A 1,088,987-nucleotide genomic window follows, 5' to 3' on the forward strand; every position below is an offset into this window, starting at 1 on the left:
TGTGAACTTTTTGAGGTTTCTGCTACTATATTATTCGTCAGACGCACTGCCACTTCCTTATGTGAGGCTTCTTTGCTCTGGGCTTGATTTTGGTTATTTTCGTAGTCGGTGTGTGCCTACTTGCGCCTGCAGCACATGATATTTTTTGTGAGGTGGTTTTTTCTGACTGGGATCGCCTGCCATATTCTCTGTTCGGCGTTTTTTGATGCAAGTGCATTATTTCTTCCTGCCCATTTTTCATCTCGCACATTGAGTGTTTTACAGCCCCTGGCATTTCTTGCTCTCACTCTATCTGAGGAGGTGTATTTTGTTCCTATTGAGGTGGTTTGCCCTATGGCTGAGAATATGGCCCCTTCACCGAATGCTAAAGACGTTAAGGACTCTAAAGCATCTCTTAAGAGGTCCAAACAGGTTTCCCCAACACCTGAGCCTGCTCCTAAAGACACTAATTCGACTCTTGAGTCCATCCTGACGCGCCTGAATGAGGTCTATGAAATTGCGCAGTCTACTAAGACTAATACAGATTTACTGCAGGTGGAGGTGTTAGCCATCAGGAATGATTTCAAGGCCCTTTCCCTTCGTGTTTCAGGTACAGAAGCACGGATTAGTGGCGCAGAGGATACCATGCAAAAGCACTCTAGATCTCTCACGCAGATAGAGCGTTCCATGGCAGCATTGAGGAAAGACCTCACTGAACAAGAGGATCGTAATCGTAGATCCAATCTGCGTATTTTTGGTCTTCCAGAGGATGTTGAGAAAGATGCATCTTCCATGATTGAGTTTCTTTATCAATGGATTCCATCTACACTACAAATTTCTTTCCATAAAGATTTTGAACTGGAACGGGCACACCGTGTCCCCTCCTTTCGCCCCAAGTCTGCTACGCAACCAAGAGCGATAATTTTTAAACCGCTGCGTCATCAACATACAGAGCAGATCTTGGCTCATATGCGGAAGGTTAGAGCTGTCTCTTGGAATGGCCATCGTATCTCAATTTCTCAGGACTTTGCCAGGGACACGGTGATAAGGAGGAAGGGCTTTCTTAATCTTCGGAAGCGTTTGTCTGAGATGAATATCCCCTTCTCCTTTGCTGGTCCCTCAAAATTCCGCATTACTTTCAAAGGTCGTGTCAGAATTTTTGACGAACCTGCGGATTTGGCCTCGTTTTTGGATAATCAAATGGAGTTGCAGATGGATCTTCAAACGGGGGCTTCACATGTTCCTGGTTCTTCTGGCACCTGATGCGGCTATACATAATCCATTGTTTTTTGTCTTTGTCAGATCTATTAAGTCTAGCTGCTTTTAGATCTGCGCGGTGGTCTTTTTGTCCATTGGTTTTGACGTATTTCTGTCGTTTCTTGGTGCTCCCCTATTATCGTTATGGTGTTTTGGTCTTTAGTGTTGTTAGTTTTATTGTATAAACCTTTTAATTTTTTGTGGTAGCATCTCATGTTGGCTTGACTTCACTCCTGTTCGCGTGTCGTCCTGTTACTCCTTGCCTCCCCAGTTTGTCTCTCGACGTATTAGGTCATGGTCCTTTTCCTTTCCCGTTGTTTGTCTTCGGTATGTGCGTCGACTTTTGTGGTGAAATTTGGTTTATCTTATCCTTTTGTGGTCAGTCTTTTTGCTCCATGGTTGTTTTTTGTTATTTGGTATTTTATGGAGTTGGTCATTGTTTTTTTCTTTGCTTTATCAACGTGTTGTTGTATGGTTTGTCTAGGTGTTTTAATCATATCTGTTTACTAGGTATTTATTTATGACTATATTTAGAGTCAATATGGGTCATTCATATAGTTGCTAGTTATACCTTCTTTATTGATCTTTTCATTGAGTGATTTGATTACATTGTGTTATTAATTGTCTTTTTCGAGTAGGTTAGTTTTTTATAGATGCTTTGTACTTGATAGATTTAGGCCTCTCTTACCTACATGCCCACTTACTTAGGCAAGTATACTTATTCTGCCAGTTTGGGTGTATATGGCTTTATTTACTCATGGCCAGTTATCTATAAGTTTGTATATAGATTTTACATATTTATATGTAGTATTAGGTCTCTTATTTAGCTGCCATAGGGATTCACTGACTGTTATATTGATAGGATGCTATACACCGTTTTTTCTTATGTTTCACTTATTGTTCCATATTGTATCATATAGTATGCTTTAGATTGTATGTCTTCTTTTCTCTTCATTATGGTTCCTTTTTCTCTTGATGGAGTCCGTTTTGGTCTGGTTCTACCTAATCGTAATGTTATCTTTTAGTTCACTTTCCACCAGCTCTTATTGCCTGAACGTGCTTTCTTTTTCTCTCTTTCCTGCTCTTACCGTTCTCTATGATTCATTTTAGTTGTTATATATATATTAATTTGGTCAAACGTGTTGCCTTTATAGTCTCTCATTTCGCTTTATTTTCTAAAAAGTTATAATTAATTCCAGTTCTTAGCTTTTAGATAGTTTTTCTTTTAAAATGTATAATCAGCTATGCACTGTTCTGGGGCTTTTTATGCTGTTGTTGTTGTTTCTCCTGTTGGCCCCTCGCTCTTTTTCCCATGTCCCCCCTTGTATGAATTTGGTCTTTTTCAGACCTGCCGGATGGGCCCTTCTCTCTCTCTTTTTCTGTATTCTCTTGCTTTCTTTTTCCTCTTCTTTCCTTTTTTCTCTTCGGATTTCCTCTTTGGTCTCACCCTGTTTTGTGTTGGCTGTTGATGTCTGCTGGTTAGCTCTCCTGGTTGTTGCGCTTCATTTGTCACATATGGAATATCTTTTTTTCCTGATAATGGTTCTATGTCTGGACTAAATATACTTTCCCTTAATGTTAAAGGGTTAAATCATCCAGTCAAAAGGTCAAAGATTTTGGACTACTGTAAATCTCTTTCTTCGGATCTCGTCCTTTTTCAGGAGACAAAGCTCTCTGCCAAGGAGGCGTTGTTTCTGAAGAAAGAGTGGGTCTTTGATGTCGCTTGTTCAGATGCTTGTGGTAAAAGGAATGGGGTAATTACCTTAGTTTCTAAACACTCTGGGTTATCTATTGTTTCCTCTGAACAGGATACAGAGGGTCGTTGGTTACTATCTAAGGTGTCCAATGGTAATGCTGACTTATTTGTCATGAATATTTATGCCCCCAACAAGGATGACCCGTCCTTTTGGAATGCGATCACCAAAAAGCTCGAGGATACCCCTCACTCTGGCAATCTTATTGTAGGTGGTGACTTTAACTTGCCAATGGACCTTATCTTGGATAGGAATTCTGCCTTTAACTTTCGTCCCCCTAAAGCACACAAACAAATGACTAATATGTGCTCTCTTACCCATCTTCAGGATGTTTGGCGTCTTCATAATCCCACTGGTAGTGACTTCTCCTTTTTTTCTTCCCCTCATTCGTCCTTTTCACGCATTGATTATCTTTTGGTTCACTCTTCTCTGGTTCAATTTTCTTCCTCTCCGCTTATTCACCCTATTTTAGTTTCTGATCACGCCGCAGTGACATTTACTCTTACGTCCTTTGTCCCTAGGGCACGAGCTCGTTCGTGGAGACTCAACACAGAAATTTTACATGATGAGTCCTTGGTGCGAGAGTTTTCCAATGACATTGAGACTTTTTTTACTGAGAATGTTGGGTCAGTCAGTTCCCCTGTTGTTCTCTGGGACTCTTTTAAATGTACTTTCCGTGGTCAGGTCATTAAATGTATGTCAAGGAGAAACGCAGCCATTAAAAAGGAACTCACGGACTTAGCAGATGAGATCAAACGTCAGGAATCCCTTTTTCGACATTCTCAGGACAAGACCTGCCTCCAGTCTATTAAGAACTTAAAGTATTCATACAATACTATAGTCACTAAGAGAGCTCATATTGGCCTGCAGGCTCAGAAATCTAAGAGACTGCTGTTAAAAAATCGTGCGGGCAAGATTCTTGCAGCCACTTTAAAGTTCCAGGAATCTTCTTGTAATACTTTCCAAATTCCTTCTATTACTGACCAGTTTGGTATGAAAAAATTTCAAACTGCAGAAATCCTTGAGGTTTTCCGTGATTTTTATAATAATTTATATACCCCGTCGGCTCAAGCTTCTTTTGAACAATGTCAGGAGTTCTTGAAGTCGGTTCCTTTGAAAGTCGTTTCGGAGGAAGATAATCAATCATTAAATTGCCCGATTACCTCTGATGAAATCATTTCCGCGATTAAAGCTACTCGGTCTGGTAAAGCTCCTGGTCCTGATGGATATCCTATTGCGTTTTATAAAACCTTTATTCCCGTGCTTGTCCCGAAACTCCAATCCGTTTTTGATGCTTTTATTAAGGATGGTTCTGTGTCTGGTTCCGCGGCTGATGCTACTATTGTAGTTATCCCCAAAGAAGGGAAGGATCACGCAGATCCCAAAAATTTTCGTCCCATTTCCCTTCTTAACATGGAAGCCAAGATCTTTGCTAAAATTTTAGCTAAACGCTTAGAGTCCTTTATTCCACAATTGGTTCATCCCTCCCAAACAGGTTTCGTAAAGGGGCGTCTTGCACGGGATAATATTCGTACTTTTTGTCATATTCTTGGTGCCGCTAAACGTTCTAATCTTCCGGCGGCAGCCTTGGCCCTTGACGCTGAAAAGGCCTTTGATAAGGTATCTTGGCCTTTTTTAAGAGCTGTTCTATGTGCACATAATCTTTTTTTTTTTTTTTTTTTGTTTTTTTTAGTTGTATTCATTTTTATTGATCAAGCCAACTCTTTTCCATTGTCCAAGTTCACCATGGATTAGATCTTTCAATTTCCTTATGTCATTAATGTTGGCCTTCCTGTAGCACTGTTCATCGTTTAAGTGACGATATGCTTCAAGTAGATATTGATCTTTGGCCCACAGAACGACATTTCCTCCCTTATCTTTTTTTTTTTTTTTTTTTTTTTTTTTTAAAGACCTTTATTGTTGTGATTGCCAATACACAGCTTTGGCCTACAACCCCTCGGGCCGGCCGCGTAGTTGCATACATGTACGTTGTCTCATCTTAACACAGCCCATTGCCGTCAACCCGGGGGTACGGCGGCGCTAGCAGGTGCATTAGTATCACCAGTTAGGGAAGGAGAATGCAGGCCTCATTTTTCTGTGTGCAGCCATAAACAAGCGGAGAACCCCCAATGGCGCCAGCGCCTAACTATCAACTAATTCCCCCCCCTCCCCCCCAAACTCCCTAAAACCAGTCACCACTCGAACCGCATAAACACTCCGTACCCATGGGCGCCCGCGGCACCCGCTTTCAGCACCAGGAGCAACAACATCGTGTGAGTCCTATATAGCCCCCGCGTCATCCTGCTCGACGGCAGGCGGCTCGCAAATGCCACCCCTAAAGTCATTCCATTTGGACCATACTTCCCCCCATTTCCTGGGGCACCCTCTTGCCATATATACAGTCTTTTCTCGCAGCATGCACCAGTCCATGTCGCCTTGCCAGTCCGAGAGTTTTGGTGGAGTAGGGCTTCCCCAGAGTCTGGCAATGTTCCTTTTTGCCACCATTTGACCAAGCGTCACCCAAAGCCTTCCCTTCGGTGGCAGGTCCGTTGGCTCCCATATGTTAAGGAGACACCTCTTGGCCTCCGGGCGAATTTCCACCTCCCATACCTCTTCCATACACTTTACCACCCTTCTCCAATAACGTTGAATCTGAGGGCAGTCCCACAACACATGGAAAAAGGTACCCGTACCCCCACATCCCCTCCTACAAAGAACTGTGTCCGCCCTACCCATTTTGTGTAGCCTAGTACAGGAGAAATAAATTCTGTGTAAAAGCTTGAGTTGGATCAGGCGCAGCCGGGCAGAGATCGCGACCTCCCTAGGGGAGGCTAACGCATAGAGCCATTCCTCGTCGTCTATCTCAAGCCCGTAAGCGACCCACTTTTCTCTGAGGGGCAGCAGCAGATCGGGGGGGTTGTTAATTAGTTTTTTGTATGTGAGGGAGATGGCGTGTTCTGGGAGATGATCAAACAAAATGGACAAGTTTCATGCCTCAAAGCAGACTTTTTCGCTGAGATTGTTGAAAACAACGTGAAAGGAAGGAGAGCACAACTGCTGTATAAGAAACCCCTCACCCACCTACCTAGTAGGTGGCATGCTTCATCATCGGGGCCCAACTGGATTGTCTAGCACAATCCAGTTGTGCTACAACGCCTGAGATACAGCGGAGCAGGGTTATGAGCAGTGAGTGAAGTGCTATATGTGAAGTGATTAAGAGTTAAAAAAGTCTCTGGGAAATGCCCTATGAAAAAACTTTAATTAAAAGGGTCCCAGGACTAATGTAAAAAAAGGTAGGGGGGATATAAAAAAAAGGAATGTTATTTTCCTTGTATCCCTAGAAACTAAGGTCAACTAGTTTCAGCCTTCAACATAGTTCTAGAGGCTTTCGTCAGGACCAGCCAAAATTGAAGAAAAAATAATTTTGGTGAATGGCCGTAAAAATAATATATAGGCCAAGTGTAAGTATCAGCACACACCCTAAAGTGTGCTGTGAGTGTTGTGATGAGGTACTCACAGTAACTCCGTTTTTGGTTACTTTGAAAGGGAGACCAGGTCCGAAATACCTAGGGCGGCGATCGGTTCCGCTTGTTCGCTGAACAAGCGGAACCGATCGCCGCCCTAGGTATTTCGGACCTGGTCTCCCTTTCAAACTGCAAGCGGAGAACCACACGGCGTTCTAAATCCAGAGGATTAACTACCTCTCCACTCAAGTAACCAAAAACGGAGTTACTGTGAGTACCTCATCACAACACTCACAGCACACTTTAGGGTGTGTGCTGATACTTACACTTGGCCTATATATTATTTTTACGGCCATTCACCAAAATTATTTTTTCTTCAATTTTGGCTGGTCCTGACGAAAGCCTCTAGAACTATGTTGAAGGCTGAAACTAGTTGACCTTAGTTTCTAGGGATACAAGGAAAATAACATTCCTTTTTTTTATATCCCCCCTACCTTTTTTTACATTAGTCCTGGGACCCTTTTAATTAAAGTTTTTTCATAGGGCATTTCCCAGAGACTTTTTTAACTCTTAATCACTTCACATATAGCACTTCACTCACTGCTCATAACCCTGCTCCGCTGTATCTCAGGCGTTGTAGCACAACTGGATTGTGCTAGACAATCCAGTTGGGCCCCGATGATGAAGCATGCCACCTACTAGGTAGGTGGGTGAGGGGTTTCTTATACAGCAGTTGTGCTCTCCTTCCTTTCACGTTGTTTTCAACAATCTCAGCGAAAAAGTCTGCTTTGAGGCATGAAACTTGTCCATTTTGTTTGATCATATTGTTCTGGGGAAGAGGACAAGTTTTTCTTTTCTTTTCCTCGCTCTCTTGTTGTTCTTATGTGTTCTGGGAGATACCCATCCAGTAACCTATCTTCCAACGGGGAAGCTTGCGGTGGCTTAGTGTCGGGTGTAATGTTGGCCTGTAAGGAGTGCCGCACCTGCAGGTATCGAAAGTATTCAGTGTGTGCCAGCTCATATGTGTCCTGCAGTTGGGCGAACGTGCGGATCCCCGTGGGGCCCCAGATGTCTCTGATTTGGGAGATGCCTATCAAGTCCCAGTTGCGGAAGCCCTTCGTGCGTCCAAGATTGCCAAGTTGTTCAGATGCCCAGAGTGGTGTGGCTAGCGTTAGGACTCCCGCCCATCCGAGCTTCCTCTGGGCCATGCGCCAGACTTGTACCGAATGAAGGGTAGGACCCGTGAGGCCATGTGTACCTCGTTTGGAGTAGAGTGCTCTCTCGTAGTTCCCGCCGGGAAGCAGCCATCTATCCATACCGAACGCTGGGTCGTTTCCGTCGCCGTATGTCCCGTGGTTGATTGCTGTGAGATGGGCCGCCCAGTAATACTTACGAATGTCGGGGAGGGCTATACCACCGTCGTACCACCCCAATGTGAGTTTAGTCAACGAGATTCGGGGCGACCCCGCCCATATGAGGTCCCGCAGCGCTGCATCAATCGCCGCAAAGTAGGTATTAGGAACTAAGTCGGGATAGTTTTGTAGCGCATAAAGGAACCGTGGCAACCCCAGCATCTTGAATAAGGCTGCCCGGCCCAACAAAGACAGTGGCAGGCGCTGCCAGGCCTTGGCCTCCCTCTGCAACCGAACCAACGGTGGCTTGAGGTTGCGCTCGTACATCAGGGTCTTGTCTGTCGTGATGAATATTCCCAGGTACCGAAAACCGTCTTCCGCCACCCTGATAGGGCACGCATCAGGGAGCCTCGGGGGGTCGCCCCGCAAGACGTAAAGATGTGATTTGGCCCAATTGATCCGGAAGCCAGAGTTACGCCCGAAACTCGCAAATATGTCGAGTGCCACAATGAGTGACCTGCGCGGCCTGCAAAGGTATAAGAGAATGTCGTTGGCATAAAGGGATATTCTGTCCTCCCACCCCTCCGTCCACGCTATACCCCGGAGATCTACGTCCTGCCTTATCTAGGCCGCGAGCGGCTCAAGGTAGAGGGCAAAGAGAAGAGGAGAGAGGGGGCAGCCCTGCCTAGTCCCTCTTGCAAGCGGGAACACCTCGGACAATTTGTTGTTGACCAGTGCCTGCGCTAGGGGCTCGGTGTACAAGAGACGCACCCAGGCTATGAAGTGAGGGCCAAATCCGAATTTATGCAGGACCGCGAACATGTAAGGCCACTCTAAGGTGTCGAAGGCCATTGTGGCGTCTAGGGAGACCACCACCGCATCTTCCTGCAGTCTGTGGCGCTGCCCCAGAACGCCGTGCAACCGTCTGATGTTAAGGGCCGTGTTACGATGGGGCATGAAGCCTGATTGGTCCGGATGGACCAACGAGGGAAGCACTGCCTTGAGCCTGTTGGCAAGCGTCTTGGCCAGTATTTTGGGCTCCGCGTTGAGGAGCGAGATTGGCCTGTAGGAGGCACAGGAGTCTTTGGGTCTCCCTTCTTTAGGGAGTGCCACTATAGTCGCGATGCGCTGGTCGCGGGGCAGGACCCCCTTCTCCTTGCTTCGATCGAACATGAGTTTCAAGTATTTGCTAGTGACGTCCGGGCGGAGTTTGTAGAGCTCTATCGGGAGGCCATTGGGTCCGAGAGCCTTTCCAGGGCGAAGTTCCCCTATTGCACGCTGCAGTTCGGCCTCGGTGATCGGGCTATCAAGCGCTTCACGATCTTCTTCAGAGAGGGAAGGCAAGCGAATATCCGTTAAGAGGACCCTGGAGTCCTCCTCCGGCCGGTCCGACTCACTCCGGTAGACCCGCTGGAAGTGTCTCGCGAATTGGCCAACTATTTCCCGGGGTTCTGTCACTACAGTCCCAGACTCGGTGCGTATTTCAGGCACCACCTTACTGGCTTGTTGTTTTCTTTCCAGCCAGGCGATCAATTTCCCGGCTTTATCGCCTTGGTCATAGATCGTGCCGAGCTTGTGTTGAGCCACTGTCTGAGCCTCCTGGGTAACCAGAGCCCTATATTCCGCCCCCTTCATCTGCAATTTGTGCCTAGCCTCACGGTCCCCACCCTCAGTCGCCTCCCCCCCCAGAACCTCCAATTCCGCCTCAATCGTAGTAACCTGCAGGCGCCGCTCCCGACGCCTGGCCGCTATGACCGAGAGCGCCTCCCCTCTAATCACGGGTTTAAATGCCTCCCATAAGGTGACCGGGGAGTCTACGGAGCCCAAATTGTCATCAAAGTACTGGGAGATCGCGTCGGACACATGTTTCCTGGTGTCCTCATGTTTCAATTGCCAAGCGTTCACGGGTACTATACCTCCCTCCCGGTGAGCACCAAATACGATGTGTGTACGGACAGGTGAGTGGTCGGAGATACCCCTAGGCAGGAGCTCTGTCTCCCGGACTGTCATATCCGGGTGCAGGAGGGTGAGGATATAATCTAGCCTTGAGAATGAGTGGTGCGACCCCGAGAAGAAGGTAAAGTGGGTGTCTGTAGGGTGGAGCAGTCGCCAAACGTCTGTGAGACCGAAGTTGTCAAGAAATTCCGCCAACCACCCCTGCCCTCGGGGGAGGTCGCGGGGGGGCTCCCTATCTCGGGTTCCCGACACCACGGCGTTAAAGTCCCCACCCAGCAGCAACTGACCCCCGGGAAGGGAAAGGAGCAGCCCACCCAGGTCCGCGAAGGCCCGGGCCTGGAGGCCAGGCGGGATGTATATAGAAAGCAGGGTAAGTGTACGTCCCTCCCACCGTCCAGAGACTGCCGTGAAGCGGCCCTGCGGATCAGTTTTGATAAGGTCTATATGGAAGGGCAGTGAGCGCCGCAGGAGGATCCCCACTCCCCGGGACCCAGACGTAAAGCCAGAGTGCGCCGCCAGCGTGAAGCCATACCTGTTGAGGGCCTGACAGACATTACCCATCAAGTGAGTCTCTTGCAGCAGCACCACGTCCGGCTGGTGCCGTTTGAGGAATTGCAGGACTATTGTGCGCTTAAGCCTGTCCCCCAACCCGTTGACATTCCAACTTAGGACTTTTAGACTCTTCTCCCAGCGGCTATCCATTGCCCGTGCTCCGCAGGGTGCCTCGTCCCACCACCCCAATGTTCCGGCTGGTGCAGTGATGACCTAGTTCGTGCGACCATAAATAAACCCCAACTCCCCGCCCCTCCCCGATCTCCACCCCGCAAGGGCCCTCAACACCCGCAATCCGGGACCTAGCCACCCTCACCCTCCCCCCTCCCCCCCCCCCAACCTCAACAACCCCCAACATCCCCGCCACCCCTTGCCCAACAGACCCCCCCCCCCCCTGCCCCCTGCTCCGTGGGTTCAAAACTACCCACCGCCCCAATTAGCAGAGCGCCTGTCGCCCAACCCTACCCCGATGAGATTCCACCGAGGAACCCTACGTGGGAAGTGCGTGGGCCAGCCCCATCCTGACCGCCCGCCCGTGGTGCCCAGTTAACGCAGCCCCCAGGCCCACGATACATCTGCTACATAAGGAGCCCGGCTCAGCAACCGCGGGCATAAAGTCTAAGCACCTCATGGACCAAGCCAGTCTCACAGTGAACAACTTTAATACATTACTGTCCGATGGCTTCTCTGTCAAGCGTCCGTGGCTCATCTAACGTCGTCGTCTCTTGGTGTGTCCCAACGGGGACTATTGGATCTTGACCGCCAAGACCGCTGGCTCTGCTCGCCCCTGTCCACTCGCCCTGTCGCTGACCCCGGGGAGGAGTTCCCCGCGCTTCTCCACTGCGCACCATCTCGCCGCGGGTCCCCCGACGTATCCTCTGAGTCCAGCCACTCCTGCACTGCCGCAGGCGATGTGAAGAAATGGGATTTGCCACCGGCTATGACCTTCAATTTGGCGGGAAAGAACATCATGTACCGAATCCCACGGTTCCGGAGCGCCGCCTTCACCCCCTGAAAGGAGCGCCGCTCCTGCTGAACCTGGAGCGTGAAGTCCGGGAAGAAGCGAACCGTGGCGCCCTCGTACTTCAAATCACCGTGTTGTCTAGCAGCCTGGAGAATTGCATCGCGGTCTCGATAGTTTAGTATTTTAGCAATGATTGTTCGCGGGAAGGCCCCCGGTTTAGGTTTCGGGATCGGGGCCCTGTGCGCCCGCTCGACCGTGAACAGCTTAGACAGTCTCTTGGGTTTGAGGTGTTGAAGGATCAAATCCTCAATGAAGAGCTCCACACAGTCCCCCTCAAGTCCTTCCGCCACACCTACCACACGGATGTTACTTCTCCGGGCCCGGCCTTCCTGCTCATCGAGCCGCGAGGCCATCAGCCTCTGTTGGTGCATGAGTTCGTTGACCCTCCCGGCGAGCCGCTTCTCGGATTCCTGCAGGGTCGCGATGTCAGCTGCATTGGTTTTAGAGCGGTCGGTGGTGGTCCCCAAGTCCGCCCGGAGCAAGTTAACTTCTATTGTGATCTTATCCATTTTCGTCTCCAGGTTGGTGCCCAGGGTTTGAATTGCGGCCATTATGGACGTCAGGGAGGGTTCCGCCTGGCCTGCCGCCTCCTTCGCCGTCACTCCAGGCTGCGCCGCCGATTTGGCCACCGTGTAGTTGTCAAGTTTGTTCGACTGGGTCGCGGCTCCTCCTTTAGGCCGCATGGCGCCGCCGGTACCTCTGGGGACAGCGTCCCCTCTTCCTCCCTCGCTCGGAAGCGCCCGCAGGGGGCCGCGACAGCTCCGGTAGCCCACGTGTAGTCGGGCGCAACCCTGTCACCGCCGGCACTCCCTTGGTCGAAGTTCAGGGCGGGGGAGCCCCCCAATCGAACCTTGCGCGTCCGCTGTATGGTACGGAGCCTCAGTCGCCTCCCGCCGCCGGTTATGATGCGCCCAGGCCGCACCAACGGCCGTGAAGCAAGGGCCCAAGTCGGCGGGCCACACCGGTCACACCACAGCAGCAGCTCCGGCTGGTCTCCTGTCCTAGCCCCTGCTGAAGCAGTCCGGAAGGCAGCCGGCCCACCTCTGGGATCACTGGGCCTCCTGTCGCAGCGCCGGAAAAGCAGGGCCTCGCCGCCGCACTCCGCCCCTCTCTGTCCGGCCCCCAGTGGCTGTGGGGGCCTTCAGCCAACGATGGCAGGCAGCTGGAGGCCAACGGCCCCTCGGCTCCGCAGGTGAACAGCGCCGTCCTCGGCGGCGCCCCTCCGCGCGCCGCGCGCGTCAGGACGAAGCCGGGGCCTCAGGTAGCACAGAGGCGGCCCCGCAGCTCCGGAGCGAGACACTCGGCCGCCGCCTTCAGTCGCGGCAGCCGCGTCGAGCCGTCCGGGGGTCCTCGTGGGCCGCAAAAACGCTCCGCTGGATCACTGGGCCTTGGGGGAGCCGGGGGGCATTCACTGGCCAGCCCCACAGCTCGAATTGATGGCGGATGTTAAAGGACACCGACGGTCCCGGCGGAGCTCTGGAATCAGGCGGCCATTACGTTCGACGCCTGGCCACGCCCCCCTGTGCACATAATCTTGGTGATTCCTTTATTCGTATGGTTATGTCTCTTTACTCCCGACCTAGGGCTAATATACGGGTGAATGGTGCTACGTCTTCCTTTTTTAACCTTTGTCAGGGCACTAGACAAGGGTGTCCTTTGTCCCCTCTCTTATTTTTGTTGTCCATTGATCCTCTCCTCAGAATGATTGACTCGCATCCAGATATTAAGGGGTTCTCTTTTGGGTCTCATCAGATAAAAACAGCTGCATATGCAGATGATGTTCTCATTTTTTCTGATGATATTGAACTGGCCATCCCTGCTATTTCGGATACGATTGCTCTTTTTTCAAAAGTTTCAGGTTACACTCTGAACAAAGATAAGACAGAGATGTTTCCTTTAAATGCTTACTGCTTCTCCTCTCATATGGGTTCGGCTGGCTTTAAATGGCAATCTAAACAGCTAAAATATCTGGGTATCTATTTTTGTTCCACCCTATATGCTACGGCTACTTATAATGAATCCCAAACTATTCTTAAGTTGAGACGTCTTTTAGAAAATTGGTCTCCGAAGCATATTTCTTGGTGGGGCCGTATGCAGACTCTTAAAATGATGATTACTCCTATTATTAATTTTGTTTCCTCTATGCTTCCAGTAAGGCTTTCTGATTCCTTCTTTCATGAACTTGATTTGCTTACTTCTAAATTTTTATGGAATGATAGAAGGGCTAGGATTGCTTATAAATTTTTACGGAAATCTTATGATATGGGAGGCTGTAATTTTCCTGATTGGGGGAAGTATCAAACTGCTTTTCTGGCGTCCCAGGGTGCCCTTTGGTTTTCTTCTCCATCTATTCATGTTCCAGCATGGTTGACAATAGAACAGGAATTGGCCTCCCCACTGCCGACTGCATCTTTTTTAACCACAAACACCCTTTCTATTCCATTCTCTCGCACTATTATTTTAGACACTATTGCTGCGGTTCGTAAGGTTGATAAGAGAGTAGCAATTCCATTACATAAAACTAGATGGTCGTCTATTTGGCGCAATTCTAAAATCAAAATTAATATTGACCCTGAGTTGATGTCTTACTGGGCTGGGAAAGGTGTCTCACTTGTTAAACATCTCTATGATTCCAACAATGATCCTTCCCCTTTCTCATCCCTTGCTCAACAATTCTCTCTATCTAATTTGGATTTTTATACTTTTCTTAAGATTAAGGTTGCACTTGCTAAAGTCCACCTTCATCCTTCTTCCCCTATGATTATGCTTTTTCAGCTTTGGATCAGGACTGGTCATGTTGCGTCTCGGATTTACAAATTTTTATCGTCCTCTACACTCCCTTCCCAAACTGTCACACAGCAAAAATGGGTACATCATTTTGCTCATAGTGTTACTGCTCATATCTCTTCTGATACCTGGCAAGATATTGGTAATTTTTCTCTTCGTAACAAAATTGCCCCCTCTCTAGCACAGTCTAAATTTTTCTCTATTAATCTTCTTCACTGGACTCCCATTCGTCTGTATTCACTTAATCTCAAAGAAGACAATTTGTGCTGGAGTTGTGGGCTTCTACCAGGCGATTTTCAACATATGTTCCTTGATTGTTCCCTTCTCCAACCCTTCTGGGATTTAGTTCACAAACACCTCATGCTCATCTTTAACATCAAATTCCATCTGTCTTTTCCATTAATTCTTTTGGGTCCGTTGGCGGCCCCAGTCCCTTTGCCCTTAGATCCCATGGAGTTACAGTTGTTGGACCTCTTATTAACTATTGCAGTCAAAGTAATTCTCATGGAGTGGAAATCCTTTTCGTCCGTCTCTTACCATACTTGGTGGGCTTGGGTTTCCTTTCTACGAAGTGCTCATACGTCAGTGGACCATGCTCATCTTTCTCCTTCTATTTCCTCTGGTGTCTGGAAAGCCTTAGATTCGTACATGGAGTTGGCCTCTGAAGGGTTGGTGGCGCAATATCCCTTTGACTTGTCTGGTTAGTGTTGTCTTGTGTGTTGGGTGATTCCTCTGGAAATCCTCTCCTCTTCCTTTTCTTCTCTCTGTCTCTCTTTTTCTTTCCTCCTCTCTTTCCTACTCTTTCCGTCTTTTCTTTTTTCCTTTCTTCTCTTTCCTCTTCTCCCTAATTTGCCATCTGTGGGTGATACTTTTGATATATATCTTTGCCAGGTATCATTTTGGGTCTTCCCTTCTTAAGTAATTTATTTATCTGATGTCTGCAGATTAATGAATGACAATGATTTGTTCTCCTATTAATTAATTCTACATTAATGTATCTATTACCTTATTGTCCGATATCAATTGTATCACTTTGGCTTGTATCTTATGTTTCATATTTGCGCTTTTAAAATAATAAAATTCTTTTGAAATCAAAAAAATTCTTTGCAACATAATTTGTGAATTCAGTGTTAACATGCGTGCAGCGGGTAGACCTTGGCACCGGACAACATACATGCATTGTGAACCTGTATATTTTATACAGAAGTAACAATGCACACCTATTGCGAAATGGCACTTTTCTTATAATGAAAGAAGTTTCAATCAAACACTGCAGAATATTCTTTGTTATTCTTACTCCTTTTCTTGCTTAATCCTTTAGTAAAGTTTGCTCACAACCTTGCCTCCACAGTGCAGGCCTATCTGGCTGCTTCGAGCAGCAATGCAAAGCCGCCCTGAAACTCTTAATGTGGCATGCAGTCAACAATAGTTTACATCAGAGTGAGTGGAATGTCATGATTTTCTAGACATGCCGTGTGCCTTTTACTCATCCAGGTCAGTTCATATCCAAGGCCCTGATTCCGGTTTGTGTATGCCCCGTGCAGTTCCCACTGTGAGCCGCGCTCACCATGGTGATTGGGGACTCAAGAAACATTCCCTGCCAAGTGGAACAAGTTGTCCTTGAATAATGTAACAGGCGCCCGTGCGTCACTTTTAATATGGGGATGTACCGGCGGCGCAAGGGGCTTGTGAATAAGCACCCAAGTTTGCAGCCACTTTTTGTCAAAATCATACGATATTCACAAAAGTGCTGATTTAGCAATTTGTTTTGCAAATCGCGATATCCTGGGGGGGAGTAGGTCTGCTAATGCTAATGCAACAGTTTAAACGCAGAAATATTGTAAGACTGGCCGACGTTTATTATGCTCAACACCTACACTGGAATTCCATCGACCAATGTATGTATGGGTGTATTTTCGTATTGTTCGACAACATAATTGTAATGTTTGTTACTTACATGTTGTCGCTCATCATACTAATAAAGAAATATGATTTTTCTTTTAAAGAGTGTGTCCCATGTAATAGATCACTGTTTCTTGCAGCATCGCAGCAAGTTGCTTGTGGAGTGGGACGAGGGCCTGTTTGCCCATTTACCCCATTGGCCATTACCAGCTGGTGCTTTTTTTACTTTCTCGTGCTTGCCAGGATTAATTACAAGGGGCACAGTTGTAGAATAAGGAGAGGGAGAGGGGGAGAGAGAGAGCGGGAGGGGGGGAGAGAGAGAGAGAGAGATATGCAAGACTAGTTGAAAGGATTTTGACAGGGCAGCTTTTGATTCCCAGCCCTGATTGGGACTCATTGATTCACACAAACAGAACTGGGGCACTAAGCTGGATGGAATGCTCGAAGGTATGTGACTCTCTGATTCTCCGTCACTGATTGGTTGGTGAGTCATGGAACACAACCGGCAGTACATATAACATGTTCATTAGCATCCCAGGGTGGCACAACAGGAGCCTGCTTGTGCCAGAGGGGTTCCGGGACAGCACTTCTGTGTGACCCTGGGCCTGTATATGCAAAGCAGATCCAGGGTCACATCACCGGCCAATCGTACTACTGATTTCACGTTGAGGGCTGTGGGGGCTCGATTTTGAGGACCAAACTGAACATTCCACTTTGTGCTTCCGGCAGCTCTCAGCTCTTCAAGGCTGACAGAGCAGTTGGAAAATAAGGGATAAGATGCGCAAACTGTGCGATCACAGCAATCAGCAGATGCCTGTGAATATCACATTTGCGCTGAATCAGAATGAAGCTGATTCCATAGAGACCAGCCCTGCCTATTTGGATGTTTTTTGAGGCTTCCTTGTTTCTGTTATGGTGTGAAAATACAAGTGTATGTTCGATAGAGAAGGAACAAGCTGTAACTTTACTTAGGATAATACCTCACCACCTCAGTACTTGCAGACAATCATATAAATAGATCTAGAACACAATTAAAATTATTTTAAGTTTAGTTACTCTACCAGCACCTGGAAATCCCGAATTCTGCATAATTGCTCGCTGTCTTTTAGACACTATGGGGCAGATTTATGTTTCCTGGCGCATCCCTGCAAATCAGCAGGGATGCGCCAGGAAAGATGCGTCACGCAAGTTTACCCTTGCGCCACCACAGATGCGCCGCATTTACAATGCAGCGCATCGTGGTGCAAGGATAAACAGATGCGTGACGCATCTGATGGCATAAGGGCGGCGCATTGCTGGAGTCGTGTCGCAAGCACGACGCAACTCCAGAAATGCTCAGGGGCTGCCCATACCTAACATGTTGCGTCGTGCCTTACGCCTGCTTCAAGGAGGCGCAGGGTTTTGACGCAGCAGCGTCGGAAAAGTGACTCTGTGAAATCTTGTAGATTTCACTGCGTCACTTTTCCGAGGCTTTTTCCGACGGAGCGCGCATCCTGCATACATTAAACCTGACGCAGTTTTAATGTAGCGCAGGGCTTTACAACGTGACGCATCTCCCTAGATGCATCACGTTGTAAATAAGGCGCAACATGGCGCATGGTTTACGCCGTCGCTGCGTCACAGAAGTGACGCAACGGCGGCGTAAATGTCTCGCAAGGGGCTTGTAAATCTGCCCCTAAGCTTGCAGACACTGACTATTTTCGTGTGTACAATAGGGCTTTTCTTTACTTCAGAATCATTATGAGTCAGTGAATACACATGTACTTATGGGTCCAGATCACCGCTTTTTTCCCATATTCGATTGTTCATAAATATAAGTTATTAACTTCTATTGTATGGAAAAAAATATGTAGGGGAATTATTTTAAATCCTTTTGTTATTCTAACTGATTAATTGATGTAATAAATCGTATGACTATTATGTTGTCTCATTATTTAGTATAGTCCCTTATCCCTCCTTTCTCTTTCACTTTCATTTTTAGATTGGGGACCTGGGAAGCATGTCGAGGAGAATCAATATATATCTTTTGCTTCTATTAGTTTATGGGTCATTGTTGCAAAGTCATCCAGTTCCCTGGGCACCCCCATTTATTTTTGCTGACAGGTGCTGGTGGTAACTCACTCTGAATGTCTCTGGGCTAAGCCTAACCAGGCGCAGGGCCAGTGCTATGCTGAAAAGACAGTTATAATACAGTGGAAACAACTACGTACAGTAGGATACACTATGGGTTAGAGTACCCGTATGATTGGCATAACCTCCCCTATAAGGCCCTAATACATAATAGGGCAAGGGGTCAAAACTGCATTTAAGTCCCTAGTATATGATAGGGCATGGCAGTTTAGAGGCCAGCAGACCTTTCTGCACTCTGAGGTCAGTTTAAAAGCAACCCTGTGTGGCAGGACTGCTTTTAAAATGTAGATTGTTCCCAAAATTAACTTTGGTGTTTGGGGCACTTAAAAAGTGATAGACTACAGTATGTTGGCATATTAGTAACCCCCAGGGTCTCCCCTAGGTGTCCCAGGGGTGTTGGGTCAGGTACTTATAAGGCGGACCCTTATAAAATGGGTTTTATAAGCCCTGGGTTTAGTGAAATTGCACATTTCACTCCCCCACATTGTAGTAAAGTGTTTCCCAAAATCAACGTTTGTGCCAGGAGCACTGTGGCGTGAGGATCTGCAATATTTTCACATATTCAGAACCTCTAAAGCCTCCCCTAGGTGTTCAAGGGGTGGAGTGCCTGGAGATATAGACATGGTCCTTATAAAAGACGTTTTATAAGACCTGGTAGTTGAGAATTTTCCCAGTTCATTTTGCCCATTGCAGATCCCCAGCCACATAGGTTAACATGGCAAGAAATTACTAATTAAAAACTAACATCAGGGTTACCTGAAAATATAATGCAAGAACTTAGGAGACTGGTATTGATAAATCCAACAATGTTATTGTCGAATTTATCCTAAAAGGTACAGACAAGAAATTATAGGACTTTGTTGACTGTAAGCCAACATTCAGCATTCCAGTGATCCACCCTGGTTGGTCAGAGTTAAGTGGATTAGCCAGGCTGCTTTGGTGAGGTGATAAGTAGCTCATGGGGTGAAAGAGCTATTCTGGGAGGAGAGGACTCTACTGCATAGGAATTCCAGAGCTGGGGGAGAGATCGTAAACAATGTTCTTAAAGGTAAGGAGGGGACTTCCAAAAGAAGCCAAGCCCACCTACAACCCTACTCCTTTAACCCAGCCAGATGACAGACTTAAGAAAGGAATCTGCAGATGCCAGTGGGAAGGAGAATATGGAGATGAGCCATCCTGGAGGTTGGTTTAGCCAGGTCTTGCCTCTCTGCTGAGGGTTCAGCCATATTCACTTTTGGAAGAACAGTGCTTTTTGGGAGACAATAGTGAAACTCTGTGGAGGAAATTGTCTTACTCTGTGGTGTTGTCCTGCACCTCATTGGACAGGAGTGCCCTCCTGCTTGACCCAGGAAACACTAAATAAGTATCAGAGAGGAGCAGTACCTCTCAGCTCTGCTGTTTGAAACTGAGAGAAGAAGAAAGATTGGCAAGCTGGAAACTTGATTTGCACCATCAGGCCCTGTATTCTGACTGACTGCGCCTGTTGCATTATCTGGAACTACAGCCCTTTGGATGTACCTTGTTTTGAGTGGAATAAAGAGGGGGCTCCCTGCAAGGTACAGGTTAACACAGCTCACCCGTATCAACTCCCCCAAAAATTACCTGCCTGGAGTATACCCAGTAAACTTTTATGGGTGGTGTCCAGGTGCATTGTGGGAATTGTATTCCCAACCTTTCAAGGACCGTTTCAGAAATTCCAGACCCTTAGATTGTGTGTTGGATACTTTGAACCTTCAAGAGGAACTTCAAGAAGAAGATCAAAAAGTTCTGAAAGTTTGGTTAACTTTTGTGAAAAAGTTTCAGAGGGTTACCGGACTCTCACAGAATGGCAATCTGTCGAATCCTCATCGAATCCGGCCTGCTGGGGGAGGCTGCACGACGTCTGGTGAGAAATCCTCCAGAAAAATTTCTACATGTGAAAGTAAAATCTTAACCGGGACCTCCCGCTTAGGGTGTCCGACCAGGGCTCCATCACGGTCAGCCTCAAACTTTGACTTTGTCCCAGTCAGAGGTGACCAAGTGTCCAGAAGTGGCTCTATTGGTTTCTAAGCACCAGAAAGTGTTTAATCTTTGAAAATTCATATCTTTGGGTCCCTACATTGGATTATTTTCATTTTGGTGTCATTTGAAATATACAAATATCTCATATTTTTATAAATTGGTGTTGGATTTTTATTGTGCATTGTGTCTTAATTATTTACTGAATTGGTGTTTTTAAATGCTTTACATACATCTCTCTAAAGTTAAGTCTGCCTGCTTGCACCCAAGCTACAAAGGGTTGAGCATGGGAATAATTTTCTGAATCTATTCTGACCCCTAGACTCTGTTAGTGGCCTTATTGCCAGTGAAAGATGCATATTTGCCACTACTAATAACACATGCTCCACCAGTCATACTCATCAATGTATTCACATAATTTTCATAAAAATCTGGTAGTTCACATTAAACAATCAAATGAAATGATAGGGTCTTTATATGTAGGGGTCTTTACCAAGTTTGAGAAAGGTCCTCAGCTTACTTCTTTTGAAAGACATGGTTGGTTCTGCTCCCCTGAAAGTGCTGTCAAAAACAAGCTTTATTTGGGGGAAGGGGGCAGGGATGAGAAATATTTTTTGTACCAAAATGGGTATTCTATCTTCCCCCGGGCCCTCTATATTATGTAGTGATTTGACAACCTGCCTTATGGGCAAAAAGGCCTATTTAGGATTGACTTTAAAATATCTAAAAGGAATTTTAAAGCCTATTAAAAGGGATTATTTTGAAAGGTTGAATTTGCAGTTGACCCCTGCACAGTCCGGCTCCTGGCGGTAGGCCTGCTGTCATGTTTGCATTGTCACAATAGTGGGTGGCACAATGGGTGCTGCAGTTCACTTGTGACATTTATCTTAGCTGCCCTGGGTACCCTTTGGCACCCTGTACTAGGGACTTATAGGTAAGTTAAATATGCCAATCAGGGCTATGCCAATTTCTTATGTTTAAAGGGGGAGCACAGCACTTTAATACTAGTTAGCAGGGGTAAAGTTCAGAGAGTCCTGAAGCCAACAAACACAGTCAAAGCAAACATTTTGGGGAATACATCACACAAGATGATCATTTCCAACATCGATCACATAACGTTGGTCAAAATAATTACTCGTTAGCAATGTTTGTTCCAATTCCAGTGTTTACCCTGTAGCGTAGGGAGTTCTGTGTTTTTTTAATGAAGCTGAATATTTTGGTGGGTTCTTTCATTTGGACAGGAAATACTCCTAGAGTTGCCAGATGAAATCTGTCTGCTTCCCTCAGAAAAGGAGGGTGTACTTTACCAGATTTTTTAATTGGTTACATGGTAGCTTTTGTTTTTTGTGTTTTTTAATGGTTGACTGTTTCACATTCTTATGGGCTTTATTTTCAGTTATACTTCCAAGGTGACAAACAAATATGACACAACTGGATTCACACTCAAACTTCATAGTCCGAAATATTTTAAAAATATAAAATTCAAGCATTAAATGGCTTAATGAAAGGAAAATGCACTCCGAGGGAGAAAATTAAAAGCAAAAGTTGAAAAGCATGGTGTCCGTCCTGGAGGGGAGGCCGGAGTCAGATCCTCCCTAAAGTTAATATTGGTTGAAAGTGAATGGTAGAACAAAAATGTGTGAGAATTAGAGCACGTGTTTATATACCTCACTCATGAGCACAATCAGCACATCGGGGTTACAGCAGTTCTGTTCATAATAATTTTCTCTTTGAGAACATGATTGCAAATCACTCAAAGCTCTGAAACAAAAGGCAGCACGATTTACAGCCGAAGTTATTAAAAGGGGATTAGTAGAATCAAGATAAACATAGTTTATCATTAGGTTGGATATGGGGAGAATGCGCTACTTTGATTTATTAATATTTGTAGAGTGCACTACCACTCAAGGTTGGAGTCTACTGCCACTATCTATCATTCTATAATCAGTGCCAGATTAAACCCTGTGGAGAGCCCTATGCAGTCGAAATTTCGAGGCCCCCCTTGCATCTTATCTCCTAATACCCAATGCACCGGATTTGTTTGACAAACTGACAGCTGCCAGAAGATGAGCTTTTCAGAGACAAACTGTTATGTGAATCTGATGTCTCTGGTTTATGTACTTTAAGTTGTTAATGGGTACATTACTTTAATACAGTATTTTCCCTATAGAGTCTTTAATGTAAAGTTTTTGTTTCTTTGAGTTGATACATTTTTTTCTATCTCTTGGAAACAATTTTTATGAAAGGTTGATTTTAATTTTCTTTCAAGATCAAATAAATATTATTTTGATCCATTGTCGCGGCACCCCTAAAAGCAGTGGGGCCCATAGGCCGGTGCCTTCTTTGCCTTTTTGGTCATCTGGAACTGTCTACAACGCTACTGGAAAAGCAAAAGTAGAACAGTTGGTTGATCTATTCAGATAGACATGTTTTTAAAGCTCGTCTGAATGTAAAGATATTAGATTCTTCTCTCAGAGAAAAAATGAATGGAACTCCACACGATAGCACCTTGATATCAAAAGAATTGTCCACCCTGAGTCATCAATGTAGTAATGGGGTTGATGAATCTAAGGCAGTTGCTATATCTCAGATCACAGGTTGGTTGGTGTTTCTTGAATTTCACAGATAATAAAAGAGGAAGGCAGTCATGCAAAATTCTGTGGGTAATACGTGCAGATTTTAAGCAAATTATGTTGGATATAGAGAGCCAGTGTATTTGCTCACAACAGTTTGAAACTCTGTGAAAATGTCTCAAATTAAGTAAAATCCAGATGAGATAGTTTGGGAAGCATACTTTGCTCAATTTATAAATGGTTAAATACATTTGTAAGAGATTATAGTGGTCAATACACATGGTGTAATGAATCAGAGGGCACCTGGGTGCATATAATGTGGGAGAGTAAGCAGAGAGGAGGCTGGATTGTGGATGGTTAATGAATTGTGATGTAGCGTTTTTTAAAGAGGTGAGTTTTCAGATCTTTCCTAAAATGGCTCGGCGTTGTGGCGGTCCTGATGGATACAGCAGGACTGGCCCGTGACGGTAAGAGTGGTCGGGGTGGGTTGGGGGGGGGTATTCGACAAACGACCACGAAGGAAAATTTAATAAAGAATTATTTTACCCTCGTCGTCGTCGTCTGTCTAAATCCCCCCCATCCGGCCCTACTGCCCCACCTCTCCTACCGGCACCGCCTACGGCTGGGATACAGGGATATTGTTCTTGATCCTTGAAAAACGAGAAAAGTTATGGCCTTTGGAAGGACATTGAAATAAGTTGAAAGGGCATCTGTCCAAAAATTAGAAGATCTGGGACACTCTGCAGGACTGGTTTTAGAACATAAAGAACCAGTGCTTGTTTGTTTTTGTTGGCTTGGTTTTAGCTTTGGCAACTACTGGTAGATTATGTTAAAGTGGAGTTGGATGCTGGGTGGCTTAAAGGCTAAATACTTATCCACTACTTAAGTCATTTTTTTGGTTCCCTTTCTAATGATTCTTCGGTTTTTACACCCTTGTGTGATGGTAATACATAGAGTACTGTGAGTGAACATAGTTAAGGCATATTTGAATATGTTTTCCTAGCTACAAATGTGCAATAAATAAACGTGAGCACTTTTGCTGTAGGGAATGGGGAATGAGACTTTTCTTGCTGTCGTTACTCTTGAGAAGATACATACAAAGCATCAAAAAGGTGACTTAAATGACAATTTAATCTAATTTTGTCTCAACATTTCTCAAAGAGAGTGAAATTTTAAGCATTGCCAATATTTGCTTTTATGACCTGGACAGAAAGTCACGTCCACTTTCTATCCCTTATTCCTTCTCCACCTACCAGCAGCCAACTGCTTGAGAAGGTCTCCTATCTGCCTACATGAAGCATAAGGGAATTATGAAGACACTGCACAATGTGTTGAGAGGCCCTTAAAATGTAACACTTGCCGTCTCATAGAGGACATATTTCTGCCTACAAAGCCGAGCAATTTGAGTATTCCTGCGCCCCAGGACCGAGGCAGTGTTTAATTTGTACAGGTGATTTCAGGCTTTAGACCCCTGCACTCACATTGGGGACCTGGACTTTTTTTCATCATTTTTACCCCAGAAGGCAGAAAAGCTGAAAGAAAGTGGAAGAGAAAGTTAGGAGATCAGTGACAAGGTAAAAGGCAGGGATGGAAAAGAACCTGCAAAAGCTAGACAAAGAAACAGAAATTACAGCATTATTGAAGGAAAAGGCATGAGATGGAGTTAAGACTAGGCAGCTTTGGTCTTTAGCAATTCTGGTATATGATAGCGCTGGACTTTGAAAATAATGCCCCTACATGTATTAATTAATTTATTTTACATGTATTACTCTTTCTATCCAAGGTGCCAACTCCTGCCAAAGGCATAGGGGCTGGCTGCAGGACATGCATAGTGTGCATCTTAGGTGTTGCACGTGGCAACAATGTCGCGCTTTTTGACTGCTTCACAGCTCTTTGAGGTACCATAAACATAACACTGAAGTTCAGAAAGTACAGAGAAGCTTGGCGAGTGGCGATCTCCTCAGGCCCAGAGAGGGCAAGCAGAGCCGTGTGTTTGCTGTGTGGATTGGTACTCAAATCTACTCGTGATTCACAGATCTATAGGGGAAAGTTGGAAACCACCACAGGGGACGCCCTCTGAGCGTCATCCTCCCCCAAATGATGCAGTACTCAACAGACCCTTCTTCTTTGCCTTGGCTTCCTTCCTTCCTTGCACTCTCCTCTGTGAATCATTGGCTTTTGGCTGTTAGGTTATTTTTTGATTTATCAACTGAAGTGAGTACCTTGTATCATTCTGCACTATGTTATAACGTAGTACAGCTTTTTCAAAACATTGTCTTTCACGTGCTCCCTGCATAAGTATTGTCGCAAGGTTACCTGCCTCCTTTGATTCTCTTTTTCACCAATATGATTCGCGTCCATACTCAGTACTTGTTGCTGTTATTTTTTCCTAGTTGCACAGCAGTTTCTGGGTGATTATGGCTTCGTCCCAGCGGTCCAGTCCCATAAGGGAGACGTTTCACAATGTAAGCAGGGTGAGGAACTCATGCTTGGTCAGACACAATTGTAACACCCAGTTCCACAGCTTTGATGAAGAAATGTTGGGATCTTTCCATTAATAAAATAGTCCTTCATGGAGTAAAGATGAAAGTCTTCAGGTGTATCCCATCCTCAGTCGCCAAATGTAATAAAGACTCCAGGAAGGTTGCTCGTAGTTAAATGGTTTAATTCATAGAAAGATCCCATCCAGATGAACAGGTCTTGTGGGGATGAAAGCTAGGCAGCAACTGCCCTGTAATCATTACATCATAAGGCTCATGCAGATGATAACATTCTACAGTGCTTAGCAACATGAGTGACATCTCAAGATGCCACAGTGGGTTTACTTGAATAGGATGCAAAACCGGAAATCAGTGCAGATCAGAAACGGGGAACAATGAAAACCTTTTTGGGGCAGAATATATCCTCCTCTCAAACATGAGTCCGTCGATCATTGATTGTGCTGACACCTCCTGCATAAGGCATTTTACAGTCTGACTGTGGTACTGTGACAGGCAAAAACTGTTCTTACTCTTAAACATTACAACTACAATGCACACTAATAGAGCCCAGACACACACACATCAAGAAGTAACCCTAATCACAAGAGCCTGATGCTCTTCAGAAAAATAACGCCTCTGTGCAATTCCACTGCACTCTACGCAACACAATTCCACACCACTCAACACCACACAATTCCACTCCACGCAATTCCATTCCATACCACTCCATGCCACACAACCCCACTCCACATCACACATTTTTACTCAACTCCCGCCACACAATTCCACTTCACCCAATTCTCTCCATACCACACAATTCCATGCCCCACAATTCTACTCCACTCCATGCCAGTCCACCTCACCCCACACAAATCCTCTCCACTCATCACAATTACATGCCGCACAATTCCCTGCCAGACTATTCCACTCAACTATATGCAGCACGATTCCACTTCAGCTGATGCCATGCAATTCCACTCCACACAGTTCCACTCTATTCCACTCCAAGTCACACAAGCCCACTCCACACCACACAATTCTACTGTACTCCATGCCACAATTCCACTCCTGTCCAAGCCACACAATTCCACTCCATGCTACTCAATTCCACGTCATGCCACTCAACGCTGCACAATTCCACTTTAGTCCACACAGTTTCACACAACACCTCTCCACTTAACTCCATGCCAAACAATTCCACTCCAATCCATGCCACATAGTTCCACTCCACTACATACAAATTCCATGTCACACAAGGCCACTCCACTCTACTCCATGCCACAAAACCCCACTCCCGCCTCACAATATCACTCCACTTCATGCCACACAATTTCACACTACACAATTCCGAGCCACAAAATTCCATGCCACTCCCTCCATGCCACACTAGTCCATGCCTTACAATTCCACAGCCATTACACACCACACAATTCCACTCCACACAATTCCAATCAACTCAATTCAACTCCAGACCACACAATTCCACTCTACAAAACATAATTCCGGTCACACAACTCCACATCACAGAATACCACTTCACTCCACTCCATGACGCACAATTCCACTCCACTCCATGAAACACAAAATTCCACTCCATGCCACAAAATTCCACTCCACTCACTTCCACTCCACTCTACATAATTTCATGGCCACTCCTTGCCACAGAATTCCACTCCACTCCACACAATTCCATTCCATTCTACTCTACACAACAGAACTAAATGCCACACAATTCCACACCACATAATTCCACTGCACACCACACAATTTCACTCCACTCTATGTTGCACAATTCCACTCTGCTCCATGCCATACAATTCCACTCACCACAATTCCACGCCTCACAGTCCCATCTACATAATTCCACTCCAAGCATACAATTCCATTTCACACAATTCCATGCCACTCCACGTTACATAATTTCACTCCATGCCACACAATTCCACTCCACTGCATAAATATCTACTCCACACCACACAATTGCACTCCACGCCTCACAGTTTCACTCCACTCCACACCACACAATTCCACTCCAAGGCTCACAATTCCACTTCACTCCACTCCACTCTAGTACACATAATGCCACTCCATACCACTCCATTCCACACAGTTCAACTCCATGCCACACAATGCCACTCCATACCACAAAATTCCACCCCACTCCATGCCACACAATTCTACTCCACGCCACACAATGTCATACCATCTTATGGCACTCTAAACAATGCCATACAATTCCAAACCACTCCACTCAATTCAACTGCACTCCACCTCACATAATTCCAACCCATTGTAATGTACTGTAAGGTGGATTTGTAGAGTTCTGCTTGTCACCCATAAGGGTATCCCAGCACTGAGTAGGTGTTAGTAGGTGTGTGGTGAGGCTGTGCCACAATGCCACTCCACCCCATGCCACACAATTCCACTCCATGCCACACAATCCCACGCCATACAACTGGCATCCACTCCACATCACAAAACTCCACTCCACTTGTATCTACTCCACACAATCAAACTCCACTCCACGCCACACAATTCCACCCCACACAATTCCACACCACTCAATTCCACTCCACTCCACTTTACATCATTTCATGCCACTCCATGCCTCACAATTCCACTCACTTCCAGCCCACATAATGCCACTCCACACAGTTCAATTCCATGCTACACAATGCCACTTCACACCACACAATTCCACTCCTCTCCATGCCACACAATTCCACTTCACACTACACCATGCCATACCATACTATGGACAATTTCTTCACATGGTGTGGACGTGTCCTCAGCTAGTTCCGTACTGGAATGGGATAATGAAAATTCTCTCTGAGACCTTAGGCTCCCCACTCAGAAAGGATGGTCTACATTACCTACTAGGATTCATTTTCCATTCTGCTGCAAGTTAGCCTGTCAACAAATGTATTGGTTTAGCATTGGCCTTAGCTAAGCACAGTGTAGCCATTAGCTCATAGCTGGAAGTCAGCTGTTGCTCTATCTATTTAAATGTGGCTATCCTGTTCATTCACTGGCACAATGGCTGAGCAAGAAGCATTGCGTAATGCTATGTCAGGGCGCCCGACCCCGTCTACACCCCAAATTGTCAAAGATACTTGGAGATGGTGGAAGCCAAATCTGTTAACGCTCCTCCTCAACATATCCTTAAAAACAAGATCATATGAGGCCTAACAGATGGGCCGCCCCCCTCCCCCCCACCCTGTAGCTCTCTCCTGTACATAGAGGCCATACGCAACCAAAAACGGCCTCCCACGGAACACATTCCCCTCCCTCCATCCAACTCTCCCCTTGGATACCTCGGGTAGTCACGCACATTAAATTGACTAGTTTAAACTGTTTTATGTTGTTACGTACTATGTTTTACAACTTATGATTCTTAATCAGACCCTCCCCCAGATATTGAAGCATTAATTAGCAAATTTAGCAGCACAAAAACTGGAATTTAGTGGCACAAAATTTGAAATTTAGCAGCCTCTTTGCAGCAATTTAATTTGCTACAGTTTCACATTGCCTCTAAGTTAAACCAGTCTGATGTGTGCCATAGCTACCAGGGGTTTTTGCTCAGGTTTAATTAGTTACTTTAGTGGTTCAACCCGACAAGGATTTTGATTATTACTTGTGGTGGGTACTTACCCACTTCAACTAATGCTCTAATTTCTTACAGTCATGTTTTGGGTGTTAAGTGACATGATGGAGGATAGTGTTTTGGGTGATGGAGGGGGTACTGCTGCCTCGGGTAGGTGAGAGGGGATTGGGGCTGCAGGCTCCACTTAATTTTTGGTGATGATCTGTTGGAGGGCCTTGCGTGGGGGAGTGGTGACTGGGGCTTGCTGAAGCCCCAAAATACTCTTGGGTAGGTGATTGTGGGATGGAAGGGGCAGAAAAGAACAAAAGACTAACTCTAACTTTTCAGTCATTATAATCTTTGGGTCAAATCTGTGCAATGTATGAAAAAGAAAAAAAAACACTTTAATTTTGTGGGCACTTTTGTAAAAATTCTGTGATTTTTATTTTTTTACAAAAGTACGGACCTAGTATTTTTTGTGTGTGCAAATTGTGAAATGACTATATCCTGGGGGTGGGGGGGGGTTGTTTTCTGACAATAAATTACATTTTAAACTTTCTTCTTCTGTTGGTTCCTACCCGGGCATGACATTTCTTCTGGGGACTAATACTGTTTACGAACCACAACCTTGACTCAACAACCCACGCACATTAAAGGGTACAGTCTCTGTGGTGCTTGATAACATGTTTGAGGGCAGAAACCTGACTGGGGGTGCTATGGGCTCAATGATTAAAAAAAATTATGCAAAGGTATGCTAGTGTTATTCCTTTTAATAATTAGGTATTCATGGCACAATTGTGCACACCCCTGATATAATGCTAGAATGTGACCATTTATTATATATTTCTAGACTTAATGGCACTGAGCCGAGATTGAATATTTTCAGTGGAATAATATTGGTGGCACTTGCTTTTTATAACATATTACTGCTGTCTTAGGCCTCCACCTATGTGACTGGTATAACGGCAACCTTTCCATATTCATCGAAGCATACCCTCATCTATTCTTGTACTCGCCCATGCATCCATGAACTCATTCATTCACTGATGCCCTGTCTCACTCGTTAATTGCTGTAATGACATGAGCACAACTGATTTTTTGAGTTTATATTCCTTTGATTCTTTGCAACATAAGTTGTGAATTCAGTGTTAACATGCGTGCAGCGGGTAGACCTTGGCACCGGACTACATACATGTATTGTGAACCTGTATATTTTATACCGAAGAAACAATGCACACCTATTGCGAAATGGCACTTTTCTTATAATGAAAGAAGTTTCAATCAAACACTGCAGAATATTCTTTGTTATTCTTACTCCTTTTCTTGCTTAATCCTTTAGTAAAGTTTGCTCACAACCTTGCCTCCACAGTGCAGGCCTATCTGGCTGCTTCGAGCAGCAATGCAAAGCCGCCCTGAAACTCTTAATGTGGCATGCAGTCAACAATAGTTTACATCAGAGTGAGTGGAATGTCATGATTTTCTAGACATGCCGTGTGCCTTTTACTCATCCAGGTCAGTTCATATCCAAGGCCCTGATTCCGGTTTGTGTATGCCCCGTGCAGTTCCCACTGTGAGCCGCGCTCACCATGGTGATTGGGGACTCAAGAAACATTCCCTGCCAAGTGGAACAAGTTGTCCTTGAATAATGTAACAGGCGCCCGTGCGTCACTTTTAATATGGGGAGGTACCGGCGGCGCAAGGGGCTTGTGAATAAGCACCCAAGTTTGCAGCCACTTTTTGTCAAAATCATACGATATTCACAAAAGTGCTGATTTAGCAATTTGTTTTGCAAATCGCGATATCCTGGGGGGAGTAGGTCTGCTAATGCTAATGCAACAGTTTAAACGCAGAAATATTGTAAGACTGGCCGACGTTTATTATGCTCAACACCTACACTGGAATTCCATCGACCAATGTATGTATGGGTGTATTTTCGTATTGTTCGACAACATAATTGCAATGTTTGTTACTTACATGTTGTCGCTCATCATACTAATAAAGAAATATGATTTTTCTTTTAAAGAGTGTGTCCCATGTAATAGATCACTGTTTCTTGCAGCATCGCAGCAAGTTGCTTGTGGAGTGGGACGAGGGCCTGTTTGCCCATTTACCCCATTGGCCATTACCAGCTGGTGCTTTTTTTACTTTCTCGTGCTTGCCAGGATTAATTACAAGGGGCACAGTTGTAGAATAAGGAGAGGGAGAGGGGGAGAGAGAGAGCGGGAGGGGGGGAGAGAGAGAGAGAGAGATATGCAAGACTAGTTGAAAGGATTTTGACAGGGCAGCTTTTGATTCCCAGCCCTGATTGGGACTCATTGATTCACACAAACAGAACTGGGGCACTAAGCTGGATGGAATGCTCGAAGGTATGTGACTCTCTGATTCTCCGTCACTGATTGGTTGGTGAGTCATGGAACACAACCGGCAGTACATATAACATGTTCATTAGCATCCCAGGGTGGCACAACAGGAGCCTGCTTGTGCCAGAGGGGTTCCGGGACAGCACTTCTGTGTGACCCTGGGCCTGTATATGCAAAGCAGATCCAGGGTCACATCACCGGCCAATCGTACTACTGATTTCACGTTGAGGGCTGTGGGGGTTCGATTTTGAGGACCAAACTGAACATTCCACTTTGTGCTTCCGGCAGCTCTCAGCTCTTCAAGGCTGACAGAGCAGTTGGAAAATAAGGGATAAGATGCGCAAACTGTGCGATCACAGCAATCAGCAGATGCCTGTGAATATCACATTTGCGCTGAATCAGAATGAAGCTGATTCCATAGAGACCAGCCCTGCCTATTTGGATGTTTTTTGAGGCTTCCTTGTTTCTGTTATGGTGTGAAAATACAAGTGTATGTTCGATAGAGAAGGAACAAGCTGTAACTTTACTTAGGATAATACCTCACCACCTCAGTACTTGCAGACAATCATATAAATAGATCTAGAACACAATTAAAATTATTTTAAGTTTAGTTACTCTACCAGCACCTGGAAATCCCGAATTCTGCATAATTGCTCGCTGTCTTTTAGACACTATGGGGCAGATTTATGTTTCCTGGTGCATCCCTGCAAATCAGCAGGGATGCGCCAGGAAAGATGCGTCACGCAAGTTTACCCTTGCGCCACCACAGATGCGCCGCATTTACAATGCAGCGCATCGTGGTGCAAGGATAAACAGATGCGTGACGCATCTGATGGCATAAGGGCGGCGCATTGCTGGAGTCGTGTCGCAAGCACGACGCAACTCCAGCAATGCTCAGGGGCTGCCCATACCTAACATGCTGCGTCGTGCCTTACGCCTGCTTCAAGGAGGCGCAGGGTTTTGACGCAGCAGCGTCGGAAAAGTGACTCCGTGAAATCTTGTAGATTTCACTGCGTCACTTTTCCGAGGCTTTTTCCGACGGAGCGCCCATCCTGCATACATTAAACCTGACGCAGTTTTAATGTAGCGCAGGGCTTTACAACGTGACGCATCTCCCTAGATGCGTCACGTTGTAAATAAGGCGTAACATGGCGCATGGTTTACGCCGTCGCTGCGTCACAGAAGTGACGCAACGGCGGCGTAAATGTCTCGCAAGGGGCTTGTAAATATGCCCCTAAGCTTGCAGACACTGACTGTTTTCGTGTGTACAATAGGGCTTTTCTTTACTTCAGAGTCATTATGAGTCAGTGAAAACACATGTACTTATGGGTCCAGATCACCGCTTTTTTCCCATATTCGATTGTTCATAAATATAAGTTATTAACTTCTATTGTATGGAAAAAAATATGTAGGGGAATTATTTTAAATCCTTTTGTTATTCTAACTGATTAATTGATGTAATAAATCGTATGACTATTATGTTGTCTCATTATTTAGTACAGTCCCTTATCCCTCCTTTCTCTTTCACTTTCATTTTTAGATTGGGGACCTGGGAAGCATGTCGAGGAGAATCAATATATATCTTTTGCTTCTATTAGTTTATGGGTCATTGTTGCAAAGTCATCCAGTTCCCTGGGCACCCCCATTTATTTTTGCTGACAGGTGCTGGTGGTAACTCACTCTGAATGTCTCTGGGCTAAGCCTAACCAGGCGCAGGGCCAGTGCTATGCTGAAAAGACAGTTATAATACAGTGGAAACAACTACGTACAGTAGGATACACTATGGGTTAGAGTACCCGTATGATTGGCATAACCTCCCCTATAAGGCCCTAATACATAATAGGGCAAGGGGTTAAAACTGCATTTAAGTCCCTAGTATATGATAGGGCATGGCAGTTTAGAGGCCAGCAGACCTTTCTGCACTCTGAGGTCAGTTTAAAAGCAACCCTGTGTGGAAGGACTGCTTTTAAAATGTAGATTGTTCCCAAAATTAACTTTGGTGTTTGGGGCACTTAAAAAGTGATAGACTACAGTATGTTGGCATATTAGTAACCCCCAGGGTCTCCCCTAGGTGTCCCAGGGGTGTTGGGTCAGGTACTTATAAGGCGGACCCTTATAAAATGGGTTTTATAAGCCCTGGGTTTAGTGAAATTGCACATTTCACTCCCCCACATTGTAGTAAAGTGTTTCCCAAAATCAACGTTTGTGCCAGGAGCACTGTGCCGTGAGGATCTGCAATATTTTCACATATTCAGAACCCCTAAATCCTCCCAGAGGTGTTCAAGGGGTGGGGGGCCTGTAGATATAGGCATGGTCCTTATAAAAGATGTTTTATAAGACCTGGTAGTTGAGAATTTTCCCAGTTCATTTTGCCCATTGCAGATCCCCAGCCACATAGGTTAACATGACAAGAAATTACTAATTAAAAACGAACATCAGGGTTAACTGAAAATATAATGCAAGAACTTAGGAGACTGGTATTGATAAATCCAACAATGTTATTGTTGAATTTATCCTAAAAGGTACAGATAAGAAATTATAGGACTTTGTTGACTGTAAGCCAACATTCAGCATTCCAGTGATCCACCCTGGTTGGTCAGAGTTAAGTGGATTAGCCAGGCTGCTTTGGTGAGGTGATAAGTAGCTCATGGGGTGAAAGGGCTATTCTGAGGGGAGAGGACTCTGCTGCATAGGAATTCCAGAGCTGGGGGAGAGATCGTAAACAATGTTCTTAAAAGTAAGGAGGGGACTTCCAAAAGAAGCCAAGCCCACCTACAACCCTACTCCTTTAACCCAGCCAGATGACAGACTTAAGGAAGGAATCTGCAGATGCCAATGGGAAGGAGAATATGGAGATGAGTCATCCTGGAGGTTGGTTTAGCCAGCTCTTGCCTCTCTGCTGAGGGTTCAGCCATATTCACTTTTGCAAGAACAGTGCTTTCTGGGAGACTATAGTGAAACCCTGTGGAGGAAATTGTCATACTCTGTGGTGTTGCCCTGCACCTCATTGGACAGGAGTGCCCTCCTGCTTGACCCAAAAAACACTAAATAAGTATCAGAGAGGAGCAGTACCTCTCAGCTCTGCTGCTTGAAACTGAGAGAAGAAGAAAGATTGGCAAGCTGGAAACTTGATTTGCACCATCAGGCCCTGTATTCTGACTGACTGCGCCTGCTGCATTATCTGGAACTACAGCCCTTTGGATGTTCCTTGTTTTGAGTGGAATAAAGAGGGGGCTCCCTGCAAGGTACAGATTAACACAGCTCACCTTTATCAACTCCACTAAAAATTACCTGCCTGGAGTATACCCAGTAGACTTTTAAGGGTGGTGTCCAGGTGCATTGTGGGAATTGTATTCCCAACCTTTCAAGGACCGTTTCAGAGATTCCAGACCCTTGGATTGTGTGTTGGATACTTTGGACCTTCAAGAGGAACTTCAAGAAGAAGTTCAAAAAGTTCTGAAAGTTTGGTTAACTTTTGTGAAAAAGTTTCAGAGGGTTACCGGACTCTCACAGAATGGCAATCTGTCGAATCCTCATCGAATCCGGCCTGCTGTGGGAGGCTGCACGACGTCTGGGGAGAAATCCTCCAGAAAAATTTCTACGTGTGAAAGTAAAATCTTAACCGGGACCTCCCGCTTAGGGTGTCCGACCAGGGCTCCATCACGGTCAGCCTCAAACTTTGACTTTGTCCCAGTCAGAGGTGACCAAGTGTCCAGAAGTGGCTCTATTGGTTTCTAAGCACTAGAAAGTGTTTAATCTTTGAAAAAACATATCTTTGGGTCCCTACATTGGATTATTTTCATTGTGGTGTCATTTGAAATATACAAATATCCCATATTTTTATAAATTGGTGTTGGATTTTTATTGTGCATTGTGTCTCAATTATTTACTGAATTGGTGTTTTTAAATGCTTTACATACATGTCTCAAAAGTTAAGTCTGCCTGCTTGCACCCAAGCTACTAAGGGTTGAGCATGGGAATAATTTTATGAATCTATTCTGACCCCTAGACTCTGTCAGTGGCCTTATTGCCAGTGAAAGATGCATATTTGCCACTAATAATAACACATGTTCCACCAGTCATACTCATCAATGTATTCACATAATTTTCATAAAAATCTGGTAGTTCACATTAAACAATCAAATGAAATGATATGGTCTTTATATGTAGGGGTCTTTACCAAGTTTGCGAAAGGTCCTCAGCTTACTTCTTTTGAAAGACATGGTTGGTTCTGCTCCCCTGAAATTGCTGTCAAAAACAAGCTTTATTTGGGGGAAGGGGGCAGGGATGAGAAATATTTTTTGTACCAAAATGGGTATTCTATCTTCCCCTGGGCCCTCTATATTATGTAGTGATTTGACAACCTGCCTTATGGGCAAAAATGCCTATTTAGGATTGACTTTAAAATATCTAAAAGGAATTTTAAAGCCTATTAAAAGGGGTTATTCTGAAAGGTTGAATTTGCAGTTGACCCCTGCACAGTCCGGCTCCTGGCGGTAGGCCTGCTGTCATGTTTGCATTGTCACAATGGTGGGTGGCAAAATGGGTGCTGCAGTTCACTTGTGACATTTATCTTAGCTGCCCTGGGTACCCTTTGGCACCCTGTACTAGGGACTTATAGGTAAGTTAAATATGCCAATCAGGGCTATGCCAATTTCTTATGTTTAAAGGGGGAGCACAGCACTTTAATACTAGTTAGCAGGGGTAAAGTTCAGAGAGTCCTGAAGCCAACAAACACAGTCAAAGCAAACATTTTGGGGAATACATCACACAAGATGATCATTTCCAACATCGATCACATAACGTTGGTCAAAATAATTACTCGTTAGCAATGTTTGTTCCAATTCCAGTGTTTACCCTGTAGAGTAGGAAGTTCGGTGTGATTTTTAATGAAGCTGAATATTTTGGTGGGTTCTTTCATTTGGACAGGAAATACTCCTAGAGTTGCCAGATGAAATATGTCTGCTTCCCTCAGAAAAGGAGGGTGTACTTTACCAGATTTTTTAATTGGTTACATGGCAGCTTTTGTTTTTTGTGTTTTTTAATGGTTGACTGTTTCACATTCTTATGGGCTTTATCTTCAGTTATACTTCCAATGTGACAAACAAATATGATACAACTGGATTCACACTCAAACTATATAGTCCGATATATTTTAAAAATATAAAATTCAAGCATTAAATGGCTTAATGAAAGGAAAATGCACTCCGAGGGAGAAAATTAAAAGCAAAAGTTGAAAAGCATGGTGTCCCTCCTGGAGGGGAGGCCGGAGTCAGATCCTCCCTAAAGTTAATATTGGTTGAAAGTGAATGGTAGAGCAAAAATGTGTGAGAATTAGAGCATGTGCTTATATACCTCACTCATGAGCACAATCAGCACATCGGGGTTACAGCAGTTCTGTTCATAATAATTTTCTCTTTGAGAACATGATTGCAAATCACTGAAAGCTCTGAAACAAAAGGCAGCACAATTTACAGCCGAAGTTATTAAAAGGGGATTAGTAGAATCAAGATAAACATAGTTTATCATTAGGTTGGATATGGGGAGCATTCGCTACTTTGATTTATTTATGAATATTTGTAGAGTGTACTACCACTCAAGGTTGGAGTCTACTGGCACTATCTATCATTCTATAATCAGTGCCAGATTAAACCCTGTGGAGAGCCCCATGCAGTCGAAATTTCAAGGCCCCCCTTGCATCTTATCTCCTAATAACCAATGCACCGGATTTGTTTGACAAACTGATAGCTGCTAGAAGATGAGCTTTTCAGAGACAAACTGTTATGTGAATCTGATGTCTCTGGTTTATGTACTTTAAGTTGTTAATGGGTACATTACTTTAATACAGCATTTTCCCTATAGAGTCTTTAATGTAAAGTTTTTGTTTCTTTGAGTTGATACCTATTTTTCTATCTCTTGGAAACAATATTTATGAAAAGTTGATTTTAATTTTCTTTCAAGATCAAATCAATATTATTTTGATCCATTGTCGCGGCACCCCTAAAAGCAGTGGGGCCCATAGGCCGGTGCCTTCTTTGCCTATTTGGTCATCTGGAACTGTCTACAAAGCTACTGGAAAAGCAAAAGTAGAACAGTTAGTTGATCTATTCAGATAGGCATGTTTTTAAAGCTCGTCTGAATGTAAATATATTAGATTCTTCTCTCAAAGAAAAAATGAATGGAACTCCACAGGATAGCACCTTGATATCAAAAGAATTGTCCACCCTGAGTCATCAATGTAGTAATGGGGTTGATGAATCTAAGCAAAAACCAAAGGAAATGATGGACGGAGTGTTGAACATTGCAAGCACTCACCCCCAGTCGACTGATCTGGGTTTAATCCATCACCGTTCTTTAGCCCACTCTGCCACCCCAGTTCAGCCATGGCCATATGCAAATCAGTCTGACCCTGTGCCTCATGGGAACAGTCGAGCCCGAACTGCCAAGCCATGTCTTCCCTGGACCGGAAACAAGCATCCTGGGACCGGTTTCTGGTATTTCAGCCGTCTTCAGCCAGGTTTGCTTGAATCCAGTGGCAAAGTGAGCAAGGGACTCACGTCTGAGCATACCCTGCCAACTTATGGCGAACAAAGCAAAAACCAAAGGAAATGATGGACGGAGTGTTGAACATTGCAAGCACTCACCCCTAGTCAACTGATCTGGGTTTAATCCATCACCGTTCTTTAGCCCACTCTGCCACCCCAGTTCAGACATGGCCATATGCAAATCAGTCTGACCCTGTGCCTCATGGGAGCAGTCCAGCCCGAACTGCCAAGCCATGTCTTCCCTGGACCGGAAACAAGCTTCCTAGGACCGGTTTCTGGCATTTCAGCCGTCTTCAGCCAGGCTTGCTTGAATCCAGTGGCAAAGTGAGCAAGGGACTCACGTCTGAGCATACCAGTTTCCTTTGGTTTTTGCGTTGATTAATCTAAGGCAGTTGCTATATCTCAGATCACAGGTTAGTTGGGGTTTCTTGAATTTCACAGATAATAAAAGAGGAATGCAGTCATGCACAATTCTGTGGGTAATACATGCAGATTTTAAGCAAATTATTTTGGATATAGAGAGCCAGTGTATTTGCTCACAACAGTTTGAAACTCTGTGAAAATGTCTCAAATTAAGTAAAATCCAGATGAGATAGTTTGGGAAGCATACTTTGCTCAATTTATAAATGATTAAATACATTTGTAAGAGATTATAGTGGTCAATACACATGGTGTAATGAATCAGAGGGCACCTGGGTGCACATAATGTGGGAGAGTAAGCAGAGAGGAGGCTGGATTGTGGATGGTTAATGCATTGTGATGTAGTGTTTTTAAAGAGGTGAGTTTTCAGATCTTTCCTAAATTGGCTCAGCGTTGTGGCGGTCCTGATGGATGCAGCAGGAGTGGCCCTTGCAGGTAAGAGTGGTCGGGCTGGGTTGGGGGGGATTCGACAGACGACCACGAAGGAAAATGTAATAAAGAATTATTTTACCCTCGTCGTCATCTGTCTAAATCCCCCCCATCCGGCCCTACTTCCCCACCTCTCTTACCGGCACCGCCTACGGCTGGGATACAGGGATATTGTTCTTGATCCTTGAAAAATAAGAAAAGTTATGGCCTTTGGAAGGACATTGAAATAAGTTGAAAGGGCATCTGTCCAAAAATTAGAAGATCTGGGACACTCTGCAGGACTGGTTTTAGAACATAAAGAACCAGTGCTTGTTTGTTTTTGTTGGCTTTGTTTTAGCTTTGGCAACTACTGGTAGATTATGTTAAAGTGGAGTTGGATGCTGGGTGGCTTAAAGGCTAAATACTTATCCACTACTTAAGTCATTTTTTTGGTTCCCTTTTTAATGATTCTTCAGTTCTTACACCCTTGTGTGATGGTAATACATAGAGTACTGTGAGTGAACATAGTTAAGGCATATTTGAATATGTTTTCCTAGCTACAAATGTGCAATAAATAAACGTGAGCACTTTTGCTGTAGGCAATGGAGAATGAGACTTTTCTTGCTGTCGTTACTCTTGAGAAGATACATACAAAGCATCAAAAAGGTGACTTAAATGACAATTTAATCTAATTTTGTCTCAACATTTCTCAAAGAGAGTGAAATTGTAATCATTGCCAATATTTGCTTTTATGACCTGGACAGAAAGTCACCTCAACTTTCTATCCCTTATTCCTTCTCCACCTACCAGCAGCCAACTGCTTGAGAAGGTCTCCTATCTGCCTACATGAAGCATAAGGGAATTATGAAGCCCCTGCACAATGTGTTGAGAGGCCCTTAAAATGTAACACTTGCCGTCTCATAGAGGACATATTTCTGAGTACAAAGCCGAGCAATTTGAGTATTCCTGCGCCCCAGGACCGAGGCAGTGTTTAATTTGTACAGGTGATTTCAGGCTTTAGACCCCTGCACTCACATTGGGGACCTGGACTTGTATTCATCATTTTACCCCAGAAGGCAGAAAGGCTGAAAGAAAGTGGAAGAGAAAGTTAGGAGATCAGTGACAAGGTAAAAGGCAGGGATGGAAAAGAACCTTCAAAAGCTAGACAAAGAAACAGAAATTACAGCATTGTTGAAGGAAAAGACATGAGGTGGAGTTAAGACTAGGCAGCTTTGGTCTTTAGCAATTCTGGTATATGACAGCGCTGGACTTTTAAAATAATGCCCCTACATTTATTAATTAATTTATTTTACATGTATTACTCTTTCTATCCAAGGTGCCAACTCCTGCCAAAGGCATAGGGGCTGGCTGCAGGACATGCATAGTGTGCATCTTAGGTGTTGCACGTGGCAACAATGTCGCGCTTTTTGACTGCTTCACAGCGCTTTGAGGTACCATAAACATAACACTGAAGTTCAGAAAGTACAGAGAAGCTTGGCGAGTGGCGATCTCCTCAGGCCCAGAGAGGGCAAGCAGAGCCGCGTGTTTGCTGTGTGGATTGGTACTCAAATCTACTCGTGATTCACAGATCTATAGGGGAAAGTTGGAAACCACCACAGGGGACGCCCTCTGAGCGTCATCCTCCCCAAAATGATGCAGTACTCAACAGACCCTTCTTCTTTGCCTTGGCTTCCTTCCTTCCTTGCACTCTCCTCTGTGAATCATTGGCTTTTGGCTGTTAGGTTATTTTTTGACTTATCAACTGAAGTGAGTAACTTGTATCATTCTGCACTATGTTATAGCGTAGTACAGCTTTTTCAAAACATCGTCTTCCACGTGCTCCCTCCATAAGTATTGTCTCAAGATTACCTGCCTCCTTTGATTCTCTTTTTCACCAATATGATTTGCGTCCATACTCAGTACTTGTTGCTGTTATTTTTTCCTAGTTGCACAGCAGTTTCTGGGTGATTATGGCTTCGTCCCAGCGGTCCAGTCCCATAAGGGAGACGTTTCACAACGTAAGCAGGGTGAGGAACTCATGCTTGGTGGGTTTACTTGAATAGGATGCAAAACCGGAAATCAGTGCAGATCAGGAACGGGGAACAATGAAAACCTTTTCGGGGCAGAATACACCCTCCTCTCAAACATGAGTCCGTCGATCATTGATTGTGCTTACACCTCCTGCATAAGGCATTTTACAGTCTGACTGTGGTACTGTGACAGGCAAAAACTGTTCTTACTCTTAAACATTACAACTACAATGCAGACTAATAGAGCCCAGACACCCACACATCAAGAAGTAACCCTAATCACAAGAGCCTGATGCTCTTCAGAAAAATAACGCCTCTGTGCAATTCCACTGCACTCTACGCAACACAATTCCACACCACTCAACACCACACAATTCCACTCCACGCAATTCCATTCCATACCACTCCATGCCACACAACCCCACTCCACATCACACATTTTTACTCAACTCCCGCCACACAATTCCACTTCACCCAATTCTCTCCATACCACACAATTCCATGCCCCACAATTCTACTCCACTCCATGCCAGTCCACCTCACCCCACACAAATCCTCTCCACTCATCACAATTACATGCCGCACAATACCCTGCCAGACTATTCCACTCAACTATATGCAGCACGATTCCACTTCAGCTGATGCCATGCAATTCCACTCCACACAGTTCCACTCTATTCCACGCCAAGTCACACAAGCCCACTCCACACCACACAATTCTACTGTACTCCATGCCACAATTCCACTCCTGTCCAAGCCACACAATTCCACTCCATGCTACTCAATTCCACTTCATGCCACTCAACGCTGCACAATTCCACTTTAGTCCACACAGTTTCACACAACACCTCTCCACTCAATTCCATGCCAAACAATTCCACTCCAATCCATGCCACATAGTTCCACTCCACTACATACAAATTCCATGTCACACAAGGCCCCTCCACTCTACTCCATGCCACAAAACCCCACTCCCGCCTCCCAATATCACTCCACTCCATGCCACACAATTTCACACTACACAATTCCGAGCCACAAAATTCCATGCCACTCCCTCCATGCCACACTAGTCCATGCCTTACAATTCCACAGCCATTACACACCACACAATTCCAATCAACTCAATTCAACTCCAGGCCACATAATTCCATTCACACAATTCCACATCACAGAATACCACTTCACTCCACTCCACGATCCACAATTCCACACCACTCCATGAAACACAAAATTACACTCCATGCCACAGAATTCCACTCCATTCACTTCCACTCCACTCTACATAATTTCATGGCCACTCCATGCCACAGAATTCCACTCTACTCCACACAATTCCATTCTACTCTACACAACAGAACAAAATGCCACACAATTCCACACCACATAATTCCACTGCACACCACACAATTTCACTCCACTCTATGTTGCACAATTCCACTCTGCTCCATGCCATACAATTCCACTCACCACAATTCCATGCCTCACAGTCCCATCCTATGCAATTTCGCGCCACTCTACATAATTCCACTCCAAGCATACAATTCCATTTCACACAATTCCATGCCACTCCACGTTACATAATTTCACTCCATGCCACACAATTCCACTCCACTGCATGAATATCTACTCCACACCACACAATTGCACTCTACGCCCCACAGTTTCACTCCACTCCACACCACACAATTCCACTCCAAGGCTCACAATTCCACTCCACTCCACTCCAGTACACATAATGCCACTCCATACCACTCCATTCCACACAGTTCAACTCCATGCCACACAATGCCACTCCATACCACAAAATTCCACCCCACTCCATGCCACACAATTCTACTCCACGCCACACAATGTCATACCATCTTATGGCACTCTAAACAATGCCATACAATTCCAAACCACTCCACTCAATTCAACTGCATTCCACCTCACATAATTCCACAACATTGTAATGTACTGTAAGGCGGATTTGTAGAGTGCTGCTTGTCACCCATAAGGGTATCCCAGCACTGAGTAGGTGTTAGTAGGTGTGTGGTGAGGCTGTGCCACAATGCCACTCCACCCCATGCCACACAATTCCACTCAATGCCAAACAATCCCACGTCATACAACTGGCATCCACTCCACGTCACAAAACTCCACTCCACTTGTATCTACTCCACACAATCAAACTACACTCCACGCCACACAATTCCACCCCACACAATTCCACACCACTCAATTCCACTCCACTTTACATCATTTCATGCCACTCCATGCCTCACAATTCCACTCACCTCCAGCCCACATAATGCCACTCCACACAGTTCAATTCCATGCTACACAATGCCACTTCACACCACACAATTCCACTCCTCTCCATGCCACACAATTCCACTCCACACTACACCATGCCATACCATACAATGGCACTCCAGCCAATGCCATTCAATTCCACTCAAATCCACTCAATTCAACTGAACTCCACTGCACACAATTCCATGGCACACAATTCCACCTCACTGCACTCTATGCCACACAAACACACTCTCCTCCTCACAATTCCACTGCACTCCATGCCACACAATTCCACACTATACAATTCCAAGCCATAAAATTCCATGCCACTCACTCCATGTCACAATAGTCCATGCCACACAATTCCAATCCAGTCCACACCACACAATTCCAATCCACTCAATTCGTCTTCAGCCCACACCACACAATTCCACAAAACATACTGCCATGTCACACAATTCCAAACCACAGAATACCACTTCACTTAACTCCATGATCCAAAATTCCACTCCACTCTGTGACACACTAAATTCCACTCCAGGCCACAACATTCCATTCCACTCAATTCCACTCTACATAATTTCATGCTGCTCCATGCCATACAATTTCACTCCACTCCACACAATACCATTCCACTCTACACAACAGAACTCCTTTCCACACAATTCCACACCACATAATTCCACTCCACACCACACAATGTTACTCCATTATATGCCACAAAATTCCCCTCTACTCCATGCCACTCAATTCCACTTGACTCCATGCCACACAATTCTACACCTCACAGTTCCATGCCATGCATTTGCACTCCAGTCTACAGCACAGAATTTCACTCCACTCAACACAATTCCACTCCAAGCTATAGAATTCCATGTCACACAATTCCACGACACTCCATTCTACATAATTCCACTCCACGGCATAACATTCTACCCCACACCACACAATTGCACTCCATACCTCACAGTTTCACTCCACTCCACACCATACAATTCCACTCTGTGCCTCACAATTCCAATCCACTCCAGTCCACATAATGCCACTCAGTGCCTCTCCACTCCACACAGTTCAATTCCATGCCACACAATGCCACTCCACACCACACAATTACACTCCACTCCATACCACATAATTCCACCCCACACCACACAATGCCATACCGTGGAATTGTGGAAATATGGATTTTTCTGGTCAGTTATGTCCCCTATCTTGGACCCCAACGGTTCTATGTGCATGTTACAAGTACATGTATGTTTCCTCCAGTTCCAGTTATGAATACGCAAATACATGTGCGTCCACCGTCAACATGTCCTCTGTCAGATCCGCCATGAATAGGCCGGATATTCCATTCCTAAATATGAAAGGCCACCGGCTTTATATGGCTCAGTTACTCCATTTTACAGTCCAGGCAAGTAGGCCCTGATTCTGTCATCAAACTCTTCTTGCCTTCTGCCTCTGAAAGCTCCAGTCTGAGCCTGCATCTGTGACCATGAACTTTGTCTCATTCTCTGCGCGGCTCACGAAGCCTGACATCAGCCTATTCTCTGCCAAGAACTGTATTTCACCTTCGAATTATCTGCTTCCCCCTCAGCCGATGCATTCCTGCCTAGTAGTTTAAGTAAACATTCTTCCAGTTACCGAGCAAAAGGCCCGGCTTCTCTGTCCTCATGCAAGTAATTCATAGTCCTGTTACCATGGAATATTTCTACCCCCTCGCATTTAGTGTAGACACTTAGACGCTTGTACACGCACGCACAGTCAGTATAGAATAGATTCTGTCCGAGAGTCCTTCTTTCGTGGATAACATAGTTCTTTAAACATAGGATGTTAGATATGATTTGGGATTAGGTTGACTTGACCCCCCAGACTTCTTGTCTCCACATGTAGAGCTAAATGTCAAGTCCCCTTCACCCCCTAGTTACACGTCAATTACACGTCATGCTGCTGCGCGCGCATCTATGCCGAGTATTATCTTATGGATCCACCTATATGTGACATCATAACCAATTATGTTCCTTTTTACTCCTTATTTACACCCATTTTTGGTTACGCAGATAAATCGTCATTTTCCTTATCAATTGTTACGCCTACTGCATTCGCTTCATTGTAATGTATGTACTATAAAAGTCATTTCATGTCAATAATGTATGTACTTCACTTCCTGAACCCCCGTGGTGATGGAACTTGGAGCAACCGATTATAATCGATCACTGGAATAAAGCCCATTCCGAATCTCTAATACCACGGATTCTGCCTCTCATTTTACTGAGCTATTTTATTATGTTTCTGTATCAAATTAAGTCCAGGTAAAGGAATTTTATTTACCACATGAATGGCGCCCGAACAGGGACACTTTCTCATCTCACGCGCCGGCGGTGAGTTGCAGGCCCGGTCTCCTGCCACAGCTGGACGGACAATAACGCGTACCAGCAGGATTTCCTGTATCTCCCTCCGGTCAAGCGGGGGCGACTGAGACTGCGATCAACACCCAGACGAGGCGGTGAGAAGTGAGAAGTATCCCGACCAGAGCCTAGCTGAGAGAGCAAGATCCGAGGTATACAGAGGCCCACCAGTTCGAAGTCAAGCCCAGTTTCCGACGAGTCGAGTCGAGTCCAGTCCGGTTCAAGTTCAAGTTACCGAGGCCTTCCGTTTCCGAAGCTACCCGGTGAGTACCATTACTGGGGAGGCATTTCTGACGTGCACATAGGTTGTGCCGGTCAAGACGGGTTTGGGTACACAAATCCGGTCTGCACTGTTTTAGCAGTGTATCTGTACTGTTTAGCAGTATATCAAGTATTCCGAAGTATCTAGTTATTGTCAAGAATTAAGCTTGGTGATTAGTTATGCAGACGATCATCATTGTTGTTTCAGTTAAAGGTTTAATGTTTAATGTTTAATGTGTTTAAAAACGTCCTGCATATTGTGGTATGAATGGTTGTTCATTATTGTGCTTTTGTATTAAGTATGTTCAAGATTAAGTATCGGATCAGTTGCCAATATGCCGCTCTTTTCGAAATTAAGACAGATCACTACTAGAAAAGGGGTTCTCGAAGAAGCCGTTCCTATTCCTCCTAGGGACACTCCAGGGCACTTCATGTATCATAAACATGGCTTAGACGCTATATTATTTCTTGATTTATGGGTAGACTACACCAAGGGATTACCAGAAAGTCAGAGGTGGCCCACAGCGGGAACCTGGGATGCAGAGTGCATCATGAAAGTCGAGGAAGAGTTATGGAAAAGGAAGGTCAGACAGTCACAGAAAGACGCCGTTGAGTTATGGCGTAAAGAATCTCATAGACGCACAGAAAAAGCACGTAGACAGGAAGAAAAGAATAAAGAGAGTTCAAATAAAGTTCGAGAAAATCTATTAATTGAGGAAGGTATCCGAGTGAAATCAGAACAAGTAGACAGACAAAGAAATGCCCTTATGAATGGTATGTATCCCCTTCTGGCCGAAGGATTACCTAAGGCTACTCCAGAGATACCGAAAGACTTGCCACCCCCATTGTTCCCAATAAAGGTACATCCTAAGGGGCATCCTAGAACCGCAGAAGATGTTTTTCTTTCCTCATATTTAGATGACGCAGCTCCCGAGTATGCTAATTCCGCCCCGCATAGACCGCATACCAGGGAGATCCAACGCCAAGATCCAGTACCCATATCCCTCCAGCAACAAATCGAGTCACAAGTTCCGGCAAGCACATCTGTTTCTGCATCCGCTCCTACAGCTACTTCTATAGCTGTGTCCACACCTGTAGTTGCTGTGTCACGTTCGACGAATCCTTTCACACCCGACACCCCAGATGGGGCCACGGGAGGTGCTACCAATATTTTTTCTACGCCACCCAGAATGAATAAACTTACTTTTCAAGAGTCAGCACATTCACGTACACCCAAACTCATAAGTGCCCGTACGCTGAAGGAACTTCTTATAGATTGCAGATATGACCCTGTGCCCGGTAAAGAGGACGAAATGACCCTGGCATCATTGCGTATCAGACGAGCCGCAGTGTATTTAGGGAAGTTACCAGGAATGACTGCGCATCTAGATAAAATATATCATTTTGTCCAAACAGGGCGAGATCCAGAATGTATTAACAGAGCTATGGAATACCAGAAAGTAGAGATACAGGGGGAACTGTTACGTTTCCTCATAAATTGTGTGATCAGAAATCAAGACCGACCGGGGGTAAACCCGGAAGCAATGCAAATTCTTACCAGATGGAGCCAGAATATATCAGAAGGGAGACATGATAAGCAAAATTGTATAATAGCCATGTGCCGAAAGATCCGTAAAGAAATAGAACGCCTACACGAAGAGAGATTAGAGGTAGACGAGTTCGAACAAAGCGAGGAAGAAGGGTCAGGACTGCCCACAGGACAGTCAGACACCATAGCCTATGTAGGAAGAGGAAGATCTTGTAATAGTAATAGATGTCTTATTGACCCGATACGTCCGATATGTCCAGATAATAACAGGAATTTCCAAATACCTATAATTAATATAAGGTCTAACGAGCATTCGTTCCAAACCGCCGACAAACTACTCCGAGAACGAAGGGGTTATCATTTTCTCGATTCTATGGATGAACAAGATTTAGCCAGGGCAGCTGTCCATTGGGTGGACAGTCCCGGAAAATATAGTGATGATACAGTAGTACGCACATTTTTGAATCTCACCCCAGATGAACAGAGGTTAGTTGGGATTTATATGATTCAACAACTCATTATACTATATCGGAGTCAGCGTTCGGACCCTGGTCCCTTACCTGACATATTGACTGAATTGCTTATGAATAAATGGAGAGGTGCAGGTACTAAATTAATTAAAGAAATTCTAGAATCAAGAAAGCAGTATATTCTTTTTGTATGCGCAGAGCATGTCTCATTGCCCGTCAAGGAAAGAACCACGTATCACATGGATAGACAAAATCCCTTACGAGAAGTGCACCCAATAAAAGGCGAGGACAACGAGTTTAAGCGCGTATTTGTATATACGCCCATATCAAAAATAGAATTGTTACAAATGAAGAAAGTGGTACCCAGTCATGACAAAGATCCAGCGGGTTTTCACCGAGAAATAAAAGACATGTTACTCATGGGAGAGTATACCTATCCCGACATTATGACAATATTAAAGGTATTGATGCCTGCTGGTATTTATGAGAAACTCAAGGAAAAAGAGTGGGAGGTAGGAGACCAAAAGATAGAATGGTCAGTGTTAGAAGCGGGAGAAAAGGCCCGAACTGCAGGAGCAGGACTTGGGGATAAAACTAAAGCACTACCAGGTTTATTAGTACAGGTACTGCCACGTTTATTAACTACGAAAAAGGAAGATTGGGGTACAATTTCAGCCTGTAAACAGAAGCAAGATGAAGACACTAGTGATTACTATGCCCGATTTGAAAAATGTTTTGGTATAAATAGTGGCATAAAAGCAAGTAGCGAATCATACCCACATCTGTTTGTAACAAAATTAGTAGAAAATGCCCTGCCCCCAGTAAAGAATAGAGTATTAAAATTCGAGAGTACCTGGCAAGGTAACACTCCATCACAAATGTTACAAATGTTACAGTACCATCACAATAGAATTAGAGAGGAACAAGAACATGAACACAGACGCATGAAAGACACGAAAATGAAAATGCTAGTTTCCCAGACAGTTCCAGCTGAAGGACATAAAAAGGGTATGACACATTCCGATTCAGCAGGACCTGTAAAAGGGACATGCAATTATTGTAAAAAGCCAGGTCATTACGTACACGATTGTCCAGTTTTAAAACATAATATCGCCATAGGTAAAACACAAGAAAGATCACGGCCACTCAGACAAGATCAGAATGAACAAGGAGCTCTGCAGCATGCCCAGGCCATGCCAGCCGCACAACAGTCTATACAGTTTGTGCCAGCTGCACAAGCGCTGCCTGTTGCTGCCACACAGACAACAACACGACAAATGTATCAGACCGCACAGTATGAATATCCTGAGTATCAGCGTTACGCATGAACTAGCCTAGAGAGGGAAGTTGACTTACCCCTTATCGAGATTCCTGTAGATCAAGAAGGACCTTATGTACATAGTGAATTATTAGGCCAAGATAGAAAATTTTTACTCGATACAGGGGCAAGTCGAACAACTATAAAACGTAGTGAAGTTCCAGGGGCACCCCTCTCAGGCTCTCAGAATATTTCCCTTGGTTTTTCAGGAAAACCTATTGTTAATGAAGTATCAAAGCCTCTTCCACTTACGATAGGACCTCTGACCCGAACTACAGATTTATTGCTTACTAAATCATGTCCAGAAAATTTGCTAGGAATAAAAACATTGAAAGCTCTAGGAGCCATAATATGTTGTTCTCCGGAAGGAGTAAGGTTGTTTTTACGTGATTTTAAAGGTCACTATGTGTCTAGAGACATGGATCCCCGACTGCAGACTTTACCTACACATCTATGGGCACAAGGCCCTACTGATGTTGGTTGCATGAATATTACACCATATCGAGTCACATTAAAGGCAGGAGTGGTGCTACCACGAATGCGACAATACAAGTTACCACCAGATGCTGTGGTGGCTTTACTACAAATCATTGACGAGCTCATTGCCCAAGGAGTAGTTGTGGAAACAGACTCCAATGTATGTAATTCACCGATAATTCCGATTCTTAAGCGAACAGATCCAAAGGCCCCGCCAGTATATCGATTGGTTATTGATCTGCGCGAATTAAACAAGTGCATTGTGCCACAATTCCCTGTGGTCCCAGATATCTCGTCATTACTGACAGCCATTGATTCCGAAGCAACATTCTTTACTGTAATTGATCTCAAGAATGCCTTTTTCAGCGTCCCAATAGATCCGGAAAGCCAATATTTGTTCGGATTTAGTTTAAATGGACGTAGCTTTAAATTCTCACGCGCACCTCAAGGATTTACAGAAAGCCCCAGCATCTATAGCCAAGCACTGAAACGAGAACTAGATAGTATCCACATGCCAGTTAACACTGCTCTGCTCCAATACGTCGATGATCTGCTGATCACCGCAAGAAGCGAACCGGAATGTGAAAAAGCATCACTGACAGTTTTAAAATTTCTAGCCGAAAAGGGGCACAAGGTGTCCCCTTCTAAGTTGCAATTCTGTGTCCAGCGAGTTGTTTATCTTGGACACTCGCTGTCCAAGGAGGGAAGGCAGCTTACACCGGACCGCATTCAGTTAATAGCTAACATGCCAACACCCAAGACACAAAAGGAGGTGCGGGCTTTCATAGGTCTCACTTCATATTGCAGGCAGTGGATCCCTCAGTACGCATTTCTAGCAAAACCACTCATTCAGTTAACCACACAGGAGGCAGCCACATCGACTGTTCTCCCTTGGACTCAGGAACATACACAAGCTTTTGAAAGCCTAAAGAAAGCTTTATGTCAAGCACCTGTTTTAGCAACGCCATGTTACAGAAAACAGTTTACACTTTTTGTTACAGAACGCGAAGGTACTGCCTTGTCAGTACTCACACAGGAACAAGCAGGAGCACACAAACCATGTGCTTATTTTTCTAGTACATTAGATCCCGTAGCTCAGGCTTTGCCTGCATGCCTGAAATCAGTAGCAGCGACAGCTTTAGCAATCAGACAAAGCGATGCCATAGTGTTAGGACATCCATTGACAGTTCAAGTGCCACACGCAGTAGAGGTTCTTGTAAACAGAACGCAAACACAACACTTGACTATAGCGCGACTTACAGGGTACGAACTTACATTGTTTCAGCCACATATAGAAATCAGACGCTGTAACACATTGAATCCTGCCACACTTTTGCCAGTAATCGGAACAGACCCACTAGCTCATGACTGTATTGAAGTTATTACAATCACGACGAAACCCAGACAGGACTTGACAGATGTCCCATTGTCAGATCCAGACCTGACATTGTATGTAGATGGTTCATGTATGAGAACAAATACAGGAGAGTTAGTGGCTGCTTACGCAGTCACCACAGATACTGAAGTCATCGAAACTAATCGTATAAATACTTTGTCAGCTCAAGCCGCAGAGCTCATCGCTCTGACACAAGCCTGTATTCAAGCCACGAATAAAAAAGTCAACATATACACTGATTCACGTTATGCATTCGGAGTTGTACATGACTTCGGCGTGCTGTGGCGAGAGAGAGGTTATTTAACTTCCCACGGTGCCCACATTCAGCACGGACCCCTCATTCATGCCTTATTAGATGCAATACATCGACCCACTGCAATATCAATTATGAAATGTAAGGCTCATACGAAGGTTACTGATATCATTTCCCAAGGCAATGATCTAGCCGACAGAACAGCTAAACAGACTGCTCAAACCCAAACATCCGACATGACAAAGACAATAGTCCCGATGCCGACACATTGTATGACAGTTAAAGATCCTACTCTTGACGTAATTGACATACAGACACATGCTACACCAGACGAAATAAAGAAATGGACTGAATTAGGAGGGATCCAAACGGACCAAGGATGGATGATGAAGGAAAAGTCTGTATGGTTCCTTCCTGATTCAATGGTCCAAGTTATAATTAACAGTATACATAGTCCAGCACATCTAGGAGAAAAAGCTATGCTAGACAGCATTCAACACATTTGGTTCAATAAACATTTACGAGCAGCAGCCAAACAAAAAGTCCGTACCTGTATGATCTGTTGCCAGTTCAACCCAGGAAAAAGCGTTCCCGTAGAACAGGGTGGATTTCCGACACCCCGAGGCAGCAGGTCTCGTAGAAAGACATAATCAGATACTGAAAATCAGGTTGTCCAAAATATGCCGAGAAAAAGGTGTCGACTGGATAGTAGCGTTACCAGTTGCACTCTTTTACATGAGAATGGTAGCACACTCTCGAACAGGGCTATCCCCGTATGAGGTGATCTTCGGCAGACCACCAAATATGTGGGGGACGCCTATACCACGCAAAATAACTGATGTTGACTGTAATATGCTGACAGATTACTTGGCTTCCTTGATGTCTGCACTACAATCTTGTCGTTCACAGGTAGCTGCAGCCTTTCCCGACAACACTGAGGTGAAACCCCATGACGTAGTTCCGGGTGATCTCGTATTTGTGAGAAATTTCGACCGAAAGACTCAGCTGGAGCCCAGGTGGAAGACACCCAAGTTGGTTCTGCTGACCACAAGGACAGCCGTGAAGATCGAGGGCCGCAAGGGCTGGATTCATTCAAGTCATATCAAGAAATTTCATGGACTATCCTCGGATATAGACATTGTGCCCTGCACTCCCTCACAGACTGATTCAAAACTTCCTTTGGTTGAAAAGACTGAAACCGAACTCTATAAAGTAAAATTGAGGCCTAGAACGTCAGACAATTTGATTGTTTAAGTCCTCTCCAAGGTGAAGCGGTTGAATTTGTCTCTGACATGTATCCTCTAGACCTGAATCATGGACAGTCGCGAAAAATGTTGAAACGACAGGCGTATTGTAAATCACTGCGTAGCCATTGCATAGTGACATTAATAATCTTGTTTTCCTTAAGTCTTTTAATAATTACTGCAAGTATATTGTTGCACATATATTACCCTATTGCCAGAAACGTTTACAATGTTACCGCAGAACATTCTTTTAGTGACCTACCGCCGCATGAATTGTCTTATAGACTTGCGCTGCGCAATAACACTTTCATTAGTATGTTACATCATTCCCATCAGACTAGTAATGCCACCAATTGTTGGGTGTGTGGTCGACTCCCTCCCTATCAGAATTATGAAGGAGTCCTGCCATTCTTTCCACACCCATTTACACATAATGGCTCCTGTGGAGCATGGTTTAGTTTAATCAATTCCATAGACTCAGACACAGCAGTTTACCAAGATCATTGGGTATGGGGAAACCTGAACCTAGTTTTACTCAAGGTCTGCTACCCTGACAAGGAGGGTCGCCCCAAAAGAACAGGAACTGATCTAGAAAATGAAGTATATGGATTAGGTAATTTTACACCTAATCTCATGATTCTGAATGTCGAATCCGAAGTTGAACTAATTTTGCCCACCATGTCAGTATTCCCAGCGAAAGGTGAATTATGTGTAAGAAAAGTTGGTTCCATACATATGGGCCATAGTAAATGCACTACTACAGTAGAATTCAGTGATCAAGGCAAATCTTCATTTAGAGCTTATCGCCACTCCTACTTTATATGTGGTCAGACTGCATATATGCGTCTACCTCTAGATTGGGATGGTACCTGCTACATTGCATTCCTTTTGCCACCTGTTTTCCTAGCTCCTCCTGATTATTACAGAAATATTCGTTTAGTACACAACAGAGAGCGGAGAGATCTCCCAATTGTCGATTACACTGAAACAGCATGGGAAAAATACACAGATTTCAATAAAGGCATCTTTCCCTATATAGGTACTGTTACTAATAGTAAACTGATACGTAGATTAACTAGAACCCTTGAAGCAGTAGTGAATGAGACTATTTCCGCCCTAGGCAATTTAACAGAAGAGCAGTCTGCTATGCGGATTGTTGTGCTTCAAAATCGTCTTGTCCTTGACGTCATCCTGGCTGATAGGGGCGGAGCTTGTAGGGTCATCGGATCAAGCTGCTGCGTATTCATACCAGAAAATTTGCCATCAGTATATAAAGCCATAACTCGCCTTCATAAGATTGTAAACCAGATACACCAGAACCCAGGCACTTGGACTTGGTCCAGTTGGTTTTGGAGTGTGATATCAGCCTGGGGATGGAGAGTTCTATCCTTCCTAGGTATTGGCCTTCTCATACTATTCAGTTGCTGTCTATGTCTACAATGTGGACCAGCGATCTGTGGTCTGTGTGCCACATCGTGTATTCCACCACCAAGATTTCATTCGTCACGGAAGAAGAAAGAAGAACAAATGATGCTATATGAACAGATCAATGGATTAATGAAGATTGATATCTCTTGACGGGCAAGTAGGGGACAAGGAGGGAATGTGGAAATATGGATTTTTCTGGTCAGTTATGTCCCCTATCTTGGACCCCAACGGTTCTATGTGCATGTTACAAGTACATGTATGTTTCCTCCAGTTCCAGTTATAAAGACGCAAATACATGTGCGTCCACCGTCAACATGTCCTCTGTCAGATCCGCCATGAATAGGCCGGATATTCCATTCCTAAATATGAAAGGCCACCGGCTTTATATGGCTCAGTTACTCCATTTTACAGTCCAGGCAAGTAGGCCCTGATTCTGTCATCAAACTCTTCTTGCCTTCTGCCTCTGAAAGCTCCAGTCTGAGCCTGCATCTGTGACCATGAACTTTGTCTCATTCTCTGCGCGGCTCACGAAGCCTGACATCAGCCTATTCTCTGCCAAGAACTGTATTTCACCTTCGAATTATCTGCTTCCCCCTCAGCCGATGCATTCCTGCCTAGTAGTTTAAGTAAACATTCTTCCAGTTACCGAGCAAAAGGCCCGGCTTCTCTGTCCTCATGCAAGTAATTCATAGTCCTGTTACCATGGAATATTTCTACCCCCTCGCATTTAGTGTAGACACTTAGACGCTTGTACACGCACGCACAGTCAGTATAGAATAGATTCTGTCCGAGAGTCCTTCTTTCGTGGATAACATAGTTCTTTAAACATAGGATGTTAGATATGATTTGGGATTAGGTTGACTTGACCCCCCAGACTTCTTGTCTCCACATGTAGAGCTAAATGTCAAGTCCCCTTCACCCCCTAGTTACACGTCAATTACACGTCATGCTGCTGCGCGCGCATCTATGCCGAGTATTATCTTATGGATCCACCTATATGTGACATCATAACCAATTATGTTCCTTTTTACTCCTTATTTACACCCATTTTTGGTTACGCAGATAAATCGTCATTTTCCTTATCAATTGTTACGCCTACTGCATTCGCTTCATTGTAATGTATGTACTATAAAAGTCATTTCATGTCAATAATGTATGTACTTCACTTCCTGAACCCCCGTGGTGATGGAACTTGGAGCAACCGATTATAATCGATCACTGGAATAAAGCCCATTCCGAATCTCTAATACCACGGATTCTGCCTCTCATTTTACTGAGCTATTTTATTATGTTTCTGTATCAAATTAAGTCCAGGTAAAGGAATTTTATTTACCACAGAATGGCACTCAAACCAATGCCATGCAATTCCAATCCACTCCACACAATTCCACTGCACTCCATGCCACACACTTCCACTTCACACAGTTCCACTCCATGCCACACAATTCCACTCCTGTTCACTCCACTTTCCCTACATTATTCCACTCCACTCCTGCAACACAATTCCACTCAACTCCATGCTGTTAAATTCCAATCCCTTCCACTCCACTGCACTCCTCTCCACTGCACTCAATTACACTCAATGAACTCCACACCCTTGAATTCCACTCCACTCCGTGGCACACCCTTTCACTCCACTCCATGCCACACAGTGCCTCTCCACACCACACGTCACTCTACTCCACTCCACACTACACCACACAATGCAACTCCACTCTACGCTACACAATGCAACCCCACTTCATGCCACTCAATTCAAATACACTCCACGCCACACAATGCTACTCCACTCAACGCCACTCCACTCCGTTTCACTCCAAAAAAGCTAACAGATCTCACTTAGGCACAACCTATTGGTTTTGCCAGTGTTTGTTGTCTTGCTCTCATTTGCTCTGCCTCAAAGTATGATAAGGTAGAATAAGTCCCGGGCACCAAAAATCAGTGCGGTGCTTACCACCTGCAACCACCTTCTGCAAACACCGTCACAAATTAAGCACTGATTTCTTACACAGTAGCAACATTTTAAGATATTCAGTTAACATACTTCGCCCCCACAGGCCCTTGGAGTAAATGAAACCTTAGAAAAGTAATGTGTCAGTCATCATGAATAACAATTGATAAAGAAAAATGACAAGGATTAAAACAAATTGTTTTAAAAGTAAGAATTTTGCTTTGCTCTGGAGAGGGGGTATGAGAAAGGAATTGAGTCATAATCCAGAGGAGAGGAGATGAACATACAAAGAAAAGGTAACAAGGAGACACTCTCTAAAAGGAACAGTGCACTGTCGCTCATCTGGCCAGAATGAGCAAAGCCACATGGAGACCAATTATTGAAAGCATTTATGTGTATGCGGATTAGTACTCATATAGTACTAGTTTGACTACACATAAGTGCTGTTGTGAATTAGTCCCACAGTTTGAAATATAGATGAGTATGAAAAATGGTTTTCATGTGTGACAAAAGGGTGATTATTAAAAAAAAACAAAGCCAGGGAAATCAAAACATTTATTTAGGGTTAACTTAAAGGTTATGGGGTCAACAGACAAAGGCATGTAGGAATGTGTGAAGTAGTACTAAAAGAGTTCTACTTTGTGCTTCACACACTCTTAAATGCCTTTGTGAATTGGCCTCCTGAATTTTGGTCAATAAAGCCTTGATGCATTTAATGGATAACAACATGATCTAATTTGAAGGTCTACAATGTGTGGGGAATTGGTCTTTAGAACATGTTGGGAATTGGTCTTTAGAACATGGGGGATGGGCAGTGAACAAGCTTAGCAGGGGTGCAGAAGGATTTTAAGACTGCAGTTTCTTCCTTCCAATCTCTTATTTTTTTCAAAGAGTCCCTGGCATAATCCTCTCTCTTCCTCAAATAATGATGTCCTTCTTTGATGATTCCTCTCAGATAAAGGAACCTGCCTCACCTTCCTAACAGCTTAACGAACATACGATACCTGGCCCAACTTGTCCAGGCAGCCCAAGGTTTTGTTCTAGAAAGCCTCCTAAGGGTTATGTATTTCTGCCTTAAGCACTTTAGTAATCATAATGTTTTGTCTGCCTTTACTGTGTTTATATACCTTCTCATTTTTCACTCTTGGTATTGAGGTATTAGTTTGAAGGATTTTTCCAGTGTTTGCAAGTGGGTACTGGAGGAATATGACAGTCACCACACTCTGTAGCTGAGTAGGTTGAATTATGCTATTGGTATTTGAGTAATGGTGCTGGGGTACGAAATGTATTATCTATGGCTTTGGAGTCATGCTTAATATTACCAGATCACTTCCAGCACTGCTGGAATGGACATCTAGAAATGTTGGCAATTACATTTCTGTGGTTTTTCCTGAGGACTGGGTCAGGAATGATGCAGTGGAGTGTCTGATCCGTATACACATCTCATACTAGGGTACCTTTATGAGTCCCATAGAAGACCCATTGGGGCCAATAACAGAAGTTACCTGCCCCTTCAGGACACCAGGCTCTGGAATACCTCCATGGATCCACTGAATTTAACCTGAACACTGTCTTCTGGAAAACAGTAATACCTGTGCAATAAGGTGTGGTATGCCCAAATACACCATTAATTCCTTCTTTCTGAGGGTACCAATAGGCTACCCTTCCCAGGTGCATTAACCCTCTTTAGAATCACGTATGGCCCCCCACACTGGTAATTCCAGGGGTGTGAAAAACTATGTCAAAATCTGGACCACTTGTAATGAGGCAGCTAGAATCTTGCAGGCTCTTTCTTTCCAGGCCTGCTTTTTATAGCAAGATGTGCATGTCACTTTTAGTATCAAGCTTCAATGGTGAGATCTTTTGCGCTGGTGTGGGATCTCAGAGGGTTAAAGCCCCAGCCAGATTTCTGGGGCCAGCTCGTTTTTTTCAGTCCATGTTTAACTCTTCAGTATACGGAAATGTATGTTTGTGTATTTATCTAGCTTGAAACAGTGCTAGTTTAGTCAAGCAGTTAAAGCTTACTCTAAGAGATGTCATAGTTTGGATCTCTGTACATAAGGCCACAGTAATCACATAATATAAAATACAATGCCCAGTGAGTATTGCTCTGTTAATGCTTTCTTTAATAGTGGGAAAGGTAGGATACTCAAGGTAAAATAAACAAAGCAAAGTCAAAGTTCCTATCATTTTTATAAGCCTTGGTATAAGAATTCTAATGTTGTAGAGGAAAGTAACCACTTATTTAGTGAATTCAACCTCTTTCTAGTGCGCCAGGTCTCAGGGCTCCCAGTAACAATCATGAGCACTATGGGTAAATGGATCTGGAAATGGTCAGGATTCATGTCCGGGCCCCCAATTGCAAGCACTTCAGGTACTTGTAACCTGGGGCCCGCAGGACAAAGTTCGGGTTCCATAGCAGTTATTGTTTCTTGCATAGTGACTGCTTTGCTAGTCAACCTGATTTATGAACTGTGGCCCATACCCACATCAATGCAGTCATAGTCATGAGTCTCATTGCCATTGTCCACAAATGCAGGAATGAAGACCTGCTAGGTACAGCAGGCCTCCATCTCTCCATTTGTATTTGCAGAATGCCTACATATTAATTCATGTCCCAGTCCTTAAAAGTACCAGAGGATGAAAAAAATAGACATTCTGCAAATGGAGAGAGAGCAGGCATTGATCCCCCTGGACCTCTTGCTACACCCTGAAGTTCCAGCTGTGATTCACAGATTGGAAGTTACCCATCATGGCTGCTCCCACTAGTAAATCAGTATCACTTGCTTTGACAGGTCATTGCATCTGCAATTGTTCTGGAGCCATAACTGCAGTCACACACCATGGATGCATTGCTTTGTTAATTGGAGGGGGGGGGGGAAACCTTATATTCCCTCTCTTTCCTTCTGATCCTCAGTGAGCCACAAAGTGCACTTTCAAGACAGAAAGAACTTTTCTGGGTCACAAAGCGCCTTTTGTACATTGTGACTTGCTGTACATTTGGGCTCTGATACCTTCCAGGCTCAGGTATCAGAATCACCATGGCCCAGAGTCAGAGAGACAACCAAAAGTTTAGGAGAATTTACTGAGAAGGGTACCTATCCCCTACCCCTGGACCAAGGAGGTAGGGCTAGAACCCAAGGGATATTTTTTGTGAGTCCTGATGAAATCCGGGGTATTTTTTATCTTTAATGGCTGAAACATGTTGACATTATAGCATAATGGAGGGGTAGGAGACTCAAAACAGCCTCCCATACCACCATCCATTAGTCACCTATGTGACCGTTTTAACCTGGGCAAGGAATCCATATTTAAATTGGGATTGAGGATATCCCGTGCCTAGTTTTAACTACTATTTCTGCACCTTTGTTCACTTGGGCTCTCTTGTTGGGTACATGCTTTTGTGTTGTATTGTCTTCCCTCCCTATTGCTCCACCCCCAGCATTGCGTGGGGGTGTGTTAGCAGCCCTATGATGAAGCATGACACAGTATACTGTGTGTGAGGGCAGTTTTAAAACATTTGGTTGTCTCCCTGACTCTGGGTCACGGCGATTCTGATAACGGAGTCCCTCTTCTCTGTGTGTTTATAACGTTGTTGCTGGAGGTCAAAGAGGGCCCCCTTTTTCCTCGTACCCCTTATTTTTTGTGTGTGTTTACCTTCCAGGCTCACTCAAGATACTATAAAGACCTAAGGAACCAAAGCCACTCACCAGGTTGGCGGAAATCCTATTGTAGGTCAAAGCGGTACCAAAAAGTGGAAAAGCAAATTGTAGAGGGATATTTCATGCATTACTTATAAATTCATATGGTTAAATAATAAATCTGTGGATGGGCAGCCAGGAATGCCTTGTAGATGATCAAGCGCTCTACAGAATATTTCAAATAATATAACTGGTAGTCTAAACTCAACCCATTCAGATCTACCAAATGGTGATACGTCAAAGGATGTCTGTCAAAAAAGCAGTCTTTGGAATATGAAGGAATCAAAAGAGGTGCAGAAAAGGCGTACATTTCATTCTGTAACTTGGTCAGTAGTATGAAGGGAGAATGCCTCACCAGTAGCATCATCTACCTTGCTCTGTTTGCTCTGTTCAGCAATCTATTAGTCCTCATCAATTGCATTCTCAACCCTGGCACAATGAAAGAGGGACATACAACACAACAGTGGCCTAGTGTTTCTCTCTGTGGAAAGCAGTTCGATAAAGGTGCACCGGCAATTCAAAGAGATTGCACTTCCTTCTAGTAGGATATGGAGGCATGCAGCTTTTTTGTTCATCTAGAATGCTGTCACATAATTCCTGGCCTCTTCAGTGTGGGATAATAGAGCACCATTGTAGCAGATGGGAAATAAAACAAGCATTTGCAATGCAATAGGTCTCGCATTACTAAAAGTTTGAGTTATTGGTGTTGCATATTTATTTGCAAAGCCAATAGCTCAAACTTTCAGTAATGCGAGACTTATTGCATTGCAAATGCTTTACCCTTGGTATAATCGCGGCACCCGCGCTTTACTTATAACATTGAAAGTAAAGCGGGGGTGCCACGATTATACCAAAAGTAAAGAAATAGAAAAACAAATCTATTTCTTTACCTTTGGTATAATCGCGGCACCCACGCTTTACTTTTAATGTTATAAGTAAAGCGCGGGTGCCGCGATTATACCAAAAGTAAAGAAAAAGATGTTTTTTTCTATTCCTTTACTTTTGGTATAATCACGGCACCCGCGCTTTACTGATAACATTAAAAGTAAAGCGCGGGTGCTGCGATTATACCAAAAGTAAAGAAATAGATGTTTTTTTCTATTCCTTTACTTTTGGTATAATCGCGGCACCCGCGCTTTACTTATATCAGTAAAAGTAAAGCACGGGTGCCGCGATTATACCAAAAGTAAAGAAATAGAAAAAAAAATCTATTTCTTTACCTTTGGTATAATCGCGGCACCCGCGCTTTACCTTTAATGTTATAAGTAAAGCGCAGGTGCCGCGATTGTACCAAAAGTAAAGAAATACATGTTTTTTTCTATTTCTTTACCTTTGGTATAATCGCGGCACCCGCGCTTTACTTATAACATCAAAAGTAAAGCGCGGGTGCCGCGCTTATATCAAAAGTAAAGAAAAACAAGTGGCGCGCGCGTCCCGCCTGTGTCTGGGAACGATCATAGCTCCTCCCATGGCCTATTGGTGTCTATTACGCGCTTGGTGCGCGTAATAGACACCAATAGGCCATGGGAGGAGCTATGCGCATGCCTCGGTCCAATTGCGTGCAGTCTTTTAGACTAAGACGCACGCAAAGGCCAATGGGGGAGCTGAAAAGGAAATGCACACGCACAAGCGTGTGCGATTCCTAGGTCAGCTTGATTTCCCCGTTTTTCACCTACTAAAGGTCTCGCGACCTGCGCGAGCACTGCTGCGCAGTGCAACGCAGGTCGCGAGACCTAAAAAAAGGCTGGGCTGCTGGAGCCCTCTAAAAAAGGGCGGGCAAGCCATCTATGCGGTCCATGTGCAAGATGGTCTGTCTTAAATATATCGATCCCTGTATTACTCACTAGGCATTATGAGCGCAGGTCCTCCAGACACTTTACCGCAAAGTATGCCACACTTTTTCCTGCATCTAAGCTGCTATAGTTTGTTATCCCGGCTATGAATTTATAATGAATTTTAAACTTATGATCTATCTGATTTTAAATGCTTTTTAGGTATGGGACTCACCATTGAGGAGAGTCGAGTTTGGCTGTTTCATTGTGTTCCTATTTCCTATGTCTTCTATGCACTGTATATGACTTATGTAATTTTATGGTTGTAAAAAAATATATTGATTGACTGAAGAGAAATGAAAAATGCAAAGATTGCCTTGCATTACCAGATTTCATTAATTGCAGGTGATACATATGTACTTTTTTAGCAAACTTTGTAGGGCTAATATATTGACAGATTCACTGTTTTGCCTTCATTTTTAGGAAATGGTAAATCCCAAAACCCATTACGAAACAAAAGAGTTTTTTGGATCATCAGAAAAATACTAGATTATTTCATGAGTGCCTGTCATGTTATTAATATTCACACATATTGAAGTAAATAGTGAGTTTATTTAACCTGACGAGCGCAAAGCAGCACATCTACCGCGGCGTCTCTCCATGTAGCAACTGCCATATAAAAAAAACCCAGGAGCGTACACTGCATTCAAAATTAATTATGACATATCCACAACACATCCTCCCTTCTTTATATAAGGACCTAAATACATACCTACATACATACAATGCAATAACAAGAATAATGACAAGAGCACTTTATAAAGATGAAAACAATATAAAAGTACAATAAGACAAGGAATAAGCAACAATAATACTCAATAAACTAGGCTAAAAAAATGCTCAATAAAAAATATAAAAACTTAAAAATATAAATACTTAAATACTATATACTCTATGAACCCTTCCCGAAAACCGAACGCATTTGTTATACACTACACAATCTTCGAGCCAACCCAGTGGCTACCTAATCCTCCTGGAATAACTTCCACTCATACCCACATTAGGTACATCCATGGCTCTTACAGATGCTTCATCAACAACATTCAGTATATTGCACTCTCCGCTGCACTCTAGAGCATCTGCACTACACTCTGAAGCACCCACATCCTCCTGTATGTCACCAAAACTTCAATAACTTCCATCTGGACCACTGACAGAACTGGATCCTTCAAACTCATCATGTAACTAATCAAAATCCTCATCTCCAGCCTCCCCACAATAACTCCTATCCACTTCCTTAGATAAGACTGCAACTCTTTTTAAGGTTCCACAACTTCCCACTTCTCAACTGAGCCACATTAGTCAAAACTTCAACGACTTCTTCTGGTTCATACAATTAAGGTTCATCTTTACAAATCTTGCCAGGGTTTTTAATACTAACCTAATCATCCTCATCAATATTCACAGATTTAACTCCATTTTTGACACCATAATACTTTTAAATCTTATCCAGACACTTCATCATTTTATCATGCGCATACTTTAAGGACCACTGCACAACACCAGTGCAACATAACCACCGTGGGATATATTTAGATATTGGTTTCCTACCTTTCATGATCGCAAAAGGAGAAAGACTTGTAGCCTGATTACTCATGACCGATAAGCCAACTCAGCTTTTCCAAACTGTCTTATCCAATCCTCGTTATTACACTTAGTTAACTGAATGTTATTTTTTATTACATGGTTAGACCTCTCCACCATGTCATTGCCACTTCGATTCTACAAGGATGTGGTTCTATGTTTTATTCCAAGTATGTCAAAGTAAATGTTTGCCTTATTAGAGAAAAACTGGACTACATTGACACTTAACACGATGCATGAATACCTTCAGCAACAAACATCCAATCCAGAAATGCTAGAATAGTATCTGTGCCCACTTTTCCACCTCCTCAACCACTGGCCATCTCGAAAACAAATCAATCAAAACTGAAATATACTTTTGAGGCAGATCTAAGGGACCCATAACATCTATGACTACACACTCCCATGCGTATTTGGATACAAAGCACACGGTCAATGAAGGCCTTAATATACATAAACACTTATCTGCCTTGGAGCAGGCCACACAATCTCTTACAAACCTCTCCTCAGCTAAATCCACCCCGGGTCACCAAAGCAACCTCTTAGTCTTGATAATCCCCAAATGACCTTCATGACACAAATGCACCACATTGTTTCCTATCACCTCTGAGAAGAATTTCACTAACAACAGACAAATCTGATCTCACTTCCCAGAAAGATCTAACTTATGCATCCAAAGTTCCCTTCTTGGCCCAAATTTTCAAGATGAATTACTTCACTTCTTGCAATACCTTGTCAATCTTGTATGCCACATCCCATTCCTCTTCTTTGATTGCTGAAGAGCCTTGACTACGTATTAAAGCAACTTTGAAATTATTCCACCTTTCGTCCCTACATTCCTCCATCTGAACAGGCATCCTTGGAAGAAAATCTGCAATCACATTGTCCTTTCCAGGTGTATAAATAATTTTGTACACACAATCCTGCAAAGATACATTGACAGCCCCTACTGTTGATAAGATTTTGACTAAAGGTTTAAGATCACAATGAATTTTGCATGGTTTCCCAGAAATAAAAAATCTAAAATGCTCTAAAGCCCAAGCACACACCAAGACTTCTCTCTCAATAATTGGATATGTTTCTACCCCTAGGGACAAGGATCTAGAAGCATAAGCAATTTCATGATCCACCCCTCTATCATCCTCCTGAGTTAATACTGGCAAAGACCCTTGCTCCTACCATCAGTGATGATGATATTATCTGCATAAGGATCAAATCTTTTTTTTTAAACTGGTATTAGCAATTGCAGATTTAATGATAAAAATTCCACCCACTCACAGCAGACCAATTTAATGCATTCTTATTTTTTATTAGCTGCCTGATATTGTAAGGTTTTTCAGCAAAATTGGGAATATATTGTGAGTAAAACTCAGCCACAATTAAAAAAGACTTAGCATAATCTCTACTAGTTGGGGTAGGCACATTCTCAATCCAAGTCACCAGGGTGAGTTTCAGTTTGACCCAATGTTCATTGATGATATGACCTAAGTACATAATGCTATCCTCTGCAAGTTTGCATTTGTAAAATTAAACTGTAAGTCCCTTCTCTTCCAGAATGCGTAAAACATTTATTAGTCTGGTATAATGTTCTGTCTTGTCAGTCCTAAAATCCAAAATTTCATCCTCAAAAGGGAATACACCCTGCTCTTTGCTAAACAAATTAAACATCAAGCAGTGGAAAACGGCCACTTCCAATGCTAAACCAAATGGCATTTGTTTGAATTGGTACCAGCCAAAAGGCATAATGAATGATGTGAAAACCTTGGATTAAGGAGACAAAGAGATCTGGTGATACGCAAAAGAAAGAGCGATAGTGGAAAACCATTTTGCTCCCTTGAGACAAGCTACTATTTAATTAATCTTAAGTACAGGGAATCTGTCAATAATAATTTTGTTGGTTAGATGCACAAAGCAACACAGAGTCTGATCCTCCCATTACTGCATTTTGCCACTAATAAGTGAGAAATCCAATTAGAAGCTTCAATAGGTTCAATTACCTGTGAAGCGACCAATTTATCCAGTTCACTTTACACCTCATCCCTAAACAAGATAGGACTGTTCTGGACCTTGTGCACCTTTGGAACAGCGTCCTTTTTAAGTAATATTCTGTGTTTCAAATCTTTTAAATTACCCAGTTTGTTACTAAATACACATGGGAATTTCATCAACATCCTGTCCCCAACAGTTGCTCCTTCATCCAGCACCAGCACTTGCTCCCGACTATTGGGATTTAGAATAATATGCAATTTCTTTTGATCAAACCAACCTAACACTGGTGGTTCTTTTTTTGAAATATATAATTTATCCTGGGAATGTATGTGAACCACCTGAAACCTAACATATCAATTCTTTCCCCACTATAACCTTCTGGTTGAATATCTGGATCAATCAATTTGTCTCCCACTTTCTCTACAAAAGTAAATTTCCACATATTCTCAGAATACGAGTCTGCAAATATCTTCACCCGAACACCACCAATGGTCATCCAACAATCCCGCTTGTTTTACACATTTCTTCATTAATATTTCGAACTAAGATATTACGTATATTCATCACTAACTTGCTTTCACAAACATTATGTTCAGAATAATGCTCTGAATTGTACTCATCGTCAGTTTCCTCCTCATCTTTCACACACTTCACCCATACACCTTTCTCCTTAGACACTTTTGAAAATGGGCAATAATTCCACAACTACTACACTTTTGTTTAGCTGCAAGACAACCATTGCTATATGCCAGACGATTCTTGCTATCACAGCAATAACATCTAGCCTGTACTTTCGACTTTGCATTGTGAAACAAAACACTAGATATCTTTTAACCTCTAGACTTAACCTAGGCCAACAATTTAGTATCTTTCATATCTTATTTTAGAGCCACAGCACATCCCCCTGAGATTTCCGCCTTGCGTACTATGGCAAACACATCCTCTAAAACAGTTAATCTGCCTCGAAGAAACTTGGGCAATTGACCCTATCCACATACAGGGTTTTAAAACATTTCACCTTCCTCCCTTACCGTCCACTCATGGTAGACCTAAGGGCGGCTTAGCCATCTATGTTTCGAATTTAATTCCTTTTACTATCATGGAAGTTCAGTTAGTCTCGCCAATTTTCCAAATCCTTAAAATAGTTCCAGACAATAACTCTAGTTATTATCTCATCAATATGTATAATAACTCCTCACCTAGCGACTGTGTAAAATCTTTGTCGGAAATTGCTTTGTATTTACAAGATCAAAAAGCTATGAGTCAAGAGTTAAATTGTCATCTTGTGTGGGGTGGGGACTTCAATGTGTATCTGTGTAACAAATATGACAAAGGTATCTGTGGGCTTTCAGACGAGCACGATGCCCCCTTGGCCCACTTCACCCATAACGCTGTGGGTCAAGCACTAAATACCTGTATTTTTGCATTAGAACTTGAATTCGCCAACATCCTAGCGTGTCCCGCTGTAGAGTTTAAGCCGACTTTTCATGGTAAAGGTGCCTCCACTACCATTGATTTTATCTTATGCTCTCAATCCTTAAAAAACCGATTGAAGCAATTTTCAACTGGCACTGATCCTTCAAGTGACCACTATCCAAATAGCACAACCTTAGCATTAAATATACCACCTTCAGCCTGCCCAAAAACAAGTCTCCTAGCGCAGCATTCTCTGGAGATGAACAAAATCAATGGTTATACTGTCAAGTGGTCGACGATCAATCCCACAGAGATCACTAGCAAGATTATTCAAAAAACCCTTCCTCTGATCTATCAGTGTTTGGAGCCGTCTTCCTCCCCCAAGCTGATCCTTTCTAGCTTCACCAAAATATTAGAAGCCATCAGACAAGAGCTCACTTGTTCCTATAAGACTCTTGCCAATGATAAGGATTCAAGAGGGTGGTTTGATTCCCGCTGCCGCAAAGCGCAGCGTGCATTGAAAAACGCTCTACAAAAAAAGATTAGGGTCAAGCCCCAAATTGCCTCTTTGAGGAAAAATTATAAGATGGCACAGCAATCACGCAAACAGGAAATAAAAAATAACCTCTGGGCCCAATTACATCAGAGTACTTTAACCAAGGACTCTATCATGTTTTGGAGAACAGTCAAGGCCCCTTTCCTAGTTGATGAAACTGCGATAGAGCATCTAGACGTGGCAGTACCTGCTGACAAATGGGTAGCTCACTACTCGCAGATCTTCGCGGATAACCCCGTGATAACTGAGGCCCCCAGACCAGAGGCGGAAGCTCCTCCTAGTAATAACATCTTTCCCATCGATCTCTATTTCGATCTAGAGGAGATAATCACAGCACTGACCGCCTCAAAGACCGGTAAGGCGCCCGGTCCAGACGGGGTCCCCTTAGACATATTTGTGAGCAACATAGATCTTTGGTCTCCAATTGTCACACAGGTCATGTCTGCAGTTACCCAGATCGGCCTTTTTGACTCTTGGTCCACCTCTGTGCTTCTGCCCATTTTCAAAAAGGGAGATCGGGACAATCCAGCCTGTTACAGGCCCATCTCCCTTTTGGATTCCCTAGGCAAGGTAGCTGGCAGATTAATTCTGGAGCGTTTAAGGGACTGGGCCACAGAGAATAAGATCTTAACTGATCTACAGTTTGGGTTCCAGGAGGGCCTGGGCACTGTGGAACAGGCCTTAAATCTGACCTTGCTTATAGGTAAATATGTAGGGGCCAAAGGTGGTAAACTTCATCTAGTCTACGTGGATTTGAGTTCCGCATTCGATTGCGTAATCCACTCCAAGCTTTGGGCGATTTTGAAAAATCTGGGCATAGATCCTGCACTGCTGAATTTTCTCCGAGAGCTATACTCGGATGCAAAAGCATGCGTGAGATATGGTATTAAAGGGGAGCTTACGGAATCCTTCAATATTGAAAAAGGTGTAAGGCAGGGATGCGTCCTTGCTCCATTCCTATTTAACATCTATACTAACGGACTGGAGCAAGCGATGTTGGTTGACAGCAAAGATCTACCCTGCATAAGCTCCCGCCCTATTCCTGCATTATTGTATGCAGATGATTCAGTCATCTTAGCTAGGACACCTAATCAACTCCAGATCCAACTAGATAAATACTGTGAATTTATGTCTTCTCTTGGTCTTAAAGTCAATAAATCTAAGACTTTTGTTATGAACATCGGGAAAAGAGCCCAAAAATGTAAATCTCTCTTTATCGAGAAGACCAGATTAGAAACTGCCACCACCTATCCTTATCTAGGTATCCTTATTGACAATCACCTGTCCTGGAAACCTGCTATATCTAGTAAAAAACTGCAGTTTCAACGTACAACATCTGCACTGACCTCGTTTTCCAGGAAATTGGGTAAGCCCGCTCCTACTGTGCTCTTGCAGATTTACCAAGCCAAGTGTATGAGTGTGGCAACATACGGTGCAGGAGTCTGGGGCTATGTGCCTGCTGACGACCTACAAACTACAGAAAACTCCTTTCTGAAATATATACTAGCCCTCCCTCGTAGTGCTCCTACCTTCGGCACCCATGTGGAACTCGGTCGGGAGTATCTGACTGATATCATTAGCTACCAACCGATTCTACTTTGGCACCGTATATGGACCCAGGAGCAATGTCATCTAACTAGGTCACTAATATCTGACTGTCTCACTTTGTCCTACTGGAAAAAGATTCCCTGGCTGCTATATGTATCGAGATTTTTGTCAGATTTGAATCACTCTGCATATTTTACTGATCCCGAATCCTTAGTGGACATATCTAGAAAATCTTTGAAAAAGCTATGTGCTGACCACTTGAGTGATCTTCGTTTGTGTTCTGAACTTGTGAAAAAATCAAACGTTCATTTAACGATGGTCCAATTTCCTCATGGCATTCAATTTTATCTGTCATTTTTTCTGTCAAATTATGAGAGATATGTTTTAACCAGATTTCGGTTTGATCTATTTTATCGTCTTGTTTCATTGCCTGTGCCCTTAGACTGGTCACGGGAACTACCAAACTGTCCCTGTGACGGTCTTATTCGCCAGTCAACTTTGCATGTAACCTTTTTCTGCGGTTTCTATAAGTCCCCGCGGAAACGTTGGCTGGTTCCTCTGCTTCGACATATAGGGCTGAGAAGATGCAGACCGGCTCTTCTGGCACTTCAAAATCTAGATACCCCGTATGTAGCCAAAACTGTAGCCTGCTTTCTTAAAGCCTGCTTGAAAATTCATTTTCAACTATCGGCAAATGTTTCTTAGGATTTTACCGCTTATTCGGTTATTATTCCTGTATATAGAGTGTTAGTGTTTACTCCTAAATGTCTGCTTCCCTCAACAGCCATTACCAAACTGAATTTTTACTGATTATTTGCGCTATTATTGTTGTTCTTAGAGTGTCAGTGTTTTTATGTAAATTGCCTCCCTTTTTAAGCAGTCAGTGGGCAAACTGATTTTTATTTTTATAATGTTGTAAAGCTTCAAATGAACTTTTTATGATTGTAAATTCAATCGAAATAAAGTATTTTACTACTACCATTGACCCAAAGACGATCTTGGATAACAGGGTTACTAACATGCATAACCACCACTTGATCCTTAATCAAATCATCATGTAGATTACCAAATTTACAATCTATTGCCATTGCTATTGTTGAATTTGTATTCAACTACATATTCATCCACAGTTTCTTGTTTGCCTTGCCACTGAAATAGTTTAAATCTAGCTATACCAATACACGCTGTTGACACAAAATAGTTATCAAAATCAAGTAGCGCTGAATTAAGAAAGTTTACATCTCCTGAAACCAATGCTTTAAGCATCTGATCGTACACTTTGAGCCCCTGAGGATTCAAAGAATAGAATAGACTCCTTTTTACCTGTTCTGGAGACATTTGACTTGACTCATCCACTGCAGCAATGTCATTTGAAAAATATGCCTTCCATTCAGCCCATTTCAATGTAGGTTCTGATCCTGATGGCCTGAAAGCCCGCGGAGGACTGATGCAAAAACTCTGTGTGCATATGATGTGGTTCATGGAATTGTTCAACCTTCACACTTCACCAATAGGACTAGTTCTATGTCCACACATCGCCAATAGTTTCTGAGACGCTCAATGATATTATCCCTTGAATAAAGTTGAATGTTAACAATCATGCAAGGAAAGCAGACAAGTTATGTTGTTGACAGAACAGATAAATTCCCAGGAAGAAAAATTCTCTTACCATAATCCACAATGATTGTGAAAAATGTAGTAGAATCCACATAAACCAGCCACCAACATCGTGCTCCTGACCAAAACTGCTAATGAGAACAATCTTGTAAAATGAGTAGCGGACCGCTACTTCTTCCCCTAAAACAATGCCGACATCCCAATCCAACCACTCAATCCAAAATGACTGTTACACGCGGTTACATTGTGTGACCCCATGTGATGACATCAGTGCCTTAACAGGGAGGTGGACCTTCCAAAAGAGCAGCCGTGCATCTGAGTAGCACTGCTGCGTGTGAGAGCTGTGCAGAGCAGAAAGCCACGCGACGTTGTATTAGAAAAATAACAATGGTAAGCGCCTCTTCACCCCTGTAAATATATCCTGCAATTCTGGTCAGACTTCACACATCTTTTCAAAGTACACCACCCTACCAACATCCTTCATAAACCGATGGTGATGCTCCTTCCTCTGTGGTCCACCTCCTCAAATCCTTAAGCGAAGTATGGCACGCCAGCTCCTAATCCTCAGGTTACTCGTCGCCACTTGTCATGTTATTAATACACATATCGAAGTAAATAATGAGTCTAGTTCACCTGAGGAGAGCAAAGCAGCACAATCACCTCACTATCTCTCCATGCCGCAGTTGCCACATAAAGAACCCACAGGAGCATACACTTCATTCCTTATTACATTTTAACATAATCTCAACAGTCCGCCTTTAGAATCAATGCTTTTTACTAAATTCCATGGGAAATGTGTGTTTCGAAATGCACAATTTGTCCCTGTTATGCAACCGTGGGGGAGGGCTCCTTTCCTGAACCCTTGTGAGGGAGACCAAGGTTGGCCGCTCACATGCTTGACCGAATTTGATGGAGATCATTCACCCTCACCACTTTCAAAGTTTACCAGCAGCCTCTGCCTTACTCTGATTCCCCTCCCGCAATGATCTTTGTGTGTGAGAATTTCTTTACAAAAAGTGATTATGTATATTTTTCTTGAAATTTAACTGGCACTCAAAGTTGGGGAAGGTGATGAATATTTACACACCCCCCATCGAAAACCTGCTTTCTGTTTTTGATTAATGCGAGGCTCTTCCACAGGAAGATTTGTCTGTGTCCAGGCAGCAAGAGCGTGGAACTACTTTGCTTAACCTTCGACCCCAAGAACACCATCTTCACTTTCGCAGACATTGAAAACGTTGGCTCACGAGGCACTCATAACATAACAAGTGAAGACCTTCAACTTCTCTTCAAACAAGCAATACTGAAGTCACCTCGGGTTATTTCCAGAGCATGGCCATTTCTGATTTTTCACGAATGGTGCTCTTGGTGTGGGGTATTTACAAACACCTCAAAGAACAATAATCTATTCAAATTTCATGAACGGTGGGAACAAAGACCGTTTGTTTTTGTTCCTTTGTGTGTTCTGCCACTGACGTCACTGAGTGCCAGTCCTAGATAAGGATCTGAACGTTATAATTTGAAGAGCACGAGAGACAGCAACGAAAGTGTCTGCAACAAAAGGCGTTACCTTGCTGAAGCTAGCAACCCAGAGTTTGTAAATAAAAAAAATACTTCCTGAGAGATTAAATCCCTGTAAAAAGAAATGTTCAGACATTACTGATTTCACGGTGGCCCTTTAAGCTTTAAATTAGAGAGTTGTAGCCCCACTTGTTCTTTCACTTGCTGTCTACATATAACGGCCCAACTATGAGTGAAGACAGTAAGTAGGCCTATGAAATACAATATTTTGAGAAATCGACGTCAGTGTAATTCATCCGAAGACAAAAAAGAAGCATACTGAAAAAGACAGCCCACCCAGGTTGTAAGTCACTCATCGCAGGAAACAGACAACAGTGTACTATAAGCACTCTATTGTCAAAGGAACACCATTATTTGATCTGTGGCGGGGGAGGGGGGTGGGGGTAAGAGAATTCTCATTGTGTGGTGTTTTAGAGAGGAAATGTAGTCTAGAAGTTTAGCTCCCAACCACGGATCCTGGGACCAAATCTTTATATCGGCCATAGATTGAGAGTCGGGCTAACCTGGGTATGCCACAGAGCCTTTCGTGTGTGTAAACCTGCAAATAAATGTTATAATTTCAGGATGCAAATTCCCACTTTAATGTACAGGTTTACGTTGCTCATGACAAGTATGTTTCACTTATATGTATGCAAGACATACCACGTGCACGTGCGTTGTGGGATGGGCGGGCAGCCCACAACCCTCAAGGACCCCCAAATCAACCGAAAGCCTACGAACATATGTGAGCTACCAGAGACTCGGGGACTCCTCCCCACATTATGCGGGGCTTAGGTGGTCCATGGTCTTAAATCCGTCACTGGTGCAGGAGAGCCACTCCACCTTTGGGACCACAATGTTCAGGCTGTGATGGGCAATAGTGAGCAACGTTTTCTTTGGGCACTTCTGCAATGGGCAGGGTTTCAGGTGCAGAGAGTGGGAGACAGCTAAGATCCCCCAATGAGTATTATTCCACAAATTCCCCTCTTATGGCTGTTCCCTTCTTGTCTGTTTCCTGCGATTACCATTGGGGATACCTGGTTGTGTGGGTCCGGGACAAAGGCACAAGTTCTGGCTTACCGCGATGGAGGGGAGACCAGCTACAGGCACCCAGTTATGCCCAATGAACAAAGGGGCATATTAGCAAGGGCTTCATCGCCGCTTTAGCGGCACTTTTTGCCGCTGAAGCGGCAATTTTTTTATCGCCCTAATGGCAAGCTGTCGCTAACAGCAGTTAGCGACAGCTTTCAGGCGATAGCGACCGGTTTGGGGCCCGCTTTGCATGTCAGCGATATTTATCGCTAATGACATGCAAAGTGGGCGTACCCAAACTGTTAGCGACTGAAAGCAGTCGCTAACACAGCTATCGCCTATTAGCAACGCAGGCTGTGCGATACAAAAAGTCACGCTAGGCGTGATTATCGCCAGAATCTAACACCTGCTCAAAACATTACTTACCTGTGTAATCAATGGGAGGTGGATTGTCAGGTTAGGTCACCATTGGCGTTAATATGTTAATATCGCTGGATTTCCAGCGCTATTCATGCATTTAGCCGCTATCGCTGGATATTTTATCGCATTAGAGATAAACGTTGCTAATAGCGTGTTATATCTGGGATAATATCCGGCGATAGGCGGCAATAAAAAAAAACGCGCTAAGCGCATTTTGCGGAAAATACCGCATGTCCTTGCTAATATGCCCCAAAGTACCTTAAATCCAGGTTGCTTGGATCAGCATTGAAGCTGCGTTGCAAAGCAGAGGCAATGCGTTGTTTCCGAGCTGAAGCAAGGCTGCATTGCGAGGTTCTGTTGCATTGACGCCAATGATCCTGTCTACGGGGCTTGTGATGCAAAGTCCAGTGCAAGGATGCGAGGCGCAGCAGAGCCTATGCATGGGGTCCGATGAGCAGTAAAGCTGTAATGCAGAGTTTTGTCATCGATGCTGCCGTCAACGAAGGATGCGAGGAGCTTGCGCTGGGAAAGGCTTCACGCAGTGGTGGTTCCAAAGATGATGCATCTGTCCCAGATGTGGAAGATGACAACGAAGATAGTCTTTTGTGACGGGTCCATGCAGCAGCAACGATGCGTCAGTTCTGCTATAAGAGGCGCAGCTCAGCTGAGGCGATGCGCCGATTCTGCTAAGGGATGCATTGTTTAGCAGTCATTTGAAGAGGGGGAGACTTCACAGACATGCCTTTGAAGTGCACAGGTGTCCTCTCTTCCTGCCCTGGCTCCAGACTCACTACAGGGGGTTATGTAGCTCCTTGGGTGGACAGGACGCAGCGTATTCAGGTATAAGTAAGGCTGTGCTCAGCTCCACCCTGCCAGAGATAGCCCATTGAGACACACCTAAGCTCTCATTGTGTGTGGCTGTCTAGGAGGAATACACAAATCCCAACTACCAACTACAGCCAGTCATGTGACCAGAGACAGACTACAGGCACCAAATGGCTAAAACAAGAAAATTTCAACTTTCTTAAAGAGCATTTTCAGAATTGTAATTTAAAATCTGACTTTACCATAAGTTAGGATTTTAAATTAAGATCCCAGAGACACCAAACCTGAATCAGTCATGTCTTCCGACTTGGAAATTACACATAAAATATAATAGGGAAATCCCAATGTTATACTCTGGTAGATACAAGCCTTGCTGTAGTGAAAATGAATTTAAGTATTTTTCCATATCAGAACATGCAAACCTTATAAGTACATGCCTTTGCCTTTTAAATACATTATACCCTGCCCTCTGGGTTGTCCAGGGCCTACCCTGCTGGTGACATATATGTATGAAAAGGGAAGGCTTGGACCTGGCAAAAATTGTATTTTGCCTGGTCGACATAACAGTGTACACTGCACACACAGGCTCTTCAATGAGAGGCCTGCAACATTGGATGGCGCGAGCAGCGTTGCAGGCCCACTAGTAGCATTTAATGTACAGCTCCTGGGCACATGTACATGCACTGCACTAGGGACTAATAAGTACATTACATATGCCAATTGGGGATGAAACAATATTATCATGTTCAGTGGAAAGAGCAAAAGGCCTTTAGGAATGGTTAGCAGTGATAAAGTGCAATAGAGCCCTAATACCAGCAAAAACGAAGGAGGAAGGCAAAATGTTGGGAGGAAGATCTCCCAACAGGTCTAACACAGTCTGTCTCTCTGTGCTGTTTAGCTAACCATTCTCTTTGCTGTCTGTCACCTGCCCCATACTTCCCTAAAGTTCCCAAAACCTCCTCTCTGCAGTCTGTCACTCCACAGCTATCCCCATTTTTCTTCACTTCAGAACTTCCTAATTGCAGGCTGCCTTACTGTGCTGCTGTGCCAACATTTCTCACTGCAGTGTCTGTTTCAGTCTGCCTTCCCCTAAACTTTTCTTTCTCTCTGAGATCTGTCTCTCGGTCTTCACGGCTAATATTCCTCTCTGCTGCCTGTCTCTTTCACTCCCACGATAACCTTTGTCTCTGTAATGCCTTTCACTGCCCCTCCACTGTATCATTCCTCCCTGCACGCTGTTACTTGGTCTCCTCTCTGCCATCCTTCATCTATTCAGTCTCTTTTCCCATCTCCTTTTGACAGTCACTCTTGGTCTCTGCAGTCAGTCTTCTTCCTCCGCCTCTGAGTAACCTGTCACCCTGTTTTTTTCTCAGACACAAGTGCACTAATCACACACACACACACACACACATTTGCTAATGCTTGATGTTTATTGTGGATAATCCCCTGTATTTAAGATGGCAAAGGAAGTTTGTTTTACCCTAGGGAAGAGGGAACTTGCGTAAGGCTGTGGCTTTCAGCCGCAGGTAACCTGGCATGAAAAAACAAATCCGTCACTGTGCTGTTACTAACCTGTTAGCACTCCAGCAATAGAAAGGAATGAACTTAGCACGCAAAATTAGAAATATACATTTTTGAAAACAACACAGCTACAACAGGCTCTGATACTCAGTGTCATTTTAAGGATTTGCGGAGGCCAGGGCAAGACATTTTGGGCCCCGTAAGGAGCAAGTTTTGAGTTTTATGGTAAACCTGAACATGGTCACACAATAACAGTGAAAATGTGTTTTAGCTTGGATGTCAAAAATCCTTAGGATGACGCAGTTGAGAGAGAACAGAGTAGGAGTTGAGGTAGGCAGACAGGGAAAGAGGTTTAGACAGAGAAATAGAATAGATTGAGACAGGGCTTTAAGTGGGATGAAAAAACTGAGGGGTCTCTCAAAGTGGCCTGGCCAATGTAAATAAGGGCGCGGCTTAAAAACAAACAAATAAATAAACATTCACCAAACAAATAAGCAAACAACGGAATAATTTATGTAACTCACAAACAAACACATCTAAAAAAATATGTATGGGAAGGCTGGGACTTTTCTAAATTCAACTGACGGTAACCATTGTCCACACTTTGGGCCATATGTATGGAACTTTGGTTTTGCGATTCTCAAATAGCAATTTTTAGAGAATCGCTATTTGAGAATCACAAAATGCTATGTATGTAGGATTTGCAAATAATTTTGCGAATCCTACATATTCCTTAATTGCGAATTGCAAATTGCAGTTCGCAATTAAGGAATACCTCCCCATTCATTCCTATGGGCCTTGAGGCCCATAGGAATGAATGCGAAGACATTCTTTATTTGCGATTCTCTATGCGATTCTCAATTAGAGAATCGCAAATTTAGAATGCAATTTCAAGTGTGCCAGGGTGTCAAAAGGACACTCTGTTGCACCCCTGAAATGAGCATGGGTGCACATGTGGCGCACATACTAAGGGCATGTGTGTGCGCCAAATGCCACTTTGAAAAATGGAAAAATATGCATTTTTTAAAGAAATCGCAAATTACCACCAACCTGTAGTTGGTGGTAATTTACGATTCCTTATGGCCAAATTGCACTTTTTTGGTGCTTCTTACATTGCATTTAAGGAACCGCAAAATTTGCGATTCCTTAAATGCAATTGCAAAATAAGGAATCGCAAATTTTGCGATTCCTTATTTTGCACGCAGATTTGCCTTCATACATACCACTTAGCAAAATTGCGATTGCAAACGCCGAAATTCGGCGAATTTCGGCATTTGCGATCGCAATTTTGCTTGATACATATGGCCCTTTATTCTGTGTAATTCAGTTGCACTGCTCCCACGTATCTATCTGAGGATACCAACTTCATTGTTTGCCATTCAACTGCAAATTGCTTCAAATCTACTAAACATTTTACAATTTTCAATTGAGCTTCTATTTTTACATATTCCTTATTAATTTGTTAATATTGTTTAATTTTCTAAGCAGTGGTGGACCCCCTGAATACATATCGCGGACCAGCAGGGATTTCCGGACCATAGGTTAAGAACCACTGGACTAGATTATCAAACATATGGCAACATGCCTTAGAAACAGAAGTAGGACTTTGACAGTGACCATGGGGCACAGAAAAACATGGACGACAGCACTAACCAATATAGAAAGGAGACTACGACAAGGCACAAAGTTTTAGGAACATTAAGTGCGAATTGTGCACACCATATCGCCTTTGTAACCTATTTTGCTCACTTATGAGCGTTGCCAATCAATGCTGCATGGGTTTGACAGGCAGAAGCATCTCCTGGTGTCTTTCGAGTCTGACTTGGACACAAAAGGCACAGGGCACTGCTGTGTGCTGTGACGAGTCACATCTGATCTAGGGTGAGGAAAATTCGCAAGATCCGGTTACCCAATCAGTTAACACGTTTGCTGCAGAGATCTTTGTGTTCTGTAGCTCCAACCCTGAGTAAAGTACTTCAGTGTGGTATGTGTCTGCTACAAACTTCTGCATGTAACCTGAAACGCATAAATGTAAATCCTTTAACTTATGTAGTAATTAACACCTATTAGGTTACAAAAACAACTCATCTTGTATGTGTACTACATAAACGGCTAATACTGTAATTACATTGGTAGACTGGCATACTTGAAATACATACAGACCTTGAAAACGTAAAAGACGTTGAAATCTCAGATTATCTCTTGGGTAACTCGAGAATTGGCGCGCACCATGGGGCATATTATCAAGAAACGGCGTTAAAATTATCGCCGCTTTAGCGACTGCCGCTAAAGCGGCGATAATGGGCTTGATAATATGCCGCAGAGAATTCCAATAGAAGCCCATGTTGACACCAAAACATGGGCTTCTATTGGAATTGTCAAGGGCATATTATCAAGCCCATTATCGCCGCTTTAGCGGCAGTTTTCTGCCGCTAAAGCGGCGATAATTTTAACGCCGTTTCTTGATAATATGCCCCCATGTACTTTTCTTCATCCTAAAGTCTGGAGGAGGATGTTGTAGGCAGTGGCGGCTGGTGACATTTGAAACTGGTAGGGCGTAAATGTTGTGGATGTATGACACAACCTCAACCACCGAGTTACGCTTTAAATCTAGACTTTGTTTCTCCCGTCCATGCACTTATAACATATAATGCCTACTAGTATGGATGATATTTGACTTCTATACCTTGTAACTCTTGTAGTCTTATGCTACATGTCCATTACCTTGATTTACAGACTTGTATGAGTTATTGTGTCTTTATAACGTATGCGTGCAGTGCTTAATTTGAGCTGGTGATTTCCAGTTAATCATAAAAACTGGCGCTTATAGCACCAGTTAAGGACACAATCACTGGCACACGGAGCTTAAGTGACTTGTCCATAATCAAAGGATGTTGAGCCACGCCGAGCCTAGAACCTGGTTCCTCAGCTCCAAATCGGCAGCTTTGGCCATTACGCCACTTGCAGGGTTTCATGGTTAGTAGTTGGTTCTGTTTTAGGCAGCGCTAACATGAGACAGGAGGATGGTGCAAGCTGCCTCTTGACAAGAGCCCTGGCACCTATTTGTTTGCAAATTAATCACTGTGTATGAATGTGCTCTAAAGTGCTCCGACACCCTATATTGGGATGAGTAGCGCTATAAAATATTTAAATAAAATAAATTAGTGCATTTAAATTGGTTTTTGTGTTGTTATTCATTCAGGCAAATATGTCTGACATTCTTAGAGTGAATGCATATTCAAAAACCTGCCTCTAAATCGTAGTTTCTCTTAAGTATTTAGGAAGTGATAACCTAAGTGTCTTTTTTTCCCATCCAGTGGAGTTAGGACAAGTGAAAGTGAGAAAGCTACCTCACCCCCTTTAGGCTGTTGCTCTGAACAGAAAGCAGACACTGTATCCCATTGTTGGCAAATTACATTTAACCAAATTCAGCGTACTCACTGCATCAGCAAGACACCAGCGCCTGCCCCATAACAGCTGCTGGTTCCCTGATCCTGCTTTATCCCCCTCATTTCCTGCATGTAGCATATACCAACATGTGCAACAAAAATATGAACCTCACTGAGCGGTCTTATATAAAACATAAATCTGTGACCCACATCTATAGGTAATGCTGTGCAGCAGGTACATTAACCCATTGAGCTATTTTATGAGTTAAACATGAGATAAAAGTGCACACAGGTCACTCCAGCAAATGCATTAACACCACGGTTCTCGTCTTACATCCAGAAAGTTCTGGATACTCACAGATCGTAGCAGCAGGTGCCTTACATCGTAACCTAGTGTAAAAAAACAGCCTGCCTGTGACTTAAGTAAGCCAGAATAAATTTACTATTCAACTTTTCCCTGCTGCCAATTTCGCTGAGGACGGAGTTTGTAGAAAGAAATAACGCATAGACTCTCATGACTACCCAATTTCTGCAGCCGCCTTCGGTGAATATAAATAGATTATCCAAGCATTGTTTCATTCCTCATTGTTCCCTTCTCTCTCTTACAGTTAGGTACAGCACTCTATAGGGGGCTGGGGTTGTTGGCTATCACTCCTAGAACAGAGAAAAGAGCCCCACCGAAAAATTAAGGAAAACGTTACATATGGCGAGCCAATAACTGCCCAGGTTTAAGTAAACCCGTATTTCATGGACGTCGCACTTCTCTGGGACTCGAGGTTTGGATTAGAGAGCCCAGGGCAGTGTCATGTGAGGCGGTTCCACTTTCATCGAAGTCGACTTACCAGGGATGACTCACGGTATCTGAAGATGTGAAACAATCGTACAGATAGGTGCAGTAGCGGCTCGCGGGGGGGAGGAGGGGGGGGAGGTCGCGCACGGAGGGGGGAATGAAATATGTTTTTTAAAAACTTACCTCACAGCCGGTCCACGGGTCCACGCCACCTCTCAGACCTCTGAACCCCTGGGCGCCTTCACTAACGGTACTGGAGGGGCCTGCCAACCCCTCTCAGCCAATCCTGGCACTGCCAGCAGCGCCAGGATTGGCTGAGGGCACAGCTTACGCTACGCCCACCGCCTGCCCATTAGGAGACCGAGGGGCTCCTAATGGGCATGCGCAAGGCAGTAAAAACACAAGTACGCATGACTGGGCACGGACTAAAAATTAATCTCCATACCCACTCATGCGCACTTGTGCTGCCTTTCCCTGGCTTGTGACAATGCATGTCAGTCAACATGACGCCGGACCGCCCACGGTCCGACGTCATGCTGACTGACATGCATTGTCAGTTAGTTCTCCCCACCCTCGGCGTCTCTGAACTTAAGTAAACTAAGTTCAGAGACACCGAGGGAGCTGCGGGCGCGGGCGGGTGCGCGGGGGCGGGGGGGGGCTACGCCCCAACGCCCCAATGGACGATCCGCGCCTGGGTGTAGGGTTGTCAATAGAATCATCACTTCTGTGTTGAAAATTATGTTAAGCCGTCATCATGTGAATTTTTTAAAAACTATTTTTATTGCATTTTCAAAATAAATAACACAAAAGACAAACACAAGTCAGGTGTAACCAAACTGAGTCAAATATGAAATCTTTCAGCCCGTCAATCCCCAAACGCCCAACCCTGGTTCAACGTTTATACCTCTTAGTACAAAACACAGTTTTAGTCCCCTTTGTAATTTTGTATAACACTTCGAGCAATGTTTAACCTATAACACTGCACGTGTGTCCATGCCTGCCATCTTGAGCTTTTCTCATGTGTGGACTACATTGGCATCAGTCCATCGGCCACATATTTTGTCAAACATTCTAGGACTACCTCAACTTTCATACAGCACTTTTTCCACAAATGTATATGTTTACGCTAGGTGTCATAGTTCAGGAGCATTTTTCTAACCAACAATTGAACAGTGTTTCTCTGGATTATCACTAGGTCTGTATTGTAGAATACTTTATTTTGCTCAGGGATAATGTCCTCCAGATCCAATCTGGAAGGTAAGTCAAAGGGTACACAGTACTCTTGGAGAGGCCTGACTTTACCTTAGCCCCCGAGTAATATGATCTGCTTGCAAATGTTCTCAGCTGGCAGTAGACCCTCAAACAAACTAAATCAGTGTCTAGTTCAAACCTTGAAAGCCACCACACCAAACACCAGAGGTATTTCTTCTGGTGCCCGGGGATCCAATCTCAGCATACAGTCCGTGCTGTCTTTGAATCGACCAAGACTAGAGGTTTTAGGCCTCTGCCTCCATCAATCTAGAGGCCCATGTAGCGCCCCTGGCTTTCCTAGGCTCTAGGCCGAGGTCCTCTATCTCACACATCTGGGAAGCTCTGTACCACCGGGCCACACTTCCATTGTGTACTCTGGGTCAATCATTAACACCCAGCCAACAGTAAACTCTAGGGATGGTGGTCCACTCCCGAGGGAGCTCCCTCATTCCTTTTTATTCATCTTGTGTTTTCATGCTGGGGGCAGGTTCCTGCAATACCTCAGCCTTGGAGTCTAGACTACATACTTCCCGTATCACTGACATAATATCAAGTGACAAAATATTGTGTTCCTAAAATATCGGTTCATAAATATCGATGTCAAAAATATCGACATCCTATCTTCGTAATGGTAAGTACTTAAATATCGAGAGAAAAAAATATCATTGTTAAAAATATCAAAGTACAACATATCGTTTTTTTAATGTATAAAAAATAATGTAAAATAAATTAAATAATACATATAACTTAAAAAATATATATTTAGAATTATTAGAAAATGTTAACAATTATAAGTAATAAATGTAATGTAAAAATAAATTAAACATGCATATGTAATATGTAGTATATATTTACCTAATAATAATTATTAAATAATTATTTTAATACATTATAAAATGTTAGAAATATATTAAAAATTATAAATACATATATGTACATACATACACCTGTAACATAAAAAAATATATACATATATATATTATAAATTAAAATATTTATAATTTTTTTAAACTACATGTTACACTACATTAAGTGCAACAGTAGGGAAAGTGTTGGATAGCGGAGGGGAAGAAATTACTATTCCCACTCCAGCGACTACAACAGTAGGGAAAGTGTTGCATAGCGGAGGGTAATAATTTACTATTCCCACTCCAGTGAGTGCAACAGTAGGGAAAGTGTTGGATAACGGAGGGGTAAAAATTACAATTCCCACTGCAGTGAGTGCAACAGTAGAGAAGGTGTTGGATAGCAGAGGGTAATAATTTACTATTCCCACTCCAGGGAATGCAACAGTAGGGAAAGTGTTGGATAGGGGAGGGGTAAAAATTACTATTCACACTGCAGTGAGTGCAACAGTAGAGAAGGTGTTGGATAGCGGAGGGTAATAATTTACTATTCCCACTCCAGCGAGTGCAACAGTAGGGAAAGTGTTGGATAACGGAGGGGTAAAAATTACTATTCCCACTCCAGCGAGTGCAACAGTAGGGAAAGTGTTGGATAGCGGAGTGGAATAATTTTCTATTCCCACTCCAATAAATGCAACAGTAGGGAAAGTGTTGGATAGCGAAGGGGAATAATTTACTATTCCCACTCCAGCGAATGCAACAGTAGGGAAAGTGTTGGATAGGGGAGGGGTAAAAATTACTATTCACACTCCAGCAAGTGCAACAGTAGGGAAAGTGTTGGATAGCGGAGGGATATAAATTACTATTCCCACTCCAATGAGTGCAACAGTAGGGAAAGTGTTGGATAGCGGAGGGGAATAATTTACTATTCCCACTCCAGGGAATGCAACAGTAAGGAAAGTGTTGGATAGCGGAGGGGTAAAAATTACTATTCCCACTCCAGCAAGTGCAACAGTAGGGAAAGTGTTGGATAGCGGAGGGATAAAAATTACTATTCCAACTCCAATGAGTGCAACAGTAGGGAAAGTGTTGGATAGCGGAGGTGACAAAAATACTATTCCCACTCCAGGGAGTGCAACAGTAGAGAAAGTGTTGGATAGCGCATGGGTAAAAATGTACTATTCCAACTCCAGCAAATGCAACAGTAGGGAAAGTGTTGGATAGCGGAGGGGTAAAAATTACTATTCCCACTCCAGCGAGTGCAACAATAGGGAAAGTGCTGGATAGTGGCGGGGATAAAATTACTATTGCTACTCCAGGGAGTGCAACAGCAGGGAAAGTGTTGGATAGCGGAGGGGTAAAAATTACTATTCCCACTGAAGCAAGGGCAACAGTAGGGAAAGTAGTGGATAGCGCAGGGGTAAAAATTACTATTCCAACTCCAGTGAGTGCAACAGTAGGGAAAGTATTGGATAGCGGAGGGAAATAATCCACTATTCCCACTCCACCAAGTGCAACAGTAGGGAAAGTATTGGATAGTGGAGGGGAAAAATGTACTATTCCCACTCCAATGAGTGCAACAGTAGGGAAAGTGTTGGATAGCGGAGGGAAATAAGTTACTATTCCCAATCCAGCAAGTGCAAGAGTAGAGAAAGTATTGGCTAGCGGAGGGGATAAAACCAAACATTACAGCCATTGAATATAAATCCCAAAACAAAATGAAAACAAAACAATTACCAAAAATATTTATCAATAAATAAATGAATATTAATGATCAACTAATGGATCATTAATTTGAAATACATTACTTTCCACCATCTACCCCAATAAACACCAAAACACACACCAAATATTATTTACACAATTTCCATAACTAATTTTAAATTAATAAATTAATAACAATTAACAACAAAACATCAATTAACTTTAAAAAATGTACTTCCCACCATTTACCTCTATAAACCCCACAACTCACACATCCAAATTATTACACAATTACCATATTTAATAATTCATTCATTAATTAGCAGTAATTAACAAATACTTAATTAATTATAAATAATTTACCACCCACCATATTCCCCTATAAATGCCACCACCAATTTTGTAAAACATAACACAATTACCATAATTAATTATCAATTAATTAATCAATTGCTAACAATTGACAAGCAAAATATAAATAATTATTAATAAATTAATTCACACAATTAACACTTCAAAATAAAATTAATTAAATATTATATTTATAAAATTGATAATTGTATTATAATTAAATTACTTCCCACCCTACTCACCTATCAACCCACAACCTGCTCCTCAAAAAACAACTCAATTAACATAATTACCAATTAATTAATAATAATTAACAATCAATTCATAAATAATTAATAATAAATTCATTCCCACAATTAACAATATAAAGGGGCCGATTCCAATCCTGGAAAAAGGGCGTACGAATCGTCGTACGGAGCGTTTTCTCCGTACGACTCGTACCCGGTAAACTGTCCGTACAACCTAGGAAGTACGATTTGTACAGAAAGCCTATTTCCGTACGAATCGTACAAAAGACCGTACGGGTAAAAAAAAACTACGATTCTGATCTGGAACAGCCTGTACGCGATGTCCGTACGTATGTAAGCAGCGTTTTACGGCCCAGCAAGTACGATTCGTCCCTACGTCACTCCTTATGGCTCTTTTTTTACGGGAGCCAATAACAGCTGTAAAAGCTGAGTCCCCAGGGGTACGAGTCGTACAGGCATACACCCCCGTGCGTTGAGTATGTACGCACTGTACCCCCAGCGCGTATGTACGCACCGTACCCCCAGCGCGTATGTACGCGTACATACGCGCTGGGGGTACGCACCGTACATACGCACTGGGGGATGTACGACTCACACCCCGGGAACAACTTTTCCTGGGATACGAGTCATACAAAGTTCGCTTCGTAACGGGTAAAGTCATTCCCCGTGTACGGGACGTTTTCCGTACGAATCGTAAATCGGAAAGCCGGTCCGGATCGTACTTGTACGCTCGGACTGTATTTTTACGATTCACACGGAAAAGTGTCCAGGTCTGTCTCGTACAACTTTTCCCGATACGATTCGTACAGATCGGCCGATCGTATGTACTTTTTCCGTACGAATCGTACTTCACGGGTCGGACGTGACTTGTACGATTCGTACGGAAAAAAATACGGATACGAGTCGTACAGAAAAAAAAAGATACAGGATCGGAATCGGCCCCAAAATATTAAATACATTAATATTAAGTAATAAAAAATATGAATAAATTATTTATAATTAAATTACTTCCCACCGTATTCCCATATGAACCCACAACCCACTACGGAACTAAAACGCAAAATTTAACTAAAACAAAATTAATAACGTCTAAAAATTATTAATACATTTATTATAATTAAATTACTTCCCACCTTATTCCCCTATAAACCCACCACCAGCTAAGGAACTAAAACACAAAATTGACTTAAAATAAAATTAATAACTCCTAAAAAATTAACACATCTATTAAAAAACAAATGCAATACTTATTAAAAATAGAACACATACATTTAAAATACATACTAAAATACATAACACTAACTAAAAAACCAATATTTTTAGCAACTATACTTTTTCAAATGATATAATGACTTCGATATTGGTAAAAACTATATTACTTACTTTAGACTCGATGTTCTTGACCACAGCAGTCAATATTTTTGTATCACCATATTTTGCACTCGATATTAGTGCAAGTCGACAAGAAAGACTTGATATTCTGACTGTTTACCATACTTCCCTTCCATATATGCACAACTGCCAAGTTTTCCATTTGCTTATGTGTGATATTTCCATATATACAGTGTCCATCTGTGCTACATTACCAGGCCTGAGTTTCACACTTAGGGGTCGATTCCGATGTCGCCAAAAATGCCTTCCCAATGCTATCCGTAGGCTTACCTTACGACCGACTCGTATCCGGAGCTTCATTCTACAAACGAGCAAGTACGATGCGTATAACAGGCAAATTTCAGACCAAATCGTTCCCTCCGATTCGTGCACTATGTCAGTAGCAAACAGGCTCAGGAAACACGGAAATCGAGTCGTACCGAGGCTCATCCTAACCAATTTCCGGATACGCAAGTACGATGTGTTTTCAATACGCGTCGTACAGGGCGCCGCCTCCAGCACGTCACAGCATCCGGACGAGACGATCAACGGGGACGAGACGGAGCAGCCATGTATCCAATTGCGCATGTCTTCCCTATACTATACGCCCACCATTACCGATGCGCACAACGCAGAAGGTAAGTCAGACACCTACCACACACCAAAATGTCACTAGTACACGAAAGGAAACACCATCATAGGGGGGTGGATGCCTATCACTCACCGCATATCCCAACTATAGGGGGGTGGATGCCCATCACTCCCAGTATTGTCCACCTCATAGGGGGGGCAGATGCCTATCACTCCCAGTATTAGTATTGTCCACCCCATAGGGGGGTGGATGCCTATCACTCACAGCATATCCCACCCATGGGGGGATGGATGCCCATCACTCCTAGTATTGTCCACCCCATATGGGGGGGTGAATACCTATCACTCCCACCCCATAGGGGGGTGAATACCTATCACTCCCAATATTGTCCACCCCATAGGGGGGAGGATGCCTATCACTCCCAGTATTGTCCACCCCATAGAGGGGTGGATGCCTATCACTCACAGCATATCCCACCCATAGGGGGTGGATGCCCATCACTCCCAGTATTGTACACGCCATAGGGGGGTGGATGCCTATCACTCACAGCATATCCCACCCATAGGGGGGTGGATGCCCATCACTACCAGTATTGTCCACCCCATAGGGGGAGGATACCTATCACTCCCAGTATTGTCCACCCCATAGTGGGGTGAATGCCTATCACTCCCAGTATTGTCTACCCCATAGGGGGTGGATGCCAATCACGCACCGCATATCCCACTCATAGGGGTGTGGATGCCCATCACTCCGAGTATTGTCCACCCCATAAGGGGGTGGATGCCTATCACTCACAGCATGTCCCACCCATAGGGCGTGGATGCCATCACTCCCAGTATTGTCAACCCCATGGGGGGTGCATGCATATCACTCCCAGTATTGTCAACCCCATAGGGGGTGGATGCCTATCACTCACAGCATATCCCACCCATGGGGGTAGATGCCCATCACTCCCAGTATTGTCCACCCCATAGGGAGGTGGATGCCTATCACTCACAGCATATCCCACCCATAGGGGGGTGGATACTCATCACTCCCAGTATTGTCCACCCCATAGGGGGGTGGGTGTCTTTCACTCCCAGTATTGTCCACCACATAGGGGGGTGGATGCCTATCACTCGCAGTATTGTCCATCCCATAGGGGGGTGGCTGCCTATGACTCACAACATATCCCACCCATAGGGGGGTGGATGCACATCACTCCCAGTATTGTCCACCCCATAGGGGGTGGATGCATATCAAAATGACCATCCCCACTCATAGGGGGCAGGATGCCCATCAATAGCAGGATACACACACATAGGGTTACTAAGCAAACCACCCCTCTACCATCTTTGCAACATTGCATGTGAAAAATGCTCACAACACAGATTGTGGCAGTGAACATACAATTAGACTCACAACACGTGTGCCCAAAATGTTAATGTGTGTCACTAAAATCCTGCATCTACTAATCAATGTGGCGATGGGGTCTAAACCCCCCCCATCACTACATTGAGCAAAAGGTGAATGAGTTGTACAAAAATCCTGCATCTACCGATCATTGTGGCACTGGGGTCCAACCCCCCCATCACTACAGTGACCAAAATGTGATTGTGGAGTTCAAAAATCCTGCATCTTATGATGAGTGTGGTAATAGGGCCTAAACCCCCCATCACTACAGTGACCAAAAGGTGATTGTGGGGTTCAAAAATCCAGCATCTTATGTTCATTGTGGTAATGGGACATAAACCCCCCATCACCACAGTGACCAAAAGTTCAATGTGTACATGATAATAGCAGCATCTTCAAAACAGCATGCATGATTCCGTGTCCAAAATGCATAAGCAATGTTGTGGCAATGTAGTGGTTGTGTCACATACAAACATTGATTTTGTGAGGCAAATATTGCCGTGTATCACAAGAAGACCCTCTGCCATGTGTAGACAAGCAATAGCCATGATCCCTGACAATGAATCCAGTGTACAGTTAGACAATGCGCAGAGTGAGCACCATGATGTATACACACATATCTACACCAACAGACACACATGCGAAGGAATCCTGTGGAGACTGTAGATGTTAGGTTATGTTATGTTATATCAATTTATTACGCACACGGCTACTCGTGAGTGTCCCAGCGCGAGACCAGCAGGGTACGGCAGTGAGCTTCAGGTAAATAAATGGGTTAGGTGACCAAGTTCCATACCATGTCAGCAATGGGACATACCAAACATGATGAATGTGCAGGCTGATGAGCCAGGAGGCGCAGGGACACTAGGGTAAAACCTCCAAAAAACATACTGCCAATGGCACGGAAAATACATAACAGCGCAGTGGTGCAGATGCACAAACACAGACACCATTACAACAGCAAGTTCATGATACACATCATCAACATCATGTACATTAGATGCAACACCACTGGATAACAAAAAATGGCTTTATTCAGCTATAAAATATTCATAAATATTCATGCCACGATGCGAAAAGGCCAATTGCCAGTCCTTCAAAGAGTCCTACCAGGGTGACATGTGACAACTTGTCACCCATTGATTGCCTGCACTGCTATGATCCAGGGACATCTCACCCCTTGGAGAGGCATACATAGTGGCAGGCCAGGCACCGCAGGGACAGGATCAGGGGACAGGAGAATGGGGCAGGGGAGGTGTGGTGGGTGCAGGAGTGACGCCAGCAACTGCAGTGGAGGGGTCTGACACAGTGGGCGCTATCACCACTGCTAGGCACAAGTCAGATGTGGTGTTTTCCTGCACCACTGCAGTGTGCAGGACAGATGTGGTGGACAGGCTCTCAACTGCAGTGCCCAAGTCAGACGGGGGGATGTGCTTCCTAATGCAGTGCCAACATCAAGAGGAGTGAAAAGGGGTTCAGATGAGGTGGCAGGACAGAGGGGGGAGACACGGTCTCCAAACTAGTGGCAGGAACAGGCTGAGCATGTGAGGTGGGGTGGAATTGCATATGGAAGGGGGGAGGGCCTAAGCATCTTGGGGATGCGGTATGGGTGTGTAGGTGAATCTGGTGCAGGTTTATGGCTGTAGGACTTGTGTATTGGCGTCCGGGGGGCTGCAGGATGGAGAGTGTGAGGTGGAAGTCTATGTTTTAGGTGGTGTCTTTCCCTTCCTGGTCCGGAGAGACTTGCGGGTGGGGGCCTCAGTGTTTGTGCACCTGGGGGAGTGTGTCCGTTTTGCAGGGGGACTCTCCTCTGTTTGTGGTGACTTCCTCTTCCCCTTGTACTTTGGAGCAGATGGATCTGTGGGGAAGAGGCCAAGGTCACAGAGGAAGAGCTGCTTGGAAGTGTGGCTAGTAGGTGAGGCAAGGGAAGGTGTTTTGGAGGGAGAGGCATCTGAGGAATGCGGAGTGCTTGTGGGTGCCTGTATGTGTGTCTGTGACCCATCCCCTGTGTGTGTGCCATCAGTCCCTGGACTGTGCGTGCTTGTGGAACTAGATTTTGGCTTGTGTGTCTGTGTGCTGCTTTTGGCTGATGTGGTACGTGCATGTGCGTGTGTGTGTGTCTGTTGGACAGGCAGGGGAGTGGTGACTGTGGATGTGGCAGCGGTAGCAGGGGTGAGGGCCTGTTGGAGGAGGGACACTGCTGCCGTCTGTGTGGAGGCCATGGACTGAATGGTCCGATGTAGGGCAGACATGTTAGCTGAGATGCCCTCCAAGTAGGACACCAGTTGGGTCAACAGACTGGTGTGAGAATGGAGGACACTCAGCATTGATGTCTGCCCTACATGGATCTGTGTAAGTAAGTCCAGAGACTCCACACTCAGAGCAGCAGTGGAGACAGGGGCAGGGGATGCGGTGCCTGGCATGAAGGAGACATGCTCCCTTACACGGGAGCCTCCACGGACATCTGGGATGGGAGCAGATGGGAGGGTGGAGAAGGTGGTGGTGCCAGACTTGATAGTTGTTGTCTTGGGACTGCTGACACCCGCATCCACAAGGGAGTCAACACTGGAGCAGCTGTGTTCCTCATCCGAGGTGGTTGTAGCTGCGGTCTCCTCAGTGTGGCTCCCCTCACCCTCCATGCCACTGGGTCCCTCCGAATCCTCTGCAGCGGACCCTGTCTGGCTCTGCTGATCTGTGGTCCGTGGAGCTGTCTCCTCCAGTGGCCGTAGATGTAACTGCAAATCAACAGGGTAAACAGATACAAATCAGTCACCTGTATTGACCTCACACATCACAGTCAGTACAGTACATTACAGCGCATGTTTTTGCATCATTTGCAGTATATTAAGTGCTGACAAATATTTGTGAAACACACATGTCAGTCTGCCAGTAAACCATGCCCCTCATATCCTACCTGTCCATGGAGACATCAGTCTAGTGCATGGAGCCAGACACTACTCATATGTGCACACATGCACCACATAGACAGTTGTCTGGACTGCAGGATTTGTGATGGAAATGTGTCAATACACACATATACCATCTACGATATGTTTCCTTCACCATACACCATGATGTGCTCATGTATTGCTGGACGATGCCACAATTAAGTGCATGAAGGACAACTTCCATCACTGCAGGATACACAATTTAAATGAAATACCATGCTACAGGGCAGTCTGGGTAATCAGTCATTGCTGCCTTCTGTCAAAGGGGCAGTGCATCACCAAACCAACAGGCTGCACTGTATCTCAATCATGTATTTGTGGGAAATATAAGCACTGCATCGGTCAAGTGCATATGTTGCCCCACTGCTACCCACATCTTAAGGCTACTGATGATCCCACATCATAAAAATGCCACAGTAGAGTGACAGCAAGCACTAGTCTGTGAACATGATCACATCAGAGTCTGATGACAATGAAGTATAGCTACCTGCACTTATAATTCGAATACACCATTAGGAACAGTCAAGTGATTACCCACCTATGTTTGACCCCATCGTGAAGATCCAACAGCCACATGTAAGCTGGCTGCCCACCCAAAAAAATTTGACACCCCAGGTATCTAAAAAGCTAGCCCACTCCACAATGAGACAGAGGCTGACACCTGATTGTACATTGCACAATGCACTAAATGTACTTTGACACACATGATTAGTAGAACTGAGTGTACTCTATGTCCGGAGTAGGCATACCTGACCTGGTCCATTTGCAACATGGGATTAGCCTGAACAGTAGGCATGTGTCCATGCATGTGTGACACACATGATGTACATACTTCAGAGTCCACAACATAGTCCCACCTACTGCATGTGTGTTTTGGAAATACTCCAGACACATATGGTGAGGCAGAGCAGCAACTATGACACGTATTTATGGCCCCCACAGAGTGCATGTCATAAATCTGTCAATGTCCAGATACATGTCAATAAATTCCCTCACTCATGAAGGCAAAAACATTCTGCCGGTAGCAGATGCTGTTCCCCACATCAACCTTGGACAACAGCAGCCCCCCCCCCCCACCCCAAGTGAGACATGCCACTGACTGAAAGGGACACACCTGTGTATCAGATGAGGAAGGGCCATTACAGAATTAATGCACATGATTCTAGTTCAAGCAGACAGACAAAACATGCTAGCGTAACCAGGCTGAAGGAATGCAAAGATCATGTTAGACACAGTTCACAAACAAGGCATGCACTTACCCCCTCCTTGCTGCTGTCTGGCCTTTAACAGCCCATCCAGGTCAGGGAAGACCACTGCCAGAACCCGGCGCATGTGGAGGGTCAGGGTCCGGTGTCCGCCCCTACTGCGAGGAGGCGACAGCTTCAGCTGGACTCTAGCAATGTGTCTGGTCCAGCCACGTAGGTCCTGACACCTCTTCTGGCAGTTGCGGATGCGCCGCCTGTGGACCCCCACAGATCTAACTGCCCGGGCAATGGTCAGCCAGATTTCCTGCTTCTGATGGGCATCAACCTGTGAGGATGACAAAGTGAAAAGACCATAACTACACATGCAACCTGTTTGTGCATCACACAGTTGTCTATGCATGTAGTTTTCACAAGGGCATCTGATTTACACAGGTTGTGCAACTATGGTGATGGACAATTGTCATGCATAAACAACATGGACCTAGTGCCTGTGTATTTTCACCTTTTTAAACAACACTTTTCCAGCACAGTACCTGTCCACTACAGGTACCTACACACTTTGTGGGTAACAACTACTCAGTGAGCATGCTATCCACTGGTGCACACAATGCCATTAGTCAGACAACATGCACAATGAGAGAGGATGTGGACTGCACACTCACCTGCTCCCCTGGTTTCCCATACAGCTTGCTGTACTGCTGAAGGAGGCTGTCCATCAGTGCCTGGTTCTCCTCCTCTGTGAAGGCTGGGGCCCTCTCCACAGTACATGCCATAATTGGAGCCAGAGGATACAGATAGACAGCAGCAGTGGTAGCCGATAGAGAAGTCAAGCTGGAGCATGTAGTACATGCATGTGAGCTCTCAGGGGAAGAGATAGCCTTATATCTGTGCTGCAGGGGCCTATTCTGTCCCATGTGTCAAAACCGATAGGTCAGAGTCGTTTGCATCCTATGAATTAGTCCAATCCATGAGACAGCACGAATCGGACACGCCTACCGCAACGTTCAAAATAACTGCCTCATGACAGTTATGTTTTTCATGCATTTGTGTCAAAACAGAACCGACTCGTACCACACACGAATCGTGCACGATGCAAAATGCACGTCTGTCACCATGACGACCAACATCCAATCAGTGCATCCGGATCGGTCAGGATGTTGCAGAGGCCTATTTCGAAAACTCAACCGCGTCTCACACCATTGTATTGAGCATGCAATCTGTCAGTCCGGCTCGGTCAGGAGTTGCCTCACGCGTCCATGCAAGAGTCACCCGCGTTGTACAACACTGTATTGGGCATGCAATCTGTCAGTCCGGCTTGGTCAGGAGTTGGCTCACGCGTCCATGCTAAACCCACCTGTGTCATACAACACTGTATTGGGCATGCAATCTGTCAGTCCGGCTCGGTCAGTAGTTGGCTCACGCGTCCATGCAAGAGTCACCCGCGTCATACAACACTGTATTGGGCATGCAATCTGTCTGTCCCACTAGGTCAGGAGTTGGCTCACGAGTCCATGCAATGCCCACTCATCATGTCAGACAATGTATGTAAGAATAATGGCATGCTGTATGCCCTGTGTGGATGGAGTTAAGCACCTGTCAAATGGGACAGAGACAAAAGACAAGAACACTCACATTATGATCCTAGCTTACAGTGCAACTATAGCAGTGTTTGTTAGGAACATGACTAGTGTGAGTGACCACTTCACAGATCATCCTCCTATGCTTGGCCACTGTCCCAGGGGATCATTGTCTTTACACAGGACACATCCACTAGTAATCACAGCATCAACTGATTATGATTAAAGTACAATGTGTTAATTCCTTTCGACTGTGTCCACAGTATGTGAGACTTGTACAACACAATAACTTACTGCTGAAAGTTGTCACAGTAATGTAGAATTATCTCATCTTGCATTTGTGATGTGAGTTGCTGTAGTGTCTATGTGTCACTGATTTGCATGTGTGCATATCAAATACATATGTGCTACACATCATCAATGTTCTGTGTCTGTGATAGGACATGTACTTCATACATCACATCATGAAAATGTCCACACCATGACAGTGTTGTGCATGGTGTCAAGCTGTCTGAATGTAGTGTTGTTGCTAGGTTGTAATACCTTGTCCATGTCCGTGTACCTTAAGTACATGTGCTAGTTGACCTAGACATCTATGGCTGATACTTAATTGTGTGTGTGCTGTGTATGTTATGATTGACCCCATGGAGAGTGACAGACAACAGTGAGTAGTCACAGTACAACACTGTATTCTTTGATAATACATTACATAATTGAGTGTATGTTCATGCTCACATAGCTGTAATTTTTGGATTAGCTCAACCTCAGACATCTGACTTCACTGTGTCATCATTGTAACGCGATATGTAAAATCAGAATTACTTGATGTTTAATTTAGATAGTAATGTGTACATACTTTGTCATATGTTCCGCAGGGGACCAAATGTCCACAGACCCTTCTCTGATCTAGCAACAATGATGGAGCGTGAGTGCATGAGGAAATACAGGTTCACGAGGGGATTAATTTCAGAATTGACAGACCAGTTGTCACCGCACTTGCAACCAGGACGCACATATCCCTTTGCCCTGACCCCCAAGGTGAAGGTGATGGCAGCACTACATTTTTTTGCCACTGGTTCGTTCCAGTTTACTGTGGCTGATGCTGGTGGCATGTCCCAGACGATGTTTAGTTGAGTGCTCCGGGATGTGTGTGAGGCCATGTTGAGGTTCCTCGACCTGTACATACAGTTTCCTACACCGCCACAGTTCCGTGCCATTAAAGATGATTTTTATGCTCTGGGACACATGCCACATGTCATTGGATCAATTGATGAGACACATGTGGGTTTGGTCGCACCACAAGCCCATGAACAGGTTTACAAAAATCGAAAACACTTTAATTCAATCAATGCCCTTGTGGTATATCTGGCAGACCAGATCATCTTCCATGTATGTGTGCATTTCCCGGGATCTGCACACGATGCATACATAATGAGGATGAGTCGGATACCCCAGCTGATGTCCCAGCTCAGGAATGAGCGTGCATGGCTTGTCGGTGTGTCATGTTGTCATTTTCAGTTGTGTGTTCATCGTCTGTCATGTTGTACCCTGTGTTTGCTCTGATGATCATTTATAATTGAAATACTGTAGGAGACTCTGGATACCCCCAACATGTCCTGGTTGCTGACACCACTCAGTAACCCGGTCACACCTGCTGATGTCCGTTACAACGGGGCACATGGGCAGACCAGGCATGTGATTGAGCGCACATTTGGGCTGCTGAAGACCAGATTTTGCTGCCTGGACCAGACAGGAGGTGCCCTTCAATATTCCCCAGATAAGGTGTGCAGGATAATAATAGTATGCTGCATGCTTCATAACAAGGCTGTGAGGAATAAGCTACCGCTCATCCAGGATGACAGGGACCAACAGCCTCCATCATGGGAGGATCCAGGCCTGGGGCACGTTGCCAGTGACGAGGAGGAGGAGGAGGAGGAGAAGGCGGAGGAGGTGGATGTCAGGAGACATCTCATTGACAACTTTTTCACATGAGTGTAAGTATGCAAAGATGTTTGATAATGCCTTTCCTAAGCGTTATGTGTGTATGTAGGACAATATGTTGTGATATGTGTCTGTGTATGCCAATTTACATGGTCCTCGTTGTTGTACAGTGTATGTTTAGTTATGATGGTCACCACTACATTGTTGAAGTTACTCCTAGCTTGTGTTCTGAAGTTACAATGGACAATAGTGAGTCCATATTTGGATATGTCATCATTACAAGTTGTATTTCAATCTGTACTATGTCTCTCCTTCACTGGCTCCTTTGCCTGTTGTTTGGGTACACACAATGCTGCTCCATGACGGAATTGCCATTTGAAACAGTACTCTGTGACAGACAATATTTTTGGTCAGTGTTTCAAATTTGTTTTTTCATTTGAATACTTGGAACTGTCATCATTTTTGTTTTGTGTTGAGCAGAGCTTGTGCCTGTGTAATACACCAGTTCCACACATTAATGTTTGCATTGTCTGTTTCCACACATGCTACAATCATTTAGATACTGTATTTATGCCATGGTGTTCATTTCATTTGACAATGGTCATTGTCTGTGCGGGTCAATGGTTTGATTCACAAGAGTGTGTGCAATGTTTAATAGTTGCATGTGCTATGTGTGTTGGGGTTGACCTTGCATGTCTGTCCCTGGTATGTGGAATGTGACATATCTTCACAAGACGGTGGATGAATTGCTAGCTGGTCCTTAGGATCATGCTGGATTATGCTAAATTAACTCGAGCCAAGCTTACATTTTATCTTTGTGTCTTACATTTCAGCTCACATTCTTTCTATGCTTGTTGTGCAAGATGCCTTTGAGTCCACATGAGTTCATTTTGGTACAATTGAAGCACTGCGCCACAAGGTTGAAAAACAAGACTCTTTGTAATGGAAGATCTAGTCAGCATGTATAGTTTAGCCATGAAATGCCACACTTTTTAACACATAGGTGGAATACTTGCATTACATTGACGCACAGGGGAATCATCTACACAGATGGAAGATTTCCATCTACGCACCAGAGCTTTGCTGTGCATATGCTGTAACCAGTACTCCTACTTTCTGAGGTGAGCGGTTAACCCGTATTGCCACAGAGTCCTTCAATAGTTTGATGAATATGTCACCATCACAGAGAGGGTGGTTATTTACACACTGTTGTGGTAAACACATTTCACCTTTAGTATTCTATTTAATGATGATAATGTATATTGTTTGAGAATCATGTATTCTGCTGCTGGTGCGAGCTCGTATACTACATTGTAGGACAACAGACAGAGATTGTTCTTTCTCAAACTTAAATTCTTTAACTTTACACACACTCTGAATCATAATTTTGTGGACAAGCATGGGTGAGTGAGCGTGAATGTGTGCATTGGTACCTTGACTCTGAGATGTTGATAGTACTGGGTGGTAGAATCATTGTGTATCTTCTGTATGTTTTATTAATCTAATGAGACACTATGTAGTGGCTCTTTGGATTGTGTGTTCAGATGTGCAACTAATGTCCAACCATCCATTAACAACGGCCTATTTTGTTGTGCATGCCACAGAACTCATGCACCTCATTGGGAGACAGTGCCAGGTGATGCTGATCATGATTTAAAAAGTGTGTACAGTGTATAATTCACAGATGATACAGGGATTGTGTGCATTTGAATGTATTAATGTGCATGTGAAAAAATCTAACAGTCAAAGGTGATTGCATTCCCAAATTTAAAATCCACAGTTCATAGAGGAGTTAAAAGTGTTGTCAGATGAAAAATCTTCCGAGCAAAGTCCACAGTCAATTTGGCATTTAGTCCAACTTAAACGCTCCATACCATGTGGGAGAATCCAGGGACTGTCAACAAAGTGAATGATTTGCACACAATGGAGTAGATCCAGAGCATTTCTTTTGTACCTGGGGGAGATGCATGTCCATCAGTCTCTCACTTGCCATCCTTCCTTGGACGGCCCCTCCTCTTCTTTGGTGGGGGGGACCCTCAGTCTCAGGCTGCTGCGGTGGAGGGGACTCTACGCCAGACTCCTCATCCCTCTCTTTGGCAGTTGCCAATGTTGAGGCAACAGGTGTGGAGTGCACACAGGGAGGTGGGGTAGTGTTGGTGGTTATCTGGCGTAGGCATGTAACTATGTCCCTATGCACCGCAGTTAGATTGTCTATTTTCGACCAGTTGGACTCCATACGGTCCATGTGTTGGTCCACACGGTCCATATGGTTGTCCATCCGGTCGAAATGCGCAACCTGCTGATGTTTTAGGTCCCTGAAGATCCCAACAACCTGCCAAAGTCTCCGGTGCATTCGCGATATACATCGAAAATGCGTTGTAACTCGGGGTCAGCTTGATCTCCGACACCAGCTGTGGGACGTGTCCTCCCACCACGCACCCTCACACCACTCCTTACCCTACCCAGACAGACATTGCCTGGCGTTGCACGCACTGACAGCTCCTGTCCTCCTTCATTGTTGACAGTGCTGGTATTTCCTGCCAAATCCAGATTGGGCTATCTTGCTGTGCTCCCAGGGTTTTGTTGTCTGGGTGTGTCTGTGGGGATCTGGGGCGTCTGGATGTTAATGGATGTTGCAGGAGTGTTCGCTGGGGCTGCTGATCGTACTGGTGCCGCATGCTGACCCGCACTGGAGGTGCCAGGTTGGTTCCCATCGCCCGAGGAGGTGTGAGAGTCATCCCCACTGGAGGTCTCAGTGTCCGACGTTGTGCCGGAGCTGCTGGTGGACTCAGAATCTTCTCCAGATGATGCCCTCTGTTCTGGAGTGCCTGTGGGTAGTAGAGAGACACAATGTTAGTTGTGTATTTTCAGATGTTATGGTGTCAGACACAGACAAATGTGAAGATGTGAATAATGTAGCGTTTCCTTCTTATTTCGACTCATCAATCCTCACAGACACTGAGATATGTGTTAATTGAACATTGTGATCTTGGAAACATGTGCTTTACTGAGCATGTCCAGCTCTGTGCATCAATGTGCATGTATTGTTATCCTGGACTGTTCGTAGTGATTGTTTGTCAAGTGTCACACTGTGCATGAGCCAGGTGTGTTGTTCACATCAGTGTTTTCACTGTGACATACATACTGTAACAAATCTGATGTTTAGCAGGAATTGTGCATCTGTGCTTGCCTTTGTGAATGTTTGTCACTGTTACATTGCTGACGTGACATGCAAACTCACTCTCCTGAATATGTGTCAGCATTTGATGATTTTGCTTGGATGAATGTGTTGATGTGATCAATCAATGACATCACATGTGTAACCTCGAATGCAATAGCAATGCGTTTCTTCTGACAAATGCATTGTTACATGGCAGTCCATTGAAACAAAGGTCATTACATTGACATGCCCTAATGTTGCCCACACTGGACTTGTAATGGTAAATGGTATAAGTGTGTACTCCTGCGCAGAGCCTACAGCAAGTTTGTGTGATGTTTTGCATTGTGATGTTCTGCTTTGTCACAACATGGTTGTTGTTATGCCTGTGTTGTTTTAACATTGTTTGTAAATGTATGAAATGTGAGAAGACATATTTGTGTTGATATTTCTCATCACTTTGCACACATGTGAATATCTTGCTGTAGTACATTTTGTTGCTGCATAGTTTTGCACATGATCACTTCATGTACATTCTACTTGTTCTCCATGGACAGAGAAGTTTCCCAAGGATGGTCATTTTCATTTTCATGGTCAGAGATGTGAAGTACAGTGTGTTTAGTGCTTGAGTTAGGCTGTGTTAACTTCTACCCCACTTCCCAATGGCAAACAGACCAGTTTATTCCTCATTGTCAGAGGATCAATCACAGTGAGAGTGGTCGTTTTCAAGGATGCTGACAATGCTGACTGATGTTGAATTACAATGCAACACACAACAATGCCTTGTGCACATGACACGACGCAAGAGTGTCAGCCATCTTGCATTACACCTCACATCTACTGTCCGTGGGCATTGTCCCTGATGTGTGTTTATCTGTGTGTGTTTTGTGTTATGTGGTGTGACTGCAAATTAGAGTGTGTCCTGTCCTCCACACACATTTGTAGCATGCACATTGAGGGCACACGTGACTGATCTTTACCTGTCAGTGTGTGGAATGTACAGTTAAGGTTATGGTCTGGGGTTGTGTGAGTAGGCCAAGAACTGGCAGTACGTTTTTCCATATTTCGTACATGATGGTCCTGTGTAGCCATCTTGACAGGGCATTTGCATTCACTCTCAGGGAGAGCATAGTGACAGGTGTGTTCTTGTGGGACTTTGGTGTGTGTGTGTGACTAGTATCTGCTGGTGGCAATAGTCATTGATTTTACTCCTCCTCCCATCCAGAACACATGGGCCAGCATGTCCCAGGGTTCCATGACAGTGTGTATAAAGTTACATTCAAGATGTCTGTCAGTGGTGCCTGCAGTCATGCTGTACACGACTGCCAACAGGGCCTTGTGTTCCCCACACCTAATGCCAGTGTCAGCCATCTTGACTAGGCATTTGCATTCACTCTTAGGGACAGCATAGTGACAGGTGTGTTCTTGTGGGACTGGGATGTGTGTGTGTGTGACTAGTGTCTTCTGGTGGCAGTGGGCATTGCTTCCACTCCTCCTCCCACCCAGAACACATGGGCCAGTATGTCCCAGGGTTCCATGACAGTGTGTACAAAGTTACATTCAAGATGTCTGACAGTGGTGCCTGTAGTCATGCTGTACACGACTGCCAACAGGGCCTTGTGTTCCCCACAGCGAATGCCAGTGTCAGCCATCTTGACAGGGCATTTGCATTCACTCTCAGGGACAGCATAGTGACAGGTGTGTTCTTGTGGGACTGGGGAGGTGTATGTGACTAGTGTCTGCTGGTGGCAGTAGTCATTGCTTCCACTCCTCCTCACATCCAGTACAAATGGGCCAGCATGTTCCAGGGTTCCATGACAGTGAGTACAAAGTTACATTGAGGATGTCTTGCTGTGATGTCTGTGGCTGTGTATTTGAGGTAATTTTAGACTATTTGTACATGTACTCACCAGGTTCTGGTATTCCAGCTAATCCAGTTATAGCCTCCTATGGGAGGAGATCCCGCACCTTCACCTCCCAGGTGGTGAAATGCACCGGTTTATGACAACCACCGCCAGTCTTGGTGCTCAGGGCATATTCTCTGGCAATGAACCTCTTTACCCTCCTGCGAACGTCATAATACCGGTTACGGATATCCTCCTTTGTCCGCAATGTAGGTGAATGGGCATTCACCTTGTTGACAATCCTCTCCCAAAGTATGGTTCTCTGGAACTGGGAGGTCTGTTGAGCCAAGCTGCCAAATAACTGTGGCTCAACTCGGATGATTTCATCTATCATCACTTCCAACTCAGCAGCTAAGAACTGTGGATTCTTCTTTGGGGGGCATGTGTAGGAGGGATGGGCTGAAATAGAAACAAGGAGGCCTGAGTGGTGGTTGAATGATTAGATTTTTATTGAAGGTTGACAAATGGAAATAGCGGTCTTCCAGTTATCTGTGGTCGAGATGGTCAAGTGATTTGATCTTTAGGATATATTCTGGCTTCTTTCCCATCTTCTCCTGGTCATCTGGGTTCAGGGTCTGTGGGTTGCCATCCCGGAGTGTCTCCAAGGGAAGAAAAGAGCGGTCAGTAGACTATTCTGTCTCCAATATGTTTACCGTCACCACACCCAAAGTGAGAACAAAAATAAAGAATAAGGGTAAAGTGAAACCCTCCTCCTCTCACAGGACGTCCCAAAAAAAAAAAATAGGCTCTCTTGTCTTTTAGAGTCGACCTAGGTTTAGGGCCCTCAGCTCCCTTTTCAATCCAGTCATTAGAGCCAGTAGTAAAATAACTAAGAGATGTCGTTTTTATGATCATCAAATTTAGGGAGGAAAAACAAGGTTTGAAATCGGTGTTCAACACCTCAGCAGCAACACAGTACTCATGCCATCTTCGGGTCCGGATTACCATAAAGAAAACAAGGTGTCCTGTGTATTAGTGGGAGGGGGTGATAAATACGAAAGGTTGTGCTCGGACTAAGTAGTAGTGTGCCCACCCTTCTCTCCCCTCCCCTGCCGTATCACTCACCGCATCTGCCGCAACTCCCCAGAGTTGTGGCGGCTTTCCAGCATCTTCCGGGGGCATCCACCAGTCTTCAGTCCAACTGTCGACGTCCTCCCCGCTATCTTTGCCTTTCCAAGCTGCGTCTTCGGTCTCCTTGCTTCTTGGTGATTCCGCTTCACTCCGATGATCCGTCGGGTTCGCGTGTGGCTCGGCGTCTTCCGGGTTCCTTCTCCAGTCCGCCCCTTCCTCCTGCGTCAACCTCCTAAATGCCGGTTGTCCCGCCTCTTCCGGTGCTCTCCTGCGTGTCCATTCGTCAGTCTCTCCCTCCTCCGTTATTGTTTCCTGTAGAACAGAGGGAGGTGTTGCAGTTAACTCTTTGTTTCCTCCTACGGTGTCCAGACTGACCGGAGGGTGGTGGTGGAGATGTATGTGTGTGTGAAGGTGAGGGTGAGTGAGTGTGAGTGGAGGTGTGTTTCAGTGGTGCTAGTTGTGTGGAGGTTGTGTGGTGGATGAGTTATGTGTGTTTGTAGTGGGTAGATGAGTTGTCTGTGTAGTAGTGTGGTCTGCTTGTATGTGTATTGAAATCGCAAATGCTGTAGGTAGGTTTTTGCTCACTTTATATAGGTTGATTGGTGGTTGTGTCTTTAAATGTATTATTTAATTGAGATGACAATGCTTTTGTGGTAGTCTTTTTTCTGTTTCTATAGTATTTTTTTTTCAACTTATGTAAGTCGTTTTGACGGCACATGATGCTTGTTCTTGTGTAATTTGTTTGGGCCGAGTCTGTTCCATTCATACTATGTGGCATCGTTCGTGTCCGAGTCTGTTGGGTCGTCTTAATGCTTGGCTATGTTAATGCTTGGCTATGTTAATGCTTGGCTATGTGGCATCGTTCGCGTCTGAGTCTGTCGTGTCAACTCCACGAAACCATGAACCACACAATTCGCTTGTAGTCAGAAAAAGGAGAATCATACATTAATCTTAGAATATCCAAATAATCTGTTTATTATAGAATAAACCCAAAACAACAATTTCGGAAGAGTCACGTCGGGTCTTCTCAGGACATTCTGTAAGTCACAGCCTGCAAGACAAAAACCTAGATAAGAAGGTGTGTCAAGCGCTCAGAAAAGTACAGATAGAGAGAGCGAAAGAAAGAGAGAAAGAGAGAAAGAGAGAAGGAGAGAGAGAGAGAGAGAGAGAGGGAGAGTGAGAGAGAGAGAGAGAGAGAGAGAGAGAGAGAGAGAAAGAGAGAGAGAGAGAGAGAGCGACAGAGAGAGAGAGACTGAGAGAGAAAGAGAGGGAGAGACAAAGAGAGGGAGAGAGACAAAGAGAGAGAGGGAGAGATAAAGAGAGGGAGAGAGAGAGAGAGGGCGAGAGAAAGAGAGGGAGAGAGAGAGAGAGAGAGAGAGAAGGAGAGAGGGAGAGAGAAAGAGACAGAAAGACAAAGAGAGGGAGAGAGAGAGAGAGAGAGAGTGGTAGAGCGAAAGAGAGGGAGAGGGAGAGAGAAAGAGAAAGAGAGGGAGAGAGAGAGAGAGAGAGAGAAAGAGAAGGAGAGAGAGAGAGAGACAGAGAGAGAAAGAGAGGGAGAGACAAAGAGAGGGAGAGAGCGAAAGAGAGAGAGGGAGAGAGGGAGAGAGAAAGAGAGGGAGAGAGAAAGAGAGGGAGAGACAAAGAGAGGGTAAGAGAGAGGGAGAGAGGGAGAGAGAAAGAGAGGGAGAGAGAGAGAGAGGGAGAGAGGGAGAGAGAAAGAGAGGGACCCAGGCCTCACTGCTCACCTGCTGCCACCGGTGTGTCTCCAACCATGTGCCGGTGCACACTGCAGTCCCCCAGCTCATCTGAAACAGTTTCCAGAGACAGAGTCCATACAGTAGCATACAGTAGCACAGGCCATCATCGCTTGCCCGTCCCTATGCACACAGGCTGATGCACGCCAGCCCCTCCCGCCGCTCAGCGGTGATTGCCCGCCCATGCGCAACAATGCCTCACTGCTCACCTTCTGCCACTGGCGTGTCTCCAAGAGGGCCCACCACGTGCCGGTGGGAGCTCCAAGCCCAGGGCCCGCAACCATGGCACCCTCCACATCATGCAGACCCGCACCGCGGACCACCAGGTCACACACTTGATTCTGGGTCTTGATTTTGCTATGGCAGAGAACCAATCAGTGCACACGGCATCATCGCAGGCTGCTAACCCGCTCAGGTCTTGAGGTGCCACTAACTCTGTGAACCGTGAGGTGACGCCACGTGTCAGTAGGCCTGCACTGCCCACTGGCTCAGTCCTAGACTGCGGTCCAGCAGGGCTCACACTAATCCTACCAGTCCGGACCGCCAGGACGGTGCATCATTGCAGGCTGCACACCCGCTCAGAACTTAAGGTGCCCCTACATCAGTGCACCAAAAGATACCGTCCCGTGGCGGTGTGCCTGTGCTTGCCACAGTGTATCTGGTGCCAACAAGTCTGTGCACCGCAAGCCATGGACCCTTTATGATTGAGTCTCGTGGTGCGGATGCCATCATGTCATCCCCGGCACTGGGCAATGTGCTGTGGCAGGCCCCTAGGCCCAAATGAATAAATGATAACCACACGGAGACACCCAGTTACAGAGTGGAAATCGCGTCCAGCACGTGTGCCAGGCCCTTTTTATTGGCAGGGTCACATGTCCTGTGATGGCTGTGCTGGATGGGTGTGGTGTGGGTGTAAACCAGCCATGAGGGAGTGGCTGTGACATGCTGACAACTACACCTGTGAGCAGCAGATCCCTACAGGGAGGACCTGGGACATGGAGCGTTGTCGTCGTCCCCTGTGAGCGTATGCAGAGTGGGTTGGCCTGGCGTATGCCAGTCCAGCGTAAGGGTGTGAACTAATACGTGTGTCTCCGTTCTTGTGTCGGCACCACCCGGACCGCAATCGGCAACGTGTCACCCTGTGACCCAAGTCCCACAACATGTGCAACATGGACGTAAGGGGGAATCATTGATCCTACATTCATCCTTACCTCCACACTTGCAAGATCATAGACATGACACATCGGTGTGAAAATGAATGTTTAATGCACATTCAGTGGAGTGTTGTAGCTGGAGCAGTACAGGGCCATGCAAACCCCACCTTGCATTGTTGGCCCGTGGAGGGCCAGTCAGAGTCCTTCGGGGAATTGCAAGTACATCAGAAGAGGAGGAGTTCAGTCCGCAGTCTGATAGCTGTGTTATTGGAGACCAAACAGAATATGGCAGTCCATGTCGAGGTCCAAGGTGAGTGTCGCAGAGTGCATCGGGGGACAGTGGAAGGTGATGATGCAGAGGGCAGAACCAAGCAGAAACAGGCCATATGGCGGAGATGCATGCTACGGCGTCCTTCTGACCACAGAGGCAGATTCATTCGCATCTTCGTCCTCTGCTGTTGTGCCTCACATGTGGGTGGTGGTGTTCTGTCTCCAGCACTGTGTGGCAGTAACACATTAGGGGCCGGAGGTGGAATGTCCACCGCACTGTGTGGCACTGACACATCAGGGGCCGGAGATGTGGATGGAGTGGTAGCAGCAGCATGCATCAGCGCCAGGCCTTGTGGCAGCAATGCCATTGGGATGGTCTTTAGGGCATTGAGGGACCTAGCTACCTCTCGCTGGTGTGCAGCCGTGGCAGCCGCTCTTTCCGCCTGAGTCCGCTCCATGTTCTCCATGAGCCTCGACATGAGTCCAAACTCCCAGGCGAGCTCGCTGGAGCCACTCTGACTAGACAGTCGTTCTTGTCTCAGAGTCAGGACTCTGGCGATGTCAGCCATGGTTTATTGGAGAGCATGGAGCAGACTGTGGGTGTCCGTTAGGGACTGTGAGTGGTCCCTGATGGGACTTAGACAACCATGTATGGTGTCTAGTTTGTCTGTCATGCGGTTGAACCCCATCTGCACCTGTTCAGTCAGCTTCTCCTGGCACCCCAACTCATGGCATTGGAAGGCCATGTGTTTGTCGTGGGGTCCTGGGAGGCAGCCGTGGTGGTGGGTGCTGCTTGCTGTGTGTTCTGTACAGGGGGTGGGTTCTTCTCATAGCAGCTGGGCTGCCCCGCTCCTGGAAGTGAGCTGCGGAGGCTCTCCACGAGCTGTTGGAGGGCGTTGGTGTCGAAGGTGTGGTGGTCCTCTTCGTCATCGGAGAAGAGAGGTTCAGGCTGCTCTGCAGGAGGTGTTGGATTTCCCCCTGCAATGTGAAGGGGAGAAGCAGTTTAACATTGTGTTCACATGTGTGTTGACGCATTGTACATTTTTACATTCAGACTGCATGACAGTGTACATTATGACTGTTTGGGGGGCGCTGCCTATTTGATACAGGACAGTGGACATCTCGACAACATCACGGATGTGGGTTTGTACATGTACATCATCATCTCACATTTCCCTGCTATGCCAAATGTGATTGGCCAGTTTCTGCACACAAGCGGCACCAGTTGTGTCCTCTATTCTGTTGTGGATGTGTTGCGGTTTGTACCACATTGTTGTCAATGCTGCTGTGCTCTGCATGTTATGTGTGTGTGCTGCATTTTGGGAGAGTCGCCCCTGCAGCTCTGAATTGGATGCTCCTTATCCCTTTAATGCGGTGTGCCTTTGACTTCTGTGCTTATACAGTGCTGGGATGTTGCAGACTTAGGTACATTGGGCTCTTGCTGGGAGTTGGGATTCTGGGGCATGGTTTGTCCGCAGATGTGTTGTTGAAGTCAGGGGGTGTTTGTGCACGTGGATGTGTCAGAGTGTGACCTGCTCCTTTACGGATGGGGTCCACACTCAACCACCTCAATGTCGTGGCGTGCAACATTTCATGATATATTGACTGCAGCAATGCTGTTTGTCATGCAGTGTCACTTGCATTGTCAGTGTTGCTCACAGACACGCCGCTTTGCTGGGTTTCACACATGTGCATGGGTTGGTTGTGAAATTGGTGATGTGTGGGAAGGGCCCCTTCTGGGCACATACTCGTCGGGGGCCTACTTGCTGTTTCTAGGTGTGCTGCAGTGTGCCAAGGTGATCAGAGACATGCTCCAGGTCATTGTGGGTATGCACTGTGCTCTACTTAGTTGTGCATGTGTTCCATTGTGGCCTTCTCCCCCTGTCCCCCAGTCCCTGGTCGTTACTCACCCTGTTGCTGTTGTGTCCGGTCATGTTGAGCAGTGTCCGGGCCCCCAACTCCTGCCACCATCTCCCCACTGATGACTCTGGACACCATTTCCTCCATCTCGTCCAGCTCCTCCTATGGTGCTGGGCTCCCACCTCCAGTCTGCATTGCTGCCTTCCGATTGTTTGTGAGTTTCTGCTTGGTTTTGCGCTTGACATCATTCCAGTGCCTCTTGACCTTTTCCATTGTCCTCTTCAGCACTCCGACTGCATTCTCCTTCTCCACGATGGTCTGCCATATTCCATTTTTAGTTGCCAGTGACACAGTGGAGGTGATGAACAGTAGTTGATGGTGTTCTATCACCTCCGTTATCAGGATCCTGTTTTCCTGCGGACTGAACCTTTTCTTCCTACTCTCCTTGTCCTTGCCCTTCCCTGACCCTGAGGTCCCAGGCTGGTCATCCGGGGGGCTTGTGGGGTTCTGGTTGTCCTCTGCACTTGGTCCGGCTACCTCCATTGTGCTTCGCTGTTGTTTGGCTTTTGTATATATATTTTTTTTCAACTTTTATAGTGCATTTTCCTGCATGACGCGTGTGGATTGCAGGCCTATGGCTGGTTTTCGCTGATTTTTGTATCGTGATTGGCGTCATCCCTACTATTTTCACAGTCGTGTTTCGCGTTTTTGCGGCGTCACGTTGATTGTAATGCATTCATTTGACGTGTTATCGTGGGTCTATCGCATGGTGCCGTCGTGTTGAGAATAACACTGAGTTATTTTCCCGCGATACACTGCGATGTGAAGAGTTGCGTTAAGCTACTTTTGCGGTAGTTATCACACGTTCTTGAGAATATGCCCCCCAGTGATGCAAAAATATCATGTCAAGAATATTAGAATGTCAAAAACATCATCAACGGGAATATTGAAGGTAAGAATATGATTTTAAGTGTTGTTTTTAATATCATAAGAAATATTGATTTCGAAAATATTGTTGCATATAATATAGTTTATGTTATTTTGCATGCATTTTGTTGTATTGTGAAATGAAAGCAGGGGTTATTCATCACAGTTGTCTATCCTACTTCAATGGGTAATGCAGTGGGTACTAGATGTCCAGAATGGAAAACCCCTAACCCATTAATATCAGCCATGGATCGTGCAGGTAAGAGCGGTGGGGCCGGGTTGGGGGGGGATTCAACAGACAACTGCGAGGGAAAATTAAATAAATAAATAATTTACCCTCGTTATCGTCTGTCAAAATCCCCCCCTACCCTGCCCCACCGCTCTTACTTGCATGGGCAGCAGCTGATTAATATGGAACACTTTGGTTGAGGAGAAGGACAGAGATGGTTTAAGTTGTAGATCCATTAACCAAATGGATAACAAATAAGAGAGGTCAAAAAGTTGTACCATAGTCTTTGTGGTTTCCTTAACATTCTTTATTGTGAGTGAACTGAATTATTCTGGTGATCCAGACAAACAGCTCAAGTGCAACCAACACGTGTTTCGCTCCTGTGAGAAAGTGCCCTCTTTCTGCATGGTTGCCCCCACTTTTTGCTGAATTGCTGATGTACTTTGACTGAGTGTGCCCTGGGCTCCTGCTAATCAGATACCCAGGGCCTATGCTCTTTCCCTAAAACTGCATTGAAGCCTAAATCAAATTGGCTTCTCTTGCCACAGGTCAGCCCCTGGAAAATGGTGCCACGGGTACCCCGCGCACTATGACCAGAGAAGGCCTCTAAGGGCTGCAGCACTTATTGTGCCACCCTTAGAGGTCCTGTACCATTACACTCACACACTGCCTTTGCAGGCTGCGTGTTGTGGTGCAGAAGAAAGTGAAGAGTCGACATGACACACATCTCTGTGTACCATGCCTGCAACCCACTGCCCTGGCATAGGTCAGTCACCCCTCTAGCTGGGTGCATTATACCAGTGGTGAGGGTACAGGTGCATGAGCGATGTACCCCTACAGTGTCTAGGTCCATTCTTAGACATTGGAGGTGCAGTGATGCCATTAAAAGTATATGGTGCTAGGAGTTTGTCATTACGAACTCCACAGCCCCATAATGGTTACACTGAAAACTGAGAAGTTTGGTATCAAACTTCTCTGCACATTAAACCCACACTGATGCCAGTGTGGGATATAATGAAAAATGCACACAGAGGGCATCTTAGAGATGTCCCCTGAAAACTAACCTACCACTAGTGTCCAGGCGAAGGGGAAGCTTCAAAGGCTTGCCGCCTTTATGAGCTAACCAGGGCCACTTGCTGCTCTCAGCAACTGGGCCCCACTGGTTCTGACCCCCACTTTGGGCGGGAGAACCGGCGGGAAAAACAAGTGAGGAAGAGAGGTGTGCCCACCTCTGCCAACTCCACCCCTCAGGTGAAGGAGGCGAGGTGAAGCACAACTCTCAGTCCATGCCATCTTGAAGATGGGGGACTCAGCCAACCAGGGACAGTCTCATGCCCCCCTCCCACTGGAGGGTGGCATAATAGGGGGTGTACCCACCCCATGAAGGGACACATTGGCCCCTACCTTTTACCTACCTGTAACGCCCCTAAATCTACTATTTAGGTGCACCCTGAGCCTTGCTTCTTCAGACAAGGAGAAACTACAAGAAGAAGAAGGATCGAACAGCCATGCAGCAGCTAACAAGAGGAAGACGCCCACTGACTTGGCCCCAACCCTACCGGCCTGTCTCCACCTGGAACCTGCTCCTGCGAAATCCTGGTATGTCCTGCTGCCAGCAACCTCGAAAACCCCAGAGGACCTGCCTGCCTTCAAGAACAAAGAATTTGTCTTCTGTGAACACCGGATTTGTTAATCTGTAACCTCTGGCTCCGGCCGAACACCGCAAATCCGCCCCACTCTGCACCCGCCGTCCACAGCCCGAGCTCGAGTGGGCAAACACCACAAGGAGGTCACCCCGGGGATCCTGACCCGAGATCCGGCGACCCCTGACCTGCCTCAAGCCTCCAGCCAACGTCTGTAGCCTAAATCCAGAAGGTGACCCCAACTGCGACCAGGAGCTGATAAAAAGATCCGACCCCAAAGGCAACCCTGCACCCAACACCCCACAGCCTTGTGTGCCCAAACTGACGGTGCCTAACCAACCCCTAACTTCTCAACTTACCTCTCGAAGTGGTGGTCGCACCCAGAAGACCATCGTCCCCAAGCCTGCAGTGCCTTTGCAAACCGGTTGTTCCCCATTGTAAACAACAAGGCGCCCAACGTGAAAACAGCACCCTGCACCCCACCTCCCTAGTGCCGCTGAGGGTGCATCTTTGATGCTACTTTGTTTCCCCATTTGCCCTGAGCTAAAGTCTAGGAGCTTTGCTCCCACAACCAAGTGGCCTGCTTGCCAGCAGCCACCAACCGGAGGCCCCCTATCCTCCATTGGATAACATTGGGCCAAAGCACTCTGCACCCGGCCGCCGTAGTGCCACTGAGGGTGTAACTAGAGTGCAGCCTTGACCCTGGAGACCCCTGAGTCTACCCCCAGAACCTCAACTCCCACTACTAAATACCTCATAACCGATAACACTATTTTCCTCTATAGGATAACATTGAGTGTTTTTCATGGAAAAGTTTCTTAGTGTGGAGTTTGAAAACATTAAGAAATTCTTTAAAATTGCACAAACTAACAAAAACTATTTTACTTACCTGTTTACAGGAAATGTCCCAGAGTAGTATCCAGGTATACTACTCTGAGTAAGAAAAGTAATCTCAAAAGTAACTTACCTGTAATTTTACTGAAAAGTTCATTCAAGTCTAGGTCCTTATTTACAAAGTATTGCATTTCTCTGAAACCATACTGTAAGTCAAAACAAAGTGCATATACAATTTAAATTCAAACTGTTTACAAACTGCATTACTACTGTAAAGTATGTATTGCTTACCTGTGCCAGGCTAGCTTGGTTCTAGAAAATAAAATAACTAAAAGAATATTTTCATACAAAAACAATTGGTCTGAAGTTCAGTCTTTGAGAGTGTGAATTCATTTGCTGACTGAGTGTGCACAACAAGTGCTTAACACTGTCCTCTGATACTGCCTTACTGCTCGACCACACTACCACAAATAGAGTGTGAGGTGCTATCTAACTTTACCTCTGCCTACCTCTGGGGTTCCACTGAACTCTGTGCACACTATACCTCACTTTGGTATAGTATATACAGAGCCAGCTTCCTACAGTCCCCTGATGGGGTGCGGGGTCAGAGGCTTTTTTCAAGGCATAGATGGTGTAGTCCGGTAGGGTGACTTTTTGAGCTCTCTTATTTGTTACCCATTCGATAAAAGGATCTACAACTTAAATGTAGCTACCAGCTCTATCCTTCTCCTCAACCATTTTATTGTAGTGTGTCTGATTTGATATGTTTGTCAGAACCCCTTTCCAGGGGCCACAGGGCATGCAGGAGTTAACACGCCCAACTGAGGTGGTTGAGGTCCTTTATCCCTGATGTCCCACGACCCACCCTACTATGGATCCCGCTCCACAGGGTCAAGTGCCCCCTTCTGCACCAATCAGCTGGGTAGCGTAGCCTGAGCAGTTAAGGCTCTCTCAGGGGAGGCTTAGATATACTTCAGTGAATACGGCTCATAACTCAACATGCGGACAGCAAGACAATTAACTCAGTGTTTAATCAAATACTTGTTTTTGTATGAAAATAAGTATTTTATTCTAACTGTACACATGCAAAGGTAAAGGACATTCAAAAAGCAATAACACAATCCCTTGAGGTCGGGGATCTAGTAGTTGTGGGGCCACTCCCTGTCCTCCCACCTCTAGTGCAACAGGTTTGGTGTTATTCCCCATTCACTGATGGCCGCATCCTGGGAATGTAAACTATAAGGGCATGCAAGAGTTCTTCCCTCAGACTCTGTCAGTAAGTTCAGTTTTTAGAGGCTGGCATTTAGCAGCATCAATGGTGATAGGCCCCCCATGGGGACCAAACACCCAGTTCTCGGTTTACCCACTGCAGCGGCAGAAGTACCCTGCGGTGTCGCAACACGGTCCAGTTCTGGATCTGCTGAGTCAGGCTGCCCCAGCCACATGTGGCAGCACCTGGCAAGCACGGGCTCTCTTCCCTGAGCTAGGCTATCTGCAGTGGTCGGATGGGCGAGGTGCTCTTGCCCCAGTGGTCACGCAGTAAGTACTTTCTCCCTAGGCAGAGGGTGGGGCTTAGTGTCCTTGATCCAACGGGGTTCCGTGGGGGCAGTCCACAATATGCGGTTCCACCTTGGTCCCAATGGTTTCCCAGTCACGGGTGATGACCCGTAGTTCTCAGCTATAGTCTCCGGCAGCCCCTCCTGGCATACGTGGCCACCACTCTGGCCTTCACACTCTGGTCACACTAGACTCATGGAGATATTCATGGCGGCACCACCTAGCATATGGGGTCACCAAGCCAATTCAACACATGGACTATGGCCCATCGATGTGGAAACGGGTTCCTCCTGCGACAAGCTTCCATCCATGCAATGGCAGCCCCTCCTGGTGTACGTGGTTGCCCAGTCCGTTTGTTACACGGGCAATGGCCCGATCAGTGCTTGGTGATAATTTCTCCCACTGTTTTAAATTGGGAGAAACCTTTATGGCAGCCCCTTTGGCAGAAGGTCGGCAGTGAAATCCAGCTCATGGGCTATGGCATGATCGGTGCAGGGCAGGATTGCTCACACCTCACACAGAGAGTCCTCCCGCCAGGCCTCTCTTCTGGGCATCGTTCCCTCCAATGATCTCCTCTTCCTCATGGCCACACCGATCTTTGCAAGCAGGCAGGAGCTGGTGCTCCGCGTTCCAGGGCAGGTGACCTTGGCTTCTCTGGGTGATGTTCCTTCACCCAGCAGGGAGACAAGCAGGTGGGGTCCCTAGTCCTGGTCACAGGCAGAAGCCTTGCAGACCTTCACCCCACACAGCCCAGCTGGTTGCTCGGAAGAAGACAAAGGTTTGGGTCTCAGACAAAATGTGATTTAGGGTCTGGACATTTGTAATTTTATGTGAGGGTTCTGCTTTTTTGCAGTGGACATATCTTCCCTTTCTTCTGCCTCCTGAAGGATGTCTGTCACAGCAGGCAGGACTCTGAAGCTGATTAAGCCCCAACAAGATGTATGGGAGTGACCAGAGTTCACATCCCGATGTCAGCCACAGTGATATGTGCATCGAAGGCTAATCCCGGGCCCTTACTCTTTATTATTCTCTTAGAAGTCCATTCTCCCTCTTCCTAAGATGTGTCCTTGTGATCTGTCACTGAATCAAAGAGCCCTTTGAAATGAACAGGGAGAGCCAGGCTCTCCCCTCATCCAGTGCTTGTCCCAACCCGCTTACAGGAATGTAGCAATACACAGCTCTGTCTGGTGGGGTTCCTCTACTTCTCATGTTTTCACCAGGCCTGCCTGGTCTTCACAAAATGGAATTCAAGGTCCTCTATGTTATGTACTAGTTCAGGCACTTCAGCACTCAGGGTACATTCACAGCACACTCCCTGCCTATTACTGTTGTCCTCATGTAAGATGCTACCAGCAGCATTCCCACATGCACTCGGTCTGTGTACACTGTTCAGTATTGCAACTTCTTTGTACTGCACCAGTGTGTTTATTTTAAAAGCACACCCTGCCAGCACACACACATTTGCCATGTGCGCGCTGTACCACACTTCACTCTAGGCGTAGTGTATTCTTTGAGAGCACACATGCATACCACACATGTTTTCATCACACCGGTATTTCCATATCGCTTGATGTAGACCAGGGGCGAGTTAAACACACAGCAGCTGAACTTTTAAAAAGGTGATGTAACCTCTTAACATATTGCACTGGCAGGTCTTTGCTTTCATGTGCAAAAATCATATCAGATATTTTTAAGTGTGAATTGTTATATTGTTCTTCCTTTCCTCCTGACAATTTACCCAAAACATGCCAGTGGGATGTTAGAAAACATTTGTTCTCTTTAGAGTGTTTTTGTTAAAAAATGCGGTCAATTGAAATTAAAAGCATTCATCAATTATTTGTCTATTGCTTCCTTTTATTAGTAATATGCCAGATTGACAATCAACATCTAGCAAGTTGTTCTTTAACTCTTGTTACACCTTCTGTCAGCCACAGCTTTTTAACCAATGTTGGAGGGAGGACCACCGGGGAGTCGGAGGGACTACTCCGGCACCTTCCTACCGCCAAGTTATAGCCGAGCGCCGCTGAGAAGCCTCCTAGGAGAGGTCCTTCTCCTATAATCGTACTAGGCTCAGTAACACCACCACACAGGACTCTGTATCAGTTGCTTATCTTGGTTCTTTTATATAAACAAGGAGCACGGTCAATCTGTACAGTGGGATCGAGAGATCCAGTAAGAGTCTCAATGTCTCGAAAGGAATAGGGTAGCGGGACAGTCTCAGTACCAACCAGGTACGGGGGAGGGCTCTGTGCCAGACCTTGGATGCTGTCTCAGAGCGGCTCGGACGTGGAGAGCCGCGACGGCGTCAGCAGGGCTCGGGTGGTAGTTCCGCTTGGGTCGAGCCGCGACACAGTCAGCAGGGCTCCGGTGGTAGGTCCGCTTCGGTCGAGCCGCGACGAGGTCAGCTGGGCTCTAATGGCAAGTTCAACAAGGTCGGGCCGCGACGGCGTCAGCAGGGCCCCGAAGGTTCGTGAAGGTCTCGTAAGCACGATGGAGCCGCGACGTCGTCAGCAGGGCTCAGCAAGTAGTTTCAGGCAGAGTCTTTCTCCGTAGGGTCAGCCGCGATCCGATCAGCAGGGCTCTTGACTCCAGGATACAACTACTGTCCGGTTGTCGGGTCGCCCCAGATATAGGACTGGAGCCTTTTGATGTCCGGACCCTTGCGCCCGGAGGGGGCGGAGAGGCCGGGTAGGGAGCGGCCAGACGCCCAGCAGGAGAGGCGCCAGGCCCCAGAGAGCTGTGGGGCGATCGCACCTAGGTGTGGAAGGACGGTTGGGGGTCCCATCGATACTGCCCTCCGCCGGGAGTGGGAAGGGTTCACGTGGTATCCCCCGGGCCAGTGGTTGGCGCCTCGATGTCGGGCCTCGTTGGGACAGAGGCCGGGTGAAGCTGGGTCACACAGGTGGTCACGTGGAGTGACGTATCGACTTGTAGCTGGAGGGGCGCCACCTGGCCACTCCCCACCTGGTGGCCCAGATAGGTCACAGATCCTTGACCGATCTGGCATTTACTGGCCTTAATGGTGAGCCCAGCTCTTTGGAGAGCGGCCAGGACTTCCCCAAGGTGTCCTAGGTGCGCGGCCCAGTGGTCGCTGAAGACTGCAATGTCGTCGAGGTAGGCCGCGCTGAAGGCTTCTAGTCCGGCCAGGACCTTGTTCACCAGTCTCTGGAAGGTCGCTGGGGCGTTCTTCATACCGAAGGGCATTACCCGAAAGTGGTAGTGCCCATCGGGGTGGAAAAGGCGGATCGTTCCTGGGCGCCGGGGGTGAGCTTGATCTGCCAGTACCCAGCGGTGAGATCAAAAGTGCTCAGGTAGCGGGCGGACCCTAGGCGATCGATCAGCTCGTCTGCTCGTGGCAAGGGGTGGGCATCGGTCTTGGTGACGGCGTTCAGGCCCCGGTAGTCGACACAAAATCTGAGTTCCGGGGCAGTGCCGGGGGCGGCGGCCTTCGGCACCAAGACTACCGGGCTGGCCCACGGGCTGTCGGAAGGTTCGATGACTCCGAGGGCGAGCATCTTGGCGACCTCGGTCTGTATGTAGGCTCGGACTCGGTCAGGTACTCTGTACGCGCGGTGTCGCACAGGGGGGCTGTCCCCCGTGTCCACGTCGTGGACGCACCAGGGAGTCACCCCGGGCGTGAGAGAGAAGAGGGCAGCGAAGGGTTGCAGTAGCTTCTGGCAGTCATGGCGCTGTTCTGGTGTCAGGGTGGCAGAGAGGCGGACGCCCTCCAAGGAGCCGTCTTGGCCCGAGGACCCCAGGAGGTCTGGTAGGGGCTCGGAGTCACTTTCGCCCCCATCGTCGGTAGCCAGCAGTAGGCTTAGTTCAGTTCGGGCAAAGTGGGGCTTGAGCCGGTTGGCGTGCAGGACCCGGAGGGGGTTCCTCGGGGACTCCATGTCGACCAGGTATGTGACGGGGCTCTTCCTCTCAACTACCTTGAAGGGCCCGGTCCACTTGTCCTGCAGGGCGCAGGGGTCCACGGGTGACATGACCCAGACTTCCTGACCCGGCTCGAACTCGACGGCTGAGGCATTTTCGTCATACCAGCGTTTCATGTCTTCTTGGCTGGCTTCGAGGTTGGCTTCTGCCAGGGCCCGGAACTTACGAGTCTGGTTCCGCAGGGTCAGGAGGTACCGGTAGACGTCAGGAGGGGCATCTTGGACTTGTGCCTCCCAGCCCTCCTTGACCAGGCTGAGGGGCCCTCGGACGGGGTGCCCATATAACAATTCGAAGGGGCTGAAGCCCAGGGATTTCTGGGGCACCTCCCGATAGGCGAACAGGAGGCAGGGCAGCAGGACATCCCATCTCCTCCTCAGGGGCTCTTCCAGGCCCTTGATCATCCCTTTCAGGGTTCTGTTGAACCGCTCGACCAGTCCGTTCCCCTGGGGGTGGTAAGGGGTGGTGAATTTGTAGGTGACCCCACATTGTGGCCAGAGGGATCTCATGTACTTCGAAATAAAGTTCGTACCCCTGTCGCTCACCACTTCTCGGGGGAACCCCACCCTGGAGAAGATGCCCATCAGGGCCCGGCCCACTACTGGAGCTGTCACGGTGCGGAGTGGGGTGGCCTCGGGGTATCGGGTGGCGTGGTCGACCAGTACCAGGATGAAGCGGTGCCCCAGGGCGGTTCGGGGGTCGAGGGGTCCCACGATGTCGATTCCTACTCGTTCGAACGGGGGGTGTACGGCTGGAAATGGTTGGAGGGGGGCTTTCACTCGCCCCCCAGTCTTCCCGCTAGCTTGGCAGGTCGGGCAGGACCGGCAGTGATGGTCCACGTCTCTTCTCATTCGGGGCCAATAGAAATGGGTCACTAGGCGGCTGTAAGTTTTGTCCCGCCCGAGGTGTCCGGCGAGGGGCACGTCATGTGCCAGGTTCAGGAGGAACTCTCGAAATCGGAGGGGGACCACCAGCACCCGGCCGGCCCCTAGTTCGGCGACTTTCTGCTCGCTATACAACAAGTCCTTGTCCCAATAGACCCAGTGGGTTCCCGTGGGGTCCCCCGCAGCCTGGGCGGCCGCTTGCTGTCGAGCCCCCTCGAGGGACGGGCAGGCCTTCTGCTCTTGCTGGAATTGTTCGCGGGTGGGGCCCCCGTCTTGGCGCCACTGGGCCAGCTCGGGGATCTCGCTGAGGGAGGCGGCCTCGTCGGGAGAAAGTTCGGCTGGCCCGGCCTCCTCGTCAGGTTCCTCTGTGCCGGAGGAGGGTGATAGTTCGGGGCCCGTCGGCTGGTCGGGGGCCATGGCAGCGGCCTGTTGGGCGGTCATGGACCGGGTGGTGGCGCAGGCCCACTCGGGTAGTCCTAGCATCCCCAGATGTTCTCGGCGTTCCAACTGGGCCCAGGGTGAGCTCTCTAGGTCGTTCCCCAGGAGGCAGTCTACTGGGGCGTCATCGCGGACAGTTACTTTTAGGGTGCCGGACACTCCTCCCCACTCGAAGGGGATCCTGGCCATCCGGCACATGCTCTCGGTGTTGTCCGCGGTCCGGACAGGGCATAGGACATGCGGCAGGATTTGTTCGGGGGTCACCAGGTGGCAGCGGACAGCGGTCACACTGGCCCCAGTGTCCCGGAGGGCTTCGGCCCGTTGTCCATTGATGGTGACCCACTGTTGGTACTTCTGGGTGTTGCTTGGGATGGCGGCTCGGGGCACCATTTCTCGGGAGCCCAGGCATACAAGCGGCATGGCAGCTGGTTCCCACTCGGGGGACCCGTCGTCATGGTTTTCCTCCTCTTCTTCTCCCTCCCCCAGGGCTGCGGCGGCTATTTGCCGGGGAGGGGGCCCAGCGGTCCCGTTTCGTCGGTTCACGGGGCAGGCCGGGTCGCTCGCATAGTGGCCGGTCTGCTGGCAGCCGAAGCAGGTCACTGTCGGTCGGGGTCCAGGCCGGGCGACAGGGGTCCCTCTTCGGCCCTGGGTCGGGGAAGTGTGGTTGGTGGCTTGGCCTCGTGGCGGGCTTCTGGGCGGCCCGGCCGGGAACTCTCGACTGCGGTGGGACCCCCCTCCTCCACCTCGCTGGCGGGGAGGTCCCGTGGTACTCCGTTGGTAGTCCCCCACTGGGTTCCGGGGGACCCGGGTGTTGACCCATCGGTCTGCTTCGGCGGCGAGCTTTCGGGGCTCGGTCAGTTTACTGTCCAGGAGGTGTTGCCTTAGTTCAACAAAGCAGTTGTTGGCGAGGTGCTCCCAGACAATGAGGTCGAACAGTTCATTGTATGAGGTGACCTTGCTTCCTTTTATCCACCCTTCCAATGCTCGGCTGAAGAAGTCCACTTATTCGACCCATGTGGTACCGGGGAGCTTCTTGCAGTCCCGGAAGCGCTGCCGGTACATCTCGGCTGATAGTCCGTAGCGTGTGAGTAGGGCTTCTTTCATGTGGTCGTATGAGGTCATCACCGCGTCGGGGAGTTGCAGCAGGGTATCCCGGCCCTCGCTGAGGAACCTCCCCCATAGGCCGGCGCCCCAATCCTTCCGGGGTACCCGGTGGGAGGTCATGGCGACTTCGTACGCTCGGAACCATTGCTGGATGTCGTCATTTTTATAGTACTCTTTGACGACATCCTTGGGGATGTGAACCTTTGGCTCGGTCAGAGGCAGAGCGTCCCGGGCTCCGGGGTTGCTGGTCTCCCCTGTTTTAGCTTTTAGTTCAAGTTCCTTAAGGCTCCTCTCGTGCTCGAGGGTTAGCCGTCTCTCCTCTAGTTCCCGATGCCGTTTCTTTTCCTCGATTTCTTCTTGCAGCCGTAGTTGCTCCAAGGCTATCTTCTTCTCCGCCAGTAGGAGCTCACCGTCCAGCCGGAGTCGGGCGAGGTCCATTTCGTGTGTCCGGACCCTCTCCCGTTCTCGCATTTCTTCGGGGGAAAGGCTGGTTTCTGGGACGGTTCGCCCTCCATCTGTCGGGGTCGGCAGGTTTCCGTCCCGGGCCGAGGTCCCTTCGGCTCGGGGTGGAGTGGTCTCGGGTTCTGTCCAGGCTTTCAGTGCTTTCTGCATCTCTTCCTTGGTGCCCAATCCTGTGGTTGGGATCCCTTTGTCCTTGCAGAATTGTTTCAGTTCTTTGTGGGTGTATTCTTCCAACCTTTCCGGCTGGAAGGTTGCGGCCATGGTTGCTTCTTGTCCGTCCATGGTTAGGTAGTGGGTGCGTTACTTGCTTGTACGATTGCGTCTGGCTCGGATCCCGTCGCTGGCCACCAAATGTTGGAGGGAGGACCACCGGGGAGTCGGAGGGACTACTCCGGCACCTTCCTACCGCCAAGTTATAGCCGAGCGCCGCTGAGAAGCCTCCTAGGAGAGGTCCTTCTCCTATAATCGTACTAGGCTCAGTAACACCACCACACAGGACTCTGTATCAGTTGCTTATCTTGGTTCTTTTATATAAACAAGGAGCACGGTCAATCTGTACAGTGGGATTGAGAGATCCAGTAAGAGTCTCAATGTCTCGAAAGGAATAGGGTAGCGGGACAGTCTCAGTACCAACCAGGTACGGGGGAGGGCTCTGTGCCAGACCTTGGATGCTGTCTCAGAGCGGCTCGGACGTGGAGAGCCGCGACGGCGTCAGCAGGGCTCGGGTGGTAGTTCCGCTTGGGTCGAGCCGCGACACAGTCAGCAGGGCTCCGGTGGTAGGTTCGCTTCGGTCGAGCCGTGACGAGGTCAGCTGGGCTCTGATGGCAAGTTCAACAAGGTCGGGCCGCGACGGCGTCAGCAGGGCCCCGAAGGTTCGTGAAGGTCTCGTAAGCATGTTGGAGCCGCGACGTCGTCAGCAGGGCTCAGCAAGTAGTTTCAGGCAGAGTCTTTCTCCGTAGGGTCAGCCGCGATCCGATCAGCAGGGCTCTTGACTCCAGGATACAACTACTGTCCGGTAGTCGGGTCGCCCCAGATATAGGACTGGAGCCCTTTGATGTCCGGACCCTTGCGCCCGGAGGGGGCGGAGAGGCCGGGTAGGGAGCGGCCAGACGCCCAGCAGGAGAGGCGCCAGGCCCCAGAGAGCTGTGGGGCGATCGCACCTAGGTGTGGAAGGACGGTTGGGGGTCCCATCGATACTGCCCTCCGCCGGGAGTGGGAAGGGTTCACGTGGTATCCCCCGGGCCAGGGGTTGGCGCCTCGATGTCGGGCCTCGTTGGGACAGAGGCCGGGTGAAGCGGGGTCACACAGGTGGTCACGTGGAGTGACGTATAGTCCAAAATGGAGGAGCCCCGAGGTGCATGGGACCTCGTGCGGCTTAGCGCGGGGAAACAGGACCACGCCACGAGGCCGGCTCCCACAACCAACATTTATCAGAAATGTCAGATGGACTCCTTACTGTGAACTTGTGTTAACTGTGTTGTAGCATCAATCAATCAATCAGTGACACTTATAAAGCGCGCTACATACCCGTAGGGTCTCAAGGCGCTGGGGGGGGGGGGTGCCGCTACTGCTCGAATAGCCAGGTCTTCAGCTTCTTCCTGAAGGAGAGGTGGTCTTGGGTCAGGCGCAGGTCGGTCGGGAGGGAGTTCCAGGTCTTGGCGGCCAGGTAGGAGAAGGACCTTCCTCCTGTAGTCGCTCTTCGGATGCGGGGGACGGCGGCGAGGGCGTGGTTGGCTGATCGGAGGTGGCGCGTGGGAGCGTAGAAGTTGACTCGGCTGTTGAGGTAGCTCGGGCCTTGGTCGTGTAGGGCTTTGTGTGCGTGGGTGAGGAGGCGGAAGGTGATTCTCTTGTTGACGGGGAGCCAGTGAAGGTCTCTCAGATGTCCGGAGATGTGGCTGGATCCTGGGATGTCGAGGATGAGTCTGGCTGAGGCGTTCTGGATCCGCTGGAGTCTCTTCTGGAGCTTGGCGGTGGTACCGGCGTAGAGGGCGTTACCGTAGTCCAGTCGGCTGGTGACGAGGGCCTGGGTGACGGTCTTCCTGGTCTCTGTGGGGATCCACCAGAAGATCTTCCGAAGCATGCGTAGGATGTTGAAGCACGCCGAGGAGACGTTGTTGACCTGCCTGGTCATGGAGAGGGAGGAGTCCAGGATGAAGCCCAGGTTGCGTGCATGGTCTGTCGGTTTGGGTGCGGTGCCCAGGGCGGGAGGCCACCAGGAGTCGTCCCAGGCGGAGGGTGAAGAGCCCAGGATGAGAACCTCCGTCTTGTCCGAGTTCAGTTTCAGGCGGCTGGTCGTCATCCACTCGGCTACCTCTTTCATCCCTTCGTGCAGGTTGGCTCTGGCGGCGGCGGGGTCGTTGGTCAGGGAGAGGATCAGCTGGGTGTCGTCGGCGTAGGAGATTATGCTGAGGTTGTGTTTGCGTACGATGGCCGCGAGGGGGCTCATGTAGACGTTGAAGAGGGTGGGGCTCAGAGATGATCCTTGGGGGATGCCGCAGATGACTTCGGAGGCCTCTGATTTGTACGGTGGTAGGCGGACTCTCTGTGTTCTTCCGTCGAGGAAGGAGATGATCCAATCCAGCGCCTTGTCCTTGATTCCGATGTTGCTGAGGCGCCGTACTAGGGTGCGGTGGCAGACCGTGTCGAATGCCGCGGAGAGGTCTAGGAGGATGAGGGCCGCTGTTTCTCCATTGTCCATCAGGGCTCGGATGTCATCGGTGGCGGCGATGAGGGCGGTCTCGGTGCTGTGTTTGGCTCGGAAGCCGGACTGTGAGGGGTTGAGGGATCCGTTCGTCTCGAGGAAGGCGGCCATCTGCTTGTTGACGGTCTTCTCGATGACTTTGGCTGGAAACGGGAGAAGCGAGATGGGGCGGTAATTCTTGAGGTCGGTGGGGTCCGCTGTTGGTTTCTTGAGTAGAGCGCTGAGTTCGGCGTGTTTCCAGCTCTCGGGGAAGATGGTGGTGTCGAAGGATGTGTTGATGATGTCTCGCAGGTGGGGTGCGATGACAGCGTCGGCCTTGTTGAAGACGTGGTGAGGGCAGGGGTCGGTCGGTGATCCGGAGTGGATGGAGTTCATCGTGCGGGTGGTGTCTTCGGTGCTGATCGGGGTCCAGGCGAGGAGGGTGGTGGTGGGTGGGGGTGGTTGGTCGGTCATGGTGTGCGTTGGTTGGTTGTTGAAGCTACTGTGTATGTCCGTGATCTTGTTGTGGAAGTATGAGGCGAGGGAGTTGCAGAGGTCTTGCGATGGGGTGATGTCGTTGTTTCCTGCGCTGGGGTTGGAGAGCTCTTTCACGATGTTGAAGAGTTCCTTGCCGTTGTGTGCGTTGTTGTCCAACCGGTCCTTGAAAGCTGTTTTCTTGGCGGCGCGGATCAGCTGGTGGTGTTTCCGGGTGGCAAGTTTGTGGGAGGTCCTGTTGTCCGGTGTCGGTTCCCTTTTCCAGACTTTCTCGAGGGCTCGGAGGTTCTTCTTGGAGCACTTGAGTTCTCAGGAGCATGTGTCTCAGGTGATGTTTTACCCTGTTTCTATGATACGCTGCCTGTTTCCAGTGCCAGAGATGTTTAAGTGTACTGACTGAAAGTGACAGGAGCAGGAGGTATGCCGAGGCTTAAAGGAACTTTCTGTATCAACTGAGAGGGCATCACTGGGTCTCAAAGCACAGATTGGGGCCCAGGAACACCAGCATATGCATTTTGCCTGTAGAGAAAGGGAAGAGGCAGAACATACAAGTCTGATAGCTCTGGGAGTTGGCCGAGCAAGGGACCAGGTCTTGGAAACTCTACTCAGTGGAGCTCTACAACTCAGCTCTTCACATATCGCACTGGCAGATTAAATGATGCAGGCCCTCAGTTGTGCCATAAAATTGCCATATCATAGAACACCATGCATGTGTGACTAGTAACGGCCGGTGTGCTTGGTGAGCAGCGGGCAGGGGGGGCGTAGGGGGGTATAAGGGTAACGGGTGAAAAATATTTTGGAAAAAAACGTACCTACAGCCATCCTCGTAGCACTCTTCTTCTCCTCTTCACTGCAGCAAGGCACAGGCTCCCAGAATGCCCAGCGGCCAATCCTGGAGCTGATATCACGCATGAGAGCAGCTTCAGGCGTGGCATGAGCACCCTTGATTTGCACTCCAGATAGACTGTGAGTCTGTACCTGCTCTCTCTAGCCCAGCTGCGATGCTGGGTTGGAGAGAGCTTTCATTGTGCATGACGGTTTGGCCGGCCATCATAGGCCCGCCACACCGTCATGCGCAGTGATTGGAGTGCATTACCTCTCCCCTAACTGCCTGTCACTCCCAGGTCCTGCCCCCAAGACCCGGCAGTTGGCCGGAAAGAAAAAATAAAACAAGTGTCAATTATTTTATTTTATATCTTCCGGCCGTTTTTGGGGGTGGGGGTGGGGAGCTCCTCCACCATAGCAGAGGCTAAGGGGATAGAGACCATGAATTTATACTCCAATCACAGCACAGGGGGCCCACAAGGAGGAAGCTAGAGTAGCCTGGCTGCAGCTAGTCTTCTGATTGGCTGTGCATGGCAGAGGGGTTGTGAAAGTCTGCAATACACAGAAAAACGAAAACAAGCTCAATATCAGGATGCTACTTGAGCTTAGATGACGTGCGTGATTAATTAGGACCTTGTTATGATGTGGTGAATTTTGCAATATGCGTTTATATAAAACGAGATGTGTGGTACTTGGCAGAGCTGTGCATGTTCTGCTGGAAAGCACTAAACTATATTTCCTTCATCAGAATTTTACCAGTTCATGTCCACAGACATTTGCCCTCATTTGGCCCTTAATAGTGATAGTATCAAGATGTTGATGGATGCTGCACCGTCTGGGTAGCTCAGGCTGGAGCTAGTTCACCAAGCCAACATTGAAGTTAGCGCCCAGCATCATCTCCTTCATGTGTATTCCTGGGCCTTTGCTTCATAACCAATGGAATGTTTGCTTCTCATTGTGTCCATGGTTGTATTTTAGCCCTTGAACACCAGTAGCATTTGTAATATCCTACACACAAAGTGGAACCTCCCAACTCTTCCTTCAAGACATTCACATTTTGTACAGGACTAGAACATTTCTATTGTGGTTTGATCAGTCCCCGAAAGCACATAGGAAAGTCACATGTTCAATCATTGTCATTGGTGAGTCAATGTGTAGAGTGTTTTCTACTGGCCATGGGTTTTCAGTATGGGGGTGGCTCCATAGAAGCATTCCATCTTGCAACGTTCCATAACAACTATGTTGTTGTTGAATGGTTTGCTCAAGGGATGCTGTGGTTCTCCACATTGTGAAAGAAAGAAACACATCATGACATTTGGAACACGGAAACACATTGAGACAGGGCAATCTGACACTTTGACAAGAAACAATGACACAAAGGAAAGAAGTTGCATGAGACAGTGTGGATACACTCACAGAGAAACAGAGAATACAGAAGTGGTGGGACAGGCAATACATTGACACTGATCCATGCTTCACACTCATTCGGGAACATAGAGGCATGGGCAGTGGGACAGGGTGTGACATATATACTGGAGCCAGAAGGTATATACACCAAATCAAGAACACTGACATTTTGACAGAGAGCAAAGATATACTTACAGGGACACATGGGCACTAGAACAAGAAAACATGCATGTAAATGATCAGGCATGAAGAGATTTGCATGGACACGGGGACATGGAGATGCTTATACAGTGGACACAGGGAGACCGTGAAACATACAAAAACATTGTGCCCAAGTACTGAATATGGAGACACCAAGCTGCAAAATGGGCCAGTGGACACTTACTTTGGGACAGAGGAGATTCCAATATTGGGACAAGAATATAATAATACTGGGGCAAATAATACAATGACACTGGGACTAGGAAAATATCCAGATAATTGCACTGCGAATACAACAGAGAAGACAAAAATGAATACCAGTCAGAACCCTAGAATAACTGTCTTGTTGAGCCATTATCATATGCAAGTATATTTGCTCACATGAAAACCAGCAAAGCAAGGGCAAACACACGTGTAACAATGTGTTTTCTTTTTCTCTACAGAGAATAACCCATGGAGTAGTGTATTCTTCTACACTTCCACCAATTCTGAGGCTGTTCCATTTCCACCTCTGAAACTGAATTTACATCCACCCTGGTCAAGAGTAAATTTCCGCTTTATACATAGTGTGAGTTGGTCAGAGATGAGTCTGTGAATAACCACTGTTAAAGTTTGTGAGTATGCACAAACTCAGCAGGCATTATAGTCGTAGTACAATCACTCCACACCCACTGTAAAACTCAATAGGTACATTTACTCTCACAAAAATGGTTTGAATGAGTAAATCCTTGTTACAGGTGTGAAACCAACTTCTGACACCTGCATTGAATAGAACACTTGAAAGGTGTCAACCGGGCCCCGTTAAGCATGTCCCAGTTTGGTAGGAAAATAGCACAAATTTTAAGAACTCTCCTTGTCAATCTTGCAACTCTTGAATGAAGATGAAAATGAATATAGTAGTTAGTGTCAAGGCACCAAACTCTCTCTGATGTCTGGGAAGAGGAAAGAGTCAAACAAGAACATCAAGAGTAGATCAAGAGGAGGGCCCAACTTCAAGAAGCAAACGTGTGGGACCAAAATAATGGCAAGGGAATGAAGAATACCCTGAGAAATAAGAGAACAAAAGGTATTGTGACACATCCATCACTTGTAATGCCTTCTTATTTATGATACAAACAGGAACTGACATGATCTTGGATTGAGAACATCGGATTGAATTCTCTGAACAGACCACCATCTTTGAAAGGGCTGTTTAAAATGCTTGCCCATACCCCTTTCAATGAAGAAGCCCAAATTTTACATCCTTTGCCCAGCGCTGAACTCTGTATTCCCATTTCTGCCTTTCTTGACCCCCACTCCATGAAGTTTACAGAACACCCCTATGAGTGACCTCATGCTTGTAAACTCCATTGCTGTCTAGATGGAGAAGACCCTTAACTACATGTGACACAATTGTATACCTTGCAGGGGACATTTCTGTTCCAATTGTCCCACTGTAGCTTTATCCCACTGGTATATGTCCATTAGGGTCATTGTCGACATTGCTAAGTTAGCATGAACTTTGCTGCCATGATGCTGCTTTTGCGCACGTTACTACATGACTTTATTTTGAAACACTCTGTTTATGCCTTTCAAAGGAGAACTGTCTGCTTTTCGCGTTCTGCTGGTTCCTGGAGTTTAGTCAGAACACGATGTGCAAGGTAAATAAACAATGCTCCTTGTTATTCTGTTCTGGTCAGTCCCTAGCACCTAGACAAAACATGCTAAACACAGCTGCACTGCTGAAAACTCGTGCTTTGATATTACGTGGATGCATGTTGTTCAAACACACACTTGGAGAGAGGCATTTCCATGGAGAAGAGCTATGCTGTTTCTATGATGTAAACCTTCCATCTAGGCTTTAAGGTATGGGGTCTGCTGACAAAGCCCAGAGATCTTCTTTTATATAATAAAACTTCTTCAAGCCAAGGGGAGGGTGGTTAGGCCTTATAGTCCTTTTCCCACTGTCTGTATATGCTGACATCTCCTTCATATTCTATGGAATTGTAACAATGCTAATTGTTCTGAGTTTATGCATTTCGCTGCTGGTAGTGACTTGTATACTGCATCATAGAGTAGGATAGTTAAAATAAATATTTTGAACTATTACAGTGACTCTGCCAATTCTTATTGTGAAAAGTACGAGTGAGTGAGCCAAAGGGTATATCTTGCTACCGCGATTCCTGAGAGAGTCGGGAGTGCTGTGTTCTGGGTTGTCTAATCATTTGTAGCTTTGTGATTATGTAGGAGAACGGATGAGACACTATAGATAGTCGGTTTGGGGATTTTGGGTACTAAGGTGGTAGGAAGGTACAACCCCTATACACCACTATGCAAAATCCCCGTAACACAACCCCATGACAGACCTGCTTAAAACATGGCATAGCCAACAGATAGCTGTTAAACGTTTGCAAAATGTTGGGTGGTTTCATGAAACAGTTTACAATTTGCTAGCAGATGAATATTTTTGTAACCCTATTGATATCTGTTTTCTTTGATTAACATCCATAAAATTGAGAAAACCAAGAGAAGTCTAAATATTCAAAGTCTTTGCCTAATATTGTGCTGATCCATCAAACGGGGCAAAAGTTATTAGCCAATCAAACACGTTTTCATATCCCTTACCTGAGCCCTCCATTTGATCTGCATGAAACCTGAAATTGGTGCCCTTGAGGTAGCTTGCAATTGTCTACCACTCATGCAGATTGATCAAATAGCACTAAAAGTCTATGAAATTTAACATTTTACTCTGCCCTATTAACGTTGCACCCATTGTGATTGATTGGCTCAAAACTTGACTTACCAACAGAAAAACAATCTTTCAAACCTTCTGTCAAATGTTGTGCAGATTAATTTCCCCACAATTAACTCACCCTTCCCCCACCATTTACCAGATATACATGACCTTACAAATACCAAAAGAAGGCTAGGGTGGCAGATTTACAAAGATGCTAAGCAACGCAGTGCTGCAACCAAAGGGGAATAGGCGATCTTAATTGTTACAGTTTTAACTACAAATAGTGCCAAGAAGAGGTAAAGCGCCAATGATATCCAATAAACATAGTAGACCAGACCCAAAGTGCAATTTCATATCACTTATAACAGAGTTCCACTGGTCTTGAGGAAAAGTTCTCAAGTTTCCAAACATTCTTCTGGTGCCCACACAACTACAGGAGTAAATGGAAATGTCAAGGTACTTATAGAGCGCACTGTCACCAGACGGCCACCTTGCGGTGTCGCCTTTGCGGTTTCCTGGCACTGATACTCATACCGCTGTGGAACCACTCCTGGCTTTCCCTGTGAAGTGTCCACTCCTGGGCACGCCCAGGGTGAAGCCAGGCATCCTTAGCGCTGTTGGGGCCGGTGTGGAGGCTAAGCAAGCTATTGCCCAGAGTTGCAGCGTGGGGCCCGTGATTAGAAAAGGCACCGAGGCGAGAATAGACAGGTCCGAGGAAATTGAGCCCGAGCCCCGCCGAGGCGGGAATCGAACCCTGGTCCCTGGCCAGAACTCTGCTTCAGGGTCTGCCGCTCTAACCATTGAGACACACTCCTCCAGTACACTTCTAAATCACCCTCCAACTTCAGGAAAGGCACTTAGAGAATCACAGAGTGTCAGGTAGAGGCCAGCAGTAGGGTCCAGTCCAGGTATAGTTGCCAAATATCAGCTGGGTACTTCCAGGAAAAGATCTCTTGCAGCTTCTTGTTGCGCTGTAGCAACACAGAAGATCAGGCAACTGACCCTTGGTTTTCCCTTCTTTCCTGGTTATAATAGGGAGCAGATCCGGTCTTCAAGGCTCCTCTCAGGTCACAGACATAAGGTCCCATCCTCTTCTGATCTTCTGCAGATCCTGAAAGTTTTCTGAAGTGGGTGTATGTAGGTGCCATATTTATGCCTGGCACCAGCAAGTGGGTGGGAGTGACTCCATGGTATTCCCTAAAAAAATGGGGTAAAAGTTCCCAGCCCTACCCATTCTTAAGTAGTTTTGGTTTGCCTTTCCACAAACAGACTCAAAAGGCCAGGTGTCAGAACATTTTGAAGATGGTGAAAGTCTTCAGCCACACTAAACGTGGGCTGTGAGAGCTAGTGAGTCTACATGGGAGTGTCATAGTGAACTCCCAAGTGATCTAAATCTAAAATCCAGTCTGAAGCAGGTACTGTACCCAGAGCAAACCCAGAGTCAGACATCTGGCTGGAGAATAGCAGGGTCCTTCTGCAACTAGACTGATGATATACAAGAATTGTCTTTGCATCATGTTTTCTCCCTTTCAAGTATTCCCAAGTGTTTCATGTGGTTCAGAAGACCTGTCCAGCAGGATTCAACAGTGTGGTGTCAAAGGATACCCAAAACCCCAACTCTGAATATTCTGTGATGTTCAGAGGAGTCATCTCTGTCCATTCAGGTTAGCCTATTGTTTGGTCCTGGTGGTATTTCACAACTTGGTCATACGCTGAGCACAAGCTGAAAGTTTTCGAAGAGTTAATGCAAATTAGCCCTAAAGAACTTCAGGCAGGAAAAGATAACTGTCTAAAAGTTACTTTTCTTTAACCTTTATTAAGAATCCGACATCACCATTGAATTGGATTTTTACTAACTAAAATAGTGGTTTCATTATTTTATTGCTGCACCCTTTGCCAAGTTAGCAGTATTAGTATTTTAAACTGCACTCTAGTTTTCTACATAGGAAAGCAAGGCCTGCCACAGTGAAGCTAACATTTTGGGCCTTGTCACTGTAGGGCCATGGTAACATACATTTTCTACATGTCCCACTATTAAATACCCTACATCCTACCTTATAGGGGTGACTTATTAAGATTTAAAAAGGAGGTGTGTACAAGTAACGCCTCAGGTTTTACACTGCAGCAGTCAGCCTACAATGGAAGGCCTGAAGCCATGTTTTCATTTGTCACACTAGTGGATAACACTGTAAGCGTGCAGTCCACAGGTAACTATTTCTGCACCATATACTATGGTCTTACAGAAAAAGGGTCAGAGTACTTGCACTGGGTAATAGACAGAAGTGACCCAGAGTGCACAGTATAAAAACGAGCAACAAAATAGGGTCCAGCAAAACATGAAATACAGTAGGTGACCACCGTGAAAAGGTGGATTTCCAACGGTAACACTGATTTCAAATGTTCACAATAGGTGGACTTGTTTCATTCATTTTATTGTCAGAATATATATATTTTTTCATTATGCCTTATAATCACTTTAAGTTTCGTCTACTTCCTAATGTTGTGTCTTCTCTGCAGGGTTTCCATTTTGACAAGTGTTTGTGCACTTCATTGACGTATACTTCTCTCTACCTGAAAGATCTATTAAGTGTAGCCAAGTACAGTGTGTTAAAATTGTGGACTTTATTACGTACTATGCATGTTTAATAACCGGTGCATCATTCATTATTAAAATTGTATTTCAATAATGTCACAACGCATATTATTTTTATCATTTTTTTTTTATTCATACCGAAAAAAACATATTCGCAATTTGACATTCTCTGAAAATGGGTTACTGTGTATCTTGTTGGTAAAAAATAAATATTAACCATCAATTGCTTCAGCACTTTTCCAGGCAACAGTCCATGAGTGGATAGAAAATGTGTGGATGTAAGGTGTATACAGTGAATAGTACAGCTACTCATATTAGTACATCATTTTTTGCGTCTTATGTTGGTGGCTTGTTGACTGTGTCCTCAACTGGGCCAGATGAATGATCCCGCCTAAAGACCCCTGAAGCAACATGAGTTTCAACAAGAGGGTTGGTGACAGGTGGCTCATAGTGCAACGATATCCCACTTTCCGTAAAGCGGACTGATGTAGATGTTTCTGGTACCAAGCGGGAAGCAAATGGTGCTTGACCACATAAAGCCATAGCTAAATCAGACTCTGCTGCAGGCAAAGTTCTGAAGGCATCCTGAATCACCCCAGAATGTAAATTGTGGACACTTAGGTAATGCTCCAGGAGTTCATTTTAGTCTCTCTGATAGGCATTGAGAACCCTCATGAGATCATTTTGGGCCATTTAAAGTTCAATGATCTGGACCAGCTGTTCATCATGCCACAAGCTGCACAAATCAGGTTTAGATACATGGTGTATTTGCAGCCATATAGTGAGGCCCATATATTACACAGTGTGCAGTCATAGTTAGGTCAGAGTTTCCATAGGAAGAGTGTGTTTTACTTAGAAAGCATGCTTTTTGTTATTTGGTGTAAATGCGTACATATATTTTTGAAAAATGTGACTTTAAAGAACTGCTCAGGGGGGTGATGAAGGGGTTAAAAATAGGTCAATCTAGAACGTTGGTTCTCCAGCTATGCTCTGATTGGCCTCTTTAAAAAGGACTAGTCAGTCTGATCAGCTGGCCATAATCTACACAATATGTTGTGGTAGCCTTTACAAGACTTAGGAGCATTGTCTCTGTTTTCTGTAAATTAATTTTAAAAAGTTATAAGGGGACAGTGTTAACACACCCTGACCACAAGGGGCATGTAGGAGTGTCCCAAAGGAACCCACCCACCTTGATTGGCCGGCCATAACACAGACAACATGCTGCGGCAGCCATTACAAGACTTAGGGTCATGATCCACATTGAAATGCATTGTAGTGAATGCCAGGTGATTTTACCCAGTGAAAATGCTGATCTTCTGTTAGGATTTGATTAGCCATGTTTGACAGAAAACCGTTTTCTCTCATGATCTTCTAATAGAGGTCATGGAAGGTGTTTCAGAATCTAAAATGAGAACACATGTTTTACAAGTTCACACTATATTCCTCAACCAAGTGCCAATAAAGTTGGACATTCTAATTAAAATTTGTACTTTCAACGGAAGTACCAGCCTCTCTGTTGATTCCCCAGTGCTCCACTGCAATTTCCTATAGTGTTCTAATGAAAAACGAGGGCGCTAAAATTCTATTTTGATGACAGAGTGTGGTACACCTGAAGCCATCTTGACGGATGCAAAACTGAAAAATGTAAAGCATTTCCTTAAAAAGTAAAATTATGGGTGTTCATTGTGTCATAGAAATTATGGTTAGTGCTGTACCAAGCTAAAATGAGAACATATGTTCGATGAGTTCTCAAACATGTTTCTCATTCCTATCAGTAAATCATTATGACATGCAAACTGAAACATGTACTCTAAACACTAGCAGCTGTCTGTCAGTTATGTCTCCAGTGTGCTATTGCACTTTCCTGCAGTGCTATAATAAACAATTGGAGCATTGGCATTTATATTCATGATAAAAGTGTGGCACATCCAAAGACATCTTGATGGAATCCAAACTGTAAAACTTAAAATATTTCCTTTAGAAATGAACAAAGTGAGGGTGTTCTTCCAGTCATATAAAATATGGTTAGTGCTCTAGACAGCTAAAATGAGGGCAAGCAGGTGGTAGGGGCAGTGGCAGCATAACAGACCTTCTTACATATGACGATGAGCAAAACGCATTCAATCTTGCCCCAAAGCATGCTTTGATGGATCGGGAGCGGTGTAGTCCCTCAATGGACGTTAGTGCTTACCACTGGACTCATTTCAATTTAAGACAATCAAAGGTGACAATTTAAATTGATGGAACTGTTGTACACATTAGGTCGTACAAAAAAGCGACAAACAATATAACCTTAACCTTAAAAGGTTTATTTTAAGATTTGGGCTACAGGAGTTATTTCAATGCAGTCAAATACATTTGTCAATAAATCAGAGTGCAAATCTCAGATAAGGTATTGAATCAATCAAGAATTCAGTAATGTTCAGATTATCAAACACAGAGTATACAATTAGAAAGAAATCCAGCATAGATTTGCCTTCCAAGTAGGGGTGGGAGAAGAATTCCTCGCCGATGGCGGAGTACACAGAGTTTTGCCCACTCCGCACGGAGTTCCAAAAAATCAGCGCAGCGATGCAGAGTGGAGTTTTTTCTCTCACGCAGTTGGCCAACTTTAAGATGGTGAGCGCGAACGAGAGAAATTGAGCGCTAGGCCACCTCCTGGTGAGATTTCTGAACGCGGGCAGTCACGGTAGGTCGTTACCGCTCGCATTGAGAAGGCTGCCACACACACTGAGGAAGCTGACGCTCGAGCAGAAAATCTATTGGGCAGCAGAAAGAAGCAACTGATTTTACAGCGTGGGAGAAGCTTCTGGTGCTAAAAATCAGCACGAACATCACAGCGTACCGGACTCCACTGCTCACGGAGCTCCACGTAGCACAACAGAGTTTCTTAGGCACTTCACAGAGCACCGAGGAGTGTGACGACACAATCCTCACCCAGGCCTGCTTCTAAGGTAAGGAAAAGGGACTCTCTTTTACATCAAGAAAACACACTCTTTTATATGGTTCTAAACAAAGAATTTCATACATTCATTAGAGGAGTACTTGGTTCACATGATCTTGAACTAAATACATTCAACTGGTTTCTCATAAATCTACTACATGAAGTTTCTCCCAAGCAAGAGTCTACACATGGGACAGTAAAGGTTGTATATTACATGGTTTTCCCTGGGACAGCCAAGTTTAACCTTGAATGTGTATAGTATTATCAGAACAGTCTGTGAAAGACTTCGTCCTTCTCTGTGGGACACTTTTTAGCTTTATTTATTCTAGCGAGACATGAAATTGCAAGTCTATTCATGTGGTTCATTGAAACGTCACAGTAAAAGATGGCGTCTGATGCTTAGTTTGCCTAAAGTTAGTTCAACCACGAATCCCCATCACTACAAAGGATTCATTTTGCAAGGCAGCTATATAACATGTCCACATTTTGATATTGGAAAGAGGGAGATTTGGGATAAATAATCAGGGGACTGTATTTTCCCATTGGCTTATGTTGAAGCACAGGCAATTCTAGGTGGAAACTACTAAAATAAAGCATATTTAGGATTAAAAAATCTGGAGTCTCTTGTCTGTTTGCATGTATGGACCTCAGAGGTTACAAAGGAGTCAGCAAAGGCTGTGCACAGGAACAATGGAAGGCAGGGGGAGAGTGGTCGGGACTGCAAGCTGAAGGCAGGGCAGGCAGCAGAAGCAGCACAATGGACTGCAGAGGGAAGGAGTGAGGGGCGAGAGCACACACACAGACAACAGAGGACAAGGGGATTGGGGCTATAGCAGTAAACTGCCAGGACAGGGCAGGTGGCAGGAACAGTGGTAGCACAATGGATCGTAGAGGGCAGGAGAGAGGGGTAGGGGCATGCCTATGGACAACAAAAAGCAGGGTGAGAGGGCCAGGTCAGGGCCATACAGCTCCCTTTGGTAGGGCAGGTGGAAGTGGCATTGGCAGCACAACGGACCTGTGTTTCCCCAATGTCATTAAGGTTGGAGTGTGAATAGTAAATCTGGCACCCCACAAAGTACACCTCTTTCCCTAATGTAGCTAAAATTAGAGTGGGAACAGTAAATGTAATCTTCCTGGAGGTCAACACTTTCCCCAGTCTAGCTACATGTGGAGTGGGAATGGTTTAATTTAACCCTCCAATGATCCAATAAATTTCCCCACTTGACTGTGTTTAGCGAAGGAACGGTAAACATTACACTCCCAGATCCAACACTTCAGAAGCCAACACTTTCTGCTATGTAGATAGATTTGGAGACTGAATAGCAAATATGCTGCTACAAACTCCAACACTTTCATCAATGTGACTGCGTTTGGCGATGGAATAGTAAAGTAGAACATTTTCCCCAATGTTGCTAGGTCTGGAGTAGAAATAGTAAATGTAACCTCCATTATTCAAACATTTTACCCCATGTGGCAAAGTTTGGAGGTAGAAACAGTGAATATAATCCCTTCAGAGGCCACCATTTTCCCCAATGTGGCTACGTTTGAAAAGGGAATAGTAAATGTAATTCCCCAAGTCATTTTCTCAATGTGGTTAAGATTGGAGTCGGAATTAGAAAATCAGGCACCTACCGAGAGCAAAACTTTCTTCAATGTGGCTGTTTGAGGTCAGAATAGCAAATCCACTCTCCTCGGCACCTAACATTTTCCACAGTACAGCTAAGTTTGAAGTAGGAATAGTAAATGTGACACTCCACAAAGTCAACTCTTTCCCCAATGTGGCTAAGCTTGGAGTGGGAATAGTAAAGCTACTCACCCCAGAGTGCAACAATTTTTCCAATGTGTTTAATTCTGGAATCGGAATAGTACATTCAATCCCCTAGAATACAAAGCTTTACCACCCTGTGGAAGTGGGCTAGTTTTCTGCACATCTAGGACTGTCACAACTCACTAAAAATCTCCTAATCGAAGCAAAGGTAGGAGATTCCTCATGGAAAGGTTGATAATGGCCATTTACCATTGACGCCTGTTGCCCCAACATATATTGCCATGAACTAAAAGTACCAAATTCCCATAGAATAGAACAGCTGGGTGCCATTGTGTCTGTCTGGGTAGGCCAGGGTGTGGCCAATCCTGCTGATTGGCAGTCAGCAGCTAAAGCCTGGTGCTCATGTCGGGTTGGCAGGCCCGTCACTGTGGCCAATTAGACATGCGTACTTTACGCGCTGCTAAGGAGCCAGGTGGAAACGTAGCACAGCTGCCCCAGGCTCCTTTGGAGTACTGGGTTCACCTGCTCACACCAATCCTTGCTTTGCTCTCATTTTGCTTACTAGTAAAAATAGCATGAGAGTAAGGCATGAATTGGTTGATTATAAAGTGAGTTCAGGCTGGTCTATCTCCACACCAGTGCTCAGAAGGAAGTGCGGGGTGGGATTATTACAGAACACGGCCAATCACTATATGGCTTTATTTTTAAGTCTTACAGTGATTGGTCTGGCTTCTGTTCCTTGCAGAGTTGCGCGATTCATTTTCCCACAGACTTGTGAAGAGAGCAGAATGGCAGATTCTTTTTCATGCCATCTCCACTGCCCAGAGTGTTTAATTCTAGGCCCTGTTGACTAGTGGTGAGTAGCTGTTTTCTGATATTATTTTGCCACATTGCTGAAAGTTGGTGTAGTTGTTGCTAACTTGAGAAGATATTGCGCTCAGGTTTGAGAATGAAGGCATCGCCATGCGTCATTGTCTTTTTTTTGCAGATTTATATAGCGCGAACTCGACCCGAAGGTATTGGCACGCTTTACATGAGCACCGGTTAAGTTACACAAGAACACATTCATTTTTTTGGTAGGCCTTTCTGCATAACATTTTTTGTTTTTGTTTTATAGGGCGCTTTACATGAGCACTAGCTGGCTATTACACTGCACAATTACATTTTTTGAAGGCATGGGGAGAGTAAGTGATTTTCCCAGAATCACTGGATGTTGAGCCTACACCGAGACTCGAACCTGGCCACATCCTCTCTCCATCTGCTTTGCACCTCTCCAACCCCCATGTTTGATTAAAGTTTGCTTGAACTTTATATTTAACTTTCTGCCCACCACTTTTTAAAAACACCAGTCGACACTCCTCAAATTCCACTTATTTCCACTGTCCCTAACTATACCCCTCGTCAGGCATCAAGGATTGATTATTCTTTCTGCAAGAGCAGCCTATATATCACTTGTTGACGTCAATCTCCAATGGACCCTTAGCTTTCTGTGCATATAATGCAGAGAGAGGCTGCAACCCCTTCTCTCTTCCAGCCAAGGGATTTTGAAACTGTAAAGTCATTCTACAGACAATGTAATGAATCATAGCAACAATAATTACTCATTCCTTCTCTGAGTAAATCTACTTCCGGGGCCCTGAATTTCTTGTTTTCCCTCTTTTGAATGAGTCAGGCCTGTCACTCGGTGAACGAGTGTGAACCGGTGCACCTCATGGGAACGTGACAGCGCGCTGCCAAGACTGGTGTCTGACGTTGCTTTGTAAAAACAAGACAACCCCCTCTGGTTAGATTTCTTTGCTCTCAAACGGACTGCGCAAGAACTATTTCCTGTGAACACATCAGCCAAAGTTGCTACATACACTACATGGGCGAAAGGAGTTCAGTTCTGCGACAATTTCCGTGGTGTGGCACTTAAATAATTCTCGGCAGAGTGCCGTTATAACTTCTACGATTACATGATGCCAAAGCTGCTTTTACATAATTGTGAACTTTTTGTAGTAGAATTTATTTTTTGTTTAAATAACATGGAGTCTGTACCCTTTTTCGAAACACCTAAATTTAAAACCTCTCATGTGCAGACTTGGATTACAGAATCTGTGAATACCTGCTTCCCTACATCCCTTAAGAAATCAAATAATCACCGCCTCCCTGCTCCTTGGTTCACTGAAAAACTAAAGGCTGAAAAAACAAAATGCAAAGCCTTGGAAAGATGCTGGAGAAAGGATTATGCATTAGAATCCAAGCATAACTATAAACTTGCTAAGAGAAATTACAATTCCTTATGCAAAGTAGCTCGTGCCTAATACGTGAACAATACCATTTTATCAGCACAGAATAACGCGAAAGTGTTGTTTAAATTAGTTGGCGAGCTTTCGGGAGCATCCTTTCAACCGATGTCCACGTTACTTGATGAAGCACATTGTGACGTCGTGGCTAAGTTTTTTATCGAGAAGGTAGAGAAGATATATACTGAACTCGAGATGGTCATCACCAATGCCGAGCAGCAAACAAATAACTTATCCCCCACCCTAGACTATAATACGTCAGATGTGACCCCTGATTCTGTGTCTTTTCATAAAATCACAAATTGGCAACCACTTGATTCTTTGTCTTTTTATGGCATTTTAAATAGCCTCAAATCAGGCTCACCCAATGACCCACTCCCAGTCCATATCCTCCACAAAATAAAATCCACTTAATTGGATCTCATTATGGAGCTACTTAATGCTTCATTGAGGGAGGCCATCTCACCAACAGAGTGGAAACACGCAATGGTTCTTCCCCTTTTGAAGAAACCAAATGCTGACCCGGCCGAACCTTCTAACTTCTGCCCAATCTCTCTACTCCCTGTTTTCTCAAAGGTCTTGGAAAAACACGTGAATCAACAGCTCATGCAGTTTGTGGAAACTAATAACATCTTGCATGTGCTTTAGAGCTGGGTACTCCACAGAAACCACTCTCATGGGAGTTACAGAAACACTTCATCGGCATTTGGATAAAGGGGAAACGGTGGCCCTCATTTTATTAGACCTGTGTGCCGCCTTTGACACGGTGTCTCATCTAACCCTTTTAAAAATACTCCAGTCTCTGGGAATTGTTGGCTCAGCCCTGGACTGGATTAAAAACTTTCTCACCTGACGGACTTTTCAAGTCTTCTTCTCATTGGCTAGCTCTAAGACCTATGGATCTCCGTATGGAGTACCACAGGGCTCGATTCTTAGCCCTGTGTTATTCAATCTTTATGTTAGCCCTTTTGCCTCCATTGCGGAAGAAGCTGGGTTGTCTATCTTCTCTTATGCTGGTGGCACCCAGCTTCTCTTTTCTCTTTCTTCTAATGAAACCTCCACAGTCTCATCTTTACAGGTTGGACTGCATAAAATAGCCAGTTGGATGCACACTAACTGGTTAAAGCTAAACGGAGGAAAGACGGAGGTCATGATCATGGGGAAAGATAAAGATCTCTAGGGCCCTTGTCATTGGCATCCAGAAATGGGCATACTTCCCCAGCCGGTTCAAACTGCTTGCAACTTGGGTATAGTGATTGATAATCAGCTTTCCATGAAACAGCAAGTAACTAAGACTGCATCAATCTGCTTCACCATTCTTAAATGGCTCCGTAAAATACTTTGGATGTTGCCTGGGCCCACTCAAAGAACTGTGTTTCATGCCTTAATTATGTCAAGACTAGACTACGGCAACATCCTATATTTAGGAGCCACTAAGGAGGTAATACGCAAATTGCAGGTGGTTCAGAATTCCGCGGCTAGGCTGCTCTCTCACATACCTAAAGCATCTTCCATCTCAGGTACTCTCCGGGACCTCCACTGGCTAAGAATTGAGAACCGGACTAAATTCAAGGCCCTATTCTATATGCACAAGATTAAACTAGGCACAGCACCCTGTTATGTATGTTCTTTGGCCCAGACATATCTTCCGACATGTCTGCTCAGATCCTCTTCTCAAGCCAAATTCTTAGTCTCCAGATTTAAACTTTCACACATGGGGGGGGAGATGCTTTTCCTATCTTGCCCCTGTGTTGTGGAATTCACCATCACTTCGTCATGAAATCAATCATAAAATTTTCCGCAAAGGCCTTAAGACCTGGCTATTTAATCAGTAAATATTGTCCTTCTGTCGCGATTGGTCCATGGCGCCGGGAAACCTTTGAGTAGTTGTGCGCCCCACAAATTTAATTTAATAATAAAAATAATAACAATGTGCGAAACTAATTCTTTACTTGTGCGTCAGCATTCTTCTGCAACCCAAAACTTCTTAGATTCTAGAACCCACATTGTTTCTTTCGTACACGAGTTACAGCTTATACTGGACTCAGTATCTAATCCTACAACAACATCCCCAATGCAAACTGATCTGTCTTGTTTTACCCGTTAGCATTGCACTATTTTTTATTGCTAATTGGTCTTCTGAAAATGCCTTGAATTCTCTGTAGAGAACGCTATTGCCTCATGGGGAGGAGTACTATAAAAATGGGGGTAAAAAAAATGCTCTACATAAAAGTATAGTCTATACATGTGCAACTTTGTTTGCAGATACCCATTTGAAAGATGATACAGTATCTAAAATAGCACGGAAGATAAGTGCAGCAAAATATTTGCTAAGGGCCTATGTCCTGCCAGTGCAAAAATGTAATCCAGTGTTTGCTTTGTGACAACCGGCGCTAGTTCATGATACTCTTTGAAAGCACAGTTTTAGGCTTTCATAGGATTTGTATCTAAACACATCTTTGACTACCTGTGGAGAAAACAAAATCGTTTTTAAAGTGTAGCTATACAATCGAAAGTTATTTGCATACACCCAAAAAGTACAAGTATTACACTTATGCGTCAGAATTCTTTTTAGTTAAGAGTATCCTGGACTTCACAAAATAATTCCAGATCTCACTTTAAAGAAAGCGCACACTGCCCTGGTCTGCACCCCGGTGCACCTTTACCTGGGTGACTCACTTTAAAGATAGCGCACACTGCCCTGGTCTGCACCCCGGTGCACCTTTACCTGGGTGACTCACTTTAAAGATAGCGCACACTGCCCTGGTCTGCACCCCGGTGCACCTTTACCTGGGTGACTCACTTTAAAGATAGCGCACATTGCCCTGGTCTGCACCCCGGTGCACCTTTACCTGGGTGACTCACTTTAAAGATAGCACACACTGCCCTGGTCTGCACCCCGGTGCACCTTTACCTGGGTGACTCACTTTAAAGATAGCGCACATTGCCCTGGTCTGCACCCCGGTGCACCTTTACCAGGGTGACTCACTTTAAAGATAGCGCACACTGCCCTGGTCTGCACCCCGGTGCATCTTTACCTGGGTGACTCACTTTAAAGATAGCGCACACTGCCCTGGTCTGCACCCCGGTGCATCTTTACCTGGGTGACTCACTTTAAAGATAGCGCACACTGCCCTGGTCTGCACCCCGGTGCACCTTTACCTGGGTGACTCACTTTAAAGATAGCGCACACTGCCCTGGTCTGCACCCCGGTGCACCTTTACCTGGGTGACTCACTTTAAAGATAGCGCACATTGCCCTGGTCTGCACCCCGGTGCACCTTTACCTGGGTGACTCACTTTAAAGATAGCACACACTGCCCTGGTCTGCACCCCGGTGCACCTTTACCTGGGTGACTCACTTTAAAGATAGCGCACATTGCCCTGGTCTGCACCCCGGTGCACCTTTACCAGGGTGACTCACTTTAAAGATAGCGCACACTGCCCTGGTCTGCACCCCGGTGCACCTTTACCAGGGTGACTCACTTTAAAGATAGCGCACACTGCCCTGGTCTGCACCCCGGTGCACCTTTACCTGGGTGACTCACTTTAAAGATAGCGCACATTGCCCTGGTCTGCACCCCGGTGCACCTTTACCTGGGTGACTCACTTTAAAGATAGCACACACTGCCCTGGTCTGCACCCCGGTGCACCTTTACCTGGGTGACTCACTTTAAAGATAGCGCACATTGCCCTGGTCTGCACCCCGGTGCACCTTTACCAGGGTGACTCACTTTAAAGATAGCGCACACTGCCCTGGTCTGCACCCCGGTGCACCTTTACCAGGGTGACTCACTTTAAAGATAGCGCACACTGCCCTGGTCTGCACCCCGGTGCACCTTTACCTGGGTGACTCACTTTAAAGATAGCGCACATTGCCCTGGTCTGCACCCCGGTGCACCTTTACCTGGGTGACTCACTTTAAAGATAGCACACACTGCCCTGGTCTGCACCCCGGTGCACCTTTACCTGGGTGACTCACTTTAAAGATAGCGCACATTGCCCTGGTCTGCACCCCGGTGCACCTTTACCAGGGTGACTCACTTTAAAGATAGCGCACACTGCCCTGGTCTGCACCCCGGTGCACCTTTACCAGGGTGACTCACTTTAAAGATAGCGCACACTGCCCTGGTCTGCACCTCGGTGGACCTTTACTTGGATGCGCTACATGCAGATTCGTTGAGTGTGACCTAGTACAATTAATGAGCTGCCACCAACCCACAAGCTAACTCATGTCTGCCCTGGGAACAAGTGTGTTGGGGCAGGTGGAGGGAACACGGGAGGGAGAGCGCAGGGGGGAGTGCAAGGGGTGGGTGTTAGAATATATAAAAACAAGAGAATTTACCTGAAGCCACCAGCCACCTCACACATAGCGCTTCCTCTTCTCTTCCTGGTCGATGCAGTCCTTGGGACAGACTCCCATCTAGGGGATTCACCTGGGCGGGCTAAAAAGACGCTCGGCTCAGGCCAGGGAGTCTGTGGGGGTTTCTCCAGCCCGGCTGTTCAATGCAGCCAGGCTGGAGAAAGCTAAGTGCCATGTGTGTTTTGGTAGGCCTGAGATGGCTGGCCAAACACATATGAGCACTTAGGGAGCACTCCTCCTCCCGTGCCCTGCCACACCCTGCACAAGCTGGCTCAGATGCTAGAACATCGTTTTATTTTTCATTTGCTGGCTCTGAGCCAAGCAGTAGGGTGACGCTCCTCCGCCATTGCGGAGGAGCCACCCCAGCTCATTAGTGAAAGCCAGAAAAGCAGTATGAAGCAACTGATTCATCTTTCACTGTGGAAGGACAATCTGGCCTGGATCTAAAAGGGGGCAGAGATTCCCTTGCAGGCAGGTACGGTGAATCACTTTTCTGCCATAGCAGGCCAATGCCTGGAGCAGGCTATGGGCACCGTAGAAGGCACACACACTATAAACCACCTCTCTGTGGCACACAGTAACTCTCCTGACAGTCTATTTGCTTCTGCACCCATGTCTGTAATACAGTGGGGGTGCAGAGCCAAAGTATTTCCTCATTTACATGGGGCAACACCCTCATGCAAATGAGAGAATGCCCCCTTGAGTTCACGCAAATGCACATGTAGCACTGGTGCAATCTGTACTGCTGGGAGGCTGTTGAAGCGTCTGCATTCACTTCTGTAATAGCAAAATGCCCCCAGTGTGCAAAAAGAAAGCACACACAATTGTTAATCATATAGCCCCAGAATTAATCCTGGGAAACTGTTTTAGCATCCCAGAAATACGTTAATGATACAAAATGCGAGGTGGGTCGCACACCGCTCGTCATACTAGCAAATAGCCCCATAGGATTCTGGAGGATGTAGTGACAGCGGCGGGTACACCTATGCCACGAGTAAAAAGTTAAAATGCCATCCCTGGACACGTGTTTCGAGGTAATTGCCTCTCGTCAGCAGGGAGCAGGTAAGTATGCGGGGTGCCAAGTAGACTGCCAAAAAATTATTATCAGGTCTAGTACCTCTCACGGCGCGCGGGTGCGGGATCCGGGCTCGTCAACCCATGGCTCAGGGAGCTTAAATACAAAATGCGAGGTGGGTCGCACACCGCTCGTCATACTAGCAAATAGCCCCATAGGATTCTGGAGGATGTAGTGACAGCGGCGGGTACACCTATGCCACGAGTAAAAAGTTGAAATGCCATCCCTGGACACGTGTTTCGAGGTAATTGCCTCTCGTCAGCAGGGAGCAGGTAAGTATGCGGGGTGCCAAGTAGACTGCCAAAAAATTATTATCAGGTCTAGTACCTCTCACGGCGCGCGGGTGCGGGATCCGGGCTCGTCAACCCATGGCTCAGGGAGCTTAAATACAAAATGCGAGGTGGGTCGCACACCGCTCGTCATACTAGCAAATAGCCCCATAGGATTCTGGAGGATGTAGTGACAGCGGCGGGTACACCTATGCCACGAGTAAAAAGTTAAAATGCCATCCCTGGACACGTGTTTCGAGGTAATTGCCTCTCGTCAGCAGGGAGCAGGTAAGTATGCGGGGTGCCAAGTAGACTGCCAAAAAATTATTATCACGTCTAGTACCTCTCATGGCGCGCGGGTGCGGGATCCGGGCTCGTCAACCCATGGCTCAGGGAGCTTAAATACAAAATGCGAGGTGGGTCGCACACCGCTCGTCATACTAGCAAATAGCCCCATAGGATTCTGGAGGATGTAGTGACAGCGGCGGGTACACCTATGCCACGAGTAAAAAGTTAAAATGCCATCCCTGGACACGTGTTTCGAGGTAATTGCCTCTCGTCAGCAGGGAGCAGGTAAGTATGCGGGGTGCCAAGTAGACTGCCAAAAAATTATTATCAGGTCTAGTACCTCTCACGGCGCGCGGGTGCGGGATCCGGGCTCGTCAACCCATGGCTCAGGGAGCTTAAATACAAAATGCGAGGTGGGTCGCACACCGCTCGTCATACTAGCAAATAGCCCCATAGGATTCTGGAGGATGTAGTGACAGCGGCGGGTACACCTATGCCACGAGTAAAAAGTTAAAATGCCATCCCTGGACACGTGTTTCGAGGTAATTGCCTCTCGTCAGCAGGGAGCAGGTAAGTATGCGGGGTGCCAAGTAGACTGCCAAAAAATTATTATCAGGTCTAGTACCTCTCACGGCGCGCGGGTGCGGGATCCGGGCTCGTCAACCCATGGCTCAGGGAGCTTAAATACAAAATGCGAGGTGGGTCGCACACCGCTCGTCATACTAGCAAATAGCCCCATAGGATTCTGGAGGATGTAGTGACAGCGGCGGGTACACCTATGCCACGAGTAAAAAGTTAAAATGCCATCCCTGGACACGTGTTTCCATATACTATTTGTCTTTTACAAGGGCTGGTCTTTGACATCTCAAAGTTATGTATCTGTATGCTAGTTTCAGCAATATCTTATATGTATACTAATATGTTTCTTTATTAAATGAGGTGGGTGTTGAAGCCTATGTAAAAGCGTGGTCTCTCCTCCCCAGCCAACTGATTACCACGCTGGTGGTACTCTTAATGACTGATAAAGAGCTGACACCGTAGTGCACAGCTTGGACGTCTTAGTAGGCTAACCGTACACACGAGACGCACTGTGACACAGGTCCTCATCACCAGCTGACTAGACTACATCAACGCCCTGTATGTAAGAATTGCCACACACCTCCTACAGAGACTTCAGATCATACAGAACACTGCAGCCAGACTTATCCTCGGCCTTCCCTGACGAACCCATATCACACCCCACCTCAGGCAACTGCACTGGCTCCCCGTACAGAAGAGATGCCAATTCAAGCTGCTGACCCACGCACACAAGGCTCTACACAACCAAGGACCTGCATACATTAACCACCGCCTGAACTTCCACCAACTCTTGAGAAGGCTACACTCCGCCTCCCTTTCACTTGTCCATACTCCCAGCTTCTACTGAAGCAGAATTGGAGGACGCTCCTCCCACATCATGACAAAGATCTGGAACAGCCTACCCATGCACATCTGGACCATCACCTTAGTTCCGGAATTCCAAATAGCTCTCAGGACTTGGCTGTTCGAATAAGCCTTTCGAGACCTGCAAGCACCTGGATACCTTATTGGGTGATTAGGTACAATTTATAAATCTTGCTTGATTGATTAGTGCATTGAAACTGTCTGAAAGTGTACATTCATAGCTGTTTGCCTGGAGAGTGAAATGTGTTACAAGGATGCCTCTGTTATAATCTACCTCCTGTCTGGCATTCTGTTTAGCGAAAAGTGCTTAACTTTCATGGTAGCTAGTGCCTGGTTTATATTTCTGGTATATTAGGCTTTCTGTAGGAGTTAGAAATTGCAGGGTTTGTTGCCTTCTGGAAAAGGGTTTGCTCCTTCTTCACTCGAACTGGTCCTCTTGTATTGCTTATTTGACCAGGGCCAGACCCTCCTGGAAAAGGCATTATAGCTTGATCATGGCATGAGAGCTTTCAACCACTACCCTTTCTGTCCTACTTAAACCAGTTCTTCAGGGAGTCCAGCCAGGTGTCCATCAGAAGGGCAGCTGCTTAAGGGCATTGGCCCTGTTTGGATAGGAATGGGCCTATTATTAGAAACTCTGGGGCATCTGTATAAGGATTTAATGCCGCCGTAGCGTCCATTTTTTGATGTTGTAATAGCTTTTTTCTTATCGCTGTATTTACAAGTTGCCACTAACTGCAGTTCGGGGCAGTTTTCTGGCATAAACGTGAATTTTTAGGACAGCCACTTCTTTTAGCGGTACTTAACGAAAATGAGATGCAAGGTAGGCGTTCCAGTGCAAAAACTGTCGCTAACCCCACTTCGCAATATTTACAAGGAATTTCTGGTAGGGTGCAAAAACAAAAAACTGCCTCTAACTCCAATTAGAGGCAGATTTTTAAGACCAGAAAATAGCTGGTCTTAAAAATGGTGTAAACACTTGGGGCCTCATTTCAGAAGGTTTTGGTGCTGGACAGCACTGCAAGGAATGTTTCTGCGCTGCCCTGCGCATTTCAGGGCATTATTCATGAAAAGTGTTGAATGGCTGCGACAAAACAGCGTTGCAACACTTTTCACTACACCCTTCTTGCAACACCATGGATGCGCTGTAGTCACTGTACGGTGCTCCATGTTGCAATTAATGACAGATACGTCTGGAATCCTTAAGTAGCTATCAGCGCTAAAGTCACACATTGCTGCAGTTGTGTCACAAGCATGACGCAACTCCAGCAATGCATGGGGCCAGCGTGTCCCTGTGGCACTGTCACCCTTACACCTGCCATGAGGTAGGCGTAAGGTACTGACAAAGTGGCGTCCTACAATTGTTGCAGTGAAATCTGATGGATTTCACTGCACCACTCCTATGAGGCTTTGTTGCGTGGGAATGCCCAACCTGCATACATCATACCTGATGCAGGTATGATGTAGCACAGGGTTTCACAAGGTCATACATATGCCTGGATGCGTCACTTTGCAAATATGGCCCAACGTGGTGCAAGAATCATGCTGCAAGTACGTCGAGAAAGTGACACACTGGTGGGGTGAAACTGTCAGAAGGGGCTCATGAATAAGCCCCTCTGTCTTTTTCCCCTATGTTGGCGTACAATGGCTACCATGCGCCCACGCAGGCACCCTTGCGCCATGGTGCAAGGGTGACTATGTTGCCGAGTTGATTGATGTTGTGGCTTCATCTCTTCTCAAGACGTCTGCAGGTGGAGCTGGCCTAGTGGAGAGCAGGAGTGAACCAGTCGGCCTTCTTGGAGTGTTGTTTGCCTGGTCTTTTCTTGAGGGGTGCCAGGGTGTCGGCGCAGTTGGAGATTCATCATTGGAAGTTGCGCACTGCGGTGTTGGTGTCTGTAAGTGTTGGCAGAGTGGTGGTGCTGAGGGAGTTGACGGGAAGTTCTTCGGTGGCCTTGATCCAGCTGCACGGGGGGCAATGATGGCGATGGTGTACGGTGGGGGTGGTGAAGGCATGATATAAACAATGATGGTCTGTACAGGAGAGTCCTGTGGTGTGGCTGTAGTTGAAGTTCCAGCTGGTGGAGAAGACACGCTTGATCGAGTGTGTATCAGGCTATGTGGGTTGGTGCGGTGACTAGCTGCTTGAGTCCGATGTTGGTGAGGTTCCCCAGGAGGGGGGTGTTGTTCTGGTCATTGGGGTCGTCCAGGTGGAACTTGAGGTTTCTGAGTAGGATGCAGTCGGTGGACGGGAGAGCCTGGGGTGCGATGAGGTCTACAATGGCAACAGTGAATGGGGGATCATGGCCCTGGGGGCCTGTAAATGGGTTGGTCCAGGTCTGGAAGTGGAGGTGTTCCATGGTTATCGTCGGGTCATTAGAGTGCGTAGTTAGTCGCAGTGTGCTTTTTTAGACAATGGCAATGCCTCCTCCTGGACGCTCAGGGTGGTCCTTGTGGGTGAATTTGTAGCCGTTGTGGATGGTGATGGCAATGTCCGGTCCAGGGCAGATGTTGGTCAAGATTTCCGTGAAGAAGGCGATGTCTGAAGAGGTGGCATCGTGAATGTCCCAGATTTCTGTTGTGTGCTTGTGGAGAAACTGCACATTGATAAGGATGCAGTTGAGCTGGTCAGCTGCGCTGTTGGTCGGCTGGGCAGCAGGAGACGCTGGTGTGCTGATGTGGCAGAAGGTGCATTTACAGTTTCGACAGGCGCAGTGTTGCGAGATGGCAGGTGGTGTGGCATCCAGGGTTGATGGTGAGAAGGGTGTTGGCGTCGTAGCGGCGGAGTGTCCGAGAAGAAGGGTCCTTGGTGCCGGGCACGGTCCAGGGGCGGAGGGACTCAGACAGGCTTGCTTTTGGCATATCAGTGGAAAGCCCGCTGCACATGGCAGCACAGCATCCGCCATTAAGAAGTGCTGTTGGGGAGACTGGACAGCTGGGAGGTGGAAAAAGTGGGAAAGGACACTGGAGGGGGCGGGGACGTGGGGGAAGCGGGCGTTGTAAATATATTTTTTAATAATTCCTACCTCGAGGCCGGGTCCTGCATCTTCTGTGCTCCTGCTGTCCTGAGTCTGCTTCCAGGAACAGGAAGCAGGCAGCCAGGCTCCCTCCTCTAAACCAATCACAATGCTGCAATGCAGCATTGTGATTGTTCTTGATCGCCGTGACAAGACGTTCATTCAGCCAGGGTGTGCATGTACTCCATGCAGGCTGTAATGCACCCTGCATTGCAAACAGGGAGGTGCGCATACTTTGGCGGCCTGAGAGGGACGACCAATCAGTCATTGCACACTTGAGTGGTCATACGACTCTTCCCCTGCCCTGCTCCATGAGTAGAGCAGCACCACCCACCCTCCTGCCAGCAAAGGAAACATAGCATGATTACATCAGAAAGTTATCATCATGTTATGCTTCCTCTTCTTGCACTGCTTGAAAGCAGTGGGGAGACACTCTGCCGCCATAGTGGATGAGCTGCCACTGGAGGTGCGTCACACACAGGTGCTAGGTCTGGGCCTGACTCGACTCCCGGGCCTCCTCTGCTACGCATCCCACCTCCTCCTCACCTGGACATTGACATCCTGGCGCAATCGGCTGCACTCTCCCCAAATCTGTGACTCAGCCAGCAGGAGCCTCAGCCAAATGGGATTTCACAAGCCTGAGTACAGCAGTCGCCGCCAAGTCTGCTGAGGAACCTCCCGATGAAGGTGATGCAACAGGGCCCCCTTATGCGTGAAGTTGTAGCGCTCCCACCACACAAGTTCGGTGCAGCTCGGGGGCCTCACCCTCCACAGCGTCCGGCCAGCACAACATGCTCTGGCCTGTGATGCAGAGAGGCGCAGCCCACCATTGGTAATCTCCTCCGTGCACCCTAGTGTAGTGGTGGCGCATGGTATGCGATGCAGACCTCCCTATGTTGGTGCGCAGGAGCACCTCTGCCATTCACAGCTCCAAAGGGCACTAGGCAGTCTTCTCACAGAGGTCAGCAACGTGTCTCCATGCGACCTGGCAAACTTTACCACTAGGTAGGGGCGATTGCTGACACCTCAATGTCTACCTCCATGGCCCAGCAACTCCACAGCACCTCTGCATCCCACTCCGGGTCCCAGATGCAGAACCAGCGAGGCCTCTGAACCCCGGGACTGTCTGTGCTCTCAAGGTTTTGGATGCTATGGTGTTGCAAAGAGTGCACAATAATAAGAGATGCATCACTGGTTTTGCCCAGCGATGTACCTCTTTCATGATTGTAGCCTTGAATTTCTTCTTACCCTGGGACTCTGGCTGATCATCCTGGCTGTTGGTGGGCTGGGGGGGGGGTTGTTGATCTGTGCTGCACTTGGCCCTGGCAGCTCTATTCTGCATTCTATTGGTTTTGTTTCCTATTTTTCATTGGAAGTGGACTTATAGGCTATTTTTGCCTCTAGAGGGAAGTCATGTTGGACTGATTAACATGAGTTTTTTTGCCGCTAATGGCCTTTCGTCATTTTTAGCCCTATAACGTCAGAATTTGTATCGCCTGCACACTAGTGTTAGCAGCAGTTTTCACCGCCCCTACCTGAAACTATCGCCATGTAGCAACGTATTGTAAATACATCGCTAACAGGGCGAGAGTTTTTGGTGATAGGCCGCGTTAAGAAAACTACCGCTAACTAGCATTAGCGTTAGTTAGCGGCAGATCTTGTACATATACCCCTCTGTCTCTACAATCCCATACCTCCAGGTAAACCCTAACACTGCTTTCCAATACATCTCAGGACTACTCTTTCTGGGCCTCTGCTCTCACTCTAGCTCAGGGGACTTCAAGTTTAATACAAACCACTACCATCTCCACCAGATAGTCACAACCTCTTCTAAACTTAAGGTCTTATCACTTATGTACGGGCATGTCTAGCTTGCTGTCGATGATGATTGTGAGGTTCCTGGTGTGGATACTGGGTGTGGTTTACAGTTCGTTCGGCCACCAGTTGGAGTCCCACAGAGAGGCACTGTTGCAAATGATCACTACTTCTGTCTGGTAGGTATTGAACTTGAAGCAGTGGCTTTTATTTAGTTGTTGACTTCAGTCATGCAGGTGGTGAACTTGATTCTTGTGTTGGGGGACTTGTCTAAAAGAGAGAGAATGAGTTGTGTGTCATCGCCAGAGGAGAGGATGTTGATGTGTGTACAGACGATGTTGGCTAGAGAGATCATGTAATCATTGAAGAGGTTGAGGCTGAGCCACAAGCCTTGAGGTACTTGAGGAACAACTACTCATACTGCATCAGATCTATCTCCTGGCTGAGGAAATCGAGGACTGCAGTCCTAGTACATCACAATCTTGATAATCATACATATAGTGACAGTAATTTTTGTCAGCTACACCAACCGCCAACCTTCCTGCATCTTATAACTGTCTTATCCTGAAGCACCACATAGTTCAATTAAACAACCTTCTGCAGTGCAGAAATGTAGTTGAGGGCAGTGCCAACAGAAAGAGAAAGCAGCAGGGGTTCTTTACCTCATGCCCAACACTTTTTGGAGAAATTCTTTCCTTGATAACTTGTTTTCAAATAATAAAACAGAAGGCTTGATCTATTCCTTCATGCTGGTGGTGGGCCCCAGCAATCAAGCTTTGGGAGTTGACAACGTCCAAAACCCAGATTTCTGAGATAGGTTATAACAACATGCAGTAAAAATAAGAACTCCTTCCTCCCACTTGAAGAAGAGAAGGATCTGTGCTGCTAACATAGTCATGATCTGGAATTGTTAGGGGAGATGAACTTGGGGAACTCTTGAAATAACCTTTAGGGCATGGTTACTTGTCTAGATTGCAGCCCTTATAAGAAATGCATCCATGTACATCTATCTGGAACCTCTTTTAAACAATGAAAAAGATGAAATTTCTTAGCCTCTGGTTTAGACTTCTCTGAGCTGGCAAAAGCTTCCAATCCTTAAAGGCCTCTTAAACAAATTTCTCCATCTGAGGACAAAGTAGGAATTGACCAGAGAAAGGCAGTTTTAAAAAGGGAGAGTTCTGAACATCTGCTGCATTCCAGTTTCTCATCAGAACCTGAAGACGCCCAGAGATAATAACTTTCAATGACATATCAGAAGTCTTTAAATGGTCAAAAGATATATCTGGAAGAAATTTGACCTGCATCCCCAGGACACCAGAAAAGAAAAATCTTCTCTATTGTGCATAGCCAAGACAAGGTTTGAAAAGTCTTTAACCAAGGATTAGGAGGCATGTGTAGCAGATATCACAGGTGCCTACCCTTACTGTAGGCTAACCTTTTGATCTACTGGTTCTGACAGCACAATAAGGCTTGGAGCTTTGCCAGCTCTATCGGGCATCAAAGAAGCAACCAGTATCATTGGAGGAAATTCAGTATCAGCACCATCATGGTCATGCAGCTGATTACAAAATCTACCTAGCGTAACTTTTTCCATCTCCTTCTACTCTTTTTTTCGTTCAGTCCTGAAATGATTTAGCAAGGAAGGGTTTTAATCTCTTTGAAATAAAACAGGCATTTTAATAGTGCTGGGAGCAGGTTCCACATCTGGAAAGTCCTCTCTGTTGACATTACACATGTTGTCATCCAAAGGTGGTTCCTCCAACTCAGAAGAAGAGTATGAAGAAGAAAAGCAGAGGAAAGAAACTTCTATGCATTTTATACTGTTTGACCTTACATTCTGAAGAAAAGAGCAACTCCTTTAAAGTGTCTTTCATCAGTGCATTCAAATCTATTTTTAACATATTGCTTCTGACACTTCCTTTGAATAATTCCCAATATTCTGGAAATCAGAACCTTCCAGAGTGGAATTAGATACCTGGCCAAAGGAAGATTCTCCATACTTTCTTTTTTTGTGTGTTTCCTCAAGAATGTCTCTAAGCAACACAACCAAACCTTCAAAGAAGGTTATTTTAAATCACCCTCTAAAGGAAAGCCAAGGTCCTCCTTAAGGGTAGAATGCAACAAACTATAATTATAACCAGCAAAACATTTGGAAACTGGAGTGTTACAATGAAAGTAGCTTTAAAAACCTCCCTCGTGAAAGATAAATCTGTCAAAATCATCATACAACGCACCACTCTTCAGCGACTATAAAATCATACTCTCACCCCCATTTTACCACCTCTTCCACGGAACAGGCTAAAACACCATGACCAAACATGGCTTCTCCTCAGTAGCAGTGCATCCACGAACAAAGTAGATTTATCTTTATCAACCATGTGTGATGTGGGATGCTGGAGGAAGCCGAAAAAGACCTCATGACTTGCAGAGATATCATCTGAGTCCAAGCGAGCGTCAACATAATTCCCTGACTCCTGTAGCAAGTTTGCGGGCGGTGACCAGGCAGGCAACCCTGTCTCTATGAAGATAGACAGATAAAAAACAGGAAGTCTTGATGTGTTATGTCCTGTATATGCTTGTGGATTTGGATTGGTATGTGTAAACCTAAGTCCTGCTTATATCATTTTCAAATACTCGTTTGCCGTGCAATATTAATGTTTATTATATATAACCAAGAAGGTACCAATATTTCATAATCATATATGAATAAGTTTTATAGCAGTTTTCAGCTTCCTGTGACATTGAATATGCTTGACAATTTTGATGGTACGTCCACAAACCAGGCTCAGGATTGTACATTTGAAAATTTCGTAGAAGAGGAACCTGACTACTGAACCTGCAAGTGAAAGTGGGATTTCAGGAGAATAATGAGCCTAATATTGTATGTCTGAATGGTATTTTCTCTTCAAGGACATCCATCAGATCCTGACCTCTACTCAGTAGATGGTTTTTTTCTGAGAGTTACAAGTTTCTGTCACATGATTAGTTGTAATTGTAATTGGATTTATATAGCGCCTATGTTGAAGTGCTTTTTGGCGAGTAGCACACTACTCCAGAACCCAAAAAGGAATAGTGGTGAATTAGTATGGGAAATATTAAATTAATTTCAGCAGTGGACTTGTGGGACTGCTAGTTACTTTGAAAAGGATAGGTGAGGGAGAGAAGAGGAATGGTTCTAGTAAGTGTTTATTTGAGATGAGTAAAGGAGAGATGGAGGGGGAAGAGTCTCTCTATAAGTGGATTAGGGAGAAAGACGAGAATCGGGGGAGTCTAGGATGAATACATGAGGGACTCCTGGCATCCAGCAGCCCACATTGAGGACATTTGGTCCCAGCATGTGGAAAATATGTATTAATATGCTCAGGGCTAAGGCAGGTTCTGTGCAAATAATTCAACTTTATTGATTTGAACTTCACATTACGAGATATCTTAGGTGTTGTTGATAAGATCCTTCCCCACCTCTTCACATAATTTTCCTGTCCCATTTCTCCCCTCCTCTTGAGCCTGAGCACTCAAAGGGTGCACTTTGACTGCTGAAGCAGTGCTCTGTGTATCTGCTTCACAGCTTTACATTTCCCAGAGATTGTACATAGTCGCTGCAATGAGAATGAGAGGGTGGTGCCCTATTTGCGGAGTTCCATGTCTGTCAGATTATCGATCGCAGCACAGCAAAAAGTAAGACGTTTTTGCCAGAAAAATTGTGCACAAAAACGTCACACAGGTTTTGAAAGTCATGAGGATTAGCCTTCTCGAAGAGGTCTCCCTCCCGAGTAAGTCCCATCTCTATCCAGGTTTCCAGTCCCTCCTAGTCACTTCTGGTCTGTAAACTATGAAGCCTCTAAATGGGGAGACTTGGGGCATATGGGTTCAGAGCGTTAATTCACTGTAAGCATCTGCTCTAACTATAGTCAATTGCTCTTATTCCCTACGACCCATCTTGTTTCCTCCTCCTGGTCTTTTGGAGAACACTCATCAGTTCAGCTAGGTGTGGCATGTAATTTGTAGGCATTTCTCTTTTCTTGGTTTGGGCATATATCCACATGGCAGTTCATTGTATTTGTGCTGTAATATAGTATAATTCTTAATCTGGAGCAGCTAGGCACCCTTCCGCTATGCGGAGTTAGTGTTTTTAATGTTACTCTTCATTGCCATATATGCCCATATTAGATCCAGCAACATCTTATCCAGTAAACAGAAAATATCTTTAGGAATTTTAATGGGTAGAGTTCCAAGATAATATAAAATTCTTGGTAAAACTATCATTATGGAAATAGCTACTCTCCTTGCCACTGAGAGGGATATCGAAGTCCAAAAGGAAATCCCAGATTTTCATGAGGATATCGCTCACCTTCCATTGCCATCAATTAGGTCCATTTCAGTTCTGTAAAGCTGTACTCCTAAAGACCCAAATGTAGTAGCTTTCCATTTAATTAATCACAAATGTGGGGGGAAGACCACCATAGTAAGCTCAGGGTATTCTGGAAATACAATGCATTTGATCTAGTGAACTTTAAGGCAGACATATAGCCAAAGGTGCCTAGGGCTTCCATTATTGGGGTCATGCAGGCTTGGATGTCTGCCACCTAAAAATGTAAGTAATCCGCATATACCAATATAAAGTATGTGGCTTGTCTATCTTTAATTCACCCAAAACTAGTGCATTGCTGCATTAGACTGACAAATATCTTCAACACTTTGGTAAATAACAAGGGAGAAAGGGACAATTTAATGACTGGGCCTGGATACACTGTTTCTTACACTATCTACAGAACCAAGTATTCCCATGGATTATGCCAATAATGTGTGACGCGTTTCGATGGGCTTTATTAATGTTCTATCTTTTTCAAGACCGCAGTTTTTTCAAGTCTTTCTGTACACCTCGTTATATAGCCCCTGTAAACATCTTGTGTAAAACAAATGTATACAAAAATATTGTATTTAGAAAACACCCTCTTGATCAAGGAGACCTATATTATATTTCATATTGTATCTAAAATAGTTTTAATAAAGACATGTATGCCATCACATTTCATGTATCAGGTACTACAGCTGTTTCACGAGAACTTCATGCAAAATACATTTGTCATTTTGAGTCATTTCCACTGAATATGCAGGACCCTATTGTTAACGTGTGGTCCCAACCTCATATGTGTATCTCACTGACATTTGCGGCAAACCCAAATGTAACAAATATCCACTAAACCCAAACTCCCGCTCTTATTATATCTCTTATTATTAAGGACATCTTTCATTACCTTTCTCTTTTAGAAAGAGAGATTTTTTTAGTACATTTGATCTCTCCATCATCTACAGGTTCTTTTTATTCGGATAAACATTTTCCCAATCCGTTTGTTATCGATCAATGCCTCAGTTGTTTGCTGGGATTTTATAAGCTCCTTTTTATGTGTCTAGCCTGATGAATATAGGTACTGTGCCCCTAATGTTGTCTCGCACGATTAGTTAACCGATGCGTCACTCTTCCTTTCAAATGACGTATTCTCTTTCGCTTTAATGAACCTGAAAGAAGGGAGATTCTATTCACTAAGCTTATTACTCCAAGGTTTATGTATTGTCACGGGTTACTTTCAGTGCATATCCTGCCTCTGTTTAAGGCCCACTGCCATCTCGCACGATTTATAAACCAATGCGTCAGTCCTCCTTCAAAACGTCGTGTTCCCTTTCACCTTAATTGGCCTGAAAAAATTGAAAAACTCTTCACTAAGCTTATTCCTCCATAAATACAAGTTGTCACGCGGTACTTTTAGTACATATCCTACCTCAGTTTAAGGTTCGGGCGAAGTTCTTCATATGGGCGCTCCCAACCTCTTTCATTCAACAGCTGAGGGGCTGTAAATTCAATGCCTCCTAAGCTAATGGAGAAAGGGGGAACACAGATTAAATTTATTGCACTGAGGGATAGGATTGCCAGTTTGTAATCATAGCTGCTGTTTGCCCTGTTGGTCCATCTGTATATGGGGGGGTGCAACCGGTCCAGATCTATGTCAGTCATAGTCCACCCTGTCCCATTACGCAAGGGGATTGTACAACTTCTGCTAAAGGGGGCACTAGATTAGTGAAGAATGAGGCTTGATCTTGGTTGGGGGCAAATAGATTTACTAGGGATATGTCCCCACCATCCAATCTACCTCTCTGTATCACATATCTCGTGTCTGTGTCTATGGCTGTGTGAAGGGATTGGAATGGGACCCACAGTCTAAACAACACCAGTACCCCAGTTGAGAAGGTCAAATAATGTGTATAAAACAGTCGATCTCTCCATCCCCTCTGTAGTGTCCTTCCCTTTTATTGTGTCAGATGAGTTTTCTACAGAAACCCTTTTTGAGCCCCTTGTCTCTTAATATAGGACTGCTATATTGCCTAATATTGTTTGCTTATATTATTTAGGCCTTGGACATTCCACATAAGGAATTTATAAAAACCCTTTTGATCCTGGGGCCACCGTCATTCATGTGGGGGTAGTCATGGTCCATCCTTGGTCCTTGAGGCAATGAAAAGCATCCCCTCACCCATTGACTGGCCCTTCAGCCCCAATAAGGACTCCACAGTCACGGCGCAATCCTCCTATGGATATAAAAGGTCAACATTGTTGGATTAGTAAGCTTCTCCAACTCCCCTACGTCAGGACTGAGAGATCGTGTCTCCCAATCCAAATCCAAATCCAAAACCAAGAATAATCAGCATTGATGAAACATGCACAAAATAAACTGAATGCTAACAGTAATATGGGGTTGGCCCCTCTTGGTCTGAGACGCTCAGAGGCAACCAGGCTTACATCCGGACCCTTCCTATCTTATCCGAAATTTTAATGACTATAAGTCTTGCAATAGAGAGGTTTCCACCTTGGGATAGGATTTATACAAGTTCTGCACTCTTCAGTATATATAGTTTTCAATGCCATCATCACCAGTCTGAGACGTTATTTGTGATGCCATCTGTTCTAAGGTTGACTGCTTGAATCTGCCTGAGTAAGATTTGGAGGCTGCCCCAGAAGTCGCTGAAGTCTCGCCTCGCTGTGATGGCCCACCAAGGTCTGTTGCAGCTGACGTTGATCTCTCCCAATCCTGCTGGATCTGTAATTTGGACGTTTTGTAGCTATCACCTCTGTTCATGCAGGATGCTCACCTCTTATGTTGGCTTTTGTGTGGCTGTAATGCTGCCGCTCATCTGTCCTGGGTTTTATCCACACCCTGAACGCCTGAGGTACAGCGAAGAAGAATGATTTGTCCTCTGATACGACCTTCAGCTTAGCTAGAAATAGTAGACCGTTTTTCCCATTCATTTCCCTGTGCCTGAATTTTACCTCCAGGAAGAATGCTCACTGTCATTAATTTGGCGTTGTCGTTGGCCAGCCCACCGCTCTCTCTGTTCCACAGATTATTGCACCATGATGCCTGAGGTTCAAAAGCCGGGCTACAATCAGCCTCGGTGGAGCGCTGAACAAAGATGCTGAGCCGCGACTCTATAGACTCTCTCTACACCTCACACCTAGATGCAAATGCAAAGGAAGGGATACAGCTAGTTATTGCTTCACAAGTACTTAAGAGAGGCATGGTTTTGACTTTGTTCAGACCCTGTATATAACAGATATGCATGCACTGTGAGATTGTCGAATATGTTGGCCTGTCCGAGTGTTTACACAATTAACAATTCAAATGCCACTATTTTATTTATTTATTTTATAGCGCTACTCATCCCAATGCAGAGTGTCAGTGTACTTTACATCATGTGTACACATTATACATTAACAATTAATCATGTAAGTGTGTAAATCAATGTACAGGGTGTGTTACATAAGACAGTGAGGGTTACAAGATATAGGAGTCACATGTCCTTTATAGCTCACGGTACTATATAAGAGGGATTAAACGTATGAATAGCAAGTAACAGAGTAACCCACTTACCTATCTACATAAAATTTAAAAAACTGTCAACTGCATGTTACATTATGTGCTTAGCAGGAGATACATTAACACTCACTGCTATTTTGATTCAAAACCGGGACTATAAAAAACATAAATATATCCAGCAAATGTGTTAACCTCTAGACTTATATCACCATAATTATTATTCTATGAAATTTACTGTGCACACAAAGATCTCTGCAGTAGGTGTCATAATCCCATAAAATATTTTAAAATGCAGACTTTGCAACCAATTGAGCATAACAGATTTACTGACACAATTCTCCTTGTTGCCAATTTCTTTGTGGCAGAGTTCTTAAAAACATAAATGTATAAGTTGATACTCAGATTTTGTGTTAGGCTTGCCTCACTTTTTTGATACAACCCCAAAGCAAAATATAATTAGTCAAATCTTAAAATGTACTTAAATGCACACATGACAGACCTCCTAAACATATGTGTGAGGTCTTAAGATCTGATGCCACCCCTTGTGATGTCACTTCTTATGAGCTCAAGGGATGTGATGCCACTGTTATGTTGTGGGAGACAGTGGAACAGTCCACGTCTCAAATGGTGTTAGGGTGTGGTCCTGTTAGACCACCACCCCCCTGTGAAAGTGCAGGAATGGGTTTGGCTCGACCTACGCCGAGACCACATATAGAATGTAATAAAAGCCCAGGGCTCTGGGCGTGGCTCAGTTCAGAGCTGGCCACTAAGCAAACTACGTCTCCCGGCACCATTATTGTGTTAAGCCTAGGCCTTAGCCACGATTTTAAAGCCACTTCCTGTGATGTCACACGCTGTGATGTCACACGCCATTATGTCCCTTGCATACTGCCTAACTTGGTTAGCCCCCCCACACTTATGTTTTTTAGGGCTAGTGCCCTGAAAGTACGATGCCAAGGTCAACAAATTCCAGGCGCCTTACTCGCAGTCGCAGCTGCTACAGCGGTGGCTGCGGGTAGCAGAGCAGCGGAGAATGGTCAAGGGCGGGGCGACCTGTTGCTTTGACGACCAAATAAAGACTGGAAGAGGGAGGGAAACGCGCAGGTGAAGGAGCGACGACTCTGCCTTCTCACAACTTCAGCACGAGGAACCGCTAACCCGAGGAACCTCTGGGATACCTTACCCACACCCCGCGACCCCTTCAGGTATGCCCGGGAAAGAGGGAGGGCTGCACAGATGCGTAAGGATGCTGCTGACAGAGTCACAGGGCAGACGTGTCACACCATCATCCTGCATTCATGGGAGGAGCCTCGGGAGGGTGCCAAGGAGTCCCATGTAGTATGCGTGACAAAGTGAAAATGTAAGACAACACACAACCTGATGAATAGCGCGCGCCCTTGATAGTGCGCGGTGGTGCGGCCAGGAGAGGGCTCTACGTAACCGGGTATTTCTGACTTCATATTTTCAGACAATGCTTTCCGCTCGCTGCGGGTGTCTTCCACCGCCCCTGTTGCTGGAGCGCTGCTTCTTGTTGTGGTTTCACGCTCTGCCCTTCTCTTTCAAATGGCACCGTTGGAGAGCCCCAGGGAGTTTCGTCTTTGAGGTTTCAGCCGGTCCCAGGCGCACATGTCTTGAAAGTCGTGTTCTCAGTTAGGATTCCACTGATTCTAAATGACAGAATCAGAGCTCCATTTGTAAATAATGTTTTATGTGAGGATTTATGTGTTGGTGTCTGTGCCTTCTTCATCTGTTTTCGATTAATTCTGATTTTACTTAATTCTTTTTCTGGCTTTGTTGAGGAATCATACTGATTTTTACCCATTCAAAATATTAAGGATGGCTATTTTAGGTTCAATTAAAGAATGTTATTTTAACAAATTTTGCCAGAGTACCCTGTGCGTGCTCAGAGTTTGGTGGGCAGGGGATCACTTGGCCATGCCAGCGCGTCACCAGTTTGAGTCACTGAAGGAATTACCCGAGACCATAACACATTCTAACAAAGTCGATTTTAATTCCTTCCTGAAACGTTTTGGTTTGGGATTCAACCCTCAGACCCTCAAGGGGAGTGTTCCGTAATCTAGTCTAATGGAATGATTCTCCGCTAAAGATTTTCTGCTGCACCATGTTTAGCCAGCTTTAGCACATCCTATTTAAGAGCAGGGGCAACTGGTGAACTTTCAAACAGGTAGCACTTAAATGTCTTCGAAAAATGGTGTAGAATAAATACAGTGATGCACCAACAGATAAATATTAAAAAATTGGAGCCAAATTGTAAATCATACACAGTAATGTAAGAGCATTCATGGGCTGTCCTCGTGAACTCCATGTCCTGCTGACAGCCTAGCTGCCCTAGACGTTTTTGGTGGAGATCATCCCGAAGAAACTTTTGAAATTAAAAAATAATGCATTTAATAGCATATGTTCCAGCATATAGTCCAAAGGTAATAAAGGTAATTGGCTAAAAGGCGATTATTTTACCGAAAGTTTTGAATAGGTACTTATGACATATTACAATCCATCTTGGTCTAATGAGCTAATAAGATCTTCCCGGTGTGTCGTGAGTCCTTGGAAGACCTTCCTTCTCAAAACTAATTTGTAAACAATGGAATCAACCAATGATTCAGTTACTTACCAGTCATTTTTATCACTCTGAATACCATTTTTCTCGCACTAATACTTACTTCTATGAGATGTCCAACGAATTTGAAGGTTCAAAGAAAAATTTACTCCCGTCTCCAAATCCCTCACGCTATACTGGTGAGAAAGAGGTGAGAAACAGGGTCGGGGCCCAAAACACTTCCTGTACATCCCAAGCTACGAAAAGGGGATTAAGGTTGTGCAATGGCTACTTTGAAAGTGTTACAAAAGGGGCTGGTGATGGACGGAGCATCAGAACCAATCAAACACTCACACCCAGTCAACATATCTGGGTTTGATCCATCACCATTCTTTAGCCCACTCTGCCACCCCAGTTCAGACATGGCCATATGCAAATCAGTCTGACCCTGTGCCTCATGGGAACAGTCCAGCCCGAACTGCCAAGCCATGCCTTCCCTGGACCGGAAACAAGCTTCCTAGGACCGGTTTCTGGCATTTCAGCCGTCTTCAGCCAGGCTTGCTTGAATCCAGTGGCAAAGTGAGCAAGGGACTCACGTCTGAGCATACCCTGCCAACTTATGGCGAACAAAGCGGTACAAAAGGGGGTGGTGATGGACGGAGCATCAGAACCAATCAAACACTCACACCCAGTCAACATATCTGGGTTTGATCCATCACCGTTCTTTAGCCCACTCTGCCACCCCAATTCAGACATGGCCATATGCAAATCAGTCTGACCCTGTGCCTCATGGGAACAGTCCGCCCTAAGTGGGATGGGTATTCCCAGACGTGGGACCCGTGCTCACTACGCCACTGGAGTCAAGCTATCCTGGCTGATGACAGCTGATAGCCAGCAACCGGTCCTAGGATGCTTGATTCCGGTCCAGGGAAGACATGGCTTGGCAGTTCGGGCTGGACTGTTCCCATGAGGCACAGGGTCAAGACTGATTTGCATATGGCCATGTCTAAACTGGGGTGGCGTAGTGGGCAAAAGAACGATGGATTTAACCCAGATCTCTTGACTGGGGGAGAATGTCTGCACTGTCAGCATTCCGTCCATCAATTGTTTGTTGTAACGCTTTTCGCCCTAAGTGGGATGGGTATTCCCAGACGTGGGACCCGTGCTCACTACGCCACTGGAGTCAAGCTATCCTGGCTGATGACGGCTGATAGCCAGAAACCGGTCCTTGGATGCTTGATTCCGGTCCAGGGAAGACATGGCTTGGCAGTTCGGGCTGGACTGTTCCCATGAGGCACAGGGTCAAGACTGATTTGCATATGGCCATGTCTAAACTGGGGTGGCGTAGTGGGCAAAAGAACGATGGATTTAACCCAGATCTCTTGACTGGGGGAGAATGTCTGCACTGTCAGCATTCCGTCCATCAATTGTTTGTTGTAACGCTTTTCGCCCTAAGTGGGATGGGTATTCCCAGACGTGGGACCCGTGCTCACTACGCCACTGGAGTCAAGCTATCCTGGCTGATGACGGCTGATAGCCAGAAACCGGTCCTAGGATGCTTGATTCCGGTCCAGGGAAGACATGGCTTGGCAGTTCGGGCTGGACTGTTCCCATGAGGCACAGGGTCAAGACTGATTTGCATATGGCCATGTCTAAACTGGGGTGGCGTAGTGGGCAAAAGAACGATGGATTTAACCCAGATCTCTTGACTGGGGGAGAATGTCTGCACTGTCAGCATTCCGTCCATCAATTGTTTGTTGTAACGCTTTTCGCCCTAAGTGGGATGGGTATTCCCAGACGTGGGACCCGTGCTCACTACGCCACTGGAGTCAAGCTATCCTGGCTGATGACGGCTGATAGCCAGAAACCGGTCCTAGGATGCTTGATTCCGGTCCAGGGAAGACATGGCTTGGCAGTTCGGGCTGGACTGTTCCCATGAGGCACAGGGTCAAGACTGATTTGCATATGGCCATGTCTAAACTGGGGTGGCGTAGTGGGCAAAAGAACGATGGATTTAACCCAGATCTCTTGACTGGGGGAGAATGTCTGCACTGTCAGCATTCCGTCCATCAATTGTTTGTTGTAATACTTTGAAAGTGTGCCATAGGTATTGATATGAGAAAAGAGGGTATTCGAAGTAATGAAGATTACTGGTAAGTAAATGAATCATTACCTTTCTCAGACCAGTTTCTCATACCACTACTTGCTTCTATGAGGATATACTATAGTTGAATAAGAACAACCTGAATCATAATAAACCAGGCAAAATCTTGGCTCATGCAAACAAAAACTGTTTATTGTAAGCCAAATGATTAACAAACTATTCAAGACCTTGCAGCAACCAAAATTCTAGCGCCAAAGTCCAAGGAATCCACTCTTTCGACATCCAGGCTGTAATAAGAGTCGAAAGTAAATGGAGTCGCACAAATGGCTGCTTTACAAATGTCCAAGACAGAAGCTCCATCAGCCTCAGCTCAGGAGGCTACCATTCCTCGAGTGGATCTTCCCTGAATTCCATCCAGCACCTGCACATCCAGTGAAGTATAAGCAATAGAAATCAATGGTCTAATCCATCTACTCAAAGTAGGAGTAGAAGCCTTTTCTCCATGACGGAGAACACCAAATAAATAAGTAAATTCGTGCGTTGTTTAAAATCCAGATTTTTATACTCTGTAGAAATAGATTCTGACCACCCTCAACCCATCCAAGATGTGTAAGTCCTCTTCTCAGAAGTGGAGTGTGCTGGAAAAAAGAGGGCAATGATATTTCCAGTTGTTAATGAAAGCAGGAAAAAACCTTAGGGAGAAAACCATCCCTAACTTAAGAACTTTTCTATTGGGAAAAATATCTCAAATAAGGAGGCCTGATAGATAATGATCCTAATTCACCAAGACTGCAAGCAGATGTTATAGCCACCAACAAGAACACTTTCAAAGACAAGTGTTTCAAATCAACACTCTCTAAGGGCTCAAAGTTTGCAAGCTTTAAGGACCAAGAGTAAGTGCCAAGAAAGGCCAAAAGGAGGCTACCAGAATTAGGTTTACCTTCTTGTTCTGCAGTCTGACCGAACGTTTGGGTGTCAAGGGAAAGGGAGGGAAGGCATACAATAGAAGAGGAGACCAAGGGTGGGTGAGAGCATCTCCCCCAGCAACCTGGATCTGGGAACCCGGACAGAAACATTGGCAAAAGAGTATTCTTTGAGATGGCGAAAATATTTATCTGAGGAGTGCCGAACCTTTGACATAACTGGTTGAAAATACAGGGATCTAGGCAGAAGTCGTGGGAAAGAGGAAAGACACTGCTCAATCTGTCCACTAGAACATTGTCCTTCTCTTGAATGTAAATTGCAGAGAGGGACAGTAAATGAGTGTCTGCCCAACTGACTATCTGAAAGGCAGGTTTGGCACAATTCTGGGACCCTGTTCTAGACTTTGTTTATATATGATTTAGTGACTGTGTTGTCAGTCCTTACTAAAACAACTTGATTTAACCGCAAATGAGAGAAGTGAAGCAGAGCAACATACACCAATTCAACTCTCTCCAATCTGAGGAATGAATCATTTCTTCCGGAAGCCACTTCTGAACTGAGAGATTGCCTCAAGTTGCATCCCACCGCAATCTATTTTCTAGATCCGGGGAGAAGGTAGGGATAAGGGGAACCCCTTGCTAAGTTCAAAGGCTTCAACCACCACTGCATCATTTGCCAAATCTCTGTAGTTACAGACACAATTTTCTCCAAGGTTTTAGATCCCGGATTGCATTATGACAGGAGATGCTGATCCAGAGAACCCAGATCTATTTGAGCTCAGGCACCAGTAACACAAAGGAAGCCTGGAAAGAAAATAAGAATTATATAATATAGAAAAAAGAGAAAGCAATAGGGAAATAAGAATTGTTTTCTTCTAGAAATAAAATATCATACCATGTGATCCTGAAGGCAGAGCTAAATCATAAGGGACACTGTTCCCAGTGAAGGGTGCGGTGTGTCACCCAGTCTGAAAGAGGAGATAAAGTCTAGAGTAGAGGAGATGTAGAGAAAGAGGGTGAAAAAGAGAGAGAGACAGAGGTTCATTCCCAGTATCAAGGAACCAATCCCGAAGGGGAGGGCCAGGTCTTGCCTCTTAGTGGCCCTCACACACCCCGAAGGATGTCATGCTTCATCATCGGGCTTTTTTTGCTCCTCGTCGGGCCGGCGCTGCAATGCCCGACAGGCCCCCGAAGGGTCTCTTTGACGGAGATCTTTTTAAGAGAAAAGCCGTTAGGTGAGTGTGAGTGTGTGGGGTGGATCCAGTGAAAATAATGGTGAGGTACGTGCAGAGGTGAATAAAATTACCTAGGGGTTTCCACTGATAGGCTCTTTAATCGTGTGGTACTCCTGGTAGGTTAAAAACCAGAAGGTTAGTGAGTTACAATGAGGCCTAATGTGCCAGTGTAACTAAACACAAGGTCGACATGTTTCATGCTATGTTTGTCCAAATCTATGAGTTTTATCTGAGTTAGAAGAATACATTGTGAAGGGAAATGAAGAAGTCAGTCATCCAGGTACGGGTGGACCTAAATGCCCAGCCTGTGGAGGTATTCTACTACTGAAGCTAGCACTTTAGTGAAAACCCTCGGAGAGGCTGAGATACTAAAAGGAAGTATCTTGAATTGCCATGATGACCCTCCACACAGAAGTTGGGGTATTGTTGGTGCTGAGAATAAATCAGAGTGTGAAGGTATGCATCCCTTAAGTCCAAAGCCGCCATCCACTCTCCTGGACATATGAGAGAAACTATCCCACGAATAGTATCCTACTTGAAACATGTCTTGATTAGAAACATATTCTGTCTCTTTAAGTTGATTATCAATCTGATCTTTTCCAATGCCTTCTGGAACAGAAAAACTGTGGAATAGAAGCTCTTCCCCTTTTGGTCCTATGGCACCGCTGCGATTGTCTTTTTCTGCACCAGCTCTAAAATCACCTGTGCGAAGCCGACCTTTTGCCACATCCCCTAGGAACGAAGAATGAACTGGACCTGAATGAACAGGAGTGATCGAGAGGTCCAAAGCATAGCCTCTTTCTATGATTCGTTACGATACATGCATCAGGAACATTTTGTTGCCACTTCCAGAGAAAAAAAAGAAAGGCGTCCTCCCACTGGGAACTCGGCATAGTCAGGAATGCTTCTTCGGCTTCACAGAAGGGGGAGTCTGAAACTTTTACTACAAATAGGTCACCCCTAAGGTAGGCCCTAGGTAGCCCTATGAGCAGGGTGCTATGTAGGTAAAAGGTAGGATATGTGCCATCATTGTGTGGCATGTCCTGGTAGTGGCAAACCAACTATTTTGTTTTTCCCTACTGTTAGTGCTGCTCCTGTCATGGGCTTGCATTGGGAATTCCCGGATATGTTTTTTAGTTTTAACTTCTGATCTTAAAGGAGTAGCATTGCCATGTTAGGTATGTTTGGAATAGTGGTAATAAATCCTGCTTATTAGTGTAAGCAGATTTTTCATTAATATGGTAGAAATACCACTTTTAGATCAACTTGAAATTTAATGCAAATTGCAATAGTCACCATGTAATTTATGTCATTAAATGTCCTTGTGATTTGTATTACGTTGGAAAAATTGAAAGGGTACTTCGTACGCGGATTACTGAACACAAAAGTCGAATTCGGACAAAAACCATCAGCTCTCCGCTAGCACAACATTGGCTAGCTGCTAAACATACCATTGCTCAGCTCAAATTTGGGGTTCTTGAAACTGTTGAAGCCATTCCAGGTAGAAATATGTCAAAAATTCTATCACAGCGTGAGTCTCACTGGATTTGGTTTATGCAATCATTGTCCCCCAAGGGGTTGAATGACAAATTTGAATTATCCTGATTTTTATAAAAAATTGTGCCACTTCTGTTTTTTACAAAATCTTATTATTCTTGTTTATTATGCATCTCTCTGCTTGGTGCTCTATTAAGACAGGCTCATTATGATTGTGCTTATTCAGGTTGCTTTATCTATTGTACCGTATTTTTATTCCTTTGATTATATTAGCTGCTCTCAACTAATCAATTTGTGCTATGATGGTTTCATTTCCCTTTTTCACATTTCACTTCCCATTTTGTGGTGTTACGTTAATTGTAGCTCTCACCAGGGTGTACTCCATTTCATTATGGCTGCCACTCTAGTCTCTACTTTTTCAACTCTTTTCTTTTCACCAAGTCCTACCTTCATTTCCACACTCCTCGCACTGGTAAGCTTATACACGTACCGGCTCGCCCCTCACGCGTGTGTGAGCCGGCGTTTGTTCAAGCAGCGGAAGTTTGTTTTTTCTGGGTAAGCTCTTAAGCTGAACGTTTAATTTTTTCGATTAACTTTTCGACTGGCTTCCAAGCACAGATTTATTGATAACGTCCAGCGTTCAACGTGTAGTTCATGATCGTTCATGCCCACATTTCTACCCATGATGGGTTTCTTGATTTCTTTTTCACAGACGTTTTCCATACTTTGCTTACTGGCTTCATGCGCGTTTGCGCAAGGAATTGTGGTAAGGCTCGTTGTTTTGTTGGCTCACAGACTTTCTTCATCGGCCGAGATATATTTTTTAAATTTCGCTAGTGTCCTTCGTTAATTCCTTCAGGATATTTAACCTGCTCGGCGTTGGTTTTATGTTGATTTGGGGTAGAGGTCCCGTTCTCTAACCGTTTGAGGTATGATACTTTTTTGGATGTATTTTCACTACTTCAGTCGTTTGGGATGGTGGCACGATTGTTTATGTTGTCAATAAACTTTGGCGACGACTGGATTTTCACCTTTCAGTATTGCACCGATGTTTTCACTTTTTTACTTTTCTTCCTTTTTCTTTGATTAAGGTTGAGACTGCTAGTTAATCATTTTGTCTTGCCCTCCTAAGAGCCAGAATGTCTAAATTCATGTTATGATTTAGAATGTATACAAACTGCCATTGTTATCTTCCACAGATTCCCCTGACGAAGGGCTGATTTGGAAAGCCCGAAATGCATTGGGAGATTTGAAATTAGGCTGGTTTTTCTAATCATAATCTGTATAATTTGTGATTTCTACAAACAATATCCACATTGACATTCTTCAGCAATAAAGAAGAATTATTTGGAATCATCAACTGATATGGACTTGACATTCTTGATTTATTAAAAACTTTGTGGATTATTGTTGATTCAATGCATTTTAACAATTGTGGATTATTACTGCATACTTATTGATGATGTTATGTACACTGGCTAGTGTATTAAAGTAGTGCATCGGGTTTTCCCAGACACACCTCTGGGCATTTAATTTTCACTTTTTGTAAGTGGGCATTTCACTGTGCTTATGACTCTTGTGTTTTGCAACCTGACTTCAATCCACGTCTAGGGCTGAGTGACAGCTGGGCTTTGTGCATACTTTCCAGACAGTCATCACACAGGAGGGTTTGGGTGTAACAGGGTTGCATTTGCATTCATATGCATACTGAATGGTCTTCCTGGACTGGGAGAGAGGGAGGTGGGACACACTAACATTTGTATTGGCTGGGCCTTACCCTCACACAAAGGGCTTGTTTACCCACTAATGATATCTGGAGCCTGGGCTGGGATTGAATGGTTGTGTTGTCCACTTCTAAGATATATTTTGAAGTTACCTCCACATCAAAGACATTTTGAGTATAGATACAGGGGCTTTGACTCCATGATTTTTGACACTGCATGGGGCTTGTAACCAGACGCTGCTGGCTCTACATACTGTACCAGAAAGGACTGCTGTACTGCCACGAGGAAACTGCCATTAGGACTACCTACTTTGTTGTGCTGGCCTGCTGCCCGTGGGGCTGATGGAGGGACTGCCACTCTGCTAAGGACCTTTATGTGCTGGACTTCCTGCCTGACGCTCCCGGTGTGCCTACCAAGTGCTCTCCGAGGAGTTCAGCACATGTTGAGCACTGTGTACTGCTCTTGGCTTTCCTATGTGACTAGGATCATTTCTGGAACCGTTCTGTGGGCTCCCAGCTCACCACCTTGGAGATCCTGAAACTCCTGTTCTAGGAAACCATTTTGCTAGGCTCAGTGCGCTGATGTCATATAAAAGCAGAGGGCTTTTTCAGGAGCTGTGAAACCGGCAGTGTAGCGTATGGCAAGCACTGCTCATGACCTGAAGGAGCTACTTGGTGAACTCTGTAACCCCTGGAAAGGGCACAGGTGCCTCAGACGTTAGGCAGCACCATTCAACTTGGGTCCTGCACCAGAGCTGCACTCAGGACTGGCATGTCTCTAGTTTTGTTTCACTCGGCCAAGCATGGATTAAGCCACAGTCCATGGCAAAAGCATTGCCGCACCATTGGCCTGGAAATCCTAAATTAAGCCACCTTAAGAGTGTGTGCCAAGCGGGGAGAGCAACACGAAGCCTGACAGCTGCGCTGTGCGTCCGCTGGCAGTGGCTTGCAAGCATTTTCCTGGCAGGAGGAGACTCCGGGAGGTCTCCCCACTGCGGGCTGCTCCCTGTGTCCTGCCTTTCATGAAGCAGCCACCCCAAAGAGGGCCTGGACCCACTGCAAGTTCAGAGCTGCTTGTGGGGTTGGAGGGTCTTACATTTGTTTTGGCAGCTGCACCACACATCCGTGGGCAGCTACCTTTCACTGTTTGCTACTCAGGGTACCCAGCGAAGTCTGCCCGCCGAATACTGCAGCCTGTATGCCCCCCGGCCCCAACCTGTGTTTGCACTTACCTTGAAGGCACTTGTTTTCATTGGGGGCAAGCCCAGGATAAGTCCTCGATGGAGGCTCCCTTGTAGGAAGATTGCCGCAATTAGGAATTTGCTAAAAATTGCCACATTACTTTTATTAGGCGTGCAGGTGTTTCTGCGGTCTATGATGCTTGTCTGTCTGATTTTTATTGAGTATTTACTATAAAGAGCCTAACAAGGGCCCAGATACTTCTGAGGCGTTTGATGGCAATACAGTGACTCATGTACTTTTTCATAACCTGATTTGCTTTCTCACACTCATGTGATGATTCATTTTTTCTTTATTTCATAACCTCTTGCATTTCATACCTTGATGTTCCCTAATGAGTTGTTTTTGCCTTGCATTGTCAGGATAACACGTTTTATTTCAGGATTTGCATTTGTATGCACAGTGATGGTATTTTCATGACGTGCATAACATATAAGTCTTTATCTTATTGCACTATCTGTGATGTTTCAACAATTTTCCTAGTTGGCAAAATTATTATTGTTTTATGTGGTCTATATTTATATGCAATACAGAAACTTAATTTTAAATAATAATGTGTGGAGTCTCTTTAGTGGCGTATTGTTAGACGGACCAGGAGGGTCGGCCGAGGACAAGGGGAGAGGTCTCCGGGGAGAGCCGTCTCCAGCGATCGTACAGACGAGTAACTTCCCCCCCCACAGATGTACACCACACAAGGATAAGATTTAACTTCTTTATAAGCGATTTCTTAAGGTACGATGGAATGGTACAAGGAGGTCTGGACTCAGGGGTCCCCTCGATTCTAGTCTCTTAGCTTGGGGAGAAGGGTAGCGGGACAGTCTGGTTACCAATCTGGTAGATGCGATGATGGATAGCTCACAATCCTCGAGCTCGGTGTTCGGGCTTGGACGGGCCGCGGCAGCGCCAGCAGGTCCCGGTGAAGGTGGTCGTTCCAACGGGCCGCGGCAGCGCCAGCAGGTCCCAGTGAAGGTGGTAGTTCCAACGGGCCGCGGCAGCGCCAGCAGGTCCCAGCGAAGATGGTAGTTCCAACGGGCCGCGGCAGCGCCAGCAGGTCCCAGCGAAGATGGTAGTTCCAACGGGCCGCGGCAGCGCCAGCAGGTCCCAGCGAAGATGGTAGTTCCAACGGGCCGCGGCAGTGCCAGCAGGTCCCAGCGAGGATGGAGGTTGCAGAAGGCCGCGGCAGCGCCAGCAGGCAGGACGATAGTTCACAAGGCAGGGCTACGGCAGCGCCGGTAGTCCGTCAAGGATGAGTTCTTCTCGGTGTCTCTCGACTCCAGGATACAACTGCCTTCCTGCTCTGGAGCTGCCCTAGTTATAGGTCTGGCGTCCTTTGAAGTCCGGACCCTCGCACTTGGAGGTCGGAAGGTCTGGGATGAGGGAGCCCAGACACCCAGCAGGGGGGTGGAGCCAGTGCCCGGGGGGTTGGAGGGTGATCGGCACCTGGCGGGGGAGAGCCACCGGCACTTCTTTCTCCCATTGACCTGCCAAGTGGTCCGTTCACCTCCTGGGTGGATGGTGGTGCCGGGATGTCGGGGCCTGGCCAGGCCCAGGGTTAGGGTCGAGCTGAGGCCAGGCGGCCTCGTGGTGCAGTGTCCAAGATGGCGGCTGGTCCGGCCGGGGGAGCCGGTAGTGGTTCGGCCCCATGATACCTGGATGTCCGGGGGCGGGAGTTCCGTCGGGAGACGGGGTGCGGGTTGTTTTCTGTGGGTACACCTGGGGGGCCGGGGCTTGGGCCCTGTCATGCGGGGAGGGAGCAAGCCCTTCATGTGGCCTGTCCAACATGCGTCCCCCCCAGCTGAAGGCGGGGAGAGTCACCCATCCTCTTGGGGACTCTCCTCGTCGAGGCGGAAAAAGCGTGACAGGCCATCTGCGTTGGCGTGGTCTTGGCCCGGTCGATGCTCCACAGTGAAGTCCATCCCCTGCAGGGAGATGGACCAGCGCAATAGTTTAGGGTTTTCCCCCCGCATCTGCATTAGCCACTGCAGGGGTCGATGGTCTGTTTGCACTCGGAAGTGGGTACCGAAGAGATAGGGCCGGAGCTTTTTGAGGGCCCACACCACTGCGAAGGCCTCCCTCTCGATTGTGCTCCAGCGTTGTTCTCGGGCCAGGAGGCGTCTGCTGATAAAGGCCACCGGTTGGTCAAGTCCCTCGGAGTTCAGCTGAGAGAGGACCGCCCCGATGCCATGGTCGGAGGCATCCGTTTGCACAATGAATTCCCGACTGTAATCGGGGGCCTGGAGCACAGGGGCGGTGCACAGGGCGGCTTTCAGCTTTTCGAAGGCCGCTTGACAGTCTGGGGTCCAGTTAACCTTTTTCGGGTGGTTCTTGGATGTGAGTCCCGTGAGGGGCCCCACAATGCTGCCATAGTCCCTCACGAACCGCCGGTAGTAGCCGGTGAGGCCCATGAAGGCTCGGACCTCGGTCTGCGTGACTGGGGGTTGCCAGGACTGGATGGCAGCGATTTTGAGCTGCAGAGGGGCCACCAGACCGCTTCCCACCTGGTGTCCGAGGTAGGTCACGGATCCCTGACCAATTTGGCACTTGCTTGCCTTGATTGTGAGGCCGGCCCGCTGGAGGGCCTGCAGGACCTCCCGGAGGTGGTGGAGGTGGTCAGACCAGTGGCGGCTGTACACAGCGATATCGTCCAGGTAGGCGGCGCTGAACTCCTCGAGCCCCGCCAAGACCTGGTTTACTAGTCGCTGAAAAGTAGCTGGGGCATTCTTCATGCCGAAGGGCATGACCTTGAAGTGGTAGTGGCCATCGGGGGTAGAAAAGGCGGACCGTTCTTGGGCCCGGGGTGTGAGACCGATCTGCCAGTAGCCCGCTGTCAGGTCGAAGATGCTGAGGTAGCGGGCAGCCCCCATGCGGTCGATCAATTCATCCGCTCGGGGGATGGGATGAGCGTCGGTCCTGGTGACAGCATTCAAGCCCCGATAGTCGATGCAGAATCGGAGTTCAGGAGTGGCGCCGGGGGCAGCAGCTTTGGGGACCAGCACGACCGGGCTGGCCCAGGGGCTATCCGAGGGCTCGATGACCCCGAGCTTGAGCATCTTGGATACTTCCTCTTGGATACAGGCCCGCACCCGATCTGGTACGCGGTATGCCCGGTGTCTGATAGGGGGACTGTCCCCAGTGTCCACGTCGTGCAAGCACCAGGGGGTGACCCCTGGGGTGAGGGAACACAAGGTAGCAAACTGCAGCAGGAGGGCCCGGCAGCCTTGGCGCTGTTCTGGGGTGAGGGCATCAGAGAGCCGGACCCCGTCCACGGAACCATCTTTCTCCTGAGTCTTCAGGAGATCAGGGAGAGGCTCGGAGTCTTCTTCCGCCCCACTGTCTGTAGCCATCAGGAGGCTGAGTTCCGAGCGCACAAAGTGGGGCTTGAGTCTGTTAGTGTGGAGGACCCGGAGGGGGTTCCGGGGAGATTCCATATCGATGAGATAGGTGACGGGGCTCTTGCGTTCGACCACTTTGAAGGGCCCCGTCCATTTGTCCTGCAAGGCACACGGTTCGGTGGGGGACATCACCCACACTTGTTGACCAGGTTCGAATTCGACACAGGAGGCATTTTGATCGTACCATTTTTTCATGTCCTCCTGACTGGCCTCAAGATTTGCTTTTGCCATTTCCCTGAATCGCCTGGTCTGGTTGCGCAGTGTCAGGAGGTACTTGAAGACGTCTGGAGGGGTTTTTAGGGGGGCCATCTCCCAACCTTCTTTGACTAGGCTGAGGGGCCCTCGCACAGGGTGCCCGTACAGGAGTTCGAAAGGGCTAAAGCCGAGGGACTTCTGGGGAACTTCTCGATAGGCGAAGAGGAGGCACGGAAGTAGTACATCCCACTGGCGACGGAGGGGTTCTTCCAATCCCCCAATCATTCCCTTGAGCGTGCGGTTGAATCGCTCAACCAGTCCGTTTCCTTGAGGGTGATAGGGGGTCGTGAATCGGTAGGTGACCCCGCACTGTTGCCAGAGGGACTTCATATACTTCGAAATAAAGTTTGTGCCTCTGTCGCTGACGACCTCCCGGGGGAAGCCCACCCGGGAGAAGATCCCCATTAAGGCCCGGCCGACCACCGGGGCTGTCACAGTTCGCAGGGGCACAGCCTCGGGGTAGCGGGTGGCGTGGTCCACCAGTACCAGGATGAACCGATGTCCTTGTGCTGTGCGGGGGTCCAGGGGCCCCACAATGTCTATCCCCACCATCTGGAAGGGGGTGGTGACCACTGGGAAGGGTTGCAGAGGTGCTTTGAGTTTGCGGCCGCTCTTCCCGCTGGCCTGGCACGTGGGGCAGGTCCGGCAGTGGTTGAGGACGTCGCTTCTCATCTTCGGCCAAAAAAAATGGGTCACCAGGCGACTGTAGGTTTTGTCCTGCCCAGGTGTCCAGCCAGAGGGACAACGTGGGCCAAATTTAACAGGAAGTCTCTGAAACGGAGGGGCCCCACCAACACTCGACTGGCCCCTAACTCCGCGATTCTCTGTTCACTGTATAACAGATCGTTATCCCAATAGATCCAATGGGCTCCGGTGGTGTCCCCGGCGCTCTGGGCAATGGCTTGCTGGCGGAGTCCCTCGAGGGAGGGACAGGTCTTCTGCTCCTGACGGAACTGTTCTTGGGTGGGCCCCCCTTCTTGACGCCACTGAGCCAGGTCGGGAAGGTCCCGGGGCTGGGCGACCCCTTCGGGGTTTTGCTCCGGGGGGTCGGTATCGTCGGTGTCCTCTACTGGAGCGATCGGGGGAGGAGGTGTAGGCCATTCTGGTTCTTCTGGTCGGGGAATGGCACGGGCGGCCATGGACCGGGTGGTTACGCACGCCCAGTCCGGAAGGCCCAACATCCCTAGGTGCTCTCTTCTTTCGACGGCGGCCCACGGGGAACTCTCGAGATCTTTCCCCAGGAGACAGTCCACGGGGGCATCATCTCGGACCGTCACCTTCAACATGCCGGAGACCCCTCCCCATTCGAAGGGGACGCAGGCCATTCGACATAGGCTTTCTGAATTGTCGGCTGAACGTACGGGGCAGAGAATGTTCGGCAGGATCTGCTCTGGTTTTACCAGGTGACAGCGGACGGCCGTCACACTGGCCCCTGTGTCACGTAGTGCTTCGGCCCGGCGCCCATTAATGTTCACCCACTGGCTATACTTTCTGGTGTTGGCGGGTAGGGGGGCCCGCGGGACCATGTCTTTCCCCCCTAGGCACGCTAGAACCATGGCGGCCGGTTCCCACTCTTGTTGTGCCTGCTCGTATTCTTCTTGTTCTTCGGAGATTTGTTCTCCCCCCAGGGCGGCGGCAGCTACCTGGCGGGGTTTTAGGGTTTGGTTCTGTGGACAGTTCGGGTCATTGGCGTAGTGGCCGACTCGCTGGCATCGGTGACACGTGACATTGGCTCGGAACCCCGGGCGCATCGGGGGGTTGCCCCGGCTGGCCGGGGGCGGGGTGCTGGCAGCAGGTGCGGCCGGGACGGTGTCTCTCCCTCGCCCCTGGCCTCCTCCTCCTCCTCGGGGACGGTGTTGACCTTGGTTGTTCCGGTTCTGCTCGTGTGGCCCCCTCCGGCCCACTCGGGTGCTTTCCCACCGGTCAGCTTCGGCGGCGAGTTGCCGTGGGTCGGTCAATTTACTGTCGAGGAGGTGCTGCCTGAGCTCGACGAAGCAGTTGTTAGAGAGGTGCTCCCACACCATGAGATTAAAAAGTTGCTCGTAGGTTGTTACGTGGCTCCCCTTGATCCAACCCTCGAAGGCTCGGCTGAAATAGTTGACGTACTCTACCCAAGTTGTACCCGGGATCCGGGTGCAGTCCCGAAACCTCTGGCGGTACATTTCGGGTGTGAGCCCATATCGGGTGAGGAGGGCAGCCTTCATGTGGTCATAGGATGACATCTGATGGTCTGGGAGCTGTAGCAGGGCATCGCGGCCTTCGTTGACGAACCTCCCCCATAGGCCGGCTCCCCAGTCACTTCGGTCGATCCGGTGGGAGGTCATGGCGATTTCGTAGGCCTTGAACCACTGTTGTATGTCGTCCTCTCGGACATACTCTCGAACGACATCCTTGGGGATGTGGACTTTCTTTTCTGCCGTTCCCGGGGTGCGCGGTCGCTCGTGCACCACCGGTTCTTTGTTCTGCTTCCGTAGGTCTATTTCTGCCAGTTTGCGCTCATGTTCGTATGTTAATCTCTTTTCTTCGAGCTCTCTCTGCCTCTGTTTTTCTTCCCGTTCCTCTCGGAGCCGCAGATGGTCTAGGTTCAGTTTTTGCTCGGCTAATTTTAGTTCACCGTCCATTTTGAGCCGTGCCATTTCTAACTCATGTAGTCTGTTTTTTTCTCTTTCTTGGATCTCTTCCTGCGAGAGGCCCGTTCCTCGCTCCTCGGGAGCCGTGGCGTTCCTCTCTGAGGCTGCTATGCTTCGATCTGGGGATCTGGCGACCCCGGTTTCTGCCCACGACTCAATGGCGTGCTTGAGATCGTCCTTGGTACTCAGGCCGGTGGTAGCAATGCCTAGTTCCATGCAGAATTGTTTCAACTCACGATGGCTGTACTCTTCCAATTTCTCCATCTGGAATTTCTCGGTGGATCCGCTCTCTTCGGTTGGCATTGTGGTTTGTCGTGGGGTGAGCGCCTCTCTGTACGATTACGCGTTGATTCGGATCGCGCCGCTGGCCACCAATGTTAGACGGACCGGGAGGGTCGGCCGAGGACAAGGGGAGAGGTCTCCGGGGAGAGCCGTCTCCAGCGATCGTACAGACGAGTAACTTCCCCCCCCACAGATGTACACCACACAAGGATAAGATTTAACTTCTTTATAAGCGATTTCTTAATGTACTGGATATAAGCGATTTCTTAAGGTACGATGGAATGGTACAAGGAGGTCTGGACTCAGGGGTCCCCTCGATTCTAGTCTCTTAGCTTGGGGAGAAGGGTAGCGGGACAGTCTGGTTACCAATCTGGTAGATGCGATGATGGATAGCTCACAATCCTCGAGCTCGGTGTTCGGGCTTGGACGGGCCGCGGCAGCGCCAGCAGGTCCCGGTGAAGGTGGTCGTTCCAACGGGCCGCGGCAGCGCCAGCAGGTCCCAGTGAAGGTGGTAGTTCCAACGGGCCGCGGCAGCGCCAGCAGGTCCCAGCGAAGATGGTAGTTCCAACGGGCCGCGGCAGCGCCAGCAGGTCCCAGCGAAGATGGTAGTTCCAACGGGCCGCGGCAGCGCCAGCAGGTCCCAGCGAAGATGGTAGTTCCAACGGGCCGCGGCAGCGCCAGCAGGTCCCAGCGAGGATGGAGGTTGCAGAAGGCCGCGGCAGCGCCAGCAGGCAGGACGATAGTTCACAAGGCAGGGCTACGGCAGCGCCGGTAGTCCGTCAAGGATGAGTTCTTCTCGGTGTCTCTCGACTCCAGGATACAACTGCCTTCCTGCTCTGGAGCTGCCCTAGTTATAGGTCTGGCGTCCTTTGAAGTCCGGACCCTCGCACTTGGAGGTCGGAAGGTCTGGGATGAGGGAGCCCAGACACCCAGCAGGGGGGTGGAGCCAGTGCCCGGGGGGTTGGAGGGTGATCGGCACCTGGCGGGGGAGAGCCACCGGCACTTCTTTCTCCCATTGACCTGCCAAGTGGTCCGTTCACCTCCTGGGTGGATGGTGGTGCCGGGATGTCGGGGCCTGGCCAGGCCCAGGGTTAGGGTCGAGCTGAGGCCAGGCGGCCTCGTGGTGCAGTGTCCAAGATGGCGGCTGGTCCGGCCGGGGGAGCCGGTAGTGGTTCGGCCCCATGATACCTGGATGTCCGGGGGCGGGAGTTCCGTCGGGAGATGGGGTGCGGGTTGTTTTCTGTGGGTACACCTGGGGGGCCGGGGCTTGGGCCCTGTCATGCGGGGAGGGAGCAAGCCCTTCATGTGGCCTGTCCAACACGTATTTATTGTGTCATTGGTTTGAGTGTGTTGCGCAAACGCTTTACACATTGCCTTTGGGATAAGCACTGACTGCTCGTACCAAGCTACCAAGGGGGTTAGCAGGGGTTTTCTTGAGTGTGTAACTCCCTTGCCCTGACTGGAGTGGTGGGTTCTTCCGGGCTTAGGTGCATACCTTAGCCAAGCAGAAGCTCCATTTCTAACAACAGTCAAAGAACAACCCCAGACCTCATGGCCCACTGTCACCACCATCGAAATTGCAGCTGCCATGAAGATTATCGATTCTGTCATCCCATATGACCATTTCCCTCCTTATACCTTCACCAAAGAACTCCTACCGATCAGCAAAGAATTAACACCCATCCTCAACAACTCCATCAACTCAGCAACAATCCCAGACACCTTGACACATGCCTCTGTTGTGCTCCTGCTTAAGAAACCATCGGCTGATCCAGTCATACTTTCCAACTACATACCCATCTCCCTCCTACCATACGCAGTAAAATTCCTAAAGAAACTAATCAACTAACACCTCACCGACTACCTCAGCAACCACTAGCTCCTCAACACCATGCAGTCCTGAATTAGGCCCGACCACAATTCAGAAACAGCACTCACTACCACCACAGATGACATATGAATGATTCTTCCAAAAGGACACATGACAGCACTCATTTGGGTGGACCTTTCTGCAGCATTTGACACAGTCTGACACCCCATCCTCATCAGGCACCTGCACAAGATTGGCATCCAAGAACCTACTCTCCGCTCGATGTGCTCCTTCTTAACAGATAGAACAGATGCCGTCAACCTGGTAATTTACTCCTCAGAATACGGTAAACTCAACTGCTGAGTACCTCAAGGTTCATCGCTCAGAAAATGAAAATGGAAAAATACATAATTACACACACTTCTAAATACTAGGTATTCATTTACAAATATATACATAAGGCAGATAGAAATACCTTGGTGATGCTCTGAAATTACATTTGACCACAAATGGGTCATGACTCCCCACAATCACAGTACCCCCTCCCCAACCAATATCAAAGAGAACATCACAATAAAATTGGAAATAAAGAAGGCCTACTAGCTTTGTCAGCAGGCCATCACAACAACATATAAGGCTAGTCTATTGACTTTGTTTAGGGAACACCGCATTAAAAAAAAGACCAATACCACCTGTCAAAACCATCACCATTTCACTACAATGCATTACATAAAAATGTAAAAAATGCAATCATTAATGAAAATAAAGCTTTTCAACATTGATTAACAATCCCTATCAGCATTATACAGTTCAATAGAACATGTAAAATAAACATAACAGGTCCATGTAGAACATGTAAAATAAACATAACGGGTCCATGCCCTTGGTGAATACCGAAATTACGATAGGAAATGCCCTTTGTGAATCCCGAAAGTCATGAAATTGAACTTTCGTCTAACTTTACCTCTGTGAATTGGGCCCAACCTGTCTGTGTTTGTTTATACACCCTCAGGCCACATAAAAAGCAGTTGCAAAACCAACCCATAGAGAACATTGCACTCTCAGCTGAAGACCAAAAGCTCCAGCCTCAGGACTACAAAACATTAGGTTGTGAAGTGCGGGTTCTCTTACCCTACAGGCATAGGGTCACTTGTGGAAAGTTACTTCTGGGGGGCTGCTGCAACTACTATTTTCCACTCCACAACACTCCTTAAATTTATTGGTGGTGCCTCTATCTTCATGGGGCCACCACAAACAGAAACATATATGAAAATTAAGCCACACAGGGTATTATTGGGCGCTCCATCCTTGGAAGCAGTGAATGTTTTAACAATCGTTCTCACTCTGTGCTCGAGAGTTTGAGCGTCTTTTTTTTTTATCTCGTTTTTGTTTTTGTCCCACGCTGCCCAGCCGGCTCTCGGTATGGGAGCTGGCAGTCTCCTTTTCCCTGCCCGCTCTGTGGGGCAAGGGTGCCACCAGTGGGGGCGTGCAGCGGCTCTCCCCTTTCCTCCTCTTTGTGTCAGGGGGCACGGAGTTGGCTCCCTTTAGTGAATAGCAGACTCTGGGGATGGGGTACCTTATGTTAGAGAGCTCTGGGGTGGGGTCCCAACCTACAGCTCTGGGGTGGGGTCCCAACCCACACTCTCTCCCAAGCTCCTGATCTCTGCTTACGCTCATTGTTGGTGTTTATTTGTTCTCCCATCCTCCACTCTTCCATTGCTCTCCGACCCCTCGTTGCTCCATTTTTTCTACATTTCGGGGCATATTCACAAGAACATGTGATAACTACCGCAAGAGTAGCGTAATGAAACTTTCAATATCGCAGCCTATTGCAGGAAAATAACCCTGTGTCAACGTGGAATTCACAACAAGGCGGTAGCATGCAATAGTCACCAGAAAACGCGCCAAATGTCCGTGTGAAAATCAACGCCACGCCGCATAAATGCGATACGCGAATGCAAAACACATGCAATGAGTCCAATCGCGGTACAGAAATCAGCGAAGACCAGCCACAAGCCTGCAAATCCCACGTGCCTGTTTGGAAAAAGCACCATAAAAGCAGGAGAAAAAAAAACCAAAAAACAATTCAAACCGAATAACAACATGGATGCACCCGGACCGAGTGCAGAGGACAAGCCAAACACCACAAGCCACACGGAGGACCAGCCAGTAACCCTGGAAAGGGCAAGGACAAGAGGAAGAGGAAGATGGGGTTCAGTCCGCAGGAAGACCGGATCCTGGACACGGAGGTGGACGAACACCATCAACAACTGTTCGACACCTCCACAGCGGCACTGGCAACCCAAACCGAAAAATTTCAGGCCATCGTTACCAACGTCAATGCAGTCGGAGTGTCAAGGAGGTCACTGGAGGAGGTCAAGAGGCGCTGGCATGATCTGAAAAGAAGATCAAACATAATCTTGCCGCGAACAGGGAGGCAGCAATGGCGATGGGAGGTGGGCTTGCTGCGACACAGGAGGAGCTGGATGAGCTGGAGCAAATGGTGGCCACAGTCAGCAGTGAGGAGACGGCGGCAGGATTGGGGGGCCAGGACACAGCACGATACGACCTGACCTAACAGCAACAGGGTGAGTAACGACCAGGGATGGGGGGACGGGGGGAGATGAGCACAATGGCACACATGCACAAGTATGCATAGCACACTGCACACGCACAATGATTGTGGAACATGTCCCTGATACATTTGGCGAAAGCACGTTCTGATCAGAAACAATTGTTAAAAAAGATCTCAAAAACATTACTTACCACACCAAAAGTACTTTTGCTAATCTCACACGCAAAGAATATGATACTCTTAAACATCTGGCGAACAAACCTGAAATTACCTTCAGAGAAGCTGATAAAGGGGGTGCCCTGGTAATTATGGATTCCACCTTCTACCATGATAATGTCAACGAGCATGTTCAAAATTCTGATATCTACATGCCAACCACATCAGATCCAACCAAGGAATTTACTAATATTCTCAAGACTATTGTCAACATCGCTCATGAAAATGGTACCATCCAAGACGAAGACAAAAAATATCTCATCAAAGAAGATCCGGCTATTCCATACATATACATGCTACCTAAAATTCATAAACATGCAACTAAACCCCCATTCAGACCCATCGTTTCGACAATAAACTCAATTCATGAACCTGTGGGAAGATACTTGGACAAACATTTGCAACCGTTAGTACAATCCATGTCAACTTACATTAAGGATACCACCGACTTTCTAAACATTATACAATCAATACAAAATCAAATCACCCCGGACATTACATTGGCCACCATTGATGTGAAGTCACTGCATACATCAATTCCTCACGACAAAGGACTCGAAGCTATTGAATCTTTCTTACTTCAGACAGACAAACCCAATAACCTGAATATATTTCTCATGGAACTCATTCATTTTTCACTCTACCATAGTTATTTTGAATGGTCTGGAACATATTACATGCAATGCTCGGGCACATCTATGGGCAACTGTGCCGCGCCTACGTATGCCAATCTCTACATGTACCGCTTCGAACTTGATCATATTCTCAGTAAAGTTGATTGGACAAACAACCTGATCCTCTACAAAAGATACATAGATGACATTTTTATCATTTGGAAAGGACCTACCATTCTATTGGAACAACTCATCGAAACACTCAACGCAGTTGATCACCGAATCGAATTCACCCACAACATCAGCCATGATTCAGTTACTTTTTTGGACACTCTTGTTACCAACATTGGAGATCAATTAACTACACAAGTATACACCAAACCGACTGACAGGAATAACCAATTACACTATGACAGTTTCCATCAGCCTTCTCTAAAAAAACACCTACTATACTCCCAATTGTTAAGACTCAAAAGAATTGCTAGTTCCGATGAACTCTATGAATCTAGTAAAACTGCCTGTATTGACAAATTTAAGAAATGCAATTATCCTCTTACTATCCTGGAAAGTGCTATCACCAAAGCTGACATGCCTACCAGACAGGATTTGCTTCAACCCAAACCACAAGTACAACAAGAAACCAGACCCGTGTTCATCTCAAAATTCTCTACAAGAAGTCATCAAATTAAAAAAATCGTTTTAAGGTATTGGCCGATACTCAGTAATGAACCAGACTTTCAACACATCTTTGATTCACAACCTAGATTTGCCTATCAGAGATCTCAAAATTTGAAACAACTCTTGTCTACGCCCAAAAATCTCAACACTACTGATTTTAAAGGCACCATCCCCTGCTTGAACTGTGGAAACTGCAACTCTATCATTAAGGGCAACAAGATTTCACACCCTCACAAAGGTTTTCCTATCAATCCAACAGTAACAGCCACGTGCAACACTTAGAACGTCATTTACTTGCTTAAATGTCCCTGTGGGCTTGTTTACGTTGGCAAGACAGAGTGGAAAATACGAATTCGACTCAACGAACACAAGAGCAACATACGGACTCATCAGACAAAATCTCCCATTGCTAACCATTTCGATCTCTTACAACATAACATCTGTCAACTGCGCTTTTTGATTCTCGAACAAGTTCCTATCATAAAAGGACGAAATAACACACAATATCTATTACAACGCGAAGTTTTTTGGATTAACAAACTAGATTCGATTCACCCTAAAGGACTCAATGAACGCTATGATCTAGGTTGTTTCTTGTAATGTTCTTTGATTGTCACCTGACTTTCAGCTTCCAGAATACACCTATGTATTATTTATAAGGGCACAAACCCATGAGACCAGGGACCCCATAACCAATCAATCAATCAATCAATCAATCAATCAAGGCATTTGTATAGCGCGCTACTCACCCGGAGGGTCTCACGGCGCTTGGGGAGGGGGGGGATTGGTGGGGGGGTCCGCTACTGCTCGAACAGCCAGGTCTTGAGTTGCTTCCTGAAGGCGAGGTGGTCTTGCGTCTGTCGGAGGTGGGTCGGGAGGGAGTTCCATGTCTTGGCGGCCAGGTAGGAGAAGGATCTTCCTCCCATGGTGGCTCTTCGGATGCGGGGGACGGCGGCGAGGGCGTGGTTGGTCGAGCGAAGCTGGCGTGTGGGTGTGTAGAAGCTGAGGCGGTTGTTCAGGTATCTCGGGCCTTGGTTGTGTAGGCCTTTGTGTGCGTAGGTGAGGAGTCGGAATGTTATTCTCTTGTTGACTGGGAGCCAGTGCAGGTTTCTCAGGTGTTCGGAGATGTGGCTGTGTCGGGGGATGTCGAGGATGAGTCTTGCTGAGGCGTTCTGGATCCTCTGGAGTCTCTTCTGGAGTTTTGCAGTCGTTCCGGCGTATAGGGCGTTGCCGTAGTCCAGTCGGCTGGTGACGAGGGCCTGTGTAACCGTCTTCCTGGTCTCGGTGGGGATCCACCGGAAGATCTTTCGAAGCATGCACAGAATGTTGAAGCACGACGAGGAGACGGCGTTGACTTGTCTGGTCAATGAGAGGGAGGAGTCCAGGATGAAGCCCAGGTTGCGTGCGTGGTCCGAAGGTTTGGGTGCGCTGCCCAGGGCGGGGGGCCACCAGGAGTCGTCCCAGGTGGAGGGTGATGATCCCAGGATGAGGACTTCCGTCTTATCTGCGTTTAGTTTCAGGCGGCTGTTCTTCATCCATTCGGCTACATCTTTCATCCCTTCGTGTAGGTTGGCTCTGGCTGTGGCGGGGTCGTTGGTGAGGGAGAGGATCAGCTGGGTGTCGTCGGCGTACGAAATGATGTTGAGGTTGTGTTGGCGTGCGATGGGCGCGAGGGGGCTCATGTAGACATTGAAGAGGGTGGGGCTGAGCGAGGAGCCTTGGGGGACGCCGCAGATGACTTCGGTGGCTTCTGATCTGAACGGGGGGAGGCGGACTCTCTGTGTCCTTCCGGCGAGGTAGGAGATGATCCATTCTAGCGCCTTCTCTTGGATTCCGACGCTGTCGAGGCGCTGCACTAGGGTGCGGTGGCAGACAGTGTCGAATGCCGCGGAGAGGTCCAGGAGGATGAGGGCCGCGGTCTCCCCGTTGTCGAGCAGGGCTCGGATGTCATGGGTGGCTGCGATGAGGGCGGTCTCGGTGCTGTGGTTGGCCCGGAAGCCAGACTGCGTGATGTCGAGGGATCCGTTCGTCTCGAGGAAGGTGGCCAGCTGCTTGTTGACGGTCTTCTCGATGACTTTGGCTGGAAACGGGAGGAGCGAGATGGGGCGGTAGTTTTTGAGGTCGGTGGGGTCTGCTGCTGGTTTCTTCAGTAGAGCGCTGAGTTCGGCGTGCTTCCAGCTCTCCGGGAAGGTAGCGGTGTCGAAGGAGGTGTTGATGATGTCTCGTAGGTGGGGTGCAATGATGGTGTCGGCCTTGTTGTAGATGTGGTGGGGGCAGGGGTCGGTTGGGGATCCGGAGTGGATGGAGTTCATTGTGCGTTGCGTTTCTTCGGTGTTGATCTGGTTCCAGACGTGGAGGATGGTGGTGGGGGGTGCCGTTGCGGTTGTGGGGTTCGTCGGCTCTGTGCTGAAGCTGTTGTGTATGTCTGCGATCTTGTTGTGGAAGTAGGCGGCGAGGGAGTTGCAGAGGTCTTGTGATGGGGTGATGTCGTTGTTGCCGGCGTTGGGGTTGGAGAGCTCTCTGACGATGTTGAAGAGTTCCTTGCTGTTGTGTGCGTTGTTGTCCAGTCGTTCCTTGAATGCAGTTTTCTTGGTGGCGTGGATCAGTTGGTGGTGTTTTCGAGTGGCGAGTTTGAGGGTGGTCATGTTGTCTGGTGTTGGGTCTCTGCGCCAGGGTCTCTCGAGGGCTCGGCAGTTCTTCTTGGAGCTCTTGAGTTCGTCGGTGAACCATGGTGCTTTCTTACTGCCGGGTCTACTGGGTGGGGTCCTCAGGGGGGCGAGGTCATCGGCGCATCTGCTTATCCACCTCGTGAGGTTGCTGGCGGCCTGGCTGGGGTTCGCTGAGCATACGGGGGGGTCCTGGCTCAGGGATGCGGCGAGCTGATCGGCAGTGATCTTGTTCCAGCTTCTGCGTGCGGCCTGTTGTTGGTGGTGGTGGGTCGTGTTCCTTCTGAAGCTGAAGTGGATGCAGCTGTGGTCCGTCCAGTGGAGGCCGGTGGCGTGGCTGAAGACGGTGTCCTTGCTGGAAGAGAAGACGGGGTCGAGTGTATGTCCAGCGTAGTGGGTGGGGGTGGTCACCAGCTGCTTGAGACCGAGGTTGGCGAGGTTGTCCAGCAGGGTGGTGGTGTTGCGGTCGTTGTTGTTCTCCACGTGGAAGTTGAGGTCCCCGAGGAGGATGTAGTCGGTGGAGGGGAGGGCGTGCGGGCTGATGAAGTCGGCGAAATCTTCGCTGAATTGTGTGCGTGGGCCCGGGGGTCTGTAGATGAGGGTGCCTCTGAGGGTGGTCTTGGGATCGGTGTGGATCTGGAAGTGCATGTGTTCGGCGGTTTTGAGGGTGTCGTCGGTGGTGGTTGTGATGTGGATGGTGTTCTTGTGGACTATGGCGATGCCTCCTCCAGTCTGGTTGGCGACGCGATCTCTCCGGGTGATCTTGTATCCGTCCGGGATGGCGATGGCGATGTGGGGAGCTGAGGAGACGCTCATCCAGGTTTCCGTGAGGAAGGCGACGTCTGGAGATGTGGTGTCGAGGAGGTTCCAGAGTTGGACGGCGTGTCTGTGGACGGATCGGGTGTTGAGAAGGATGCACTTCAGGTGGTTGATGTTGGTGCTCTTCTTGGCAAGTGAGGGTGTAGTGCAGGTCCGGATGCAGGTGAACTTGCAGGCACGGCAGCTGAAGGGTCCGTAGGTCCGTCTCGGGGTGGCCCGGTAGCAGCCCTGGATCCGGCCGGTGTTGAGTGCGAAGAGGTTGGTGGCATCGTAGGTCAGGCGGGTGGGTTGGCGACGGCGGGAGCCAGGGGGTCTGGCGCTCGGCGCGGTCTTGGCGCGGACGGGCGCAGACGGGCTTACCTTTGGCGCACCTTTGGCGCACAAATTGCGCGCCCGCTGCGCGTCAACGCTGCGCGTTTGCCACTCTGCCATATGAGGAGAGTGGGGGGGCGGAGCGAGGCAGGAGCAGCTGGGAGGCGGGAACGGGGCGGCGAATGGGAAGGCTCTCTGGTGGAAGGGGGCGGGGCCGCAGGGGGGCAGCGGTGGGGAGCGGGGAGGTGGCGGGAAACGCGGCGGGGGCACAGCAAGGGAACAGCGGCCAACAGAAAACAGGACAAGTAAGGGGGCAAAGGCTGGGCACAGAAGGGCAGCAGAGGAAACAGCGATATTCAGAGGGGACACAAGGCACAATACACAGGAGACAGGTCACGGAGCGGGCACCAGGGAAGAGGCAACAGACAGCAGGAGAAGCGGCGCTGCGCTACGGAGGTTGAGACCTCACCAGAGGTCAGGAGCACAGCTGCGGGTAGCGGCGGGGTCGTGGCAGCCTGGGCACACCCACAGGGAGTGTGCGCGGCACGAGGTGGAGTGACCGGCCCAGAGGGTCAGAGGTCACTGCCCACCACTGCGTGTACTCCTCCCTATAAGGTCCAGTGGGAGGGAGGAGCAGCTGGGAGGCGGGAGCGGGGCGGCGAATGGGAAGGCTCTCTGGTGGAAGGGGGCGGGGCCGCAGGGGGGCAGCGGCGGAGAGCGGGGAGGTGGCGGGAAACGCGGTGGGGGCACAGCAAGGGAACAGCGGCCAACAGAAAACAGGACAAGTAAGGGGGCAAAGGCTGGGCACAGAAGGGCAGCAGAGGAAAAAGCGATATTCAGAGGGGACACAAGGCACAATACACAGGAGACAGGTCACGGAGCGGGCACCAGGGAAGAGGCAACAGACAGCAGGAGAAGCGGCGCTGCGCTATGGAGGTTGAGACCTCACCAGAGGTCAGGAGCACAGCTGCGGGTAGCGGCGGGGTCGTGGCAGCCTGGGCACACCCACAGGGAGTGTGCGCGGCGTGAGGTGGAGTGACCGGCCCAGAGGGTCAGAGGTCACTGCCCACCACTGCGTGCACTCCTCCCTATAAGGTCCAGTGGGAGGGAGGAGCAGCTGGGAGGCGGGAGCGGGGCGGCGAATGGGAAGGCTCTCTGGTGGAAGGGGGCGGGGCCGCAGGGGGGCAGCGGCGGGGAGCAGGGAGGTGGCGGGAAACGCGGCGGGGGCACAGCAAGGGAACAGCGGCCAACAGAAAACAGGACAGGTAAGGGGGCAAAGGCTGGGCACAGAAGGGCAGCAGAGGAAACAGCGATATTCAGAGGGGACACAAGGCACAATACACAGGAGACAGGTCACGGAGCGGGCACCAGGGAAGAGGCAACAGACAGCAGGAGAAACGGCGCTGCGCTACGGAGGTTGAGACCTCACCAGAGGTCAGGAGCACAGCGGCGGGGTCATGGCAGCCTGGGCACACCCACAGGGAGTGTGCGCGGAGCGAGGTGGAGTGACCGTCCCTGATGTTCCATCATTGTTATTTACTTTACTCGCTACCCATTGTATTTGATTTTACCACAAATATGTCCTGCTCACCATTATACATTATCCTTTTATAGAATTTTGTCCCCTTTGTTGATTTTCGCAGAACACTTTTTGTTATCCTTATCACCGCCTTAATGCATTGTATTACCTTGTCATTAATACATTCATACATGCTTTTCGTTTTGTTCCCATGTTTACCCCGCACACACTATTTTCATGTTTACTCCAGACCACTTTTCTTTAGCTCGTTATATCAATACACCGTAATCACCAATCCCGCAATCGCGACTTTACTTTCTTTTCAGTCTTCTGTTTAACGTTGTTTGTTTGTTTGCATTTTCCGCATCCTCCGTTCTGAACATACACTCTTGTACCCCGCACCGTACTCGCACATTCCCCCAGTATTGACGTAACCATCTGTATACATTCATATACCCGCCGATACTTTGTATCGCACTGGTATTTTCTCTTTCTGATTGGTTTCCACCGTCTTATGACAAACCTATCCGCTTCCTACACGTTTGACGATACATTGACCAGTATAAACTTCTATGATTGGCTACGAGGCCTTCAGTCATTTTGATTTGAGATGACAATCACATGACACCCTTTAAATACTACGCGCGTTTCACAGTCGACTGACTCGCTGACACGCCGGTACCTTTTGACTGCACAGTCTTGATCGATCTGAACCATCCACATCACGTAAGTGTTTTGCGCCATGTCCTACACCGCCCTGTTCTTTAATAATTGGTCAGTTGTTCGTTCTGTTCGTTCCCTCGTTCACTTCGTTAATTAACGCACCCGTGACCCTCCTTTCACCCGGTACTTAACTTCCCCCACAATTTCATTCTCGACAGTTCACGCACTGTTCGTTTGTTATTTCTTTTAATGACACTCAACTTTCGAGCACGCACACTCGTAACGTTTCTACTTCATGCCACCAAACCTCGACAAACACGTTTCGCTATTCTTACCTTTTTTTAAGAAAATTACAATGGTTGCGATGGACCATGAGGGAGGTGGATTACCAGCAAAGGCTGAAGAAAAAATCTTCATTAATTCTGGTTTTAAGATACCTCTAAATACTCGGTAAAATTCTAGAGGAATAGAGTCAGGGCCCATAGCTTTCCCGGTCGCCAGGCCTGTAATAGCGAGTTCAATCTCGTCCCAAGTAACTGGGGTACTGAGGCACTCCGCATGTTCTAATGACATTCCTGTAATTTGGATCTTTTCAAGATATTGTTTTATATCGAGATCCGGAACACTATCCGATTGGTGATAAAGCAATTGGTAAAATTCATTGAAAGCGGCGAGTATGTCTTCTTTAGAGGTTTTAAAAACTCCATGAAGATCTTGAATTTTGAGAATCTCATTAACAGTAGCTTTTTGACGTAGTCTGATTGCTAAGATTTTCCCCGTTTGTTCACTCAGTTCGTAGCTTTCAATGCGATGTTGATTATGGAGTAGAGCTACTTGATCAGCAATATGAGTATAAACAAAGCTACGTTTAATTGATAGATCCAATTGGGATTCCTCTATGTCACGATTAAGTTTAATACATTCAGCTAGCCGAGTCTCTGCAGATAAAACCATGTCACAATCCCTTTTGAATTTGTTACGCTTTCCCTTTGATTGAAAATTAGAATATTTTAGTGTCTCTCCCCGTACCACAGATTTAAATGTGTCCCAAACTACTGGGACTGAGGCTGATTGATTATTAAATTCAAAAAAATCCCGGATAACTTTAGACATAAATTGGAAATAATCTGGTTGTAAAAGTAAATTCCGTTGAAAGGTCCAAATTGATCTGTACCCTTGTTCGGTTGATGGAATACAAAATTTTAAACAAAGGGGATTGTGATCCGACAACAGCCTAGGTAGAATTTCAACCGCAATTTTTCCCAAAAAGAACTGAGATAGAAAAAAATAATCAATCCGAACATGTTTCTTGTGGGGAGCAGAAAAGAAGGTATAGCCATACTCATCTGGATGGAGAGTGTGCCAAGCATCAGATAAGGCATTGTCTAAGACCATAGATCGTAGAGCCTTGAAGGACCGTGGCTTTAAACCTTTATACTTTAAATTTTGTCTAATGTTGAGGACAGCGTCAATATGAATATTTAAATCCCCACAGAAAATAATAGGCAAACTGCACAGGGCGAGTTCGTGATTGAGATAATTAAAAAGCTCAGAATCGTCGAGGTTAGGGCCATAAACTGAATAGATCAAAAACCTGTTCTGAGAAATTGAGAGTTCTGCCATGGCCCAACGGCCCCATTTGTCAGCAGCAGTCTTAATTGATATACCAAGATTCCTACGCATGAGTATGGCAACACCCCGTTTGATACCAGTCTGCCTAGATGACACTACAAGTTCCAACCCTAGGCTCTTTAGCAAATCTCTTTTCTCCCATGATAGATGCGTCTCTTGGAGACAGAGTATATCTATTTGGAGCAGGTGAATCATTTTGGACAAGATGCCGCGCTTTTTCACATCATTAAGACCATTAACATTAAAAGTACAGATATTAATTATCTTAACCATTAGAATTTAAAGCATAAGAAAAAGATTAGGAGGCTAGACTTTATCGAGCAAGGCTCTGAGTATAATTGAATTCGAGCTGGGTTGACAAAGAAAATAGTTATTGTCCCTAATTTTGAGGCATTAAAAAAACAATCTGAAAAACATACAATAGCTTGCGAGTAGCTGAACATTTTCATTGTGATTTGCTCAAATTGGACTGAAGTTGAATTACACCCCCACCACCACCACCACCACCGCCACCACCCCCCCCCAAACCCACCCCTGGAACCTTCCCCTTACCCCGACACCACCCCCCACCCCCACCCCCACCCACCATATGAGGCACAGGGATAGCCAATCCCTGGGGTCAGCGAGTGCCCTCCTGCCCGCTCCCAGATGACCCGAAGAGAAAAAAGAAAAAAAAGGAGGGGAGAGAATTACAATTCAGAGATGAGTTTAAACCAGCCGGGGAAGTCAGCCCAAAATTACTAGATCAATACTCTAATATTTGAAAGTCATACTTTTGAGAGTAGACATTAGTCAAAGAGAGTCAAGATAGTCTTTTGCAATAATTTCAGATACAAAAAATCTGGTTTGATTTTTGAAAATGACTTTGAGTTTGGCTGGATTTTGTAGGTAAACCGTAGCACCTTTTTCTTGAAAACCAGCCATTAATTGTCTTAATTGCCAACGCTTAGTGACAGTGGACTGACAAAAATCCGGCCGAACAAAAAAACAACAGCCCTTAGCGGAGCGTTTTTTGTCTGGTCTGGCGAGATCAGAGATAGCCTCTCTTGCCAGGAAGTTATTAAATCTCACCAGAATAGCTCTCGGATAGTCCCCTTCTTTTGGTCTGGATTTGATTTGAAACGGAAAACGATGAGCACGTTCAATGATCAGAGGCCAATTCCAAGATGTAAGTTCGGGGAATGCCTCCGAGAAGAGATCACAAATGAACTTTCGAATGTCTGAACCACCTAAATTCTCAGGAACCCCAAGCACACGTAGGTTATTTCTCCGAGATTGATTTTCGATCTCGGCAAGCTTGAAGCTGACGTCATCCCGTTGTGCTTTGACGACTGCGAGCTCTTTTTTTTGTATAGCAACTTCATCTTCGAGAGAAGATATCCTGGTTTCAGCTTCAAGAACTCTGGCCGTCATGTCAGTACAAATTTTGGAGATGCGACGGACGGCGTTTTTAACTTTTTGACATGTGCCTTGTGTGCGAGCAATCTCCAACTTAGTATCTGACCGATGAGCTAGCATAGTTTGATATATCACAGAAAGAGTTATTTCCGGGCAAGGATCGGACTCAGGCTCCGGCTCTTCACGTATAACAAAATCACTTGGAGGTTTAGCTTGAATAGATAAAGAGTCTCCTGTGTCATTAGACTTATTCCGAATTGGAGGTGTTCTCTTGGCCCTGGACTTATGCTTCTTCACTGTGACACTAGAAACGGGTGAGGACTCACTAGCACCTGTCTCCTCGTCCGAGGTGCTATTTTCTGGATAATCAGCCCAATCCTTATCCATACTTTCATCAGATGTGAGGTCTGACATAGAAAAAAAATTTTCAGTAGACTCCAGAACAGATTCATGAGACAAGGCTTCGATAGACGCTGGTGGAGGCTGAGCAGATGTAGTCCGAGAGATAGTCTGAACATTTGTATTAGAATTCAAAGCCGCCTCATCTCCAACAATATTAGTCAGTGAGGGTACAGGCTTGATTGGAACTACAATTCCCAGAGTGCTATGTGATAATGATCCAAGCGCACACACGGAATCGGGAGAACCTGATGGCACTAGAATAGGATCAAAAACAGAGTTTGAGGAGATATCCGCAGGTGCTATGGATGGAGACTGTACCATTACGCTCGAGTTTGTAGCGTTTTTAGCAGCTTGTTTGTTGAATAATGCAGGGACAGTTTGATTAGAAGCCTTTCCCACACTTCCCTTTTTTGCCAACAAAAATGGTGATAGAGATATGGACTCACCAGGTGTAGCAGAGCTTCGATTACTAGCCTCCAACTCCTCTGTCCCGGCATTTTGAGTAATCTTGTTCTTGTTCTTGTTCTTGCCGCTGCGTGTATTAAGAGACTTCACCGGCTGATTAGAGGCTTTCGGCGGCATGGTGTATGCGGAGCAGAGCGCTAACTGTCTTGCCCAACAGACCGAAAGATGCCGGGTGAAATCACGCAGCCGAGGTAAACGGATGACGAGAGACCACATAAACAGCAGCAGGAACGAATGCAGACAATCCTAGTGCTGCGAGGCAGAGTTAGGTCAGCAGGTAGAGAGTCGAGCCGAAATCCACAAAGGAAAACTCCGGAACACAGAGGTGGAGCCAATGGCACTAAACAGAATCAAAAATTCAAACGGAGACAGCAGAATCGTGCCGGTGATACTACACACTGCTTCATGCCTCACGTCGATAACCAACGAATAAAATCGGGTGGTCAGCTGCTCATCCGTCAGTATCGACTCTCATCGGGTCAAAAGCTCTGGGAGCGAGACGGTAGGCAGCTCACACCGCTAGAGTAGCGGTCGCCATCTTGCGCGTTTGCCACTCTGCCATATGAGGAGAGTGGGGGGGCGGAGCAAGGCAGGAGCAGCTGGGAGGCGGGAACGGGGCGGCGAATGGGAAGGCTCTCTGGTGGAAGGGGGCGGGGCCGCAGGGGGGCAGCGGTGGGGAGCGGGGAGGTGGCGGGAAACGCGGCGGGGGCACAGCAAGGGAACAGCGGCCAACAGAAAACAGGACAAGTAAGGGGGCAAAGGCTGGGCACAGAAGGGCAGCAGAGGAAACAGCGATATTCAGAGGGGACACAAGGCACAATACACAGGAGACAGGTCACGGAGCGGGCACCAGGGAAGAGGCAACAGACAGCAGGAGAAGCGGCGCTGCGCTACGGAGGTTGAGACCTCACCAGAGGTCAGGAGCACAGCTGCGGGTAGCGGCGGGGTCGTGGCAGCCTGGGCACACCCACAGGGAGTGTGTGCGGCGTGAGGTGGAGTGACCGGCCCAGAGGGTCAGAGGTCACTGCCCACCACTGCGTGCACTCCTCCCTATAAGGTCCAGTGGGAGGGAGGAGCAGCTGGGAGGCGGGAGCGGGGCGGCGAATGGGAAGGCTCTCTGGTGGAAGGGGGCGGGGCCGCAGGGGGGCAGCGGCGGGGAGCAGGGAGGTGGCGGGAAATGCGGCGGGGGCACAGCAAGGGAACAGCGGCCAACAGAAAACAGGACATGTAAGGGGGCAAAGGCTGGGCACAGAAGGGCAGCAGAGGAAACAGCGATATTCAGAGGGGACACAAGGCACAATACACAGGAGACAGGTCACGGAGCGGGCACCAGGGAAGAGGCAACAGACAGCAGGAGAAACGGCGCTGCGCTACGGAGGTTGAGACCTCACCAGAGGTCAGGAGCACAGCTGCGGGTAGCGGCGGGGTCATGGCAGCCTGGGCACACCCACAGGGAGTGTGCGCGGAGCGAGGTGGAGTGACCGTCCCTGATGTTCCATCATTGTTATTTACTTTACTCGCTACCCATTGTATTTGATTTTACCACAAATATGTCCTGCTCACCATTATACATTATCCTTTTATAGAATTTTGTCCCCTTTGTTGATTTTCGCAGAACACTTTTTGTTATCCTTATCACCGCCTTAACCCCTTCCATGCTGCGCAGATTCCGCCGCTGTGCTGACGGAATCTTGCGCGGGCGTGGTCATGACGGAACGGTTCCGTCATGAGCACAGCTCAACCGTGGCTCATGACGGAACCGTTCCGTCATGAGCACCGAAGGGGTTAATGCATTGTATTACCTTGTCATTAATACATTCATACATGCTTTTCGTTTTGTTCCCATGTTTACCCCGCACACACTATTTTCATGTTTACTCCAGACCACTTTTCTTTAGCTCGTTATATCAATACACCGTAATCACCAATCCCGCAATCGCGACTTTACTTTCTTTTCAGTCTTCTGTTTAACGTTGTTTGTTTGTTTGCATTTTCCGCATCCTCCGTTCTGAACATACACTCTTGTACCCCGCACCGTACTCGCACATTCCCCCAGTATTGACGTAACCATCTGTATACATTCGTATACCCGCCGATACTTTGTATCGCACTGGTATTTTCTCTTTCTGATTGGTTTCCACCGTCTTATGACAAACCTATCCGCTTCCTACACGTTTGACGATACATTGACCAGTATAAACTTCTATGATTGGCTACGAGGCCTTCAGTCATTTTGATTTGAGATGACAATCACATGACACCCTTTAAATACTACGCGCGTTTCACAGTCGACTGACTCGCTGACACGCCGGTACCTTTTGACTGCACAGTCTTGATCGATCTGAACCATCCACATCACGTAAGTGTTTTGCGCCATGTCCTACACCGCCCTGTTCTTTAATAATTGGTCAGTTGTTCGTTCTGTTCGTTCCCTCGTTCACTTCGTTAATTAACGCACCCGTGACCCTCCTTTCACCCGGTACTTAACTTCCCCCACAATTTCATTCTCGACAGTTCACGCACTGTTCGTTTGTTATTTCTTTTAATGACACTCAACTTTCGAGCACGCACACTCGTAACGTTTCTACTTCATGCCACCAAACCTCGACAAACACGTTTTATTCTGTTTATCTCTTCACGTTCGCATGTATCCATTCTTTACCATACCCCATTTACTCTTTATGATTCATTACCCCTGCTTGTGAATTTAAGTTTACTGTTCAAACGTTCAATTAACAAGACCCACCCTTCTATCTAATACTATTTTGTTCAAATAACACCACCACAACATTGCTTTTATTCACGCCCATTCCGTTATTTTGAAAGTATTGATCCATGTTTTTTTCACATTGTTTTTTCACACTGCTCTTTAGACTGATTGATTCATGATACTATTGTATTGATTAAAGCTGCTTCCTTGTATCCTCCTATTATAGTGCCGCCCCTGACGAAGGGCCACATTGGCCCGAAATGCATTGGGCTACATCGAGTTATGAATCTCAATATACTTGTTTGTGATGTTCGATTTTCAGTGAAAATTATACTTTTCAAAGGAGTTACTAAATTCATGTAAATTGAATAAATCAACGAATTACAGAAATGACCCTCGCCTGATTAATTTCTCCACCGGAGTGCAACTCGAGTGACACGCTTCTGATCAGAACGTGCTTTCGCATGATTTCCATCCCTACTCAGGGGGATCTACTCGTCTGCACCCATACCTCGTTCTACTCGAATTACCTCGTTTGAACACGAGTGCGCTTCCTCTTTCTTCATCAATCTTTTCACCCATCCTGATACATTTGGCACACTGCAGCGCACATAGAAATGCCAAGTAGGCCCCCAAACACAATGTGCACAGAGGGGCCCCCCCATCACCAATATCACAACCGATCCATGCACATGTGCTCAATCCAGCAAAGCAGCGGCTCTGCGACCCACAATGACTATGCAAGTAACACTGCGTGTCCGATAGCATGGCAGCAACCAAAAAAAACTGAGATGGCCCACAAATTGACATGGAGGTAGCCCATTGCGGATCACATCCGTAAAGGAGCAGGTCACACTCTGACATGTCCACGTGCACACACAACCCATGCCGTACAATACACGCAGCAGATGAACAATGCACCAGGCCACAAAATCTGTCCGAGAGCACATATGACCGAAGTCAAAAGCAAATCAGGCCCCGAAAACCACACAATTCAAAGGCACTCCACCTCAAAGGGAGAAGGCCACATGAAATCAGAGCTGCAGGGGCAACTCCCCCACAATGCAGCACACACACATAGCAATCACAGGACATCAGCAACGACGGCAATGTGGTAGAATGTGCAACACCAGCACAACAGGACAGAGCTCACAACAGGTTCTGCTTGTGCGTAGTAACTGTCCACTCACATTGAGCATTGCCTGACACAGTGTGATGACAATGAATGGGTACTACCACACATATGTCATGTATTCGGAAAACACACTGACTGCCATCAAATAGTCAGCTCCCCCAAAACAGTCACAATGTACATTGGCATGCAGTCTGAATGTAAACATCTGCAAATCAACAACATACATGTGAAACTCTGTTAACCTGCATCTCCCCTGAACATTTCAGAGGGTCAATCAACACTTACTGCAGAGCAGACCACAAACCCCATCATTGATGACGTAGAGGACATCCTGCACATATGTCAAGATACCCTCCAACGGATACTGGGCAGCCTCTGCACCCCACGGAGCAGGTCAGGCCAGGCCAGCTGCCTCGAGGTGACCCCACCACCTGCACAGGCCACACAGCAGGAAACACACACCATCACGGCTGTCTCCCAGGACCCTCCCGACCAATACATGGAGCACATACAATGTGTGTGGTCTTCCCAGGGGGAGTTGGCTGAGCAGCTGCGGGTGGGTTTCGAGCTCCTGGCATCCAAACTCGATGCCATATGTGGGTGTCTGAGTCACATCAGGGACCACATATAGTCCCTATCGGACACCCCCTGTCCGCATAATGCTCCGCCACGGACCTTGGCTGACCTCGCTGGTGCCATGAATCATACACAAGAACTGTGTGGGCAGACAGGCACCAGCCATGACAGCACAGATGCGGAGATCAATGGAGACCATGGAGCAGATGCATGCTGGAAGGATGTCTGACACGGATGGACACCAGCGAGTAGTAGCTGGGGACTTCAATGCCCTGCAGTACTTCATCTTGCCATTGCTGCCACAGCGCCGTTCCCAGATGGCTGCAGCGGGAACATCGACACGCACAGCTCCGACTCCTGATGTGTCCGTGGCACACAGTGATGCTGCCCCATCACCTTCGCAGTCTGATGTGTCAGTGGCACACAGTGATGCAGCCATCACCACGCCACACATACCGGACACAGAACCCGTATCTGGGGAGTAAGAAGGGGATGTCAACTACTGTGTGAGGAAGGAGGCAGTAGCAGCCATCACCGCCGTATGGCCTGTCCCTGCCTGGTTATGACCTATGCATCATGGCCTGGGAAACACCTCCTAGTGACCCCCAGAGCACTCTGCGACTTTCAGCCGGACCCCGACACGGACTGCCATTTCTTCACTGCTGGCCAATTACACACCTATCCTACTGTGGACTGCACTCTCCCTGTTCCCAATCACTGTGCAATTCCCAAAGGACTCTGGTTGGCACACCACTGGGTTTCCATGTGATGTGGGCTTGGATGGCCATGTACAGGCCCAGCTCCGTCAATCACCTGAATGTGAATAAAACATTCTAAATCACACAGATGTGTCATCACTATGTTCACTCACGTATGGAGGTATGGCTGGATGTAGGAACAATGATTGCACATGAAGGTACACCCTGGTAACTTACATCTATGCGCATGTGTATCCATGAGACACATGGCCAATTGGATGACTGTGAAGGTGAGTACTAGCTGTGTCCCAATTGCACATCAACAACAATCTCACAACCCCAACATAGGCACATGCCCATGTATTGAATAGGGCTGTGTGTAGGACTGACCCAAACGAAAGCAGGCCAGGAGTGGTGTCCTACGCCACATGTGACACCAAAAGTTCACGTCACATACCTACTCACACACATCTGTGTGGACACATTCTGTTGTGATATGTGACATTGCTTCACATGGTCAGAGGTTGGACACCATACTCACATTGCTGAAGTCACGTAAGTGCACGTCTTCCAGCACTTATCCAAAAACAATGTCTGGCTCACAGAGGTGGGGCTTGCCAAAGGGACACGCCCCCATTGCACATGCATCAGTCAGTTCCTCCCTGTGTAGGGACGATGCTCATTGTGGCACAAAAGTGGACAATCCAAACAACACACCTCACAGTTAGATCACAGTGGAGTTGCATAGACATTATTGGCATGTGCGTGTCAGTACGGACGAGGCAATGGCCATGACAGGCAGGGACATGCTTAAGACACTTACACGCAGCATGGGTACATGTCGAGGTTCAGAAAATGTTGGCGCTAAAATGGGCAACATTCATCACGGATGGCAACGCTCTCAGCCCACCTTGCCTTGCTGGATGAGTCATGTGTTGTTTGACGTCTGCCCATTGCCCCGCGTGAGGGGGCACGACTCACTGCCCATGGGATCTGCATAGTGCTCTGCCTCCAGAGTGCGCCGATTGTCTGCTCTGCTGACAGTGATCAGGTGTGAGGGTCCGACAGGTTCACATGTCGTGCTACATTGCCATATGTGTCCTCTACCCCAGCAGTGTGTCCGAATTTGCAACGTTGCCAAACAACGCTGTGTTTCACCGAGTATGGACCTGCATCACCTTGCACAGGTGTGTGTACACATGCGTTGTTCCACGCACATGCATCCAGAGCCCTGACGAAGGCAGACGTGTCCTCTGTTGTGGTGGGATATGTGAGCAATCCCCACGATGCAACAAATTGTTGGTACATGTGCTGTGGGTGACAATCGGATGAGGCTGCAGGAACGTAGTTACTCGTCCATAAATGTCCATGCAGCTTCATGTGCAATGTGTTCCAATAGTACATCGTTGTCCTGTTCAAGGAACACCAGGGTGAGCCGGTCCATTAAGTGATCCAGGCAGGTGTGCTCAGCCCACGCCGTTTCACCAATCCGCAACAAAGCACAATAGGGGAGCGCCTCGATGTGGTCACTGCACACGAAGAATTGTGCAATCTCCCGTGCACAACCACCAATACATACGCAGTATGTCAGGGCATCCCATGCACGGCTGTCTCAGTTACACTCCTGTTTGTCAGCCAACAGGGGGCGCAGACACAAGTCATAGTCCAATTCATCAACAGTTGTGTTGGATAGGCAGACATCCATGGGACACTCGAATGTGCATGTTCGGCAGTGGAACCAGGGCTGGACGCAGGTGACGTAGGCAATGCGGAAGCTGAGTCGGTAACTGATCCGCAGCACTGCCAGTGGCAGTGCGCCCAGTAAATGCAGCATACGTCCACGATACTGTTCCACGTGACGGGGGTTGTGCATGTGCCCTGTATGGCCTGCCATTGCATTGGTGCGTCTTGTGGAACCGGCATTTTTCTGAACTGCGGCAGTTGTGTGGAAGATATGCCACAGCTCTGAGCAATGATTCAAATGTGTATGCAACGTTGAGGAGAGTGGGTTGCTGTTTCTGTGAGTGTCAAGGGCATCCCATGCGGGGGTACCACAGTCAGGGGCTTCTGTGTGTGGGGTGTGGATGAGTCAGATAGTTCATTTGCAGAATGCGTGGTGTGGGAGTCGTCCCCGTCTGCCATGGCATCTATCTCAGGGTGTTCCAGGCGCGTTCTGGACCAAAGTCAGAGTTGCAGGTGTCCTCCTGCCTTCTGCATTGGAACAATGGAGCTTTTATCCCTGATGTTTTCTGACTACTACCTGTGTTTTCTGAATGTGATGTGGCTTTGGCGCTGAGATTGGGACACGGCCTTGGGCTCATGGTGTACGGAGGGTGATAAACACACACATGTTGGCATGTGGAGCCAGGTGCCCGGGAGGCCTTGCGCTGCTTGTGCAATCTCACTCCGTCTCTCTCCCTTGCTCTCTCCCTCTCTTTCCTTTGTTGGGCGCATGGCACACCTTCTTCTCTTGGATTTGGTCTTCCAGGCTGTGTGCTACGGATTGTCCAGTGAGGAGCCGCTAGGACTCATCCTAAGGGCTGTTTCTGATTTAGTTTGTATAGTGTTTTGTGTTGGTGATTGCATTGCTGCTTAACTGAGTCTCCATTTTCTGGCAACGCATGTCTGTTGATATTCCTGCTTGTGTGACATCAGGCAAAATGTTTGTATTGAGGTCTGTGGTGTGTAGTTTCTTAGTCCGGGGTTGGGGGTTGTCCGGGGGGGATTGCGGGCCTGGGTGTGATGTTGGAGGGTGTTGTGGCCCTCTTGGGTGTCCGGGCCGCATGATTGGTGGCTCCATGGCATCTGTTGCCCTTCCGATGTGGCCCTGGGCTGTGCTCTCTTTTGTGGTGCTGGCTGCAGTTCGACTTTACACCAGGTCATAGCAGGTGTAGATTTCCTGCTGCTAACATGCCTTATCGCCTGTTTTGTGTTCTTATCGCCAATCTGGCTGTACATTGTGAATGTTGAGGTGGATGTTGTCACGGCTTTTGGCACGGGAACGCCCACTCTGCATCTAAATAGCGATAGTTGCGGGGGGCCTCTGTGGCGTTGTTTTTTGCGGCTGCTATTGTGGGTAAACTGGTGCTGTGGGCTGTTAACACCAGCTTGTGAATGGGGAGGTAAATTTATCACGACTTTGTCTGCGATAAAGTGCCATTAATTTGGAGATAGCTCCTTGTGAATATGCCCCTTCGTTTTTTTTAGCCTTTCAGGAGGGCCCACCAGCTGAAATTCACTTTTACGCACCTTTTATTATTTCTTTTTGTTAATTTACCACGCCAAGATGAGTGTCTACCATTTTGAGATGGTAAATTTAAAAAAAGACAAAGTGGCCACCAGGTCATGAATTATGCGCAAGTATGTATTTGGATATGTCATCATAGTGGGGTATTTTGTTCATCAGCCACAATATTGTTTTTTCTTTTTGTCATTGCTGAACAGCATCCACAAAAAGCCTTGGCAAAAGCCAAAAACCGAGTCCTATTGGCTTTGGCAATGCTTGTTTTTGTAGGAAATGTACCCTGTACCCAGCTCCAGATCAGATGGCATCACAACCTAATACTCTCTCTTGGGCATTATTCTTGCGTCGCGTAACATTTCTTTCTTTTTGAATTTCATTTGTTACTTGGTGCTGAACACAACCAGACTTATCCAATGTCTGAACGCCAGTCTAGGCACAAATACTGCCCATTCCTCAGCCAAATTCAGGGTTTACCTCCTATAAATATATATTTACTATCTCAGTCTCCCATCAGTATTTAAGAGGCCTTACCCCTTCATGTGCCAGCTTTTTTTCAACGTTTACCTTTTTGTTGTAATTTCGACATGGAAGATATTTTTATTTTCTATTTTGTAGAGGTGTAAATTTCCCTAGGTTCTTGGTCATAACTTTGTTGTGATGGTATTTAACATTAGACAATGTGGTGAACATCTGTCATTGCGTTTGTAATAAAAGGTCGTTATTGAGTTTGCAACATTGGACTATAATTGGCCAGCCTCCCCTAATAACTTGTACAGGAGTTTATGGGGGACATCCTATGCAACACTTTGTAAAGATAACATTCATATATGTGCCTGATTTTCACTGTCCACTTTCAATCACAGAGAAGCAGCCCTACAGTAGACTGTGCGCGGGCCGAGAGGCACTGGCCTGTTGGAAAAGAGGAATATGGGGAGAGTCATAGTTTAATGCTTATATATTACAGTGAGGCCCTGGCAAATGTCCACAGGAGAGATGCTGAGGAAATTCAGAACATAGCACAGTAGCAGAAACGAGGGCACTGTAGAAGGAAGCTTGGGCAAGCAAAGGATTTATCATAAATCTAAAGGTTTACCTAATATCAAACCATGCCCTCATCTAAATACTCATGTTCCTCAATGAATCATTGAGAGTGTGAAATCTGAAATGTGCCTGTCCTACTAAGCATGTTTATTTCTCAAATATGGAATATTGTCTCATAAAGAGACGTCACTTCGGGCCGGATTATGAGTTTAATAGTGCAGTGTCAGGTCTGCAGGGATTTTCTGGGTGTTCCCACGGCAGTGTCTTTAAAAATAGGCACTGCAATAGGAACTCCATAAACAGTTCCTGCATGGCATGGACTAGAAAGTCTATGCCATCCAGGAACTGGTGTGAATGCACATGGGGGGCACATGTTGTGCCCCCCTGTGTGCATACACAGGATGTGAAGCACAATGGGGCCACAGGTCCCCCTGTGTTTCCTCTCCGCCAGGGTTTCCATGGAGCAGGAATTGCCATGAGAACCCTGGTGGAGAGGAAACTTGCAATATGCTTGGCGGGACCATGTCAGTACCGCCAAGCATATTGAGGCCTATAGACCTTCGCTAACTAGAACTGCTGAATTTCTATGGGTTTGTTCGACTGAAATGTGAGCCTAATTATAACATCTCTGTAACCTTTGTTTTTTTCAGTGAATTTCTATGTTTTGTAAATTCTCTTTCCTGACTATAACGTCCCTGTAACATTTATTTTTTTCAGTGAATTTCTAAGGTTATTTTTAATGTTCCAGTAATCTTTGGTTTTTTAAGTGAATTTCGAACGTTTAAAAAAATATATTTCCTAATTGTAACATGTAACCTTTGAGATTGCGTGTGTGAGTGGCTGTATGAGTCTGTGATTGGGTGTGTAAGTGGTTTTCTGGGTGTGAGTGGCTGTATGGGTTCTCTGAGTGGGTGCATAAGTGTCTGAGTGGGTGTCTGAGTGGGTGCATGACTGAGTGTCTGTGTGGGTCTGTAAATGGTTGAGAGAGTGCCTGAGTGGGTTTGTGAGTGTCTCCATAAGTGTGTGTCAGTCTGTGAGTGAGTGTATGAGTGTTTGATTCTTTGACTGAGTGTGTCAGTCTCTCAGTGGGTCAGAGGGTGTGTAAGTCTCTTAGAGGGTCTCTGAGTCAGTGTGTGAGTCACTGAGCAGGTTTTTGTGTGGGTGTTAGAGAATATGAGTGGTTCTGTAAGTGGGTGCATGAGTGTCTGAGTGGGTCTGTGAGTAGACGTAGATGTCTGAGTGGGTCTGTAAGTGTCTGTGTGAGTGTCTGAATGGGTCTGTGAGTAGCTGAGAGTCTCAGAGTGGGCCTGTGAGTGGGTGCATGAGTATTTGAGTGGGTTTGTGAGTGGGTGTAAGTATCTGAGTGGGTCCATGAGTAGGTGCATGAGTGTCTGAGTGGGTCAATTAGTGTGTGTGAGAGTGTATGAGTAAGTATTTGCGTGGGTGTTTGAATGGGTCTGTGAGTGTTTGAGTGTGTCTATTAGTGGGTGTACCAGTGTCTGAGTGGGTCTGTCAGTGGGTGTGTGAGTGTCTGTTTGGGTGTGTAAGTTGCTGTGTGGGTGACTGGGCCACATCAGAACCACACCTGCTCCTTTACCCAACAGGAGTCCACAGTTTTGCACAAAATATCTACTCAAGTGGAGTACTTCCTTCTGGTTAATTAGTAACTGCTACCTCATTGGGTAAATGTCCAGTGTGTTTTCTACACTACACCTCTGTAATGGACCATGAGGAAATGTCTCCAGTGACCTTGTGTGTATTTCAGCAAGTGATTGTTCCATCTGCGTCATTATCCAGAAATCTGTGATAACATGATCCTCCTATTGAGAGGACAACGAGACAACAAAGAGGTAAATCTCCAGCAAACAAGGGTACTTCTTCTTAGCTTTATGAAGTAAGTGCTTCTTTGTTTGGTGAAGATGTCCTCATATTCCTCGGCATGAAGAACGCAACACCAAAATCAGCAGGAAATGTGTGGGGGGGCCATTTGGCGAGCTGTCTATAATCCTTGCAACAGCCAGGAAGACCTTGCATAGTACTATGATGGGCGGGGAGGCCCGCCTAATTATTAGAAGGGGAGAAGGGCCACGTGGTCCCCTCTCCGGGCCACAAGTCAATGAGGAGGGGCCACACGGCCCCTCTCTCTGGGCTGATTTCAGCACCGGGGATCCCTTCCCCAGGGTCCAGCCTTGAAAGGCTGGGTGCCTTTGAACCCACCCAGGGTACCTAGTCAGCAGCGCTGGGGACCGCATGGGGAGCCTGAATGTCCCCACAGTACCTGCCAGCTCCCCGCCTTCAGCAGGAGCCGGCATTGCTCTCACACACAGAGAGCTGCAAAACATGCATCTCCCTACAGACAAAAACTCAGTTCCCAGCAACTGAGAGCAGTTTCACACTTCCTGTTTGCTGGGAGCAGAGTTAGTGTTTGCTCTGACTTGGCAGGAGCTGTCACATCTCCCGCCCAAGTCAGAGCAAACAGCTATGTCCTGGGGTGGGCACCCCGGGACATAGCAGGTGCAGGCCCTGGGGGTGGTGATCCCCAGGGCCATTAATGGTTCAAGGAAGGGGGCCACAAGACTCCCTCCTTCTATGTTGACGGGCTGGCCCCAGGAAAGGGGTGGTCCCTGGGACAATTGTGAGGGGGGCTGTGTGCCCTTCCACCCAGATTTAGATATTTTATAGGCCCCAGGGAGGTAGTGGTCCCCGTAGCTCGGGGAGGTCCGAGCATCCCTCTTTTAATCAGTTTTTTTGCCCCTTGGGGCTTCAATGAGCCCCAGAAGGGGGATTCATGCAGTCTCCCTCCGTCTAATAATTAAAGCCCCAGGGAGGTGGTTACCCCCGGGGTTCAATGAGTCCAATGGATGGGGGTCCGCGTGGCCACCCTCCAATATTTTAATAAAGACTCTGGATTGTGGCAGTCCCGGGGGCTCTTAACAGCCCAAGGAGGGAAGCCCGTGCACCCCCCAACCTTTTTTTCAAAAAATGCCCCCGGGACCTGACTGAGAGACAGCACTTGTTTTATTAGGTTGTTTTTTTGCCACAGATTTAGTGCAACATTTTTTTAAAGGGCTTTTTTGCCCTGGCGGGGTCCCAGCAGGACCCCAGGGCTAGGGGTTCATTGTATTACTACCCTGCCCCCGTTTTTTCCCCACATTTTTTCCTGGGACTCAGCTGAGGCTGCAAAGAATTATTGGTTAAAGTGTTGGCAGCCAATCAAATTTCATCACATTGACTGTCAAATCTTCGGAGGATCTGCATCCCGAGATATACAAATGTGGATTTCCTTTAAGTTCTTGACAACTACTGAATGGATTTACACCAAAAATGTGTGATCTACGGAATAGAATCTATCTTTCTGCCAAATTTGGTGTTATTCCTTCAAGCAGTTCGGGCTGTAGTCGTGTTCAAAACCCATGTGGGAATTAACATGGAAAACACACTTTTTTTTAACCCCCCACCTATTTCTTGGCTCCCGATTGATGAGTCACCCCGAAACTTTCCATGCACACCAAGGCCTACCGGCAAACTTTTTGGGGAAATTTTCATGAGATTCGCTAAATGGCATTAAAGTTATAGGTAAAAAACACTTTTCCTATGGAAACATGGTCCTAACTATAACAGTCATTTTAAGGTCTGGCTTACAGCACAGAATAAATAAATCTATTGTTATAAATTATTCAAAATATACATGTTATTTCCTGTTCGCCGTATCATTCCGCCTTCTATCAGTGCTTTCACTGAAATCAACCGGGCACTATTTTACACCTTCAAACTACACTCAACCAGCACAATGTTTGTCACATTTAATACTTTATCTTCCGTATGTATTATATACAGAGTTCAGTCCTTTTTTACTTTTCCCCAGTATTTGCAAGGCCAACAGAGCTGTCTCTGTTAGAATAAGCTGCATTTGTGCATGTAATATTTTGAGTAAGGCATTACTCGGATACGTTTAAGAAGGTAGTTTATTCAAGTCTCTCCAACAACGTCCGCCCACCATCTCCTGGACTCCAACAAATTGGATTCCAGTAGTGGAAGCTTGCCGTAGCCAAGCAGCACCTACTAGTATATGTAAACACCAATTCAATAGAATACAACATATCCCCTTTCTTTAGAATCCTAATAAAATAAGAATAAAAAAAATGAGAATGAATCAAATTCACAACTGAAAACATTCTTATGAAACTAGTCGCAAATGTAATCATGTAATTTCTTAGGCAGTTTCTTGATACGCATGCTAGATTCTCTATTCTTTGACAGAGTATTGAGATGTGTACTTACTCCGCTGATAGAAACCTCTTTAGACTCACTGTTAACTACTGATTTGGAAATGACATGATCAGCTTTAATCCATTCACGCACTTCTGTTTCATTGCATATGGCCACACGATTAGCATTCCACTACTTTCCATCTGAAAGCTTCAAGAAACTACAGACAACAGGACCGCCCTCAAGCACGCCACCTGCAAACACCATCAGCTGATCCGCGCCACCAAGAACCAAGAAGACAGCACTCAAAGAGTGACTGGACAACAACGCCCATGACAGCAAGGAACTCTTCAGCATCGTCAAAGAGTTCTCCAACCCCTGCGCCGGAAACAACGACATCACTCCCTCGCAAGACCTCTGCAACTCACTCGCCTCGTTCTTCCACCGCAAGATCGCCGACATACACAACAGCTTCAACGCACAGACCACGCACCCTACCACCGAACCAACGCCCGCCACCAACACCCTCTGCAACTGGACCCCAATCAGCACCGAAGACACCACCCGCACTATGAACACCATCCACTCCGGATCCCCTACCGACCCCTGCCCCCACCACGTCTTCAACAAGGCCGACGCCATCATCGCACCCCATCTCCGGGACATCATCAACACTTCCTTCCACACCGCCACCTTCCCAGAGAGCTGGAAGCACGCCGAGCTCAGCGCCCTCCTGAAGAAACCAACAGCGGACCCCACCGACCTCAAGAACTACCGTCCCATCTCGCTCCTTCCTTTTCCTGCCAAAGTCATCGAGAAGACCGTCAAGCGTCAACAGACAGCTCGCCGCCTTCCTCGAGACGAACGGCTCCCTCGACCCCTCGCAGTCTGGGTTTCGGGCCAACCACAGCACCGAGACCGCCCTGATTGCAGCCATTGATGACATCAGATCCTTGATCGACAACGGGGAAACAGCGGCCCTCATCCTCCTAGACCTCTCTGCTGCGTTCGACACGGTCTGCCACCGCACCCTAGTACAGCGCCTCAGCAACGTCGGAATCCAAGAGAAGGCACTGGAGTGGATCATCTCGTTCCTCGCCGGAAGAACCCAGAGAGTCCGCCTCCCCCCGTTCTGCTCCGAGGCCACCGAAGTCATCTGCGGCGTACCTCAAGGATCATCACTCAGCCCAACCCTCTTCAACGTCTACATGACCCCCCTCGCAGCCATCGCACGCCAACACAACCTCAACATCATTTCCTACACCGACGACACCCAACTGATCCTCTCCCTCACCAACGACCCCGCCACCGCCAGAGCCAACCTACACGAAGGAATGAAAGACGTCGCCGAATGGATGACGAACAGCCGCCTGAAACTGAATTCAGACAAGACGGAAGTCCTCATCCTGGGATCATCCCCCTTCGCCTGGGGCGATTCCTGGTGGCCCCCTGCCCTGGGCACCACTCCCAAACCTACGGACCACGCACGCAACCTGGGCTTCATCCTGGACTCCTCCCTCTTGATGACCAGACAAGTCAACGCCGTCTCCACATCATGCTTCAACACCCTGCGTATGCTCCGCAAGATCTTCAGATGGATCCCCACAGGAACCAGGAAGACTGTTACCCAAGCACTCGTCACCAGCCGACTAGATTACGGGAACACCCTCTACACCGGAACCACAGCCAAACTACAAAAAAGACTCCAACGCATCCAGAACGCCTCCGCACGACTCATCCTGGACATCCCCCGTCATAGCCACATCACCGGACACCTGAAAGACCTGCACTGGCTCCCTGTCAGCAAGAGAATCACATTCAGACTCCTTACCCACGCACACAAGGCTCTCCACGACCTGGGCCTCGAGTACCTCAACGACCGAATGACCTTCTACACGCCCACCCGCCAGCTACGATCAACCAGCCACGCCCTCGCCACCGTCCCACGCATCCGCAGAGTCACCGCCGGAGGAAGATCCTTCTCCTACCTGGCAGCCAAGACTTGGAACTCCCTCCCCATCCACCTGCGGCTAACCCAAGACCACCTCTCCTTCAGGAAGCAGCTCAAGACCTGGCTGTTCGAGCAGTAACGGACCCCACCCCCCCAGCGCCTTGAGACCCTTCCAGGTGAGTAGCGCGCTTTACAAATGCCGTGATTGATTGATGGATTGAATTAATAGACACAACTTTCTTTGGATCAGAAAACCTAGAACTTCCTTTGTGTTGGATAGTCCCCAACTTTACTCTTACAAACATGCCCAATACAAATTTTGGGGGATTTTTGAACAACTTATCGTTGTGTCTCCGCTCATAAGAACTTTGATAATCTTCAACTTTTGTTCGGATGATGCTATCATCAATGGATTTTTTACCACATCTACCCATCCAATCAGGCACAGCAATGGAACATGGAACTCTACCCTTGAGTAAGCAAAAAGGCTTTTCGCCCGTAACTGAATGTGGAGTGGTTCTGTAATTCCACAACATTTTTTTTTACCAAGCACTTCCAATCAAGTTCATTATGTACGGCCATCTGAACACATTCACCCAAGACACGGTTAAAGCGTTCTTTAAGACCATTTCCCCTAGGATGATAAACTGGAGTTTTTAGATGTTTTATGCCCTATTTTTTAAGGAATTCACCAAACTCATTGGACGTAAATTCAGGTCCATAATCAGTCAACATTTCTGCAGGACAGCCTTCTCTTCATAAGATGTCTTCGCAAAAATCAATTACATTGTTAGATTTTACTTCACGCACGAAAGTCACCTCTGGCCATTTGGAAAAATAGTCCATTAGTACAATGGCAAATTAACACCCAACACCAAGAATCTCGAAAGGGCCACAAATGTCGATTGCTAATCTTTCCCACGCTTGCTTAGGCCAATTTACATGGTGGATAGCAGTTTCCTGAATATCATGTGTTTTGTCACTACAGGAACATGTTACGCAATCTCTAACAAATCTTTCAATCTGCCTGTCCATGCCAGGCCACCAGAAGTCTTCTCTGGCCTTCCTCTTCATGGCGGACATGCCACCATGTCCATCATGCAACAATTGCAACAATCTTAGTCTCATGAAAAAAGGAACTACCAATTTATTATTCCTTCTCAAAATGCCATCCACTACGGATAATTCACACCAGACTTCTTTATAAATTAATAGATCATCATGTGACTTCCAACCTTCATTCATCGGAAGACAATCAACAATTTTTTTTAAATTAACATCATCTAAAATTGCTTTTTTCCAATCAGACTCCTCTTTTGCATGACATACATCGCTAACTTTGGCTACTACCCAATCTTCAACTTCTGTGTCACATTCTCCACTGTCTATTTTTTCAGCTGGAAGTCATGATAAACAGTGAGCATTCACATTTCTCACTCCAGGCACATATTTAATGCAAAAATGGTATTCTTGTAAGCGATAAATCCACTTAGCAATGCGCGGTGTAGCTCTAGCTGCGCCTGAAGTGGAGTATATGTCAACTAAGGGTTTGTGGTCTGTGTGCAATTCAAAATTAGTGCCACACACAAAATTCTGGAAATGTTGCACTCCCCACCAACACGCCAATGCCTCTTTTTCAATGGTGGAATATGTGCTCTCAGCTCCCTTAAGTGTTCGTGATGCAAAGGCTATCGCTCTTTCTTTGCCCTCATGGATTTGCATAAGTACCACACCCAAACTATACCCACGTGCATCTGTTACAATTATGCACCTATCACTAGCATTGAAAGGTTTTAAGAAAGTAGCATTAGCTACCGCTTTTTTTACTTCTTCAAAAGCATACTGACACTTGTCAGACCACTCGTATGCTGCCTTTTTCTTCATTAATTCACGAAGCGGAAATACACAATTAGAGAAGTTAAAAATAAATCTTGAGTAGTATTCAGCAAGGACCTTAATTGATCCTTATTTTGTGGAACAGGCGCATTTTCTAAATCTTCCACCAAGTTCAACTTAGGTTTGATACCTCTTGAGTTATTGTGTGACCAAGATGGTCCACTTCAGTTTGACAGAATTTGCATTTCTTTAAACTAATGGTTAGGCCAGCTAGTTCTAAATTGTTTGACACAATACCTAACACGTTATGGTGCTCCATCTTGTCTTTTCCCCACACTAAAATATCATCCTGAAACACAAGAATATTAGAAATGTCCTTCAAGATTCCTTGCATAACTCTTTGAAAAACTGCCGAAGCAGATGCCAGACCAAATGGCATACGAACAAATTGAAAAGCCCCTTCCGGAGTAATGAAGGACGTTAAGTGCTTAGATTCTGGTTGTAGCAAGATTTGATGATATGCACTTGATAAATCTAGGGTGGAAAAATATTTCCCATTATTAACAGTGGCTAACATATCATTAATGTGGGACAGAGGGTGGCGGTCACCCCAAATGCATTCATTTATATCTCTTAAGTCCACACACATTCGGATACTGCCATTAGGTTTGTGTGCAATCACAATTGGACTAAACTATTCAGATGCTTCTATCGGGTCTATGATACCTTCCATGCACAATCTATCTAATTCTTTTTTGAGGGGTTCCCTCAACGTCAATGGTACATTCCGTACTTTGTGTACTTTCGGTATAACCCCTTCCTTAAGTATTATACGATGTCTAAATTTCCTCAAACATCCTAGTTCATCTTTAAAAAGATTAGGATATTTAGACACCCATTCATTTTCGTTTTGAGGTTCAGTTAAAAGTACTTGCATAGGAAGATTAGGATTAAAAATGATATTCAAGGCTTTTTGTTCTCTCCATCCAAGTAAGGATTTCCCTTTTTCGACAACATATAGTTTAGCCATTGTCTCTCTAACTTGAAACTTAATTTTTGACAAAAAATAAACAATAACGTATAATTTCTGACCACAATATCCTACAGGATTGACATCAGTAACTTAAAGACTTTTCGAACCCAAATCTATCCAATTCTGTTGGTTGATTAAGGTGAAAGGAGAACATGAGTCTGCCCACATCGGTAAGATCTTATCATCAATAGAAATGTTACATTTAGGAGGGTTGTAATTTTCAACATTGCCAATATCATCAACTTCATCAATCAAATATACTTCAATGTCACTTTCAACTAATTCATCAGAAGCATCTTCATTAATAACAATAATGACTGGTTTTGAGTGAAATGTGTTGGATGTTTTACAAACTCAAAAAATGTCCTATTCTTTTGCATTTGTAACATCTGCTTTTTGCTGCAGGACAATGAATAGCATCAGATGAATGTCTGTTACTACCACATCTATATTATAACTTATTAATACTAGTTATACATATTTTTTGTCACCTTTGACCTCATCAATTTCATTACTTTTTTTGTTTTTATCACTTATTTTACATACTTTTGATGAATTGGTATCAACTTTGGATTCAACATCTGTCAATTCTTTAACATATAAAGACATATTTTCAATACGTTTGGCTATTCCTATGGCCTTCTCTAACGTGGGGGCAATTAAATCTAACACCTTTTCTTGAATTTTTTTGTTATTAGTAGCGTTAATCATCTGATCTCTTATGATTTCATCTCTGAGATCTTTAAACCTACACGTGGTTGCTAATCTTTTTAAGGCTGCAACATACTGTTCAATCTTTTCTCCATGTAGCTGTTTTCGAGAAAAAAATTTATGTCTTTCTACTACAATGCTTAATTTCTTGCCATAGTTTTCTTCCGACATCGCTAAGGCTATTTCATAAGAGTCCTCTTCATCATCAGAATCAGCACTGTCATTTCTTGATACAGTGGACAGTTTAGGAAGTGTTTTTAGTACATTTCTTCCTCCCACCCCCAAATGGTGTTTTCCTTTTGTGAACGTAATCTTCACCTCCAATTGCCTCCAAATATGTTGTAAAAGACTATTTCCAGTCCTCCTAGGCCATGCAAGGAGAACCGGGGTCTTGAAGAAATGAAGGGGGTGGAGCAATAACCTGAGAGGTAATGTTACCGGAGTTGATAGGCGGTGTGCCTATCACCGATGACTTCTGGGTTGACAGGTAGTGTGTTTTTAATCACGAATTCCAATCACCGCTTAATGTGTCACTGACTTTGATGCGCTCAAATAAGGTATTATCAAATACTTCTTACAGGAACAATGAGCTTCCAATGACAGGTGGTGTGCTTGTCACCGTTGTCTTCCGTTACTGAATTCACAGAACTCGCCATCTCGTTTTGCAGTTACGTGGTTGGCAAAATGCTGCTGCCGGCAGTGCACTCCAATATATTAATGCAAAAACAACAGTTGATGGACAGAATGCAGAACAATGTCATACATTCACCCCAGTACAGAGATCTGGGCCTAAATCCATCGTTTTTTTGCTCACCATGCCATTCCAGTTTGAACCCAGCCGTATGCAAATCAGTCTTGACCCTGTGCCTCATGGGAACAGTCCAGCCCGAACTTCCAAGCCAGGTCCTCCATGGAGAGGAACCAAGCATCCTAGGACCGGATTCGGGGTTTCACCCCTCTTCAGCCAGGATAGCTTGATTCCAGCGGCATGGAGAGCACGGGACTCACATCTGAGCATACCCGTCCCACTCGGGGTGACAAATGCAAAAACAACAGTTGATGGATAGAATGCAGAACAATGTCATACATTCACCCCAGTACAGAGATCTGGGCCTAAATCCATTGTTTTTTTGCTCACCATGCCATTCCAGTTTGAACCCAGCCATATGCAAATCAGTCTTGACCCTGTGCCTCATGGGAACAGTCCAGCCCGAACTGCCAAGCCAGGTCCTCCCTGGAAAGGAACCAAACATCCTAGGACCGGTTTCGGGGTTTCACCCCTCTTCAGCCAGGATAGCTTGATTCCAGTGGCATGGAGAGCACGGGACTCACGTCTGAGCATACCCGTCCCACTCGGGGTGACAAATGCAAAAACAACAGTTGATGGACAGAATGCAGAACAATGTCATACATTCACCCCAGTACAGAGATCTGGGCCTAAATCCATCGTTTTTTTGCTCACCATGCCATTCCAGTTTGAACCCAGCCATATGCAAATCAGTCTTGACCCTGTGCCTCATGGGAACAGTCCAGCCCGAACTGCCAAGGCAGGTCCTCCCTGGAAAGGAACCAAGCATACTAGGACCGGTTTCGGGGGTTCACCCCTCTTCAGCCAGGATAGCTTGATTCCAGCGGCATGGAGAGCACGGGACTCACGCCTGAGCATAACCGTCCCACTCGGGGTGACAAATGCAAAAACAACAGTTGATGGACAGAATGCAGAACAATGTCATACATTCACCCCAGTACAGAGATCTGGGCCTAAATCCATCGTTGTTTTGCTCGCCATTCCAGTTTGAACCCAGCCATATGCAAATCAGTCTTGACCCTGTGCCTCATGGGAACAGTCCAGCCCGAATTGCCAAGCCAGGTCCTCCCTGGAAAGGAACCAAGCATCCTAGGACCGGTTTCGGGGTTTCACCCCTCTTCAGCCAGGATAGCTTGATTCCAGCGGCATGGAGAGCACGGGACTCACGTCTGAGCATACCCGTCCCACTTGGGGTGACAAATGCAAAAACAACAGTTGATGGACAGAATGCAGAACAATGTCATACATTCACCCCAGTACAGAGATCTGGGCCTAAATCCATTGTTTTTTTGCTCACCATGCCATTCCAGTTTGAACCCAGCCATATGCAAATCAGTCTTGACCCTGTGCCTCATGGGAACAGTCCAGCCCGAACTGCCAAGCCAGGTCCTCCCTGGAGAGGAACCAAGCATCCTAGGACCAGTTTCGGGGTTTCACCCCTCTTCAGCCAGGATAGCTTGATTCCAGCGGCATGGAGAGCACGGGACTCACGTCTGAGCATACCTGTCCCACTCGGGGTGACAAATGCAAAAACAACAGTTGATGGACAGAATGCAGAACAATGTCATACATTCACCCCAGTACAGAGATCTGGGCCTAAATCCATCGTTTTTTTGCTCACCATGCCATTCCAGTTTGAACCCAGCCATATGCAAATCAGTCTTGACCCTGTGCCTCATGGGAACAGTCCAGCCCGAACTGCCAAGCCAGGTCCTCCCTGGAAAGGAACCAAGCATCCTAGGACCGGTTTCGGGGTTTCACCCCTCTTCAGCCAGGATAGCTTGATTCCAGCGGCATGGAGAGCACGGGACTCACGTCTGAGCATACCCGTCCCACTCGGGGTGGCAAATGCAAAAACAACAGTTGATGGACAGAATGCAGAACAATGTCATACATTCACCCCAGTACAGAGATCTGGGCCTAAATCCATCGTTTTTTTGCTCACCATGCCATTCCAGTTTGAACCCAGCCATATGCAAATCAGTCTTGACCCTGTGCCTCATGGGAACAGTACAGCCCGAACTGCCAAGCCAGGTCCTCCCTGAAAAGGAACCAAGCATCCTAGGACCGGTTTCGGGGTTTCACCCCTCTTCAGCCAGGATAGCTTGATTCCAGCGGCATGGAGAGCACGGGACTCACGTCTGAGCATACCCGTCCCACTCGGGGTGACAAATGCAAAAACAACAGTTGATGGACAGAATGCAGAACAATGTCATACATTCACCCCAGTACAGAGATCTGGGCCTAAATCCATCGTTTTTTTGCTCACCATGCCATTCCAGTTTGAACCCAGCCATATGCAAATCAGTCTTGACCCTGTGCCTCATGGGAACAGTCCAGCCCGAACTGCCAAGCCAGGTCCTCCCTGGAAAGGCACCAAGCATCCTAGGACCGGTTTCGGGGTTTCACCCCTCTTCAGCCAGGATAGCTTGATTCCAGCGGCATGGAGAGCACGGGACTCACGTCTGAGCATACCCGTCCCACTCGGGGTGACAAATGCAAAAACAACAGTTGATGGACAGAATGCAGAACAATGTCATACATTCACCCCAGTACAGAGATCTGGGCCTAAATCCATCGTTTTTTTGCTCACCATGCCATTCCAGTTTGAACCCAGCCATATGCAAATCAGTCTTGACCCTGTTCCTCATGGAAACAGTCCAGCCCGAACTGCCAAGCCAGGTCCTCCCTGGAAAGGAACCAAGCATCCTAGGACCGGTTTCGGGGTTTCACCCCTCTTCAGCCAGGATAGCTTGATTCCAGCGGCATAGAAAGCACGGGACTCACGTCTGAGCATACCCGTCCCACTCGGGGTGACAAATGCAAAAACAACAGTTGATGGACAGAATGCAGAACAATGTCATACATTCACCCCAGTACAGAGATCTGGGCCTAAATCCATCGTTTTTTTGCTCACCATGCCATTCCAGTTTGAACCCAGCCATATGCAAATCAGTCTTGACCCTGTGCCTCTTGGGAACAGTCCAGCCCGAACTGCCAAGCCAGGTCCTCCCTGGAAAGGAACCAAGCAGCCTAGGACCAGTTTCGGGGTTTCACTCCTCTTCAGCCAGGATAGCTTGATTCCAGCGGCATGGAGAGCACGGGACTCACAACTGAGCATACCCGTCCCACTCGGGGTGACAAATGCAAAAACAACAGTTGATGGATAGAATGCAGAACAATGTCATACATTCACCCCAGTACAGAGATCTGGGCCTAAATCCATTGTTTTTTTGCTCACCATGCCATTCCAGTTTGAACCCAGCCATATGCAAATCAGTCTTGACCCTGTGCCTCATGGGAACAGTCCAGCCCGAACTGCCAAGCCAGGTCCTCCCTGGAAAGGAACCAAACATCCTAGGACCGGTTTCGGGGTTTCACCCCTCTTCAGCCAGGATAGCTTGATTCCAGTGGCATGGAGAGCACGGGACTCACGTCTGAGCATACCCGTCCCACTCGGGGTGACAAATGCAAAAACAACAGTTGATGGACAGAATGCAGAACAATGTCATACATTCACCCCAGTACAGAGATCTGGGCCTAAATCCATCGTTTTTTTGCTCACCATGCCATTCCAGTTTGAACCCAGCCATATGCAAATCAGTCTTGACCCTGTGCCTCATGGGAACAGTCCAGCCCGAACTGCCAAGGCAGGTCCTCCCTGGAAAGGAACCAAGCATACTAGGACCGGTTTCGGGGGTTCACCCCTCTTCAGCCAGGATAGCTTGATTCCAGCGGCATGGAGAGCACGGGACTCACGCCTGAGCATAACCGTCCCACTCGGGGTGACAAATGCAAAAACAACAGTTGATGGACAGAATGCAGAACAATGTCATACATTCACCCCAGTACAGAGATCTGGGCCTAAATCCATCGTTGTTTTGCTCGCCATTCCAGTTTGAACCCAGCCATATGCAAATCAGTCTTGACCCTGTGCCTCATGGGAACAGTCCAGCCCGAATTGCCAAGCCAGGTCCTCCCTGGAAAGGAACCAAGCATCCTAGGACCGGTTTCGGGGTTTCACCCCTCTTCAGCCAGGATAGCTTGATTCCAGCGGCATGGAGAGCACGGGACTCACGTCTGAGCATACCCGTCCCACTTGGGGTGACAAATGCAAAAACAACAGTTGATGGACAGAATGCAGAACAATGTCATACATTCACCCCAGTACAGAGATCTGGGCCTAAATCCATTGTTTTTTTGCTCACCATGCCATTCCAGTTTGAACCCAGCCATATGCAAATCAGTCTTGACCCTGTGCCTCATGGGAACAGTCCAGCCCGAACTGCCAAGCCAGGTCCTCCCTGGAGAGGAACCAAGCATCCTAGGACCAGTTTCGGGGTTTCACCCCTCTTCAGCCAGGATAGCTTGATTCCAGCGGCATGGAGAGCACGGGACTCACGTCTGAGCATACCTGTCCCACTCGGGGTGACAAATGCAAAAACAACAGTTGATGGACAGAATGCAGAACAATGTCATACATTCACCCCAGTACAGAGATCTGGGCCTAAATCCATCGTTTTTTTGCTCACCATGCCATTCCAGTTTGAACCCAGCCATATGCAAATCAGTCTTGACCCTGTGCCTCATGGGAACAGTCCAGCCCGAACTGCCAAGCCAGGTCCTCCCTGGAAAGGAACCAAGCATCCTAGGACCGGTTTCGGGGTTTCACCCCTCTTCAGCCAGGATAGCTTGATTCCAGCGGCATGGAGAGCACGGGACTCACGTCTGAGCATACCCGTCCCACTCGGGGTGGCAAATGCAAAAACAACAGTTGATGGACAGAATGCAGAACAATGTCATACATTCACCCCAGTACAGAGATCTGGGCCTAAATCCATCGTTTTTTTGCTCACCATGCCATTCCAGTTTGAACCCAGCCATATGCAAATCAGTCTTGACCCTGTGCCTCATGGGAACAGTCCAGCCCGAACTGCCAAGCCAGGTCCTCCCTGAAAAGGAACCAAGCATCCTAGGACCGGTTTCGGGGTTTCACCCCTCTTCAGCCAGGATAGCTTGATTCCAGCGGCATGGAGAGCACGGGACTCACGTCTGAGCATACCCGTCCCACTCGGGGTGACAAATGCAAAAACAACAGTTGATGGACAGAATGCAGAACAATGTCATACATTCACCCCAGTACAGAGATCTGGGCCTAAATCCATCGTTTTTTTGCTCACCATGCCATTCCAGTTTGAACCCAGCCATATGCAAATCAGTCTTGACCCTGTGCCTCATGGGAACAGTCCAGCCCGAACTGCCAAGCCAGGTCCTCCCTGGAAAGGCACCAAGCATCCTAGGACCGGTTTCGGGGTTTCACCCCTCTTCAGCCAGGATAGCTTGATTCCAGCGGCATGGAGAGCACGGGACTCACGTCTGAGCATACCCGTCCCACTCGGGGTGACAAATGCAAAAACAACAGTTGATGGACAGAATGCAGAACAATGTCATACATTCACCCCAGTACAGAGATCTGGGCCTAAATCCATCGTTTTTTTGCTCACCATGCCATTCCAGTTTGAACCCAGCCATATGCAAATCAGTCTTGACCCTGTTCCTCATGGAAACAGTCCAGCCCAAACTGCCAAGCCAGGTCCTCCCTGGAAAGGAACCAAGCATCCTAGGACCGGTTTCGGGGTTTCACCCCTCTTCAGCCAGGATAGCTTGATTCCAGCGGCATAGAAAGCACGGGACTCACGTCTGAGCATACCCGTCCCACTCGGGGTGACAAATGCAAAAACAACAGTTGATGGACAGAATGCAGAACAATGTCATACATTCACCCCAGTACAGAGATCTGGGCCTAAATCCATCGTTTTTTTGCTCACCATGCCATTCCAGTTTGAACCCAGCCATATGCAAATCAGTCTTGACCCTGTGCCTCTTGGGAACAGTCCAGCCCGAACTGCCAAGCCAGGTCCTCCCTGGAAAGGAACCAAGCAGCCTAGGACCAGTTTCGGGGTTTCACTCCTCTTCAGCCAGGATAGCTTGATTCCAGCGGCATGGAGAGCACGGGACTCACAACTGAGCATACCCGTCCCACTCGGGGTGACAAATGCAAAAACAACAGTTAATGGACAAAATGCAGAAGAATGTCATACATTCACCCCAGTACAGAGATCTGGGCCTAAATCCATCGTTTTTTTGCTCACCATGCCATTCCAGTTTGAACCCAGCCATATGCAAATCAGTCTTGACCCTGTGCCTCATGGGAACAGTCCAGCCCGAATTGCCAAGCCAGGTCCTCCCTGGAAAGGAACCAAGCATCCTAGGACCGGATTCGGGGTTTCACCCCTCTTCAGCCAGGATAGCTTGATTCCAGCGGCATGGAGAGCACGGGACTCACGTCTGAGCATACCCGTCCCACTCGGGGTGACAAATGCAAAAACAACAGTTGATGGACAGAATGCAGAACAATGTCATACATTCACCCCAGTACAGAGATATGGGCCTAAATCCATCGTTTTTTTGCTCACCATGCCATTCCAGTTTGAACCCAGCCATATGCAAATCAGTCGTGACCCTGTGCCTCATGGGAACAGTCCAGCCCGAACTGCCAAGCCAGGTCCTCCCTGGAAAGGAACCAAGCATCCTAGGACCGGTTTCGGGGTTTCACCCCTCTTCAGCCAGGATAGCTTGATTCCAGCGGCATGGAGAGCACGGGACTCACGTCTGAGCATACCCGTCCCACTCGGGGTGACAAATGCAAAAACAACAGTTGATGGACAGAATGCAGAACAATGTCATACATTCACCCCAGTACAGAGATCTGGGCCTAAATCCATCGTTTTTTTGCTCACCATGCCATTCCAGTTTGAACCCAGCCATATGCAAATCAGTCTTGACCCTGTTCCTCATGGGAACAGTCCAGCCCGAACTGCCAAGCCAGGTCCTCCCTGGAAAGGAACCAAGCATCCTAGGACCGGTTTCGGGGTTTCACCCCTCTTCAGCCAGGATAGCTTGATTCCAGCGGCATAGAAAGCACGGGACTCACGTCTGAGCATACCCGTCCCACTCGGGGTGACAAATGCAAAAACAACAGTTGATGGACAGAATGCAGAACAATGTCATACATTCACCCCAGTACAGAGATCTGGGCCTAAATCCATCGTTTTTTTGCTCACCATGCCATTCCAGTTTGAACCCAGCCATATGCAAATCAGTCTTGACCCTGTGCCTCTTGGGAACAGTCCAGCCCGAACTGCCAAGCCAGGTCCTCCCTGGAAAGGAACCAAGCAGCCTAGGACCAGTTTCGGGGTTTCACTCCTCTTCAGCCAGGATAGCTTGATTCCAGCGGCATGGAGAGCACGGGACTCACAACTGAGCATACCCGTCCCACTCGGGGTGACAAATGCAAAAACAACAGTTAATGGACAAAATGCAGAAGAATGTCATACATTCACCCCAGTACAGAGATCTGGGCCTAAATCCATCGTTTTTTTGCTCACCATGCCATTCCAGTTTGAACCCAGCCATATGCAAATCAGTCTTGACCCTGTGCCTCATGGGAACAGTCCAGCCCGAATTGCCAAGCCAGGTCCTCCCTGGAAAGGAACCAAGCATCCTAGGACCGGATTCGGGGTTTCACCCCTCTTCAGCCAGGATAGCTTGATTCCAGCGGCACTGAGAGCACGGGACTCACGTCTGAGCATACCCGTCCCACTCGGGGTGACAAATGCAAAAACAACAGTTGATGGACAGAATGCAGAACAATGTCATACATTCACCCCAGTACAGAGATATGGGCCTAAATCCATCGTTTTTTTGCTCACCATGCCATTCCAGTTTGAACCCAGCCATATGCAAATCAGTCGTGACCCTGTGCCTCATGGGAACAGTCCAGCCCGAACTGCCAAGCCAGGTCCTCCCTGGAAAGGAACCAAGCATCCTAGGACCGGTTTCGGGGTTTCACCCCTCTTCAGCCAGGATAGCTTGATTCCAGCGGCATGGAGAGCACGGGTCTCACGTCTGAGCATACCCGTCCCACTCGGGGTGACAAATGCAAAAACAACAGTTGATGGACAGAATGCAGAACAATGTCATACATTCACCCCAGTCCAGAGATATGGGCCTAAATCCATCGTTTTTTTGCTCACCATGCCATTCCAGTTTGAACCCAGCCATATGCAAATCAGTCTTGACCCTGTGCCTCATGGGAACAGTCCCGCCCGAACTGCCAAGCCAGGTCCTCCCTGGAAAGGAACCAAGCATCCTAGGACCAGTTTCGGGGTTTCACCCCTCTTCAGCCAGGATAGCTTGATTCCAGCGGCATGGAGAGCACGGGACTCACGTCTGAGCATACCCGTCCCACTCGGGGTGACAAATGCAAAAACAACAGTTGATGGACAGAATGCAGAACAATGTCATACATTCACCCCAGTACAGAGATCTGGGCCTAAATCCATCGTTTTTTTGCTCACCATGCCATTCCAGTTTGAACCCAGCCATATGCAAATCAGTCTTGACCCTGTGCCTCATGGGAACAGTCCAGCCCGAACTGCCAAGCCAGGTCCTCCCTGGAAAGGAACCAAGCATCCTGGGGGAGAATGTCTGCATTGTCAGCATTCCGTCCATCATTTGTTTGTTGTAACGCTTTTCGCCCTAAATGGGATGGGTATGCCCAGACGTGGGTCCCGTGCTCACTACGCCACTGGAGTCCAGCTATCCTGGCTGATGACGGCTGATAGCCAGAAACCGGTCCTAGGATGCTTAATTCCGGTCCAGGGAAGACATGGCTTGGCAGTTCGGGCTGGACTGTTCCCATAAGGCACAGGGTCAAGACTGATTTGCATATGGCCATGTCTGAACTGGGGTGGCGTAGTGGGCAAAAGAACGATGGATTTAACCCAGATCTCTTGACTGGGGGAGAATGTCTGCATTGTCAGCATTCCGTCCATCATTTGTTTGTTGTAACGCTTTTCGTCCTAAGTGGGATGGGTATGCCCAGACGTGGGTCCCGTGCTCACTACGCCACTGGAGTCAAGCTATCCTGGCTGATCACGGCTGATAGCCAGAAACCGGTCCTAGGATGCTTAATTCCGGTCCAGGGAAGACATGGCTTGGCAGTTCGTGCTGCACTGTTCCCATGAGGCACAGGGTCAAGACTGATTTGCATATGGCCGTGTCTGAACTGGGGTGGCGTAGTGGGCAAAAGAACGATGGATTTAACCCAGATCTCTTGATTGGGGGAGAATGTCTGCATTGTCAGCATTCCGTCCATCATTTGTTTGTTGTAACGCTTTTCGCCCTAAGTGGGATGGGTATGCCCAGACGTGGGTCCCGTGCTCACTACGCCACTGGAGTCAAGCTATCCTGGCTGATGACGGCTGATAGCCAGAAACCGGTCCTAGGATGCTTGATTCCGGTCCAGGGAAGACATGGCTTGGCAGTTCGGACTGGACTGTTCCCATAAGGCACAGGGTCAAGACTGATTTGCATGTGGCCATGTCTGAACTGGGGTGGCATAGTGTGCAAAAGAACGATGGATTTAACCCAGATCTCTTGACTGGGGGAGAATGTCTGCATTGTCAGCATTCCGACCATCATTTGTTTGTTGTAACGCTCCAATGTATTAAGTCACAATTGCCAATCAAGATGGCGGCACGTCTGCGTGACCTCAAAACACTAGGTCACAACGGATAAACGTGCGACGAGCAGGACGATGGAAGAGAGAGACAAAGGACTGACGCGGTCCACTCCAATTAAACGCTCCAGAATCTGCCTACTCTTCAAATGACGCTTCCACAGCTCGCGCCTTCCACAACTCGTGCTCCATGCAGCTCGCACACTCTTCGGCCGCGCTCTTCAATGGAACGGTTACTGTTTAAGTAAATATATATATGTATCTTTACTTACGTGAATTCACTGAAACCGCTTGTTTCCTATAGACGGGGTAATCTTCACGCACTGCTGGAGGACTTCGGGTCTTCAGATGAGGGCAAATCAAGTATTCATAAGATCGCCACAAAAATTGCTCTGACTTCACAAAAACTTAAGTTTAAGATGATGTAGATAATCGTTTCCTTCTTCTTCAGCTGCATCCCATCCTCATCGCCATTTTTGAGTAAGGCATTACTCGGATACGTTTAAGAAGGTAGTTTAGTTTATTCAAGTTAATAAGAGCAACCCCCAGCAGCTATCTCTCCAACAACATCCGCCCACCGTCTCTTGGACTCCAACAAATTGGATTCCAGTAGTGGAAGCTTGCTATTGCCAAGCAGCAGCTACTAGGATATGTAAACACCAATTCAATAGAATACAACATAATACATAAAGCATTTTTCGATACCTTTGTTTAGATGTGTTGGCACATTAAAGCCATATTAAAGCCATACTTATTGGCTTTACGAATGCTAGTTATTGCTGCTATTGTTATTTCAGATCTGTTTAGTGCACAATCAGCCATTAGTAAGGATAAACAACCAGGACTGGACTGGGGAACCAAAAGCAGACCTGGCAATAATGCTTTAAGCAGCTCCCGTTTCCACGCGCAATCACTCTCTTTCCATCCATTCTCTCTCTTCTCCCGCTCTGATCTCTATCTCTACACCTTCCCCCTCTCTCTCTTTCAATCTATCTTGAAGTCTCTCCCATGCTTGCTGCAGTTAATCTGGGGAAGCTGAGGAGAGTGAAAGAGGTCCCAGGATTGGCCCTGGGCTTTGAAAATCGTGGAAATGGCTACTGGAATAAAAACTGCTTAATTTGAGCCGGTGGTTTCTGGTGCTCGGCACCAGCACTTAATTGTCAACACCAACGTTTATGATAGACTGCCACAAGCTAATTTAGAGATGACCACAACAACGGTAAATTAATAATTAAATATACATTAAAAATGACTATTACCTGCCACCCAAGCCAATCTTAAAGCTCCGGGTCCTTGAATAGTTGAAATTGTCACACTCCCAGAAGTGTGATGGTTAAAAGTTGTGTTGTTACTATCATTGCAAGCTGCATTGGCCCCCTGACGAGAGCCCTGGCACATATTTATTTACAAATTAAGCACTGAATAAAAGGCCTGTCCGGTCCTGCTATCAACACATTTCGGTATTCAGAGCGTGACCATCCAGGCAGGCCAGAGGTTGCCAACACAGTCCAGAGTCTGATTTGGTTTGCCGGGATGAGCGGTCACTGAAGTAACTTATGACGTATGTCTCTTAAGTGAATGCACTCAGCATTAAAGACATTAGAGTTTGATTTAGGAACCAGATACTTTCAGTCGTGCACATATGTAGTTTATTTAAGTTTAGTTTTGTGTCATGTGTGGCTGCTTTAAAATTGTGCATAAATCCTCCAACAATGTGTCATTTTGCCCCTTTTTTTTTGTGGCAATGAAAATTTAAGCCAAGTTTTGCCACTGCCGTTGACGTCCGTAATTTGTGTAGGCATGACAACATATCCTCTTCAATGGTAGTATTGTATTACTTTTCCAGTGAAACACGCATTGCACAACCCTGAATGAGTCTGAAATGGCCTACTGTGAGTATTTCCCGTATCCATCTATGCCCTCTTTGTTGGTATTATGGTTACTGTTACCTGTCCTATTGTTGGTAAAGTATGAAACAAGTGCCACCTAATGCGGCAGATTAAATCATTGTCGTTGCTTTTTTTTCTTTTTACAGTTAAGTAATTTCACAGCTGCTTTTGTTTGCTTGAACAAATGCAAGAGTTGTATGTTTCATATATAAAGCTTACATTGTGCAATAATCGGATTTCTTCATTGTTACAGTTGCCTTGAGTGTACCGTTTGCTACATCTTTATTTTAAGTTATGGCGACTGGAGGAGGTTGTGTACAATGAAATAACGAGCGGTGACTAACCTTTTTTTGCTTATTTGAATTTAGTTCATGTGGTGTGAAGGAGCTGTTTATAAACGTTAACTTTCATTTTCTGCCAAGGCTGGGATCGAACTCCCTGTCGACGTCAGACGCTCCCCCACCCTGCACACCTTCAGGAAGCGCCTAAAGACCAGGCTTTTCGGCTAATTCCGAGCTGCACCCCCTCCCCCCCAGCACCTGAGATCCTCAAGGGTGAGTAGTGCGCTTAAAATACCCGATTGATCGATTGATTCGTGACAAGACAAGTTATATTTTACATCCATCACAAAAACACAGCACACCATTACATCAAACTTTAATATTCCATCTTAAAAATGTCCATTGAATGTAAACACAAACATGTTATTATTTTTTGTTGATGTCACATATCTAAAGGGTATACCGCGGCATGTCTAAAAGATAAGCAAGTGATTATATAAAAAATGTACACAAAATATTCAAGAGTAAAACGTAACCAATCTAACTACCGCCGAAAATGAAAATGCTGAGTCCATTATTTTGGAAACATGAAAGTAGGCAGGTATGGCTTGATGGTCAGAGTCTCAAGGACACGGCGGCCGTGGCACAGCCCTGGACCCGCTCTCAGGTCTGCCATCTGTTTCACCCCGTCACGAAACCTCCAAGGCCAAAACAACTGCATCTAGGTTTTGCTATACAATGTTATAAGAGGAGCTTATATCTTACCAGTACGACCATCCCATATGCCCCTATCCTGCCACTACTCGGTACACCACAAGGCATATTAGATACATCAGAGACAGCTCTGGTGACCTGGCACGCCACGGGATTGGCCACGCTGGGTGATCTTTATAGCGATGGTGTGCTACTGCTGTTTGTGACACTAGCTGAAGATGCTGAGTTGCCGGCAGGCCAATTCCTCTTACACACCTCCCTACTGAAAGCACTATCAGCCGCCTGGGGAGACTTGACTGTGGAACCGCCGACACACATGCTACTTCAATACCTGCATGTAATGGGGGCAGGCTCCTACATGGTGCATTGGTTCCGCGTTAGTTAGGAAACAGATAGAGGCCGGCCATGGACTGATAAGGAATGGGATGCTGTGCTAGCAAGCTCCAGACACATACCAAGAAACTCCAGATTCAAACTTATACAGACGTTTATCTTGCAGAGGGCGTATCTCTCACCTGACAAGATAAATAGATATTTCGGCACTGCCACCTCTACATGCCCGCGTTGCCAACAGCTAGAGGCGGATTTGCTACACATGCTTTGGGCTTGCGATTCCCTGCAGCAATATTGGCGAGAGGTAGTTACAACACTAGCCTCATGTACAGGCACGCCCTTACCGCTGTCATGGGAGATTTGCCTTTTAGGACTTTATGCCAGATCAAAGAACAATAAAATCAGCTCAAGATTCCGGGATCTGGGTTTAATCACGGCGAAAAGACTAATAACTAAAAGATGGAAACATGCGGATCCACCAGAGGTGGTTGGTTGGAAACGTTCACTTGTAACATGGGCACAAGCGGAGAGCACTATGGCACAGGGCTGGGACACTATACTAGCTGCCCTTCAAGGTGGTGTCGCAGTGAACGATGAGGGTGCGCAGTTCGCTGATCTGCAAAAGACATGATAGTACCCAGTTGCATGATTACAGGACGCTGTTGCGCCCTGACATACAGACAATCACGCATCCATAAGATCCCCGGTATATCACTAGTGATCATCAGGGCCCCACATACTTTCGGGTGGGGAGGTGCTAGCCGCTGTCTTTATGGCTGTACGTAGGTACATGCCTTTATTTAGCCCCTGACTAGGCAAGCCATAAGATAATGGTGGGCAGACAATAAATCATTGTGCTCAGATATGTAGCAGCAACCCGACTTACATAGTTTAGGTGATAGTTTGTAGTGTTGTAAGTTTTAGTTTTGATTATGTGTTTATTGGAGAAACAGGTCTTATTGGTACCCACGAGTGACTTCCTATCACGCATTGCCAATTTATATTATTTCATCTATAATGTTGTTCAAGTCCGAACGACAGGTTATTTTTATGTGTTAGGATAGCATGTATATCAGATATTGCGGTACTGGCCCGGATGAGATATGTCCTGATTATGCTGTGTATGGCCTTGTTTCAGATTCATAGACCATGAAGTGGTAATACATGCGAGCAATAGCATACTGAGATTTCTTAATATGTATCCAACATACTGTATGTATCTGTCAGCAGGAAAGTAGCATTAGTATTATTTTCTTATTGTTGTCACATGTACTATTGTAAGTCACATGGGTTTTATAATTTTGCGGTAGACAACTGAAAATGCTGTATACAAATATGATGCCAGTTATGATAAAATTAGAAAATACCAATAAAGATATTGAAACAAAAAAATGAAAGTAGGCAGGTATTCCTGGTTCTAGTTTTGTTCCCCATTGCTGGGAAAATAACTCTTAATCTCCATTATGTGGGGCATGGATACCGGCTGGGCAATAGATGATTCTGCCCTCCGGTATCACCAGACCAAAATATGTGGAACTCGTAATGAGGGCTCATCAGTATTGAGGAGGGGATGTTCATAATGAACAGTGTGTTTGTGGAATTGCTTAACAGTAATTACGATCTTATTTTCAAGTCTGGCATTAACCATGATCTCTGGATAAAGCTGAAAGGCTAGCAGAGAGCATCAGAACTATTGGCTTTATTACTGTAGGGTAATCTAATACTATCGAGAAGTGGAACTTGTCGACGATTGGGACTGGACTTGGTCCCAGTAGGATTTGAGAAGTCAGCAGTGAAAAAACATAAGATGGTGGGAACCAGTCTCACCTCCACAGTTCCAACATATTCCATCCTCACGAAGCTTCAGTTTATGAAGCATATCAGGTGTCCAGTGTAGAAGGTTCATAGCAAAGAATTTCGTCTGGAAATTAGATGGGGCAATTTTGTCCCTCAAGGCCATTTTGTTAATGTTCTGCCATCCTTCATCCAAGATGTGTCAAAATGATTGGCCCATGTAATGGCAAGGGAAGACTCTTGGGACGGGGGAGGACTAGAGAGTATTCTATATATTTTAGAAGGGATGTGACCAGACCTAAGCCAACGTATTAGGCAACCTGGTAAGGAAGGAAGGTTTGGTTTGCTAAATTTGGAGAGTTTGACTTTTAACTTTAAAAAACTGTAGAAGTCTAGTGCTGAAAGATTGTACGTATAAGCTAAACTAGAGAAAGGTAAAGGACAATTATTATCATCCAAAAGATCTTTGAATTGTAAAATGCCCTTGGATGCCCATGTTTCCAGACAAAAGTTAGGTGTATCAATCCTAGTTTTGGGATTATACCACAGTGCTGCAAGCGTGGAACTTTGCAATGGTATCTGCATATACTTATCTAATCTTTGAAGAGCCCCAATAGTGTTAGAAAATATCACCTGTGATTGAGGAGGGTTGCATTTAGGCATTGTGATGATGATGGCTGGGAGAGTAAATGGAGCACACAGAGTTGCTTCTATTTCTAACCATCGTGGAGGGTCTAATGAATGAGGATCGAACCAGAGAGCACCTCGAGCAGCTAAAAATGATGACTGGTATAAACTCCAATTGGGAAGGTTGCAGCCCCCTAAAGAGATATCCTTTCGAAGGACTTTGTAAGAAATCCAGGCCCTCTTATCTCTCCAAAGAAATTTTGAGGTAAATCGATCAATGTTGTGGAAGAAAGAAGGTGAACAATTAAAGGGCAGCATGCTTGAAACAAAGTTAACTATCTGTGTAACCGTCATCTTGAGGGTTTGAATTCTCCCCCACCACAAGATGAATTTAGGAGACCATGAAGTTAGTAAATCCTTGATTTTGGAGAAAGTCTTTGTTTCAGTCAATGCAAGGGTGTCAACTAAGTCTCTACCAAACCAGATTCCTACAGTAATATTAGGACCCACAGCACCCAACTCTTTGATTACCTTAAGCTGTAATGATATGGCTCTTCTAGACCTACTCCTCTCAGTTGCTATGATGGTTATTTAATCGGAATGGAAATCTTTCATCCACATTTCATTTCATTCTTGGTGGGCGTGGGTCTTATTTTTAAGAAGTGCCCATATTTCACACTCAAAAAGAAGGTCCTTTCCTCAGATATCCTCTACTATCTGGCGGTCCTTAGACGAATTTGCTTCATTACACGGATAATGTAAACATTATAGTCTATACACTTGCCGTTATCTTACTCTATTTATGGGAATTAGCTGTGCACCCCCCCTCTCTTTCCTCTTTAGCCCTTTCATTACATTCATTGTTTGCGTGACAAGGTCGGGGTCTATTCCTTGCCATCTTTAGACATGTTCTCAGAGTCTCTCTTGTCTTACTTCAATTAGCTCTATTATAAGGAATTATTAAAGGCACACAACCCTTAATCTTATTTTTTCCCAGATTTCTTAATTTTTTTCTGTGCCACTTATGTCTGTCTTCCATGTTTTCCACATTATGTTGTCCTTTGGTAAGATGATGTACTATTACACATATTTTGTTCTATGTACTATAATACAATGAATTATTTTGTACTTTGACTACATCTTGTTTGACACAAGGCCTATGCATCTTTGTACTTTACTTTGGTTATTTAAATGCCAATAAAATTATTGAACACTAGAACTATTGGCTTTATCAGTGCTTGTTGCGGTTGTATTGGTACCCTTCTCCATCCTGCAGATTATCTACTCCCATATTATTTGTAATTAAACAGGCATGCTAACAGCGTTTTCATTTAAGGTTGATACATGACGACAAGAAAGTTGGTCTCTCTACAACATGAAAAGCAAGCATATCTCTTTGACATACAAACAACAGTGAGGCCACCATGGGCCGGGTTGTTTGATTAGGCACAACTGACTTGTGCTTGGTTGATTAGAAGCTTAAAGTTCAGATTTGTTTAGAATGTTTACATAAAATGTAGTTGTTCTTACTTTCTGGTATTTTCAAACTATACCGCAATAAATTAACTTTCCTTATCCATTAAACAGCATTAAAGAAAAGAAGCAATGATAATTAGCAATGCACAGAAAGCAGAATTCATTATGTTGATCCACATCTTCTATTAAAGTTTAATTAGATCTGGTGGCATTTCCCCGCCTTAATAAACACTCTTATCTCTTTTTCAGTAAAGCACACAAAGTGGCTCTGCAGGGCCATGGCAACTAGCCTCCAGTCGTACACAAAGAGCTCTCTTCCTTCTCTCCTGGATAGGTACCAGCCTTCAACTTTCCAAAGTCAGGTAGGCAAACATTGTACGTTGTTTGGAATCCGACCAGCATATGTCAAGCAGTTGTGCTTGGTGTGTTGACTGCCTTTTTGAAGATAAACTCGAATCATTGGAAAAAAGATGCTTCTAAGTGTGACATTTGGGAGCACTGATGGAGTAGAGCTAGCTGTCAGTGACCATGGAGTTGCACTTATATAGCTTTGTCTTCGAATCCACTGAACTCTGTTATAAACCTCTTACGTCAGGATAAATATAAGAACTGACCTGAAACTTCCAGCATACTGTTCGACACGTTTCAGCAGTGACGTCGGTGCATTTAAACAACAGAGTTGTGGCTCAACATTTTCTCCCTCTGTATCAGGATCCTAAGACAGCAGTTGGTCACTTTTTCTTTCAGCTATGAGTAAAAGTACAGCACAAAGATGGAAAGCGGTAATAGTGCTGAGAGGCACATACTTTTTTCCCTCGGTGTGGCCCTGAAATCCAGTAGGGAACTCCAATCATTTGGGATGGCTCAGAAGGTGGTCCCTGACAATGTTGCCAACACGATTCTCAAAGGAGAAAGTGTCCGCAGGGCATGCCATTCCCTTTGCAAATCAGTTACTGCATCCTTCGAGGTGTCAAACAAAAAGAGGGTGGAAGCTCACTGCCCTCATCCTGTCATTGAGGTAAATCCAATGCACCATGGGAAATTCTTTGGTTTACTGCCTGAGAACTCTTACTTCAGTGACAGTCTTTAGTTTTTCCCCTTTGTTGGTGTAGCTAGTGCTGTGTATCTATAGACACATGTTTCAGGATAGTTGTCCTTCTTCAGTAGGGAGTAACACATTCTTTTGGGGGTGCTGGAAATGCTGCCCAAAGTCTTTTCGGGTCTCTGAACCACTCATTAGGTGCCGGTACATCAGCCAGAGCTCATCAGTTTACTAGCTCATGGGAGCCTTTTCAAATAAAAAGAGAGTGGGAGCACACTGCCTCACATCCTAGCACTCAGGTCACCCCGATGCATCATGGTAAATACCCCTTTGAGGTGTCACTAACTGATCAATGGTTTGCAGCTGCAATTCACATGCCAACTGAATTATAATTAGGAAGGAGCGCCTCTTTTTACACCCCTTTCTAATTGCGATTGTGTGAGTTGGAAATGCATTTTTGAGTCACAAAATTGGTTTAGTATACTTTTAAAAAACATTTTGTGTTCGCAAACTCTGTAATTTTGCGAATCACAGGGTTTGTGAAGGCTAAATGCTTTCGAACATCTGGATCACAATAGTATACAAAAATCCCAAATCTTTGCAAAGATCAAAAGGCAAGAATTGAACATGAGTAAACTTTGACTAACATTGCTGAAGCCATCTATCTGCTTAAAATCAAGTTCTTTCAAAATCGACTTGCCAGAAAAGTCACAGCCTACAGAATGTTGTTTAAGGTGGTGCCTGTGCAGATTCTTCATACAGCATGACTTGTCTTGCCATGTGAGCTTTAGAAACTGAAACATCTATGCATGACTCCTGAAGCATCCATTTGATCCATTTTGACAAAGTAGGAGAAGATAACAGACAGTGTTTTTACTGCAAAATAAGCTGCTGGTCCAAACCATTCAAGTGCATAGCAACTGTCTTGTTTTCGTGTGCCCTAAAGCAGCACACTGTACACAATTATAGCTTTGCTGGGAAAAGTGGCCACAATTATATTCCTCCCCGAGCTTATGATAAATGCAATACTCATTATGGAAAAGGATCCCTGTGAAATGTCCATCTCTCTCATGTCAGACGCCATTTTACGGAACACAAGCACTAATGAGACTGTCACTTTTCAGTGCCTTAACAGATAATTCTTCATTGGCTGACCAATCTAAGAATGAATGCAGCACCTTGTTAACATACCAGAAAATACCAGAAAATTGAGTGCTTAATTTTCTGAGGGAAATAATCTCTTAATACCCAAAGGAAATAGGCAAACCAACGGTTACTCCATTACCTTGGATCCCTCTTTGTACTGATGTCCTGAAGAAATTGCCAGTCAATCAATCAATCAATCAATCAATCAATCAGTCATTTGTAAAGCGCACTACATACCCGGGAGAGTCTCAAGGCGCTGGGGGGGTGGGAGGGGCGCTACTGATCGAACAGCTAGGTCTTGAGCATCTTCCTGAAGGTCAGCAGGTCTTGGGTCTGTTGTAGGCTCAGTGGGAGGGTGTTCCATGTCTTGGCGGCGAGGTGGGAGAAGGATTTCCCGCCGGTGGTTGTTCTTTGGATGCGCGAGACGGTGGCTAGTGAGAGGTCAGTGGAGCATAGCTGGCGGTTGGGGATGTAGAAGGAGAGCCGTCTGTTGAGGTAGGCTGGGCCGGTCTTGTGGAGTGCCTTGTGTGCATGGATGAGGAGCTTAAAGGATATCCTCTTGCTGACGGGGAGCCAGTGCAGGTCCCTCAGGTGGGGGGTGTCGTGGCCATGGCGTGGTACGTCAAGGATCAGTCATGCCAAGGTGTTTTGGATGCGTTGTAGTCGTTTGATGAGCTTGGTCGGGGCTCCCGCGTAGAGAGTGTTTCCGTAGTCGGGTTTGCTGCTGACGAGGGCCTGGGTGACTGTCTTTCTTGTGTCTGTCGGGATCCATCTGTAGATGTTGCGGAGCACGCGGAGGGTGTTAAAGCAGGAGGAGGAGACGGCGTTGACCTGCTTGGTCATTGAGAGCGTTGAGTCGAGGATGATTCCCAGGTTGTGTGCGTGGTCGGTGGGTGTCGGGGCTGCTCCCAGTGCCGTCGGCCACCAGGAGTCATCCCAGTCTGAAGGGTTGGTGCCGAGGATGAGGACCTCCATATTGTCCGAGTTCAGCTTCAGACGGCTGGTCTTCATCCAGTCAGCGACGGCCTTCATTCCTTCGTGGAGGTTGGCTTTGGCGGTGATGGGGTCCTTGGTGAGGGAGAGGGTCAGTTGAGTGTCGTCGGCATAGGAGATTATGTTGAGGTCGTGCTGTTGGGCGATGTGTGCGAGCAGGGCCATGTAAATGTTGAACAGTGTCGGGCTGAGGGAGGATCCTTGGGGTACGCCGCAGATGATCTCGGAGGCTTTGGACTGGAATGGGGGGAGGCGGACGCTCTGGGTTCTGCCGGAGAGGAAGGAGGTGGTCCATTCCAGAGCCTTGTCTCAGATCCCTGCGGCGTGGAGGCGTGCGTTTAGTGTGCGGTGGCAGACGGTGTCGAAGGCGGCGGAGAGGTCTAGGAGGATGAGTGTTACGGTCTCGCCGTTGTCAAGCAGGGTCCTGATGTCGTTGGTGGCGGCGATGAGGGCAGTCTCGGTGCTGTGGTTGCTGCGGAACCCTGACTGGGAAGGGTCCAGGATTCTGTTTTCTTCGAGGTATCGGGTTAGCTGTCTGTTGACGATTTTCTCGATGATCTTGGATGGGAAGGGGAGCAGAGAGATGGGTCGGAAGTTCTTGAGGTCTCTTGGGTCTGCCTTGGGTTTTTTCAGTAGGGCGTTGATCTCGTTGTGTTTCCAGCTCTCTGGGAAGGTCACGATCTTGTGGAAAAGATTGATGATGTTGCGCAGGTGGGGTGCGTTGGAGCTGCTTGCTTTGTTGAAGACGTGGTGCGGGAAGGGATCTGACGGGGAGCCGGAATGGATTGTGCTCATGGTCTTGATGGTGTCATCAATGCTCACGCTGGCCCAGGCTAGCAGGGGGTCGTGGTCGATGGTGTGCGGAGGGTCTGTTGTGTTGCTGTCTGTTGGGGCTGTCTGGGTGTTGAAGCTGTCGTGGATGTCTGCTATCTTGCAGTGGAAGAAGGTGGCGAGGGAGTCGCACAGGGCTTGCGACGGCAGGATGTCGTTGGTGTTGGAGCTGGGGTTGGAGAGCTCCTTCACGATGTTGAAGAGCTCCTTGCTATTCTGTGCATTGTTGTCGAGGCGGTCTTTGAACGAGGTTCTCTTGGCAGCCCTGATAAGGTGGTGGTGGTTGTGGATGGCGTCCATGCGTGCTGAGCGATTGTCCGGAGTTTGTTCGATGTGCCATTTCTTCTCTAGTTTCCGGCAGGCTTTCTTGGAGGCTGGGAGTTCTGGGGTGAACCAGCTGGCCCTCTTGCTGGTGTCTATGTGGGGGGGTTTCTTCAGCGGGGCGAGGGTGTTGGCGCAGTCCTCGATCCAGCGTTTGAGGCTGTGGGCAGCGTCGTCGGTGTTGTAGGGTTCAGTGGGTGGGCTGAGAGCGAGGTTTGCATGTAGTTGGTCTTCGGTGATTTTGCTCCAGCAGCGGTGGGGGATCTGTTGGGTGCGGTGGTGTGTGGTGGGTTTCTGGAAGGTGAAATGGATGCAGCGGTGGTCGGTCCAGAGGAGTTCGGTGGTGTGGCTGACGGAGACATGCAGGCTTGAGGAGAAGACGGGGTCGAGTGTGTGGCCGGCGGAGTGGGTGGGCGTTGTTACGAGTTGCTTCAGTCCGAGGTTGGCGAGGTTGGCGAGGTTATCGATTAGGGTTGTGGAGTTGTTGTCGTTGTTGTTCTCAAGGTGGAAGTAAAGGTCGCCGAGGAGGATGTAGTCGGTGGAGGTCAGGGCGGGCGTGCTGATGAAGTCGGCGATGGAGTTGCTGAACTGGGGGCAGGGTCCGGGGGTCGGTAGACGAGGGTGCCTCTGAGGGTGGAGTTGGGGTCTGTGTGGATCTGGAAGTGCATGTGTTTGGCGGTGCTGAGCACGTCGTCGGTGCTAGTTGCGACCCTGATGCTGTTCTTGTGGACGATGGCGATTCCTCCTCCGACTCCGTTGGTGCGATCTCTGCGGGTGATCTTATAGCCGTTTGGGATGGCTATGGCGATGTCGGGTGCGGAGGAGTCGTTCAACCAGGTGTCTGTCAGGAAGGCGACGTCCGGGGATGTTGTGTCGAGCAAGTCCCAGAGCTCAAAGGCGTGTTTGCGTGCAGAGCGGGTGTTCAGTAGTATGCATCGCAGGTGGGTGCGGTCTTTCTTGGCGGGTGGTTCGTTGGCTCTGAGGCTGTTGTAGGTGCAGTTCCGGCAGGTGAAGGGACCGTGTGTGCGTTTCGGGCGGCCTTGAAGCAGGTGAGGGTCCGCCCAGGGTTGAGAGTGTGGAGTGTGCTGGCATTGTAGCGGCGACGGTCATCGTGGCGGGAGCGGGGGCCAGGGGTTCTGGCGCTGGGCGCGGTCCAGGCACGGACGTGCGCAGACAGGCATGCCTTAGGTGTGCCTTCGGCACGCCAGCGGCGCGCCCGCTGCGTGCGTCCGCTGCGTGGCCGCACAGCGGCTGGCATATATGGGGAGGTGGGAGGGAGGAGTAGCTGGGAGGCGGGAGGCGGGGGCAACGAATGGGCAGTCAGGGGGGCTGGGCTGCAGGGGACACAGCAGCGGGGGAGGAGGGGGATGACGAAGGGAACAGAGGGAAGGGCACAAGATCGAGTGGAAAAACGGGTGTTGCAAAGGGCACAGAAATACAGGGGGAACGAGTGGTACAGAAGGCAAAAGGGCTCAAAAAACAGGTGTTACAGAAGGCAAAAGGGCACAGAAATACAGGGGGAACTAGGGGCACAGAAGGCAAAAAGGCTCAAAAAACGGGTGTTACAGAAGGCAAATGGGCTAAAAAAAACGAGGGGGACACGAGTGGAACACGAGTGGAACAGAAGGGCTCAAAATACGGCTGTTACAGAAAGCAAAGGGCACAGGAAACAAGGGGAAAGTGAGTGGCACAGAAGGCAAAAGGGCTAAAAAAACGGGTGTTACAGAAGGCAAAAGGGCACAGGAAACAAGGGGGAAGTGAGTGGCACAGAAGGCAAAAGGGCTAAAAAAAACGGGTGTTACAGAAGCCAAAAGGGCACAGAAATACAGGGGGACACGAGTGGAACAGAAGGCAAGAGGGCACAGAAATACAGGGGCAGCTACGAGACAGAAGGCAAAAACGGGCAGAGAGGCACGGGGCAGCGAGGGGAACAGCAGGTAAAAAAATGGGCAGAGAGACACGGGGACAGCGAGGGGAACAGAGGGAAAAACAGCACAGATCAAGTACAGGCAACGGGGGACAGCAGTCACAGGCACAGTAATGAAGACAACGGCAATACAGGAAATACAGTGAAAGCAATAAAAACAATACACTACAATACAATAACTAGCGGAAAAAAGCAGAGATGAACAAACCTACGGCCTACCACTGGCCACCAGGGATGAGGCGCAGGTGGTAGCCTGCGGGTGGAAGAGGGCCTCGAACCTCCTCAGCAGCGGCAGCTGGGGCAGGGACACACAGGCGGTGCTGTGCGGAGGGGGAGCGACCTACCTGGTAGGGTCAAGGGTCTAGATATTTCTATGCAAAAACAACAGTTGATGGACATAATGCAGAACAAGGTCATACATTCACCCCAGTACAGAGATCTGGGCCTTAATCCATTGTTTTTTTGCTCACCATGCCATTCCAGTTTGAATACAGCAATATGCAAATCAGTCTTGACCCTGTGCCTCATGGGAACAGTCCAGCCCGAACTGCCAAGTCAGGTCCTCCCTGGACTGGAAACAAGCATCCTAGGACCGGTTTCGGGGTTTCACCCCTCTTCAGCCAGGATAGCTTGATTCCAGTGGCATGGAGAGCACGGGACCCATGTCTGGGCATACCCGTCCCACTCGGGGTGACAAATTCAAAAACAACAGGTGATGGACAGAATGCAGAACAATGTCATACATTCACCCCAGTACAGAGATCTGGGCCTAAATTCATCGTTTTTTTGCTCACCATGCCATTCCAGTTTGATCCCAGCCATATGCAAATCAGTCTTGACCCTGTGCCTCATGGGAACAGTCCAGCCCTAACTGCCAAGCCAGGTCCTCCCTGGACTGGAAACAAGCATCCTGTGGTACTTTGAAATTTGGGACGCGTGGGAGACAGGGCCCTACCCCTGTCTATTCCGGTATTAGCGAACCGCGAATGGTCAATGCGGTATGTACAAGTGCTTTGTATAACATTTTAGCGATAAATGCACTGTGTATACGATATTGTACATTGACTTCGTGGGTTCCATCTTAGAGCGGTGGCCATCTTATGGTTGCCCTCACATAGGCTACACATTACGAACAAATACGGGCCTTTAGAACACATGTGCCTTCCTTTGACTTCTCTGTGACCTGGGCAGCTTGGCTCCGCTGCCCCAGGTCAGTCCGGTCCCACGAGCTCCCCGTCCTACGGCCACCTGTGATTAGCATCAGGGTTTGACACACCATAAAGCCTTTTCATCCCACACGAGCCTCCGGCTAATCTCTTTCACACCTGACTCTTCCTGCTTTATGGCTTGTTTTCCAAACAGGAGATGCTCGTGTTTATTGGGGCCTGTTGATATCTGATGTGGGATCTGAGCCTTGCTGGGTAAATAATTGTGGGCTGGCTTAACTGGAATGTGGGATGGTCATCATGACTCTGCCTTTTCGTTTGTAATGGATACATGTATATGACCATATCGTAAAACAAGGAATGTGTGCCTGAAGCATGATATTTTGTATTTAAGGAGAAGCTCATTTCTGTAACTTTAAGCAGTCTCCTGAGAACATACATTGTGTTGTACTTCTCGGATACCTGTAATTGGTCTGCAGCCAATAAACCGATCTTTGACTTCACCCAGAAGACTCTGTGTTTTTGTAGGTCTGAAACAGGAAGAACCCGAAGTCTTAGGGTGTGTTCCCCTGCACCACTGGGCTTTAAATTCCCAGTACTTCAGTTGGCGCCCAACTCGGGACGATTTCAGTGGTACCAGTCCAAGCCAGAGGTTCGTGAGGAGCTTCGTGTGGAAATTCCGGAGGAAGGCCGCCACTTCATCGACCCCTGCATGTCGACGTGGTCCGAAAGTCTTTTCTGCGAGGTTCTCCGCGTCCCGACGGCTACAAAGGACTGCTGCCCTGATTAATCGCCCTGTTTTGGACCCTTGACGATTTTGGGAGCGAAACAATCGAGAGAGTCTTCTGGTGACGCCATCGATCATCGATATTCAGTTAAGTATAAGTGGAGCGTCTCCCAGTTTGTTTGGTATCCTTCGGGATTTTTGGTATCCTTCGGGATCATTCTGATTTGGAGCTTGCAAGTCCCAAAGCCAGAGGACTCGTGTATTCACGAGACTATCGTATTCGATAATCCTTTGAAGTTTGAAACTAGACTAGTGAGCGAAGATGCCTGGTTCTAGTGTATTTGGAAAATTGTTTTGTTTGGGTTGTAGAAGGGATTCCCAGTTAGAGGATTCATGTCCGGTTCCTCCAATTGGAACTCCAACTTATGAGCTTTATGTAAAACATGGTGTGGGCCCCATTGTATATAATGAAGTATGGATCCGATACACCAGAAAGGACGGTGTTCTAAAATGGCCCCAAAATGGTAGTTTCGATACAGATATCTTAGATAATTTGGAAGTTAAATTGTTTAAAAAGAAAGCCCGGCCGGCGATGTTTGATTCTTTCCGCCTATGGCGAAAGGAAGCCAAACAGAAGGAAATTAAGCTAGCGAAAAGGAATAAGAGAGAAAGAGGTATGTCAATGATGCAAGCAGCTGTGCAATTTAAAGATAATGAGGAGGAACAAATGAATGAGCAGTTACATAGACAGCGCAAACTAGGGATCGATAAATGTTACCCTGTTTTGTCACCCCTTGTGCAAGATGAAACAAAAGAGAAAGAGAAAGATTCCCTAATGTCCCATTTGCTAAGTCCGCCACCCCCGTATGCGCAAAATGCCACAGCGCCTACACAGCTTGTAAATGTGCAGCCTCCAGTTAATGTGCCGCAAGCCTTCCCACAGCCGCCAGCTCCTCCTCAGCTGGCTCCTATCCCTGCAGTGCAGCCCTCTCAAGGGCCGCCAGTTCTGTTACCTGTTGCCCCCGTGCTTCCTGCGACTTTGCCTAGCACATCAGCTGCCTCCCCTGGCGCTCTTTCTTACACTACCCAGGTACATGTATCTGACTCCGCTTTTTTTCCCTCTGTCTATCCCCCCGTTCTCGCCTCAACTTCTCCTTCAGCACGACAACGACTAGCTAATGTAGTTACTAGTTTAATGTCGCCTCTCTTTGGGTCATCTAGTGTGACCCCTGGTTTACAACGTAAGCAATTGCGTAGTCAGCTGCCTGGTCCTGACGAGAAAGAGGTGTTAGATCATCTGGCGCGTAGGTGGATTGGTTTCCCTTCACTCTATAATGTGGAATCGGTTGTTAACGTTTTCCACCAATGGGATGTCCCAAAACAGAGGTATGTCTTTGACAAAATGTGTGAATTCCTCTGTGAGGAATTGGAGGATAATGGTTCAAACCCAAACCCACAGGAATTGTGTCGAGTGCGATTTGATTTTGAAACAGGTACAATTGTGGGTCCCAATGTAGATAGAGCAGTTGCGACTTTACTGTCCTTCAGGAATGGCGATTGTCAACAATCATTGTTCGAACAGGAATTCCCTGTGGGGAAAAAGGGAAAAGTGCGACAATACCCTATGAGAGAAGTCCCTCCGGTATGGAAGGAAGCCGTTGCGGCTGATGCCGCTCGAGGTATTGCTGCTGCTCCAGCTCATTTTCAGCGTGTTTGGGTGCATGTCCCTTGGAAACGTTCTGAAGTGTTAGCGCTTAAGCAGACATTGCCTGACCCCCGCAAAAACCCTACAGGATATTATAAGGAGTTATCACAAACTGCAGAATCGTGTGTCATGAATCTGGCTGACATAGATATGTTGTTTGGGAATGTGGTTCCACAGCCTTTATGGGGATCCATTCGTAATGTAGATCACGCTGCAGAATTGGGTAACACATGGGCTAAAATCATTGCTGCAGACGCTGGCCAAGTTGGTGGCGCGAAGACTGACCCTTTGGTAGCAGAACTCCCTGGTAGAATTATTACCTACATGAAAACTTTAATGCCCGCGATGCGCGTGAATTGGGATAAACTATCCGCATGTAAGCAGAAGAAAGATAGACAGTGTCCGATTTCTTTACAAGGTTTGAAGAAACGTTTATCGACCACAGTGGTCAAGACATGAGTACTGAAGGTGGCCAACGGTTATTTGTGGATAAATTTGTGCAGAATCTACTTCCCGAGTTGTGTAAGAAATTAAAAGATTCAGAAAGTTCTTGGGCTGTTTCCTCTTCAGCGCAAATACTGGCTACTGCACAGTATTATGAAAATAGAGATAAAGACGAAAAAGATAGAACAGATAAGAAAACGAAAGAACTGAAAACGAAGGTCCTTTTACAGCAGGCTTATCCGCCACGTGGAGGGCAGAATAATTACAGGCAAACCCAAGTTATCTATCAGCAACCCCAACAGTTTTAGAATAACCAGCAAATGAATGGGTATTATCAACCACATATTCCTCTAGGTCCCAATCAATGATCATACTGCAGAGAGGAAGGTCATTTCAAGTATAGTTGCCCCAAATTAATGCAGCGTACTAATAATGCGTATGGCGCAAGAGGTAGAGGTGGTCAACAAGCTCCTAGAGGTAGAGGGCATGAAAATGTTCCCCCAGAACGCGCGTCCTCTTCCGCCTCCAAATACCATAAATAGCTTTGATCAGCAAGCCAATGCAACTGGTAATACAGCTCAGTACTATAATAATGATTATCATGCAGAAGACGACAATGTGGAAGGTAATGATTACTAGGACAGCCATAGACAGAGAGAGGGAGTTGTTTTAGTACCAGTGGATCAGAGCGGACTAGTCCTGTGTCACTTTCTGTTGGACCTTGTGAGCTAAAAACACCCCTCATCCTAACGACAGGTTGTGGTGAGAATTTGTTAGGATTGGACTTGTTAAAAAGATTGCATGCAACACTGTATTGTTCCCCCTCAGGAGTACAACTTACATTAGATAAGGAAGTGATTTCCCCTATGTATTTGTCTAAGAATGCAATGCCACCCGAATTGTCATCCCTTCCGGATGTCCTTTGGGCTACTGGTCCCAATGATGTGGGTCTTTTGGAAATACCGCCATACGTGGTCACTTTAAAGGCCAATGTCAGATTGCCACGCATTCCCCAGTACAAGATCTCCAATGAAGGTCAGAAAGCGTTGTTAGCAATTGTCAGTGATTTGATTAAAAAGGGTGTAATTGAAGAAACAAGAGGCAACGTTTGCAATAGTCCTGTTTTACCTGTCTTAAAACGAACGGACCCTTCACAGCCACCTATTTACAGATTTGTGATTGATCTTAGAGAGGTAAATAAGATTGTTGTGCCACAGTTTCCAGTTGTCCCTGATATCACTGCCTTGTTAACTATGATTCCAGCCTCCGCTGCATGGTTTTCAGTGATAGATTTGAAGAATGCTTTCTTTAGTATCCCAATTGCAGAGGAGAGCAGGGACATTTTTGGCTTCAGTTTAGGAGGTCGAAGCTTCCGCTTTAAACGCGCTCCCCAGGGCTACTGTGAAAGTCCATCAATATACAGTCAAGCTTTGAAAGCGCAGCTTGATGCACTGGTTTTACCCAGTGGCGCTATCCTTATTCAGTACGTTGACGATTTACTAATCGCCGCGGATACTGAAAAGATTTGCAAAGAAGCTACATTGTCATTATTGCGCCATTTGTCTGCCTTCCATCACAAAGTGTCTCTCTCAAAACTGCAATATTGTCGACAAGAAGTGACCTACTTAGGTCATCTCTTATCGAAGGAGGGAAGGAAACTGACCCCAGAAAGAATTCAAGCCATTACACAATTGAGCGTGCCAAGAACACAGAGAGAAGTGCGTGCTTTCTTGGGCATTACTTCATACTGTAGGCACTGGATACCAAATTTTTCTTTGCTGGCAAAACCTTTGTTAGCACTAACATGTAAAGACACACCGAATCCTATCCCATGGTCTGAGGAGTGTCAGAAAAGTTTTTTGGAATTGCGTAATGCATTATGTTCAGCTCCTGTGTTGGGTACCCCCGACTACAGTAGGCCTTTTACATTGTATGTTCATGAAAAAGATGGTTGCGCATTATCAGTGTTAACACAGCCTTTTGGCGACAGACCGCGTCCATGCGCATATTTTTTGTCAACCTTGGACCCGGTAGCGAGGGCATTGCCAAGTTGTCTGAGAGCTACAGCTGCGGCAGCTATGTCTATTCGACAGTCTGCTGGACTAGTAATGGATAATACATTGATTGTTATGGTTCCACATGCTGTGGACACATTGTTAAACAGGACCAAGACACAGCACTTAACTAGTGCGCGGTTGTCAGGATATGAATTGACACTGTTAGCAAATCATATACACATAAAGAGATGCAACACGTTGAATCCAGCTACATTATTGCCGATTCCAGCAGACCTAGATGAGATTGAGCAACATGATTGTCTGTTCAGAACAGAAGAAGAGACGAAAGGGAGAATAGATCTTAAAGATACTCCCCTGACTGAGTGTGATGGTACCTTATGGGTGGATGGTTCGTGCTTCAAACTTCCGAATGGTGATACAACTGCTGCATATGCTATCACGACTTTGCACACGATTGTGGAAACTGCGCGTGTGCCACATAATTCGGCTCAAGCAGCAGAATTAATTGCCCTTACAAGAGCATGCGTGTTGTCTGAAGGAATGAAAGTGAACATACATACGGATAGTCAGTACGCCTTTGGCGTGGCGCATAGTTTTGGGCGATTGTGGAAAGAACGTGGGTTCCTGACTTCGCATGGAGCTAAAATTCAGAATGGACGGTTGGTGAATGATCTCCTTGAGTCACTGACCCTACCGTTACAAGTTGCGATTATGAAATGCAGTGCGCACAAGAAAGTCACTGATGATGTTGGTCGTGGTAATGCATTTGCTGACGAAATCGCGAAAGAAACGGCAAAAGATGTGAAGACTCGAATGTATGTTGCAGGCCCTGCAAGATGGGTTGGTAATGTTGGAATGTGTGAAAACACGATAGAGAGTGTGAAGTCCCTGCAAGCTGAAGCCACAGAGAAAGAGTTGAGCAAGTGGAGAGAAAGTACGGGTAAATTGGATGAGAATGGTTGTTGGGTTGATTTGTCAGAACATCGGCGATGGTTGTTACCTGATGCATATGTGCTTCCAGTGGTTACTATGGCACATGGAATGGCACATATCAGTATGAAAGGAATCTGTAAGTTGTTGGCCCCAGTATGGCAGAATGCTGGAATTCCCAATTGTGCAGAGAATGTGGTCAAGAATTGTATGGTATGTTTGAAGTATAACCCTGGTAGAGGAACCCCAACTCCAGCTGGTCATTTTGCGCCTCCATCATATCCATTTGAAGTTTTGCAGCTAGATTTTATCCACATGGAAAGGTGCAACAACTTGAAATATGTACTGGTTGTTGTTTGCGCTTTCTCAAAATGGATAGAAGCATATCCCCTAAAAGACAACACTGCTTTATCCACAGCCAAAGCCCTTGTGAAAGAATTCTTCCCTAGGTTTGGAATGCCAAGAATGGTGTGGAGTGATAATGGGAGTGAGTTTGTGGGTCGAGTGATGAAGAATGTGTGTGAGGGATTAGGGATAAAGCAGAAGTTTCACGCTGCAAATCACCCCCAATCAGCTGGATTAGTAGAGTGCTACAATGGCACTCTGAAGCTAAAACTAGCCAAAATCCAGGCGAGCTCCGGCCTTAAATGGCCTGACGCTCTGCCTCTAGCACTCCTATCCACCAGAATGACTGTGCATTCACGAGTGGGACTTAGTCCATATGAGGTGGTTTTTGGCCGCCCGGCCAATGTATGGGGTGTGCCAAGACCGACGAAATTCAGCGAAATTGAACATCCAGTACTGCTTGACTATTTGTATGAATTGACGGCTAAATTGCGTGTTTTACACCAACAGGTGCATGATACTCTCCCTCAGGCCTCTGAAGCTCCAGGACACCCTATCGACCCTGGCACGTGGGTCCTCGTGAAGAATTTCCAGCGGAAGAGCAACGATGAGCCCCGTTGGATTGGCCCTCACCTCGTACTTCTGTCGACAAGGTCAGCGGTTCGAGTAAAAAGGAAGAAGAATTGGATTCATGGCGCCCACTGCAAGAGGATCCCTTTGCCTCTACCATATGACCAGTGGGTCCAGGAGGGTATAGCCGATTCTGAAACAGACACTGTACCTCGTTTTGTACCATTCAGTGATGCACGCGTGAGAGGCACAACCTCAGCACATGGAAGTGACGATATTTTACAAGAAGCTGTGCCACCGTCAATTCGATTGGACACCACAGAGCCTGAACTCTTGTTTCAAGACCAGACAGTAGCTGGTAGAAACCGCTACAACCTGAGACCAAGGCCTATGGACAAATAAAGATTCCCTTCCCTTACTATTTTTTGATATTATAGCTCTCCCATCTGAAGGACTTTCTTGATTTTTGTTTTTCGAACCACCATCCGGGTTCAGCCGCAGGGTCGCGGTGCCAAGACTTTGGGGTACAGGCCGAAGACGTTAAGTCAACGGTTCTGGTTGGTCTAGGGCGTTCCCTGGACTGACAGGTGTACTCCTTAGGAGAAGATACTCACCCGCCGCAAGCGGCGCGATTAGAGGATGGAGTTTTTTAAGATGGAGAGACTCACTGAGGAAATGAACTTTAAAGCGAAAATATGTAAAATAATGAAGAGCAAACGTTCTGTATTATTATGTTTGTTTATACTATGTAGTATGATTGTGTTTTCTGTAGGATTTGTGTTCTTCTCCTCTCAAGAGCCCATTACACCCACTGTACAGCCTATACCTCCTCCTACTGTCTCCTCACACTCTTTCCACCCTCTGCCTGAACACGAACAAGCTAGACGATCAGAGTTTGTAAACAACTCGTTTATTCAGCTCCTGCACCAGCACCAACTAATACAACCAATTGCTGGGTGTGTGGTTTAATGCCACATACCATTAATAAGGGTATTCCTTATCTAGTGCTGCCGTTTAGTTACAATGGATCGTCATGGGCATTCCAGACCATGTTTCTCTTTGCATTAGATGCCTACTCCCCGCGACAACCGCGTTCCATCAGACCTAGCACAAATAATAAAGCCTTAATGAAAGGAGTTGCCGATATGAGCAGAGATATCGACGCATACTCATCTATTCCCAAGGAGGAATTGCGAGCTTATGTAGGGTGGAACGCGACGGGATATAGTATTAGTCTGGGTGAAAGGCAGCGGAAAATTTCATCCCCAATTTGGGTCGAACCCCACATAGGTCGGTTCTGTTTACAAGGTAATGGTCAGAATCCAAGAGCTCAACTGGGGAGAAGTGACTGTACTGAAACGTACACTTTTCCATCGCAGTTTTCCCCTGCGTTTTTGGCTGCCAAGGGTACATATTTTGTCTGCAATGACCGAGCATATACATGGTTGCCCCCTGATTTCTCGGGCACATGTTATATTGCAAATCTGCTACCGCCGACATTTACTGCTGCCTCTGACTATCACAAGACCAGAGTTGTGAGAGGCGTGATTAGTAAGGAGGATACTGCCGGTCAGGAAGCGGGAGACTTCTTTTTGGGTTTCCTGCCGTTTTGGGGACCTATGGTCAACAGTAGGAACCTGAGACAACTGACTCGTGTGGTTGAATCCACTGTTAATGTTACGGCTGGTGCCCTTGGTAATTTGACAGCTGAGCTCCAAGCGGATCGCCTCATGACTTTGCAGAACCGTATGGTTCTAGACGTCATACTTGCAGACCGCGGTGGGGTATGTAAGGTCATCCAATCTAGTTGTTGCATTTTCATACCAGATAACGCTCCAACAGTTTATCAAGCCATCTCCAAACTACATAAAATATCTGAATCCATACACGTGGATAAAGGAGATTGGTCACTGGTGGGGTGGTTCTGGGAACTGATATCTGCCTGGGGTTGGAAGATTCTGATGGTCATTGGAATGATCTTAGCCATCCTTTTCCTGTTCTGTCTTTGAATACAGTGTGCTCCTGTGATATGTGGCCTCTGTGCTACATTATGTGTAAGGAAACCTGTATCGAGGGACGAGCTAAGTAATAGGATGATGCTACAGCAACATCTCCATGACTTCGTGAATATTGACCTGGACTCGGATTGATATGAGCATAGTTATTGCCTATGTAAGGGCAAAAGGAGGGTCTGTGGTACTTTGAAATTTGGGACCGCGTGGGAGACAGGGCCCTACCCCTGTCTACTCCGGTATTAGCAAATCGCGAATGGTTAATGCGGTATGTACAAGTGCTTTGTATAACGTTTTAGCGATAAATGCACTGTGTATACGATATTATACATTGACTTTGTGGGTTCCATCTTAGAGCGGTGGCCATCTTATGGTTGCCCTCACATAGGCTACACATTACGAACAAATACGGGCCTTTAGAACACATGTGCCTTCCTTTGACTTCTCTGTGACCTGGGCAGCTTGGCTCCGCTGCCCCAGGTCAGTCCGGTCCCACGAGCTCCCCGTCCTACGGCCACCTGTGATTAGCATCAGGGTTTGACACACCATAAAGCCTTTTCATCCCACACGAGCCTCCGGCTAATCTCTTTCACACCTGACTCTTCCTGCTTTATGGCTTGTTTTCCAAACAGGAGATGCTCGTGTTTATTGGGGCCTGTTGATATCTGATGTGGGATCTGAGCCTTGCTGGGTAAATAATTGTGGGCTGGCTTAACTGGAATGTGGGATGGTCATCATGACTCTGCCTTTTCGTTTGGAATGGATACATGTATATGACCATATCGTAAAACAAGGAATGTGTGCCTGAAGCATGATATTTTGTATTTAAGGAGAAGCTCGTTTCTGTAACTTTAAGCAGTCTCCTGAGAACATACATTGTGTTGTACTTCTCGGATACCTGTAATTGGTCTGCAGCCAATAAACCGATCTTTGACTTCACCCAGAAGACTCTGTGTTTCTGTAGGTCTGAAACAGGAAGAACCCGAAGTCTTAGGGTGTGTTACCCTGCACCGCTGGGCTTTAAATTCCCAGTACTTCAATCCTAGGACCGGTTTCGGGGTTTCACTCCTCTTCAGCCAGGATAGCTTGATTCCAGAGGCATGGAGAGCACGGGGACAACGTCTGGGCATACCCGTCCCACTCGGGGGGACATATGCAAAAACAACAATTGATGGACAGAATGCAGAACAATGTCATACATTCACCCCAGTGCAGAGATCTGAGCCTAAATCCATCGTTTTTTTGCTCACCATGCCATTCCAGTTTGAACCCAGCCATATGCAAATCAGTCTTGACCCTGTACCTCATGGGAACAGTCCAGCCCGACCTGCTAAGCCAGGTCCTCCCTGGACTGGAAACAAGCATCCTAGGACCGGTTTCCGGGTTTCAGCCCTCTTCAGCCAGGATAGCTGGATTCCAGTGGCATGGAGAGCACGGGACAGATATTTTTATAGTTCTGTATTCCTTTCTAATTGTGTCAACTCCACAAGGAAGTGTAGGCTGTGCAGCACAGGTGACAAAGGGGGATGCAAGTGTTGTGGCAGACACTATCTAGTCCAACTAGCCCATTCTGATCTATACATTTTGGTTGTTCTTCAGGCCCAGGACTTTCTGTCACGGAATGGATGCCGAAAAGGTTTGTCAGGTGGCCTTCTAGATTTCAAGAGAAAATTGTGACTCCTCCCAGTAGCCCTATTGCCAGCTTGCACAGAATATTTTACATGATAGGTGACAATTGTTTCCTTTATCGGTAACAGATGGGAGAAGAAACCCACAAAGGGGAAAAAGCTTCATTTGGGAATCTTTGTAAATCTTGATTGAAGATAGGAATGGTGATGGTTGCCTGAGAGAATATTGAGGACATAAATATTGTGTTGCCCAAATATCATCACAAAATTATTGAGGACAAGGATATCGAGAAGTTAAGAGCAAATCGGCTACTATTCTCCACATCTATGCACCTTGAAGATATTTATATTGTCAAGCTAAATATATGTGGAGTAAATCACAGTAAAAATGTCCTTACCAGTATTAACTTACCTTCACAATATTCTTGTTGTCGATATTCTTACCACAATATTTTGGCCACTCAATATTTCAGTTTCGATATTTTGATCAATCACTTTGGTGATAATACTGAGGCAACAAACTCCTGCTGAGGTTATGAAGGAGACAAGAGCTGAGCTGATAGTTAGTGAAGCCAAGGAAAATCCACAATGAAAGATCCAATATGAATAAGGAAAAAACTTAGGGACAAAAGTGAAAAGCAATGTGCGATGAGTGTGAAAAAGCATCAGAGTACAAATGCACTGCCATTCATTTTACCTTTCCAAGTGCTTCTTATTTTAGGTAAAATCTGGCACAGCAAAAAATTGTGCAACATCTTAAATCAGAATACACTGGTGAACTTCCAATGGACTGACCATTATCTTTGAAATTGCAATTTAAAAGGCTGATTTGCCCCACTACTCAAAAAAATCATGGCCTTCATTCTACCTCAAAGAAAGAAGCCCAAATCTGATATGAAATACGTCATGCAGCAGTCTGGAGGTTCATGGCCTCCGCTTATGCTCCTCACTTCCTTTAACTCATGAGAAACCCCTCCAGGTTATCATGAGCGCGGAAGTGTTGGCGCGTCTCCTACGGTGAGGGAGCTCTGCATCTGATGAAGCATGGCATTCAGTAATGCACTGTCATGAAGCTCATAAGGAACAACTTTGAATTAGACTATACACAGTCTTAGGTAAGTTCTTGCACCAGTCTCCGGTCAAATGTAACACTTCTTGATAATGGTAGCAGTCTTACTTGAAAGCCCTGAGATTACCCAAGGAGCCCGGAATTCCTCAGGCCACCATTGACAGAGCTCCCATATATAGTACATAGGGAGGGAGGCCCATAGGGTCCCTCAACTGACCCCCAAATTGGGATAAACTAAGTTGGGACTTTGATAGAAAGTTTAATTCTATTCAGAAACAAAGATTGTAGTCAATGGTCCTAAATTAGAGTTGCATTCTTGATTACAGTTCTGAAGGAAGGCTTGTGAAGTTGCACTTCTAGGTTGGTACATAAATATATGGGGAATGACAATTTTCGTGATGTTTCTCTGATACAAAACAATCTTCTCATCACTCCCTCAAGCACCAACACATTTAGGTGGATGTTTTCAATTGGTGCAACTCTGCAGAACTCAAAAATGTAATTCAGGTTTTAAATTACACAAGCCCAGCAGATGGTCTCTTGCATGATAATCTAGAAATGTGAGCATTTTTTTTGCAAATGGCACCATCATCCAAAGAATGGTACCCTTAAATAGATGACAGACCTGACTGCTGGCACTCTGTCTATCTGTAATAGGATGCAACATTTCCCTGTGTACCAGGCCAGACATCTGTATGCAAAGAAAAGCACAAGCAGATTCAGACAATAGAGGTTCAGATTCAGTTCTACTGAAACATTTAGCCCCTGTTGAGACGCCTGCATATCATGCTCTCATTCTGACCTTTTGGCGTTCCTCCCTTTCACTATGTCTGAGGATGTCCCAAAATGGCATGCCCGTTCCATGCATTCATATGTTCCACCTTCTGGAGTAGTTCAACACCCCGAAAGATCCATGTCATCCTAGTAGCGTGTTAAATGTTGAGGGTCCAACATATGCAAGGCCCTGTAGTGAAGGAAGCCCACATTTTTGCAGGAATTGCTAAAGGACGCAAGGTCCTTATAAGTTCTAGGGCGGAGAACAACTCTTCCCTTGTGTACTTACTGTGTTCCACATGCTATACCCAGTGCAATGTTTTTCGACTATGCTGATGCATACCAGTCTTTGCAACTTAGCATGATACACAATCTCACACTTCCTCAAAATAAGACAGATGTTGCCAAGGATAACCAGCTTGGATGGTGAATCATTTTCAATTATTTTCTGTATAGCAGGATTTCCTTTCTTCATTACCTGCTGGAGGCTCAAATTGATAGACTTCTTCTCAGTGGCCATTATCTTTATGCCAGGAGATAGTAGAGAGCAGAAGCTGCTCCACCAATATGGGTCGGGTAGAGAAAAAGGAAGCCTCTTGAATTTTCTTTATGGTTTCAACTATGAACCAGAAATGGTACAATAGCCATATGAAGGACACCTCAGCTTTTTCCCAATTTATGAGAACACCTACCTCCTGCAGCAGCCCCGTGACCACGAACACATGATTTTTGCTTGCTCTTACTTTGTCCTCAATTAAATGTTTTTTAGCAGTTTGGGGAAACATCACAAACTGAGCAAGCCTGAGTGACAGAATGGAAAACTCAAGGGCCTAAACACACAGTTATGAATTGCAGAAACCCAGTGCTGTGGAGAGAAAAATGATATTCTTAGACAATAGTTCCTTTAGTCAGTCTCCTGGCTGTAGTAGAGATCTCTTTTTTATAAAGCTTATTTAAAAAAAAAAAAAACATTTTATTTGCATTGTTCCACAACCAAAGCAGGATATCAATAACCAGGAGCGATGTAGAGTGTTATAAGCATTTATATTTCTTACACAACTCCCCAAAAAATGGAAAAGAAAAGTAATGCGCAGCATGTTTTCCCAGAGTCTGGGGTGCAGCTACTTCCGGGTTTAGGTACAGAACAGGTGTTTTTTCCATCTGGACCAGATTCACTGATATTTGGCATGGCAACATTTTTCCTTGCACACATTTCCCTCCACCAAGATGCATCTATCCAGTCCCCCCATCATTCATTTAGGTGTGGAAGGCAACACTTATCCATTTACTCGCTATGTCACATTTAGCAATCAGGTAGTCCAGTTCAACTAACAGAAATGTACTACAGTCACCCTCCCAAATGCCAAAATCCCCAGGAATTTTAGGATCTAAGTAAAAGTAGTGATTTACAACACATGCGATCATGAGTGCACTCTTGACCAGTATAATGATAGAGCAACCCCAAATACTAGACAAAAAGGTACCCTCTGTGTTGTTAAATCATAAGGGGTGGTCAATGGGTGATCTGCCCATCCACCACAGCCTAGAGGCATAAAAGTACGTACAATGTAGGTACTTGAATCGTATATGCCTAAGGCAGGTGGAAATGGCCAAAAGCCTGGGGACCATTTTTGGTTTGGTCCATTCCTTGTCACCCAGGACTTCATGGTCACTCACCCATCTTTCCCTGAAGCTCACAAATGGGTTGGAGAAGTTAATCATGAGTGATCTGTAAATGCGAGATATACCCTTTCTCCTGATATGTTGCATTGTTCTTTTTGGGTCCAAGAAGTGGAATTACAGCATAGGATGTATAATTGGATGTTAGGGATCCTCAGCCACCTTTGAGCATGGCCTACATGCATATACCAAATGATACTCATGGTGTCCAAGTTACCCAAAAAAACAAGTCAAGGAGGTGATCATGAGGTCAAGATCAGAAGGTTATAATACAATGACCTTAATCCTTCTTTTCATACCATGTGCACAAATTATTGCCCATTCCAGAGCAGTGTTTGGTGCATGAAATTACTCGCTCATTGTGTCCATCGCAGAGCCCTCTTCCAACTTTCTATCACAATCCTGTTTTGGGAGGGGATGATCTTAGGAACCTATTAGAAATTGGGTTTCTTTTCTGGTTAGCAGAAGTAGGCACCCTGTCCAAAAAGGACCCATATTCCTAGTCCGGGTAAGTCAGGTACACACCATAAATTGACCTGTGCTCACCTTCTGGTATTTTGGCACAGAGCAGGCAGGCTCACTTTAAGAGGCAATGTGTGAAGTATTTGTGTAACACTCCAAACAGTAATGCAATGAAATCACCATCAAAAGACTCCACACGAGATTGGAAAAATAGATTATGGTTTTATAGATAAAACAAGACCAAAATGACAAAAATCCAATAAGCAGAAGGCTAGATATGAATTTGTGAAAAATGTAAGTGTCAATAGCACTTATAAACAATAAGCACCTATCTGGTCACGCGGGACCAGGGCAAAGTCAAGAGTTCAGGCCGACAGCGATAGAGCACAGACCGGGTACAGAAGCCACGCAAGGCCTGCTGAACAAAGTACCTTGATCCTGGTCGCAACAGTGAGATGAGGGGTTCAGCCAAGCATTGCATCGATGTCAATCCCGCAGTTGAGGTGATGTGTCAATTTTCTCCACGCGATGATGGCAATGCACTGGTTTCTGAGGATGAAGCGCCGAAGCCAAGATGCTTTGGTTCCGAAGCCGATGTGATGGTTTTTTCCACGCAGTTGAAGGGATGAATCGATCTTCTCTCACTGCAGCGCCAGCAAAGCAGTGGTTCCAGTGTGGTGGTTCTGGATGCGATGCACTGGTTCCAAGTGTGAAGCCCCAGTTCTGTTTCTGCACCAGCTGTGATGTGGCAATTCTGCTTCACGCAGTAGAGGATGCATTGGTTCCACTGGAGCAAACACCTGGATCCACTTCCAATGGACGAGGCACAGGAGCAAGAGGTGAGACTTTGATATCCCTGAGTCTCCAAAAGGAGGCAAGACGGCATGCCCTTGGAGATCACTGTGGGCTTAAGCTAGAGTCCAGTTCTTCCTCAGCAGGACCAGAGGGTAGCAGGCTGCAGAGCAGAACAGTAGAAAAACACTTCTTTCAGAGCATCAGTCCAGCAGAGTGGCAGTTCTTTTAGCAGCATAGCAGCCCGTTTTACTTGCAGATTCTTTACAGGTCCAGAAGTGCCTTGGTGGGGTCAGAGACCCAGTACTTATACCCAGTTGTGCCTTTGAAGTGGCAGAGTCTCTACTCTTCCTACCCTGGCTCCAGACTCACTACAGGGGGGGTATGCAACCCTTTGTGTGTGGGCAGGACACTGCCTGTTCAGGTGTAAGTGAGGGAGTGCTCAGCTCTGCCCCATCAAGACAGTTAATGGCCCATTAAGACCCATCAAATCACACTTAAGCTCCCATTGTGTGTGACTGTCTAGAGGAAATACACAAAGGGCCATATGCATCAACATAAGGAATTGCAATTCCTAAATAGTGATTTTTAAGGAATCGCTATTTAGGAATCGCAATTCCTTATGCATGTAGGAATCGCAGAATAAATTGTGATTCCTAAACATCACCTAATAGCGATTCGCAAATTGCGATTCATTACTAGTTAATGTTACTCCATTCACTCCTATGGGCCTATAGGCCCTTAGGAATAAATGGGAAGTGCATTCGCAAATTGCGATTACCAAATTGGTAACCGTAAATTGCGAATGCAATTCAAAGGGTGCCAGGGGGCCTAAGGCCCCCCTGATGCACCCCCCCCCAAAAAGGTAAGTGTGCACATGTGGCACTCACACATGCCCTAAGGGCATGTGTGTGCACCACATGTCACTTGAAAAATGCACTTTTGTGCATTTTTCAAAGAATTTGCAGATTACCATCAACTTGAAGTTGATGGTAATTAGCGTTTCCTAAATACACAGTTTGCATTTAGGAAAGGCTTGAGTCATCGCCTTTAGGGAATGGCAATTTGCGATTCCCTAAATGCATTTGTTATTTAGGTAAGCGCAATAAATTGCGATGACCTAATTTGGGAATTCAAAGCCTTTGATGCATCAGAAAAAGCCTTTATCCAGTCGCAGCAGATAATGGCTAAAGTAAGAAAATAGCAATTTTCTAAAAGTGTTTTTTTCAGAAGTACAATTTAAAATCTGACTTCACTATAAGTTGTGATTTACATTGTGATTCCAGAAACACCAAACTTGGGGGTCCAATCTCTTCCCAATTGGAACTTGCACTTATAAAATGCAATACGGTAATCCAAGTGTTAACCTATGGGAGAGATAGGCCTTGCAATATTGAAAAATGAAATTAAGAGTTTTTCACTACTAGGACATGTAAAACTTAAAAGGCCTACTTTTAAATACACAACACCTTGCCCTTGGGCTGTCCAAGTCCTAACTTACAGGGGAACTATATGTATTAAAAAGGAAGATTTTCTTGCCATGTCAACATGGCAGTTTAAAGCTGCACACACAGGCTCTACAACTGCAGGCCTAAGACATGTTTAAACGGCTACTTAAGTGGTTAGCGCAATCAGTGCTGTAGTCCAACTAGTAGCATTTATTTTTCAGGCCCTGGGCACATGTAGTGCACTTTACAAGGGACCTATCAGGATATTAAATGTGCCAATTATGGATACATCAATCAAACCATGTTTATGGGGGAGAGCAAATGCTCTCTATCACTGGCTAGCAGTGGTAAAGAGCTCAGAGTCCTAAAGCCAACAAAAATGAGGTCAGAAAAAGAGGAGGAAGAAGGCAAAAAGTGTGGAGTGACCCTTCAGAGAGGGCCATTTTCACACAGAACCCCAGACACATAGAGAAAATTCAAAATGCTGATTTCACCCATGAGATTTCATTAGGCATGATAAAATTGGTCACTCCCATCACCCAAAAAAAATCATCAAAAAAATTAAACCAAGAGGCCCAGTAATACAAGCACGTTTACCATTGCCAATCCGCTATCAAAGACCAACTAGGTACACTTGTTGAACACTGTCCTCTGGGGTTCATATACCCAGACAAAATTGATTGCATTTGATTGTAATCGCTCTGGGATCTCATATGGATGGTTTTGGAGTATGTAGAGTATTCTGGGTAGTGGACTATTTTAGTACAGGGAGATCCTATCTAATATGTTAATGGGAAACTGGTCCTTGTTCTGTGTATCGCTTTGTATTCCTTCTGATAAGGGTGTCAAGTTTAACTCCCAGCATTTCACATACTCTAGGATGAAGTGTAGACTAAGATACTTGAAATCAGATGTATGAATAGCTAATTTATTACTTTTGACATTTTTTTATTTAAGAAGTTCTATATAGCGCTGGCCTGACCCGAGGGTATCGGAGAGCTTTACATCAGATACGGTGCAGAGAATCACATAAAACAATAACAGTGCAGGTCGACGGCGGGGAGTTCTGGTTCGAAGTCTTGGGGACATAGAGTCAAAATGGTGAGAGGTGTCTGCTTCCCCGCTCCGACTGCTCCTATCGGTTCCCTAGAGAGCGGTCGAGGAACAGGATTTTGAGTTGACTTTTGAATTTTACAAAAGAGGGAATAGTTCTGATGTGAGGGGGAATAGAGTTCCAGATTTTGGGCGCACTCCCGGCGAAGGATCGTGCCGCAGTTTTTTGTTTTCGAGTTTTCAGCGGGATGAGTAGAAGGGAGTTCAAGCTTCTGAGGTTCCTGGCCTGCCAGGCTTTTTGGAGTTTGGTCACCAAATATTTGGGTTTGCTGGTGTGTAGGGCTTTGTGTGTGAGGCAGGCTATTCTGAAGCTAGCCCGCATTTCGACAGGGAGCCACTTAAGTTCTCTGAGTGCAGGAGAAATGTGATCGAAGTTCTTGATTCCGGTGACCATTCTGGCTGCCGCGTTGAGCGTTGTTTTGAGGGGAGCAAGATGTGATTTTTCTATTCCCGAGAGGCCTGCATTCCCATAGTCCAGTCTTGACAACACCAATGCTTGGGTGGCCTGTTTGAGATCAATGGGCGGAATGAAAGGTTTTATTTTGTTCAGTAGCTTTAGATTAAGGAAAGCACTTTTAGCTGAGTTCTTGATGTGTATGGTCATGTCCAGTTTCGGGTCTAGCGTGATGCCTAGTGATTTGACAGAGTCGGCCAGGGTGAGGTTCCCGTTGAGCACATCAACAGCTTTTAGCCATTCAGCAATTTGGGGGTTCTCCTCTTTATTCGAGATGAGGAGTATTTCGGTTTTGTCGGGGTTTCGTTTAAGGTGGTTACATGACAGCCAGTGTTGAACATCTCTCAGTACGTCATTGAGTCTTTGAATGTCTCTGATGGAGGTGGTTTCCAAGTAGATCTGAGTATTGTCTGCATAAAGATGGAAGCGGATGTTGGCTTTTTTGAGTAGCTTGGTGAGAGGTTCCATGTAAATGTTGAAAAGTTGCGGGGAGAGCACTGAACCTTGAGGGACTCCCTTGTTGGATGGATGAAGGTCGGATGCAAAGTTTTTGATTTTGATTCTTTGGGTGCGATTGTGTAGGAAGGAAGAGAACCATTGAAGGACCACCTCGCCAAGTCCGGCTCTTTCTTGGAGAGCCCTAATGAGAAGTTTGTGGTCTACCGTGTCGAATGCTGCCGATAGGTCTAGGAGAATGAGGAGGCAGCATTGGTCAGAGTCTAGTGATTTGTAGATATTGTCAATGATGTTGAGGATCGTGGTTTCAGTGCTGCAGCCTTTTCCGAAGCTAGATTGATGGAAGTCAAGGTGGTTGATGTTGTCCAAGTATTGGGTTAGTTGTTGGAGCATACATCTTTCTAGGATTTTGGACAGAAGAGGAAGGTTAGAGACAGGTCTAAAGTTATTCAAATCCTTTATGTCAAGGCCGGGTTTTTTCAGCAAAGGTGTGACTTGTCCCACTTTAAGGCAGTCTGGAACGACTACGTTTTTCATGGAGCTGTTTATGATCGTGCACCAGAGCGGTGCTAGGGAGCGCTTCAGCTTTTTGGTCAGTTGGGGGGGGGATAGGGTCTAGGACATGAGACGAGGGTTTGGAGGTGGCGATAAGATGGATTATCTCAGTTTCCTGAATGGGGCAGAAGCTTAGCCAGGATTTGGTAGAGGGACAAGGGGCGATATCATATGCCCCAGATGTGCTGCTCTTTGTGGGGAGGGTATTGTCGGTGTCCCTTGAGAGTTCGATCTTGGTGATCTTGTCATTAAAGAAGTTGGCGAAGTTGTCACAAAGTTCTTTAGACGCCTGTATTGAGGATGTAGCTGGCTTGGAGGTTTGTTGCCTGATGATGTTATAGAGCTCTTTGGGTCTATTTTATGCGCTGTCCTGCGCGGAGTGGAAAAACTTGGATTTTTTGTTTTTGATGTGATTGTTGTATTTCCTGCAAACTGTTTTGAGTTGTTCGGGGAGTGTAATAGTAGGATTATTCCTCCTGCGTCTTTCTGTGGCTTTTAGTTGTCTCCTTTCAGAGTTGATGTCAGTGGTGAACCATGATCTGGACGGAATGGCTCAGCTTTTTTTAGCTTTAGGGGGGCTAGCTGGTCAAGCATAGCCACCAAATTATAGTTGTAGAGCGAGGTGAGTTCGGTTGTGGTGAGGTGGTCATTGGCGCTGGGAAGGAGCAAGCTTATGCTTTCTTCTAGGACTTCCATGGGAATCTGGGTGAGGTTTCTAGCCCATTTTGGGGGTTCTTGCACGGGTGGCTGGGAAAGCATTTGTTGGTTAATGTGGAATAAGATCAATTGATGGTCCGACCAGTCCACGAGGAGTATGTGGTTGATCGTAATTGCGTCTCGTTGAGCGATAATGGCACCCAAGGTTGCTCCTTTATTGTGTGTTTCCTCTGCGCAGTGTTGGGATAGGTTGTTGTCACGGAGAAGATTGGATAGCGTTTGAATTAATGGGTTGTTCGCTTCATTCCAACGAAGGTTTAGGTCACCAAGAATTAGATTGTTAGCGTCCCCCAGTGCGCAGTGAGCAATCAGGTCGGACAAATGCTCCCCGAATGCGGAGGTGTTGCATGGTGGATATTACTCCATTATATGTTGCAGGGTCTCCACGTAGCGGGACCAGATTTCACTTGATCCAATATAGTGGTGGTTGAGAGGTCTGGTCACATAAATCTAAAATGTGCATTACTCTTGGCTCTGTCCATTTGGGATATACAGTAAAAAGGAGAAGGTCAATAGTGTATCGCGAAATATGGTCCATTGAAATCCCTGTAGTAGGTCGTCATTCTTAACCCATGTGGCCAAAGGTTTGATGGCAAGTTAAAGCATTAGTGGGGAGAGAGGGCATCCCTGCTTGGTGTTGGACTTGGCCCTTCTGGCAGGTTCACCCCTGAACTTTTTTTGCTTTTTACTGGTGACTTGGTGTGGTGATTTTTTGGGTTTCTGCGCACTTTCCCCGTGTCCCAGGGTAAAGTGCGTGCGCGCTCTGAGTGCATGTGGTGAGATAGGCCTGCCCTCCCATAGGAATGCATGGGGAATGTATGTGTCCCTAGTAGTTCCTGATGCGTGGGGTGTGCAGGCCCGAGTTTGGTATGTGCGGACTCGTGTGATTGAATGCTGCGCGGTGATGTGTGCGGCGTGCATGTACCTAGTGTGGAATTGCCACTTCTAGAAGTGGGCACTTCGGTGTGCAGTATGAAATGTGTGGCTTGTCTGGCGATTGGCTGGTGGAGGTCATGTGACGGACTAGGGAAATCCCCAGAGTCAGGAGGAGTCACCCAGTGGTGAATGGGAGTTTAGCATACTGATGGCTGGGGAGGAGTATACCTGGGTCCTGAATAGGACAGGGCTTTCCCCACACACTGCTGGCTCCGGCCCCTGTGGTGCGTCTGATGACCCTGGCCTGCCAGTGAATAGGGAGAGGGGCTGAGCAAAACAAAGTGCTCAGGAACCAGATGTAACTGGTTCGCCCCTTCCCTGCACCTTCAGACAAAGACTTTTACTGTATAAAAAGGGGCTGTGTCCCCTTACAATTTGTTCTCTTACAGGATCCTGAGGGGGGCTGCTTTGCTGGAGGCCAGGAGGAACCGCCACTTTGGACTGCCTTCCTGCCTGGAGGGCCCAGTGAGCTGGCCCCTGGCCCAGCCTTGCCCCCTGCCCGCCTTACTAAGGACTTTGCTGGATTTGGTGGTTATTTCACCCCTAAGCGCCTGGGAGCGCTTTTCTCTGCCTTATAGCGCTAGGAGCGCACTCTCTGTGGCCCCAGCAGCGCCGAGCTGCAATATTTAGCGAGGGAACCCCGGCGTGGGATTCCCCGCTTTTCGGCCGTGTTCTAAAGCGGGTGCCCACCCCGCATTGTGGCGCTTGCGGGTTCCTACCCCGCTTATTTAATTATTTTCCTACGGCGGGTGCCCACCCCGCCGTAGATTGCTTATTGCGAGGGAGCCCACCCCTCTTGTGAAGCTAAAATCACCGCCGCGGCCCGAGCCGCGCATTGGATTCCCCCGAGCAGGGAGAACGACCCGGGAGCCTACCCCGCATTGTGTGCTGTTGTCATATCCCTAGCGGGTGCCCACCCCGCCAGGGACTTTGTGACATTCTTATACCCCAGCGGGTGCCCACCCCGCCAGGGACTTTTATGCAGGGATAACGGGAGCCTACCCCGTGTTATGCTGGCGAAAGTCTGGGTCCCGAAATAATCACCGCCGCCGGCCCGGGAGCTTCCGTGTAAAGGGCCGCGCTGCCATTGGTTGATATGCCCCTGAGCCTGGAGGCTCGTCGCCGGGGCCGTGCTGCCATTGGAGGAGGCGTTCCTGAGCCTGGGGGCTCACCACGAAGGGCCGTGCTGCCATTGGCTGGCCAGCAACCCTGCACCTTGACCCTGGGGAGCTTCCGAGGAGCGGAGCAGCGTCAGCCCGGGAGATCACGAGTGCCAAGACAACGCGGAGAGAGCCGGTAAGAGGGGGGGCGTCCACGCAGGCTTCTCCCCGGCCCCGCGCAGCGCTGATGAGTGGCGTAGAGCCCCGAGAAGGCTCCAACGTCGGGGGCATTTCTTTTGAACCCAGAGCGGCCCCGGAAGGCAGCGGGCCGCTCCCACGACCGGGGGCATTTCGATAGAGCCTGTGAGGCTCCAACCCCTGGGCACCTTTGTTTATAGAGCCTGCGAGGCTCACGAGTCCCCCGCGTGGGACTCCAACGGTTGGGGGCAGTATTTTCGAGTCCAGAGGGACTCCAACGAGGGCGCATTGGTTGCTTAGAGCCCACGAGGCTCCCACCACGTTTTAGGGGCACATTTGTTTATTGAGCCTGTGAGTCTCTACCAGGGGCATTTCTTTATTGTTCAGAGCCCAGAGGGGCACAGGGGACAGTCCGTGGACAGAGCCTGCCAGGCTCCAGCGTTGGCCCCATCATTGTCCGCCAGCTGCCCAGCACTTAGTGGGCAGCTGCAACGTTTAGGTTGTGGCCTCTGCGTTTTGGTTTACGCTTTGCCCTGACTGCGTGCGCAGTCTTGCCCTGGCTTTGCTGGACACAGGGTGTCCTAGCCCGACAAGGCCAGTAGGCCTAGGGACTGCCACAGTGGTGGCTAATGTGAGTTTGGCGTTATTGTCTCCCTTCCTGCACCTCTGAATGTGTTTATGCGTCATGTGCTTTGCTTTACACCGCTGAATGTATTTTATGCATCATGTGTTTCCCTTCCCTACACCTCTGAATGTTATGCATCATGTGTTTATGTGCTTAGACCCCTACAGGTATTGTGATACTTAGGTGGTTGTTTTCTCCCTAGCACAGGTGGTGCCAGTGAGGTCCTGATTCCCTGCGCAATATTTGCCTAAGGTGGTTAGGGTTGCGTAGGTGGTACTTACCTGATGCTAGTGTGATGACGCGGAGGTCATTATTGCGCCAGTAGTTACTGGTTGGGTGCTACATGTTCTATTTTAGTGCTACAGTGATTGTAAGTGCTATGGTCTAAAGTATTATTCCTATGTTCTAAAAAGTGCTAATTCCGGACAGCGGTCCATGTGGCCCTGTCCCCTGTACATATAATCCCTTGTAAATTCTGCCCATGCCTGTTGGCACATTGTAAAGTGTGTGTTTTTATCTAATGTGTTTTGGTAATACAAAGGTTATTTTTATAGAATTCCTTGTGTGGAGTTTCCTTTGTGGTGGGCCTTGGGTGTTGTTGCTGGGTGCGCGCGCAAACGCTTTACACATCGCCTCAGGGATAAGCCTGTCTGCTCGTGCCAAGCTACCAAGGGGGTGAGCAGGGGTTATCTTTGGCGTGTAACTTCCTTGCCCTGACTAGAGTGGTGGTTTCTGCCTGACTTTGGCGCAAGCCTTAGCCAACCAGAAATCCCATTTCTAACATTGGTGATCAGCGGTGGGATTTGGACTTGCGTTTGCGCTGTACCGCAGCGGCAACTGGTCGCACTACAAAACTCTGCATTTAGATAAATCACATGGTATAGGGATTATTGTTTTAAGTTTGTTTTTAATTGTCATTTCTTTGGAAATGTGTTTTTGTGCACTGTGAGTTAGGTGTCCCTAGCTCGGGAGGGTAGATCCTCCCCCTTAGTGCATTGTGTTTTCTGGATTCACCAGAGGGTGGGATCCAGTGGTGGCAGCGTAATAGTGTCCTGTACATTTGTCCCCCGCCCTGCGCCCAGAGTTGGTACCTGTGTCACGTGGTGGTCAGGTTGAGGAATCAGGGGTGGTAGAAACTGCCTTACCAGTCCGAGGGGAGGGTTGTGTGTGGATGGATGGTGTGTGGCACTAGGCAAGTGAGTGTGAGTTCTCTGGGTTAGAGAGCTTGCTGAATCTTTTTGTGAATTGTGTGCTCCTGTTAGGTACAGACCCCTAGGTTCCCTGTGTGATCTTTTGTCTAGAACGTCTGCCAGAATGGAGCCTGCTTGTGATCCCTATGAGCTAGCTTGGCGCCAGAGGCAGGAGTTAGAAAGGTCCTGTACAGGGGGAGAGTCCGACACTCTGTACGAACTTCAGGACCACCTGGTCCTATGGCAAAAGGGTCCATGGGATCTTGAGCACAGTATGGAAAGGGCCCGGGCCTCACACCGGGAGGGTGGTGGGTCTGTAGGGAGCCCTGAAGATTCAGAAGAGGAGGCTGAGAGGGCCTCCACCAGAGGCAAAGTAGCTCTGGAGGATAGACTATCCCCTGCGCGCAATTTTAATTTTCTGGGCTCCCCCGGGAGGGTTGAGTCCAGTGGTGGTAGCTATATAGATTGCAGTGTAGGAAATCCCAGTCCCAGTTCCCCCAGTCTGGTACCTGCTCCCCAGGAGGAGGAGTTAAGGTTAAAATTCAGGGGCAGTAGGAAACTGTCTCACCAGACTTGGGAGGAGTTTGTGGATGGATGTGAGGATGCAATGTTTGATTGGATTCCCACAGCAAGTGATTTTGATATACTGTGTAATCTGGTTCTCAAAGAACACCTGCTCAGTTGTTGTGTGCCAGGGTTGCGCCAACACCTGTTGGGGTGTGGATTGTCTGAGCCCCTTGAGCTTGCGGAGAAAGCAGAGCGCTGGGAAAGGGCTAGAGGTTCTCTAGAGTCATTAGGGAGTGACTCCAAAAGTAGTGGGTGAGGTATCTTCCAGCCCAGCGTGGTGGAAGAGGCTCAGTGTAGCCCAGCTAGGTCCCAGGATAGCGAGGAGGGTGTAGGGGCTCACTGCCTGGCTCAGTGGAGCAGGAGTGAGAGGGTGACCGAGGGTCCCCGGACGTGCGAAACCCTGCCTCAGGACTTGGATGGTTTCATGAGGGAACACCAAGTTGGGGACCTAGGCTGTCCTGTTAGCCCATTTGGGGAAGATCTCCTGGTGAGTAGAGGACCTAGAGCACCTGTAACCAGGGCTCCTGTGGTTCTGGAGTCTGGCAGTACCGCTCCGGTAAGGAGGGTACAGGAGTCCAGCGTGAGTGATTGGGGGATGAGTTCCCCAGTGGAAGAGCCTGTGGGTCAGGGACTACCCAGTTGGGCTAGGATCCCGTGTAGTGGCCAGGGTGGCACCACTTCTGTTCTGGGGGATCTCCGCGCACTGTCAGGTGGACAGGGGACGGGAGATCAGCGCCAGACAGACAGTCGCTCGACATATGTGTCATTTGATAGCCTCAGGGGGATGGAGTGGAAATCCCCAGAAGTCCTGGAGTGCCAGGCAATTATTCCACCAAAGGTTCTAGGCCGGAGGTTGGGAGGCCAGGTTCAGGATCAGCCTGACCTGAAGGGTGGGACGTCTGTAACCAGCGTCCCGACCGGTTCTTCTTCCAGCAGAGGTACCACCCCAGTTGGTAGGGAGCAGGGCTCTGGAAGGGGGTGCAGAGGGTGGGAGAGCCCACCTCTGGCCCCGGTACAACCTGAGGGGTTAAACCCTGGGTTGGAATGGCGTTCTAGGTGTACCGCTCGCCGGAGGAGGAGGAACCCTAGGAGGAGAGCCTTCCCTGAGACTCCTGGTCCGCCTGAGGGTGTAGACCCTAGGCTGGAGAACCAGTGGCAGTCTAGTCCTGTCTTGCAGAGAGGAAGAGTGGAGAATGGCCGCTATGTGCCAGGGGTTACTACCCCCCACTCTGTGATTAGGCAAAGACCGGGGGCACCTGGGTGGCCTAGGGCCTGGTCTTGGCCGCGGACAGCTTGGGAGTACCAGTGGGGTAGCCCAGTTGGTCCAGACAGTGGTGTTAGAAAGAATTCCATGGGTTCACCGTGGCGTAGAACCAGAGGGTGTCCCTGCAGTTGCGGGCCCGCGTCCGTGTTCTATCGCCCCAAGCAGGGAAGTCCATCACGGTGGTGATTGGTCTGCCCTGCGTTTTGGCTGGAAGGGGGTTGTGTTGGACTTGGCCCTTCTGGCAGGTTCACCCCTGAACTTTTTTTGCTTTTTACTGGTGACTTGGTGTGGTGATTTTTTGGTTTCTGCGCACTTTCCCCGTGTCCCAGGGTAAAGTGCGTGCGCGCTCTGAGTGCATGTGGTGAGATAGGCCTGCCCTCCCATAGGAATGCATGGGGAATGTATGTGTCCCTAGTAGTTCCTGATGCGTGGGGTGTGCAGTCCCGAGTTTGGTATGTGCGGACTCGTGTGATTGAATGCTGCGCGGTGATGTGTGCGGCGTGCATGTACCTAGTGTGGAAGTGCCACTTCTAGAAGTGGGCACTTCGGTGTGCAGTATGAAATGTGTGGCTTGTGTGGCGATTGGCTGGTGGAGGTCATGTGACGGACTAGGGAAATCCCCAGAGTCAGGAGGAGTCACCCAGTGGTGAATGGGAGTTTAGCATACTGATGGCTGGGGAGGAGTATACCTGGGTCCTGAATAGGACAGGGCTTTCCCCACACACTGCTGGCTCCGGCCCCTGTGGTGCGTCTGATGACCCTGGCCTGCCAGTGAATAGGGAGAGGGGCTGAGCAAAACAAAGTGCTCAGGAACCAGATGTAACTGGTTCGCCCCTTCCCTGCACCTTCAGATAAAGACTTTTACTGTATAAAAAGGGGCTGTGTCCCCTTACAATTTGTTCTCTTACAGGATCCTGAGGGGGGCTGCTTTGCTGGAGGCCAGGAGGAACCGCCACTTTGGACTGCCTTCCTGCCTGGAGGGCCCAGTGAGCTGGCCCCTGGCCCAGCCTTGCCCCCTGCCCACCTTACTAAGGACTTTGCTGGATTTGGTGGTTATTTCACCCCTAAGCGCCTGGGAGCGCTTTTCTCTGCCTTATAGCGCTAGGAGCACTCTCTCTGTGGCCCCAGCAGCGCCGAGCTGCAATATTTAGCGAGGGAACCCCAGCGTGGGATTCCCCGCTTTTCGGCCGTGTTCTAAAGCGGGTGCCCACCCCGCATTGTGGCGCTTGCGGGTGCCTACCCCGCTTATTTAATTATTTTCCTACGGCGGGTGCCCACCCCGCCGTAGATTGCTTATTGCGAGGGAGCCCACCCCTCTTGTGAAGCTAAAATCACCGCCGCGGCCCGAGCCGCGCATTGGATTCCCCCGAGCAGGGAGAACGACCCGGGAGCCTACCCCGCATTGTGTGCTGTTGTCATATCCCTAGCGGGTGCCCACCCCGCCAGGGACTTTGTGACATTCTTATACCCCAGCGGGTGCCCACCCCGCCAGGGACTTTTATGCAGGGATAACGGGAGCCTACCCCGTGTTATGCTGGCGAAAGTCTGGGTCCCGAAATAATCACCGCCGCCGGCACGGGAGCTTCCGTGTAAAGGGCCGCGCTGCCATTGGTTGATGTGCCCCTGAGCCTGGAGGCTCGTCGCCGGGGCCGCTCTGCCATTGGAGGAGGCGTTCCTGAGCCTGGGGGCTCACCACGAAGGGCCGTGCTGCCATTGGCTGGCCAGCAACCCTGCACCTTGACCCTGGGGAGCTTCCGAGGAGCGGAGCAGCGTCAGCCCGGGAGATCACGAGTGCCAAGACAACGCGGAGAGAGCCGGTAAGAGGGGGGGCGTCCACGCAGGCTTCTCCCTGGCCCCGCGCAGCGCTGATGAGTGGCGTAGAGCCCCGAGAAGGCTCCAACGTCGGGGGCATTTCTTTTGAACCCAGAGCGGCCCCGGAAGGCAGCGGGCCGCTCCCACGACCGGGGGCATTTCGATATAGAGCCTGTGAGGCTCCAACACGTGGGCACCTTTGTTTATAGAGCCTGCGAGGCTCACGAGTCTCCCGCGTGGGACTCCAACGGTTGGGGGCAGTATTTCCGAGTCCAGAGGGACTCCAACGAGGGCGCATTGGTTGCTTAGAGCCCACGAGGCTCCCACCACGTTTTAGGGGCACATTTGTTTATTGAGCCTGTGAGTCTCTACCGGGGGCATTTCTTTATTGTTCAGAGCCCAGAGGGGCTCAGGGGACAGTCCGTGGACAGAGCCTGCCAGGCTCCAGCGTTGGCCCCATCATTGTCCGCCAGCTGCCCAGCACTTAGTGGGCAGCTGCAACGTTTAGGTTGTGGCCTCTGCGTTTTGGTTTACGCTTTGCCCTGACTGCGTGCGCAGTCTTGCCCTGGCTTTGCTGGACACAGGGTGTCCTAGCCCGACAAGGACAGTAGGCCTAGGGACTGCCACAGTGGTGGCTAATGTGAGTTTGGCGTTATTGTCTCCCTTCCTGCACCTCTGAATGTGTTTATGCGTCATGTGCTTTGCTTTACACCGCTGAATGTATTTTATGCATCATGTGTTTCCCTTCCCTACACCTCTGAATGTTATGCATCATGTGTTTATGTGCTTAGACCCCTACAGGTATTGTGATACTTAGGTGGTTGTTTTCTCCCTAGCACAGGTGGTGCTAGTGAGGTCCAGATTCCCTGCGCAATATTTGCCTAAGGTGGTTAGGGTTGCGTAGGTGGTACTTACCTGATGCTAGTGTGATGACGCGGAGGTCATTATTGCGCCAGTAGTTACTGGTTGGGTGCTACATGTTCTATTTTAGTGCTACAGTGATTGTAAGTGCTATGGTCTAAAGTATTATTCCTATGTTCTAAAAAGTGCTAATTCCGGACAGCGGTCCATGTGGCCCTGTCCCCTGTACATATAATCCCTTGTAAATTCTGCCCATGCCTGTTGGCACATTGTAAAGTGTGTGTTTTTATCTAATGTGTTTTGGTAATACAAAGGTTATTTTTATAGAATACCTTGTGTGGAGTTTCCTTTGTGGTGGGCCTTGGGTGTTGTTGCTGGGTGCGCGCGCAAACGCTTTACACATCGCCTCAGGGATAAGCCTGTCTGCTCGTGCCAAGCTACCAAGGGGGTGAGCAGGGGTTATCTTTGGCGTGTAACTTCCTTGCCCTGACTAGAGTGGTGGTTTCTGCCTGACTTTGGCGCAAGCCTTAGCCAACCAGAAATCCCATTTCTAACATTGGTGATCAGCGGTGGGATTTGGACTTGCGTTTGCGCTGTACCGCAGCGGCAACTGGCCGCACTACAAAACTCTGCATTTAGATAAATCACATGGTATAGGGATTATTGTTTTAAGTTTGTTTTTAATTGTCATTTCTTTGGAAATGTGTTTTTGTGCACTGTGAGTTAGGTGTCCCTAGCTCGGGAGGGTAGATCATCCCCCTTAGTGCATTGTGTTTTCTGGATTCACCAGAGGGTGGGATCCAGTGGTGGCAGCGTAATAGTGTCCTGTACATTTGTCCCCCGCCCTGCGCCCAGAGTTGGTACCTGTGTCACGTGGTGGTCAGGTTGAGGAATCAGGGGTGGTAGAAACTGCCTTACCAGTCCGAGGGGAGGGTTGTGTGTGGATGGATGGTGTGTGGCACTAGGCAAGTGAGTGTGAGTTCTCTGGGTTAGAGAGCTTGCTGAATCTTTTTGTGAATTGTGTGCTCCTGTTAGGTACAGACCCCTAGGTTCCCTGTGTGATCTTTTCTCTAGAACGTCTGCCAGAATGGAGCCTGCTTGTGATCCCTATGAGCTAGCTTGGCGCCAGAGGCAGGAGTTAGAAAGGTCCTGTACAGGGGGAGAGTCCGACACTCTGTACGAACTTCAGGACCACCTGGTCCTATGGCAAAAGGGTCCATGGGATCTTGAGCACAGTATGGAAAGGGCCCGGGCCTCACACCTGGAGGGTGGTGGGTCTGTAGGGAGCCCTGAAGATTCAGAAGAGGAGGCTGAGAGGGCCTCCACCAGAGGCAAAGTAGCTCTGGAGGATAGACTATCCCCTGCGCGCAATTTTAATTTTCTGGGCTCCCCCGGGAGGGTTGAGTCCAGTGGTGGTAGCTATATAGATTGCAGTGTAGGAAATCCCAGTCCCAGTTCCCCCAGTCTGGTACCTGCTCCCCAGGAGGAGGAGTTAAGGTTAAAATTCAGGGGCAGTAGGAAACTGTCTCACCAGACTTGGGAGGAGTTTGTGGATGGATGTGAGGATGCAATGTTTGATTGGATTCCCACAGCAAGTGATTTTGATATACTGTGTAATCTGGTTCTCAAAGAACACCTGCTCAGTTGTTGTGTGCCAGGGTTGCGCCAACACCTGTTGGGGTGTGGATTGTCTGAGCCCCTTGAGCTTGCGGAGGAAGCAGAGCGCTGGGAAAGGGCTAGAGGTTCTCTAGAGTCATTAGGGAGTGACTCCAAAAGTAGTGGGTGAGGTATCTTCCAGCCCAGCGTGGTGGAAGAGGCTCAGTGTAGCCCAGCTAGGTCCCAGGATAGCGAGGAGGGTGTAGGGGCTCACTGCCTGGCTCAGTGGAGCAGGAGTGAGAGGGTGACCGAGGGTCCCCGGACGTGCGAAACCTTGCCTCAGGACTTGGATGGTTTCATGAGGGAACACCAAGTTGGGGACCTAGGCTGTCCTGTTAGCCCATTTGAGGAAGATCTCCTGGTGAGTAGAGGACCTAGAGCACCTGTAACCAGGGCTCCTGTGGTTCTGGAGTCTGGCAGTACCGCTCCGGTAGGGAGGGTACAGGAGTCCAGCGTGAGTGATTGGGGGATGAGTTCCCCAGTGGAAGAGCCTGTGGGTCAGGGACTACCCAGTTGGGCTAGGATCCCGTGTAGTGGCCAGGGTGGCACCACTTCTGTTCTGGGGGATCTCCGCGCACTGTCAGGTGGACAGGGGACGGGAGATCAGCGCCAGACAGACAGTCGCTCGACATATGTGTCATTTGATAGCCTCAGGGGGATGGAGTGGTAATCCCCAGAAGTCCTGGAGTGCCAGGCAATTATTCCACCAAAGGTTCTAGGCCGGAGGTTGGGAGGCCAGGTTCAGGATCAGCCTGACCTGAAGGGTGGGACGTCTGTAACCAGCGTCCCGACCGGTTCTTCTTCCAGAGGTACCACCCCAGTTGGTAGGGAGCAGGGCTCTGGAAGGGGGTGCAGAGGGTGGGAGAGCCCACCTCTGGCCCCGGTACAACCTGAGGGGTTAAACCCTGGGTTGGAATGGCGTTCTAGGTGTACCGCTCGCCGGAGGAGGAGGAACCCTAGGAGGAGAGCCTTCCCTGAGACTCCTGGTCCGCCTGAGGGTGTAGACCCTAGGCTGGAGAACCAGTGGCAGTCTAGTCCTGTCTTGCAGAGAGGAAGAGTGGAGAATGGCCGCTATGTGCCAGGGGTTACTACCCCCCACTCTGTGATTAGGCAAAGACCGGGGGCACCTGGGTGGCCTAGGGCCTGGTCTTGGCCGCGGACAGCTTGGGAATACCAGTGGGGTAGCCCAGTTGGTCCAGACAGTGGTGTTAGAAAGAATTCCATGGGTTCACCGTGGCATAGAACCGGAGGGTGTCCCTGCAGTTGCGGGCCCGCGTCCGTGGTCTATCGCCCCAAGCAGGGAAGTCCATCACGGTGGTGATTGGTCTGCCCTGCGTTTTGGCTGGAAGGGGGTTGTGTTGGACTTGGCCCTTCTGGCAGGTTCACCCCTGAACTTTTTTTGCTTTTTACTGGTGACTTGGTGTGGTGATTTTTTGGTTTCTGCGCACTTTCCCCGTGTCCCAGGGTAAAATGCGTGCGCGCTCTGAGTGCATGTGGTGAGATAGGCCTGCCCTCCCATAGGAATGCATGGGGAATGTATGTGTCCCTAGTAGTTCCTGATGCGTGGGGTGTGCAGGCCCGAGTTTGGTATGTGCGGACTCGTGTGATTGAATGCTGCGCGGTGATGTGTGCGGCGTGCATGTACCTAGTGTGGAAGTGCCACTTCTAGAAGTGGGCACTTCGGTGTGCAGTATGAAATGTGTGGCTTGTCTGGCGATTGGCTGGTGGAGGTCATGTGACGGACTAGGGAAATCCCCAGAGTCAGGAGGAGTCACCCAGTGGTGAATGGGAGTTTAGCATACTGATGGCTGGGGAGGAGTATACCTGGGTCCTGAATAGGACAGGGCTTTCCCCACACACTGCTGGCTCCGGCCCCTGTAGTGCGTCTGATGACCCTGGCCTGCCAGTGAATAGGGAGAGGGGCTGAGCAAAACAAAGTGCTCAGGAACCAGATGTAACTGGTTCGCCCCTTCCCTGCACCTTCAGACAAAGACTTTTACTGTATAAAAAGGGGCTGTGTCCCCTTGCAATTTGTTCTCTTACAGGATCCTGAGGGGGCCTGCTTTGCTGGAGGCTAGGAGGAACCGCCACTTTGGACTGCCTTCCTGCCTGGAGGGCCCAGTGAGCTGGCCCCTGGCCCAGCCTTGCCCCCTGCCCACCTTACTAAGGACTTTGCTGGATTTGGTGGTTATTTCACCCCTAAGAGCCTGGGAGCGCTTTTCTCTGCCTTATAGCGCTAGGAGCGCACTCTCTGTGGCCCCAGCAGCGCCGAGCTGCAATATTTAGCGAGGGAACCCCGGCGTGGGATTCCCCGCTTTTCGGCCGTGTTCTAAAGCGGGTGCCCACCCCGTATTGTGGCGCTTGCGGGTGCCTACCCCGCTTATTTAATTATTTTCCTACGGCGGTTGCCCACCTCGCCGTAGATTGCTTATTGCGAGGGAGCCCACCCCTCTTGTGAAGCTAAAATCACCGCCGCGGCCCGAGCCGCGCATTGGATTCCCCCGAGCAGGGAGAACGACCCGGGAGCCTACCCCGCATTGTGTGCTGTTGTCATATCCCTAGCGGGTGCCCACCCCGCCAGGGACTTTGTGACATTCTTATACCCCAGCGGGTGCCCACCCCGCCAGGGACTTTTATGCAGGGATAACGGGAGCCTACCCCGTGTTATGCTGGCGAAAGTCTGGGTCCCGAAATAATCACCGCCGCCGGCCCGGGAGCTTCCGTGTAAAGGGCCGCGCTGCCATTGGTTGATATGCCCCTGAGCCTGGAGGCTCGTCGCCGGGGCCGCGCTGCCATTGGAGGAGGCGTTCCTGAGCCTGGGGGCTCACCACGAAGGGCCGTGCTGCCATTGGCTGGCCAGCAACCCTGCACCTTGACCCTGGGGAGCTTCCGAGGAGCGGAGCAGCGTCAGCCCGGGAGATCACGAGTGCCAAGACAACGCGGAGAGAGCCGGTAAGAGGGGGGGCGTCCACGCAGGCTTCTCCCCGGCCCCGCGCAGCGCTGATGAGTGGCGTAGAGCCCCGAGAAGGCTCCAACGTCGGGGGCATTTCTTTTGAACCCAGAGCGGCCCCGGAAGGCAGCGGGCCACTCCCACGACCGGGGGCATTTCGATAGAGCCTGTGAGGCTCCAACACGTGGGCACCTTTGTTTATAGAGCCTGCGAGGCTCACGAGTCCCCCGCGTGGGACTCCAACGGTTGGGGGCAGTATTTCCGAGTCCAGAGGGACTCCAACGAGGGCGCATTGGTTGCTTAGAGCCCACGAGGCTCCCACCACGTTTTAGGGGCACATTTGTTTATTGAGCCTGTGAGTCTCTACCGGGGGCATTTCTTTATTGTTCAGAGCCCAGAGGGGCTCAGGGGACAGTCCGTGGACAGAGTCTGCCAGGCTTCAGCGTTGGCCCCATCATTGTCCGCCAGCTGCCCAGCACTTAGTGGGCAGCTGCAACGTTTAGGTTGTGGCCTCTGCGTTTTGGTTTATGCTTTGCCCTGACTGCGTGCGCAGTCTTGCCCTGGCTTTGCTGGACACAGGGTGTCCTAGCCCGACAAGGCCAGTAGGCCTAGGGACTGCCACAGTGGTGGCTAATGTGAGTTTGGCGTTATTGTCTCCCTTCCTGCACCTCTGAATGTGTTTATGCGTCATGTGCTTTGCTTTACACCGCTGAATGTATTTTATGCATCATGTGTTTCCCTTCCCTAAACCTCTGAATGTTATGCATCATGTGTTTATGTGCTTAGACCCCTACAGGTACTGTGATACTTAGGTGGTTGTTTTCTCCCTAGCACAGGTGGTGCTAGTGAGGTCCTGATTCCCTGCGCAATATTTGCCTAAGGTGGTTAGGGTTGCGTAGGTGGTACTTACCTGATGCTAGTGTGATGACGCGGAGGTCATTATTGCGCCAGTAGTTACTGGTTGGGTGCTACATGTTCTATTTTAGTGCTACAGTGATTGTAAGTGCTATGGTCTAAAGTATTATTCCTATGTTCTAAAAAGTGCTAATTCCGGACAGCGGTCCATGTGGCCCTGTCCCCTGTACTTATAATCCCTTGTAAATTCTGCCCGTGCCTGTTGGCACATTGTAAAGTGTGTGTTTTTATCTAATGTGTTTTGGTAATACAAAGGTTATTTTTATAGAATACCTTGTGTGGAGTTTCCTTTGTGGTGGGCCTTGGGTGTTGTTGCTGGGTGCGCGCGCAAACGCTTTACACATCGCCTCAGGGATAAGCCTGTCTGCTCGTGCCAAGCTACCAAGGGGGTGAGCAGGGGTTATCTTTGGCGTGTAACTTCCTTGCCCTGACTAGAGTGGTGGTTTCTGCCTGACTTTGGCGCAAGCCTTAGCCAACCAGAAATCCCATTTCTAACACTTGGTACCCATCGTTAGGTTGAAGGGGGATGAGAGTTCCACGTTGAATTTTACCCTAGTTTGTGAACGATTGTAAAGTAGGTTGACATCTGAAATAAAGTGTGGCCCGAAAATCAATTATTCAAGTACTTGGTGCAGAAAATTCCAGTCCAGTGAATCAAAGGCATTCTCAAAATCAATTAAAATCAAGGCACAGAGACCAGAAATTCATCTCTTTGTGCCAAAGTGATCTGAACACTCCTAATACTGTGTCTTGACCCCCTTCCAGCCATCAATCTATTTTCATACTAGTAAATTAACAAGTTTATCACCCTAAGCAAATTGTTTGCTAGTGCCTTAGCCAAGACCTTAGCCTCTACATTAATCACATTAATTAACACTATTGGGAGGCAAGATTGGCACTGTGCAAATAGTTACCCACGTTTGGCAAAATTAATATCATAACTAGTTGGAGATCATGGGGTAAAACCCTATTAGAATATCTTTTTCAAATATTTTTAGAGGATGATGTGAGACAAGGAATGTGACGCAGTTCAAGAATGTTATAGGAAAGCCTTTTGGGCTGGGGTTTTGCTTGCCTGTACATTAGAGGTTGTGCTCATGAGTTCATCTTCTGTCAGTTTTAGCTCAAGTTCAACTCTCCCTTCCATTGTGAGCCCTGGAAGTGGAAGATCTGGCATCACAGGGATATCATTCTCGGTCTGGAATAGGTCCTCAAAAGGTGCATTGTAACTAACTGCAAACATAGCTGCAATCTCAACTGCCCCAGAAACATCACAGACACTTGGAACTATACTGGAGGCAAACTCTATGTTGGCTTCAAGCGACCCAATAGAAGAGCTTAGCAGCTTTGTCCCCGATCTTGTATACTCTGTTATGGTGCCACCTTCTGAGTCTGGCTGTATCTGACACAAGGCGTTTGTAAAGATTCTCAAGATTCTTCCAAGTGTCTCTGCAATGTAGCATCTTCAGTGGATAAGTATTCTTTCGCATTATTATGCATTTTTGTCTCACGGCTAATATTCCCAGAGTCTTTCCTTTTTCCTGAATGCAAGGGTAGGCGTTAACGTTCCCCTGCTTTTGCCTTCGCGGAAGTCCCCGTGTATGTGGGCAGACTGCACCGAATCCAGTTTTGAATGAAAGTATAATTGTATTTTTGCTATTAGGTTTTCAATGATTCTGTTAGTTGCTATCCACTATGCTTACAACCCCCACATGACTGGACTGTCCCTTCTTTCCTAACCGAAGCGTAGTGTAATTTGGGAGTGGCCTGCAACTCCCCACGTAAATTTCTTATCCCCCTCACCCAGGACAAATCCATCACAAGGAAAATGAAGTAATCAATTCTGGAAAAGAAGTTGCGCTTTGATGAGTAGTAAGAATAGCCCCTATCTCCAGTGCTTAATTTATGCCGGTGCTTTCCGGTGCTTAGCACCGGCACTTATTTGTCAGGGCCGTGTCTACTGCATAACACCACGCGCCTGCTACTCTGCACTTCATATAGCAATGTGAATGTGGCGTACGCACAGCCATAGACCAGACAACATATAAAATTAAAATACCTCACTGACTCGGCGTAACGACTCGTAATTCATTTATTCCATGAATTAATCCAATATGGATGGGCATGTTGCGCATTTTGAATTTGCTTTAGTTAGGCGGCCCTTGCCGGTGGGCGGGACACTGAGTGGGCAGGGAGCTGGATTTGGTTCTGCGCAGGTTCTGTGGGGGTAGAGCTGTGCGGAAGGCAGCGTGCAAGACACTTTTTCACAATGCCACGCCCTGCACACTTGCATGCACCCTGCCACGAGTCATTAGTGGTTGAGTCCAGGGTTAAGTTAAAGCAGCCCTGCACCAGCCCTTGCCCTCCTCCTTCCAGCCTTCTCCTGCCCTGGCCCGGGCCGGGCAACTTGCACATAGCAGGTGATCCGTGCCCGGTGCCAGAGGCATGATTGCTCAGGGCAGGCCTGCCTTGGACTCGTGACTCGGTGGTGGTTCACTTCATACGCATGAAGTGGCAAGTTGGCCCACTTCGGAACCTCTCTGGTTCTAGCGAGCCGAGGCTTCTCCTCCAACGCATGTCACATTTCTAATCTACATTCAAAGTGCAGCCCGTAATTACCAGTGCAAAGTACTGTGGAGCGGGATATCCGGTCTTAGTGCCACGCATATCTACAGGTGTAAAGTGATGTGAGGGGGGAGAGGACATTTTTTCAAATTGCGCCTGTAGCTTCTACTGTAAAATTCTAAGTGCCGCAATATCCCTTCAAAGTATGCCGCTCGTAACTACCAATACAAAGTTGGGGAGGTTGTGGCAGCCCATAACTTCCAGGGTAAAGTAAATGGAGCAGGGATAGTCATTGAAAGTGCAACAATGTTCAGTGAATGTAGAGTGTAACAGTGCAGGGGATATGTATTTTGAGTGTGGCCTGAAGTATGCATTCTGTGCGCGGCAGGAAAGTATTGTTGAAAGTCTCGCTGCAACAACTCGACCACTTTAAAGTGCAGACGTAAAAAATAAGTGATAGTGGAACGAAAGACGAAAAAGAAAGGGCAGTTACTTCTAAGTGCATACGGTAAACTATTAATAAATAGCAAAACGTAATGAGTGGATGTGAACTTGAAATACGGTTTAGGAGACTTTAGAGCAAAGAACATTCCTCAAAGTTCAGCAACAGCAAAGGGATTCGCGGTGCACGTGAACATGTGAATCCTTAGTGCAACTGGAGTGACTGTCTAGTGTACGGTTGGGTTGAGCTACAGCGGAAGTCTTTACACACAAAGTGCCATGGTTGTATGGATTTAAAGTCCTGTTATTGTGCAGGGGAGTACTTTGGATGCGTGCATGAATTTATTATTGAGGCCCTACATGCATGCGCCCACCCACCATCCGTTTGCCCGTAGCACCACTCTCCGTAGTTTCCAGCCACCACTCTGGCAGTCTTTTGTTCCCAGTCATTTGCCATGTGTATGTTGTGTGCCTCATTCATAGCATTTAACTTTCTAGCTTTATAAATATATTCAGATATCGTCTTATTCGCGATGCAATGACTGCATTTTCAGGTTAGAAAACAAGACAGGCGTGGACGTCTTAGTTCCCTGCAACCATTAATTCTTCAAAGCGATTTCATGTATTGTGCAAAACGTCCACTTGCTGGACCGCTCAGACTATGTATGTAATCCCGAACTTTCTAGCATGTTGCTAATAATTCTTCAGTGTAGTATATCCTTTCTCCGTCATTACTATCTAAACTTGCGTTGAGGATAATGCCTGTCCAAATCAAATTCCAAAGTGTCTGTAATTTCCATTGAGCACTGAATACCATGTTACCTGGAGAGAGGAGTGATTTGATTAATCATACTTACACGATGTTCGTAAAAGGAACTAAATAGCATAGAGTTTGGCTTAAATGGTGATACTTTCGATTGACATGATTCATCTGTTAAGAGAAGACATCATTTTGTTGTAAAAAAAAGTGCAATGGCTAGATATATAGATCCGTCCTGAGAGAAAGGGAATAATGTCTTGCAGTTGCTTAGTGCTTAATTTAAGCAGGTGCTTGAAGGTGGGGCCCACTGGCACTTATTTTGGGGAATCTGCACTTATTTTTCCTCAATGGTCTTTCATCTAGAGCAAGAGAGAAAGGGAAAGAAAAGGGAACAGAAAGACTGAAAATCAGTAACAAAGGGAGAAAGCAGTGATGAACTGGAACATGCAAGGCTGAGAGGAAGGAGCAGATAGTGTCTGGAGATACATTAAAGAGGCATGAGGTGAAATGAAATCACTACTATGCAGCTTTACTTTGGACACCCAGATTTTAGATAATGCTGGCCATAAGCACCGGCACTTTTGGTTTTACAAATTAAGCACTGTCTATCTCTCTTGTGCCATGTGCACCAGGCATCACATAACCCTAAGTATGTTGCCCAGTCAGAGTGTCCATGATTATGATAAGGATCCTCAGAACAAGTTCTGTATGTATACAGAACTTTGTCAATCACTGCAATAAAGTCTCGCCCCAATATAGTTAAAATTTGTGGTAAATCTGCCAAAATTCCAATCAATGAATCTAAAACTCTATATGTCATTTAAAGGGTGCATAAATACGTATTAATGTCTAAGAGTAATCTACTGTACCCATCAATATAATCTAGGAACCCTGGTCATCCACGTGTTTGCTTACCATAAGAAAGTATTTGTGTAGTAAGATTACCACTCTCAATAGTCTCTTGTGAAGCCAGCATGGTAAACCCTGTTGTTATCAAAGCACCCCAATAAAGTACATTTAGAGTCAAGAAGATGTGTTTCGTGCATCATCAAGACATCAGGGGAATGACGCTTGCAGTGTTGCAGCACTGCGCCCATCATAGCCTTATCTAGAAGCTCATATGCTAGGTGTGGCTATGAGTGAGGGTGTTTTGTACAGTCTGCAAAACAAATGTGTTCTGTCAGTTAAGATAAATCTTAGTCCAAGGCTACAAACCAAATTGAAATAATAGTAATTCCCTACCCTCCAAAGTCTTTTTCATTCCCTCCCCAAAATCATCTGTCACACTTAACCAACTCCATGAAACTATAAAGCATACAAAGTTAGTCAGCGACCTTTCCTCTTGGCCCTTAAAAGTGGAAAATTAGCATTTTGAAATCATCCATCTAGCTTAAAATTTCGAGGGGGTAATTCTGTCACTGCACAAAATGTCATCCTCTACCTATTATTTTTTTTTTTTAAATGGTTTCCTACTTTGCCTTATCATTTGGTCAGTTCTGGAAGTGGGGTGTGTTCTCATTCATTTGTCTGTTCCTCTTTGCCACCTGCTGACCATTCATTCTCATCTAGACTTAAATGTCATTGTGTGGTGCCCAGCCATTGAAGTTTTTCTTGTCCCTTCTCCTCCATCGCCGTACAGCATGCTCTCTTTCCATGAACTACTGTTGTACAGATTATGGGCGCGTGATAGAGATCTGGGTATCTAAAATATTCCCACTACCACGGATAGAGTAATCTCACAGTTACACGCACATACATTCATCATACGCTAGGGCCCATTTCACCAACATACGTTCAAATACTCTACCAGCAATAAACCTGTGGGAAAGAATCCTCCTAATCACCCAGCATCTATATCGAGGTCGATAAGACCTGGTTTTGTGACTGTCCTAACACAATCTATACAACATGTACAATAGTGATCAAAAATATAAACCCAATAATTGACAAGAAAGAATATCCAACACCATGTTTAAAATTATATTGCTTTATCTAAAATTAGTCAAAGTAAATCAATCAGAGTAAATCATTTTCTCATAGTTACCTATTCTAACTAAGTGTCAGAACGGGTCAGGACAAGTCTCTCGGTACAGACTCTCAAGACGAAGTCCCTTCAGCATCGATCCTCAGCAACGCAGATTCACGCGGCAAAGGCAAATGGCAAGTGGTAAAAATGGCGCGGAAAGCAATGGCAGTAGCCTCCCTAAACTAACATTTTATAGTATATTAAACAATAGAAAGATACATTGGGAACATGTAAAAAGATTATAATATCCGCCGGACCTGCTGAGCAGAGCGAGAAAGAAGGGATGTAACATTGCTACATCTGAAAACCTCCGCTCAGGAAAAGTTCACAAAATATAAAACCACGGAACAGGAACCAAGAAACCAATAAAGTATCTAAATAGTTCCATCTCTCCTCGACAATCGAGCCACAGTTCATAAGTTTTCTCCAAGGCTCCTTTGTTTCCCAAGGCTGCCAAGGACGTTCCATTTCTTTTGGAGATCCTCCAAAACTGCTGCTGTCCTCATGGAAAATTTCCCAGGCGAGAACTATGGTCAGTTGACTTCAGGACCATTTCCAGCAGAGGTCTCCCTCGTCTCAGTTTTCACAGAATAAATCACAGCCAGGCTTCAAAATTCAGCCATCTTTACACAGGCCTCCATAGGCCACAATAGACCATCTTAATTAAAAAGACAAAATAAACGTTACTACAGCATAGTGATTAAACAGTGTTAACCCCACTAATACCCTTATGTGTATGTATTTATCTAGCTTTTGCGACATAGGAAAGCATTAATTTGGAAAGCGTTTTATGCTCAAAAATAAACAGCACACAGCAACGTTTAAACATGAAAACACGCACATTATTTAAAACAGAAACAGCACATATATGCTAACCCTCGTGTAACTCTCTCTTTTGTTAAAACAAACGGATTGATTAATATAAACACACTTCGCACAAGACAAGTAATTAATCATTAATTATTAATACCACGAATAGACATGCCAGAGCTTCAAAAGCCCCTGAATTTTCAAACTGAAAACTCCGCTCCAGCAATCCCCCCTTTGGTGATTTTATCACCAAATAAACCCCAAAAAAAAAAAAATTTGTGAAAATTTTAGTCCCATTTTAGGAGAAATCGGAAATGTCTTTTCCCCTTACACAACATTACACACCAGTCACTCTTTCATCATCCTTCTTTGTCTCCAAATAAACACTCTCCCTTAATTCTTCCAATTCAATTTCTTGCGGTTCTCTTTTCAACCTTTTGTTTTTCTTTTCCTTATTCACTTTCTTTTTCCCTCCCCTGTTTTTACAACACACACACACTAATCTCAGTATCAATAAAGCAACAATTATACAAGACAGAGGAAACAATATTCTACCTATAATAGTACTACCTATTTTTGCAATAAAATCCTTAACAGCTATCATCTTATTAGCTATTTTAGTCCACAAACTCCCAGCTTCAAGTGGTACTAATTCTTCATGCAAATCAGTAATATTTTTGATATAGACCTTCAGGTCTTTACTTTCGTCTGGAATGTAAGTACAACAATGTTGAACTTTCAGCATTCCACAGACTCCACCCTCCTTGGCCAATAGAATATCAAGGGCAAGTCGATTTTGCATAGACATAGCACGTACGGCACTTAATTCCGTATTCACCAAAAGAAACCCTCCAGCGGTATTTGTCGATAAGCGATCAACCACTGTAGACAGTTTCCGAATTCCATAAGCATTCAAAGAAATTCCCACTGCTGGAATCAAAACCCCAAAAATATCACCCACAATTTCAGACCAAGTTTCTCTCTTAAAACGCATTAGTAAGTTAATATGTTCTACATCTCTTATCTTATCTATATGAAAAATCTTCGGAAAAACTAGGCCCACATAACACGTGCCATACCAATGGTCAGGCAACTTGTAATAAGCCTTGTTCCCACAAACATAGTACACTCCCGGAAAAATTGTATCTTCTCCACCTCTGAAACCCCAACCTGTTGCAATGAAGTATGTATCATGGCACTCACTTGTTCCAACAAAATATGTATCATATTGGGACTTCCTCCTTGTAATGCAAAGTTTACCCTTCTGCGGTGCATCAAGAGCTAAAGTTGGACTAGCCCCATTTCTCAACTCTTTTCCCATCTCAATGTCCCAAATTGTGTCACTCACTTTATATTTCCCTGCTTTCTCATGCATGTTCAATCTCCTTTCTTCTACCATATCCAGGAAAGCTTTCTCCTCTTCTTTTAAACTGCAAGTTAAATTATTCTTAAAAATATAATCTAATGTTAATCCTTTTTCTTCAATAAAAATCTCACCAAAAGTGTTAGCTTCTTTAGCTGGATTCAGCTCTTTGTTCATCGGCAAGTGCCCAAAAATACTATCTCTGTTAGACATCTTATAATCTACTTTCCCCAACAAATAAAAAACACTACTTAAAATACTACAAGAAATACCATATGTAGCTGGTAAATGGTGATAAGTAACACCCTCTGAAACGGATGCAGGTAATTGCATACAAACGTAGCAATCCCTCACTTCCATTGTTTTCACATATTCGTATAACAACTTTGAAAAAACATTACTAGAAAAATTATTATTTGACCTATCTTTGTGTATGTAAGTATTACTCATTCTAATTGGAACTACTTTTTGTGAATTCTTCTCTATATTTGTCATATTTTCTGTATTCATCTCAAACTCAACTTTAAAAGTAACTAACAAAATTAAAACACCCCATAGAAGCATTAATAATCCAGTACAGCAGCAGCACATTCTACACCACCTTTTAAAGAAGGCACATCTATTTTGATTATCCTCTATGTTAGCCATTTTATTATTTTACTTTAACCTCTACTACTCCACTACTGAAACTAGAATTTTCAAATTCTTCAACGTTTGTTCAAAACTCTTCAGTTTTTCCAAATTATCTTTCGTTCACTCAATCCAAGTGAATCCTTCTTTTATTCAGTTTGGATACTTGTCGTTTTTCACTCCAATTTCTTCAACATCAAATTGTATTAGATCTCCAATAGCACAATCCCCAGTATCCGACTCTTCTCCAATGTCAGTCAAGAGTACTTTCAGGATTTCACCAGTATCTTCCTCAACCACTTCTCTCAAGATCACTTCCGGATTATCTCGAGTCACTGTTTCTTCTTTTCCTTCTTCAGACAGTGCCACATAAGACCATTCCGGTGATCTGTACTTTTGGTTGGGTCTTCTTACTCTTTTTATCTCTACTGGTTCTTTTGATTTCTTTGATTCTTCTCCTTCAGCTTTTGAACTTTGACTCGATACTTCATTCACTTGTTCAGCTTTCGATGTATTTGCTCTTATTATCCTGTATCTCAGTCTCTTAACTCGGTTGTTAGGCCATCGATCTCCTTTCACAACCTTTCTCGGCTTCACTTCTTTTTCACTCTTTCCTTCAATCCAAGTTCTCTTTCTCAGAACTCGACCTTCTGTTTGTTCATTCTCATCATCCAATTCTGTCTAAAGTGCCTTCTGTTTTCGTTTTACAGCAGTTTTCTTTTTCTCCACAGATTTTTTCACCACTATTTGAGACTTCCTTACTTCTCTCCCTCCTCGGGTCTCCGACACGCAATCTTCTTGCTGTCTACTTGTCCCTTCACCTAGCTCCTCATGAATGTTCCCTACACCTCCTCGGGGGTCTTCCGCAATCTGTCCCTCTCTATCTTCTTCTGACCCTGTCTTTTCAAGTATAATCTCAAGTGGTTCTTCAATCTCCTCCTCTTCTGATTCAGGAGTAATCTCTGTGTGATTTCTCTTTTCTTTTCTTTTTCCTCCACTGCTACTTGAAACTTCAGGCTCTCTTACAGAATCCGATCTTCTCTCTGATACTCGCAGTGATTCTCTTGAAGCTCTCTCTGCTTCTTTTCTCACTGATTCTGTATCTTCAGTATCTTCATCATCACTGGAATCTGACTCTTCAAAATACTCTTCACCAGTCCCTTCTTTTGGATTTGGAACTCTCAGAGTATGACTTGCATGTACCCAGTGCTTCACTCCAGCACACTTTACTGCAGTCGTCGTAGTCAGAATAACTTGTCTCGGTCTTCCCCACCTTGGAATCAAGCAATTTCTTCTTCTGTGAACTTTAATCCTCACCCAGTCTCCTGGACTCAGATCATGGGCTTGCTTCTTCTCAAGTGTGGTAGCTTCTTCTCCAACCTGGTGAAACACAGAATGAACTGCGTCAGCCAGGCCTTTACAGTAATCCAAAATCATGTCATCAGTTATTGTCACCAACTTATTTACAGGCACGAATGCATGGCGCATTGCACGTCCCATGATTATCTCGTGCGGACTCAGACCAGTAGTTCTATCTGGAGTAGATCTCATAGTCATCAGAACTAGAGGCAAAACGTCTGGCCATTTCATACCAGTTGCTAAGCACATCTTTCCAATTCTATTCTTGATTGTGCCATTGATCTGCTCAACCACACCAGAAGCCTCTGGTCGGTATGCACAATGTAGCTTCTGCTGTATTTCCAATGCTTCACAAATCAAACCTATGAGTTCATTTTGAAAGTGTCTACCTCTATCAGACTCAACTGTTACTGGAAACCCGTACCTAGGAATCAACTCCCTCAACAGTAACTTCGCCACTGTTAATCCATCATTTCTTCTAGTCGGGTAAGCTTCCACCCATCTTGAAAACAAACAGACTACCACTAGAACATACCTTAGTCTGTTTACTTGGGGCATTTCAATGAAATCAATCTGCATTCTTGTAAAAGGACCTCCTTCTCTGCCTATTGTCCCTAAACTCACCACTGTCTTTTTCCCAGTGTTAAATTGCTGACAAATTAAACACCTTTGACAGATGCTCTCTGCAATTGTCCTGAACTTTGCATTATACCAGGTCTGCTTGAACGACCTGACCATCGCATCTCTCCCCAAATGTCCCTGGCCATGATACATCCTTGCCATTGACGACAAGATGGAGTTCGGCATTACTGGTCTGCCATCTCTGTAGACCCAAACATGGTCTGTTTCTCTTGGAGCACATCCTGCTTTAATCCAATCTTTTTTCTCTTCCTCTCCTGCCTCATCCTGTAACTGTTTCACTTCATCCCATGTTTCTAAGACATTAGTAAACATCACAGAGAGAAAAGACATTTCCCCCTCTCGGTCCCGATTAATGGACTGATTTGTTTTTGCACAATATTGTGCAACATCGTTTGCATATCTGTTGCCAACCGTTATGAAATCCTCCCCCTGACCATGGGCAGCACATTTTACAACTGCCAATTCCTTAGGCAGCTGTATCGCCTCAAGCAATTTACCAATCATTTCAGCATTCTTTATCGGAGTTCCACCCGATGTCAAGAAACCTCTTTGTAGCCAAAGCTGGCCAAAGTCATGCACAACTCCAAATCCGTACTGACTATCGGTCATCACAGTTGTCCTCAAATCTTTCCCAATTTCACAAGCTTTTGTCAATGCCACCAATTCAGCAACTTGCGCAGATTTCACTCCTTTCAATGGTGATGCCTCCATGACCTCTGAAACTTTGCACACCGCATATGCTGCACATAACACACCATTATCATTTCTCAGGCATGATCCATCCACAAACAACACATGGTCACTCTCATCCAAGGGTAGATCTCTTATGTCTGGTCTCGGTTTTGTACAGTACTCCAGCACATCCAAACAATCATGATCATCTTCCATCTTCACACCCACGTTTTCGATATCCGGCAAAAGTGTCGCTGGATTCACATTCACACATCTCTCAAGAGTCACATTTGATGCTCCCAGAATCACCTTTTCATATTTAGTCAAACGACTATGTGACATGTACTGAGTTCTGCTTCTTGTCACAAGAATTGCTACATTGTGAGGTACGAATACCCTTACAGGATACCCCATTATGATTCCCTCACTTTGTTCCAGGCTCCTGCATGTTGCAGCCACAGATTTTAGACAACCTGGTAAACCCACAGCTACAGGGTCAAGTGTCGATGAGAAGTACGCAATAGGCCTCCTCAGTAATCCATGCTTCTGAATTAACACTGAAAGTGCACATCCATTCCTCTCACTGCAGTACAATTCAAACTCCTTTTCGTAGTCAGGCATACCCAAAGCTGGAGCCTCACACATTTTATTTTTGAGCTCTTCAAATGCTGCCATTTGTTCTGCATCCAGATTCAATGGATCTGTCATCTCACTTTTTGTCAATTTAATCAGTGGCTTCGCAATCAGCGAAAAATTAATTATCCACTGACGACAATATCCCACCATACCCAGGAACATTCTCACTTCCCTCTGGGTCTTTGGAGCTTTCATTTCTCTGATTATTCTGATCCTGTCATTGGTCACTTTTCTCAGACCTTTTTCAATATTGTGTCCAAGATAATGCACTTCTTTCTTACAAAATTGCAACTTGGCTGGAGATACCTTTAACCCTCCATCTGCCAGATGATTCAGTAAAGCTATGGTATCCACTTCACAAGCTTCACGTGTCTTTGATGCCACCAATAGGTCATCAATATACTGCACTAGCACTGAACTCTCAGGCATGATCAAACTTTCCAACGATTTTTTCAATAACTGATTGAATATCGAAGGACTCTCCGTATACCCCTGTGGGTATACGGACACGACACCATGCTAAAATACGCTGGCCAAACCTAAATGCAAAAATCGGCTGGCTATCATGATGCAATGGAATTGAAAAGAATGCATGACACAAATCAATCACTGTATACCACTCAGCATCATGTGGAATTTGATACAGAATTACTGATGGATTTGGCACAATGGGACAACATGCCACCACAATTAGATTAACTTTTCTCAAATCCTGCACGATCCTAAATTTGCCATTAGGCTTTTTTAGTCCCATTATCGGTGAATTACACGGACTACTCAGTAGTTCTCTCAGGACTCCTTGCTGAATCATCTTCTCAATTATAGGAGTTATCCCTTCAATTATTTCTGGTGTCATTTTGTACTGAGGAATGTTAGGATATGTGATTCCCTCTTTCACTGCAATTTTCACTGGATCTACATTATTCATCAATCCCACATCCTCTCCAGTAAAATCCCAAACTGCCCTTTTCACTGTGTCTCTTAGTTCTCGAGGCAAATCCTCCGGATCAAACACAGCAAATGCACCAATTAACTCACTTTCTCTATTCTCTAGAGTCATTCGGTACAAAACATCCTCATCTGGTGTCTCAAAAGCTATTCCATCCGGTGTACAAAAAATTGTACAGTTCATTTTACACAACAAGTCCCTACCTAACAGGTTCACTGGACTCGTGTCACAGACAATAAATCTGTGCATGTCTGAAAATTTCCCTATCTGTACTCTTACTGGTTCAGTAAGACGTGTTCTTATTTGTGTATTGGCTACACCAACTACTTGGATTGCTTCATCCGAGAGAGGAAGATTTCTAACATCTGTTGACCTGACAGTTGATCTTGTCGCACCTGTGTCTACCAAAAAAGTAACACTCTCCTCATTTATTTTCCCATCCACAAATGGTCCTGCCTGGTCTATTTCTAGAGTTGCACCAAGTATGCACTCTTCCTCCTCTCTTCGGCACCGTCAATAATCACCCTCAGACTCACTCCCTTCACTCTTTAACAAGTACTGTTGTACTTTGTTAGAACGTTTTGGTTTGTTTACCTGCTCATCATTGTAGAATCCTGAATCCTGATTATACTTTTGTACCCCTCTATTCTGCGGCAAGGGCGGTTTTGGCTCTTGACTCTGCTGTCTCACAACTTTCTGTTGCTGCTGTTGATTATTCCCTTCATTCTGCACCTGTTGATTTAAGGATTTATTATCATTATTCACTAATGGTGGATTAGGACATTCCGACCTCCAATGCCCCAATTGGCCACAGTTGTGACAAGGAAACTTTTTCTTCGCTTCCTCAAGACTTCCTTTCCCTTTCCCTGCAAATCTAGGTCTATTCCCTGCATTGTTTCCTGGATTATTCGCTTGTTCCACTAACTGTGCTTCCTGTCTTTCCGCAACTTTCACTTGTGCCCACATTGCTTTCTCTTTCAACTTTCTTTGTTTTGCTTCGATTTCATCACTGAAGTATTTTGCATGCCTCAAAATTTCATCTACTTTCTTACTCTGCCAATCCACTGTGTGTTCACGAATTCTCTCACCAATTTCAGGTCTTAGGCCATATACAAACCTATATACAAAATGACTCAAATCTTTGTCACCCAGGTGTTCATCTCCACTGAATTGTTTAAATGCTAGTATCAGCCTTTCGTAAAAAGCATGAACTGATTCTTTTGCTTCCTGTTGTGTTCGATCTATTTTAACCCAGTCTGTCTCTTTTGCAGGAACTTTACTCTTCAGGTATACCATCACCTGATCATATTTTCTCATTACCTCTGGATCTGGTGCCCCTGTTCTTGGATCTCTTGGATATTCCTCAGTAGGCCAACTCACAGCTATTTTACACTCAGTCCACAAGTCTGCTGGAACAATTATATCAAACAGACTATTCAGGTCAACCCACAGCACTTTTGACAATTTCACAAACCTATCTACCTGCCTATACCACTCGACGGGCTTTTCTCTCAATCGAGGGAAATCATTCGTAAATGATAAAATATCCTGCCTAGTCCATGGAACATGTACATATCCTCCTCCAGGTATTTCTCTCATGGGATAATTATTCACTGGTTTCTCCTTTTCTCTCACTGGAAATGCTGAATAAGTTGTTCTATCCTCACATTCCTCTCTTTTCTTATACCACCTATCCTTCCACTTTTCTACATCACCCCATCTTCGCAATAATGCCACCATTTCTTTAATCTGTCCTGTTCTACCAGTAGCATTCATATTCTCTATGTCCTTCTCTGTAAAATCCATCCTGTACGTTTTCTGTAAAGCTTTCACTTTATCAATGTCAACTCCCTGTTCATTTGCTATTGCTCTTAGCCTGTCATGTGTATTCCTTGCTCTCCAGGTTATGCTTTTGCACATGAACATTAGCTCACCATCATGATGACTTTTCAGGATTTCTGTTGGAACTGTTCCTGTAACAAGCTCTTCTAATTCTACACGCAACTTAACCACATCAATTGCTTGTGAGTCTTTATCCTTTTTCTGAAGAACCTTCATCCAATCATTCAAATCATCAACTGTTATTTCAGCAGTTTTTCTCACTGGAACCACTCTCTTCTGCGGTTCTAAAATTGGCATCCCTGAACAACTAGGTTCGCTAGTGTCCAGTATTTCACTACATATGTCATGTCTGGATCGTCTCAGGTCACTTCTCTCTGTTCTTTTACCCGAGTCTCCTGAAGGACCAACTGAATTTGTCAAATTATTCCCAACATATGGAACCACCAGTCCATTTTCAACTGTCCTCTGTTTATCAAACACAGGAATAACCGGACCTATAGTTACAGGCACCGTAACAGCTTCCAGATTCTTCGTTAACTCCCTAATTTTCTCAGTCAGCTCTGTTGTAGTTCTTGCTAATTGTCTGGCATTTTCATCACTACCTCGATTCTCTCTCTCTCTGAAAGAATTACCACCTCTAGATTCAGGTGTCACCTTTTCTGTCTCAATAGTACAAACTGTATCTCTTATCGGAGAAACAACTGGTGTACTCTCATCTGGTTCTGGTCTATATGGAGGTAGTCTCTTGTAAATCATGTCATTCAAGACCTCATCCTCATACTCTCCATATCTTCTTATTTCTGACTCAGGAACCCTTTCTGCTCCTCCTTCAACTGTTCTCATCGGATATAATCCTTCTGACATACTAGCATCTCGCCACCTTTTCATTCGATCATGATGAGTTTCACGATCATGTCTCCTCCCAAACATGTACCTGTACTGACCTCCAGATCTCTGTCTTTCTCGATCATGTACTTCCTCTTCCCATTCCACTAAAGCCTCGAATTGTGTAAGTCTTGGTTTCGGGTCTAGACATAACATCTTTTCCCGTAGATTTCTCAACACGGCCAGATTAAATGAACCATGTTCTGGAAATGCCAAAACACCATCTTCCTTAGTATACCTAACCCAATTCTCCAACCATATACAGGTATGAAACCCATATCTTGCAGCCATGAAGGATGCAGGTGTTTTCGTTGGAGGTAACAACTCACCCTCTCTTGTTTTAACATCTTTATCCTTGCTAAACCACTTTTTAATCTTTCCAATGAACGTTTTCTTCTTTTTCTCTTCTTGGTAATACATTTTAGCGCTTACCAAAACTCTCTACTCTTTCTCCGTATTATAAATATACAATACGAATTTTCAACCAATAGCAGCGCGACTCACACTAACGCACCAATCCTGGAACGTCTACGTCATTAATTAGCTCTTCCAATCCCTGCGCGACTCACAGTAACGCACCAATCCTAGCGCGAACCCTATTCTGATCCACTTATCCAATCAGAGCGCGGTCTCTCTGACGTCAACAGTCGCTGCAGTCGCTTGTCTCCTGTCTTCTGTCACTAGTCTACCCCTTCTTTACACAATCTCCTCAGTAGACTTCGTATCACAAATTCTACAAATATATTAGTTACAACATAAAAACATCTCCATTGTCTGCTTCGCTAACCACAGAATAGTAAAAAAGAATCTATTTCTCAAGAATCAACAAACTTTTCATACATCTCCTAACTGTTTCCTCTAGGACTTATCCAAAGAGTCTTTCAGTCAATAAATGTATATGCATCCACGCACATTCATACAAGAAAAATATAGTACATACACACAGAACTCTGCTTCCCGAGAACAGCGTACAATCTGTCCTGCTACAGAATTATAACATACATCAACTAAGCAACTTCTCCTTGCCCAGTTCTTCAAACAAGCTCAGGAAATACCTATTACTCCTCCCGCGATAAGCTTTAACGGAAATCCCTACAGATCCCTGGGACTTAGGACCAGAGTAACGGGTCAGGACAAGTCTCTCGGTACAGACTCTCAAGACGAAGTCCCTTCAGCATCGATCCTCAGCAACGCAGATTCACGCGGCAAATGGCAAGTGGCAAAAATGGCGCGGAAAGCAATGGCAGTAGCCTCCCTAAACTAACATTTTATAGTATATTAAACAATAGAAAGATACATTGGGAACATGTAAAAAGATTATAATATCCGCCGGACCTGCTGAGCAGAGCGAGAAAGAAGGGATGTAACATTGCTACATCTGAAAACCTCCGCTCAGGGAAAGTTCACAAAATATAAAACCACGGAACAGGAACCAAGAAACCAATAAAGTATCTAAATAGTTCCATCTCTCCTCGGCAATCGAGCCACAGTTCATAAGTTTTCTCCAAGGCTCCTTTGTTTCCCAAGGCTGCCAAGGACGTTCCATTTCTTTTGGAGATCATTCCGTGCTTGTAAATCTTCTCACTCTTCATCCCACTCCTATGCTGATTCTGGCATTTCAAAGAAGAGGGTTTTTTTTCCTGATAAAGAACCTTTAGTTTTACCCGGTACCACAATTTATACTCTAGATTAATTGCATTGATTTGTTTTGTTTTACCTCATGAAAATTTGCTGAACATCCTATATATAATCTGGAAAGATCACCACGTGCTGAATTATAGATTATGTCCCGTTTGGCTCTGGCTACTTTCAGGATATTGTCTCAATCCACATGGAACCTGGACCACAGGGCCCAGTAAGCTCTTTCAATGACAAAGTAAGTGGAAAATTCATTTTACAGTACCCAGAATTGCAGTAATTTACTAAAAATATTTCTGAGTTCAAGCCCTCTACTCTCTCAGGAATCTTCACAATTAGAGGGTTGTTGCGGTGGGCAAGATATCTGCATTTTACAGTGTCTCCTGGAGTTGTGAGTCACTTCAACCAGTCATAACACTGTGGTTTCTAGGGTTTTCAGGATATATACCATCTATTCCAAAATAAGGCCTTCTGCTGCTGTAACTTAATCCACAACATTGTGTGGGTCTTATATTAGCAAGGAGATGCCCATAGATGCTTTTCTGATTTTTCCTTCAAGAAGAAAGCGGAATGCATTGATGGCCTGTAGAATTAAATTGATAGATGCCGGAAATGGCGGCTGTTTATCAGATTGGTTGAGTTGGCACTTGGGATCTTTCCTCCTGGGTATTTGTGGCAAATTGATCAATTGATCCTGTGATTTGGTGATCTTATGTTCCACCATGATTCCGACCGTTAGCATTTAGGGCACACTACAGTGGCCACCAAAAGGTCCTTCTTCCGTCAGTGCCTGTCCCCTACCCCCGAGGCAGTTGACAAGCCTAAAGGCAGCGTTTTCCTATAGAAGAAGTGGGTGAGGAAGGATGTACCTGGGCATCCACAAAGCAGCTGCAAGATACAAACTGATCCTTGCCTCCCCCTCAAAGGGGATGAATCTCCAATCTTAGGGGCCCTGTCCCTTCTACCCCACAAAATGAAAAGCAAAAACTGTTCCAGCTCCAGTTCAATTGTTTTGTTATTCCTAGCTTGCCGTAAATTCAATGAAGGTTTTTTTCCTGGAGCATCTTTCCCCACAACAGTATCAATTTTAAATCCTCTATGCAACATCTATGCTCCAAGATGCCCTCCTTCGCCCATGGGCAAAGCCCTCGGTTTGTCCTTGGGTTCAAGGCCTGCTGCTCCTCAATCATAGTGAATTAAAATCCAGACAAGTGTATGCAAGATTTACGTAAATTGCTTTCGCATAATTATGTAAAATGTCAGGAAAATTGTATGAAATTACCCATTATGTGAAATGCAAAATCCATCCTTTAGCTTTATTATTTTCTTTTAGCATAAAATGGCTTCTCATTTCACTTTTTAATGTGGGTACGCCTTTCTTCCTAAACAAATTAGCGAGAAAAATACATTTGCCACAGACAACCACTCACGTTAAGATTGTTTGCATTGTTCCCACACAATAATTTTGCCATGAACAGTGGCATAATTATGCAACATGGTATAATGGCATAACTTTGTGAATTTCATGTAACAAGCTTATTGTGGATTTCTGAAAATTATGCAGTTTATGCTGGCGCCTGTTTACCAGGATATACCACTAACCCTTTATAAGGACAGTCTTCCTGCCAGAAGACCTGTCTGACCTTGAAACGTCTCTATTTGCTATATTCCATCTGCTCTAGAGCAGTGTGCTGCCGGAACCCACTCACCGCCCCACCCAAGGGAGACTTTCAGTGTTGGGTGGGCATCAGTAGCAGAGGCATGCCTTCAAATCTCAACACAGGAGGTTGTCGCCTCCTGTGGGTTCAGTGAGACCAGGGGTAAAGAGGGGTCCTGGTGGGAGGGATAAGGGTCTTACCCCGGCCACCTTAAGGTTGGCAATCAGGGTTGGGTGGCTGATCCCACCCTCAGTAAGCCTGGTTACTCTGCTGGCCCACATCACCAGTCCGAAGGCTAGTCATCTGATCCCCTGCCTGTCACCATGTCTTCCGCCGCCTCATCTCTATGAGTCTCCAGACCCTTCTTCAATATGATGATGTGGCCCACGATGTTCTGAGCCTACCACTCCTTCCGAACCACTTTTTGGTCTGGCCAGGGTCTGGCACAATCCGAACTAACAGGTTCTGAGTTTGTAGACCTGCTGAAAGACCCAGCCCTCATTGAATACCAAGGTAGTTAGCAATACTGAACTTACTCTCAACAATAGTAACTTTGGAGAAAACAGGAAAGGGAGAAAGAGAGAGTGAAAAAAAATGGTCTAGAGTTCACTCTCCAATCCTTTGGCATTTATATCAAAGGATGGTCCCACCCTGTCTTGATATTAGGTTGGAACTGAACCAGCTGCAGATAGATATTTGACAACAGTTAAGTAGTATTTAATAGGGCAGTTTGAATTTCCTAAAGAAATGTGTTTGAAAAGCTTACAGGTTTCAGCAGTTAGCATTACTATGGCAAGCATAATCAGACCTGGAATCTAGATAGCAGCCCTATGATGTTGTCGGCAACGAACTGGTCAGATTCAAGTACATAAGTGGTACAAGAAGCTCACAAGTATGACTATTGTATTGCTTGCTGAAGCCCTCACTTAAGCAGAATTGGGCCAATTGGAGAATCCCAATGGCATGTTATAGCTCAATTGTTTGATTGGCATTGATCACCCACTCTTCCAACTTGCAATTAAAATCACCACAGATGAGGATATGGAGTTTTGATTTGGCAAAGATGGTCATGGCTTTCTTAATGGAACTGATGAGGTGTAAAAACCCTCAATACCTTTTTGTTGAGCATAAATTATTATTCTTACTGTTGTGTTATCGAGTAGTCTGATATCACACGTTAGCAGGTTTTCGTGGTTGGCTCAGGCCTTGGTTGAATAGCAGTTTTCAAGCCTACAGGATATATGTAGACCACAGCTGTTTCTTGATTTGGACTAGTAGGTGGCACATTTTGAATAGTTAATGTACCTGGTGATTGTCTGTGGGTGGGGTCCAGGTTCCTTGTAGAACCAGTGTATCGTGACTGCTTAGTAGTTCGTGAAATCGATGTCCTCTGCTTTTTGTGTAATGCCAGTCACGTTCCAGGAACAAGTGAACTTTTCAATCTCCTGCACTGGGTGTTTTTCCTTCTTTAATACAGCTTGTTTCTAGCCAGTCAGTTTTTGCAAGATTGATTTTGCTGAAACCTTTCCCTTCTTGTTGTGTTGGGGGGTGGATTTCCAGTTCTTGTCGAAATTGTGTTGCTTGGATTTTTCTTCCTGCCTGCTAGGGTTATATTCTACATTTTGTTCAACTTGTGAATGTCTGAACTGGGGTGGCGGAGTGATCTAAAGAATGATGATGGATTAAACCCAGATCAGTTGACTGGGGGTGAGTGCTTGCAATGTTCAACACTTCGTCCATCATCCCCTTTGGTTTTTCTTTGTTCGCCCTAAATTGGCAGGGTATGCCCAGACGTGGGTCCCTTGCTCACTTTGCCACTGGATTCAAGCTAGCCTGGCTGATGATGGCTGATTAGCCAGAAACCGGTCCCAGGATGCTTGTTTCCGGTCAAGAGAAGACATGGCTCGGCAGTTCGGGCTGGACTGTTCCCATGAGGCACAGGGTCAGACTGATTTGCATTTGGCCATGGCTGAACTGGGGTGGCGGAGTGAGCTAAAGAATGATGATAGATTAAACCCAGATCAGTTGACTGGGGGTGAGTGCTTGCAATGTTCAACACTCCGTCCATCATCCCCTTTGGTTTTGCTTTGTTCGCCCTAAATTGGCAGGGTATGCCCAGACGTGGGTCCCTTGCTCACTTTGCCACTGGATTCAAGCTAGCGTGGCTGATGATGGCTGATTAGCCAGAAACCGGTCCCAGGATGCTTGTTTCCGGTCAAGAGAAGACATGGCTCGGCAGTTCGGGCTGGACTGTTCCCATGAGGCACAGGGTCAGACTGATTTGCATATGGCCATGTCTGAACTGGGGTGGCGGAGTGAGCTAAAGAATGATGATGGATTAAAACCAGATCAGTTGACTCGGGGTGAGTGCTTGCAATGTTCAACACTCCGTCCATCATCCCCTTTGGCTTTGCCTTGTTCGTCCTAAATTGGCAGGGTATGCCCAGACGTGGGTCCCTTGCTCACTTTGCCACTGGATTCAAGCTAGGCTGGCTGATGACGGCTGATTAGCCAGAAACCGGTCCCAGGATGCCTGTTTCCGGTTCAGGGAAGACATGGCTCGGCAGTTCGGGCTGGACTGTTCCCATGAGGCACAGGGTCAGGCTGATTTGCATATGGCCATGTCTGAACTGGGGTGGCGGAGTGAGCTAAAGAATGATGATGGATTAAACCCATATCAGTTGACTGGGGGTGAGTGCTTGCAATGTTCAACACTCCGTCCATCATCCCCTTTGGTTTTGCTTTGTTCGCCCTAAATTGGCAGGTTATGCCCAGACGTGGGTCCCTTGCTCACTTTGCCACTGGATTCAAGCTAGCCTGGCTGATGATGGCTGATTAGCCAGAAACCAGTCCCAGGATGCTTGTTTCCGGTCCAGGGAAGACATGGCTCGGCAGTTCGGGCTGGACTGTTCTCATGAGGCACAGGGTCAGACTGATTTGCATATGGCAATGTCTGAACTGGGGTGGCGGAGTGAGCTAAAGAATGATGATGGATTAAACCCAGATCAGTTGACTGGGGGTGAGTGCTTGCAATGTTCAACACTCCGTCCATCATCCCCTTTGGTTTTGCTTTGTTCGCCCTAAATTGGCAGGGTATGCCCAGACGTGGGTCCCTTGCTCACTTTGCCACTGGATTCAAGCTAGCCTGGCTGATGACGGCTGATTAGCCAGAAACCGGTCCCAGGATGCTTGTTTCCGGTCCAGGGACGACATGGCTCGGCAGTCCGGGCTGGACTGTTCCCATGAGGCACAGGGTCAGACTGATTTGCATATGGCCATGGCTGAACTGGGGTGGCGGAGCGAGCTAAAGAATGATGATGGATTAAACCCAGATCAGTTGACTGGGGGGGAGTGCTTGCAATTTAACTTGTGAATAATGTCTGACTCTAATGGGCTCTTTGCTTCGATGAGTGTATTATCGCTTTAGGATTGATTATTTTTACTAGCTTTATCCCTCTTTGATTTAAGGTAAAGAGGAGATGTTGGAGTAGGGAAGTTTTAGTTGACAGGGTTCCATTTGTGAGTTTAGGATGAAAGGAACCTAGTTGAATCCTAGTTGTCGACAACTCGCTAGTAAGGGTAGTGGTTCTAGTCATGCAGTCTAATCAATGTTGGGGTTCCTACGCCTAGGATACTAGGATACAGCTGTTTTTACCTCCAGAGCTGTTGTCATGGTGCATCGCAATATATAAGTCATTTGGTCTCACAACACTAATCTCCCTGTTAGTCCATTTGTACACCTTGGAGCCTGTTCGCAAGCAGCATTTTGGAATACATTTGGTAATACAACAACAGTACTGTTAAAGTACTACAAAATGTTATTCACAAACCTACAAGTGTAAATCTCCATCTCCACCTCTATGAACCTTTCTATGGGAAGATCCTCACACATGTAAGCTTACAAACAGGGAGAGTGGTTGAACAATATGGCATATGTAAAATCTGTCCAAGCAGAAGATGACAGCAATGACAGATGCAACAAGATCCACACGGAGTCACAGGCAAGAGCAGTACGCAGCTCTAGCTCTCTTTCTCTGCTCGACTTCAAATACTCAAACCTAAACATTCTATAATAGAATGAAGAACAGCATACATAAGTATAATAGGGGGAGAAGGAATATACCACTTGAAAATCTTAACAATACAATATCTCAGCATACTTACTACAAAACAGGTGGGGTTTAAGGAGTAGTAAGGAGGGAATATGGGAGTGTTAGGGCGGGGGTTAGGAGGGACATGCACCCACCCATAAAAGAGTAAGCCAATTCATATTCACAAACTGCACTTCTGAAGTTGCTACATAAAATAAGACACACAGTAGTAGTAAATGTCCAGCACTACACATGGCCAACTCCTGGTACTGTAGCACCCTCCCATTTGAAACAATGGAGAGAGTAACTTAAAATAAAACCCCATGGCAAATAATGTTACGTTAAAGTACTTAATAATATAGATACATTGTTAGTGTAATTTAAAAAATGTATCTAAAAACTATTTTTGTTTTCATTTTATTGGATTTTAACCTTATTCAAATATAAAATTTAATGTAACATACATTTATATTAGAATATAGTTACATTTATCATAATTATTTTCTATATGTCAATTTTAATAATTATGAATACATAATAATATATATATTTTTGTTACTTTAGGTATGACTTTTAAAATGTAAACTTTTGAAAACATAATTTTAGTTTAATTCAATATATTTTTACAAATTTTGTATTGAAATTCAATAAAATTGAATTTGTAGAATAGCAGTCACGAGGCAGTACTGCTGTAGTTTTTTTTCACTGATTTTAACAAAGGTGTGACGAGCAGATATAATCCGTAGAAGTTTGTTCTCTGCACAACCTTTTTTATATTTCACTCACTTTTTTTGCACTGCACTATATAGGATCATCCACCATGGACTCAAGCATCTCTTTCTCTTTCATGTGAGGTCTAATTTCACCAGTTATTCTGAGCAATAGAGTTTGCCAGTGAGGCAGTCTCTTTGATTAAGAGACAGACCTCCCATATTGGGTGGATGACCAAATGATATAAATGATCAAGAGAGCCAGATTGATGAGAATCCATGCTCCATCCTGAGAGTAAGATTGATGGAAATCCATGCTCTGCTCGAAGATTTGATGTGTTGATTCTTTGACTTTATATCCTTCATCTTTTGTGCTGTTTGATACTAGACCCCCAGTTCTTCTTGCGTGTTTGATTGAGTTAGGAGTGGGGATTAGAACTAGGGCAGGTCATTAAAAATTTCCCTTAGACCCTGTTTTTCCGAAGTGTTTTTTTGATGTTTACTAATTACAGAACAATATCTTTATTACTCTTCCCTGTAAAAAATTCTAGAACAGTATGTAAGCAAGAAATTGTCAACACATCTGGAAGATCAACCATTCTAGAGGAGGAGCAGTTTGGTTTTAGAGCAGCACATGGTACTGAATCAGCACTGCTACTGGCAATGGATGAACTCCTGATGATTGTGGATAGTGGTCAATCGGCGGGTCTGATACTACTTGGTCTGTCAGCCACTTTTGACATGGTTAATCACAAAACACTACTGTCAAGATTAGTAAATAGTGGAGTTGACAGTACGGCATTGAACTGGATAAGTTAATATCTGACAGATAGATGTTAAGCCATTTCCCTACCCCCACACAGCTCAAATCATAAAACAATAAAGTCTGGTGTCCCCCAAGAGTCAGCGCTTATTCCGATTCTCTTAAATATCTTTATGCGGCCCTGATATCACTCATTAAATCTTACAACATCGGGCTTGTCAACTATGCAGCAGACTTGCAATTGACATTGTCTTCAGAAAGCAGTAGGGCAGATACACTGGACACTTTTCCTAATTTCCTGAAAGACCTCGTCAACTGGCTAGGCAACAATTCCTGAAAATTTAACAGGGACAAAACTGAGATTTTCTGTTGGTCAGCCAGTAAAGTCAGGCAACTCACCTTGAGGAAGTAAGTGTGGAGGCAAGGACTAAATATGGCTGAAATCACACCTGATACCATCTTGGAGCCGGTAAGAAAGGAGGACATTCTTTTGCACTTATAATATCGCTGATGACGTTCCTGCCGCAGTGTGTGACTACAGGCCCCAGCTGATCCATGTCACTCGAAATCCACATGACTTAAGTATGTATTAGACAAGACTAAGCACTGTCAATCACTTTTTATGCAAAATTCACATTTTAATATTACACAACCGCTGATTTTTTGATGCATGTGTGCTTGCACCGCAAGCGCCCAGCCATCTGAGTAGTATGTTATCCAACAATGAACCAGATTGTTCGTTAAGGAATTTATCATATCACTGTTTGCTACCATTGTTTATCTGTATAATGTTCTCTCATTATATATCCACTCCAGATATTATTAAAGAGGATGGTGAAAAATGTAAGATACGATCCATTAAAAAACCTCTGCTGCATGCCTTAGTGCCCATGCCCACTCTACACTAGGCTGGTTCAAAGTACACCTGGTCCTGAAAAAGCCACCTTGACTGAATAGCACTCATAATTGGCTGAAACATGTTGACTACACACCGTGATGTGCAAGACCATTATTCCCTCCCCCTACACCCACTGCTTTTAATTTAACTATCCAAGATATCCATTTTAAAAAATCTCGACTGGTATGGACAAACTTGAGGAAGTTTAAAAACTGCTCACAAATTAACAACCACAAATTAAAAATCCAGCTCCGCTGTAATCAGGCCTTGCAGTACACCCGGGATGCGCTAGACATCTTGAGTGGGAACCCAATGATGAAGCATGCCACCAACTATGCTGGTGGGTGAGGGTTCTTTTAACCAACCTAATGGTTTCCCTGGAACATGAGTGCATGACATTCGTGACAATAGGGTCTAATTGTAGCTAGCTCGTTCTTGTTTCTGTTTGACAGTCAGATAAGGGCCCATGAAACTTCCAATTGTTTTTTGGCCACTGACAAAGGATGATGATCTAAAAGCCTCACAGACAGTCGGTAAACTGGGGGTTACCTTTGATAACAAGTTATCTATGGAGAGTCATGTTAATAAAATATCAGCTACCTGCTTTGTACTTCTTCGGAACCTAAGGAAACTCTTGCCAATCTCACCCTCTCAGGCTAGATCACTGATAGTGCAGAGTGCTATTCTAAGTGTGCTCTATTATTGCAACTCTCTGCTGCTAGGAGTACCAGACAATGTAATAAATATAATGTACACATTACAAGCAGCAGCTGCAAAACTAGCATTACTCTGGCCATGAATGTCATCCTCCACTGCCTTGAAGGAACCCTATTGGCTTCCCATAAAACAAAGTACAACTTTAAAATCACTTTGCATAATCTTTAAACCATTTCAGGAATAAGGGCCTCAACCCCTGCAACGAAAACTGAAAAGATACGTCCCTAAGAGGAACCTACATTCAGTGACTGCAAATCTTCTGTGCATTTCGAAATTCCAGAAAGTGAGATAGGAAGAATGAGCGTTTCGTTTCAAGGCTGCTTAGCTTTGGAATAAATTGCCAGCTTCACTGAGGATTGCATTTCAGGAAAGCATTAAAAGCCTGCCTATTACCATGTAATAAGTAGCAACTGTTTGATACATTTCCACAGTGGCGGCATTCAGGAGAGGTAAGCGCCAGGATACCTGTTAGGTGACAGTGCTCTCTAGAAATATAATAAATACATATTTTAATAAACCTTTACGTTAGTTCAAAAAACATGTGAAAATAAAATGTTAATATATTTCATTATTAGATTTTTTTTTAATTAAAATAAATATATATATATATATATAAGAGAGCTAAAAAATGATGATGGAGTAAACCCAGATCTGTGACTGGGTGTGAGTGTCTGAAAAGTTTCAGCGCTCCATTCATCATCTCCTTGTGTTTGCTTTGTTTGCCCTAAGTTGTCAGGGTATGCCCAGAAGTGAGTCCCTCGCTCACTTTCCCACTAGATTCAAGATATCCTGGCTGATAGGGGGTCAAAACCCAAAAACGGTCCCAGGATTCTTGTTTCTGGTCCAGGGAAGACCTGGCTTGGCAGTTCAAGCTGGACTGTTCCCATGCATAACAGAGTCAAGACTGATTTGCATACGGCTGGGTCTGAACTGGGGTGGCGAAGTGAGCTAAAGACCGATGATGGATTAAACCTAGATTTGTGACTGGGGGTGAGTGTCTGATAAGTTTCAGCGCTCCGTTCATCATCTCCTTGTGGTTGCTTTGTTCAATCTAAGTCGGCAGGGTATGCCCAGAAGTGGGCCCCTTGCTCACTTTACCACTAGATTCAAGCATGCCTGGCTGATGAGAGGTGAAACTCAAAAATCGGTCCCAGGATTCTTGTTTCCAGTTGAGGGAAGTCTGTCAGATCACGGCAACACTTACCTTGACTTGCAGTGAGACCTTGCAGAGACGATATGACCAAACTCCACAGCCCCTTACCTTTTGCTTGTGAGTGTGTAAAACTGATAGGAGGAGAAGGTTGGGGTGCGATGGAAGAATGCCAAGAAATTAAGGTTTTGCCTGTGATTGATGTGCAGGGGTAGTTACCTAAGGGAAACAACCATAAATGGTGATAATCATAGGAACCTTGTCATGTTCTGCCCTCCCCCATAAGTGTGGTAATTACCTGGAACAAGAGGGCACGAGTGACGTTCCTGCACTGTGCCTCAAAGGTAATGAAACAAACAAGCGCTCCAGCGCGATGCCACAAAGCTTCAGGAACAACAAGCGATCCTGCGCTGTGAAACAAAAGGTTTAGGAACAACAAGTGCTCCTGTGCGTTGCTACAAAGGTTTAGGAACAACAAGTGCTCCTGCGCGGTGCCCCCAAAGGATTCAGAAATAAACAAGCGCTCCTGCGCGGTGCCACAAAGGTTTAGGAACAACAAGCGCTCCTGCACACTGCCCCCAAAGGATTCAGAAATCAACAAGCGCTCCTGCGCAGAGCCACAAGGTTTAGGAACAATAGGTGCTCCTACGCAGTGCCCCCAAAGGTTATGAGCCAGCAAGCGCTCCTGCGCGATGCCCCCCAAGGTTATGTGCCAGAAAGCGCTCCTGCGCGATGCCCCCAAAGGTTATGTGCCAGAAAGCGATCCTGCATGATGCACCTAAAGGTTATGTGCCAGCAAGCGCTCCTGCGCAATGCCCCCATGGGTTATGTGCCAGCAAGCGCTCCTAAGCGATGCCCCCAAAGGTTATGTGCCAGCATGTTAGCCGTAAGGTGGTAGGGCATGCCCAGACGTGGGTCCCTTGCTCACTTTGCCACTGGATTCAAGCTAGCCTTGCTGATGAGGGGTGAAATCCCAAAACTGGCCCCAGGATTCTTGTTTCCAGTCCAAGGAAGACCTGGCTTGGCAGTTCTGCTGGGCTGTTCCCAAGAGGAACAGGGCCAAGACTGATTTGCATATGGCTGGGTCTTTACTAGGGCGGTGAAGTGAGCTAAAGAACGATGATAGATTAAATCAAGATCTTTGACTGGGGCTGAGTATCCGAAAAGTTTCGGTGCTCCGCCCATCATCACATTGTGTTTGACTTTGCAGGGGTTGAGGCCTAAGTCTACTGAAGATTTAAGAAGACCTGGGCCAATAGGCTTCAAGCACTTATGTTTTTCAGATAGTGCAGGGCGGAAGTGCCTTCCATTCATGGCTGCTCACTGGATTCTTGTCTGGTCCATTTATTGGCCAGGGAAGATTTTTTTCATTGGAACTCTTTTGGGTTAACAAGTGTCTATGATGACCCTATAACTCGTCTTGCTGCACTCACGCATATTAGTTCCTGTTTAGACATTATGTGCTTGGTATCAGTTCCTAGCCAGATCCACTATTCCTGGATTCTGGCTCCCAGGGATGCCTACTGCATTGTGGTAGGTCATGCTCACTCCCTCATTTCCGGTCTGGGAGGGCTGCCTATCTCCAGACTTCCAGGGGCTTCAGTTAGCCTGTATTCTCCTACTTCTTGGGAGGGCTCCTCCGCACACCACCTCAGTCATGGTGCAGCACTCTTTTGAAGCCCTGGTCAACTTAGTGTTTTCACTCATCTGATCTGGAAGAACATACCGCTGCTCTCCTATCCTTGTCTCGTTTTTGCTTTAACGCCATGATGCTCCCCGTGGTGATAGCTGTGCTATACAAATGCTTTTAATCATTCATTCATTCACTCTAAGGTTCTCGCTGTCATCTGTAGGCCGCTTTTCAACGCAGAAAGGCAGTCCCAGATTCTGAGATGGACAAAATCCCTAGGTTTTGATATCTTCATAAGCAGGCCAGGCCCCTGCTCATATTTAGCACATATAGCCTTTTCAAAGAGGAAGACCTCTCACATCAGAGCAACCTGCCAATACCTTTAAACCACTCTAGTACCATCTACCATTCTGAGATTCTTGGTAAGCTGACTAAACACGTGTATAAGCTTGTTCAAAGGAATACCATGCTCTAGCAATGCCATTCTTCAGATGAAAGGTGGTTATAGACATGAGGGTGAGCATGGAGTTTTCATAACATTCACCTAATCATCTGTCTGGACAGAGGCCTTGCACACTTATCTTCATCTGGCTATCTTTTACTCAAAGCGGTACAAAAGGGAGTGGTGATGGACGGAGCATCAGAACCAATCAAACACTCACACCCAGTCAACAGATCTGGGTTTGATTCATCACCGTTCTTTAACCCACTCTGCCACCCCAGATCAGACATGGCCATATGCAAATCAGTCTGACCCTGTGCCTCACTTGAGGCACAGGGTCAGACTGATTTGCATATGGCCATGTCTGAACTGGGGTGGCAGAGTGGGCTAAAGAACGGTGATTAATTAAACCCAGATCTCTTGACGGGGTGTGAGTGTTTGATTGGTTCTGATGCTCCGTCCATCACCACCCCTTTTGTACCGCTTTGTTCGCCATGAGTTAGGCAGGGTGTGCTCAGACGTTGAGTCCCTTGCTCACTTTGCCACTGGATTCAAGCAAGCCTGGCTAAAGACGGCTGAAATGCCAGAAACCGGTCCTAGGAAGCTTGTTTCCTGTCCAAGGAAAGTATGGCTTGGCAGTTCGGGCTGGACTGTTCCCATGAGGCACAGGGTCAGACTGATTTGCATATGGCCATGTCTGAACTGGGGTGGCAGAGTGGGCTAAAGAACGGTGATGGATTAAACCCAGATCTCTTGACGGGGTGTGAGTGTTTGATTGGTTCTGATGCTCCGTCCATCACCACCCCCTTTTGTACCGCTTTGTTTGCCATAAGTTGGAAGGGTATGCTCAGACGTTGAGTCCCTTGCTCACTTTGCCACTGGATTCAAGCAAGCCTGGCTGAAGACGGCTGAAATGCCAGAAACCGGTCCTAGGAAGCTTGTTTCCTGTCCAGGGAAAGCATGGCTTGGCAGCTCGGGCTGGACTGTTCCCATGAGGCACAGGGTCAGACTGATTTGCATATGGCCATGTCTGAACTGGGGTGGCAGAGTGGGCTAAAGAACGGTGATGGATTAAACCCAGATCTCTTGACGGGGTGTGAGTGTTTGATTGGTTCTGATGCTCCATCCATCACCACCCCCTTTTGTACCGCTTATCTTTTACTCAAGGCACGTACATTCTTTAGTGAAGTTACTCAGCCAACGGAGGTGACAGGACTATTTTCTTGGATGCATCATTTTTTCCTGGTTAAGAATCTTTCTCAAACCCTCTTCAGACCCCTTAGGAAACTTGCCATGGGGACCAGCTTTCCACCCTGCATATAAGCCCATTGGACAAGACGGAACAGTCCCAATGAGATCTGTGCCGAGTGTTTTATGCGGCATCATCTGTACTGTTTTGTCCTCAGAAGATTGTTCACAATCATTTTGATTCATGACCAGCACCTTCCTGTGTTTGATCTCAAAAGTGCCTTTAAGCTACTCAAAAATAAATCTATCAGATTATTAAGAAGATGTTTTGAAAACTCTCCGATATAGGTGATACCGCCTTTCCCAATGAAATGCATGAGTAAGCTTTTTTTAAGTGACACTCTCCTGCTTTCACACTTTGATTCCTGCGCATCTTTCACCCCTCTCTGGTAACGAGGAGTCATCTGGACTAGTTTACCTGAAACTCAGCTCAACATACATTAGCCCTTGTGTTCTATCTAACCCTCCTGCGGCTGGTTTCCCGTAGAGAATAACTTTATTTTGTTCTTAGATTTCTACAGTCAGCACCAATGGAAGCTGCAGAAAACAGAATCTCTGGCCTTGCTTGGAATCCTGTGATACCTAGCAAGCATGACATAACTTTAGGACATTGGAGAGAACATGCACTCACCTAATGTAGGTCTCCAAGCTGTGCCTGCCGGTTAACAATCCTCAATCCATTGTTACTTGTCCCAATGGTGAGGCGAGGGATTGTGCTAAAACGACAAGTTGACAGCTTCTCCAACCTGCCCAGCCTGTGCATAAAAAATCACAGGTTAGTGTGGGGTAGACAACTGACTGCCAACCAGAAGACTATCTTCTCAAGAGGAGGTAGGACAAAAAAAAGGTCACTGATGTGTGGGCCAGTAAAAATCACCACTCCAATGCAAAGACAGCTCTGCGCAATTCAGACACCCTTGGATACACCCTACTCTCAGGTTATAATTTCAGGCCCTTGTGTACCTGACTACCAATCAGGAACAAACACTGTGAGCAAACAACCTATGCTGAAAATTACAGCTAGATGACAGCTATGCATATCTTATGAATTGAATAGCAAAGGACGAGGGCAAGACTAGGCATAATGTGGTCATGAGGAGTTAGAGATGGGCAGTATGGAGTTAAAGATAAAGGGAGAGTTTTGAACTATTGATTCCTCCAAGATTCATGAGAAACATGACTTTGTTACAATGTTCTTTGCTCCTGTGAGTTGAATAAGTATTAAAGAGACAAGCATAATACGCGCCTCAGGGACTTGGCAAACAATATAGATTTCCTCTTAGTATCTTGTATGATCTAATATCGGGAATTAGCCTTGAGTGGCAAAACACAATTAGTATTTCATCTTTGAGCGTAACATTTGTTACAGACAGTTCACTTTATGTTTAGAGCAAAACTCAAAGTATCTATCAGCAACAAGAATACACTTTGCATACAACCGCTGGTAAATCAGTTAGCATAAGCTAAAAGCATGCCAGAAAAAGCTCTTCTGACTGCAGTAGTGAGTGATGTAATAATTGGGTTCACCAAGGGCAATAAACAAAAGCAGTACTGCCAGCATTTACATAGTTGACCTTAGGAAATCGCCTACAAAGGTCCCACCACATCTATGACCACTTTTGGCAAAGCGGTGTTTGCTGTTTCCCCTATAGTTGTGCATAGTATTGGAAGGCTCGCGTTTGGAAGTAGTTTTACAACAGAGCTTGGACTGGTACCTCTCAAAAGTATCAGCTATCTGACTGCAACCAACAAATTGCCTGAAGAAGGGACACTCCGGGTGTCATAGTGTGTGGAGCACCAGCAGGAGTCCATGATAATGAAAGACACTGATATTCAAATAAAGTGGCTTTTTTGATTACTACTTGCTTCACATAGCAGGATGTCTTGTAACATTTTAATGTTCCAAGCGCCATCAATTTTGAATTCCCTACACGAATTCCCTACACTTATAATAACATGTTGCACATTTCAGCATGACTTAAAAGCTCTGATTAATAAACCTCGGGCAATGCAAGAGAATTGCCACATCTGTAAAATGCGTCACAGGAATGTACCTTCCTGTTTTTGAGGAGCAGTAAAATAACAAACCCCACCTTTTAAGAAAACGCTAATAAAATCATGAATGAAGATCCATGGACTTCCGCTAAGTTTTGAAATTGAGGAATGGGTATGGCTAAGGTTTCAGTGCAAACATAGACAAGCTTGGTGTAAGTATTTTTGAAAAATAAAAAATATCAAGTGAATTTGGAGTTAAGGGTGTGATTTTATTTGGTGCGTTTGGAACAAACAGCACACTTTGCATGACATGATGACACAAATGCCCACTAATACATATGCAACTTATTATGTCGTATTGAAAGAAATCAAGCTGCACATACAACAAGCACTGGCAAAGCCAATAGGTCTGGTATTGGATGATAGTCATTTGACTTTTCCAATGCTTGTTTTGTTTTATCATGTTTTTTGCAAAACATGATTGTTGGGGAGCTTCCGATGCGTCATCAAATAAAAAAAAACTGTTGCTAAAAACAAAAATATTGTTTTGGTATCAAATAGCATGCATTGGCATAGCAGCCCCTGGTACTGATTGAAACTACTTTGTGTGTAAGTGTGCTGCTTTCGAAAGAGCAAAATGCTGCCACTAACAGTGACTTTTAGCCTGTGGCTGAAGTGGTCTGACCCACTGGCGCATGCTGTATGTAGCAGGTACGATGAAAATGTGAATAGCACATAACAGACCAATTATTGAAGAGGGCTGACTCACAGCCTTTGTAAGTACACTCCACATATAATTTTAAGAAGATTAAAAATATTTTCTAAAAGGTATTTTCTAATGCCAGACCTAAAAATTATGTAAGGTTTTGCACTAAACATCTGATTGAAACAAACAATCCTTAACTCGCTTAAGGATATCAATTCATTGAATTTCGAAGATGTGTTTCCCAATTGCATCAGGTGTGACTACTGTTGTAAGAAATGCCGAAACTTTTTTATTTTTTAGGAATTTCAGAATTTTATTGGGCAGCCGAAGGAAACTGAGAGACAGCATCTATTCATTCCTGATCGCGTGCTTGTTAAATTGAACATGGATAAGTGATTTATGTATCTATATGTTGCAGCAAGGCTGGGTAGTACGGGCAAGTTAAGGCTAGTTTCAGAAGTGCGATACTTCAAACGTTATGTGTTGTCGTTGTGAAAAATTAAACGCTGCAGATCTTATAAGAGAGAAATTGGTAATAGAAGATAATTTGGTAAACAAAAGATGCTTCAGAGGCTCTAAGGGTGAGTGACTTAATGTAAGACCAGCATTCCCATTGGGACATGCTAGGATCTCTTGGCTAAGGGGGATCAGATCCAAACTAAAACTGGTACTTCCACTATCACCTTGGTTACGCCTGCCCTAATGGCATTCCTAAAGGAACCCTCTGTTTCGTCTCCGAACCAACATTAATAATGGTCGAAAAATAGAGCTGGGAGAAGAGACCTTCAGGTGGTGGGTACATTATAGACCTCATAAAGATGATGAGATTTTCTGCAATTGTAAGTGTGATTCCTAACCATTAAAATCTGCAGACCCTGATTTGTTATATACAAGACTATGAATTGGGTTCACAGATGCAACAAACTAGTATTTTTTATGCGCCCAGAACATTTTGAAAATCGCTCTAGTATAGATATTTTTCAGCACTTTAAAAAAAGTCAGGGGGATGATGCTTTCGCTGATAAAATCCACGATTTTGCTCGAATGGCCTTTGATCACACGTAATAGTCTTAAACTGGACAAAAACATTTCTACACTCTTTCATTTTTTTAAGATATGTATATATTTTTGTCCCCGCATGACAACTTGAAAATCTAAATATAGAATTGTTGGCATGAATGATAAAATATAAAGAAATAAAAACATCATTATTACAACAATTCTTTACAAATTACTAACTTGCCCCCGCCAGTCCCCCTCATGAACTTGTGGGTTCCTCAGAACATGACTGATTTAGAGTTTTGCGGAGAGGGTACTCCACTGTAAGAACCGTCTCACCCAAACTAAAGCTCCCCCCACCTTTTTAACCGCCGGGCAGACCTTAAGTGTGTATGTCAGCAACAAAGCCTACTCCGGCTCGGTTGCTGACCTACTCTTCCACTGGCCTGACGGAGTATGAGTCGCCAGAGTTTCACATTTGACACCATCCACCCGAATGAAGGTGGACGGTGTTATATTTTCTTTCTGTTCATCACCACCAGATAAAACCTGGGGAAGAGGAACACTAAAAAAATTCAAAGACCACCACACCAGGGGAGACAATTCCCATACTATGGGAGCCATTAGTGTCCCCCCTCCCCCCACCCGCTTTGGGAGTTGGCTTTTGGAAAAAGGTCCATGTTGTAAAAGTTTGACGGGCTGCCATCATGTTTGATGGAGCTCTTCATCAAACTTTTATAACATTGACAGGAACCCTCGTGATAGCGGTTTCTGCCAATGCAGAGCTGGTGGACAACTCCAGATCTGACGGCCAGAGGACCCTCGGTATGGAGGGAGTAATTTACTTCTTCAAACCAACTGACTTATCTCTGCCAGCCAAACTCTAATTCAGCACCTAGATCTGCTAAATGCAATTTATCCCAACCATTCTCCATGTTCAACATCCTTTATTTTCGCTATGGAGGTCTTCAAGTCACTGTCCGAATCCATACATTAGTGTTATTGGCTCCTATGTCAATCACTTTAGCGCATATATCAGCACATGGAGTTGATGACCTTATTAACCCTTCCGGTGCGGCTCCCCATTAATGACCCAAAATTATTCACGCACAATGCCAGCCATCCCAGATCTGACATTATGCCATGTTATGCATGTCCACTATGTATTCACAGTGGTCGAGCGCCTGAGGGAGGTATTTGTTTCTGTAACATCATTGCCCATTCTGCTAAGTTTTCCATTCATTTCTCATCACATCTCAACACCATCATCTGAATCTCTTCAGTTATATCCTACTCTCCCATATCCCTGACCCAGCTTCCTATCTGTGGGACCAGTGGTCTCAATCGGTAAATCGTGAAATGCCTCTCAGCTATTATTGTCTTTAGCTCTGTAACTTTCAGTTTTATTTTAACATTCTGTCTTTTAAAGAGAATTGCCAATGAACATTGATTAGGGGGCAGTGGAGGCAATCCCTCTGTACTAGTATGTAGTCTCAGTGCTGTCAGAACAATTTACTCCTTGAAATTCTCTTAACTCTTCCAACAACCTTTCTCCCATTCTCAATCCACAACGGGTTCTGGACAGTCTGAGTTCCGTTTATTTATCTTTCAAGATCTTCCCAAATTTGCTTGTTGTGGTGCCTTACTGTTTTAGTTATCAGTCCCCCACCAAATGCCTCTCCAAATGTAGTGAATCTACCATGAAGGTACAGTTTATCCACCACTATACACCCTCCATTCGACCATCCACTCACATCTATCTCTTGTGAAATTCTTCAGAACGATCTTGTACCCCAGAGCGGAGTATTCTCCTAGTACACCGTTATTTTAGCCACTCTTTCCCGTGTTCTTCCTACCTGCTTGATAAGATATGGACATTCCAGTCCTCTGGTATTTGCGCCCAATCATAAAAAACTCTAGCAGCATTTTTCAGCCATACGTTACCCTCATCAATGCTTTTTTCTCATTTATACCATCCTCAAACTATTTGAGTACATATTGCGGCTATGAAGCCATATAATGTAGCTCAATATCCAGTAGGCCGTAGCCTCCATTTCCCCCTGGTAGTTTCAGTGTCCCCAGTTTCATTCTGCTAAGCCTACTAGACCAGACCAATAAGATCAACAGCTGATTCAACTCCCAAAATCAGTCAGGCAATATCTTTATTTCGGCATAAAAGGCCATAAAAGTGCAATATAAACACATACATACAAAATATATAAAAACAAATAAAAATCATTTGTTCAGCAAGGGGCATATTGATCCCTAAGAAACATAGAAACATGCAGCAAAAATACCATCTTGGCCAGTGACATCCTTCCCATTGCAGAAAAAGGGAGTTTTTTCCTGAACTCAGTATACCCCTTAACATCTCCACAACGCTACCCATGTTATGCGACTATTGTGTATCAGTGTCATGTGTCACATGGATGCCATGACATCTGAATCCATTTGTTTGCCAGTTAATGCCCATTTCTGGATGCTCTCTGCAATGCAATGGTGCCACACACCCCAATAGGCCCCACAAACAAAAGATTCCCTCAAGTTATAAACTGACCATGAAAAAGGAAGGAGCTTATGAAAACAATTCAAATTAAACATCAGAGTGTAAAACACTGATACAACAAAATAAATTGTTGTAAAACAAAATTAATTAATTTATTCAAAATGTACCAATGATAAAACATGTTTAGCAACATATGTATTCATCAAAGGCAAATACACACAATCTTTTTTTAATACTAGTTGAAGAGTACAAGATATGACATGAAGTCATCCGGTTGTTAGCATCCTGCCGAATATGTTGTTATGCAACTATGAATATATATCTGTTGCTTGACATGTATGATGCAAAGCTGATGGACAATTAAATTATTTGCAATGTGTTTTGGTGACTCAATCAAATTATTTCTAATAAATCCACCTTGCTCAGGAATTTAAGCATATAATTGTCTGTTTTAATTTATACTAATGGCTTATGGTGTGATATCCCTTACACATTAAAACCACTAGATACCTGTGTGCGGTGCCTTTATCTACGTTGATACAGCTAATGTTATCACATAGGAGTCGTCCTATAACAATGCTTAATGTATTGAACTGTTTGCTTTATCTGCACCCTATATATGTGGTTTGAACATTCGCAAGGTGCCTCTCTGTTGAATTGACTGTATAGACTGTACAAGATTTGACACTGCAATATGACTTTAGGAAACGTTTGTAAAAAAGTTTTTAAAAAACTCTAACAACACAGAAAAAAGGTATTATTATTTTACAAACAATGCCCAGAATATATAATGACCTACGTTTTCCTAAAACAGAGAAATTCATATATGCTTCTTCGTGTTAATAACCAACAACTATCATTCATTAGTAGATACAAGTTTCTATAATATAAATCTCTCTACATTCAATTAAGCACATTAGGCTTTATTTTAATCAGTAATATTTAGTTTTAACCCCTTCCCCGCTCATGACGGAGCCGCTCCGTCATGAGCCACGGTTGCCGTGTGCTCATGACGGAACGGTTCCGTCATGTCACGGCCGTTGGCGGCCGCTCCGCCTACGCGGCGCTGTTTCCCCGCCTGTGCGGGGGGACAACGCAAATGGACGGAGTCATGACGGAACCGTTCCGTCATGAGCACAGCTCAACCGTGGCTCATGACGGAGCGGCTCCGTCATGAGCACAGCGCCACCGCGCTGCCCCCCCGCACCCCACAGCGCTGCGGCGGAATTCCCGCCGCAGCGAAAGGGTTAAAACTCTAGTTTGTCACAACAAAGCTCCCCTATTTTGTAACCTGCACATATGCCAAAACTTCAACGGTGTAAATGTAGGGGCACTCCTTCTATCACAAGAGTCAACTAACACGTTTCCACACACTTAAAACATGACATGAATATGTATATTAGTACTTATTATCACCCAATAATATGAGACAAATGTATACTTAGAAACTAGTAAGAAATTTCCTTTACCGTCAAGGCTTTGTTTCTTAAGAGAGACTCCTCATAGAGCGATATCATGCATTTTACAACTTTCTCAGCCAGAGGTGGAGTTCCTTCTACCACTGCAATTGCGAAAAACTCCACATCAAATTTCATAATAGAAATTTCATATCATATATATAATTCCTATCTACATAACACTCTCTTATCTGAAGGACAGACCAGTGTTCATCACACCATTCCAAATAGAGGGCCTCATTTACTATAGTTTGACACACGACAGCGCAGCAAGCCTTCCTGCTGCGCTGCCCGTGCATCAAAATAAAAGGGCCGGAATGTGCCGTATCTACAAGATCTTGCGCATTCTTGACCTTCTCCTCTGCTCTAATGAGCTAACAGTCGTGCGACAGCGCAGACACCCTTTCGTCATGTTGCAGGGGTGCCTGTGTTGTGGGAATGATTGGTTGGCATTTTCCTCTTTCTATGCGTGCTGCTGCAGGACACATAGAACGAGGAAAAACAAGGAGGAAGGAAAGTATTTCTCCACGTTGCGCCACTCTTACGCCTCCCCTGGAGAGGCGTAGGAGACGTTGTAAATCTGGGAATGTGTCAGGTTCCTTGAATGCTGCGCGGAAAAACCCACAGCAACACCCATGAAACGTCCCTTTCACACAGAGTAATGCGTGAAAGGGGCGCATATTTACTAGGCCATGGAGAGCCGTGCAGGGAGACTTTATGTGGCCTTGTAAATATGGGCAAGCCCATTGGGCTGCCGGTGCGTCAAAAAAAGTGACGCACCAGCGGCACAATGGGCTTGTAAATGAGGCCCTTAGTGTGGAAATCTTTTTTTATTTTCCTGGTCACTATACCTCTCCTTCCATTGGGGCAAACAAACAAAATACCTAAATAGACATTTTTCATCCAAACACGTTGAATACTTCAGGAAATCTCCCCTGGGGGCCTGTATTTCCCTCAACCACAAAAGTCACTCTCACTTCACTCTAAAGAGATGGCTGATGCTCACTCCACCTCAGAGTCAATGATAAAAACAGGGAACAGTTGGTCGCTCAATTCTGCTCCCTAATATACTCCCCACAAATACAATTTACCTGTAAATCTTGATTATTCTACTGTACCACACACATTCCTCTTCGGTCCACCTGTTCATATCCCTGTGGCAGCCTACTATCAGTGTGATCCTACACATTCCTTGGTACTACTGATGTGTAAACTTAACCATTACATGAACTTGTGGTTTTCTACAAGCCTCTCATACTAAGTGCTTCATGTCTTCAAAGGCAATATTCTTGTTGCCTCTGTTGTCCTCCGTATGGTCATCTGCTTCTCAGCCTAGTCCATACATACCCATGCCTGCTGAATGTGATTGCTTATTGTTCGCTGCCAGGGAGTTGTCTTCGTGCGTCACAGCCCTCTGCAACTGATTTTGCACTGTCTTCAACCTCAGTCACTCTTGGCATGGGACGTGCCACTGTTTATGATCTTCTATTGTGCTGGGTACATCAGCATGTACTTCACGTTTAAGGCTCTCTTTTTTAGTTTAATCCTTGAATTTAATTTTGAAGGTACTTCAGATTTTTAGGATAATCTGGGAAGATCATGATATTGTAATTTTCTTATTGATAGACACCAAATCACCTGATATTTTACAGGATAATACCATTGTCTTTATAGTTGAACAGTCTTGCAATAACCTCCCTAGGCATGACTAGAGGTGGAGGCATCGGAGGCAGTGCACACTGTGGCCTCCCTATTCTGAATATGTTGAACATTCTTTCAGGCTTTCAATGTGTTTAGGAACCAACCCTCCATAAAGAGCTCAACTGATGGCACTTCTAATCTTTCTGGAAATAACAAAATGCGTATGTTATTTATGCAAAATCACCTTTCTTCATCCTTCACATGTCCTCTAACTTGCATCACTAAGGTCATCAAGGATTGGAATGTAGTTGTTATTTCTCCGACATCCTACTAGAGATGCCCTACCACCTCCTGTGTCTCATGCACTGTCTCTGCTATCTTTCTCACAATATTTCTCACATCCACCATCAAGAGGTTAGCATCAAGGGAGATTGGGTCAATCTGTGTAGCCAATTCTGGTATGGATGTCTTTATAGAGAGTATGATATGTTTAGGCAACGGCTCTGCAGGTGTTGTTGGGCGTCCTCTCACGGACTTCCTTCCATTTTGTACTGCTGTGTACTGATCTATTTTGTTTGATTGGAATTAGCTTACTCACTTCATCTTTTCCCACGCTCTGGCTGGTCAGCTCAGTGTCAAAGCCGTGCCTGGGCACAATCTCTGACCATTGGCCTTAGCAATGGCCACCCAAGCAGTGTGAACAATATCAGTGTCTATTCTCTGTGCCTTTGGTCATCCACTACATTATACTGTATCCATAGTGATATCGCCCCAATACATGATACTGTATCTATAGGGATGTTATTGATGGCAATGGTAAGTCTCCAGTGACAATCACATTTGTTGACACTGTGTTTCTGCAGGCTTATCGAAGTAGACCTTTCAATGTTTGTAACATCTCCAGGTAGCTGCCATTACTTGTATACCCAGAGACTTATATTCAGATATTCGTATTGGGGGTGAAACTTTTCCTGTTGATGCCTGCAAATGCAATAGGGCTACTCTCCATGAGGCCTCATGGTTGAGGAACTGTCACCCACACTCAGTGAGCCCTCAGGTTCAAACAAATCACTGATGGTTCCCTATGTGTCTCTCCAATCAGATCACATTTGTCCTTGTAAAATGAGTGGTCTATGTGACTAAGGCAAGGTACCAACTTTGTGTGATTGTCTCTGTGATGTTATGCATGCTATATTTAGTTTTCAGCTTAACTAGGAGCAATGCACCACCCTTGAATGGCCTCTATGGTTCTCCCACACATTCACCATAGTATGGGTTGCAGAGTTGTCCTCCCCGCCAAGCTGAGGTCTCACCGTCTCGCATTGTCTCTTCATCTGCATCCGCCACGTGGTCGATGCACTCCACAACACATACGTTTTCACCTCTGTTCCTCTTGATAGGGCCACACTCCCTAAACCACTCTTCTGATGCCTTTTAGTCTGTACTTAGCATTGACATAGAAACACTGCTCCCACTTCTCCACATCACAAACATCAGACGGCCACCTTTTAGGACTGTACTCTCTGGACATCTACCATTTATTTAAGGCCGAAGTCGCCAACTCTCTTACCAACCACCAGTTCTGCTACTTAGAAGTAGCATCCCGATCTGTCACCATGCAGGCTAAGGGTGATCATCTGGTGACAGGGCAAGCTGTAGCCCAGTTTCTCACTGTCACTTTATTATGAATGCACAGCTGGAATCTTCTGTGTCTGTCCTGAGCCACATGTCTGGGCCAGACCAGGTGCAACTACTGTACGGAAGTCTGTTGCCTTCTTCCTTACCCACTTTCACTTCATTTCTACAGATAAATGCTCCTTGCAGGTCCAGCAAACTGCATAGCCCCCATCCCATAAAATGCCCCCCCCATATAATCAATTGCTAGTGTGTAGTTTGTTTAATGTTGAGCACAGGATTGTGTAAGGTTTTTCAAGAGGCAGAGAGAACTCGGACAGAGCGCGTCTAGACAGACCACAATCCTCACCCCATATGTCCATAATTATTGAAGGATTTTGAGAGAGATCTTTCTTTGACTAAGAAGGTCCCTTTAATGTGACATGGACTAGATGGCTTTTAAACTGATTTGAGATTTTGCTTGGAAATATCAAAGCTAATAATTTGGGGCTTTTCTGAGAAAATGTGCATATTCTCTTGAGTGAAAGCCCAAAACAAAGGTTTGCACTATTAAAAATGTTTTGTATTACTTAAAATACATCATATCTTTTTGGGAACCATTAAGGTGCCGATTCCGATCCGTTAAAAAAATTCCCCGTACGACTCGTATCCGGATTTTTTTCCGTATAAATCGTACAAGTACCGTACAAACTGGCAAGTACGATTCGTATGGGAAAAAGTCCATACGAATCGCAGTGGGAAAATTCCCCCACACGTTCTCGGGTCGGAAAACGTGTCCGACACGTCCCCGGACGATTTTACGTACAAATGTGATAACCTAAGTCCGAGCGCGCAAGTACGATCCGTACGGTGCGTCCGAAGTTACAACCGTAAGGAAAAAACACCGTACGAACCGAACTGCAATAGCAACCATGGAGACATGTGCCCGCATACGCGACGAACACCCCCCCAGCCCCCCTATGTACGGTGCGTACCCCCACCCGTGTATGTACACCTATGTATGTACGAGTCGTACCCCTACTCGTGTATGTACACCCGTGTATGTACGAGTCGAACCCCCACCCGTGTATGTACACCCGTGTATGTATGAGTCAAACCCCCACCCGTGTATGTACACCCGTGTATGTACGAGTCATACCCCCACCCGTGTATGTACACCCGTGTATGTACGAGTCGAACCCCCACCCGTGTATGTACACCCGTGTATGTACGAGTCGAACCCCTACCCGTGTATGTACACCCGTGTATGTACGAGTCGTACCCCCACCCGTGTATGTACACCCGTGTATGTACGAGTCGAACCCCCACCCGTGTATGTACACCCGTGTATGTACGAGTCGTACCCCCACCTGTGTATGTACACCCGTGTATGTACGAGTCGTCCCCCACCCGTGTTTGTACACCCGTGTATGTACGAGTTGAACCCCCACCCGTGTATGTACACCCGTGTATGTACGAGTCGAACCCCCACCCCTGTATGTACACCTGTGTATGTACGAGTCGAACCCCCACCCGTGTATGTACACCCGTGTATGTACACCCGTGTATGTGCGAGTTGTACCCCCACCCGTGTATGTACACCCGTGTATGTACGAGTCGAACCCCCACCCGTGTATGTACACCCGTGTATGTACGAGTCGAACCCCCACCCATGTATGTACACCCGTGTATGTACGAGTCGTACCCCCACCCGTGTATGTACACCCGTGTATGTACGAGTCGAACCCCCACCCGTGTATGTACACCCATGTATGTACACCCGTGTATGTACGAGTCGAACCCCCACCCATGTATGTACACCCGTGTATGTACGAGTCGAACCCCCACCCGTGTATGTACACCCGTGTATGTACGAGTCGAACCCCCACCCGTGTATGTACACCCGTGTATGTACGAGTCGTACCCCCACCCGTGTATGTACACCCGTGTATGTACGAGTCGAACCCCCACCCGTGTATGTACACCCGTGTATGTACGAGTCGAACCCCCACCCGTGTATGTACACCCATGTATGTACGAGTCGTACCCCCACCCGTGTATGTACACCCGTGTATGTACGAGTCAAACCCCCACCCGTGTGTGTACACCCGTGTATGTACGAGTCGTACCCCCACCCGTGTATGTACGGTGCTCGTAGCGCTGGGGGTAGCACCGTACATACACGGGTGGGGGTACGACTCGTACATACACGGGTGTACATACACGGGTGGGGGTTCGACTCGTACATACACGGGTGTACATACACGGGTGGGGGTTCGACTTGTACATACACGGGTGTACATACATGGGTGTACATACACGGGTGTACATACATGGGTGGGGGTTCGACTCATGGGGGTTCGACTCGTACATACATGGGTGTACATACACGGGTGGGGGTACGACTCGTACATACACGGGTGTACATACACGGGTGGAGTTCGACTCGTACATACACGGGTGTACATACACGGGTGGGGGTTCGACTCGTACATACACGGGTGTACATACACGGGTGTACATACACGGGTGGGGGTTCGACTCGTACATACACGGGTGTACATACACGGGTGGGGGTTCGACTCGTACATACACGGGTGTACATACACGGGTGGGGGTACGACTCGTACATACACGGGTGTACATACACGGGTGTACATACACGGGTGGCGGTACGACTCGTACATACACGGGTGTACATACACGGGTGGGGGTTCGACTCGTACATACACGGGTGTACATACACGGGTGGGGGTTCGACTCGTACATACACGGGTGTACATACACGGGTGTACATACACAGGTGTACATACATGGGTGGGGGTTCGACTCGTACATACACGGGTGTACATACACGGGTGGGGGTTCGACTCGTACATACACAGGTGTACATACACGGGTGGGGTTTCGACTCGTACATTCACGGGTGGGGGTTCGACTCGTACATTCACGGGTGTACATACACGGGTGGGGGTATGACTCGTACATACACGGGTGGGGGTACGACTCGTACATACACGGGTGTACATACACGGGTGGGGGTTCGACTCGTACATACACGGGTGTACATATATGGGTGGGGGTACGCACCGTACATGGGGGGGCTGGAGGGGGTTTTTGGCACGTACCGGGCCCCCTTTTCCTCACACTGCGCGGCGTACTTAGGTTTTCCGGCACTTTTTCGGTGCCGTAAAAATATTGCCGTCCAGAGTGCTGTCGGTACGAATCGTACTGGCTGGTACGTAAACGGCTGTCTCACTCCGTACGAATGTCGCGTATGCACTGTCCCGGATCACATTCGTATGTATTTTTCAGTCGGTCGTTTTTTTTTCCGATTCGTACGGAAATGGTGTTTCCGTACGAATCGTACTTGCATGTTTGTAGGGTCTTTTTCCCGGGTACGAGTCGGACGGAGAAAACGCTCCGCCCGACGATTCGTACTGGGTTTCTCCAGGTTTGGAATCGGCACCTAAGTGTTTGTGATCTGCACAAGTGAGGTGGCATCATCAGCAGACACAGAGTCATCAACAGTCTGTCTGGACATAGTCTCTACATTGATATCGATGTTTGGTGAGTGATAGGCCTCATGTCGAAAATGAGAGGAATCTCTCGTAAGGGACTTCCCAGGACACTGGGCAGCCACTCTGTGTCCTTTGGTGTTAGTGATGGTAAATGGCTCAGCCTCAAAAGGATCATGAAGCTTTCTTTTTCTGGGTTGTCTGACAAGCACTCGATCTCCTCATGTAAAGGTGACATCTTTTACATGATGTCATCTGTAAGTATATATTTTCATCTTCTGTTTGTGACCAAAGTCCGTAGTATGAATGTATTCCTCATTCTTGGATCTGAGGTTGGTCAATTGGGGCAGCGTGGTCATCATGGCTCTTCCAAAAATGAGAGTTGCAGGGCTCTTCCCTGTCGTTGAGTGAGGGGTCAAAATGTAAGCACGAAAAGTAGTGTTCAAAACAACTTTGAGGTCAAGCTTCTCCAATGCAGCACTGTTAGACCTGGGATGTTTGTCATGTTTTGCTCCTGTGTTTTTTGCTTCTGTCCTCCTGTTTTTGACTGTGTGCTGCATTTTGTTTTACTAGTTTTAGAACTCTGGGCACGTTACTACCGCTGCTCCCTGTGTAAATGTGATTATGGTTGGTTATCCATGATTTCCACATTTCGTTTACTTGTAAGACCCTAGTAAAATACACTGTGTGTGCCCAGGGTCTATAATTCAAATGCCACTAATGGGCCTGCAGCACTGATTGTGCCACCCAAATGAGTAGCCCTTCAAACACATGTCAGGCCTCCCGTTGCAGTGCCTGTGTGGGTAGCTTTAAACTGCCATGTCGACCTGGCATTTGCACCTGCTTGCCAGGCCCAAACCTTCTCTTTTTCTTCATGTAAGCCACCCTTAAGATGGGCCCAGGTCAGCCCCATGGGAGAGTAGCGATATATTTGAAAGGTAGGACAGGTACTGATGTGTTTTGCATGTCCTGATAATGAAATATGTGGTGTTCTTTTGTAGTGCTTTCACTGTGTTACTGTTTGTGTGTACAAATGTTTTACACATTGCCTCTGAGATAAGCCTGAATGCTCATGCCAAGCTACCAATGGGGTGAGCATGGTTTATCTTGGGTCTGAATCTCCCTTACCCTGACTAGAATAAGGGCCTCTACTTGGACAGGGTGCAAGCCACTGCCAACTAGAGACCCCCATTTCTAACAAGCACGCTGAACAGCTTTCTTTAGAGTGCTCATGAACCGCTCTACCCAGCCATTGACCTGAAGCCAAAGAGGAGTGCTTTTTGGATGCTCTATATTGAGGTGATTTAGAAAGTCTTTGAATTCTCTTCTAGTTAAAATTGTGGGTCACCCCATGTCGCAAAGATGCCATCTAATTTTTGAGTAACCTTTTCATGTGTAGTGGATGAAAGGTCTTCTACCAATTGAAAATAGGAGTATTCATCAAAAATTACTAGAAGATGATGTCCATTCTTAGGAGAACCAAAGAAATCAATAGGAATTCCCGCCGAAGAATGATGTGCCAATTCTGAAATGTTTAAAGGGAATATAGCATGTTACATCGCATGCTAATACATTGCGTTCCTTTACAACGCAGTCATTACAACGACCGCTTTATTAGAACGCGATACCTTCACACCGCAAGTCATTAGATTGACTTTCTGTAGGGGGCGCGCTGTAGCAACAGCAGTAAAGGTGCTGGAATAGTAACTCATACTATTCCATATGTTAGAGCGCCCCCTACAGCAAATTGATCTAATGACTTGCGTTGTAAAGGCATCGCGTTCTAACAACACGGTTGTTGTAACAACCGCGTTGTAAAGGAACTGCGATGTAATGACTGAGTTGTAAGCGCTGTCTCCCATTTAAAGGGTGCTGAATAACTTGAGCTGAAAGACAGTTGCATATGTGACAAGTCTTTAATTTTTTTTTACCCTTTCATCAAGGTAAGGAAACTAGACTCGGTCATAGGGACCTCTCTTGGTGGCAACTATTCCTCGATATCCCTCATGGGGGACATCGATCACTTGTTGTCATGGACTCTCGGTAATAACAATTCATGTACCTCACAGAATGAGACCTTCTTGAGTCACTGAAAGCTCATCTCTTACAGTTTTGAATTTCAAATACTCACTGTCATTAGTAAGAGTTCTAGAGTGCTAGTTCCATGATTGATAAGCAATTATGTCTTTTAACTTTAACATGTCACCATCTTTAGGTCAGACTACCAAGGTAAAAGGGAAGCCTGGAGGGTTCAGTTGGAACAATTTTGGCAAATGAGAACAAAACAAAAAAACATGTCACTATCTTGGCTCGTGGCAGTGACAATTTGTTCTAAAGACATGGCAGCTGGTGTGCTAGATTTCATAATAAAATTGATGTAGGCCTCCACTGAATTAGATGGGGTACCAGGTCAGTGTAATGGCACTCTTGAAAAAGAATCAGCAGCAATCAGTTTTTTTCCTGAATGATGAAGAATTGTATATTTGTATTCTTGTAACCTCAAAATCCAACCTTCAATTCAAGGAAGTATTTTGGCTTTTGGATTGCCAAATATTGTCAACAGTGCTTGATGATCAGTCACTACTGTGAAAGGCTTTCGGAACAAGAATACATGGAAATATTCAGAAGCCCAAACCACTGCCAAACTTTTGTTCTGAGGTAGTGAGTAAGCATGTTCCGTTTGTGACAGGCTTGTACTGGCATATGCCATGATGTGTCTCCGGTCATTTGGTTGTCCATTGTGCTGTGCAAGATTGCGCCTAACCCAACAGGGTTAGCGTCAACTACAACCTCTGTATGAAGTTTGGGATCAAAGTAGGCCATTTCAGTGGCACTCTCAATAGCTTGCTTGATTTTTTGGAAGCTCTTCTCAAATTCATGTAACCAATGAAAAGACACATTCTTTTTCCTTAGTTCTCATAATGGTACACTGACCATAGCAAAGTCGTGTATGTATCCAGAATAAAAACTGGCTATTCTTTTTCCTTAGTTCTCATAATGGTACACTGACCATAGCAAAGTCTTGTATGTATCTAGAATAGTAACTGGCTCTTCTAGGAAATGATCATAACATAGAAATATCTTGTGGGTATTTTCAGTAGACAATGCTTGCACTTTAGCTGGATCAGATTTCATGCCCCCATCAAAAAAGACATGGCCAAAGAATTTCAAGTTTTTCTTGTGGTATTCACATTTGTCAGCATTCAGTTAAGCCTGCAACATTCAGCAAACAACATACTTGCATGAGAGCTTTGTCATGCTCTTTCTGTGTGGCTCCAGAAAATAATATGTCATCACCGTAATTATATGTATTTACTACAGGTTGTATGATATGTCAAATGGCGTCTTGGAAGAGTTCTGCAGCAGAGGCACCAAAACTCAATCACTTAATACGAAACATGTGTAGAAAAAGTTGTAATGTACCTGGATTTTTCTTCAAGTTCCAATTGGTGATATCCTTTATTTAAGTTGAGTGCAGAGAAGAACTGCACACGTTCAACTGAGTTATCATATCGGCAATGTGCGGAACAGGATGTCTCTCTCACTCAATTGCCTTGTTGGCCTGACACATGTCAATGGCATAGCTTAATGTTTGTGCGTGTACGGAACCTTGGTTTCTTTCATGCACTGAAATTGAGATGTATCTGAAGATTGCTACATATTTTTGTTCTTTTCCTGCTACAACTTCTAATGTCTAAAGGTGATAGAAACTCAATGAAAATTGTTTAATTATCATCAACGCATTTGCGTACAGCCCCATCACTGTCTCCTTTAGGCACTACTGCTATGGGAGAAACCCAAGGTGTTGGACCAGTGGAGCATTCAATGATGTCATGTTGAAGCAATGAATTAAGTTCCTTTTCAACAGCTTCTTGCATGCGAAAAGCAATTTGTCTGTGTCTTTGAGCAACAGGACAAACATCCTTATTTATAAGTAACTTTACTTTCATTGCTTTGAGTTTTCCTAACCATGAAATAATGAAGGAAATTGACTTAAAATTTAATGATGTGAATACATATTGTAGTTCAATGATATCAGTCCCATATCAGCAGCAGTGTTGAAACTCAGAAAACAGGCACTTGAAGCTGTTCCTTGAAGTTCAGGAATAGGGGCTTGCACCACAGATTTCATATGCTTCATTGTGGCTACAAAGGAACCATGACTCTTTAAGGGCGTATACTTTTGTTTTTTACTTCGTAAGTTGTGGTAACTGAGACAATTCTTGAAACCTCTCCTCACGCATGATACTATCAACGCACCGTTGTAAATTATGAATGGCATTGAACACCCATTTATCTCTAAAGATAAATGGGTGTTCAATGCCATCTTCTGACAGCATTCGAATGTTTTGGTGCTTTTTCGTGTTGATTTTTTTCACTTTGTTTTTTTCTGCACATTCGACTAGTCCCACATATGCATGCCTTTTTGAAGTAAAAATTACACAATTGTCATTGTTATTTTCACTGGAAACTGATGCTGAGGAACTCTTTATCGATGAGTTAGACAATAAATAACTTCATTATGGTGCCGATTCCGATCCTGTAAAACCCGGGTACAAATGGTCGTACGGAGCGTTTTCTCCGTACGACTCGTACCCGGGAATTCCACCTTACAAACCAGCAAGTACGATTCATACAGAAATACCATTTCCGTACGAATCGTAAAAAACACCGTATGGCTAAAAAATACATACAATTCTGATCCTGGACAGCGCGTCCGCGACGTCCGCACGGAGTCAGGCAGCGTTTTACGGACCAGCAAGTACGATTCGTACCTACAGCACTCCGCACGGCTATATTTTTACGGGAGCCAAAAGTGCCGGAAAAGCTAAGTACGCTGCGATGCACGACGAAAAGGGGGTCCGGTACGCGACGTACACGCCATCACCCACATCGTACGTGTCATCATGTACGGTGCGTACCCCAACATTGCATATGTACGGACCGTACCCCCCACCCCCCGTATGTACGGACCGTACATACGCGAGGATTGGGGTACGCCTGGGGTACGGTGCGGACATATGCGGGTGGGGGGTACGGTCCATACAAACGGGGGGTGGGGGGGTACGGTCCGTACATACGGGGGTGGGGGTACGGTGCGGACGTACGCGGGAAGGGTGGGAGGCTGGGGGGGCCGTACGACTCGTACCCCGGGCACAAGTGTACTCGGGGTAGGGGTCGTACAAAGTTCGCTCCGTACTGGGCCTTTTCCATGCGCTTGTGTTTTCGAACAGGCGGTACGGATCGTACTTGCGCGCTCGGACTTCAGTTTTATGATTTGTATGTAAAACTGTCCGGGGACATCTCGTAGACTTTTCCCAAAGCGATTCGTATGTATTTTTCATGTACGAATCGTACTTCGCCGTTTGTACGGGACTTGTATGATTCGTACGTAAAAAAATACGAATACGAGTCGTACGGTAATTTGTTTTAATGGATCGGAATCGGAATCGGCACCTAGATGTTGGTGTGCCTCAGTTGGTATGACTGCTTGGCCTTGTGGAAGTGCGTCGAACATTTACCTTTGTGCGAAACTGAAGGTCCACATCTGTAACATGGTTGCTTTCACTGTGGAGACATCACCTTGTACCCCTCAGTCTCAACTCTTGGCTTACTTTTCATGCTCATGACTGATGGACTGGGGGCGCCTCTGACCTCAATGTCAGTTGCTTGACGATCAGCATGCTCTTCAGCGCAAGCATCCTTGAGAACTTGTTCATAGCTCAGAGTTTCCTTCAGCATTCATCGCCCAAAGGAAACTGACAGACATCCATCGATCACTCTGAGGCAGGAAGCTTCCCCATCATTAAATTAATCGAATTTTCAGTGCTTCACCAGAACATCCAGCCTCTCAACAAACTCATCAATGGTTTCATCTGGTCTTTGGCATTCTTGACTGAATATGTATCTTTCATAATGCACATTTAGTACTGGATTAAACTTGACATTCAAGGCTGTTTTGATTTGATTGTATGTCACTTCCCCTTCTTGTGGTATATTTTTCATGGCTTCTTTCACTCCTTCACCAGCCATGTTCTCAGATACTTTATAATCTTTTTCAACTATTGCATCTACGAAATCTTCAAAACCCTCTATTCATGCAATCCGTCTATTGCCAATAATCAGTGGTGGCTCGCACAGGTAAATGCTGTAGGGTGGTGAGGCGGGCGGGGTAGGCGGGTAGTGGAGTTCGACATATGACGGGAAAGTAAATAAAGAAATCAATACAACCACTTACCTTGCACTCGCCGCATCGCCGACTTGGCGATGCGGCGAGCACAGAGTAGGTGGTTTTATTTATTTATTTATTTACTTTCCACTTTCTCGTCGTATGTCGAACTCCACTACCCCCCACCCTGCCCCACCCCACCCTACTGCCCCACAAAGTTTACCTGTGTGAGCCACCACTGCCAATAATGTGTTTTTGACAGTATCAAATGCAGTTGACGGTTTTAAGAATGCAGCAGCCGTATATACATTGGTGGACAGTAGTGGTCTCTTGGGTGCTTCTTCTGGAACTCGATCAGGCAGAGCTTCTCTAGCGCCTTGTGACGTGCTGGCCTTGGGATCCGCCTTAATGACTTTTGGAGCTTAGATCTCGTCCTAGCGCTCCATCTGAGCTCTCTATTAGATGGTGATCCAGGGAGTTGTTCAGAGCCCCTACTGGGCAGCTTTGGTGGTGAGCCACTTCCAACAGGGACAACTTTGCTAGCACAATCCTGACACTCTTTCTGAGGCCACTTCACAGCACTTTGTGGCAGTATGATTTGTCAATGGTTTCGGGAAGTAGATACACCTTGCATATTACTAGTCCATGAAAGCAGATAACGTTATGCTATTTGTCCGGTTTTTGCTTACATTTTTCTTCTCAAACACCTGGTTAATCTCTGTTTCATAGCACTTGAATTTCAGTTGAATCTATACTGAACTATTGATGTGTACTGTGTTCGTCACCTGGTTGCATCCGCCTTTAGGGGTCTTACTCCGTATAGTGTATGGCATTAATTTACATAATGGCGCAGTACCTTTAATTTGCTGCCGTTTCATTTATTTCCTGGCCACCAACATGTACACTTTCACTGTCACTTTCTTTATCTTCAAGCATTTTACACAGTTGAGCTGAGACTCCACCGCTGTCAGTGTCGATTCTGCACATCGACTGCGGCACACGTGGCATGCATGAGCAGTTTGCTGGACTACGGCAAACTCTCTGGAAGAGTGCTATCGAAGTATGGGCTTCGTATCCCCTATCTCGTTGCCATTTGAAGTGTCTTGCCAGCCAAGGAACTCAGCACTAACCACGCCACACAGGGAAAGTAATTTTACATGTCTTTATATTGCTGCGTGTAAGTCAGAACACAACACTCTAAGCCTGTCTTCAACTCATCTCCCCAACTCTCACATCATAGGCCTCTGGTGTACAGTGGAAACCAAAAGAGTTCCAAAGTTCTTTTATTTACAAGACACTACAACACATGTACAACATTCTCAAATACAATAATGCACTATACAGAATGTGCAAGCTAAATGCCTTTTCTGTCCCCCTCTCTCCCTTCGCCTTTCAACATGCAAGGTCAATACCCAGGCATGTATTAAGTGAAGTTCTGGGTTCATCATCCACACTGGTTTAGTTCTGCTGGGTTCCAGAAGGATCACATCTTTCTTTGTTAATTCAATTCCTTGCAAATACTTGGCTAGCCTAGACTGGGGATTACTGAGAAATAAGATTGAGAACAGGGAAGATTAGACTGTCCAAAATTTGAAAACTAAATACTTTATGGAGGACCATGAGCATTTGTGCAACATTATAGTTCTGGTAAAGATACCCTATGCCGAATCTTAAAAATGCAATCGATGGGTACTTCCCATTTGTCTGAAACCAAGAAATTGATAAAGTGGTATGCCAAGAGTTAGGGGAGACAGTAGCCATTGATGGAACTGGTTATAAAATGTTGCAAACCAATTGAAATATGTATCATAGAAACTTCTTACTGCACAAATAAGTACTACTGAAAGAAAATTGGTGCAACTATCATGCTCCCCCTGAGGCCCAAGGATCAATGCTATTGCACACATTGAACAACCAGTAAATCAGAAGAAGTTAGGTTGATCTAGGAAACCACCATTCTCATCGTAGAACTCCTCTCACATCTTTGGAGCACCTTACCTGAAAGTACATTGTGCACCTGGTCATTTGGTTGAGTTACTGTTGCAAAGTAATTGAAGTCAAAGGGTCAAAAAGATTACCTGGATATTTTCCTTTTCCATTGACTGTACCTTGACTATCGCTTTGTTCTTTTTCTGGTACTTCAAAGTAGCAGAAAATGAAAATGTACTAGTTGGAATAGTCATATTAGTGCATCCTCAATTGTGCATCAATTTAACTGGCTCCCTCTTAAGACTGTGATGATATTCAATACCATTATCATAGTACACAAATCATTTTCTTGTAAGAGGACAGTGCTCTTCTGCCAAAATATGACTACCATTAAATTGGATAATAGTAACACCAGTTTTTTACAGAGCGAAGCTATCTACCATGTAAGCATGCATTATTATTGATGTATGTGTGAATGAAATTCTTTTATGCTCTTTATCAAAACTAAGAAGAACTTTCTAATTTTCTCTGGAAGCATAAGTTATTTTTTGTCACTCTGCATCTAACTCAAAATTTGGCTATGCGTTCTAGATCTGTTTCATATGTGACCTCTATTCCAGTCAGATTATCTCCATACCCAGCCAGGTTTTTTGCAATTTACAAATACAGCATGTTGTGCCGCACCATGTAAAGTGGTTTACGGTAGATATAATGCTCACTGGCATCTCAAACCAAAGGTTTATTAAACTAGCACAATGCTTTGAAATGGAGTGTTGTGTTTCTCAAGCGCATGAAAGATGGCCGAAAGTAAATGGTAGAGGGTGATTAACTCAGTGTGTTTCTAGACGGCGGCTATCTGTCTATAGTTCTGATTGGTCATTCCCTGATGCAGCAGGGGCTGGTAGTGTAATTATACTTCAGAGAGCCTGCACTTTGATTATCGGAGCCACAATATCTATGGGACAGAATTTCGAGGACAAAATATTGAAAAAACAAATCATCAGTTTGGGAAGTCTATGGGGAAGAGTTACTAAAATTTTACACCCTGTTTGTGTCACCAAAGTGATGCAAATCGGCACAAAATATTTTTTTCCGACTTACTTTCCAGTGCTAAACTTGTTTAGCGCTGGAAATAACGTGAAAGGAACATGAAATGTGCTCCTTTGCATTACTTAGCGCCCAGGGGGCGTACCATGGGTGGTGCATGGGTGTTCCCATGCAACCCGCCAGATTTCTGACATGAAACCCTATTTACTAAATAAAGTAGACAGGGTTTGGCGTCAAAAACTGCACCCTTTTGAAGTAGGCGCAATGAAGGAGAAATGCTTTCATTTCTGCTACCTCTTCTGACTTTGTATGCTTGCTGCACTTTACAGCACACATACAAAGAGGGTAAAGGGTTAAAGTTAGTCTAAGCATGGTATTTTGTACTGGAAGGCTAGCCTTCCAGTAGAAAACCTATGCTACACTCGCGGAGACCCCCTTGCACTATGGCGCAAAGGTGTCTCCGTGGCACACAGCAGCTGATTTCAGCACCAGCTTTAGGGAAAAGGGAGGAGAGTGCCATATTTCTGTAGATATGGCCCTCTCCTGCTCTCTCCTTTTCACACAGCGCAGCATTTGCAGCTGCTGCACTGTGCTGTGTGAACAAGTGTTAAATCTAGCCCTACGTTTTCGATACTCTAAATATATGCACCTATGCTGTATGTACATCTTCAAGGTATGTAGATGGGGAGTTAGGAATAATAAATCTACACTTCCCTAGTTGCAAATACCTTTAGATATTCGGTCCCCAATGTTCTTGTACCACAATATTGCTGGTTTCAACATTCAGTAGTACTCCTCTTCAGAGTATAGCTCCCAGTCTTTTGATTATATGTTGTTGTTGGTTTTGCCCGTAGAATATATATATATATATATATATATAGAGGGTTTACTGGACATCGAAAGCCAGGTGCAGACGCCAAGAATATGCATACTGTTTGTGAGTGCTTCATTTTCATACTAGACTTTGCACAATGGACATGGGATGGTACCCAGCTCCTGTGGAGGTTAGAGACAGACCAGGATCAGGGCTCGACTGGCCTTAGCGGGCACCGGGCAAAACCCCCGTTGGGCCGCCGGGGGGGGGGGGGGCGGATTTGGGCCGCAGGGGGCCGCTTTTGCTACAGGGCTGTTTTTGCAGCATTGCTGCAAAATCGTCCCAGTAACAAAATCGGCCGAAAACCGGCCCTGGTAAAAAGGGGGGGGGGGATAGGGGGGCAGCCGAGCACTTTGCCAGAGCCGGTTTTGGTTCCAAGTCCGGCCCTGACCAGGATGTGCTGCCCAAGGAACGGAGAGCTGTCAAAAGAAAGGGAAAACAGACCTACATACAAAATAAATAGTTTATCTTCAAATGAGTAGGGCAATAGTAGACTGTGGCACATTCCCTGGGTCTTATGCATGACACCAAAATTGAATACCAACCAATGCCTTTTCTGACCCATGCACTACAGAAGTAGTAACTACTCATCTACCCGTTTAAAAGCGCATTGGTGCCCCCAGAGGAAATGCGAATGTACTATGGAAATACTATGAAAAAAACTTGATGAACTTGGGTAGTTGGTGTCTGGTCTAGTGCCACAAAAGTGACTAAAACTGTGCCACATAATTCTTTTAGCCTTCCTGTGGAACAATATTCTCCTACAGGGCATAATTCTATAACCACTGACTAGAGGGAATACATATTTATTTGGCTTCTAAATCAAATGCTATAAAAATGGCAGAACTGTCAGACCTGGCCCTCTTACAGGCCCGTCAGACCACTGGCCTAAAGTGGGAAGAGAACAACTGATTAAATGTATAGGGTATGACAGCATTCCGGTCAGCGTCTGCAATTATTTGTTTCTGCCACGTGGCCAATGTAGTATACATATTATTCTTGTCAGCAGACAAGGTGAAGTTGTTTGCAGGGATTTAAGCTGTACATTTTTTAATTATTAATTGATGTATTTGTCATTTTTATTGGGAAACGACGGCGTACGTTTAAGTTCGTCTCTCATCACCCTATGACTAATTGCTAGCCTTTGCTTGCAGAGCAGTATTTCAAAGAAGGAGTGAGTCATGTCAAGGTAACACAATAGCTGACACACATTTTCTCTCTTTATTGAATTAAAAACTGTAAGATGTGGATTCTTACACAACACACCTTGCGACTCTTGTCTTACGCACCTGTTGCTCGGAAGTTGAGTAATCTGCTTTTAAAAACCCGTCCTCCGTTACACAATATATTTAAAAAGTGCCGATGGTTCCGGTTTTGCTGTTGGCTTTATTTATGCACCCTGATTCTTCCCAGAAGATCTGCTGATGTTTGGAGTTGAGCACTGGAGGAGGAGGGTAGGGGTGACTGTGTTGTAAGAACTAGTCTGGTTGGAGACTAAAGATAGGAGTTTACTGGCAATGTTCCAGAGGGCTGTCATCCCTACTCACACAGAGGGCATAGGGGCGTGGCTAACATTGGTGCAGCAGGTGCAATGGCACCGGAGCACCCAGGGGCTCATCTAACCCTGATAATTCTGTATTTTAGTACCGCAACAGCAGTCAAGCGGGCCATTTTCTTTGCTTGCATCAGGGCCGTGGCATCCTTGCTATGCTACTGTGAAGACAGCCCATTAGAATGCAATGCTGAGTGTGACTTTTCTAAAAAGGAGTTCTTTAGTGATGTCTTTGGTACAGGGATAAACTCATGGTGCATCTGAAGTGGTATTTCTTCTGCCTTTTATGAAGTCCACAAATCAGAACTCTACAGAGAGATGGATTAGAGGAGGATGCATGGTGAAGCAAGTCTGAGTGTGTACTAGATTGATAACTGAGGTATCTTGCGAAAAAGGCTGCAGATCAAGTCTTTAAGAGATACGGAAATTGGTCATAAAGTCATTGACAAGGAAGAGAGTGAAAGATTAGGTGCAGCGAGGGTAGATGAAACAGAAACTTGCAGGTCTTAGGTCTGTTTTCTGATTGTATTGTATTGCAGCATTTATATAGCGATTACTACCCCTATTTTCGGCGCTTAAGCGCTTGCCTACATGATTAGTACACTATGTCATGCTGGATGCGTGGTTGGAAGGAGGTTGCCTTCATTTTGATTCCATGTGGAAAATGTTTCTATGTTGTGTGTGATGACCACCGAGGTGTAGTTATGTCATAGGATGCAGTGCATAGCAGTGTGTTGGATGTTGAAGTGTGAGAGACAGATGCGCAGTTTTACGGTTTCCAGTATGCTGGTACCTTTAAACAGCTCTGCAGGTCCCTTTATCGTATTTCATATGATGATCTGCTTAGCTGGTTACTGCACTGGGTTCTTCAGTCTGTGGTTTTGTGTATAGTTGTGGTCCTGAACTGGCATGGTTGGAGGGAGAGAGAAGTGGAGAGATCTGTTGGATAGGCATTTTTACTATAATTCCATATCTGAGTATCTAGATCAGGGGTACTCATAGTACGGCCCGCGGGCCGCCAGCGGCCCGGCAAGCCTTTCTTGGCGGCCCGCGGACCTTTCAGACATCATACCGGTGTTTTTTAGTTTTTTAACGGTGTCAGCAAACACAGACTCTGCTCTGTGGGGGCCCGGGGATTCAAGCGATAGTCCGAGTGGAGCTGCTGGGGCGCTAAGAGGTGAAATACAACAAAGCCTCGTTATCATGCAAATGGTCTCTTAAAGACCTGTGAAGTACTCGGGTGGGGCTGTGTGTGTGCCCTGGAAGGGAAGCTGCCTCAGCTGCCACACAAGCGGAGGGGGGGATGCGGGGGGGAGAGGTGACAAAGAATGACAAGAGAACAGCAGGGTGTGAGAGTCGGGTAAGGGGACAGAGGGTGGCAGAGGGCAGTAGGGAGAGACAGATAGAGATAGAGACTAACAGAGACAGGGACAGACAGAGACAGATAGGCAGAGACAGGGACAGACAGATAGAGGCAGAGACAGACAGAGAGGCAAAGAGATAGACGGAAAGGGAGACGGAGAGGGAGGGCGACAGAGAGAGAGGGAGACGGAGAGAGAGAGGAAGATGGGGAGGGAGGGAGAGAGACAGAGAGGGAGGGAGATAGACAGAGAGGGAGGGAGAGAGACAGAGAGGGAGAGAGACGGATAGAAGGAGAGAGGGAGGGAGACGGACGAGGGAGGGGGATGGAGGAGGGAGGGAGATGGAGGAGGCAGGGAGACGGAGGGAGAGGGAGGGAGACGGAGGAGGGAGGGAGATGGAGGAGGGAGGGAAACGGAGGGAGGGAGACGGAGGGAGACGGAGGGAGACGGAGGACGGAGGGAGACGGAGGAGGGAGGGAGACGGAGGACGGAGGGAGACGGAGGAGGGAGGGAGACGGCGGAGGGAGGGAGGGAGATAGAGAGAGGGAGAGAGAGAGATATGTGTATGCCGGGTCCGGTGGCTCAGTGGACAAAGGCGTCCGCTGCAGGGACATGTGTTCCACCTCATGGTCACAGTTTTTTGTTTGTTGCTCTAGCCCCGCCCCCTCCCCCAATGACACCGCCCCCAAGGTGCGGCCCTCGGCCACAAACCACACTGTAAATTTGGCCCCCAAGAGAAAGTTTGTGAGTACCCCTGGTCTAGGTCATATGTAAAGAAATGGTCAGATTGCATAGATATTTGGGACCTGCAGTGGTGGACTACATTAAAGTCATCAAATTGTCCAGGAATGTATAACAGATTTTTTCAGTTATTCAATGACTGTGTAATTGGTGGTTGCGGCTGTTTGTGGCTGTACAGAGGGACAACCCTCATAACAGATATGTCTTATGTGAATTTAGGAGGTATAAGTAGTTGCTGACTGCTGTGTATTGTGGTTTTAGTATTAAAGTTTAGTGGCTTACTGAGAAAGCAGTGCCTCCTATGGATTTCTTATGGTTAGGTGGTGCAAGGATGGAGTGCACTATTCTGTTTGGTGTGTGTTACCTGAATTTAACTTGTAGTTATAGGGGTCTCTCTCCTTGGGAGGCTCTGTGGACAATGCAGTGTGCTGTGAACATTGCCCGTTTAGCTATAGATAGCCAGTGGAGCGATTGCATGGCTGTAGACATGCATTCTCTTTGGTGAAGGCAGAGGGGAAGCCTTATGGCTGCATGTTGGCTGAGTTGTATTTTGCTTCTAATGAATGAAGGTGCCCCTGTTATAGGCTGTTAGGCATAGTCTAGCTTGGAGATTACAAGTGTATGGATAGCTTGCAGTTTATGTTGGTGTGCAAGGTATGAAAAGATGTGCAGGGCAGTTTCATTCTGTAAAAAGCACTCTTTGTGACATTGGTAGCATGCGGTATCAAGGATAGTTCTGAATCTATCGGTTTCTAACTTCTGTTGACATTGTTGGAAGAGTCCATATGGCTGCAGACAGGTAGTTTTACCATTGTCCATAAATCATCATCTCTTTCTTTGCAGTATTGAGCTTTAGATGGTTATTCATCATTATCCATGTGTTTATGGCAAGAAGGCAGTCATTGAGTTGTGAATTGCAGAGGTCTTCGGGGCTATCTATTTTTTGAATGATTTGAGTGTCACCTGTATAGATGTAACGTGAGGTTGCATGAATGAATCAGGTTTGGTAAGGGGATAGGTTGATATTGAATAATAAAGAAGATATGTTGGACCCCCGAGGAACGCTACAGTGTTGAGTGAGAGGAAGTGATGTGAAAAGGGGTAGGTAGACTACACTTTGTCTGAGATAAAGCATTTTCCTTGATTCCGATATTGTGAAATATTTGTCATAGTGTTTGGTAGTGGACAGAGTCAAATGCAGCTGATAAATCCAGAAGTCATAAGGCATCTACTCCGTGGGGTTTAGATCATCCCAGATGGATAGGATGGCTGACTTTGCCTCTGCCTGGTCTGAAACCGGACTGTTGGTCTGACACTAAGCCATAATATTCAGTAAGGTTTGAGAGTTGAGTAAACACTGATCTCTAAAATCTTTTTTCTAGGAATTATCCGTTTGATATGGGCCTGTAATTTGCTGGGTCAAATAGGTTGGGTTTATTTTTTTTGAGGAGAGGTCTGATAAAAGAGATTTTGAGCTCAGGTAGGAATGAACCTAGTTCTAGGTACTTATTGAGTAGGCATCTGGCTACCTCCCCTGCAAAGGCTGAGCGAAGGATATCTTTAAAGATTACGTGAAGGCAATCCTCATGGTCTGGCTGCAATGATAATATTGAGGAAATCTTTTTGACAGGATATTAAAGGTATGCGGTCATGAATGGTTACTGGTGTCTCTATCTGTGGTGATTAGGTTGTATGTTGTTGTGGTGTTGTTCGTATTCTCCTTCAGATAATTTTCAATCCTCATCATTTTTTAGATCAATTAATTGGAGATTTTGTCACAGATGTCGTGTGATTGTGCTGTTTCTGTGTTGAATGCAAAAACAACAGTTGATGGACAGAATGCAGAACAATGTCATACATTCACCCCAGTACAGAGATCTGGGCCTAAATCCATCTTTTGTTTGCTCACCATGCCACCCCAGTTTAGACCTAGCCATATGCAAATCAGTCTTGACCCTGTGCCTCATGGGAACAGTCTAGCCCGAATTGCCAAGCCAGGTCCTCCCTGGACCGGAAACAAGCATCCTAGGACCGGTTTCGGGGTTTCACCCCTCTTCAGCCAGGATAGCTTGATTCCAGTGGCATGGAGAGCACGGGACTCACGTCTGAGCATACCCGTCCCACTCGGGGTGACAAATGCAAAAACAACAGTTGATGGACAGAATGCACAACAATGTCATACATTCACCCCAGTACAGAGATCTGGGCCTAAATCCATAGTTTTTTTGCTCACCATGCCAACCCAGTTTAGACCTCGCCATATGCAAATCAGTCTTGACCCTGTGCCTCATGGGAACAGTCTAGCCCGAATTGCCAAGCCAGGTCCTCCCTGGACCGGAAACAAGCATCCTAGGACCGGTTTCGGGGTTTCACCCCTCTTCAGCCAGGAAAGCTTGATTCCAGTGGCATGGAGAGCACGGGACTCACGTCTGAGCATACCCGTCCCACTCGGGGTGACAAATGCAAAAACAACAGTTGATGGACAGAATGCAGAACAATGTCATACATTCACCCCAGTACAGAGATCTGGACCTAAATCCATCGTTTTTTTGCTCACCATGCCACCCCAGTTTAGACCTGGCCATATGCAAATCAGTCTTGACCCTGTGCCTCATGGGAACAGTCTAGCCCGAATTGCCAAGCCAGATCCTCCCTGGACCGGAAACAAGCATCCTAGGACCGGTTTCGGGGTTTCACCCCTCTTCAGCCAGGATAGCTTGATTCCAGTGGCATGGACTGCACGGGACTCACGTCTGAGCATACCCGTCCCACTCAGGGTGACAAATGCAAAAACAACAGTTGATGGACAGAATGCAGAAAAATGTCATACATTCACCCCAGTACAGAGATCTGGGCCTAAATCCATCGTATTTTTGCTCACCATGCCACCCCAGTTTAGACCTGGCCATATGCAAATGAGTCTTGACCCTGTGCCTCATGGGAACAGTCTAGCCCGAATTGCCAAGCCAGGTCCTCCCTGGACCGGAAACAAGCATCCAAGGACCGGTTTCGGGGTTTCACCCCTCTTCAGCCAGGATAGCTTGATTCCAGTGGCATGGACTGCACGGGACTCACGTCTGAGCATACCCGTCCCACTCAGGGTGACAAATGCAAAAACAACAGTTGATGGAAAGAATGCAGAAAAATGTCATACATTCACCCCAGTACAGAGATCTGGGCCTAAATCCATCATATTTCTGCTCACCATGCCACCCCAGTTTAGACCTGGCCATATGCAAATGAGTCTTGACCCTGTGCCTCATGGGAACAGTCTAGCCCGAATTGCCAAGCCAGGTCCTCCCTGGACCGGAAACAAGCATCCAAGGACCGGTTTCGGGGTTTCACCCCTCTTCAGCCAGGATAGCTTGATTCCAGTGGCATGGAGAGCACGGGACTCACATCAGAGCATACCCGCCCACTCGGGGTGACAAATGCAAAAACAACAGTTGATGGACAGAATGCAGAACAATGTCATACATTCACCCCAGTACAAAGATCTGGGCCTAAATCCATTGTTTTTTTGCTCACCATGCCACCCCAGTTTAGACCTGGCCATATGCAAATCAGTCTTGACCCTGTGCCTCATGGGCACGGTCTAACCTGAATTGCCAAGCCAGGTCCTCCCTGGACCGGAAACAAGCATCCTAGGACCGGTTTCGGGGTCTCACCCCTCTTCAGCCAGGATAGCTTGATTCCAGTGGCATGGAGAGCACGGGACTCACGTCTGAGCATTCCCGTGCCACTCGGGGTGACAAATGCAAAAACAATAGTTGATGGACAGAATACAAAACAATGTCATACATTCACCCCAGTACAGAGATCTGGGCCTAAATCCATTGTTTTTTTGCTCACCATGCCACCCCAGTTTAGACCTGGCCATATGCAAATCAGTCTTGACCCTGTGCCTCGTGGGAACAGTCTAGCCCGAATTGCCAAGCCAGGTCCTCCCTGGACTGGAAACAAGCATCCTAGGACCGGTTTCGGGGTTTCACCCCTCTTCAGCCAGGATAGCTTGATTCCAGTGGCATGGAGAGCACGGGACTCACGTCTGAGCATACTCGTCCCACTCGGGGTGACAAATGCAAAAACAACAGTTGATGGACAGAATGCAGAACAATGTCATACATTCACCCCAGTACAGAGATCTGGGCTTAAATCCATCATTTTTTTGCTCACGATGCCACCCCAGTTTAGACCTGGCCATATGCAAATCAGTCTTGACCCTGTGCCTCATGGGAACAGTCTGGCCCGAATTGCCAAGCCAGGTCCTTCCTGGACCGGAAACAAGCATCCTAGGACCGGTTTCGGGGTTTCACCCCTCTTCAGCCAGGATAGCTTGATTCCAGTGGCATGGAGAGCACGGGACTCACGTCTGAGCATACCTGTCCCACTCGGGGTGACAAATGGAAAAACAACAGTTGATGGACAGAATGCAGAACAATGTCATACATTCACCCCAGTACAGAGATCTGGGCCTAAATCCATCGTTTTTTTGCTCACCATGCCACCTCAGTTTAGACCTGGCCATATGCAAATCAGTCTTGACCCTGTGCCTCATGGGAACAGTCTAGCCCAAATTGCCAAGCCAGGTCCTTCCTGGACTGGAAACAAGCATCCTAGGACCGGTTTCGGGGTTTCACCCCTCTTCAGCCAGGATAGCTTGATTCCAGTGGCATGGAGAGCACGGGACTCACGTTTGAGCATACCCGTCCCACTCGGGGTGGCAAATGCAAAAACAACAGTTGATGGACAGAATGCAGAACAATGTCATACATTCACCCCAGTACAGAGATCTGGACCTAAATCCATCGTTTTTTTGCTCACCATGCCACCCCAGTTTAGGCCTGGCCATATGCAAATCAGTCTTGACCCTGTGCCTCATGGGAACAGTCTAGCCCGAATTGCCAAGCCAGGTCCTCCCTGGACCGGAAACAAGCATTCTAGGACCGGTTTCGGGGTTTCACCCCTCTTCAGTACAGAGATCTGGGCCTAATTTTGCGTTTCTGTGTTGAGGTACTCTGGATTGTGGAATTTCATGGAGTTCTTCAGAAGGTTAGACTGCTTCAGTTAATCGTGTGTTGTGGTGTTTTTTTGTGGTTCTGATGGCTCTTTTGTAGGCTAAGTTATAGTGCTGTAGTGTGTGCTTTTGTATTTTTCATCTCCTGGCTTCATCCATTTGCGTTGTAGTGGTTTGAGTTGTGTTTTCTTTCTTTTGATGTGGTCATTGACCCATGTGATGTTCTTTTTGCGGTCTACCCTGGATGTGGATTTTAATGGTATCTGTTTGTCCAGTGCAGATCAAGTTGTATGTGTGTAAGTCTTTCGGTCGAATGACTTTGTTTTTTTTTCAAGGTTGTTGTTGAGTTGGTGGGGTCTACATTTTTCCATTGTCTGAATGAGCGGTCATTATTGTTTGTTTTTGTTGTCTTTGAAGTGTTGTTATTGATAGGTATGTAGATCCTGAAGTAATGATGTTGTAATCGCTTCAGCTTACGGGAGAGTTCTCTGTAACTGCGGCTTCTCCTAAGGGTGGAAATATTACATCTAGCATGTGTCCTGTGCAGTGAGTTGGGCCAGAAACTATTTGATGTAGGTTGAAGACTTTAAGATTTGCTGTGATAGCGGTGGTTGTGGTTAGAGTCTTATTGTCAAATCATATGTTGAAGTCTCCTGGAATGTAAAGGTTTGGGTGGTCCAGATGGGTGTTGATTACTGTATCAAGTAGCACATCTTTAAATTTGGTATTGCTGTGTGATGGTCTATATATTACGAGGAAGAAATAAGTGTTACTTGGAGTGGGATGACATCTATCATCAAGGATTCACAGCCGTCCATTGTGAGGTTTTCAACGATAGTTATTTGTAGTGTTTTTATGGATGACAGCTAGGCCTCCTCCGCATTTGCCAAAACGATTTGTGTTAAAGATGTGAAAATCTGGAGGGATGGCTTCATCGCAAGTGTATGCAGAATCTTTGCTAAGCCATATTTCTGTATTGAAGGTGAGGTCCAGTGTTGTTTCTATGAGAAGGTCAAAGATGTTAAAGTGATTTTTTTCATGAATCTTGTGTTGAATAGTGGGCATTTTAGTTGTTTTATTTCTTTATTCTTGATGTCCTGTAGTAAGGGTAGAGGAGCAATGGGTATTTGATTTGGGTGGTTTGGGGGTGTGTTGTTCTTGTGGCTTTTGATGGAGGTGGAAGGGAGGCTGTTTGGTTAGATAAATTAGGACTTTGAGATGTGTGTGTGTGGAGGGGGCTTTTTGTGGTGGGTCATGGTGTTGTAATTGGTATGTTGTATTGTTATCTGGGTAGAGTGTGGGGAGTTGTGGTGAAAATGTACGATTAGGGATCATATGTTTGCCCCTTCCCTTGTAGTTATTGAATTGTTGTCCTGCTTGTGATATGTTGTGCGGTGTTGATGTTGTGATTGTTTTTGTTTTGGAAACGTTAGATGGTTGATTGGGAGATGTAGTAGTAGTTAAATTTACTCAGGATTTGTAATTAGTATAGGTGGAGTTTTAGGGACTGTTAGTTGAGAAAGATTTTGTAAGAGAGGTTTCTTATCTGAAATTTGTATAGCAGAGATGAACGGTTTCTAGCTCTAAGTCCTTTCCAGGCCCTAACAGAATGAAACAGGCAGCAGATTTAGCCTGTTTTTAACTTTAACTGGCCCCCCGGGCTGGATGTCCTGAGCCCTAGTATTAAATATCCCTAGTGATCAGGTGATCATGGGAACCTTAGCCCTAACCAGTCCCTAAGTTGAATTGAACCCCTAGCACCAGGATCCAATCACAGCTCTAGCCCTATCAACTAATCAGTCTTATGCCATAGGCCAAATATACACCCAAGCCCTGGAAGGCAATCAGAAACCTAACCCTAACAAACAATTAGAACCCAAGCCCTAGGTCCAATAGAAACCGTAGCCCTGGGGCCCAACCAAAACCCTTGCCCTATCACCCAATCAGAACACAAGCTCTACGCCCTAAGTCTAATAGAACCCATATCCCTGGGAGACAATCAAAACCATAGCCCATCAACCAATCAGAACCAAAACCCTAGGTCCAATAAAAACCCTAAAACTGAGAGTCAATCAGCATCCTCGCCTTATCAGCAAATCAGCGCCTAAGTCCTAGTTCCAATAGAAACCCTAGGCCTGTGCTCCAATCAAAATGCAGGTACAACAACCAATAAAAATCTTATTCTAAGAGTATGTGACCTTAAACTTAAGGGGCTGTGCAAGGTGTGAGGGGAAGAGGAAAGCTTGCTCAGGATTATGAGAAAGGACTGAAGAGAGCAAATCTCAAGACTGCCAGATCCAACTAGTACCAGATGAGCAGTCCATCCAAGACTTTGTTGAATATATACTGTACATGTATGTGTAAAGTAGTCTGAAAATTATACATAAAGACATGTAATACCTGCATGTTCTTTTCAATTGAGACACGGATCCCCATGTCAGAATCTGACACACTCTGCTAAAAAGAAAATTCTCTTCAAGGGATGATAAGCATTTTAGGAAGAAATCTCAGAGGTAAAAATATTCCCTATGTTCTTCTTACAAGAAACGAAAAAATTATGCATTTAAGAGGCATTCCATGGTGCACTAAACAATTGATGGCCCCGAGTCCTTGAACTGACCATTGGAAGGTATAGATCAATTTTAATTGGGTCTTGGTTCCTCAAAACACATTGGCCCCACCCACAAAGCTATTTGCAGCTGTAAACAAAGGGCTACAATAGCAAATGGCTCCTTTACACCTTTCAAGAACTCACAAGAAGCCTGACAGAAGCATTTAGTATAACCACTGTGCATTTCTCTGCCACTAGTGTGGAGAAATCTGCAAGTATATAGACTTATGAGTTTGTGGACATTCACAAACTCTAGTTCAACCCTTTCTCATTTTGGAAATAGCTGGAGTTGTTCTCTAGCTAAAATGATTTTCTCAGAAACCCGCCGTTAAAACTGCTGAATGTTGCTCTTGCTGTCTAGTCTTGATTTTCCACCTTGTGGCTATTTAGACCACCACTCTGACCCTTTATCTCACTCTTGCAGGTTCCCATTCATTCCCACCTTCTTTCTTTATTATTGTTTTCTCTGTCTCTCTCTTTCTCCTCAGTTTCTCTTATCTGCCTTTCCCTCTCTTGTTCTGGGTCAAAGTCTGTTGAAAAATAAGTCCTGGTCCCCACAAATGAGTGCTACTAGACCACACTTACAATCTCTGGCACAGATTAAGCACTGTCTATGACTCATTAGTCCCTATCTATATTTAATTTCTGCTGCTCCACTCTTTTCAGTTTCTAATCTAAACTATTGGTGCCAATCAGCAATGTCTACTTTTTGGGAGTTCCACATTCAGTAAAAAGTACAATTTTAATGCATTTCTCATTGCAGTGTTTTTAAAAATTGCATTGTGTCTTCAACTCTTCTCATTCTGAAATTCCCCAAAATCGTCAAAGACCATATAGGTCTTTCACTGAGGGGACCTCTATGATCTCTGACGAGGAATGTCAATTAGAATGTATAAAACCTATTTCTAGATACTCGTCTAGAATTTCTGGGGCCCCCTCCTCACCATTCACATACATCAATTTAAATGAAGCAAACTCATAGGTCTAATCAGCCCCCTCCTAAATAGACCCTTGGATTTTATCAGCTCTGTATATTCTAATAAACTATGCTTAGTCTTAGACGTGATTCCATGAGTCCTTTTGGAAGAATATTTCTTGAATGTTCGCTTTCTCCTCACTTCCAGACTTTTAAAGATCAGCAAGAGCCCCGCAATTTGACAGGGTCGCTGTGTCTGCAGTGCTGCCAGGGGGGACTTTTAGCTACCAAAATAGTCTGAAGTACATGTCACACACCTCACTGCCTTCACCCCTTTTCAGCTTTCTAAGGTTAGATATAGCCCAACCATTCCTTCAATTTATAGAGTTGTATGTCTTTAACTTCCTTTAGTACTTCTATCACCTTTCAGTGGTCAGCCACCATTTTCCTTTATGGAAAATACTGAGCAAATTCTTTTGTTGAATAATTATTGTTTTTACTAGTCTTCCTCAGCCATTGTTTCTCCTATAGTCTTACAGTTTCCCTCATTCATGTTCTTCTTTTACTACCAAGACAAAATATTCTATCCTTGGCTTGTTTCACTGCCCTGTTTTCTTCACTTTAAGGCAGTATCTTCCCTAGATCTCTAACAACCTTTTAGAGTCCCTTAATAGCTTGCCCTTGTAATAACAACATTTTATTTAATTATGTTACCCATAACTCCATCACCTGGAAGATCACACTAAGGGGTCGATTCCAATGTAGGCAGGAAGAGCTTCGACCATTGGTCGAAGCCCTCCTGCCCGCATCGGAATGTGCCATTCGGATTCCTTTCTGACCGGGCCATTCTGATGGGCTCGGTCAGAAAGGAATCCTACTCGGTTTTCCAGATGGCTTACGATGGGTTTGGAGAGCCCGTCTGCCATCCGGAAAACCTTCAGTACTCCCCTGGCCACCTCTTTCAGGCCGAGGGAGTATGATGGCAGTTTAACACTGCCACCGGCACAAAAAGGCAGTGGGGAACTCTCTTTTGGGGCCCCCAGCAGGGCCCCCTAGGTGTGAGGCTTCCAAATGGCGGCCTAGGTGTGGAAATCGAAAATAATTTCTATTAGCATCAGCTGAAGCCATCTTGTTTGTAGCATCCATTTTGTTAGCTATGTTATTCTTCCATCTTAACTGTTGCTTGCTTTTCTATTCTGCTTGAGTCATCAGCTTTAGTTAACTCCTTCTGTACTGAGCCAAAGCAAGACGTGCTGAGAAAAGGCCTGTAGTTGCTAGAAGCACATGGCTAAAAATGTAACTGGCAACTGTTGTTTGGCTGCTGTAAGCAGTTCTGCTCCCCCTCCCACTTTGCTGCCTAAGTGATCTTCCATCTGCCCATGTTTGTCGGTAGTTATTCCTGTGTATACTTGTACCTTCTATTTCAATTCAATTCAATCTTTATTTCGGTTTAAAAAACCATAAAAGATGTACATGCGTATCACAATAACAACATATTATATAATAATAGCCTTTCAAAAGGTACCGCTAGACCAAATCATACTTATTAGAATCATATTCCTAATACAAGACCTTTCTTAGCAATTAAAAAATATAAATATAATTAAAATTACAAGTTTTTAAGAAAAACATATAAAAGACATTGAAGAGTTATATCAAATCTCGTTATGGATTAGCAAGACTAAAATTTCATTTCTGGCATCGGTAAATTTAACTTCCTGGTTCACAACTATAAGAAGAGTTAAAATATATATTCAGGGTACACTATACAGAAGGGAACACATTTTCCATAGTACAATACAGGACTAATGTAGTATTGATAGTGAGTTCCATATACAAAAATAAAGTGCAAATGCAAAACCGGAATACTTTGTGTATACTAAGCTAAAATTTCAAGCCTCCATTTTTTCTTATTAAACTCACACCAAACAGGTACCTACTAACACTGAAAACTACTACTTGTGATGTGTCTGTTCTCAGTATTCTTTCTGCCTCATACCAGGATCTTATACCCAGTAGCTGGCAAATGGGATTAATCCATTTCCTTCTGTACTTTGTATAAGCTGGGCAGAAGAATAGTAGATGTAATTCATTTTCTTGTGCACCCGTATGGCATAGAGCACAGCACTCAGTACTTTCATTCTCATATTTATGGGCCCATTTAGAAGTGTTCGATTTTATCCGTAATACACCGTATCGAAATTTCAGATATAAAGATTTTGCCAGCTGTGGCTGGACTTCGTCCAAAAAGGGCTCAAAACGCCAAGGTGGTTTAATTTAAGGAACCGGATTGTTAATGTACCTGTAGCTGAACTATGGGACAAACTATCTTGAATGTAAGCCCAAAAAGTAAGCTTTAATATATTTTTTGAAGCCATAGATAGTTCAGCAGGGTCCTTCCAAAAATGCTTAAGTCCTAATTTATGGAACCAACCATAGATATGTTTCAACCATGGTAAACCTATACCAATTTTGTGCTTTAAGATTTCCTCTAATCCTTCTCTGTAATGGGCGAGTTCAGCTGTGGACCACCGACGCACCCAGAACAATAATGGTTGTAAAATTGCCTGGTAGTCTGTACGGCGTATATTTAGGTCCATTACAATGGGTATTAGCGGTGTGCGCATTGGAAGGCTTAATAGCTTCCTAAAAAACGTATTTTCACCCAACATGAAAGTATTATTACTTGAGGGGCCCCACAGTTCTGCCCCATATAAGGATGCCAATTGTGCCCTGTATTTGTATACCTCAAGGGCAGGGGATACCACTTAAGATGTGCTACTCATGTTTTTTAACTATTGGTAGAGAGTTTTGGTATAAAATAGCCTTGCTTTTCTCCAATTGCGGTTTCCAAATCATTTTGGTATCCAAAGTAATACCTAAGTAGTTAATATTATGAACATATTCTAGCTTCTGATTTTTTACAGTTAAATTATTTTTAAAAGATTCATGTGGAATGACTGCCATTTTGTTTTGCTAGAATTTATTTCCAGACCCTTAGCCTCGCAATAAACTCCAAAAGTATCTATTAAGCTTTGTAAGCCTTTAGGGGTTTGGGATATTAAGATGGTATCGTCTGCAAATAAAAGTGCCGGTACTAGCACCCCCCCCCTAGTTTGGGAGAATCATGTTCGCAACCCAATAGATATTCAGGAATGTCATTTACATATAATAAAAATAGGGTGGGTGCCAGCACACATTCCTGCCTTACGTCCCTGTTAACCTGAATAGGTTCAGTAAGCTCGCTCCCCGGACCCCATCTAACCCTTGCAAAATTGTCCTCATGCAATCTTATTATCTGCAAGAGTATTTCCCCCGGTACCCCATTGTTTTTTTAGGGATTTCCAGAGGAGATTTTTAGGGATGAGGTCGAAAGCGGCCTTTAGGTCAACAAAGGCGATATACAGATGACCCTTCTTAAATAATGTGTATTTCCAACTCATGCAGAGAAATCTAAAGACCTGGTCATTGTGCTCGTTTTAGCTCTGAAACCAGCCTGATACTTTGATAAAATGCTATTCTCCTCAATCCAGTCATTCAATCTATTTAAAATTTGCCATGCATATATTTTCTGTAAAACATCAATTAAGCTAATCGGTCTATAATGCGAAGGGTCTTGTCAGTTACCTTTTTTAAAAATAGTTGTAATCTCAGCCCCTTTCCATGATTTCGGTATAGGGGCACCTGCAGTGACTGAGTTACATATAAAATTAATATAGGGACCCCAAACCTCTTTATCATGTTTCAATAGATCTCCTGGTATCTTGACTGGTCCTGGTGCCTTCCCCGGTTTTACTGCATCTATTGCTACCAGTGTTTCATCCAAACTAAAATGTAGTGAAACTATGATTGGGATAGTTACATAATCTCGTGGACTGAACTCTATATCACTCACTGTTGTTGAGTAAAGGCAAGAAAAATGGCTTACCCAAGTTTTTGCATCTAGGAAGAGGTCTTTACTATATCTTCCCTTCTTGTTGCCTTTAGATATCAAGCGTCAAAAGCCTAAATGATCTTTGACTTTGGCTGCACTGACTAGCTCCGTCCAAATATTATCATCTCAATGTTCTTGGTTTGGATTAATAATCTCTTATACTTATTCCTTTTGTGCCTTAAAGCTACTACATTTTTGACTTTGGTTGCCAAATGTAGTTCTTTTTTTGCTCACGGCATTCTTTGTTGTACTAGGGGTTGTCCAGATTACTCACATCTGTTATCCCCTTTTTGCATTCTTTGGGGATCATACTTAATATAGGTATCAGAGCTTCTACCATTCCCTGGTGTATATTCATGATTGGGATCTCTGCAACAAGTGGATCTACAAACGGGGAAACAATCTCTGCAAAGGTATCATAAATCTGCTTCATAGCCACCTCATTTCCCCATATAGAAGGCCAATATAGGGCTCTACGATTGTTACTTAATAAAGGCTCCGTCCCACTACCATTGGTGTCCCAAGCCCTCAGGGTAGCTGGCTGAAAAAAGTGGGCGGCAAGTGTCAAACATAGGGGATAATGGTCACTCTCAGATCTATCATCAACTATCAAGTTATGTAGAATCGGCCATAAAGCTATAGATACCAATATATAATCTATACAGCTCTTGGAATTAACCCTACTAAATATGGGAGCATTCGGACTGTCAGTAGCCAGTCTGCCGTTGCAGGCTCGAAGGCCGTGTCCCGAGACCAGTCTTAGTAGCTGCGCAACGGCAGATGTGCAAGATACTACTGGGCTACTTTCTAATATGGGAATATTATTAGCCATATCTTCTTCTTTGAAGATATTTTCAAATCCTGCCACTGGTTTGAATTTACGATTGCAATCCCCCCCACGATAACCACTGCTCTAGAGTTAACCGAAACAAAAAACTCGACTAACTGTTCAATAACCACAGACTCCCTACTCGCTAGGCCTGGTCTACTGTAAATATTTACTATATACAATTCGTTTTTATCGGGAGTTAAAAACGTTACTCCCACAATATCCTGAGTTGGGAATTCCAACTTTTTTAGATCAATACCTGTAACTTTTACCCAGATGACAAGACCTCCTGAGGGCCTCCCTCTAACCAAAGGAGTAGCAGCAGCACTATATGTTTTATATCCTACTTTATAGGGTATTTCCAAAGCCCAAGTTTCTAGTAATAAAATTATTTCATTTTGTCCAATGTACTCCTGCCACACTTCATCCCCCTGATTTCTTTTCAAACCTGCAATGTTCCAAGAGGTCAGTCTTATCTCTGTTTGACATTCATCCATACTTGGTTGATTAAGTATTCCTTCTTTTCCTAGTCCTGAAATTTCCTGGAGTTCAACAACAGGATTAGAATTGGGATTATAATTAAGAGTATCCCTTCCTGTATTCTGCAGTGGATAAGTAGCCTCGTCTACTGCCCCATTTACGTCAGTTAAATATATAAACGGTACATCTAGGATACCATATGTTGGACCCATCTTCCTGTCATAAGGACCACAGCTTTGACCCAAATGGCCAATCCTCAGGTATAATTCTCCTGCATCATCATTTAGAGTGCTGGAGTTGATTCCTGCATTCACCTTGTCAACAATACCTCTTGCATTTTGATCGTTAATGGAAGGCATAGATGTCAAGACCTGGACTCCCTCCACAGACACCGTCTCTTTTTGTAGTAAAGGTAGTTGTCAGACTTGGGCATCCAAGTCAGACAGTACCTGAAACCTATTGGACATAGGAATTGGAGTGGGTCTATTTACAAAGGGCCCAACCGGTGGTTTGTAGAAGTACTCCAAGGGTAGTGCACAAATGCTAGTATTAGAATTAAGGCTTGATTCACAGTAATTTAAAAAATAGCGAACCATCTGTGGTCTACGGAAATTAATCACAACACAGTCACCCTTAATACACTTATCAGATTGACCTACCCATCCCACTCTACGGACCATTAAAATCTCCTTTGTATGTAAAGGGTGGAACCTTTTGTGTTTTGTCAGCCAGAGTATGGTTTCATTACGTAGGTCAACCCACGGCTCTCTCTGGTCCTCCCTAAGGGCAGGAACACCGGCCAAAATTAAAACACAAGGGCATGAAGCAGGGAATAAGTTCAACACATCTGTGTTGGGCTTCAAGCAATTATTAATTGAATCTGCTCTTGTGTTCTTAATTAAGGTACTCAATGCAGTTCCTACATCTAAACGTGATGTGTGAGTACCTTGTGTGCCTACGTATTTTAAGCCATTAAGTACATCCTGCATTATACCTTCCGTACCATTGGGAATGGAATCAATTAAACAATTTTCTTTAGCCTCCCCATTTTGACTTGGAGAAAGATTACAATCACTCATTGTTCTTAAATCTTCTCTTTCTACACCAGTCGCTTGTTTGCTCACATTATAGCTACTGAGATTTTTTTGGCAATATCTACTTGATTACATTTTTCCCATAGGGGCACAGTTCTTTTCAACTAGATCATGAACCCGGTTTAACATTACTCCTAGTGTCTAATCATCAGGAGTGGCATCAGTTTCGGTCACAGCATCTGCAATATTAACATCTCTTGGAATGGAAAACAATGAGACCGCATCAGTTTGTGTGCCAACAGAAATACATTTCACTATATCAACCTTTACATTATTGACATTATTAGCACAATTAAAAACTTGCGATCCATTTGAGGTCTTAGAATTTTTTATACCAACCCCCCGTTTCTGTTTAGCCGGTGGTTCTGCCACCTTCCTTGCAACAGGATTATTAGAAACTCATGTCCTAGTAGATCTACCGGGCACTTCTGTTGCGATAGGCACTTGAGAGTTTAAGTCCGGTGCTGGAAAGGAAGAGGAGGGGGTAGACGGCACATTAGTAGGTGTGGTGGGCAGACATATTTGTACAGAATACCCTGATCTAGACAAAGGAATACCCACTGATGATCGTCTCTGGAAAATAGATGGGTCCAGAGAAAGACGTTATTTCTATTTCTTGCGTCAATAATGACTCTGCCCTAACTAAAAATGTATCCACGGTTCCTACGACTCCCTTACGTTTAGCCATATTAATTTAATTCATAAATAACCAAACATGAAAGGAGATTTATAATAGGATAATAGGAATTTCACACACTAAAAAGTTACCAGATAACTGTCCCCACGAAGGTCCAGATTTTAGGGGGGTAACCCAGCCCAGCCTCTTCCGGGCTCTGATGGGAGCAGTTGGGCCTGCCCTTGGCCCGGGCTTTGCCCGGACATTGCAGGGAATCCTGGTTACTGGTGTCCTCCTCAGGGCAAAGTGTGGCAGCTAGTGGGCGGTAGTGGCGGACAGCAAGCACAACTGCACGAGAAGGTAAGCGGGACCCGCGCTGCGGGAGCCCTCAGCCGCTTTAGTAGCGCCTCCCGGCGTTTCCCGGTGATGTCAATGGCCGGGCGCCGGGGGCTGTGGGGAATCCTGGTTACTGGTGTCCCCCTCAGGGCAAAGCGTGGCAGCCGGTGGGCGGTAGTGGCAGTAGTGGCGGACAACAAACACAACTGCGGCGAGAAGGTAAGCGGGACCAGCGCTGCGGAACCCGCAGCCGCTTTAGAAGCGCCTCCTGGCGCGTCCCGGTGACGTCAGTGGTGGGGCTGCAGGGAATCCTGGTTACTGGTGTCCCCCTCAGGGTAAAGCATGGCAGCAGGTGGGCGGTAGTGGCGGACAGCAAGCACAACTGCGGCAAGAAGGTACGCGGGACCTTCTATTTGTAACTACATGCTTACTCTGCAACAAACGGTGTATATAAGCACCATGGTCTGTGACTTCAATGTACTACCTCAGGCATCACTTGAGAGTGCTGTGTGGACATAGTCCCACTCATGAGTGATTAATAAACTTGTTGTTTGAATTCCAGCTTCAGTGCCAATCTCTTCTTTGTTGGTTTAAGGACCCATGGACAAAGATAAGGATGAACCCTGCACCTGCGTGCCCCTTAAAAGGCACATTTCCACATAGGGGCATCATTGATCTCTGCACCCCGTGGCAGGCACCTTTAGGTGCCTGCCATGGGGTGCAGGGATGAACTGCACCTCTGCAGTTAACAATGCAAGCATGCATTCCGTTCAGAATGCATGCTCGCATTGTTAAGTATAGGATTGCGACGAATGGGGTTCGGTCACATCCTACATGCAGATCTGGAACCGATGAAAATAGGTTGTTCGGTTCCAGTGCTGTAGCGTGGAGTACAAAATCCCTCCCTCCGTCACAGACCAAAGATCTCACAAACATACACTATCGATACATTCGCTGGTGGGACCCATAACACCAACATTCACTCAGTATCAATCTGTGTTTCTCGGGAGGCGATTATCTTCCAAACGCTGACATGAAAGGAATTACCTCTTTAATCTAATGAGCAACAAATCTACGCAACCTTCTGATACTCATTAGGCCCTGAACTTCACCTTTAGTATTCCTCTCATAAATCGGGATGGATCAGTTAGTTGCTGGTTTAGGTTGACTTCCAATTCTCTAATTTACCTTTAAATGAATACATTTTCAATGAATAAACAACCCGACTCATTCTGTAGTTAATCAATTCAATCTTTATCTAATTAATGCAAATTAAATCATTCATTCATTCAAGTCACCAATCATCATATTTACCTATTCTGGCTAATTGACGTCCACTAAGTCAAATCCGATAGTCTTGCAAATCTATGCCCATAAAATTGAGTGATTTCAGTTCATCAGGAGTTTGGGCATTAATTCAGTCCGTCAAAGATTCAGGGAAACAGCTGTCCTGCAGCGTCACCGTCCTCTCCGTCAGCATAATGTCAGGAAATCGAGAAAAGCCAAAAACGAACCAGCACCAACCTCTCTATTCTACCATAATTTATAGCAAAATCATTGACAAAATGTAACAAATATTGGTTTCCAGCTCCTCTGATTGGACAATCAAAGATCGTCTGACAGAGTTCTCATGAACTAATGTATCTTGGATCATCAGTCCTGCTGGTTCCGGTTTTAAGAGGCGTCTTATTGTTCTTCTGAAAAGCTGGCTTGCTTCCCAGGGCGACCTTGGTGGGTGCAGTCTGGTTAGGGTCATGACGAGGCCACTGTAGCTGGCGTTAGCGCAGGCGCACTTCACCCAAAACCTCGTGTAGCGTCGACAGTCAAGTTAGGTACCGGAGGCAGCCATTTTGTGGCAGGCCCAAATGGTCAACTTAAGCAAAAGAAACACAAAACGCAATTAATACATAGAAACAACTAATAAAATGTTATTCCCTCACTAATACCCATATGTGTATGTATTTATCTAGCAAAAGCAACACTCAAGCGGTTTATACTTACTGAATAAAGCACAAATCACAAATACATCACAAAAGCTACATATATCATGCAATATTCTAATTGTCTATCATTAGTATGCGTACATAATTTAGTTTACGAATTAATAAAGTCATGCATAGCAATCCCACGTGTATTTCAGTTATTAATAAGATTGATTAATAATTTCCACTTCAATCCATTAGTTCGATTATAATTAATTAATTAATTTAATTAGCATAAACATGCAAAAATGGGGAGGGTATACAAAAATTATTGAATTACCCGCTCCAGCAATCCCCCCCTTTGGTGATTTTATCACCATACCAACCAAAAATCTTGTTCTGTCTTTTACGGAATCTTAAATGTTTTCTTGCTCTTAATCATAATTCAGTCTCACCCACGTCTCCTCTTTATGCTGATTCATACATACTCTCCTTCCACTCCTCCAATTCTATCTCCTCAAATTCTCTTTCTTGTTTCTTGTCTTTTCTTAATTTTTTGCTTTTTACTCTTTTCTTGTTTTTATTATTTCTACAACAAATACAACCTGATCTCATCACTAATATTATAAAAATCACACGTTAATGGAAACAATATTTTACCTATAAATGTACTACCAAGCTTTACTAAGAAATTTTTAATAGCAGCTATTTTCTTTCCGATCTTTTCCCAAACACCTTCAACCTCCAGTGGTACAATTTCATCATGCAATTCAGTAATATTCCTAATATAAATTTTCAGACTTTGCTTTCGTCAGGAATGTAAGTACAACAATGTTGAACTTTCAGCATTCCACAGACTCCACCCTCTTTTGCCAATAATATATCAAGGGCAAGTCGATTTTACATTACCATAGAACGCATGGCAACTATTTCAGTGTCTACCAATAAAAATCCTCCAGCGGTGCTTGTTGACAAGCGATCCACTACTGTTGAAAGTCTTCTAATTTTGTTTACATTCAGAGATATTCCCACTGCTGGCATCAATGCTCCAAAAATGTCACCTACAATTTCTGTCCAAGATTCTCTCTTACTACACACTAAATGATTACTTAAACTATGTACACCATCTTCTGCTCTATCCATATGAAAAGTTTTCGGAAAAACCAGGCCTACGTAACATGTGCCATACCAATGGTCTGGCAAACGATAATATGGCCTGTTCCCACAAATAAAATATAATCCAGGAAAGACTGGATCTTTTCCGCCTTTAAATCCCCATCCACCCATGAATCGGTATGTATCATGGCAATCACTATTTCCTAGAAAGTAATTATCATACACAGTTTGATTCCTTCGAATACAATATTTCCCTTTCTGAGGCCAATCTAAAGCTATAGTTGGACTAGCTTCTCCTTTCAAGTGTTTTTCTCTTTCTACATCCCAGACTGTTTTCTCCACTTTCCCTTCTGCTGCCTTTCTTTGCATTTTCAGTCTCCTTTCTTCAACGATGTCTAAGAATGTATTTTCCTCTTTCTTCAAACTGCAAGTCAAAGTGTTTCTAAAAATATATTCTAATGTTAGTTCTTTAGTTTCTAAGAAAAATTCACCTAATACCCTAGCAGGTTTTACCTTGTTTAGTTTGTTAAAGGCAAGCACTTGCGCAAAAATGTTATCTACATCTTAAAAATAATATTCTAATTTTCCTGTCTGATAAAATAAACTAGCTATTACACTACATGTTATTCCATACGTTGCTGGGAGGTGATGATAAGTCACTCCTTCAGAAACAGAGGCAGGTAACTGCATGCATACGTAGCAGTCCCTTACATCCATTGTCTTTACATATTCATACAATAATTTTGAAAACACATTATTAGAAAAATCTGTTATTGACCTGTCTTTATGTAAATAATTGTTATCTATTCTAGTTGGAACTACCTTTTGAATCTTCCCTATATTAGTTTTGTTCTCACTATGTCCTTCTAATATATCTATAGCGACTTTAAAAGAAATAAGAAGAGCAAGGATGCTCCATAAATGCATTAATAATCCTGTACAACAACAACACATTTTACACCATCTTTTCATGAATGTACATCTACCTTTGCTACTATCTATGTTAGCCATCTTTATTAAAAATGGACCGTGTCTTTTGACTTAGCCTCTTTCACTTCACAACTAGTTTTCTAACCTAAGGCTCTAACACCTATTTGGTTCTACCAGTATCTATCTTTTGACTTAATTTCTTATTTTCTTCTTCAACAGCTTTCTTGATCTATTCAGTTTGGCATCTCATCGTTCTTCACTTTCCTCTCGTCATCCAAATACAGAATTTCCTGAACTTCCGTTTCTTCTTCTCCAATGTCGGACAAGAGAACTCTCAGGATTTCCAATTCTTCCTCTTCAACCACTTTCAGTACAGCCTCCTCTGGATTTCCTTGACTATCTGCCTCTTCTCCCTTTTCAGGCAGAGCCACGTACGTCCATTCCGGTGACTTATACTTCTGGTTAGGTTTCCTTGTTCTTTTACTTTCTTTATTCTCAGTTGTTTCGTCTTCTTTTGATTTTTCTTGACTTGTTACTTCATTCACCTGTTCAGCTCTTGGTGAATTCACTTGTGTCAGTCGATATCTCAATTTCTTTATTTTACTGGGCCAAATATCATCCTTTGCAACTCTTTTTACTTTACTTCCTTTGTCATTCTTTTCATTCCTCCAAGCTCCCTTTCTTAGAACTCCACCTTCAGGTATTTCATTTTCACTCTCTTCAGACTCTGTCTCAACTTGCTTTGTCTTTTCAACAATTTCCTCTTCCACCACTTGTTTTGTTTTCCCTACTTCTGTCCCTCCTCGGGTCTCCGACACGCAATCTTCCTGCTGGCTACTTGTCCCTTCACCTAACTGAATGTTGCAGTTCCCTACACCTCCTCGGGGGGTCTTCCGCAGACATCCGTCCCTCTCTCTCTGTACCTGTCCCTTGTTCACTTAAATTTGTTATTTCCGGTGGAATTTCTCCCAGTCTCTCATCTGGTACTTCCTTTTCACAAATTTCTTTTATTGTGTCTTCAGTATTTTTCCCTCTTTTCTTTCTGTGTTCTTTTCTAGAAGCTTGCGTTTCTTGTTCGTTTCCAGAATCGCTGGATTCAGAAATCTGCAATCTACTTCTCAGAGAGCCACTTCTGGGGATTGAAGTTAGACTTGGTTCTGTTTCCCCCCTTTCAGAGTTTTCTCGTGTTTTTGACTCTTCGTCATCTGACTCAGTACTGGATTCTGATTCATCAAAATATTCTTTTTCTGTGCTGTCCCAGTCTCCTGGGCTCAGATCATGGGCTGGCTTCTTTTCAAGGGTGGTGGCATCCGCTCCAACCTGATGAAATACAGAATGAACTGCGTCAGCCAGGCTTTTACAGTATTCCAACACCATGTCATCAGTTATAGTCATCAGCTTGACTGGTATAAATACGTGTCTCATGGTGCGTCCCATGATTATTTCAGGAGGACTAAATCCTGTAGTTCTGTCTGGAATTAATCTAATAGTCATGAGTACTAGAGGCAAGACATCAGGCCATTTCATACCTGTGGCTAAACACATTTTCCCTATTCTATTTTTGATAGTACCATTCATCTGTTCAACCACACCAGAAGCCTCTGGTCGGTAGGCACAATGTAGTTTCTGTTGTACATTCAATGCTTCACAAATTAATTTTACAATCTCATTATGAAAATGTCCTCCTCGGTCTGATTTAATTGTCACTGGGAACCCAAACCTAGGGATGAACTCTCTCAGCAGTAGCTTGGCTACTGTCATCCCATCATTCCTCCTTGTTAGAAAGGCTTCCACCCACCTAGAGAATAGGCAAACCACAACCAAAACATACCTCAGTCTGTTACAGGGAGGCATCTCAATGAAATCTACTTGCATTCTGGTGAAAGGCCCTCCTTCTCGACCTATTGTTCCCAGACTCACTACTGTCTTTCTCCCAGGATTGTATTGCTGACATATTAGGCATCTTTGACAAAGACTTTCTGCTACAAGTCTGAATGTTGCATTGTACCAGGTCTGCTTAAATGACCTGATCATGGTGTCTCTCCCTATGTGTCCCTGGCCATGATACATCCGTGCCATGGTAGACATCATGCTATCAGGCATAACTGGTCTTCCATCTCGATAGACCCACACATGATCCGTCTCTCTTGGGGCACATCCTACTTTTACCCACTGTTTCATTTCCTCATCTCCTGCCTCTTCTTGCAACTGTCTTACCTCTTCCCAAGTTCCTACAATGTTAGTAAACATCAATGAGCAAGAAGACATTTCTCTTTCCTTAGCCCGACTGACCGAATTCTGATTACGTGCACAATACTGTGCCATGTCATTGGCATATCTGATTCCTGTGGCAATATAATCACCACCTTGACTATGAGCTGCACATTTTACAACAGCCAATTGTCTAGGCAGCTGTATCGCCTCAAGCAATTTTCCAACCACTTCAGCATTCTTAATAGGAGTTCCACTCAAGGTTAGGAAACCTCTTTGTAGCCATAGTTGGCCAAAGTCGTGGACAACTCCAAAGCCATACTGGCTGTCAGTTATCACAGTCACTCTCACACTTTTCCCAATCTTGCATGCTCTAGTCAAAGCCACAAGCTCTGCTACTTGGGCCGATTTTACTCCTTTCAGATAGGATGCTTCTATTACTGCTGCGACTGTGCACACTGCAAACGCTGCACTCAGCACTCCTTCATCTGTTCTCAAACATGACCCATCCACGAACATCACAAAATCACTTTCTGGCAAAGGTACATCTTTTATATCCGGTCGTGGTTTTGTACAAAAATCAAGTACATCCAAACAATCATGATCTGCTTCATCTCTTACTTCCACATTCTCAGCATCAGGCAACAATATTGCGGGATTCACATTCAAACATCTTGCAAGACTCACATTAGTTGCGCCTAATATGACCTTTTCATACTTAGTTAGCCGACTGTGTGTCATAGACTGAGTACGACTCCTTGTTAACAGGATCGCTACATCATGAGGTACAAACACTTTCAAAGGATATCCCATCACAATTCCTTCACTCTGCTGCAAACTTTGGCAAGTTGCAGCTACCGCTTTCAAACATCCAGGTAAAGCTACAGCTACTGGATCAAGCATTGATGAAAATATGCAATTGGTCTCCTCAATTTTCCATGCTTCTGTATTAACACAGAAAGTGCACATCCATTTCTCTCACTGCAATACACCTCAAATTCTTTCTCATAGTCAGGCATACCCAATGCAGGTGCTTCAAACAAACCATCTCTCAATTTTCTAAATGCTGCCAATTCCTCCTTGTTCAACTCAATGGGATCTCTCACATCACTTCTCGTCAGTCGTACCAAAGGTTTTGCAATCAAAGAGAAATTGCTGATCCACTGACGACAGTATTCAACCATTCCCAAGAACATTCTCACCTCTCTTTGAGTCATGGGAGCTCTCATTCCTTTTATAATTCTGATTCTGTCTATTGTTATTTTTCTTAGTCCTTTCTTAATGTTATGTCCTAAGTACTGTACTTCCTTTTTGCAAAACTGTAACTTTGATGGTGACACTTTAAGTCCTCCATCTGCCAAATGATTTAGCAAGGCTATCGTGTCTACCTCACAAGCTTCAAGTGTTTTTGACACCACCAAAATGTCATCAATGTATTGAATTAATACTGAATTTTCAGGCATTTCTAGATTCTCCAAAGACTTCTTCAATAACTGCTTAAATATTGAGGGGCTTTCTGTATACCCTGTGGGATTCGGCACCATGCCAAAATACGTTCGCCAAAACGAAACGCAAAAATTTGCTGACTGTCGTGGGTCAATGGGATAGAAAAGAAAGCATGACACAGATCAATCACTGTATACCATTCTGCATCATGGGGAATCTGATATAAGATCACTGATGGATTCGGTACAATGGGGCAACATGATACCACAATTTTATTCACCTTTCTCAGATCTTGCACTATCCTAAATTTCCCATTAGGCTTTTTCAGTCCCATTATTGGTGAATTACATGGACTACTCATTATTTCTCTCAAAATTCCTTGCCTGATCATTTTCTCTATTACAGGAGTTACTCCTTCAATTATCTCAGGTGTCAATTTATATTGCGGGACATTTGGGTATGTTACTCCTTCCTTTACTGTTATTTTTATTGGATCTACATTTCTCATTAGTCCTACATCTTCTCCAGTGAAATCCCAAACTTCCGCTTTTACAGACTGTTTCAATTCTTTAGGTAATTCATCAGGGTTGAATACAGCATATGTTTCAGTAACCTCATTTTCTCTGTTAGCTATGGTCATCTTATACAGTACATCATCATCCGGTGTTTCAAAGGCTATTCCATCCGGAGTACAGAATATAGTGCAATTCATTTTGCACAACAGGTCCCTACCTAATAAATTCACAGGACTGGTGTCGCACACAACAAAGCGGTGCATTTCTGAAAATTTCCCTATGCTAACTTTCACTGGTTCTGTAAGATATGTTTTGATCTGTCTGTTGGACACACCAACTACTTAGATCGTTTCATCCGAGAGAGGAAGATTCTTAATATCAGCTGATCTAACAGTTGATCGAGTAGCACCAGTATCCACTAGGAAAGTAATATTTTCATCATTAACCTTCCCATCTACATATGGTCCTGTCTGGTCTACTTCTAGAGTTGTGCTAAGTACGCACTCTCCTTCCTCCCTTCGGCACTGTCAATAGCTTTCTTCTGAGTCACTTTCATCACGATGCAGCCAATACTGCGAAACAGCGCTAGCGCGTGGCAGCTTATTTACCTGTTCTTCATTGTAGAATCCAGATTCACTACTATACTTTCTGCTCTGTGAAAAAGGCGATTTTGACACCTGATTCTGTGGGGTAACAACTTGCTGCTGTTGCTGCAGTTGACCACTCACCTCATGCTGCACCTGTGGGTTCAATGATGGATTTTCATTGTTAGTACTTAGGGGAAATTTACACTCAGATTTCCAATGACCTATCCTACCGCAATTATGACACGGAAATTTCTTTTTAGCTTCCTCAATATTCCCTCTATTTTTCCCAGGATTACATTTCGGCTTTGACCCTGCTTGTTCGACTAATTGTGCTTCTTGTCTCTCTGCTACTTTTACCTGTGCCCACATTGCCTTCTCTTTTAATTTCCGCTGTTTGGCTTCAATTTCAACACTGAAATATTTAGCATGTCTCAATACTTCGTCTATTTTCTTTTTTTGCCAATCTACCGTATGCTGTTTAATCATTTCACCAATTTCTGGACGTAAACCATATACAAATCTGTATACAAAATGACTCAAATCCTTTCCACTCAGATTCTCATCTCCGTTAAACTGCTTAAAAGCTAGTATTAGCCTCTCATAATATGCATATACTGACTCTTTACTTTCTTGATGTGTTCGATCAATTTTTACTCAATCTGTCTCTTTAGGGGGCACTTTGTTTTTCAAAAATACCATAACCTGTTCATATTTCTTCATTACCTCGGGGTCTGGATCTCCTGTTTCAGGATCCCTAGGATATTCCTGAGTTGGCCAATTTATCATGAGCTTGCACTCTGTCCATAAATCTGCTGGTACAATTATGTCAAATAGGCTATTCAAATCAATCCATAGTACTTTAGACAATTTTACAAATCTGTCTACCTGCCTGTACCACTCGACGGGCTTCTCGCGCAGTCGTGGGAAATCATTCGTAAAAGACAAAATATCCTGTCTCGTACATGGGACATGTACATATCCTCCTCCTGGAATCTCTCTCATAGGGCATTCTGTCACTACCTTTCCCTTTTCTCTTACAGGAAATGCTGAAAATGTCTTATCTGAGGCATCATCACGTTTTCTATACCACCTGCTTCTTCATTTATCCACATCTCCCCATTTTCTCAATAAAATGATTATGTCCTTAATCTGACCTATTCGTCCTGTGGTGTTCATGTTTTCAATATCTTTTTCGGTGAAATCTACTCGATATGGTTTCTGTAAGGCTTTTACCTTTTCAATATCAATACCCATCTCAATTGCCACTTCTTCTAACCTTTCGTGTAAGTTTTTCACTCTCCAGGTCACACTTTTGCACAAAAATTGTAATTCTTCATCCTGATAAGTTTTCAATTTTTCTGTTGGGATAGTCCCTACTATTAATTCTTCCAATACCATTCGTAACTTAGGCACATCAATTGATTGGGATTCTTTGTCTTTTCTCTGCAAGCTTCTTAACCATTCACTTAACTCCTCTGTCGATGGTCCTACTGGCTTCTCTACATTTCCTTGTCCAAAATCTTTTTGGGTTTCTGACATTGTCTCTATCATTGTCATACGTCTCTCTGCACAGTTCTGACCTACAAACGGGTTATTTGAAAAATTCGGTTCAACTATACTCATAGTCTGTCTCCATGGATTCTCATTCTGACTCACTCTTTTATAAAGGGACTGTCAAACAATGCTCACTGTCTCATAAATCGGGATGGATCAGTTAGTTGCTGGTTTAGGTTGACTTCCAATTCTCTAATTTACCTTTAAATTAATACATTTTCAATGAATAAACAACCCGACTCATTCTGTAGTTAATCAATTCAATCTTTATCTAATTAATGCAAATTAAATCATTCATTTATTCAAGTCGCCAATCATCATATTTACCTATTCTGACTAATTAACGTCCTCTAAGTCAAATCTCGCAAATCTATGCCCATCAAATTTAGTGATTTCAGTTCATCAGGAGTTTGGGCATTAATTCAGTCCGTCAAAGATTCAGGGAAACAGCTATCCTGCAGCGTCACCGTCCTCTCCGTCAGCATAACGTCAGGAAATCGAGAAAAGCCAAAAAACGAACCAGCACCAACCTCTCTACTCTACCATAATTTATAGCAAAATCATTGACAAAATGTAACAAATATTGGTTTCCAGCTCCTCTGATTGGACAATCGAAGATCGTCTGACAGAGTTCTCATGAACTAATGTCTCTTAGATCATCAGTCCTGCTGGTTCCGGTTTTAAGAGGCGTCTTATTGTTCTTCTGAAAAGCTGGCTTGCTTCCCAGGGCGACCTTGGTGGGTACAGTCTGGTTAGGGTCATGACGAGGCCACTGTAGCTGGCGTTAGCGCAGGCGCACTTCACCCAAAACCTCGTGTAGCGTCGACAGTCAAGTTAGGTACCGGAGGCAGCCATTTTGTGGCAGGCCCAAATGGTAAACTTAAGCAAAAGAAACACAAAACGCAATTAATACATAGAAATAACGAATAAAATGTTATTCCCTCACTAATACCCATATGTGTATGTATTTATCTAGCAAAAGGAACACTCCAGCGGTTTATACTTACTGAATAAAACACAAATCACAAATACATCACAAAAGCAACATATATCATGCAATATTCTAATTGTCTATCATTAGTATGCGTACATAATTTAGTTTACGAATTAATAAAGTCATGCAAAGCAATCCCACGTGTATTTCAGTTATTAATAAGATTGATTAATAATTTCCACTTCAATCCATTAGTTAGATTATAATTAATTAATTAATTTAATTAGCATAAACATGCAAAAATGGGGAGGGTATCCAAACATTTTTGAATTACCCGCTCCAGCACCAGTTCCTGTCTGATGTCAGATGGACTCCTGTCCATCCAACATCGGAATCGGCCCCTAAGTGTTCCTTCCTTTGGCTGGCAGTTGGCTACAGTCCCTGTTATGAGCTCAGCATGTAGCGTAGTTGTGGCAGCATATCGTGTTTTGTGAATCCATAGTTGTGACCAGATCGGGGTCACTTGTGTAAAGTTCAGATTCTATGCGCTAACCCAAACCCTTGTTCTAATGTCCCAAGTGTATGTTGTAAGTTGTATGTTTTCTTGTATGTGGCCTATATGGTGCATGCATTGTGTGTATGAGTAAACCAGAGTAATAAAGGCCTGTGGCTTCCATTTTAGAAGCCTCATCCTGTACACAAGGAGGTGTGGTTGTTTTCCCAGACATTGGAAATGTATTGGTGAAATTCTTGAAGCTGATTGGAGGACATGTAGTCTGAATGGGAGAAAGAAGACACATTACTTCTTTAAAAGTTCAATTCAATCCTTTTGTTGAGGGGTGCTGCTGATTAGTCTTCCTACAGCACTGTCATTTGATGGATGGTAGGGGTGAAGGGCAGGACTAGAGTATCTTTTATTAAGGGTGGGAATAGTACTCTAGGTGAGGACAGTCATTCGTCTCTTTCATGATCACTGTCAGTGTGGCTGTTGATAAGCTAGGTGCAGAAAGCTGCCACCTCTTTGTGTCTCTGCTGTGAGTACTCCAGACTAGAGACTATCCTGCTGTGAGGATCATCTGTTTGTACAAATACTGCACATGCAGAACAGCCTGAGGAGGACAAATGAAGAGGGAACCACCCAAAACAGGTTCTGAAAGTGCAGACAAAGACTCCACATCAACTGTCTATTTTACCTTTAGAAAGGGGGGAGCCACTGACCCACTTGGGTTCCATTCCCAAGTTCTCATGGACTAAGGAAGGGAAGGCTCCACAGAGTAACTGAGGACTGCTGTGCAACCAGAGCTGGTGTCTGCCTGATAGCCAGCTTCCCAGATGTCAGGGAGACATCACCCGGAGTCTTGCCTTCCTGAATAACTGTTCCCAGGACCCACAAAACCTGGCAGGGAGTCTGCCTGCTGAGAGAGGAAAGGAGACTGCCAATACTTCAGGAGAGGTATATAAATCTAGGGAGTTCCAGAAGTGGCTAGTCCCCAGTGTTGTAGGTCTGTGAAGAAGGAAGACTGAGGAAAGTGGTCAGCTGGCCTGGAGGTTGGGTGCAGTTTTGCCACAAGCCTGGTTCCATGAAGCAGTCACAGATCAACTGCAACCTTCGGCACTGAACAAGGGAAGACCAAACATGGCTGATTCATACGCTACATGGCTGATTCATACGCTGTAAGCCAAGTGTGTTGTGTTGATCACTGCCACTGCACTGTGGTGGTTTTTGCCCCCAGCTGCCTTTGTGCCTCTGTGACCTGGTCCACGTAGCGGCTCGCCTGCTGCTTGTCACCTAGCGACTCAGAAGCATGTCTGACTTCTGCAAAAACTCCCTCTGAACTCTGCACTTACCACCACTGAAGCACTCAGGGTAGTAGCCTCAGTTGAGTCATCCTGCTGCCGCCCACAAAGCTGCATCTGCCTGATGAGCCATAACTAGGGTGCAACCTTTCCTAGATTGCTTGTGTTCGAGTTCAGGGAGGACATGGCCTGGCAGTTCGGGCTGGGCTGTTTCCATTGGAGCAGGGTCAAGTCTGATTTGCATATGGCTGGGTCCATAATGAGGTGGCATGGTGTGGAAAATAATGATGCACTGGGATGCGGCCCGAGTAATTGCTGGTGACTGAGATTAATTCAAGCATTCCACCCATCACTTTTTTGTATACTTTAGTGTGTTATCGGAAGTGAAAGCCATGTCTGCCACTGGTGGGTCTCCTCCAAGAAGTGGAAGGGGACCGAGACACGTGTTGCCAGTTACTCACTGGCAGCCAAAAGGACATGAAGACCTGAGTATGGTGAGGCTTATAAACAAGGACTGCAAGGAACTGAATGTAATTAAACATGAACTGGGGTATCTGCAAGGAAGCCTTGATTGTTGGCACATACTGATTTTCTAACCTAACAGTTGGACCCTTCCTAGGAGACTTAAGAGGAGGGACACCAGGGGAGAGGGGGGAAACAAGGGTGGTATTTGAAGCACACAGCCTGAAGCACCAGTGTGACACTTTGAATGTGCATACATTTCCTGTGATCATTTCATTTTGAGTGTACATGTTAAAGTAAAAATACATTGCTTATGCAACTAAGCACCTGATTGCACATTCAGTTATTGCACTGCTCAGTAGACATTTCTGAACTGGTGCAGGATCAGTTCTTTTACCACATTAGAATGATGACGGAACTATGTTCGGATATTCCAACAAGTGCATATTTATTTACACAGATTAAAGATAATACAATTGGAGCCCGCTGATCAACGTCCTCACTTCAAGCCTGGATCTATAGCCTTCACTCTCCCAACAATTCAGAATCAGAACACATAGATGCATCTCAGGATACAGAATACAGAGAAAGGTATACACTGTGCATGTACCAGATATGTATGTGCACTATGTATACTTATGAAGTCAGAATACATCTCCTTTCTTTTTTAACTACTAAAACAGAAACCCCCCACAAAATACAAAAAAATATATATAAATACTATACACCATCCTATCAATGATATTCCTGTAAATACTGTGGTAGTATAACACATATGTACTGGTAGTTGTGTTAATATCCCAGCAAAATTCAATGCCAATTTTTCTTATGCATGTTCAGGGAAAGGTACTGCCACCAAAGGTGTATTCTTCCATTTCCAATTTTTAATGGATAAAAGACACACTTTGCACTTGTTAACAGTAGAATCAACCAACCTATCCATTGCAGGTCACAAGAATGAATGTCTTAAATGCTTCTGGTTTGAAGTAGCACCTAAGTGGCCAAAATGACAAGACTGACAACTATTTGTCTCAAGTCAACTAGAGGAAAAATCTTTCTGCCTCTTAACAGGACACCATTTCCACAGATAAATCTTTAGAAACATGAAAAGAATTCAACACATCTCCACCTAAATGCTTGCGAGATGGCCAAATTGTACTCATATGATGCATTTCTCTAACCGGAATAGAATCTTTACCACATGCTTCTTGCCACTTCTTTTCTGTAATACTTCCCTGACAGCATTTAACTAGATCAATCACTGCAACCACACATTCTTTCTCACACACATCACCCTGAATAGACTTTTAGAAACACATCCACTTTGGATGATTATCTTTAGATAAATCACCCACATCAGTACACTCAGTATGGTGTTGAACATACTTATTACAAACATCAGTTTGAATAGCAGCCTAATCATTTAGTGGCACTTCATCAATAGTTCCCAACCCAACTGAATGCTCATGTCCATTCTTCAAAGAACATTTATGCACACAATTTTGAAACATATCACTTGACTTTCAAATCTTGTTACCAAAAACCCTGCTCTGAGTTTCATCGACAGGCGCCGGATTAAGCTTAGACCACAATTTACCATCTTTCAACTTCACAGAACTGCGAGCCACCTGAGTACCTCAAAAGGTCAAAATAATTGATGCTTGACTAAGATTTGATTGGTCTCATATTTTGCAACATATCCCAACTATCAACTTCTATATCTTTATCCCACAACTAATGGTTGGTGTTATGGTAGTCTTTCGCCTGACTCTGTTTTTCAGTATCCTTAGAGACCAAATCATCCAAGTTTATTTCCTCCACACTATACTGACACTTCTCTTCCAACCATTCTGCAATTAACCCAGTATTAACCTTCATCCCTCTTAGTAATACAAATGGACATACTTCAGTTGTGCTGTGTGGAGTATTATGATATGCCCAAAAGGTTTTTCAGAAAAATTCTTCAACATCTATCCCACGTTAAGTATAAGCACTTTGAATACCCTCTTTCAAAATTCTGTTAACTCTCTCAAGAATTCCATTACTTTGTTGGTGCTACAGAGCAACAGTGTAATGTCTGATGCTCCTTCCCTTCAGGAAATTCTCCATCCTGTCTGATACTAATTGCACCCCATTGTCAGTAATCAGTTTAGAAGAAAGACCTTCAATGGTATACAACCTCTTTAAAAAGTTAATGGTAACTTGAGTGCTCATCTCTTCAACAAATTCAAAGTACACCCAATTAGAGAAATAATCGGTGAACACGATAGTATAACACATATGTACTGGTAGTTGTGTTAATATCCCAGCAAAATTCAATGCCAATTTTTCTTATGCATGTTCAGGGAAAGGTTTATCCTTCCATTTCCAATGTTTATTGGATAAAAGACACACTTCGCACTTGTTAACAGTAGAGTCAACCAACCTATCCATTGCACGTCAAAAGAATAATTGTCTTACATGTTTCTGGGTTGAAGTAGCACCACTGTGGCCAAAATGTTCAAGATTGACAACTCTTTGTCTCAAGTCAACTAGAGGAAAAACCTTTCTGCCTCTTAACAGGACACCATTTTCCACAGATAAATCTTTAGAAACATGAAAAAAATTCAACCAATCTCCAGCTAAATGCTTGCGAGATGGCCAAATTGTACTCATATAATGCATTACTCTAACCGGAATAGAATCTTTACCACATGCTTCTTGCCACTTCTTTTCTGTAATTCTTCCCTGACAGCATTTAACTAGATCAAATCACTGCAACCACACATTCTTTCTCACACATATCACCCTGAATAGACTTTTCCTATAATGGTAACCTTGACAAACAGTCAGCACGTATATTATTGCCTTCCTCAATGTATTGCACATTGAAATTGAATTCTTGTAATTGTAATTTTGACAAACTACAAACTAATCTGGAGGATGCTGAACCAGCTCCTTTGTCTCCCAAAATGTAAATTAATCATTTATGTTCTGTGAACAAAACAATCTCAGAACCCCATGTGTAAATTTTACATTTTTCAATGCACATGCAAGAGCTTCCCTTTCTATTGTACTATACCTTTGCTCAAATTCAGTAAGTGCTCTTGATGCAAAACTTAGAGTGTTTTCATGTTTACCAACCCATTGACACAAAATAGCTATGATACCAATACCACTGTTATTAACGGTAATAATGCATTGGTGTCCAGATACAAACATTTTCAGTGCAGGTACAGTATATGAAATCTCCTATCTACTCTCAAAAACTTCTTGTTCTTTTTCTTTCTAAACAAACATTTCTTTTTTCCTCAACATCTTTTTAAAGGTTCCATAATTTTAGCATATCTCTGAACGAAACATGAATATTAGTCACAAAGACCGATGAATGATTTAAGTTGATCTAGGACATTGAGCTTCTCTTAAAGCTATAATCAAATACTCCTTGGAATTGATTCCATCCACTGTAATCCTGTGACCTAGATAATCAATGAAATCTGTTAAAAATGTACTTCTTCTATGAGAATATCATGCCCCGTTCTTTTTAGAGTATGTAATACCTTGCTCAAATTGCAGTTGGGTTAATTCATATCCGTAGCAAAAATGAGTATGCCGTCCTAGCAGGTGTGTACCCCGGAGACATCCTTAAAGAGACAATACATTAAAACAAATTGAAAGAAAACAGTTGCTACAGAGGCAATCCCAAGAGGTAACCTTAAATGCTTGAATGACCCAAATGGTTATGAAAGTAGTTAATAGCTGTGATTTTTTTCTCAAGAGCCACCTGATGATAAGCAGCCTTCAAATCAATAATACTGAAACATTTGGCACTACCAATAGGTGTTAACAATTGTTGAACTTTGAGTAAGGGGTTGCAGTCCACTAAGATGTTCTTGCTTAATAACCTGAGGTCAGCATGTAAACAGATCTGATCATTTTTTTTACGATAACAAGTAACCCACTTAGCTGCATTCACAGATTTAATGATTTTGGTGCCGATTACGATCCGGTAAAAAAATTCCCCGTACGACTCGTATCCGGTCTTTTTACTGTACGAATCGTACAAGTGCCGTACAAACTGCCAATTACGATTCGCATGGGAAAAAGTCCATACGAATCGCATTGGGAATTATTCCCCACACGTCCTCGGGTCGGAAAATGTGTCCGACACGTCCCCGGACGATTCACCGTACAAATGTGAAAAGAGAAGTCCGACCGCGGAATCACGATCCATCCCGTGCGTCCGATGTTACAACCGTATGGAAAAAACACCGTCCGCACCGAACTCCCATAGCAACCATGGAGACATGTGCCCGCATACGCGCCGTCCCCCCCCCCAGCCCCCGTATGTACACGCCGAACCCCCCCGTGTATGTATACACCCGTGTACATGTCGTACCCCCCGTGTATGTACACCCGTGTACGTTCGAGTCGTACCCCCCCGTGTATGTACACCCATGTACGTGTCGTACCCTACGTGTCGTACCCCCGTGTATGTACACCCGTGTACGTGTCGTACCCCCCGTGTATGTACACCCGTGTACGTGTCGTACCCCCCATGTATGTACACCCGTGTACGTTTGAGTCGTACCCCCACCCGTGTATGTACGCGCTGGGGGTACGCACCGTACATACACGGGTGGGGGTACGACTCGAACGTACACAGGTGTACATAAACGGGGGGGTACGACACGTACACGGGTGTACATACACGGGGGGTATGACACGTACACGGGTGTACATACACGGGGGTACGACACGTACACGGGTGTACATACACGGGGGGTACGACACGTACACGGGTGTACATACACGGGGGTACGACTCGAACGTACACGGGTGTATACATACACGGGGGGGTTCGACATGTACGTACGGGGCTGAGGGGGGTCGGCGCGTACATACGGGGGCTGGGGGGGTCGGCACGTACATACGGGGGCTGGGGGGGTCGGCGCGTACATACGGAGGCTGGGGGGGGGGGGTACGGCGCGTACCGGGCCACCTACTCTGGTCGTTTCGCGCCATACTTCGCTTTTCCGGCACTTTTTGGGTGCCGTGAAAATATTGCTGTTCGGACTGCTGTCGGTTCGAATCGTACTTCCTGGGTCGTGAAACGCTGCCTGAAAGCGTCCCGACGTCACGTCGCAGCATTCCCGGATCACATTCGTATGTATATTTTCGTCGGTCGGTGTTTTTTACGATTCGTACGGAAATGGTGTTTCCTTGCGAATCGTAATTCCATGTTTGTAAAGTTTTCCGACCGGGTACGAGTCGGACGGAGAAAACTCTCCGACCGACGGTTCGTACCCGGTTTTTACCGGATCGTAATCGGCACCTATGTCTTTACACATTTCTTCAAGGTGCTTTTCGAAATCCTTCCTCACGCTAAGTGCCAGATCACATACTTTGTGAACAATAGGAATAGCATTTTCCTTTAAAATAATTTAATTTCAAAACCTTCGACGGTGCCTATATTGTCGGAAAACACTTCCTCATATTGTTCAAAATAACTGTTAAGTTTTTGGTTTCTTGCTCAGTAAGCATGACTGGTGAATCAGTACTAGTTCTTAGGACAACTTCAAATAGACCTTGATCAACCCTGGCCATAATAGCCATACCGTCAACAGCAACATGTATTTTTGCAGAAATGTCTCTACTTAAAAACTGTATAGAGTTGTAAATAAAATCCACTGTTTCAATTTCTTTGTTGTCAAAGGCAACAGCTTGAATTTCAGACTTACATAAATCTTTAGTACTCCATAAGCTTTTAAAAGTCGATTTTTGCTAAACAAACTTTATTGAGTTTTTACAACAAGCTTCATGTAAGATGGACATACAGATACAATGTACATGCTTTAAAAGAGCAGAATAAAATTTCTTCAGGCCATACAGTCACTGGAGGACACATAGGGCACAGTGTCTACAAAATAATTCTGGCTGGTACACCATGATATACCCAATATAACTCCCCCTTGCCTCCCTCTCCCAAACACCTGGAACAACAAAACTGAAAGCAAATTCAGTGACGTCCCAAGTTAGCACTCTCCTAGTCCACGTATTGTTTGCCGTATGTGCGGGAGGGGTTTGGGTTGGATGGGGGATGCAGGGCACGCCTGGGTAGGGGCCTTCGCCAGTTGGGCCGACATGGCTCATGGGTGGGGGACGCGCGGGGAGGATGGGTCACACGAGGGCGTCACGTGGGGGGGTTTAATTAAAAAAATAATTTAAAAGAAAACTAAACGTACCTTTCCGCAGGCCGGGTCTCGCGTCTTCACTGCTCCTGCTCTACTGCTTTCCTGCCTCCGATAGGAACAAGAAGCAAGCAGCCAGGCTCCCTCCCCTAGGCCAATCACAATGCTGCATTCAGCATTGTGATAGGTCGGGATGCAGCCCAGCCAGCTGCTTATGGGGAGGCCATCTTCTCCATGCAGGATTCAATTCAGCCTACATAGAGAAGGGCAGAGTGCACATGACTGGTTTGGGTGGCCCCAGGAGGCCGACTAAACAGACTTTGTGCACTCAAGAGTGAGCAGGCACACCACTACTGTCCTGCCCTGGTTGCAGAGCCGTCCCTCCCACCTTCCCGCCTGCCACCAAACATAAAATAGTAATAACTGTAAGTTATTACCAGTAGGGTGACGCTCCCCGACCCTAGTGGAGGAGCCACCCTTGGCCTCCACAGCAGCTGTGAGATCAGCTGCGGTCGCTGCAGGTAAGAGGGGTGGGGTGGTAGGGCCGGGTGGTGTTTTTTTTCGAAAGACGACCACGAGGGAAAATTAAATAAATAAATAATCTTCCCTTGTGATCGTCTCTCGAAATCCCCACCACTCAGCCATATCCCACACAGCTCTTACCTGCAGCGGCCTCGGCTGAGTGAGACCTAGCTATATGCGGGGTTCGTCTTACCCTACTGTACCATGGTAGGCATTAGGGCAGTCTGAGCACCTTCAGAGATATGTTTCACTGTACTATACAGATCATGGAGTCCTGTCACCCCCTCACCATATTTTTTAAGGTCTTGTACCAGAGCGTCTCACTGACCAGCTATGGGCCAACGCCGCAGACCCCTTTTCTCCTGCCTACAAATTGCTCTGCCCTCCGCTTCAGCCCAATGCTGGACTTCCTTGCGCCTGGTCTTGCTTGACGGTGAAAATGCTGATTTTCATCTCATGGTGATGCAGTGCTTACCCAGGAGAAACAGGAGGTCAGAGAACCTCGTTGTTACCTTAGTTCTGGAGAGTCTCAGGCAGGTGCCTATCAGATAGGCCTCAATAGTGGTCTTTTTGTGACCCCCTGCGATTGTGCTCTAGACTGTATCCCTATTTTGTCTCAGCGAGGGACAGTCCCACATCATATGCCAAAGTTTGGCAGGGAATGATGGTAGCACGTGCAATCAGTTCACGCCCATGGAAAGAGGCTGCCTATTTTCTCGGGTGTTATATAGTCCTCATGCAGAATAGTTAGCTATATGAATCGAAATGACGCATTGCGAGAGACCTTTCGGGGATATTCCAGGGCCCTTTGCCATTCTTTGTCATGAAATATCCTCCCCAAGATCTCCTTCCATGACTCCCTTGGGGGCTGGTGTGCTCTCGAATTACTCTATAAAGCCATGTTATTAATATGGGGCAATTAGTAGTCCAATGGCCCAAAGAATGCTTTTGGTATCACTAGGAGAAGGTTCACAAAATAATATAGTAATCTAGGGGCCATCATCATCTTAGAGATTGCTATGCCACCAGGACGGATATTGGCAAAGTAGTCCAGAAAGCAAGTTGGGAGTGTAGAGAGCTCAGGGCTCATGCCAGGGTACCATCTAGGAGGTCAGTGTGGGCATGGATTGATATTAACCCCAAATATCAAAATGTTGTGGCTGCCGATTGAAGGTCCTGTGCCCCAAACCTGATCGGCCTGTGCAGTGTGCCAGGTTTCAACAGGAAGATCTGAGACTTCATGGGTTTGACTTTCAGGTCTGATATACGTCAAAAACCTTCAAGCCCCCCAGAGATGTGAGTGAAGTCAGCCTCCACGTCCTTCATATACGCCAGCATATCATCTGCGTAAAGCGACACTGCATGCATGGTGTTTCCCAGCTGCAGTCTCAAAGTGATGCCTCAGCCATATAGCTAGGGGTTCGATGGTGAGTGCGAATAGGATAGGAGATAGTGGGCAGCCTTGTCTCATAACGCTTGAGATTTTATATGAAGCCCATATATATTGTCTTGTCTTTACCCTGGCCGTGGGTGTCTCATACAGGAGTCTGAACCATTTGAGCATGAGGTGCGGTATTCCAAATTGCCTTAGGGTTCGGAACAGATAGGGCCACTGGATGGTGTCAAACGATTGTTGAAGTTTGAGGACCATGCATGCTGATCACTGCCACACCTCGGTGGCAGGATTCCATCACTTGATACAACCTCCTTATGTTCAGGGATGTGCTGTGTCCTGGGATGAACCCGTTCTGGTCACTGTGGATCAGCGAGGGAAGGGGTGGGAGGATTCCTGAATCTCACTCAGGATTTTATAGTCGGTATTTGGAAGGGAGATTGGATGATAAGATGACAGGGCAGCTGGCGGTCATCCTGGCTTTAGGAGTGATATCACTGCACCTCTTTGGTCATGCTAGGGAGACAACTGGTAGCCAAAGCAGCCTTGTACAGTTTAAGCCGGGGGACTAATTGTATGGTAAAGGAAGTGAAGAACTCAGCCGGGAGGTCATCAGAGTCCGACATTTTGCCTGTTGGTAATTGTCGCATTGCTTCCCTGATGTCCTGTTCAGTGATTGAGGCTGCTAGTCTCTCCAATGCTCACGCATCGTTGGGAATCGCATATCCTCGAGAAAAGTGTCTATTGCCTCCACATCTATGGGGACGGAGTCGGAGCAGAGTGCTTGATAATAGTGATAAAAGGCTGTATTGATTTCTGCTGCGTGTTGACTACATGCCCTTCCTCTTTCCTATTGGAAAGCACAGGTGAGGGTGGTTGTCGGGTCTAACTAACCGCATCAGTTGCCAGCCTGCTTTATCTTCCTCTCCGTGTGTACTCTCTCTGTATGAGTTATAATCCAAACGTCAGGTTCTTTCCAACAGGGTAGAGTAGTCTTTCCGTGCGTCCTGGAGGCTTGGCTCCACAGTTGGGTGGTGTGCTTTCCCCTGCTCAAGGGATACGAAGGAGACCTCCAGGGTCTTAAGCTCTGTCAGCAGTGTTCCCTGGACTCCTATAGTGGTGCGTAGGCCGGCGACACTGATCACCAATTTAAATGCCTCCCCCTCTACCGCAAATGAGGTTCTTTCCAACAGGGTAGAGTAGTCTTTCCGTGCGTCCTGGAGGCTTGGCTCCACAGTTGGGTGGTGTGCTTTCCCCTGCTCAAGGGATACGAAGGAGACCTCCAGGGTCTTAAGCTCTGTCAGCAGTGTTCCCTGGACTCCTATAGTGGTGCGTAGGCCGGCGACACTGATCACCAATTTAAATGCCTCCCCCTCTACCGCAAATGAGGAGGCCATAATCTAATCTTAAATAGTCCTTGATAGCGCCTCACCGGGCTTTGTAGGTCACCAGATCCTCCAGCCATTGTGGCTGAAGTTTCCTGCTGGGAAACGGGTTCAGCACTCACCCCCATCGAAACGTGATCTCTGGAGGTTTGTGAGCTGAAAGAGTTTTCCCTAAGTGTGAGGCATGGAGGCCACCTCCCTGGTCTATGGCGGGCCAAACTTCTAGTCTAATCGAGTATGCAGTCTATGCGGGGTGAATAGAAGGAGTATTCTTTCATGCCTGGATTCCAAACCCTTCAGTAGTCAGCTAAAGCCCAATGATGTACCCACAACTGCAGAGCCTTGGCATTGCGATAAACAGGGGCACAAGTTACTAGGAGATGTGATCGATCTTTCTCAATATTATATATGGAGTTGATGTCTCCCCCCCCTTAGAGTCATGATAAGCCCGCCCAGTGCACCAGGTGCTGCAACAGGGATTCCAAGAAGACTGGCTGATCGACATTTGGTGCATAAATACTGCCTAATACAAATTGGGAACCATCTAATCTGGATATTAGTAACACAAACCATCCATGTTGGTTTATGTGCTCTTCCTCCACTTGAAATAGCACGTTTCATACAAAAACGATGTAGAATGATATAATTGTCCATGCCATTTATGTAGCAGTTAATCCCCCTCCCCACTCATCAGATGGGTCTCTTGCATAAAACTATATAGGCTCCTCTTCTTTATTGTTTGGGCGCTGTCCAGACTCCCTGCACAGCTGTATATTTACCCAGGTGATTCATTCCAACAGATGGGAAAGCCAATGTCAGGCCCCAAGTGTGGCCTGTGATGCCAACTGCAAATCATTAAGGGACACTGCGTCTCAGGGAGGAACACCAGGGGCATCAACATAACGAAACAACTAAGCTGTCCAAACCATTGGGAAAAGCAAACATTTGTATAGTGTGAATCAGGGGTGCTACACATTCTGAGGGGTGTTGGCACTAGAGATCACCAACATTAGCTAGGCGTTAGGCTAATCTAGAGCGGATGAATGCGGGCTACTGCGTGAAAGTGTTATCGGCGGGGGTCTCATTCAGTTACATCGGGGCAGGCCTCGGCTGCACTTGCACCCCTCCGGAAGAGGAGGGGAGCAGCAGGGGGATGGGTAACGGGCCAAGAGCCCTGACCCCCACTAAAGGAGAATCAGGGCCCCAGGTGTCATAGTCAACACAGCAGGAGTTCCCAGAGATGGTCCTACATCAGTTCATCGGCCGTCTGCATGGTCACTCCGGGTAGAATCATGGAGGCGTCTCTCTGCTCCGCCCCAGACGAGTCACTTCATGATTCTCAGGACTGTATTGAAGTGCATTCGGTCCGGAATGCTGCCGCCAAAGCCACCTCCAACATTCTGTCATATCTGATTTGCTGTGGTGCCGGGGTTGCCCCACGTGCATCCCCCCTCCACCGTCATCATCTGGAAGAGTCTGGAATCCACCTCCTGTCTCTGAAATCTGGCTGAAAGTGGGGAGATTAAGTGATTTGCCTAGAATCACAGGATTTTCTGCCAATACCAAGACTAAAAGAACCGGCTGAAACATGTTGACGAGTATGCAGCTAGGAGGGGTGAGGGGCTACTAATAATCCCAGACACCACCATCCTATTTTTCTTTTTTAATCCTGGCCGGGTAGTCCAGGAATAAATCATAGAGTCAGATATACCCAAGCTAGTTTTAGATTTCACAATCTGCACATTTCATTTTTTGATCCTTTTATTTTCATGTTTGTATTGTCTTATCCTTCCCTTTGCTTCACTCCAGGCGTTGGTCTGCACAGGGGTGTTAGTTAGCAAGCCCTATGATGAGGCATGCCACAACTTGTGGGTGAGGGCAGTTTTTATGCATCTAGCACATGGCACTTAAACTAAACAAGTGTGGAACTTAACAGTCCTACCTCTCTTTTGTGTGTGTGAAGTCATTTGGGAAGGTTGGGGTAGGAATTTGCCCTCTTCCCTCTTCTTTGTGTGTGTTTGAAAGCCTAAATAAGACCTTATCACAATAATGAGTTTATAATACATGGGAGCCTGAATCAAATTTCTTTTTTACAGTTGAATTGTGGCATCTCTAGTCACCTGAAATATTCAAATCATGCCAGCTCCCCCGAACTGCTCTGGTCTCTCACGTTTTTCAAACTTTTTTTTGGTCCATGCCATTCTGCCTATTTTCAGGATTATCGTCCCTTGCATAGCATAACCACCTCTGTTGTTTTGTATTACTCATTGCTTGTAGTTTCTGTAGCTAAGTAAAACACTTTCACTGTTTACTGTTTTAGACCCTCATAGTCCTTATCTCACACTTCTGTGCTATTTTAATTTGCTGTTCCACTGCGTGCCAAAGGATGGTGCACAAAAGGCAAGCCTGTCTGTGCCTGGACTGCACCCAGCACCCTGTCTCTCCCACCACCGAAGCTCAGAGAACCAATGGACTGAGGCCACAACCCTCCCACCCACATACCGCAACCAACCGAGAACCGACTGTCAAGAACTTGTCCGCCTGGGGTATTGACTGCGCTGACAAACCCAAAAAGCTCAAGAGGTCCTCCAAACAAGTCAGCTGGTACACCACAGAACTAAGAACCATTAACCACAACTGCAAAAGACTAGAAAGGAAATGGTGCACTAGCAAGGAGCCCACAGACAGAGCCAAATTCAAGACATCCCTCAATCAATACTACCAACTCTTGAAAGAGATGGAAAGGAGCGCTCTTGCCGATCGCATTGAAGCAAGTTCCAACCTCAGGAAACAACTCTTCAACATTGTCAGCGAGTTCTCTAACCCTGCAGCCACTAAATATATAACCACCCCTTCCCAGGAACTCTGCGACACCCTAGCAGATTTCTTCCATGCCAAGATCTCCATCATCTACAGAAACTTTGAACCCCAACCCACCACCACTAACAGCCTCAGCCTTCTCGCCCCCACAACTTGGAAACAAGACCACCTGCTCACCACCTGGGACCAGCTTACCACACAAGACACCACTGCCATCATAAACTCTGTCCACTCAGGAGCACTTATGGACTCCTGTCCCACCGCATCTTAAACCTCAGGAGCAAGACTCAGCAGAAATCTCACCGCCATCTTCAGCGCATCCATCATCAATAAACCATCCACCGACCCCAACAGACTCAGTAGTACATCGAATTGAAACAATGCCACCATAAACCTCTTTTTCCGTTAGATTTAATCAAGAGTTTTTCAAAATTCACATGTAGAAATTACCAACACCAAAGTACAGTCAATTTAAAAGTTTAGAAAAACATACAAGCTCCCGTAACCCGCAGACTCTCTATTGGGACATCCATTCACCCATACAAACTTCTCTTATGCACACTCTCAGAAAACCACTTTCTCTGTCATTCCCGGGGTCGTACACAGTTCGCTCCATACGAGACGTTTTCCATATGCTTGTGCATTCGGAACGCCGGTACGGATCGGACTTGTGCGCTCGGACTTCAGTTTTACGACTCGTACATAACACTGTCCGGGGACGTCTCGTAGACTTTTCCCGAGGCGATTCGTATGTATTTTTCCCATACGAATCGTACTTCACCGTTTGTACGCTACTTGTACGATTCGTACGTAAAAAAATACGGATACGAGTCGTACGGGAAAAAAAAATACAGGATCGGAATCGGCCCCAAAATATTAGACATAATTTAAAATATAATTACATATATATATATATATATATATATTCAACCGCAAAAGTTACCTTTCAGAGAGAGCCCACACGGGTAAGTAAAGCTGGATGATTTATTCAAGGCTGCAGCGCACAACAAAGGAAGATGCAAAGTCCTTCAGTGTAGCCAGACGCGTTTCGGGCACCCGCCCTTAATCATTGGCTCTGAAAACTGGAGTGCAGGAAGTCAAAGGCACACCTGGATATCAATCAAATCCCCGCCCACATGGGCGCGGCCACTTGCTAGGCTTTGTGGGACTTGTGGTGCGCTGTAGTGTTGCTCGAGTGAGCCTTCATGCCAAACAGTGTTAGATTCATGGGTATTTCCTCAGTGGGTTGTTTTGCAGTCCTCGTTCATTGGGCGCATATACATTCCTGCCATGAAAAACGGCTCCCGTCCTGTTGTGATGGACGCCGGATGGCGCGCTCCAGGTCTGCTGAAAAACTGCAGCGGGACTCTCTCACGGCCAGGTTAGCCGTTCCAAATTCAACCGCAAAAGTTACCTTTCAGAGAGAGCCCACACGGGTAAGTAAAGCTGGATGATTTATTCAAGGCTGCAGCGCACAACAAAGGAAGATGCAAAGTCCTTCAGTGTAGCCAGACGCGTTTCGGGCCCCCGCCCTTAATCATTGGCTCTGAAAACTGGAGTGCAGGAAGTCAAAGGCACACCTGGATATCAATCAAATCCCCGCCCACATGGGCGCGGCCACTTGCTAGGCTTTGTGGGACTTGTGGTGCGCTGTAGTGTTGCTCGAGTGAGCCTTCATGCCAAACAGTGTTAGATTCATGGGTATTTCCTCAGTGGGTTGTTTTGCAGTCCTCGTTCATTGGGCGCATACACATTCCTGCCATGAAAAACGGCTCCCGTCCTGTTGTGATGGACGCCGGATGGCGCGCTCCAGGTCTGCTGAAAAACTGCAGCGGGACTCTCTCACGGCCAGGTTAGCCGTTCCAAATTCAACCGCAAAAGTTACCTTTCAGAGAGAGCCCACACGGGTAAGTAAAGCTGGATGATTTATTCAAGGCTGCAGCGCACAACAAAGGAAGATGCAAAGTCCTTCAGTGTAGCCAGACGCGTTTCGGGCCCCCGCCCTTAATCATTGGCTCTGAAAACTGGAGTGCAGGAAGTCAAAGGCACACCTGGATATCAATCAAATCCCCGCCCACATGGGCGCGGCCACTTGCTAGGCTTTGTGGGAATTGTGGTGCGCTGTAGTGTTCCTCGAGTGAGCCTTCATGCCAAACAGTGTTAGATTCATGGGTATTTCCTCAGTGGGTTGTTTTGCAGTCCTCGTTCATTGGGCGCATACACATTCCTGCCATGAAAAACGGCTCCCGTCCTGTTGTGATGGACGCCGGATGTCGCGTTCCAGGTCTGCTGAAAAACTGCAGCGGGACTCTCTCACGGCCAGGTTAGCCGTTCCAAATTCAACCGCAAAAGTTACCTTTCAAAGAGAGCCCACACGGGTAAGTAAAGCTGGATGATTTATTCAAGGCTGCAGCGCACAACAAAGGAAGATGCAAAGTCCTTCAGTGTAGCCAGACGCGTTTCGGGCCCCCGCCCTTAATCATTGGCTCTGAAAACTGGAGTGCAGGAAGTCAAAGGCACACCTGGATATCAATCAAATCCCCGCCCACATGGGCGCGGCCACTTGCTAGGCTTTGTGGGACTTGTGGTGCGCTGTAGTGTTGCTCGAGTGAGCCTTCATGCCAAACAGTGTTAGATTCATGGGTATTTCCTCAGTGGGTTGTTTTGCAGTCCTCGTTCATTGGGCGCATACACATTCCTGCCATGAAAAACGGCTCCCGTCCTGTTGTGATGGACGCCGGATGGCACGCTCCAGGTCTGCTGATAAACTGCAGCGGGACTCTCTCACGGCCAGGTTAGCCGTTCCAAATTCAACCGCAAAAGTTACCTTTCAGAGAGAGCCCACACGGGTAAGTAAAGCTGGATGATTTATTCAAGGCTGCAGCGCACAACAAAGGAAGATGCAAAGTCCTTCAGTGTAGCCAGACGCGTTTCGGGCCCCCGCCCTTAATCATTGGCTCTGAAAACTGGAGTGCAGGAAGTCAAAGGCACACCTGGATATCAATCAAATCCCCGCCCACATGGGCGCGGCCACTTGCTAGGCTTTGTGGGACTTGTGGTGCGCTGTAGTGTTGCTCGAGTGAGCCTTCATGCCAAACAGTGTTAGATTCATGGGTATTTCCTCAGTGGGTTGTTTTGCAGTCCTCGTTCATTGGGCGCATACACATTCCTGCCATGAAAAACGGCTCCCGTCCTGTTGTGATGGACGCCGGATGGCGCGCTCCAGGTCTGCTGAAAAACTGCAGCGGGACTCTCTCACGGCCAGGTTAGCCGTTCCAAATTCAACAGCAAAAGTTACCTTTCAGAGAGAGCCCACACGGGTAAGTAAAGCTGGATGATTTATTCAAGGCTGCAGCGCACAACAAAGGAAGATGCAAAGTCCTTCAGTGTAGCCAGACGCGTTTCGGGCCCCCGCCCTTAATCATTGGCTCTGAAAACTGGAGTGCAGGAAGTCAAAGGCACACCTGGATATCAATCAAATCCCCGCCCACATGGGCACGGCCACTTGCTAGGCTTTGTGGGACTTGTGGTGCGCTGTAGTGTTGCTCGAGTGAGCCTTCATGCCAAACAGTGTTAGATTCATGGGTATTTCCTCAGTGGGTTGTTTTGCAGTCCTCGTTCATTGGGCGCATACACATTCCTGCCATGAAAAACGGCTCCCGTCCTGTTGTGATGGACGCCGGATGGCGCGCTCCAGGTCTGCTGAAAAACTGCAGCGGGACTCTCTCACGGCCAGGTTAGCCGTTCCAAATTCAACCGCAAAAGTTACCTTTCAGAGAGAGCCCACACGGGTAAGTAAAGCTGGATGATTTATTCAAGGCTGCAGCGCACAACAAAGGAAGATGCAAAGTCCTTCAGTGTAGCCAGACGCGTTTCGGGCCCCCGCCCTTAATCATTGGCTCTGAAAACTGGAGTGCAGGAAGTCAAAGGCACACCTGGATATCAATCAAATCCCCGCCCACATGGGCGCGGCCACTTGCTAGGCTTTGTGGGACTTGTGGTGCGCTGTAGTGTTGCTCGAGTGAGCCTTCATGCCAAACAGTGTTAGATTCATGGGTATTTCCTCAGTGGGTTGTTTTGCAGTCCTCGTTCATTGGGCGCATACACATTCCTGCCATGAAAAACGGCTCCCATCCTGTTGTGATGGACGCCGGATGGCGCGCTCCAGGTCTGCTGAAAAACTGCAGCGGGACTCTCTCACGGCCAGGTTAGCCGTTCCAAATTCAACCGCAAAAGTTACCTTTCAGAGAGAGCCCACACGGGTAAGTCCCGCTACAGTTTTTCAGCAGACCTGGAGCGCGCCATCCAGCCGTTTTTCATGGCAGGAATGTGTATGCGCCCAATGAACGAGGACTGCAAAACAACCCACTGAGGAAATACCCATGAATCTAACACTGTTTGGCATGAAGGCTCACTCGAGCAACACTACAGCGCACCACAAGTCCCACAAAGCCTAGCAAGTGGCCGCGCCCATGTGGGCGGGGATTTGATTGATATCCAGGTGTGCCTTTGACTTCCTGCACTCCAGTTTTCAGAGCCAATGATTAAGGGCGGGGGCCCGAAACGCGTCTGGCTACACTGAAGGACTTTGCATCTTCCTTTGTTGTGCGCTGCAGCCTTGAATAAATCATCCAGCTTTACTTACCCGTGTGGGCTCTCTCTGAAAGGTAACTTTTGCGGTTGAATTTGGAACGGCTAACCTGGCCGTGAGAGAGTCCCGCTGCAGTTTTTCAGCAGACCTGGAGCGCGCCATCCGGTGTCCATCACAACAGGACGGGAGCCGTTTTTCATGGCAGGAATGTGTATGCGCCCAATGAACGAGGACTGCAAAACAACCCACTGAGGAAATACCCATGAATCTAACACTGTTTGGCATGAAGGCTCACTCGAGCAACACTACAGCGCACCACAAGTCCCACAAAGCCTAGCAAGTGGCCGCGCCCATGTGGGCGGGGATTTGATTGATATCCAGGTGTGCCTTTGACTTCCTGCACTCCAGTTTTCAGAGCCAATGATTAAGGGCGGGGGCCCGAAACGCGTCTGGCTACACTGAAGGACTTTGCACCTTCCTTTGTTGTGCGCTGCAGCCTTGAATAAATCATCCAGCTTTACTTACCCGTGTGGGCTCTCTCTGAAAGGTAACTTTTGCGGTTGAATATATATATATATATATATATATATATATATATAAACATATAATATAAAAATAATTCAGATATAATAAATTAAAATATTAAAATTAACTTTTTTTAAAAATATTATTTTACACTACATTAAATATAAAAATAGTGAAAACGTTACATAGCATAGGATATAAAATTACTATTCCCACTCCATCAAGTTTAATAGTAGGGAATGTGTTGGATAGCGGGTGGGTAAAAATTACTATTCCCACTCCAGTGAGTGGAACAGTAGGGAAAGTGTTGGATAGCGGGTGGGTAAAAATTACTATTCCCACTCCAGTAAGTGGAACAGTAGGGAAAGTGTTGGATAGCAAGTGGGTAAAAATTACTATTATGACTCCAGCGAGTGGAACAGTAGGGAAAGTGTTGGATAGCAGGAGAGTAAAAATTACTATTCCCACTCCAGTGAGTGGAACAGTAGGGAAAGTGTTGAATAGCGGGAGTGTAAACATTACTTTACCCACTCCAGTGAGTGGAATAGTAGAGAAAGTGTTGGCTAGCGGGTGGGTAAAAATTACTATTCACACTCCAATAAGTAGAACAGTAGGGAAAGTGTTGGATAGCGGGTGGGTAAAAATTACTATTATGATTCCAGCGAGTGGAACAGTAGGGAAAGTGTTGGATAGTGGGAATGTAAAAATTACCATTCCCACTCCAGTGAGTGGAACAGTATGGAAAGTGTTGGATAGCGGGTGGGTAAAAATGACTATTCCCACTCCAGTAAGTGGAACAGTAGGGAAAGTGTTGGATAGCAAGTGGGTAAAAATTATTATTACGACTCCAGCGAGTGGAACAGTAGGGAAAGTGTTGGATAGCAGGAGAGTAAAAATTACTATTCCCACTCCAGTGAGTGGAACAGTAGGGAAAGTGTTGAATAGCGGGAGTGTAAACATTACTTTACCCACTCCAGTGAGTGGAACAGTAGGGAAAGTGTTGGAAAGCGGGTGGGTAAAAATTACTATTCACACTCCAGTAAGTAGAACAGTAGGGAAAGTGTTGGATAGCGGGTGGGTAAAAATTCTTATTCTGATTCCAGCGAGTGGAACAGTAGGGAAAGTGTTGGATAGCAGGACAGTAAAAATTACTATTCCCACACCAATGAGTGTAAAAGTAGGGAAAATGTTGGATAGCGGGTGGGAATAATTTACTATTCCAACTCCAACAAGTGTAATAGTAGGGAAAGTGTTGGATAGCATAGGGAAATAACTTAGTATACCCACTCCTGCAATATAATTAAAATTAATTAACAATTAATTAATTAATACAAATGTATTTACCTCCCACATTTTCCCCTATAAACGTCACCTCCAAAATTGTAAAATAATAATCAATTAACATAGTTCATTAACAATTAATTAGCTAATGACAATTAACAATAAAAAATAACCATCATATCTAATTAATTCACACAATTTACACCATAAAATAACTTTTAATAGATATTATATAATAAAAAATTGAATTAAAATTAAATTACTTCACAGCTTACTCCCCCTATCAATGCTCAACCTGCTCATAAAAAAATGTACACAATTAACATAAACAAATTAATTATTAATAATTAATATCAAATTAATTACTAATTAATAATTGTTTTAACATAATTAAAATTAATTATTACTTGTTATTAATCAATTGATAATAAATTACAAATTAATGAATTAACAATATATATTGAATATTAAATTAAATAATACAATAATTAATTAATTACTTTCAATTAAATTACATCTCACCCTATTCCCCTGTAAACCCACAACCCGCTACGGAATTAAATTACACAAAAATTAATTCACATATAATTAATTAATTCTAAATAAATATTACAAAATATATTATAATTAAATTGCTTTCCTCCCTATTCCCCTATAAACCCAAAATACGCAAAAATGATGTAACAGAAAATTCATAACTTTAAAAAAATTCAAACATACATTACAAAAATAATATATAATTTTAACACATATACTAGCATACATAACACCTAAAAAAAAATTGACATTATGGAAAACAATATTTCTAATTTCGATATTATGGAAAACGATATTTCTTACCTCAAATTCGATATTCTACACAACTATATTTTGGGAATTCTATATTATGTCCTCTCTATATTTTTGACTCAATATTGTGTCCTCTCTATATTTAAAATTCGATATTTTGGGTGTTTACCCCCCTGTGTACCATCTGGACTGTGCTTGGACTCTTATTTATTAATTTATAACGTTTTATATAGCGCGAACATGATCCCGAAGGATATCAGAGCGCTTTACAATTTGAGGGAGAGGAAGGTAATAATTGCAGTACAATTGTCAGAAGGGGTACCAACCCAAACAAATCACATATGCATCTCAAACAAAAGGTTACAATCGAAAGGGACAATAAAGGGTAAGATAAACACTGGAACATAGTGAACTGGGAGGGGAGTAAGTGACTAGTAAAGCAGAATAACACCAAACGCACGCAGGACTTAGGGTGTGAGTCCAAAGCATTCGAGCAGACGATCCAAGACCCTTTTAAGGTAGGAACTTGTTCATGAGGAATCTTTTTACTTCCAATTTGAAGGCAACCTTGGAGGGGATTCTGCGTATTTCCGGTGAGAGGGAGTTCCAGATCTTTGGTGCAGAGCCGGAGAAAGCTCAGTGACACGTTCTGTTTTTGCGAGAGATCTGAGGTTTCAGGAGGAGAGAGTTAGCACTCCGAGAAGCTCTACCCCCTCCGGATAATTCTAGCTTTTGCACTAGATAACTGGGGTTTTGAAATGGAGGGCTTTGTGAGATAGACAGGCAATCTTTAGCTGAATTCTTGCTTCATAGGGCAACCAATTTAGGGATTTTAAGACTGGAGAGATGTGCTTGTTTCTTTTGGACCCCGTGACCGGTCTGGCCGCCGCATTAAGTGAAGTCCTTAGTGGGGCCAAGGTATATTTGCGGAGGCCACAGAGTGTAGCACTGCCATAGTCTAGCCTCGGCAAAACAAGCGCTTGGACCACTTGCTTGAAGTCAGCTTGTAAAAAGAAAGGTTTAAGAATCCTGAGGATCCTTATAAGGTGATCCGCTTCCTTACACACATTGCTGATATGAGTTTTCATGTTCAGATGCTTGTCTAGGGTTAGTCCGAGAGATTTGGCTGAGTCAACAATGAGGGGGGAGCAGTTGAAGGCAGTGAGGTGGTTCATCCAAATATCTACTTTGGGGATGTGATTTGGGGGAGAAATGAGAAGGAATTCTGTTTTGGAGGTGTTGAGAAAGTAGTGGTTCTCAGTTAACCAGTTTTGAGTATTTATTAGGGTAGAGTTGAGTGCTATGAGGTTGTTCGGGGAGGAGATTTTCAGATAGCGATGCGTATCATCCGCATATATATGGAAGAGAATGTCTGTGTAATTTAGTGCATTAGCTAAAGGGTCCAAGAACAAATTGAAGAGTATGGGGGATAGGGCGGACCCTTGGGGGACCCCCATGGATACTAGTGATGGCTGGGAGAGAGAGTGGTTCACCTTAACTCTTTGGGATCTGTGGTGGAGGAAGGACGAGAACCATTGCAGCACCGAACCTGAAAGGCCTATCCTGTGCTTCAAAATGGATAGGAGGTTGTCGTGATTAACAGTGTCAAACGCTGAGGAAAGGTCAAGGAGGATGAGGAGGCAGGATTCATTTTCGTCGAGCATTTTTAAATGTCATCCATAACATGAGTGAGAGCCTATTCGATGCTGTGCCCACTCCGAAAGCCAGATTGGTGTTGGTCCAGGAGATGGAAATGTTCGATGTGGAGATTGGCGCATTTTTCTAGGAGTTTGGCAAGGGTGGGGATGTTAGAGACAGGACGGAAGTTCTTAAGGTCCGTACTATCTGCTGTAGGCTTTTTTAGGATAGGTGTTACCTGAGCAGCTTTTAGGCAATCCGGGATCGTACCTTGTGAGAGAGATACATTGACAATCTTTGTCCAGATGGGGGTGACGACCTCCTTCAGTTCTTTGAAGTTGGACGGTGGTAATGGGTCGCTAAAATGATTAGATGGGTTGATACTCTGAAGAATCTTGTTGGTGTCTCTTTCGCTGAGGGGAGTGAAGGTGCCCCATGAGGCATTGTTCTTTGTGCTCAGGCTGGTCGGTTCGAACTTCTCTGATAAGCCCGAGGGGGGGCGCAGACTCCCGGCTAGCAAAAGCGCCTTCCTGGAGTCAAGATCAATATTGATGAGTCTGGATTTCTCAGTAAAGAATGTGGCCAGATCAGCGCATGAAGGTGGGTTGACCTCAGAGACCGAGCGCTCTGGTGTTTCCAGCGATTGTTGTTTCACCAGCTCAGAAAGTTTCTTGGGGCGATTAGCGGCTTGATTAAGTTGGGATCTGAAGTAGTCGGCCTTAGCGATCTTGATTTGTTTGTTATAGGAGCTCCTTATCATTCTAAGGATAATTGGTTCGTCCGAGGATGGATTCGAGGATGGATTAGATTTCCAAGATCGTTCAACTGCCCTAAGGTGGCGGCGCTTCGTGTTTAAGTGGTCGTTGAACCATGGTTTGGAAATTGTACTTGAGGCGTTTGTATGTTGGAGTGGAGCAATGGAATCCATGATGCTAGTAATAGTAGAATTGTAGAAGTTAGTGAGTGCATGTACCTCGGTCATGTCAGCTTGTGGAGAGAGGGCAGATATACAGTGGGTTGCTAGATCGGCTGTATTGATATTTCTGAGGTCGCTTTTCGAAATCTTCGATTTCGCTGGTTGAGCCTTCCTCAGAGAGACTTCCAAGTTGATAAAAAAAGAAGATGCTGTGATGATCGGACCAATCAAAAGGGGAAATGGTGTACAGTGTGATGGTGTGATCTTTGGAGAGGATGAGGTTCAGAATTTCTCCTTTATTATTGGTTGGCTGGTTACAGTGTTGGATCAATTCATGATCATTTAAGAAGGATTTGAGGCATGTAACAGCTTGGTCATTGAGGTTGGACCAGTGCAGGTTGAAATCACCAAGGAAGATTTGGGCCATAGCGGAATCAACATTGCCAGAGATGATTTCCATTAATTGCTCGATGAAGGGGGGGTTGTCCCCAGGTGGGTGGTAAAATGTGTGTAGTTTGTAAACCGGAAGGTTGTGACTAAAGATATTGAGATAAAGGTATTCGCATGAGGATGGCATAGAGGACTCCGAGTGGGAGACCGATAATGTGCTCCGATGTATACAAGCTAGGCCACCACCCGTCTTCAAAGCTCCGTCTAGATGGATTATGTCATGGGTAGGAGACACTAAGAGGTCTAGGAAGGGCATGGAAGTGGGATTGAGCCAAGATTCAGTGCGGATGATGATGTCTATCTCATTGTGTTGGATGAGGTCGAATATGTCAGAGGCGTGTTTGCTGGCTGACCTGCAGTTGAGTAGTACGCATTTAAGTTGGACTGATGTATGATGGGGAGGAGACTGTATAATGTTCACTCTCATAAGGTTGTCAATATTTAAGCCTCTAGGGTTGTGAGGGGGTTCTCTGTACGGGTTAGCGTGAATAGCTTGAATTTGACCCTTTGTAATCTTGCTAAGATAAGTGAGTAAGAAATGAGTAAGTCATTGATATCGTTAGACGCGAGATAGGCCTTTGCTCTTCTGGGGCGGGAGGGAGCGTTAGGTAGGGGTATGGTTTGAGAGAAGTAGCGGGGGAGGCTGACCAAAGCGAGTTCTGTCACTAGTAGGTGCTCTGGGCAACTTTGCACTGGAAAGGAGGAAACTGATCAGGGGGAGGTGTTCAGTCGAGAAGGCTTTCAGATCATGAAGTTCGACGGTGAGAAGGTGCAACTGGAGAGATATATCGTCCAGGCGCGCCACCAGGGTTGAATGCTGTGAGAGGGATAAATGTTGAGGGGGGAGTTCTGGCAGAGAGGAAGGGTCTCGATGTGTACCAGAGAGGTCTAAGGTGGTATTTTGAGGTTTCAGAGGGAGGAGTTGGTCAGAGCTGACTTGGGGTGTTCCATTATGTAAGGATAGAGGGGTTGGTAAGAGTAGGAGGGTGGGAGGGCCATTGCCCTGTGAGTCCGGGATGTTCAAGTAAGGATTGAGTGGGTTTGGCAGAGCACGGTCCGCGCAGGACAATTGTCAAGACTGCAACCTGGCAGGTGGCGTAAAAGGAGGGATGCGTGATGAAGGAACTTTCGATGAGTGTGATGGTGATAGGGTGAGAGGGGGACTCAGCGCTCGAGAGTCAACCTGTATCGTACTGGAGAATGGCGAGAGGAGGGAACCAGTAGGCTCGCCTGCCTTATGAGTCAGAGGTCTAGTGTATTGGGTCAGCCTGACATGGGGTAGAGAGGTTACGAGATCAGCTAAGGGCGTGGATGATTTAGGGCGAGTGTGGACTTCCCGGATGTGGAGGGGGGAGGACTGGTTAGGCCCAAAGTGGTGATAGGTTGTGGATAGGGGTCCCTGGATTTAACCGAGATCGCCTTCTTGAGTGCAGGGAAGATGTTGGCCATCATGGCTAGATTGGTATTAGAAGCTTGGATAAAGATGATACCATTGTTGTAGAGGGTAATAGTGGCAATACCGTTGAAGGTGAGTGAGGGTGGTGTTGTTAATTTGAGACTATGAGGTGTTTTCCTAGTGCCTGATATACGAAGCATGGAATATATCGCATTCCGCCAGCATGCTTGTTTTCTGGTATAGAAGATGAGGTCATTAACTATATTACCCTTGTTTATACAGAAGTAGATGTCTTAGAATAATGTATCGGTCTGACTTTGAGTATGCGATGTTTGTGTTTTTTGGCTGCATTTTTGGAGAGGTTAGGCGGGTAGTTGATAGTGAGGGCATTGTATCCTGAGGGGTCGGGACTGATCATCATTCTGATAGTGTGTCCTAGCAAAAAAGGGGCCCCCACGAATGAGTGCAAGGAGGTGAGGGTATTTTTGTTTAACAGGTGGTTCTTGAATATGCAAATAGTAATCCTAGTGGGTCGGGAGAAAAGGTTGGGAAGGGGTAGTTATGGGGCCAAAAATGTTAGGTTTCGGGGAAGGCTAATTGGTGGAGGGAGACTGTAGGAGGAGTCTAGAGAGATTGGGGGGGTGAGAGAGAGAGAAAGAAGAAAGAGAAAAAAAACATCGGTTAATTAGCTGATGAGGATGCCATTCCAAGATGGCTTCTTTTTTATCAGGCGATTAACTGGGGTATAGTCCTATAGCTCTTTTGCTGTATCTAACCTCTCTGGGATGTAGTCCACAGTCCCTTTCTATGGAACAAAATGCAGTGGTTGGTCCTTCATTTCAATTTTTGAGATGTGACTTGTATCGTAGTCCTATGTCTCTTTCTCTACATTGGTGTGGGGTTAGCAGTCCTTTCTCAATTTAATTGTTATGGCTTCTATTTTGAGGAAGTTGAATTGAGGATGCTTCCGAAGCGCACCCAAAATGGGGACCTTGCATTGCCCACTGGGTCATAAAAGGAGACAGAGAATGAGCAATTGTAAATGAGAAACGAGTGAAAAAATGTCAGCACATATGAGCAAAAATGAGAAGGGTTGCCCAGTCAAACAATGTCTAGCTCCTCAGCACACACAACAGCACCCGGTGCTCGTCAGCGGGTGCCTGATGTGCACGAGCGCGTCTGTTTTTAAATCTGTTTTTAAACCAGACTCACATTAAATCCTCCGCAGCTGATTGGCGCAGCTGATTGGCACAGCCTCCAGGGGACCACAGCCTCCAGGGGACCAGCAACCCACCTTCAAACACCGCAAAGATGCGGGCAAGTAGGAAACGCCATGGAAGACCCCCCCAGCTGATCTCCCGGACGAGAGCGTCAAGCCACTTATCTGGCCACTCGGGAGCTCGCAAGTGAGGGAACAGGGAAGTGAGGGTCAATACCTTCACAGTCGACAGTCGCAGTTCCTGCAACAATGAGCTCCCGGGGGCCCGTGATCAACCTCAGGCGATGCCGGGAGCATGGGCAGAGGGCGGGACTTCACCTCCATAGCCTGGGTCCCTGCAGCGTTGATCTCCTGCGATCTGCCACCGGTGGTGTGTAATGCCTGGATACCGGCACGAATGGGATCCTCCTCAGCTGTTTCGGCGGTTACGACCTCGCACAAAAGCTGTGCCCACCCAACCTTGATGCGGGTAAGTGAACGTGCAATAGATTCCTTAGTAGTTCCTTGTTCCGGTGCCTTGGAACGACAGGGCTAATCACTGGGCTATCAGGGATATTTTTAAACAATTTCGATCCCTAGCCAGCGGAGCTCACTCCTTGAGCTTCTTGCCTGTCGCCATCTTGCTTTGGTTTGCACTTGAGGGAAGCTAAGGTGTTGGCACATGCGGTGATCCAGCTTTGAGGTTTTTGATGGCTTTCAGCAAGTCGCTGGTGGGTTTGGGTAGATGCTCGGAGAGGCAGAAGCCCACTTCTCTTCTGAGATGCTTTTCCAGCTCCGGCAGGTGGCTCCTGTTGTAGTAGGTCTGTGATGCTGTGGGATGGGTATTCTGGAACTGACGAGGGTGTGGTCTGTCCAGGTCATAGTTGCTGTCTTGTTGACTCTGATGTTGCTGATTGAGAAGAAAGTTGGGCCAATAGTTGTCCGGCAGTGTGAGTGGGTTCAGTAACATTCTGAGTTATGCCAAGGTTTGCAAGGTTTTCTGGAAGGGCCATAGAGTTTGGGTCGGTATGGTGTTCTATGTGAAAGTTAAGGTGTCTGAGAAGGATGAAGGAGCTGGCTTAAATGATGAGGGGTGCAAAGAGGTCAATGATGTTGCTGGGAAATTGGTGCGGGGTCCAGTTGGTCTATATATGAGTGTCCTGCCAAGGGAGAAGTTGGCTGTGATGTGTATCTTGAACATGAGATGTTTAATGTAGCTGGTGGGGGAGTCCGTGTAGGTGGTGCAGCTGAAGGTATCTTTGAATATGATAGTGGCTCCACCTCTGGGCTTGTGCTGATGGTCTAATGATCTTGTAGCCAGTTAGAATGGCGGTAGCAATGTCCGGTGCCGATGTTGGATTTAGCCATGTTTCTGTGAAAAAGAGCAGGTCTGGAGCGTGGTCGTGCAGTATGTCCCATATCTCGGTGGCATGTTTGGTGAGAGAGAGGGTGTTGAGGAGCAAGGAATGCAGATGTATCGTGTTGTTTGGATGGTGTTTGGTCTGTGCGATTGTGAGTGAGTGAGGAACTGGGTGCTTTTGGTGCTTGAGTGGTGGTTGTAGAGTGTAGGAGAGTTTATGATAACTTGCAGGAGGCACAAGTGAAGGCTTCTTCTGCGTTATGTGGTGTGATTTGGCAGCAGTGCAGAAAGTGTCAGCCACGGTTAAGAGCATGGAGGAACATAGCAGGGTATCAAGGATAGGAGTAGAACCAGGGGTCCTGGTATTAGGTGTGGTCCAGGTGCAGAAGGATTAACCTAAGGTGGACCAGCAGCACGCCCGCTGCACATGTGCACACTGCAGCTGCCATTAAATTGGTCCTGGGAGGAGGAAGAAATGCAGGGTACAGTGGGTGGAAAATCCGTGATGTCAATTCCTGTGTAGATTGATGATGGGAAATGAAGACCTGTGGCTTGGCTTCTTCTTTTTAAGAGAGTTTTTATCAAAGACAGCAAGCATAGAAGTAGTTTGTGGGAATGGCAATGGTGGAGCCAAGTACTATGAGGGATAAAATATCCCTGTCATACATTAAAAGGATATTTCAAATCATCTCAAGAGTTTCATGACTTTATTAATGATCTTGGCCTTTCACTTTGTTCCTCTGTGTGGTCACTGAATCTTCGGTGACTTGCAATATCCTTATAACTTATGACAGGGGATAATTTATCCAATATGTGTATGTCGTATTTAGGACAGAGATGGGAGTGGACTGTTATGCCTTTCCTTTTTATTAAAATGTAGATGGTTGAGAGAAACTTTCTTTCTGTGGACCTAAAACGAAAACACAAGTTTGAGCAAATGCAGTTACTGTATTTCATAAGAACGTTTTGTGGATTAGTGAACTGTATGTACAGATGGACTGTGATGTGCGTCTTTGAGCTCAAAGTAAGATGCTCGCAAGGTTCAAATAGAATGAAACTGAGTTAGAGTAAAAAAACTCAATGTCAACTCACAATTGGGTGACCTAAGGATCAATCATCCAACAGAGGAATTATGTTGGTGAAATCTACTCTGTGTGATCTCTGACTACTTTATTAATTTTGTAAATATATTTCAGGTGATAAATCAGTAGATTATTTTTATTACCAAATATTCTGATGCTCGTAAAGTTCTCCACACTGACTATGAAGTATACACTTGCCTTGGAAGAGGTGCTATCTCAGTCTGTTGTTGCAGATTAACCTTAATTGCTACATGACAGAGGGGCAGGTGCAGTCTGGGAGAGAAAATAGACCTGGCATATAACGTAGGTCCTCCTTTTATGAAGTGGTTAGCAAATAAGTCACACACATGTTCAATTCAGTTCAATAGTCTTTATTCAGTCACAATGACCATGAAAATACAGAATTAAAAATTCATTGTACATCATATAATTTTTCAAATTCAGAGGTTTTTAAAAAGGCTTCACACATCAAATTAAAATGGATTTAAAACATCATTAAATATAATTTATGTATACATTTAGCCAGTTGTGTAAAATTACTGTATCACCACCCCTGGTGACTAGCACTCATTTAAAACTGTGCTCAGACCAATTACAACGCTGCTAAGGCAGAGTTGTGATTGGCTGACTGGGAGCCTGAGTGTGCATCTTGAGGCCGACTCCGAGCAAGTGTGGACTACGGAGGAGAAACGGCGAGAGAGCGGCAAAAAGGTAGTTTTTAATTACATTTTTTCTTAGCCGCTTCCCCTGCATCATCCCACCGCATCCTCCCCCCTACCTCACATGTCCTCTCCCCCTCCCGCCCCCCTACCTCCGATCGGTGCTGGCCACACCTGCCCATCAAAAAGATAAAATTATCGACATATCCTTGCTCCTCTACCCACAGAGTGCTATTGGTCGAATGACACTGCCTTTAATTAGATGATAGCATTCATAATGCACCTTTCTCTGTCCCTCAATCTTGTCCTCCTTTCCTGTCCCACTTTCCAACTTGACTGTCCCTCTAAGCACTTTAGGTGAGTGTGTCATATTATTGTGGATTCAAAAATTTGATTGGCAAGTTGCATGATGCAGCGTTTTGCAGCAGGCAGATTGACCCTCCAACATGTTTTATGATTATTCTAACTTGCAAGCAGCTGATATCAGCCCTCATAGAGGCGCAAGACCTGCTCACCACACCATAAATCTGGCCCACTCACAGCCACAAAATTGGCTACACCTTGACCTGTCAGGCTTGGTCATCTTGCACCTTCTGATGAATGGCACTGGTTATTTAATTGGTTTGTGTTTGTACCTGATGATCACAGCTTGGTGCACAAGGCAACTACTCTGTGTGCAAAAACTCCCCTCGAATTAGCACCACTCAATCGTCTCTCTTGTTGTGAGCCATTACAGTGCTATTTTGAAACAAGAGGGAAATGTGATGGATAACAAGCCCCAGGCTGCAGAGAAATTAGAGGTGTGGACTATCAGTCCACAATAGTTGAAGAGAGAGTGAGGAAGACGATTATTGTTGGTTATTAGGATTAGCCTGGCGCTCTGAAGGAAACTATTCCCATGCCTTTACTCGAATTTATTTAATATGGCTTACACACCTACCGCTGCCTGTCTCTTCCCATCATAGACCACAAGTGTGCCCAAAGCAGATAGAGTGGATGCGCTCAGAAAACTCTGCATAACCGCCTTTTCTTTATTCTGCCGTTTTATATAGCGCGAACTCGATCCAAAGGTATCAGAGCACCAGAGGCGTAGCTAGAGCTTGTGGCGCCCAGGGCTATCTCTCAGATTGCTGCCCCTGGGGAGGGGGTGTTGCTGGGGAAAAAGGACGGCAAGCACTTGAAAGAGGTCCGAGAGACACATAGTATCGCCGCTAATAGTTACCTCGATCATGCAAGTTACATGCACATACATGACACGGTCCAAGGCTATACAGTTGAATACACCGGTGACTGGCAGTACAAAAGAGAACACACAGACTGCATGATCTATCTGGGGACTCAGAAAAATCGCATGTGACATCTGTCAGAGAGCTGTGTGAATAATTACCTGGTAATCCCCTCAGCACAATGCAAACATGCACATACATGACACTGTTCAGGGATCCATCATCCACAGCTGACATTAAATGACCATTCATCATGGTCCCCCCATTAAAGCAGTGCACTTTGTGATCTGCATGGTACATGTTCTTTGCAGCAGGCACATTAACCCTCTGTGCTACCTTTCCAGAAGTCAACCCTTCCACTAGACAAAACTCAGATCTCTCTCTAAGAAGAACATTAATCACCAAATTTATCATGACATTTTTATTGTTTCTGAAAATTGCTGGAGGCCAGGAAGGAGGCAGCTAGTTTTTTTTCAAACCATAATATACTTGCAAACACTACGCACCCACCCGAAATAGGTACCCAGTGAGGTCCCACCGTTTGCATCGCCTTAACCTGCTCAAGGTTCATGTGACCTCAGTGACAGAGTCACAGCGACTGGATCACTGTTACTCTAGGGTGTGCTGCTTCGTAGGCCTGCCCGCAAGACTGGAGATGAACTTCAGTATGGATTGTGGTGGACAGGCCTTCAAGGTTAACCCACAATTGACACCACTAGGGTACACCTGCTTGTGCTAAGACATCAAGCCTTCTAAGTTCTAGTGGGGCCTTCTAAGGTCTAGCATGGGAATGTGCTCCCTCAGTAGAGTGGTCTGGTGGACTGGTCATGAAGGCTGAACCCGGTTCCCCAGTTCCAAATTCGACAGCTCTGGCCATAGTGCCACATCCTCTCCCCCACTGAACACCATACTTTCCCACTGAGAGAAACGCGCACTGCCTTCAGCTATAACCTAATTGTGCCCGCTATAATCACTTGGATGTGGCTCAATTCAAATTATGCACTTGATAAGAGTAATATGCTGCCTAAAAAAAAAGTAAAAGCAAAAAGGAAAAGTCTGGGTGTTTGGATTGACTCGGAACTCTCATTCGCCCCGCAAGCAAAGAAGGTCGTAGGGACCTGTTTCGGTCTTCTAAAATCCTTGAGGAAAGTCCTGCGCCTTCTTCCTCCGAAATCACAAAAACTATTAGTCCAGGGTCTTATTATATCAAGACTGGACTATAGTAATGCGATTTATCTGGGTGCACCGGAAGCAACACTGAATAAACTGCAAAGGATTCAGAATACTGCTGCCCGGATCATTACCAACACCCCGGCAAGATCATCGGCCAAACCTGCCCTCAAACTCCTGCATTAGCTCCCTATAAGGGAGAGAATTAAATTTAAAGCCTTGTGTTTGGTGCACAAAACTTTGAACAACCAAGGCCCCCCAGTTCTCCGCAATTTCATCACCCCTTACATAGCCACGAGATCCCTCCGTTCCAACGCAGAAAATCTCATCAACGCCCCAAGGTTTAGGAAAGCACGTTCAGGAGGAAGACGGTTCTCGGTCCATGCGGCCCGTCTTTGGAACTCCCTTCCTCGGGTTCTCCGTCTGGAACCCCAATACCTTCGTTTTAGGAAACTGCTAAAGACACATCTTTTTCCCTAGCTCCTATGTCCCCCTCGTGAACTCAGCCTCGGTCCTCAGTTTTACTGTTTTAGGGTTCTTCAGCGCTGGGATACCTCCGGGTGACTATGCGCTTTATAAAAATAAATAATAATAATAATAATAATAACCACTCATAGGGAATGCAAGATTAAGTAAAGCATGTGAAATGTAAGCAGAAACAACATGGTTACCTTAACGATCTCTCACTCACTATTCAGAAATCAGCGAGTGGTTTTACCTGAAAAGTTAAGGACATGACTAGAGGGCCCTGAAGGGAACCGTTTCAATGTCTATTGCTTATATCTTTACAAAACATAAGCAGTATGGTTTAAAAAGACCATATCCATAAACACAGAGCCATGGTACACATTGTGTTTTCCAATCCACCCATCCACCAGGTATTGCAGTACCTCCAGGAATGGTACACTTTCCCACCTGGGAACAACAATGCTGTTCAAAGAAAGACGAGAAAACAAAAGTAGCGCTTCACTGGCAAACTCTGTAAAGTGATGCTGATGTATTTGGATGTAAATAAAACCAATCTGGCCACTTTGCAACCCCTCTGTCTTGCTTTATTTAGTTATGTATTTATTTTTCATATTTAAAACCTTCTATTTCTCTCCATCCCGCTGCACTTTGGAATAGAAAAATGTCAGAAAAGGGGCATTTCTCGCAAGAGTGTTTTTCTTTTTGGGATCCATTTCACAGGGAAGCAACTAAATGAAAGAAGGAAAGAAGTTGTGAACCGTTTCTTCAAGTCACGGTTTTTAGGAAGTGAGGAGCAAGACAGAAAGAGAGGGGGGACAGCTGCCAGCACAAAAAAGAAGAGGACATTGCCCGAGTCCTATTCCTTCTCTGCCCGTCCCCGAACGTCCACGAAAGCAAGCCGAGCCTTATCTGAATGCCTTTGTCCTCCCCCAAAATAGTGCCGCCTGGAGCAGACCGCCCCCACCGCCCCACCCTTGCTACGCCACTGCAGAACGCTTTACACAAGCTCCAGTTGAATTACAGACAGACATTCATTTTTAGAGTTGGGGATATTAAGGGGGAGATTTTGTAAGATTTTGCGCTTTGTTTGCGCAAAACGACGCACAATCTTTTTTTCCTAATTAACTTTCCAGCGCTAAACTTGTTATCGCTGGAAATAACGCAAAAGTAATGCGAAACAGCGCATTGCACTGCTTCACATTACTTAGCGCCATGGGGGCATACCAAGGGTGGCGCATGGGCGTTCTCATGCAACCACCGAAGGTTTCTCAAGCTAAACCCAATTTACTAAAAACAGTAGATTGAGTTTCGAGTGAGAAAACTGTGCCCTTTTCAACTAGATGTAAGGAAGGAGAAATGCTTTCATTTCTCCTTCCTTTTACGACTTTGCATGCGTGCTGCACTGTGCAGCACACATACAAAGTGGGACAAGCTTTCCCTCATGTCTAGCATAGTATTTCGTACAGAAAGGGTGCCCTTCCTGTACAAAACCTATGCTACACTCATGTACACACCCTAGCGCTAAGGTGTGTGCATGGCGCACGGCTGCTGAAATCAGCGCCGGCGCAAGGGAAAGGCGAGAAAGGAGCTATATCTGTAAAAATATTGCGCTCTCCTGCTCCCTCCTTATCGTGCAACGTAGCGCAGCCTCGCTGGGGGCTGCATTGCGTTGCACAACTTTTTTGTAAAACTCCCCCTAAGTGATTTACCTAGAATCACAGGATATTTGAGCCTTCCGCCAGACTTGAACCTGGTTCCCCAGGTCCAAAGTCGGCCGTTCTAGCCGTTAGGCCACATATAGTTCGGCTCCGCTTACAGACCATACCCCCTGCCATCTGAAAGACAGGAAACTCCCAGGCAGCGTGATGTTGCAACGCTATCACGAAGAGGCCGGCCAGACTGATGCTATTAACCTAATTTCTGGTACCTGACTCTCCGCACGTTCGATGAGCGAATTGTATTCAAGAACGTCTTCTCCGTTAATATTTGCTTCGTGTTGGTGGCGAAATAAATCGGGAACGTGCCCGTTATCTGCCAGTAACCTGTTTCATTTGTGACCTACTTTTTAATTTCGAGGTGTTGTGCTGAATCGGAATGCGATGGACGCGTCCATCGGGCACTGCAGAAGAAAAAGCTCTGAGCGTGTTGCCATGGAAACGTATGGACACAGCCGTGCCAAACGCGCAAAGAGAAAGGGGGTGCGAGGGTCGTGCTGTTGCCGCGTGCTAAATTCCTGCAAATGCGCCGCGCGCCGAATAACGCTAGAAAGAACAAAACCTGACTTTGTCAGTTTACCAGAATAGGCAAGCGCTAGCTTTCTCAATACATATATCAGTGTGCCCCCAAATGAGGGTGACAAAGGTTTGTGAAACAGACTCTTGCTACAGATGTGTTCTTTCTTTACATCACATTGGTCGCCATAAAAAGAACAAAAAAAACGTTCGGAGCAGCCTGGGGGTGCCGCAGGGACAGACTGAAAGTAGCGGCCGTAAATCCCCGACTGGATAATGTCGCCCCGGTAACGCGGTTGAAAACTTAACCTTTGGTTGCTGAGTACTGAAATAGCACAAAGGGGGTCCATTTTCTTAATTGGATGAACGTAAAACAAATTCCTGGATAGGCAGCACAAGCTGAGAGAAGACGGACCGCCCTGGCACAGCCTGTCCTTTAGCAGGTCAAAATGGAAGAGTCTGGCAGCCTGAGGCAGGGGTAATTAGGGCTCTTCATTCACATGGACCAAACATTTATAGAGTCGTAAATTACAGCACCCTGTCCTCTGCACAATAAAGCCCGTAGTGCTGCAAAGTGCGTTCCCAGTTCCTTAATGTTGACGTTTAATTTATACCCAGAGAACGTTTGTTTCCTCCCTCCAGCTTTCCTCCTCTTGACAAATTTGTATCCACAAAGAGGAAATCGAGATGTACAGAGCCTTCCAAATGGTGTTCTCTGTGTCTTTTGTAAATGCATGTTTGAGGGCCTGGCTTTTTCCCTGGAGTCAACCTATGAAGTTTCCGAGAATATCTCCGCTCCACCCCCTTCAACTTCTTCATTCTTGTAAACAGTAAATGGCTGGCACATGGTAGCTTGTTTGCTGCAAATTGTATGCGTGCACCGAGTCTGTTGTCAGGGAAACCACATGCAGGCAACGATTGGTGGGGGTACTCCTGTGGGTGCTAGTGGCGGTCGAGGAGCGTCGCCCCACTGTCAGGAGCAGCAAAGAAAATAAAAAATAAAATGATAATACCGGAATGTTATTATCATTTTATTTTGTCCTCTGGCTGTGGCAGTGCGTGAGGGGGCAGGGCGGAGTTGCAGGGGAGGATTGCTAGAACACCCCTGTGCGCAATGTCTGTTTGGTCGGCCCTCTCAGGCCACCAAAACCAGTCATGCACACTTCCATTGCAGCGTTGTGATTGGCTTAGGGGTGGGAGCCTGGCTGCCTGCTTCTTGTTTCGACCAGGAGTTGGACACAGGCAAGCAGGAGAGAAGACGGGGGACCCGGCTGCAGCAAGGTATGCTATTTTTTTTAAAGCAGTCCGTGTCTCTCCTGCGCCCGCCCCCCACCTTCGAGCCATGCCAGCCACGCCTGGTGGGTGCATGTGAGTAAAACAATAATTTACTGGTTGGGCAGAGAAGAGTGAAGCAAAGGTGCCTACTGTGGTCTTTACGGTAGTAATGGAAGCAGGACAATATCTTGAAAACATTCACAAAGCCGATAACAATGGGTCTAAACTTCTCTATTATTGTTGCCTATCAAGAACGGAGTCCAGTCCTTTGGAGCAGAGGAGCGTCACCCCACTTAAATGCCCCGAGATTCATCATTACCACTTTATTTTTCATCCTAACATCCTCCGGTCCTGAAGGGGCATCATGACGGGGCCGGGCCACTGCTGGAATGACAGTAGCAGGGACTGGGAGGAGGGTGGGTTGTATGTGCACTTCTCAAAGGGTGCATGTCTTTTTTCCCAGCTGTCTTGCGATGGCCAGCCAAAAAGACATGTGCACCTTGAAACCTCTAACCCAGCTGTCTTAAGACAGCTGGGTTAGAGCAACTGCAGGCCTCCATAGCTCTGTGGAGCACCAAGATAGGCCACTCCCTCTAATCAGGGTGCTGCTCTCATGCTGGTGAGAGCAGCACCCTGATCGGTCAAGGGAGTTTCCTCGTGGCCGGGCTGCAGCGCGACGAGGTCCGGAGCAGGGGGTCATGTTGTCAGGCAAGATTTTCTTTTAATATATTTTAAGTTTATATTTGCACACGCCCAGCTGTTTATTTTGATATATTTTTTTTTCATTTGAGCTTGCGTCAACCCCCTCCCCTTCCCGTTGATACCAGCCGCCACTGGCCAGCACCGTAGGCTGCCAAACGTATTATAAATGAGGCGCTGCACTATATTGCACCAGCCTGCATGCACCAACCATCCGGCCTTCTTTGACCAAAGTATAAAAGTACTGAAGCAGGAAAAATCATGTTGCTCACAGAATGACTTCTTTTTGACTACACTGGGGTTTGAATTAGGAGAAGGTATCAAGGTTCAGTAGAGTAGCCAGTGTGTCATTGGTCCTGGTGCAAGTAAGTGAAAAGATTCCTGGCTGCAGTTTGAATTATAAAACACAAAAATAATCAGAATTCAGTGGGCTCCTCAGGCCTCCTGGCCCTGCTGCCACTGCAATAGCTGAACCACTGAAAGCTACATTCGTGCCAAGGTTAAAGCGCTAAGCCTGGGAGGATAAGCGGTGTCCTATATTTAGTTCACTAAGCACTGAGGTCCAGGGACTTGGACAGTCAGAAAGGGCCTCTTTCTCTAGGACACGCTTCCACAGAGAGGGCTGTTTGCCCTCATATTTGAGGCGAGGCCATGCATGGTGGAGCTAATTTCTCTCATTATATTTAAGTGCACGAACAGTCCAGAAATGGCCATAAAACTGTTTGAAACCAGCAATGTCCTTTTGTGAGTGTTCACTATGGGTCGCCATTGATGTATTGTATTTGGCAGCACTGATATTTCTCCACTCTACAGCGATCTGGGTTTGATTCATTTTGTAGTAAAACTTTCTCATCATCCATGTCGCACATACAGATGTAACTTCCTGGCTGTTTTATTTTTGTGGTGTGCACATATGTCCATACTAACAAGCAGGGGAGTAGTTTTGGCAGGGGAATTTGTGGAGTGTGAATCTCGAATTTCAGAACTAAAAAAGCAGTGGGCCACAGGGTGAATGGATGAGGCGGCCAATGTTTGGGGAGGAGTGTTTCCACAAAGAGCAGGGTCAGCAGATGCATTAGGTGAGCCTTTGGGGCGGATTAAGAATTTAGTGGACAGAGGCCACCCTCATTTGAGGTTGGGAGGATGTCAAGTTTTACGCCAATGGAGTAAAGTTTTGTGCCAAACTTCTTCATTCAGTCCAACAGGGTAGGGGTTATCAGAGGAAGGCCATTCAACTCTCTGCCCTATTTAGAGTGGATGGTTGGATTGCTATTTTTAACTCTCCATTACCACCAGGTATATGCTAGCGGTAAGGGACAGTTAAGAAACAGAAAAATGGCGCTCACACCATGGGAGGCATTAGTTTTGTAGTTCTATACAGCAAACCCCATTTTAGGAGTTTGTTTTGGAAAAATAAAAAACTTTGGAAAAGTTGGCCAGCCAGCCAACATGTTTTATGGAGCCATCTGTTAAACTTATACTACAATGATAGGAACCACCATGGTGTGGTTACTGTCAATGTATATAGATATCTGCTGGGCCAACAAACATCCCTAAAGTTTGTGGGCAGAGTAAAGACAGGGTGTCTGACATAAAGTCCTCCGCCAACCTGTCTGTCTTTAATCCTTACACCAAACCTTAAATCAGGCTTTCTGTCTGGAGTGGCGCAGTGGGTGAAAAACAATGATTTGGAATGCTACCTGAGTGATTGCCAGTGGCTAGATTGTTTGCAAGCATTTGTCCCTTTAATCAACTTTTGGGTGTTTGATCGCTAGTAGTATGCCTGGAAACCTTAGATCGGCACAACTTTCCAAGCCGACTACTGCCAATGTGTGTGAATTTCAAACAGTAGTAAATTTGCATCCATTCAAGGAACTTTTATGGGTGCGTATTTATTACTTTCTTGGTAAACCAGTCACTATACATGTTTAAGTTCCTTATCCAAAAAACAAACAAGTTAAAACCTCATGGTGAAATCAGGCGAATTAGAAAACCCAACCAGACATGACTTCCACTGCCAAGCTAAGAATGCATTTATTTGGAGGGTGGCACACTCCAAACACCCTCCTGAAGCTACGCCCCTGCTAATAGGCTACCATATGCCCACTTATCAGAATATACCTCTTGCTTCTGTTTGCTAGGGGACTAGAATGTGGTCAGAAGGGGGCTGACTCCATAGCTCCTATTGCACCACTTGCTCATGGAACACCCAGTGCTGAATCATTTGTAGATCCCTGGACGTCATTTAGGGGTTGCCAGGAGACGCAGCTGTGACTTGTGCTTTGACCCTTGCCATCCCTGGCACTGCCATTGCGACCCCAAGACTCAGGGGTGGCAAACTAAGTAACTAGAACATGCAGTGGATCAGGATTCGTTATTGTCTGCCTGTTTTTCATTATACTAATAGTAACTAATGTTCCATTATTCACTATAAGTGTAATAAAAAATAGGGCACACTTAGGACCTATGGTAGCAGCTGTGGTAAGTAAAAAATGGTTTTAAATGTATGATGTATGCGTGATTGCGGGTGACAGCATGGTTAAGTGAAAGAGAGCCTGCGTATGTGTGAGAAATGTTTTTGTATGTGTAAGCATGTGCTTGTGAGTGGAAGTGAACGAGAGTCAAGTATCAGGTAGCGAGTGAGATTGGGTGATTGAGGCCCAGATTTACTATTTCTTGAAACAAGGCAATGCCGTATCTAAGTTTCTGTGCTGCCTTATGCCAAAGGGGAAAGAAAAAATGTTCCATGGCTAATAAGATATGGCACATTTCTTCTCTCCCAGTGCGCTGGCGCACATTTGGCAGCCAAGCACTAGCACACATATCCTTGTGCCAGAGTGCAAGGTGTGTCAGGTCTCTAAAACATATGTTTTTTTACTGGAAAGGGTTCCTTCCAGTACAAAACTATACTTTAACGCATTTCCCACTTTGCATGTGTGCTGTACAATACAGCACACATGCAAAGTTGGCTAAACGAGAAGAGAAACATTTCTCCTCGTTACGCCTGTGATTTTGGTGCAAATTCCTGTCTACCAATGTTTGTAGATAGAGATTTCTGTCAAAACCCCATGAAAGATTGCATTGGTACCCCTATGCACCATCCATGGAATGCCCCCTTTAGATAAAAGAATGCAAAACAGTTAATCTTCCTGTTACCTTGTGATGCTATTCAACACAAATCCTCAATTGTTGTGATGTTAGGTGACTTGCCTTCTTAGAAAAAAACAAGGCCATGAGTCATATGATGTCACTTCCTCTGATGTCATTGAGGTAAAAGGGTATGTTGTGTCACATCCTCTACTGCTGGCATTTTGGTGAATCTACGCCCATGCGTGTAGGTCACCTGATTCTGTCATGGTATTGTAATAGCAGAGCAGATAATTGCCACAATCTATTAAATTACCTAGACACAATCTATTAAAAGACATCCTCTGAGACAAGTTTTTGTGTTACAGGGCACCAACGATTCTTTAATACTGGTGAGAAGGACAGGGAGCTGGTACAGGGGGCCATCTCCATGGGCCATGTGGTGCATTGGCCTAAATAACAACAAGCATTTGCATTGCAATAGGTCTCGCATTATTAAAGTTTGAGCTATTGGCATTGCTAAATAATGCAACACCAATAGCTCAAACTTTAATAATGCGAGACCTATTGCATTCCAATTGCTTGTTTCCAAATGTGAATTGTGCCAGCCATGGCTGCTGCTGCATTATCAGGTTGAGATAACTGGGTAATGAAGGCGTCTGCAACGAGTAGGCCGTGAACTACTGGTAGCTCCTCGGCTCCAGTGTAAGGTCTGTGATCTGTGTGGTTTCCATGGTGACCTAGGGCTGCTTGGCGGGCCATTCGTCCTGCCCTGGGTGCAGTTGGCGTAGACCTCTGCCCATTGGGAGATGCAGCATTAACAGTCACAGAGGGCTCTCCCAGCGGCAACTGTGTCCTACCCTCCCTATTAGACTCAGGCTCTTAATGCCGACGTGGGATGGCGTATGAGCCAAAAAACTGCACCAGATCTTAAAATAATCAAGTAATCATCCTTTACTTACGAGAAAGCAAAGGGGAAATGGAGCATGATTGAAAAATGAACAGGGGACCTGCTGATAATGCAAAGACATATGAAATAAATATTTATTTAGCAATAATCAGGGGAAATGCCCGCAACAGCACTTGAAAAGAGGTGGCACGGGGTACATGAAAATATACGGTGCATGGGATCGGTAAGGGAACCATTGCTCATCAAGAAATGATGGCAAATAAACACGACTTATACAGTCATAAGGACAAGAAAAGGGCGACACCAGGTGATTTATCCTACTAATATCCATTCACCTCTTTGGTTCTATTGGTGTACTTTTCATGTAACATTAAGTAACATTCAGTAGTGCTGAAGGTGCAGTGGCACCATGGCCCAGGTGTATGACTGGCACACTGCACGACAGTTATAAATACAACCAGCCCACGTGGAGGAGTGGCTCACGTTCCATTAATCTATTAGGAACCTGAACCTTTACTACGCCACTGAAAACATGCACTTCCAGACACGGTGCTTAGCTGACAAGCCGCTTCTACTATTTGGACAACAGATGATGACAAACACAGACTAAAAATAAATCACAACTTCTTTCTCTGTAAGAACCCAAAAAGTGAACTGCAGTTAGCCTTGTCCAGCAGCCTCAGCAAATTCTCATTTTACAGGTACGGCATATTTCGAAATTAACCAACACTATTGATGTAGCTGTTTCCTATAAACAACACAGAACAAGAAAGTCAAAAGCTGTGTATAGCTGCAGTGCGAATGACTGATCGCGCGCCTTACTCGAGCATCCGAGCTTCTGGCAAACAAGCTTAACGCCAGTCTCAACAGAGAGCACGGAGGCAGGACAATCAAAATACCGGTTCTTCACGCACCGTATGCACTAAAAAAGGAGGCATGTTGTGCAGTTTACTTGGAGAAGGGCTTGCATTGCCTTGCCAACAAATTGATCCATGCCACAAGTACCAGCTCTGAATCTGACGTCTTTTCAAACGAGTAAAGCTGGCACAATGCCACAGGCCGCATATAACATGAAATCTAACAAGTGTGCATTTGTGCATGTGTTTGCAATGACGAGCTCACAGAGGACAGGCAGGGAGATGTAAAAGTTTCCAGCGTGTTGAAAGTAAGGACTCAGTTGGAGGTGCAAGGATACATCCAAACAATAGCATTAGGTGACAGGAAAAACGCCTTTGAGAAGAGCCAACATGTTGTAGGCAGTGTCTCACGAAAGCGTGTTTTTGATTATACCGCAAAGTCCGCGCAGGAGCAGTGGAGGCCTTTACATAAACACCACTTACATTACTCTAGGCCAGTTTTTTTTTCGTTTTTTTTTTTTTTTAGGTGTTGGAAGATTAAGTGATTTGCCCAGAAACACAGCATGTTCAGCCGACACCGAGGCTCGAACCTGCTTCCCCAGTTCAAAAGTATGCAGCTCTGATCGGAATGCTATATGCTAATGTGCTAATGGTTGGTACCAATAGACCGGAATCCCACTATGTCTAAATCGAAAACATCAAACTGCACTGTCAAACCCAGACCTCATAAAAGGCTGCAATTATTACATATACTTTTCCAAATAAAATGCACGTAAATAATACAGGCTTTGTGTTTGTGGTTCACACCCACCTTTTAGAACTGCATCTCACAGGCACTTTAGTCTGCACAATTTGGAGAAACGTCCACGTTTCACTGTCACTGCAACTTAAACAAGCGGGACTGAAAGCGATCGCGAAAGTGATCGCTATTGAAAAAAAACAGGACCGCGAGTGGTGCGCGCGTGCCACAGTGAACATGTGTTTTCAATTATCGCTCCCCGTGTCTGGACACGATAATTGAAACCACATGGCCTTTGGTGCGTGCAATAGACACCAATAGGCCATGGGCAGAGCAATGCGTCGCCTTTGGCCTATTGCGTGCCGTCTATGGGAAAAACACGCACCAAAGGCCAATCGCAGAAGCCAAAAGGAAAAGCACACGCACGAGTGTGTGCAATTCCAGGCTCCGTTTTAAAACCCCCTACAAAAGGGCTCTCACCTGCGCGAGCAGTGCTGTGCACTGCAACGCTAGGGCGCAAGCCCTAAAAAAGGAAAGTAGGTGTTCTCAGCTCCAGCTACAACCCTGTAAAATGTCTTAGAAGCGACCTAGACCGCGCTCTGAAGATTGTAATTATCAGACATTTTGACCTTTTAAACTTTTCTTCGATGCACATTAAGTAAGACCTGCCTTTGAGGATTTGTGCATTTTTTCACCGTGTCCATGGCAGCAACAGATTGTTTACAGTGTGAGCGAGCTTCTTCCTGCGGTGTTTTACACGCACGACATATAAAGTACTTCCTTCTCCAGAAATGGAGGTGCTTTAAAGATGGTAAATTACAGGGGTTCATTACCTGTCTGAGTACCCTCTCTTCTCCCGAAGCCACCTCTTCTGTTGCTTAACTCCGTTAAGTCAATACGTTTAAATGGGGGGGTGGACTTTGTAAACAGAAACTTCATCTATGAATCAAACACACTCTGTGATAATGCATAGTTTTCAGTGGCCATCTTTTTCAATGCGAGTTTTTTTCTGCATATGAACTGCACTCAAGATACTTATATACGTGTGTGACATTTCTTAGTTTACTCTTCTACATGTCATGTCCTTTCCTGCTACTTATCGAGAATGGAAATTAATGAGTGAATGCGCAAGGGAATTGATCAAGGCAAATGTATGTTTGTTTATCAACACACTACACATTTTGTACTGAGGGGCAAGAGAACATAGATTAAATATAGATTGGCAAATCTCCAAGTTAATATTGATACAATCAATTGAATGTGCTTAACTACTGTGCCTACTTGAATTGTCTGTGTGGTCCAACAGTGAAAATGAATGCTTGTCAGCATGATAGGTTCCAACATTGTAGTACTAGCCCGTATTCTGCCACATGTTTTTACAGGTGTTTTCCAAGTGCTCATTGTCTTCCCATCTCTGTGTTAAAGGGCATTGGAGCACTTTACAAGAACATCAATCTTTGTTTCACTTTTTTAGGCATGGGAAATTAATTGATTTGCTCATAATCACTAGATGTTGAATCGAAGGCAGGGCTTGAACCCGGTTCCACAGTTCCAAAGTCGTCAGTTCTAGCCAATAGGCCTCAGCTCCTCTCCAAGTTGGCTAGATGACCAGACAACACACAAATTCACCTCCAGACTGGAAGTGAGCATGGGGATCAGTGCCTTACATGCTACCTGGTGGCTGCAGCTGGTGGGTACAGACCCTTGTTCTTTGGGACAGTGACTTCTTTTTGATCCTCAGACTTTGACTCAGAGCAAGAGAGAGAGAAAGGGAGGAAATGGAGAAGGAAGTAGGAAGAGTAAGAAAGGGAAACTGTGACACAGATATATAGCAGGGATAAACAAGCAGTAGCATAGCCAATAGGTCTCGCCTTTGCCAAAGCCTTTAAGCTATGTTGTAGAACAGCGTGTCTGCTCTGCAGCATGTTGAAAAGTTATAAAAACAATTGTTATAAGAATGTTTGTTACCTTATATATAATCAAGAAGACATATGTACAACTGAACGACCCTATTAAAAAAATAATTAACATAAAAAATATTTTCTTGTTTTTTTGGCCTCGCAATGATGGCAATGACTTCCTGCCTGTTCTAATGCTCATTTGTTATAGCTTTTTTATGTTATGGGGTGGGGCATAAATAACGGGAGGGAGGAGGTAGGTAAATAGTGCCTGAATTACAACACGAGCAGCTGACGGACACTAGGGGAGAATCAACAGATGCCAGATTCAGAGGACAGACTGAGATGGTGCTGAGTGATGCTGAGGTATTGCCTAGGTGATGCTGAGGTGGTGCTGAGGTGTTGGTGTCTGGTGCAAAGGTGATGCTCAGGTGATGCTGAATGACACTCTGGTGGTGCTGCACTGGTGCTGAGGTGGTGCTGCACTGGTGCTGAGGTGGTGCTGCACTGGTGGTGGTGCACTGATGAGGTGGTGCTGTACTGATGCTGAGATGGTGCTGATGCTGTGGTGGTGCTGGGCTGATGCTGAGGTGCTGCTGTGCTGATACTGTGGTGGTGCTGCCCTGATGTTGTGCTGGTGCTGAGGTGGTACCGAGTGATACTGAGCTGGTACTGAGGTGGTGGGTGTGCATGTGCAGAGGTGGTGCTGAGTGATACTGAGGTGGTGCTGAATGATGCTGAGGTGGTCCTGAGTGATGATTTGGTATTGCTCAGGTGATGCTGTGCTGGTGTTCAGATGGTGCTGAGTGATGCTGAGCTGCGCTGGTGCAGAGTTGATGCTGCACTGGTGCTTTGGTGGTGCTGCACTAATGCTGAAGTGGTACGGCATTGGTGCGGAGTTGCTGCTGAGGTGGTGCTGAGTGATGTGTAGTTGGTGCAGTGCTGGTGCTGAAGTGTTGCTGCACAAATGTGCTGTGGTAGTGCTGCACTAATGCAAAAGTAAAGATGCGTTGGTGCTGAGTTACTGCAGAGGTGCTGCTGCGATGGTGCTGAGGTGGAGCTGCGCTGATACTGTGGTGGAGCTGTGCTGTTTCTGACTTGGTGCTGCACTCGTGGTGATGCACTGATGTGGAAGTGGTGCTGTGCTGATGCTAACGGGAGCTGAGGTGGTGTTTAGTGATGCTGAAGAGATGCAGCGCTGGTGCTGAGGTGATGCTGAGTGATGCTGTGGTGGCACTGATTGATGCTGTGCTGGTGCTGAGTCATTCCATGCTGAGTCATGCTGAGGTGATGGTGCTGCGCTGGTGCTCAGATGGTGCTTGTTGGTGCTCAGGTGGTGCAGAGTGATGCTAAGTTGGTGCTGTGCTGAGGTGATGCTGCACTGATGCAGAGGTGGTGCTGCACTGATGCTGAAACAGTGCTGCATCGATGCTGAGTTGCTACTGGAGTGGAGCTGTGCTGGTGCCGAGGTGGTGCTGTGCTGGCGATGGTGCACTGATGTTGAGGTGGGGCTGTGCTGATGCTGACGTTGAGGTGGTGTTGTGCTGAGTTGGTGCTGCACTGGTGGTGGTGCACTGATGAGGAGGTGGTGCTATGCTGATTGCTGAGATGGTGCTCTGCTGATGTTAATGTGGTGCTGCTGTACTGATGCTGTTGTGCTGCTGAGTGATGCTGTGGTTGTGCAGAGTGATGCTGTAGTGGTGCTGAGTCATGCTGAGGTGGTGGCGCTACTCTCGTGCTCAGGTGGTGCTAAACTGGTGCTCAGGTGGTGCTGTGATGGTGCTGCTGAAGTGGTGCTGAGTGACGCTGACTGGTGTTGAAGTAGGGCTGTGCTGATACGGAGGTGAAGTTGCTGTGATGCTGAGGTGGTGTTGCACTGTCTGCTTGCAGGATATATTGTTAAGTAACCTCACATTACACGTCACATTTGGAGAGCACAAGGATGCATCCCTTGATATTTTTTTTATTTCACCAACAATTGAAACCTAAAAGAAAGCATCAAAAGCTGAAAGCGTGCAACCTAAAAGCTTCTTACATTTTCATAAAATGGAGCAATAACAGCATGTTTACTTCTTTAATTGCATCCAAATAACTGCTGTGTTAAAAGTACAATGTAAATAAGTTGATCCTACTGTTGGCTGCCTTCTTAAATAATACTTCCATTAAGTAAGTATATTATTATTTAAAGTTTGGACATTTGAGCTAAGGTTATAAGAAGAAAAACAACCTAGTATCTAGCTGAAAAAGTGCATGTGAAACCAAAAACAGTGGAAAACAAGATAAGGACATGATTTTCAGGCTTCAGCTGAACGCATTCGGAAAGCCAAAGAAGCCGAGAAAAAAGAAAAAGCTGTGCGCCGAAACAAACATATGTGGTCGATAGTGAAATAATTCATGTAAAAGGGCCTGTCTCCAGAGCGTGACCAAAACGGCAAAAGGAGGGACAAATGTAAACTATTCACCAATGACAACAAAGGAATTTTGAAAAGCACATTAAGGAACAAGTGAAAACGGATGAGCATGCTGAAAGCCCATACAGTAGATACAGCACGTCTAGAGAGATAGTGCATGCATTGCCTAGGTGAGACCTAAAAAGAACATTGTTAGACCTGTCCGCCCTAGGGTGATCTTTCCTGGTTTTTTTTCGCCCTTGCCTCATTTTTTCCACCCTCTTTTTGGTTGGCTCTAGGTCTCCGGGCACCTTACCATTGCTAGTCAATGCTAAGGTGCAGGTGCTCTCTACCACTAAGATGGCTGCCACAGACCCCTGCTACTGCGGAGCGGTCCTTCAAGTAGCGCCCTAGTTGTCAGGAGCTGTCTAGAACCCTTAGGTATTGTGACATCACTAGCCTGGTTCCCCTGACCATCCCTAGAATGTAGAAGGCCCTGGAACCTTCCGGAATAGAGAGAGGTCACCTGACCTGGGGGTATAAATAGAAAGGGCGGGAAACTTTCTAGTCAGTTGTTGAGGTACCACTGACCTGGGGGGGACCCTGTGCTGGAGTTTAGGCGGAAGGGGGAGGGGGTACCTATACCACTAGGGGTGACTAGGTCTAGGCCTTGCCCGCTAAGCTGTGTGAGGAATCCTGACCAAACCCACTGACCTGGCCCAGTGTGAGGGAAACCCCAAGGGACCATCAGGAGAGGCCTAACTGGCAGCAGCCTCCAACTCAAACCCCCCCCCCCTCCCCCGAACTGTCTAACCAACCCCTTGTCAGGAGGAAGGGCCGCGTACCATCAGCGCCACAAGGGATCACCATCTGAGTGAAGAACTGCTGAAGACTCAGTCGAGTATCCTCCCCAGAGCCCCCACTGGTTCTGTCAGAACTAATCTGGTAGTGCGCTATCCTGGCCCTGAAGCGCTGTGGTGGCGAAGCGCTATTTCATCCCAAACTTACTGCCGCTATCCTGGCCCTGAAGCGCTGTGGTGGCGAAGTGCTATTTCATCCCAAACTTACTGCCGCTATCCTGGCCCTGAAGCGCTGTGGTGGCGAAGCGCTATTTAATCCCAAACTCACCGCCGCTGCCCGAGTCCTGAAGCGCTGTGGTGTCGAAGCGCTAGATGACACCAAACTCACCGCCGCTGCCCGAGTCCTGAAGCGCTGTGGTGTCGAAGCGCTAGATGACACCAAACTCACCGCTGCTGCCAGAGTCCTGAAGCGCTGTGGTGGCGAAGCGCTATTGAGCCCAAACTCACCGCCGCTGCCCGAGTCCTGAAGCGCTGTGGTGGCGAAGCGCTATTTGATTTCAAACTCACCGCCGCTGCCCGGGGTAGCTGTCATTGCACTTGTCAGGGGGCCGGCCGTCCTTTTCGTGACCCCCATCACGTGACGGGGCGTCGGCCGTGTCAGAGGCCTCGCCCCAGCCCACGTCCAGCCTCCCCAGAGCTCTGTCATCGCCTCACGCCAGCGGCGCTGCTCCCAGCGGGAGGGGTTGGACTCGCGCCTTCCCCGGAAGCCTCCCTCAGTGACGGCGGCTTGAAGAGACCAGCGCAAGGGCCCCGGAGGGCCGAAGAACGCAGGTAACTTTCCCGGAGGAGGGGCGCGGAGACCCGAGAAGCGCAGGGGGGCTGCCGAGAAGTGTTCACCCCTCGAGAGGCAGCCCCGCATCCGCTCCTCCCCGGGAGAGACTGGGACAGGGCCTCTTGAGCCTGGTGGGTCCTCGGGAGGCTCGGGACATTAAGGACGATATTGTAGAATGAGCGTGTGAGGCGGAAGAAAGCCACATGGCCAGCGCCAAAGCCCCCCTTTAATGTACCCCTTTTGATTGTGGTGACTGGAAGTCCTACTAGCTTGCTCCCACTACCAGGGGTAAAGTTCCCAAGCTACCGTGACACCGTTAGAGCGGGTGGGAGTACTGGTAGTTTTTATGGGTATATGCCTTTACACTGCTTATGTCATAACAGTCATTGATGAGTATAGGCTTTTACCCTGCTTATGTCATACAGTCATTGATGAGTATAGGCTTTTACCCTGCTTATGTCATACAGTCATTGATGAGTATAGGCTATTCTACTGCTGATGTCATACAGTCATTGATGAGTATATGCTATTATACTGCTTATGTCATACAGTCATTGATGAGTATAAGCTATTATACTGTGTAAGTCATACAGTCGTTGTTGAATCTACGCTAAATACTGCCAAGATTATTCAGTTGTTAATGAATACATACTAATGCACTGCATATGTTATTCCCAGTTATTAATGAACACGACATAAAAAGTCCTGTTTTTAAACACAAGTGGTGTGGCGTCATATTATTGTGTGCGTTACTCTGCTAAGTTGGATGCGTGTGCTGCACGGCTACTTTATACAGAATGCCTTTGGGAGCCTTCCTGCCACGAGCCAGGCTACCCTTGTGAATTGGCAACCCCAGTTCCAACAAACATATAATAAAAAGGAATAGGAAGTGTAGGGTAATGGGAGAAAGAAACATTAGAGGCAATTAAGAGTAGACATCCTTGGTCAGAAAACTGGGTATTTGGCAGCTGGTGGGGAAATCTTTGGGTCTCTGCACTTATGTTTGTATCTATTTATTTAATTTACAAATTAACCACTGATGTAGACCATGCAGATAGTAAATAAAACCTACATCTAGGCTTTCCAGAATCTGAGGAAACAGACTAGGCTATAGTTGAATGGAATAAAATGTTCCCTCAATTTACCACATTAATCAGCTGTTCACAATAAATATGAGAATTGCAGTAGACCACTCCACCTTGTCATCACTTCTTCCCTCTTCTCCTCTCATAATTCCTACCATATCCCTGGCATTGGACTGTAGCACTAGCTAATCAGGAGCACAAAACTATAAGCTCCTCCTCTGGTCAGTGGGCTGTAAATCTATGATGTTCAGTAGCTCTGAGGAAGGAATATCACACCATTCGTACAAACCTTCTCAGCATTAGGCAACTGCCCAATGAGGCTAGTTGAGCATACTGGGCATTTACTCTGTGCAATGTTGTTGCACTTTCAGGGGCTCATTTAGGAGTCCATTGTGCTGCAGGTGCGCAGAGTGCTGACCCATATCTACGAGGCCACGCAACGACCACTTTGCTTGGCTTTTAATGGCCTCGTAGATATGGAGTAAGGCAATGCAGTGCAAGTCACTGCGTTGCATTACTCTGCGTCAAAGAGCAAAGAGGCGTACCATGGGCATTGCAGTGGGTGTTACCATTCACACCCATGGATTTTGATGCATTCCCACATTTACAAGGACTTGTAAACCTGGGAATGCGTAAAAAAACCTGCGCTCCCCTAGAGAGGTATAACGAGGAGAAATAACTTTATTTCTCCTCATTTTTTCCTCTTTCTTTGGGTGCTCCAATCTGCAGCTCACATGGAAGGTGGCAAATGTCTCAATTGATTGTTTATGTGCAGGAAGGTTTCCCTTCCTGTACAAAAACAATCATTCATAGAATGCACCATGGTGCAAGGGTGTCTGCGTTCACACAAGGCAGGCAAAATTGCAGCAGCACAGTGGGTAAGGAACAAAAATGCGCTGTATATCATAAATACAACCCATTCCTGTTCTTTTCTTTTGACGCAGGGCAGCAAAGCAAAGTGACCTACTGTACTGCCCTGCATCAAAAACTTGTAAATGAGGGCCTCAGTTTTAAGAAGTCAAATGGGGAGACAGGACATTTAGCACCATAAAAGTCACCAACTATACAAACCTTCTACCAGAAATATTCGGCATACCATAGTTCCAACAATGGCCAGCTGTCTCTGTACCTGGCAACAGCCCTTAAAATACATGACTTGCTTAGCTTCTAAATATCAAAGAAACACTTAGAAGAAGCCCTTTCATCATATACATAGCTAAGTAAAGTGTCAATGCAATAAAAGTAAAGGTTCCTGGGAAGGACTGATTGGACAAATGATTAAATATGGGCAACAGGGATTAGTCTCAAGCCATGAATCATTGTGTTTTGACAAAATCTGTCCTGTTATTCTAATTATCGCAGAGGATTTTCAAGGAGGCAACATGAGTATATTTAATTGTTTATTGTATTTATTGACATCAGTCTACTTTTTTTTAACATATATTTATGTTTTTGTGTAACAAGTTTGACAAGTCCTCCTATGCCATTGTGATTATGCATAGGATACGTGTACCAAACAACTCCCTAAAAAACGAACGTTTCCCACTTCATTCAGTCCACTGTTTGGTACATGTAGGCACATCAAGATAGTAAAAGTAGGTATAAGTGTAACATAAATCCATTTTTATGCTTCGTGTACGAATTGTTTTCAAATTCGATTGACTATTTTTAGGTCTAGTCTGCCTGAGCACATGCGCTCTTGCTTGCTAGAATTATTGTTTACAATAAAGGGATTCGGGCCCACCCATTGCTTACCATTCATTGGCTTGAGTGCCGCTCCTCTTTGCTGCCCAATTGACTAGTGCAGGTCAGGCGACATATCCTGTATGTTGCTGGAATGTGGACCAAGTACAAATTGTTTCCTGTTAATTAGTACCCATCCACCCCCCCCCCCCCCCTGTGATTGAGGTACTTTCCAGCCTGCGACAGTACATGCGCTCTTACTTGTTTCCCCTGTGTCGCTTCTTTCCACACCCGTCCAACACTTTTTTTTGTTGCAGTTGTATATAGCACTAACTCGATCCGAAGGTATTGGAGTGCTTTACATGAGTTCAGTTACACTATTCACACTTTTTTTTGTTGCAGTTGTATATAGCACTAACTCGATCCGAAGGTATTGGAGTGCTTTACATGAGTTCAGTTACACTATTCAGTTACATTACACAAGGCATCAATTATTTTCGTTTTTTAAGGGAAGGGGAGATTAAGTGATTTGCCCAGAATCACAGGATTCTGAGCCAATGCAGAGTCTTGAACTTGGTTCACCACTTTCAAAGTCAGCAGCTGTGGCCGTTGAGTAACATCCTCTCCCCTTCTCTGTGTTGCTGCTTTTCAAATCCCCTTCCACCCATCACTTCTCTGTGTTTCAGACCCACATTTTCCACCCCTCCACGCTTGTTTGCCTGAGTAGTATAGTACTGTGTTTTTTTAGGGAGCTCTACTACCCCCGTGTGCTCATGTGGGGGCCCTTCCAGAAACAGAGGGTCTAGAGTGTCTTTGCATCTGTCATCAAATAACTCTGTTTTGCTCCTCTTGACAGATCTAATTGAGTAATGCCCATCTTTCCAGGAGGGGTGATTGCTGTAAGGCAAGGTCTTGCTACATGCTTTGAATCACAGTTTGTCTGCTCTCTACATAAACAAGCATTTGCAATGCAATAGGTCTCGCATTTGCGAGAGTTAGAGCTATTCGTATTGTAAATGACAATGTCTTTTATCTATGTATTGGGGGCTTATGTAGAGTGTTTGGAGCCCACAATGTCTTTATAGCTTTAAGCCTACAGACCGCCAACACCATCATATTTTGTGGCTACTAGGGCCCGAGCACCAAGAAGCAAATGTGTTCAAAGAGTGCACTACAATCTATTATTTTTATTTGTGCCTCTTATCCTCGATAGATGAGTGAAATCACTAAATGCTAAGTCATAAACAAATAGCAAGCAAACGAGAGGGTTGCCGTGACAGAAGCGGACATAAAAACTTTGACAAAACAAGAAACATAGGGAACGGAGTAGAAAGAGGACAGACATCCAGTGGAGATTGATGCAATTTAGAGAGATAGTGGTAAACAGAGAGAGAAAACAGGAGGCAGGGATAGGGACTAGGAACGTATAGATGAAGAGAGGAAAAGCGGAGAAATGTGCAGGAGAGTGAGAGAGGATGTCAGGAAGAAAAGAGAAAGTTTAATAAAGCTGGAGACTGCAGAGCCCTATGCTAAGAAACCCTCACCTGAGTTTGCCACTCCTGCCTCTGGTGACCGCCTCTCTTTCCACACTCAGGGGCTACGCAATGAGATCCCAAACAAGTAAAGTGGACCCTGCTAGTGTAAGGATTGACTTTCTGCAGACGGTGGGATGCGGCATCGGAGCATTGCATCCAGAAAGGAGTTTTCACTCTCTGCAACATGGGCTGCTGTTTCCCCAGCACTGTGGAGGCCAGAGCCCGGGCACAGCGAGCTACAGAGATGGCAAGTGAAAGCCCAGGAGAGGGAGGGGCATGGGACAGCACCGACTTGGTAGGAGCGGGTAAAGGGCGAGGATTGTAAACCTCCCGACAATGAAAAATGAGATCCGCAGAAACTGAAACAACTTAAAACAATTGGTTTTTTTTAATATAAAAGCGGGCGCCGTGCTGAAACAAAGCGTGGCACCCATGTTCCAAATATGAAAGTGGATGCCGTGCACATAAAAGTTAAACGCATGGCACCCGTGAAGTGACTTTCATGTTTTACAATGTGAATATGGCGAGCCGCACATAAACAAAGGAGCTCAGCCACCATTGTTTGAGTGAAAGTGCGGCATGGGGCGCTTTAAAAAACAAAGACTTTATGTTTGGTAACCTGAATACGGTGAGCAGTGCATAAAGAAAGGGGCGCGGCTGCCATTGTTAAACTGAAAGCGTGGATAGGGCATGTTAAAAAATAAAGACTTTCTGTCTTTAAATTGTAAAATTAAAAAACAGGGCTCCCACTATATTTAACAAGGAAGAGGAGCGAGCGTTAGCAAATATAAAGAGCAGCTGTTCATAATTACGAGAATAACGAGGAGAGAGAGCAAGCGTTGGCGTGAGTGAGTTCCTGAGGCTAAAAAAGCCTAAACAAAAAAAAAGAGTGCTGAGACAGTAATAAATAACATAAAGTGTAACACCACATGTAGGGGCAGTCCTTATGGGAGGTTACAAAAGAAAACAAGCATTGGCATAGCCAATAGATCTCACCTTTGGGACCTTATAAGTGTTTAGCCATGCAACAGTTGATGTTGTTGCACGAACGATATTGTGCTGCATAACTAAATACTTATAAGGCCCCAAAGGCAAGACCTATTGGCTATGCCAATGCTTGTTTTATTGTGTATTGAATTAATAAACAGGTGTTGTCCTTATCTCTAAATTCCACTGACAGCGCCACCATGTACACTGTCATTAGTGCCGGTGCTGACAGTTAAGTGCTGGTGCTGAGCACCGGAAACCAATGGCTCAAACTAAGCACTTGGGCTCCCCTTCGTAATGCGTGTCTCCCGGTAGACTTGAATGCCACTCCCTCCATCTGAATACCACTTGACGACAGATATGTGCTGTTTGGGTACCACTCGGAGTTGTGTGCCACGCAGTACAGTTATTGAGTTAGTACGCGTGCCAGCCGTTGGGACTGTGCGTCACTTCCTGGAGTTGTTTGCCGCTAGGTGCAGTAGGGCATCACTCATTACAGTTAGGGTGAGGCTGAGCGCGGTTGCATGTGCCTCACGGTGCATTTGCCCGCGTCTGTCTTCAGTACAAAGCATTGCTGGGCACGAGCCGAGTGTCTACACAGCTCTGAAGTCCAGGCCTCAGTCCGTGATGCTTCATGCAGTTTGAAAGCCACGCTAATCTAATGTCAAGTCTATAAGCAGCTCTGTGCCGCCCTTGCCCACAGTGGGGACCAGCAGCTGGCGCCTGTGCCCTGGCTTGGTGAGGCACCGCCTTGTGTGTGTGTGGGGGGGGGGGGTGGAGTTCAGAAGGGCCCATTGTTAGACAGCCTTTCTCTGATGGATCATGTTTGGAGCCCAACAATTCACCTCCCTACTTATTTTCTGAATATTGTTTGTTTGCGCATTCCCATCCTTCTGATGTCCGACGAGCTTCCATATGTTGAAGGATGCTTTGTTTTTTGTAGCTCAGAGAAATAAGGATGGAGTGACAACCTGTGGGAGGGTCACTGTATATGCGTGTGTGCAGGGCCATGTGTGTGCGAGGGTCACGGGTGTGTGTGAGGGAAAGGAAGTGTGTGAGAAGCAGGGATGTGCAGAAGGGCTTATGTGAGAAACAGGGATGTGTGTGTGGGACTCGAGACCTGATGATAGTTACGAGTGTGTGTGAGGCAAAAGCACTGGTCACAGGCAAAGTCATTATTCATACCAGCAGAGGATGCGTGCTACTGCTTGGTACTACACAAACCTGTCCCTTTTTTCCCATCCAGTAATTGAAACTTAATGAGTACTGAAAGGCTGCACAGCCACAAGCTACCTGTGAACATGGTAAAGCTCAAAGAAAAGCACAATGTGTCAAATCACAAACTGGGCTGCCGTCCAGATATGCACTCCAAGCGTAACTATAGCAACACTAAGTAAACCCAACTTCACCAGCACCTTTTGCTGTCACCCTTGGCCCAAGCCTCAGCAAGCGGACGCACACTTTGCGATCAGAGTGGTTCAGCATGCGCAGACGAGTTGCTCTTCCTGGTCTGAATGTCCACTAAGCACTCCATAGTGTTGCCGCTTTATTGTTGTACTGCGTTTGAGAGCTGCTGCTATCGCTCGGTGACTGCGCAGCTTCGGGCGCAGTCATTGCAGTCTCTGGTTATATAAAGGGCACAGGCAAGTTCCATTGAAGAACGTGTTACAGACTACCCCATATGGGCCAACCAGTGTGCGTGTTTGTAAAACTCCTGAATCCAAATATAAAAGATTTTTTTGAAAATGCTCAAATCTGCCCACTGTAATGTGTGTTTAAAATGTGACCACGTAAACAGTTCTGTTTTGGATGTCATTGTTTAAAAATGTGAAGCTTTTCCTGCAAAATAAGATTTTGTTTTAATCAGATGTCTCGGTATGGCTTGTTCTCTCCTGGCGCCCGTGGTTTGTGTACTTGTAACACTTGCAAATGCCAAGCCATTAATCAAGCCGGATGGCTCTGTCTGGCTTCGAGCTCAGTGGCGCCTGTTGTCTGTTCCCTCCTTAGCATTAGTAATTGCAGTATTTGAAGAGAAGTGCTTTTAGCTACAATTAAACGCTCTGTATTTAATCTGTAAGGTTTGTGTTTGCAACGTTAGTAGTGATGTATATAATAGTAATGTATTTCTACAAGTACACAGGGTTTGACATAGCGTGAAAGACACGTTTCCAAGTGTTTCCTTATGTTTAAGGGTGAAACTCTTCTGTGCAGTGAGGGAGGGGGAGGAGCGGGTGAGAGAGGGTGAGGAAAGCCGGCCATGCAAGGAATGCTAGAAACCAGGATAGCAGCTGTGCGCGTGCACGCCATCGCGAACGCAGCTGGAGGCCTGAAAAAAGCCACTAGGTTAGCACTTCCAAAACCCGCTTACTAAAACTCTGGCCAGAGCAGCGCTAGAAGCGCTGGCTCAGGCGAGATCTAAAAAGGAAGGACTAGTAAATATATTAACCAATAGAAATCAACCATTTACCTTTTGAACATAAACAATATGCTTTCTGACTTGGACGAGCCATATACTTGTTTCTTTTGGTTGCATAACAGCTGATGAGGCCTATTTGTCTTGTCAGAGTCCATCTTCCCCATGATGAATTACTCTACTGTTGGCTATAAAAGCGCTACATTCACAAAGAATGAGGCCGTCTAACTTGTAGTCATATATTATGCAAAATGTTTGACCTCTAATCTTTTATCTACAATGTGACTGGACGTACTAACAGAAGCACTTCTGCACCCCTGCCACCTGCCCTCCCTTCTCTGTTTCTTTCCCCCAGCACTCCTGTCTATGTTTCTTCTCCTCCTCCCAATCCCCCGTCTCTGTTCATTCTCCGACCGAAGGGAAAAAAAGCACCATGAAGCAGCCAGCACTGGCCACTTCATGGCACTTTTCTTTATTCATCCCAATATCCACCCCACCCTCAACCTTTTACCCACCCCCATCTGCCCCCTATACTCACACCGCATATTGCCAAACCCAGTAGCTTGCCCATAGGCGAGACCTATCTTCTTTGCCAATGCTTATTATTTTATGGTTTTGTGCAGGTGTTCTTCAATTATATTTTCTCTATTTCTTTTCTGGTTCTTTTTTGTTACATTTTTTCTGGTCCCTGTACACCTTTTGACCCTTCATTAGTACTGATGGACCACAATGAGCTGAAGAAGAGAAAAGTGACTTTGGTAAGGGAGGGTGTGCAGTTCTTAGAGCTATGATTGTAGCCATGAGTAGCTTTATTTAGTGGACACTTGTAAGAAAATCAGACAATGTTAATCCTTATTGGTGTGAACCACAAACATCACCAAGTCAACCTGTACATAGCAATCAGGTAGCCTGGCACAAAAGCAGTCAGTGTTAACTTAGAGACAATGTGTAAAGTATTTAGGCAGCACAAACAGTAATTAATGTAATTAAAGTAAAAACACAACACAATAAAAAATGATACCAGAAAAACAAAAATCCAATCAGTAGAACCGAGATATGCAATTCAAACGTTTTTAGTGAAACTAGAGCCTGAAAACACAAAGTGACAACTGTGGTTTTCTGGTTGCGCCAGACCAGGACAAAGTCACAAGTTCAGGCTGATCATGATGGAGTGTGGGCCAACTACAGGGACCAGGTTAATCCCGCTGACAGTAGTACCTTATGTCCTTGATGCCAGGTTTCATGTTGCTCAGCGTTGGTTCCTGTCAGGAGCTATGCTGAGCTGCGATTCGAAGTCCTGCGTCAAGTTGCATCGCACTAGGTCCGATCCAAGCAGGAGCTGCGAGAGTTGTATTGTATTGCTCATCCCTAATTTCTTTAAAAACGCAGTAATATAAATGTTTAAAAGAACTGAGCTAAGAACAGTTCCTTGCTTAGCTCAGTTCTTACATAACACTTTCCCTGAAACCTCTTCAAGTGAAGGAGGATGAACTCAAAGTAAGGACTAAGCCCTTCTATCAACGACAGTAGAGATGTCAACAGATGCATACGTCAGTGATGAGGCTACCTTCACAAGGCCCGCTCTGCCAAGGTTATCATTTCCACTCCCTTGCACATTAACGAGCAACACCCTTTTGAAACCTTTTTAGACCATGGGTATAATATTTTTGCCAATAGCCTGCCTAATTATATTTAAATTAATTTTATGTATTGTTTTTTAAAGAGCTAGGGCAACCAATGGGTGCTTCAGAGTACAATTTGAATAAGAGTGCCTGAAGGGAAATAAAAGACAGAGGGTCAGATGCATCATGCATTTTGCTCCTCGCGAATCGGCCCGTTTGCGATAGCAAAAAATGCATTTCTGATGCAGCAAACCCAATTTTGCGATTCGGTAACCTGTTACCGAATCGCAAAATGGGTTTGCGATTCACTATTTGGAAGGGGCATGTTCAGGGCGTCCCTTCCAAATAACGAATCCTAACGGTATGCATTAATGTTTTGTGACCGTGAATGCGGTGGCAAAACATTTGCAGATTACCGCCTACTTCAAGTAGTTGGTAATATGCAAACGTTTCTGAAACTTTCTGAGATCTGCCTCAAGGTGAAGAGGCTGAAAGGCAAATATTCCAACCTACGAATGAACAGAAATTACATAGCCCTCTAGACATTTTTCTTTTCACTGCCAATAAACGTATACTAAGTGGATACTGATACTTAACAAAAGGTATTTTCAATAGCACATAAGAATGATACTTGTAAATTTAAATAACATTTAGAAGAACCAAACGGCTAATGTATCAAGTAACATACAGAGCTTGCAATGATATGTAGGGTTCCTGGTTTTATGGTATTTGTTTTTTCAACATGTCCTTCTGTATGTATCCATATTTATTTTTTGCTCATTTTTTCTGTATTTAGCTATTTTTATTTTGCGTTTTCTTTTTAAATGAAGCTGCAATGGGTATTTTTCCACAATCATCTAATTGATAAATGTATACTCGCATTTGAATGTTCAAAATGTTTCAGCAGTATACAGTGCAATAGTGTAATCTGAAAACACTTGCATTGTAGAATAGCATAAATAACTGTAGATCTGCAACTTCATCTCTCCTACCTCTCTCTCAATCTGTACATCTATTGGCCTGGCACTCATGATTGACAGTAAAAGAAATCACCCAAAGAAGGCCTATTTTCCGTATTTTTGTGAATTTAAATATGAATGCAAAATGGAAAATAAATAGTTTTCTGTATGTAATTATCTGTAAAAATGGAAAACTGGGAGCCCTAATTATATGCCAGCGTGAAAGAACTGCTGTATTTCTGCCAAGATTTGCAAAGCACATTCCTTGTAAGGTATGACACCTCCCTAAGGCAGCAGCGGTCCGTGGAGGGAGTTCCGTGGGGCGGAAAGGCGGGGAGGGGAAGGGGCAGGGTGGGGGGTACTAAACACCGGAACATGGATAATTGGAAGTAAGTAAACAATTAAATAAATAAAACTAATTTCGTAGCGCGCACTGCATCACAAAATGCGGTGCAGCGCGCGCTACGAAATTCGTTTTATTTATTTAATTGTTTACTTACCTCCAATTATCCATATTCCGGTGTTTAGTACCTCCCACCCTGCCCCTCCCCGCCTTTCCGTCCCACAGAACTGCCTCCACGGACCGCTGCTGCCCTAAGGTAAGGTTGTGGTCCTACCAAATTACTGAAAAGGCCAGAAAAGGGCAATTTTTCTGTGACATGTGTGCATGCTGAGAGGCAAAGTTCTATTTTGCTTACGGCGTTGAAAACTCTTGCACGCCTCCTTCGCCTTGTGACCCCCACCCTCCATGAAACAGGGCCTATTGTTTAGGTCTCGGCTGCGAAAGGCTGCGCTTGCGCAGTCTCGCTCCGAGATTTAATGAGTTGGAGTGACTTTGAGAAGAGGGGCTTGCACCCGCCCCTCTTCTCTCCTGTTCTCCATTGGCTGGCCTCTAAAATGCTGGCCAGCCACTGGAGAAGAGGTCCAGTCACTCCGTTGAAGCCCCGTCCTTTTCGGATCGGGGGGCGTGTTTTTTGCGAGAAGTCTCAGGGAGGAGACAATAGCAAAACACGCCCCCAAATCCGAAAAGGACGTGGCGTTTCTCCGAGGCATTTTCTGCTGTGCCTCGGAGAAAGGCGGTGGTGTCCCGGCGTTGCTCCCTCACCTGATCTCCTCGTTCCCTCTCTCGCTGCTTCTCCCTCTTTCCCTTCTCTCGCTGCTTCTCCCTCGTTTGGGCTTGCGTTGGCGCAAAAAGTCTCTCTGAGTGTCAAGTCTGAACACGGCGAGGACTCGGATGAGAGCTGGCACTGTGGACACATTGAACCGCTTTTAGCGTTTAGCACGCGTCCAACTCAGCGCCATCAATGACCATGAATCAAAAGCCCTGAAAAGGCCAGACCCAAAAATGAAGCTAGTGGGTCACACAAGGCGCTGTTGCCAAAGATGACGTCACCGGCGCTGCGGAGGCAACAAAAACACACCAGTAACTATCAAGGGCAGATCACAGGCGCTGGGAGTGGCAGGTTGTGAAACGCGCGCGCGCCCACTTCTCGGCGAAATTGAGTGATGCTGAAGCGCCCGAGGGGACAGGCAGCGAACCCTTCAATCGAGCCCTTGCGCGAGGCAGAGACAGAAATATCAGTGTCGATCAGCTATCCAACCCAAAATGGATCTGGCGCCAAAGATTTGATGGATGTAAGCACAGCCCCAGAAGCTCAGTGACACGAAGAATTGTAATAGAGAGGGCGCCACACAAACACCCCTAAAATTTCACTGAAATCTAGATTAATGAAGCAGTACAGCATGGCTTTGAGTGAAATCCCAGAAACAAATGAAACCAGATGAAAACAATGGGCAAGCCCTACACTGAATGACATTCCCACGCGCAATATGTCTAATGTGCACATTTTACGAGGCTTACCCTTGGGCAGTTGCCAAAAAAGTTGAAATTGCTGGAGGCTGTAACTAGAGGACACGTATCACACAAGCCGTCTCACTTTTCCGCCTGTCTTGACCATCGCGCTAAAAAGGCATTTTTGCACAAGCATGGCTGACGACATCATCGGCGACCAACTGTTTTGCAAGTTGGAGGTGGGTCGTTTTAACTCTTAGGGTAATACAGTGCTGCAGATGTTCACACAGCTCGAATGTTAGTAAATGTGGACCACAGCTTTACAAGAGGGTGGGGAGAGCAGGTACCTCATGTCTTCTTTATATGGAAAATCATGTGATTACATTTTCCTTCTCGTAATTGTGCCTACATTTTTGCCTGGTAATGAGGGGATTTGAGGGTCTGCACGGCAGTCTCTATGGGACCTCGGTGTCCAAGGAGACGGCCTCGTGCACCCAAGTGGCGGCACTGCGCTTGATTCAATGTGACTGCAAAATAACCAAACCCACCTCCCCTGTGATGCGGCGCGTGGCTCCATCAACTTTTCCCTGAAGGGGTTCCATCAATAGGACTGTATAGGCAGGGCTTTAGTGGGCCGTGTGATGTCTTTTGAAAATACACTACGGTACAATGCACACTTCTTGTGCTGGACTTACAGCTAGAGTCTGTCATTAATAATAATGCACTCTTAATTTCCTCATGCTTTTCGCCGTAGCGGTGGGATTCAGTTTTCATAAAAGCAGGAGGCATGCACATGTACAGGGGTCTTTCAGAGAGGCGTGGTCGATTTAATTAAGGGCGTGGCTTAAAACATTTAAGTGAAAAAAATCTGTGCTTAGCATAGTGTGCTTCCCGACTAGTATTTTGTCTCTTTTTTAATTGTATATAGATATATAATACAACATGTAACTTACACCTACAACAAGCCATGACTATTGGCTTTGTCAATGGTTGTTAGTTGCATAAGATAAATAAGGAACAACTATGGCTTCGTTGTATATAATGTTGAAAATGGTTCAGTTCAGAAAGGATGAGGCTGTGGAAGAACTATAACAAGTCTCTTTGATGTTACATCACAGACAGTGAAGGATGTTCCTGCTGCAGAGTTATGATTTTGTTTCACCCTGATGGCGAGGGCAAACATGGAGAGCCCGATAGCCTCGCCTCAGCATCTACTTTTTAAAACTACTGGTGCTGACCACCGGAAGGGCCTGGCACACTTAAAGCCCTGCGCTTAGTACAGTTATTGGCAGCGGAACACATAGGCCAAACTGTATTCCTAAAGCTGAAGAGGTGACCTGCTCAGGGTGTGATCTTTGCGGTGCAGGCTCAATGTAATTGTTAAAAGAGTGTAGCAGGCTGCATTTACTGAAACGCACCATTTGAGAGAGATTAAGCTATTGACATTGTAAATAACAATGCCGTTGCTTTAAATGTTTTAAAAACAAAAACATAAACAAAAATAATGTCATGAGCAATGCCAATAGCTCTAACTTTAACAATGGCCGAGACCATTGCATTGTAAATGCTTGTTTTCTAAAAGCAAACAGAGAGCTATCTGATTAAATGTTATGGCAGACAATAGATGCCTTTCTCGATTCTTCTGGTGTGAATTTTGGGCCTGGTGTACTAAATGATGTTGCAATTGCAAATCCTGCAATTCGCAGAATCACTGGGTTTGTGACCACAAAATCGCCACCTCTAATGTAAAGAATCCATTTTGCAAGTCAAAAACATTTTTCCCTCTCATGAAATGGGGTTTGAGACCCATACTGAATCACAATTTGGAAGGGGCGTGAAACAGGCATTCCTTCAAAATTGTGATTTGGTAACCTACGTATCAATGGTTTGCAACCACGATTATAGTCTCAAACTATTGACCAATTACAAACTCTTCAAAGGAGGATATAACTGATTTTCAAAGGGGAAGGGTTGGCATCTTCAGGAGGAGTAGGCAGTGGTCTTGTTCTTTCTTAAGTTTTCCCAAACTGGACTTTTTTTTTAAAGGAGCACTAAAAGTGAAAGTGACATGTTTTTATTGTTTAGTTAATTAAAACCAGAACAGTGTTCCAAAAACATCAAATACATTGTACTTTTGAAGCACGTGGACATATGAACATGTTAAAACTTATAATTACCTCCATTTATTTAAACATTCCTTTTGAAAAAGTTAAAATTAATATGAGCAGTTATACACCACCATTTTTGGTTCAATACATTAAAATTAATCGATTATTTCTATTTACAGTATTATTGTTGTTTAACGGCAGACGGGGACACTGAGAGACTTTGTGACCAATTTCATTGTGTCATTACTTTCTTATAACAGATTAAAAATGTTATTAAATGGCAAATGAGTTGCGGATCATTTGAGTCAAGGCATTTTAATATGGCAGTTCTGCAGGTGCGGATGCCTCTTTCGTTGAACTGTCTCCTCAACAGATGACGGCGATAAGAGCTTAAGGCTGGGCAAATACATATTAGATATATAAAATCCTGTATTGGTGTCCCACAGAGGATGCATGCCTTTGAACCCTGGTATTTCTAGCTGGGAAGGTCTGCGTTGGAGGGCAACTTCCCCATACGTAGCTCTAGAAACTTGGGGGCATATTATCAAGAAACGGCGTTAAAATTATCGCCGCTTTAGCGGCAGAAAACTGCCGCTAAAGCGGCAATAATGGGCTTGATAATATGCACTTGAGAATTCCCATAGAAGCCCATGTTCTGGTGTCAACATGGGCTGCAATTGGAATTTTTTAATGTTTTAATGTTGTGCCTGATAATATGCCCCCTGGTTTTTAAGTAAGGGGAAAAGTCAAGACCCAGATATGCCGCTGGCTCAGGTTTCGTATAGGAATGCAATTCCATCCACGCGTGGGCTCGCCGACTTAACCTTAAAGGAGCACTGGTTCTTTAAGGAACTTGGGGTGCTTTAAAAAAAATGATTTATTGTTTCGGAAAGCAAACATATGGATAGTGGCCTGCTGTCCCTTGTCGGCCACCATCCCAGTTTTTGTAGCCAATCACAGGGGGTCAAAAAAATGTGATCTGCCTAATCAATAAATCATTAGGCACATATTATTCTGTGATTTTGCGAAGTGACCTAACAGTTTGCTAAAACTGATTCAATTTTCAAAACGTTGGTGAGCAATTACGGCCACTTTTTGCGAATGGAATCTCAGGTCATGTTGTCTTGGAGATGGTCAGGGCTTGACTGGCGGTAGCGGGCATCTGGCGTTTGCCCGGGAGGCTGGAAGGGAGGGGATCGGTTTTGTTACTGTGGCGGTTTTGCAGGAATGCTACAATATCTGCCTCCAGTAACAAAAGCAGCAGTGTTGGGGGCCGGTTTTGTTAAGCAGCAGTGCGTTACACTTTGGATTCCCAGTCCGGCCCTGGAGATGGTAGAGACTTTTATTACCCACACACATTTAGGATTAACTTTCTTTATTGATTATAATCACGTACACATTCACCCCCTACATATTGCGCCTGGCGGTGCAAGAAAAATTAACAAAGTAATACTTAGTCCGCACATCACGTCACCTCGTATTTCTAGAGCAGGAAGTGTTGTGCCTGCCCCCATCACCATCTTCTTTTGCACGAAGATGTCACTTCCTCTGCTTCCTGCAAATATATCACTAGTTCCACCCCACCCGCCCCCGCCCCCGCCCCCAAAAAATCAGATTTGTCTTCACTTTAAAATTACATTAAACACTAAAATTAACTCAGTGCTACGATGGGCGGCTGCCTTGATTTCCTAGCAATATTGTCAAACCTCTTTTTCTTCTCCCTTGTTCTGTCGACACTCTCCCTTCTCCTTTTTTTTCTCATCACCTTCTTACTCTGGTCTTGTCGTGTGTGTCTTAAACACCGGCCTCCATTATGTGGAACGCAGTTTCTAATAAAAATAAGTTTGTGTAAAGTGCAATTTTCAGGGGTTTTAAAAAATGCTAAGCTGTTTTTTTCCAATGAAATGCTCGAAATTGCCAGTTTGCTAATCCACCCCTGCAGGGGGTGGATGTGTGGTAGGCATGCATTGTGGAAAGAACTCGACCTCAACGGTGGCGCGTGCTGAACTGCACGTAGACGTGCCTTCAGGACAATACTTCCGGCCATTCAACTTCTGACTTGGCCTGTTTTCTCCAATCACCCAACAAGACAGGCGGTCAACACATACATTGACGCGTGCTGTGTTATGTCACTTTGTGGTGATGGATGAACGTTTACAATACCCGTCTCTGCAAAGAACGTGTAAACATATCATCGATAATCATCGAGCGCTTTGTCACCTATTCTCGTTACACTTCAAATGACATTCCTTGGCAGTTTTTAATCACAGAAAAAGCTCATAATAATTTTAACATCCCCCAAAACGCAGTTCAGGTCAATGCTGTGATGACGGGGTAACGATATGGCCAAGCTACAAGAAAGAAAACGAAAGAACAATAACAGAAAACAAATTAGTAAGAGCTAACAGAAACTGTACATAAAAAAAGCACAAATAGAAAAACCAAAAGAAAAAGATATGAACACAAAAAAAGGATGAGATATAAGTTTAATATGCTAACGTGTGAAAACACAAGTTTATCACGTTAAAACCAGATTGTAGACACAGATGGGGGGCAGGGTGGAGAGGAAGTGATGGGTGAAGAAACTTATAGAAGTGATGGTGGAGAGAGAAGGGCAGAGACGGAAGTGATGGCGGTAGAGCGAAAGATTGGGATGGAATAGAGAGAAGTGCAGAAATCCGAAGCAGGGGAGAGGGACAGAAGGGTATGGACGCAGGGAGATGGAAGCAGTGGCAATAAGAGGTTAGAGAGGAAGAAGCAATGGCAGAAGAGAGAAGGCTGGGTGTACTGAAGCAATGGTGGTAGATAGAGAAAAGGTGGGGAGAAGCAATGGTTAAGGAGAGATGGACGGGGAGGAAGAAGTGATAGACGAGATACATAAGCAATGGATGGGAGAGAAGGGCGACGAAAGGGGAGGTGGAATGATGGTGGGATGAAAAGGAGAAATAGCATAGAGGCGGAAGCGAAGAAAGAGCATGGGTGAAAACAAGATGGAGGAGCAGGCATCAGCAAGTGGAATTAGTGACAATGGAGGAGGAACGAGGAGTGACACCCAGGGGATGAGATACAGGAGGAGAAATGGGAACGGCACAACTGCCAACTTGAAGAACAATCTCACTGAGTGAGGAAGGGGCGGGGCCTCTTGCCGAGACGTGCCTACGAGACACTTTTGAACCCCACACCGCCCCCAAGCCCCGCCCTCCAAAAACAAAATAAAGCTTGCGGAGGCTGGTGTCGATGTCCTGGGGGTGTTTTCACACCCCTAAATGGACTTGGGCAGTTCAAAGTCTTGGAAAACGAGCTGGAAAACCACTATTTGCAGTGGTTTTCAGCTCCTTATCCCTGCCACAGTGTGATATCGGCTCCTCACTGGGTGACCGTGTGATGAGTACCGATATTGTGTGTCACACGGTGGCACCGTGTGAGTTGGCAGCTATGGAAGGAGCAGGAGTCAAAAACAAGTCCTGTACTTCTAAAATAGTCCCCCATGCACTACGTTGCAAGCACTTTTTAGGGGGAAGGATACACATTAACAACCAGTAGCATGAGGTGAGAGAAGTTCATGATTCACTTGGCTGAGCCAATACATGATCCTGAAAGAGACAAGCTAATGACTCAAAGAGGCTGATAAAAAACAGGGAACGTTTGAAAGGGGAGGAACCAAAACCCACTCTGTACAGAATATCCGCCCTAACGAAAGTTGACAGCAGTTTAATTCAGTAGCACTTAACCTGATTACAAGTCCCAGTCTGCAGTTAGCCAATGTGAGATCAGGTATGGTATCCTGTATTTAAATGGAAACTTGAAGATAGAGGCAGTGCATTGCTCCTACAGCCCTTACCAATTTCCCCCCATTCCACCACACATTTTGTTGGGTCACCTATCCTGTGTTTTTGTTTACTAGCTGATCTTGCCAACTGATCATTCGTGTATTGGAAACTTCCTTAAGCTAGCTCCAATTTATACCACCCAGAGGGTTGCTACTACACTTGTCACAGTCCCTAGCCTGAGGAAAATTTTGAATTTGTACATTTTACAAAGAAACATGTTCAGGTTTTCCTCCTTTTATTAAAAATTCTAAACCAAAACGCCACCATGTGTATTGCGCGTGATTTCACTGTATAAACACGTTACAGGTTTAACTCACACTGTTCGATCTCTTTTTATTCTGCAGCATCGTTGTTGTTAGTTTTCCATGCTTTCATTCAACTTGCTGGATAAATTGAAATTGTTGGTACACATTTCTTTATAATGAAGCTATTTTATTTCATGATATTAGATTCACAGAATGTGAGCCACTTTCATAGCTATCTGAGTCGCTATTGGGGGCCACTTTAAGTTTGGTGTAGGGACTATTTTCGTCCTGTCCGACCCTGCTAGGAACACAGTGTGAGAAAGTGCCCTCTTTCTGCATAGTTGCCCCCACTTTTTACTGAAATGCTGATGTGCTTTGACTGAGTGTGCCCTGGGCTCCTGCTAATAAGGTATCCAGGGCCTATGTTCTTTCCCTAAACCCGCATTAAAAACCAAATCCAATTGGCATCTCTGGCCACAGGCCAACCCCTGGTAAATGGTACCTCAGGTACCCAGAGCATTGTGACCAGGGAAGACCTGTAAGGGCTGCAGCACTTATTGTGCCACCCTTAGAGGCCCTGTACCATTACACTCACACTCTGCCTTTGCAGGCTGCTTGTCTTGGTGCAGAACAAAGTGCTCAGGTGGGAGAGGGAAGGTGAAGCACAACTCTCAGCCCCCCCCCATCTTGCAGATGGGGGGGACCCAGCCAACCAGGGAACGGCTTATGCCCCCCTCCCACTGGAGGGTGACATAATAGGGGGTGTACCCTCCCTAGGGAAGGGACCCATTGGACCCAACCTTTTACCAACTGGTAACGCCCCTAAATCTAGTATTTAGGGGCACCGCTGAACCTTGCTTCCTGAGACAAGAAACCAGAAGAAGAAAAGAAGAAGGACAGAACAGCCGTGCCGAAGCTAATAAGAGGAAGACGCCTACTGACTTGGCTCCAGCCCTACTGGCCTGTCTCCACCTCGAACCTGCTCCTGCGAAATCCCAGTGTGTCCTGCAGCCAGCAACCTCGAGAAACCTGGAGGACCTGCCTGCCTTCCATCCCAAAGACTTTGTCTCCTGTGAACACCGGGGTTGTTAATCTCCAACCTCTGGCCCCGGCCAGAAACCGGGAATCTGCACCACTCTGCACCCACCGTCCACGGCCCGAGTTCGAGTGGGCAAACACCACGACGGGATCTCCCCAGCAATCCTGACCCGAGATCCAGCGATCCCTGACCTGCCTCAAGCTTCCAGCCGACGCCTGCAGCCTCAAACCGGAAGGTCCACCCAATCCGCGACCAGGAGCTGGTAAGAAGATCCGACCCTAAAATGCACCCCTGCAACCGACGCCTCACGGCCTTCGGTGGCCCAACCGACGGTGCCTAGCCAACCCCCAACATTATAACTTACCTCTCAAAGTGGTGGTCGCACCCAGAAGACCTTCGTCCCCGAGCCTGCAGTGCCTTTGCAAACCAGAGAATCCCCATTGCAAGTAACAGGGCGCCCGACGTCGAAACAGCAACCTGCACCCGGCCGCCCTAGTGCCGTTGATGGTGTACCTTTGGTGCTACTTTGTTTTCCCATTTGCCCTGAGCTAAAGTCCAGGAGCTTTGCACCCAATGTGGAAATATGGATTTTTATGATCAGTTATGTCCCCTATCTTGGACCCCAACGGTTTCATGTATAAATCATAAGTACATGTATGTTTCCTCCAGTTCCAGTTATGAAGACGCAAACACATGTGCGTCCACCGTCAACATGTCCTCTTTCAGATCCGCCATGAATGGGCCGGATATTCTATTCCTAAGTATGAAAGGCCACCGGCTTTATATGGTTCACTTATCCCATTTTACAGTCCAGGCGAGTAGGCCCTGATTCTGCCATCAAGCCTTTTCTGCCTTCTGCCTCTGAAAGCTCCAGTCTGAGCTCGCATCTGTATCCATGAACTTTGTCCTACTCCCTGCGCGGCTAACGGTGCCTGACTCGACCTGTCTGCTTGCCAAAAACTGTATTTCACCTTCAAGATTATCTGCTCTGCTCCGCTCTTCACCCAATGCATTCCTGTCTAGTAGTTTAAGTAAACATTCTTTCAGCTACCGAGCAAAAGGCCCGGCTTCTCTGTCTTTATGCAAGTAATTCATAGCCCTGTTACTATGGAAGATTTCTGCCCTCGCATCTAGTGTAGACACTTAGACGCTTGTACACGCACTAACAGTCAGCATAGTCAGTATAGAATAAGATTCTATCCTAAGAGACCTCTCTTTTTGGATAACACAGTTCTTTAAACATAGGATGTTAGATATGATTTGGGATTAGGTTGACATAACCCCAGACTTCTGTCTCCACATGTAGAGCTAAATGTCAAGTCCCCTTCACCCCCTAGTTGCACGTCAATCACACGTCATGCTGCTGCGCGCGCATCTCTGCCAAGTATTTCTGCTGACATTGCGAAATTCTTCCGTGGAACCACCCATTTATGACATCACATCCAATGACGTTCTTTAAGTTACGCCCAGTTACACCTATTTTAGTTACGCATGTATGTTCTTATCTTTATTATCAACTGTTACGCCTCCTGCATCTGTTTCACTGTAATGCCTATTGTATAAAAATGATTACTTGTCAATAAAGTTGGTCCTTCACTTCCTGAACCTTCGTGGTGATGGAATATGGAGTCCATCGATTCGAATTGATTTTGGAATAAAGCCCGTTCCGAACCTCTAATACCACGGATTCTGCCTCTTATTTTACTGAGCTATTATTATAGATTTTCCGCATCAAATTAAGTTCCGGTAATTAAATTATTTACCACATATATGGCGCCCGAACAGGGACACTTTCTCATCTCACGCGCCGGAGGTGCGTTGCAGGCCCGGTCTCCTGTCACAGCTGGACGGACAACAACGCGTACCCACAGGATTTCCTTTATCTCCCTCCTGCCGAGCGGGGGTAACTGAGGCTGCGATCAACACCCAGACGAGGCGGTGAGAAGTGCGAAGTATCCCGACCAGAGCCTAGCTGAGAGAGCAAGATCCGAGGTATACAGAGGCCCACCAGGTTCCGAAGTTCCGAAGTTTCGAGTCGAGTCCAGTCCGGTCCGAGTCCAGTTCAGTTCAGTTCCGAGGCCTTTCGTTCCGAGCTACCCGGTGAGTACCATTGTCGGGGAGGCGTTCTGACGTGCACATAGGTTGTGCCGGTCAAGACGGGTTTGGGTACACAAATCCGGTCTGCACTGTTTCAGCAGTGTATCTGTACTGTTTAGCAGCATATCAAGTATGTCTAGTATATAATCCAGAATTACCTAAGTTAGTGTCGAGTATTATGCTTAGTGACTAGATCCCTAAATGGCCATCATTTTTGTTCATTAAATGTTAAATGTTTTAAATCCGTTCTGCATATTGTGGTGTGAATGACTGTTCATTATTGTGTTTTGTTGTATTAAACGTGTTTAGAATTAGGTATCAGATCAGATCAGTTCTCAAAAATGCCGCTCTTTTCGAAATTAAGACAGATAAAAACTAGAAAAGGGGTACTCGAAGAAGCTGTTCCCATTCCTCCTAGGGACACTCCAGGGTACTTCATGTATCATAAACATGGCCTAGACGCCATATTATTTCTTGATTTATGGGTAGACTACACCAAGGAATTACCAGAAAATCAGAGGTGGCCCGCAGCTGGGACCTGGGATGCAGATTGCATCGTGAAAGTAGAGGAAGAATTATGGAAAAAGAAAGCTAGACAATCACAGAAAGATGCCATCGAATTATGGCGTAAAGAATCGTATAGACGTACAGAAAAAGCACGTAGACAGGAAGAGAAGAGTAAGGAGAATTCAAATAAAGTTCGAGAAAATCTATTAATTGAAGAAGGTACTCGAGTAAAATCAGAACAAGTAGCCAGGTCAGCCGTTCACTGGGTTGACAGTCCCGGAAAATATAGTGATGATACATTAGCGCACACGTTTTTGAACCTCACCCCAGATGAACAGCGTTTAGCTGGTATCTATATGATTCAACAACTCCTTATATTATATAAAAGCCAACACTCCGATCCTGGTCCCTTACCTAATATCTTGACTGAACTACTCACGAATAAATGGAGAGGTTCAGGTACTGAGCTAATTAGAGAAATACTAGAATCCAGAAAGCAGTACATTCTTTTTGTATGTCCCGAACATGTCTCACTGCCCATAAAAGAAAGAACGACGTATTATATGGACAGACAGAATCCCTTACGCGAAGTTCACCCGATAAAAGGTGATGACAACCAGTTTAAACGTGTGTTTGTATACACGCCCATATCTAAAATAGAACTATTAGAAATGAAGAAAGTGGTACCCAGTCATGACAAAGACCCAGCGGGTTTCCACCGTGAAATTAAAGACATGTTGCTCATGGGAGAGTATACCTATCCCGACATTATGACAATATTGAAGGTATTAATGCCTGCGGGCATTTACGAAAAACTCAAGGAAAAGGATTGGGAGGTGGGAGACCAGAAGATAGATTGGACAGCATTAGAAAACGAAGAAAAAGCTCGAGGTCCAGGTTCAGGGCTTGGGGAAAAGACTAAAACACTACCAGGTTTACTAGTACAGGTACTGCCACGTTTATTAACCACGAAAAAGGAGGACTGGGGTGCAATCTCAGCCTGTAAACAAAAGCACGATGAGGACACTAGTGATTTCTATACCCGATTCGAAAAATGTTTTGGTATAAATAGTGGAATAAAAGCAAGTAGCGAATCATATCCACATCTGTTTGTGACAAAATTAGTTGAAAATGCCCTGCCCCAAGTTAAGAATAGAGTATTGAAATTCGAGAGTACCTGGCAAGGTAACACTCCGTCACAAATGTTACAGATGCTACAGTACCATCACAATAGAATTAGAGAGGAACAAGAACATGAACAAAGACGCATGAAAGACACGAAAATGAAAATGCTAGTTTCTCAGACAGTTCCAGCTGACGGTCATAAAAAGGGTATGACACAGTCCAGTGTTTCAACCGGTCCTGTAAAAGGGACATGCAACTATTGTAAACAGCCAGGCCATTATGTACACGATTGCCCAGTTTTAAAACATAATATCGCCACAGGTAATACAAAAGAAAGACCACGGCCACTTAGACAGGATCAGAACCAACAAGGAGCTCCGCAGCATGCACAGGCCATGCCAGCTCCGCAACAGTCTATGCCAGCTCCACCACAGCAGCCTATTGCTGCCACGCAAACAACGACACGACAGATGTACCAGACCGCACAGTATGACTATCCTGATTATCAACGATACTCATGAAACAGCCTAGAGAGGGAAGTTGGCTTACCCCTTATTGAGGTCCCTGTAGATCAAGAAGGACCTTATGTACACAGTGAACTATTAGGCCAGGATAGAAAATTTTTGCTTGATACAGGGGCAAGCCGAACAACGATAAAACGAAGTGAAGTTCCAGGGGCACCCCTCTCAGGCTCACAGAATATTTCCCTTGGCTTTTCAGGAAAACCTATCGTTAATGAAGTATCACAGCCTCTTCCCCTTACGATTGGTCCCTTGACACGAACTACAGATTTATTGCTTACTAAATCATGTCCAGAAAACCTGTTAGGTATAAAAACTTTGAAAGCTCTAGGAGCTATAATATGTTGTTCTCCGGAAGGAGTAAGATTGTTTCTACGTGATTTCAAAGGGCACTATGTGTCCCGAGACATGGATCACCGACTGCAGACTTTACCCGCACATTTATGGGCACAAGGCCCTACAGATGTTGGTTGCATGAACATTACACCATATCGAGTCACACTAAAGGCAGGAGTGGTACTACCACGAATGCGACAATACAAGTTACCCCCAGATGCTGTAGTGGCTTTACTGCAAATCATTGACGAACGTATTACCCAAGGAGTGGTTGTGGAAACCGACTCCAATGTATGTAATTCACCGATAATTCCGATTCTTAAACGAACTGATCCGAAAGCCCCGCCAGTATATCGATTGGTTATTGATCTGCGCGAATTAAATAAATGTATTGTACCACAATACCCCGTAGTTCCAGATATCTCTTCATTACTGACAGCCATTGATTCCGAAGCAACATTCTTTACTGTAATTGATCTCAAGAATGCCTTTTTCAGCGTCCCAATAGATCCGGAAAGCCAATACTTGTTCGGATTTAGTTTAAATGGACGAAGCTTTAAATTCACACGCGCACCTCAAGGATTCACAGAAAGCCCCAGCATCTATAGCCAAGCACTGAAACGAGAACTTGACAGTATCCACATGCCAGTCAACACTGCCTTGCTTCAATATGTCGATGATCTGCTGATCACCGCCCGAAGCGAACCTGAATGTGAAAAAGCCTCACTGACGGTTTTACATTTTTTGGCCGAAAAGGGGCACAAGGTGTCCCCTTCTAAGCTGCAATTCTGTGTCCAGCGAGTTGTTTACCTTGGTCACTCGCTGTCCAAGGAGGGAAGGCAGCTTACACCCGACCGCATACAGTTAATTGATAACATGTCAGTACCAAAGACACAAAAGGAGGTGCGGGCTTTTATAGGCCTCACTTCATATTGTAGGCAGTGGATCCCTCAGTATGCATTTCTAGCAAAACCACTCATTCAGTTGACAACACAGGAGGCAGCCACATCGACTGTCCTCCCTTGGACTCAGGAACATACACAAGCCTTTGAAAGCCTAAAGAAAGCTTTATGTCAAGCACCTGTCTTAGCAACACCATGTTACAATAAACATTTTACACTCTTTGTTACAGAACGCGAAGGTACTGCTTTGTCAGTACTCACACAGGAACAAGCAGGATCACACAAACCATGTGCTTATTTTTCTAGTACATTAGATCCCGTAGCTCAGGCTCTGCCTGCGTGCCTGAAATCAGTGGCAGCGACAGCTTTAGCAATCAGACAAAGCGATGCCATAGTGTTAGGACATCAATTGACAGTACAAGTACCACACGCAGTAGAGGTTCTCCTGAACCGCACACAAACACAACACTTGACTATAGCGAGACTCACCGGTTACGAACTAACATTGTTTCAGCCACACATAGAAATCAGACGTTGTAGTACATTGAATCCTGCCACACTGTTACCAGTAAACGGAACAGACCCATTAGCGCATGATTGTATTGAAGTTATTACTATCACGACGAAACCCAGACAAGACTTGACAGACGTCCCATTGTCAGACCCAGACCTGACGTTGTATGTAGATGGTTCATGTATGAGAACAAGTACGGGAGAGCTAGTGGCCGCGTATGCAGTCACGACAGACACTGAAGTCATTGAAACAAATCGTATCAATACCTTGTCAGCTCAAGCAGCAGAGCTCATCGCTCTGACACAAGCCTGTATTCAAGCCACAAATAAGAAAGTCAACATATACACAGATTCACGTTATGCATTCGGAGTTGTACATGACTTCGGCGTGCTGTGGCGAGAGAGAGGTTATTTAACTTCTCACGGTGCCCACATTCAGCACGGACCCCTCATTCATGCCTTATTAGAAGCAATACATCTACCCATTGCAATATCAATTATGAAATGTAAAGCTCATACGAAAGTTACTGATATCATTTCCCAAGGCAATGATCTAGCTGACAAAACAGCTAAACAGACTGCTCAAACTCACACATCTGACATGACAAAGACAATAGTTCCGACACCAACACAGTGCATGATGGTTAAGGATCCCGCTCTTGACGTAATTGACATACAGACACATGCTACACCAGACGAAATAAAGAAATGGACTGAATTAGGAGGGATCCAAACGGATCAAGGATGGATGACGAAGGAAAAATCTGTATGGTTTCTTCCCGACTCAATGGTCCAAGTTATCATAAATACAATACATAGTCCAGCGCACCTAGGAGAAAAGGCTATGCTAGACAGCATTCAACACATTTGGTTCAACAAACATTTACGAGCAGCAGCTAAACAAAAAGTCCGTACCTGTATGATCTGCTGTCAGTTTAACCCAGGTAAAAGCATTCCCGTAGAACAGGGTGGATTTCAGCCTCCTGATCACCCTTTTGAAGTCCTCCAGATGGATTATATCCAGATGGAACGATGTCGAGGATTCAAATATGTTCTCGTAGTTGTTTGTGCTCTGTCCCGTTGGACAGAAGCATACCCGGTTTCAGATTACACTGCCCCGACTACTGCCAAACAGTTAGTTCGAGAATTCTTCCCACGGTACGGTTTACCACGTGCTGTCTACTCAGATAACGGCCAGCCGTTCTCATCCGAACTAATGAAACACGTTTCACTTTTGTTAGGTTATCAATGGAGATTTCATTGTGTCCGACACCCCGAGGCAGCAGGTCTCGTGGAACGACATAATCAAACTCTGAAAATTAGATTGTCCAAAATATGTAGAGAGAAAGGTGTCGACTGGGTAGTAGCCTTACCAGTTGCACTCTTTTATATGAGAATGGTAGCACATTCTCGAACAGGGCTATCCCCTTATGAGGTGATCTTCGGTAGACCACCAAATATGTGGGGGACGCCTATACCACGTAAAATAACTGACGTTGACTGTAATATGCTGACAGATTACCTGGCTTCCTTGATGTCTGCACTACAATCTTGTCGTTCACAGGTAGCTGCAGCCTTTCCCGACAACACCGAGGTGAAACCCCACGACGTAGTTCCGGGAGATTTGGTGTTAGTGCGGAACTTTGACCGGAAGTCTCAGCTGGATCCTAGGTGGAAATCGCCTCAACTCGTACTGTTAACCACGAGGACAGCCGTGAAGATCGAAGGTCGAAAAGGCTGGATACATTCAAGTCATATCAAGAAATTTCATGGACTACCATCCGATATAGAGACTAAACCCTGTATTTCCTCAAAGACAGACTCAAAGCTTCCTTTGGTTGAGCAAACGAGCTCAGAACTATATAGACTAAGATTAAGGTCCAGACAGTCAGACAATTTGATTGTTTAAGTCCTCTCCAAGGTGAATCGGTTGAATTTGTCTCTGACATGTATCCTCTGGACCGGAATAGAGAAGGAGATAATCAAATCCAGTTGAAAAAACATGCGTACTGTAAATCACTGCGTAGTCATTGTACAGTGACGTTATTAATTTTGTTTTTCTTATGTCTTTTAATAATCGCTGCAAGTATATTGTTGTACATATATTATCCTATTTCTAAACATGTTTATAATGTTACTGCTGAACATTCTTTTAGTGAATTTCCCCCGCATGAGTTGTCATATAGATTTGCGCTGCGCAATAACACTTTTATTAGTATGTTACATCATTCCCATCAGGCTAGCAATGCTACAAATTGTTGGATATGTGGCCGACTCCCTCCCTATCAGAACTATAAGGGAATTCTGCCTCTCTTTCCATATCCGTTTACACACAATGGCTCCTGTGGAGCATGGTTTAGTTTAATTAATTCCCTAGATTCGAATTCCGCGGTTTATCAAGACAACTGGGTATGGGGAAACCTGAACTTAGTTTTGCTTAAAGTCTGTTACCCTAACAAGGAGGGACTTCCCAAAAGAACAGGAACTGATCTAGAAAATGAAGTATATGGATTAGGTAATTTCACGCTTAATCTCATGATCCTGAATGTCGAATCCGAAGCTGCACCAATTTTGCCCGCTATGTCAGTATTTCCAGTTAAAGGTGAATTGTGTATAAGAAAGAATGGCTCCATACACATGGGCCATAGTAAATGCATCACTGTAATAGAATTCAGTGATCAAGGCAAATCTACATTTAGAGCTTCTCGCCATTCCTACTTCGTATGTGGTCAGACTGCATATACACGTTTGCCTCTAGATTGGGATGGTACCTGCTACATCGGATTCCTTTTGCCACCTGTTTTCCTAGCTCCTCCTGATTATCATAGAAATACTCATTTAGTACACAATAGAGAACGGAGAGATCTCCCAATCGTCGATTACACTGAAACAGCATGGGAAAAATACACAGATTTCAATAAGGGTTTCTTTCCTTATATAGGTACAGTCACTAATAGTAAGCTGATACGTAGATTAACCAGAACCCTTGAAGCAGTAGTAAACGAAACTATTTCCGCCTTAGGCAATTTAACAGAAGAGCAGTCTGCTATGCGGATTGTTGTGCTTCAAAATCGTCTTGTCCTTGACGTCATCCTGGCCGATAGGGGCGGAGCTTGTAGGGTCATCGGATCAAATTGTTGCATTTTCATACCAGAAAATTCGCCATCTGTGTATAAAGCCATAACTCGCCTTCATAAGATTGTAAGCCAGATACACCAGAATCCAGGCACCTGGACTTGGTCCGGTTGGTTTTGGAGTGTATTATCTACCTTTGGATGGAGGGTCCTATCCTTCCTAGGTATTGGCTTTCTCATACTATTCAGTTGCTGCTTATGCCTACAATGTGGGCCAGCGATTTGTGGTCTATGTGCCACCTCGTGTATCCCACATCCAAGTTTTCACTCAAGATTCCGGAAGAAGAAAGAAGAACAAATGATGTTATATGAACAAATCAACGGATTGATGAAGATTGATATCTCTTAAGGGCAAGTAGGGGACAAGGAGGGAATGTGGAAATATGGATTTTTATGATCAGTTATGTCCCCTATCTTGGACCCCAACGGTTTCATGTATAAATCATAAGTACATGTATGTTTCCTCCAGTTCCAGTTATGAAGACGCAAACACATGTGCGTCCACCGTCAACATGTCCTCTTTCAGATCCGCCATGAATGGGCCGGATATTCTATTCCTAAGTATGAAAGGCCACCGGCTTTATATGGTTCACTTATCCCATTTTACAGTCCAGGCGAGTAGGCCCTGATTCTGCCATCAAGCCTTTTCTGCCTTCTGCCTCTGAAAGCTCCAGTCTGAGCTCGCATCTGTATCCATGAACTTTGTCCTACTCCCTGCGCGGCTAACGGTGCCTGACTCGACCTGTCTGCTTGCCAAAAACTGTATTTCACCTTCAAGATTATCTGCTCTGCTCCGCTCTTCACCCAATGCATTCCTGTCTAGTAGTTTAAGTAAACATTCTTTCAGCTACCGAGCAAAAGGCCCGGCTTCTCTGTCTTTATGCAAGTAATTCATAGCCCTGTTACTATGGAAGATTTCTGCCCTCGCATCTAGTGTAGACACTTAGACGCTTGTACACGCACTAACAGTCAGCATAGTCAGTATAGAATAAGATTCTATCCTAAGAGACCTCTCTTTTTGGATAACACAGTTCTTTAAACATAGGATGTTAGATATGATTTGGAATTAGGTTGACATAACCCCAGACTTCTGTCTCCACATGTAGAGCTAAATGTCAAGTCCCCTTCACCCCCTAGTTGCACGTCAATCACACGTCATGCTGCTGCGCGCGCATCTCTGCCAAGTATTTCTGCTGACATTGCGAAATTCTTCCGTGGAACCACCCATTTATGACATCACATCCAATGACGTTCTTTAAGTTACGCCCAGTTACACCTATTTTAGTTACGCATGTATGTTCTTATCTTTATTATCAACTGTTACGCCTCCTGCATCTGTTTCACTGTAATGCCTATTGTATAAAAATGATTACTTGTCAATAAAGTTGGTCCTTCACTTCCTGAACCTTCGTGGTGATGGAATATGGAGTCCATCGATTCGAATTGATTTTGGAATAAAGCCCGTTCCGAACCTCTAATACCACGGATTCTGCCTCTTATTTTACTGAGCTATTATTATAGATTTTCCGCATCAAATTAAGTTCCGGTAATTAAATTATTTACCACACCACAACCAAGTGGCCTGCTCGTCAGCAGCCAACAACCGGAGGCCCCCTATTCCCCATTGGATAACACTTGGCCTCAGTAGTCTGCACCCGGCCACCCTAGTGCCGCTGAGGGTGTAACAAGAGTGCATCCCTGACCCTTGGGGACCCTTGAGTATACACCCAGAACACCAACTCCCACAACGTAATACTTACCCTTAAACCGATAACACTATTTTCCTCCATAGGATAACATTGACTGTTTTTCTGTGAAAGGTTTCTAAGTGTGGAGTTGGGAAATCTATGAAAAGCTTTTAAACTGTAACCAAATAACCAAAACGCTTTTACTTACCTGTTTACAGGAAATTTCCCAGGGCAGTACCCAGGTATACTGCACTGTGTAAGAAAAGTAATCTCAAAAGTAACTTACCTGTAATTGTACTAAAAAGCCTATATAAAGTATATGTACTTTATTTCCAAAGCATTGCATTCTCAGTACCAGTACTGTAATCCAAACAAAGTGCATATACAATTCAAACTGTTTACAAACTGCATTACTACTGTAAAGTATGTATTGCTTACCTGTGCCAGGCTTGCTTGGTTCTAGAAAATGAAATATCTAAAAATATTTTTATACAAAAACAATTGGTCTGAAGTTTAGTCTTTGAGTGTGTGAAATCATTTGCTGACTGGAGGTAGCTGAACATCATTCATAATTATTAAAACATAAGTACGTTTTTTAGGTCTTTCACTGTCAGGTAACTACATATAAAATAAGTGCAGCTTCAATGAATAATAAATACATTTAAAAAAGTTGTTACTCAGTGGGAAATGCACTATAATAAATTATGAAACCTCTATTAGTTAATGCACTACAAATGTCTGTGTGAAACCAGAGAGCCACAGAATTAAATCGTGGTTGATGCAGTAGAGAATAGTGACTTGTGTTTTGTTAGTGCTATGAGGTCACAGCCTGTGACAGAAAGCACTGTTAATCTGTAAGTCTTTCATTTATACTTGCATTACACACAGAATAAGGTAGACTGCTACAAATGTGCAACATGTTTTGCAATAAAATGGTGCTTCCAAAATATACAGGCATTTTTCATGATGCCCTGGTGGCACAGAGAGCAGACCCATATCTACGAGGCCACACAAAGTCACTTTGCGTGGTTTTTAAAGGCCTCCTAGATATGGTGTAAGGCAACGCAGCGCAAGTCAGTGCGTTGCCTTACACGGCGTCTGGGGGGGTGTTCCATGGGTGTTGCATGGGTTTTCCCATGGGTTTTGACACATTTCCAGATTTACAAGGATCTGTAACCCGGAGGATGAGCCAAAACTTTACACTGCCCCATGGGATGCATAATGAGGAGAAATAAAGATATTTCTCCTCAATTTTTTCCTCTTTCTATGTGTAGCACATAGGCCTCCATTGGTTGTTTTTGCGCAGGAAGGCGTGCCTTCTTGCACATAAAACAATCCTACCAACAATGCAGACACCCTTGCACCATGGTGCAAGGGTGCCTGCATTGGCACTAGGCACCAAATTGTGCGCTGACGGAAAAGACAGGAGTGCACCGTATCTTATAAATACAGTCCATTCCTGCCCTTTTGAATTGGAATAGGGCAGCGCAGCGAAATACTTGCGGAGCTGCCCTACATCATTTCATTGTAAATGATGCCCATAGATTTTAGTAATATCCAGACCCTATGTAATGCAATTTTTTACATAACTGTCCCTTCAATACATTCTCAGGGATAGTAAGCGCTATGTAAATACAATGACAATTAAAAGCAAGCACTTCCCAGCTCAGTAAACTCTGTGCACTACCACTCAAAAAGCTTCAAATTAATCGATCAATTAACTGCAAAATCACTGTTCTGTCCTGAGAAATCGAAGCCAGACAGACAGCTAAACACACCTTTCTGCCAGTGTGCTGCTGGCCTGAAAGAAATGCAAATGTGCACAACCAGTTAATCTGCAAATCCTTAACATTTGCAGATTAAGTCCTTGTGCACATTTGCATTTCTTTCAGGCCAGCAACACACTGGTAGAAAGGTGTGTTTAGCTGTCTGTCTGGCCTTGATTTCCCAGCACAGGAGAGTCCCTGAATAACACTCCAGGAAAAGCATTTTAACTATGTCTGGGACAGACGTTTTCTTTTAGCAAATGAAGAGTGCGACCCCCTTCCTATGCCTCCTCGGCCCTCCTGGAAGTCGCGCCCCACAGATTGAAGACCTCTCCTCTAGAGCAATCTGCCAGTGCCTGAAGTGCTGGTCTGAGACGTCAGTGTGTGGGCTGTTATGGGCTTGTTTTATGGTCCAGTGGGCTGTGTTTTTAAGTTGATTTTCCTGAAATTACTACATCATTTGCCTGCACAGACCACAAATGCATGCAGTCTTCCATACCCTGCAAAACACCTATACAGCGTGTCTTCACAAGTCCAAAACTGGCCCGATTTGCAGAATGTGGTCCACTTGTTCAGCTTTCTGATTTCATAATGGGGGCTACTTTTTTTTTGGTGTCTGGGTCTATTTTCTGTCCCAATCCAACCCTGCTTGGAACACTGGGTAGCCCCTTTTTCATATATAGAAATATACATAAACTAAAATATTTTCACTGAGGAACTTCATCACTAGGTTAAACATGAGTGGGTACAAGGGTGGACCGTCTAAGACACCTTTGAGGGAAAGTGGTTTCTTGCAACCAACCGCTGCCTACCAGTTAGCTGCAACAGTCTACACACCAGAACAGGGGATTGCAGTGTACACCACTATGCCACCCTCATTCACTAACTTTATCAGATTATTGATACGTTTTTAGCAACACCATCTTAGCCTAATGGATGAAGTGATAGATGCTTAACAGAGTGTTTCAAGCAGGTGTTGTTAGGTCACCCTACATATGTTTGTTCAGAACAATAGCAATGGGAGAAAAAGTGCATGACTGAAATGGTACAATGTCAAACGTCCCAAATGAGTGGCATCACCTTCGTCAATGTCCAAGTCGCAACTAAGGCCAACTTCATAAATGTCTACTTTTCCCAAGCCATTTGTTAGGTCAAAGCCTCTGGTTTGCTAAACAATTATTGGGTACATTCTGAAAGCTTTCCTGTGAATGTATTCTGCCCCTTGCTTATCATTCACTTTGGGCTTTGTAACTCACTGTTGCTTGCTTTCTATTTGCTGGCACTATTTTTCTTAGGCTATCTAGCTTGAGTTATTCCCTCTTGTGGAGCACAGCCTATTTACCTAGCTCCTTATATTATTCTACGAGTGCTCGCTTTCTATAACCAGGCCTTTAAATGTTGTTCTTATCTTGTCACATTTGCTCTGCATTCAAAGACAGAGGTCAAACATCAGGCTCTGTCTTCCGAGGGAGCTTGGTGTTTATTTTTCTTTCACTGACTTTAAAGTGAGAGGATTTATGTGACAATCTTGCTGGGTGTGAAAGGAAAGAATTTTTTCCAGCACACAACAAAAGTTAGATGTTTTAAATGAACTGTGCAGATATTCCAGAATATACCAGAATCATGCCATTTCCACACATTATCATTTGTGCGCTGTATAGTTTTTTAAGTAAAACTGTATGCTTGTGCAAATGTATTGGTCATTTCAGTTGAAAATGTGTTGTCTGTAATGGCAGTACACTACCACATCATGCATACTCTACACAATGCCACTCCACTCTATGAAACTCTACTCCACCCCACTCCACTCCACCCTATTACACTCCACTCAATCTATGCCACTCCTCTGTTCGCTACTCCACTCTCTGCCACTCGACTCTACGCCACTCCACTCCCCTGCACTGTATGCCACTGCAGTCCAGTCCACTCTATGACACTCTACGACAGGCCACTCCACTCGATGACAAGCCACTGCACTCTACGATATGCCACTCCGCTCTACTCCATGACACTCTACTCTACTGTATGACATGCCACTCCATTCTACGCCACCCCACTCTGTGCCCCTCTACGCTGCGACACTAAATGACATGACCCTCCACTCTACGGCACGCTACTCCACTCCACTCTATAATACGCAACTCCACTCTACTCCAGTCTACGCTATGCCACTCCACTCTGAGCCACGGCACACCACTTCACTCTGTACCACTCCACTCTACTGCATGACATGTTACACCACTCTACAACCCTCCACTCTATTCCATGACACTCTATGCCTCAAAACTCCATGACATAACACTGTATGACACAACACTTTACTCCACTCTACGACACTCCACTCTATGACACTCTATGCCATTCCACTTTGATACTTTACTCCACTCTACACTGCTCCACTCGACTTCACTCCACTCTACGACACCCGACTCTATGACACTTGACTCTACTCCACTGTGACACTTCACTTCACTCTACGCTACTCTACTACACTTTCTCCACTTTATCACACTCTATAACACTTTACTCAACTCTATGCACCTCCACTCAATGCCCCTCCACTCTACGCCACTCCACTCTACGCCACTCTACAATCTCTACTCCACTTCATGTCTTTCCACTCTATAGCACTCTACTTTACTCTATACCACTGCAATCTTCAACACACTACTCCACTTTTTGCCACTCTATGACACTCTACTCCACACTACTTTACTCTACGACCCTCTATGCAACTCCCTCTATGCCACTCCATACCACTTTACTCCACTCTACTGTACGACACACTATTACACTCTACTCTACACCACTCTATGACACTCCACTCTACGACACTCAACTCCACTCCACCCTACTCCATTCTACACCACTGTACTCTGACACTCTGCAACACTCTACTTCACTCTATGTGACTCCACTCTGCATCACTACTCCACTCTAATCCACTCAACTCTACTCCACAACACTCCACTCCACTCTCCTCCACTCCACTCTACTCTGTCACTCCACTATACAACACTCTACTCCACTCCACGACAATAAACTCCACTCTGCCAAACTCCCTCTATGCCACTCCATACCGTTTTACTCCACACTATGTCACTCCACTCTATGACACTCTACTTCAATCTAGGCCCCTCCATTCTGCTCCAATCTATAGCACTCTACTCCCTCCACGACACTCTGCTCCATTCTATGCCACTCCACGACAATCTACTCCACTCTATTCTACTCTGTAGCCCTTTGCCCAGCGGCCATCCACTCTACTCCAGCCACGACACTCTACGCCACTCCACACTACAACAATCTACTCCACTCTATGCCACTCTACTCTTCTCCACTCTGCAACTCTCTCTGATGCTTTACACTCCACTCTACGACACACTATGACACTCTACTCCACGCTAGGCCACTCCACTCTGATTCTCTGTGCCGATTCACTCTACAACATTCTACTCCATTCTAAAACACTCTACTCCACTCTGTCACTCCACTCCATTACACTCTACCCCACTCTATGCTCTGCCACTCCACAACACTCTATGCCACACCACTCTATGCCACACCACTCTATGCCACTCCACACTACACCACTCCACGACACTCTACATTACTCCAAAACACATCACTCTACACCACTCTACTCCAGTCTTCGCCACCCTTTGCTGCACTACACCACTACATAATACTCCACTCTTCTCCACTTTATGCCACTCCCCTCTACGGCACTCCACTCCACTCTTCTTTACACCACTAACGTTTAGCCATGCTGAACAGCAGCCACGCTGGTGTGCAGCATGGCTAAAGCACATTAGCAAAGCCAATAGCTCTTGCATAGGCGAGACCTACTGGTGTTGTCAATGCTCATTTAATATATTGTCAATTAGATTTCACAATGTTCCTTAATACTGAGACGCATTTGTGCCTAAAACACAGAATTATTGGACTCTTTTCAGATGAGGCAATTACTCAAATATCAGGATTATGTAGTTGCCGATGCATGACGGACGACTCCGTACTCTGCAGGGGAGAGAGTAGTAGGAAGCATTCCATGTAGTAAAGCTTGGGAGGTTACACAATGGAACAATTTCGATAAGAAGTTCCGGTGGTAGATTGTTGTTCTAAGCTGACCAATTGGAACAATGTCTGGTTTGTGAAAATCTGAAAAAAGAATGAACATATGATTTTTTTAATGATTTGGTCAAATTCTGTGTCATACTCTCTAATCGGAATAATTCAATATTTTACACACACTGCTTTTAGACATCTAAGATAGCAATCTCCTCCAAATATTCAGTTTGCATCACAAATTGGGCTACAGGTAGAGTCATGAGGGGGCTGGGAGTCTTAAGAACTCTCTAATTTTATGACCACATAGTGTGCCACACTACTACACATTTTTTTGGCGCATATAGTTGTTTGATGTACTCTTTTCAGTTTCAGCCCACGCACAATGAAGTGTACAACTGGAGTCCCCCACAATGTATTCCAGAAAACTCTCATCTAGTACTGTGGTTCATCCTCAGCAGCACAGTGTGTCTGGAGCAGGGGGAAGAGTCCGTGCGTTATTGCAAAACCTATTGCTGCATATAGGGGAATCATATGCAAGCAAAACAAGTTATTTATAAACGAAGAATCTATGGTTGAGCATAGTTGAAGTAGCATATAGAAAGGTCCCAGCTACTCCTGTCCCCCCACCCCTACAGGAGATGTCTGCCTGCTTGCAGACGCTTCCAACCTTTTATCTCATCCACACGTTTACTCTCTCAGCATGGCCGACAACAGATCTTTTAGTGTTCTCCACATAAATGGGCTTCCATCCCCCACCTCCCTCCTTGCAGCAGTCATCAGTCCATATCAACCCTTGCAGGGAATGCGACCCAAGTCTCTCTACCCGTAAGGACTGCCATTCCCTTTTCTCCCACTACAGTGGCTACCAACACTCTTTGCTTCACCTGCTGGGGTGAGCACCCTTTCGATTCCCTGAAGGTACAGATTTATTATGGATCGTAGCTGCAGATGAAATTTGTCAGATAGGTTTGCACTACTTACCTTTTGTAATTATAGACCTATTCAAGGGATTTGCACTAATGATGCAATTTAACAATTTTACTTGTGTAACACGTAAATCAAAAAATCCGAATTTCCCGGTGAACATCTTCTTTGCTCGCCAGGAAATTAGTAATTTAGGCACAGATTTGCTAAAAATTCAAGCAGCGCAGCAGCAAAATATATGACGTCGTTTTTCTCTCAATGCCGCTGGCGCACTTTAGGCTGCAATGCGCCAATGCACACACCCTTGCAGCCTAGTGGTATACAGTCTGTACTTTACCATTGCATTGGCAGGAAGAGCACTATTTGCCTCTAGGAGCATTACTGAAAATCAAAAACATGAAATTAGTCAGTTCTGCTAAAGATTTTAAAACCGGCCGAAACTTGACAAGGTTAGACACCGAGAGGAAGCAGCAGGTTTTTCTGGCTTCTCTTGCTTGAAACTGCCATACCCAACCCGATCCGTCATTCTTCTGCGTCCCACCCCCTGCAGGTGCTGCCTTCTAAGTGGAACCATGACCTTAAGGCCTGACATGTAAGGGGCAGATTTACAAGGAAGTGTCGCAGCGCAGCAACACAAGCCCTTTGGCTGCGCCACGCTGCGACACTTTCAGTGCACAGAAATGCAACATATTTACAATATGTCGTATTCCTGTGCTCTCCGCTCTGCTGGCGCACAAACTGCTGCCATGCACCGGTGCAGGTACCCCTGCCCCATGGTGCAAGGATGCCTACGTCATGGGAGATTGCTTTTGTGCAGAAAGGGGCACCTTCCTGCACAAAAACAATCACTACAGGCATTTTCCTCTTTCAATGTGTGCTGTAGAATGCAGCACGCATTGAAAGAGGAAAATACGAGGAGAAATAAAAACATTTCTCCTAGTTGCGTCTCGCTACGCCACCCATACTGACGCATTTCAAGGTTTACGAATCCTCGCAAATCTGTAAATGTGTCTTGTTCCATGGGTGTTTTGTGGGAACACCCACAGCAACACCCATGGAACGCCCCTTTCACACAAAGTGCTGTGTGTAAAGGGGCCGTATTTACAAGGACAGGAAAAGTCACACAGGGTGGCTTTTCCTGTCCTTGTAAATATGGAGCAGTAACATGCGCCACCAGTACGTACTGGTGGCACAGGGGGCTTGTAAATCTGCCCCTAAGTGTTTTACTGAATGTTTGACTGTATGTATGCGTTAGTATCTTAGTGTGCTTGAAGGTGGGTGGGTGGGTGGGAGTATTTATGTGTGTGTTTATGAATGAGTGGATGTGAGCACATGTGAGTATTCGCACGTGTGTGGTTGTGAAAGGGTGGGTGTGAGAGTGTGTCAGTATGCACGTGTGTGTAATTGTGTTGTAAGAACGCTTCAATCCCCACAAGTACAAAAGATAGCTGCCACCACTTAGAATATATCCCTTTTCTTTATTCCCCATGGTTTTAATGCTGGAACCCTAAAACAGTAGGAGAGGCGCTTACCTGCTGCCAAACACAAAAGTGGTAAGTGCTCCATGTTGCCAGCTCCAACGTGCTGCCAAACAGTATGTGTTATCCCTGTTTTCTGCCACAGAGCAAAGTGCAACCCCTTGGAGAACATGAAAAATGTGGCTAGCCTGTCAGATCGCTCCACATTATAGGTAGAACTTCAGAGAGAACTGTCTTTCTAACCTATGAACTGCTATGCTGCTGCCTGTGCTTGAAATGTCATTGTAGCTTAAACGTTATTGATGTAGTCGGAGCTTGAAGGATATATGCCTTGGGAATGATAGTTCTGCTGTTGTGAAAGCACTGTTAACTGTGTCTGTAAGGTCGTTTTGCCCCTATAGATAGCTATGGGGCACCAAGATACAACTTGTGAGCCCTATGCCACCTAAGGAGGGATAGCTCTGCTCTGTAAGGCCTGAGTCAATTGCTATTGGGCCACTGTGAATTTGTGAGTTCATTCCTTTAAAGTGCTGGGAAGAATGCTTTATTTTTGGTTCCAGAGCCATGATTGACTAGGTACCTGGGACATAAAAGGAGGAGATGTAGCCTAGCGGCCAGAGGTGCTGACTTAGGAGGTAGAAAACCAAGTTCAACTCCTGGCCTTGGCTCCTTACCCTGTCATTCTGGGTAAAAAAAGACTTAGGGCCCGAATACGAGTTGGTTGGAGCCTGCACCGCGCTCCCACACTGCCAAATATGGCCACCGCCTGCCCACCAGATTGTGAGTTTCCTCTTGGTCTGGCAGGCGTTCCCACGGAAGTGCCTATTAGAAAGGCACCGTAATGGGAACGCCAAAGCCCGTTCCTGCACGGCATGGACTGTGCAGTCTATGCTGTGCAGGAAAGGGGGTGCATGCACACAGGGGCACCCCATGTGCCACCTGCATGTATCCTCAGGCCCAGAGGCGACAGGGGACCTGGAGGGCCCCCTAGTTTCCTCACCCCCAGCATTTTCATGGTGTGAGCACAGCCATGAGACCGCTGGTGGTGAGTAAGCTCATAATGTGCTTGGCGGTGCTGCAGCAGGACGTTCAAGCATATTGGGGCCTCAGACCACCGTGACACTTCCCAGGATTGTGGCTCCCCGGCAGATGCGGCTTTCCTATGGCAGTCCGACTGCCGTAGTCATAATACAGAGGTCGGACAGTCGGTGCGGCGGTCCCCAACTGCCACTGCCCCTCCACCATGGGTATGGAGGTCCAATGGACCGCCAAACTCGTAATTAAGCCCTCAATCTCCCCATGCCTTAAAAAAGTCTTATGATATCTCATTCCTTTAGCACTAGCTCTAACGTCTTTAGACCAAGTCCTCAGTATATATAACAGCAAAAATACATGAAGCGAAAAACAGATTGCAGCCTCTATCATACTCTGTCTAGCCTTGCAAAATTAAACTAGATGTATTTCTTGTAAAGCAATACATTGGTCACATCTCTTTTAGTATCTGAAACATAATTTTCCACATTTGCATAATGGAATTAAATTGGGTGACAGTGTTGTAGTCTAGGATAACCCCTTGAAACATTTTTTTTTCCCATTTGTGTGTTTTCAGGTGACCAAGAAACAGAGAAAGAAAAGCAGACAAAACAAACGCAGAGAAGGGTTCCAAGACTTGCCATTTATTGAAGATGGAGAGAACGATTCAAAAATATCCGAAAGGGAAGAAGTATGTTCTAAATTAGGAGGTTCTTGTTAGAAAATTGTCTATCATTGACATGTATAAGGTGAATGTGAAATAACCTTTCAGTTCTTATTGGCGGATGCTGTTCTTTAAAAATGAGTAAAAGTTTCACAGTTGCTGCCATGTAAGCCACTGTTTTGTTTGCAAAGCTATCAAAGATGGATTCCATGTGAAAATAAAGAATGTAAAAACAAGAAAGTAACTAGCACAACCAAAAAAGACCAAAACCACTATTGCAACTTGTTATTTATATAAAGGAAAGGCAGTAAGGGTATAGGACAGTCACACTAGTACTCATCAGTATTTATTTATTAACTGAACACAGACACTCAACTGTTTGTGATTCAACCGCCACTGAACCACTCAAAGAAAGCCTCTTAACACCTACAGAACAGGAGCATCTATTATCCAAATATATATTCGCTTTGATAGTAAAGAGCTATGTCATAATCGCTTTTGTACTTTACCTACTTTTACATTTCCATTATTGAGAAAAAAATTGATATACATCACATATATAAATCATTTGACCAAAATCATGTGAACTTTCATTAGTGATACACAGGAGTTGCGTAATGTTGATGTAACATACCTTGATGTATTTATTTTCTTCTGTAGATGCAAACAATCAGCCCAGCCAACGCGTTTCGTCCTTGCGGACTTCATAAGGGCTGATTTTAAAAAAATAGATATACAAAACATTTTGTGATCAGATATATATATATATATATATATATATATATATATATATACACACACACACACACACTTACAATCGTTACTCATCCACATCAGTTCCATGCATTAATGAACAAATAATCAATATAAACCGACTGCGACTCCATCTACATAACCTCATCATATAAACATTTTTTTTTTTAAAGGTCAAAAAATCTACATTAAGCAATTGTAGAAAAGATTTTGATATATGTTGAAGACAAAACTTCAACCAATATACTTTCAAGGGGTTTCTATATAATGAATAATTCCTTGAATAAACATCAAATAAAATAGCTTGACTGAATCCATGAACTGCAGATCGATTTGTCATGTTTGGTTGATCACCACACGTTTATAAATCAAATTTTATCACTTATTTTCTCCAGAATACCCCCAATATCAAATAGTTAAGATTTTTGCGAGATTCAATAAAGTTGGAATTAGAGGATATAACAAAAGTAATAGTGCTATAAACAGCACCTATCAATAGTTGATCAATTTTCACAGCCACAAATAGTTCATACTCATTTTCCTAAAAACTCACTTGTTAGTCAATGCTCTGAACCAGGAGTAACTTCTCTAGCTGAGCCTGGCGTTGATAATGAATCAAACCCAGACGATAGTCTGTATTGAATATAAAACATAACGGTTTAGGATCCCCACAAAATTATTTTAATCAAATTGTAATCCTGAAATATATTAGCCACTTAAATCCAAAGTACGTCCTCAATTCTTTTTGTGTTCAACTCCACTGTATATTTTTTAGACCTCTTTCCGCCAAATTGAAAAGAAATTAATTTTTGGGCAACTAAAACAAAAGCATATTTGTTTCAAAGTGAACAAAGACCAGTCTACAACATCGATTGATTGAATGATATGCATCTCATTCTACCTACACAGCCATTATAGCCTGATACTATTCATCACTGTATTGTAAATAACGAAAAGACAGGAAACTATTTTTGTATCTTCCCTAAGTAATCCAAAAAGAACCTTGATGTCTCAAATAAGTGCAAGGCAGCATGACTTTTTACAAAAACCATTAACCACTGACAACCTATAAGCTACACTCAATATTTATCAGTATTTAACTAATGTACAACCTCATATTTTTACAATGCGTCTCTGACTTGGAAATAAAAGACATTATCAATAATCCCAACCGCCATTCCATCCTATGCTAACTTCAAGCACAATAGTTCTCGAGCACTTACTTGTATTTTACTTGCATATATTCAAAAGACAACTACCATATACCTGGTTCCGAGTGTGAATAAAGCGAGGCATTCAATCATCTTTTAAAGCCTGTTCTTTAGCCAATGAGAGATTCATGATTATAGATAAGTCAATCAGTGCTTGTGTAATTAAGAGAGTCTTATTGATGTTTCCACTCTGGTCTGCCGCACTCTTCTATCTATCAAATGTTAGCTACTAATCTCTATTGAGTTCATCTTAACCCTATTTAAAACCAACGCAACTAATTGGTCAATTTACGGACCAATTATACACATAGTAACAGGTTTGTTTATCTTGATGGTGGCTAGTTTAGATATCACATCTAAGTTGTACCAAATGAGTGCGAAAATCACACTTCGCTCTACCATACCAATTAATCCATCATGTGATTAATAATGTACTTTCCCAATCTATCAAGTCTACATTATACTGAATACGTGCAAAATTTACACTTTGGTCCGATACACCCATCCAGTGCTTGCTATTCAAGTCCACAGCACTTCCCTTAACCCTACAATGATACAAAGCTTCCAATTGGTCAGTGATTTCAATTAGCCAATGATCACAGAGCTCAGAACAAGTTTCAAACTCGACAGTATCTACATTATACTGAATGCGTATGAAGTTTACACACTGGTCTGACACACACATCCGCCTATCCGGTGTTTGCTATTCAAGTCCGCAGCACTTCTCTTAACCCTACAATGATACAAAGCTTCCGATTGGCCAGTGAATTAGCCAATGATCAACGAACTCGGAACAAGTTTCACAACTCGACAGTGTCTACATTATACTGAATACGTGCGATGTTTACACACTGGTCCGACAGACCCATCCTCCTATCCCGAGCTTGTTTTTCAAGTCTGCTGCACTTTCCTTGGCCCTACCCAAATTCTAAGCTTCCAGTTGGACAGTGAATTCGCCAATAATCACATTTCATGTGACCAAGAAATAGAGAAAGAAAAGCAGACAAAACAAACGCAGAGAAGGGTTCCAAGACTTGCCATTTCTTGAACATGGAGTCAAAAATGTCCAAAAGGGAAGAAGTACGTTCGGAGGGTCTTGTTAGAAAATTGTCTATCGTTGACAGGTATAACGTAAATGTTAAAGAACCTTTCAGTTCTTTTGGGCGGCAGCAGAACAAATCAAAACATTCACCCCCAGTCAAGAGATCTGGGTTAAATCCATCATTCTTTTGCTCACCATGCCACCCCAGTTTAGACCCGGCCATATGCAAATCAGTCTTGACCCTGTGCCTCATGGGAACAATCCAGCCCGAACTGCCAAGCCAGGTCCTCCCTGGACCGGAAACAAGCATCCTAGGACAGGTTTCGTGGTTTCACCCCTCTTCAGCCATGATAGCTTGATTCCAGTGGCACAGTGAGCCCAGGACCCACGTCTGGGCATCCCTGGCGCACTTAGGGCGAGAAAGCAAAAGACGCACAATTGATGGACGGAATGCAGAACATTTCAAAACATTCACCCCCAGACAAGAGATCTGGGTTAAATCCATCATTCTTTTGCTCACCATGCAACCCCAGTTTAGACCTGGCCATATGCAAATCAGTCTTAACCCTGTGCCTCATGGGAATAGTCCAGCCCGAACTGCCAAGCCAGGTCCTCCCTGGACCGGAAACAAGCATCTTAGGACCGGTTTCGGGGTTTCACCCCTCTTCAGCCAGGATAGCTTGATTCCAGTGGCACAGTGAGCCCAGGACCCACATCTGGGCATACCTGGCGCACTTAGGGCGAGAAAGCAAAAGACACACAATTGATGGACGGAATGCAGAACAAATCAAAACATTCACCCCCAGTCAAGAGATCTGGGTTAAATCCATCATTCTTTTGCTCACCATGCCACCCCAGATTAGACCTGGCCATATGCAAATCAGTCTTGACCCTGTGCCTCATGGGAACAGTCCAGCCCGAACTGCCAAGCCAGGTCCTCCCTGGACCGGAAACAAGCATCCTAGGTCCGGTTTCGGGGTTTCACCCCTCTTCAGCCAGGATAGCTTGATTCCAGTGGCACAGTGAGCCCAGGACCCACGTCTGGGCATACCTGGCGCACTTAGGGCGAGAAAACAAAAGACACACAATTGATGGACGGAATGCAGAACAAATCAAAACATTCACCTCCAGTCAAGAGATCTGGGTTAAATCCATCATTCTTTTGCTCACCATGCCACCCCAGTTTAGACCTGGCCATATGCAAATCAGTCTTATCCCTGTGCCTCATGGGAACAGTCCAGTCCGAACTGCCAAGCCAGGTCCTCCCTGGACCGGAAACAAGCATCCTAGGACTGGTTTTGGGGTTTCACCCTAATAGTCAGATGGGACCAAGAGTAGGCATATATTAGGAAGAACAAAGGTCCCATATATGTAGGATAGGTGCAATATCACAATTTTCACAATCAAGAAATTTGAATTATGCGTGTATACAGGAAAATAAAAACAATTTATTTTCAATGAATTAGAAGCAAAATTAATACGAAAAGGGTGAGTGAGCAAACTGTGACGGGGTAAAAGGAAATCAGCCGATTTCCTTACCACAGACAAGTGACTTAAAAAGTGACTTTTTAGACTGTGTGGAAATATAGATAAACAAAGTCACAATTAATTAGCATCTGATACTCAATAATACGATACAAATTGTAGTGTTAGACGTGTGTCGACAACGTTTCGATCCCTAAGAGATAGAGGGATCTCATCAGGACAAGGCGATGGAACGGGCGCCTGGGAAGTTAGCAATGATCACGGTAGAGGGAATAAGCAAGGTAGAAGTGATGGCCGTCGGGCGGTAGGTAGCTGTAAAACCGTGGCGTAGGATAACGCAAACGATTAGCGTCCAGGGACCAGAAGATGCGGGTATCCCATCCGGGATATCTATCCTGGAACTCAGTAGGGCGGGGAGTGGCACCTGCGTGGAGTGAATGGAGGCAGCACGATGTGGTAGGTTGGATCCCAGCCGGGATCAGGGTGGGAAAATTCCACGTTGGGTAAATAACGGTGCCTCGATGGGTGAGATGAACGGTCCGATGGAACTCGCATTGTAGTTGCAACAGTGGCGTCAGGTCACATGGAAGAATTGTAGCCAGTGAACAAGTCCAAAAGCCAACAAAAACAGGTCAGAAGAAATGGGAGGAAGAAGACAAAATGTTTGGGGATGACTCTGCAAAAAGGGCCAGATCCAACACAACTGTTTTAATTAACATTCAATGTGTTGGCAGAAGTATAACTCGACTAGAAGGGAAAATGCCCACCTGCTGATGGCTCTCCTCCACACCTAGCTCCCTTGGGGACTAGGAGGGTGATACTGAGTGTGACACTGTACTCCCAGTGTAGGGCAATATACACACATACTCCCAGTCACTTGTACCACAGTGGATGCCCCAACCCACTGTGATTTGACGTATATCACCATCTTACTGGAAAAATTGATTACAGAACATGTGAAGTTAGAAAAGTTGCTGTTATCCTGTGGGCAGAATTTAAATGAAAGATGGTGGTGGCACCTAGATTCATTATGTGTTTGGTATGCTGCCTATTTGTGTTCTACGGACCCTGATGATAAAATGGGCAAGAAAGTTAAAAACTAGGCATGGGACACAAATCCACTGAGGGTGAACACAGCAAAAATATATGTTGTACAGAATTAGGCGGCCTACATCTCCTGTGCGTTATTTTCTTTTATAAGGAGCACTACTTGTCCTTATTTGCCTTTCACTTCTGTTTAAACCTCGAAACTCTAGTCTGTCAATTCATAGAAAGATGCTAGGTGGTGTGCTCACGGGCCCTGCTATTCAGTATGGCAGTAGAAACTTTCCTGTGATGCCAACAACCCCATCCAGGAAGCGAATAAAACAATATGGGACTTGATTTATAAATTGCTAAAACTTAACAACTCCTAGCATTTCATTGCTCCGCTCTAGCACAAGAAAGCAATTCCAACTGGCGACAGCATGACTGAGTGACTGAGTGGTGGGATCATGGGATTCTGACCATGGGCCACATGCTGGAAGATGAAAACTTGAAACCATTTAAGAACTCCAGAAAGAGTTTGGTACTCTCTAGGAAATACCTACAATTGATGCATTGTCTGTGCAGAATGTTATGTTATGTTAAAAGTTATTTATTGAGCGCACATACATCGGGCGGTTTCTTGGCGCTAAGTAGGGGCGGTTGCATTCACAAGACAGTGAGCTCAATTATATGCCTGGGAGAATAACCAAGTTTTGAGAAGTTTTCTGAACTGGGCATAAGAGGTGGCACAGGCCTCTATGTACTCTCAGGGTCTCCAATTCATGGTTATCTGAAGAGATAGTGTAATTTCAAAAGAGTCACTTCTGGAATCCATAGTGGTCTAATTGAAGAACTATACTCAAGGACGTTATAGAGAATTCTGATGGATAAACAGCAAATCAAACTAAAGAAAGGAAAAAAAATGATTGGGCACATTTACTGAGCACACAAAACAGAGGGATGAAAGAGGCATGCCTTAAGTTCAGTTCCTTTACAGTACTGCAAGACTTGCACTGGGCACCCAACAAGTTCCACATAGAAACTTACGACATGGCCCCCGGTCTGGAGATATGATGACCTAAATGAAGCCATTATACATATTTTGTGGTCATGCTCCTCATAAGCTGAATTCAGGAATGTTGTATGGTCTGGAAGGCAAGAAACAAAGGACCTGGCTTGGACCCTCTTCCCAGGGGCGGCCGGCACAGGTAAGCGCGGTGCGGCAGGGCACGGCGGGGGGGAGTCGACAGATGACGGAATAGGTATTATTTATTTATTTAATTATACCAGCTCCTTGCAAATCGTAGTTCCACTCTGGAACAACAAAATAATTCTAATTGGCAACAGCATGACTGAGTGGACTGAGTGGTGGGATCACGGGATTCTGACCATGGGCCACATGCTGGAAGATGAAAACTTGAAACCATTTAAGAACTCCAGAAAGAGTTTGGTACTCTCTAGGAAATACCTACAATTGACGCATTGTCTGTGCAGAATCCTTGACACAGGGCTCTATGTACTCTCAGGGTCTCCAATTCATGGTTATCTGAACAGATAGTGTAATTTCAAAGGAGTGCCTTCTGGAATCCATAGTGGTCTAATTAAAGAACTATATACTCAAGGACGTTATAGAGAATACTGATGGATAAACTGCAAATCATACTAAAGAAAGGACAGAAAATGATTAGGCACGTTTACTGAGCACACAAAACAGAGGCATGAGAGAGGCACGCCTTAAGTTCAGTTCCTTTACAGTACTGCAAGACTTGCACTGGGCACCCAACAAGTTCCACATAGAAACTTACGTCATGGCCCCCGGTCTGGAGATATGATCACCTAAATGAAGCCCTTATACATATTTTGTGGTCATGCTCCTCATAAGCTGAATTCAGGAATGTTGTATGGTCTGGAAGGCAAGAAACAAAGGACCTGGCTTTGACCCTCTTCCCAGGGGCGGCCGGCACAGGTAAGCGCGGTGCGGCAGGGCACGGCGGGGGGGAGTCGACAGATGACGGAATAGGTATTATTTATTTATTTAATTATACCAGCTCCTTGCAAATCGTAGTTTCACTCTGGAACAACAAAATAATTCTAATTGGCAACAGCATGACTGAGTGGACTGAGTGGTGGGATCACGGGATTCTGACCATGGGCCACATGCTGGAAGATGAAAACTTGAAACCATTTAAGAACTCCAGAAAGAGTTTGGTACTCTCTAGGAAATACCTACAATTGACGCATTGTCTGTGCAGAATCCTTGACACAGGGCTCTATGTACTCTCAGGGTCTCCAATTCATGGTTATCTGAACAGATAGTGTAATTTCAAAGGAGTGCCTTCTGGAATCCATAGTGGTCTAATTAAAGAACTATATACTCAAGGACGTTATAGAGAATACTGATGGATAAACTGCAAATCATACTAAAGAAAGGACAGAAAATGATGAGGCACGTTTACTGAGCACACAAAACAGAGGCATGAGAGAGGCACGCCTTAAGTTCAGTTCCTTTACAGTACTGCAAGACTTGCACTGGGCACCCAACAAGTTCCACATAGAAACTTACGTCATGGCCCCCGGTCTGGAGATATGATGACCTAAATGAAGCCCTTATACATATTTTGTGGTCATGCTCCTCATAAGCTGAATTCAGGAATGTTGTATGGTCTGGAAGGCAAGAAACAAGGAACTATGCTGTAAACCGATACTCTGCACATACTAAAATATATACCGAGTAGTGCCCTCTCATCCTCCAATCAAAATGAGGAGCTATGCTGTAAACAGATACTCTGCACATATTAAACCATGTTCAGTTTATCTGTTTACAGCATGCATGTAACCCAATGCCACTGAGTCTGATGACTCCGTGACATCATGTCACAAGGCCACAATCATTCACAAGTAGTGTGTAACCACACCCTTTCCCAACTCGCCACAGGTAACGAGTTGGGAAAGAGTGATGCTTGCAGCTTGTGAAGGGACTGAGAAGCAGCCCCAGGAAATAGAGAGCGTATGCCCTAGACGCCCAGGACTGCTTGAAAATATGATGCTGCTGCTCGTCATCAAATGAAGGTCTCTTGAGACCCCCAAAGATTGCAGTCCAGGGCTGGTGCTAGGCTGCCCTTAACCTGCTCAGGGGGTTAAAAATTGTAATTGTTCTTAGCAATTACCATTCACATAACTTAGAAATCTGGGTGTGCGGGGCCCCAGCAGCCTCTACAACTGTGATACTCAAAGTACGGCCCAGGGGGCGCATGCGGCCCTCCTGACCTTTACATGCAGCCCCCTGGGCAGCAGCAGCACTGGGCTGCTGTTTACTTGACTCAGCACTAACATGACATTTTTTTTTTAATCTACAACAAGCACTTATTTAAAGGTTAATTGCAGTTAGGGAAAGGAAGTAACTAGGCCCTTAACTTTAGGAACACCTTGATTTTTTAAGACAGCAAACGCGTACAAATACGATAGTCTTTTAAAAATTCAAAACGTTTAGTTCATAGACCTGTAGAACCATTTCACCTTAGTAAATCAAATTGTAGCAGTGCAGTTAAAACATATTTTTGTTTAAGTGATGGTTTTCAAACATGAATTTAGAAACGTTCATGCCTCCCCCCTCCCACTCTGACAACAATGCCATTAGTGATTACATCCAAGCACAGGAGATGGTTTTGAACAGCATGCATTCTGAAGTCACCCTGCCTGCTTGATGACACGAAGCGCTGTAGATGAGTTGGTCAGTAATGAAGGAGAGGTCCTGAAAGGTATGAGAAAAGCAAAGCAGTTGATTGTTGGTGCCTGCTTTGGCCATGGATATTATGTAACACCCTGTGTATTAGCTTTTATTTACCACATATTTGTATTGTGTAACTTGTATTTATTGTTTAGTTACATTAAATGCAATGGAATATCACACATAAAAACAATGGTTCCCAAAAGACAGGTGCAGGACTTGCAACGTTCTGTGAAATAGAATTGAAGAGAACTTAGGGGTCATTACGATGGCGGGCGGACTTGAGTCCACCTGCCATCGTAGTAGAGATTGGGACCGCCCGCCCGTCATGCGGCGGTGTCGCTCTCCACATTACGATGCGACCGCCACTATGGTGGTCGCATCCAATAATTTAACATTGCGGCGGGTGCTGCTGGCTGCAGCACCCGCCGCAATGCTAAAAATGCATGTAGTGCATTTCCCTGCACTACGTGGCAGACACCATGTGGTGCCTGCCACTTCCTGCAGAGAAATGCAGGGGGGTACCATGGATACATCCTGTGCACCACCATCTCCCCCAACACAAGAGGGGCCCGCAACGGGCCCCCAAAACCAATCCCGCCAGCCTTTCCATGGCTGTTTCGCCACCATGCAAAGGCTGGCTACAGCCAGCATCATAATTTGGCGGACGGTGCCTGCTAGGCACCGCCACCATTTTTAGGCATGCTGACCTCTCCGCCAGGCAATCAGTAAGATTGCCTGTGGCTTAAGCATGGTGGGCGGTCTTTGCAACCGACACGGTCCAAAAGTGATCCCCCCCGCCATCGTAATTTAGCGGGGGGGAAAATTGCTGTCTGACAGCTGGCGGAGGGCCCTCCACAGCATGGCTGGCAGTGGCGGGCCTTCTGCCATCATAATTACCGCCTCAGTCTCTGAAATCTCTCTTTTGCTTTAACTTTGAAAGTCAGTGGGAAGGGACACAGCTTACCTAATGGCTGATTCTAAATAAGTAGGACAGCAAGAGCCACAGGGGCGGCTCCTCCACTAAGGCAGAGGAGTGTCGCCCCACTAGAGCCACTGGGGTGGCTCCTCTGCTAAGGCAGAGGAGCGTCACCCCACTGCCTTTCAGCATGGAAGAAAAGGAAAAATAAAATGATAATAACAAGATGTTATTATCATTTTATTTTTCTGTGCTGGGGCAGTTTTGTGGGGCATGGCTATGCTGCGCAGTCGGGAGGAGTTTTGGCACCCTCCTAAGTGCGCATGAATGTGCACTTTGCATATTCTCCACCCAGGCTGCATTACAGCCTGTGTGAAAAACACACACAGACTTCCATTCCCCATCTGAGTGCCAAACCAGAGCGATCGGACCAGCTTTGTGATTGGCTCACTGGAGCCTGGGTGCTTACCAATCACAACGCTGCAATGCAGCGTTGTGATTGGCTTAGGAGAGCTCCTGCTTCCTGCTTCCTGTTCCAACAGAAGCCAGGAAGAGGACGGAAGAGAGGTGGCAGCAGGCAGCCTGCCAGCCGGCAGGCAAGTAAGTGATTTTAATTTTTTTAATTTTATCCCCCCATTCTACCCCCTCTCCGCCCCACTACTGATTCACGGGAGCAGCCGCGACTGAAGAGCCAGGCCATTGTTTAGGGAGTCACATTTATGTTTTTTTGCTGCAGACTTAGCTAGTCACAGCTCCGGCAATTGAGCCCAGTTGAAAAGGATTCCTGTGGTAAAGATAGCATTCTGGAGATCTACCTGGGAGAAGATAGGAAAGGAAATTGGGTCTGGTACAGGCCCACAGATAGGTTACTCTCACCGTATCCCATTTAATTACTGCCAGTTCTTTCTTTGCAGACCAATCCTTTTGCAGTAGCAGCTCTGCCCATAACCAAGAGACTAATCTTTTTGTTTGGGGTACTTCTGATGCTCACGAGAACAAGAGGAAGAGCATCTGGCCAATCCAGACTTGCTGAGGCATGCACCTTGGTGAGCTTAGATTGAATTGTACCATTCATCTTCTCAGCCACTCCAGATGCTTCTGGATGGTAGCTACTACAGAATCTCTGTTTTATCCGGACAGCAGTGCACAATAATTTTAGGATCTCGTTTTTTAAATGAGTTCCTCTGTCTGTTTCAATAAAACTAGGCATGCCAAACCATGGTAATAACTCCCTCAACAGGAGTTTGGCCACAATCATGCTGTAACTTCTCCTAGTCAGATACGCCTCTACACATCTAAAAAAACAAGCAGACAATTGCAGGAATATATTTGAACGTATTATACACAGAATTTTGGATTATACCAATATTTCTTACATAATCTGACCATACTATCCCTGCCCACACCAGTCTGACCATGCAAGTAGCTTGACATACCCTGAAGCATAGAGTTTGGTAAAACATTCTGATAGCCTGAAGTAATCTAAATATTGTTATGGTTCCTCTTTAAAACCTGCCTTTCCTCAACTTTTCTTTTCATTGCATGGTACTACTTCATGTGGTTCTCTGAATTCACTCAATGTTGCCTGTACTGGATTCACTAAAAACAATTCACATCATATGTGTCATCAGTTTTAACATCAATTTCACATTGTTCTCATTCTTTTTTCTGTTTCTGCTCATTTGATTTGACAGTTAGAATTTCGAGAGTGCAATATTTGGCAACTTGCTCTGCACAGTGATTGCTGATGATGACCAGTCCTTTGAGCAATGCACTTACAGCTGACACCTCTCTTGGTTGCAAAATAGCCTCCAACAGTTTCAAAATGTATGACCCGTTTCGTATAATAGTACCAGAGGATGTCATGAATCCTCTTTGTGACCATAATTGTCCAAAGTCATGTACAACTGCAAATCCATGTTGGCAGTCTGTGTAAAGTATCACATTCAGTTCATTGACTATGCATCAGGCTCTTACCAGAGTAATTAGTTCTGCTAGTAGTGCTGAAGGTACAACAGGCAAATATGATGCTTCAACAGTTTCAGAAATGGATCAGACTGCATAAGAAGTTTTTGATACTCCTTGATGGTCCTCATACAAAATCCATCCACAAACAAAGTCAGAACAGCCATTAAAAAGGGGACAACTTTGATATCTGTGATTGGTCTAGCACATACCTCTGTCCGTTTATTACAATTGTGGTCAGGATTTTTATCATCATCTTCATCATTGTTTGGTTTAGGAAGCAATAGGGCGGGGTTTGGGGTATTAAACCTTTTAACTGAAACGTTTTCAGCTGCCAGTATATCTGTCCATACCTAGTGACATAGATGATACAGATGCTAAGTTCGAGTATGGGTCAGTAAAATCTCAAATTAATGAAGGACAAATACAATGAGTGAATAACTCACAACATTTCCCTAACATTGCAAGGTCAACAACTGCAACCAACGTCAAACAACCAGGAAGAGCTAGAGCTACTGGATCAAATGTAGCACAGAAGTAAGCAACAGTCTGATTTACCTCACCATGCTTTTGCACAAGAACAGACATTGCACACCCTTCTTTCTCACAGCAGTAAAGAAACACATTCTCATAATCAGGCATTCCGAGTGCGGGTACACTACAAAGATTTTCTCTGAGCTCTCAGAAGGTTCTGATGCATTCACTGTCAAATTCCACCGGATCCTCGAAGTCACTGCGAGCAAGACTTAGTAAAGACTTCACGTCAGGTCAAAGTTTGGGATCCACTGACAACAGTAGCCAGCTACTCCCCAAAATATCTGCACTTCCTTCTCTTGAAGGATTCATCTTCAGGGTTGCAGAAATCAGTTCTATGGACACTTTCCTTACCCCTTCTCAGCATGATGACCAAGGTAAATCACTTCTTTCTTACAGTCCTTAATTTTTGTAGGTAAAACCTTATGACCATTGTCAGTAAGATGATTTAGAAGTGCTATTGTATCTAACTTGCAGCACTCTTTTTTCTTCAATGCTATCAAAAGATATGATTTACTGCATGAGCACTGAATTACAGGGCAGCTGCAATCTTTCTAAACCTTCCCTTAGAATCTGACGAAAGATTCAGGGTCTCTCTGTATACCCCTGTGGAATACGACACCAAAGGAGAAGTTTACTGAGGAACCAAAATGCAAAAAGATACTAGCTGTCCTCATGAAGTGTAATAGAAAAGAATGCTTTGCATAAGTCAACGACTGTGTGCCATTCTGCATCTACAGGAATCTGAAACAAAATTATAGCAGGATTTGGTGTCACTGAACAACATGGACTGTAATTTTATTAACTTTCCTAAGGTTTTAGACCAACCTCCACTTTGCACTTATTTTTTAATGCCCATCACCAGAGAGTTGCATTGACTACAAATCACCTGTTACGGAATACCCTGCTGTATAATTTTTGCAAGAATGTGCTTTATTCCCTCATCTGCTTCTCATGAAATTTACATTGTTGAGTTCTAGGATAAGCAGTATCAGGTTTGAACTATATTCTGAATGGTTCTGCACTTTGTATGAAACCTAGTTCCCTTCCTGTAAAGTTCAATATATCATCTTTCACTGAGTCTCTGAAATCAAGAAGCAGGTCATCTTTTGTAAGGACTGGGAACAGCTGAACTCTCAACTCTTGTGATTTTATTTTCAACAATGAATCTTCATTTTGGGTTTTAAGAGATGGGCTATAATAAATCCAAACCTAAGCAGGAACAATCTCGTGTAGTGATGTGATAAAAAAGAAAGTTAAGGCTCCATACGATTTGCAGTTACTAAAATTTGATGAACAGCTACTCTTGCTATGCTTCTGAGCTTCCCTTCTCCTTCCCAACATAGGGCCTCAATATGATGCCAGTCAGACCGACTGTCCGACCCCCATCTTCGCGAGCCATTTCTGACCGCCGAGGTCAGGAAGCTTCCCCCCATTGTATTATGATGCAGCTGCTGCTACTGTGGCGGTCGCAGCAACGGCAGAGCAATAATCCCCGAATACATTGCTGCAAATGTGTACAAAACTTACATAAAACATGTAATATGTACACACATGCATAACATGTGCGGATATGCCTTGTGCACCCCATACCGATTGCTGGAGTGTGGCAGAATGTACACATTCCAGTCAATCAGGATACAAACTTTCCTAGATTACGGTGCCCACAGGATCGCTGTCATCGGGGTTCAGCTTCTGATGTGTAGAGGGGCTGGAGGAAATGATCCGTGGAAGAGACTGCTGGAGAGAAGCAGATTGGGGTGAGTATGCACCCCAAATCCTTTGTTTCCAAAGACTCATGCAGCTGGTGGTACGCGAAACACAGTCAAGTCGTCGGAAACCCACATCGTAATCTGGACGGGTATCAGAGATCCCTGAACAGCTCTATGGATGCAGTTTGTCTCTGACCACCATCTCAACACTCAGAGAAAAGCTGTCGGATTTGGCATTTTTTTCAGCGGTCGTTCGGAGTATATGATGCATGCATTGTAATCTGCCGGTCAAACCGACCGCTTCCAAAGAGACCTTTGACGATCCGACAACCTACACCAGGACCACGGAAGTCTGTCCGACCGGAATCGTAATCAGCCCCATAGTGAGGAATACTGTTTTAAGTCGAGCTTTAGCTGAGGCGATGATATATTGTGGGCTGTTGAAAAGTTCAGGCCTCCCTAAGATTTTAAATGGGTCTCAGCCACAGGATTTTATGCACATGGTCATTCCGTAGGCAATCAGTGATTATATCCTGATTGAGAAGAATCTCTAAATGGAGACCCATAGCAAAAGTGATGGTAGCTTGACACAGTTGTCCAGATACAATAGGCCTAACTCCATGTGACAGGCATAGGTAGACACCCTAATAGGAACGAATACCAATCTTCTCAGGAATGCATTCTCACTGACCTGCAGCTACAGACTGTTACAATAAGCCCATATGCCTGCACCATACATCAAGACAGAAAATCATTGTGCTTTATTAATATTAACCATCTCATCTAGGGGTTTGGAGCCCAACTTCCCCAAAAACCTAAAAATTGCCTCTATGGTTCGTTCAAATTGGGTTTTCCTAACTTTCGTTAAATGTGCCCAGTTACAATAACTATCAAACAGTACCCGCAGATACGTAAAGGTTGAAACTCGAAGGAGTTTGACATTTTTAACAATAGTGGGATTTTAAGTTGCTTACGGCGTGCCCAAAAACCACGTAATACAACTTGTTTATGTTAGTTGCCAATCCTAGGTCACTCATGAACAGGACAAATCTGTCAAGTAATCTATGAAGACCCACACCAGTTCTTTACAGTAAGACACAGTCATCTGCATATAGCAGTGCAGCAAGACTTATTGTTCCCACCCTAGGCGTATACACCTCATCTTGCATTAAAAATGCGTCCAAGCCATTTATGTGTAAACAAAAAAGGAAGGGGGTCAAGACACCCTAGTCTCACACCATGCTTGATCTTAATTGGGGTTTGCATTCACTGTTAGGCCCATACCTAGTGAGCCCAGTCATCTCCCCATGAAGTTGGCCTAAGAATTGCACTACTGGGGCATCCGCTCCCATTTCTATAATTTGCCCCCCCAGTTTTCCTCTGTTGATGCAGTCATATGCAGAACTAAGGTCCATGAACACTAGGTGTAGGCAACCACTCTTCGGCTTTGTATACTTGCTGATAATTAGGCAGAAGTTTTGGCATTGGTCTACAGTCCCTAGACCCTTTCTAAACCCATACTGGACAGTAGAGAAAATGCCTTTCTCTGCAACCCAAACCTCTAATCGTTCCAGTGGAATTCTGCCCAATATCTTTGCTGTTGAGACAATTAGAAAGATTTCTTGATGGCAAAGGCTCTGTCACCTTTCTTATAGATTGGAAAAATGATGGAGTTCGACCATGAATTGGAAGAACCTATGATAACTGCAATCCTTAGTATATTAATAATTAAGGAAGCCCATAAGTCTATATTATCTTTAAAAATATCAACTGGTACCCTGTCAGGACTTGGGCCTTGTTCATCGGTCTCCATTCAGTCGTAGATTTTACCTTCCCCAAGGTGATAGGAGCACAGGCAATTCCACCTCTTGAGCAGTCAACCTGTGTTGTATTAAAGTGATTATCTAGGTCAATACTACTATCATACACCTTGGAGTAATTCTCCACCCACATACGTGGTAGAATGAGCATATCCATGGTGGTATTATGAATGTCTCCAAAAAAGGGGCATTCCAAAAAAGGCAGACATCACAGACAGGCTGTTTTTCTCTAGGTAGACAGAGAGCTGTTTGTTAACATGGGTCTCCAATATCTTTATATATCAAACAGATAATCCACGGGTCTATCAAGCTCAGAGAAGAGCTCAAGGGCACAAGCATTACAAGCAACGCACTCCTACTAAAACATGGACAAAAGGTCCTCCTTAAAAGAGTCCCATCACCCACCGAGGTGGCATGCTTCATCATCTGGGATCTCCTCTTGGTTGCAAATTCTAGTGCAACAAAGGGCTACAACCCCCTCACTGTGAGGGAGGAGCTCAGGGATATTTTATTGATCAGATAATTGGATCTCCTAAAATCCGTTTGATGTTGAGCATGAAAATATAAAGGATGATGGTTGCAGTGCAAGAAGATTGGTGATGTGTGAAGTGATGTTAAAATTAGCTACCAAGAGACAAAAGAAAGTTTATTAGTTAGCCCTTGGTGCCAAGGTTAAAAACAGTGCAAACGTGATCTGAAAGAATTGTCGAGTGCGTTGGTCTAAACAAAGGCTCTACATGTTTCAGCCATATTGATCAATCTCTGATCGTGGCCTTCCTCAGGACCTAGATGGTGATTGCTACTGCAAAAATGTTAATACAAAAATTGAACGTAATGTGGTTGGAAAGATACAACCTACAATAACCTGTGATCTTGTTTGTAGAGAATCTACAGGACTGTTGTTGTCACCTGTGAAAAGAAAGGTACAGTGACAAACAAACCATGATAGAGTGGAGATAAAACAAATTAGAAAGAAGCTAGTACTGTACTGAATGCTTTACTTATGGAACTTTGTCCTTTTTATGATACATTACGTGTACGTAATGACTATTGTACTGAGAAGATAAGAATAAACAATAGTTTCTTACCCATAGTTGCATGGGTGAACACCTCACCTCACCTGGCAACAGCTCAGGACGTGAGGCACAGCTCTGTTAAAAATGAAAGAACTGTAATTATAGATATTGAAGGTTTCCATAAGACAGCTTTTCATATGGTTTGAATCAACTTTCATTTCATTCCTGACAAAATCATTTTTTTATTTTTATTTAATTTGCCAGTACAAAAAACAAAAAAAGGAAAAGATTACAATATGTATTACAAAATGGCACCCATCCCCGACCCCACAAAAAGAGAAAAAACTTGCGTATGATTATAAGAAAAGAAAGAACACAGAGAACAGGAAGAGAAAAAGAAAAGAAAAGGAAAAAAAAAAAGAAAAAAAAGAAAACAGGAGACAAGGAAAAGCGCATACATTATCCTGACTGTACAAGCCAAAGACTCATTTTTTCCCAAAGCTCTAGTCCCTTCTTCCGCCCCCTTCTTCCTTTCTTTGCATATATAGCGATTTCTAAGTAGTATGTGGCAATAAAACGGGCTAACCAATGTGAGAACGCTGGGGGCTCCGGATCTAACCAGGAGGAGGCCACACACAGCCTCCAGACAGCCATGGCAATAAAAATTAAGCCATCTCTTTTCAGCTGGGAGGTCTCGATCTGTGTTCCTAGCAAAATAATGGTAGGATTCAAAATTATGGGCTGAGTTGTAACTTCCCTTAAGAATTCCTGTATTCTGTTTAAAGTGATGGAAAGTTTTAAACATGTAGCGAAGATATGGATAGAGTTGGCCCCGTATTCCGCACATCTTGGACAGAGGTGCCTTGGCCAGTGCCCCACTTCGCGATCTTAATAGGGGTGAGATATAGAAAAAAAATAGTTTTAAAATGTTGCGACTGTAGTTTAGCTGAAATTAGAATGTTCTGTGAAAGGGAGAGTGAGTTAAAAAAAAGTGGTATTAGAAGTGTCAATTTTGCTGGACCATTTATCAGCTATGTTCTGTAGGTCGTCAGGGGTCTGTCTATTTATTATGTTATATAATAGACCAATTCGTGGCGAGACTGGCTTACGTATGATGTTAAGTATGTCAATTTCCCTGAAGCCAGAGGGCCCACCTGCTTACCTAGACAAAAAGTCAGATACAGAGTAGTATTTAAAAGCGTCTTCATATTTGAGTTTAAACCTAGTCAGTAGCTCCGAAAAAGGGACCATCCCTTCACAGGTAACAAGGTCTCCTAATTTCAATATGCCGGCCTTGTGCCAGTCTGAAAAGTAAGCCCTACCATAGCAGGTAGGTTGACATTGTTTAGTGTAGAAGTGTAAAAGTTAAGTCTACCCAGCCCAAAAATTTTACGGATGCTGCGAAAGGTTTTAAAGGAGTTTAGTAGTGTCTTAAACCTCACCCTTTTGTAGTATCCATAGGTGGTCTCCCGAAGTAGGCAGCCCCAGGTCTGTTCACCCAACAATAGCTGAAAAGGTGTGGGGAGGCCTATAGTCTGGAGGGGTGGAGCCTCTTATAGCAGTTCTGTGCTGTATTGTAGGACCGAGGCCCAATAGTAGAGTGTAAAATTGGGAAAGGACCAACCCCCTCGCTCCTTTGGTAGACAAAGCTGCCTTAGTGCCCTCCTGGGTTGGGAGTAAGCCCAAATAAACTGTGTGAAAATTTGTTGAAATTTTAACAAATTGGATTTACTGAACTCCAAGGGTATTGTACGGAAGAAATACAAGAGTTTGGGAAAATATGTCATTTTTAGGTCGAGGACTACTGGTCTGCCGAAAGGCAGAACCGGAAGTCGGAGATTTAATGACTTGGAGAAGAGGGGCTTGAACCAGCCCCTCTTCTCCCCTGTTCTCCATTGGCTGGCCTCGTAAATGCTGGCCAGCCACTGGAGAAGAGGTCAGTCACTCTGATTAGGCCCCGTCCTTTTCGGATCGGGGGGCGTGTTTTTTGCGAGAAGTCTCATTCTCTCCTCCAGCCAATGGCTGGAGGAGAGAAAAGACAAACACGCCCCTGAATCCGAAAAGGACGCTGCGTTTCTCCGAGGCATTTCTGCTCTGCCTCGGAGAAAGGCGTTGGTGTCTCCCTTCACCCCACACACAGAAAGTCCCTTTAGCAGTCCCTCTGCGCTGTTAGGGTGGCAGCCGCAGCCCTCCGCGCCAGACCCGCCAGACCTGTCACGCCATACGCAGCTCTGGCACCCAGACTTCTGCCGGCAGGCAGTGAAGAGTGTCACACGTGCAGGCAGTAAACAGAGTCACCCATGCAGGCAGTGAAGAGCGACGAGCCTGCAGACAGTGAAGAGTGACACCCGTGCAGACAGTGAACGCGTGCAGGCAGTGAAGAGTGACACGCGAGTAGTCAAGGAAGAGTGTCACCCGTGCAGTCAGTAAACAGTGTTACCCGTGCAGGCAGTGAAGAATGTCACCCGTGCAGGCAATGGAGTGTCACGCGTGCAATGAGCACGAGACCGGGTGCCACAATGTCGCCAGTTCTCTGAATCTGCAGTTCAAGGACAGAAGAAGTATTTTGTGTGAAAGGTGAGGGGCACGCGTGACGTTATATCTCATTATAAACAAGCCAGCCTGGAAACTGGCCTGTTAGCACATGCTGGGAGGCTGGCTTAAGCAGTCAGTGAACCCCTATTAGTTATCTGAACGCCACAACGCCCTCCCCCCCCCACACACACGCACGCGCACTTCTCTTGTACTGGTGACAGTGTGCACGGAGATGTCACACCTCCTCAGCCTGCCTTCTTTGAGGTGTGCACAGTCACCACATAAGCTTCTGGAAAAGCCTCTCATTCATTTTTGTTGTGGGGGGGGCAGGGGGGGCGGTGGGGTGACAAATGGTACACGGCATAAGCCTGGGTGAAGCAGTCTCCGTCGGTGCACTCAGGGCAGCCGTGCACGCCTCGCCTCGGTTGGGAAACGCACATCCCTTGATTAAAGTGACGTATGGATTTTTACAGACACGGGACAGAAAGGCAAGACTGCAGCGGGCATTATGCAGATCCGAGGAGTATTGCAGACCCGGGGCAATAAAGCTGGCAGCTTTGACAGTATCGACGGCATTAATAATATGCGTTTGAAGGCAGCGCTCGGACAGTTACCCGATGGAGGCAATACAACGCTCGCCGCCGATATCTCAAATAATCGACAGCGCTGCTTCATGCATAATTTTTATACCTCCCGATCGACCCAGTCCTCCAGGGCCGGCGTCATTTCAAAGCAAAAAGGAAAAAAGATATCCGCCATCATTTAAGCCATTGTCAATAAAGACTTAAAAACGTTTTTCCAATGGATTTTAATTAATTGCAGTAAAAGAAGCAGAGAAGTTAACATTTCTGCCGCACATAAAAGATTGGCAGAGCGAGTCCGATGGCGGACTTGAGAACATCAGGAAATATATGAAATGACCATTCAAGTGGTAAAAAAATGATGTGAGAGCAGAGCCTGATAAATACAGATGCTCTGGTGCTGGGGTGCTGGGTGTGATTCCTGGATTCAATGTCTGTAGAGTAAACAGCACCCAGAGACCTGAAAACAACACAGAAAGAAAGGCTAATCTTTTAAAAAGTGCAACAGTTTCTTAGAAGAAAAAGCTGGGGGCCTGTTTTGAAAGAAAATAACCACCGTGCCTGTTTGATATTGCTCACTTAACATTCACCGTACAAGAAACAAATAAATACATTTTATACACATTGTTAAAATAAACTGCATTATAACTTTGAGATAGATATGCTCTCCCTTTGATTAGAAGAACAAAGGGGCATATTATCAAGCCAGGCGATAAAATTATCGCAGCTTTAGTGGCAGAAAACTGCCGCTAAAACGGCGATAATGGGCTTCACATTATGCTCTATGGAATTCCAATTGAAGCCCATGTTAGATGTGAAGGAGTCTAACATGGGCTTCAATTGGAATTCCATAGAGCATATTATCAAGGCCATTATCGCCACTTTAGCAGCAGTTTTCTGCCGCTAAAGCGGCGATAATTGTATCGCCTGGCTTGATAATATGCCCCAAAGCTCTTAGCGGCCTCGACAAGATCACGAAGCGCAAAATGAATGCTGAAATGCAATACCACAGGTAGATAGCCATTTTTAAGGCGAGTAATTTCTTTGTCCGAGAAGGAGGCACCGATTGTGTATTGCAAATATGAGTTTGTGAGGTTTGTTTTGATAGATAGATAGACAGATAGATAGACAGATAGACAGATAGATAGATAGACAGATAGATAGATAGATAGATAGATAGATAGATAGATAGATAGATAGATAGATAGATAGATAGATAGATAGATAGATAGATAGCTAGCTAGATAGATAGATAGATAGATAGATAGATAGATAGATAGATAGATAGATAGATAGATAGATAGATAGATAGATAGATAGATAGATAGATAGATAGATAGATAGATAGATAGATAGATAGATAGATAGATAGATAGATAGATAGATAGATAGATAGATAGATAGATAGATAGGTGCTGTTGTCACTGGCGGAAAATGCTGAATCTTTTTAAACAAGAACACCCTCTTGCCCCGGCTCTAATAATATAGCGATGGGATTCAGAAGGTGTGGGGGTGGGGGGGGAGCGGCGGGTCTCAAATTTCTAAAGTGAGGTCAGCGGCGTGAAAGTCGTCTTTTCATAATGAAAGGTGCACCGTGAGTGTGCGCAGATTTACAGGTCTGTAACTATTCCCAGCAGAAAGGCGAATTTTATGACACAAAAAAAGAATTTCTGTTCCTGGCTGGAATTGTGGCCTCTCTGGAAGCACCTTCTGATAGCCAGTCTCACGAAACACTGTAAATAACAAGCATTTACAATGCAATGGTCTCGGCATTGGTAAAGTTAGAGCTATTGGCATTGCTCATGACATTATTTTTGTTTATGTTTTTAAAACATTTAAAGAAACGGCATTGTCATGAGCAATGCCAATAGCTCTAACTTTAACAATGCCGAGACCGTTGCATTGTAAATGCTTGTTATGACATTACATCTGCCTACAAGGGTTAGATGCAAATTGTTAATTTGTTTCAGGGCCTTTTTTGTGTGTAGTGCCAAAGGGGCTAGGTTGTCTGTGACAATTTCATCTAAGTTTGATGAAATAGAGACTCCCAAGTATTTGGCTTTAGAGACAACTCGAAAGTCAGTCCATAAAACTTGGCTGTTTATTATAATTTGGGTTTTGTTTTGGTTCAGAGCGTAGCCAGAAAGCCTCCCAATTTTTTTCGCCTCATTTTCCAGAGCCACTATGGTGTTTGAGGGGTCAGGTGAAGTGATAGCCAGGTCATCGGCATAAGCCATGATCTTAATACAGCTTCCTTGGAGGTTGACTGGAAGGATCTCGTTATTCCTCTCTATTTGTTTGACAAAGGGGTCAAGGTAAAGGGCAAACAGCAGTGGGGAGCATGGACAGCCTTGCCTAGTACCCCGGGAGATCTTAAACTGTCCGGTTAGTTGCCCGTTAACTGAGACACAGGCTGTTGGCTTAACATAGAGAGCTTGTACTGCCTGCGTGATCTTAGGTCCGAATCCCATTCTCTTTATGACTGCCCACAGAAATCGCCAGGAGACCCGATCGAAGGCTTTCTCAGCATCCAAGAGTGTAAGAGACATCGGGACTCCGGAAGCCTGTGCGGCATCAAAAAGAGTAATAGCCCTTCTAACATGTTTGGTTGTCCCTTTTTTCGGAATAAACCCGTGCTGCCACTCTGAGACCAACGATTCAACCACAGAAGAGATTCTATTAGCTAATATTTTGGAAAAGAGTTTTGAGTCGCAGTTAATGAGCGTTATCGGTCGATATGAGCTCATCTCTATTGGAGATTTGTCCTTCTTTGGGAAGATAGCTATTCTGGCCATGGACCAGGATGTTGGTGGTGAAGTTCCATTAAATGTAGAAGTTATTACTTCTGTAAAGATTGTCTTAATCTGTGGAGCAAAGGACTTATAGAATTCTACTGGAAAGCCATCTGGCCCAGTGGCTTTCCCGTCTGGCAAACTTTTAAGCGACTCCAATATCTCATCCCATGTGGGAGTTGTATCTAGTCTATTCATGTCTTCTAAAGGAAGAGATCTGAGGTTGACCTCACTAAGGTAATTGGTGGTCTCAAGGGCGATTAGGTCGCTAGGGCCACAGATCTCTTCAGTATAAAGCTTGGAATAAAAATCCTGAAATCCGTTTCGAATATGATCTGAGTTGATAGTCTCAACCCCTGATGTGAGTTTGATCGTACGAATCTCTTTATAGGAGACCTGTTGCCTAGTCCTGACAGCCAAATGGTGTCCAATGTTGTCACTACACTCATAGTTTTTCTCCCGGGTACTTGCCCATTTTGAGGTGGCCTTTTCTGCAAAAATTGCCCCAATTTCGGCTCTGGCCAACACTACCTCCTTCTGGGCTGTCTCGATGTTTTGTCCGGTCTGAATGTGGTGAGTCAGCTGAGTTTCAGCCTCCCTGAGCTTTCCTTGTAAGTTATTTATCACCGCTTTCTCTTTTTTGTTTTTGCGTATTGAGAAACCCAGGGTTTCGCCCCTGACCCCAGCTTTTAATGCTTCCCAAACTATCATAAGAGGGGCCGAGCCAACATTGAATTCCAGAAATTCCTCTATCCACCCTTGCATATGTGTTTTGTACAACTGATCCTGGAGTAGAGCTTTTTCAAAGGTCCAAGTAGAGACCGCTTTGGCTTTCCCTAGGCCTGTAATATTGATGATAAGGGGATTATGATCAGACATAAAACGCGGGGCCAATTCAATAGTACAATTATTAATAATCGAGGATGAAAGGAAAAAATAATCTAGTCTAACAAGGGTGTGGTGCGGAGCAGAGTAGAAAGTATGCCCTGGCAAGGAAGGGTTTAAGCTTGCCCAACAATCTCTGAGACCATGCACCTGTGCGAGGTCTATCAATGCCTGATATACCTGTGGTTTCCTACCCTTGTATTTCCAGTGACTAACACTGTCCCAGTTGGAGGGTAGATGCAAGTTCAAATCGCCACAAAGGACAATAGGGATGGGCCAGTGTGCCAATTCCCCGGAGACCGAATTTATAACTCCTGGATTGTCTAAGTTACTCCCATAAATTGAGCACAGGGTAAAAGGGGGGTTATTTGAAACATGGCACTCAGAGATCACCCATCTGCCTAAGGGGTCAGCCTTGGCCCTGGGTGAGAAAATAGAGAGTTTTCTTTCAGCCAAAATACCCACTCCCTTGTTTTTTTAACCCTGCGTAGTGGCCCCTAAGACTTGAAAGCACATCGAATCTAATAAATATCTCTGAGAGCCCTCGATATGAGTTTCCTGGATACAATTGATATCCCCCCCCCCAAAGAGCGAAGCCCCAGCGCAACGTTCTGTCTTTTTAAGCGGTCGTTTAGCCCACAAATGTTAACGGAGACAATTCTTAGAGGGTTTGACTTAGCCATTTCTTAAAAAAAAAAGGAGGCCCACAAATGATAATAGCGCTATAAATTCCTGATGTCTTGTCTTATGCCATAGCAAGTCCATCTTAGGTATGCATGTGTGTATACATAAAAAGAATTAAAAAAAACACATGGTGAATTTATCTGTGTAAATCTTTTCTCTTGTTGTGCCTTCCCCCCCCCCCCCCCACCCTCTGCTCCCCCCCTTCTTCGAGCAATCAGGCGGTGCCTGAATGATGGAAATCAGCTTGAGCTCCAACTGCTGGCCACGCCGGACTGATATAATCTATGACTCTAGTCGCATGGCCTTTTCTCTTAGCTCTTAGCTAACTTCAATAGTAACGTAATAAAGTGAAGCCATATAGTAATAGCCTAAAGAAAAAAAAAACATACAATGAAGAATACGACGAAATAGCAATTACGGTAGCAGAGAGAAAAAGAAATAGTGCCAGGAACAAAAAATAAAGAAGTTAATTTTAAGTCTGACTTCGTTCTTAAGCCCTATTGAGCAAGTGTCATTTGTTCTTGCCTTTCAATTCCTCCAAGTATTCCCCTGCCTTAATCTCAGAGAGAAAAACCTTAGTGCTCCCGTTTAGTATTACTTTAAGCCTTGAGGGGACCATGAGAAACACTTCTGCCCCCAGTTGTTGAAAAGGGGAGATTAGTTGCCTCATACGCCATCTTCGTTCAACAGTCTGGTGGCAGAAGTCTGGTTTGGCAAAAAATGTTACGCCATTTGCTCCCTTCTTGGAGTTAAAGCGGGCCTGGTCATAGATCATCTGCCTAAGACGAAAGTTTCCAAAGTAAACGAGGAACACTCTAGGCTGCCCTCCTGACGAGTTGACACCGCTATGTTGTCGCTTTTGATAGATGGGGAAACGGTGTGCCCTCTGGACTTCATAGTCCCAATCCCAGCCTGGATGATCTGGAAAGGAGTCTTTAAGTAGTTGAACTATAAAGCGCCGGGGGTCATCCCCCTCCTTCCCCTCTGGAATGCCAAGAAAGCGGAGGTTGTTCCGGCGCTGACGATTTTCCTGATCCTCCACCTTTGTCATCAAGTCCATCAAACAAGCGGTGTTAGACGCTCCCTGCTCTTTGGTGATCGCAGCATCAGTTTCCAGATGATCAATTCGTATTTCTGCCATAGAAACCCGCTCGCTAATGTCTACACAGGTTTTGTTCAGACGCCTTAGCCCACCCTGCAATTTTTTAGCAGCATTTTTGGCGATTCGATTGTCCGCCCGAATTTCTTCGTGAAACTCCTTAATGGAAGTCAAGATAGAAGCTAAAGAAGGTTCAGCCGTTTCAGCATGTAGGCTCTTGAAGCTGCCCCACTGAATAGAGTTTAGATCGTTTTCATCTAGGGGATACGATACCTGAGAGTCGGAGTAATCCCATTTTAGATGACTACGATGCCTGTTTTTGCTGGCGGACTTTTTCTGGCGCTGTACTGTGCCTGTGGTTTGAAGTGAGGTCTCACTGTCCTCTTCACTAGCTTCTCCAGAGACATCTTCGTTAGAAGAGTTTGGAGTGCTGTCTGATACGGAGTAGAAGTCTTCCCCCCCTGCTTCAGGAGTCCAGGGGGTCTGGGAACCAGGGGGTACCGACAGGTTTTGAATTACTTTGTAAATCCCTACTCCGAGGTCGGGATCAGAAATAAGCCGAGAGGTCTCTGAGTTGTTCTTGCTGAGTACATTTCCAGATTCCTGTGTCTGTTGGGAGGGCTGTGGCAGAGAAATTTTATTGTCTATGAATAGTGGTGGCGGCGCTGGGACAGGGGAAGACCCATCCTGAATCCATGTGGGCTCTCTTATTTCAGTCAAGTCGTTTTCTGGCAGAGTGGATAGAGCAGCGGGGTCAGCTCCATTCCCTGTTTGGAGTGTCCCAACCTTTGCGTTATCTACTGGTAGGTGGGTGGTGAGGGAGAATAGAGGTTTCGTACTGGGGTTTAAGATGTTTTTTTTAAGTCCCAGAAAGATTTTTGCAGGGGGGGGGAGAGGTCTCAGCATTTTTGTCTCGAGGCACAGCACCCCCCCCTGGCTTGCCCCCATGTTTCCCCTGCGGTTTCTTATCCCCACTGACCTCGTTTTTAGGTTTTGTGGCTCCCTCAGCAGCGGCGACGGCGGCATCTTTGGCGGCTTTTGCATCTTTAAGGTCCGGTGTAATAACGGGAGTCTTTTGTTTGGAGCCTCTCCGGGCCCCACGTGTGCTCATAATAAGCCTGCTGTGTTTCAGTAAATTCGCCTCGCAAGGATCTCTGTAAAGAGCAGTCCAGGGGTCTTGGAGATCGTCAGCACCGGTAGTAGCTGCAGAAAGTGCCAGGGGGGAAGAGCACAAAATCGAGTCTTTAGCAATGTACAGCGTAACAAATGCTTTTTTCACCAGCTTCTTGTAACGGGTGAAAACGGACCGACTGCCCCTCGGCCAGGATGAAATCTCCAATACGAGTCCCCTTTCCAAGAGGAGCAATTTTCGTATATGCGTTGCAGAGCCGAAAACGCTACGTTCTGGCATCTCGAGGGCAGCTAGCCGAGCGTTACGCATCCGGCGTGAGCAGCCGTGCAGCGTGATCTCAGCTCAGCTCGTTTCCATCTTGCTCCCACCAACACAGTTCCATTCCTGACAAAATCATGACGTAATCAAATATGCTATATAAAGCATTCCTGTTACGATAAAAATATGCGAGACCTTGCATGTATCCCTATCTCCCTCCTTATATGCGTGCTTAGTGGAATGAGAGAAAGAGATTTATTTATTTTATTTATTTATAAGGTTTTATATAGTGCGAACGTGATCCACGAGGGTATCAGAGCGCTTTACAGTATATAGTTATAAAGACATACGAAATGAGGTAGTATACATGCATGTTATTCATCATTACTTACAAAAGAGTTAAATAGTATAAGATAACATAGGTGCCCAGTAGACAAAATATAAAGATCCCAGAGGGCAACAGATCATTATATTATATACAGTTATTGAGCTTTAGGTCAGTATTGAGGAAATAAACAAACATATAATGTTCTCTTTCAATCCATAAGAGTTAGCCGGTGATATGAGGATCGTATCTGTGACTCGATGTCAGCATAGAGTAAAGACTTAGGACATGAATTTGTTCATTAGGAGTATTTTTACCTCTTTTTTGAAGGTGGTAAAGGAAGAGATTCCCCGTACCCCTGGAGCTAAGGAGTTCCAAATCTTTGGAGCGATCCCTGAAAAGGCCCTGCAGCCAGTTCTCTTTTTATGAAAGGATTGTGGTTTCAGAAGTAAAGAACTCGCACTTCATAGTTGTCTGCATCCTCCGGATCGTTCTAGTTCTAGAGCTAGGTAACTGGATGTATTGTTATGTAGTGCTTTATGGGTCATGCAGGCAACCTTAAGTTGTATTGTAGCCTCATAGGGCAGCCAGTTCAGCGCTTTCAGGGTCAGAGAAATGTGGCTGTTTCTTTTAGATCCTGATACCAATCTTGCCGCAGCATTAAGGGATGCCCTCAGCGGAGCCAGCTTGCATTTGGGGAGACCGCAAAGAGTGGTGCTTCCATAGTCTAATCTTGGTAGCACTAAGGCTTGCACTGCCATTTTTAGGTCGGTCTGAGGGAGGAAGGGTTTAAGTTTCCTTAGTAGACTCATCTGGTGATTGGCTCCCTTGGTGGCTTTAGTGATGTGCGACTACATATTCAGGTGTTTGTCTATGGTGACTCCCAGGGATTTCGCGGAGTCAATGATGAGGGGAGAACAGTCAATTGAGGTCAGGTGTTTCAACCATTGCTCTATCTTTGGTGTGTGATTGGGTGGGGAGATGAGAATGAATTCAGTTTTTTTTGTGTTAAGCATGAGGTGGTTGTTCGTGAGCCAACTTTGCATGTTCTGTAGAATAGCGTTGAGGGAGATGATGTCTTCTGGAGTGGAGATTTTCAAATACAGCTGTGTGTCTAAGGGTTCCATTAGTAGGTTGAAAAGAATAGGTGATAGGGCTGAGCCTTGGGAACGCCTATGTTGACCACCGATGGCTGAGAGAGAGAATTCTTCATCTTGATTCTTTGTGTTCTGTTATTAAGGAAGGAGGAGAACCAATGTAACACTGGTCCCAAGAGGCCCATCCTTCCCTCCAATAGGGACAGTACGTTGTCAAGTTTAACGTGTCGAAGGCGGAGGATAAGTCAAGCAGTATCATTGGGCACGATTCGTTGCGGTCAAGCATTTTTAGTATGTCATCCAATATGTGGGTGAGTGCAGATTCTGTGCTGTGCCCTTGGCGGAAACCAGATTGGTGATTGTCTAAGAGGTCGTAATTCTCAATATGATTGCATAATTGTATTTGTACACATTTCTCCAGCAGTTTCGCCAAAGTGGGAATGCTGGATATGGGGCGGTAGTTGTTGCGCTCTGATGGTATGGCGTCAAATTTCTTTAGTATAGGTGTAACCTGCCCTATTTTAAGACAGTCTGGTATGGAGCCTTGTCTCAGAGAGGCATTTACAATTTTTGCACATAATGGTAGGATGGATGTTTTTAGCATTTTGAATAGGGCCGGAGGAAGGGGGTTATACAAGTGATTGGAGGGATTGATTGCTAGAAGAGTGTTATAGATTTTTTGTTCAGAGATTGGCGCGAAGGTGTTCCAGGAGACATTGTTTTTTGTGACTTCCCCTGGAGAGCTGGACCTTGAGTTGTGAATATCCGTTAGCATCAGTGGCCACCGATTGTGGGAGGGTCTTCTTAGATTGGATGTCGAGCTCGATGATCTTTATCTTTTCACGGAAGAAGTTGGCAAGCTCATCGCAGGAAGGTGTATTCAGGTCGTTTAGATCCGTGGAATTCGACGTGTTGCGAGCTTGTTGCTTGACGATTTCAAAGAGTTTTTTGGGACGGTTCATTGCTTGGTTCAGCTGGGTTCTGAAAAAGTCTGCCTTGGCCATTAGAATCTTCCTTTTGTATGAGTTCCTTAATGTTCTAAGGTGCTGTAGGTGAACGTCGGAGGGTGCAGATTTCCATAATCGTTCAGCAGCTCTTAGCTTGCTTTGCTTCAAGTTTAGGGAGTCATTGAACCAAGGTTTGGAAATTTTGGAGGACACATTTTTTTCTTGGAGGGGTTCTGTGGAGTCCAAGATTTCATGCATCGTGGAATTGTAATCCTTCATGTTAGTTGTGGGGGTCAGGGTGGAGTTGCAATGGTTTACCAAGGTGATGGGGTTGATGTTCTGTAAGTTCCTTTTCCATTGTTTTGTTTTTGATGGTTGACTCCTTTTTGGAGTAACCTCGATATTGATGGAGAAGAGGATGCTGTGATGGTCAGTCCAGTCGCAAGGTGTGATGGATTCTAATGAGATGATGCTCGTTTTTGCTATGATGAGGTCCAGTGTCTCTCCCTTGTTGTGAGTTGGGCTGTCACAGAATTGGAATAAGTCCTGGTCTGCCAGAAACGCTTTAAGACATCGTACACCATGGTCGTTTGCATTGTTCCAGTGTAGATTGAAGTCACCCAGGAAAATTTGTGGTACTTGTGAGTTGACGTTGGATGAAATGACTTCCATTAACTCGTCGATGAAAGTCAAGTTATCCCTCGTGGGGTGGTAGAATAAGTGGAGCTTGCTGGCGAGGCGCTTATCATCAGAGATATTGACACAGAGATATTCGCAGGAGGATAGAGCGATGGAGTCTACTTGCTTGACTGAGATTGTGTTACGATAGATGCAGGCTAACCCACCTCCTGGCGCCACATTTCTATCTAGGCGGATTAGGTTGTGACTAGGAGGAACCAATAGATCAAGGATGGGGGAGGAGGAGCTGTTTAACCATGTTTCGGTGAGGAGGATAATGTCTAGGTCATTCTCTAGGATTAGGTCGAAAATGTCAGGTACATGTTTGCTAGCTGATCTGCAATTAATGAGTGCACACTTTATCTTGTTAATAGAATGGGTTAGTGTAGTCTGCTCTATGTTGATATTTGTGAGATTATCTCTATTTGGAGATCTGTTATTGTGTGTGGGTTCTCTGAAGGGGTTGTTTTGAATGGATTGGATAGTGCCATATTGTGACGTACAGTTATCTGTTGCTAAGGCATATGATATGAGGAGGTCGTCTATGTCGCTGTCGGATAGTTTGACATTTGTCCTCCTAGGCCAGGAGGTGGAAGGTAAGTTAATCTAAATACTATTGTCAGGGCGTGAGATCTTGGGGATGTCTCTACTAATTTGTGGACTGATTTGGTTTTCTGACTAGTTTTCTCGTGGTGAGAAATCTTGGGGAAGTAGCTACTAGTTTGGAGATTGATTTGGTTCACGGTGGCGTTGGTGGCTCTGTGTACGTTTAGAAGTTCTTTGGTGATGGTTGATAGATTATGCATCTCGGCCTTGTGATGGGCTAGGCCTGAAGCTAACTCATTGAATCGTGCAAACCAAACGGAGTTGGGAAGGTTAGTAATATGTGTAGGTGTATGTTCTTTCATGGAAGGCGATCTGCAGGTGGGGTCTGTATGCGTGAACGCGTTCTCCGGTTGCATGGGGATGTCTTCATTAGGGATCGGAGTGGCAAGTTGAAGGAGGTTTTTTGTGGGGTCCAAGTCGGTGTGTGGACTGGTCGTTGTGTGTTGTATTCTGATGCCAAGATAATCGCTCCACCTTATCTGTAACAGATTAATATTGCTCAAAAACAATACATATTGCTTAAAAACAATCAGGCGTTAAGTTTAGAAGCACTGCGATTTGGAACGTATTTTGTTGGTATTGGTAGCAGCATTTGAATACTTAGTGGTGTCTGTATAGTCGCAATTACAAAACTTACAATATCACAGTTTAGCCTACTGTTGGCGTTGGACATAAGGCATGCAGTCCACATAGGATGTTTACTGACATAGAGTGACTCAGAACAAAAAGTCAACTTATTAGAGTATACTCTGCCGGCTGTCACGTAATCAAATAGCGCATCATATAACTCAATATCATGTCAAAATTTAACCTGCTGTTTGGCTTAGGACATAAAGCGTAATGTCCACATGGGCTATTTTTTGACACCAAGTAACACGCAACAAGAGTAAACTCCATTGAGTATACTGTGCCTGCTATCGTGTTGAAAAATTAAGCGCATCATACAACACAATGCCATGTACTTACCTAACCATCGGGACCCTGGACCTTTCTCAGGCGGAAGGAAAGCGAGCCGTTTTATACATTCCTAGTTTGTAAATTGAAATCTGGTGTGTATTGTTAGCCCGGTGCAGTGTCGCGTACTGATTACGTAATACTAGTGAAGAACTACAAAATGAACCAAGGCTCCTAGGGATATGTAGGTCGTTTGAAGCCGACTAATCTTAACCCGTCCGAACTTTTCTGCACCCATGGAAACATGGGAAGCGTAGTTTGTTGTTCCCTTTTAATCTCTGCTTTACCATACAATGTAGAGAAAGAGGAGAAGATTAAAAGCCTATAATTTGGATGTCGCAATGGCCTCAATTCGTGTTGATTCTACAGGTATATGTCTGACATTGAAAGGAAATATGTCAACATAAAAAAAGGGTGAAGGTTTATCAAAGAGACCGCCTGGTCCACTGACCAATTACGTAAGACTTGGGTGTAAATAATTCCTAGTTTAGTGTTTTCTAAAAAGCGGATAGTTTTACATTAAGTCGGTCGCCTTGTCTTTTACTTATTGCATTCTCAGGACATTAAAGCAGAAAACTGCTTGGGAATCTGAATACTGTGTTGACACAGTATTTGTATAGATAACGTCTAGCATGATCATACCAATACTCATTGAAGAGGCAATTGATAGGGCTAAAGCAGGGTCCAGGGGATGTCACCATTCAAATCCGACTGTCACTATGAAGTTTAAAAACCCATCTCTGTTCTTTACGAAAGAGAAATTTGGTTATGTCCGTGACATGTGGTGGAATGAAGGGTTGTTCGAGGACCGTCCATATTAAATCGTCAGCTTTATGTTGCATGTTCAAAAAATGGCTCGTCAGTCTTGTTGATTATTTTTTGCACCCAACTGTGCTCTTATGTTCAATTATTCGTTGTTTCATCTTCCGTGAGGTCATACCAACATACTTAAGCTGACACGGACAAGTTATCAAGTAAATGACCTTTTCGTTGTTACAATTAGTGTGCTTCAGTTGTCTCCAAGGTCTGCCTGTGCCTATGTCCACTGTTGTTGTGTGCTTAGTCTGTGGACAAGCTGCACAAGAGCCACATGGATAATGTCCCTGTACAGCTGGTAGGTTCCATTGTGTCTCTTGTCTGTTAGATGGTTCCGTTCTTGGTCTTGTGTGGACCAGACTGTCATGTAAATTGGAGCTTCTTTTAAATGAAAACAGTGGTAGAGGTATAGTTTCTTTGCCGACATTGAGGATATGCCAATGTCTACGCACGCTCTTCTGGATTCTGTTAGACAGTGTACTAAACGTATTGACGCATGTCAGTCTTTTCATTGGTGGTTTAGGTGCAGTTGGTTCCAAAAGTGCCTCCCGATTATTGTTGGTGCTCGTTTATATGATTGGCGTATTAATCTTTTCGGATAGTTCCTCTCTTGTAGATTGCGAGACAGGATGCTGGCATGATGGTCATAATTCTCTTTATTGGAGCAATTCCTTCGTACGTGAAGGAATTGCCCATATGGTAAGTTCTCACGAAGCGATTTTGGATGAAAACTTTCAAATGTCAGTAGTGAATTTCTAGCTATAGGCTTGTTCTATAATTCACTCTCCAGTCCTCTTGCTGATGGAAAGATCCGGAGATCCAAGAATGGTAAACTCTCTTTGCTGTACTCCACTGTATAGTTAAGAAAGTTGTTCCTCATGTTCAACCAAGTTTGAAATTCAACAATGGTTGCAGCATCACCTCTCCAGATGACAAAAATGTAATCGATATATCGTTTCCATAAAACAGTCTATTCATGGAAGGGGTTTCCTGTTCGAAGAGATGGACGTACAGGTTAGCCAGGCTGGGCGCAAAAACGCTGCCCATTGATGTTCCTGATGTTTGAAGATAGACATTCTCTTCAAATTTGAAAAAGTTTTCTTTCATGGCTCACCTGGTGCACTCCATTATGAAGTGCACTGGTGTTATGGTCTCCATTGTTCTTTGATCCAGGAGTAAACATATTGCATCCAGGGTCTCATCCTGGGGGATACAGGTATACAACGATTCAACGTCGAAAGAGATAAGAAAATCTGTTCCAACGTCAAACTCTATCTCCGGTAATAACTTCAAGATGTCTTTCGTGTCCTGGAGATAGGTTGGCATCTCTTTTACCATAGGTCTTAGAAAATGATCCACAAAAGTGGATAGGGGTTCCAACAAGGAGCCTATCCCCGAGATGATTGGTCTACCTGGTGGTGGTCTTTGAGGTTTATGGATGTTTGGTAAAGCATAAAAGTATGGCATCACCGGATGTGCAGTGATAAGGAAACTTGCCTCTTGTGGAGTTATCCAACCTTCATTCTTTGCTTCGTCCACAAGATCACAGATTTCTTTGGTCAACCTCGGTGTAGGTTCCATCTTCAGTTGACGGTAAAACGGTCTATCACTCAGTTGTCTCAGACACTCAGTGTGATAGTCAGAGGTGTTCATAATGACTATCGCACCACCTTTGTCTGCTGGTTTGATTGTTATTGAGGCATCCTTGGTTAAGGTTTCGAGTGCCTTCCTCTCGCTTAAGGGTAATTTGTGGAAGTGACGATTTTGCGTGGCACTCAAAGTGGAGACATCCTTGGTTATAGCTTTTTCAAAAGTTAGTACTTGATCTGGTACAAGATGAGCAGGAGGATTCAAGGTGGATCGTGGTTTAAGACCACTGTTCATAGATTCAGTGTCAATGGTAATCTTTTCTTGTTCTTTCTCTTTGAACAAGAAATGGAGTCTAATTTTCCTAAAAAATTGGGCTAACTCGCACTGAATTTGGAAAGAGTTACCATTGTAAGTGGGCACAAATCCTAGTCCCCTGTCAAGTACTGCTTGTTCATCCTGAGAAAGTGAACGATCACTTAAGTTTAAAACTAGGTTGTTGTTTCGGTGCTGGTTCCTGCTTGTTGTGGACCTTTCTTCATGCTGCGCGTGCTCCGCGTGATAGTGGAGGACTCTAGTGTACCTGTGCCTGCTGTCCTCTTCTCCTTCCTCGAGAGTGACCACGGCCCGGTCCTAAAAAAGGCTGGTTTGGAAAAAATTGAGGTTGCGGATTGAAGGGCAACATTTGTGGATGAAACTGTGTATTAGGAAAGCTCCATGGGGCTGGGGGCCACCATTGTGCTTGTTGGTGACCTTGTGGACCATTTCGCCACTGTGATCTGTTCTTCCGGCCTCGACCTCTAGTTTGTTGTCCACTCTGATTCGAAGAGTCCGAATCTCTCGACCACCCATCTGAACCTGAAGAGGAGTAATTCGAGCCATAACGTTTACCCTTTTTGTTGAAATCTGGTGGCACAAAGTTATCATTGGTGTATGGATACACCTTTTCGAAAGAGAAACGGGCTAGATCCTTTTTATATTTTTCAATTTTAGTCACCAGGATCGTATCTTTGAACTCTTTATTTGATTTATTAGATTCTTCAAGGTTCTTTTTATATAGAGTAGTGGATATGGTGGTTTTGATCTTACCCTCTAGAGTTTGGATCTCGATTCAAATGGTGTCAGCAATGCGCTTGGCCATGCTGATAATTAAAATAAGCCAATCGAGTGTGCATCGCCATGCTATTAGTGACCAGTCCTGTAGGAATGCTTTGTCTTTAAGAAAAAGCCTCGGTGTGTTTGTCACAATCAGGCCAGTAGGGGTACAGTTACCGCGAAGATACTCGGTCATAATCGCCCCATGAATCAAGGTACGTGTCTGTGATTTCTTAAGGACCAGTAGCTTAGTCTAGTCATCTCCACTGGTAATAACTGTACTTTGTAATGAATCGATGATGCTCGGCGTAGTTAGAATCGCCTGGGCTACGGCATCATCAAATGCCAAGCCTGTTAGTTCCGCCATGGTAGAGTGCAGGAATGAGAAAGTTAATGTATATTCAAAGCTCAACTCACACTTTTTAAGACAATGTAGAAAATAAAAGACCCGGAGCCGAGGCTACTCAAGAACAAACAATACACTCTGATAGATAGGGGGTCTCAGGGCGGAGGAAATTTCCAGCACAATTATATATCAAACAGATAATCCGCGGGTCTATCAAGCTCAGAGAAGAGCTTGAGAGCACAGCCCGTACAAGCAACGCACTCCTACTAAAACTTGGACATCTGGGATCTCCTCTTGGTTGCAAATCCTAGTGCAACCAAGGGCTACAACCCCCTCAAGAGGAGATCCCAGATGATGAAGCATGCCACCTTGGTGGGTGAAGGGATTCCGTCCTTTTAAGGAGGACTTTTTGTCCATGTTTTAGTAGGAGTGTGTTGCTTGTACTGGCTGTGCTCTCGAGCTCTTCTCTGAGCTTGATAGACCCACCGATTATCTGTTTGATATATCATTGTGCTGGGGATTTCATCCGCTCTGGTCTTTAAAACTTTCTCTGAGATCCCCTATCTATCATAGTGTATTGTTTTATCTCCAATATCTTTCCCAGCAGAGAGAGGAGAGAAATGGGTCGATAGTTAGTTAGATGGTTTGTAGGTTCAACTGTTCTCTAACAAACCCCACTTAAGTAGCAAATTCTGACATGTGCTGCAGACTTCAAGTCGCCAATCTCCTCTTAGCTTACAGCAACAAAGTTAATGTGTTGATAGGCAAATCTCCACTCATAAACACAAAGTGGTAGTTTGTTTCCTTTCCTCAGCAATTGAGCAGAAATCCAAATTGAGGGTACTACGCCTTAACCGTATAAAAGAAGTCCCTCAAAGTGTCCCCAGGGTTCTCAACTGAAGGTATCAGAAACAGACGCACACAAAAAAGTGCTCACCTGCTTTTACTTTTGGAAATGACAAAAAGATGTGGTGATAAAGCATTCTTTTCCACGCCACGAGTTTAAATAAATGGATGCATTTTAATAGATACATTTGTGGCTTCTAGACCTAAAGTTTAAATAAAACTTATCAATTAGTGGATCATCTCTGCTGTTTCCTCTGTTGTTTATTCAAGCGTGCCATACTTCTGTGTGAGCACTGTATAGAAAATTATTTAAATATATTCAATAAGCAAATAAATACAATAATCCAGGGCAAGTTTGCGTTCCCAACAGGGGGTCCGATTCACAAAGGTAAATTTACACTTTTGTGTAAGTTTAGTACTTTTCGGGATTCACAAAGGTAAACTTAGATCAAAAGTCTAGCTAAGTTTACCTTTGTGAATAGGGCCGGTGATGTTTTTACCTTTTAGATGTAAAATCACAGTACCAAGTACCGCATTACAATTAATTAATCATGTCCTTCTTCAGGCTCCAGTCACATGCCCATAGTGATGGATGTGAATTCATGGAAAAACGAAAACTGAGAAAACATGTTCGAGGAAACCAAATGATTGAAAAACAATTTTAAGGAAAGACAATTATAAGGAAATACAAATAAATCGAAAATGAAAGGAAACATTTTAAAGGGAAGGTAATTTTAAGGAAACATCCAAAATCGCACACTTGGGTAAAGATTAGGAGTAGTGAAGATATTTATGGTTTAGGGTTGGGTCATATTTAGGGGCGATGAGGGGTTTTTAGGGTTCTGGAATGTGTGAAGTTTAAGAGTGGCAGGGGCTTTTTAGGTATGGATGTAGTTTAAGCTAGTGAGGGGTTTTATGGATCAGTGGAGTTAAGGGGTGGTGATGGGTTTTTAGGGTTCAGGGATGGGTGACATCTGGGGTATAGAGCTTTTTTAGATTTTACTGAGGGATAGTGTTTAGCATTGGTGAGTGTTTTTAAGGTTCAGTCATGGGTAGAGTTTTGGGGTGGTGAAGGTATTTTAGTGTTTAGGAATGGATGGAGTTTAGGGTGGTGTGGGATTATAAGAGTTCAGGGATGGGGTAGTTTATATGTAGAAAGTGTTTTAGGGCTCAGGCATTGGGAAGTTTAGGGGTGGTTTGAGGTTTTATGGGTAATGAATGGGTGGTTTTCAGGGGTGGTGAGGGTTTTGGAGTTTAGGGATGAGTGGAGTTTAGGTGGTGTGGGATTTTAAGGGAACAGGGATGGGTTGGGAAAAAGTGGTTTTGGGGGTTCAGGAATGAGGGGAGTTTAAGGGGAGTGAGGGTATTTTAGGTTCAAAGATGGGTAGAGTTTAAGAGTGGAAAAGGTTTTAAGGGTTAAGGGATGGGTAGAGTTTAGGGTTAGAAAGGGCTTTTTAGGATTAAGGGATAGGTGGAGTTTAGGGGTGAGGGATGGGTATAGTTTATACGTTGGTAGGAATTTTTAGGGAACACCAATGGATTATGTTTGGAGTTAGTAAGGGTTCAGTGAATTAAAAGCATCCAAATTAATTGTTTGATTATGTAAAAGATATGCATCCAAAAATGTAAAAGATATACATCTGAAATAATATTCCGTGACCTAAAGGATCCAAATAAATACCTTCAACAAAAATGTTTCTGGAAGCAAGACCTGCAAACATTTCATGTACATCCTAAAAAATAGGTATGCAGAAGCCAATTTTGAAAAAAATACATTGTATGAAATTGTTTTTTATGAATTGGTAAATACAATTCATCCTGAAAATTTCCATTAAACCGTCTAGATGAAATAATTTCTCAGTAATGTAATTCCATTCGTTTTTCAGTGAAATCACATACAACCACCGAAAGATTCCTTTTAAGACACAAACAAGATTTGTGCGGCTGGAGTTGCAGCTACCTGCTTTCCCCCAATATATTTGTTTCTTAGTGAACGATATCACCTGAGCCGTTTCTCGTGGTAGGTCTTCTATAGTTAGCTACCTCTGGAGTCTGAAGGTGTGGCGCCTCTCCTGTGTAAGTGGTCCTGCTCCACACCCCTGTAACCTGATGGTTATTAAACAAAGCAAAGATCAAAAATTCCCTAAGCACAGAATTTTAGTAAATTACTTTATTGGATTTCCATTCTCTAACTTTAGATCCATTATCTGACACATGTAATTCATTTCTTGTTCTGTGGTTTTGTTGCCTTTAGTAAAGCACTTCACAAGACTTGTTGCTCTCTATATTTAGAAGGAAAACCAGGACTGTAATGTATATAGTGTGCACTGCCCTGGTCTGTGTGCCTTTACATGCTGGACTTCCACAATCTGTGATTCCCTCATGCAGTTTCAAAGTCCCCTAGTGGTACAGAAAGTGTGAATATGCCTGTTGCGCTTCGTGGGCCCTTTATGTAATATAGTCCAAAATTGCCATGAATAGAAAACTGGCCAGTGACAGCGTGCTTGCTGCTGGTTTATTAACATTTTTTAAAATAACATTCTGTCTTTACGCACATTACTGATGTTATGCTACTTTGTAAATTGGAAACTGAGGGCCTCATTTATGAGACCCTACCGACATTATTGTGCTGCCGGAGCGTCATTTTTTTGAAGTTCCTGTGGTGCCATGTGCCATTGGCATATTTAGAAGGCCACGTTACGTGGCTTATCATGGCCTTATAAATATGTGCCCCTTTCACAAGATAAAACTGAGTGAAAGGGGCATTCCATGGGTGTTGCTGGGGGCGTTCATAGCAACTTCCATGGCTTGTTGACACTGCCCCAGATTTACGAGAAATCGAAAGTCTGAGGCTGTTCCAAAAACTTAAACCTCCGCAGTTGAGGTGTAAGGGAGGCACAACGAGGAGAAATATCTTTATTTCTCATAATTTTTACTATATGTGCAGCCCACATAGAAAGAGGAAAAAGCCTCTTGTAATTGTTTTTTTTGCACAAAGGTTTCCCTTCCTGCACAAAAATAATCATCCCCAAATCACAGGCACCCTTGAACCATGGTGCAAAGGTGCCTGAGTTGCTGCTCTGCTCTTTTCTTTTGCCTTTAGCGCAGCACAGTAGCAAGGCCTGCTGCACTGCCCTACAGCAAAAAACCCATAAATGAGGTCCCTGGTTTTTATTTACTAACTTGTGACCCAGTATAGCTCAGCAAGTCACTTTGTGCACTGCACTGCATGACAGGGAAAGGATAGGAGTGCTCTGTATTTAAGTCAATATGAGGCATTCCTGCTGTTTCCCCTGTGATGGAGCCATTTTGGAAGCCTAGTTCCAACGCAGGCACCCTTGCACTGTGGTGGAAGGGTGCCTTCTTTGCATGCAGGATTGTTTTTGTGGAGGAAGGAGCCCTTTCCTGCACAAAAACATTCCTGAGAGGCATATTCCTCTTTCTATGTGTGCTGCAGAATGCGGCACACATAAACAGAGGAAGTAATGAGGAGAAATAAAGATATTTCTCCTCGTTATGCCTCACTCAAAAAGGCACATCTTTTTGGCGCATTCCCAGGTCTACCAGTTCTGCGGAATCTGTAAATTCAGCAAAAACCAAGGGAGTTGAGTGGGAACGCCTTCCCAGGGAAGAGTAAGACAATGCAGCAATTTGCACTGTGTTGCCTTACTCCAGATTTATGGAGCTACTCAGGGCTGCACAAAGTGACCTTGCGTAGCTTCATAAATCACATGTAAGGTGTGCGTCTCTCTTGCACCACATTGTGTGATACAAGAGTGACGCAAACCAGCTCATACACAGGTCCCTGTGTTTTATCTCTTTCACTTTCTCTAACCTTGACATTTCAGGCATCATCTTTATAATGGCAGCTGCTCATCTCTGCTATTCAGTGTCTAATTTCTGGTTGCTATCTATTTGAAGATGAATAATCATCTTGCAGGCACTATTAACAGTATAATTAAGATCCGAAGGTGTTTATTGATAAGGAATTGGCCTAATGGCTAGGGTGCCGACCTCAAATCTGGGGAACCGGGTTCAAGTCTCAGACAAGGACGCACAACATCCTGTGATTCTGGGCAAATCACTTAATCTCCCCGTGCCTAACAAAAATAAATGTGTCCTTGTGTAATGCAACTGGTACTCATGTAACGCGCTCTGATACCTGATACCTTCTGGTCAAGTTCGTGCTATATAAAACGCCGTAAAAATTTATTTTTTTTAAATTGACCCATTCAATTTTCACTTATTGGGGTAGGATCTTTCTAACCTGTTGCAGACTTAGATTTAGGGGTGAGAAAAGACTACCCGTACAGCTAAAAGTATTACTGAATAGACAGCATGTTGTGAACGGATGCTACGGATTGAACATTTATTAGGATATACACCATCATTGTTTCAAGATACACATCTTTCACTAAATCAATACAGAGGCAGTTTTAGCAATATTGTGAAAAAGACTCCAAGAAAAACATACCCTGAGGAAGACATAGGGTAGAAATGTATTGCCCATAAGAAACTGCTCGAGATAAAGTTATTGATTAATAACTGCATTTGTTTTCATTGTCATTTTTGTGGCCAGTTCTAGTTTGTATTTAAGTGTGATCATTCTCCTCCTATATTATTTTCTTTTGCATTTTTTCCCTTGCAACTTGTCGACTTGTTTTCCTCTTCTGGGCTTTGATCCAGTCATGAAAGTGACATGCAACACTTTTCAGCTTACTCATACTGACTGGGAACGACGGTTTAGGACACCAGTCACCTGGCACGGAGGAGAGACAGCCAAACAAAAAGGGTTCCTGTACTGGATCTTTTGGCGCCTCACTAGAGAGTGAAGACCTTGGGACTCCACTTGAACATTGATTCGACTTTATGCTCCTTGTGGGTTAGTACTTGGATCAGGCTGACTGGTGACAATCTCAGGTGCATTCAAAACTGATAGTAAATTGTTGTCTGACGTTAGAGAGGCCAAGTGATTAGTGAAACTCTTGAAACAAATTTAGTGCCAGGTCATAGGACCTGCGTGAGCCTACCATAATCCCCTCTGGCAGAGAGGTATTCACAAATGTATGTATTATGTATGGAAAACTAAAAAAAAAACAAAATGAAAGAAACAAATGAAAGTATGCATAATCCGGTGCATTGCTTTCCAAACATGTTCCTAAGATAATACTGAAAATCAGAGTTAAACTTTGTCAGCAGTGCCGTGGTTTTCATAAGAATGCGGTGGGAAGCACATAGAATTTGGCAAGAGGCATTTTTTTAAAAACGCACAGAACAAGTTCATCCTGTTTGGCATAATATAATTCTGCTGGGACGTTTTAGCAAAGGTTTTCCTTTTCATAGAATTGAAACTATTTGCACCAGGTTGTGAAAAATGTGTTATACACTTCTTGTCAGGAGTAAATGGTTTTACTACTGCTTAATTGTACACAAGTGCATACAATTACGTGGTAGCACGTGTTGGAGAGTGTTTTGCATTTAAAGTTTGTAAATGCCTTCTGGTAGAATATGGGTTGTTGGCTGAAGGGGGCTGTGAGTCCTTCTTAAGTAACCTCCACAATCCTTCTCAGGGCAAACAACAAGTGGTCGCTAAATTAACCAGTCTGGTAGCGTGGTACAAAAGCAGTCAGGCTTAATTTAACGGCAATGTGCAAATGTTGCAATTGGGTTCCGCCCATTCAGCACGCCCTGATTTTTTGCTTTTGGATCACCCGGTTTTGGACTTTTTACTGTGGTGAGTCTCACTGCAAGTGTCTTACCCACTGGAATCATATATTTCAAATGGACTGTGCTTGATTACCACCAGTGTCTGCCTTTTAAAATAAGGCTGCTACGACGCAGCAACGGTAAGGGGCACTTGGCTGGTTACAGGTGAACACGTGTGCACACAAGTGCGCACTCATGTGCAGGGTGCGTGTGGGAGACTACTGTTGTGCAGAGCCCAGTAACTGCACACAGGCAGCCTGGTGCAGAGGGGACTCTGCAGGATTAAATATTGATCTGGGGTAGGCCTTTTAATGTTAGTGCATACTGATAGGGAAAGTCAGAGTGATTTACTGTTTTGTAGGAGGTGACATTTTATTATACAGTTAGGGAGAAAACTGCCTTTCAGTGCATTTTTGCTTCCCTTTGGCCTACAGAGACCAGTGACGTCTTTTAATCGGGGTGTAACCTGTGTGAGAAAATGTAGATTTTCTACAGTCTGGCGAGCAGGAAATCTGGGTTTTATTAAAGACACGGAGGCTAATATTGTGCAAAAATATCTTTATTGCTACTATTCCACACAGAAGCTCCTTTAAAGAATATAAAACTATAGAATTCAGAACAAACAAAATCCCAGAACTCCTGAAACACAGCATTCGAAGAATTCAAACTTCTCCATCCTCATGGAAATCCTCACGATGCAATCCATGAAAACTGATCCTTCATGATCTCGTGGTACGAAGGACTTGATACTTTCAAACTTGACCATGAGCTAGGAGAAAACACAGTTAACCAGGGATGGGTAAATGGGAGGGATTATATTAGCCATTGCGTATTTAATAAAATCAAGATTTTCTGCCCACTAGGCTGCGGAAAATCTATATTTTATGGCAAGACCCGGAGGCTAACATTATGCAAGTTTAAATTATTTACAACAAACAACTTGCCGCATTTGCTACTGGTTTGAAAAAAATAATTCAAAAAATTACATCATTAGAGGAGTCCGCACAACGAAGAACATCTTGCAATGATCCTCTCATCATGTATGCCTTAAAACAGCCTCTCCTCTCACAAAATGAGCTCCACACATATTCACTTCCACTCCAGCGCTACCCATCACCTCTCGCACCCATCTAGCTAGCGTAGGTGAAGATACTGCCTTTTATTATTTCTTAAAGGAAATAAGCAACTGACTCACACCATCAGGCCTTACATCTGCCGATCATCTCTCATACTACTTCACACATCTCACTACACACAATTTCTCATTCTCTTTAAAATAGGGATAAAATATTAAAAAAGAATTACTTTTTGTTCTTTTTGGTAAATAAAAGCATACACCTTCCGGCAAAAAAACTCTGCTGGTAATGTCCAGAGCTTTCACATCTGACACCTTTCTGAACAAAATTAAACATAATAAGAAAGTCAGTTTGAAAGATAAATCCCTCAAGGACAAGGATACATTGTCTCCACAAGATAACAAAAACAGCAACACCTTAGAAACATCTCAAGCCGAATTATACCTAGATACAGGTGGTTTTGCAATTCTGATGCTACGCATAAGCCTGCGCATCAACACATCCTGCCCTACAGTTAATCTATTAACCAGGTCATGACCTGCAGCGATAGCAGATCTATGCACATTCACTGTTCTGTTTGCCAAACTGTCTGCAAATCTTTCTGACAGATAGTTAACCACTTCCACTGTGGACACTGAAATGGGATCAAAGTCCCTCTCCATACACCACCAAACCCATTTTTGCCATGCCAATCTATACATCCTCCATGTTCCTGGAGCCCAGAATTCTTTAATAAGTTCTGAAACTGCTCATGAAAGCCCCGGTACCTCCCATACTCTCCTGAAATTCTCCAAGCCACCAATCTCATCTGCTCTCAAATCACCAAATGTTGCTTTTCCCCTGTCAGGTCTCTCAACAGTGTCGAAAACCACGGTAGCAGAATGGGAAACTCCACTAACATCTCTAACAGAACTGGATACCACACTTGGACCCACCAAAGCAGAGTTGTCACAACAGTAGTCTCCTTCCACCCGCTAATAATCATGGTCACCTGAGCTATCATAGAAAATGAGGGAACGCATAAGGTATGAGAGCCGTCCAAATCTGCCTAAATGCGTCTATTCCAGCTGAATCCGGATCCAGTCTCCAACTGAAAAACTTATTTTTCTGTGCATTTAGTCTGTTGGCGAACAGATCCACACCAAACGACCCCCAAATCGTTTCCACCTGCAAAAACACCGACCTGTTCAACATTCAATTGCTCGAATAGTTGAAATTTCTTGAGAACCAATCCGCTTCAAAATTGGTCAATCCAGGAATTCGCTTGCACTCACAGGTTCCTAATCAGACAGTACTCCCAAAACAACCTTTGCTAAATCTGCCAAATCCTTAGATTTCAGACCCCCCAATTTGTTCACATACTGTACTGCTGAGACATTGTCAATGGGCAACAGCACTGTACACCTTACACCTTTCTGCGTGAAACATTTTATTGTAAATAAACCCGCTAATAATTCCAGGCAATTTATATGCAGCCTCTACTCCTCATTTGTCCAACGACCTCCTGTTGGAACTTCACCACACCATGCACCCCAACCATCTAAACTTGCATCCAATTCTATCACTAACTCTGGGTTCTCTTCAAAAATCAATTTCCCATTCCAAACCTCCTTGTTTAACATCCTCCATTTCCTTCACCTCTTCCGTGAGTATCAGATCCTGAGAATACCTCAAACCATTTCTTAGATGCATGGACTTTAATCTCTGCAAAGCCCAATAATTCAAAGGACCTGAAAAAATAGCCTGTATCGTGGATGATAGATGACCAACCACACAGGCAAGCATCATCAACCAAATTTTCCCCAGCGATAGTTCTCTCTTCAATCCCTTCCTTATCCTTTTCAATTTCTCTTTTGGAAGTTTTAAAATCGCCTCTACCATATTTACCAGAAAACCCAAAAACTGAGTCTCCTGATATGGCACCATTCAAGATTGTTCTCAATTGACAACAAAACCCAAACACTCTAGTAACCTGACTGTCATCCCTGTGTACTCCAACAAACGCAACCTGCTCTGATCCATGATCAATAAGTCGTCTAGGTAAATAATCAACCTCACTCCACTTTCTCTCAAGAATGACGCCACTGGTCGTAAAATTTTTGTAAAGTGCCATGGGGCCGATGAAAGACAAAAAGGAAGACACACAAATTTCTAAAACTTTCCGCCCTATCTGAACATGAGATACTTTTGATGGTGTTCCCAAACAGTAATAGTTAGATATGCATGCTTTAAATCAAGTTGAGTCAACCAGTCTCCTGTCTGTAAAATGTCCCTTTAAATGTGCATGCCTTCCATCTTGAAATGATGGTACACTACCCAACCGTTGAGACTTCTCAAATGTATAACCGGTCTCAGCCCTTTGTCCTTTTTCTCTAATAAGAAGATATTGCTTATAAAACCTTCTCTTTCCTGATAACATTCCACTATTGCTCCTTTCTCTTTCAATTCTACTCATGTACTACATCAATGATGCTCAGCACACTTGGACTTCCGAACCTATATGTAGAATACTGCGTTATTGTATGAATCTTGCTCAAAAACTGTTGTGAAGCGCTCCGATACCCTCGGGTCAGGCTAGCGCTATATAAATCTCCTTAATTACTTAAATTAATTCCTTAACTCTAGAACTTCTTTGTCCACTATCCTCGCCTGATCCACACTGAACTAAACTCCCCTTGACACTCAACTTTGAAACGGATCTCCAATAAAATCGATCTAATAATCCTGTACCGATTGCAGAACCCAGGAGTCCCTTGTTACCCGAAACCAATTGTTATAAAATTGGGCAAGTCTGCCGCCCAACTTTACTGGGGTACCTGATCCTCTGAACCTTCAATCACTCGGATCTCCACGTTCCCTAGAACGTTGTCTTTGAGGGCAGAAACTTCCTACTTTCCAGCCACTTTGTCCTTGTAAGGGGCCATATCCCCAGGAAAAAGAGGATCTCGTAATTCCCTGACCTCGGCTGGGAAATTGACCCCTTGATCTCCCAGTCCAACCAAAAACACCGTCACTGAAGACCCTCCTAATATCTCTATGAGATTTTTGGATGGAAGAGTATGCACCAACAAACTTATACATTGATTTAATAAAATCATCTCCGAAGAGAAGACCTTTAGCAGCAAATTAGCCAAATCAACCAACTTAGGGTCAATTTTCAACAAGATACTTTTCCTGTGCTCTACTGACAAAGCAGTATTAGTATTCCCTAATAAACAAATTGCCAGTTGCACCCATTGGCGTAGCTCCTCTGTATCCACATTCTCCTTATTCATGTGTGCTTCTTCAATCAAAACAAATATTTTTTCTAGATGGCCAGAGACATCCAAAAGCCAATCCTGGCACATACGCAGTCCCTTATCTAAACCCTTTCTGGGATCCCTACTGCCTTTACCAGTGAACACCATCATCTTTGGGTCTAGCTCTGGAGTTACCATAACCTTGTCCACTAAAGAGGGCCTTGGACATTCTGACCTCAATCTGACTCTAACCTCTTTTGCAATCTGTTTCCTTATCCATGAATGCATGTACTCAGCAACATGATCATGTGGTGTCCACTCCGGGGACAGACAGTGTCTAACCACGTATGGATCAAACATTGCCTCACCAGATGTATCCTTAATCATCCCAGATCAGATTCCTTTATATTCTCTTTCTTATGTTTTACCTCTATAATTTCCTTGTCTGACTCATCCGTACCAATGGCTGAAGAACAACTAATCTCCACTTCGGCACTACCTGATGACTCGTCACAGCAAACGGCTGAGTGTTTTCTATCTTTTGACCTGCTATCTTTCCTGGGACCTTTTGACTGTTCCCCATGTGTGTCCTCAACACCACCATGCCTAAAGCACACACCGGCACCCTGGTCTGCCAACGCGTTTTTTCACCTTTACGCTTGAGCAAAATCATCTGAAAGATACTTTCTCTTTTTTGCCACTTTACCTTTCTTCTTTGACTGGGATGTCTCCCCAGCTGACCAAAACCTTTCCTCCTCTGAAGCGGCCTTTGCACTTGCTAACAAAGCTTCTAATTTTTTCTCCATACACGAGTTTAAATCCTCAGACATTTTTTCTATGGATTTCTTCAATTTTTCTCCAAACTGAACTTCATTTAACTGGGATCTATCTTCGCTCATTTTATCCTCCTAATCAAACTATTCAAAATCAGACAAGAAAATATTTGAAACCAGACTTGGCCTGTCCCAACCAGACTCCACAAATAATAACCTGACCAAAAGGACCTTACTGTCAAACTGACTGAACGCTCTCTTTCAAATTCAACTGTCAATACCAACTATTCATCCGTAAAACACATCACACTGTCTATGGCACAGCTTTTCAAACTGTGTGGCGCGACACGGTACTGTGTTGCGCCCCATGTGTGGGTGTCTCGTGTGACGTGATCACGTCTACATCTGTGGACCGATATTAGGGGAATGCGAACTAAAAGCCTGAGTCAGGACGTGTTAGTGCGACGTGCAAGGCGAAAGGCGGAGCAGCAGTGGAGCGGAGTGGAGCCTCATGGTTCGGAGCTCGATTCCACTATACCGTGGTTCAGTGGGGCATTGTCCAAGTCTCAGCGGCGGTCTCAGCGGCGGACTGACTTGGGCCTCGATTTAACCAGCGAGAGGCCAGTGGAAGTATTGACCTCTCCGGGAGGGCTGTGGCGCTGCTCACGGCTCTGCCCTGAGTGCTTCTGAGCGTGTGGCCTTGTTGTGACGCAGTGGCCACGGAGTCACCTCTACCCCCATCCCAGGCACTCGGTAAGTGAGATTTCGACATTTAAAAACGTGATGGCATACAATTAATATGGCTCCAATCTTAGAGGTGTCATTTGTATCCCCTAGTGCTAGGTTACTTAACTAGTATGGCGCCAATCTCGGAGGTGAAGTTGTAACTACACTTCCGAGATTGGCGCCATACTAGTTAACTAACTTAGCACCAGTTTTCATTACGTTGTGCGGTTGTGCGACATGTTGCTGAGTAGTATCAGTGTGACTGATCCACACAAGCTTCAAATGTGTGCAAGTGTATTTTAATTTAGGGCCGGCCCTTAGCTCAGTTTAATGTCTCAGGCACCGTAAATGGCTGATACTAAAGAAACAAACATACAGAAGCCAATGCATTAACGCTGTTGGCATAAAATTAATATGGCGCCAATCTCGGAGGTGTAGTTTGTATCCCCTGGTGCTCGGTCACTTAACTAGTATGGCGCCAATCTTGGAGGTGTAGTTGTAACACTCCAAAGCTCTGGAGGAACCTGGGGTGTAAGTCCCCAGCCCTGGTGTCAGAACCCCTTTCAGATGGCCACAGGTCATGCAGGGGTTACTAGGTCCAACCGTGGTGGTTGAGGCCGTTCACTCCTGATGTTCCCAGGCCTGACCTACTATGGATCCTGAGTAGCTGGACCAAGTATCCCTTCTGCACTTGACTCTCAGTGGTAGCTGTGAACGAGCAGTCAACGGCTACCTCAGGGGGGAAGGGTTGATACAGGTAAGTGAACACGACTCATAACTCAAAGGGCAATAGTGTGAACAATAAATCAATGTCCATTCAAATACTTGTTTTTATAAGAAAAAGAAGTAATTTCTAACTCTACACATGCAAAGGAATAACAATGTGCATAAGCAACAACACAGTCTCCTTGAGTTTGGAGCACTAGTAGTTATCGGGTAAATCTCTGTCCCACCCTCTTCCTTGTAACATGTTCAGGGTTATTCCTCATTCACTGTTGACCGCATCCAGGAGATGCTCACTATTAGGCTAGACTCAAGAGTTCACCTTCAACACTTCAAGAATTAGTCAAAAGTGTCTATGGTGCCATAGCACCTTTAAGAGTGATTCAGCAGGACACAACATGCCTAATTCAAGTCTTACCCACTCTGCAGCACGGGAACATTCAGTGTTGCAGCAGGTGTCCTCATTAAGACACCTACCAGTTGTAATCCTGCTTGGAGAAGTCGGGCTGCTCACATCCCATGCAGCAGCACTTGGCGGCACAGGCTCTCCCTCCTGAACGGTGGTTCTGGCTTCTCCCCTTCTTGTAGTCCATTTCCAGACACTAAAATGTGATTTAGGGTCCTTTGGCCAGATGTACGACTGTTTTTTGTGGTCACAAGCGGGAAATCGGCCCGTTGTGAATGCAAATTAGGTCTGCTCTATTTACAAACCCTATTTTGCGAGTCGGTAATAGGTTGCGACTTGCTAATTGGAAGGGGTGTGCCAAGGGCGTCCCTTCCTAATAGCGACGCGCACTTCAATGTAAGATTGTTTTACGGCCGCAATTGTGGCCGCAAAACACTTGCAGTCCACCACCCATTTAAAATGGATGGTAAGCCACTCACAAATGGGAAGGACTCCCCAGGGTACCCCTTCCCCTTTGTGACTGGCAGTGAAAATATTTTTTAAGAGCAGGCAGTGGTTCTACTCATTTTTCTTTTTTTAAATGCATCCCATTTTCCTTCAAGGAAAACGGGCTGCTTTAAAAACTGCTTTATTTAAAAAGCAGTCACAGACATGGTGGTCTGCTGACCCCAGCAGGCCGTTATCTCTGGGAGTGCTAGCCATTCCACTGAGGTCGCAACTTGCACCTGCCACATGAATATTAATGAGGCAGGCAATTTGCGACCCCATTAGAACCCGCAAACAGTGTCTGAGACACTGTTTTGAATTCCAATTTGCGAGTCGCAAACTGCAAGTTGCAAAACGACGCAATTTGCGACTCGCAAATTGGAAGGGTCGTACATCATGCCCTTAGTCTTTGAAGATTTATGTTGAGGTTCTGCTTCTTTTGAAGTGTATATCTGTCTTTTTCTTCTTTCCTCTTTAAAGGCTGTCTGTCACAGCAGGCAAGACTACGAAACTGATTCCCTCACAACACAGTTCATAGGGGTGACCAGATATCACACTTGGATGTCAGCCATGGTGTTATGTGCATCAAAAGGTTAATCCTGGGCTCCCAGCCCTACTCTTTAAGATTACCTTATCAGCCTCATCTCCTTCCTGAGATGTGCCCAGGCCCTTTCCTTGTGATTATCACTGAATCAATGAGCAACTTTCTAAAGTGTAAAGGGAAGTCTTTCTCCCTTCCTCCAATGTGTCCCACCACGTTCTCAGGAATGCATCAATATACAAATCTGTCTGGAGGGACACTGTACCGTTACATGCACACATACATTCAGTTTACACATTCATTCTGCGTGCACTGTTCAGTACTGAAGCCTTTCTGTATTGCACCAGGGAGTGTGTGTGCTATTTGCAAACACACACACACTGCCAACACACACACTAACCATGTGCGCTGCACAACACTTCATCCTTCATGTATTGTACTTCATGCAAGCACACATACACCCAGTACATGATTTGATTGTGCATGCACTGCACAGCACTACATCTTTCATGTGTTGTATCCTCACAGGCATATATACTCTTAGTACATGCACTAACGACACAAGCACTAGACAGTATTGCTATATCCCTGGCTACACATGCATCCAGCAAAGAGGCACTACTCCTGTGCTGTGTAGTACTCCACATCTAACTGATGTAGGCCAAGAGTAATTGAGCACACAGTAGTGGAACTTTTAAAAAGGTGAGTGAGCCTGAAGTACTCACTCCAGTGATACAGGTTAAAAAGGGCCTCTTCACTACTGCTGATCACTCCAAAGTATGCTGCTACCACTGTGTTCGTGTTGCTTAATTCATGGTGAAGGGTGTAGCCTTCCACCACTATGAGGGTAGCACTTTAGGCACCTCTCCTGGTCCAACAAGACTGCAATCTGTGAGACACGCCTATGTCATGGCACACACATGCATGATCCGTTTTTACCTATGACAAAAAATCAGCATTAGGGATCCATATACCAGTACAGTTGGCTACTCAGGACAGGCGTACACATCTTCAACCATGCAGAGAACTGTTCCCTCCCAACCCCTGGGTTCCCTTCCCTGGCCCGGCCTGTCACTTGGAGCCTGGGACGTGGTCCCACAAGCATAGCTGACTGCCTAAGTTCAGAAGCTCTGACTGAGCCTTCAGTCAGAGCTGCAGTTGTCCCGGAGGTGGAAGCACTCAGCCCTGGGCTTCATTTTCTAGACTACTGTGTCCCAGAATACCTGGGACGGGCTTTCACAGACCCAGACATGACTCCCCTGCTTGGCCAAGTGAAAAAGTTCTGATCGGGCTACTGGGCCTGGGCTCCAATGTGTCCTGGAGTAGAAGACCCAGGACCTAAGCTCCCTTCCCTGGCCTATCCTGTAACTTAAACACTGGATCGGAGTCCTGCAGGCCCGATAAGCCTCCGCTGTCTGCCTGGGTTTAGGAATTCTGACTGGGCGCCAGGTCAGAGCTCCATTTGGCCTAGGGGTGGAAGCCCCCAGCCCTGGGCTCCATACTCTAGAACCACCATGTCCCACAGTGCCCGGGATAAGGTCCTGCAGGCCTTCTCCAGGTTAAGAAGCTGTGACTGGGCTTAGTGCTCCAGCTGGGCTTAGTTCTCCAGCTGGGCTCCATTTTCTAGCCTGCTCTGTCACTTGGAGCCCAGGATAGTGTTCCGCAGGTCTTGGCAGGGTTCCCCTCCTTAACCGAGTGAAAATGCCATCTTGTCGCTCATAGTATAGCTTATATGGACGGGCACGACATAAGAAGAAGTGTTGAGCCTAGATAGCCGTGCTGCCATGGAAGTCCTGATGAGGCCTCATTTGAGTGTTCTAGTCCAGCCAGGGCTCCAGGAGGTTGAATTCATTCTCTCAAGAATCCCCCTCCATCACTTGGTGTGCATGGATTACAACAAAAAAGGAAGATAGCCTTCCTTTGGAGTAGTTGGGACAAGGTACTAGGGACTCTCTTATTGTCTGGAGAATATCCCCAGGTGCTACAAGTGCCTGCTCTGGCCTACCCCAGGCCCCCAGGGACTCAGGTCTAACCAGGTCCATTGTTGCCTTCCAGCTCTGTATAATGGGCATTTCCCTTTAGCATCTCTTCCCAGAAAGCAAGCAGGGATGCAAAGCTGACATCCACATGCAGGGGATCGCTCAGTAATAACCTCACTTGTGCACCTTCTTAAGTAACAATGTAGGGTATTTGCTTCTGAGCAACCATAGATGGATTAACAGGCTACTCTCTTCGGGTTTCAGGTTGTCTGAAAAGGAGAAATACTCAAGAATTGTTGAGTCAAAACTAATGTTTCTGTTTTTTCATCGGTCACATTAATTTGCAAGAATGTATAAGAACAGAGGGAGGTTACAGAAAGCAAGAGGGCAAATGAGACGGATTTATGAGTAGTATCTGGTACAAACATAAATAACATTAGAATGTAGTTGAGGCTTACAGAGGAGGTTAGGCTGTGTTTAAAGGAAATGAGAGTTTGCAGGGTTCTATCAACATGGACCTCAACTGGCCTTAGCTAAGGGTAGCTCCTGCTACCCTGGTTCACCCTTTGGTAATCTCAGTATTGCCAATGCAGCACTGTCCTTGTAACCCCTGGCAGTAAAAGTCATGAATGCATACGGTTGTGGCGGGAAGAGAAATTAAAGAAGCCTTTGCATTCTGTAGCTCTTCCTCTTTGTCCTAAACCCTTGGCACCAGGGAGGAGGTGGTTCAGATATTGTGGTTCAGGTAAAGTATTGACCAAGTGATATTGACTTGTGTCAAATGGAGTGCAATTCAAACTTCTCCTTCTGGTGTTGTGGTAAACCATCTCCTGTTGCTCGTAGGTTCTTTTGAGGGTCCTCCATGAACCTTGGGAGCATTTAAGAATGCAGTAAAGGAAAGGGTCACTTACAGGTCCAACGAAAGAGTGTTTCAGTGTAGTTGAACATGCAGCAGAAGTGAGAAAGGTCTGAACTAGGACATAGTGCATGGAGATTTAAGGGGGAATAGGAATTGAAGGTGTCATGTGCCCAAGTTAGGCCTGGTAGGAAATAGTGCCAATTTACATGTACACGGTTCTTTCTTAAAGTTTGCTTCCCTTTGACGTGTTGACTTTTGACACACATTTGCATTTATGACACTAGGGTTAAGTTTCTAAGAAATACTGACCTTTCTGATACAGAATAACTTTGTGAGAACACTATCATACTGCCTTGTCACTATGTGCAAGGCCTTCACGTCCGTGATACAAATGTGTTTCTTGTTATGTCCATATGGCGACGCAGCTATCGGCAGAATACAAACAATAGGCAGCATGATCACAATCACGGCCCAAGGCAGGATGATCCTTTCGATATATATCCTTTGTTTCCAAATGCAATCAGAGGAGACACTTCTGCTGACTTTGAGGGGTCCCTGCATGCTGAAACGTTCGACTAGCAGCTAACTGACATCTCCGTGAGGAGTGTCCAGTTCGTGACCAAGACGGGGTCCTACATATTCTTACCCACCAGGTAAAGGGGTTAGATCATCCCAGAGGAGGTTTCTTGGCAGACCATATATTCACACACTGAACATGTAGGTTAAGGTTTGCATCATAGGAGTACACTGGAATGTTATAACTACTGTATATGTATGCATATATAAACTGTCTCAACAAGATTGTGGAACTCTTTGTTTTATTTACTGTTTTGACACTCATTATAAATTGTGTCTGCTTCTGTCTATTAAACGTTGCAGCACATATCTTCTGTACAAGAATCACTGTGGTTTAATAAATATTGAAAAACGTCCCTTTGTGTATTCTTTGTATATTTCACTGAGCAAAAGGTTCTAGGTCCATCATCACGATTCCTGAGGGAACAAGGTTGTCATTTTCAGTAGTTGCAAGAACTGTTTGCTCCCTGCCTAAGCTAAGGGGGGCTTACGGTGGCACTGTGAGCTAGCTGGTCCAAGGGACAACATATCCTGTGGAGGTGCATGTAATCAGTCTGGCACCATCATAAGTTTATGTCTTCCGCAAACGTGCAGTTCCTACTGATTTGCGGAAACTACATGACAAAGGATTGCAGTGTAGACAGCAGAATAGAGTGTAAATGCGTGGATCACTCTAAAGACCACTGAGAAAACCAAGAACAGGACCCTGTTGGGAGTCAAGAGGAAGTCTGCCTGAGAGCAACGGCAATATGTTGGCTGGATCTTGATACTTAAATGTGTGACAAAGATTATGGCCTTGTCTTGGTGGCTTAAATTTACTGAGCAAAATTGAAAAGGAAGCTGCAATTGTCGTTTTCTGATTTTAATCATGGACTTGGCTTGTTGAAAGGATATGTGTTGCCTCATTCTGCACATGTTGTAGATGTGGAAGCAGGCAGATGTCACAGAGGAGGTGACAAATGAGTGCAGTTTCATTTGGATGTTAAAGTGCAGAACAAGGTCGCTTACTGAGTATGAAGATGGGTGCTAGAAAGGAATGGAGAGGCAATGATATTGGTGTATTGAATGTGTGAAGTAGATGATAGTCTGAGCAGAATTCAGCATAAGAGAATAAAAGTCATCAAACGATGGCTGCCATGAAGCAGTTGGTCATTAGAGACTGTAGGTGGGATTGAAAATGACTAAACAGAATAAAATATATGTGTCATCAGCAAAACAGGTGGTGGGAGAATCCAAACTTTGAGACAAGGGCCTGGTGTTCTAGCTTTCTGGTCATAACCAAAAACTTATCTTGTGAACCAACCTAATTACTAGCAGGTCTGTATGCAAAACAAGACATCGGAGTGTGTTGCAGTCCAACCCATCACATTATTATTAGGTTGGTCATAAATTGCAACTCACTCCAATTGGTCACAGTCACAGGGATGTTGGCCTGCAAGGGTCAGTAGACCCCCATGCCTGTGATTGCTTTTAGATTAAGAAAACTTTTTTTTTAAATCCCTTTTTCCTATAAAGAATTGGGCTGCTTCAAAATTCGGTCACAAACCATTGATCAGTTACCAACATCTCAAATGAGATTGTAACTGATTTGCAAAGGGCCAGGGGCCGTATTACATATTGGCATTGTTTGCGCCCAGCGCACTTTTGAGAAGGTGGGCCGGGCGCTCACAATGCTAATGTGCCCCATTATGGTGAATGCGCTGCCCTCGGGGCAACCGTGAACTTGCGCAGACCTGGGGGCAGCGCATTCATCTGAAAACACAGAGCAGCTGCTCCGTGTTTTTACAGTGCAGGTGGCACCCGCCAGCACTTTTAAAGGGGATTAGAGATCCCCTTACAGGAGGGTGCAGTCAGTGACTGCACCCGCCTGCAAGGGGATGTCTGGGGGGTCCATGGGACACTCTTTACCCCCTGCAGAGGGCTGCTCTCAGTGGGTGCACTGACAGTGTGCCACTGACAGTGTGCCACTTTCTAAATGGTGTACTGTCAGTGCACTTTCTGAGGGCTTCTTTGACTCTGCGCCCGCGTCTGTAATATGGTGTGGGCGCAGAGTCAAAGGAATTCCCTCATTTGCATAGGGCACGCCCCTATGCAAATGAGGAAACACCCTCTGTTGATAGCGCTGGCGCTTTAATTGCACCAGCACTATCGGTATTATAGAAGGGGACGCACAAACGTCTGCGCCCCCTCCTATAATACCAAAGTGTCCCAGGGACGCGCAAAGCCGGCGCAAAAGCCCATTGCGCCCCCGGGGCACCTTATGTAATATGGCCCCAGGTGTACCTTTGGGGCACCTTTCCCTTGTACATTGTGGCTGCAGTGTTGGTGGAGAAAGCAGTGGTCCAGATGATCACTGCCTGATCCCTACAATATTTTCTCAATCAGAAAATGTTTTTTAGAGCAGCTTGGCTCCTTTAAGGAATGCGGTCTGCTTTAACCAATAGTATTCCCTTTCGGAGTGCAAACACAGGGATTGTGGTCTGCTATTTCTTGAAGATTACTATCCTTGTGTTCGTAGCCAATCACAGGTTGTCGCAAATAGAAAGACTAATATTGTGAATACAGAAACAATGGACTCAATCAATGTATCCAGGTTTTTCTGTTTTTTTTCCTCTCTGTGGAAGAAACCCTTTCAAAAGGGGAGTCTGGAAATGCTTGTTCGGTAACTCCTCTGAGCATTCCAATTAAACACTTGGAAACCAAGCCAAAAAACATATTTGCAAGAAGGAAATTCGACGTGTCTAATTCATTGTTTAGTAAGACCTGTGATGAAAAGGGTTATTGTTAGACCTGGCATCCTTGGAGTGGTTTTCCCCCTAACCTTTTGCCTTCAGACTTCCAGTTTTTTCTAACTTTGTTTTTGTTGGCTTTAGGACTCTGCGCACTTTACCACTGCTAACCAGTGCTAATGTGCTTTTGCTCATTCCCTTAAATATGGTAACATTGGCTTATACTCAATTGACATATTTAATTTACTTATATCCCTAGTAAACTGACATTACATGTGCCCAGGGCCTGTACATTAAATGGTACTAGTGGACCTGCAGCACTGGCTGTGCCATCCACTTATGTAGCACTTTAAACACATCTCAGGCATGCCATTACAGAGCCTGTGTGTGCAGTTTTTTAATCTGCCTTTCCAACCCTGCAAAGTAAGCCTTTTGGCAGGCCCAAACCTTTCTTTTTTAATACATATGTCACCCCTAGGGTAGGCCCTGGACACCCCAGAGGGCAGGATGCAGTGTACTTAAAAGGTAGGACATTTACTTTAAAGTTTTACATGTCTTGGTAGTGAAAAACTTTTTAATGTGTTTTTCACTACTGCAAGGCATATCTCTCCCATAGGATAACATTGGAGTTGCCGTATTATATTTTACAGTTGAAATTTACAAATGGGAATTGATAAGCAGTTCGTGTTTGGTGTCTCTGGATTCACAATTTAAAATCCTAATTTATGGTGAAGTCAGATTTTAAATTGCAATTCTGAAAATGCTCCTTTAAAAAAGTTGGCATTTTCCTGCCTTAGCCATTTGGTGCCTGCAGCCTGTCACTGGGTCACATGACTGGGTGTACCTGGCAGTTGGGCTTTGTGTTCTCCTCCTAGACAGCCACACACAATGGGAATCATAGGTGTGACTGGATAGGCCATCACTGGCAGGATGGTGGGAAGAGCTGAGCTCAGCCCCAATCACGCTTTAATAGGCTGTGTTCCGACTCCACACAAAGGGCTTATACCCCCTGTAGTTCGTCTGGAGCCAGGGCCAAGAAGTCAGGGTATCTGTGCACCTCGAAGGCCTTCTTCTAACAGCTTCTCCTCACTTCAAAGGCACAACTGTGAATACATCTAAGACACCAACTCTTCAGTCCACTGATGGACCTGTGGATACTCAGCCAGAAAGAAGGACTGCTGTGCTGCTAAAAGGACAGCCACTTTGCTGGACTGCTGCTCTGAAGGAGCTCTTGCCCTGCTCTGCTGATCTGCTGATTGCTGCCCTCTTGCCTGGAGAAGAAGAACTGGATCTGCAACTTCATCTTGAGCCCAGGACGCCAGAGTGACTACAAAGGCTAGTCTGCTGGTCTCCAGATCTGAGCTTCAGGAACATAAAAACTCCCGAACAATCTCCTGGACCCAGAGGCAGCATGTTCCTGACCCCCAAGCTGTTCCCATCAGGTCCTGGACCCTTGGCATGGCCCAGTGTGCTCAAATCAAGCTTTTGGGCTCTTTGCGACCATGAACGGACCCGTTCGCACTGAGACCGTGCTGCTGACACCCGAAATCAGCGTGAGCCACCATCAGCCCACCTCTTCGCAACACAGCATCGACCGCTCTCGGGGGACAGATTCTAGACCGACATCCCTGTATCTATCAGGATCGCCCCATTCCTGTTCCATTTTAGGAAAGAGGTGAAGACTCACCACTTAAAGAACACTGTATCTCAACGCACTAACCATCTACAACCCATCTTCCTCTCCTATTACTTGTTGATTTTATGGTTGTCTTTGACCATGTACATAATTCCACTGCCTTTTGACTAGGTTTTCTCTCTACAAATAGCATATACATACATACAATCTCTAAATTTGGTCACCAAACCTACATTCAGGGAATTGTAGCAATTAATTGTGCCACGGTCAGCATCACAATCAAAGCAATCATTTCACAATCCTAACAGGAAGTGGCACACCATTTTTTTCAATATTTCCATAGCATTCCCTCATTGGTCATCCTTTCAAGCAAGTTACGATAATCGTTTGGGTAAGACTGCAGACCTTAACTTGAGACCAATTATATATCTCAGTTATGCACAACAGATTGGCTTCATATGAACACTTTACCACTAGCCATTTTCCGGGCATATGGAACACCAGGCTTATGGCAGAAACATTCTTTCCCACCACACAGCTTCACTGTATTTACAACTAAGCATTTTTAATCCAGGGCAACAATTTTCACATCATTTCCCACTGTAAAATTCATTTTTTGCCACAGCCTCCTTATTTTATAACGCTTTTTCATTGCACATGTTTTGTTCTATGGCATCACTTAAGAACCATTATTTTACAAACTTGTAGTCATTTCACATTTTCTCCACAGCTATAACCAGAGTGGGGGCAGTTTAGTGACAGCCAAACTTCCCCTCAATAACACAAATGGAGATTTGTGAACGATATCAAGTCAAGTCAAGTCAACAAATACTTTTTTCGTCTATTTTGAGCCATAAAAGCAGCATAAAATCATACTATATTCATAGAACCATAAATATGTCTAAAAATTAATAATAAAACGTCATATAAGATTCTCAATACAAAAGTTCATATTAGTAAATATATAAAAAATATACAATATTAAATAACAGACTTTTTATCCATAAATACATAAAATCTAGTGAACAATATCGTTATATAAATAATTTGGACGTCCTTCTTTATTCTAGGGGCCACTGGAATTCTGCTGCAATAGAGGAACAAATTATGTGGCAGGGTTGACTAAATTAAAATGCAAAAAAAGACAAATTATTAGGCATAGTGTGGCATATCTCTATGTTGTCACTTTAACACACACTGCTGCCTGGGCAACAGTTTCACCTCGTTAGTGCCAGGTTACCATCTGAATAGAGAGAATAGCAGCGGAAAGGTGGCCTGATACATTTTACAAAAGACCTGTCACAGCGCAGGACCAAATGTGGTGCTTTTTAAGAACATTTTACTCCGTTTAAACTAGGACCTATTTGATAAAATCTGCAATTTACTCAGCAGATGGTGGATTATGCGGCAAGTGTGGAAAATCCATAATTATGCAGAAAAAAAGCAGCTGCAGAATCACATACTTCCAATGGCCCTGCTAACATGTAACTTTGCACAGTCGGCAGCAGCACAGAAATATTTTATAATCATGTAGGTTGCTTCTGTCTCCTTTGATCCTTTAGCATTCTATTATCCCGAAATATGCCTTATGCAGTCTCAAATTCATTTTACATGCGTTGATTATTTTGCGAGGTAGTTCTGTTAGCCCAAGGCAGGTATGTAGCTCCTAAGAGACACATGCACAGTCAGCGTTATCCTTGGTGTTAAATCACCCAATAGCTGACTTGCAGTCCGTGAAGTTGAAAAACATGGACCCAAATCCCGGCTTACACCCATGACCAATGTCTGTGATCCTGGGCATATCCGTTTACTTCAATGCGCCTCTTTTTATCGACTGTCAAATTTAGGAGTAACGTGAAGTAGTTTTGTTCAGAGTGTGCGGTATACAAAAACCTCGTTGGTATTATTGTATATTAGACTACAGTGTGTCACCTGATATAAGTATTAAATAACAGTGGACATCGCCAACTGAATTGTCTCTGGACTCCCCTTTAGAAATGTGACGGCTATCGGACAGGACGGCTGACTCTTTTTCAGTCAATGTTATATAAGTTTTAATATTCAAATGTATCTCTAATATAGAACTATGATTTAATTAACTAAATTTGAAAATCTCAAACATCAAAAATAAATAACTTTTTTTTATTTCACATTCCCTTGTATTAATTTTACATTAACTCGGTTAGGTGACATCCAAGAAGACAAATCTTTCGATGGGCCGTTCGTATTTTGGTTTTTATGGCGATACGTTTGCTCTCCTGATTGAATTCACTACTCTGTCCACTTCTAAGCGGTAGCGATACTCAAGGAACAAAGATGGCTCCCTCGAATTCAGGGTCATTTGTAAAATATCTACAAGTTAATATTAATGCAGGCTCTCCTGATATGTTTTACTTGCTCTAGGACTAAATGTACTTGGTACACGTTGCACGCGAGCATTAGGAAAAACAATATTTTTAATTTATGTTTGGTGTCTTGCTTGCTTCTAGCGCCACCTTGAGACGTACAAGAACATGCACAGGCTGAGAAACGCCATGTACGTTAAGTACATGGATCTTCTGAAGAAGAAAGTCGAAAAGCAGCGGATTCAGGTGCAAATGAGCGAGATCCAATGCAAGGCACCAATGGAACAGAAGGTATGTGCACGGGAACATACCAGTAAATACTTAGGGGCATATTTATGAGAGAGTTGCGTCATGTTTGTACCACACAACAATGTACATGCGTGGCGCAAAACCACCAAGTCAGATTTTTGAAGCCACGCAAAGCCACTTTTGCGTGGCACTGAGTAGCTTTAAAAATCTGGAGTTGCGTTACTTTACCCTGGGAAGGCGTACCATGGGCGTTGCATGAGTGTTCCCATGCCACTCCCATGGATATTTACGCATTCCCAGAATTACAAGAACTTGTAAACTTGAGGGTGCGCCAAAACCTTACTCCTTCACAGGGGAGCTACAGCAACGAGAAATGTCTCTATTTCTCCTTATTTCTTTCTTTTCTACAGCACACATTGAAAGAGGAATATGTCCCCCAGGATGTGCAGGAAGGTGCCCCTTCCTGCACAAAAACCACCCTGCATGCAACACAGGAATCCTTGCACCTAGGTGTAAGGATGACTACGTTGGTACCAGGCTGTCAAAAGGGCACCAGCACAAGGAAAAGGGCAGGAATGTGACTTAAATATGATGCATTTCTGCCCTTTCCCAGTAATGCAGTGCAGTGCAACCAGGTGACTTGCTGCACCGCGTCACAAGCTCATAAATGAGCCCCTTAGTGCTGCCTGTTTTTATGAGCAAAACAACTGGCAGGTAAAACCAGTTTCATACAGTTCTCAGCATTCTTTGGAAACATGGTTATTATCAATCTGTTTGCTTTAATAATTATTTAGAAATCATTTCAGAAGCTCTCAAATAATATTTAGGAGGTTTCTTCAAACAATGAATGTCATTGCTTTTCTTATTTTTTATATGGCATGGCTATAAAAATACAGGCCAGGCTATTAAAATCCTGGTCAGGTGGCACACCTACCTGTGGACACTCATAATGGGGAGATGGGGTGGCGACTAATGGATATGACGAGGAATACTAGGTTTCGGAGTAATAGAACTTAACATATGAGAATGAAAATCAATGGAAAACACCCCACCAAACCAGCAGTTGGAAATGCCACATGAAGGTGAGAGGAGTTGGCCTAATGGCTAGGGCTGTCGTCCTTGAATCTGGGGAATTGGGTTTGAGTCTCGACAACGACGCTGAACATCCTGTGATTCTGGGCAAATCACTTAATCTCCCCGTGCCTAACAAAAAAATGAATGTGTCCTCATGTAACGCAACTGGTGCTATATAAAGCGCTCTGATACCCGATACCTTCGGGTCAAGTTAATAAAAAAAGAAGTGAGGTGTGAGGAGATTACCACATAGCAGTATTGCGAATGCCCCTCAAAAAGTTATTTTTGAAAGCTGCCTAAAAAGCTGAGGACCCTATTTAAGAGGCTAGTAGTCACCTTGCTGCACTGCCCTGCATCGCAAGGAAAGGGCAGAAATGCACTGTATTTATCCAATACAGGGCATTTCTGTCCTTTCCTCTTTTGCTGGCACCGTTTTGGTAGCCTTCCACCAATGCAGGCACTCTTGCACCATGGTGCAAGGGTGCCTCTGTTGTAGGCAAGATTGGTTTTGTGCAGGAAGGGGTACCATCCTGCACAAAAACAATCCTGCGAGATGTTTTCCTCTTTCTATGTGTGCTGCAGAATATTTCATGGGAAGGTGTATCTTTTTGGCGCATTCCCTGGTTTACCAGGTTTGGTAAATCTGGATTGCATCAAAAACCATGTGAGTTGAGTGGGCACACCCATGTGATGCCCATGGATCAACTCCCTTGCGTATAATAATGCAATGCAGCGCTATGCACTGCATTGCATTACTCCAGATTTTTGAAGCCACTCAAAGGCATGTAAAGTGGCTTTGTTTAGCTTCAAAAATATGACTTATGGCTTGCATCGCTCTTTCACCACATTTCAACATAAATATGGCCCTAAATATCCTCCTGAGTGAGCACGAATGGGACCTGGCAAATCTACTCTTGCTGCTACTTAATATATAAGGGATAAAGTACCCCTGCCATACATCATTAGGATATTGCAAGTCGGCGAGGAGTTCAATAACCATATAGCGGAACGAGGCTGAACGCTAATGTCCTTTATAAGGTTATGTAACTGCGAGGTGACTTGCAATATCCTTATCATGTATGCCAGAGGGGTACTTTATCCCATAAAATACATGGTCACACCATCCCCCTTCCCACAAATACCTTAAAACCTCTGTGCGTAGCTCTTTCATAGGAAAGAGCCTGAACCAGAGACTGGATAAACTGGGAAATGGTCCTGCACTAGACTCACCCACAAGTGTCAGTTTATCCAGCTGACACGTGTTATATGAACTTTAATAATGGGTAGTGGGGAGTATAGGAACAACATTACAAAGAAAACTAATTAAGACAACAGCAAATAGATTGGTCTGATATGCTTAAATTTGCTTATTTCAACACAAAAACATTATGATCATCGAATGTTTACAACAGATCAAATGATATGCCTCAATTTTCAGGCTAAATATCTCTTTTCAAGACAGCAACCGTATAAGGGCTCTGGCAGCAGGCATTGCGATGTCAGAATTCGACTGTAATAACTTATAATAATAGAGTTCTGATGTCTTTTCTTTATTATCGGCAACTGGGTTCATCACAAGTCGCCGATTAGAAAGAAATTACAGACAGGTGACTATACAGGGATTACAGAATCACATGTTACATACAGATATCAAAACAGATCCAATGGCTGAGTGTCACAGAAGTTGGACATATTTCCTGCCTTAGAAGCCCACATGTAATGAATGAAGTATAGTTCTTAAAAAAGGGATCTCTAGACAAATACATGCTAAATGTTCTATGAACATCCAGATTGTGCAACCGGTGCTCAGAATCTGTGAAGGGAGACAGAAACCAGACTGGAAACTCTAACTCCTGCGAAGGATGGAGGACAGCAGGATGTAGTGCTGTGCAATGTGTGTATGATATATGCATGTGTTGAGTGTATGTGTGCCTGTGGGTAAACAACCTTCACCACGAAACCGTCACCCCACATGTTGTTACAATGCGGACATTAACCTGCAAATCGTAACAACAACTTGCGGAGGGGGGGAAGGTGTTGGATTTAAAATCCAACACCTTCCCTACTGTCCGCACAGACTGGAGTTGGAATAGTAAATTACACTATTCCAACATCCAGCACGCCCTTCCGCAAGTCGTTGTTACAAATTGCGAGATAATGGTATGCGTTGTTACAACACGGTCAGGGTAACAACTGCATTGTAACAACATGCAGGGTGACGGGCTGTGGAGAAAAGTGCCATATTCGTGCCTGTGGTATGAAGTGCAGTGCATGTATTCTGCCTGTGAATGGTAGTGTACATGGCTGACTCTGGGTTCCATTTTGGGAGACACTTGGCTGCATGGTGAAGTATGAGGAGGTAGAGGAATCCCCCCAGACAGATTTGTGCATTACTGCATTGCAGTAAGCTGGTGGGACAAACTGGAGAAAGCCAGAGACAAGCTATCCCATACATTCCAAAAGGTGCTCTTTGATTCGAAGAGCGGTCACAAGGAAGGGGCGTAGGTACATTTCAGGAAGAGGATGGGCTGATAAGAGAATCATAAAGAGGAGGGCTGCAGCCCTGCGCTAACCTTTTGATACATATATCACTGTGGCTGACATCCAGGTGTGCACTCCTAGTCACTCCCATGGTCTGTGTTGTGGGGCTATCAGCTTTGGAGTCACTCCTGCTGTGACAGACTGCTTTCTGGAGGTTGACAGGGCAGAGGAGTCAGCACTTCAAAAGGAAGCAGATCCCCAACATAAAGTTCAAAGACTCAGACTCTAAATCAGTTTTTTTAAATCTAGAAATGGACTACAAGAAAGGGAGGTCGAGACCCAAAACATTGCCAACTGTCAAGCAGTCAGTCGGGCTGTGCGAGGAAGAGAAGCTCTCCAAAACTTCTGCCTATGACCAGAGAGCTGGGGTCAAGGCCTGCTAGTCTCCCAGCTGGGTAAGAGGACACCACCCAAGGAATCCAAAGACCACCTGCTCTGAAGCCTTGAGCACCAGCCCTGACTGCCTATCAAGACGAGAGTACCCTGTGAGAAAGAGGAGAGTGTTGGAGAGAGTGAGGTCCAGAGGGGACTCCTGTCAAGTATAGTCCTTTAGTGAGGTGTGAGGAGATGACAGCAGCACCGATCGGGTTGTGGCGTGTGTGTTGGGAAAATGTGGTGACCCGAGTATGCCTGGAGAGGCCACCGTGAAGTGAACCATGATTGTTGCTGTGCTGAACGGTGTATTGCCTGTGCGCAGTGAGGAATCAGCAACCTCATATGCCGGGGTGGCTGCCATGAAGTGAGCTGTGATATCTGCTGTGCTGAATGGACCATGTACAGTGAGGGATTAGTATCCCTGTATGCCATGAGGGGCTGCTGTGAAGCGATTGCCATGCTGAGAGGGCCGTAGCCCAGTATTGCAGGAGGGGCATTTGTGAGTTATTCTGCTGTGCTGACCAGTTCAGAGCCTGTGTGCAGTGACATTGACCCCGTGCGCAGGAGGGGGTCATAGGGACCAAGTAAGAAGGGTGACCTGGTCAGGATCATCAACAGAGGAGAAAGACCACCGGACTAGCACCATGACAGAGGATTAGCATCAGGACCCTTGAAACACTCCCCCACCACCGGCCATAGGCAGGACCAAAGAACTTATCAGCTTGAAGGAGCCACGAGGACTCTCAGATCGCTGCAGTGGCAGGATCTTGTGTGAGGACCTCGAGGACCACTAAGTGCAACGCACCTGGGATGCGTGCAGTGAACTCACTTGAACCAGGCCACTGTCGCTTCAGCACTCGTGGATGGGCATGCACAGAACTCTATTCATCTAAATCTTGGACTTCAGGGGGGCCCCCATTCAGTCCAAGGCCAAAAAGCAGCCTCCCCATCCTGTCTTGTTTTGCATTGCACCACTTTTATGCTCCTCTTTCTCCCCCTCGATTATGGTTACATTGTCATCCTTCTCTTCCACATTTGGCGGCATTGGTGCAGAAAGCTCTTCTTGAGGAGGTGCTTGCTCTATTCTTAAGGCACCTACTTCACCTTCAGCGCATTTTAGATATATAACTTTGATCTCAGTGCAATGATTTAAATGGTTTACTGAGATGGGTGGCAGACTCTGGGCTTTAGTGCTACAGTGGTCAGGGCCACTTCTTTCCTGGGACCTAAGAGACTTCCACACATGACCATCACGGGACTGGATTACCAGCAACGATTATCTGCCTTGAGAAAGCCCATGGCCATCGGGCCACAAAGGCAAAACACGTGTTGGCTGTTCTTTCTTTCATGTGTGAAAATTCAGAATAAACACACCATGTTTGGAAACGATCATTGATTTCTGGAAATTATTCAATTTACGATAAACTCAATAAGAAGGCACAGTCCTCTAACAACTACTTAAACAATGATTTAAATGGGCCGCTACTCACTGGTACCAAGTACCACCACGTTTTAATTTTTTCCCCTTGAGTACCAGAACTTCTCCTTGGCCAAGGAGCACACTGGTAGCCTTAGGGGGCAGCCAGGCAGGGCAGGTTGGGTGGCATGGGTGACTGTGCAGCTGCACAGAAAGAGCTCTGCTCAACTGCTGCCTAAAAGGAAAAGTCTGCTAGAAGGGAGTGAGTGAGCCAATCTAGCCCTGAACGGAGTGGCTAGTGTATAATTCAGCAGCGGCTCCTTTGTATTGCTTTAGGGCTGCTTGGTGTTTTGGATGCCCTTCGACCATCTGTAATTGAAAGTGCAGCGTCCAATCAGACCCTGCACAGTCAATCACACTGTAGGTATGCGACACAGGGCCTGCCCCCTGCCATGTCTCAGAAACATTTGGAAAATTAAACATCATTCATTTACGGTGCGACACCCAAGCCTAGAGTGCACCTCCCAGGACTTGCCTCTGTGATGTAGCAAGGGTGGCTGGGGATGGCAGCCTGCCTGGGTGACATGAGTTTTGGGGGCAGTGCCCCCCCTCCCCCTGCTCTTACATGCAGGTGGCAAAGGAAGGGGCCGCCACGGGCAGCAAAGTGTCTAGCTACACCACTGACTTGCCTGCAGACAGCCGAGGAGGGGGATGGGTGGTGTATCATCCACTGCCTTGCATTGGCTGATCAACATTCAGCTGGGCATTCAGTTGTGAGACAGGCAGGCAGTCCATCATCATGCACACTACTGCCTCTACGAGTCCCAGCCCACCTGTGTCCATTTGACAAGTTTCACATAATCATCTAAATTGTAGTACTACTCGGATTAAGTTACATGCGTGCTCCACTTATTCCATTGGGTTTTCGAGAAGCATAGTGTGCTAAGGCATCCTGGGCATCCCCTAAATATTTCCATAACAGAACTGAGATTGAGATAGAGAACTTTAGACGACCTTGAGGGTTAAACTGAGTCTGCAGTTGTAGGGTTCATTCTTTTAATCAACAGAAGATCTGAAAATAGCACAATAAGCCTTTGGGCATCGAGCACTCTGCAGCTAAGTATTTTATGTTATGAGGTCCACCTACCAACAAAGATGTGGAATTAAATTCCCCTGCCCTTAAGATCAATGGTTTAATGTCTTCAGTTTAGTTGTCCAATCAGGCAGTGTAGCCAGTGTGTCGTGGGCCATAGTGCAAGGAAAGGAAAGCCACCTCCCAATGGCTGCTGTTCGAATTATAGCAATAATTAGGGATCACTGGACCCATCAGGCCTCTGGGCCATGGTGCACTGCACCTGCTGCACCAATAGAAGCTACATCCCTGGTCCATTGAAAAATTAACTCCATCCTCAGCTTGGTAATCTGCAACCTCATTTCATGTTTGTGAGCCTTTCCTTGTGTGCACACAATGCACTTTTGAGAGTTTATTGTGACAAGGGGTGCCCAACATAGGTCCGCAAGGGCCAGTTCCAGTCCAGGTTTTCAGGCTATCGATATAAGGTCTATGTACAAGCTAATTATCTGAATCAAATTGTGAGTGAGTGGTTGTGAATGTGTGTGAGTTTTTGTGAGTATATGTGAATAAATGTATTTAGTCTGGAGGTACGTCTCACAACCACCTCATAGATCACAGCCATGTCTGTGGGAGCCAGAGGCAGTATTGGCGGCATAAGTCAATCCTGCTGGGTTTGCCTGACAGAGGGTGAGAGGCAGATGCCTCGCAGAAGACAAGATAAAGCTTCACCATGCATTGGAGAGCAGGTGGAAAGTAAATACTGCAGAGGAGCAAGCAAGAGGTTGGGGGTTGGTCAAGCATGGATACCTGAGGGTGAACAGGCAGTGGATAATAAATCGACTTCCTGGCCACTGAGTAAGAGGTGTTGCATAAAATCTCATTGATTTTTAGAGGCTGAAGGAGATGGGCAAGAAAACACAGGGAAATTGAGTGGCTTGGAGAAGAGTGGTCTTCAAAATAATGCACACCCACACGATGCACACTGACTTTGATCCTTATGTCTAGGGTGATTGTGTCCAGTTGTAACCTCCTCGCATTCTTTTTTTAATTCAGGCACTTCCTCAAACCCTTGTACTACACTTTCTCTTAAGTGAGTCTCTCGCACCATAGGTGATCTTGAGCAGTTTGCTCTTACACCCTGTGATTAGGCTTGATGTTGCCCTATTTTCGAAAATATAATGATCTCAAAACTTAAAGTGACTCTCTAGTATAGAGAATAAAAACACAGGGCCATATTATCAAGGATGGCGTTAAAATTATCGCCGCTTTAGCGGCAGAAAACTGCCGCTAAAGCGGCGATAATGGGCTTGATAATATGCCCTTTAGAACTCCCATAGAAGCCCATGTTCACACCCGAACATGGGCTTCTATGGGAATTCACAAGGGCATATTATCAAGCCCATTATCGCCGCTTTAGCGGCAGTTTCCTGCTGCTACAGCAGCGATAATGTTAACGCCGTCCTTGATAATATGGCCCGCAGTTCTTTTAGCCCAGGCCATCATCTCTTAAAAACAGGTATTATAGATTGTTTGATGATGTCAAGTGGAGTTTTGATATATCTTGTAACAGTATTTACTGGATAGCACCTTTAATGTTTTAATTAATCCTAGCTAGCAATACACAGAGATGAGATTGCTTATTTTTTATATTGCTGTGAAATAAAGCTTTAATTACATTTTGTGAAAAGCAATGCAATCTTTAGAATTTGGGCCAGTATTACAGTCAGAGTCTCCTATGTCGTCTGAGGAAGGAGGAAACCTTCTTTGATGTATGACCCTTCCATATGAAACCCTTTTCTGAAACTAAGATGTATTTTTCCCAGTGTCTATGAATGTATTATCTTTAGTGATGTTTTAGGGGACATCTCAATGCAGAAAATTGTACTAATATCTCTTGTGCATCTCTCCGTAGCCCAGGAGTCCTGCTGCACCCTATAAAAATACCTAAAACGTCCTATGGTCTCCTAACCTTTCTTGTGCCCACTGTACCTACAATGTGTTGGATATATCCAGCCTTTACAAGCCATGCACATATTTTGCTTTCTTTATGCAAGCTGTACTTGACTCTTCCACAGATCCAGATTATGTGCTTTACTCAACCGGTAATCAGCTGCCCCACCATGTTCTCAACTGTTCTCGACTCTCCCACCCTGCACTTGCCTTGCCAAACCTTGCTTATTACATACTAGATGTGCTTTCACTCTGCACTGACCTATCGTGCTTGATTCACTGGCCCATCCTTCATCACCTCACTCAGGGGCCTACTTACAAGCCCTTTGCCCTGGTGCTGCGTCACTTTTTTTTTACGCAGCGGTGGCACAATCATGGCACAATCAGCGCGTCACTCTGCTCCAGATCTACAAACTGATGCATTGGGTCCAATGCGATGGTGCGTAGAGCCCTGCATCACATTATACATGCGCCAGGTATAATGTATGTAGGGTTTGCCGTTCCCAAGCAAAAAAGCCACGTAGAAGTCGTTCAGTGAAATTTACAACATTTCACTACATCACTCTATGGCTTGACTGTGCAGAATCCTGATGCCTGGTCATACCAAACATAAGGATTGCCACAAGGCTTTTACAATGGGACTCGTCTATGTGTTCTGACGCATTGCTGGAGTAGCGTCAGTTTAACGACCAACTCCAGCAATGCGTCACTTTTACACCAACAGATGCATCAGAATTTCTGATGCATCTGTTAAATCCTTGCGCCATGGAGCACTTGCACAGTTGAGTGCATCCATGGTGTTGCAAGGACATTTGGCGCAGGTGCAAAGAAACTGACGCATCAATGCAGATGCATTAGTTTCTTGTAAATCAGACCCTCAGTTCTCACCTGACCCAGCCAGGCGCGTAACACAGGGCCCCGCAGCCCCCGCGGTGCCAAGCTCCAGTGGGCCCCCTAAGCCCAGCACTCTGGCTGCAGAGATCCTGATTGAGCCTGGAGGGGGCCCCTCCACGTGCCTTGCAGGGAGGCCCCCTCGAGTTTCATTACGCCAGTGGATCCAGTCAGTGCAAGGCTTATCTGCCCTGCCCTGTGCATGCCTTGCTTACCCCGGAGCCCCGCTTCCTAGTTGTTCATCTCATTCACTTTGCGTTGACACAATCTAGCTCAACTCATCCCATTACATTAATCTCAACCATTTAAGTCCTTCATCACACCACTTTGGTTCCCTGTGGTCACTTCACTTACTCAATGCTCAGGTCAAGTACCTTGTGCTCCCATTGAGGGAGCTGTGGAGGGTCTTGATTGACCAAGGTGAGTGCGTGCTGTATCGTAGATGACGACTGCAGCAGTGGTGTAGTCTTCATTGTGGTGAAGACCAGATTGAAAAAGTTCCCTTTCATGTGGGTTGGTTCAGTGACATCAGTTTTGAAGTTTTCTATGGAAAAAGTGAAGAAAGCAACATAGAGAAAAAAATGATGTACAGATGGAAGGAGTAACCTAAGGTAAGGAAACCAAAAGGGCTACGTCTATCATTATCCAGGTTTCTTACTCAAAAGGCCCACAGTATCTATTGCTGTATACAATGGGAAAATCCGTATGACTTCTATGTTTGAGAGTGTCAAAGACAATCTGCATTGTTAAGAAAATACAAAAAAAATAACTGCATTCTTTTGTGCATGGTAGGGAAAAGCAAACACTCTACAGAACTGCTCGTTTTGTTTCCCGTTTAAAGCATTCTTTCGGGGTGGGTCCAAAGTTAGAAGAGACATTGAGGCCAGGTACTGTGGGAAGCGACACACACTGAGGTTCACATTTTCTAGCACTAGATGGCGCAACAGGCCCGTTCATAAATTTCAACAGGCATGCTAGCATTTTGGGAAACAAAAGACAATTACGGTTCACTTAAAATACTTCATAGATAAACGCAAGGTCAAGGTTACATCAGGTCCCTGGTTTTCCAGCTCGTTGCCAACCCTTCAAGCCACATATTACTCGTTATTCTAAGAAAAATCTCCAGAACAAGGGAAACCTCAAAACTGCATAGATTAAACACTGAAAGGTGAAATCCAGAGAGAAGTGTGCCTCCCGTAAAAATCCAGGGACCATATTTAGGGACGTAGCAAGCCGCATTGCTGCGCTGTGTGAAAGGGAAAGGACTGGAATGTGTTGTCTATAACACTATACGGCGCATTCCTGTCCCTTTAATAGTGCTGGCGCACGTTTTGCTGTCTAGCGCCAAAGCAGGCACCCTTGCATCATGGTGCAAGCGTGCCTGCGTTGTAGGCAGGACTGTTTTTGTGTGGAAAGGGACACCTTCCTGTACAAAAACAATCCTCAGAGACATTTTCCTCTTTCTTTGTGCGCTGCACACTGCAGCACACATAGAAAGGGGAAAAACAAGGCGAAATAAAGACATTTCTCCTCGTTGCTCCTCACCTGGGGAGGCGTAGCATTTTAACACATTCCTAGGTCTACTACTAATGGAAAATCTGTGAATGCGCCAAAATCAGAGGAATATGACACGTTATTTTGCATGCCATTACTTCGCATGCCATTACTACGCGGTTATTACTTAGCAATAACCGTTACTACGCAAGTTTTTAGTTTGCATACCATTATATTGAAAGTGTTAATGTATACGAAGTAAAAACTTGCCTAGTAATAAAAATGGTGTGCAGAATAACGTGTCATATTAAAAAAATACATTTAACCCCTTTTTTACACTACACTACCCTACACTAATAAAACACCACTACACTACCCTAAACCCTAAATCACTACCCCTGCACGAACATACGCATTCCCCTACACTAATTCACTACCCATCACAACCCCCCCGACACTACACTAACTACTAAAACAGTAACCTACACTACACTAACAACACAACACTACCCTAAACCCTAAAACACTACCGCCAGCACGACCCTGCCCTGTGCCCGAGTCCTGCCCCTACTCCGAAACAATACCCTGCAGGATCCCGACACCACCCTAAACCCTACAACAGTACCCTACACTACACAAACACTACAACACTACCCTAAAACACAACCCCAGCACAACCCTACCCCTCCTCCAAGTCCGTCCCCTTCACTTAAACACTACCCTGCACGACCCCCGAACACTACACTAAACCCTAAAACACTACCCTACACTACACAAGCACTACTACACTACCCTTAATCCTAAAACACTACCCCCAGCACGACCATGCCCCTACCCCCGTCCATCCCCTACACTGAAACACTACCCTGCACAATCCCCCGACACTACCCTAAACCCTGAAACACAACCTACACTACACAAACACTACAACAATACTCTAAACCCTAAAACACTACTCTAAGCACGACCCTGCCCCTACTCCCAGTCCTGCCCCTACACGCAAACACTTCCCTACACGACCCCCTGACACTACCCTAAACCCTAAAACACTACCCTATACTACACAAACACTACTACACTACCCTAATCCCTAAAACAAAACCCCAAGCACGACCCTGCCCCTGCCCCTAATCCGCTCCCTACACTTAAACACTACCCTGCACGACCCCCCCCCCCCGACACTACCCTACACTATTATTGAATTAGAGATAAAGGGTAATAGCAATCCCTAAGCAGGGATAAGTCGCACTTCTGGTGGAAAGAAACCCGTCACAAAAGCCAAAGAAATTAAAGCGCCTAAATAATATTCAAAGTAGGGGTGCTGTACACACTGATAGCACTGATTACCCAACAGTGCTGGTCAACAGATCAAAAACCTGTATCTAAACATGAGAATTGTTCAGTAATAGCACTTCCCTGATAAAGTTCCAGATGGCAATATCTGCCTCAGGTTTAGCAACAAAAGTACTTGTATTCACAAAAGAGTGTCCATTAATGCTGTGTGTTCATCTTCTTTTTATTCTTTATATACGAAAATTCCCAGCAGCAAGTAAGTGAAAAACAGGCCAACACGTGTTTCGTCTGTACCACAGTAGGTATTCAGACTTTATCAAGGCTGGAAAAAATGAAAGTATATACATATAATGAGACTTCATAAACAAGTTTTCACAAATGAGTTGTTATAAACATTTAGATATAACCAAAATGCTATAAATAAGCATGGAATTGTAAAGGATGAAAGAAAAGAAAAGAGAGAACCCAAATGTTAAAGCCAAGAAGCACGAAAGAACAGATAGCACCGAGCAGTGTGATCAACCAAGAAGAGGAAAAAATATAGTATAAATGATGGAACAAGTGTCAAATGAACTAGACTGGAATATCAGAGTCTGGACAAGAGTATGACAGTAAGATCCAAAAAGGACCCTCCATTGTTATGTGGTGCAAAAAATATATATTGCCCACCACCACAGATAACCAGAAGACATAGCAAAGTCTCCAGACTAAGAAAACTTGAGGCTCAATGGCTCATCAGACTTAGATCAGTAGACATGGGACTTAATGTCGATAGAGATCTACATGTTTTCTTAAGAGACTGATCACTACATTTGCAAATATACACTTTCTGCTTTCGTATCCTTGACTTTTACTATTTCTGCATTATTGCTATTTGCATGCTTATGTGTCACCTGCCAATATTTAAGGAATTTGATTATAACATTCAGGTCCTCATTTTTCTGATTTTGACTGTTTCTGTATTACTGATACTGACATGTCGTTTGTCTGTGAATCTTTATATGATGTGAATATAACAACTATGTGCTTGTGATAACACTGTTTCTTTCCACTTACAAGCTCTGTGGTTTTATATGTTTGTACACTTGTTTCACAATCTATAACATGACATTTTAATAGAAGTACTATGTCGTCTTATCTATCTCATGTTTGCAACTTTACATGTGCAATGTACATTCAAACTCTATGCACTGCTTAGTTATTATTTCTCTCTCCCTGTTTTCCTTCCTTTTTTTCTCTCTACTAAGGGTTTAATTTACCTTGTCTTTAACTTACACTGTGCTACACCTTTGTTTATATTAGCAGGTAGAAATAACCATCTTGATAACTATTATACCTTAACTTCATATCTTTCCACGTGTCTCAAATTAAATTTTTTCGCATTTCTTTAACACCTTCACCCAGTCGAGCACCTTTCCATTTTGGGCTACATCATTAATAGGATTAGTTTTCTACTGTCTATTTATCATTTGGTTTTTTTCATCGCTTAACATTTGCAAGGTATACTAATCATCTTTTGAGTTCACGCATTCGGTTATACATTGCATTTGCTGAACTCTAAACCTTCTGAGACGTCGCATATTTATGTCCAATACAGGTCACCTACATTATTCGACACTCAGATAAACACTTCAAGATGGCGCCCTTACATCGTCGATAAGTCTCTACGTCCATTACTTTTACTGGGGGACAGACCACGTGGTCCTACGTGATCACGTGATTTTTGCACGCACCCATTTTAACCTGAGTGAAGCTCTTTCCATGTTTCACCAGTTTACTATTGTAACTGACGACCGGTTCGCGTGCTGCTACAAACGCTCACAGGTATGTTTTGTTTTTGGATTCACACTGTCTTTTGATCTCCCTAGGGTTGAACCCTTGAATTGTGCTAATTGCTTCGTTACTTCGTAGCGTATTTGTTCGTATCTCTAATCTAGTTTATTTACTTTACTAATACTGGTCCCGCATATTTACATTTTGTTTCTTCAGGGAGCCGGCTTATCAAGGCGGGGCTGCCCTACTTACTATTATCACGGGCGCCGCTAGGACATGCGAGTAGCTGCTCTTCCAAATGAGACTTTGGACACATATACGTGCTCTGTCTATCTGTTTCAACCATATACCACTATACGTGAATTACATTTATACTTATGGAACTTAACTTTCACTGGATTTGTTTATACTCTGTACTAGCGGCATTACTTTTTTTCATTCTGTGGACAATTAAGACCACCCTTCACTTTGAATCCTTTGATTGATTCATCCTTCTGTATTTTTACACTTGTGATTCGGGTACCCAGCCGGGTTGGAATTATCACCGGCTGTGGGCAACCACCACGTACATACAACTTTTGTCAGCCCTGAAGGGTCGTGGGTTCATCTTTCCCCGACAAAACACGTGTCGGCTGGTTGCGTTTTTTCGAAGGATTAAAGAAAATCTGTTTCATCTGAAGAATTGTTATATTTTGTTGTTCCTACTGCTGTCATTTCTGACCTTTAACTTATATGTGTGCACAGGATTGCTAGAAAATTGTTTTGTTGTAGGGTCTTCCCTACACACATTAGGGGTTAAAAGGGTTTCCCCTACCTGTTTAGCACCATATTCACTTGTGTTTGCACATACTTTATACACAAATTTGCCGAGCGCCATTTCTTCCTATACACTAATACCCTTCTCTAGCACTTTGCGCATCAGCAGCCAACCCGTTGTTAAAAAGGTGTGTCGGAGTGTGGTAGAGGTGGTGTAGGAACTTAACATTATAAGTCACAGCCTGCAGTTGGGAGACAGTATTGCTGTCTGATGACAGATGTATATCCACTGGGCATCAGTGAGAGGTAGGTCTGTATACGACATACAAGCCGTGCAGGCTGCCGGAGTGGCATCTGGTGCGGATGTCTGCATGCCGAAGTATTGTCTAGTGACTAGCTTGTGTAGTGAAGAATTGGTCAATGTATGGTCCAGGGCTGGAAGTGACGGAGGAGGTGTAGGAAATGTGTTATGTAGAGTGTGACTGGAGGCCCGGATTTGGTGGTACAGCAGCCCCTCCACAGCAGTGGGAGACGCTGCAAAGAGGGGAGAGGGGGGCAGAAATTGATCCTCTGGATAGAGGTCAGAGAAAGCCATGAGGCCCCGCTCTTGGGTTCGCTTTCTGGCACCAGCGTCCATCAAGGATGGCAGCCTAGGATTACGTCTGAGCAGAATAGAAGGGGCCTATAGGTAAGGTAATCCGTTTCATGCTCATCTCTCGCATTCACCAGTGTTTACCTCCACCCTGGGGGCAGTGTTAAATGGCCAAGGGGCCTCTCGGTCTGCCTCACCTGCCACATGAGGCTGGAAGGGCATTGGGTAGAGCCAATAATGTAAATACTGTGCCTGTGCTCGCGATGCATAGAGTGTCAGGTGCGCCAAGACCAACCAGGGTGAGCTGTGGAGTTGTTTTTTTTTGTACAGAGTTTTATATAGCGCAGACTTCACCCAAATCAGGTTTCAGAGTGCTTTACATAGGACACGAGGACACATTCATTTTTGTTAGGCACAGGGACATTAAGTGATTTGCCCAGAATTACAGGATGTTCAGCGTCATTGCCGAGACTCGAACCCGGTACCCCAGATTCGAGGTCGACCGCCATAGCCTTTAAGCCAACTCCTCTCCAGTTAGGCTTTTCCACCTAACACGCACCTTTTTGCTTGCCCTGGTAAATGTAATTAAGTGAGCACTATTGTTTCATTGTAACGCCTGTTATCTATAGCCCTCAAAATCTACAAATGTTTGGTAGAAGGGGCTATTTGAAAAAAAAGTAACTTTTACAAGAAATAGCTCTAACAGTATACACGTCTGTGGGTGTGTAATATAATCCTACGACCTAGGTTGTTCAAATAAATGTAGCATATTGGGAGAATTTTCTTTTTTACGTTAAAATACACACATTCCACCGGGTGTGTGTGACGTTGCTCACCATGAATGTCTCACTACAGTGCTTTTTCCACTGTGTTGATTATGTGGGAGTCAGCCTTTGATAAGACACATTAGCCTTTAGCAACGCTTCGCTAAATATTTCTTTCGTTTCCCATATTTTTTATTGGGTTCACTAGTAGCTTGATAAAGTTAAACTGCAGGTTAGGAGAAGAATGTTGGGATCGTCGTTTGTTTTTCGGGGACACATTTTTAATGAGCCTGTTTTTTTTTGTATATCTTTCTTTCTTTCTTTCTTCTTTCTTTCTTTCTTTCTTTCTTTCTTTCTTTCTTTCTTTCTTTCTTTCTTTCTTTCTTCATTTATTCATTCATTGCAGTTTTATATTGCGCGAGCTCGACCCGAAGCTATTGGAGAGCCTCATATGAGCACCGGTGACATTATAACTGGTCAGATTCCCTTCGCGTTTCTTTATGTCGAACGTATTTTATTGTTGCTTTTGCTTGTGTTTGGAGTCGGGCCTATCAGCAAAAGAACTGCCGCGGGCGGCGTGGGTATGGGAGAAAGGAACGCGAGGCCTTCCTGCAAAAACCCCCTTTGCATGGGAAGCGCGAGGCAAGTGTCGGCACTGGGCAGGGTCCCCCGTCCGATGCTAATGAAGTGCCGAGGGACGCTTGCATCGCATCAGTATGCGCATAAAGTGCTGTCTGGCTCTGCCCTCAAATACACAAAACCAGCGCTTCAAAGGCAAGCCCTTCACGCCTCTCACTGGCCGCATCCTGAGCCCTTTATCCCGCTTTAAGAGCTTCCTTGGAATGATTTCCTCTCCCACCTCAGGACTAGTTTAACAGGCAAGTCCGAAGTAAAGTAGGATTAACTGACCACTGGGAGCAGCAGGACTCTCGGCTGGCTGAATGTCATGCGTGCCTGGTCCATACTTGCGAACACATTTTCGCTTATTTACGTTTACTCACACTGTCACACATATCATTATATATTGTGCATTTGCATTAGGCTTGGGCCCGTTTTTCCAGGGTTCTTTGCACCGTCCTAGTTTGGCACTTTTCTCTCCAAGGCCTTCATCTTCTAAAGTGCGCAGCCTAAATGAAATATTGAAATCGGGGTGGGGGGGGGGGGGGCATAACTTGGGTCACAACACTGGCTGAAGCTGAGTTGCTCTGCAATGGTTTCCACTTTTTTGAAAGAGCCCTTCTCCACTCCTTAACGGGAATTCTATTCAGACAATCTAAAATGGTTTTACAAAGGATTCAGTTGCAACATACGGACTTCTGGACACTGGGATACATGCGGGCATAGAAAAAAATAAGAAACAGTCTATTTCTTTAAAAAAAAAGTATCAGTAAAAGCCAACAAATACTATTGAGCACCATTGGCCGGTGGAGTTCCACTTCAGTTTCAACAGCAGAATATAGCTGGTAACTAAGGGACTTATTACGAGTTTGGTGGTCCTTCAGAGGACGCTGCAACTCGCCGTCCACTGTAGGATCGCCAAACCAGTGGTGCGATCGCCCTCCAGATCACGAGCTTCTGCCCGGTCTGGCAGGCAGTCCTGTGGCGGTTTGACAGCGGCAGTCTGGAGGCTCATAGAAGAGCCTAACATACAGAACGCCGCTCTCTGCATACATGCCACACCGTGCAGGAACTGGGGGTGGAAATTGAGGGGGGCACTACATGTGCAAAACCTGGGCCCTGAGGTGGCAGCGGGCACTATTAGGGCCGACTTAGTTGCCTCACTGCTATCCTTTTCATGATGGTCTCACCGCAATGGCAAGCGTGGTGGTGAGATCTACTCGAAATATGTTCAGCACTGTCGCTGCAACACCACCAGCATATTTCTGCCTCTGACTCCTACGCGAACGCCGCAGGATCCTTGCCAGTAACAGCGGTCCTGTGGCAGTCCGATAGCCGCAGTTATAATGCGGTGTGCCCACACTGCGGTGCTCGTCGGACCACCACCACGAGTCGAAATCGTAATCAGGCCCTAACATTGTGGGAAAAATATTGTAATGTCAAGAATAGTGGGGCTTATTATCAGAGGCAGGAATTATGTTTATTTTTTACTTTGTAGAAATTATTGATGTGAAATATATATTTATTTAATATAATTGCTTATGATATTTATTTTTGTTAATCTAATAGTTCTGATATCAATTGATTATTTTTAGTTTTTAATTTGTTTGAGTTTTATATGTATTAGATATTTTATCGGCTTTAGAGTTTTTTAAGAGTTCATTTTTTTTGCAGTTGTTGAATTTTGTAGTCGAGTTGTATGAACAGTGTTTTGATGTATATATATATATTTTGTTATTTGTTAATGCTTTCTAATTGGTAGTTGCTTAATTAATTATTTATGTAAATTATGTAAATCATTAGTTATTTAAAACCTTACTCATATTTTTCAAAAGTGGTTTTCCTTTTAATTTATTAGTTTTATTTCAAAGGGTATTTTAAGTGCTTTGTGTTTGTTATGTTTAATTTATTCTGATAATTCTATTATTTTTGTTTTTGTTTTTTTCTTTGACAGTTGTTGGGTTTGTAGGTGAATAGAGTGGGACATATATTATAAAAAAAGTTTGTCATTTATTAATATTTGTAATGGTTAGTTGGTTTCTCCGTTAATGATTTCAATTTTTATGTAATTATTTAATAGGTTGATAATATTTTCACGTAAAAAAATGTAATCGTAAATTTCATATATTAAGTAGTATTTTGAAGTCGTGTGCATGCGTGTTATGTTTAACTCTGCTATAATACTTACATTTCTTTATTTATGATTATATTATTTTTTTGGTGGGTCCTTGGATTTGTAGGTGGGTATGGATAGAAGCCTTTTATTATATATATGCTTCGTAATGTACTAATATTTGTATTTGTTAATTGGTTAATTAGTATATGAATTATATAAATTTTTTCATTTATTAGTTTGTTAATAATTATTTTCAATTGTTTTAATTCTTATTCAATATTGCATAGCTTCACTGATATTTGAGTTATATGTGTATCTTATGTTCAATATATCATGGTATTTAACTATTATCTATATTTTGTTTTCTATTTAATTTTTTGTGTGTTTTTGGGTTTGTAGGGTATTGCGGTGGGAAGTGTTTTTAAATATATATATATATATTACCACCTGGCTGTCGCCACTGTGTAGGTATAGTTAGGACCATGTTTCCATAGGAAAAGTATTTTTTATTTTCTCATAACTTTGGCACAGTTTGACAAATCTCCACAAAACTTTCCCAAAAAATGTTCATCCACATCAGCTCCTTCCTTGAAATTTTTTAAAGTAATCGATGAAGCAGGGGCCGAGATAAAGGGAGGTCCCAAAACACGTTTTATCCATTCAATTTTCCATTGAGATGCTGCAAAAGCGGCTGAATAGACCTATACCAAATTTGGCAGAACCATAGATGTTAGTGCAGAAAGAATGCTTTTTGTAATCCATTCAGTTTTTGAGAAATTACGGTTCAATGTTTTTGCATATATAGAGAAGCGAAGGGTCCAGAAGATGAGGTCTGATTGGCTGCTAACCACAAAGATGTGCTGCAGCCATTTTAGGTCTCTAGGGTCAGTCTACCTGTCCTATACAAAGATTAGAAAAACATATGGGGGAAGGGATACTTTACCACCATAGGCCTGGTTGGAGGGGGTCCCAGAGGAACCCCCTGACACCAAAAACAGCATTTTTTCAAAGCACCCTTTATGAGCGGATTTTACGATCTATGGTGGCGTCCTTTTCCTTTTTAAGCCCCCTGGGGTGGGTGAGGGCCCAGGAGGCTGACAGTTTGCCTTTTTATGCTTTTGCAGAGGGGGGGCATGTGTGGAACATTCCTCCCAGAGACATCTGAAGACCCCAGGGATCTCAACCCCCAGGGCGGATGGTCAATTAATAGGGAAGGGGATATGTGTCCCTCCTTCCGTGAACTTCCTGAAGGCCCCAGGGACCCTTTCCCCCTGGGCTGATCTCATTTTTTGGGAGAGGGGCATGAAACCCCCCTTACTAAACCATAGTACAGCCCTAGAGACGCCACCCCCAGGGCCCAAATGTTTTATTTGGCAAACTCTGTCTCCCAGCCCTGGTGGGAGCAGCAAACATTTCCTTTTCTTCCGAGCCCACAGCATGGGCAGGTAAGACCATTTGCAACCGCTGTGGGAGCACATCTGCTTCTGCAGGGCTGCAGTATAGTTGTTGCCTGCTGCCACCAGGATGGGTGCTTGCTGGTGTGCCGGCAGTGGACATGCACACCGCGCACTAATCTGGGTGCCCCGGGGGCGGCACCGTGCGCCCACCAAAAACAAAGAGTGTCCACCTTCCACTGGCACCCACAATGGTGTTGGCAGGAGAGCCTTTAGGGGCTGTGGGCCCATGTCACCCCCCACAGCACCCAAGAAAAAATTGTTGGAGCACCAAGACATCCCCCTGCATATGGGTTCAGTCTCTCGTTGCATTGGCCTGCAGGGGGGATGTCTAGCTCCTTTTTAAAATGCAGGCATGTTGCTGCTTGCACAGAGAAACAGAGCAGCTTTGAAGCAGGCACTCTGTATTTCCCTGAATATGCTGCCTCCAAGTCGCACTGTCCCTGCATGTAGGTCCTCACTATAACTTGCTATATGTTTTATCCTGCCTGGCGAGAGCATTTCTTAATCTTCCGCCAGACGGGTGCAAACAAGCCTTCACTGCCTTCAGCAGTGCGAGCAGGAAAGGTTAGTCTGCTCCAAGCTGGCAAGAGATTTTAAAAATGCTCCCACCGAGTTGGACTAGACTTCTGTTTTGCTGCCCGCATTCCTGTCATGTGCCCCCCTCCCCCAATGTTCATGGATTTGGCCCCGGGGGAGGGTTTCCCTGGAGCCTCTAAAGGCTTGGGGAGTGGGACCACACATCTTCCTCCTCTAATAATATATTTTTTGACCCCGGGTGATGGGGTCCCTGGGACCAGTAGTGGCTTGAGGAGGGGGTTGTGCAACCTCCTCCTCCGGCAGAAGGTTGGGGGCTTCCAGGGTGAGTTTGGATGGAGGGCCAAATCCATACTATGCACGGCCAAAGGCATGGCCCCTGCGAGGGGTTGGCCCCAGGGTAAGACAGCAGGGCAAACCCATGCCACATACGGCCAAAGGCCGTGTGCGACATTAGGTTGCTTGACTGCGAATGGCTGGCCACAGGGACTGACAGCAGCCATGCTATCCTACCAAGATATATATATATATTTCCACAGATACCGACCACACCTGAGACAAGCCTGCCATTATTACAAATCAACATTCTTTTGTAGTAAGGAACACCCTTTATTCTGCAAATCCACAATGGATTTTAGCTTCACAGAAGTCTAAAAATGTGCTTATCAATCATAGAAATAAATATAAGACTTGCATATTTTAAATAACAACCTATGTCTAATATATCTGCTAAAAAAGTTTTTGAAATGGATAATTTAGGTTTTTAATATACTTTTTAAAACTAGTTACTTTAATAGTGTTTTATTAAATGTTTTCAAGGTAGTTTGTCTATAGTTATCTAGTTCTTTTGATTGAATTAGTGTATTTATGTTATTTTTAGTTAGTGTCTCAATGGTAAATTTCACTCACAACGTTTGTAATTTAATTGAATGTTGCTTATTTTATTTTATAATACTTAGTGAGAACTCTCCCATTTCCAACAATTTCTATACTGTTGCTTACCTTGGAGTAGAAATAGTACACCTGACCTCCTCCAAAATACAGGACTTTCCACAAAGTTGTGCAGGTTAGAGTGGCAACAATAAATATAACCCCTACAAATTCCATCACTTTCCCAAAGAGAAAAATGTATTTTATAATTTTTGAAAAACAGCGATACAGTTAAGTTTTTAAAATGTTTTTGATCTGGTTATCAAATAATTAGGCCCTCATTACGACGTCGGGTGGACCGCTACCAATGACCGCTCAGTGGTGCTCCACCCCACATCTAGAGCAGCGGTCCGACCACCGGAATATTATCCCTGGGGGGCGGGGGTGGACAGTAATCCCTACAATGAAGGCAATTCCTGTGCAGCACCACTGTAGGGATTACGATGTCCATTTCCCACAGCCTTTACATGGCGGTCCCACCGTCATGGAAGGGCTGTTGGAAGGCGACTTTGGGGGACCCTATCAGGGATCTCATCCCCCGTGATCCACCGCTATGAAAGGCAGGGGGGCAGATGTGGAGCCAAAATGAATCGGATTCTGCAAGTCCGTATGACCGATTACGATGCTTCCCAACATCGTTCGGTCGGACTCGCATTGACTTCAATGGGAGCCTGTGTTCCGAACGAGGACACAGAATCCCATTGAAAAAAGGGGTGGTTGGAGAAAACCTTGTACCCCGTGGCGGGCACCCTATGGTGGCTGCCACATTGTGCATGGTTGGAAAGAGGGGTCCCTGGGGAACCACCTCAGGCTCCAACTAGACGCCTCTGGGTGAAGGGAGGCCTGCAACAGGCCCCCAAAAGACAGATTCCGATAGCCGTTTTGTGTCGGGCAGACCGAATCGGAACGGCTGTATGAGTGTCCTCAAAATATTCCAATAGGTGCTATAGTTTTTCTTGAATGGCCAAGTACAACGGACACTATTAATAAATCATAGTGGTTTATGACTTCTATCAGTGGTACATAGCTCAGGGCTCTTAGCTTTCATTTTAAATTTCCTATGCAGATTGTGCATTGGTAGTGTTGGTTTTTGGAGCCATCTCCATAAGACTTGAGTAAAATTATAATGTTTGTATGATGGCTTGTTCAGAGTTTATGATAATTGTCTTGTGGGTTACCATTATTGATTTTCTTTTTATTAATATTAGTAGTTTGTGGAGCTTTGCTTCTTGAAGGCTTGTTATGCCCCTTAACCCTTTCAGATACAAATCTTTACTTTATGGGGTTATATTTTAATTGATTTACTACAACCAAAATTACTAAAACATCCAGAATGTCTTAGGCTCTTATAAATTAATCTAAGACTGGGTACAGTGTTATAAAGAGATTGAGGGACGAACATGTTTTTATATTTTTTTATGATTATGGTTTTTAACTAACATTTTTTCAGTTATAATGTTTACTTCATTTTGGTGTTTTTCAGGTGTTTTCCTTTTATTGTGACTTACAGGGTCCTGATTTTTTTCACATTCAGTTTTCACTTTTTAATCCTTTTGGCCTGTCGTAGGGAACTATAAAGTAAAATACAAAAAGATAATTGTATATAGGTGTTTCGTTATTTAATATGTTTGTTATGATTGATGTATTAGGTTTATTTTGAAGCTAATTAATGTACTAATTAACTATGAGAAGTTTGAAGTGGTTATTTATAAGTGCCATCTGATGTTATGGAGATTCACGCTGGCTAAACGAGACATTGCTCGAAAGTGGAAGGCAGGGACTCCGCCATCGCTGTCAGCATGGAAAAATGGTCTTGATTTTAATATGGGTCTGGAGGTTCCTATTTTTAAAGCTTGAGGGTGTCCGCAGAAGCACTTTAAGATCTGGAGGAGGTGGGCAATTTATAGAGGCTTGTACCTAGAGCCCCCATCCATGGGGGATGTTGCTGTTATGGGTTAATTGGGCAGGAATGTGGTAGGGGATCTAGCGGGTCCAGCGGCATTTGTCATTTATGGGCGGGTGAATATCTGTTGTTCACTGTGTGGTGCAAGGACAGTGCACTGGATGGGGGGGGGGGTGTTTGTCTCTTTATTGTCTCTTTATTATTTCATTTCTGTAAAATGCATATATTAAAAGTCAACGCAATACTTCTATTGTATTGTGTAGCAGTCCGCCTCTTGGTACAGAGCTCTGCATTGCATTTGACGATTGACGCAATGAAAATTGTTGATAAAAAAAAAGAATTTTGAAGTGGTTTGCTGTTTTATTTTGCTGACGTATTTTCTGTTGACCTTTCCATCCAGACAGTCTCCTGTGAAGTTGGATTCAGGTATTGTAACTGCATGTACTAGCTTGGTTCATTCTTCTCTTCTTTATTGGTAGCCTTTTTTTTAATATTGCTTTGTTTCTCTTTGTTAACTGTTTTTCTGTTCAATTTGGTGGGTTAAATATCTTGGTAAGAGTTCCAATTGTTTTGACCTTTTATAAAAGATAATAATGTTTTTTTTCTCTCTGTAACTAAATATATTTTTTATTTTCATTTTTATTTTATGTCATAGTTTACTTACCAATATTTTGGTGTTCGATATTTAGTAAGTGTTTAATTGTTTTCACCGTGTCCTTAGTTTTTTACTTTCTGTATTTTTCCATTCAATAATTTTTGTTTTACCATATTTTCATTGACAATAGTTTTGTTGTCAATATTTTTGGTGTTTGTAGAGGAGTTTGAAAGCATTAGTACTAGGGTTATTAAAGTTTTTGGAATACTTTGATATCACAATGTTTTTTACTTGATATTTCATCAAACAACTGTAATTTTTCTAGAATCAACTGAACTTTTCACAATATCTGTCCACTAAATGCACAAATACCATACACGAGCAAGTTCATGCAGTAGTACATATCCTCAAGCAGTCCGCTGAAATTTCCATCAGTACTGGTGTTGGTTTCAGTATTTGCCATTTATAATACAATGGCGAGTAACCTGCTGATTTAACTGAATGCCCCTTTAAAGAGGGGCCAGGAAAGTGCATCATGGACCTCATTGAAACTCTCCGGTGGCCCCAAGTTCTATGTCAAGAGGCTGGCATTCAGCCAGGTCTGGCATTTTAGGCCTTGTATACTGGAGCTTGCAGTTGTACATGTGTTTTAAAGTTTCAGGGTGCTGACTGCCATTTACTACGGTCAAACCCATGACGTAGGGCCTGTTGATGGCTATGCAACAATGCTAACTGAAACAAAGCCCTGATAAATTAGCAATTATACAATTGTGTTTTATTCCAAATGGACTATGAAACATTCTCACCATCACTTCTTTTGAAATATATTCGTATTGCTACAGAAACCCCAGGATGTCCAGCATTAGTTATGAATAGCTCAGTCATGTCTTTTTTTTGTTCTACCCTCTGGTACTTATAGTTGTGAAATAAGTCCTGCATAAATTATACTTCCCTCATACAAATAAAAAATTTACTTCTTTCCCAATTCATGAGTTGTGGACGGCACTTCCACAGATACACTGCACCAGTGTTTGACCCATGACAATACTGACGTGTTTATTACTTTCACTGCTACCTTACGGCTACTTTTATTTTGTGACCATGTGGCAAGAATCCAGAGAACACTGCATTTTTTGTTTGTTTTTTTTGTTTGTAGATTTCCGCCTTTAAAAATGTATGGGGGATTGTCCCATGTCCCTGCTTCCTTTTGTTTTATGAGGACATGCCCCATGCCTATTTTTTAGGGGAAGTCCCCCATACACCCACCCTCTCTTGTCACCATGATGTGACATTTTGCCCCATGCATCTGTCATGTTATTTGTGAATGTGGTGGAGGGTAGGTGACAAAATGTCAGTTTGAGGTAAGGACATTGCACACAGGCTGCATACCTCACTGAAGGTCTCATATGGCCCACTCCGTTCTTACTTCCCCAATACATACCAACTGTTCCAATTCCCTTTACTTCACTGCGCATCCCCAACTGGAACTGCTCAAAATATCCAAATGGTCACCCCACCCTCCTCCAAATCTCCACATCTCCAGCATCCATCAAAACCCCTAAGGTGCCAGTTTCGATGTCAGACTGACCTGAGTCCGTCTGACATCGATCAACCGATTGCTTTTTTGACCCTGTCCCATATTTACAAGGATGGGACGGCATCAAAAACTAAGGCCAAGTAAAACCTGATCTTAGGATGGTGATATGAAGGAGAACTTATTAATTTCTTCTTGTATTTTGCTCTTTCTATGTGTGCTGCATTCTGCAGCACACATAGAAACAGTACATCGCCTTTAAAGATTGTTTATGTGCAGACACAGAGTTATGGTCTTACATCCAAATATTAGCCAATATTATCTATGAAGAAAAAACAAACATTTATCTAATAACAAATCCTCACCCACCACTCTCTCCTGAATCCAGATAATATAAAAAACATAGTATAGGGGATGTGTTACATATATAGTGCAGTCCAGGTGACCTGAAAATAAAGATTCTTGTTGTTACAAACAGTATCTAACCATGTGAAATGTGGAAGGGAACATTTCACCAGACCACGTATCAGATTTACCCTCTAAGTCCTGTAATATGATGTCCCAGAGGTCCAGAAGGGTGCCTTTAATATGTCTCCTTCTTACTGTTATTAATGTGGCTAGCTCAGTTTTCCACTGCTTCAAAACATCGTGCATCCTTTTGTGCTTCTTAGGGGCGTTCTTGGCTTTCCATTTCATTGCTTGGTTGCCCCTAACAATCACTAATGCCAAATCAATAAATCTGTAAGTCTATCTTTGAGGTTTAGTTCTATGAAGCAACCCCAAGAAACATTGCTGATGATTTAATGAAATTTCCAGATCCACAAGGTATTTAATGATATTTGATATGTTTCTCCGGTATGCTTGTGTGTGACAACATTCCCAGATCATATGATAAAATCTGGCTTCAACCGGTCGGCATCTTGAACACTAGTCATCTGCCCCTTATACATCTTTGAGATTCTATAAGGAGACTCATATTTCTGATACATGTAATTGATCTGGGTGAATTTAAATCTGGCATTTCTAGTGACAGATTTGGCATACTCCAAGACCTTTGTCTAATCATCACCTTACATCTCCTATCCCATGGATTACTCCCAAATCCGTCTAGTCCTGATGGTGCTAGCCTGGAAGGTTATAGCTAATAATGTACACAGAAAGGGCACTGTGTGAAAACTAGTCCCTAGTATAAGCAGCGTTGATAACACATCTGTTCGAGATGGCTCTGCAGGTAGACTAGGCCAGGTCCCCTTAAGTCTGAAACAATGCACTCTGTGCCATAAATAACCCTGCACTAAGATTGAATCGCTTAGTAAGAATATGAAACTGCATATACATATCATAAGCAAATATGACCCCCACAGTATGAATCCTACTCGCCTATCAAAAAACGTAGTAAGTAGGTCAACTTTCAGAAAATTCCACAGAGGTTCATTTTGGGCATACGTGTTGGTCTCACGAAAATGTGTGTATATCGAAGCCAGCATTGTTTAACCACCCTGAGTGGTTTTGGTAAATCTCTTAGAGGTATCACCAGTTTCTAGAAACACATTAAGCAGTGTGGAACCCCTAAGACATGATGTGATCACGGGTGTATCACGCTTGTATGACTCACCTATCTATCTTCCCAACGAGACCAATTGTGCTGACAGATAATATATTTCTAATGACAGTAATCTCCTAACCTCCATGAGTTGTGGTAACATCATTTTTCTTATCACCAATATCTTTGGTTTGTTAGCCGAGACTAAATCTGACCTAAAAAACAATTGTTTCATTGTTACCACAAGTGGCTGAAAAAAATATGAAAGTTCTGGTAATACCAATATCTTGACAATGGCCAACCTGCCCATCTGGAAAATGAAAAGCCCTTTCCAGAATCCCGCAGATGAACAAATTGAGGCAACTGCTATACCAAGAGTGCCTTGAATTAATTGTCCATCCTTGTGATTTATCCAGATGTAAAAGTGTCATGGGACCAAGATATCTTGATGTCCTTGTCCACCAAGGTCACTTAATCAAGAATGCATTGATAAGAAAAATCTAAACTTACTCCAATTTATCTCCAAACCCAAGACCTCCCCAAAATGTGACAGCACTGACACTATGTCTGGAAGACTCCTACTCGCATAACAGAGATACAATAATGCATCATCTGCATTTTGGGTAACAATTTGTGGATCGTTCATCGGAGTAATACCCCAGTCGTATGCTCTGTCTCAGAGTGCTTACTCCATCGCCAGTGCAAAAATCAGTGGAGAAAGTTGGCAGCCTGACAGGTACCCTTATAAACATTCCAACCTTCCGAGAAGGTCACTCCAGTTTGAACTTTTGCAATCAGCTTGGCGTACAATAATTTTACCTATTTCAAAAATCTTATCCCAATCCCATACAACACAACACATCGAACAGAAAGGACCAGGGTAAAGTATCAAAGGCCCTTCCTATTTCAAAACATACTACCTTCCACTACCCATATGTTTGTTACAAAGGAATAAACCACACTGGTCTAGATGCACCAAACAGCCAGCTGGGGCTGCCAGCCGATTGGCCAGTAATTTCCAGAGGCTTTGGTACTCTCTGTTGAGAATGAACAACTGTCTGTATGACTGGATGTCTAGTGGGCTCCATCCTGGCTTCAGGAGCACAAAAATCATCGACCAGCAAGTTGTTTCGTGTCGGACCCTTTTCTGAACTGCATCCTGGTACATTAACAGAAATTTGGGGACTAAATGGGCCCTATATAAATTGAATAAAAATCAGATAATTACACATCTGTACCAGTGTTTTTCCTTGTCCCAGCATATCAATAGTTGCATTAATTTATTATGTTGTTATGAGACCTTCTAACGATTCCCTCTGGGTAGCATTTAGTGTGGGTAAGGTCATGACCTGCACCTTTGTCTATGTATCGCAATGTCCTTCGGGCCGAATATAGTGACTTATAGAAGTATGTGAATACTCCATTAATTAATTTCTGTGTATGTACTATGTTGCTGTCAGCTATTGTTATGTAACAGAGTGGAAATTTATCGAAGGCAGCACGTAATACCCAAGCCAACATCTGCCCTGCTCTGTCATCTTCTGCATGTTGATGACTTAGGTACTCCTTAGAGTGGACACAACTCAAGCTCTCTACGAGGTTTAGATATTCTTTATGCATCTCTTCATTACACATAAATATGTCGGGCTGTGCATCATTGCCTTCTTGAGATCCTTGAGTACCTCTTCTTCATATCTGGTGCATAGTAGTCTGGTAGCCCCATATGCTGTTTTAAAGCACAGTCGTCTAATGATCACTTTAAAGGAGTTATGCTCCATGGATACATTATTAATCAACCCCTCATTCTCTTGAGAGTAATGAGTAATGCAGAACCCCACCACTTCCCTAAACACGGCATCCAAAGGGATCAAAAATGTAATCCCCATGTGGGGGATCAGAGTTTGACTCCTAAGTTCAGCATTAACATCAATGGACTGTGGTCCAATAGCCTACGGCCCAGATACTTCGCTCCACACAGCTCGTAATTTCCATTCAGCCTGGACAGAAATGTGTCTAGTCTGGCATGAAGATCATGCACCTGCGAATAAGAGGAGAACTCAGTGCTCTCCTGGTATTGGACCCTCCAGGTTTCAAATAAGTTCTGCTGTTTTGCCCATTCCCCAAAGTGCGATGCCAGGGACCTAGCATGGGAGCCTTACGGCAGTGATATAGATCTGTCTTTTACCACATCCATGACCATATTTTAGAGACCCATTCCATCACGTAAAATTTGTTTTGTGCCAACAACGTATAAGGATTAAGGGTTTCCAAATATCGAGTGTGATTAGCATTCAGTGCATACAAGCTTATCATCTTCAATATTCAAGTGTGTCGTATCTGCCTTAAAAGGCACTTCAGATGAGATCCATATTAGTGCACCTCTAATGAATGATGAATTCAGGTGTCATACAGCTGCCCATGCCATTTCTGTTGCAGTTTGATGATTTCCGTGCAGGTAAGACGTGTTTCCTGCAAGCATGCAACCTGGACCCTCTTGCGGCGCAGATAACTAATCACTTTGGCATTTCAATGGTGTGCCCAATACCCTAACATTCCAAGTTATACATTTAAGTATACATTTAGTATGTGTTGAATGTATAGGCAAAACTATGTGTTGGTGAAGAGTTTTTGAGTGTAGTGTTGCTCCCAATGTCTCTCCAAGAATGTATACAAAAAAGTGATGGATGGAATGCTTAAATAAATCTCCGCCACTGGTAATCACTCAGGCCGCATCCTAGTCCGTCATTATTTTGCACACCAAGTCACTTCAGTTTGGATCGACACATATGCAAACCAGTCTTGACTGTGCTCCAATGGGAACAGTCCAGGTAAAAATGCCAGACCAGGTTCTCCCTGAACCAGAATGTAAGCAACCCTGAACTGGTTTTGCTCTTATTAGAGCTCATTAGCCAGGTATAGCTTGGTTCTAGTGGCACGGTGTGCACAGGACCCACTTCTGGGCATACCTGTCCCATGTAGGGTATCACAAGCTTTGATCAGAGCTTCTGCCCATGTTCTCCATGTGTGATTAAATGGAATAGTTTCTTGGAAATTCCCCTTGAAAACTACTTTCATAAATCTTGATCACCTTCTGTCACTGATAGCTTCTGCTGACAACTTTGAAAACTGAATGGTGACATCAAGACTATTCATTGTGTTTCCATCTTGAAGAACCTGTCCGATTATTGACCAAAGGGTAATAAAGTTGACATCAATGACAAACAGATTGTCTTGATCAAAGACTTAACCCATTCACAGAGTAAATCATAACAGTACTGGCAGAGATCTCTGCCTAAACATACTTTGTGTTTTTTCCCCCCCAAGCACGCCTGGAAAGCTTCATCAGAGAAAATCCTGGGGAGATCCATCCCCCTTTCTATCAGCATCCTGGAAGGGGATTTTCTCCAACCCTTGGCCAGAGTAAATCTCTATAGCTGAGGTCCTGCCAACCATATTAAAGGTTTCCTCTCTGCTACAGTTTTCATGGCGGTTCCACTGCCATGAAAACTGTGGCGCAGAAGAAACAAAGAGGACCCTACAGGGCCCCTGCTGCCTCACGCCATGTGGATGCATGCCCACCAGTTCCTGCATGGCATGGACTTTACAGTCCATGCTGTGCAGAAACTGTTTTTGGCGTTCCCATTGCAGTGCCCATTTTCTGAGGCACCGGTGCCCATTTTCTGAGGCACTGCCATGGGAACGTAAAAAAAAAGCCCGCCAGACACGAAAAACACTCGTAATCTGGCAGGCAGCCCACCCACAGATTTGGTGGTGCAGCTGGGGGGGCGGACCCGGCGCCGCACCGCCAATCTCATAAGCACATTAAGTCACAAACATGACAGATATCTTGTCTGCTTTATTAAAAGTGCATTATATCATACGGAATTTGCAATAAGGTGGACGGCTTATCTGTCACAATTGTGATGGAGTACGCATCTGCCAAGCTCTAACTCAGGGTCTGTGATTCTAATAAATCATTATCTATTAACATTCTGCAACCATGAGCACTTTAAGTAAATAAGCATTGGCAAAGCCAATTGCTCTGCTGTCGACAGCCAGTACAATGCTTGCTTTGTTTTATCATGATTAATAGAAAAATATAGTGGCAGCTGACACCATGAAAATATGGTGAGGCATGATGCATAAAGGATTTGTCCTGACCGGTGTATCTCTGGCAGGAAAGGAGAGCAAAGGACGTCCTTCCTGCCTAGTAAACGCGAACCCAACCAATACTGGAGCTGCTCTCATGCTGTTTTCAGCATGAGAGCAGCTCCAGGATTGGTTGGAGCAGGCTAACCCAGCTCTCATTTTGAGGTTGGGTCATGTTCCAACTGGGTCTGCTTGGTCTACAGTGCGCATGTCATGCTGGCTGTTGCAAGACAGACAGCCAATCTGACATGCGCACTGCATGGGCATCAGTGCCATCCTGTAATTGCAGGATTAGCCCCGCACCCTAACCTCACTCTCAGACTGTACACAGAGTGAGCTGGGGGCAATTAAAATGGCATGGCAATGCCATTTTATTTGTTTTTACCTGCTGCACTTGCAGCAGGCAGGGTGACACTCCTCCACCCTTTAGGAGGAACCGCTCCTGGAAAAATGTATTGTTGGGGAGGATGCTGGACCATCATCAGTCTAAAAATAAACAGAAGCAGAAATCAAAAACACATGGCCATAGTAGTCTCTGGTACTGAAGGGATCTACTTTGTGTGTGTGTATGTACTCATTGTAAAAGGAAACATTATCCTCACTGGAAGTGAAGTGAGCCAATGGCCGAAGTTGGCTGACCCATTCCCTCCATGCTCATGCTGTAAAGGTTTGTAGAAAAATGTGAATGTCACAATAACAGACCAATAGATGTAGATGGCTGACCAAAAGACCCTAGAAATAAGCATATTGCACATATACTTTTAGTAAAATCAACATGTTTTGGCAAATGCCAGATCTAAAAATAAAGAATAGTTTTTAAAAAAGAACACTGAGTCAACTGGGTCAATATTCATGTGATGTGGTGTCCTGTGGCGCCATCAAGTTGAGAGGCAAACTAACTCTCTCTGGTCAATGGGTGAAATCATATGCAATGGGCGAAATTATGCCACGGCCTATAGGAGTTAGAAATATCCAACACGCCAACATCAAGTGTAGTGCAAATTAGGATTTCCAGGGTCAGGTACTTTGCTGCTGGACTAGTTTAGATGTTCTGCCCAGGAGGTTGGGGAGTGAGGGGTGAAGAGAGATCACATAATCCCAATTCTCTTTTCTTTCCTAAACTAAAGAGAGGTATTCTTCGCAGGCAGTAATTGCCGCTTCTAATGACACAAACTTGAAGGGGAATAGAAAAAAAAACTACAAACAGGTTTATGGTCTTATCTGCAAGGGTCTGCGGTTACAAACTGCTAAGCAAATGAAATGGCCCCTTGTTTCCTAAACCTGCATTGTGAGTGCAGTGTCAAAGCGCGGGAGGCGGGGCCAGAGCAGCGGGCACCGCGAGGGAACCCTGCTGGGTCCTAATTGGTCACCGCTGTCTTTAATGGCTTCCTGTGGCTGAGTGTTTGCTCGTCATTTGTTCTGTGCTGATGTTCCTTGGTTTCTGAAAACTTTAAAGCTGACTAAAATATTGTCTTCCTTTCTCTCTTCCAGGCTACCTCCGAGCAGCAACTGCCCCGTGTAAAGCTCTCCCACGAGCTGAAGTACTTGGAGGCAGTCCCAAAGTCCAATAACTACCTGGTATGCTCTTCATGCACAATTATTTTACAATTATTGACTTTTTTTGTATGTTTATCTCTATTCTTGCTAAATGGCTCAGAAAGCAAAGACCTCCGAGTTAAATTAAGTTGACCTATGTCGAAGGTATTTCACAGTTTGAATTATAGTGTCGTTTTCATGAAATATTAAAAGGTAAAAACGCAAAAGTTACTTTCATGTTTGTAGGGGGTGCATGGTTTTACGTTATTGTTCCTCGTCACCGACATATCATCGTCTTTCGAAGTAGATAACGAGAGGGTTGGTGTAAAACAGATGAAAGAAAGTTTTTATTTTCTATAGATTGGCAGATTGTTGCACTGTTTTTAGGAAGACAGACTAACTTTCAGTACAAAACTATACGGCAGATGTGCGTTTTGGTAACTAAATTGTTGACCGTGGAATAGGACTAGACTTCTAACCTTGGCTCTCAAACTGATCCTCATGGTGTCCTGAGCAAATCACTTCCGATGCCTCTGTACCACTGCCTGCAAAGCGGGGGTTCTTTAAGTGAAGCACAGCGCCATGATTTTTTTGCCAAAAATAGTCACTTATTTTGCTGCCATGGAAGACCTAAAATAGCATGCCCATTACAAAATTTGGGACACTGTGCCATGTAACAAAGGGTATAAAAACAGCACCACGGCAGGTAGTTTATCTATTCTGTTCCATGTCCTGTATTAAAATGAGACAATCCAATTCATTACAACGTATCTAAAGTATGTTTTATGGTTCCTTTGTTACATTTCAGTTTTCAAAGGTTTTTGGCAGACTGGAAGCCTTTCGGGAATAGCTGTTAAGGGTACCTCTCATACAAAAACTAACCCGGAACACTAAATACTCTATTGCAAATATCTTGGGCTTGGAGGACCCTTATTCACCATAGAAGCTTTGCTCCACAAAGGGGCTTGATTGCCGATGCCAGTAACTGCAAAGGTACCCGTCAGTTTTCGGATCCTGTCCCCAGACTGGCTATGGCCTGTGCACGGCCTGTGATGTGTCTAGACTTGGCTCCACTTATAAGCCAGAGACCCTGGTTGAAATTATAAAGGGTCGCATTTTAATTTACAAAGTTGCTAACACAGCAGTTTCAAAATAAATATTGAAATATGTTTGTTATGACCCAGTAATGATAACGTTAAAATTAATGAAGTCACGCAAAATAGGCTGAGGATGGGCAGTTCTGGGACCCTTTCCACTTCACTAAAAAAAATGATACACGAATTCTATATCTTTGTACAGTATGGGTGATATTTATTTACAACAAAAAGAATCAATGACTCCTTTCAATTTACAGTATACATTCATTAAAACTGATAACAATGTCACCCTAACACATGAATGTAAGATATGTAAAAAAAAAATCAGCAACTTTCAAATTAGATACTTATATAAATCAGAATGCAGCAAAATGTTTGTACATTTTTTAGGCCATTGTTGCCCGGAACGCATATCATAGTTTTGAAATGGGCCAATCCAAGATCCTTAGCAGTCTTTACCCTCACCAGCATGACCCTTAAAAACGAAGATGGAACAAACATCCTCGTGCTCGAGGGCCCAAACCGCCTTCGTATACCCATACTCTGAGGTCGATCTTTGGCAACCACCCTTACATGCTCCACCCTGGACCGGATTCTTTCTTTTGTCCCTAAGCCCCAGGGCCTGGGGCCACATGGGTCAGAAGCATGGACCCCAGTCTTATGTCCCTCAAAAGTACCAGCTCCTTTGTAGCCCACATTTGGAGGAAAACATGTTCATGCAGGGCCTCATCGTATTCCTCAAGATATAAAGTTCCCTAATAGTATTACTAGCCAGCTGGAGTACTAGCCCCGCCATCCCCCTCTACCAAAGAGGAAATCATAATACTCAAATAAATAAACTCCTCAAAGTAACAGCCATGGCCCATGCAGTTAAGAGCGGTGGGCTGGGGGCGGAGGGGGGTGGGATTTCGACAGACGATGACGAGGGAAAATTAATTATTTCTTTAAACCCCCCCCAACCTGCCCCACCGCTCTTACCTGCACGGGCCATGGCTGCAAACCAAACCCAGCTTAACTGGCACATATTTGCTCTGTCTTCTTCCCCCAAACGTTTTATAAAGAACAAGGGTACCCCAATATACGAACCTGGGGTGGTAAAGTGTGAAGAGAAACACAATGGTTCTAAATGGCCTAAAAAGGTCCAAGTTAGAAAAACCTTAAAAATGGGTAAGCGTATGAATAAAGGTTTTTTTAAATTAATTTTAAAGAGAAAGAGCGATAGTTAATATAGAGCAGGGACAAGAAGGTCACGGTATAACAGATATTTTATTACACAGTGAAACAAATTCAGGTGCTCACATACTCAGTGACAATAAGCGTGACATAGAAAGTGAAAGTGAACTTTAAAAGAAGACATCGCATTGACAACAAGAATTGAACCACTTTCTTTTTAACTTAATATGATGGGTTCATGTTGTAAGCGGTCGACGACCTTTCGAACTCAGTTAGTTGAGTTCATCTTCAGGACAAAAAAGTGAGCATCTATAATTGTCAATGTAGATATAAGGAAGGGGTCGAGTATATCAACTTGGAATATGGTAAATGGATCACGAGATTTCATGTGCAAATTAATGCATCATAGTGGGGCCCTTTGTCATAGCAGGAGGCTTGGGAAACCTTATGAATTCATTATATCGGGACCTCTGAGAGTCAGGTGCCGTGTGGATTTAATTTTTTCTACGCTGGAATTGCATTAAATGCTAGCCTCCCGGTAAGAAAAGAACGAGTCCTGTTCAAGTGCTGCTTGGCCTTGAACAGGACTCGTTCTTTTCTTACCGGGAGGCTAGCATTTTTTTTTTTTTTTTTTTTTTTTTGAAACCGTTTATTGCAGTTCGTAAAAGTTACAGGTATGGGCCTACAACCATCCGGCCGGCCGCTAGAATGACAAAAACATATTGCACACTTACAGTAAAAAGTCTCTAGGCAGTGCAGAGCAGTGAAACAGGAGTAATCAATGGTGCAGGCCACACAGCTCCAAGCCCACAGTACGGTTCCCTTTTCTTGAAACAAAACAACACCAAAAAACCACACCCGCAAGGCAACCCGCGATCCAAAATAACAGCACGTGCTCCATAAGTGGGGGATCCAAACCAGCAGCAGAACTCTGGAGAGGGGAATGGGAATAGATCAGGGACTGGGGGACCGCGCGCCCGCGGCTGAGGGAGGGGGGCCGTCTAGGGAGACGGAGCAGGCGAGGCAGCCGGTAGCAGTGGTGGCTCACAAATACCCCCGCGGTAGGCGTTCCAGGGGCCCCAGAGTTTCACCCACGCCCCAGGCTTACCTCTCGCCACATACACCACCTTTTCACGAAACATACACCAATCCATATGCTCTTTCCAGGCCGACACCGCAGGGGGCCTCTGGGATCCCCACAATTGAGCAATGTCGCGCTTGGCTATCATGTATCCCAGAGTCACCCACCGCGTCTGCGGGACCGAATAGTCATTCGGTTCCCATACATTCAGCAAGCATCTCCTCGCTTCAGGCAGCAGCGCAACACGCGTCACCACACGCAGGACCTCAAGCACACCACGCCAGAATCGTCCACCTTCGGGCACTCCCACAGTATATGCATGAAAGTCGCCAACGCACCACAGCCACGCTTACACATTCCGTCACCAGCAAAACCCATACGCAGAAGCCTTGGCCCCGTCACGTAAACCCGGTGAAGGATCTTGAGCTGGACGAAACGAAGGCGAGCCGGGATGGCCACCTCTTTCGGAGAGGCCACCGCGGAAATCCAATCCTCATCGTCCAGCTCCAGCCCGTCGGCAACCCAAGCCTCGCGGAGATTAGTCAGCAGGCACGATCTATCGTTGATCAGTTTTTTGTATATGAGGGAGATCGTACTGTCCGGGACATGGCCATCTAGGACTCTGTCCTCCAGGGGGGAAGACTCCGGAATGGATGCGACATCCGGGAAGACGGAGCCCAGCGCATGCCGGACCTGTAGGTACCGAAAGTACTCACTGCCCTGCAGCTGGAACTCCGCCTGCAGCGTCTCAAAAGTTTTGAATCCCCCCCTCGTCCAGAGATCTCCCACTGTGCTGATTCCGATCGTGTCCCACTTCTCGAAGCCCTTCGATGTCCACAGGGAGCCCAACCTCTCAGACGCATATAGCGGTGACGCCCGGGTCAAACGGTCCTTCCACCCCATAGCTGCATTAGCCGCGTGCCAGACACGCACCATGACACGCGTCGGCCCCGTCAGACGGGAGTCGGGCGCGCCAGAGTAGAGCACTCGATTGTAATCGCCACCGGGCAGGAGCATCTTATCCATCTCAAATGCCGGGTTCAAGGCGGGCCCGTAAAGGCCATGATTAATTGCAGCTAGTTGGGAGGCCCAGTAATACCGTTTAATGTCAGGGAGGGCGACCCCCCCGTCGTACCACGGGAGCGTCAATTTAGCCAGAGCAATGCGCGGCCTCCCGTCCCAGAACAGGCGCCGCTGGAGGCCCTCCACCTCACGGAAATAGCGTGCCGGGACCAAGTCCATAGTATTCTGGAGGGCGTAGAGGAAGCGTGGCAGGGACATCATTTTAAACAAGGCCGCTCGGCCGAGCGGCGAGAGCGGCAGACGCCGCCAGCGCACCACGTCCTCCCTCAAACGCCGGAGGGGGGGTAACAAATTCCGCTCATAGCGGGCCTCCGGGTCAAGAGTGATATAGATACCCAGGTACCGAAAACCTTGGGAGGCAATCTGGATCGGACAGTCCCGTGGTAAGGCCGGAGCCTCCCCGGAAAGCACATATACACAGGATTTCGCCCAGTTGATGACCAGGCCTGAGTTGCGACCGAATGAACTCAAAACATCCACCAGGACGATCAGTGATTTACGCGGGGAGGCGAGATACAGAAGGATATCGTCAGCATAGAGGGACACACGGTCCTCATGCTCGGGAGTCCAGCGGAGACCACGGATAGAAGGGTGCCACCGCAGCCACTCCGCCAGGGGCTCCAGGGCCAGAGCAAACAGAAGAGGCGACAGGGGGCAGCCCTGTCGCGTACCCCTCCCCAGCGCGAATGGGGCCGAGACTCGCCCATTCACTACGACCTGCGCCAATGGGCCCGAATATAGCAATTTGACCCAGCTAATGAAACCCGGGCCAAACCCGAATTTTGCCAGCATCGCCCAGATGTATGGCCATTCAAGCGTATCAAACGCCATGGTGGCGTCCAAGGACGCCAAGATGGCCGGCTCCCGCACAAATGGGACACGCGCGAGCACCCCGTGCAAGCGCCGCAGATTGAGCGCCGTGTTACGGTGCGGTATAAAGCCAGATTGGTCTTGGTGGACCAAATCGCCCACCACGCCAACCAACCTGTTGGCCAACACCTTGGCGAGGATTTTGGGCTCCGCGTTCAAAAGCGAAATCGGCCTATAGGATGTGACCCGTTCACGGGGCCTCCCCTCCTTGTGGATCACCACAATTGTGGCTAGACGCTGGTCCGGCGGGAGGGAACCCCGCGAGTGGGCCGCCAGGAACATCGCGCGCAGGTGGGGCGCCAACACATCCGGGCGTAGCTTGTAGAGCTCAATGGGAATACCATTGGGGCCCATGGCCTTGCCGGATGCAACCGAGCGAATAGCCAAGGCAATTTCGTCCGAGGTGGGAGGGGCGTCCAGCGAATCCCTGTCCTCCACCGTTAGGGAGGGCAGTGCGATGTCCCGAAGCAGGGCATGGGAGTCCGCCTCCGAGCAGGGGGAAACCGGGGAGTAGACTTCGCGGAAATAATCCGCGAAGCAGGAGACAATGGCTTCCGGCTCAGTGACACACGCACCATCAACACTCTCAATCAAAGGCACCACACGGCTCGCTCTCTCCCTCTTATCCAACCACGCAATCAATTTGCCAGCCTTATCACCCACATCATACAATCGCCCCTGCTGCTCTCTACTGAGGCCCCTGGCCGCCTCCGTGACGAGGGCCCGATAGGCCGCCTGCTTTAGGTGTAGAACATGCAACTTGTCGTCTGTTACCCCGCTTCCCAGGGCACCCTCCAGTTCTGCAATCTCGGCCTCTACCCGGGTCACCTCCTCCCGCTCGCGCCGCCGGGCATGGGAGATAAAGGAGAGGGCCTCCCCTCTAAGGACTACCTTGAAAGCCTCCCACAGGGAGATGGCCGAAGAGACCGACCCCACATTCTCATCGAAATATCGCTGTAGGGATTTGATCAAATCGGCACGAATGGTGGGGTCGCGCAAATACCATGCATTGATTGGGGCCACCCTGCCATCCCCCCTCGGGAAGACATCGAGATGCAACAACAATGGGGAGTGGTCTGAGATACCCCGCGCCAGATGGCGCACCTCCCCCACCCTCCCTGCGTGGGCCGCCGGGACAAGGATGTAATCAAGCCGCGAGAGGCTACCATGGGCACCCGAGTGGAAGGTGTACTGTCGCAATGCAGGATGCTTTAATCGCCAGCAATCCACCAGGCCCAGCGTGTCCAGAAGGCCGGGCAGCCACGCCTGTGCCCGGGGGAGGTCCCTAGGGGGATGGCGATCCATAGACCCAGAGGCTACCGCATTAAAATCCCCTCCAACCACCAGCAGGCCACTCGGAAGGTCCAGAAGGAGGCGCCCCAGGTCCGCAAATGTGGTGGCTTGTAACCCAGGCGGGACGTGCACTGATATAAAGATAAACACTCTACCCTCCATTCTTCCCACCAGAACCGTGTAGCGTCCCCTCTCATCATGGCGCACCTCATCAATCTCCAACGGGAGCGAGTTCTTGATCATAATACCCACCCCCCGCGAGCCCGAGGTGAAGCCAGAATGGGCCGCCAAACGATATCCCCGCCGGTTCATTGCATGAAAGGAGTTACCTATAAGGTGCGTCTCCTGCAGGAAGACAACATCTGGTGAAATACGTTTTAAGTACTGCAGGACCACACCACGCTTAATCCTATCCCCCAGGCCGTTAACGTTCCATGACAACACAGCCAAATCCCTACCCCCCATCATACGTCGAAACAATCGGTCGTCCCCCATCGAGCATCCTAAAAACAACAACATAGTAGCGGGTTTGCCCTGCGGTGCTAACAAACAACACACCCCCCCCACCCCCCGGTCCCAACAAAACTCCCCCCTCCCTGCACCCCTGCATGAGCCCAGACAGCCCCCCCAAAGTGCAGTGTGCCTGTCACCCCATAGCTAAAATACTAACTAGTCCCCCAGAGGAGGAGGGAAGCCCCCAACAGACCCCGCACGACCTCCATAGGAGGGGAAAATACGCAATCAATAAATGGTGAAGGAACAACGTCCAGAGCAAGGCCTATGCAGTCACCCCTCAATTCTGCTCCGGCGGGCCCTCCTCGCCAGCCGCGCCCCCCCCGCCCCCCCGGCCCCGATCTCCAGGCAGAGTGTCCAGCCAGTCCCCAGCCGCCTCGGGCCGGTCGAAGAAGTGCGTGCGACCATCCACCTCTACCCTCAGCTTAGCTGGAAAGAGCATTGAGTACTTGAGGTTCAGGTCCCTCAGGCGACGTTTAACACCAAGAAAGCTCTGCCGCTGCTTCTGGACCGCCGGGGTAAAGTCTGGGTAGAAATGTACCTCCATGTTGTCAAGCTTGACCGGTCCCTGTTGTCTGGAGGTCTGGAGGATAGCATCTCTGTCCCGGAAATTAAAAATCCGGGCAATGAGAGGCCGCGGCGGGGCACCAGTCTTAGGTCTGCCCCCGGGGACCCGGTGAGCACGCTCCACCGCAAAAAGCTTACTCAGCCCCCGGGGCTGGAGATGGGTCAGGATCAACTCTTCCACGAAAAGATCCGCCGCCTCCGCCTCTCGTCCCTCCGGCACCCCCACAATACGGACATTATTCCTCCGGGCCCGACCCTCGGAGTCCTCCAGTCGCCGGTCCATCAGGGCGCTCGCCTGGCCAAGCCGGCGCACCTCCTTCTGGAGGACCACCACGTCTGTCGTGAGGCTCGTCGTGGTCTGGGCCAGGGAGTCGACTCGGTCGTTTGTTTTGGACAAGTCTGCCCTCACAAGGCTCACATCCACCAGGACCGAGTCTATTTTTTGCGCTAAGGTGTCGAAACGCTGGTCCACCGAGGCCTTCATCTCTGCGATGGCGCCCATGACGTCCCGGAGGGTCAGATCCACCGGATGAGCGGATGCCTCCGCCGGGCCCACCGGGGATGCACGCGATGTCTCCGGAGAACCCTTCTGGAGCGTGTAGCGGTCCATACTGTTGGCCTGGTGCGCCGTGCCACGGCGGGTCGTCTTCACCTTCGCCCGGTCGCCATCTTGTTTGGTGGACATGCTGGCTCTTCCACCGTCGTGCCAAGCACCCCAAACGGGCCGCTATACCAAGTCACGGGTGCCAGGGGGGGGGCAGGGGCGACCACCGAACCGCGGGTCAACCCACCGCCGGCGGGTCAGCCGGGCTCCTGGACAAGGCCACACCACCACACCCCGCTCCGCAGTCCGACCCCGCTTGAGAGCTAGGAGGGCGCAAAAGCGAAAGTGAAAGTGCGGGGTACGCCAGTCGCCCAGCCCCGTTCGCCGCTGTTATTCACTTTGTCCCCGGATCGCCCCACTACTCCAATCCGGGGGGCCGGCGAGGAGAAGGCCACAACCTTCGATCGATGCTCCCACCGGCGTCTGGGGTCCGATTCGAGCCCAAAAAACGGGTGGCGCCTCAGCTCCGGTTCCCCAACACAGTCCCCTCAACAAGGACAGGATATCGCCAGGATTAATTCAGGAGGTCGCGGAGGTCCTCGGGAGCCTCGCACCTACGCGGCCATCTTGGTTGCGCGCTAGGCTCCTCCCCGGAGGCTAGCATTTAATGCAATTCCAGCGTAGAAAAAATTAAATCCACACGGCACCTGACTCTCAGAGGTCCCGATATAATGAATTCATAAGGTTTCCCAAGCCTCCTGCTATGACAAAGGGCCCCACTATGATGCATTAATTTGCACATGAAATCTCGTGATCCATTTACCATACTCCAAGTTGATATACTCGACCCCTTCCTTATATCTACATTGACAATTATAGATGCTCACTTTTTTGTCCTGAAGATGAACTCAACTAACTGAGTTCGAAAGGTCGTCGACCGCTTACAACATGAACCCATCATATTAAGTTAAAAAGAAAGTGGTTCAATTCTTGTTGTCAATGCGATGTCTTCTTTTAAAGTTCACTTTCACTTTCTATGTCACGCTTATTGTCACTGAGTATGTGAGCACCTGAATTTGTTTCACTGTGTAATAAAATATCTGTTATACCGTGACCTTCTTGTTCCTGCTCTATATTAACTATCGCTCTTTCTCTTTAAAATTAATTTCAAAAAACCTTTATTCATACGCTTACCCATTTTTAAGGTTTTTCTAACTTGGACCTTTTTAGGCCATTTAGAACCATTGTGTTTCTCTTCACTTCTTCCCCCAAACAGCAACTGAAAGTTGGTATGGTGGATGGGTTTTTAACACAAAGTTGTTTGTTAGGTCTGGGAGGCATTAAGTGGGCAGGCAGTGAGATCGCCACCTCAAGCCCTTACAGGACTTAATAGCCTCGCTGGTTCTCCCCTATATTCCTCTGTCATCCACCAGTAACCAGCTTCTGGTCACCTTCCCCTCATACCAATTGCAGTCGTTTTCTCCCAGAGGTTAAACCCTGCTCCACATAGGCGTGGTAAAAGCCAGAAGCACATCAATCAATGCTCACTTCAAATTGACCATTCCAGAGACGCAGTGAACACCCACCCACACAAAACTTTTGCATACCCTTGGGAGGACAAGGTATGAAAGTAACAGGCATATGGTCAGTTAGGAAAATAACCTGAATTAATCAAGAGAAGGATCACAATCTGCCACAAGGGCAACTGAGACACGCATTCTTCCACTCTGAACAGGAATGAAGCTGTAAAAATCCTAGCATGTTCATGTACACATCCATACCCTGCACAAAGGCACACTTTGATCTCTCCTGTTCAGCAAAGCAGCCCATATGTAAATGGACCCACTCTCCTAAGATTTGTTTAAACAAGAAGTTGTTGCCTTACCCCTGTATTAGTTGTGGATTACTCATGAGTTTACAAGAATGATTGATTAGTTGTGTCTTACTGGAGACTTAGATTTATTGTACTCATACATTTCCAGGAGTAAGACATATTTCCTAATAAACCTGAACCTCAAAGTTTTTTTTCTGTTTCACTCTAAGAAATCCATGGGCAGGAAATAACAAATTAGATCACTAGTATCCTCTATCCATCTTAATCCTTTTCTTTAGATCATCGAACTACAGGACGAGCTCACCAGAAGAGGAATCCTCAAGAGCAGGGGAGATTTTGAAGTATTTCACCAATTAATACAGGCTGGAGCGGAGGGTGCACAGCTCAAGGATACCCTTCAGGATGTGAAATCAAAGAGTTAGTTTCTTGTACATTTTTATTTGCTCATAATTACTCTTGAATTAAAATGTGCTTGTGCTTCGAATCACTTATGTTGGGCGTTTTGAAAATAAAAAATCTGTAAATAAGAGATTATTTCTCTGATCTATGGAGCTATTACGAGCTCTCTTCATTTCCTTATGCTTCCACAGGTAAGCGCAGACTTCTAAAGTGACTCAGGTTGGAGAAATGTAATTGGATCAGTTGAACACAAAATGAGGGGGGCTGCTTCATTCAAGATCAGGGACCCAAAACCAACTCTGTGTTCTGTAACTGTCCAACTGCTAGCACTGAGAACCAGTAGCGTCCCGTGGTGGGAGTGCTGCCGGGTGCTGACGTGGGGCGGGGGGTGTAGTAAACTGTGGATTATGGCCGCACAGAGGTAAGTACACAAACAAATAAATAAAACGAATTTCAGTGCTCGCGCTGCATCACCAAATGCGATGCAGCGCGCGCAATGAATTTGTTTTATTTATTTGTTTATGTACTTACCTCTGTGCGGCCGTATTCCGCAGTTTACTACCCCCAACCCTGCCCCTTCCCACCCCATGTCAGTGCCCGGCAGCACTCCCACCATGAGCCGCTACTGCTGAGAACTAGGTAAGGCTACCTCATAGTCAATCAGAGGCCTTGGGTCGAATGCCTCGTCATATACTGAATTGTGGAGACTCTGTACACTTGCAGGTCAGCATCGGCCCACTGTATGTCCCGCATTAAGCTGTTTGTTAGTAGAGGATGAAGGGCAAGGTCAGACTGGGGCAGAAAATAGGCCAGGTACCAAATTAAAAGTGGTCCCCCATTAGTGAATTAAAAAACGAAAAAAGTGGCCCATGTTTGCAATTGAGGCAGTTTTGGACTTGTAAAGATACGCTGTATAAGTGTGTTGCTAGGTAAATAAGATCTGTGGTTGCTGCAGATAATGTTTGAGGAAAATCAACAGTAAAACCGTCCCAGGAGACTGTAGTAATGACACAGGAGGCTTAAATGTGGCAATAAGCTTGAAGTTTATTCTTAAGTCTTCGGCACCCACAACCAGACGCTCCCGCTGCGCACCAGGATTTCCGACAACTGATTAACGTTGTCAGGACCCTGGAACACACCGAGCGGCATCCGATCATGGAACCCTTTTTAAAAGAACACATTGAAAGAGCGAGACATCCTCGTGCCGGGGTACCAGCACGAGCATGCAGTAACCACACACTATAACTTCTCCCTCTCCACAAGGAACAAAGTGAAGAGGCAAAAACATAACAAAGAACGTTGATAAGAGGTGAAACAAAAACTATTAAAGAAGATTGATCAGGCAAAATTATGAAGAAATATAAATATCATGACAAAACATAATCATTCAATTTGGAAGGTAATTTTCTACAACGAACTTCGAATTCCGGTGGTAAAGAATAGGTGTCAGAAGAGATCACAGCGGTGTCAGAGGCAGAGGCACATACTGGGCTAGAATGTGCAACGGGAGTCTGGGATGTGGAAGAACTTTCAACATCAGTTGCTGGATCATGTAACCAATAGGACCAGTCACAATGCTCAAATTCCTTTTTAGTTAAATTAAGTAAGGAATGAGCCTGTGAAACAGAAAGATGTACAAGAGATCTTTTGTTCCACCATCCTTTAATACCAAGTAAAGCTGAACCTCTGCTGACACCAGTGACTTGTACCGGTGGGGAGAATTTAAATAAACCTTTTGTTACTCTTTTGGGATTTTTGATGAGAACCCAATCACCAACTTTCAATTCGAGCGTGTCAAAAGTTTTTGCAGAGTCATGCATGGACTTCATGAGATTTTGTTTTTGTAAAACTTTGGATGCTAAATCTTGATGGCCATCAATGCTCTTGTTGTGTTTGTTAAGTAAGCAACTAGAACACAAACTTGTGTGAACAGTCCTACTTCTTAAAAGGGAAAAAGGGGAAACACCTGTGGTAAAATGAGGGGAAATATTATAAGACCACAGCTTGGCTTCAAAGAAATCTTGTACATCTTGATGAGAAGAAATGGCTGTTTGAATGGCATCCTTAACTAACCTGTTTGCCCTTTTCACCAAACCATTCGAGGTTGGTGAATATAGAGCGACCTTATAATGTTTGACATCACGCTCAGCTAGGAATGAACCACATTTCTCAGAAATGAAATGTGTGCCATTGTCTGTAACAATAACAGAAGGTGAACCTTCTACCGAAAATATTTTTTTAAAGAACTTAATGGCATTGAAGGAATTGGCTGAATCACAAAACATATGGTAAACCCATTTAGAGTGATGATCAATGAACAAGATGAGAAATTTTAGGTCATGTGGGAGAAGATCATAAGGTCCAGAAAAGTCTAAACCAACTTTTTCCCAAGGTTTATTGGGAAAAGGAACAGGATGTAAAGGAGTGTTCATAACTTTCAATTTTTTGTCAGATAAAAGACATTCAGGGCATCATTCTGTGTAAAACTTAACCTGAGATTCAAGAGATGGCCACCAATAGTGTGACTTAATAAGTTGTGAAGTCTTTGAAATTCCAAGATGACCTTGGTGTGCAAATTTAATGATGTCATTTCTAAGACTGGACAGGGGACCAAAAGAATCATGTCTCATCACCATACCATTGACCAAGGATAATTCAGATGCAACCATGGTGAAGGCTTTCAACTCATTGGAAAGTTTCCTATTTTCTGGCCATCCCTTAACAATATAATCAATTACAAGTTTTAGATTTTCATCTTTGTTGTGTGCTTCCAACCAGGAATGTTCAGTAATGTTAGGACACAATTTAACAGCATCTAGAGCAGTGACCACACATTCTGTGTCTTCTAAATCCTCAATTTCTGAAGGATCATGAAAAGCCATGCTTGAAAGGCAATCAGCCCTAAAGTTTCTCCCGCTAGAAATATGTTTTATAGAGAAGTGAAATTCCTGTAACTTGGAAAGCAGTCTAACAAGCTTGGCAGAAGCTTTACCAAGTCCATTACCATTGAGTAACTGCGTGAGGGGTTTGTGATTCGTAAACAGATCAAATACACGCCCCCAAATGTAATATTTAAATTTATCGATAGCCCAAACACAGGCGAGAGATTCGCGTTCAATAGTGCTATAATGGGTTTCAGATGGTTTAAGCATTCTTGATGAAAAAGCTATGGTGTGCTCTTTTCCTGAGACCCATTGGACAAGAACAGCCCCCAATCATGTGAGACTGGCATCCACCACTATGAAACTCTTTGAAGAATCATGAAAGGGATGCAGGGCAGGTGCTTCGACAATGAACTTTTTGACTTGATCAAATGAAGAAGAAATCTCTTCTGACCAATCAAACTTGGAGCCTTTGCGCAAAAGGGCACGCAATGGCTCAACCGTTTCAGCATATCCTTTGACAAAACGGGCGTAGTAATCTGCTAGGCCTAAGAACGATCAAAGTGAGTCTTTGTCTTTGGGTGGAGTAGCGTGGCTGATGGCTTTAATGAGGGATACTTTGGGTTTGATTCCTTCTGGAGACAAGGTATGACCCAAATAATTCAATTGCTGCGTAGCAAATTTATATTTTTCGGCCCTAATTGTCATGCCTGCCTCATCTAACCTTGTCAACACTGAAGACAAATTGGACAAGTGTGATTCCCAGTTATCAGAAAAAACCAAAATGCCATCTTGGTAGGCCTGGACCCCCGGCATGTTTTGAAAACGATTGTCCATAATCTTTTGGAAAACATTGGCCGCGGAGGCCAGGCCAAAGGGGAGTCTGAGGTACTTGTAAACCCCGAAAGGTGCGATGAACGTGGTGTACTCTTGTGAATCTGCAGTTAAAGGTACCTGGTGGTAGGCTGAACGCAAGTCAATGATTGAAAAAAAGTTTGCTCCCCCAGGTTTGCAAGAACTTAATGAATTTTAGGGAGGGGGTGACAGTTAATCAAGATGTTCTTATTTAATGTGCGCAAGTCCGCACATAATCTGACCTCTCCAGATTTCTTTCAGACAATGACGATGGGAGAAACCCACTCTCAGGAGTCAGAAGGAGCAATAACACCATCATCACGCAAAGATTTAAAAAAAGACTTGATTTCATCCTTCGCACTAAGAGGCAAAGGACGAACCTTGTGGACAAAGGGTTGAGCTTGTGGCTTAAGTCTAATTTAGTGTAGGAAACCTTTGACAGTCCCCAATTTATTCAAAAAAGTCTGGTAAATGTATCCAGAACTTTTTAAAGGTCAGAGGTGTGATCAGTGAGACATAAGCAATCAGTTCTAGGGTGTGGATAATTTCTAGACCCAGCAGGACTATAGCCTTGAGGAGGATCACCAAGAGTGATTGGGTTTTCAGAGCCCGGAACAAGACGTAAACCCATTTTGGCAAGGTCTTGCCAACCAATGATGTTGCGTCCTCTGACTGCAACATATACCTTTGTAAAAATGGACCTTTCTAAACATTCTAATCTTGAATTGAAGTAGCCTAGCATGTCTATCTCAAATTCGCCAAAAGCTTTTGGGTTGACGTCAGTTTGGAATAAGGATATGGATCCTTGCCATTTCTCATGAAACATGACATCTGATAATATAGTTATTGGTGATCCAGAATCTGCCATGATAGGAATCTCTATATTCCCAAAAAATGCCGTACCTATAGGTCCTTTGACAAAATGAGGAGTAAAAACAGAGTTACATTCAATTGATACAATCATATCTTGAAAATGATGTGTACAATCATCAACAGTTCAGAATATTCAATACTGTTGATTCTGGTAGGTCTTTTAGAAGATCTACATGATCCTTGAAAATGCCCTATTTTCTTACATAGTACACATCTTTTCCCAAGAGCAGGACAAATGGGGTGGTTTCCCAGGTGTGATTTTGATCCACATCTGTAACAAAAAGTGTTACCTTTTTTTACAAATTGTCTGAATGGTTTGTTAGTAACCACAGCATTAACAGAATTAACAATGTCTTGCACACGAGTTTTACAAGAGTTGAGAGATTGATCATTTTGAAGAACTTTGGATGTGATGATGGACCTCTCAATACTCTTGGCAATATCTATTGTTTCTTGCAGTGTAGGTTTCCTGCAGCTGAGTAGGCGTTCTTGTATTTTCCTGGAATAGCAAGCAAAGACAAATTGATCACGAATATAAATGTCTGGATCTGCCTCAAATTCACAAGTCGAAGCTAAAACTCGCAATTGCGCAATATATTCTTCAACTGTTTCATCTTCACGTTGTTTTCTCCTAAAGAAGTTGTGTCTTTCAAGCATTATATTTGACTCTTCGTCATAATGTCTTGCTAGACAAGATAACTCTTCCTTATAAGAATTCCAATGCTCTGCATCACCTGCTTCTCCACTAGGTGTGGGAAATTTGGGTAAATTCTCGAAGACATGCTGTGCCGCAAGACCTAGACAACCGTACAAGATTGCAACTTTACGTTCCGGATAAAACTTGACAGCATCAATGGCAACGATGTGATTCTCAAAAGCTTTTATCCATTGACGCCATGGAATACTGGGTTTGCCAGGTTGTTGCAAAAAGGGAGGAGGTTGCGCAAATGGGTGCTAAAAGCCTGACTAATTTCTTTATTCCTTCTTCGGACGAGCTCCAGCGGATGTGTCGCTCCATTAAGTCAGGATCCCCTCGAGACCATGCATCTCCCAAACTGCTTGCAGAGAGTATTGAGATCCTTGAACCTTATATTAGAGATGTTCTGGAACTCTCCTTCAGTTCCGGCATCGTACCTCAAAGCTGGAAACAGGCTGTAGTACTCCCGCTCCAAAAAAAACCTAACTTCAGCTGGGACAGGATGGACAATCTCCGACCCATCTCACTCCTCCCCTACATGGCAAAAGTGGCAGAAAAGGTGGCTAATCTTCAACTTATGGCCTTTGTGGAGAAAGCCAACTTGCTTCACACCACTCAGTTTGGCTTTCGTGCCCGCCACTCTACGGAGTCTGCATTACTCATGGCCACTGAGACCATTAGGAAAGGGGTCGATGAGGGGCACACTATGGCCCTCATTCTACTTGACCTTAGTGCAGCTTTTGACACTGTAGCACATTTCACCTTGCTACAGTGTCTTAATAAAGGAGAAATCATGGGCTCAGCGCTCAGGTGGATCCAATCTTTCCTCACTGACAGGGGTTTTCAGGTCAGACAGGGAGAACATTACTCTCGTATGGTCACTCTTGATCAAGGGGTTCCTCAGGGCTCTGCCCTGAGCCCCACCCTGTTCAACCTTTATGTCTCCCCTGTTGCTACTATTGTGGAAAGTTACGATCTTCAACTAGTGTCATACGCTGATGACACACAGCTGGTCATCTCGCTGTCACGAGCACCTGATGTTGCGGCATCCAGCTTCAGTGCCTGCATGCAGGAGCTTGCATCCTGGATGTCTAATAACTGCCTGAAGCTGAATGGGTCCAAAACTGAAGTGCTCGTGGTGGGAGGTGTACCAAATGTGTGGTCATCGGCCTGGTGGCCAGCATGCCTGGGCTCCACTCCAGTGCCTTGTCAACAGGCAAAAAACCTGGGAGTGATGTTTGATATTGAACTTTCATTCACTCCCCAGATTAATCTGGTGGTTGGAATATGCTTCGGCATGCTTAAGAGCCTAAGGAAGATTCTTGATCTACTCCCAGTCAGTGCCAGGCAGACCCTTGTACATGCTTTGGTCACACCCAGACTCGATTATTCTAACCTCCTGTATCTGGGTGTTACAGCGAGAAGCCTTAAGCGTCTCCAGGTACTTCAAAATGCCACAGCCCGGTTGGTACTGAGGCTTCCTAGAAGAACGCCCTCTAAAGATGCCTTGAAGTCCCTTCACTGGCTTCCGGTCAGGGAGAGGATTATCTTCAAGGCACTCTGCATGTGTCATCGCATTATAATGGACAGGGCGCCTGCACCCCTTCACAACCTCATTACCCCTTATAGACCGGAGCGGATGCTCAGATCCTCGGGCACTGGACTAGTAGCCGTCCCCAAAATTCGTAAAGCTCGAATGGGGGGGAGATCTTTCAGGCTTCTTGCAGCCAAAAATTGGAACATGCTCCCGATGGAGCTGCGCCTCGAACCCTCAGAGACTAAATTTCGCAAAGCATTAAAAACTCACCTCTTCCACTCAGCAATGATGTGACCTCCTTGCTCTAGCCGCCTCTCATTTCTTTTCAGCGCGGGGACACGCCAGGGTGCGTAACCATGCGCTTTATAAACTTCCATAATAATAATAATAAATTGTTGAGAGGTAGCCATGGATGAAGATTGAATGAGCTAATAAACTATGAATAATGAGGAATCACCGTAATAAAGTTAAAACACAATTTTTCCATAAAGTACACATGAACAAATAAACAAAATGGAAATAATCAGTAAATGGATGGTTACATGATGAGAAATGTCAACAATTTTCTCAGGTTTAAAATCAGCACAAAATAGTTAATAGTGATGAGCCTATCACCGAATAAGAAGGCTCAGAATGAGACAACCTGCAAAGTTTGAAATTAAAACAAAAGGTGTGCCTGTCACCGTTAAATCGTGCAGGCTATGTGATTCTACAAGTGCTGAAAGTTTTAAAATAAAGCGAAGAGGGTGTGCCTGTCACCGCGAAAGCGTGCAGGCTAGATCCTACCTTTAACTTGCTTCAGACGCGTCTTTTACAGTGTTGTGGCGAGGATAATGGGAGCGATGAGTTGCCAGGCAACCAGAAAAGCTGAAATGGCCGACTACGTGAAGACGCTTGCAGCGTCAGTAAGCTGCGTCAGAGGGCGTCAATGACAATCGGTGATTTGCTCCCGTTGCTATGGAGACCAATCCCGAAGTACCTGACGTCATCTAGCAGCTTCCGTAATTTCTCCGAAATTGTCGGGGAGACGTGGTGAATGAAGCAGGAACCGCCTGTGGTTTTCAGCTCGAGTAGGAAGTTCAGTGAAGAAAAATTAGCGAGGCTCATCAAGGAAATGCCGAGGAGGAGGAGCTTTGGCTGGTGGGTGCTGGACACATAGCTTCGTCCACTCGTTGCCAAATGTAGTGAGGAGACTGGAGTCTTAAATGTGGCAATAAGCTTGAAGTTTATTCTTAAGTCTTCGGCACCCACAACCAGACGCTCCCGCTTTGCACCAGGATTCCCGACAACTGATTAACGTTGTCAGAACCCTGGAACACACCGAGCGGCGTCCGATCATGGAACCCTTTTTAAAAGAACACATTGAAAGAGCGAGACATCCTCGTGCCGGGGTACCAACACGAGGATGCAGTAACCACACACTACAGAGACCATAAACCAGGCCCACAAACAGCCCAAAAAACAGCCTGCACACTGACCCTCTAGGCCAGTCCGACCTTGACAAAGGGTTACGATCTGTGTCCTTAAATCTCCTACTGGTTTTGGTACATGAATCTCGCAGTAGCTCACAGCTCAGCTCAGCTAAGCTCCCACCATCATTGTGTGTCTATGCCCTTGCCTGCGTGAACAGGAAGATATACTCTTATGCAGTGTCTTGCTCTTCAGTAGATGGGTACTCTAAGACCCGCATATAAAGCCTCTCTGTCTGTGAATGCAGCAAATTGTAAAACACAACGTAGCAGATTCATGTTGTGCATCAAATGTGTCCTCCCCTTCCACTGTTTTTTTATCATTTAATAATATTTATTTTTTATTATAAACGTTTGTCTTGCATTTAGTTATTTAAATCCTAATTATGGAGTCTTTTTTCATATTTATCAAAGTCCTTTCTGCCAAAATCTTACTGTGTTCTCCTTTGAGATAAAATTGCTATCATACTTAGCACATCTTAGCTAATCTACATACACCCTTAAGCAATATTTTCAAGTGTTTCTCCTCAATATTTACCCTTCCAGTGTCGTAATTTTGTATTTTAGCTACAATAAGTGGTGGAAAAATGCTCACCTGTAGTAAAGCTTCTATGACTTACTAGTAATCTCATTACTCTGATTCATTACCCAATTCTACTTCCTCGTCCCAGGCCTTCAATTATGAAGAGTCCATATATTGGAAGCAGGAACCCCACTTCCACCCAAAATAAAAAGTTTAAACTTCCTCTCCTTAATGTGTGTCTGTAAAGGGTCACGGGTCCCCCAAAACCCCCTGAGATGACTTGCAAAGCAGCTGACCTGACTGTGATCGAAGCAGGGCACACTTGAGAGAGTCAGGAGGGTCATAACGGGGGAGTAAAATAGGAGTGGGAGATTACGGGCAGGTAAAGGAAGCATTATTTAATGATCTACCAAAGCAGGCATTGGTGCCTTTCAAGGTAGACAACTAGAAAGAGCAAAGTCCTGGCACAAACAAGGAAAGATCAAACCCAGATGGCCAGGAAGCAAGGAAGGAATACACCAGAGCAAAATCATGCCCAGAGGAATGTCTAGGCCAGCCAGCTCAGCAAGAGGTTTGCTGGAGAACCCCCAACAGTCAAAAATAAGTAGGCGGGCAGGACCCATTCATGAAAAGCCATGTCCCTACTAGAAGAATAAAATAAACTCCTGATCCCACTTCAACAGTTCCCAGAAACCAACGCAAAACCGGGATGGAGGGGCATGAAGAGGGTCCAAGGAATACATGGGAGCAACAACAATCTGTTGTGACCAAACTGTTGCCATTCCTTCTCCTTAGCTACATCTTCTCTACTGCTCAGCCAGGATGAGTGCTGGAGTGCTTGGTGATGAATGGAATGCTGAAGGGTTGGTGATGTCATAGAAGCATGAGTGCCTGGTGATGTGCTGAGTGTCAGTTGTAGTGTACAGGCTGAGCAGCAGGAAGGCTGCTCCTGATGGGACTATCTGTTATCATCTACCTAGTTACCTGGAACATCCCTTGTAACTAAACTTAAATAAACAATTGGGGAGAGGAGTTGGCCTAACGGCTAGGGCGGTCGACCCCGAATCTGGGGAACCGGGTTCGAGTCTCGGCAATGATGCTGAACATCCTGTGATTCTGGACAAATCACTTAATCTCCCCGTGCCTTACAAAAAAATGAATGTGTCCTCATGTAACGTAACTGGTGCTATGTAAAGCGCTGTGATACCCGATACCTTCGGGTCAAGTTCACGCTATATAAAACTCCGTAAAAATTTTTTACTTTGTATTACAAAATTTTGGCGGTTATTTGACAAGAGCATACGTTTTGGGTAAGACAGACTGTATATGAAGCTACTGAAGAAACTGGAACTAAGGAATCTACTGAAGAAACTGGATGTAAGGAACCTGAGGGAAAAACAACGCCCTGGTCAGCCCCACCAGTGTCCCTCATCACCTGGAATGCCAGCAGTCTGGGGTGTTTGACCTTCTTGACAACAATGAACTTTATGTATTGAAGTCAACTAGCCTGCTTGTCTACGTGCCCTGATGTGTTTGATTTCAACAAGTGGTGGAAACCCTTTGAGTTGCTGTAAGTGTACACAGAACTGCTTACTGAGTCAGATAGTGCAACTGGCAGTACTTCTTTGATTTAATCAAACAGCCAGCGTTGATCTGTTTTGTGTGGATGACACAGAGCTGATGCGTGTATTTGGAGGCAATCGGCAGCGTTTACTTTGAAGTTATCAAACGGGGTTTGGTGTGATGAAACAGCTGCTCGTTACCTGTGGTACTAATGGTGAAGGTGCTGTGGAAATTATTAATAACGGTAAGTTCTGCAATGCTGTGGGGGCATTCTAACTCAGACTTTGGCTTGTTGAGGGTAGCGCGGAGTGCATGCCCTTTTACCGTTGGGTTTTGCAGGATTCAAATGGCCACAAGACTGTCATCTATGTATGGCTCGTGTCCACTTACCAGGATGTGAGGCGGCGTTCGAAAATGCCAACGTGCGCTGCACTGCATCATGGATGTGTCCTCTCCTGCTGCCACCCAAGTCTTCGCTGTGAGCACTGTGATGCACTCTGAATGAGTTAGCACCAAGCATAACTTGGCGGTGGACCTTCACTCTTGGTGAAGTTACGAGACAATGAGGATAGTGCGTCATCACCGTGATGACTGCTGGGAGGTCACCAACTAGACCGCGCTCTGTCCGCGCACTGCTTGTTCTAAGGTTACAGAAAGTGGTGTGCGGCATGCATCGGTAGCATGAGCGGGAGCGGATTTGTGTTGTGCGGCGGCATTTATTCCATCTGCCAATCGAGATAAGGTTTGTCCAACTTGAACATGCGGTGAGGTATAGACCTGACAGGGGAATAAGAGATAAGGGAAGATTGATGCTCTTGCACAATACTTTGAATTGGAAACTGAGTGGTGTTTTGTTTCTCGGGTGAGGGATCGCTCACCAGGGGAATTTGAAATATTTTTTGGACTGCCTATACTTTCCCTAGTTTGCTGATGATGTTTTATTACGTTAAATATTTTATTTCAGTGGTCATTAAACTGCAATGTCTATTTCATGCCATAAGCAGCTTCTGTTCATGTTGATGCTTGCTAGTCTTATTATTGGTTTGCTTGTTCATTGTTTATGTTATATGGTGATGTATGGGGGATATATATGCTATTCTGTTTTTCCTGCTAAAGTTTATGCTAAATGTGAGTTGATTTGACTCTTTCTCAATGATTATAGAGTCTTGTATGCTGGCTTGCGGTCTTGTGTGTTTAAAAATGCTGTGCGTGTTGTGAGGTTTTGCCTTCTAGTTTGTAGTTGTAAGGTTGTGATTACACTAGTACGGAGTTGTAGGGTGGTGAGTACCCTAATACTGACCTGTAGGGTTGTCAGTACCCTAGTACAGAGTTGTAGGGTGGTGGGTACCCATGTACAAAGTTGTAGGGTGGTGAGTACCCTAGTACAGAGATTTTGGGTGGTGAGTCCCGTAGTACACAGCTGTAGGGTTGTGAGTACCCTAGTACAGAGTTGTAGGGTTGTGAGTACCCTAGTACAGAGTTGTAGGGCTGTGTTCACCTCAGTGCTGAGTTGGTCTTTCCCAGTGTTGAGTTGCAGGTGTGTGTATTTGTTACTGTGTGAAATGTGTTTAAAGGTCAGAGGTGTGATCAGTGAGACATAAGCAATCAGTTCTAGGGTGTGGATAATTTCTAGACACAGCAGGACTATAGCCTTGAGGAGGATCACCAAGAGTGATTGGGTTTTCAGAGCCCGGAACAAGACGTAAACCCATTTTGGCAAGGTCTTGCCAACCAATGATGTTGCGTCCTCTGACTGCAACATATACCTTTGTAAAAATGGACCTTTCTAAACATTCTAATCTTGAATTGAAGTAGCCTAGCATGTCTATCTCAAACTCGCCAAAAGCTTTTGGGTTGACGTCAGTTTGGAATAAGGATATGGATCCTTGCCATTTCTCATGAAACATGACATCTGATAATATAGTTATTGGTGATCCAGAATCTGCCATGATAGGAATCTCTATATTTCCAAAAAATGCCGTACCTATAGGTCCTTTGACAAAATGAGGAGTAAAAACAGAGTTACATTCAATTGATACAATCATATCTTGAAAATGATGTGTACAATCATCAACAGTTCAGAATATTCAATACTGTTGATTCTGGTAGGTGTTTTAGAAGATCTACATGATCCTTGAAAATGCCCTATTTTCTTACATAGTACACATCTTTTCCCAAGAGCAGGACAAATGGGGTGGTTTCCCAGGTGTGATTTTGATCCACATCTGTAACAAAAAGTGTTACCTTTTTTTACAAATTGTCTGAATGGTTTGTTAGTAACCACAGCATTAACAGAATTAACAATGTCTTGCACGCGAGTTTTACAAGAGTTGAGAGATTGATCATTTTGAAGAACTTTGGATGTGATGATGGACCTCTCAATACTCTTGGCAATATCTATTGTTTCTTGCAGTGTAGGTTTCCTGCAGCTGAGTAGGCGTTCTTGTATTTTCCTGGAATAGCAAGCAAAGACAAATTGATCACGAATATAAATGTCTGGATCTGCCTCAAATTCACAAGTCGAAGCTAAAACTCGCAATTGCGCAATATATTCTTCAACTGTTTCATCTTCACGTTGTTTTCTCCTAAAGAAGTTGTGTCTTTCAAGCATTATATTTGACTCTTCGTCATAATGTCTTGCTAGACAAGATAACTCTTCCTTATAAGAATTCCAATGCTCTGCATCACCTGCTTCTCCACTAGGTGTGGAAAATTTGGGTAAATTCTCGAAGACATGCTGTGCCGAAAGACCTAGTCAACCGTTCAAGATTGCAACTTTACGTTCCGGATAAAACTTGACAGCATCAATGGCAACGATGTGATTCTCAAAAGCTTTTATCCATTGACACCATGGAATACTGGGTTTGCCAGGTTGTTGCAAAAAGGGAGGAGGTTGCGCAAATGGGTGCTAAAAGCCTGACTAATTTCTTTATTCCTTCTTCGGACGAGCTCCAGCGGATCTGTCGCTCCATTAAGTCAGGATCCCCTCGAGACCCTGCATCTCCCAAACTGCTTGCAGAGAGTATTGAGATCCTTGAACCTTATATTAGAGATGTTCTGGAACTCTCCTTCAGTTCCGGCATCGTACCTCAAAGCTGGAAACAGGCTGTAGTACTCCCGCTCCAAAAAAAACCTAACTTCAGCTGGGACAGGATGGACAATCTCCGACCCATCTCACTCCTCCCCTACATGGCAAAAGTGGCAGAAAAGGTGGCTAATCTTCAACTTATGGCCTTTGTGGAGAAAGCCAACTTGCTTCACACCACTCAGTTTGGCTTTCGTGCCCGCCACTCTACGGAGTCTGCATTACTCATGGCCACTGAGACCATTAGGAAAGGGGTCGATGAGGGGCACACTATGGCCCTCATTCTACTTGACCTTAGTGCAGCTTTTGACACTGTAGCACATTTCACCTTGCTACAGTGTCTTAATAAAGGAGGAATCATGGGCTCAGCGCTCAGGTGGATCCAATCTTTCCGCACTGACAGGGGTTTTCAGGTCAGACAGGGAGAACATTACTCTCGTATGGTCACTCTTGATCAAGGGGTTCCTCAGGGCTCTGCCCTGAGCCCCACCCTGTTCAACCTTTATGTCTCCCCTGTTGCTACTATTGTGGAAAGTTACGATCTTCAACTAGTGTCATACGCTGATGACACACAGCTGGTCATCTCGCTGTCACGAGCACCTGATGTTGCGGCATCCAGCTTCAGTGCCTGCATGCAGGAGCTTGCATCCTGGATGTCTAATAACTGCCTGAAGCTGAATGGGTCCAAAACTGAAGTGCTCGTGGTGGGAGGTGTACCAAATGTGTGGTCATCGGCCTGGTGGCCAGCATGCCTGGGCTCCACTCCAGTGCCTTGTCAACAGGCAAAAAACCTGGGAGTGATGTTTGATATTGACCTTTCATTCACTCCCCAGATTAATCTGGTGGTTGGAATATGCTTCGGCATGCTTAAGAGCCTAAGGAAGATTCTTGATCTACTCCCAGTCAGTGCCAGGCAGACCCTTGTACATGCTTTGGTCACACCCAGACTCGATTATTCTAACCTCCTGTATCTGGGTGTTACAGCGAGAAGCCTTAAGCGTCTCCAGGTACTTCAAAATGCCACAGCCCGGTTGGTACTGAGGCTTCCTAGAAGAACGCCCTCTAAAGATGCCTTGAAGTCCCTTCACTGGCTTCCGGTCAGGGAGAGGATTATCTTCAAGGCACTCTGCATGTGTCATCGCATTATAATGGACAGGGCGCCTGCACCCCTTCACAACCTCATTACCCCTTATAGACCGGAGCGGATGCTCAGATCCTCGGGCACTGGACTAGTAGCCGTCCCCAAAATTCGTAAAGCTCGAATGGGGGGGAGATCTTTCAGGCTTCTTGCAGCCAAAAATTGGAACATGCTCCCGATGGAGCTGCGCCTCGAACCCTCAGAGACTAAATTTCGCAAAGCATTAAAAACTCACCTCTTCCACTCAGCAATGATGTGACCTCCTTGCTCTAGCCGCCTCTCATTTCTTTTCAGCGCGGGGACACGCCAGGGTGCGTAACCATGCGCTTTATAAACTTCCATAATAATAATAATAAATTGTTGAGAGGTAGCCATGGATGAAGATTGAATGAGCTAATAAACTATGAATAATGAGGAATCACCGTAATAAAGTTAAAACACAATTTTTCCATAAAGTACACATGAACAAATAAACAAAATGGAAATAATCAGTAAATGGATGGTTAAATGATGAGAAATGTCAACAATTTTCTCAGGTTTAAAATCAGCACAAAATAGTTAATAGTGATGAGCCTATCACCGAATAAGAAGGCTCAGAATGAGACAACCTGCAAAGTTTGAAATTAAAACAAAAGGTGTGCCTGTCACCGTTAAATCGTGCAGGCTATGTGATTCTACAAGTGCTGAAAGTTTTAAAATAAAGCGAAGAGGGTGTGCCTGTCACCGCGAAAGCGTGCAGGCTAGATCCTACCTTTAACTTGCTTCGGACGCGTCTTTTACAGTGTTGTGGCGAGGATAATGGGAGCGATGAGTTGCCAGGCAACCAGAAAAGCTGAAATGGCCGACTACGTGAAGACGCTTGCAGCGTCAGTAAGCTGCGTCAGAGGGCGTCAATGACAATCGGTGATTTGCTCCCGTTGCTATGGAGACCAATCCCGAAGTACCTGACGTCATCTAGCAGCTTCCGTAATTTCTCCGAAATTGTCGGGGAGACGTGGTGAATGAAGCAGGAACCGCCTGTGGTTTTCAGCTCGAGTAGGAAGTTCAGTGAAGAAAAATTAGCGAGGCTCATCAAGGAAATGCCGAGGAGGAGGAGCTTTGGCTGGTGGGTGCTGGACACATAGCTTCGTCCACTCGTTGCCAAATGTAGTGAGGAGACTGGAGTCTTAAATGTGGCAATAAGCTTGAAGTTTATTCTTAAGTCTTCGGCACCCACAACCAGACGCTCCCGCTTTGCACCAGGATTCCCGACAACTGATTAACGTTGTCAGAACCCTGGAACACACCGAGCGGCGTCCGATCATGGAACCCTTTTTAAAAGAACACATTGAAAGAGCGAGACATCCTCGTGCCGGGGTACCAACACGAGGATGCAGTAACCACACACTACAGAGACCATAAACCAGGCCCACAAACAGCCCAAAAAACAGCCTGCACACTGACCCTCTAGGCCAGTCCGACCTTGACAAAGGGTTACGATCTGTGTCCTTAAATCTCCTACTGGTTTTGGTACATGAATCTCGCAGTAGCTCACAGCTCAGCTCAGCTAAGCTCCCACCATCATTGTGTGTCTATGCCCTTGCCTGCGTGAACAGGAAGATATACTCTTATGCAGTGTCTTGCTCTTCAGTAGATGGGTACTCTAAGACCCGCATATAAAGCCTCTCTGTCTGTGAATGCAGCAAATTGTAAAACACAACGTAGCAGATTCATGTTGTGCATCAAATGTGTCCTCCCCTTCCACTGTTTTTTTATCATTTAATAATATTTATTTTTTATTATAAACGTTTGTCTTGCATTTAGTTATTTAAATCCTAATTATGGAGTCTTTTTTCATATTTATCAAAGTCCTTTCTGCCAAAATCTTACTGTGTTCTCCTTTGAGATAAAATTGCTATCATACTTAGCACATCTTAGCTAATCTACATACACCCTTAAGCAATATTTTCAAGTGTTTCTCCTCAATATTTACCCTTCCAGTGTCGTAATTTTGTATTTTAGCTACAATAAGTGGTGGAAAAATGCTCACCTGTAGTAAAGCTTCTATGACTTACTAGTAATCTCATTACTCTGATTCATTACCCAATTCTACTTCCTCGTCCCAGGCCTTCAATTATGAAGAGTCCATATATTGGAAGCAGGAACCCCACTTCCACCCAAAATAAAAAGTTTAAACTTCCTCTCCTTAATGTGTGTCTGTAAAGGGTCACGGGTCCCCCAAAACCCCCTGAGATGACTTGCAAAGCAGCTGACCTGACTGTGATCGAAGCAGGGCACACTTGAGAGAGTCAGGAGGGTCGTAACGGGGGAGTAAAATAGGAGTGGGAGATTACGGGCAAATAAAGGAAGCATTATTTCATGATCTACCAAAGCAGGCATTGGTGCCTTTCAAGGTAGACAACTAGAAAGAGCAAAGTCCTGGCACAAACAAGAAAAGATCAAAACCAGATGGCCAGGAAGCATGGAAGGAATACACCAGAGCAAAATCATGCCCAGAGGAATGTCTAGGCCAGCCAGCTCAGCAGAAGGTTTGCTGGAGAACCCCCAACAGTCAAAAATAAGTAGGCGGGCAGGACCCATTCATGAAAAGCCATGTCCCTACTAGAAGAATAAAATAAACTCCTGATCCCACTTCAACAGTTCCCAGAAACCAACGCAAAACCGGGATGGAGGGGCATGAAGAGGGTCCAAGGAATACATGGGAACAACAACAATCTGTTGTGACCAAACTGTTGCCATTCCTTCTCCTTAGCTACATCTTCTCTACTCCTCAGCCAGGATGAGTGCTGGAGTGCTTGGTGATGAATGGAATGCTGAAGGGTTGGTGATGTCATAGAAGCATGAGTGCCTGGTGATGTGCTGAGTGTCAGTTGGAGTGTACAGGCTGAGCAGCAGGAAGGCTGATATCTGTTATCATCTACCTAGTTACCTGGAACATCCCTTGTAACTAAACTTAAATAAACAATTGGGGAGAGGAGTTGGCCTAACGGCTAGGGCGGTCGACCCCGAATCTGGGGAACCGGGTTCGAGTCTCGGCAATGATGCTGAACATCCTGTGATTCTGGACAAATCACTTAATCTCCCCGTGCCTTACAAAAAAATGAATGTGTCCTCATGTAACGTAACTGGTGCTATGTAAGGCGCTCTGATACCCGATACCTTCGGGTCAAGTTCACGCTATATAAAACTCCGTAAAAAAAAATTACTTTGTATTACAAAATTTTGGCGGTTATTTGACAAGAGCATACGTTTTGGGTAAGACAGACTGTATATGAAGCTACTGAAGAAACTGGAACTAAGGATTCTACTGAAGAAACTGGATGTAAGGAACCTGAGGGAAAAACAACGCCCTGGTCAGCCCCACCAGTGTCCCTCATCACCTGGAATGCCAGCAGTCTGGGGTGTTTGACCTTCTTGACAACAATGAACTTTATGTATTGAAGTCAACTAGCCTGCTTGTCTACGTGCCCTGATGTGTTTGATTTCAACAAGTGGTGGAAACCCTTTGAGTTGCTGTAAGTGTACACAGAACTGCTTACTGAGTCAGATAGTGCAACTGGCAGTACTTCTTTGATTTAATCAAACAGCCAGCGTTGATCTGTTTTGTGTGGATGACACAGAGCTGATGCGTGTATTTGGAGGCAATCGGCAGCGTTTACTTTGAAGTTATCAAACGGGGTTTGGTGTGATGAAACAGCTGCTCGTTACCTGTGGTACTAATGGTGAAGGTGCTGTGGAAATTATTAGTAACGGTAAGTTCTGCAATGCTGTGGGGGCATTCTAACTCAGACTTTGGCTTGTTGAGGGTAGCGCGGAGTGCATGCCCTTTTACCGTTGGGTTTTGCAGGATTCAAATGGCCACAAGACTGTCATCTATGTATGGCTCGTGTCCACTTACCAGGATGTGAGGCGGCGTTCGAAAATGCCAACGTGCGCTGCACTGCATCATGGATGTGTCCTCTCCTGCTGCCACCCAAGTCTTCGCTGTGAGCACTGTGATGCACTCTGAATGAGTTAGCACCAAGCATAACTTGGCGGTGGACCTTCACCCTTGGTGAAGTTATGAGACAATGAGGATAGTGCGTCATCACCGTGATGACTGCTGGGAGGTCACCAACTAGACCGCGCTCTGTCCGCGCACTGCTTGTTCTAAGGTTACAGAAAGTGGTGTGCGGCATGCATCGGTAGCATGAGCGGGAGCGGATTTGTGTTGTGCGGCGGCATTTATTCCATCTGCCAATCGAGATAAGGTTTGTCCAACTTGAACATGCGGTGAGGTATAGACCTGACAGGGGAATAAGAGATAAGGGAAGATTGATGCTCTTGCACAATACTTTGAATTGGAAACTGAGTGGTGTTTTGTTTCTCGGGTGAGGGATCGCTCACCAGGGGAATTTGAAATATTTTTTGGATTGCCTATACTTTCCCTAGTTTGCTGATGATGTTTTATTACGTTAAATATTTTATTTCAGTGGGCATTAAACTGCAATGTCTATTTCATGCCATAAGCAGCTTCTGTTCATGTTGATGCTTGCTAGTCTTATTATTGGTTTGCTTGTTCATTGTTTATGTTATATGGTGATGTATGGGGGATATATATGCTATTCTGTTTTTCCTGCTAAAGTTTATGCTAAATGTGAGTTGATTTGACTCTTTCTCAATGATTATAGAGTCTTGTATGCTGGCTTGCGGTCTTGTGTGTTTAAAAATGCTGTGCGTGTTGTGAGGTTTTGCCTTCTTGTTTGTAGCTGTAAGGTTGTGATTACACTAGTACGGAGTTGTAGGGTGGTGAGTACCCTAATACTGACCTGTAGGGTTGTCAGTACCCTAGTACAGAGTTTTAGGGTGGTGGGTACCCATGTACAAAGTTGTAGGGTGGTGAGTACCCTAGTACAGAGATTTTGGGTGGTGAGTCCCGTAGTACACAGCTGTAGGGTTGTGAGTACCCTAGTACAGAGTTGTAGGGTTGTGAGTACCCTAGTACAGAGTTGTAGGGCTGTGTTCACCTCAGTGCTGAGTTGGTCTTTCCCAGTGTTGAGTTGCAGGTGTGTGTATTTGTTACTGTGTGAAATGTGTTGCCTGAGATTCTTGTTGGGTGAGAGGTATAGGGTGTGGTGTGTGTTACGCCACGTCCTCTTTAGTCTCGGTATGCTTCCAGATTTATGTTCCCTAAGGAAGGGGGATGGGGTATATCTAAATGCATTTAATTGATTCAGTAGGTGTTGATTACTTTAGGAGTTATTGTTTGCTCAGGAATATTCTGTCAATTCCATCATGATTTTAATGCATGTATGCATTAGGAATGTTCCATCAATCATTTGTGAATTTAAAGTGTTTATTTGTTTGGCAATGAAACTTGATCTTCAATTTTCTTGCTTTTGAGTCATATGTATGTATCTGTTCTTTGCATGATTTTTGTTTATAGTTTCCCTAAGGAAAGGGGACATGTTGTGACTTAAATGCTTCCATTCCTTTTTCTTAGCTACATCTTCCCTACTGCTCAACCAGGATGAGTGGTGGAGTGCTTGGTGATGAATGGAATGCTGAATGCTTGGTGATGTCATAGAATGCATGGATGCCTGGTGATGTGCTGAGTGTCGGTTGGAGTGTGCAAGTTGAGCAGCAGGGAGGCTGCTCCTGGTGAGGCTATCTGTTATCATCTACATACTTACTTGGAACATTCCTTGTGACTAAGCTTAAATAAACAATCTTCAGAACATACACCTCGGCTAATGGACTTTCAGATAGCAAGAGGTGCAAACTTATAGGAGAACAATAAAACACAAGGAAACCCAGACAAAACTGGACAGTGATGCAAGGGAGGAACAAAAAACACAAAAGCTGATAGGGGCAGGAAATATCATCCTAAAACACTTGCCCAAAAATGGGTGAGAGTGGACCAGAAACCCAAGAGAGAGACAAAGTTGGAGGAGCATACACTAAGTAAAAAATCACAAGGAGAAAACCTAAAAAGAAATCCTCAGGACCAAGCCTAATAGAAACCAAGTGCAGTCTTCAAAAAAAGGCCAACAAATGCAGTAGTCCACACCAGAACACAAGCATCCTGTATCTTAGCAAAACCCAGCCCCAACATAAACAGGAAACCATTAAACACTAAACGTCACACAAGAAAAAACAGGGTGGGGGGTCAAGCCAATATGAAGCAGTCCTACCCAAAGAATGCGGTTAACCCCAAGCAATAGCCTGGATCACCAAGGGAGTTAAAAGAGTGAACGTGGAGCACACAGAGAAAGCCCAACCCAAGCCCAAATATGTAATATGGTGCATTTGTCCAGCCCTCCAACAATCCCACTCCGCAAACAAATAAATGCTCTGGACAGGAAGTGCTGCAGGTTGGAAAAAGGAGGCAAAGGTGTCTGCCCCATAATAACAAAGCCACTGCAGAATGCACCCAAACCCAACACAAGTAAAGATTAATAAAGGGAGGATGGGGTACATACCTTGAATTAATAAGTACATGGAAGGTACATATGTAAAATAATGGCAATATATGTAGATTTAAGTTGGATTTAATAAACTCAGACTTTCAAGTATTGCTGTACTTTAAGCTAATTTATTTGTTTTTATAATTTATTTTTGTTATTCAATAGTGAACAATGGTAGATAAAACATGTATCATAAAAATGTACTTATTTTTTCAGTGACCTATATATGTGTTAAACATAGAATAATATAACCATAAGTAATATGTACATTCGTTAAGCAGAACTAACAAATATCTATATATCTATAAACATAATTATTATACACATTTATTCAAAGGAATACACATATATAGGTACACATAAATAGTCCAAATAAATGCTTATATACACATGGATAAGCAGTATATTTATGTTTGAGTATGGTGGTTATGTGAGGAAGAGCCAACTCATGAGTAGTCTTCTGAAGATATGGTAGTTATATGTGGATCTTTTGTTTGGGGTAAAAGGGTTACATAGTTTGGCTTCTTGAACAGAGGAGGTGCCACCTATGTTTTTTTCTTGTATGGTGGGATTTTGAGGCGAGGTGCCAATCTAGAGTGGAGGCTCGTTTGTTGAATGTATTTGGTGATTTTATTCCTGATGAAGAGCGGCCCTGTTTGACGTATCACTTTGTGGGTGATATAAAGCAGCTTGAATGTGGATCTTCTGGCAACCAGTAACCAATGTAGGGCATTCTAGGCAGGGGTGATGTGGGCTTGTGGCTTTATATGTAAGAGTAGTCTGGCAGCAGAGTTCCAAATCTGTTGTTGTCTTTTCATAGTTGTTAAAAAGGATCTGTGGAAGAGGCTATTGGTAAAATCCAGTTTAGACAGAACAAGAGAGCTAGTAACCTGGACCTTGTGTGGAAATCACAGGTGGGGGAAGATGCCTCAGAGTTTTTTAGTAATGAAGTTTGATTTTGCTAGTTTGTCGACTTGGGCATTTATTTATAGCTTGGAGTCCATAGTAATTCCAAGGTTTCTTACTTCCTTAGATACTTTAGGCAGTGTTCCCAGATCGTGAGGCCAGGCGACTAGTGGGTCATAATTTTTCCCATCACCACATGTGAGTATTACAGTTTTGGAAGCATTCAATTTGAGATGGCTCCATGTCATCCACTGATCAACGGCTCTGTGGCAATTGAAAGTTTGTGAGTTTCTAATGTCTTTGGGGATCCCCAGCTTAAGGAGTATTTGTCTGTCATCTGCATAGTTATAGCATGTGTGGTGAACTTCATTGATCAGTGCTGGTAATGATTTCATGTAGATGTTGAAAAGCATGGGTGAGATGATAGAGCCTTGAGGGACTGCCTGCTTTTGCGAGGTACGGTTTGGATGAGGAAGGGGTGGTATGGATGACATTAGTTCTGTTTTGAAGGTAGGATGCGATCCAGTTGAGAGCAGTCCCCTATATGCCAGCTTTGTAGAGTCTTTTTATTAGAGTGTCATGGTCAACCGTGTCAAAGGAAGCTGAGGGGTCCAAAAAAAGCAGTGTAGCAACCTTGTTCCAGTCAACTGTGTTCTTACGATCATCCCAGATGGCAATGAGGACAGATTCTGTGCCTCTTCCTAGATGGGATCCTGTTTGGAAGTCTGGATGTATGGAATTATCTTCAATACATTGTGACATCTGGGCAAATGCTGCTCTTTCTATCAGTTTGCCCAGGAAAGGTCCATTTGTAATCGGTCTGTAGTTGTCAGGGTTAAGTGGGTCCAGGTTTGTTTCCTTTAGTAATGGCCGTATTTATGACTTTTTTAGATCTTCTGGAAATATTCCTGTAGTTAAGGAATTGTTGATGATTCTTTTTACTGGTGTGGCAGCAGAAGTAATTAGAAGAGTTTTCTTGAAGGTTTGTGGTAGACATGGGTCAGAAGGCATGCCAGCAGGCCTGATTGCTTTGGCCAGGTCCATAAATTCATTGTGTGATAGTTGTTGGAAAAAATACAGAGGCTGGGTTAGCCTACTGTTGGGGGGAGTTGGTGCTGGTGCTTTTTCTTTGTTTTAACTAGGGTTCCAACGTGTCTGCTTTGGCCATGTAATGATTTGCCTGTTTGTGAATGCTTGAGTAATGGGATGAGCTCCTTCTTTTTTGAGCCAGGTGCGTTGCAGCTTTGAATTTGCTGGTTTATCTCTTTTATCTCTGTATTTCTCCAATGTGCCTGTTTCCTTTTGTTCTGTTCTTTTGTTCTTAATGGTATTAGGATATCGGGAGCTTCCTGTAGCCCCTTGTATAGATTTTGAATGGAATATATTGTGCCTAGATCTGTCCTGGATGTTAGTTGTGTTTCTAAGTGTTCCAAATTTAGTTTGTTCCACAGTCGATAGGTGGATGCATGTAAGGTGGTTTTAGGTGTTGTGCTTTGTGTTGTTTTATGTTGGAAAACAAGCAAATGGTGGTCTGACCATGTGACTGGAGTATTTGTGTGAAAGGTAACTCGTTCTGGATTTGCAAAAACTACATCGCGAATGTGTCCAGCGATGTATGTGGGTTTGTGAATGATCTAATGCAGGGTCACTGTGTCTAGGCCAGTGATGATTGTTTTTGGATGGGGCATATTGGGTTTGTCAAACCAAATGATTAGGTCACCAAGAATGCATAGGTTGGAGTGTAATGTTATAAGGTTTGAAACTGTGTCTAGAAGTGTGTCTGGGAAAGTTGTAATGCTTGGTGGAGGTCTGTAAATGAGTAGGAAGTTACAGGAGGAAGATGGTGTAGGGTTGCATCTGGTGATGAGGGTCTACCTACCTTGTATGGAGACGTCATCAGCTTTAGTGATATTTAATGTTTTCTTGAATACAAGAGCTAGGCCACCTCCTCTTTTGCCTATATGATTTTGTGTGATGATTTTGTGTGATAGTAGGCTTCATGCAACACTGGAGCCATGTCATCTCACAACCATGATTCAGTTATGAAGAGTAAGTCAGGTTGTGTGTCAGTGACAAGGTCGCAGATGTGATGCTTGTTTTTTAGAGTGATTGAGCATTTTATAGTAGGCAATTTAGAGAATGTGTTTTGGTGATGGTGTGACTTTGTTTTGTAGAAGAGTGAGCAGTGTTTTGTGGACTTGTAGCAGGTGTGTCCTTAGCGCTGGTATTAGCTGTATGAGATAGCAATAGTGTAGCTGTTCTGTATCGTATTCCTCATCCAGCAGGCTAAGAAGGCATTTTGATGTGTCTGCTTGTGTAGGTGGTGGAGATGGTTGTTGAGAGTGAGTTGGTGATCTGTGTTGTTTTTGTAGATTAGCCTTGTGCAATATACATGGAGATGCGAAGTTGTGAAGAGTGGCATATTGTTTACTTTGTTTGTGTCTGTTTAGGGGGGAAGGCGTATGAGTTAAGGGTGGTGGTGTAACATGGGTCAAGTTGTAAGGTTCTAAAGTGTCCAATAGATGAGAGGCGGTTAAAAGAGACTTGATGTGCTGCTGTATATGTTTTAGGTGTGGGGTAAGAGAGAACGCTGGTTAAAGGTGTGTGTTATTTGTGTAGTCAGGATGGTGGTATGGGTGTATGGTTCTAGTTTGTGAAGGAAAGTATTATGAGGTAGTGTGTGTGTTTGTGTGTGAGGTTTTGTTGTGCTGGTGTGTGTGTATTATCTTTTGTATTTGATGAATAGTAAGAGGAGGTGATGATGTATTTGTTTTCAGAGAAGTATTTGTATGTAAAGTATTGTTGGCGAGTGGAAGCTGCAAGGTAAAGGGGGGGTGAAATCTTTTAGAAAATAGTCTATGTGGTGTATGAGAAGGGATGAACAAGAGTTAAAAGTGTTTGTGTTAGCTTTGATTGCTTAAAGAGGTAATATGTGTGCTGCATGGGAGTGCAAGGGTTGTGTAGTTGTTTTTTTTTGGTAAAAAGAAGAGGAGGGTTTGGTGGATGAATAGATGGAAGGCTGAGTATAGGTGTGATGGTGACAGAAAGGGCTTGTTAGGAGTTGTGTCTGGATGGGATATAGTTACATATGGTGTGGATTTGGCATTAGAACAACGGGGATTGAGGCAAGACAAAATTGCACCTATCTCTAGTGTATTTGTTATCCGAAAAAGTAAGGTGCTAGGGACCGGAGTTTCATAACCCCTAAAACACCTAAGACTCAAATACCTCAATTTATCACAAGCAATATACAATGGTCCAGCACTCTTAATATTAAATAATATTCTGTAAGTATGACACAATTCTTCAAAGTAATGGCAATTCAAAAAGTGTTGTTTCCATCAAGTTCTTTATTCATAACTTTGTTTTTTCAACACGATAAAAGACCGTAGCCAATGCGTTTCGTCCTCTCAGACTTCTTCAGGGCAAAAAGAACATTTGCTTGCGGTCTGTACTGTGATTCAAAGAGTACTTTCTCCCTTTCTTGATTCCATAAAATGTAATTGTATCTTCAGTTAAAGTGCACTGTTGCAATCCTAGTTATATATTCGATTGTTTAATTCCCATGGTAGATGGTCAGTCAATCTCAGCCATCCTCCGTGTTTCTTTTCCAAAAAGATGAGCGAGGCACCGCTCCCCTCCAAAAGGCAGAAGTGATATACTTACAGAATATTATTTAATATTAAAAGTGCTGGACCATTGTATATTGCTTATGGTGTGGATATGGGTTGTGCTGATGATGAGTGGATTGGTTAGTGGCATAGGATAGAGTTTTTCTGTGTGAGTGAAGGTGCAAATGTGTGGTAGTTGGGGTAGAAAGATCTATAGGTGTGGTTTGTGGGTTACCGTCAAATCAAGAAGACATTGGGGACCAAGTTCAATCCAATTTCAGATGTCAACTATGAAAGGTACATGTTCAACCATGCAAGACAGCAACCTGGTGAGATGATGAATGTGTATGTTGAGACTTAATACACTTACAAAGCACTTCAAGTTTAATTAATTCAAGGATAAAGAAGCCATGCATCTTAGAGTTATTGATAGTTGCCTCTCCGACTCATTACGACAACGAATGCTGAGAGCGGAGGAACATGCTGACCAACAAGCTGCTGATATGGAAGCTGGAACAACTCAAAATAAATCAGCATTGAGCAGTAAAACAAGTCAGAGGCCCAGTAGTGATGTTTCCAAAGAAAAAGAAATTGTGTTTCTGCTGTTAATTCTTCTTTCCACATGAAGGTAAATGTCCTGCTTTGGACAAATATGCAAAGGTTTCAGGAAGGAAAACCATTTCATAACGGTTTGCAAAGCAAAACAGAAACTAATTGCGTCACAAAGAGAAGAGAATATAAGCGCAAGAAAGTTACAGAAGCACTCTAGCCAATCAAACAGGGCCTAAAAACAACATCGACTAAGGCAAGTGGAAATGAAACAAAGGTGATTGTTATAAAATTCATCATGAAACAGGTCATTGACATCATCATCGAGTGACGGTGAGGAAAATGGATATGCGCTAGTGATGTCGTCACAGATCGACATGCGCATGTAGGATTGGTTGCTTGCAAGAAAAGACAAAAGTTTGAAAAGAATTACCACATGAAACAACAAAGTTCCTTTGGACATTGTCCTAAAATTACGCATCAGGTGAATGGGTGCCCTACAGCTTTCATTATAGACAGTGCTGTGTCGATAAACATTATGCTGGCAGAAAATTACAAAGAACTTTCTCCGATACCCCATCTCACACCGTTAGGAACCAAGGTGTATACCTGGGCAGCTTCTACACCCTTGCGGAGTAAAGGAGTACTTTGTTGCTGTTTTGGCAGCCTACCACCAACCCAGGTACCCTTACACCTTGGTGCAAGGGTGCCTGTGTTGTAGGCAGGATTGCTTTTGTACACATAAACAATCAATAGAGGCATTTTCCTCTTTCCATGTGTGCTGCATAATGCAGCACACATAGAAAGAGGAAAGAACAAGGAGAAATAAAGATATTTCTCCTTGTAATTCCTCGCCTGGGGAGGATTATCTTTGTAGCACATTCCCAGAATGCATCAAAAACATGGAATATGTGTGGGAGCACTCACCACAACATTCATGGAACGCCTCCCTTGTGCAGAGTAATGCAGCGCAGTGATTTGAGTTGCATTGCATTACTCCATATTTTTGAAGCCATTCAGATCCATGCAAAGTGGCTTTGCGTTGCTTCAAAAATATGACTTAGAGCTCTGCTTCATGCATGCACCATGTTGCGTTGTTCAAACATGATGCACAGTTCTCATAAATATGCCCCTCAAGTTTTGGTGTGTCATCAGCTACAGAAAACTTTCAAGGTGTCATTCATCGACTAATTCAGCATGTCACACATGCTTTTTACCACAGTGATAATAGACAGGTGTTTGCGGCTACACGAAAGGCACATGACATAGCACTCACATAAGTATGCAGTCTGCTTGCTGATGCAGGTCTCACACTAAATGCTGAGAAGTGTGAATTTCACAAAAACAGAAATAAATTATTTGGACTTATCTTCTCTGAAAAGGGGGTGACTGCTAACCACGAAAAGGAACAAGCATTGTCATCTACTTGCCCTCCAGAAGATGTGACCATGCTGCGATCCTTCTTAGGCATGGCCAGCTACATTTCCAGGTACATTTGTGAGTTTGCCACTGTGAGTGCCCCTCTAGGAGAATTAACAAAAGTGAGATGTTCTGTGTGAACGTTCATCTGTGAGTGACTGAAATGCAACTGAAATGGTTTACTTTGATCTGAAATTGCATACAGAGATTGTGATGGATGCAAGCCTGATGGGGTTGGGAGCGATCCTCGCCCAACATAATGGATAACCCGATGCTCAGCCGGATTCCATCTCAGACTGAATATGATTATTTTCAACTGGAGAAAGAAAGCTTGGCTGTAGTATGGGCATGTGAACACTTCCATGTGCTTCTGTACGGAAAGCTTTTCACCCTTGTTACAGAATATCATGTGTTTTCACAATTTTTGGAAATCAAAAGCCAAGATGCCCCCTCGCATCGAAAGATGGTGTTGCGTCTGCAGGAGTATGATTAGACTATTATGCACAAACCGGGGTACGATCAAAACCGTGCAGACTACTTTTCACGAGTGCCACTACAGCGTCATAGCACTATGTCCAAGGCTGCTAAGGCATACATCAATTTCATAGTAAAGTCAAGTGTACCTGCAGCTCTTTCTTTTGAACAGATTCTGGCAACTACTAATACTGACAAAGAGATTCTTAAGCTCAAGGAAATCATTACAATACAAACATGGAGGAAGCATATTCGAGCACTTACAGATGATGTTGAGTACCAGAAATTTAAAAATGTTCGTGAAGAATGTTCTGCTTCAAATGATGATGTCATACTAAGACAAGCAAGAATAGTTATCCCTGAAAGCCTGAGGCAGCAAGTTGTTGAACTGGTGCACGAAGGCATCATGGCATTGCTGCAACTAAAACAGCCCTCAGGGATCGAATGTGGTTCCCACATCTTGATGAATGAGTTGAAAGGGAGCTTAAAGCTTGTAATCTGTGCTGATCTACCTAAGCAAGCCTGGGAGAGGTTTACTGTTGGTTTCTTTGGACCACTCAACAACAGACATCATATCATGGTATTTGTCAATGAGTACTCGCATGACTTAGCATCAACCACACATGACCAAGTCATCGAAAGGCTGAATTACATTCTCACAACATGGGGTGTTCCCTCCATTCTCAAATCTGACAAAGGTCCACCCTTCAATAGCAGAGGTCTCAAAGACATTATTAATCGTTTGAGCATCAAACATCAGAAAAGTACACCTTTCTGGCAACAGGCAAATGGTGCTGTGGAACGATTTATGAGCACTTTGAAAAGGGTGGTTCAATGTGCTGCACTGGAGGATATGGTCCTCAAATTTGCTCTGCACCCAACCCTACGTGCCTACCATTCCACTCCTCATTCCACAACAGGAGACAGTCCTGCCACCTTGCTGTTCCAGAGAGCTCTTGGAATGAAGATACCTCAATGGATCGCCAGCCGGTCAATAGGCCCTGAGGAGATTCATGTCATTGACACCTCTCACAAATGCAAAATGAAGGCCTATGCCGACAAGGGCCGACATGCTTGAGACACAGTTTTCAAGAAAGACCGAATACTTGTTAGGCAAAAGTGGGCACGCAAGACGGACACTCTGTTTGATGCTGAACCGCTAAGAGTTGTAGTAAGCAAAGGACATATGGTAACTGCTCAATGACCTAGAAAATCCATAACTATAAACTCATCACACTTTAAGCCTTTGCCTGATGTTCGTCAGCTCCAGACCTCGCAAGTGAGGCAACTCCACTTGAGTGCCCAAGTCAATCATCCAACTCTTCTCCAGAGATGCCAGATGAAGGCGCCCCTCCTCTATCTCATACAACTAGATCTGGAAGGACGGTGCAAGCACCTCAACTACTCATCGAGGAGTTGTAATGTGTATAATATATTTGTTCGTACCTTTTATTTAACGGGAGGATGTTGTGTCCTGTTTTTATGTGCATGAGGTCTCTAGTGGCCCTTAGCAGACTCCTTACAAGTACTATGTAATCTTATGGGTGTGGCTGGGTGTGGTTAATAAAGTTTCTGATGCATTGTGTTCAGTTAACAGTTTCATGCTGAAGAATAAAGAAGTGCAAACCAGAGCTCCGTGGGTGGCATGGTCTGTTATATGCTCTCCGGCTAGGGAGGACGCTGCAGTCATGTATCACTTTGTCCACAGCTGAGACCAACCGGACCACGATCAAGTGGAATGTATATTGCTCCAGATGGGAGGCCATACACTACTGTAATACAAATTCGGGAAGAAACTTGGAGCAGGATGAGAATCACCTTGATAGGAAACTATAGCTAACATCAAATAACTGGTGAGCACCTTTCCTCCACCCAAAGAGACACATGCTTTTGGGGTTGGTTCAGGAAAATGTGCATTTGGATGCTCTCAGGTCCATTTTTAGCAACAAAGGGTTTTCAGCCTTCATTGTCAACAGCTACTAGAGGGGTTTGTGATGTGATCCATCTGGACAAGAAGCCACACCTCAAACAAGTGAGGCCCGAATCTCTTGAATATTCACACAAGAGCATACAACTGTTTCTAATAGCAGCCCAGTAATGTGGCTGATAAAAGACATTGGATGCTTATTCCTTTATCTTTTAATAAGGAGTGCCCCAACTCCCTTATCAGAAGCATACATTTGGACTTTAGCGAGGAATCTTCAGGAATGGATGCACAACACAGTGAGTTATTGAGACTTTCAAATGTCTTATCACTCTTTAATCCAGAACATTTTTCTGGTCCTTTCTTAGATGTCAGGACAGTTAGACGTACTACTATGGTCCCATAATTGGCTACACAGTTCCAGTAATACCCAGTGAGAACCCAATTGGCCCTCTCATAGGTCTGGGCAGTGGGGACCTTCACTGTCCCTTTGGTGCCCTGGGTAGCCCAAAGAGGACATGAATGCTTCTTGCACTTGGTTGCCTGGATGGCCAGTTTCACCCCTGTATCACAAACAGCATCTTTTTTCTAAGCGTCTAAAGTTATTTCTCCAGACATTGCATAGCACAGCAATACTTTCCAGATGGAACACACACAACTTTTCTAGGCCAGACGTGTGGTAGGCTAGTGTGATGTCACAAAAGCTAATGGAATTTCTATATAATGCTTAGCGCTGGACCAATTCAGATAGAGATTACAGCAACCACCTATCTCAAATCAAATTTGTGAAGAGTGTTGCCAATGATTGTTTTAAAATGGAGGGCTGACTGCCTCCTGATTTCTTGGAAACAGGTAATGTAGTCTATATCCGAGTTCACAGTTAGAAAGGTTTATTTGACACATAGAGGTCATATATGGGGCGACAACGCATCAGTCTTTCTCAGCAAGCAGGCAATGGCCTTTATTATTTCAGTAGGCAGAGGCCAGCATCCCATAGCACATACTCACAGCCTTTGTACACTTTAAAATATTAGCACAGGAATACAGAGTAGTATACTTGGCTATCGTTTATTACTTAACATTAGTGCCGATTTTCTGATACAGTTTTAATAAAATGGGCACACATAGGACAGTAGCCAATGCTGTAATATGTCATTTTGTCTCGACAGTGTCTAAGTCTTTAATTTCGCTTCGGTACCCAAGAGACAGCAAACAGAAACAATCCTATGACCCATCAACCAAGCAAGCACAGGGACAGCTGGATAATGTGAGTAAATCTTCTCCATGTTTAAAAGTCTCAATCTTTCCAGGGTACTTTCTTTATATGTCTGGCTTGACAGTGCAACTGACTGCTAGACGAATGATATCTAACATAGAGAGTGAGCTCAGGGTCAGCCTTCATCAACAATTAACTTATTTGTGTCAGCTCTCTTCAACCATTGATTAAAAGGATTGTCAATCACATCTTCACTCCTGTTGGAAGATGTTTTCTTTTATTGCCATGTTGAATTGTCAGTGTATCATTCAAACTCCTATCAGGACTATTTTTCATCTGAAAACAACTCAAGTGTCATCATTTAGTCTCATTCCATTCTTTCTTCACACAAGCATTCTTCACATATAGCAAATATTTTTACATTGTATTTGACTGTAGCAGGCCTTTTTTTAATTAATTTGTCAGGGCTCATGTGCAATACTAGTGCAATCCCATGCCCTCCTCTGTCAGTTTTAGTCGAACTGCCCTCCAGTTATCTTCCCTTGTCCCTTGTGCAGTGGAGAATCACATTTCCTAACATCACATAAATCACTGCCCCCCCGGCCAACTGGTCTTCTCTAGGGCTCAAATGCCCTATGTCCAAAGTGTCAGGGCGCGCTAAAAATGCAGCAGAATCCAAAGTGCGCCATTGCGCTGGGGCAAAGGAGTGCAACTCACTCCTATCTCTGAAAACCTGCCCCCCCAAAGAACTGTGGCCTAAAGATAGCAGCTGGCACTAAGTGCTGTGCAGCTGTGAAGAATAAGGCCTGGCACCACTGTGCCTTCCTCTTCTGTCCCACTCATGGACTTCTGAATCAATTATGCCCAAATCGCGGCAGCTGCCCGCGCTGGTGCGGCGCAGCTGTGGCACTTTTCATAAAGGGGTCCCGGCACCTTTGTGCCCACTGGACCCCCACGTAACACTAAACACATGCCTCCATTGTTGGGGCAGCCCGCTCTCTTGCGGAACCGCCCAGGCACCGACAATGTGCCTCGATATGCCCCCAAGTCACTGGGGCCCTTGGGCCTATAATTAACTGAAAACTGCCCCCTCGTTGGAGCCACGTGGGCTCTGGACTCAAAACATGCCCCTCGATGGAGCCACGCGGGCTCTGGACTCAAAACATGCCCCTCGATGGAGCGGCCCGCTGCCAGACGGGGCCGCTCAGACTCTGTGCCTCTATCGGCACCACACAACTTGAGCCCCCACTCACTGAGACTCACTGGTGCCGCTCTCAGTCTCCTCGGGTCTCCTCTCGGCGCTGGGGGCGAAGGCAGGGCTCTCCAGGCTCTTCTCCCTTGGTGGCGCCCGCGGGGCTCTCCTTCACTCAAGGGAGTCCCGCGCAGGCAGGCACCGCCCTCCGGGAACGCCTCTCCTCTTCACCCGGGCCCCCTCCTGGGACCCGGGACTTCTCTGACTTCACCCGGGCACCCTCCTGGGACTCAGCACTTCGCTCGATAAGGCCAGCACCATGCGGGGCTTCCCTTACTCACGGGAGCCCAGCGCTGCCCTCTGCGGCCTCGGCCGCCTTGCTGGACTTCCTCCTTCTGCCTGCAGGCTCTGGCCCAAGTCAGGCAGATGTGCCTGACTTCCGCTTCGCGAAGAGGGCCGTGGCGGTGATTTTTCCATCGTAGAATGTGGGGTAGGCACTCGCCAGTTTAAATATCATAACACACCAGCGGAGTGGGCACCCGCCATATTAAACAAGCATTGGCATAGCCAATAGGTCTCGCCTTTGGGACCTTATAAGTGTTTAGCTTAGGGTCCCAAAAGCGAGACCTATTGGCTATGCCAAGCCGCCGTGTGGCCGCAAAAGTGAAAGTGATCGCCATCGCGATCAAACATCAAAGCGGCCGTGCGGCCGAAAGTGAAAGTAATCGCGGTAAAAGAGGCGCGCGTGCCCGCGCACATGCACTGTAGCTCTAGGCTGGCCTGGTAGCACTTTTTGGAGCCCTCTCAATACGTCTCGCCAGACCAGCGCATGCGCTGGGTCAGGCGAGACCTAAAAACAGTATATGCGGGGTGGGCACCCGCAATCCATGAATATCTCTGAAGCGGGGTGGGCACTCACTCGGCAGCAAATTGGGGGGAATCCCTACGCCGGGGATTCCCTCTCTTTGTCATGCAGTGCAGTGCTGCAAAGCCCACGCGTTCCTCTCTCCTTGGGGAAGTTTAAGCAGATAAAGCACAGCGCCCACGAGGCACTAGTTGCACAAAGTCCTGGAAGATGAAGGGGCCAATGCTGGGCCCAGGGAGGCAGCCCTCCTGGCACGTCCTCCTAGCCCCCAGCAGCAGCACACCCCCGCAGGTTTAGGAACTGGTCCAGAACATTTTCATGGGGTCACAGCCCCTATATTTATACCCAAAATTCCTTTGTCTGTAGTGCAGGGCATGGGGGAACCAGATGCAACTGGTTCAGGGGGGATTTGGAGCACCTTGTTTTCCAAGCTCCTTTTCCCCTTTGTCAGGTGGGGGCTAGGTGATCAGACACACCACAGGGGGTGGGGCCAGCATTGTACAGCACAGGCACCATCCTATTCAGAGTCAGGAGATTACCCCTCCCACTACTCCTAGCGCAGATGTCCTATTCAGCCCAGCGCTGACTCACCCTGCCCCTCCTGGAGCCACACACACCTCCCAGCCCTTGTCACTAACAAGCTAGACATGCAATTCACATCAGGCAGGCAGACACATAGCACACAGAAAAGCCAACTTTTAAAGTGGCATTTCTCCACCAGTCATCATAAATCTGCGCACACCATTGCGCAGTATTTATTCTCACGAATTCATACATACTAAACTCGACCCTGCTGCTCCTCTCATACCAGGAATTACTACTGACACACCTTATCAGATAATCCCCCATGCATTCCTATGGGAGGGCAGGCCAACCTTACCAATGTAACACAGAGAGCGCACGCACTTTACACTGGACCACAGTGCTAAAGTGCTCAGAGACCTAAAACCACCAACACCATGTCAGAACTTAAAGGCAAAAGGTTTAGGGGTGAACCTGCCAAAAAGGACCAAGCCCAACACAGAAATAAAGCAATAATCTGTGTTGAATGGGTTTGTGTAGGTAGGACACTGTGCACTGCACCTGCTGCACAAATGGAAGCTACGGTCTAGTAAGTGCAGTGTGGGACCGGGGATGAAGGATGGGGGTGTGTTAGTGGTGGCTGGGAAGTGAAGAATGATGACAGGTAGTTGAGATGTCACTACAACGCTGGTACCATACTTTGTAGTTAACAACGGAGCCAAGTACACAATGTGTGGAAGTGCGTAGTGGAGTGGACAGTGTACAATGCCTCCAGTGCCAGGAAGGAAACGGGCTCCTTGGTTCCTGCTTAAAATTTAAAATGAAGCAATAGTCTGTGTTCAATATGTCCCTGGTGCCACTGCACATGCTGCATGAATAAAAAGCGTTCCTCTGGAAGTGTAGGTGTAAAGGCTATGGATAGAAGACGGAGGGGCATGCAGGGGTGTTCTTAAATGAGTAATGGTGGGGAGTAGTTATTGCTACAGAAGCACGTGTATGTGGAATTTGTAGGTAAAAATCCAAGCAGGCACAACATATTTTAACAAACAGGGACAGCGTTGCTGCTGCAACATCCTGTGATTCTGTGCAAGTCACTCATTTCTCTGTGTCTAAAAAAATTAATCTATCATCCGCATGTTACATGATGTACTATTTAAAGGTTATGTTACAGCTTTGTAAATGGAACATAGGAGGGACACCAATGGGCTCCATGAGGAGATTGAAGACTGCCAAAAGCAAAGTAAACACCAAGCGCTCTGGAAGGCAGCTTGACATTTGACCTCTGTCTTTGAATGCATAGAAAATGTGATGAGATAAGAACAAGATTTACAGGCCTGTTTACAGAAAAGAAGCACTCGGAAGGATACTAGTAAATAAGGTTTTGACATGGGAGGGACAAAGTGAACCTGGAGAGCCTAAGCCAGCAAATGGAAAGCAAAAAAATGTGACTTACAAATCACAAAGCCAATGGCAAGCTATTGACAGAATGCATTCCCAGGTCAACTTTCTGAAACTCCCCAAGATCTCTTTCACATACCACACAGATTTTCTGTCTGGTAGGCTGCGACCTAAAAAGGTTACTCTCTAGTTAGCTAGGACCACACCACCACATTGGTCAAAGATGCAAATTGTGATCAAGAAACTGCTGATGCATTAGAGCCTCTGCAAAAGATAAGTAGAAGTATTCCTCGAGCAAGAGTGGACATTTAACTCCAGCATGCCTACTAACTGCGGAGTCTGAAATTAATATGGTATGCTGTCTTCCTGCCTGCCAAAGCAAATATGCATGATACAAGAATCCCAACAATATGATTTTTGGAGGAGGACTTCTCAGACTTAAAGCAGCAAGCAGAGCTCCCCTCGATTTCTGTCTAGCAGATGTCAAATGAAATCTGCAGTGACTAATAAACTTATGAGTGCCACCTTCCAATGGCTTTCCCAGTACCTCCTATTTTGCTATTGCATGTTCTGATGCAGTCTGCAACTCCTTTATCTGCTGTGATGCCTGTCATTGATTTTCCTCTGTGCCCGATGCTTACCCTGCTTCTTGCATACACCTTAGCATTCAAATCTGTACTGACAGCGCCACAGGATGATCTCACCTGTGTCATGGTCGCACTGCCAGGCTTGCGTGCACTTGGAAAATACTTTGTGGAAAACGTTGGGATGATGATCTTTGAACATCTGTCCACTTATCATGCCACACAGTCACATTGATGTCCTCAAGTAAATGATGTCTCTTTGTGCTTGAAGATAGACATTATCACTGTATTTTCAGTCTGCATTAACATCACATTTATCTATGCTTCTACATAAGGCCTGGTTCTTCCAACTTCCCCCGTAGATGCTGGAGCAAAGTCACCGTAGACCAACTCCAGACAAACCTCGCACTCAGCCCACCCACCGACCCCTCCAACCCCGATGACGACGCCCGCAATCTCAGACGATGGATGGACGACTGCGCCAACACCTTAGCCCCGCTGAAAAAAACAACCTACAAAAACACCAGCAAGAGAGCCAGCTGGTTCACCCCGGAACTCCTAGCATCCAAGCGCACCTGCCGGAAACTGGAGAACAAATGGCACAGCGAGAAGACGCCGGACAGCCGCACAGCCCACAGAAACGCCATCCGCAACCATCATCACCTCATCAGTTCCGCCAAGAGGACCTCCTTCAAAGACCGCCTCGACAACAACGCACACAACAGCAAGGAGCTCTTCAGCATCGTGAAGGAACTCTCCAACCCCAGCTCCAACGCCAATGACATCCCGCCGACGCAAGCCCTGTGTGAATCCCTTGCCACCTTCTTCCACAGCAAGATTGCCGACATCCACGACAGCTTCGACTCCCGGACGAACCCAACAGGCCCGACACATCAGACCTGCTGCACCCCATCGACCACGACCCCCTGACAGCCTGGGTCAACGTGAACATGAAGGACACAACCAAGACCATCGGCACAATCCACTCCGGCTCCCCATCAGACCCTTTTCCACACCACATCTTCAACAAATCCGGCAGCTCCATCGCACCCCACCTGCGCAACATCATCAACCTCTCCTTCGAGACCGCGACCTTCCCAGAGAGCTGGAAACATGCCGAGATCACCGCCCTACTCAAAAAACCCAAGCGGACCCGAGCGACCTCAAGAACTTCCGGCCCATCTCCCTGCTTCCATTCCCAGCTAAGGTCATCGAGAAGATCGTCAACAGACAGCTCACCCGCTACCTCGAACATAACAGCATTATGGACCCCTCCCAATCAGGATTCCGCAGCAACCACAGCACCAAGACCGCCCTCATCGTCGCCACAGATGACATCAGGATCCTGCTGGACAATGGCGAGACGGCGGCCCTCATCCTCCTGGACCTTTCCGCCGCCTTCGACACTGTCTGCCACCACACACTACGCACACGCCTCCACGACGCAGAGATCCGAGACAAGGCCCTGGATTGGACCACCTCCTTCCTCTCTGGCAGAACCCAGAGCATCCGCCTCCCCCATTCCGATCCGAAGCCTCCGAGATCATCTGCGGCGTACCCCAGGGATCTTCCCTCAGCCCGACACTGTTCAACATCTACATGGCTCCACTCGCACGCATCGCCCGACAGCACGGCCTCAACATAATCTCCTATGCCGACAACACTCAACTGATCCTCTCCCTCACCAAGGACCCCCTCACCGCCAAATCCAACCTCCACGAAGGAATGAAACCCATCGCCGACTGGATGAAGTGCAGCCGACTTAAGCTGAACACAGACAAGATGGAGATCCTCATCCTCGGCTCCAACCCATCAGCCTGGGACGACTCCTGGTGGCCCTCGTCACTAGGGGCACCCCTGACACCAACCGACCATGCACGCAACCTGGGAGTCATCCTCGACTCAACGCTCACCATGACCAAGCAAGTCAACTCAGTCTCCTCTTCCTGCTTCAGCACCCTCCGCATGCTCCGCAAGATCAACAGGTGGATCCCGACAGACACGAGAAGAACTGTCACCCAGGCCCTCGTCAGCAGCAGACTCGACTACTGAAATGCCCTCTACGCGGGAGCCCCGACCAAGCTCATCAAACAACTGCAAAGAATCCAAAACGCCTCTGCACGCCTGATCCTCGACATTCCACACCACAGCCACATCACCTCTCACCTGAAAAACCTGCACTGGCTCCCCGTCGACAAGAGAATCTCCTTCAAACTCCTGATCCACGCACACAAGGCACTCCACAAGACCGGTCCAGCCTACCTCAACAGTCGACTCTCCTTCTACGTTCCCAACCGTCACCTCCGGTCCGCCGACCTCTCCCTGACCACCGTCCCGCGCATCCGGAGAACCACCACCGGAGGCAGATCCTTCTCCCACCGCGCCGCCAAGATCTGGAACACCCTTCCCCTCAACCTACGACAGACCCAAGACCTGCTGACCTTCAGGAGACAACTCAAGACCTGGCTATTCGACTACTAGCGGCAACCCCCCCCCCTCCTCTCCCTCAGCGCCTTGAGACCCTCGCAGGTAAGTAGTGCGCTTTACAAATCTTGTGATTGATTGATTGATTGAACTTCAGACACCGGTACAACAGAGTATCAATATTCATCTACTAAGTCCACACATCTCCTAGAGGTCTTTTATTCACATTCAGGTCCTGTGAGTGGATTCCCTTGGTGTTCCTGGAAATACTCAGCAACATCCTATTTGTCTTTCGCTTTTGTCCTTCCCTATTGCTGCTGCACATCCCAAATTGCCATCTACAAACTAGCGCTTACCAGGTTTGGTTTACTACACCTCTATCAGCTTCCATATTCAGGGTTGTCTTGTTGAGGACCCCTGACTGAACCAGATATCTTAAAAATGGCTTAAGAACCTATTTTGGGGCATACCCAATACTATTATCATGTAAGTCACAATGCCATATTTGTTCCATCCTCATCTTCGTTCTCTAACCTTACTTATTCAATTTCCCCAACAGAGTCCTGAAGCATTTCTGTTGTTTTGGGGGGAAGTGGAATCAATTGGGTAAGATAACAAAAATACCCAGATTACTACACAAAGTCCATAAGGTCAAATATCTTAACAAACATTAAAATTCAAACTATAGCCATTTAAAAAGTTAAAATCGCGACCTTGCTGTGGTAGATTAAAGATTTAAATGCGCCCAATGTAGGATAAGGTACCCAATAACAAGTAAACAGCACACATTGGCAATGCCAATAGGTCTGGCTTCAAAGGAATATTGTATGGTAATGTGAAGCACTAAAAGTAAATAGCACAGGAATTGATATGTATTTGTGTGGAAGCAAAGAGCTGTAGAATAATGTTGGTGTAGGTTAAAAGGTCAGGTGACACTTGCACGCTCAAGCCAGGCCTAGTAATCTACGTAGGTAATGACTGCCATCTTCCCATATGTGCTGGTGCCAAAGAAAAACTACATAATCGATTTAGTTATCTAAGACACTTTAATTGCATTACGGAGTCATGTGTGTGTCCTTGAAAGTCCAAACCCACGCAGCTGGATAAATAAACATAATGATCACAGCTGTGATGAGGGCAAGCACTTTTTTTTGTGGAAGTACACATCTTCTGCCCAGTTAAAACATTTACTCATGGCTCCCAAAATATCTGGTGATTCTCACATAATTGTCTGGTGACTGCTGGGCTGTCAAACCAGATAAAAAAACACAAAAGACTCTCAAACACAGATGGTTACATACTTTGGCCCAGATTTACACATTTTTCATGCAACACAGCATCTAAATTTGTTGCACTTCACTCTGCAAGGTTGCACAGTGCCATATCTACAAACATTGGCCTGCTATCGGTGTCATCCCCGGTTTTGATGTAAAATCAGATTGCCTTGTGTGCTGCACAGTCTCACGCTATAGTGCTGAAGTGAGTGTGTGCTGTCAAGCATAGGATTTGTACTGGACTGCAGTGGTGTATAGTAGAGGTGTGTAGAGTGCATTGGCGTGAAGTGTGTGAAGTGCAGTGGCGTAGAGTGCTGCAGAGTAGAGTGGCGTAAAGAACATTGGTGCAGGGAAGAATAGAGTGGCGTAGAGTGCAGTGATGTAGAGTACAAGGGCATATAGTGCAGTGGTATAAAGTGTTGCAGAGTATATTATAGTGGCGTTAAGTGCAGTAGTGCAGAGTAGATTATCAAAGGGTGCAGTGGTGTAGAGTGCATTGGTTTTGAGTGTATTGTCATAGAGTGCATTGGTGTAGAGTGCAGTGGTGAAAAGTAGAGTGCAGTGGCGCTGAGTGCTGAGTGGCTATAGAGTAGATTGTTTCAGAGTAAAAGGGAGTGGTGGCAGGTAGAGTACAGTGGCATAGAGTGAAAAGTAGATTATTGTGGCCTAGGGTGGAGTGGTACAGAGTAGAGTGCAGTGGAATAAAGTTCAGTGTTGCAGAGTAGGGTGGCATAGAGTGAAGTGGTACAGAGTGAAGTTGTTAAGTGTGCAGTGGTGCATAGTAGATTTGTGTTGGGTAGAGTAACTTGGCATAGAGTAGTGTAGAGTAGAAGGGGTAGTGCAGTAATGTGGAGTGGTGCAAAGTTGAGTGGAGTAGGGTAAAATGCAAATATGTATAGTATGGTAGTGAAATGACCATTACATTTGCACAGACACAGTTTTAATGATAAAAGTATACAGCACACAAATGATGTATGGAAAAGTCATTATTTAGTGAATTGATTTGATTTCATCATGTTACAATATTCGTTTCCACCACACTTCAGAAAGACCAAACAAATTGCTTCATTTGTGTTTTTCGAATTCTGATATATCCTGAAATATCTGCACAGTCCATTTACAGACATTTACATTTTGTTGTGTGCAAGAAAAAAAATAACATCGTACAGCCTTACGTCCAGCACACCCCCAGTTGCCAGCATGATTGTCACATAAATACTCTCACTTTGAAGTCAGAGAATGAAAAGTAAACGCCAAGCCCCCTGGAAGACAGAGTCTTACATTTGACCCCTGTCTTTGAATGCACAGCAAATGTGACACGATAATTAAGAACAAGATTTAAAGGTCTTTTTACAGAAATCTAGCACTGGTGGACGAATGCTGCAAATATGGATTGGGCAGGGGACGGGAGAAGCTCAAGCGGGACAGCCTAAAACAAATAGAGCCAGTAAATAGAAGGTAAGTAAGTGTGAGTAGGTGTGGCACAGCGGCCAGAGCAGGTGACTCTGAAGTGCGGAGCTCACGGTTTGATTCCTGATGCCTGCGGCAGTTCAGCTCAGCATCATATGACTTTGGGCAATAGCTCACTTAATCACCCCGCCAGCCCCTCAGCGCCTGAAAACCCTGAGGGTTGATAAGTTTGCGCTTTCAAATGTGGAATTTTTAATTTAAGCCACAAAGCAAATGGTGAGCAATGGGGGAAAGGAATTCCCAGGGAAGCATTCCAAATGTCCCTAAAATGCTGTTAGCAAATCAGACAGCTGCACTGTCTGGTAGACTTCGACCTGAAAAGGGACATTCCGGAATGCCTAATATTGGAGAATGTTAGGGATGCAGAACTGGATAAAGAGAGCTGAGATTTTTCTGTACACTGTGTGCCCCCTTAGGAAAATTGACTTTTTACATTTCAAAAACATGGGAAACATTGTTTACAACGCGGGGATTACATCACAATGCCTTTACATCGTGGTTTGTACAATGCAAGTCGTTACAACGACTTGCGCTGGATGGCGCTCTAGGACAAGGAAAGGTATAATTTACTATCCAAAACCTTCCCTATTGTACGTAGACTGGAGTTGGAATTGTAAATTATACTACTCCTAAATCCAGCGCCCTCCAACTCAAGTCGTTGTAACGACTTGCGTTGTAAAAACCGCAATGTATTGTACCTCGATGTATATGTATGCGTTGTAACATCATACATCCCAAAAACATTTATTTAGAAATTCCAGGTTTGGCCCTGGGGTGATGTAAAAGATGTACCTCTGAGAAAGAATGGAAACATTGGTTAAAGGCAGCGCTGATTACTGCCCTAGCCCAATTTTCTACTGTGTTATGGTGCAGTTTTGCAACTGCGCCTTGGAAAAAAAGCAGAGAGGGAGAGGTTCCTCACACCTGGGTGCAATGTGCACATCATTCCAGCCTTCTGACAGGCCTGACAGTATATCTTGGTCTTGGCCTGTCAAGTGGCTGGGAAGGACGAAGGTTTAATTTGCTGTGCGCATTCTTTCGGTGGATACTACTTGCTCTGGAATTGAGTCGAAGGGCAGTATGAAGCTGGGCCCGTTATTCGTACTTCTTAAGCAAACACATTCTTGTCTAAATTAAAAATTACAAACTAGCTATTGAAAGTTGGTTTTAAAAGGAATTATTGCTCAGCAGCGTGAGTTGCAGTAATTTTACAGCAGGAAAACGGATCGAATATATTATTGCAAAAAATACTACGGGGCTTATTTATGAGCCCTTTGCGCCGCCGTTGTGTTACTTTTTGTGACGCTGCAGTGGCGTAAAAAATGCGCCATGTTGTGCCGTATTTACAAAGTTACGCATCTACGTAGATGCGTTACTTTGTAAAGCCCTGCACTACATTATACTTGTGTCAGGTAAAATGTAGGCAGGGTGGGCGTTACCCCACAAAAAAAGGATCGTAAAACTGTTGCAGTGAAATCTATGAGATTTCACTGCGACACTTAGAGGACGCCACTGCTTCAAATCCTTACGCCTGCCTCACAGCAGGTATGAGACTGTCACAGGTCCTTTCACAAGGGGCTTGCCACATGTGAAAGGACACATTGCTGGAGTTGCATCTGATTTCAGACAAACTCCAGCAATCTGCCATTTTTGCGCCTACAGATACATCAGGATTACTAACGGTCTGTAAATCCTTGCGACATGGAGCGCCGTACAGTAAATACACCACATCCATGGTGTCAAAAGGATGGTGTTAAGAGAAGTGTTGCATCTCTATTTTCCCACAAAATCGATGTGACACTTTTCCTAAATGAGGCCCTACATTTCGCCATACTTAAATGTAATTAAACTATTCATACCGAGCTACTTAAATTACAGAATCCAGTGCCAGATGTCTACATTGTTGTGTTTAGCTTGTAATTAGTTCTTACAGTAGGAGCTGTTCTTTCGGAAGCAAGAGTGTGGTAGGAGGATGCTGGCTCTGCCAGGGGCCCAGCTGTCAAAGGTGCATCAGGTGCAGTGGCACCAGATCCTATTGGAGTGAGAGGCCTGCTGCACAAAAATTATATCCCCACTTCACCACCTATGAAGGGGAATTGGAACCGTTATTTTCGTGCTTGTGTTGTCACTCACGTCTCGGCAGAGGTAATAGGTGCTATAAAAATGCAGCTCACAATAAGCCAGGTAGCGCTGTGGTCATCAGCCAGCAAATGCCGCGAACTGTCATAGGTTTTAGCCTCAGAACATTAAAGGATAGCACCTTTGTGCATTTATTTTAACACCATTTCCAAAATTATGTGGGACATTAAAATATGTGTGTACATGCATTTTCTCATGTGAATGAAAAATTGCTATTAGACGGAAAAAAAAGTCTGATTGGTTTCATTAATGTATTGTATTTAAACAGCACATAAATAGCGGAAGGCTTTTTCACGCTGGCCGAAAAGAGGGTGACAGACCCCCACTCTAACAGTGTCACCTTATTTTATAACGAGCTAAATCTTCAACTAGTGACGAAATTAAAGATGTTTTTTAGCTGCACGGGTGGAGGTTGCGGAATTCCTCAGCTGAGCTACCTGTACTGAAAAGTATAGTCATCTGCAAGTGTTTGTGCTTGAAAGCAGTGCAGCTCATGGCCTGGGATCATGGTGTATGAATGAAACATATAGGGCCATATGTAGGAAGCCTAATACCGGTCGGTAACGGCCGATTTTCGGTAAATATCCCGTTACCGACCGGTATTTAGGCTTTTGGTATGTAGGGGGCATATTTCAGGATTCGGTAATTTACCGAATCGGTAAAATTACCGAATCGGTAAATACCGAATCCTGAAATGATATGTAGGGGGAGTGTGTCATTGGTGTGGGGATTCGTTATTTACCACCAACTAAAAGTTGATGGTAAATGACGAATACCTGTGAAAAGCATTTTTTTTCCATTTGAAGTGTGCAATGTGGCAGACATACATGCCCTTAGGGCATGTATGTGCGCCACATGTGCACACATGGACGAATCAGGGGTGCAACAGGGTGTCAATGTGACACCCTGCCACCCATGATGATGCCTCCCCCATTACCGATTCGGTATTTACCGAATCGGTAATGGCAACTGGCTTCCCATTCATTCCTATGGGCCTCCAGGCCCATAGGAATGAATGGGAAGCCAGTTGCCATTACCGAATCGGTAAATACCGATTCTAAAATACCGACATATACCGAATCGGTAATTATTTACCTACATTACATTTACCGATTCATAAATACCGAATCAGTAAAATTCGGTATTTAAGAATCGGTAAATGTAATTTACCTACATATGGCCCATAGTGCCCGGAGACCACCATTCTGGACCACGCCCCCCTCCCACACAGCTGAATCCATGACGAGATACTACCACTCAGCCATGGGTGAAATAGATTATGTTTATTAACAACATAGTTGAAACATGAGGATCCTAAAATCACACAGAAAATGTAAACAGTTACAGAAATTATCAAGACGAGCACATTGCACTACTTGGTGAACAATGTACAAATCAGGCATCTAAGAAAGTAGGCAATCAAAATAGTTGTCAGAACCCCATGCAGAGGGCCACGGGGCAAGCAGGGGCTACTAGGCCCAACGGTGGGGGTTGAGGTATTTTACTCCTGATGTCCCTGGGCCTGACCTACAATGGGTCATTAGCAACTGGGCCAAGTACCCCTTCCGCACTTGACTCTCAGTGGTAGTGCAGGTAGAGCAGGCCAAGGTTTCTCTGGGGTGGCAGACACAGGGGGGGGGGGTGAACACTGGCTCACAAACCAAAATAGGCGCAGCAGAACCAATAAATGATTGTCTAGGTACATACTTGCTTTTATGAAAAAATGAGTTTTTATATACGTCCCCAAAGTAAAATACGACATTCAACAAACCACATACATTGCCCTCTGACGTCAGGGCTCTAGTGTTTTATAGTCGGGCCCCTGAGTCCCCCTCCCCTCAAGCTAGTGGCAGTGGTTATTCACCATTCAATATAGGCAACATTCAGGATAAGCCCCACTAGTAGTCTGAGCCTCAAGTGTCTCACTCCCAGGGCTTTAAGTGGGCCGGGTCTCACCGGTGCCGAGCACCGGAAGTTTTTAAAAGGAGGCCTCGAAACGGGTCTCTATCGGGCTCTGTTTTGGGCCCTGGCACAGGCGGTCCATTTCTTTCAGGACTGCAGTGACAGCAGGCACATTGATGTGCGCGTGCTCACACTGCTCACTTCTCACTAATGGAGAAGTTACGGCATGACGTCGTGCCAGGTGAGCGTTGTAGGGGAAGGGAAATCTTTTAAAGAGTGTAATTTTGTCTCTGGATTTCCCTTGTCTTTTTGAAACTCAGGAGCAGCAACTTTGTTGTGGTGTCACAGGGGCTTTAAGAGGAAGCTTTTTCAATATTATATACAAGCCATAGTTACTGCTTATTTAACTTATGCAACTAGCAACAATTGACAAAGCCAATAGTCCTGACTTTTTGTAGGTGTGATGTTACTTGTTGTAGCATATATCTGAATGCAGTGACAGAAACAGCAAAATACAAAGCGGGTGGCACACTATGCTAAGCACAGATTTTTAGCTTAAGTGTTTTTAAGCCACGCCCTTAATTACATTGGCCACGCCACTTTGAGAGACGCCCCAGTTTTTTCATCCTACTTAAAGCCCTGCTCACTCTGACTCCGTTTTAAAGTCAAAAGTGTAATAGCGCTGCAGCACTATCTGGCAAGCAAGTTCCCCTCAGGCCATCTTGCCTGAAAACAGTCAAGCAACCAGAGTCTCTGAGCACGCCACCTCTGCGGACGCTGGAGCTGCAGCGGCTGTCTCTGGTAAGTCTTTCTCATGATGCTGAGGCGGGCTGAGCTTGGCTGGTCTAGAGTGACCCCACACATGTTACTGCAGCTGCAGCAGCTGGGTGTGGGGAGGCGGGTGGTTTTTCTCATAGCTCCTCCAAGCTGGGTAAGATATTTGCTTATCCCCATATGCAGTGGAGGGTGGGGTTGAACATTCTGGCACTGGTTCTCTGTCATGGTTCAAGTCTACTAGAGTCAACAAAGCGGCTTCTCTCCTCCGATAACAATCCCTAACAGCCACTTTTTGCTTGCTCCCAGCGGCCCCCTCTGGCATACAAGGTCACCATCCTTCCATTGACCACACAGGCTACGGCCTGATCAGCACAGCAGCAGTCTTCACTGTGGCACCCTTTGCATAGAGGGTTACTGAATTAACACCACACACAGGCTATAGCCAGCTCGGCACAGCAGCACACTTCACAGTGGCCCCACCTGGTATACCGGATCGCCAACTTCTCACTGGACACAGGTGATAGCTGTTTGGTGCAGTAACAATCATGGCTCACTTCACGTGAGCCCTCCTTTGGCATTCAGAGGTTGTCGACTTTTCCTGCACAAGGCAATGACCCAATCAGTGCACCAGCCATCTCCTCACACCTCGCTAAGGGAATGCACTCGCCAGGATTCCCTACTGGACATCACTCTCCTCTTCCTCACAGGACACACTGGTCTTGGAAAGCAGGTAGGTGCTCCAGGCTTCAGGGCTGTGATCTTCGATTCTCTGGGTGATGTAACCTCACCCAACTGGGAGACTAGCAGGCCTTGGCCCCTAATCCTTGTCTCAGGCGGAAGTCTTGCAGAGCTTCTCCTCCTCACACAGCCCGACTGGCTGCTTGACAGTTGCCAATTTTTTGAGATCTCAAGCTCCTTTTCTTATAGTTCATTTCTAGACACCAAATCTGATTTAGAGCCTGAGGGCCCGATTCACAGAAGTAATCTGAGACAAAATCCTAAACTTACTACTTTTGGTATTCACAGAAGGTATTTAGTAGTAGTAAAGTTAGGATTTTGTCTGCAGTCTGTCTTAAGTCTGTCTTAAGTCTGTCTTAAGTCTGTCTTAAGTCTGTCTTAAGTCTGTCCTAAGTTTGTCTTAAGTCTGTCTTAAGCCTGTCTTGAGTCTGTCTTAAGTCTGTCTTAAGTCAAACTTAAGACAAAATCCTAACTTTACTACTACTAAATGCCTTCTGTAAATACCAAAAGTAGTAAGTTTAGGATTTTGTCTCAGATTAGTTCTGTGAATCGGCCCCTGAGTCTTTGAAGTTTATGTTGGGGATCTCCTTCTTTTGAAGTGCCCACTCCTAGGTTCTCTCTTCCTCCAGACAACTGTCTGTCCAGCAGGAGTGACTCCAAAGCTGATATCACCCCAACACAGCCATGGAAGCGACTAGAGGTTCACAGCTGGATGGCAGACACACTGATTTGTGTAGCAAATGGTTGCCCCTGGGCCTCCGACCTATTCTTTATATTTCCCTCATCAGTCCCTTCTTGTTCCTGAAATTTGCCCAGGCCCCTTCCTTTTGACCTCTGTCTGAATCAAAGAACACCCTTGGAAGTGTACTAGAGAGCATGGCTCTGCCTTTCTCCAGTGTGTTCCACCAGCTTGCAGGAATAAAGCAATACACACATCTGACTTGGAGGATTCATCTATCTCATGTTCTTATGTTTCTCCATTCCGCGCTGGGTCTTCCAAACTGGAACCCAGAGTCTTCCATGTATTGTACACTTCACAGGCATACATACACCCATCACATGCATACACGCACTGCATGACACGCTTCATGTACTGTACCATTCGCAGCCACACATACACCCGGCACATGCATATAATATATATGTGCTGCACATAACTGCATCCTTTATGTATTGCACCACTCATAGGCACGCATACACCCAGTACAGGCAGATAATCTACATGCACTGCTCAGTACAGCAGTTTTCAAGTACTGAAACATTCACAGGCAAACATACACTGAGCACTTGAATATTACACATCCACTGAACAGCACTACAAGCCAAACCGATGTAAGCCAAGGTTGAGTTAATCACACAGCAGCAGAACTTTAAATGAGGGTACCTGTAGGCCTCACTCCAGTGACACAGTTGAAAAAGACCTGGTTACTCCTACTGTTCACTACACAGTATGCTGCCACCACTTCATTTGTGCTGCTTAACTCCTGGTAAATATTGACAATAAATAGAAAGCGGTTCTGCCATGTAGCAAGAAATTTCTTCAGAAAAATCTTTAACTAATTCCTCTCAAAGGTAGGAACATCAATTAAGGATACACAACACATTGACCATGAACATAGACTTCAACTCAAAAATGACAAACACTCAATTCAAATAGAAAAACTTGTGTGCGATATAATGTAATCCATATACCGTATTTGTTTAAAGACATATTATTTCAGATATCAGACATGACAATATACATTAGACGTTACATAACAGTGAGAATACAAATATCAAACACAAAATTAAATCAGGTACATATGTGAAATATGACAAAAAAGAAACAAATTATACATAAAAAACACCAAATAAACTTGTAGTAGCATCCTAATCTTTTTGTACTAATAGCTCTAAATAGACGTGTGATTATTATTTCATATGCAGCTTCATCTATTTGGCAGTGAAAGCTTATGTAATCAACATCGATGTTTCGACCCCTTATATCTGAGTGAGAATAAACAGCATCACCATGGGGTCTTCATCAGGACTGTAAACCAAAAGTGTATATGGCCTGTCTGGAAAAAATCTCAGTAAAATCAAAGATGGTATAATGGGTGAATCGCACACTCGTCCAATAGTATTAAACCAAACCTTAGAGCCTGGAATATATGGAAAGGAGTCAATATGATATGCATTTGTTGCTCCTGGTATAATTGTGTTCATTTCTATCCAACAATAGTGGCTGAGAAGATTGCCCTTCAGTGGCAAATACTGTGGATTGATTCTTCACCACTGATTCCCATCTCCAAGAAATCAAGGAAGCACCAGTTGCTCCTTGTTTAAACGTGCGTATTCTAACCCACTGTAAGAGGTAAATACCATTGCCCTTCAGTGCGATAAATATCGAATTTACTCCTATTGGACGAGTGTGCGATTCACCCATTATACCATTTTTGATTTTACAGCAAAAATCCAATAGGCGGAACCAGAGATTTGAATTTTAAATGTTTAAATAGGAATACTGTCAAGATGCTTAAAGTGACAATGATATCAGTGGTTGTGGTAGACTTGGACCTAGACACATTTTGATGCCGACCACAATTGAGCACAGTTCAGATACACCAATCAGGTTTGTCCTCATCAAAGATTTTACCTTCTAACTTTAGTCCTTTAAGTCTCAATCCACAACAGGAATACACTTCTAAAGTCCCCCTAGGATCTCAAAGGAGACACTTAGAGATTCACAGGGTGTCAGACAGAGGCTAAATAGCAGGGTCCAGTCCATGTCCAGGAAAAGGCCTTCTGTAACTTGTTGTGTCCCTGTGGCTTTAACAAAGGTTCCGCCCTTGTACACTTGGAGCCTACTTTGTTATCCTTGGTACAAGCAAGAGACGTCCAGTCCATCAGGGCTGTTCTCAGGTCACAGACAACAGGCAAAGTCCTCTTCTGAACTTCATCAGGTCCAGGGGTGTTCAGAAGTGGTTGCCTGGAGATGCCACATGTATGCTTGGCAAAGGCTAGTGGGTGGGATTGACTCCTGGGCTCACCATAACCAATGGGATAAAAGCTACTGGGTCCAATGCTACCCAATTTGGGCATTTTAAGATGACGAAAGTCTTTGACCACACTAAACTTGCGCTCTGTGGTCTAGGAATTTGTGTGGGAAATGTACAAATGTTGCAATACATTACAATGTAATAATATGTTAATTCGTGTGTCCTTCCTCATCTAACACTAAAATCCAGTTTAGGGCAGTAACTGTTCCCACAATAAACCTATAAACAGAAGTCTGGTAGACAAAAGTGGGATTTTCCCTGAGCCAGATAGTAGATAGACACGAATTGATTTGGCATTCTGTTTCCCTTCCTTTCATGTGTGTCCCCAGTGTTATATGTATAAACCCAATAACATATGTCTAGTTGAACAAAGCAGGTCCTTCAGCAACCAGACAGTGGATACACAAGAAATGTTTTGGCACCCAGTTTCCCTTCCTTTCAAGTGTGCCCCTAGTGTTATATGTAAACCCAACAGACCTGTCAAGTAGGATTGACTCAAACAGGATTTAACACTCTAATTTCTAAAAGCATACTCATAGTCCCACCCTGCATATTGTGTCTTAGGTTCAGAGGAGTCATCCCTGCCCATGCAGGTCAGTCTATTATTTGTTCCTGGTTATTATTTCACACCTTTTCACACCTATTCAAATGCTAATAACTGGCTGGCAGAAGTGTAAGAGCAAATGCAAAATTAGTCTCCGGGAACTTCGGGCAGGAAAGAGATAGCTTTCAAAAAGTTACTTTTCCTGACTATTCCTTAAAAATCCAACTTAACCACTCAGTAGGCTTTTTAATACCTATTAAAAAATAGTTATTTCATTATTTTTCTGGCTAGTCCCATTCGGGAAATACAATATTGGGATTTTTAGTTTGTTCTCTGTTTTTCTACATAGGACAGCTAGGCCTGCCACATTGTAAAATAGCATTTGGGTGCTAGTTGCTGCAAGGACATATTAATATTATATTTCTACATGTCCTACTTTTAGATACCATGCGTTTTGACTTGTAGGCGATAAGACATACTTCGAGGTGGCATATTAATATTTAAATGGGAGATTTTGACCAGTCAAAAGGGTTATTTTGATAGGTCGAATTGCAGTTTTTACATTGCTACAGTCAGGCTGCATTGTAGGCCTGAAGCCATGTTTTACGCTGTCACTGTAGTTGATGGCACAATAGGAGCTGAAGTTCACTAGTGACATCTCAATTACAGGCTCTGCGTAAACTTTGTACCATGCACTAGGAATTTATAGGTAAGTTACATTTGCCAATTAGGAATATGTCATTTCAATCATGTTTGAAGGAGGAGCACAGTCACTTATTTACTACTGGTTAAAAAAAAACAGCAAAAATATAGGGTCCAGCAAAAGGGGAAAAATCCAGGGTGACCACGCAGAAAAGTTTGATTTCCTGCAACCTCCATAGTCACTTCCATAACGCTAAGAGGCAAATGGCTCAATAACCCTGCAGCTGTTTCTTCAAGAATAACCTGTCAACCTCACAGGTAAGCTGATGTAATGCAGATCACACTAGTACAACCATGTCTAGAGAGCCAATCTGAGCAAAGTGCTTCAAAATCTAAGGAAAGTCAGAAGGTAAGGCGGCGACTGTAGCAGACACATCCACGTACGAAGGTACATGTAAACATTTTTGCAGTATCAATGCTCAAGCACTACGCCTTGAGTACAGGGCAATTATCTTTCTCCACCTCTTTCTTTATGTGTAACTCTGTCTGATTTATTCTGACCCTTCCATCCTCCAGTTCTAACTATTAGACATCATAACACTCGTGGATGGTAGCCATTAAAAAACAAGGGCTGGGGTCAGTCCAAGGGAAGCTTTCTCCTTCTGCTCAACCAGATGCTGTTAAAAAGATTCTAGGAGTGAAACTTGTTTCCTTTTTCTTTTAGCAGTTCAACTTGTAAAAATAATTGGTTCCTCCACACATATTGCCCCCAGCTCACACTCCTCGATTTCTACAACATGATCCATTTTTACCATAGATATTAACAGCTGAATTTTTGTGGTATAATAACATGTTTGTTCAGGCTCAAATCACACCACTAGCTGTTACCCTATCCATGCAGTAACAAGGACCACCTAGTGCTGTCAAAAGAAAGAGTTCTGGTGTTCCCCAAAAACAAAGGGGGATATTAGCAAGGGCCTTATCGCCGCTTTAGTGGCACTTTTGGTCGCTAAAGCGGCGATATTTCTATCGCCCTATTAGCAAGCTGTCGCTAACAGCTATTAGAGACAGCTTTATGGCGAAAGCGACCGTTTTGGTGCCGCTTTGCATGTCAGCGATATATATCGCTAATGACATGCAAAGTAGGCGTTCCCAACTTAAAGCGACTTTAAACAGTTGCAAACCCAGCTTCCCCCTATTAGCAATGCCCGCGAAGCGATAAAAAAATTTGCGCTAATCGCGAATATCAGCTTAAAACCTGACTTAACTATTCTAGTCAATGGGAGGTGGATTGTAAGGTTAAGTCCTCACCTGCCTATTAGCAAGTTTTTCATTAGCGCGTTGGATTTATCGCTGGATTTCTTGCGCTATTGCTGGGTTTCGCCGCTATCGCTGGATTTTCTATCACCTTGGAGATAAGCGTTGATAATAACGCGTTATCTCCGCGATTAAATCCAGCGATAGCCGGAATTAAATAAAACAACGCTAAGCGCGCTTTGCGATAATTATCGCAATTTCTTGGAAAGTTTCTAAGTACTTGCTCTGTGGCAGGATTTTGGTCGCCCAAGCATCCTTTAATCTCCAGGAAGATTTGGAGAGAGTGTAAACTGAGCATCATAACAACACAGTTATCACAGTTCCATAAACAATTGGAATATCTAGGTGGAAGTGAGAGGGTGCAACTCTTTAATAACCCATAGAAATATGTATACATATATTTATGTTCGAAATTGGAATTGATCCATAGAAAGTTCACATTTTACAATAGTACTAGCTACAATAAAATATAGCGAAAACAAGGACTCTTGGTTATACACATTGCATACTGTTTGCAATCGCTATATAATTGCTAACATCAGATCACTACTGAAAACAAAAAAGATGACACTTTAGCATAGCAACTACTAAAAAGCTGGAATGGTCAAAACCATGGTTGTCAACTTATTCGGATCACAATTGCTAACCGATCATTATCAAAATGCTGTGAAATGGAGGATCACAATCCCCCCTCCAATTAAATACTTTGTAACAGTTTCACAAACTTTACTATTTACAGTCCTGAAGATCACAAACACCGAAAAAAAGCGGAAAACAAAGAAATCATAATGGAAATGTCCAATCCAGTGTATCAATTACCTGCAAAGCAAAGTTTAGAGTACATGAAATTGAGCTGTTGCTGTGGCCTGGACAGTGGCGGCTCTTCTGCTAAGGCAGAGGAGCGTCGCCCCACTGCTCAGCAAGCAGTGTAAAAAAGAAAAAGAAAATGATAATAATAAGAGTTACTATAATTTTCTTTTTTATTTGCTGGACTCGGACCCAGGACCGGTGGGGCGGGTCTAGGCTGCCACCATTAGAGCAGAGCGAGGAGTAGTTTGCACTCCTCTAAGTGCGCATGATGGTTTGGCCAGCCCTCTTGTGTCATTAGCACTTAGAATGTTCTCCACTGGGCTGTGTTGCACAGTCCAGTGGAGAACATGCCCAGGCTCCCAGGCATTGTCTGAGCGGCCTGTTTGGCTACTCAGACCAATCACGACGCTGTTTATGCAGCATCGTGATTGGCTGGGAGAGGCAGGGAGTCTGGGTGCTTCCGGTTCTGCGTGGAGGAGAAGTGGCTGCGACGGTGACAGATAAGTTTCTTTTTTATTATTTTTTCATCCCCCGCCTCACCACCCTGTTTCGAGGCAGCCGCCACTGGGCCTGGAGGTTAGGGCCTTCTCCCAGTTTATGGTTAGGTAGTATTGATACATAAAAATGGAAATATCCTCCCACCTGAGGTACGTAGAGGCTCGGGGTCAGTTGCTGCTCTCTCAAGGGGAACCACCCGTAACAATGAAGGGGTTAAGATGGCAGTCTGGTCCTCATCAATTGACCATGCGGGTATCTTTCGATCTGGCTAATTTTTAAGCCAACTGGGTACTGGACGGGTGCCATCTCAACATGCCCAAAGAAACAAAAAAATAACAAATGGTGGTCCAGAGAGCGACTTGTATCACCAGAAGTGTCAAGTCTCAGGTCCCCTGCTGTTGTAGCAATAGTTCTTGAGTGCCCTCCACTGATCTCTGGTGGGGGCTAGAGAGGGCTTTCACGTGCTTGGTCCACTTGTATTAATCTCTTGGTCTGAAAGGCGGCATCCATACAGGGAAGGAAAGAAGGTGCGTTGGCCAGTGGAGCTCAGGGGGGCCATCAGGTCTGTTCCTGTGCATAGATGGTGAAGGGGGCTACCACTTGTGCTCAAGGACAATTAGGAAAGAGGAGATGAGAAGCTGAGAAGCTGGCATGCAGAGGCCTGTGTGAGGGATATCTCAGTGGAGCGGTGTTGGAAGGCGTTCACCAGGGAGGCTGCGGAATGCGTTCCTGACCCCCCGAGGACCCACCTCTCCCATAGTTAGGCCAAGCAAGAGCGGGGAGGCCCTTCCTGGGAGGGTCTCATACCTAGGATCGCACACGCTGAGCTTACACTCTTCTGATAGAGGGACACCACACAGTAGTTCTTCGTAAGACAATATACTTTATCGTTTGTTTGTAAGGGATCTTTATAATCCGGAAGGCGGGTATAGAATTAGTGCCACAAGCGGCGGCGATCTCGTGATGGGGGTGTGGGGGTAGCGGGACAGTCTTTGAATCAGTGACTCTGCGGAGTATCCTGCGCACAGCTCTCAATCCTCGAGCTGAGGGGATGTTGCTTCTCTCTGCAATCTCTGCCAATTCTCTTGGAGGAGGGTGCCGCGAGTCACTCAGCAGGCACAGGTGGTTCGTAGTTCGGGGAGCCGCGACAGCGTCAGCAGGGCTCAGATGGTTCAGAGGTCGGGGAGCCGCGACAGCGTCAGCAGGGCTCAGATGGTTCAGAGTTCGGGGAGCCGCGACAGCGTCAGCAGGGCTCAGATGGTTCAGAGTTCGGGGAGCCGCGACAGCGTCAGCAGGGCTCAGATGGTTCAGAGTTCGGGTAGCGTTCTTCGGTTCGGGGAGCGATCGAGCCGCGACCAGGTCAGCAGGCTCTCGTCAGTCCAGGTCTTCTCTGCCTCCCGTCCCTTCCGCACCCCTTGTTATACTTCCCCTCCTCTTTGAAGTCCGGAGTCCTCGCCGAGAGGGGTCTTGGTGCCTGGGGGCGGTGTGTCGGGGCTTCCTGTCGCTCGGCCCTTTTGATCTGTTCAGGTGGGTCCGGGAGGGACTCCAGACACCCAGCAGGTGAGGCCGCCTGGTGGCCGATCGAAACCGTCCTTGGGGAAGAGACCAGAGGTGTGACAGGGTCGGCGCCTCTCGGTCTGGCTTGGGGGGTTCCTCTCTCCCTCGGCCAGGCATGCGTATTGGGGTCGGGCCGGCCACCGGGATGTTGGGCCGGGGCGGCCGGAAGTCTGGCACATCGTGGATCGGTGCGGTTGCAGGGTGGCTTGCTGGTCGGGAAGGCCCATGCCACGAGGCCGGTCTCACAAGCGGTGCACCTGAAACGATTGGAAACGGAAGAGCATCTGACGTCACTCCCAATTACTGTCCGTTTTTTTGCAAATCCCATTGGGTTTCATGTTTTCATAGATATATTTTCAAACCAAACTCTTCTCACCAAAATCGAGTGTTTCACTTTAATTCTGTTTTTTTACTTATGAATAACCCTTGATATTTTCTTTTTACTGTAGCAGGACTGGTAGATCAGTTGGCATTCTTCTTCTTTTTTTTTTTTTACATTGCAGCTGGTCGTTTTTCTCAATTTTACAAGTCTTGCTCGTTTGAATACTCTGAAATGACTTTTTTCTGTAATTGGTTTTCAGTGCCGCGGAGGATTAGTGGGGGTGACACCAAACTGCGAGCGCCCTTTCATCCTGCCCTCTGTCTGAACGGTGGCCACATGGCTCCTGTGTGCACGGCCTGGCCCGGGACAAATAAGCGCCAGATACGAGGCAGCTTGTGCTGCAGGTCCGTCCAGCAAAGAGTCTTTTCACAGACAGGTGAGAGAAGGATAAAGCCGAGGAAGGAAGGACCCCTCCTTTAATGGGCAGAAGTGTCAGTTTAAATTGCATTTAAAAACCGACGTCTGGCCGTTAACCTGCCGTCCTGAGAATTTTAATCATTAGGCCAGGCCTTCGGCTGCCTAATTTGCGCTTTCGTGGACTCCTTTTCATCCATTAGGGAGGTAGAAGCTGTGCTCTTTCAAAAAGACAAGATTGCTTATTTACAAGCCTCTTGCGCCGCCGGTGCGTCACTTTTTCCTACTTTAAAAGTGAACCACGGTGGCGCAAGGAGCTTGTAAATAGGTCCCAAGGTTCCTTTCATTCTGCGCTCATAGTAAAAAAAATTAATAAGAACCGCTATGCATACCTTGAACAATCATTAATTTTATAGACGTGATTTGCTAAGCACCTTTGTAGAACCAGCTATGTCACCATCAGATATGTTGCAGGTCAAACAAGAAAGTCCAATACATTTCACACCTTCGATTTGGCAAAGAATAGCATGTATTATCAGATAGACATGTAGCACTCTGATAAATACGTAAAATGCCAGATATTTCCCATACAGTCAAATGTGCCACAAACCAGGAGATATGTTCAATACCATCAACTATTTCACAGACTGTCATACCTCACAGAGTGTTGCCTTACGGATTTGGCGTAAATCATGTTTTTGTTTACAAATGATATACTGCATTTTTTTAGTGTCAGCTTGTTTATACTGTATTTGTACAGTGCGCATTCTGCAAAGAAACCGTGATGCTATGCGCCAAGGGCCTCATTATGAGTTTGGCGGTCCAACTGCCCGACCGCCGTGGCCGAGGTCTCGAGAAGACCGCAGAGCCGGCGGTCTTTCGATTGCAGTATTATAAGTTGACCACGGGGCTAGCAGCGGTCTTCCTGGCGACGGTCAATGGTTTTCCATATTTATCAGTGGCTGTGTGTAGATTTCGACTGCACATGTCGGATGTACACATATGCATGATACAAGTGGAAAAATACCACCTATCAATTGCCGGAGTCTGGTGCATATGTGGCCAGTCCAGTCAATGTGTATATGTTAAAAAACGCACTTAACCTTTATTTTGCCGCAAACAGGGTCGTATCATTCGGGGTGAAGATGCTGCTGTGAAGCACCCCAAATCCTTTGATTCCGCCGACTCAAAGCCGACAGTCCCATCACCGCAGTCGGCTCATGGGAAAGCTAACTCGTAATACGGTTTGCAGTGAAACCTCTCTGTACTGCCTCTATGGCAGCTGCTTTACCCCGACCGCAGCCGCAACGGTCTGCGGATGGCTGATGGTGTTAGTGGTTTGCTGGCAGTCTTTCCAACAGCAATCCGACAATCTCATAATACGGCAGTCGGACGGCCTAGGTCTCAGTGGTCGGACCTCACTGCGGGCACTGGCGGTTCATGGACCGTCGAACACACAATCAGGCCCTAAGCCTTTCATTGTATGTGCATGTACACAAGAGAGGTCTCTGTAACAATGAATGATTTTAGCAAAAATAAATAATTACAGAGAGGACGCTTACAAAAGAACAGTTTTTGTTGGCGGGAACATCTTGAAATGCCTTCTTGTTCCTACAGTTCATGAGAGGTGGGCGAGCCACTGAAAGCTCGAGCCAGAGTTCAGTCTGATGGCCGGCTGTGGCCCAGCTAGAGGTCCTCTTGGACGCTCAAGCCTAAAGTGAGCCGAGCATTCACGCAGCTTCAGTCTGCCACCTGCGCTGTACCCTCACGCGCCAAGAATAATAGACACAGCACCTTTGATATAAAACAGACAAGAAAAAGAGATACTCTTTTAGTGGCTGAACTGTACAAGGTGGAGCTAGAAAGTCTAGGATCAATCCAGATTTCCTGCTTCATAAAACTGGGTGACCCTTGACAAATATTTTATTTACAGAGCCTCTTTTTTATATAATTATCACATATAAGAGCGCCTTCAAATATGCAAGCTTAGGATGTGGGCTGTAGGAAAATGTATTGTTTTTGATTTAATACCTTATAAAGTTGCTCCATGTAAAAATCTAGGCCACATATTATGGTGTGCATATGACAAGTGACTTGTCCTTTAGTTCAACGACGATATTGTTGCCTCTCAATGCAGTGATATAATCAGATGTACTAAGGTGACAAGCTTCCGCCTGTTAAAGAAATACACTTTTTGCATTTTGAAGAAACTTTGTCATATTTTTACCAAATATGTGTTGTATGATTTACATGTCAAAAAATGTCAGGGCTCGGCTCATGCACGGACTCGTAGAGCTCAGCAACACAATCGGATCAGCTCTGGCTCGGCTCTCCCTGTTAATTTGCTGGCTCGACCACCTCTACAGTTAACCCTATAGTTGTGATATACAACTGCTTTCACTACAGTCACATTTTCAGTTCATTGCCTTTTAGAATAGAAAAGCTTTACTTGCAAGTACTGCCTAGCATGGCAGACCCTTGCTGGGAAATATGAATTGAGAGACTAGTCCTTAAAAGCTAGGGTGATCGTCACTGTGATCTGGCAGTCCAATTGCGGACAGGCTGTCATGTCAGGTTTCTCTGCCCAGAGAGACAGCTGAGTCGAAAATCAAGTGGTTCCCTGCCCTCTATCTGGAGTGAGGGAATCACAAGATTGCTTGGTTTGGAATCTGCTCTTTTTTAGCAGATGCTTTTAAATTACTGTCTCAGTTCAAAGACTATTCAGGAAAATAATAGGGTGGCCTGGGAAGGCCTACTGACTACTACAGTATATGTTTTGATTAATAAAACAGTGCACACACAGGCATGACCCTTGTAAGTAAGAAACTCAGTAATTCCCCTGACTCTAAGTGACATGAGGACACCAAAAGTTTAATTGGGCAAAAGGTCTGCTAATTTATGGCAAAGCTCCCACTCCGCCACAGAACAAACAAGCATTGGCACAGTCAATAGGTCTCGCCTTGGGGACCTTATGTGTTTAGGCAGAATTTTTGGCTATGTTGTAGAGCATTGTGGCTGCTGTGCATTATGTTGAAAAGTTATAATACAAAGTGTTAATCATTTTTGTTACCTTTATAGAAACGAAGATGACATTGTATATAACTGAAAAACCTTATTAAAAAAAGATTTAATTAAAAAATGTCTTCTATTTTTTTGTACTTGCATGTGGCGTGTAATTATGTGGCACTTAGTGGTATTATTTGGAGTGTATGTTGCATTGAATGCAGTGTATTTATGTAGCATATCATTATGTGTCACTGAGTGGTATTGTTTGGAGTGCATGATGCATTGAGTGTAGTGTAATTATGTTGTATATAATTATGTGGCACTGAGTGGTATTGTGTGGAGTGTATGTTGTATTTAGTAGTGTTTAATTATATGGTGTGCAATTATGTGGCATTTAGTGGTCTTTGGAGTGTATGTTGCATTGAGTGCAGTCTAACAAACCTGGATGAAATGTGCTCCTTCTTACTTCATTTCCAAGGAATGCTTTTTATAGATGCCTTTTAGTTTGACAAACATAACCACCTCTAATACACCATATCACCTTCATAAAGAGAAAAACATTACTAGCCTGTGCTGTAATAACCAGCAGATCTCTGTCCTCGTTCACAGGTTTATTTAATTTATTCATTTAAAAAGATTTATATAGCGCAAACATGACCCTTGCGGGTGTCAGAGGTGCCAGAACAACATGTGATACACAACTCGATAGCAGAGGGAATGGAACTACTTTGTAAGTGGACTAAAACAATTTCTCCCGTATCGAATGTTGGAATCAATATGTGAGTGGAGCCAAAGCTCTTCTCTTAGTTGTGCTTCCTAAAGCTTTTTTTCTGATGAGGATTAGGCCTGGGCAAAATTTCCGTTCCGTTCGCGGAATTTGCGATAATTTGGCATTTCCGCGTTCCGCGGAGAGCGCGGAAATGTCAAAATTTCCGCTTTCCGCAGCTTTGCGATAATTTGGTTCTTGCTCGCGCTGTAAAATAATACATTCTCGCGCGCGCGCGATCGCCTTACCTGAATCCCCGCGTTCGCCAACAAGTTTTTCCAATCCGGTCGCGTTCTCCATGAGATGTTGTATTGTTTTAGCCATTTGCGCTGTCTCGCGACAGTTCACGTCCGTAGTGACGTCATGCGTCGCGCGATCACGTCTTTCTTCTCGCAATCATGCACCGCGAGACAACTGAAAACAAGATGGCCGCGCCCGCGAGCAACCGCAGGTGTAAGTTAGCGACCCGCAACCATGCAGAAGATATCGCGAACGGGCGGGAAAAAAACTTCCGCATCTTCGCGATATTTCCGCTTGTTTGCGGAGATTTTTAACATTTTCGCGATAATTTGCGAAAGTCGCTTTCGCAAATTCCGCCCACCCCTAATGAGGATCTAGACAGCTGCAGCCAGTGGCATCTAATGTGGGTCCATAATTGACAGATCCATCAGCTTTTAATTATATCAACCAGTGGTTAATTTGTAAAAAAAAAAAAAAAAGTGCCAGGGCGCTTGTCAGGATGCAGCTTGCCCCCTGACAAGCGCTTCCAGAACCGACTGTCAACCCTGAAAGAGGAGCGAGGGTGTGGCTTAATGACCAGAGCTGCTGACTTCAGAGCTGGGCAACCAGGTTCGAGCCTCGGGTCGGCTCAAAATCCTGTGATCTCCCCATGCCTCATAAATGATTGTGAATGTGTCCTGAACTGGTGCTTGTGCAAAGTACCGGTGTTGATGATTAAGTGCTGGTGCTGAGCACCGGAAACCACTGGCAATACAGACCTTATGTGGTTACCAAATTATATATTTGGTTCACGTGCCCATTGGGGCCCTGTTCGTACTTTACAACATACAAAAATGAATAGTTCAGCCCATAGGCAAGTGGCGACCTCTGTAGTTTCAGTATTGTCAGTCACAAACAATCCTTCTTTGAAGCAACCTGGTGGTGCCACTTTACTTGAAATAGCCAGGCTATTGTCTTTGTCAATGCTTGTTGGCAGAGGCATCTATACAGGTGTCAAGACTTGTACATGGGCATAGCCAGCAATATTGTAACTCATGCTAATAAAGGAAATACATTTCTAGGTTGCTGCTATTTGTCATGACGCAAGCGCATGCATGCCTCATGACGCGTGCGTTGTCACGTGTATACACATGCATCCTAACATATGGCAGTCATATTTAGTTTACTATTCTAACATGGCAGAAGATGGCAATGTACATTAAAATGGTAAAAAGGAAAATGAATGGGCATAAGGCCAGCAAAAAAAGACATATGCAGTACAGCAGAATTTGGCAACTGCCGGCCTTCAGTGATTTTTTTTTTTTTAAGCTGAAAATTAAGAAACAAAAATTAAACCACAGGCAGTTAGATGGGGAACTGGACAGGAAGCATTGGGGGAACGAGATGCATTGTTTAAAGAAATAACAATGTGTGTGCCAAATTGTGTTTGTCTTACGAATACAAAGAAAAATAATAGCTTGACAAATATAGTCTAGCTTACAAACTATTAGATGCACAAAATATGCTGCTATACTTAATTACAAAGAAAAGTGTGTGCCAGTTCTTATACAATATATAAATAACCCCTGATGCATAATTTAGTGCAGATAAAAAAGTAGTCACCACCCTTGAATGCCTAGCACCAAACTATGACAAATTCAAATCTTATTTGAGAATCGACTCATTCACTAATTGAGGTTAAATAATTGTTTGTATCACTCTTGGTCAAAGAGCTGAAGTTTCACGGTATGATATTTAATCATTGGAGTATTGACGTCTCACGTTAAATAAACATAAATGGGACCTGCAGAGGGTTGTGAGGTGTTTTTTGCTTCTTAAGAAAATCAGATCAGAACACAGGCAAAGTTAGTGCAGACTACAAACGGAACTGAGCACTCGGCATGCACAATATGTCATCGCGCAGTAAGAGGATGCACCTCGGGGGCACGCATGCTGCCTGTGAGAAAATTGCCTCTCTGTGGTGAGTGACCGTGAGGGGGTTGCTTCTCATGACCTCTTTGAGTGTGTACTTGGTACTCAGCAGTTAGACATGGGAGTTTTACACTCATTTGGAAAACCAAGCACTTGCAGCTGTGCACTCTGCTGTAACGCCTCAAGTCCCTCAGGAAGTGCTTGCTTGACATCATTACTGAGCTGCGATCTTGTGAACTTCGAGAGGGATTCGAACTCATCCAGTCGAGAGCTGCCGTGCGCTGAACTTACCGTCAGTGCTCACAGAGTGAATATTATCAAACTCACCTTAGGTTTCTTTCCTGATAATAAAGCAGATGTAAAACTTGCGTAAATTTAGGCGGCCAAACACAAGCAGGCACTGTTAGTATCCTGATATAAACAAGCAGGGCAGCGCGGCGATCGCAAACGCGCTAATAACGCGTGCACGCTACAAGTGCAAACCAACGCGACCTGCGCTGACCGCCATCTGTGTCCAATTAAGATAATTGGTTACAGGTGGCGCTGCTATTCACCCCCGCGGACCTAGGCCAAGGCAGAGCGAAGGCTGGCCATGTACCGGCCTTTGGCCAATTGCATGCTGTCTTTCTTAGAAAGACGCATGCAAAGGCCAATAGGTGGGATCTTAAAAAAAAGCACACGCACAAGCGTGTGATTAAAGTTAAAAAGCCCTTACTTAAAGTCTCGCAGCGCAGCGCATGTGCGCTGGCTCAGGCAAGACCTAAAAAGGCCCTCTGTGTCTCGATTGGTTTGCTCTTATCACTGAGTGTGTCTTATGGACTGGGGCACAAGCCTATTCAATTTTAGATCTAGAAGAGACTCTCCAAACAAAGAGATTTGAGGATAAATCCTGATGAGGAAATACCCTAAGAGGTCAGGTGGAGTTAATGTGTGCAGAGAGGCAGGAGTCCAGCTCCAATTGTTTATTCGTGTGACCGTGGGTGCTGTATCTGGCCTCGTGGTGTAAGACCCAGGTTCTATCTCTCGTTTTTAGGTCTCGCCTAACCTAGCGCATGCGCTGGTCTGGCGAGACTTATTGAGAGGGCTCCAAAAAGTGCTACCAGGCCAGCCTAGAGCTACAGTGCATGTGCATGGGCGCGCACGCCGCGCTTTACTGCGATTACTTTCACTTTTGCGGCCGAGCCAATAGGTCTCGCTTTTGGGACCTTATAAGTATTTAGTTATGCAACTGTTGCATAGCTAAACACTTACAAGGTCCCAGGGGCGAGACCTATTGGCTATGCCAATGCTTGTTTATCTTCACTGTCAAAACTGTGGCACTCTGCATTTGATAGCTTTCTGCTGCTGCTATTTGTTACACCAGAAATGTTGGAACAAAACGGAAACGTTTTGCATCTTGCAATTTACAAGTTGTCCCTAAAGTTTGAAAACTTGGCTTCAGTCCTTATTTGGCCTAGATCACTGAACTTTCACCAGAACAGCCACACAGATTAGAATAAGACTTACGGCTTTACTATGAGTTTGTCGGTGCAGGCGCGGGACCACCACATTCCTGCACCACCAAACCTGTGTAGGAATAGCCCGCCAGATCAGGAGTTTTCTCCTGGTCTGGCTGGAGGGTCTTTTGGCGTTCCCATGGCAGTGCCTATGAAATAGGCACCGAAATGGCAACGTCAAAGGCAGTACCTGCATGGCATGGACTGCTGCAGTCCATGCCGTGCAGGTATGGTGTGCATGCACACTCAGGGGCACATGTTGTGCTCCACTGCGTGCATCGACATGGTGTGAGGCTTTGTTTCCTCACCGCCACACTTTGCATGTCGGTCGCACTGCCATGAAAAGTGTGGCAGTGAGAAAACTCATAATGTGCTTGGCAGGGCCACAGCGGCCCTGCTAAGCATATTGCAGCCTCAGGACCGCCGTGCAACCGCCAGGAAACAGCGGTTTCTTGGCGGTTGTGGCAGTTGCGGTGGTGCCAGAGTGGCCCGACTGCCCTAGTCATAATAGGGCAGCCAGAAGACTGCCAATGTGAGTCTGGCGGTCCGTGGACCACCAGACTCATATTAAGGCCCTCAGACGTGAAAGGTCAGGCCTAAAAAAGGCTAAAAGAGCATAGGCTGGGGATATTCAAGGCTAGGAGTGAGCTGGATGTTGTTTGTGAGCAACCAATCAAGCTTTTCCCTTTAAACCATGAGAAGTTTCGATCCAAGATTCTGCAAGAACATATGGAAATGAAAAAGCGTCCACCTATTACTCTTTAACCCTCACTATTTCCCTCCCCGTCTCTCTTCCCACCTTCCTATTCACACTAGTTTCTGCAGGAAGAATATTAATTTGAGAGAAATATCAAATATGGAAAGATAGGGCTGCACTATTTCATCTGTTGACACTATAGGAGGGAAGCAGGAGAGCTAGGGATAAGCAAATGGGTAAGCAAAAGGTAAACCTTCACTCGAGAAGTTGGAAATGTCGTTCACCTCAGTGAAGCAGGCAATTTTTTCTGATTTCAGCAAGATGAAATTTCCCTGTCCACTGCACAACTGGGGTGTTTTTCAGTCACAATATATTTCACCCATTAAGGCCAATATATAGGCCCTTGGATAAAAATGTAGGATGGAGCAGGGTTGCGGATCCTGGAGTAAGAGTGATTTGCTGCAATTGGGACTAGGCTGGGCTGGGAAAACTCCTGCAAAGGAACTTTGCTTGGCAGCAGGAGTGCAACAACCAGGTGATGATGCTCAAGATATGCCAGGAGTAGGAACTATGACAGGAAATTGCTTCTAGGAACCTCCCATTCACCTGCTTCTCTCTCGCCGCAGTAGACACATGTTCCGACTGCTCCATTACCTCAAAACTCTATCATACAAAATGGTAGTGGAAGGGTAGAGAATTCTCCCAAGGAGCTTTTCCTTGAAATCTATCCCAGAAAGAAAGGAACTCCTTTGATGGTGCCTGCAATCACAATATACCCTGCTTGCACCTTTGGGTTTTTCAGTGTATCTAAAGGTAGATCATTCAGATGCTCATTAGGGCTTCCGCTGCAGATCTAGAGGTGCACCACATCAGCACTGAATCCACCATCTCAATGAGCTATGTAGCCGGCAGTTGCTAACTTTTCATTCAAGTCATGATCCTGCTGGTTTCCCTTGATGTGAAGCTCACCCATTCACCATGCACCCCCAAGACTAGACAAGGAATGCTGCTGGAGCTCCAAGCAGTCAGTCTCATCCTCCTTGCACGTTTCCTTGACCAACAAATTGAGAATTGTAAGAAATTCCACCAACAAATTCCACCAACAAATTGAGAATTGTAAGAAATTTGCACTAAGTTCCAAGAAACAACTTATGGACTCATGAAGTTATAACTGGAGATGGAACACTTTAGTGGCAAAAAGCTGGACTTGGTTGCACACTACTTATGAATTAGCCTTTACTTCTATGTGATACAGTGTGGGTAAAACCAAGAGGTGGAACATCCTCCCTCAACACAACTGAGCCTCCACCTCAATTCTCAAGTTCCGCAAGAAGCTGAAGACCTGGCTCTTCAGAGGAGCACTTTGGGGACTACACACCTGCCCAAGCGCCTGGGTACCCTCTTGGGTGATTAGTGCACTGTACAAATCAATATAACATAGCATAACATAAAATAAAATGTGTTTATCAATGTAGGGCCACTGGGGGTAATTACTAGTGACCAAAACCCTTGTTTCTGACACAACATTTTATGTGAAGACTGTAATACAGAATCCCCATATATATAATAAGTGAGATAGCTCAGCCTCTTAATTTGTTAAAAATGAGTCTTCCCATTAATCTCCTGGATGGTTTACTGTTTGATTTCGGAAATAAAAGAATAATCAAGAATTGTATCTTGTGTTTAGAACTAAGGTGTGCTTCATAAAGATAAAATGTCTAAGACAGGGTTACTTTTTTTCTTTCTTCCTGGAAGAACAGGAGTAAAAGTCTCATACAGAGAAGCCTGTATGTCTATTGGAATATACTGTCCTCATTTTCAGAAGGATGAGGACCTATGAGCAACAGTGGATGGCATGACAGCCAAGCAGTGGAAAGGCGCTTTGTAAACAGCTGTCCTGTATGCCAATGAGTATGGCTATTCATTTAAAGTACTTTTCAACTTTTTAGTTAGAGCCTAGAAGTGGTTGTCTGATGAAATAAAACTAAAATAATATTGGTGACAAAAATATTACCAAACAAATATCAACATTATATACCTGGTATGTAAAGACAAAAACATTGACAACAAAAATATACAAAACCACAATATTGTTAGAAAATATCAGTGACAAAAATATCACACAAAAAGATTTCAAGGACACAAATATTAACATTCTATACCTTGCATGTAACGACATAAATGTTGACAAAAAAAATATAGAAGACCACAATATTGTTAGGAAATAGGTAAGTATATTGAATTTTTATTTTTAGAGACTACATTAACTTTAAAACATATAGTACCTTTAAAAATATTATTACTTTTAAAATAGATGTACTTATAAAATAAAAACTATATACAAAATGTTAACTTATAAACATAACATAAACATATATACTTTAAACAAATCTCACAAAAATTAATTTCGTTGCATGCACTGCATCGCATTTGGGGATGCAGTGCACACAACGATATTTGTTTTATTAATTTATATGTTTACTTACCTGTGAACCTCCGTAATCCATAGTTTACTACCCCCACCCTGCCCCTCCCCCTCCCCACGTCACCGCCCTGCAGGTACTCCTACTACCGACCGCGGCTGCTGTAGGGTTCAAATTCATGTTTCTCACTCCAAAGTGGCCAACAGCAGGCTCAGTGTTGGGCATTGGATGGGATAGATTTACTGTTCCCACTCCAACGTGAGCAAAAGTAGAGAATGTGTTTGACATTGGAGGGTCAGATTTAGTATTCCCACTCCAATCTAAGCAGAAGTAGGGAAAGTGCTGTTCTCTGCAAGTTTTGTATGCAATAATCCCACTCTTAGGTTTTTTTGTTTTTTTAATACAACATTTTAATATAGACCAAAATTTCAATTTTCAAATATCTTTAGAATAATTAATTCATTAAATATAACACAAACACAATTAAAATATTAAATACACATTTTATATAATAAATAAAATACACATTTTTTAAAAAATATTTTCAATTAAAGCACTTGCTAGCCTGCTATCCTATTGTAAAAACGAATACTGAAATCAATTAAAATCAATGCAAACTATAAATAATGATGAACTAATAGTGCTCAACAATTAAACAAAACGATTATTATTAATATAAGTAATAAATAAAAAGATAATGAACACAATTAAGAATAAATAAATTATTCAACCAATTCACAATTAATTAAAAATAAACTAATAATATTAATTAAAATAACAATTAATTCACACAATTAGCAATTAAATAAAACATTAAATTAGAAATTAAATAAAAAATAAGAATTTATATATTAAAAACTTCCACTATAAAGCCCTACAAACCCAACAACCTGCTACTAAGTTGACAATTTCTAAATAAATTAAAAATATTTCTATTGCATATTGAAATTTACAAAATATACTAAAACAAATCAAACACAAACATTAAAATACTAACAATTTATAATAATAAAATAACTAAAATGTATTAGACAAAAAAATTATATATTTAACTATATGAAACAAAATATTATAAACAATGTAATTTTTAAAAACAACAACATTAACATGACGAATATCCCATCCGCCTTGTTTCAAAATTCCTTAGCATATAATGCACATTTTATATAGGACGAGTGGGATATCTGTCACCAATTTGATGGAGTAACCTATCCGTCAAACTCAAAATTAAGCCCTAAATACCTAGATACATGATATTCTTAACTTCTGTGTTCTGTCCCACGATATTCTTGACTTCACAATATGTGTGTCTTGCAATAATTTATACATTATATTTTATCTGAAACCCTTAGAGGCAGTGTACATATATACATAAATAAATAGCAGTGCTTTGGTCTAGCCCTCTTCCTCCGTTGGTGTCATCAACTATCTTTCACATTTTGATTCTGCCTAGCAGGGCATAAAGCATGGAGCTATGTGCCAGCCTATTTCAGTGATCAGCTTTTGTGCACTGTGAGTAATGGCACACATCATACATGTGCACATCCTCCAAGAAAAAAGTACACTTCAGTGCCAGGGCCTGTGGGCCAACATATAGCCAAACTTTTTTCCATTCATTATGCATAGATTTTAAGCATACTTTTGTGTTTAAACTATATCTGCAGGTGGCTATAATTCAAACACAATGGTACCTTTTCTTTATGCCAATAAAAATACATATTCATGTGATGTGCATTAAAACTAAAATGGTATCTATACATATTCTAAGAACACCTGTATGCTAGAAAACATGTGTACTGTTTTATACAAATATAGGTGAAGGTTATTTTCTAGATACATATTTATTGCAAGCAAAAGTCCATCATGTCTGGGTTGTGGAATTTTTTTTCCCTTTATTTTTTATTTGTGTGGCATATGTATGCAATATAAAATGTTCACTGCACTAGTTTGTTAAGGCCTGACAAACTGACTTTGCCTTTGCAACCTAGACACAAAAGGCATTGCCCTGTGGGAAATATATTTATGGGATATGAGCAGGTCCCAGGATAAAGCAACAGAGGAGGACCAAATTATGCGCAAGGTTGACTAGATTATGCTGCGAGAAATGGCGAATTATGTGGCATAATGTGGCACATTTTGTGATAGTATTACTTCATTATTTTGTCTTTTCTGCACGTGGTAACGGTGTCGGGGAAAAGATTTCATCATATTAGGATCAATTTAACAACCAATACAGCAATATGCAACCGAAAGATAAACAGTCAGCCTTTGTGAAAAGCCTTCTGGTGGGCAGGAACTCAGTCACCGTGTGTTTTTTCTTCACTTTTGATACATTTGATACCTTTTTTGTTAAAAGCTACATATTATGCAAGAGATGATGGATTGTGTGGCAAATGCGGCAAAACCAAAAATTGCCGTGTCTGAAGAATAGCATCATTCCAGTGGCCCTAGTTAAGAGTCGGTCTTAGAGTCAGCTGGAAATCTCGACTGTCACGATGAAGAGGCTGTAGACACCCACCTTGGGCTATCGGACACCAGCTATCAAGTGCAGCCCTGTGCATGAAGGGTGTATACAAAAGCAGATGCAGCCTCCATACTTGTCAACGAGCTTTTAATTCCACTAGGTAGGGGCCTGTGTCGTGTTAATAAGGCTGTGCAACCCCTGACGGCACCGGAGAGGCTGACATTAGGGCGGGGCTAGAATCCTGGCAATGGCTGTGCTGACGAGGCTTCTCCAAGTGTGAACTCTCGCGGTTCCATCTGTAAATATGGCGCGCTGCAGGTAGCGCTCTGTCCCGCCTTGCCAGGGCTGTGTTTCTCAGCTCCCTGGGAAACTCGAAGTGAGCGTGTGAATTGTTTCTTATCGATATCACATCGGTTCAAGAAGCCGTTGTTTTCTTTTCTGGGGAGCAGCCTGCACGCTACCCTCACAGTACCAGGTTAGCAGTTAATTTATATACAAGGAGGCCCTAGATTGAAGAGTGTAGATCAGTTAAAGGAAGCCAACAGTTATAGCAACAACAGGTGAAGCAAGCTTCCGCTGTGCGCTTCATTTGAAATAACTGTGCGAACAGCTGGGGAGGATTCGATCGTTTTCTTGCTCTTAGTTACACATTTAATTTTTTTTTATTTCAGTTGAATTTTTTTTTATATATATACTTAGGTGTAAAAGGTTGTAAATTCGGGTGTACATTCGAGTATATGTTCGTCAAATACTTTTTGCTGCAGAAAGGAATAAAGCAGTTCTTGTCATAATCCGCGAAAAGCGACGTAAATCGCAGAAAGGCGGGAAAACTCTTCGAAAAGAGGACAAGGGTGAGCAGAGTTCAGGACATCAACAACACCGAATCCGTTGTGTAGGGCTAGAAAGAAGAAGAGTAGTATTGTAGTAGTAGTCGTACTTTAGTAGTACAATAGTAGTAGTACAGTAGTATTAGTAACAGTAGAAGTACTGTAGTAGTAGTAGAAGTACTGTAGTAGCAGTAACACTGTAGTAGTACAGTGGTAGTAGAACTGTAGTAGTACAGCTCAAGTAGTAGTACTGTAGTAACTGTAGTAACAGTAGTGGTAGTACTAGTAGTACTGTAGTAGTACCGTAGTAATAGTAGTACAGCAGTAGTAGTAGTAGTACTGTAGTAGTAGCACTGTAGTATTACTGTAGTAATAGTAGTGGTAGTACTGTAGTAGTAGTAGTGCTGTAGAAATGGTAATAGAAGTACTGTAGCAGTAGTAGTAGCACTAGTAGTACAGTAGGTGTAGTAGTAATGTAGTAGTACAATAGTTGTAATGTGGTACTGGTATGGTAGTACTGTAGTAGTAGTAATAGTAGAACTGTACTATATCAGGGCCCATAGTTTTTCTTAGAAGCCTGTCAGCAGACCTGCCGAATTCCAGGATGGTAGAATATCAGGGCTGATTCCACCTCCCGCCTCTTATGTCCACCTCCCCTCTACTCCCTGTCTCCTTATCTCACTTTTCCACACTAAGCACTGCACTTTTTACCTCTACATTCTGTACTGCCCTGGTTTGTGTCTGACCACACCCTAGCATGGTGTGCCAAGGTAGGTGGCGGCTGTCTGCATGTGCAGTGCTGACTGAAGCTGCAGCACGCCCACCATCCGTGTTTGTCTGCAGGTTATACCACCCATCGAGTGATATACATTAGGGCACCTCCAGGGGGGTGGGGGGGGGGTGTTGTTGGTGTTCATGTTCATTAATATGAAGCATGTGTTAAGAAATCAAATACCCCCATCAGCATAGTGCCGTACTCATATGAAATGGTGGGAATTATAACTATGGCATGTGCACCTACATTCTATGTTAAACAAGCATTGGTAAAGTCATTAGTTGAACATTGACTTTTAAAAAGGCTGCTGCAGTAAAAAAAACATTTGCTATCTATGTGCAATGCATTTATGAGAAAATGTTTTAATGTGCAATGATTCAATGTACTTTTGAGAAGCATAGTAGATAGCAACGCATGCATTCCATAGCAGGAGGTATACTACACCACACACCTAATAGCATGAAGTGAGAACGAATTACTCCTCTGGGTGGAGCCAAACCCCACTCTATCTATATTTTAAAACATTGGTGTCAACTGGACTGTCAAACCAGGCCTACAGAGGGGCTCTTTGACCCTTCTTTAATACCAGCTGCTCCCCCGCAGGACAGAGGGCCCAAAAGACAAGTTACACGGTGAGCACAGATGAAGTAGTCCGGCCCCAGAATCTCCCCGTTTCTTCAAGGGACCTTCAGAAACTCCTTTGCATAGCACCAAGACACTGCCTATCCACACCTATCTGCATTTAAAAAAAAAATATGTGGCCTAAAACTGAATGAATATATCACTATAATAGTGCACAGAAAAACAAATCTGAGTTTTGCTGAGGCGGGTGGCTGACCTAAGCCCTGCGCATTGAGACGTGAAGGTATTGCTAATGATGTGCGAGGTCTCAGAAATGTATCACGGCGCCGTAGCTGGCACCTGGCAACATTGCGCACTGTGGTGCTGGCACACTTTGGCTGCTGAGTGCAAAAATCCCCCCAGGGCTGCCGCTTGCAAGCAGGGCGAGGCGTTTACTCCAAAGGCTGCCCAACACAGGTTCACACTAAGCTTTCTTCTAAACGGAAGGCCTCAAAATCCTACATGGTAACCTTTATTTTTAATCCTTTTTGAGCCTTCAACCCCTGTACAGTTACTCAACTTCATTTTCATTTATTAATACAACTATTATTCACGTTTTTAAATTCCCTCTGGGTGCTAGGTAACCATGCATTGCGTTGTAATTCCGTCATCACAAATGTAAATTACCGTAATTACACAATATCTATCCTTGCGCCTGATCGCAGAGGCCTTCGAGCTTTGTTTGCCTGACTTCTGTCCTCGAGCGTTAACTTCTAATATAATTATCTCCTGGAAGACGGGGGCTCAAGCGTACATCACGTCATATTGTCATTTTTACAATTATCGACAGTATTATGCATTGAGAAATGAGGCAACGCACGCTGCCACCCGCATCAAGTGCTATTGTTTTCAAGTAAACCTTGGTTATGCAATGTTTTGTGACTAGCAGGTATGGGGTTGCGTTCACTTCTACGAGGGAGTCCGTTCCCACCTCATATCACCCACTTAGCATCAAAGATTTCAAAATGTGCGACACAATGCCATTGATTTCTGCGCTCGCAAAGGCTTTTGTCGCAAAAAAAAAGATGTGCATGAAAGTGGATCAATGTTATCACGCACGTCGCTTTGCATCACACAAAGGCTCTCTTTAGTACACCTGGGCCAAGTTCGGAAATAAATATTATTGCGTCCTGCTGCAACCCCTAGGTTCCTCATTGGCCCCGAATCGACAGCTCAGAGGTGTGCGGGAATGAAATAAACTTTCTATATATAGCAGTTCCGCGCAGAACCACATGTTATAATGCAAAAATGAAGAGCAAAATATGGCTTCCATGTATTCTTCCCCATTTGTGATGCTTCTCTATGTTCTTAGATGTGGCTAGACGCCAAGACTGTGGATGGCGTGGAAGGCGGAAGTCAGGCATCCGGGGGTGGCGTGGAAGGCGGAAGTCCGGCATCCGGGGGTGGCGTGGAATGCAGAATTGAGGCATCAGGACCACCGCAAAAAGTGGGTGCAAGCTTACTTGCTACTGAGTTATGTATTGGTATGCCACACACTATTTTAGAACGCATTTCTGTTGAGTACATTATCAATATGCTAATTATTAGTTCATTAATCAAAATGCAAATTATTTTCCCGCCTGGCTATCAATATTCTACTGTGGGCTAAAAAGTGACTATTTTCTCTTACAGATCCCAGTGCCCTTTGAACTCCGGGCTCATCCCTTCGGCAAACACAAGGAGTCTCATGAAGAAACCGAGAAAACGTATCCCAAAGTAGGTGACAAAACTGTAGGGATTAGTCGCTCTCTGTCACCTGGATCTCTCAGCTGGCCACACATTGAGCTCGCGCCAAGAGCTATGGCTAATACTTAATTTCTACTCCTTCTAATTGCTTTCTGTGTCCTTACATAAGCAGGTGTTGAAAAGCTATCGTTTCCCAGTTTAACAGATCTCAAACGGATGCAGGCCCCCTCTGGTCCCAGTTTCCTTCATCTTGCTCTGCTAGAAAACAGTGTGTCAGTGAGGGAACCCTCCGCCCTTCTTGGTTACCGTACTGTGCATAATCAACACACCGGACGTGTGTGAACTGTGTCCTTTCTTTCTTTTTGCAATTTTACATAGCGTGAGCAAGACCCAAAGGTATTGGAGATTAAAACCCAGATTTTCCAAAAACACGCAACGCAGCAGCCAAAAATGCTGCGCTGTGTGACAGGAAGGGAGCAGGAGAGCGTCATATCGGGAGACGATGTAGCTTTAGGGCTAGAGCAGTCGACCTCGAAACTGAGGAACCGGGTTCGAGTCTCAGCAAGGACGCTCAACATCCTGTGATTATGGGCTAATCCCTTAATCTCCCGTGCCTAACAAAAAAATAAAAATAGTAAATGTGTTCAACTGTAAGAAAACTGGTGCTCCCGATGTCTCGGGTCTAGTTCGCGCTATATAAAACTCTAAAAAAATTAATTTACAGAGATATGGCTCTCTCTTGCCCTCTCCCTCTAGTGCCGGCAGTGATTTCAGCTGCCAGGCTCTATGTACACACCTTAGTGCTATATAAGGTGTGTGAGTGAGTCTAGAATAGGTTTTGTACAAAATACTATGCCTAGACACGTTTAAACAATTTTCCTACTTTGTATCTGTGCTGCACAGTGCAGCATGCATTCAAAGTTGGAAAAGAAAGGAGAAATGAAAACATTTCTCCTGTTAACGCCTCTTTTCAGATGGTGTTAACTTTTGGTGCTAAACCCTGTCTACAATTGTTTATAGATAGGGTTTTGGGTCAAAAGGCATCGATCGTTGCACAGGAACAACACACATGTACCACCCATGTACTTACCCCTTGGTGCTAAGTAGCGCAAAGCAATGCTTCACACCCCTTTGCGTTACTTGTAGGGTACTTTCCAACGCAAAACAAGTTTTGAGCTGGAAATTAAATTGGTAAAAAAAAAAAAAATGTGCTGGTTAGCATCACTTTTGTGACACTAACCTAGCGCAAAATGTTTGAAAATCTGCCCGTAGGTGACTTGCTCAGAATCACAGAATGTTGAGCCGATGCAATGACTCAAACCTGTTCCCCAGTTCTTAAGTTGGCAGCTCTGGCAGTTACTCCACATCCACAGATACATACCACTCTTTATGGATTCCGAAATCAAATGGTTGTAACCACGTGTGTGACATGTCATTATGTGTGTCCTATCCACATTCCTGTTTGCTTAAGGTTTATGTGCAGGTGCCGACGGCAAAAAAAAGGTAAAGCGCAACTCTGGCCCTCACGCACACGTCTGCTCTACCCCGTAACAGATACACTTCCATCCATGGCACTCCCACAGAGTAGCGTGCTACACGTCCCTAAAAGCGCTTCAGCACCACATCATTGGTAAGAAGCGGTATATAAATACAACGCAATTACAACACCACGAAATAGAAACATATTCAGTGCCTTTAAGTTGAGGTTTGTTGCTTTCTGTTTTACAGACCATCTCACCGCTGCAATTCAGCATCTTTTTTTCCCTTTCCACTGCTCTTTTGGGAAACTGGAGCAAAGCAAAGGCCGGAGCTGCATCAATGCAATTCTAAGCAATGCTTCTCTAGCTAGGGGGTACCTGATTACCAACACTGGAAGTATAATACAGGTCAAAGACTTGCAAAAGGAGAAACAAGTATTGGCAAAGCCAATGGGCCTTTACTCTAAAAGGCTGAGCTACTGGCTTTGTAAAACCTTGTTGCAATTTCAATGCATGTGCATGCATCAGGACGAGCACACTCATGGCTGGCAATCTTCCAATGGGGTTTCCATTAAACAAAACCCATTCCAAGATAGTTGGCAATGTGCAGGCTTATGTTGTGATGTGTGGTGAGTGCATCATGATGAGTACAGATGCATGAGTCGCGAAGCAGACATCCTTTTTAAATGTAACTTTGTAACATATGACAGCAACCGTATTTAAAAACGAGAAAACAAACTATGCACAAACCGGGAATTAAGCATCCTGATAGCACTTTGCAGCTGTTGGGCTGTGGTAAAAAGAAATAAAAATAATTAAAATTGGAAGAAGTATCAGGAAGCAGGAGAGATGGAATGAAAAGATCATGTGGGGGAAATAGGAAACATGCAGTGGGAGAGCAGAAGGATGTACGTGAATTCCCATGGAGTGCTGAATGTAAAATAATAAAAAGGAGACCCCCAAGAATGCAGTAGAAGGGTACAACTTGTCTAATCAGAACAGTGTGAGACTGAAATGCTCCTGGGTGGAACAAACATAAAAAAAAGGGAGGGAAGCCATTAAATTAGATAGACAACAAAGCCATTCAGTCATGATCAAACACTGACCCACAGACCACTCTAAGGCCCTTAGGGCCACATTACGATGGCGGTCGGACAAACGTCCAACCACCATCACAGCGGGAGTGGGACCAGCCGACAAGTAGTCCAGCCGGCCAGATTAGGATGCAACCGCCATGTAGGCGGTCGGAAAAATCCCTTTTTCTAGTGTTGCTTGTGCTGTCGACCAGAAAAGGGCCGCAGCACAAGCTGCAAAAGAAAAAGGGATATTTTGAAACTTCCATGCACCATGTGGGAGCTGGAAAATGGTGCATGGATGTTTGGGGGTGCACCACATGAGCCCCCCAGGACACATAGCGGAGGCCAAGGGGGACGGGGTCCCCAAATGTCCTTTACAGCTGCCTGTTCATGGTGGTCAGGCAGTCGGAAAGGAATATCCTAAACCCTACTTGGGCACCGCCCCCATTGTAGAGATTAGGAATCCGACCGCTGTCCAGACGGGATCTTTGATCCTGTCAGAGGCGGCTCACCTACTCGGGGTATGCTCGCCATCGTAATGAAGGCCTAAATGTCTGCCTTCAGTCATCTAAAGCTGCCTGTAGCCAAGACCTAAAACTGACAGCTGTGCCTTGCTAGGTGAGGATACATAGCATTACTGTTATTTTGTTTTACTCTAGATACACCAACATTACGTTGATTTAAATGTTCGCCCATTTCAAAAGAATGCAGAATACATAATTTTTAGGCCTGTTTGCAAGATGGAATGTTAGCTTACATTGGGCTTAGAGTCTGATCATTGTTTATCATTGGATGGTTTATTGTCACTTTCACTTGCTCGCTTCTTAGTCAATAGCTTGTGTGTGCTTTACATCTTCATGCGTTTGTCCGCCCCCCGGAGCATAGATGCATTTACTTATGTCCTTCCACTGCCCATTTTTGAGGTACTACGTTTTTCCATTTGACTCAGCACAGCACAACAGTGCATGTGTTTTCTAGCTGTCTGCCCTATGTATTTCCCGCCCACCACCATGCTCATGTTGCTTTTTCTTTCCCTATGTGCTTGTACCCGCACTGATGCACTCAACCTCGTGTGCTTCTCCCCAAGGCTTTAAGTGGGATAAAAAAAGTTGGAGGTTTCTAAAAGGGGCATTGCCTATGTAAATATAGGCATGGCTTAAAACGTTAACTACATTTTTGTGTCCTCTATAGTGTGGCCTCTGAATGGTATTTTGGTTCGTGTCTAAGCATCTGTTATTGCATGCTGATATATAACACAACAATCGACACTAAAACCAGTCAGAACCATTGGCTTGGCTAATGGGTGTCTCTGTGTGCTCTACAGAGAACCCAAGGACTGGATAACCAGGTATTCCGAACAACATTTTGACCCACTGGCAGGCACTGTGAGAAACTCGCACTGCTTCAGCCTCAACTCCAAAGCTCTTAATCGTGTCCTGATACCTCACCTTGAGGAGACTCAGTTCAAAGTATGCGCTATACAAGAGGAATATGCTGCATTAAAAAAAATACAACATTCTTCAAATAGCTAACATTCTTATAGAGTGCAAGATTAAGTAAAACATGTGAAAAATAAATAGGGACTAAATCACTTAACGTTTTTGACATTCAATATTCTGAAATCCATGAGTGTCTTTTCTTGTAAAGTTAAGGTCATGAATATAGGGCCCTACAGGAACCTGTTTCCATGTCCAATACTACCGGGTCTGAGACCCAGATGGGCCCAACCCTCCTAAAGCCCTGATTCGCCCACGTCGTTGCCTTCTCGCTTGTGTGCTTCTCCACCCAACCTCCACATTGCACTCTCTCATCCGTTTGCATCCCCGCTCCTTGTTCCTCTCTCTGTTTGCTTCCCTCCTTGTGCCCTTCATGTTGCTTCCCCCCCACCCACACCTGTGTTGCTGCCTTGCCCTCCTGTTGCTTCACCACTCCCACACTTCATGATTGTGCCCCCGTGCAGCTTTCCCAACTCGCATTGCTTCCTCCCACTCGCTGGCTGTACTTTTATTTAGTTTATTATATTTTTTTACCGATATAACAAGAATAAAGAAAAGTGCTTGCATCATTTTGTAGGCACATGCATGCTTGTTGCTCACACCTTAAAAAGTATGTGGCCAGCCATGTCACAGGATATTTTCTCTTTTGTATCCATTCTACACACCAGGGATGCTGTACAGCATGGCTAAAACAGTTGGCAAACCCAATTGGATCCAAAGGCGAGACCTATCTGCTTTGACAATGCTGATTGTTTGATGTATTGCTAAAGCAAGATTGAGGTATTATGAAGTTACATATTTCCCATTTCCAAGTCATGCATTCCAACTCAAAATAAAAGTTAACCACTTTTTATTTATAAGAATTTATTTTAGTTGGTATTTTATTAGGAACTAACGTGTTAAAAATTAGTATGCCCATAGAAAAAAAAACTTCTACGCCCTCTCCAGGTCACTCTGTCTATCTTCATGTCTGCTTCCTATTGTCTAAAGGATGTAGTTGTCATTGTACGTATAATTTTGGACCAAACGTCATAGTTATATTTTTATACAGTTCATTGGAAAGTTGCTTGGGACCTAATGGTTAAAGTCTAGGCACTTGGGGGCATATTTACAGCAAAAGTGGCTGAGCGGGGTTAACTCCAAATTAGACAACGCTGCAATCCGTCACTTTAGAAACGCAGGAATGCACCATATTTACAATAATATGGTGCACCCATGTATTTCTGCCTGTGCTGGCGCTAAATTGAGCTGCTTAGCGCCAACGCAGGCACCCTTGCTCCATAGTGCAAATGTGCCTGCGTTGAGGGAATTATTGTTTATGTGCAGGAAGGTGTCCCTTCCTGCACATAAACAATCCAGAGTGGCAATTTGAAACTCCTATGTGTGCTGCATTGTGCAGCATACATAGAATTTGTAAATCGTCATTTTTCAAAATGATTGTTTATGTGCAGGAAGGGACACCATTCTGCACATAAACAATCATTCTTAGCGTTTTGCTGTTTCTACATGTGCTGCAGAATGCAGCACACATTGAAACAACAAAAACGAGGAGAAATTAACCATTTCTCCTCGTTTTGCCATGCAAAGACCAGATTTACCTGGTCTTCATTTTGGCTCTGCCCCATATTTACGCCACCCTTGTGAATATGAGGCAGCATCAAAATCAATGGGTGTTGTGGCGAAACGCCCACCGCAACACCTATTGCCCACCCCTTTCAATCTAAGTATAGCTTGAAAGGGTGCCTTATTTAAAAGGCGGCGTTAAGCCACATTAAGTGGCTAAATGCTGCCTAGTAAATGAGGCATAGCCCCTATCGCCACAGGAACGTCTTTAAAAGTGACGTTTCTGTGGTGATGTGTGTGGAAGTGTAATGTCGCGCTCTAGCCATGTAGCGCGCGAGGACAGCGCTAATGAGCAGTGCGCATGCGCGAGTCGCGGAATCGACCGCGCGGTCATGTCTTGCCCGGCGGTCTCTCACAGAGATGGAATAAAGCAGTTATTGACCCCCAAACCCACCGTATCCAAGTGTCTTCTTTCAGGTAGACCTACAACATTACAGTGGCGACGAGTTAAGGGATCTTAAAGAACGTGGTGAAGAGAATTGAGAGACCATACCCACCACTCCTGCAAGCACAGGCCAGCCTGGAAGCCACCACTGGGGACTGCAAGTAGCAAGACCATCTTTGAGGTGCACATAACCGAGGGAGAGCGTGGCAGAGGCAATAAGAACAGGCAGGAGCCAACCACAGGGTGAGAAACCGGCAAGGGGGTAGAAGGCAAGACAAGGTCAGAGAAGACTCCAAACCATCGGGAACCTGGCGGAGACAGCAGCACGCAGAGATGGGGGAGCAGAAGAAACACGACAGGAGCAGGCACAGGAAGGAAGCGCGGACGCGCCAGGCAGTCCAAGAGGCCCAGGGGCGGCACCAGAAAGACGCGCCGAGATGAGCGAACAAGGATCTTCGCTGACGACACCAATCCCGTTCCTGCCGAGACCGGGAGAACCCCAAATGAAGTGGGAGGATTGGCGAGAGTATTTCAAGAACTATATCGCAGCGCTAGAAGGCGAAAACGGAGAACCGTTCCCCAGCGCGAGGAAGAAACAGATTCTCCTGCACAACTTAGGCCCGGAAGGCATAAGAGTTTTTAAGAACCTGGTCCCCACACCCAGATATGCTGCCGACGATGACGTATTTAAGCACGCCATTGAGGATCTCGACACCCACTACCGCCCGGCGGTGAGTGTTTCCATTGACCGATACAATTTCCAACAACGGAAACAAGAGACCGGTGAATCCATAGACGATTATGTGGCAACGTTGAGAAAGTTAGCGGTGACATGCAAGTATGGAGTGCTGCATGATGAGTTCATAAAAGATCAGATAGTCATGCACACCACCAACAAAAGTGAGCAAGACAAGCTGTGGGCAAACAGTGAGGCGTTACTAAAAGAAGTAATTACCATGGTAAAAAAGCGGAATTGACAAAAAGGTGCGCGGATGCAGCAAAAAGGGAGACGCTCCAGAAGACCATGGTGAACAAAGTCGACGACGGCGAACCACAGGGAAGGAGCAAAACCATGTCTCCGGAAGGTAAAGGACCAACTAAATGGAAAGGGAAACAGGGGCAAACATGGAAGCAGAATAGAGACAACAACGGGTCATGGTACAGGTGCGGAATTCAAGCACATGCAGCCCAAGACAAACGTTGCCTTGCGTTTCGAGCGAAGTGTATGTTCTGTGGCATAATTGGACACTATGAAAAGGTTTGTCGACGAAAAACAAAGAGACCGATGGTGAAGTACGTGATGCAAGATCAACAGGAGGAAGAAGAAGAACAAGAGGAAGACGACGGGGTACTATGTGTAGAGGACCAATTGATGGAAAGCGCTCCCGCAAACCGCAATGTGACATGGTCATAGGAGGAGTGAGAATCAAGATAGTAATAGACTCGGGATCCCCATACACTATTATCCAAAGAGCAGTGTGGAAGGACGAATTTGAGCCCAGGTTGGGATCAAGGCTAGAACCACCAGATATACGACCAGTATCGTATATAGGTGAACCGATTCCCATGGTGGGATACAGGAAGTTGATCTTCGAATTCAGAGGAAGAATTGCGGAGTGCAAACTATATGTAGCGGAGAAGGGCCCATCCGTCCTAGGATGGATGGATCAAGGTGATCTAGGGATCAAGTTGGACCCAGGAGGAGACACCCAAGTGCTTATGACAGCGCCCGGGAGCTGGCCGGGACTGGAAGAGATGAATAGCAAATTCCCCAAGGTATTTGGAGGGAAGGTCGGGAAACTGGAGAAATTCACACACCAGATCGTACTCAAAGAGAACTCCAGACCATTACCGCTTCCTTGGTAGTGGCAATGAACCCAAATGGGAAAGTCCGCCTGTGTGTGGACCTTCGAGAACTGAACAAATGCCTAATCGTGGAAAAATTCCCATTACCTCGTATCGAAGAAATGTTGTCCAAGACCAAGGTAGTAAAGTGGTTCTCCACCATTGACCTTACTTCGGCCTATCACCAGATAGACCTACATCCGACAAGCCGGAAACTGACATCTTTTATAACACCCTTTGGATGCTACCAATTTCGCAGAATGCCGTTCGGCCTCGCCTCAGCAGCGGCGGTGTTCCAGAAATTAATGCATCGCCTATTCCAGGACATCGAGGGCATTCAGTACTTCCAAGATGACATTCTGGTGATGGGGACAGATCGAAAAAACCATGATGAGAAGCTGGATAAGGTACTCCGTGTGCTAGAAAAAAACGGCCTGACCGCGGAATGGGAGAAGTGCCGACTGGGAATGACGGCTATCACCTACCTGGGTCATGAAATAGGAGGACAAGGCATCACGCCTAAACGCGCAAATGTGGATGCGATATGCAATGCTAAGGCCCCATCCAGCAAAGAAGAGGTGCGATCCTTCCTGGGGATGGCAGAATATTACAGCAAGTTTGTGCAACATTTTGCTACCAAGACACACCACCTACGACAATTAACAAGGGACAAAACAGTATACAAGTGGACAGAGGAAACACAAAAGGAATTTGAAACCCTGAAGAAAGCCATCAGCCAAGCAGTGTCACTGCAAGGATATGACCCGCTCGGTCGATCAGTGCTGACGACGGATGCCAGCGGGAAAGGACTGGGGGCAGTCCTCATGCAGGAGAGGAGAGATGGAACGACGGAGACCCTCAGTTTCGCATCAAGAACGCTATCACCCACTGAACAGAAATACAGCGTAATCGAGAAGGAGATGCTTGCGGTGGTGTGGGCCATGGGGAAGTTCCGCCAATTTCTATGAGGCACAAGGTTCAAACTCAAAACGGATCATAAGCCACTAGTCAAAGTGCTCACCTCGAGTGGGCATGCCAGTGCCACACCCCGCATCGCAAAAATGACACTCAAGTTACTAGAGTACAGGTATGATGTGGAGTACATACCGGGGACACGTAACAAAGTAGCAGATTACCTTAGTAGAGCGGCAGCCATGGAAGAAGCCCCGAACACAACAATAGAAGAAGAAGAAATGGTAGCGGTGATGGAATATCCAGAAAGAGTGATAAGTAAGCAGGACTGGACCCTAGCGTACGAAGAAGACAGGGAGATTAGCGAAGTCAAAGAGAACATAATACATGGATGGCCTGAGAAAAAACGGCTAGGTGAGGCACTCAGGAAATACTACGAAGTCAGGGAGGAACTATCAGTGGGGGACAAAGGTATATTCCTGTACAGAGGTGATAAAGTAGTTCCCCCGGCAGCGTTAGTTTCTCGACTGGTCACGCTACTACACGAAGGACACCTAGGAATAGTAAAAACCAAAGCGAGAGCGAAGCACATGTACTGGTGGCCAGGAATGGACGCACAAGTGGAAAGGCATGTGAGAGAATGCGATCAGTGCCGAAGAGCGGACAAAACACTGAATCCCCTAAGACCAGCTTTGGGGAAGTTCACACTACAGAGTGGCCCGTGGGAAGAAGTGGCTGTGGACGTGCTGGGACCCGTGCTGGACAACCATGGAACGCCCCAATACCTATGTGTGCTGGTCGACAAATATTCGAAGTGGCCAGAGATACCCATACAAGAAGTAATGGATGCAGAGACAGTGATTAAGTTTCTAACCGCCGTTTTCCTAAGGGAAGGTATTCCGAGAACCATCCTGAGTGACAATGGACCTCAATTCACGTCGGAAAAGTGGTACAAGTACGCCGAGAGGAACGGAATCAAACTACAACACACTGCAGTGTATCACCCGTCGAGTAATGGACAGGTGGAACGATTCTTATGGGGTCCATTCAAGCAGCCATCATGATGGGAAAGGATTTGGAGAAGGAGGTACAGAACATGATTTGGGCCTACCGCATCACCCCCACGGGCACGGGGTATAGCCCATTCCAAATCTTAAGAGGAAGAAACCCCTTCACCAAGGACAACGTGACATGGAGAGAGAAGACGATCACCAGTAAATGGTCTCCCGCAGTGGTACAGCACAATCTAGAGAAGGCCCAGAGGATATACACGGAGTACTACAATCAGAGGAGAAAAGTGAAGGAAACAACTCTGGAGAGAGGAGAATGGGTGAGAGTCAGATTAGCTATACGGAAAAGGAAGGGAGACAGCAAGTACAGTCCACCTCTACAGGTTAAGGAAGTGTACGAGAGGGCAGCATTGCTCAGCGATGGGAATGTGTGGTCCCAAGATCGCATGTCCAAATGCAACAAGATTCTAAGATGGCCCCTGGAAGAGAATAAAAGGACACAACAAGAACCTAAACCAAGCGAAACCGAAGGAAGTAAATCAGCCGAAGAAAGAGACACGAAGGCGGAAGAGAGCCGCGAGGAGCAGGAAGATCAAGGGACGATGGAGATGGAGGAACTGCAGGAAGTGGAGAGCGGTACCCCGAGGAGAACGAGGTACTCCCCGAGACAGGGTGGGGACCCCATCTAAGGATGGTACCCCAGATGCTTCCTCCACTCTGGTAAGGTGTACCAGAGCAGGCAGAGTGGTGGTAAGACCCGAGACTTTGATCTAGAGGGGAGCTAGCACCCTGCAAGGCTGTAAGGACAGTATATTCATTGGGCAATATAAAAGAGGGGAGATATGTAGTGTCGCGCTCTAGTCCTCGCACGCTACGTGGCGCGCGAGGACAGCGCTAATGAGCAGTGCGCATGCGTGAGTCGCGGAATCGACCGCACGGTCGTGTCTTGCCCGGCGCTCTCTCACAGAGATGGAATAAAGCAGTTATTGACCCCCAAACCTACCGTATCCAAGTGTCATCTTTCAGGTAGACCTACAACATTACATGAAGGTTACTGGTTTAAGTTCTCCTTTCTCTGTTGTCAAGAGTCTGATTAAAGGTGTGTTCCGTTAGAAAGAATTTTAAAGTTAAATGAATACATCATAGGTTAATTGTTTTAATACTGCAACAATATGTCTAAAATGGTGTTTCCTAATAGAATAGTTAGGTAAAAGTATGTTTTTATTGCTTAGAAGATATTTTTGGCTGGCAGTTTGGCTGCAAATTGTTGGTAAATTATGAAAACAATTATATCTCGCTGTCTCCCCTTCCCTCTCGCTCTCCCCCTCTCTTTTTCTCTTTCTCTTTCTCTCTCTCTTCTTCCCTACTCTATAAAAAATTTATAATGTCAGTGGTGAGTCTAGATGTATAGTTCATATACAAATTGACTATTTTTGATCCTTTTTAATGTGGCCTCATTTTCTCTGTCACACATTTAAAAGATCATGGTATGAACTTTGAGCCACATTCACAGTTTGATGGGAGAACACTACTTCCTTCCCCCACCACCCACTTTCAACCCTGGGAACTTATACACAGAGCGAAGCTGGTAGCTAAATCCCACTACCATTATAACCTACAGGATTAGGAGGCCAAGTAAGCCTCATCATACTCTGATGTAAGTATTTAGACTACAGTGGCCAGGGCAAGAGTTGGGCCCTGCCAGTACAGAGCTAGTGGCAAGACTTTCATACCACTCCTCCAGGCCTCTGAAAATCTCTGGGGTACATTGCCATTAAGAGAGTTAATAGTCTTCTTGTCCTGGACACAGAGCTCAGGGTTATCTACTTAGATAACCTTCACCAGGGTTTGTGGACACCCTTAGGACTTCAGGTAAATCACAGGGATCCGCCCAAGGCTTTAAATGCTGAATGAACAGTGAACTTAGGGAAACCACAGCACATTCCCCATGGCTGTAGATTGAGCACACTCCAAGAGCAGGGTAATTCAAGATTATTACCATGTCCTCAGGGCCTAGTGAAGCTCTTCAATTTCCTCAGTATGGCCATGCATGTGTGCATATGTCATAGGCAGCAGGTACGTTCCTTTATCCCAGGTGGATATTCACCCTCACCAGTTTCCATCTTTGAAAGGGAGTCAATTGTTGTTCGTTTTGTTCTAATGAGCGAGGGGTTCTGGAAGGAGGTCGATTGCAGAACTGAGCCTCTCAACTAGAAACATCATAAACTTTATCCTGTTCTTCTGTAATGGCTTTAATTGATTCTCAACCTGTTGTTTGACTTCTCAGTGTGGAAAAATGAGAGGGAGAAAACAAGGCAGCATTGGGCAGTTTAAGTCTAAGAGAATAAGATCTGTAGAACCACATGTCTAGCTTAAACAGTGCATTGAGAGGAGGCCTCAGGGCTCAATTCACAAATGTAAACTTAGACCTGAAGTTTAAGGTCTAAGTTTACCTATGTGAATTGGGTCCTTAGACTTCAGGTCTAAACTTAGATGCCAGGTTTAAGTTTACATTTTTGAATCGGGCCCTCTGTGTCTGCAGAGCTCTTGTAAGGTAGCCCACATAGCCACCCTGCATTTTTGTCTAACATGCACTGGGCTGCAGAACTCCACCGAAGCTGCCTTGGCTCAGATGGACTGTGTCGGATACCAGATGCTGAGTCTGTCATAGCAGTGGGAGATGCAAAAAGTGCCCCTCCGATAACGACAGTGTTCACCGCTGCTCTGCCAGGATCACTGCATTAAAACGATTAAGAAATTGGTCTTTAGAATGCTAGTTCAGTTCACGTAAAAACGTAAGGTGTGACTTCAAAGATAGTCTTTGGCATGCAGTGTGGTAAAAATGTAGGGAGAAAGAATACCTCATTGAAGTGAAACACAATCAACACCCTGAAAACAGAAGTGGTATGAGTCCTCTGGAACACTGTCTGAGTGGGACATGGTGTACTGTTCAGAGGCACAGGGACCTGACACTTAGAAAATAAACCTGGCCAAAGTTATGGTGATTAGGAAGGAATACTTCCAAGAGAGGAGTTGTAAGCCATACATAGGAATGGATTCAAGGGGTCTGTAAATGAATACGATTAGGAGTAAGGTGAGATCCTAAGAGGCTGTAGGGTGCCTGACTAAATGGGAGAGGCCTATAAACTGTTTATATTTTGCTTGAGGTCCTAATTGGCAGGGTAGAAAGATTCTTCTGACCTGTTTCGGTAGGCCCTCATGATACAAAGCTTAGATGTCTCAATTTAGGTGGCTAATTTGACTGGATATCTGGAAAAAGACATGACATAATTCAGTGACCACGTGAGCCATTTGATATTGAATAGCAGAACCCTTGCAACTTGCTCTGGAACTGTATTCTGGTGGTGGTCTTTCCACCTGCTGTCAGGCTGCATAGGTTCTCAGAAGAGAGGCTGGGGAGAAGAAGATTAGCTCCTCAAGAATCAGGAGCTGAAGCTGAGTGATGGTAGACTTGGAGGACAGTCCCTCCCACCGTCAATGGACAGAAGGTCTCTTCTCTGTTTTTACTGAAGTATGGCTATCGGGTTTGGACTTTTCTATAAACGCCTCCTCTTGGTGAGTGAAGCTGAGGCGGAAGGAGACGGGCAACTGCCCGATGCTCAAAGCCAATGGAGTCTATGTTCTCGAGGGACAGGAAAGCCTTAACCAACTGAAAAGAGAATTATGGTCTGGCCAACAACATGTACAAGGAACCCATTGATTTTGCTGTGACATAGCCATGTTTTTTCTAGAGGGCCTAGTTGGTGAAGGAACTGAAAAAGTCAATGGAAGATTGATGTTTTCCCCCTAAGCCCTTGGCATAAGGTCTAAAGACGTCACCCCTTAGTGGTTTTGCATGGAACAATTACTGTTGATTGTCTGAGAAGTGTTGTAAAAGAGGTCAGGGAAATTAGCAGCTCCTGCTCAACTGCTTCTTTGCCAAGGTTCAGCATACACCTATATAAATCCTGGGCACAGTTCTGAATAACAGGTATGCAGCTCTGCAATATTCTACCGGTTTGGCCTGCAAGTCACTATGATGCCTTTGGCATTGGCCTGCGTGAAAGAATTCTAACTTGTATTGACTGAGACATCTTTTCACTGTATGCCACTTGACATTTTTCCTCATTGTGAGAGAATGATGGCTTGTCTTCCATCATGAAACAGACTGAGCAGAGGTGAATATGGGACTGAACTTGAGTGCCCAATATTTGCTGACCAAGTCTTGGAGACACTTTGGGGCAGACTTACATAAAACAAAGGCAACCCAGTGCAACAAGTAAAGTTGCTGCACCGTGTTGTGTGAATGGGATCGAGGTGAAAAGTGCCATATCTACTAAAATATGATGTTCTTCAGCTCTCTCCCTTCTCTGGTGCACTTGAGCCTGCCTAGCACCACTACAGCCACCCTTGCACTGTTATGGGTACGAATACCTTCCGGCACAAAAACAGTCCTTAGAGGCATATTCCTCTTTTTATGAGTGCTGCAGAATGCAGCATATGTGGACAAAGATTATACCGAGGAGAAATAAAGATATTTCACCTCGTTATGCTGCACTTGGGAAGGCGTAGCATTTTGACGCATTCCCAGGTTTACTAGCTTTAGTAAATCTGGGAATTCCCCAAAATCAATGGGTGGATGCATGTGAACGCCCATGCTCCACCCATGGAACGCCTTCCCACTGCAAGGTAACCATGGCATTGCTAAGTGCTGCGCTGTATTACTTTGAATTTGGTAAATCACACACAGCCATGAAAAATGGCTTTGCATGGCTTAGCAAATACAAAAAATTATTTTGCATCAGGGTTCCGTCACCTTTATGTGCAAAATCACAGTAAATCAGCCTCAAGGAGTGTGGCTTTTTCGTGTTCACCTCAGCCTAGTAGAGAGCATGGGTTTGATGATGAAGGCCACCACTGAGGCTTTCAATTATGTGTATATTCCCGCATTTTCTAGCAAAGAAATCACTGTCTTTTTGGGCAAAGCCTCAAGGATCTTGTCTAGCTTAAAGTAGTACCAGTTAATCTGGTGCAGATTCTTATAATGTCCTGGACTTGGTCTGATGCCAGTATCCATGTTATTATCCAGGTCCTCTAAGCATGTCCTCTTGCATGAGGGAACCACTCAGCCATTGCCTACTCCTGACTGTTCTGGATATAAGGGACTGGAAATTACCTGCTGTCATCCTAACGGGCCCAGAGCATGGCTCCGTGCAGTGGACTAATGGCATACTCCTATACCTCCGAGATCTGGATAAAGAGTGAAGACACTGGTCTCACTTACTCCTGGGTCTTATCCTGCTCCAGAGTTAAAATGACCTCCCAACAAGACTGAGGTTGATGGTTGGCATATTTAGTCGTCTGGTGCCTCTTGATGCCTTTGCTTCATTCTCTGCCCCTTATACCTCAAGGGAAAATGCAAGTACACCTAGACTCAGTAGAGGTAGGCCTCTTTGGCTTCTTCTTACAATAATGCTTCTTGTTTGCTTACTCTGTGGCCTTCTCCTTCTTCACTCCCCCCTCACCAAACAAGCGCTGGGCTTGACCATAGAGGCGGTGGTGAAGGTAGGCATTGGATGGATCATATTAGACTCGGACTCCAGAGGGGGTGCGCACAGAATGAGCTATGCTGTTCTCCCAGGAGTATTCCCCTACAGAAATCAGAGATGGCTGAGCTGCATCCGGAGCAGGAGATGTGTTTGATGCACAGCACCATACCCAGACAGACAGAGACTTAATTCTGTGGTGCGACCAGCGTTTTGGACCTCCGCACCCAGAAGGTTAGTGGAACTCAGTGCATCAGTCTCTGAGGCAATAGAGGGATTGGTCTATGAAGGGTTTTGACTCCCAAATATCTGGTATCCATATGCTGGACCATGACAATTGCCAGATACTGGTAGGTAAACAATTGCATTACCTTTATGGATTTACTTACACCAGTTGTATATGCCAATGAGGATGACATGTACACAGCAGCTGAGACGTTCCTTCTTGTGGTGTCTCACTGACACAAAGGTTGCCATGTCACTTAAGTGAGCCCTTGAGCTCACCTCTTCCTAGTAATGAAATTCAGTGTTTCTGATGACATGGTGCTACATTTACCCTGTTTACCTGCAAGCCAGACATTTTTAGAGGGACCTTATTACCATTGTAACACACAGAGCATTGGCAGGTCCTGGATGATTGTTCATCAAACAAGAGATACAGGGGTTTAATTATGAGCCCCTTTGGGGCAAAAATGATGTACCGGCAGTGCAAGGGGATGGTAAATAAGACAGGTAGGTCAGCTGCTACGAATGGTCGAAAAGATGATGCGCAGGCTGTGGCAGCTCCTCAGCTAAGACAGAGGAGCGTCGCCCCACTGCTCTCGGAGCAGTGTAGAAAATAGAAAAATGATAATAACAGAAGTTATTTCTGTTATTATCATTTTATTTTTTGTATCTGCCAGTTTGGGTGGGGCTTGGACTCCTGTTACTTTCAGGATGAGGAGTGGTTGTTGCACTCCAAAGTGCGCATGACTGATTGGCTGGCTCTCTCGGACCGGTCAAGCAGTCATGCGCATGTTGCATGTTCCTCACCAAGCTGCTTTACACAGCCTGGTGGGGGACATGCCCAGCCTCCCATTCCCCATCTAAGCACTGAGCCACGGCACTCAGACCAATCACGATGCTGCAGTGCAGCGTTGTGATTGGCTTAGGGGATGGAGCCTGTGTGCTTCCTAGTTCGGGCGGAGAGACGACAAGGGACGATGGAGGAGAGACAGCTGAGGACTCGAGCAAGGCAAGGAGGTAAGTTTTTTGTTGTTGTATTTTCATATGTTAAAGCCACGCCCTTAATTACATAGGCCCCACCCCTTTTAGAGACCCCTCCAACACCCATTTTACATCCCAATTATAGCCCTGCCCCCAACCATACAAAAGTGCACAAGAAGCTTGCATGCAATTTCCAAATTTTCAGGGCGTCACAAAGAACCCAACAAGTACTCCTAATAATCTACTTCACCCATTGATTGCTGATCTGTGTAACATTTATGAATGCAGAATTCCTCCATGTCTAAATTCACATGGGCCAGAATTATCATTCTTTCATGCAGCGCAAGGCAGCAAGCCTCCTTACTGCACTGTGCTGCGTGAAAGGACAGAAGAGCCATATTTACCATTACATGGCATATTTCTGTCCATTACTAGCCCTGGCACACTTTCAGCTGTCTAGCGCCAACTCAGGCACGCTTTCACCATGGTGCAAGTGTGCCTGAGTTGAAGGCATCATTGTTTTAGTGCAACAAGGGGCACCTTCCTGCACAAAAACAATCCTGAGAGGCATTTTCCTCTTTCTATGTGTGCTGCGAAAGAAGAAAACATGAGGGGAAATAAAGATATTTCTCCTTGTTACGCCTCACCTGGGAAAGCGTAGCATTTTGATGTATTTGCAGGTCCACCACTAACGGTAAAAATCTGGGAATGCGCCAAAATCAATGGGTGGATGCATGGGAACACCCTTCGCTCCACCCATGAAACGCCTCCCTGGGGCAGAGTACCGCAAGGCAGCGGTTTGCGCTGCCTTGTGTTACTCTAGACTTATCAAGCCATGTAGGGTCATGCAAGATGGCCCTGCATGGGTTGATAAATCTTACTTAGGTTTTGCGTCGCCCTTGCACCACCTTGTGTGGCGCAAGGGCAATGCTAAGCCTTGATAAATCCAGCCCCAAATGCGGAAATGCAATGCCAATATACACCTGTACATTTATTTTTTATCTATTTTCACTAAGAACATTTTATTTTCCTTTGGGGTACCCACTTTTCATAAATCCGCGTGAAACTCGATATATGAGGGTGTTCCCTCACTAATCTCACTGATGAACTGTACATATTCCTCCCTTAACTGGAGCAAATTTGTGCATGTTTCTAGGGTGGAAACTACTTGCAAGGGGTATGTGGATACTGATAAACACACCAGTTTGTTGGTGTTCACGAACTTTTGCAGTTATGCTAATTCATGAACAGCCACAACCCCACTCCTATGTGGAATGTCGAAATTCCATCATACTGGTGAAATTTCAGCCTCCACAAATGCACTTTACGTGCATTAAATTCCTCCAGTCCTGATTAAGTGTATCTGAAATAGAAAAAAAAACATTCAAAGTGATCATTTTCAGCAGCGGCTGCCATAAACAAAGGGTGGTGAGGTAGGGCAGGGGGGTTGCACGGGAGGGGTCGCACGGGGGAAGGAGGTGTTAGAAATAAATATTTTTTTTGTATGTACCTTTTGCCGCCTCCAGCTTTGCATCCACCACCTCTCCTCTTCCTGGGAACTAGCAGCCCCTAGTACCCAGCTGCTGGGACCCAGACTCCCATCCAATCCCCATGCTGCAGAGCAGGGATTGGTCTGAGCTGGCAGGAAAGACGCCCTGCTCAGACCAGGGAGTCTGTGGGGTTTTCCAGCCCGGCTGCTCAATGCAGCTGGGCTTGAGAAAACCTAAGTGCGCATGTGTGTTTTGGTCGGCCTGAGACGGCCAGCCAAAACACATGCGCGCACTTAGGGAGTGGAGTGCACATAGAACTCCTCCTCCCCCTCCCATGGTTAAGCCCCGCCCCTCCTAACACCACTGGCTAAGAGCCGGCAAACGCAAAATAAAACGATGCAAGAATATCGTTTTATTTTACATTTGCGGTCTCTGAGCCAGGCAGTGGGATGACGCTCCTCCGCCATTGCAGAGGAGCCACCACTGATCATTTTGTGCACCTAGGTTCAACTTAGATGCTGAAACTGCTTTGTGAATCCAGTCCTAAATATTTAAATGCCTTCATGGGCTTTGCCTCTCGATTTTCCTTCTCTCATCCAACTTAATGTCTGTTTTCCTCCCCCATGTACTTCTGCTCAAATTGTCCACTTTGTTCTGAGTGACGCCGAAGGTACTTGATTGGCTCTTGATTGGTCCACCCTCACGCTTTGTGCTTTTCATTGTATTGTTAAAATGATGCACTTGAACTAGTGGGTCCTACTTTGACTGTACAGTCCTTGTGTACCAGCTACTCTCTGTGTCGCGCTTTAGTGAAAGCAAATAGAAATGAATATGTGTAGATTTGCGAATGGTCATTTTACTCCATGTTCTCGTCTATCCTTATTGATATTCAACTTGTAATCACATGGGATCTCAGAGACAGCTAAAGTTTCCTTTTATGCTCTGTTTATAATTCAATGGTCCTCTGTTATTGAACATACTGTAGTCTCTTCCCAGCATGTTTATCTGGCTTAATTCTTGTAAAATGGCGGCCTTTATACGTTGGCTCATAGGGAAACCATTACTGAGGAAATACCTTGTGCGTTCTAGCACGTACACAAGTTTCTGTTCTTCTCACTTTTTTTTTTCCTGCATTACTCTATCCTTGTGCATGCTTTTTTTTTGCTACTAAGCTACTTTCACCAGCAGAATTATTTTATTTATATATTCAGCCATGTCAAACAGCAGAAAAATGTAGAGCATTGCAATAAAAATTTAAACACATTGGGCATCAACACCAGTGTGAACCATTCAATGAATTCATTCTCTGGGCCTAATTCATCTCTCCTCTTGGGCAGCGCTTTATGGAGTTTCTCACAGTGTATCACTCATAATTTATCATTTTTGTTGGTTCCGACAATGCTTGATTTGTAAAACAATGAAGTGGAGATGCCCAAAGTTTTTCTTAGGAGCGCGCCACCAGTGTTACTGAATATTGGAATTGCCAAATGGAAAATGGCATGGATGCCGTGTCTTGCTTCCACCTCATGCCTCTACTCCTACGACATCCTGTCTCTTTCTCTCACTCTGGTAGGTTCTTTTTCATCCCTGCTTTCACCCTTTGTCGCTGTTTTCCTATCTTTCTCTTCCATCTCCTTTCTCCCTTTCCTGTCTTTCTCTCTCCTCTCTCTTGATCTGTGCCAAAATCTGCTGATGAAAAAGAAGTCCAGGGCTAAAAACTGTGTGCAGGTGCCCACCACCTGCATCCACATGCCTAAATTAAGCCCTGCTCAACTCCTGCTCTGGTGCGTCTGTGTTCGTCGCTGTTCAGTACTTTTTTCGTACCCTTTGCTGTTTGGAGCACACCATCCTTCTTTTGTTGCGACACCACCACTGCGGCTTATGGGGCAAGACTCCATGTAGCCAACTTCTTGGCCCAATGTGACACTGGCTTGCCTGTGTTCTATTATGGCACATGCTGTGTGCCGCTGCCGCTCTGTTTACAAGCTTGGATGTAGCGTTCTGTGGACTGCTGCTCTGCTTCTTGTGACTTCCACTGTGGATTCAGAAGGGTTTTTTCCCCAAATGTCACCCAAGGATCACACAGACGTTACTGTCAGACAGTATGACCCAGATTTACAAAGGGCTTGCGTTACCCTGGCGCCACGCAAAGCAACGCAAGCCCTTAATTGGGATTTACTAAGCCACACAAAACCACCTTGCGTGGCTCTGCGTGGTTTAGTAAATCCAAGATAATGCAAGGCAGCGCATTACTCTGCCTTGCATTACCTTGTGCCAAGGAGGCGTTCCATGGGTGGAGTGTGGGCATTCCCACGCATCCATCCATGGAAGAGTTGTAAACCTGGGAATGCATCAAAATGAGGAGAAATATCTTTGTGTGATGCATGGCGTAACAAAAGTTGAGGGGGCCCCCCTGCAAGGTACACGGAAGGACCCCGCTCCGGATTTTATCTGGACCTCTCAGCCCTGAGTACAACTGTACTGAGGGGTCTGCAGGGGCCTGTGTTACGCCCCTGGGGTGATGCATTCAGCATGAAACATAGAAAAAGGATAATGCCTTTAAAGATAGTTTTTCTGCAGGAAGGTGTCCCTACCTGCACAAACAATATGCTGCATTGTAAAGCAGGCACCCTGGCACCATAGTGCAAGGGGTGCCAGGGTGCCTGTGCTAGCGCTATGCAGCACATAGTCTGCCAGCACAAGGAGGCAGCAGAAAAGCGTCATATCTTTGTAAATATGGTGCATTTCTGGTGTCTACCTTTCACTCAACACAACGCAGCAAGTTGCCTTGCTGCGCTGCGTGAAATGGTAGTAAATCTGCCCCTATCTATATTATGACGCTCCCAGGTACACTACAGTCCTCTCTCCTACCCCTCCTTGCCCAAATGCCCAGCTTCCTTTCACCCCTGGCCAGTTCCATTTTCTATCCCCACAGGGGAGTGTTCAGTGTGCAGTGGGGTACGGTTGCCCTTTGTCTTTGGTCAGCCCCAGGGTTTTAGCCTCAGCTTCTCTGTCCCCAGCTCCCGCTTGGCTTAGCCTGCTTTACCTTCTGTTTGTTCAGCAGTCTTTTGTCTTTTGTACACCTGCTGTACTCGCCTTCATTGTGCTGGTTGCTGTGTTTGTCGCTAGGGTGTTGGCCATAACCCTGAACAGGGTGAACCCTACGCTGCCGGGATGAAGGATTCTGCTCGCGTGGTGTTTCACCTCTCGTGTCCAGAGATATTTACCAAATCCCACCTGTGCCATCGCTGGGCATTGAACCGTCGTGGTACTGACTTTAATCCATGCTCTGTCCCTCGGGTTGGTCTCAGCCTGCCTTGACTCTAGCGGGTACCTGCCCGCGCCTGGCTTGCAAAAACTGTGCCTGTCTCTGCACTGCTAGTCTATGGATCGGCCTCACAGTGGCTTTTAGTCGCTCGACAAAACTAGTGTTCAAGTACCGTTGGAAAGTTGCAGATTTTTAAAGGTAATCCATTCAAGCGTTGTGCTGTCTATTTTTTAACGAAGTGTCTCTTCCGTCATAGATCTTTTTTCCTTTAAACGCAATTTACAAATCCAACTCCTGTGAATGTAATTCTTTGCTGATCGGTCTATTCAGGATTCCTTAAAGGGTCCAAACTATTTCAAGGAAGGATGCTTTCTCCCTTCTTTTTAGAAGTATTTTGTAAAGGAGAAATGCAACAGCAAACCCCGCGTTTGAGTGGTCCTATTCCATGTTTAGCAATTGCTGTGGAGCAAAATCTGCTACAATAATCCTCGCTGTTGGCAACCCAGATACTTTTTTCCTCATATCTATGCATCTTTAATTTGCATCATGTTGCAGCGCTGCATACTTCTCGTTGGTAATTCCAGTTAGTTCTTGATATTTTCTCTTCACTTTAATTTTTTATGTATTTTTCACCCATTTTGCCTGCCTCCTTTAAAAACTAGGCTTCACTTTTGCAACAAGTCGCACTCTGCATCTTGATCTGGTTAAGGATACAGGGAGGGCAGGAGGACTTTCTTAGCTGGAGAGGAGAAGAGGCTGCAACTTGGGAACTGCTTTGGATTTGAGATCATACGTGGTTTGTGCACACCAATACAGGTGCCACGTGTGTCATGATGGCTGTCACCTTGCGTTAATGAATGACTTGGTTGCATGCCTGCAACATCCATCGTTAATGCATTTCAATCTTCTAAGCGTGTTTTTGCCCTTGTAGCCTTAATAAATTCTTCCCATGTCTTTTTTTCTGGATTAGAGGCTTCTCGGATAGTGAGTAAGTCTATTCTAGCTGTAATGAGTGTCCATTTGAATTGTCTCGCTTTCCCTATATTTAATGACGTAAGTCTTGTTTGCAGCCGTGTTCCGTGCAGGTAACAGCGGTGGGGCGGGGTGGGCGGGGAGTGGGGGGGGGAATTTCGAGGGACGATTCAGAGGGAAAATTAAATAAAAAATTTGTATTTTCCCTCGTCATCGTCCATCGAAATCCATCCCAACCCGGCCCACCTCCCCACCACTGTTACCGGCACCGGGGCTGCTTGTTTGTTTAAAATAGATGTTGTAACTTAAATATATGCCAGTAGCAAGTTCAGTTTCCACTGAAGCCATATTTGAGTCCCACATGCATTTTCGTGGGGTGCTATCAGTGATCTGAAGAGATCTAACACAGAGACTTTAGACAAGGGGCTCCAGATCCTTGTTTGTTGCCCACAGTAAAGACCTCAATCAGGGCACCCACACTGTTCAGATTGACATCAAACATCATGAACAAGTCACTTAATAATAAACTAACAGATTCACCTAAAAACAGAATAGAACCAAACACAAGCCCGATGGATCATTAAAGTCCGAACCAGATTCCTCTCAGCCACAGAATACTTACAATCATAGATGGAAGGCAGGAGGATGACTCCCATTGGTGCTGCAAGACCATACCAATGGCAGCATGTGCGGCCTACAAATGCGTCTAATATGACACAGCATTCTAGAACAAGCATATCATCTTCTGATAGGCCTGGCTTCTCAAAGAACTCAGCTTGTCCCGCAACAGGACTCTTGATAATAAGTTGAAGAATTAATTGAAGTTGACAAACCACATGATGAAGCTTCTTTCGCGACTGGTGTGTGTATGCGGATGAAACGTGTCACTTGGTGCTGCACTATCAAGTGCCCTCTCCTGAACTCTTTCTCTATAATTAAATGGATGTTGTTTTCTTGAACCTAGCTGGATGAATTCGCATCAGGTTCCCTTTGAAATGTACATCAGTGATATGTGTTGATGGCTGGTAACCCCCTCTATGTGGACAAATAATTGTTCTGACTTCCATTATTGTGTTATTCTTACTTCCCTGGAGATGCAGGCAGGTGGCAGTAAAAGATTATTGCCCCCTCTGACAGGTTTGGCTAAATAAGTTCTGCTGCTGTTTTAACCAGGGTGGGTCCATATTCTTTCATTCTTTTGCTCACTGTGGTTGTCTCGGTTTTACAAGGAGTCTATGTGTCATCTAAACGAGTCAAAAGACAGCTCAGTTAATGGTTTATTGTGTAGAAATCCACAGAGTTGCTTCTCTGAGCAATTCCTGGTCGTTTGGTAGTTTGGTAACTTCCTGCCAGAAGCTAATATTGTCCGTTAATCTTTCCATTCATGGTTTGTGCCTCTCTCAATTCAGTTTTTTTCTTTCTGATAATGTGTTACCTCATCTGTGACTCGTGCTCTGAATTTGTTATAATGACCAGCTCTTAGGGAACTTCATACAACTGTCTTATTATTATTATTATTATTTTTGCATTTCTGTTTGACACCTCCTTCTGTGAGATGTTCTTCACTGTGCTTTCCCGGCATGCTTTTCCATAGCTACACAATGCCTGTCTCATCGACATGCTCAAACTTGAGCATTTGGTTCCTAGTTGTCTCTGTCGAGCCTACGCTATTCAGGCAAAGGCCCGCTTTCTGGATCTAAGACCAGTGATTTTAAGCAGTATAGGCCCCTAACCTGTGGAGGGTATCATAGTATTTTTATTTGTTGCATTTTATTGGGATGTTAACGATGTCTAAATCAAGTCCCACAGAGCAGCAGAACACTCTAGGGGCCAGATGTACAAACTATGTGTTGCAAAACACTGGTCGCAAGTTATGACCAGTATTTTTTGCAACCTGTGTGGAATTTTGCTAGCCAACCTGTGCATATGGAGACTCTGCAAGGTCACAGGCTGTGACCTGGATCAGTATCCAGTAATCACAGACAGAGCATTAATTTCATTGCAGTCATATTTTATGCCTATCACGAAAACACAGCAAATTTGGGGATTTTGAAATGCAAAGTGTAAGTGTGTTTGTTTGCTACATACTTTGTCAATCCAAGCCTTACAATCCTGGGGGTTCCGTTTTGCTGCTGCAATGCCTGGCAATGCTCATTTAACTCTGCACTCCTAATCTTTGGTATTGAGTCAGATAATGACTTTTAGAACCAGCTTTGTATGTGTTAGCATCTATGGCCTAGGGAGATGTCAATAGGCTTCATAATTGAGGAGCAATGGAGTATGTCCTACACTCAGAAGTGGGGTATGGAAACTCCTCGTACTATTTTCATGAAAGGTTATAAAAGTGAAGGGGTTTGTCTGATCAGTATGAAATAAACCAGTTCCTCCAACCATATAGTTTCAAGATACTCACTTTGGGAGGTTATGGCAGCTGTAAATCCCAACAACTGGCTGAGTTGCAAACTTAGGTTCCTGTATCTGTCCTGAGGAAACAAACGGAGTGCCCGTTAATTACTCTGATGCTCTAGGGCTTGTACATGCTGCATACAATTCTCAGTAAATAAATAACATTTGTTAAAATGTCACTCCAAAAGTGTCATCACCCATCCCCCTGTCAGTTCTTGGATTAGGGCGTAGGCTCTCAGTCTTCTAGCAGAGTGCTTTTTCCGCTTCCTGTAGCCCATAGTTTGCATTGACAACTGACTCATCAGAGTTCCGGGTAGTGCTCATTACATGAACCTTGCAAGAAGCACTTTGTACAACAAGTCCAAAACATCATTCCACATTTGGAGTTCTGAAGTTCAATGTGGTCTTCCAGGCTGTAAAGGTATTCCTACTAGTAAACATGTCCAGGGTGGTGATGGTCCACACCGATGATACCAAGGAATCCCGGGTCAACCAACCTGCACAGCTCTGCTAACTGCAGTGAACCTGTGGCAATGGATGATCACTGTGCACAAGACCCTTCTGTTGTCTCACATTGCTGGTCTTCATAATCAAAGAACAGACAACTTCTGCTGTTAACTTCCATCTCCCTATTAAAGAAAACTCCATCAATAAGTCCTTGACACAGTCTTTGAGGCTTGGAGACAACCTTGGCATAAAAACCCATTTAGTCCAGAAAAACTCCAGTTGAGATCAGTTCTCTTCATGGATAGACAGGGGTTCCAGAATCCTTGGTGAGGCCCAGATGTGTGCACCCCTACCTACCTCGGCTGAGTTTGAGTATCTTGTTCCTAGAGCCTTTGCCCAATTAGGCTTCTCCTCAGACAACATAGCCCTTCTAGTAGCTTTCAAGAAACTCTCCACTCAATCATAGTAAAAAGGCGAGTGGCTGAGGTTTTGGTACTGGGTCTTTCCTAAATCACCGATATGCTCATGTGCTTGGTGAATAAAATAGTATACTTTTACAGACATCTATCTGAGTCAGACTTCAATGGGACATCTGGAAAACCTAAATTGTGACCATTGGACCCTGTAGAAGATGGCTATGTAAAGTTACTCTCAAAACCACACAGGTTCTGTCTCCTCTAAAAGAAGCAAAACCCACCATTTTGGCTGAGAGATGGATGGATGCACACCTCTCAGGGGAAATTCAATGAAAATTGTACATCAGGAAAGGTTCCATCAGATTCTAAGCATATCATCACACCTATTGTCTCCTGAAATGGATCATGCAAGGTTTCAGGCACAAGGTCCAAGTAAAGCAGATATGCCATTAAGAAGATCACACTCTGTGACTGTCTGCTCGCCAAACTGGCAGGTCAGGGATTGTAGTAATAGCTGAGGAGTTACACGCAAACACCCCATGTCACCATCACATCCCAGAGATACTGCCATTCTCAGATCCTCTTTGTACCGTGTGCACTGAGCTACTGCACCAAGTAATATCGAAACAAGTATTGGTTAAAACCAATCGGTCAGCTTTAATGTGCAAAAGTATGCAACAGCAATCTTGCATACCTGTGTTCATCCATTAAAGCCAGACCTATTGGTAGTTTATGAAGCACAGTCAGAACACTTGAAACCCCCCGCACCTTGCCTCATAACCAGTCATTTCCTGGAGTGGCAGCCCCAATCTGTTCTACAATGGCTTGGGAGAGAGAAAGGTGCCGGAAGGCGAACATGGGTCAAAGGTTCTCCAATTGACAATGTTAGATCTGGGGGTCTCTAGTTGGCAGAGGCATACGCCTTAGACCAAATAGGGACCCTTGCTTCTAGTCAGGGTACAGGGACACACACGGTAGATAACCCCTGCTCACCCTCTAGGTAGCTTGGCTCGAGCAGTCAGGCTTATCCCCAAGGCAATGTGTAAGGTATTTGCACGTAGACACCACAATGATCCCCCCTCCGCACACCACAAACTTAGACCACACAGGTGAGTTATATCCAAAATAATATATCTTTATCTAGTTTCCGCAGTTGGAATCAAGCATCACAGGTTTACACGACAATCGCTTTCTTGGTTGGTCGGGATCGTCAGACGATAGTCTCTAGTCTCTTGAGTGATTCGATACTCACTGAGAATGAATCAATTTGTAGGCTCTCGATGTTTTAGGCAGCTACGTTGCTCCGGCGGTGTCACTGTGCTCGTTGCACGAGCGCTCCTCGGGCTGTTCGATGCAAGGATTCCACAACTCCCTCGACGAGCCCCCAGTGACGATGTCGACGTCACCGGAGTCAGCCACTCACTGCGCGGCTTCGTAGAGCAGGGAAATACGACTCTCGGTCTGCGTCAGGCCTCCGGGTCGCGGCAAGGCACGTGCCGATGAGCACGTCGATCTTCTTGATGCCGCAACCGGTGTCAGGCCCGGCTCGGTGCGGTACTCTCCAGCAAGACAGAGAGCAGCCAGCCCACCTCACAGGCAGATGTTGAGAAGCTTGGTGGAACAGTCCACGGTCCCTGCGGCACACAACAGCGCAGGTGGGACACAGCAGAGTCTTGAGTTCTTGGCAACCTTTCTATCCCTGGGTTGCGAAACAGGAGGCCAGCTCTTCTCAGGCCCTTGGAGATTCAGTTGAAGACACAGCACACAGCAAAGTCTTGTTTGGTCAAGTGGATAGGGTCAGCACACAGCAAGACCCCTTCTCCTCCTCAGCTTCAGTTGCACAGCAGAACAGGTCAGCCTTTAGAGCACACAGCACGGCAATCTTCCTTTAGTTCTTCAGCGGTCCGTCTTTCAGCAGAGGTTCCTCTTGATGGTCGAATCTGAAAATCTGTTGTCGGGGGTCTTGTACTTATACCCCTAAAAGTCTTTGAAGTCTTTGTGCAAGTGGGTCCTGAGCCCGGTCTGATCCAGTTCTGGGTGTTGTTGGAGCACTTTGTTTTCCTGGTTTCTACATTCTTTTCAGAGCGAGGGGCAGAGTCGTCAGCCGCCCAGCAGGAGGTGGAGCCAGCGGAGTGGCAGGCAGGCACAGCCCTATTCAATCCCAGGTGCTATCTCCTCCCTCCACTCTCCTTGCGATTGTCGCCATTCAGCAGAGGGCTGACTCGTCCAACCTCCCGGGGGATCCCCAGCCCCTGTCACTCTCAAACCAGACAGTCAATCCACAAGCGCGCCCATGCACACAGAAGGGTCAGACAAGAGAACAGCTATTCTCTAAAAAGTACTGTTCTCCAACTCAGGATTTAAAAACAATCTCTCCTAAAAGATGTGTTATTAAATGCTGAGCTCAGGGATATCAAACACTCATGTCTTATCTTGTTCGTATGAGAAGATAGGCGGATAGCCATCGGCACCCGCCTCCCTCATGTTAGCCTATGGAACAAGATAGCCTTGCAGTAGTGAACACACAAAATGGCCGGTGTTCCCTACCAGAACATGTTACCTGCACTAGTACATGCTCTACCTTCTACATACACTGCATCCTGCCCAGGGGGGTACCTTGGGCCTTCCATAGGGATGACTGACGTGTATGAAAAGGGAAGGGTTAGGCCCGGCCAGTGTGGACACTGGCCAGGGGGACATGGCAGTCCGGGGACTGCAGGCAGGCCTGCGGCGGCAGGCCTGAGACACTGTTTTAGGGCTACACAGGTGGGTGGCGCAATCAGCGCTGCAGACCCACTAGTAGCATCCGTCATCACCAGCCCTGGCACACACAGTGCACTTTACTAGGGACTTCATGGTGATACAGATATGCCAATCAGGTATATCCAATCGATACGATATTTTACACAGGGAGCACTTACACTCTGGCACTGATTAGCAGTGGCAGAGTGTCCAAAGCATCTAAACCAGCAAAACGAAATCCAGCACAGCATCAAAAATCCATGTAGCAGAGGCAAAAGATAGGGGAAAAACCCACGCCAAGGATGTCAGGTCTAACACGTGTCCCCTCCAGCTGAAAGCGGGGAGAACTACCCACCCTCTTGGGAGTTCTCATCGCTAAGGCGGAAAAACCTGGACAGACCATCAGCATTGGCGTGCTCTGTACCGGGACGGTGTTCCACCGTAAAGTCCATTCCCTGTAGGGAGATGGACCACCTCAACAGTTTTGGATTCTCACCCCTCATCTGCATTAGCCATCTGAGGGGCCTGTGGTCGGTCTGAACACGGAAGTGAGTCCCAAACAGGTAGGGCCTCAGCTTCTTCAGGGCCCAGACCACAGCAGCGCTCCACCTCTGTTCCCTGGGAAGTAGCCTCCTACTAATGAAAGCTACGGGTTGGTCCCCGCCCTCGTCGTCCATCTGTGAGAGTACTGCTCCCACGCCTTGCTCTGAAGCGTCTGTCTGCACTACGAACTCACTCGAAAAGTCAGGCGCCTTAAGCACCGGTGCTGTGCACATTGCAGTTTTCAGGGCATCAAAAGCAGTTTGACAGGCCTCGGTCCAATTCACTTTCCTGGGCTGATTTCTAGAGGTTAGTTCCGTCAAGGGGGCAACAATGGTGCCGTATCCCTTGATGAACCGTCTGTAATACCCGGTGAGTCCTAGAAAGGCTCTCACCTCTGTCTGCGTCTTGGGGGGTTCCCAAGCCAGAATGGTATCGATCTTCGCCTGTAGGGGCGCCACCTGGCCGCTCCCCACCTGGTGTCCCAAATACACCACTGATCCCTGCCCTATCTGGCACTTACTAGCCTTGATAGTGAGGCCTGCCTTCTGCAGCGCCCTCAACACTTCACAGAGGTGTTGCAAGTGTTCGTCCCAAGTGGAGCTGAACACAGCAATGTCATCCAGGTATGCGGCGCTGAATTGCTCCAGCCCGGTCAGTACCCGGTTGACCAGTCTCTGGAAGGTGGCAGGGGCATTCTTCAATCCAAAGGGCATGACTCGAAACTGGAAGTGCCCCTCTGGTGTTGAAAATGCCGACCTCTCCTTTGCCCCGTCAGTTAAGGCAATCTGCCAGTACCCCGACGTCAAATCGAAGGTGCTGAGGTACCGGGCAGCTCCTAACCGATCCACGAGCTCATCAGCTCTGGGGATGGGGTGCGCGTCAGTCTTGGTGACCGCATTGAGCCCGCGGTAGTCCACGCAAAACCGAAGTTCTGACGGGCCACCGGGTGTAGCAGATTTCTTGGGAACGAGGACCACTGGGCTAGCCCAGGGACTGCTAGAGGGCTCAATTACCCCTAACGCCAACATCTTGGAAACTTCTTCCTTGATGCTGGCCCTGACCTTGTCAGCTACTCTGTAAAACTTCTGTTTCACAGGCAGGCTATCTCCAGTGTCCACATCATGGACGCACCAATTGGTGACACCTGGTGTCAGGGAGAACAGGGAGGCAAACTGACCCAACACCTGACGACAGTCGCTCTGCTGCTCCGGGGTCAGTGTGGGCGAGAGGACCACACCATCTACTGACCCGTCTTGCTCCTTCGCTGCCAGGAGGTCAGGGAGTGGATCACTATCCTCTTCCCCACCGTCATCTGTAGCCATGAGCATCGTCACTTCAGACCTCTCGAAGTGGGGTTTGAGGCGGTTCACATGCAAGACTCTAAGGGGCTGCCTAGGAGTCTTCATGTTGATCAGGTAGGTCACCTCACTCTTGCGCTCTACCACCTCATATGGCCCGGTCCACTTGTCACGGAGCGCACAAGGCTCCACCGGCGCCATTACCCACACTTTCTGCCCGGGATGAAATTCTACCAGAGTGGTATTCTGGTCGTACCATCTTTTCATCTCCTCCTGGCTGGCTTCTAGGTTCTCCTGAGCGAGCTTCCTGAAGCGCTGCGTTTGGTTGCGGATGGCCAGCACATAGCTGAACACATCCTGGGGGGTCTTCCCACGGGATTTCTCCCACCCCTCCTTCACCAGTGTGAGAGGTCCTCTAACAGGGTGGCCATACAGCAGTTCAAAGGGGCTGAACCCTAAGGACTTCTGGGGCACCTCCCTGTAGGCAAACAACAGGCATGGTAACAAGACGTCCCACTTCCGTCTCATGGGCTCCGCTAGGCCCATGATCATACCCTTCAGGGTGCGGTTGAACCTTTCAACCAACCCATTTCCTTGAGGGTGGTAAGGAGTGGTGAACTTATACGTTACTCCACACTCCTCCCACAGAGACTTCATGTACCTAGAGATGAAGTTGGTACCCCGGTCGGAGACCACCTCTCGAGGGAATCCCACACGGGAAAAGATCCCCATCAATGCACGGCCCACCACGGGGGCTGTGATTGTCCTGAGAGGGACTGCTTCCGGGTACCGAGTGGCGTGATCCACCAAGACCAGGATAAACCTGTTGCCTAAGGCGGTCTTGGGATCCAGGGGCCCTACGATATCAATGCCCACCCGCTCGAAAGGGGTGCTCACTACAGGAAATGGCTGGAGGGGCGCCACGCACTTCCCTCCGCTCTTACCACTGGCTTGACAGGTTTGGCATGACTTACAAAAGGTACCGACGTGTTTCTTCATCTGGGGCCAGTAGAAGTGGGTGACAAGCCTGTGATAGGTCTTGTCTTGCCCCAGATGTCCTGCGAGAGGCACGTCGTGAGCCAGACCCAGTAAGAAGTTCCTGAAGCGCTCGGGTACCACCAGCACACGGGCTGCACCGGGCTCAGCGAACTTAGGCTCACTATACAGTAAGTCATCTTCCCAGTAGATCAAGTGTTCCTTGGACCCTAGGCCTGCTGCCTGGTCTGCAGCCTGCTGCCGCACACCAATGAGAGAAGGGCACTCCTTCTGAGCCTGGCAGAATTCCTCCCTGGAGGGGCCACCCTCTTGCTGCCAATGGGTCAGCTCAGGCAACTCCCCCAGTTCGGCCACCTGCTCCCCTGTAGGTTCCAGGGCATCCCCCTCAGGTTCTGCTTCCTCCTGGACCGTGGGAACAGCGGGGGCCGGTTTCCCGCGCCCTCTGCCCCTTCCTCTCCTGGCAGGTTCCTGGGCCATTGTTCTAGGCTCCAGCCCTACTAATTCACCCTTACTGGCTGTCATGGCACGTGTGGATACGCAGATCCACGCTGGCAGTCCTAGCATCTCCAAGTGAGTTCTGTGCTCTACGTCCTTCCATGGAGAACTCTCCAGGTCGTTACCCAACAGACAATCTACCGGTAAGGCATCACTGACACAGACTTCCAAGGCACCAGAGACTCCCCCCCATGTAAAGGGAACACGCGCCATCTTGCAGAGGCGAACTGAAGTGTCAGCTGCCACTACTGGGCGGAGCACATTGGGAATTACTTGCTCTTCAGACACCCACTGACACCTGACAGATGTCACACTAGCCCCGGTGTCTCTCAGAGCCTCTATCTCCCTCCCATTGATGGTCACCTTCTGCCCGTATTTCTTAGTGTTAGCGGGTATCAAGGCATCCCGGACCATCTCTTGGTCTCCTAACGAGACAAGGGTCATCATAGCTAATCCCTCTTCCCCACTGGAAATCAAATCCCCTCCCAAAGCTACACTAGCTAACCCTGGGACTGGAGCAGCAGCTGGTGCTGGGGGTTTGTTGGGACATTTAGGGGCGATGTGCCCCACTTCCCTACAAGCATAGCAAGTAGGCGGTGGTCTGTTGCCCTTAGGGGGCCAGGACCTCTTCGGCTTGGGGGCCCGGGACTCCTTCTCCTGGGAACTGTTTTGGGGCCCTTTAGAGAACTCCTTACTGTTACCCTTGTCCTCCCCACCTTTCTGCTGGGGACCCTGTCCACCCTTGGCTGGCATACTTACCACCCCTTTGTTGACCCTGGTGCTAGTCCAGCGGTCTGCCTCTTTAGCAAGCTCGCTGGGATCAGTTAACTTGCTGTCTAAAAGATGCTGGCGCAGCTCTGGAACACATAGACTACTCAAGTGCTCCCAACTAATCAAGTGACACAACCCCACATAATCAGTAACTTTGCTGCCCTTTATCCAACCTTCCAGTGCACGCGTGTACATACTCACACACTCCACCCACGTATTCGAATCAAGTTTCTTGAAGTTCCTAAACTTCTGTCGGTACTGTTCTGGTGTAAGCCCATACCTGAGGCATAAGGCCTCCTTCATCGTGGGGTAGGTTAAGGTCCCTGCTGCTTCTAAGGGTGCTAAGACATCCCTCCCAGAGGCCTCAAAATGCTTCCACAAACCCGCTCCCCAACTTTTCTCAGGCACTTCATTCATCTTCAAGGCAAGCTCATAGGATCTAAACCACGCATAGATATCCTCACCCCTCTGATAATTCTGCACCAAATCTTTCGGTATGTATACTTTACCCGCCTGTACTGGTTGTGCGCTGCCACCATTCGGACTGGACGCCACCTGTTTGGCTTTAATGTCCAGCTCCCTCATGCTCAACTCATGAGCCAACTGGAGTTTCTTCTCTTCCAAAGCAAGAGCATTCCTCCTCTCCTCCGCCTCTTTCTCACTGTCAAGGCGCAGTTTCCTTTCTTCCGCTTGAGCTTTGAGCTTAAAAAGTTCAATCTCATGGGCTCTAACCCTTTGGTTTTCCTCCAGCTCCTCTGGAGAGAGGCTCCTACTGGAATGGGTGCTGCCAGCCCTCGACGCTGGCCTGTTCACTGGCAGATCATCGGATCCAAATCCGTCCTCCGGTGTGCCATCCCCTTCCGTAGTTTCCTCGGTTGCGCCATTCTTGGCCTCCCACCAGGCCCTTAGAGCTTTCTGTAGCTCCGTCTTGTTGGCGCTGCCCTTCGCTGGGCATCCAAGCTGCTTGCAGAATTGCTTTAGTTGCTCCTTCTTATACTCGAGCAACTTTTTCACTTCAAATTGCAATTCCGACTCCTCGCCTACTCCATTCTGAGACATGATGCTTCGTCGATCCTCCAAGAATAGTCTTCGCAAAAAAAAACTTCGTGCGATGCAACTGCTTACTAGATTAGTGATGTACGAAGAATCACTGTAGGTCAAGTGCAAATACTGGTTCTAATCCGCACCGCTGCCACCAATGTTAGATCTGGGGGTCTCTAGTTGGCAGAGGCATACGCCTTAGACCAAATAGGGACCCTTGCTTCTAGTCAGGGTACAGGGACACACACGGTAGATAACCCCTGCTCACCCTCTAGGTAGCTTGGCTCGAGCAGTCAGGCTTATCCCCAAGGCAATGTGTAAGGTATTTGCACGTAGACACCACAATGATCCCCCCTCCGCACACCACAAACTTAGACCACACAGGTGAGTTATATCCAAAATAATATATCTTTATCTAGTTTCCGCAGTTGGAATCAAGCATCACAGGTTTACACGACAATCGCTTTCTTGGTTGGTCGGGATCGTCAGACGATAGTCTCTAGTCTCTTGAGTGATTCGATACTCACTGAGAATGAATCAATTTGTAGGCTCTCGATGTTTTAGGCAGCTACGTTGCTCCGGCGGTGTCACTGCGCTCGTTGCACGAGCGCTCCTCGGGCTGTTCGATGCAAGGATTCCACAACTCCCTCGACGAGCCCCCAGTGACGATGTCGACGTCACCGGAGTCAGCCACTCACTGCGCGGCTTCGTAGAGCAGGGAAATACGACTCTCGGTCTGCGTCAGGCCTCCGGGTCGCGGCAAGGCACGTGCCGATGAGCACGTCGATCTTCTTGATGCCGCAACCGGTGTCAGGCCCGGCTCGGTGCGGTACTCTCCAGCAAGACAGAGAGCAGCCAGCCCACCTCACAGGCAGATGTTGAGAAGCTTGGTGGAACAGTCCACGGTCCCTGCGGCACACAACAGCGCAGGTGGGACACAGCAGAGTCTTGAGTTCTTGGCAACCTTTCTATCCCTGGGTTGCGAAACAGGAGGCCAGCTCTTCTCAGGCCCTTGGAGATTCAGTTGAAGACACAGCACACAGCAAAGTCTTGTTTGGTCAAGTGGATAGGGTCAGCACACAGCAAGACCCCTTCTCCTCCTCAGCTTCAGTTGCACAGCAGAACAGGTCAGCCTTTAGAGCACACAGCACGGCAATCTTCCTTTAGTTCTTCAGCGGTCCGTCTTTCAGCAGAGGTTCCTCTTGATGGTCGAATCTGAAAATCTGTTGTCGGGGGTCTTGTACTTATACCCCTAAAAGTCTTTGAAGTCTTTGTGCAAGTGGGTCCTGAGCCCGGTCTGATCCAGTTCTGGGTGTTGTTGGAGCACTTTGTTTTCCTGGTTTCTACATTCTTTTCAGAGCGAGGGGCAGAGTCGTCAGCCGCCCAGCAGGAGGTGGAGCCAACGGAGTGGCAGGCAGGCACAGCCCTATTCAATCCCAGGTGCTATCTCCTCCCTCCACTCTCCTTGCGATTGTCGCCATTCAGCAGAGGGCTGACTCGTCCAACCTCCCGGGGGATCCCCAGCCCCTGTCACTCTCAAACCAGACAGTCAATCCACAAGCGCGCCCATGCACACAGAAGGGTCAGACAAGAGAACAGCTATTCTCTAAAAAGTACTGTTCTCCAACTCAGGATTTAAAAACAATCTCTCCTAAAAGATGTGTTATTAAATGCTGAGCTCAGGGATATCAAACACTCATGTCTTATCTTGTTCGTATGAGAAGATAGGCGGATAGCCATCGGCACCCGCCTCCCTCATGTTAGCCTATGGAACAAGATAGCCTTGCAGTAGTGAACACACAAAATGGCCGGTGTTCCCTACCAGAACATGTTACCTGCACTAGTACATGCTCTACCTTCTACATACACTGCATCCTGCCCAGGGGGGTACCTTGGGCCTTCCATAGGGATGACTGACGTGTATGAAAAGGGAAGGGTTAGGCCCGGCCAGTGTGGACACTGGCCAGGGGGACATGGCAGTCCGGGGACTGCAGGCAGGCCTGCGGCGGCAGGCCTGAGACACTGTTTTAGGGCTACACAGGTGGGTGGCGCAATCAGCGCTGCAGACCCACTAGTAGCATCCGTCATCACCAGCCCTGGCACACACAGTGCACTTTACTAGGGACTTCATGGTGATACAGATATGCCAATCAGGTATATCCAATCGATACGATATTTTACACAGGGAGCACTTACACTCTGGCACTGATTAGCAGTGGCAGAGTGTCCAAAGCATCTAAACCAGCAAAACGAAATCCAGCACAGCATCAAAAATCCATGTAGCAGAGGCAAAAGATAGGGGAAAAACCCACGCCAAGGATGTCAGGTCTAACAGACAAGAATTAACACATTCAATTATTTGGGTATATCCTTTGCAGCAATTGCTCATGGGTCAATCTTGTACAAAATGCTAGACTAAAAATGAGTAGGGTCTGCGAGGGCGTCTTCAGATGTTCAAGTAGGCTCAGTAGTCGCCCAATTACAGAAATTATTAATATATATAAAGACAAAGTATTGTGAGTTGCTATGTATGGAGTAGGCATCTGGAGATATGCGCTGAGTGGCCCTAAAAAGGGAGAGGAGAAGGCCTTCCTCAAGTGTCTGTTGAGTATCCCTACCTCTCTTTCGACGTATATTACTCTTAAAGAGGTTGGACTTAACTATCTAGAGGATTTACCCTTACTTAAGCTGAACCTGTTCTGGCGGTCAAACTGGGCCAAGACCAAAATGCCCTCCTTCATTAATATGGTCTGCCTTACACTTGATTTTGTTTTTAATATTCCCTGGCTCTCCTATATTAATGATACTCAAAAAAAGTTTCATGGCTCTCTTATGATTCGATCTTCATATAGTGTGTTGGCCCTGCATAAAAGTGAAATAAAATCTCTTTTCTTAGGCTCTAGATCTAAAAATAGGGCGCTTATTGAGTGTAGAAAACCTGTGGGTGCCTTATATATGTCAATTTCGTCCGGAGACGGCTTCCAACCCTATTTGTCTATGGTCTTACGCTCTCAGCACCGATTGGTTCTAACCAGGCTGTGGTTGGGAATGTTGCACTTTTTAGTCGCCTTCCCAGTAATGAAGCAATGACCTAGTAATGCGACTCCATGCCCATGTGATGGCATTTCAAAGAAGAGCGCTAAGCACTTCATTCTTTTTTTGTAGTTTTTATGATGAGTTGCAGAGATTTTATCTGAAACCACTTTTTATTGCAAATAATATCAGGAACCATAAAGCTGCCTTAAAATTCCTACTTGCACTGACAGACCATTTAATATGTTTTAGTATTGCTTCATTTATATGGGGCGTCGTATACATTAGGAAAATTTATTATGGAGCACATACATTTATTGCACTTTACTGTATTTTAAAAGCATATGATGAGTTGGAGGCATATCATCGAGATTCACTTTTCTAGGAACCATAAAGTGAAATTTACGGTTGCTCCCCAAGTTTGTTGCATATGTGTTTTGTATGTTGTATGTAACCCTTGTAGTGTTATATTTGTTTCGAACTGTAGCAATACTAATGTATGTTCTGTATATCCTACCACAAAATGGTGGACCTGGAATATCTTTATAGTCACTGTTTAACGATGCTTATCTTTTGTTTTATCTGCCCGGATGGATTGTATATCTTATTTAAAATGATTAACTAGTAATGTTGTATTATTGTTCTTCTATGGTCAATTTGTTTTGTACCGAATTTATTTTTTAATGGTTAAAACAAATTTAAAAGACTTCAGAGAAAAAACTAAGTAAAACTAATTGCTTTCTCTGTGAAACACATGTATGCCAAAAAAGTGCAATGTGTAAAGATTATGGGGCATTTATGACTTTTGTGGCACAAGGTAGCCTAGCAAGTCACCTTTCTACGCTGCTCTGCATTACAGGGAAAGGGCAGGAATGTGCCATATTTATCCAATTCAGCACATTCCTGTACCTTTCCCTCGCTCTGGGCCATTTTGGCAGCCTAGCGCCAATGCGGGCACGCTTGCACCATGGTGCAAGGGTGCCTGTGTTGCAGGCAAGATTGTTTTTGCACAGGAATGTGCACATTCCTGCACAAAAACAATCCTGAGAAGCTTTTTCCTCTTTCTATGTGTGCTGCAGAACGCAACACCCATCGAGAGAGAAAAGAAGAAGGAGAAATAAAGATGTTTCTCCTCAGTATGCCTCTCCTTGGAAGGCGTTAGATTTTGGTGCATTCCCAGGTTAACAAGTCCTTGAATATTTGGGCATGCGTCCAAATCCATGGATGTTGCGTGGGACCACCCACTGCAACGCCCATAGAACAGCTACCAAGGGTAGCACAACACGGTAATATGTGCTGCATTGTGCTACTCCAGATATATGAGGCCACTCAGAGCCACACAAATTGGCCATGCCTGGCTTCATAAATCTGACATAGAGGTTTGCATCTCTCATGTACCACAGTGCTTGGTGCAAACGCAACAACAGCTTTGCATAAATATGGCCCTCAGTGTATTTGTAAAAATGATAAATAAATAATAAATTAATAAAATAGAATTTTGAATGGCACACCCAGCAGGCAATAGTATGAGGCAAGCAAGAAATACTTCCAGTGCTTAATTTGAGCCAGTGCTTTCCGGTGCTGAGCACCAGCACTTAATTGGTTGCAGGTGCTCCGCACCGGCACCTAATTGTGAACACCATACTTAGAGCAGTCTACCACGTGGTGGTGCTGCTCATCTAATTTAGAGATGAGCGAAACAACGGTTGTTTAGGAATACAATATAGAATAAAATTGCTAAAACCTGCCTCCCCAGCCATTACTTTAGCTTTGGGGACCTCGAAAAATCTGAACTGTTGCATTTAAATGCGAGAGATATGGTTAGTAGTTGTTTTGGCAGTGATGACAAGGGTGATGGGTGGCGCAAGCTGCAGTGGCCTCCTGGTCAGAGCCCTGGCACTTCATATTTTACAAATTAAGCACTGAATACTTCCAAGCCCACTCAGTGTATATATCAAAGAATTGGTAACAATTTGTGTGTAAGCAGCTGTCTGTCAAACCAGACCTCAAAAAGAATTGGGCCAACTTTCTATTATCAACTCCTGGTACATGATATTCTGGAAAGAATGAAAGAATGAATTAAGTACATTTAACGCAAATTGAACGAAATTGAGCATTTTCAACAAAGAAGATAGCTTGATCTACCATTAAAACCAGAAACAAATAAAGTACACCATTCCTCTGACTGGTAATTAATTGCAGTTGTATGGCAAGTAAAACTGAAGCATGGATTAAATAAACATCATATCCCACCTTAATATTACAAGTATCTGGTAATCAACAAAGGGGAGAGGGAAGAGAGAGACTTGAGGTAGAGGGTTAAAGAGAAACAGAGCTGTGTAAGGGAAATGCCATGTTAGCAAGGCAAACAAATAATTGTTTAATGGCTGATTCATGTATGTATGTAATTATGAATGTATATGGGATTTCTTTGCAACAAACCTAATTAAAGGCAGCAGAGCACTGTGCAGGATCAAAGACAATCATAAAGTCAACAAGTGATCAGAGGGGTAGTTAGTTAGCTGTGTGGCTGGTGGACTTAATGCATTGTGATGTAGCAAATGCGTTGCGATCTAGTGATTCGTAGCTTTATTATGCTCACTCATATTTTAGTTTGCTGCTTTTTAGGACAGCATGGTTTGGTTTTTTCCGAGGTAGTTGCAGAGAAGGACTTTTGCAGTCTTCTAAAGTAGCATCCAAAACATGAATTAGCCCAACCATTGTTTTAATTCATTTACTTCTAATTAAACAAAATATTTAACAATGATTCTAACTGAGAGAAGTGATATGGAACAAATTAAGGGGGTGCCAGTGGTTGCGGGTGCTGGGCACCGGGACTCATTTCTGGGATCTGGGACTTATTTTCCAGACTTTGGCTCAGAGCACGAGAGATAAAGGAGCAGAAAAGGGAGAAAGAAAGATAAACATAGGGAAATCGTGTTAAGGGAGAAGACTGGGATGAAAAAGAACCTACAGCAGGGAGATACAAGGCAGCAAGTGTAAGCTGGTGGAGGAAGAAAGAGGCATAAGGTGGAATCAAAAACTAGGCAACCTTTTTATTTAGTAACACTTTGTGTCCAATCGTTTATTTATTTTTTAATTTTATTATTTACAAATTAAGCACTGTCCTAGGGTGGGTCTCTAAAAAATGCCTGCAAATCGAAGATCAAGGAAACAGCCACTTTATGAGCATCGCACCTTTCACTGAGGTATGCTGGAACTGAGACTCGATTTTCTCACACTACACTGTTACATTTAAACGAGGCAAACTAAAAAAACAATCATGGCAGATTGCAGAGAGAGGGCAAACACAAGCCAGCCTTGGCAGCGAGGAGGGCTGGCCAAGGCAATTAATCATTGCCACACTAAACTCTTCAGCAAGGCTGGGGAGAACCTTTTAAATATTTCACTGTGGCAAGACAGTTAAATCATGCTAGAAATGAATCAGTGAATACATTTGTAGCGTGCATGGCTACTCCAAGAGTTTCCTAGTGCTGTCCATACACGCAGGGACTACAGAAAGCTCGGAACAGCCAGGTTTTCAGGAGTTTTCAAAACTCCAACGCCGAGGAGCACCTACGAATTTTCATGGGGGGAGAGAATTCCACAAAGTTGGACCCAGAACAAAAAAGATCTGCCACCCTACCTTATTCGGATATAACAAGGCACAGTGGTAAGAAACTAATATCCAGAGGAAAGTTTATACCCAGGAGGAAAAAAAAATACACCAACGCCCTAAGGTATGATATTTTTTGTAACTTGATTATCGCCTCTCCTTTCTCGTGTGTATTTCTTCCCTACTGTTCAGCCAGGATGAGTGTTGGAAAGTGTGGTGATGTCATGGAATGCTTGGATGCCTGGGGGATGATTGAGTGTCGGTTGATGAGTGCAGGCTGAGCAGCAGGGAGCCTACTCCTGGTGGGGCTATTCACCATCTTACTTACCATCTTATCTACAAACTACATCTTCTGTAACTGGATTAATAAACTACCTTCTTGGAATTTACTACTTGGCTACATCTGGACTTCATTTACCTACCACAATATTCTATCACCATATAAGGCCTTATGCATAAAGCATAGTGCTTTAAAATGATTGTGCTTCTCCACAGTCAGCCAATGAAGCGACTGGAGGTGAGAAGCAACATAAGATTGTCTAGGAACATGGCAAAGCAGACATGTTGCACACGTTTGTACCAACTGAAGCCTTTTCAATGTGTTTTTTAGGTACACCCAAATAAAGTCCTTTATTATCATGATCCAGCCTAGAGACACAATCAAGACTTGAATCACCATTTTTTGTGCCGACAACGGAAGAAGCCAAAGAATTTTCTTGAGGCACTTAAGCAGCCAGAAGCAATAAGCCGCAATGTTAGAAATTTGGATGCCTATAGAGGACTTTTGATTCAGCCACATGCCCAAATTTGTAACAGCTTTACAAGGGGTGGAAATCAGTTCCCACCCTGTGTAAACACTGGCAAATGTTAAAATCATTCCTAAGGTATTCACACTGTTTTCTGTCAGTCCGTAGAAGGGCCCCTGGAAAGTCATTTTGCTAACTTAAAGGGGGATTGCAGACCACCGAATAGTTGGTTGACTTCAATGTCACGTCATTTTGTTGCTTCTCCTTGGTTAGGCTGTGCCAACTTCACGTCATCCCCGTTTGTTTGTCTTTCCCTTGGAGCATGCCACAAGTACTGCTTCTGTGCACAGTGTGTCCTTCCGCTCCTTGCACTTTTAGTTCCGGCCAACTTTGATACTATTTCTTGTACTTCCCACACTCCAAGCCTCCACTAGGAGACTTGAATTGCAGTTCCCAGTCAACTGCCTTCTCAGTTAAGCTGCGTCACAAGTAGGCTGTAGGATAGGATTTTAAAAAAAGGATAGGGTAAAACATAAAGCGCATTATACCCGAGGGTGTCCAGGCGCTGGGTAGATGGAGGAGTGGAGAGAAGCATGGAGCAGCCAACTAGGACTTTTCTAAAAGCCGGAAGAGATTTTGCGATGGAAATGGGGGAAGACAGGGAGTTCCAGAGTTTGGTGGCCGTTGCTGAGAAGGAGTGACTGCTCCATCTGGCCCTGCTGTATCTTGGAGAGATCAGTTTTTTCAGGGAGGAGGATCTCACGGTCCTCCTGTGGGGTATACCATTGGAGCATAGTATTCAACAGCAGCAAGCCTTTATTGTTCAAGGCCTTATATACCGTGCTCAGGAATTTGAAGTCGATGCGCTTCCTTATGGGGAGCCAGCGCAAGGCACGAATTCCCTTCCTGGCTGATCAGTGCTTTGAAATGTTAAGGATCAGCCTGGCCGCTGCGTTCTGAACAACCTGAAGCTTGTTCAGGGAAGCCGCATTGATGTTGAGGTACAGAGCATTGCAGTAATCAAGCCGGGAAGTGATTAGTGCAATGATGATGAACCGATGCAGTTCAGACGGAATGTATGGTAGCACCTTTCTAAGGGTTTTTAAGATATAGAAACAGGTGCTAACAGTACGGCTGACCTGAGCATCACAAGTCAACCCTCGTCGAAAGTGACCCCCAGAGGTTTTGCTGTGCTAACCAGGACAGGAAGGGGACCACAGTCTGCTGGCCACAAGGCATTCGACCAGATGGAATTCTGTGAGCCAAATACCAGTATCTCAATCTTGTCAGCATTAGTCTTAAGGGAGTTACCCTTCATCCAGCAGATAACGCTTGCCATGCACTGGTTGAATTTCTCTTCGACCAATTACAAATCATTTGAGATGGAAACAATGATTTGTATATCGTCCGCAAAGGGAATCACCTGGAACCCAAATGATCTCACCAACTCAGCCAGAGGGGTCACATAAATGTTAAAGAGGTCGAGCTCAATGAGGAACCCTGGGGGGACCCCACATGGAAGGCTGAAGGCCCTAGCTCTGAAACCTCGGCAGCTAAAGATGTTCGTTCTCCCTGACATGAAGCAGTGGAGAAGTTGCAAGGCCTTGCCGATAACTCCCACTTCCTGCAGAAGCTGAACCATGCGGGCTGGCGAGACGGTATCGAAAGACGGCGACAGGTCGAGCATAATCAGCACCGCTGATCCTCTCTGATCCACCTGCATGTGAATGTGATTAGCGGCTGCCATAAGAGCAGACTCGGTGCTCTGACTGGCGTGGAACCCATTCTGAGATTGATCTAAGATCTCCTGGCATTCAACGTGATTCATCAGCTCAGTGTTGATGAATTTCTCCAACATTTTGGCGGGGAGAAGGGAGATAGGGCAAAGGTTTTTCAGCTCTAACGGGTCGGTATTATTCTTTTAAGGAGTGGTGAGACAATAGCCTCCTTCCAGGTAGTCGCATAGCTACCGGATAGGAGAATGTTGTTAAACACCCTGCATCGAAAATTAGTTACAGGGTCAGAAACCAGTTTGAGTATGGAGGGCATACAAGGATCTGAAGGAGCGCCGGATTTAAGGCCCATTAGGAGGTCTTTAGTTTGCTGAACTGTAATTTGTGGGAAGGAGATAAGAGCATGCTTCTCTCGGTCTTGAGTGACCTCCTCAGTGTCAGGTTCTTCAGTTTCAGTAGGACTGAACTCCTGAAAAATCTTTAGGACCTTGTCCTGGACGTAAGTGGCTACTCTGTCACATAAATCTTGAGAGGGGGTTAACAACTGTGTCCCTGGAGGCTCAGAGATCTACTTGATGACCTTGAATAGCCTACTAGAGGAATTGTCTGCTGATAGGATCTTTTCGGTAAGGAAATGGGATTTGGCTTGGAAGATGGCGTGTTTGTATTTCTGCAGTAGAGATTTCTGCTTAGCATTTTCCCTTGTAAAGAGGTCCGCGCAACAATTACGTTCTTGTCTGCGGCAATCCCGCCTAAAGGATCTGAGCTCGTCTGAGAACCATTGAGCCGATAGTTTAGCTCTTCTAATGATGCATTTTTTAAACAGGGCCTCAGTGTCCAGGGCCATATTGATCCAATTGTGGAAAACATGTGCCGTGGGAGGGAACAGGGTGTGCCTCCCTTCACAGGCCAAGGCGGCCTCCCATTTAGTGGCTGTGAGCTTGTTCAGTCACCTACATCGTATGCACCTCAGTGTAGGACCCTCCTTCACTGTAATGGGGAGGGTATGACAGAATTTGAACTCAATCAACCAGTGGTCCGCCCAGCTGAGGGGCTGAACGGTCTCGATCACTAAGTTGTCATGGTTGGTGAAAATGCCATCCACGGTGTGCCCGACAGTATGGTTTGGAGATTGAACCAATTACTCAGATCCCAAGGATGTCATGAGCTCTAGGAAATGCACTAAATCACTGTCCTGTTTATTTTCCAAATTAAAATTAAAATCCCCTAAAACAGTGAAATGAGTGGAGGTAATAAATGGTTCCAATATTTTACACAATGTCTCTGTATACTTGGTTCTTGGGCCTGGCGGGCAGTATACTAGAAGGCCTGAAAAGTTATAATTGTCGGATAGCTTAATGCCAAATGAGGCTACTTCCAGTAGCGAACCAGGGTCACTGTCTATAGTGCTCAGGGTGCATCTAAGGGAGCCCTGAGCCACGAAGGCCAGGCTGCCACCTCTAAGGTCTAAGCAGTCACATCTGAGAATGATATAGCCAGGGGGAACAGCATCTGTCAGGTCGGGACCCGAGTTGTCCCTGGCCCACATCTCGGTGACAAAGAGGCAGTCCAAATTGAGTGTTTGGATAATCAGAGCAATTTCGGTTTTATTTACCAGGTGGGTAATTACCTCCAAAACTGCATGTTACTTGTCAAAATGAGGACTGTGGTGCTTTTAAATCATGAAATTCTGCATGTATCAAAAATGTACAGCTAATATTTTCACCAAATAAATTTCGGCAGATTTGACTGGCGATAATTTATCAGTAGAAAATTGTGAGGGGATGCGGAAATTGCAAATGACGAAATTTCGATCCCCGCGCAAACATGGCTTTGTGCAGGGATAGGAATTAAACGACCCACATAGAATCGGGACCTAAATCTCAATTAACTTTGCTTCTGGACCACGCTGGTGAGCGTGCATGCCTATCGTTGTCTCTTTTCAACACTACTCTGTGTCTGCTGCTGCCCCCCTGTGGTGTTTGTTTTAGTAGCGGTCTAGTTGATCACCGCTAGCCGCCTCCGAGACTTCCCCCCGGAAGCATACCACACATTGTAGCACCTTCTGGCCAGCCGTGGCCAGAGGGCTTAAATAAACGGGCCGGGGTCGCTCGGGACTTCCGGCCCACTCTAGTACCCAACCTCTGTGTCTGTGTCCCTCATTCCAGTGCGCAGGCCGACACTATGGCGCAACACCAGGCGCGATGTTCCCAATCCCCACACTAGCAACAAGGATGGGATCCGAAGAACCTGCCATCCCCCCAGCTGGCGCGAACGGTCCAACCAGGCGCGTCGACCTGTTGGAGCGACGATAAAACGCACCTGTGCCGCTGATACGTCAGCGCGTGAGGCCCCGGGAGGATCTGCTCGGCGGAGCAGGGTCGAGAAGTCACCGGCCGGTGGCTTGAGGTACAGCCAGAAACACCGCGCTCAACTCAGAGGTGGCATCCGAGCGTTAGGCAAGAGTGCGCTGGTGCTCCCGGTGAGGCCCTTGTAGAGCCTGCACTGAAGCCCAATGCGTGTGCATGCGCCGCAGCACCCTGCCACAATCAGCCTGGAACCATCAAGCTGACGCCCGGGCTGAAGCCAGCGGCACGCGCATGCGCAGAAGCACCCTGCCACGATCAGCCGAGGAAACCTCAAGCCCTGAACCACGATACTGACACGCCACGAATGCGCGCATGGTTAGCTCTCAGCCAGAAGAGCAAACTAGCATTGGCAAAGACAACTCGACAAATTGCCAGCAGCTACCACTAAAGCAAGCATAGCAAACAAGCATTGGTCAGGCTCACCACTCTGACCTTTGGTATCGCTTTGTTCGCCCTAAGTTGGCAGTGTATGCCCGGACGTGGGTCCCTTGCTCACTTTGCCACTGGATTCAAGATAGCCTGGCTGATGAGGGTTATGAACCCGAAACCGGTCCCAGGATGCGGGTTTCCGGTCCAGGGAAGACATGGCTTGGCAGTTCGGGCTGGACTGTTCCCATGAGGCACAGGGTCAGACTGATTTGCATATGGCCATGTCTGAACTGGGGTGGTGGAGTGAGCTAAAGAATGATGATGGATTAAACCCAGATCAGTTGACTGGGGGTGAGTGTTTGATTTGCTCAAACGCTCCGTCCATCATCCCCTTTGGTATCGCTTCATTCGCCCTAAGTTGGCAGGGTATGCCCAGACGTGGGTCCCTTGCTCACTTTGCCACTGGATTCAAGATAGCCTGGCTGATGAGGGTTATGAACCCGAAACCGGTCCCAGGATGCTTGTTTCCGGTCCAGGGAAGACATGGCTTGGCAGTTTGGGCTGGACGGTTCCCATGAGGCACAGGGTCAGACTGATTTGCATATGGTCATGTCTGAACTGGGGTGGTGGAGTAAGCTAAAGAATGATGATGGATTAAACCCAGATCAGTTGACTTGGGGTGAGTGTTTGATTTGTTCAAACACTCCGTCCATCATTCCCTTAGGTATCGCTTTGTTCGCCCTAAGTTGGCAGGGTATGCCCAGACGTGGGTCCCTTGCTCACTTTGCCACTGGATTCAAGATAGCCAGGCTGATGAGGGTTATGAACCAGAAACCAGTCTCAGGATGCTTATTTCCGGTCCAGGGAAGACATGGCTTGGCAGTTCGGGCTGGACTGTTCCCATGAGGCACAGGGTCAGACTGATTTGCATATGGCCATGTCTGAACTGGGGTGGTGGAGTGAGCTAAAGAATGATGATGGACTAAACCCAGATCAGTTGACTGGGGGTGAGTGTTTGATTTGCTCAAACGCTCCGTCCATCATCCCCTTTGGTATCACCACTCTGACGGGCATAGAACTGGAAAAAAAAGAACCATAAGCCAAGAGGACCGTCGTGCCACGCTCAACCATGACTGAACCAGCTGCAACAGCAGCAGCTCCACAACCAGTGCCTCGTGCAGCACCACCTGTGCATGTGCACTCTCAAGTTAGTGCACTGCCTCCTTTTAGTGAGCTGATTGATACTGCCACCGCATCCCCGAGGTGGAACGTGTGGTTCGGCCGCCTAGACAACTATTTTATCGCCACAAGGGAGACAGATGGCGCAGTTAAAAGGTCGCTGCTATTGCATTTTGCAGGGGAGGAAATCTATAAGCTATACGCGCACATGCCGAACACGGTAGCCCCCACGGACTACGAAGCTGCAGTCAGAGTGCTCAACGCTCATTTTGACCCCCAACTCAACCCCGACTATGAACGTTTTAAATTACGACAAGCCCGTCAAAGGGAGGGCAAATCCGTGGATGCCTTCCACGCACGTCTTAGAGAGCTGGCCAGCACATGCACTGAAGATGATCAAGCCAAAGAAGTACAGGCGTGGCGTAACTCATCCAGGGGTGCCGCAACAAAACCCTGAGGACCCTCATCCTCAGACAACCCCGCATCACCCTAGAAGACATGCTTGTCCTGGCACGCTCCCACGACCAGAAGTCAGAGCTATGGCCATGGAAGCAGCGCTTACCCCCCCCCCAGCTGAACAGGCGGTGGCGGTCAAGACAGAGCGAGTGGACGGAGCTCACACTCCAACTCGCGGAAGCCAGGGACGATGGCCCACCAGAAGACCACGACAATCACAGTGCGGATACTGTGGCAGGGAAGAACACGCTCCAAACGACTGCCCAGCAAAAGGCAAGACATGCTCAAAGTGCAGAATCCCCAATCACTTTTCGAGCGTATGCCGAGGTGGACTGCAAAACAGAGGGATCCCCGGACGAAGACCGCCGACAGGTCAGTGAGACACCTCTCACTAGACGAACCTGAAGCATCCAGGATGCCGAAGACACCGACACAACGTAGGCCATATATCGAAGACTCATCCACCAATGAAGAGGAAGGATGCTACCTCATATCCTTCGCAATTGACCTCAAGCTGAGGCGGCGTCCTCAGCCTACATGTGCCATCAAAATCGCAGGATCCCCCGTCACAGCCCTTATCGACACCAGAGCATCGGTGAACGTCATGGGGAGTCAACACTACAAAAAGCTGAACCCAAGGCCAGCACTCACACCATCCAAAGTGAGAATCCTCACGTACTGAAGCCAAACGCCACTTCCGCTGAAGGCGAAAATGACTGTCCAAGTGAAGTCGGAAAGCCACGAAGTCACAACAACATTTCATGTGGTCGACAGGGAAGCAGACATACTAGGGGGAGGCCACACTGCGGAAGACCTAAGCCTGGTGACATTCGCAAATGCCGTAAAGACACTACAGACAGAAGACATTCTAGAGTTTTTCCCACAGCTGTTCAAAGGATTGGGGAGCATGAAGCGACCACCAGTAAAACTACACATCAACACGTCGATAAAGCCTGTTGCCCTGCAACACCGGCGCATCCCGTTTCACTTACGACCGCTAGTGGAACAAGAACTACAAAAGCTTGAACAACAAGGGGTAATAGAAAAAGTCACTGGACCAACCCCTTGGGTGTCCCCCGTGGTCATAGCAGAAAAACCAAAGCAACCGGGGCAGATCAGACTCTGCATAGATATGCGAATGCCCAACCAGGCGATACAGAGAGAGAGACACCTAACACCGACAGTTGTCGACATCCTGGCTGACCTCAAGGGGTCCCGGTGGTTTTCCAAACTGGACCTCAACGCTGGATATCACCACCGAAGCCGAAGAAAGCAGGTACATCACCACCTTCTCAACGCGCCTGGGGCTCAGGCGTTACAAAAGACTGAACATTAGAATATCGTCGGCCGCAGAGATATTTCAGAATGCCGTGAGAGAAATTTTGTCCGGGCTTCAAGGAGTGCTAAATGTCAGCGATGACATGCTAATACACTCAGCGACACTCGAAGACCATCACCGTCAGCTCCGAGCCACCCTCCAGCGCCTCGCAGATCATGGCGTGACCCTCCACAAGAAGTGTCAATTTTTCAAAAAGTCCATCGAATTCTTCGGGAACGTCTTCAACCAGGAGGGGGTGAAGGTAGATCCCCAGAAGTCTCAAGCCATCCAGCTTTGCCCTGCTCCCACGACAGCGTCAGAAGTTTGGAGTTTCTTAGGCATGGCGACATACTGCGGGAGATTCATACCCAACCCCGCTACTATCGCAGAGCCTCTGCGAAGCCTGACGAAGAAAGACGCTGGATGGAGATGGGGCCAGGAAGAAGAAGCGTTCCGCAAGGTGAAGTCGGCCCTGCTAGAGAACACGACCATGGCCTACTTCGACACCACACGGCTAACAGAACTGATAGTGGATGTCAGTCTGGTGGGGCTGGGAGCCTTGCTGACACAGGAAACGGAACCAGGGACATGGATCCTGCTGGCGTTCACAAGCAAAGCGTTGACTGCAACGGATACGCGGTACTCGCAGATTGAACATGAAGCACTTGCCATCAAGTGGGCGTGCAACCACTTTCATCTATATATCAGCGGGCATCCGTTCCGCGTGGTAACTGACCATCAGCTGCTGCTCCCACTATTCAAAGGAACCGCCCCCCATCCGCCACCCAGAATTGAGAGATGGGTGATCCAGCTTCGGCACTACCAGCTAGAATTAGTTTACTGGCTGGGCGCGAAGAACCCAGTTGACATTTTGTCGCGCCATCCGGCCGATCCCGCAGAAGGAAATTCAGATTAAGAGAGGAAGACCGAAGATTTTGTGAACATGATCACTCAGTGGGCATGCCCAAAAGCCCTCACCATCTCAGAAATCGAAGCCCACACGCGAACCGACATGGTCCTCAAAAAAGTACTGGACGCGTTGCAGAAGGGCTCCTGGGCAGGTTTCCTCCACGACTTCAACGGATGGAACGAGTCAGACCGAACTCACCTAGGGAAAATCTGGAGAGTCCATGAAGAGCTAAGAGCCGCAGCAAGTGGCATAGTGTTGCGGGGGTCACGCATTGTTCTATCCCTGAGCCTCCAAGAGCGAGCTACTGCTCTGGCACTTGAAGGTCACCAAGGCATGAGAAGAATGAAATCCAGGATGAGGGAAAAAGTGTGGTTCCTTGGTCTGGAAGAAGCAGTGGACGACTTTGTGCGTGGGTGCCGAGCGTGCCAACTCGCTGGCAACCCGGAGTCACTGGCTCCCCTGATAACCGAAGACCCAGCTGCGTCGCCCTGGTCATGGTTGAGCCTTGACTTCGGGTGTTTTCCGGATGGGCGGATCACTGCTGTTCTGATCGATGGATACACGAAATACCCAGTCGTGGAAGTACTGCCCTCCACCGCGTTTGACCACCTCCTACCGTTGCTAGAGAAACCTTTTGCACTGTTTGGACTGCCACACGTAGTTAAGACAGACAATGGGCCCCTGTTCCAAGGAAGTGACTTCAAGGAATTCCTAACCTGGCTAGGGGTAAGACATCACCGCATCACCCCGCAATGGCCCCAGGCCAACGGTGAGGCCGAACGATTCATGCGGACCCTGAACAAAGTCTTACGCATAGCAGTGGCCGAACTATCAGACCCAGAAATCACTCTCCAGAAATTCCTGCGGGAGTACTGGAGCACCCCTCACTGCACAACCCGAGGTCCCCGTGGTCGCTGATGCTATCCGGACACAGGGGTGACACCATCCCGGTACCTGAGAACTGGGAGCCAGAACCTTACGATCCAGCCAACACTCAAGCCCGAAGGTCAGCGACCAACGAAAAAGCCAGTCGGCGGCGAAGAGCGCGAACCCGGCCAATGAAGCCTGGGTGTGTCGTCTTGGTAAGGAACCGTCGTCGAAAAATTCTGCATGCCCTATGAGCCAGGGCTCGTCAAGACAGTCAGGGGAACTGCTATTACCACTGAAAAGAACGGAGAAGTCATTACCCGAAATGTCTCATGGTTTAAAAGAATCTCTACTTCGGAAGGCGAAAGGCCAAGATCCGGGCCGTCCTGCAGCAGAGAGGGTATGTGTGAAAATGCAGGCCCGACCTATGCTGATGACCCATCTCCGAATCCGGCAGCGCCAGCACTGCCTCTCGACACGGGACCGGGAGACTTGCCCAGCGAAGTAGAAGCTGTCAGTCCGAGGACGAGTCGGACCACGCGTCAACATCGGTAGGGCCTAATCCCAAACCGAACCAAAGGCTTGCTGATTTTGTGTGTTAACCACTGTTTAATTTTGTTTTGTCTTTAACCGATTTGGGGTGGGATGTAGTGGTCTAGTTGATCACCACTAGCCGCCTCCGAGACCCCCACCCGGAAGCGTACCCACACATTGTAGCACCTTCTGGCCAGGCGTGGCCAGAGGGCTTAAATAAACGGGCCGGGGTCGCTCAGGACTTCCGGCCCACACTAGTACCCAACCTCTGTGTGTGTGTCCCTCATTCCAGTGCGCAGGCCGACGCTATGGCGCAACACCAGGCGTGATAATCCCAATCCCCACAGTTTTCACAGATTAAAAAATTGCAATTATATGCGAACAAGCAGTGACAATCCAGAAAGATATAAATGAGTGTTTATGTCGAAAGTTCTTTTGCGGGTCAATTAAAACTTTCAAGTAAGAACCCCATAAAAAATTGAAGATTTTGGCCCATAGACTCAATTTTTTGACCAAAGAAAAATAGAAACGCAACACCTTGATTGTGGAAATGTAAAAAAGTAGCCTAAGGAACCTGCGGGACAATAGAGAGGCTCACCTTCGAATGCTGGCCTCCCTTTCAGTGGCTCAGCATGACGCCACAGGCACGTCATTAACGGCCCTTCCGGTTTCCCCACTTTCTCCACAACAGCCTACCGCTCACCCTGTACAGCAGTTTATATGGACCGTGAGCAGAAGGGTTTGACGCCACGAAGCCTCGGCTCCCGCCAACAGCTGCTCTCGGCTGGGGCAGCCACGGCATTACAATGCGTTGGGCAATTGAAGCTTCACATTAGCACCTTTGAAGTTACTAAAATCTGACGCTGATCACTTCCTTTCCGTACCTTTCTCGGAGTGGAACCCGACCACTAAGATTCACAAGACCACGTAAACAACTTTCATGGGAAAAATGTGCCTTCAGTGCGGATGCGCATAATTTACATGACCACTTTCTGCACTCCACTTAATTTTATTGCATAGAAAATGTTACTAGAAATTACTCCTGCGCTATTTTTAGCTCGACGTCTGTGGCGAGGTAGGACCAGATGTGTCAAAAGGGTTTCCCCATTCTCTGTCTATGGGAAAAAGAGTTTGTACGTTTGTGCCCTAGTTCTTTATCTGTGGTAATACTCCTGTACAACAGTAAAGTACAGCACAATGGCCCATAACTGTGCGTACCACAGTAGTACCGCATCTAGAAACTCCAGTTGATCAGCTGCAAATAATTTTTACTGTATGCAGTCGGGGGATGTGGAATTTTACACAATTAAATATTTCTGTCAAGGCGAGGTACATATCTACTTTGTAATACAAATACTGGAACATGAAGACACTTGTACAGTGACATGCATGCCGGAACAGCAAGGTACGTATGCACACTGGGAGAGGCAGATATCAACATTCAAGGAGACACTGACACACACTGACAGGGAGACATCTATGCAGACACACTGGGCCAGGAACAAAATGAGAGTTTGAGTCAGGAAGACAAATGCAAAGGGACCGAGAAACGTACATGGACACCGGGATAGCTCCACCCACTCAACCTCTTTTCACTCTCACATAGTACCTCCCAACCATCTTATGCAGCACTGAAACCGGTCTATATTCCCAGAGCCGTGCGGTCGGTCATCGAACATCAGTGAATGCTCACAGCAGCACAAGTCCATTCCATTGGCTTCAGGGCACTAAACAAAAGCCAAGTAATAAAACAACTATAACACTGTATACAATAACGAGCTCTAAGAAGCAACTGGTATCAGCTGGAACCTGCTCCACAGCCCCACTCTCATTGGCCGAGCACCCTCGGAAGTACTTTCATGGCTAGGGATGTTAAAGGTCCCAGGCCCCGCTCTCTCCCCAGACCCTGCACTAGGCCTGGGCGTGAAATTCCGTGCCGCTCACGGAGTTTACAGAAATTTTCCCACTCTGCGTAGAGCGCGGGGAGCAGAGTTTTTTTCTCGCTTGAGCTCCCCAACATTAAGTTGTCAAGTGAAGAAAATCTTAATTTAGACCACCTCCTGATAAGATTTCTCAATGCAGGCGGTCGCGTATGGTCGCTACCGCGCGCGTTGAGAAACCTTCCATTCGTGTTGTGCAAGCTGTTGCATGAGCAGAACATCTACTCAAGAGGCAGAAAGAAGCAGCTCCCTCTTGCGCTGCATGTGGTGCATTTTGTGCTGATTTTACAACGTGAGACAACCACCCTATGCTAAAAATCAGCGCCAACCCCACAAAGTAACGCACTCCACCACTTGCGGAACTCCAGGTAGCACAACAGATTTTTTGGGTCACTTCGCAGAGTTCGAACTCTGCCCAGGCCTACTCGGCACCCTTCTGGTACCCTCCTCTCTCAAAGGATAGTATTTTTGGAAGTTGGTAGTGTTGAAAATTGAAATAACGATGTGAGTAAGCATTCACTAAAGACAAGAATTCCCCTTATATGACCGAGTTTCTCCCGTTATGTTGACCAAAGTATGGACTCCATTTTGTATTGTCATGCCTCCACGTGCGTGGCACGAGAAGAGTCCTATCTCCGTGTCAGTTGCTCTTGTAATCTGCCTAGTAACAGTCTATAAATAGTCCCTTTGTCCGTCTGGCGCATGCCCAGACTTGACCACATCTGTTATCAGTTATTCCTTGCTTGACCATGTTTTCGCGGGCTCAGGAAATTAGTTACTCCGCCCACATATTGATTCTGCATTGAAAATGTCCATAAAAGGCAACATTCCTTGCTTCATGTTGTATCCACCCACTTATGAGCCCCTCTGTTGTGTATAAAAGGGGACCGTGTACGCAAGTTCTTTGTGCTACCCTATGCAATACTGAAGAGTGTTGTATGGGTTGTAGGACCACCCTTAAGGGTTAATAAACTTTGTCTTTGTACTTTGCAGTTTCCGTGCCAACTTCCTTGTAGATTCCATTTGCAGGAGAGCGAACCCTTGTGTCCTGCTGGCCTAGCTGGGGCCGATATTCATCCATTGGCGCCCGTCACGTGGGGCTCATCGGCGACTCGGATGCTCGAAGGACTGGTCGTGACGAAGGTGAGGAATTTGGCCGGGGATGTGATCACTGCCAGAGGCACTTTAGTCCTGGCATCCCGAGGTTTTCTTCCTCCCCTTCCGAGCTGACCATCTGGGTAGCGCCGGTCCTCGACTGAGACCTCTTCTGTCGGTCCTGCCGTGACAGCCGTTTGGGCGAATTTTGGAGCTTGGCAGTTGGAATCTGGACACTCTTGATTGGTAAGAACCGCTATACGGTACTTGCTCCGAGTTTTTGAAACCGGGTTTGGCTATTTGAGTTTGATTTGTGATGACCGGTCATATCTTGTATTGGTTATTGTGAGAATATATGCGTTGCAACACATATAGGCAGGTAATGTGGAGATATTTCTCCGGAGCTGTGTAACTTTGAACGGCACAACGTTTAAGTGCCATTTTTGATAATACTGCATATTTTGCATTATTTTTGAGCATGCCTGCTTTTAGCGCACTCCGTAAGTGGTGCTGCTGCTTTGGAAACCGGTTAAACCTCGAGGAATCTGCTCCAGCTCCCCCAGAGGGGACTCCTAATAGGGATATGTATGTGAAGCATGGTCTTTCTTCCATAATGTACAGCGCAGTATGGAGGAAATATACCAGAAAGGATCCTGAGTTACGATGGCCTTTGTATGGGTCGTTTGATATGCGTAAGATTGAGTATGTGGAACAGTGTATGTGTAAACGGCGTGCTCGTCAAGACATGTTTGAGTGTGTCCGGTTATGGGTGAAGGAAGTGCGTGAGCGAGAGAAACGTGAAAAAGCGCTGTTTGATAAAGAGCAACGGAAGAATGATCATGTGCGAGCACAGGAAGCGAAGCGTCGGGAGGAAAGAGAACAGACGGAGAGGCAAGAGAAAGAGCGCAGGTTGCAAGTCTCGGGTCAATATGCTGTTCGTCAACCACTTTATCCTGTCCTTAATAATCCTGACGATGATTTTTATTTATTAGATCGCTCTCTGCCCCCTTATGTTGGCGCGTCTGCCCCGAGGTCACAGGATTCTGGATCGGTTTCGGATAAGGTAGACACGCGGTCCATGTTATCGGTTGACCGAATGAGTGAGCTTCGGCAAGTTTCTTTTCGTGCACTCAAGGGCAAGTTATCCCTTGCTGAGTTGTTGAATTCTTGGGAGAAGTGGCAGGATAGAGAGAAGTTGTATTTTTTGGGCCACTTTTCTGATGAAGTGATTACTGTCTTTCGGAAATATTCGGCAGTTTTTGAGCCTGATGATGTAATATTAGATGCTAAAGCATTGCGTAACGGTGTTTTTTCTCCCTCTAAGGCGCCTGATGCGGCTCGACGGCTGTTTGCATTGCGGGACGCAGCGAGTGACCTTAAAGAGAGAGCGCGCCTAAAAGCAGAGGAGGAAAAGCAGTCGGATTCACGTGTCGGTGATGACCAATCATCTACTTCCCACTCAGATAAGAGCGACCTAGTGCATGCTAAACCAATGCGAGAGGCGGCACCTTTGTATGTTCCTCCTAAAGGAGCGGGAACTAGTGCGGATATTACCTCCGCTGATGCTAAAGGATATTTTGTGTACAATTGGGTTTATACTCCTTGGCATAGGGCTGATGTTATGGCATTAAAAAATGCATTGCCTGATCCCCGCAAGAATCCAGCGGCTTTTTACGAAGAAGTCGAGGGGGCCTTGAATTCTTGCACTATGACCTTAGCAGATATAGATCTGTTCTTTGGGCTTATTTTACCACCGGATATGTGGCGATCCCTACGGAAGGTGGACGATGTTGCCGCTTTTAAGGCTCGGTGGTCTGAACTTGAGGATGAGGATAGGGAGAGGAAGCCCGCGCAGAAACCACCTCAGATTATCCTAGATCTCCCCGCTGCTATTTTGACCAAGTTAAAAACAATCATTCCCCCTAAAAAGATTGACTGGAATATGTTAGCTTCGTGTAAACAGAAAGTTGATGAATCAGTTGCAGATTTCTTTACGCGCTTTGAGGAGACATTTCATGATTTTAGTGGTCAGTCACTTACGGATGATACGGGTCGACACCTCTTTGCTGATAAATATGTGGCGAATTTACTACCGGCAATAGCAGCCCGCCTAAAAGCGAGTGAAAGTTCTTGGTCCACCGCGTCCCCGACAGCCCTCCTGACTATAGCTCAGTATTATGAGCGTCAGGAGCAAGAAGCGAAGGGGCAGGAGGAGAAGAAATCGAAAGATTTAAAAACGAAGGTGATGTTAGCGCAAGTGTATGGTCCGCCCCGTCGGGGTGTCAATAGAGGAAGGGGAGGATTTTATGGTCCTCCCTCGGGCCGATCTGATTTGAACAGGAATCAATGTGCGTATTGTAAACAATCGGGACACTGGGCCAGAGATTGCCCGGCGTTGTATGCTTTGCGTCAGGGACATAATCAGGGTGGCCCGAGAGGTAGAGGGGGTTTCTCGAATTTTAGAAGGAATTCTAACGATCACGCTCGTTTTGACCCTGCCGGGCAGCAACGAGATAGACCTAATGTCTTTGATCGACAAAACCAGTATCAAGTGTCAGGGACTGACCGCTCTGGGTACCATGATTCACAGCATGCATAGGAATGCGTTGGATGGGGGTTAGAATCAGTTGAGGTGCCGGTTGATCAGAAGGGTCCTTATGTATCAGCGGAGGTTTTGGGTTCTACTGATCAGTTCCTAGTAGATACAGAAGCGACTCGTAGTGCGCTGTCTAAACAATTGGTTCCGAGGGCTCCCCCATCTGGCTTAATGGTTACATCGGTAGGGTTTGACGGTACGCTCTCCCGAAGCCCTCTTTCTCGACCCCTCACATTTCAGGTTGATTCTTTTTCTGCACCCTGTCCGTTTTTGCTTGCCCCGAACACGCCGGACAACATTATGGGTCTTGATATGCTCAAGCACTTCAGAGCTACGATCCGCTGCTCCCCCGCTGGTGTGCGTGTGATATTAAATGATAATCACCCTCTGTCTGAACGGATGTGTGTGGTTGCAGAGGATACCGTGTTAGCAACTCTCCCCCGTACTTTGTGGGCCGTTTCGGATACCGATGTAGGACAGATGGTGATTCCGCCTGTCCATATTAGTGTCAAGAAGGGGGCGGTGTTACCACGCCTCCCGCAGTATCGTATTTCCCAGGAGGGGGAGGAGGCTCTTATACAGATTGTGCAGGATTTGATTAAGGTGGGAGTAGTGGAGGAAGTTCCCTACAACGTCTGTAATAGTCCGATTCTACCCATTTTGAAAAAGGATACGGATGCCAAAGTTTATCGGTTTATAATTGATTTGAGAGAAGTAAACAAGATCGTGATACCTCAGTATCCAGTGGTTTCTGATATCACGACGTTGCTTACTTTGGTCCCGCCTACGGCGACCACGTTTTCAGTCATTGATTTGAAAAATGCTTTTTTTTCGATTCCTATTCATCCCGATAGCCGATACCTTTTTGGTTTCACTCTGAATAATAGGTCTTATCGATTTTGTAGAGTTCCTCAGGGCTACACAGAAAGCCCTAGCATTTACAGTCAAGCTTTGAAAAGACAATTGGACTCCTTTGTTCTGCCCGAGGGTGTCGCCCTCATTCAATATGTCGATGACATCTTGTTGGCGGCTGACACTCCGGAGTTGTGTGAGAAGAGTACGTTATCCTTGCTTTCCTTTTTGGCATCCCACAATCACAAAGTATCTCGGAAGAAATTGCAGTTCTGTAGACCAAAGGTGACTTATCTGGGTCACCTTTTGTCTAAGGAGGGGCGTGCACTCACACCAGATCGTATCCAAGTAATTTTGGACACGCCAGCGCCTTCCACGCAGAAGGACGTGCGTGCATTTTTGGGTCTTGTTTCTTTTTGTAGGCAATGGATATTAGGGTTCTCACACATAGCCAAGCCATTATTAGCCCTTTTGACAAAAGACACACCTATTCCGCTTCCTTGGTCAAATGAGTGTGACGCTGCTTTCCAGCAATTACGACAGGCCCTTTGTTCAGCACCAGTGTGTCAAATGAGTGTGACGCTGCTTTCCAGCAATTACGACAGGCCCTTTGTTCAGCACCAGTGTTAGGGACCCCTGATTATACAAAACCTTTTTCGCTGTATGTGCATGAGAAAGATGGATGTGCATTATCAGTTTTAGTGCAGATGCACGGCGACAAGCAGCGCCCTTGTGCATATTTTTCGGCTGTACTTGATCCTGTTGCCCGAGCAATGCCTGGTTGTTTTCGCTCGGTTGCGGCGACAGCTGTGTCAATACGCCAAAGCGAGGGAATTGTGTTATCTCATAAGCTGTTGGTATTAGTCCCCCATGCTGTTGATGCCCTGCTTAATCAGACAAAGACGCAGCATTTGACCAGTGCCCGTTTAACGGGATATGAGCTGACGCTTTTGGCTCCTCATATTACGTTAAAGAGGTGTGTAACGTTAAATCCGGCCACATTGTTGCCGTTCCCCGAGACTCAGTCTGAAGCACGGAAAGCACATGACTGTATTCTTGTGACTGAGGAACAAACAAAGGGTCGTATTGATCTCCAGGATACGCCCTTTCCAGATGTAGATGGAGAACTGTGGGTGGACGGATCATGCCTGAAGCTACCAGATGGTACGACTTCAGCAGCGTATGCAATTACCACACTGCAAACAATAGTGGAGACAGCACGCATACCACAGAAATCAGCGCAAGCAGCGGAACTGATAGCATTAACACGAGCATGTGAGCTCAGTACAGGATTGTGTGTGAATGTTTATACAGATAGCCGTTATGCCTTCGGAGTAGCGCACGATTTCGGCCTGCTCTGGAAGGAGAGAGGGTTTCTGACGTCGCATGGAGTACAAATAATGCATGGAGAGTTAGTTCACAACCTTTTAACTGCATTGACATATCCGAGGAAAATTGCTATCATTAAATGTAGTTCCCATAAGAAAGTAGTTGATAAAGTTGGAGAAGGGAATGCGTTAGCAGACCGGGTGGCACGGGAGACTGCGATGCAGCCCGGTGCTACTGCCATGTATGTAGTGAAGTCGCAGGTAGAAAGATGGCACGACGTGAAGGGAGAAGTGCGGGAAATACAGAGGACCGCTTCTGATAAAGAACGGGAGCAATGGTCCAGTGAGGGAGAATTGGATGATGAGGGTTGTTGGAGAAATAAGCAGATGGATAGATGGAAGTTACCCACAGCTTTTGTACAACCTATGGTTCAGATGGCACATGGGCTAGCACATGTTGGAGCTTCCGCAATTGTAAAATTGCTTACCCAAGTCTGGGAGCATCCAGAGATTGCTAGCACGGCAAAGAGGGTGGTGCAGACCTGTATGATTTGCCTGAGGTACAACCCAGGAAAGGGTACTCGAACTCCAGCAGGAGGATTTGCGACACCTACTGCACCCTTTGAGGTTTTGCAGATGGATTATATCCAGCTTGAGCGCTGTAACAATTTGAAGAATGTTCTAGTAGTGGTATGTGCCTTTAGTAAATGGGTCGAGGCATACCCTACGAAAGATAATACTGCAATGACTACCGCCAAGATGCTATTGAAGGAGTTCTTCCCCCGATATGGTGTTTGTAGACTGCTGTGGAGTGATAACGGACCCCACTCCAGCGGATGTTATAAAGTATGTTCTGAAGGGTCTGGGCATCACTCAGAAGTTCCACGCAGTGTTTCACCCTCAGTCTGCAGGACTGGTCGAGAAGTATAATGGTACACTGAAGCTCAAGATCGCTAAGATCCAAGCTTCGACTTCCTTGACTTGGCCAGATGCTTTACCGCTGGCATTATTCTCAATTAGATCGATACCGCACTCTCGAACTGGTCTTACACCGTACGAGATTGTTTTTGGACGCCCAATGAATATTTGGGGTCCACCACGACCTAAGGCTGTGTATGATGTACCTTGAGTAATGATGAATGATTATCTGGCTCAGTTAACGGATAACTTGGTTTCTATTCATCAACAGGTCCGGGAGGCGCTCCCTGATCGGTCCACCGGCGAAGTTCACAGTCTCCGACCTGGAGACTATGTCATGGTGAAGATTTTTGAAAGGACGAACAGCTTAGAGCCGAGATGGGTTGGTCCTGAGCAAGTCCTACTTGCAACGAGGACGGCTGTGCGGGTTTCCAACCGAAAGAATTGGATTCATTCCCTGCACTGTCGCAAAGTGCCGCCCGGATTGGTGGAGCCTGCTGTATTGACCGACCATCGAGAAATTCTGACTGCAGAGAAAGGCCGTGCTGTGGAACCGAACGACACTAAGGAGCTCTTTCCGGACCACGTGATTCCTGGAGGAAGGCGATATCATCTCAGACCGAGGAAGTGAATTCTTCAGTTTCAGGACACGTTGTCAGAACGGCCCTTGGGTTAGTGAAACGGAGAGCCAATGAGGCAAGGGGGGGGGATCAGCCCTGCATTAGTGTAGCGACACCCGTCTTGGCCCGCTGGTGAAGAAATCGACCGCTGCCTAAGGGGAAGAGTTTTGACAACCTTTTAGTTTCAGGAAGATATTGATTTTTTTATTCTGACATGGAGAAAAAGAAAATCCTTTGTGCATCAGGTTTTATGTTTACAGTAGCTATTGTTGGGATAACCACATGGTTTGTGGAGGATGTGACTCCTGCTCGAAAGTTACTTGTGTTGACTACTCCAGTGCCTGAGGAGCACTACTTTTATACACTACCGTATCAAGAGTTGAAGCATCGTCAGTCTTATTTGAATAACACTTTCATCCAGATGTTGCATCACACCCATGTTGCCACCAATGCTACGAACTGTTGGATATGTGGCATGATGCCAGCTCACCAGAAGAAAGGAGGAACTCCGTTCATACCCCTTCCTTTCTCTCATAATGGCTCCTGTAGAGCATGGTACACTTTGCTTTTTGCCACCCGGAAACCTACAGTGGGACGGTTACTCTTCAGACTTAATAGGGAATGTCATCAGGATAAAGATGGATATCCGCAAGCGAATGGGACAATTTGGGAATGGGAAGAGTATCGACCAGACAATGAATCGATTCCCTATATTTTCACGAACACCAGAGACACTGTGGGAAAAGACCGATTTGTGATTCAAGTGGCACAAGCTCAAGCGGACCTGTGTGTCCAGAGTGTGGGTTATATTCCTGTTGGTGTTAGTGATTGCATCACTATTTTAAACATCGACGGGTTGAATAACAGTACCTTCTTAGCATCCCATAATACATACTTCGTATGTGGAAATAAAGGTTATTACCGTTTGCCAGCCGGTTGGTCTGGAGTATGTTATGTGGCATTTCTATTGCCTCCTGTATTCTTGGCACCTGCATCTTATCATAAAGATTTGAAGTTGTTGAATAATGTGACTGTAAATAGGTATAAACGTACTCTATCGATTGATGACGTGGATCAGACTGACACTAGTCTGCAGCAGTATATTGATTTTAATTTAGGATTGTTTTTCTTTGTTGGAGCTGCCCTAAATAGTAGGAAAGTTCGAAGGTTAACAAGAGTGGTAGAGGCTGTGACAAATCAAACCGCTGCTGCTCTTGGGAATCTTACGGAAGAATTACAGATTACTAGAATTGTTGCATTGCAGAATCCTATGGTGTTAGATGTTATGTTAGCTGACCGAGGTGGAGCATGTAAAATTATCGGAAGTAGTTGTTGTGTGTTCATCCCTGACCACACGCCGTCAGTCTATAATGCTATCAACAGGTTGCATAAAATTGCAGCTGAAATCCATACAGAAAACGGCACTTGGACCTTTTCTGGATGGTTTTGGGCATTGATCACTGCTTGGGGGTGGAAGGTCTTAACTGGTCTCTGTATCATTGTAGCAATTCTGTTTTCCTGTTGCATTTGTATTCAATGTGGCCCCTTACTCTGTTCCCTATGTGTATCACTCTGCATTCCTGATAAGAAAGCTATTGCCAATGTCACCCACCAGAAACATCTGACTAAAGAAATAGAAGAAATGATGAAAATTGATATATACGATGATTATCCTAACAAACCGGATGTCTTCAGTAAATGCTGAAAGGGTCGTCTGTTGAAAATTGAAATAACGATGTGAGTAAGCATTCACTAAAGACATGAATTCCCCTTATATGACCGAGTTTCTCCCGTTATGTTGACCAAAGTATGGACTCCATTTTGTATTGTCATGCCTCCACGTGCGTGGCACGAGAAGAGTCCTATCTCCGTGTCAGTTGCTCTTGTAATCTGCCTAGTAACAGTCTATAAATAGTCCCTTTGTCCGTCTGGCGCATGCCCAGACTTGACCACATCTGTTATCAGTTATTCCTTGCTTGACCATGTTTTCGCGGGCTCAGGAAATTAGTTACTCCGCCCACATATTGATTCTGTATTGAAAATGTCCATAAAAGGCAACATTCCTTGCTTCATGTTGTATCCACCCACTTATGAGCCCCTCTGTTGTGTATAAAAGGGGACCGTGTACGCAAGTTCTTTGTGCTACCCTATGCAATACTGAAGAGTGTTGTATGGGTTGTAGGACCACCCTTAAGGGTTAATAAACTTTGTCTTTGTACTTTGCAGTTTCCGTGCCAACTTCCTTGTAGATTCCATTTGCAGGAGAGCGAACCCTTGTGTCCTGCTGGCCTAGCTGGGGCCGATATTCATCAGTAGGCATGTTACAGGCTATAGGCAGGATAAACTACATATCTCAAAGACTCTTGCATAAAAGGAGAAATGGTTGTAAGGTGGGCATGAACCAGCAGACACCCAGGCAATGAAAGTTAAGTGAAAGAAGTGAACTGCTAACATGCATGTAGTCACTTCCAGGTTAGGCTAGCCATTTCTGGGGCAGTCTAGGCCGCAGGAGCACCTGAGCATGAAGGTAGCATGCAGAAGCAGTCTGGCAATTTTCTGTTGTGGTATATGGATTCCTGATTGGGCTAGTTTCCATTCACCTCTTATTTCTTGTTTCTCCTTTCTTGATCCCCATGTTAGCAGGTTTAGGCACGGTTCTTGTTTTGATTGATTGCTCTGTTTATGCATCCATCATTTGGAAATACTAACTCTCCATTATCCTGGGGTTCCACACCTGTGTTCTAGTCAGTGTGTGGCTGAATATAGTGTAATCCACCAATGAGATCAGTAAACATGTAAACATTTTGGTTTGGTTACTTCTCTGCACTTACTCACCCGCTAATTGTATGTTGATCTGTTACCACATCTCTCCTTAGTCTGCCAACCTCCTTGCTTATCCAAAGAAGCAGACATGTGCCACCTTTGTCACTCACTCTTCCCCCTTTTCCCATCATTCTCTCTGACTGATGAGTGTGTTTATTCTACTTATCAATCAATCAGGGAAATGTAAGCGCGCTACTCACCTGTGAGGGTCTCAAGGCGCTGGGGGGTCCTCAGATCTGTTTAGCCGAAGAGCCAGGTTTTGAGGGTCTTCCTTAAGGTGTTCAGTGAGGGGGTCGCGTCTGATGTCTGCTGGTAGCTCGTTCCAGGTCTTGTCTGCAATGTGAGAAAATGATCTTCCGCCTGCTCTGGCTCTGTGGATGCGCTGGGTTTTGGCCAGTGCGAGGTTGGAAGATCGGAGGTTTCTTTTGGGTACGTGGAAATTGATTCTGTCGTTCAGGTATTTGGGTCCGTTGTTGTGTAGGCATTTGTAGGCGTGAGTGAGGATTTTGAAAGTGACTCTTTTATCCACGGGGAGCCAGTGGAGACTTCGTAGGTGTTGGCTGATGTGTTCGTGTCGGGGGATGCAGAGGACGAGTCTGGCGGCGGTGTTCTGTATTGTCTGGAGTTTGCGGAGTAGGGACTTGTTGATGCCGGCATAGAGTGTCTTTCCATAGTCCAGTCTGCTGGTGATGAGTGCGTGGGTGACTGTCTTCCTTGACTCAGGGGGGATCCACTTGAAGGTCTTGCGGAGGATGCATTGGGTGTTGAAGCAGCTGGAGGTGACGGCGTTGACCAGTCGGTTTTGACAGTGACTGAGAGGAATGGAATTCTAGACAAACTGGCAGCAATTCACTCAAGTTTGACATGTTGGGTCTGATTCACAAAGGTAAACTTACTATTTTGGGTAAGTTTAAAATGTTTCTGCTATTCACAAATTCCGATTGAACCCGTGAGGGTCTCAAGGCGCTGACCTTAAGAAAATATGTTGTCCTACATATTGTTTACAAAAATATTGCCCTATTAGAGTTAATAATGGAAAATCTACTCTTAATGGGACAATATTTTTTAAAAGAATATCTAGTCCTTAATATTTATAACAGCTCTTTTTATCACTGACATTCTGGCATACAACCTGTCGGCAATACCCAGAAGGTGTACGCCACTGAGGCTTATGTTAGACCATGCAGATTAACTGAATAAATGTAATTTTTATTTCAAATGTATTAAGATTTTTCATGGAAAGGACTAGCACAAAGGAATGATAATGCTTTCAGGTCATGCTTTCTTTTAAAAATGAAGAAATAAACAGCTAGGTTAGAGGATCTTAGGGAAAATACCAACTCGAGCCAATCTGATTGTTCATCCAATCTGCCGCAGCTTTTTTTGCACCTGCAAGGTAAATCCTGGATAAAAGAACCCTTGAACCCTTGCTCATTGCCACAACTTCAGGACATTCCTGATAGGCACCATACACTCTCCCCTAGTCTGGATCCTCACTGGGTAACGGGTCATGTTTAATTTTTTCTACAATTGATCAAGATAGCATTTAAACAAATTCAGCAATTCTGTAAATAATTACCACAGTGTTAACAAAATTCACACATTACAGTCCAATTGGTTAGTAATCAACATAGCCTTTTTTTAAAATCAAAATATTGATTGTCTGAGCATGGCACATAAATAAAAATTGATTCTCTGAATGATGATGAATAATACATACATTAATTCACATTAAAGTATTCCACGAGATTGTCAAAACACTAAGATCTGAATTCTCTTTATCCTACTCGGACCGTACAGGTGTGAAACCACCTTTATCCCTGAAGGGTAGTCCCAACCCTCTGTACCACGGTCCCCCTGTGATGATCCCTCCCATCAAATACTAGGCTGCCAAAAGAAGGGCAAACAATGTGGGACCAAGGGCTACAGCCCTATAGCCTACACTCCTAAACTGTGAACCTATGCCCTAAACCGTGTCAATGTCCTTGCAGAACAAGGATAGCTGCCCATCACTTCAGTGCTGTCCTAACAAGTATTTGATGGAGAGTACATCTGTCCTTGGAGTCATTTATTGTTGCCTGCTACAATTCCACCTCCATCTCGTTAGACTTACAACTACCCCAAAATATAAGGGGCTGGGTGGATGGATATCATGCGGTCACATGGAGTAGTGAGCGCGTCTTCTTCTGGTGCTGACCTCACCATGGCTCACAAAATGGGGGAGCACAGGTCGTGGCCTGCACTAAATAACCCTCAGCTATTGCAGCAACAGAAGCGGAAGTGATGTGCTAATTGCAACAGTGACTTCCTGTTCCCTGTCCAGCGAATCACGAGACAAGGACCAGGAATTCATCCTGTGTTGCCCACAACCTTCTCTGCCTCTGGACAAAGAGTCACTCCATCAGGAGAGAGGTGTAAATCCTCGGGGTCCCAGACCCAGTGGTCGAAGTGGGCGGCATCTGCATGCCACAGCGTGCCCCTACTTCATTAATTCAATAGATTCTGTTCTCTTACTTTTTAATTGTAAAAATGTGTCCCAGAGCGGCAGAAATAGCCAATGCCTACAGATAAGCCTCAGCGTTCGGGAGTGGACGGGGGGGGTGGGTGGGATAGAGAAGGAAAGGACTCTGTCTTTTCCTTCTTGACCAGAGAAGACAAGGACAGTGTCCACTTCTGCTCTGCCACTGTCAGCAGCCCCCCACCCCACCCTCTCTCTTTCTTTCTTCCTCTTATTCCCTCTCTCTCTGTCTAGCTCCTACACATTCACTGACTGAAAACCCCAGTTTCAAGAAACGATTCTCACCCTCTCTTATCTCCTTTTGTTTATTTGTTCCCCTGTGAAATGGATTCAAAAAAGAAAAACACCTTTGTTGTAAATGTCGTCTTTTTTAGGTCTCGCATGGCGTTAGCAGCGCGCATGCGCTGCCCTCGACATGCCAGGGCCTTTTGGAATCGGTACAGTTTGGAAGCTGACTTTAAGCCACGCCCTTCTTTTCAATTGGTTAGCATCAGCGTTTATGTTAAACGCTGGCGCGTGATTGGCAATTGGGCTTTTTGGTTCCCACCTTGTCCACTTTTAGTACGGCCCATGTGGACAGGCAGACTCCATTTTTGTTCTACCTTGTAATTAAAACGCAGCTCGCAGCTTTGTCCAGTCTGCGCTTGAAGGCCAGACCGTGACAGAAGCGCGCGCTGTAAACCATGTCCAGTGTAATCCTTCTACGTCATCAATTCTTACTGTGGGATCGCGAGCGTTCTCCCTTGTAATTAAAACGCAGCTCGCAGCTTTGTCCAGTCTGCGCTTGAAGGCCACACCGTGACAGAAGCGTGCGCTGTAAACCATGTCCAGTGTAATCCTTCGACGTCATCTATTCTCACTGTGGGATCGCGAGCGCGAGCCCATTATCATTCTCATCACCGCACTTGAGAGCCTGCGCCCGGCCTCGCAGAAGCAGCCATCTGCTGCAGGATGAGGGGGTTTATTGCATTTCCTGGCCTCTTGAGGTTTTACTAACAGGGCGAAGTTTGATTCCTTTGGTTTGCTGGATTAGATGCAGACACCCTGTCCCTGAGCGCAGAACGCCACAAGGCTGCCTGGTCTGCTTTACGCTGTGGCAGTGGCTGCTTTGCAGCCATCTGCTGCAGGATGAGGGGGTTTATTGCATTTCCTGGCCTCTTGAGGTTTTACTAACAGGGCAAAGTTTGATTCCTTTGGTTTGGTGGATTAGATGCAGAAACCCTTGTACTTCCCTGCGGCGCCTCCCAGCTAAACCTTTATGCTGACCCTCCTATCTGTTTCACCCTTCCTCTCCATGCCCACCCCGTGCCTCTCTGATCCTCCTCCACAGTCCCTCGCTCCGGCCACTCTCACTCCACCGTGCGGCTCTCCCGATCTTTTCCAACCAACTTTTTTGCTTCCTGTCCGTCCGCCCTCATTCCCTACAAACATTATTTTTCTTTCTCCTCCTGACCACACAATCCTTGTCCTGCCCTTCACCCCGTCCTCTCTCTGTTCTCTCCCACCTATTTACTCTTAGCATATCCTCTGCCCTAACCCTCTCTACTGTCCCATGCGCCCTCGATCTGTCCCCCAGCGCTGCCCACGTCGCCATCCCCAAACTATCAACCGTCTCCGACACTTTTCCCCTTTCCCTCTTACACGCAAAGATGCCAAGTGTTTAGCAGCGCTTTAGTGGGATGAAATACGTGGCGTGCGTGTGCTCAACGACAGACAATGTCCAGACAGACAGACAGGTTTGGATAGAGAAGAGAATACACAGATAGTCAAATAGACAGAGAGGTCACTTTACCGGGAGAGGCCTTGGAAAGTGAGGGTCCTGGGCAATTGCCCATTTTGCCCTTGCCTTAAAACGTCTCTGCTCAAGGGCTGGTGTTTTGATACCTCTCTGCGCATTCCGTTATTGCTTCCATATATATAAAACACAACAACTGATATCCACGTAAAACTAGCAAGGACTATTTACTTTGTCAATGATTGTTAGTTTTTTAAGATAAGAGTAATAACAATGATTTTCTTGTAAATAATATTGAACATGTTTTAATTATGAGACCGTAAAGTAAACATTCTTAGAGCATACAAGATTAAACAAAGCACATGAAATTTAACAAGCATTTGGAATGCAATAGGTCTTCCATTTGTAAAGTTAGAGCTATTGATGTTATATATTACACTGTTTTTTTATTTATGTTTTTTTTGCAGTGGAGTATTTTTTTTTTTAAAGAAAGTAAGTGCACGCTATTAAGTATGGAAGCGTATGTGTAAGCAGGAGGCGCCGAGGGAGTGAAATCATAATTAGGTCAGTTGTGGGAAAAAAGGGAAGTGACGTGGCAAATTAGTGAGGGAAGAGAACAACACAGGTAAGTTGGTCCTGTGCTGAAAGCTAAAGCATGGACCCTGTGCATATTGAAGTTTGTGTAAGTGGGTGGGATGAGTATGGGGGGCTGTGACACAGGAGAGGAGGAATAACAAGCATTGAAAATGCAATAGGTCTCGCCTTTGATTAAGTTAAAGCCATTTACTTTGCTATTGGAATTGTATAGCAAAGCAAATGGCTTTAACTTAATGAAAGGCGAGACCTATTGCATTTTTAATGCTTGTTTTACATCTTTCTATTCCAAAGAGCAGCCTCTGGAATAGAAGGTTCAAAATATATATATTTTTAAAAATTGCTAAACAAAGCAAGACAGAGTGGTCGTAAAATGGCCAGATTGATTTTATTCACACACAAACACATCAGTGTCACATTACATAGTTTGCCAGTGAAGCGATACTTTTGTTTTCTTGTCTTTCTTTGAACAGCATTTTTTTGTCCGGGTGGAGAAGTGCACCAATGCTGGAGGTACTCCAATGCCTGATTGATGGGTGGATTGGAAAACAAAATGTGTACTGCAGCTCTGTGTACATGGATGTGGTCTTTTTAAACCATAGTGCTTGCCGTTTGTAAGAATATCAGCACTGGACATTGAAATGGGCCCTTCTGGGCCCTGTAGTCACGTCCTTAACTTTTAAGGCAACAGCACTCACGGATTTATGAATAGTGAGGGTAAAAGCATTAAGGTAACCATGTTGTTCCTGCTTACATTTCACATGCTCTTCACATCTCTGAGTGTTTGCTTTTTCCAGGATGTTGTTACTTTTTTTAGGCATCATATTGCTCTTGTCTAGTGCATATTTTGAATGGAGTCACGTCCAGGTGTTTATAGCGGAGCACAATCGGGTTGTAGTTGAAGGCAGTGTGAGTTTCTCTCAAAGGGGCAGTATGGTGTTCAGTGGGGGAGAGGATGTGGCACTATGGTCAAAGCTGCCGAATTTGGAACTGGGGAACCAGGTTCAGCCTTCATGACCAGCCGGTGGACCCTAGCGGTGGCAAGTGTGGGTTAACCTTGAAGGGCTGTCCACCAGAATCCATCCTGAAGTTCAACTCCAGTCTTTCCGGTAGGCCAATGAAGCAGCACACCCTAGAGCGACAGTGACTCTGTCACTGTGGTCACAGGACCCTTGAGAAGAGCCGGTTCTAGGGCGGTGCAACCGGTGTGACCGCACTGGGCGCTGACTTTGGGTGGGGCGTCACAACAATAAAAATATCATGATAACTCTGGTGATTAATGTTCTTCCTAGAGAGAGATTGGAGTTTTGTCTAGTGGAAGTTTTGACTCATAGAGCGCTGCGTTGGGCTTTGTGGGAGCGTAGCCGGAAGCAGACCTGAGCTAAGCGGAGCAGGAGAGAGGAGAGGGGAGCGGCCAGGCGTTTGACCGGGAAAGGGAGCAGGAGCTCATTTCTCCGAGCACAAGCACCTCTCCATAAAAAAATCCAATCAGGGGGCTCCTAGAATCTTCTTTTCCAACCACCTCTGGCCCAATCTCCGGCCCAACTATCTTCCAACCGTGATCGCCGCGAGTGTAGGACCCGTACTCAGCTCCTGCTGAGAGTGTGCCCATGGGGGACCACGGAGGCGCCCCGGCTAGGTCCGTGCAGCCTGCAGTTCGCTAAAGAGTGCCCCACTCACTCGGCATACGGCTGCAAGGAAGAATTGATGGTGATGACCTGGCACAGCATCTTGGACCGGATTAATAGGGATTAATTGTAGCAGCATTCAAAGCCTGAAAGGGAGTAGTGGCAGCAGCGGAGGAGGCTCTGAAACCGGCGGCAGCTGCCAAACGGACCCTAATGAGAGTAAAAGCTCTCACTTTTATCTGCCAGGGTAAGGCCGAGCCTCCCTCAAAAAACCACCCTCAGCAAAGCATGTCCATCTGCCAATACGGCCCCCTTAAAGTAAATCCCCTGTAAAGCTGCATTCTGAGTCAGGGTTAACCTGAGGGGCTCAAGGCGCTTAAGGGGGTCTGAAGAGGTTTCGTGGAGGTTGGCCTTACCCCCTTCAGACTACCCCTCTCCTAAAGCTCAGCACTTTACACGCAGTAACCAGCTATCATTGTAACATGGCCCTGCTGCAGGGGTGGGAAGGTGAAGGGGTAGGAAGTGGCTGCAAGCTCACTGCAACAAACGAGACAAGGAGGCAAGCGTGGCCAGAATTGTAGCTATCTCCCACACCAGGAAATCGGTGGGCAATATTACTTGGGATGCTGCCCTTAGTCGGCCGCCCATATTCTCTTTGGGGTGTCTGTTCCCCCCAAAAACGCATTAAATACGCGCTCAGCTATTCTCTTGAGTAGGAAAATAACAATAACATCGCCACATCAGCCTGAGGCAAATAAAGACAGCTGCCAAGAGCGCCCCTCAGGAACAAACCAGGCGAACCTTTCGCTCATTCCATCACTCGACCAATATGGCTTACAAAAAAACTCAGATCTCGAACAGTGCATATGAAAAGACAGGGTACGGCTCAATCCAGGAGAAAGAGTAAACACAAAGCATCTCATATCGGAGCTGTGCCAGGGACTGCAGATATAACAACATTTTTCACTAGCATGCCCAGAACAGTCGATCAATTAGCACCAGTAGAGCAGGGAATTCTACAGGAAGAAAAAACCAAGACAGAGGAACCAGATTGCGCCCAACCGACATTAATGGTTAACAACGACACACAAAAGGCAGTTAAACAAGGAAGCAAACAGGCAATGGACTGCAAAAAATGTGTAGCCTATGGTGGGGACCAGGCACAATTCCATAAAAAAACCAAATATAGCTTCGGAGGATCCTCCTGCAATTTTAGAAACCGATTATACCCTACCGGATATAAACATTTCACTGGGCCTTTATCAACTGTCACCTACAGCACCTAAGCAGACTCTACAACCACTCAATAGTACTCCAATTAATGCCACAGTCTGTACGGAAAACTGCTCACGATCGCCAGAACTTCCATTTTTCAATACATTGCAATCCCCAAACAAGCGAGAACCTATATCTAACGCCCTCTTCACATTACAGAGAATCTTGGAATCTATATTGGCTCTCCTCTAGAAGAATATGGTCAATTTGAACATGATTCTTGAAACGCAAACTGGAATACTTCAATATCTAATGGACAAATAAAGGAAAAACCAACTTCATCAAAATCCCAAAATTATAGTAAGTCGTCCAGAAAATATTGCGACTCGAGAAGAACAATGCCCAACTTCACCACCAATATCTGCTAACCATCTTACAGGAAAATGGCAAAAGACAACTCAAACAGAGGGATTGACTTAAAAAAATTGAAAAATAAGCACATAAACAATGAAGTCTACTCGCCACGCAAATTATTTGAGGAAACCAAGACAGAAAGCACCCCTCAACCCACAATGCCCTTGTTTCACATTTTTAAACAGAAGAGCCAGCAAGGATTGTTAATTCAAATACCAAAGAATGAGGATAGGAGCTCTACAGGTCTTTCAATCATAGAATAATTAAAGCTTACGGTAAAGCCAAAGAAAAAGAGAAACATCATTAAGGGGAATCATAATAAAAAAAGAGCAAAGCATAAAATCTCGAGACGATCGACCAGAATAGTAAAATTCTCACAAACACCTGAACCAATAGCTGAGAGTATTGAACAAATTATGAACATTTTAGAGACAACCCAAAATATAGATGGATATATCCTCCCACATGAAACCAAAGGGATACAGAAAAAATTAATCCCATTGGCATATCATATTTCAATAAAACAGTCAAAGGAATATCAGGATAGAATAAACTCAGGGAAAAAAGAAACTCAATCCTCTATTAAAATCACACACGGAAAGGGAAATCAAACCATCTCTTGCATACTGGAATTAACTGATCTTTTTCCCTGTGACATAACTCCTTTAAATCGTGGGAGAATATTAAACCTTCTGCATAGGATTCATCAACTTCATTCAGTTACAACTCGAGAAATATAACTAGTAGAGTTTCCGAATAAACTTAATTAACAGTGGCAACCGTGGAGTTTTGGTCCAACGTCATCCCATCTATCATTTTAAAAGAGAGAGATATCCTTCATAAAAATGGCTTAGATGTGGCTGAAGTTAACGTAATGGCTACACAGTACAACAGGCCCAAGGAAAACAACAAAAGTAAGTTCCACCCTCAGCATAACCACGGGAATTGGACTTCAGAAATTCAAATAAGTATGCTCGACGGATCATTAATAATATCAATCAATGAAGGCGAGTGACGAATTTGGAACCACGCTCCTTTAAAAATTGAGCCACAACCAAAAGAAAATCCCTGGTCCTGAATTTCAGTCAATTTGACAGCAACAAACAGGGAAACGCACAAACACTTCCTTTTTAGCAGAACTTTAAAGATTGTCTCTTGCAATATCGCTGGGAAAAGGCGAGAAAAGCTAGCCCTTATCCTAAAAAACTTCCCAGCGATACTATTGTTACAAGAAATGTGGTCAGTAGACACTTTTACTCATAGAAATTACTTTGTGTTCCACATTGCAGCTGAGCCCACAAAAAGGGGTCACGCAAAAGGAGGCCTTGCAATTCTTCTCAAGGAAGAAGTCTATTGGGATTTAGAAGTCATTGAATTATGTCTCCTGAATACCCAATGCGTTAAGATTAAACATCGAAACAAAAGCATGAATACCAACTAGGATTTGCTAATCTTCAACGTCTACATCCCACTGGGACCCCATTACAACTTTCTATTGGTAAAAATATTTGAGAAGATAGAAACAGCAATGGCCACTATAGGTTCTAATCGCCTGAGACTTCAATGGGAAAATGTCTAATGCTTTCCTGGACAATGGGGGAAAATGTGGAAAAGAGAAAGCCTGTTTTATCTCAAAACCACTATTCCCAACAAAGATAAAAGCCAATAAACAAGGGAAACTACTACTGTCTCAAGTGACTGCAATGAACGGAGTAATTTTAAACGGAAGAGTAGAAGGGGACATCCCAGCTGCCTACACTAAACTAGGCACCAACAGTTTATCTATCTTAGATTACGTCATCTGTAGCATGGACTTTTTTCTGAAAGTTCAATCTTTGAACGTACAGAGTACATATGAAAGCGACCATGCATTTTTATCTTTGGAAATAGAAGTCTTATTACAATCTACTACCCCATGGTCATTAGGTTCTCTGAATGGGTGTGCCCATTTAGATCCAAAAAATGCTAGAATTACTTGGAACTCTAAAGCAATTGAGATAATGAACACCGCAATCTCTGCTATGCTCTTAGATCCCTCTGATGAAGCAGTAAACCCTATAATTAACTACAAAGACACATTGTCCTCTGTCGTCGTATCCCTTCAGGAACTTTCTAACAGGCAAAAAAAGAGAAGGAGTCAACCAAAAGGAAAGAGCACAGATCACAAATCATCAACATTAAATACACTGATTTGATCGCAATTTCGAAACAAGACAGGAAGAAATAAAAAAGCTGAAAAAAATACAATGGAAAAAAGTGAAAAAACAGCAAAAGCAGAAAGATAGAAATTGGGTAGACATACAAATGGCATTAAAAAGTAAAAACAGTAAAGCATTCTGGAGCTTAGTCGCCAAACAAATGGGCATCAGGAAAACTATACAAGCACTCCCAATGTCAGCATTGACCTGAGAAAAACATATCCATAATTTGTACAAACTTAACTCACAGAAGGTAGGAAAATTGCATCAGCTGATTCATGGCAAGGATCAGTCTAATGTTGACACAACAGCCCTAACAAGTAAACAAATAGCTCATTTTATACAGGCTGCAAAATCTTCAGCAGCAAAGGGACCGGATAACATCCCGATTGAGGTTCTCCAATCAAACTCGGATGAGTGGAGCAAATTTTTATTCTCCCTATTCCTCCATTGTCTTGCAACGGGAGAAATTCCGAAATTATGGCGGGGGAGCATTGTGGGCCCTATTTTAAAAAAGGCTCCAGAACAGATCCAAAGGTCTATTGACAAATCGCACTATTAGATGCAACAGGGAAGATCTTTGCAGCCTGTGTCCTGGACCACCTGAAGCACTGGGCCTACTCCAGTGGAGTGATTCCTATGTCCCGCAGGATTTTGCTCAAAACATTCAGTAACAGATAATATTGTAATTATGTAAATGATTCTTGATAAATATGTTGTGTCACAATCACAAATTTTATACTGTGCTTTTATTGATTTTACCACGGCATTTGATAAGGTAGACATGTCAACACTATGGAAGAAACTGGTCAGGCTGGGAATTCCACATGACTTACTCACAATAATTATATCCCTCCATACAGCAACATGGTGCAGAGTCCAAATGGGGTAGTGAAGGACTTAACTAGACCAATTCCTACGTCGATGGGACTAAAACAAGGTTGTCTTCTCGCACCCTTAATTTCTCTTTATTTAAGCGACCTGCCGGAGTATTTTACTCAAGTAAGTCATTTCCCACCGAAATTAGCACTGTGTCCCATAAATATTTTAATGTACGTTGACAACATTGTGATATTAGATCTTACACCGATAGGACTCCAAAGAAACTTAAATGCAGTAAATTGCTATGCAAAAGGAAACTTTCTAGTCCCAAATATCTGGAAAACCAAAATGTTACCTTCTAGGGGAAAAAAGCGACTGTTACCTTTCAATTGGACATTCGGAGGAAAACCATTGGAGTCCGTTAAAGAATACACCTTTTTAGGTCAAATTTTCCCCAAACTTTACAGAATGTCTCCCATCTACATCACATAGGGTGAAAGGCAGATGCCCATATAGGGGCACTGCTTCCAGAAGCAGGCATTTCCAACCTTTGCTAGAGGTCTATTGTATGAAAATACCTCCCATTTTAATGTATGCATTAGAGTATATACATATCAAAACCTGGCAATGTGTAAAAACAAGAGAAGGAAATCTTCTATGCAAACTGGTAAAAGTAAATCAAGCTGTTCCCGTCCAAGCACTTCGCCTCGAGCTTTCCTTAGCTGGTACATATGCTAGGGCTATCTCGAATATAATAAGTTGGGCATATCACCTTTTACACGCTGATCCTGCATCTTTGAGGCACATTTTAAAATTTAAAACTGTCAGAGATGAGTGATATACTTTTAACAAGAATCTTAATATAGCTCTCAACCTGTCTCACTGCACAGTGGCACATTTACAAACTTGGACACCGGCACATCTGAAGCTGTTTCTAAAGAATCTAATACCAAGAATAGTCATTTGGCGGACCCGACCCCTTTGCATACGGTGATGTTCCGTTCGCAGAGCCGCCCGCGGGCTGGGATATATACAGTTGGTAGTACGGTGTGAGCCTGGGGAATGCTAAGCCGGCGGTTGGGTTTGGACTCCTTGTTTGCACCTTCGGTACCGTTGGCAGGACACCCGGCGCTGCCCTTTGCGGCAGAGACTAGTGTCGGCCAGCGGTCTCGCAAGCTGCAGGTGCACACACTGGGGAGGGCGTTCCCAGATGAGGTATGTATAAACTTGTACACCGATTTGGGTGATGAACACACAGGGCTCCTAGACAAGATGACCTATTATCAGTTGCGAGCAGCCATGCAGGCGAGATTTACGTAATTCCCGGTTGCCATGCCAACATTCCAGGTCCTGGAAGCATTTTTGTCAAATCCCTCTCCCTGCAAGCTTATAACCTGCCTGTATACCGGTATGCAAAGAGATTACCCTGTGCATGTGCTCCTGGCCCAGGGCGCTTGGGAGGTGAGCTTGGGAGCTCCTTTTGGGGAGGGAGTACGGACTTACTGCTGCACGCAGTCCAGGGACATGTCGCCCAATTACAGGCTCAGGCTAATCCATTTTAAGTTCCTCCACAGAATATAAAGGACCCCAGTATGGCTGTGCAGAGCAGGGTTGAGGGCGGACGCGTGTTGTGTGCGATTTGGGAAACATGAGGCTTCATTCATGCATCTCGCTTGGGAGTGTCTGGAGGTGGCAAGCTTCTGGGGCAGTGTGTCTGATGTCTTAGATGAAATGCTGGAATACAGGATAGAGCGATACCAAAGGGGATGATGGACGGAGCGCTTGAGCAAATCAAACACTCACACCCAGTCAACTGATCTGAGTTTAATCCATCATCATTCTTTAGCTCACTCCACCACCCCAGTTCAGACATGGCCATATGCAAATCAGTCTGACCCGGTGCCTCATGGGATCAGACCAGCCCGAACTCCCAAGCCACATCTTTCCTGGACCGGAAACAAGCATCCTGCGACCGGTTTCGGTTTCATAACCCTCATCAGCCAGGCTATCTTGAATCCAGTGGCAAAGTGAGCAAGGGACCCACGTCTGGGCATACCCTGCCAACTTAGGGCGAACAAAGCGATACCAAAGGGGATGATGGACGGAGCGCTTGAGCAAATCAAACACTCACACCCAGTCAACTGATCTGGGTTTAATCCATCATCATTCTTTAGCTCACTCCACCACCCCAGTTCAGACATGGCCATATGCAAATCAGTCTGACCCTGTGCCTCATGGTATCAGTCCAGCCCGAACTGCCACGTCTTCCATAGACCGGAAACAAGCATCCTGCGACCGGTTTCGGGTTCATAACCCTCATCAGCCAGGTTATCTTGAATCCAGTGGCAAAGTGAGCAAGGGACCCACGTCTGGGCATACCCTGCCAACTTAGGGCGAACAAAGCGATACCAAACGGGATGATGGACGGAGCGCTTGAGCAAATCGAACACTCACCCCCAGTCAACTAATCTGGGTTTAATCCATCATCATTCTTTAGGTCACTCCACCACCCCAGTTCAGATATGGCCATATGCAAATCAGTCTGACCCTGTGCCTCATGGGATCATTCCAGCCCGAACTGCCAAGCCACGTCTTCCCTGGACCAGAAACAAGCATCCTGCGATCGGTTTCGGGCTCATAACCCTCATCAGCCAGGCTATCTTGAATCCAGTGGCAAAGTGAGCAAGGGACCCACGTCTGGGCATACCCTGCCCACTTAGGACGAATAAAGCGATACCAAAGGGAATGATGGACGGAGCGCTTGAGCAAATCAAACACTCACACCCAGTCAACTGATCTGGGTTTAATTCATCATCATTCTTTAGCTCACTCCACCACCCCAGTTTAGACATGGCCATATGCAAATCAGTCTTACCCTGTGCCTCATGGGATCAGTCCATCCCGAACTGCCAAGCCACGTCTTCCCTGGACCGGAAACAAGCATCCTGCGACCGGTTTCGGGTTCATAACCCTCATCAGCCAGGTTATCTTGAATCCAGTGGCAAGGTGAGCAAGGGAGCCACGTCTGGGCATACCCTGCCAACTTAGGGCGAACAAAGCGATACCAAAGGGGATGTTGGACGGAGCGCTTGAGCAAATCGAACACTCACACCCAGTCAACTGCTCTGAGTTTAATCCATCATCAATCTTTAGCTCACTCCACCACCCCAGTTCAGACATGGCCATATGCAAATCAGTCTGACCATGTGCCTCATGGGATCAGTCCAGCCCGAACTGCCAAGCCACATCTTCCCTGGACCGGAAACAAGCATCCTGCGACCGGTTTCGGGCTCATAACCCTCATCAGCCAGGCTATCTTGAATCCAGTGGCAAAGTGAGCAAGGGACCCACGTCTGGGCATACCCTGCCAACTTAGGGCGAACAAAGCCATACCAAAGGGGATGATGGACGAAGCGCTTGAGCAAATCAAACACTCACACCCAGTCAACTGATCTGGGTTTAATCCATCATCATTCTTTAGCTCACTCCACCACCCCAGTTCAGACATGGCCATATGCAAATCAGTCTGACCCTGTGCCTCATGGTATCAGTCCAGCCCGAACTGCCAAGCCACGTCTTCCATAGACTGGAAACAAGCATCCTGCGACCGGTTTAGGGTTCATAACCCTCATCAGCCAGGTTATCTTGAATCCAGTGGCAAAGTGAGCAAGGGACCCACGTCTGGGCATACCATGCCAACTTAGGGCGAACAAAGCGATACCAAAGGGGATGATGGACGGAGCGCTTGAGCAAATCGAACACTCACACCCAGTCAACTAATCTGGGTTTAATCCATCATCATTCTTTAGCTCACTCCACCACCCCAGTTCAGACATGGCCATATGCAAATCAGTCTGACCCTGTGCCTCATGGGATCAGTCCAGCCCGAACTGCCAAGCCACGTCTTCCCTGGACCAGAAACAAGCATCCTGCGATCGGTTTCGGGTTCATAACCCTCATCAGCCAGGCTATCTTGAATCCAGTGGCAAAGTGAGCAAGGGACCCACGTCTGGGCATACCCTGCCCACTTAGGACGAATAAAGCGATACCAAAGGGGATGATGGACGGAGCGCTTGAGCAAATCAAACACTCACACCCAGTCAACTGATCTGGGTTTAATTCATCATCATTCTTTAGCTCACTCCACCACCCTAGTTCAGACATCGCCATATGCAAATCAGTCTGACCCTGTGCCTCATGGGATCAGTCCATCCCGAACTGCCAAGCCACGTCTTCCCTGGACCGGAAACAAGCATCCTGCGACCGGTTTCGGGTTCATAACCCTCATCAGCCAGGTTATCTTGAATCCAGTGGCAAGGTGAGCAAGGGACTCACGTCTGGGCATACCCTGCCAACTTAGGGCGAACAAAGCAATACCAAAGGGGATGTTGGACGGAGCGCTTGAGCAAATCAAACACTCACACCCAGTCAACTGATCTGGGTTTAATCATCCATCATCATTCTTTAGCTCACTCCACCACCCCAGTTCAGACATGGCCATATGCAAATCAGTCTGACCCTGTGCCTCATGGGATCAGTCCAACCCGAACTGCCAAGCCACGTCTTCCCTGGCCCAGAAACAAGCATCCTGCGATCGGTTTCGGGTTCATAACCCTCATCAGCCAGGCTATCTTGAATCCAGTGGCAAAGTGAGCAAGGGACCCACGTCTGGGCATACCCTGCCCACTTAGGGCGAACAAAGCGATACCAAAGGGGATGATGGATGGAGCGCTTGAGCAAATCAAACACTCACACCCAGTCAACTGATCTGGGTTTAATCCATCATCATTCTTTAGCTCACTCCACCACCCCAGTTCAGACATGGCCATATGCAAATCAGTCTGACCCTGTGCCTCATGGTATCAGTCCAGCCCGAACTGCCAAGCCACATCTTCCCTGGACCGGAAACAAGCATCCTGCGACCGGTTTCGGGCTCATAACCCTCATTAGCCAGGCTATCTTGAATCCAGTGGCAAAGTGAGCAAGGGACCCACGTCTGGGCATACCCTGCCAATTTAGGGCGAACAAAGCGATACCAAAGGGGATGATGGACGGAGCGCTTGAGCAAATCAAACACTCACACCCAGTCAACTGATCTGGGTTTAATCCATCATCATTCTTTAGCTCACTCCACCACCCCAGTTCAGACATGGCCATATGCAAATCAGTCTGACCCTGTGCCTCATGGGATCAGTCCAGCCCGAACTGCCAAGCCACATCTTCCCTGGACCGGAAACAAGCATCCGGCGACCGGTTTCGGGTTCATAACCCTCATCAGCCAGGCTATCTTGAATCCAGTGGCAAAGTGAGCAAGGGACCCACGTCTGAGCATACCCTGCCAACTTAGGGCGAACAAAGCGATACCAAAGGGGATGATGGACGAAGCACTTGAGCAAATCAAACACTCACACCCAGTCAACTGATCTGGGTTTAATCCATCATCATTCTTTAGCTCACTCCACCACCCCAGTTCAGACATGGCCATATGCAAATCAGTCTGACTCTGTGCCTCATGGGATCAGTCCAGCCCGAACTGCCAAGCCACGTCTTCCCTGGACCGAAACAAGCATCCGGCGACCGGTTTCGGGTTCATAACCCTCATCAGCCAGGCTATCTTGAATCCAGTGGCAAAGTGAGCAAGGGACCCACGTCTGGGCATACCCTGCCAACTTAGGGCGAACAAAGCGATACCAAAGGGGATGATGGACGAAGCGCTTGAGCAAATCAAACACTCACACCCAGTCAACTGATCTGGGTTTAATTCATCATCATTCTTTAGCTCACTCCACCACCCCAGTTCAGACATGGCCATATGCAAATCAGTCTGACTCTGTGCCTCATGGGATCAGTCCAGCCCGAACTGCCAAGCCATGTCTTCCCTGGACCGGAAACAAGCATCCTGCGACTGGTTTTGGGTTCATAACCCTCATCAGCCAGGCTATCTTGAATTCAGTGGCAAAGTGAGCAAGGGACCCACATCTGGGCATACCCTGCCAACTTAGGGCGAACAAAGCGATACCAAAGGGGATGATGGACGGACCGCTTGAGCAAATCAAACACTCACACCCAGTCAACTGATCTGGGTTTAATCCATCATCATTCTTTAGCTCACTCCACCACCCCAGTTCAGACATGGCCATATGCAAATCAGTCTGACCCTGTGCCTCATGGGATCAGTCCAGCCCGAACTGACAAGTCACGTCTTCCGTGGACTGGAAACAAGCATCCGGCGACCGCTTTTGGGTTCATAACCCTCATCAGCCAGGCTATCTTGAATCCAGTGGCAAAGTGAGCAAGGGACCCACGTCTGGGCATACCCTACCAACTTAGGGCGAACAAAGCGATACCAAAGGGGATGATGGACGAAGCGCTTGAGCAAATCAAACACTCACACCCAGTCAACTGATCTGGGTTTAATCCATCATCATTCTTTAGCTCACTCCACCACCCCAGTTCAGACATGGCCATATGCAAATCAGTCTGACTCTGTACCTCATGGGATCAGTCCAGCCCGAACTGCCAAGCCACGTCTTCCCTGGACCGGAAACAAGCATCCTGCGACCGGTTTGGGTTCATAACCCTCATCAGCCAGGCTATCTTGAATTCAGTGGCAAAGTGAGCAAGGGACCCACGTCTGGGCATACCCTGCCAACTCAGGGCGAACAAAGCGATACCAAAGGGGATGATGGACGGAGCGCTTGAGCAAATCAAACACTCACACCCAGTCAACTGATCTGGGTTTAATCCATCATCATTCTTTAGCTCACTCCACCACCCCAGTTCAGGCATGGCCATATGCAAATCAGTCTGACCCTGTGCCTCATCAGATCAGTCCAGCCCGAACTGCCAAATTACGTCTTCCCTGGACCGGAAACAAGCATCCTGCGACCTGTTTCGGGTTCATAACCCTCCTCAGCCAGGCTATCTTGAATCCAGTGGCAAAGTGAGCAAGGGACCCACGCTGGCATACCCTGCCAATTTAGGGAAAACAAAGCGATACCAAAGGGGATGATGGACGGAGCGCTTGAGCAAATCAAACACTCACACCCAGTCAACTGATCTGGGTTTAATTCATCATCATTCTTTAGCTCACTCCACCACCCTAGTTCAGACATCGCCATATGCAAATCAGTCTGACCCTGTGCCTCATGGGATCAGTCCATCCCGAACTGCCAAGCCACGTCTTCCCTGGACCGGAAACAAGCATCCTGCGACCGGTTTCGGGTTCATAACCCTCATCAGCCAGGTTATCTTGAATCCAGTGGCAAGGTGAGCAAGGGACCCACGTCTGGGCATACCCTGCCAACTTAGGGCGAACAAAGCAATACCAAAGGGGATGTTGGACGGAGCGCTTGAGCAAATCAAACACTCACACCCAGTCAACTGATCTGGGTTTAATCATCCATCATCATTCTTTAGCTCACTCCACCACCCCAGTTCAGACATGGCCATATGCAAATCAGTCTGACCCTGTGCCTCATGGGATCAGTCCAACCCGAACTGCCAAGCCACGCCTTCCCTGGCCCAGAAACAAGCATCCTGCGATCGGTTTCGGGTTCATAACCCTCACCAGCCAGGCTATCTTGAATCCAGTGGCAAAGTGAGCAAGGGACCCACGTCTGGGCATACCCTGCCCACTTAGGGCGAACAAAGCGATACCAAAGGGGATGATGGATGGAGCGCTTGAGCAAATCAAACACTCACACCCAGTCAACTGATCTGGGTTTAATCCATCATCATTCTTTAGCTCACGCCACCACCCCAGTTCAGACATGGCCATATGCAAATCAGTCTGACCCTGTGCCTCATGGTATCAGTCCAGCCCGAACTGCCAAGCCACATCTTCCCTGGACCGGACACAAGCATCCTGCGACCGGTTTCGGGCTCATAACCCTCATTAGCCAGGCTATCTTGAATCCAGTGGCAAAGTGAGCAAGGGACCCACGTCTGGGCATACCCTGCCAATTTAGGGCGAACAAAGCGATACCAAAGGGGATGATGGACGGAGCGCTTGAGCAAATCAAACACTCACACCCAGTCAACTGATCTGGGTTTAATCCATCATCATTCTTTAGCTCACTCCACCACCCCAGTTCAGACATGGCCATATGCAAATCAGTCTGACCCTGTGCCTCATGGGATCAGTCCAGCCCGAACTGCCAAGCCACATCTTCCCTGGACCGGAAACAAGCATCCGGCGACCGGTTTCGGGTTCATAACCCTCATCAGCCAGGCTATCTTGAATCCAGTGGCAAAGTGAGCAAGGGACCCACGTCTGAGCATACCCTGCCAACTTAGGGCGAACAAAGCGATACCAAAGGGGATGATGGACGAAGCACTTGAGCAAATCAAACACTCACACCCAGTCAACTGATCTGGGTTTAATCCATCATCATTCTTTAGCTCACTCCACCACCCCAGTTCAGACATGGCCATATGCAAATCAGTCTGACTCTGCCTCATGGGATCAGTCCAGCCCGAACTGCCAAGCCACGTCTTCCCTGGACCGAAACAAGCATCCGGCGACCGGTTTCGGGTTCATAACCCTCATCAGCCAGGCTATCTTGAATCCAGTGGCAAAGTGAGCAAGGGACCCACGTCTGGGCATACCCTGCCAACTTAGGGCGAACAAAGCGATACCAAAGGGGATGATGGACGAAGCGCTTGAGCAAATCAAACACTCACACCCAGTCAACTGATCTGGGTTTAATCCATCATCATTCTTTAGCTCACTCCACCACCCCAGTTCAGACATGGCCATATGCAAATCAGTCTGACTCTGTGCCTCAGGAGATCAGTCCAGCCCGAACTGCCAAGCCATGTCTTCCCTGGACCGGAAACAAGCATCCTGCGACCGGTTTCGGGTTCATAACCCTCATCAGCCAGGCTATCTTGAATTCAGTGGCAAAGTGAGCAAGGGACCCACGTCTGGGCATACCCTGCCAACTTAGGGCGAACAAAGCGATACCAAAGGGGATGATGGACGGAGCGCTTGAGCAAATCAAACACTCACACCCAGTCAACTGATCTGGGTTTAATCCATCATCATTCTTTAGCTCACTCCACCACCCCAGTTCAGACATGGCCATATGCAAATCAGTCTGACCCTGTGCCTCATGGGATCAGTCCAGCCCGAACTGACAAGCCACGTCTTCCGTGGACTGGAAACAAGCATCCGGCGACCGCTTTTGGGTTTATAACCCTCATCAGCCAGGCTATCTTGAATCCAGTGGCAAAGTGAGCAAGGGACCCACGTCTGGGCATACCCTACCAACTTAGGGCGAACAAAGCGATACCAAAGGGGATGATGGACGAAGCACTTGAGCAAATCAAACACTCACACCCAGTCAACTGATCTGGGTTTAATCCATCATCATTCTTTAGCTCACTCCACCACCCCAGTTCAGACATGGCCATATGCAAATCAGTCTGACTCTGTACCTCATGGGATCAGTCCAGCCCGAACTGCCAAGCCACGTCTTCCCTGGACCGGAAACAAGCATCCTGCGACCGGTTTCGGGTTCATAACCCTCATCAGCCAGGCTATCTTGAATTCAGTGGCAAAGTGAGCAAGGGACCCACGTCTGGGCATACCCTGCCAACTTAGGGCGAACAAAGCGATACCAAAGGGGATGATGGACGGAGCGCTTGAGCAAATCAAACACTCACACCCAGTCAACTGATCTGGGTTTAATCCATCATCATTCTTTAGCTCACTCCACCACCCCAGTTCAGACATGGCCATATGCAAATCAGTCTGACCCTGTGCCTCATGGGATCAGTCCAGCCCGAACTGCCAAGTCACGCCTTCCCTGGACCGGAAACAAGCATCCTGCGACCGGTTTCGGGTTCATAACCCTCCTCAGCCAGGCTATCTTGAATCCAGTGGCAAAGTGAGCAAGGGACCCACGTCTGGGCATACCCTGCCAACATAGGGAGAACAAAGCGATACCAAAGGGGATGATGGACGGAGCGCTTGAGCAAATTAAACACTCACACCCAGTCAACTGATCTGGGTTTAATCCATCATCATTTTTTAGCTCACTCCACATCCCCAGTTCCTGGCTGAAGAGAGGTGAAAGCCCGAAACCGGTCCTAGGATGCTTGTTTCCAGTTCAGGGAGGACCTGGCATGGCAGTTCGGTCTGGACTGTTCCCATGAGGCACAGGGTCAAGACTGATTTGCTCATGGCGGAGTTCAAACTGGAATGGCATGGTGAGCAAAAAAACAATGCATTTAGGCCCAGATATCTGTACTGGGGTTAATGTATGACATTGTTCTGCATTCGGTCCATCAACATTGTTTTTGGAATACAGGATAGAGCATGCCCCGCTGATTGCTTTGCTAGGCTACGTCAAACACTTTCCTAAAGGCATTAGAAGACTCGCTGCAATGCTACTGCTGCTAGGGAAAAGGAGGGCAGCGATGTGCTGGGGGCGTGACGAAAGCCGCGTAGGGTGACTAGCTCAGGGATGCAGCGTTTTGCCACACTCAGCTGTCCGAGTTTTGGGATTTGATGCCCACACAAGCACGTCCCCCTGGATATATGGGAGCCACTGCTCTGATTTTTACAAGCGCATCAAGATGGTCCGGCACAGGCCCCTGCCGTGGATGGGTAGGTGAGACTGAATGCGATACATGCTCAGCTGGGAGAATTTATCCCTTGCATATCCACTTCATTACCTTTGTTTTTCTCTCTACTTATGCTCCTTTTTTGACATTGCCAGAAAAGACACCCCCGAACCCCCATCTCTCCTCTCCTACTCCTTTCCCCTTCTTAAGATGTCTAGCTGTTTTCTTGCTGTTAAACGGCGATTGTAATTGCCAGAACAAAACAAAGGACTATCAGGACAGTGTGTGGGCCCAAGGGCTAGAGTACGCCCAGATGGACACTCTTTTATTTCCTGGAAGGGTACGGAGCCTTGTGGAAGGGATACACAAATGCACTTTATGTATTCCATTTATGCTTTTGTTCTACTTTCTGGCAAGGTCTAATTAAGATCTGTAAATCACCACCCAATGAATTAGCATGTTATCAATTTTATAAATTCCTAAATAGCTTTTTAAAGTTGTTTTAAAGTCTGTTACGATAAATGTTTTAAAATTATAAATGATCAAAGCGGTTTTTAAGGGTATTACAATCAACGTTTTAAAACTATGTGTATTTGTTGACCTCAGTAGAGGTCTATATCAAATAAACTTAAACTTGGAACTTAAACTTGAAACTTGACTCATAGAAAGGTAGTGCAGAGGGTTAATGTGCCTGCTGCAAAGAAAATGTACCATGCAGATCACAAAGTGCACATAATGTAAATAGGTCAGTGGGTTACTGCTTTTGTCAGGGAGAATCTTTTGTTACTTGCAGTTTATAAGTTAAAATCCAAACATAGCACAGTGAACTATTAACTGTCATTCAAGAGCTGCATGCAAACTGCAAGGTATAAATTATAGCATTATGGTTTTCCCCCAGTCATTGATTATCATAATGTTGCAAAAAGTGTTCATTTGGATAGAAATCAATACTAATTATTAAAGAGAGCCCCCAACCAGGGTATTACATTTTAAATTCAGTTTGTGTTTCTCCAGCTCAATCTCTATTAAACTATACTGCCTACTAGGTGTCATGTGACTCCTACACCTTGCAGTTCTTAGTCTTAAGTAACATTTCCTGTACAGTGATTTACACACTGTAATGTGTGTGATGCAGGGGCGGTTCCTTCGCTAAGGCGGAGGATCATCGCCCCACTGCCTTTCAGCGCAGCAAAAAAGGCAAAAATAAAATGATAATAACGCGATGTTATTATCATTTTATTTTTCTTTGTTGGGCTAGTTTTGTGGGGTGGGGCTAGGCTGCGCAGGGGGAGTGGTGGCACCCTCTTAAGTGAGCATGAATGTTTGATCGGCCCTCTGGGGCATGCATTACAGGCTGGGTCCCATTACCTATTTGAGTCCCGAACCACAGTACTCAGAACAATCACAATGCTACACTGTAGCGATGTGATTGGCTTAGGGGAGCCTATTTTGCTTCCTATTCGAACAGAAGCAGGAAGAGGATGGAGAGGAGGGAATAGAGGCACTGGCCGGCCATCCCGCAGGCCGGCAGGTAAGTGCTGTTTTTTATTTTTTTTTCTCCCCCACCTCCACCACTTCCCCCCTCCCTACCCCACTACTGCTTTGCGGGAGCAGCCACGAATGCTGTGATGTAAAGTGCTCTGACACCCTACACTGGTATGAGTGGTGCTGTAAATCAAATTAAATGCATCTGAGAGAGAGTGTGGTTATGGAGACTTGAGGATCACTGCTAAAGGGTAGGAGGGACAGAATCCGTGGCGGAGGTGATCATTGGGGGGCACCAACAAACATTGTTGCACCGGTAGTCATCAGCACAAAAGCCGGCCCTGCCCTTGAAGCCAGACCTCCTCACCCATTGAGAACCTGCATTGTGTCAGCAGTAGTAGCTGCAACTCGCCCGGGATAAGCAATACATGATTTGCACGCACGCCAAACTAATTTCGCAAACTTCACAATCTCTCTGCATTATGCACAAGCACTTTTAACATGTGCTGCCTTCTTTGGGGCCATTGGAATTATGCAGCAAAAGAGGACAAAATGATGCTGCAGTGTTGACTAAATTATTCAGAAAAAAGAGGACGCAGCGTTGTGAGAAGCCGGCTTGGTATATGGTATACACTTTTGTAAGTGGGCACCTTGCACCAATCCAGACAAACCTTATAGTGATTTTAGTGGTCTTAGACAACCTTAGAAAGCTCTCTAATTGGTAGCTGTGGAGAGCAGCCTTCAGGCTCAGTCCAGAAGGAGTGTAAAGCAGCTTGTTTTACTAGAAGGCAATCTTATAGGTATAGATTAAGTGAAAAAGAACCACACAGTATATTTATAAAAATATATATTTATTATAAGACACACACTAACACATACAGCTATCTCCTAGCCAGAGAAATACACAATGCACACAATACTTTTCAATAGAAACAGGTAAGTAGCACGAAATACACAGTGGTTCCAGGGGGAGACCAAACCATGTACTAAAACAGTGGAATGCGAACCACGACTCGAGTAAAGACTATACTCAGAAGACGTAGAAGTGCCGGGGACCCAAGGAACCACCTGAGGTAAGTAACCAGGAGGCCCACGGAGGCCATGTGCAGAGTGGGAACACAACCGTGGGATAAATGCAAGTCAATGGGTAAGTTGCGGTTGCAATTTTAAAGAAGAAGGACCCTTCCCAGGGGACCCTGAAGAAACCCTGTGGGGGACAGAAGGTTGGAGAGCCACCCCACCCGTTGATACCCTAGGAACCAGGATATCTACACCAGGGAAGCCGGGTGCATAGGTGTGAAGTGACGTCGGAAACCGCCATCGAACCCAATGAAGGACTTCAGGAAGATGCCGCCGCTGAAGAAGGTGAAAGTGTCCGGTGGAGTCCAAAGGTGGATTCAAGTTGATAAGTAACTGCAAGCAGAGGATACAGAGTCTATGCCACTCCGAAGTGACCTGGAGGCACGGAAGACGAATGCCCACCGATGTTGAGTGTTGCAGGAGAGAAAACAGTGACTTTGGAGCTGCAGCTGTGAGCATCAGGCAACGCTGTGGAAGACCAGGAGCCATTCATGAGCTGTCCCACGTCGGATGTCGAGAGTTGAGGGGTTGGTGTCCGTCGAGAGCACCAACAAGCCCTGGCAACTGGAAACAACGGGGAAAGCAAAGAAGGTGCAGTGTCGGGACCAGCAAGGTCCAGGTGATCCACCACAAGCAGGGGAGTCAGTGCAGGCCCGAGCAATCAGGGGAGCCCAAAGAATTCAAAGATGACCCTCAAGAGGACCCACAGTCTGGAGGCACTGGAGTTGCAAGCGGAACTCGAGCACCTCACCAAAGATGCAATCCCACGGTGCAAGAGTGCGGTGAGGATGAAGATCTTTGTCACAGGAGATGCTTGAGGTTGTGGCTACTTGGAGCCCAAAGATCTTGGTGGAAGGAAGCCAACAAGCCTTTGCAACTACTAGTCAAAGCAGGGCACAGGGTTCGGTTCCTGCGGCTCAGACGAGGGATTCTGGCCTCAAACTTGGTGAGATGACAGGGCAGGCCTTGAGGGATGTGAAGAATCACCACCTGTGTTGCTGAGCCTTTCGAGAGTGTGGGAGTCCAGGATGAGCAGACCGGTCAGCTTAGTTGCGGTGCTTGCAGATGCAGGGAAGTGACTCCTTCACTTCAAGGGAGATTCCTTCAGGCGTCTTGGATGCCCACAAGCCTTGGAAGGTATGGAGCACAGACACGGACGTTGCAGCAGACGAGCAGGGTGACCAGATCAGGATCAGCAGGAATCTTCCTAATTGTAGCCTTGATGCCCAGAGCGAAGTCCAGTGAAGTCCAGAGTGCCCAGACGGTCGAAGTAGAAGTGTTGTCTCAAAATGAATCTTGTCCCACAACAAATCTAGGGACCCACCCTCAGGTAAGTCCTTCAGTGCCCTAAAGAAAGGGTTGGGACAATTCAGAGTTGCCTCCCAGGGGAGGGGTCGGACAGTGGGGAGGATACTTCCACGTCCTTTGTCCAGTTTTGTGCCAGAGCGGGAGCCAACTGCTCCCTGAGCTGGTTTGAACTTGACTATGCAAGGAGGGCACCAAGTGTGCCCTTCAAGCAGACTAAGTGGCGCTAGCAAACGCTCTCACCTGGCCCCAATACACTAAACCCTGTCTGAGAGGTGGTCACACCTCCCTGAGTCAGGAAACCTATTGTTCTGCCTTCCCTTGCTTGAGCCTGGCTCAGCAGCAGTACAGCAGAATCGTGCCTCTGGTCGGCAGCAGCCATGTTGTGCTGTCCGGGTCTAGAAGACCAGTACCAGATGCACTGAGGGCCTCCCGGAGGAGCTTTACAGTGCATGGAATCCTACCCCCACACCATTTACAGTGTGGGGGTATGATTCCAACATGTTTGATAAAAAAACATGATAGGGTTTGTTACAGCCAGTTTAGAGATGGTTATCTCGTAATGACACGTGGCCACTCTATGTATCGAAATGGCTGATGCACTTACAATCCAGGAGAATAGACTCCGTAGTTTGTAGGGGTATCCTGCTCATTCTGGGTCACCCTCATGCTTAAAACCGAGCACCCTGCCTTCAGGATTGAAAGGCCTGCTTTAGGGGTGACATAGGTTTTAAGTGCAGTGACCTTAATTATAGGAAATCTATATCTGTCCTAAGTGGTGCTAGCACCAGCGTACACAGGCCGCAATGGCAGTCCTGTGGTTACCAATTGAGTGGTCTCCCATAGATGGCATAATACATGCTTCAGCCCATGGGGGGGCCCTTGGTGTACCAATGCTCTGGATACCTTATTACCATATTCTATGGACTGATAAGGTCACACCAGTATCCAATCTAGGAGGTATCTAAGTACGTACTATTACCAATTTAGGGGAGAAGCACAGAGACTAGTTTCCTGATTAGCAGGATCCGGTCAGACTAGTCAGAAACAGCATAGCAACAGCATAGCAACAGGCAAAAAGTAACCATAAAAGCAGATCCTACTTTCCCACAAGTGTAATGCAGTATTTTTTCTGATACTTTATTTTTACACATGCTAACAGTTTAAGAAAAGTTTTGCCTTATTAGTACCAGTGTAACATACAAATGCAGCAGTGAGAAAAGTGATCAGTCAACCTTTGCAAAGGGCCGTCCACTTTGCAGCATGACAAGTCACATTTTTTAGTAACTTTTGATCCGTTTGAGGTACAAACAATTTATTAGTTAAAAATTTCAGATTATGCAGCAGATGTTGTGTTATGTGGCAAATATGGCAGAGCTATAATTATATGGAAAATATTTGCAAATTAGGATATTTTGCCATTCATGTTTGAACTGCTCTTGTGGAAAAACAGAGGAGAAGTGCCGATGACAGAAACTCCATGGCTCTGAGACAAATGGCTTGTGCTTCCACTTTTAAGAGTAGTTGGCCCATTCTGTGAATGGAAACATATCCCATTTTGTGAATGTATTTTAATGTCAATTACCCATATTAAACCTTAAATAACTATGTGTATCCATTGGTTGAATTAAATAACATAATCAGTTGTAACTGGTCAGTGAAATGCCAAACAAATACTAGAAATTGGAATGTTTTGCGCATTCTGGCCACCCCTTTGACTCCGCCCACTGATCCCATCCTCGGGTTATTATGACACTCTGATTCTTCACCCACAGTTCCCCTACTTTTTTTTTCTCCCCACTTCGACCACTGCCTAGACCCTTGTGCTGCGCACCCCTATGGGGTGTGCTCTGTCCATTAGTGGAAAAAAGAAAAGTCCCCTTGCAGGACTATGAAAAAAACAAGTGTAGGCCATATCCCGATCAGGACCTACTTACTCTGCAGAAAATGTATGCTTCAGAAGCCCAAATATAGCACTTGATTTACGTCCTTTATTTTGAAGCACATCGCAACGCATCTTTCAAGCTCCTCTCACAGAATATGGACCTGGAAGGCCTGTCCAGTCCAACTGTGAGACATCTATTTTCAGTTTCGCTAAGAGATGAAGATTCCATAAAGGGATTCCTTGTATCAAATAGTATTTACCGAACTCCCAAGAAATAGTAAGTTTGACTAGGATGTGAAAAGCAGTTTCAATGTGGTTATATCTTCACACATTTCTGGAACAGATGAGTCATTTTAAATGTTTTATTTAACTGCTTTGATCACCATTTACCATCTTGATGGTCACTTCTCTCCAAAAAAATACTTTCACGTCCAAATCACTTGGTGGCCTCTCTTGGTTTGGTCTGCAGAAAATATCATGCATTAACTCCACTTCCTTGTTCAGGCCCTGACAAAAAGTCACTGAAAATTGCGTATTCTGAAAAAAAAAACAGCCAGAAACAAAACCTAGCAGTGTCTATAGGGGAGGAGATATTTGTAGTGATTGCCTCTCTAGTAGTGAACTCTCTGATTCTCCAGTACCAGCCTATTTAGAATGGCACAATAAAACGATTCAAACAAGAACATTTGAAGAAGCATATGCTAAAAGAGTTGGTGTTATTAAAAGATACACCAATGTATGGAAATATATGGAACAGGTGGAAAATCGGCAAGTGTAGGGGGAAATGCAATGGCTATTTTATTTTAGCATAATTGCACTTGGCTTTAGGTAAAAAAATGTACTTCATGGGATTTGAACGCAATGCACTTTATTAAATTGTATCTGATGGTGTTTTATCAATGTGTACTACAGCACAAGCCAACAAGTTAAACAAAAAATAATTGCACCTTTTGGGACTTGAATGCACGGCACTTTATTACATTTTATTTGAATATGCTTGCTTAATGTGCATGTTGCACTTTAGGAAAGGAAGGCATTGTGAATATCATCATTTCTGTTAAAGTCGCTTTAAATTTCTACGGCAACGGTGTCCATTTGTGAAATTGATTTTGTGAAATAGAAAACTGTTTTTAATCAATGTTTCTGCTCAATAAAAAAAATATATATAAAAAAGAAGATTGCATATTCTATACCTCTACCGTGGAGGGAGCTTAGGTGCTCTTGTTATTATCACATTGACTTATAAGGGCAGGAAAAGAATGATCTTTAAATGGTAGGAACTAGATTTCTCTGATTACTTCTGGGTTCCGGTCAGATGTTGCCGAGGGCAATGCTTAATATCCAAATTTTAACTTCACACGCGGCTCCTGCTGTAATAGGGAGGAAACCCCAATGATGAGCATTAGCAATGTAGGGAAAAAATTGTTACAAAAATAATTGTGTTAAGTGGGAGAAGGTGTGGGGCCCGTGGCGGAAATACAGGTGTGAGCACCACGAAACACAATCTTAACTGGAAGATTGGAGACTGACTCTCTCCTCAATGGTGCAATCAGGAAGTGTACAACTGTTAAATCCTGTAATGCCTTATTCCACTATTTGTATTGATCCACTGTATCATGTGAGCATGGCAAGGTACCCTCCAGATGTATTAAGGATACTTTGTTATATTCAGATATCAGCTCTGTACTTTCAGATTCTGTACTAAGTGATGAGCATGTTTAATAAAAAGAGTTAAAAAAATTGTGTTTAGAAGCAAAGGCCAATATAGTGTTGTGGATATGTCAAACAGCGATTCATGTATTCCTCCGAGAGGGAGTATTGCCACAACTCTGCAGAGAAAGGCTTCGGCTTGCTCACGCTGTCTCTTTGCTTGGGAGATAAATTGTGGGAGCGGTATAAATATCCTCTATAGTAGGAATGAGAGAGATACGACTGCCTATGATGTTATAGTGAGAGCAGCATAAGATGGTTGAGTGATGATGAGGAGCTGGAATAGCAGGTTACAAGCAGGTGGGAGTTATCAGTTGTCAGTGAACTGTAAGATAATGTTGCCCTATATATCATCATGTACAGCAAGATACATCCTGAAACATTAACCACAGAGTATGTTGACCTTCAGATATTTTAAAATGTACACAATGGCAAAGTCTTGTGGCGGCTCCCCCGATAAGGCGAAGGAGCATCGACCCACTGCCAGGAAGCAGCAAAATAAAGGAAAAAAGAAAATGATAATGACGCAATGTTATAATATTTGTATTTTTTCCTCCTGCTGCGGCAGCTTGCGTGAGGGGGCGGGGCGGGCTGCAGAGCAGGGGAGGAGTGGTAGACCACTCCTGTGTGCAATGACTATTTATTCGGCCCTCTCGGGCCACCCAAAACAGTCATGCGCACTTCCCTGTCCTCCATGCAGGCTGCATTACAGTCTGCATGGAGAACATGCCCACCCCTCCAGCCCCTGGCTGAGCTCCGTGTCACAGCGCTCAGACAAATCACAACACTGCATTGCAGCATTGTGATTGGCTGCGGGGAGCGTGCGAGCCTGGTGCTTCCTCACAAGAAGCCAGGAAGAGGATGGGACACATCAGAGGCGGTGAGGGCAGCAAGCCAGCCGGCCGGCTGGGAGGTAAGTGATTTTATTTCTCCGATTTAACCCCCCACGCCCCTCGCCCCCACCCGCCTCACTGCTGCTTCTAGGCAGCAGCCACGACAGGCTATGTCATAAGGCAATTTGTCAGCAAGATCTTCTGAGTGTTTCTTTAGGGTATAATCCAATATTTAATAAATAGAAACAGGAGGAGAATGAATGTGAAAAAACATGTTAGCCTTTGTGCAAGCAGGGTACTATAAGGAGAAAACTATGATGGTTTCTTGGCACTAGCCAAGACGTATACAGTCTTTCAAAAAGAACATCTTGAGGTAAGGCTGGGCCATAACCACAAGGCAGTTCTCTGAAAAGCTCCAGATTACAGACAGCTTCTTTTCATACTAATAGTCATGTAGTCACGATAGCTTATATCTTTTAATATATCTGTGCTGCAAAGTACCCATTGTGGCAATTTACTCCCATGAAACAAATGCGACCAGGAAGAAATTCCTAGTGCTTCTCCTACGGCTGAAAAGATTGGACATATGGTATGGTCTCCTAGAACCAGCAACTATGATAGTCACCCTGGATTGTAAAAAATGGGTATTTTGTGACCCTGCAGAGCTGAAACAATTCCTGTCTAAATAAGATGACTACATAATGTGTATCAGCTAAGCCGTACAGGGAGAAGTTTGTACCTCTCAGGGCTGACACCCAAACGCTAACCTGCTGTCTTAGGATCTACACGTTCAACATCCATGAGGTATAGAGATGTCTCTTGTGACAAGCCAGACAGAAGAGAACGCAGATCCACAGAGAGAAGTCATGATCACCTTTGAAACCATAAAAGCGCCAGATTTGTGCTGCTATAGTGAAGGTATAATATGGACATGGAAAACGTACTCCCTACCAGTGGCCCCGAACTACAGTGACCTACCTTTGCATCCAGTGGCTAAATACAAAAGTGAGAAATATAGCCCGCTGGGTAAAAGTGTTAGGTTTGAAGTGCAAAGTTTAACTAACTAGATTTATAGAATACACACCCTGGATTACTCACTATTGGGATGTCTGACCACTTAAATCAGACAACATGGATACACACTGCCAAGAGAACCCTGTCCATACAGTTTCACAAATTTAACGGTTTCACTATTTATACAAAATACAAAGATAGTGGTATTCTTAGCCCCTTGCAGCACAGATATTGTCTTCACTCAGAAGACACACCATCTAACATAAGAGACCACAAATCTTAAAAGGGACTAGGAGGGTCAGGTCATTTCATCTTATAATCACAAGCCAGATCAGAAGGAGGATGGCCCAGGGACAGCCTATAGGAGAAGAGGAGTCGCTATCCTCCTCCATAAACAATTGAAATCCAGGATCCCTCGGACATGAATAGAGCCAGACAGGAGATTTGTCTTTGCAAAACTCTTGATAAAAAAAACATATACTGGTGGTAGGATCAGTTCATGCACCCAATGCTCAGAAAAGCAGCATCCTATCACAACTGGCCAGATTCTCTATGCACAAGTTCTTGTCAGAGGTGACTGAAATACAACTCTACATCCAATACTGAACAGATCGGGCAGGCCGGACTTGTACGTAACCCCGATAGAAACAGGCTCAAAGATCTGATAATCTGACCAACCTGTGGCATCTTCAGGAACCAGGGACAGGCATTATACCTATTTTCATGCCCACATGCCATGGAAACAAAGATGGATTTCTTTCTATTTAACAGAAAAAAACTACCCAAGGTACAGCACAGTAGCGTAGGAACGGAGAGTTTATCAGACCATGCTCCGATCATGGTTTCTGTGGACCTTGGTATTGTTCTACTTAATATTAGGACCTGGCGAATGAACTCACACTTTTAACAACAACCACAGGAAAAAGGAAATCTATCCTTCAAGTTACAAGACTATTTAGATACGAACTTAGGCTTGGTGTAGTCTCAGCAAAACCTCTGTGTGGCAGGAAAAACCTACATTAGAGACCTGATGATCAGAGATGCTTTGTCGCAACAAGTAAAAACAAGACAGTAATGACTGAATCTGGAAGGCAAGATAGCAAAGCAACAAAGGGATTACAGGAGGACCCCCTCACATGAGACACTTCAGCTTCTAACCAGGACAAAATATGACTTGACTACATTATTTTCCAACAGGGCGGAGAAGGCACTTCAAAGGGTAAGAAGCAACAACTACGATCATGGTGAGAAAGTGAGCAGACTGCTTTTCTTGCACATGAAACAACAAGAAAATAACCCTACCATACCAGCGCTACGAAATCCCAGAGGCGCACTGCTGACTAATCCTCTTAAAATTATTAAGTAATTGGCATCCTTCTATGCATGTGTGTATGCCTCCAAGACAGAAACCAATATCAGGGGGATGGAAGAAACTGCTTTTCCTGCCTGCCATGCCAATACCTAAACTAATACTGGAGGACAGAGTCACTGAGGCAGAAGAATTCCCCGAAACTATAAAGTTGCTGAAAATCAGTAAGGCATCAGGCAAAGACGACTTTCACTTCGAGTTTTAGAAAGTCACATCATGACTGAAGTCTTTCGGAAGGCCACAGAATCAGGTAAATTTAGACCAGAATTAAATGAAACCTACATAGCATTAATCCCATAACCAGAGAGGGACACCTTGCTCTCGACAAACTAATTAGCTATCTCACTTCTAAAGGGTGATGTCAAGAATATGGCTAAAGAGTAATCTATAATAGACTGAGAACAGTGATCTCCTTTATACATTAAAATAAATTGGGATTTGCTCCAGGACAATCTTCGAGAAATCATCTAAGGACTCTCATGCACCTTCTCTTGTAGTCGTGCAATGATAATGAACAGAGGGTGCCCATTTACCTGGAAACAGAAATGGCCTTTTATCATGTGGTGTGGGGCTACCTCTTCCGAGTCAAGACAAAATCTTCTCAAAATGTTACGTGCCCTTTATTCTCTCCTGACTGCCCAGGTCAGCTGCAATGGGTTCCTTCCAAAACCAATCTCCGTCACTCGAGGGATGAGACAGGGATGCCCATGTTCTCCCTTCCTGTTCTAGATTGTACTGGAACCACTGGTGACTGCCATTCGGAGCAATAAGGTGATCCAAGGCATAGGGTCCCCAGCTGGGGACTTAAAGCTAATGCTGTACGTGAATGTTCAACACTCCGTCCATCATCCCCTTTGGTTTTGCTTTGTTCGCCCTAAGTTGGCAGGGTATGCCCAGACGTGGCTCCCTTGCTCACTTTGCCACTGGATTCAAGCTAGCCTGGCTGATGACGGCTGATTAGCCAGAAACCGGTCCCAGGATGCTTGTTTCCGGTCCAATAAAATAAATGGCTTGGCAGTTCGGACTGGACTGTTCCCATGAGGCACAGGGTCAGACTGATTTGCATATGGCCACGTCTGAACTGGGGTGGCAGAGTGAGCTAAAGAATGATGATGGATTAAACCCAGATCAGTTGACTGGGGGTGAGTGCTTGCAATGTTCAACACTCCATCCATCATCCCCTTTGGTTTTGTATTGCTGACCAGATTCTCCTCCTTTTGGTCTACAAAATAAACTGAAAAAATAGTAAAGCCATGCCAATGACACAATTGACCATGGTGGCCTCACTGATGTGATTACCTTTTAAATGGGTGCTAGGTAAGCCTAAATATCTGGGTCTGTTGGTCAGTAGATGATAATATGTCATTACTGATCGATCAGATGCAAAGAGAATTCCATAAATGGGGGAGTCTCCATCTCTCCTTATAGTGCATAAAGTGTCAAGATGACATTAACCTGCTCTTCAACTATACACTCAACATAATCCCCCTTTCTTCATCTCTCTTAAACTCCTGCAGTCAATAGATGGCCTAATCAAAGGGTATGTCTGAGGGAACATGCAACCCAAAATAGCCAAGTCAAATATGTATTCAGACACATTGTCAGGCAGCCTATGACTCCCTACTATATGGCACACCAAATATCACAACTGTCAAGCCATTTCCAAAGTGAATGGAGACCCCAGCAAGGAAGAATGGGGAGCTTTGCCAATTTTACCAGGGACATAATAGGATTGCAGTTAGAATCAGTATCAATAAACAAGAAAGATGTATACCTTCATCATAATTAATATTTTACATATAAAATGTGGGAGGGTTGAAAAATATTACATGAGTAAATTAAAATAGGCTCATGAAGCTGAGAACATCACCATCATCATTATAATGTACATTCTTGTGACCCGATTACAGTTAGCCTCATTAATTACAAAATGCGCATTAACTCCTGTTACTGCATACGTCACAATTATGAATTGTGAATAACTACCACAATCCCCTGTATTTTACTCTGATATACAGAACAGAAGGATTTTGATGCACTAAGCCCACAAATTCACGTTATGCTCCATTTTTGTAATGAAAAAATCAAAAGTAGGTGCTATTTATGCACCCAATAAAATCTGATCCCTGCAGTGTCGGCTGATATTGGGTGCAATACATATCACACCCTTTTCCAGACCTATCGTAATCAGGGCTTTGGCCTAGATGTGCATTATAGGAATTAGCATATCGATCTGTGAAGCGCAGACAGCAAAGTGGGGTTTCCTACTCAAACGTAGTACTAATAACATTTTGGTAGGTGCAATATCTGGTATGTGATTGTTTTAATACTGCAATTTTAGTCTGATTATTTCTTTACAAAAATGCATGCTTGTATTATTGTAGACAGAAATGATTACAAGGAAAAATGTAACTCTTGCAAAGCACATCTGAACATTTTCAGTTCCATCTGGCAAGAGTTGCTGATGAGTTGCTGTTGGAAATGAACCTTTCTAGGGTACTTTCCCTCAACATTTTGCTTTTCTCCTTCTCAGTTTTCCGTTGCTTTGGATTCTTGCCTTAGGACTTGGACGCGTTTAGCACTGCCGTGCAGTGTCAAAGCCCCGTCAAAGCCCTGTGCTCATCATGTACATACTGTGAAGCGGTGTATATATGATTGGCTGATTTGAGTTAGCTTAACCTTTGTCGTATGGTAAGACCTATAGCAGGAGCATCTATCTTGAATGTGCCTCCGTGGGCGTTCCATATTGGTTGTGCCTTCAATGTAGGTAGCTTATCGATTGGGCTACAGGTTTGCCCTGCTGGGGTTTGTGTGCACTTGTTACTGTTACTTGACTTGGCATTTACAAAGCTGTGCGCCAAGGTTCTGCATGTCTCCTGCTATATCGGAGTTCTCCCTGGTAGCGGGGTGCTGTGGCGGGAAGAGGTTGAGCAGGTGTGTGTATGTGTTACCTGAAAGAGACATGAATATCTATAGGGAAGAAGGACAGATTGATTGTTGACATCGAGTGCCGGAGGACAAGGAGAGATAGCGATTACAAAGCGGACAGAAACGTGCATAGGTCCATGCCTTAATGGCTGCTGGGAGTTGCAGTTCTGAATGAATCTGACCATTTGAGGCATGTATCGAGTGATATGGAATCCCTCTTTTTTACTTAGTGCATGCACGGGCTACGGTGCAACACACTGCTCTTGTTGTGGATTCTGTGTAGGGATATCTCCTTTTTCTGCCAGAAAACTATAAGAGGCACTTCTAAATCCACTTGCCAAATGAACGGTTGCGTCTGTTAAGATATTTTACTTTCGTCGTACTGACTGTAATCACCATCCATCCTGGGAGTGTGCTGGGTGACCACAACAGACATATACCTGGTCGCCGACTTCTTCCTTTGGGATGATCTTATCAAGGTTGGGTCCCCTTCTTCCCGGTAGCCAGTGGAAGTATTTTTCTATTACATACAGGAGTACATTGGAGTATATTGCTCCAGGTGATGAGCGATTGATTTCCATATACCTATTGATTGACATTTTTTCGTTGACGTATTTTTCTAAGTGTATGCTCCACGAGACACATTGTTTGCCCTGAGGAAGTTCCCTATAAGGGAATGAAACGCGTTGGCTGGATTGTCTTAAACCTAATGAATTTTTAAAGTATTTATGGAAAAAGAAGTGATTTTTCTACTTACATTGGCCTATTGGACTTCTTGAGCTGCGCACCCCCATTTGTTGCATTAGACACTGGGTGATGTGTTGGTACGATGGGGCCTGCTTCTTGTGTTGGATTAGCATAAGGGGGATGTACGGAAAGGCTGTCTAGCATTATTTCCAATGGGCAGAATAGCAACAGTATGTTGTTTGGTATTGATAAGTTCGTAATGGCGAATCCCCTCCGGTAGTGGCACTGGGTTCGACATTATGGTGATGAAAATGTCATTTTGGGAAAGAGGGCATTTTGATGCGTGTGGCTCTATGTACCTGGCGGCCTGTCTCCTAATTCACAACTTAGAGGGATTGTCAAAACTCAGAATTCCTAATAGGCCATAAACTAGAGGTTCATGGGAAACTGCAGACCTTTGACTCTGAAGAGGTTTTTTGGGATGGTTACATGGGGTGGAATTGGGACCTGCATTCCAAGGGGAAAGGTCTTGGCTTCAATAAAAATTGTGATAAAACCTCCCGGGGTCGGATGTCAGATAGGACAAAATTATAGAGAGGGCCTGAGCATTTCAAAGGTGGCCTTTTTAACTGATCTTATCTTCAAAGTCTATGGTGGGTATAATTACTGGGGCTTCTGCCTCCGAAAGTAGAAATACTTTTTGATTTGGAACCATACTACGCTGGTTCAATACTGGGACATTGACATGAGGAATCAATAGGGCAGAAGGGACTGCAACTGGACTATCCGCAGACTTGCGGTGGCTTGGAGCTTGTCGTGCTCCAAGAAGGGGACTATCACTTGGTGGATTTTGCCTGGACGTCGCTAGCCTGCTAATAGTGCCAACAGTTGTGGCCTGTGTCTCAAAGTACTCTCTGAAGGGGGGTGAGCTGGCCTCCTGTCCATGAGGTCCCAGGGACACAAAGGATCTCATTGTCTTTGGCCTCCAGATCGGGAGGACGACAGTGCCTGACATCGCAGTGTCTGTCTGAGGTCGTTGGCTCCCTTTCTCTGGACCCACGGCACAGGGTGCTTTGTTTTGGAAAATATCATGAGGAGACCCAAGTACTTTTGTGTGCCTTGTGGGCACCTGCAGCTGACTTCAGGGGATCTACGGCAGGTCACACCTCGCTTGAGGGGAAATCATTTCTCGTGATGGATAGAACGCCAACTTCCTGGGTCACAACCTTTTGTTACAGGGGAGATAACGATTCCACCCTTGTGCAGGTGCCGTCGGGCACCTGGGGGTCTAATTTGGATGGACGAAACTAAGTAACAGTTTCCTTCCGTGTTAGGTAGTTCAGATTGTATAGTCAGTAGCGTGCCAGCAGGGGCAACGGGTAGCGCTGGCTGGCAGAGTTGAAAGACTGAGGGGCTGGGTCACAAGGCGTAGTCAGAGACTAGTGACTGCTTGACCTTCCTGCAATGGGAAAGTTCGACAATTGTATATAAATGTAAAGTGTACATACAATGTGCGTTTCGTTGTGATTTCAAAAGAGAAGCTTGACAATTGCATATAACTATAAAGTCTATATACAGTGGGTGTCTTGTTTTGATTACAGTGCGTGTATGTAATACAAAAACAAGTGTTTTTATACATAAGGTGTGGAGTTTTTTTGTGGAGAACGCAGTGTAATTGCGAGGGGGGGGTGTTGTGCCAGCGCTTTACACTCGAGCCCTGAAGATAAGCCTGACTGCTCTGTGCCAAGCTACCAGAGGGTGACCACATTTATCGGACACGTGAATTGTACTCATCCTATTTGGAACGGTTGGTGCTGACTGGCTTCAATGTGTCTTAGCCAGCCCGAAACCACTGGGTCTAAAACATGCATCTAGCATTTATTCACTCTGACTTGTGTCCAGAACCTCACAACAGGTTCACAACATAACAGCATGGTAATAGATAACAAGGCGGCCATCAAAATTGAAGGACTAACATGACCAGCTCCCAGGACACTAAACAGTACATCTTGAACATGACCTACTATTACAATGACATTAACTTTTTCTGAGCTGCTTTGTCTGAAGGCTATCACAGGTGTGTGCCTTCAGTAAGATCACAGAGCTTTGTGGAAGATACTACCCGTTCAATTTTCATTTCGTTTTTCAATCTTTTTTTTTAAAAGTTTGGTCAACTTTCTATGAGATAATTTACTTAAATTCAAACATTTAATAGTGATCCATTTTCAGTGACTCCCCGGCTATAATGACATTTCCCTTTCATGAAAGCTCTGTAGAGGGGCTCAACCTTGTTAAGGGGTGCTGACTTTGAATGCTGCATAACGGATCAAATAGTAAAATAATTAAGTACATATGGGAGTAAACTCGCTCCCCCAAATATGCGGACCACTGGCCCAGGAAGCCACAAATTTCTAAGACCTAAACATAGACTGTGTCAATACCACTGAAGTCCTATGAACTTGCCATGCACAACTCCTTAAGTATTCTGAAGCGCTTAACTGCTATGCATCGACTAGCGAAGAACTCACTCCAGAATGTACCGAGCAGCAGAAATTCACCCCAGAATGCACTACTTACGGGTCGAATATCTATAATGGCACACTCAGGGTGCACCGGAATCTGCAGAGTTTGTCGAGCAAACGGAACAAGCGCATATGGAGAATTTCAGGAAAACCGAGGTGCATTATTTGAACTAAAGACAAGCAAGTTTTAAACGAGTTACTGGGGAGGTTGTGCATATCTTTAAACGTTTACAAATGGGTTCAGCTGAACATATATCTCATGTACCTGTAATCACTGTAATACATACTAAGTTTGGCTAACCCTGTGACAGAAATGCTAATGTATCTGTTAATTAAAATCAATAAAATACTTTGAAATAAAAAAAATATGCAGTTTCAAGGTAAAGCATAAATATGACCACCTATCCTTGAAATGTGTGTTAAAAGAAAAGGAAGTCTTTTTACAGCACAAGAATATATCAAATCTCTCAGTGGGCTTTGAGAAAAGATCCCTTTAATCCACATCACCAAATTGTGAGGTATTTCAAAGCAAGGAAATACAATGCAGGAATACAGCTGTATGAAGCTTTATTTCCAAAATCCAGTATATTCACCAAAGCCCGCTAAAAATGTACAAAGATGAGTCCAAGTATAGACTTCTGTCAAGCATGCAACTTGGGCAACAATTCTCCTGGGCAACAGTGGAATCACATCACCCCAAGAATGCAATGACATGCATGGGGACACTATGGGCCAGATGTACAACCCTTTTTTGCGGCCGCATATGGGAAATCCTCCCATTTGCGATCTCAGAGAAGGGTAATGGCATGTACAAATGCTATTTTGCGAGTCACTGACTCGCAAAATAGGGACCACTACCTGCCCTTAAAAAAAATGAAACTGTAAAGTTTAATTTTTTCTTTTTTAAATGCATCCAGTTCGCCTTTAAGAAAAACGGGATGCATTTAAAAAAATTAAAAAAAGATGGTGGTCTGCTGACCCCAGCAGGCCACCATCCCTGGGAGTGCTAGCCATTCCTAATTTGCGACCCCATTAGGAATCGCTAACAGTGTCTGAGACACTGTTCTACATTCCAATTTGCGAGTCGCATATTGCAAGTTGCAAATGTAACGCAATTTGCGAGTCGTGAATTGGTGGGCCGTACATCTGACACCAAGATACATATATTGAGTTAACGAGAACTCACAATGCAATAACAACATAACTTTCCACAAGAGTGTTTTCAATAAAGCGATATATTTAGTAACGGTCCAGCATTTTCTTACATGTATTTATCTGACAAGCTTTAATGGCTGAAAGTCATGATGTTAGGAAATTACTGAGGTATAAATGGAACTGCATCAATTGTTTGAAAGAAATCAAATTATCTGATTGTAAACTGATCAGGATTTACTGGTAAATAAAGACCGAAACAAAAAAATAAATGGCTGCATGTGGTAACGTGATTTGTTGTATATCTTTTATGTTTATTCATGTTAGAGCACAGGAGAAGAATGTTAGATAATATTCCATTAACCCCTTCCCTGCTCATGACGGAACCACTCCGTCATGAGCCACGGGTGCCGTGTGCTCATGACAGAGTGGTTCCGTCATGCTGCGGCCGTTGGCGGCCGCTCCGCCCACGCGGCGCTAATTCCCCGCCTGTGCGGGCGATTAGCGCCGTGGGCGGAGTCATGACGGAACCACTCCGTCATGAGCACAGCTCAACCGTGACTCATGACGGAGTGGTTCCGTCATGAGCACGGCGCCAGCGTAGTGCCCCCAAACCCCCCCCCAGCGCTGCGGCGGAATTCCTGCCGCAGCCAAGGGGTTAAAGGACTGAGCTGGAGGTGGTCCATGAGAGCAGTTGATAGTTTGTATGTGCCTCGGGCTGTAAGATATATTTACATATGTATTAAAACGTATTCCAGGAGTTTATTCCTACAAATGTGGTGATAAGGAGAAAACAAAAGTTGGTTCAAAAGCCCCAGATGCATACATGAGCTGAGCTGCATATACGGGCCCGATCCTGTGTGTGAGAGGTATGAGAGCAATTCGATTACAAAACGGTAGCATTATTACAAGCGTTAAGAACCCGATGCAGACAAGTGGCTTACGCTAGAAAGCGGGTGAGCGCATACCATTTCAATGAGCAATATAGGGTAAATAGTATTTAAAGCAACTGCTGTTACCATTACCTTCCAACGCTCATCTGCATGACATATGCTGATACGCATGGATGCGTGTCAATAACATCAATATGATCATTGTACACATATGTGGATTTACATGGCCTTTGGGGTCACACAACTTGCTGCCATCTTTCACTTAGACAATAATAGGTAAAGTGAAAACACATATATATTTCTTCATTTCTATACTGGCTTAGTTTGACAGTTACACAGCATGTGTGCTTTAAATTCATTGAATTTATCTGCTCTACAGGCATCCTTACCAGCAATAGGGGAACCCTCTAAGACATGGAAAGAGTGGAACGAATACTTTTGCAACTATATTTCAGCGTCTGACGAATTTACACCAGGAAAGAAAGAGAAAATCGTATTATGCTGACTAGGCCCTCAAGGGTTAAAAACATATAATCAAATCAAAATGTAGGTTAGACAAAATAGAGTTGGCGATGTTTTTGCACATGCATTGGAAGATCTTGATGCGCATTTTTCACTTGTGGTGTGTGTGTGTGGGCGTTGATAGGTATAAATGTTTCCAATGCAAACAAGGAAATAGTGAAAGTGTGGACAAGTATGTCTCAGCACTTACACCTTTGGTCATTACCTGTCGCTTTGGCATACTACAAGAGGAGTTTACACGTTACCAAATCATCAAGCATATCAGCACTCCTAACATACACAATAAATTGTGTGAACACTGTAATTGATGAGTAACTGGATTCTAAACAAGTTAACGTGATTAAAGTTGATAAGAAAGTTAATAAAAGTAATTATTTGACAAAGGTCACACATGTTACCAGTGACAGTAACATGAAAAATGGGATGGAGGATAAGCTTGGGTTATCAGAAATATGAAAATGTTATAGATGTGGCAGCTTAGAACATTTGGTGTTTTATAAGAAATGGCTTGCGAAGAATCGAAAATGTTTGATGTGTGGTGTTCTGGGTCATTATGCAAGGGAGTCCAGAAAAATGAAAGAAAACAAAGTAAAATATATTCAAAGAGGAAGAAGATTCAGGTGCTGATCTTCAAGATGATATAGATACTAATCGTGTTTTTTGTATTTGGGATGATGTATTAAAATGTTAAACATACCATAAGGAAATAAATGGTATGTGAATTGAGTTTGGAGGGGTAATGGTAAATGTGGTTGCGGATTCGGCAAGGAACATTTGGAACAACCAGATTTGAAAACGTAAATTCATAAAGGTGAGAGTGTTGATTTAATTGGGTTCAGACCTCTGGAACTTGTATTTAAAAATAGAAAGGCGGAGTGAAAACTATATACTTCAAAGAAAGATCCTTTGGTTCTTGGTTGGGCTAATCAGGATGATTTGGGAATAATTTTCGATCCCAATAGCCCAGAACTGGAATTGACTGTAAAAATTATGATAATGTTGGAGAGAAACTATTTAATGAATTTCCAAAAGTATTTTATGGAAAGGTCAGTTTTTTGAATGATTCGAATCATAAAATCGAATTGAAATCTACAGCAAAACTGAGTGTTCATAAAGTGAGACATATTCCTTTCTCTGTTTGGGAAGAGGTTTTGAAGGAATTAAAAAACTTAGTACAAAAAGTATAATTAAACAAGTTGAATCTGCAGAGTGGGTATCCCCTCTGCTGATGGTGAGACATTCCAATGTAAAAGTTAGAATATGTGTAGATCGTAGATAACTAAAACAAGCATTGGCATAGCCAATAGGTCTCGCCTCTGGGACCTTATAAGTGTTTAGCCATGCAACAGTTGCATAACTAAATACTTATAAGGTCCTGAAAGCGAGACCTATTGGCTATGCTAAGCGGCCGTGCGGCCGCGAAAGTGATCGCGATCAAACATCAAAGCAGCCGTGCGGTCGCGAAAGTGAAAGTAATCGCGGTAAAGCGCTGCGCCCGCGCACATGCACTGTAGCTCTAGGCTGGCCTGGTAGCACTTTTTGAAGCCCTCTCGATAAGTCTCGCCGGACCAGCGCATGCGCTGTGTCAGGCGAGACCTAAAAAAACCTACTAGTTGATCAGTACCCGTTCCCTACAGTTAATCAAATATTTGCCACCATGTAGCACATACACTGGTTCTCTACGTTGGATTTAAAATCCACATATCATCAAGTACCATTACATCCTGATTCTTTAATGTTAGGAACATTCATTGCACCCCTGTGATGTTTTCGATTTCTAAGAATACCTTTTATACTGGCATCTGCCACAACAGTGTTTCAGAGACTCAGGAGTAATTTGTTTGATGACATGAATGGGGTAATGTTTTTCAAGGACAACATGCTTATTATGGGAAAAACAAGAGAGGAGCATGATATGAGACTGAGACGAGTGTCGAGAATCTTAGAGGACAAAGGTCTGACTATTGAGTGTGGTAAATGTAAATTTGCCAGGGAGGAAGTGACATATCTGGAACACATCATTAGTGCTAAAGGTATTAATCCAAGCAAGTGTCAGTAGATGCTATTCAGAATGCTCCAGCTCCAAAGAGCTAGGAAGATGTAAGAGCATTCCTGGGATTAGGAGAGTTATATTCAAAATATGTTCAAAATTTAAAAAAAACATATTCCATTCGTAATTTACCCAGGTCTGAGTGATTTTCAGAAAGAATTTACAAGACTTAAAGCAGAAATTAGTACAGTAACATTTTTTAAAGGGATTAATCCTGCATGTAAAATTTGACTTACAGCTGATGCAAGTAAAAAAAAAAGAGTTAGGAGCAGTATTATCTCAATGTGTTGAGAATAAAAATGAGTGGGTTGTAGCAGTTGCTTCATGCATGTTGTCTCCGGTAGAAGAAAAATATTTAGTCATTAAGAGAGAGACTCTAGTGTGTGTATTTTTGCCAATATGTACGGGTTTATCATGTAGCTCCGAGAACAGATCACAAACTGTTAACAAAGTGCTCATTACTACTGGTTAGCAAAAGGCATCACTTAGGTTAGCAAGAATATCTATCAAACAATCAGATTTCAGTTATGATATACTCTGCATATTAAGAACAAAGTTCTTGATTTCTTAAATCAGATACCTTTAACTGTAAAGAATAATGATGAGCAATTTTTGGAACAAGGGTATGTTGCTGGACTATTTCATGAAAGAATGGATGGTATTAGTGGAAAGAACACATGTCCCAGGACAAAAGTATGAACAGAAGCTGGCCAGAGATGACAAGATTGGATAAGGATGAATGTATATTTTGGGAAGTGAGAAATTAATTGAGTGAAGAAAATTTGTACCCCCGGTAATGTTAGGAGGAAGTACTAGAATTTTGTCATGAAGGTATCACAAAGACTAAGCAGAGAACCACAAATGTGTATTGGTGGCCTGGTTTGGATTGTGACATCGAAAGGATAATAAGACAATGTATAGAATGTCATAAGTCTGACAAGTGTCAAAAGACTTCATATCCCCCTCTTTAGCCAATTTAATGCCAAAATACGTCATAGGAAAAGATTGGCATAGATGTAATGGTTCCGATAATTAATTAAGTCAATGATAGAAAATATGTCATTGTGGTTATGGATCATTTTTCAAAATGGCCAGAGATTGAAATTATGAGTAAGGCAGACAATGAGAGCATTCTGCAATTTCTGACCAAGGTATTCATGCAAGAGGTATTACAAAAATGTATCATTCTGATAAAGGACCGTAATTTGTTTCTGAGAAAGTTGGATTTTTAAAAAAAGGAATGGTATTATTCATAAAACGATCTCACTATATCCGTCTGAAGGGAATGGTTTAGTGGAATGCTTTAACTGTGTGATCAAATGTACCATTCAACTAGCTATGAGTAGTAAATTGAAATGGGCAATTGAGATTATGAAGATGTATTTATTTATTTATGGTATTTATAAAGCGCTCTGCAACCCTACGGGCATCCTGGCGCTGTGAGAGTATAACTGAGACAGATGTGCATCATGAGTAGGATGAGTGATCAGTTTGTTTCTAGGGTAATTAAACTTTGGGGAATAGCCGTGTCTTTACCTTTTTTCGAAATGCCATCAGTTCGCCTGTTTTCCTAATAGCAATAGGGAGGCTATTCCAGAGATGCCGCTATACTAAAGGCTCTGCCACCATGGGTGGCTTTCCTGATCCTAGGTATACTGATGAGATTAGTGGAGGAGGATCGAAGGGTCCGAGTGGGTTCATACCATTTACATTTATTTTGTAATGGTAAAGGGCCCACCCCATGCACTGCCTTAAAGACAGTGCATAGAGATTTGAAGAGGATCCTCTGATGCACGGGCAGCCAGTGTAGTTCAGCCAGTGCAAGAGTGGTGGAGGATCTTCGTCCTCGGGAAAGTGCCATTTTAGCTGCTGCCGCCTGGATGCTCTGAAGTCTGGAAATCAAATAAGCAGGAGATTCCAGTAACAGAGCGTTACAATAGTCCAGGCGGCTGAGAATAATGCTCCTGACTATGGTGGCTCTAGTCTGTGCTGGTAGGAGGGGCAGCAGCTTTCGAAGGCCTCGCATTAAGGCGAAGCAGCTGCTCACCTGCTTGTTGACATTGGTCTGTAGACTCAGGTTGTCATTAAAGCTGACCCCTAGGTTCCGCACTGATTTTACTGGAGTTAGTAGCTCCCCTGACTCCAGAGGCCAAAAGTCAGCAGGCAGGTTTCTAGCAATTCTACCTACTTTGCAGTGCATTATCTCGGTTTTACCACTATTGAACTGTAGGGGGTTACTATTTAGCCAGGATGCCATTTCCAGCATGCAGGTGTGGAAGGTCTCGAGTGAGTCTGCATGAACACCATCAAGAGAAATCATCAGCTGCGTGTCATCCGCATAGTTGATCACGCTAATGCTGTGAGCCTTGATGATGCCCATCAGGGGTTGCATGTAAACATTAAAAAGGATCGGACTGATCGCAGACCCCTGTGGGACCCCGTGTGGAACTGTAGCAAACTCAGACTGGTATGGAGGGAGTGCTACTGCCTGCCATCTGTCCGTCAGATAAGAGCGGAACCAATCGAGCGCAACTCCCTCAACTCCAAAGCTTTTCATCCTTGTCAGCAGGATGTCATGACTCACCGTATCGAATGCGGCGGACAGGTCCAGCAAAATTAAGATTGCTGATTCTCCCCTGTCCGCCCTCATTCGCAGGTTGTCCAGGACCATCAGCAGAGCTGACTCGGTCCCATGGGCTGGTCTGAAACCGAATTGCTCCTCTTCAAGGATGTTGTTAGTTTCCAGGAAGAGGGACAAAGATCTGCTGACCAGCCGTTCCATGATCTTAATTGGATACGGCAGGAGCGATATAGGTCGTTAGTTCTTATGGCAATTGGGGTCCAAGTTTGATTTTTTCAGTAGGGGGGTGACAACTGCCAATTTCCATTCTTTCGGTACGATACCTGTGTCGAGGGATTGATTGCATAGCTGACGAAGTACTGGAAAGAGTTCCACCCCAAATTCCTTTACTATTTTGTGAGGTAGGGGGTCCAGTGGGGATCCCGATGTTATATTTAGGGCTGCATGCGCAAATTCTTGTTCTATCGGAGTCTCGAATTTATCCAAGATAGCCTTTGGCATGGGGTGTCCTTCTTTTCCTTCGCTCTTCTTCCCGTTCTCCGTGCTGCTATTACGCTGCATTGAGGTGGGGGCATCCTTCATGCCCTCAATTATTTTGGTAATCTTTTCCTGGAAGAAGGAGGCCAAACCGTCACATAGTTCCTGTGAGGGCTTGATTTTGTTATTAGCACATTCAGGATGGGACAGATCTTTTACTATCCTAAAGATGTCACGCGACTTGTTGGAGCTTTTTAAGATTAGATCTGCAAAATAGTTTGCTTTGGCTGTGGTAATCTCTTTCTTGTACTGAGTTATTGTCTGCCTCCAGAGTAGTCTATCCTGCTCTATATAGTTTTTCCTCCAGTGCCTTTCTGCCTTTTTACATACGTTTTTCAGCTCTTTCAGTGTTTCCTTGTACCAGGGCGCAGAAGGGTTGTCTCTTTTTCTGATTACTTTCATCGGTGCGATATGATCAAGTTTCCTGGTTACCTCATCGCATAGTAGGCGATAGTTCGTGGTAATATCGTTCTCTGGGTTAAACAAGGTCCCCACTTGAAAGAGGTCAGTCCCCTCTTCCTTTTTTCTTTTTAATAGTCCCTTCCAGTCACGACTGATGAAGGTCCTGATCTGCATGTTTGCCAGTCCTATATTACCCAGAGTGTGGATATTGAATATTAAGAGATGGTGATCTGACCATCCTACTGGTTGTATTATTCCCATGGTTATAAGATCTTCTGCAGCGAAGATTAGGTCCAGAATATTTCCTTCCCTATGTGTGGGGGTGATTATCCATTGTTTTAGTCCTAAATTGGCACAGGATTGTGTGATGTTGTAAAGGGCCGTGTCTAGTTGGCCGTTGGTCCACAGGTTAAAATCTCCCAATATCAATAGTCTGCTATGGGAGATTGTCAGGTTGTTAATGACAGCGATCAATTCCTGCTGTTGCATAGCGTTAATGTACCCCGGTGGCCTGTAGCAGATTAGGCCAGTAAGACAATGGCCTGAATCATGCTTGATCGATATCCCAAGAACTTCAACACATGAGACCGTATCAATGTCCAATGTTGCAATGTTCAAATCTTCCCTGAAAATGATTCCCGTTCCTCCCCCTCGTCCCTCGGTCCTAGGTTTGTGAACAATCTTATACCCTACTGGGCATGCCGGCCCCAGCTCTGATTCTAGTCCAGCCACCGTCCATGTTTCAGTTAGAAACAGAATATCCAGGTTGCTGGATTCGATCAGTAGCTGTATCTCAGTGGCATGTTTTGGGAGGGATCTAACATTTAGTAACCCACTTGCCAGATGATGTGGGCATTTAGGATAACACCTAGTAATAGTACAGGTCAGAGCCCATTTGTTCTTATGAGGGGGTGTGAGCCCATTAGTAAGGATTTGGCTTGGTTTTCTGTAGCCAGACAGGTGGAATGGCCTCCAGAGAATGTAAAAAAGAAATTTGCATTGGCTAAAAAGGCCTTCAAGGTTTGTTATGACAAAAAACAAGCAGTGAAGGTTCCTCACATTGGAATTGCTGATTTGAATACTTTGTAAACATGGAAGATGTGGTTGTAGGGGGCTGGTGTTTACTGTTTTATATTTCTTCTATCTTTATGCATTGTTTTGACCACATCATAGTATTGGAACACTATGATGTGGTGCTCATTCCATGTCTTGTAGAATGTCCACCTTTGGTTGCTAGGAGAGAGTCATTAGATAGCTGGCTACTCATCCAGGCAGGCAGAGGTATCTGTGGTTCTTCCTTGTATTTTACTTGATTGTATCACATTTTGGTACCAGGGGTGGTGTAATCACTATTTTGTTGGAGCTTCCTTGAATCACTGGCCAACACTAATCTGCGCTGGAATCTAGTTCCAATTTCCCTGCTGTATGTATGTTCCAGACTCCGCTGCCAAAGTCAATATTAAAGTGCATGCCGCTGCTGGATATATTATTCTGGGCTCCAATCTTTGAAACTCATCAAAAGAAAAGGAAAATAAAGGTGCGTGCCGCAAGCATTTTGTAAGCAACGAGTTTTTGAAAGCTTTACTTTTGTGAAGTGTAACGTTTTTTAAATTTTGACCTTTGTCCTTAAATGAATTTACTGCAACGCTGAAAACAATAAGAAAATTGCATGCCGCCTGCGAGTTTTGGAACTTTATGTTGGTAGTGCGAGGCTCTTGACTCTTTTTTTTTTTTTACTTTATTTAACTTGTTTGGTTGATTGTACACAGATTTCAACAAACCTTTATACGCACATTTCCATATAATAGCAGAATCCAGTGACACATCAATCATGAATATCCATCTACAACAGTATGTGTAAACGAGCAAACAGCATACTAAAAGATGTAGATGGACCATACACAGAGCAAAATTACAATACAATAAGATCTTTGCTTCACGTTTCGCTATCACTATCAGAGGAAGCATTCTGATCAGTTCCATTTCCCATTGGGTTAAGAAGCTCCCTGCGTATTTCCCTCCAGGTTGCAATATCCTCTGCTAGTTCTTCGTCCTTTATAAATGCTTTCTCATGCAGCTTTTCAGCAAGAGACCACTTAAGTACATCCCTCATCCAGCTCTCCAATGTTGGCACTTGTGTACTCATCCAACCTATAGCTACCCTCTGTTTGGCCAATACCATGGTTAAATGCAGTAATTTATAAGCAATTTTACGTTTCTTGGGCTTTGGGATCTGCTCCAAGAGAAAATGAGCTAGATTTTGCTCTTGTGCAGTGTCAAGCTCGCTCCAGCCCCCAATGCAGTACCAATCTTGCTTTGCCATTGTGTGGTTGCATTCGCTTACCTGTGTTCAGCGCTGCTCTGCTTTCAGACGTAGATAACTTTATTGCTTCATCACTACCTGAACTTGTCACGGCAAGCAATGTGAGGCTACACCTGTGGAATGTAGTGCGCATGTGTGGGAGACTGCTGCGGCCCTTGTTGTCATGTGGCGGTATCCTGGCAATGCACAAGAATCATTCTATAGTGCCTCTTTTAGTTTAGCGGCATGGTGCAGGCACATGTTTCAACAGCGATTGGTATTTTCAGAAACATGCTGACTACTCAACGGGTTCCTTCCAGCGCAGCCACAACGGTGACAACTTTTATTATTTTATTTAGTTGTTTTGGGATCAGTGGGTGACGCCGGAGACCTACTTTGTTATTTTAATTTATTGTGTGAATTTTGTGTATATTAGTATATATATATATATATATATATATATATATATATATATATATCTCGGATGTGGTGTTATGCAGCATTCTTTTTGGGGAAGTTTACCTGGAGCAGTAATTCGAACCCCTTTTACACTATTATTGTCTCATTGGTATTATTTTACCATCCTTCACTGTAGATATCCAGATTTGGGGTCGTATTTCATTTAAATTCATTGTTGTTATTTGCTTCCTATACTTCTTATACTCATAGCAAATACACAAAATGTAATGCGACCACCTCCATTTTTATAAAGACTCGGTAATCCGGAAATAAAGTGGAGAAAATGACTACGTATCTTTGAGAACTATTTAGCTGCCATTGGTAATCTCACATATAATCCTGCCAGTACACTTGTCTTACTTTTTAATCCTTTGGGGTTAGCTGGCCAAAATGTTTTGATAATCCCCCTGCAATACCATCTCCGGGTTGTGATGCTGTATGGAATGCTTATATGGAGGCTAAAGAAAGACTAAAGTAACTATTTTGGGGGGAACCTAGCGTGATTTTGGAGAGGCCCACTTTCTGTAAACGTAAGCAAGCTTATGATGAATCGGTTCAAGAGAGATGTTGCCGCATTATGTGTCTTAGCTTGAACTTGCGAGTTTGAAAATTCAGTGGATATATACATCAGGAACCAATTCGTTTTCAATTGATTTTTTTTCAATACAGGGAAGGCTTCTTACTTGTAGGAAATTTCACTTTCAGAAGTTATTGATATTGCTAAAAGTAGTGAAAGGCCAATTGTTACAACTCAAGAAGTAGCCCATCAGGAAGGACATTCTCCTGTGTCTTTTATATCCGAAGAGAATACCATAGATGCTATCAAGACTGGGAAGAATAATAGTTTGCAGACCAGTTGTTATAGATGGGGTTCCAGAACCCATATTGGCAACATCTCATTCTGTCCCGCCATTGGGAAAAGATGCGTGAAATGCAGGAAAATTGGACATTTTCAGGCTGTATGTAGAGCTCATAATATGGGTACTCATTTTAGAACACATGATCCAGGTCTGCAGAGAAGTACCGATAGTGTTAACATGGTAGAAGCTGATGTTCAGAATTTCTCTAGTAAATTTGATATCCACGAAGGTGCAAGAAATGTTAACATGTTCGAAACTGATGTTAGAGCTGATGTTCAGGACTGTTCTAGGACATTTTCCAATGTTAAGGTGGAAAGTCCCGTTTGTCAAGGGGTGATAGGTGGAAATATCATCCAAGTTATGGCAGACTCTGGTGCACCAGTCGCCGTCCTGTCAGATAAGACTTTCTTTTCTCTTTGGTCTGTTTCCTATATATTGGAAGCTCCTGATATTTCTCCTAAAGCGGTTAGGGACAAGGAAATTGAGTTGCATGGGATATTTTACTCTGCTGTGGAAATATTAGGAGAGAGTGCCTGTACAAAAGTGTATGGTGGTGCCAAAGGCAAGGATTTGGTGGATGGATAGATTTTGCTAAACAGGAAATCCATTCAAAACCTGGTCACAAAACCCTTTTGTTCTGGGGGAAATCCCTGATGAGAGTAGAGTAGGGGTACCGCTTGTCTCTTTACCTAGTGTGCCTTGGCACACTGTTGCTTTGGATTTTGCCGACCCGTTCAAATTCTTACCTTCTTGTGACAAGTTTTTGTTGCTATTGATCGACTATAACTCAAAGTGGATTCATTATTCTTTTGTAGAATCTATTTCCACTCATTCTGTTATCTGTTTTCTTCAGGATGTTTTTAGTTTAGAAGGAACTCCCAAAGAAAGACTGACGGACTTGAGCACTCATTTTGTTTCTAGACAAATTATTAACTTTTCTTGGCAAATATGACTTTACACACTCTCAAGTAGCTCTGTATAGTCACTCTGATGATTTGGTAAAGAGGTCGGTCGGTTTTCTTAAGGAGGGCATTCACTCTGCTGTTTCTGCTGGTGTTTGAAGGACAGAGTTCCCACTTATCACTACATCCAGCATTCTATGTCAGGTTTCACCCCTTTGGAGTTATTAAGAGGGAGGAAAGGTAGATAAAATGTTTTTGTTAATGTTTTGAATTCCAAAATCGGAAATTTAGAATCCGATTATTTCTTTCAAAAGGAGGTGCAACTGAAACATATAAGAAAATAAAACAGTCATTCCATTTTTGACCATATCTCCAAGGGAGATTTTGCCACTGGAAATTGGGTCTTCTTTAGGAAGCCGTTTGAAGTGAAGAAGAGGAAAGATTGAGCGTGTTGGTAACAATGCTGTCTTATTACACAGTAGGGGTTGGTGGAATAAAAGCAGGTTGTTTCCGATTTCTGATACACGGATACAACTATACAATATATCACAACCTGCACTTGATAAAAAAACAGATTACCATGATTATCACACTCACATGGGTGATAAAAGAGCTACACATTGTTTGTCTAAAATTAATTTATCTTCTGATACTTCCAATGTACAGAATACTGAAAGTACTGATGGTGCTTAAGGGGTGTTGCAGGACATTGTTTGGAAATGAAATGACAGTTCAAAGTAATGTTTTTTTAACATAGATGTTTGTTGTGATGTTTTTAGGAGCGAGGTGCTGAATGTACTCAAGTTGTCTTGCAGGACAGTCGCATCCGGCATGGCTCACGGGTGGGAGGGGCGGGGGTTGCACAGGGAGGTCGCGCATGGGATGTTTCGTTTAATAATAATAGTTTAAAAAAAATTAAACTTACCTTTCTGCCGGCCGGGTCCCGCGTCTTCTCTGCTCCTGCTCTCCTGCCTCCGGCAGGAACAGTAAGCAGGCAGCCAATCTCCCTCCCCTAAGCCAATCACAACGCTGCAAGTATGGTTGTGATTGGTCGGGACCCCGCCCAGCCATGGAGAAGGGCAAAGTGCACATGACTGGTTTGGGCGGCTGACCAAACAGTCTTTGCGCACTCAGGAGTGGGCACACCACTCCTCCCCTGCCCTGCTCGCAGAGCAGCCTTGCCCACCCGCCCAACCGCAACCAAACATAAAATGGTAATAACTGAAAGTTATTACCATTTTATATTTCTGCTTCTTGCACTGCAAGAAAGCAGTGGGGCGACACTCCTCGGCCGCCCCTGTTGCAGGCTATGGGTGAAAAGATTGTTGATTGTAACATTGCTGTTTCTTCCGATGCTCCAACAGTGCAGGATAATACATTCATTCAGGGTATGCTGCAAAATGATATAGGAAATTTTATTCTTTCTAACACTGAAACTTTTTCCAGTGTTCCCAGAGTACGTGATACAGAATGTTCCCTAGGAATATAGCAGGATATTGGCTGGAAGCTCGTTGGTTCCATTTTACATGTTCCCATGTTTTCATGTTATTGCAGGATCCTGTTCCTGCAAGATGATTGTCCATAGTACCTGTTAGGTTTAGAGATTTTCATTTAGCTCAATTTGTTTTTCCTTTTATGGGGGTAAGGTGATGTAGTGGGCTGGTGTTAGACCTGGCTTTTTCAGAGGGTTTATTCCCAGACTTTTTGCTTTTTGGCCTAATGTTTCTGACTTGTTTTTGTTGGTTTTATGACTCTGGGCAATTTGCCACTGCTGATCAGTGCTCCAGTGAATATGCTCCCCCTGTAAATTGTTATGATGGATTAGTGTTTCCATGATTGGTTTATTTGGTTTACTGTTAAGTCCCTAGTACAGTGCACTCTGTGTGCCCAGGGCCTGTAAACCAAATGCTGCTAGTTGGCTCTCAGCACTGATGGTGCCACCTACACAAGCAGCTTTGCAACAGAGTCCCAGGTCGGCCATCTCGGTGCCTGTGTGCAGTCTAGTACTGCCATGTCGACCTGGCAAGTGCACCCACTTGCCAGGCCCTAGCCTTCCCTTTTCTTACATGTAAGTCACCCCTAAGGTAGGCTTGTGGGTAGGGTGCAGTGTATGTGAAAGGTAGGACATGCCCTGGTGTGTGTGGCATGGCCTGATAGTGAAATAATGCCAATTTCGTTTTTCACTATTGAGTGGGAGAGTTAAAAAAAACCTGCATACTTGCAGGATTTTTCTAATTGATTTTAGTAATTGTTTATTGTTTTGTTTTTTTGTAAAAGGGGAAGAATTGTTTTATCTCAAGGGCACACGCATGTTGCTGTGCTTTGTGCAAGCGGACGCCATACATTTTATTCTATGTACCATGTGTATCTGTGCATCTTCTGATCGCAATTACAAGTTCTGTTTTCCTGCATGCTGACATAACGTTGCAGTTTGACCAGTCAGCTCCAGGACAGAAGAGTTGGAGGGACGCTGGAGGATGGGCTCTTTGGATGAATAAAGGAATAAACGACACTGTGGATTACATGCCTTTGGATCTGCTCCATCTACACAGTGTACTTCATTTTAGTACACTATACAGAGAGCCAGCTTCCTACATGATTTGATCAGCATCACAAGATGTTTAGCCGAAGTGGGACTCGAACCTGTATCCACATATTGGCGCACAAGCCACTGGGCCACATCTCCTCTCTGCACATGAAAAACGGTACACTGCTATTATTAACATTCACAAAGTGAGAGCACATACCTTTAGCTCGTATTCATCCCCATTGCTATACAGGAAATAACAATTATGTTCTAACTAGTATAATATTTAGAATATTTTGGGGGAAAACCACACGTAATACCCACTGAAAATGGCATTTGCGTGGGTGTGTGTAATTGTACGCATTATGACTGCAAGGTTCTGAATTATCTGTTGCGAACTGAAATTTATAGCAACTCTAGTGTCTGATATGACTCTACGGACAAGGACATAAGAGGACATCCTGTATGGTAAACCGTAAGGAATTTAACTGCCATGTAAAGGAAAGAACAGCAAGGGCCTTCTGGTGTAATAAAAATAACATCAACCATTCCCTCCCTCTCTGTAGCTTAAATGCACTTTAAGGTTTCAAGATTGATGCCCCCTATCTATGGTTCATAACGCCTTCCACATCACGAGTTGTACTATCACCACTCCTGGATGGACCCTCAAAACTATGTATGCGTTGTATCTGTTGATTGGTTAGGTTGCCCCAATCACTCTGGGTGGACCTCTGAATTCATATATATTATGGCTCATAGTATAACTACTCATACCAATGGGTATCCAATACCTACAATGCTCGCTGTATAATGCTTATTACCAAAGGCCTTTCCTAACACTTCTGGGATGGACACATGCGGGCTTATACTATGGCTGCCAGTTAGATGTACATCCCTATGGGGTACTCCATTCCTCTCCTGGACAGACTTCTCAGAGCCAGTGCCATTGGTTGGTGGCATAATGCCTATTGTACGGGTTGCTCTCTGCCACAACCGGGTGAACTCCTCTGGCATATATCTACGACTGGTTATATAATGTTTGCCCTCTGTCTCGCAACAGTGCACCCTTCACAGTATACACTAAGACTAGTTATTTAATGCTCATCTCTATGGGTTGCTCCTTGCCAATCTAGGGTGAACTCCTCTGAGCCTATAGCATGGCTGTTTGTACAAAGCAAATTCCTATGAATATTTTCTATCAGTTGACAGTGAACATATCACTGCATTTACAATGGGTGGTGGTATAATACCCATTCCTGCTGATGTCTCCATGCTGGGGACATGGACTTATAAGAAAAAGAAGCCATGCAGATCAAAAAGCAAGTAAATACAGTAGACACATTATTAAACCTATTGCTCTGTGAGCTCTCAGCAGACTGTGAGGTGATTATTTACATAAAAGCTGCTGCTGTAACTGTTCCAAAAAACACACATAAGGTGATGGTGGGGATACTTGCAAAAAGTCTAACCCATGGCAATAGCTCGCAGCATTCCAACACATTGTTCTTTTGCACACCATGTCACCTCAGTTTGCACCCAGTCATATACAAATCACTCTGGACCCTTCTCCAATAGTAACAGTCCAGCCCAAACCACCAGGTCAGGAACTCCCTAACCAGAACACAAGCAACCCAAGACCTACTTTGCTCTGACTTGGGCTCTTCAATTCGGTGCAGTTTGGTTCTATAAACACAAGTACCATCAGTATGGAAACAGGATAAATTGGTCCTGCATCTCAAAATACCTTCTGCGGGCCCCCAAGGTGCTGTCTAATTTTAGACCTATATAAGCAGTTTTCGGATTTTCTATTAACCCATTAATTACTTCATTTAAAACAATGTGGATCTCGGGTTAAGTATAGCATGGAGACAGTACTGCTTGACGTGTCTGAATACATCACATTGACTCTGGATCAATCAGGAGTTTAGTGTTGATTTTACTTGATTTCTTTGCGACATTCAATACCGGTTCTCATGCAATCTTATTACAGCGCCTTGCTAATTTAGAGCTTGAGGGTGGAGCTCTAGATTGGATTAAATCTCTGCATAATAGAGGATAGTTATTGTGGTGGCCCCCTTATCCTCTGAGCCAAGGCTCCTTTCAGTTGGGGTGCCTCCGGGCTCTTCTCTAAGTCTAATACTGTTTAGCGTTTATCTGGCCCCGCTGACATCAGTAGTTGAATCATTTGGATTCTAGGTGGTGTCTTATGCCGAGTATATACCCAGTTACTCCTCTCTTTTGAGAAGGGGGGGCGAAGCTGTGGGTGGACATCTTAAGATCTGTCTTCAGGCAGTTTTTGAATGGCTTGTGCAAGTCAGCTAACGTGTAATATGGATAAGACTCAGATGTTATTGTTTGAGTCTTTCCAGTGGCAGATTTGTTGGCTTGAAATGTCACCCACACCACCTCTAAGTTTGATGGTTGTGGAGAATTTAGGGGTGAGGTTAGCCGACTTGTTGTCTTTCCAACCGCAGGTTTCCTACGTGGTAGGTCTGACATGGTTTGGATTGCTCCGAGCCTTCCAAAAGTTCTTTTCCTGCTTCCACTCAATTACAGAAAGGTTGTCCAGGCACTTATCTCCTCTAGGTTAGATTATGCTAACGCTCTGTTCCTTGGTCTTTCAGATTATTTGATTAGTAGACTACAGGTTGCGCAAAATGCCGCTGCACGTCTTATCTTCAAACTTCCTCACTGGACATATATTACGCCCTTTACTTGTTGTATGCTGCACTGGCTGCCAGTAAAGAAGAGCATTCTCTTCAAGACTTTAGTTTTGGCCCATAGGGCCTACTTTTCCGCTGGCCCTCAGTATCTGACTACTAGGTTGCAACATTATACCCCTTCAAAGGTTTTGCACTCTTCATTATCTTATTACTGTTGGTCTGTAGTGTCAGGACACTCTTTGGAGATAAAAACATTCATTCATTCATTAAGCGTGTCACTACAGAATTATCTGCCTAACTGCCATACCCTCTCTGGTGCTGTGATTGTTTTCCTCCTGTTAAGTAGCTACTGTTCCACACGCAACTGGTGTGCACACTTCCAACACACCTGAGCCTATATAGGGCACCATCCATGGAGGAGTGCAGTCGAGATTTCTGAGTGATGATGTCAACCGGTTAAGCACTCAAGATTTCTGAGTGATAGTGTAAATCTCAGCATGCACTGAGTAATAGTGCAAACGGGTGTGCAGTAAGGATCAGTGAATGATTGTGCAAATCTGAACACAAGTTAAATGTTCCAGGCTTGACATGCAAATCCAAAACATGGGTTTAGGATTAATTGCTGATTGTGCAATTCTGAACAAGCTTTCACAGGGGGTAATTTTGAGCAATCCCTAAGGACTAATGAATGATGGTGCAAAACAGAACATGCAATTAAGTTTTATGAGTATTGGCGTACACATGGGTATGCATTCAAGATTCTTGAGTGGTGGTGCAAATATCAGTATGCACTGATTATTAAGGATTGTGCAAATCTGGGTATGGCCTAATGATTGGCAAGTGGTAAACAAATCTAAAAATGCTCCAATAAAGTGAAATAGACCAAATGTAAACACGCAATAGGATTGCTGCCTTATGGCGCACATCTCCTCATGCATAAAGGATCAATGAGTGATAACGCAAATGTGGCCGTACAGCCATGACTTACAAGTGCTTGGCAAATTCAGGACAGCACGTAAAATTGCTGAGGTCAAACCTGACCAGGAACAAAACAGTAATAGTTGATGGTACAAATCTGAGCTTCTAAGGTTTCATTATCTACAGGGCACATGTGGTCAGGCAGCCATGACTTCCAAGTGCTGGTGTACATCTAGGACAGCACAGAAGATGTATTAGGGCAAACCTGAACAAGTATTAAACATTAATGAGTGATGGTGCAAATCTGAACAAGCATGAATGATTAATCGTGATGGGAAAAATTTGACCATGCATGCCGGTCCTAACACTTGGCACATTATCCACAATCCACACACAACTGGACTCACTCATAGGGCAATGTTTGCACTGGTATAAGCTTGGTTATTCCTGGCATATTGTAGACTCTCTTGGCACAGTGGTGCCACTTACAGTGCAATGTTTGAATGTACAAAATATTTGAAATGCTACGCATATTGTGGCAATTTCTGTCACAATCGCAACCACGTGTAATGTTTGCACTAACATCTTTGTGGTACTTCTGTAGTAGATATACTGTGGCTCTTCTTGCCACATTTATGCCTAGCACCAGTGGAACACTTGCAGTGGTACTGCCACTACTGTTGTGAGAGGCCTCAGCATGTAAGTTTGGTCTAACTGGTCTGCATCCATCCACACACTCACCGAATGCTTCACGCATCTCCCATTAAGGAATGATGTGCCCAGGGCCGGGCTGGGAACGCAACCCTGCCTTGGCAATTAAGTCCGGCCAGCCCCGGGTGGGCAGGGGAGGATGCTGGTGGAAAACACTGCTGCTGCTTTTGGTACAGGGCGGTACAAAAGGGGGTGGTGATGGACGGAGCATCAGAACCAATCAAACACTCACATCCAGTCAACAGATCTGGGTTTGATCCATCACCGTTCTTTAGCCCACTCAGCCACCTCAGTTCAGACCTGGCCATATGCAAATCAGTCTGACCCTGTGCCTCATGGGAACTGTCCAGCCCGAATTGCATATGGCCATGTCTGAACTGGGGTGGCAGAGTGGGCTAAAGAACGGTGATGGATCAAACCCAGATCTGTTGACTGGGTGTGAGTGTTTGATTGGTTCTGATGCTCCGTCCATCACCACCCCCTTTTGTACTGCTTTGTTCGCCATAAGTTGGCAGGGTATGCTCAGACGTGAGTCCCTTGCTCACTTTGCCACTGGATTCAAGCAAGCCTGGCTGAAGACGGCTGAAATGCCAGAAACCGGTCCTAGGAAGCTTGTTTCCGTTCCAGGGAAGGCATGGCTTGGCAGTTCGGGCTGGACTGTTCCCATGAGGCACGGGGTCAGACTGATTTGCATATGGCCATGTGTGAACTGGGGTGGCAGAGTGGGCTAAAGAACGGTGATGGATCAAACCCAGATCTGTTGACTGGGTGTGAGTGTTTGATTGGTTCTGATGCTCCGTCCATCACCACCCCCTTTTGTACTGCTTTTGGTACAGGGGGCAATATTACAGCACTGCTGCAAAACCATCCCCCTGTACCATAAACGTTCATAACCGAACCGAACTTGCCCCCACCCTCCTGGCCCACCGGGAAAATGCCCGGTGCACGCTAAGGCCAGTCCAGCCCTGGATGTGCCCAATCATTCTCTTGTCTAGCACACTGTTGACGTATTCTCACATACACTTTAATGCACAAGCACAACATGTTTTATAGCATTTAAATATTGAAGATATGTATTTATGATGAAATGCACTTTTTATCTTTGTTTTTATGCAGGTGATGTACGTTTTGTGGTTTGTATTTAACCAAATAAAGTACCTATTGATTGATTGACTCATTCTCACATACACTTTAATACACAACCACAAACAGCCGCACAGCCGCACAAGAGAAGAAGCACTTTTACTTATTTAAAAAAGCCAGGCCTATTGCTTTTACCAATGCCAATTGGTGTATAGCTTCCAGGGTAGTTTGTTGGGCTAGTGGGTCCTGCGCAACAAAGAGTATATCTTATAACCCTGGGCAGAGTATGTGGAGTGGCACTCCCCGGAGTTCCACAGAGGTAAAAAAAAACTGTGGAAATCCGCTCCGCTCACCTCGGTCCCACCATTTTTTTTTTAAAAAAGGGTCAAAAATCCCTCTCACCTTCTCTCTGGTGTCCGCGGGCCACCCTCCTCGCCGCCGTCCTCCTCCTTGCATTGCCGGCCGCAACCTCCTACATTTTACGTCTTGCATGGACTTCACGCAAGATGTAAAACATAGGGGGTTGCGACCGGCAACGCAAGGAGGAGGACGGCGGCAAGGAGGAGACACCGTGGCGCGGAGGAGGGCGGCACGCAGACGCCAGAGAGAAGGTAAGTGGGGTTTTTTACTCTTTTTTTTGGGCTGTGGCACAGTGGCTAATGGGCGTACTCCGCTCCGCCACAGAGTCGGAGTTTTGCCACAACTTCGCATTCCAAACAGAGCGCGGAGTTGGTAAAACTCTGCAAACTCCGCTGGCGGAGCGGAGTACGCCGCCCGGGGTTAATGTCTTATTAAATAACGTTATACCATCGGACTGAACATTTTTCATCACTTTTCAGATATGCACGGTTGGTGTATGGTCACCATTCTTTAAAGTGTTAAACTTTACACACATCAGTAGCTTCAGCTGGATGTGTAGAACTAAACATGAACGTGTCCTTCTGAAATGTAACTGGTGCTCGGTCCAATGCCTTCGGGTCGAGCTCGCGCTATATAAAACTGCAAACACACGAAAAGAAAAAAAAATGATGCCGCTCTAAGGATTTGGGTGCTCAATAGGCAACGCCAGCGCTGCAGTTTTTGGAATTGGGGGACCAGGTTGCAGCCCGGAGTCAGCTCAACATCCTGTAATTCCGGGCGAATTACTTAATTCTTTCTCACAGTACCTTAAAAACAGTGGGGCAAATTTACAAGCCCCTTACGCCACTTTTGCGTCACTTTTCCAATGTTAAAAGTGACGCAAAAGTTGCGCAAGGAGCTTGTAAATCTGCCCCAGTATATCTAGCTGTATGTAATGTGTTCTGGTGCTTATATAAAGCGCTCTCGTGCCCTTAGGCAAAGCTCGCGCCATATAAAAGTTTAAAAAACTGGCCACAAAAATACAGCTACATCACAACATAATGCCGTTCAGACTAATCGTGTTTTGAGCACAAAAATTACCAATAGGTTCCTATACCGCTGTCCTTTAGGGAGAGAGAACCCCAGCAGAGAAGTGTCTCTGGTTATCAATGGTTTGAGAGTAGAACCCCCAAAGTTCAAATTGGGGCTGTGGTCTGTCTGGGCCTCAATACACAACCCAGCTGTTTGAATAGATCCTTGTCTTTGAGTTTGAATATGAATGCGGCTTGTGGCCTTTCTTTTCCTGTGCTCATAGCAGGCCTCAACACCACCGCGTCTCTCTTCATCCATCTGCCACTCACCTCCAGTCTCTGGGGCAATGTGAATTTCTCCTACAGCCGAGCGTCCAGTTAACCGTGTTGGCTCTATGCCAAACACAAGACAATGAATTGAAATACAACATAATGCGGAATATTTAAGGCGCAAATGTTTATCGCTGTTTATGTGTTTTGTCCTTGTACCATGCAGCCATTTTATTTGGCACCGCTGTGCAGGTTTAAGATGTGTTGTCCTTTTACCCTGTGTCCGTTTTATTGGGCACAGCTGTGCACTTTGAATTGAGTCGACGTTTCCTTTGCTTCTGTATCTTGGCGCTTTGAAATAAGTACCGGGCTGACTAAACTTCCATTCTTTTCTGTCAGTGTCGAGTCTTTTCTGACAGTGTTCCTCCCTTCCTAATAGCGCTTTCTGCTTATGCCCACAGTTGCATTATTCACGCCTCGCCAACATGCAGATGATGACGACTGAGGAGTACAAACTCAAGGACGCGGTAAGTGCCCCAAAACAGAGCATTTTCCTAGGTGGGGGATAGGAAGGGAAAGTTTATTTGAGGCCCCAGCAATTAATCCGTCTGGGAGAGGAGCAAGGTGTCGGGGAATCAAAGTGAAATTCAAGACGGAGGCAGGCTGGGGTTTGGGGAGGGGGGGGGGGGGGGGGGAGCTGAGTGGCGAGAGGAAGCGGGGAACGCCACGCCTCTTTCTCATGGTAATAGTAATGAAGTCGGGCAGAGGAGCCCGGACAATGGGGCGTGTTACTGTACTATAAATATAAAACGGCTTCCTGCCGCCAGGAGTCAGGGCGCGCTTTTACAAGTCCTGATTAGCGAACTACAAAGCCAAGTTGGCGCTGGCCTTCATTGAGGAGTTTACAGTAGCGCTGCGTCATTGCTTCGCACGATCGGCCACGATCGTCTGCGGGGAAGGCGAGTCACCCTTTTTAAGCAACTAGAAGGTTTTAGAATTGTATTATACGCCAGTTCAGATCTGTGTGGAGAAAGATGGGAAGGCTCACGACTTTCTGTTTCCCCACAATGTCATTAATTGCCCTTTTTTTCTAATGAGCGCCTTGATCCATTTGTAAGGCGGTAGGATGATCAGGCTTTGAAAGCAGAAGGACTACAATTTTATATCAGCCACAAGGGCTCATCCACACAGAAAAAGACAACGAAGCACTATGTGACCAAATTACATGCAATGGTTAAACCTAGCTTCAGTGCAAGTAAATTAAATTGCCTTCTGATTAGAGCTGCTAACTTGTCGTGCCTTGGAACACATACAAACCTGCCTCAGTCTCTTTTCAGTTCTGAAAACTGCAATATGTGCTAAATTGGCGGAAATCTACCAGGGTTCCTGGTCAAAAACCAGGATTGTCCAGCAAATCCAGGACCCCCGGTCACCCTATAAGGATGCCTCTTCTTAGTTCATATTTGTTGAATACCTATTTGCCTGACAGTGACTGCCCTAATTGCTTTATTTCTCTCTTTGTTGAAAACTGATATCTTTACAGGCGCTGTCAATATGGTCTCATTAGCGAGCTACATCTTCAACCCACCCCCCAAAAAAAAAATCACACAACCAAGAGGCACAATACAAATTGCACAAAAATAACGGCCCCTAAAATATGAGAAACATTTTAGAAGGAAAAACTAAGATAGCAAAGCAGGTGATTGCCATGCATCCTCTTAAAATAATAAGAGTGGCATAGCAAATACACCTAACTATTCGAGGACAGGATAATTCAGTCTCCAAAGTCAAGTCCCCTTGCAGGGTGTATTTTTGGAAGGGCTTGTCTTTTTGCACGTGTGGAGAGTGAGAATAGAAGCATGTCAGGGTGCATCAATCAATCAGGGTTTGTAAAGCGTGGCTATTCACCCGTGAGGGTCTAAAAGTGCACGGGGTGGGGGCGCAGCGGATCAGACTAAGTGCTGAGTTCATCCGAAGAGCCAGGTCTTGAGGTCCTTCCTGACTTGCCTCAGCGAGGGTGATTTCCTGAGATGGAAGGGCAGGGTGTTCCATGTCTTGGAGGCGAGGTAGGGAAAGGATATTCCTCCGGTTCTGGTCTTGCGGATTCATGGGACGGTAGCCAGGGAAAGCTGGGCGGAGCAGGGGTGTCTGTTGGGAACGTGGAATGTGAGGCAGTGATTCAGGTATGCAGGTCCAATGTTGTGAAGGGCATTGCGTGGGTGAGGAGTTTGAAGGTTATTCTTCTGTCCACTGGGAGGCTGTGGAGTGTTGCGGAGGCGTTCAGTGATGTGGCCGTTATGGGGAATGTTGAGGAATAGTCTTGCTGCAGTGTTCTGGACATTCTGGAGTCTTCGAAGGAGTTTCTGGGTGACGCTGGCGTAGAGTGCGTTGCCGTAGTCATGTCTGCTGCTGGTGAGGGCATGGGTGACTGTCTTCCTGGATTCCGTGGGGGATCCATTAGAAGGTCTTTCAAAGCAGGTGGAGTGTGTTGAAGCAGGCTGAGGAGACGGTGTTTATCTGGTGGTCCATTGTGAGCAAGGAGTCCAGTACGATGCCACGGTGTTGTGTGTGGTTCGTAGGGGTAGGAGGACGTCCTAGAGCAGAGAGCCACCAGGAGTTGTCCAAGCGGAGGGGGAGGCTCCCAGGATGAATACTTCATCTTGTCCAAGTTGAGCTTCAGGCAGCTGTCCTTCATCCAGGCGGCATTGGCTTTTATTACTTCGTGGGAGTTGTTCCTGGCGACAGTGGGTTCTTTGGTGAGGGAGAGGATCAGCTGGGTGTCGTCGGCGTAGGAGGCAATGTTGAGCCCGTAATTCTGGCGATGGCTGCAAGGGGGCTATGTAGATGTTGAAGAGGGTGGGGCTGAGGGAGGAGCCCTGGGGTACTTCTCAGCTGATCTCTATCAGTTTCGAGACCTACGGTGGGAGTCTAAGCTGTTGTGTTCTGCCAGTGAGGAAGGAGCGGATCCAGTTGAGGGCCTTGTCTCGGATACCAGCGTTGTGGAGTGTTTTGGCTGGGTGCGGTTGGAGATGGTGTCGAAGGTACCCAAGAGGTCCAGTAGGATACATGCTTGCATGCTTTTAGTGCATTAGCATGTGCACCAGAGGCTGTAGAGCAATGGAAGATGGGAACTTTTCAACACATGCAACACCAGAGGGAGAGCATTTTACAGTCCAAAGTTCATTTGTTTTGCAACTTCCTTCCAGAAACTCACAGGAGAGGGTCCAAACATCTGAAAATCCAAAGGCTTTTTACAGTGCTTAATTTGTAATAGAATGAGTGCTGGTGCCAAAAACCCTACTCAGAAACTCTTGGTTGGTGCTTTTAAACATCAGCGCGCAGAGCAGCTGTGTACTCTTAAATCGACCTCCTGCCTCTTCCATCTATTACCTAGTGCTTAATTTGTGAAAAAAAGAGTGCTGGTGCCCGAAACTCTGCTCAGCAGCCCAAGGCCAGTGAAATTAAACGTTGCAAGCCAAATACCAAGGCTGTGTGGTCTTAAATCCACCTCTTGTCTCTTTAACGGGAAACAACCTTTACAATGCAGTCATTACACCGCACTACATTCACAACGTAGTCATTACATCACAACATCCTTTACAACGCATGTCACTACAACGCAGCCATTACATTGCATGTCACTGCAACGCATGTCATTACAACACATGTCACTACAACGCAGGCATTACATCGCATGTCATTACAATGCATACCATTACAATGCATAGTACCCCTACACTATCCAACACTTTATTATTTTTTTATTTTATTAAGTGTCTTATAGAGTACGAACTTGACCCGTTAGGGTATCAGAGCGCTTTACAAGGTTCATAGAGTTGTTCAAATAGGCTTAGAGACACAGAGTTTACAAATGGTTGGAGAGGGGCAGGGGTGCAGGGTACATGGGGGATAGGGGGACACATATGTACAATTTACATTTGCAGACACTCAAGACAAGGCCCCCCTAGTTCTTGGTGGAGTGAATAGGTAGTCCGAGGGAAAGGCGATAGTCGTAAGTTAATCAGGGTCTCTGTGGTGGTTGAAGGCAGAAATTAGGCAAGGAATTCACCCATGGGGGAAGTTTTGGCATCCTTTTTGAAGCGTGCCAGAGAAGGGATTCTTCTGATGGCGGGTGGGAGCGAGTTCCAAATTCTTGGTGCGGCCCCGGAGAAAGCCCGATTGTAAGGTTTTTTTTTCTCCAAAAATGGGCAGGTTGGAGCAAGAGGTCTCTGGTGGACCGGGAGTTTCTGATTCCTCCAGATACCACTAGTTTCTGTGCCAGATAAGCAGGGGAGTTTGCGTATAAAGCCTTGTGTGTAATGCATGCCAGTTTCAACTGTATTCTGGCCTCGAGGAGCAGCCAGTTCAAAGCTTTCAGATGTGGAGAGATGTTGTCGAATTTCCGTGAGCTGCTAAGATGTCTAGCGGCTGCGTTGAGGCAGGCTTTCAAAGGTGCCAGGGAGATCGTACACTTCTGTTGCACCTACTGGAGTTAGAATAGTAATTTTTACCCCTACACTATCCAACACTTACCCTACTGTTGCACCCACTGGAGTTAGAATAGTAATTTTTACCCCTACACTATCCAACACTTACCTTAAATGCAATTTAATGGTATGCGTTGTAATGGTATGATGCGATGTAATGGAATGCGTTGTAAGTGTAGTTTTAAAAAATGTGTTGTAATGGCATGCAATGTAAAATGATGCATTGTAAAGGATGTTGCAATGAAAAAACTGAGTTGTAAAGGCATGCTTTATAAATGTATGCATTGTAACGTCATACATTCCTCTTTAACCCACTATTAAATACCCTCTGTCCCTCTGTCTCAATCTTGCAGGTTCCTGCTTTCTCCGCACACATGACTGTTTTCCATCTTTCTCTTCCTCTGTCTTACCATTTGTTTTTCTCTCTTTCTTATTCTAAGGTATATGTCTGATGTGGTAAAAATAAATCCAGGTCCCCAAAAATGAGTGCCGGTGGCTCCCACATCCACTTTCCTAAAGAGCCAAGGGACACTCTGTGCAAGAGATGAACTCAGTAAATATCCCTGATAAAATAAAACACCTTTCCACCAGCTTTTTATAGTGTGAACATGACCCAAGGCCATTAAAGCACTTAACAACACAACTCATCCCTCCAATATTGAAAGAACTCCATAGAATGCCACTAGAAGCAAGAGCCAAGATCCAAATATGCTGTCTAGCCTACACAGGGCTACACCATAGCACGCCCAGCTTCCAGGAGACCTCCTGCCCATCTCAGGAGGCTCAAGACAATGATGGAGTAAGAGGCCTCATCTTAAAAATGCCGCAATTCAAATTCTCCCTTGCTCTGGAACGATCCTTTTCAGGTTCCGCCACCAGCTCCTGGAACTCTTCACCACTTCACCCGATAACAGCTCGGAACATCTTGAGCATTGGAAAAGTCTAAAGACTCACCTATTTAGATTCTTCCTTCAAGGTTCAAGCCCCGGAATCCCCCAAATACCTCTGGCTTGGCTACCCCATAATATTTATAGGAACTATTCATAATCCCTAATTGACCCAGGAAATGTTCTAAAGGTGATTGATTAACAGATCTAAGCCAATATACAATCTCCTCTTATTTTTATGGTATTTAACAGTATATTTCACCTGATTCCCATACCCTCTTTCTCCTGCACCCCCGATTTCTCCTCTTACCTCCGCTTTCCCTCCACTCAGCCCAGTTGCATCACTAGTGACTGTCATATGTTTTTTTAATCTTCATAGTGCCTGATAAATGAACATCTGACCTGTAGCTCAATTATACTTGTATGTATCTCTCATAGTTCTCTGGAAAGCGCCATATCTGTTGGAAAGAGCGCTATATAAAACCTTTAAACAAATTAACCAGACTATGTTACACACATTACGTTTTTTGGGGCACAGGAAGATTAAGTAATTTGCTCAGATTCATAGGATGTTGAGCCAAGGCCCGGATTCGAACCTGGTTCCCCATGGTCCAAGGTCTGCCTCTGTAGACACTAAGCACAACTAAGTAACCGAAAGCAAATACAAACGCATCAATGATGGAGACTAAAAACTAAATCTTCACTATATATAACTGCAATGCTTAGAAAGAATACCTCCTCTTCCAATGTAGCTAGATAAGCATGGATTTCAGGAGTCCTTTATGGAAAACCCACTTCATCAGTAAGTTCTAATACAAAGCAATTACTCGCTAAAATCCCATGTATCACTGGACATTTGTAGACAGGCACCCTACGGAAAGCAAGGTCTGGAAAGAGGTACAGCAGACAAACACGGAAGAACAGCTGTTTGACAATGTACCCATATCTAGGTCCCTAGGCATTTACCACCTGGTCAGTCTATTATTGAGAACGATTTGATCAAAGCAGTATCAGCAAACAGTAGTACGTGATTGCTCACATTAGTTGAATCATTTTTCAGCGTTGTGTTTTTAGCAAAGTAGCACAATTTCAGTGAGCAAAGCCTAGTGACTGATTCGTGAAAAAATAGTGTTTAAAGTGATAACAACTCTTGTCGTTATGTCCCTGATTATGTTATGCTATACTTTACTTGTAGAGTGTACATACACAGATGCTTCGTGGCACTTTGGAAACAACAACCTTAAAACCTAATAGCAACCAGCAATAAGACAGAAGGATTATTAAAAAGCCAGGTTTCATTCGGCATCTAAAAGAGAGTAGATTTGTTTATGCTTGCAAACTCAATGAGCTAGTATCTCACAGTGTGACCACACCTTTAGAACAAGCATTGGCATAGCCAATAGGTCTCGCCTTTGGGACCTTATAAGTGTTTAGCCATGCAACAGTTGCATAACTAAATACTTATAAGGTCCCAAAAGCGAGACCTGGCTATGCCTAGCGGCCCTGCGGCCGCAAAAGTGAAAGTGATCGCGATCAAACATGAAAGCGGCCGCGAAAGTGAAAGTTATCGCGGTAAAGCGCGGTGCGCGCGCCCGCGCACATGCACTGTAGCTCTAGGCTGGCCTGGTAGCACTTTTTGGAGCCCTCTCAATAAGTCTCGCCAGACCAGCGCATGCGCTGGGTCAGGCGAGACCTAAAAAGCATGGTCTCCAAAAGTGACCATTTTGGGTCTTGCGTGGCAAGCAAGAATTGGTTTCCCAATCAGAGGGAGTGTGATAGTCGATAGAAAATATATTGGCCATGAAGGAGGCAGTGGCGGCTGGCACGGATTGGGGGTGGCGGGGAGGCAGGGGGTAGATAAAAAATAAAATCCTTATCGTGTGTCTCCTCCTCGTCCCTTCTGCTGGAAAATGGAACAGGAACCATCCAGGCTCCCCTGAGCCAATCACAACGTTGGTCTGAGTATCGTGGTTTGGTGCTCAGACGGGGACTGGAAGCGTGGGTATGTTCTCCACCCAGGCTGTAACGAAGCCTGGGTGGGGAATATGCTAAGTGCGCATGAAAGTTTGGCTAGCCCGAGACGGCCGGCCAAACTTTCATGCGTTCTTTGGGAGTGAATACCACTCCTCCCCTGCTGTGTCAGCAGAGCAGCCCCGCCTGGCAAAGTTGCCATGCCTGCAACAGGAATAAATAAAATGATAATAACATTGAGTTATTATCATTTTATTTTTCCTTACACTGCTGAAAAGCAGTGGGTTGACACTCCCCGGCCTTAGTGGAGGAGCCGCCACTGGAAGAAGGGTGATCTGAGGTGTAGGACTTTATGGAAAATTGTTGGGGCCTAAAGGCTACTCAAGATTGAACGGGACGCCAGTGTGGAGATTGCATCTGGTGACATATGCAGTCTTGTAGCAGTTTTTGTAAGCTCTTGTACTACAGCATTCTGAGGTAGTTGATGTCAATATAAGGTTTTGTCTGGAGACTCAAGTTAGATTGAATTCATGTAGTCAAGAGGATTCACTACTGGTGAATGGAAAGCGGAATTAATCCAGAGGAGAATCTTTTTTTGAGAAGGTAAACAGGTATGGCCCACATTGATGGTTTAGTTTTCCAGGGTCAGGCTGTGTTTCCTATGAGTGGGCAATAATTTTCCTGATCTCTCAAGGGTCAGAATTATGAGTTGTGCAGAGCTTATCGCACCCTTTAATTACCGGGTGTAATAACATTTGCACCCTACATTATTGCATGTGAATTTTGCCAGAATTTAATAGAGGAAAAGGGGAAATCACAACTAGCCTTTCAGTGATTGGGGAACTCACTGTGTGTGCCCATGCCTATTCTAATTGGTGGTGATATGGACTTTGGAGATGGAGGCAGGTCTGGGGTCATGTGACCTTTATTAATTACAATATACACCGGAGACTATACAAGAAATGTTAGAGATCTTTCCGATTTCTAAAATTCCCACAACACTCTTAGATGTATATGTTTTTTTGCATAAAGATACAAAACCCCATCATAGAGCAGAGATACCTCTTCTTCCAGGGTGAGTAGAGAAGCATGTTTTACAGGGCTTCTTGATGGAAAACACACTTTATAAGGTATTTATATTGCAAAGCAGTTAGTTGCTAAAAGGCAGAATCTCACTGGCCATTTGTAGGCAGTCATCTGTGTTTTAACTATACATTCTTCTCACAGTACCCTGAAAAATAGAGTATGTAATTAGTTGAAGGAAATTACACATTAGTTGGTGTTTTGCATGAATGTCAAATGTGCTTGCAATGCAGACGAGTAATCGGTTTAAAGTTCTTTATATATCTTATTCACACAGGATATTTTTTCCTTGTAGATTTAGATGCTTGAGCTGTTTTATTTCTAAAAGGCTCAGTTTTGTACTTTGAAATTACAAGACGTGTTTAGAGAGGGTAACCTTGAAACGAAAAAGAGAAAAATATTAAAAAGTGGAATATTGGTGACTGAAGCATGGTTACTTCCATAAACTGAGCTGTAGTTGGCAGACTTATGTGAGGGTGGTGTGCAAGCTATGCATGGCCTTAACACTATGCTTTTTATAAACAGGAATCACGTCAGCGTGAAGAAAGGAGCCTCCTACACGATAGGTATCTACGCAAGCTGCGCACCATGTACCATGTTTCTCTTAGCAACATGGCGTCCGCCAGAAGGTTCGTGGAAGATCTTTTGCAAATATTCATGCACATTTATCACCACCTGACCCTATCAGAGCAGCATTTACTTTGCAAAATGTAGAATATTTAGTCGCCCTATCTGCTATTCCAAGGCAGTCCCCCGTTTTCAGTGGCCAATGGTACAAATTGTACTAAGCATTGACTGCTAAATCCTTTCAACCATCTTGTGAGACTTGGGGTGCAAGGGGTTTCTGAAAACCCTTGATGCATTTTGGATGCCTGGAAGCTGCGGTGAGCCACGTGTGCCAACATTTGTTCTGAAGCATGCACTGAAGTGTTTTTGTTTAATAAGTAAACCAGGAAGCACTCTCTCCTGCCCGCCTCTGTCCCCTTGTGCAAAGAAGTGCTGTCCCTGTGGGCCCACTTGCCGGTGTGGTTTATCTATGAATCAGATTATTAATCGAGGGTAGCAAATGCCGTGGGTGCCATCAGGAGTTATAGTTAAAAAAAAAGGTAAAGACATTCCTGTGACAGAACTGTGTCACTCCAGACAAACACCTGAAAATGCATAGGGGGTTAAATGAAATTATGCCTCTGTACACCACCATGTTAAAAAAACATATATACGTTTTTCTGGATCAGATAAATTCACTGTTAGAAAACAGGTACATAATCTCCCTGAAAGCCACAGGGCAGTTGTGCATAAGGAATGAAAGAACCAACTTAGGTAAGAGCTTCATCCTATAAATTAGCCATTACTGCAATCACTGTTGGCCTCAGTGCCTCTCAGTTCCATGTGTATTTGACACAGGTATAGCCCCTCTTTGATGTCATGCGTAACTCGTACTATTCAATGTAGATCGTCTGCCTGGCATGGAACACTTCACCTCGACCAGGTTTCCGTCCTAAAACTGAAAGATGTGGCTTGGCAAAGTCCACTTTGCTTAGTGGAGTTTCTTCTCCTTTACCAATATCACATCGATTTTGTTGTTATTGTTCTCTGTTGTGGTAAATGAACTCTTTGAACTTAGAGCATGATTGTCTATTGTCTCTCCTGACCTTGCGTGACTCTATGATTTTGATCCTACTGCTTATTGTTACATTGTTTGCTTCCTGTATGCTTGTGGGGGCAATGAATGGCTCCCCTATGCCTGTTGGCTTCTGCTCTGGAACTAAGAGCCCACTCTGCTGCTCACTCGGCTTCTCCATGTAGTATCAGGGAGACACGGCGAGTGGAAAAGGCTCAGAGTACAGGTACATAATGAAGAGGCCCATGAACATCATTTGTGACTTGAGAAAACATCTCAGACCACATTTATTGTTCATAACATCACATTTTTCCAGTAAACGCAATCATAATTTAAAACATCACATGTATTACATACAATGCAATTTATCATAAATTTTTTCTCTCTGAACCGTTGACATTTATGATTGCCCATCGGCTAATTTCCCCCCCCCCCCCCACCATGCTTGTGCAAACAAAGAGCCCAGTCAAAAATCACAAAACACTGACCTATACTACCAGAAATTAGAAGTTTCTTTGACTCAGGGGAGCTTGATCCCCCTTACTGACCCAGCTGAAGTAATGTTAACATATCATTTCCTTGGATGAATGCATACACTTGTTTTGGTGCTTCTCCATATCACACTATCCCAATTGTAACATATTTCTCTTTTGTTGTGCTTAACAACTTTCTGCTGCCTTTACTAACTAAAGACAAAAAACGTAGCTGTCTTTGGCAGGAATGCGTACTGCTCCTAAAAATGTGTCCCCTCTTCTCTTCCTTGCACATGCAATGCTTGCAATTCCTCTCCGCATAGAGGGAAACAGAGCAGCAGCAAATCTATAATGTATAATGTAACTATTGCACATTATGTTATAGGTTTGTAATGTCTTACAAGTAGTACTTTGCATGTTTGGATTTCCCCTTTTTTCCTATCAATAAACTAAAACTGAAGAGAGACTGGATGTGCAGACTAATATATACCACCACATCGACATTACCTACATATTGACAAAACCTTTACATCGTCAAGACCATTACTTGGCCCTGTCATGACTGCAACCAACCAGATATACTATTCTAACTGCAGTCTCAACTATGCGGCCACTGAAGGAATATTGAGGATATGGGTAGTCGAGGTAAAACTCAAGTCAATATAATGGCTTTGTTGGTGTGAAGGTCTGTCCCTGTGATGGGGTGGACAATGCAGTCACTGACAGAGTCCTGCACATTGGCGCTTGCAGGAGGTGCAAACAGCGCCATTGGTATGTTTCAAGGAGCCTAATTCTTTGAACATCTCAGGTTAGAAGGACACTTTCGATGGAAGTTATATGTCGATTCATTCCCCTGCAAACTTAACAAGCAGTAACAAAAGACAGATTGGGCTGGGGGTGGGGGAGCTATCAGATATCTGCAGAGAAGTGGTTGAACTGTCCAGTTTCCATGATTGGTTTGGCATCTTTTCTGAAATGTACTAGTTCTGTCCCATTAATGTATAACAGCTCGGTGAAAAGTGTTAGCAATGTCCGTTACCAGTATCTGAGCCCTATTGAGAAGTGTGTTGGCACTGTGCTTGTGGATATGATGGCTCAGTGGCCTAATGGCTCCACTGCATGAACCAAACCAATGCTTAACCCATGGGCCCAATCAGCCTTTCATCCTTCTGAACGAAAAGCTGTTAAGTTGGGTAACATTAAACACCGGTCATCTCCAAGAGTCTCCTTGGTGTGAGCGAGCTCTCTACAAATAGGGCAGTTCCGTTACCAGTACATGAAAGCAGTGCTGCTCAGATCTGTTCATAATGTATCCTTTAGTGTGTGCAGCTGAGTTGATATGTGTAGGAAAGTGGGTTTCTGTTGCAGTAACCCCACACTTTTTGCCAGATTTCTGATGCACTTTGACTGAATGTGCTCTGGGTCCCTGCCAATCAGGTTCCCAGGGCCTGTGTTCTTTCCCATAACTGTTCCTTTGTTTTTACAATCGGCACACCCCTGGTCCACATGTAAGTCCCTTGTAAAAGGTACCACTGATACTAAAGGCCCTGTGACCAGAGAGGGTCTCTAAAGGTTGCAGCATGCATTGTGCCACCCTCAGAGACCCATCGCCAAAAACATTCCCACTGCCATTGTAGACTGTGTGTTTTGGTGCAGACAATTTTCTAAGAGTCGACATGGCACACGTCACTGTGTGCCATGCCCATAAACCAGTTCTTGTGGCATAGGTAAGTCACCCCTCCAGCAGGCCTCACAGCCCCAAGGCAGGTTGCACTATACCACAGGTGAGAGCATTGCTGCATAAGCAATATGCCCTACAGTGTCTGTGCCCATTCACAGACATTGTCAGTGGAGCCATATTGAGTACATGGGTTTGGGGATTATCATTATGAACTCCACAGCTCCATGATGGCTTTACTAAATGCTAAGGAGTTTGGTATCAAACTCCTCAGCATAATAAACCCACACTGATGCCATTGTTGGATTTATTACAAAATATACTCAGAGGGCATCTTAGAGACGCCCCTTGAAAAACGACCAACTCCTTCGTGTCCAGCTGACTGGTCTTCACCAGCCTGCCACACACAGACATGTTTCTGACTCCCTGAGGTGGGATCCCTTGTGGGTCAGGGACAAAGGCTGCTTGGGGTGGAGTTGCTTCACACCAACCCCCAAGCAGGAACGGCATTCAGGGCGGTGAGACTTAAAGGCTTCCGGCCCTTTGATATGCTAGCCAGGGTTTCTCCAGCTAGTGGAGATGCCCCCACCCTGACCAATGCCTACTTTTGGCGCCAAAGTCAGCGGGGATCTTAGTAGTCAGGAGATGTGTGCCCACTCTCTGCCATGACAACCCCGAAGGTGCCATGGACCGAGGTGACCCCCTCCTTAGAAAATCCTCAATCTTGAATTAAGGATTCTACACAATCAGGTTAGGGAATGCCCCCTCCCCAAAGGGAGGGGACATACTACGGGTGTAGTAACCCTATAAGGCAAGTAGCCCATTGGCTACCAGCTGCCAGTACCTGCAACACCCCTAAATTCAGTATTTAGGGGCACCCCTGAACTTTGGTCCTCCGATTCCTGCAACCTACAAAGAAGAAGGATGAAGATGACGCTGTGCAGCAAAGCTTGAAGACGACGACTGACTTGGTCCCAGCCCTACTGACATGTCTCCATCTTGAAGAGCATGCGAAGAATCCAGCGCATGTCCTGTGGTCAGCGATTTCCAAGAACCTCAGGAAAACTGCCATGCTTCAACAAAGACCAGATCTCATGACAGCGGATCTGCAACCCCTGCACACTCTGCACCCGGCACCCACGGCCCGAGTCTGAGTGGCTTACCTGTCCAGTAACATCTCCCCAGCGATCCAGACCTCGACTCCATTGGTGGCTGACCTCTCCTGGACCCTCCCGAAGTTGCCGGCAGTCTCAACATGAAGGGTCACCCTGACTGCGACCTGCCCCGGAAACAAAAATCAGACACCAAAAGGCACCCCTGCATCCTCAGCCTCCTGACCTTAGGGAGCCTAGCCAATGGTGCCCAGGCCTTGCCCTGCTTCCCAATTTACCTGTCCAGCCGGTGGGCCTTCATCCAGCCTGCTGACCCGAGTGTGCAGCCTCTTTGTGTGGCCGAGATCCTCCATTCGCTTGCCTTGGGCTCCAGACACTGATCTGCACCCAGCAGCCCCTGTGCCGATGGTGGTGTAGCTTTGGTGCTTGCTTGTGCCACGGTGCTTGCCTTAACCCCTGGGCCTGTGCCCTGAAACCGTGGGTACCTGCCTGCAAACTGCACCTCTTGTGGTTGCCCCCAGTCTCCATTGACGGACATTGGGCCCAGTGATCTCTGCACCTGGCTGCCCCAGTGCCGCTGGTGGTGCAGTATCTACCTTAAACTGAACCTTGCCCATTGTTGGTTTAAAACCCCCTTTTAGTATTATCTACTTAAACCTCTGAGGATCCACTGGACTCTGCACACTATACCTTACTTTGGTATAGTATATACAGAGTCAGCTTGCTACAATATGTGGCTAGTCCTTTGCAATGGTAACATGATTGGTTCCTAAGTACGTTTTAACATAACCACCACTTTGGTGTCTGTCGCTATGAGCTAAGAGCATGCATCAATGGTTCTGGATTGTAACTTTCACTCAGTCTTCCTCTTTAACAGAAGAAGCATTGGAATACTGTGTGTGGTTGCAGCATCAAATTAAGCAGGGATGGAATTCAAGGTAGTATTGTAGATAGGTAAGTTCATGCTATTTACAACCATGATAAAGTGATGAGAACGAATGGATCTCATGGAGAACATTGAGCTGTAGTTCACTCGTTGAAGACCAGAAGGGTTTAAAGGCTGGGGCTGCACACTAAAGCCAACACTGGGTATTTAAGGCTGATCTGCACTCGCAGAAGCTCCAAGTACATTCTTGGCACTGGGCAATGAAAAGTCAGCTCACAAATTTCATGCTCTAGCTTTCAACGTTTTCTACAGCAGGCCACAGTACTTCACAAGATTCTGAAAACATTATTTAGGTTTCGTTGAAATATTAATTCCATTCAGCAGTGGGGTAATCCTTGGTAAATTCGAAGGGCAATAGATTAGAAAGATCATAGAACATGGATTAACATTTTCATATGATGGATATATAATGAATTGCATGATTTGCGGCAAAATGGTGGCATGAACAGATCAGCTATATTGCTGTAGGCGTGATCTGTAGTACACGTGCCCGGGCATTTTAGGCTGTTGTTGCCTTTTATTTGCATAGGCTAGCTCTCCCTGTGGAGTAGGTGTCTGTGCCTGTGGCACATCTTGCCAGCATCCTAGTTAAAACATTGCTTGTTACTGTAATAGGCATTTACCTTGTTCAGTGAATGTTGTGCTTGTTGGAGGGATCTTAACTTCAGTGATATCGGTTCATGCGCGGTCAGCATTGTCAAAGGTAACATAACATGCCTTTGTGGGAAGACATTAGGGCCAAAAGTCATTTGATGTCACTACATGTGAGTTTTCTGGGTTAAAGTGTACGTGATGTCACTTCCGGTCATCCTGGAGCTTTGGTAATTTGATAGCCACGGGACAAAAGCTTGTGAATGGTGAGGCTAGCTCTGATGGCTCTGCCTGTGGCATATCTTGGCAGTACCCTAGTTAGAATAAAGTCAGTTACTAAAATAAACATGAATCTTCTTTAGTGAGTTTTGTATTATTTTATTAATCCTATATCTTTTGGGATTAATAACTTCAGCGTGTCACTTCATGTGATGTCTTCGGGGTCAAACATAATGACATTCCTTTCTGGAAGGACATTCTGGCCAAAAGGTCATTTGATGTCTCTTACTGTAATGTTGCTGGATTGCAGGATGTTTGACATCACTTCCAGCAACTCTGGACATTTGTTGAATTGAGGGCCATGGAGCCAAAGCTCGTGAATGGTGAGAACAGGAGTGAGTTGCATAGCCCCTCTATTGTAAAATTACTATGGGCCATTACTGGGGCTGAATGGGCCATAGCGGGCGCTGGGCGTTTTCCCGGTGGGCCATCAGGGGGCGGGACAATTTTGGACCGGTGGGGGGCGTATTTGTTACTGGCGTCCAGTTTTCCAGCAGCGCTGCGATATCGCCCCCTGTAACAAAAGCAGCAGCAATGTTCCTGAACCCCAACCGGGCTGGTCCGACTAAATTACCAGGTTTGGTTTGCGTTCCTAGTCCGGCCCTTGGACATTACTTCTTTCAATCTCTGTGCCTCAACGCCAGTGGTCGGGCGCACAGTGCCTGGATATTTTGTAGGCTTTGATACAGGCTTCCCTTGCAAGGTCTGTTGTGCTGACATTTCGTCTTCTTTCGGGATACTAAGGAGCATATTTACAAGCCCTGTGTACCACTGCAAAGTCAAATTTTGTGACGTTTGGGTGGTGCACAGGGCTTGCCATATCTATAAGGCCACGTAAAGCCACCCTGCGTGGCTTTTCATAGCCTTGTACATATGGAGTAAGGCAAAGCAGCGCAAGTCACTGCCTTGCCTTACTCTGCGGCAAAGAGGTGTTCCATGGGTGTTGCAGTGGGTGTTCCCATGCAACACCCATGGACTTTGATGTAGCCCCAGAATTCCAATATCTTTTAAACCTGGGGCAGCGCCAAAACCCTGTGCCTTCCTAGAGCAGGCGTAACAAGGAGAAATGTTTACATTTCTCTTTTTTTTCCTCTTTCCACGTATGCTGCATTCTGCAGCACACATGTAACCAAAATAATGACTCTTGTGATTGTTTTTGTGCAGGAAGGTATCTTTTACTGCACAAAATCAATCCTGCCAACAACACAGGCACCCTTGCACCATGATGCAAGGATGCCTTCTTTGGCACTCGGCTGCAAATTCTGCACTGGTGCAGGCAGAAAGGACAGCAATGCACCGTATCTTGTAAATACGGTTCATTCCTTCCTTGTAGGGCACTACAGCAAAATGGCTTGTGGCGCTGCCCTAAGCCAATTCTTTGTAAATATCCCCCTCGGTTTATTTCCGCCTTATGGGCAAGTTCATGCCGAGATCACAGACAGTGTTTTTCTTTCAGTCTCTATATTATCCGGGTCTCCAACTCTAACGAATCCAGTAATATGTGTTGCTTTTTGTGCGTCACTACGTATGCCGCATTACTATGGTTCAGAAAGCTTCCTTTAAAATGCTCGATTTGACCTGTTAACTTTCTGTCAGTGTTGCAACGATTGGACTTATTATCTCTTTTCTGGTCTAAAAGAAAGCTTACACTTCGAAGATCACAATACAACAGAGCAGAAGGCCTTTTTGTCCAGAGTATTACGTAATCAGAACTCGCGAGTTATGTTTTGACAGGGAGGGCGCCAGGTGAGGGGGTCCTGGCGTTCAGCAGACGTAGGCCGCGAGTTCTGCCGAAGCAGCGCCGCCGTCAAACCTGACAAGCACTAGTTCAGCTGCTGCTGTTCCGAATTAGTTTATAGCGCCTATCTACCGCCACTTAACAGAGCTAAATATAGTTGTCTAAGCAGGGAACACAGGAGGGGTCCGGAGCCTGTATGGTAATTTGGGGTAGTCGAGAGGTTGAGGGGGGCGGTTGAAATCCTACCTTGGGAAACCGCGAATACATTTATAATGACTTTCATCAAAGCCCCAGTAAACAGCACCGTAGCCTCCCAGGTGGACTCTGTCATTTCCAATTAAGTGAACCAAAAGTTGTAAAATGGAATCCCTGTCTCCCCGCGTGGATGCAGCATTTATTTCTTAAGCATGTGGGCGTTTATGCAAACACGGGAATGTGCTGTGTAAGCACTTCTTTCGACATGCGATCTTTTGACTTTATCATTTTGCCTGCACTATTCACAAGGAGAGAGCTGTGGGGCGTGGCTCTGCTATCTGAGGGGAACAAGCATTGGCGAAGCCAATAAGTCTCGTTTAAGTGAAAATTATTGGCTTTGCTAATATCTTTTAACCATGTTGTACAACAGCGTGGCTGCTGTTGAGCATGGCTAAAAGTTGGTGGCATGGCACAGAATAGAGTAGTGTAGAGAGAGGAGAGTGGAGTGGCGTAGACTATAGTACAGTGGCATAGGTTACAGTGGCATAGGGTTGGAGTGGCGTAGAGTAGAGTTGCATACAATAGAGTAGCGTAGAGTAGAGTGGTATAGAGTGGAGTGACAGAGTGGAGTGATGTAGAGTAGAATTGTGTGGAGTGACGAGTGGCATGGAGTGGCATAGAATAGAGTGGCGTAGAGTGGAGTAACGTAGAGTAGAGTGGAATGACGTTGAGTAGAGTGGCATAGAGTAGAGTAGACTAGAGTACAGTGGAGTGAAGTGGCATGGAGTCGAATGGAATGGCACTAGGTGGAGTAGAATGGAGTCAAGTGGAGTGGCATCACGTGGTGTAAAGTGGAGTAGCAAGCTCAAAATAAGCACAAGACAGTGCAGCCCATTGGCATGCGCTTGTCATAGTAGTTCACAACATTAAAGTGAAAAAACAAAACAGAAAATGCCACTCAAAGGGATGCACCGGTAGCAAACTGAAAGCAGACTAGGGGGCAGGTTTACTAAGATTTGACACTGTGTTTTCTTCACAAAAGTGACACAAATTGGTGCAAAATCTTCTTGTCTGATTTTTTTTTCTAACGATAAACTTGTTTAGCGCTGGAAATAACATAAAAGTAGCGCGAAGCAGCGCATAGTGCTGCTTTGCATTACTTAGCGCCAAGGGGCCATACCATGGGTGGGCCATGGGCATTCCCATGCTACCTCCCAAGGGTTCTGATGCTAAATCCAATTTACTAAATAAAGTAGACATGGTTTAGCATCTGGAAATAGCGCACCCTATAACCAGGCGCTATGAAGGAGAACTGCTTATTTTCTCTGTTATTTTCCGACTTTGCATGTGCGCTGCACTGTACAGCACACATACAAAGTGGGCAATGTGTAAAATTAGTCTAAGCATAGTATATTGTACTGGAAGGGTGTCCTTCCAGTACAAAACCTATGCTTGACTCACAGAGACACCCTTGCACTATGGCGCAAAGGTGTCTCGGTGGCACATGGCAGCTGATTTCAGCACCGCCACTAGGGAGAGAGTAGGAGAGTGCCGTATTTCAGTAAATGTGGCGCTCACCTGCTCTCTCCTTCTCATACAGTGCAGCACAGCATTTGCAGCTGCTCAACTGCGCTGCATGAGAAATTGGTAAATCTAGTACTTAATGTCTCCCTTTTACAAGAATGCACTAGGCCCCGCTTCCTCAATTTACTTAGAGCCTGGTCAGTTGAGGCTTATTTCACAATGCAAATGTCATGATCAATGGCATTGTTGACCGAAAATCCTTTTGGGGCTGACAAATTGTGAATTAGCCCAAACTGACCAGCTGCTATTACAGCACAATTTCCAAGGATGAACACTCCACAAAATCTTGCAGTGGGGGGATGCAAAAGGGCCTGCAGTCCTCCCTGAGTTCCCGTCTTCATGCAATTTTTAACAACCACTCCTGTGTGATGGTGAACTGATAACCTGTGCCTACCAGTGCATTAAATGGGTGGGTACTGTCCAGTACTGAGTAGCTGCAGTTCTTTAAATTGAAGAGGAGAGTACTTGACTTCTCAGAACTTCGGCACTACATTTTTCGGGAGAGTATCAACACTTCTCAGGAGCACACAGGTACTCTAAATAGTGATTAGGAGCAAACAGGTACTCTAAATAGTCATTAGCTGCACAGTAATATTTCCATTTAAAGCTCTGGTTCCTACAGTCAGTATTGGGGGGGGACAGTTGAGGCAGGTATCCTGAAACCTTAGGTCCTGAGCCGATTATTTGCTGGCATACAAATTGAGCCAATGTAAAAGCCTGCCTAACCATACCTGTGTAGGATGTTCAAAACAAGCAGGTGCCCTGTCTGTGCCTTTCCGGGCCCTGAGGTCACGGGAGCAAACAGGGTGCACCAAAGATGACACTGCCTTAACATGCCTTGATCTCGCAACAACAGGAACACAGATGACATGCACATCACATCACTCACTTCCTCACTCACCGGTCTTTTGTAGTGCGAGACGGGCTGCCCAAAACGCTGCATTACTCCCTGTGGGACTCCCTCCTGGTTCTTGCTCTAGGCCAAAGAGTCGCGAGGGGAGTAATTGGGTCTGACTGGGGTGGTACTTTGTTCAAACTCAGTCACTGGTAATTATTAGGGCCTCGTTCTAGTCCATCTTTTTTTGCCCAATAAAAAGAGTTCAGCCTGAACTACCTGGGAAGTTATTTCACTCTAAATATATCAATCAAGCAGTACTTATATAGCGTGGCTTATCACCCAATAGGGTATCCAGGTGCTGTGCTGTGTGTGCATCAGTCGAAGAGCCAAGTCTTGAGTCCCTTCCTTAAGTGGGTCAGCGAGGTGAAGTATAGAGGTCGAGGCGAAGGTAGTTCCAGAACTTGGTGGCAAGTTGGGAGAAGGAGTGTCCTCCGAAGCGGCAGCGGCGGATGCATGGTATCTATGCCAGGGCACGGTGAGCAGATTGGAGGTTCCTGGCTGGTCGTGGAAATTCAGGCCTTGGTTCATGTAAGCGAGTTCTTGGTCATGGAGGGCTTTGTAGGCGTGGGTCAGAACCTTGAATTGACATCTCTTCTGGATGGAGAGCCAGTGGAGGACCTTCAGGTGCTGGGTAATGTGGGTCCTCTTGAGCAGGTTGAGGATCAGTCTTGCTGATGCATTCTGGATTGCCTGGAGTCTTTTCATGAGTTCAGTGGTGGTGCCTGCATAGAGTGTGTTGCCGTAGTCCAGCCAGCTGGTGATGAGGGCTTGCGTCACCATTTTCCTGGTGCTGATGGGGAGCCATTTGAAGACTATGGGGAGAGTGTGGAAGCAGGCTGAGGAGATGGTGTTGACCTGAAGTTTCATAGAGAGTTCACTGTCCAGGATTGTGTGAGGTTGCGGGCATGATCTTTCAGAGCGGGGGTAGGTCTGAGTTCCAATGGCCACGAGGAGTCATTCTAGAGGGCTGTATGTCTGCCAAAGATCAGAATTTCGGTCTTGTCTGTGTTGAGCTTCAAGAAGTTGTTCTTCATCCAGGCTGCAACGCTCTTCATACAGTTGTGGAGGGTGGGTCCGCTGAGAGCGAGAGGACGAGCATGGTAATATCAGCATAGGAAATGTGATGATGTTGTGGGTTTTTGACGATGTCTGCGAGTGGTGTCATGTAGATGTTGAAGATGGTTGGATTGAGTAATGAGTCTTGAAGGACGCCACAGATGGTGTGCTTGTGTTGCGGGGTGAAGGGAGTGAGACGGGTTCTCTGGGTGCGCCCCGTGAGAAAGGATGCCATCTATCTGAGCACGTCGTCTGTGATTCCTATCTGGCACAATCTATAGACGTGTGTTTGGTGGGAGACCATATCGAAGGGTGCGGAGAGGTAGAGCAGGATCAGGGTTGCTGATTCTCCCCTGTCAAGTAGGATGTGGATGTCGTCTGTTGCAGCAATCAGGTCTGTCTCAGTACTGTGATTGGCTTTGAAACCTGCTTGGGAAGGGTCCAGCAAGTTGGTTCTTTCCAGGTGTTTGGGGCTGATGGCCTTCTTCACGCTTATGGTGGGAAAAGTGAAGCTAGAAGTTTGTGTGTTTTTTATGAAAACCAAGAGTTGACTAAAAGTGCCCTTTAACACATGGAGTAAGTTGATACCTTAGTGGAAATCTATGCAATTGGTTGAATTTTGAATACTCCACAAGGCTTAAATGTTTATGGCAATTATCTACTTGGAGGTACACATCTGGCCCTTCCACAGAACACACAGCTCTCTCCATCTATGCCCCTTTCTACAATTCATACCTGGTCCAGCATGCAACCCACTATACAAGGTGACAGCACCGCAAGTTCTCACGAGTGGCAACCACGTAGAAATACTAACCACAATGCGCAGCCACATCTGCCCTTTGCTATTTGTCCCTGACCTCTATTGTCTCATTATGTGATCCCTGGTCTCAGACCTGTTAAGTCCACCCCATAATTACTGACACCAGGGGTACAGGTAACCCCAGAAAGACAGAGTTAAAGGAGATTGTATCTGGAACTCTGTTGTGTTCATAGAAATGAGGAATAATCAGGAAACAGACAATTCTGGGTCTGGATCCACTGTAGTTTATATTGACCCCCAGCAGTTTTACCTAGAACTTTTGGCTTCTTCCAGCAGCCAGAGCCCCCGGGTGAAATGTACCAGGTCTCCAGATTTACAGCACACCTTGTAGTTCTTGATAGAACCAATCAGCCCCATCTGCAGTTCCATGAACCATGAACCTTCCTAGCCACAGATTGGCATTCTCAGGTTTTCTCACGATAAGCTTGGGGCTCTGGTGAGCCATACCCACAATTCACTCCTTCCTCATTCCTTTCCTCGTTACTGTTTTTCTGTCCGAGATTCTTACAAGTATTTTAGTAAATGTTTTATCTTTGTTAAGAATTGGTGTCTTATTGAAATATGCCTCTTCAATGTCCTTGCATGACACTTCCATAGCCAAGCAGCAAACAGGAGGTGACTAGCGCCACCAAATTCCTCAATGGGAATTGGAATACGGATTAAATACATCATCAGTTCCACTGAATTACACTAACACCGAAGAAGGAATTTGTGTATTTGTGAGAAAACAGTTTATTATACATGGATTGAACAAAGTACAAAGCTGCAAACGTGGCTTTGGTGCCCTTCAAAAGCACAGAGCTCCAACTGTTCATTGCACAAGATAAGAGACTGTGTCCATTTCTTCTGGCATGGGCTCTACCCCTGTCCACTGGCATTCTTCTTGATGTTTCGCCAAAAGAAGCGTGGGAGTTGCAAACCTCACAGAATCGGGGAATCTATTCATGCAACCGAGTAGCGCTATTCTGGGATCCAGCTGCACTTCTATTTTAATCGTCTCAGAGATAGAGGCCAGTTCTTGTATCCAGTGGGCCTGGACCACACCTGCAGCCTCAGGCAAAGTGCAGAAAGTCGGATTCTGGCATTTCATATTGATTACAATTGGAATCCCTTCTGGCTTTGGTGGTGGGATATAATATCCCCTATGTAGGACGATGTAGGAATTTAAAATAAATAAAACAAAGTATGCTGCTGGGGGCCAGCGTACCAGATTGTGTGCAACAGTATTTCCATTCTGTTACCGTGATTTCCTCACCCTGTTTGTCAGACCACTTATTTTTAGCTGAAGCGGATGTAATAGGGGCCTCCTCCTGTAGAAATCTATAGATTAATGATACCAGACACTTAGTCAATTTCGCATCAGTTAACTCATCCAGTCTCATTACATATTGGATACCTTCCTGCTGTAGCTTCTGTTTGGGTGGCATACATTTCCTCCTTGCCTGTTGCATTGTCACTGGGAGGCCTGGGAAGCATGTGATGGAATTGTTATCTGGGATCTGGTTGTGCTTTTCACAAGCCAGATGCAAGACTGCATCCTTGTCTCTGGGGTTGAGAATCTGAGCAATTATACGACGGGCGAGTGCCCCGGCGATGATCAGGGGCCCAGCGTCCTATTATTATTCCACTATTAACAGCTTGGAGAATAATTCCGCCCCGATCAGGAACACCCGCATTTTGTCAATGTAGTCTCTGGAACTGCAGGTATCTGTAGCTTGTTGGATCTAGATCTCGCTTTTAGGGTTTCATTCATGAAGCTATAATGTGCAGGACTTTTTCCATGCTGAGCAGTTTTTTGTGTTCCTTGACAAACCCGCCCTCTGCCTCCAGGACGCGATGTTCTGCCATTGGCCTTCTGCTGTGCTTTCCCAGCTTCTATAAGTTGGTTTCACTTCTACAGTTTAATGCATCCATCTTATCATCAATTGAAGTGAGGCTCTGCTGCGTGTTCCACAGTAGGGACCAGACATCTTCAGTGCCTGAACCACTAGCCCCAGCAACAGTCCCTGAAGCACCACCCATCTCTGCTAACCTGGTGCTCTACTGAGCTTCTTACTTCAGTTTGGTATCCACCTCTCCATGAGTGTGTGCCGCGAGGTGTTCCCAAGATACAAATACTCCTCCCCAGTAGCACTTCTGGCCTGAGCCCTATTGGGATGCGGGGGGGGGGGGGGCTCCTCCGAATGACAAGTACTCCTTTACCTACGGGATCCTCTTCAAGTCTCCATCTCTGTCCAGCCTCCACAACCCAACGTATTCAGATGTGAAACTATGAAGGCAGTCTGAAGCTGCTTAAGTCCAACCCAATGTGCCAGCAACATATTCTCTCCAGTTAGGCTGCCATGTTTACTTGTTAGGCCCATGCAGGGCCAGCCTTCCTATTGTACCATTCTCCCAGGGGCCCACCCACTATTCTGTCAAGGGCCCTGCCCTCCTTTGATTCCGCTGCAAATTGACAGGGAGGGCACAAGCAGGCCCTAACTCATCATGATTCTTTCAGATTGACAAGGGGACCTGAGATGTGATCCTGTTGTTTTTTTTGGGGCTCTTCTTGCCGCTCACGCCTGATGTCGATGTTCGCTCTATGGTGTACTCAGAACATTGATCAGTCTGACCCCAGCCCCTGGAAAACACAGCTGACAGGGCCCCCACCTACAGATGCCCACACCAGACCCAGTTGAGGAACTCTGGTGCACTGTGGGGGTGCCGTAGTCCTCTATAGTTTGCCCTGTTGGATGAGGTGATGGATCCTGGGGCTACAATGCAATCACTTATGGTTGCTTCTGGCACAACTCTCCATGGCTGCCCGCAACACCAGGCTCCCTGTGGTCAGCTTGGGGCCTTAAGCAAGTGCCGAGCCGGTCTTCACTTGCTCAGGAGTGTTCCCTGCCCTTAAGGGGTCTTCAACAGCTTTACTACTGTCATTGCCGCTAAGTCCAGGCCCTAGTGGCACTGCGGATCAGTAGCAAGTCACTTTAGTTCAGTTGCTATTTTGTCCCATTATATGAAACAGGACTTAAACACAGTTTCCATGTTTCAATTTCCCGTTTGATGGGCATATGTTAGAGGATTGTGTGGGATTGTGCCTGTAGGCTGCCAGTGCCACACTACAGTGTGGCCATCTTGCTGGGTGGCACTCTGACTCTCCCCTCGCCCAACCACCTACTACCTTGAGGGCTGAAGGTAGCAACAGCTATGACTGGTCATGATTTGGGCTATTAGCCACTTGCAATCGAGTGCTTAAAGTGTAAAATTGCCATCACTTCAGAGTCCATTATATTTAGGCCAGATGCTTCAAATTGCTGTGATGCCATGTAGGGAAATATTGAGCATAAAAGTGAGGTGCTTTCACTCCAACAAAAGCATGCGTGTAGATGACGCATGGAGTGGCTTTAATTTTCAGCAGCGCGCTCGCTCAGAAACACACCTCTAGTCGTCTTTTTAATTAAAATACGGACTGAGTTTTTTAAGGCACTACGGACAGGATTGCCAAGCTGGAATATATGCGAAGAAGACGGATTGAATCACAGAGGGGAAGATTAGACACAGATCTGGAAGCACACACGCGTAGTCGGGACGGAATTAGAACCGGCGGGGAGAACAGGACAGATATAGTCCATTGTTTGCAAGCCCTGAAGAAGGCGATTGGGTTATATGCCCACGACGAAACATGTGTTGGCTGGGCAAGTCGAATGTAATAAAAGAACAGAAGAACACCTAACGACTCATTATTGAAGAACGAGGATTATGTTTAATTTTGCTGAGTGTTGCATACTACTGAAATGCATTTGCAGCTTTAAACAATATAATTGTAGATACATTTGTTGATATACACAAGCGTGTGCATAGTACAAGCTTTACAGTCTACCAGAGGACCGTGCCTACGGTCCAGTGGGAGGCTTGAGGGTGTGTATTTCCCTCACCTATAACACCGCACACATAGAGAAGACCGATTTACGCACACTCAGGAGGCGCCAGCTCCACACTCAACATAAACAACCCCACCTCGTGCCTTATCATTTTATATTTCCTTTCCTTTTCACTGCTCGAAGGCAGTAAGGCTACGCTCCTCCGCCATAGCTGGGGAGCCGCCGCTGTGCAAGAGTACGTTAAAGAATATGCCTGTAATACTACTTCCGGTACTCGATGTTTAATTTGTAAAAGTAAAAATGGCGATACCAAAGCTCTGCTCAGAAGCCCCTGGCCCATGCAATTAAATGTCATGCACCAAATACCAAGGCTGGTAATCTTAAATTGACCTTGTGCCCTTTTAATGCACTACCAGACCCTTCAGCTCACTCTTGCAGGTTCCTGTTTTCTCCCTTTGTGATGGTTTCGCCGTCTTTCTCTTCCTCCGCCTTTCTGATGTGTGTTTTTCCCTCTCTTGCGCTTGGTAAATATCTGATTCGGAAAAAATAAGTGCTGGTGGCCCCCACCGGCTCAAATTATGCACAGCCTGTACTCATAAATGCCTATGATAATCTGCCCCTATATATGCTATATTGAAATTGAGTTGTATCGTTCATTGATTTGTTTAAACCGCTGCTTTCAAGTACTACAGGACTGAACCCTATATTTGAGCTTTTGAGGGCACTGATGAAGTCGGTTGGGAACTCACAAAGCCATGCGACACCTTCATTTACGTTAATCCAAAATGTGACCCTCACATACTCCACACAAGTAGGTGTTTTTTTCTATTACTCGGTTTATTTTGGCCATTTCCACTGGTATGCTTCCAGATGTATTGTTAAAAAGTGACAAGGTTTGAGGTTGACATTAGCTATGTTCTGAATAAGACTCTTGGGTGCATTACTTATTTAAGCGAACGCTATTTTTAACTTCTGATTTTTAACGTGTATTTAACTCACGGTCCCCTCGTGACATTTGCATTTTTTTTTGTTGTTGCATTTTTCTATTGCGCGATCTCGACCGGAAAACATTAGAGCTCTTTACAAAGTCTTTTAAATACAGGCCTTTAAAACGAAAGCAAGTTATTATTAGGAGATGGTAACCCTCTTGCCTGCCCCGTTAGTGAAGTTGTGCAGCGTGACGTCACGCGAGGCGATGTCTGTCAAGGCGTTGAGCGCTTGAGGTAGTTTGCAGCACTAGAGTGTGTTTGGGAGCAGGCTGCTGGGGGTTTCTTTCCGAAGGGGGAGGAGAGGAAGTCAACAGACACTTGGAGAAGAAAGACTCGGGGCTAGACTTTAATGGCCAATTCACATCCCCCTCCATTAGCATCTCAAATAAAACCCACTTGTTGTTTTGACTGAAAGGAGGAACTTCGCTTTTGCTGCCGAAGAAGCTTACAAGTAATTTTCAAGTGCCCATTTCATCAGATAAAAGAGAACAGAAAGTAACAGGCAGGAGAAAAGTGTGTCCCTGCCACAGTCATGCAAATGTCGCTTGCTGCTGAGCATCACACAGCTTGGGCCAAGCGAATCTTTCAGTTTCACTCCCACAGAAGTTGCTTTCATCCTGTGCACCGGGAGAACAGACGTGGGCCTCACTTCCTGCCAGGCTTCTTTCTACCAAGCAGAGTTTAGTGGTCGAATTGTGCACTGACACAAAACAGCCTTGCAAAAATCATCGAGGTAACACAACATGAATTACAATGAAGGGTCTGCTGAGGTGGGGCCACATTTTTTGGCCCTTGGACATCATGGAGTGAATTAACTGTAACTTTTCTCAGTAAAGATCCTTTCTGCCAAATTTGGTGTAATTCCGTTCAGGTGTTTTGGTTGTAGCATTGTTTGAAAATCCATGGAGAAATAGTATTTTGAGACCTCCTTTTGTCTCTGCCCCTGCTTGACGGATCACCCCGAATATGTCCAAGGAGTTTAGGTAGATAAGTCTTTTTGGGAAAGTTTTGTAAAGATTCTGCAAACAGCACCAAAGTTATTGGCAAAACAAAAAATATATTCCCTATGCTAATACCACTGTGTTGAGAAATTTAAGGAAATCCAAATGTATATATCTGTGATCGTGGCTAATTCGTGATTAATAACGAGCTCATGCAGAGATCTGCAGAGCTCTGATTGGCTGCCAACACTTCAACCAGAAAGTGTTGGTAGTCAACTTGGGACTCGGGTTGAGCCAGGTCCCCCAAAAAACATGAAAATAAAGAAAAGGGGGCAGGGTAGGAATACCCTGACCCCTAAGCCTTGGTCAGGGCAAAAGAGCATTTTTTAAAACAAATGTTGCCACAAATTTGCGAAATTCGTGAATTTGTGTCAAGAATAAAAAAAAAAGTGCAACCTGCTCTTCTTTTTAATTAAGCCCTAGAGTGGGCCAGATCCCGGGGGCATGCCTCCTATGGTAAATTAAAGAAGAGGGTGGACATGGCCACCCTCCATGGCATTTTTATGCCCCGGAGACTATCACCTCCCTGGGGATTATGTTAATGTGAAAGTGGGGCGCCTCGCAGAGCCCCCGCACCCGGGGCCCACCACCTCTCCAGGGCAAAAAACATTCAATAATATAGGGGGTGCCCGGACCCCCCATGACCCTGGCACCACCACTTCTCCGGGGCTAATTTGAGTATATTGCGGGGGCCCCAAGGACCCCCTCGCACCCTGGGACCACCATCTCCTGGGCAAAATTAGATTTTGAAATGGGAGGGAGGGGCTACACAGCTCCCCTCCCAAGCCAAATTTGGCCCGGGGACCACCACCTCCCCGGGGCTGGCCCATGAACAGAAAAAGGAGGTGGCGACGTGACCCCCCTCCTGGAGCCATTTATGACCTTGGGAACTGCCACCCCCAGGGCTGGCTCCTGCTATGTCTCAGGGTGCCCAGCCCAGGACATAGCTGTTTGATTTTGCTTCCCCCCGCCAATCAGAAGCAAACACTCCACTTCCAGCAAGCGGAAGCTGGCAAAGTGCTCCCGCACACTGGAAGTGGAGATTTAATCTCTTTCCCTGCCAGCAGACATGCAAGTAGGGAAAGAGATGAAACTATTGCTTCTGCATGGTGGGAGCTGCATTTCCGGCGGCTCCCTGCATGCAGCAGTAATACCGGCTCCCTCAGGAGGCAGTGAGCTGACTGGGACTGTAGGGGCCTTGAGGTTCCTCTCCCTGGGCCCTTTCGTGGACACTGGGTGCCTTGGCTAGGACCAAGGTACCCAGAGACATATGGCCGGGGATGGGGTTCCTGGGGCGGACATCAACCCAGGGAGGGGGGCCACGAGGTCCCCATTACATTTTGGCCAGGCCCCAGGGGATGGGGCCCCAGGGCCTAAATTAGCCCCTCTCCTTTGGAATACATAGATATTAAGGCCAGACCCCGGGAGATGGGGTCCCTGGTCTGATATTCAATTAAGGTTGGGCCCCAGGGGATGGGATCCCTGGGGCGAAAATTGGCTCAGGTGGGCTGTTGTGGGGCCCCCTCCCTCTGTGAATTATGGTATGTCCTGGAGGATGGGGTCCCCGGGACCAAAATTCAGCCCAGGGAGGTTGCTGCGTGGCTCCCACCCCGTTCAAATGTGGCCAGACCACTCACAGACCCACACAGACTCATGCACCTACTCACAGACCCACTCAGAGACTCATCCACTCACAAGCTACTGAGAAACTCATGCACTCACACACCCACTCAGAGAGTCATGCCCCCACTCACAGACTGACACACTCTTGGAGGTACTCGCAAACCCAAAGAGACACTCTCACACCTACTGACAGACCCACTGAGACTCTCAGTCAGACACTCCTGCACCCACTCAAACACTCACTCAGAGAGTCACATACCCACTCACAGACCCACCCAGACCTTCATGGACACACACACACAGACTGACACACACACATGGAGGCACTTGCAAACCCACTCAGACACTCTCATACACTCACAGACCCACTCAGACACTCATGCACCCACTCACCCACCCAGTGAGACAATTATGCAGCCCCTCCCAGGCCCACTCAGACACTCATACACCTATTGAGACACTCATGCGGTCACTCACACACTCCCTCTCAAAAGTTACAGTTAGGACATCAAATAAAAAAAACTTAGAAATTCACAGAAAAAAACAAAGGTTACAGGGACATTATAGTTAATGGAGGAAGCTGGCCTTTCTATATACTATACCAAAGTGAGGTATAGTGCGCACAGAGTCCAGTGGAACCCAAAAGGTAGGCAGTGGTAAAGTAGATAGCACCTCACTCTCTATTTGTGGTAGTGTGGTCGAGCAGTAAGGCTTTATCAGAGGACAGTGTTAAGCATTTGTTGTACACATTCAGTCAGCAAATGAATTCACACACTCAAAGGCTGAACGTCAGACCAATTGTTGTTGAATAAAAATACTCTTTTAGTTATTTTATTTCCTAGAACCAAGCAAGCCTGGCACAGGTAAGTGATAAATACTTTGCAGTAAATAAACCGTTCTAATACAGTTTGGATTGTAATTGTATAGGCACTTTGTTTTGACTTACAGTATTGTTACTGAGAAATGCATTGCTTTGTAAATACGGTACATATACTTTGAATGGGCTTTGTAGTAAAATGACCAGTACATTACTTTCAGATTACTTTTCTTACACAGTGTATTATACCTGGATACTACACTGGGACATTTCCTGTGAACAGGTAAAATAATTTCTTTAGGTTTTCCACCTCCACACTTAGAAACTTTTCATAGAAAAACAGTCAATATTATCCTATGGAGGAAAATAGTGTTATCGGTTTAAAGGTAATTACTTTGTTGTGGGTGTTGGTGTTCTGGGGTTAGACTTAGGGGTCCCCCAGGGTCAAGGATGCACTCTTGTTACACCCTCATCGGCACTAGGGCGGCCCGGTGCAGAGTGCTGAGGCCCATTGTTATCCATTGGGGGTATGGGGGCCTCCGTTTGGTGGCTGCTTACGATCAGGCCACTGGGTTGTGGGAGCAAAGCTCCTGAACTTAAGCTCAGGGCAAATGGGGTTTTAGGCCAGTACAAAATGTGCACCCTCAGCGGCACTGGGGCGGCCAGGTGCAGAGTGCTGTTTTTGCATCGGAAGCCCTGTAGCTTTTAATGGGGAGTCTCCAGTTTGCAAAAACACTGCAGGCTCGGGGACGAAGGTCTTCTGGGGTGTGACCACCACTTGGAGAGGTAAGTTGGGATCTTGGGGGTTGGTTAGGCCCCGTCGGTTGGGCCACCCAAGGCCATGGGGTGTCGGGTGCAGGGGTGCCTTTAAGGGTCGGATCTTCTTACCAGCTCCTGGTCACGGTTGGGGGGACTTTCCCGGTTTGAGGCCGCAGGCGTCAGCTGAAGGCATGAGGCAGGTCAGGGGTCACCGGGTCACGGGTCAGGATCACCGGGGGACCTCCTTTTGATGTTGGGCTACTCAAACTCGGGCTGTGGGCATCGGGTGCAGACCCTCTGATCCTTGTGGAACTGGAGTCTGTTGTTTGAACAAATCCGGTGTTCACGTGAGACAGAGTCTTTGGGATTGAAGGCAGGCAGGTTCTCCGGGTTTGTCGAGGTGGGGACAGGCCGATAGGGCTGGGGCCAAGTCAGTGGGCGTCATCCTCTTGTTAGCTTCGGCACAGCTGTTCGGTCCTTCTTCTTCTTTTCTTCTTGCAGGTTCTTGTCTGAGGAAGCAAGGTTCAGGGTGCCCCTAAATACTAGATTTAGGGGCGTTACAAGTAGGTAAAAAGGTTAGGACCAATGGGTTCCTTCCCTGGGGTGGGTACACCCCCTATTATGCCACCCTCCAGTGGAAGGGGGGCATAAGCCTTTCCCTGGTTGGCTGAGTCCCCCATCTTCACCTCGCCTCCCCCACCTGAGGGGTGGGGTTGGCAGATGTGGGCACACCTCTCTTCCTCACTTGTTTTTCCCACCGGTTCTCCCACCCAATGTGGGGGTCAAAACTAGTGGAGAACCAGTTGCTGAAAGCAGCAAGTGGCCTGGGGAAGCTCACAAAGGCGGCAAGCCTTTGAAGCTTCCTCTTCGTGGACCCTGCCCATCCTGGGGGAGGAGGCTTGGCACCTCGTCCCAGGATGTGCATTGTTTCAGGCCCCCGAGAGCAGCAGGCTCTCGACCCCAGGGCCCAGAAACATGTCTGGTGGTGGCAGCTGAAGGCAGCCACTCAGCCTGGACACTAGTGGTAGGTCGTTTTTCAGGGGGCATCTCCAAGATTCCCTCTGTGTGCATTTTTCATTAAATCCCACACTGACATCAGTGTAGATTTATTGTGCTGAGAAGTTTGATACCAAACTTCTCAGTTTTCAGTGTAGCTATTAAGGTGCTGTGGAGTTCGTAATGACAAACTCCCAGCACCATATACTCTTAGTTGCAGCACTGCACTTACAATGTCTAAGAATGGACTTAGACACTGTAGGGGTACGGGGCTCATGCACCTGTACCCTCACCACTGGTATAGTGCACCCAGCCAGAGGGGTGACTGATCTATGCCAGGGCAGTGGGTTGTAGGCATGGCACACAGGGATGTGTGCCATGTTGTTAGACCCGGCCCTCGGGACATAGCCATACCCGACCCCTGCACCTCACACAGCCCCCGAACCCACGACCTAGCCGATCCTTCCCACCAGAACACACACACCCGACCCAGACTTTCCCGTCCGTGGCCTTCCTCCTTTCGGCCACCCCGGGCCCGCGTGCCCACTTCAGGCACCAAGATGGCCGCCCGGCCCCAGCGCGACCCTGGCCTAGAGGCGCCACTCCAGCTGGAGGACATCGCGCTCCCCTTGGGATGAGAGAGGGAGGAGCAGTTTCTATCACACCTCTGAGCTTCCCTGGGAAGGTGGGTTTCGATCGGCCCGCCGGCCTCCCCGAGGGCTGGCTCCACGCCTGCTGGGTGTCTGGGACTCCTCCCAACCCGGCCCTGAAAGGATCAAAAGACAATGGCAGGAAAACCCCGACAAGCGACCCCCAGGTGACAAGACCTCTGCCTGCACAGACTCCGGACATCAAAGAGGAGTCGCCCTATAACAAGGGGTGCTCTGGGACTGTCCGGCAGATTCGCCTTGGAAACACCTGAGCCCTGCTGAGTGACTCGCGGCTCCCTGAAGATCGTAAGACCTCCGAACTTGTGCTTGAGCCCTGCTGAGTGACTCGCGGCTCCCTGAAGATCGTAAGACCTCCGAACTTGTGCTTGAGCCCTGCTGAGTGACTCGCGGCTCCCTGAAGATCGTAAGACCTCCGAACTTGTGCTTGAGCCCTGCTGAGTGACTCGCGGCTCCCTGAAGATCGTAAGACCTCCGAACTTGTACTTGAGCCCTGCTGAGTGACTCGCGGCTCCCACAGACTCTCTTGGTCCCGCCGGACCCCACGACGACAAGTGTATCCCCCAGCTCGAGGATTGTGAGCTGCGCGCCGGGTACGCTCCTGCATTTGATCCCTATCCCCCAAAGACTGTCCCGCTACCTCCTACCCCCCTCAAAGACTCTGTGAGCCCGCGCTCCACTTGTATATATTTGCCTCGCTGATCATAAAGATCCTACAACTCCGATCTGATAAAGATTTATTCTTAAGAACTCCCGGTGTGGTGTCTCTTTGTCGTGTGGTGCCGAGTGTACGATCCTAGATACGAGATTCCTCCCCTGAGGAGTCTCCCGCCAGTGCCCGGCTACGATATCTCGAGGGTTGGTCTCAGAATAGTCAGGGCCCCCTCCGGGCTCCTCTGAGGTCGCCTTCTAACATTGGTGGCAAGCGATGGGATTCGGGCCCATAATCTAGAGATCGTACCGTGAACGGCTAACGCACTACCGACAAAGATGGCAGAAGGAAACGCCGTGGTTCTCACAGAAAACGACACCAGTACCGTGTTCCAGGCGGAACAACTGGAAGAGTACACACACCGAGAATTGAAGCAATTTCTGCAAGGAACTCAAAATCGCTACCACTGGTCCCAACACCAAAGAAGATATGCAAAAGGCACTGAAAGCTTGGGTGGATTCTGGAGCCCCCCACCCAGAAGGAGCGGTGGAGCCCCACGCCGAAGCAGGACCCTCCCAAGGAGAACGCAGCAGCAACCAGGCGCGAAGCTTCGTACCAGACGGGGGCCTATCCCCGGAGGAACTCGCAGACAGAGAAAGAAGTCGCCATCACGAACTCGAATTAGCCAAACTCAAAATTGAGGGCGAGTTGAAATTAGCCGAGAAAAAACTAGCAGTGGAACAGATGCGGGTGCAAGGAGAACTAGAAGAGAAGAAACTCCAACGGGAGCACGAAGGAAGGAGACTGCAACTGGAACATGAACGCAGCTTGAAGGAAATGGAGCTAAAAGCAAAAAGCGAAGAAGCGCGGCCCCCGGGGAACCGAGAGGCGGCATCCCCGGCGGAGCAGAAGGTCCACATCCCCAAGGATGTGGTCAAAGAATATTACAAAAACGATGACATTCAACAGTGGTTCCGGGCCTACGAGGTCGCCATGGCCTCCCATCGGGTCCCGCAGAAGGATTGGGGGGCCGGGTTGTGGGGACGATTCCTGAGCGAAGGGAGAGACACCCTGCTTGACCTACCAACCTCCATGCAGACCTCCTATGACCACATGAAAGAGGCCCTCCTCACAAGGTACGGCCTCACCCCGGAGATGTACCGCCAGCGGTTCCGGGACTGCAGGAAGATCCCGGGTACCACCTGGGTGGAATATGTGAACTTTTTCAGCCGCGCGTTCGATGGGTGGATCAAGGGCAGCAAGGTAACCACCCTGGAAGAAGTAACAGACCTTATGTTGTGGGAACACCTGGCTGCGAACTGCTTTGTGGAACTACGCCAGCATCTGCTCGACAGCAAGCTCACGGATCCGAGAAAGCTGGCTGTCGAGGCGGATCGCTGGACCAACACCCGGGTCTCCCGGGGCCCTGTAGGAGAGTACCCCCGAGCCAGTCAGGGACCACCCCGCCAGAGAGGGGGGGGAAACCAGGGAGGGCAGAGAGAGTCCAAGTCTAGTCCCCCGAAGACCCAACCTCCGCCTTTCCCGGCACCCCCACCAGCTGTATCCGGCCCCCCCCTGAGACGGGGGCACCGGGTGACCATCACTTGTTTCCGTTGTCAGAAGCCCGGGCATTACGCCAACGACCCTGAATGCCCCATGGCCCCACACACCACCCAGGCTGCACCCCCCGCTAGACAGATAGCCAATGTAGCACTGGGGGAGGAGGTTGAGGAGACCGTAGAGTGGGAACCCGCAGCCCTTTTGAGTTGCTCTACGGGCACCCCGTCAGGGGGCCCCTCAGCCTGGTCAAGGAAGGGTGGGAGGCGGCGCCCCGAGGCCCTCCCCGAGATGTGTTCCGATACGTCCTGACCCTCCGTAACCAGACTAGGAAGTTCCGAGAGATGGCCGAGGCCAACCTGGAGGCGAGCCAGGAGGAGATGAAGCGCTGGTACGACCAGAATGCCACTCTGGTCGAGTTTCAGCCGGGCCAGCAGGTATGGGTCATGGCCCCCGTGAAACCCTGCGCCCTCCAGGATAAATGGACCGGGCCCTTCAAAGTGGTTGAGCGGAAGAGCCAGGTCACGTACTTGGTGGAGGTCCAGTCACCACGGGACCCCCTCCGGGTCCTCCACTTGAACCGCCTCAAGCCCCACTTTGTGCGGACGGAGCTGAGCCTCCGACTGGCCACTGATGATGGGTCCGAGGAGGAGTCGGATCCTCTCCCGGATCTCCTGTGCACCAAAGAGAAGGACGGCTCCGTAGAGGGAGTGAACCTCTCCCCATCCCTCACTTCCCAGCAACGTGAGGATTGTCGCCAGCTCCTAGGGCAGTTTTCCGATCTCTTCTCCCTGGTCCCCAAAGTCACCGACTGGTGTGTCCATGACGTGGACACCGGAGACAGCCCACCGGTGAAACACCGAGCCTACAGAGTCCCTGATCGAGTCCGGTCCTGCATTCAGGCCGAGGTCTCGAAGATGTTGACCTTGGGAGTGATCGAACCCTCAGACAGTCCCTGGGCCAGCCCCGTGGTCCTGGTCCCGAAAGCTGCTGCCCCCGGTGTCGCCCCAGAGCTCCGCTTCTGCGTGGACTACCGAGGACTCAATGAGGTCACCCGAGCCGATGCCCACCCCATTCCCCGAGCCGACGAGCTCATTGACCGGCTCGGGGCTGCTCGGTTCCTCAGCACCTTCGATCTCACCTGCGGCTACTGGCAAATTGCGCTCACAGAAGGAGCCAAGGAGCGGTCCGCCTTCTCCACCCCGGATGGGCACTATCGCTTTCGCGTGATGCCCTTCGGGATGAAAAATGCCCCGGCCACCTTCCAGCGACTGGTAAATAGAGTCCTGGCCGGGCTGGAAAAATTCAGCGCTGCATATCTCGACGATATTGCAGTTTTTAGTTCCGAATGGAGTGAGCACCTCCGGAGGGTGCTAACCGCCCTGCGCCAGGCAGGCCTCACCGTGAAAGCCAGCAAGTGCCAGATTGGGCAAGGGTCGGTAACCTACCTAGGGCACCAGGTCGGAAGCGGTCAGGTCGCCCCTCTACAGCCCAAAATCGACGCCATCCTAGCCTGGGAACCCCCCACTACCCAAACGGAGGTCCGAGCCTTTCTGGGCCTCACGGGCTACTATCGGAGATTCATCCGGAATTACGGCAGCCTGGTCGGTCCCCTCACGGGACTCACGTCGAAGAAACAGCCCAAGAACGTGCAGTGGACCCCTGCCTGCCAAGAGGCGTTCGATGCCCTGAAAGCGGCCATGTGCACTGCCCCCGTCCTCCAGGCCCCCGACTATTCCAAGGAATTTGTGGTCCAAACGGACGCCTCCGAGCATGGAGTTGGGGCCGTCCTGTCCCAGGTGAATGACCAAGGCCTAGACCAACCCGTGGCCTTCCTCAGCCGAAGGCTGTTGCCCAGAGAACAAAGATGGAGCACCATCGAGCGCGAGGCGTTCGCCGTAGTCTGGGCCCTCAAGAAATTACGCCCTTACCTGTTCGGCACCCATTTCAAGGTCCAAACCGACCATCGCCCCTTGCGATGGCTCATGCAGATGCGAGGAGAAAACCCCAAGCTACTGCGGTGGTCAATCTCCCTCCAGGGGATGGATTTCACCGTGGAACATCGCCCTGGGACTGACCACGACAACGCCGATGGCCTCTCCCGGTTCTTCCGCCTCAGCGAAGAGAACCCCCAAGAGGATGGGTAGTTCTCTCCGGCTTTCAGCTGGGGGGGACGCGTGTTAGACCCGGCCCTCGGGACATAGCCATACCTGACCCCTGCACCTCACACAGCCCCCGAACCCACGACCTAGTCGATCCTTCCCACCAGAACACACACACCCGACCCAGACTTTCCCGTCCGTGGCCTTCCTCCTTTCGGCCACCCCGGGCCCGCGTGCCCACTTGAGGCACCAAGATGGCCGCCCGGCCCCAGCGCGACCCTGGCCTAGAGGCACCACTCCGGCTGGAGGACATCGCGCTCCCCTTGGGATGAGAGAGGGAGGAGCAGTTTCTATCACACCTCTGAGCTTCCCTGGGAAGGTGGGTTTCGATCGGCCCGCCGGCCTCCCCGAGGGCTGGCTCCACGCCTGCTGGGTGTCTGGGACTCCTCCCAACCCGGCCCTGAAAGGATCAAAAGACAATGGCAGGAAAACCCCGACAAGCGACCCCCAGGTGACAAGACCTCTGCCTGCACAGACTCCGGACATCAAAGAGGAGTCGCCCTATAACAAGGGGTGCTCTGGGACTGTCCGGCAGATTCGCCTTGGAAACACCTGAGCCTTGCTGAGTGACTCGCGGCTCCCTGAAGATCGTAAGACCTCCGAACTTGTGCTTGAGCCCTGCTGAGTGACTCGCGGCTCCCTGAAGATCGTAAGACCTCCGAACTTGTGCTTGAGCCCTGCTGAGTGACTCACGGCTCCCTGAAGATCGTAAGACCTCCGAACTTGTGCTTGAGCCCTGCTGAGTGACTCGCGGCTCCCTGAAGATCGTAAGACCTCCGAACTTGTACTTGAGCCCTGCTGAGTGACTCGCGGCTCCCACAGACTCTCTTGGTCCCGCCGGACCCCACGACGACAAGTGTATCCCCCAGCTCGAGGATTGTGAGCTGCGCGCCGGGTACGCTCCTGCATTTGATCCCTATCCCCCAAAGACTGTCCCGCTACCTCCTACCCCCCTCAAAGACTCTGTGAGCCCGCGCTCCACTTGTATATATTTGCCTCGCTGATCATAAAGATCCTACAACTCCGATCTGATAAAGATTTATTCTTAAGAACTCCCGGTGTGGTGTCTCTTTGTCGTGTGGTGCCGAGTGTACGATCCTAGATACGAGATTCCTCCCCTGAGGAGTCTCCCGCCAGTGCCCGGCTACGATATCTCGAGGGTTGGTCTCAGAATAGTCAGGGCCCCCTCCGGGCTCCTCTGAGGTCGCCTTCTAACACATGTCGACTCTTCACTTTCTTCTGCACAAAGACACGCATCCTGCAAAGGCAGTGTGTGAGTGTAATGGTACAGGGCTTCTAAGGGTGGCACAATAAGTGCTGCAGTCCTTAGAGGTCTTCCCTGGTCACACTGCCTTGGGTACCTGTGGTACCATTTACCAGGGGCTGACCTGTTGCCAGAGATGCCAATTGGCAGCTTTAAGGAAAGAACATAGGCCCTTGGCACCTGCTTGACAGGAGCCCAGGGCAGGCTCAGTCAAAGCACATCAGCAGTTCAGCAAAAAGTGGGGGCTACCATGCAGAAAGAGGGCACTTTCTCACAGTTAGGATATAGGATTAAAAAAACCTTAGAAATTCACTGAAAAAAACGAAGGTTACAGGGACATTATAGTTAGCTCAGGTAGCTATAACTGCTGAATTTCACTGGTTTTGTACGAGTGAAATTTGAGCCTAACTATGACTTACGCCCCGCAATGCACTGCTTAAAACCTCACATATTACATCACTCATGACATGGTCAGTGACATCAGTGATGACATCTCAAATGACAGCACGGATGACATCATCCACCAAACCACTGATACACCCACTCACACTCCCTGGAACCTCTCTTACACCCACTCTTTTCACAGACCCATACCAGTACTGGCACAGTCAGTCACTAAACCATAGAGCCATTCACACAACCATTCACTTCAACTGCCACTCACACACCCAGTAACTCACCCATACAGCCACTAATGCATCCACTTACTCACCAATACAGCTACTCACAAATCCAGTTATACAGACATACAGATACTTACGCACCCACTTATATACCCTTACAGACATGCACACGCCCACTAAATCACCCATATAAAAACTCACACAGCCATTTACTCACTCATACAGGTACTCTCATATCCAAACTCACCCATACAGCCACTCACACTGCCACTCACTCACCCATACAACCACTCACACACCCATTCACACCCTCACAGAACCACTTCTCACATCCATACAACCACTCACTCACACACCCACTCACTTATTCTTACAGCCACTCACATAGATATTCACTCTCCAAAGCAGCTCCTCACACCCACTCACTTAACAATACACACACTCAAATAGCTGCTTGCTTACCGATACAGCCATTTACATACCCACTCCCTCACCCATGCAGCCACTGTCACACCTCTGCGGCCACTTACACAGCCACTAACTCACTCATACATCAATTCACACTCACTCTCCAAAACAGCCACTCACTCACCCAGATAGCTACTCACATACCCACTAACCCTACCATACAGCCACTCACACACACACCCATTCACACAACCATACAACCACTCAGACATCCACTCACACACTGATAGTCAGATAGCCACACAGATGAGATATGTTTGAAATAGTATGACTATTTAATAATACAGAAAGAATTGTAATTTAACTTATGCTGCAGCTTAGTATATATCTTTAAGTCTCAGAAACATATATGAAACCCTTACAGTCATGGATGATGTCATCAGTGATGTCATTTGAGATGACCACATCATGAGTGATGTAATATGTGAGCTCATAAGCACTGCATTGCGGGGGCGTAAGTTATAATTAGCTTAGGTAATTGTAACTGCTGAATTTCACTGGTTTTGTGCGAATGAAATCTGGTCGTAAGTATAACATCCCTGTAACCTCAGTATTTTCAGTGAAAATATATATATACACACACACATACACACACACATATATATATATATATGTATATATATATATATATATATATATATATATATATATATATATATATATATATATATATATATATATATATATTACCTACTGGCGGTCGCCAGTAGGTAATTATAGTTAGGACCACGTTTCCATCGGAAATCCGCAACATTCTATTTTGAATAACTTTTGCGCTGGTCGACGAATCCTTGCGAATTATTCAAAATAGGTGGGGCGCTACGCTCCGCTCCTACCCTGAAAGTCTCGGGGGGATTCGTCAAGCGGGGGCTGAAATAAAAGGGGGGTCCCAAAACGCGTTTTTCCCATGCATTTTTCCATAGGACCTTTAGACACAGCTACAGCCCGAACGGCTGAACAGAATTACTTGAAATTTGGCAGAGAGGTAGTCCTCAGGTCAAGGAAGTGCCTTTTGTAGGTTTGGTGTAAATCTGAGAAAATAGCCTTTAAATCAATATATATATCTGAGCCAGCTTACGGTGCGCTTACGGTGCGCTTACCGTATGCGTACGATGGCGTGCGCGAGCGCGATTCTGATTGGCTGTTAGATCTTAGTAAACATTCAAATCGGTCGAAACCAGGAAGCGGCGGCCGCCATTTTCTCTCTCGCACTCAGAGTGTGGATTAAAAAACAAAGGACAAAAACATGTAAAGGAGCTGTTTAGCCAGCTCCAAAGCACCTAGCCATGTTGAGGGATTCCCCAAAGATCCCCCAAGGCCAAAAACTGAATTTTAATTTTTTCGCTAATTTCGCCGATTACGCTTACCGTACGCGTACGGTAAAAAATTATTGAAAAAAAAAAATTATCCACACCCTCCCCACCCCGTGTGCAAATGGTGCACGAAGGGCACCATTTGTGCATGGCTTATCAACCGTTAAAAAAAATAAAATATAACCTTTCACAACGAAGCGCATCATATGTCCTCCATGTGCGCACGGTGCGCGAAGCTCATCGTGCGTACATGGCCCATCTAGCGTAACGTGGGCACGCGGTGCGCGTAGCGCACCGCGTGCCCACCGTGCGTGCACGGCACTAACTGCGTAAAGTGGGCGCGCGGTGCGCGAAGCGCACCGCGTGCTCACCGTGCGCGCACGGAACGAACTGCGTTAAGTGGGCGCGCACGCCACGAATGGCGTAAAGTAACTTAGCATTTAAAAAACCGTACTAATTCACTGAAAAAACCATAGGTTTCACACACGTTATAGTTAGGAATTAGCATTTAAAAAACCTTGCAAATTCACTGAAAAAACCATAGGTTTCACACATGTTATAGTTAGCGGAAATTTTACTGATAAAAAACCAATGAAATTCCCCCGTTATAGTTAGTGCAGGCAACTATAACTCACGCGACCGCAATCTTCTGCTGATGACATATGTGTCTTTATGAAAAAAAAATATTTGTAATATATGTATAGCTAAAAATTTATGGAAGAAGACATGGGCAAATAAGTGTCTAAATACAGTATTAGCATCAGCAGAGGATTGCGGTCGCGTGAGTTATAGTTTCCTGCACTAACTATAACGGGGGAATTTCATTGGTTTTTTATCAGTAAAATTTCCGCTAACTATAACATGTGTGAAACCTATGGTTTTTTCAGTGAATTTGCAAGGTTTTTTAAATGCTAATTCCTAACTATAACGTGTGTGAAACCTATGGTTTTTTCAGTGAATATATATATATATATATATATATATATATATATATATATATATATTCACTGAAAAAACCATAGGTTTCAGGCACGTTGTAGTTAGGAATTAGCATTTACAAGACCACATTCACTGATGACATCATCCAGTGAATGTGTGTTTTTCTGAAAATTACATATGTTTTATATATGTATATCTCAAGGTCGATGGAAGAATAAATGGGTATATAAGTGTCTAAATGGATGATTTGTTTTTGAAAAATTGATTGTATAACTGACTGATTAAGTGTATCTTAGTGAATACATGGCTTAGTGAGTAATGTTTAAATATGTAAATTACTGTATCAGTCTCGCACTTTGTGTATAAGTGGCTGCATGGGTTGGTGAGTAGCTACATGAGTCTCTATATAGGTTATTAGTTGGTTTTTTGAGTATCAGTAGGAGTGTCTGAGTGTCTGTATGGTTCGGTGGGGGGTATTACGTAGTGCATAGGTGCATGAATGAGTGACTCACTGTTTATATGTGTTGAAGACAGCATGTGTGCAGGACTGTATGGGTGGATGAGTGTGTGCATGGGTGTGTTAGTGAGTGAATGGCTGTCTCAATATTGTCTTTATGAGTAACTACATATGTTTTAAACTAGTATATGTGACTATTGGTGTATATAAGTGAGTATATGTGAGAGTGAGAGATTGGCAGAGTTCCTGTATGAATAAGTATGTGTTTCTATAAGTGATTGTTTAAAAGACTAAGTATGTGTAAGTTTCTTTAGAAGTAAGTGTGGTGGTGTGTGTATAACTGTATATGCAAGTAAATGGATGTTTGAATCTTTATTAGCATGAGTGACTATGTGTGTGAGTAACTCTATGGATGAGTGGCATTGTGTAACAGGATGTATAGGTGTATGAGTATATATGATGAGTGAGTACATGTATGAGTGACCGTATAGGACTGTTGGTGAATGAGTGGATGTGTATGTGGATCTTAGAATTACTGAATAGGTTGTTGTATCTGGTATTGGTATGTCCATTGTTTTGAAAATTTTAGTTTCTATTTTTGAATGTGCGTATCAAAGGTTATATTAGGGGGAGAGGAGGTCTGCCACTGTATCACAAGGATGATGGCATCAGTGATGTCATTTGAGATGTCATCAGTGATGTCACTGACCATGTCATGAGTGATGTGATATGTGACGTCATCAGCAGTGCATTGCGGGCGCGCGAGTTATAGTTAGCTGAACTAACTATAACGGGCGAATTTCAATGGTTTTGTACGAGTGAAAAGTCCAGCTAACTATAACACCCCTGAAACCTATGTTTTTTTCAGTGAATTTTTAAGGTTTTGTAAATGCTAATTCCTAACTATAACGTGCCTGAAACCTATGGTTTTTTCAGTGAATTTCAAAGGTTTTTTAAATGCTAATTTCTAACTATGCCTACAGAGATAGGACATGTGAAGAAAGAAGAAAAACGCACAGAAAGAAAAAAAAGAAATGCAGAAAGAAGCAACAGAAGTCCTCAAAGACGAAGAAAAGTGCAGGAAGAAGGATAACGTGCAGAAAGAACAAACAGAAGAGCAGAAAGAAGCCTTGTTGCAAAATCATCCTGTACCTTCAACTTTTTCAGACGGATACTGTCACGATGGCCGGGGAATTCTCTCCTCAGGATGACGCTGAAGTTAATGGGGTCCACCTCCCATCCGTCCCCAGTCCGGAGAACGTGTAACACACACGGACTATGGAGACAGGTGGGCGAGGGAAGGAAGGGAAGGAGCAGCTGGGAGAGGGATCTGGAACGAAACAAGCACACCGTCAGACACCCGTCAGTAGGGACCCACTATTTACCTCCCCCTCCCACTTTGCAGTGGTTTCTCACCTGTCACCTTCCAACCCGGGGTTTTGAGGGTTCTCTGGCCTGGCCTGCGTGACGCTCAGTTGAGGTTAGCACTAACGTATCACCGCAGAGCCCGGGCGGACCCTTGGGATCGAACCGGAAGGGACGCTGCCCACTGGGAGCAAAAGCCAGCACTTGAATGTCAGTGCTTGATGCCCCCCAGAGCGCGTCCTGGATCAGGGTCACTCCCAAAAGAACGAGGAAATCGCCTCCCTGAAGGCTAAAGGAAAGAACAGTACTCACAGTTGTGTAGTGCTGAAAAAAGGAACGGGCGCTGCAACTCTAAACCCGGAACTCCATGGGCTGAGGAGTGCCCCAGTTCGCGCTTCCACTCTGGACCCGGTTCTCCGTGGGCAGAGGAGCGCGTGGAATGGAGGAGGGAAGAAAACAGGAACGGGGAAGGTTGTTCCGACGCGTACCAGCGTCGGGGCTCACCGGCGAGGTTTTCACCTTCGCACTACCACTCTGGACCCGGTAATCCTTGGGCAGAGGAGCGCTGATGGAGTTTCCCTGGAGTCTGGATACAAGGACGAGGGTAAGGCCAAGGACGCAGAGCTGGAACGTTGTTTCCGAAACAAGAGTGCGAACAGGACTGGCTGGAATCATCGGCACCGCTTGGTGTTTGTTGGCGGTTTTAACCGCTGTCGCGCTCGGCGCCGAACACGTGGGGCGTGTTCTGCCGGGCGTTCTGGGAAACGTAGTTCCCCCACGTGGCGGGGATGCGAGCGGTGTACTACCGGTTCTCGCCACCTGACAGCACACCCCCCTCCCCACCGAGTCAAGCGCCGCGAGGAGCACCGGGCTTCCCGGGGCAGCGGCGGTGGAAGGCAGCCACCAGGCGGGGGGCGTGGATCGCCGACGCCGGCTCCCAGGAATGCTCCTCCGGCCCATACCCCTTCCACGCCAGGAGGTACCACTCCCTGCCCCGCACCAGCTTGGAGTCCAGCACCTTCTCCACCACGTACTCCCGCTCATGCTGCACCCAAACCGGAGGAGGGACACGTTTCACAGGACAAAATGAGGGTTTGAGCAATGAGACGTGGAACACGGGGTGTATGTGCATGTGTGGTGGGAGACGGAGCTGTACGGCCACGGGGTTGACGTGGCGAACCACCGCATAGGGGCCTATAAACTTGGGATTGAACACACTGGGTTTCTTGAAGGAGATGTGTTTTGTGGACAACCATACTTTATCCCCCTTACGGTACACGGGATTGGGCCTACGGTGCTTGTCGGCCTGCGCCTTGTACCTGTCCTTTGCTATGCGGAGGTTTTCGCGGGCCGTTGTGAGGGTTGAGCGTATCTGCGCGAGTCGGTGTTGGAGATCGGGCAGAGTGACGCCAGAGCGTGGGAGCAAAAAAGGGGTGAAACGAGGGTGAAACCCAGAGGAGAGGTAGAAGGGAGTGTGTTTTGTGGATGCATGAACGGTGCTGTTATAAGCTATCTCAGCCACCCATAACCACTCCACCCAGGCTTCCGAGGCTTTGTTCACATAGCAACGGAGGTACTGCTTCAGGGTTTGGTTGAGGCGCTCGGTTTGACCATCGGATTGGGGATGGAAGCTGGTGGACAGGGACGATTGAATCCCCAGCTCGGTGCACCAGACCTTCCAAAAGCGGGCTGTGAATTGGGACCCCCTGTCCGACACGATCTCCAATGGAAGGCCGTGGAGCCGTACGATGTCCTTCAACATGAGTTTCGCCAAGGCCCCCGCTGTGGGTATCTGCCTGCACGGGATGAAATGCCCCATTTTGGTGAGGTAATCGATGACGACCACAATAGCTGTGCAGTTCTGATCTTTCGGCAGTCCCACTATGAAATCGACGGAGATCTTTTCCCACGGAGTCACAGGGGTCGGTAGTGGACGCAGGAGGCCTTGTTGCTTGCAGTGGTCGGTTTTCATCTGAGCGCAGACGGTGCAGTGCTTGACCCATCGTAGGACATCCGGTCGAACCGACGGCCACCAGAACTGTCGCAGTACCTTTTCCAGGGTCTTGGAGCCACCCATGTGGCCGGCGCTGGGGGCGTCGTGGCACCAGCTGAACACGAGCTGTCGGAGGCGGAGTGTAGGGACCAGAACTCGGGAGCCACACAAGGGGATGCCTTGCACCAAACGCCACTCCTTGTGGCTGCGCAACCAGGACGACCAGGCGAACGATTTGATACCCCGCTTCACTCCGTCGAGGAACGATCCGGTTTCCACTCTCCCCACCACGTTGTCGGGGGTAATGATGGCTCGTTCGGCGTCTGCCAAGGGGAGACAGGTCATACCCTGGCGGGATAAGGTATCCGCCTTTTGGTTCTGGGTTCCTGGTTGGAACGTGACGAGGAAGTGGTACTCCGCGAAGAAGAGCATCCACCGTTGTTGTCTGGGGGTGAGATGCCTAGCAGACCGCAAAAACTGGAGGTTGCGATGGTCGGTATAGACTGTGACCTGGTGTTGTGCCCCCTTCAGCCAGTGTCTCCATTCTAGGAAGGCTTCCCGAATCGCTAGCAGTTCCTTTTCGGCGATCGTGTAGTTCTTTTCGGCGGGGTTGAGTTTCCTGGACAAGTAGGCCACTGGATGGAGGTGGCCGGTGTCTGGATGCCGCTGTGACAGAACCGCCCCGACTGCGATGTCAGAAGCGTCCGCCTCCACTATGAACGGGAGTTCAGGTTTGGCATGGCGTAGGACCGGAGCGGTGGTGAATGCGGTCTTGAGCTGCTCGAACGCTCTCTGTGTCTCGGGTTGTCAGGAAAACGGAACGCCTTTGCGAGTCAGTTTCGTAAGAGGTGCCACCAGTTGGGAGAAATGATGGATGAAGCGCCGGTAGAAGTTGGAGAAGCCGAGGAAGCTTTGCACCTCCTTGACAGTTGTAGGTGGCGGCCACTTCACCACTGCTTGCACCTTCCGATCCGACATGACTTGTCCGGCGGGAGTCAGGAGAACACCCAGGAATTCCACTGTCGTCACGTGGAATTCACACTTCGTGAGCTTGCAGTATAAACGGTGCGCGCGGAGGGCTTGCAAGACCTGTCTCACGTGGACGACGTGTTCCTTCGCGTTGGCCGAATAGATAAGGATGTCGTCGATGTAGACTATGACGGACTTATCCAGGTAGTCTCTTAAGGCCTCGTTGAGGAAGAACTGGAAGGCGGCAGGGGCGTTGCAGAGCCCAAAGGGCATCACGAGGTACTCGAATAACCCATACCGCGTCTTGAATGCCGTCTTCCATTCGTCCCCTTCTCTCATTCGAACCAGGTGGTATGCCCCCCGGAGGTCCAGCTTGGTGTACAGGGCTGCCTCCCTGACCTGCTCGAGCAGCACCGGGATCAACGGCAAGGGTTATTGGTTCTTTATTGTCACTGCGTTGAGCGCGCGATAGTCAATGCAGCAACGCAACTCACCGTTGGCCTTTGGGATGAAGAAGAGCGGAGAGGCTGCGGGCGATCGAGAGGGGTGAATGAAACCCAACGCGAGGTATGTGTCCAGATACTCTCGGAGGTGGCTCGTTTCGGGTCCTGTGAGAGCATAGACACGGCAACAGGGGATGACAGCTCCAGGTTCCAGGTCGATGCGGCAGTCATATGCCCGATGGGGCGGCAGCTCTTCGGCCTTCCGTTTGTCGAAGACGTCCGCATAGGCGCTATACCAAGCCGGGAGCACTACGTCTTTCTCCGCCGCCGTGGCGATATGTTGCTGAGAGACCAACGGAGGGGGTGGAGGTGAGTCAGGCACCGTACAGTGTTGACGGCAAAAGGTGGAGCAAAAGGAAATGGTGTTCGCGGACCACTCTATGGTAGGTTCGTGTTTTCTTAACCAGGGTAGCCCCAGAATGAGTTTGCACCGGGGAGCTTTGATGATGTTTAAGGCCAACCATTCGCCGTGGGTCTTCCCGATGGTCATCCAGAGGGCTGGGGTGACATAACGGATGGGCCCCGAGTCCAACTCTTTCCCATCTACAGCATAGACGAGTTCAGGCGTGTGTTTGGGGAGAAGAGTGACCCCCAGCTTCTGGGCTTCGGTCTCGTCCAAAAAGCATCCTGTGGCCCCAGAATCAATCATGGCCCGAATGGTCCGAGTGGTATGGTCTATCACGACTTGAAGCGTGAGGAAGAAGTGGTCCGGCTCTGCCTCAGCATCGGCTTCCACCGAAGGGATGGAGTGGTAGCTTGAAGGCTTCCCTTCGAGGTCCTTCAAGCCTGGGCGTTTCCCGCCTCCCCTTCTCCCGTCACTGCCGCGGCTTGGCCTGCGCGAGGCCTTCCGACCTTAGGACGAACGGGACATTCTCTGAGGTAATGGCCTTTCTTGCCGCAGTACAGACAGAGGCCCTGCTTCCGGCGGTAATCCTTCTCACTCGAGGTTAGGGACGCTCTCACTGCCCCTATCTCCATGGGTTCGGGCCGGGCCGGCCCGTGATCAGGTGCTCGTGCCAGATCCGAGGACGGAGGGGGCCTTTCCTTTCTCCTATGGTCTCCTTTCCTTTCTCGGAGGCGGTATTCCAACCGCGAGGCAAGTTCCATCATCGCAGCACAGGAGCGTGGTTGGGGATCTATTTGTGCAATGACGTCCTTCAATTCTTCCGTCAACCCCCGGTAAAAGATGGCTGACTGTTTTGCTTCAGGCCAGTCAGTTTCCGCTACCAGCCTCCTGAAACTGTTGAGGTATCCGAGAAAATCGGAACTGCTCTGTTTGAGGTCGAGAAGATCGCGATCCGCGGAGAAGGTATCGGCTCTTCGGTCGAAGGTTTTCTCGAACTCTTCGCGGAACGTATCCCAATCATAGAGCAGGGCGTCGTCCCTCCTGACGATAGGCACCGCCCATTGGGCCGCTTCTCCTGACAGGTACGAGATGAGGAACGCTACCCTAGCCTGGTTAGTAGCGAACAGCTTGGGTTTACAATGGAAGTTGAGGAGGACCTGAGTCATGAAGACCTGTACTTTCTGCATATCCCCATGGAACCGTTCAGGAGGGGCCAGGGGAACATGCGCGGGCATCTCTACCACTACCTGGGGCGTGGAGGCTGGGCCAATACTCCCGGCATCAAAGGGATTCCGTTGGATACGGTCCATCCGGGAGTGTAGGGCAGCGGTTTCTTGACGTGAGGCGGCTAGTTCCCTCTGGACAAGAGCCAGGGCTGCCACCACGTCCTCTAAGGTGGTCATCCCCTACGACAGTGTGATCGGGAGGAGCGATAATTCGTGGGCCGATGATTCTGTCACGATGGCCGGGGAATTCTCTCCTCAGGATGACGCTGAAGTTAATGGGGTCCACCTCCCATCCGTCCCCAGTCCGGAGAACGTGTAACACACACGGACTATGGAGACAGGTGGGCGAGGGAAGGAAGGGAAGGAGCAGCTGGGAGAGGGATCTGGAACGAAACAAGCACACCGTCAGACACCTGTCAGTAGGGACCCACTATTTACCTCCCCCTCCCACTTTACAGTGGTTTCTCACCTGTCACCTTCCAACCCGGGGTTTTGAGGGTTCTCTGGCCTGGCCTGCGTGACGCTCAGTTGAGGTTAGCACTGACGTATCACCGCAGAGCCCGGGCGGACCCTTGGGATCGAACCGGAAGGGACGCTGCCCACTGGGAGCAAAAGCCAGCACTTGAATGTCAGTGCTTGATGCCCCCCAGAGCGCGTCCTGGATCAGGGTCACTCCCAAAAGAACGAGGAAATCGCCTCCCTGAAGGCTAAAGGAAAGAACAGTACTCACAGTTGTGTAGTGCTGAAAAAAGGAACGGGCGCTGCAACTCTAAACCCGGAACTCCATGGGCTGAGGAGCGCCCCAGTTCGCGCTTCCACTCTGGACCCGGTTCTCCGTGGGCAGAGGAGCGCACCAGTTCGCGCTACTACTCTGTACCCGGAACTCCGTGGGCAGAGGAGCGCGTGGAATGGAGGAGGGAAGAAAACAGGAACGGGGAAGGTTGTTCCGACGCGTACCAGCGTCGGGGCTCACCGGCGAGGTTTTCACCTTCGCGCTACCACTCTGGACCCGGTAATCCTTGGGCAGAGGAGCGCTGATGGAGTTTCCCTGGAGTCTGGATACAAGGACGAGGGTAAGGCCAAGGACGCAGAGCTGGAACGTTGTTTCCGAAACAAGAGTGCGAACAGGACTGGCTGGAATCATCGGCACCGCTTGGTGTTTGTTGGCGGTTTTAACCGCTGTCGCGCTCGGCGCCGAGCACGTGGGGCGTGTTCTGCCGGGCGTTCTGGGAAACGTAGTTCCCCCACGTGGCGGGGATGCGAGCGGTGTACTACCGGTTCTCGCCACCTGACAGATACTGGTGGTAACTGAGTCTGACTAACCAGTCCTAGAGCCAGTGCTATGTTAAAAGACACTCAGAATACAGTGAAAACACCTACATACACTGGGGAACACTATGCGTTGGGTTCCCCCTGACCTCCTCTGTAAGCCCCTAGTATATAATAGGGCAGGGGATTAAAACTACCTTTTAAAACGCGCCACAGGGCGTGTTTGCACACGTCACCTCAGGCCCCGTCCCCTCCCTTCCCCACTGCGTAAACACGCCCTGTGGCCGTTTTAAGTTGGGAGATTAAGTCCCCTTGAATCCTGAATGTTATAACGCACAGCGCTATGCCATACATATTACAATCTGGGATCCATATCTTTGTCACAGTGCATACGCAACGTTACACCCCCCAGCACATATTTTATATTACAACTTTAGAGACTAGTTAGGTTACACAACACTGCCCTGTGCATATTACACTCCAAGGCGCATATCGCATAGCACGCGCTAGTGCCTGTGCTATCTCGCGCTCTCCAATGAATCTGTCATTGCGCGCAATGTATTGCATATTATATTTCATGCCCCGGTTCATCTTATATCACACTTTTTGGTGCATAGTTTATACCATATACTATATCTAGTTTTCATTTTCAATCGTGCTCTCAGGACTATGTTCTATATAACACTGCATCCACCTACCCTTTTCACGGGCATTACATTTTGCGATGGGGGGTGGAGGGTCAGGGGGTGTTTCTGTCAAGTGAGCCCGGAGTCACAGTCACAAACGTCCTCTTCTTCCTGAATAAAAGTGAGATTATGCTGCATACTTGTTCATATTTTAAGTAGTTCGCACAGACACACATTTTAAAAACAATAAAGTTCCTAATACCCACCTTCTCTGAACAGTTAGCTTGCTGCCCCATCCACCTCCTCCCTATCCTCTGTTGTCTGAATCCATGGACTAGCCTCCTCCCTCCTGCCATGCATGGTCTGATGTGCTGCCACTGCCCTCCATTTAGCATGATGTACCAGTCCACTCCTCCTGCCCTCCATTGCCCAATTCTATGGCCCATCATTGACCTCCTGCTTAGCCTCTGTGCTTAGCTTGCTGCCCCTATTCTCCTTCCCCCTGCTCTCCGATGTCTTTGTGCATGCCCCTGCTCCATCCTTTTTGCCCACCATGTTCCATGGACCTGCCACTCCTATCTACTCTGAGCGTTCTGTTGAGCTGCCACTCCCCTCCCACCTGCCTAGCATTGTCAGATGACTGTAACCTGTCCTTGCCACCTCCACCCTGCCTGTCCACATGCCATGCCCTTATCCCCTTCCTCCTGTCCTCCATGGTCCATTTTACTGCCACACCCTTCTGCCCTCCCTGGTCTGTTGTGCTGCAACTGCTCCTCCTGCCTGCCCCGCGCGGTCTGTTGTGAGGCCCCTTCCCCTGAACTCTCTTGTCTGTGCCCAGGTCCTGACCCTCCCTTCTATCCTCCATAGTCCTTTGTGCATGCCCCTGCACCCTCCTTCTTGCCCATCATAGCCATTGTGCTGCCACTAACCCTCCCGCTTGCCATGCATGGTCTTCTGTGCTGCCATGGCCCCTCCCACCTTCCCTCCATTGTCTGTGTGTATGCCATCATAGTCTCTTTGTTGCTCTCCATGGTGTGTCTTGTTTCTAGTGCCCATCCTGCCTGACCTCCATGGTCATCTTGCTGCTCCTGCCCTGCCCCCTTGCCCTCAGCCCTCTGTTTCCATGTGCAGACCCCTATTCCCTCCCTCCTGGCTTGTCTGTTCCATTGTAATGCCCCTGATCCGTCCCGCCTGCCCTTTATGGTCTGTTATGCTGCAGCTTTTCTTTCCTGTCCGTCCATTATGGTCAGCTAGCTACTATTGCCTCTTTCCCCTCTGTTCTCTGTTGTCCATGTGCATGGTCCTGTCCCCTCCCTATTGCTTTCTATGGATTGTTGTGCTGCACTCCTGTCCCGCATGCCCTGTGTGGTGTATTATGCTGCTGCAAACCCTGATGCCTGCCCTGTAGGGTCAGTTTGGTGCACCTCTCCATGTCCCTCCTGTCCTCTGTTATCCGAGTCCATGTCCGTACCCCAATTCCTCCTGCCTACCATGATCCAATGAACCATACTTGCGAACATTTTGAACTTGGTAAGAGGGAGATTTTGAAAAAAACTGGGGTATTGATTTTCCCCTTTGAGTTACATTGAAAAAGAGGAGATTGTAGGCAGGAGACAGATCAAATAAAGCCCATTTGAGCTTAAAAACATTGGACGTTTCCTGGCTGAAACGAGTCTGTTGGCATGTATGGTTGTACTACCACTGCCTCTTCCTTCTGCCCACAATGGTCTATTATATTGCCACAGCCACTCTTGCCAGTCCTGTATTGTTGGTTTGTTGCCCCTGCCCCCCTTTCCACTGCCCTCCATAGTCTGTTGTGCTGCCACTGCCCTTCCTGCCTGCCCAGTGTGGTCAAATTGTTGCCTCTGCACTCTCCTACCTGCCTTCCATTTTCAGAGTCCGTGCCCCTGGCCTCTGCCTCTCAACAGTATACCAATGAACAACTAGATTGCTAACATTCTATATTTATTACAAAAGTGTGCAACGCCTGACGTCATCTTGATGTAATCAAAACTGTAATACCTAGAGCATTTCCTTTAGAAATTACATATATGAGAGGGTCTTATTTTCATCAAAATTATGGTTAGTGCTCTAAAAAACTAAAATGAGGACATATTTTCTGAGTTTTCAAATAGCGACAAAGAACTTTTAAATTATTTGTAATCTTTATGTTTTTTATCCAGTTGACCACTTGATTAAATGTTGCACTTAGGGGAGAGGATGTGGTGTTACTTCCAGAGCTGCAGACTTTGCAATTGGGGAACCAGGTTGGAGTTTCTGCTTCAGCTCAACATTCTGTGATTCTGGTCAAATCACTTAATCTCCCCATGTCTACAACCAAAATGAATTTGATCTTGTGTGATGTAACCAATGCTCATGTAAAGCACTCCAATACCTGACAAGTCTGCACTATATAAAACTGCAAATACACAAATAATAAGTGTTTTGCACACTTCTGTCATTGGGCTACATGTGGGCTACATGTGGGTGATATTTGTGCTGCATTTGGGCTCTTTTGTCTCTGGTGGCCATCTTGGGAGATTTATTTGTTATGAAGTTTCCTAATTTCCTCATTTACTGCAGTCTCCTCAGTAGGAAATGTTTTCAGTTTTTTACTTTGATTCCATCAGAAGGTATTCGGATATGTCACACATTTGCCTTAAATTCTGAATGTTAGCACTCTAGTTGCTCATTAGATCACTGTAGTAAAGCTACTGCTCACCACGGAAGTCTGCTGCTGGTATTAAAAGTGCATGTTTCATTCTGCATATCAGAATTTGTTAATGAAATAGAAGAGGATTTGAGAAGTCACTCAAAATGTGCCCTAAGTTTTCTTTCTTCAGCACTACTCATAATTTCTATTGCAAAATGAACCCCCTCATTGTGTTCCTTTTTAAATTAAATGTTTTAAGTGTTACCACTTTATTCCAATCAAGATGGCTTCAGGTGTGCAATACGTTTGTCATAAGTAGGACTGTTAGCGCTCTAGTTGTTCTTTAGAACACTCTGAGAAGCTGCAGTAGGTCACAAAGGAATCAACTGACAGTCTCTGCCCTTGTTGGATGTACATGTTTTACTGAGAATGTCAGACTTCATTCTCACATGACTGAGAAAGATAATGTGAATTTACAGAAAATATGCTCTCAGTTTCGCTTATAGATCACCTTCCAAACCTCTGTGGGAAAAGCATGAGAAAATAGTTTTCTCTCAAACATGATTCATGATATCACAGCAGATGGCTTTTTCACATGGTAAAATCACCTTAGAACACACCACAATTCCTAAAATGAATATGGTACCATCAACAAATGCTTTATAATGTAACTAAAGTCTTAAAACCTTCTATTAACTGCAATGCTTTTTAATGAGATGCTATCATGTATATTGGTCCCAAGATGGCTGCCAATACTTCTTGGATGAAGTACTGACAGCCAATCAAATCTCACGATGAGATGTGTGGTTAGGCTCCGCCCAGATATATCTATCTTTTTAACTCTAATTTTCTCAGGAACCGTGTTATAATCTAGTAAGTGATTAATGCATCCTCTCTGTTGCTGCCCATGCCTTGCTGCTCAGTCTATGTGATGTCATCAGAATGTTGAGTGTTTGAGTGGGAAGAAGGAATCAGTTGGTGTGGAAGGGCTGAGCAGCAAGGAGGCTGCTCCTGGTGGGGCATTGCATGGCATTGTAAGAAGCATAGCATGAGACATAACTTGGATCCTATCTGAAGAATAAAGCTGTGATCCTGAACTACATCACTGGACCACGTATCTTTCATTTAATTGTAACAAACTGCTGAACGGATTTACACCATTTAAGCAAAAGGCACAAGTCTGAACTAAGGACTACCTCTTTGCCAAATTTGGTGTAATTCCGTTCAGCAGATCGGGCTGTAGCTGCGTCAACAGGTCCTATGGGAAAATGCATGGGGAAAACGCGTTTTGGGACCCCCCTTTTTTTTCGGCCCCCGCTTGACGAATCACCGTGAAATTTTCAGGATAGGAGCGGACCGGAGCTGGCCAAAAGTTTGGAAAATTTCGCGAAGATTCGTCAATTGGCGCCAACGTTATTCCAAATAGAATGTTGCGGATTTCCTATGGAAAATAGGTCCTAACTATAACTACCTACTGGCGACTGCCAGTAGTATATATATTCCAAAAGAAAACAGGCATCACGTTACTAAACAGTACGTGTTTTCTTTTGGAATATTTGAGGTGTCTGACGCACCTGGGTGGGCCTTGACCCGAGAGGCTGTGGCGCTCTTCACGTCAGGAGTTTGTTTGCAATATATACATCCAACACTGTTTGCTTGTGATAAAGCCGCTGCTGCTCCAGATCAGAGGGCGCATCGTCCTGCGGACCACCCAAGCAAGGTCTGATACATATCAGACCTTGGCTGACAATTAAATCTTACTTTGTCAAGACACGTCATTGTCATCCTTTGTTTTACGAGGGAAAGTGTGCTGATATATCTGAGAACTCTGGGTAGTTCTCAAGTTTAGGTGGAAAGCATCTCCTTTATAGAGCACCACAACACCAGATACACTCTAGATTTGCTCACCTCAAATTTCAGTTTTTCTATCAAAGTCTTTAAGCATAGGATTAGCACAGTGCCATCCACACCGAGGTAGAGAGCAGTGCTGTAGGAATGGCAAGAGGCTTTGTCCCTTTCTATCTCTGCAGGGATGGCACTGTGCTAATCCCGAAAGTTGTAACTATGAGGTTATGAGGTTAATAATTCTAGGAGAATCGGCTGAAATTGATGAAAAGATGGTGCTTTTCACTGACGCTTCCAGGCTACAAAGGGGCAATCAATTTATGAGTGTTGGAAATCGGGCAACCGGGTTAGCGGTCATCAGGTTCCCAGCACAGTGGTAGCTTGGCTCGAGCGGTTGGGGGTCAGGCACCGTGTTAAGCGTACGTCACACCCTCACAATAACCATGCGTTCATCCGTTCCAAAAACGACACTACACCGTAAAAATGATGGAAGACAAGATGAAAATATATATGTCTTTATCTTATTTTCTCTTAGTTGCAGGCTTCACATCATAAATACAATACAATAGGATTTTTCTTCAAAAGAGCAGGTCAAATAAATAATGCTACTTCGGAATTTCAACAAATAGGTTCAGGTCATCATTAAGCAAAGAATAAATAGAGGTGCAATAAATACAGACGGCAAATAAATACAGTCAGACAATAAATACAGTGCAAGAATAAATTAGTGGAAGACAATAAATAAAGCACCTTCAATAAATAAGGTAAAGCAATCAATGACAATTACAGATCAGATCACTTCCATGAGGTCACTTGGTCTTACTTTGCCCATACACAGCTTGTGGTCATTTGGATGGCATGGGGGTGTCCCACCTAGATTGATCAAGGCTGGGGCTTAAGCTGAGGCAGAACAAGGGTAACCTAAAGGTCTGGCCCTCCAAACTACACAGCCCTAATCGAGGTCACTGTACCAGTCTCAGTTCACCCCTGGCACTCCCAGGCTGGTCCTAACACCCCTCTAACCCCTAGGATGGTCCTTAGGGCTCCACGGGGCCTTAGACGCCCCCTCTACCACTTACTGTCCCTTCCACGACGATCGGCTCCGCTCGGCGCCGTGTCGACGCCGTGAGGCGGCTCCGGATCGATGTCGCTGGGCGGCCTCGACTCGATGTCGCTGGGCGGTCTCGACTCGATGTCGCTGGGCGGTCTCGACTCGATGTCGCTGGGCGGTCTCGACTCGATGTCGCTGGGCGGTCTCGACTCGATGTCACCTTCCGGCGTCGCAGGGACACGGTCTCCCCGCTTCCGGGTGTCTCCGGAGTGCGATCTCCACTCCCGACCTCCGGCGCGCTGTACCTCAGTTTCCGGCGACTCCGGTGGGCGGACTTCACTGCCCCGTCGACGCCTCACCTCGACCTCAGGTGACTCCCTACTCGACCTCCGGCGCCTCTCCACGACCTCCGTCGGCGCCCTCACTCGACCTCCGGCACCTCTTCACCACGACCTCCGTCGGTGCCCTCACTCGACCTCTGACGGCTCCGGGTACAACGTCTGCTTTCTGTCAGCGCCGCTTCTCTACCTCAGGCCCCAGGTCTCCAGGCTTCTCGACGTCAGGACTCCAGGAGGGTACCAACGAACAGGTCAGGAACTTGCTGTTCCTCCTCTTTAAGGCCTGTTCCAAATGTTCAGATCCTTAAGATTGTTCTTCTGGTTTTGGTCCCACACAGGGCTTTAGGCTGGGCTTGGTCAGTAGGGACTAGCATCAAGGGTGGGTTTCTGGACCCTGCTCCAAGCACTGGTTTCCACCTCTGCTGCCCTACTCCGACCTCCTTCTATCTCTGTCCTCTCTCCTCTCCAGTCAGATGCCAACTGCCACTCTGAGATGGCCTCCCAACATTCTAAACTGCCTCCCACTATCACAGGATTCTAGAATGTTCCAGGAGGTTCTAGAAACCTCCAGTGAGTTCTGGTTATGTCACAGGTGACAATGGATGGCCACCATTTTGTGTCTCAGGCCCTCAGACAGAAGTTCCAGGGGTAGGGAAAATGGCTCCCTGACCCTGCATCAACACTAACAAGTCTGGTGGTTCCCAAAAAGGAAAAAATATAACAGGGTTTGAGGCAGAAGTGGGACAAAATAAATAATGATGAGGAGGGACCACCCAAAGGGCTGACAGGTCTAACACGCATCCCCCCCAGCTGAAAGTGGGGAGAGCTACCCAACCCCTTGGGAGTTCTCATCACTAAGGCAGAAATACCTTGAGAGACCGTCTGCATTGGCGTGGTCCACTCCAGGCCGATGTTCCACCTGAAAGTCCATTCCCTGTAGGGAGATAGACCACCTTAGCAACTTGGGATTCTCCCCCTTCATCTGCATCAGCCACCGAAGGGGTCTGTGGTCGGTCTGAACTAGGAAGTGCGAGCCAAACAGGTATGGCCGCAACTTCTTCAGAGCCCATACCACTGCAAAGGCTTCACGCTCTATTGCACTCCACTTCTGTTCCCTGGGAAGTAGTCTCCGGGATAGGAAGACCACGGGTTGATCCAGACCCTCTTCATTGAGTTGCGATAACACTGCCCCAATGCCATGTTCCGATGCATCCGTCTGGACAATGAACTCCTTGGAAAAGTCTGGGGCCCTTAAGACCGGGGCCTCGCACATGGCTTGCTTCAGTTTCACAAAGGCCTGCTGACAAGCCTCCGTCCAGACTACCCGTCGAGGTTGCTTCTTGGACGTAAGCTCCGTGAGGGGGGCCACAATGGTACCATACCCCTTCACGAAGCGGCGGTAATATCCGGTGAGGCCCAGAAAAGCTCGGACCTCAGTCTGAGTCTTGGGGAGTTCCCAGGCCATGATGGCCTCGATTTTCGCCTGGAGGGGTTGCACCGCTCCCCTACCCACCAAGTGTCCAAGGTACACTACCGACCCCTGCCCGATCTGGCATTTACTGGCCTTAATCGTTAAACCAGCTTGCTTCAGGGCCTGGAGAACAGCTTGCAGGTGACGCAAGTGATCCTCCCAGCTGTTACTGAAGACGGCAATGCCGTCCAGATAAGCAGCAGAGAAACTCTCCATTCCAGCGAGGATCTGGTTCACCAGGCGCTGAAACGTGGCAGGTGCGTTGTTGAGCCCAAAGGGCATCACGCAGAACTGGTAGTGGCCCTTGGGCGTGGAGAAGGCTGACCTTTCCTTAGCTCCATCAGTCAGAGAGATCTGCCAGTACCCGGAAGTAAGGTCAAAGGTACTCAGATATTGGGCAGCTCCCAGCCGGTCAATCAGTTCATCCGCCCTTGGAATCGGATGAGCATCAGTCTTGGTTACTGAGTTCAGTCCCCGGTAGTCCACACAGAACCTCAGTTCCGGTTGGGCACCCGGTGGTACAGCTTTTGGTACTAATACCACCGGACTGGACCAGGGGCTGCTGGAAGGTTCAATCACTCCTAGCTCCAGCATCTTAGTGACATCACTGTGAATGCTGGCCTTCACCTTGTCTGTCATCCGGTAGATCTTTGACTTCACAGGTGGGCTGTCTCCTGTGTCCACGTCATGGACGCACAGGTGAGTCCTACCCGGAACAAGGGAGAACAACGAAGAGTACTGCCCCAGGACCTGGCGGCAGTCCTCCTGCTGTTCAGGAGTTAGGGACGGGGAGAGAATCACTCCCTCCACCAACCCATCCTTCTCTTGAGACACAAATAAGTGGGGGAGAGGCTCGCTTTCCACATCCTCTGCTCCGTCAGTCACCATCAGCAATATGACTTCGGGCCTCTCATGGTGGGGTTTGAGGCGGTTGGCATGCAGCACCCGTAGGGGCTGGCGAGGGGTCTTCAGATCCACCAAGTAGGTAGCCTTACCCTTCTTCTCCAACACCTCAAAGGGTCCTGACCAGCGATCTTGGAGGGCGCTAAGCTCTCCTGGTTCGATCACCCACACCTTCTGGCCAGGCTCCAATTCCACCGGGTGAGCATTGTGGTCATACCACGCCTTCATCACTGCTTGGCTGGCTTCCAAGTTGTCAGAAGCTTGCTTCCACAACTTAGCCATTTGGCTCCGGAAGGCCAGCATGTAGCTCACCACGTCCTGGGGAAGCTTTCTGGGAGTTCTTTCCCATCCGTCTCTCACCAGGCCGAGAGGTCCACGCACAGGGTGCCCATACAAAAGCTCGAAGGGGCTGAAGCCCACTCCCTTCTGTGGCACTTCCCTGTAAGAAAACAATAGACAGGGTATGAGGACGTCCCATTTCCTCCGCAGGCTTTCAGGCAGACTTCTGATCATGCCTTTCAAGGTTTTATTGAACCTCTCCACCAGACCATTGGTCTGGGGATGGTAAGGGGTGGTGAACCGGTAGGTCACTCCACACTCCTTCCACATGGCCTGCATGTATACTGACATGAAGTTGGTCCCCCTGTCAGACACAACTTCCTTGGGAAAACCCACTCGGGTAAAGATTCCCATCAGGGCCCTAGCCACAACAGGTGCAGTAATGGTCCTCAGAGGTATAGCCTCTGGGTACCGTGTGGCATGATCCACCAGAACCAGGATAAACCTGTGACCAGCTGTAGTAGGCGGATCTAACGGACCCACAATGTCCATGCCCACCCTTTCAAAGGGGGTGCTAACGACAGGAAGTGGTTCCAGGGGAGCTTTCAGCTTCACCCCTGTTTTCCCACTGGCTTGACAAGACACACACGTCCGGCAGTAGGTGTCGGACGACACTTTCATTTGAGGCCAATAAAAGTGTGGGACAAGCCGGGCAAAGGTCTTGTCTTGCCCCAGGTGTCCTGCCAAGGGGATCTCATGAGCCAATTCCAGGAGAAAGGCTCGATAACGTTGAGGGACAACCAAGGCCCGTGACGATCCGTGCATGGGTGCCTTGGGTTCACTGTAGAGGAGGCCATCCTCCCAGTAAATGTTGTAGTTCCCTGCTGCCTGGGCTTCGGCCTGTCGCCTCAGTCCCTCAAGGGTAGGACACTCCCTCTGGCCCTTGCAGAATTCCTCCCTGGTCGGCCCTCCCTCCACGTGCCACTCGGCCGGGATGGGTAGGTTCTCCAGTTCGGTAACATCCCCCTCCGCGGACTCCTGGTCCACCACCTCCGGTGGCCTATCCGTCACACGGGGCGCGGATGCCGAGGCAGGCTCCTCCCGCCCTCGGTTCTTCCCTTGGTCGGCAGCCGGCTGTGCCTTTGTTCCAGGCTCCCGCCTAAACGAACTCCTCCTCCGGGTAGTCGCAGACCCTGTGCTGACACAGGCCCAGTCAGGGGTACCCAGCATCTCAGTATGAGTCTGGTATTCCACCTCCTTCCAAGCATTATGCTCCATGTCATTCCCCAGCAGACAATCGACTGGCACGGCAGGGCTTACGGCAACTCGAAGCAACCCTGCAACCCCTTCCCATTCAAATGGAACCTCGGCCACCGGATAGTGGCCCATTCTGCCGTCAGCCATCGCGGCAGGGTGGAGTACATTGGGAATCACCTGCTCTGGAGACACCAGTTGGCTACGTACCATAGTCATACTGGCTCCTGTGTCTCTCAGAGCCTCCCCTCTTTGGCCGTTGATGGTGACCCACTGCCCATACTTTGTGGTATTTGCGGGCACCTGGATCTTAGGAACCATCTCCCGTTCTCCCAGGGACACTAAAGTGACACCCGCCCACCCCCTTCCCTTATCTAAAGGCATCTCCTCCCCGAGCACTACACTAGCTACTCCGGGGGCCTTTCCTCCGATGGGAGGGGGTGGTCTTTTCGGGCACTTCACATCTCCCTTATAGTGTCCGACACCACCGCACTCGAAGGGACAACCCTTGGCTGCTGACTCTGGCCAGGATTAGGGTTTCTGGGTGGGTTAGCCCTAGGGGTGAATCCCGTTCCCTTCCCTTGGAAACTATTTTGGGGGCCTTTAGAGAACTCCGTTTTCTTTTCCCCTCCCTCTTTCTTCTGGGGGGCGCCCTGTCCGGTCTTTTGAGAGTCCCCTCCAGTCCCCCTTGTGGACACCCGGGTACTAGCCCAAATGTCCGCCTCCTCAGCAAGCTTCCGGGGATTGGTCAGCTTGCTATCCACCAGGTGTTGACGCAGTTCGGGGAAACATTTTTCGAGCAGGTGTTCCTTCAACATCAAATCAAACAACCCCTCGTAGTCCCTCACCTCGCTGCCCTGTATCCAACCCTCTAATGCCTTCTTTGCATAGTCCAGGAAATCCACCCAATTCTGTGTGCCCAGTTTGTGGCTACCCCGGAACTTCTGTCTGTACTTCTCGGGTGTTAGTCCAAACTTCCTCACGAGCGCCACTTTCATGGTGGGGTAGTGGGTCTGCTCATCCTGCTCCAGGGCCAATAATGTATCCCTGCCAGCTGGAGGCATGTATTTATACAATCCCCCTCCCCAATATTTCTCTGGAACCCCATGGGCTCTTAAAGAGACCTCATAGGCCGCTAGCCACTTGGCGATGTCATCTCCCGCACTATAGCTGGCTACTATGTCTTTTGGCAGATAGGGTTTGGGTTCCCTGGTGATTTCTCGGTCTTCGCTGCCACCATTAGGAACAGTGTGTGCCCCGACCCGTAGGATCTGGAGATCTATCTCCCTGAGCCTCAACTCGTGAGCCATCCTCCGTTCCTCCTTTTCTTTCTCCAGCTTCGCCAACTCCCATGCGAGCTGTCTTTTCTCCCTCCGGTCAGTTAATTCTGCTTCTGATAAGCCGTTGCTAGAGACACTGCTGCCCTTCCTTGAAAGTGTTCTGGGCCCCGCTAATAGGTTCCCCACCTCAGGTTGGTCCAAACCAGCCCCCTCGCTGTCAGTCTCTCCATCCCTGTCCTCCTTCTCAATCTTACTTTCTCGTCGTGCCTCCCCCCAAGCCCTCAAGCTGGTCTGGAGCTCACCCTTCTTTGCACCTTGGGGACAATACACCCCCTCTCGCTGACAAAACTCTCTGAGTTGGGCCACAGTGTAAGTTTCCACATCCTCCAACACAAACTCCATTTTGCCCACTCAGGATAGAAGACAGTTGCTTACAGAAGCTATGCAGGGGGGTACCTTTTGTAATACCTCCTCCCACCACCAGAAGTAAATTTGGAAAAAAACAAAACTCAAAATTAGGAAGTCCGCTTGGAGAAAACTCCCGGTGTAGGCCTATGGACTACCCAAAGTTATTGTCGAGTAGACGCAAGCACAGCTCTATCCCACCACTGAACACCAATTTTATGTTGGAAATCGGGCAACCGGGTTAGCGGTCACCAGGTTCCCAGCACAGTGGTAGCTTGGCTCGAGCGGTTGGGGGTCAGGCACCGTGTTAAGCGTACGTCACACCCTCACAATAACCATGCGTTCATCCGTTCCAAAAACGACACTACACCGTAAAAATGATGGAAGACAAGATGAAAATATATATGTCTTTATCTTATTTTCTCTTAGTTGCAGGCTTCACATCATAAATACAATACAATAGGATTTTTCTTCAAAAGAGCAGGTCAAATAAGTAATGCTACTTCGGAATTTCAACAAATAGGTTCAGGTCATCATTAAGCAAAGAATAAATAGAGGTGCAATAAATACAGACGGCAAATAAATACAGTCAGACAATAAATACAGTGCAAGAATAAATTAGTGGAAGACAATAAATAAAGCACCTTCAATAAATAAGGTAAAGCAATCAATGACAATTACAGATCAGATCACTTCCATGAGGTCACTTGGTCTTACTTTGCCCATACACAGCTTGTGGTCATTTGGATGGCATGGGTGTGTCCCACCTAGATTGATCAAGGCTGGGGCTTAAGCTGAGGCAGAACAAGGGTAACCTAAAGATCTGGCCCTCCAAACTACACAGCCCTAATTGGAGGTCACTGTACCAGTCTCAGTTCACCCCTGGCACTCCCAGGCTGGTCCTAACACCCCTCTAACCCCTAGGATGGTCCTTAGGGCTCCACGGGGCCTTAGACGCCCCCTCTACCACTTACTGTCCCTTCCACGACGATCGGCTCCGCTCGGCGCCGTGTCGACGCCGTGAAGCGGCTCCGGATCGATGTCGCTGGGCGGCCTCGACTCGATGTCGCTGGGCGGTCTCGACTCGATGTCGCTGGGCGGTCTCGACTCGATGTCGCTGGGCGGTCTCGACTCGATGTCGCTGGGCGGTCTCGACTCGATGTCGCTGGGCGGTCTCGACTCGATGTCACCTTCCGGCGTCGCAGGGACACGGTCTCCCCGCTTCCGGGTGTCTCCGGAGTGCGATCTCCACTCCCGACCTCCGGCGCGCTTCACCTCAGTTTCCGGCAACTCCGGTGGGCGGACTTCACTCCCCCGTCGACGCCTCACCTCGACCTCAGGTGACTCCCTACTCGACCTCCGGCGCCTCTCCACGACCTCCGTCGGCGCCCTCACTCGACCTCCGGCACCTCTCCACGACCTCCGTCGGCGCCCTCACTCGACCTCTGACGGCTCCGGGTACGACGTCTGCTTTCTGTCAGCGCCGCTTCTCTACCTCAGGCCCCAGGTCTCCAGGCTTCTCGACGTCAGGACTCCAGGAGGATACCAACGAACAGGTCAGGAACTTGCTGTTCCTCCTCTTTAAGGCCTGTTCCAAATGTTCAGATCCTTAAGATGGTTCTTCTGGTTTTGGTCCCACACAGGGCTTTAGGCTGGGCTTGGTCAGTAGGGACTAGCATCAAGGGTGGGTTTCTGGACCCCACTCCAAGCACTGGTTTCCACCTCTGCTGCCTTACTCCGACCTCCTTCTATCTCTGTCCTCTCTCCTCTCCAGTCAGATGCCAACTGCCACTCTGAGATGGCCTCCCAACATTCTAAACTGCCTCCCACTATCACAGGATTCTAGAATGTTCCAGGAGGTTCTAGAAACCTCCAGTGAGTTCTGGTTATGTCACAGGTGACAATGGATGGCCACCATTTTGTGTCTCAGGCCCTCAGACAGAAGTTCCAGGGGTAGGGAAAATGGCTCCCTGACCCTGCATCAACACTAACAAGTCTGGTGGTTCCCAAAAAGGAAAAAATATAACAGGGTTTGAGGCAGAAGTGGGACAAAATAAATAATGATGAGGAGGGACCACCCAAAGGGCTGACAGGTCTAACAATGAGGTTTTATATTCAGGAAAAATTATTGGTAAACATTAATTATGCTGAATTAGAAAGTTGAAACTAGATTAACCAACCACATCAGCTAGAAACCCTAGAAAGAGTGACCTATGATGCAAGAAATCGACTCCCCTTCTTTGAAAGTCACGAAACACTATTGTCAAATGAGTTTTTTTAGAAGATTGAATAACTTATTTCTATTTTTTTGTGCATTTACTTTACAATGCATTTTAATATAGCTAAGCTTTGGTTTGTAGTGCATTAAACCCATTTCTGAAAATAACCATAAAACAAAATAAAACATTAATAAGTGGCTTGATATGGGACTGTATTACAATAAGTACCCCAGGGGTGCAACAGGTGTTTGCGCCCACTTTGCCGCAGACGCTTGTGCATCCCCTTCAGTAATACCGATAGCGCTGGCGCACTTAAAGCGCCAGGGCTGCATTCAAGAGCGTCCCCTCATTTGCATAGGTGTGTGCCCTATGCAAATGAGGGAATTCCTTTGCTTGTGTGCCCGCGCCAAATTACAGAAGCGGGTGCAGAGACAAAGAAGCTCTCAGGGGGCGCACTCAGAGGGGGAGATTTACCATTTTTTCACGTAGCGCACTGCAGCAGCCGCAAATGCTGTGCTGCGCTGCGTGAAAAGGAGAGAGGAGGAGAGCTCCCATTTTACTAAAATAAGGCACTCTCCTCCCCTGTCCCTTGCGACGGCACTGAATTCTGCTGCCATGCGCTACGCAGAAACCTTTGCGCCATGGTGCAAGGGTGTCTCCGTGAGTCTAGCATAGGTTTTGTACTGGAAGGGAACACTTCCAGTACAAAATACCATGCTTAGACTAACTTGAAGCCTTTTTCCACTTTGTATGTGTACTGTACAGTGCAGCACACATGTAAAGTCAGAAAAGGAAGGAGAAATAAAAACATTTCTCCTTCCTTGTGCTTACTTTAGAAGGGTGCAGTCTTCTCATGATAAACCCTGATTACTTTGTTTAGTAAATTGGGTTTAGCATGAGAAGCCTTGGGTGGTTGCTTGGGAATGCCCATGCTCCACCCATGGTACGCCCCCTTGGCGCTAAATAATGCAAAGCAGCACTATGCGCTGCTTTGCATTACTTTCCCGTTATTTCCAGCGCTAAACAAGTTTAGCGCTGGAAAGAAAATCGCGGCAAAAAAGATTTGCGCCGATTTGCATCACTATTCTGACACAAAAACGGCGTAAAAACGTAGTAAATCTCCCCACAGTGCGCTACCTTCTAGGTGGCGTACTGTGAGTGTGCCCCCAGATAGCAGCTCTCTGCAGGGGAGAATGGGGGTCCTATGGACCCCCCGATATCCCCTTGCAGGTGAGTGCAGTCACTGACTTCACCCGCCTCCAAGGGGAGCTCTAATCCCCTTTAAAGGTGCAGGTGGGTTTCCGCCTGCACTGTGAAACAGAGTGGCTACCAGCAGTTGCTCCATGTTTTCACAGGAATGTGTTGCCCCCAGGGCAGCACGAGTTAGCTGCCGCCCTGGGGGCAGTGCATACATTGTAATAGGGCGCATTGTCATTGTTTGCGCCTGGTGCACCTTTTAAAAGGTGCGCCCAGTGCAAACAATGACAATGCGTAATACGGTCCATGGTGTGCCGCACGAGCTGGTGATACCGCGTTATACAATATGGCCACATCTTTTGGTACTCCTCCAGCTTTACTTTAATCCAGTCTCAGAATAGTTATCAAAAGCCTCCACTTAGGGTTCAGGGCTGCTTTAAGTAACAGAGAAAGGAGATGCATTTCCCCAACGGATAGTTCTTGTCTGGCACTCTTTGGTCCTTGTGTCAGTTTGCCATTACTTTCCTTGAACTACAGTCAGAGAAGTTTCGGGTTTAGATCACAAGGATCTCCCATCTTTCTAAAAGCAATGGCCCCAATTCACAAAGCCATTTTCGACCATAAACCCATGTTTACAGCCAAAAATATTTAATTTACACCTGTTCGGTATACGCAGAAGGATACCCATCAGGCATAAATGCATTTTTTCTACAACATGAGTGTGTGTAACGTTTGTTTACAATTACATAGATGTAAACCCCACATTAGGGATGGAGAGAGGGTGGATCAAGGCGTGTAATGAGCTGGTGGACTTTAACAAAGATCTCTCCAATCCTTTCCCACCCTGGAAATGATTGAATACCTGCTCCTGGAAGAGTGCTGTAGGAAAAACCCATACAGAGTGAGGAGAATAGAACACCCTGGCACTTGGTGGGGATGTAAAGGAAATGTTTTTACCAAGGAGAACATTTTTTTCCCTCAAGGAAAAATCTAAATAAAATCTGCAATTGCACAGCAGAGATAGCTCGTTATGCACAATTAAATATTAGGGGGAAAGTAACCCATAAAAAATTCAGGTGACATTTCGAGAAGTACCTGGAAAATTGTGACTCGTACAACTTCCCACGAGGCTTAATTTTTGTGAATTTTGAAAGGAAATAGCTCTTCACCTCTTTGTAGGAATACTTTTATGGCTGCTAATTTACTATTTTTTCTCCAAGTAAGGCCCATAGTTTGGAAGCATACAATGAGGTGAAGAGTTGGCCAGAACTATACATGTGGCTGTCATGCTCCACAAAAGGGAAGGGATTTTCATGCTCACAGGCGTTGCCCTATTATGGTGCCGTGGTCCACTCTTGGTCAGCCACCCAGTTTGTGCATTGAGCCAGCCCCTGTGCCGTTACTCGGAACAACCATTGTTTTACAGAGGTTTGTAACAGAAAGTACTAGGGGAAAGTGCATTGTTTCATGTAAACAGCAACACCATAAATCCGTTTAAGTTAGAAAAAAATTAAATGTTCAAAATAAGGAGATCCAAATAATAACTCTTGGAGTCTATGTTTTGGAAAAACCCTCTGTTCAAATTCTATTTGTAATTAAAAATCCAGACTGCTTTTTACCCTTCCTTAAAAATATGAATCACCATTTGTTAATATTTAAAAAAAAGAAAAATAACGTGCTCAATAACAGGATTTAGATGCTTACGTTTTCAAAATGGCGTCACAGAGAACAGTGGAGGGGAGTTGCTCCCACCATTTGGTGATGAAAAAATTAGGGCATTAATTTGCCCATTTTTAGAACAGAAGAAAAGGCAATGCTTTTGCTGAGCATAAAACAGGACCTTTCATGCTAAAAATAAAGATGTGCATTATTTCTGAACAATTAATTTCGAACCATGTGCTTTGCAACCCTAAATATTTAAATACAGAAATACACACCGCCATCAGACACCCTCTACAATGCACTGATTTGCTTTGGCTGCTGTGTTTGGTGTTGACAGGACACTTTAATCTTTAATGTGTTCCAGATAATAAAACTACACTTTCCCTCCTTTGTGGTATTTTCAAAATGATTCAGCCACCTAATTGTGCTTTAAAGAATTGAAAAGAATATCAGGTTCCTGTAGGGACACAACAAAGAACCACGCCTACCTGGTGTATGCCCTATGATGGTTTAAAAGGTTTTGAATACCTACTAACAGTCCATGTTTAATTTGTGTTCCTAATGACAAATTACGCTGTGTAGTAGTTTAAAGGAAGGGCATAGATGTCCTAAAATGTGCCCTGTAATAATACCCAGTGGGTGAGACTAATTCAAGATTTCTACACATCACTTTTTTGTTTTTCGGCATGCCTTGACAGCACATTTTGTCTGCATGACCTACTGTTACCAATCCTTACTGGCTTTGCCTCTGCACAGAGGAGAATCTCTCTTTCACTTTATACTATTGGCTGTTAAGTGTATTGTTCTGCCTCCAATGAAATGCTTGCAATGCACGGCACGAGAGACTACTTTACATCTTAAAAGTACAATGAATATTGTATTTTTTATTTAGCAGAAAGTAATCATTTTTTATTTCCCCACAGCAACAGGCTTTTTTAATGCTTTAGTCAAGATTTCAAAATAAAAATCATACCTATTGGCTTTGCCAGTGCTTGTTCCACAGCTGTTATAGCATGGTTATTATTGCTTTAAGCTATTTCACCTCTCTATAAATGCTGTGCTATTCATGTATATGTTCAGCCTAACTTCCATGAAGGAACTGCATGTTCTCTCCAATCCATTGAAATAAAGCAGGACCAGAGTTCTCAAGTCTCACAAAGTTTCTTGTTTCTGTCCTGATTATATAAGAGGATAGACAGTACTAAAAAGCCAGGACACAAAGAATAACCCAGGACAAGCTACTTACGCACGGACACAGACCTCGCCTTTGTGCAGATAGTGCTCTGGGCAAAAATACATTTGGTGCTCCCTCTCGCTGGCCATCTTTAATTGTTGAGTAAAATGGGAAGTGTAGGGGGAACATGAGGAGAACAAGAGTTAGGAAGGCAAGCAAAAGAAGAACACACAAAATGGGGACACAGGTTACAGCACCCTTCAGAATATGTGTTCAACTCTTTTCTTTTAGCCAGGCAAGAGACCAAGGGAAGTCTGAGAGCTCAGATTGACCACTCCTATACTCCTTCAAATCTCGCCTTCAAGATGACCTGCTGCTAACCCAGCTGTACAGGGTAAACAGCCTTTACAATGCAGGCATTACCATGCAATGCCTTTACCATGAATCATTTACCACGCAATGCCTTTACCATTCATGCCTTTGCCACAAAAGGTAAGTATATATAAGATAAGTGTGTGTGTTTATGTCTGTATGTATCCATATATAAACATACAAATATGTATAAATTAGGGTTTGGGGTGGGTAACCGTTTTGGGTGGTAAGGATATTTTTAGGGTTTAGGGGTGGGTAATGTTATAGGGTAGTATGAGCATATTTAGGATATAGGGGTGGGTATAGGATGTATGAGTATTTGTAGTATTTAGGGGTGGGCAAGGGTATAGGGCGGTAAAGGTATTTTTAGGGTTTAGGGGTAGGTAAAGTTGTAGGGTATTTTTAAGGTTTAGGTGTGGGTATGGGCTATAGGCCGTTAAGATTACTTTAGGGTTTATGGGTGGTTAAGGGTATAGGATTGTAAGATTAAAAAAAGGGGGGTCTCCCTCCAATAAAGAAAACATGTAAATGTATAATAATGTAAAAAATAAAAGTTACAGGGACGTTATAGTTAGTAAATAGAATTTAAAAAACCTTACAAATTCACAAAAGAACAAAGGTTACAAGGACGTTATAGTTAGAAAATCGAATTAAAAAAACCTTAAAAACTCACACAAAAAAACAACGTTTACACAGACGTTATAGTTAGGGTCAGATTTTACTCATACAAAACCACAGAAATTCAGCTGTTACAGTTAACTGAGTTAACTATAACTTGCGCACCCGCAATACACTGCTTATAACCTCACATATTACATCACTCATGACATGGTCAGTGATATCACTGATGAAATCTAAAATTACATCACTGATGACATCATCCACACAGCCATTCATACACCCACTCATACCCCCATACAACCTATTGTACACCCACTCACACACCCATGCAATCACTCACATACCTATTCACAGACCCATACCAGTACTTGCATAGCCACTCATTCCTCCATAGAGGCACTCACACACCCACTCACTCACTCATTCATATAGTGACTCAAACAACCATTCACTCACCCATATAGCCACTAATACAACCACTCACTTACCTGCACAGCTACTCACATACCCACCCACTCACCCATACAGCTACTCACACAGCCACTTATTTACCTACACAGTCACTCACATACCCACCCGCCCACTCACCCATACAACAAATCACTCACCCATAAAAGATCTCACACACTCACTCACACAGCCTCAGAAGCACTTACATACCCATTCACACACCCATATAAGCACTCACACATCCGTTCACTCACTCCTACAGCCATTCACAGACACTTACTCTCCAATACAGCCACTCATACACCAACTCACTTGACTAAACAACCACTCAAACAGCCACTCACTCACCCATACAGCCACTTACACACTGAGTTACTCACTCATAGAGCCATTCAGGCACTCACTCACTCATTCATAAATTCACTACACACCCACTTACCCACCCTTAGAGCCACTCACTCTGCCACTCACTCACCCATACAGCCACTGACACACCCACTCACTCACCAATACAGCTACTCACACAGCATCTCACTCACCCACACAGTTACTCACACACCTATTTTTACAACGATACAGCCACTTACACACCCATACACACAAGGATACAGTTACAGTCACTCACATAATATATGTTAGAAGTAGTACCACTCAATAGTAGTGCACCTAGTATACTTTTGTTGTAGGTTAGTATATATGTTTAAAACACATAAACTCTTAAAACACTTGCACTTACTTGAGGATGCCATCAGTGATGTCATTTGTGATGTCATCAGTGGTGTCACGGAGTATGTCATGAGTGATGTAATATGTGAGGTCATAAGCAGTGCTGGTGAATTTCACTGGTTTTGTATGAGTGAAATCTGAGCCTAACTATAACGTCCCTGTAACCTGTTTTTTTTTCACACACAATATATCTATCTCTCTCTCTCTTTTTTTTCTCTCTCTCTGTATATATATATATATATATATATATATATATATATATATATATATATATATATATATATATATATATTCACTTAAAAAACCATAGGTTTCACACATGTTATAGTTAGCTGGACATTTCACTCGTAAAAAACCAATGAAATTCCCCCGTTATAGTTACTGCAGGCAACTATAACTCACGCGACCGCAATCCTCTGCTGATGACGTCAGATATTACATCACTGTATTTAGACACTTATTTACCCATGTCTTCTTCCATTAATCTTTAGCTATACATATATTACAAATATTTATTTTTCAGAAAGACACATATGTCATCAGTGATGTAATATCTGACGTCATCAGCAGAGGATTGCGGTCGCGTGAGTTATAGTTGCCTGCAGTAACTATAACGGGGGAATTTCATTGGTTTTTTACGAGTGAAATGTCCAGCTAACTATAACATGTGTGAAACCTATGGTTTTTTAAGTGAATTTGCAAGGTTTTTTAAATGCTAATTCGTAACTATAACATGTGTGAAACCTATGGTTTTTTCAGTGTATTTGTACGGTTTTTTAAATGCTAAGTTATGGGTTTTTTTTCAGGTTTTACACCGTGCGTGCACGGTGCTCTTCGCGCACCGTGCGCGCTCTTGCACCGAGCGCCCACGGTTCGCAGTGCGCGCAGGTTGCGCGCACCTCGCGATTTAAAAAAATAAATAAATTGTTTTCTTTTCCCTTGGGGGTCTTTCTGTGACCCCCTGACCAAGGCTAGGGGGTCAGGAACTGTCCACTCTGCCCCCTTTTCACGTTCCCCACCTTTGTTTTTCACCCCCTCAGACTGCGAGAGACAAAATGGCGGCCGACACTTCCTGGTTTCGACCGATTCGAATGTTTACCGACATCTAACAACCAATCAGAATTGCGCTCGCGCACGGCAGGGTGCGCGCACAGTGTGCGCACGGTGCGCACGTATAGATATTGATATGCTTTTAAATGCTATTTTCTCAGGAAATACTGAACAGATTTACACCAGACCTGCAAAAGGCACTTCCTTGACCTTATGGCTACCTCTCTGCCAAATTCCACGTAATTCTGTTCAGCCGTTCGGGCTGTAGCTGCGACTAAAGGTCCTATGGAAAAATGCATGGGGAAAACGCGTTTTGGGACCCCCCTTTTTCTCGGCGCCCGCTTGACGAATCACCCCGAGACTTTCAGGGTAGGAGCTGAAAGGAGCGCCCCATTAGGTTTGAAAATTTCGTGAGGATTCGTCAACCGGCGCCAAAGTTATTCAAAATAGAATTTTGAGATTTCCTATGGAAACTAGGTTGTAACTATAACTATCTACTGGCGACCGCCAGTAGATTATATATATATATATATATATATATATATATATATATATATATATATATATATATATATATATATATATCAACGCTCCAAGAACCATCACAAGCACTCACGGGGGTATAATCCAGTTTAGGATTTACTGGCACAAAAATAGACAAAACAAACGCGTTTCAGTGGTACGCCTTCCTCAGTGTTGGCGGCTGCCACATTTACACCTCATTATATATACATCGTCATACAAATGAAAGTCAGGCATGGCAGGTCAGGCGAGAAAACACTATCTCCCACCATACTAGAGTGGTATGTGACGTTATCACAAAGGAAATTTACAGCGAGTCCCTTTTCTACTTAGCGCAATTAATGCTTGCACTGACATTTAGAATTTCATGTCAGCAATATGGCATACACCTCTGTATCTGCATTTTCATTAACAGTTCCTATGGGATTCAAAAGAAATCAACACAAAAACCAAACTTAGCATGCCGCGATGATGCAGTAAGATAAAATTAACAGGTGATAACAAGATTCTGCCCTGCATGGGCTGCCGCTCCCATAGGAACACCCACCTAGCATAAATCCGCAAGATTCCATTCTTATATTGCCTCAATAACGCCCAGGATGGGTCTGTATTCTTAGCGCTCCCGCTCATCATACAGGCCAGGCACGAGAAATGTTGTATCTCGCCATACTGGAGAGAAGCACTGGGCATGTACTCCCACCATCCTGCCCTGTATGGGCTCTTGCTCCCTTAGGGACCCCCACCTCGCTACCTATAGAGTAGGGGTATATATATCTATATATATAATCACCAAATCAAATCCAATAGAGATGAGGCGGCACACCAACTCCAATTCGGGTAATTTTAATCACAGAACAACAACGCGTTTCAGCCGCAAAACGGCCTTTGTCAAGTTGTTTGAGTCTTTCCCGGTCACCATTTTGTAACAATGACGTCACAATCAACATAGAAGAAATACTTCAGAACATGATTATTTTGGTATAATGCGATTTGGTTACCAGGTCTTTTAAGTGTAAAACATTAATCCACATTAATTTACAAGATTCCTTTCATATCTAATGTCATTTCGTGTTCTTAATAAAACATTCTAAAAAAAATTAGAAAAATAAATTCGAAAAATACATTCGAAAAAAACAATTTCATTTGTGAATCCCTGCAACGGACATAATTCAATTCTACATCATAGAAATTGAAGAAGACATGACTTAAAAACGGTACTATGGGATTTCCTCATAATCATTTGGAAACAATATGCGTCAGAAATATGGCATTTTTCGGAAGTACTTATGAATTTCATAGTACTAAGGCATAGGTTATTATTGCGTTATTGCTAATGCAAAATGGCATAAAATCCTTTATATCCAAGCCATCAATTCCGCACAATAATATGCATGATATTTCATTTTCCCCAGGTACCTTTCAACATCATATATATATTTATGGGTTTAACTTACCTTTAATAAACTTACCTTGCATGGTATAGGTATATCCCTGGTAAAGGCATGTGTGGGTCATACAACCCTTTGTACAGATCCTAAACCTATGTTTTATTATCCCCTTTATCTGCTCTGATCGTATGGAGCACCTACACTGCAAAACCCACTGAATATCTTGTGTATATATGAAGGGAGGACCAAATTGTTGATTTGCAGAAATAAAGTCCAATTTCTTCAGATTTGTTTAAGCTATATTATCTTACTTTTGTCACTCAATGACTCTTGAGGAATATATAGTAATCCTCTTCCATTTGTCACATTTTGTGCGTTCTGACATCCTTGGGATAATGTCCGCACCAGGCAAAAAGAAAAGAGAGAAAGAAAGAGTTTGCTGCGTGTTTGTGTGTATGCAGCACATCTGAATAAAGCGTGCCGGCCCCGCAAAGCGTACAAATGCCGACCCGACGGTGTATGCATTGGGAGGCAAACATAGTGCGAGCCAAGGGGCTTCTCTGTCCAGCTGCTGTGTACTCTGCAAGCTCTGACCCTCACTGCTTTCTTCTCCGTTTGTTTTTCTCGGTTTGGTTCGATACCCGGACAGGCTGCTGGAGAAAAACAGCCTCTTTGCAGACTTTGAAGACGGGAACAGTGTCCATAATCTGGTCAGTAATCTCGTGCTACTTGATGCTGTGTTTGCGCTTTTGATGTTTTCTGGTTGCAGCGGCACAAACATGTTTTAAAATGTGCTTTTTCTTTTGGTTTCGAAAAGTAAGAATATTTAAATTGCGCATCAAGTGTATATTGCTATGTATTGGTGTGCGTTTAAAGTGTGCTTTTCTGCACATTAAGTTTCTAGTAGGCGCATGCTACCTCACCAATTTACAACAGGTTGGCAAAGGAGACTTGACAAGTTTGTGGTATACAAAGTAGGAAGTTGTTCCGAGTTACTTCACAACAGAGCGTACATTTGCATATTACATGTTTCACAGATTGATTTTTGCAAATAGAGAAACCGGAAAACATATTTTACGCACGTACATATCTCACATCTCTTGTCAAAGCACTATTGTTGGCATAAAATTCTAATATGTGAGGTATCTACATTACCCGTATGGGACAGGCCCAATGGTGAAGGAACATTCGAATACGAAATAAGCAAGAAGTCAAGAACAGTTGCATGTTTACAGAACCAGCAATCAGGGAACAGCTTCCTGCGTTGTTCCCTACCCATGACATCTGAAAAAGATCTTACTGGAGACATCACTGGGCTAGGGCTAGTGTGTCTGAGCTATCAGCAGGTCGGTCCGCCCTTTAACCAGCCCCGTACCCAGTTCGAGCCCTCATGGAGAGGTTTGTGAACACTAAAGGAAAGAGTTCGAAATCATCAAAAAACTCCCCTTTTTGGTGAAATTACCACTACCATGCTTAGCAGCTAATATGCAAAAATAGAGGCAATGGCGAGGGAGGGCAGTGTTTGCATGGTCCAGTGCTGCACCTGCTACTGGAGGAAAAAGACCTAAAAAGGTCACCTAGGTGCGGAGCGGGTTTAAAAACCCTCATCTGGGTATATGGTACTCTTGACCAGAAGTAGCGACTCAGGAGAGGTGTCTGGAGGAAATGTCATTGTTCAAGGTGCAAACCAGACGATGGCCCGTGGCTTCAGTAATAAATTTTGCCTACAGAGAGCAGAGGCATCCCCAGTGCTTTAAATGGGGCGTTACTGTCCGGTACGGAGTACCGGCACTTTTTTATTTTCAGAGGGAGAGTACCTGCACTTCCTAAGAGTGACGTAATACTTTTCATTGGAGAGTACCGGCACTTCTCAGAAACAAGCAGGTACTCTGGTAAAGAGTACCTGCACTTTTATTTTCCCATTTCAAGCACTGGGTATCCCCTTATCTCTGGCCCCACTCCTGATACGAAGTATAATTAAAGGCACCCCTCCACGACTCACAGGGATCGGGGTGCCTGCCAAGACATCTGTCTGACATAGAGAACAAGTTGCAAAGCAGAATATAGCCAATAGCTTCACTGATAAATTCAGCCTACGGCTGTACTGTCCATAAGGGCTGAATCCATGCTATGTTTTCAGGATGACCATCAAGGTAAAGATTTTGCATTTAGATTCATACGTAATCACAACCACAGGAGACACCCATAGTCCCGGTAGAGACCTGGGAAAACGTAATAAAATATGATAGTGTTTCAGCGGGAGTCAATGAGGGGATGAGATTTAAGGAGTACATTAAATACAATGCAAACATTAAACAATGACAATTGACAATGCAATTATATTGTCAGCAAATTGGACTTCACACATCAAAATGCAGCATCAACCATGATTTAATGTTGTGTACTAAAGTAACTGCTCGTGAAGAAATATCAAAACAGCCCAAGTGAAGGAAATAGAGAATGCTACAGCATATCGGACAAGAATTCAAAATGAAATTATGCATGAGTCCATACATTTATGGAAAAATTTATAAAATCATGTCATAGTTTAAAGTCCAAGTTTAACTTGTGTAAGTCAACGGCGTTTCGACCTTCATGAGTGGAGGTCTTTAGATTCAATGCATGTACATTTATTTTAGGTGGATTTCCTGAAAAGATGTCATGGAACCAGCCAGCTTGGACCACTATTGGAGACTGATGAACTAATGTTAATTTAATTCCTGGTTTACTCCCATTGCCACTCTTTTCCTAAGTTCCTCCCCCTCCTTTCTCTCTTCTTTTGCTCTCGATCAAAGTCTGAAGATTAAAAATAAGCTCAAGTCCTCAAAAACAAGCGTTAGTGCCACCTACAACCAGGGGCACACATTAGGCACTGCTCATCCACGTGAGAAGGATTCCTTTCCCCCTCTTTAATTGCTGATAGTGCTCTGCTAAAAAGCATTTTATTTATGCCTAAATTTGAGGAGATCACCTCTGGTGTGTGACGAAGAGTCTCGCTACTAACAGCAGGCTAACCCCTGCTACAAGGCACGGTTGATCTTGATTTAGTGGGGGTAGTTGGAACACCATCTGGGATGCAGCAAAAGCTGTAGTACGGGGAGAGCTCAAGTCCCACACCTCTCTATTGGAACTACTAGCGAAATAAAAGAAGTAAGATTTGGAGGCAGTGTATTTTATCTGCAAAGGATGTATGTATGTCTGGGAAGCGTGCCATACAGGGATGAAGCAGTTCTGTGCAGTGCATGTGCTGGGTGTATTTGTGCAGTGCTTGCATGTTGAATGCATGTACTGGGTGTATGTGTGCCTGCAAGTGGTACAGTTCAGGAAGTATACAGTACTGTGCAGTGCATGTATGGTAAATACATATGTTGAGTGTATGTGTGCCTGTCAATGGTACAATACAAGGCAGCCTATGGGTTCCATTATGGGAGGACAATGTCTACATCGTGAAACATGAGAAGAGGAGGTAGAGGAATCCCCCTAGACAGATTTGTGTATTGCTGCATTCCTGTAAGATGAGTGGGACACACTGGGGGGAAAGCCAGGCTTGTCCCGTACATTTCAAAGGGTGGATTTTGATTCAGAGAGAGGTCACAAGGAAAGAGCCTGGGCACATCTCAGGAAGGAGACAGGGCTGATAAGAGAATCATAAAGAGTAGGGCTGTTGCCCTTGGCTAATCTTTTAATCCACATATCACTATGGCTGACATCTAGTCATTCCCATGGCCTGTGTTGTGCGGCTATCAGATTTGGAGTCGCCTCATGCTGTGACAGACTGCTTTCAAATAGAAAAATGGGCAAAAGATTGGGCACTTCAAAAGTAAGCAGATCCCCAACATAAACTTCAAAGACCAAGACACTAAATCAGATTTAGTGTCTGGAAATGGACTATAAGGGGGGGAGCTGGAGATGCCAAAAATTGTCAACTGCCAAGCAGCCAGACGAGCTGTGTGAGGAGAGGAAGCTCTGCAAAACTTCTGCCTGTGACCAGGGCTGGGGTCAAGGACTGCTACTCTCCCTGCTTGGTGAGGGAACATCACCCAGGGAATCCTGCCCTGGAGCATGGTGCACTATCACCTGCCTGCTTGCCAAGGCTAGTGTGCTCTGTGAGGAAGAGGAGAGCGCTGAAGGGAGTGAGGTCTAATAGAAACCCTGTCATGTGGACTCCCCTTGCCAGTTGTGAGGAGATGGCTGCTGCACAGATAGGGTTGTTGCCTGTGTGGAGGATGAAGTCGTCAACCGTCCTAAGCCAGAGTAGTGCTGATGTGAAGTGAGCCATGTACATTGCAGCACTAATCGCGCAGGAGCCCATACACAGTAAGGAGCCTGTGACCCCCGTATGTCAGGGGGGCCACCGTGAGAAGACTGTCATGCTCTGAGGCCATAGCCCTTGTGTGGTGGTGAGCCTTGACCTCGTACGCCACTAGGGGCCGCCACGCGGACGTTGCTATGCCGATCGGGTCAGAGTCTATGTACAGTGAGACTAAGATGACCCCATATGCCAGAGCGATGACTGGGACCAGTAAGACGTATGACCTGGTTACAGTTGTCACTGGAGAAGTGAGGTCGTCGTGGGGACCCTTCTGTACCTGCACAGAGATGAAGGATTTGCACCAGTATCTTCGCACCACCTCCCACCTTGCAGGTGCGGGTATGACAGTTGGCCCCAAGAGGAATTTGCTTGCTAGATGCTGGAATACTGTAGACTTTACTTAACAGTCACAACGGACTCTTGAGACTCAGACTTCTAGTGGGGCTTACCATGGTTGTTGCCTATAGTGAATGGGCTGAATAAGAGAGAGATGGAGTAGGACACATGGAACTGCCTACGAAACACTAGAGCCATGACCTCAAGGGGACTGTGTAGTTATGTGTGAATGTTGTATTTACCTTTGTGTTGTTAGCGGTAAAATAAAATACTTATTTTTTTCATAAAATTATTTGGCTGGAAAATAATTCATTTATGGCTGCTGCGTGTATTCTGAGTTGTGAGTCAGTGTTCACCCCATGTTTCTACCCCCCCCCCCCTAGAAGGAGCCTTGGACTGCTTTGACCATGATATTCCTGAAGGGATACTTGGCCCAGTTGCTCAGAATCCATGGTAGGTCGGGCCCCAGGACATCAGGAGTAAAAGGCCTCAGCCCCAACGGTTGGGCCCAGTAACTCATGCTTGCCCTATGGCCCTCTGAAAGAATTTCTGACATACATAAACGTAAGCAGGTACAGAAAGAAATTTCATCCCAGAAATTAGGGACCGCATGGGTATAACCCACACCGAAATATAAGACATCTTGAACACATTCACTGATTTTTGTAGCACCCAATTTACTGAGCTCAGCCTCCAACAAGAAACTCAGAACAACTATCTCAAACACTTCACTTGTTCATTAGAGAGAAACGATTGCTCTGCGTTAGAGGAGGACATAACAAGTGAAGAAGTACTCAAAGTCATAAAGTGACTTCCAGGTCAGACAGCACACGCCCTGATAGTTTCCTGGTCTCCTTTTATAAGACGTTTGCTAATCTTCTAGCAGAACCCTTGGCAGAGGTCTTCAATCACATCTTGAACACAGGAATAGTAACAGATTCCATGCTAGAACCACAACTCACACTCTTATGAAAATCTCAGAGGGACCCATTATCTTGCTCCTTATACCATACTGATCACAGATGTCAAGATATTTACATCTGTGCTTGCATCCAAATTATACACAATTTGACCTAGATTGATTTCCCCACATCAATGTGGATTTAAGAAGAACTGACATGAAAAAGACAACACTAGACTATCACTCACCCTAATGGAGTTTGCAGTACACTCTAAACTGCCGACTGTCCTTCTCTTGCTGGATGTTGAGAAGGCCTTTCACAGGGTCTATTGGTCCTGCCTATGTAGAATCTTAGAGAAAACACTTACTGACCCCAAAATGAAAAGATGGCTTTTAGCCAGTTATAAAAGACCTTGTTCTTTCCTTTGAAAGAACAGCTAGTTTTCAATAAACCACCAGTGCTGGGAAACATCCTGCTCAGATGAAGGAGAGAAAAAATAAAGAAACAAGAGGAAGAGAAGCTCATTTCCCGGGCTGCCATTTGGCTAAAAGTTCCACAACCTTTGGACCATCATAGCAGAAGCAGGTTTGGCTGTCAAGTTTAATCTACAATGTTTCTGCCTCTATAAGAGAAACTGTTGCCCTGACCTTCTGCAGGACTGGAATATGCTGCAGAAGCTGCCAGCTCCTTACCACTATTTAATGACAGAAGTCAGACCTAACAAAGAATTCAGGGCCTCATTTTCAATCCCATTGCGTCACCGGTGTATCACTTTTTTAGACGCACTGGTGGCGCAGTGTGCCTGCCCATATTTACAAGGCCACATAAAGTCACCCTGCATGTAAATATGGCCCCCTTCCAAGCATTACTCTGTGTGAAAAGGGCGCTCCATGGGTGTTGCAGTAGTTCTACCAACGCAACATCCATGAAACCTGACACGTTCCTAGATTTAAAAAGTGTTGAAAAACTGTGAATGTGTCAGAATCCTTCGCCTCCCCAAGGGAGGAGTAGGAGTGGCACAACGAGGAGAAATACTTTGATTTCTCCTCAATTTTTTCACTTTCTATGTGTGTTGCATGGTGCAGCACACACAGGAGGAGCAAATCGCCTTTAATGATTTTTTGTGTGCATTATGGTGTCCCTTCTTGCACATAAACAATCATCCCTGCAACACAGGCACTCTTGTGCCATGGCCCTAGGGTGTCTGCATTGGGGCACGGCTGCTGTTTTTGTGCCGGTGCAAGGGAGAGGAACAAGAATGTATTGTATCTTGTAGCTATGGTGCATTCCTGCCCTTTTATTTTGACGCACAGAGGTGCAGCAGGAAGGCTTGCTGGGTTGCTGTGTGTTAAAATATAGTAAATGAGGCCCTCAATCCCACTGGCCCGGATAGGTGACTTAGATGAGGTTGCCCGGTAGATCTCCTGTTGCAGTAAGAAATTCCTGACATAAATAATATTGGCGCGGGGGTAGTGGTAAGACTTGCTGTCGCCGGGACACCTAAATGGAAAGTGAGGTGCCCTCTGTATCATGCTATCCTCAACCCAATCACTTAATTTAGGAAAAGATTCTCTGAACAGACAAACAACATAGCCTCCAGGGTGGGCTCTTTCCACCTCCTCGGGGATGCCCAGAACTCTCAAGTCATTTCTCTGTGACATATTCTACAAATCTTCCACATGAAATGAAAGAATGGTGAGCTGAGAATCATACTGGATAGTAGATGATTGATTCTCTTCAACTGCCATGCTCAGGGCAACCTGGGTAGTTTCCACCTCACAGAGGCAGTTTTGAATAATGTTCAGGTTGTTTGACAACTTTCTGAGAACCAATTGGGTTTTTAAATGGGCTGTTTTAAGAGCAAGAGAGGCTTTCTTATGTTGCAGGAGAAGGTTGTAAATGTCAGCCAGAGTGGGAGCATCCTGGCCAGATGATATTCCCTGCAGGGGTTCGCCGTCTAAGGCCGACCCCTTTTGAGCAAACAGCTTAGAAGCTGAAGGGATAATAAATGGGATAGTGACTGATGGAAAAAAATAGTGGACGTTAGTTCGGTCCATGCAGGATCCCAAAGCAGCTCCTCCTCACCTAGTGAAGAAGCAGGGTCAAGAACCCCCTGTTCAAAGGCAACTGTAACTGTATGCTCCAACTTAGTAGTTGTCAGACCCCCAGTGCCACCCAAACTGCACAAAGCGACTGGGGCACCAACGGATGCTGATGTGCCCGAAAGCAGAAAAGATCTTGCAAGTTCTGGCCAGGCAGCTTGCCCTCGATCATCTGTGTCGGGCAAGCTACCATCAGAGAGAGAGAAAAAGGCCTCCTGATTTCTGCCACGCGCTGGCCAGAGGGCCTGAAGTGATCATTTCCCCCATCAGAGAAGACTGTGCAATACGATCCGTTCATTTCCGTACTCAAGCTGCAGGTCCTTCATTGAGTCAGCAATATCCTCCCCAGCTACCTCCTACTGAGCCTCGAGAAAATCTGTTGGGACCCATTAGGATTCCTCTGCTCCCCGAGCACGAGGCACCACCGGTGAGGCATCAGGTCTTGGAAGGGAAGACCTAGTGCTCCCTGATATCTCCAACAATCCATGCCCAGTACAGGAATCTTAGGGGGAGAGTTATAGTCCGAGATGTCACCACAAGGGGCACTGATTTATTCCCCTTACTCCCATTACTCCTCATAGCAGCAGAAAGAAAGGAGACATAGTAATCCAGAGTCTGCTTAGATCGAGTGGTCACCCATCCGTGCCCTTCCCCCATAGAATCCACATCAGGCAAAGCCTATCTGGTTTGCTGCGGAATTCAGATAGCGTTACAAAAGTCTTGCAAACCTATCCAGGTAGGCTCAGATCTTTCCCCGCCCCGCAGTGCCCGAAGTATGGTGGACAGGGGTGGCAGCGATGGAAAACTGCGCAGAGCTTCTGACCCCCCCCCCCCCCACCTCTACCCCCCAAGACCATCATCATTATAGGTAGCGGACTTGCTGGCAAAAGCCGCTTCTTTCCAAGCCTTCAAAGTATTAAAGGACCTGCTACCATAAACTGCCCAGCACCCCACCCCCCCCCCCAGTTGCTGCCCCCTTAGCCAACCTCCCAGCTTGCATGGGGTGAGTTACAGCAAGTAGGAAAGCCCAAAAATCAACAGCCTTGCAGATGTTCCTTACATGCAGTTCTTGCAGGGATTGAAACTCTTCAATAAGTTGCAACAATGTGTCCATCCGTATAACAGTACGTCTGGTAGCTGCAAGGAAAAGAAAGTAGCGAGAAAAGTTTAATAGCCTCTTCTGGACTGCCACAGGTATGCCAGCAACCAAAAGACCAGCTGAGCACCTGCTAACTGCAGCTCAAGTAAACAGCTGGCCACGGGGCAGAGACGCCAGCCTCTCCACGGTGCTCTGTTCCGCAGAACCATGGGAGGACGCCGACTGTGCTTTCCGTTGTGAACCCTACTCATCAAACCTCGAGCTGAATCCGTGGATCTGGCAGCCGCAGGCAACCACAGACAGCAGGACTCAGACAGGTCGCAATCTCTCCCCCACCCCCAGATGGGGCAGGTAAGCGCAAAGCGGAAGGTTTAGGGCGCTGATGTCTTCAGATGCATCCCAGGAGGACCTGAAGACCGGCCGTGTCTAGCCGTGAACCACCATCTTGACGTACCTAAAAATAAAATAGGGGGGAGAAAAGTATTTAATTTGTTTCTGTATGTTGGGTGCTCCTGGGGGTTGGGTGATATTACCTATTTGCTACAAACTGTGCTTGGATTATCGATGGGGCTTGTTTTTCTTTTAGGACAAGATGCACTCGGGGAGGGCTTGGCTCGGTGGCTATCCATTAACTTGTGTCTAGGGTGTAGTGTGAGTTCTGTGGTTGATGGCACTTCTTTTAAGGCACAGGGGTCTGGGGGACCCTTCAGGTGTGAGATAAGGAGAGGGGTGAGGGGACAATCTGGTGTAAGTTTTAGATGGGTTAGTAAGGGCTGGGGTAAGAATTGGAGAAAAAGCATGTGGAGGGGGGAAATTGGAACAACTGATTTTGGGGATCAGTTTCAGGGTAAGCTGTGGCAGATGTGTGGTGTGCTCTGGGGAATCGTGTAGGTTTTGTTCTGGCTTGATAATGGCTGGTGATGATAAGGGTCTTGGCCAGCATTTGCATATTCTCTCCTGCAATATTAATGGTGTTAAAGTGCCTCATAAGCTTAAAATAGGCAGGGAAGAATTACACACTCTCAAGTTGTTAATTGTTTGTCTTCAGGAGGCGCATCCCTCCTCCGGACAAACATCACTGTTAAAGGAGTTTGGTTATAGAGTTCTATGCACTTCATATTTTACCTCGGCCCAGAGGGGTGTTGCACTGCTGGTGCGTGATAGTAGATGAGGGTGGTGAGGCAAAAGGTTGATTTTGACAGGTAGTGGCTTATTGCAACCATTCGTAAAGATAGTATGGGGCTTATTTACAAGCCCCTAGGGCCGCCAGTGTGTTACTTTTTGTGACGCACAGGCGGTATAACCTGCTGTCCCATATTTACAAGGCCACGTGAAGCTACCCTGCATGGCTTTTCGTGTCCTTGTAAATATGGCCCCTTTACATGCAACACTTTGCATGAAAGGGGAATGCCATGGGTGTTGCTGTGGGTGTTCCCACGCAACTACCATGGCTTCTGCCACATTTCCAAATTTGTGAGAAATCGTAAACCTGGAAATGCAGCAGAATGCTACGGCTCCCTCGGGAAGGCGTATGGAGGTGCAACGTGGAGGAAGGGTTTCCTTTCTCTGCATTTGTTTCCTCTTTCTATGCGTGCTACATTCTGCAGCACACATATAATGAGGAACTCACCTCTTGTGATTGTTTATGTGCAGGAAGGTGTCCCTTCCTACACATAAACTATTAAATTGAAAAAAAGCACTAAGCAGCACACATATAAGTTTAAAAACGCTATTTCAGATAATTTATGTGCAGGAAGGGACACCTTCCTGCACATAAACAATCATTCCCATCAACGCAGGCACTCTTAAAAGGGTGCCTGCGTCGGCGCACAGCAGCAAATTGTGTGCCAGCGCAGGAAAGAGCATAGCATTCCATCATATCGTTGTAGATAGGACTCATCCCTGTACTTCGGAATTAACGTTGCTCAGCCAAATGGCTTGCGGCACCACGCTGCATTAATTCCTTGTAAATGAGGCCCAATGTGTTTAGGTATTTGTGTAGTTTATGGCCTGAATCATGATGACGTGACAATGGTTGACTTCTTATTGTCTGAGCTCCACCTCTGGTCGTCACCCCATATCAATCGAGGGGATCTTAATGTCACAATATGTCCGAAAATAGATTACTCATATCAGGGTCAGGGTAATTCAGATGTGGCCTATGGGGGGGAAGTAACAACACAGGGGTGCATTGAAACCGCTTATGTCCTTGTATGCACATGTCGATGTATGGCGCAATGAGAGAACTAATGAACCTGGCTTTACTTTCTACTCTGCCCCTCACAAATCTCTTTTACGTATTGACATGTTCCTAGTTAGCTATTCTCTGATTTCTCGTTTGGAGATTCTGTTTAATCCAAGAATTATATCTGACCACAATTCTCTATCCCTGTGTATCCAAGCAAGAGGGCTCCTTCAGTATCCTGGGTTGCAAGGGTGGACACTTGAGCGGAGATTGCTCTTGGAAAATGATTATATTTGCTCTATGAACATGCTCTTGCAGGAGTTTCTGTAGGTTAACGTTGGATCGACAGCCATCACTATCGTTTGGGATGCCCTTAAGGCTTTCTGCCGGGGACATACTCTAAAGTTTGCTTTTTATTATGCTATTATGGAGGAGACCCAAATTCATTAAATTCTTAGCTCCATGGAGGTTAGACTGGGGTATAGTATAATCACTACGGATGGGCCATGGATGAAATTTCTTTCTGAGCAGGTGGCTATTCTGCAGGCTTCTCTCAGGAAGAGCATATGGGATCAGGCCATTAAAAGTTGTCGTTCCAGGCAGCTGATAGGTTTTGAAAACAACGAAGAGATGGACCGGCTACTCATCTTTAAAGTCAAGGATACCGCCAGCGCTAATACCGTTCAGCAGGTTAGGAATGAAAAGGGGGTGCATGTGGTAGATCCTGTGGGCATTAGGAAGGTATTGCAGCTGTTTTATCAAAATCTTTATCAAGAGGAGTGCTTTGCTTCCATTGAGGCTTTGAACCATTTTATAGGGGGGCATTTCCATCAGAAGCTGAGTCACGTTCAGCAGGCTAGATTAGACGAGCCCATAACACTGTCCAAGGTAGAAACACCTATTAGTTCTTTAGCTAAGGTCAAGGCTTCCGGTCCCGATCAAATTCCTTTAGAATTCTATGTGATCTCACATATCCTGGCACCGGTCCTTCGGGATCTGTTCATTTTTTTAAATTTGTTGGGTCAGGTCCAGGAAAGTAACTAATATTGTTACCTTTCTCAAAAAGGGGAAGAGTCTTACCCTTTGTGGCTCGTACCATCCACTCTCTTTAATCAACACAGATTCTAAAATGTATACTCATATCCTGGCCAATAGGATAGCCGCAGTAATTTCATGGTTGGGGGATTTACACCAGCATGGTTTAATTTCTGGACATGACACAATTTCACATGTCCATACATCCATTACAGCTTTGGAGGTTGCCTCTGTGGATGGGGGTCTGTTGGTATGATCATGTTAGATGAGAAGAAGGCCTTCGACCGGGTCTCCTGGCCATTTCTCTGGGTGGTCATGGAGTCTGCAGGACTTGGCCCTTGTTTTATATCTAGAGTCCGTCAACTCTATGTTGGCCTAAAGCAAAGGTTCGCTGCTCAAGATCTCTATCAGACCCTATTTGCATTTCTGTAGGTACCAGGCAGTGCTGTCGCTTATCCTTGCAACTGTTTGCATTAAATATTGAGCCTTATATTCAGGCTCTTAAAGAGGCAGAGGATATCCATCTGCTGCACATACATCGATTTGAGATGAAAGTTTTATCATATGCAGACGATGTGACAGTGCTAACTCCTAATCCGTCTCGGTCTTCAAGGCTGTTGAGGCGGCCATGCTGGCATTTGGTGAAGTCTCAGGCTATACGCTTAATCTCAACAAAACACAGGTATTGTCTAATTCTATCTCTCCTGCCTATGATGGGAAGTGGTTACATTCGGCCCCTTATTTTGGAGTCAATCTAACTCTATGTTTGGAGGATGTTATCAAATATAATTATGAGAAACTCTACCAAGAGTCAGCTAGTTACTTTAATAAAGTGCCTTTAATAAGGGGAATTGTTTACATCTCGGCCTGACTGGTAGGTGTAATCTTATTAAAATGATTATCCTCCCCAGGTAGTTGTATCTTTTTCAATGCATTCCTCTCTTTCTTTCCGTGGCTTTTTTAAATATGATTGAGGCATGCTGGTAGAAGTTAAACAGGGGCTATAAGCAACCCAGATGTAAGATACAGTTCCTGCAGCTGCCCAAAGATAAAGGTGTGGTCTCTCTTCCTGCTCTGAAGTTTTATTATCTTGCTTCATTTTTGTCTCAACTTTGTTTGGTTATGAGCAGAGGATCATGGATGCAGGGTAGCATGTTTGTAGATTGCCTACCTCTGGGGGACTCGATTGCCCCAGCCCACGGCATGATTGACACGGTCTACTTTAAAAGGACCCGATTCAGGGCTTTAATGGTGTTTCATCTAATCTAGAGTTCTCTCAAAAAAGTTCACCCTTTTTAATCGATACACGCATTTAGTATTTAACCCTAATTTACCTCTTTGTATTCAACAATGGTTTCTGGAGAGTTGGGAGGCGGCTAAACTTTTTACTGTGGGACAAATGTTCAAGGGGGGTGGATTTCTTACTTTTGATACTAAGAAGCAGTGGTTTTCACTTCCCATATTGGGTTTTTAGGTACTTGCAAATCCAAAATATAATAGTTGGGATTAACAAAGATGAGACTGACTGTTCCCAAAGCAATTTGTTAGATTTTTTAATGAGAGCTACTGAGAAAGGGAACATTAGTTTGTCCTATAAGTTAATCTTTTCTTCTGAATTGGATCCTTTGGCAATGTTTTTCAGCTAAGGGCAGATAAATGGAGCAGGTACCTGGGCTCAGTAGTTACAGCTGATGATATGAGGCTCAGTAATCTTCTTGCACAGCGCGTCCTAAATGTATCACAAATTAAGGTCCACCACATCAAATGCATTAATGATTTTTATCACACTCTCCATCATTTATGGGTTATGAAGCTTAGAGAGAATTCCCATTATTTTCGATGTGGGGCGGAGGGGATTGCCGCAGATTATGTCTTTGCCATTTGTTCAGTCCTATGTAACTACTGGGCCTTGGTGTTTTGGAACATTGACAGTATCTCACACCTTGCTATTGGGTGGGATCTAAAATTAATTATGTTTGGGCATTCCCCTGTTATGCCTCAAAATTTTGCAGGCCTATATTTTTTCTCTATCTCCCTTGACAGATTTGCACTGGCATGATTCAGGCTTGCAAGTGCCACCCCAAGTCCCTGGGTGTGGTGTCATGAATTTTTGAATACATGATTCTTGGAAATATCTTTGGTAGACAATGATATTGGTAGAAGAAGGTTGAGAAAAATCTGGGATCTGGTTACATTCTGGATGGGTGAAATGGTGGCTGGCCAAGCCAATGGGTATCTTCTCTGATGTTCCTTCCACAATGCTTCCGTTATTAAAATTATTATGATTGCTTTTGCTATATTGTCATCTGCACACCTCTATTTTCTGCTTGTTAGCTGTTTTTCAGTTGTTATTTTATTTTTTCCTGTATGGATTATGTTCTTCAATACAAAAAAAATACAAAGTTACAAAGGACCTAAGACACGGATCAGTGTGAACAGAAAATACTCACAGAAACTCTCATTATCACAGGGCACACGCTAGGGATCCCCCCTTTCACTAGATATTTGATCTCTAAATGAACCCCTTCATCGAGAAAACCCATAATAATTGTGCTGTACAATGGGTTTCAGTGGCCATTCAAGACTTTAAATTAGCACTTTATGCAGATGACATCCTTTGTTTTTTAACTGCCCCGCCATCTCCATACTCGCTCTTAAAGAAGAGCTCTCCGCATACTCTACTGTTTCGGTTTTAAAGTAAAGTTTTCAGAATTTAGCAGAATGGGGGTTTCAGGTGGGCACCAAGAGGCAAGCAAGGCATTAGAACACAATTGGATTGCATGGACACAGGGACCTATGAAGTACCTAGGCATCTATCTTCCGGATACATACTTATCTCTGCAGAGCTGATATTCCACCTCTGATACAAGCTCTATTCAAAGACCTTTACTGATAGGGGAAATATATAGATATCTTGCCAAGGTGGGATGATGTGCATCAAGGTACATTTTCTTCCCCACCTCCTCTGTTTCCTACAGACTCTCCCACTTAGACTATGTGGCTGGCTCTGTGATAGATCTTATTGAGAAAAAACTGTTAGCCTTCGTTTGGCAGAATCAAGTTCCGCCGGTTACTCCAGACACATTACTTAAGCCTGTTGTGGACAGAGGGATGGCTTTTCCTAACATTCTAACATTCAAACCTTTATCAAACAGCCAAGTTACACCCAGCACTGGAATCGGACCACAACACCAAAAATAAAGGGTGGGGGTGAAGGCAGAACAAAGCTTCTCTCATATGCCCCTTAGACTATTGCTATGGCTGCACCTAAGGGTGTAGTGTGGAATCACTACCTTACTCAATTCACAAGGTATAACATGGCTTTAATTAATGTTACTAGACCTGCATACAAATCCTAAACACAAGTATGTTTTGAGCTGGGAGAGAGACCTAGGAGAAGAGATCCCAGAGGTCACTTAGTTGAAAATATAGCAAAGTGCAGCTGAGTCCATTATACAGAAAATGCATATAAGTTACTTATATGCTAGTATCTGCCCTTCATCTGCCTGCTCACCATGAATAAAGGTTTTGAACTTTGATGGAAAAATTGCGGGAGAGAGTTACCCTTTTACATATTTGGAGGTCATATATACACGTTCAATCTTATTGGAAAGAAAATCTATCATACATTAGGCAAATAACAGGAATCACACTGGAAAACAGCATTTTTCTACTCACTACACCAATGGTCAAACTTATATCACACCTGCTGATCGCTGCTCAAATGTCCTTGGTGCAGGCATGGAAGTACCAAATTAAACCTAGGAAGGCTTGAAAGGTCTGTGCCATGGGGAAACAATGAGCATTTATTCACAATCAATCACATAAATTTGATTTAACATGGCTGGCATTCAAAATCTCCATGAAAATAGAAACCACAATGGATCTATACTCAACAAACACTTCAGAAATATGGAAGGGGATCCTTACAAGGGTCTGGGAAGTCGAGGAGGTCTCTGCAAAAGAAAGGCAGGAGTCTTAGGGTTAGGATTTACTGTCAGCCATAGGGAGTGGGGCAAATATCTTGGTTTAGTTATGTTAGTATTATAAGTGATAACTATTGTAAAAATATGTGTTAAATTTGTTTTATTATATTTGGTAAATTTAATATGAAATGTGTATTTGTTCAATTGAATTAAAAGTTGTTAATTTAATAGCAGGTTGTTGGGTTTGCAGGGTATTAGGGTGGGATATTTTGTGATAAGTACATTTAAAAAAAGTATAAATACCTATTTGTTTATTTAATTGATGAATAATTATGTGAATTATTTGTTATTTTAATTATTTGATTTTAAATTGTTACTTGATTTATGAGTGTATTTAATTTTGTCTTAATTTGTTTTATTAATTGAATTTATTTTGTTTTGTTTAATTGTTAATGTAATAATAATGTTTATATTTTTTAATGTATATATCTTTTAGATTTGTTTTATTTTATTGTTTGTGTTTGTGCTTTTAGTGTCATGGTAATGGGGTAGTGTTTTAATTAAAAAAATATATTGTTTTTATTTGTAATATATAATTTGTGTTTATTACATTTTGTTTGATCTTTTAATGAATAAGCTTATTATTTGGAAGTTATTTTTTTTGTGTGTTTTTTTTATACATTTAAAGTTTTACTTAGAAAGTCAATGAGAGGGAATAGTAATTTGATCCACCCAAAGTCCAAATGCTTTCCCTATGGGCATATCAATGAATCAATCAATAAATACATGTTTAAATCAAAAGGAATGATGCACGGCTGAAAAAGTACAACCTGAACCAAAAGAGGATCCCAGAATGAAAGGCACCATAAAAATCAGTACGACAGCTAAAACAAAAGGGAACAAAGGCATTATTACAAAAACAATTCATGTTAAGATGTAAAGAAGTCTATGAGTATTGCATTATCAGAGAGCGAATATATACATGTGCATAGTAAAAACGACTTCTCCAGTTAAAATAAAGCCTTTTATTATTTTTTTCTTAAAGTGCACCCTGCTCCTTGGCCTTCAAAGGAGACAGACCTTTCTCCACAAATTTTACAAGACTTGATGCCCTGTCTGGTCAGTGCATATTTCAGGGCGTCTACTACCTCGTGACACCCCTTTTCAAGGAAGAGTAGTCTTAGCCACTTTCATTGCTCTGGTAGAAAGAAGCACAGGATAAATACATACAATATGCAATGATGATTCTAGTTTATAATTACACAGACGTCATTGTTTTGAATAGTCTTTGTATGTTGGCCATTCTTGCTTGAACTCCATTAAGGGAGAGCAAAAGAAGTGAATGTGGATAAATTGTAGTCTCATTGATTTGGACAAAGGGCAGTAGAGGTAACTGCCCAATTTCTTCCAAGAAAAGCTATCCCCTGTATAGCATGCATACATCCCTATTTTGCAGTTTCTCCATTGCCTGTATAGTTTAGAGGTCTTTTACCTCTTTCCTGACTACTTGTGTAAATGTTAGTTCAGAAATTCCTGCATCCCATAAATCTTGTAGTTGCAGGGCATAAAGGGCACTTTTTTGGGGTAGAATGACCAGGAAGCTGTAAGTGTGCCCCAAATTACATTTGTTAAGTTGTGATCCCTAGTGCAGCGTATTGTGTGGCAAGAAATCAGTAATCAGGTAATCCATTTCAGTGATGGCTGCTGAAGACTGACTCCCAATCTTATTTTTGCCTGACAGGTGGAATTAGGAAGGCGAAATAAGTGTCTTAAGATCATGCATTGTATGCGGTGTAGTGGGGTGCCTAACTTCCTTGGAAACACCGCTAGACCATAAGTCATAGACAGAAGGAGTTTTGCATTGAGCATCAAGGGTAGCGGTTTAATCGTTGGTGCCTCAATATAGTTGTGTTGGCATTGCAGGGCAATTGATAGTGAAGCACATTTTGTTTTCAAGTATGCTCAGTGTTCATTAACAGAGACATTTGCAACAATCCCTATCCCTAAATAACAGTATTTCGATAGCTTAGTAATTGAGGTATTACCAATTCGTCAGCCTTTCAATTTGCATCGTTTGCTATTGAATACTAAAATAGCGGATTTGCAGGTTGCAGCAGTTGTTATTTTATTGTCTTTGTTAAACTTGACAAGGGCTTGTTAAGAATTCTGAAGACCTGCAGAAGTGTGGTCAAGCATAATCGTGCCATCTCCATATTGCAGTGACTGCATATGGAGGGTGTTTAGCCTTGGGGTTGCCTTCAACTCTCATGGTGTCTGGTAAATTTGCAATGTACATGTTAAAAAGCCTAGCTGCCAAAACACATTCCTGTTTTAGGTCTTTGTTTGCCAACTTTTTTGTGACATAGTTACTGTGAGCAAATTTAGCTTTTACCCACATGTTCGATTACAAGGATTGAATAGCCCTAAGTAATGATGCCTGGATACCCCATCTAGTGAGTTTTAACCAGAGCTTATTTCGCTTTACAGCACTGAAGGCCAGACTGTAATCGTTGAAGCAGACAAATATATTGCATCTCTTGTATTTCAGTGACTCATTTATTAAGATTGAGAGGGCCAGGATGTTATCCATGGTGTTACTGTTCCTCCAAAATCTGTTTTGAGTTATTGGGATTGAATTTGTTGCTGCCGCCAGTTTTCCAATTCTATATCCAAAAGGGCAATCAATCTATAATTTGTGACCGGCCCTGGATCACCTTTTTTATACATCGGGTGCCGAATGAATCCTTGCCAAGATGAGAAAAAATATTTGAGTTTCAAACACATTTCTGTAAAGAGTAAGAAGAGTGGGCCACAAAAATCAATGTAAGATTTGAAAAGGTGGGAAGGGAGGCCATTAGGGCCTGTGGCTAAATCTGTTCTTGACTTTTTTATAATAACATAACATAACATAACATAACATGTATTTATAAAGCGCACGTTCACCCAGAAGGGTAACTTGGTACTGAATAACAGATGTTTATTATACCTTGGAGTGAGCTAAGAGTGAACATTGATTTGACATATGTCAAAATAGAGGGAGGAGCCCAATCTCCTGCGCTGTCCACATATAGTGTGTTAAGGTGGGCGATCTAGCTTTTCCCAGAGATTGAGTTACCTAGTCCTATTGGGTGTGAGAATTGAGAATAATTATGAATGTGCAGGATTTCTTTAGCCATCCCGAGTTAGTGTTATTATAACCCACTGAGTGTCAGTGTGAGCTCTGTTTGTCTCCCATACCTGCTATTTATATCTTTTCCTTACAGATCTGATTGACAGGAGTACATTTGCTTTAAATGGTGATTTCCTAATGTACCTTAGGTTCATGTTTAGCTCACTTTTCTGCTGTTTTATTTTTTGAGTGAACCAGATTTTGTTGGTTGGAGGTCTGCATCTAGGTGGTGTTGCAGGTTGTTTGTGTGCACCCCTCTTCCAGGAGATATATATATTTTTTTTATTTATTTATTTTATGTGTTTTATAGAGCGCGCACTTGACCTGTTAGGGTATCAGAGCGCTTTACAGGAGAGCAAAGCAATATACAGACAGATTTAAAATCAACCAATTACAGCTCGAGTAGCAGTATGGTGCAGGAATACATAGGGTAAAGAGGAGCATGTATTTACAGTTTACATAACCAATTACTCAAAGCGAAATACCATATTTACAGAGTACGTTTTCAATTATTCTGACCAGGTCCCAAGTTTCTGATGTTTCGGGTGACCCGGTAGTCAGAAGACAGGTAGTGGGCCGCCATAGGTCGTGCCATAAAAGTAGTTGAGGCAATATTAGACAAGAAATTTGCCCATAAGGAAGGTTTTGGCATCCTTTTTGAAGCGAGTCAGTGAGGGGATTCTTCTGATGTCGGGTGGGAGAGAGTTCCATATTCTTGGAGCAGCCCCTGAGAAGGCCCAATTGTATGTTTTGTTTTTCCAAAATCGTACAGGTTGGAGCAGGAAATCTCTGTCGGATCGGGAGTTTCTGGTTCCTCCGGGGATCACGAGTTTCTGTGTTAGATATGCAGGGGAGTTAGAATGTAAAGCTTTGTGCATGATGCATGCTAGTTTGAGCTGTATTCTTGCCTCCAGGGGAAGCCAGTTGAGAGCTTTCAGGTGTGGGGAAATATGATCGCATTTCCTTGTGCCGGTAAGTAGACTGGTGGCCGCATTGAGGCAGGCTTTAAGAGGTGCCAGGGAGATCTTGGGTAAACCCGAGAGGGTTGAGCAGCCGTATTCCAGTCTAGAGATGACGAGTGCTTGGACTGCCATTTTTAGGTCGGGAGCATCAAGGAAGAGTTTCAATTTCCTAAGGTAGCTCAGATGGAATCTGGCTGTTTTAGCCACAGAGTTTATGTGGTCCCACATGTTAAGGTTGGTGTCAAGGGTAATTCCCAGGGATTTAGCCGAGTTCACAATGGTCGGTGGGCAATTTAAGGCTGTGAAAGCCTTAATCCATGATTGAATCTCTAGGTTGGCATTGGGAGGGGAGATCAGGAGAAATTCTGTGTCCTTTGCGTTGAGTTTGAGTTGATTGGATGCGAGCCATTGGACGGTGAGTTTCAGGGCTTCGTTCAGGGAGAGAATCTCTTCGAGAGAAGAGGTTTTGATGTAGATCTGGGTGTCATCAGCGTACATATGATAGGAGATATTAGCTGCGCGCAATACTTCGGTAAGCGGTTCTAGGTAGAGGTTGAAAAGGGTGGGGGACAGGGTTGATCCTTGAGGGACTCCAACTGTGACCGGGGATGGTGATGAAAGGTTGCCGTTGATCAGGAATCTCTGTGACCGGTTGTGGAGGAAGGACCTACACCAATCTAGAACAGTGCCATCCAATCCCATTCTGAGTTTGAGGCGTTCGAGTAATTTTTCATGGTTGACTGTGTTGAAGGCCGAGGATAGGTCCAGGAGGATTAGGAGACAAGTTTTGCATTGGTCGAGGGCTTGGAGGGCATCATCCACAATGTGGAGCATGGTGGTTTCGGTGCTGTGCCCTGGTCTAAATCCGGATTGAAAGTCATCAAGGAGGTGGAAGTTGTTGATGTGGTGACTTAGCTGCTGTTGCACACATTTCTCCAGCACTTTGACTAAGAGGGGGATGTTGGAGATGGGTCTGAAGTTGTCGGGGGAGGCTGGATCCAGCGACGGCTTTTTCAAGATGGGGAGGACTTGGCCGGCTTTTAGAGAGTCAGGCATCGTTTACTGCTGGAGGGAGGCGTTGATTATTGTAGTCCAGCTGAGGATAATGGATTGGGCGATGACCGCTAGGCAGTTGGCAGGGAGCAGGTCATTGAAATGGTTGTTCGGTTTTAAGGTAGAAAGGATTTTAGAGATGGAGTCTTCGTCATAGTCTTTGAAGACAGACCAGTGAGCGTGATTTTTGGGAGGAGCCTGTTGGTGCGTCGTGGTGGGAGGAGGCGGGCAAGGAAGGGGTTGAGGGTGTGTGATGGCACTGAGTTCGTTTCCAAGGGCCAAGATTTTGTTTGTGAAGAAAGAGGAGAATTCCTCTGAGGATATAAGAGATCTGGGGGTTTCTTTTGATGATTTGGCCAGTTTATTATATTGGTGTTTGACCAATTCGAAGAGCTTGTGGGGTCTGTTCTTGGCTTTCTCAAGTTCCGTTCTAAAGAAGTCTTTTTTTGAGTTGAGTATGTTCCTGTTGTAGGCATTTCTGGCCTGGCGGAGGAGTTTTAGATATGCGGTAGTGGGGTGCTGCCTCCAGGATCTTTCAGCTTGCCGGAGGGCTCTCCTCTCGTTATTAAGGGATCCCGTGAACCAGGGGTTTCTGTCTTTGATTTGGGTTCTTTTCAGTTTTAGTGGGGCTAGATCATACAGGATGTTTGAGATGGTCGCAGAGTAGTGATCATTGAGGTCACTGACTTTTGTGATATGCAAAGGGGGGGGGAGGTCGGATTTACATTGGGCCACAAGTTCACTTCGGTCCAAGTTCTTGGTGTCTCTGATCCAGCGTTTAGGAATCGTTGGTTGCGGTGCTTTTGTCTTGTGGGTGCCAGGTAGATGGAAGGTGATGGCGTGATGGTCAGCCCAATTGCATGGGTCAATAGAGATAAGCTTGACAGTTGATTCTTTGGAGATGATCCAGTCAAGGGTGGCCCATTTTGAGTGAGTTGGTAGTGAGCAGGCTTGGGTCAGGGCATGATCTGCCAGGAGGTCTTTGATGGCGTTGACATGTGGATCCTTGGGATCGTTCCAGTGTAAGTTAGAATCGCCTAAGAAAATATCTTTGGAGTTGGTGGGAATCTTAGCTGTGATGATTTCCATGAGGTGGTCGGTGAAAGAGTCGTTCCTGCCTGGGGGGTGTTAAAAGATGTGAAGGTTGCATAGTAGAGTGGAGTTGCTGCAAATAGCGAGAGCGAGGTATTCGCAGTATTCGGTGGTGTCCGCCAGAAGTTCACTGACGAGGAGGTTAGAGCGGTAGATGCAGGCGATGCCTCCTCCTTTCTTGTTAGATTGTCTGTCCAGCCTTGCAATGTTGTAGTTAGGGGGGACTAGGAGGTCCAGGCATGGAGATGAGGATTCATTGAGCCATGATTCTGTTAGGATTGCTAAGTCGAAGTTTTTGCAAAGGATGAGATCAGCAATATCTGTGGCGTGCCTAGCTGCCGATCGGCAATTGATTAAAAGACCAGACAGGGAGGATTTGGGCGGAATTTCGGGAGTCTGGGCAGACTGGTGGACAGGTGCTAGATTGCTCATGACCACAGCTCTGTTACGGAGGGTGGCTGGCCTGTTGGGGTTGATAGTGACCGAGCGGATGGCATGTTCAGCATTCCCGTCAAAGGGAAGAGGGGTAGCTGTGGTGGGGTTGTAATCTCGGAGGATGGCCAGGATTTCAATTTCAGTGAGGTCTAGTGGACTTAGAGTTGGTGAAGCGGTGTAGGAGAGGGCCAGAGCGAGGCTTTCTTCCTCTGAGAGGTGGCATGGTTGTTTACGGGGACGAAGCTGTCTCAAGACTAGAGGAAGAAGCTATTTAAGGTGCTCTGTCAAGTGTGGGGGCGTGGAGATAGGCAGGGGCGTGAGGTTGGCGAGGGAGAGTTCAGCAAGGTGGAGGGGGTTCGTTAATTCCAAAATAGAGATGTGAATGCTCTGGGTAAGTTTGGTAGCTCTGGAGAACAGAAAGGCCATGTCCCTATCAGGTGGAGGCGATAGAGGGCAGGGGGCCAGTGGTTCAGGAGCTGTTCTGTCTGCATGTATAGGAGATACGGGGGAGGACTAGTACGGCCTGTGTTGTAGGTCATTGGATCAAAGCTGGGGCTCCTTTGCGGGTTGGGTTGAGGGCTGGGAGGGCAAGCACGACTTGTATCATAGGTCATAGGGGGCGTACCAGTGGCATAGTCTACATGGGGGGATAGTAGGAAGGGGACCAGAGGTCTACGGGTGATTCTGGAGGCAAGGCCGGGCGCCGTGTTGGAGTGGATAGGGGGGTCTGTGTTGGAAGACCTTAGGGGGGTTTGTGAATGGCTAGCTACGCTGGGTAGGCTAGATGAGGACTCATCGGGGTGGGAAATGGTTGCCCTGCCTGAGTCATGCACGTGGTTTCTAAGGAGGGTGAAAAGGTCTGCAAATTTATCCAAGTTTTCGGCTGAGGCTTGGTCAGGATAATGCCATTTTTGTAAAGAGTGATGGTGAGGTCAGCTCGCAGTGTAGGGGACGGTGTTATTGTTAGGTTAGTGCCGTATGGGATGTTCTTTGTTGTGCATACATTGAGGAGGAGGGCAAAGGTTTTGCGCCAGGCAGAGGTCATTCTGGAGTAGAAAATGAGGTCATTAATGACTATGCCGTTGTCCGCGCTATAGCGGACAACTTAGGGGCTGATTACGATGCGGCTCGTAAAGGCTCCGACCTGTGGTTAGAGCCTTTACAGCCGCATCATAACGGGCCGGTTGGATTCCTTTCCAACCGCCTCATTTTGATGGAGGCGGTCAGGAAGGAATCCAACGGGGTATTCTGGCTGACTTCTAACGGGCTCGGAGAGCCCGTCCGCCAGTCGGAATGCAGCCTGTAGTCTCAAGGGCAGCTCTTTCCGCCCTTGAGATTACAATGGACGGTTTCCGACATAGTTTCCATGCCGGTCTGTCTGACATGGAAATCATGCCGGAAAACGTGTTATGGGGCCCCCTTTGGTGCACGGCCTCTGGTGCCTGCCACGGGGTGCAGGGATTAAGTGCACCTACCGTTACACTATGGGAGCATGCTTTACGGCCGATGTACAGCTGCAATGCATGCTCACATAGTGAAATATAGGAATGCGACCGAATAGTGTTTGCTCGCATCCTAATGGGGCAGTCGGGACCGACAACCGGGTTTCCGGTCGGTCCCATGACCAAATCGGTGTTGGGCAAAAGTGATTCCCCCGAACATTGTAATGAGCCCCTTAATATGTAGCGTGGAAGTGCATTATGATTAGTGTATTTATGATTGTTGTGATTGCCTGGTGTCTCCATGGCTAATGTGTCAAATCTATTATTTGAGCCTCATGATCATTTTCTGCTCAAACTATTTCAATTGGCATAAGTATTGTGTCACTGTGAACTAGGAACTGAGTTTTTTAACATCACTTGCAGCGAATTTTAAAACATTGCACTTTGAAGCATTTAACTTCACATCCTGCGGTTATTGTTTGCACAATTAATTGCCTACCTGCTATCTAATCTGTTAGCACTCTGACGATCCTACCGCTACTGTAGGGGTTCTAGGGGCCAGGTTTCTGTCTCTGCTCAGTGATCCAGCCCACCCGCCCTGGTCCGACTCGGTAGCCAATACCGTTGAGCGGAGGGCGGGTGGACAAGAGCAAGACACGCCCACTAACCCCGGAACAGGTGAGCGGTTAGCGCTCTAACAGCTTTTCACTCAGGCTATTTAGGCGGCGAGGAGGCCTGGACGATTGCGGTAAGGGGAGGACAGTGGCAGTGTTCCCCCGACCCCGCTTGGTATCAGGTAATTTCTCAGAGCGGAGCGTATTTGAGCAATTGGCATAAGTATTGTGTCACTGTGAACTAGGAACTGAGTTAACATCACTTGCGGCGAATTTTAAAACATTGCACTTTGAAGCATTTAACTTCACATCCTGCGGTTATTGTTTGCACAATTAATTGCCTACCTGCTATCTAATCTGTTAGCACTCTGACGATCCTACCGCTACTGTAGGGGTTCTAGGGGCCAGGTTTCTGTCTCTGCTCAGTGATCCAGCCCACCCGCCCTGGTCCGACTCGGTAGCCAATACCGTTGAGCGGAGGGCGGGTGGACAAGAGCAAGACACGCCCACTAACCCCGGAACAGGTGAGCGGTTAGCGCTCTAACAGCTTTTCACTCAGGCTATTTAGGCGGCGAGGAGGCCTGGACGATTGCGGTAAGGGGAGGACAGTGGCAGTGTTCCCCCGACCCCGCTTGGTGTCAGGTAATTTCTCAGAGCGGAGCGTATTTGAGCAATTGGCATAAGTATTGTGTCACTGTGAACTAGGAACTGAGTTTTTTAACATCACTTGCGGCGAATTTTAAAACATTGCACTTTGAAGCATTTAACTTCACATCCTGCGGTTATTGTTTGCACAATTAATTGCCTACCTGCTATCTAATCTGTTAGCACTCTGACGATCCTACCGCTACTGTAGGGGTTCTAGGGGCCAGGTTTCTGTCTCTGCTCAGTGATCCAGCCCACCCGCCCTGGTCCGACTCGGTAGCCAATACCGTTGAGCGGAGGGCGGGTGGACAAGAGCAAGACACGCCCCCTAACCCCGGAACAGGTGAGCGGTTAGCGCTCTAACAGCTTTTCACTCAGGCTATTTAGGCGGCGAGGAGGCCTGGACGATTGCGGTAAGGGTGGACAGTGGCAGTGTTCCCCCGACCCCGCTTGGTGACAGGTAATTTCTCAGAGCGGAGCGTATTTGAGCAATTGGCATAAGTATTGTGTCACTGTGAACTAGGAACTGAGTTTTTTAACATCACTTGCGGCGAATTTTAAAACATTGCACTTTGAAGCATTTAACTTCACATCCTGCGGTTATTGTTTGCACAATTAATTGCCTACCTGCTATCTAATCTGTTAGCACTCTGACGATCCTACCGCTACTGTAGGGGTTCTAGGGGCCAGGTTTCTGTCTCTGCTCAGTGATCCAGCCCACCCGCCCTGGTCCGACTCGGTAGCCAATACCGTTGAGCGGAGGGCGGTGGACAAGAGCAAGACACGCCCACTAACCCCGGAACAGGTGAGCGGTTAGCGCTCTAACAGCTTTTCACTCAGGCTATTTAGCCCCTCGTCGGCCAAAGCGCGCAGCGGTTGCGCGCAGAGGGGCGCCATTGACGGCGCCGAAGACAAGCCAAAGACCTGCCCGTCTGCGCCCGTCCGCGACAGGACGGGGCCAGGGGCCATGGGGACTGCCAGGACCCACACACAAAGGCGTCCATCGGTGAGGCTCACTTATAGCTCACATGTATTAAAGGGATATAACATACAATCATTAAATAGTGGCAGGGTAAACGAACACCTTGAGGTAGATGGGCTGCTGCCAAGCAAACAACGGCGCACTGAGAGCTCCATTTTCTCACAAGATCCGCCCGATATGGATTGTTCTATTTTTGTCGACCCCGATATTAGTGGGGTTTCAGGAAGCAACCATACTCTTTCTGGGAAGAAAAACATCCTGTGTAACATTAGGTCGCTCTCGAAACACAGTGCTGAAGTTTGGGACCTAATCTCTTCCAAACAACCAGATTTATGCTACCTCACAGAAACGTGGTTGAAACCACATTCCACTCCTGCCATAACCTTGGGAGTCCCTAGTGACTATAAAATAGTTAGGCTGGATCGCCCCACTAAAATTGGTGGGGGGATTGCAATTGTACATAAACAGGAAATTGGTATATCTGTTTTAGATGAAATAAGTTCCCCAGAAATTGAATTAATAATTTTTAAAATAATACTGCCATCTAATGATACTCAAATGGGTGCATTAGTATATCGACCCCCTGGATCGTACAATAATTTCTCTAGCTTATTGATTGAGCTACTTGCCCCATATGTCAATAGTGACAGCGAGTTTATTTTAGTCGGAGACTTTAATGTACACTGTGATAAGTCGGACTGTTGCGAGGCCCAATCCCTACTTCTTGACCTGTCCTCATTGGGCCTTATGAAACGCAACTCTGGGCCCACACATCAGGCAGGCCATACCGTTGACCTGGTATTTTCTAATTTTATGCTGGTCTCTTGTCCACCAGCAAGGCAGGTCAACTGGACGGACCACTATGTTGTGGAATTCCTTACTCCCTACCCGAAACGTATCTCCTCTCGAACTAAACAGTTACCGAGGACACGTAGACAGTGGCACAAAATTACCAACACCACTTTTAAAAATAATTTTTATTGTCCACCTTTTGTTTCTAACGAAAATATTGATACGGCCGTTAAAAATTGTGAAAAAGCTATTGTGGAAACCATTGACAAGATTGCCCCTTTTAAACAATTTAAACCCAGACTCACAAAAAAACAAGAAATTTGGTTTACTGATCACCTTAGGACGTTAAAATTGCATGCCAGGAAACTTGAAAAGAGATGGAGAACCTCTCACTTGATCGAGGACAAAAATAAATATTGGGACTCACTATCTATATACCACAAAGCCATTCGTGTTGCCCGCAAGACTCACATTGCATCGCAAATCACAGCTGCAGGAAACTCTTCAAGGATTTTGTACCAAGTCCTACAATCCTTTGTTAAACCGGCAGCTTGTGAATCTTCGGACCTTGCATCCCAACAGCTGTGTGACGACATCTCTTGCTTTTTTACGAACAAGATAGATACTATCTATGACAAAATAGTTTGCACCAATAACAAACTGACCACAGATATGGCACCTTTGGAAATAGATGCTGACCCCAATCTGAATAAATTTATGTTAAGCTTTTTTCCACCCATTTCTTTACAAGAGACATCTGCACTAGTATCACGGATTAAAAGTGGTAGCCCTGACGATATGATCCCAGCCAGGATTATGCCTGTCCTGACTGACGAGTTGTGCCCCATGATCCAAAGGTTGGTGAATCTTTCTCTGGGCTCAGGCACTGTCCCAAGAGAGTGGAAACGTGCTCTTATTAGGCCTATTAGGAAGAATACTACTATCCCATGGTCCGATCTAACAAATCTCAGGCCCATATCCCTTTTACCATTCTTAGGGAAGCTGATCGAAAAATATGTTAACGGTCATCTGTCCAATCATATCGAACTTGTTGGCGGCCTGGACTATTCACAATCAGGGTTCAGGCCGAAACACAGCACAGAGTCTACCTTGCTGTCTGTTACAGACGACTTGCATATGTATCAGGACAAGGGTTTCTCAGTAATCCTAGTTCTTTTAGATCTTTCAGCAGCGTTCGACACCGTGTCCCATACCATTCTTATTGACCGGTTGTCGAACGCTGGTATTGAGGATAAAGCCATTGATTGGCTAAAGAGCTTCCTGTCAGGGCGCTCCCAGAGAGTGATCATGGACACGTACCGATCAGCAGAGGTGGAGATATCGAAAGGGGTGCCACAGGGCTCTTGTCTAAGCCCTACCTTATTTAACATCTATGTGGCACCCCTGGCAAGAGTGATGCGCAGCTATGGATTCATTCCAGTATCCTATGCTGATGACACGCAGCTCCTCTTCCCTTTTAAGACCATGTCCGCAGAAATTAAAAACTCCTTTTCTGCGGGCATGAAGGCGGTGGCTAATTGGATGTCTTCCAACTTCCTGCAATGCAATGTCAGTAAGACGGAACTAATGCTGTTTGGAGAAGCCAAACTATTGTGGACCCCTGATTGGTGGCCCCCCGATTTGGGAGTAGCTCCAGAATCCAAACAGGTTGTGAAGAGTTTAGGGATTCGGATGGATCAAGACCTGTCATTTGGACAGCATGCTAACCATACTGCTGGAATTTGTTTCCATACGATTGGCCTGCTACGCAGAGTCTTTCCCTTACTACCGGACTCTTTCAGAAGAACTCTGGTCCAGACATTGGTTCTGAGTCGAATTGACTACTGCAATGGCCTGTTGCTTTCTGCCAACGAAAATGTGCTGGCCAAGCTTCAGGTCATTCAAAACACCGCGGCTCGTCTTGTCCTTAATGTTCCTCCAAGAACTGCGTCCAAACCTCTTCTGGAGAAACTGCACTGGCTTTCCATTCGCCAGAGATCTAAGTTCAAGTTATGCTGCTTGATCCATAAATGTTTAAATGGACAAGGGCCTATTTATCTTCAGAACAAATTTGTTCCTTATGTTCCAAGTCGTTCACTTAGGTCCAGTAACTGTCTTCTTCTGATGACTCCCCGTGCAAAGAAATCTAGACACGGTGGTAAAGCGCTATCTATCGTAGGCCCTACCCTATGGAACAGACTTCCTCTTCATCTGAGACAGTGCAAAGAACATCTCACTTTCAGGAAACTCCTGAAGACTGTGTTGTTCAGAAACGAGATCTAGCTCCTATTATTCCTCTGTTTCTACCGGCTCCAGAAAGCGCAGAGATACTCCAGCTGGAGTCGATTCTAGCGCTATATAAACCCACAAATAAATAAATAAATAAACAATTCTCTGTTTTCGAAGCACTCTGCTGAGACGTAAGCGTAATCCTCATATACCAGGATGCTGAAAAATGCATATCTCACATCAGCCTATCAGGAAAGAACCTTCCGTAAATGACTGTAATGACTTAAGAAAGCTTAGGCCTCTAGATTTGTGCCACTGATATAAAGTGATAGCTGTGAGAATTTCCCAAAATGTGTCAGAGTGTGTGTATAAAGGATCCCCTGTCAAGTTGTATGCCAAATTGAAGTTAAAATCACTTGTTAAGATTGAGCAGACATCTCTCTTTCCTTCTAGGAGAAGTTAATTGTGGTCTCAAGGTGCTGTATCGGGTTTGCTTTGCACTTACTGCCTGGATGGAGATAAATATTTATAATTAAGAATGAATAAGCAGTCCTCCCTGCGATATGCCACGTTATTTGCAGTGCCTCCAAAGTGATGCATGATAGATTGATAGGGTTTGCTACTCAATTGAGGCTATTTGATACTTAGAGGCAGCCCCCCACTGACCCTGCTCTTGCTTTGGGGTTTATTGGCATTTATACAGAAACTTCAGAATCCCAAGACAGGGATGGGATTGCAACACTATGATCCCTGACTCCAGACTATTTGTTGGTGAACAGGAAGGGATTACCTTCCTCATCTTTAGGAGTCTGCCCAGCCCTGCAAGATTCTATGAAAGCATTGTTAGAGGCCCCCTGCTAAAATTGGCTTCCTGTTTAGGTGATTGAATATTGTTATCCCTACTGAGAGGAGGTATTATGTAAGGTGCTGGCAAGCCAGATCGAATCTGATCTGTAATCTGTTTTCTATGTATGGTATTGTTTATCACATGCCTGTCTGCCTGTATGAGGTTTCAAACTAATTATTAGATCATCAGTAGTTGGATTACAGGACATATAACCCTGATTAGCTTTGAGGATGGATTTAGGGTTAATGGTAAGATGTATGACTGTGGTGGAGGTGTGGGTCAATGGTTCCGGATAACCCACCATAACTGGTTTAGGAATTGTAATGCCCCATGTTGCAAGTTCATCCTTGTGTCTCCAAATCAGACTGATGTTTTCCAGATTGGCCTAGATTACTCTTGCCTATTCAATCATGGCAATTATTGCTCCCTCAACAACCCCAATTCCTTCCATATTGTGGTAATTCAAGGATTTGAACGTGAGTGCAGAAGCCTCAATATTTTTCCTCTGTGTAGTATGTCATGCTGAGCCATTGCATTGTACTTGGGTGTCAAAAAGAGGGAACTTGAATGAATGTCAGCTTTGCTGTCCCATCTGTCAAACTGGGGTTCACACTTGGGGCTTTTCTAATTGCCACATCCTGGCAGTCATCCTGAGGATATTGTTGAAAAGTAAATAAGTGCAGAGTACATTCCAATTTGGCAGTGGTTGCACGTGTGGTGGCACATTAAGATGTTTATGTGAGTTGTCTAAGATTAAGGGCCTAATTACGAGTTTGATGGTGCAACTGCCGTAGGACTGCGTCTGCCCCCTCCAGCAGCCCACGGAGCTGGCGGTCCAAAGACTGCCGTTCTACAAGTTGATCACGGGGCCGACGGTGTGGAGGTGGGAATGTTATAGCGGTGGTGAGTACTTTTCCCAAATATATTAATGCCTATGTGTGCATTTCGACTGCAGATGTGTTGGATGCTCACATATGCATGATATATGTGGAGAAATACCATATATCCATTACCGGGGGTCAGCCTATATGGCCGTAGCCCTAGCAATGGGTATGGGTATGAAAAGGACTTACCTGTAGATCACCGCAAACAATGTCATAATCCTTGGTGTGAAGATCCTGCTGTGAAGGAAGGACCTGCAGAAAGGGATCCACGTTGGAATCTGCCTGAGAGAAGAAGAAATAGGTGAGTATGCACCCCAAATCCTTTGTCATCGCCACCTTGAAGCAGGCTGTTGGACCGCTGTGGTCCACTTGTGGAACAGGCACCTCATAATATGCACGGTGGTGCAGCTCCCCTGTACCACCCTATGGTTGCTGTCTTTCCCTGATCGCGAACCATTGCAGTCTGCTGGCGGTCTCGGTGGTCCAGCGGCAGTCTTCGCAAAGCCAATCTGCCCAACTCGTAATACGGCAGTCAGACAGCCAAGCTCACGGATTGCCTCTGCACGGGACCACCAAACTCGTAATAAGGCCTATGGTCTGACACAAGTGAGCGATGTATGGGATTGCTTCCTGTATCTAACTTCATAATTCCTCTAGGTTCTACTATTTTATGGTGTAATATGTAGGATGAATGTTATAAATGCCTGTTCTCTGAATCTAGTGAGGTGATATTTCTCTATGGTCTTTAGAAGGAGGAGCTTTTATAAGCATGTGTGGTCCTTCTGTGGCCATTAGTGGGGTTTGTGACAATATCTGGAGAAGAGGCATTGCAGTTTGCCCTCTGCCACGGAGCACTGCCAACAATCGCCCTGCCAAACGTTCACCCCACCTAGCTCCCAAGGGGGGCAAACACAGTAACAGTGGCGGCTGGATTAAGGTGCAAGTGTCAGGCTGGGTTGGGAACTGAGACGAGCCCAACTGGACAGACGACAATTTGCGTATATGGTGCTTTTTTAATCTTTTCTATTTACTTGATAAATAGTTTTCAATTGTTATAATTATTTGTTGATGTTTTTATTGCTACCTGGTTGATCAGCGTCTTTATTTTCTGTGTTAATTATATTTAATAATTTTATTAATTTTAATTGCTACGGTAATAATAGAGTATCTTTTTTTATTTTTTATTAATTGTATTGGTTTGTTGGTGTTAATTTTTGTAGTGTAGTAGGGTGGGAAGTGTTTTACACTTATTTTTAAATATTTTTTTGTGTTTAATATAGAACTTGTAATTATTACATTTAATTGTACTTATTATATTTAATTAATATGTTTATTAATTTAAAGATTTTTTTTGTCTACATTTCAATGTTTTACTTTAAAAAGTTATGAGAGGGAATAGTAAATGTGACCCCTTCAAAGTCCAACACTTTCTTTGCTGTTGCTTATGGAATGGGAATAGTAAATCTTATCTCCAACGTCCAACACTTTCCCTAGTTTTGCTTACTTTGGATGGGGAATAGTACATTTTAACCCTTCGAAGTCCTATACTTTTCCTATTGTTCCTCCAATTGGAGAAGATATAGTAAATCTGGCTCCACCAAAGTCCAACACTTTCCTACTTTTGCTTATGTTGGAATAGGATTTGTAAACCTGACCCCTACAAAGTCCAACACTTTCCCTACTTTTGCTTATGTTGGAATAAGAATAATAAATCTGACCCCTACAACGTCCAATACTTTTCCAATCTTTAGTTATGCTGGAGTGGGAATAGTAAACCTGTGATCGCCAAAGTACAACACTCTTCCTAGTTTTGGTTAGTTCGGTGTGGGAATAATAGATCTAGACCTTCCAAAGTTGCACACTTACACTAGTGTTGTTCAGGGTGTAGTGGGAGTAGTGAATATGAACCTTCCACAGGTGTTTTTGTTAATAGGATTTTTTTTAAAGTGTTTAATATATATTTTTCGTTTTATTTTTAAAGTGAATGGAATGCATTTTCATGATTTATTTTTGGTTGTAATGTTTTCATTTTTTATTTTAATGGTATTTTATATTTTTTAGTATTTTAATATCTTTTTAATTAATATTAGCAATTTTTAGGTCTCGCCTAGGCAGTATTCCGGATATGTCTCACAACAATACACATGCCAATACTGATAGCAGTTGCTCATCACTCCGCATGATCACACATGACACTTGATATGACCATCTATTTTTGTTTTATTTGGTATACTCATATCATTTTTTTCTTAAGAATTTTTTATGGATTTTTCATCTAAAAAATCATAAATGTTTCAATAAAAATCACACAAAAATTATACAAAATCCACAGAAGAACACAAAAAGTGTGGTACATCAAATTACAAATTTTACAACACCACAAAAAACATTGTCGGAAAAAAACATTAAAAAAATTGACAAAACACCTACTACAAAAATAAATACATTAAGCTCTGGTTCTCTGATTAATAATCCAAATTCTCATTCATGAAAAAGGAAAATAGAACAATACCCTGTAGGTTGGCGTTTCCCCGCCTATATTGGAAAATCCTTTTCCCAGAGCAAGACCAAACAGTGGACTATTGGGGCTCAATGAAAGCTTCTACTGAATAATTTAGACTAATTCACATCTTGAGCCAATGTAGTAAATCCTTGCGCAGAACACTTGTTTGGTGAAACAACAGTCGACGTGCTTCAAACTCAATAATATGTCTTTGCAGGGTTCTCCTCAGGACTCAGAACTCATTAAGAGCTCATTTTTCTCAGATGGCCTCCCATGTGAGTCATCCTTTTCAGACTACGTGCTGGTCTTATTATTATTATTATTATTATTATGTGCCAATCTACTCTGGTTAATGTGTGACTTACTCGAGGAGCGGCATCGCACGGGGTGCACGTGGCAACGCTCTGGATATGGGCATGAAGCTCCGCCCACTTTCCGTCCATCTTTTTAATTGGCTCCTGTCACTGTCATTTGTAAATGGTGGCTTTTCAGTGGTCAATAGGCTTAGTAGTCCCTCCTTAGTATGTATGTATTTATTTCTTGTTAAGCGCAGCTGTCACCCAAAGGGTGAAACCTACTTTTCTGTTCTTGTAACCCGTTACATGTGTTGTTACTCTAGATCAGAGGTCATCAATCTGTGGAGCTCGACCCCAAGTGGGGCCGTGGAGTCCTAAGGGGGTCACGCATTCCCCAGCCTCAATTGTGCCTGGAATCAAAAACATTTGCTTTCATTTTGGAAAAAAACTGCTGACCTGGGATGGCTAATTTCGATCGTTAAAATACTTTCGTGCCAGGGTGCCTACTGCTTGAAAGAAATGCAAATGTGCCCTATTAGTTAATCTGCAGATGTAAAGGGTGTTTGGGACCCGGGGAATCACTCCAAGCTTTGTGATGACAAAGATTTGATTTGGTTTTTTATGAGTGGTATTGCAAAGAGTTAACAACTATGCTGTGAAGTGCTTGCTTTTAATCGTAACAGTATTTACACAGGCGTTAGTACCCCTAAGGAGGTGTTGAAAGGACAGTTATATAAAAAGGAAATGCATTACATATGCCCTGGTATTACTAATATCTACATTTTGGAAGCACAATTGTATCATAAAACCATTTACACATTCTGTATCAGTCTATGTTATACTGTGTGTAATGCAATGCAAGTATAAAATAATGACTTACAAATTCACAGTGCTTTCTGTCACATAACAAACAATACACAAGTCACTATTCTCCAGTGCACCAACCAAGATTTAATTATGTGGCTCTCTGGTTACACACAGACCTCTGTAGTGCATTAACTACTAGAGGTTTCATAATGTACCACAGTGCATTTTCTACTGAGTAACAACTTTTTAAATGTATTTTTCTTTCTTTCATGCGCACCATTATTTTATATGTAGGTACCTGATCCTGTAAGAACTAAAAAACGTACAGAATATTATGGCGCTTATTTATGAGAGGCTTGCATCGCCTGAGAATCACCTTTTTTGGCACTCCGGCGGCACAAGCGTCACCCTTCATGGCTTTGCAAGGCCTCATAGATAGGGAGTAAGACAAAGCAACCCAAGTCACTGCGTTGCCTTACTCTGCGTCAAGGAGGTGTTCCATGGGCATTGTGTGGGGGGTCCAACGCAACACCCATCGATTTTGATGCTGGGGCACCAAAAGCGTACGCCTCCCCAGCAGAGGCGTAATAAGGAGAAATGTTTTAATTTCTCCTCGTTTTTTTCCTCTTTCCATGTGTGCTGCATTCTGTAGCCCTGGTAAAGTGCTTGGCCACTCCATCCACCCCCCCCCCCCCCCGTGGTTGGGGTTGCGGCCGAGCTCTTTTCCAGGGCCAGTTTTCGGCCGATTTTGTTACAGGGCCGATTTTGCAGCTATGCTGCAAAAACGGCCCTGTAACAAAAGCAGCCCTCAGGGGCCTAAAACCAGCCCCCACCCTTGCGGCCCACCGGGGTATTGCCCGGTGCCCGCTATGGCCAGTCCGGCCATGACGGAAGGTGCCCCTTCCTGCGCAAAAACAATCCTGCAAATGTTGGTGCTAGGCCGCAATTTGGGAGCCAACGCAAGGGGAAAGGATAGGAATGCACCGTATTTCATAAATATGGTGCATTCCTGCCCTTTCACATTGGCGTAGGGCAGCACAGCAAGAAGACTTGCGGCAGTGCCCTACGCCAATTCCTCATAATTTAGGTGCTTTGTTTTAGCTACACATTTGACCACGCCCCCACACTCAGTGACCTTTGGTTTGCTAAACACTGTTTAATATTATTTCCCCACCGTAAAAATGAATTTTTGTGGGAATTGGGTGCGTTTATGGTTGTCGATGATGAGGAGTACCAGGTTCTCGAAATTTTTGTCAGGAGGGTGTCCTTACGCCTAGAAATTTTGACAAGGGGGTCTTGGCATCAACAAGTTTGAAGACGTCTGCTCTAGATGTTTTAGTTACAGCCTCGAGCACTCTATTCTTAAATGGTTTTCTCCTGCCTGAAACAGCAGGTAGGAGAACACCACTTAGGAAAATAGTGCTCGAGGGTGTAAAACTTTTTTAAAAAATGTATTAATTTAACAAGCGTGGCAACAGCTCCAATAAAAGCGACGCCAGTGTCGCCAAATGCCGTATGTCTTTTTTTTCTGTTTATGTCCTTTGCTTATAATGGCAGCACCTACGCTTTAGCTTTAAACATCTATGCTAAAGCGCAAGTGCGCGATTGGTTCGAAAGTAAAGAACTATAAATTCAATTTTTTTTCTATTTCTTTACTTTTGAAGCAATTACGGCACCCGCTCTTTAGCTTCAGATGTCTAAAACTAAAGCGTGAGTGCTGCCATTGTACCCGCGATTTAGCCTTAATTATACTAAGCTAAAGCATGGGTGCCACGATTGCTTTGTAATGCAATAGCTCTCGCATTACTGAAAGTTTGAGCTATTGGCATTGCATTCTTATTAGCAACACCAATAGCTCAAACTTCAGTAATGCGAGACCTATTGCATTGCATATGCTTCTTATTATTTATATTTAAATAATTGTTTTTAACTGCTATGTTAATTATTTTGTTTGATTATTTTAAAGTATATATTTTATTTTATGCTTGTAAGTTTTAATTGTTTTCATATTTTTATATGATAACTATATGTTTATAAATTGTAATATTATTTTTAAAATTAATACCTTTTAAAGTTATTAAAATACCTTTTCTGACAATATTGTGGTCTTCTATGTTTTTGTTGTTGATATTTTTGACTTTAAATGCAAGGTAGGTGAAGTTGATATTTGTGTCATCAATATTTTTGGGCAATTTTGTTGACAATATTTCATCAGACAACCAATGACATAGTTGCGTAGTTCCCTTCTTCACACTCCCAACTCTTGCTCTTTCACTGTGCTGCAAAAACACTTCAAAGTTATGTATGTTGTGAGGGCATGTTTTGTACATAAGCACTGCTGGATTTACAATTTAAGAAAGGCAAATATCAATAAGATCCATTATTTTAATTTAAACTTATATTTAAAGTCTTCATGTGAGTAGTTAATTTGTGCTGGTGGGCCTTTTAAGGCACTTGTATTTAGATGCAATGAGATCGTTTCTGCTCCTCCCACATGGAGCTGGCCCAACTAGTCCGATGCAACTCAGCCCTGAGTTGGAAAATTTCCTGGGCAGCTGCCTCCTGCAGAACTGCTAAGTTTGAAACTTTATACCGTTTGAGAGGAGGAGGAGGAGGAGGAGTGGAGCTATGGAGAGGAGTGGAACTTTATGCCGACAACAGACTGCTCTCCCTCCAAACTTCCTTCAAAACACAAATAAAAGCTTTGGAGGCTGCAACCCATGTCATGGAGAGTGCAACCCCCGATGGACATCGGTTCTGATCCTTCACACAAGTACTGAGAATCCATTTTTAGGTTGAAGCCTACCAGACATGCAGCTGTCTGGTTTGCTGAAGACATCTAGGGGACATTCACAAAGCTTCCCTAGGAATGCATTTCACCAATTTCTTACCATTGGCTTCGTGGTTTGTAACTCACATTTCCTTGCTTTCTATTTGCTGGCTCTGTTTGTTTTAGGCTGTCCAGCTTGGGTGTGTCTCTTGCCTTGCCCAAACCTTGTTTACAGTTTCCCTCCAAGATCTCACTTTCTGTAAACAGGCCTTTAAATCGTGTTCATATCTTGTAACATTTCCTGTGCATTTGAACACAAAGGTAAAATGTCAGGCTTTGGAGCCAGGTGTTTAATTTTTGTTCTGTGACTTCAAAATGAGAACGTTTATAGGAAGGCAAAAGGAATGCAGATTACTCTCCCCATGGAGCACACTCCTGCCCCTCCTATTCTTCAGTTCACGAGGCTGTAGCATAACCTTTAAAACAGTCCTACAGGGAGGAGGTTCACACAAATTCTGGGGCAACAAATATCCATGTTGAGGTTCTTCTATCAAAGCACTGTTGGCTTTTGCTCAATGTGAACCTCTAGTGAGTGTCTAATGATCTCTGTTTACAGTCAGCGAGTCTGAAACTCTTTTAATAATAACATGCATTGGCAAGCCAAAAGGTGTAGCCTACACAACTGCACTTAATGAGCAATAGCGTCAATAGCGTCAATAGGTGCAATACGTGCAGTAACACCGTGCCATAAAAGCCTAGACAATACAGATTACTGCTTTCCAGAAAACTGCAAATTGCAGCCCGGAAACCAACTGTATTATTTACACCACAGACTTAAATGTCCTGCCAATGTCAAAAAATCATTGTTATACTATTTGGTGGATGTGTATGTTGTCAACAATGAAATTGGTGAACCTTTTCCGCTGGAACAACAACTCCACTACCACCACGGCCAGCTTTAGAACTGCTGGTGTGTGGTGCAAAACTCTACACCAGTTCACTCTATGCCGCTCTACTATACTCTGCACCACTTTACTCTATGCCAGTGCACTCTACTATGCACCATTGCACTCTTCGCTACTGCACTATACATCAGTCCAGGCCACTCAACTCTACTCTGCACCATTCCATTCTATGCCACTCCGCTCTACTCAGCAACACTGCACTCTATGCTAATGCATTCTGCACCAATACTCTATGCCACTGCACTCTATCCTGCACCACTCCACACTTCGCCACTTCCCTTTACTCTGAAACAATATACTTAATGCCACTGCACTATATGCCACTCTGCACCACTCTATTTTACGCCACTCTACTCTGCACCACTGCACTTTGTCACTACTACTGAAAATCTACCCTGCACCACTCCACTCTACACCAATTCACTCTACTCTGAAACAATAGACTCTATGCCACTGCACTCAATGCCACACTACTTCACTTTGCGCCACTGCACTCAATGCTTCACTGCTCTGCTCTGTGCTACTGTCCTCTACACCACTCTACTCTAAACCACTGCACTCTATGCCACTTTACTCCACTTTTTTTATCGACACACTACTCCACTCCATGCCACTACACTCTACAACACTCTATTCCACTCTATGCCATACACCTCTCCTACATTCCTCTAATCAACGACAATCTACTCTGCTCTGCGCAACACCCTTTATGCCACTCCACTCTACACAACGCCATGACATTCTACTTGACTGACACTCTAAGCCACTCAATTCTATGCCCTTGCACTCTACTCCCTCCTTGACAGTTCACTCAAGGACACTCCACTTCACTTCACTTCACTCCACCCCACTCCACTTTATGACACTCCTCTCCATGCCACTCTCCTTTAGCCATGCTGAACAGCAGCCATGCTGGTGTACAACATGGCTGTATCATATTGGCAAAGCCAATTCCTCTTCCATTGGCGAGACCTATTGGCTTTGTCAATGCTTCTTTGACAGGGTTCATGGCTCATATTTGTTGAGCCATGTGGCATTTTCACTAGGAGACTCAGTGAAGCGAGACGATATTGTGTGACACATGATTCCACAGTGTGAGTTGGCAGCTCTTTTTCAGTCTTCAGTTCTTCCTCTCCTTAAAGGGAAGGTCCGTGGCCATCCATGCACTTCTTTGCGTGTCAGTGGGCACGGTTGACACTTCCATGTGTAGCAGGCGTGCAACACCCATTGGAGTATAAGGGCTACAGCACGGAATGACAGAGTTCTCCTGCTGCCGTGGGCTGCTCTGGGCTGCTCTGGGCTGGGGCTAAGAGGCCTCAAGGTCATCCTCATTCTAAAGTGCTTTGTCTTTCAGAAGCCATTTACTGACTTATGAGGACGTTTTGTTGTTGTATTGACTGGACCCCCCCTGGAGTCCTGGAACAGCAGGGGTGGTAGCCCCTGTTAGCACTTTCAACCTAATCTATATATACACAGTAGGGGTCCCCTGTCACTATCTACAGCGAGAGCCAGAGAATGTAAAATGTCACCTAATATGATCAAGAGAGGGGCAGAAGAATCATGCAAGAGGTTATATCTTTCAAAGTAAAAAAAAAGTGCATAACATTAGATCCTAATTGTTAATAGTGGTTTTGCTTTCGGTGCTTTGAAGCAATTCACAATACGAGGCACTATTCAAACAGAAAGTGAAAATAAGGAAAATATATTCTGACACTAGGGGCCAGATTTAACAAGACTTTGCACCAGTGCAACGACACAAAAGTGACACAAAATGTTGATAATCTAAATACTTTTCAACGCAAAACTTTAATTGCGCTGGAATGTTTTTAAAAATGTAACACAAATATAACTATTCACTCACATGTCAATGGGGTATTTTATCAATGGCATATGGGCATTCCCATGCCAACACTAATGGTTTTTACACAAAGCCCTATGCAGCAGTGAGCTTGAACATGAGCCCGCACTTTGAAAGGGAGCAGCAGGGCCATATCTTAATGTAATTACTGTGCTTCCTTGCATAAAATATTGGTAAGCCTGCCCCCTACACTTGAGTGCACAACTAGTTTTCACTGGAAATATCCCTAAAAGTAACAAAGTATTTTTTTGTGCTGCTTTGTTTTAGTTTCCGTCAAGAGGTTGTCCCACATGGACATTCCTCCTCAAACAATGTTTTTTGACCCAAAACCCTCTATGCTACCAACTGTAGATAGGGCTTTGCGTCCAAACAAATTAAATTACACCTCCTGGAGGCAAGTACAAAGTAAGAAAAACTTTTTCATTTCTCCAAATTTTACAAACTTAGGGGCATATTATCAAGAAACGGCATTAAAATTATCGCCGCTTTAGTGGCAGAAAACTGCAGCTAAAGCGGCGATAATGGGCTTATTAATATGCCCTTGAGAATTCCCATAGAAGCCCATATTCTGGTGTCAACATGGGCTTCTATTGGAATTCTCTGCGGCATATTATCAAGCCCATTATCGCCGCTTTAGCGGCAGTTTTCTGCTGCTAAAGCGGCGATAATTTTAACGCCGTGCTGAATAATATGCCCCTTAGCAATTGTGCTGAACACAAACAAAGTGGTACATTTTTTAAAGTAAGTCCAAACATAGGCCCAGATTTACTAACATTTTGCATCATGAGTTCTCCACTTATTTTGGCTCAGCCACAACACAAAATATATTTTGGGATTTACAAAGCCATGCAAAGCACAAATTGTGTGACTTTGAAGGAAAAAAAAAAAGTATCTGAAGGCAACGGATATACTTTGCATCTGCAAGGCATTACGTGAGTGGGGCATGGGAGTTCCTGTGCATCGACTCATGTATTTTGACACAAACCCATATTAACTAAAGTCTGTAAACCTGGGATTGTGCCAAAATAGTGCGCCTATCTTAGGCTGCCGTATCGAGGAGAAATACAAACTTCCTCTTTGCGTGTATGCTGGATTCTGCAGCACACATACAAAGCGAACTAAGCCTCTAACAACTGTGTATTTGCAGGAAGATAACCCTTCCTGCACAAAAACTATTCTTAACAAAACACAGGGACTTTTGGGTTGTGGCACAAAAGTACCAGCATTGGCGCTAGGCTTCTACAAGCACCAGTGCAATGAGAAATCAGAATGCACCATGTGTTAGTAAATATGGCACATTTCTGCTCTTTTCCTGCAATGCAGTGCAGAAAGTTCCCTTGCTGCATTTCGTAAAGGTTTAGTAAATATGGCCGTAGTGTTTTGCACTAGAAGGGTATCCTTTCTGTACAAAAACCTATGCTCGACTTACACATAGACCTTTGTACTATAGTCAAATGTCTGTCCGTGGCATTAGGTAGCCTGATTGCGCACTAGTGCTTGAAAAGAGAGCAGTCGTGCCCTATCTTTGTAGCTATGGTGCTGTCCTGCTCGCTCCCTTTCTTGCAGCGCTGCACAATACCGTTGGATGCTGCGCTGCATGATATAATAGTACATTTACCCCTACGATCCACTGATGAGTTCAATAACCTCTGCATCCTTCTCAGACTAAGTGCCCCTCTCATCCCATGTAAATACTGACTTAAGGAATATGTATTTTGCCTGCTTTTGTTCCCGTTGTTCTGTGCCATGCATGTGTTATTTTACTTTTACAGAACCTGTTTGGGGGTGATTGGGTGAACTCTTCGGCCTTGTAGCGCCATTCATTGCTAGGCTTTAATTGATTCTGCCTCTCCCACCATTCCCTGTACCTCATGGGTGACATCTTCAGATCAGCCTCACAAGGGGTTACAGCTTCTTACCTGCACTGCCCAAGCACTCCCAGCTCGTCTTTTCCATTGAACCCCAATGAATGGGCCTGTCCATATAATTGTGGGCACAAGCAATGTGCATTATGAGTGCTGTGGACATATGTACAGCGCATAGTTTTTATGCACAATACTCCTCTTCTAAAATTCACCACCCTGACGCTTCTTAATCTGCCCTCTCTAGAATGAAATCTCTGCTGAACAGCAAACGGAGGGGTTTTGGTGAGCAGGGCAGGATGGGTGTGGCTCAGGGGCATCAAATAGAGGTCATCAGGAGAGAAGTTCCTCTAACCTTGTATTCAAAACCTATATGATGTCACAGTCAGCAATTGACAAACTTCTATGTGTTCACACATCAGAATTTGAAAGGACTATGAGGCCATACAAATGGTGCAACTGCACTACACAAGTGTTGGCAACATACATACCATCTCACAGTTGAAGGGGAACCTTTTTTCTTCTGGCAATTCCAGCTATGTTATCACACCTGGGCCAGGATTACAGTGAGCAGTGTATTATATATTCACACTATGAGGCTGCAGCTAATTTGTTTCTGATAACAAGCTGCCACTCATCATACTGTGGCAGCCAAATAATTATGCATGTCTTTGGCTAGAGTACAACCAAATTTTTTTTTTCAACAATGTAACTTTAATCAGGACTAAGAAGAAAGTGAAAGACTGCATAACATCAAAAATATCCAGCACTCTATCAGAAATGTTGAGGCTCACAAATCCAAGCTGCATCGGTAAGTTTTCACAGTGCTTGCGATCTACATGGGAAATATTTTAACATTTGAACACATCATGATATTATGGCAGAATCACTAATGTCCTGAATACTTTCCAGTGATCTTCATTACACAGAATCCTAATAGTCCTCGTCAAAGTCATCAATTTTGTTGGAAGCCTATCTCCAGACAGGAAGAACTCAGGAGCACCCTGAAAATACAGACCACTCTCACACTACTGTGTGCTATAAAGGGCATGGCTTCCCAGCATACGCCCTGACTTATCCTACCCAACTCGAAAGCAGAAGTCAAAGAATGGCGGGCTTTTTTGTAATGTCTATGATGAGGATGAGTAGGATTAGGAGTAATGAAATGCACTAGTAAGTAATCAAAACATTACCTCTTCATCCCTCATGCTTGTCATTATAGGAGGTAAACAAAAGTCAAAAATCAGCCTTTACCTTACAACATAAAAACATATGCACACAGTATGTCACTTACTAATGTAACACCCAGGAAATAATTTACTGGCAACATACACGATTTAAAGCAGACCAGACATAAGTGTATCCTGTCCAAAAGAGCAACCTTCAGACAATAGATTTTGTAGCCTGTACAGTTGTACAAATGTGTGGGAAGAGACCAATGTAGCCGCTCTTCAGATTAAGGAAAACCCTAGAGCTCCGCCAGGAGAAAGCCACACCCTTGTGTAACTATCCTGGAAATTCTCAGGGAAAGGGAGTACAAGCCAAGGAGCAGGCTAAAGCAATTATGCAACAAAATCAAGGACTAATTCTAATGACAAATCATTTCACCCCTTTCCAGCTCCCATAAAGGTTACAAAAATAATATCAGGCAAACAAAAACACTTAGGGGCATATTAACAAGGGCTTTATCTCCGTTTTTATGGCTTTAAAAGCCAAAGAAGCGGAGATTAAAATATCGCCCTATCAACAACAGGGTGCTAACATGCAAAATCGCATGTTAGCACCCTTTTTCGCAACGCTTCCCTTTGCATCTCTAATGAGATGCAAAGTGGGCATTCCAGAGCAAAATAATAAGAGAAATGTGGCTAAGCGACATTTCTCCTATTATCAAGCTTCACGCTAACCCTGTTAGAGACAAAAAAAGCAGCGCTAACCACAGTTAACGCTGCTTTTTTACGTCTGCTAATTTTCAGACTTAGCCACGTAATCCAATGTGAGGTGGATTACATGGCTAAGTCCACCATGGGCTATCAACAAGGATATCCCTATCCTTGTAGTTTTATCGCTGCATTACCAGCGATAACCTCCCAAAATGCCGCGATTTTTAATCGCCTGGGCGGTTAGCGCTGTTAATAACGCGATAAACAGGCGATATTATCCAGCGATAGCGGGCGTTAAAAAATTAACGCTAAGCGCCCTTAGCGTTAATTCTCCCTGTTCCTTGTTAATATGCCCCCTTAGAACTTTTAAAACATTCCAAATACATCAAAGGTTTTCTCTTTACGTCCACTGAATGCAAGGCTTCCCATTCAGAGAAGATGGCGAAGGGAAAAAGATGGACAAAACATTCTCCTTGGAAAGAACTCCAGGATCTGGACAAAACACAATACTATTCTCAATCATTTTCAGGAATGAAGACCTGCATGATGGAGAAAATAGTTCACAAATCGGTAAGTTGAAGAGATAAAAAACATAATTGTCAGAAATGTAAGATTAACAGAAGATAAAGTTTCAAAAGGGAACACCGAAGTGACTTTAAGACCAGAATCAAGTCCCAAGGAGGAGAAGACCGCCCAGACATAGAACAGGAGAAGAAAAACACCTTTCAGGATGTGGGAACTCTTGGGTCACCCAAACCGACCAAAGGATCATGAAATGCTGTAATTGATGCCCACTGTGTTCTTAAGGAGAGGGAGTCTTCCGAAAGCCCTCCAAGCTAATTAGTAATACAGATAAAAGTTTACATTGAGTAAAGGTGAGTGAGGTAGTACACCCATGTTGGAAAGATTTCCAGTGCCTAGGATAGGATTTTAAGGTGGAAGTCCCTCTAGATGTCTGATTGTAAAGACCCTTTTAAGATGTCTTGTGAGTCTGCTGCAAACTGATTCCTTCAGCTTCCACACTGTGATAGAGCCAGACACTCATCTGGAAAATACACCCGAGAGCCAAGGAGAAAAGGAAACCGAGGGAGTTTTAAAACTGAAAGAATAGAGATGGTCAAAAAAGGGGTACTGGAGCCTGTGTAGCCAGAATGAATAACTAAACAACAACTGCTGCTATGTCTCAATTCCAAAGAAGTATCTGAGTGATCACTAGTAGAGGAAGAAAGAGACAGAGTAGACACCAAAGACAAAGGAGGAAGACTAGAAGTATCCACCTTCCAAGCCATTAGTGTGGTATAATGGGAGCAGCACCTAGGCAGTTGGGTATTTTTAGGGAGGTACACAGGTCTATAAAAGTCTCCTGAACCTTTGGCATAATCTCCTGAAGATGGATGGACATATGGACAGGTGTTGAGAGGATGAAACTATCCTGCATAAAGTGTTCTTCTGCCTGATCCCTGATGTAGGAAACTTTTAAGGAGAGAAGATTCCATCCAAGCCTCTAACTGTAGGACTACTGGACAGAGAGAACTTGATTGAGATACTCTGTTTACATAAGAACAGTCACCGTATTGTCTATTTGTACTGGAATATGTTGTTCCTTTTATTTGATGTTGGAAGTAGCAGAGATCGACATACTGTAGACAGAACTTCAATTTGAAGAGTGCTTGCAGCCTGTCAATAACCCATTATCCTTTCGCTGACAGTGTCTCCAAGGTGGCACCTCATCTAAGAGCTTTGCTAGCACCAACGGGAAACCTGCATGAATTGGAAAACCTCTCATTAAGGATTTTGGCACCAACTATCAGTGTAGCTCAGGATGTAGATAACTTGATATAAGAATCAACAGGTCGTAGTCCTGATGCTTCATGGTGTCTGGCTTTGCCTCTTCTCTTGCTTTTCTGATGGGGAAAGTGAGTCTTCAGAGCACGAAAAATAAGATACTGAACAGGTTCATAAATGTTTATTCTGCCATGAGAAATCTGAGCTTGTATAAGAGGTTGATGACGCTCCAATTGTTTGGAAAACAAGTAAACATCAGGTGAACTTTATAGTGAAGTACAATGCTAGAATAGTAGAATTGAATGAGAACCCCATCAGAAAACCCCCAACTAATTAAACAAGACATCAAAGTTATATATAAGAAACACCCCTTCAACACTAAGATATGTTGATGTTAGAAACAGAAATCACAGTGCAATAAACCTAACAACCATTTTAAAGGAGGTTTGGGAAAGTTGATCTCAAAGGAATAGGGAGTATGTAAAGGCTGGGAAGATATTACAGCACTTGTGCTACTATGACACATTTGCATTGGTACAAACATTTTAATTCATGTTATATGGCTTTGCCATTATATTAATAACATTACTTAAGAATTTATTAAATACTTCTGGTGCCAGCTGTTTTAAGTGGCTCATGTAAACTAGATTATTCAATATGTATTGCATTTTTAGGCAGCGACTTTAATATACAAATCAAATTGTCCTGATGATGGCCCCACCGACTTTTTGTCACAGAAATACCGAAACATCAACACTTGTTGTCAACCAGTTTTTAAACATTGATATTAGGACTGTATTTGTGTTGTATTTTTTCCAAGTATAGAGGCTTACGTGATCAATGGCAAGTACAGCTTCTGCATTTTTATCACTCAATACTAAATATTCACAACTTGTGAGGTGCACCATATTTCAGTTCACTCGTCTGCTGCCTCTTTTATATAGGTTTATGATCATAACTTTGCAATTTCTATGGAATATAAACCATTAAATGTATACTTGTTTCGCAAAGCGTCTTTTCAAAAATTATCTTGCAATGAATATCAAATGTTGCTGTGATTCTTAATAATGTAGATTCATACTAGCTGACTGCTGAGTCTGGTCAAATTAATGTCCTTAATCACATTTAATGTTTTTTTAAATGAGTACCACTAGAAGTGATCACTCTGTTGAAGTATATGTACCGGCACAGGTAAGGGCCTTAATGAACACACCTCATGTAACAACCAGGTGTAATATTACACAAACATCAAATAAGTCAAAGAACAAATAAACACTATTAGTTGTTAACTAAGCCTGCCGCAGCTTCCATCTTCCACGACCCACATGCCATGTCAGTTACAGTAGAAAATGACATATGACCTCCTGAAGAAATAAATTCAGTACTGCCCAGCTCCAACCCTCTACCCATGTCAGCAATGGAATTAAAATGGACTCAAAAATATTACGTTCCTCTCCAGCCTGCAGCAAATGGTATCACATTTAAAAAATGTGTATTCAAGACTAAAATGTGAGTATTTTTATACCGCATATGTTGACGTTTGTAGGTAAATGGTGACATTTCTCATTTTTAAAATATATTCAAAGTGGATATTCGAGCAATAAATAATTAAGTCATGGAAGGCTTATTACTGTTGTTACTACCTGGCAGCCAGGGGCACTGCAACTACGGCCGTGATCTATTACACATGTAGAGTTATTCCACGTTGACGAACAATACTGCTGGCAACCATGCCTGATGAATTGAGGTGAGGATTACTGCTCATAGTCTTGTATATGGTAGCAATTAATATAATCTTGTCTGAAGAGGTCACTATTATTACACCAGTAATATTAGTAGCCGAGAATGATTTTTATTGGCTATAAGTATCTCTTATTGCAGAAAAAGTTGGAGACCTCTGACTTGCACCTTACACTTGCAGATAATGACACAAAAATCATAGACAAAATATTTTCTCCCACTCCTGCCACACCACACAACTCCTCCCGACTCATGTCATAAACAGCAGAACATTACAGAGAAGTGGGAGAACAAATCTGTGTGACCCCCTCAGGCCTCACTCCCCTATAGGCCCATACCTTCCCACATTACACAAAGATTAAGAAAAAAGTGAAGTACTCAAAGGCTAGGTTTAGCACACGGAAAGACTAACATGTTGCACAAAATGGCCTACAGACTGCACCGGAGGCCAGGGACATATTAAGGATTCTGGGGGCCCTGGGCCAAACATATTTTGGGGGGCCCTGTTTGGAACAGCTTTGAATTTATGATCCATTTTCAGCTCTTTCATGTCCTCTTTGGCCAGGTCACTGACAGTGGACAGGTACACTGGTCAATATTCTAAAAGTGCTTACATCTAATATTTAGGGATAGTGAGATGTGTTTTCAATATTGTAACAGCAGCAGTTCACTTATATTACTACAAATAATCTCTTTGACATATGAATATGTGAGGTCCTGCTTTGATCTGAAAGAATGAAACAAATGCAACATTTCTCTGCAAAATGTCGGTTTCAAATACAATTTTCCTTTCATTTATTTTGAATATGGGTGATGTGTGAGAGTGTATTACAATATGTGTAAGAATTAGTCGGGGTCACCAGGGCAAGACTTTGCAGAACTGAGCTGGCTCTATCAGGGGGCCCCCTGAAAGGCTGGGGCCCTGGGCCACAGCCCCCTTTGCTCATGCCTTAAAAAGTCTGTGCCCGAGGCCTGGACCTGCATGACTGTAGCTCAGAGCTTGCCATATCCATTGCCTCATGCCAACAACTAGTGAGATTATTGACCAACGATTAAAATATAAATCGTTGCTTTCCACAACATACTTCCCTCAAACCTCTACCCCCGACTCATGTCTGAAAATTACTCGGAGATATTTGGTGCTTTCTTTCCCTCCCTCCCACAGAGCCACCATCATTCTACCCCACCACCTTGGGATGGTATTTAACCCTTCACTGCCTGGTGTCTACGCACTCCTGTGCCAGACACATTTTCCAATATTTACACTGACCTTGTGCAAACGTGCCAGTTGGAATTTCACTTGACATCTAGCTCATGACGTTGATTTACATATCAGAAGGGCACACAGGGTACACCTTTTCATGACACACATGCATATATATACACGCAAACCACTTTATAAGGGCAGTGATGTGGATTACATTGAAAATAAAAATGTGGCTAAATAGTGCTCATTTGCAATGATTATGCCTTCCTCCCGAAAGACTTTGGACCAACATTTTTCTCACTCGGCACCCATGCATCATGAGACCAACAACAAAGAAAATAAGCCACACACACAGGAATGTTGCTCCCACACAGCCATCTCAACTGTTCATGTATTAAAAATATATTGTAAGTAAAAAGAACTTGTCTGATTTTGAGGAAAAGAACTGTAGGGGGAACAATGCGCGCTTAACCGAGGATGTCGCTAGATTGTCCAACTGTTTGGAATGTCAAAATTGTCAACGGACAGAGACAGGAAGTGGACGTTGTAATACTGTCGATTCTGTGAAATATAGTGCCTGTACATCTCGAAGATGCTGTTCAATTATGGGTAAACATCGTTGCTGCATATTTTAGTGAAAAATAAAGCTTGCAATCAGTATTTTACACTGAAAATTCTTCACAAAATGGTTATGTCTGAAGAAACGTCAGCAAACTATGCATTTATGTAAAAAGATTGTGGCTGGCTATCATTTCACGTGCATCCAATTTCTGTGGAAAACGGCTCTTTGGGAAAGAGGCAAACTCAACTTCAACATCCAGGAGTTTGTCATAAGAAAAACAAAACAGTTCGTGATCTAATCCCTGCGTCTTATTTCAGGTGGCTTATCTATTTCCCGAAGAAAATAAGACAAAGCATGCCCCCAAAACGAGACAATTTACAGAGGGCTCCGGTGGTTATGCTTCAGAGCAAATCCACGAAAAGCCAGAACAGATGGTCTGTGAAAGTGAAAAGCCTATTGAAAAGTGAGTATCCTTTATATATTTGTTAATCTGCTAGCAGCTATTAAAATTGAGCAAATACATCCTGTATCAGTACAGCTGAAATCAAGCGATGTCCACGTGATGTTATACTTAGGTTTGTGTACATGGGGACTTAGAGGACTGGAAGCGGGATGCTCTGATCCTTCCTAACTATTTACTTCCTTAATACCTAAAGCTTTTTTCCACAGTATGCATTCTGTTCAGTACCAGCAAGAGGATCTATTGTGCATGTAGCACAGACAAATAGAGAAAACATACCATAGTCCTTTGCTGCCTGCCGAGTACTAGAGGAGACAGGTGGTCTTTTTTTTTTTTTCTTTATCCTCATATCAACAGAGGGCGTCTGCAACTCTCTAGCGACTGCTCCGTCGAACTATCCACCCTGCGGTCACTGCATTCGCCCAAAGCCCTGATGCCATATAGGACCATCACCTTTAACGGTGTCTTGGTGTAATCATTGGAATGAATAGTAGATTCCCAAGGAGCTGCACCAGTTTGAAAAGTCAGTCCATATAGCTGGAGTAAGGCACTTTTAAAACCCTGATCTAGCCGCCAAACCCTGACGGCTGCCTTAACCCAGTCTTCCACTTTCGGGGGTAGAGGGTCCCTCCATTTCTTACAAATGTATCTTCTAGCAATTAATATCAAATAAAAGAGCAGCCCTCTCTGTGCCCGCCTCAACAGATTGCTTATTTTCTCATCCACTCCAAAGAGAACAAGCGCTGTATTCAGACTGATCTCCATACCAAGAATACCTTTTAGAGAGAGTTCCATTCCTCCCCAGTAATCAATCAACCTGGGGCATTCAAATAACATATGGACATCCTTGGCTTCCACACAGCCACACCTTACACACTTGGGGAAGTGTGGCTCAATGGTTAGAGCGGCAGACCCTGATGCAGAGGTCTGGCTCAGGACCAGGGTTCAATTCCCCGCCTCGGTGGGTCTTGGGCTCAAAAATTCCACGGACCTGACAATTCTCGCCTCGGTGCCTATTCCAATCATGGAGTCCCACTCTGCAACTCTGGGCAATAGCTTGCTTAATCTCCACAACGGCCCCCACAACGCTAAGGATGCCTGGCCTCCACCTTGGGGGTGCCCAGGAGTGGACACCACACAGGGAAAGCCAGGATGGGTTCCACAGCGGTATCCGTACAAGCGCCTTGAGACCCTTGCGGGTGAGTAGTGCGCTATACAAGTATCAATTTACATTTATTTACATTTGGGGGAAGGTTGGGAGGCGAACCTTCCGATTTTAGATGGTGTCTGTTAATGGTGAAAAAATAATTCTTCTTCAGATTGGCTGGTTTGATGATAGAATACAGGAGCCTCAGGCAATTACCCTCACCTAGTCTGCAAGGGAACTTTCCATGAGGGAGATCTCAAATCGGACAGGTGGTCTTCTTGTCTGCTAAAGAGGTGGCCGTACATTTTTTGTGCTGTTGTGTGTCTCTCGCATTGAAGCCTACCAACATTTCAATCGCCTTGGGGCTGTGTAAAGCAGAGTCCATTGGCGCCAAAATATTTGATTTGGGATCTATCTTTGTGATTCAAACAGGGGTGCAGGAATTTTATTGTGCATTATCCGGGGTAGTGTGGTGGCAAATGAGATCATGGTTGTGCCAGTACTGTCAAGAGCCTTGTAAGTGTTGTAACAAGCCAAGCAAAGAATTACCTAGGTGCTGGTGCATGGCCAGATTTGCACTAAAGGTATTGGTTTCCATTTCATAATACAGTAGAGAAACCAGTTTGTGTCAAAATAGATGGAGGAAGAGGAGAATTTCACCACAGGGTGTCTGTGGGCTGTTGTTGTGTATTGTCATTCACATGGACCTATGTGTGAGGAAGTGTGCAGGGTGCATATCTTTAATAATAAGTTCTTACGATAGCTTGCACACATTTTCAAACAAGGAGATAGCGGGTAACAGATGTATAAACTCTACTAGTAAAATTATTTAGTCGGAGAGGTGTATTCCATGAAGCCTATATTACAGGTGCTTTTTACTGAAACTCCTGGCTCTAGCCGATATGCTAGAACTTCATACGCTTAGCAGCAAGCACCCAAGTGAAGAAGCAATAAAGATAGTACTTTCTGGAGACCCAGGGAAGCCCAAGTTTCACCACCCGTGGTGTGGCTTGAGCTGTTTGCCGCACTCTCTCCATACCAGGGCCAGTGGGTGGTTAGAGGACTGGAGAAGTCTGGCAAACCTCCGTAACCTCGCTCAGATTATGCATAGCCTGTTGAGACCCAGGAAGGTTTCCACACCATTGTATGGGACAGTAGTGGTACAGAAGATACAGCCAGAGGACAGGACACACCCGACCACCCTACATCTTTAGACATTGTGGCTGTGACAAAAGTGCGGCTGCACCAGAGATATAATGGAGACGTGCTTGCTAATGGTGAGGGGTGGCCTGCTGTCACCTCATCCTCACAACCTGGACTCCTGCTGAATCAGTGTATTCATCTGAGATAGGGAAGCACGGGGTACCTAGACGATGAAGGTGGCTTGAGGTTGCATTAGTTAGATGCAAAGGGGCAGTCACTTTAGGGATTTGTAATAGAGGCTGTTCAATCTGCACACAGGTCTTGGTTAGCAAGCCACAACATGTATGTCTACTGGGGATCCCTCTCTGCAGGCATTGCGACAGCCACTCCCACAGGAGCAAGATAGAGGGGGATTATATACATATATAGAATGGGGCTACAGTACCAAGCAACATATGACGGATAAGGGGACCACTTGGCCAGAGTGGAGGAGATACTGGCTGCTGCTTACCAGACTGCTGGTGCTCTCTAGATCATGCAACAATGAGTGAACCCAGGGAGAGTGGATTAGGGAGGACTGGGGCCCGATGATCTGATCTTGCATGGTGGTGAGCAGTTAACTGGTAGAGCCCCCACCCCATGGAGCAAAATAATTGACTTGGTCTACCAGAGACCTTCTGGGGCTGACCTCTCTCCAGGGAACTCTCCCTGCAGGCCCAGATGCACAGATATGTTTTGGGGAGGCAGGTCACCTAATAAGGCAAGTCAGCCGCATGGAACTGAATGAGACTTCCCCCCATACCCTATGATTTGAGCTCAGACTGGGTGGGTGGCCTCTCTGGATTTAAACACAAGGCTATTCAAAAAAGGGAACCTCATACAAAAATCCCTCAGCATTTTCTCTTGAGCCTCACAACTTGATAACACTCTAAAGAACACAGTCAATTCTAGTAGACACTGTTGTTATTTGTGACCCACACAAGTCTGCGGATTTGCTCTCTCGGACAACATTATGGCAGGAGGCCTTGGCTCCTAATCATACACTCCTTTGAGATATCATCCTCGCCTAGTTTATTCTGACACAGAAACACAAGGAGATGATGAACGGTCTGCTGAAACTTTTCAGACTCTCACCCCCAGTCACAGATCTGGGTTGAATACATCATTGTTCTTTATCTCACTTCACCACCCGAGTTTGGACCCAGCCATATGCAAATCAGTCTTGACCCTGTGCGTCATGGGAACATTCCAGCCCAAACTGCCAGACCAGGTCCTCCCTGGACCAGAAACAAGCATCCTGGGACCGGTTTTGGGGTAACACCCCTCATCAGCCAGGCTAGCTTGAATCCAGTGGCAAAGTGAGCAAGGGACCCACGTCTGGGCATTTCCCTGCCACATAGGGCGAACAAAGCAAACACAAGGAGATGATGGACGGACTGCTGAAACTTTTCAGACACTCACCCCCAGTCAGAGATCTGGGTTAAAACCATCATAGTTCTTTAGCTCACTTCGCCACCCCAGTTTGGACACAGTCATATGCAAATCAGCCTTGACCCTGTGTCTCATGGGAACAGTCCAGAGCGAACTGCCAGGCCAGGTCCTCCCTGGACCGGAAACAAGCATCCTGGGACCAGTTTTGGTCACACCCCTCATCAGTCCGGCTAGCTCGAATCCAGTGGCAAAGTGAGCAAGGGACCATGTCCAGGCATACCCTGCCACAGTCCAGGAAGCTTGTTTCCTGTCCAGGGAGGACGTGGGCCAAGACTGATTTGCATATGGCTGGGTCTGAACTGGGTTGGCAAAGTGAACTAAAGAACGATGATGGATTTAACCCACATCTGTGACTGGGGGTGTCTGCAAAGTTTCAGCAGTCCATCCATCATCTCCTTGTGTTTGCTTTGTTCGCCCTAAGTTGGCAGGGTATGTCCAGATGTGGGTCCCCTGCTCACTTTGCCACTGGATTCAAGCTAGCCTGGCTGATGAGGGGCGTTACCCTGAAACCTATGCCAGGATGCTTGTTTCTGGTCCAGGGAGGACCTGGTCTGGCAGTTGGGGCTGGACTGTTCACGACGAGACACAGGGCCAAGACTGATCTGCACATGGCTGGGTCAAAATTAGGGTGGCGAAGTGAGCTAAAGAATGATGATGGATTCAACCCAGATCTGTGACTGAGGGCGAGTGTCTGAAAAGTTTCAGTGCTCTGTCCATCATTTCTTTGTATTTGCTTAGTTTATTCTGACAGCAGCTATATTTGGATCACCGGGGTGTCATGTGGAGTCGCTTTCTTTTTGGCTGGCATCAAGCAAAGGGCTCCCCAATATTTGGCTAAAGACAAGCCTCGACTGATTTCTCTTCAAGGCCAGTTCGATAAATATATACAGCTGGGAGAGGGAGATTGGGGGAGCTGTAAGGGTTATGTCACACAAATGGTCCCCCACTGCCTGAGCCCAAAGTCATTCAGAACAACCATTTGCTTTTATGGCTCCCACTAATGTTGTTTTCTGAACAACAAAAGGATTCCAGACAGCACAAGAAACAAAAATTAGAAAAGTGGTTCTTAATGTGTCACTCCTCTGAAAGGCTTTTAGTAATATTGTGGACAGAGTTACGGAGTCGAAGCGTAACATTTTTGAAGGGGAGATATGATTCAGGTCACAGAGTTTCACCTGCATTTAACATCAAGGACTCTAGAAGAGTGGGCTGAAGAAACAGACGAGAGAGCTAGGAGGAATGGCCTGCAGCTTTGTGGGGTTACTAGAGGGGTAAGAACGTACCCAGTCCAAGTTACTTTTTGAGTTCCTTGATATCATCTCAACTGAAAAACTTTCCTCCTGCTTTACAGCAGAGTGTATTGACAAACGCCTTACACATAGGCCACCCCCAGGGCACCACCCTCATCAATAACTGCCAAAATACTGAACTCCTTTGAACTGGGAAGAAGTTCTCAAGGCAGCACAAATTTGTTCAGCAGGTCCGATATGAACCCCTCCACATTACAGTTTTCCACTTATTACACTTGGCATTTGAAGCAGTTTAGGAAGTCCTTTGAGGCAGTCATGCAAAAGTTGCATGGAATATAGACACATATTCTTGCACTCAGAAAGGCTGAAAGTGATATGCCAGTCTAAGTCTTTCTTCTTTGGATTGAGGTGAGATGGTGCATAAAAGTGGGATCACTGGCTGCAGGTTGTTAGAAATGGGGGTCTCTAGTTGGCAATGGCTGGCCACTGTCCAAGTAGGGACCCTTCTTCCTAAGTCAGAGTAAGCAGACTACATCCTTTGATAACCCCTGCTCAACCCTGTAGCACGAGCAGCTAGGCTGATCTCAGGGGCAGTGTGTGAAGCATTTATGACCATACACAGTAACACAATGAGGAACACTACAAATGGACACCACTCAAGTAGTTATGAAAAATAAGTATCTTTATATGTTGACTTAACACAAGACCCATAACAGTCAAAATCCACAATACTAAAAAAATAGAGTTACTCTGAAAAAGCTGTAAAAATTGTTCAAGGTGCACAAAATGACGTTCAGTTCAATGCAGTGGTCTCTGGGACCCTTTTACTCACAAGGTACCTGGATTTTGTAGCAAAGCAACAAAAAAATGTCGCTAAGGAGTTGTAGAGATAATTTTCCTCACGCTAACCAGCGATGCGTTGAATCCTTACCGCAAGGGAGGATGATGCGCTGGGTTGCGGGCAGGACAAAGCGACAAACTTCTGCACGCTAAGCCGGCGATGCGATAAAATCCTTGCCGCTAAGGGAGGATGATGCGCCGAACCCGTTGTGTGTGCGATCTTGATGCGATGAAAGAAAATGGCGCTCCGCAAGGAAGCGACGATCCTGATGCGATGGAAATGGTGGGATGCTTTTTGGTTAGCGAGCATTTTGAGGCCCGCTAACAGTCGATGCGATAATCTTCGGGTTAGCGAGTGTTTCCAGACCCGCAGACAGGTGATACAATAAACTTGGGTTAGCCAGCGTTTTGGGGCCCGCTAACAGAAAAGGCGGTAATCTCCGGGATAGCGAGCGCTTTCAGGCCCGCAGACAGATGATGCGATGCACTTGGGTTAGCGAGCGTTTTGGGGCCCGCTGACAGGCAATGCAGTCATCTTCGGGATAGCGAGCACTTTCAGGCCCGCAGACAGGTGAGGCGATGCACTTGAGTTAGTGAGCGTTTTGGGGCCCGCTGATGGGTAATGCGATGATCTCTGGTAGCGAGCACTTGGCGGCAGCAGAGCGACGATTTTCCTCACGCTTTCCGGCTGCAGCGGCTCGCTAACTGGGGTTGGGGACGATTTTCAGCGCTCTTTTCTCCACAGTAGAACTAGAGGCCCTGGAACTCACAGGAGCCTCACCTGCAGATAGAAATCCTCGCTGGGAGGAAACAGGAGGCTGGTGGTGGAGTCTGATGTGCCTGAGACTCCTGCAGGAGGCTAGCTCTCTTCTAGCCCTTGGGTGATTGCTGTAGCAAAAATAAAAGTTCCTTCAAAGTCCTTTTCCTCTTCTTCCAAGTCCAGTAATAACCACTGCAGGCCAGTCCCAGAAACAGCACACAAGCACAAGGACAGTCCTTCTCCTGCAGATTCCTGTAGTTACACGGACAGAGGTTCTTCTTGTTGTCCAGGAGCAATACAAATTGTAGGGGTTTGGGCACTGATATTTATACCCCAAAAGTCTTTGTTCTAAAGAGTCACAAGTCACTGAACCCAGCCAGAACCAGTTCTGCCCAGCCCTGGAGCACTTTGTTTACCAGGCTGCATCCTTCCTTTCAGAAAGAGGGGCTCTGCCATCAGACGCCCAGTGGGAGGTGGAGCCAGCATTCACCTTGCCAGGCACAGCCCTATTCAGGTCCAGGAGCTACCCCTCCCCATACTCCAATGCAGATCTCTCTATTCAACCCAGGTCTGACTCAGCCTGCCCTCTCCCTCCGAAACCAGACAGCCAATACACATAACAGCAGAGCACACTGGAAGGCTGAGGCAAGAAAATACCTGCTTTCTAAAAGTGGTCTTTTCAAACACAGAATATAAAAATAAACTTCACTAAAAGATGTATTTTAATATTCCGATCTCAGGCATACTAAATTAGTTTTTCTACCATGTTCTGTGGGTCAGTTAGGACTATAGAATGTAATAGCCAAAACTCCCATTCTAGCCTATGGAGAACAGGTAGCCTTACAGTAGTGAAAAACGAAATTGGGTGTAATTCACTACCAGGACATGCTACACACATCAGAGCATGTCCTACCTTACACATACAATGCACCCTACCATAGGGGTGGCTGACATGATGCCAAGGGAAGGTTCAGGGACTGGGAAGTGGGTGCACTTCACAGCCAAGATGGCAGTTCCAACCTGCACACAGACATTGCAGTGGCAGGTCTAAGACACACTTTACAAGCTGCTTCTGTGGGTGGCGCAAACCAGCGCTGCAGGCCCACCAGCAGCATTTGGCTTACCAGCCCTGGGCGCACACAGACCACGCTACTAGGGACTAACAGGTAAGCCAAATAAGCCAATCATGGATGTACAAATTCACCTGTCAACTTTACACAGGGAGCATTCGTGCTGTGGCACTGAATGGCAGTGGCACAACGCCCAGAGCATCTATTATCAGCAAAAACAGAGGAGACAACAGCGAAAAATGGAAGGGAGACCCACGCCAATGGTGCCAGGTCTAACACGCCAGCTGAAATGTGGCGAGAACTACCCATCCCCTTGGAAGTTCTCATCACTATGGAGGAAAAATCTGGACAGACCATCAGCATTGGCGTGTTCTGTACCAGGGCGATGTTCCACCGTGAAGTCCATACCCTGTAGGGAAATGGACCACCTCAACAACTTGGGAGTCTCACCCCTCATCTGCATCAACCATCTGAGGGGCCTGTGGTCTGTCTGAACCCGAAAGTGAGTCCGAAACAGGTATGGTCTCAGCTTCTTCAGTGCCCAGACCACAGCAAATGCCTCACGCTCAATTGCACTCCACCTCTGTTCCTGTGGAAGTAACCTCCTACTGATGAAGGCTACAGGTTGGTCTAGTCCCTCCTGATTCATCTGTGACAGAACAGCCCCCACCCCATGCTCTGAAGCGTCTGTTTGGACAATATATTCCTTAGCAAAATTGGGCGCCTGGAGTACGGGTGCTGTACACATGGCAGTCTTGAGGGCATCAAAAGCTTTCTGACGGGTATCAGTCCAGTTCACAATCTTTGGCCGCTTCTTGGAAGTCAGCTCAGTCAAGGGTGCAACAATGTTGCCATACCTCTTGACAAACCTCCTGTAGTAACCCGTGAGTCCTAAGAAGGCCCTCACCTGGGTCTGGGTCCTTGGGGGCTCTCAAGCCAGGATGGTTTCAATCTTGGGCTGCAGGCAGGCCACCTGGCCACTCCCCAAGTACACCACAGAACCCTGCCCAATCTGGCACTTACTGGCCTTGATTGTAAGGCCTGCTCTGCGCAACGCCATCAACACTTCCCAGAGGTGGTGCAAGTGGTCCTCAAAAGGAGGAACTAAACACTGCAATGTCATCCAGGTAGGCGGCACTGAAATCCTCCAGCCCAGCCAACACCTGGTTGACCAACCTCTGAAAGGTGGCAGGGGCATTCTTCATCCCAAAGGGCATCACACGGAACTGGTAGTGCCCATCTGGCATGGAGAATGCTGACCTCTCCTTTGCCCCATCAGTCAAGGCGATCTGCCAGTACCCAGACGTTAGATCAAACGTGCTGAGGTACCGGGCAGCCCCTAACCGATCTATGAGCTCATCAGCTCTGGGGATGAGGTGCGCGTCGGTCCTCGTGACCGAATTGAGACCTCGGTAGTCCACACAGAACCTAAGCTCTGGAGTGTCACCAGGCGCTGCAGCTTTTAGTACCAGACCACGGGGCTGGACCAAGGGCTGCTAGAGGACTCAATCACCCCTAGGGCAAACATTTTGGAGACCTCCTCCTTAATGTAGGCCCTGACCCGGTCAGTCACTCTATAAGCCTTGTGCTTGACAGGAGGACTGTCCCCGGTGTCTACCTCATGGACGCACCAATCAGTGACACCAGGGAAAACAAATCAGAAAATTGCCCCAACAGCTGGTGACAATCTCTCTGCTGCTCAGGGGTCAGTGTGGTGGAGAGGACTACACCCTCCACTGACCCATCCTTCTCTCCTGCACACAGGAGGTCAGGAAGAGGCTCACTCTCCTCCTCCATCCCTGCATCTGTGGCAAGAAGCATGCCCACTTCAGACCTCTCAAAGTGGGGCTTTAGGCGGTTCACATGCAGGACCCGTAAGGGATTCCTGGGAGACTTAAAGTCCACCAAGTAGGTAACTGGACTGTTGCGCTCCACCACCTCAAATGGACCGGTCCACTTATCTTGGAGCGCACAAGGCTCCACTGGGGCCAGTACCCAAACCTTCTGACCAGCTCTGCAGCTTGACCAGAGTGACATTCTGGTCGTGCCAACGTTTCATCTCCTGCTGGCTGGCTTCCAGATTTGCCTCAGCAATTTTTCTGAAACGCCGAGTCTGGTTCCCGAAGGCCAATATGTAGCTAAATACATCTTGGGGAGGTTTCCTGGGAGATTGCTCCCAGCCTTCCTTGATTAGACTCAGAGGCCCTCTTACCGGATGGCCATAGAGCAGTTCAAAGGGACTGAACCCTAAGGATTGTGGCACCTCACGGTATGCAAGCAACAGGCATGGCAAGAGGACGTCCCACTTAATCCTCAGGGGCTCTTCTAGGCCCATGATCATGCCCTTCAAGGTCCGGTTGAACCTTCAACCAGACCATTACCTTGGGGGTGATAAGGAGTGGTGAACTTATAAGTTACCCCACACTACTTCCACAGAGACTTCATATACTGGGAGATGAAGTTGGTCCCCCTGTCACTCCCCACCTCTCTGGGGAACCCCACACGGGAGAAGATCCCCATCAGTGCACGTCCCACCACGGGGGCCGTCACTGTCCTGAGCGGGATGGATTCAGGGTACCGGGTGGCATGGTCCACCAAGACCAGGATGTACCTGTTGCCCATGGCTGTCTTGGGGTCCAGAGGCCCCACAATGTCAATGCCCACTCGCTCGAATGGGGTACTAACAACTGGAAAGGGCTGGAGAGGGGCCTTGATCTTCCCCCCCCTCTTCCCACTTGCCTGGCAAGTCTCACAAGTTCTGCAATAAGTATCTGAGCTCTTGCGCATCTGGGGCCAATAAAAGTGGGTGACCAGCATCTCAAAGGTCTTAGTCTGCCCCAGATGTCCTGCCAATGGAATGTCATGAGCCAACCCCAGTAGGAAGGCTCTGAAGCACTCGGGTACCACCAGCACACGGGCTGACCCCGGCTCAGCAGCCTTAGGCTCGCTATACAGGAGACTGTTCTCCCAATAAATCAGATGTGAACCAGACATGTCACCTGCTGCCTGGGCTGCAGCCTGTCGCCGCATACCCTCAAGAGAAGGGCAAACTCTTTGCTGCTCACAAAACTCCTCCCTGGTGGGCCCTCCTTCCTGCTGCCAATAGGTCCGCTCAGGCAGGTCCGCCAGGTTGGCACTCTGCTCCCCGGTAGGCTCCAGGGCATCCCCCTCAGGGTCTGCTCCCTCCTGGGCCGTGGGAACCAAGGGGGCCAGCTTCCCGCGCCCCCTGCCACTTCTCTCTAAGGCAGGGACCTGGACCATACTCTCAACCCACGGGGAGTTCTCTAAATCATTGCCCAACAGTCTACAGGCATGGCGGGCCTCACAGCCACCTGAAGAGTTCTTGAGACCTCCCCCCACTCAAAGGGAACCTGAGCCACCTCACATTGGCTCTCTGAGTTGTCTGCGGACACTACTGGGTAGAATGCATGGGGAATAACCTGCTCTTTGGACACCAACCGGGAGCTGACAGCAGTTACACTGGCTCCTGTGTCCCTTAAAGCCTCCACTCTATGGCCATTGATGGTCACCCACTGCCTGTCCTTTTTAGTGTTATTAGGCAGTGCAGGCTTAGGGACCATCTCAAAGTCTCTTAGTGAGACAAGGGTCAATTCTACGGGATCCCACCCACATTGGGCACCCATCTCCTCCCGTCCCAGGGCTACACTAGCAAGCTGGCGGGGTGGCGCACGGGGTGGTGCAGGAGTATCCCTTTGGGGACACTGTGGATCAATGTACCTGTGGCCCACCTGGCCACACTTAAAACAAGTCAGGGGCCGCCTCTGAACAGGTCTATCTGTTGGGGGCACTGGCTTCTCATCTTGGGGAGGCTGGGACACCACTGCTTGGTTCCCTTGGGAATTACTTTGGGGCCCTCTGTGGAACTCCCTTGGTTTACCCCTGTCCCCCCCACCTCTCTGCTGGGGACCCTGCCCACCTTTGGCGAAGTCTCCCACTGGATCCTTGCGAACCCGGGTGCTCACCCAGCGGTCTGCCTCCTCAGCAAGCTTCCTAGGGTTAGTTAGCTTGCAATCTATCAGATGCTGGCGTAGCTCAGGAAAACAATTACTAGATAAATGCTCCCATGCAATCAAATCATACAGTTGCTCAAAAGTTTCTACTTTGCTACCTTTTACCCAGCGCTCCATTGCTCTGCAAAAAAAAAAGACACATATTCAACCCACGTGGTACCCTCTAGCTTCTTGCAGGTTCTAAATCTCTGCCTGTACATTTCAGGGGTCAAACCATAGCGGGTAATCAAAGCTTCCTTCATGTGGGCATAAACCATCCTACTTTCTGGGGGTAGGTCCAACAAGGTATCCCTCCCCTCACTCACAAAGCGCCCCCACAACCCCGCTCCCCAATCCTTCTCAGGGACCCGGTGGGACACCATAGCTAATTCATAAGCGGCAAACCATTGCCCAATATCTTCACTTTTATGGAAATCCTTAATAACCTCTTTAGGTATATACACTCTACTCTCAGTATGCACTACTGGTATGCTGCCACCAGAGGGGGAGATCTCTATACTCTTTGCTTTAATCTCCAACTCCCTCAAAATTCTCTCATGTTCAAGTTTCACTTTCATCATCTCAAATTCTAACTTCTTATTCTCTAGGTCCCTCTGACCATCCAATTTACGCTTAGCCATCTCCATATTATGCCGCCTATCTCTCTCTCTGTCCTCCATCTCTTCTGGAGTCAGACCCCTTGAGGACACACTAGTGCCCGGGCTGGAAACTGCTTTATCCCCTACCAAATCTACCACTTCATCCTGCTGCTCTCCTGCATTCTCTCCTCCCTCCACAGGCTCTTCCATATTCCTAGGGGCATCCCTGGCTTCTAACCAGGCCTTCAGCGCCGTGTAATACTCTTCCCTTCTGGTGAGACCTGTGATAGGGACTGTGAAGCGTTTGCAAAAATATTTGAGCTGCTTGGCATTGTAGGTTTCTAATTTCTCTTCTTCCCAGAAGAGATCCTCAGAGGCATTGGATCTGGGCTTGCCCATTGTAGCAATAACAATCAAAAAAAGAATAAAAACCTCAAAAACGTACGTGGTTATGTTATGGTCTGCACTCACTAGTAGTGTGCACTATAATTACTGTATGCAATCATAAATGCAAGTCCAGATCCTCACCGCTGACCACTAATGTTGGAAATGGGGGTCTCTAGTTGGCAATGGCTGGCCACTGTCCAAGATGGGACCCTTCTTCCTAAGTCAGAGTAAGCAGACTACACCCTTTGATAACCCCTGCTCAACCCTGTGGTAACGTAGCACGACCAGTTTGGCTTATCTCAGAGGCAGTGTGTGAAGCATTTATGACCATACACAGTAACACAATGAGGAACACTACAAATGGACACCACTCAAGTAGTTATGAAAAATAAGTATCTTTACATGTTGACTTAACACAAGACCCATAACAGTCAAAATCCACAATACTAAAAAAATAGAGTTACTCTGAAAAAGCTGTAAAAATAGTTCAAGGTGCACAAAAGGACGTTCAGTTCAATGCAGTGGACTCTGGGACCCTTTTACTCACAAGGTACCTGGATTTTGTAGCAAAGCAACAAAAAAATGTCGCTAAGGAGTTGTAGCGATAATTTTCCTCACGTTAACCAGCGATGCGTTGAATCCTTACCGCAAGGGAGGATGATGCGCTGGGTTGCGGGCAGGACAAAGCGACAAACTTCTGCACGCTAAGCCGGCGATGCGGTAAAATCCTTGCCGCTAAGGGAGGATGATGCACCGAGCCTGTTGCGTGTGCGATCTTGCTGCGATGAAAGAAAATGGCGCTCCGCGAGGGAGCGACGATCCTGATGCGATGCGATGCGATGGAAATGGCGAACGCTCGGCGTCCGTGCTGCGATGAACTTTTGGTTAGCGAGCGTTTTGAGGCCCGCTAACAGTCGATGCGATAATCTTCGGGTTAGCGAGTGTTTCCAGACCCGCAGACAGGTGATACAATAAACTTGGGTTAGCGAGCGTTTTGGGGCCCGCTAACCGGAAAGGTGGTAATCTCCGGGATAGCAAGCGCTTTCAGGCCCGCAGACAGATGATGCGATGCACTTGGGTTAGCGAGCGTTTTGGGGCCCGCTGACAGGCAATGCGGTAATCTTCGGGATAGCAAGCACTTTCAGGCCCGCAGACAGGTTTTGCGATAATCTTCGGGTTAGTGAGCGTTTTCCGGCCCGCCGACAGGTGATGCGATGATCTCCGGAAGCGAGCACTCAGAGGCAGCAGAGCGACAATTTTTCTCACGCTTTCCGGCTGCAGCGGGTCGCTAACGGGGGTTAGCGACGATTTTCAGCGCTCTTTTCTCCACAGTAGAACTAGAGGCCCTGGAACTCACCGGAGCCTCACCTGCAGATAGAAATCATCACTGGGAGGAAACAAGAGGCTGGTGGTGGAGTCTGATGTGCCTGAGACTCCTGCAGGAGGCTAGCTCTCTTCTAGCCCTTGGGTGATTGCTGTAGCAAAAATAAAAGTTCCTTCAAAGTCCTTTTCCTCTTCTTCCAAGTCCAGTAGTAACCACTGCAGGCCAGTCCCAGAAACAGCACACAAGCACAAGGACAGTCCTTCTCCTGCATATTCCTGTACACGGACAGAGGTTCTTCTTGTTGTCCAGGAGCAATACAAATTGTAGGGGTTTGGGCACAGATATTTATACCCCAAAAGTCTTTGTTCTAAAGAGTCACAAGTCACTGAACCCAGCCAGAACCAGTTCTGCCCAGCCCTGGAGCACTTTGTTTACCAGGCTGCATCCTTCCTTTCAGAAAGAGGGGCTCTGCCATCAGACGCCCAGTGGGAGGTGGAGCCAGCATTCACCTTGCCAGGCACAGCCCTATTCAGGTCCAGGAGCTACCCCTCCCCATACTCCAATGCAGATCTCTCTATTCAACCCAGGTCTGACTCAGCCTGCCCTGTCCCTCCAAAACCAGACAGCCAATACACATAACAGCAGAGCACACTGGAAGGCTGAGGCAAGAAAATACCTACTTTCTAAAAGTGGTCTTTTCAAACACAGAATATAAAAATAAACTTCACTAAAAGATGTATTTTAATATTCGGAGCTCAGCCATACTAAATTAGTTGTTCTACCATGTTCTGCGGGTCAGTTAGGATTATAGAATGCAATAGCCAAACCTCCCATTCTAGCCTATGGAGAACAGGTAGCCTTACAGTAGTGAAAAACGAAATTGGATGTAATTCACTACCAGGACATGCTACACACATCAGAGCATGTCCTACCTTACACATACAATGCACCCTACCATAGGAGTGGCTTACATGATGCCAAGGGAAGGTTCAGGGGCTGGGAAGTGGGTGCACTTCACAGCCAAGATGGCAGTTCCAGACTGCACACAGACACTGCAGTGGCAGGTCTGAGACACACTTTACAAGCTGCTTCTGTGGGTGGCGCAAACCAGCGCTGCAGGCCCACCAGCAGCATTTGGTTTACGAGCCCTGGGCACACACAGGCCACGCTACTAGGGACTAACAGGTAAGCCAAATAAGCCAATCATGGATGTACCAATTCACATGTCAACTTTACACAGGGAGCATTCGCGCTGTGGCACTGAATGGCAGTGGCACAGCGCCCAGAGCATCTATTACCAGCAAAAACAGAGGAGACAACAGCGAAAAATGGAAGGGAGACCCACGCCAATGGTGCCAGGTCTAACACAGATGTACTTCAGACAGCAAGAAATGTAACCACGAAACAAAAGGGGCCGCTCCCTAAACAAACATCAACCTGAGTGCCGCGTGAGTAAACCCCCTGTAAAAATGAAGTCTGGGTGGGCATCGCCCTTGACATCCATAGGTCTCTAAATTATAATAAATGTTTGCACTAAAACACAACTCCTGATCTCCTGCTGGGAGTTCCTTTCAAGTGTCTTCAGGGACCACACTCAGAGATAGTAGCTACTTTAAAATAACTATGGCTCAATATCTGGTTGACTTACAAAGACTGTAAGACCAAGGGCAATGCAGTGCCCTAGCCCTGTAATCTTAATAGCAGACAGCAGCATGGAGGGTCTCCAAATGTCAATATCCTTTAAAAGCTATACTGGTTTGGTTACTTCTTCTAGTGAGTTTGCAAATACAATAATCTTGTTATTCTAACTCCTCTGCTTTAAATGGGTGTTATTTGCTATGTTAATCGATTATGTTTTTTGGTCGATTGAAATATTCTTTGATCGGAGTACTGTGCAGCTGAGTGGGACTGAGCTCACTCGGTCTCTCTGTGTTGATAGTAAGAGGATTTGGAAAGTGGGTGACTGATGCTTCAGGTTAAAGGAGTAGGGAAGGACGAGATTTAGTGTTCCTCATTAAACAACCTGTCTCTTCTTTCCACGTTTTCTCCACCATACATACGTACTTCTAAGAATGACACATCTGTATAGGGGCCTGCTGTTTATCTTATATCGAATTACATTTCTGACTGAGATGTCCCTTAAATCACACGTGACAGAAAGCCCCCCTGTACTGTATCTGGGAATGTCAATAGTCTTAACGTACAAAATCAAAAGAGGGGAATTCATAAAGGCCACAAAACAGTACTCGCCCAGCATATTACTTCTTCAGTAGGCCCACTTGGCTGAATCCCAGGTCCCCTTCCTGGAGTCCACACGAGTCCAGAGGCGTAACATTTCTTTTATGTAGAAAGATACTCCTCCTTCAAAATACAAGCCATAGAGTGTAGCACACAAGCCAGCTACCTTATGGTCACAGGATCCTTAGAAGGGCATCCTGTCATATGCTTAAACATTTATGCCCCATGTTCTGTGTCCACTTTCTTTTTTTCAGTACTTAGACATATCTTACTTGCGTCCCCACCAGGGATCCTTTTGATGCAGGTGACTTAAATTGAGTTATGGAGTGGGATTTTGAAAGATAGTCCCTAGATCCACAGTTCTATTGAGATGCATCTATGGCTTGCATTACATTCTGCTTCCAAGACCTATACCTTTTTCTCAGGGTGCATAAGTCCTTTTCAAGTCTAGATTATTTCTTTATTCCTACAGATGACTCCCACTTGGTCTCTGATGTACCATTCTCCCCTGAGCATCTCTGACCATTCCCCACTGATGCTGGATATCAGATAAGGGGAGGGGTTTTGCATTTAGAGTTTGAATGCATGGTGGCTAAAAGATATAATCTTGGCTCATATATACTGAGTAAACAATCTTATTTCCAAGCTAACACGGGCTCTGTCGAATACCATATCATACTATGGGAGGCATTGAAACTAGTAATCCGTGGAAAGGCAATGAGCTATATATCCATTTTTAAATGAAATAGGAAAGAATTGAGGCCTTGGAGCAATCTCAGGTTCACATGGAATACAGGTACAGGTTGGCAGAAGAGAACATAGCTACAGGTTGACAGGAGAGCGCAAAACAGTGGTAGCACCAGCAGTGTACTATATCTCATTAAAACAGCACTTGAAGACTGATGCTAAGAACCAGTGGCTTACATCCCAGAGCAGTTATTGCAAGTGCAGCAATGAGCTGTTAGGGTCCTTCTTAGGTTATGTCATTGCGAACATCACTCTTGTCATGTAGGAGAAATTTGTTTTAAAAATGGGACTATTCTTGTTGGCGGCTGACAAGAGGCGATGGAAGAATTTGCCTCCCTTTACATGTGCCTTTAATGGTCAGCAAACACACTAAATCAGGCTGTATTGGCCTCAAGTTTTTGAACCTCTGCTTGACCACACTACCAAATGTAGATTCTAATTGCTTTATCAGATGATATCTTAATATTGATGACACCATCTCCCAACTTGCATCCTGAAAAACTCTGGTATGACTGGTCTGTCAATTGAACTTTCAAATGCTTAACACCCAAAAAATGTCCTTTTTTATATAGATGTATTTGGGAAGGCACCAAAAACAACATCCTAGACCCAGGATTTGAGAGGGAATTATTACAGTCCTTCTAAAACTAGGAAAACTGATGGATCAGTGTGCCTCTTCTAGGCCTATATTCCAAATCAATGTATAGGCCAAGATCTGTTCCAAAGTTCTAACCAAATTCCTTCTCACCTGTATCTAATACTTTGATCAGGTAGACCAAAGCAAAATCGTGCCTGGCCGGTTCACCTGACATAATATGAGACCAGGCCTCTCCAACGAGTAGCTCCTAAGCGACTAGTAGCTCTCCAACTACCTACAAGTAGCTCTCCTGTTTGCAGCCCGGCCTACTAAATTAGAAGCTATTGCTTGGTAGTATTCAGGCTCCAAACTACTTCTCTGTATTCCTAGAATCAAAAAGGCTCGGTTAGGGGGCAAAGCATTTACTTACCTTGCCCCTACCCTCTGGAATGAACTCCCTCGCCAATTACACGACTGCCAGAGCCTTTCCCTTTTTAGAAAATTGTTAAAAACATCTTTACTAGGCCCTATTGTCTGACATTTTCTGCTGTCCTAAGCGCAGAGATACTCCTTACGGGGTGATTCAGGTGCTATACAAGCTTATGAATATCAAATATTAAAATATATATACAAAAATTGAAAAGTGAGTATTGGAGACGAAAATGTAAACTTGTCTGATGTATTCAGTATTCAAATTCAAAGATTAGAAGCTTGGGATGATTTTCATTGAACATAAGTAGATCTTACTACAGAAAAAGTTGGAGACCTCTGTATTAGGAGTTTTCACAACACATTCACACTTTCAAGTCTCCTGACCAAGCTTCTGATACATTCACTAGATTTCGAGTAGGAAGTAGATTTGTTCAACCGAGACTACTTCTTTGTGGTTGTCTTAAGAATTGAGTTTGGGCTTCAATTACTACCATATATTTGCATTACTTATATGTGACATACAGGATAACCGTACCATGTCCTCCTCTTTTTCCATAGTGAGGAACACCACGCAGGGCTGTCCTCCCTCCCCCTCATTATTTCCCCTATCCACGAAGCCTCTAACCAGAATGCTGCACAAAGATGTAAAAATCTCAGGTTTTCAATGAAAAAATGGAGGTGGAGGCCCGTGTTGCATTGTATGTAGACAGCCTCCTGTACTAGCTGGGTCATCCTTTGGACTCTTGCCTTTGCGCACCACACTTGTGGAATCACCTTGGCCTCACCTCAGGATTAAAAATAAATGAGTCCCTGCCAAAACGTTTCCAAGTCTGCTGCACCACTAGCGACGTGCCGTGAGATCCTGACCTCAGGGTGGAATCAGAGTGCTTCACAATAACCAGCTTGTTTCCTTAGTCCTTGGCAGGTAATTTTACCACTCATGTAGGTTCTCTCAGGACAGACGTGGACCACACTACCACTGTCCTTGATGGGTTATATTGCAATTGCAAAAATTATCTTGTTGCCAAAAGGATTGCACAATCTTCAGAACTACCAACTCTGCCTCTCTCCAGCACTTTTCTGCTTGCTTAATGCTTTGCTTTATAGATTCTTATCAACAAGGGGCAACCCATGAGTCTCTATAGCCAAATTCTATATATCACCATACCGCAGTGGTCTTGGGATGTCAGACATAGTATAATGCTACCATGGGTTACAACTTTTATTGATCAAGGACTGGGTATTTTTCCCACACGCTTAGTCCCTGCATACAATACTGAGAGATTGATCACGGTGGTCGATTCTCCCCTACATTTAATATATGTGGGGGAAGTTCCCAGTTGGACTCCCTCCACCACTAAGTTAGTATTTGATCTATGAAAAGAGTCCCTATGCATGATTTTTTGGACTGGCAGACTGACCTTTGAGACCCCGCTTTGGTTGGGGACAATTCTGGCTAATGTTGCCTCCCTTCAAGGTTTTACAGGAGGAGGCCTCAGATGCATCTCACAACGGAAAGATGTGCTTCCTTAATCCTACCTCCACAGGTTCTCAGACTTGCAGCACGGTTTTGCTCATTCCATATACCAGTTCTGTTGAGATCTACGGTTAGGCCACATACTCCCTCCCTAAAGGATGCTGTGGCCAAGATCTCAATGGGTGCTTTAGAGGATAAGATGACTACGTGTATTTATAGGCCCCGGGTTATTAACTTGCCTGATTTGTTTTCAGACTTAAGAGTGGCCTGTGAGGGAGATGCGAGTATTCTGTGAGACAAAGATTGACATAGCACCTCTAATGTCCACACATGAAATAGTCATCTCAGCTCGACTTTGCTTTTTTCAGTTTAAGAATCTGTACAGGATATACTACACACAGTCAAGACCTTTTAAAATGGGACATTACTCCTCCCTTGTTTACATAAGATGACATGGAGCTAATGCCACCTTACATCACAACACTTGGAAGTATCCAACTTTCCAGGTCTTCCGGACAGCCATTCTTGATAAACTCACAAGGCTCTTAAACTGACCAATCCAAATAACCCAAAGTTTATCCTTCTGCATAACTTTGAGGACATAGAAGCTGATTAAAACACCAAAGCCTTTTCACACGAGAGTTGTTGGACTTGCCCCTCTATGCAGGATCATCCCCCAAATGTTTTGCTGTTTACCCTCCACTTTTTGCTGAATTCATATTTGTTGGCCCTAGAACTCTGTGCACTTTACCACTGCTAACCAGTCCTAAATTGCTTGTGCTCTCTCCCTAAAACATGATTAAATTGGTTTATACCTCATTGGCATATTTAATTTACTTGTCTCTTGTAGAGTTGTATACCATACACCCAGGGCCTGTAAAATTAAACGCTACCAGTGGGCTTGCAGCACCTTTAATGCCACCCACTTTAGGAGCACCTTACAGCATGTCCCAGGCCTGCCATTGCAGCCTGAATGCAGCTAAAAACTACTATGCAGACTTGGCATTTAAACCCCCTTGTCAAGCCTTCAACTCCCCTTTTATTACATGTACGTCATCCCTAAGGTAGGCCATAAGTACCCCACAGGGCAGGGTGCTGTGTAATTAAAAGGTTGGACATGAACTTTTAAGTTCTACGTGTCCTGGCAGTGAAATACTTCTAAATCCATTTTTCACTGCTGTGAGGCATACCCCTCCCATAGGACAACATTGGGGATTTCTTATTACATTTAATAAGCTGTAATTTCCAATTGAAAGCTGAGTGATAGTTCATGTTTAGTACCTATGAAATTGTAAAGATATACACCCTTTAATGGTACATTCAGATTTCTCATTACAATTTTGAAAATCTCATAAATAGAAATGTGGTATTTTCCTGCCCTTTGTGTCTGCAGCCTGACTTGGGTCACAAGACTGGGTGTAGCTCACAGACTTTGTGAATTACTCAGAGACAGTTACACTATAGAGGGACTAGGTGTGCCTTGGTGGGCCATCTGCTGGCAGAATGGGGGGAGGAAGTTGGAGCTGAGCACAGCCCTACTTACACTTGAATTGCCTGTGCTCTGCCACAAAGTGTCCAACAACCATATAGTCTCACTGCAGCCAGCTTGAAGCCAGAGGAGTCAGGAAATTCCATGCACTTCAAAGAACCTTTCCAGAAGCTTCTCCCACCTTCAGAAGAAGGGCACCAGGATATCAAAATAGGACCTTCAGACCCACTCTTCAGTTCACTACTGGACCGAAGTACTGCCTGCTGCTGTGACCTGCTGTGCATTCTGCCAGACTGCTGCTGTACCTAGAAGGACTGCGTTGCTGCCTGGAGCCTGCCTTGAACCCTAAGAGCCAAGCCCTGCTGTTGAGCCCTGCTCTACATCTGCACCCACGACTACTAGAATTGACTCCAAGGGCTAGTCTTCTAGCCTCCTGTTCAGAGCCACATAGACGTAACAGGCTCCCACCATCTTGAACCCGCACCTGGACCAAGCCTGAGTGAGTCCTCAACCACAAAGAGGTGTCCTACCAGTCCCTGACCTTTGGTTGTGGTGCTAAGTGTGCCCATATGGGCAATTTCCAAAACTTAGGACTGACAAAATTTGGCCAAAAAGGGTCATGAGGAGACCGGGACCCACCTGCTCGCCTTTCCACCCAACGTGCATCGCTGGTCGGGGATGGACTCTGCAGCTTCTCCCGCTACGTTCTTCTCCGCAGCGAATCCGTTAAAGCAGTCCTTTGCCAAAGGGGTATCCAACCTCGTGGAACTGTTTTCGGCTACAGCCTTCTGCCTCGTCCCGCTGGAGTTTTTCCAACTCCTATTATGGTGTCTTTATGTCTGAATGGAGAAATCTTCCCCACAGCTTCAACCCAAAGCCATCCGATGAAGAAGCTCTCTCCTTGGACCCTTCCTGCAGACTTGCCCCCCTGAACTGTACCTTCTCAGGCATTTTTATTCAAGAATGTTTCTCAGGCTGAAGGTAAACCCTGACTGGACCCAATCCCCTTCTTGTATCTGGACCGCACTCCATCGTGATCAGCCTTAACTTTCGACTTTGACCTGGCCTCTACCGACTAGATGCCAGCAGTTGGCGATTTGATTTTTCAGGCGCTATTTTGAACCTTAATCTATAAAAATTCATAACTCCACTTCTGCTGCTTGGATGTTTGTCATTTTGGTGTCCAATGATTTATTTAAATGTACTCTAGTTTTCTAAATGGGTTTGGGATTTTTCTTGTGTTGTGTTTTCACTTTATTACAGTTTGTGTGCTGCATACTTTACACATTCCCTCTATGTTAAGCCTGACTGCTTTTTGTGCCAAGCTACCCAAGATTAAGCAAAGGTTAATTTAAGGACTTTTTGCAGTTGACCGTGCAAGGGATTGTGGCTTTTGCTTGACCAGGGCTCACACCCCAATCAACCAACAGCCCAATTTCTCACAAGAGTCTACTAATAGCTGTGAGGAACATAGCACTGCACTGGAGTTCTGCAGGTTTTCTCCCTTTATCGGAGTTCATACAGCACACAAATAGCCGTCTTTATTGTGAAACTATTATTCGAAGCAAGGGGTGCTTCATAAACACGACAAAATCTGGGACCCATGCAAATATTGTTCTCATTTGGACTGACATCCTAATTGGGTTATGTTTCAGTGTAATTAACATAGATCAGTCCATGTATTTACCCCCTAGACCCCTTTAAACTGCATCTACATGGAACCCACATTTTTTGAATCCTTGTGAATCTGCTGTTCGTGAATTGTTTGAGGTTAGTTCTAATGAATGTATAGGTCTTCACCACAATTTCAACAAATATGTTCTTTTAATAACATTTATGGGAAGTTTGGTAATAACGCTATACATTTTAGATTTTATTGTATGTGATAGAACCATTAATGACTCTATAATACATGAGAGTCTGTAAACCCAGTATAAATGCTGGTCTGTAATTCCTTTATAATCGGCAATTTGCAATGCACGTAGTAGCCGATTATAAAGAAAAGACAACCAAACTCGATTGTAATAAGTTATTGCAGTCGAGTTTTGACATCGGAATGCCTGATACCAGCGCCAAGGTGAAAGGCAGGCCAGGTCACGGAGGCGATGTTTAACCCTTCGGGTGTGGCCGTTGGTCGCACTCCCTTCCCAGTGTGTCTGCCTGCCGTTGGCCGACACTGAGGAGGGTTAGAAAGGCACCTCTGGTGAGGGTTTACTTTTGTATCTTCAGCTCTGGCTACAGGGCACCCTGCCATCATTACTTCTGACAGTGAAATGAGACAGGCTTGTTTTACTTTCACTGAATCAGTGATTGAGGGCTTATCACAACACCTGGCACACTGATTCTCTTAGCAGAGGTATAGTTGGAAAGGGGAGAATCCCCACTTTTTTAATTCTTCCTCTGCCCGTAAATTCCTACTTGGGAATTGCCACAGGAGTGTGGTCCCCAAGCAGGGATACACGTACTAGCCACTAAGGAAGGGGGAAGCATCCCCTTAAATCCCTGTCATAAATATCACCCTCATTGCCCCCCAATGGGAAAGATGGGGGTAATTGCCCCTGATCTGCCCCCTGGGTGGCAGGAAGCCCACTAGACATAAGGGATTTATATAAAAATAAAAATATAGGGGTGGGGTCTGCCCACCAGGTCATGGCAATGCCCCCACCCCAACTGCATATGGAAAGTCTTTCTGCCCGCCAGGGTGCAGATGTGGGTTATTACCCCCATCAGGGGGTAATTGTTGGGTGGATACCTTATGTGGAAAAAAGTTATAAAGCCCTGAGTGCAAACTACCCCAAATAGCCCCAAAAAAGGCTTGGTTTTGGGAGAGGGCTAGCGGCAGCAATTAAGGGGTTAAAGCAACCCTCTATTTCTCTAGCTCAAAGTGAGTAGCAGAATGCACCTGATTTTTTCATTGCATTCCGTAGATGATTATAGAAAAGTTTGAATATTTCTGAATGTTTCTACACACTCAGAACTATTGCCGTTTTTTTTTTTTTTTTTTAAACTGACTTGTATTGAACATTTCTAATATCTTTTTGCAACAAATATCAAACAGGTTTTTGATGTGAATAATTTTGCACTAAAGGTGTTATTTTTATTCTTCACGTTGGCAAGCATGCTCTCTCTTTCATATGAAAGAGCTACACAACAAGGTATTAAGTGGTTTGTGGGAAAAGTGATGGTGTGACCACTTGTTATATGGGATTAAGCCCCCCCTGCCGTACATGATGAGGATATCGCAAGTTACCTCAAAGTTCCATAACCTTATAAAGGAACTTGGCCTTTGGCCTCGTTCCTCTATATGGTCATGGAACTCCACAATGACTTGCAATATCCCTATAGTGTACAGCAGAGTATACTTTATCCCTTTTATATTCAGCGACTTGTGACACACAGTCGCCAATTATAAAGAAAAGACGTCAGAACTAAACTGTAGTAAGTTATTGCAGTCAAGATCCTACCTTGCAATGCCTGCTTGAGAGCTAGTAGCGGAGGCGAAAGGCAGGTCAGATTATGGAGCACATTTGAAGCAGCTGTTTTTACAACGAAAAAAATGTAGTTTGTCTTTCTTATGCTTTATTTTTCTACCTGTCAGTGATAAACAGAGAGAACTTGTTTCTTTTTGGCACTCCTTAGATAATTAGAGAAAAGCATGAATCTTTCTGCATGTTTCTACACATTCCAAGCAACTGTTTTCTAATACCTGCGTGCAACAAGTATCTAACAGGTTTTTGACGTGTTTCATTTTGCACTAGAGGTTTTCTTTTTATCCTTCATGTTTGCAAACATGGTCGCTCTTTCACATGAAAGAGCTATGCACCAAGTTTTTTAAATGATTTGTGGGAAAGGTGATGGTGTGTCCATGTATTATATGGATAAAGGTACCCCCTGGCGTATCTCTTAGTTCCATAACCTTATAGGGGAACTCGGCCTTCGACCTCCTCAGTCACTTCCAATATCATTATAATGTACAGCACGGGGTACTTTATCCCTTATATGACGAATTATTTATAGTCTAATGAAACAACAAGTATCTTTCAGGGTATTTGAACACAGAGCAGAATCTCAAATCTATGCCATTTCGTCTCAAGATATTACATTGACTGTAAAGTATTCCTAAATTTCCTATAAATTTTCTTTCCTTTGGCGTGAATCCATTTGAGCTGCCATGCTCCTCAGCAATGCAAATTTAGGCGTTTCCAACACAAAAACATCAGGTGCCTGCAGGATTACCCATAAAAATGTTCACTGAACTTAAAGACACCAATACCCATCCCTCTATTATTAGGCATCTCCTGGTAGCTTTGTCCAGGTTACGCTCCTCTACTTACTTTACACCCTTTCCTCAGCAATATTATCCCTTCATTTAGATTCCTATATCGCCTCTTTTCTAACAACATTCAAATACGTGTCAACTTTTATACCTGATCAAGAGTCACAGGCCTCATATTGGTTCATTGTGACCAGACACTTGATGGCATAGTCATTCATGCTAAACTCCTCAAATATTGAGGTCCAAAACTTTCTATCTTCTTCAGCACGCATCTCTCTTTATCAACTCCTTCCACTTTCCGCAGGACTAGCTGACAATTTTTCTCCTCAGCCAGAAACCCATGGGTTTTCCTCTGCCCATCCATAAAAACGGAAGCCCGAATTACCAAGGGAGCTACAGGAACACGCTTCCAATAACTGAACATATGTGTGATAAAAACATCTCCAAGGTGTTCCTACACACCTCAAGTTCCCATTATAGAAGTGCACCAAAATAGGTGATTACTTGGAATGTGTTGTTCTTCAAAGACTAGTGGAGACTGGTAAAATAATATGTAAATGAATATTGGAAATCAGGCTAAGAAAAGTGTTTGGATCAATTAGTAGCTATGAAATGGGAATGAGAATGGGAGGGGAATATGTAGCATTGTCGCAAAGGATTAGTAATAGTTACTCCTGTTATTACTGAACTTGGCAGGGAAGGTAAATGATGTGACCTTCCTAATAATATGGATGTAGCTAGTTCTCAGGCACTGCAAAGATGCATTGATTAAAGAAGTTCTTATTTATGACCACACTATTGAATCAAAAATTTAGCTTTACATAAAATTCTTCCTCTAATTGATAAACTTGTGTTTTTTGCAGTGTAATAACAAAAAAAGATAAAATATGTGAATGTGGTCCTTTAGAGGCAATGGTCAGCATACCGCTCACCATGGAAGAGGTTGTTATGAAGAATCCTATTATGGTATGTATATTTATACTGCTTCAATCACTGGAACATAATGTGCTACCAATCTTTTTCTCCTCAGTAACTTATCCGAACTCTCCAGAGATGTTTCTACAAAGCACTAAAGTCAGCCTGTACCACAGATCTCTAAACTGGCTTTAAAATGTCGAATTTAACTCTTGATCAGCAAATAATAGTTGATTGGCTAGGTTCATTATTGCAGTAACCCAGCATTTAGTTCTTAAAATCTTGGATTACGAAGGAGTGTGCCCCTTTAATGACCGATATCCTATTCCCCCAGGCTATATAATCACTCTTCAAGACTTTTTCAGGAGAAAGGCGATAGGTCTGGCTATTGACTATAAAGACACAATCAATCCAAGAATGCAGAGACTTTGCTGATACGCCTCTACATTTCCAATCAAGTGCCTGTAAATTTATTTCTCCTATATCACGCCTCATCGAGTACTTGGTAGCTTAGATACCACTAACCACAGAATTAACCACATTCTAGGTGATTTTAATTATTGGGTGTAAGACTCTTTTCACATTACCATCGCATAATGCGAGGCTCAGCCCACATCAAGGTCTGTACTCTAGGTCTTATGAATAGCTCAGATATGTACATCTGTTTTGACTGGCTCATCTGACCAGCCTATGATGAAATTCACCTTAAAATGTATGGCCCACGTTAGGAGGCAGGGGGAAACGTGTAACATGATGAAATGGCTTCAACCTATATTGATTAACAGACTAGAAGGACAAGCTGTCTTTTTACAGCTGGGAACATAAATTCTCAAGGTATTTATCCATGAGGGTGTACGTGGACACTAAATAAACTTGGTGATAGATTAAGTATGCTTAAACTTGAAAATAGGAGACTGGGAACAGCCAGGCACTATATGAGACTGAAATGAATTATTTCTGAAGCTAAAATATCCAAAACTGAAAATAGAAATCTCATGGTTACATTACGCTACCATTCTCTAGCATTGAGAGAACTTGCATCATACTAAGCAATAGCTCACCCCTAGGTCAGACTAAGGGGCTTATTTATGAGAGCCCTGCATCACTTTTGCACAACGTAAAGCAGGGCACACATGACGCAGAGCTCTCATTTTGAATCATGAAGCCACGCAAAGCCACTGCGTGGCTTTGAGTGGCCTCATAAATCATGAGTAAGTTGGTGCAGCGTAAATTGCTGCGTTGCCTTACTCTGCACCTGGGAGTCGTTCTATGGGCGTTGCAGTGGGTTTTCCCATGGTATTGGACACTTCCCCAGATTTACAAAGTGATGTAAGCCTGGGGAAGCACCAAATCCATACGCATTCAGAGTTGCAGTGTAACGAGGAGAAATATGTTTATTTCTCTTTGTTTTTTCCCCTTTCCATGTGTGCTGCATTTTGCAGCACACTTGGAAAGAGGAAAACGCCTCTTCGATTTGCTTTTGTGCAGGAAGCTGCCACTTCCTGATCAAAAACAATACTGTCTGCAAGTGAGGCTCCCTTGTACCATGGTGCAAGGGTGCATAAGTTGGCCCTGTGCTGCATAAACAGCGCCAGCACACGGAGGATGAACAGGAATGCACTGAATGCTTAAATACGGTGCAGTCCTGCTCTTTCACTTTGGCATAGGGCAGCGCAGCAAGGTGCTTGGCTGCACTGACCTACGCCAAAATCCCATAAATTAGCTCTTAAATTCACAAATCTAGTCTAAAAAAAATAAGTGCACGTGTCCATGTTAGACTCTGTGCCAGCTGCCGTGTTGAGAACCCTTGCTGCACCTCCACCGGTCTTATGGTGTTACAAAGAAACTGATCTACAGCTCTAGCCAGCAGTGTGGTCCCTAATCACTTATGTGGGCTGTTATGACATGGTTACTTAAAATCGTAAGGCTGACCTTGCTGATTAAGGCCATATCTTAAAACTTCATTATTGATCTAGACCATTGGATAAGGCAGTACACATGCAGGTACAAACGTTATTTCGAGGCAAATTACATTATTCATCCATGCCAGCCCTTGAATAGGCATTAGGTCTGTTGTGCCATTATTCGAGGACCTCATAAATGGCCTTTGTTTAGGTGGGGTGGGCATTTTAGTGTTATCGGACCAGCAGCGTTTGATGATTGATCGTTTATTTTACTACAGTGTCACTGTGCTGAGAGTATGCCACGAGGCTCTGGACTGGATCCGGTCATTAATGATGAATCAAGAACATGGCGTTACCAAAACTTCTATTCAATCAACATTTACCTAATCAACTTTTTGGGGCCCTCACTGTTTTGCCCTGTTACCCAGTTTCTTGAACACCTCTCTTGAGAGGAGTTCAGGCGACTGGGTCATGAACCTATGCTAACGAAACACAGCTTAATATTCAATTAAACTTTGTATGCAATGTCAAGATGCAGCTTCTTGAGTCTGGCTGGGATAGGTAGAGGTCAATAAATAATTGACTGACTCGGATTTTGGCATCATATTTGTTGCGATTTATTGGAAAACATGACCTAATGATCTCTGGCTAGTGGGCAAGCTCTGTATATGCCCTGTAAATATACTGGCACATATTGGACCTAATCTAAAGTAAGATAAACTAGAACAGCTTTACTATCGCATCTTTCCTTGCCAATGTATTTAGGTATAGTCTGTAAAAACAGAACATCAGTACAGACAGACCATGATAGGTAGACTGCTTCTCATGACACTGGCCTCAAGATGTCACACTCTTTTTGCTGCCCTCATTAACTCAATGTGTGGGTTCCCTGAATATGTTTTCCATTTCCAGGACTGATCAAATGTATTTGACGTCAATATAACTTGGTTTACATACTTGTTTTTTTCCACATTTCTATTATATATTTCTATTGTACATTTATTACAAAAGAATATGACATTGTCCAACTGTAACCACCAAACCAAAAATCCGATAAAGATTTGTCTGAAAATAAGAATGCATTGCCTTATGGTAAAAGTGCTAATAGAACCCAGCATGATTCAGAGGAGGCTTGAACTTTGAAATCTGCACGGTTTTGATCAATTGTGAGTAACTTTCATGTTGATCCATTCGTAAACGGATTCAAACGAAATAAAGTCAAATTCCCTTCAGAGGAACAAGGTATGGTACAGAAACGCAATGCACATGTTAATACTTGCATCTAAGACACCAAAACCCAATGATTAAAAAAAAAAAGGTTTAGTTGACGCTATATTTTGATTTCGCCATTTAATTGGTTGAAATGGTCCACCTCGCCTTGGCTGTGAGCATATAAACACAATAGGCCAGAAAGACAGCAACGTTTCTCAAAAGTCGCAGCCAAACTGAAGAGATCTTATGAAGGACAGGAGCAGAGAAAATAGGTTAGTTGTACAGCTGCACACAAGTATTCTCTTGTGCTCACACAGCCTCAATTTTCATCCCTTGCACCGCTCTAGCAGAATGCATTCAACTATACAAACTAGCCTTCAGGACAACCGTGTTCCCTCAATTTACTGCAATTGCCATATTATTTAAAATGTTTATTCGTTTCTGTTCTAGGAAGCTAAACGGGCAAGCAGCAACTGGACCAATTATGCCAAGAAAGAACATGGAGAATGCTACAGGTCCATACAGAGTACAGAGGATGATCAGTCTCATCAGGGCAGCCATTAAATCAAGCATTCAGTCTTCATCGCCAGGACACCTTAACTGCAGAAAAAAACATTTTTCTCCTACTTAAGGATTATTTATATTCCATCCAAACTATTTAGTTTTCATGCACGTATTAATGTAATTAGTTGATGCTTCTGTTTGTTAGTACACCTTTCTGTCTGTTAGTCAGAGTGAAAAAAGGCTTTCTCAGTCTTTTTTCAGCTCGCCCAAGAAAAGGTCCAGTTTGGCCTAATCCATACTGTTGCCTAATTACTGTTGCTCTTATGTTCTAATGCAAAGTTTGTTTAGCAGCATAGTAAAACAGATAAATAAGCAGCTCTAGTTCTGCTGCCTCACTGGAAGCACTCGAGTTTGTTTTATTTAAATTATTTATTAAAAACGTTTAATATAGTGCAAACTGGACCACATGGGGTATCAGAGCGCTTTACAGATTGGCAGTTATGAAGGCACAGGAACACAACCGGACGAGAAACGGACAAAACAGAACAATCATAACAGTTCAATAAAGACAAGTGTAAAATAGCAAGTCCTAGGGTGACTGGGGATCTAGCCCAGAAATTTCTACAGCAGAATTTCTTTAACTTTCCTTTTGAAGGAAGTTGTGGTATTAATCAGTTTAATTTCAGGTGGGAGGGAATTCCAAATTATTGGTACAATACCTTAGAATGCTCGATTATATGGAATTTCTGAAGCTTGAGCAGTAAAGTACTGGAGCCCCTAGAGGATCGGGAGCTCCCAGAGAGCTCAAGCTTTTGTGCAAGATATATTATATTAGGGTGTTGAAATGCAAAGCTGTGTGGGTCTTTGTTTAAAATATTGACTTTTACATTTAGGGGCATTTGGCTGAAAGGGGAAGGTGCTGGGGGTGTTGAATTAATAGAAATCTCTAGGGCAAGTGAATTTAAAATTGGGCAGGGCACCCTGATTCAGACACATCCATGTCGACTAAAATGGACGCTAAAACATCTAAAAGATTGGTTGCAAGGTCAGTTTTAGAGGAAGAGATATTGGCTACTAAAAACAACAGATATTTAACATACTAATGTGGAAGTGGTAGCAGAGAAAAACATACTAGATATATGCTTTCCAAGTACACACTCCGACATCATGACTAGTTCACAGCTCACCGAATTAACAAATAAAGACATTTTGATTGAACTTGGGAAACAGCAATTATAAGGTACCCTTAGGACTGGTAAAGCAGAGAACATTTTGAGGGGTTTTATTGGGTTTTCAAACTGTGGGGACCTGGTGCAGCACGCATTGGCGTTTACCTTGTTGAAAGCTCACATTCCGCAACTGGATAATTACCATGAGCACTCATCTGTGCATCAATACCAATGTTAATGAGTTGCGTATCACAAGATTCCAAAAGTATCATCCAGTAGGGACTTAAAAACTAAGAATAGTACATATCGAACGATGGTATAAAATATGGGTGGTCTGAATGAGGTGTCCGAGTCGTCTTGGAGCCATTGTGCCTAGTGTCAGCACAAGAGAGCTACTGCACATTTTCGAGAATTATTTTGGGTCTGGAAGAATCTGCAGCTAGAATTATCCATGAGAATTCCCAGATGCACTGCTTTTAGTCTGTTCAGTGCAAAGCCCTGAACTAGCCAAAGACATCTAGGTATACATCTATCTCTCAGCAAGTATTTTTAAAATGTAACCCAGGAGGAATATTTTGCAGAGTGAAGAACAAGTTGCTGACCTTCAGTAACGCCATTTCTGGCCTTTGATCCAACCTAAGGGTTGAAATATCAGATTTATAATCTGAACATACTGGACTCTTAAGGTTGAGGGAGCGCTAAAAAAACAAAAGCCACCGCATTCAGGGTGGTTCTGATGAAGTGGAGCCGCTGCAAAAACCTCAGGTGTGACTTCGGCACATTAATGGAAGAACCCTACAATGTTAACAGATTGGTCGTCATCTGTTGTTGGTTTGAGACTGTTCGAAGCCAGCCTGTTTCGTGTAGCCAGTCATCGAAGTATGGGAAGACTGATATTCCCAACCTCCGAGGACGGGCAGCAACCAACACCATCATAAACACCCGAGGTGCATTGGTAAGGCACAAGGGGTGCACGTGGAACCAAACGTGCTGTTGACCTACCTGGAACTATAGGACAAGGATGTGAAAATATGTATTCTGAAAGTCTAGTGCCACCATCCAGTCTCCTAGATCCAGGGCAGAAAGAACTTGGGCCAGGGTAAGCATCTTAAACTTGTCCTTTTGAAGGAAGAAGTTCAGAGGGCGATGGCCTCTATCCTTTTTCGGGACCAGGAAATAATGGGAATAACCACCAGTCCTGATTTATTGTGCTGTCACCCTCTTTATTCTCCCTCTGCAATTGTGACTGAAACTCTGCGCAGAGTATGAACATGTGGTCCTCCAGGTGGTGTTGCGGTGTGGGTGGCATGTCCTGTGGATAGGACAGAAAGGGTAGGGATTAGCCACTCTCTATGATTGGAAGCACCCAATTGGTCCGATGAGATGCTCCGCCATGTGGGGAGGAGAAAGGTGACCGGAGCTCCTACTTGCTGATTGTGAGGCACCAAGGACAAATTAAAAAGGTTTTTGAGCAGCGGCTGCAAGAAGGGTGGGTTTGTGGTCTGGGAAGAATATTGCCACTGGGGGCTTGAACATTGTTGGTTGGCACCCCGGCCTCTCCCCTTAAAGTGCTGGGTGGCCTGTGGCTGCTGAGGCCTATATTGACACTGCTTCTACTGATATCCCCTGCTGAAGCCTCAAAAGAGGATTTGTTGTTCAGGGAGCTGGCAAGACGGCTGAGCTAAGGCCAGAGAGCGAGCAGAGGCGTTGTTCTCTTAATTTCTTGAGGGATAAATCAGCCTTGCCCCAAAAATGTTTTGAGCCATCCAACGGCATATCCATTAGGGATTGCTGGACATCCAATGAGAAGCCCTTGAAGTGGATCCAGGGGTGGAATCTAGCTGGTGCTGACTGCCCTACCCAGGCAGTGGGTGGTGTCTAGGCCAGTTTGTATATTTTGCTGCATCTTGGCCGTCGCGGATAAGAAATTGTAGGGTATGTCTGACATCCGCAGGGATGTCTGGCAAAGACCACCACTCCCTGCCACAGTGCTCAGTCACAGATCTGGGTAAAATACATCATTGTTTTGCACACCACGCCATTCCAGTTTAGGCCCAGCCATATGCAGATCAGTCTTGGCCCTGCTCCCCATGGAACAGTCCAGCCTGCTTGCTTGTTCAGATTAGGGTGTGCCTCAATGATGGTCCACCTGAGGCTCTCTGGGGGGGTGACCTTTCTCCACAAAATGTTGAGTTTAGTCTGTAATCTATGGCAGCGGACGTTACTACGATGTTCCATTATCCTGACCGTTCCTGCTCTCGTGGTCATCCCAACATAACGTAGATTGCAGGGGCAGGTGATGGTGTAAATGCAGTTGGTGGTATTACAATTAGTGTGTGGACGTTAAAGGGATTTACATAGTTGTCTCTGTGAGGGGGCACACGGAGCATGACCCACAGGGTTAGTGGCCTGTAACAGGAGAGAGACACCACAAGGAAGACTGGTTATCACTGTTGTTGCGGGTGTCAGTTGGTGGTCGAGTGATAAATGCAAACGTGGGAGGTGGAAATGTAAGATCGCCTGTCTGTAAGATGCCTTAATGTTTCAGGACTATTCTCTTGATTCTGTTAGAATGTGGGGTAAATGTAATCACACAAGTCAGGACTTCCTCGTTGTTCTTGGAATTCTATTCAAGTAGAGCTTTCCTATTATTGTTGCGGGCCAGTTTCCTGGCTGTGTTGATTTTATGTGCAGGGTAGTCTCATTGTCTAGGGTTATGTGCAAGTTGTGCTGCCAGCTCATCATAGTATTGGGCAGTACTGCAGTTTCATCTGAGTTGCAGGAACTGTCCAAAAGGGAGGTCGCCCCTCAAAGCCTTGGGGTGGTGGCTGCCGTAAAGTAACAAACTGTTACAGTCTGTGTTTTTTTTTTGTGAATCGTCATTTGTAGTCTGCCCTCTGTCACAGTTATTTTGAGGTCCAGGAAAGGGTTGTGTGTGTCAGAGATGGTACTAGTGAAATGTAGGTATGGGTTGAGAGTATTGACCCACACGCAGAACTCATCACATGTTGGTCTATCCCTTTTCCAGAGTACCGGGATATCATCAATGTACCAGCGCCATAACAGTTTGTTGTTAGAGTAAGGTTGGAATTATCAAACATGCATCTACAAGAAAATGCTCAAATTGCAGCCGACGGTTCAGCACATCAAACCCCAAGTAAATATAAACAGTAAAAGGCTTGTGCAGCTACTTCCAGAGCTTACCACAATTCCGCTCCACTGGAAACCACATAAGCAAACTTTGTAAAGAAGGGAAGGTGCACCACATCAAAGTCAATTAACTCCAAATGTATCCAAAAATATCTTTATTGTTATGGAAAGTAAGAATTGGACATCAGGCAATGCGTTTCGTTCCACAGCTGGAACTTCAACAGGGCTGAAAACACATATACAAAAACACTTAAGTCACACTGAACACCAACAAACAAAAACACTAATATTCATTAAAAAATACATTAAAAAAATACAAACATAAACAATGACATTAACTGAACGACCCAAGACTAAAGACTTCACACCGCATATATAAAACATCATAAAGGTACAAAACCATACTTTAAACATTTAGACATTTAAAAAGTGTCACAATGGTTTTACACTTAACACACAACATATTTTATATATAAAAACAGACGTTAGTTGTCCTTAAATTAAGTACAACTTAGATCTTGTATAAAGTGCACTAAACATATATACATGTTATAATTTGATTAAGAGAAGCACACAAAGAAGGAAAGATAAAGAAAGAGAAAGGGGAAGGGAAGATGCAGGAGTGGAGGGACACACGTCCAGGAGGGACGCGGTGAAAAACACAGATAGTGAAAAACTAAGGTCCCAAAATAGACATGCATATAGATATATAAATTTGCACTGTGACTGGATAACTATCCAAAACCAAAAAAGGTCAACCCAAACAGGCCATGATTCTCACCTTAGCTATTTAGATCAAGGGAAGGTTTGCCCATATATTCACACCACGGATGTCTTTTAAGTATAGGTAGAAGACATCCTGATATCTAGTGAGGAGAATAATAAAAGGTGAGCTTTCAATTGTCCCAGGAGGAGTGGGTGGTGCCTATCCAGTGACTAAGCACCCAAAATTACACCCGAAAGACCTCAGACCCAAACAGTTCTTAGGACGTCGTCTTACCTCAAATGATAATTATAATGCAATTGTAAGTTCTACAACTTCGTTCAATACCCCCACAATCACGGTAACCTTTGTAGCGGCCCAAATCCTAATAGGAAGGGAACATATTATCTCATTAGGCGCTTCTGACACAACATAAATCATAAGTCAATGAACAGATAACGCTCAATCTCACTAGATAAAGACAAAAACCAAAATTCAAAAAAGCCGTCCAAGAGTGCCACATATGCTCAATGGCAATAATTCCAATGCACAATTATACTGGTAAATTTGACAAAGTTTACAGAACCTCACAACCAAGGTATCTTAGAACGTCGTCTTACCTCAATAACAATTGTAATACTGTTGTGAGTTCTACAACATCGTTCAACACCCCACAGTCCTGGTGACCTTTGTAGCGGCCAGTAACCTAACAGGAAGGGGACATGTTCTTTGTTAGACGCATACAGTACGGCATAAACCATAGGTAGGTGCATAGGCAAACACTCAATCTCATTAATCAAAAAGTAGCGTCCAAGAGTGCCACATGCGCGCACTAGCAATTCCTCCTGAGCACTGTTATACTGACAAGATCGACAGGGCTTACATAAACGATAATGACTGGAGGGGACATACGCAATGCTAGTGAGGCTAAGAGCCTCAAAGTATCATTCCCATTTCAATCAATCCGCTATATCTAAGGCACCATGTATCGAAGATTGAGTGGAGAAAGGGGAAGATCACCCCAACCCCCTCGTAAGGTTAGATAAAAACTTTAAACACCAACGGTCAAACCCCATATAGCCACGTCAGAGTTGTAATGTGCGGTCTGAAAGAATAATTTGCCGTGGTGGGGCTGCCTAAGATGGAGCGGTCAAAAGCGGCGCGTATATCTCCAATGTCCATATCTCGCCCCAGAGTTGATTATAACACTCATGTTCTAATAAAAACAGTGCTTGGTATAGGCGCGTACCACTACAAAGTCCATAACCCAATAAAATGCTTTCGGCATGGTCCATGTGCTCACCTGGATAAGATACAACGGCAGCAATGTTTCCTCGTCCGGAGATTCAAAAGCCGGCGCCATATTCAACCAAGTTTAAGTAGGGGCATGGGCGTGATCGCGCATGCACCGTGTCATCGTCAATTCCCAACGTGCTTCACGTATCCTATTCGTAGTAGGAAACTGCCACATCCAGACCGACGCCATATTGGAAGGGTGTCTGGGACCACATAAATGTACCAGAGTTAAACATATATTGATCCGGTACTTGAATATATAGTAAAGCCAAGTACCAATAATGGAGGCAAAGTTCCTAAAGTTTAGTTCCTCATGTAAAATTACAAATTTTATAAACCGAGACAATTTTGTCAATTGAACCGTACATAGCCTATAAAAATCATTTCAAACAGTGTAATTATATATTTTCGTACCATCGTAAAATGCCATATGGACTCTAATTGATGCATCTATTATTACATAAAGAAATGCATCTCTCCATCAGTATTATGCCCCAGGAGGGTAGCCCCAAGTCGGCAAATCCATTTGGACTTGGTCTGCCCGAGTAGATTTTCACTATTACCTCCTCTTGTTTGCACAGGGACATGATCTATAGCATGAAACCAAAAGGTTAGATCATCTGGATGCTCGCTGTAGTAATGGTTTGTGATGGGATACCTATCATCTTTCGTTTTTTTTATAGCCCTGCGGTGTTCCTGTATCCTCAATTTAAGGCAGCGAATAGTGCTGCCAACATAAACAATACCGCACCTGCAGCCAAGGACATACACCACATGTGTGGTATTGCAATTAAGGAAATGACCAATTATGAATTGTTTGGATAAGTTGTAACAAAAGGACATGGTTTTATTTCTTCCCCAAGGACAAACATTACACGTCCCACAGGTATAAAAGCCTTTCGGTTTCGTGGGTAGCCAGGTTTCTGTCTTCTTGGGTGTAACAACATAGCTCGGACAGAGGGAATTTCTTAAAGACACCCCCATCCTATATGTAATGGATGGTCGGACTTCATTAGCATCCCTGAGCCCAGGGATTTTTTGTCAGGAGGTGCCAGTTCCTACGGAAGATGTTAAAAATCATGCTGCTGTGTGGGGTATACTGGGTAATAAACCTGGCCTTTTTGATAGTCACGCTTGTTAGTGGCTTGTCCCTCAGTGTGTCATCTATCTTGTAAACTCTGGATTCAGCTTTATCGAGTGTCTTCCTTGCATATCCCATTCTGGCAAATCTCTTTTTTGATGCGCTAATATGGGTTTTGAATGCCTCTTCCTCACTGCAGTTCCGCCTGATCCTGGTCATCTCGCCAAACGGGATATTATTTAGGACAGAACTGGGATGTGTGCTAGCCGCGTGCAGTGTAGAATTGCATGCGCTTTCCTTCCTAAAGAGTGTGCTTTGTATCCTACCTTGTTTGATGTAAAACTGTATATCCAGGAAATTGATATTTTCCTTATTATAATCCATGGTAAGTTTCACGTTACAGGTATTACTGTTCAGGAAGGTGAAATATTGTAAGTGTTCCTCAGAGCCGGACCATAAGAAGATAATGTCATCAATGTACCTCCCCCAGTACACAATGCAATTGGTCCAGGGGGAGGCACTTTTGCCGCAAGCATGCTCCCTCTCAAACCATCCCATAAAGAGGCAGGCTTAGGAAGGAGCAAAGTTGGAGCCCATAATGCTTCCATCTATCTGCTGAAACCAGCGGTTGTCGAATAGATAGTAATTATTGGTTAGAATGAGGTCAACCATTGTCATTATCATCTCATTATAGTCAAACAGCTCCACATCCTCCCTATCCAGAAAGGATTGTACAGCCTTGATCCCAAATTTTGTCAATACAAGTGTAGAGGCTTTCTACATCAAATTGACAAACATGAGGTCCTCTGACCACTCAAAATCTTTAAACTTCATTAAGATATCTTTACTGTCCCTAACATAAGAGGGTAAATTAGGGACATGCTTCTGTAGTCTCAGATCAACATATTGTGATAATTTTTCAGTGGGTGAGCCCACCCCCGAAATAATCGGTCTACCTGGTGGGATTGTCCACCTTTATGAATCTTCGAAGATGTATATACACAGAAAGGTAGGACAATCCACCCACAGGTATCTACATTCGTCCTCGGTCAATAAACAAGTATCTTTCCATTCAGTAAGTTTGGCGTTAATCATGATGGTAAGGCTCGGGACAGCCTTACCAGATAGCAGAGACTATTGCTAAGCTGTCTGGTTATTTCTTGCATATAGTCGCTATGATTCATTAAAATGACGTTGCCGTCTTTATAGGCTTCTCTGATAACAATATTTGGATCCTTACTCAGTCTCTTAAGGGCTAGTCTCTCAGAGGCCGTAATGTTATGGTGAGCCTTTGGTGCAAACTTATTAGGTACTTCTAGATCATATAATTCATCTGTGACCTTTTTAAAGAATACATCAATGTTCTGATAAGAATTTGTAGGTATAAACTTGGATTTTGGATGAAGGCCACTATCCGCACTCTGGTTCTGAGGGATGTTAAAATTTGAGTAAAGATGGAACGTCATACTCATCTTCCTCATTAAGGGACAGTAAACAATGTACAACACGAATATCCCAAATGGTGTGTGTCCCAGGGTGTCTACTGGCTGTGGCTCCCCCAGGATCATGTGGTCTGTTGGAAAAATAATCCTTTAGTTTGAGCACTCATATAAATTTGTATAGGTCAATATGTGTGTTAGTCAGATCACCACTTTGTGTGGGACAAAAATTCAAACCCTTGCTTAAGATGTTTGTTTCGTCAATGTCCAGAACTTTGACAAATTAACAATTTTCAGGTCATGATTAACGCTTTGCAAAACATTTGGATCAAAAACATTACGTCATGTTCATTGAACCTTCTTCGGCCTCGTTCCTGTATTTGTCTTGTTCGATGTCCCCCCTGTTGTTTCTGCCCTTTGCCCTCCTCCCTCCCCTTCTGGTTTTGATTGATCTCTTTTGTTGCAATCAATTGCCTATTCGCAACTTGGCCAGTTCTTTTTGGAAGAAGGAGGCGCCTTCCCCTAAAGGGGCCACGGGCATGGTAGTGTTAGAAGCAGTACTGCACAGTGATGAGACAGATAAATTGCTATTCGAACGTGTTTCATCACTTTGATCTCGGTCGTCTCCAGTTCTTTTTTTGTCCTCTAATCCCTGCACGCCATCGATTTTCTTTGCAAAGGTATAAACCCTGTCATCCCTGTAATTCCGGTCGTCCCTTTTGATTTCTCTTAGTTTTTTTTAGCTTTCAGGTAAATCTGGTGACTATCACCCGTTTCAAGATCGCATAGTTCTTGTCAATTAGTTCTTTTTGTGGCATACTATTAATTTCTTTTTCTAACATTTCTAGCTCTGCTTGTAGTAGGATTTGCATCATAGTTATCGATGCCCCTTCTAGATTACATTCCCTTTCTTTTAATAGTTCACTACTTAAGTCTTCGAAGGTGGGGAAAAATCAGTATCCGCAACCCCCTGGGGATTTTACCATTTTCCATGTATTGTTTGAGGGTCACCCCATCCCACCATCGTCTTAATTCTTGCTTCATGAGCCATTCTAATTTCTGAAACAATATCTTGAGACTAGTCTCAGTGGTTGCCCCTTGGTTAGTTGTTTGTTTGGAGGCACTTGCCCCAAACAAATCCAATGCCATTTCCTCACGGCCATGTTGAAATCTAGGCATAATATACAGAATATAACAACAGGGATGAGTGCACAACGGTCCACAATTGAGTTACAAGAAAATGCTCAAATTGCGGCTGACCACGGTTCAGCACATCAAATCCCAAGTAAATATAAACAGTAAAAGGCTTGTGCAGCTACTTCCAGAGCTTGCCGCAATTCTGCTCCACTGGAAACCAGATAAGCAAACTTTGTACAGAAGGGAAGGTGCACCACATCAAAGTCAATTAACTCCAAATGCATTCAAAAATATCTTTATTCAGGCCTTATGATATAGCCTGGTGTTTGTGAAACTGAGGCACCTTAAGAGATAGTGCAAATATCCTGAAATGCTTCTGTTCGTCTGTGTGTTGATATTCGGTTCCTTTCTCTTTTTTACTTACAAACCGTCCAATCGCCATAATTGACTCTTAGGCTTCTTTATATAGCCTGGTATCTGCGCACTGATTATAGCTTCCCTACATTATGAGTTGTCACCTATATAGGGGACTAGCACGTTCAACTCCAGCTGGAACCATTTGTAGATTTTACTATTTTCTCGTTGTATATTTGGAATGAGCTTTTATCTAAACACGGGACCAGCACGTGTAATTCCAATTTTCTGTAGATTTTACTATTGTCATGTTTTATAATTGGAAATGGCGATTCGTCTGATTTATCATTACTTGGCACACAGTGGCTCTATACGTTTGATAACTCCAGGTTTATTGGCCTTTACAGTATGACCGGGTACCACTTGAACTGGCACTTAACACTACTAACGATAGTTTACATTTAAAGATGGCGAACCTTCGTCTGAATTTTTTTACCAGCACACAGCGGTTCAGTAGATTGGTATACTGAGACTATTCAGTCAGGACACATCAATTAGAGTCAATATGGCATTTTACGATGGTACGAAAATATATAATGAGACACTCTTTGAAATGATTTTTATAGGCTATGTACGGTTTAATTGACAAAATTGTCATAGTTCATCAAATTTGTAATTTTACATAAGGAACTAAACCTTAGGAACTTTGCCTCAATTATTGGTACTTGGCTTTACTATATATTCAAGTACCGGATCAATATATGTTTAACTCTGGTGATCCACAGAAATGTCAACAGTATGAAAAATGGTCCAGTCCAATAGCAATAGTTGCCCTTTTCCAAGAGAGGCCAGGACCTTGTTCCCACTGCTTGATGTAAAACATTGAGTGTGATTTGTAAGCGCTAATGATTACAGCTTGACTTGCCAGTCTTGGAAGTAATCCTTGTAGGTCCAATTTTATGGCCCGAAGCTCTAGGATATTGATATGGAGCATCTTTACTGCATCTGACCAGAGTCCACTGGTAAATGGGTCCTGCATGCAAGCTCCCTAGCTGTCCATGGCTACTCCTGTCATTTGTACTATTCTTTCTTTTAAAGGTTAGAAAAATAGGCCTGCATTGACATGTGTGGGGAATATCCACCATAGCAATGCCTGTTTCAGCCATCTTGTAACCTGGACCACATTGTTCTGTGAGCCATCTACTTATTTCTATTGATCGTCCAGTTCTCGCTAGACAGGTGTGAGTCAGAGCCATGCAAAAGGGTATAAGGCCTATTCAGGATGACAACAGGCCAAGCAAATATTTCTATTGCCTGTCTAACTTGATTGCCTAGTAGATGCTCTCTGCAAAGGACTGAGGCTTCATGACTCTTCCCGGCGAGGAATATGCCTTTCCCAAATCCATGTCCAGTATTGCTTCCAAGAACTAAAGCCTAGTGTAGGGTTCCATAGAGGATTTCAAGATGTTTAGAGTCAGTACCAAACTGTGAAACAGACTGATGCAGGAAGACCACAGAACCCTTTGCCTCTTCCCTTGATGGATGAGTCAGTTATCTCAATATGGGTACACTTGGCAACCCCGTTTTCTGAGGAAGCCACCGACTGGCAGTAGGCACATGGAAAATATCTGAAGTACCTATCAAGGTGGACGAATGGAAGCACCTTGAATTGGCAGTGCTGTTACACCACTGAAAAGTGGAGGTACATCCTGTGCTTCCATTATATAAAGATGTGGAAACAGGCATCTTGAAGATCGAGCAGGGTTAAGTAATCTCCTTTCTGGATCATTAGTAGCGCTTCTTTTAGGGTAATCGGATGTAAAGACTGCTTTTTCAGGAGATATCTGTTTTCTGAGAACTAGAATCCCTCAGCATTGTTTCTTTTCTTCTTTATCACAAAACATTTGGAATAAAATCCATGGTTTCTCTTGACCGTCTCGATCACTCCCTTGTGACGGAGATTTTCCTTTTGTAAATCTCCGAAGTAAAAGGTTCCTTTTTGAGTGGGCTGACAGGTAGTTTCTATATGAACTCCAGCATTTGTCCCAAGAGCACAATCTGCTGCACCCATCGGTCTGATGTTATGGACCTCCATGCAGCACAAAAGTGGAAAATCTTAGATTTGGATCGTAGCGAGTGACAGCTGCAGAGTCTAGCTCTTTTCTGGTTGTCGTTAAAGTGCGACGGAGAGTCACTCCTCTTCCTTTCAGACGATCTGTCATTCCCTTGTCTTTGCGTGGTCATATCCAGTAGTGGGGAGTAATATGGTCAGCCCTGACCCCCATATTGATTGAAAGGTCCCTGTAGGCATGGGATGTCTGAGTAGCAAAAAGTGGCCGAGCTGGGACATCTATACTGCAGTACTCCTAGGGATTTCCCACATCTGTGTTCGTCAATGTTTTGTAGGGAATTATCCACATGTTAGCTGACAAAAACCTGAATTGGACACGCACACTTCAGCATCAATAATGGCTGCAGATTTTATTGCTCCCTCTTTGACAGCTGCCTTTGCAGTTTCTTTTTTTGCCTTCTGAGATGAGGTCAAGTAGCGGCAAGGTGTCATGCCGCATCTGGCAATTGTAATGGCCTCAATATTGCCAATGCATTGGCAGCTTTAATAAAGGTCACTGCCATCTAACAAACTACCTTTGCGGGCCAAATGATCTATTGGCTGCCTCGGTCTGAGGCACAGATGATGGCATGATCAGGTTCTTTGACCTGTGTTGAGGAGGTGCTGTCTGGTTTTGGATGACCATTAAGACAGGCAGGTGCCGATTCTGGGGCCCTGTACCTCCAATCAAGGCACCACTGCTCACGCAGTAGCTAGGCTTTATCATTTTTAGGCCTTAAGATCAAACAAAGTCCAAGTACGGATTGTATTGTCTTGCCTGGTTGTTCTTTAAGGTCAAACAGAGCATTGCTACACCACCAAAGTCATTGGTAAACACAACTTTGTGGCAGCTCTTTCCATCAGAGCATGAAACTGGACTAGGTCATTCATGGCAAATGTGGTTGTTGAGCTGTCACTGTCCAAGACTATGATGTTGGCATCCCATTCCTCTGCCATCTCCCTGGGGGAGCTCACTTTCTTCCACTTTCATATCCAAATACACAGAATCTGATCAGTCGCGCCCCCCCCCCCCCCCCCCATGTTCTTAGGACGTGGTCGGCAAGCAGTTGCTTGACAACTCTAGACAGTGTCCATCCTAGGTGTGGGTGTTGGAGGGGACATAGGTGACTGAGTGGCAGTGGAGGGATGGGCATAGGTTGCCCACCATGGTGTTGAAGCAGTAACCTTTGAATGGTGTCCATCCTCTGCTACCAAATTGACAGAAATGTATCACACCTGCAAGACATCGGTCTCTCTACCGTAACGAGGAGGACCACAAGGAGGATTGTCAGCTAACAAGGTCTACAATTGATACTCGCACTCCTGGTACATTTCCTTTTACTCCAGGGCTTTCTCAAACTCAAAGACATAACGGCACATTAAGTTGCACAAGACTGTAGGCAGTATTTAAGGCATCTTGGTCACCAAGATCTGCCTTTTGTCCAGAATCTAAGTGGGCAAGCTTGCGATCATTTTGATGGGTGAAAATGTAGCTACGGGAAAGCCCACTGTGCATGGTGCCATCAATGTTGATGGTAGAAAGAGGGATGTCTCTGAAGTGGTCGCAGACAAGGTCATATTCTACAGAGCTTGACCAATCGGTGGCAATGGGAGGGCTGTCAACGAGAAGTGTTTCCCTCACAGGTAAGAAGTCACTGGTCAGGAGGGCAGATGAACTACGACACCATATGAATTGTATTTTCACACTGTTTCTTGCATAGTTTGGTGTTGGTCCTTCCTGTAGTATTTTTCAGAGGAAACCCATTTTTTTTCCCCAAGAGGTGGCTACAAGTGCTTTAGATAAAAAGTCCAACTCCGAAAACTCCACACACTGCTTTTTTGCGGCACGTTGTTATAAGTGCTTTGTAGAGCATTGTGCACGGAATAAATCCCAAATGAGGGGCAACCCCCTTAGGAGTATTGTTTTTCTTTGCCAAGAAATACAGTTCCAGCTCCACATCCTTCAGTCTTCGAAGGAAAAAATCATACAAATATCACAGCATGAAGCCTTTTGTCCTTAATAAAGGCAATAAATGCACTGCTCAAGGGGGAATCATCAATTTAGATCTTTATCAGTCCAAAGGTTGAGCAGGATTGGGTAAAAAAATGACTTCTCTGTCGTTGGTGACATCCCTGGCTCAGATTGTGGAGATATTTCCAGCCAGAAAACTTGCGCTAAAAACGAGCTTACTGTGAAAGTGGAAGGTAGGGCTGGTTTAGTTCCGGGATACACCAGAAAAACAACAGGATAAGGTCACAGAATTTATAGCAAAGTTCTCCTCGCACACAACATGCCTTAGAATTAGGAGCAACGGTGTCCTTGAAGGGGAGTAGGAGAGCTAGTACTGCCACCTCAATGGATGAAGTTCACACTTTTTCAAAATGATGTGGATGGGCTACTGAACAGTTGAGACCAGTGGACATTTTAACATTGTTTACTGCTATTTAAAATCAAAGGGGAGTCCCAGCTGGACAGTGGGAAATTATTCAAACATGTGAACCTATGAAAGATCTAATGCTGGCGAACAGATAGCAACAGGATACCAGAATGAAGCAGGGGTGGGAAAATAGGAAAGGGGAAAAAAACCTAAACAGACAATGCATGTAATCAGCATAATGATAGTATGAGAACCCAAATGATGGTGAATAGCGGGGAAAGGTCTAGTACAGAGCCTTAAGGTACACCTATCCTAAGCATGGTGGGTTCCGATATCTTGGACTCCCAGAAAACTGCAAAGGTGTGTTCAGACAGATATGAAGCAAGCTACTCCTGAGCTAGTACTGAGATGCATAGCGAGTTAAGACAGGATAGTAGTGTTAGATGGTCAACGGTGTAAAAGGCAGTAGATAAGTTGTAGCCTATGAGGATAGAGACAAGATGATTACGATGTGCAGCGGTACTGAATTTGGATGTATATGATAAATATAAATACAGCTTCCGTTGAGTCGATAGAGCAGAAACCAGACTGCAGCAGATTAAATATACTGCTAGAGGACTGAGCTTAAGACAGATAAACACTGGAGAAAAATGAGTAGAGCCAGTGAGCATTAATTGCCGCAAGAGAAATGACAGCTTTTTTTTTTTTTTTATTATATAAAAAAAGGAGAGGTAGGGCCAGTTTAACTTTGAAACCAGCTGGGAGGCGGCCACATGAGATGGAAAAGTTGGAGAGGTCAAACACAAGAACAAGAATGAGAGCAAAAATGTGGTTTCTTCAGTGCTCAACAGGTTGGATTGTGCAAAAGAAGGGTTGATTATTTTTTTTTTTTAAATTGTAATTCATCCATTGGGAGACATGTAAAGGGAAGAGTATTTGTAATGCTGAGGTGTAAAGGGGGGGTTCGTAATATTGCATGAGAAAAATAAAAATTGGTCATTATTCCATGTAATGAAAGGTAGAGCCAATATATGTACAACAATATTACACTATTATATGTTGATGTTGTGCTTGGACTAAAGCTTAAAGAAAGTGAAAGAATTAAATTTTGCACAGGATGATGTAACTTTTCTTTAAGGTTGGAAGAACTGCATACGGTTTATACTTCCCAGTTAGCAAAACAAGGCCTTTAGTGTTTGTCTGGGAACTATCACAGCTTCTCTTAAGATTCCTACACAGTTTGTTCTTCATATTGTTGGAGTACATCATATCCCGTTTTTGAAGTAGGTGCTTCATTCAGTTAGCATAAGAGGTCTTGAGATAAGCCATTCTTCCAACTGCATGACTGTAGTTAATCAAAATGTGGGTCGAAGGATTGTAATTTACACTCCGATTGACACCAAGTTTAAAATAGAGGTACAAGAAAAGAGATTGGAAATCACACACTTCTGTTGCAGTAATAACAAATAGCACATTTGTACTGAGCAAGTTAAATGATCTATTGCATAGATAATATCCAACTTATAACTCACAACTGGCAGAAAAGATAGTAAAATAAAAAACAAGCATAGCCAACAAGCATTTCACTAGGGGCTGTAGTTTGTCAGTGAGCTTTCTCGGGCTATAAACAAAAAAGGACAAACAATACAGATACAAAGGAGAAAATCCCATCAATTTGAACATAAGGCAATGTTAAGAATGTTGTATCCCAAAGAACAGCTTGGAAACGGATTGTGCTGCAATACAAATGTGAAAAATAGTAATATACCTTCTTGGTATGTAGCCTGAGATGTGTCCTCCCTTTGAAAAATACATAGGCAAATAGAAGACATGAATGATATTTAGTTTGTTTGAACTAAATAGCTAACTAACTTGCAAATACTCTGCACTTGCTTTGTGTCATAAAAAAAAAGACAACTTGCTTTGTGTAAAAAATAAATAAATAAAAAAGGCACCAGATGTTGAGTAATATAATTAACAGCACCCAGACCAAAGAAACTGTCATTTAAGCTTTACAGAAAGCTGTGCAACCTTCACACATTCTTAAAAGGTGAAGTTGTTTTAAAGAATTTCGTGGTAGAGCCAAAAAAAAGGATGGTGCAGCAGCTATCGCTAATTAAGGTTAATTGGTTTAGTAAAGGGTTAATGTCTTGACTTTCAAAAAGAGTTTACCAAGCTCATCCCTTAAAGGCCAAAGTATCACTCCTGACCAGTAACGTTAATGGATGGAGTTCTGTAGAACCTCAAAAAATAAATCCATGAGAAAACATTGCCAATTAGATTGTGATAATCATGCTGTATCCAAGGTAGGACAGATATCTTTAAAACATATTTTTTAAGTAGTGTATTCCATGTTAGAGTACTGCTACATTTGTATATTGTAAACTAGATAAAGACACACAACTGGAGAGGAGACAAAAGAAAGCCTCCTGACAAGGTAAATATCTAGCAAGCACGTCTTCACATTCCCCTGGAACCTATCCATGAATCAATTTTGGATTCATCATAAAATAAAATGGGTTGGTATATTGCAAACCAAGGACTTGCCAGCTTAGCCAATACTTAAATGAACAAAGAAGAAAAGCTGAGATAATGACTGAAGACTTTAGCAAATTAGTTAAAATCCAGGGAGGTCATCTCAGGCATCTTAAAAAGTTAAGTTTGTAAGTCACATCAGTAGCTGGAGGTATTCCTGTGGGGTATGAATATTGTTGCAGATTTTAGTGTTGTTAGTGTTGACACGTATTCGCCCTTCTGGTCCATTTTCACAGATACAAGCAGTGAATTACCACTGCTAGGGGCCTGAATCCCCATCTCCCATCACTTTTCCCAACCTACCTGAACCCTTTGTTTTCCGACAGTCACTTTCCCGACCCTGTTCCTCAGGCTGGGAAAGCAATACAAGACTGTTAAGACTTTAAAAAAATATATTTTGTTTTGTATAGAGTTAAAAGCTTTTGTTTAATACAGTGTAGTACATATCAATTGCTCATCTTGATCAAAAATCGATGATCATGAGCGAAGTCAGCTTTCCCCATTTTTACATTCCTCTCGTAGAGCTGTCCCGCCAAGGATTTTGAGGCACTTGCTTGAAGCTATTCTACTACTTTGTCTTTTCAGAGATTGCTTAATTACCTAAACTGGAAGAAGGCTTTCTGGGCCCATTGTCAATTTAAACCTCTCACTTTTGTGAAATAAGAACATATTTCCACCTTCTTTACCTGAGAAAAGCTAGACAATTTTGTCAATTGAGGTGGCAGCATCTGCAAAGGCTTCCTTAATATTCTATTAAGTATTCCCCTCTAAGCCTTCCTTTAGTTTTGAGGGATAGGACTTTTTCTTTTTTTTAGAATTTACACACCTTTTATTGTTGTACCTATGCCACATAACTGTTACTGCTAAACGTTTCAATTGTACTTATCACAAACAGATTAAAAATTTCCATTTCTTTGCATGACCTACCTCCCCCCCTCCGAGTTTAACAAATTCACTTGTGCGATTTCTCATACGTGTCAAAATAAGATTCCTTTTGTTTCGCAACTACTGTAATTTTTTTAAATCCATTTTCATGTCATCATTTTACCTAATTTCGATATTTTGAAGCAGTCTCAGTCACCAACAATAATTAACAACATTAAAACAATACAAACAAAGCATGAACAGAGGTTGTAAATTATTGTTTGCACTTCAGAAAACCGGAAATGTTTTTCTGGGGGAAACAAAATAAATGCTGTAATTTCTACATCTGCCACAGAAATCTTAAAATATAATGTTTAAGATAGTTGAATGCCACAGTCAGTGCAATGTTTGTTCCACTTTCCAACACATTTCTTTCATAAACATCTCATTTTAGAGCAGGAGGAGTGGACAGATCATCAAGAACCATGGCAAAGATCCGACAAGTGGAGCGTTCTTGTTGCATTTCAAAGTGTAGCTTACTCCTCTTGCCATGCAATGAAGTAGCGAGTTCCCACCTGCTCAAAATGTTCAAAAATAGAGGACTAAGATCACTGTAAATCTTGCCATAACTTCAAGTCTCACTTCCGTCCAGTGAAAAATATCTTCCAACCAACATTTAAGCCTACAAGTAAAAGAAAGGGCATATTTATATATTACATGTATTGACATATCTGAACAACATTGGTTTAAAAAGAGATCAAACTGATGCATTTACACAAACACAGGTACTTTAAACCAGTGCTAGGGTTGGTGCACATAAGTTGATTTAGTTTCAGACACTCAAACTATTTACACACTTAGAATATTCAAAATGTTGTTAACTACATAAGAAAGGCAACCATTACATACAGGATGTGAAAAGTATTTAGCCTAAGCCTCTAGCATAATCCACATTTCATTTCAAAGCAGTTTTATAATATACGTCTGCATTTTGCAAATTTTACCAACCATAGTTTCAGGGACAATTTCTAATTAACAGACAAATAATCATGTACCTAATTGATCACTGCTTTTTACCGTTCTTTAATGAATTCAGACAACTAATTAGTTCTTGACCAGTAACTCACTCGCACCCATTTAATCCAATTTGTTCTACACAATTAATTCATAGATTCAATGGATACCACCATTTCAAGAGTTTCTATATTGAGTGAATTTCAACTTCTGCAAAATATGTTCCCCTTCTTATACCCACATCATCACAGCACAAGCTGTTTGTCAATTGAGGTGAAACCTAGCTCACTCTTAATAGCAGAATATTTATGAAACTTCATGAAGCAAAGGAGTTTCATCAAAGTCTGGCAGTCACTCATGTTTAGGTGGCTTGCCTACAAGCATGCGTGCTGCGCGGACGCGTGCCGCAGGCACACCTAAGGCAAGCCCGTCTACTCCAGTCAGCGTCCCTTAAGCAGCCAGCACCAGCCACGCTGCCCGTTTCGCTTCCCTGTCTAGAGCCTCTCCTCAGTCCTACAGTCGTGTCGAGCAGCTTCTGCTTCGTTCCCAACGCTGATAAGTGCTCAAGCCTCTGAAGTTTTAGACAACTTATCTATGGTCTGTGAGAGCTGTAACTTTTGCTTGTGCCCTAGACCCGCAGATTCTTCCTCACCAGCTACCTTCCCTCTGAAAAAATGTATGGGGCAATGTATCCTTGCAGCCTTGATTAATGCGCGCTCATTAGCTAGGCACTCTCTTGGATGAGTCTCTCGACTCACTGTTTATAACGGAGACTTGGCTCAATGAGTTTTCCAACCCAGTAAATGAACTGGCCATTCCTGGGGGATACAGAGTGTCTAGTGTTGATCGCAAAACCGGAAGAGGTGGAGGTATAGCGGTGGAGTTTAGGGATAAGTGGACCTTCCATCACGGAGAGACCCTGGGGATAGGAGATGAGGAGGCGCTGGATTTTTGTATTAACATTTCACCCCATCTCACACTGGGCGGCACATTAGTCTATAGACCTCCAGGTCTTGGAGGAGCTTTCCTTAAAGCCCTGGATGAGGTCATTATTCTCCGCGCTCTTCGCTTCTCCCACTTTCCATTTCTTGGGGCTCTCAACATTCATCTGGGCTGTGCTGAGGTGGGGAAAACTCTGAAGTTCTTCGACTCTGAGCCTTTTCCAGCTCTCCCAATGGGTTAGTTCCCCCACGCAGCGTGAAGGACACATTATGGACCCGATATGCTTAAACTTGCCCATTTCCATTTTTGTCAAAGAGCCCCTCTAAGTAGCCTGGACTGATCACCTTGTGGTCCCCTTCTCATGGACCATTGAGAGTTTTCACCCACCTAACCAGCCTTGCCAAGGCAGACCCTCCCACAAAATTGATCCTGCCGCGTTTAGCCTGGTTTTGGCAGAGACTCGACCAACCTTGGCCAAGGATTTGGGAGGAGCCTTGGAGAGTTTTACTAGTTGGATCTCGCAGGCTGTTGACATCCATCTCACCTCTCACCATATAGGCGATCCAGAGACTCCCCCTCAAAACCATGGTTTCCCGATGAGCTCAAAGCGCAGAAACATCACTGCAAAAAATTGGAGCGATGTTGGAGATTGGCATATTGTCCACTATCCAAATTGGCATTAAGGAGAGCGCAGAATCATACTATGCATCCATACGGCAAGCTAAGAGCCTGTACTATGCCGAGCGTATCGCTCTCTAAAAACAACGCCAAAGAAATCTTCTCCATCGTGCAGAGCTTCTTGGCCTCTAGTGCTGAGATTATTACTCTTCGTACCTTGGTCACCTGGTGAGAGAAATGGTCTAGTTTTTTCATCGATAAGATTCAGGGGCTCAAGGTGAATTTCAGGATTAGCACCATTGTTCCGGTAGGAAATTCTTCCCTTAAAGTTCCAACATCTACCTCGTCTCTATCACCCTCTCTGGCGGCCTTCTCAAATATTGCTCTGCAAGACTCCCTAAAAAAAAAAAAAATCACTGAAATCTGGCTCCCCGTCGGATCCCTCTCTGGCCAGGTTGTTAGCCTCAGTTGCTGAGGTAGTTAATCCTGAGGTCAATACTCTGATCAATATGTCCCTACAGACCGCTACAGTTACCCTAGATTGGAAGCAGGCCAAACTTTTACCTCTGTTGAAAAAAACCTTCTTTGGATCCATCTATCCCAGCTAGCTTCCGCCCTATCCCTCTCCTTCCGGCCATGGCGTAAGTCTGTGAGAAAGCTGTTAACAAACAGCTCACTAACTTTGTGGAAGGTTCTGGCCTGCTCCATCCAGCTCAGAGTTCAGAGCCTCCTATAGTACAGAGATGGCCCTTGTTGAAATCTCTGAAGCAATTAGAGAGTGTTTGGACGCTGGTGGCAGAGCGGCTCTCATTTTACTACATCTCTCTGCGGCCTTTAATACTGTGTCTCACTCCCTGCTACTGGCCAGTCTCTCGGATATCGGTATCTCTGAATCTGCTTGGAGCTGGCTTAAATAATACTGGAAGACAGAGCGCAGCAAGTTTGGCTGCCCCATCTTCATCTGCTCCCCAAAGTGCGACTACTTGAGTGCCTCAGGGTTCCACCTTAAGCCCCCTCCTCTTCAATATATAAGTCATCCCGCGGTTTTGTCTGGCGGAGGAGTTGGGCACTAAGATAATCACATATGCGGATGATACCCAACTCCTCTTTAAATGGTGCAAAAAAGACTTATCCCCTGCTCGAGCTAGAGCTTGCCTTCGGCCGTTTTCCAATGGCTCCTCTCTGCGCAGCTCAAGTGCAATGAGGACAAGTCAGAAATCCTCTTGTATGGGCCCTTTCCTCCTCAGTTTAGGGAATCGCTCTGGCCGGCTGACTATCCACTGCCCAATTCCGTGGGTCAGCCGGTCAAAAATCTTGGGATCTGGTTCAACGAAGATCTCCGGTTCTCTACAAATGCCAGGGTACCAGCTGAAGAGACTGCAGGTAGTGCAGAACGCTGCAGCAAGGTATCTACTTAACATTCCAGGGAGATCCAGTATAAAGCAACATCTGCATGATCTTCACTGGCTTCCCGTGGCTGAAAGAGTTAAATTTAAAGCCCTCACCCTGGCTCATTCAGCCCTGTACGGATTTGGCCCTGTATACCTTAGGAAACGTTTAAAGTTTTATGTGCCCCTGAGACAGTTGCGCTCAGCGGCGCAGCTTCTGGCAGTTATTCCGCGCTTCCGCCTTACGAGATTGGGTGTTCGCCCCATGGCTTACAAGGCAGTGGTGGCTTGGAACTCACTTCCTTTGGACCTTCGCAGCATCCAGGACCCAAAGCTCTTCAGGAAACAGCAAAAAAACTCTGCTTTTCATTTAATTATCCATCGTTCTCAGCTCCCATTTAGGTGTTGCACCGGGACACAAGTATCTGTGCGCAATATAATTGTCAATAACATAACACATATCTCATAAAAACTGGTAGCACATTTATCAGCAGGGCTATTTTATTACTATTAGGTGTCATGAGTGGAGCAGGGTATTTTCTCTTTAATTATAAGTAACTATCTAATGCCTTTGCCAAGGGAAGAACATCTTTCTACTGCCTTTCCAAAACTGATGCTGATCTAATTGAGTCAAGTACTACATCCAGGGAGGTATATGGCTGCACAAACTTCAAGTGTAACACATCTAGCTTGCTCTCTATTCCAAAGTTAATCTTTATCAAATCCCATAATCTGAGGTTTTCCACAGTTCATCATGAAGGCATTCGTTTTACTGTATGTAATATCTGAGCTTGTTCAATGATCACTGCAATCCAACTGTTTTGTTATATTTTATATCGGTACACCCAATATAGGTTTAGAGAACATCGCACTCTTTCCCTACATCATCTCCCCTTCAATTCATATGAACGAGCCTTATAAGGACATAACTCCAAATAAGGACAGAATGCCTTATAAGGACCGACACCTTTTAAGGACTAAACCTTTCACCTAGTTCTATGAGGAGGGAAGGTTCTGCCCGATCGATGTTGCTAAGACGTCATCCATAGCACATATGAATAATTTAGGAGTACACTATCCAGGGGGCATACTTCACCTCTCCTATCTACGCACAAAGGTTTAATCCCCAACGTCATCCTCATACTGATCAATGGGTAACAGACGCACACAGACTGTATACATACAGCACCTCTTGCTATCAGTAGTCAGGAGGGAACCGAGACTTCAAGGCCGACACACTGACCAGAGACGCTGCGGCTCCTGCATACCATCGCTCCAGCTAACAGTGGTCTAACTATACCTGTCGGGGTGTCCAACTCAAGTCCAGGACGAAGTCCCACACTCTCACTATGAAGGTTCGACTAAATCCTTGCGGGATCCTTGGCTCTTAGATTCTAGATTATTAGACCATGAAGTAGCCAATCTGTTGATGGTAATTCAGCCACTGTGAATGGTAGCCTATCCAGTTTTTTTTTTTAATTTGCAGCATTGTATATTTTGCTCCCCTTTGTGCCATTTCCATCAGTGTATCAGTTACATTGTATTCTGAAAACAGAGACAGCGTTTATAAAACACCAAGGCACAATTCCTGCATGCAAAGATTGTAGTATCCAGCTTAATAGCATAATAGAACGTAACTGTGATGGGCTGTGTTGTAATATGGCTAAATTCTGTTCCAATATGTCAATAGCAAAAGATACAATGTTGCCCAATGAATATACTCTGGAGGTCAAAGTTGTTAACCCATTATCTAACAGAGCTAACGCTTTTTTATAAGTTTATACGGTCTATTTCCCGTATTCTCTCTGCGGTTTATTGTTGGGAAATCTTCCAGATTTCATTATAGGCAGCATAAATGCCTGCATATATGAAACGTTTTTGACGTGGTTTCCTAGGTCCTAGTAAATAGACCCCAAGATCCATGTCATGTGAGAGGAAAGATAAGTGATGTTCACTTCTGCAAGTGTTAGGGTTTCCAGCCAATCTAGGCACAACTTCCCAACACTGTAGGATGTCACTACCCCTGGATGTTCTCTCTGTACATATCATGGGTCTGGACTATGCAGGCTGAGTCCCCTGGTGATGTTCAGGAACCGTTTATGATGTGTTTGTGTCTAAGGGCCAAACCACCCACTCCTAATTTGGCTCTTATCTATTGTACTTCAGTACGTCATCAACTGTTGCCCCTTCCTTTGTAGATATTATTGTTTTACACAGGGCCTGTAATGGTTCAGTTTAGAATCTGTCTTGCCACATGAAAGGAACTCCAGCTGCCGTGATCATGCCAGCGTTTGAGCTACTTTTGAATGTTGTTGTGGGATGCTCCCGGGCATCGCATATCTGGTCACCGTGAACACCAGGGTTACTTGCTGTATGCAAGTATGGTTTCCTCCGACAAGTACAGTCAGGGAGGCGCCAATATGGCCTTCAGTGAATGTTTCTTTTATACAGTTTGATGCTTTGAGCAGAATGAAAGCCCACGTAACAATATTTCCTACATGCACTAATTACAGTCCTAATATTATTTAGGACAAGACTCAAACATCTCATGGCCTTGCAAAATGCACACTTGTCTCATGCAGCAATGGCTCACTCAAAGATCCCTGAGCAAGTATGCCTGTGGACACCTGGCCACTACACATGCATAAGTGCCACACACCCTCTATACGAATACCAATAAAATAGACATGGCCAGTGCCACCATTTTGATAGGTTTTAGGGTGGTATCCACGTTGTTCATGTGACAGGGCACTAGAACAAAGTAGACTGATCTGACGCAAACCAGAATCTGCTTCAACTTTTGCAGACCAGTGTATCAGTGCAAATTATGAATACCAATAGCAGAACCAGCAACTGGTGACTAATTTATGAGAAGTGTGTGGATATGCTCTAACTTCATACCTTACATTTTTACATTTCAGTTAGACTAGAATGTAGATGCACACCTACTTAAGTCTCTGGTCCTAGAGCAGACTGCTCCCATTCTCTGCAATCAGCACTGATCTGCAACTCCATTTTACCATCAACTCAAGATGACCACAATGGAAACTAAAGCTTGGGGAGGAGTGCACAACTGTTCAACCTCTTATGTAAACAAACATCACCCAAGCCTTCAATGCCCAAGCATCAATGTGCAATGTTGAGTGTTGAAAATACCTTCACTGGTGATGAGGCTCCAGAAATTCCATACGATGTGCAGAACTCGTTGATTAACCTAGATAGTAATTTTACTTGCGATACAGAAGGGTTCATGTGTTTAGTATGGCGATGCTCTTTAATTAGCAATTATATTCCGCTTGAACTAGAACATTTAATTACTTTTTACAAGCTAATTAGAAAAATCTACAATTAACGGTATTGGTTGATGTGAAAAAAACAGCTGTTCATGAATGTCACTTAGCATGGGCAAGTTTACCAACTGAGCTATTAACAAAACTGTGGTGCCGAAGACAACAGGTAAACAGTTCAAATGGACTCATGGGCAGAGTGGCTAATAGACATGGCCAGTGCCACAATTTTTTAGAGTGGTATCAACGTTGTTTATGTGACAGGGCACCAGAACAAAGTAGACTGATCTCACGCAAACCAGAATCTGCATCAACTATTGCAAGACCAGTGTATCAGTGCAAAACGTATTGTCACAAGAAATATACTAAATATGAGCAAAACGTAACTTACATATGCAACAATGGAAAAGAAGACACCTAAAATATACAACAGACAATGAGGTAACTAACCTGCTAGATTATTGCTGTTCTGAACAACAGAATTGATCATCTGTGAAATACAAGAAAAATGATGAACAGTAAAAAGGCATAATAATAATGCTGCATATTTACTTTCACCAGAAATAAGCGACTATCACGTGATCTAAAAAACATAAAATGACGTGACTGCTTGTCTGGTCAGCTGTTTCATTGAGTCACTAGCACCACGTAATTGCCCCCTCCCCCCCCCCTTTCCCCCATTTGTCTTGATGCCTTGTTCAATCTCTGCTTGAAGGAGGGAAACATTACCTATTCCTGTCAGAACTGCAGAAACAAAATACAACCCCACGCCCAACAAATCCACATAGTACACTTTTTTTTATTTTTTATAATTCTTTTTTATTGAAAAAGGCATGTAAACAATCGAAGCACCACAATGCTCAAAGGTTTCGTAGAGCACAGTAATACAGCAGCTATAGCTCATGGCACAGTACATTCCAAGTCTCATCAAAAATCACATTTATAGCATTACGACATCATCCTCCTCCCCGCTCCCGGGTGGTTCACATATATCCCCACGAAAAGTGTTCCATGAGCCCCATATTTAGGACCATTTTGTCGGGCACCCCATAGAGACATAGGTAGGCACCTCAGTCACCATACACCAGTCCATGTCCTTAGCCCAATCGCCAATGTTGGGTGGGTTCGGGGCCCTCCATAAACGTGCAACATTACGCTTGGCCACCATGAAGCCCAGAGCCACCCAAATGCTCTCCTTAGCACTGAGGTCCGTGGGTTCCCAGATGTTCAACAAACTCAGTTTGATGTTACATGGTATCTGCTCGCTCAACGCCTCCTCCATCATACGTACCACCCTCTCCAAGTATTTCTGTATTGTAGCACACATTCCCCAGTGTGTGAATAAAGGTGCCCTCTTGCCCACAGTGCCGGACACAATTAGTGTCTTGGGCGTAGCCCATATGGACCAGACAAGGCCCAGACAAATATGTTCTGTGAAGGATTTTGAGGTGGACCAATCGGAATCTCGAAGAAATGGAGACCTCCCGCGGAGACGCCACGGCAGCCCGCCACTCCTCGTCCTCCAGTCCAGCCACATCGTGGTCCCATTTACCTCCGAGGCAGATCAGGGGATCCGGCATGTGGTTAATGAGTTTTCTATATACAAGGGATATAGCCTTCTCAGGCAAATCGCCTTCCAAAATCCTGTCCTCCAGCGGAGAGGACTCAGGGAGGTCAGCCCCCTTTGGGAGAGCTGCGAGCAAAGCGTGCCTGATTTGGAGATACCGAAACTGTTCGGAATTGGCCATTTCATATTCTTGCTGCAATTGGGAGAATGGTATGACCTCGCCCGATTTCCACAGGTCCCAATTCTGGAGATGCCATTGGTTTTCCATTCGTCTAATCCCTGGGACCGCGACAGTCGACCCAGCCGGTCACTGTGCCAGAGCGGTGTGGCCCTGGTGAGTTTGCCCTCCCAACCCAGACTCCTAGTAGCGTCTTTCCATACATGCACAGCATGTTTAGTCGGACCGGACAGGATGGGTATCGGTGATTTACTATACACCCCCCCTCAAAGCCACCTCCTGGGAGGAGCCATCGGTCCATCCGGAAGGCCGGGTCATCGTGTCGTGGGGGGTTGAGTGGGGTGCGAGGGGGGCTTACCCTCCCATAGCAATTCCCGCACCAAAGACTATTCCCTTGTAGTACAATGCTGCTACCGTAATTGGCGTGTTCTGTAGCGCATATAAAAGTCAGGAGAGGGTCATCATTTTAAATAGTGCCGCACGCCCCAGGAGAGTTAGGGGAAGCAACTTCCAGTGCTGGACATCTGATTTAAGGAACGTTGGCGGAGGCCGAAGGTTAGTCTCATAAAATCAAGACAAGTTTTTGGATACCCAAATTCCCAGATATTTGAACCCTGGCACGGCCTCCGTCAATTGACAATCCCGGGAAAGTCGGGGCGTCTGCCCATTGACGACGTAGAGCACAGATATAGACCAGTTGATCCGGTAACCTGCGAATCTGCCAAAGATGTGAAATATGTCCATCACCACGGTGAGCGATTTTGCCGGAGAGGAAAGGTAAAGCAGGATAGAATCCGCGTACAAATATGCAGTCCTCCCAGCCATGAGTCAATCTCAGGCCCCTGATAGCTGGGTCCCAACGGATCCACGCCATCAGGGGCTCCAAGGCCAAAGCGAAGAGGAGCGGTGATAGGAGACATCCCTGCCTAGTGCCCCTTCCCAAGGGAAAAACAGGGGACTTGCGATTGTTGCCGACCACCTGCGCCAACGGTTGGCAATACAAAAGGCGCACCCAATCAATAAAGTTCGAGCCAAAGCCTAATTTACGGAGCGCAGCAAACATGTAGGGCCATTCTATGGTGTCGAAGGTCGATGCAGCATCTAGGGACACCACCACAGCATCCTCTCAAATAGTATCCGCCCTGCAGAGTACTCCATGTAGTCGGCGGAGATTAAGAGACGTATTTCTTGCCGGCATAAACCCGGACTGATCAGGATGGGAAGAACCTGCAACAAACGAGTGGCGAGGACCTTCGCGAGGATTTTTGCCTCGCAATTGAGCAACGAAATGGGCCTATACGAAGAACACTGGTCTGCAGGTTTGCCCGATTTATGGATGACTAGGACAGTGGCCAGTCTATGGTCTTCTGGAAGGATTCCAATCTCTTTACTCTCCTTGTACATGTCAGTAAGATAAGGGGCATTTATATCTGCCATCAGCTTAAATAATTCTATGGGGATCCCATTAGGGCACGATGCTTCCACCCCGCAAGTCATGGATGGCCTTCTCCACTTCGGTCACAGTTCGGTCACGCTCCAGATCGGAGCCGTCCTCCGCAGTAAGGGTCGGCAGGTCTATATCACGGAGTAGAGATAAAGCATCCTCCTCTGAATAGGCCGTGCTAGAGTATATAGGGAGCGGTAGTGTTGCCCAAACTCGTCCGCAATATCTTGCGGTGCGGTAACACAGGAGTGCTGGTCGGTGCCAATTTCCACCACCACTCGCCTCACCCACCCTCTACGATCCAACCATGCCAGCAGTTTGCCTGTCTTATCGCCTACATCATAAATCCTTCTGAAAGTCGCTCTGTATTGTGCCTTAGCCGCATTAGCGGCCAAGTCAGAACATTGTTTCATCTTAGTTCGGAGCCTGTGATGTGATTCCTCCAAGTCCTGCGTACGAACTGCGCATTCCAAGACCAGGACCTCCCCCTCTAAGCGCGCCATGTCCGCGGCTTTTTCCTTGTGTTGTCCAGCAATCTGTCCCAGCACTACCCCCTGAATTACAGTTTTATAGGCTTCCCAAAAGGAAGGAAACGGATGAACTGACTGAACCCCGTTTCAACTTGTAATAGAGGTCGGTTTCGCCCAATACTTTATCCTTAACTGAGGGAATAGTGAGATACCAGGGGTTAAGCGGTGCCATGCGGCCTACTGTGGGTTCCCCCACTAGCACCATGCACAGCACGGGTGAGTGATCTGAGATTCCCTTAGCCAAATGCCGAATCTCTTTGACAATATGGATCTGGTTCGGGAGTGTGAATACATAATCTATTCGTGACATGCTACGATGGGGCCCCGAGAGATGGGTGTACTGGAGCTCACTGGGATGCAAGTGTCTCCAAACATCCACCAGGCCCATAGCCCCCAGAAAGCTATGTATGCATTTACGTGACGTCGGCAGGTCTTTCCGGGGCCAGCGATCCAGGGAATCAGAAACATTGGAATTAAAATCCCCCCCCCAATCAGCAATCTCCCGTCCGGTAGATTTAGGAGAAGATCACCAAGATCTATAAATGCCCGAGTGTGTAGGCCTGGCAGAATATACAACGATACCAGCTTAAGGGCAGCCCCCTCCCACACCCCGGACACTGCTATGAACCTGCCCAGTGGGTCCGTGTGGACCTCCTTAACAGTAGAGGGGAAGGACTTGTGAACCAGGATGCCCCCCCCCCCCCCCCCCCGAGAGCCAGAACCAAAGGCAGAATGGGCAGCCATCTGGAATCCCCACCGAGACAGGGCCTTACAACCATTACCCAACAGATGGGTCTCCTGCAAAAGGACGATATAAGGTGAATGCCGCTTCAAGAATTGGAGAACCACCCCTCTTTTGATTTTGTCACCCAGCCCATTCACATTCCAGGATAACAGATTACGTTTCTGTCTATGCATGGTACCCATCACTCGATGTCATAGATACAAGGTACCCCGCTAAGGAGCACATCAACGGGGAGAAAGGGAAGGATGTTCCTGCATTCTTGAGTACTGTTGCCAATGAGAACACCACAAGCGCCTCGTCAGTCGAGTCCTGCTCACTAGACCAATCGAAAGTGACATGCCAAAACAAAAAGAACACAAAAATAATCTGCTTATACAAAAACAGTTCCAAAATCAAAACACAATTACAATCCCCACCCACCCTACAGACCCTGCGTACAACCCCCAAACACCCCCCTCCCTGCTCGGCGGAAACAAAACCTCCCGCCCCCCAAACTAGCGGAGTGCCTATCGCCCACCCTTCCAAAAACTTACGGGTTTGTACAGCCAACCCGAGCACTATCATAGAAACATTTTACTGTACCAACATCAACATGAATAGTCAAGCATATGCATACTAAGAGCATCAACCAGGGCCTAAAACACACCCAAAGACACCCTTTCAATTAACGGAAGAGCGGGCCCAAATCAGGGAGAGCAGTTCAACCATGCCACCTATGACAGTCCAACTTAAACAACAAAGTCTGATGCGGGTAGCTAATACAGCAATATCCCCACAGCCCTCCGTTCGTTTGAACCATTCCAACTTCAAAAAGGGAAAACATACAGACCAGTTATTCGGAGCCACCCGCCGCCTCGATCAAGTCCTGCATGGGCAAGCCACCACCAGAAGCTCGGGCGTCTGTCCATCCTCCCACCTGAGCATGATTGTTGCGTCGGCCCACTGTATGCCAGCTCTCCAGCCAGTCCCAAGTCTCCTCCGGGGTGGTGAAGAAACAGGTGTTGCCCTCCGATTCCACCCTCAACCTGGCCGGGAACATCATAGCATTTTTCAAGTCCTTGTCGCGGAGCGCTTTTTTCACTTCCAAGAAGCTGTGTCATTGTTGCTGCACCTTGAGGGTGAAGTCTGGGAAAAATGTGATGCGGCTATTGTGGAATTCCACTGGCGGGGCGGAGCGGGCACACTGCAGGATAGCATCCCTGCCGCGGAAATTGAAAATCCTGGCGAGAAGTGGTCAGGGGGGGCTCCCGGCCTTGGTTGGCCGCCCGGCACCCGGTGCGCTCGCTCTATGGGGAAGAAGTTGGAAACTCCCCGTGGCTTTAGGTAAGTAGTGATCAAGTCCTCCACGAAGAGGTCAGCCGATGGCCCCTCTGCACATTTAGGCAGCGCAATTATGCGGACGTCATCCAACTGCAGTTCGAGCATCACAGCGTGCGATTGCAGGTCATCTACCTTCCTCTGCAGCTTTGGCGTGTCCTCCACCAGGGAGGTCGCCTTGATTTCAACATCCTTTAAGCGTGTGTTCATTGAGCGCATATCCTCTCTGATTAGGGACACTTCAGTGGATACTGTGTCGATACGCGACTCCAAGGATGTGCGAACACTGGTAATGGCTTCAAGAATGTCATGCAATGTTGGCTCCTTGTGCTTCCCACTAGGCTCAGGTTTATCGGATTTATGTTGGGTTCCTTTGGGGCTGGTGCCGGGGCCTCCCTCCCACGCATACTTCGACAATTTGGTCTGGAGAGCTGCCTTCGAGCCACGACCCCCCGCCATAATGCATGCAAGTCCCACCCGTGGGGCTTATTCACGGTAGATAGTGAATATTTTATTTGGCAGTAGCCGTGGAAGCACCAGACTCAGTTACGCTGCGCAACACAGCCCACAAACAGCAGGAGTGAAGGTCACTGGCAGCACACGTTCCGAATTTCCCAGGACCAGGGTATTTTTAAATGCGCGCAAGGGTTTCTCCTGAGCAACGACTCAACTGTGCCTCAAGGTCGATGTTGAGGGAAAAGGGGTTTCACCCCACAGGAGCTTCTCAGTGGGATTCAGTGTTCACTTTTGGTACATACATGCATTCACAGAGGTTTAGGACAGTGACCTAGCTGGAGAGCCCCTCATTAAATATGACGCAGGTCACAAGGCAGATATAGTATTCAGATGCCCTAATCATGGGCCTATATGGCAATCACAGCTCAGCAATGCTACAGTTCTGGCCCGTGCTGTCCTGGTGCAAGGAGCCTCAGGATGTCTTCTCAGCAAGGCCGTATAGAGCCTGGGTACTCCCCTCCCAAACAGCCGGCTCGGGGCTCCCTTCTCACCGCTGTCTCTCCACAATACCGCTCCCTGTAACAAGGACAGATACGGATGCCGAAGCTCCACGTCCGCCAGCTTCACAGGTACACGCCCAGGTTACAACCCGTCTAGGGCTCCGGAGAAACGTCGGCGCTGGGCTCACACCTCGCTACAATCACACCACATCCCTGCCCCCTTCAGCAGGGGCAGACACTGTTGCCGATTCGCAGCTCCGCTCTTACCGGCCGCTCGGGTGCCCGCACAGTGTTCGGCCCGTCTAGGCTCAGGAGAGACGGTGGCGCGCCCGCTGACAATCGCGGCCTACAGATGGAGAAGTTGCGGTCCAGGACCTCCCTCGTGGCACAACGGGTCGCAGCTCCCCGGCACCCCATCATCCAGACACCAGAGGAAACCGTCACGGTGAGTGCACTTCATCGATATTACATCAAGCCGCACAGCCGCGTCGCCTCCCCGACCAGGCTCGATGGCGCAGGGCTCGGTGTGGGTGTTCCGTCCCTCCGTTCTGGCCGCAGGAGGTATCGATCAGCTCCTCAGCCCTAGCCGATCACCAATGTTGGTATTAGGGTCCTGAAGTAGGAGATTTAACCGGATGAGTAACAGATTTCGTGCTCGGTCAGCAGAGCAGACCGATTAAGCAGCCATCTTGTAGCTCGGCTTGGCCACGCCCCCCCACATAGTACACTTTCAATGTTTTGACCACTGACAGAATATGCAACCAGTGAATTAGTCTTTGCCAAGACCAAACCTTGATCACTGGGCCTGCCTGTAAATTACTGACCACACAATGTATCAGGGAATACCAATCAGTTCTCAGGGTGACAAGAGAGAAAGAATGATTCTTAAAGTCTACAGATAGCATCGACCAACAGGTTGCTGTGCTAGCAAGAACAGTTAACTATAATAAAAATATAAAGGCTGAAAAGAACGCAGATTCTGAAAACTTCCACTTATTACCTCCAGATAAGAGGGTGCTACATTCTTAAAAACATTCTAATAGTGCATAGGTCAAGATTTGAGTAGTTTAGTGATGCCATCATTTTTAGCATTCATGATTTGGTTGCGACTTTATATGTTTGATTGAACTTGCCCACCTCTACTTACTCCGCTGGGGTTTTTGGTCACAGGCTGAAGAACCCACAATAGAATTTAATAGCTCTAGACCTTAGCTGGTAGATACAATTAACATTATAATGCACAACAAATTCTGCACCAACAGAGCAGAAAGCAATAGATACGTAGTTTAGAAGCGATACATATGCAAGGACAAACCAACTGCAGTGTGAACATCGCCCCAAACCAACCCTAATTTTGTGTTTTGCTGGATGCTGGATGAACACTATCAGCCTCATTTCAATGCCAACTGTAACATCAGCACACGGACTAAAGACTAATATGAAAGCATCTCGAAGGCCTACCTAGCAGAGCAGTATGAGCATTCAGTAAAGAAAGTTGGCATCACTATCAACAGAGTTGGAAGGCCATATTTGCTGGACATTACTTGTACTTACTTTCTTGCAACTATAACACAGATAATAGCATCAGGTACATAACAAGTGGTTTGTTCATTAATTTGAATGGCAGATTGTTGATCTGAAAGGAGAGGGTTCACATTTCAGCTGAATTTCAGTTGATGAGATGTGTTACTTTAATCATTATCAAACAAAATGCATGTTCATTGAGAGCCTCTGATTTGGGCAAGTTAGTTTTAGCCATACGAGGCTCTGTGCAGTTGTGTTGGCTTTGCACACGTTACACTCGGCACATTTATTTTTGTGCCACAATATTATTTTAGCAAAACACTGCAAGTGTTTGTTATTGATTCTTCTATCTGGGACTTTGTCTGAACATCTAGTACAAGGTCAAACAACACTGAGCCCCGACTTTCTGTGCTCGATTAACAACGTAGCTTGGCACAAAATAAATAACTTGAGTAACGTTATAGATTTAGTAGGGCCAAGTGCAGATACTTTATCTACTTTTAGAGGCAGTGATCAATTAAGTTTTTATTTCTAGAGGCTTGACTTATCCCCTAGATAGCAGGGCCGGACTGGGAACCCATAGCAGCACTGGCAATTTTCTCGAACCAACCCCTGCCTGGCCCCGGGAGGCTGGAAACGCTTGCTTCTTTTGTTACTGGGGACCGATATTACAGCACAACTGTAAAACCAGCACCCCACTGCTACAAAGCCAGCTTCCAGCCTCCCGAGGAAACGCCCGATGCCTGCTAGAAAGGGATGCAATATTAGCATCGAATTAGAGTGACCATAATCCATTACTAGTGACTTTCACACCCAATATCAAAGGAAGAAAATATAGCGACCGGTATTAGCAGTCCCTTCCCCTCCCCAAATGTGCTAAGGTTAGTCTGGAGACTCCGAAACCCTAATCGTGGTCTTGATTTATTAATCAGATGCAAGTGTGACTAGTTTCTGAGATACCTGGAGATTTAGGGAGGGAATGATTAGGTAATACGCAAGTTTGTTGTCCTTTCTGAACATATTAAAAGCCCTCTTTTTGAACCCATTTGGAAAAACCGAGTGGCACCTAGATGGTTTAATGATGATCGCTCTAATGCGAACAGGCCTTTGTATGTAGTTCTTGATAACCCTAGAGACCTTGCTGAAATAGCTGTTTTGCATAGAACACATAAAACAGCTATTGACAAAAGATGGATTGAAGTCGCAACCCAGCATTGAGAAAAGCTAGTCGACACTGCTAATACAAAAGACTCGAGGACCTTCTGGGCAATTGTAAATTCCGTACGCATGTTAAAGTGCCCTATGTCTCCTATTAGCAGCCATATTGCTAGTGCTACCTGGGAGGTCCACTTTTCCAGGATTTATACTCTGAAGTTCAGGGGTGGGGAATTTGTATCTCCCGACGCCCAAGACATCTAGATTTCTCACAAGGGCAAGAAGTTGCAATGTCTATTTTGTCCCAAGGACAAGTAGACAAAGACTTACTTTAATCCGATACACAGCGGAGAAACAGTGCTGGTCAAGGCCAGTCAATAAGTCTGAATGAAGCACATGCCACTACGTGCTGAAGTGTAGTGGCCTGTGATTGCACTGATGGCATGAAGTACAGCCACGACTGGCTTTGGATGAGAGGGGGGCTTAGCTCGACCCACTGGTACACCTTTTCTTTCTGTCAGTGGCTCCTAGTCAGGGCTGGGCTTTGAGCAGTTTATTGGCAGTGAAAGTTATTAGCAGTGAAAGGGCCTGTGCAAAAGCTGGGGCCTGCGCTTTCATTTCCATGAAGCAGAAGACCAACATGTTGGAATGGAGCTCGTAGTTGCAGCTCCGTGTGGTACACCCAAAACATTGCCAGGTAACAGGCATTTTACTTTCTCCTCGAGGCTCTTGTGCGGCTTTCGGGCCCTCCCTTCTTACTTTCATTCAGTTCGAGCATGAGGCGAAGATCGCGCTTCTGCAGCTCCAGAACACCTACAGCACTGATGTGCAAGAGGCTGGTTTATCTGCTTCTAGGCCCCTGCTCGGACTTGAACCCTTTCATTCCTGTCTTTTATTCTTTGTTCCACCCTTGGGCCTCATATGGCCCCAAGATCCCTAGTCACCCTCGCCTCCTGGGCCTACAGTAAAGTGCCCTGGTTTCCCTTCCCATGCAGCTCGAGCCCCTCCCTTCATTCATGCACCCTATGTCTCACCCGGTGCCTGTACCTGCCCTTTTTACGGCCTCTCAGACAGCCCTGGCCCGCTTCCCTTGGCTTCTCATGTCTTATCTTATCAAGGGCTTACATTAAAGCTCCTTACTTTACCCATGGGACTTTCGCTTTCATATAGGCCTCTGGCCTACCCCCACTTCTGTCCTTTCACTGGGCCCCTCATGCCTCAGGTTTATTTGGTGGGCGCGGTGCTGCTTACCAGCTCGTTCTTCCTAGACAGCCAGGTGCTCTGCATTTGTATCTTCACAGGCACTAGAAATGAGAAGAGGGGAAAAGAAGCCCCCCCCCCCCCCAGTGTGCTTTTGTAGACAGGTTTGTGATGGTATGCAGGGCACAAATCCTAGAGAAAATCGCTGGTGGACTAATTAACATAAGCGATGCACAGAGACATCAAATGAAGTGAGGTCACAGCAAGTAATGTTACAATCTTGTGCGATGCTTTAAAAATGTATAATTTTGCACAAAAAATGTTTATATTGTTAGGCTGTCAGCTCTCCGATATGGTACCCTGATTGTATAAGTGCTTTACATAAACAACAAATATAATTATGCAGTGAAATGCTGAACTAGGTTTTATATTCGTTTTACTTCTTTTAAATCATTTGTCTTCCCAACCACAAAGGGGTACGCAAAGTGACATTTTTAAAAAACCCTTCTAAGTTACAGTCAAAAAGTGCAGTTTTTAGTGAGTACATAGAAGGTGTTTCATGTATATTTTGTACAGAGCAAATGGTTAGGTGCTCTGTTTCGATCATGCTGTAATTCGTAACACCATAAAACTGCAAAACACCACAGTCCCAACATTGTTAAGAAATGAATGTCTCAGTGGTGGACATCATGGGCTCCTCTAGAGGAGAAGGAAGATGTTGTCTAGTGACACAAAAATACAGTGAGCCACATTCTATGTAAACACAAGGGCATATTGCCAGTGGAAACAGTCATGAAAATGCTAGGTAAGTGCATGGGAGTTCATACAGTTGTAAAAGAGACATACTTGAGCTTCCTTCTGCCTTGGGCAAAAGACAACGGTGTCTCCTCTGATTAGTGAGGGGACTCAGTCCACCCTTTTCCACCGCGACTTGTGCTGTGATGTGTGTACGAAAGACACTCAATGTAAATCTTAACTTCAATCACCTGATGTTACCAAAGCCTTGTCTTTGACCTGAGGGAATTTATATGCTTTTCTGTGCACTGCCAAGCATGACTTTAAGGAAACATGGAGAGCTAAATGGAGGGTGATCTCTTCAAGTGCCAGGGCACAAGACTATATCTGCAATAAGATAGGTGACTGGAGGCCTACAAAGGGGCTATTGCAGGGTCAGCTCAGTTCTCATTGAATAAGAACGTACGTCAAACTCACCCACTAAGCAACCATGAGTTTCCCAATATGCTGCACCTTTATCTAATTAACAGCAATAATTAAGCATTGAAAACTCTTCATCACCGCTGAAAAAACTATTAAAGTTTTGGTTAAACCCAGGGCTCCTGTGCGGTTTAGCAATATACACTTGTTTTAGGTAGTGTTTAGTAATGGGTTAACCTTAACCCAAGTACCACCAACTTTAGTAGATTAAGAAACGTAGGACCAAGTAAATAAAACACTTGCTCCGGGTCACACAATGAGGTTAACTGAAAGTGAGTCAAGGTTGGAGGTTCAGTGCCCTCGTTTGGCCGATTATATTTGAGCCACATTTCCTCAAGAGCTAGGTGAATTGTGTGCTGGTACTAGGCAAAATATGGAATGGTTACCTACAATGTCCTGGCAGAGGTGACTAGTTAGAGGAGCTACTATGGGTAGACAGTGCGTGTGTGTACATGCAATGTATACAAATAGGCACCTTAACAATTGACACGGGACAGCGAAAGATGTTGAGACCGTAGGATAAACTGGTCTAAAGAAATCCTCCTCCTACTGTTTCGGATGGATAGATTGATGGAGCTTCCCGCTCCTTGACTTCAATAGGATGTATTGTTTTCAGGGTCCAAATGTTTGCAGATCCCCATGTGTCTGTCCTTTGTGTTATATTCGTTTTCTCATCCGGAGCATCGAATTCTCTACAACAGCTACACCACCTTGCAATTGGGTTGAACGTTAGTTACATCAAAGCACATTGCTGAGACTTTTGCCACAAGTCAGTCAGTAAGACAGGTTTTTTTCTACTGGAAAGAAATCACATGCAGAGCAAGTGAATACATGGAGAAGGTACCGCTGGAAGCTACTAAAGCCAGGAACAGCTAACAGTGCAAACTTCTCAGGAGAGATAGTAAAACAATGTGAAAGTGCACTGATGCTATGTTCTTTACGGCAGAATTCACAAACGTACCCACTGTAGAAACACTCCTTCTTAATTAAGACAGTAACCAGCTCAAGCCACCTCTAAAACCCTTCCCTACGTTTTGCTACTGTGAAATTTTAGGTATCATTTATGTGAAGCATAATTTATTAAAATGCGTGGATGCATGCTAGTTTTTCCCAAAAATATTCATAATAGAAAATCAGTGTAACCAGTTTCAACAAGATTATGGGAAACATGAAAATAAGCAAGCACTGGCAACGCCAATAGGTCTGACTTGGTGGTCAACCTTTTGGTTTAGTCAATGCGTGTCTTGTTTTGACATGGTTTATGTAAAACTTTTTTGTTGCTGGAGCTACTGGGTCCTAACCATTACAACAACTATTGGAAAAGCAGTTTTTGGTCTAAAAGCACACATTGCCACAGTATTTCCTAGCACTGAACAAAACTACTATGTGTTTCCGATATGCTGCTTATAAAAGAGCAGAAGGCCGTCACTCACGGTGAAGCCAGTCGATGGATAGAATTTTCATAAAAGCAAAAGGTCTTGCTTAACACCAGACCTAATTAGGACCCAATTCTTAAAGAAAGTCATGAAAGTGCACCCATGGTATATTTTCTTGCATTAGTGCAGATTTATGGCTTTCATGTATTCACATGAAGGCCATGAAATCTTACTTTGTGAACTGCATTTTAGCACTACCAAATATGAATGCACAGTTTTTCTCCTGCAAAAATCTGTTGAGCGTTTACTAGTTCACTTCTCCTCCAGCCACATTTTTCCCAGCCCAGGAAGAGATGTTCCTTCTGCCATTGTCAGTAGTAAATTTCTAACCTTTGTCAGTGTGGGAAAAGATTAGAGAAGAGAAGAGCTGGTGAAAACCACTAACACATGCATGTTAGTAGGTTTGCACAGACTCAAAAAGGCATTTTAACCTTGGAATCATTGCTTACCACTACCTCTAGCCCCAGTATGTAGATCTGCAGAAAGGTGGCAATATAAGGAAATTGCTAGTATTCAAACCCTTTTATAGTATCAACCCTGGTATAATCAGAGAGGCTATTATCAGAGATCTGATAAAATGAGATTGCTGCCATTATTTGTCACTGCACTACATGGCACCAAAGGGGCAAGTAGATTTTGTTACAGGGCAAGTAGATTTATGAAGCTACCAGTCCCATGGACAAGTAGATATTTTATTAAATTCCACACCCCTGGAAGTTCACCAACCACTAGTTAGCTTTTCCTGGTAATACCAATTGAGTGTTCCGTTTACCTTAGGCGAGGTCAAGGAGTCCATCCAGCAGAGTACTTATGGCAAGGCACTAGGTACGGATGGAGTTCCAACAGAACTGGTAAAATGTAAGGTCGACTATGGGCGAACCTAATTGATGAATATTTTTAGTAACTTGGATTATATTTACTATACCTAGTTCATGGCGTATTTCAACTATCGTTTCAATATATAATAATGGCAATTGCTCGGATCCCAGTTGTTACTGCCCATTTTTGCTTATTTACCCTTCTGTTAAAATCTCAGGGAGTGTCATTTATAATCGGATCCGTACACGGGCTACTTAGAACTCCATTTTACATAGATGCCAATGCGGCTTTAGGGAACGAGCAATGCCTAAACCTACATTTGATCATCGGTAACTAAACCATTGCCAAGCACTGCCTACTATACCTCGCATGCATGGATTTGTCCCCAATCTTTGTGTGAATCGGTCGAAGCTGTGGACTTTCTTTTACATATGGGTTTGGATGAAGTACTTGTACATTTTCTGGTGTCCCTCCATGTGACAACAATTGCCAAAAATAGGTATGGGGCACAGAGAATTAACCAGAGAATTTAAAATTTACCCGAGGCGTACGGCAGGCTGTGCGTTAGCACACCTGTTATTTATATTATATATTAACAATATATTAACAAATTAAACCCAAGTCTAAGTGAAGCCTGTTTAGATAATCCAAGGATTGATGGAGAACTAATAGCAACCTTAGTTTTATGCAGACAACATCGTTTTGTTGGCCCATATGCTTAGAGCTTTGCACTCATTAGTAACTGCTTTTACTAAGCTGATGGCCGACCTAGAACTCGGCGCAAATTTCGCAAAATCGTATATCATGGCATTTGGCCCTAAAAGAATCAATATTTCTTCGATGATAGTAGAAGACAAACATCTGGAAAGAACCAACAGCTTCCCCTACCTGGGGATCATGTTGGATTCCTCGGGCTCTTGGGCGCCTTATGTATTGTCTCAAAGGCTCAAATTTTCGCAGGCAGTCGGGTCTCTTTTTAACATCCTATTCTTACCAGGACGGAGGTCTTTGTTGCCGCTCTTGTAAATTTATAAAACTAAATACATGTCCTAATCACAACATATGGAGCTGGAATTTGGGGCATTGCAAATAGCGCCGCTATTCAGGTGGAAGAGAACCGTTTCTGCAGAAATATTTTGTCCATCCCTAGGACCTCCCCTCAAAATAGGTCATGAGTAGCTCAGACTCAGTTATATAGAGGAATATATTAAAACTAGGCCTATTTTTTTGTGGCTTTCCATATGGCAGAATGGGGACGCAGCACTGAATCAAATTATCAAAGAATGCTTAGCATGCGACAAGGGTCTCAGCAGCCTTTGGCTTCCCGCATTAAGGAAATTCTTTATGGCCTGGGTAAGCCACAGTTAATTGAAAACCCTAGTTCTTGCTGTAGGGTGGACAAAAAGATATTGAGAAATCATCTAATAACTCACGCGCAAACTCTCAGGTTATCTAGTGAAGGTGACAAATCCTTAGTTTTAGCCTATGTGTGTCTGAGGCCATCCCAGGCCTTGGAAGATATTTTATTACGCATGGTAAGAGGGAGAGATAGCTTTTGTTTGGTTTTAGAGCTAGTACTGTTGTGGATTCGCCATGTTATCTGCTGGGTCACCTTCAAGTGGCCAAGGCTTGCCCTAGTGATAACATGTCCACCCAGACCCTGCTACACTTTTTTTCCTGTAAATTTTATTTGACTTTTACTAGTCATTTTTTAATCCTGTATATCAAGACGTGTAATATATGACAACGCAGATTAACTTTGTATTATCTTCACAGTTAGCGAACCAAAAAAGCTATTTTAATGTAGGATCATTTTTTAAATCTCCTGTCTAATAACGAAGCACTATGCACTTTTGATTATTTTTATATGATGGAGCTGTTACAATAATTTATTGATTTTATTACTCAAATCTGTACTTTAAAAAAAATAAAATGTTTATTATCCATTATGATTATGGACTTTTATGGATGCTACATGCATCTGAATAAAGCATTTATGATGATGATGGATTAGTTTAGAACTTCGCCAACCAGCAGGACAAACCTTTCTCCCCTCATCACCACACAAGGGCAACTCATCCATAACTTTCAAGCAAGGTCTCACCCCATTCTGAAGCATGCTTTCACATCTCACATCGCCTTTGATGAATGTAACCACCACCTTCATAGTAATGTCCTCATTCATTGCCTTGATCTAGTACTCCTTACAAACACTGCCTTCCAAACCTTCTACAACATTCAACACACCTACTACCATTTCCTCAGTTTCCAAATCACCTGAATCCGCTGCTCTTTCTGGTAAACATGAAAAGCAATCTGTCATCTTGTTTTTACACCCAGAACTTAATAAACCATGTTATCGTAAATCCAGGAATCTCACAGCCAAAGGTGGCAAACTTCCAGAACAAATTTTCAGCCCACAAGGACCAAGGGCCTTAAATAATTGTTTGTGATCTGTTGGCAAAATCACTTTACTTCCCCAAATAAATGTACAGAAGTAATTTGTGGCTCAGGCCACAGCCAATGCCTCTAGCTCAATAACTGAATAATCTCTCCGAATCAAACAAGCGAGAAGCAAATACAACTGTTTTCCGACACCCACAATGCAATTGGGACAACACAACCCCAACCGCACTAGCATCCACTGTCAATATCGTTTTAAGACCGATATGAAATGGAACCAACACACCTGCATTTGCAATGATGTACTTCAACTCAAGCTGTCTTTTGCACCCCACTCCGCCAAACTTGCACCACTTCCGCAACAAAATTCTCAAGACTTCCGATTTGTTGGCAAAGTCATTCACACAATTCAAATAATATTCAACTAGGCCCATGAATGATCATAACTTATCCCGCTCATTAGGTATCTCAGCATTGACCGTGGCACTCACCAAGTTCATTTTGGGCTTAGCCCCCTCCCCACATATGAGATACCCCAAATAATCGACTTCTGGTACCCAAAACATACACTTCTCTTTATGCAAGGTTAAACCAGACTTGCCAATCCGAGATGAGACCTCAAAGAACGTTTAATTGTGGACAGATATGCTTCCTCACTACCGGTGAGATCTATTTAGCAGATTCAACCTCTTCAACGATTTCATCCTTAATCAGATGATCCAACGTTACCTTGACCTCAGCTCGAATTGCTTGCAGGGTGTCTGCTGTGTATAGCCCTCCGCTTTTTTTTTTTTCAGTAACAATCTTGTGGAAGTAACATTGGACTAGCCCAAGTCTATCTTCAAAGATCATTTGAAAATCTTTAAAAACCACGTTTAGTTCCTCTTCATCATCCCCCACGTTACCTTGTCAGCAGCCCTTGGATTCACAATAATGTGCTAGTCATATTGGTAGGACCAACCAAATAAAAAAAGTCCAGAATCCGCCACGTAGACCTTTCCAACTATTTCTCGACCTTGAAACTTAATAGTCGGAAGAACAAATCCTAACACTCTTATGTCTGCACCTTGATATCCTTTTAAAATCACCTCAGCTGAGCACCTCCCTGGGCCACAGGACCTCAAACTATTTTGGGCTGTATTATAGTAAACAACGATCCAGAATCCACCATCAAGATCTCCTTTCAATTAACATCATAAACAGCTGTGTGCTGAATTTGCTTCTTAACATCATCATGAAGATCAATTTCTTTGCTGGTATCAATAATTAGTACTCTGTCCCTTCATCTCTCATTCACTGAAACACGTGCTTTGTTCCTGCCGTACACATTCTGGCAAAACGCCCTTTTTTGTCTGGGGAAGGAGAGTATATTTAGTAATGACAATGTCATTAGAGTCTATGGGCAATAGAATGTTAACTATGTAATAGGAGTTGTGATTAGAATGTTCTAAGCGGGTTATTATGAGAATCTGCGGACAGTTCGTGTGGTGTCGGACCGTCGGTGTGTCAGGGTTTGTGGCTGAATAAATCTTCTGCAAGCAAGTAACAAGTGGTTTCTGTATGTATTTACTACAATTTCATTATGTAAAGCAAAAGGGACAATGTGAGAAGTTGGCCTGGTATATGCTGTCCTCCAATTAAAGTGGGCACCTTGCACCAGTCCAAACAACCCTTACGGGTGATTTAAGAGGTAAAAAGATAACCTTAGAGCTATCCAAGTGGTAGCTGTGGAGAGCAGCCTTCCGGCTTAGTCTTGAAGGAATGTTAAGCAGCTTGTTTTACCAGAATGCAACCTTATAGTATTGGTTAAATGAAAGGAGAACCACACAGTAATTATAAAAATATATATTTATTAATATAACACTATCTAGTTCAACACAGTATCACCTACACGCAGATAATCACAAAGCACATAATACTTAAGCACAGAAATGACATTAATAACACGAATACACAGTGGGCCCCAGGAGGACTAAACCATATACTAAAGTAGTGGTATAAGAACCACGACTCGAGTCAAGACAGTGTCGAGAGGATGTAGAATCGCTGGGACCCCAAGGAACCACCCAAGGGGAGTAAGTAGGGACCCCACAGAGGACGGGTGCAGTGTGCTAACACTACCACATGCTCCGTACAATTCAATGGGAAAGTCGCAGTTGAAGTTTTAGAGTTTAAGGACCCTTCCCAGTGGACTTTGAAGAAACCCGGTGGAAGACAGAAGGTTCGAGAGCCACCCCACCCGTGGATACAGAGATACCCAAGTTATCCATCCCAGGGAAGCCGGGTGCATAGGTCTGAAGTGATGTCGGAAACAGCCGTCGAACCCAATGGAGGACTTCGAAGAAGAGCTGCTGCTGGAAGGAAGAAACGTGGCAGTTGAAATCCAAATGTGGATTCTTGTCGAAGAGTACCTGAAAGCAGAGTCTGGGGCACTTGGGAGTGACCAGGGTCTCGGTAGAGACCAGGGGCTCGGTAGACGAATGCCCACCGATGTCGGGTGCTTCAGGTGTGATAAGAGTTCTTGACTCTGCAGCTACGGGGACAAGGAGACTTCTAGGACGACCAGGAACCGGATTCGACTCCCATGAAGATGTCGAGTGCTGAGGGTTCAGTGTCCGGCGGGAGCACCAACAAGCCTTGGCAACAGCAACCCACACAGAAGGTCATGGATGTGTACGGTTTAGACTAGCAAGGTCCAGGAGACTCACCACAGCAAGGGGAGTCAGGGCAAGCCTGGAGCAACCAAAGGGGACCCAAGAAAAGCAAAGTTGACCCTCAAATGGACCCAGAGGCTGGAGGAACAGGAGTCTTGAGGACCTCAAGCAATTTCACCAAACAACAGCCAACAGAGTACTTGGTGCGAGGGGGCCGAAGATCTTGGTAGGAAATGGTGCCAGAGGTTGGTGCTACTCGGACCCAATGCACTTATTCGGGAAACACCAACAAGCATATGCACTTGCAAATATACACACAAGGGTTCGGTTATTGCAGCCCCCACAAAGGATTCAGACATCAAACTTGGTGGGAGGGCAGCTCGGACCTCGAGGGACATAGAAACCCACCTCCTATGTTGCTGAGGCCTTTGGAGTACGTAGGAGCTCAGGATCAGCAGACAGGACATCAGTGTTGTGGTGCCTGCGAATGCAGGGGAGGGACTCTTTCACTCCAAGGCAGATATCTTCGGTTGTCCTTGATGCTCCACAGGTCCTGCACGGAGCCTGTATGGTGCACGGGCACAGACGATGCTTCAGACTGAGAGGGAGACGAAGTCAGGCACAAACGAAGTCCAGAAGTGTCCAGACGATCGAAGCTCCGTGGTTTCTGGTTCAGAATATTGCCCACATCTAATCTAGGGTCCTACAGCCAGGTAAGCCCTTATGTACCCACTGAAGGGGGTTGGCAAGATTCAGGGGACCCTCCCAGGGGAGGGTCTGGGCAGTGGGGAGGTTACTCCCATGTCCTTCGTCCAGTTTCGCGCCAGAGCGGGAGCCAACAGCTCCCAGGACTCATTTGAACTGGACTATGCAAAGGGACACCAAATGTGCCCCTCATGCAGACTTTCAGTCGCTGGCAAGCGCATCTTCCCAGACCTAATACACTAAATCCTGTCTGGGATGTGGTCACACCTCTCTGTGACAGGATGCCTATTGTTCTGCCTTTCCCTGCTCGAGCTTGGCTCAGCAGCAGGAGGAGGGCAGAAATGTGTCTCTGGTCGTCAGCAACCACTTTGTGCTGTCCGGGACTATAAGGCTGGACCGGGAACACCAAGGACCCCACGAAGCTCACTTCTGAGGGGTGGAATCATACCTCCCACACCATAGGGTTACTTTCAGCTGTTTTGAAGTTGGTCATCACGCGGTCCCATAACGCCACTCTATGTCGTAAATGGCTGCAGCACTACCAGGGAGAATGGACTCCATAGGCTGCAGGGGTGTCCTGTTCATGCAGTGGCACCCACTCACTCAGAAACTAGCACCCTCCACTCAGGATTTTAAAGGCCTGCTAGAGGGGTGACTTATAGGTTTTAAGTGCAGTGACCCTTAGATATAGTAAACCTATATCTTAAGTAAGAGGTGCATGCACCAACGCACACATGCTGCAATGGCAAGCCTGTAGGTTCCATTTTGCATAGCCTCTCATGGGTGGTATAATACATGTTTTGGCCCAAAGGAGGCCTCTGGGGTACCTATGCCCTGGGTACAATATACTAGGGACTGAAAAGGGTGCCCCCAGTATCCAATCTGGAGTGTACCCAAGTACACAGCATAACAGTTTAAGGAGAAAGCAGATAGACTGGGGTCCCAATTAGCAGGATCCCAGTCAGACTAGTCAAAAACAGTATTACATTTAGCAAAAAGTGGGGGTAACCATAAGCAGATCCAAAAGACAGTGAATAAAATGGTATTTCTATGCTTCCATCTAATATTTGCTGAATGAGTGCAATTGCCTCTATTGAAACTTTTTTTGTATCAGTGTGCTAAAATAGCAAGAGATTGCCAAAGAACCTACATAATTTGCTTTCTTGCAGCATAATTTAGTCAAGCATTCTGTATAATTTGGCCCTCCGATGGCACATTTTTCCAAAAGACATGCACTATTTTGAGTACAGAAGAAAAATTACTCTGAGCCACATTTCTAAACGCTGCATGCACTTACCTTATTTAGATTAACAGTCATGTAATGGAGTGATTTCAGAGATGCATGCATCTTCCTCAGAGACTTCAACTCCTCCTATTTAATATAAAAGAAGTGAATAAAAGAAATTAAAACAGTGTATTGCATGTACAAAAAAATAAAACCTTTAGGTTACGTGAATGGGGAGAACCGTTGTTGGCCCCAAAGCCAAATAAAGGGAGCATACTGTACAAAAAGAGGCAACCTCTTCGAAAGGACAATAGTTATTTGTGGTTATGCGAGAAACATGATATGCTTCCAGTTTGCCTAATGCAAAAAAGTTTTTCTGTTACTCTAAGAACGATTCCTCAGTTTCATTAGTAAATCCCACGTATTTACAGGAAAAGTATTTGTGTATTCTGGTTGAACATTATACTATATGCTCATTTCACACAAGGTGCCGCCAGTCTCTCACAATGATTTCCCCATGTCAAGATGTGGGACAACAAGACACTTTGGAGTAGTTTTCTTTTTATGGATACTAATAACTTGTATAATAACGCTTCATATCACACTTTCAAAATGTTGTAAATAGCATGCTATTATTACCGAATTTACAACACTCAATTTATCGACCTGGGAAGGGTGAAAGGCTCATTACAATGCCAGTCACACCTGGGGCTGCCCAACAAGGAGTCGGCGTCCCCGCTTCTGCTATTTGGATGCGACCGCTTGACGGCGGTTGGAAAGTGTATTTTTCCTATTGTGGCTGGTGATTGGGGGCCCCAGAATAAGCCGCAATAGGAAAAATACACTTTTGAAACAGCCATGTACAGTGTGGCAGGCATCATGCCGGTCACACAATATTGCTTTTTTGTGTGTCAGGAGGGGTGGGACAATGTACTTATGACCGGGGGAGGGGGTAGCTAGTGGGGGAGCCAGTACATGAGTTTTCTATCCGAGACTTAAAAATAGCCTCTCTAAAAAAATTGAGGGAGGTAACACATCCTAGTTTCAGCTAACAAGAAGCCTAACAGCAAATAGGAGCCCTTTTCCCACTGGTCGCAGGCCAAATGTTTTCCCACTTGGTGGCTGGATGTCTCCAGTCTTTATTTTACAATAGCCCTTTCAGGCATTAAATGTAGAGGCTGGTTTTACTGAGTCTGCTTGCACCGTTAGTGTGATAACCACGGCACATGTGCTGTCTGCTGCTTCACTTGTTCCACTTTTTAAAATGTGGATAGCGTTCTGTATTTACATAATGTCCACCGAGCGTTTAACATGATTTTATCAAACACGCAGACCGGTCTCCGGGAAGCTTTATTCAGCATTTCATAGGACTACGGGGATGACGATCTGAATGAAAATGTTGTGGGAATAATATCATTATTGGAGGGCAGGATTGGATGGCCTACGGACCGAGTGAAAACATGAACACGCATGTGGAGAGCTCAAACACAAAGAAAACAAAGCAGCTCCTAAAAAGGGAGCAGTGGATGGGCACAACTACTTGGGCCCTGCTCTGGAGGAGGGCAAAACACAAGAAGAGGCATGGCACATGCATGCCATGAACAAATGGGAACAAAAGATACAAGATCAACGATAAAGCCTTCAAATGCAAAGCCTATGAGCAGGCTGAAGCCCACTGAATTGTAAATAACAAATCTCTTGGACACAGAGCATGCGCTGTATAGCCAAGACCTAATAAGCCAAGAAACACCTGGATGAGATCTAGTGAAATTATGTTTGCTGGTCAGCAAGAGAGGACCACACCCTTAAAAAGGGGCAACTACCCTGCCACAGTATCCTGGGAGCATAGTTAATTGCCTTTACTTCCACTTAATGATGGGCATAACCTGAAGAAGCAGCTCACTTCATTACCTGAAAAGCCTGTGGGAAAGTCTTACAGCCCATCCCGAACTGAAGGCCTAAAAGGCCTTGCTCCAAAATATTAATGTAAATTACACACATCAATTGTAAGAAATATAACCAAGGGTGTTAACACGGAGCATCACCTCAAGAACATCCTGGAAATATACAAGTCTCTAAATGTGCTCAAATTCAATGTTGTCAACTTCACTAAATAGATCATCATAAAGGAGAAAATATACTGACAAGCATTTCTGCACACTGCACCCTGCCTACATTTTATTACACCCCGTGAAGAGATCAGCATACAAGTCTACAGAGAGGTGGGTGCATGTTTTTATCACTAGAAGTAAATGCAGAGCCATAGATTGCCCTTTTAAAACGATTAATACAAGAATGGCTATCAGTTAAATCAATTAACTACAGGTTGATAGCCTTGGTCAATGAAGTTGAAAAGTTTTATGCAAACATTTTTACTGGAAGAAATTGAAGACTGGGCAGCCTTATCCAAATTTATTTCATCCTACTGAACTTGCTTCCAGCCACAGTATGGTACATCTGATAACATCACAATAACCTTGTCCATGCTGATGGAGTACCATTTGCTCTGATTTCTGCTCTACAATTGCTTTGTACATTTGAAATCAACCAGCAGCCAGGAGTCCACTATGCTGAAAGCTTGATGTCGGGCTATTTCTCAAATTCTGCTGCCATCAATTTAAAATGCTCTATAGTAAAACAGAGGGAAGAAAATTAGGTCCTAATACAATTGCTTCCCCTTAGACTCCAACCTGGCCTTAAACAGTGCAGTTTAGCACCCCTGTTGTATATCCATTAATAGGTCAAATTAAAAAGAGGCTCCGGGTCCTTCCCTTCTAAACTAGTCATTAAATATTTAGGTGAAGTACAGGATAGAGACGATATTACTTTAGATCATACAAAGGTTGTTGGCTGTATCTGGGCTGCTAATGCAGAGGTAATGTAATGGGCGTAAGGTAGCCAGAACAAAGGCTGTTATTGGGCAGAAAGCATGGAAATCTGGCACTGGGTGCCTAGCGATATTACAATAGTATGTTTCTCATAATTCAGAATAAACATCTAATAAGATGAGTGAATGAGGGGGGCGTATTTTCAGCAACTACCATTTATAAGTGTAAAAGGTAATTCACTTAATATGTTTTGCACACACTCTACCATAGAAGTTTAAATCTTCTTTGGAGCCCATTTTGAAAATGCAAAGAATAAAACTTATTCTAGCCCTTAGCTATGGATGTGAGGCTTTGCCTGGGTAGCTATAAAAATCTTGCTACACTTAAAAACAATCAATACAGAGCTTTTTTAAAAGAATGAAAAATAGAAGAAAAAGATCTGCCTAGATCAGATTCACAAGAGCAAATAACGCTAGAATTTGCATTGAACAATAAATCACAAACCATCGAGGAACCATTCCTCAAAATTTGGATTAAAAATCCATGTGTGCACACTCAAATTATTTTTATGGAAACAATGGTCATATCATGCGTAACAATGAAGACATCCTTAGTCATCATGTAAAAGCAGCATAGGAAACCTGCAGATGACCAATTACTGGGAACAATAATATGGTTTCTAATTTGTAAGGCTCTATACTCCCATCTAAGATGTTTGAGCTTCTCTGAAGATCATGAAGTGTTTTCCAGAAAGAGTCTTTTGAGGCTGATTATTAGTACGTACAAGTTTACACATCACCAGACATTTTCCTATTTATTTCCAGCCTTAATAAGATATACATTTATTCAATAGCATTTACAGGTAGTACAGAAGAATACAGGGTAAAAACATGGTGCGATATGCAATATGCAATGTATGAAACAACCAGTGCTACCTCTTCAAATACGCCACCTATTGTATATTGCATATCACATCCTATTTTTACCCTGTATTCTTTCTTCTGTACTACCTGTAAATGCTACTGTGCAAACTCTGTAAAGCGCTCCGATACCTTCGGGTCAAGTTGGCGCTATATAAAACTCAAAAATAAATAAATAAATAGGTGGTGTAGTGGAAGCGTGAAATAGTTCAGAGGTGGCAATGGTTGTTTCATACACGGGGTAAGAGGGGAAAATGCACAATTCTATCCAGGAGGTACCGATGTTCAAGCTCGTTGGGGGGTGGGTGGGGGCGGGGCGACATGTCTTCCAGGACTAAGATTGTTTTAGGTCAGAGGTAGGGTTCAGGTATTTGTTGAGGAGAAATAGCTTGAGGTTTTTCCTGAAGTGTAGGAAAGACTGAATGATACAAAGATCCTGTGACATGGCATTCCAAATTTTAGGTGCATTATCAGAACGTACCGGGGAACAAAGGGTTTGATTTTTTTTTTTTTTTTTTTTTTAAAGGAGTACCAGCGAGAAGGCGGCACTTTTTGTTCGTGCAGTGAGGTCTTACATGCTTAGGTTTTCTAGAGTGTAATCTCAAGAGACGCAACGTTGTTGGAGGTGGAAAGTTTGCAGCTTCGTGCAGTTCGGTTGTCAAACCAGTTCTAGACAGGAAGCGACTTTCCTTTAGGTCGGATACACAGGAGTTCCGTTTTATTGGGGGAAGGTTTTGAGTGGTTGTAAGTCAGCCAGGATAGTACCATGCAGAAGGTGTGATTTAGGTGATAGAGGTCTCTGGATTACATGATTTTAAAGTAGTTTGATTTTTATCTGCATAGAGCTGGTAAGCGATTTTGGCTAGATTCAGGATCTCTGCAAAGGGTTCCCATTAGAGAGGTTGACCAGGGAAGGGGATAAGATTGATTTGATTATGTGGGATCGTTGGTTCAGGTATGAAGCGAACCACTGAAGGACAGTACCTTTGAAGCCTGAACTCAGAGAGTATTTAGGAGAATTTTGTGGAGGACTGTGTCAAAGGCCACAGAGAGGTCCAGGAGCATTAGGATGCATGCCTGCCCATTGTTTACAGATCTGGGTAGGTCATCTGTGATGTTCAGGATTGCAGACTCTGTACTTCAGCCTTTCCTGAACCCAGATTGAAAGGAGTCGTGCAGATTTATTTATTTGAAAGTTTTATACAGCGCGAACAGGATCCTTGCGAATATCAGAGCGCTTTACAGGCGAGTGTCTGGGTTACAACGTACATTTCTTTACACATTGGTTAAATGCAGGTCAGAGCATATATACATAACATCTCGTAAATACAAAGTAATAAGGTACATCACATGACTTTCCCGGTGAGTCTGGCTAAAGGTAGAAATACTGTCTAGAATGCTTGGATGGTCCGGTGGCAAAATGAAGTTCAGTAGCGAGGGAACGTGTGTTCTCAAAGTTTCTTTAATCCATGCTCAGGTGAATTTAGCCATGAGAATCGATTTTACTTCTTTTTTGAAAGATACAGTAGAGGAATTAAGTCTGGTTTCAGGGGGAAGGGAATTCCAGATTCTGGGGGTCAACCCAGAGAAGGTTCGGTTATATGTTTTCTTCTTGTTGAATCTTTGCGGTTTCAATAACAAGTTTTCTGCACTTCTTGAGGATCTGGTCCCACCAGAGTGTCAGTTTCTGTGCCAAATAGCTGGGTGCCTTGTGATGCATGGCTTTGTGAGTCATACATGCTATTTTCAAATGAATTCTGGCTTCAAAAGGTAGCCAATTCAGGGATTTTAGGTCCGGGGAGATGTGCGAACTTCTTTTAGAACCAGTAATGAGTCTCGCTGCAGTACTGATTGCGGCTCTTAGAGGGGCCATTGTAGCTTTGGGCAGGCCACAGAGAGACACTTCTGTACTCCACTCTATGTATGACTAGAGCTTGTACTGCCTGCTTGAAGTTGTTTTTCGGCAAGAAAGATTTCAGCTTCCTCAATGTGTTTATCTGAAAGTAAGCTCCTTTTGTTGCGTTGCTGATGTGTTTTTGCATATCGGAGGTTTCTGTCAAGTGTTATTCCCAGAGATTTTGCTGAATCCACGATGGTTGGTTGGCCGTTGAGTGCAGCAAGACGTTTGATCAAGTCTTGCATTATGGGAACTTGGGCAGGCAGGCGGGCGGAGCGATTAGAAGGAATTCGGTTTTTAGGGCATTCAATTTAACATATAGTTTTCTGCCAACCATGTCTGGGTTTTTCCAAGCGTTGTGTTAAGCGATTTGATGTCTTCCAGCGAATGGATCTTAAGGTATAGTTGTGTGTCATCAGCGTACATGTGATATTGAACGTTAGACACGTGGAGAATATCGGTGAGTGGTTCCATGAAGGGGTTGAACAGTGTTGGGGATAGTGAGGACCCTTGTGGGACTCCTAAAGTTACTGGGACGGGTTTGGACAGGGAGTTGTTGACCTTGAATTGTTGTGACCTGTTTTGGAGGAATGAGGTAAACCAGTTTAGCACTGACCCCGCTAATCCCATTCTGTGTTTCAGAAGATCTATCAGGTTCTCGTGTTTGACCGTATCAAAGGCTGAGGAGAGGTCGAGCAAGATGAGTAGACAAGCTCCATTCTGATCAAGGATTTGTAGAGCATCGTCGATTATATGAGTCATGGCTGATTCAGTGCTATGACCTGCTCGGAAGTCTGATTGGTATTTGTTAAGTAGATCAAAGTCATCAATATGTCTTATTAGCTGGAGATGTACACATTTTTCTAATAGTTTGGACAAGGTGGAAATTTTGGTTATAGGGCGGTAATTGTTTAGATCCGTAGGGTCGGCCGTGGGTTTCTTTAGAATGGGCGATACCTGCCCGGCTTTGAGGATGTCCGGGATGCAACCTTGTCGTAGTGAACTATTTATGATCTTGGTCCAGAGAGGTAGAAGCAGTGGGGTTAAGTCTTTAACAGCGTTTGCAGGGAAAGGATCGGTGAAATGATTGGCTGAATTCAGGATGCTAAGGATTTTACAAATAGATTCTTCACTGTAAGTAGTAAAGAATGACCAGGATGCGACATTTCTTAGGATAAACTTTAATGGGATTTGGTGTGGAGCCGTTGGGAGGGGTGGGGAGGTTTTCGTCAGTGATTAAGAGTGTAGGATTAGGTAATTGAGAAGGTCGATCTTGATGCTGTCGGTCTTTTGAGTGAAGAAGGAAGCAAATTCTTCACAGTCGGGTTGTGGGCATGCATTATCTTGCGAACACTGAGGTGTATCCTTAGATTGGGTTTTGATTAATTCAAAAAGTTTTTGGGGACGATTGTTTGCCTGGTCTAGTTGGTAGCTGAAGAAGTCTGCTTTTGTGCGCTTTATCTTTCTGTAGTATGCATTTCTCTTCTTCCTTAGAATCTTGAGGTGATTGGCTGATGGAGCTGATCTCCATGTGCGTTCAATTGTTCTGAGAGATAGTCTATCCTCATTGAGTATTCCATTGTACCAGGGCTTAGAATCTTTTCTGGATACTCTCTTTAGTTGAAGTGGGGCTACCTCATTTAATATCACGTACATGGAATTGAGGTAGTGATTGGTGAGGTCATGGACTTAAGAAATTCCTTCAGAGGGCAAAAGTAGGTTGTGGCTGGAGGATGGTATTATGTTGGGGTTAATATTTTTCAGATCCCTCTTCCATACTTTAGGTCTTGTGGATTGAACAGAGTTAAGTTTCACTGTTTCCTTGATAAAGAAGGTGATAATATGATGGTCTGACCAGTCACAGGGTTGGATCGACTAACTGAATGGAGTCGCTTTTAGAGATTATTATATTCAGGATTGAGCCTTTATCGTGTGTGGGGGTGTCACAAATTTGGATGAGGCCTAGGTCATCTAGGTAGTTTGAGACTATTGACCACTGCATCATTGTGGTCGTGCCAATGGAGATTGAGGTCTCCAAGGAATATTTGAGTATTTTGATGTCCGGTGTTAGAAGAGACAATATCCATTAAGTGTTCGGTAAAGGTGAGGTTGTCCCCTGGTGGATAGTAGAGGGTGTGTAAAGAGCATTCTGGTTTGCCATTACTGGTGATGTTGAAGCATATGTATTCGCAAGAAGGAAATGCAGGGGATAGTGATCTGTTAACGGAGAAATTGGTACGATGTATGCAGGCGATACCACCACTTGTCTTATCGATTCTGTCCAGTCTGATGATGTACTAGTATATCAAAGATTGGTGTAGAGGATTTTTTTTAGCCAGGTTTCGGTTAACGTGATCAGGTCCGGTTCTTGTGTGAAGATGAGGTCAGCTATGTCAGCTGCGTGTCTTCAGGCAGATCTGCAATTTAGGAGTATGCATTTAAGACGGGGCGTGCAGAGGGATGAGGTAGGCTCCTGATTAAAGGGCAGTTGCTTTAGGTTGTCGACAATGACGCCTCTAGTGTTGTGATTGGTGGGCCTGTGAGGGTGGGGGGGAATAGTCGGGATTGTCCCTATACTAGGCATTAGAGGGTTCCGGTGATAGAGTTCATATGATTGTAAAAGAGAAAGTAACTCTTTCTCCGACAACGGATTGGTGCTACGGCTTGGGCAGGTTGAATTATTATCAGAGGGAATTGCTATCCAGCTGGGGGATGCAAGTTTCGAAGTGTCTATTGGGTGGTTCAGGTGACCGTTGGATTTAGACTGTGTAGTATCTCGTGTACCTCGGTTGTCTTCGTATCACCTCCTTTAATGCTTGTAATTCTTTTTTGATTTGGTATAGTGAGATCGTGATCTCATCGAGTATTGGGTCTGGTGCAGGTATGAGAAGGATTGGAGGCTGTGTATGGGTGAGGATGGTTGAATTATGGATGTGGGAAATGTGTTTGGGTCCTGTGGGTGATCAGAGGGCGGCGCGTCTTCAATGTGGTGTTGTACAATCATAATTTGTGCCATCTCCTGATCGGGGGGGGGGGGGTGAGCTGGAATGGGGGTATGCGAGTGAGGCGTATCAGTGAGCAGCAAGGATGAGGTAGTGGGAATGTTGGTTTTGCTAGACGTAAAGGTAACCGGGTGGGGAGCTATGTTCGTTAGCAGGGGGATGCGATATCTGTTGAGGGTGCATAAGCTGCCGCAGTCGTGAGGGGTGTGTGTAATACGTGAGGGTCTGGTGGCACGGGGAACATGATAGTAGTTATTGGTCGTGATATCACAGTTGTAGTGTGTGAATTTGTAAGGGATATACATGCTGGTGTAGTGGGGATGGGTCTTCTGGGTGGTCCCGGCGGGAAGGGGGGGGGGGGGGTGGGGGGAGTAGCATTTGTCTCGGATGTAGATATTAGTCGGGGTAGTAGAGGAACTTGGATGGTGGAAAGGTTTGGTGATGTGATATGGTGTGTATTGGTGTTGGGGGTAGTCTGGGTGGAGGTAGCATATGAATCGGATGTAATTACTGTTCGGAATGGTAGTGGGGCGTGGTTATCCGAAGGGTTTGGCAATGTGATATGTTGTGGACTGGTGGTGGGATTGGGGTTTTGAGTAGCCTGGGTGGGGGATTGGGGTTTTGAAATTTGTTACTTGATAATGGGGGAAGATGTTATCCAAGAGATTTAGACTGCGGTCTGTGAATTGCATGAGGATGGTTCCGTTATTATAGATGGTGATGGTTGCTGTCGCTTGGAAGAGATGTGAGGGGGGGAGATATAAATAACTAGACCATGAGCGGTTTTTCTAGTGGAGGAGATCACAAATAAGGCTAGGAATGCTTTCTTCCATTGTGCTCTTCGTTTAGTGTGAAAAGATGATATCTGTTATATGCCTGTTGTTTGTTGAGAAGTAGGGATCAGCAATGGGTGTTTTAGGGTGAAGTTTTATCAGATTGTGCTTAAATCTTTTGGCTGATTTTCTTGAGAGGTGGGGGGGGGGGGGGGTAGATGGTGCAGGTATGCGTACCTGTGAGCTCCATCATGGGTCCGGCTCTGTTGATGTGATTTTATGGGGCGTTATGTGTGTGTGGCTCGTAGTGGGGGGGGGGGGCAGTGTAATGCAATGTGATGGGCTTGGGGCGGGTGGTGGGTAGAAGGGAGGGGCAACTGTGGTGGTAGCTAGGTATTTGGCAAGGGGGGGGATAAGATTGTTGGTTCTAGTACAATATTGAATGCGCCTTGGGCTGGAAATGGAGGGGGGATGGGTGTGGGGCAGGCGAGGTAGCCAGCGAGGAATAAAAATTAAATAGAATAGATTAATGGAAGTTTACAATGAAATTCTGACCTTCAATGAGTAGATGGAGGGATCAATGGTTATAGATTAGGGTCTATTCAACAATGGGGGAGTCAGTCCAGTATGGCCGCCTCACTTAGCAAAACCATCATAGACAGCCATGTATTCCCATGTCTTTTTCCATTTACTGTGCAGAGCCCGGGGTAGTCCCGTTTTACTTTCCATTACTCTGTTGATGCTTTTAGTCCTTTTTCACTTCTTGTGCTTTAAGGTTGAATTTTAGGTTTAATTTTTCATGTGGCTGTTGAGAGAAACACATTTTATATGGTTTTGACAAGGAGTGGAGGGTTAGTCATTCGGGTCGGCGCCTGTTTTTTTGATGAGTGGGTTTGACTTGGCCAAGTTTAAGGGAGGGTTGGCATAGAGCCGCGGGAAAGGGAGGAGTTAATGATTTTGAAACATGTAGGGGCGATGATATGCCTGAGATTTTTGATGAGAAGGGAGAGGGTCAGAGAGACGCGAAGTTGGATTAATACATGCAAGTATTATGGTGACTACTACTTCAGAGACAATCAAATTTGGTCCAGGATGCATTGTCTTTTTAGTTGTAAATGGATGTGGTTGGTGCTCTGGTTCAATGGGAAGGTGAGTTTGGGAGGACCGTCATGGTTGGGAGTGTGGCAGTGATGATGCCATCTTTAGTAGACAGGGGATCTTCGATGCAGGGAGAGGAGGGGGGGGGGGGGGGGGGGAGGGGACCAGTTAGAGTTCGATGCTAGTTCTTTTTCCAGAGAAGAATTTGGCAGACTCTTCACATCGCTTACAGAGACATCAGTTGGATATTGAGGAGAGCGGAGGTTTGTTGTTTTAGAATGTTAAAAAGGTATTTAGGTCTATTTCTGAAGTGGTCAAGTTCAGCTCAGAAGGATGATTTCTCTCTGTAGATATGTTTTTTGTACTTTAGGTGTTCAGCTCGGAGGAGAGAGAGATTTGAGTCAGCTAGGGTTTTTGTCTCGATGTTCTTTCAGCCAGCTTACGTTGTCCTCTCCAATTGTTGAGTTCTTTACTGATAATCCAACAAGGAGCTATAGAGGGGTAGTGAATGCCAGGCCACCCTCCACTCACATAATCCAACAACCAACAATAAAGACATTGAAAGTATATACATGCGTTGAACCCAATTTTATTTGAGACTATATCTCTTTTTTTTTCTATTGGGGTTTTTTGCTTATTTTTTCAATTACTTGTACACCTGGACGCATTTTTTCTTTTCATGAGAAAGTTATCAATGATAAGTAAGTGGGCAAACTGGTGAGTACCTGCCAGCAGCTCCTCTTGTGGTGCGCACGTGAGATACTTTCTCATTTCTCCACACTTTTTTCTGGCACATCACAATTTCTGTGATATTACACTTCTCGAAATTGATGGGTGCTGGTTGAGTGACAATTCTTGGCTGGTTTTTCTTCACGTTGTGGGATTTATTAAATATTAATCTGTATGGCACAGGGGATCATTTCAGAGGTCATGAAAAGAATTACTGATTTAGGGGAAATAGATACATACATTACCCTTTGAACAATCGTACGTATTTATAGTAAGAATTGATGAAAAGTGCCGCTTATTGCCAGGTCTTTTTTGTTGGATTATGAGGTCTTTACTGAACCAGGATCTGGAGGGGATCCTTCCTGACTTTGAGTTTTAAGGGGGCGATCGCGTTAAGTAGTTCTGACATTTTTGTGTTATAATGAGAGGGAAAGTCATCGGCGGACGAAAGATCAGGAGGAAGTAGAATTTGGGAAGTGATTAGGGCTTCTAATTCTGGTTGAGGGATTTTATGCATATTTCTCACCCAGTTTTTTGGACGTTTAGTTTGGAACTGGAGTGTAGGTTGGTTGACATGGAGATTGAAAAGAATTAGTTGGTGGTCAGTCCAGTCAGTGGGAAGGATGGACTGGAGGGTTATGGCGTTAGGGTTGGAAATGCCTGTATCAAGGGTAGAGCCTGTGGTGTTGTGCGTTTAGTGCAGTGTTGGGTGAGATCATTTGTTTAAAGGAGATCCTAGTATAATGTCCATGGTGACCTTCAGAGGGTTTTGTGTAATTAGGTCAGTTAAATCCTCGACGAGTACTGTTTTTTCACTGGGGGGGGGGGCGAGGGGGAGGGTTATAGATGAGGTGGAATTTAATACGGAGGAACCTTTGGAAGGGAGATAAACACCTAGAAATTCGAAGGAGGAGGTTATGCAACTTTATGACTGAATCTTTAGCTCATCTCTTCTGTGTATCTGCGGTTCAAGTTTCCGATATGAGGAAGTGACTCAGTTTGGAGTGCAAACATGCCTGAGAGTGTGGCTTTTTGGGGGGTCAGGAGGTACAAGTCACACCGTAGTTGTAGCACTTCTTGTTAAATATAATGAAGGCGTTGTAAAGTTATCTTTGGTAGTTTAGTGTTCTGCACTTTATTATGCTAGTAAGAGCCAGAAAAAGTCAAAATCCAACTGGTCAACTTGAATTTCCTCTTCTAGAGTAGCTTCCATCATTAACATAGTATTCATCACCCTGAAAATACTTAAAAAAGCAACCACAACTTGATCGTGGCCATCTACCAAATTACTGTTGTATCTCTAAATCCCCCAATATTATTAAAAAACACGAACGGGTCATCTTTCTAACAGCTGATTACTTGGAGAGTTAATCTTTCATTAGGCATCTACAAACTGGCTTTTAGAACATTGAAAGGACAGAGACTACCATACATGTTTTCAGTAATATTTTGAGAGCACGGTCATAGAGCTAGGTAGTGATTCTGATTCCAAATGATCCGTGGCAGTGTTTGACACCCTTGACTACTCAATCTTTGTTAAAAGACTGGACTCTTGCAAGTGTGTCACAGATGCCTATGGCTGGTATGTATCCTTTATTGCACACTGAAAAAAAGAGGGTTGCTTTGGAGCAGTGGTTCTTAACCTATGGCCCTGGGACCACTGGGGGTCCGTGAACCCTACTCAAAAGTTCCACAACTACTGCAAAAATTAAAGATTAACTGACTGTTAAAGTGTATTTGAGTAAAGAAGCAGAAATGTGCAAATGCAAATTTAAAAATGTGATGAAAGAATTTGAAATTGGAAGCTTAAAATTAAGGTAGTATTCGCAGATTGATTCATGGTAGCTATGCAAGTGCATCAAACAGAATCTAGCATGGATGATGAGTGACACCAATTGAATTGAGAAAAGCTCCAACCGTCCAATTCAAATATAGATTTTTGTAATATGTTTGTGAATTAAATACATTTATCATTTGAATATTTGTTTGATGAATGCTGGTTTCTTAATTTTTCTTTTATCGATTGTTTTGCGGTTTAAATTATTGAAAATGCTTAGGCTGGGGCCACCGGCTTCCAGTAAGTACTCTGTGCGTGTTCCTGGATTACAAAAATGAGTCAATGGGGAGGTCTACAGAAGTCAAAAGGTTTAAGAATCAGTGCTTGAGGGAACTGGGTCAGAATGAATCTAACTGTTCAAACGGATACCAAAGGGTTCCAGCCTCTTTATTTATCCATTTAATGATTATGTGCAGCCTCTACATTAGAGGATTAAGATTTTCAGACCAAAATTCTATCTTTATGCAAATAATTTGCATATGGTTCTTCAACTTCCAGAGGTTACTAACTGTGGTTGTGAGCAAACTGGATCTGTTAGAATGACATCAAAACTGAACTTCGCTATTTGCTTTGAATTACTACGGTGAGTTAATTTTAGTTATTCGAGTTTAGGATCCTATACAACCTAGTCGCCATATGTGGTATGGTAGATATTGTTAGTATAACAAGATCAGATTTGCGGCTCTGCTTTTTTTTATGCAACCTTTAATTTTAGGAATGTGTAAAAATCCAAGTTACACAAGTTATTTATAGTTTGTAGTTCAGCAAAGGTTTTTGTCATTCTAGGAGTACTCAAGTCTTGAGTGTACAGAATGGCTTGTTCTCCCCAGCATAATCACATGGGGGAGCTACCCTCTAGTGTTACACCATTTGGATGTGTTCTCTGAGCCTTGGATTTTGTTGGTAACGTTTTGCCAAGAATTTGGTGGGCCAAACGGAGTCTTTAATAATCATTGTTAGAGTTGATATCAAGGAAAACTGTCTTAAAATATCTTCTTCAACATGTCCATAGCGGTTTGTCCTTCTCTTTTGGGCAAATCCACCAAGTGACCTGTCTTAAAGGCAATCTGGCACTTATGGACGTTTTGTACATTAACTCCACCTTCAAATGTATGTATTTTGAATTTGTTTAGAACGATCATACTTTTCTTATGCATCCATTAAAAAGAAAACAAAATTTTTAGGAGTTTTTCAAGAAGTTGGATGAGAGCAGGGAGTGGGTGGGGGGAGGGGTGGATGTGATAAAGGTGACTTGATGTGGATGTGATAAAGGTGACTTGATGAACAATCATTTTTGTACTGTTTATCCTACCCAACCATGTCAGAAATGTTGGGGACCATGTGGAGAGTAAGTCCTTAATCTTTTGGACGGGGGAGTCTTAAGTTAGTTTCCTTGTGTCGTCAAGGTTAGGATTAGATTGTATCCCAAGATATTTGATTGCCACCTCAATTTAGCGCTGGTAATTTTGGATGGTATGTAGAAATAATTAAGAAGGAAAATGCGGGTTTTGTCTAGATTTTGCATGCATCCCGAAACTTCTACATAGAAATTAATTGTATCTAGGATCACAGGTAAAGCAGTCTCTGCATTTTGTGAAAAGTTTAGGACATCAGCTGTATACGCTGCAACTTTACAAAAATCTTTTTTAAAGGGGGTGCCCAGGATGGAGGGTTTTTTTCTTATTGAAGAGAGTAGGGGTTAGACTACTAGAAGGAATAGTAGAGGGCATAAATGACATCCCTTTCTCGTTCCTTGAGAACGGCGTATTTTATAAGAGGTGTTAATTTGCTTGTATGTGAGCCGAAGGTCGGGAATATGGGGCAAAGACCATGGGCACAAAGTTGCTACCCAGATTTAGCTTGTGCAAGATTGAGCACAGCCTTACTTATTGTGGGGGAGAACAAAGTTTTGGCTTAGTTATGTGGCAAAAAAAGCTAAATATTATCGAATGAGAGTCTGCCTTTAATAAAGCCAGTTGGGGGAATTACTTTCTCCAGTGTTAGTGCTAGGATTTTTGCATAGATTTTACAATCTACATTTGAAATAAGGAAATAGGCCTGACATTTCTAATCTCTGCGGGACCTTTCCCTTCTTTATGTATGGCTGTGATGGTTGCTTCAAAGGCGGAGACTAAGACCTCCCCCAGATGTTTCGCAATGCTGGTCTTAAAAATAAATTGGGAAATTATTTTAAAAATGAAAGATCCCCCATCTTATCCCAGTGCAAACTATGGACCCTCCATAAAGCATACAGGACACCAGAGAAATTCTTTAAATCAGGACTCGTAGAATCAGACCATTGCTTGAACTGCCACAAGACACCTATCTCCCTCACACTTGTTTTTTTAACGCAAAAGTCTTGACAAATTCTGGACAGACATCACATCAATCCTATAAAACATATTTCATACTGAAATCAGCCTGATCTACAACAGGGTGACCCTGGGCCATTACACCTCTTCCAGAGCTAAGTTTGTATGATCTATGCCTCTTTGACCTATTGCTAACTGTAGCTATCCAAAATATTCTTTGCAATTGGAAATCATATCAGAATATCTCACAGCATACCTGGTATGTCTGGGTTTGTTTTGCCAGAAGAACCGACAACTCAGTAACCAACAAAGATGTTAATCCTCTATCCTCACAAGGACTGTGGGAAAAACTCAGCCTATATATTGAAGAGATAAAACCTTGATGAATATAACCAAAAGGCTATATACACATATTTATCATGGCAAATTAATCTCAGGTCGACAGACACAAATATTCCTCCACGTTTACACAAGTCATGGCATAGATTGGTTCCTTCCTTTCCCCCCTCTTTCTTTCTCTATTTTTTTTTCCACGTTTGTCGCAGCCACTAACAATGCACTCAAGTAATCTTGTATATCTCGACCTATTAACGATTGATACAACTATAAGCTAGAAACAAGGAGGCAGTTGAATTGTATTCATTATGTGTACATGTTCACCTTTTTCCTAAAGATAAAACCAATAAATTCTTTTGAAAAAAGAAAAAAAAAAATCTCTGAACTTTTGCCAAGTTCAACCATACTTAAAAGTCTTAATAGTCCCTCTCCAACATCACCAGCACAAGTATGCCTATGTGAAACGAGATAAAAACTTTTGGAAGTGTCTTCAGAGTCCACTTTGAACCCAAATGTTGAGCTGAATTATGCTGTGTGTTCCCCTCCTACTAGCGATTTCTGTTTTAGAGAATTAGATCATACTTAGCTCTGAAACGCCTAGTTTTTGCTGCTGTAGAAGCCAAGATATAACATGCCCTTACGTGGTGATCACTATAGGGTTGACCAGGAGACTTCAGTGATAAATTCAGCTTCAATGTCTGTTTATAAAAGCCAGTGCCAAAAGAATGCACAAAGGTTACATTACTGACGTTGCAACACTACTTAAGTTTAATAAGTCGTAACTATCTCAAATACCTTTTTATACAAAAGGAAAACGTACACAAATATGAAAGAAGTTAAAACTTGGAGGACAAAATGCTGCTGGTGGTCAGAAGAAGAATTTCAGCTTTTTGTGATACCAGGGACATAGGCTAAATAATTCATCGAATATATCAGAAAAACAAATTATTTCCCTGGCCGGGAGGAAACTCCTCCAAACAATTGTTTCCGACTTCCCCTTTGAAAGATCTTATATTTATTGCTTTGCGTCTTTCCAAGCTGGATAAAATCCTCGGATTCTGACACGGTCTAACAAGCATTGGCATAGCCAATAGGTCTCGCCTTTGGGACTTTATAAGTGTTTAGCTAGAGATAATGACTACTTATGTTTTTAAGCTGTGCTGTATAGAAGTCTGCAGTATGATGAAAAGTTATAATCAAGAAGCGCCAGAAGCATTTTTGTTACCTTATATATGACCAAGAAAGCATAATGAATAACTAAACGACTATATTAAATACGTAATAACATTAAATAATGTGTTGAGGTTTTTTTTTTGTCCTGTTTATGCCTGCAACTTCTATCTGCCGGTCCAAATGGTTGCTTGTTATGGATTTGTTTTTTTTGGTATGGGGGAAATTAATATTAGGAGGGTGAAGGATGGGAAATAGTACATGTATAACAGTTAGTGAGAGAGAGTTAGTCAGTGAGAGTGTAAGTTAGTGAGAGAGAGTTAGTGAGAAAGTTAGTCAGGTATTTAGTCAGTTAGTGAGAGATAGTAAGTTAGTGAGAGAGAGTCAGTAAGTGTGAGATAGAGTCGGTTAGTGAGAGTGAGAGTCAGTGATTCAGTCAGTGAGAGAGCAAGAGAGTGAGTAAGTGAGTTAGGTAGTTAGTCAGCGATACAGTTAGTCAGTGAGTCAGAGAGAGTCAGTCAGTCATTGAGTTAGTGAGGGAGTCAAAGATGGTGTCGGAGGACACATACAGGAGCAGCACTTAATCGAGTGCTAGACAAACAGTGAAAAAAAAATAAAGAGCACACAAAAAAGCGACAAACACAAACAGTTGGGAAGGGAAACAAAACGGAAACAGCTGTTTAAAAAATAAAATCTGACAAATGCAAAACAAAAAAAAAAAAAAAGTAAAGTTTAATTGAAACACGTTACCAAGAAAAAGCGACGGCAAGAAAAGCAGTTCAAAGTGGAAAGAAAGTGCGGCACAATGATGCAGTGCATCAGGTATTAGTGTGGAAAGATGGGTTTACAGAAGTGTGCCTGACTGGATAGGGTAGCGTTTTGAAGGACGTCAGTACGCTTCATGTATGATCCTATACAATTGAGAATAACTTTTGCACAAAATCGCGGTGACACGAACATGGTTCAACAGCTCCCCACTGAACAGATCTGTTCATTACGCCACATCCTTCTATTTTATTCAAATTGCATAGCGTTGTGTTATGGGCCTATGCTCTGTTTGTGTACGGTTTGGTTGCATAGAGGGATTTTGTACCCCTAATGTTATGTGAAGTGCGCAATAATGATGCAGTGCATCAGGTGTTAGTGTGCAAAGATGCTGTCGGAGGACACATACAGGAGCAGCGGTTTAAACGAGTGCTAGACAAACAAAGTGAAAAAAAAACAAAGCACTCAAGAAAGCAACAAACACAAGCAGTTGGGAAGGGAAACAAAACGGGAAATGGAAACAGCTGTTTAAAACATAAAATCTGACAAATGCAAAAAGTCCCTGTAAAGTTTTAATTAAAACACGTTACTGAGAAAGAGCGACAGAAAAACAAGCAGTTCAGAGTGGAAAAAGAAAAGAACATGGAAACAGCCATTTACTCGTGCTTGTGGTAGCATGCCCCTTGTGGGAGCGAGCAGCGGCGCATGGGCCATGTCTGTTGCTTCTGGGTAGGCAGGCAGATTTCCATGAATCTTAGAAAAGCTTCCATTAAAAGACTTTACTGACATTTCTGCCCATCATCACTTTATATAACAGAGCAATGCAGGGTTTAAGGGCCAGTGAGGTAGGTGACCAATCACATTTTCATGAGGCAAGTGGCCTTCAAGGAACTACTGCTAACAGGGGAGTTTTGATATTGCAAGAGGACACAGTGTAGTCAGTTGTGCTTCAAGGGACAGTTTGTGCCACTGTTAGGGCAAACCATCTGTAAAGGTTAATTAATGGCGCTTCAGGGAACATTGCTGCAATGGCTAGATTAGATTTATCTGCTTGAGTTAATGAGTAAGTGTCACTTAAAATATAATACGTGAGGCCTTGATATTAAGGTGGTGTGAAAAATACATAATTTTCTGTCACGCAGTTACGTGAAATTTTGTGAAAAATACACGTAATTAAGCAAAATGCAAACCCGTGATTTAGCGCTATATCATAGCTTGAAATGTGAGTACGGGTCCAGTTTTTACACAATCATGCATTGTGCGTTGAAAAAATAGAATTAAAAAAAACACAAGTTCCATAAGCAACACCTGCTATGGTGCGCATGGTCAAACCTTGAATCAAACGTTGTGCAACTACACGACGTGGGGTAATTTTAAGAATTCTGCGTACAAAGTGTAATGCACACTTACTATTACACAAATTACCTAGTGTAATTTAAAATTTGTCCAGGACAACTTGATTTCTCACACATAACTTCGCCTGGAAATATCACACATAAGCAGTCTGAATAATTGTCAGAGATTATTTGTAGGGACAACAGTCTCAAACATAAAAATACTTGCCATTTGGTAAAATGCTGCTGAGGTGCCTCAAGAAAACATGCTTTACACTAAAAAATGCATGAAAAAATGTGTACAGGTCGGCTCTGTGATTTTAACAAAGTACTGCAACAGAACCGAGTATTTATGGCAGACTACATGAAAAAGGATGATACAGTTTAAGCACTATGCAGGAATTGAATTCAAACTTCAAAGAAACCGCACTACAAAGTCACCATGCGGTTCAAAAAAGCAAAGCACAGGTTTGCATAGTTCCTTTAATGAAAGCAGTCTGTGCGATTTCTCAAAAAGCCAGGCACCAAGCCGTGCAGCTTAAAGAGAAATCACGCAGTTGCTGCTCAGGTCTCAGTTTCATTTACAGGAAACTCTTCCCACTAAACTGAAAGTGAATATGCAAGTTTTGTTTTCGTGCAGTTTGCCTCTTTAAAGAGCTACAGTCAGAAGCTAATTGCTAGATAAACAGAACAAGCAGCAGCTGTTTTGAAGCACTCGTGCTTGTGCTGGCCGCCGCCTTGCGGGAGCGAGCAGCAGCGGTGTGAGAGCCATATGTTTCAATTAGCACGCGCACTGCTGCTCGCTCCTGCATGGTGGATGCCAGCACAAGCACGAGTGTGCTTGAAAAGGAGCATACCGATTTCTAAAGGTCATCTCCTAGAGCAATGCATGCGCGCTGCCTAGGCGAGACCTAAAAAAGCCCGATGTTGAGATTAGCGGTGAAAGGTAGCAACCATGGCGGGCACTAGCCATGGGCAGTAAGGACTACTGGGTAAGGCCCTGAAGCAGCTCTGTGCACCCCACTAATCACGGTTCCTCACTACAGAACTCCTGTGACCTCACACCACCCTGTAGTCATGTTAGGATGTTCAGGGCTACTGCAAGGTTGACGGGCCTCACAAACATGACAGAGCTGCAAAGCACAAAAACGCTCCTCTTCCCTGGTCTTACAGTCGTGAGTCAGCGATGTGAGGCCCAGCTGAGAGCCCACTATCACCTGGGCGTCGCACCACTGAACTATTGCTGCGAGGCATAGGAGTCAAGAGATGTTAGGTGCCAAATGCACAATTATCACAGCTCTATTTTACAGTTAAACCTGTGGATTGAGATCCAACTGATCTTTGCACCAAGGCCCATGGAAACATTGCTACGCCAATAGCCTCTTTCCCGTGGGTTTCACAACAACGAGATGAGGCACAGGAGATGTATCAACAGTCCACAAACAATCTACAATCCAATCACAGATTGTCTGTGCCTTTGACCTCATAAAGCTCTCTGCTGCCTTCTGCTAAGTAAGTAGCTCACATTTACATAATTTACTAAACTGGAAACAAGTTACCATTTCGGTTAAATGATACATTTTGGATAGACCCAGGCTAAACGTCTTCAACCAGCGAGATCAATTTCGACTTAATGAAGATTTAAAATATATGTACTCATTTTACTAGTTAATGTTTGTGTTTATTTTTTTTACTAATATCCGATCCAGAAAAGTAGATTCTTGCAAAACCAATTTAATGATGCTAGAGAAATCATTGTTAAATAGATGTCATTTCCTTTGATATCTCATGGAATGGAAATTAGAATGGCCATGTATGTTCTCTTTCTGCCCAAACCCAGTGCTTTAAATAACCATTACTCACCGGTATTAAGTACCTGCACTTTTCAATTTTCAACCTTTGAGTACCGGATTTTCTCCTTCTTCAAGGAGAGTACCAGCACTCAGAGGAGCACAACGACAGGATCACTGGCATGAGTGTGTAAGCGTGTCACTCTACAGCCGTGCATCGGTGTTGCTCGAAGCTAGTGGTCTTCAAACTTTAATGCCTTCACTCCCAGCCCGTCATAGTGCAGGATACATTGACTCTGTGCAGTTAATCCCATTGTAGGTGGTGTGCGATGGCTGCCTGTCCCATGCGAAACGGGACAAAATCAGAGTTGTATCAAGTTATTATTAACTTTTTGGGAAAATCTGAGTGGTTTCGCTCAACAGTAGACTTTGGAAAGCAAGAGGCAGTGTGAAAAAACAATTGAAATCTGTGTGGACACAATTTTACAAAGGCAAATAATTAAGTTGCATTCAGTTTCCCTCACTGCCCTGTAAGAGAGAAAGTGAAAGTAGAAAGGATTTAGAAAGTTGGTAGAGTGAAAAGAGGGAGAGCGAGCAAGAGACATAGGGACCGACCGGGACAAATTCCATAGTGATTGAATTTGTGAACAGTTATTAAGACCCAATTCAATCAAACAACTGTGAAATATCAACTGAGCCCCCTCCAGCGCCACTTTTTTTTCCCTCTGCTATTTCGAACTTAACATATGCAATGCACTTCTGCCCAAAGTAAGCCACCCTTATGCTTTAAATGGGTTCTGCTACAACATGTTGCATTTCATTATGGGTCTCTGGTTTGCTTGTGGTGGCGCCAGTGTTTTCATTAAGAATTTTGTGCAATATAGGCAGGACGACTGGAATTATGCAGCAGTGGAGGACCAAATTATGCAGCAGGGTTCACTAAATTATGCAACAAGAAAGGCAAATTATGCAGCCTAATGCTGTACATTTTAGGATAGTATTACTTCCATTATTTTGTCATTTTTAGGTCTCACCTGCGTTGCAGCACATGCGCTGCTCGCTGGCGAGAGACTTTGTAAGAGAGTAGATTTCAGAAAAGGGCTTTAAGCCCCGCCCTCATTTCCATTGGCTGGCGTCACCGTTTATGCTAAACGGTGGCCTGCCATTGGAAATTAGGGGTTTTGAGCAACGCCCTTTTGCCTCTGATCCGGACTGGGTCGCCTGCTTTGCTGCTGTCGCAAAGCAATTTCTTATCTTTATGGGGGCCAGCCATCTGTTTTCACTCTGCCCCGTGTTTAAACAAGCAGCTGAATGAAAACAGATGGCAAACCTTTCTTTAGTTATTGCAGGCCACATTCCGTCGATGGTGCCCTAAGAGCTTACCATGACAAAAGATTCAAGGGAGCCATTGCCCAAAGACAGCATAAAACAATTGACAGTCACGCTATAACGAGCACATAGCATTGCAGAATTCCTAAAACCGAATACGGACATATTTATTTTTATACTTGTACTCCTGTATATCAAATAGAAAGTTATAAGCACACATTTGTTTGACCAATATATTTAAGCGATGCAAACTAAAATTGTAACTTTTTTTTTTTTTATCTTAAAACAGGCAAGATTTTGAAACAAACTGGAAAAACTCCACGTAGGCACTGTGACAAAAAATAAAGTTTTACTGTAGGTTTGTTAATTGATTTTAAGGAGAAGTGAAGTGTTTACTGCAGAGACTTTTCAGCGTTGCAGCCAGTCTGAGATGATCAGCAGTGCATGCCTCGCATAGCTTGTCTACATAGTAATGTCACGGGATAAGAAATAGCAATGCTGCTTCCTCGGAGCAGTGCTTGTCTGGTTTCTCTTTCTTAGCACAGCTAGGTCATTCCTGAAGTCCTGTTTGCGCCTTTGCTTCTTTACCCTCTGTTTTTTGTTAATATGACGCTTTATTTGCGTTTGTGGTTTACTACGCTCGCGTGTTAAACCTGTAAGAGTTTTAGTGAAACACCTCTTCGGACCTGGACGGAAAATCTAGGTTGGGAGCAAGATGGCGGATGCATCTGTATCCGAGTGAGCAGCAGAGACTAGCTCGCTGCTAGTCACTCTCACCTGCAGCTGTCCCTGGGCGTTCGCTCTTCCTCTTTTCATCCGGACGGAGTTGCTGAGTTGCGGGGGAAGATTCTCCATGGATTTTCGATCATCGGTGTGATCCACGAGTATGCGGCAGGCTGCCCTATTCAAATATCGTCGTTTTCTTCAAGTTGCCTGGCGTGTGGCGACCGTTACCACTGGCTTGCTATCGCGGCGGTATCATCTGGCTACTGAACCACGACTGTGCTGGATTCGGGACTCTTCGTTAAGACCAGTTGCCATCAACGGACGGATTAAAAACCAAGAAGCACTGGGGAAGCGAGTACAGAGAAGGGGTCAGCGATGGGACCCAAACCAACTACCAGGGCAGTGGCGGCGGCTGCCGCAACAGTTAGTGGTAAGCCGGGCAACTATGGAACTGTTTCGAATACACAAACAAAAGTTGCTGAACCTATACAGAAGGATAGCAGCCCGAGTAGCACTCCTGCTGATTCTGGTAATCCCACTCCACATAAGCTACACGAAGCCAACCTGGTGCATGCTGGGAGTTGTAGTGTCACTCCCCCCCCAAAAAATACCGTGTATGTTTAAAAAAGGGAATAAGACATTAGATAAGTATAAGGATAATTTTAAAGATAACCTGAACTTAAAGACAGTTGGTGACTCACTGGTTGATCCTGAATCCTGTATATTACATCCAAGTGATAAACCCCTGGACAATCCTTCTGTGTTTAGTGGCGATAGCATGAATTTGGTAGTCCCGGCTCCTCTCCCCCTCTCCAGCAATGACGCACGCCTGACGGTACAGACTGGTGCTTCCAAAGTAGATGGTGGTAAAAAGGATTTGGTTACCGCTTTGAACCCACAGTTAAAATCCCAGGGTATGTCTTCTGATAACATTGCTGGTTCCACTTCTGGCTCTATATCCCATGCTAATTCTCAGGAGCTGGTCGATAACATTGTGGACGCACATTTGATTGACTCTGCAGGGAATTTTTACTCAATGTCGGATCTATCAGCCGCGCTGGAGGTGGAAAGCTCAGATCGGGATGGGGATGAGGAATGGAGAGACGATGCTAGTATTTCTAACTCAATTGCTGGGGTTCAAGATAATATTAATCACTCCAGTGAAAAAGGGTCAGTCAACGGTGACACTCCGTCTGCTCGAATGGAGTTGGGGGGGGGGGGGGGGGTGAGGAAAATACTGTCCTAAGGGGGGGGGTCCTTATCAGCAAATCTAGACGCTGCTAATCATCAAGGATCTCTTGCTCTTATCTCTCCTTCTGGAAATACTCATCCAGATTCAAGCGATTCATTGCAGAGTTCTCAGACATCAGGGGTTACCTTAGATATGCTGTACCAAGTGATGGTTCAACACCGGGAAGAAACCAGAGCCGAGAACTTGCGAACGCAAGGGGTCTTACGTAAGCTCCAAAATAATGTAAGGCGGGTGATAAAAACATGCAACGAAAACTCTGCTAGAGTACAGGAGGCTGAGGGGAGGATCTCTGCTATCGAAGACGTGTTGACTCAGCAGAGTTCCCAGGTTTCTACTCTTGCTAATCTAAAGGAGGACTTTAATTGGAAGCTTGTGGATTTAGAGAACAGATCACGACGCAATAATCTGCGCATTCTGGGCGTTCCCGAAGGAAGTGAAGGGATTAATACTCGACAATTTATTATAGAGCACTTTTCTGAAGCTTTTCCGGAGCTTACCCAATGGCAGTGGGACCGCGAGATTCTCAGAGCACACAGGTTCCCTTTCCAACCCAAGAAGATTTCTGGAATGACCTCTAACAACCAATCAAGAGCTATTTTGATTTCGTTGAATAACTTTCTGGCCCGTGAAGCCCTGTATGATCTTGCTCGGCCAGATCGTAAACGAAGGGGAAAGGGTCTGGACTTTTTTGTTCGTCCTGACTATTGTCACTTTACTTTTCAACAACGTTGGCAATTTCGCCAACTTATCCCTTCATTTCAGACGAAGGGAGCCCAAGCTTTCCTTCTTAACCCTTCGAAACTTAAGGTTATTTTTAAGGAGAGAACTCAATTTTTTTACTTCGGAGAGCGTAGCAAAAGAATTTCTTTCCAAGATGTGATGATCTAATCCCAGCTGGACTTGTTTTTGCCTTTTGGACTAAACCCTATTTAGGGGGCCCACTTTCTTTAATCATTTATTTTGGTTCTATTTTTTTTCTTTGCTCTTGTTATAGGTGGGCCTATTTCTCTTCACAAGCATTTACTGGTTTTCTGTTTAGCAGATGAGAGTGCGCAGCGAGACGCATTATGCTTCTCAGACCATCACTATCAGGGACTGTTCAGTCCCTTTGCCCCTTATGGGTGGGGGTGGGGTCGGGGGAGTGGGTCAAACAAGTACAGGATTATTGCAGTTAATTTGTATTCCAGTTTAGCAGAGGAAGTTATGGAGGCTTTGTATTTTATAGATTTAAGCTTTCTCGTTTTTTTGAATTCTGAATTATGTAAAGAGTGGGGAGAAATGATAAATATACAAAAAAAACAGAAAGGATCTTAAATGGCCAACTTAAGAGTTTGTTCTTGGAATATCTGTGGGTTGAACAATAAGCAAAAGAGGGGTATGTGTGCCCATATTATTCAAAGTATGCGAATAGATGTCCTCTGTTTGCAAGAGACACATTGACTTGGAATAATAGAAAATGTTTAAATGATCTAGGAATGCATCTTGTGGGATGTACGAGTCAAGGAACTACTACCAGGGGGGTGGCAGTTCTCATCAGAAAGGGGCTAGGGTCATGTAATCGTGTCAAAACTGATCAGCTTGGAAGATGGGTCATAATAGAATTGTTTCTAGATGGTAGACAAATGACTGTTCTATATATGGCCCTAATTCTGATGACCCTGAACTTTTTAATTTTTTAAGTGTCGAACTAGCTGGTTGGCCCACTCCATTAATACTTTGTGGAGATTTCAATATACATATGGACAGATGTTAACCTCAGTTCAGAGATTCCTTATTCTGGGCTTAAGAAGAAGGTTTACAAGGCACTAAGAGGTTTAGTTTCAGAGGTTGGCCTCTCTGATGTAGGGTTTGTAAAAATAGATACAGCACCGGGATTTACGTTTTTTTCAGCCCCACACCGGAAAGTTGTTCGCCTAGATTATTTTTTTGTGTCTTTGGTACTTTTAAATAATATTACCTATGATGTATTACCCAGAATAATTTCAGATCACAACCCCATATTAATTGAGATTAAGTATGGATTAGGTTTATCCCCAAAGATAAATTCTTGGACATTTGAACGTAAACTTCTGGTTGATCCATTGTATATTGAACACATGTCTAATTGGATTAAGCAATTCTTTGATATTAATCGTGGTTCTGCCTCCTCTCAAATGGTTTGGGATTCGTTTAAGGCCGCGGTCCGGGGAGAAACTCTGTCATACTCTATTAATAAACAAAGGTCTTCCCGGGCCCAACTTATTATTTATCAGAAGTTAGTATTAGAGTGGGAGGCTAAATTAGTTTCCGCTATTACTGCAGCCTAAGATATTGAACCTATCAAATCACCACTTGCCATACACAAATCTAGGCTCTATGAGGTCTTTGCCTTGAAATTAGCGGAGCAGGTCACAGCGTTTCACTCTCAAATTTATGAAGTGGGGGAAATGACAGGGCGGATTTTGGCTAAAAGGCTTAGGCAGCATAAAGTGTTCAATACTGTGAGTGAGATTCAAGGTGACTCGGGTCATATCTATACTCTACCGGAAAAAATTTGAGGTTTTTTCGTTTATTCTATAGCAAACTCTATACTGAGGAAAATGTATCATACTCATCGGAATCCTTGTTAAATTTCTGTGGAACCGATAACATTTCCAAGCTAACTGAGGCCCAATCTGTAGCATTAGATGCAGAAATTTCATGGGATGAAGTAGAGGCAGCTATTCTCTCGCTGGCTTCTGGGAAAGCCATGGGGCCAGAGGGTATACCATTAGAGTTTTATAGAGTATTTAGATCCCTCCTTAAACAAGATTTTCTTCGGATTTGCATAGAGGCTCAAAATGCGGTTGCACCCCCTTCCTGGAGTCAATGGACAATCATGGCGTTTCTCAAAAAAGGCAAACCCCATCTTCTTCCTTCATCTTTTAGACCAATATCCCTTATTAATTCTGATGGTAAGGTTTTTTCAAAGATCCTAGCAAATCGTATATCCAGGGTAATCTCTACAGTAGTAACGCCTTTACAGCATGGCTTTATTCCTCATCGAGATACCTCGGACCATGTTAGGCGAGTAATTACTTTAATGGATCGGGCCGAAACGATGGTGTGTGATTTAGGTATTACCCTGTTGGATGCCGAAAAGGCATTCGACAGGGTAGCATGGTCATATTTGTGGGAGATGTTAGCAATAAAAGGGTTTGGTCCACGCATCATCCTTGCCTTAAAATCTCTCTACGTATCCCCCACATGTTGTATAAAATTGGGCTCTAAAAAAATCTCTTCCCTTTCCTATTTCCAGAGGTACTCGTCAGGGCTGTCCTTCTTCCCCACTTTTGTTTGCCATTTATATAGATATATTTCTAAATAAACTGAATTTAGCATCTGAAATACCTCCAGTTTCCGTTGCTAATAGTAATTACAGAGCGCTTGCCTATGCTGATGACATTATAGTACTTACAACTAACATCTTGAAAGCTCTTCCAGTGGTTGAAGACCTGGCCATTTAGTTCGGGGCCTTTTCTGGGTATAAATTGAACATAGCGAAAACACAGAATGTATTTATAGGTCAGACCCCTCCCCCATCGATTCCTTTAGTATCCGTAGCGACTTATCTGGGTATTCAAATCACATCCCCTGTATCAGATATTCCAGCTATAAACTTTAACCCGGTTCTTTAAAATGCAAACTCTACACTTGAACGGATTGATCACCTTCATTTATCTTTAGTTGGTCGGAACAATGTGTTAAAAATGATCATACTTCAAAAATTTCTTTATATGTTTCGATCCATTCCACTTGAGTTTCCCCTGACTCTTTTTAAACAATTGGAAAGATTGGTATCCAGGTTTATCTGGGGTTACAAAAAACATCGTAGGGCATATAAAAAGATGATCTTACCAAAATCTAGGGGGGGATGGGGAATTCCGCATTTTTTGTTTTACTATGCTGCTTCTGTTCTTCAGTTTATTTCTCCCCTGATTATTGGGGAAAAAGTAAGGATTCCTCAGAGTCATTCACCCTCTATATATGAACTTTTAATGGGAGAGGAATGCCGGGGCTGTTTTCTCAAAAATACAGAACCAAGTTACTATAAAAAAAATTAATTTAAGACGTTGAAAGCAGCCTTTGGGGTATGGAAGTTAGTCAGGCATCAATTTGGAATTATGAAACTATTGATTTATACATCTCTTTCTGCCTCTAAAATATTCCCTCCAGCTTTTCAGGATGCAGTCATGTCTAGATGGCGAAATAAAGGAATTTACTGTGTGAATGATATATGGCAGGATAGCCGGTTACTAACCATCGTGGAATTAACTGAAAGGTATAAACTTTCAATGCAGGATTATTTTAAATAGTTACAGATTCATAGTTTTTTCTGTTCTCTGTCAATGTTGGAAGTAGCCGGCATTGTAAGGATCCCACTTATTGATAACCTTTTTGTTAAAAAACGAATTGGTTTTTACTATAGACTTTTTTTGGATACTTGTCTAGATGATTTAGCTGTTCATGCAGCAAGATGGGCTGAGAGGTTAGGTACTAAGGCTATTTGCTTAGAAGAATCAATTACTTTGGCTAATCTGGTTTTGGTTACTGGTAGATCACGTACTCAGCATTATATGGCTGCATTTGATCTATACTACACGCCTTTAAAAAATTTAAAATGGGGTGGGACGGCGGGAACAGTATATAATAGGTGTGGTAGTCAGGCTGCAGATTCAATACATATGTTTTTTGCCTGCCCGCGGTTAGCACCCTTTTTGAGGCAATACAGACTTTTTTTAACACAGTGCTTGGGTCTTCACCTACTCTAACGGGGGAACTTGTTTTGATTGGTGTGAACTCAGATACGTTATCAGAAGGAAAACAAGCCTTTTTATTTATTTCTATGGTTTTAATTAGGGCCTGCATAACTCAAGAATGGATTAGTTCATCTCCTCCCTCATTTGAAGCATGGAGAGCGCGTCTCTTAGCCTCCTTTAATATAGAAAAAGCTATTTATAGAACAAAAGGCAGAAGGAAAAGGTGCTTTGGTAGAAAAATCTGGGACCCTCTTCGGCACTGGATTCAGGGGGAGCTGGCCTGAACAATATTATTATTATTGTAATTGCATTTCTTGTATCTTTTGTTTTTCTTTTTTTTCTTCTTTTTCTCTGTTAAATTTTTCCATTTGTACTTTTTGAATTGTCAAGCTTGTAGTAATCCTGTATGTCTTGCAAAAAATAAAAAATATTTAAAAAAAAAAAAAAAAAAAAAAAAAAAAAAAGGAAAATCTAGGTTGACTAGGTGGAGCGTGCTCCCTTTGTGTGCGTCTCTGGGAGGTGAGCTGCCTGTGGTGAAGGTCAGGGGAGGGTCATTTGTAAAACATGCCACAGGCTGGAGTCAGAACTTCACGCCACCTAGCACAGTGCGTGGAATGCGCCGCACTCCGAGGCACCGCAGTGTTGGAGAGATTCATCTTTAAGGTGGCAGCTGCCCTAGAAACTTGTAAACAAGTGTGTGTCTCTTTAACTCGCGTTGTCCTCTCATACACTTCTTCTTTCAGACGTAGAGAGCAGCTAGAAAAGCTCACTGATAGAACCAACCACAGGACATATATTGTATCTTTATGGGTTTGTATTATTTAGTAAGAACCTAAACCAAATAGGAACACGTCACACGGGTTCACGTATGTTGACACTAGTCGAAGTAGTCTACGTTCTATTAGATGTCAGTTTCAGAGTTGCATAACCAGCGCAATGGCACCTGCTCTTTACGTGTACAAGTCAGGACTATTGACATACCATGAAAGGGAAGGATGCTTTGGGCTTCAAAATGACTAATGGCCATAATGCTGATATCACATGACCTTTAACCCTAGCATTACACAAATGAAAGGCCTTCAAATACAGTGGGGCACAGGCAGGGTCTCTTCAGATCTGTAAACAGTGGAAACAAGCATTGAAAATGCAATAGGTCTCGCCTTTCATTAAGTTAAAGCCATTTGCTTTGATATACAATACCATTAGCAAAGCAAATGGCTTTAAACTTAATCAAAGGCGAGACCTATTGCATTTTCAATGCTTGTTACATATGGTAACACTGTCTGAGAAAAGATTTCACCTAAGCAGTACCAGTCTAATGCCCAAATACAGCAATAAGCAAACTTAAGATGACCAGACAGCCTTTGCTAAGGGCCTTCCACTGAACAGGAACATGTGGCACCATGTTTTTAATAACTTTTGATCCTTTAAGCTGGATCCTTTTTTTAAAAAAAAACCTGCAGATTATGCAGCAAATGACAAGGTGGCAAATGCAGCAATTCCATTGTTATGCGGAAAACGCTGTAGACGCAAAATTGCATAATTCCAGTGGCCCCGAATATAGGGTTTCAAACCAGTGCCCTGAACTGTATGCACCAGGTGTTTGACCACTTGACAAGCTAATACTGCTTGCCACTGATTTTTGGGCTGATAGCTCTTTCTGGTATATGATCTGTATGAATCTCAGTCTGTGAGGCTAACAATGATTGCCTGGCGGTTTGGCTGAGTTGTATAACCTTGAGTTCTGAATTTACAAATTTAGATAATTCAAAAGGAGATGGAGATAAAAAGGAGAAGAGACACAATCTGGATATAGGGTGAAAAGGAGGAATAGGAATGAGAATAAGGGTTGAAAAAAGAGTGAAGGGAAGGTATTAAAGAAAGATGGGAACACAAAGATGATAAAGAGTGATAGAAGAAAGGAGGGGTGAAGACGAGCACTAATATGTAGATGGCAGGAGGATTCAAACAGGGAATCAGAGATATAGTTAGAGACAGGACAGAAGGAACTGATGGAAACGATGAAAGAGTTGAAGAAAAAATAAGAGAAAAGAAAATGTACAGTTTTGGGCTAAAAATAAGCTACAAATGCATCACTTTAAGGGGTTTCCATTTTCATTAAGTAAGTAGCTTGGCTCCAAAATTCATCGAAAGAATATTTTTTCCTCAGTTAAATTTAAATGCTGAAATGAAGGGAAAAAAACAAAACATATATATTATACATCCAAAAGAGACTCGTGGGCCCTTTCAATGCCAATAAAAACACACAAGATGAACTATGGATTCAATTTCAACTTTGCCAGATATCTTGCAACAACATAGGGTAAATATTTAAAGCATCAATGCTTATTTTTTTTTTTTTAGCCACATGGAGTTCCACAACCCTTATTTTTTTTAGCCACATGGAGTTCCACAACCCTTATTTTTGTCCTTCAAATATTTACATTAATGTACTTCATTATTTTGTAACTTTTAGACTGACGCCGCAGTTTAGGTGAATAAACATTACTTAATTCAAGGAAATCACAAAAAATACATTAACGGAAGCACCATAGCTGAATCAACTGGAAAAATATAGGCAAAAAAAGAGGCAGAACATGTCGACAAGAGAAAGATCATGGTATGTCCTTATGTAGGTTTTTTCCCAGGCTGCACACAGTATTCATGTTTTCGGGAAAGTTTAAATTCAAATGTTGTTCATGTGCCATAAGTGCAGAAGCAAGCTGCACGCATTTGAAATTTTAAAAAAACATTGCTAAATACCATTTTGCACATTCAAAAATAATAATACAGATAGCAGAAATGTTGCTTTGTCCTCATGCACAAACTATTTTAAATTCTCGGTTACAAAAGGAGTACTCCGTGCTCTGGGTGTCATTAATAAATGCTGCATCTTTTTTGTACTTTGCAGCCGTGACCTTGCTGTAAAGGTGCTAGATGAGCAAGACATAACGTGTGTGAATGGCAAAAGTTATATATCTAAACGCCCATACCCTCTTCCTTCAATCATTCCTTCCCTTTTTTGAAAATAAATAATCTAAACTTTTTTTTCGGATATCTCAGATTGTTCTGCATTGTAACAGTATTGTTTAAGTATTCCCAACTGTGGATTTTGAAGCGGGTCCGTGTATTGTTTCCAGGGCCGGTTCTAGGCTTTTTGGGGTTTGTGCAGAGAATAAGTGTAGGTACTCACCTAATTTATAATCACAAGAAAATAGGTCTCTTGTCACACTAGTATCCGTTATTTTCCTCAATTTATCACACACCCCATAGTCCGCACTTACTTGTTGTTTGATGTACTCACCAAATTGAGCTGTAATCTAAGGGTGGAGTTTGGTGCGGGGCTAAGAGCAAAGCAATTATTAACAAGATAAAGACTTGCTCAGGGCACAATTACAATGTCTTTAAAAGCAACGTCATGTTTAAGGCTACAACTCCCAAATAAAGGTATAGTCACGTCGTCACTTCCTCCCTTTTATTGAGGCTCCTCGCACGCTCGCGGCTCAATAAGCAGGTACACTTGCTAAAAATAAAAAGTATACTGACGGGGGCAGAATAAATTACCTGTATGGACGAAGAATGAGCAGCACGGCTCTGCTGCGGTACATTTATGACTGGACGTACTCGATCCTCACGCGGCTTCTTGGCAGACATCACGTAACAAACGCTATCACAAGAACCTGGACTTCCAACACAGGGAATAAGTACATTAAGTGACACCGGTACAGGTTCACTACCGACTCGAAGCGGGAGCACCCCTCCCTCCTTCCTAAAAAACGCGCCAACGTAAACTTGTGGCAGTCAGACCAGCACTGTAGATAGCAGAGCGTATCGATGAGCGATGCGCTGCTTCTATATACAGGCCAAGAGCAATATTTTTATGTGATTGTTTTGAAACGTATCGCGTCAAACCTGACGTTTTAAAACTGGAGACTATTGAGTTCTCATAATGAAAAAATAACAGCAAACTTCAGGCATCTAGAACGTCCCGAATTCCAATGTAAACTAATGACAATGTCTCCACATTTCTCACTCGAGCTTTGGAGTGGTGTTTATGATTATTAAGCATAAATAGCCTTTTCATATTTATTTATAAAGATTGATTCAGGGGTTTATACTTATAAGCGCAGTACCATTTTCCAGATATGACAAATATAATGTGTAGTTTAAGATGTTATGTCCAGGGAAATGTGCTTATACCAACTTTAGTTAACGTAGGTCTTGACTGAATTCGAAATCTCAACTCTACGTGCAGTCATTTTTCAGCATGGTCATCTTCATTTCCTTCTCACTGCACACAGATGTGAGAGCTGTTTCTCTTTTGACTGCTAAATGCATTAGAATTGTGCTTACCCTAACATACAACATATCAATGGACACAATTCAGGTGGTAGACTCCTGATTTTGTAAGCCAAAAAAGGCTTTATTTTGACTGTCTCCCGCCTGAAATTGTCTCGGCTTCCATATAAATTAATGGTGGAAATCCATCCTTCCGGTTCTTTTTTTAATTTTTATTAAATCTCCCACTTTCCTCTCCTAAAATGTAGGCATGCATGCTCTAACATAACCTGTGTTTACATTGTCCTCCATTTTGAGTCCCTTTCGTCATACACCACGTGACAATTACTATTATTGTTGCTTCCTCATTCTATCTAACGAATTGCAAGTGATCCAGCGCAAGACTGGGAAAATGGAGAACAACTTATACCAATATCCTCCCTGCGTCGCAGACCCGTCGTCACACATTCTTATTCATACACACAGTCATTGGTGAGGCCCATAACACCAACCTTCACATGCCATCAATCACAAGTCTACACACACAGGAAGGATGAGTAATTCAAGCGCTGGATATGTGGGGGAAACACCTTATAACCTATAGGGAAAGAAGACTTATTTTACAAAATATACATTAGCATTTGTCGCCTATAGATCCCTAATCCTAAACATCAAGGCACTCCACCCACTTGGTCGGCGGACCAATTAGTTGGATTGGTTGATGGTGATTTAGAACCAGCTAAAACTCATTTTAAGAATCTGAATCCTTATTTCTCTAAATGAAACACCACAAACTCATATTTTCTTATTAATCAATTTTTGTTTATCTAAATTTTCATAATGATCTATATTTGCATTTGTCTCGTCAAAGTTGAGAATTCTAGATTAATTGAAGTAAATTGCAGAACATCAACATATTTACCTAATCTGGCTATTTGGGGTCCTCTAATTCATTGGCTCTGCATAACCGAGTTTGTTGTAAATTGTCCGAATAAAGCAGGCCAAGGCTCAAAGTCCAAAGTCATCTGCTCAGCACGTTACAGTCCCATATTTTATCAAAGGACCAGAAATCGTGCATGCATCTATCATAGCCTGCGAGGTTTGGAAAGGTTTGCAGTCATCAAGCGGTCAGGCAGCATCTGGACCATCAAGACAAAGACGTTGCAGTAGTTTTTTTTTTTTTCCTAACCCACTACCCTTTTTATAATGAAAATCAGGTTAACATGATACATTTTTAGGCCAAGAACAGTGGTGATTGGCTGGTTGGGATTGTCCGATTCTTATTCCCAGATTCTCAGTACAGTTCGAGGGGTGAGGTCACTAGTCCGCTCTTGTATCGGCTTGTTCCGGTTTACTGTAAGGTTGATTGTTCCCTTATCTTGGCAGTCCACCAAATTCTTATCCTTGACCGGAATCATGATGAGTAAAGGTCGCTAAGAAGTTCACGATACTGTCCGTACATGCGCAGATTACGCCGCGCCTCACGAGACGATGGCCATTTCTGCTTGCGGTGACAGCGGCCATTTTGGATTAGGCCCCGATGTCAACTTAAGCAAAACAAACACCAAAGAATAATTAATACATAGAAATGATGATTCTAATGTTAACCCCCTACTAATCCCTTTATGTGTTTGTACTTATCTAGCATATAGCGACATTTAAAGCCATTATATTCACCTTTTCCGATCCTCCACGAAGATGCAAACGTCACAAAGCAACATATCATGCGATATATTATTACCACATATACTATTATTAATATGCGTACAGATTTTAGCTATACAAGTTATTTAGCCATGCAAATAGCAAATCCCTCGTGTTGTTTATGTTTTTATAATGTTGATTAGTATACATGCAACACTCGTTTAATAATATTATAGTTAATAGATTATATTAATTAGTATTTCATACAAGAATAGAGGAGGTATACAACATTTTGCACTACCTGCTCCATCAATCCCCCCTTTGGTGATTATATCACCACACTACCTAAAATTTTGTAAAATGTTCTCATAAAAAGAAATGAATTCGAAATGTCTTAAGTTTTGTTAGTTCACATTTCTGTTTCACCCATCTCTTCTTCTCTTGCTCTTCTATACATACTATCTTTCATCTCTTCTTATTCTACTTCTTCAAATTCTCTTTCTCGTCTTTTATTCTCCCTCTCCTTCAAAGTTTCTCTTTTCATGTTTTTCTGTATTTTCTTTATTTTGCAACATAAACATCCTAGTCTTAAAATTAATACTAAAATTATCACACATGTTAATGGAAATAGGATCTTACCTATAAATGTACTACCTAATTTTAATAGGAAATCTTTAATAAAAGAGAATTTCTTACCAATCTTTTCCCAGACACCTTCAACCTCCAGTGGTGCAATTTCTTCATGCAAATCAGTTATATTTTTAATGTATGTCTTTAGATCTTGACTTTTGTCAGGAATGTAAGTACAACAATGTTGAAGTTTCAGCATTCCACAGACTCCACCCTCTTTCACCAAAATTATGTCAAGGGCAAGTCGATTTTGCATTACCATGGCACGCATGGCAACCATCTCAGTATTTATCAATAAAAATCCTCCAGCAGTGCTTGTTGATTGTTTTCTACTTTTATGTGCATTCAGAGATATTCCCACTGCTGGTATCAATGCTCCAAAAATGTCTCCTACAATTCCTGACCAAGATTCTCTTTTTCTACGTGTTATTTGGCTACCTAACTCATGTACACCATCTCTTCCCCTTCCCACATGGAATATCTTTGGGAAAACCAGACCTATATAACATGTGCCAAACCAATGGTCTGGTAACCGATAGTATGCTTTGTTCCCACAGATAAAATATAATCCAGGAAAGACTGGATCATTTTCTCCTTTAAATCCCCATCCACCCATGATTCGACAGGTATCATAGCAATCACTCGTGCCTACAAAATAATTATCATATGCAGTTTGATTCCTTCTAATACACAACTTTCCTTCCTGAGGCCAATCTAAAGCCATTGTTGGACTAGCTTCTCCTTTCAAATGTTTTTCTCTTTCAACGTCCCAGACTGTCTTTTCTTCTTTTCCCTCAGATACTTTCTTTTGCATTTTCAATCTTCTTTCTTCAACCCTATTCAAGAAAATCCTTTCCTCCTTCTTTAAGCTGCAAGTTAGATTATTTCTAAATATGGACTCTAATGTTAGTTCTTTAGTTTCTAAGAAAAATTCACCTAATATCTTTGCAGGTTTTATTTTATTCAATTGGTTAATTACAGTTATTTGTGAAAATATGTTATGAAAATATGTTATCTACATCCGAAAAAAGTAATATTCTAATTTCACTATTTTGTAAAACAAACTTGCTATTACACTACATGTTATTTCATATGTTACTGGGAGGTGATGATAGGTCACTCCCTCTGAAACAGATGCAGGTAACTGCATACAGACGTAGCAGTCCCTCACATCCATAGTCTTTACGTATTCGTATAGTAATTTTGAAAATACATTGTTAGAGAAATCATTTATAGACCTATCTTTATGTAAGTCATTTCTATCTATTTTAGTCGGGTATACTTTCTGAATCTTTTCTACATTAGTTTTAGTCTCACTATGTCCTTCTATTGTTTCTAGTGTAACTTTAAATGAAATCATTTAAGCCAACGCACTCCATAGAAGCATTAGTAATCCTGTACAACAATAACACATTTTAAACCATCTTCTAAGAAATACACATGTAGCTTTTCTACTTTCTGTGTTTGCCATTTCGAAAAATGATCAGTGTCTTTTGACTTAGCCTCTTCTACTTCACAACTAATTTTGTCTAACCCAAGGCTCTAAGCACCTACTTGGTTCTATCAGTTATGTCTTTTCCTGTAATGTCTTGCCGTCCCATTTGGGTCACTTTTGGTCTTCTCAGTTTGGCATTTGATCGTCTTTCACTTTCCTTTCATAATCTTGGTACAGAACTTCCTGAACATCCGTCTCTTCTCCAATATCGGACAAGATAACTCTCAGTATTTCCGATTCTTCGTCTTCTTCAACCACTTCTGGTACAGTCACCTCTAGATCACCTTGGTTGTCCGCCTCTTCTTTTATTTCAGGCAGTGCCACATATGACCATTCCTGCAACTTCATCTTCTGGTTAGGTTTTCTCGTTCTCTTATTTTCTTCCACTGTTGCTTTTTCCCCTTCTTTCAATCTTTCTTGGCTTGTTACTTCATTACTTGTTCAGCTCTAGATGAATTCACTCTTGACAATCTGTATCTCAATCTCTTTATTTTATTTGGCCAAATTTAATCTCTTGCTGATCCCTTCAATTTATTTCCTTTTTCATTTTTCGCAGTTCGCCATGTTCTCTTTCTTAGAACTCGACCTTCTGGTACTTCTTCATCACTGTCTTCCGATTCAGTTTCAACCTGAATTTTTCCTTCAACTGTTCTCCTTTCCACCACTTCTATTTTGTTCCCTACTTCAGTTCCTCTTCGTGGTTCTTCCACACAATCTTCCTGCTGACTAACCGTCCCTTCCTCTAACTGGATGTGTGAGTTCCCTACAACTCCTCGGTGGTCTTCCGCAAAAATCTTTCCCTCACTTTCTGTATCTGGCACCTGACTATCTACTTTTGTTACTTCAAGTGGAATTTCTCTCGACTTTTCATCAGGAACTTCCTTATCGAAAATTTCTTTAATTGTCTCTTCACTGCTTTTCTCTTTTCTAGTATGTACCTGTACTTGTTCAGTCTCTGATTCTGAGCTGGTGTCAGAAATCTGCAACTTCCTCCTCAAGGGAATTTTTTCTGGAGCAAAAGTCAAATTTGATATGACTCCCCCCTTTCAGGATTTTGTCTTGTTCTTGTGTCCTCAGTATCAGATTCAGAACTAGTTTCCGATTCTTCAAAGTACTCTCCTTCCTTGTTATCCACAGGGTTTGGAATTCGCAAGGTATGACTAGCATGAATCCAGTTCTTTACACCTGCACACTTCACAGCTGTTGTTGCAGTTAAAATCACTTGTCGTGGTTTTCCCCAACGTGGGACCAACAGTTCCTTCTTCTGTGCCCTTTAATTCTCACCCAGTCACCTGGGCTTACATCATAAGTTGGCTTCTTTTCAAGGGTGGGAGCATCCGATCCAACCTGATGAAACACAGAATGAATGGAGTCAGCCAACCCCTTACAGTAATCCAACACCAAGTCATCAGATATAGGCAACAGCTTGTTGACTGGTATGAATACATGCCTCATTGCTCTCCCCATCACAATTTCGTGGGGACTCAAACCTGTGTTCCTATCTGGAATTGATCTAATAGTCATGAGTACTAGAGGCAAGACATCAGGCCATTTCAAACCTGTGGCTAAACACATCTTTCCCAATCTGTTTTTAATGGTGCCATTTACTTGTTCCACCACACCAGAAGCCTCTGGGCGATAGGCACAATGTCGTTTTTGTTGTACATTCAATGCTTCACAAATTAGCTTCATGATTTCATTATGGAAATGTTTTCCTCTCTCTGACTCAATTGTGACTAGAAACCCGAATCTAGGGATGAACTCTCTCAATAGTAGTTTGGCTACTGTAATTCCATCACTTCTTCTTGTGGGATATGCCTCTACCCATCTAGAAAACAGACAGACCATCACTAAAACATACCTCAAACGGTTACGGGGGGGGGGGGGCATTTCAATGAAATCAATTTGCATTCTGGTGAAAGGCCCTCCTTCTCGACCTATCGTTCCTAGGCTTACCACTGTTTTTCTTCCAGGATTGAACTGCTGACATATAAGACATCTTTGACAAAGGCTTTCAGCTACAAGTCTGAATTTTGCATTATACCATGTTTGCTTGAACAATATAATCATTGCATCTCTCCCTACATGTGCTTGTCCATGATACATCCGTGCCATGGCAGACACCATGCTATCAGGCATAAATGGTCTTCCATCCCGATAAACCCACACATGATCTGTTTCCCTTGGTGCACATCCTGCTTTTACCCACTGTCTCATTTCCTCATCTCCTGCTTCTTCCTGTAACTGCCTCACTTCTTCCCATGTATTAGCAATGTTAGTAAACAACAAGGGACATGAATTCATTTCCTTTTCTTTTGCCCGATTTACAGAGTATATCATTAGCAAACTGGTTGCCAGCTGAAATATATTCTCCATTCTTTGAATGTGCAGCACATTTCACAACAGCTAATTGCTTAGGCAGCTGTATCGCCTCAAGCAATTTCCCATCCACTTCAGCATTCCTTATAGGGGTTCCATTTGAAGTCAAAAACCCTCTTTGGGACCAAATTTGGCCAAAATCATGCACTACACCGAAGCCATATTGACTATCGGTTATCATAGTCACTCTCACATTCTTTCCCAACTTACATGCTCTTGTTAACGCAAAAAGTTCAGCAACCTGGGCTGATTTTACTCCTTTTAGGTATGACGCTTCCAATACTGCTGCTACTGTGCATACTGCATATGCTGCACTCAGAATTCCTTCATCTGTTCTCAAGCATGATTCGTCCACAAACATCACATAGTCACTTTCTGTCAAAGGAACATCTTTTATATCAGGACGTGGTTTGGTACAGAAATCAAGCACTTCCAAACAGTCATGATCCACATCGTCTCTGACTTCCACGTTCTCAGCATCAGGCAATAACGTTGAAGGATTCACATTCAGACATCTTACAAGGCTCACATTTGTTGCACCTAGGATGACTTTCTCATATTTAGTCAGGCGACTATGCGTCATGAACTGAGTGCGGCTCCTTGTTAAAAGGATTGCCACATCATGAGGTACAAACACTCGCACAAGATATCCCATCACAATTCCTTCACGCTGTTCCAGACTCTTACAGGTGGCTGCTACAGCTTTCAAACAACCAGGCAATGCCACAGCTACAGGGTCTAGTATAGCTGAAAAATATGCAATTGGTCTCCTCAGTTTTCCATGTTTCTGTATTAATAAAGAAAGTGCACCTCCATTTCTTTTGCTGCAGTAGAGTTCAAACTCTTTCTCATAGTCAGGCATGCCAAGTGCTGGTGCTTCACACAAACTGTCTCTCAATTGTTGAAAGGCTGTTAACTCTTCTTTATTTAATTCAATGGGATCTTTTACAATACTTTTCGTCAGTCGTACCAAAGATTTTGCAATCAGGGAAAAGTTACTTATCCACTGACGACAATATCCAACCATTCCAAGAAACATTCTCACTTCTCTTTGCGTCATTGGGGCTCTCATTCCTTGTATTATCTTGATTCTATCTGCAGTTACTTTTCTCAGTCCTTTTTCAATTTTGTGGCCTAAATATTGTACTTATTTCTGACAGAATTGCAATTTCGATGGGGATACTTTTAGTCCTCCATCTGCCAGATGATTTAGCAGTGCTATGGTATCCACTACACAAGCTTCTCGGGTTTTTGATGCCACAAGTAGGTCGTCAATATACTGCACTAGTACTGAGCTCTCGGGAATCTCTGGGTCTTCTACGGACTTTTTCAATATCTGGTTAAATATTGAGGGGCTCTCTGTATACCCCTGTGGGATTCGGCACCATGCCAAAATACGTTTGCCAAACCGGAACGCAAAAATCTGCTGACTGTCATGATGCAATGGGATGGAAAAGAAAGCATGACACAGGTCAATTACTGTGTACCATTTCGCATCATGAGGAAACTGATACAAAATCACAGATGGATTTGGTACAATAGGACAACATCCCACTACAATTTTGTTTATTTTTCTCAAGTCTTGCACTATTCTAAACGTTTCATTAGGCTTTTTCAGGCCCATAATTGGTGAATTACATGGACTACTCATTATTTCTCTCAAAATACCTTGTTTAATCATTTTCTCTATAATAGGAGTAACTCCTTCAATTATTTTGGGTGTCAATTTGTATTGAGGAATATTTGGGTAACTTATTCCTTCCTTTACGGTTACCTTTACAGGATCTACATTTTTCATTAGTCCCACATCTTCTCCAGTGAAATCCCAGACTTCCGCCTTTACTGTCTTTTTCAGCTCTTTGGGTAGTTCTTCAGGTTTAAATTAAGGGTGGGCGTAGTGGGGCTACGTGAAGCAGCACGTAGTGTGCCCAAATCTACGCACACTACGCGCTTCGCGTAGCCCCACTACGTGCCACCCACCTCCCGCCCGCCCGCCCTCCTTTTAAATAATATCAGCAATGTAAAATAAATTAAAGTAAAGCGACTTACCGTAAGCGCGGCGTCTCCGGGGCTCCCTCTTCTTCGTTTCTAATTTCTTCTGACAAATGCGCATGCGTGGACGCCCGCGCATGCGCATTTCTCGCAAGAAATGCGCATGCGCGGGTGTCCGCGCATGCGCATTTGCCAGAAGAAATTAGAAACAGAAAGAGGGAGCCCCGGAGACGCCGCGCTTACGGTAAGTCGCTTTACTTTAATTTATTTTTCATTGCTGATATTATTAAAAGGAGGGCAGGCGGGAGGTGGGTGGCGGGTGGCAAGCAGCTACGCTTCGCCCTCGGCGTGTGCGTAGCGCTGCCCTGCTTCGCCTACTTCGGAAAGTGCGAAGCAGGCAGCGCTACGTACACTACGTGGGCGAAGCATAGTGCTACGCCCGGGGTTAGTTTAAATACAGCAAATGCCTCAGTAATCTCAGGTTCCATATTAGCCATAGTCATTTTATACAGTACGTCTTCATCAGTGGTCTCGAATGCTATACCATCGGGAGTGCAAAATATGGTGCAATTCATTTTGCACAGTAAATCTCTTCCTAACAAATTTACAGGGCTTGAATCGCACACAACAAAGCGGTGCATTTCAGAAAATTTCCCTATGTTAATTTTTACTGGTTCAGTGAGATACGTTTTAATCTGTCTGTTGGATACTCCAACTACTTGGATTGTTTCATCCGAGAGAGGAAGATTTTTAACATGAGCTGACCTAACAGTTGAACGAATAGCACCAGTATCTACTAGGAAAGTAATATTTTCATCATTTACCTTTCCATCCACAAAAGGACCTGTCTGGTCTACTTCTAGAGTTGCGCCAAGTACGCACTCTTCTTCCTCCCCTCTGCACCGTTAATAGCTTTCTTCCGACTCACTCTCATCGCGTTGTAGCCAATACTGCGAAACAGCACTAGCACGTGGCAGCTTAGTTACCTGTTCTTCGTTGTTTGAATCCTGTCTCATTACTGTATTTCTGAGGATTTACGCTCTGTGGAAAAGGCGGTTTTGGTGCCTGATTCTGTTGGGAAACAACCTGCTGCTGTCGCTGTGGTTGACAACTCACCTCTTTCTGCTCCTGCGAATTCAATGATGCATTATCACCATTAGTACTCGGGGGAAACTTACACTTGGTTTTCAAGTGCCCTATTCTTCCGCAATTATGACATGGCCATTTCTTTTTGGCTTCTTCTATATTAAATTGTCCCTTTCCTTTTCCAACATTAAATTTGGGTTTCATACCTGCACTATTTGCTTGTTCAATCAATTGAGCTTCCTATCTTTCTGCCACTTTTACCTGTGCCCACATAGCTTTTTCTTTTAATTTACGCTGTTTTGCTTCAATTTCATCACTAAAATATTTTGCATGTCTCAGTACTTTGTCTATTATCTTATTTTGCCAGTCCACTGTATGCTGTTTAATTATTTCACTTATTTCTGGTCGTAACCCATATACAAATCGGTATACAAAGTGATTCAAATCTGTTTCACTCAAATTCTCATCACCACTAAACTGCTTAAAGGCGAGTATTAACCTTTCATAATAGGCATGTACCGATTTGTTAGCTTCTTGATGAGTTCGATCAATTTTCACCCAATCAGTCTCTTTGGGGGGGCACTTTGTTTTTCAGAAAGGCAATTACCTGTTCATATTTTTTCATTACTTCAGGATCAAGGGCACCTGTTTTCGGGTCTCTCGGGTACTCATGTGTAGGCCAGCTGATCATTATTTTACACTCTGTCCATAAATCTGCTGGTTCTATTATGTCAAAAAGACTATTTAAATCAATCCATAAAAATTTTGATAACTTTACAAACCTATCTACCTGCTTATACCACTCGACTGGCTTTTTGCGCAATCGAGGGAAATCATTGGTAAATGACAAAATATCTTGTCTAGTCCAAGGGACATGTACATATCCTCCACCTGGAATTTCTCTCATGGGACATTCTGTTACTACCCTTTCCTTTTCTCTCACTGTGAAAGCTGTAAGCATTTTGTCTGAAACATCATCTCGTTTTCGAAACCACCTACTTTTCCATTTATCTACATCTCCCCATTTTCTTAACAAAATGATTATGTCTTTAATCTGAGTTGTTCGTCCTGCTGTGTTCAGATTTTCAATATCTTTTTCTGAAAAATCTACTTGGTATGGTTTTTCAAAGTCTATACCCATTTCATTTGCCACTTCTTCAAGTCTTTCGTGTAGATTCCTTGCTCTCCAAGTTATGCTTTTACATAAAAATAATAATTCTTCATCCTGATAGGCTTTTAACTTCTCCATGGGGATAGTCCCTACTATTAATTCTTCCAAAACAATCTTCAGCTTGGCCATATCTATAGATTGGGATTCTGTATCTTTCCGCTGTAAACTCCTCAACCATTCACTTAATTCTTCTGAAGTAGGTCCTACGGGATTTTTCTCACTACTTGGTTGTTCTGAACTCTTTGGTGATCCTGGGACTGATTCTGTCATCATTATTATTCTATCCACTAAACATTGATTTACTGTCAAGTTTTTAGGCGTACTTTGTTCTGAAATACCTGCTGTTTGTCTCCATGGGTTCTCATCTGAATTTTTTCTCGGCCTCTCGGTCTGTTTATTACTGTTATAAGGAATCATCAGACAATGCTCACTATCCTTCTGTTTGTCAAAAATAGGCATTACAAGTCCTATAGTTACAGGAACGGTTACGGCTTCCAAATTTTTGGTCAATTCCCTAATCTTTTCAGTTAACTCTAAAGTGGTTTTCGCTAGTTCAGCTGAATTTTCATTACCCGTTTTACCATGTTGTGTTTTCTCTATTTCTGTAAAAGGATTGTTTCTTTCTACTTCTTGTGGTACTGATTCAAATGTTATATTTCATGGAGTCTCTCTCATTGGGGCACTTGGTGTTAATAATGTGGAATCGGATTGATATGGGGGTGTATTTTTATAAAACATGTCATCAAGAACATCATCCTCCGATTCATGCACACCATATCCTCCTGACTCAATATTATTTCTCTTTTCCATACATTTTCTATTGCTAATCTCTTCGGCATTTCTCACAGGAAACAAACCCTCAGTTATATTTGCGCTTCGCCATCTCCTCATTCTATCATCATGATTCTCCTGTCCATATGATCTACCAAACATATATTTGTGCCTTCCGCCACTCCTCTGCCGTTCTCTGTCATGCATCTCGTCTTCCCATTCTGTCAATGCTTCAAACTGAGTTGGTCTAGGTCTCGGTTCTAGATTCATCATTCCCTCTCTCAAATTTCTCAAAACCGCTAATTTAAATGAACCATGTTCCGGAAATGCTAAGACTCCATCATCTTTTGTATACTTTGCCCAATTGTCCAACCAAATACAAGTATGATATCCGTATTTCGCAACCATAAAGGATGCAGGCGATTTCGATGGAGGAAGCAATTGTCCCTCTCTAGTCACAATCGGTTTGTCCTTTTTAAATAAGCTCTTAATTTTTCCGAACCAGGACTTTTTCTCTTTTTCTGGTAGATCGTAAAACATAATTTTCTCTTCCGTGTATCGCTAGATTTCCCCTACAACTATTCTGCTGTTATTCTCCAACCGTAGCGCGATTTACACTAACACACCAATCCGGAGCATCTAAATCACTTCTGTAATTCTCCAATCCCAGCGCGACTCACACTAACGCACCAATCAGGAGCGTTTACGTTACCCTGTAATTCTCCACTCTCAGTGGGGCATACACTAATGCACCAATCAGGAGCGTTTACATTTCTTACTGACTGGCCAATCCCAGCGCGGTCTTTCTGACGTCAGCTTTTCTCGCTACTCCTGCTTCTGCTGACCCCTCCTTTACAAAATTTATCTGCAAACATTTTACATTCACTTTTTACTAAAATTCTGTTAGTAACGACATGAAAACGCAGCCCATTATCTGTTTCGCTAACAAAAGAATAGTTAATGGCCTTTCTTACAAGAATTCCGTCTTTCCCAAGAGCAGTGAACAATCTGCCCTACTACGGAATCGTTACTTCCGTTGATAACGTAGCACTTCCCTCTACCTTACCCTTCTAGCAAGCATTAGCAAGCTGTTTCTCTAGAATTAATACACCTGTTGGAGACGCTCTGCTCCTGAGAAATAAAACCAGAGTTTCACAATTAGCCTGAATGCTATTTCATTCATGCACTTTCATACGGAAAATGTAGTTCATTCACACAGAATTCTGTCTTTCCCGAAACCAGCAAACAATCTGCCCTACTACAGAATTATGTCACTCGTTGATAAAGTAGCACTTCCCTCTACTTTATCATTCTAGCAAGCTTAGGGAACACCTATTACCTTTCCAGTGATAAGCGTCATCAGAGTGCCTTTTGGACTCCTGGTACCTAAGACCACACTTTCACAAGTGGCCTTCGCTACCCATACACCTCTTTCATACAGAAAAGTCCCTAACAGTAACACACGACGATGTTACCAAATCGAACCCGGACAATGCGTCATGCAACTCCAATTGTCACATGTTTTCCCCGTGTACCTACAGGGCAACAACAATTCCTTCTTTCCCGAGAGCAGCGAAAAATCTGCCCTACTACGGAATCATTACAAACTTCCGACTTCCTACATCCCAGAAGCCGTCAAACAACATAAAACTCAACGCAACTCAACATAGAGTGTTAATACATAAACCAATATTTATCCACAGTCAATAATCAATAAGCAATTTACAAGCAATAATCACCAAACCAATACAATATTAACCAGCATACTGCTGCCAGAAAAACTGATCCAGCGCAAGACTGGGAAAATGGGGAACAACTTATACCAATATCCTCCCTGCGTCGCAGACCCGTCGTCACACACTCTTATTCATACATGCAGTCATTGGGGGGCCCATAACACCAACTTACACACGCCATCAATCACGAGTCTACGCACACAGGAAGGATGAGTAATTCAAGCGCTGGACATGTGGGGGAAACACCTTATAACCTATAGGGAGAGAAGAGTTATTTTACAAAATATACATTTGCATTCGTCGCCTTTAGATCCCTAATCCTAAACATCAAGGCACTCCACCCACTTGGTCGGCGGACCAATTAGTTGGATTGGTTGATGGTGATTTAGAACCAGCTAAAACACATTTTAAGAATCAGAATCCTTATTTCGCTAAATGAAAAACCACAAACTCATATTTTCTTGTTAATCCATTTTTGTTTATCTAAATTTTCATAATGATCTATATTTGCATTTGTCTCATCAAAGTTTAGAATTCTAGATTAATTTAAGTAAATCGCAGAACATCATATTTACCTAATCTGGCTATTTGGGGTCCTCTAATTCATTGGCTCTGCATAACCGAGTTTGTCGTAAATTGTCCGAATAAAGCAGGCCAAGGCTCAAAGTCCAAAGTCATCTGCTCAGCACGTTACAGTCCCAAATTTTACCAAAGGACCAGAAATCGCGCATGCATCTATCATAGCCTGCGAGGTTTGGAAAGGTTTGCAGTCATCAAGCGGTCGGGCAGCATCTGGACCATCAAGAAAAAGGTGTCGCAGTAGTTTCTTTTTTTTCCTAACCCACTTCCCTTTTTATAATGAAAATCTGGTTAACATGATACATTTTTAGGCCAGGAACAGTGGTGATTGGCTGGTTGGGATCGTCCGATTCTTTTTCCCAGATTCTCAGTACAGTTCGAGGGGTGAGGTCACTAGTCCGCTCTTGTATCGGCTTGTTCCGGTTTACTGTAAGGTTGATAGTTCCCTTATCTTGGCAGACCACCAAATTCTTATCCTTGACCGGGAACATGATGAGTAAAGGTCGCTAAGAAGTTCACAATACTGTCCGTACATGCACAGTTGACTCCGCGCCTCACGAGACGGTGGCCACTTCTGCATGCGGTGACAGCGGCCATTTTGGATTAGGCCTTGATGTCAATTTAAGCGAAACAAACACAAAAGAATAATTAACCTAATACATAGAAATGATGATTCTAATGTTAACCCCTTACTAATCCCTTTATGTGTTTGTACTTATCTAGCATATAGCGACATTTAAAGCCATTATATTCACCTTTTACGATCCTCCACGAAGATGCAAACGTCACAAAGCAACATATCATGCGATATATTATTTCCATATATACTATTATTAATATGCATACAGATTTTAGTTATTTAGCCATGCAAATAGCAAATCCCACGTGTTGTTTATGTTTTTTTAATGTTGATTAGTATACATGCAACACTCATTTAACAATATTATAGTTAATAGATTATATTAATTAGTATTTCATGCAAGAATAGAGGAGGTATACAAAATTTTGCACTACCTGTTCCATCACAAGCTTTACACTTAAATCGAAGGCGTACTCAAAGACTTTACCCAAGCTTTTTTAAATCAAGGACATCCCAACTGTTTCAGGCTAGTTGTACAATGTATCCATTTGCATGCTTGACTAAACTGTGAGAACGACTAAACTCAATAAAATTCTACTGTGAGAGAATCTTCACATGTATTCTGTAGTAAAATGTTTCTTCTTGCTTGTTCCCAATGCTTAATTTAAAAAAAAAAATAAGGGCCAGTGCCCTGGTCAGGAGGCCTCTGCAGCTTGCACCACCAATTGCCACTACCAACACAGCTAAGGACAGTACCTACACAACTACTATCCAGCACACTGCTACAAGTGTGAAAAATTAGACTGTTTGAGGCCCCTAAAGCTATAAGAATGACGTGGGTGGCAGGTATCAGTTGTTTTTTAATGTATATTGAATAATATTTTTTTTTTGTTCTGCTCATCTCCAAATTACACAAACAGCACCACCATGTAACTGCGGTCATAAGTGCCGGTGCTGACTTTTAAAAGCCGGTGCCGAGCACCGGAAACCACCGGCTCAAATTAAGCACTGTTTGTTCCTCATTGGTAAAAACTCTGAGAACCGTGCGTTTGTGTAGGAATGTATGGAAGTCATTTCTAAAGTCCTATAAAACGGCATGCTTTTCACTGTACCCCGGAACCCTGTATGCCTCATCTTTAGAAGGCAAATCTATGCCAGATTTCATGTAAAACTTTACTCCGTTTTTTGTACTTATGATTGGCATGCTTCGCTACTAAACCTTTTGATGGCATATTTCCTGTATTTTGCCTATTAATTCCTTATATAAACCATAAACTTAACTTGTGTCTGTCATTCCTATCGAGAATGTGTCATCCCTGAATATTGATTTGATATAAAGTGCCGGATCCAATCGGGGAGCACCGAAGTCCGCAGCAGGACTACAGCACTCCCCGACTTAGCCATTGGCGCAGTATTGACATGATTATTGAATATGAACTGTGGGCTGACAGATTTGGTAACAGAGGTGATGGTTCTGATTTGATCCGACTAGTAACTGACAAAACCAGTTGGCTATAGAACTGATTACTGTACCATCATTGTCCAGGTGATTTTTGCCCGAGTTTCAAATTGACCCAGTCACAACCCGATCCTGGTTCCAGGAAACGAAGAGGCTGAAGAAGAATGACGTGAGTATCAATAGGAATTTGCGCGCATGTGAAGAATGAGTAAATTGTAAAGTGTGTGGTGGAAGTTGTAGTGGGCATATTGTAGTGGAATAGAAGGGATGGATTTTGAGAATAATTATTTAGCCTTAATTTTTGAATTTGTGGGAGAAATAGTCATGGTTTTGATTATATTCTTTGACTTTTGAGATTGATGGATGTGCAAAATGTTTAAACTTGAAGAGAGGTAACTTAAGTGAGAAAACTGAATTGCTGAACTTGTCTGCAAAGGTGAGATGTGCTGTGAGGCACTATAAGTTACACCAAGATAGGGGCATCATTTTTTCTCTTGTGTGGACGTACTAATGGAAAACAGTAGCAGTTCATTCCTTAGTGCACTGGAGTGAGCACGCTGAATAAGGTGACCTTCGCCGGCCAATGGTCTACTGATGCGTAAAAGTTAGTAGTATTCTAGCTATTATAGAAATTTCTGTTTATTTGGAACAGGCAAACAAAGAAATATAGCGAGAATTGGTGCTGGAAGTCCTCACAGCAGTCTGGCGTTGTGTCATCAGGGTGCAGCACAAGGATATGTGTACAGAAAGCATAGCGGAATGAGCAATCTGCTTGGAAATAACATGGGAGGGTTTCTTGCCTCCTTTGTGCTGGGACTTAGACCCAAAATCAGTAACCAGAATATCCAAGGTGTCATATGGTGGCAGAGCAAACAAATTGATAAGATCCTACATTATGAAAAATATTGTAGTGATATGTTGGAAGCTGAGTGAAAGGGACTTAGAGAGAAGAATAGGATAGCCCAAACCCAGTTACCACAGAATGGAGGTACCAAGGGATTTAAAGCTCCTTTTCAAGGCCCAGAAGTGGATCCCAGTTATAGGATAACAATGCAATGAGGCTCCATGACACACTGGTTCCTGGCACATTACCTCAATGTCTTCCCTTCCCAGGTGCATTAGCCCCAAATAAGTGCCCTAAAGAAGGTCACCACTTGCCACATTTGCAGAACAAAGTGGTACACTTGAAACAGGAGTGCCGTTACAATCCAGACCAAGTTGTAATCGATTCCCCAGCTGCTAATTTTGCAGCACAAGAAGCGATTCCCCTGATACCTAGAGCCCCTATGTCAGCCCAGAAGGTCCTAAAGTCTGGTATGCTGCAGAATTCCTCTAGCCAAATGTAGATGTAGGGAGGGATTCCACATTTCTAAACTAACAGAGTACCCCAAAACTATAAGATGTATCAAAATGGGCTGGTCCCTATGATGTTTGAAACTTCCACAAATTTTGGTCAGGATCAATGACAGTGCCTGAGTGGGGAGGGGGAGTGCTTACTTGGCGCAGTCCTGGAAGTGGACTAGTTTGGACCATATGTGGATAAGGAGGTTAACGGACTTCCCTTATCTTTCCCAATAGACACAGGAGCATCTTGCTCATCCGTTAGAACAGTTGAGGTCACTTACCAACCTCTCTCGGGAAAAGAAGTCTAAATGTAGGTATCACCAGTAGGCAGTGTAGCAACCAAAAGTCCCAAGCAGTCGATGCGGAGTTCAAGTTACAAACTCTGAATTCGGTAGTAAGATTGTATCCGGTCATTACTAAGGAGGATTTGCCAATTCATTTGAGGGAGACAGCTAGAGAGGATGTCTGGGATTTCACCAGGAGGGTAACTGGATTGATCAAAGGTGTGAAACCTTTAAAAATCACCCTCTAACTCAATGCCATTCACCCTCAAACTCATCCTTACAAAATGACCCCAGGATCTATTGCAGGAGTCAATCCTGTCATTGACAGCATAATAGAACAGGGCATTCTAAAGAAAGTCACTGGGAGTCAGAACATGACCTTCAAAAAAAGCAAACAAAAAGTGCAGGATAGTGCAGGATAGTTCAGGATAGTTCAGGATCTCTGGAAAGTTAACCAAAGTTTTGTTCCATGCTATCCTGTGGTACCAAACCCAGCTGTGATTTTGTTCCAAATATCCCCAGAAGCCGAGTATGGTCATTGACCTATATCAAGCCTTCTTTTGAATCCCTTACACAAAGAGAGACAGTTTCTCTTTGCGTTCCGGTTCGAGGAGAAGACTCTTGTGATGTGTCGTGTTTCACAAGGGTATACCAAAAGCCCATCATACTTCAATCAGATATTAAAAAAGAATCTAGAATCTCAGCAGCTACCATGCAGTTTGACCCTGAATCAATACATCAATATTCTTTTGATTGCATTGATGACTAAGGAAGCTTGCAAACAAGACAGCATTGCTCTGCTCAACCACCTGACTGAGAATGGGCATAAGGTTTCCCCCAAGAAATTGCAGTCCTGTCAGAAGGAAGTCATGTATCTAGGACATTGAATGGAGAAGGTAGTGAGGCGATGCCCCATGAACACACAGAAACAGTTCTTGAATTGAAATTTCCAACCGCACAGAAGGAAGTAAGAATGTAATAGGGCATGGTTGGCTACTGTCAACAGTGAATTCTGAACCTTTTCTTTGTGGCGAAGCCTTTACTGAGGCTGACTGAGGCTGACGTTCACTTATGTCAGGGACCCTGTACCAAAGGATGACAAAAGTATGGAAGCCTTCCAGGAGCTCTGAAACGTACTTGCAGCACACCCGCTTTTGGAATGCCAGACTATACAAAATAATTTTTACTCTTATGCCATGAAAGAGATGAGTGTGCATTGTCTGTACTAACACAAGCCCATGGGGAGAGTAAGAGCCTCATCAGATGCTTCTCAGCTACTCTTGACGCAGCAGCAGGATTGTCTGGTTGTCTCAAAGCGGTTGCAGAGGGAGCCTTAGCATTCAGTAAACTGAAGGGATAGTGATGTCTATTAGACCTCAGCGCCGCGTTCAACATGGTATCACACCAGATCTTGCTACAACGGTTGGTGGAGGCAGGAATCGAGGGCTCTGCCCTGGGATGGGTAGCCTCTTTTCTTGCTGTGAGAACCTTCCAGGTGGCGGCTCACCCTTCCGCCTCCCAGATACATACTGTCAAACATGGAGTTCCACAGGCCTCAGCGTTGAGCCGTACGCTGTTAAATCTGAATGTCCAACCGTTGGCGGCTGTGGCCAGGAGCAGGGGACTAATGACAGTATCATATGCTAATGATACTCAGCTGGTAGTAGCACTCTCTGACGACTCCATGCAGGTTGCCCTCAAGTTCCGGAGAGATCTTGCAGCTATCTCGGAGTGGATATCAGCTAACTGTCTCCAACTCAACACCAGCAAATCTGAGGTTTTGATGGTAGGGAAAGACTCTGAGCTGTGGAGTGAACGCTGGTGGCCGGCGTCCCTGGGAAGTGCACCCTACCCCAAACAGGTGGTTAAAAATCTGGGTTTATGGGTAGACTCGGCCCTGTTTCCAGGTCCAAATCAAAAAAGTCACGGGAACCTGCTTTGGACTCCTGCGTTGGCTCAAACCTTTGCTAGGATCCTCCCACTTGTCAAGTCATCATCCAGGCCACCATCATGTCTAGGTTAGCCTATGCCAGCTCTTTTTACCAGGGGTTAACAAGGCTGAAATTATATGACTGCAGAGGGTTCAAAATGTGGCTGCTAGAACTCTCCTTGGCCTTCCTAGGGCTTCTCCCACGACTAACTCCATCCGCCGACTCCATTGGTTGCCGGTGGCTAGGTGCCAAGTCCCTCGGCATTGCCTTCAAAATTATGAATCTCTCCTCCCCTGGCAAACTTGCTCTTACCTTATACACCCACTCGCCATCTTCGATCTATGGGCCAGCATCTAGCGGTTGTCCCTCGGGTGAGGAAGGTGCGCGCAGGAGGACGTTCCTTCTGCACTTTGGTGGCTAAACTTTGGAACTCTCTCCCGACCCACATACGCAGCATAGAAAACTACCTGGCTTTTCGAAGGCCATAAAAACTCACCTTTTCCCTCTGACTTAGGATCTGCACTCTTTCTGCAGCCTCCCAATTCTCTGCCGGTCAGCGCTGGGACGCCCCTTTGCTGGGGCAGCTATGCGCTATATAAAACCCTGTAACGACCCTTGACCTTCTGGTAGGTCGCCCCCCCCCGCTGCAGCTCCGCCTGCACCCCCGCTGTCACCGCTGCCGTCGGAGAAGTCGAGGCCCTCCACCACCCGCAGGCTTTCACCTGCACCTCATCCCTGGTGGCCAGTGGTGGCCTTAGGTTCGTTTCATTTCCCTTGTGCTGTCTCTTTGCCTTTTTGCCTCTGTGACCCTGATTTGTGCCTGTAACTGCCCGTGCCCCTGCCCCCCGCTCGCTGCTCTGCTATGTGCCATTTCCCTTGTGCTGTTCCTTTGCTTTTTGCCTCTGTGACCATGATTTTGTGCCTGTGACTGTCCGTGCCCCATGCCCCTCGCTCGCCGCTCCGCTTCTGTGCCCCCTTTTTTATTTCTGTACCACCTCGCCGTCCACGTGTTTAATTTGTGCCTGTGACCCTGTTTTGTGCCCCGCTTATCTTCTGTACCACCTCGCTGGTCTCCTGTCCCCCGTCCCCGCCGCTGCCTCCCCTGCGGCCCCGCCCCCTCCGCACCCATTCGCCACTCCCGTCCCTCGCCTCCCGCCTCCCAGCTGCTCCTCCCTCCCCACCTCCCCATATATGGCGCCCGCTGCGCGGTGAGGAGAGCGACCCTTGACCTTCTGGTAGGTCGCTCCCCTCCCCGCTGCAGCTCCGCCTGCACCCTGCTGTTGCCGCTGCCGCCGCCGCCGGAGAAGTCGAGGCCCTCCACCACCCGCAGGCTTCCACCTGCGCCTCATCCCTGGTGGCCAGTGGTGGCCTTAGGTTCGTTTCATTTCCCTTGTGCTGTCTCTTTGCCTTTTTGCCTCTGTGACCATGATTTGTGCCTGTAACTGCCCGTGCCCCCTGCCCCCGCTCGCCGCTCTGCTCTGTGCCATTTCCCTTGTGCAGTTCCTTTGCTTTTTGCGTCTGTGACCCTGATTTGTGCCTGTAACTGCCCGTGCCCCCTGCCCCCTGCTCGCCGCTCTGCTCTGTGCCATTTCCCTTGTGCTGTTCCTTTGCTTTTTGCCTCTGTGACCCTGATTTTGTGCCTGTGACTGTCTGTGTCCCCTGCCCCTCGCTCGCTGCTCCGCTTCTGTGCCCCCTTTTTTATTTCTGTACCACCTCGCCGTCCACATGTTTAATTTGTGCCTGTGACCCTGTTTTGTGCCCCGTTTATCTTCTGTACCACCCCGCCGGTCTCCTGTCCCCCAGCCCCGCTGCTGCCTCCCCTGCGGCCCCACCCCCTCCGTGCCCATTCGCCACTCCCGTTCCTCGCCTCCCGCCTCCCAGCTGCTCCTCCCTCCCCACTTCCCCATATATGGCGGCCGCTGCGCGGCTGCGCATTGGACGCGCGCAGCGCGCCTGGACCGCGCCCAGCGCCAGAACCCCTGGCCCCTGCGCCAGCCACGAGGACCACTGCCTCCGCTACAACGCCAAGACCCTCATCGCTCTCAACCCAGGAAGGACCCACACCTGCTACAAGGTCTCCCCGAGGTGCACCCACGGCCCCTTCACCTGCCGGAACTGCAACTTCTCCTGCCACGAAAGCGCCAAGACACCCACCACAACGGAAACCAACCAGCTCAGATGCATCCTGATCAACACTCGCTCCGCACACAAACACGCCGCCGAACTCTGGGACCTACTTGACACTACATCTCCGGACGCCGCCTTCCTGACCGAAACCTGGACGAACGAAACCTCCGCGCCAGACATCGCCATAGCCATCCCAGACGGGTACATGATCACTTGCAGAGACCGCGTAAACAGAGCCGGAGGAGGTATCGTCATCGTCCACAAAAACACCATCAAGATCTCTACAAACACCAACGACACCCTCAGCACCGCCGAACACATGCACTTCCAGATCCACACGGACCCCAAGACCACCCTAAGAGGCACCCTCGCCTACAGACCACCAGGACCCCGGCCTCAATTCTGCGACTCCATCGTCGACCTCAATCAGGTTGCTGTCTTACAGGAGACACATTTGACTAAGATCTCGGAAACCAGAATTGCAATAAAATGGGCTGGGTTTAAACTGGCCTCCTCCTATTCCTCTTATACCAGGGGTGTTCTCATTCTGAGTAAGAGAGGTATCCCATTTACACCAATCAAAATATAGATGACAGGGGACGCTGTGCCATGGTCCATGGTAAGCTTGGGAATTCACTGATTAATTTCATAAATGTGTACGGGCCCATAGCAGATGATATTGAGGTATTTCAGAGACTGTATGGCGTGCTGAGAGATTGGCCAGAGGCGGCCATTGTGTGGGCGGGATCTTAACACCTACCTAGATCGAAATCTAGATAAATCTAGTCTGCAAGGAGTTCGCACGTCAAGGTTGGCACAGTGTCTTAACAATGCGATGCTGGAATTTGGGCTGGTCGATGTTTGGAGACTTTGCAATGGTGAGACGAGAGAGAGTACACATGCCACACCAGCACATAACAGCAGGTCTAGGTTGGATTACTGGAATTCTGAGTGAGGGAGCAACTGAATGGGTCACTGACGTCACTACTCTTCCACGCACTCTATCAGACCAAAACCCAGTGCAACTTGTTTTTAATACTCCAGCCACAGTTTACCGTCCATTCATGTGGCGCTTTCGATCAGAGGTGTTACTGGACCCTATCAATGCTGATACCATTAGAAAAGCCATAGTGCACTATTTTGAGCTAAATACAGACACAGTTGACAGTGTCGCCACCGACTAGGAGGCCTTTAAGGTGACACTACGGGGTCTGCATCAGCACCACAGCCGGTATCTTGAAAGACATCAGAGGTCAACTCACTAAGAAAGAAACCACGATGGCGGCCCTTGAGTGTGACTACACAGTTAACCCATGCCTAACCACACTTTCTCGTATACATGAGTTAGTCCTGGAATACGACACACTAGCAGAATCCGAAATCCGTTATCTGTCACGTAGACATGTAGCAAGGGCATATGGGGAGAGTGAATTTTATAAAGAATATGCAGATTTAATCGCACCGCATTTATTAGAAATGTACGCTGAAGCACATGAATCAGGTATTCTGCCACCGTCCCTCCTTCAAGCATTAATCATCACCCTTCTAAAAAAGGACAAACCATCTGACCTTAGCGAATCGTATCCCTGACCAACCTTGACACTAAAATACTTACAAAAATCCTAGCCATCAAACTTTAGGCTTTGATGCCCTGATTGGTCCTTCCGGACCAATCTGGTTTCATTCCTGAAAGATCAACATCCCACAATCTCAGAACCATATTCGCTATGTTTCATGTCCTTGACCCGGACCTGCACGCTGCTGCCGTAATGTTAGACGCGGCTAAAGCGTTTGATTCCATGGAGTGGAGCTACATGTTCCAAATCCTACAGCGGATGGGGTTTCCATTACTATTTCTGGGCTGGGTGAAACTATTATATACCGACCCATCGGCTCGGGTGAGGGTGGGGGGTCTGACGTCAGAGCCATTTCCAATTAAACGAGACACTCAACAGGGATGCCCCTTATCACCACTGCTGTTTGCTCTTTCACTCGAGCCCCTGGCCTGTGTGATTCGTCAACGACATAGGGAGACAGCTCTCAACTTCATACACCGACCTATTGGCATATCCCTATATGCAGACGACATGGTCCTTTTTATCAGGGATCCTTGTCGTTATTTGGCGCAGGTGCTGAGAGAGTGTATCAGGTTTGGGTTGTTCTCTGGTCTCACCATTAATTGGGACAAATCAATGATTATGCCTCTGTCAGCTATAACCCCCTGCCGGCCATGGAGTATCCCCTAGTATGGACCACAGAGCCAGTTAAATACCTTGGGGTTTGGATCCATCACAACCCCTAAGTCGATATAATAGAGCATGTACCACACTCGATCAACAAGTCGAAAGGTGGAGTGCACTGCCATTATCCCTGGCCGATCGCATTGCAATTATCAAAATGGTCATCTTACCGTGCTTTCTGTACCTCTTCTCCAACATTCCAATAAAATTGACGCAACACTTCTTCAAGGTCATGCAAACATCTCTGCTTAGATTGATCTGGGGAGGCAAACAGGCCTGTGTGAGCTGGGCAGCACTCACACTTGATTATTTCAAAGGGGGTTTCAGTACACCAGACCCGTATGTCTACTACTTATGTGCCCAAGCACAGTATGCATATTACTGGGTTAATCCACATGCATACACTCCTCATGTGGCGGTTGAAGATGGCGATGCCCATCCGACCCCCCTACCTAGTATCATTACATATACACAGCGAGGTACCCCAAAAGCTGAGATTAACACACTGGATACAACTATTGCAGCATGGCAATCTATAGCCAGCTAGCCACTAAACTCCCTATATATGCCCCAGCGAGTGCTGCCCCTGGCAAATGTCGCACTATTGGCGACACAGGAAGACGGCCCGGTGCGATCACTCAGGGAGGCAGGCATTGACACTATGCAGGACCTTTACCCAGATGGCACCTTCATCACTTCTGCAGATCTCCAATATATCACTAACCCTACACCACTATTCCAGTTTACCATCCATAGGCTTAGGCAGGCTGTTAAATCGCATTATGCTACTTATCCGACCGATCAACCAGCGCTACAATCCTTACAGCTACTGTTAACCACTCCTACGTGGAGAAAGTTAGTCACAAAACTTTATAAGGCAGTACGGGCCGAAAAAACCAGTGAACCAGATCAGAGTCTTGCCCGCTGGCACGATAAGCTGACTCCCCCCTTGACTCCCTCTGAGTGGGAACATATCTGTAACCTCACCAGCAAACTTTGGCAACCTACGAATCATACACTTTAAGTACCTCCATTAGATATATCACATGCCCCTTCGGTTTCACAAGTATGGACTGGGCGAGTCCAGCAGATGTAATCGTTGTTGCCACATGGATGCAGATTTTTTGCACCTCGCCTGGGACTGTGGGCTGGTGGCACGATTTTGTGAACACGTGGCGCACCATGTACAAAACATGTGTGGGATAGAATTGCAATGTACACCGTGGGTCTGTTCATTATGTTATGTTCCTCATGTGAAAGGAACTTTAGGCAAATTTGTACGCATTGCACTATTGATGTCCAGGCGCCGGGTTGCTGTAACGTGGGAGGGCACTCATGCACTGAAGGTCGAACACTGGCTTAAAGATATGGTCTATTGTAAGGGAAATCTCGAATTGTACGCGGAAGAACTACCAACATCGTCCAAACCCAAGGATATTTGGGAGCCACTACGCCAATTTCTTCAATAACAAGCCCTAGTCAGATCTCCAGATCTAGCGGAATAATATACTGTATGATTATAACCTGTCACCCGTATTGTCAGCTAAGGTCACTGATTTGAAGTGTGATGGTCATGTTCCTCTGTATTGATCAATCACATATTGTTTCTATTAGTTCTGTTTTGAGCTACCTTGCATGGTAGCGTTTGCTGATTTATCTTTTGAAAATGCAATGAAAAGATTTACAAAAAAGCCAAAAAATAATCCGAGGTTCAATTATCGAGTCTTGGAAGATGTGGATACGTTTATCAACTCCATTAAAAGGGGGTCGAATCTTTGAATCTCTGAAGTTTGGGATTATGGTAGGCCTGTGGAGGCGGGGGGGGGGGGCACACTGCGGTTGAGTATCTAGATTTTGTTTACTTTTGCACCTCCCGGGGACGCTTTTAGGCATTCACCATGCCTCTAAGTATTGGGAGGGTACCAAAGGGTGGGAAAGGTGTGGAAAAGGGCACTGGGTGGGGGACAGTGGGGGGAAATTAAAACAAATATCCTCAGTTTCACCAAGTCACGGTCCTTTTTGATCATACACCTCAGCCATACTATAGGAAGAGTGGGTGGAAATCTGCTGGAATTATTAGGGGTTGGTAAGGAGATACGATTCTTAACTTGGAACATAAATGTCCGTAGGTCTGGGGGAGACAGAGGTTGGTGCTGCTGTATTTCGAAGAGAGTTTAGCTCACATTATGCTCCTGCAGGAGACTCACCTAACTGCAAGTGAGAGCAGAGCCCTCTTCCCTAAATTTCAGTGGATAGAGAGTTATGTTGTTTTGGACCAAGCTGAGTATTGCAAAGGTGTGGCAATCTTGTTGAGGAAGGTAGCTGGAGTGGAGGTTTTATCCTCAAAAACAGATGGTTCAGGCAGGTGGGTCTTGGCAGCTATGAGATGGGCTGAGTATGAATTTCTGTGTGCATGATTTTACTGTCTGAATGCCAATGATCTCCAAGATTTATTGAATCTGGAGTAAAACCTGATGAAGTTACCTTTACTGTTAATTCTCGAGGGTGATTTTAACACTTTATTGGATGTCACCTTAGATTGATCTACCAGGAGAGATTGTATCCATACACCTAGGACCAGGAAAGCCTTGAGAAGCATGTTATAGGACCTAGGGTTGGTTGACGTTTTTCATCAATTAAACGGCCCAGCGAAAGGGTATACATTTTGCATAAAGAAATATAGCCATTATTCAAAGCTTGATTACCTCCTTGTTGATAGAGCTGTAGCTGACAAGATAAAAGAGGCCAATCGCCTGCCTGGGAATATCTCTGACCACTCTGCAGTTACTATGCTCCTTCAATGTCCAGGAAGCAGGCAGAATTCAAGGTGGATGGTAAATCGTGCTCTCCTACTGAATGTGGGAGTTTATTTCGGCCTTGAAAAAACCCACAGCTGGATCGCTTCCCTTGCTTTAGTTTGAGTTACATTTAAAGCCTTCATATGAGGGTTTTTTTCGTAGTCAAGTGCATTTTAAAAACAAGTCAGAGAGGGTGGAGCTTCTGGACTGGAGCAAGAAGTCAGGCATTAGAGGCTGCCTTGCGGATGTAAAACTCCTCACTGGGCAGTTGTGAGAAGTTGGCCTGGCATATGCTGTCTCCTAGTTATAGGGGACACCTTGCACCAGTCCAATTCGACTCTTATTGATGATAGGTTTAAGACAACCTTTAAAGAAAGCTATCCTAGTGGTAGCTGTGGAGAGCAGCCTTCAGGCTAAGTCTTGAAGGAGTGTTAAGCTTATTGTTTTACCATAGATAACCTCTTGAATGACCAAATGAAAGAGTAGTCCACACAGGTATATATAAAATATATGTATTTATTCTAAACAGAATCCCACAAGTCTCTTTATGAGGCTGAGGCAAAGTTACAATTCAAACAAGCATTGATAGATACAATAAATAGCACTGGAATCATAGGGCCCCAGGGGGGGACCAAACCATATATTAAAAAAGTGGTATAAGAACCACGACAATTCTACAGGAAATGCCTAGGGCAGTTAGGATAGCTGGATCCTTAAGAATCCACCCCAGGTTATGAGGAAGGGGACCCACGGGAGGCGCGTGCAGTGGAAATAGCTGCTATCGGGATCTCTATTAAAGCCTATGGAGAATGTCGCCGTTTGATTCAAACAGATTAAAGTCACTTCTAGCAGGAGTTCAAAGTTAAAACTTTAGAGTTAAGCTTTAGAGGTGCCCACTACCACGAGAGTACCGAGGTACCACTGTTACCTGCCCCAGGGAAGGCGGGTGCATAGGTCGTTTTCGATGTCGGGTCGCGGGCTGATTTTCAATGGGAAAATGTACAAAACTGCTGCTAGCCAAAAGCGTCGATGATGCCGTGAAGATTGAAGTTGTAGATCTTGCAGAGAAGAACCTGAAAGCAGAGGGGACAGAGTCTGGGTCACGGCACAGTGACCAGGGAGCTCAAAGGAAAGAGCCCTTCAATGTCGGGTGCTTCAAGTGGAAAGAGGTGTAGCTTGGATCTGCAGCCACGGGCTCGGGGAGGCTTCAAGGAAGGCCAGCTTCGGGAGGGCAACTGTCCCACATCAGATGAGGGTTGCTGCGGTGTTAGTGTCCGGATTGAATCCACTAAGCCTTGGCAACCGCAACTCACGCAAGATAAACAAATCAGCTACTGGTGCAGACCCACGAGGTCTGTGAGAGGTCTCCTTTGGAGAGACTGTAGAGCAGGCCTGGAGCAACCAGGAGAACTCTTAAATGTTGAGATTGTCCTCCGCTCGGGCCCACAAGTCGAGAGACAAGGGACCGCGGAAGGCAGCAAAATGGAGGGCGTAAAAGGGAGCCCACGGGCCACCGGAGGGGGCTAGGGCGCTGATCTTTGGCACAAATGGTGCTTCGTGGTTGGCTCAAAAATGGGCCAAAGCACAACTTCTCCACTGGTCAGGATCTTGTGCTATGCAAGAGGTGGCTGGTGTCCTGGGGTATTGGGAATCTCGGCACCCACATGGTCCACGGTGCTCAGACTTGCTGTGCACGCTCACTGACCTCTGGGATGCTTAGGAAACCCATTTCAAGGTTGCTGGAAGTCAATGAAGTCCATAGGAGCAGCCAAGTTCCAACTGGGTCACTTGCAGTGTTTCAGGTGCCTGCCAAGCAGGGGGGTAACTCCTTTACCCCAAGGGAGATTTCTTCAGTCAGCTGGGCAGCAGCTCGTCGAAGGTCAAGTCTGTGAAGTCCAAGATTAATCTGTATCTCTGGGGCCACGTTATTCACCTTTATCCCCAAGATTAGGGGAGTGTCCAGAGTAGTGTCCACCAATGAGTGGTGAGGCGGGAAAGGGTGGCTACACCCTCTCCCCTTTGTGTGTTTCCTGCCTGGGCGATAGGCAGGATGCCCCATAACCGGTTCCAGGCAGTGTATGCAGAATGTAGGCGCTGTAGCTGCCTACGTGCAACTCTGAAAGGCAACATATGGTGCACCCACCCAGTTCCAATCCACATATCCTGTCTGGGGAGATGCTAGCACCTCCCTGCCACAGGAGCCCTATTGTCCAGCTGGCGAGGCTGGGACTTTCCCCAGCAACAGCCAGCCAGAGTTGTGTGGGTGGCGGGTAGTAGCCATTTTGTACTACGTGTGCACTTTTAAATTGGTGTCTAAATTCTGCCGCTTTTCCCATATCGCCCCTCTAGCAGGGGGGAATCGTGCCCTCATGCCCATGGCTGGACTGGGGGTAGGATTCCTACATGTTTGACACCAAACACGATATGGTTCTGTGTAGCCATTCTCAAGTTATCACGCTATCACGATAGACTTATAATGAGGTTAAGAGTATCTGGTATGGCTACACTACAAACAACCCAGCAATGATTTTACGAAGGTTGCAGAGAGGTCCTACTCAGGTAGGGGTCCCCCCTCACACATACCTCAGCACCCTGCCTTGTAGGATTAGCAAGGCCTGCTATAGGGGTGACCCATGAGAGTATATGTGTTGTAATGGGGTGGGATATAGGGTACCTATATCCCTGTAAGGGGTGCTAGCACCACCTTACCCAGACTACAGTAGTGGTCTGGTGGTGTCAGTTTGTATGGCTGTCCCAGGGTGGCACAATAAGTGCTGCAGCCCTGGTAGGCCTACTGAGGGACCCATGCCCTGGGTACCTAGGATACCATCTACAAGGGACTATCAGGGCATCCTCAGCATCCAATTGGTTTGTACCTAGGGTACTCACATCAGTTTTAAGGAGAAATCAGATAGGCTGGGGTCCTGGATAGCAGGATCCCAGCCAGACTAGTCAAAAACCACTCAAATACCAGGCGAAAAGTTGGGGGCAACCATTAGTCAGATTCCACCTTCCTACAGCAGTGAACATGTATTGAAGAGTCTGGAAGAGGTGTAGCTGAACTTTAAAATCAAGGTTGATAAGAAGTGTAGGGAAAGGTGTCAGGCCAGGTGTATGAGTAATTTTGAGTATGGGGAACAACCTGGGTCACTCCTGGCATGGAAGGTGAGAGCTGAAAGGTCCAGGAATACCATCAAGGAGTTGGCAATCAAATCTCAGATAGATATTTCTAACAAGGTAGAGGAAATGCAGGGGCACCTGGTCTCCCTTTTCAGCACTTTATACAGAAGTGGTATATCCCAATTTGGATAGGCACAGGTAATGGTTGAGGGACAGGGACCTCCCTGGGATTGCGGAGGAGTGCCTGGAGGTGCAGATTACAGAGGAGAAAATCTTTGAACATTTAACACATATCAAGAATGGGAAGGTGGCAGAGCCTGATACCATTTCCTCTGAGCTCTTCAAGCTCTTGAACGAAGAGGTCTACCCAGTGTGGGACAAACTGTTCAATTAAATTTATCTGAGGAATGCTCAGATTCCTGACACGTGGAAGGAAGCCACACTAGTTTTGATCTTCAAACCTGCCAAAAAACCCTAGAAAGGCCAACTCTTATCTGCCGATCTCTCTATTGAATGCCAATTACAAGGTGTTTTTGAGTATTTTTGGCCAGAAGTCTGGCCAAATTAGACCCCCAGTTAATCCATTCCCGACCAGAAGGGCTTTGTTCCAAAGCAACTGTTCAAATCCATTGATCAGGCCACCACATGTTCAATCCCTTGGCAGCGGTCACCATGGATGCTGCCAAGGCTTTTGCCTGAGTATGTTGGGTCTAATTATGGGAGGTCTTGGTAGTTTCTGGGTTTCAGTCCCTGCTTCATTTCAACCCTTCAGAGGATGTACGAGAATTCGTTGGCACAAATTTTGGTTAATGGATCTAGGAGTTTGGGAATTTACAGTGGCACGGGACAGGGTTGACCCAGGGGCGTAACACAGGCCCCCGCGGTGCGGGGGGGCCCCAAGCTCCAGGGGCACCCTCGGCACTGCACTCTGGCCAGAGAGCTCCTGATTGAGCCTGTAGGAGGCCCCTCTTTGTACAGTGCAGGAGGCCCCCTCAATTTTCGTTACGCCAGTGGGCTGCCATCTGTCTCCTCTCCTCATTGACATCTTTATTGAACTGTTCGCCCTGTTACTTAGAAGGGATGTGCAGGTAATGCCCTTTGATTCCATGCACCACAGCAATAAGATAGAGCTTCATGCCGATGATCTTATAGTCTATGCATCGTATCCAGCTCAGACCATTCCCACCGTGGAAAGGCTGGCGCAGCATGACTTCCTGCTAGTGTAAAAACTATTACTGCAGTAAGTTTTTATTCATATATATTTGAATGTTTATTTGTGGGCACTGGCGCAAATTTTTTTTTACTCATTAGAAATGTAAAAGAATGTGAACTGTAAATTATTGAAATATATAAGTCTATGTATATCAGTTTATGTAGCAAAGCATTTATTTTCTAGCTGAAGTGCTTAATGAACTTGTATAATTAGTGTATGTGTGTATGCATGTTTGCGCATGTGAGTAATAGTAATTGTTTATAGCCTATTTAGTTTTGCATTGCTGCACATATACTTTTTCTAAATAAATTATTTAATGTATACAACATACAAATATAAAAACAAGCAAATGTAGTTGAAACAGGGCATTTGTGTTTTAAGCAACCAAGATGGCACAGGTGTTTAACCTTCGCCCCTCTGATATCTGATGTGACTTGCAAATCACGACTTCGAATGTAGACTAACCTAGCCATACATCCTTCAGAGGTCATTACAGTTTACAAAGCAGAGATTTCCAGCCCAGCTACAGAGTCTCTTTTTGATAAAGTATAGGGACATTTAATTTTTTTTATTTCATCTGAAAATAAGTATAAAAAATGTTTTATGTTATTTATTCATTTAAATTCATTTTGTGTATTTACTATAAAGGTGGAAGAAAATAGGAAAGATGCTACAGCACTATTATCTAGATTTTAAATTAAAACTTTAATTAATTGAAATGTACTAAATTAAATGAAAATAATTTGCATTATGTTTAAATAAAAATATTAATTACCACCTAAAAAAAACATACTTTTAATGTGCATTATTAATTATTAAAACTAATACACATACTTAATAATTACTTTTAGCGTTACTATATGTTTTACATTAAAAATCGATTATTAAGTATTTTTAAGAATTAAATAATAACCATCTACTACTTTTCTATATTTTGAACATTAAATAAGTGGAACAGCATTTCATAGTTTAGGGGCCCAGAAGGAAAAAGACCAGCTACCTGAGAGAACACTTCATACTGTAGGTACTACCAGCAGCAATTGACCTTTTCAACATCATCAAACAGCAAACCTCCTCCTTTCCACTACACTCATCTGATGACTCGGTTAAGTGCTGTGAGGAGTTTGCCAAATTGTGCTCAGGAAAAATAGGAAATATCAGACTCTCATTGGAACCCTCCACCTCGTTACCCCTCACCAACGATGCCCCTTCTACCAAAGATGGTCCCACCACTGCCACTCCTCCAACCAATGATGATCCCCCCAAACCCACCTCCTTATTAAGCCAGAACACCAACCACAATCCTATACAATTGAAAAAAATGCAACCTGGACCAAGTTTGAAAATATATGTGAAAACGAAGTCAGTAAAATTCTTGCATCCATTAAGCCGACATCACACCTATCTAACCCCCTTCTCTCATCTCTTGTTAAAAACCTCAGACACATCATCTCCCTTAAACTCGGCCAAGTCACCCCCCTCATCAAAAGCCAGACGCCAACCAGAGTGACCTTAACAATTACAAACATATAACCAACCTCCCCCTCCTTGCCAAAACTATCAAGAAATGTGTGCTCCCACAACTAAACAACGAGATTGAAAAATTCAACTAACATGACACCTTCCAATCTGACTTCAAGAAGGTCTGCAGTATGGAAACTGCAATACTGAACATCACCTACAACTTACACAGATCACTTGACGATGGTCAGGACTGCCTCCCAATCCTCCGGGACCTCTCAGAGGCCTTCGATACTGTCAATCACAACATTCTCCTAAACACCCTCTCACAGCATGCATGCATCAACAGTACTGTCCTTCAGTGGTTTGCAAAAAAAAAAGAAGTAGTGAGGCACACTTTTTAAAATCAGGTGACAATCCGTAATACGTGTAATCTTCTTGAGGGCACGTGGGTATCCCCCTCTGGCCTAAGGGAGTAAGTTCAATACTCAAAATAATGTACTAAGTTTGTCTTCCGTAGTGTCCCCCTGTTGCACTCCGGTTCGGTTAAGGTAACCTTTCTCGTACTTTTCGATTTAACGCCGGAATATAACCTTCACAGTTTCAAGTGTCGCACCTTCAACTAAATAGACTCCGATATTTTGAAACAGTGGTTATTTTCAAAGTACCTGTTTGGTATCACCTAGGATAAATAGTGCCCTGATGAAGGGTCTCCGACCCGAAATGCATTGGGATGATTGAAACGAGATGCAAAATATATGTGATACCAATAAGCAGTTTACAAGATGTACATTCACATGTGAGAATTATCATAGTGATGCTGTAACATCCAATAAAAATAAATCTTTCTGGATAAAGAAACAGTGAACAATTGTGGATCTTATTTGAATTTGAGAAAGGTTACCTTAACCGAACCGGAGTACAACAGGGGGACACCAAGGAAGACAAACTTAGTGCATTATTGTTGGACTTGGCCCTTCTGGCAGGTTCACTCCCTAAACGTCTTCCATTTACCCTAGCCATTTTTCCCTATGTAGAGTTTAGGCGTTTAGGCCTCTAGACACTTTAGCACTGTGCCACAGTGTAAAGTGCGTGCGCTCTGTGTTACCTTTAGTGAGACTGGCCTGCCCTCCCATAGGAATGCATGGGGGATATGTGTGTCCATGGTAATTCCTGGGGTGAGAGGAGTGCAGGGTCAAGTTTAGCATGTGCGGACTCGTGAGGATAAATGCTGTGCAATGGTGTGCACAGATTTATTGTGACTGGTGGAGTAGTGCCACTTCCAGAAGTTGGCATTTCTGTGTGCTGTGTGTCTGCCTGCCTGATGTGGAGTGCATGTCTGGCTTGTGATTGACAGGAGGTGAGAGGGCTGGGGAATTCCAGGAGCCAGGGTGAGTCTGCCCGGTGGTGAATGGAGAGATCTGCATGTGGATGGGAGGGAAGAGTTGCACCTGGGACCTGAATAGGACTGTGTCTTCCCTCCACAATGCTGGCTCCGCCCCCTGTGGTGCGTCTGAGCACCTAGCCCCCACCTGACAATGGAGAGAGAAGCTGAGCACAACAAAGTGCTCCAAAGCTCCCCCAAAACAGTTGCATCTGTCTTTCCCCCAGCCCTGTGCTGGGTGAACAAAGGAAAAATGTGTATAAAAGAAGGGGATGTGACCCCATGAGTTAGTTCTGTTGTGCTGTTCCTTTTGACTTGAGGGGGGGGGGGGCTGCTGGTGCCGGGCTTCAGGAGGAACTGCCAAAAGGGACTGCCTCCCTGCTGGAGGATCCTGTGAGCTGGCCTGCCTGGGCCCAGCCTTTGACCCCTTCACTCTACAGGACTTTATAGGACTTTAATTTCTAGCGCCCTGAAAGCGCTTCATTCTTATTGCAGAGCGCTTTTCATATCCAGGGAGAGCGGGGGCTCCGCAGCGCTGAGCTGCCTCATCTACCAAGGGAATCCCGACATAGGGATTCCCCCGCAATTGCCGTTTATCAAGCAGGTGCCCACCCTGCATTGGTGCCTTCGTAGCGGGTGCCTACCCCGCTTGACCACACTTTTAAATGTCATTATTGGCGGGTGCCCACCCCGCATCGCCGCTTTGTAGAAAAGGAAATTCACCACCGCAGGCCCGAGGGAAGCCGAAGTGTTGCCTGGCAGCCGGGTCTCCCACCCCCACGTCTTCGTGACGCAGATTGGAGGCAGGAAGTCCCAGCTCCCGAGAGATCGCGAGAACGGAGTCGGCATCTCCCCCTGGGACTCCCGAGAGCGAGGGAGAGCCCCGTAGTGCAGCGGAAGAGCGGAGAAGTGCTGCAGCTGCGGGCGGGGCTCCCGTGTTGTGAGGAGAGCCCCGCGAAGTAAAAGCCCACCGGAGTAATCAGAGCCGAAGGAGCCCGGTGAGTAGGGGCTTCCCTTCTGCTGCCTGAGCGGTCCCGCACCTGACAGCGGGCCGCTCCAACGGTGCCAGATTGGTATTAGGAGCCCCAGTGGGGGTTAAGTAGGCATTGGAGTGCCAGCCCCAGTCTTTTTCTTGGGGGATTTTTATTTCCAGGAGGCCCCCGAGTGGGGCCCCACGTGGTTGATGGGTGGGCTAGTTCAGTGGTTAAATAGAGTCCCAGAGCGGGACTCCAACGTTGAGGACTAGTTCGTCCCCAGTGCTGGGGCCAAGTTTCCCTCAGTGGCGCCACCGTAGTGGGCCACTGCATCGTGAGGGCAGATAGTGCTGAAAAGCCCCAGTGGGGGCCCAGGAGGCACCAGGAGTGCCAGGCTGTATTTGCGCATTCTTCCAGCTGTCCTGCGAGAGCGCAAGCAGCTGCAACGCTTTGGGGCATTTTGTCTTTCAGTAAGAGTCCCAGAGAGGGGCTCAGGGGGCATGCTGGTGCCCATGCTCATGCCCACATCTGCCCAGCAATTAGTGGGCAGCTGCCACGTTTAGGTCAGTACTTTGCGTACTTTTGCTGCCTTGGCAGCTTACGCCCTGACTCTGTTGGACATAGGGCGTTGGAGCCCCTGTGAGAGGCCAGTTGACCAGGGGGGGACTGTGAGTTGTGTAGGGCGCCAGGCCCTAATGTGATTTATGTTCATGTGGTTATGCCTAATGTGATTTATGATTAGGATGTTAGCGTCTAATGCGTTTAGACTTATAAGGTGATTGTGGTGCTAGGAAATGTGATTCATTTAGTATGATTTACGCACCCTGATTTATACCTCTAACTGTGGTTTTATGATTATGAGGTTGGACCTACTATGGTTAGGTTGGAGATTATTCTCTACTGTGTTTTATGCTCCTAATGTAGTTATACTAAGGAGGTCAGGGTATAATGCGTTCAGACTTGTGAGATGATTGCCTCATGTGTTTATGATGGTGAGGTTGTTGCAGAATGTAATTCGCGCCTGATGTGATGCTGTGCATAATGTAGTTTATGTTACAGGCCACTGCTAAGTACAGTGATTACCAGTAGTTACTGGTTGTGTTCTATGTTTATGATAAGTTCTACATTTACTAAGTTCACTTTGTGATGGTACTGACAGTGGTCCAGTTGGCCCTGGCAGGTGTAAATAATCCCTTGTAAATATTGCCCAGTGCCAGTTGGCACAGTGTATATTATGTGTTTACTATTCTAATATGTTTTGGGAATACAAAGGCTATTTTTTATATAACCCTGTGTGGAGTTCCTTTTGTGGTGTGCCTGGGGTGTTGTTGCTGTGTGTGTGCGCAAATGCTTTACACATTGGCTCCGAGATAAGCCTGACTGCTCGTGCCAAGCTACCAAGGGGGTGAGCAGGGGTTGTCTTTGGTGTGTAACTTCCTTACCCTGACTAGAGCGGTGGGTTCTGCCTGGCTTTGGCGCAAGCCTTAGCCAACCAGAAATTCCATTTCTAACAATTATTTTGACTTCAGTGGTTTGCCTCATACCTGAACCAATGATCTCAACAAATCAAACTGAACAAATTCACTTCACCAGCAGTATCAGTCTCACAAGCAGTTCCCCAAGGATCAAGCCTGTCCCCTGCCTTGTTCAACCTCTATATGGAACCACTCACAGTCATACTGAAACAAGCCAGAATTGCCTACCATCTCTATGCAGAAGACACCCAACTCTTCATTAATATCTTGACGGCCAAACACATCCAGCACCTAAACAACACTGTCCTCATAGTACATTCCTGGCTGACAACAACCACCTAAAGCTTAAACCGTACAAAACCAAACTCCTCCTTATCCATCCAAAAGGAAAGCCCTATCCTGTCCCCAACTGGCTTGACAACTTACCTGCATTACACTGTGACATATCTATCTCTAACTCTGTCAAATCATCAGGTATTACACTTGACAAAAACCTGAGCATCAAAGACCACATTAATGCCTCTGCAAAAAGTGCCTTCTACACACTGAAACAAGTAGAAAAAATCAAACCCTTCATCCCCCTTGAAGACCTAAAGACTCTAGAACAAACCGTTGTCCTCTCTAAGCTGGACTACGGTTACACAACGATTACTGGCATCCCAAAAAAACACGTATTGCTATAACATCCACACCCAACGCAGCGGTCAGACTTCTCTCTGGAGGGAGCCGCTATGATCACATCACTCCCAACTCAATTGGATACTGATCAAAGCGAGGAGTATAAAATAACCTGCATAACCTACAAAGCTCTCTACACTTTAAAACCAACCTACCTCGCAAACAAACTATCATAAGCTGAATGAAAGAGGTTCATACGAAGCTCAGACACCCTACTCCCAATTCCACCCAAATTTAGGTTTAAAAAATCACTCACCAGTTATTTCTCTGGGAATGAGCCTAGGATGTGGAATGCATGCCACAGGATCTACATGATAATCTATAATTCCTGCCCTTTACAAAAAACCTTAAATTACTTTTCTCCAAATACTTGACCCACCCTCCTAAAATAACCAACTTCCCTGATGCACTTCCTCCATCAAACCTCTGAAAATAACTGTACACCCCCAACTTTTGAAATAACCTACCATCTCTACCTCCGAACTATATACCCCATCTATTCCACCATTGTTTATATATTAAAATATATGCCTACTGTTTTTATAATTTTTCTTGTGTATTGCATGTCAATGTTGCTGTGCATGCTCTGTAAGCCACTCTGATACCCTCGGGTCACGTTTGCGCTATATTAAACACGATAAATAAAATACATTAAATAAAAATAAAGTGATTCGAGGATCTAAGAGATCTTGCAGGAAGACATTTTCAAATCCTATTACTCAAGTATACTGGGCCTCTATTATAAAATGCCCTGAAGGTTATAATAAGACATTATAGTGAATATATTGCCACACAGAAGCCAATATCAAATTCTCTGGTGTCCCAAAATATTCCTGTCTGAGGGTATTCAGTAGAAGCCTAGCCGATGCATTGGGTATCAGTTGCAGGAGACTAAGGAGATAGTCTGGAAGACCCGGATACAGAATATTGCATCGTCCAAACAAGAGGAGATCAGAGAATATGAAATTATTTTCCTTCTGAATTCCGGAACTACCCTAAGAGTTTTTGAGGCTTTTAGAATGTTGCAGGGATTCTGCTCAGGAACAGAACTATGCTTGGGATCATAGACCATTGGCATGTAGGGTCATCATACTACCTCAGTATCTATGAGCCAGTTTCCAACTAGCTATAGTGCCTCACTTGCCCTCTTAACTTTACCAGAAAAACAAATGAATTGGCCCCCCAGAGTACAACACTCTCAATCATCTCAGGGATCGTGGTAACAAGACACACCCTTTTGCTCGCTCACTTGTACTTGTCCACAATAAAATAAACAAGAAACATAAAGGAAGTTTAGAATATTTATTCAAACTATTGTGTCCTAAAATGCAGCATTCGTGCCACAAATTGAAAATAAATGCATACTACAAATATCATTAGCATGTTCAATAAACCATAAATCATTAAAAGACCTGTCATGGTATAAGACAGAATAGCCTAAACCCTCTTCCCTTCTACTGAAGCTAGATGACTATATATCAAAGATCTTTGAAATTAGTGGCAGACCCCATACCATAGCATACAGAGATGGACTTCTACGTCTCAGCTGATGTAGCAATCTTGTCACAGAACCCTCGCTCAGTGTTTGCTTAAACTCTTCGGCCCAGTTATATGACAAGACATATGTGTTCACAAACAGCAGCTGTGTTCTGATGTTGTGTCTAGGTGCTAGTGCCTGCCCAGAGAGAATAACAAGGGGCATTGTTGTTTGACCTTGTCTGTGGTGTTCTGACTAAATCTCAGGAAAAGAACAGAACACGAAAACATATGCAGGTCCTGTGTAAGAGTACAATGTGGCACAAAAGTAAGCTTGTCTATATAGTAACACAAGCAAAAGAAAATGAAGGCTACACCATGCACAATTAGGCTAACATAGGGGAAACTGCAATGGACCATGCAGAAAACACACAACAGGAAGGGTAAAGCATAGACATGTGACTGGCTTTACCTATGGTGTAAAGGACAACTCCCTATGGAATTTCACTCCAAGGTTCCTTATCTCCACCACCGCAAAGGAGTGAGACACAAATTCTGATTCTGGAGGCCACCATGTGCTGGACCAGATGGAAGGGGAGTAACGAAATAGCAGTACTTCGGTTTTAGCCGGCTTTAGTTTTAAACAACTGCACTTCACCCAGTCCACCATTTTCACAAAGTGAGATTGGAAAGAGTTCTGTAATTCACTGTTACCCTCTAAGAAAGAGAGCAGCATTTGTGTATTGTCAGCTTATGATACCAACTTTAATCTAAATGGCTGAATGATCTATGCCAGAGAAGCCATAAAGATGTTAAACAGTGTGGGACTCAGGGCTGAACCCTGCAGGATAGCTTCTTTCAGAAGCTTGGGTGAAGACAAGAAGGAGAATGATGGAGAGATTGATACCAATCAGGTAGGAAATACCTTTGCAATGGTAGGGCAGACCCCCAGAGGCCCCTGTTCATTAGGCGCTTTAAAAAAATCTGAGGTCAACTGTGTTGGACACAAGGTGTCCATTAACTCAATGTGTCCATTAACTATTTTCTCCAGCATTTTAGACAACGCTGGAAGGAGAGAGATACTTGTAAAATGTGCTTAGACCTCAGCTGACAGCTTTTTCAGTAAGGGAACCACTTGAGCATGTTTCCAGAGCTTAGGTTCTAAGGCTTGTGAATGATTGAATAAATAATGTATAGCAGATTTAAAATTTGCATAGCCTTAGAATGCCTGGGGAACATGAATTTAAAGGTGATCCGGAGCAACATTCTAAAATAGCATTAGCCGAAGCTTCAAGGGATATGCTTTCAAAGGAAGATTGGACCAGGCCAGGTGGTTGGCCATTCGCCAAAGAGCACTCATAATCAACAGAGTTAAGTTACATCTTCACTAAAATAGGCACAGATTTTTTTCAATCTTCTCCTGGAAAAAAAGAAAGACTTTCGCATAACTCTGCAGACGGGATAATACGCTGTGTGCAGGCTTTGGGTGCAAGGAAAGGCTGAACTGTGTATTAAAAACTAAGATGATCTGATCAGCAAAATAAACTGCTCGAGCCGTCTGCATAGCACCATGCTAGACCGTCAGTTCCAATATAAAAATCTCTTTTTCTGTCGAATTATAGTTTTTTATCCAGTGGCACTCAGGTTTTTTTACATTCGTTTTTTTTTCACCCGCTTAGGCAGTCATAAAGAAAGTAGCAGAAGGGTGAGATCTAACTGAAGATCGACATCTAACTGGAGAAAAATAATCTACCACTGCAGACAGCCAATTACTTATTAGATTGGTGTCTTACTTAGGATTCCCATTGAACAGTGGGTGGTGCTCAGAGAGATTATTGGTTAGATTAGTCTTGTTCACATTACATCAGCGAGTTGTAAGAATGTAGAGCCCACGTCGGAGTCCTCAAAGGGAGGGGAAATGATAACAGGATCAAGTAATGGTCAATCCATATCAATAGAACTGGGCTTCTAGTCTATAAATCTGGAAGATTGGTTAAAACCAGATCCAAAGTGTGCCTGGCAACATATGTTGGCCACCAAACTTTATGATGAAAGTTTAAAGAGGTTACGGTGTCAATAATCTGAGAGGTGCCAGAACCAGCCACTAATTCAGCATGAATATTGAAATCTCACAAAATGGTATAGTTGGCAAACTGTAAACTGCTCATGGCCACTTCTTTTAAAAACGTTCATGAATTTGGCATTGTATTGAGGAGGCTGGTAAATGAAGGCCCCAGAAAACGAAACATTAGTCGGAAGTTTGCGGGAGAGTATAAAACTTTCCATCAAAGTAGAATTAATCGTTTTAAGTTTCGGTGATCAATGTGATGGATAGGAAAATTCGTGGGGACTGCAATCGCTTTGTCAGGAAGAGAGTTGTCCAAGCTACAGGTTTCTGCAAGGAAAACTGTATCCCAGTTATCAGACGGGACAATGTGATAAAAGTCTGGACCGTGTTTTGGAAGAGAGTGCAAATTAATCAAACAGGCCCTGAAGTTATATAGCGAGAAGGTATCAAAAGAATCCCCAGTTTTAAAAGCTGTGCCCGATTGCTTATCTTTTACCACATGTGGTGCCATATTTGGTATAAAAACAAATACTCTCCCGTTACTGGAACAGGAAAGTGGACCTGCCAAGCAACTAATGCTCAGTTCATGTATGCAAAGCATTGCTAAGTTTAAAGCTTTCCATTGCTTACAGTTATAGGATAGCGTACCCTGAGAAAGAAGAGGAGAGATGATAGGAAATATAACAATCATTGGAAAATCCAACAGGCCTGACTTACATCTTCAGATAAAGACCAAACCGGCTGGCTTTTCCATCCGTTTTCATTATAACCCTTAACTGTTTCCTCACCTCCAATCCCCCCCCAACTCTATAGAGAGGTATAAGCAAATAGCAGTGCCCAGTGCAGGAAATAGAAAAAATTAAATCTGGAATCCCTTAAATTGGGTGTGGCAGAAAAGAGACGGGAAATAACGAAGGGTGACATCATGAGACAATGCCTCCATATGAATTATTTTGACATAATTTGCCTCCCGAGAAATTGGTAGTAAGGAAAAATGTGATAGCAAAGCTGTTATAGTTTACATATTTGCTCACAAAGATACTACTTTTTGAGCTAATTAAGGGGTAAGCAGTTCTTTGTGTAGGCTTAAAAGGTAGGCAGTCTGTAAAGGGGCTATGGCCTAAAAACAGTAAAAGAAATACTAAGAGCATGTTCTTATACATGTAGCCTTGAATCACATTGTTCTCCTCTTCCTCCTTCTTCTGGTCCCTATTTACCCAATTCTCATCATCCTTTTTCTGGTCATCCCCATCTTCCTGGTGGGTTTCCTCATTGTCTTCCTCCTACTGGACCTTGTCATTTTTCTGGTCTTTTTTTCCTCCTTTAATTTGGCTTTCCTTCTGGTGCTTCTCCTGGTCTTGGACCTGTCCTGGTGCTCCTTATCTTGGTCCTCCTGACCATTCTCATACTTATGGTGTTCCTTAGGAAGGGTCCTGTCCCGCCTGGTTCTGATTCTGGTCTTCCATTTCGTGTTCCTTTAGATCCTAGCACTGTCTTGTCCCAGCTTCTCCCCCCCCCTACTCCTCCATTGATCCCGGTTCTGCTTCTCATCTTCCTGATTTGCCTCCTCATCCTCCTTCTCCTTCTGGTCCTCCTCAACATTTTCTTCTTAGGTTTGGTCCTAATCCTTAGCCATCTAGTCCTTACTTGGACCTCCTAATCCTGGAACTCCTGCTCTTCTTTGTCATTTTCCTCCTAGATTTCTTGTTCCTGGTCCTTCTGGCTTTGGTGCTCCTCCAGGTCCTGATCCTGGCTGATCCTCCTCCTAGTCTTTAGCTTCCTGGTCCTCCTAGTTCTTCTGCTCCTTATCCTTCTTGGTCTTCCTAACCCTTGTTCTCTTTTTTGTGGTACTCATGATCCACTTTTTCCTCTTTCTCCTAGCCCTGGTCTACCTAGTATGGGTAATCTTTTCCCCTTTGTACTGGTTTAGGATCTTGGTTATGAAACTTGTAAAAGATCCTGATGAGCTATTTAGTTTTACTTAGAGCATTTAAAAGGTGCTGTGAGTAGTGTATTCTCTTGCATGTCTTGATGGGTGTTTAGTAAATTCTGTATGTTTCTGTAGTTGGTGTTTTTTCTATGCAATGGTGTGTGCTTGCTCACTTCTACCTCAAGAGTTATAGTTATTATTTTGACATTATAAATCTGAATTGACTTGTTTTACTTTCGAATGGTGTTGTCGGTTTTATGAGGATCTGAGGGGAATAACGTTGTCAAAATGTTTAAGATCATTGGTGAAATTAAATAACTATCTTTTAAATCCAACATTCAGTTAGCTGCCCTCTCTAGCCAATATACATACAGATTCAGTTGTTTCCATTATGTGAACATTAAATTTGTTGTTTAAAGCTGGTGGGGGAGGGGCGTATGATGGGAAGGCTAATTTCTAAGTAGATACAATGTGATCTCTTCAGGTAGTGGGGACTGCAATATCTGCTAGAAGCGAAATACCCCTCCTTGCCTTGATCAGGGTGAGGGGGTAAAAAGAACCAGGTGCAGCTGCTCTGTGGCATGCACAAGATTCATATATATTTGTGACTATATTTTTACCTTTCAATTTGGCTCTAAGATCCTGTTATGTTTTTGATTTTGTTTTTTATGTCATTACCTTTATGAAAATAAAAAACAGAAGAACTTGAATACGGAGTAATAAACTAAGAGGAGGCAATCTAAAAAGGGTGTGGAAAGCTGGAAAATCTAAATATTAATGTTTGCACTTCTTAATTTGCATGTTAGCTTGTTGGGACTGCAGAGCAGTGTGTTGCAACATTTCCAGAACATTACTACGTCCACATTTTATGAAATGCTCATGAGTTCATATAAAAAAGTAATGGACCCGCTTTGGCTCCTTTTTCATAGTCCTTGCTCTAAATCGAGGTTGCACACATGTATGAACACGATTTTGGGTCTTTCAAGTGTGTGGTTTCAAAAACTATTCAGTGGACTATTGACACATTGTGGCAGCATTAAAAGTTTAAAAAGTAAATTCTGTTCATAAAATGTGCTCTTATTTAAGTGTGGACAGACAGAGCCATTTTTGGGAGGAATATAGTGAACTCAACTTTTTTCTGATGCTCCTGTATTACATGGCTAGGTTAGGCCCGGGAAGAAACACTGCAATTTTACAGGTACACATTTCTTAAGTTGCCTTCGTTTCCACATGATTACTTTTGACAGACATTTGCGTGAGTGGCAGTGCAGGATACGTTTCTCTGAAACCACACTGCTTAAAATTCTACTTCCTAAGTACACTATCACGACACGTTGAATATGGAATACAAGGCCAGAACACACATTGTGCAACTGTTGTTGTTTATTATTCGCCATTGAGGCGGCATGGCTATCACAAAGACAATAAACAATGACGGCCTGGCTGAAGCCTCGACATGGAAGCATAGATGATATTATTGTAAATACACATGCATTTCCGCGCTCAAGTTAGAGGAGCACTCTGCTGTCATTGTGAGGTTTTCACCTTGTCGGAGTCTCAGCCCAGCTAGTTCCTGTTTACCCTCTGCGAGGAGGGATGTTAAACTTCTGACCAAGATGGGGACCCACATGTCTTGCCTTCAGGTAATGGGGAGTTATATCATATCATAGGGGATTCTTGGCAGAACACCTGGCCTAGGCATCTAGGCTAGGGAGCGCATAGTAGGAGTACACTATACACAGTACTTATTTGCTAGCATATGTACATTGCTTTAGCACATTGGTGGAATCATTTATCCTTTCACTGTTCTTATACTGCTAGTCACTTTTATCTGCTTCTGTCTATTAATCATTGCAGCACATATATTTTATACAGGAATCACAATGGTTCAATAAATATTGAAAATGCCCCTTTATGTATTCTTTGTGTACCTCTCTGAGAGAGCACAAGTGGCTGAACAAAAATGTTCTAGAACTGTTACCATGATTCCTTGGGGAGTCAGGATTGTCAGGTTCTGAGGTAGCCCAGTCCATTTGTTACCTTGAAGGTTTATGGGTACTTATGGTGGCACTGTGAGCTAGCAGGTCTATAGGCCAATATATCCTGAGGGGCTGCATAGAAACATTCTGGCACCATCTCAAAGTTTATGTTGTCCAATAAACAAACAGTTCCTACTGAGAAAGTGGAAATGGTAAGACACCTCATGTCTAAGGTTTCCATAGCAAGATCATAAACTCAGGACACCTAGCAGTGAGGCCTAGAATTTCTGCATAGTCTGCTGAATTCCTGGGTAGTCTGCAGACTAGTTTCCAAATTGAAAACCATTCAGAGCTTTTAATTGGTTGCAAATTCAGGTAACCTTCCGTGAATCAAAAAAGATCCTCTTTGGGAAGAGGATTGTACATGAATGACATTAGATGTAGTAACTCTTTATACAAGCATATGTCAAGGCAACAGCTGCGCACAGGGAAAGCCCACAAGATGACCAAACATGACGATTTTGGTACAACAGTTTTTAATTCTTGATGCTGTGATGCATTGCCATGGTAGCAGATAATGTGTTTTGGTACAGACCTTTGTCAAACCAAGAGATCAACAAGATAAGTAACAGAAATAGAAAGCGGGTTTATGAGATCAATTGTAAACATAGGAATAATATTTTGGTGTTAATGTTCTCTGTAACGAAAGACAGACTGGCAAATACACATTGCACTGTTTTTTTTCATCTTTTTTGTGATGGTTGAATACATTTATCATAAAATATTTGGTGCAAAATTTTTGTCCGCCCCTTATAAATGCAATACTTTTTAGAATGTATCTGCTACATCTCATTCAGTATATGGCAATTGCATTGTGTGACATGTACTTCCTGATATTGATATATGCAATTGTATTAGAGAACAGACAAATGTTTAAATGATATAATGGCCCTCACTGAATAACATATACATTAGAATGATATTTGGGAATGGAATCATATGCATTGACATTTTCGATTGCATCTACGGAATACAGATCACATTGGGTTAGTGGTGAGAGAGAAAAATTATTATATGAGAAATGTGTCTTTTTGCAAAAGCATGCATATGTGAGCAAGAGGGTAGTCTCATTTGTAATATTCAGAACTTTTTGGGAACTAGTGTTGATAAGGAGACACAAAAAAAAACTAATCAAAAATCCAAATTGATCTTGTTACGTTGGGACCATTTGGGCATCAGTATTCATAAAAAGGGGGCTGTAATTGTACCAATAAATTGTAAGTCTGTCTTTGATGCAATGCATTTCTATAATTAGCCAACAATAGCACTATACAATGTATAAAGTTCCTATGCTAAAATCTCCATCAATTTAAGTTCTCTATCGGTGCTTGGCACAGTTCACACAGTACCAAATATAAGCCCAAATCCAAGCTTTAAGTTCAACTAATATAATTAAGTTCAAAACTGGGAAGATAGTATATGATGAGGATGATAATACAATTTATGCTGCAGATACCTAATGTAAACCCTAAGATAGAAAAAATATGCATTTCGTCTCTAAAATGGCATAGATGAGCAGAAAATTAGAGTAAAAGTAAAAGTTGTGCTTGCTATTTGCTCTACAGTTAATATTAAAAAATTCTCAACAAAACAACAATCTTATGGTGACTCATTTGTAAAGACCTTATTTTGCTCATTGAATGTTAATTCAAAAGGTTTATCTCAGAACAAACTGCAAATCTGATCATTAGTTCATATATTAATGTATATTTAGTTCCTCATCTGACATTAGACCTCCTAGATACTATGGGCCTGATTACGATGCCGGTTGGACTGACAGTCTCCGTGGGCTCTTTCCGACCACCGAGGCAGGGAAGTCTTCCCTGCCATATTATGGTGCAACTCAGTGGCAGCCGGCAAGACTCACGGGTGGTGGGCAGGCAAGTAGAGGGCAGCAGGGGGGCGCCCGGGGTACAATGTAACATTTTTTTTAAAAACTACACTTACCTTACTGTGGGGTCCCAATTCTCCGCTCCTGCTCTTTTCCGTCTTGAACTCTAGGAAACACAGCCAGGCTCCTCTGACCAATCACAGTGCTGCAATGCAGCGTTGCGATTGGTAAGCACCCAGACTACCCTGACCAATCACAACACTGCCATGTAGCGCTGTGATTGGTCTGAGCGCGGATGTTCGGCACTCAGCCAGGGACTGGGGGCCTGCGTATGTTCTCCATGCAGGATGTAATGCAGCCTGCATGGAAAACAGGGAAAGTGCACATGACTGTTTTGGTGCCCCAGGAGGGCCGACCAAACAGTTATTGCGCACTTAGGAGGCTTCTACTACTCCTCCCCTGCTCTGCAGCCCCGTCCCTCCCCCTCACGCAAAGCTGCTGCAGCAGGAGGACAAAATAAAATGATAATAACATTCTGTTATTATCATTTTATTTCTTTTCCTTTTTTTAACTGCATCAAGTGGGACGACGCTCCTCCGCCTTCGTTGGTGCAACTACTGCTGCCATGGCGGTAGCATCTACAGCAGAGCCCATATCCCTGAATATGTCTTTGAAAACAACCACCTAAATTATGGAAATTATACACACATGCATGACATTTTTGGGGATATGCCTTGTGCACCATTTACCCTATTGCTGTGTGGTGGAATGTAGACAGTCCTTCAATGGGGATACATACTGCATTAGGACTTACCTGGATTCCGGCACTCAAAAGATCGAAGTCATCGGGGTGCAACTGCTTAGGTATATGGGGCACCTGGAGGAAGGAATCCATGGTGGAGACTGCTGGAGAGAAGCGGATTTGGGTGAGTGTGCACCCCTTAATCCATCTTTTCCGACGAATCGAGGCAGTTGTTCAGACCGCCACGGTCTCATCATCAGAAACTCACATCGTAATCTAACGGTGGTCGGAGATCCCTGTACTGTCCTATTGATGCTATTTTTCTTTAAACGTCATCTCGGTGGTCGGAGAAAGGCTTCTGAGTCAGCGTCTTTCAGTGGTCGGTCGGAGTACAGGATGCATGCATCGTAATTCAGTGGTCGGACCGACTGCTTCTGACGAGACAGCAGCGGTCCGACCGAGGAAGTTATTTCAGCCGTTATTGTAATCAGACCCTATGTCTGTAACGATGTGACGTGTTCCGATTCTAATTTGTGAAGTTTGAGCTTCTTATTCCCTCCTCTGATGTTGCGGTTCACAGTATCTATCCTAAAGTAGCATAACAGGTGTGTATCACCATTGTGTTCATGATTAAAGTGGTGTGCTACTAACATTGTTGGTAATAGCACTTTCTGCTGTAAAATACGTTCTTCCACAGGTACAATTGTGCTGCCTATATATGTTTTCTTTCAATGACATACACATTAAATTCAGATTTGCACACACTGAAAGGATTGATAGTTCTTGGTCTTTTTTTTATATGGAACCTTGTATTGTTTCCTGCCTGTGCTGTTCTTGCATGAATTCATCAATTGGAGGTGTAGAAACCTTCTGCTTTATTCAGCTGATTCCCCTTCAATCTAGTGCTCAGGTGACTCTGAACCAATTAATCTCTTAAGGAACATGAATTCCTGAAAGTCATAAGCTCTGTTACTGTAGTTTTTTTATAGTTCTATCACTTTGTAGGATGCTCTAGTGTTTATCTATTGGTTTCCCAATGTGATGCAAGTCAAGGTTATAGTCCAGAATCATTCTGATGGGTTTAGATTTTCTCTAAATTATTTTGTTTGGTAATTAGCTGCACTTTTCGGTCACAAAACTTTGCAAACTTGAAAAACAATGAGTCAAAAAATGCAAATATGGTGGAATGCGATATCCATAAAAAAGTACATAGAAGATAAACGCTTTCGCAGAGGCTTGAGAATTTTTGCTATACCTAGGTATGAATGCCCTAACCCGAAAAAGACTGAAGTGTAGGTTCAAAGCACAAACACTTGCTTCTTTAGCTGGATTGAGTCAATTATCAAATATGAACTGATTGGTAGAGAGGACATTTTGGAACAAATCAAAACTGTCATCACAGACTTAGCGAAAAATCAGACCAAACATAGATCAAGAATTTCAAGAAAGGGGAGAACATTGCTGACCTTTAAGTCACTTAGCCAAGAATACGATTTGTTACCTACCCAGAGACTCAACTACTATCAACTTAGTCACACCCTTCGAGTTCATAATCAGGAGGGAAGGGCCTGCCGGATGCCCCCTTGGAGGAGCCTTCTCGCAGACTTGATTCCATGCAGGGGCGTATCAGTTATTTATCAGAAGTTAATGAATAATTCCCCCTGCCCCTGGGCGCCATGTGAAGAGCCTGGATGGACAACATAGGAAACATTGAAGACAAGGACTGAGTAGAGGCCCTACAAGGGCCCCGACACATGGCCATCCGAGCGCGATTTTGTCTGATACAGCTAAAAATACTACACCGGGTTTATTACTCTGGCACACTATCATGTAAGCTAGGAGCGATAAAGACATCATTATGCACAAGAGGGTGCACGCAAGTGGGCTCCTTTTACAATATCTTGTGGGAATGCCCTGTAAGTCAATCTTACTGTTTGGGAGTGACAAAGATGATGTCAGAGGTCCTGACGGGAAGAGGGCCGCTGGATGCCAAGTAGTTGCTATTAATGATACAGGGAGAACAGCACTGACATAAACATAATAGACTTTGGCTGGCAATGGCGGCGGGCGTGACAAAGCGCAATGTAGCGAGGTGGTGTGGGGTCCCCTCTCCCCTCCATCTGTATCAGAGTGGAGGGCTGACCTGGACTAGTGCCAGTGGGCAGAGGAAGTGATATACCAAAGTACAGGCTGCCTCAAAAAGTAGGAAAAGATATGGGACCCCTGGCAGAGGTACCCAGGTGGGTCTCTGGCAGAGTGTGGTGGCTCGTCGCTAGGCACAGATAATCCTGGCCCGGGATAGGCGGGAAGAGGGTGTACATACTGTTATGGAACTAAGTAACAATGTATTGGTAATTTTGTACCCACAAGATGAGATGGAGCCTCTCAGTTGCTCGCCTTTGAAATTGTGCAGTACTTGTATACCTGCAATGTACTTTCAGTATATGTACTGTATGATGAGCTGGTTAAAAAAAAAAAAAGAAAGTTTAAAAAAAAAAGTTTCTAGAAAGACATGAGATTACATTACGGAAATCAAAGTCAAGAAACAAAAGAAATTTGTAGGAGATAAGCAGGACTGTGACATGGGAAGAGTGTACACCTTCGCTGGAAGATTTGAGCCCCTAAGAAGAGAGGTGTCCAAACATAACAAAATTTGGCACTAAGAAGTCATCTTTGCTGGATCTGGTAATGATATTATTAGCATGGACTCAGGAATATCAGATGTAAGAGACAAATCTTTGGATTATACACTCGATTTTAGACTAATTCAGACTACTCAAAAAAAAAAAAATCATTTGACAAGGAAGAGGACGCACAACCAGAACATGGAAATGATTGATAGAAACAAATATGGACACAACAGACCAAACAAAGGACAAGACAGGCAAAGGCAGATGAATAAATACCAACAATAAAAGAAAAAAATAGATATCAATCGGATACAGACTGCAGTGAAATAACTGTAATTAACTTATGAGATCGCAGCAATGCAAGCCGAAGAGCAAGTTCTCAGACCAAGCCCGATGCCCAACACTCCATGTACAGCTAACCCCAGTTGTGCACAGCTGAAGGCCATGCACAGCAGGATTGGCCGCAGAGCCTGGTCTCAAGGCCCTGTGCTCTACCCTCTACAGGTGAGTAACCATCGATACGCACAGCTTATGGTTATTTGCAGTGGGTTTGGCTGAAGGATCTGCTGGCCCTGCACCTTGAGACCCTCGCGGGTATGTAGTGCGCTTTACAAATGACTGATTGATTGATTGATTGATTTATTGATTGATTGTCCTCTGGCCAGCCCCTGCACTAATGTCATCACAGTTGGTCAACGCACAATGTTCAGCATTTCACTGTGATTCACTCCACCCACCACAGATAACTAATCATCGATGTGCATGACCTTTGGCTGTGTGCAGTGGGATATGCCTGCAGGGTCTGGCCTTCAGCCAGCACCTACGATGATCTCATCAGGGGTGGGCACCACACGGCATTCAGTGTTTCAATGTAGGGTTAGTCACAAGGCCTAACCTCTGGCCAGTCCCCTCTCCTAACCCTCCTTGGGCAGCAAACCTCTGCTGTGAAAGGCCTTCTGCCAGGTACAGCTGAAAGTCCACTGCAAAGTCTGGCCTCCAGCCATTCACTGTGTCCAACTCTCTGTGGGCAGCCAACACCCACAGCACACAGCCTTCAGTTATGCTCATTTGGGGTTTGCCACAGGGCATGATCTCTGACCATCCAACTCTGAGTTGGCACTCAACTCCTTCTGTGCATGCCCTTTGGCAAGTGCAGCAGGGGAGCACTACACCCAACTCTCCTTTGGCAGCTAGCCCTTCTGGCGCACGGCCTTCAGTCGTGTGCAACTGGGTTGACTGTAGGGCCTGGTTCAGTGACCAGGCCAAGTTCCCACATACGGCCAGCCTTCATGTTTGGCTATTGATAAAGCAAAGAATTAGTGTTCTAAATATTTATTTTGTTCGGTTTTTGCTGGATTCATAGATGCTTTCTGAATTCATAAATCCTGAGGTCCAGGGAAATCCTGGAACTACAAATTGTGTGATAAAGATAACTTTTTTTTACATTTATTTTAATACTGATGGAGATTTCTCTCGGCCCCTCCACACATTGGCCAGGGGGACAAAGTAGGTTCACAGTGCCACTTTGCTCCCTTTTCCTTTTTATTTTTCCAAAATTTGTGCTCAGGAGACCGGCGGTGCAACAGAAATGTTTTTGTGATGACCAGCCAATACGAATGCTGCAGATTCACGAAGCTGGATTTAGGAATCCGCTATGCACAAAGGGATAAAAAAACATCATAGTCCATGGGGTGTCTTTATTTTTGTAAATGAGGTTGTAAATTCTCTATGGATTTCCAAATCTACGGAGGATCCACTAATTAACAGTAGATATATCTCCAATCTTGAACCTTTATATGACCAGCCAAAGCACCTATAGCAACACTATTTTTTTTTTAAACTGCTGAATGGATTTACACCAAACCAACCAAAGCATAATCCTTGAGTAAAGTTGTACCTTTGTATTTGGTGTAATTCTGTTTAGCTGTTCTATCTAAATTGAATAGCATAATATCCTATGGGAATAAAAAGGAAACTGGCCCTTTTGGAACCTTCCTTAATTTGCACCCCAGGTGACAGATCTGCATGAAACTTGCCATGAAGAAACCAAAGTGTATGTTCTTTCTTGGAAAGTTTCATGATTGGTCAAACAGCACCAAAGTTACGAAGAAAACCAAACATTCCATTCTTATGGACACTCTAAAAATTAATACACTGGTGCTATCACCACAATTGTGATAAATATCTCTATATTCACCCCAAAAAAGAAAAATAATGTGACGTTATAGTTAGGTGTTGAAATGAAACAAGAACTATTGTTTAAAAAACACAAAAGCCACTGAAATACTCAGGTATACTTTAGCCAATTAACTATAACTTGTGCCCCATAATGCTCTGCTAATGTCATTTGAGATGTCATCAATGAAATAATTTAGCATGTCATTAGTGAGGTAATATGTGAGATCGTAACCAGTGAATGGCATGGGCGCAAGTTATATTTTCCTAAGTAGACTATAACTGGGGAATTTCAGTGTTTTTTTTATTTTTTTGAATGATAGTTTGTATCTTATTTCAGCACCTAACTATAATATTGCTTTAACCTCTTTTTTTCAGTGAATTTCGAGTTTGTTTTTTTAAAGCAAATTAAGATCTTATTACATATCTAATTATACCGTCACTTTAATCTTTGTTTTTTTCATTGAATTCCTGGGAATTTTTAAATTAATTTCAGCCAACTCCCCTGCTGCGCCTTGCACGCAGGCTGCCGACTCCCCAGTTGACCTGCAGCAGGCTGTCAACAAACCCCCCCCCCCCTTACGCCAGTGTGTAGTTACAATTAGGACAGTTTCCATAGAAAGAATATTTTCTTTTCACTAATGACTTTGGTGCTGTTAGACTAATCTGCACAAAGCATTCCAACAAAATTTTCATCTATCACAGCTCCTTCATAAAATGTTTTGCGCTGAATCATCAAGCAGGGGACAAGAGAAGGTGGGTCCCCCAAACCACTGATTTCCCGTGTTAATTCCCAAAGGACAATTTGCTCTCCTATAGAGAAAAAACAACTGAACAGAATCTCATCAAATTTGGCAAAAAGATAGAACTTTACTACGAAAGGGTGTTTTGTGATTTAGGGAAAATCTGTTCTGCCATTTGAGAGAAATACGCTTCTGTGGAGGTGCTAGGGTTGGCCTTGAAAGGCTTAAAAAGTTAGATATATCTGGACTGTTGGTCCCATAGGAGTCACGCTATACTAAAAATTTAAAAAATAGGGCCACAGGAGTTTTACTACCCTTTGTCTTTTTATGCAGAAGGCCTGGACCAGGGCCCCCAGTACAGAGTGATCACATTGGCTGGATGGAACTCAGAACAAAATGCTGTGGTCTTCATTACAAGTCTGGGGGATTTGGTTTCCGTGTCCTAAAAAGTTTTAAAAATACAGTATAAGGGGACAGAGAAGAGAAGCCCCGACCCCCAAGCACTTATTCTGGCGGGATCCAGACGAAAGTCCAACATTGCCAAAATCAGAAAAAAATGAGGCAGTGGTACCGCAATTCTCTTGCAGGACACAGAACAGGCATCCTTGAGGTACCACAGTAATCCTGTAGCACTTGCCATACAAGAATCCACACCTAGCATCCCCAAGGAAGCTTGCATAGTATTATGATACAATGGTGTGGACTCTTGCATGGCAGTATAGCGGCAATCCTACTGCAGTCCGAAAAAAAGAAAGAAATGAAAATGTGAGTTGGGCGACCTAAGGCCAGGCCTTGCAGCAAACTCCACTGCACACGGTCAAAGGTTGTATGCAGTGGGGGATTGGCCACCGGTGTGGATTAGGGCTCAGGGTACGGCAGCAGGCCAGACCCTGCGACCAACCCCCTCTGTGCACGGCAAGGACTTACACAGTGGGGTTGAGTGACTGCCGGGGAGTTGTCCCCCACTTGGGGGTTGGGAGCAGGGCCTGGCCAGAGGGCAGGCCCCATGGCCAACACCCTGCTGCACATTTGTGCAGGGAGTTGGCTGAATATGATCAAAAACCCTTCGAAATTCACTGGAAAAAAAACAAATCTTCACAAAACTTTCCCCCAAAAAGTTTAAAAATGTCATCCACCTTAGCTCCTTCCTGGAAAGTTGGCGACTATCCGTTAAGTGGGAGCTAAGAAAAAGGGAGGGGGTCCCAAAAAGTTCCTTTCCTATGTCAATTGCAAAAGGACATTTTGTGAAGTGATACAGAAAAAATGGCTGAATGGAATTACACTAAATTTTGCAAAAAGTTGGAACTCTACTCAGAAACTGTGCTTTTCCTTATATGATGAAATTGCGTTTAGCCACTTATTATAGAAATTTGCATTTAAGGAGTTTCTTGGGTGGTCATGAATGGATGAAAAAAGTTGTGATATCTGGACTGTTAGTCCTGCAGTAGTCCTCTCAGACTGGAATGTTAAAAAGTGCTGCCTTCTGATTTGCCTCGGGAGCTTTATTTACCTTTGGCCTTTTCGGTACCCAGGGACGAGGACTGGTTCCACTGTAGTGAGTTATTTGATTGGCGGTCACAGCTCTTCACAGAATCCTGTCGCAGCCATTACAGGTCTTGGAGACTTATAGGCAGATTCACAAGCCCCTTGCGCCACTTTTGCATCATTTTTAACATGGGAAAAGTGATGCAAAAGTGGCGCAAGGGGCTTGTAAATAAGTCCCTTAGTGTTCAAGTCCTGAATTTCTTCTGGAAAAGGCCATAAGGGGGCAGGGTGAGCACATGTGGGGAGGTCACAAAGGGTTAACATTTTAAAAAGAATTAACATATGGCAGACCACGTGGTGCCAGACACCTGGTGCCGCATTACCCAGCAATGTCTGATACCACAGTACCACCATTTTTTAAAGAAAGGACCAAACAGTCTCTGGAAATACATTTAAACAGAATCACTAAAGATACTATCTTGTGGTCTTTCACTTGGCTCTAATGTAGAATATGTTCTAGAAATTCACCTCATGACGTAACACTTACTAATTAGCTATAGAAAGAACTCCAATTAGGTGGACGTTTGATGCAAAACAGTGGACTATTCTTGGATAAATATAGAGGCAAATTTCCATTCCTGCACAGATGCTCAGTTGAGAGAAATGAAACCTCAACATGAAGCGCTTACAAACGTGACTATAGCAGGTGCCCCAGCTGAAGCTCCACTTCTGTAAATGTTACAATTATCCTAAACCCTTTGCTTAACTCAGGCATACCTAAGTGTGTTCTCTTTACACTTCCACATTTTAAAATTATTTGAACAGGGAGGGCAGGAGGTGGGAGCAGGGGCAGCAACGGACGGAAGTGGCTGCACAATGGAGTGGGGATGTAGGAAGTAGGAGCGCGTTTACGGAGGATGGGGATAGCGGTAAGGGGGCATGGATAGCGGTGAAGGGCAGTGTCCACCCAATGCACCAGGAATGGAGGAGGCAGGGGCACGCAAAAGGATTTTGAGAGGGATGAGAAGGGGGAGGGGCAGCAACGGAGGGTAGTGACAGCATGGCAACAGTGGCCGCACAATGGGCTAGGGAAAGAGGGGGAGGGTCACACTCACCGTGAATGGGGGCAGGGATGGGGTAGCAATGGAAGGCAATGGCAGCAGAGGGGCAGCAGCAGCACAATTAACCAGGGGAAAAAGTAGAGAGTCAGGTGCATGGAAAATGGAGGTGCTGACAGGGGCAGCAGTGGAGGGCAGGGACAGCACAACAGCCCAGAGAGGGAGGGTGCTTGGATGTACACATGGAGAACGAGGAGGGAGGCGGAAGGGTCAGCAGCCTAGGGCAGTGGTAATACTGGGGCAGTGGTAGTGCAACAGACCAGGGAGGGTGCAGTGGCATGCACACAGAGAATAGAGGTGGAGGAGAGGCAGGGGAAGCAGTGAACGACAATGGCAGCACAATGGGAGGAAGGGAGGAGGCACGGGCACGCTCACAGAAAACGAAGGACAGGCCAGGAGCTGCACCAGAGGGCAGTGGCAGCACAGGAGCAGCAGCATAGCTGACTAGGGAGGGTAGGGGCAGGAACATGCAGACGAAAAACAGAGGGATGCAGGGGGAGGGGCAGCAACAGAGTACAGCAGCAGCACAGAGGCAGTGGCAATATAATGGACGATGGAAGGAGGGGGCAGGGGCACGAAGATGGAGAATGAGGTCAATGCAGAGGCGAACGGGGTCCCTAAGCGACCACAGAGTGCTGGAGGGAGGGGGCAATGACATGAAGACGAAGAACGGAGAGCAGGTGGGATGGGGCAGAGGCAGCACACTGACCATGGAGGGCAGGCTTCATTGAATTGGCCTCCCAAGATGGAACACCTGAGCTAACTCATGCTGCGCCTATCATTTAACATGTCATGAGTTATGTACTATCTGAGGTCATAAGTAGTGCATGGAGGTGGCACAAGTTATAGTTAGCTCACTAAACTATAACTTTAACTGGCAAATTTCAGTTTTTTTTTTTTAAATTAATTTCTCACGCCTTTCGAAACTAACATTAATGTTAGTTTTACCTTTGGTTTTTTTCAATGAATATATTATTGTCATTGGTAGTCTATGGCAACATTTATATGTCATCTGTTAGGACATCCTGCTGTTAGAGGAAAATGGAACTGCATCCTTGCAAACGCATTTAATATTTATTGCAATGTTTATTTCTTGGAAGCCTCACTATTGGACCCATTTACTTCTACATATTTAGGGTCTGAGCTTGTACATGTAGACAGTGTTAATACAGTCCAACATTTCCATATCTGGTCCCTTATTAGCTGTGAATTTCCTGTGCATTTTTAGAAGCCTTCCCCTCTACAAATATGATGTAAGGCAATATGTAGATGTTAACGGTGGCACCGCAGCCTTACAAATGTGTTTCATTGCTGTTAGGTTTAGTGGCGTAGCATCAGTAACATGTGCCCTAAAGCGAGCAAGAAACATGCCCGCCCTTCCACAGCTGGGAAGTAAAACACGGCCATACTTGGAGTGAACTGGGCCCCTCACACTTTTGACACCGGCACCACTGTTCTTGCTGCACTAATGATAGCTATGTGTTATGCTATACACTGAATGTGTGAGAAACTGCAGCATCATTTCATCTTAATAGAATTGTATTTGTAATTGTATTTGAATAGCGCCTACTACCCCTGACGAGGCCTCAAAGTGCATCTCGGCGAGTAGCAAGCCACTCTGGAACCCAAAAAGGATTAGTGGTGGATTAGTATACAGAAATAAGAGTTAATTTGAGAGGTGGACATGCAAGTCTGTTAGTTGGATTGAATAGGACAATGGAGGGACAGAAGAGGGAAGAGTCTAGAAAGTGCTATTTGGGGGATCATAGTAGTAAGATAAGGTTTGGTATGAGTGAAAGGAGAGATGAAGGAGGGAAGAGTCTCTAGAAAGTAATCAGGGACATCATAGTAGTAAAATGAGGTTTGGGATTAATCAAAGGAGGGATACATGAGGGAAGACTTTAGAAAGGGTTGTTTGGGAGATTATTGCAGTAAAATGAGGTTTGGGGTGAGCCAACAGGGGTGTGATCGATCCAGTGCCAGCACAGAGACATGCCCCGAATAATCCAACATGGAGGCTGCTCCGTCCCAGCCACGAAATGAATGTTGCGCTCTAGTACTGCAGATAGAGTCCGGAAGTCTACTACCGTCATCCTATGATCAGGTGGGCAGGGCCGGGAACCGGGAACTTAAAGAGACACCAAACACAGGAGGAGAAGCCGACCCGGGCAGATACGGAAAAGCGAGCAGAGGAAAAAAAAGACCATCGTATTGCTAGAGGAGGTGGAGACGTCTAGACTGCCTGAGGGGACACAGCGACAAGAGGAAGACCCCGTCTCAAGAGACCACTCAGGAAGCGATGCACCAGAGTCCAGTGCTCTAATGAGGGAAGTGGAGGCTGAGACTCCCCTTCCCACGGCCCAGAGGGTTGTGGGTTCAGGCAAGTGCCTAGCACCCAGTTCTTTTCTTTTAAGGGCTGGTGGGCGGGTTTACAGGCCACCTCACCCTGACTCACCAATATCCCCGCACTTAGACACCTCACAAAAATAGGGCACTGGTGAAGGGAGCACTATTCCCCAAAAGATTCTGTTAGGACAGCAGCCTGACCCTAACTTTTGTTTCTTTCCTGTTCCCTCCTGAGAAGACAACACCAACACTGAAGAGGAAACCAGAAACACAGGGAAGGACAAAGACGACGACCGTTTTCTCTGTTATTTCTCCGCTGTTTCTTTTCGTTTGTTTGTTTTGGGTTCAAGACAGTCCTTGCACTCCCTGCTCTCATTATAGTCTGCATTAAGAATTGTGTATCCAAGCCCTTCAGCTGCAAAAGCATTTCCCAAGGAGTATTGGGAGCTTAAAAGAACGAAGAAAGGTTCAAATAAGCAGAAGGCTCAAGAGTACCATATCATACAGGAAGGGAGGGGTTTGGGGCATCAGGCATGGCCACAAGATTACAGTGGTGTCAGAAGTGGGATTCAGTGTCTAGTCCAGGCATGACACAACCCCTTACAATGGAATCCATGATTACCCAGCTAGCGGAAGGTCAACACCATTTACAGCTGATCTTTGAACAACAAACGAAGATGGCCCAGAAAGAGCATGAAGCTTTATACTCAGCCCCGAAGGATCAAGCCTCCCTTATGGTGACCAATCAACAGGTGCAGGACACAGCTATCCTGCAACTGACAGACTCCATTTTGAGTGCGAGGGTTCACCCCAATGTACCAGGAGGACCGTACATCAAAAGTTTCAGGATGGCGATGATCCGATTACTTTTTTGTGAACTTCGAGCGGGTTGCCTCCACCGCTGCCTGGCCACTAGAAAGATGGGGTCAATATATAGCCCTGTTGCTATCCGACGAGTTGCAGGCCGCTTACCAAGCCGCTAACCCCACGGACATCAAAAAGGCTATCCTGGAGCACCTAGGTTGTGATCAGGAGTATTATCGTAGTCGTTTCCAAAAGGAAAAATGGACAGCAGGGAATAACCATTGAGCCCTATATTACAGGATACGTGACTTGGGGAACCGATGGCTGCAACCCTCCACCTCCTCCATTGACAACCTCACTGAGGTCTACCTGGAGCAATATCTGGAAGCCTCCCCCTCAACACCAGGACATGGACCAGACAACATCCCAATCTTACGATCGCTATGGCCATCGACTTAGCCTGTGCCTATTACAGATCCCCGAGTTCAAGTCCCATCCCGCAGTTTCACTGTAGGCATACCCAAACTATTGAGCAAGACGCCAACCCTCCCAACAGAGAGTACAGTTCCGTCTCTACTAAAATACCTCCCTAGGCCTGCCCTGGGAACCAGACCAGTGCAGGGTCCCCAGTGTTTCCACTGTGCAGAGTGGGGACACATAGCCTGACACTATCCTGTGTGTAACCCTCCCCAGGAACTCATGGAAGTGGGGTACACCCAGGGACGAGCATTGGTCGTGGGAGAACTTCCTGAGATGTACAAGAAGAAGATACACATCAACAGGAAACCGGTTTTAACCCTATTAGACACGGTGTCACCACACACTTATCAGCAAAGAACTCATACCGAGGTCCCAGATCCAAGGGGGGGAGAGCATACAGGTCACATGCGTACACGAGGAGAAGAAAATGTACCCTCTTGCAGAAGTTTTACTGGATATAGAAGGAGAACTCCAATTAAGGAAGGTAGGAGTGGTGCCCTCTCTACCAGAAACTGTCCTATTAGGAACTGATCCCCCTATTAGGAACTGATACTTGTCATCTGTCACTACCCCTTCACCCATGGTTGGTTGGTTAGAAAATGCCCCATTCTCCAAGGTGGGCCCTCCCTTAAAAGAACAAAATCATGTAGAGAGAAAAGAGAAGAACGGGCTTTGTATTATAGCACCTTTAATACCATAGTTACTCATGTCCTTGGTTCCTCAGATGTGTCTCAAACACCAGCACAGATGGACGATGCTACAGTACAGCATGCATGGGACCAAGCACAAGAGGACCACCAGAAAAGGTAGGCCCATTTTTCTGTGTAACAAAAGGCCTGTTGTATAGGATAACACACAAGAACAGGCACACTAAGGAACAGTTATTGGTCCCAAAAGCATTCCGGGAGCAGGTACTAAGTCTGGCCCACAGCCAAACAGGAAGCAGTCATTATGGAAAGGAGTATACACTAAAGTATTTGTTAAACGGGTTCTACTGGCCAGGGGTATACCAAGAAGTGGCTATGTTTTGTGCCTCCTGCGTCAGATGCCAACTGGTTAACTCACCCTCGCTTCCCTGTGCTCCACTACAACCACTCTCAATAATAGACGTTTCCTTCCAGAGGGTAGGAATGGACCTTGTAGGTCCCCTGCTTCCACCCGCCCGTGGACACCTATATATATATTTGTGTTAGTGGACTACGCTACTCGATATCCAGAGGCGGTACTCTTATCCAGCACAACCACCACAGCCGTAGCACAAGCCATGATCTCTTTCTTTTCCTGTGTGGGGTTCCCCCGCGAGATATTAACCGATTAAGGAACCCCATTTGTCTCTTGCCTAATGAAACAGATATGCGACCTCCTAGGGATCAAACTGATACGCACAGTGGTATATCATCCCCAGACAGACAGCTTAGTTGAGAGATACAGCAAGACAATTATGACAATGCTTAAAAAAACACATAGACAAGGCAGGAAGAGACTGGAACGCCAACTACCCCAGTTGTTGTTCGCCATCCGAACACAAGAACAAAAATCTACTGGGTTTTCACCGTTTGAACTACTGTTCAGAAGGAAACCTCGTACACTCCTTGATATGGAGGCTGAGCAATTGATTGAGGAGGATGACGAGAGTTAACCTTTGCTACAATACAGCACAACCCTAAAAGACACCCTAGTCACACTCTGGGAAGAGGTGCACACAAATATGGAAAAATTCCAAGCCCAACAGAAGCGACAATACGGTCACGACACTAAACTACGAGAATTTAAAGTAGGAGACCACGTATTGATACTCCTACCCAGTACTGGAAAAAAACTTGTATCCACCTGGTAAGCCCCCACCAAGTACTGGAAAAAATCACTCCGGTCACGTATCTCATATCTGTTCCCCACAAAACCCAAATAGGCCAGGCCCATCATGTTATCCTTCTAAAAGCCTTGGAAGGCCCTCTGCCAGTGTCTCTAGATAGAGACGTTCAAGTTAACCATGTGTCTCTCGACAAACCCCTGGAGATTTCTCTGGCCCCACAATACCCTACAAAGGGCGAGTCTGTCCACCTACGGGAAAAGTTAACGGGGGAACAAAAACACCAACTACGTACCCTATGTAACACCTATTCCTCTGTGTTGTCTGGAATACTGGGACGCACGACCCTGGTTGAGCACAACATTGTTACAGAGGGGTAGGTCCGATAAAGTTAAGACCATATCGCATTCCAGCCCTTGAAGACAGGCCGGTAGACCAAGAGGTTTAAGCCATGCTGGAAGCAGATATCATTGAACCCTCCCATAGTGCCTGGTCCTCCCCAGTTGTCCTTGTTCCCAAACCTGATGGAAGCATAAGATTTTGTATTGACTTCCATCAACTAAACGCCATTTCTAAGTTTGATGCTTACCCCATGCCCCGGGTCAATGAACTTATAGAGCGTTTAGGAGACGCTAAGATAATGTCCACAATTGACATTACCAAAGGGTATTGGCAAGTCCCCCTCTCCCCTGATGCACGGAAAAAGATGGCCTTTTCCACTCCTTCTGGCCTGTTCCACTTTAAAGTCTTCCCCTTTGGCCTTCATGGCGTCCCAGCCACATTTCAGAGGTTGATGGATGTTCTTTTACATACCCATCAGACATACGCCGTCGCTTACCTGGACGACATAGTTGTTCATAGTCCAGACTGGAAGACACATCGCTTCCACCTGGAGGAAGTACAATGCACCCTTCAACAGGTAGGTCTCACTATTAATCCAAAGAAAACTAAATTCGGTACAGACCACATTGAGTATCTAGGGTATATCATACAGGCAGGGAACATCGGACCCCAACTAAACAAGCTTGAGGCCATCACAAAAATCCCTCATCCCATCACCAGAAAAGACGTCCGCTCCTTCTTGGTCTGGTGGGTTACTACCGCAGGTTCATCCCCTCACTGACCTCCTGGGTAAGGCTATGTCACGGAAACACATACAGTAGTCCACTCCTCAGAAGCAAAGTTTTTGCCAAATAAAGAGGTCCTTATGTAATGCTCCAATCCTTGCATGCCCTGATAACCAGAAAACCTTCATTCTCCAAACTGATGCCTCGGATAGGGGCCTCAGTGCGGTTTTGTCTCAGCCTGATGACAAGGGGGATCTACGCCCTGTTCTCTTTCTTCGCAGTAAACTCTTCCCTAGAGAAACACGATATGCCACGATAGAGAAGGAATGTCTGGCCATTAAGTGGGTAATGGAGGCCTTACAATACTAAATCTTGGGACAACCATTCCATTTGCTCACCGACCATGCCCATCTCACCTGGCTTTCCCTTCATAAGGACTCCAATCCTAAAGTACTACGTTGGTTCCTTGCCTTGCAGCCTTTTTCCTTTCACACCTTACATGTTCCAGGGAAGGTACAGATGAATGTGGATTTCTGTCTCGCTACCCTATTTCCAAATGGCCCACACGTCCATTCCTGGGGAGAGGCAGTGGGATCGATCCAGTGCCAGCACAGAGGCATGCCCCGATGAATCCAACATGGAGGCCACTCCGCCCCAGCCAGGAAATGAATGTTGCACTCTAGTAGCGCAGATCAAGTCTGGAAGTCTACTGCCATCTCCTACAATCAGGTGGACGGGGCGGTAATGTAAAAGAGATACCAAACACAGGAAGAGACGAGGAGAAGCCAACTGGAAAAGGCACGGAAAAGCGGGAAGAGGAAAAAAAGACCATCGTATTGTCAGAGGAGGTGGAGACGTCGGGACTGCCCGAGGGGCCACAGTGAGAAGAAGAAGACCCCACCGCAAGAGACCGCTCAGAGGGCAATGCGCCAGAGTCTAGTGCTCTAACGAGGGAAGTGGAGGCTGAGACTCCCCTCCCCACGGCCCTAGAGGGGTCGCGGGTTGAGGCAAGAGCCTAGCATGCAACTATTTTCTTTTAAGGGCTGGTGGGTTGGGTTTACAGGCCACCTCACCCTGACTCACCGATATCCCCGCACTTAGACACCTCACAGAAATAGAGCACTGGTGAAGGGAGCACTATTCCCTAATAGATACCGTTAGGACAGCAGCCTGACCCTAACTTTTGTTTCTTTCCTGTTCCCTCCTGAGGAGACCTTACCAACACTGAAGAGGAAACCAGAGACACAGCGAAGGACAAAGATGACAACCGTTTTCTCTGTTATTTCTCCACTGTTTCTTTTAGTTTGTTTATTTTGGGTTCAAGACAGGCCTTGCACTCCCTGTTGACAGTATAGACTGCATTAAGAACTGTGGAACTAAATTCTTCGGCTGCAAAAACATCCCCCAAGGAGTATTTGGAGCTTAAAAGAATGAAGAAAGGTCCAAAAAAACAACCTTACTCAGAAAGCAGAAGGCTCAAGAGTACTATATCATACAGTGAGGGAGGGGTTTGGGGCATCAGGCTTGGAAACAGGATTACAGGGTGACAGACGAGGGGTAAGTCTAGAAAAGGTTATTTTGGATATCATATTTGTAGAATGAGGTTTGGGATGAGTCAGATAGTGGAGCTAGAGGATATGTTGAGAGAGGTATAGGGTGAGATATAGAGTAGTGCATTGGAGAAAGTCAATGTTTTTTTGTTTTTTTCTACAGTAGACGTAAAGTAATAAATATATAGATACAGAACTACATATAATGAGTATACATGTATAATGAAGACAATATATTGAGATTTAAAGTTATATTGTACAAACTCAGACTTTCAAGTGTTGCTGTACTTGAAGCTAATTTATTTGTGTATTTTTATAACTATTTTTACAATTTTAATGTAATTTTTTCCTTAATATTTCAAAAGTGAAGCACTAGTAGGTAAAATAGTTATGATAATTATATATTGTGACAGATAGATGAAACAGAGACCCATAAGTTTTAACCAAATAGCTTAATTGAAAAACTATGCAGTGACCTAAATACATGTTGAGAATAGAAGAATATATATTTGAATATATTTAATCATAAGTAATACATACACTTGTTAAGCAGACCTACAAAGAAATACACATATTTAGATACATACATTTAATCAATTTACAAATGTTTACAAACGCAGTGATATGCTGAACATTTGTGTTTGAGTATGGTGGTTATGTAGGAAAGAGCTAACTCTTGAGTAGTCTTTTGTAAATAAGATGGTTATCTGTGGACCTTATATTTGGGGGTAATGAATTCCATTGTCTGGCTGCTTGAACAGAGAAAGATGTACCACCTATGTTTTCTTTCTTGTATGGTGGGGTTTTGAGGCAAGGTGCCAGTCTGGAGTGGAGGTTTCTTAGTTGAATGTATTTGGAGATTTTATTCTTGATGAAAAGGGGTCCTGTTCCATGTATTGCTTTGTGGCTGGTACAAAGCAGCTTGAAGGTGGATCGTCTGGCAACCGGTAACCAATATAGGGCCTTCAAGGCTGGGGAAATCTGGTCTCCTTGCTTTACATGTAGGAGTAGTCTGGTAGCAGGGTTCTGAATCCGTTGTAGTCTTTTCATAGGTGATAAAGTTAATCCGTGGGAGAGGCCATTGGCGTAATCAAGTTTAGACATTACAAAAGAGATAGGTGTCGCAGAGTTTTCATAGTAATGAAGCTTGATCTTGCTAATTTGACCACTTAGACATTCATTGATAGCTTGAAGTCCATGGTAATTCCAAGGTTTCTTACTTCCTTAGATACATTAGGAGGTGGTTTCAGAGCGTCAGGCCAGGTGCAGAGTGGGATATGGATGGCATTTGGAAAGTTTTTAAGGTAGGATGTGATTCAGTTGAGAGCAGTCCCCTCTATGCCAGCTTCGTGGAGTCTTTGTATTGGAGTGTCAGAGTCAACTGTGTCAACTGTGCCTTGTGTTTAGTAGTCTTTCAAAGGCAACCAAATAGTGTTATGGTCCATGATCACATGAGATGAACATCAATTAAATAGTATTAATTGTATGCGCATAGCATAGGTCATTCCACCAAGCACTAGGTCTAGGGAGGGTCAAGCGCTCTATCGAGAGCCAGGCTCACTTTCTCTGTAGCCTGCCTTAACCTTGGACTGAGATCCCCCATGGATTGGCTCTCTGATGACCTCAGGCGCAGCACGTGCTGCACGTGTCCTGTAGAAGGCGCTGGTGATTTGCCAGTAATAAAATTGAGAGCTCAGGGCTCTCATTAGCAGCTCAAAACCACAGAGTTAGTGGTGGTGGTGGTGTGGGGGGGGGGGGGTGGGGGTGGGTGGGGAGGGGGGGTGAAAGTCTGCCGCCCGGCGTTATTTACTCCTGCGCCAAAAGTACACACAGGAGTCTCGTGCACCCTAGGGCCTTGGTGTTTCATCCCTTGTGATTCTTGAGAGGAGTTGGAACACTCGTTTTCACAGATGAGGTTTGCTTAATGAAATGCAGTGGAGTCCGGGGTATAGTCAGACACTCTGCATCCCCCAATGACCCCCATCCCATGCGTGTAGGGTTCGTTTCCAGAAGTGAATCCAGACTTCAGTCCCTTCTTGTGTCGCGCGCAGAAACTCCAGTGGGCGCCATCAGCTGTATTTGTGCTGCTGTCGCTTGACCGACTTTTCTGTCAATTAACACACATTCCTCAAAATAGCGCTTCACTGTTCACTTGGGAAGCGAGGCACTGCAGTGAGTACGTTGTCCGTTGCGGACACATCTGTACTAAACCCGGCTTTGCCACTTGAAAAGAAAGTACATTTCACTTTATTTGCGTGTACCCCGGAGCTTCCTCTGTCAAAAGTGGCCGGTTTGGGCTACGGGATGAAGAACGGTGTTAAAGCGCTGTATGAAACAGAACGGTATTAAAGCACTGTATGAAACGAAATGGTAATTATCTGGAGACCAAATACAAACAGGTAAAACTATGCACCTGTTACGGTTAGACAAGTGGTGAAAGGGAAGAACTGAGATAAGTGCACTCGGATCTAAAGTTAACAACTGTGACATGACAGTGAAGCCGATCAGAATATATCAACAGGGCTTTCTGAAAGAAATCGGTTATCATTAAGGCTCCTAGTACTCCGTTTTTTTTCTTATTAGTATTACAAATAAATATAGACGAAAATGTGTTTTCCTTATTTTTGTTTTTTTACGGACAGGTATAGAACAGTATTAGTCCTTTGGTGACTTCTCGGGATTTGTCATTACTGCCAGGCCCGCATACACGTCTTGTTAACAGACTGGGGAGTTGGAAAGGATTGTGAGGTTTTCGAGGAATTGTAGATGGTCAAATGTGTTTGTTCCATAAAACTATTTATTTTAATTGAGTTTGCTGCTGTATTATAGAGCCGCATAGAGAGCTTTAAATAAACAAGTATGGACGCGTGACTACACGTTTATCGTTTAAATAAAAGTGCAAATGTACGAAATACAACTTATATTTTTCATGGCAAACAAATTAAAAATGTGTAATATTGCTGACATTCGCAAAAAAATGAGAAAGTGAGCTCTAATCAGAATTTTGTTTAATGGCATCTATTTAGTACACACACACAATTCAAATTATGTGTCCCTCGTTAGTCTATCAGAAGCTAAATATCGTTCATTTGAAAAACCAATGAATTGATACATTTGTTGAAGCAAAATTATTTATTCATAAATTTTCATAATTTATACACGCCTGCAAATAAATTATATTTTGTATCCTAATCAAGTTATGAAATAATGTGTATACGTATTTTATGTTAAGGGGCATTTGCAAAGCACTGGACGCTTGGCGCTCTAACTTCATATTCGCACACGTATTTATATTATTGTGTATTTTATATAGAGCTACAATACTGACTTCTGTCCGCTTCGCAGCACTAATATGGAACCTTAATGATAAAATAACGTGAGTTATTTATTAAAACTTGACATATATGTTGCACCGTATAGGTAATATTTTGCAACATTATTAGCTAAAGAACGATATTATTAATCATAATATCATTATATAATTCCGAAATAAACAGTAGCAAAAATTGTAGCGATATTAACCCTTACAATGTTTAAAACTATAATGTTGTGTTTTCGAACACGAGCTTCAAAATATATATATATTTTTTTAGAAATGTCAATTAAGGCACCGCGTTCGTCTGTGGAAACATTCGCATTAGACAAGGTACACTTCAATAACCCCATCTCTGAGAACTCGCTTGAATTCGTTTGCCTTTAAATCGCTGTCTACAGTCACTGAACACGCTGATGCTGTTCTAGAAACTACGTTTTTTTGGGGGGAGGATGGAGTTTTATATAGCTCGAACTCGACCGAAAGGTATTAGAGCACCAGTTGCGTTACAGACGGGCACATTCACTTTTGTTAGAACCGGGGAGATAAAGTGATTTGCCCAGAATCACGGGATGTTGAGTTTCGAACCTTGTTCTCCCGCTTCAAAGTAGATTACTCTAGCCGTTAGACCACATCCTCTTTGGCCTGAAATGTACAAAAACTCAAGGCAGCGTGCGTGTTTACAAAACACAAACCGACCATACTGAGGAAGCAGCCATTTTAGACTGGGGGGGGGGGGGGGGGGAGGAGCCTCTACAGCAAGGAATGGGGGCAGTTGTTCTTATCGGCCCCTGTACCCCATGGCCCCAGACGGCTGTTCTGTCCAATGGGGGGCATGGCATGGGCCGGGCACCGCTCGGCAGAGATTGCAGCCCCACACTTGACCCTGCCTGTGACCCAGACTGCCCGTCCCTCGCTGGACATGTGGAGGTCCCTTCCTCTAGCAGGGGGGCTTTGAGATGATAAGCGGACGGGCATTCCCAATACACATCTGGGGAAGGATGAAAGGCCCGCACGGTCGGGCGAGTGCAGGCGTCACCTTCATGGAGCTCTCGGGCAAAGGGGGAGGGGGTACCGCTCGAGCTCTCAAGAGGCGCCCTGCTTCAGCACGTGTGAGGATACTGGGGTGACCTTCACGGCGGTCTCAGGCCCCAGCCAGCCTTCAATATGGGCAGAGGTGTTTTAAGGCATCGATAAAAAATGGGCAATGGCTTCCATGGCTGGGAGAGAGAACTTTCTCTCTTTTTCAACTTTCCCCCTTCTCAGCCCACCTCTACATCTGACTCTTTCGCTACCAAGTATCATCTTAAGAATGTTTAGCCCTGGGTAGGAAATACTTTACTTTTCTTTTTTTTTTTTTGCACGTTCCTGCTACTGGACGTTCTGCTGTGATAAAGCATTATTTGGCAATGCACCCCAAAATATACCTTGCTAGTGTCCCCCCCCCCCCATTCTTAAGATGTAACTGAATGTATGCACACTTCTCCAATCCTGAACGCGCCTCACAACCCTATAGGGCCCAGATGCTCGAAAATATTCAAGTGTGACCTTCGGGCCCCCTCAGAAACCTGCCATGGAGAGGGTGCCACCTTTGCCCTGAATGCATGTCCCCGGAGCAGCGTGCACTAATGTATATGTCTTTTCATCCTGCAGTTGGGACCGGTTTATGATTAACAACGTTGAAGCAATTGTGAATACACGTTTTTTTTGTGGGGGGGGGGGGCTAATATAATATATTCCGCGAACTCGACCGGAATCTATCAGAGCGCTTTAGATGAACACCAGTTTTGTTACAAATGGACACATTATTTTTTCTTAGTCAGGGGTAGATTAAGTGATTTGCCCGGAATCACAGGATGTTCAGCGTCACTGCCGAGATTCAAACCCGGTCGCCCAGGTTCGAGGTCCACCGCTCTAGCCGGTAGGCCACATCCCCACTATATTGTAATATTGGTGTGCGAATATCCCCTTTCTTTTGTGAAAAAAACACAAATTATAAAAAAAAGTTATACTGGAAGCCCAGAGGCTGTTTCGGGAGCCAGCCAGCCGCTGGTGCCTTGAATGCTGCTGCCTAGTATTGGTTCCACCGCACGCCTCTTCCCTCACACTTCCTGTCTCTCTTGAGCTCCCTCTTACAGTTTTTTATCCCTATTTTCTCTGTATATGTTTACGTATCATTTCTTCCTCCTTCTTTCTCCCTTTGTATGCCTTTAACTCTCTTGCTCTGGGGTCCAATCGAGTGATGAGAGCCTTGGTCCCCCAAAATCAGAGCCGGTGCCTACCACCTGCTAAGTACTGGAATCTTGGTTATTTTACATTCAGTCAGGCCTCCTTAAAAACGAATAAAAAGCACGTACAGTAGTGTTTCAGAGTGATCAAAGCTCCTGGAAGAAGAGCCTTTTTGTAAAACGCTTTGTTGCTGATAGTTATTGCATATATACTACGTTTTTTTAAAGAATTTTATAGCAATCTCTTTATAAATGTATTTTAGCAAATGCACAGTTGAAGTCGTCTAAAAACCTAGGTGCTTAATTTGATCTGTCAAACCCCGAAATCTTTGTATTTGAACGGATCTAGAAATGAATTTTTTGTTCATGCTGATCCACTTTGTGTAATTATCATGTATTGTCGAGCTGTCCTTTATATGGAATTAGAATTTTCACCTTTTAAGTTGATAGGTAAATTGATAAACTGGATATATGTTTTTATGTGGAACTCTTCGGAGTTCCAAATCATAATAAACAAACTGATTGATTGTAAAATGCAGCACCCTACTCAACCGTCAAATATTATCGCCTCTTACCTAGCATGACCCCAGAGGGTGCTGACCTCTCGCACGTGGTGCCTGAGATAGACTCAGGTATGTTTATTTTTCACTCGTTTGCATGTGCTTCTCACAGAGAGGTCTGAAACCGGAGTGAAACGAAGACGCTCAGGCAGGCACCCGCAGTCCCGGGTTCGAATCCCAAGGGAGGGGAGTTAGCCTTTCATCCTTGTGATGTCGATAAGATCTCTGAGGGAGTGGATATGGCCTTACGACCGTCGTGCTGGGGTACCGGGTTTGAGTCTCGGCAGGCATCCTGTGACTCTGGACAAATCCCTTAATCTCCCCGTGCCTAACAAAAATGAATGCGTCTGTCTGTTAACAACTGGTGCTCATGTAAAGCGCTCTGATACCTGGTATTTAGTTCGTGCTCCATAAAACTCGGGGGAAAAACAAAAAAAAAATGGCCGTCATTGCTTATGGTAGTCAGACACTGAAAATTAAAACGTCTAGATGCAAATCTGCTTGTTTATACTGTGACGTTTACGACTTGGCTGGGATCTTTTAAAACGGGCCGGAGAGTGTCTGATGTGGCAAGTCTCAGAAATAACCGCATTATTTGGACTAATAACAAACACAGGTGCTTAATAGTAAAGTGGCTTTCCGTGGTATTGTCAAGCAACCAATACGAGCGTGGGAAAAAAAGATTTCACTCAAGAAAAACGACGCGGAGCTTCTCTCTGTTATTTTAAGTCTCATTGTTATTATTACCAATGGTCGGTCTGTTTGTGTTAAACTAAATTTCCACAGATTGCAGCGTTTCTTTTAACATTTTAGTTTCATAATTTTAAAAATCATGTCTCATGACGTGCGAATGTTTTTAAACATCAATAGAAAACTCAATTTTTCAGATTTTCTTTATTAAAAAAAAATATTATCACGCTTAATAATAATGCCTCATAGCCAAGCAGTGATACGCAGTTACCGTAAAGGTAGAGCTGTTTGCGGTGATGACGTAGGGCTGACGGTGAACGCTCTAGGCTGGGCACAGGCCGCTCGGCGCGTGTTTTGACGGATATGAAAGCGATGCACGTAGGAGGGGTTGCATGGGGTAACTCCCTTTCTTGTCGGGCTCCTGTTTAAAGAGATTGTTATTGTTGAAAGAGGTGCAATTGAACGATTTCCTGGTCATTGTCACCTCCCTGCTTCCAGCCAGCAGTTCTCACGGGAGGGTAATAAAGCTCTCTCACACCGCAGAGCCCGAGAGATGAGCGCGGGAAACACGGTGGGAGCGGAGCGCGGCCGCCAAGCCCAAAGGCCGAAAGGACCTGAGAGAGGGATGGACGTACCGCGGGCCAGGCTGTCAATGAGCACCCGCCACAACAAGCCGAAAATGAGCACCCACCACAGTGTGGACTATGAAGGGGGCGGGGCATTGACTGTGACAGTTCACTGAGATATGAGGCCTTTGTGCACCGAATGAATAGAACTGTACAATATTGTAATCTACAATATAAAATGGTGGATGCCTCCTTAAATGTGGACTTGTTAATGTGTATATATATATATAATCTTTGGTGATGCAAAATAAATCAACAATGAAGCAGTAACCTGTTCTTGGATACTTCTTGAAGCTTCAAAAACTTTGGTGGTCCGTACCTGTTCATTTCTGGATCGACATCCAGCAACTCAGGCATATTTCTTATATATATATTTGTTTTCACTAAAAACACGAAAGGTTAATGTGCCGTTATAGTTGGGTGAATATGCCAGGTGCAAAATGAATATGGCCTGAGATCACCCAGGCCTCTCCACTTGACACTTGTCTCACCTCCCACAACACACCCAACCCCATTATACCTTGGATAGCCACATAAATTCTACTATCAGATACGGCGCATTCCTGTCCTCGGCGCATTGCTGTCCTTTTCCCTTGCGCTGGCGCACAATGAGTTGCTGTGTGCCAACGAAGGCACCTTTACACAATGGTGCAAGAGTGCATGTGTTGTGGGGATGATTATTTCTGTGTACCGGACCCACCGCACCCCACCGTCCATGAGTCCCTGACAACCTGGGCCATCGTGAGCATCGAGGACACAATCAAGACCATGAGCACAATCCACTCCGGATCCCTGTCCGACCCTCTCCCACACCACATCTTCAACAAAGCCGGCAATTCCATCGCACCCCACCTGCGCAACATCATCAACCTCTCCTTCGAGACCGCTACCTTCCCTGAGAACTGGAAGCACGCAGAGATCAACGCCCTACTGAAGAAACCCAAGGCGGATCCGAGCGACCTCAAGAACTTCCGGCCCATCTCCCTGCTTCCGTTCCCAGCAAAGGTCATCGAGAGATAGTTAACATCCAGCTCACCTGTCACCTCGAAGACAACAATATCCTGGACCCCTCCCAATCAGGATTCTGCAGCAACCACAGCACCATAACCGCCCTCATCGCTGCCACAGACGACATCCAGATCCTTCTAGACAACGGTGAGACGGCGGCCCTCATCCTCCTGCATCTCTCCGTCGCCTTCGACACCGTCTGCCACCACACACTACGCACGCGACTCCAAGATGCAGGGATCCGGGAGAAGGCCTTGGACTGGACCACCTCCTTCCTCTCCGGCAGAACTCAGAGAGTCCGCCTCCCCCCGTTCCGGTCCGAGGCATCCAAGATCATCTGAAGCATCCCACAGGGATCCTCCCTCAGCCCGATGCTGTTCAACGTCTACATGGCACCACTAGCACGCATCGCCCGACAGCACGACCTCAACATAATCTCCTACGCCGACGACACGCAGCTGATCCTCTCCCTCACCAAGGACCCTCTCACCGCCAAATCCAACCTGCACCAGGGAATGAGGGCCGTTGCCGACTGGATGAAGGAAAGCAGACTTAAGCTGAACTCAGACAAGACGGAGATCCTCATCCTCGGGTCCAATCCCTCAGCATGGGACGACTTCTGGTGGCCCGCATCACTGGGGACCCCTCCGGCCCCTACCAACCATGCACGCAACCAGGGAGTCATCCTCGACTCGAAACTCACCATGACCAAACAAGTCAACGCAGTCTCCTCCACCTGCTTCAACACCCTCCGCATGCTCCGCAAGATCTACAGATAGATCCCGACAAATACGAGGAAAACAGTCACCCAGGCCCTAGTCAGCAGCAGACTCGACTACGGAAACGCCCTCTACGCCGGAGCCTCGTCCAAGCTCATCAACAGACTACAAAGAATCCAGAACGCCTCTGCACGTCTGATCCTCGACGTCCCGCGCCGTGACCACATCACCCCCCACCTGAGGAACCTACACTGGCTCCCCGTTGACAGAAGGATCTCCTTCAAGCTCCTGATCCACGCACACAAGGCACTCCACAAAACCGGCCCAGCCTACCTCAACAGCCGACTCTCCTTCTACGTACCCAACAGGATACTCCGCTCCGCTGACCACGCCCTGGCCACGGTCCCGCGCATCCGTAGAACCACTTCCAGAGGCAGATCCTTCTCCCACTGTGCCGCCAAGACATGGAACACCCTCCCCTCTACCTACGACAAACTGAAGACCTACTGACCTTCAGGAGACAACTCAAGACCTGGCTTTTCGACCAATAGCAGCAGCACCCCCCCAGCGCCTTGAAACCCTTACGGGTAAGTAGCACGCTTCACAAATTAATTGATTGATTGATTGATAGGAAGGGAAACCTTCCTGCCCAAAAACATATAGCCAGGTAGCGCAGAGTCCCTGCCCCTAAACACCTTGTTTTGAATAATCCCTCAGATCATTTTCTTCCGGGATTTTCCATCCTCGTGGGGTCCCCCCCTTCCCCCAAGGCACGGATTACACACAATTATTGTCAGAAACCTTTTTGGGTTAGGGTTCGTAACAACCTCAACCATATTTTATTTACAAGCAATACGCCAAAAATTATCATTTTACAAAATTATAATTTCACATAAATATGCAGAAACCCCCCATAACACTCCATACAATATTATTTACATATGCCTGGAGGGCTAAGCTTAACAGAAACTCTAATACATAACCATTCCTAACCATAACTAATACATTTATTACTGTCTCTGAGTATCCTGCATTGAGCATAGGCATAAGATTATCACTGGTCCAATTACCTGTGAGACCCCCCCCCAGAGTGACCTAGTGCAGGAGGCCCGCCTGCCTAGAAGATTACCTATCTCAGTTACCCCTTATGCCCTCAAAATACCACCCCAAAGGGGCTGCACTCACATGTAGACCTGCAAAAGAAAAAACACATTCAAGTACGCAATTTTCTGCCTCAGGGTGGGACAAAAAGAGAGAGAGATTAGCTGTCCGTGCCCGTGATGTGGCAGTCAGCAGCATGTTGTTGGGAGTGGTGAGCGGTGCAGAGACACCCTCTCACCAGTCTGCCACCCCTTTTAAAAGGGTGGGGGGTCCAGTGCGAACCGGTTCCCAAGCGACGGAAGGGTTCCATGCACTTCCGGGGGTCCTTGCGCCAGGCAGACCAATGCCCTGGCGTGATTGTGGTTGGTGCCAGCAGCATCACTAGCTGCCATCACCAGCCCGCCCCTTCCAGCAGGAACCGGTGCACCGCCATAGGTGCGGCACGTCCCGAGTCCGTGGAGCGCCTTGGCAATCGCAAGAGTCTTTTTCCTCTTCCCATGTGTCCTGCAGAATGCAGCACACATAGAAAAAAGGAAAAACAAGGAGTTCTCCTCCTTGTGCCTCCCTTACGCCTCCATACGTTTTTGGCATTACCTCAGAGTTATGATGTCTCATAAATCTGGGGCAGTGTCACAAAGCCATGGATGTTGCTGGGAACACCCTGGCAACACCCATTGCATGCCACTTTAACGCGGAAAACTGTGTTAAAGGGAACTATATTTATAAAGTAGCATTAAGCTAAAAAAAAGTGGCTTAGTGCTGCTTGGTAAATATGGAGCAGGCTCCTGCGCCATCGGAGCATCACAAAAAGTGATGCACCGGCAGCGTAAGGGGTTTATACATAAGCCCCAAAATATGCAGTGAAACATTCAAATTTCATAAGATTATATGCAATAACTGTTCAATTTACAGCTTCATTTACATGTGTTGATGACTAGTCTGAAAAGAGACGCTAATACATCGGATTTTTCTAACCATATCTAGACATTGTTGCTGTGCATCCACAATTAAGGCCTTCGTATGATACCATGGCTGGTCCCAGTTGTGTTCCCTGCTTTAAATAATTCTCCCTTTCCTGTCTAGTGCACCTAGGGTGGATCCGTCATTAGGGTAAAACCCCACCCCCTGCATCCCCTCCATCACCAGCACCATCAATGGTCCCCCCACCAGAGGGGTGAACAACATTCCCACCTTGGAGAGCCATGGCAACATACTTGCTAAATTGGCCACCAAATCTGGCTGGCCAGAGCCTACCACAGGTGAAACCCCAATAGCCATACATCGGATGTCATTCTGTACAGTATCTCAGCCAACCACAGGTCCCACCACTGCTGTGACACCACCTTGAGATGTTACTAGGTCAGAGTTACCTACCACCGGGGTACGACCACCGGTGCAGCTTCTGCTGGGATTCAAGCCTGAACCCCCAATGTACCAGGATTACCTTCCACCTGCACCTGCAAATCTCTCTTCCGAATGCCTCGCCCCTGAGCCCTCTTCGGGACCGGGGGAAATGCTGCCCTTGAAGCCCCTCCTGCCCTTGAAGTCCTCTCCTCCAGCTCAGCTGGCACGCTGCTCTGACTCGCTGTAGACTGCGACCTCATCAAGGCCAAAGCCTCATCCATAGCACACATTCTATGCATTAATGCATCCAAAACAAGCTGAGTTTGTGAGCGCTTAGGGCCTTTTTGTGCACCACCAGACATAGTTGCAACACCAGCAAGGTGATCCCCACAAAACGAGATGCAGTGGAATGCAAAGAAACTGGCCCTAGACACACTGCACCTGCTGCACTCTAGTTTTCACTTACTGGACTTGCTACCACTGCTGGGGCTTGCACCCTTGCTTTAGCAAGCGGTCCAGCCAGGTGATCCCCACAAAATGAGACAAAGTGAAACTCAAAGCCACATGGCCTTAGATACACTGCACCTGATGCACTCTAGCTTTCTCTCACTGACCTTGCTACCACTACTGGACCCTTACCTTAGGGAGAAAGCGCCACCAAAAACCAACCGAAATCCTTGCCCCTGCACTACCGCTCTTGCCAAAGCACCAAGAGCTCCTGAAAAAATGAATATCAGTCCCCCAAAATGCTCCCCTCACCTGCAGCATCTGCGGCACCTGCCGGAGCTGCCACCGAGTAAGCGGGGCAGGCGAGCCACGCTCATGTCCATGTGGCTCCCAGGCAGGCGACTGTTGCACCGCCAAAGGCTCTGTAATGCAGAGTGGAGCATGCTGCTTCACAATGAGGCCTGGACCTGAAAAATTAAAGGAGACAAGGGAGGGGATCAAAGGAAGGGCAAAACCAAATCCTAGGCAAAGAAAACCCCTTGTCGGGAGATGGGGTTGTGGGAGGTGTCTTCATGAGGCAGCAAGCGGGAAACAGAAACCCACTCATGCCTCGCAGCCCCTTTTGTGGGCAGGGCCTGGTGAGCTTTGTGGGCAGGCGACCTGGAGGCACTTTAAGTGCTTCCGATTCTGCGACCATACCAGGATCCAATTGGCACCCACCTTACTGTTGGGCACCGCCCACCCCTAGCCAGGGGCCTGGCACAACCCACCATATGTGTGGCTCCCCTGATTTGGGGGAACCTTTGCCAAGTTTTGAACTGAAACACCCACAGAAATTCACCAGACATACACCCCTGCCATGCACTGCTCATGATCTCATATCTCTCATGAAATGTTCTATGACATCATTAATGACATCACTGATGACATCGTAAATGACATCACTGATGACATCATCCAACGATTGTGTTAGTATGTTTTATAGTTTACATAGTGGCGGGTAGCTACCTTATTATTTTTCTACCTAATTTTGTATAGCCTGTGTCCAGCTAATGGATGTAAGTGTTTACAAAATGCATATGCTTCTAAAGGATTATATGTTTGTAGAGGTATTGAACATGTTATAAATATTTGTATTGGAGACTTCTTGTTGCAGGTTCGTGTGACTTTTCTCGGTCGCACGAACTGACAACGAGGAGTCCTCCTTCCAGGGTTTGGACGATACCGCGACTGCACCGAGAGTAAGGCGCCACTAGCTCACCCGACTATGCAGAGATAATGCAGATCAGCAGAACTTTGATTGGTTCATAAACTTACCAGATGGTTGCATCCTTTTGCTTACCACCAACTAAATGTGGTATGCGTGGTGACTCACTTCATTATTGCATGCTCATTTGGTCCGGAAGAAAGGCACGTCACCTCTACGGAGGGCATTACGGCTGAAACATGTGGACCATTTACTAACCATGACAGGTTGAATCCTCCTGCCATAGTTTATACCTTTTTAATCCTGACCACTGGATGTCCCATTAAAGCTTGTCCTGACATGCCAGGTAGTTAGTTTTATCTCACTTCCACTTTTCTTTCACACTCTCACTACACCCAGCTCATCTGAAGGTTTTAGTATACCTCTTTACCTTATTACAAAAACATCCCTGAGCTCCTCCCTCTCAGAGAGGGGCTTGTAGCCTGCACTGTGACTAGATTTGCAGTGCGAGGAGGTACCCAATGATGAAGCATGCCACCTATGGGTGGGTGAGGGATACCGTCCTTTAAAAGGGATCCCCGCACTCCCTCCCACCTCACTCTAGACGCAGGGGTGCTTCATTGTGTTGCTATAGCTTTCCCCTGTTACCAAAACTGAATACATTAATGCTTACAATGTGATTGCACATGTTTCCTTTTACCCTGCTGAGTGTGACTACAAGAGTTATTTGCCACCGGAGGGACCCATGAGGAAAAACTTTGGCCACATATATATGTATGTTATGGTTTTTGTGTTACATGTCTATGTGTCCAGCATGCTCTAGGCTGTATGGCCAGGTACGACCTAGACCCCCTCTTCCTATGACCACGACCCCTACTCAACAGCCCCTTTTACTGGTGCAAGGATTACCGCCTCCCATTCACCCCTAAGGCGGCAAATTATTTATCACAAAAGGTTTTGGATTGGGGGAGTCGTTAAAACACCGGCCGTATTTATTAAAATTAATCATCAAAACAATTTTGATATACATTATTTACACAATAGGCAGAAAGTCCATTGCATTACATTGATTACATTGATAGGTACGTATGTCATGTTTGCTAACCTTAACATATCTCTAATACATAGACATTCCTATCCGAATCTAAACATACCATAATCAAATACGTTTATCTTTCTGCGTATCCCTATTTGAGACTATGGCAAGGTCAATGACTGGCGCAAGATCCTGATCCTGACCAAACTATGCCCGCCCTCCAACCGGAGTGCGCATGCGCAGGGGGCCGGGACACTGGGAGGGTACTTCCCCCCTGATCACCCCCTACGCCCCGTTGATTATCTCCATAAGGGGCCCTTGCAGTTATGTGCCGTTTACTTGCGCCTTTGTGTGGGGTGGCCAACCAGCCTACTGGAAAGCGTAGCTCCCTTCCCCCCGCACCCTTCCAGCCAACCGGCTGTAACTGCCCCTGGAGTTCCATGAGAGATCACTTGTCCCTCCCCCTTGGTCAACCCCATTCAAGAATGGCGCCACCCTCTAAGGACCTTAAATTTAATGCTCACCAATCATGACCTTACCGTTGACCAAGGAATAGCACTATAAATACGACAATAAACATCTCCTGTAAAAGAAACAATAATCACCTGAAACAAGGGAAAAGAAAACAACAATACAATACAAACCTTGGAAACCCTGCTTTAGGGGATGGTGGGTGGGTGAAATTTAAAATGCAGCCTCCTAGCGAGGCTGAGTGAATCCTGCTACAGGCTGTGGGAGCAGCGAGCAAAGAGGCCGTCTTTGCCGCTCCCCAGCCTTTTGTTTGCCCCAAACTTCAGGCCAGGGGCGGTTCTAACCGGCCCCTGGCGTTTGGGCGACACGCGCCCCGGAAGTGATTATTATCACTTCAGGGGCGTGAACCGGACAAACCAATCACTAATTAGGCGCGCCCGCCGCGTCACTATTGCGCGTGATGGGCCTGCCTCCGCATCGTCATCGGGCCCGGCACGACCGCCATACATGCAGCGTGTCCAATGCCGGCCCCTGCCTTACTATATGGCAAGGTACGACCTAGACCCCCTCTTCCTATGACCACAGCCTCTACTAAATGGCCCCTTTTACTGGTGCCAGGATTACCGCCTCCCATTCCCCCCTAAGGCGGAAAATCATTTATCACAAGAGGTTTTGGATTGGGGGTCGTTAAACCCCCGGCCATATTTATTAAAATTAATCATCAAAACTATTTTTATATACATTATTCACACAATACGCAGAAAGTCCATTGCATTACATTGATTACATTGATAGGTACATATGTCATGTTTGCTAACCTTTACATATCTCTAATACATAGACATTCCTATCCGAATCTAAACATACCATAATCAAATACGATTTTTCTTTCTGCGTATCCCTATTTGAGCCTACAGCAAGGTCAATGACTGGCGCTAGATCCTGATCAAACTATGCCCGCCCTCCAACCAGAGTGCGCATGGGCAGGGGGCCTGTTCACCGGGACGGTACTTTCCCCCCGATCACCCCCTACGCCCCGTTGATTATCTCCATAATTGGCCATTGCAGTTATGCACCGTTTACTTGTGCCCTTGTGCGGGGTGGCCAACCAGCCTACTGGAATGCGTAGCTCCCCTTCCCCGCACCCTTCCAGCCAACCGGCTGTAACTGCCCCTGGAGTTCCATGAGAGACCACTTGTCCCTCCCACATTGGGCGACCACATTCAAGAATGGTGCTATCCTCTAAGGACCTTAAATTTAATGCTCACCAATCATGACCTTACCGCCACAGGCCTGCATAGTTGCCCGACTAACAGGCCTTCCCCAAACACTCACTGAAAGGTCATGCCCTGTCTCTAAATCCAACTAACCAAGCCAGAAGGTTCTCTATGAAGATTTCAATACCCAATTGGGACAAATGGACGCCGTCTTTTAAGAAGCACGGCTCCCCCCTGATGCACCCATGGGCGATCGTCTGTAAATGTGGAGCCCTGAATAACCTCTCCATTTTGTTATTAATTCTTTTTACAGAGTGGTTCAATGCCCTCACAGACTCTTACCCCCCCCGCCATTGGAATCTCGGCACCATCTGTGACCAAACCAGGATGGACCCCGGACATAGTCGTGCCAACCAACCCACTTCAGTGATTAGGGTTTTAACCAGCCCCCTTCTACCCAGGTGTACCAGATCGTTCCCTCCCAGGTGTAAGATAATAATGCTGGGGTGAGCCTTTTCCCTGTCTAGCAGATCTAACAATAAGCCCTTGAAGTGACCAAAGCGCAGTCCCCCCTGTCCATGAAATGATAACTTAAAACCGGCCTGCTTTGCTCTCATCTCGTATTTGCCTGAAAGAAAAAAGTTACTTAATCGTCTCACATAAGAATGACCAATGATCCACATGACGTGTGTTCCCTGGTCCCGGGCGTGCAACCGTTCTTGCTCCGGACCATGTTGCTGCTGCGCTGCCGCCAGTTTCCCCCCTGCGTGACAGGCTTGAGAAACTGTAAAATGAGCAGAAAAGAAAACCCAGTATCAGAAAACGCTCTGTGCGGTTCTCATAACATATGCTGCCGCACAAAGCGTTTATAGCAATTGGAGGACCACCTGCCAATCCTCTGCACTTCGCTCCTGGTAAAACCCCTTGCCGCCACTTCGGTGGCAGCACCTATCCTGAACAAATGTGTTCCAAAGCTGCTGGGATCTAGACCTGCCTTCTGCACTGCCATGTCCATGACCCTTTTAAATTGAAACCTCGTGAGTGGGGTGCCATCAGCATGAATTAACAATGGCCCGCTGTCCTCCTGGACCTTTGCCTCAGAAAGGCCTCTAGGTTGGTGATAGGGCAGCAATGGTTCCCCTGTGCCTGGCCCACACCACTTACTCTCCGCGGGCCTCCTGATTGGTCTTAGATTTCTGAATAGATAGAAACAAGGAGTCGCCTTGGATCCTAACATGGCTAAACTGTATACCACCCTGTTCATCTTGTTTATTTTTGGACACCAGCTCTCCAATTCTAAATGCGCCAAAAAATGCCAGTGAAAAGGTGGCTCTGAACAACAGAGCTTCCGCCACGGTGTTGCAAATCTGGCGAAGAGCCCCAAGTATTGATGCCAAGAGATCCACCCCTATCGGCCACCTTGGGTCTGGTTGCAACCCTTGGAGGCGCTGCCATCCCTTCAGAGCTTTGCTTACTGTGAAAATATTCGTGGGGTCCCCCCTACCCCTTACTTGCGCGAAGAAAGAGATCACTGCCACTAAGCACCCTTCATCCTTCAATGCCCCCAGGTAAGAGAGAAAAGCCCTCGTGTCATGCCACCTCTCCCCCACTCCTTCCCCAAAAAGGTACAGTATGCCCAAAATGCCCCTTCGTATTCCCTCCTGGTCCTGGGTGTTAGGCTAGCTGCCACAAGGTCCGGTAGTTGGGGGCACCAATCTGCCAAAGTTGTTCTGGGAACAGTGTCGGGTTCTCTGCCGCAGCCGGGAGATGTGCCCTGAATACCTGCATCTTGAAGCAAAAGAGTGCATTAGCAGAATGATTTAACACTCCTGGGACATGCTTAGCCCTAAATTGCATATTTAATTTCATACATAACAAGATTATTACTTTCAACACACGGAGTATCATCTTACACCTTGCCGCTTGCTGGTTGTTGCATTCCACTACTGTCATGTTGTCTGACCAGAAAACCACTGATTGATTCCGTAATTGCTCTGGCCAGACCGACAATGTCACAAAGATGGGGAACAGTTCCAAAAAACCAATGTTGTCAGTCAAACCGCTGTGCACCCACCATGCCGGCCACCGCTGTGCAACCCACTCGGTACCCAGTATAGCACCAAATCCTTCACTACCCATAGCATCAGTCATTAAACCCAACTCGGCAGAATGAGTGAGCTGACCAGGCCATATTACCGTGCCGTTGAAGTCACGCAGGAATGCCATCCAAATACGCATATCCTGCTTAACCTCAACAGACAGCCTGGTGTGGTGGTGTTTCTCTTTGAGACCTGACATGGCTTGTGAGATGGATTGCGAAAATGGTCGTGCCATAGGGATGACCTGCAACTCAAAGTTCAACTGACCCACTGTCTGCTGTAGCTGATGCAGCGTAACCTTCTCTTTAGCCAAGCACTGCTGCAAGGCTGACCTGAACTTAGTGATCTTTTCTTTGGGCAGCCGAGAACAACCCTGGGTCGAGTCTAACTCTATCCCCAAGAACTCTATTGTTGTGGATGACCCGACTGTCTTCCCTGGTGCTAATGGGACCCCAAAACTCTGCATGAGCGTGCAAAATTCCTGCAGTGGCCTCCCACACTCCTGGGAGCCTGGTGACCCCAGGAAGAGGAAGTAATCGTGGTAGTGCAAAACATACTGGCGCCCAGTCACCTGTCTAAAAACCCATTCCAAAAATTAACGGAATTTTTCAAAGGAGGCGCAGGAGACCGAGCAACCCATAGGCATGCACATGTCCATGTAGAACTTCCCCTGGAACTGGAAACCCAGAAGACGAAAGTCTAAAGGATGGATTGGCAACAAGTGGAAAGCTGACTCGATGTCTGACTTCGCCAGCAGCGCGCCAGGGCCCAAACCCCTGAGCATCTCAACAGCTTGATCAAAGGATGAATACTTGACCGTGCACAGCTCATCGTCAATAGCATCATTCAAAGATTTCCCCCCTAGGTGTAGACAGGCTATGAATCAACCTAAACTCCCCCGATTCTTTTTTAGGGACCACCCCCAGAGGAGAACAGATACAATTATTTACTGGGATGGTGTCAAATGGCCCTGCTACTCTGCCCAGGCGCAGCTCTTTCTCTATTTTTGTTGCAGCCACACTTGGGTTGGCCCTTACCGAGAGCTGGTTCCTGCATTCGGGTGTCCCTACATAATTTGGAGCGAGAATCCTAAAACCATATCTGAAACCGTCTAGCAACAACCTGGCAAATGAAGGACAAGTGTATCTATTTACCCATGGGACCAATGCAGTTATTATAATGGGAGAACGTGGTTTATTCAGGAAAATATCATCAATCCTGCTTCTTTCTCCCTCTATCGTTTGATTTCTTAAAACACTTGGATTCAGGGTGTGATGTATTGGCACAGAAAGAGCATGCATGCTTGAACTTACACGTGCCTGGAGCGCTAGTGCATGTGCGCCTGTTGAAGTCCCAACAACCCCTTTTTTACCTCCCCCACTGCTGGAACTAGCGGGGTGAAATGACCGAAAAGACTGAAAGGACTGGCCCTTGGCATTGTCTTGTGACGCACAACCAAATTGGTCTAATGATGAAATCACATCAATTTGGTCCCAAGTGAGGGCAGGATCTGAAGTTTTTATCGTACTCCTTCCATTCTATCCCGCCATATTTATCATGTGCCCCAGTGATTCTGCTCTGGTAGCATGTCATTTCTGCTGCTAAATTTGGGAAACGCTCTTCCATAATAGCCATGTAAACTGAGAAGCCCCTTACCCAGTTAATTAAAGATTCATCAACCCTATATTTCTGCAATTCACTTGCCCACTCCCTCGGGAGCATCCAATCTTTCTTTTTCTTGGCCTCCTCCCTTTCAGTTTCATCAAGCAGCAAAGAGAACATACTGGTATAGCTCCCATTCCAAATCTTCTCTTTCACTTCCTGCGTGACATGTCTTGCCAGCTGCTCTCTAGGGGTGCGCGCTTCCCCTACACCTAACACGGGCAAAGTCTGCCGCTTACCTGATGCGGCTGCCCCCGCTGGTTCTGCTGGCTTCTCCTTTACTGGGTCCACGCCTGAGCTGCTTGCTGGCAATTCTTTTCTGGCCCCAGTAGGGGTTGCCCCCCCCCCCACGGGAGTGACAGGGGTTGGGGCACCCAGCCCTTCCCCTGGCGTACCCCCGATGCCCTGTCCAACTGGGGCACTAATTGCCTGGCTTTATCAATTAAGTTCTCCTTGCTGCCCAACATCCCAGCTGCCGGGGACCAGTTCCCAACTTTACCCAACCAAGGGAGAACCGCTGCAAAACTTGATACTAAATCTTGAGAAACTGGGGAAACCCCCGCGGCCCCCCCTATTGGGGCAACTGGGGCCTGCGGGTTACTGCCCGCCGTTCCCGGCTGCCCTCCTGTATCTGCTGGAGGAACACCTCCACCACTGCTTGGTGGATTACTGCCCCCAGATGACCCAGGCTCACCCCCCCTCCCGCTCGTCTGGGTGACTGGCAGAGGGGCCAATTGCTCAATGGGGCCATTTGCCCCCTCACCTGCCGGTGCCCCCCCCTTTTCTAGCTCTACTCTTTTTGGGAAGGGGAGGGAATGCTGCCTTGGGTGCCACATTGGACCGTCTGGGCCGGTCTTCAACCCCTTCGTGCCCTTCAACTTTCTCTCTAAGGTCTGCAATGGCCTGTCCCATCTCATCAACCTTTTTTAATCTATCCTCCATATCAACCGTTATTCGCATCATGGCCTCCATCAAATTCTCCATGCAAGAGAGCTGTTCGCTCCGTTTTGCCTTACTGGCCATTGTACCTTGAAAGGCAGCAAACATGCCTGAAAACACTTGTGAAGTGTTGTGTGACCCACTACCCCAAATTATGCGATGCCCCCACAAGCTAAAAGGCACCCTTGGAGCAGTCTACACGAGCACACCCCACAACACACCGCGGTCTGGGACACTGCCCAGACCCTTACAATGGAATTCGTAGAGGGTACACGACCGGCCACAAGCACCCACGCAACCAGAGCCACGCCCACCAGCAAGTCCAGTGGGTCAGGTGAGTATCACTCGAACCCGCATGGCTCCCGGAAGCACTGGAATGCAGGCCTGTCCGTGTCCCCTTAAGGTTCCCCTCATGCTGATGATCTGCCCAAAAGAAGCTGTCCAACTACCACAACGCTGATCAGCTGTTGATCGTCCGCCATAACCACGTGCTCAGCACCGTCCCCTTTGCTGCCTATTTGCCTTAAAAACACAAAAAACAGATCAAGTGAAGCCTCCATGCGAGGCTTATGAGCTGCTGTGCCTGCCAATTCCAAGGCAGCTGCCCACGCTGCCCCTGGCTGTTTTAAAATGCCACTGGTCCCTCCGAGGTTCCCAATCTGCAACACAGAGAGAAAGGAACAGGTGAAGCCTCTTAGTGAGGCTGAGGAGATCGCAGTACCCTTGCGGAACGCTGATCACGCTGGTCCTGGTCCCCCCAAATCTGCCAATGGTAACATGGACCCAATCGCGCAACTCCCGCGCTGTTCCCACCGAAAACCCCTGTTTCTGTTCACAATCGCACACAGCTCAATCAGCCATCCACTGCCGATCACTCGCAGCTCCAGACAATGCCTCTCTTTGCAACCGCTCACTGAACCTGAGTCACTGAGTGACTGAACCCCGGGTCACTCCAAGCTACACAGCCGCTGCAGTTGCGCTGTTTTGTCCCCACGCCGTCGGGTGCTTTAAGGTGCCTGTATCTTCCTGCTGACACGCCGCATCACCTGCGACTCGCTGCCGACCTCCCCTTCGATGCTGACCTATAAAGACAAAGCACAAATGTCGTAAAGCCTCTCAGCGAGGCTGTGGATCTCCCGTGTCTCCCTAGGGACCGTTTGACTTCGTCTTCGAAACCGATGAGCGCCAACCTGTAAAACAAAGAAGAAATGTAAAATACAGCCTCCCAGCAAGATTGAGTCAATCCTGCTGCACGCTGTGGGAGCGGCGAGCAAAGAAGCCGTCTTTCCCGCTCCCCAGCCTTCTATTTGCCCCAAACTTCAGGCCAGGAGCCGGTTCTAACCGGCTCCTGTCGTTTGAGCGACGCGTGCCCCGGAAGTGATTATTATCACTTCCGGGGCGCGAACCGGACAAACCAATCCCTAATGAGGCGCGCCCTCCGCGTCAATATTGCGTGCGATGGGCCCGCCTCCGCATCGTCATCGGGGGCCAGCACGACCGCCATACATGCGGCGTGTCCGATGCTGGCCCCTGCCTTACTATAAGTTCCATAGGGATATTACTACACTAGATGTGTTCACCTCGATTTATATTATGGTTGAGTCCACATGATTGATCACTTTGAAGTCTTTTTTGCCGCACAGCATGATTTTACAAAGCATGCAAAAGAATGTATTGAAAAACTGTATCGACAAATGCGTGTATAATGACTTATGCATTCTGCCACCTCTCATGGCAGTTTAACTCTCCCATCATATATTACAGATATTAAGCAGTAATGCCAATTTGGTTTTAAGCAACAAAACAGGTGTGGTCAATACATATTTACTATTTAGCATGCACTGTGTGTGCTACAGTTAAATATGAGCACTACCTTAGGGGTGGAATCAGGGAGCTGATTCCTTGTTCCTGATAAAAAGCCATGAGGATTGGCTTTAAATGTAGAACCATAGCAAGGCAGGTACATTATCACCTAGATTTCCCATCTTCTCCCCAATTTATTTTATTTAATCATACTACCTAGAGGATACACTAAAGGATTCACCAACCTCCTAGGTAGGTATTTTTAACCTTCTACACAAGACCCCTCCTACTCCCATTTACCTCCATCATCATATTATACTATTCAGTGATCCCACATACCTCGTAGGTCGCAGCATGTCCAGTTCAGCAGCAGGACAGGAAGAGCCCAATGATTTGTAATTTGTAAAGAAATTCATAGAGCGCCGGAATCACCCCCGAAGGGGTATCATCACGCTGCAGAGACGTCAATGTACAGGTTCAGCCCAAATCAGTCCCGGAAAAATTCAGTCTTCAGGAGTTTCCTGAATCAGAGAAGACTGGGATATCTACGCAGTTCCTCGGTCAGAGTATTCCAATATTTTGGATGAAGCATGCCATAAGGTTTTTTATCATCATCCTGTGGAGGGTTAGTCTACGTCTGAACGGACAGGCCTTGTTTTGTTTGTTCGGACCTGCTCAGTAGGAGGTTGGGCCTTTTTGTCAAGTTTTCCTTTTACCTCCCTCTGTTTTTTGATACTCCTTTAAACATAAACAGATCTTTTTATCACACCAGAACGCTACTTTAATCTTTGATTTTTCAGTGAATTTCCAGGGTATTTTAATGTGAAGTCATATTCTAATACCATATGTAAAGCCTGTGGCCATGCCCCGCGGCAAACTCCCCCTAGGCAGCCAACCCAATGCTACGCACAGTATGTGGCCTGGCCCTGTGGGCAACTCACCTGGAGGCAGGAAACCCCTCCCCCCCACAGGCAGCCAACCCTAAGCTGTGCACTTCCATTCATCGCATGCAGCATGGGGTTGGTCGAAGGGCCTGGTATGCAGCCAGGCTCTGCATCCAACTATCAGCAGGCAGCCACCTGGAGGTAGCCAACTCCACACCATGCATGGCCTTTGGTCATGCGTGGAGTTAGCCACAGGGTGTATCTTGTAGCTAGGCCTTAATTACAATACCCTACAGGCAACCAACCGCACACTACACACAGCCTTTGGCCATACACAGCGGAATATTGGCCACAGGGCTTGGTCTGCTGCCAGGCCCTGTATCCATACGCCCAGCAGCCTGCCAAACCCAGGCTACACACATACTTTCGCATGTGCAGTGTTGGGCTGGACCTTTGGCCACAGTGACCCCATCCCTGGGGTCAACACAAATATATTAAAGGGAGGGAGGCATGCACCTTTACTCCCCGACCCTTAATTGGCTCCTGGGACCCCATCCCCAGGCCAGTTCCAAAATATGGGGAGGGGGCTGCGTGCCCTCCTACCCAGGCCATAAAAGGCCCTGGGGAACCATTCCCCGGAGGCCAGATACAATTTAACTGGGAAGGAGGGCATGCAGTTCCCTTCCCTGAGTCCTAATAGGCCCCGGGGACTGCTTCCCTGGGACCAAATACAATTAGACAGGGTAGGAGTTTGTGTAGCCCCCCTGCCTGAGTCTTAATAGGCCTAAGGGCCACATTTCCAGTAGCCAAATACCAATAAAAAGGGGAGGGGGGCCACGCAACCCCCCTACCTCGGCCTTCATGAGTCCCTGTCACCCCATCCCTCGGCTGCTTTTTGTTTATAAGGTGCGGGGTGCTGTGCGGCACCCTTCCTGAGCCTTCTCAGGCCCTGGGTACCCCATCCCCCAAGGCTGTCCATTTTCTAAAAGGGGAGATAACCGTGTGGCCCCTTCTCCGGGAATTATTAGGACCCGGCAAACCCCATCCCCTGTGGACAAACCAATGAAAAATGGGAGGGGGCTGCATGCTTCCGTACATATGCTTACGGGACTCCATCCCCTGAGGCCATCCATTTTTAAAAAGATTATTGGGAGGTGTGCCACCCTTCACCGAGCCTTCTCGGGCACTGAGGCCGCATTCCCTGGGGCCATCTTTATTTTAAAAGGGGACAGGGGCCACGCAACCCTGTTCCCTGAACCTATTTTGGCTATTTTGGCAGCCAATCAGAGTATTCTCACCTCGGGTTGGAGACAGCTTTAATGTGCATGTGGGTTTGACTGTCCTGAGATGGCCGGCCAAACCTACATGCGCACTGAAGGCAGTGCACCTTCTACTGCCCCTCGGTGCCTGTCATCCCCTGGCCCCGCCCCCAAAACTCGAGTCGGCACACTTAGGAAAAAATTCAAACAATTATAAAACGGGTTAAAAAACGGTTATAGTTTTCAAGTTTTTGAAAGTGCTATATATATATATATATATACACATATACACATAAAAGCAGACATTTGAGGTGAGCAAATTTAGAGTGTCGCTGGTGTGAAGAGTGCTCTATATTGGAGCTGCTTTTCACCTAAACTTGAGAGCTGCCCAGAGTTTTTTTCGCTTAATCTATGCGTCACTCTATGCCTGATGCCTGAGAGAAAGAGAGAGAGAGAGAGAGAGAGAGAGAGAGAGAGAGAGAGGCAGGCATCTGTCCAGTCCCTGTGCCCAAGGCCAGGAACCTGGGATTTGTGCTTGATAAGGACCTTAAACTTGCTTCACAAATAAATCAAGTTTCCTCTGCATGTTTTTTCACATTAAAAATCCTGTGGAAAATTCTGCCCTTCATTCCTCTGTCACTTCGGAAAACAGTGGTCGGAGCTCTGGTTCTGTCCAGAATCGATTATTGTAATGCCCTATATTTGGGAGTTGGCAAGGGACAGATCAAAAAACTTCAATCGCTTCAGAATGCAGTGGCTCGGGTTCTACTTGGCTTACCTAAACACCACCCGACGTCAGCGGTGATTAAGGAGCTACATTGGCTCCCAGTCCGTCAGAGAGTGAACTTTAAAGCCCTATGCCTACTGCACAAGGCTATATGCGGAGGAGGGGCTGCGGACATTCAAACCTTGTTTTCTGTATATCAGCCCCAACGCTCTCTCAGGTCTACCAATACAGGATTGGTATGTGTCCCCAGAACAAAAAGAGTTAGATGGGGAAGAACGGGTTTCTCTTTCCAAGCATCCATCTTATGGAACTCCCTCACTGTGACAATCAGGTTAGAATCCAATAGGGCTGTTTTTAGGAAACTGATAAAGACCTGGCTCTTTTCAAGGTCTTAAGATCTGTTGTTGTCAGCATCATATTTACCCAGCGCCAAGACGCCTTGGCATAAGTGCGCTTTATAAACCCTTCAGTCAGTCAGTCAGAGAGAGAGGGAGAGAGAGAGAGAGATGCTCCAATATTGCCATTGAGGGGCTGTGATGACATCATAAACCACAAGGCCTAAAGCAATATGAGGCTATAGTACACATTTCTCTTTGTGTATTTTTTTTTATATTGCATGTTAATTTAAGGGAGTTAGCTTGAAAATGCTGTTTTCTTCAGGTACAGCTAACAATTGGCACTGATTAGAATAATCAAGTTTAGATGTTGTTAATCTTTCAGGAATACGTTTTTGATAAAATGATGAGGGCCAGTGGAGTATGCAATTTCTTAGCCACAGTGTTTATTGTGCTATGATTCTGCTTGAATAACTATGTTTCTAAATGATGCACATGAATTAATAGAAGGACATAACTCCGAAATGAAGATGTCTAGAGAATGACATGACTGATATGTGTGCATTTAAAGGCTATGAAATAACCTGCAAAATGCTTGTGACTACTTACATACACATGAGTTTGTGTGTGTTCCCTGCATTTTGTATGGCCACACCCAAAAACCCACTTTTTCCACCCCTCACACTCAGCACTCACCTGTGGACAATCTAACCTAATGTCAGATTCTCCATGAAATTTCACCTGCAAGTGTAAAGGCCCACACATCCTGATTCTTGGGTCAGAATTTCACCATTTAGGCCTGCACTTGACTTCTTTGTCTACTTAAATTCTACTGACCTCACAAAAAATATATATAAATATTTTTCTTTTTATTTGCGGCTCCAACTGAGATTGGCAAATACATATATCTTTTAAAAAGCAGCTGCATCATTTTGTAGGCGTACACGTGCACATTTTTACGTGCCTACAAAATGATGCTGCCGGCTGCTTCACAATTTTTCTTTTCTTGTCCAACCATACTGCATAGCGCTGGCGATAGTAAGGCAAGACCTATTAGCTTTGTCAATGCTTGTTATTCTTTCTCAATATGTAGGCTGCCTTCTTTTTTCCCATAACAGCAGGTACTTTGGTCAAAATAAAGGAAAGACTGATGGCAAGCCCGCCTTACCCTGGCAGCGTGGGGCACCAATTGACACTTTCTTTTTATGAAAATAAAAAACTAGGATCTGTCCTCAGAACAAAAATGCCACTGGCCTGCCAGCATTGAAAGCATCCAACAGTTTAGTTGACATTGGCTCCGCCATTAGGGAAAAAAATCATCTCTTGACTTTTCTGTGAGGCATGGGAAACTAGTTGGCCAACGGGATAGCCGTCAACTTTTGATTATTCATGCTCTCATATTTATGGAGTGGAGAATATTTTTTTTTGTGTGCAAATGTATATTTGTAAGTCCTAATGTACATTTGTGAATGCAAAGGTACATTTGTTTTGTTCAATTTTTCTGTGTTTTAATTGGTTAATGAACTGTGCTTTGTATTGGTTTACTTATGTACTGTGCATGTTGTCATTCATGAGGAGTATTCTAACAAGCGTAGTGGTACCTCTCCGCTGTATATGCTCCAAAATTAAACTAAGTAGCATATTAGCCTTTCTGCTTCCTCGTGTATAGGTTATGACGTTCGTTTTTTTTATGTCTCTAGGTTATAAACATAGGTGTTTGACCAGAATTGGCCCGAATGAGGCAAACTTAATAAAGGAAACTGAAATCTGAGGGGGATATTCATAAGGATTTATCTCCGATTTATCTCCACCTTAACACATCAAAAGTGGAGATAGATTTAAAACTCCATTCACAAGCTGGTGCAAACTGCAGACACCAGTATTCCCCAAACTTCCCCAAAATGTATCTCCATGGTGGACACCACCAACTAACCCTAATGAAATGCAGAATATGCGTTCCCGTGCAAAAACACACGAAAAAACCACAACACCACTTTCACAACGAACTGCCAGTTCTGCGAATCGAACCAAAAACAGGCGAAAACGTCACGGTAGCACCATGGATTTAGCACCTGCCTTTTGCTGGTGCTAAGCAGGACGACTACCCACAGCATGAAAGGGAGCCCAGCCAAGAGCCACACCTGATGACCCACAGATGCCATGGAGACAATGATCATGCAGCTCCGATACCCATGAGGGTCACAACACCCACTGCCACCACCCCCAGCCCTCCCCCCACCACCCCCTGGACATACACATACCGCGCATGACACAAGAGTCACAAAAAGCGCATGATGACGCACATTGCCAAAGAAAAAACATGTGTGGCCTGGAGAACGAGAAACAGTCACTCAGCACTGAAGTAACAACCAAAAACTTTATTGAAATACAACACAAAACACCAATGCAGAAGACTCCTGTCGGGTCCCTCAGGGGCAATCTCGATGTCACAGCCTGGAAAATAAAGCACAAAATCAGGACGTGTGTCATGCACACATCATAGGAGCGAGACACAGAGAAACAGAGAAGGAAAGAAAGCCAGAGAGAGAAAGAGAGGGAATGGAGAGAGAGGGAGAGAGAGGATAGGGAGAGAGAGAGAAAGAAAGAGAGAGAGAGAGAGAGAGAGAGAGAGGGAAGGGAGAGAGAGAAAGACACCGCCGCCCCTGTGCACCCAGGCCCCACTGTTCACCTGCTGCCACCGGTGTATCCACGGTCCCGCCCTCATGGCATGGTCCACATCATGCGGACCCGCCCCGCGGCCCAGCAGGTCCCACACATGACACTGAGTCCTGAGTCATCAATGGCGGATACCACATCAGTGCACACGTCATCATCGCAGGCTGCACACCCACTCAGCTATTTCGGTGCCACTAACTCTGTGCAATGCCAGTCAGCGCCACGTGGTGGTAGGCCTGTGATGGGCGCAAGCCTTCTGGTACCACTAACCCTGTGCAACGCCATTCAGCGCCATGTGGTGGTAGGCCTGTGAAGGCCGCAAGGCTTCGGGTGCCACTAACCCAACTCATGGGCCCTTTATGATTGAGAACCGTGGAGCGTCCGTCATCCAGTCACCACTGGCAGAGGGGAATGTGATGTTGTCGGCCCCTTATATTGGCGGGGTCACACGGCCTGTGACGCCTGTGCTGGATGGGTGTGGTGTGTGTGCAAACCTTTCCTCAGGGAGTGGCCATGACATGCTGACAACTAGACCAGTGACCTGCACACCACCAGCGAGTACGCCTGTGACAGGTAGCTATGTGGGCCCCCCTCGGAGCGTAAGCGGAGTGGTTTAGCCAGGCATACTCCGGACCATCGCAGGGCTTGCAACAATGACTTGGGGGCTCTGGGCGTGGTTCGGTCCATGTCCGGACAAGGAAGTGACTAATGCGTGTGTCCCTGTTGTAGTGTACACGCACCTGGAACACGATAGGCAATGTAGCACACTCAATCAATCAATCATTTATTTGTAGAGCGCACTAATCACCTGTGAGGGTCTCAAGGAGCTGAGCGGGGTGGGGCTGCAGCGACTGCTTGAACAGCCAGGTCTTGAGAAGTCTCCTGAAGGTCAGCAGGTCCTGGGTCTGTCGCAGCTGTGTGGTGAGGGTGTTCCATGTCTTGGCCGTGAGGTAGGAGAAGGATCTGCCGCTTGTGGAGGTCCTGTGGATGCGTGGGTCAGAGGCGAGGGAGAGGTCGGCGGAGCACAGCTGGCAGTTCGGGGTGTAGAAGGTGAGACACTTGTTGAGGTATTGTGTAGTGCTTTGTGGGCGTTGGTGAGGAGCTTGAAGGTGATCCTCTTCTTGACTGGGAGCCAGTGCAGGTCCTTCAGGTGGGCAGTGATGTGGGTTTGGTAGGGTCTCTTCTGGAATTTGGCCATGGTTCGTGCATAGAGGGCGTTGCCGTAGTCCAGCCTGCTGCTGACGAGGGCCTGTGTGACCATCCTTCTGGTTTTGGTGGGGATCCATCTGTAGATCTTGGGGAGCATGCGAAGGGCGTTGAAGCAGGAGGAGGAGACGGCATTGACTTGCTGGGTCATTGAGAGCGTTGAGTCCAGGATGACCCCCAGGTTGTGTGCGTGGTCAGTGGGTGCAGCTCCCAGGGCGGCTGGCCACCAAGACTCGTCCCAGGCTGAGGGGGTGGATTCGAGGATGGGGACTTCTGTCTTGTCCGAGTTAAGTTTCAGGCGGCTGGTCTGCATCCAGCTGGCGACGACCTTCATTCCTTCGTGGAGGTTGGATTTGGCGGTGGCAGTGTTTTTGGTGAGTGAGAGGATCAGTTGAGTGTCGTCGGGTAGGTGACGATGGTGGGGTTGTGTGAGCGGACGATGTTGGCGAGCGGTGCCATGTAGACGTTGAAGAGGGTGGGGCTGTGGGATGATCCTTGGCGTACGCTGCAGATGATCTTGGTGGCTTCGGAACGGAAAGGCGGAATGCGGACACTCTGGGTTCTGTCAGTGAGGAAGAAGATGATCCAGCCCAGGGATTTGTCGCGTAATCCTGCATCATGTAGGCGTGTGTGTAGGGTGTGGTGGCAGACGGTGTTGAAGGCGGCCGAGAGGTTCAGGAGGATGAGGGCCGCGGTTTCACTGTTGTCCAGTAGGGTCCTGATGTTGTCTGTGGCAGCTATGAGGGCGGTTTTGGTGCTGTGATTGCTGCGGAAACCGGACTGGGACGGGTCCAGGATGTTGTCCTTCTCGAGGAAGTGGGTCAGTTGCTTGTTGACAATATTTTCAATTACTTTTTCCGGGAACGGAAGAAGGGTGATGGGCCAGAATTTCTTGAGGTCCTTTGGGTCCGCTGTGGGTTTCTTGAGTACAGATTGTTTAAGACTGGAAGGGGCTTTAAAAAACCCTTGGTTAAGGTACGTTCGAGATTTTATGAAGGATCTTGGCCATCTGGAATACTTTACCGAACCAAATAGCATGGCATTTGTAAATAGAAAGGACTAAAGAAAGAGGGGCTTCTATTGCTGGACTCATTCAGATTGTCTGGCGAATTTGTCAAGCCCAGTGTACAGCAAAATCAAATGATTTTAACTTGTTTTACCATCCAATCATACTTAACTGTTGTACCTGGAATTTATGATAGGTTTCTATTGACACGATTTAGATTCGGAATATTCCACAGAATTGTAAGTTTGCCAAAAATGCACGACTGGGACCGGGATTTGAAATTGTGCCCATGTGATAAAGTTTCGGGTCAATCCACCATTAATGCACTTTTATTCTGTAAATTTTATAGCGATTTAAGAAAGACATGGATTGTCCCAATTTTAAAAACTCTGGGGATCAGACAGTGCCGCCTGGCGTTTATTGGTTTAAAATATCTAGATAACGTACACTCGGTCTGGACAATATCAATGTTTTTTTAAAAAGTTGTTCATCTAGTATATGACTATGGACGTTTCTTTGGTCTCCACTCATGTAAGTTCCTTTTTAATGATTGTATGAACTAACAGCTGTTTTATATCTTGACTTATTTTGTGATCTCTTTTAAAACCAATTTTTATTATGTGATATCTGTATGTTTTTATCCGCTTTTATGATTGTTTGAATTATCAATCGAATAAAGCTGTGATTGAATTGAATTGAATTGAATTGAGTAGGGCGTTGATCTCGGCATGCTTCCAGCTTTCCGGGAAGGTGGTGGTCTCGAAGCAGCTGTTGATGATCGTCCGAAGTTGGGGAGCGATGATGCGGCTTGCTTTGTTGAAAATGTGGTGAGGGCAGGGGTCGGTTGGTGAGCCGGAGTGGATGGTGTTCATGGTCTTGATGGTATCGTCATCGTTGACGTGGGTCCAGGAGAGCAGGTGGTTGGTGAGGCTGGGGGGCGGTGGTTCTGCAATGTTGGCGGCTGTAGGGAGGGTCTGGGTGTTGAAGCTGTCGTGGATGTCTGCGATCTTGCGGTGAAAGAAGGTGGCTAGGGAGTCGCATAGGTCTTGCGACGGCGTGATGTCATTGGAGTTGGAGCTGGGGTTGGAGAGCTCCTTCACAATGCTGAAGAGCTCTTTGCTGTTGTGTGCATTGTTGTCGATGCGTTCCTTGAAGGAGGTCCTTTTGGTGGCTCGGATGAGTTGGTGGTGCTTGCCGATGGTGTTCTTTAGGGCTGTGTAGTTTTCCTGTGTCTTTTCGGCAAGTCCGTTTGGTTTCCTGTAGGTCGATGGTGAACCAGCTGGCCTTTCTGTTGGTGCATCTGTTTAAGTTTTTTTGATCGGGCGAGAGTGTTGGCGCAGTCATTGATCCATTGCCTGAGGATGCTGACGGCTGTGTTGGTGGTCTTTGTCGGTGGGTCTCTAGCGAGGGTTGTGATGAGCTGGTCTTCCGTGACCTTGTTCCAGCTGCTGTAGGGGATCCGTAGTGGGTGGTGGTGGTCCGCGGTGGGTTTCTTGAAGGTGAAGTGGACGCAGCATTGGTCGGTCCAGTGGAATTTGGTGGTGTGGTTGAAGGTGACCTGGTTGCTGGCTGATAGGATGGGGTTGAGCGTGTGACCGGCGGTGTGGGTAGGGGTTGTGATGAGCTGTTTGAGTCCGAAGTTGTCGAGGTTGTCGAGCAGAGCGGCGGAGTTGCTGTCGTCGGCGTTCTTGAGGTGGTAATTCAAGTCTCCAAGGAGGATGTAGTCTGCGGATGCAGGAGCGTGCTTGCTGACGATGTCGGAGATGGCGTTGATGAACTGTGGCCGGAGACCGGGGGGTCTGTAGACGAGTGTTCCTCTGAGAGTGGTGTTGGGGTCGGTGTGGATCTGGAAGTGCAGGTGTTCGGTGGTGCTGGAGGTGTCCATCCTGCAGGTCGAGACTCTGAGGGTATTTCTGTAGACGATGGCGATTCCTCCTCCTGGTTTGTTGGTGCGATCCCTTCTGGTGATCTTGTATCCATCAGGGATGGCTATGGTGATGTCGGGTGCTGAGGAGGGGTTCATCCAGGTCTCTGTTAGGAAGGTGACATCCAGAGACACTGAGTCGAGTAGTTCCCAGAGTTTGACGGCGTGCCTGTGGACGGAGCGGGTGTTGAGTAGTATGCATCTGAGGTGGTTGCATTCTGATCTGATGGGTGGGGTGGGGTGGGGCATGTGGGTGTTCGGCAGCTGGTGAAGCTGCAGTCACGGCAGGTGAAGGGTCAGTGGGTGAGTGCTCGGATGGCCTGGAAGCAGTTTGATGATCGGCCAGTGTTGAGTCCGTGGAGGAAGCTGGTGTCGTAGCATCGTCGGGTGTCGTGGCTCTTGCGAGGGCCAGGGGTTCTGGCACTGGGCACAGTCCAGGCGCAGGTGGGCTTGCCTTAGGCGCGCCTTCAGCACGCGGTCTGCATTATGTAGGGGAGGGGAGGGAGTCTCAGCTGGGAGGCGGGAGAACGGGTGCGGGCAGAGTGGGGCCGGGGCAGCAGTGGCGGAAACAGAAGAAGCGCGAGGGGGCAGGCACAGATGGGGAGGGAATCAATAAAGTTGACACGGAATAAACAAAAACGAAAACAGATGCTGGAATTAGCAGACACAGAAAAAGAAAACAGATGCTGGAATTTAGCGGACACAGAAAACAAAGTAGCAAGTAACAAAATTAGCACCAGGTCACAAAAAACCTTGGAGGCAGCAGCCTTGAACACCCAGGGCCGGGGTCTCCGCAGGCAGCGACGGAGAGCAGGAGCTGCGGGGAGAGTTCAGGCCTATGACTGGACACTGTGACTCGCATCCCACTAGGTGAGCATCATTGACGTAAGGGAAATCACTGTCCCTACATTCATCCACACATTCATACATGAATGATGAAAGACATGACACAGCAGTGCGTTACTGGATGTTTATTGCACATCCAGTGGAGTATTGTAGCTGGAGCGGTACAGGGTTGTGTCAAGCACAATACACAATATGGGCCCGTGGAGGGCCAGCCGAAGTCCATCCAGGGATGACAAGTACTGCGGAAGAGGGAGGGTACAGTCCGCAGTCTGGTCGTCATGTCATTGGTCATCAAACAGGATATGGCAGTCCATGTCGCGGTCCAAGGTGAGTGCAGTGGAGTGTATCGGGGGCCAGTGGAAGGTCATGTGGCCATGTGCGGCACCAAGCAGAAACAGGCCAGGTGGCGGAAATGAATGCTAGTGCCTCCTTCTGAACTCAAACCCATCCACGTCCTCGGATGTGTGCTCTACGCCACCTGTGGGTGTTGCAGTACCGGCTGCGGCACAGTGTGCCACTGACACATCAGGGGCCGGAGGAGGATTGTCGGCTGCACTGTGTGGCAGTGACACATCAGGTGCCGGAGTGGATACGCCTGCTGCACTGTGAGGCACTGACACACCAGGGGGCAGAGATGTGGATGGTGTGGGGGCAGCAGCATTCATCAGCTCCACGCCTTGTGGCAACAATGCCATGATGAGGATCTGCAGGGCATGGTAGATCCCAGCTACATTTCGCTGATGTGCAGCGGTGGCTTCCATCCTTTCCGCCTCCATCCACACCATGTCCTCCATGAGCTTCCGCATGTGTGTCAGCTCACGGCTGGGATCGCTGGAGCCACTCTGTGTGGACAGGTGTCCTTCTCTCCGCGTCATGACTTCAGCGATGTCAGTCAGGGCTTGTTGGAGACCATGGAGTGGGCCGTGGGTGTCCGTTAGGGACTGGAGCTGGTCCCTGATGGGACCTAGACACCCATGGATGGCGTCCAGTTTGGTAGCCATGATGGCGAACCCCACCCGCACCTGCTCAGCCGTTTGCCTCTGGCCCTCCAGCACACAGCGTTGAAAGGCCATACGTTGTTCCTGGGGGTCTTGAGAGACTGCTGGGGTTGTGGGTGCCTCCTGCTGGGTGGTTTGGGCAGTGGGTGGGGTCTCCTTAATGCAGCTGGACTGCCTTGATCCTGGAGGTGAGTTGCGGATGATGTCAATGATGTCTTGGAGGGCTTGGGTGTCGATGCTAGGGGTGTCCTCCTCGTCATCAGTGAAGAGTGGCTGGGACTGCTCTGCAGGAGGTGTTGATGGTGCCCCTGTAATGTGAAGGGGAGATGGTGTATTACAATGTGTCCATATGTATGTAGCCGCATTGTACATGTTGACATTCAGACAGTATGGTATTGTACATTGTGACAGTCAGTAGATCAGGGCCATGACCCAGAGTCAATGTGGGTGTGCACTGTGCTCTGCTTGATTGTGCATGTGTGCCTTTGTGGCCATCTCCACCCGTCCCCCCAGTACTTGGTGGTCACTCACCCTGTTGCGTTTGTGTTGTGTCCTGTCGAGCAGTGTCCGGTACCCCGACTCCGGCCACAGTCTCCACACTGATGACTGTCGACACCAGCTCCTCCATGTCATCCAGCACGAGCTGTGGCGCTGGGCCCCCACCTCCAGTCTGCATTGCTGCCTTCTGGTTGGCTGCGAGTTTCTCCTTGGTCTTGCGCTTGATATCAATCCATCGCCTCTTGGCCTCGTCCATTGACCTCTTGTGCTCTTCAACGGCATTCACCTTGTCCACGATGTCCCAACATATTCCATTTTTTGTGCCCAATGACACGGAGGTGACGAACAGTTGTTGATGGTGTTCCATCACCCCAGTGACTAGGATCCTGTTTTCCTGCAGACTGACCTTCGTATTCCTCTTCTTCTTGTCCTTCCCCTTCCCCTGTCCCCGAGGTCCCAAGCTGGTCGTCCGGAGTGCTTGTGGGGTTGCGCCTGTCCTCTGCACCTGCTCCGGCTGTCTCCATGGTGCTTGGGTGTTGGTCAGTTTGTGTTTGAGTGTTTTTTCTACTTTTATAGTGATTATTCCCGCCTTCCATGTGTGTATTGCAGGCCTTGCGCTGCTTATTGCTGATTTCCTCATCGCGCTTTGGCCCATCGCATGTTTTTTTCCGTTGTGGTTTGTGTTTTTATCACCGTTGAGGTATCACCGTTGAGGTGGTTGTATCGCGGATATTGGCCACGGTTTCGGCAGACTATCGCATGGTACCGCCTTGTTGTGAATTTCGCGTTGACACAGGATTATTTTCCCGCCAAAGGCTGCGATGTGTAAAGTTGTGTTAGCATTATTTGGTGATGTTTAGCACACGTTCTTGTGAATATCCCCATGTGACCATTTACTTGGTGACTGTCACATAGAATGTGTCAGGTGATAAGCAGTAATTTCTCAAAATAAGTGGGCTGTAGATTGGTAATAACAGAAATGTGTCTATTGCACTACAGTAATTCCTTATGGAATATATGTTTATTTGGTCATATATATTTTCACTGACGTGGCATTATTAGGATTCGCTTCAGAGCAGTATATTCTGGCCTGGATGATATTTTCATATTTAACAGGTAAAGGAGTAAAAACAAATCTGGAAATGTATTAAAATACTGTCTTCTATCTTTTAAATATGGCTTAAAGCAATATATACCAGATGGAAACATGTTAAAGGAACGTTACAGCTTTCTAAACTATCCCTAAAGGAATGTTAAAGGAAATAGAAGTAGATTTGTTGTGTCAAAAGTGCAGTGTATTTTATACAAACTGTTATTCGAGTATAACTTCTGGCATTTAAAAAGCTCCAAAACATGTCCAAATTGTTGGTGTTTTTCTCCGAGAGTGAAGTTAACCCTTTTTTGCGGAAGCGTGTGGTTCAAGCCGTAGAAGAAAATAATCCAAGAAAATAACGAAATATGCAAGAAATAAGAAAAGCATAGTGTATCAATTAGATCAAAGCAGATTATAAAGCTATCATTATAATGAAAAGTGCATACAAATACATTGGGTGAATGGAATGGTCAATGTTTGCACAAGAGAGTAGTTTTTTTTTTATATAGCGGGAACTCAACCCGAAGGTATTGGAACCCTTTACATGAGCACCAGTTACGTTACACAAAGATACATTCATTTTTGGTAGGTGCCGGGAGATTAAGTGATTTGCCCAGAATCACAGGATGTTGAGCCGACGCCGAGACGCCAACCTGGTTCTCCAGTTCCAAATTGTCAGCTCAGGCAGTTAAAAACAGATGGTGGTGTTTTGGGAAATGTGTGCAACTGACAATTTTGCTTTTAACGTACATATTTTTACTTGACTCAGCATCACCAGAGTCCCTGGGTTACAAGTGGGAGCGCACACTGTGATGATCCGTTGCTTTACATTTTAAGTAAATATGAATAACACGTTCTCCCGTGGCTTCACGCTCGTATAGGTGTTAGCGCCCCAAGGCCCCCTCAGGTAGGTGTGACATCCAAGAGAGGCAGCACAGGCCTACTCCGGACCCCTGGACAGTGATTGTAATAAGCCCCAGGTCTGACAGGGCAGGTAACAGGGTGCCCACTTCCGGCTGCGGCCTTTGATAGCGCTGCCTACGCATCAGCATAGGGCGCCGCCTTCGCCTCAGATATGGCCGCGCGGAGCCAACCTGGGGAAGGGCGCCCACTTCAAAGACCGCCGCAGTCCAATGAGAGCCCGCGCTCCGACTGGGAGCACAAGGGGGCGGGGCCCGAGTATTTATGCGCGAGCCACTGCCTGCTGCCCAGATGCCGGGCGGTGCAGCGTGCATGGGATTTTTACAGACCGGAGTTAAAGGGTGTTCATAGACGATTAAAGAAGAGCAGGATGAGCGCGGTGTCGTCCTCGGAGGCCCATGGGAAGGGGCGGCAGTGCAGCCGGGTGGATCACCTGCTCAGCGCCGTGGAGCACGAGCTGCAGGCGGGCAGCGAGAAGGGCGACCCCACCGAGCGCCAGCTCAAGGTGAGCCTGGAGGAGGACGAGCTGTGGCAGCGCTTCAAGGAGCTCACCAACGAGATGATCGTTACCAAGAACGGGAGGTAAGGGGCTGCAGCTCACCCACACGGCCTGGGATGGCATGCATAGGGAGAGAATGATGCACGGGGAAACAGAGATCACAGGAACCAAAGCATCCACGATGGATCAGTGCGGGTGGGGCAGTGTGCTCTGATCCGAACCTTTCATGACAAGTGCAACCCAAGAGGTCTCGTTTTGCAAGTCAAAATATTGGAAATTCATTTATTTAAGTTGCATTTTTCTTTCTTTATTCTAACTCCTATCGTTGTTTAATTCTATAGTTCTTTAATTCAAAAGTGTTCATTCATTCGTGCATTTAAGTTCGTTTACTCGTACGTTCTCCAATTTTTAATCTTCTTCATTTCATATATCCGTAAATACTTTTGTTTATATTGCTTCCAAAATTGTTCTATTTAGTTTTCCTTTTTTCTTTCCTTACTGTGCTCTTTTGCTCGTTTGCTCTTGTTACCCCTTCCGTCTTGTATGTTTCTATTTCTTGCGATACTTTCATTCCCACCAACACGTTTTCTCTCGTTTCTGTTGCTAGTTCCTTTGGGTTCTTCTCGTTCCGCGGGGTGTTTATTGTCTCACCGTAAAACGATGGTAGTCTAAAACCAAGAACACCGAATTTCCAAGTGCCCCGGCTGTGCCATTGGAGCGAAAGAATGTGTTTTAACTACCGAGTCGTGCCTGAACTCTGCTACACGCGGCTGTACTTTATTCAGTGGACTAAATAACAATATTTAATGGATACACGTCTTCAATACTATATCCTGAGGTACACGCACATGCCCTTACGCCCTCTTGGTGCCAGCCAAGTGGAGGTGGCACTACCAGCAGGCACCCTGTATCTGGGCACTGAAGTGTGCGTAGACTGAGGAGGTGGAAAATGCTCTTCAGGGTTGGTTTGGACAATTAGCAAATTCTGAGGTAACGAGCGTCAGTTCATCCTGAGCTAGGCGGATTCAGTGAAGGCGCCGAGTGCGCGGACAGCGGACTTCTCGGCTCCTGTGTTTGCGGCCCGGATTATTGGCCTCGACGCCTGCAGAGGATTCCGTGAGAATCTTTAACGCCAGAGCCGGCGTACATCCCCGGAAAGAGGTGTGAACGTGTCGAGAAGGAAAGATAAAAGGCACCAGCGAGACACTTCCTTTCTATGTGTTAATGCGCCCGTTCCTTTTACAACGTTTGGGGCTATCGAGAGTTTAAATCGTGATTACATGTATATATAGTAAGAGTGGGCCGGTAGACTTCCCCCCCCCCCCCCCTATGTATCTGCATACAAACAGCTCAATTACATTTGTTTAAATAATTCTGGTATGTTATTGCAATGCTAGCAGTTTATTGGCGACTGCTATATTTTTCTTTTGACAGCCATTTCCTTTTTATGTTTGAAATGCTTGGCGCTTCATTTATTTACGCGAAATTTAAAATGTAATGATGTGATCGCCCGTACCACAATATGGACATTTTGTAATTTGGCGTGAATACAAAAATAAAATGTCACCTGATAGCACATGTTATAGACTTTCAGGAGGGAGGGTCTCTTATGCCACTCAGGAACCATTCTTTAAATATACAGCAAATTATTTTTATAGGCTCTTCAGCGAAATGTATTTAGTTTTGCTGGTGTGTGTTGAGATAAGTCTAACGTTGGTCCAAGTTCATTTTCTAGGAAGTGTAAACTGCTTCCCAGCGCTTCAACTTAGTCGCATTCATTCACACCTTGGACCATGGCTGGATTTCAGTTGCATAATAAGCGTTGTGTCAATTAAGTCATTCGTGCGTGTTCTGGGCATTTATTAAATGTGTTTATATATGACCATACCTATGTATACCACATTTCTGGCACTTGTCTGGCTGGCCTCGCAATGCCGCCTGAGCACGGACGTCCGTTCCGTACTTTTCTAGGGTGTTCGCCAGTCGGGGTCCAGCTGTTCCATGACACGCTCTAGCTATGGATAGTGAAGAAAGACGTTGTAGATATTGGGGTTGTTTATGTTATTGGACCATGTTTGGAAAGCGCGCCTGACGTATGTGGCTCTAGTTTGGGGATGTGTATTTCTTGTGATGCGCATGAAACCAGTGATATACTAAATCCATTCATCTGTCGGGGAGATCTCTTTGATTTGCAAGGAATCCTGAAATGACGATATTAAGAAGCTGTAATGCATGGTTATAAAGACAGGACTGCGTGCATGTAATTGAAGAATAATGCCCACTTACTTTTGATTCCACCCTATGCTTCTTTCTTCTACCTCGTTATACACCCTTTCTCTTCAATTTACGCTTGCAAGTTCCTTTTCATCAAAGCTTTCTCCCTTTCTCTTTGTTTTCCCGAGATATTCTGTCTCGTGACTCGTCCTTTCTTCCTTGTCGTCCTTCCTCTCTTGCTTTGACTGGTGATGAAAAAAAGTCTTAGTTCCTAAAATGTGAGCCGGCACCTGCACATGTGGGCAAAGAGTCTACCCCAGTTTGCTGTCGGCGGGCAGACAGTCCTCACGAGAGTACCTCTACCCTTCGGGCTCCTGTCCGTGTTTCCTGTGCCCTGCTACCTGGCCAGGGAGGGGTCCGGTGGCAGTGCCCACGAGTCACTGTCCTTCACACAGTGGACTCGTCCGAGGGATTTTCCCCAAATAGTGCATCCGCCCAGGGCGGGCACACCAGCCTCTTGCTGCCCCCTCTCCTACTAGAAACCAGAACCACAAATTTCTAGCGCCTCCAGTGCCCTCAGATACCCTTAAAGTAAACCATACAGACCCCTCCCAGGCAGTGACTTCATATCTGAAGCCTCGTCCACAAACTATGCCCCCCTTCTCCCACGCTCCCGTTGGCACCTCAGTTACCCCTGTACTTTGCTGTCCCCCCTCCCGCAGGCGGATGTTTCCAGTGCTCAAGCTGAACGTGTCGGGCCTGGACCCCAACGCCATGTACTCCTTCCTGTTGGACTTCGTGGCCGCCGACAACCACCGCTGGAAGTACGTGAACGGGGAGTGGGTGCCAGGGGGCAAGCCCGAGCCGCAGGTGCCCAGCTGCGTCTACATTCACCCGGACTCGCCCAACTTCGGAGCCCACTGGATGAAGGCCCCGGTCTCCTTCAGCAAGGTCAAGCTCACCAACAAGCTGAACGGGGGTGGCCAGGTAAGAGAGACAGACAGGGTGTGGGGGTAGGTGGCAGCTTCCATGTGGTGGGGATATTCATATGTGTTTCCTGCCCCCCACTTCCGCGTCCGGAAACTCTTCCTACATTAACCCAGAAGTGAGCTAATAAGTGCAGCTGTCCAATGAGTGAGGCAACTAAACCTCAGCTCGTTTGGGTGAGGCCAAGGCCCCAAGTTAGGTTTGAGGTCTTGTCTGGTTGTCTTGATTTAGTCTAATCTACAGACCCTTAACTGCACCAATAATCATGTGGGCATATCTTATGTCCTTAACGTCTAACTTCATGCCCACAACAGTATGCACACATTAGCTGATTTCCACCAATTAACCACCCCTCAAACCCTATGTAAATAATTCTTCTGCGTCATGATGTTTGTGTGAACTGAGAGCAAATCATGCAAGTTCGTACACAGACCAGAGGTATTACGTCCGGTGTCATCCATGACAGATCACATCACATGGTACTTGAAGTAGCCAACGAATCTGTTACACCACCCTATTCATCCACAGCTTTCATTAGCCAGTGTATTAACTCCAGCTTTTCTATATCTAATGTCCTGCCCCAGGCTGCTTCCAGGGAACTTTATTTATGTTCTGTCTGTCACTTTAATTAAATTATGACAACATCTAGGGCCGACATCTTTCAAATCCACAGACCTGGTTCTATTTGTGTCAAGGCTTCTGAATTAGTTACATGAACTGTGAGAACCACAGTCCACTAGCATCTGAAGGGCACACCATTGGAAAGGTAAATTCTGATATGTCTACTTTCTTACTGTATGAGCATGGACTCGAATTCCCAAAGTACCACTGGTTGCAGGAGTGACGTCATAAACCTTTTACTGCTTCTGACATGGTTGCCCTACACTTCCTCCCTTAGCTCCCCGACATCCTTCTATTTCTTGCAAAGATGCTAGGCAAAGTGCACAGCGGTGAAACTACAACAATTTAGCAGGCCACCCAGAGCGACGTGCACTTTCTTCCCTTGCCCTTGTGTCCATGACCACCTCCAGGAAACTGTCCAGAGTCATTCAGTTACTGGAAGTCGTGCCATGTTTGTTGTGCACCCTTCGAGCTATATTAACCATGTGTCAGTAACCGCTCTCTCTCTGTTCCTTGCAGATCATGCTAAACTCGCTGCACAAGTATGAGCCGCGGATCCATATAGTGAGAGTGGGTGGTCCCCAGAGGATGATCACCAGCCATTCTTTCCCCGAGACCCAGTTCATAGCTGTCACCGCATACCAGAATGAAGAGGTGAGCCCCACTTCCACTGAGCCAGCACAGCAGCAGGACGCATTGTGGAAATACCATGGCCTACGGGCACTTGAGCACTGGTGTGAGAATGTTATGTGCTTTAAAATGAGCGTTACTCAACATATTCTTAAGTCAGTTTGATACAGATGTGAGGAAAGAGCATTTATAATTTTTTTGCAAAAATATGAAAGTTGGATCAAAATAGTTGAAAATATTTCATGAAGTTATCTTGCTCATAGACAAAAAATGAAACAAATATTCAGGGTGCTCGATGATACCAGTGTCCTTCAAAGTTATTTATGTATTTCTAACACCTATTAGTTATCTTCGTCCTGCAGAAGACACTGTCATCCACACAGAATCATTTTATTGTAAGATCACTTTTGTTATGATCACATTTATTGTCACTTTGAGACATAAAATATAAGTATAAAAGTGTGTGTATATATATATATATATACACACACACACACACACACTTTTATACTTATATTTTATGTAGTAATGGCATGCGTTGTAAAGGCAGGCTGTGGTAAAAAAAACTGCATGGTAAAGACGCATGTGTTAAGTTTTCGTTGTAATTTTGTAATTGCATGCATGGTTCAGACTGTGTTGTAATTGCTATTTCCCCTTGTAGAAATGTTATATATACAATTTTAGTAACATCAAAAGGTCCTGGCTAACACAAGACATAAAAAATGAACATGGGAGTAGTTTACAGAGTGACTGAGATGCCAAGTTCTTAACAAAATTCTCTCTATCCACTTTATCAGCCTGTCAGTTTCTCATATTGGTGTGCATACTTGTGGAGTCAAGCTGTCGGATGTTCAGAAAGAGGGTTTAAGCTATTTCTCCATTTCATTGAGCTTTCTTGAGTGAAACAGGCCACGTGGAGATATTCTCGTTAGCCAGATTGCTTGTTTCTTCTAAGGATCATACTCCTTTAAACACCTTTTTCAGCGATTCATTTGATCTCCATGCCTGTGCTGATCCAGCCTCCTTAAATGTAGTTCATTTGTTAAACCATCTCCTTGTCTTTAAACTGGTTTCTTATTACTACTGCTCTATTGTCCATCAAGTCCCATTCTAATTCTATTGAACAGTGCAACACGCCCTTGGGGGAGGTGCAGCATTAGGACTCACGACCACCGTGGGCCGGGCCTCTTCTGGCTCTCTTTAAATGCTGGCCATCACAGGAACTTCCTGTCACCTCACATCACAAGATGTGGTTAGGGCGACAGACAATGCAGAGTCATGTGCCAGGTTTGTCACTTCAGCCCGTCTCCGCAGCAATGGCCTGGGGTATATAGGGTCATCCTTGATTTTCAAATCTGGCTGAGAGACCGCTTTAGCTGTGTTGCCAACCTCATATACAAATTGATGCAGAAAAAATACATACATATGTAAAGGGGCTTTGGGTTATTTCTCTATCGATTGGTCTGTTCGGTTCACTAATAGAATATCGATGCCCAAAATATCCTCATACACAAATATCGATGCTAAAATATCTGTCAAAAATATCGACATCCTATATTTAAAATTGTAAGTACAAAAATATCGAAACAAAAATATCGATGTAAAAAATATAGATGTACAACATATCGATTCTTTTATTTAAATAAAAATTAATGTTAAATCTATTAAATAATAAAATGAACATAAAAAAATATTTAGATTTAATATACATTTTGACAAATATAATCAAATAAATGTAATTACTTTTTTTTAAACATACATATATAAAATATCCATAAGTGCAACAGTAGGGAAAGTGTTGGATAGTGGAGGGGTACAAATTAATATTCCCACTCCAGTGGGTGCAACAGTAGGGGAAGTGTTGGGTAGCGGAGGGGTAAAACTTACTTTTCCCACTCCAGTGAGTGCAACAGTAGGGAAAGTGTTGGATAGCAGAGGGGTAAAACTTAATATCCCCACTCCAGTGGGTGCAACAGTAGGGAAAGTATTGGATAGCGGAGAGGTAAAAATTACTATTCCCACTCCTGTGGGTGCAACAGCAGGGAAAGTGTTGGATAGAGGATGGGTAATAATTACTATTATCACTCCAGTGGGTGCAACAGTAGGGAAATTGTTGTACAGTGGAGAGTTTAAAATGACTATTCTCACTCCAGTTTGTGCAACCGTAGGGAAAGTGTTGGATAGCGGAAGGGTAAAAGTTAATATTTCTACTGGAGTCATTTCAAAATTAAAAACAAACAAGATAACAACAACACAAGATTTTAAAACCCAAAAAATAAACATATATAACAGTTTTATTAAATATTACAAAAGATAGAAACATATTAGAATGTTAAAAAGGTCTAACAAATATCTAGAAAGATTATATAAAAAAATATTATTTAATAGAAAATGTTTATAAACAAAAACATTAATTATTACATAAATGTAATATTTTAGATCTCCTACCCTATACAACCACACAATTCACAACCCATATTGTTTTTTAAATTTACCTCCATAATTAACATAAATAATTAGCAAAAAGTTTGTTAAAAAAACAAATACAAATTAATTTACTCCCCAAATGTTGCCCCTATAAAACCAAAACACACAAACAAAATAACAACAAGCACTTTCCATAAATATTTATCAATTGATAAATTAATATTAATAATCAACTAATTATTAGTTAGCTAAACATACACTACTCTCTACCCCAATAAACGCCACAACACACACCTAAAAATCATTACACAATTTCCTTAACTAATTTTACATTAATAAATTAATATCAATTAACAACAACTTATGAATTAATTTAAAATAATTTACTTCCCACCCTTTACCACTATAAACCCCACAACTTACATCAACAATTAATTAAACAATAGCCATATTTTAATTAATCAATTAGCATTAATTAACAAAAAATTATTAATTATTTATAAATAAATTACTTCCCACCCTATTCTCCTATGAACCCCACGACCCACTCCTAAAAAATGGCACAATTAACATACTTATTTACTAATCATTTAATTAATAATAATTAACAGCCAATTAATAAATATTTCAATCATAAAATAACTCCCACAATTAACACTTTAAAAATAAATTAAATGAATACAAAATATTTAATACATTTATTATAATTAAATTACTTCCCACCCTATTCCCCTATAAACCCACAGCCCACTACAGAACTTAAAAACGCAAAATTTAATTAAGATAAAATTAATAATTACTAAAAATGTAACACATATTAAAAAAAAATTCTTATACAAAAACTAGGTCACATACTTTTAAAATACACACTAAAATACATCACACTAATTAAAACATCTATATTTTAAACAACTATATTTTTGACAACGATATTAACAACTTCGATATTTTCAAAAATGATATTTTTTACCTGCAAGTCGATCTTCTTGCCCACGATATTTAAAACTCGATATTTGTGTTTGTCGACATTTTAAACTCAATATTCTGTCTGTGCACCGTCTGTTCAGCTGCCATTCACATTTTGCTTCTGCACACCACAGCATGGGGCAACAGGTTAACCCAGTTCTTAAATTGTCTCTCTTGTACTACGAGTAACATGATTTTGCTGATCACATATGCACATACACCTAAAAAACACGTTCTTCGGTACTAGGACTGGTGGGCCATTGCGTTTTCCACTTCTTTATTCTTTTCTAGCATCATTGTGTGTTTATATTGTGCTTTCAGGTTACCATAATTCAAGTCAATAGTATCTTTTCTTTGCACAGATAAGGTTTATGTTTTCTTGTGATGTGCATTAAAACAAACACAATGTTTCCACCCTTGTTCTAAGTTATCCTGCCAGCCAGGAATCGCCCTTTAGTGTTCTACAAAAAATATATGTAATGGTTATTGTTTTTTGTGTGTGATTTTTTACTACAAGGACATGGCCCCTACAATGATGTTGGGTTGCTTCGTTCTTTTTCTTTTTGCTGGGGGCATATTTTTTAATTCTTAAAAACTATTGCACCAGTTTGCCTCCTGCCAGGTAGGAAACACCTGTGTTATTCTTTTAAAATTAGATGGAATGGTTATTTTATTTTTTAATTTCAAACTTTTATGCCAAGTCCATTACTGACACTTCGAGGTGGCGTCATACCTTCTGTTCTCTTTCCTTTATTCTGTTTGTTGTTTATTTTCGCTATAATATTTACCAAATGTAACCATCACACCATGCATGCCAAGGCCACAAAACGGTTAATTATGACTACAAAAACCTTTGTCTAGATTATTTGTAATTCACATCTTATTTCTTCTGTTTATTTTGTTAATTTTTATTTTTACGATATGTATAACCTACTGTTTTAAGATACTCTACACAGCGCTATAAAACATAGCCGGGCACACTAAATACACAATTTCTCAATAAACATTAGAGGCTGACATTTTGTCTGGTGTACAATATTGTTTTCCCACCCGTGCAGTACAACTGGTGCAGTGCAGATCTAAGCACATAGAACATCAGGTACAGCTCCCCAGTGATTTGCAGAGCAACATGTTTTTGCTAAGGTGCACACAATTCCTCTGCATAGAAAACAACATGTGGCTATATAAAAAAAATCTTAACTAAAGTACTACTTATTCTGAGTGAGATCTTATCACAGCCCTTTCCTAACAACTTTCAAATGCAATTTTTATTTTAGATTACAGCTTTGAAAATCCAGTACAACCCATTTGCAAAGGCCTTCCTAGATGCAAAAGAAAGGTAGGATTTTGTTTCTATTTCTATGTGTGTCATAGTTATCCTCAATTACAAGAGCCTCTGTAATCGAAATGTGGCCTGTAATGGTAGTTACCAGCAGCACAGGGGTTAAAAATTGTGGCGTTTTACACACATTTCGGCTGCAGACACACCTGGGGAAAATGTGTCCCACAGCACAAAATTGCTATGTCCACATGTCTCAGGTTAACACTTTCTATCTGCCGTATAGCACTTCATTCTTTACTGTGAGCTAGGAGTGCAAAAGGATGTGAGCTTTTTCTGCCCAGTATCCACCTAAGTTGCTATTACAATGTAAAGCCCCTCGCCTCTGTTTAAAAGACCCTCTTAGATATATCACAGTTACTCGGAGAACATTGCTCAGATATGGACTGTATTTGTTAATATTGGTATCCTTCACTCTGGCTTTTTCTTTGTACAGGCTATTGATTGTCTTGTCTGTTACTAATTCTCTTTTCGGTCTAAGACTCTTTTCGGTCTTAAGACTCTTTTTCTCCAAATTTTCCATCCGGCCATTTCCCAGTCCATTTTGTTACTGTTGGCTTTTAATCCTTTCTATTTCTGGTTGCAGCACTGCAGCCACACTTTTTTCTCCCTCTTCGTTTCCTGTCATCCATCCCATTCACACTTTCACATTCTCTTTTTTTTAATCTCATGATACACCTGCATCTTACACTCAATTTCTGTTTCTCTCTTGTTGAAAACTTTCTGCTTCACTCCCCAGTTCAATTTTGCTCTTTCCCTTTTGTGGCTTCTTCTTCTAGCTCAACTCTCCTCTACTATCTCACTTCTATATTTCCTTTCTTTTATCCTGATTCTCTTCCTTTCCCCCCCATTTCTATTCGTTCTTCATCTCCACACTCTTTGTTACAAATTGTATTGTATTGTAATTGCATTTGTATATCGCTTACTAACCCTGATGAGGCGTCAAAACGCGCTACTCCAGGACCCATAGAGGATTACTGTTGAATTCGTATAGTGAAACATGCAAGTAAATTTTAAGTGGTGGATAGATTAGTCAGTTATTTGAATTCGGAAGGAAAGTAGAAGGATAGAAGAGGAAAAAAGGTTTGTATTTATATAGCGCTTGTTACCCCTGATGGGGTGTTGAAGCACGCTACTCCGGAAGGATTAGTGGTGAATTAGTATTGTGAAATATGAAAGTAATTTGAGTGGTGGATATTAGTTAGTTGAAGTGAGAAGGGTAGAGGAGGGATTGAAGGGGAAAAAAGGTTTGCATTCAAATAGCACCTGTTACCCCTGATAGGTGTTGAAGCGCTTTTCTGGCGAGTAGAACGCTACTCCGGAACCCATAAAGGATTAGTGTTGAAAATTAATATAGTGAAACATGAAGTAATTTGAGTGGTGGATATGTTATTCAGTTATTTGGATAGAAAAGGGTAGGTGGCGGGATAGAAGAGGGAAAGAGGTTTGTCTTTATATAGCGCTGGCTACCCCTGATGGGGTTTTGAAACACTTTTTTGGTGAGTAGCACGCTACTCTGGAACCCATAAGGACTAGTGTTGAATTAGTATGGTGAAACATGAAATTAATTTGAGTGGTGGATATGTTAGCCAGTTATTTGGATTGAGAAGGGTTGGGAAGGGGTAGAAAAGGGAAAACGGTTTGCATTTATATAGTGCTTGTAACCCTGATGGGGTGTTGAAATGCTTTATTGGCAAGTAGCATGCTATTCCGGAGCCCATAAAGGATTAGTGTTCTGCTGTTATCCGAATGTGTTTTGGCATTCCATTATTTATTTATTTATTGTTGAAGCTTCCAGCCTTACAATATTCGAAATTAAGATTTAAAAACGTTAAATATACAAAGACTTCTTAAAAAAATATACAGTGCAGTCAACTGGGCGTCATAATAACATTTGGGCACTATATTTCATTCCTATAGAATCGATCGACAAATGTATCAAATATGTAAAAGTGGAAGGAAACATTAAAAGAATATGCAGTTCGGTCGAAAATGTACTTTAAAAACATACTCCAATCAGCTGGACGACATAGTAGCATTTAGTTACTGTATACCCAATAAAAAGCAAATCAACTAATTTGTCAAATATATAAAAGTGCAGAGGAATATTAGGAAAGCACGCATTTTGGACAACAATTAGCAGCACAATGCGTGAAGGGATGTACACGAATCCGCAAGGTTATCTTTTTGAATTGATACCTAGTGTGGTGGGCAGCTCTCTCAAGCAAGGCTACACAGCCCATAGAAATGAAGCTACGGAGTTGACAACATACAAATCATCAAACCTCATACAAAACGCCAATGCAGATTTAACACATCTAACCCAAGGGGAAGGAGCCATCAACGCCATGCAGGGTTGTATATTTTACAGAACAGTATACAATGGGTTACATTGTCTATCCCTCCAAAGCTACAATCACAGTGGTCACATCAAGCAGCCAGCCTATGTATTCGAATTAGGTAAGCCCAGGTTGGCAGGGTACCCAGCAGGTATTTTACATACAGTGTATGCTTAAGTTCAGGGTATATCACACCCAGGTACCTGAACGCCAGGTGCTTCCTTGTCTGCATGCATTCATGGTACCGATCTTTAATCAGACCAGCAGCGTCCTTCCTTATTCTAGAGGGATCGGCCCACAAGGACTCCATCAGCAGCTCGTTTAAGATATTCTGTATATGGGTCGACCATGTGCTCCCTTCGGTCACCATTGGAGGTAGCATCTTCTAAGAGTTTCAAGTATATAGCTGCCTTAGGGCTTTTTAAAAGCCTATCCCGTTAAAGAACTGGCCTGAGGTCAGCTACTTCCAATGTCGTGGTGAAATTGATCTCCACATACAGTGCCAGTGAGGGAGTGCCCAGCCCCAACCTCAGCAAAGCTCTTAGGAAGTTGTTCTCTCCTACTTGCAATGATGGTACATATGCCTACCTCCAGAGCTCCACCCCATAAAGTACAGCCGCCATTGCCTTTTGTTTATATAGTTGCAAGACGACACTAATATTTTTGGCGCCAGCATTATTCTTGAACTTCAGAACTGCCCCTGCCTTTTGTCTCAGGGCTATAGTTGTCTTCTGTATGTGACTAACCCAGTGCAAGTACTCTGAGACTAGAATCTCTAGATAACTGAATTGCGTAACGGTTTTAAAAGGGCACACCTTCAATCTCAGGCTTCTGCTTAAACCTGGAGGACGGCCTCGAAACCATACTCTTTGTTTTACTGCTATTAATAGTCAGTGATTTCCTACTGCAGTATTCCTCAAAGCGCATTAGTAGCCTGTGGGTGGCATGTTCTGTTTACGCCATCAATACAGCGTCATCTGCGTATAATAGTATCAGCTCCCTTTTTATGGCTATGGTGGGGATTTCTAAGGGATCTTCCGCCATCTAGTCTGCTCCATCATTTTAGAAAAGCCTAAAAAGTAACACACACCATGTGCTTTTCAACTGGGAAAGATTCTGTACACTCCCCAACAGGGCCGTACCTAACTCTAACCATGTTACTGGTGTGAAGAGCCTTTATAGCCATTATCAGGGTGATATTGACTACTAGGTCTACCAGGGAACTCCACAGCATCTCTATATCAACTAAGTCAAAAGCTGCTGTCATGATTTTATAGGCATATACCCAGCAGAACTTTCCCTAGGACTTTGCCTGCCCCATCCAGAAGGGAGTTCGGACGGTAATTGGAAGGACTATCCGGTGCCCCTATGGTCAGTACAATAATGGCTTCTCCACCCACATTAACAGTTCTCAGTATTTTTGCAGTGCGAGTCCGCCCTCAGTTCCTTCCATAATGCCAATTGGTGCAGGGATTTCTTTGCTTTTAAAAGATGTTTGTACTCACTCCTACACTCTTGGAAGAACTATTTGCCCTGGTGGCTACACTGTCGCCTCACTGGAGCAGAAGAGACAGCTCCCTTCAGTCTAAAACAGTCTTCATCATACCATTTAACCCCTACACCCCATCTCCCTTCGTTAGAGCCAATAGTTTGATAACCGATAGGCTTAGACCACAGAGCCTTCAGCTCATTTACCATCCCTTCATAAACTGCTAAGATTTCCCCTCAATCATCAGTCAGGGAATTCATGATTGTGGCTTCATACTCAACCATTATGCATTTTAGCAGTAAGAGTTCAAGTAAATACTTCTCACAGCTCTATCTTATTCTCCTCCTGCTATTGACTGGGACGATCACATGCCCGTAACTCCCCTCCCTTGAATTAATCACACTGGCGCCTCACCTGGAGTACAACATCAGAGTGCCACAGGGTAGTGGTCACTCTCCACTCTTCTGACCACAGTCATGTCACGCACACATTCCGTATAGACTACGATATGAGCTATTAATGACAGACGTCTCCCATTGTCAAAAGTCGCCATAGCAGGGCTATCTGAGGGAGTTCGACCGTTGATAAAACACATCTCATGGAAGCTTGGTATTAGCTTTGAGGCGGGTCTGCTTGTTTTACTGGCATTCAAGGAGCTGGTGGAGTAAGCCTCTGCGGATTCCACAGAAGCAGTTTCAGCCACAAATTCAGGCATACCTGCTGGCATGATTGTAAGTTCCTTCCGCATGCTTCCCATCCCTATTTGGGTAAGTGGCAAGTAATTTAATTATAAATTCTTAGCGAGCATCTCTGGACCGTCTGTTTGGTACGTCTGCTTGCTTGTGTCATGATGCTGTAGCACCGAGTTCTGAATACTGAGTAGTTCTCATCCTTATGCACAATTAGCTAACTTTAACTGCTTGTTTCTTGTTCTCCTACAACCCTTCTTCCTCCAGCCATCGACACAGAGTAGAGCACATGTCCTCCGAGACCTCGCACTGGTCACACACAGAAGGGTGATAATGAATAGATCTGCAAAGCAGGAGGGTTAGATCTAAGGGTGAAGCTGGACATTGACTGCACTGACCACTAATGGGAGGTCCAAGTGTATGTTGTAAAGTTGGGGGGTGGAACCACACCCCTCACCACAAGTTGCACCCGGCCTTACTAAGACCGTTTTCACTGTAAGAAGGCTCAACCTAATGCAGCGGCTCTACCACCACTGCTTCCACTACTGCCACTAGGTTACTATGCCCTGAATATGCGCCCACTGGTCGGGCGGGGTCCTGTGGCACTGAACGCCCGGTCTGCTCACCTTCAGTGTTCTGGCGCGTGCTCCGAATTCCAATCACTGCCCCCCCCCCCCCCCCGCCCCCGCAATGCAGCATCCTTTCAAACTGCGCTTCAGTGACCCAGCAAACTCAGGGCTTGTTGGGTTGTCACGTCCAACTGGGGCAGAGTGGGGCTGCAAACTGCAGGCACTGAAAGCCAGCCCTGGCTAGCTATCCGGGCAGGGGCCACGGGGGCCAAGCATCA

The 1,088,987-nt window shown here is 45.4% G+C and overlaps 2 protein-coding genes and 1 long non-coding RNA gene across 5 annotated transcripts in view; 2 read left to right on the forward strand and 1 right to left on the reverse strand.

Annotated features, from left to right (window-relative positions):
* Positions 1–157,090: 157,090 nt before the first annotated feature.
* Positions 157,091–894,959, forward strand: LOC146817966 (uncharacterized). Its single transcript, XM_085611444.1, has 16 exons — positions 157,091–157,222; positions 221,470–221,601; positions 226,522–226,634; positions 442,339–442,452; positions 502,843–502,989; positions 535,813–535,899; positions 546,191–546,329; positions 577,432–577,529; positions 618,444–618,578; positions 618,764–618,847; positions 742,759–742,824; positions 751,251–751,354; positions 815,680–815,740; positions 864,626–864,771; positions 890,889–890,991; positions 894,507–894,959. The coding sequence occupies exons 3-16, from the start codon at positions 226,551–226,553 to the stop codon at positions 894,618–894,620; spliced, it is 1,482 nt and encodes a 493-aa protein (XP_085467570.1). The 5' UTR covers positions 157,091–157,222; positions 221,470–221,601; positions 226,522–226,550; the 3' UTR covers positions 894,621–894,959.
* Positions 894,960–910,393: 15,434 nt separating this feature from the next.
* On the reverse strand, positions 910,394–973,804 carry LOC146817967 (uncharacterized). 3 transcript variants are annotated; one of them, XR_014963037.1, is made up of 5 exons: positions 973,539–973,766; positions 941,171–941,245; positions 920,476–920,515; positions 919,895–919,968; positions 912,308–913,458 (listed from the first exon to the last, which is right to left on the reverse strand). It is a non-coding gene; the product is annotated as an uncharacterized LOC146817967 (long non-coding RNA). The 3 variants fall into 3 exon arrangements; XR_014963038.1 differs by lacking the exon at positions 919,895–919,968 and having other exon boundaries at positions 910,394–913,458; positions 973,539–973,804; XR_014963039.1 differs by lacking the exons at positions 919,895–919,968; positions 920,476–920,515 and having other exon boundaries at positions 910,394–913,458; positions 973,539–973,754.
* Positions 973,805–1,074,244: 100,440 nt separating this feature from the next.
* Positions 1,074,245–1,088,987, forward strand: part of TBXT (T-box transcription factor T) — a 27,314-nt gene continuing 12,571 nt past the window's right edge. The window contains exons 1-4 of the mRNA XM_085611445.1: positions 1,074,245–1,074,522; positions 1,077,376–1,077,640; positions 1,078,781–1,078,915; positions 1,083,562–1,083,623. Coding sequence (XP_085467571.1) covers positions 1,074,311–1,074,522; positions 1,077,376–1,077,640; positions 1,078,781–1,078,915; positions 1,083,562–1,083,623 — 674 coding nt within the window. The 5' untranslated portion in view covers positions 1,074,245–1,074,310. The remainder of the gene's footprint in view (positions 1,074,523–1,077,375; positions 1,077,641–1,078,780; positions 1,078,916–1,083,561; positions 1,083,624–1,088,987) is intronic.

The sequence above is a fragment of the Triturus cristatus genome, chromosome 6 (assembly GCF_964204655.1).
Source record: "Triturus cristatus chromosome 6, aTriCri1.1, whole genome shotgun sequence".
NCBI classification, from domain to species: domain Eukaryota; kingdom Metazoa; phylum Chordata; class Amphibia; order Caudata; family Salamandridae; genus Triturus; species Triturus cristatus.

Excerpts from the sequence above, each read along its gene's own strand:
- LOC146817966 (XM_085611444.1), top strand. The coding sequence starts at position 226,551 with ATGGCAACTAGCCTCCAGTCGTACACAAAGAGCTCTCTTCCTTCTCTC. Across the intron at positions 618,579-618,763 it reads CATCAGGACCACCGCAAAAA|ATCCCAGTGCCCTTTGAACT; the intron begins GTGGGTGCAAGC and ends TTTCTCTTACAG. Across the intron at positions 742,825-751,250 it reads AGTACAAACTCAAGGACGCG|GAATCACGTCAGCGTGAAGA; the intron begins GTAAGTGCCCCA and ends TTTTATAAACAG.